This window comes from Syngnathus floridae, chromosome 11 (assembly GCF_059516105.1).
Source record: "Syngnathus floridae isolate MCC-2025c chromosome 11, RoL_Sflo_1.0, whole genome shotgun sequence".
In the NCBI taxonomy this organism is placed as follows: Eukaryota; Metazoa; Chordata; class Actinopteri; order Syngnathiformes; family Syngnathidae; genus Syngnathus; species Syngnathus floridae.
The window spans coordinates 8115774-9148065 of NC_142423.1; the positions used below are offsets into that span (position 1 = coordinate 8115774).

At 40.9% G+C, this 1032292-nt stretch overlaps 72 protein-coding genes, 12 long non-coding RNA genes and 1 pseudogene across 158 annotated transcripts; 43 read left to right on the top strand and 42 right to left on the bottom strand.

Moving 5' to 3' along the window:
- Positions 1-1167: 1167 nt before the first annotated feature.
- Positions 1168-10090, bottom strand: frs3 (fibroblast growth factor receptor substrate 3). The gene is made up of 8 exons (XM_088390028.1): positions 9784-10090; positions 8300-8718; positions 5558-5689; positions 5394-5482; positions 5026-5212; positions 4588-4749; positions 4331-4452; positions 1168-4266 (listed from the first exon to the last, which is right to left on the bottom strand). Exons 4-8 carry the CDS (start codon positions 5457-5459, stop codon positions 2974-2976), a joined length of 1830 nt encoding a protein of 609 aa, XP_088246154.1. The 5' UTR covers positions 5460-5482; positions 5558-5689; positions 8300-8718; positions 9784-10090; the 3' UTR covers positions 1168-2973.
- Positions 9402-11850, top strand: tspo (translocator protein). Its single transcript, XM_088390035.1, has 4 exons — positions 9402-9584; positions 10633-10806; positions 11042-11180; positions 11242-11850. Exons 2-4 carry the CDS (start codon positions 10634-10636, stop codon positions 11413-11415), a joined length of 486 nt encoding a protein of 161 aa, XP_088246161.1. The 5' UTR covers positions 9402-9584; position 10633; the 3' UTR covers positions 11416-11850.
- Positions 11851-11988: 138 nt separating this feature from the next.
- On the bottom strand, positions 11989-13393 carry uqcc2 (ubiquinol-cytochrome c reductase complex assembly factor 2). The gene is made up of 4 exons (XM_088390036.1): positions 13166-13393; positions 12440-12514; positions 12240-12306; positions 11989-12160 (listed from the first exon to the last, which is right to left on the bottom strand). Exons 1-4 carry the CDS (start codon positions 13301-13303, stop codon positions 12051-12053), a joined length of 390 nt encoding a protein of 129 aa, XP_088246162.1. The 5' UTR covers positions 13304-13393; the 3' UTR covers positions 11989-12050.
- On the top strand, positions 13092-14921 carry tomm6 (translocase of outer mitochondrial membrane 6 homolog (yeast)). 2 transcript variants are annotated; one of them, XM_088390038.1, is made up of 3 exons: positions 13092-13541; positions 13906-14023; positions 14773-14921. In XM_088390038.1, exons 1-2 carry the CDS (start codon positions 13438-13440, stop codon positions 14000-14002), a joined length of 201 nt encoding a protein of 66 aa, XP_088246164.1. In that variant the 5' UTR covers positions 13092-13437; the 3' UTR covers positions 14003-14023; positions 14773-14921. The 2 variants fall into 2 exon arrangements, with proteins under 2 accessions (XP_088246164.1, XP_088246163.1); XM_088390037.1 differs by lacking the exon at positions 14773-14921 and adding an exon at positions 14097-14181 and having other exon boundaries at positions 13112-13541.
- Positions 14290-15145, top strand: c11h1orf74 (chromosome 11 C1orf74 homolog). Its single transcript, XM_088390033.1, has one exon. It carries the CDS (start codon positions 14310-14312, stop codon positions 15099-15101), a length of 792 nt encoding a protein of 263 aa, XP_088246159.1. The 5' UTR covers positions 14290-14309; the 3' UTR covers positions 15102-15145.
- LOC148390840 (NAD-dependent protein lipoamidase sirtuin-4, mitochondrial-like) lies at positions 15129-17138 on the bottom strand. Of its 3 annotated transcripts, XM_088390031.1 has the most exons (5): positions 17019-17131; positions 16709-16747; positions 16156-16634; positions 15734-16028; positions 15129-15486 (listed from the first exon to the last, which is right to left on the bottom strand). In XM_088390031.1, the coding sequence occupies exons 3-5, from the start codon at positions 16632-16634 to the stop codon at positions 15334-15336; spliced, it is 927 nt and encodes a 308-aa protein (XP_088246157.1). In that variant the 5' UTR covers positions 16709-16747; positions 17019-17131; the 3' UTR covers positions 15129-15333. The 3 variants fall into 3 exon arrangements, with proteins under 3 accessions (XP_088246157.1, XP_088246158.1, XP_088246156.1); XM_088390032.1 differs by lacking the exon at positions 16709-16747 and having other exon boundaries at positions 17019-17138; XM_088390030.1 differs by lacking the exons at positions 16709-16747; positions 17019-17131 and having other exon boundaries at positions 16156-16640.
- Positions 17139-17568: 430 nt separating this feature from the next.
- LOC148390841 (protein SFI1 homolog) lies at positions 17569-24252 on the bottom strand. Of its 2 annotated transcripts, none has more exons than XM_088390215.1 (27): positions 23067-24252; positions 22931-23002; positions 22721-22831; positions 22555-22649; positions 22358-22475; positions 22197-22281; positions 21937-22048; positions 21700-21861; positions 21555-21625; positions 21398-21490; positions 21081-21178; positions 20923-20989; positions 20626-20756; positions 20457-20538; positions 20191-20366; positions 19999-20062; positions 19788-19923; positions 19592-19713; positions 19422-19496; positions 19190-19264; positions 18948-19097; positions 18695-18852; positions 18409-18616; positions 18261-18330; positions 18072-18192; positions 17896-17995; positions 17569-17827 (listed from the first exon to the last, which is right to left on the bottom strand). In XM_088390215.1, exons 1-27 carry the CDS (start codon positions 23216-23218, stop codon positions 17684-17686), a joined length of 3048 nt encoding a protein of 1015 aa, XP_088246341.1. In that variant the 5' UTR covers positions 23219-24252; the 3' UTR covers positions 17569-17683. The 2 variants fall into 2 exon arrangements, with proteins under 2 accessions (XP_088246341.1, XP_088246340.1); XM_088390214.1 differs by having other exon boundaries at positions 18695-18855.
- Positions 23638-26927, top strand: LOC148390842 (eukaryotic translation initiation factor 4E transporter-like). 2 transcript variants are annotated; one of them, XM_088390217.1, is made up of 8 exons: positions 23638-24072; positions 24713-24850; positions 24926-24999; positions 25118-25245; positions 25363-25646; positions 25868-26066; positions 26142-26296; positions 26577-26927. In XM_088390217.1, the coding sequence occupies exons 2-8, from the start codon at positions 24725-24727 to the stop codon at positions 26802-26804; spliced, it is 1194 nt and encodes a 397-aa protein (XP_088246343.1). In that variant the 5' UTR covers positions 23638-24072; positions 24713-24724; the 3' UTR covers positions 26805-26927. The 2 variants fall into 2 exon arrangements, with proteins under 2 accessions (XP_088246343.1, XP_088246342.1); XM_088390216.1 differs by lacking the exon at positions 23638-24072 and adding an exon at positions 24175-24473.
- Positions 26928-27027: 100 nt separating this feature from the next.
- Positions 27028-27348, bottom strand: LOC148390843 (NAD-dependent protein lipoamidase sirtuin-4, mitochondrial pseudogene; annotated as a pseudogene).
- Positions 27349-27475: 127 nt separating this feature from the next.
- LOC148390844 (NAD-dependent protein lipoamidase sirtuin-4, mitochondrial-like) lies at positions 27476-27925 on the bottom strand. Its single transcript, XM_088389635.1, has one exon. It carries the CDS (start codon positions 27923-27925, stop codon positions 27476-27478), a length of 450 nt encoding a protein of 149 aa, XP_088245761.1.
- Positions 27926-28837: 912 nt separating this feature from the next.
- LOC148390845 (protein SFI1 homolog) lies at positions 28838-35521 on the bottom strand. 3 transcript variants are annotated; one of them, XM_088389391.1, is made up of 27 exons: positions 34342-35521; positions 34206-34277; positions 33996-34106; positions 33830-33924; positions 33633-33750; positions 33472-33556; positions 33212-33323; positions 32975-33136; positions 32830-32900; positions 32673-32765; positions 32356-32453; positions 32197-32263; positions 31900-32030; positions 31731-31812; positions 31465-31640; positions 31274-31337; positions 31063-31198; positions 30865-30986; positions 30696-30770; positions 30464-30538; positions 30222-30371; positions 29969-30126; positions 29683-29890; positions 29535-29604; positions 29346-29466; positions 29170-29269; positions 28838-29101 (listed from the first exon to the last, which is right to left on the bottom strand). In XM_088389391.1, the coding sequence occupies exons 1-27, from the start codon at positions 34491-34493 to the stop codon at positions 28958-28960; spliced, it is 3048 nt and encodes a 1015-aa protein (XP_088245517.1). In that variant the 5' UTR covers positions 34494-35521; the 3' UTR covers positions 28838-28957. The 3 variants fall into 3 exon arrangements, with proteins under 3 accessions (XP_088245517.1, XP_088245516.1, XP_088245518.1); XM_088389390.1 differs by having other exon boundaries at positions 29969-30129; XM_088389392.1 differs by having other exon boundaries at positions 29535-29890; positions 29969-30129; positions 34342-34526.
- On the top strand, positions 34872-42884 carry eif4enif1 (eukaryotic translation initiation factor 4E nuclear import factor 1). 3 transcript variants are annotated; one of them, XM_088389393.1, is made up of 19 exons: positions 34872-35347; positions 35988-36125; positions 36201-36274; positions 36393-36520; positions 36638-36921; positions 37143-37341; positions 37417-37571; positions 37840-37978; positions 38077-38253; positions 38519-38790; positions 39126-39185; positions 39343-39529; positions 39984-40072; positions 40285-40421; positions 40928-41009; positions 41088-41211; positions 41283-41582; positions 41686-41862; positions 41953-42884. In XM_088389393.1, exons 2-19 carry the CDS (start codon positions 36024-36026, stop codon positions 42135-42137), a joined length of 2871 nt encoding a protein of 956 aa, XP_088245519.1. In that variant the 5' UTR covers positions 34872-35347; positions 35988-36023; the 3' UTR covers positions 42138-42884. The 3 variants fall into 3 exon arrangements, with proteins under 3 accessions (XP_088245519.1, XP_088245521.1, XP_088245520.1); XM_088389395.1 differs by having other exon boundaries at positions 34873-35347; positions 38146-38253; XM_088389394.1 differs by lacking the exon at positions 34872-35347 and adding an exon at positions 35404-35748.
- A 719-nt stretch (positions 42885-43603) lies between these two features.
- patz1 (POZ/BTB and AT hook containing zinc finger 1) lies at positions 43604-51413 on the top strand. Of its 3 annotated transcripts, XM_088389396.1 has the most exons (6): positions 43604-45135; positions 45279-45342; positions 45430-45601; positions 46774-46932; positions 48051-48242; positions 49033-51413. In XM_088389396.1, exons 1-6 carry the CDS (start codon positions 43802-43804, stop codon positions 49485-49487), a joined length of 2376 nt encoding a protein of 791 aa, XP_088245522.1. In that variant the 5' UTR covers positions 43604-43801; the 3' UTR covers positions 49488-51413. The 3 variants fall into 3 exon arrangements, with proteins under 3 accessions (XP_088245522.1, XP_088245523.1, XP_088245524.1); XM_088389397.1 differs by lacking the exon at positions 48051-48242 and having other exon boundaries at positions 43608-45135; XM_088389398.1 differs by lacking the exons at positions 46774-46932; positions 48051-48242 and having other exon boundaries at positions 43616-45135.
- slc2a11a (solute carrier family 2 member 11a) lies at positions 51151-56807 on the bottom strand. Its single transcript, XM_088389400.1, has 12 exons — positions 56571-56807; positions 56264-56362; positions 55787-55947; positions 55585-55709; positions 55384-55513; positions 55093-55241; positions 54822-55009; positions 54060-54170; positions 53786-53887; positions 53491-53566; positions 53164-53291; positions 51151-52475 (listed from the first exon to the last, which is right to left on the bottom strand). Exons 1-12 carry the CDS (start codon positions 56592-56594, stop codon positions 52266-52268), a joined length of 1503 nt encoding a protein of 500 aa, XP_088245526.1. The 5' UTR covers positions 56595-56807; the 3' UTR covers positions 51151-52265.
- A 549-nt stretch (positions 56808-57356) lies between these two features.
- Positions 57357-62753, top strand: tgfa (transforming growth factor, alpha). The gene is made up of 7 exons (XM_088390520.1): positions 57357-57678; positions 58401-58514; positions 59304-59477; positions 60728-60842; positions 60955-61104; positions 61196-61305; positions 61510-62753. The coding sequence occupies exons 1-7, from the start codon at positions 57639-57641 to the stop codon at positions 61515-61517; spliced, it is 711 nt and encodes a 236-aa protein (XP_088246646.1). The 5' UTR covers positions 57357-57638; the 3' UTR covers positions 61518-62753.
- On the bottom strand, positions 61971-65445 carry hdhd3 (haloacid dehalogenase-like hydrolase domain containing 3). 2 transcript variants are annotated; one of them, XM_088390518.1, is made up of 3 exons: positions 65311-65445; positions 64091-64425; positions 61971-63950 (listed from the first exon to the last, which is right to left on the bottom strand). In XM_088390518.1, exons 2-3 carry the CDS (start codon positions 64418-64420, stop codon positions 63546-63548), a joined length of 735 nt encoding a protein of 244 aa, XP_088246644.1. In that variant the 5' UTR covers positions 64421-64425; positions 65311-65445; the 3' UTR covers positions 61971-63545. The 2 variants fall into 2 exon arrangements, with proteins under 2 accessions (XP_088246644.1, XP_088246645.1); XM_088390519.1 differs by having other exon boundaries at positions 65275-65405.
- Positions 65446-65927: 482 nt separating this feature from the next.
- Positions 65928-68068, top strand: trub2 (TruB pseudouridine (psi) synthase family member 2). Its single transcript, XM_088389412.1, has 8 exons — positions 65928-66199; positions 66293-66421; positions 66521-66595; positions 66661-66722; positions 66809-66890; positions 67108-67180; positions 67257-67393; positions 67471-68068. Exons 1-8 carry the CDS (start codon positions 66082-66084, stop codon positions 67740-67742), a joined length of 948 nt encoding a protein of 315 aa, XP_088245538.1. The 5' UTR covers positions 65928-66081; the 3' UTR covers positions 67743-68068.
- On the bottom strand, positions 68001-76042 carry rab44 (RAB44, member RAS oncogene family). The gene is made up of 9 exons (XM_088389411.1): positions 75976-76042; positions 70076-75852; positions 69815-69846; positions 69545-69741; positions 69389-69470; positions 68858-68972; positions 68556-68654; positions 68400-68476; positions 68001-68334 (listed from the first exon to the last, which is right to left on the bottom strand). Exons 2-9 carry the CDS (start codon positions 75839-75841, stop codon positions 68250-68252), a joined length of 6453 nt encoding a protein of 2150 aa, XP_088245537.1. The 5' UTR covers positions 75842-75852; positions 75976-76042; the 3' UTR covers positions 68001-68249.
- Positions 76043-76183: 141 nt separating this feature from the next.
- Positions 76184-80119, bottom strand: srsf3a (serine and arginine rich splicing factor 3a). Its single transcript, XM_088389413.1, has 7 exons — positions 79961-80119; positions 79194-79231; positions 78729-78939; positions 78518-78649; positions 76905-76943; positions 76726-76812; positions 76184-76632 (listed from the first exon to the last, which is right to left on the bottom strand). Exons 2-7 carry the CDS (start codon positions 79198-79200, stop codon positions 76605-76607), a joined length of 504 nt encoding a protein of 167 aa, XP_088245539.1. The 5' UTR covers positions 79201-79231; positions 79961-80119; the 3' UTR covers positions 76184-76604.
- A 4077-nt stretch (positions 80120-84196) lies between these two features.
- Positions 84197-93165, top strand: fkbp5 (FKBP prolyl isomerase 5). Of its 3 annotated transcripts, none has more exons than XM_088389606.1 (12): positions 84197-84332; positions 85148-85296; positions 88287-88417; positions 88523-88664; positions 88802-88944; positions 89328-89445; positions 89544-89700; positions 89771-89861; positions 89935-90018; positions 90099-90284; positions 90362-90601; positions 90969-93165. In XM_088389606.1, exons 3-12 carry the CDS (start codon positions 88313-88315, stop codon positions 91068-91070), a joined length of 1368 nt encoding a protein of 455 aa, XP_088245732.1. In that variant the 5' UTR covers positions 84197-84332; positions 85148-85296; positions 88287-88312; the 3' UTR covers positions 91071-93165. The 3 variants fall into 3 exon arrangements, 2 of the variants coding, with proteins under 2 accessions (XP_088245732.1, XP_088245733.1); XR_015861294.1 differs by lacking the exon at positions 84197-84332 and adding an exon at positions 90725-90791 and having other exon boundaries at positions 85053-85296; XM_088389607.1 differs by lacking the exon at positions 84197-84332 and having other exon boundaries at positions 85055-85367.
- Positions 93166-94538: 1373 nt separating this feature from the next.
- LOC148390855 (sodium- and chloride-dependent GABA transporter 2-like) lies at positions 94539-106525 on the bottom strand. Of its 5 annotated transcripts, none has more exons than XM_088389152.1 (16): positions 106389-106525; positions 105603-105766; positions 101124-101308; positions 100781-100915; positions 100378-100518; positions 99754-99838; positions 99551-99683; positions 99061-99195; positions 98554-98657; positions 97219-97343; positions 97041-97153; positions 96834-96971; positions 96645-96747; positions 96465-96565; positions 95150-95320; positions 94539-95066 (listed from the first exon to the last, which is right to left on the bottom strand). In XM_088389152.1, the coding sequence occupies exons 2-16, from the start codon at positions 105653-105655 to the stop codon at positions 94971-94973; spliced, it is 1818 nt and encodes a 605-aa protein (XP_088245278.1). In that variant the 5' UTR covers positions 105656-105766; positions 106389-106525; the 3' UTR covers positions 94539-94970. The 5 variants fall into 5 exon arrangements, with proteins under 5 accessions (XP_088245278.1, XP_088245279.1, XP_088245280.1 ...); XM_088389153.1 differs by having other exon boundaries at positions 105603-105676; positions 106389-106471; XM_088389154.1 differs by lacking the exons at positions 105603-105766; positions 106389-106525 and adding an exon at positions 101992-103330 and having other exon boundaries at positions 100378-100421; positions 100499-100518.
- Positions 106526-107181: 656 nt separating this feature from the next.
- Positions 107182-119702, bottom strand: LOC148390856 (sodium- and chloride-dependent GABA transporter 3-like). Of its 13 annotated transcripts, none has more exons than XM_088389164.1 (19): positions 119561-119702; positions 116601-116791; positions 116167-116301; positions 115795-115935; positions 115476-115560; positions 115273-115405; positions 114574-114708; positions 114239-114342; positions 113794-113918; positions 113614-113726; positions 112983-113120; positions 112807-112909; positions 112627-112727; positions 111870-112040; positions 111336-111755; positions 111090-111180; positions 110396-110523; positions 108449-110274; positions 107182-108157 (listed from the first exon to the last, which is right to left on the bottom strand). In XM_088389164.1, the coding sequence occupies exons 2-15, from the start codon at positions 116785-116787 to the stop codon at positions 111666-111668; spliced, it is 1761 nt and encodes a 586-aa protein (XP_088245290.1). In that variant the 5' UTR covers positions 116788-116791; positions 119561-119702; the 3' UTR covers positions 107182-108157; positions 108449-110274; positions 110396-110523; positions 111090-111180; positions 111336-111665. The 13 variants fall into 13 exon arrangements, with proteins under 13 accessions (XP_088245290.1, XP_088245282.1, XP_088245288.1 ...); XM_088389156.1 differs by having other exon boundaries at positions 111084-111180; XM_088389162.1 differs by having other exon boundaries at positions 110396-110551; positions 111084-111180.
- On the top strand, positions 107879-111624 carry LOC148390857 (sodium- and chloride-dependent GABA transporter 2-like). The gene is made up of 14 exons (XM_088389185.1): positions 107879-108174; positions 108434-108568; positions 108658-108798; positions 108880-108958; positions 109028-109160; positions 109256-109390; positions 109763-109866; positions 109984-110108; positions 110184-110296; positions 110401-110538; positions 110618-110720; positions 110802-110902; positions 111027-111197; positions 111299-111624. Exons 1-14 carry the CDS (start codon positions 107961-107963, stop codon positions 111404-111406), a joined length of 1800 nt encoding a protein of 599 aa, XP_088245311.1. The 5' UTR covers positions 107879-107960; the 3' UTR covers positions 111407-111624.
- On the bottom strand, positions 119006-129614 carry LOC148390858 (sodium- and chloride-dependent GABA transporter 2-like). Its single transcript, XM_088389170.1, has 16 exons — positions 129524-129614; positions 125100-125195; positions 124008-124198; positions 123571-123705; positions 123194-123334; positions 122759-122843; positions 122556-122688; positions 121859-121993; positions 121524-121627; positions 121118-121242; positions 120940-121052; positions 120669-120806; positions 120493-120595; positions 120313-120413; positions 119561-119731; positions 119006-119446 (listed from the first exon to the last, which is right to left on the bottom strand). The coding sequence occupies exons 1-16, from the start codon at positions 129535-129537 to the stop codon at positions 119357-119359; spliced, it is 1875 nt and encodes a 624-aa protein (XP_088245296.1). The 5' UTR covers positions 129538-129614; the 3' UTR covers positions 119006-119356.
- An 848-nt stretch (positions 129615-130462) lies between these two features.
- Positions 130463-132592, top strand: LOC148390859 (green-sensitive opsin-like). The gene is made up of 5 exons (XM_088389173.1): positions 130463-130941; positions 131000-131168; positions 131445-131610; positions 131695-131934; positions 132004-132592. The coding sequence occupies exons 1-5, from the start codon at positions 130557-130559 to the stop codon at positions 132100-132102; spliced, it is 1059 nt and encodes a 352-aa protein (XP_088245299.1). The 5' UTR covers positions 130463-130556; the 3' UTR covers positions 132103-132592.
- A 2397-nt stretch (positions 132593-134989) lies between these two features.
- Positions 134990-140001, bottom strand: synprb (synaptoporin b). 3 transcript variants are annotated; one of them, XM_088389174.1, is made up of 7 exons: positions 139876-140001; positions 139681-139792; positions 139347-139499; positions 137758-137882; positions 136294-136492; positions 136031-136222; positions 134990-135947 (listed from the first exon to the last, which is right to left on the bottom strand). In XM_088389174.1, exons 3-7 carry the CDS (start codon positions 139476-139478, stop codon positions 135618-135620), a joined length of 978 nt encoding a protein of 325 aa, XP_088245300.1. In that variant the 5' UTR covers positions 139479-139499; positions 139681-139792; positions 139876-140001; the 3' UTR covers positions 134990-135617. The 3 variants fall into 3 exon arrangements, with proteins under 3 accessions (XP_088245300.1, XP_088245301.1, XP_088245302.1); XM_088389175.1 differs by lacking the exons at positions 139681-139792; positions 139876-140001 and adding an exon at positions 138382-138530 and having other exon boundaries at positions 139347-139471; XM_088389176.1 differs by lacking the exons at positions 139681-139792; positions 139876-140001 and adding an exon at positions 138382-138526 and having other exon boundaries at positions 139347-139465.
- Positions 140002-140031: 30 nt separating this feature from the next.
- On the top strand, positions 140032-194369 carry cadpsb (Ca2+-dependent activator protein for secretion b). 5 transcript variants are annotated; one of them, XM_088389136.1, is made up of 33 exons: positions 140033-140152; positions 140256-140296; positions 143449-144051; positions 155588-155701; positions 157443-157775; positions 163049-163129; positions 163328-163561; positions 165070-165191; positions 166058-166169; positions 167150-167289; positions 167551-167617; positions 167841-167949; positions 168028-168240; positions 173375-173511; positions 173582-173769; positions 174616-174765; positions 175297-175398; positions 175479-175542; positions 176282-176405; positions 179572-179604; positions 180971-181077; positions 182108-182137; positions 184121-184277; positions 184372-184513; positions 185132-185293; positions 186430-186585; positions 186737-186905; positions 187053-187127; positions 187201-187284; positions 187423-187455; positions 187547-187654; positions 192956-193060; positions 193134-194369. In XM_088389136.1, exons 3-33 carry the CDS (start codon positions 143719-143721, stop codon positions 193308-193310), a joined length of 4161 nt encoding a protein of 1386 aa, XP_088245262.1. In that variant the 5' UTR covers positions 140033-140152; positions 140256-140296; positions 143449-143718; the 3' UTR covers positions 193311-194369. The 5 variants fall into 5 exon arrangements, with proteins under 5 accessions (XP_088245265.1, XP_088245266.1, XP_088245262.1 ...); XM_088389137.1 differs by lacking the exon at positions 179572-179604; XM_088389138.1 differs by lacking the exons at positions 179572-179604; positions 182108-182137.
- On the bottom strand, positions 164208-166141 carry LOC148390862 (uncharacterized). Its single transcript, XR_015861220.1, has 3 exons — positions 165972-166141; positions 165621-165736; positions 164208-165163 (listed from the first exon to the last, which is right to left on the bottom strand). It is a non-coding gene; the product is annotated as an uncharacterized LOC148390862 (long non-coding RNA).
- LOC148390863 (uncharacterized) lies at positions 184710-187637 on the bottom strand. Its single transcript, XR_015861222.1, has 3 exons — positions 187454-187637; positions 187187-187305; positions 184710-184906 (listed from the first exon to the last, which is right to left on the bottom strand). It is a non-coding gene; the product is annotated as an uncharacterized LOC148390863 (long non-coding RNA).
- Positions 194370-195040: 671 nt separating the features above from the next.
- LOC148390864 (receptor-type tyrosine-protein phosphatase gamma-like) lies at positions 195041-340585 on the bottom strand. 7 transcript variants are annotated; one of them, XM_088389132.1, is made up of 34 exons: positions 340474-340585; positions 337800-337886; positions 318308-318414; positions 289901-290045; positions 282490-282591; positions 278076-278112; positions 251958-252062; positions 232589-232768; positions 228746-228894; positions 223453-223548; positions 220854-220920; positions 218309-218466; positions 217021-217213; positions 213401-213585; positions 211376-211484; positions 210452-210501; positions 209628-210363; positions 208677-208815; positions 206211-206302; positions 204508-204599; positions 202319-202415; positions 202111-202193; positions 201900-202034; positions 201037-201171; positions 200778-200950; positions 200533-200668; positions 199795-199941; positions 198837-198930; positions 198425-198501; positions 198193-198321; positions 197632-197778; positions 197404-197546; positions 197080-197215; positions 195041-196443 (listed from the first exon to the last, which is right to left on the bottom strand). In XM_088389132.1, the coding sequence occupies exons 5-34, from the start codon at positions 282523-282525 to the stop codon at positions 196303-196305; spliced, it is 4197 nt and encodes a 1398-aa protein (XP_088245258.1). In that variant the 5' UTR covers positions 282526-282591; positions 289901-290045; positions 318308-318414; positions 337800-337886; positions 340474-340585; the 3' UTR covers positions 195041-196302. The 7 variants fall into 7 exon arrangements, with proteins under 7 accessions (XP_088245258.1, XP_088245256.1, XP_088245259.1 ...); XM_088389130.1 differs by lacking the exon at positions 340474-340585 and adding an exon at positions 340061-340365; XM_088389133.1 differs by lacking the exons at positions 318308-318414; positions 340474-340585 and adding an exon at positions 340061-340365.
- LOC148390865 (uncharacterized) lies at positions 301388-309227 on the top strand. The gene is made up of 3 exons (XR_015861223.1): positions 301388-301931; positions 306327-306441; positions 306668-309227. It is a non-coding gene; the product is annotated as an uncharacterized LOC148390865 (long non-coding RNA).
- cfap20dc (CFAP20 domain containing) lies at positions 340470-362038 on the top strand. Of its 3 annotated transcripts, XM_088389144.1 has the most exons (18): positions 340482-340638; positions 340778-340814; positions 340887-340976; positions 341208-341301; positions 341826-341898; positions 342373-342487; positions 342566-342719; positions 342872-343018; positions 344929-345101; positions 345183-345267; positions 346362-346481; positions 346564-346689; positions 348235-348560; positions 351918-352400; positions 353470-353706; positions 355861-355922; positions 359553-359647; positions 361324-362038. In XM_088389144.1, exons 2-18 carry the CDS (start codon positions 340794-340796, stop codon positions 361440-361442), a joined length of 2520 nt encoding a protein of 839 aa, XP_088245270.1. In that variant the 5' UTR covers positions 340482-340638; positions 340778-340793; the 3' UTR covers positions 361443-362038. The 3 variants fall into 3 exon arrangements, with proteins under 3 accessions (XP_088245272.1, XP_088245271.1, XP_088245270.1); XM_088389146.1 differs by lacking the exon at positions 361324-362038 and adding an exon at positions 359706-361267 and having other exon boundaries at positions 340470-340814; positions 359553-359606; XM_088389145.1 differs by lacking the exon at positions 361324-362038 and adding an exon at positions 359706-361266 and having other exon boundaries at positions 340470-340814.
- On the bottom strand, positions 351909-357393 carry LOC148390867 (uncharacterized). Its single transcript, XR_015861221.1, has 2 exons — positions 357154-357393; positions 351909-352326 (listed from the first exon to the last, which is right to left on the bottom strand). It is a non-coding gene; the product is annotated as an uncharacterized LOC148390867 (long non-coding RNA).
- Positions 362039-362600: 562 nt separating the features above from the next.
- On the top strand, positions 362601-371774 carry LOC148390868 (protein FAM3C). 7 transcript variants are annotated; one of them, XM_088389179.1, is made up of 13 exons: positions 362601-362619; positions 362719-362775; positions 363815-363921; positions 363992-364079; positions 365652-368844; positions 368931-369026; positions 369594-369638; positions 370020-370134; positions 370212-370270; positions 371077-371127; positions 371221-371305; positions 371406-371532; positions 371617-371774. In XM_088389179.1, exons 5-13 carry the CDS (start codon positions 368763-368765, stop codon positions 371701-371703), a joined length of 747 nt encoding a protein of 248 aa, XP_088245305.1. In that variant the 5' UTR covers positions 362601-362619; positions 362719-362775; positions 363815-363921; positions 363992-364079; positions 365652-368762; the 3' UTR covers positions 371704-371774. The 7 variants fall into 7 exon arrangements, with proteins under 7 accessions (XP_088245305.1, XP_088245304.1, XP_088245309.1 ...); XM_088389178.1 differs by lacking the exon at positions 362601-362619 and having other exon boundaries at positions 362626-362775; XM_088389183.1 differs by lacking the exon at positions 362601-362619 and having other exon boundaries at positions 362626-362775; positions 366572-368844.
- A 1486-nt stretch (positions 371775-373260) lies between these two features.
- camk1a (calcium/calmodulin-dependent protein kinase Ia) lies at positions 373261-383892 on the bottom strand. Its single transcript, XM_088389172.1, has 12 exons — positions 383734-383892; positions 382464-382582; positions 379932-380063; positions 379211-379285; positions 377947-378085; positions 377749-377875; positions 377431-377506; positions 377023-377135; positions 376871-376949; positions 376670-376757; positions 376430-376592; positions 373261-375424 (listed from the first exon to the last, which is right to left on the bottom strand). The coding sequence occupies exons 2-12, from the start codon at positions 382547-382549 to the stop codon at positions 375321-375323; spliced, it is 1182 nt and encodes a 393-aa protein (XP_088245298.1). The 5' UTR covers positions 382550-382582; positions 383734-383892; the 3' UTR covers positions 373261-375320.
- Positions 383893-384141: 249 nt separating this feature from the next.
- LOC148390870 (protein polybromo-1-like) lies at positions 384142-393617 on the top strand. Its single transcript, XM_088389128.1, has 30 exons — positions 384142-384295; positions 384555-384715; positions 384785-384882; positions 385013-385160; positions 385271-385417; positions 385544-385660; positions 385750-385818; positions 386036-386134; positions 386255-386340; positions 386491-386582; positions 386645-386861; positions 387028-387169; positions 387254-387339; positions 387420-387699; positions 387772-387877; positions 387980-388619; positions 388752-388963; positions 389035-389223; positions 389308-389465; positions 389536-389781; positions 390110-390255; positions 390338-390495; positions 390585-390768; positions 390863-391070; positions 391144-391342; positions 391413-391568; positions 392287-392451; positions 392695-392759; positions 392905-393091; positions 393210-393617. The coding sequence occupies exons 2-30, from the start codon at positions 384581-384583 to the stop codon at positions 393371-393373; spliced, it is 4899 nt and encodes a 1632-aa protein (XP_088245254.1). The 5' UTR covers positions 384142-384295; positions 384555-384580; the 3' UTR covers positions 393374-393617.
- A 151-nt stretch (positions 393618-393768) lies between these two features.
- Positions 393769-400141, top strand: stau1 (staufen double-stranded RNA binding protein 1). Its single transcript, XM_088389149.1, has 15 exons — positions 393769-393965; positions 395050-395302; positions 395624-395745; positions 395820-395976; positions 396062-396212; positions 396290-396461; positions 396530-396625; positions 396688-396900; positions 397391-397534; positions 397837-397983; positions 398071-398146; positions 398224-398537; positions 398625-398747; positions 399299-399378; positions 399456-400141. Exons 2-15 carry the CDS (start codon positions 395104-395106, stop codon positions 399541-399543), a joined length of 2082 nt encoding a protein of 693 aa, XP_088245275.1. The 5' UTR covers positions 393769-393965; positions 395050-395103; the 3' UTR covers positions 399544-400141.
- Positions 400142-400145: 4 nt separating this feature from the next.
- Positions 400146-402455, bottom strand: rdh20 (retinol dehydrogenase 20). The gene is made up of 5 exons (XM_088389177.1): positions 401907-402455; positions 401311-401409; positions 401063-401208; positions 400720-400851; positions 400146-400646 (listed from the first exon to the last, which is right to left on the bottom strand). Exons 1-5 carry the CDS (start codon positions 402357-402359, stop codon positions 400526-400528), a joined length of 951 nt encoding a protein of 316 aa, XP_088245303.1. The 5' UTR covers positions 402360-402455; the 3' UTR covers positions 400146-400525.
- LOC148390873 (uncharacterized) lies at positions 401071-423985 on the top strand. Its single transcript, XR_015861219.1, has 5 exons — positions 401071-401217; positions 401288-401444; positions 416377-417363; positions 417446-417532; positions 423867-423985. It is a non-coding gene; the product is annotated as an uncharacterized LOC148390873 (long non-coding RNA).
- Positions 404559-430028, bottom strand: kcnb1 (potassium voltage-gated channel, Shab-related subfamily, member 1). Its single transcript, XM_088389148.1, has 3 exons — positions 429675-430028; positions 427853-428507; positions 404559-410843 (listed from the first exon to the last, which is right to left on the bottom strand). Exons 2-3 carry the CDS (start codon positions 428426-428428, stop codon positions 408936-408938), a joined length of 2484 nt encoding a protein of 827 aa, XP_088245274.1. The 5' UTR covers positions 428429-428507; positions 429675-430028; the 3' UTR covers positions 404559-408935.
- A 750-nt stretch (positions 430029-430778) lies between these two features.
- On the bottom strand, positions 430779-437589 carry ptgis (prostaglandin I2 (prostacyclin) synthase). Its single transcript, XM_088389171.1, has 10 exons — positions 437426-437589; positions 436985-437108; positions 436220-436395; positions 435996-436136; positions 435714-435826; positions 435469-435644; positions 431933-432101; positions 431622-431803; positions 431272-431423; positions 430779-431137 (listed from the first exon to the last, which is right to left on the bottom strand). The coding sequence occupies exons 1-10, from the start codon at positions 437494-437496 to the stop codon at positions 430981-430983; spliced, it is 1461 nt and encodes a 486-aa protein (XP_088245297.1). The 5' UTR covers positions 437497-437589; the 3' UTR covers positions 430779-430980.
- Positions 437590-438028: 439 nt separating this feature from the next.
- On the top strand, positions 438029-460845 carry LOC148390876 (SLIT-ROBO Rho GTPase-activating protein 3-like). 3 transcript variants are annotated; one of them, XM_088389142.1, is made up of 23 exons: positions 438029-438361; positions 438528-438663; positions 444173-444368; positions 447987-448149; positions 449407-449469; positions 451119-451310; positions 451624-451752; positions 451831-452052; positions 452140-452241; positions 453192-453389; positions 453464-453548; positions 454484-454511; positions 454913-455015; positions 455928-455988; positions 456397-456474; positions 456620-456754; positions 456868-456973; positions 457039-457266; positions 457709-457782; positions 457863-458043; positions 458192-458335; positions 458454-458727; positions 458809-460845. In XM_088389142.1, the coding sequence occupies exons 2-23, from the start codon at positions 438621-438623 to the stop codon at positions 459274-459276; spliced, it is 3273 nt and encodes a 1090-aa protein (XP_088245268.1). In that variant the 5' UTR covers positions 438029-438361; positions 438528-438620; the 3' UTR covers positions 459277-460845. The 3 variants fall into 3 exon arrangements, with proteins under 3 accessions (XP_088245268.1, XP_088245267.1, XP_088245269.1); XM_088389141.1 differs by lacking the exons at positions 438029-438361; positions 438528-438663 and adding an exon at positions 438984-439399; XM_088389143.1 differs by lacking the exons at positions 438029-438361; positions 438528-438663; positions 454913-455015 and adding exons at positions 438984-439399; positions 455670-455700.
- Positions 460846-461261: 416 nt separating this feature from the next.
- On the bottom strand, positions 461262-472439 carry LOC148390877 (uncharacterized). The gene is made up of 3 exons (XR_015861228.1): positions 472013-472439; positions 470899-471018; positions 461262-464303 (listed from the first exon to the last, which is right to left on the bottom strand). It is a non-coding gene; the product is annotated as an uncharacterized LOC148390877 (long non-coding RNA).
- Positions 471630-476159, top strand: LOC148390878 (oxytocin receptor B-like). Its single transcript, XM_088389252.1, has 2 exons — positions 471630-472676; positions 475251-476159. Exons 1-2 carry the CDS (start codon positions 471758-471760, stop codon positions 475481-475483), a joined length of 1152 nt encoding a protein of 383 aa, XP_088245378.1. The 5' UTR covers positions 471630-471757; the 3' UTR covers positions 475484-476159.
- On the bottom strand, positions 475980-477903 carry cav4a (caveolin 4a). Its single transcript, XM_088389255.1, has 3 exons — positions 477592-477903; positions 477127-477314; positions 475980-477016 (listed from the first exon to the last, which is right to left on the bottom strand). Exons 1-3 carry the CDS (start codon positions 477811-477813, stop codon positions 476866-476868), a joined length of 561 nt encoding a protein of 186 aa, XP_088245381.1. The 5' UTR covers positions 477814-477903; the 3' UTR covers positions 475980-476865.
- Positions 477904-478051: 148 nt separating this feature from the next.
- Positions 478052-481202, bottom strand: LOC148390880 (uncharacterized). 2 transcript variants are annotated; one of them, XM_088389254.1, is made up of 6 exons: positions 481057-481202; positions 480698-480854; positions 480460-480607; positions 480025-480200; positions 479727-479955; positions 478052-479401 (listed from the first exon to the last, which is right to left on the bottom strand). In XM_088389254.1, the coding sequence occupies exons 2-6, from the start codon at positions 480836-480838 to the stop codon at positions 479259-479261; spliced, it is 837 nt and encodes a 278-aa protein (XP_088245380.1). In that variant the 5' UTR covers positions 480839-480854; positions 481057-481202; the 3' UTR covers positions 478052-479258. The 2 variants fall into 2 exon arrangements, with proteins under 2 accessions (XP_088245380.1, XP_088245379.1); XM_088389253.1 differs by having other exon boundaries at positions 480460-480610.
- A 293-nt stretch (positions 481203-481495) lies between these two features.
- Positions 481496-484690, top strand: rrp9 (ribosomal RNA processing 9, U3 small nucleolar RNA binding protein). 3 transcript variants are annotated; one of them, XM_088389250.1, is made up of 15 exons: positions 481497-481686; positions 481809-481897; positions 481969-482081; positions 482153-482220; positions 482293-482334; positions 482401-482527; positions 482599-482723; positions 482798-482890; positions 483066-483166; positions 483274-483408; positions 483599-483661; positions 483749-483906; positions 484074-484153; positions 484241-484314; positions 484543-484690. In XM_088389250.1, the coding sequence occupies exons 1-15, from the start codon at positions 481612-481614 to the stop codon at positions 484643-484645; spliced, it is 1446 nt and encodes a 481-aa protein (XP_088245376.1). In that variant the 5' UTR covers positions 481497-481611; the 3' UTR covers positions 484646-484690. The 3 variants fall into 3 exon arrangements, with proteins under 3 accessions (XP_088245375.1, XP_088245376.1, XP_088245377.1); XM_088389251.1 differs by having other exon boundaries at positions 481498-481686; positions 483749-483894; XM_088389249.1 differs by having other exon boundaries at positions 481496-481686; positions 484074-484314.
- Positions 484691-484957: 267 nt separating this feature from the next.
- grm2b (glutamate receptor, metabotropic 2b) lies at positions 484958-501513 on the bottom strand. Its single transcript, XM_088389248.1, has 6 exons — positions 500748-501513; positions 497127-497743; positions 490272-491109; positions 488681-489744; positions 486958-487150; positions 484958-486248 (listed from the first exon to the last, which is right to left on the bottom strand). The coding sequence occupies exons 2-6, from the start codon at positions 497637-497639 to the stop codon at positions 486175-486177; spliced, it is 2682 nt and encodes an 893-aa protein (XP_088245374.1). The 5' UTR covers positions 497640-497743; positions 500748-501513; the 3' UTR covers positions 484958-486174.
- Positions 501514-506103: 4590 nt separating this feature from the next.
- On the bottom strand, positions 506104-522599 carry tex264b (testis expressed 264, ER-phagy receptor b). Its single transcript, XM_088390218.1, has 4 exons — positions 522205-522599; positions 517634-517855; positions 510237-510399; positions 506104-507209 (listed from the first exon to the last, which is right to left on the bottom strand). The coding sequence occupies exons 1-4, from the start codon at positions 522457-522459 to the stop codon at positions 506938-506940; spliced, it is 912 nt and encodes a 303-aa protein (XP_088246344.1). The 5' UTR covers positions 522460-522599; the 3' UTR covers positions 506104-506937.
- Positions 522600-523083: 484 nt separating this feature from the next.
- brk1 (BRICK1 subunit of SCAR/WAVE actin nucleating complex) lies at positions 523084-524568 on the top strand. The gene is made up of 3 exons (XM_088390219.1): positions 523084-523265; positions 523684-523766; positions 524094-524568. The coding sequence occupies exons 1-3, from the start codon at positions 523148-523150 to the stop codon at positions 524118-524120; spliced, it is 228 nt and encodes a 75-aa protein (XP_088246345.1). The 5' UTR covers positions 523084-523147; the 3' UTR covers positions 524121-524568.
- Positions 524569-525162: 594 nt separating this feature from the next.
- On the top strand, positions 525163-531906 carry LOC148390885 (RNA-binding protein 5-like). The gene is made up of 25 exons (XM_088389322.1): positions 525163-525310; positions 525539-525579; positions 526026-526203; positions 526331-526489; positions 526574-526643; positions 527063-527136; positions 527733-527816; positions 528068-528128; positions 528431-528496; positions 528601-528761; positions 528844-528941; positions 529022-529109; positions 529176-529244; positions 529320-529374; positions 529453-529553; positions 529621-529750; positions 529831-529922; positions 530001-530174; positions 530254-530394; positions 530475-530552; positions 530634-530810; positions 530899-530973; positions 531041-531141; positions 531233-531362; positions 531464-531906. Exons 2-25 carry the CDS (start codon positions 525563-525565, stop codon positions 531587-531589), a joined length of 2505 nt encoding a protein of 834 aa, XP_088245448.1. The 5' UTR covers positions 525163-525310; positions 525539-525562; the 3' UTR covers positions 531590-531906.
- A 592-nt stretch (positions 531907-532498) lies between these two features.
- On the top strand, positions 532499-545373 carry LOC148390886 (sodium-coupled neutral amino acid transporter 3-like). 2 transcript variants are annotated; one of them, XM_088389323.1, is made up of 17 exons: positions 532499-532676; positions 536309-536458; positions 536659-536679; positions 536799-536880; positions 536952-537067; positions 538179-538252; positions 538414-538506; positions 538608-538689; positions 540573-540655; positions 540774-540832; positions 541023-541193; positions 541337-541416; positions 541502-541602; positions 541750-541874; positions 541979-542123; positions 543152-543255; positions 543330-545373. In XM_088389323.1, exons 2-17 carry the CDS (start codon positions 536355-536357, stop codon positions 543432-543434), a joined length of 1545 nt encoding a protein of 514 aa, XP_088245449.1. In that variant the 5' UTR covers positions 532499-532676; positions 536309-536354; the 3' UTR covers positions 543435-545373. The 2 variants fall into 2 exon arrangements, with proteins under 2 accessions (XP_088245449.1, XP_088245450.1); XM_088389324.1 differs by lacking the exon at positions 532499-532676 and having other exon boundaries at positions 536334-536458; positions 536643-536679.
- On the bottom strand, positions 532743-534048 carry LOC148390887 (uncharacterized). Of its 3 annotated transcripts, none has more exons than XR_015861239.1 (3): positions 533905-534048; positions 533384-533505; positions 532743-533285 (listed from the first exon to the last, which is right to left on the bottom strand). It is a non-coding gene; the product is annotated as an uncharacterized LOC148390887 (long non-coding RNA). The 3 variants fall into 3 exon arrangements; XR_015861238.1 differs by having other exon boundaries at positions 533389-533534; positions 533905-533966; XR_015861237.1 differs by having other exon boundaries at positions 533384-533534; positions 533905-533966.
- A 3492-nt stretch (positions 545374-548865) lies between the features above and the next one.
- Positions 548866-553987, top strand: LOC148390888 (serine protease 33-like). The gene is made up of 6 exons (XM_088389189.1): positions 548866-548946; positions 549995-550015; positions 550899-551061; positions 552257-552525; positions 552758-552897; positions 553223-553987. Exons 1-6 carry the CDS (start codon positions 548898-548900, stop codon positions 553502-553504), a joined length of 924 nt encoding a protein of 307 aa, XP_088245315.1. The 5' UTR covers positions 548866-548897; the 3' UTR covers positions 553505-553987.
- A 152-nt stretch (positions 553988-554139) lies between these two features.
- LOC148390889 (guanine nucleotide-binding protein G(i) subunit alpha-2) lies at positions 554140-577591 on the top strand. 2 transcript variants are annotated; one of them, XM_088389188.1, is made up of 10 exons: positions 554140-554714; positions 554850-555016; positions 567044-567086; positions 568156-568297; positions 571559-571719; positions 574061-574189; positions 575677-575806; positions 576193-576346; positions 576453-576645; positions 576709-577591. In XM_088389188.1, exons 1-9 carry the CDS (start codon positions 554704-554706, stop codon positions 576641-576643), a joined length of 1128 nt encoding a protein of 375 aa, XP_088245314.1. In that variant the 5' UTR covers positions 554140-554703; the 3' UTR covers positions 576644-576645; positions 576709-577591. The 2 variants fall into 2 exon arrangements, with proteins under 2 accessions (XP_088245314.1, XP_088245313.1); XM_088389187.1 differs by having other exon boundaries at positions 554140-555016.
- Positions 577592-578502: 911 nt separating this feature from the next.
- Positions 578503-580647, top strand: inka1b (inka box actin regulator 1b). The gene is made up of 3 exons (XM_088389777.1): positions 578503-578604; positions 578722-578767; positions 579569-580647. Exons 2-3 carry the CDS (start codon positions 578765-578767, stop codon positions 580496-580498), a joined length of 933 nt encoding a protein of 310 aa, XP_088245903.1. The 5' UTR covers positions 578503-578604; positions 578722-578764; the 3' UTR covers positions 580499-580647.
- Positions 580648-595963: 15316 nt separating this feature from the next.
- itga7 (integrin, alpha 7) lies at positions 595964-617491 on the bottom strand. Of its 4 annotated transcripts, none has more exons than XM_088390227.1 (26): positions 617101-617491; positions 607000-607127; positions 606722-606801; positions 606384-606639; positions 605887-606018; positions 605275-605382; positions 602718-602925; positions 602401-602597; positions 601991-602079; positions 601786-601913; positions 601617-601712; positions 601469-601530; positions 601150-601319; positions 600881-601030; positions 600633-600748; positions 600297-600483; positions 600134-600208; positions 599890-599969; positions 599718-599795; positions 599489-599591; positions 599212-599409; positions 598939-599055; positions 598738-598851; positions 598576-598674; positions 598290-598415; positions 595964-597510 (listed from the first exon to the last, which is right to left on the bottom strand). In XM_088390227.1, the coding sequence occupies exons 1-26, from the start codon at positions 617292-617294 to the stop codon at positions 597358-597360; spliced, it is 3444 nt and encodes a 1147-aa protein (XP_088246353.1). In that variant the 5' UTR covers positions 617295-617491; the 3' UTR covers positions 595964-597357. The 4 variants fall into 4 exon arrangements, 3 of the variants coding, with proteins under 3 accessions (XP_088246353.1, XP_088246352.1, XP_088246351.1); XR_015861370.1 differs by lacking the exon at positions 605275-605382 and adding an exon at positions 597903-598070 and having other exon boundaries at positions 597365-597510; XM_088390226.1 differs by lacking the exon at positions 605887-606018.
- Positions 617492-619423: 1932 nt separating this feature from the next.
- LOC148390892 (protein shisa-4-like) lies at positions 619424-621012 on the bottom strand. The gene is made up of 5 exons (XM_088389938.1): positions 620875-621012; positions 620604-620760; positions 620373-620536; positions 620008-620151; positions 619424-619784 (listed from the first exon to the last, which is right to left on the bottom strand). The coding sequence occupies exons 1-5, from the start codon at positions 620939-620941 to the stop codon at positions 619693-619695; spliced, it is 624 nt and encodes a 207-aa protein (XP_088246064.1). The 5' UTR covers positions 620942-621012; the 3' UTR covers positions 619424-619692.
- Positions 621013-621450: 438 nt separating this feature from the next.
- LOC148390893 (protein shisa-4-like) lies at positions 621451-626530 on the bottom strand. The gene is made up of 5 exons (XM_088389937.1): positions 626375-626530; positions 625479-625632; positions 624444-624580; positions 623301-623555; positions 621451-623206 (listed from the first exon to the last, which is right to left on the bottom strand). The coding sequence occupies exons 1-5, from the start codon at positions 626442-626444 to the stop codon at positions 622986-622988; spliced, it is 837 nt and encodes a 278-aa protein (XP_088246063.1). The 5' UTR covers positions 626445-626530; the 3' UTR covers positions 621451-622985.
- An 879-nt stretch (positions 626531-627409) lies between these two features.
- alas1 (5'-aminolevulinate synthase 1) lies at positions 627410-631261 on the top strand. Of its 2 annotated transcripts, none has more exons than XM_088389935.1 (11): positions 627410-627591; positions 628005-628219; positions 628296-628478; positions 628569-628700; positions 628779-628998; positions 629249-629433; positions 629512-629691; positions 629786-629950; positions 630350-630618; positions 630699-630861; positions 630961-631261. In XM_088389935.1, the coding sequence occupies exons 2-11, from the start codon at positions 628015-628017 to the stop codon at positions 631119-631121; spliced, it is 1863 nt and encodes a 620-aa protein (XP_088246061.1). In that variant the 5' UTR covers positions 627410-627591; positions 628005-628014; the 3' UTR covers positions 631122-631261. The 2 variants fall into 2 exon arrangements, with proteins under 2 accessions (XP_088246061.1, XP_088246062.1); XM_088389936.1 differs by having other exon boundaries at positions 627411-627591; positions 628569-628694.
- Positions 631262-635779: 4518 nt separating this feature from the next.
- Positions 635780-653139, top strand: LOC148390895 (uncharacterized). Of its 2 annotated transcripts, none has more exons than XM_088389436.1 (11): positions 635780-635949; positions 637605-637689; positions 637780-637951; positions 638200-638379; positions 638442-638549; positions 638641-638756; positions 639695-639828; positions 641463-641531; positions 641656-641724; positions 647835-648077; positions 652325-653139. In XM_088389436.1, exons 1-11 carry the CDS (start codon positions 635935-635937, stop codon positions 652454-652456), a joined length of 1323 nt encoding a protein of 440 aa, XP_088245562.1. In that variant the 5' UTR covers positions 635780-635934; the 3' UTR covers positions 652457-653139. The 2 variants fall into 2 exon arrangements, with proteins under 2 accessions (XP_088245562.1, XP_088245563.1); XM_088389437.1 differs by lacking the exon at positions 635780-635949 and adding an exon at positions 637310-637330.
- On the bottom strand, positions 636296-637310 carry LOC148390896 (B9 domain-containing protein 2). The gene has a single exon (XM_088389439.1). It carries the CDS (start codon positions 636985-636987, stop codon positions 636460-636462), a length of 528 nt encoding a protein of 175 aa, XP_088245565.1. The 5' UTR covers positions 636988-637310; the 3' UTR covers positions 636296-636459.
- A 2143-nt stretch (positions 653140-655282) lies between the features above and the next one.
- Positions 655283-657639, bottom strand: LOC148390897 (uncharacterized). Its single transcript, XR_015861259.1, has 3 exons — positions 657491-657639; positions 656539-656727; positions 655283-655700 (listed from the first exon to the last, which is right to left on the bottom strand). It is a non-coding gene; the product is annotated as an uncharacterized LOC148390897 (long non-coding RNA).
- Positions 655697-670203, top strand: dusp7 (dual specificity phosphatase 7). Its single transcript, XM_088389438.1, has 5 exons — positions 655697-655715; positions 661195-661245; positions 661676-662612; positions 664233-664661; positions 666688-670203. Exons 3-5 carry the CDS (start codon positions 662210-662212, stop codon positions 667002-667004), a joined length of 1149 nt encoding a protein of 382 aa, XP_088245564.1. The 5' UTR covers positions 655697-655715; positions 661195-661245; positions 661676-662209; the 3' UTR covers positions 667005-670203.
- A 16616-nt stretch (positions 670204-686819) lies between these two features.
- rpl29 (ribosomal protein L29) lies at positions 686820-688040 on the top strand. Its single transcript, XM_088389794.1, has 4 exons — positions 686820-686911; positions 687328-687380; positions 687529-687593; positions 687860-688040. Exons 2-4 carry the CDS (start codon positions 687344-687346, stop codon positions 687992-687994), a joined length of 237 nt encoding a protein of 78 aa, XP_088245920.1. The 5' UTR covers positions 686820-686911; positions 687328-687343; the 3' UTR covers positions 687995-688040.
- Positions 688041-688650: 610 nt separating this feature from the next.
- Positions 688651-713172, top strand: iars1 (isoleucyl-tRNA synthetase 1). Of its 2 annotated transcripts, none has more exons than XM_088389228.1 (34): positions 688651-688740; positions 689385-689515; positions 689870-690026; positions 690098-690217; positions 690302-690384; positions 690540-690657; positions 690741-690888; positions 691794-691881; positions 692793-692853; positions 692996-693091; positions 693877-693999; positions 695120-695211; positions 695720-695818; positions 698228-698354; positions 699877-699950; positions 700062-700256; positions 700436-700522; positions 700881-700964; positions 701727-701871; positions 702350-702470; positions 702558-702649; positions 703440-703517; positions 703977-704098; positions 705046-705148; positions 705249-705332; positions 706219-706393; positions 707826-707938; positions 708841-708936; positions 710338-710514; positions 711139-711259; positions 711327-711452; positions 711523-711669; positions 712273-712425; positions 712621-713172. In XM_088389228.1, exons 2-34 carry the CDS (start codon positions 689397-689399, stop codon positions 712701-712703), a joined length of 3807 nt encoding a protein of 1268 aa, XP_088245354.1. In that variant the 5' UTR covers positions 688651-688740; positions 689385-689396; the 3' UTR covers positions 712704-713172. The 2 variants fall into 2 exon arrangements, with proteins under 2 accessions (XP_088245354.1, XP_088245353.1); XM_088389227.1 differs by having other exon boundaries at positions 688668-688740; positions 689389-689515.
- A 13190-nt stretch (positions 713173-726362) lies between these two features.
- atp2b2 (ATPase plasma membrane Ca2+ transporting 2) lies at positions 726363-776412 on the top strand. Its single transcript, XM_088389229.1, has 23 exons — positions 726363-726559; positions 732359-732937; positions 744490-744690; positions 746084-746341; positions 746524-746649; positions 747506-747631; positions 747854-747886; positions 749243-749335; positions 751407-751448; positions 752924-753085; positions 754664-754878; positions 754949-755191; positions 760309-760550; positions 760692-760926; positions 763270-763449; positions 763530-763617; positions 764181-764287; positions 764582-764773; positions 765329-765542; positions 765667-765878; positions 766032-766139; positions 766500-766682; positions 772264-776412. The coding sequence occupies exons 2-23, from the start codon at positions 732736-732738 to the stop codon at positions 772573-772575; spliced, it is 3774 nt and encodes a 1257-aa protein (XP_088245355.1). The 5' UTR covers positions 726363-726559; positions 732359-732735; the 3' UTR covers positions 772576-776412.
- A 4603-nt stretch (positions 776413-781015) lies between these two features.
- Positions 781016-795558, top strand: slc6a11b (solute carrier family 6 member 11b). Its single transcript, XM_088389262.1, has 15 exons — positions 781016-781306; positions 781461-781751; positions 782381-782515; positions 782603-782743; positions 782823-782904; positions 784548-784680; positions 786277-786411; positions 788440-788543; positions 788616-788740; positions 789352-789464; positions 789729-789866; positions 791654-791756; positions 791976-792076; positions 792303-792473; positions 792816-795558. The coding sequence occupies exons 2-15, from the start codon at positions 781541-781543 to the stop codon at positions 792957-792959; spliced, it is 1836 nt and encodes a 611-aa protein (XP_088245388.1). The 5' UTR covers positions 781016-781306; positions 781461-781540; the 3' UTR covers positions 792960-795558.
- A 16618-nt stretch (positions 795559-812176) lies between these two features.
- LOC148390903 (uncharacterized) lies at positions 812177-850554 on the bottom strand. The gene is made up of 5 exons (XR_015861229.1): positions 850149-850554; positions 840548-840670; positions 814195-814325; positions 813865-813951; positions 812177-812969 (listed from the first exon to the last, which is right to left on the bottom strand). It is a non-coding gene; the product is annotated as an uncharacterized LOC148390903 (long non-coding RNA).
- On the top strand, positions 812614-824625 carry slc6a1b (solute carrier family 6 member 1b). The gene is made up of 15 exons (XM_088389263.1): positions 812614-813047; positions 813633-813978; positions 814206-814337; positions 814572-814672; positions 815052-815161; positions 816233-816365; positions 817049-817183; positions 817447-817550; positions 818128-818252; positions 818657-818769; positions 818843-818974; positions 819335-819437; positions 819516-819616; positions 820331-820498; positions 821662-824625. Exons 2-15 carry the CDS (start codon positions 813732-813734, stop codon positions 821767-821769), a joined length of 1812 nt encoding a protein of 603 aa, XP_088245389.1. The 5' UTR covers positions 812614-813047; positions 813633-813731; the 3' UTR covers positions 821770-824625.
- Positions 843798-849524, top strand: hrh1 (histamine receptor H1). Of its 2 annotated transcripts, XM_088389904.1 has the most exons (3): positions 843798-843934; positions 844171-844307; positions 847389-849524. In XM_088389904.1, exon 3 carries the CDS (start codon positions 847545-847547, stop codon positions 849150-849152), a length of 1608 nt encoding a protein of 535 aa, XP_088246030.1. In that variant the 5' UTR covers positions 843798-843934; positions 844171-844307; positions 847389-847544; the 3' UTR covers positions 849153-849524. The 2 variants fall into 2 exon arrangements, with proteins under 2 accessions (XP_088246030.1, XP_088246031.1); XM_088389905.1 differs by lacking the exon at positions 844171-844307.
- On the top strand, positions 850134-876056 carry atg7 (ATG7 autophagy related 7 homolog (S. cerevisiae)). Of its 4 annotated transcripts, none has more exons than XM_088389260.1 (19): positions 850134-850264; positions 851358-851526; positions 851646-851700; positions 851987-852104; positions 852171-852248; positions 852327-852443; positions 853222-853368; positions 853449-853537; positions 854054-854175; positions 854640-854730; positions 855040-855184; positions 855261-855419; positions 857341-857535; positions 857617-857850; positions 858842-858957; positions 859873-859948; positions 861044-861124; positions 863671-863793; positions 875594-876056. In XM_088389260.1, exons 2-19 carry the CDS (start codon positions 851373-851375, stop codon positions 875624-875626), a joined length of 2133 nt encoding a protein of 710 aa, XP_088245386.1. In that variant the 5' UTR covers positions 850134-850264; positions 851358-851372; the 3' UTR covers positions 875627-876056. The 4 variants fall into 4 exon arrangements, with proteins under 4 accessions (XP_088245386.1, XP_088245384.1, XP_088245385.1 ...); XM_088389258.1 differs by having other exon boundaries at positions 850170-850590; XM_088389259.1 differs by lacking the exon at positions 850134-850264 and adding an exon at positions 850606-850748.
- On the bottom strand, positions 850858-855792 carry LOC148390907 (uncharacterized). The gene is made up of 3 exons (XR_015861230.1): positions 855284-855792; positions 855028-855190; positions 850858-854821 (listed from the first exon to the last, which is right to left on the bottom strand). It is a non-coding gene; the product is annotated as an uncharacterized LOC148390907 (long non-coding RNA).
- Positions 855815-874138, bottom strand: LOC148390908 (uncharacterized). Its single transcript, XR_015861231.1, has 3 exons — positions 873980-874138; positions 873749-873917; positions 855815-857822 (listed from the first exon to the last, which is right to left on the bottom strand). It is a non-coding gene; the product is annotated as an uncharacterized LOC148390908 (long non-coding RNA).
- Positions 876057-876102: 46 nt separating the features above from the next.
- vgll4b (vestigial-like family member 4b) lies at positions 876103-897361 on the bottom strand. 2 transcript variants are annotated; one of them, XM_088389266.1, is made up of 6 exons: positions 897100-897361; positions 895916-895989; positions 884678-884909; positions 879376-879634; positions 879163-879280; positions 876103-878652 (listed from the first exon to the last, which is right to left on the bottom strand). In XM_088389266.1, the coding sequence occupies exons 2-6, from the start codon at positions 895977-895979 to the stop codon at positions 878369-878371; spliced, it is 957 nt and encodes a 318-aa protein (XP_088245392.1). In that variant the 5' UTR covers positions 895980-895989; positions 897100-897361; the 3' UTR covers positions 876103-878368. The 2 variants fall into 2 exon arrangements, with proteins under 2 accessions (XP_088245392.1, XP_088245391.1); XM_088389265.1 differs by lacking the exons at positions 895916-895989; positions 897100-897361 and adding an exon at positions 889007-889407.
- On the top strand, positions 889250-891926 carry LOC148390910 (uncharacterized). The gene is made up of 3 exons (XR_015861232.1): positions 889250-889518; positions 891044-891213; positions 891663-891926. It is a non-coding gene; the product is annotated as an uncharacterized LOC148390910 (long non-coding RNA).
- Positions 897362-898028: 667 nt separating the features above from the next.
- tamm41 (TAM41 mitochondrial translocator assembly and maintenance homolog) lies at positions 898029-900856 on the bottom strand. Its single transcript, XM_088389264.1, has 8 exons — positions 900494-900856; positions 899824-900006; positions 899650-899742; positions 899324-899474; positions 898907-899052; positions 898653-898818; positions 898389-898451; positions 898029-898288 (listed from the first exon to the last, which is right to left on the bottom strand). Exons 1-8 carry the CDS (start codon positions 900629-900631, stop codon positions 898197-898199), a joined length of 1032 nt encoding a protein of 343 aa, XP_088245390.1. The 5' UTR covers positions 900632-900856; the 3' UTR covers positions 898029-898196.
- A 3071-nt stretch (positions 900857-903927) lies between these two features.
- On the top strand, positions 903928-937341 carry syn2b (synapsin IIb). The gene is made up of 13 exons (XM_088389257.1): positions 903928-904733; positions 919783-919840; positions 920111-920202; positions 921091-921247; positions 921952-922041; positions 930450-930512; positions 930693-930835; positions 930929-931003; positions 931089-931191; positions 932096-932275; positions 932371-932437; positions 933519-934221; positions 934450-937341. Exons 1-13 carry the CDS (start codon positions 904291-904293, stop codon positions 934604-934606), a joined length of 2331 nt encoding a protein of 776 aa, XP_088245383.1. The 5' UTR covers positions 903928-904290; the 3' UTR covers positions 934607-937341.
- On the bottom strand, positions 922181-929767 carry LOC148390913 (metalloproteinase inhibitor 4-like). Its single transcript, XM_088389267.1, has 6 exons — positions 929673-929767; positions 929310-929567; positions 925632-925729; positions 924852-924966; positions 924657-924781; positions 922181-924134 (listed from the first exon to the last, which is right to left on the bottom strand). Exons 2-6 carry the CDS (start codon positions 929440-929442, stop codon positions 923937-923939), a joined length of 669 nt encoding a protein of 222 aa, XP_088245393.1. The 5' UTR covers positions 929443-929567; positions 929673-929767; the 3' UTR covers positions 922181-923936.
- A 1132-nt stretch (positions 937342-938473) lies between the features above and the next one.
- pparg (peroxisome proliferator-activated receptor gamma) lies at positions 938474-956029 on the top strand. Of its 2 annotated transcripts, none has more exons than XM_088389127.1 (9): positions 938474-939018; positions 948947-949234; positions 949431-949597; positions 950422-950560; positions 951370-951569; positions 952865-952982; positions 953093-953277; positions 953553-953796; positions 954644-956029. In XM_088389127.1, exons 1-9 carry the CDS (start codon positions 938967-938969, stop codon positions 954889-954891), a joined length of 1641 nt encoding a protein of 546 aa, XP_088245253.1. In that variant the 5' UTR covers positions 938474-938966; the 3' UTR covers positions 954892-956029. The 2 variants fall into 2 exon arrangements, with proteins under 2 accessions (XP_088245253.1, XP_088245252.1); XM_088389126.1 differs by having other exon boundaries at positions 938476-939018; positions 948944-949234.
- A 2863-nt stretch (positions 956030-958892) lies between these two features.
- On the top strand, positions 958893-963553 carry terf2ip (telomeric repeat binding factor 2, interacting protein). Its single transcript, XM_088390903.1, has 9 exons — positions 958893-958961; positions 959336-959553; positions 960091-960233; positions 960350-960567; positions 960981-961103; positions 961241-961880; positions 962246-962376; positions 962712-963008; positions 963171-963553. The coding sequence occupies exons 2-9, from the start codon at positions 959336-959338 to the stop codon at positions 963390-963392; spliced, it is 1992 nt and encodes a 663-aa protein (XP_088247029.1). The 5' UTR covers positions 958893-958961; the 3' UTR covers positions 963393-963553.
- A 295-nt stretch (positions 963554-963848) lies between these two features.
- Positions 963849-979885, bottom strand: iffo2b (intermediate filament family orphan 2b). 3 transcript variants are annotated; one of them, XM_088390905.1, is made up of 8 exons: positions 979085-979885; positions 969882-969942; positions 969026-969121; positions 967966-968136; positions 967652-967791; positions 967123-967342; positions 966952-967050; positions 963849-966734 (listed from the first exon to the last, which is right to left on the bottom strand). In XM_088390905.1, the coding sequence occupies exons 1-8, from the start codon at positions 979552-979554 to the stop codon at positions 966501-966503; spliced, it is 1491 nt and encodes a 496-aa protein (XP_088247031.1). In that variant the 5' UTR covers positions 979555-979885; the 3' UTR covers positions 963849-966500. The 3 variants fall into 3 exon arrangements, with proteins under 3 accessions (XP_088247031.1, XP_088247030.1, XP_088247032.1); XM_088390904.1 differs by having other exon boundaries at positions 967652-967794; XM_088390906.1 differs by having other exon boundaries at positions 967123-967312; positions 967652-967794; positions 979085-979882.
- Positions 979886-980636: 751 nt separating this feature from the next.
- Positions 980637-983481, top strand: mrto4 (MRT4 homolog, ribosome maturation factor). Its single transcript, XM_088390909.1, has 8 exons — positions 980637-980746; positions 980913-980971; positions 981039-981142; positions 981323-981404; positions 981500-981567; positions 981990-982141; positions 982220-982296; positions 982436-983481. The coding sequence occupies exons 1-8, from the start codon at positions 980719-980721 to the stop codon at positions 982595-982597; spliced, it is 732 nt and encodes a 243-aa protein (XP_088247035.1). The 5' UTR covers positions 980637-980718; the 3' UTR covers positions 982598-983481.
- On the bottom strand, positions 982930-986118 carry akr7a3 (aldo-keto reductase family 7, member A3 (aflatoxin aldehyde reductase)). Its single transcript, XM_088390908.1, has 7 exons — positions 985782-986118; positions 985098-985285; positions 984908-985012; positions 984531-984627; positions 984273-984372; positions 983953-984082; positions 982930-983872 (listed from the first exon to the last, which is right to left on the bottom strand). The coding sequence occupies exons 1-7, from the start codon at positions 986071-986073 to the stop codon at positions 983711-983713; spliced, it is 1074 nt and encodes a 357-aa protein (XP_088247034.1). The 5' UTR covers positions 986074-986118; the 3' UTR covers positions 982930-983710.
- A 1144-nt stretch (positions 986119-987262) lies between these two features.
- Positions 987263-1027945, top strand: megf6b (multiple EGF-like-domains 6b). 2 transcript variants are annotated; one of them, XM_088390900.1, is made up of 38 exons: positions 987263-987666; positions 988396-988530; positions 989060-989169; positions 993116-993220; positions 1012906-1013028; positions 1016303-1016425; positions 1018046-1018171; positions 1018484-1018606; positions 1018863-1018985; positions 1019071-1019208; positions 1019598-1019720; positions 1020083-1020205; positions 1020291-1020461; positions 1020825-1020956; positions 1021049-1021177; positions 1021248-1021376; positions 1021479-1021613; positions 1021678-1021812; positions 1021914-1022039; positions 1022105-1022236; positions 1022306-1022434; positions 1022505-1022636; positions 1022712-1022840; positions 1022913-1023041; positions 1023411-1023539; positions 1023752-1023880; positions 1024593-1024721; positions 1024789-1024917; positions 1025120-1025248; positions 1025314-1025445; positions 1025587-1025715; positions 1025802-1025930; positions 1026003-1026131; positions 1026529-1026657; positions 1026745-1026873; positions 1026949-1027077; positions 1027146-1027274; positions 1027344-1027945. In XM_088390900.1, exons 1-38 carry the CDS (start codon positions 987572-987574, stop codon positions 1027406-1027408), a joined length of 4800 nt encoding a protein of 1599 aa, XP_088247026.1. In that variant the 5' UTR covers positions 987263-987571; the 3' UTR covers positions 1027409-1027945. The 2 variants fall into 2 exon arrangements, with proteins under 2 accessions (XP_088247026.1, XP_088247027.1); XM_088390901.1 differs by lacking the exons at positions 987263-987666; positions 988396-988530; positions 989060-989169; positions 993116-993220; positions 1012906-1013028 and adding an exon at positions 1014763-1015074.
- The last annotated feature ends 4347 nt before the right edge of the window (positions 1027946-1032292 follow it).

The following is a 1032292-nucleotide window of genomic DNA, read 5'->3' on the forward strand; positions in this document are numbered from 1 at the left end:
ACTCGACTCACTTCACAACAAGCAGCAGTTAGCAAAAGTGCCAAATTCGTCAAAATAGCAGCTTTTGTATGTTTATTGCTCCTCCCAGTTGAGCTTTACTGTCAAACTAAACATGAAAGAGAATGAAATGTGCATTTAAAACATGCACATATAGCTTTAGATAAGTCCCTTTAGTTTATGGCTAACAAATAATGCAAAATGTCAAAGGGATTGAAGAAAAGCATTGGTGTCGTGGTGTTAGAAGTTATAACCCTTTAAGCAATAGACATTTGGCAAAAATGTAGCACATTTAGGGAAGAGATAACAGTACTCACAAACATATATTCTTTATCCTCTACGAAGAATGACAGAAATTACAATATTACAGTGGCTCTCTAAATTTGACTGGTCCATGTATGGCTAGGTCCGTATTATACGTATTGTTATACTGCCCCCAGGTGGCCAAGAAGCGCTCACCAGAAGGAACGCCACAATGTCCCCTGACTGGTGCTAGTTTTCTTACGAAAAAACTGAGTTAAACACCCCTCTCAAGGCACAACTGCACTGACCAATAAATAACTAAAAACAAATTGCTGACCATAAATGCTGGAAACCCTGACCAAGTTTATGGCACTGAAATGACAATTTAAGCACATCATACAATCATGAAAAATAATATCAAGGCTGAAATGTGAACATCAACACAATGGACTGAAGATTGACACAACAGTCAAGTAGGTAGATGTCATGGAGCTCAATATGCTGTAGACTGCTACTTCACTCTTCACACATTGGTCTACTATGATGAAACAAGATAAGACCCTTTTAGAGTTTGTAAACAATGTGACGTCATATGTGGGGCGTGGCAAAAACAGCCTCGCATGCTCACTTAAAAACTATGATTAGCATATTTCAACAGCATTTACAGCGGAATGAATGTAAAAAAAAAATGTCATTCAGGTGATTATGTGAGTAAACCGACACTCAACGACCATAAATGTTACTTTAGAAAGTAGGCTCTGACTGATAGGACAATATTTACCTCACTCACTAGATAGAAGATTTGACAGGACTGCCCAACGTGTATGGAGGGCCGAAGGTACTGAATATAAATAAATAAATATATAAATAAATAAATCAGGAAATTATTAATTAATGAATTAATAGACATATAAATAAAGGTGAATCTGAAGTACAACATAGTGAATTTATTATGATTGGAAATAACAAATAACCAATGAGCCGCAAAATAAATTGTTGTAAGCAAAAAGCAAACAAGCATTTGAGAGTTGATGAATTTGAAATGCAAAGGCATGTGTTGTCTCTAATTTCCCCACCAGTGAGTCTTGCCTCTGATGACCTAAATTGTTAGTAAAAGTTAATAATAATTAAGTTTTGGCCAAAAAAAGGAGGGTAAAATACCGTCACTAAACATACACTCTTCAGACAAAAGAACATGACAATGCTACTTAGCATACCTTACAATAGATGGCCCAAAACAAAATTGCACAAACACGCACGCACGCACACACACAGCAGGTTGTCCTAAAGACTAGGACAGTCACTCACATGGGCCATTGTCTGTTTGTAATGCAATCTCTATGTACACGTAGCAGCAAACATTTCCATACATCACTCCGATATGGCGGCTGATGGATGGATGAGGTGAAATGTGCACTTTTTTATTTTTTACTCCCTTTATTTTTCTTATCATTTCTAGAGCCCTACTTGTTTTCTACAATTGGCACCTTGTTTTTATATATATTGGCATATTGGCACTTAAAATAAAGTCTCTTCTCAACATAGACGAGTAAAACTTTGGTCTCCAGATTAACTGGATTACCCAAAAAAATGCTGGTTGTCACACAGAACACAATAGTAATACACTTAATTAGTCGAGAGGACTGATAACTAGATAAATCAATCAATAAATAAATATCAGACTAATCCGTGGATAACAGTGATTAGCAATACAAAAAGGTAGCTTTGGTTACCTTTTTACGCAAACCGTTTGTACCTAATGCTGGGCAGAATTTCAAATCATCACATTTTAGGCGAGGCTAATACGATTAATGCCACTGTGAATTTGTAGAAGTACAAATGCTGGCTATGAATTACAGTTACGTGGCCCCTTTTTTTCTTTAAATGAGAAAGCTGTGGCTCAGCTGGAGTGGATGTTGAAATCATGAGCATCCTCACTTGTCAAAAGTGCATTATGGTGTGTTGTGGATGGAGGTGCGATGAAGGGTGATATGCTACTTGGGAGAGGGACGAGGCTCAGCGGATTCACTTTGTGCTACTTGTCCCTTCATCTTAGTTGGATTCTCCAAAAACAACCTCAATTGGTTCTTTTTTTTTCTTATGGGTGATTGTGAAAACTCTCCCTAAAACCTGAAGAATACAATTCCATAGGATTGTGTGCAAACTGCTCTACTGGCATATATATGAATAAATAACCTGTTTCCACCGGCCGCGAGGTACGGACAAAGGCCAGAAAGTTCTTGGAAAAATAAACAGTAGGCTACACCTCGGTATGTGTCTGGCCTCTTATGAGGAAGTGAGTAGCTGTCACGTGGATGTGCTCGATGGGGAAGTACTTTAACGCAACAATAGAGGGGAAATGGTGAGAGGGAGTCATAATTAAGTTACACAAAGGAAATGGCTGCTCCCACTTCACACCGACGCCTCCCTCCGTTCTCATTGCTCAGCATATTGCCAATATGCACGGTCGTTCGAAACCAAGCAAACGATATTTGCACTCGAGAGTGGCAATTTCGGAGAGAGCGTCACAACACGGTGAATAAATAACAGCATAAAATGGCAAGAGGTTCCCTTTCATACACACAGATACAGTAGGGTTGCTAATCTGGTACCTGTACTGTCTTAGTCAGCTCCGCAGTGGAAATGGCTGGATGACAGTGACGAATCCAGTGTGCTAAAATGAGGATGAGCCTTTCATCTGTCGTCTCGTCTGCTGCTCACGATCCACGTGGTTTACAGAGGCAGGTCTGTGCTGTTGTGACGGGTCTTTCTGGAAGTGCCATCATCCCTGGGCAGAGCTTTTTGCAGGTTGGACATGGCCGCCGTCTTCTTCAGGTCGATGACCGCGTAGCATTCGCTGCGGCGGGGTGCCGGTGGGCCGCACTTTTGGGGCGGCAGGCGCTGGTGCGGCCCCCCGCCGGCGCCGAGAGCTTGGCAGGGACTTTCTCCCTCAAGGTCCACCTGGATGTAGTTCAGCTGCCGCGACGGAGGCATGTGCCTGTGCTCGCAGACTCCGACCCCTGACCTCGAGCGCCTGCGGAAGTCAAAGTTAAATATGCGCCCTCCTCTGTCGGGCTGACATGGTCGTGGATGCGGGGGGCAGCTGTGTCGCATTCTGGGCGGCTGCACCTGTTCTGTGTTGACATAGTTCTGCAGGGCATCTCTGTGGATGCCCCGCCCGTCCGGGTGGTACCCGTTGTTCGTCTCGGGCCCTTCTGAAAACTCGTACTCATCAAAGTCTTCCTCCTCCTCTTCGTATTCCTCCTCGTCCGCCTCGTCGTCGTCGTCTTCTTGCTCGTCGTTGCGCTGCAGGGCGCTGTACTCCCACACTGGTGGAAGCGAGGGCAAGTTCTCGTAGTTGAGCAGGGCCGTCCGGCGGTGACCTCCGCCCGTGGCTCTCTCGCACCCGTAGCCCTGCGGGGGAAGCGAAGATGGGCCGTGCGGGTGGAGGAGGCTGTGGGAGTGGCTGTCTCCAGTGCTGCTGCTGCTGCTCGAACCGACCGACTGGGACACGCTGCTGGGACTCAGCCGCTGCTTCCGCCCGCTCCTCAGGCCGTTGATGTTCTCGTAGGTGAGCTCGGCGCCCCGGCAACTGTCAGGGTGCTCGTGGCACGGGTGCCGGTGCGGATGGTGATGGAAATGGTGATAGGAGAGGGAGTTGCACATGTGCATCGAAGGCTCGTCTCCGTCCGTCTCTGAGCCTGTTGCGCCCTCTACTGGCTGAAGGCTGCGGGGGCCGTGAGCGAGCCGCTCCCTCTCCCGCTCTCGCTCCCTTTGCAGTAGATGACGCTGAGCTGGAGTGGGGCCCAGCATGAACTTGACCTCCTGCGACGATGGCTGCATGAACACCTGTGGATCTTGATGCTCCTCGAGGGGACAGCACCGTAGGTTGGACTGTGCGTTCCCTTGGCCCCCGACACGCGTCGTTTCGGTGAAAGTGCTGGGCCGCACCTCGGGTAGGGAGTGCACACAGTGACGCATGGCCAGATCCCCTTCCATGCTAACAGTGTTCACATAAGTGTGGGTCTGGTGAGAAACAAAGCGACGTTGAAGTCACAACAGATCACAGCCCACAGACCTGACATCTAACCTGGTCTTCCAAAGCCATCAGATTGTGTCCATGATCCTCAGCAAGGGAAGGCTGGGAGGAATCCCCTCTGATTGGATAACCAGGGTATCCATTGGGAAAAGCCGGCACAGGGAAACCGGGAGCTGAAAGCAAAATTTTTCTAAAGCCACCTTAGATTAAAATTTCGTAATGACACTCTTTATTCTCCTCCTACTACAGTAATACAAATTTCCACTAACAGTGTGTGTGTATGTGTGTGTGCTGGCCGTGTGACTGACTGTTGGGCGTCTGTGGTGCACGAGACATCTCCATCTCTGGTGTGTGGCCGCTGCCAGACATCATCATGGACTCCTCCACCACGTTGATGCTGTTGCATTGCATCAGCTCCTGGAGCAGGTTGAAGATCTCCTCAGCCCGAGAGCACTTGAAGGCAAATATTCCTAATCAGGAGAACACAACAACAGCACAATTACACAGACTCATTTTGTTCCGCCACTTCGTGAAAATAAACATGCAGATAAAAAGGGTGGAACAATGAATTGATTAAAAACAAGAACAATCGATTATTGAAAGTGTTGGCAACGAATTTGAATACCGATTAATTGTGTGGCGTCATTAGATTGTTATGTTAGTCAACCGCTTCATTTAAATTGGAATGGAAATTAAAGCGTGGATAGAAACAACCGTTGAAAAAGAAAACAATGAGCTTCACTCACCCTGTCCGGTCTGGCAACGACGCCCGCTCTCAAAAGAAAACAGGTTGGAGTCGTAGCCGTAGCGGCGCAGGCAGAGGTACGGCCACCTGATGGCGTCCCTCTTACGCGTGTGAAGAATGAGCTCCGTCTGGGTGAGCTCCATGACACCAGATCCCAGCTCGTTGCCTTCATCGTCTACGTTGATGACCTGGGAATTGCGTATAATATAGCCGCCACAAGATGGCAGCAAAGCAAACAAAATGAAGCTGTCTGCTCATTTCAGCATAGTAGTTTTGGCACAAATTTCTACATTAGACATTGCTTTTGCCTGAGCACAAAAATATTACTAATTATGTGAGATTTCATTTGATTTAGTGTAGTGCACGAACCTTAAACTTGGTGAGATGGTTGTCTCGGCTGGGGTCCCTGTACAGACAGCTCCAACAGCTCCCCATGGCTTCAGCGGGCCAGCTGAAACCTGCCACATGCGACATTCGTGACGTAACCGTGTGTGTGTGTGAGACAAAATTTTCATCCAGCACGCTCATCTTACTCAGCCCAGGCCATCGGTGTGAAGTGACGCGTGCTTCAGTCCCAGGATCTTCTGCTGGGCTTCATCTTTGTTACAAGCCACTTGCTGAGCTGGATGGGGGACATCTTCATGAGAAGCATCATGTTCTTGTCCCTGAAAGCACAAAGAATCACTGACCCTAGCTACCAAAATGTTCAGCCATCTTCTATAGCATTAACTCAAACCAAGAAACACGAGATGCAACATGGAAGGTAGTAGTTTCTGGACTACTTTCTGAACTACTTTTCGCGAAAATGGACTTTGCAAAAAATCTTGGGGACAGCAGAAGAGGACTTTATAGTCAATATAGTCAATTGAGTTCTCAAATTCAGTTCACGGCTGGTATTCTAGCAACCTGGGAAGGACATGTTTGTTTTTAATTACACTCTCTTCCTTGTTCCTCACTCCGGTTACTTCTTCAATGAGTCCCCAAGTCGTAAATCAGGAATCTTTATATTTCCCCACAGTAAAGGGAAATGTGCTTTTGGGAGTTTGCAAACTTATTTTTTAAGGTTGTGTTAAACTTATAATCATATTAATATCTAGTATTGGAGTGCTCGTGTGGATTGGTGGGGGCCGAGGACTGTGCAGGTAAACTGCATGAACTTGTTTTCTTCGAAGTGTTGCGGAATAGGCCCGGATAGGGAGTACCGGAGGAGACCACCTCAAGGTCGGTCAGGAACGAGAACAACAGCACGTCAATGAGGCTTCGAGGGGAAAACCCGACCGCCTGACCTCAGCGACACCTAGACCGGGGAGGAGATGGCCATCGACCAATCATCTCACAATATTTTGCATGCTTTAATATTTATATTGTGTTTCTTTCAAACTGGGCAACCCGGAAGAATGTGTCGTCTTTTGGTGGTCACAAAAACGCACGAGTTTTAGTGTGAGGGACCCGGGACCCAGGCCTGTATTAGTGCGCTTTGTCAGGAATAAATAATTGGTAAATTTGGTCTAATTGATCTACTGGTCTTCTCTTTGACAGAACGAACTCGCAAAATTGTTAGGTGCGCCAGTGTGTGGATTAGGACATAGCAATTTATGTGTTGATCGCAATTTGGAGTCAGATCAATAACTAGAATCCGTAACCTAACAACAGGCATGAAGATTTTTTTTAATTAATATTAAACGTTTAATATTTGAGATTGTCTGACTCGTTTTGGACCCAATTATTGGGACAAATTCACTGAAACACAGAATAATAGGGAGGAAACCCAATGGCATTCCCATCCAGTGTTAGCAGGACAATGTTGCCATTAAAGTGAAAATAAATCAAGTGTAGCTTACTGGGGTAGAAATATGAAAGCCCAAATCCAAGTTACTGTGACAGTAAATGATCCCATATATGGCTTACTTGGAACGGAACAGGATGTGACAAATTTGGCATTTGTTATTTCTTTTAGCATCATTAGTCTTTCCACTTAAGAAGAGCTGACTCAGTTCTTGACTCAGCGGCTAAAGTAAATGGCTACAAACGTGTTGAGAGATCAAGTTCAGCGGGAAGTTAGGACCCTGAACTCGCTACACTGTTGCGCTATTTTCTGGAATGTCTGCTGTACGCTCACTTGCTCCTTTTTTTGCTCCTCTTATTTATTTATTTGTTGTGTTATTTATTCATTATTTATTCAGCACGCTGTTGTTATACTTGTTTGTCTGTTGTGGGCCATGTCTTGTCACCGTGGGATAGGGGGGAACGAAATTTCGTTTTTTTTGTGTGTCTTTGGCATGTGGAGAAATTGACAATAAAGCTGACTTTGACTTTGAAGTTGGCGTTTCAAATCTCATCATTTCGTTTACCATCATTAGTCTTTCCACTTAAGAAGAGCTGACTCAGTTCTTGACTCAGCGGCTAAAGTAAATGACTACAAACGTGTTGAGAGATCAAGTTCAGCGGGAAGTTAGGACCCTGAACTCGCTACACTGTTGCGCTATTTTCTGGAATGTCTGCTGTACGCTCACCTGCTCCTTGTTTTGCTCCTCTTATTTATTTATTTGTTGTGTTATTTATTCATTATTTATTCAGCACGCTGTTGTTATACTTGTTTGTCTGTTGTGGGCCATGTCTTGTCACCGTGGGATAGGGGGGAATGAAATTTCGTTTTTTTTGTGTGTCTTTGGCATGTGGAGAAATTGACAATAAAGCTGACTTTGACTTTGAAGTTGGCGTTTCAAATCTCAAAATCTTCACTGTGCACTTACAGAAAATACAAAAGTGCATGTGCATAACAGCTTGTGTATCACTATGTGAGCAGTCGGCTGATACAATAATGCTGCACCTCACAACATCAAGCAAAGCAAACCCAGTCACATCTGCCCTAATGGTCACGCTGCAGACTCCCCCCCGGCCCCGCCGTATGCGCTCCTCGGCCCGGCCAGCAGAACACATGCACCCCCGCCGCAGTGTGAGCGCTCCGGGCCGGGCCTCCACATCTGACAGGGGCTGGAATCCTCACACGCACGCTCACACACACTCGACTCTGCGCGCTAGCCTACATTACAGACGTGTCACCCAGCCTGAGCCTCAATGGGATTTTCCCCTCCATCCATCCTTGCACGCATCATCCATGGGAGCACTTGAAGCACAGCCAGCTCGCTCCATTCGCCCCCACCGAGCACCCAAAGCACGCCGCCCGTGACGCTAAACGGCGCAATGAGCGTCTATGTGAGGCTACAATAGCACCTAGCAGCACCCAAGTGCAAAAATGACGCTCCGCTACTCACATGTCTGCTGCCACCGTCGATTTGCTCTTTCCGACGCCGAGAGCGCGTGGACGCGGCACGGCAGGTGTCGGCGGCGTCCGGTCGGGGATGTGGAGATCGGCCCGCGGGGACGTAGAGCCGAGATGCGGTGGAAGCCGTAATAATGTTGTTATTTTTCCTCTCTCACCCCCCTCTCTCGCGCTCTAGCTCATTCCCCCCTTATGACGCCCCCCACTACTGCAGCACGGGCCTCTGGCTGGCTGTGTGACATTTGCTGAGCAGCTGCGGGTCAAAGACAACGAGGTGGAGGTAGCCGTCAAGAAGGTAAAAAGGCTGGAGGACCGCGGAGGTAGGGAAAGGTGTGCCCAACCGGCGGGGCGGGAGGAGGGGCCACGCAGCCAGCCGCCAGCCGCTGTTCGCACTGGAAATAGTCCTCTTATCTGTCAAAGTGCAAGCAAGCAACGTTTACATGTTAAGGCAGTGCTTCTCCAACTTTTTATACCAAGTGAAACCTGTTTTTCATTCAAGATTTTATGAGAAAATTGTATTTTAATAAATCCTAATATTATCCATCCATTTTCCGAACCGATACAAGCGGAAAAAAGTTGTGATACCGTGGAACAAATCACGCACAAAGTTGATTAAGTTGTGCTGTTATAGAATAACCTCAACGTAATGTATTTTTTCTAGGGGTTCAAGCTATGGTTAGAGTTTTTAATAGGCTTTCAAATGAAGGTTTCAAACTAGGATTAGGGTTTTTGAAGTAGGGTTTCTAACAAGGGTTTGGGTTTTAAAATAAGGTTTCAAACTCGCGCTAGGGTATCAAAGTATGGGGCTTCAAACTGAGGTTGGTGTTTCAATTAGGGGTCGGGTTTTGAAGTAGGGTTTCAAATTTGGGGTTTCAAAAGAGTTTCAAAATGAGATTGGGGTTTCAAACAAGGGATTCAATGTAGAGTTAGGGTTTTGAAGATACGTAAGTTTCAAGATACGTACATGCACAGTATTAAAGAATTCTAAGGTGAAGAACAAACAGGTGAACTAATCAATGGTGAACTATCTTGATCATTTTACTCATCTTTGCTGTCTGGGTGGATGGATAAAACGTAAACCGGAAGCACCGGGAGTTGAAACTTGACTTGAGTGTTCGTCTTTGTTAACATGCTAGCTTGGGAGTGACTTGGAGACAGTTGAGATAAGGCTGCCCTACCCATTTAAGACATAATATCGTTTGAGAACCCCCTGACGCGTACAAAACTGCTGCGCTCGTAACATCAAGACTGCAAAAGATCAATAACACAAGCGAGAGGTAAGCGAATTCTGCTTTCAACTTTGCCTGTTACGAAATGAACCTTGACTTACATCACTGAATATTTACGGGAGAAGTGAGTACAATTTATGCAACGCAATTAGTTTGCCGATTATGGAGCAGCGCTTTTATTCGATTAATTTAGCATTGGTGTGGTGAATTACGTGCGGCTGGATTGGACAATGCACAGGTGCAATACCTGTCAGGTGTATCAGCATTATGCATGTTGATCATAAAATGATGTGTCAGGTTCAAAATCAGCAAAAGGATCAGCAGACAAAACCAGTGAGGCAGAATATTGAGTCTTTTCTCGCGAGGAGTGCATTCAGGTTTACAGCAATCTGACTCAGCAAAACAGTTTAAGCGGTATTCCGAGAGATAAAAAGAGAAAGTGACGTTCTTTAAGGAAGATCAGAAGGTTCATGACGCATCGTTTGACGTGTTGTTTTCACCATCTGTTCTGGTGGACGCTGAGCTGTCAGCAGCATCTTGTTTGACACAACCGTCATCTCGCCTCTGACCCAGCCGTAATCCTTCTGTTCTGTTGTACAAGATAAGAATAAGCAAGGAAAAGCAGCAAGCATACTGAACAGTAACATTGTGAATAAGTACTCATTAGAGAACGCATGATAACATATATATACAATTTTTCTAACATTATGAAAATTAAAAAGGCTTGAGGTCATGCACCGTATTCTTTATTTTAATTTTTTACTATTATAGATGACGGAATGCACTACGGCTTGCATTATTTCGTGCCTTATTATGCAAAGTATATATATTTTTAAATGGAGTTACTGACTAAGCGTTTACCTGTAACGTCTATGGAGCACTATTGTTTGGAGTTACCTAACAATTACATTTAATGCAATAAAGAGTTACATCACCATTGTGTCATAGGATTTGAAAAGAAATTCAGGGTAGTTTTCTCGGATTGTACCACAGAGTACTTTATTTGCTTCAAGACTTCTTGTCCACAAAATGGGATAAGGGTACTTGGATTGGAAATCAGTATAATTATTTTTATATGTACATATATATTTTTTAGAATGTGGCTGCCCATGATTGGATTGACCGCCCTGCCACACCTCGGAGGGCTCTATGGCGGTTACATCACACGCAACCAGGTGAAGACCTGGTACCCCACCCTGCAGAAACCATCATGGCGGCCCCCGAATGCTGCGTTCCCTGTGGTGTGGACCTGTCTCTATACAGGAATGGGGTGAGGATCACTCACACGCAACTCTATACAGTGGAACCGCCAATTTCAACCACAGAAAGGAAGTCACTCAAAATCGCTTATTAGAAGAACACTGCTGGGCGCCGGTTGAAATGAAGTCCACTGAGATAAAGCCAGTGCCTTGCTGCCTTCCATCTCAGCTCTGGCCTCTGTGCGAGGAGTTGTTATACAAGAAGAGTGGTTGTTTTATCGTTTTAACTGGAATCCTGCCCCACAGGTATGGCTCCTATCTGGTTTGGAAAGAACTTGGAGGTTTTACTGATGACGCGGTCGTGCCACTGGGACTTTACGGAGTGCAGCTGGCACTCAACTGGGCCTGGACGCCCATCTTCTTTGGCGCACACAAGCTCAAATTGGTAAGCTTAACACCCGTGTGATTTGTATTATTATTGACTAACCTTGTATGACCGATGTCAGGCCTTCATGGAGATCGTGCTTCTAACCGGGACTGTCGGCGCCACCATGTGGTCCTGGTACCCCATCAGCCGGCCAGCCACTTTGCTCCTGGCGCCCTACCTGGCCTGGTTGTGTCTGGCCACCTCCCTCAGCTATCGCATATGGAGAGACAACCCTGAGAAAAAAGAAGAGTAGAAGAAAAGGCAGGAGACATTTGCATCAGCCTTTAACAAACCGCTGCAGCATTTTCTGTGTGGATCACACTGTTAAGGGGCCTTAAAAATGATCATGTTCTATGAAATTCATTATATTGCACTAAGCTTTTTTCTGAGCCTAAATTAATTGGCTTGTTGATGACATGGTCAGAAAGATACAATTGCTTTATTTTTATTTTTTACCAGCAGCTTTTTTACAGTTCTCTCATAACTATACGCGTCTGTTCAAATGCAGTTTTTTTATTTAACTAATGTGATCGATAGCCTGTGCAAGTCAATCAAAAACAATTTTGGTAGAGGATGTGATTAACTGAAATATTGTGGTTACACAAGAGTGCATACCTTGTTACAACTGGAATCTAGCCATGTTCAAAACTGAACATTCACATTCAAACAATAAACACCGCATGTATGATGTTCTTTTGGTGATTAAAAGTGTTTGCATCAAAACATAACTTCAAGTTTAATTGGTCCATAAGATTTCCTGACACGTGGGGAAATGTGTGCTGTAATAAAATCATATTTTGACTTCAAATGTAAGTAAAACATAACCTTGAGCAAATATAGCAATAATCTTTATTTCCATACAAATAAACAAAATAAGTGCATAAAAAGTTATTTTTCAGGAGCTTTCTCTGGAACGTCTTCTGGTGACTTGGAGGAAAACCTCTCTGTTAATGTTTTCCAGAAACTCTTTTTTTCATCATCTGATTCCTGCCCACTACCTGGATGATTTAAAAAAAAAAAAAAAAGTTAACAGGAGCACCTTGAGTGAGAAAGCAATGACAACTAACGTTTCCTTACCTGACAACATTACTTTACACTCTTCTGCTGTGACTCCAGTGAAGCTTGTGTCTTTCACGCGAGGAAACTGAGAGCAAACAAATAAACGAAGACTTTGAATATTTGTCGATTAGTTAGCAACCTCTCAGGTGCAAACTTGACACTAACTTTAAAGTACACAAGGTGTGAATATTTATTTTTTTAACTTCATATTTACTTACGCGCTGTTTGTATGTGTTTGCATTAATTCTTGCCAGACTTTCATAAATCTGATCACACTTCTCTGTGTCTGAAATCTGGAAACAAACAAAGACACAGGAAGCCACAATTTATCTGCCGGAAACAAAATATACTTTCTTTTCTGTTTAAAGGGAACCAAAGAAATTCCAGACAGTAAAGGAGCAATTTTACAAAAACGAAAATACCTGATAAATAAAATTCTTGTTCTATTTATACAGACATGTGTAACTATCAATATTAAGAATGTGAACTGGAGTATTTATTTATTAATTTGACCAGAATAATTTCAGAAATATTTGCATTTTTACACGTAAAAATAAAAAATGAATATATACCAATAACATCATAAAATCGGTGTTTACCCATAAAAAAATCAGGGGGGAAAAAACAATGTAATTGGCGTACACACTAAATTACTTCGTTAATGTTTTTTCCTGCAATAGTCAATTAAAAAAAATAGGGGATGCAGCTATAATTCATGAGGCAAATATTAAATTCAGTAAGGACAACCATACAACTAATGAAGTAAATGGATTACATAGGTTGTAGGCTATATTGCAATCGAATTATTAAACTTGGTTGTGAATAAACCACAACAATTAATTGAATGTAAGGGCGAGCAAGGTCGACTCAGCCGCGCAATGTTTCCAAGTTAGCTTAGCTTCATGATATGTAACAGCTGAGCTGTGCCGCCGGTGTTGCCCTACCCGTGTGTTTTCGCCCTCGCGGAAAGCGGCTGCCACTCGCTGCCGGAGAAACGTTCCCAAATCTCGACCTTTCTTGCGCTCATCGCGTGGCCATTCCTCGCACAATTTGAGAAAGCGACGATAACGAGTGGCGGACATCGTCACGGGTATACGCAATTGAATAACGACGCGATACAAAACTACGAGCCTCGTCTCTCGCCGTAGTGAGCTAGCGATTGTGCTACTTCCGCCCTGCTCAGCCTCATTGTTAAGCTAGTTCCACCGGGTGCAACATGAGCGGAGTACCGGGCAAAAAGAGCTCGTCCGGCTCGTCAAGCGTGACAGATTGGATCAGTTCGGCGTGTAAATTTGCAACAGACAGAAATGATTTCAGGAGGTGAGTGAAAGTAGTGTGAAGCGGTTTTAAAACCATGTGTCTGTCTGTCTGTTAGCCGTTTCGTATTAGCATTAGCATCAAGTCATTAGATGTTTGTCCTTGCCATCTACTGAACCGCTTATCCTCCCTCACAAGGGTCGCTCTAGCAGCTTATTCCATCTGATTTTGGGCAGAAAAAAAAGGAAAAGAAAATAACGACTAATTACTCTGTGCTTTGCACATTTTACATATATTTCAAGCTTTTTGCAAGAAGTGACTTCATCTCTCTAGTTGTTACTAATTTTTGCACAGGCCATGACAAAGCCTCTGCAAAAGATGACATTTTGAGTGATTTGGTGCGATAACTTTTAATTTATGTTTTCAGGAATCTTCTGGTCAACCTGGGGTTGTTTGCAGCCGGTGTTTGGATTGCCAGAAATCTCTCCGATTTTGATTTGATGGCTCCTCAGCCTGCAACGTAACAATGCCTCATTCTGTACATGGTGAGATTGCGCTTGTACTCAATTTACTGTTAGGTAATGAAGATATTTTGTAATCACGTTTTATCGTTTTTAGGTCTTTCACTACAAAAGAATCATCGAGGGATGTAAAGAAAGATGTCTTGTTAATCCTAGTTTGAAATATATCTTCTCTTTAGTAATTCATTTTTCTTTTCCATTTTTTAAATTATTTTTTTCATTGTCTACAGGCTTGAGAATATTGGCTAGATTTGAAACTGTCAACTGTGCAGAATCTGTAACATTTAAATTGCATGTAATTAGTCAAGCTATGCACACTCGAGAGCTCTTTCTTGCTGCCGCTCGTAAATGTTTGTCCACGAGAAGGAAATCTCTTTCCATCCCTCAAAGTCTGGATGTGGCTGCTCAGCTTTTGGCCGTTGATTTGGCTTTGAAACCTGCTCTGCTGTATGACGCTAACAGCGCCAGCGGAGAGCAGGTGCATCACTATTTGCGCTCGTGTCAATCGTCCCAGCTCGTGTCGGACTCCCTTATCACTTTGGACTTGAACGGTAACTGCCTCATTGTTAACCCGGTTGCAACCCGGTCCAATCTCGAGAAGGTGCTTCGCAACGGTGGCCCGGCTGTGATCGACGTCAGCCACTCGTTAGAGAAGCCCGCCATCATAGAGTCAGTCAGAGCTGGGCTGAAGAGCATCGCACAAGATCTCCTTTTTCGTCTCAGAGGGTTTGATGCAGGAAAGGATGTTAACAAAAGTATCTCTGTGCCACAAGGGTCAGATGAGTGGAACCTGAGCGCCGTCTTCGGACTGTTACTGGGTTACCCTGCCATCTACTGGTTTGAGCAGAGTGAGAGCTTTGAAAACTGCCTCTCTATGACCCCCTTGACTGTGACCAAGGCAACTGCAACATGGGCGCCAGATGCAATCAGCCATAAAAGTTGCCTGTACTCATTCAGCATCCCGGCCATCCTACAAAATGAGTCACTATCCAGTCTGGAGGAGTGGAAGCTTGGCCTTCAAGAGAGATTCCAGCAGCAAAATATCCTAAAAGAGCTCCATGTCTGTCAGTCTGCAGTCACTCTACCATCAGTCTGTTTGTAACTCAACATTCATGACTCCATTAAACTGTTTAAAATGAATAAAAACAGCTTCTTTTACTTATTACAGCAGGACTACATGCTGGTACAAAAACAAACCATAAAAGTACTTTTTGAAATATTCATGATTTAGTTTACTATTCATTAGATCAAGTGTCACTTTGCATCTCAGCGATCCGGGGAGCAGAATTGAGGTAGTTTTTCCTCTTTGAATTTCCAAATTTTACCACATACCGTCAGAGAGGTTGAATGATTGACAGCACTTCACCACAGCGACCTCTCACTTTCAGCTGGGCCAAATGGTCTGCCCTCGTCGGTCCAATATTCACGATGGCGACCGGTATATTTCTATCGCTCGCTGCCAGCAAAAATCTGTATCCCGAGTAGACCTGTGGAAAATCACAGATAAGCACATTAATGCATAAAATTGTTTGTACCACGCCTCATAATGCTCACAGAAATAAGATGAGCCTGACAAAAGCAATAACAAAAGGAAAAATAACCAATGGAGGTCAGACATTGTTTTAGAATTGGGGTTCAATAGAATAATTAAATAGGCCTGAACAAAAATGATGATATTCCTAGAAAAGGCTGAAAATATTTTTGTCAAAAGTGGTACACTTGAGTGCCACGTACCTGCAGCGATGTTCCGATGACGAGCACTGCATCTGATTCCGCTAATTTGTTGTGCACAAACTGCACTGTGTCTTTATTCACTGAGTCACCAAAGAAGGTAACCTCGGGCTTCAGTGTTCCTCCACAGACCTCACAGGATGGAACCCTGAAATTGAGAGCCAGCTCGTCTTCCAGGAACACATCCCCATCCGGAGCCACGGCCCCGGCCTGAGCCCTCCAGTCTGGGTTGAGCTCCACAAAACGCCTCTGGAGCTCCTCCCTCGCTGAAATACTGCCACAGCCTAAACACATCACTCTGAGGATAGAAATGATTTAAAATCACTTTTGCTGAATTTTTTCATGGTTCTATTTAATTAGATGAATTAATTATTTAATTAATCAGGGAGGGGGGGAGGAGCATTATCATCGTGATTTTTGGTCACCTGTGAGCACATCCATGGAGCTCAGTGAGTTTTTTTTGTCCTGCCTTTGAATGGAGCGCATCTACATTCTGGGTCACCAGCCAGTGGAGCTTTCCCTGTACCTCCCAATGCTGCAGGGCCCTGTGAGCTGCGTTGGGCTGATGCGAGGAGAACTGTGGCCACCCTAGAAAGTTCCTTGCCCAGTAACGCTGACGGGACTTGGCGCTACGGACAAACTCAACATGCTGCATGGGACGTCTGTCAGTGCGAGCGTAGAGGCCCACACCTTCCGAGCGGTAATCTGGAATGCCCGACTCTGTGGAGAGACCAGCGCCGCTGATGGCAAAGAGCCTTGTGGCCCGGGAGACAAAATCCTGGAGCAGCTGCAGGGACTGCGTGTCTATGGAGCTGCAATCAGGGACGAAGAACCCAGCAGGAGCTGAGGATGCCCTCCTGGACGATGTCATGTGCAGTGTTGTGACTCTGCATGACAATCTCATCTGCATCAGAGTGGGCATATAAAAAATTGTCACTCAAGTGGTTCAATATTTATACAGTAAGCCCAAGTACTTACGATTTATTATGCACTTTTGTTCATCTATCTCGGCCAAAACTGCAACCAAAGATTTTGTTTTAAATAATTGTTGTCTTTAGTGGAACGTACATTAATGAAATGAGGTAACACAATGTTATATAATTCAAGCGTATTATTTAATAGTGATAATTTCCATGGCTAGTCGTACTATTTCTTATAGCTTGAATGATACTATACATCCAAGGTATCTTGTCACACATACACTTTAGTAAACACAACATGTACAGAAAGATAAATAGCTAAAAAACAAACCAAACACTAAATAAATAGACGCAACAAACTATATTACCTTACGACAGGAGTGTGAGTTGATATGACTCAAAAGAAGCGTGTTTGTGCCTTGTTATATGACTTGTGAAACACCTTATGCAAAATATAAACCCGGAACCATTATCGACTGACATTGAGGGCAACCGGAAGTCAATTGAAGAGCAAACACATATTCGCACGATGTCTTCTGGGACATGTAGTCATATTGGCGAACGTATACAAAAATGCAATCTAAGTTAGATGCATTTTTGTATACGTTCGACTATTTTATATATATTAGATGATCTAACGTAATTACAAAATTTTAGAAAAAAAACATGGTGAATAAAATGTTTTACATTACAGTGTAATTGAACGTATGCAAGTAGAGTTCATATAAAAATCTGCTGATATTACTCCAGGATATATATATATATAAAATATATATATATATATATTAAAAAAAAAAAAAAAATATATATATATATATATATATATTTATTTATTTATTTATTATATTATATTATATATATATATATATTTTTTTTTTTAAAAGATCAATTTCAACAGAAGATGACACACATATGAGATGGATGCAAAAGTGCTTTTATTCACTGTTAGACAAAAACATGACATTTTGAGATACAATGCCTGAGACCCCATCACGGTGAACACACAAAAATATAAATTCACCTAATAGTACATTTACATCTGTACTTGTCGATAAAGCGAAGCAAATCCTGAGCAGTCGAGGACAGCTTGTAAATGTTGGAGTCTTTCTGCATGAAAACGCATTGTCGGCCTTCGTGTTCCCAGCTGACAAGACAATTTCTCAATGCGCTCCTCCAGCTGTCAACACGCAAACCATTAACTGAGAGGGCTGTTTTTGTCAGCAATAACCAACAACTCTTACTTACCTCCTTTACCTGTTGACAAACTGACGTCTTTTCCATCTCCTCATCTTTTCCACTGCTCTGCAGCCAACTCTGCAACACGTCTTTCACTTTCTGCCACAGCCTGAGCAGACAAAAAGCCTGGAGTAAACAACCGAGCAGAAGAAAACTAAAGTGAGACAAACGCTGTTCTTGCTCACCGAAGCTGCTTCCTGTCCTGCTGGAAGCTTCTCATGTCCTGCTGGATGCTCATTAGCTCCCTCATCAGCGTTGAAGTTGGATCATTTGACGACTCTCCGCACGGTTCTCTCGACTGTATGTCTTGAAAGAGGCAACAAGATATATTTTTAAATAATTCCTCTAAACCAGAAAGTAAAGTGTAGATGTACCTGATGATGTTGGTGAAATATTTTCTAAACTGGCTACCGCTGTTGGGCTGAGGGTGTTGGCTTGTCTCATCTTGGACACAAACAACAACTTGAGGATGGATGACTCGGTGGTGAATTCATGCACCAAAGTCCAAGTGATGAATATTACCTTGTTTTCTGTGTTCATGAAAGCAGCGGGAGGCAATAGCAGCTCATAGGGTGTCTCAGACGTGTCCAGGATGGAAGCTGGGGGTTTCTGGTAGGACACGTGACACACGTCTCCACTTGGACGCGATGACGATAACGATGCAAGATTTGATGAAGGCGCAAACAATTCCTCGCAGCGACGAGGCTGGCGGCGCACTAATGGACGGATTCTAGGCGAGGGGGGGACATGATGTAATAAATTAGTAAAAAAAAAATTATAAACCTCTTCAGGCCTGCTATGTACACACAGCTCACTATCAACTTCGTCATTCTCCCTTGAGTCGGATGGACAATCGCGTTTCGAATCAGGATAATGGAAGGTCACAGGCTTTTTCAACGATACGAACAAAGCCCGCTGCTTCCACTTCATAGCACAGCACTTCACCACCCTTTGTAGATGGAGACTCTGCTAATGGAAAAAAAAAGAAAAAAAAAAAAGAAACAGACTGATTGATTGAAGGAGGCACATTCATTTGAGAGCCAACTTGAACATCAATGCACCGGTTCTTCATCTCGCTGCATTTCAGGCTCTGTAAAGCTCCTGATGTCATTTATGTACATCACAGCCGCACTTGTTGACTCATCCACCTGAGCGACTTCCGTCTTCTTTTTGCGCTGTGTTTGGACCCACAGCCTCCATGCATGGAACATCTGCAGTAAATTTTCAAAAAAACATTTTAGGACAAATCAAGCTGTCATTGCTGAGTTTCAAAGCAAGAAGAGAAGAATCAGGCAGGTGGTACCTTGGCTTGAAGAGTGAGTGCCCAATGCCAGAGTGCCTGTTCCGTCTGCTCGGACAACTTGACTTTGAACTCAAACTGTTGCCGTGAAGGATCAATCGTAAAAATACACATCGGACACATGCTTGCATAATCTAATTTGTGCACCGTATTCAAAATGTTGCCGTACGAACAGCAACAACATTTTTCACTAAATGTGTAATTAATAATTGTTATTAGAGTTTGAAAAACAAACCTTCCTCCTCCAGAGTACAAAGTAGGTCTCGTACATCTTCAGTTTCCGCAACAAGATTCCTTGTTGTTTCATGACCTGTGTCATCATCACCGTATTGTCAAGCAGCAATTTCACAGCACAGGATTGGATTGTTTATTCAATAGACTACGAAACAGCGAAAAAAAATCTACCTTATATTTGAGGCATGTATGCTGATGCTTTTTCCACGCTCTCAGCACTTTAGTCAGCAGTTTGGAGTCGTAATGCTTCCGGGCTTTTTCTGTGTCGATTTGCTCCCTGTGTAACAGCTCGGCTAATGATAGAACAAAAACATTAAAAAAAAAAAAAAAAAGGAATTCTTTCAATGTTTGTGCGCATTATTCTTGCCTTGATTTAAAGAACATTGAGCCCTGTTGTAAGATTTTTTGTTCTGATGGCAGTCAGACATCGCGCCCTTGGTTTCCACCGCCTCCGCTTTCTTCCTGCGCTGTTCTCTGACCCACAACCTCCACCCGAAGAGCACCTGCGGAAGGTTCCAAAAGAACACATGAAGACACTCGAGTAGAGTGAAAGAAGCCATGAAGTGTGTAGGTGAAACCTTGGCTTGAAGAGTAAGGGCCCAATGCCAGAGTGCTCGTTCAGTCAGATCAGACATTTTGAGCCTGACGAGCATAGAAGCAAAAAAAGAACACGCAAAACCTAAATAACTATGAAATAGACAAAACATGACCCCACACTGCTTCGGGTAACAGAGGTCATCTGGTGTATTTACATCCCACTTTCTCCTCACCTGGCCTGTAAGCCGGCACTGGTATCTTCCCGCTGCGCCAATAAAGTGTGAGGAAGCTCGGAATCTTCTGACGTCTGCTGCTTTTCCTTATCTTCTCCTTTCTTCTGCTGCTCTGTCCGTTCTTTCCATCGAGCCCAGGCTCTCTGCACGCAGCTTTGCTCTTCGTGAAGGATGGCCTGAGGAAAACATCACTCGATATCAGCAGCAATAACGCTCAGTAATTGTCGGCCGTGTAGAGTGGTTTATTCAAAAGAGAGACAACATACTATTCGCAGCATCAGCATCTCATCCTTGTGTTTTTCTATCCTTGCCCGCCAGGTGCCCAACACCCAAGTGCACAGGCGCTGCCTAAAGACAAAGAGAAGGAGGCAAATAACTTTCGTGCTACCGCCAGAACAAGACAGCAGCTAGTGAAGAAAGACCAATTGTTCTAACTTATTATGGACATCCGCCTTGTGTTGCTTGTCATTCTTCACACTTCTCAGCAGAGCATATTCACACCAGGAGCCGAAATAATGAGCCACACAGCGCTCTGCAAACCAAACATCGGCTCGCCACTCCAACTCCTGCACGACAATATAGAAACATCCGATAAAGTGCATTGCAGTGCTGACTACTCGACCGCTCCTGGAAAAAAACTCGCAGCATCTCTCCAACATCCAGCGCCTTATGACTCCAAACAGCAGTATAGAAAATAGGTGGCTTTAAATAAGAATGTTCAACATTAAACACCTGCATGCGGCTTTGCTGTACAAGTTTCCGCCTCCAGTGGTCAAAAGAGTGACTCATCAAGTACATCCTATAAAGGAGGGGGGGGAAAGGAGCAGCCGTAAGTGAAACTAGGGCACGTTTACATCAAATACAGCAAAAAAAAGAGACATTAAAAGCACCTGTAGTTTGTGTCCGCCATGTCTATCAGGGCTTGGAGGGATTTGTCTTCAGCCTCCTCCAGTCGGTCTTTCCACAGTCTCCAGTGCTTCTTTATGACCTATAGAAAAGAAAAAAAAAATCAAACATGAGATGTATTTAATTAAATGATTCTCAGCCATGATGCCATGGCAAGGACAAAAGTGTACAGTGAGAGATCATCAGATATGATTATGGTAACTTGAACATTTTTGACACAACAGAGTTAATAATTCATTCATATATCATTATTAATAATTCATTAATGTATCATTATTGTGTCAAGGTCTCAATAACTTACAGTCCGGTTATGATGTTGGACTGCCGTATTTTTGTTCAGCCGTTTAGCTTTGTTCTGGGAGACATTTTGAGAAAGCCCCTGAAGTACGACGCACTGAGAGAAGAACACAGAGACATTTAATGACTTGATTCCAATGGCTTGACTCTCCGGATCTAACCTGCAGGTGACGGTGGTAGTGCTGACTTGCTATCTGGCCTCTGTTTGCTTTTTCCCTGTGCCGCATTACATCTGCTTAGGAGCTCAAGAAGGAATCGAATAGAAACTTTGGAGCTGGTATGAAAGCAAATGCTCATAGAGGATACACGTCCTCCAGTGTAGCAAGGCTCTGCGCCGTGATGCCCGACTCGCCAGCTGCCCGCTGGCTTGCAAATGCTCTTCTTTCCTCTGTTTGCGATGCCACTCGCTCCTCCACACTCTCCAGCTAATCTTCATCAGGTGAATACGGGCAAAGCGCTGGGCGTCGGCTGAATGACCAAGTGAGTGAAAGATGAGCGGCAAATACTGTGACAAAAAACTCCACAAGATGTCGTCATGATCACCTTTTAAGGATTTCTTGCGCTGACGACAGGAGATGTAACTTTGCCACTCTAACAAAGATTTCTTTTTCACTCTATTGCTGAAATGAAGGGAAGCTTTGGATTCTTTTTCTATCTGCGAACAAACAGTAGAGTGCAGATCAGAAAATCATTTTACAAAAGATATGCATGCTACCACACAAAAGTGAGCTCTTATGATTTGTTTTCCTTTTACCCCACCACAATGAATCTGCAAGGAAATCTTCAAATCTCTGCCAACTTACTGCCCCTTGCGTCGAGTCTTGGTCCTCCATAGGTGGAATGTTTTGTTGCTGTCGAAACCTCGCCTGCCACAAATGCCAAGCTGACCTAGATGAAAAATACGATTTGTTTTTGAAAATGAAACCGCGCAGAACAGTGCATTTGTAGATTAACTTTGACATACTGCAAACTTGTGCGCCTGTGTTGCTCTTGAGCTAATTGAAGTGCTTTGATTTTCTGTTGACGCCTTTGGCAGTAAAACTTCCACCTGTCCCACATCTGCCGCATCCGCCGCCTGTCAACTGGTGAACACCAACACAACATTTGGTTAAAATGCTCCAAAGTCAAAGAGTCCTCCCATGAACTTTAAGTGTCAAATACCGAATGCGTGAGCTTTTTGGATTTTGTCTTTCTTGTCCACTTGGAGTGACATAAACGTTTGCCATCTTCGAAATGTCATGAAGAGCAGGTAATACCTTGAAGGCAGACCAGTCATTACAATTTCAGTTTGATGAATAACTTTTAAGTAAATGTTTGAGGAACCCACCTGTAATGACACTTGGCACGTACTGAAAGACTCCACCCCCTCCCAAATGTCCACCACTCCTCTTTCCATGCCTCAAATGTTTTTCTCAGCAGCACGCTGTCATAATGACATCTGTACATTTAAAGACAACAGAGTGCACAAGTTACATGATTTGAGAATGCCCAGAATTTGTTGCTAATGACGCGAATCTTAAATCGATATAATTGGTACTTGGCTTTATGAGGAAGGATTCGACCAAAGGTGTTCTGCCGCCATATTTTTAGGAATTTTCTTGCCAGGTTTCTGCAAAGATGAAAGTCGTTAGACTGACCAAGTACAGTGAGGGAAACAAAAAGAAAATTCCCACCTTATTCTCAGCTCGTCAATTCTTCCACATTTGTCCCAACTGTAATCAGTTCTTTTTGGAATATAACTGTTTGGAACTGGACTGACTTTGGTATCAATAATGAATGTGAGACTGTGTAATTTACGCTTTGGTAATCGGTATTGCTTCTCCATTGTTGTCAAAAATTTAGTCCACACGACTGTAAATCCAGACTAAGGCGTTTGAAAGAATAAAATACAACATAGACTATAGTATTTTTATTATTTGAATTCATTGGCCATTGCATCGGAAAATTGTTCGTTCGCCTGCTTGCTTGTAGCGTTTTGTTGACTACCGCGCGTTTGTTTTTCCGCGTCACGTGATATCTAACGAAGGCCCAGGGTTAGTTTAAGTTAAGTCATAGTCAGCGCTGATGTTTACAGTTTCGACTCTTGTGAGCAATAGCGAAACGCCAAACGGGGTCGCCGGTGAGTCAAGCTTACAAATCGAGCGCACTCTAAACCTATGACTGGCTCTCCCACTGCCTTTTCAAATATCAAAGGTGTGCATAAATTGTGGCAACAGCCTTACAAAATATTTTTTGCTTTTTCTCCCCATCCCTTGTGTATTTATTATAAGTAAATTACTGCAATAGTATTACATTTCTTAATGATAGATAGTAAACGTACCAGACTATTTCCCATTCTACAAAGGCGCGAGGGGCACAGTGTCAGCTTTCCGAGGACCTTCTTAAAGCGGCGATCAGAGAAATTTTGCTGCTACGACTCAAAAAAGAGAGAACGTGTAGACAAGCGTTACAGATTATTATTTGCGAATTTTCCAACTTTGTGGTTATTTCAAGTGACCCACGGATAGTCCGTTTTCTCAAATCAGTGCAAAAAATTGGCAAGTGTAAAACTTGGTGGGTGGGCATTATCCCATTTCCCAGCTAGTTAGCTGGCTAGCTAGCTGAAGCGGCTAGATTAGCTAGCTAGCTGACATACGTGAACTCCAGGTCAACCACGTTCCCATTCAGACGTCATATCGGGTAAGTCATTTCTGTGCGACTGCAGGGTACAATTTCAGACCGCAATGAATTGTGTAGCCAACAAAGGTTTCTAGTCAGGTACGGATGAGTGTCGGACTCTTGGCGCGGGGTAAAAATATTATTCAACGCACTCAGTGTGCTATTGATTTGAAGTTGTATTCACTGCGCTTGCTACAAATTCAGGTTACTGTGCAGCTTCTATCAATTTGCTAAGTTGCAATTAGTCTCGAGCCTGTAATCAATTACCTCGGTAATTGGATACGATCTTCAGGTGATTTCAGCGGATCCTACGATTGGGCAGATTTTTTTTCCAACTGGAGTCTTGGTCCCTTTTCAACATTTTCACGTCAATATTTTTGCATTGATAAGTGCCTGTTGACCACCAAATTCACGGCTTTAAGGCAAGTTTATTCGTCGAGCACCATTCATAGACAACGGGGTTAGTTAATGCATAGTTCGAAGTAGGATAACAAAATGCTGAGATGGTCCCATTTAGATGAAATTAAAAGCCACATAAATGTCGGAAAATTAGCAAAAATGTCGAACAAGGTTTTCCAAAGTAAAAGCAGAAGTTTGTGAATGTTTAATTTGATGCAGACACTTATTGCTTAATTTTTTTCCCCAAAAAATTCTCCCCCAGCGGAGTCACCGCATGGATCAAAGCTGTGTTTCTGCCATGGACGGTGATGCTTGTATTCAAGAGAAGAATGCAGGTGATGCTGCCGTGGACCAAGTAAAGAAAGAACCGGCAGCACCAATTCCACATAGATATACCAAGGTGATGGAGGGGGGACACATTTTGTTTGATGCGGTCAAAAGTGTAGCAATGTTTAATTTGTTTGTCAATGTTTAGGAGGAGCTTCTCTTAATAAAGGAGCTACCCATCTCCAACGAAAGGCCAAACTGTCTGTCAGAGAAATATGATAGGTAAGCATGTAATGTGTGTATCGGAGTGTAAAGATATAGTGTTTAGAATAGACGCAAACTAATAGAACGGCGGTGAATGTATTTGGAGTCTTTCATAATTCCAAATGTTTTAATGCAGCGATGGCGTCTGGGATCCTGAGAAGTGGCATATCTCAATGTATCCCAACTCGGGGCGTAATTCTCCAATGGAAGGCTTTAAGAAGGAGCATTTGGAGGATAGAGGTCCACTGAAACGAAGAATCCCAGGTACTTTACAGAGGCATCAAGAAATGCTCAGAATATACATATATCTATTGCTAACACTTCTTTGTTCCAATATTCAACACATTTGGAATAAGGTCTGTGTGCTCCATTTTTCTTCAGATCCCCGTGAGAGGTTAAAGGAGGACGACTTGGATGTCATACTGAGCCCACAGCGTCGTAGCTTTGGAGGTGGATGCCAAGGCAATGCTGCTCCTGCAATCCACTCGTCCCGACCAATCAGCCCATTAGAAAATAAGGAGAATGAGACTCTCCGTCTCGGAGGATCACGAAGGATCGGAAGTGGTCGTATCATTGCTGCCCGAGCTTTTGAAAGAGAAGCCCGCCTGGAAAGGGAAAGGGAAAGGGAACGGGATGTCAGAGACTTCAAAGACAAAAGATTCAGGGTTGGTTTTCATTGCATTCATCCTAAATCAGACTCACACCGGTGTTGCTATAGTATATTGAGGCTAAATTGGAATGTAATATTAATTTGCCCGTTTTTACAGGCCTTCCCATATCTAATAGATACTTTATCTTGCATCAGTACGCAGCCAAAACTAAAAATAGCCTTAGTTGTTCCACTGCATCAGCTTGGTCATTGGGCTTCTTTTTTTATCTCATGCAGAGAGATTTTGGAGACAAACGTGTGTTTAGTGAACGCAGAAGGAATGATTCTTATGCGGAAGAGGAGCCCGAGTGGTTCTCTGGAGGCCCCACGAGCCAGTCGGAGACTATCGAGCTCATTGGATTTGATGATAAATTATTAGAAGATGATAGACGCAAGTCCAGGCGCTCAAAGAAGAGGACAGAGTCTGTGAAAGAAGGCAAGTGAAAATAATTTCCAATACCATACAGAGTTGCCGTGATGATGTTACTTAGGATTTGCCGTGAATCCATAGAATGTAATGGACAGCCAGAGGAGCAAAATGTGACTGTGCGACCTTCAGCTGATCAAGAGGTTCCTCACCCTGATGTGCTGCCAGAGCAGTCCACTGGTGACTTTGACTTCAATGAATTTTTCAATCTGGAGAAGACCATGCCAGGACTGGCGTCTGTAAGTACTGGGATGCATTGAGGTGTTTGAACGCACAAAGAGTCTGTCACTCAAAGCTTAAGATGCTTTCATATCACCTTGACTTTTCTTACTTGACCTGAGGTGGTGTATGTTTTTTTTTTTTTTTTTTTATTTATTTATTTATTTTTTTAAAGTCTCAGTCTTGTAGAATCTAATGACTGGAAAGCTGCCCTAAATCCGAGTGACTTTAGTGTGCACATGCTTTGCTCGTGTTTGTGGTTTTCCTCTGTCACAATCTGTTTTTTTTGTTTTTTAATAGATGATAGAGGATGTGTTAGGAGAAGGGCCTGTATCAGCAAGCCGCTTCAGTCAGTGGTTCTCCAGCAGCGTGAGCCCTTCAGGGAGCCGCTCTAGCAGTCTGAGATCCACCCCGCACGAGGAACTGGAAAAACTGGCCAAATGGTCTGCCCTCGTCGGTCCAATATTCACGATGGCGACCGGTATATTTCTATCGCTCGCTGCCAGCAAAAATCTGTATCCCGAGTAGACCTGTGGAAAATCACAGATAAGCACATTAATGCATAAAATTGTTTGTACCACGCCTCATAATGCTCACAGAAATAAGATGAGCCTGACAAAAGTAATAATAAATAAAAGGAAAAATAACCAATGGAGGTCAGACATTGTTTTAGAATTGGGGTTCAATAGAATAATTAAATAGGCCTGAACAAAAATGACGATATTCCTAGAAAAGGCTGAAAATATTTTTGTCAAAAGTAGTACACTTGAGTGCCACGTACCTGCAGCGATGTTCCGATGACGAGCACTGCATCTGATTCCGCTAATTTGTTGTGAACAAACTGCACTGTGTCTTTATTCACTGAGTCACCAAAGAAGGTAACCTCGGGCTTCAGTGTTCCTCCACAGACCTCACAGGATGGAACCCTGAAATTGAGAGCCAGCTCGTCTTCCAGGAACACATCCCCATCCGGAGCCACGGCCCCGGCCTGAGCCCTCCAGTCTGGGTTGAGCTCCACAAAACGCCTCTGGAGCTCCTCCCTCGCTGAAATACTGCCACAGCCTAAACACATCACTCTGAGGATAGAAATGATTTAAAATCACTTTTGCTGAATTTTTTCATGGTTCTATTTAATTAGATGAATTAATTATTTAATTAATCAGGGAGGGGGGGAGGAGCATTATCATCGTGATTTTTGGTCACCTGTGAGCACATCCATGGAGCTCAGTGAGTTTTTTTTGTCCTGCCTTTGAATGGAGCGCATCTACATTCTGGGTCACCAGCCAGTGGAGCTTTCCCTGTACCTCCCAATGCTGCAGGGCCCTGTGAGCTGCGTTGGGCTGATGCGAGGAGAACTGTGGCCACCCTAGAAAGTTCCTTGCCCAGTAACGCTGACGGGACTTGGCGCTACGGACAAACTCAACATGCTGCATGGGACGTCTGTCAGTGCGGGCGTAGAGGCCCACACCTTCCGAGCGGTAATCTGGAATGCCCGACTCTGTGGAGAGACCAGCGCCGCTGATGGCAAAGAGCCTTGTGGCCCGGGAGACAAAATCCTGGAGCAGCTGCAGGGACTGCGTGTCTATGGAGCTGCAATCAGGGACGAAGAACCCAGCAGGAGCTGAGGATGCCCTCCTGGACGATGTCATGTGCAGTGTTGTGACTCTGCATGACAATCTCATCTGCATCAGAGTGGGCATATAAAAAATTGTCACTCAAGTGGTTCAATATTTATACAGTAAGCCCAAGTACTTACGATTTATTATGCACTTTTGTTCATCTATCTCGGCCAAAACTGCAACCAAAGATTTTGTTTTAAATAATTGTTGTCTTTAGTGGAACGTACATTAATGAAATGAGGTAACACAATGTTATATAATTCAAGCGTATTATTTAATAGTGATAATTTCCATGGCTAGTCGTACTATTTCTTATAGCTTGAATGATACTATACATCCAAGGTATCTTGTCACACATACACTTTAGTAAACACAACATGTACAGAAAGATAAATAGCTAAAAAACAAACCAAACACTAAATAAATAGACGCAACAAACTATATTACCTTACGACAGGAGTGTGAGTTGATATGACTCAAAAGAAGCGTGTTTGTGCCTTGTTATATGACTTGTGAAACACCTTATGCAAAATATAAACCCGGAACCATTATCGACTGACATTGAGGGCAACCGGAAGTCAATTGAAGAGCAAACACATATTCGCACGATGTCTTCTGGGACATGTAGTCATATTGGCGAACGTATACAAAAATGCAATCTAAGTTAGATGCATTTTTGTATACGTTCGACTATTTTATATATATTAGATGACCTAACGTAATTACAAAATTTTAGAAAAAAAACACGGTGAATAAAATGTTTTACATTACAGTGTAATTGAACGTATGCAAGTAGAGTTCATATAAAAATCTGCGGATATTACTCCAGGATATATATATATATATATATATATATATATATATATATATATATATATATATATATATATATTTTTTTTTTTTTTTTTTAAAAGATCAATTCAACAGAAGATGACACACATATGAGATGGATGCAAAAGTGCTTTTATTCACTGTTAGACAAAAACATGACATTTTGAGATACAATGCCTGAGACTCCATCACGGTGAACACACAAAAATATAAATTCACCTAATAGTACATTTACATCTGTACTTGTCGATAAAGCGAAGCAAATCCTGAGCAGTCGAGGACAGCTTGTAAATGTTGGAGTCTTTCTGCATGAAAACGCATTGTCGGCCTTCGTGTTCCCAGCTGACAAGACAATTTCTCAATGCGCTCCTCCAGCTGTCAACACGCAAACCATTAACTGAGAGGGCTGTTTTTGTCAGCAATAACCAACAACTCTTACTTACCTCCTTTACCTGTTGACAAACTGACGTCTTTTCCATCTCCTCATCTTTTCCACTGCTCTGCAGCCAACTCTGCAACACGTCTTTCACTTTCTGCCACAGCCTGAGCAGACAAAAAGCCTGGAGTAAACAACCGAGCAGAAGAAAACTAAAGTGAGACAAACGCTGTTCTTGCTCACCGAAGCTGCTTCCTGTCCTGCTGGAAGCTTCTCATGTCCTGCTGGATGCTCATTAGCTCCCTCATCAGCGTTGAAGTTGGATCATTTGACGACTCTCCGCACGGTTCTCTCGACTGTATGTCTTGAAAGAGGCAACAAGATATATTTTTAAATAATTCCTCTAAACCAGAAAGTAAAGTGTAGATGTACCTGATGATGTTGGTGAAATATTTTCTAAACTGGCTACCGCTGTTGGGCTGAGGGTGTTGGCTTGTCTCATCTTGGACACAAACAACAAGTTGAGGATGGATGACTCGGTGGTGAATTCATGCACCAAAGTCCAAGTGATGAATATTACCTTGTTTTCTGTGTTCATGAAAGCAGCGGGAGGCAATAGCAGCTCATAGGGTGTCTCAGACGTGTCCAGGATGGAAGCTGGGGGTTTCTGGTAGGACACGTGACACACGTCTCCACTTGGACGCGATGACGATAACGATGCAAGATTTGATGAAGGCGCAAACAATTCCTCGCAGCGACGAGGCTGGCGGCGCACTAATGGACGGATTCTAGGCGAGGGGGGGACATGATGTAATAAATTAGTAAAAAAAAAATTATAAACCTCTTCAGGCCTGCTATGTACACACAGCTCACTATCAACTTCGTCATTCTCCCTTGAGTCGGATGGACAATCGCGTTTCGAATCAGGATAATGGAAGGTCACAGGCTTTTTCAACGATACGAACAAAGCCCGCTGCTTCCACTTCATAGCACAGCACTTCACCACCCTTTGTAGATGGAGACTCTGCTAATGGAAAAAAAAAGAAAAAAAAAAAAGAAACAGACTGATTGATTGAAGGAGGCACATTCATTTGAGAGCCAACTTGAACATCAATGCACCGGTTCTTCATCTCGCTGCATTTCAGGCTCTGTAAAGCTCCTGATGTCATTTATGTACATCACAGCCGCACTTGTTGACTCATCCACCTGAGCGACTTCCGTCTTCTTTTTGCGCTGTGTTTGGACCCACAGCCTCCATGCATGGAACATCTGCAGTAAATTTTCAAAAAAACATTTTAGGACAAATCAAGCTGTCATTGCTGAGTTTCAAAGCAAGAAGAGAAGAATCAGGCAGGTGGTACCTTGGCTTGAAGAGTGAGTGCCCAATGCCAGAGTGCCTGTTCCGTCTGCTCGGACAACTTGACTTTGAACTCAAACTGTTGCCGTGAAGGATCAATCGTAAAAATACACATCGGACACATGCTTGCATAATCTAATTTGTGCACCGTATTCAAAATGTTGCCGTACGAACAGCAACAACATTTTTCACTAAATGTGTAATTAATAATTGTTATTAGAGTTTGAAAAACAAACCTTCCTCCTCCAGAGTACAAAGTAGGTCTCGTACATCTTCAGTTTCCGCAACAAGATTCCTTGTTGTTTCATGACCTGTGTCATCATCACCGTATTGTCAAGCAGCAATTTCACAGCACAGGATTGGATTGTTTATTCAATAGACTACGAAACAGCGAAAAAAATCTACCTTATATTTGAGGCATGTATGCTGATGCTTTTTCCACGCTCTCAGCACTTTAGTCAGCAGTTTGGAGTCGTAATGCTTCCGGGCTTTTTCTGTGTCGATTTGCTCCCTGTGTAACAGCTCGGCTAATGATAGAACAAAAACATTAAAAAAAAAAAAAAAAAAAGGAATTCTTTCAATGTTTGTGCGCATTATTCTTGCCTTGATTTAAAGAACATTGAGCCCTGTTGTAAGATTTTTTGTTCTGATGGCAGTCAGACATCGCGCCCTTGGTTTCCACCGCCTCCGCTTTCTTCCTGCGCTGTTCTCTGACCCACAACCTCCACCCGAAGAGCACCTGCGGAAGGTTCCAAAAGAACGCATGAAGACACTCGAGTAGAGTGAAAGAAGCCATGAAGTGTGTAGGTGAAACCTTGGCTTGAAGAGTAAGGGCCCAATGCCAGAGTGCTCGTTCAGTCAGATCAGACATTTTGAGCCTGACGAGCATAGAAGCAAAAAGGAACACGCAAAACCTAAATAACTATGAAATAGACAAAACATGACCCCACACTGCTTCGGGTAACAGAGGTCATCTGGTGTATTTACATCCCACTTTCTCCTCACCTGGCCTGTAAGCCAGCACTGGTATCTTCCCGCTGCGCCAATAAAGTGTGAGGAAGCTCGGAATCTTCTGACGTCTGCTGCTGTTCCTTATCTTCTCCTTTCTTCTGCTGCTCTGTCCGTTCTTTCCATCGAGCCCAGGCTCTCTGCACGCAGCTTTGCTCTTCGTGAAGGATGGCCTGAGGAAAACATCACTCGATATCAGCAGCAATAACGCTCAGTAATTGTCGGCCGTGTAGAGTGGTTTATTCAAAAGAGAGACAACATACTATTCGCAGCATCAGCATCTCATCCTTGTGTTTTTCTGTCCTTGCCCGCCAGGTGCCCAACACCCAAGTGCACAGGCGCTGCCTAAAGACAAAGAGAAGGAGGCAAATAACTTTCGTGCTACCGCCAGAACAAGACAGCAGCTAGTGAAGAAAGACAAATTGTTCTAACTTATTATGGACATCTGCCTTGTGTTGCTTGTCATTCTTCACACTTCTCAGCAGAGCATATTCACACCAGGAGCCGAAATAATGAGCCACACAGCGCTCTGCAAACCAAACATCGGCTCGCCACTCCAACTCCTGCACGACAATATAGAAACATCCGATAAAGTGCATTGCAGTGCTGACTACTCGACCGCTCCTGGAAAAAAACTCGCAGCATCTCTCCAACATCCAGCGCCTTATGACTCCAAACAGCAGTATAGAAAATAGGTGGCTTTAAATAAGAATGTTCAACATTAAACACCTGCATGCGGCTTTGCTGTACAAGTTTCCGCCTCCAGTGGTCAAAAGAGTGACTCATCAAGTACATCCTATAAAGGAGGGGGGGGAAAGGAGCAGCCGTAAGTGAAACTAGGGCACGTTTACATCAAATACAGCAAAAAAAAAGAGACATTAAAAGCACCTGTAGTTTGTGTCCGCCATGTCTATCAGGGCTTGGAGGGATTTGTCTTCAGCCTCCTCCAGTCGGTCTTTCCACAGTCTCCAGTGCTTCTTTATGACCTATAGAAAAGAAAAAAAAAATCAAACATGAGATGTATTTAATTAAATGATTCTCAGCCATGATGCCATGGCAAGGACAAAAGTGTGCAGTGAGAGATCATCAGATATGATTATGGTAACTTGACCATTTTTGACACAACAGAGTTAATAATTCATTCATATATCATTATTAATAATTCATTAATGTATCATTATTGTGTCAAGGTCTCAATAACTTACAGTCTGGTTATAATGTTGGACTGCCGTATTTTTGTTCAGCCGTTTAGCTTTGTTCTGGGAGACATTTTGAGAAAGCCCCTGAAGTACGACGCACTGAGAGAAGAACACAGAGACATTTAATGACTTGATTCCAATGGCTTGACTCTCCGGATCTAACCTGCAGGTGACGGTGGTAGTGCTGACTTGCTATCTGGCCTCTGTTTGCTTTTTCCCTGTGCCGCATTACATCTGCTTAGGAGCTCAAGAAGGAATCGAATAGAAACTTTGGAGCTGGTATGAAAGCAAATGCTCATAGAGGATACACGTCCTCCAGTGTAGCAAGGCTCTGCGCCGTGATGCCCGACTCGCCAGCTGCCCGCTGGCTTGCAAATGCTCTTCTTTCCTCTGTTTGCGATGCCACTCGCTCCTCCACACTCTCCAGCTAATCTTCATCAGGTGAATACGGGCAAAGCGCTGGGCGTCGGCTGAATGACCAAGTGAGTGAAAGATGAGCGGCAAATACTGTGACGAAAAACTCCACAAGATGTCGTCATGATCACCTTTTAAGGATTTCTTGCGCTGACGACAGGAGATGTAACTTTGCCACTCTAACAAAGATTTCTTTTTCACTCTATTGCTGAAATGAAGGGAAGCTTTGGATTCTTTTTCTATCTGCGAACAAACAGTAGAGTGCAGATCAGAAAATCATTTTACAAAAGATATGCATGCTACCACACAAAAGTGAGCTCTTATGATTTGTTTTCCTTTTACCCCACCACAATGAATCTGCAAGGAAATCTTCAAATCTCTGCCAACTTACTGCCCCTTGCATCGAGTCTTGGTCCTCCATAGGTGGAATGTTTTGTTGCTGTCGAAACCTCGCCTGCCACAAATGCCAAGCTGACCTAGATGAAAAATACGATTTGTTTTTGAAAATGAAACCGCGCAGAACAGTGCATCTGTAGATTAACTTTGACATACTGCAAACTTGTGCGCCTGTGTTGCTCTTGAGCTAATTGAAGTGCTTTGATTTTCTGTTGACGCCTTTGGCAGTAAAACTTCCACCTGTCCCACATCTGCCGCATCCGCCGCCTGTCAACTGGTGAACACCAACACAACATTTGGTTAAAATGCTCCAAAGTCAAAGAGTCCTCCCATGAACTTTAAGTGTCAAATACCGAATGCGTGAGCTTTTTGGATTTTGTCTTTCTTGTCCACTTGGAGTGACATAAACGTTTGCCATCTTCGAAATGTCATGTAGAGCAGGTAATACCTTGAAGGCAGACCCATCATTACAATTTCAGTTTGATGAATACCTTTTAAGTAAATGTCTGAGGAACCCACCTGTAATGACACTTGGCACGTACTGAAAGACTCCAACCCCTCCCAAATGTCCACCACTCCTCTTTCCATGCCTCAAATGTTTTTCTCAGCAGCACACTGTCATAATGACATCTGTACATTTAAAGACAACAGAGTGCACAAGTTACATGATTAGAGAATGCCCAGAATTTGTTGCTAATGACGCGGATCTTAAATCGATATAATTGGTACTTGGCTTTATGAGGAAGGATTCGACCAAAGGTGTTCTGCCGCCATATTTTTAGGAATTTTCTTGCCAGGTTTCTGCAAAGATGAAAGTCGTTAGACTGACCAAGTACAGTGAGGGAAACAAAAAGAAAATTCCCACCTTATTCTCAGCTCGTCAATTCTTCCACATTTGTCCCAACTGTAATCAGTTCTTTTTGGAATATAACTGTTTGGAACTGGACTGACTTTGGTATCAATAATGAATGTGAGACTGTGTAATTTACGCTTTGGTAATCGGTATTGCTTCTCCATTGTTGCCAAAAATTTAGTCCACACGACTGTAAATCCAGACTAAGGCGTTTGAAAGAATAAAATACAACATAGACTATAGTATTTTTATTATTTGAATTCATTGGCCATTGCATCGGAAAATTGTTCGTTCGCCTGCTTGCTTGTAGCGTTTTGTTGACTACCGCGCGTTTGTTTTTCCGCGTCACGTGATATCTAACGAAGGCCCAGGGTTAGTTTAAGTTAAGTCATAGTCAGCGCTGATGTTTACAGTTTCGACTCTTGTGAGCAATAGCGAAACGCCAAACGGGGTCGCCGGTGAGTCAAGCTTACAAATCGAGCGCACTCTAAACCTATGACTGGCTCTCCCACTGCCTTTTCAAATATCAAAGGTGTGCATAAATTGTGGCAACAGCCTTACAAAATATTTTTTGCTTTTTCTCCCCATCCCTTGTGTATTTATTATAAGTAAATTACTGCAATAGTATTACATTTCTTAATGATAGATAGTAAACGTACCAGACTATTTCCCATTCTACAAAGGCGCGAGGGGCACAGTGTCAGCTTTCCGAGGACCTTCTTAAAGCGGCGATCAGAGAAATTTTGCTGCTACGACTCAAAAAAGAGAGAACGTGTAGACAAGCGTTACAGATTATTATTTGCGAATTTTCCAACTTTGTGGTTATTTCAAGTGACCCACGGATAGTCCGTTTTCTCAAATCAGTGCAAAAAATTGGCAAGTGTAAAACTTGGTGGGTGGGCATTATCCCATTTCCCAGCTAGTTAGCTGGCTAGCTAGCTGAAGCGGCTAGATTAGCTAGCTAGCTGACATACGTGAACTCCAGGTCAACCACGTTCCCATTCAGACGTCATATCGGGTAAGTCATTTCTGTGCGACTGCAGGGTACAATTTCAGACCGCAATGAATTGTGTAGCCAACAAAGGTTTCTAGTCAGGTACGGATGAGTGTCGGACTCTTGGCGCGGGGTAAAAATATTATTCAACGCACTCAGTGTGCTATTGATTTGAAGTTGTATTCACTGCGCTTGCTACAAATTCAGGTTACTGTGCAGCTTCTATCAATTTGCTAAGTTGCAATTAGTCTCGAGCCTGTAATCAATTACCTCGGTAATTGGATACGATCTTCAGGTGATTTCAGCGGATCCTACGATTGGGCAGATTTTTTTTCCAACTGGAGTCTTGGTCCCTTTTCAACATTTTCACGTCAATATTTTTGCATTGATAAGTGCCTGTTGACCACCAAATTCACGGCTTTAAGGCAAGTTTATTCGTCGAGCACCATTCATAGACAACGGGGTTAGTTAATGCATAGTTCGAAGTAGGATAACAAAATGCTGAGATGGTCCCATTTAGATGAAATTAAAAGACACATAAATGTCGGAAAATTAGCAAAAATGTCGAACAAGGTTTTCCAAAGTAAAAGCAGAAGTTTGTAAATGTTTAATTTGATGCAGACACTTATTGCTTAATTTCTTTCCCCAAAAAATTCTCCCCCAGCGGAGTCACCGCTTGGATCAAAGCTGTGTTTCTGCCATGGACGGTGATGCTTGTATTCAAGAGAAGAATGCAGGTGATGCTGCCGTGGACCAAGTAAAGAAAGAACCGGCAGCACCAATTCCACATAGATATACCAAGGTGATGGAGGGGGGACACATTTTGTTTGATGCGGTCAAAAGTGTAGCAATGTTTAATTTGTTTGTCAATGTTTAGGAGGAGCTTCTCTTAATAAAGGAGCTACCCATCTCCAACGAAAGGCCAAACTGTCTGTCAGAGAAATATGATAGGTAAGCATGTAATGTGTGTATCGGAGTGTAAAGATATAGTGTTTAGAATAGACGCAAACTAATAGAACGGCGGTGAATGTATTTGGAGTCTTTCATAATTCCAAATGTTTTAATGCAGCGATGGCGTATGGGATCCTGAGAAGTGGCATATCTCAATGTATCCCAACTCGGGGCGTAATTCTCCAATGGAAGGCTTTAAGAAGGAGCATTTGGAGGATAGAGGTCCACTGAAACGAAGAATCCCAGGTACTTTACAGAGGCATCAAGAAATGCTCAGAATATATATATATCTATTGTTAACACTTCTTTGTTCCAATATTCAACACATTTGGAATAAGGTCTGTGTGCTCCATTTTTCTTCAGATCCCCGCGAGAGGTTAAAGGAGGACGACTTGGATGTCATACTGAGCCCACAGCGTCGTAGCTTTGGAGGTGGATGCCAAGGCAATGCTGCTCCTGCAATCCACTCGTCCCGACCAATCAGCCCATTAGAAAATAAGGAGAATGAGACTCTCCGTCTAGGAGGATCACGAAGGATCGGAAGTGGTCGTATCATTGCTGCCCGAGCTTTTGAAAGAGAAGCCCGCCTGGAAAGGGAAAGGGAAAGGGAACGGGATGTCAGAGACTTCAAAGACAAAAGATTCAGGGTTGGTTTTCATTGCATTCATCCTAAATCAGACTCACACCGGTGTTGCTATAGTATATTGAGGCTAAATTGGAATGTAATATTAATTTGCCCGTTTTTACAGGCCTTCCCATATCTAATAGATACTTTATCTTGCATCAGTACGCAGCCAAAACTAAAAATAGCCTTGTTTGTTCCACTGCATCAGCTTGGTCATTGGGCTTCTTTTTTTATCTCATGCAGAGAGATTTTGGAGACAAACGTGTGTTTAGTGAACGCAGAAGGAATGATTCTTATGCGGAAGAGGAGCCCGAGTGGTTCTCTGGAGGCCCCACGAGCCAGTCGGAGACTATCGAGCTCATTGGATTTGATGATAAATTATTAGAAGATGATAGACGCAAGTCCAGGCGCTCAAAGAAGAGGACAGAGTCTGTGAAAGAAGGCAAGTGAAAATAATTTCCAATACCATACAGAGTTGCCGTGATGATGTTCCTGAGGATTTGCCGTGAATCCATAGAATGTAATGGACAGCCAGAGGAGCAAAATGTGACTGTGCGGCCTTCAGCTGATCAAGAGGTTCCTCACCCTGATGTGCTGCCAGAGCAGTCCACTGGTGACTTTGACTTCAATGAATTTTTCAATCTGGAGAAGACCATGCCAGGACTGGCGTCTGTAAGTACTGGGATGCATTGAGGTGTTTGAACGCACAAAGAGTCTGTCACTCAAAGCTTAAGATGCTTTCACATCACCTTGACTTTTCTTACTTGACCTGAGGTGGTGTATGTTTTTTTTTTTTTTTTTTTTTTTTAAAAGTCTCAGTCTTGTAGAATCTAATGACTGTGGAAAGCTGCCCTAAATCCGAGTGACTTTAGTGTGCACATGCTTTGCTCGTGTTTGTGGTTTTCCTCTGTCACAATCTGTTTTTTTTGTTTTTTAATAGATGATAGAGGATGTGTTAGGAGAAGGGCCTGTATCAGCAAGCCGCTTCAGTCAGTGGTTCTCCAGCAGCGTGAGCCCTTCAGGGAGCCGCTCTAGCAGTCTGAGATCCACCCCGCACGAGGAACTGGAAAAACTAGCAGGTTCATTATTTGTTGTTATATTCTTTCCCCCCCTTTCCCCACCAGCAAGTAATGAGAAAAGTCAAGTTTTTACTAAACCCCACCCCCCCCTCTTAAAGGGCTTGAAGCCCTTGGCACATCATCTGGCCAAGGCCCTGCCTCATTCTTCACACCCATTCAATCATCAGAATCAAAGGAGAAGGTGGACATACTGGAGCTGTTGCACAAGGCCAAAGTAGACCTGAAGCCTCTTCTCTCCACTCTTTCTCAGAACAAGGCTCGCCTCCGAGAAAACAGTGAGTGTCGCTCCATAGTTCAGCCATACGCTACATTTATAATAATAGCAATGCATCCGACACTGTAGACTTAATGGAATTGCAGTATAGCATAATAAAATTATTTGTTCCTTTTGGTCATAAATGCCACGTCACTTGTCTGTACCAAAGTCTGCTTTTATTTTGAAATGTAAAAAAAAAAAAAAAAGTCTCCCCACTCGTTCCACTTGATCTTATTGTGTACTTGTCAAGCTATGCGAAGTAACTGGTATTTCTTTAATTTCAGCTCACTCTGGAGCAGTGCTGTCCCTGGAGGAGGTGGAGGGGGGAATGAAGGGGATGAAACTGGCCTCAGAACCACAAGTGCCAAAGGTAGCCCCTCCGCGGAGAGGAAACGGGACACCATTCATGGCTGAGCACTTAGAGGAGGCGTTAACGGGTGGTCCCAGTGCTCGTCCACGTTCGCGTGACACAGATATGTCAGCCTTTAATAAACTGGTCAGCAGCATGAAGGCAAGTGGAACTCTGCCAACGCATCCCAAAACCAACTCAAGCAATGTAAGTATTTCTCAGGTACGCTAAATGTTCGTATTAGACTAACAAGTAGGAGCGTGATGAATGGTTCACTGTTGGAGAGAGATGGCAAAATATTGTTTGGCAACTCTTTCAGTGATGTGCATAAATTTGCTTCTTAGCCTGAATTTCCATGGTGTCATTACTGCGTTACATATTTCACAAGAATCTATTCATGCTAATATTTATCTTTCATACCCTAATAAAACTTCTACCTCAAGTTTCACATTGCGTGATGCTTATTGGGATTTGATGTCTATTGAGGAGGAGGGGCTTCCATTGCACATTCACAAATTCAGACTATTTGTGTTTAACTGCAGCAATCTTCAGGGCTGACTGAAGTTCCGATGCCTCCTCAGCAACCGAAAAACATATTCCAGGTATTTAAGATGGCAGTCCTTTCAAATAACCATCATTAGAGTGAACACTTATCTGAAGACTGTAAATGTTATCCAGCCCACATTTCTGTTACAAGCTATACGCCTGAATGTGAGTTTGGGTGTCATATTTCCTGCAAATGTGTGTTTTGCAATGTAGGAGCTCTTGGGAGGACCTGTTCGTAGTCGCTCCCCAGTGTTACTTGGCAACCTTTTGGGCAATTCTGAGGTCTCGGCTCCTCCCAGCTCTCTACATGGCCTGCTGCACAAGGGTCCCTCACCACCGCTCTTCCCCCAGAGGTCCCCCTCACCAGACTTCTTCAACAGTCGCTTGCAACATCCAGCAGGTAAAAGGTTCTAACATTCTGTTTGTTGTAGAATTGTAACACCATAAAATCGAAATTTCTTGGGGCTTTTTTTCTCCAGAAAACATTGTAAGGAAGCCGCATGTGAATCTAGCAATACGTCAAACATTAGTTGCCACGACTACTAATAGTACTTGTGCTTTTGGCGGTTGGCAAATAGTTTGTGTGCATTACCGCCATCTTCTGGCCATGCCCGGTAATGCACAAAAATTATTTGTAGTCTGAAAAATTTGGTATTTTAAAAATTTGGGCATCCTATGTTGTGAACATTGAACCCTCTGCGGGGTAATGAATGCATTCATGTTGCAGCTAAGACTTTGAGACTTCTTGTGTAGAAAGTTAACTACAGTGTTCTAGTCAATTTTGGGGATGGACTCCGAGAACAAAACTGTTGATGGCTACTTTCTGGGTTGTCCTCTCTCATTTTATCTATAAGGCTTTCCTGTTGGAGCTCAGCCCTTAATGCCTGAACAATATGCTGACATGCACAGGTCCATCAGCCCTGCAGCTGCAGCCCAGCATCAGGTAGCATGATGTTTTCCTTAGTGGAGCAATTGAATTTTTTTGTTAGCATCTGTACGGTACCGCAAATTATATTATGAACCATTTGTTTAATGAATTGAGTCTCTAACCATCTTTTTTTCATTTAAATCCTTTTTTTTTTTTTTTTTTTTTTTTTTTTTTGGGAGGGGTGAAAAAAATCATTCAACTTGTTTTTTTTGTTTTTTTTGCGTTAGATGAGACCGCTCTCGATGCCAGTGAATCATGCAGATCTTGAAGCACTAGCATTTCAGCAGGATCTTGCTCTACATGCCCATCATCAGTTCCCATCCGGCTACAACAGGCTACCACAGGACAAATCGTTTCGAAATCGGTGAGTGTTAGAGATTTGCTCACTCCAACTTATTTCTTATTTCCACACGAGAGACAAGCAAGTTCATTTAGACACCTGCAGGTGGCGAGCTCACACGTTGACGGAGTGAACTCTGAAGCTCTCCCAACTGCAAGGACATATTTATTAAGAGAAAGAGTGGGGGCAAGAGTAGACTGAATAGGAAGCCCTTGTGCTCTAGTCAAAACATATCAGGGAGTGTTTTACGACCTTGTATGGAATGGGATTCATTACCGGTTGCATTCCAACATAATCATACGATAAGGATACTCTGTAAAACCTTAACAGTGAGTGATTTCTCACTTGGCTTGAAAATGATACAGCAGTACATCAATTCCCGAGGGACCCGTCTCAAGCTACAGTGAACTTCACAAGCAGCAGATTGTAAATAATTGTTGCAACACATGCTAACAAGTCATTTAACCAAGTAATTTAAAGTCTAGATTAGTTTTACTTGCTTGCTTAGATGTGGTACACATTTGTTTCAGACCACAGCGTGTTAACCGCTCCCCTGGTCCAGGCTCCCAGCCTGCTGGAAGAAACTCACCAGGCAGTGCTGTCACCAGTATGGTAAGCATAGGGATTTATCCTTCTGAAAAATGTTGTTCCATGGGAGCAAAGCAGTATTTCTTTTTTCTCTTTCAACAGCTGTCTCCATCGTTTACGCCCACATCAGTGATCCGCAAAATGTATGCAACAAAAGAGAAAAGCAAAGATGATCCAGCAAGTCGATTAGAGACCAAAGAGGAGGCAGCAGTCCACTGTCAAGATGGTACAGAGTCCTCATTTGCCTTATATCTGAACTAGAGATGACTAAATTTGATGTTCTTCTTACGATTGCAGAGAACCACCTAGAAGCAGTTGAAGGGAATGGCGTCCAGTCTGGTGTTGTCAAGCACTTCTCTCAGACCTTGCCGAGCAAAGATCAGGAGCGACTAAGGCCACTTTCTACCGGACATCATACGCCCACCACGGCACCGCCAGGACCACCCATAACTTTCCCGCGGTCCATCTACCCGGTCCCGCTGCTATCCCATGTGCCAGTGGTGCGCCCGCCTCCTCAGCTCCACCCCAGTGTGGTCCAACGAATGCTGGCACAGGGAATCCAACCCCAGCAGCTTGGCCCAGCACTGGTCCAAGCAGGTAAAGGTTTGCCAAGAACATTCTAAGCTAAGGAGTGAATCTAGTGGATGCTGCACCTCATAATTTGATCAAGGCTGAGTCTTGCACCCCCTGTCATTCTCAGGTATATATCCACCACATGTTGACCTTGCGCAACTTCAAGGCTTGCCCCCCGCAATACTGGGCCAAACTCTGTACCCTCTCAGTGCAACGGGGGGGCATCCGCCTCTTCTGCCTACCAGAGCAAACAATCAGATGCAGTTGGCAGTGATGCAGCAGCAACTTCAGCAGCAGAGACAAAGTAAGTAAAATGGAGTGTGATTACCTGCCTTTTTGTTTTACTCATCCATTGTGCTTGTGTACTTTGAGCATAACTGTGTTCTCCTTGCAGTGCATCAGAGCATCCCAGGTCCATCATCTCAGAGCCAAGGTCCCCATCGAGCGAATGGCCCCCAGCGACATGCAAGTCCCCCTCCAGGCCTAGCCAAGTGGTTTGGATCTGATGTGCTGGATCAGCAACTCCCTTCCATGCCAGCCAAGGTTATAAGCGTAGATGAGTTGGAGTTCCGGCCCTAAGGAACTTAGATGCTGTAGTGGACTATAAAATATATTTTCTCTTTCTCTCCCTGATGGATACATTTAAATGTGAACTTTAGTTTGAAGCCACAGCACACACCTGGGCAGTCATTGCGACTCGAACATTGAAGTCAAAGCTCTTACAGAAAATGTAAGCCAGGCAATGGAGATGTTACTGCAGCTATGTTTTTCTGTTTATTCGTTTCATCTTTTTTTTCCTCCCTTCATTTTATTTTGTCCCTCTCGTTTTGTATTGGACTAGTGGTAAATTTGGGAGTAAGTTATGTATATTCACGATTTGTACAGATGATGGGAAGTGAACTTAGTCCCACTGTATATAGCAATGGTTTCTTTTTCTAGGTATAAGGGAGGTGAAACTAAAGTTTAAATGCATCACTAAGAGCTTGTAGCACTCCTTGTAGACTTTCGTTTTCCTCGTGAACCGCACTGAGAGCTATTGCAAGCAATGGATGGGGAGGTTTGGTATCTTCTCTTCCCTTGCTAGTGGCTCAGTTGGATAGATGTGACGAGCAGAATCATTTCAGGACTACTCCAAGGGACTGCTGGTTGTGCCTTCTGTGTACATGGGTTTGCCCCCTTTTGTACTGTATCCTCTCCCATCCAAACTGCCACAAGAGGAGGCAGTTTCACAATTTCTGGAGGTGTCTGGATTCAGTTTTTTTTTTTTTTTTGTGCTCTTAAGTTATAAAGCACAGATAGAATTAATAAAAGTTGTGACAAACAGAATGTATGCTTTACTTTCCCGCCCACCAATGTTTAAATCTGTAGGAGTCGTGCGACGTTTTGAACATCTTTCTGCATGACTTAATAGAAGCATGCCCCAATTACTATGAATGGTATCTCACTCGTGGGATGCAAAATGGTTAACTTGCGTAGAAGAGAAAGCCTCTGCTTGCCAATTATAGTTTTGTATGGGTGGAGTCAACCTCGTTGAGTCAGTTGATGTTAACCTGTTCTCTTGTGAGCATCCATGGAGAGGAAAAGGCTTGATGTGCATAAAATCCAAAATATTGGGGCATTTTTTTTCCTGAGGTCTAAGATAGATTATTGCAGGGTAATTGATCAAATAATATTTCACTGGGTTTAAATTAATGGGAATTATTTTCAACTTAAAACAAGACTTGTCAACGTTTTGCTTTTTTAATTGGATTTGCTCATGACCTTGTCTGTTATGGCCTTCTTTGAATTGGATGAAACAATTCTCAGCATAATAATGAAACTGGTTGTCCCCATTGAACGTGAATTTTATTTTGTGGGCGGAATTGATTATTTAATCCCTAATATCGTGACGTCAAAACAGCGTCACCTGGATCCGAGCGGGTATCACGACGCAGCTCAGTGCGACATGTCGATTGTCGAGCGGAAAAGCCTTTAAGGTGGACGCTCTGTGGGGGGAGGGGTCTGTCACAAACAGGAAGAGGAGACCTGCGCATAGTCTGCTGACCATCAATAAAAGACCCCAAGAGCGTTATTCATTCTCCTTATTGGCCGGTTTAAGATCATAACACAAACGCACGCGTGATAAAGCCTTGTTGCCACACACACACATACACAAAGAAAATACGAACGTCCCCCCACCCATCGAGAAAGCCGGGTCAAAGTGCACAGGAAGCTGGGGGGCTGCCATCTTTAGCCTGCCGCTAATGCTAGCGCAAACGTTAGACGTTACAACGACTGGGCGAAGCGGTCGGTCGGTTCGGGGGGATTTTGTAGCTAGCTGTCCTCCGCGGCTCCATTGCAAAATTGCAAACTCCGTCCTTTCTCCTCCGAATCCGCCGCTGGATGCATTCGGCATGGAGAAGCTAGCGGAGCCGTCTTGGACTTCTTCGTACACCTACCAGGTGAGCAAGCACAGCGCGGAGATGCTACACAATCTCGACGTCCAGAGGAAAGATGGAGGCAGGTTCTGCGACGTGATCTTGCGCGTCGGCGAGGAGAGCTTCCCCGCACACAAGGCGGTGCTGGCGGCGTGCAGCGAGTACTTTGAGTCGGTGTTCGGCCGCCAGCCGGAGGACGGCGACGCCAGGGAGCTGGAGATGCACACCATCAGTCCCAAAGTTTTCAAAGACATCTTGGACTTTGCGTACACGTCCAGGATTGTGGTGCGGCTCGAGTGCTTCCCGGAGTTGATGACAGCTGCCAAGTTTCTGCTGATGCGCTCGATTATTGAAATCTGCCAGGAGGTCATCAAACAATCCAATGTGCAAATCCTCGTCCCGTCCTCGCGGGGAGGGAACGCCAGCCTTTGCCAGGCCGCCGGGGCGGCTGAGCTTGGATTCCCGGTGGCCCAGCAGCAGGATTTGGTGAATGGGACGGCGCTGGTAGGCTTCGCTAACAATGGACATCAGGTGGATGGGAGCGAAGCCGCAGCCGCCGCCGCCGTGCTACTGGAGGACGCCGCCGAGGGATCGATGCCCATCCTGCAGCCCGTCGGCGGGCTACCCGTGCCTCCCGAAACAACAACGCTGCACCACGACGTCGTTTCAAAGAGGGGCAGGGGCAGACCCAAGAAGACTGGCGCCTCCGAGGAGCCCGTCCACTTCAATCATAACGCGCAGAAAAACATCGTGCTCTTCCCGTGCGGCGCTTGCGGCAAAGCCTTTACGGAAGCCTCCCGTCTGAAAAACCACGAAGCCCAACACGGAGCCAACGTCGGCGGCCGCTCCACGCCGGGCGGCCTGGCTCTGATGGGCCAGGAAAACGACGCGCAGTTCCACGGAGGGCTGACGCTGGACCATGGCCGCAAGCGCGAGAGGACCCGTCGGCACGTCGGCTGTGACATCTGCGGCAAGGTGTTCCGCGACGTGTACCACCTGAATCGACACAAGTTGTCCCACTCTGGGGAGAAGCCCTACGCGTGTCATGTGTGCGGTCTGCGCTTCAAACGCAAAGACAGGATGTCTTATCATGTGCGCTCCCACGATGGCTCCGTGGGCAAACCGTACGTGTGCCAAAGTTGTGGCAAAGGCTTTTCCAGGTCAGTTAAAATTCCCCTAGTTTGCTTTGTGTGTGGCCTCAAAATGGTGACTTTGCTAACTTATGATTGCATGCCTAATTTTGGCCCGTTTGTCATAACGTGGGTACTTCACTTTATACAAAATATATATTTTGATCCTCCAGACCAGACCATCTGAACGGACATATCAAACAAGTCCACACAACAGAGAGACCCCACAAGTGCCAGGTGATACAAAAAAAAAATTCAACCAGAATTGAATAGCTTAACCGTTTTGAAACTGTAAGTTCACGTCATATGTTTGGTCTCTTGCAGATTTGTAATGCCTCTTTTGCTACAAGAGATCGCCTCAGGTCACACCTCGCATGTCATGAGGACAAAATTCCTTGCAAAGTTTGCGGCAAGTACCTCCGTGCGGCCTACATGACGGACCACCTCAAGAAACATAGTGAAGGAACACACAACTACTGTGGCATTTGCAACAAAGGTAAGTCATTCATGCCGGGCTGTGAACTCCTAACTTCTCATCAGTGGTACCTAAAAAGCTTTCTGAAGAAAACAGGCCCTGACAAAAACTGATGCAAAATAAAATAGTTGCTTTCGAGTTGTACCACCCTGTTGCTTGTGCTGCAAGCATCTGCCCTTCTGCGTGTGCGTTAAATTCTTTAAAGACAACTCCGTTGGAGTTTACTCTTAAAACCAAATGCAAAATGAAAATAAATGCACACATTTTATATTTAAACACAGGGTATGTTTCATTTTACTTTAGCTAATTTTACAGCGCTAATGCTGGAGTCAATGTAAAATTGTATTGGCATGCTAGTAGAATATTAGCATTGACTTCTGGGAGCGCTATTACGTCAAATGAAAACAAAACCACGCACTAACACATACACAAAAGTAATACAATTATACTTAATGGGACTTGTTCTTCCTAATCTGTGAAAAACAAGCTATATGAAGAGAGCTCAGTCACAACTTTCTTGTTGTGCTCATGTCAGTGTGTATTCCATGCTTGCATGGCACCACACTGCTCCTAAGCGGCCAATAAGCAAATAGTAGGAAAAAGACTACGTTTTTTTAATTTATTGTTTTCATTGCTATTATTTTAGTAGACTCTCATTTTAATGGTTGTTCTTTCAAGTTGTTTCCAAATGTTCAAGTTGTTCCAAGGAATTTTTATTTTACCAACACTTATTTCTACATGCTGTGTCACGGAAGGCGATACCCGAGGTCCCACGGCTGATATTGCTCCTTTTTTTCTGAATACGATGAAGAAAAAAAGAGTAGGGTTATTCATGTGATGCTTAATAAACTAAGGAATGCCAATGTAAAATTGTACAAGCCGACAGAGGCGACCATCCCGCGAGCTTCAGTGGCTGGTCATCCGGAATGAAGCAGTGGTGTGATAGAGTATCACTTCAGTTTTCCTGCCACTGTTTGATTCCACGAGTTGTGCTATTCTCAAGAAGCAGTGTTGCATTTCTTCTCGATACACGAGTCCCTTATTTTTCCACATTTCCTCTGGATGGTTCTCTCCAATCACTGCTGGTGTTGTGCTCAAAGCAGTCGCGATGATCTTGGGCCGGCCATCGCCCGTCTCTGTCGATGCCTCCGCTTTGCAATCGACTACCTTGTTTGTGCTCTTCCCGGTCGCAGGTTTCTCCACTGCCTCCTATCTTAAGGTGCATACAAAGACACACCATGGCTCCTCACTGCCATCCTCTGGCGCGTTGCACCCATTCCCTGAGCCAAGCGGGGAACTACAGATGCACAACGGCACCCCTTACCACATGGGACGCCAGTGCTCAGTGGAAGGCAAGCAGTCGCCCGGCCCATCCCGAAGCATTCATGTCTCTGCCTTTCAACTGGCTGTGTTGCTTTATTTAATTTATTTATTTTTTAATATCAAATGTGCTGCTACGTCTTTGTGTTTTGCTTAAAACACAAGCGCACATCGGCCATCTGTGCTGCTCCAAGCTTCTCACTCACTGTGTGCGTGCGTTGATCGACTATCTGTGCGACATCTTTTTGGATCGTCACAGACGGCTTTTTCTTCCTGTTGTCACAGTCCGCAGTTAATTCGGTTCTTTGCACCTTGTTTTGGACATGGCTTCTCAATAACCATGTGGAGAGTTTGGATGTCTGTGTGTTCGGCATGGCCATGGCTGCATTGTCGCTTGGTTGGTCCATTTCTGGCTTGTCCACGAGGCGCATCGTTGCATGTTTTGTGGTACTATGGTTTGTTTGCCCTGGTTTCATTGGGGCAAACCTCGGGAAAAATAAAATAAGACTACATTTACCAACATGTGGCAAAAATGAATGGCAACACATCCATTTGATGAGACAAAATTAGACAACATTTTTATTGAGCTTATCCTCAAATGGTGGCCTGCCTCACAATCTGTCCACGCAAACGTCCCACCTCAAACACCATAGAGAAAAATAAGACACAATTCAGATGTCTTAAGTGGTGTCATTTGGATATGTGTCATTGCAAGAAAAAGTAAATATAGTCAAATCAGCACCATCCAATAACATTGCCTGCGGGCTTGTCTGTTTTGACCATGCTGTTCAGCCAGGTAACTTTTATTATTTGGAGTCATGCGGGAACTTAGATGAGAGATGGTTGTTTGCTGCTGCATCATTAAAATGAGCTTGTCTTCTAGCATGCTCCTGGCACGTGCATGTTCATTATGGGATGCAAATAATGTCACGGTTACATCCCAAGTGTGGCAAGTCTCTTACAGACAGGGGTTCGTTGTTGATTGATGATCCCAGAAGCATCTATGGAAATAGACTTTGGAGGGTTTTTTTTTTTGTGATGGGAAAAATTTGAATTCCCCGTTGAGCACATCAGAAGGTAATTGTGTTTCTGTGCTGTCTGCTGGCCTGTTATGTCTCTTCTCCCTCTTCCTGGATGGGTGCTTTTGTAGATGCCAGTCAGCAGCTGGTACTCTCCCCGCCCGAGGCAGGGGCTCGCTTTCATGGTCTCTCTGGACTTCAAGTTCTACCCCAGGCTGGTCCGCAGCCTGAGCTGCTTGTAGGAAAGCCAGGCGGGACTCCGTATTTCTGGGAGTGTCGCTCTGGTGGGGTGCCCGCTTTCCCCATCCATGGGCCTGCTGCAGGTCAGTACAGTCCAGCAGGTGGTGGGTGGGGCGGGTGCATGATACTTAACTTATTTCCCGCTAAAAAGTGAAGCGTGGAGAGTCTCTTGTCACCAAAATCACCAAAGGCCTCTTACCCTACACTTGTCATTTACCTGTCCGTTTCTTTATATTATTATAATAAAGCCACAATGGCAAGGGCAGTCTGTGTTGTTCATGGTCAATTAAAAAGAAAAATAGTTATGTATGTCGTGTCGCAAATATTGCTTCCAAGATTCTGCTGCAGAAATTTGGTATGTGAGAGGCTCAATCGCCAAGTGTGTGGCTGAGAGTTGTCGACTGATTTGTTCACACTTGCAACCGAACAGCGTTGCGTTGGGTCGCGTTGTGCGGCTGCCGAGGCGAGCAGTTTGATGGCTCATCTTACGATTGTTGTGAAACAAAATTCATGAAATGTTAATTTCGAGTCGTGTTTGTTTTGACAAGAACGTATTTCCTCCCAGAGGAAGAGCTTATTGTCCTATTTTCTGTAAGGAATTAAATATCTACTTATTTCTGTGGTAGTTGATGCTGGGACAAAAAACCTTTCAAAACTTGTATGGATCAAAAAGACTTGATTTGATCGTATCCCACAGCCTTAATAAAATGCATACGGTACCTGACTGAACTGAAGCTGGATAGAAAATTTTCCACCCGCTAATTGTTTTGTCTCAACGAGACTATTTTGTAAACCAGTCGTCCTAATTTACTCCTCTCTCCAACCCCCGTCTCCTTCCCACCTCTTTCTCACCCCGCTTCCTTTCTATCTTAGACGGGCAGGAAAACGACGGGAAATGTCCTCATCTGGAGTCGGAAGAATCGGATCCTTCATTTGGGGAACTTTCCAACTGTGATGAAATGAAATCTCCACACAAATCAGAGCTGGAGATCCCCTCACTGGCCTGCAACGGAACCTCTGCGGGGGCTTTGGGCTCTCCGGAGGGTCCCAAAGCCAAGACGGACCCTGAGAAGAAATTCAACTGCAGCATCTGCGGTCAGGCCTTCCGCACCAGGTCCTACCTCAGGAAACATCAGCACAGAGTACACAAAACCCCCAGGGCCCAGTCGGGGTCCGCTTCGGGTTTGAGCGAGCTGGCCCCCTTCTCGCCGCAGCAGAGCATGTCCCTGCTGGAGTCGTTCGGCTTCCAGATCGTCCAGTCGGCCTTCGCGTCCTCGTTGGTGGACGCCGACGCGGGTCAGAGCGGGGTGGACTTTGGTGGAAAGTGACGTGCACGCTTGGCTTCTAATGTTCCCTATCCCAGCGCACCCAAGTTGCTCCGTGTTTGACAGTAACTCTGCCTCAAGACTACTCTTGCTTAATGTGTATATTTTTGCCAGACTGCCATATGATTCCTACTTTTTCTACTTTTTCAGAGTACGGAACGCGCATACACCGTGTCGTAACGATCTTTATAACGAGAAGACATGATGGCGATCTCTTCTTTGTATCTTGGAGGAAGTGTTATTTGTTTTGATTGTTCATAGAGCTTTCTTAGCCGCACGTGACGAATCGACGGATGCACCCGAATCGCTCGCTAATTCCTCTGAAACCATCTTGGCCTTCAGAGCGATGGACGACGCGTAACTGTGTATTCACATTGTTTCGTTTTCCAGACAGGATTGTTCAATCAACGGCAGATTCCAAAATCGGAATCCGCTCAATGCAAGCTAACACATCATTGGTCACGTTAGTCACCAAGAGAAGCGAAGCACCGACAGAAGACGAAAGTCAAAGGCACTTTTTAGTTTGCGTTTCACATTTGCGTTTAAATCTGAACGTCTTTTGCTTAAACAAATCATGAATGAGGTTGTGTAAGATTTTTTTTTTTTTTTTCTTAAGATGAAGTGACAAAGCATGCAATGGTCTTTTAGGACGGAGGGCACGAAGATGTTAACCCTCGAAACACGCCTGTTGGCAATTATATTCCCCAAATCTTTTGTGTTCAATTCTTGTGTATTCACTGAACGGGGGACCGAGGTCGGGTAGATTATCATTTATATATTTTATGAAATGTAGATTCTATTTTATTAACTTATTTAAGCCCTTGCTTTTGGGTGCCGTCTCGTTTCTTTGTGTGCGTTAATGTTTTGGTTTATCAATTTTGAAACCCTCGTAAGTTATGTTTTAGGAGATGTGTGTGTTGTTGTGTGTGTTAATTGATCAAGGAGCACCTGGACCAATCACAAACAAGTGAGCCGTCTTTTTCGTATGTAACATTCCTCCGAAACCTTTCTGCTGTATCGGGAATATTTGAACGAGCTCCTGCTCAGACGGGAAGGATGAACATTTTCTCACGTTTTTGAGTTCCGTTTTGTTTTTCTGTCTCCATTGACCAACATGTTTGTCTCACCATGTGAAGTGCGTGTGTTCCATCTCCTACATTTTGTTTTGATTAGAGTAACTGATTCTATATTATTTATGATTATATATAGTGAATTGTAACAAGTGTATATACACCATCCATATGCACATTTTATAAATATATATATAAATATCGAACCAACCAATGAGGTTTGTAACCGGTGGACCTGTACATAAGCAGATTGTTTTGGTTTTGTCCGTCGTCCTGTTGTGCTAGAAGCTTGATAAGTTATCTTGCGTTACGTCTTTGGCTGAGTGTCAATCAACTACGTGCGAGCTCATCGCATAGCGCTTTTTATTTGTCATTTTCTCGTGATCCACTCTGCCATAGAAGGCTTGTGTTGTTATTTGAGGACAAAGTGAATTTGCGTTCACTCACATTGGTACTTCATTGTAAAAGATGTTTTGTTTTCCTTTAATTCTTTGGCTTTCTTCTTTCAGTCTGTTGCAAAGTGCCTTCCACATACTGATTGTGCACAGCAGTGGATTTAAAGGTTGTCTTTTGGAGAATTGTACCATGACTTGCATTGGGACTTTTTATTTTTTACAAAGTACACAGAAAATGTACAGTATCTCAACTTGGTATTCCTATATGGTTACATACAAAACACGCATACAAAAAAAAGCTTTTAAAATGTGCGCTACATGTTTTGTTATAACGTCTTTGGACATATTTCAGTATAAGCAGCATACTTTTCTACAGTATAAATCTTTGTTTTTGTACTCTGTTATTCAGTCTCTTGTTCCCAGAGAGACAAGGATCCAATAAATTGCAATGGAAAAGCCCTTGACATTGACACTGTTATTAATATATCCTTATATGATCCCACAAAGTTTCATTAAAACACTAAACTGTTTGACGGATTTATCAGGAGACATTTTGTTTGTCCACACATTATAGGAGTTTTACACATTTGGTACAACTAATCTGCCAAGTTGCTGACACACACACACACGCGCAATTTGAATTAACTACATGAAAAAAAATACAACTTGTTACTATGCAGAGGCTGTCTCATACAAATACAAGTATAACGCAAGATATTTGATTGGCCTTTGTTTAAAACACAAAGCAGAACAGCCGAGATAAACATATTTAAAAAGATCATGATTTTCAGTCATCATTGAAACGGATAGTGTGTGGACATTTATACAGTAGATGCAATTTGCGAGGGTGGACACGGTCTAAATAAATAAATTTACCTACCCATCTACCAGTGACGTCAAGAAAGCAAAACAATTCAATGTTCATCCACTAGAGGGCAGAATGTATGAATACCTTGTTGCCTTTCATGCAAATTGAACAATTTTTCTACAACAAAAGCTCAGTTTTCTCTCTGCTGTAGATTTGTGAGTAAAATGAGACAAGATTATCATTATTTCAATTTATAGATGATGCTTTTTGGATATTTTTTGAGTGGTTTGCTGTGAATTCATATCTCATGTATCAACAAATGTTGGAGAAACAATGTGCTCCGACAACATGATAAAGGCTGTCCTCCACCCCATCCACCATACAATATGTTTTTACTTACACACACAAATATATATTTCTGCAGTAGAGTTATCTGAACACAGAATAATTTTGCTATTTTCTATCAAAGTGCACATAAGTGAAAGTACAAAAAAAGTTCTATTAGATTTCACCAGGTAGTGGATGGACACACTTCGCCCATCTGATACTGAATCTGACGACTGTGCGCTTCCTCATTTTTAAAGTTGAGCATGTGGAATTCGCCAGTGATGGCTGATAACGACTTGCCCTTGGTCTCCGGCAGGAACAGGCCAACGTACAGCGCAGAGAGCAGACACACAGTCCCGAAAGGCACAAAACAATACTGGCGCGCTGTGCTCTGTGAAACAAAACCCAGATTTGATTAAGTGCATCTTTGAGCATTACAGTAACTCCAAGTGGGTATACATATGTAATGTTCCAGATTTTTTTTACTACTCAAACTCTATTAAAGGAGATGAAGTCTGTCATACTACTACTTTGGTGCTACACGTGAAAGCGTATTGTCATAAAGTGATTTGGGCTGGGCGACCAAATGCAGCTTGGACCAGGCAGGGTTTATTGGAGAACTCAAAAGATAGACTATAAGAAGCTCGACTAGGGACGAGAATAACCGAAGATGAGATGATGATGAGAGACGCAAACAATCCGAAAGGGGAGTGAGGGGCAGACAGGACTTATATACGCGACAGGTAACGCGAGGCAGGTGACTGTGATTAGTACATGGATTGAGAGTAGACACAGGAAGGGAGGGGCGAGCACACAGACCCTGACAGAACTAATGACAACCTACACATAATGGACTGACCGGGGGTGAGTCGTGACATGTATAGGAATGGGCTTCTGTCAATAATAATAATAATAATAATAATATCTTTCAATACTTTAAATCTTGCAATAAATAAATAAACTAATAAAATCAATGCAAAAAAAAAAACCCAGCTCATCCATAATTCTGAATTGTGCGATATTAATAAGGGTCAAGTTACACTACTGTATCGTACAATGGTGAAACAAATGTACCCTACCACTAGAAATGGAAAGATCATTCCCACGACGAAGAGATTGAGCCACATCATAGAGCCGGCGATCATGTAGGCCGCCGGCCGAGCAGTTTGGTTGAAGATCTCTGTGGGCAGGACTCCAGTCACACCAGCTGGAAGTGGACACAAACAAGTTATTAGACATAACATGAATCAAAAACAGTCAGGACATTTCCTTATCATTCCTCATCATTGTCTAGGGTTGAAATATTCAATTTAATACATCAAATATCAACAATAGCTACTGTATGAGAGGCCTACTTTGCTTAAGGTTTCATGCTTCTACCACTCTTAGGTGTCATTTCCACAGACCTGGTCCCATGCCAAAGCTGAGGATGTAGGTGAAGATGCAGGCCATGCTCAGGTAAGGCATCCAGGATATTAAGTGCTTTTGTGATGTCACGGTGTGCACAGTCAATGTTAAGTAAGGCCATGTGAACACAGAAAGAGAACATCACTTCTGGTCTGACTTGGACTGTTCTACAGTGATCTTACAAAGTCTACTCAGTTCTTTAGTCATACTTGCACACTGGCATATCAACAGGGGTGTGTAGACTTTTGGTTATATCCACAACATGCACTGAGCATTAACATGTAAGTTGAGTACCTCAAAAGACAAAGCAATGGTGAAGACAACAGCCCAGACGGTCATGAGGATATAGCCTCCCATCAGCATGAACCTCCGACCTTTGCGCTCAATCAGCAGGTTCTGAAATCATGTCATATCAGGAGTACAATCCGCGCTCTCCTGCGGCTAAAATACACAACGGCTCTCAATGTGATTCTGTGCAACTCGACACCACCACAAGGTAAGGAGAATTCTATACAGCAACACTTGAGAGAAACTACTCTTCTGTGCAGCTCTTATGTAAGCGACTTACACACATGATGCAGGCTGTGAACTCGCACGTGCCCGTGCCGATTGTGACATACTGGATTTGTTCGTTTGATATTCCAGCTTCTTGGAAGACATAGGATGCATAGAAATAGATCTAAAAGACAGACAGGAACACGACTTTTAGAAGATGAGAAAGTAAAGAAAGATATAAACTACTGTATACAATAAAAAAAAACTAATACAAATGAATAATGTGAGTCTGAAATGCAAACAAAGGGTTCACTCCTTCCTAAGTTTATTACATAATTCTGTTAATACTCTCATCTTTAAATCCATCAAGTATGCAGTTAAACTGAAGGCAACTTGTGGCCAAGGGAATTAAAACGTACTGGTGTCACAGATCGGAATGGAGCAGGGCGACCAAATGCAAAGTAAATTAAGCTAACCAAAATATTAGAAACACTTCACACACCTTTTGGACCCAGGGACCCCATAAGATTTTTTCTCCAAGGGCATAACATGAGTGCCTCCAATTGTCATCTGAATGAATCTTTTTGTGAATATTTCTACCTAAATATGACCTGTTTAATAGAAATTAACTTACCTGTATGTGTTGCCATTCACATTTTTATGCATCTTTTAATTTTTAATTTGGAAATGCAAAACCCACCACCAGATCGTCTCAAATGTCCAATCAACTTGTCAACTTGCTTGTAAGGATACAGTAGCCACAACATCTGATCCAGCACGCTGGTGTCAGTGACACCACTACTGCAGTCTTCCAGAACATTCATAAAGGTCATACCGAGTCGTTGCCGCACAGCTGCATGGCGCTGCTGATGACCATGACGGAGATGAGCTGCCAGCGCACGGAGCGGTCACGGAAAAGCTCCCATGGCCCGCAGGGCTTCATGCCTTTGGTTTCGGCTTGTTCCTCGAGAATCTCAGCCAATTCGCTGCTCTCGACCTCACAGCCGTGCAACCGTCGTAAAGCTGAGGAGTAGCGAGACCACCGAATTGGGAAAGTTTGATGAACTGTAGCCTATAATGTTATTTTCAAGCATGTACGTACTAACCATTGATGCAGGCCTCCTTGTCCCCCCTGTCGATGAGTAAGTATCTGGGGCTTTCTGGGAACCAGGGCAGGGTAAGCAGCTGAATCAAGCCAGGAATGGCGTTACTGGCAAGAAGATACTGCCAACATGATTCACTACCCAATATCTCTCTAGAAGTGAAAGATCCTGTGTTAGTATATTCACATGATTTAATTCCAAACATCCATTTTCTTTTGTGCTTGAGACAGACATGGTCAGCATGCTGCTTTAATCATTATTATTGCTCCTCTTATTACTTTTCTTAATCCTCACCTGAGTCCCACTACTTGTCCTAAAACGACTCCAAAGGATGTAAAAACTGCAGAGGACAAGGACACAGCCCCTCTGAGATGCTTTGGTGCACTTTCTCCAAAATACATGGGTTGCACATTCATGCTGATTCCTGCAAGAAAGACAGAAGCCTCTGGAGTATCTGTTCTTTCACGATGAGCAATGAGACACTATATAACAAACCTGCATTTATTCCAATCAGGACACGTGACAAAATGATCATTTCAACAGATCGGGCAGCTCTACTTGTCAAAGCCAAGAGAGCACCGCTGAGGAGGAAAATGTTGTTGAGCAGCAGGCATTTTTTCCTTGTTAAATAAAAAAAAGAAAGAAAAAAGATTAAATGAAATGATGATTCTGAGGCTCTGAGTTCCGTGGTTGTTACCTCCCGAAGCAAATGGACATGGGCCCCGCAATGATAGCCCCCACAAGACCACCTAGTGAGAAGATGGAGACGATGATGGTCCACACCAGAGTCACCTGGTAGTCCTCCAGCTGGATGGCCCAGCGCTCCATGAAGGTCTCATTGATGAAGGTCTGTATGAACTGCAAGAAGACGTTACGCTTCAGCACTCATCACTGTTTGGATATAATATTAAGTATTGACTATACTGCATTAAGCTGCTCCAATATTTTATTATTTTTAACTTTTTTTAAAACTTTAATTCGAAATTAGAAGTTGTGAAATATGTTGAGAGCCCACCATATATATATATAAATGTAGTATTGTTCAATTCATGTTAAGTAGGAATCTGGTAATAAAAAAATAAATGAAATGAAATGAAATAAAATAAAATAAAATAAAATAAATAAATGATACATAAGGAGCTTTGGGCATTTTTTAAAGAAGGAATAAACTGACAGTATTAGGTGCATTCATGATAGCCAGGTTGTATCCATACTGGAGAGTTCCGCCAATGGCTGCAGATGCAACCATGAGCACCAACGTCAAAGAGCTGCTCTGTAATACACAAAATTAGAAATAAATAAATCATAAATAAAATAGAATAATCATATACTTTTGAAATTATTTATTTGGCTCGTTAAAATAATATGATGACGTAACAATTACAAGTTGGGAGCTTTTCTTTGCGCACTTAAACAATGCTCCACAAACATTCGAAAAATTCTTAAATAATCAATGGTTGATTTTTTGTTAATTTATTTACCTTTTGTTGCGCATCGTGCGACATCTTGGTCAAGTCAAAGTAATCCCCGGTTAGTCGGTTCGGTCCAACTCCAAGCAATCAGGTACCGAACGAGGCTTCACTCCTTTCGACGGTGACGTCAGCCGCAGGGCGGGTGATCTGTCCACTACAGAACCACAAAACTTTAGTTTATTTTGTGTCAATAAGTTGAAAGAAAACGTTTTAAAATGCAAGCAAAACATAGACTACACATTTGCATTTCACACAAAATACTTTTGTTTTCACTTTACTGCATATTATAGTGTGGTCCATGGTAAATCTGTAGTGACATACTAGGTCCACATAGTGTCACTGTTGCTAAATATGTAGTGACATATTAAATCCACATGATGTCACTGTTTTCCTTCCTTTCCTTTCCACTCAAACGCATTGTGAAATAGATAAGCGTCACATCTCAAATTCGGTATCATTTTGGAATAATTTCTGAAGTGTATATATATTTGTTAATATTTATTAACTGCCGTAGTTTGTGTGTTTCATATAAAGTTTATATTTCAACCTTTCATTTAATACGAAAAAAGCAAACCAAAAAAGTGGCAAACTAGGCTCATATATTGCATAAGTTCTCCTGGAATAATTTTTATGATTATTTTTTATTATGAATTACTGAGCTTTGTTATTTAATAGAAAGTCACTAGATAATAAATTAGATATTAAATTATGTGGGAGGAGGGCGCATAATATAGAGCTAACAAAAAAGATGACATACAAGGAGTGACTAATGAGGTGCCACCTTCTTAATATCCTCGCCTCTGATTGGCCTGCCTCTGAGGGTCTTCCACTGGTTTCCTCAATTGAACGCACACTTACGTTTCAAGGTCCTGCGTTGGATTAAGTCCATGCTTATTTTTCCTCGAAAAATATCCTCGCGTGATATATTTGCTGTAGTGTGCGTGTTATTTTGTGTGTACACGTCATCAGCGAGTTTAAATGTTGATTTGCGGGATCCCAAGTGCGCCCTCTCAGCACACATTTCGCTCAAACTGGCCGACAAATTGCCTTAGTTGAGACCACAAGTGGTCGGACACCATGACTCGGATATTGTGGGATGCGATTTTCCTCATAAGTGGTAAGTGTGCAATTTTGCCATTTAAATTGTCTTTTTTACAATTATTATTATTTTCTAAGAATAAAAAAATTGTAGATACACTTAATATTCACTTTTATTAGTGTTATGGCCTAGAATTACTTCGAAGAAAGTAAAAGGATATAAGAACATTTTATTTATACATTAATTGATTATTTGGGAGACACTGTGGCCACAACATTCAGTTCACCTGCAGTGTATGACACCCAATAGGAGCAAGAGAATCAGTTATGCTTTTACTAACATTATGAGAATTTGGAGATTATTAATTTAACAATGTTTATTGCATGGTATCCATAATAATCCAAAATAATTTTTCCATCCTCACGTAAATAAAGGAACCAAATTATTTGAAACATCGTTATAATAGTTAAAAGAATGCCTGGTGTTAATCAAAAGTGAGTTTTATTATTGTTGTTATTAATGTCAAGATTATTGTTCCAATGTGGTGGTTTAGCTGAGGTGGCGTGTGAGGCACTGATGTATTTTTAGTGCTTCGGTCTCATCCTTTTAATGGCTGCCTGACCCTGTTTGTTGTATTGATGGGCTCCGGTTATACCTTTCAAATAAAGTATCATGTTACACTGAAGACCAGTTCACATGATCATAAAGGTGTGAGCCTCGGGTTATTTTACAAAAAAAAAAGTGTCACCTGTTTTCAGTTTTTCATTTTAGGGCTGTGTGTGTGTGTTCTTCCCCCAAAGGTTCACTGTTTACAATAGGAGCAGGCCAAAGCACCTCGACAGTCCTCGAAGGCAAAGCTAAGACGACTCTTGACCCTTCAGGAAGCCGTCACGCAACCACCTTGACGATTGCTAGTAAGTTTGGTTTCAGAAAAACCACCAGACTGAGATCAATCATTTCAAATTAGAACATCTGAACCTTATTTGGTGTTTGTCACAGGAGCTTTAAATGCTGTGCTGACGTTGAACACGAGCTCGAATGTGATTGGTTAATTTTGACCACAGTTATGAAAGGGTGTGCACACTTGTGCAAACTCATTTGTTTATTTTTATATCCCCTCCCGAGACGTTTTTATTGTTTTTCTCAATTGGGTTGTCTGGGTTATAGATTTTTTTTTTAAACATTTATTTGAAACATGAAACAAAAAAATTGAATGACTCAATTTGTTTTTGTTTTTTTATGTTTATCTCTGGCATTTGATTTTTAAAATATTTGTTAGTGGCAGTACTAGTATAAATCATTGATTTTAAAAAGTGTAAAAAACTAAAACCTGTTTTTCAATATTAGACGTTCGACTGGACTTTAGAAAGAATAAAAAAAAAAAGACTGGACTGTAAAAAAAAAAAAAAAAAAATCATATTGACTTTCCTCTTACATGTACTATTGCGCTACTACGACCTGTTTGACTTTCCCTGTGGCTTTTTGTCTTGGTACCTGTGATAGCGATTGGAAATTTTAGGTTCAGCCATTGTGCAAGAAGTTCCAAAGAAAAAGTCACAGAGTAATTAAACAAATGAAATCATATGATAAAGATTTTTTTTTTTTTTAAACCTTCTTATTAATTCTAATGCAAATCAATGTGTGGATTGGAACAAGGAACAACTGCTATAGAAGAGTCTATACCACTTTTCCCCTCTCATCAGGTTCCACATTTTCATTTGGAACAAGGCCAAGTCGGTCAGGCACGACCATCTTCATCCCTACCAAGCTAGTGTCGATTGCGTACACCTCAGCCAGCAGCTCTGGAGTAACTGCTGGTGTCTCTACTACAGCGCTGACTGCGACCACAACCACCTCAAACATCCCTCCAGTGAAAAGTACGTTTCATATCTAGTCATCACTCTAGCATACAGTGGATTTAACACACCCTTGTTCAAATTCCAAATTTTTGGGACCTAAAAGAAACGAGATCAGGACAAATAATTTCAAAAACAATTCACGCATCAATGTGACGTGAGCTGATTGGTTAATTCTAAACACAGAGGGTGTGCACGCTTACGCAATCACTTTATCTCAGTTGTAAATTTTGACGTTTGATTCTTTTTTAAAATAGAATTTTTCAGATTTTAGGCAAGGCAAGTCTTGGTAGTTTTTTTTGTGGCGCATTTCATATCCAACTCAATCTGCTTCACATAGTTACAAAAGATATATCGGCAAAATACAACCGAGTTTTTTCCCCGTAGTGTAAGCAAACAATGTATCACACGCTGATAGTTAATTGATCCCCTTTAGCGTCATGGTGCATCAGCAATTATGGGGCATTAATACGAGCTGCTTTTTCAACACAAAAGCCGCTGCAAGATGATCCGGGTAGCACATCGCTTGCCCCAGAGGCTGGATGGATCCCGTCCCAGTGTGCTTCGAAAATGGCATCGAAGAGGGGAGGGGAGGGGCGGTGAGCCTGACGGTTCCCAGACAACAGAGGGCTTTCACGGAGCCCGACAGCACAAGACAATGCGTGTAGGCTTCGCTCCAAAACCCATTTGGCGTCAGAGTGGAATGGAAGTATGTTAACAAAACTCAACCTAGGCTCAATACCACACTGCGGCATCTGTTTGGCTGCTCGCGGAACACCGAGCAGCAGTCTGAGTCAGCTTTGTCGGAATTTGCCTTATTGTACGGCTAACTTGTAAAAAAATGTCAACCTCTCACCCTTACTGGGGCGTTCACGTAATCGGACGTCTTTGTCCCATTGTTTAGGTGAAAAACGAAGCTCTCGTTTGTGGAGCGCAGCCTCGCCTTGTCTCTCATCCTTTTTTTTTTTTGTCATCTGTGACTTATCGTCACGCTAATTGTTCCTCCCAGGTAGTGTGGTGGATCCAAGCAGATCCACACACAACTGGGGACAAAAAACTTCGGTCCCACGGTGAGTTACGTGGGTGTCAGCTTTAGGATAAAGAACGGGAAGTACAATAGCTTCAAGCTGCCGCCTCCTCAGGCTTATTTGACTATTTTTACATTCATGATCGTCCCTTGGGTCACTCACTGTTATCTGTCAAGGCACAACTTGGGACACTGAATTCATTTTACAGGTGTTCTAAGTGTGTGTTTTTCAATCACCTATCAGAGTTCGTGGCAGCGGCTGTCCGCTCTCATTTCGACGACTGTCCAGACTCCCATCGTCATTTCTGCTTTCATGGAACGTGTCGCTTCCTGATATTGGAGGAGACACCTGCATGCATGTAAGTAGATTCTAACAAAAAAAAAATCACTTAAAGTCCTCCGGAAGATTTTGTCAAATCAATAACCACATTAGAACCATTCCAATTTTTCCTTCTTACCTTTGTCTTGCAGATGCCACCCCGGCTTTGTCGGGATGAGATGTGAGCATGCAGACCTGCTGGCTGTGGTGGCCACCAACCACCGTCCGCAGACCATGGCCACCGTGCTGGTGTTGTGTGTGATCGGCTGCGTCCTCATCATTGTGGTGTGCACGCTGTTAAAGTAAGTGGCGTTCAAGCTGTGTTGTTTACATTTCATAACACACACATAGCAGATGCACTGACCATTTTGTTGTTTTTGCTTCTTGCAACAGTTGCTGGTGGAGGCAGGAATGCCGTAAGAGGAGACGCCCTCATCACTTCATCCCTGAAAAGTCTGCTTGCGCACAGAAGCACCGAGCACCGTGCTATCCTCCTGAGAGCGGTACCTCATTTTTTTTTCTCAGTCAACATCTTTAGTCACACAGACTGACCACTTGACCTCTGCCCTCTTTAATCCAATTGACTGAGTCCTAGAATACTGCTTGCATTACTTAAAATAGAAAAGTGTATGCGGTAACTATATGGTTAAAACAATATTTTAACAAACATTTGTTGTACTCTAAACTAACCTTTGTTTTTCTTCTAGTGGTGTGAGAAGACAACAACGTGGATCCTCATCCTGGTGCTTCCTTCAACTGTCAAGTCTTAAGATTGTCTCCAAAGAGGCACAAGCGAAGAAGCTGTGACTGAGGGAGGTCTCAAAATGAATCAAGGTAGGACGTTCCTTCACATGGCTTTCCAGTAACGTTGGACTTCCTGCAAGGAGGCAATACGGAAATTCCCTTTATCCTTGCTCGGAAATGAACACTCAACTCGGAGTTGTGAGGACCAAGAGGCTGCCATACCCGTTTCTTCACAAGATGTCTTCTTCACGGACATGAATCATCCTGTGTGGATTTGGAGGAGAAAAAAAAAAAAAAGAGGCCTTTGTGGCCACAGGACAAATCCAAATTCATTGATTTAAAACTCCCAAATTCCTATTTATGTCTTTTATTAACTTTATGCACTTTTCATAACTACAAGCACAGATGATGCTGACGCTTTCCATGACATTTTTAGTGTCTTTTATTTTTTAAAAAAACACTTCACTTGACTGAATGGGAAATTGAATGGATGAAGATGTCTGTCAGGCATTTCGTCTAATGTGATTCATCTGAGGGTTGAATTGTGTCGGTTTTATTTGTGGTTCCTGAGCTGAACTGGAATGTAACCTATTGTCACATGTCTTGAAAAGCCAAAGAGAAAAAAAAGTCCAAAACACATCACTTACTCACGCATTGGGTGGCTAATATAATTTTGGTACCTTTAACTTTGATGGCACTTTTCTGCAGTATTGCGGATTCTTCCTAAAATGTGCACTTTTTTTCTTTCGGTGCACTCATTTAATTGAATTCTCTACTTGAGTGGTGTGTTTTGGCCTTGTCTCTAATATGAATTTGAATATTTTTAAAGAGAAAAACAAAATATAACACCGATTCCAAAATTGCTTAAAGGATTACAAAATCACAAATGTTAAACTGACAGATGGGGAAAAAACATTTTAAATGTGGCAGCTTCTATCATGAAATGAAAATTTTGCGAGGATGGGGATGATACATTTGCTTCTGTTTACAGCACCTGATGTTTGCCGTGCATGTTTTGGTATGTCTCCTATTGTGTGCATCATTCGTGTGACAGAACACACTGTTGTAGATTTATACACTTTTCCAATTTTCCAATATAGAAGACGGTCCAAGTGATACTTAACGCATGTTTTGTCACATCTGGGATGTCTCAGTTGGTTTGTTACCTCCATTTGTTTTCAAATGAACAATTAAATTTGCAAATATCTGACTGGCTTTTTTTTAAAAATATATATTCTGTTAGAAAATAATACTAAGTTGCTTCTCAGCCATTAATACTTCTTTCTTCCGGTTTTGTTGAGTAAAAAAAAAAAAAAATTCTGCTGGCATGCTCCCTCAAAGCAAAGTGTGTCCCGTCTTTCTGCTCTCATGGGCTTTTCCCCTCTTTTTACGATCCCATTATGACACAATTGGATTTCTGCGCAGCTTTTTAGAGCCGTCTGGCTGAGCTTCGAAAGCAGCTTTGGATTAAGAAGCTCTTCTAACAGAGCTACAATACGTTAATGTCCAAACATCAAGAGGTGAAATTACAGGTTGAAAACAAATGAACATGAAGCGCAGAGTGCGTTAGTCATCACATTTCAATGCTCGACGTGGAGGCTTGTTGGAGTCGACACTAACACATCTCTTTTGACCTCCTTAAATCAGATCTTGGACTTGTGTCAATCCTGTTTCCCGTTAAGAGGCTCTGTGTTGAATCGCGCAGCCATTCTGGTCTTTTCAACGCGATTCCTCTTTGGGGCCTGTTTGATCCTCCCAGTCCACCACTATCTGCCTTGGACCAGATGGCTTCAAATAAGAGTATTTTCAAAGGGTCAAGAAACTGCCTCGCTCTCACTGCTAAATTGTAAAATTATGTTAGCTACAGTATGCATGTCCTTTAGTTTTGTAGAGTATCATAAATGAAGGGGAAGTCAAAATGTTTTGTACATTATGTTCCATAAGTGGCTTAACTACTCCAAACACAGTATTCTGACTGAACAAAAACAATCCAAAATAATTAGGAGCATTCATCCATGTGTTGCTTAAGTCGTGCTGGCAACTCATCAAGCGATGAGAGCCAATGCTCTTTAGGAACATCATGTCGCCCGGAGTTATTACTTCGGTCCAAAAGAATGCCGTGTATTCCGGCTGAACGAGACGCCAAATAATCGTTTATGTAATGGTCCCCGACGTGAGCTATGCTGGTAGGGGGTACGGCGCACTTGCGCAGGGCCTGTTCAAAGATGGCCGCATGGGGCTTCTCAACACCTGCTGCCTCTGATGTCACCAGAAAGTTGAAGTGTGAAAGCAGCCCGCAAGCACCTAAGATGGCTTCAAGGCGGTTGTCAAAGTTGGAAACCACTCCTAGTTGCAGTCCGAGTGAGGAGCAGCTTTCCAGAGCAGACTTTGAATCTGGAAATACCTGAAATACAAAGATATTATTCAACTAAGACCAATTATAACTGAAGAAGAAAATGTATTGGTCTATTTATGGATTTGGCCATTCAGCTGCCAAACCTTTTGTATCTTTTGGGCTCTGTGACCAAAAACCATATCATTTACCTCCCAGTTCTCTGCATTGCTGAAGTTCTGGTAGAGGTTGAGTGCCATTGTATTAAGCAAGGCCGGGTCCTGCACTTTGCACTGAGAGAAGGTGGCCTTCACCACTGCCATCCACCAAGACTTTCCATCCAGGCCCCGAGCGATGCCGTAGTTTGGGAACTGGCTGGAATAATGTCGATATGCCTGGTGGAAAGCAGACTCCACCTCGGTAGGCGTGAGGCTCAGACCCATTCTTCTGGCCTCGTCGCAGTACTGCTCACCCACAGAGGAACGCACCCTCAGCAGGGTGTCTTTCACATCCCACAGCACCCATCGTAGAGGACCACGCATCGCACCTGCCAGGGTATAACACAAGGCTTTAAGTTCCAGAAACTGACACAGTTTGTCTTGACAGCCTCATCATGGGTGAAAGCTGCCATGACGTCTTAAAAAGTCAATATAAAAATGGAGGATGAGGGAGTACATTGTTTCTTGGGGAATTCTTTAGTCTAGACAGTGACTAATGGGCAGAGAATGGTGGTATGAAGCCTGAATCATGGAAGTGGCCAAAGTGGGCAACTAACCCAGGGCTCATAATGCTGAATGTGTCTGTTATCCCGCGGCAATTCAATTAAAGTCCAGCGTGGGAACACGCAGAGCCATTCTAAACTCACATCCTGAACTGACATATTAATTTTGAATATTTGAAGGCATTTTTCAAATTTTATTTTAATCAAAATATATGAAAGTTACAGTACCAGGCCCTGAACTGACATAATTTTCAATGATTGAAGGTATTTTAATTGAATAATTTTCAATATTTTAAAGCATTTTTATTTAACTGAAAGAAAAAAAAAAAAGAAACAACTTATTCTTGTTCAGTCCACAATTCTCATATACTTTTTTGTTTTGTGGGTTTCGCTGAATGACGCTGCCCCCTGCTGGCTAAACTGCGGGGTCACAATTTACCCCCCCCTCAAAAAATGAAGCCAAGCAGAGAATACGAAACTTGACTCAGAAAAAAATGCACCAACATCACCAATTAGGAGAAAGGTTATTGTTAAATTCTCGAACCCGGACGATGGCGCATACGTTGTTAGTGTTTCTGTCTAGAACACAATAAATTAAAACCTTATGACGACGGATTTACTAGTGCCCCAACGACCGTATGTATTCAAATCGTGGCAAGGTCACAAATGTCTCACCTCGCCCATAATCTTAAAAATGTTTATATATCTTACGTGGGTATCTGCTGTGAACCTTGTGCAAAAAAAATTAGCTTATGTCCGTATACACATACACTCCGCAAACACGTGACATTGACAATTTACGTTTGTAAACCAGATATCGCGAGAACACATTCAGAAGTATCGCAAAGGGGAAAAAAATAAAACAACGCCAACATCCAGTACTGCAGAGGGCGCTGTGGCAAACAGCAGCGACTAGTGATGTGCATTCCAGTTCTTTTAAATAAACTGAATCTTTAGAAGTAGTTCACGCAAAAGATTCGTTCAAACGAATCGTTCAACGAATCGTCCGGGGGTGGACTACACACACACACAGCATTTTTTTTTTTTTTTTTTTTAACTTCAATAACACACACAACTAAGCAATACACTATACAAAAAAAACAATCAAGTAAACACACGGTAATGTCAACAACGGCAACACACATTTTTCTCTATATTACAATATCCCGTGGGAAGTGACGTCATTTTCTTCTTTGTTTTGTTTTACGGCCAGGTGGCACCAGCTTCAATGGGCATTACCGACACCTACTGGTTGAAGACATATGAACTGAAAAAAGAACGAATCACTTTAGGAAGTGATTCGTTCACTCTCGTTCACTGAAAAGCGTCGTTCTTTAGAACCCATCGTTTACTCACGAGCCAACACTAGCAGCTACCACGCTCTCGCAATACTATCGTTCACTTACGTCCTGCTGCGCTCACATGTTTTCGAGACATTTAGTCTTCTAAAATAAGACATGCTGGATTAATTTAAGTTAAACGATGGCAACTCCTGCTGCTCGAGCTTTCCGTAGGTTAGAGGGTTTGTTTTGCGTCTACAAACCTGCTGGCGTCCCATGGAAACTCGTGAGGGACGGCATTGAGACCAAGCTCCTTAAAGGTCAGACTTCCTAATGTCTCACTTTTCTGAAGACGACACACAACAATGTGTATATTAAAAAAATATGATTATAACTATGTATATTTATTGCAGGGTTAGATGCGTTGCCATCGCTGCCTCTTCCTGAGCAGACCCGGTTTTTGCCACCACCAGGTGGTGACAACCTGACGCCCAAGGTGCTGTCAGCAGTTTGCGTCCCAGCCCTGTCCAAACATCGTTTGGGTATGTGGATATATTCAATTCAGTAATGTTATTATCTCAGTGTAGTACATGCACGAGTTTGGTGGGCTAAGAAAAACTAAATAAAATATATTGTTTCAGTCACTGGTCCTGAATTCCAGCATATTCGAGTTGGTGTTGGACATCGTTTGGATACATTTTCCTCTGGTGTATTGGGTATGTTATTAATTCTGTTAAAAAATGGAATCCTTCAATTTGCTTTTAACATCTGATTTCTGAAGTCCTTGGTGTCGGGAATGGAAACAAGGCTTTGAATGACCTGTACCACACCAGAGTCACAAGGGTAATTTCATCTGTTTTGAACCTCCACAGCACTTTGGTTTTATTCGTGCACAATGCCCATAGAGTGAATGGTCCATGTTCTTTCAGGATTACACATTGGAGGGTGAGTTTGGGACAGCTACAGATGACTTCTCCCACATGGGACGGGTTGTGGAAAGATCCACTTATGGTATGGATTGTGTAATATTTGCTTCACAATATCCACTCCACAAGGCTTTTTTTTTTTTTTGGGTCATATCTACTGTACGTTATTTACGCAAAACTAGCACAAAATGGATTTGTAATGACTTAAGAAAATGTTTGAATGTGACCTTTGAAAACAATATTGAACACCGACCGCCTTGCTTTGACCAGTCAGAATCAAACATCACTTGTTTGCTCAACAGATCACATCACGCAAGATAAGCTGGAAAGAGTTTTGGCAATGCTGCAGGGAGCGAATCAAAAGGCTTTGTTAATGTATGTCAATTTTGGCTCTTTCCACACTTCAAAACTCAAGAATGCATGTGGATGTGATTCTGTTTAACCTTCACAGGTATGCTAACGTAGACATGCAGTCACAGGAAGCCTACGAGATGGCCGTGCAAGGTTCATTAGGTCCAGATGGGAAGTCGCCGCCTATTTTGATGAGTTTACGGTGCATTCGCTTCCAGCCTCCCAACTTCACTTTGGGTAAACTGTCACTAAAACACCCCCCAGACACTTTTCATGTTATTACTCACCGGTGTTCTCCTTTGTTATGTTCTCAGAGGTGCAGTGCCTGAACGAAACACAGAAATACCTGCGCAAAGTAGTGCACGAAATAGGACTGGAGCTACGCAGCACGGCCATCTGCAAGGGAGTTCGGCGCACAAGAGACGGCACCTTCACGCTGCAGGATGCACTCAACCGCCACCAATGGACGACCGCTGAGGTCATGCGCGCTGTTAAGAAAAACAGACCGTCGACTCGATCGGGGACTGTGATTTCAAGCAACAGAAGCAAACCAGTACCCACCGACAAAGAAGTCCGTTCAAGTTAAGAGACACAAAGCTGTGACCGCCTCGCTCCACCAAGATCCCACAAACAAGCTCTGCTGAGTTAAGCTCAGCTTGGAAAGGAATCAGGATGATGTCCCCTGTTCTATGTTATCCTTGTGAGGAGGCAATCACAAACACATTGTTGACCTATCAGTCCAAAAGAATGCCCGCAAAAGACTGAAATGAACTACAAGAACAAGAAGAACATTTGTTGTCAGGAGCTGTATCAGCCACAAGTTAATTTAGAAGGAGAAATGCAATTTTCGTTGAATTAACTTTATTAAGCATTTTAATACATTCCCAACCTAATAAACTTGTTGAGCCATTATTGCACTCGTCAATCAAAGCAGTACGGCGTGGCAAGGCAGCATTTCATAAACACACAATATCATAATACAAGGTAGAACTCAATGTAATATAACTAATTTTGCGAGCAGAATTTTTTTTTTTTAATCTAGTAATTTCTCAGTTGCACAATAATACACTGCTGTAATGCACCACTTGTCTGTTCAGCAACATCCTGCTTTCTTCTTTGGAGGTTCTTTATGTAACGCTAGGGTTTCATCTCTTACGTCATCTTTATGGCTCAACAATCTGGCAACAACAACAGGCAGAGTGACGCACTTTCTTCATATTAAGACGTACTTAAGATAATTTACCTGGCAACTGCCTCCAAAGACTGAATCACATTGTCACCAGAGACAGCGCTGCACTCCATGAAGTCTGCGTTTAACGTCTACTCATAGATATGTTAGCATTGGAGAAAACTTTGTTTCTTTCGCGAAAGCAGAAGTAGTAATAATCTTGATACATACCTTTGCAACCTTCTGAGCCTCTTCGGTTGAAACATGACGCTCGACGTGATCGCTTTTATTTCCAAGAAGTAAAACAGGAACGTTTTTCGTGGCGCTTTCCTGAAAGCAATGAGGTGAAATAAGAGTTCTGATTGTCAGGGTCCATTTCAGTTTTTATGAAGTCTTCCAGATGATGAAGAAACCAGTCAAGTTTTTTTTTGTTAATTATTATATTTTCATAAACAGTGAAGAAGACACAGGGGTTACACAGGCCACATTAAAATCCCCAAAATGTTTTTTTTTTCCAGATTCCCAGAACTCACTTGAATGCATGTCGCCCAGTAGTGGACCGCAGTGAAGCTTTGAGAAGACGTGATGTCATACATCAGGAGAAATGCATGCGCTCTGTGGAATACCTGATGGGTGATACTGCGAAACCTTTGAAGGCCGCAAGCACGGGAAAACGATTAGTTGCAATTTACACACTCAAAATTTGCATTTGATGGCAGAAAAACTTTTCCAGAAAATCACGCGGTCATCAAACCGACAAAGCGAACTAGTCACACTGGTTTATGACGACAGTGAAGGCTCAGAGGACAACTCTGAAGTCAGATGATTGCGGCTTTACAAATTCCCCGAAAAATCACGGTACATTCCTCTCTGGACAATCTAATCATGCAATCTATGATGACGCAAATAAACCGACCTTGTTCAGAAAGTTGCAAAACTAGAAATTGGTGTGGAGCAAATAGTTGACCTGGCTGCCTTGTTGATACATTATAAAATGCTTAACCCTTCGTGTTGGAAGGAATAAAAAAATGCTAATAAAATAAAAACAATTAAACAAATCTTACCTTTCTTGACCCGCCGTATCCCACAGTTGGAGCACCACAGGTTTGCCATCCACGACCACCGTCCACAAGCATGTGTCAAAGCCTTCAAAACACGACGTTCTATTTTATTTTTATTTTTTCTAATGATACGTGTAAGAGTGTAATAATAAAACTCACCAGCAGAGGCAGGCAAATCCGGAAAAAATTTCCCATTTTGCGCTCGTTTCATGAATGACGTCTTGCCCACATTGCTGTCACCGACTATGACCACATCAAAGGGCTTCGCTTTCGAGTTGCCTGCTTCACCTGCCGACACATTGAGGGTTACCTGATGATGGACTCGGGGTGGCAGTGCTTCCTCTGATGTGTTGTTTCTGCAACAAAAATAGTAGGCTCACATTTTGTCAACATCAAAAATGCAATTTATATCAACTATAGGATTCTTACCTCATAGACTTTGATGGGTCACTTAGATTACGCTGAAAGTTTATTGTGAGATTTTCAGTCATTAGAAGTATTTGACAAATACAGAAATGGAAAAAAAAAACAAACGAGATAGAGTAAAATGCACTGACACTTACCCTAAGAAAATCTTGAAAAATTATTTCGATAATTTTTTAAAAATATCTCAAACGGATCTAACAGACATGCATTCATGTTTTCTTAATTCCAATTTCCAAAATATACAAATAAGTTTTGGTCTCTCACCTGTGGTTCTTCAGACCCGTGGATGGCGTCATCCGCTTGTTCGAGTGTGATTATTTTTTCGGCTCTCTCGGCTTGTTTTTGCATCATGTTGTCTTTTTCACTTTGATTGCCGTGGGTTTGTTGTACTTTGGACTTCCGGTGAGATCCCAGTTTCCGCTTTCTCACTTGTAGCTCTGATTCGGAGAGCATATCAAGTTTGGTTGAGGTAGACTGTTTTTCCATAATGTCACCTTCAACTGGATGATGCTCCAAAGTGAGATTTTCTTCGCCTGACTGAAGAGTCTCAGCTGTGCTTGGAGGGTCGCAGACATTTTCTTGGTTGGTTGTTCCAAGACCTGAGCCCTCAGACATAAATTTTTGATTTTCGCTTTGACAGAAGAGATCCTGCACAGGAGCTGTGACCCCTACCTCATTACTGAAATCCAACTTCAGCTCCAAGTCCCTCTTTGACTTGGTTCCTAAACTTCTGCGCGTGGAGCCCATCTTTCTTTTTTGATTAGCCAAGTTCAAACGAGGACTTTTCAAGTTTTGATCAGGAGCTCCTTCACTCTCAGTGTTTATCGCTTGTATGTTTGATGGTTGGCCCATGAGTTCGTCTTGATCTTGCATTAAATTTCCATCATGTTGTGTGGCCTCGTGGGAGGACACCTGTTCTGAAAGGAGAGTCGTGACTTCATCTGTGGTTGGTATCACCTTGCTTTCTCTGGTACTCTTGTGAATATTCTGGTCATTCTCAACCTTGTCGTATTCTTGCTCTTCTTTACCTGATGATTTGGCTCTTTGACTTGGTAATACTTCTGTTTGCGGTAGCGCCTCCAGGACTCCTACATTTTCCAGGGATCTTGTATCATCTTCTTTGTCCATTTCTGCTTCTTGTTTTCTGCTCATACGAGAACGGCGTGTAGATCCCATCCTTCTCTTCTTAGTAGAAGACACATTTAAAAGTCCTGTTACTTCTGAATTATCCCTAATTTCTTTCATGGCACTGTTCTCGGCTTCTAGGACATTTTCCAGTGATTCTTCCTTTGAGGACACCTGGAAGGTTTCTTCTGATTGTTGTACACTCAAGTTTGATGTGGAGTTAATATTTGTGTCTTGAGTAGGAATACAAAATGTGTTTGGGACTTCCCCTTGAGAACTGGCAATGGCATCTTTGTCTGGGTTTAGAGAAATTGAGTCATCCTCTTGAATTATTTGGCTTTTCACAGCTTCTATAGTCTCTGTGGCTTTGAATATTGGTTTTGTGTGATCTTGTGATGCTTGCATTAGTTCTTTGTAGGATTCGGGTTCCACAGAAGCTTCCATTTGCATGATTCCATCAGGAGAGCAGATCTCTGTAACTGCAGAGTCATCAATAGAATTTAGTTGATCAACTTCTACAAGATTCACCATCTGGCTGGGCATTTTATGACTATTGTTGTCTAAATGTTGAGTACTATCATCTCCAGACATGCTGAAAAGCTCATGTTGTTCCTCAGTTTTTTCTTTTGGTAGGAACATTGTGTCTTTAGTTGGCCCGCACTGTTCTTTCTTTTTAATGTTTTCCATCTCGGTGGTTTCTATCGCAAACACTGTGTCTTTTTCCAGGGATCTTGTATCATCTTCTTTGTCCATTTCTGCTTCTTGTTTTCTGCTCATACGAGACCGGCGTGTAGATCCCATCCTTCTCTTCTTAGTAGAAGACACATTTAAAAGTCCTGTTACTTCTGAATTATCCCTTATTTCTTTCAAGGCACTGTTCTCGGCTTCTAGGACATTTTCCAGTGATTCTTCCTTTGAGGACACCTGGAAGGTTTCTTCTGATTGTTGTACACTCAAGTTTGATGTGGAGTTAATATTTGTGTCTTGAGTAGGAATACAAAATGTGATTGGGACTTCCCCTTGAGAACTGGCAATGGCATCTTTGTCTGGGTTTAGAGAAATTGAGTCATCCTCTTGAATTATTTGGCTTTTCACAGCTTCTATAGTCTCTGTGGCTTTGAATATTGGTTTTGTGTGATCTTGTGATGCTTGCATTAGTTCTTTGTAGGATTCGGGTTCCACAGAAGCTTCCATTTGCATGATTCCAGCAGGAGAGCAGATCTCTGTAACTGCAGAGTCATCAATGGAATTTAGTTGATCAACTTCTACAAGATTCACCATCTGGCTGGGCATTTTACGACTATTGTTGTCTAAATGTTGAGTACTATCATCTCCAGACATGCTGAAAAGTTCATGTTGTTCCTCAGTTTTTTCTTTTGGTAGGAACATTGTGTCTTTAGTTGGCCCGCACTGTTCTTTCTTTTTAATGTTTTCCATCTCGGTGGTTTCTATCGCAAACACTGTGTCTTTGGTTTCTGGGGGATCCTTTTCATCTCTGCCGTTTCCGGCAGCACTGTCTGTAACTTCTTTGTATAACTCAGCAGCAAAGTTCTTTAGAAAAGCTCCTTTGTTCCGTCGATGAGACCCAAGTTTTCTCCTGTTTCTATTTTGGCTGAAGGAGTCTTTTTGCTGCTCTGTGCTGGTAATGGTGTCCTCACTTTGTGAACTTTCCTTTGATTGCACACTTTGTGAATACAATCTGCTCTCAGGCATTCCACTTAAGATTCCATTAGCACTCTGCTCGTCATCAGATGTCCTTTGGGCTTCCTCGTCATGTTCCTGACTTTTTGTGGTGTTTGATTTTTCTGTGTTGACCGTTTCCTTGGTGTCATGGGCATGATTATTTTCTTTTGTCTGTTCCAGAATCTCTGTGTTTTCCTCTAACATATATTGTTCTTCTGGGTTGTCCTGTGGATTTAAAATTGAATCAAGAGCGCTTAGGTCAGACATATGCGTTTCAAAAAATTCATTGACAAGGGTGTTCAATGTTTTGTCAACATCGCCTCTTGGGTCATCGGTCAAGATTTCTGAGTCTTTTGTTTGTTCTGTTTCTGATGAATTAACCTCTTCAGTTAAATTTTCGTCTGGATCTTGAGCTTCACTGACTTGAGAAAAGCCAAAGTGCTCATGTTCATCTGTGGTCGTTTCCGCTTTTGGTGAAGAAATAGTGGCTATTGCCGGACTGTCCTCGATTTCTGTGTCTTCATTAAATCTGCTTTCGGGCATGCTTATCTCCAGGGTATCTCCAAGATTTCCATTCTGTGATGATGTTTCATTTTCCTCCCTGTCTGGATGTTGAGCTTCACAGACTTGAGAAAAGCCAAACAGCTCATGTTCATCTGAGGATGTTTCCGCTTTCGGTGAAGAAATGGTGGCTATTGCCGAACTGTACTCGATTTCTGTGTCTTCATTAAATCTGCTTTCGGGCATACTTATCTCCAGGGTATCTCCAAGATTTCCATTCTGTGATGAGGTTTCATTTTCCTCCCTGTCTGGATGTTGAGCTTCACAGACTTGAGAAAAGCCAAACAGCTCATGTTCATCTGAGGATGTTTCCGCTTTTGGTGAAGAAATAGTGGCTATTGCCGGACTGTCCTCGATTTCTGTGTCTTCATTAAATCTGCTTTCGGGCATGCTTATCTCCAGGGTATCTCCAAGATTTCCATTCTGTGACAATGTTTCATTTTCCTCCCTGTCTGGATGTTGAGCTTCACAGACTTGAGAAAAGCCAAAGTGCTCATGTTCATCTGTGGTCTTTTCCGCTTTTGGTGAAGAAATGGTGGCTATTGCCGGACTGTACTCGATTTCTGTGTCTTCATTAAATCTGCTTTTGGGCATGCTTATCTCCAGGGTATCTCCAAGATTTCCATTCTGTGATGATGTTTCATTTTCCTCCCTGTCTGGATGTTGAGCTTCACAGACTTGAGAAAAGCCAAACAGCTCATGTTCATCTGAGGATGTTTCCGCTTTTGGTGAAGAAATAGTGGCTATTGCCGGACTGTCCTCGATTTCTGTGTCTTCATTAAATCTGCGTTCGGGCATGCTTATCTCCAGGGTATCTCCAAGATTTCCATTCTGTGATGAGGTTTCATTTTCCTCCCTGTCTGGATGTTGAGCTTCACAGACTTGAGAAAAGCCAAACAGCTCATGTTCATCTGAGGATGTTTCCGCTTTTGGTGAAGAAATAGTGGCTATTGCCGGACTGTCCTCGATTTCTATGTCTTCATTAAATCTGCTTTCGGGCATGCTTATCTCCAGGGTATCTCCAAGATTTCCATTCTGTGATGTTTCATTTTCCTCCCCTTTTTTTGTTTTGACTTCATCAACTGGAAGTACCTCCTCAGGCATCTCCTCACAATTTGATAGCTGAATTAGGAGTTGGGGTTTAGTTGAGTCTGAATGTGTATTCCCTCTGTCGAGACCATGCATTTTTTCATCTGGAAAGGTGTCTGAGCTGTCTTTCAGCTCTATCTTTGTCTTCTCCGCTGCTTCTATTTCAAAGGTCACATCGTTTATTTTTGGCAGCTCAGCATCATCTTTAACATTACTGTATGTTTCAGCAGCATAGACCATTTCATGGCTTCCTTTGCTCCAGCGATTCGACCCAAGGTTTTTCCTGTTCCTGGCTGGGCTGAAGGATTCTCTGTCTGTGCTTGCAGAGTTGTCCTGACTGTGGGTGTCGAAGACAAAACTTGTCTCTGGTTGTGACAAGACACTGTCCATCATTGGGCTCAAGAGCCCATCCGTACACTGTTCCTGTTTAGACTTCACTTGGTCGTTGATGACTTCTTCCCGACAAGGTGCGGGTTCCATTTGTTCTATGTTGATCAGTGCCTCGTTGGTATTAGGTGCCTGACAATTATCTTTCGGAGACAAAACCTTTTTGTTTTCTTCCAAAAGCTTCTGTTCCTCTTTGTTTTGTGGATATGAACATGAATCAGGGCTTTTTACACTCAGATCAACTTTATGTATTTCCAATACTTCATCTGTTAGATTTTCAGGACATGTCTCAATTTCATGTGTCACGATTTCAGGGTGGTCCATTTGGTCGGATTCGGGTGATTTGATCTCTTCAATTTCACTTTGATCTGGACGCTGAGCATCTTTAGCTTGTGAAAAGTCAAAAGGCTCATGTTCCTCTTTTAAAAGCAGTTCCCCCACCGGGGGTGAATCGTTGACTTCCTCAACATTGTTTTTACTGTCCACATTTTTTACACAGTGGCTACTTTTTTCAGTGGGGCTGTCTGCATTGCCTGGAAAATCGGTTTCCTTCAATTTGGCGATTCCATGGTCTCCCTGAAAAGCTTCAGCCGGCTGTGGCACCTCTTCATTTATATCTTCCTTTTCTGCATCAATATGTTGTATTGACACTGAGAACTCTGACTGGTTTTCCTGTTTACAGACACTCTCATGGGGATCTTGCTCCAAATGCAATTTTTCACCGATGGGTTGATGTCTCTCCATATAAGAATCAAGATAGCTCGGGTCAGAAGCATCACCAGGTGTGTAGGCTGAATACAAATGTGTCCCATACATTGAATCATAGGCTTCTACTTCACTGAACTCTCTTTGTCTACCTTCCTGTCCAGTAGTTGTCGTTTCTGCTTGAAGATTTTCTGTCTGCACATTTTGCTCAACTTCCTTTGTAAGTTGGTGGTGTGGTTTAATTGCAGACTGCTCAGAATTCTCTTTTTTACGTTGTCTACTTGAGCCTAGCTTTCTCCTGCTTGACTTGTGATAAGTTTCCAAAAGGGTATGTTCTTCATTTGACAATCCACTGAAAGATTCACCAATCTCTTCTGGTTGTGATGGTTGATCTCCTTCACTCAATTCCTCTGGTATTTCAACATGTGGTGCCACCCTCCGACGAGAGCCAATTCTCTTTTTTCCAGTAGGACCAGGCATTATGTGCCTTCCTACATACAAATACAGCACAAACATGTAAATAAATGTAGGATACATACCAACTCATTTTAAACATGATCCTAATTGTCCAAAATATTTCATGCCTTGTACAAATTCACAGTAAATATACTTACCCGCGTGTGTGCCTGTGTCAAGTAGTCAGCTTTTGAGCTATGAAAAAAGCCCAGACCAGAGGGGAAGTTAAGTCATACACAGCGGGGAGGTGTATCCTTTACAGTAAGCTTCCTGTGTGGCTTATACTTGAAGCATGATTAATCTTTTAGATTTTGTGTTGTACTTTAATACAAATATGTTAAATCTAAAATAAAGCTCAACAATGTCTGACTTAGGAAAAAACTTTTATTGATGAAACACCTTACCATCAGCAAAGTTGTCAGAGCTCAAAAGGGAAATGTTTTGCTTTGAAAATGCGACTGAAAAACAGTTGCAGATGCTGCTTTAGCTAACAAACCGAACCTGTTTTCCATCACTAATTAACAGTGAAATTAAAAAAAAAAAACATTTTAATTAAATTGGATAGCGGGACAATTAAAGATCATAACCTACCAAACACCCAAAGAATCATGCTGAATGAACAAAAAAAAAACAGGGGGGAAAAAAATATTTTACTGTCAACAACTGACTGTAATGACAGAGTTACGAGACAACCCGAACACCACATTGAGTTGTTAAGTAACAACTAAAAGATAGCATGACTATAAAAAAATAGGAGTTCCCACACACAAGCCATTTTGTGAGGTCCTCATTTTCTGTCATTAGAACGAGAGCGGCTGCAGAGGAAAGAGCAGAAACAATAGCACGATTAAGCAACAAGTAAGATTTCAGCGGGAGCATATTACTAACATGACAATAGTGACACAGACCTCCTTGACCGCGAGAATGATCTTGAGCGCTTACGGGTCTTGTCTCTGGAAGTAGACCGATATCTGCGTCTGTCTCGCGAAAGAGACCTGGAGGGAAAAATTATATTTAATTCAGGAATGTGTTTAGAGATTTAAAAAAATATATATGTATATATATATATATATGTTCATGTTTGTACCTGCTGCGACTGCGGCTCAGGCTTCTCCTCCGAGGGGATCTAGAATGTAGGTGAAATCGGGGGGAAATGTTTTAAGCAGGAATAAAGTGTTTTGAGGAAAATGGAAAACTGGACCATCTTGATGGAAATGCCCAATTTGAGTTTTTTAGTTAAATGTGATTTTGCTGTTGTTGTTGTAACAAATGATTGTGCCAATTCAAATATCATTGACATGAGCGATGCTCAACCGTGGAACTCGCTTGGGGGGGGAAAAAACTTCTAATCTGGTAAGTGGTTAAGAGGTATATGCATATTTATAACTACAATGTACAATATTCTCTGAGTGTCACTAGGTTGATATTGTGCATTTGTATTCAAGTACATAGTAAAGTAAAACAGGAAACGAAAAGGGGACGCGCGTTTGTTTTAAGCCGTTTCCTGGCACAAAAGAAGCATTGCTGCAAACCAGATAAGTATTGATAGACAATTGTGATATAATTTTGAGACAGAGAAGGAAACCTACCCAAATTATTGCAAGGTCACCCTAAATGGCCAGTTGTTGCGCCTTGAAATCTATCAAGTTGCCTCCACAGGCAACTGAATGAAGTACATTCAAACAAAGACCAGACCAGAAAGCGCGCCTAATATTTTGTTGCTCGACTGGGATGCTTTTAGATAGTTGAACTACACACCTGCCAAGTTTAACATGTGAGTTTTGAAATTGAAAAAACTCATAACTATAAAGAGCATGATAAAAGCAACTTACTATTTTGGGGGGAGTTTTTGGACAAGAAAGAAATGGCGCACGGTAGCCCTGGTGAGGGAGGTGAAATTGCAGAGAGGATCTGCCACATGCTGCAAATGTTGCCGATAAGAAGTTGCTTGTTTGCTGGCTGCAGGGGACGGACGGCTGTGGAGTTTCCCTGTCTTTATGAGGGGGACTGAGGGGTGTAAGCCAATGGCCGCTCCCGTCGATACTGAGGCGAATAGTACGAGTAAACACGGCGATCGGTTGATAACGTGAGGTGGGCCGCTGTTGATTGGTTTAAGGTTGGAGCAGAGGAGGATGCTGTGAACTGCATGCTCAGGAACCAAAAGGTTGGTGGAACCTGACGACTGGCGCTGCGCCTGGGTCATGTGACAAAACCAGCCAAGCAGATCGCTGGTCAGCAGTCACATGATGCTGAAAGAGGACTAGTTGACTGACTCAGATGTTGAGAAGCGTGGTGGTGACTCTGCAACGGGGTTCAGTTTATTAATAGATGGAAAACTGAACGCAGCAAAACAAAATTTATACCGACAGATATGTATTCTAAAGTCATCTATTTGTGAGTGTGTGGTTGATGATGTTTAAATTAAAGCAGTTCTAAGAGTAGCCGTATTTTTACAAAATGAAAAAGTTTCATGTTGGGAGCAGACAAAATGCTGCTTTTGATAGTTGGGTCTAATTTGGCACTGCCAAATATACGGCACAGAAATTTGTGAGGCAAACATCATTGTGAATCATCACAATGCTTTCTTTGGTTATCAATAAGTAACATTTGTTCATTTTTGGTTTACTTGTCACAGTATGGGGAAATCGGCCATGTGTACATACTGCAAATGGCACGGCGTGGATATAGAAACATACGTACCTGCGTCGAGCTGGCGAGCGACGTCGGCCCTCATCTCTCGAGTATCGACTCCAGGACGGAGGAGGACCACGGCTTCTCGAACGCTTTTCCCCGGTGGATAACTCAACACGGACTTGACATCCACACATGGATCTGGAAGAAAAGCCACTTTACCGTTAGTACAATTGCAAATAATGACGACACTGGATGACAACAACAAATTAGGTGTTACCTTCCATCCAGCTCTCTCACAGCATCAGAGGCATCTCTTGGATCTTCAAACTCGACAAAAGCAAAGCCTGGTGGGTTCCTGGCGACCCAAACACTTCTTAAAGGACCAAAGTATCCAAATGCTGATTCCAACTCTGCCTTATTGCCATTGTTTCCAAGATTCCCAACGTAAACTTTGCAGTCCAGGGGACAGTCTCTGTTGTAAGAAGGGTCTGATAGGAAGAGAAGAAAAAAGTGTGGAGGAGAGGGCTAAGTATGATATTTGAGACCTTTCTTTTAACTCTAAAATATTGGCAGAAAAGGCCCCAAAGCACTTTATTTAGTGAATGTAATCTAGTTCCATATTCTTATGTTCTTGCTACAATTCATGATTGACAATACCACTGTATTTACTGAAAATGTATGGCTATGTCTTATCCAGTGGGGACATTGTGATGTCTTATTGCCAAATAGGAACTCCTCATACCTCCCATTTCAGCAGGTCCAAGTCTACTGATGAAATACCTGAAAAGGGAAAGTTGGGAAATTGTAACAACCTGTTAATTTAATACATTGTCCATTTAAAGAACTTCTTTAAAATGCTTTGACATTTGCAGCTTCAAAGTGTTCGCCCTAAGTTCAATTAAAAGTCCCTCGTCGTTTCTTATATAATTGACCCTCAAGTTCTTTTGTAAAACAGTGAATTGAATTTGAATTGTTATACATTTAATTCAAAGCATTATTAAGGCATTAACGCGCACACAAAGGAATTTTGGCAAGTAAATCCGGAATATGTTTTCAGACCAAAGGTGTAATTTAAGCAAATGAGTTCAGCGTTCGATTCAAATAGTTCTTTAAGGCAAGGTCTTTGCACGCCACATTGGAGACTGAATGGAACGCGGCTATGCTGCCGTCGAGCTGACGCACGCTAGCAACAGTTAGCACGTCAGTTTCCAAATGAATTTTAAAACTAAACGTTTTCGTCGACGACGCTTTGGAACGCCAACACCTACACGCAAAGTCACACATTCACAACACTTTAAATGAACTCAACAAAGAAAGTTAACAAGTCAAAATAAATCCAGTTATGCTCCCCATCCCCCCTCTAATCAAACACGCGAACATGAGGGCTAATGTTAGCGAGCAACATTAGCATCGCGTCGCTCGATCCAACATTTTTCTGAGGCTTCTTGCGTTATGGACGACCAATTCGACACCACCGTGGCAGCCACAAAATATATTATTTATACTTACAACGTTATCGTCCCGTATAATCACCAATATCAACGCCGTTGGGCGACTGGAACGGTTCCTACTTCCCGTCGAGGTCTATGCGACCACACAACTAGCTTAACTTGTTGTTAGCGCCGGCAGGGATAAGCTTAACGTAAGCGATGATGTTCTTATTCGTTAGGTGAGAGAACATTTGGAAAACAGCGTCCTCTACTGAAATGGAAGGTGTAGTGTCACATTTCTTTTCAGCATTCAATATTTATGTAATCAGTTAACAAATTCGTCATTAAAAATCAAGCAAACGTCAACATAAATACTCATTAATGCTTGTTTATTTATATGACGACCTTTCCAGAAATGAAAAAACAAGGATGAGATAAGCGCCCTAGAAAATGGAGGACGGGATGGATATTTTTCTTTAAGGCTTAGAGCTAATTAAACCCAAATGTACCAGGTTAAGAAATGTCGATGTTGCATAAGAGAAGAAAACCATAATCATCCTGTATATGAGATCACCTCACTGAAATAAATGAACTAAAATATTCAAGATGCACCCATACATAAATTGTATCTGAAGTGTGCAATCCTGTCCGGGAAGATGAACACAAATTATGCAGTGCAACCTTAAACGTACAAACAATTTGCTGTGGTTTGCTTATTACTCAGCAGGGAATATGACTAAATCAACAAGACTGTTATTGCTCAACAGGAGATCACTTGTCGCAGATATATGCCCACTGAGTGGTTTGAGCTCTTGTGTTCACATAGGCCAGAGCAGGAGCTGTGTTTAGAGGAAGGCTGTGTGTGTGTGTGTGTGTGTGTTTAACACGACACAGTCAAGTGATTTATTGTAATCTTTTCCCCTTTTTGAGATCTCATTACATACTGTTTGTTGTTTGTGCTGGTTGGTGAGTGATGCCACACCACAGCAGTGTATGTTTAGGTAAGGCTCCAACTGTCACTTTCACATGTCAACCAACCTCTAATTAGCAAGGCATGATAGATGAAAGTGCTTGAGGTTTTCCTGCCTGTGTTGCCAGATTTTAATATAGCCCAAGTCTAGTTTCTGGAAATTATGTGCTCCCCGATAGAAGGAAGCCAATGTTGGATGTTTTGTGGAATTTTTTATTCTTTTGATTTATCTACAAAAGCCAAGGCTATTTATGCATGATTGTATTTGTTCTACTTCACATGCTGCTGAATTATGTGTGACGTGTATTTAGCTAAATAAATAAATAAATAAATAAATAAATGAATGAATGAATGAATGAATAAATGAATAAATAAATAAATAAATAAATAAACAATCCTTCCCCTTGTTAATTTCACATACATACCATAATGTGGCATAGATAATTTTCTTACAATTTATAAAAATTCCAAAAACCGTACGTAGTCACCAAGTCAACAGAAATTGTAGTAACTCTTTAGTGATTTTCATGTAATGCAAAAACCCTCCATTTCCTGAGCAGATACAACATTAAAGTCGATCTTTGTTTACTTTTTTTTATACATCCATGTATTTTTTTTTCAGTTTGACAATTTGTTTTTTTTTGCCATTGTTAAGCTAAATGTACTTATCCAAAGGAAAACTCGCTGGGTGCTTCAAATACAAGTATACTTCTTTTGTTTTAGGTTGATTGTGACAGTGAACAACTGTTTGTTATTAAGCTGAATAGACTTATCTAAAGTAAAACTAGCTGGTTGCTTTAAAAACAGATGAAACTTTTGTTCTATGATTAATGTGACAGTAAACTTCCACTGGATGGGCATAAACAGCTTGAAGCCATTTTTTTATTGTTTACTACCAAAATGTTGCTTGCTGTGAAGTGAGTTGAGTACATGCAGTGATCAAATTGCTCTTAAATCAAAGCAAGCCCGAGCAAAGTCATATTTTGTTCACTATGCTTGTGATTCTCCAAAACAACTATTCACAATTGTTTTGAAAATCAGGAAAGTTTGAATGCAGTCGTAGGCGAATCCACGCCTGTGAGATAAAAAAAAAAAAATAAAAAAAAAATCATGCTTCTGCTTGTTCACAGGGTAAAAGTTCAGGGCTCAAACGAAGCACACAAGAGATTACACCTACGTAACACGGATGGCTACAACACAAAGAGCCTATGTCTCTCGGCTTATTTTTGTTTCAGTGTTTGCAGGAGCTACAAACTCGGTGTCCTGCCCTGCCCCTTGTGCTTCACTAAATAAATAGAGCTGAGTACTATTTGTCTAATTCCGCATCGTGCCCAGCAGCCATGCTGTTGTGAATGAGTTGTCTTTTTTTTTTCACACATCCACTCAGGGTAGTGTTTTTCAGTCCGATTAGTACAGCACATTCTGTTCTGTTTCACTTCCTGATGACTGTGCAGGCTGTATCCCTGAATGAACTCACCCGCGTGCTTCTGGTTACATCGAGACATAAGGCAGACGGATTCCCGCAACTGGCGGTTTTCTTTTTTATGGCCTTGAGAGATAGCAGTAAGAAAGACTTTTGACTGTTGAAGAGTGATAACATAGTGGTGCTAGAGATAGCAAAGCAAATTTACTGACTTTACATGGTTGGATTAAGAACAAAATGTAAAAAAAAAAAAAAAAAGATATATTTAAAAAGCATGCAATACACATCAGTAGTACAAATCACAAATATTTTTTTAAATAATTCCACTTTGATGATTTAGTTTTCAATTTATCTTACATGCATTAATTAAAAAAAACATTTGAAATGAATGTATAGGAAATGTTCTTTGAGTGTTTTTATAGAAGGCTTATTATTTTGGGCCATAACAAATCCAAGATGTTGAGGATGGCAATGTGGTCTGTCCCTCACAGTTTGTCAGTATAAACATTTATGCGAGCATTTCGTTTCATTCGAGGTCAGATGAGCTCATCTTGACTTCTAAGAAAACAGCGAGCTACAGAACACGCTGCCACATCAGCCTTTGTGGAAAAACGACGACCATCTAAAGCTTTCCTATCAATAGGTTGAAGGCGTTGGGCTATGTGTGTTCTTTGATGGCAGTGTATTATCTTTGCGCTTTTGAATAAAATGTTCCAACAACATGTGAGATAATGTCTTTCTTCTGGTGCCTCACTATATTACTCATCCGGGTGACAACCTCCCAGTGGACTTACAGAATCAAATTCACTCATGTTATGTCACCTTTGTCATAACCAAGATCACCGTGTTCTTTTTCCATTGCTGTCTGGCTGCCTGCCAACAATGCAGCTATACAGCGTTTCTCAACATCTACACTAGGAGTCACCAACACGGTACCCGCGGGCACCAGGTTGCCTGTGAGGACCACGTGAGTCGCCCGCAGGGCTGTTCTAAAATGAGCTCAAATAGCGGCACTTATCAGTGAGCTGCATCTATTTTTTTTTTTTTTTTTGCTATTCTTGTTTAAATCACATTTAGATGTGAACTGGATGTGAACCGGAAATGACAATAACAACTTTTTCTGATAAAAGCACTACATGCAGTATTCTTTGAAGATTAATCTTTGTCAGTGTAACACTATAAAGCACAATACATGACAAAATCAAAAGGCACATCAAAACAGGCTGATGAAAACGTGAGAAAACCAGGTTTTATCTATTTATTTAACTGACTGTTAGATATTCAACAGACAACTCATTGAAAGGAAATTCCCTCACTAAAATGACTCACTGGACAAGTACCTACAAATACCTTTTGTAGCTGCACTTGGAAATGAATAAAAAAAACACACACACAAGAAAGAGGTAAAGCACTGTAGAAAAATATAAATATATAAAAAAATATACACACACACACAAACACACACGGACACGCACGCACACACACATTGTAATCAACAAAACACTTAGAAGACTATTTTGAGACATACTTTTTTTTTTGACTATCATCTTTCTTTGTTCATGGTGTACAAAAATAACCAAACAGCCCTTCCTGTCCTTTCCCAGTCTTTTCCAACTAAAACATAAGCTATTTATTAATAAAGTTCCTTCCTTTCTATGTGCAAATATCTTCCATGCTGAAATATCCACACTTCTTTCCAAAAGTTATTGATTATTTGAAATTTCAGGCATTCATTGTAGAGGTAATCTTTATAAAACAAATGATGGTGGCCCACTGAAATATGATTATATGAATAATCGTAAAAATGTAACAGCTTTGAAAATTAAAAGTGCAAGTTACACAATTTACATACTATTTACATACCCTTGACACTTTAGACATGCAGTATATAAAAGAGCCTATGATTTTATGGAGTGTGTGTGTGGGTGGGTGCATGTTTGGGGATGTACAGTACCAGTAAATTGAGTTATGAGCTTGGTCGCAGAAACAAAATCCTAAGTCAAGGTACCACTGTGCATCATGGTCACACCAGAGCTTTGGATCGTCCCTCAAGATAAGGTGGGTAGAAGGATGTGTTTTACGATTTGTTTTATCAGAGCTTTGATTTGGCCCTCAAGCTAAGGTGGGAGAAGGAGCTGTTTTATTATGTTTATTTTATTCCATGTAGCAATGCTTCCCAAGAGGGCAGATTTTGCCTCCCACATTTTTTTGTGCTCATAACATTATATTCATTTGTTTTGATCACTATTTTCTGTTATTTGAAATTCAATTGGTTGTTGTAGAATATAGTAACAATGAGATGCAGGTGCAATTGTGAAGGCTATTATGTAATATGGTAATTGAAGAAAACGGTGATAAAAATGACCGTTTTTAGGTGTGTAAATATAAAATAATTTATTGCAAATAATTGACAACAAACACTTCTTATAGACTCGATGCAAATGAAAAAACATTTTAAAAAAGTTTCTTTGCACATCTGATTAAAAAGAAACAAACTCCCATCTCTGGAACCCCTGGGGTTCACGTGTCCATCGCCTTGGTTGTGTTAACTTGGCGGAGTTGACAATCTGAGCTGTCTGCTGACCGCGGGTGGGAGAAAGGCAGGCAGCCTGCTCCGGAACAGCCTGTTCCCGGCAGAGCAAATTCGGTACGGAAAGGGTTACAGGTCAGTGTGTCTATTTGGAACACAGTGTTCTCATCAGCAGCGGCAGCGGCTGCGGCGGTGTAGCCGCAGTACAGCCGGAACATTGTGTTACTTTGTGGCTCCTCTCCAAGACCTGCCCTTAATTTCATACTAAACGCCCGCCCATCGCTCCGCTCTTTCTTTCTCTGCTCCCGCCCTTCCCTTGCTGTACATCCCCCGGCTCATTTAGACGTGTGCGCTCCATGTGGCCGGTGTATTGGAGACGGTCGAGCCGAACACAGTACACTAATCCGGTGCAAGAAGCTCGCAGCTTGTGGGAACATCTCGTACCCAGGACGTGACGTGCGACGCGCCCTACTCATCTAGCAGGAATTGCAGGTCACTTTCACATCGTGGATATTTTTATTTATGTATTTATTTTATTTCGTCAACAAGAAACACAAGAAAATGTGAGTCCCGTCGGGTTTTGCTTGGACTTAACTGGAGTGTTTGTTAATAAGGTCTTATTTGATTCAGCTATGATTGAGAACTTCATGTATCCTGCAGAATTAGTGCATTATGAGGACAAAAGTGGGGAGTGGATTTATCTTATGCTGGTGATGGGGGATGAGGAGTTGGATGCGTGGAGGATGTAACTCGTGTGGGGGCATTTGAGGACACCACTGTGCTGTGGAAAAAACTGTTCTAAATGTCCTGTGTTCTAAATCTTAAGATAATATTAACATTATTATTATTATTATTATCAATAATATAAATTATAATAAATTATTATTGTTATTATTATTGTTAATAATAATAATAAAATAATAATAATAATAATAATATGAACCAGCACATTATCTAATGTTAAGCTAGAGGAACTGAAACATGATTTTCACGTAAACATGTTGCAGGAAAGTCTGACTGGATGTAATTCAAAGAAAAATATTGAAAAAATAATATTATAAAACCACAGAGATTTCTACAACATGACAATCATGTACTAAATGTCTGGAAGATAAAATTGACAGCTTTTATCTATTATATTTTCCATGTAGACTTTGTACTGTTAACATGAAAATCCTCTGAAAGCATCATACTATATGTTTGGCTCTATCATAAATGTTCACATTTTGGTCTTTTTTTTTCTTCAAGAATAAAAGCTACTCTTGGGATGTCATGTATGGGTATAATAAAGCGTTATGCTTTGCACCGGGGTTTAAGATAATTGCTTATAATTGATCTTTTATAATTCATACACAAGATAAGGTGCATCAGTTGATCAATCTCCCCCAGAATTTTACATATGTGACTCAGATGTTCTCGCACTGCTGCTTAGGCTTTCCGAGTTAAGATTGAGTCCTTACGCCACTTTATGTAATCAATTTTGATGATCGCAATTGAATACATGCAAGGTAACATTACTATGTAACTGTTAGTTCATTCTAACATCATCAATACATTGAAGGAAATGCAATAATAGACTGGCTCAAACGAAATGGGTTTCAAAAGAGGGGCATTGTAGATTGCTGAACACCGTCGGGGAATCCGATAGAAGGAACATTGTGTTCACACACGTACTCACACGTACTTATCGTTTGAGGACACTTCACTGACTCATGGGGACTTACCTCACCTTAAGAATTGTTCTTTCCGTAATCAGAAGTATGCACGAAGAAGGAAGTTTGAGCTTTTTTTTTTTTTTTTTACAACAAACCACAGACAATTACGACATAATTCATTAATTGAAAGAATCTAAAATTAAGATAAAAGAGAGACTTAAGAATAAAGGAGTCCAAGTAAAGAATAAAGGAGTCCAAGTAGAGATATGAATTGGAGATCAAATTAAATTCAGTTGGTCACGTGGTGAGCATTCTCCAGAAAGCCAGTACATATATATATATATATATATATATATATATATATACATATATGCCGTCCCCATCTTGTTTCATCTCAAAACTATTTTTATTTCGTTCCTGCACTTGGTTGATCTCATTTTACCGAGCACAATGTTCCCACAGGCTCTCCTGACAATCCAAATTTGCAAACTTATTTGACCCCATTGACCCCGTATAACCCCTGAAAGAGCCATTTGGTTCCCTTGCTTTTTAAAGCCAGTCCAGTGCGACCTTAAAAGGATGAGCGCTAACTTTCCAACTGGAAAGAAATCTGAAACTGAATAGCGTCTGAAAAGTGTCACCATCTTAACGGGTAATTTAAAACTCAGAGCGTGCAAGGACGCTTGCTGAACACGCCATTGTTTTTCAACATCCTCAACAAGTGTAGTAAGTTAATTGCGTACGCAAAGTAAATATATACTTCCCTGTTTGATGACAAATCTAACGAGTGAGCGAGCAGTGTACATTTCGTTCGTACAATTAAGTTGCCAGAGTTGACTTTTTGATTTTCTGTACGGAGCTCATTACATGGCACTTGCCACGTGCCATTGCTAGTACGCAAGGAAAAAAGCCAAAGAAAACTCAAAAGAACCTTTTTGCCATTTTTGTGTAGCTTAGATTGCATGTCTTGCAGACAAATTTGTGACAAAATCACAACTCTACAACTTTATGGGCTTTGCCTGCCTGAGTCGTTTATTTCCTTCACTTATTTCCATCCAAGACACTTTTATGAGTCTGAAGAAGAATGGGAACATAATTTTGTTTTGGATTATCTCTCCTTCACTGAACCTTAAACTATAGACTTGAACAAATGCACATTTTTTTTCAAACATCATTATGGCAACATTTAAATTCATTTTTGGAAGACTTGAAATGATATAATATGTGAATGTAAAATCCAAAGAGAAAGATATTGTCTAAAAAGAAACCAAGGCCGTGTTTAATGATGTGCATAATGTTAATGAGTTCAGATTTTACATTATGGCGTTAGAGAATATTTGTCATTCATGATCCAGCAACTGACTGATGTCAGAAAGTCATTCTTTGACAGCAGCTAAGCTTCTAATTGATTATTAGCTACAAAAGCTAACTAATGACTATTTGGCTGACGTTTAATTGGGTCCAAAAGCGAGACTTGCGCTACACCACAGGCAAAGGTTAGAGTGAATGAGCAGCATAGTTATTTATATTTGTCACGACTTGTTTTTATCTTCTGTTGCGTAAAGTCAGTTACACCAGGAAATACAAATAGAATGCAAATGAAGTAAAAAAATAAAATAAAAAAAGATATAGGCCATAAACAATGTAAAATTGGGCCTAAAAGGGAACCTTGCGGGACACCACAGACAAGGGTAGAGGAGAAAAAAAGCGCTAGCTTTGTATTTAGATTATGGAGAGCTGGTATGGTTTTAAAACATCTCGATAATGATAAAAGTGATTCATTTAATGAAACGTTAACACAAGATTATGATTTGTCCTGTTCTTCAGCGTCACTGTAATGCCCTCAAGCAGACATGACAACTGATCAAGAAAGTTATACAAATGGGCCCTCGATGGCTGTTACCTTTGCAGCAAAGGGCACGGACATAACCCCTACAAAAGACCAAGGAATAATCAAGGTAATATTGTCATTTTAAAATATTTTTTTTTTTTTAGTGTGAGATTATCTTGGCTCTTTTCTATATCACTTTTTTTTTTAATTTGCTTTGTCTTGCTGCTTTCAGGTTGTCAAGTGTCAAGGGCATGGAGAATGCCCAATGATTGGGGACAAAGTGACAATCCATTACACTGGAAGTCTCCTCACTGGAAAGAAGTTTGACTGTAGCCGAGATCGTAAGGAGTCGTTTTCTTTCCATGTTGGCAAGAGTAAGTATTTCTTGATGCAAATAAATCACTTGAGACAAATGCTGACTGTCGTTGCCATAGTGACTGCGGATAATGATTTATGTACCTATTTATCTTCTCTCTAAAAATGTTGACTTTTATTCCTTGCCTACAAACAGGGCAAGTTCTCAAAGCATGGGATATTGGCGTGTTATCAATGCAAAGAGGAGAGACGTGCACATTGCTGTGTAAACCAGAGTACGCTTACGGTCCCTCTGGAAATCCACACAAAGTTCCTCCCAACTCTTCAGTGCTTTTTGAGGTAGGTATGGAACGTCACCATTGATATTCAGGCCTTGAATAGAGCTGGCATTCCACTGAGCGAGCGATCATCTCTGTACAGAGCAGAATAAACCGTCAGCAAATGATTGGCTTCATGAGAAGCAGATAAATTCAAATGTGTTGTTTTTTTTGTTTTTTTTTACAACCCCTCCTTGATTACATTTTGAAGAAATATAAATACAAATGCAGTAAATGTCTGACTAAATGATTTTTTTGTTGCCAACTCGTACATGGTCACATCCCACACTAAACCATCCCTTGCGCATTTCTACCATTTTTTTTTTTTGGTTTTCGCTCAATTTGAACCTCTCACGCCAGTATTTGATTTAATCGAAATTAATAGTCGAGTTTTTATTCAAACAGATAGAACTGCTCAAGTTCGACTTTGGAGAGACACTCACAGATGATGGCGGCCTCATCCGAAGAATAAAGGTCAAAGGGGACAGCTACTTGAATCCCAATGACGGCGCCGTTGTAGATGGTAAATCCCTTGATGGATAATTACTCCTTTCGCATCTTTTATTATTGTAATTATATTACAAAACATGACATGGAACCATGTCTCGTTCTAACTCTCAGTGCATCTGGAGGGGAGCTGTGACGGTCAACTGTTTGACATCAGGGACGTCAGCTTTGTTGTCAGTGAGTCGGAGGATAAAGGTGTTCCTCTGGGAGTAGACCGTGCCATGGATAAGATGCAGAAAGGAGAATGTTGCATACTCTACTTAACACCAAAGTAAGACATCACGACTATTTATATTCCTTCTTTCTTTGTGAGTCAACATTTAACGCAAACTCCCTTGCAGGTATGCTTTTGGATGCAAAGGAAAGCCAGAATTTAAAATTGGGCCAGATAAGGACATTGTATATGAGGTAACCCTCAAAGATTTTAAAAGGGTAAGTAAACTTGAGGCAAGCCATCTGCCAAATCTGAAAGTTTTAATGACTGTGTGGTATTTGCTCCATCAAGGCAAGAGAGTCCTGGGAAATGGACATGCAGGAAAAGCTACAGCTGGCTTTAGAAATTAAGCAAAAAGGGAATCAGTATTATAAGGTAGAACAGCCTCATTTTTCTATTTGAATGAACATTTTTTTTTTTTTTCATCTACTTGAAAATATTATTTTATTGTTTAGGCAGGACACTACTACCATGCTGTCATCCAATACGAGCGCATTGTTTCCTGGTTTGAGATGGAGCTTGGTAAAGATTTGGAGCAGCAGAGGCAAATTCGTGACATTCTCTTGTCAGCCCACCTCAATTTGGCCTTGTGCTTCCTGCGCATTCAAGATTTCTCTCTGGTAGTAAAGAACTGCAACAAGGTCTGCAGAATTCAACATTTCAATTGATGCTCGCAATGTGCTTATACATACTTACCCTGTGCGGTGTTGTCTCCAAGGTGATCGAACTTGACGAAAGCAACGAGAAAGCCTTTTATCGCCGGGGCGAGGCTCATCTTCTCCGAAATGAGTTCAGCCTGGCCTTAGCGGATTTTCAACACGTGCTGCAAGTCAATCCCACCAATCAAGCAGCTCGCAGTCAGATTTCAAACTGCCAAAGCAAGATTAAGGAATATAACGAGCTGGACAAAAAGATTTACGCCAATATGTTCCAGAAGTTTGCAGAACGTGACGCCAAGGTCTGTAAATATATTCTTTGGTCAATATGCTATTGTTATTTTTACATAGACTCAATTTAATGAGATCCAATAAAAGAGCTGTAGAATAAAAATAATTTGCCTTTGTTCTGTTTTGATTGACAGTTATTATAGAAGCATTTATGGCACCAATGTTGGCAAACCACAAAATTGGGAGTTGCCTTTGGCCATGGTTAGTTGGTGACTCTTGATTATACATACTGGCCTCTAGTGTTCACCTGATGAACTTTTGATGGTCATGGTTGAAACAATGTGCATTTTTTTCGCCATTACAGTTCTAAACAGTTTCTACATGTTTAAATAACACGTTACCAAATAATAATAATCAGTCTGTTTTCCAATCTGATAGGAACATGATGCGAGGACAAAGAGGAAGTGCGATAATAATGTGAGGAGCACCATGAACGATGAACTGGGCACTAAACTGCGACGGAGCCAGGACCGCCTGTGATGACGTCTGGGAGGAACTAAAATGCAAAGACTTCTTCAGGCAAGGAGCAGAGGTGCATCGGAGCCTCCAATCCATACTCCGATATTCCCATTCCAAAGCAGAGGACAATATACCTGTCTGAAAATACTTGTGAGTGGCTTTTGGACTATTATTTTTGAAAATTCCAACATTAGTTACCTTCATCTTACATGGCTCCTGAGATGAGATGTGCCTTGGTGGTGTATGTCTAACCATGGCTTCCCAGCGTCTTGATTGCACATGTCACCATTGGCTGTTTTGGACGGAGACTTGAATCTAACGTGCAATTCGTTCTTTGGATCAAATCCATTAGTGATGTTTGCAAAAATGGCTTTAAACAGAACACAACAATTGTCTTCTTTTGTGAAAAATTCCTTGAGGGGAACTGATGGATTACTTGTGTCTTGTTGAAGCATTCAAAAATGCATTGCCTTATTCCTAAATGAGTTAATACTAATAGGAAAAAAGCACAAATGAAAGATGCCAAAAAGTTATAGCCTTTTATTTGATATCTCCAGCAAACATATTTTAGGGGTGTAAAAATTGGTTTCGGATTAAAAGATGCAAGTGCATCAACTTAAAACAAATCTAATCGTTCCACTACAATATCGAACCGTCCTTGAATCGTATCGCACCCCATTTTTCAAGATATGGATCCAATTATCACGCCAGTTTGCTCAGGCCAAAAAATGGCAAAACATTTACATTAAATAAGTTTTCATCAGAAATTTAGCTGAGTAATTTTGGTTATATTTAGGAATTATTTTTTTATCACAAACATTTGATATCTACTTAAACATTATGCAAACTACTAAATAGACATGTGAATAATATACTAGCAAAGTAATTAAAAAAAATATCAAAGTTAAATAAAGTATTTCCTACCCATATTGACCATTTAAGGTCCCGGAAGTACACATCATATTCCTTTAACCCTCCACCCCCTCCAAATTCCTTCCACTTTCCAAATTCACAAATCTAGCCGGGATAAGATTCAATTTAATATATATATTAATCCAAGCATAGTATTAATGTTCTCAACTTAACGCATTCAATAGCTGTTGAATGGGAAACAGTTCTGTCTGATGAATGACGTTGCACCTTCGGGACTGAATGAGCTCCTAATATGATTTTGAAGCAATGAGTACAGTTGAAACTGGTGGCAGCTTTAACAAATGAACACTGATTTTAAACTTGGGTTTCAACAAGTTTTATCTATTAAGTGTCCAGAAAAATAGAATTCCTAAACATGGCATAATTTAGGGTGGCCTATTTCTTTCCTTCTTGTGGCAAAATGTCAGAAATGCCCTTAATGTCCATTTGTACTTTCTGCATGCTAACTGATGACACCACTTTGACATAAACAAAGAAAGGCAAAATTAGGTGTGGTCTTTCAAAGGAGACATTTCAAAAATACGTAAGCATGAGAAATGTAAGTAAATGAGGGAAAGCTATTTCAAATCAAAATGGGATCATTTGATGGAACAAGTGCTCCTTTATGGATGTCTTTTTTTTTTTTTATCGTGTGAATGTTAATAGGAGACAGTAATGCACTTTTGGTCAGACAATCTTTTGACTAAATGTCTGGGAAAGTACCAGACAATAATTTTGACATGTTTTATAAACATTGATATGTTAAAATTTAAAAACCTTAACTGTCTTAAATATGTTGCATATCATTGTGCGAGTGGTAATATTAATTCATTTTTAAATGACTATAATCATTTTCTACAGTGAATGTGGGCATGAAGTACTTTTCTATCGTTATAACACCCCACACAAAATAAGTGCATAATTGGCATAGATAGATAAAACCAGTCAAAAGAAGCACTCTCATAACCAGTCAAAAGAAGCACTCTCATAATTGGTTTTGAACGGAAGCTACAGGTTTTTCCTTCACGTTTACATGCAATCACACTTGTGTTTCATGTTTGAACCTGGCATTAAAGCAAAACAAATACTTACAGGCAGAAATGATGTAAGGTACCATTCATGTGAGTGTTATTTGTATTTTTTGTATTTGTATACATTTTTTTTGCACTTGAGAAAGCATAAATAAACATTTGCATTCAAGAAATTGGGTCTTCCTTTAATGGTCGGTTTAATTTGGAACGTTAGATGGAAATCTTTTTCTAATTTTCCACAAACAAATTTTGTTCCATTCTCTTAACTTACTATTATAAAACTATTGTTTACTCTACGGCAATATTTGAAATAACCACCTTCATTATTGCGCAACTATAAAGAAAATCACTATCAAATTAAATGATAGAACAAATGATAGAAGAGTTGACGGGACCAGTAATCACCTCATTGATTTATTTCAAATTAATAAAATGAACATAATTTAAGAAATTATTTGCCATCATACATTGTGATGATGAGTAACACTAACACTGTCAGTTGAATGCATCAATTTATACAATATATGGCACAATAATATATACATACTGTATATATACTATATATATACGTATATATATACGTATATATATATATATGTATATATATATATATATATATATACGTATATATATATATATATATATGTATATATATATATATATATATATATATATATATATATATATATATACGTATATATATATATGTATATATATATATATATATATATATATACGTATATATATATATATATATATATATATGTATATATATATATATGTATATATATATATATATATATATATATATATATATATATATATATATATATATATATATATATACATACTGTATATTAAAATTCCAAGCAAATCAGAACATTTTTATCTTAAAAGACAAAAAAGATAAGAATACTGTTAACAAGATGGTTATTTTAAAAATGTATTCTGATAATTACTTGTTACCTGTTAAAAATGTAGCCAGTAATGTAATCCAAGATTCGCAATATCAAAGTCATATAATTTGATTACTTTCAGTCACATTTGCGTAAGTCAATACACACTATGCAAATATTGGCAAAATAAATGAAATCTACATTTAGGCATATTTGTTCTTTTTCTGTCTTATTTTAGTAAGCATGAGGAAGCCAGAGTTCGAACTGCAAACTTTGAAACTGTGAGGCAGATGTGATAACCACTAGTCCACTAGTGTGCTACTTTCATAACAGTGTTTTTAAAATCTATTCACATGATCCAGTGTGTGTGAGTTTATGAAGGCAACTTTAGCATTTATCGGTACCTTAAAGTAATTGAACAAATGCCACAAATTTTCACATTATTCTGTTAAAAACAAGTACAATTTTTATGACAATTTGTAAAATAACTTTGGGAATAATGTTTGATTGTAGAAAGTAAAAGTGATGAATGTTTGAAAAAAATAGAGCATATTCATATCCCATGAGAGTACATATTTTTGGGGTGATCATTTAAAGGCACTTATAGAATCTATAAAGACTTGGCTCACCTACTGGAGGTGCACACATGGTCCTTTTGTCACGACTCAACACTTTTGTTTTATTCCACGTTCAAGGTTGTATAGTACTGACAAAGAATCAGCATAATAAATTTGACCTTATGCTGGCAATAAAAAAATAAAAAATGGTTTTGTTTGTTATTGTCTATGTTCTTGTTCTCGGTAACTAGAGACGATTTTATCCTATCAAAACCCAAACGTTTCAAAGCTGAGCATATCATTTTCATTATTGCAGTTGCTACTGGCAAAACTTTACAACCTTCCCTATTTTTTAAATTCCCTTTATGTAAACCATCAAATAATGGAGGATAGGAATGGGCAAACAATGAGGCACTGAGGTTATTTCTAACCTGGTACAGCTTGTTTTGAAAGGAAAATGTGAAAAATGTTAGCTTTGGTATTAAAGTTGTGCCTCAGAGTGTTCAATGGAAGTGCTCCGTGTTTTCACAATATGACATCTGATTTGCGCGTTACGTGCTGCATTTCAAGTACTTTCTTGGGCGGCGAATGATCGGATGGCGTGCAAAGGATGGCGAAGCGCTAGCAGGAAAGAATTTTTGATATTAAAATATTTCATGCGCACAGAATCCCATGAAGGGATCAAATGATTATGTGAAATGTACCTGACGAAGTGTCCCAGGAGTGGTCATCAACTTATACACCATCCATAAAGGAACGTTGAGTGTGGAAGACAGAGTGAACCACCAACCCAAAGCATAACCCCACCACGGATACTCAATGGTGTTGTTGAACTTCAGAGGTTTGTATTTCACCAAGGAGAAGATAAATGTGCCCTGAAAACAACCACACACACACAAAAAAATTCAATTTCCGTCAACTAGAAATTAAATACTGGACATGTCTGTGGTAAGAACATTTCTTGGAGCTTTTAATGGATGGACAGATAGATGAATGGATGGATATATTTTTTTTTTCTTACACGAGCTAAAAGCTACCAATTCATTAAGTCAAGTTTTTTTTAGTGAGCATACTGGACAAGGGGGATATGTTATAAGGATGATATAATTTTAATCTATACGAGCAAGTACTCAGGATTTACTCTGCTATAGTCCTCTAGGTGGCGCCAAAATCTAGTTTATGTATTCATACGAGAGCTGTTAATTTATGAACTGGCCAACATAACATGACAAACGCATACATTTCTCTAAATATGAAAGCATTTCAGAAAAGTCATATTTGGATACACTGTAACTTAAATACTTCCCGTTGAGCAGGGAATACTTATTGTTCATTGCCTGCGAGTTTATTTATCCAATCTTATCCAAGTAAGGCTAATTAGAGCAATTCTCGTTAGAAATGGCATTAATAATTGTTAAACTTGACCAATTACAAATTGATTTTTGCTGCTGTGAATTTTGAAACAATTAAGGCAAAATTACAATACTTGTCTGCAATCAGCTGAGGCGCTCTTTCGTCAATCTCAACTAGTTGTTGATCTATTCTTTCTATCATCTGTTCAATTACTATAGCGTTATTTCTCAGATCACGAATGAGCCAGAGCCGATCATATCTGATCTACTTTAATATTTTAATATCAATGAATAACGTTTATCAAAAACTGTAAACAATTTGTATTTAATGTGAATATTTTTACATCTATTTTTCGTGCTTTTCTTTCACTGGAAGTGAAGGAGGATCACAACGGTTGCTGAATGAATGTTTTGAAGAAAACAGCAAAAAATCATTACAAAAGTACCAACTGGAGACATTCTTTTCAACACGCATGGCAAGAGCTGCTTGTCAAAACTTGCCAAACCTGCTAGAGACTGTTGACAGTTTTCCGCTTAAGTAGCCAGGCTATTCTCATCCACTATCTTAAAATCAAGGTCGGTGGAATGAGACGAAAGTTAATCTTCAACAGAGCAAACTATAATTCTCTCTTCTAGAACTGGCCAATCAGACTGAATGTTTACTCACCATGCAGATTACCGGGGTGACATATTTCAAGCAGTGTTTAATCAGCGGCAAAGGCCTGTATCCAATCATGTCCTCAATGTTGTCATAGAAACGATCTGCTCCTGTGGTCACGTGGTGAAATGACGGTGAGGAAGTCTGAATGAACCGTTCGGGAAGCATTCAAATGTGAAATTTACTCACCATAAACCCACCCAACAGACACGGACTGAAATATGGCAAAGAGAAGCAGAGTCATCCCGCTGCAGGAGTAATAGTCAAACAATTGAAAGATGTACAATCCACCCTGTGTGAAAGGAGACAACTTTAGAATGGGGGGGGGGGGGGGGAAAATTGAAGGAACCACAAAAAATAAAGATAATTCTGCCTTACTTCAGTGACCATTACGAGGCCGATAAAGAAACAGAAAACACTGATGAAGAGCAAAAGTAGTTTGCGTCTATGGCCGACGTGGAAAAAGGAAGGTTTCAGGTCACAAATGCCGGTTGCAAGAGCTTCCAGACCTACAAACTGAAGAAGAGACATTTATGTTACTTATGTTCCACATTAGCATACACTATGCTGAGCTCAATGTACAACCTCACTGTCCAATCCGAGCAGAATGATCATGATGAAAAAGAAAATGGCCCAAATCTGTGGAAACGGCATCATGGCCACAGCTCGAGGGTAAGCGATGAAGGCCAGGCCGGGACCTATGGCGGGAAAATGACACTTTTGTGTTCGCATTCTCTCGCAGGTATAACGTGGGACGTTTTACCTGATTCCGCTACTTTGGATATGTCTGTGTTTTGTTCATAAGCCATGAATCCAAGAACTGAGAAGATTGCAAAACCAGCCACAAAACTGGTCCCGCTGTTCAGGAGGCACAAGTAGACGCAGTCTCTAAAAAGAGCAACAACAAAACACATGGTGAACTTTAAAGACCTCGATTTAAAAAACTTTTCAGACTCTACACATTCAATCCCAGGTACTTATTTATATATATATTTTTTTTTTGTCAGGAGTGAGGGTAAAGAAAAAGGGCCTGAAATTGTCTGCCTGTCTGCTGTTTATGTATTTATATCTCAGTGGGCAAGTCTCATGTGCACTCTGCTGGTACACTTTATTTTGATTAGCAGTACAGTTCTGGGAATATCAACATGAGACCAAAACTAGTATTTGCATCCTAAATTTAGGATTTTTTTTTATATTCATTAGGTAACAGTTCTCAAAGCAGTCTTTGCTGACTTTGGGTGAGGGACGGTATTCATAATGACATTCGCACCTATCAACACAGCAAGTGAGTAATTAAGTTTGGGTTCTGTTTAGATTTCCCCTGGTCCTGCTTCCAGTCTGTCATCCAGGCAGCTCCTTTGCATGCCAAGCCGTGTCTCAACTTTGACATTTGTAAAAGCTTCTTTATTGCTCAGAGCTGCTTGGTTTTGTTGATGCTTTTATTCTTCTTCTTCTTTCCCAAAGACGATTTGCTGCTTTTCAGCCCTCCCCCCATCCCCAGAAAAACAAAAGTGCCCATTCAAACTGAACTACTTTTGATTGGCCGTGAAAACAAACCACGATTGTGTTAATTTCCTAAAATGACGGTGCAAAACTGATGTCACAGTTTTTTGTTTTTTTTTGGTATTGTTTTCAACGCTTTCTTGTGGCTCCTCTGTTTGTTGTCCTTTGGGCTGTTTTTACTTTCTAAAAATTTTCCAGTTTCCTTGGTTTCCTCTTTGGCATTGTGGTGCTTCTGAAATCAGCCAACTTTGCAAAGTGGGTCATGTTCTATGTACTGTGCTCTGCTCCTTTTGTGAGGCTAAGTATTTTCCTGACGCAAAACAACGGCATGAGTTTGAGCACTGCTTACGGAAACAGGAGTATGTTTATGTATAAAGGCTTTCAAAAGACATAGAATGAGAGATTGCTCTCCAGCGACCCTCCACTAAAATCTGTTGAGCTTTTCTTAAAAATGTGGATTTCTCTGGGTAGCACTTAGAAAGAAGGAAATTAAAAAATACATGTGGCTGGATAAAACGACAGAATGTTTGATGAAGCCCAAGTAATGGCGCTCAAACGATCATTCACGTGTACGTTGAGTTTGATGTTAACTTACTTGTAACAGTTATTGTTGTACTTGTTATAACTTCCAAGTGCCGTCAAACAACCGATGCAAATCGCATAAGAATAAAATATTTGTGTGCCGGCGTCCATCCAGACCTGCCAGACAACGACATAAAAGGCAAACATTCAATGATGGCGTCAGTGGTAAATGCTTCATGATTGTTCGCTAATGTTTGACTGCGTGTAATACATAATCGACATTAAAATATAACAGCGTAAAAATTGTGTATAAATAACCCAGCGGTTTACTCCCTGTTGCTTTTTTTTTTTTTGCAATTTCCCCATCAAGCTAAACCTCTAAACACCGGTTGTTACACAAGAGCTTAGAAAAGTGAAGAGAACAAAAGTACTGAATGTCACGTTTGTATCATTTTCACTGCTCTACACTACATGCAAATGTCAAACCCTGACACAGGGCCAACAATTTCAAAATTCACCTGTAGCTTTCTTATTATAGATATACTGTGTCATTTTGTTAAACGGGTTTGAAGGCTCATACCTGCGGATCAGTCAGGCGGGATGGTTCGGGGTAGAGGTAAAATTTGATGCCATCTATGGCCCCGGGCAGCGTCAGCCCACGGACAAGCAGCACGGCCAACATCAAGTACGGAAACGTGGCCGTGAAATACACAACCTGTTAGACCGGGTGGGAATTCAAATTTTCTTTAAAATGCTTTTTTTTTTTGTTTTTGTGATGAGGATTACCCCAATGAATGAAAACACAAATTGGGATTTTTTTCCCCTGCGGCAAATAGAGTGACTAGATTTCAAATATTTGTACACTCCCCATCGATGCAGCAATATTTGCCAGAAAGGAAGGAAAACCAGACGATCACATGATGAAAACACTTGACGAAAGTGATCACAAGATTGAGTGAAGATGCAATATTTTCTCCTGGCAGGCTGGTAGACAAACAGACAGTCTGAGAGACACCTGTAGTTAGATTATATGTGCAACAAACAAGCAAGCACATCTTAAAGACATCTACCTTTCCTGTGGACTTCACTCCTTTCCACACGCAAAAGTAGCAGATGACCCAAGACAAAAGTAGACACAGCGCCAACTCCCATCGAAACCCGCCCAACTCCTCGACGCTTCCCGTCACGTTCAGTACTCTTCTCCTGGGGATTGCATTTGTGTAAACATTAGGCACTTTGCTGCTTGTTCTTTTCATGAAACATTTGAACTTACTCCCAAAACTCCCTCACAGGGGATGTTGCGTTTTCTGCCACAGTCCAGTTGAGAACACGTCTTTGACTGAACTCCACACACGTCTCTGTTACAAACACAGCCGGCATACACTCATTAAATCCAATGTACACTAAGGGAAACATTTTATAATAATATGAAAACAAAAGAGACCATTTAGCAAAATAATTCACAAAAAAGTAGCTTTATGTGGCTTTAATTTTGTAACATCTGTCATCTAGTGAAAGAGCACTTTGTTTTTCCTGTGACCACACGCATAGTTGCGCCAAGACTAAACTATAATAAAAATGATGACAATAACTACCATGGCGCAGTGCTGTCTGCCAAAGTCCCAAACATGGAAAACTATGCAGTTGCAGTTTTTAAGCTGAGCATCCATGCACTGTCTGAGAAGAGCCCTTCGAGTGCTTACATTTCAGATGAGCAAATATTTTCGGTCCATTTTACCTTGTTAATGGGCTCAATATGATTTCATTGCAAGAGTTGCACTGAGGTGACTGGGAGTGCAAAGGTCAGGGTTTTCTTCCAGTTTTTTCTCCTCGTGTGCATTGCGATACATATTGACAACCAATTATCGCCGAGCCCAAACTTGTGTGTATTACGTACCTGTGTTCCAGCTGTTGCTGCAGCTTGCCCACGGAAGCTCAGTGCTGAAGGAAGAGAAGAGGTACAAGAATGCCCACGCCAATATGATGATGTAATAGATGCTGGAGTATAAAACTACCACCTGACTTCCATAACCCATTCCTAAGAAATTGGAGAGAAAATAAAAAGAAGCAAATATTGATAATCCAAACTGACATTAACTTTCAAAATGATGGTATCACGCTTAGAACGTAGTTGGACTTCTATTCTCCTTTATCCCTTCAAGTCATTACTACTGATGATGGAAAATCAGGGACAACTGGGGGTTCACACTTATTTTTTTACTTCCCTCACAGCTTTTATGATTGGTGTTATTAGTTTATGCAGTTGTACAAAATTGTTGGGGCTCGGAGTGAATATTTACCTGAAAAAAGGGGACAGATTTGCTTCCAGCAGGTAATGGCGCCCTGTTTGGTGTACTGGCCGAGAGCTGTCTCCAGTAGAAACAGAGGGATCCCACATGTGAAGAGGAAGAGTACATAAGGGACAAAAAAGACTCCTGGTGGGAAAAATAGAGAGGCATAAGTTATTATATTGTATATCACAATCGTATTAATGATGATGGCTCATTCAGTATGTTTGTGCTGTGCATTGCAAATTAGCTTGGAAGGTCACAACATTTAACGGTACTGTAGTTGCCATCCAAAGCATAGCAGCTGTTCTGGGCTTTGTTTTTCTTCATTGACAATTTTTTTTCCCCAACTCACCGCCTCCATTTTTGTAGCACAAGTAAGGAAATCGCCAAACATTTCCAAGTCCAATGATTTGTCCAGCAACTGCAAGAAGGAACTCAATCTTGTTGGACCACTGTCCTCTGGCCACAATGACCGGAGAGGCGGTTTCCTTCTTCGCCTTGAACTTGACCTCTGGGTCATTTGGCTTTTCCATGGCACTGCAAAGAAATATGACCCATGGTCAAATTATCAGAAGCATCACTGGTGTGCCGTGAGAGACGTTCAGCTGTGCCGTGGGATTGTCCAATATTAATTACGGAGCGCATTGTAAACAGGATCGCCAAACCACTCGTCAGTTCGCGCAAGGCCTGGTCAGCCAGTTATATTACTTAGTATTTATTTCTATTAAGTTATTCGACTCTCCATACATATAGGAATAGGACTTCACGTCTTTCGTTGTAATATAACAGATTTTAATGTAGGCGCTTAACCGATTTTTGTTGGCGGTGTGCCGCGAGATTTTTTCCAATGAAAAGGTGTGCCGTGAATGAAAAAAGGTTGGGAAACGATTTTTTCCAATGAAAAGGTGTGCCGTGAATGAAATCTCATTCATTGGATTTATTGCACTGTGCCGATGCAATACAATCAGACCGACACAATATGAAATCTCAAGATTCTCCGATTCTCGATTAGCAAGTGGCTGACCAGGCCTTGCGCGAACTGACGAGTGGTTTGGCGATCCTGTTTACAATGCACTCCGTAATTAATATTGGACAATCCCACGGCACAGCTGAACGTCTGTGGTTGGGAAACACCGGCTCAAGCTACTAGTACTGCAAGTAAACGTGCAATCAGAAACTAGTTACAGAAGAACGAAAAACAAAAACAAACAAAATTGGACCTGGACGCATGACAGTAGAGCGTTATAAATACACTCAAGTACAGGAGAGAAGTGATGGCAGCTGAACATGAGGAGCGGAAACTCGAGGAACTGGGAATGGTAGCAAACAGAAGCTGACACATGGAAGCAAAAAGAGTCCAGAAGCTTCCAAGAAATTGACACTGGGGGGCTAAAATGAAACAACAACCACACAGTTATACTCAATGAGCTGTAACTCTGGAAAATATTTGTTGCTGTTATAAAAATACTCGACTGGTTGTTAGGGCCACTGTTGGTCATGTGATGATGTTCCCAGCTTGCATGTTGAGTTCTGCTCCAAAATGAATTTAAAAAAAAAAAAAAACACAATGATTATTATTTAGTTGAGAGATGAATGGTGAACGTTCTACGAGGTGGTTTAGATACTTGCTTTCGGAGAAGCGTCATTTCTGTTGGATGATGGAAATGGAACCTTTCATAATGTGAACACAATGACCGCAGTCTTGCGGCAGTGGGGTCACCGGTGGGTCAAAGCTGCTTGGCAACTGAGGGACATTCTCCTCAATGTTGCTTTTGTTTGGCTACTTTGGCTCGAGTGTGGAAAATTATCTTGCAAATATCAACGCCACTACAATGCACAAATTTATGCATAGACTGCAGTGACATCATAAACTACAACAATGAGGTCAACGGCGACCTAATAAAGAATATGCGACATCGTCACATATGCTTCAAGATGACAATAAAGAATTTTTTATATTAGACACGGACGGCCTGGATTAAACCTCCTCTTTTTACTTCAGCATAGTTCCTTCAAGATGGTGCCAAAGAATCTTTTATTCTAGTGACTAATTTACAAGCAAAATAGTCATTTGTGGCAATGTTTCTATAATTTGTGAATGAGGACCACGTGTTGACAAAAATAATACCTGCAACTCATATCCACATACTGTGTATTGTTTGCTGGTGATGAAATATATAAAATAGATCAATAAATATATCAACAATGGTCTCCACTTTGCAATTTTCGTTTAGTTACAATAGTCACAAACGTAATCCCCAGTGACAAATGCGAAATAACTGTCACCATTTGGTGTCAAAAAATAGGAAAAAAGGTTCGGACTGAATATAACCTAATGAAACAAATTAACTATGTAACTGTATAACAAATTGGCTAATATTTACTGATGTGGTGGACTGTGAATGTATCTTTGGCAATCCATTATGTGCGGTAAGTTAGAATATTAAATGGAACACATTACTTGGTATGTTAGTTAGTTAAAAATTAATGTAAAGTTGGTTTTGCCCTTAACTCCACTGTACTGTTTTTTAATGTGAATAAGGAGCCATCATCAAATATTTTGTCGTTGGAGGCAGTGGGCCATTTTTGGAGATTATATAGTGACTTTGTGGTTAGTACATCTGCTCCACAGTTCTGATAACGCTGATTAGAATTCGGGCTTCAACATTTCTGTGTGTAGTTTTCATATTCTTCCTGTGCTTGAAAATAACATGATACAATAATTCATATTTTTTTAATGGAAAAAACAATCTCATTTTTTGTTATTTTTCCTTATACACCTGCATACTCCCACTTGACACGCAAGCAAAGTTCCTTTGGAACAACTGCGTTCTCTGATTAAACAATTTATTGAGCTTTCAAGTGTATTGACATACGTTTGACAACTGTAATCAGTATTTGAGATGGAGCGCAGCCAAGAAGCTCAGGAAATTGCTCTCAAGCTCAACCAAGTGTGAGCTTGGACATGTTGAATCTTTCTCACTTGTAAACAATCTGATGAAAAATCATCATTAACATCTTCTTTTAGTTTTTGTTTGAATTCTGTTCAGCTACTACAGAAGATGACTACACTACATTGGATTAAAAAAAACCCACAGAAGACAATGCAATACTTGTTTCAATCCTAACTGTTAAAATGTCACTATGTCAAAGTAGAGTTTCTAGTGTACAATTTTAAACATTTACCACAATGGAAACATTAGGTCTGGAGTCACCTCACTTTAACTTAGGTCCTTCGATCTGAGTAAAAAACTATCTCCGGCTACAAATGTTAAGGCCAACTTTGCAGAGTACTTATTTAAGTAAATTGCAGTATTAGTTTATTTTAAAAAACGTCAGTGTTGAGGATTGAACTCAACTAGCATCACTCACTCATCATGGCTCCCTTTGGAGGAAAAAAAAAAAGGGTGTTTATTTTTTTTCAGCGAAAAACAAAATTGCATCTGGGTCTCGCAGATGTTGCGATATCGAAGTGAACGTCGCAGCATGACACAGGCGTTGCAGCTGTTATCCGAAAGGGCAGCTTGAAAACAACTTTCTCGGAGCAAGCTTTGAAATCAGCCGCCTATGCTCTTGACACTTGGCGAGAAGGAGGCGACTTCCCGCTAAGCAGGCCCTAAAAAGGACACTGCAGAACACGGAGATGAGAGATGACTTTCTCTCTTTGCAGCCATCATATCCTTCAGTTCACATTCATGAGATTGCATGCAAAATCCATTCTTTTGGTATAGTGTTAACTGTTAAAGTTGATAACAGTCAATAATGAACATTAATTCAAAAACAACAATGCAGGAGTGGGACAAACATGGAGACATTGACGTCTCTTCTATGATCCTACCCACCAGCAATTACATAATCAAATCTACTGTTTGTTGAATTAATTCAGCTATTTCTCCTAATATTGGTTCATTAAAATTAATACATTTTGTGATTTTTAAATTGTTTTATAACAAAATAAAATTGCAATATAAACTGAACTGTTTATGCACGGTGCTGATGCTGCCTTTTTATTTTCCTCATCAATTCATTTTCAACCATATTGAAAAACCATTAAGATCAAAATTCTTTATCAAATGTTTTGCATTGCAAAAATACAATTTCAAAGAACCATTTGCAGGACTAGCAAATTCGAGTGACGTGCAATTGCCTACAAATGAACAATTAGGTGATAAATTACACTTTTTAGTGTGCGGATGAGAAACAAGCCAAACAAGACTCAACAGTCTTAAAACTCTCAGAATGACATTCCACTAAGCATGAGATTCATCACCTTTTGTTTCTTTCAATTGACTCACAAACCAAACTTCGTGAACTTGGCAGAGTTTGGGTATACACTTTTATTTTTACAAGCATCGCTCACCTGGGAGGCCAATGATCTTAATTTTCTCTGACTGTCAAATCACACACACTATGCACAGTTGAGCAGCTGTTGATCATCTTGGAATAGCATCACTACATCACATTAAAGTTTGACCTCTATAAAAAAAATAGTTATCTATCAGTGTATTATTTTTAATCAACACAACAATTTCTTACTGTTTGGCTACACTACTCGAATGTGCTAACAGTGAAGCAAAAATTAGTTTCTGAAAGAATGCGCTGGCTGAGATGTTATTCCAAACAAGTGAAATAACCGCTCCCGCTGCAGCGTAGCCTGTAACCTTTGGCCTACATAATGCGGCAACAAGCGCCAAGAATAAGTGCACAAGCGCACAAAAGCCCAGCTGCTCCTTGAAATGTTTGTGTCGCTATCCCCAAAAAGATGAAAGCGGTGCATACCCATCACTCATAGAAGGAAAAAGCATGTGGCCTGAATGAAAATCAACAGTACCTGATAAAGGCGGTCACGGCGTCAGCAGCCTGTATTTGTGTGTGGCACTTCATTCATCTTGAGGTGGCCCTCATCTGAGTGCAAGTAGGTGTAGCTTTGATAAGGGCAAGCCCATGTGGCAAGCGTTGCACATGTGATAAAGAGAGAAAGCACGATGCACTGGTCTGGTCGGGAGACAAGAAGAGGGTGAGGGTGGGAGGAAGTGGAGGGGGTAAGAAGGGGGAAATTAGGAGGAGGGGGGGTTGCATGGTTGTGTTTCAGAGCCTGCAAATGAAGGCGGGATCTATTCAACAAGCTCGCATGGTTGCACACACAAGATCTGGTCAACTTGTGACTTTCACACGGTTTTGGCATAATTCATGTATCATTCTGTCTTTTGAATTGGCAATCAAACATAATAATATCAACAAAGTAGTTATTTAGAGGCAAAACGGTGGTGCGAGAAGCTACTTCCAAAATGCAATACGTCATGCATTACCTGTTTTTTTTTGTATTTGAAAGTAATACTTTATTTTTTTTATCATGCAACATTAGAGTTATAAGACACTTGTTACAATTAAGTTATTTTGCCGTTTTAAGACAATTGTAACTCCTTAAATAGTGGAGGGACGGATTGCATATAAAATTTAAGTTTAATAGATGTTTTGGAAGCATAGCATACATCCTGCCTTGAAATAGCAATAATACAACAGCACTAGAACAGGCTAAGGGACCAATAGACTTAAATCGATTGAGCATGTCAAAATATGGCTTATTTCAGAATGAGCGAGTGGAGCAAACACGTACCTTAATATTTTCTTTAACTGACAATCTGAGAATAGATTGAAAACAGGACCCTCTCCTCTTCCTCCATTGTTTTTTTTCCCCATGTAGTGACGTCGCGTATACGTGACGTCAATTTCTTCGGACGGAGCGCTCATTGTCCCAGAATGCTTCACTTCCAACGGTAGCCTCTGTAGTTCCCCTTTTTATGTAGTATTTTATAAGGTAGACGTTACTTTTCCCGCACCTATTGCACTCTACCACCTAGCGGCTGATGCATTGCAGCTTTTTGCTGTTATTTAAGGAATGCTTTGAACAAACGTTACACTGTGACGCTGGCAGAACAAGCGGTAGCAATGAATTAATTCACTCAGATGGAGACTGGATGCAGGGATGGTGAGAGGGCTCTCTCTTGTGGAGGACTAAGTGTGCCAAAATTTAATACAGTACTGTAAATAAATTTCATCAAAATACATTTAACTGCAAATTTGTTTCAATTTTTATTTCAAAATTCATATATTATACCATGTATGTATTTACCTAAATGTTCATTTTGGGATCCCCGTGCACAGCATGCAATGTAAATTTGTCCTGACAGGGTTTAATTGTCACAACAAGCTGTGTATTATTTTAATGTAAAGAATCGTCTTGTTTTTTTTGACACTCAAAGACACTTCACAATTGTACTCAAAGCACTCACACACACACACATTCTGGTTGTGCATGTGTAACTGAGGTAGGCTGCCTCCGGCACCTCCAACCACCACCAAACTTAATTGCGTTTCAGAGCAAGCCATTCATATAGAGAAAACTCAGATAGTCGTGATGTTACTTTATTGCTGCCTGACAAAAAATATGTGCATATTACAGTAGGCCAAGAGCAAGACTCATCTATCATCACATGGCTGATGCACAGTCAGCCTCAGCAGTATGTAAACAGAAGATGTCCAAAACACATAGCGTTCGGTTACCTCAAGGATAAACTAACATGTTGTCATAGAAAAACAAAAGTCACGTTCAGCCTCAAGCATCAACTTCACCTGAATGCATACCTTTCCTTCATTAATGAACTCAAGCATATGTTTTGCCATCTCAGCTTTGCTACTTGTTTAGTTGATTTGCATGGTAGCAAGTTGGACTGCTTTAAATACCTGGGAGCACAAAAGTGAGGTGAGTAACACTGACTCAGCTGCCTCTTGTGGGGTAAAAACTTGCTGGATGAACGCAGACGGATAACATCTTGGTGCCAAAGAGAGGTATGTGAACAATTGGTCTCTGTGTAATTGGCTTGCTGTAGAGGTTGGCATAAAAGAATCTACATGTAAATATTTTGTAACTAAAAAAAATCAATCACAGAAATCGGTCATGTGAAAATTCATGGACAACATAACATTGATGATGTGAGAAAAGGAATAAAATAAGGATAAAATTATATTGTAGCATTACAAGATAGATTTTGTACACACTGCTTTATTAACACAATTGAATTATTTTCATTATCAGTGTATTGCTGATCACTGTTTTTACTGCTTTTTAGTGACCCTTTTACTTTATTTTTTTGCTCTGTAATAGAGTATTTTATTGTAGCCCCCTAATATGATATATTTGGATTGGTCCAAACTAAAGCTCAAAATGGAGCCCATACAATTGAACTCATGGAACGACAGGACCAAAGCAGTGACTGCACCCAAAAGGCAGCAGAGAGAGCAGTGGTCCAGGAAAATGGAATACATCTTGGCTGTTGCAGGTGGTGTTGTTGGCTTGGGAAATATCTGGAGATTCCCATACCTTTGCTACAAAAATGGAGGAGGTAAAGAGTGGGTTACAGTGTGGAGTTTGCATGTTCTCCCCGTGCCTGGGTGTTTTTCCCAGGAACTCCGGGATGAATGGATTTAGCATACCAGTAGCTATTGATGTGGTAATTTTGTTGCTATATTGCTGTTTATTTTTTAAACGGGGCGGGGGATCTGTATTTTGCCAAAACGAACTTTTTAACCTTCATACAAATACATTCATAAAAAACAATGAAGATCAGTCATTTTCAAATAACTGTCATTTGTGTTTCAAAGGAGTCTTCCTCGTACCGTATTTGTTGTTCTTCTGCACATGTGGTGTGCCCCTCTTCTTACTGGAGACATCGCTGGGCCAGTTCACCAGACAGGGTGGAGTGGCATGCTGGAGAAAAATCTGTCCTCTGTTTCAAGGTCAATGAATGAATGAATGAATGAATGAATGAATGAATGAATGAATGAATGAATGAATGAATGACTACTTTCCATATCCATTTACGTAGCCTTAGGATATGGAAGCCAGCTGTTTCTTTTCTACTTGGCGTTGTGTTACATCGTCCTACTTGCTTGGGCCTTCCGCTACCTGTTCTCATCCTTCTCATCTGAACTCCCCTGGGCCAATTGCCTCAACAGCTGGAACACAGGTACCGAGACCTGTTAATTGGAAAACAAGCGCTGATCCTAATTTCACTTTATTTCCTTATTTGTTCACTTTATAAATGAAGACAAGTGTTTTGAGTACAGACCCAATCAAACACTGCAAGAATTCAGAAATGGCACATCTTCAGTTGTAGAGTATTGGGAGTAAGTATAACACTGCAGAAGACTCAAGCGTGTCTTTTGGTGGATGTTTCTGATTGATGTCTGGATCAGGAGGAGAATTTTGGAATTATCAAGTGGAATTGAACATGTAGGAAACATTCGATGGGACCTGGCACTTTGTCTTCTTCTTGCCTGGCTAGTGTGTATCCTCTGTATTTGGAATGGAGTGAAGACCACTGGGAAGGTAAGGTCTAGCAGATTTTTTGTTTGCAGTATGCACGATATCTCACACACTAATGATTAAAGAAATATTAGACATTCCTTGTTGCTTTACTCTAGGTGGTCTACTTCACCGCCACATTTCCATATGTCATGCTGTTGGTGTTGCTTGTTCGTGGTGTGACATTGCCAGGAGCCAAGGAAGGAATCATGTTCTACCTCTACCCAGATGTGTCCCGGCTCAGCGATCCAATGGTACCATAATAGTTTACTTTTCACTGGCAGGGTTTGCTTTAAGACATAATAGGTGTCAAACTCAGGGCCCGGGGGCCAGATAAGGCCCGCCACATCATTTTATGTGGCCCTCAAAGACAAATTGTGCATGTGTGAATACTAAAACAACAAATTGTCTTCACTTTTGAAAAATAGAGAAATTGCTAACAGTTTTTAGTCGTCTGTGATTTCAAAACTAGCTATCATCAGATTGTTGTGTAGCCTATACTGTATAAAATAAGGCGTTGACAGTCATAATGGCCCTCAGAAGGAAACTATGATTACGATGCAGCCCGCGATAAAAATGAGTTTGATACCCCTGCTTTAAGAAGTGAAAATATACATCTTTGGCAGGTATGGCTGGATGCCAGCAACCAGATCTTCTACTCCTATGCGGTCTCCCTCGGGATTCTGACAACTTTAAGTAGCTACAACAAGTACACAAACAACTGCTACAGGTATACATCTCGTCATTCGCAGTTTAGCATGACACTGTCACTGCAACAAAGTACCCTGTATACAGCTAAATCTTTTCAAACTTGACAAATACTTTTGCTGTTGTATTTTCTCAATAGGGACTGTATTTTTCTGTGCCTTCTGAATGGGTTGACCAGCTTTGTAGCCGGCTTTGCTGTCTTTTCTGTTCTTGGCTTCATGGCAAAGGAGCATGGTGTGGATATATCCATTGTGGTTGAATCAGGTGAAGATAATTGGCCGTATATTTAAAACAGAAGCTTACTCACTGTCAAGTGGCAATGAGTTGTGGTCTGTTCAGGTCCGGGATTGGCATTCATCGCTTACCCTCGCGCTGTAGATCTGATGCCTTTTCCTCAACTTTGGGCCATTTGCTTCTTTTCTATGATCATCTTTATAGGAATAGATACTGAGGTAAGACAAGCTGAAAAGAGTTACTGAGTTGAAATAAAATGTATTATTATAACAACTCCCCCCTACCCAAACATAAGGTTTGTGTATCTGTGTTCTCACCACAGTTTGTAAATATAGAGGCACTGGTCACAAACATAGTGGACATGTTCCCTTCCATTTTTGGAAATGAATATCGACGTAAACTTCTTCTTCTTGCAATTGGTATTGGCGGCTTCTTCGTAGGGCTTCTGATGGTTACAGAGGTGAGCAATCAAGCTTCATGAAATATAATGGGAGGAAAAAAAGACAAGATCAATTATTTGATGATAATTGTGCTCTTAGGGAGGCCTCTATGTTTTCCAGTTGTTTGACCACTACAGCTGCAGTGGGATGACTCTTCTCTTTTTTGCCATTCTTGAGTCTGTATGCATCGGGTGGTTTTATGGTATGCACTCTTGAATTGGTTCCGTTCACTAAGAGCTGGGGTCGCAATGCTAATGAGTGATGCATTTAATATTTTCTGAAGGGGCAGATCGTTTGTACGACAACATAAAGGACATGATTGGCTATCATCCATGGGCTTTTATGAAATATTGTTGGCGGTATCTGACACCAGCTATTTGCACTGTAAGTATTCGCAAAGAAGGTCGGCCTCTATTGTTCTACTAACAAGTTATTTTCTCTGGCTCCCTCTGCTGGTCTCATAGATACAAACATTCATACATATCTTTTATCGATTGGTTTCTTTTAGTGCACTTTGGTATTTAGTTTAGTGAAATACACACCACTCAAGTTCAGGAACACTTACGAATACCCGTGGTGGGGTTATGCAATTGGAGGAGTCCTCGCTCTGTCGACGCCAATTCTAGTGCTGTTGAAGATTCTCCATGCTGTCAGTGTCACTCCTGGAACGTTTAAACAGGTAAGAAATTTTGCTAAAAAAGGAACAACACCTACAATATAGAGGTGATACGTGATATGATTCTTGTACATTTTAGTACCAACTATTTTTAATCCCTGCAGAGACTGAAAATTCTGTGCACACCAGCAGCAGACTTACCTTGTCCTGCATCGAGGAAAGCAATGAATCAAGAGGAGGACTGTCAGTTGTTTAGTATGCATGCCGGATAATAGAATACCGACTCATCACTGACCTCAGAGAGGATCCCAAACTGTGGCCTGGGGAAACCCTCCCAAGATTGGCACAACAGTTTTGATCATATTTGACTTTAATTTTCACTTGTAACATAAAGAGTAATAGTAATTCAGACTCTGAGACCATTTATTTGTAACAAATTCACAATGACATGATGTGATTTGGTTGTTGTTGTCACCATTAAATTTAAACGTTTCTGTGCCTCACAGTGATCATTGGAAGACCTCAATGTGTTCACAACATAGTGTCTGTCTGTTCAAGTACATCATTGTCCGATTTGGACGACGAAAGATCTTCAGATGGAGTGCAAAGGATGGCGAACCGCTTGAAAGAAAGAACGTAGAATGTTTACAATTACGTTAAAAATATTTGGTGTGGACAGAATCCATTCTAGGGTTAATATTATTATAGTGAATCCAAATTAAATCCAAGCCTTACCTGACGAAGAGTCCCGGGAGTTCTCATCAGTTTGTACACCATCCATATAGGAACGATGAGTGTGGAAGACAGTACAAACCACCAACCCAAAGCATAACCCCACCACGGATACTCAATGGTGTTGTTGAACTTTAGAGGTTTGTATTTCACCAAAGAGAAGATAAATGTTCCCTGGAAAAACAAAGAGATATACGTATAACCAACGACAGGAAACCTTGGCTGGTTGAAGACATGCAGACCAAGCCGCCATTTTGAATCACGGCCATCGCTCACCATCATTTCTTGGATTTCTCTCTATCGAGGTAACTTTGTCTGGCTCCAGTAAATTATTCATAACTCATTGAATCTTTAAAAATGATGATTGGTTTGATCTAAACATCCGATATGCCGTTATAATACAGGACATGTTTTTTATTACAGAGGCTATTGTAACATACTGCAGCCATTCCTAATTCATTTTCATTCATTTCTCAATAGACATTGTTGCCAAGTTGCCACAGATGGAAATTTAAAAGTTTAATTAAAAACTAGTTAAAATGAGGATGTGGCAATATTTACGCAAAGCGCTCCTAGGCCTGTTTGCATTAAAAAAAAAAAAAAAAAAAATAGAGCCCTGAATGTTTGTCTGTGTGGCTTGCGGGTAGTTGGCAAACAGTTTTAGGCAAAACCGCCTACTGCCCCAAGTCATCTGCCAGTGACCTTCGTGAGAATAAGCGCTTCAGATAATGAATGATTGGATGCACGTATGTTTACTTACCATGCAGACGACTGGAGTGACATATTTCAAGACGTATTTAATCACTGGTAAAGGCCTGTATCCAATCATGTCCTCAATGTTGTCATAGAAACGATCTGCTCCTGTGATCACGTGGTGAAATGATGGTGAGGATGTCTGAATGAACCGTTTGGTAAGCATTCAAATGTGAAATTTACTTACCATAAACCCACCCAACAGACACGGACTGAAATATGGCAAAGAGAAGCAAAGTCATCCCGCTGCAGGAGTAATAGTCAAACAACTGAAAGATGTATAATCCACCCTATGTGAAAGGAGACACTTTTAGAATCGGCAAATCTATGGAACCGCAGAAAGTAAGGATAATTCTGCTTTACTTCAGTGACCATGGAGAGGCCAATGAAGAAACACACAACAGTGATGAACAGAAGAAGTAGTTTACGTCGATGGCCAACATAGAAGACGGAAGGTTTCATGTCACAAATACCAGTCGCAAGAGCTTCCATCAGAACAAACTGAAGAAGAGACATACATTTTGTTACATACTGTGTACACGTTTGCATACACTTTGTTGATTTGCATGTATTATTCTGGGCTCTCCCTTAGAGGTAAGTTGAGAAGCTCGATCATCCAGGAGGGACTCGGAGTCAAGTCGCAGCTCCTCCGCATGGAAAAAAAAAAAATGAAATGACTCACACATCTTAGGACGTCTCAGAGGTGCCTCCTGGGTGAGGACAGCCTGGAGAGACAATATGTCTCCCAGCAAGCTTGGGAATGCCTCGGAATCCCAGAGCACAAGCTAGACGACCAAATCGTCATTTCCTAACGTCATTGTGATTATCAGTGAGGTGTTTAACTTATTCACTGCCAGCCAGCCCAGTTAAAATGTACATTTGAGCCATCAATGGGAGTGAATGAGTTAATAACAATATAAACAGACCAAATCTGACCGAGGTGTTTCTTATCGGTTCATTTGCATTTGTGACAAGCAATTGAAAAGCACACAACCTCACTGTCCAATCCAAGCAGGATGATCATGATGAAAAAGAAAATGGCCCAAATCTGTGGAAACGGCATCATGGCCACAGCTCGTGGGTAAGCGATAAAGGCCAGGCCGGGACCTGCGGCGAGAAAAGAGCGCTTTTGTGATCGCATTTCCTCCCAGGTACCTACAATGAGGGACGTTACCTGATTCTGCTACTTTGGATACGTCCGTGTTCTGCTCATAAGCCATGAATCCAAGAACTGAAAAGATGGCAAAACCGGCCACAAAACTGGTCCCGCTGTTCAGCAGGCTCAAATAGATGCAATCTCTAAAATGCACAACAACAAAATGATCAACTCTGCGACTACAGTCCAAGCCAAAAGTTTGTATTTCCATCATAAATATTGCCAAATTTTCATTCGTCCATTTTTCTACAGGGCAAATTGTCATTGGGGTTGTGGGTGATTTACAACCAAACTTTGCTGACTGGGCGCAAGGTTGGTTACACCCTGGAAAAGTGGCAGTGGTGGTTCGGGGAACAAATATGTATTTACTCACAATGACATTCACAGCTATGGACATGATAGTCATCAATTGTTCAAGTGTACATCAAGTCGGAGTGATACAACAGGTTTGATGTCAACTTACTTGTAGCAGTTATTGTCGTACTTGTTATAGCTTCCAAGCGCCGTCAAACAACCGACGCAAAGAACATAAGAATAAAGTATTTGCGTGCCGGCATCCATCCAGACCTGCCAAACAATGACATAAGAGGCACGTTGGTAGTAAATAAATCATTTTGGAAGATTTCTGCTGAGCCTTGGTCTTGCCTGCCTCCTCCCCTCCACTTGGGTCCCCCACGCTCCTCCATGCAAACATTGAACCCTGACACAGGGTCAACCATTTTAAATTTCGTGTGAAGCTTTCCTGTTATGGATTACTGTGTCTTGATGTGTCATGTCAACGGATTGAGAGGCTCATACCTGCGGATCAGCCAGGCGGGATGGCTCGGGGTAGAGGTAAAATTTGATGCCATCTATGGCCCCGGGCAGCGTCAGCCCACGGACAAGCAGCACGGCCAACATCAAGTACGGAAATGTGGCCGTAAAATACACAACCTGTCAGACCGAGTGGGAATTCATAAATTTTTTAGAGTTATGGCAATCACAGGGCACAAATCCAAATTTTTTTAATAAAATGTTAAGATGTTGCTTTAGAGCAGGGGTGTCAAACTAATTTTTGTCATGGGCCGTGTTGTAGTCATAGTTTCCTTAGAAGGGCCATTATGACGATCAAAGCTTTATATTGTGTGTAGTATTAAAACAGTAGCAAATACTGTTAAAATATTTTAAAACATGAGTGGAAATACACATTTTTTTAAAAGAGAATTCAATTTTTAATTTAGTCTTGACACATGACGTCGATGCACAATATGTCTTCGAGGGCCACATAAAATGATGTGGTGAGCCGTATCTGGCCCCCAGGCCTTGAGTTTGACACCTGTGCTTTAGAGTGACGAGGTTTCAAATACTTGTACACGCTCGTCTACAGTATGTAGCCACTTCGAATGGAAAAATAGATGAAAAGTGAAAACAAAATTCAAAATTGTATTCTGATCCAATGCAGCCTGACAGACAGACAGACAGACACCTCGAGATAATTATTGTGTAAAAATGATCTACCTTTCCTGTGGACTTCACTCCTTTCCACACGCAAAAGTAACAGATGATCCAAGAAAAAAGTAGAAACAGAGCCAACTCCCATCGAACATTACCCATCTCGTGGACACTTCCCGTCAGGTTCAGTACTCTTCTCCTGGGGATGGCATTTGTGTTAACATTAGGCATTTTGCTACTTGTTCTTTTCATGAAACATTTGAACTTACTCCCAAAACTCCCTCACAGGGGATGTTGCGTTTTCTGTCACAGTCCAGTTGAGAACACGTGTTTCATTTAACTCCACACACGTCTCTGTTACAAACACAGACAGCATACATTGTGTACAGCTGATATACTAGTATATACATATCGTGATTAATTATGAGTTGATAATAAAAAATGTGATCAATCATGATGAAGTATTGTAATCGCTTGACAGTACCAATACACACACGCACGCACGCACGCACACACACGCGCACACACACACACACACACACACACACGCACACACACACACAGACACACACACACACACACACATACCTGTGTTCCAGCTGTTTCTGCAGCTTGCCCATGGAAGCTGAGAGGTGAAGGAAGAGAAGAGGTACACAAATGCCCACACCAATAAGATGATGTAACAGATGCTGAGGTATAGGTCTACAACCAGAGTTCCATAACCAATCCCTATGAGAGTTTGAAAAAAAACACCAAAAATATCGACATGTAAATTTCAAAATCATGACATCATCATACCCTTTAAGCAAAACTGCTGGCCAAACAATGCAGTAAGGCAACAAACAAATTAAATGAATACCACTCAAATAGAATGAAATGGTTTTTCTCACAGCTCTTATAATAGCTGTTCTTAGTTTAAGCTGTTTCACATAATGCCAAAGCTCAACAATGCATTTTTACCTCCGAAGAGGGGACAGATTTGCTTCCAGCAGGTAATGGCGCCCTGTTTGGTGTACTGGCCGAGAGCGATCTCCAGCAGAAATAGAGGGATGCCACATGCAAAAAGGAAGACTACATAAGGGATCAAGAACACCCCTGGTGAGGGGAAAAATAAAAAGAGACACATATATTCAATACAAAAACAACACAAATGATAAATACATAACAGAATTCTCCAATTAAAATTGAAATAATCCAAATCCCGGTACATGATAAAAATGTCTCACCGCCAAATCAATTTGTTTTTTTTGCTGATAAACTCTATAAATGGGTGTCTCCCAATGCTCCTTTCTCTCCAAGATGTGCGTACACTCACGGGCTGACAACGAGGCTCTCTAAAGCAGCCACGTCAACCCATTGTTTTTATCGACAATCACTTTGTTTTTTCAACTCACCGCCTCCATTTTTGTAGCACAGGTAAGGAAACCGCCATACATTTCCAAGTCCAATGATTTCTCCAGCAACTGCGAGAAGAAACTCTCTTTTTTTTGACCACTGTCCTCTGGCCACAATGACAGGTCCAGGAGAGGCAGTTTCCTTCTTCACCTTGAACTTGACCTCTGGGTCATTTAGCTTTTCCATGGCACTGGAATGATAAAACCCACAGTTAAGATTGACAGGAGCATACTCGTTTTGATTGAGGCTTAACCTGGGTAAAAAAAAATCAACAATGAACTCATTTAAATACTTTAAATAACATGTATTTGATTACAGCATTTCTCACCGTTTGAGGTAACCGGAGACAAAGATAGCATGAACTCATAAACCACGCGCAGATCGTCCCAGATTGCGTCTCGATCTCCGATGACAGGTGCATGCAGAGATATTCTTTAATTCAAAATGTAATTGTAGTGTTGTCTTTGCCGTGTGGGCAAATAAAAGCTGCCATCACAGATACCTGTGGCACCGCCGCACCTAGTCTTCCCTCCCCAAAAATGTTTATTATCCTTGCTTAACATTATCATTACAAATAGGGACAGCAATTAAAAACCGGTTCTCATTCCTTGCAATCATTTGCTGTTTTTGGAATGACGGAACAAATTGGCCACAGAAGTGAATAAATACCAATTTTAAAATATGCTTTTTTTCCCTCAAACATTGCATTAATTTTTTGGGAAAAAGCATTTTTAGCCCCGAGACAGCTGGAATAGGCTACAGAACTCCTTTAACCCTCGTAAGAATGAACGGTTCAGAAAATGAATAAATGAAAAGTCAAAAGTCAAAGTCAGCTTTATTGTCAATTTCTCCACATGCCAAAGACACACAAAGAAACCGAAATTTCGTTCCCCCCTATCCCACGGTGACAAGACATGGCTCACAACAGACAAACAGTAAACAAGTATAACAAAAGCGTGCTGAATAAATAATGAATAAATAACACAACAATAAATAAATAAATAATTAGTTAAGAGGAGCGTAAAAACGCGTACAGCAGACATTCCCGAAAATAGCGCAACAGTGCCGCACGCTACGCAGAAGGGGGTAGCGAGTTCAGGGCCCTAACAGCCTGGAGAAAGAAGCTGTTGGCGAGTCTGGTGGTGCGGGAGCGCAGGCTCCTGTACCTCTTCCCAGAGGGCAGAAGGTCAAACAAGGAGTGAGCCGGGTGACTCACATCTCTGGCAATCGAGGTTGCCTTGCGGGCGAGATGGGAGGTGTAAATGTCCTTCAGGGAGGGAAGCGAAGCACCAATAATCTTACCAGCCGTATTCACTATGCGCTGCAGGGCCTTCAAGTTCTGTTCAGTGCAGTTACCACCCCAGACAGCGATGCAACTGGTGAGGACGCTCTCAATGGTGCCACGGTAGAATGTAGACAGGACTGCCTGAGGAGCACATGCACGCCTGAGCTTCCGCAGGAAATACAGGCGGCGCTGAGCTTTCTTTGCCAGTGACGAGGTGTTCGCGGACCAGGAGAGGTCCTCACTGATGTGCACCCCCAGGAACTTGGTGCAGCTCACCCTCTCCACCACAGCACCGTCGATGATCAGCGGCAGGTGTGTTGTGTGACCCTTCCGGAAGTCCACAATGATTTCCTTGGTCTTACTGACGTTCAGCAGGAGGTTGTTGTCCCTGCACCACGTGGTCAGAAGGTCAACTTCCGACCTGTACCGAGTCTCGTCGCCCTTCGTGATGAGACCCACCAGAGTTGTGTCGTCAGCAAACTTCACTATGCGGTTGTCGCTGTAGGTCGCAGTGCAGTCATGCGTCAGCAGGGTGAAGAGCAATGGACTGAGCACGCAGCCCTGGGGGGCCCCCGTGCTCAGCGTGATGCTGGCGGAGATTTTGTCGCCAACACGCACCACCTGAGGCCTCTGACAGAGGGAGTCCAGTATCCAGTTGCAGAGGGAGGTACTGAGGCCCAGCTCGTCGAGTTTGGAGATGAGTCGCTGCGGCACAATGGTGTTGAAGGCAGAGCTGAAGTCCACAAACAGCAACCTCACATATGAGTCCTTTCTCTCCAGGTGGGTGAGGGCCGAGTGGAGGGCAGAGCAGATGGCATCCTCAGAGGACCGCTTGGCACGGTACGCAAACTGGAAAGGGTCAATGGTGGGGGGGAGAACGGACTTGATGTGCTCCAAGACCAGCCGCTCAAAGCACTTCATGATGATGGGCGTCAGTGCCACAGGGCGGTAGTCATTGAAGCAGGACGGTGCAGGTTTCTTCGGCACAGGAACGATGGTGGCAGCCTTGAAACACGAGGGGACGATGGCCTGCTGCAGGGAAACGTTAACGTATGTCGTAAGAATGCGAAATATATTGAGCTTATCATAAGTCAAAGGTAACCAAGATTTAAATGCGATGTGTTCCCGATTTCAAAAAATAATTTTGACACAAAATTAAAGGGTCATTTTACCAACGCTTTGTCTGGTTACTCAGCTAGGGCCGGTTTACCTCGGGTGACCCAGATTGAAACAAAGCTCAGAGAGGATCCCAAACTGGGATCTGGGGAAACCCACCCAAGATTGGCGTAACAGTTTTGATCATATCTGACTTTAATTTTCACTTGTAACATAAAGAGTAATAGTAATCCAAATTATAACAAATTGACAATGACATGGAGGGATTTTTTTTATTATTGTTGTCACTATTAAATGACATTAAATTTAAACGTTTCTGTGCCTCGCAGTGATCAATGGAAGACCTCAATGTGTTCACAGCATGGTGTCTGTTTGGTCAAGTACATCATTGTCCGATTTGGATGACGAAAGATCTTCAGATGGAGTGCAAAGGATGGCGAACCGCTTGAAAGAAAGAACGTAGAATGTTTACGATTACTTTAAAAATATTTGGTGTGGACAGAATCCATTCTAGGGTTAATATTATTATAATGAATCCAAATCAAATCAAAGCCTTACCTGACGAAGAGTCCCGGGAGTTCTCATCAGTTTGTACACCATCCATATAGGAACGATGAGTGTGGAAGACAGTACAAACCACCAACCCAAAGCATAACCCCACCACGGATACTCAATGGTGTCGTTGAACTTTAGAGGTTTGTATTTCACCAAAGAGAAGATAAATGTTCCCTGAAAAAACAAAGAGATATACGTATAACCAACGACAGGGAACCTTGGCTGGTTGAAGATGTGCAGAGCAAGCCGCCATTTTGAATCACGGCTATCGCTCACTGTCATTTCTTGGATTTCTCTCTATCGAGGTAACTTTGTCTGGTTCAAATAAATTATTCATAACTCATTGAATCTTTAAAAATGATGATTGGTTTGATCCAAACATCCGATATGCAGTTATGATACAGGACATGTTTTTTATTACAGAGGCTATCGTAACATACTGCAGCCATTCCTAATTCATTTTCATTCATTTCTCAATAGACGTTGTTGCCAAGTTGCCACAAATAGAAATTTAAACGTTTAATTAAAAACTAGTTAAATTGAGGGTGTATCAATATTTACACGAAGCGCCCCAAGGCCTGTTTGCATAAAAAAAAATAAAAAATAGAGCCCGGAATGTTTGTCTGTGTGGCTTGCGGGTAGTTGGCAAACAGTTTTAGGCAAAACCGTCAACTGCCCCAAGTCATCTGCCAGTGACCTTCGTGAGAATAAGTGCTTCAGATAATGAATGGTTGGATGCACGTATGTTTACTTACCATGCAGACGACTGGAGTGACATATTTCAAGACGTGTTTAATCACCGGTAAAGGCCTGTATCCAATCATGTCCTCAATGTTGTCATAGAAACGATCTGCTCCTGTGGTCACGTGGTGAAATGATGGTGAAAAAGTTTGACTGACCAGGACAGAAACCATTCCAATGTGAAATCTACTCACCATAAGCCCACCCAATACACACGGACTGAAATGTGGCAAAGAGAAGGAGAGTCATCCCGCTGCAGGAATAGTAGTCAAACAACTGAAAGATGTATAATCCACCCTATGTGAAAGGAGACACTTTTAGAATCGGCAAATCTACGGGACCGCAGAAAGTAAGGATAATTCTGCCTTACTTCAGTGACCATGGAGAGGCCAATGAAGAAACACACAACAGTGATGAACAGAAGAAGTAGTTTACGTCGATGGCCAACATAGAAGACGGAAGGTTTCATGTCACAAATTCCAGTCGCAAGAGCTTCCATCAGAACAAACTGAAGAACAGACACTTTTGTTAGGTACTATGTTCACATTTGCATACACTTTGTTGATTTGCATGTATTATTCTGGGCTCTCCCATAGAGGTGAGAATTAGCATACATGACAAATAATTGAAAAGCACACAACCTCACTGTCCAATCCAAGCAGGATGATCATGATGAAAAAGAAAATTGCCCAAATCTGTGGAAACGGCATCATGGCCACAGCTCGAGGGTAAGCGATGAAGGCCAGGCCGGGACCTACGGCGAGAAAAGAGCGCTTTTGTGATCGCATTTCCTCGCAGGTACAATGAGGGACGTTTTACCTGATTCTGCTACTTTGGATACGTCCGTGTTCTGCTCATAAGCCATGAATCCAAGAACTGAAAAGATGGCAAAACCGGCCACAAAACTGGTCCCGCTGTTCAGCAGGCTCAAATAGATGCAATCTCTAAAATGCACAACAACAAAATGATCACCTCTGCGACTAAAGTCTAAGCCAAAAGTTTGTATTTCCATCTTAAATATTGCCAAATTTTCATTCGTCCATCTTTCTAGAGGGCATATTGTCATTGGGGTCGTAGGTCAACTAAAACTCTGCTGACTGGGTGCAAGATGGGGTTCAAATATGTATTTACTCACAATGACATTCATAGCTATAGACAAGATAGTCTTCAATTGTTCAGGTGTACATCAAGTCGGACTGATACAACAGGTTTGATGTCAACTTACTTGTAGCAGTTATTGTCGTACTTGTTATAACTTCCAAGCGCCGTCAAACAACCGATGCAAATCGCATAAGAATAAAATATTTGCGTGCCGGCGTCCATCCAGACCTGCCAAACAATGACATAAGAGGCACGTCGGTAGTAAATAAATCATTTTGGAAGATTTCTCCTGAGCCTTGGTCTTGCCTCCCTCCTCCCCTCCACTTGGGTCCCCCACGCTCCTCCATGCAAACATTGAACCCTGACACAGGGTCAACCATTTTAAATTTTGTGTGAAGCTTTCCTGTTATGGATTACTGTGTCTTGATGTGTCATGTCAACGGATTGAGAGGCTCATACCTGCGGATCAGCCAGGCGGGATGGCTCGGGGTAGAGGTAAAATTTGATGCCATCTATGGCCCCGGGCAGCGTCAGCCCACGGACAAGCAGCACGGCCAACATCAAGTACGGAAATGTGGCCGTAAAATACACAACCTGTCAGACCGAGTGGGAATTCAGAAATTTTTTAGAGTTATGGCAATCACAGGGCACAAATCCAAATTTTTTTAATAAAATGTTAAGATGTTGCTTTAGAGCAGGGGTGTCAAATTAATTTTTGTCATGGGCCGTGTTGTAGTCATAGTTTCCTTAGAAGGGCCATTATGACGATCAAAGCTTTATCTTGTGTACAGTATTAAAACAGTAGCAAATACTGTTAAAATATTTTAAAACGAGTGGAAATACACATTTTTTTAAAAGTGAATTCAATTTTTAATTTAGTGTTGACACATGACGTCGATGCACAATATGTTTTCGCGGGCCACATAAAATGATGTGGTGAGCCGTATCTGGCCCCCAGGCCTTGAGTTTGACACCTGTGCTTTAGAGTGACGAGGTTTCAAATACTTGTACACGCTCGTCTACAGTATGTAGCCACTTCGAATGGAAAAATAGATGAAAAGTGAAAACAAAATTCAAAATTGTATTCTGATCCAATGCAGCCTGACAGACAGACAGACAGACACCTCGAGATAATTATTGTGTAAAAATGATCTACCTTTCCTGTGGACTTCACTCCTTTCCACACGCAAAAGTAACAGATGATCCAAGAAAAAAGTAGAAACAGAGCCAACTCCCATCGAACATTACCCATCTCGTGGACACTTCCCGTCAGGTTCAGTACTCTTCTCCTGGGGATGGCATTTGTGTTAACATTAGGCATTTTGCTACTTGTTCTTTTCATGAAACATTTGAACTTACTCCCAAAACTCCCTCACAGGGGATGTTGCGTTTTCTGTCACAGTCCAGTTGAGAACACGTGTTTCATTTAACTCCACACACGTCGCTGTTACAAACACAGACAGCATACATTGTGTACAGCTGATATACTAGTATATACATATCGTGATTAATTGTTGATAATAAAAAATGTGATCAATCATGATGAAGTATTGTAATCGCTTGACAGTACTAATACACACACGCACGCACGCACACACACACACGCATGCGCACACACACACACACACACACACACACACACACACACACACACACACACACACACACACACACACACACACACACACACACACACACACACACACACACACAGACACACACACAGACACACACACACACACAGACACACACACAGACACACACAGACACACACACACACACACACACACATACCTGTGTTCCAGCTGTTTCTGCAGCTTGCCCATGGAAGCTGAGAGGTGAAGGAAGAGAAGAGGTACACAAATGCCCACACCAATATGATGATGTAATAGATGCTGAAATATAGGACTACAACCAGAGTTCCATAACCAATTCCTATGAGAATTTGAAAAAAAACACCAAAAATATTGACATGTACGTAAATTTCAAAATCATGACATCATCATACCCTTTAAGCAAAATTGCCAGCTAAACAATCCAGTAAGGCAACAAAAAAAATTAGATGAATACCACTCAAATCGAATGAAATGGTTTTTCTCACAGCTCTTATAATAGCTGTTCTTAGTTTAAGCTGTTTCACATAATGCCAAAGCTCAACAATGCATTTTTACCTCCGAAGAGGGGACAGATTTGCTTCCAGCAGGTAATGGCGCCCTGTTTGGTGTACTGGCCGAGAGCGATCTCCAGCAGAAATAGAGGGATGCCACATGCAAAAAGGAAGACTACATAAGGGATCAAGAACACCCCTGGTGAGGGGAAAAATAAAAAGAGACACATATATTCAATACAAAAACAACACAAATGATAAATACATAACAGAATTCTCCAATTAAAATTGAAATAGTCCAAATCCCGGTACATGATAAAAATGTCTCACCCCCAAATCAATTTGCAATTTTTTTTGCTGATAAACTCTATAAATGGGTGTCTCCCAATGCTCCTTCCTCTCCAAGATGTGCGTACACTCACGGGCTGACAACGAGGCTCTCTAAAGCAGCCACGTCAACCCATTGTTTTTATCGACAATCACTTTGTTTTTTCAACTCACCGCCTCCATTTTTGTAGCACAGGTAAGGAAACCGCCATACATTTCCAAGTCCAATGATTTCTCCAGCAACTGCGAGAAGAAACTCTCTTTTTTTTGACCACTGTCCTCTGGCCACAATGACAGGTCCAGGAGAGGCAGTTTCCTTCTTCACCTTGAACTTGACCTCTGGGTCATTTAGCTTTTCCATGGCACTGCAATAATAAAACCCACAGTTAAGATTGGCAGAAGCATATTCGTTTTGATTGAGGCTGAACCTGGGTAAAAAAAAATCAACAATTAACTCATTTAAATACTTTAAATAACATGTATTTGATTACAGCATTTCCCACCGGTTGAGGTAACCAGAGCAAAAAGATAGCATGAACTCACAAACCACCCGCAGATCGTCCCAGATTGTGTCCCGATCAGGTGCGCAGCATGCAGAGATATTGTTTAACTCATGTTTTATTTGTAATGTAGTCTTTGCAGTGTGGTCAAATAAAAGGAGCCACCGCAGATACCTGTGGCACCGCCTCACCCAGTCTTCCGCTCCCAAAAAATTTGATTATTATGATATTATTATTCCATTATTCTTGTCAGTATCATTACAAACAGGGAGGGCAATTAAAACTGGTTTTCGGTTTTGTGTTTGCAATGATGGGACAAACTAGCGACAGAAGTGAAGTCAGTAAAGTCAGTATGAATGCCGGTTTAAAAATATGCTTTTTTTTTTTTTTCCCCCTCAAACATTGCATTAAGCTTTTTTTAAAATGCAGTTTTGGAATAGGCTCCAGCACTCCTTCGACCCTCGTACGAAAGAACGGTTAAGAAAATGAATGAAAACACATGTCGCCCAAGAGTGTTTTCTTTCTCTACATACTAAATATATTAGGGTTAAGTCAAAGGTAACCAAGATTTTAATATGATGTGTTCCAGATTTAAAAAAAATAATTTTGACACAAAATTAAAGGGTCATTTTACCAATGCTTTGTCTGGTTACTCAGCTCTGGCCGGTTTACTTGTGACCCTACCAGTTCTCCTTCTGGTGTTTGAGAGCAAAGAAAATGCAAATCATAAGATAAACCCAATGTGATTAATAAAAATGAAATTTACCTTGAGCTGCGAAAGTGTTTCCTTCCTTGTGATTGGCGTGCAATGGCTTTCAGTGAGATGTGGCCAACGCAACCAGTACCCCGTTTGGTTCTTGTTCTGTGATGGGAAATAAAAAACGTTGTTACCTGACGATATGAATGACAAATACAATAAGTAGAGCATGTCTTACAGAGTTTATTGAGCAAAGAGTGCATGCTAGCATGTATAAATACACATTAAAAAGTGAGAAACGATCAATATTGACTAAAATAAAAAACAATTAGTGCTGTGATCAGGCCTTTCGCCGCCCTGGCATCATTATGGTAGTGCTACTTTATAATACAGGCACATTGGAATATTTTTTTTTTTCAACTGGGGTGCATCCGATTAAAAGCTATGGTAAAATTTGACTTCTTGAAAATGTGGCCACATTTTGCGGGAATTAAAAATTTGCTGACATTTTGTCAAACTGTTTTGTGAACCACATGGTAATTTAATAAATGAATGATTATTATTATTGTTATTTTGACAAATGTGACGTGCGTGTCACGTTTCATAAGAGTTCACGAAGGTTTACTTTACAATATTTGCATCATTTTTCTTCGTAAAGACTGTGTCACCGTGTCAACGGCGTTTATCTTTTTGTTATCCTTAACATCTTAAGATGAAAAACCCACATTATCTGATCAAATTTCTTGGAGTTCTTTTAAAATGCGACCTCTATAAAGGGCCAAAAATGGTACATGTACCTGAGTTGTAATATATTTTTCTACTTTCCTTCCTTTAATGGACCAAAACGACAAGACCTGTTCCTTTGCATCTATTCACCTCGCTCTAATGGCAATAACAAACATTTAAAGAGATGTAATGCGTATTGTTGCCGTTTTCTCAATGTTCTATAACAATAGTGTTCAGCGCATAGGGGCTAGACTCGCTCCCTTTCCGTTTACGCACACATGAGCTTCCATGTGAGCCACCCATGCATCTACTTGATATTTCAGACTTGGCCTCTTGGAGGTGCTGCCCTTCTTTGTTGCTCATCGTCCCACTCATCATGGACTCTCCATAGCCCAGTGCAGACGTTAGAATAATCCAAACAAGAAATTTGAATGACATTGCCAGGGGCTTTTTTTTGGTTGATTTCTAATATCTGAGTTTTAGTCCAACGTGTGAATGCACATATCAATGGACTGCATGACAGTAGAAGGAGAGGAAGTATTATAGGATAATTTGTCTTGGGCATTTGGGATTAGAGCACAGATCAGGAATTAAATGGGATCTGTCAGGACTAGCCAGGGGGAAAGTGTTCACTTATTTAACGTTTATAGCAGTGAGAGATAGTGACCTATTTTAACGTGTCGTCATAGCCTTTTACCCACTGTTAATTATTGTTGATCAAGTCGTACACGAGCCGTACAAGATGGAAGTGACTCATCTGTTACGTGGATGCAAAAACAAAGAGCTGTGTCTGGATTACAATAATACATCTATTCAGCACCTCTGTAAAACAATTTTACAAAAAAAAGCTGGTCAGTTATGTGACGTCTCGTCCTGACCTACTAAAAGCTTATGTCCATTTTCCGCTTCCTGTCGGTATACGACACCCTGCCACACTTTACATCCGCTACTCGCGTTGCTGTCCAGCTAATCTCATTTAAGCAATGTGTTACTTGTCACCTGCTTCCAGCTTACGAGGAGCTCAAATCTTGTCTATCAGTCTTATTTACAGCTCAGGTACTGTAAACTAACAGCCGACTTACCCAAATCATTACTACAATGTTTATATCACTGCTGACAGAATACAACATCGTACCTCCAAAATAGTCAGTTTTCAGTAAAATGATTTTTCAACCCTTAACATTGCATCATCAATGCGATCAAGCCATTTTCAACACTTGTCTGTGTACGTCTGTGGCTAAACACTGTCACATTGCCAATCCTTTCTAACCTCCACTAACCGACCAATTATCATCACCACTAAGGGAGGACAGTAGCTAAGCATACGACACATCGAGCAAGAAGATAAAATAGGAGAAGATGGACAAGCCATCATAACTGTTCATGCTATGAGACAAAACATACAACTCCAAACATCCATGAACCTCTACGGATCTCCAGATTTTTTTCGTTTTAATTGACACCATACAAAATGCTTATTTGTCCACATGGCCTCTTTCATCTTTGCTTCTCCAAAGATCTCTGCACAGAGGAGAGCTTCGACCCTCTATGACTTGCTATACTGTTGTAATCACCTTTGCCAATTGAGGTGAACAGGGGGCACCTTTAATGTAGTATGCACAGATGCTCTGCAATGCACAGAGATCCTACTAAATGCCTTGCAATTGCGTACAAGGTGTGAATCCAATTTGTGAGGATTGAAGATTAGGAAGGCTTGTTCGTGACAATTTCTGGACACTAAGCAGATGAACGCAAGCTCCTTGCTCCGGAAATCCCTTTTGTACGGTAGGTATTGTCATATTTATGGATGACAGATGGCTTCCTGTGGTTGCTATATGTATTTACGCATTGAAATCCCATCAGAAGGCAAAATTAAAAAAATTAAAATAAAAATAGTAATGTGAAACTTGCTATGGGCCAAGCAATTGCATGATCACTACTATTTGAGTAAACAAAAATTAGAATAACTACAGTGAAAAAACTTTATGAAATAAATCAAATACGAAAACGCTGTTTTAATTTTTTTTTTTTTTTATAAATGTAGCCAAAATGAACTTTTTGGAGAGAGAGAGAGAGCGAGAGAGAGAAAGCGAGAGAGAGGGAGAGAGGGAGAGACAGAGACAGACAGACAGCCAGACAGACAGACAGACAGACAGACAGACAGACAGACAGACAGACAGACAGACAGAGAGGAATGTATAATGCTGGAATGAAGGGGAGAGAGTGAGGGAGGGACCGGATTTGACCAAGGGGATCAAGTTGACAAGTCGAGGATTTTAATTTATATTGTAGACAAGGTTTGAGAATATCAGGGTGTGCAAACATAGAGAAAAACTGACAGAAGGAAAGAAACTCAGGATTGGTGAGAGGCAAAGCATTTGAGTGACGGTGTTGATGAATATTTTGTGAATTTGAGAAGAGTGTTTATGTGCTCCATAAATGTGGTCATCTCTGCAGAAATTTGCAAAATGTGTCCTAATTATGCATGTTAAAACGACACAACATTGACGATACGTTGTCAAGAAGCGAAAGATAACTAAAGGTCAGAAAAAGGAACACAGAACTAATCCAGTCACAGGGTAAATAGATTATAATTTGAAATCATTAAAGGTTATCTTCTTCTGTCTATCCCAAACCCTAAGGTGAGGGTCATTAATTAATCACTTTAGCTTCTACATTATTGATTTTATTTGTTGACGTCTGTTTTTTTTTTTTTTTAAATTCAGCAGCCAAGCAGATGAAAGTTCTTTTCATTTTGTTCGACAGAATCTAACTTTGTGTGTCTTTCAGTTCCATAATTGCTTGCTCAGCACAATTGGAATGGGTGGAATGTCTGAAGACAAGAAGTTTCCTCTGTCTCTTAATCTTCTTGATTTATGGTGGCCAACAGATGCGCATGAGCCAATGCATTGCGTCCCTAAGATAATGATCCAAAGGAAGAAAGGAGGAAATGAAAGAAAGGAAGATCTTAAATTCAATCACCTCACGAGGCTGCAGAGCAGACCTGCGCAAAATATGTACCTGTGAACCATATTTTGACCCATCCACACTCTCTTACAGTGTTTATAGAGTCAAACTTAAATGTACAATACAGTTAGTAAGCTGATTCCTGATCATGGTTACAACGTACATAGTTTTCCAAAGTAAAACATTCTCTTGGCTCAAAAAGCTATGAGACACGGCCCGGGCGTAGACCCATAAGGTGATTAACCTGATCACACTTCCTCTTCAAATCGCGGTTAGAAGGCCACAGTGTCTGTTGACGCCAAGCTGTGGAAGTGATAACGTGTAATTATCACAGGAAGCTCTTTCTTTAATCCCCTTTATGTTGATTAACTCCTATTTCACATGGATTGAGATGCCGTAATAGTAAAATCTTTTGCATGCCGAGTGCGTGGTACCATCATTTTGGAATTTGTTGCTTAATATTGCTTCGTCACTTTGCTTGTGATACACTCACAATTCAAATCGAATGAGCTTGAGGACATTATAAATATGATAGAGCTTATTCGAGAGGTTAATATTGGATTAACAAAATCATTTGGGTAAAAAAAAAAATTGATACCGCTTCATCACTTTGGTACACACTCAAGATTAACATTTTTAGGTACGCTTGCACAATCAAATGAGGGAACTGTAACTTGATGGAGAGGACACTATTGAAAGTATTTTGAAAAAATAAAATGGGATGAAACACTAACACTGGTTCACACACAAATGTAAGGAAAGCAGAGATTACAGTAGTCCAATTGTGTGAAAATACGTACGGTGAAAGTGGCATATGGCGTCCGTATTACAAGTCAGTGTCAAGTAGCCAATAGCTGGAACTATGCACAGTGGTCACCATATTACTTTGCCTGAAGACAAAAAAAAAAAGCATTACATTTTGACAATAAAGTATCAATATTTGGAAATATATTTACAGTATACGATTTTGTTAGATGACCAGGATCAATTTGTGGTCCCCGAGTCGACTGCCCGGTACCGGTCCATATAGGTCATATGCTATTGGACCAAAGAACTAATGACATTTTTTTTTTTATTTATGTGTAGTGGAGGACTTACGTCCCAATCAGGATTAGGGACTTTAATTATTATACATTCTTATGGCTCCAAATAAACATTCAAGTTGTAAAGTAAAACATTTAATGTCAAAGTTGCGGAGTGAAGCTGTCAAGAAGGTGACAATAGTAAAGACCATTTTTTTCATTTTAAAATATTTACTAGTAGGACAAGTTGCAGCCAATCATTTGCAAGTACCGTGATGAGCCTCACGGTTTGTAGCCTGATCTCTGGCATTAAGCTTCCATTTAAATAAAGTCTTAAACTGGGCGTTAGTTACTCAGATATTTATTATTCCAAGCTTCACACAATCACTCATGACAAGAGTATTTACTTTTAAAATAGTGATTATATAGTAAGTGCATTAAAACTACAAAAATACGATTCATGACTAAGGAAATAAAGGGCGGTTATTTATTGTTGACATGTGGGTCAAAGGAAAGGAAATAAAGTCCCCATTAACTGTAAAAGTGTGCGACGGTTGATGGAGGATTAATGACGTGACCCACACTGCCTTCATGCTTTGGCAAAGTCAATAATTGGTCAGACTTGAGCCGCACGCTGCTTCTCAATCCTCCTGTAATCTAATTTGCCCAATTTGAGGATCACCACAAGGAGGTATAAAACAACACCCGAGGCGACATAAGCCGCTAGAGTGGAGTTTGGCTTTCGACACCGATTGCGACGACACTCTATCCGAGTTTGGACGGACCGAAGCTCCCTCTAACCACCTTAACTATGGGTTGGGAAGGAAACTTTGAGCCGAATGGCACAGAGGGCAAAAACTTCTACATCCCCATGTCCAACAGGACTGGGATTGTTAGGAGTCCCTTTGAATATCAGCAGTATTACATGGTGGACCCCATTTGGTATAGGATGCTGGCTTGTTACATGCTCTTCCTGATCTGCGGTGGAGCCCCCATCAATGGGCTGACATTGTTTGTCACGGCTCAGAACAAGAAACTTCAGACACCTCTCAATTACATCCTGGTCAACTTGGCTGTGGCTGGTCTCATCATGTGCTCCTTCGGGTTCACCATCACGATCACATCGGCTGTTAACGGCTACTTCATCTTGGGAGCCACCTTCTGCGCAATCGAGGGATTCATGGCCACGCTCGGAGGTAAGAGCGTGAATGAAGCGGTGGTAAAAGATCAATTCCTAAGCAAATTGTCCTGCAGGTGAAGTTGCGCTCTGGTCTCTGGTGGTGTTGGCCGTGGAGAGATACATTGTAGTCTGCAAACCTATGGGAAGCTTCAAGTTCAGCGGCACCCACGCTGGAATTGGAGTTTTGTTCACCTGGATCATGGCTCTTGCATGTGCCGCACCCCCACTCTTTGGATGGTCCAGGTAAACCTTTTTTTTTTTTTTTTTAAATAAATAAATCCAATTTATGCCAGCCCAGTCAAAAGCCATCTAAAGGTTGGTGAAGGTCAACAGGCGGGCTACACCCCACCCTGATATTTTGTTGCGATATTCTAGAGCCCTTAATAAATCTTGCATGTTTCTGAGCTGTAGAAAACAAAAAAGGAGAATGTTAAACCCCACTCAGATTGTTTAAGTAACCTTCTTGCAGCGCTAACCTAAAGATGACTTCTTAGCAACAATACGTTGACTTCTCCACAGATACCTCCCCGAGGGCATGCAGTGCTCCTGCGGACCCGACTACTACACTCTGGCTCCAGGCTTTAACAATGAATCCTACGTCATCTACATGTTTGTGGTCCACTTCTTCGTTCCCGTCTTCCTTATTTTCTTCACTTACGGCAGCCTTGTGCTAACAGTCAAAGCTGTAAGTAGCGTGACACACTTAATCACCCATCTGTCGCTCCTTGTTGAATTTAAATCTTGAACGGCTTCTACGTTTTGCTTCAAGGCTGCAGCCCAGCAGCAGGACTCTGCTTCCACCCAAAAAGCTGAGAAGGAAGTGACACGTATGTGCGTCCTGATGGTCTTTGGCTTCCTGATCGCTTGGACCCCATATGCCACTTTCGCTGGCTGGATCTTCCTGAACAAGGGAGCTTACTTCTCTCCTCTGACTGCTGCTCTCCCCGCCTTCTTTGCAAAGAGCTCTGCTCTGTACAACCCGGTCATCTATGTGCTGATGAACAAACAGGTTGGTGCAGCAGATTGCGTTTTTACATCGTCATTTCATTCCTGAACTCTTCTTTTTTTTCCCTTCCAGTTCCGTAACTGCATGCTGAGCACTATTGGGATGGGCGGCATGGTGGAGGATGAGACTTCAGTGTCCACCAGCAAGACAGAAGTGTCTTCTGTGTCTTAAATATAATGACACCTCAAATTCTATGGACATTTTCCTCATTGATTTGGAAACCATCTCGTGAAAAAAACAACAACATCCTGGACTTTTGCCAAATGGAATTACGGAAAATGAATGGACACACAAACAAATATCAACCCATCTGTCAATATGTATATAAAAAGAAAACGGTACGAGAGAGATCCCAGAATGCTACAGAAGTTGCGCATGGTGTTGTCCGTCTGTGTGTGCACATCAGTGTGCGAGTGTGAATGAACTGTGACGACACAACACAGAGTATGACGGCACTCCAAAACGCTCGACGATCAAGTTGCAACCCGCTGCGGCACGGCAACACTGGGCCCATGTGCAATCATATGCGAGGTTATTTTCATGGCATTATGTGATGGTTCATTGGGCTGTTTCAATGTGACTATTTTTATGTATACTATTTCGCAAAAAAAAGAAGAAAAAAAAACATAGGCTGAAGTAAATAAATACATGCATGAAAACATTTGTGTGTACTCTTGATTTGGATATGTTTCTTTTTATTCTAGCAGAAACATGGGATTCCATTGAGGATTAGATTCTTTTCTGTTTGGGCACACTTCAGACATCTGAAATAATCTCAGTTCCGCCAAAGGGTAGTCGTGACTGCCAACTTGACAGCTGCTGAGCTTATCAAATGGTTAATCACAGACTCCTTAACACGCAATGGTAGGTCAATAGTGTGCCAATCCAATGTGTGTCAACGGACTCAAGTAATCTGTTGGGAATCCTTGAATGAATGCATTCCGAAAATGGATGCTAAAACAATTCAAAATCAACAGATTAGCTTGAAATTAAATGAGCAACTGTCATGGTGGTGTTGCTTTCTTTTCATTGACTGAATGAAATAATGAATTTATTTTTGAATGTTTAAAAAGAAAAACAAATTAAAAAAAAGCTAATACATATTCAGAAAAAGGAGTAGGAACAAGTATAATTATTTTTTTAAATTCCAAATCCTTTGTAATTTATATAACACTAAATAATTTGTAATTTTGCATCGAAATATAAAAATATAATTTATTTGCTATACTTCATAATCTCATCCTCATCAGCATATAATCAACCACATTAATACAAAATGATAAATTCAGTTTTACAATTTTCTTGTACCTACATCTGAGTCCCAGCTGCACATTGCCTTCTTTTTTTTTTTTTTTTCCTAAACTAGTTCAGAAATGACTTTACTTCCTTTTAAAAGGATTCATTTATGTACACCCACCTCCATTCAAAATGATTTGTTGTTTTGTTTGGGCAGAACTTCAATGGACTCACTGTATCAAACATTATATCGATAATAATAAAGATGATTTTTTTTGGTTATTATTAGGAGTATTATTATTGTTGATTATTGATGATAATGGCTTTAGATGTCAGTGGGTAGAAGTGCAATGCGGCATGCAGCGTAATGCTATACTGCTCTCTGGAGGCAGTACTTAGTACCACTGGACCATTTTAGAGCATTTTTCATCAAACAGTTAAATATCCATATACACGTATATTTGAGATTTTTGCCGGGTTGTTTTATATGTAAATAAAATACACTCATAACAAATGCGACACACAAGCGTGTAACGCAACTAGGACACAAAAATCGGTGTGATATCTATGTCATGATGTACCCCTTTATTTCCTTCACGCATACTGATTGTAATTGTCAAGATGAGAGCACATGCACTGTAATTTAGTCGTGCAGGCAGGCGGCCCCGGACACCTGCATGCCATTTGCATTTGTGTGAGGGGCAGCACCCGCAGAGAGGAGCCTCACTTCTCCCCGCCATTTAATTACTTGGACCAGTTAAAGGACCGTTTGCAAACTGAGGTCTTAATAATAAAGTGGGTTTAATTCCAGGCTGATGTTCACTGTGAACAACAGGCTTGGATGGATGGAGATCACTGATTAGCTTTGGACATTTTTGAGGCACTTATGGTGATATCATCATTTCCTCGAATTTAGATAATACAATTCATCATCTATTTTGCAAAAATAAAGACATATTGGATTTGTTTTGGTTTTAATGAGCCTCAATAAAAATCATGCAGCAGGGGCAGATCCAGCTCGCAATCTTTAAGTACATTTCCTCAAAATCCTCTGAGCTGTTTAGCAATGACAACAAGCAGTGCTGACTTTATGCAACACTCATGATGCTGGGCTATTCAAACAGCAGCACCTTGTTCGTTTACTTTACGGATGATCAGTAAGGGCCTTAGGCACAACATTTATGATTGAAATCGAATCTCTTCTTTGTCTTGCCTTTGACAAAACAAAAATAAAGTCGTTAGTGGGACTTTTAGGTATTAGATTAATTGACTAAATGGGATGAAACAGCCACTGGGAGGGATTATCTCACTGGCCTTTGCAAAAGAGATAATCAAGGTACGCTGCATGACGCACTCTTTAATGTTCTCCACATGAAGTTTTATTCATTTAGCATTCCCTCTTTTGCTTTCTGCCTGATGACATTTTTAATTCATTTTTTCATGGGTACAGTCAAGCACAAAATTATTCATACCAATTTTGGGCGTGACTCTTATCTAGTCTGTGTGCAACAAAGATAGGCCCAGTCAAGTCAACAGTCAAGCCCCAAATTATTGATACCAATTTCAATTTGGCTTTACATTGTGGGCAGCCCAAGTCACACCTTTGCAATAATCATTATGTCTAAGGCAGATTGCTTACAAAGCACATACTAAAAATTTTAGATCTTTAAGTCGAGCTCGTACAAATGGGAGCATTGGATTTTTTTTTTTAATGAAAGACTGATTTCAAAATGCTTTAGGATTTTAGCAGTGTTTGGTATCAGTATTTAACATTTGGAGTTTTGGCTACAAATAAAAATCCAATCAAGCCAATATTGCAACATTCAATTACACTGAACCAGGCTTTATTTAAAATGAAGCTTTTTGCAAGTGGACAAAAGCACAGTGATTACAATCGTGGAGAAATGCAACAATAAAGAAAACAACTGCACGTTCTTTCTTGCAAAATAAATAAAAAGAAGATCAATTGTCTGTAATACTGAGTGCTGCTCGAAATCTTTTTGAATTCTGTACTGGTGATCTTGGAAAGTGTTTCTTTCTGCAAAGAATTGAGAAGCAATCAAATCTTGCAATATCTTACACAAAGACACTCAAATTTAAACGTAGTAGCAACATCTATTCGTGGGGGTTTTGCAATACGAGCAACAAAGTGCTTGAACACAAAATAACGTTTGCTCTATTATTTATTCCTCAATATATTTGTTATACAGCTATTGAAATGATTAATTACGATATTCTCATACCAGAGATATATAAAGAAGAATCAGTGAACAACAGCTGAACTACGTACATTATCTGACCCATAGTACCACCACGTACATTTCACACTTATTCAGACCTCATTTTGTTTGGCTTTAAATGATGTGGTCAGATGACATCAAAAATGTAAGATGTATGAAACAAACATGTAAGCGATAAAATAAACAGAAGGCAAAATTAAAAAAAAAAAATCATGGGGCCCCTCCTTTACTGTCTGGCTGGCCGAGATAGGTTTGCGGGAGGCCGTGGCTCACTTGTGATTGGTTGATGCTGCTTTGCCGGTACAGCTGCATGCCTATATCCCCTTTTGTCTGCTTCAAATTGTTGTTTTTAAACGGTTGAGGACTAAAGCTTTCCTCTTGAAGGTCAAAGCTGCTCTCACTGTAGAGCTGCTGACGCATTTCTCGTTTTCCAGAAGTGCTCCTGGTGGGATACCTCTGACCCATCTTATACCAGCCTGTCTCTTTAAAGACAAACCAAATGTTTCCAGCCCAAAGGATGACATTGACAAAACCAAAGACCTAGGAGAAGAAAATAAAAAGTGTGTACATTATATGAATGCTGAGAATGAAAAATCTGCTGTTGCCGACTTATTTCTACCTACCACAGACGAGTTGAGCCGAGACCAGAGAGGTTCTTGGGCCGCCGTGCATTTGTTCTCTTGAGCCGAGCAAGCGGAGATGAGTAGTAGCACCTTGGTGGGCTTTGTAGCCACCTTGATTTCCGAGAGATCTTTGGCCCAACAACAACTACTGATGAACCACATAAGGGAGAAGATCACTGTCACCGCAAAGTCCTGCAAAGAGGACAAAACATTATTTTAACTCCTCCTGGTCTTGCTACATCAGAAGCCAAACAGTTACCAACCACAAGTGGGCCTCTGTTGTTCTTTAAGTATTTGTTCTGGTAAAAGACGTAGACCACCGTTGCCAGTAAGGAGTAGAGGAACGTGATCACGCCCACGCTGACAAAAAACTGAGCAGCGGGGGAAAAGTCGCCATCCAGGAAGAGAATTTCCTCTCTCTTTGTTTCACATAGGGGAGCCCTGAAATGCACTTGTTGTAACCTGCAGAGGAAAAGGAGATCAGCTCTCAGTTTTTGTTACGGGTTAATATGAAGGGATGCTTTTGCAAATTATAGTCTGACCAACTAGCCCCTCGTCAAAATTACCTGAGGCCAAATGAGTACAAGTGCTATGAAAAAAATGAATGGATACTTTACCTTTAATTACACTTAAAGCATTTGAATTCTAGAAAGTCAATAAACAAAGTCGATGGTGTCGCTTTTCCTGCAAGTGTTAATTAGAAGCTTGGCTCAAAGTGACTGACAGTGATTGACAGTGAGATGTTTGCTGTCACTGCGCCGCAAGCGACACCAGCATCCAATTATATTGCATGCTCCCCTCACGCAAATGAAACTACCATTAAATTTGGTCTAATTTTTTAATTGTGTAACTTTTACATGGTTGGATTCCTTGTTAGGAAAAAAAAATCAGAGTGGTGGTTAGGTTACAGGTAAGTATTCTCGAGATCCAGACAATATATTCCACTTTGGTCTAAATGAGCGTACCTCATTTTGGATGTGGAGGAAAGATGCCAGTCCAATTTAAAGGGCCCTTTGTCTGAGATGCTTCATTGCATCATTAGACCAAAATGCACTCGGAGCCAGATCAGTCAAGATTCTAACCTTAAGTGGGCCCTTTTGACGTACCAAAATGTTTCCACTATTGATCTTGTCTAGAAGCGTGCACCCACAATGCCTTGGGGGCTGTCCGCTCAGAGATGGCTTCATTTAGTGATCAACTCCTCAAACGGGGTGCGTCTTCCTCAAGAGAAAGTATCGACTTTTCAAAGTTTGAAACATCAAATTGACAAATCGTGACATCATTTTTATATATAGCATGCCCATTTAGATATATGGACAGCGGAGTCAACGTTTGCACTGATGCACTTTGTCAATTCATGAATAATGTAACACTTTCCCGACTGTCCACAATTCTTTTATGGCAACAAGTTGTGAAACCTAAATAGCTCAGCAAGCTATTTAAAGGAGTTTATAAATATATGTATATATATTTTTAAAATAATATATGGTCTGTAAGACAATTTAAAAATGTTGACAAGAAAATGGGACTTATTCCAAGTCCCTATCTGATAATAATTAAATATTGATCGGAAGGAAGTGTAAATTTTTCATTTATGTCTTTTTGTCCCATGCTCAACACATTTTACTGCTAAAAAGCACATGCAACACAAACCATCAAATGAATTTGTTAATATGAATATTATACACCAAGTCAAAAATGTGTCATTGATAGTAGTCACAGTGTACCTGAATGGATAACCAAATTCAATGTTGATGCTCCTGTTGCTCTGTCTATTGCCTGCACAGTCCACTTTAACCCGGAGGTGTCCATGGTAGCCGCCGCATGTTGCAAACGCACAAATGGCAAAAATCTGAGGAGAAGAATATGATAGCAGTAATATGAGGACACAAGCATGAAAGACTATCAAGGGACATGTCTGAGTGAATGTGGCTTATTGCATAATGTATTGCCATCAATAAATCACAGGACTGATTATTACAATATCTAATTGGTTTGAAAACAAAAGCTGAATAATTTAAAGGTAGGAAGTGCTGCTCACTGTGCACTAGAGGGTGGCCGCAGCAGCGCAGGCTGATTCATTTTCGCATCAAACGTTTGGACAGCTGTGCCTTTGCGAGTTTCAAAGCACCGAATACAACATGTAATCTAAACTGAGTATGTTTAGCTGACTGCATAAGAGGAAACAAATATTTTAGATCAAGAATCACTCTCACTACAGCATTACTTGCTATTTAAGTGCATGCAACCTGGATAACTACTGGAAAAAGTATGATAAAGAATAAAAAATATAAACAAAATAATGAAATACAATTTCTTGGGGTGGAAAAAAAAAAGAGGAAAATACTTACCGGGGCAAATATAACCATACACATTTAAAAATCCCAGAAGTGTGTGGCCCAAGTCCACTCGGTGTCTGCAGCGTTTGTCATCAGGCTGGGATGTGGATAATATGAGGAGAGGATCCAGCGGAGGGGAGGGCTCACATGAGGTACACTAACTTCCCAAAGGAGGAGTCAGATATATTTCGGATGCGTATTCATTTAAATAAAGCCATATTGCCAGCATAGTGAACTCAGCAGGATTTTTCAACAATCAGTTTCTTTAAAAATCATTTTTTGTTATCTCTCAGTCGCAAGTTATGAAGGCCTAAAAATGTGAATTTGTTTGGGAGGGTGGCAAAAATTGGCATTGAGGAGGCTCAGACTAGCATGCAACAATTTTATAGACTGGCTTGATACTTTTTATATGATAGCTTTCCTCTTGATATAAAAAAATGAGTGCTGTTCAAATCAAAGAATACTACCAAAATAAACTGGTACAAAAAAAATGAATGATGTCGCCCCCTTCTGGTTCCAAAAGAGCGTTACATGTTCAGCTGATGTATTTTGAATCCCCATTGCTGCTTGCGTAACTTGAACTGAATTTAAAAGCTAATGAAGATGGCAGCCTTATTATTTAAAGCTGCAATTAATAAATACACTAAATGTATTGACATTAGTTGAAATTGTACAAAGAGAAATGCTGATAATAATAAAGTTTCCTTAAAAGAAGTAACGGTATGCACGGGCTCCAAATAATTAAAAATAAATAAATGAATAAAATAAAATAGCTAAAGTCTTAAATGTAAATGCTGAAATGTAATTTCAAAAATATTTTCCTTCGTTAGCTTTCATGATAGAGGTGATCCAAAAGAGGGCAGCACCTTATCATATATTTGAGCCCTTCTGAAGTACTGAACAATTTTTCATCCCAGAATGCATGAGACAATTGTGACCTCTTGAAGTAACATTTTCTTCATTTTTAATGAACTCACCGATGGTTGGACTCTCCAATGAGTTTCCTGATGCATCAAGAATTGGAGGAGGGTATGAGGACTTCTGCCATGGTAAAGTGGCGAGGCTTCATCCCCTCGTTGCATTATTAATGAATCTCTTTCTGGCATCATCTTTCTGCTCCTGCCTGAAAACTGGGAGAGGAAAGAGACAGGCATAAATCTCTCTTTCTCTCTCTCGCTATCTCGTTACAGATTCCAACAAATCTAAGCTGCATTTCCTGCAGGTGCGTGCTACGGGTATAGTTTAAAGCTTCGTCTACGAACTTAATCTAAAAAAGCAATATTGAAGATGGGTGGAAAACGTTAGAGCTACCTTTTGAAGCAAAATGTGGAGGACTCTGTTATGTAAAAGGATTTGTGTGGAAAATGAGCTCCTCCTTGCACCAACAAGCCAATTACTGCTGTTGAAGGCACTGCAGTCAAGCCTACACGGATGCACGCATGTTAGTTTTGCCAGTGTGTGTCGTCATGTTGCTCTCTGAGAACTGCAAGGAGCTGCAACACTGACCCTATTCCATCAATCTCACATTAAAAAAAACAGCATTTAAATATTTCAAAAAGCTCCTCCTGTGAAGCTCTGAGCCGCAGTTTGACCGTGTGTGTGCGTGCGCATGCGCCTGGCTGCACTTCAGATTCAATATAAATGCGGGACGGCCCACAATTTTTAATCGGGGCTTCTCAGAGGGCGTAATGTGGCAAGAGTCAGATTGATTCGCGAGTTCTTCACAGTATCTGGACCGCTCCATTTGGCTCCACACGGGAAATGCGGAACAATTTAGTACAAGGTGATTGTGCGTAGTGGCAACTTGCAAACTTTTACTTGGACCAATCACGCCAACGTAAATCTTAACCAGGACGTTTAAAAAACCTGCACCCCTCTTTTTCCAGCTAACACCCCATAAAGCACCTCTCTCTGCCCTTCTGAAACTGTGAGTAACTCTGCGAGAACAGAATAAATTCAAGCGTCCATGCATTTGTCCACTGGTGTCGCCATAATCGTTTTTTGTTTGTTTTGTTGCGGCCACATATCTCAACCCCCAAAACATTGTTGCATTGTAACATTATAACTGCAAGATCCCATTGGTGCTTTTTTTCCCCCCACAAAAATCCACATTCTCAAAATCTTAATATTACAGGCCTGCATATTTTCCCAAATCTGCAAAAAATATTGGGCCTACTCATGTAGTTTAGGGCACTATAAGACAAGGTGTAAGTGAACACCATCTAGTGGTGAATGGTGTCACTACAATTAAAAGCTACAATCGCTATATATATTTGCATATTTAGCACCCACAAATTCACATGTTCACCGATCCTCTCATTTTTTCAAAAATATTTTTAATTTTTCATTTTTTGGGAGGGGGACTTTTGTCTACAATTACCAGCGTTGTATGTGTGCGTCTAGAACAGTGAGAGCATTTTGCCTCGCCCCCTTGCACAACTTCAAACAGCATTACAGGCTCCATGAATCAACAAAGACCATTTCAGAGCTTTCTCTCCTATGCTCTCAATCAATTAAAAAAATGCTCAGTGTGGAAAAAAAAAGCCGTCTGAGGCAAGTCATGAATATATAAATGTGCAGTTATTGTGTGATATTTCATTCCTGCCGCAGTGTCTGCCGTGTCACGTATGTATACCGCCTGTGTCAAAGCTCCAAGGACGTCAGCACATCAATGCACAAAATTCAACCGTATGCTTGACATAACACGCCAATCCAGTCACTTGTTGCTTTGATTAATTCACTATACTTGTTCATTTATCTCTTTTGGGATAAAATCACTCAGAGAGACTGAAGGATGCAAAAGCCAGGCAAGTCTCTGCGACGATTATTAATAATTGATTTATAGCGTAGGGGTGAAGGAAAGTTCACGTCTTTGATATGGTCTTGGCCCATTAATACTTGCGCAAATCTCAAGAAGCAGCCAATTTATTATCCCTTTTAATCTTTGCTGCCACAGTGTTTTTTTACCATCTGGCACATGTGCTGTATCTGGAAGACCCACCCAGCATTAAATAAGTCTCCTATTTGTAAAATTGAAGTGCCTTCTCCTCTTCAAAAGATCTGACCCCGTGATGACTCACTGCTTAAATACAAAAAAACCTAATAAATAGATCTCGGCATAATTGTTCGTAAGCCTTTGAGTGCCACGGTAGCGTAAATGTTCCTCTCCGGCAAAACAGTGTGTTGTTGTCCTACAATAAAGTACATCAACATTTAATGTGTATACACATTCTCGTTAACTCATAGGCGCTGGACTGAGAACATTAGTTAATTATTCATGTTTAAAAGGTTTGGAGAATGCCACATATCCCCGTGGTACTCCAATAGTGTGCAGTCACATAAGACCAAAGGGGATTAGTCTCATCCTACAGGAAAAGTCAACTTATGAAGGTCTATAAAGCACAGATTGGCAGCTAAAGTAAGAGCAGCGGAAGTGTCTTGAAAGTGCCGTTAGCTCTGGGGAATCCACTGGTCAGATGTAGAGCAGCAGTCAGCCAGTCCAGCTGTCACCTTCACTTTAGTCTCAACGGAGAAGTGCGACGGTCTTTGGTGCTTGCTGAGTTTGCACTTAAATCTGAGATCTTTATACACTTGAATGTTATCATTGTACAAAAAGATGGAAAGTTTTGTATTGTCAGTTATGGCTCAATCCCAATACCACCCCTTACGTCTCGTTCCTTCCCCCGAGGCTCTAAGTGATGACATCAAGAGTCTAGTACGTTCTCAATTCCCGGGGGGATTTTTATTCTTTTTAAACCTTTGTCTTCGTCTCTCCAAAGAAGAATTAGGGAAAGGGGTGAAACAAAGGTTTATAGGGTTAAATAGGATTTTGCCTGTGTCAGCAGATTCTTAAGTGGTTCCTTTACTTAAAGTAGAAAGAGCTAAATAGATTGTTCTAGTCACGGCAATCAATGATAGTCACTTTGTTTTGGATTTGTATTAATTAAACGATTCATCAATAAAAACGTCTAAAATTGAACATAATTGTTTTTCCCCATTTTTGTTCAAGATGCAAAATATCACCAACAACAAACAAAAGGAAAAGTCAACCCCCAAATTTTCCTTGTAATTTGTTCGCCGCAGCCCAACTAGTGGAAACGTAGTGTTCCGATAAATATTTTGTGGAATTAAAATCTACCTGTATATATATCTTTTTTTATTATTTAACTCCAAGCTTTGTTTGCCTCCAAATTGTACCACTTTTGTGGCATTGACTTAGGCGACTCCACTGTAATGCTCCCCATTCATGTGCTTTCCACCATAGGGAGAGCGGTTGTGCACTACTGTCATCTTAACTCACGCAGGCTGACACATTGTCACTTTAATCATATCATCCGGGCCGTGGGTCGTGTCAGGAAGCAAGACAGTGAAGGTGCGACAGGTTTTTTGCTGCACTCCTGCTTCGTTGTGTATTTGTCTCTACAGAAATAAGATCATCCTGCGTTGGCTCATCTTCAGCTGATTCACAATGTTTCAGTTGTGTGACATCAGCATACAAACCCTCAGGTCTGAATCTGTGCAATAGCAAAAATTGGCATGTCACAAAATATTTTTATAATCTTTATGGCACTGCATTATGTTTATATGAGGCATAACTTTTCACCCACCGCAACGAATAAATATATAAACAAATAAAATATGTGCAGCATGTGTGGCTGTGTTAGGATTCAATTTTCTGTCAAGGGATGTCAGGCAAGGAACTAAAACAGTTTTCCCCCATCTAAGCTTTTTTTTTTTTTTTTAATGGCTTTGCTCCTGCCTTCTAAATAGGTCTCAGTTTTTACTGCTGCCACGCATGCAGTGCTTGCTCTGACTGCTCTCTAACCGGCCTCATCATCAAAGCATTTCCTGCACGGCAGCCATTTTAGGTGTACCGCTGCTGCCCCCAGGAAGCTGAGACGCGCATCCTTCCCCGCTCTCCGTTCAGGACCGGGGACAGATTTGCAATGCGCATGCGCGGAGTGGAACGCGTGGAAGCACATCGCCTGCTTTCTTTTCTCTCTCCCCTCTGAGCCCTCCCTCACCACGCTCCTTCCCCCTCGTTTGTGCCCCTCCCCTCCCTCCCCCTCGCATCCGCAGCAGGGACTGGCCAATAAAAGAGAGAAAACACGTAAGCATCGACGCGGGCTCGGCGCAAACGGAGGATGCTCAGTGGGAAGCGGCAATCATCTCTCAGCACCGCTCGCACCGCTCACTTCTCCCCAAGCCGCCGAGCGCAACCTGGGCCTCTCCACTGACCCGACCCCGACTCTCATCCACACTGCGGCCGCACTCGAGGTGAGGAGGGCTGGGAGACCTAATTTGGAAGGTCAGGCTCCTTAGTAGGAAGGTCATCGCCTCAAGAGCAAGATGTTGGATCCGTCGTCCAGCGAGGAGGAGTCTGACGGGATAGTGGAGGAGGAGAGCAAGGAAGTGATGGCCCCCCAGGCCGGATCCCGCATCTCCCCGAGCAGGACCAGTGAGAGCTCCGGCGGACTGGCGCCTAGCAGCGGCCGCAGCAGCGCCAGGCCGACCAGCCCGAGCCCATCGGCCGCCAGCGAAGAGAAGGACGACCTGGAGAAGCTGCAGCGGGAGGAAGAGGAACGCAAGAAGAAACTGCAGCTCTATGTGTTTGTCATGCGATGCATCGCGTATCCATTCAATGCCAAGCAGCCCACAGACATGGCGAGGCGACAACAGAAGGTAAGCGCACCCCCACGCCGCCACCCCCGCCCCTTTCTCTTTTCTCTTCTTCCCCCTATTCCCTTTCCTCTTCGGTGCAAGGGCATCGTTAATAAGCACATGCTGCTGAGACGCCTCCTCTTTCACATCATTGATGACCTACATAAGATACAGTACGGCTGTGTCGGGGGGCGGCTACCTAGTAGCAGCAAGGGAACACAGCACACCTCCGGTTTGTTTTTGGTGCAAAAAAAAAAAGAAAGGAATCACCGAGCATGAGTGGGAGCATGATGAAGTAGCTCCCGGATAGTAGAAAAGGAGGACACATGGTGGTGCAGAGCTACTGACTCGAGTGTTGCACATGCACAAAGCTCCCAAGTGAGATCGATTGTGCAGCCCAGAAAGCACATTAAGTGTGCAAAGGCACGCAAGGAGCAGAAGAAAGAAACATTTGCATTGAGACTTGTTGCCATCAGCAAATGTAGGTGAAGAATCAAATGAATGAACCCCCACACACCTTCATCAATTTGGCCTCCCAAGGTGACTTTTAGGCTCGGACCTTTGGAGGTAGCCTTAATGAGCCTCTTAACCCACAGATGGCGAATGACTCAACATTCATTTCAAAATGTTCCCTATACACCTTAATCTGCTTTCATCTATAGATTTGTGCATATCACTCACGTGCTTTCAGGTTGTTGTGTGATGTTCAACTGAAGCCAATTTTAGGTCAGGATGTCCTTATCTATTCTATAAAACGTCACCACAGTTGCATACTCTTTATTATTATTTTATTTAAAATCTACTGAACAGGAATGTATGAATCTGTCTTTCCTCAGGTCTTATCCACTCCGTAAACAACATTACAGATATTGCACACTCTTGTTTGTATTTAACCCGCCGTCTTCTCTTAGACACCGTATAGTCGACATTTTTTGCTGACTCATGTCCAAGTGTATGTGGGAGGCTAAACCACTGTGTTTCCATGTATTTGTTTGTTTGTCGTCCCATTTGGCAAAGGTTACCGACAGTCTAATGCGTGATTAGTAATGCACTTTTATATCTGGCAACTCAGGCAGCCACAAAACCTTTGAGCTGTGGGTGGGTGAGTGAATACCTGAACAAACACGCCATTGTGCAATGCAACCCAGACCAGACTGTCGACAGTCAGGCTGCGCAATTCCATTTCGTCCCCATTTCAAATAATCTATTATTTCGGAAAATAAAAGCCCATATGGAGAAAAATAGAGAGAATTAGGCATGCAAAGTCAAAAAATGTCAAAAATATGAAAGGAGAATAATTACATGGAAACCCTTAACAATGTGGGCTATTAAAATGTAAGTCAACAACATGTCATTTGTTAAGCAGTCATTCGGTATTCGTCGAAAAGTAGCATATATTCTTAAATGCACATTCCTCACAGTGCATCCTATTACGGATTAGTCACACAAATATGATGAAGTCATTCGTTGGTAATGAAAAGACTCAAAGCCAAAGCAAAACATATGGAGCGGCTCCATGGTAATCTGTTATTAGAGGGTCTGGCACGCAGGCACACAGTCAGCCATGGACTATCGGGGAGATACAGGCCAGGCTTCAAAGTACGTCACCCCCGTTGCTGCACCTTCAATGTGCCGCCGTCACCTTATGAAAGGGCAACACAAAAGGGGGGAAAGGGCCTTTTGAAGGGCGACGGGGAAAATGTTTCCGCCTGCTAACCGACTGGCATCTTCATGTAAACTGCAGAGCGCCACTGCCACTATTCAAACGTTCATATTTTATCTGCTTACATGTCTTGGGACACACTTAAACTAATTGCATAATTTACATTAAAGGATGCTGGGAGTAGGTGACTGAGGTTATTGATAGACATGGAATGGAGTCCCCATTATTTTATTTCTGCCGGCTTAAGTCCTCCGTTTTTCATTAACATTCGAAAGCCTGATGGAATAATAATGACTATAATAATAAAAAAATATTGTTCATTACTGGAGTAACTGGACTCGTGATGCATCATTACATTAGTGTGCCTTACAAGGATTATTGTTTGCACGCACCAACTTTGGTCCTATAATAGAACATTGTTGTGAGGTCACTATAAATATAACTCATAAATGTCTTAATGAACGAGCAGGTTACCAAAGTCAGAATAAAATCAATTAAGAACAAGACAAGAAATCATTTTTTGGGGGACTGCTGAGCAGAGCATAAAATACAGTTTACAATTGAACAATATTTAGGAGTGTTGTAGGTGATGGATGAGAGTGAGGGTCAAGTGATGAGTCAGGTTACTGCTTTAATCTCAGTGTGAAATATCTCAATATTGTACGCGCTGATTGCGGCAGTATTTTTGAATTCTGTTTTGCAGACATAAATTCCAAATATTAAATCTTAAATCAACTTAGAGAAATGAAGATTTTGTGCTGTCAGCACCTTAGCCATTTAGTACTTGTATGAGTGTCTGAACTTCCTTGACGGTGGAAGTCTTAGTAAAGGGTCTTGATGCGACAGTGCGTGTGTGAATGGATGTTAAAGTATTGTATCCTGGAGGAGATGACAGGCTCATAGGTTGGTGTCAGACACCGCCTCTGTTCTTGACTGATTGTTTCCTGCGTGCCCTCCCGACTAGTGGAGCTCAATCACTTTCACGTTACCAGTCTTCTCTGTGCTTTGGCTTCTTAGAAAGTCCTGATCAGACACGTTGGACATCCAATGCAGGAAGGGAAATTATAGATAACTGCTACAAGTTTTTAAAAATAATTAATATCAAATTAGCAATCCGATAGGTAATATTATTCTAATTGTAAACGGCAAATCCAAACATGAATTATTGGAAATTTCAGAGGATATTAATAATCTAATTATTAATAAATAATAATTAATTAAATAATTGCAGAGGATAAATATTATATAAAAGAATATATATACAAAAGATCCCATAATATTTTTTCCCCTACTTTAAGTATGATATCAATCCTTCAAAACGTTTTTAAACCATATAATAGTCAACCAAAGAAATGAAAGAGTGCTTCAACACTTTGCTAACATATGAAGTACTGTAGATTAAAAAAGAATGAAAAAGATAAACACAGAAAAATACGAGAACATGTACTCATATCCTTTGCTAAAACCACCATAGATATTCGTCGATTGTATGTTAGCATTAAGTTGGAAAATGCGGTTATTTTACCATAAATGCAATCCGCTTTGTTTTTATTGGTTTGGTCCAAACTGTTGCGATGGCCTCACAGTCTACAGTATGAATAGATGACAGAAAAGCTTCGGATTTTTTTTTCCCCCCCCCACTCTCTAGTATGATTTGTTATTCCCGTAAGTTAGCCTGACCCAATCATCTCCTAATAGAGCATCTCTTGGCTCAGCACTTTCTAAAAGCATCCAGCTTCTGAGCGAGGGAGCCTCTGTGATGTGAATGTGAATTCAAATCTGTGCTACTTGGGTGAAGGTTGCCTCCGTGGTGCTGAGCGCGGTGAAAATAAAAAAGACTTTCTTGTCAACATTTCTCATTGGCTTGCTGTCATTGAACTATGAGAGATCAGTTCTCGTTTTGTTAGGGTTAGACCACTTGTCTTTGTGTTATTACACCTGGTCTGCAGGAAATATTTTGCACAATTTGGCAGCCCATTTCATTTTATTAACTACTCAAAACTCATCAGCCACAACATTAGGCCTTGACCTTTTCGACCATGCAGTGGCAACCAAAAATTCTACTTGATTCTTTGCAAACGTGGTTGCGAAAGTGAACCTGCTGTAACATTGTGGCTGTAATGTGTATAATTAGAGCTCAGGTACAAAATATAATGAGAGCGCCATGGCGTATCGTTCCGACACATCAACTGGAAACGAGACACTTCCATAAAAAATCTTCCAGTTTCTTTATTAATAAATGCGTCAAAGGAAAAATTCACCCATCGACCTAATGGCTTCGAGTTTTGCTGATACATTTTTATCTCGTTGAAGTGATATATTAATCAAGCTAAGCGTGGCATTTCAGCTAATGGATGAAAGACAGCTAATATAGTAAAAGATTGGATCTAAGTGAGACGGGAGAGATAAAATGGCAAAACAGAAAGAGGCAATGTACAATTCAATTCAATTATCCATAATTGTGAGTGAAACTGCTGCAGAAACAAAAGATAATTGCATGAAAGTGTCTTAATGTTCCTTTTTGCTTCCCAGTTGAGAGGTTTCAATCTTGGCTAAGGGCGTCTCTGTGCTTGTGTGGCTGCTCCAGCTTTCATTCGAAAAGCATAAATCGAAGTTGTCCATAGGTGTGAGTGTGAGTGATTGCTTGTCTTTACATGCCCTGTGGTGAGATGGTAACCAGTCCAAGGTGTATTTTGCTTCTCACTCACAAGTCAACTGGGATAGGCTTACTCGTGTCTAGGCCTGTCACGATAATTACTATATCGACTGACCATTCCATCAATAAAATGGACACAGTAGGTTTTTTTTTTTTTCCCCAGACTCGATAAATTCTCATTTACACGTGTGTTGACAAAAATCACAGCAGGACATTTCCCGACAGCTTCACGGATATTATTACTCGCTTTTTGGCAAAGGAGAAAGCCGAGAGGAGATTGTGCAGGAAATAAAATAAATCTTTTTTTTTGTTTTCAGTTTGCCACGACTAATTGCAGTTTTTACGAACAAAGCCCCAGTTTATTTTATTGATATTTTTCATTTATCTAATATGTTAAGTCAGACATTAGCATGTCATGCAAGAGAGACAAATTCTTACACTTGTATGGCTGCTAAGAATGTTAAATAAAAAAAGAAAAAAAAGGTTACATCATGCCGAAAGCTTGGCCATGTAACCGAATAATTCATCTAAGTTCAACTTCTTTTTTTGCATGAAAACATTTTAAACAAGAGGGAATGTTTGTGCTCCAGGCACATTTTATTACTCTTCCTTCAGAGAAGAATGTTATCAAGATTACATTTGAACATGTAAATGGGGCTCATAAAATGACTCATCAGTGAAAGGCGACTCATGCCGGATGATTTGCATTCTTCGCTAAGAGCTTTAAATTGAGTTTGGCCTGCAAAAAAACCCCCAATACACATCCAGTCAGAATAAAAGAGGCTTTGCGGTCAAGGTCAAAGGTGGCTTTCGAACGATTTAACAACATTAGTGATACAAACTGTGGACGTAAGAGCGTAAGCCTAAAAGCAGCCGAGGTTAATCCTTTACCTCCAATTTGTGGACAGGACTCATATGGTGGAAAAAAATATATACTCATTCTAGTATTTAATGTATAAAAACAATTCCCAACATATTTTGCCTCCAACTCTGCCAGAGTTGGCCGTACTTCTGCTTCATTATTCAGATGATAAAGCAGCAGTAGCTGATGAATCCAACACACCGGGACACTGTTGTTAGTAGAAAAACAGCAATCGAAATGAAAATGTCACCCCGAGGAGCTTTTGTGGGACAATTTAGGATTTGCTCTTTCTCTTTTCATCCCTCACACAATGTGCATCTGCGAGCCAGCTCGAAAGCTGCATCTCACATTCTGACGTTCACCCTGCACCAGTTGATTTCTATTTCCGTGGCGCACGTGTTAATTAAACCTTTATGTCCCAGCAGAGCCCACGTGATCCCCCATGTTAGACGTCGACCGCAATTTTTTCCCCACCCTGCCTAACCTTGACATGCTGACGAGAATGAAACACTGTTTCATGACTGAGCAAATCCGTGAAGCTTAAAAGGGGCTTAAGGTTAGTTGGTGTGTCCGTCCTGAAAGATTAATCTACACCCTCCCGTCAATCTCCCTCTAGAAATGGTTACTGTATAGATAAGTGCAGTCCATTTACAAAAGGTAATCCCATGTTCTTAGTACATCATACAGAGAGGAAATCATGTTGTTGACGAATGATGATGTCACAGCTTGAAACATACAATAAGGGTTCCTCTAACTGTTATTCCTACAAATGTTGCAATTTAACTATAGAGCATTTTCTTGAATTATTTTGGCAGAGGGCATTTGTTTTCATTGGGCGTTCCTCCATTAGCAGGATTGCGCAACAATTTATTTCTCTGAAGTTTTGTGGCAGCAGGCAGTGTCACAGCCGAAGGAAGAATGTAATAAATGTTTAATTCCGATCTGCATAAAGCTGATTATTCTCTCGATTTGCGACTCGTTTATATGAACTTTTTGGAAACTTTGCTTTATCGTGCATGAATTTTTGAATAAGGCATACAGAGAAGTATCTACGGAGTAATTGAGCGCTGATTCTAATTAGGTCTTGGTTGAAGTCTGCAACTGACTCGAAGGCATATGAGGTGCAAATTATAAACTATGAAAGTCATCATTAATCCGCAACCTGTCAAAGTACAAACATTGTGAATTGCATTTTTTTCCTCCTCTAATTTTTGGTTAATTATTTGAAATGTGACAAGACTGCATTTGGCACACACCTGCAGAAGAAATTGAATTTGTAAACAAGATACTTGTACTGCTTATTTTCTCTTGACATAAGTGTGTGAAATCAATGTGTGATTATGAACAGCAGCAGAGAAGGGGCCATCCTTCCTGCTTGAAATGATCTTTTGTCCTACTGCAGTAATTGCTAGGAAAAAATTAACTCTTCTTATGAATGAGTCTGCACAGCGCTGAGAGCGCGCGTCATTCTTTTGTGAAGTGGACTCATCTTTTCAATTGCTGCCTTCTTTGATGTCATCTCAAAATAAAACATTTTTATCCCCCGAGCCATTTCTATGCTGTTGGTGTTACGTGAAACATTGCTTCAGTTGGAAATAAGCACGCCATGATGGGAATTGTGGAGATTTTTTTTCCTCACGTATGAAGGCAGCGAGGATAGAGATGTCCAGGCTGTGCAAGAATCATTACTGCAGTCCTCTGCTCCCTGACTCAGGCCTCAAGAAAGCAAAGAGCCACCTGGGGGGGCAGCATCACCCTGCATGTCAGGTCCAAACACTGGAGCATTTTTTCCCTTCCTGCATTGCTGAAAAGTGGCGAGACACTCCTATGTGGACGACTTGAATGCTTGCCTTCACCTAGAAAGTGTTGTTCTCTTTGCAGAAAGAAACTTTGCTCAGATGTATAGGGACAATCACGATCAAATATTTTTAGAATGGATGATTCATTCGATTAATCGAATGATCAAATACAATTTTATTCCCATTAAAATGTATTAGAAATATTTTTTTTCTGATTGCTAAGCAATATCACACAAGAAAGATTGATGATGTCATTGTTGTAAAAATATGTTTACAAAACTCTGATTTTGATGAAAGACATAAGATAAATCAGCTTGCTTTCATGAAGGACTTGAGAAATCTGGGATTATTACTTTAGAGAGCCAGAAATCAGAAGTTACTTACTCGATTATCAAAATACTATGCGTTGTCGATTAATCGAGCAATTTTGACACTCCTAATTACAATGCAGTTTTTCAAATATATGGATCCAAACGATGTTATAAAACCTTCCTATCAGCTAACAGGCGTCTGCTGTTATGAAACCAGCTTTTCAATCATTTAAGTCACTCAAATTTGGTTACTTGTATCAACTAAACCGCAAAATGTAATTAAAAACCTCTTGATCTCCTTCCCCCAGAGAGTTTTGATAGCTTAGTTTTGCTGTGACCTTTTCAAAGAGCCCCCCGCCCGATTTCAGCCTGTAAACCACAGGACGCTCGCATGTCCATGCCATTTATGTCATACTTGTGTAAGGGCTCATTTTCTGCTCGGTAACTGCATGACTGAAAACCGGGGCCGAGCAGAACGGGTGCTGTGAGGGAGTGGGTGGTGTGATAATGGATGTCTGTTACGAGAAGCGGCTTAGCTGGTGGCGAACGCCGTGTTCTATGACAAGCATAGTGGAGCTTGCGGACACGCGACGTGTTTGCCGTGTGTCCGCAGAGCAGAGAGCACACCTGGCTGTTTGCTGACCCTGACAATTGCCGTTGACTCACACAATGCTGCAAATGAACATGAACGTGTCTGCCCGGGGGGAGAGAATAGCCCGAGCACCTGTCTTTGTGTTTCTGTAGTCTGTGACCACAGTGGCTTGATGGCGTTGGACTTGCTGTGTTTGACTTTGTGCAGCTGTCATGTACTCGTGCTGTTTGCGCACGTGATGTGAAATGTGCTTTGTGTTGAGAATCAAAAAAACAAAACAAAGAAACAAAGGCGGTTAGTTTGTGAGCAATAATGTCAACCTGCATTAAGAAATATTATGCAAATTGAGTTCACACAATCGAGGGCTGAATGATCGTTTTGGGTCTGAATCGAAATACCAGACATGTGATCGTCAAAGCTTTAATTTTCATCATGCACACAAGTCAGCTGTAAGCAAACTCTATCTTTAAATTATTTTTTTAAAAGCAAACTTTTCAATGCAAGTCTCATTTTAAATCCCATTCAGGCATATTGAATGTTACGGTGAATGATTAATGCGGATATTGAATTTTATCTTCAGTATATTTTATGCAGCTGTGGTTTTAGAAGAAGTTGTTTGTGTAGACTTAGTTGAATTTTCTGGAAAGATTCATAGTTGAATTTCCAGCCTGCGGTCCTGCTATCTTGTTGGCTCTTCATTCACGTTATTGTTTAATTAAATTTGTACCCACGTCTGTGAATAACCACAGATATAAATGATGCTTTATGTTCTATGCCAGGGGTGTCAAACTCATTTTTGTCGCGGGCCGCATCGTAGTCATAGTTTCCTTTTATGACTGTCAGCCCAAATAAATGTATGAACGTCTCATATTAGGCGACACAACAAACTGATAGATAACTAGTTTTGAAATCAGAAACTAGTAAAAACTGTTAAAAAAAATGGTAATAAAAATTGCAAGCCACATCGCTATTTTTTAAAAGTAACGACAATTTTCAAGTTTTATATTGACACATAAAGTCAATGCAAAATTTGTCTTTGCGGGCCAAATATAATTAGACTGCGGCCCAAATTTGGCCCGCAGGCCAGAGTTTGACACACCCCTGTTCTGAACTTCATTTAGGAAAACACCATCAACTTTCGTTGTGATGTAACTTCACGAATCACACAAAAGTGTCCAGTAAGGGTGATTCAGCAAACTGAGCCACTCAGGCTATATGCTTTATTCATTTAGATAATTAATCCATCCGTCAAAGCGCAGCAAGGACAACAATGTCATTCAACCTATAAGATGTGGAAAATAAAATTCTCGAGATCATGCTGACCCTATAATTAAAATATGACAAAATGATCAAAACATGTCACAGTTACTCCACCTAATGACAGAAGCATTCGGCTTGAGTCGTATTTACAGTACAGTCAAGTAGTTTTGAAAGTTTACCGTGCATAATGCCTTTTCTTGGCTCCTCTATTGATACGTGGGGGGTGATTAATGTTTACTTCACTGCTGCAAATGAATCACGGGGCCCTGCTGCAATCTTGATAACAGCCATAGAGAGAGAATCAATATGCGCCAAGTAGGAAAAATATGTCTTGGGAATGTGGTTCAGATGAAAATGTAGGCACTTTCCCTCAGCCATCAATATGGTCACTAATCACTACAGTTCCCCAATCAGCAGTCTCGCTTTTGTGCGCGAAATGTTGACGAAAAGATTAATAGTCTGTCACCAGCAAAGCTACAGAAAAGCCAAAGCTAATGATTAAATTGAAAAATTCCATATTTTAAGGATTTATGTTAATCATCATTCCACACCCTGAGGAGAAAATGAAAGCAACTAACCAGTTAAGCTGACTGCTTCAACTCCATTGACTCACATTAGGTTGCTTTCATAATTGTTTGGCATAGAAATTTCGCATTTAATTTGGAAAGCAGCGGTCGTGAACCAGCATTCTTCTGCTTCACAAAGATGAAACTCATTACTAAGATCAAACCTTCTCACACCGAGGCTTTCAAAAAAGTGAAGCGTGGAATTGATGAAGTTGTTTTAATACTGCTACAACTAATAGTAATAATAATGATAACAATAATATTGATATATGAATATGTTAATAATAATAATAATAACAATAATAATAATAATAATAATAATAATAATAATAATAATAATAATAATAATAATAATAATAATAATAATGCATTGAAATTATATAGCAAATAATGTCAGCGTCCCTAAAAATGATTAGCTTTCGTGCAAACGGATTTGAGTTAATTCTCATTTATTTTTTTTAAGCAGACTGAAGGAGTTTGGAGGATGCGACAGGCTTATCGAGATTGCCTCACAGGCACATGATATGGAATGCATTTGCATCTTCCTCCCACACCAAAGTCTGCCATTTTCTAACACACGCACACGCATATTCGCGGCTGATCCTGGTGCTTGTATGATATACACAACAGCTTGATGTGGAGACAGCATTTGTCACAGGGAGATGGCCGCTCGATTGACTTTCAGGTCACTGACTCTTTCAGCGTGTGTTAAATCAATTCAAGGACATTTAGACCTGAGTGAGGTGGGGGGAAAAAAGGGGGAGAAGAGATCAGAGGTGCATGTTATTTTAATTAGGTTCTTTATGTGCATATAAAATATCTCAACATTGAAGCAAATGAGTTAAAAGTTAAGTGTCTGAATTCATTTGACCACTCTTTAAATTATAGGGAAGGTTTTACCAAGTGAATTATGCACCATGCTCTTAAATATGCAAACCTCTTTTTACTCCAACCAATCAAGGTTCCTGGCAGTTATTAAGCCAAGGCACATGTTTTATATTAGCAATATCTCGGAACACACCACCAAAATCTATAATAACTGGTGCTGTTACAAGACAAATGTCCTACATAGCTCATTTGAAGTTTTGTCAAACTTTAATATAGAATTTCATTTCCAGAACCTACAAAGCCAACTTGTTTGCGCAGCAGAGTTTAGAAAAGGTGAATAAATGCCGCTGAGGTTCCATTTCACTGTTATCAGTGTCCCGTTTTCTTGTTGCTCTCAGTTCAAGGAGATGGATCGGTTTGGCAAAGTTTATACTAAGGTGGGGGCACGCGTGGGATCAGAGTGGTAGAAGTCTGTGACATTAGAGTTTTATTCATGAGGCATCATTTAAAAAAAAATAATAAGAAGATTGACTACTGCTGGTGCGCGCGGCTGCGCCTCTGCAGGCTTTACATCACAAAGACAGAGCGGAGCTGGAAAGCTAAGTTCTCGATTTACTGCCCAATCTTTACTCCTGAGGTCATGACCCCCGTGTTTTGCTTGAAAGTAGGCGATTGCACATCCAATCAGCCAACACGCCCTTTTTCGCTATCTCCCCGGGTGATTTCATTGGCTGCAGAGAGATTTAGGAGCGTGTCATTGAGCCTTTTCCACTTTATGTACTTCGTAGGCCAAGAATAGCTTCCGCCTATACTTGGAGAGTTTGTCAGGCCAAATGAGGAGGCAGTGGTGGACCACATCTCCCAGCTAGCCGGGGAGTACTTAGCCTAGTTCCGTGCTGACAAGAACATTTAAAGACTGGCTGGGATAGCATTGTTTCAGCTAATGTGCGTCCATTTGGACAGTGTTGTCTAATCTCGCCTTAATGCTTCCTTGTCCTTTGTGTGCCCTTGCCTCGCCAGATAACAAAGCAGCAGCTTCAGCAGACCAAGGATCGCTTCCAAGCCTTCCTGAATGGAGACACGCAAATTGTGGCGGATGAAGCCTTCATCAATGCTGTGCAGAGCTACCACGAGGTACCAGCACAGCATAATCACAGCAGCACACACTCAATCAATCACAGCCATTTTTCCACAGAGCAGAGGCTGGATGACTTTCTGAATTCATCACTGACTCACTGCATGTCCACGTACATTTTTGCTGATTGTAGTGCAAAAACGCGGTTGGCCGGAGCAATTTCCATGCACGGAGTCGAGCCACGCGTTTTTTTTTTCAGGGCCATAAATCCAAGCCCCCACGCAGAACTGCTCCAGTTTCCATGTCAAAACGCTCAAATCCATGCGCTGAGTGATAAAATGGTGGCTGAGGTTTCTCACTGTGAAGATTATGAGTCAGACCATGTGGCTGACACAGCCGTCTTTCCAAGCTCACGCTCTTCAATCCACATAATGAAGCAAGTCATTATTACTGTGCATGCTCGAGACATGACAGATAGCGTATATGAAAGGTCAATTCTTTAATGGAGGGAAAAAAAACAAGCAAAGGCATAATGGCAAAAGGGTAGATAAATCTTTAGACAGTCGGTAGATGGCTATACAGCCTAATTAAAGCTTCGCCGACATGTGAAAAATGGCTGGAATATACCCCACTGTATTTTCATGATGGATTTTATAAATACATGAAATGGTAAAAAATGAGCTGACTAGCTAGTGTCTTTTAAAAGTGTCCAATGAGGGAAAATGGTTGCTTTTGGTAAGAATTTACACACCTAAGGTTCCCAATAATGTATCAAGAAATCCAAAAAGTTGTGTCAAAAAATCTCTCATGATTTTAAACCAGGGGATTCAAAATAATTTTGACGTTTTGACAGAGACACCCAAAAAATGTTTAATTGTCTCGTGTGAATACATATACGTAACAAATAGTTTTGAAATTAGCAATAATATTTTTCTCAATTATTGTTGATGTTAAAAGGAAGAAAATAAATCTTGCAAAATCTCAACATCATTATTTACTTATTTTTATGGGGGTGGACATGATTTGCTTTCGCGGGCCTTTTAAAATGACACAGTGGGCCGGATCTGGCCCCCAGGCCTTGAGTTTGACACAGATAAATAACCGTATTAGTTTCCTTTGGTTTAGAACTACACTGTAGACGTGAATCTGTAAGGTATTTTAAAATGGTGTTAACCTGAGTCACCAACACAAGAGGGGGAAAAGATTACAAATATGCTCTCAGTATGATTCTGCACACTTCGGCACTTTTGCAAAATATTACGACCGTAAAAAAGACTGAATTTTTTATGAAGTTTTCAGAATGGACCGTAATGTACCGGGGCACCTACTCTGAATATAAAAAGGATGTGGAGTACAATCATATCCAGAGCTTTTTTGTTTTTCCAATTACAAATGAAATTGCTCTGCTAATTGAAAAAAAATATTGAAGTGGTTGTTGGTGTTCTATTTTACCACCAGAATGAGTGGGAGACACAGTAATTAATTAAATCATTGATTTTCCTAAAGACTTGTGCGCTTTTAAAGGCCTCTCTAGGTGGGAATCAATGGTACCAAAGCTTTGTTAAATGTACGCCGCTTACCAAATGGGCCCAACAGTTGCTTCTTGGATGCTGACAACAAATATAACTGACTGTCATAATGACAAAGCCGTGGGCTCCATTGTTTGGTTGATGCTGTCATCTTGTCCATCACTGTCAGGCTGTCATTAGCAGGTAGCCCTGCAAGGAGTTCAAATAGCTGTTTTTTCTTAATCGCTAGAATGACTTGATTATGACATAAATACATTCTCTTCCAACAAAGGTGTTCTTAAAGAGCGACCGTGTGGCTAAAATGGTCCAGAGCGGCGGCTTCTCGGCCAGCGACTTCAGGGAGGTGTTCAAGAGGCACATTGAGAAGCGCGTCCGCAGTCTCCCGGAGATCGACGGCTTGAGCAAGGAGACGGTGCTTAGCTCTTGGATGGCCAAGTTTGACACCATCTACCGCGGCGACGAGGATCCACGCAAGGCGCAGCAGCGTATGACGGCCAGCGCCGCCTCCGAGCTCATCCTGAGCAAGGATCAGCTGTATGAGATGTTCCAGAATATCCTGGGCATCAAGAAGTTTGAGCACCAACTGCTTTACCAAGCTTGTCAGGTATGTTTAAGATCCAATTGTACAAAAAAAATCATTTCACCTTAGGTCATTCATAAACACAAACTTGCTCCATTAAACTGTTTCATAATCACAATTGTGCCAGCAAATTTATTTTATATTCCTGAATCAAGTGTCGTAAAAACTCTTCTTTTAATTTCCTTTCCAATTATTGCGCACAATATATAATAATTTGACCTTGAAATAACAGCTTTGAAACCACTTCATTTGGTTTAATAATTATAATCGCATCTGTCATTGCCATAGCGACCATGACTAAAGCACTATTAACTATTTCTGTGGTCTATAATATTGGGAGACCGACCAGGGCAGCTTTCATGTTTTATTCGCTTCAGTGCTAACTTAATAATATTTTATGCAATGATTGCGTTGATTTTTTCAAGACATGACATCACGAAAGTTTCTCATTTATTAGCTTGGCTTTTTAACTTCTGCCTGTCTTTGTCTCACACACATACATGCTCCTTTACGACAGTTGATTTGCACATGCCTGGCTGCGTTCGAAGTAGATTACAAACCATTTTCAATGCAGCCCGGAAGCAAAAAAAAAAAAAAATCCCTCACTGTTGCTTTAACTTGTCAGCTATTTGTATCTGGTAATGTCCAATGCTTCACTCAGGGGGTAGATATGTTGAGATTACAGACTGGGGGGCTTGTGTCACATATAACTCTCTTATCCTGCTGTCGTTCCTGCTTTACTGCTCTCTGTGGGAATGTTAAAAGCAGCACTAATGTATTCCTTCTTCAGCAGTGCAATTTCAAGTCTTATCGCGGCTGTATTTGGAGGAAACCTCTGGCGCTCTTGCACGTGTTTATTCAACTCATCAAAGCTTGATAACACCAATAAGGCTTCAAAGTTAATAAACCAGTCCAAGTGTCCATCAGTGCACACTGAAGGAATCAAATAAATGGCTCAGTATTGTCCTTGTTTGGATTAGATCAATACGGCCTTGGTTTCTCACTGGGGTTCATTAACGTAATGCTATTCTGTAAAACATTTCCATAGCCTCCTTTCTGATCCCTTTGATGATGCTTAACCTACTTTGGATGAGTTGATGCTATGAGGTCACAAATCTGCATGCAGAACATCCGCAGAGGCTCTACGGAGTAACACCAGAGGCTCAGCGAAGAGCAGAAAGTTGAAGTCGTAAGCACAGCTAAAGCCCATCTCCAATTGTAAATATCGATAAATAGAAGAGAATTTGCATCAGAACCAATTTAAAATATCCTTGTCTAGATGCTTACCCCAGCTGTTTTAGGTGCAGATTCTTATTCCATTTGCCGGCGTAATGAATATATTAGAGCCGTCTAATGATGACTTTCAGCATCTCCTCAGTAAGCAACCAGTCGCGATCAATTGTCCCCGCGTGCTCAATGATAAAATCCTCACTAGGAGGCAATTCCGTTAGCGGGGCTCACTGCTGGGATTTAATGGAAGGTTTTGGGAGATTGTGGATTCAGAGGCCAACGGAGGTTTATTATCATTGGGGATTTAATTCATTTTTTTGTGAGAGAGGAAGGCGCTGTTTGGATTATTGTGGGATGCTGAAAATGACTGGACTGGCCGTGACATTGCACGCGCTTCTCTTTTTCTTTTCCTCTGCTGCAATATACCACCAAGGACAACTAAACATCGATTGAAATAGCTATTATGCTCACTGGACACCCCACGCAAAGAATATCTTTACTATCTAAGTATCTTTATTATTGTGCTGTAGATTGCAATTGTTTGGAAACCACTGTGCGTATATTCGCACCGAGTGTTGTTTCTAATATTAGCCCTACGAGACAAAAATAAACTGTGTCAATTAAAGTGAGCTGATTGTACTTTTTATGAACAAGTATAAAAGAATATAGTGTTGTGGCATGGCTGATGTTTTCTAAATATCAACAAAATCACATTATGTTAGGCTTAAATTGCAACACATGAAATAAACCCAGAATAGAAAATTAAAATGTTTGTATAATAGCTATTCAACTGCCAAATAATCAATATTTATGCTCTCAGCAGAATGTTTCTTCATTCTTACAAAGTAAGACGACGATTAAATGAGTCAGACCCGATAGTCATAGTGCCCCCGCTCGTTAAAATGTGCCATTTCCCTCCACACAGCTGTCTTGTATATCACTTTCCTCTTTAGACTGGCGGAGAAGTGCCAGAGGAAGGAATTAGTGGGTTTGAATCCGGCGACGTCACAGCATTGTTAGTGAAATAAAACTGAAAAGAAAAAGTCAAACCAACCAAATGCAGATAATAAAGAGGAAGGAACAGCCACTGACTGTGAAGTGACATTTTTAATGGCCCAAATTTCCGTGTCAGGTTTGTCACATCACAAGAAAAGTTCATTTTTCTACCACAGACACACACACATACGCGCACACAAACAATTGCATCGCGCGGGTCTAAATATAGAGCAGATGCTTGAACTCCACTCGGTGGCATTCAGCTCTCAATCTGCCCGCACCGTCCTTTGTTGTGCACATGAAAACGCCTGTGGCTGTCCTGCTGCTAATGTCCGTCTATCGGGGTGTGGATGGGTGGTGGGGGAGTCGGGGGGGTGCTCACACCAGTCAGGCTGCTAATCTCGTGCCACCGCTTCTTTACCTTTAACCTGCCATTAGCTTGGCCCGTTACTGCAGCGTCATCACCCACCGCTACCGCTAGCTTAGTTATCGGCATACCTTTTAGTTGCTGTGATTTGTCATGAGATTGCCTGTCGGATTACGTTCCGCCTGCAAGCGCGCTGACATCTATGACCTTTTAGGAGTTGTTGGTCTGCAAAGATTGGGGTGTTGAGAGATCAGCAGCGGGTGCTTGTTGTTTCACGCAGGCTCTGACCTTGAGCTTGACCTGCTGCTTCACTTTCATCATCTGCCAGGCCTGTTTTTCTGCTTTTTTTACATCCAGGCTGAAAGAAATGCCTCACTTTTTTATCACCTCCACCAATCAGCAAGATGTATTGTTTTGATGGCTGTTTGTCAGTTTGGGAGTCAATATGTCCATCCATCCATCCATCCATCCATCCATCCATCCATCCATCCATCCATCCATCCATCCATCCATCCATCCATCCATCCATCCATCCATCCATCCATCCATCCATCCATCCATCCATCCATCCATCCATCCATCCATCCATCCATCCATCCATCCAACAAATTCAGAAGAGCATGCACACATTTGAGCCAGGCCATAGCAGCTTGCGTTTGCTGTCACTTTTTTTTTTTTTTTCTCTCCATGCGTGGCACGAGTAGTTCACTTGGGACCGTCAGGGTCAGATGTGTGCCGCGCCCCAGTCGTAGAATGTTTTGACAGGCGATGCAGGATGGCCTGGCAAAGAAGAAGGGAGACACTCACTCAAGCAGAAAAGTGGTGGCTCAGGTCGAGGTCGTTTTCATTTTTGATAACAGACATGACGAAGAAGACACCTCGGCAGGATGCTCGTCGTCCTCTTGTCCGACAGCACTCAGCGCTGCGAGTGCAGCCATTTTCCTGCAGCTGGTGGCGGCGTGTGATTATGTGCTCTACTAAACAACAACTCTGGGTTATGCGGCAGCCTGCTCGTTTGCTGGCCTGCAATGTCGACACACTCTGACACTTGCCACTCACTCGCCTCTGTTGGACACGCCACCTGACAGACATGGTGTCACTATACGAGCACATGCGGACAAATACATTTATTCGGTTTCACGACAATACTATATTTCTAACTTTATGTGCACCGGTGGATAAAAAAGTGAGTCTTTGTCGCCAAAATGCACACAAGCAATCTACCTAGCGCTACCGCTACTGCTGGCTTCTTCTATCTTTTTGGTGGCTTAATAAAAGTGCTACACTAAAATATACCGTATGTGGAGTCTTAGAAGCATATACGATTCATGGTTTAATTAAATCGACTAAAAAATGAACCCGGGTCTTGTCTAAGATCATATTTTAACCACCCAGGTATAGTGCCTCTCTTGCAAAGTATTGCAGGAGGAATGAAGTCAATTTGGCGAAGCCCGAGAGACAAGCCCACTTCAAATCCAAGAGTTTTTTGCACGGTAGCACCAACTGAAGGTGAAGTTGTTGTCTTTTCCTTAAACCCACACGACACTGTTTAGTGGAAATGTTTTTGGAGCTGTTTTGATACCGCAAGATTTTCCTTGTGCCCCCTCTTGAGAAGTCATGGTGTCTGCTCGCAATCACATTTGGCGAGAGTGGGAAGAAGTGAAGCATAAAAACATACAGATTCAGGCAGCAAGAAAGACATCAGACCTCTCCTCTACTTCTCCGCGTCAGCTAATTCAAGATTCTCATTCATTATTGATGCGTGGGGAGGCATGAATTTATCTGCTTTTCATTCCTCCAGGGCCCAAACTTGCAGCTTCTCTTAACCTTGTTTAGTCGTTGAGTGGCACAGCTCTGTTTTTCCATTTGAGTCCAAACATCTTTTTGTTGTCTGAGCTTTACTGTCGTGATCGTATTTTATGGCAGCCGCCTCTCAAATCAACGAGAAATATAAGAATTCGCGCAGCAGTGCCTTTCATTGGTCTCTATGGTGATGGCAGCATGGTATCTGCGAGACAGTGATGGAGTTTCCTTTTATTCTCATCTGTTCAATTTCAACTGCCTATTACAACACGCTGCTATGACTAGAGCCTCTTGCAAACATCTCGCCAGATCCACAATAACTCATCACCGTTTCCATGGCCACATTTATTTCAATCACTCGCTGGTGTGGTCAATTTAGTATCTCCGGTCCTCAAATTTCTTCTTTTTACCTTGTTAGTCATTTCGGGGATAAAATTACTTTGTTTGAACAACATTTGCATTTACTTGTGTCACGTTCCATTAGGTTGATTGATATGGGCCTCTGGGGGATTTGACGTCGCTATGGTAACCGAGGTCCTTTCAACGTTTAATGCTTGGAGTTCTGTGAAGTGACAGTTTGTGTAAATTTGCCCCCCTTAGTTATATGTGATGATGTCGTGATGGAACAGTCTGTATGACAGTGGAATTTAATTTAAGCAGAGTAATTTAATGGGAAATTGGTTGGATACGGTGCTAGCTTGCATGGAGCAACATACAAAGTTGAAAAAAATGACAATACTCAGTGGCATATAATTTTTCCTTGAGGAAAAATAAAAATATTCCATTTAGTTACTCAGTGTTTTTATTATGCAGCTTTCATTTCCCTTACTGACCTACTGACCACATGGCATATTTCTCGAACGTGATCTCATGGAGTTTCCCCATATGTTTGTCTCGATAGCTGGACAACTTGGACGAGCAGGCTGCGCAGATCAGAAGAGAACTGGATGGTCGTCTTCAGATGGCCGACCAGATTGCGCGGGTGAGTTTGACGCTATGGGGGAGCTTTGACTTTGTCACATTGCTACTATGTTGTTGAAAAGGTGTGAGCCTACCACCCACAAAAAGTAGCGCTCTAATAAAGTCGATATATAAAAAGACACTAGGTATGGTGGTATGATTTAAGGAGATCCAAAGAGCTGTAGCATAAAAATAAAAAACATTTTCTTACTCTCTACAGGGAGGGAGGTTCCCCAAGTTTGTGTCAAAAGACATGGAAGCCATGTACATCGAAGAGCTCAAATCTTCAGTCAACCAATTGATGGCCAATCTGGAGAGCATGCCCGTGTCCAAGGGCGGAGAGTTCAAGCTCCAGAAGCTGAAGCGAGGCCACAACACCTCTATCATTGACATGGGCCAGGAGGATGAAAACACGCTGTCTAAATCCGATGTGGTCCTGTCCTTCACTTTAGAGGTAAAATCATTTGAGTGACTCAATTGGTGACTTCCAAAGTGTATACAGTATTGAAATATTTTTCATATCTTGTGATATTGATGACCTCCAAATAATGTAAAAAGAAAGCAGCCTTCAAACTGGGGTAGCCCTCAAGAAGGCATTGTAATGATGCATCCTCTAAATCGGCCAATCAATGTTATCTAAAGCCCCTATGAAAAAACATCTTTACATGTCTCTGCAATACAGTTGTCAGAAACAGGAACCACAAAGCTTCCCTATCTGCTCCAGACTAAGTTTAGAAACAGACAGCAGACTTCTCCAGACATCTGAACAGACGCCGCGTGAATAACCGGCTGACACTTGTCATAAATACCCCTTTACCTGCTCTTTAACGGCAGGTATGAGTCATCTTGGTCTCAGCCTGTCTGAGATTGAGCTGCCGACACGGAACGAGGAGCCATCACATCTCGGTCCTCATGATGCAGAGCTATCTCCGCTTAGAGTGCAGCAAGTGCGAGGAGCGACACATTTTTTTTTCTCCTGCGGCTCAATGCCGAAGTAGGCGCATCATTGTGATAAACACTAGAAGAAATGAATGTAGAGCAATTCTAACAGCCACATATGCATGTTTATGTGTGTATTCGTGTGTGTGGGTGGAAAGGGTGACAGTTCCATAGAGGCCAATTATGGCTCTGCAAAGCTCCTAAATTCCATTTGAAATCATCAACGCATCCAGTTGAAAAACGATTTTATACCCAGATGCACTTTGTATTTTTGTAGAATTGATTTCTTGTTCAGAAGAATGTGAGCTCGAATCATCTTCATGATTTGGCAAAAGTATACAGATTTATTTAAGAGACTTCCACCAGGATCAAATTATTATAACGTCTGCCAATTTTGCAGTGTCAGAGTTAACCGCCTCCTAATGTCATGTTTATTCACTGGGAAATTTTGAAAAATGTCAAAAAAGGTTGGATATTACTAACTGTTTAACAGAATAGCGCTGCTAAATTAGCAGCAAATCTCCTCGGTAGATGTGATATACTGGTTGGGAGAGAAATACGAATAAGAAAAATACACCTAGCAGATGTTATGACTCCAGAAGGAGCAGCAAGTGTCTTTATTTACTCTTTACTTGGCGTATCTTTGTCCCAAATGACCTGTCTCGCTCAGTTTCTGTCACTTGCTGAAATAATGCTCTCCTTTTTTCCAGGTGTGCTTTCACTATTGTGCTTGCGCATAATACTGCTCATAAACAAACAAGCACAACAATCCAAACCTAAACCTCGGGGGTTATAAATTCAGAATTTTGGTCATAATCGTATTTCCTGTCGCTATGCCTCTTCGAAATCCCCGCAGCATGCAAACAAAAATAATTCATTGATGGCAGGCTGCAAAAAGACACATGGAAAAAAAAAAATGTGTTCATTCAATTCATTTGTGTTCAATTTCCTTTTCTGGGTGGCAATTTAAATCCAATCGATTCTCCTGGTCCCATTCGTCTAAACTAGAACACGTGCTTACAGGTGGTGATCATGGAAGTCCAGGGCCTGAAGTCTTTGGCTCCCAACAGGATTGTTTACTGCACCATGGAAGTGGAGGGAGGAGAGAAGCTCCAGACTGACCAAGCCGAAGCATCCAAGCCAACGTGAGCCAACGTGGCGGTCACACATGTCATACAAAAAAAAGAAACTCTGACAATCAAAATGGTGCATTATTATAAAATTGGTGCAGATTATTTTCAATCAGGTTTTGTGTTGGATTTAATGATGTGTTTGCACCTTGTTGTGAGGCTATTCTAAGTTAATGTTCTGTGAGGTAATGGGCTTCTGGTAGGTGTTAAAATTCATTTTCTCAAGTCTGTCTTAAGTTGGTCACACCTACCGAGAAGCAGTTTTAGTGTAAGCGATGCATGACAGAATGAGCTTTGCCCCCCACACACCCCCCAAAAAAATAAAAAGAAGTTGCAGCATCCAAAGCAATATTTTGCCACTAAAAATGTCCGCAACAAAAGCCGACAATTTGAAATGCAATGTCGGGGTCACTCTATTATCCCTTTTAAACCGAAATGGATTACCTGATTTGAGCAAGTCTCTGGCATCCTTCTGTTCTGCAGCCACTAAGTCACTTTGTGTGACAAGGTGAGTGTTGATTGTGATCTTCAAATCCTGCCAAATTCAGCTTTTGAGGTTTCTGGCATAAAAACAACAGAATATATTTAGCACAAGCATCAGGAAGATGGAATATTAGGGTCCGTGTGTGTCTATAAACAATAAACTGTCTGATCTTATTTCTTTTTTTTTATTGTGCAATTATGTTGCAAATTGATGGCTCCGGTGTCAAAAAATATTTTTATGAACTGATTTAATTATCTATTTGAGTTCTATTGCAAAGGCGAGAGGAACAAAAGTGAAACCTTCTCCCATACCGCAGTTCATAATGTTCCAAGGTGATGAAGTCTCTGCTGTTGTGGGGTGTCATGGAAACTGACCTCCGGAGTCTTCTGTCTTTCAGCTGGGGGACCCAAGGGGACTTCACCACCACACACCCTCTGCCTGCCGTCAAGGTGAAACTGTTCACCGAAAGCACCGGCGTGCTGGCGCTGGAGGACAAAGAGTTGGGCAGGGTAACGCCTTTTTTTCTCTTAAAACCAAACATGTATGCTCTAAGATGGAGATGTCTTTGTTGCCGTGTTTTGATCGACCGCTGAAACCTTAAAACTCAGTTTGCAGATTTTCGCATTGTACATATATAATAGGGGTTCTCCAACTTTTTGGATCGACACGTAACACTCAGGTGATTTTATTTTCAAACCAAGTGTACCCATAAATGCCATGGGATTGAAAATTCTGTCAATTGTTTTGGGGAAAAAAAATACAATAGCAAAAATGTATACAATTTATTTAGTCATTCATTTTAAATTCATAAGTAAATTCAACATTATGAGATTAAACTAATAATTTTCAAGGAAAATTTTAATTATTACAAGACATTATTTCAGTGTAATTATAACAATGCGCAAGATTTACACACTGTTCTAATCATGTGAAAATCAATCTTTATATTTCAAAGATGACATCCTCATCATAAGAATTAAATTCAGTTGAACAAGGGGAAAAATGTCACAATTTCATAGAATATTAAAAATAGGCCTCACGATATTGCACTTATTCTGGAAAAAAAAAAAAAAGTCTTCTCCTTGGTGCCACAAGTAGGTTGTCAAGGTCGCCCTTGTAATGACACCAATGCTCTTGTGCTTCTTTCAAGCCACTCTATCTACCTTTCAAGGGTAAATTAGTGTGTAGCGGCCCTTCGGGAAAGCTAGCAATGTGGTGATATATTGGCGATTACTCGACGGTCCCAGAAGCAGAGATGACCTTGGTAGCATCAAGGCCTTGTGATCTCCCACTGCAGCAGCACTAGCAGGAAGGAAGTCAGACTTCCTCAAAGCTCTTTAATGCACCAAAGAGAGATTAGACGGAGGCAGCGGGAAACGTTAGCCTTTTTTTTCGCCTCCCTTCCTTTCAGTCGTTCACTTACGAAACAAGCGTCAGACAGGACAAAGAAAACGTTTATGACTCCGTTTTTGATTTGCTTAAAATGCAGGTTGTCCTGCATCCGACTCCCAACAGTCCCAAACAGTCTGAGCTCCATAAGATGACCTTGACCAAGGCTTGCCCTGACCAAGACCTCAGGATCAAACTGGCCATTCGCATGGATAAACCTCAAAACATGAAACATTGCGGGTAAGTAAGACTGCAGGTTCTTCCATGCCGTCCTGGTATAGACTTCTTAGCTCGTTGGCCTCGTTTCTCGGCAAGTACTGCGGAAAAAATACTGGGAAGTATACAACACCCTCTGGTGTACACCACAGTGAACTTTTTTTCCCCATCGCTTGGTTGATATGTTCCACAATGATCAAGGGCAAAAAGCCAGCTCTTTGTAAAAATATGGTATATGTCGTATTGAGGCCCTTCTTTTGTTTTTGTGTCTGAATGTTCTGGCAGGTATCTGTGGGCTTTTGGGAAGAATGTCTGGAAGCGCTGGAAGAAACGTTTCTTTGTTCTTGTGCAAGTGAGTTTTTTTTTTTTTTAGATCATTCTTGCTTGAATAAACAATATGCACTTCAAATTTTGATTATTCATAGTGAGTGATGTTATTTTTCTTCTCTCATGTAGCAGAATGCTCTACCAAAATATTTTAATTTCATTTATATTTAAAGAGACCAATTAATTTTACAATACAGTTCATGGTGTTTAAAAACACTAGAGAATTCTTTGTCATTTTTGTTTCATAGGTCAGCCAGTACACATTCGCCATGTGCAGCTACAGAGAGAAGAAATCCGAACCACAAGAGCTTCTCCAGCTGGACGGCTACACGGTGGACTATAGTGACCCGCAGCCAGGTAAGTGGACATAAGCTCCCCTGAAATTTTATTCTTCAATTCAGAGGCTGAAAGCTTGATTTGTCACACTTGTGTCAGGCTTGGATGGCGGAAGGGCTTTCTTCAACGCAGTGAAGGAGGGTGACACTGTGATCTTCGCCAGCGATGATGAGCAGGACCGCATCCTGTGGGTGCAGGCCATGTATCGCGCCACCGGCCAGTCCCACAAGCCCGTCCCACCCACTCAGGTCCAGAAACTTAACTCCAAAGGGGGCGCCTCGGCCCAAATGGACGCTCCCATCTCTCAGTTCTGTAAGTAGGCCGGAGCGCGCCGCGCTGATGTAGACCGTAGCTAGTTTCCATTCACGACGCAATGACGGCTCATGAATGTCTCACGCTCATGCGCGCCACACTTGCGCTCACAAACGTGCTGGTAGAACTAACACACAAGCACGCACACACACACGTACACAAACACACGCCTTGACCTGACACGGATTGGACCGGCGATTATTCACTCCTAAAGGTGCTAACCCAACAGGCTCTCCCATCAGCTCACAAGCAACGACCAACTTAGGAAAGATATGTCATTCGAGCTGACGTCAGCGTGTCCCCGCTCAGGTTCCAAACCGTAGGCCAGTTTTATTCACTCCCCAGATGTGTTTTATAGAGTACACCCGCCCCAAGGTAAGATTGCAGTCGTGTGGCATCCGTCGGCAATTCTGTTTTTGATGTCTCTTGTTTCCCCCCAAGCAAATCTACATTGAACTGCAAATTGTTTTCATAAAAACAATTCTTATTACTCTCAATTGGTGAAATAATTAGTCACAGATCCTGCTATACAGTATAAAAGAAAAATGTTCAGTGTGCATCTTTTATAGCATATTAAAAACGAAACTTCTTGGCATTCTTTAAACCCAGCTTCCAGACAACAAAAGACATCCACAATAATAAAGCCCCTCTTCTCTTTTAACCACATAACTGCCTTCAAATTGCATTCAAATTGGCCTAAATTGGCTCAGCTCCTCCGAACCCTATCACATAAATTCTATGTTGTTTCTCCATTGGTTTCTTTGTCCAGTATGTGATCGTTCTTGTGGTTAGTTGACTCTTTTGACGCCAGCCGTCGCCATTCAAAGCCTCGCCACAGTGACACAACCTCACCAATCCCTCGACCCCCCCCAACCCTGAAACATTGTGGCATACTGCGCAAACATGTTTCACCCCCCTGGTGGTCTTGAATGGCACTGGGATCATAATGTACATTGCCCTCCTGACTCCGCTGCAGTGCAAAACAACAGTCCTGGCTAGGGTCTGATTGGACTTTTGAAATACCAAAAAAAACAACAACCTTGTAACCCCTTAGCCTTGAGATATACCTTCCGAGTCAAGTAAGGAACTGTACTTTTCTTTTCCTTTTAATTCTGCTTGCAATTTTATGTGTATACAGGGACCTTGAGTGCCTTGAAAGGTGCCTTATAAATAAAATGTAATATTATTAATATTATTATTATTATCATTATTATTACTGGACATCATCTATTAATACAATGACAAAATATATTTTTGAATAAAATATAATAGATATGCTCAATAGGAAATGTGGCCCTATGAGGCGACTTTGAAATTGTTAAATAAAAATTGTTGCGTTTATATCAGCAAGACCAGCAGATTACACTGGCAATGGAAAAAAAATGGCAAAAAAATAGACATGGCAATGCAAAAAAATTTTAAATAAAATCATATACATTTAGAAATACAAGAGCAGAGTTTTGCTGTTATTAGGCCAGCAGAGAATGCCCAAACATAGTAGCACCTCTTTGACCTTTCCACGACCTTCCCCTAGACAGGTATGTTTTGCCACTTTAAAAGAAAATGGTGCGGTACCTAATCAGTAGCTCTCCACTCTTAAGTACCGGCCTAAAACGGACAACAAAACACTACAGTGGAGTGACGGGGATGCTAAACGCTCTCTTCCTTCTCTCCTCCTCTATCGCCTCAGCGTCCTTTGTCACACGTCGTCCTCACATGTACTCACAAGCCACGAGGTCTCGTGTCGGTATCGGTTTTGTTGTTGTTATTGTTGTTGTTGTTGTTTTTTTCTCAGTTGTGTTTTCTTCTTCATGCTTTGCCTGTCTACCCTTCTTCAGTAATGCCGCTAGCTGCTCGGTCAGTCAGGGTCTCTCGTGATTGCTCTCCTCCAGCCTTGTTGCTAGTCTTTATGTTATTCTGGTTTGTCCCTTCTTACCCTGCTGTCTTCTAGCTGGACTCAAGGGTAAGTGCTTCCCTGTAGCCGGCACAGCTCAGATAATCCCCGCCGATTATCTGACAAATGCAACGCTCTTCCTTTCTGCCCCTCTCTCTCTCTCTCTCTCTCTCTCTCTCTCTCTCTCTCTCTCTCTCTCTCTCTCTCTCTCTCTCTCTCTTTCTTTCTCTTCTTCCTGCTTTCTCCTCCCTCTGCTTCTTCTTCATGTCTCGCTTCATGTCTTTAGATCTTAGTTGAGAACTTTTTTACTTTTTTTTCTCCCCCCTTTTTTGACAACCTACACTTGAGGATTAAATTATAGAAGCATCCATTAGTGCCAGTATAGGATGCATGTCTTTATTCTAAGAACGTTTTATTTATTTTATTCTTTTTGCTTAGTACTTGGTTACAGTGGATATGATAGTTGTTCCTGCATAATTGCCTTCTCTACTTGCTCACATTGGTAACCCAATCCCTCAAGAGTAAAGCAATTTGATGACTAGAGGGAAGACGGATTGGCTTGAAATATGAAATATTCGCATGAATTATTAATAAGAGCTGGAAACAAATCTTTAATATCATCTTGAAGGAACATGGAAAATTCATTTGATGCAAGGTATGTGTGACAACATGCTTTACTATCGAGGGCTCAATTTGCTCAGAGACCATATTTTGCTTCTTCCTGCCTTAACGAGAGTTGGCAATTATGTATGCGGAGTATTCTGAATGCCAAAGACAAGGAGTAGCTAATGCCGCCCCTTCATCCGATGAAATACTCCGGAACTCCCCCCTTCTCCTGCAGTAGACGGGCCTGTACACGTCAAGACAAGCCCAGTGGTAACCCCTCCAGAAAGCCAAGATCCCATTTAGCATTTGGTTTGCCTGAATCGGAGGACACTTTTGTCCCGTGTCCGTTTAGTTTCTGCCAATTCAGGAGTTTCTATTCATCACCCCCTTCCCCTCATCTCCCAGAGAATGAATGATAGAGTTCTGCCTATGTTGGCTTCATGCTATTTACCCATACTTGCACTAAACTGCTACCCTGTTAGAGTTCTTTGGTAGTGACATGCCTGATAGTCTGCTCGGTAGATGACTATGAACACACTGCAACACATTCCAGTATTGTCAACTTGCAAATGCGTAGAGAGAGAAAGAGAATTCAAAGGGAATGCAATTCAAAAAGATCAAATCTGAACACCCGGGAATGCATGGCGTGTAAAATTCACACCGTTTGTTCTCCAAGCATGTGCTCATTTTCTTGCAAACGTACTGGCTTATATTCTTGCTGTTATTCTTTGTAAGATGGAATTGTGCCATGGTGTTGAGCGAGCTCAGTGCACTTACTCACTATTCGAAATAAAGGACATATAGGCCAGACACCTTCTGCTCACACTTGTTGTCTCACTTGCCCAACACCCTGCAATATCGCCTCTTGATAACTGGGCCATGAGTAACCCTTTCCTTTTCCCTCTATTTTGTCTTATTGTCCACTTTCCTGGTTGTCTTTTCAACCCTTATATCTATCAGTGTCCTCCATCCTCACTTTGTGTTGTCACACTCCATATGTTCACATTAGCTCACTTGTCCTAACACTCTGACGTCCTCGTGCACATTTTGACTTGTCGCCTCGCAGGTTTTTCCTCCTTAGATTAGGGGTTAACCGTAATTGTCCTTAGTTCCCCCCCCCCCTACCCGTTGGAGAGTGTCTCAGAATGCCAATTGAGCCCCCCCCCCTCGCAGACCCCATCAGCCTTTCCCACCTGGAGGTTGACAGATGTCCCCTTTGCTCTCTCCTGGCCCAGCCCCCGAATTAGGCCAGCCCATTCCACCCCACAACTCTCCTGAGCCATCATCACCTTGTCTGTGTGTCACGGACCTGACACCTGTCACTCACACATAGGATATGACCACGATATGCGCTCACAGCCACTTCATTAAGTACATCTGCACAATCAAATGAGATCAAATGCAAGAGCCGTATCCATACATATCAATTATTTATCTGAATGAGCACCTGTATATATTTTCTTTCATTGAGGACATCCAAAAGTGTGCATTGTTGTTTATCCTATGTAGGCCGACCCTGCCATGAGCTAACCATGAGTATAAAATGCATTTCGACTTTCACCCAAAGTCGGTTCCAGTCTACTCGGATTTTTAATGACTCGATGGAGATAATGTTGTCTGAGAAATGAAGGATGGCAAAAAAAAGTGCTAACAAATGAGAAATGACAATACTCACGAAAAGTTAATGGGTTCTCTCTTGGCCCAAAGTTTTGCGGAAATTGTTTTCTTTGTTTTTCCAGTCAATTTTTAATTGGCAAGCTACTTCCTGATTTAGACAGCAAATGGACATGTTCTCAACATTCAGAATAAATGGAATGACTTTTTCTATTTTTTTTTTTTTTTACATTCGTCAGGAGACTGCTCCTTTTTACTCAAATGGAGGAAATTGAAAATATATTTCTCGATCGACATTTAGATTCCAAAAGTAATACTAATTCTATGTACAATATATTGCCCTATTGTAGAATTGTTATTATTATTATTATTATTATTATTATTGATACAGTCTTTATTTGAACTCATTAGATTGTGCAAGTGCGCAAATGCTGTGCTGTGACTTTTCACCGAGTAAGATTTCAATTACAGATTGAATGATCAGTCATCAGCCATGCTCATTTCAATTTCACTCAAACAGTCTCCTCATTGGCTTTGACACTGAGAAGATTGATAGCTAACTAGTTCAACTCAAACTATGCTGCTTTTTCCTCTGTGGCATCCAGAGACACTTCTTTGATATAGCTGAGTTTATACGTAGGTGGCAAACAACTAATAGGAATGGCAGAATCTATTGACGACATTGATGGGAAGATTTTTTTCTTTTCTTTTTAAGGACATCATGCAAACCATCAGAGACTGTGACACTGCATGCACGTTCAACGGAAGCGCTTGTCGCTCCTAACGTAGCTTGAGCTCTCCCACGATAAAGTCAGATCTCTTTACGCTGTCTGACACAATGCAAGTTGACAATGTTAATGTTTATAATTTGCCCTTAGAAGAACCCCCCTCCCCTTCACCAGCAACAACAAATTTAGATCTTCCCTAATGTTTCTGTGTTATGTCCAAGACTTAGTGTGCGCCTCACTGACATCCTCTCCTCTGAACCGTGTGCTTCTTCCTGTGCTGTTGGCTGGATAGATGCTGACAGAGCTCAGAAACATGGCATGGATGAGTTTATCTCGGCTAACCCCTGTAGCTTTGACCACGCCTCGCTTTTTGAGATGGTGCAGCGGCTCACCTTGGACCACAGGCTCAACGACACCTTTTGCTGCTTGGTGAGCTCCTCGACTGAACTGACTGTATTTTTTTTTGGGTGGGTTGCTGACTGCCTTTTGTGCCGTGCAGGGATGGTTCAGCCCGGGCCAAGTGTTTGTCTTGGACGAATACTGTGCCAGGAACGGTGTCCGAGGTTGCCACAGGCATCTGTGTTACTTGCGTGACCTGCTGGAACGGGCGGAGAGTGGTGCCATTATCGACCCCACGCTTCTGCACTACAGCTTTGCGTTTTGTGCCTCCCACGTACACGGGAACAGGTGTGCACAAATCTCTGTTTTTCAATTTTCTTCAATTCTCGACAGGCACACAGTTCGTTAAAAAAAAAATAAAAAAATAATGTACCACAAGGACGGGGAAAGCAATCATCACATCAGTTATTTTATGTCTTTACACATTTATTATTTTTTTGTGTGTGTTGTTTGATTTTTGCTTCTATGTTGATTTTAAGCATTGGTTCTATTCACAGGACCATAATGTGTTTTTTGTGGGTTATTTCGACGCATTTATGGTGTAAAAAACTTCATTTATGGACTCTATTGGCTAAGCTTCTTAAGTAAGAACATTTTCATCCTGTGTTATGGAAAGTATACACTTACCGTATGTGACTATATGCATAGTGAGTACGTTATATACGTAAAGCAATTCAGCTTAATTCCCTTATTGCCACCTCACCCACTTATCTAAGCACTGAGCCATATAATTATTGAAGCAACTATTACTATGAAGCAGTACAAGAATACAGTAATCTTTAGTGTAGAATAAAAATAATCATATTATGAAATTGTTGCATTTAATCACGAGGTCACAAGAGTAATATAAGTGCTCTGGGTTGAAATTTACATTTCTAACCTAATTCACCACATTTGTTTCATCAGTAAATCAAGTCTGTCTTTTTCCCTATTGACCAAACAATAGCCCGCAAAAAACACATTACAGCTCCATAAATACAGTCGCTGTATTTGCTTTAATTTTTTGTTGTTAACCATTTGCATATCTCTACGTGTTTCCTTGTTTTTTCTTTGTGTTCTTTTCTTTCTGTCCTCTGTTGCCCTAGTTTCTTACTGTCCATATTATTCATCCTCCCATGCGTCCATTAAAGTCAGAGAGGGCCGCAGTTACTGGGGGCCGCTGGGCTACGAGGCCCTATTGAGCCCAAAGAGCTCCCAAAGGCCAAATCCTGTCTCGAAACGAGCACGCATCATATTCAAGTTTAGAAAGAGAAAGGATTCCAAAGTCTCTCCAGAGTTCAACAGGTGAGACATTGTCATCAGAGGTGCGTGGAGTTGACAAAAGCCGTACCCAAGCAAGAGTAGTTAGCAACATAAGAATCAAGTAAAAATTAAACGTATTCCTCTGAGTAGGTATTCATTGAAATACTCGAGTACTGAGTCATTAGTGAGAAACATCTGCTATTTACCAGTCATTAATCAGAGGTCAAATAGACAAAAATATTAAATAGGAATGGGCCTCTTCAAATATTGCCCAACAATATTACCAACCACAACAATGAGAAAAAGGCTGAGGCAAGCAGATACAAAAAAAAGTATTGAGCAGAATGTAGGTCAGCGTAATCGGGTTAAAAGCCGTGCTGCATATTGATAAAAGTACTCAAAAGTAAAACGGATGTTGCGTTAAATTTTTACTCTGATAAATGCAATCTATCCAAGAAGTTACTTACTCGTAGTTCAGCTGGAAAAGACCTGCGGGCTTTTCACATATACGGCATTGGGTGTGTGAATGTGTGTGTGTATTGCTCTTCAAATGTGTTTGCGTGATTCTCACAGGCCAGACGGGTTGAGCACCGTCAAAGTGGATGAGAAGGAGCGATTTGAAGACATCAAGGAGCGGTTGCGTGTGATATTGGAAAACCAGATTGTAAATTTCAGGTGACATACACACTAATACACGCACTTTGAATATGACTTTCAAATCAATATGAACATCTCTCCTCATCCCCTCCGTGTAGATATTGTTTCCCCTTTGGCCGTCCAGAAGGTGCACTGAAGGCCACCTTATCTTTGCTGGAAAGGGTTTGTTCCAATTTGAAATACTCGTTCATAAATAGAATACTTACTAATCCATAATTATGCTTTATTAAGCCCAATAATTCTCACTAGGAGTATCGTTATCACTAGTGGTCACACACTCCCTCTAGTGGTATGCAAAAAAAAGGCCTAAGTAAAATTTAGTTGTATTTAACGTTTTCAGTGTAATACCGTTCCATTTAATTTTTTACATTTTTCATATCGAAGCATCGTGAAAGTTCAATCCATGCATAAGGTTAAAGTGGCTCTTAAAAGTACTTTATGGGCTTGAACTTTTCTTCTCAAGGGCCTCATTTGATGTTAAAAATGGTCAAATGGGTCCAGTCATTTGTAGATGAGGTTTTATGTAGAAGTAAATGTGCTTTTTTTTTTCTACTGTGGTAATGAAATAATTTGTCATTTGCTAACCCTAACCCATTTATTCATAATGTTATGACAATGAATGAACCAATTAGTTAATAAACTAAATAGCGAAATGTTAAATGTAAGAAAAGAAAATACATTATAAAATGAAGCAATCAATTTGAGTAATATTACAAGACCCTTGTGGTGAGCCAAATGAATGAACGGAGCAGGCCGTATATGGACCCCTGTGCCATACTTTGCCCACACTTATAATAGCTGACATAAGTGTACCTAATAAAATGCACTGTCTGTGATATTAGACCAAGTGAATGGACATCAGCAGGTCACACGATTCTCTTTAACTATGACCCGGCCTCAGGTCCTGATGAAGGACATTGTGACACCCGTCCCTCCAGAGGAAGTTAAAGGAGTCATCCGCAGATGTTTGGAGCAGGCCGCCAACCTCAACTACCAACGCATTAAAGAATATGCTAAAATTGAAGGTAATCAAAACATCTTCTCTTTGGGGGATTATGACTGTTAATGTATCCAAAGTGGCACGTTTAGTAATTGTTTTGGATGACAGAAGAAATTTTTCTATTTTTATATCATAGATTCCACACTAAGTTGATCCAACCCCTTCTAACTGTTTTTGTCTCTCATTGAATCCGCACTAATTTACTTTGCAAATTATTCGACATTCAATTTGAGGTAAACAGAAATATTAAGTTGATGATGTGGAACATGAATGTATTTTTTTTTGTATATTTTTAATCAAAGACAAATCAACTCAGCAATAATGTGTTTTGCTGATGATTGTCAATATCTTTTCTTTATGATGATGCTAATGTATTTGTGTTTGTGTTTAATGTACTAAAACTGTGTGGAACTGCAGAATATGCACTCTTATCCACATCTGCACCAAAATATAAAAGTTTGTTTTGATTTGTAGTTCTAGAGCCTGAAATCACAGACTGACTGATTCAATTAGCTGACTATTTTTTTCATAAACGTTAACAAAATACAGAATTAGATGAATATAATGACATTTAAACACCACTGCCCACATAAAAAAAAAAAATCTGATTTTTGCAGATTTTGTCATGGTTGTAAATTTAAACAAATGTGAAATGACAGTATACTGTAAAAGAGTTGGAACCGTTAAGAGACCAAACAACAAACTAAATTCATTCCTTAAATATTTATTTTATTTAATCGGCCGATTAATCGGTTATCGGAATTTCACGCTGCCAAATATTGTAATCGTAATCTGTTTTTTAAGACAAAAAAAAAAAAAATCATACCGGTCAGTTCTTCTATACTAGACCATCTGCAATGTAAACACAGTCTGGTTGGCACAAGAGCAACAAAAGACAGCAAGAGACTCCACTTGTCTTTCCGCCCTCTTTTGTCCCAGATGATGTCTCTCTCACTCGCAGTCTCAGTGCAATAACTCTCTCCTTTGTTTCAGGCCCGCTTTAGCTCTGTGCTGTTCTATAGTTCAACTTGCCCTTTGTGTAGAGGTGTGTGTGAGTAAAAATGCATTCAACTCCCCCCTCCAAAAAAGACCTCAAATCTGTCCAAGCTGATATCTGTCGTTGTGGTGACTCCTCGACAATGTGGACATGGCGGTCCTCTCTGAGTCACAGCTCCCAAAGGAATCACCTTTACTAACACCACCCCCGAAGTCCTCTCAACCTTCCATTAACACCCCCCCGTCCCCCTGCTGCCTGAAAATCCCAGCAGCTCTCCTGCCACCTCTGTCTCCCGCTATCCTCCCTGTCGACTCTGCTTACTTCTCCTCTCCCACACGGTTGCTTGGTGAACTATCGGGTGACGTTTTGTAAAGTGGGATGCTGGGATTGATCGGCTCCAAGCCAGCATCCGCCACCTTGCATGTGCTTTGAGACGTCATCTTGATTCACTCGCAGGCACTTTGCGTGGCATAAAAAAAACAATGATGTCGTGTGTGGCAGTGGGTGGAGTCATGCTCCAAGAACCAAGTAGCAAAGTGGCAATGCAACCAGGCCGTGGGGATATGAATATAGTATTGCCATTTAGACCGCTCAATAGCTGCTTGAACAGTGAGAGAAAATCCCGGCAGCGACATTACAATACAGCTTATGATGAATGAATGTTACAATTAGGAAATTATGGAGGTAAAAAAAATCAGATAATGGAAAGGGCCAATGATGGGAACTAATTTTGTTACTCTACTTAATTAGATTTTCCATTTACAGATCTGTACTTTAATTTAACAGTTTTTTTTTTTAAATGAAGGTCTCATGGAGTCAAATGTACTTCTCGGAATCAATGTTACTTGAAGTTGGCTGAGCACATCATTTTAGTATCTCATAATTCAGTCAAAATAATTACAGAGAACTTTCGACTCGCACGCCTGCCGTTTTGCCGGATTGCGTAACCATAAAATATCCTGCCAACAAGTCCATACACTCTTGATAGATCTTTGCAGATGTTTTTTTTTTCTGCATCGAGAAATTATAGCAGCATCATATGTAAACGACAATAGTGACAAATAGTTTTTTATTCTGTATTCCAGTGCATTTGAGAGTATGCACTTTAGCGTGTGAGTACTTTATCCCTCACAAGCCTGATGGTCTTGCCACCCCACTGCACACTGCCGCTGTTTCATGCCTCGAAAAGAACTGCTCAGTGTGCTAAAAAGATATTAAGGAGAGACAGCCTTACTATCTTGCTCTGCTCTGTCAGCTGACCTCCCGCTGTCTTCATGAGGCGTCTCTTATTTTTTTTGCAATTACACCGAGAACATTTGACTCTCGGTCTCACCCGGACAACCGTCCTCCCATCAGCTTGGCGCCTCCAACCTCCCCTCGTCTGACCCCTGCCTCTTGCATGCCCCGATCCTTTTTTTTTGTAGGAAAAAAGAGGGAAATGTTTGAGCACCCTGTCTTCTGCTTGGCGTCTCAAGTGATGGATTTAACCATCCGTGAGTACCTTCACCCCCAAACCCTCACACCTCATACCCTGCTCGGCCTTCCCTCTCTCTGCCATGCGTATTGATTTATCTGTTTGCTTTCATGTGTGAGACTGAGTGTCCAAAAGAAGCAGTCGGGAGATCCGAGCAGCACCACAGAATCAGCCATTTTTGTTTCAATTCGAACCATCTGCTTGGGGTGGATATGAATGAGCAGTCTGGTCTGTGAGCTTCTTTCTTTTGGTTTCAATGCACATTCCTTTGACTTGAATGCATTTTTACATTGCTTACATTGATATCTCCTCCAGTCATGTGGTCTGATCATGTGTCAAGTGATGTGCCGTGCCCAACAGGTAGGCTTGGGACAATTGGGGGTTGTGGACATCAATGGAAGCGCTTTGTTTGTCCTAATTTGATCTTTGGCCAGTCGCTCAGTGTGTCCTGTCTGATCCCGCCAGATGTCTTAATGTGTGTCTTAATGAGCTTTTTGTGCGTTTGTTAACAAGCATCTTACCACTTTTTTCATTCACAGGTTACATTATAGCGTCTCTGTTGTGATGATGTTTGTGACCTGTCTGTTGCCTACACTCTTACTTGCTGGAGCTGGAGCCCTCATATTATCAGATGAACCCCCCCCTCCCCGAAAACAGCTAACTTAGCATTCTAATTGTAAATATCTGTTCATCTTCTCTCTCCCACCTTTCACGCTGAAGTTGAGAAAGGTCAAAAGGATCAGAAGGATCCAGGTGAACTCATGTTTTGTTTCTGGCTTAGAAACACATAGTTATAGTCTAAACTGCACGCACAAACAGTGGACCCCGCTATTCGCGAGGGATTTGAACAGAGACGTCACATGACTAGCAAAAATCCACATATAACTTTATTGCCTTGGGTGGGAAAATCTATTTAATTTCCCCCTCTCCAAAATGTGGGGAATTGTGAACAAAAAATAAATCACCCCAAAATATAAAATATTGAAAATAATCTGTAAATCCATGTATATGCCGAACCACGAGTATGTGAGGGTCCACTGTGTAATATAAACAATAGACATGCACATATACAGAGTACACAATACACATGCCAGGCATGTATTTAATACAGTATACTGAATTATGTATACAAAACATATACCTGCATGCTTTGAGTAGTTAATTGATGTGTAGCTTCTTCTTCCTCAAAGTATATTATAAAAACGGATAATATACTGCACTATATGCATGTTTGTGGTATGAACACTCAAACTGGCCCTAGCCTAACCAATTCACATTCAAATGACTTTATATCTCATTTTACTACTAGCAGTAATAATGCAAAAATAAATCAAACAATGTCATTCACTGTTAAAGCAACGGCGTATTCTCCAAATCAATTAATATTTTTGTTGGCAGCATCAATTGCGATTTAACCACAGCAAATATAAAAAATATAAGTCATTAATTTATGTAGTTTAATGCAATGGAGACACTTGTAGTGAAGGCTTTTAAATTCGTTTTGGAGATATATTAAACATAGATGGACGTAAATGTTTGATCAATAGACTGTAAAAAGTTTCCCTCAATTGGATGTTCTTAAGGGGCCTGAGTTACATGTGTGTGTTTGTGTGTTTGTGTATGTGTTCTCATTTGAGTTACATGTTAACTTCATGATATACATCATTCCACTGGGAGACTGTCATGCCATCCGCCTCCGCAATGAATAAGCATGCCATTTGAAGCTGTTTGCAAAATATAGACCTAAAGTTGCCTCTTCTGATGTCGAGGTCAAGCGATACCAATCCTGTATTTAAAACAAAAATAATTGTATGACTGGTTACTTGAAGCAGCTTCAAATACAACCGCTTCATCAATGCAACGTGCATTTTTCTTTGTGACATTGCACTTCCATTTTGCGCGTCGACTTCACACGAGCTTGATACCTTGTCAACGTCACGTGTTGCTTTTTATCCCGCAGCCCTACATGCACTCAAAGTGAGAACATCCTTCTATTTGGAATAAATATCAAGCGCTTAGTTTATTGTCCTGAAAAGGTCTTATCTTAGTCATAGAAGTCCCTTTCACCCTCAGTATTTTGTTCTGTGCTTCACTAACCACCCTCATCGTTCTGTCTCAGAGAATGCGGGCCGCTTAGTCACCCCCGCCAAAAAGCTGGAAGAAACCATTCGCCTGGCCGAGTTAGTCATCGAGGTCCTTCAACAGAACCAGGAGCACCACGCCGAGGTGGGTGAGACGCTCCTCAAAACACTCTAATCCCCGGGCGCTTATCTCCATGAGTCTTGAATGAGTCTGCGATAAGCAAAACTGCTTCCATTCATGTGTTGCTAAAAAAAAAGTCATTCTTTGAGATGAATTTAAGATTAAAAATTAAAAAAAAAAAAAAGGACTACAGCAGAATCCAAGCAAGTGGTGTCCAAAATGCAGCCAGGGGAATCTTTGCCACCAATTGCACATTTTTGTTGGCCTCCCATACAGGTGTAGACTCTTTCATTGTTCTTTTAATTTTATTTTGACTTTTTTTTTGTTTGTTAATTTTTAGAGTGGGTTTGTTAGATTTTATTATTTTATTCTTAATGCTTTGTTTTAGTTAGATTTCTATTAATTTTCATATAATGTATTTGTTGAGTGCATGATTCGTAAAAAGGTCACTATTGCGTAGTAAAGTTAAGAAAATTGCATTTACCAACCGTCTGCCTGACCTCCCTACAGTGATGCCAAAAGAAATGTTTAAATTAACTCGTGTATGAAATTAATGGGCAAAGATGAAACTTATTTTCTAATATAATATATCTATAAATAATAATATACATATTTTTTATCTTTTTAAGGAAATGCTATTGTTATGTGAACTAATTATTATTCCATTTATGTTTTAGTGATTTCAATAGTTGTCATTAACTAGAATGCTCCTAGATCGTCTCAAAATTTAACCCAACAAATCAAGCGGATATGAGAAAAAGTTCAAATGATAAAAAATAGTACACATTTTCTTCACACAACCGATAAAACAAACCAAAGTTGAATTCTGCAAGACTTAACAATTTTTTTTTAATATTTCCTACTTTAATTATTTTTGTATGTGGCAACAAGTGGAAAAGATTTAGCATCTGTAAACTCTTAGTATTCACAAAACAAAGTTTGTTTCACCGGCAACAGCTGTCATAGAAAAAAAAGAAGCATGACGACCTGGTGTCATCTATACCAATATGCAGATCTAGCAGATTTATTGTATCTCTCTGAATATGCTCGACAGGCGGCAGTCACAAGCTCTGCAGATCAAGCGGTACAGTATTTTGATTTTTTAACCCCCCCTCTCCTCCTTTCAGTCCTTGTCACGCACAAAAAAAAGCCAATAAGAGAAGCTTGCACAACATGACTGTGATCATAGCGCATGTTCATCGGGCCATAAAGAGCTTTCCTTGCTCTCCCAACAGCATGCTGAACCGGTATGAACGAGTATGCTCCATGTGAACCTCCGACTTTAATCCGCCATAAATGTGTTTCTTCTCCATCTGACGATTAATGTCCCCTCCTGTCCAAGCATCTTCCCAACTAAGCTCCTCCTTCTCCATCACCCCCCCTGCTGTCTAAGTTTACCACACGCACAAAAAAAACCCTGCCTCAAAAAAACAAAACAAAAAAAACAATCTTTCTCATCTTCCTGTGTTCTCACTGTGATTGATGCCTGTCCATGTAGGGAAAAGAGGTACGTAATAAAAACACTGGAATGAGTTATGTGCATGTCCCCTCTGGACTGATTGCATTGACTGTAGAGAGGCCCGTACTCACTCTTGGCTTACCACCTTTGAGTATTCCCCACCTTTGGAAACTGGAATCCCGCCTTCTTGTTTTTCCACAAAAATGGTAGAGGAGAGTTTGTTTGCTGCTTGTGTCTCCCACTAGCGCTAGTTTTAGCTCTCAGCGGTGGGTAAGCGGATAGATAGGTAAGTAGGACTGCCACGAAAGATCTCAAGGCATCTTAGAGCCAAAATGGAAGGTCCGACTTTGCTAATCGGAGATGCTGTGCGCTGAATTGAAGGATCCGAGGATGATCACGACGTGCATGTAATGAGCGGCATTCACATGGCGAGGGATTCGAGGTTTTTGTTTGTTGCCGATTTGAATGGTGGCACAGCTCATCTTTTCTCAGCTTGGCAGCAAAGCATGCAGGGAAGTGGCGCATCTGCATGAGTAAAAAGTGCCAAATCTGCAAGATATCCGCAAAGTGGAGGAAGGCTCCAATCTTATCTACACAACACACATTCACACACACATCCGGAAGCATGGAACGGCCAATGTGGAGTAAACAATTTCAACAAATACATCCGGATGCATGTTCAAACGTATTTGCCAGTCCACTTTGGCAGTTCCACGCTTTCGTAGGAACGCTTACATACCTTGACTAAGCATGTTGTTTAACAAGCATGGAGCATCTCACTAACACTGTCCTACTGAGAGGTGTTTTGTCCAATCACTACTAATTATATAATCACATAACACCTCTTAGTACAGTACGATGCAAAGCTACAGTGGAGTTTTACACTGCCGCAAATTACTATCACAATAAACACTATCCTGCCACATGTTTGCATTTTGCTATTCAACAAATCACCTATTTGCAATGTTTTCAAAACTATTCTTGGTTATTTACTGGAAAATTCATCTATTTGCAGTTTTGGTGCCATCTTGTGGAATATTAGTGTGTTGAAAGAAAAATTTGAGTGGTTGAAATTTTCAGTGAATTTCCGTGGCTAGATTCTACCGTATTTCCCGCACTATGAGGTGCACCGGATTAGAAGGCGCACCTTCAATGAATGGCCCATTTTAAAACTTTGTCCATATATAAGATATATACATTTGGCCCACGAGCCGGACTTTGGACACACCTGCTGTAGTGGCTCAATAATGGTCCATATATAAGGCGCACCTGATTATAGGGCGCACTGTCGGCTTTTGAGAAAATTGGAGGTTTGTAGGTGCGCCTTATAGTGCGGAAAATACGGTACATTAAAACAGGTCAATTTGGGAAGAGCAAAATGTGATTAGGTTGATTGTATACTGAATGCAAAATTGCCACAGCTTATTTAGGTACTTTTGACACGGGCTACACATCTACATCCAAGTCGAGTATCTGTTAGTAATATGTTGATAGGATCCAGGAAGTTTCCTTCTTCACAAGTTGTGTGCCTGATTGTTTTTCCCCTTTGCCCTCCCTCCTTGTGTCCCATTTCACCTGCTTCCCGTTTTCCTCTGACTTTCTCTGCAGGCCTTTGCATGGTGGACTGACCTCATGGTGGAGCACGCCGAAAACTTCCTGGCCCTCTACGCCATCGACATGGACGCCGCTCTGGAGATCCAGTCGCCCGAGAGCTGGGACAGCTTCCCGCTGTTTCAACTTCTCAACGATTTCCTGCGAACAGACTGTAAGAGTTTTGGATCGCATATAAGTATATACTGTATATGGACATTTTTTCAATTGAAAGACTTTTTTTTTTTCTCCGGTCCTTCTCTATGTAGATCATCTGTGTAACGGAAAATTCCACAAGCACCTTCAGGATCTGTATGCTCCTCTGGTGGTTAGATATGTGGATCTGATGGAGTCCTCCATCGCACAGTCAATTCACAAGGGCTTTGAGCGGGAATCCTGGGAACCTGTAAAGTAAGGAGCCTCTGTCTTTGTAGCTCGTCTCTTGGATTTCGTCTCTCGTTTTTGTAATGGGAGCCTGACGGCGATTTTGGGAGAGCATCTGTAAAGTGCAACAAGGCTTCCTTCAAACGTCATGAGCAAGCCATGTGTGGGCAGAATTTTTTTTTTTAATGGATCAAATAGGCAAACATTATTTTGCTGTGTAAATATGTTTGTCACCTCTGACTAATGTCTTATAGTCGTTTCTCTGCAGCACATCAGAGGCTAATATTTCTTTTTGTTTGTTTTGTGTTCACTAACCTTCATAATTCGTGCTTTTGACATGTTGCCAGAGACAAAAGGCCTCCAGTCCGTTGCTCTTGTTCTTCATTTGTTGTGGCTTTCACGGTCTCGCTCGTTTTGATTCTATAAAGAAAAGTATAGCAAAAAGTGATTTTTGTTTTAGATAGTTTGGCTTTTTTTTTTTTTTTGTCCAGCCGTAGGTCTTTTCACACAGCGAGCATTTGTTTGCATGTATTATTTTCCAATTTTTTTGTTGAGTAATGAGTGTTACATAGCATTCTGCTGCTCCCACGCCACTGTTATGTTCTTTTTGTTCTTGTTGTTTCTTTTTGTCTGTCTCTTCTGCAGGAGTTTAACAAGTAATCTGCCCAATGTGAATCTACCAAATGTCAACCTCCAAATTCCCAAAGTACCAAATCTGCCCGTTCCAGTAGCGGGACTGTCAGTTAACCTTCCACAAATGCCTAGCTTTTCAACTCCGTCGTGGATGGCTGCTATATATGACTCTGAGTGTGTATTCAACCAGTTCACTCTAGTTTTACTGAGCAAAAAATGGAGAATGCCTTGGTATGAAGAGTTCCACATTTAGGAATATATTGGAAAAGTGATGATTTATCCCATGGACCTATCACTGTTCAAATGGTCAAAAAGGATTTGACCTGATTCTGTAAAATAATTACGACACACAAATTGACTGCAGTTATTTTGAACATACTCACACACGGTCAAGAGTTAACAGTCATAAATATACATTCTAAACATGATCAACAAATGTGTCAGGTCTAATTTATGACACATTTCAGCTCGAATCATGTCACGTGATTTTAACGTCAAAATAGTTCATGTTCATGCCAAGGATTTTCCAAGAATAGATGAGGTCATTTGTCTCAACATGCATGCTGTTGAGTTTGAGATGTGATGGCGCAGTCACAGCCCCCCCCCCCCCGAAAAAGAAATCATGTATATACTGTACATTTCCACCTACAGTATATACATGGTGTATGTTTCTCCAAGGCAAAACTTTTTTAAAATCAATTGCAAGACCAGACATATCCAAGTGGGGTTTTAGTGGTTTTACGATCTTGACCGCCTCTGATTGGTTGCTGAGATGGCGGCCCGGAAGGAGCGGGTAGGGCTGGGGTGGGGATGACGGTAAAAAGGTCGGTGGCTGTTTGTTTTATCACCGTCCATCCAGGCAGCACTTGCGCAACAGACTCCACTCACGCATGTTGAGTCTGGTCGTTCTTCCGGGGGGGGGGCAGCAGAGGGGACGTGCCCATTTGGGGGAATTTGATCACTAAGCGCCATCTGAGAAGTCCTCTCTCATGCCGCCATTCCCTTTGTGACTCAACGCTGCAGTAATTTGAACCCGCATGCAGCCTCCTCACAACCCCGGTCAATAATCATACCAGAGAGCATGATTATTGATTGACTCGTAACTGTAAAGTTCCCGCTCCTCCCCACCTATACACTGATTGTCCTCACCCGCACCAATTTGGACGGACAAGTCAGTGTGTGTCAAACGACTTCTCAAGTGGCGAGGAGCAGAGTCCCTCAACACCACCCTCCCTCTTTCCCTGACCTTTCACCCCTTTGGCCATTTTCCGCCATGATATTTTAAATATTTGCATTTGGTTCAATGGCAGCAATGGCTCCGGGACATCCGAGGACCTGTTCTGGAAGCTGGACGCCCTCCAGACCTTCATCCGAGACCTCCATTGGCCCGAGGAGGAGTTCGCCAAACACCTGGAAAGTCGCATCAAGCTGATGTCGAGCAACATGATCGAGAACTGCGTTAAGCGGTAAGTGGAAAATGTTGCTCCGCCCCTGCATACAGTCGATAAAATTGATGCAGTATTTATAGTAGCCTTTATTATAATACTATTATTTATTATTGTTATAAACAATTAACATTTGCACAATTATGTTGTGTCCTCAATGCCTTCCAAACAGCACCAGGATGGCGTTCGAGTCCAAACTGGCAAAGAGCAGCAAGTCGACAGATTTCCGCATTTCTCCGACATTGTGCACCATGTTCAACGTGATGGTCGATGCTAAAGACCAGTCGGCCAAACTGTGTGCGATGGAGATGGGTCAGGAATTAAGCAAAGAAAAAAACAAAGTAAATTATTTTATTTAATCATAATGAATTATAATTAAAATTATATTATTATTAATGATTATTAATTAATTTAGGTCATTTTAATTTAATTGAATTTAATTATCCAATGCAAAGCAATAACTGATAACATGATTTCTTACTCTGCAGAAACAGATCCACTCTCAAATAGATGAACTGATTGAGGAAAGTGTACGGGACATGATTCAGCTCCTCGTTGCAAAGGTGCCAAGTCACGTGTTGCTTTGATGACATCATTGGCATCGATCAAATCATTTATTTACCTTCTTTTGCTTAGTTTGTCGCCATTCTGGAGGGAGTGTTGGCAAAGATATCCAGATACGATGAAGGCACGTTGTTCTCTTCGTTCCTCTCGTTCACGGTGAGATGACGCTTCACAATTCTGAATATATATATATATAATTTTTTCTAGTATCAGATTTGAAATTGGACTGAGTCAAATCTTCTGAATGCGTTTTATACAAAATGGCCCCTTGGATGTGTTTGCTTGCATTTTCAGGTGAAAGCCGCCTCCAAATATGTGGACGTACCTGTAAGTGGCATCCCCCCTTTACACACTTTTTAGCCGACTCGCTTCTCCGGGTCACGACAGTAAGTCAGCCAACCGTGTGTTTGTTTTGCAGAAACCCGGCATGGACGTGGCCGACGGCTACGTGACCTTTGTCCGCCACTCTCAGGACATGCTGCGTGATAAGGTCAATGAGGAGGTGTATATAGAAAGGTTATTTGATGTAAGTAAAATGCCGTCTCCTCCACTCAAGCAGGGAGGGGGCCCTACAGAATGTGGCAAAACAACAGGGCAGAGGGGGGATAAGTCCCGTTTTGTTTTTCGTTGAGAGCAGGAAAAGTGTTTCTTCCTGTCCTTTCTGTCCTCTTCTCTTTTTTCTCTGTCAAGCTCAGCTGCTGCCCTCAGCATTCCGGTCTGCATTGCCACAGTGCTTTTGGGCCTTTGTCTATTAAAAAAAAAATATATATATTTACAAAGAGTCCGTAAAAGCACCCCCCCCCCTAAAAAAAAAAAAAGGATTATATGAAGCAGTGCTCTCTGGAAAGAACATTTCGTGCATGCTTAGCGAGCACTCCCTCAGGCAGACACATGAGGAGCCTTTAGCGGAAATGCGAACATGTAAAGGGCTCACAAGGCAGGTTTTCATGTGTTGGAGGCTGGAGAGCACTGTCTTAGCCCAACATAATCCTGACGGGATACATTGACAGCAATGTGTCCTCCATGTGTGGTTTCAGCGACACATAATGCTGTGTTGTGTGTGCTTTCACGTCATGTCGAGACGCTGCGGCGTGAAGAAGTGAGATGGAGTTGACACGCAGAAGTTTTGTGCGGGATCCAGACAAATCTGTTTTTGTTTGTCTTTGATTTATGTATGGTTTTTTTTTTGTTTTTTTTTTGGAGTGGCTCTGCTTTTGTGTGCGAGGAGGCCCGCGCTGAAATCCTTCCTTGTCTGTGTCCTCACTTTCTCCTGGTGTCCTCTGTGTGGCCTCCGCCAAAAGCCTCAACTTTCCTTGGTGACTTCTTCTCAAGTCGAAGCCGCGTTTTCGAAGCGACTTTAGGATGTCTGTTTTTTTTCCGTTCCTTATCTGTTTGCTTCTCATCTGAATGCATTTTCCATCCATCCATCCATCCATCCATCCATCCATCCATCCATCCATCCATCCATCCATCCATCCATCCATCCATCCATCCATCCATCCATCCATCCATCCATCCATCCATCCATCCATCCATCCATCCATCCATCCATCCATCCATCCATCCATCCATCCATCCATCCATCCATCCATCAACTTTTGCATGCATGTCAAAGCCATCCTTCAATGTTGCGCTGGCTCTACTCGATCTCTCTTATTTCAACCCTTTTTTGGTCTCTTCTTATTAACACCATTCCTGCTGCCTCCTCTAGTGGAGAAAAACGGCAGTGGCTGTATTTACGGGATATATAGCTATATGCTATTTTTACAGCAGTTCCAACTCTGCATGCAATTGCATGCAGTGCTTTTTTTTACGAATGCCGTAAGTTCACATTTACACGAGCAATTTGTATCCACTACAGTGTCAGAAGATATACACACTTTGAGATTAAATGAATCAATACTAAGTGCATGTTGCAGCAATAGGGGACGCTGTCATCACTTGGTCCACTGCAGCTAATCAGAAGCCTTCATAAATTCAGTGGTGGAAAAGTTCCCCAAACAACATTACCTGTAAGGAAAACAGCTGAAACACAAATATAAATACTCAATATTGCATTTGTCAAATAATAAAAAAAAAACTATAAACAAAGAAATACTACACATATAAAATTATAGAAAACGACTTGATTTTAATAAATTGAATCTTGCCACTAATTGTGACAGGCAAAAATCATTAGCAGGATGAAATTAAATGAATTGTGCAGCTTGATGGACAGACAGACAATACAATCTGCATTATAAACGGTAACAATAATTTTCAATATGAATCAATTAGTATTTCCATTTGATTAGTTGAGTGATGACCACTATTTGAGGGGTAAAAGAAATATATATTATATATATATATATATATTGTTAATGATAATATAATAAAGCAAAAAGATGGTCAAATGTGTAGTTTTAAGAGTTAGGTGTCGGAATGTTCGTGAGGAAGATTCCACCCGTAATGCGTGCAGGCAGAACTGCTGTAAAAATGTATCAGGGTCACGTCAATACAGCCACTGACGAGCCAAGAAGTGGGAAAAAAAAAAAAAAAAAGTGGCACTTATCTCTAGTGTTGTGTTGTTTTCTCACATTATGTTGGTTGGCATGATTTTTTGGAGTCAAATAATCTTCCTGTGTACATCTTCTAGCATGACCCTCTTCCTCAGACTTGTGGCTCATTTTGCACACATGCCGTAGAGCAGCCTCTTCCTCAGCACGCACACACCTGCCAGGTCTGCATGCACTGCACGCTCGACTCGACTGTCAAGTGGACAGGCATCTGCATAAATCCGGAACCCGCTCCCCTCCGCACCTCCCTTCTTGAGTCCAAAAAAAACCCTCCATCCATTCACCTTAGCAAATTCAGGTGAAGGCCGACCGGTGGACGCGACTAGCCTTTTTTTATTTGGACCCAATGAAAGCTTCTTAGAAGTTTGATTTCAACTTGCTGCGAGTGCTGTTCTCTTGTAGCCTTAAATGCAACCTAAGTGTGGGCCAAAGCAGAGAGCAAGCTACATGAAAATAGCACTGCTTCAACCCCGCCTGCACACCATTTACTCACTCTCATTCCTACTTTTCCTTTGCTAGTAAAAGCTCACCTTAGTTGTTTCGCCTCCAAATTGCAAGGCCACGTTTCTACCACAATTGGTGCAATCAGCACATTTCCCTTACTGCCCCACCGCCTCATTTGCAGTTTTTTTGTCATGAAGTGAATAGAGCTGGGCGACCAAATGCAGCTTGGACCAGGGTTTATTGAAGGAACTCAAAAGACAGACTATAGAGGCTCACCTAGTGACGAGAATAACTGAACAGAAAGACGAAACAAGACGAGAACAGACAAGCAACTAGAAATACAAGAAGACATAAGACGCAAACAACCCGACAGGAGTGAGGGGCAGACAGGACTTAAATACAAGACACCTAACGAGAGGCAGGTAAGGGTGATCACACTGATCAGGGCACAGGAGGGGAGGGGCGAGCACACAGACACACGAACCCAAACTATGACAACATTAAAACAAGGAAACAAACCGTGACAGATCTTGACATTTTTGTACACTTGCCCATCTTCAGTGTCTGGGAAACAGATGGATCACTTTGTGCAATTAATTCTTAGATATCGCAAAGTCAGGAATGCCAAGTAAGCATTATTTTGAATTAATCTAAAGCACAGGTGTCAAACTCAAGGCCCAGGGGCCGAATACGGCAAGCCACATCATTTTATGTGGCCCGCGAAGACAAATTGTGAATCAAATTCATGTGTCATTACTAGAGTTGCAAATTCTCTCCACTTTTAATATCTTTTTGTTTAATTATTTGACCAGTTTTTTCCTCATCTGATTTGAAAACGAGCTCTTTGTCAGTTTTGTAGCTTTTACTCTATATGATGAGGTGCTCATACATTTATTTGGGTTAACAGTCATAATGGCCCTCCGAAAGAAGCTATGACTACAATGCAGCCCGAGAAAAAAATGAATTTGACACCCCTGATCTAAAGGCCCAATTTGCTTATGATTGCGTGTTTGTCGGGCCCGCCGTGCACCAAGCGATACGGATGAGCATGACCAAACTGGACAATTAGAGAAAAGAATGAATGACCAAATGAATGAATGAATGTAATAGTTAATTTGATGTCCGTTTGTTTTTTTTCTGAGGATGGAAACGGTACCAATGAGATCATCTGGCGGCGACCGCCTGCATTTTACTTCATATCTGAAAAACTTTGTATTTGTTGCGAGAGTCAATACGATACAACATGGTATTTTCCGATTGACCATTATCTGTGATTCAAAGTTTGAAAGGCAGCAACTACAGCAGTGGCCGATGTCATGGGTGGTCCTCTCTCACTAGAATGCAAAGGGGAAAATGCTTCTTCGCGGTTGAGGGATCAAAATCAGTATCACTTCTCAAAAGTTGCCTTACAGCACCTCTGGAAGGACTTGTTGAGATGTTGCTCCACGTAAAAAGCGCTCATACATAAAAACATGATTTGAATTTCAGTGCTCATGGGCCATAAAAACACTCAATGAAGTCGTTGGCGCGTAATAAAACCAAAAGAAAGTGCTTCTTGTTGCAGCTGTTGGGAATCGTAGTTCCCACTAAAACAATCATCCAGTACATTATGATGAGATAATAGTTCTCTTTTGTTTGCTGAATGACACTCACAGCAGGTGAGGTCAAAGCTAAATTGTGTATTCTAAATCTTTTTTGGTGTTGTCAGAAATCCAATTTAAAGTGAAGATTTTAGGTAAGGTGTTGATGTCACCATAATAGCATTATATGTTTACACAAACTTGACCAGTGAAATACATTGACTGGAGCATTAACGTAGGCTTCGACTTTCAAACTAGGGTTTAAAACTAATGTTAGGGTTTCAAAGTTGGGTTTCATACGAGTTGTTTGACCTACATGCAGAAACCTGTCAGGAGTCCCAGATGGATGTGGAGTTTTTATTGAAGGGAGTGAGGAAGCAATAGCGCTGGGGGGTCCGGAATTGGAGCTGTGATGGTGGAGCGTGAGCGCTTCGGTCTGAGCGGAGTGAAGCTGGTCGGAGGTCTGTCGAGGGGGATCCAAGAGCTGGAAGGGAACAACAAAGAGTCAGAGTTCATGGAAAACAAGGCGAAGATCGAACAGGCAGACAAGAGACGCAACGTATACGATTAGGGTTGACTTGGATAATTGCTAAAGGCACAGCCATAGTGGAGACCACATAGGCAGGCGACGAGCCGCTGGCAGCCCGCTCCTTAAAAGCCTTCCCCTAACGAGCCTGATCAGCCACACCTGTGGGGATCAGCCACACCTGTGGGTCCTCCGCCACTCTGCTCACAGCTGCCCCCTGTGGATAAGAGAAAAACCTCCCAGACCCTGACACTTTCAAAGTAGGGTTTAAAACTAGGGTTAGGGTTTCAAAGCAGCATTTGAAACTAGGGTTAGGGTTTCAAACTAGCATTTAAAGCTAGGGTTAGAGTTTCAAACTAGCGTTTAAAACTAGGGGTTCAAAGTAGGGATAGGGTTCCAAACTCGGGTTTCATATTAGGATTAGGGTTTCAAAGTAGGGTTTAAAGTTAGGGTTTCAAACAAGGATTTCATATTAGGGTTAATGTTTCAAATTAGGGTTTAAAGTTAGTTTTAGGGTTTCAAATGAGAGTCAGGGTTTCAAACTAGGGTTTCATAAAAGGGGTCAATGTTTTAAAGTGGGGTTTAAAGCTAGGGTTAGGGCTTCAAACTAGGGTTAGGGTTTCAAACTAACCGGCTGACTGGTGATGGTTTTCCTGGCGTCCTGTGCACATGTGCGATGTGTGTGTGTTCTTGCTGGAGAGTGTTGTGTTTATTTTTTTCAGCAATGGTACACTGCCACCATGAACCTGTTGGGCACCTGGCTCACCGAACGTATGGACCAGCAGCTGCACGTCTACCAGCTGAAGATCCTCATCAGGATCACCAAGGTGACTCAGGCCGCAGGCCAAATATGCACTGTGTGTTTGTTGCATACTAACTTTTGTGATCCCACCCCGGCAGAAAAAGTACCGTGACTTCCGCCTGCAGGGCGTACTGGACTCGACTCTGAACAGCAAGATGTACGACACGGTGCGCAACAGGCTGACTTTGGAGGAGGCCACGGCCTCGGTGAGGGAAGGAGGCATGCAGGGCATCTCCATGAAGGACAGCGACGAAGAGGACGAGGAGGACGACTAGAGGGACACGCACCCAACACCCTCCCTGCCCTCTTAATCACACTTTTGACTTTAGCCTGGTTAACCGATGCATGTACCAACTCAGATAGCCACTCTAGGACCTCGTTGTCAGCTCGATTTGCCTATGAAGGAACTATAAACTAATAATTATGAAAAAAAATAGTGCTTATATTGAGGAAACACAATAAAAAAAATAACCATTGATTGGCAGTTTAGCTGTGTCATAATAAAGATAGCACCGATTCATTTCTAAATTCATTTCTGTGTTACTAAGCAATATGGAGAAGCATTTGAGTGAGATTAAATAGTGTGTGTCCTCCCCTGTCCAATGCAAACTATGTACGTAAATGGCGCTTCTTTGTCGTACTCTCCATTCATTCATGGTACATTGTCGTAACAATGAGTATGTGTGCGTGTGTGTGTGTGTGTGTGGAGCCTTTTCTTTGTCTGTTTTCAAGTGAACGCCAACTTGCTTCGAGAGTGACGAGAATCCTCTGTTTTTTGTTGACGGCCCCCGTCTTAGATACGCTTTGACCTTCGACCTTCAGCCTCAGCACGAGGGGATTCTAGAGATGCAATACTCTCCATTCTCGCTCCATTTTGATAACTCGGGAGATTCTATTTTTATTTCCACATTCAACGAGAAAAAAAAAAAAAAGAAAACAGGTTCTATATTAATTGAGTTGCACTTTTACAGAGAAAAGAGTAAAACTGATTTTAATTTTTTTTATGAATGACAAAAAAAATGGTCTGTCTTTGTTGTGTATCTGTGTGGAATGAGATGTCTGGCTTGGGTCTCACTGTTGTTCTGTATATATGATATAAATATATATATAAATATAAAATGCTGTACATTGCATTCTGAGCCATCGCTGCATGCTTGTGGGTTCCAACCCTTCCCAAACACTTTTTTTCTCTCTATCTCTCCACTTTCCCGTGTCATTTAGCTGGTGGATTCATTCTTGCTTTTTCTTTTGTCTTTTCTTTTGCCTTCTGAACGCCAACGGTTGTAATATGCAAGAGCTGTGGCCTATGAATAAAAATTACTGTACATGTGTCACCTACGCCTGCTTATTTGATAAAAACATTTTTGGCCGAGAGAGCCATGAACGCCACATATAGTAAATAAAATTAAATGTAACCATACAATATGCATACATGGATGAGTGAATATGTGCTTTAAGTGTAAGAACAACACTTTTAATACAATAAGCCTCTTAATTCTTTTTAATAATGTTATGCTATTGCTAACCACTGATGAACAAAGAACTACTTACTGTTACTGCATTTTTTTGGTGCTGCATGGCTTTGCTGATGGCTTAGGTCTGCCTTAACAATCTTTAGTTGAGAAAGACTGCTCACATGCGACCCCTGATGTTTTTTTTTTAGAAAAAAAAAAAAGACCATGTATATATGACAGAGGTTACAGCAATCTTTGTGTGTTTTACATCTATTGAATTACTTATATGATATGATCTCCTTTAGCAAACAGGTCAATAAAATATAAATAAAGAAATGCAGTTAGAATGAGGAATGTGAAGAGTAATAGTTGCTCAGTTAAATTTGATCAAAATGTACTGAACAAATTTCAAAATTTTTACTTCATAATCCTACAAAAAAAAAAGAAAGGAACATTTGGAATATTACCATTATGAAATGAACATGTCCGGTCCAAAGAAACAATCATTAAAAGTGGCCTTTTGGTTTAAAAGAAAAAAGCCAGAAAGCAGCTAAAGTGTGGGCCATTTAATGTTTCATATATTTAAGAAGGCTGAGTCACAGTAGACAAGGTAAACCAACAATAGTGATCAACAGAACCAAAAAAGTGCCAAAGCGAAAAATCATTAACATAACTCATCCATTAAGACATTCAATCGATGTGCAACTAAAATAAAAAAAACAAGCAGAGAAAGGTGATGGATAGAAAGAGTGCTGAATGTCTTCATCATTCTAAAAGGGTTGTGAGACAGTAGAGGTCCTTTAGCAACTGCTGAGGTTACCTGTTGACTCAAGTGGCAAAAAAAGCGTTTTATTTCCACTGGAGACAAAACACAATTCACAGGGAAGTAGATTAAAAAACAAAAACAAAAGAAAATTTGAGCGCCAACCTCAAACCAGTAAAAAGTACAACAGCTTCACAATCCTCATGCATTTCTTAACAACCTTTTATTTTGTATATTAATCTGCATATAGTCGAGGAAATGTATCTGCACTTTGACAATTGAAACTTTTTTTTTTTTACTTTTTTTGTTAGTTTTTGGCTGATCAGCGTCCCTTTGTTGAAATGTTTCACAATAATAACATTTGGCAAAGCTGTGCGAACATGATCCAAACCCACAGCACTAAAACAGCCAGTCCACAAATAGGCAAAGAGTGATTGGCTATTAAGGATATAATATATAGAGATATATATTACAAAACAGTATAACAATATAAATCCCTGTAAAAAGCAATAAATGTTCACATTGGATGCCATGACGAGCAAAAGAAGCCATTTTGTTTTGTTTACGAGAGCTATTGATGTGGATGGGGAAGTGTCGGCACACGAGGAGTCATGTGACCTGCGGTCTCAAAGTTTGATGACACACAGGTTCCAAAAAGGACGTCGGGATGTCCTCCTTTGTCGCTTTGACATTTCAGCGGTGCGCTCGGGTCCGAGTTGAACGTGCGACGTCCTTGGGTAAAGTTGGGCAGTAACACTGATAGTTGAGTGCAAAGTGGACAAGAGCTGCTTGGGTTTTTTTTTTCTCTCTCATTTCTTCCACACGTTAACGGGATACAAACTCAGCGGGATTTGAGGATGAGAAATGATTAAAAAAAAAAAGTGAAGGGAGGGGGGCAAAAACATAAATATCCCAAAATGTTTGTCAGTATAAAAAGTAATAGTAAGTTTATTTTTCAATTATTTAATCAATAGTCTGGCAAAAAAGGCCTCTCAGGGGGGGAGAAGGAGAAGAAGTTCTTGTAGAAATGAAGTGCCTGGACGCTGCTCCTCAAACGAGCGACTCCATGCTCTCGGCAGGGTCGCACTGGTCCGCCATTACCGCCACCCCGTTAATGTCCGTGTGCATGGGGCCGCATTCTCCGCTAGCCGCCAGGCTCAGCATGGCTTTGTAAAGGTACTGGTACTGATCCTGCACCATGCACGCACACACACATACGCAACAGACATGAAATGAAGTGGTGTGTAGAGGTGGGTGAAGCATAACTAAACGTTTGATTGCCCTCTGGTGGGCAAAAATTGACCATGAGCAGAACTTAAGTGTACCCATTAAAACTATCATCTGCATTCAGCACGTGTCCTTGTGGGGTGCAAGAAGCATGCCGTACGTATAAATTATGCTATTTTCATAGTTTGAATGGGTCTGTTATTTACACTAGTAAAATTAAAACTCGAGTCTGGCGTTTAAAAAAAAAAAAGACCTAATTGTGTTGACTTTCTTGGCTGCTGGGCAGAAGGTGGCGGTAATGCACCAAAATTATGTGCCAACTGCCAAAAGAAAATGGAAGAAGAAAATGTACCGCCGGTGGCCACATCTTTTATATTACGCGAATGAAGAATGCCGTAATGCACCAAAACTATGTGCCCTAGGAAAGTTGAAGACAAAATGGGAGCAGAACAGAAATAGGCAAATTCACAATTAGTCAACCGTGAACAGGCTGGTGATTACTGTAGCAAACGACATTAAAACCCAATTAGCTTCACTAAATATTCTGTTGAACTGATTAAAAACATTAAAATGATTTTTCCAATCCCACAGTCTACTTACAATATCTGTAAAGACTCCCGGCCTCATGAGATTGATCATCTTGGCCACCTGATAGATGTCGACGACGCCTTCGTTCTCCAACTGCTGCGACAGCGTGGTGAGAGCGCACAGTGTCCCCGCTGACACCGCGCCGTACCTGCGAGGAGGCGGAACAATCAATCGCATGCAGCTGCAGGAGACAAAACCACCCGGGGGTGGAAAGTGACGTTTGAAATGGTGCAGTTAGAAGCTGTCTTGGATAAAGTACCTGAAAAGCGATACTTAAGAAAAAGTCATTTTGGTAGAAAATAACCTTGGTGGAAGTTTACCAAAAAAAAAACATACTCATCGTGCACAATTGTGGGGCCATCTCGAGTCATGGCCTCCTCCTTGATGACCCTGATGAGCTCAAAGGCGCTGCTGAGAGGAGCGTCGGGATTGGGCCACTTGGGGCACTGGAAGTGTCTCACTTCCAGAACATAGTCGTCCTGGTGCACACGTTAAAAAAAAGGAAAGTTACGCTCATGCGAGGAGGCGGGACATGATTTGAAAGCAGTTGGACAACGCGGGTACCTGCGTGGCTTCCAGGATGAAGTCGTGGATGATAATCTGCTCCTCGTTGGAGAGGCACAGTCTGTCCTTACTTATGAGCGTGACGGTGAAGGCGATGCAGTTCATGGCCTCTTCGCGACTCGGCCAGTAAACAAACTCATCCTCAGCCTGCACAGAATGGAGCACAAAAAAAAAGCTGAAATTACCGTTAGGCTTAAAAAAAAAATATTTTTTTTGTCTTATCAGAGTAAGAACATCTGGATTGGGAGTTTTTGTTTTAGTAAAGTTTCAAAACATTTTATAGCTTACTGAAAATTGTCAGCATTACGGGGTCACATTTACTCATCATTTCCTAGCTATTTTAATCAAAAACATCTTAATATTTCAACACAGGCCTCCCGATTTGATAGCAGCTTGCATCTATTAAATGTGTGACTCTTAACAGTTTTTGCTTGCAGGGTGTGCAAGTTACTGTTTGGATGTGAAATTATCTGTGTATAATAAATTGGAATCTGTTATCATTGGGAGGTTTCTTTCAAAACATTCCAAAACTTGACAAAACTATGTATACAAGTTGCTTACCAAGCCCTGGTTGTCAGGCAACATGACAATAATTTGTGCATTATGGTCCCAAATCATCCTCCAAAAATCAGTGGTGGTGTGGGGCAAAGGATGCTGGGTAATGATGAACTCGTTACTCCTGTAGTAACCCTGCGGAGAGAAAAGGGTTTTGATTTTTTTTTTTTAAAGGAGTGCGGCGTGCATTTGGACAGCCGATGCATAAATGGCATGGGCGGAGCTGACGAGGCCGTACCATTATGTAGGACGCATTAATGTAATCGGTGCCTTTCATGCCAGGCAAAGTGGTGAGACCCACCCTCGCTCGCTCGGCTGTGGAAGCAGAAACGCACACTCGAGTCAGAACCCGGAGCACTGTAATCACACTGGCTGATAGCACACGCGTTCATTACCATTCCTCACTGTTGCTATAGCAACAACAACCTCCATTTCCTCTGGCCGGGCGCCACGAATGCATCGAGCGATTAACTTATGGGATTATGGAAATAGATTCTAATTTTGGACCAAGAACTGTCTTTAATAATGTACAGCCGAGATACTGGCACCGGTTAGATGAGGAAATGCTACCTTGTTGCTTATTCTTGCGAGACATTTTTTTTTTCGCTTTACGTATTAACAAGCATCGCAAGATCGGACGAGACACTCACATGGAACCACGGAGGAGTTGCGGTTCTTTTCCTTGTTGCAGTCTTTGTGAGCACTGAAACACTCCACAAATCGAGTGTTGCATTGAGTCAGCAGCTGGTGACGGAGAAGCGAAAAGTCAATCACATGGTGTTAGAATCAATCAAACACACAGACTGTGAAAACCCACACTGGCTTTTTTTTTTTTTTTTTAATTAGTACAATAGACATGCTTCCCTCAGAGCAAGTGCAACAACAGACGACAACAGAGAACCCTGCCTCTGGGTAAAGTGCAATCTCGGTCAGAACAATCTATTACGGGATGCCACACAAACCTCGGAGTCAATCTAATTGGGAAAGAAGTAATTGTTTCTTTGTTTTTGTGTTCGGTTTGATTGTTGTCTTTAATGGTTTGACATATTTTTTATTAATAGTTAAAAATCATGTCTGCAGAAAAAAAATCTAGTTTCAATTTTGGAACAATCGCCAGCTACTGGATGAGAGAAAAATCATGTTTACGTGTTCTTTTTATAACAGCCCGAGATGCCACAAGATGGCGCCGTATTCCGGTCTAATAGGAAACAAATACATTCTTTAATTAGACTGGGTCGTTAAAGTAAGATTTCAGAAATGCATTCCCCCCCCCCCCAATCAAATTATCTATAAGAAATCTGTTTCTAAGGGTAAATTTATTATAAGATGGGTTGAACTATGATGCTATGTTAGATGATAGTTTTTGGCATATTTACAGTTGGAACTCACACAAAACAATTTGAGCAGACCATCAACAACTGCACTGTACTGCACTCGCCGTTATTCACTCTCACGCGGCAGGACGTGATCTCTATCCCCCCGGCGGATAAAATGGGATTACTGCTGTTCCCGTACACGGTTTTAACAAGCTTCCGATCAAGAGACCGCCTCCTTTCCAAAAGATGCCAATAGGGATCGTGTGACAATAGCGCAAGGTTATAAACTCACCCTGAACTGCTTCTCCAGACGGGTGCGGCCGACAGAATTTGGTGTGAGGATGCTGTTGACGTAGCCGTGCAGCTGCCAGGCGGGCACTTCTGTCTCTCGGCTGAAAATGGCCTCCATCAGAGCATCGTGAATGAACACGTACTGCTCCTGAAGTTGAACACACAATACAACAATCAAAATGTTCATGAATGTAAATGAAGAGTTTACAGAAAATGCTAACATAAGAAAGACATTTATTTTGATGGTGGCGGAGGTCACCGGTTGGATCCGGCAGAAAAACATCGGCTTCACTACGAATAACTACTTGATAGTGAAAGGTGAAATTGAGGTCACAGTATGCACGGGAAATTGCACACTAGAAGATTAGAACTACACGCCTACTCTGATGAGTCTGCTTTTGGCTGACATTTTGACACAAGTGTGACAATTTTGTCTTCATCCTGCCTTGCATCAACGTTCAAGTATGCCAGTGTTGATGAAAATGTGTGTGGGGATAATTTATTAAAACCCTTTAGGCCACTTCGTAGAAAATGAGGGCGCCTTGTGGGGAGAAAAAAAAAAATCAAATAAATTATTTTAAACTGACTTCTCCAAATGCAAAATAAGAAAGTCATCCTTCCACTCACATAAAATAAGACGAGTCAGCTCAAAGTGTGATCAAAGTCATGTTCAAGCTTTCTCTCCCCAAGCATTTAAAACCACGGAAGACTTTTTTAACATGTTTGCTGGGGGTCTTACCTCAGTCTGGACCAGGTAGTTGCGCTGTGTGCGGATATGTTTAAGAAAGTCCAGGATGCTGACTGTGCTTTTGTCCTTGATTTGTTGCAGCATGCTGTCAATGACAATGTACGTTCCTGTGCGGCCAACCCCTGCACTGAGGCCAGCACAAAGCAGTATGAGCACGCCGCCGCCGCTAAGGCCCGTCAGCACATTTCCAGCGTCTAATGCTCATAATTAATGTTCATTTAAGTAATGGATGGTACCTGCAGTGCACCAGGACCGGGCCCATGTCTGCAGTGCGGGCCGCTGATGAGCGGTTGATGAAGGTGAGGACGGGGAGGGTGTACTCTGGCACGCCCATGTCAGGCCACTGAGTGTAGTGGTATTGGATAACGATACGCTCGTTGAGCTTCCCCTTTGGGTTCCCCTTCTGACCCTGAGAAAATAAATAAATAAATCAACCGCGAATTAGAACAGTGTATTGTATCGTCGAGCTGATAATTAACAATTTTAAAAATTGACCTTTTTGACTTTTGTGTTCCGTATGAGAAATCGGCGCAAAGTGTAGCAGGCGTGCACTTTGGTGCTTTTCAGCGTCACAATGATGTTTCCGTACTGCTCGCTGTTCTCTGTTGGCCAGTACTGGTCACATTTCCTCTGTAAAACACAGCAATTGACATTTCATCATTCCTGATGGAAGCATACATTGACCATAAAGACTGCAAAAACTGGTCTTCGGTCCAAAATAAGAATATATACGGATTTACTAATTAGCTGAAAGAAAATTGTACTTTCTTAAAACAATATGTTCAGCCAGCCTAACAATAGCACATGAATGTCTTATAAAACTAGTGTTTCTACAGCCTACACATGAAGCATTATGGTATTTTTTATTTTAAGATAAACCTACTCATAACGAATCATAAAATCTCCATAACAAGTTATGACAACATAAAACACAATACATAAAACTTTAGCCTAATTGAAGCTTCTCGGCCAAGTTTCTTGGCACTAACATGCCAGGAAAGCAAACTACTTCACTCTAAATAAAACTACTCATCTAACGTAAACATTGGTATCAAAATGCCATGAAATACAGCCAAAGCTCAAAAAGTTCATTTTACAAATTATGAACTTGAAAACAGATGTGGATTCACTGCAACAATATTTCACTTTTGATTCAGGCTTTTTTTTTTTTCCTTTTCAGGGATCTGACTTATTTCTACCAATATCTAACAAGGTTTTGATTTTTTTTTTTGCCAGCTTTAATTTGGAAAAAAAAAAAAAAAAACTTGAATCAATTATGAGAAATATCAAGCATGAGGTTGATTAGATTTTAGTTTTGCCACTGTGATGGTTTTAACGACGTGTGCATGTTAGCCCACCCGTCCTTTCTCCACGAGGTTTGTGATCATGACAATGGTTCCGGTGTTCTGCTCCCACACCATCCTCCAGAAGTCTTCAAAGGTGGACTTAAGTGGACCCTGGGCAGCGATGTATGCTCTGGGACGGTTATAGCCCTGACGCAAGTCACATGATTCACAATGAAAGTGACGTTCAGACGACTTAAACATAACACGAAGCGTTTCAACTCACGTCCACGTAGTTGGCGTTGATGTAATCGGAATGTTTGGCGTCTTTTCCGGCCAATGCACGTAATTTCACCCGGCTATGGTCATCTGCGGGGGGATAATCGATATATTTGAACAAATTATTGTTAAAGGTAAGAATGTAGGTTAGGAAAACACGAGAGGATTCCTCCGCAGTAGACATCCTCTCTAATCTCATTTCACAGCAGACTCACAAGCCACAATGTTGATGTATCTGTTTTTGTGCTTGTTGTCAGGATGATTGGAGTGTTCCGCAGTGATTTTCAAGTCGGCCGTGGAACGCTGGACCTCCTGGGGTGGGAAAGCAAGAAAAAAACAAAAAGCAGGGTTGAATCCTTTTCTATTGCATTTAACTAAACTGTGTCATTTGCTTTATTGCATAAAAAAAATCATCATCTTTTATTATTTTAAATGCATGACAAAACAGGCAAATATGAGCATGTCATTATGTAAAAGCATCCAGACAGTCGAGCAGCTAAAGAAAAAAAAATGCTCGACTAATTTTGCCATCTTATTCATTTTCCACCAAGGGCAAAATTTAGACCAAACGTCCCTTCAAAAATGGTCCTGCGGTGAACTTAACTCATTTCCGGTACCCACGCTTCAATTTCTAGTTAGTAGTTAGGCTTTAATTAATAGTGCTCTCTGCTGGATGCTGCAAAGTATTAAAACCCATCACGCCTCCACTGGTTCAAAACATACACAACACCAAGTCACTCGTTAAGAAGAAAAAAAAAAGTCAGGTTCCTCAATCCATCCTGCGTGTACAACAAAAAAATAAAAAAGTGCCAAGTAAAAATCAAGCGATTTGGTCCACGTATCAGCAACGCTATTAGTGCTTGAACTCAAACAACCTTCTTTCCATCCTTCTCCTTCTCCGTGTTATATTTACATGACAAATGAGCGTATGAGCCGGACGCCAAACGACCCAATTAAAGAGCAGCCTTCAGGAGCCAAGCTTTCGTGTTTTTTTTTTTTTAACCTGCTTTCACCCTAATTAACTCCAAATCTGTCTGTGTGTCTTTCTCCCAAATAACTATCCAAAAAGAGCAAAGTTGAAGGGGAACATGGCACCATGCTGAATAGTCTGCGGGGAGGAGGGCGAGTGCATTGCTCGGTTCGGGCTGAACGCTCTGATGCTTGCTTGGTTTTGTTAGAGCTGTACTGAAAGCTCCAGTGCGGCCATAGCCAGACTTTTTGGTACATTTGTGCAAAGCAAGAAGACATCAGTAAACTGTGAGAAGAGATGTTTGATTTTTGGAAGCGATAACAAATGTATTGGTTGATGCAACCCCCCCAAAAAAGTCTGTCAAGTTTGCATGAGTAGTTTTGTTCTAGTGCTTATTGAGTGCTTCAACAGAGAATTTCAACACAGCTGAGAAACAGATAGTGACTATGTGATCAAAAGCTATCAATAGGAACGTGATGATCTGAAGCCAAATGTCCCTGAAGGTTTTCCATTTGGGATTCAACACAACATTTTCAGAAAAATATGCCTTAAAATAAAGTGGACTGTTTTGTCTTCATTAATTTGCTTTTAGATTTGTCAATATCATTTCCACATTTAAATTTTTTTGTAAGAGTTACACAAATTGTCATATTCTGTCAATTCAAAACAGAGCAATAGAATTCTTTCTGCTGTCCTACTTACAAAGTTATGAACATATATTGTAGATTTTTTTGTATGGATGTGTTTCACATCAAGCAGTTGAATTACAACAATTTTCCATCCCAACCATGATGATGCATGATCGAAAGTTGAAATCCATCACTCTCAACAATCTCTTAGCCGAGACAATTCCAACTGCCGAGCGCCACTTGTGCTGCAATGTCACTTCCAGTCTGCAGCTGAAAATGATTTTCCCAACATGGTGCCGCCTTACGTTGATGAATTATTCTGTTGAATTCGTATTCCATAAATGTAATATTAATCACGAGTCTCATGTTTTCTTAATGTGGCCACAAAAATGTATGGTATTCTTGTTTTTAAAATTTGGGGATTTTGTTCCTCTTTAATAATTAGCATTTGTACGCAGAATTCTCTGGAAGAAAGACGAATGGTGGCGCGCTATTTCTCAGTATGTGCACGTTATGAAAAAATTGGAGTGCCTGGGTTGGCTGACTCATGTACCATTCAATTCTTTATGATGAACGAATATCAGCGAGCTGTGCGGTGAGGCGTGACCAATGTAATTAGCAATTACCAGACCTAAACATTATAATAAAAAAAGAACGTCGATGTAATTTTTTTGTGTATTACTAAAATTAATAATGGATTTTTTAAATAAATGAACAATATTTATTTTTTTAAAAAGTTCTACACGGTCAGATTCAACTTGATATTGTGAGAAATTACGTAATGATAATAATTTTAAAGAATTACCTCAAACTCCTCAGAGAAACCTTGCAGGTTGTTTTTGTAGAGCTCCATGATGTGTTTGACAAACTGCTTGACAGGAATGGCCTCCATGTCATCTATAGTGAGCGCAAAACACAGAAAGAACGTTTCATTTGTTAAATTAAGTCATAAAAAAACCCCCACACCATTTAAAGTCCCAGTGAAACAAAAATAAAAATATCTTGACTCTAAATAGGGATATTAAACAAGCCCACCAAAATTCTCTGAGTAAAAAAAAAAAAAAATCTGATCAGCCTCGAAAATCACAAACCAAGACGTTATCTCAGACTTCAGACGCTGTGGGCTGAGTTTAGGCTTAGTCTGCAAGCTAACTGCACCCATAAGAGTAAAAATGGGCTTTGTAGTAAAAATGAGGCGACTCAAAAATGCACAGCAAAATTTGGCTCTTGCCAGAAAGCCCAAGTGCATCACTGGATTTTATTTTATCCATGCCTTACAAATCCAAATAACCAAAATGTTGTAAAAGAATTGAACGTTGTATCTCTACAGTTCACTACTACACAGTCGTCAGTCTATCTAATTATCTAATCCACTTCCCAAGGTCCTTAAATTTTCTTTACAGATAAGGCCAATTGAAAACAGTCAACGGGGTACAAAAACAGGGAAGAGCTGCTGTAACTGGTGCCACAAATGTGTTATTTTCAGCATTTATGGTGGAAGCATCTGTCTCCGTGGAGCCCTATCATCTTGAGGTCACACACGAGGGATCTTTGATACGGCTGTTGGAGCAGCCTCTCAGGGACAATAGAGCCCGGGGCCCCAGCTGTCATGGCGTCTGATGCTGGCTAATGTTTAAATGAACACACCATTGCACCTGGGACCCAAAAAAGGCCGACCTGGTCACACAGTAAAAGCGGATTCATCTTTGCTAATCCATCCATTTATCACAATGTCCTTCAGCCTATTGGACCGTTGCGGTTGAAAGAACCTCGAATGAACTAATTAGATCTTGAAAGCATATAAGCGCTTCTTCATCCATCTCTTAGCATAATATAAACGTTTAAATACTTATAAATTTTACGGGCCCGTTTAGGTCACAGCTCTACGAGTTTCCCTTTCCTTGAACTAGGTGGACTCAATTCCGTCGTCTGTTCAGTTATTCTGACTATGTATGCTGTGGGAACACTACAACGCAAATAAAAGGGAGAAAGGAGGCGACAAGCAATGAAAGTGGAATTTTAATGTGCAGTCGACGGCGACATCAGCTGTGCTTTGTGACTACGATATCGCCGTCTTCAAATGTCACAGAGCTTTGTGACTGAGAAACTTAAGCCTGATATCAACTAGCAGCCAGCCAGTGCGCCGTTGCTGGGAACATTAAAAGAGAGCAAGCAAAAAAAAAAAAAATAAAAAAAATAAAGCCAGCCAGCCCTCATACTCAGCTGCAAAGGGACTCCCGGAGTCATTTCACATGTAAATGAACTTAAATTGTGCAAATATGCACATCAAAGAAGCAGAGACAGAGCCATTTGAGAAATGTTTATGGTGATTTCAGAATACCCCTGGAATTAGCTGCTTTATTTTGAGTTAGTTTCCCCCATTAAATAATGCAATTTAAACAGGCCGACTCACTGGAGTATATATAAAAAAAAAAAAAAATGACAAAGTGAGAAAACTAGCAAAGGTCGACGGTGTTAAAATAGTACAATTTGCTGCCGAGTGTCTACCTGGTATTGGGATGAAGGGGATGCTCTCATTGGCCACCACCCGAGGAGAGCTGCTTTCCTCCACATAGAAGTGAGCTGTCTGGAAAAACCTCCTGCAGGGACAAAAGAAAAAATGTTGCGTGAGCTGCCATCGAAAAGACAAGCAAATATTGCCTTAGATGATGCAAAAAAAAAAGAACACCACGTCCAACATGACACACCGATTTTGCCAAACAGACCACAGGTGACGTAAACAGCTAAGAGGTGTCATCTCAACCAAACACCATCCGCTCAGGGACAAAACGTGTCACACTCCAAAAAAACATCCGCTATGCTTTGAAAGCAACATAATAGGAGCATATTGAAGAACAAATTGCACGTGCTGCAAAAAAGTTATTTAATATTAAGAGTCTGCAAGCTCATCCATTTCGCTAACATACATCCAATTTTCCAAAGCATCTCGTAAAAAATGATAAATGTGTTAATTATATTTGCAGCGTCACCAAATTAATCTTCTACAATGAATTGCGCATGCATTCAAAATGTCCTGCACAATGGATAGAAATGAATGGATGGTGCATGGGGGGGAAAACAATTAGAATTTATGGAGGCCCTTAAAAGACACAGTAGTCTTACAAGTCCTCAGCATGGAGTCTCTCTCATTGACACAAAAGTGCTGACTAATGACTAAACATACCAAGAGACAATCTCAGTGTCATTGCCACAAAAAAATATTCCAGGTGTGATCCTACCTGTACTTGCAGAGAAGGTTGCAGACGCTAGTCATTCTTTCGGATGGACACACAACCAAAACAAAAGGACTGCCTTGAATTGACAAAGGTATGGAAAGAGAGAGATGGAGGGATGGACTGGTGAGGGGAGGGGAGGGGTTGAGGAGGGCACGTTCCCAGCTTGCGTCACAGCCTCCAAATTCCAATCAATCTCCCCAGATGCGTTGCGGCTACCTAAGCGGCGAGATCTGCGCGTCCTCCTCAACAGCTCGCTTTGAGGGAATACAACCCGAGATGAACGAGGCTTTTCCGAAAAAGGATGACAGTTGCAAAAGCGCGGCATCAACACCGACGCGCCGTGCGGGATTTGTTCCGGCCTCAAACATCTGTGAGCTTTCAACAAACAGCTCAGGCCTCAGAGGCATCCAGATGTGTGTTGCAATTAAGTCCATTGGAGTTCTGCTCGTGACCTTGACAAGTGAGGAGGAGCAAACACACAAGACAAATACTCCCACAGACATTGAGCTGATGACATCTTTCCCCTCTAAAACCTATCATGTGTGAATTTGAAGAATAGTGGATTTTGTTCTCAAAGAGCGCAAGTAGCTAACGAGCAGGGATCGGCTCAAACGGAAAGAGTATGGTTTGATTTCATCTTTCATCATGGCCACTCCCCCCCCCCGGGAGCTGACACTGTCTGAACTGTGAGAGTTGTCATAACAACCGCTGGGATGTTCAGCCCGGCCGTATCTTGGAGCATTCCTTGCTCTTGCATCAAAGTCTTCTGCTGCCAAAATCTGTGACCACTTTGGAAACAAAACTTTCACCGGGGAAGCTTCATCCTCTCACTTCAAGTGACATCAGGTAAAGTAGAATTACACAGTGAAGGACAACTTATTTTTTCAATGCACTCAATATATTCATATATATTCATGAAATTGTGAAACTCAAAGTGGAAATGACTACCACATGCTTGGTTTTTGCATTTAAATACAGAGTTTCTGAGTTTTTTTTTTAATTACAGAAGACCGTTCCATTTGACATCTCATTTTCTATTATACAAGCCCAAAGAGTAAACAAACTATGAAAAAAATAAAACCCATGACCTGTGCACCGCATTAAAGAAACAAAAAGGAAGCCGGCAAATCTATTCAAATCCGCGGAGAACTTTCTCCTCTACATATTCATTACAATTCTTTAATTGGGCAAAAAGTAATTTTGATTACCAGATTAATCAATAGAATAATTATGAGAATACCTAATTAAAATACTACAGATAAAATAATAATGCAGAATCTTGAGGGGAATAAATAAATTTGCATGAGAGCAGCTGAGGAAATAGCCAGTAGTGCCATTTGTAACTCATTAACTATCCCACATGTGCTAGTGGCTTGGCCCGGGTAATTACTGGAACTTCACTTGCTTGGCTGGAAATTAGCCGAGCAGATGAAAACACAGCTGGGGCCGCTGTTGGTACGGCGGGGCCTTCAGGTCTCCCGCCTCAAGCCTCGCACGGTGATGGCCTTCATTGTGCAGCGAGAAGGCACACAAAGGAATCATCACAGAAATTAAAGCACTGATGGTAGAAAAAAAATGTATAGACGCATGCTGCTCGAGGCATGACCCATAAATGATGAGCAAAAAAAAAAAAGGTTGACCCCCGAGAAGGCGACAAGCCTGTCATTCCTGCAGCGCATCTTTGTTCAGACTCATTGTCACATACATAATTTGACCCTTCGTCTTGTGCAAGTCTCACCTCCAGTAGACCATCACGATGAGTAGCATGATGAGGCAGAGGAGGGTCAGCGCAGATACGACTACCAAGGGGACAATCCACACCATCCTGCCCATGCCGGGGTGAGGCGTTCGGGTCACGTTGGACAAGGTGGTCCTCTCTGGGACAAGAGACAAATGCAAATTTAATGTCGGGTATTTTGATGCAAAATTGCATTACAATTTGATGAATTTTATTTATCCGGGTAAACCAATTGAGAACTGATTCATTTGCAAATGCTGACTTTTGCGACAGACAATGAATTAAAGTGTATTGGGATTAATGAGGTGAGTGTTATCATTTGTTGCACTGTTCCAGTCGTTCGAGGATGAATTGGAAGAAAACACCAACTGAAAGCAGTGTGGAACAAAGGTTTAAAAAAAAATAAATAAAATAAATCGATAAAACAGGGAGTGCAGGTGGGCAAATGGTGGTGAGCAAAAAGCGAGCGGAAAAACATCCGAATACAAAAAAATACTCTTCATAATAATGTAGTTTCTAGTGACAATAGAATCTAATTTGTTGTCAAATACTGAATTTTTATTCTTTCGCATATTAGGACTCCATTCTCACACATTATCCTAACTATCCACTTCTTGCTCTTGATTTGACATTTTTTTCCAGAGAGTAGAAAGATTCCAGCAGCAATACGCTAAATTCATTTGTGCAGACATGCTACCTACAGCGCCCTAAGCTTAAAAATAAAATAAAAAGATCTAAATCAGCTTTCTCTTGAAGCAAACAGCCCCAAAAGAGAAAAGCTTGAGGCACAATACCTCTCGCGGGCACCTGCCCTCAGGTTTCTGTGTTGTTCAGATACAAAAGCCTACATCAGAGCTTAGTCTTTGACTGAGCTGGTCCTTGAATCAAGATTTATTTTGCTAAACCAGCTTGTGAAGCCACCAAGCATGTTCACGCTTGACAAAATCTCACCGGTGTGGATGGAGAACGGCCAAAGACGCTTCCCATCACTGCTGATCTTTGGTGAGAGAGTGGAGCTCTGCGGAATCTGCATCTCAGCGCTGTCATTTTGCGGCTCCTGAGTGGTGACTGCGTTGATGTTTGTGACGTTTTCCTGTGGGGGGGTCAGGTGGCTGACCACCGTGCTCGCAGGCGCTGTGCTGCCTTGAGTTGTGGCCTTCTCTTTGGCTGTGGACGCAGGGGTGGGGAGGACGGTCTCTTTGGCCGCCGTGCTGTTGCCTTGCGTTTTCTCATAGGTGGGTGTCGTCTTGTTCTTTTTCTTCTTCTCTGCACCTCTGTCCTCCTGCTCTCCCTCTCCGTCCCCTTCCTCGTCTTCCTCTTCCTCACCCTTGGACGTAGCCGGGTTTTCCTCAGGGGGAGAGTCGGTCTCCGCGACCTGGGGCACCACTTGCTCCGTGCTGGGCTTTGCGGCTGGGGTGGATGAGTGAGGTGGGCTCTGACTGGCTTTTGGTATCTGCGTTGGCCAAACAGAACTGGGCAAAGAAGAGATGACCCCACCGCTGACACCCAAGCCTGCCAGGAAGGTGCTCGTAACCACTGATGCTACCGTGGCTTGACTGCCACTGGAGGAAGGGCCCAGTCCTGTTGCCATGGAGACAATGGAGAAGTGGATGCCAGAAGATGTCCATGTTGAGGAACCGGAGCTGATGGGAGCCATGTCAGCTGATGATACTGGAGATACTGTCGGCTGAGAGAGGCAGATTATATGAGGTCACCTCAAGGATTAAAATGGCATTCTGTAAATCTTTTGGACTGCCATCTACTGGTCAACTTACCATACCGGTCTTCACGATACGGGAACCTTCAAATATTCTTGTGGTGTTCGCTGCAATACAAAGGAGGTAAAAAAAAATATTTTAAAAAAAAAGTCAAAATCCTATGCATACTGTAATGAATACACATACATTTCATAGTCAATACTGGAAATGGAGGGAAAAAAAATTGACACCCCACAAAATTGTCCATAATTGCTTATAATAATATCTTAAACTAGAGGAGCTCGTCTGATTGGCTGGCAACGACGGTCGACCAATTTTCATGAAAAGGTAATTGGCTTTCATTACCGATCACCCGCAGCTCATACTTTAGCCTGAAGCCAACGAGACTCCAGTCTGTGTGCAGTGTAGCATCCCCTCCCCCTTTCCTCAACAGGGCACGGGCAATCCAAACAAAACATGCATACATCATTATTTTTCCAAATTTTCTGAAATGTTACAGACCAAACCAGTCACTGAATCATAATTTACTGTGCGTTTTGTGTACTGTCAATCTGAAATAATGATGTATTTTTATAAGATAGCGGGATGGCAATTTAGATGGAATGTTTTTCTTTTTTGTTAATCTTAATTGAAAAAAATAAATGACAGATAAAACGATTGCTAGAATAATAGTGAGTGAGTAACTCTAAAATCAATTGATAAAGTGTAGTTAATAAATGACCATAAAACCCGGATTGGAACATCCCAAGGTTAAATAGTAAATCTATTTATCAATTTCATTTAATATCATTTTCTAAAAATAAATGGCGATCAGAGGATTTTATTCTGGGGAAAAAATATTACCACTTCAACATATTTCTTTATTGCCATACTCTTTCTCTATTCAGACAGATGATTGATAGAATTTTCTGGCAAACACAAATCTGTGAATTTGTGAACTGCAAGTGTGATTCGGCGGGGGGGGGTGGGGGATTAGTGTACCTCTGAAGAGTAACGTTTGGCTGAAGTCGCTGCGCAGGTCATGTTGACATACCGCCTGTACCCGGAATAGGTACAAGACATCTGGGGACACGTTAGTGATAACTGCTTTCTGCAAGAAAACATACAAACAAACAAACAAACGTACATTTAAAGCTAATGATCAAATTGGAACACCGACTGACTAAGTGAGCATCAATACATTCACCGCTCCGCATTGCGTATACGCTCAATTAGTACGACTTGCGTCTCCAACTCAGCAGACGGGAGGCACTTTAAAAAGGCAGCTGCTTGTATTTCACAAAAGACAATTCAGATAAAAGGTGTACGGATATAGAAACTGAGACTTGAAATGGATATTAAGAGCGTATAATAAGAAGGACTGACAGCCAAGGGGGAAGTTGAGAAACCACTCTCAGTAAAGTGACAGCATTAATGGCGTGCGACGACGCTGACAGCCAAATTAAGTGTCTGTGCTATAAATGTACAATCACATGAAATTAATTAAAGTGAATGAAAGCCACGAGACGATCTACTGAAATCCCTTTAAAAAAAAAACAGTCAACAGACAACGCAGCGGTTGTTCTGCAGGCAAAGCTACAGTGAAAGTTCAATATAAGTTTTTAAAAAAAAAAGTCTTGATATCAAAAAACTGCTCCTCAAAATGAGGACAGCTCCAGTTTTTCCAAGTATTCATCACAATGTGTTCTGTATTTTCTCTCTCAAAAAACTAGTGTCCCATGTGTTTTCTCAATCTAAAAAAAAAAGTTTGATGATATACATTTCACAGAAGTTCCAATATGAACAAAGATTGTCTTGTAATGCTGGAAACAAAATGTTTCCTCCACCCCCACGTGTGTTTGCACTTGAAGCTTCTTGTTTTCACCGCATCTGCAATTGGTGGGGCAAAACTAGTGGGCAAGTTAGAAAAAATAAAATAAAATCTGCGTTGTTTTTGTGTGTGTAAAAAAAAAAAAAAAACAGTGGTGCACTCCGAGCAAGCTGAGGGTGGTGGGGTTGGGGTGGGGTGGGGTCAGCGGGTTTTAAAGGAAGCCGCAGCTGGTTGTTGGAATCCCACAAACACAAGACGATGTGAGCCAGGAGCGGAATATTTAGTGTGTGGAAGAACATGCTTGTAGGTAGAAGCCCTGCAGGATAGATTTCTGTAGAGACGTTGAATGTTGGAAAGACTAAAGAACAATCTGAAGTTAAGAGTGAACATGATGACTGGAGCCAAAAGCTCAACTGGAGGCTTGGAAGTTAGACTTCAAACCGAGACACTGTACTTAAACAAGACAGATGGGACGTGAATAGATGGATTTTGCCCATTTGACAATTTTCACACAAGCTGTGGAAGACATGTTGGAAAGATCTGTCTTGGTGTAAACTTGGCAGCTTGTAGATTTTGATATCATCAATTATTAATCATGATAATTTAGACCGTGTTTTTAAACGTTGCTTTAATTTGACTGACGTATAAATCTTCATCCTTCATTATATTTCTAATTAAGATAAACTAGAAACATAGGTTGTGCTGCAGACATGCCATCATGTCCAACACCTTGGACTAAAACAATCCCAAAAAACTTTCTGTCATCTTGTAAAAAAAATCACTCCAGATGTTGATATCGAGAAAAATCCATCTTGAATATCCATCTCATTTTTTTGTTTCATTGTCTAGGTTCCTTGTCAATGTACCTACCAGTCTAAATGTAAAACACGACCGATGGAAATGTAATAGATGATCCTAAAAGGGAGACCCTAGGTGGACACAGACATGCATTATGGATAAATCTGTCAGCGAATGTGACAGGCCTGTGTGTCTCCTCAGCCAAACTCGAGTGACAGGATGGGAGGCGCTCTGGGCTTTGATATCAACCACCGGCTACATACAGGGGTTCTCATAACCTGTCACCTCTTACATTCACACTGACTGATCCTGTTAGTAACATCCACATTGCAAAACTCCATTGAGATGACTTATTCTCTTGTGTAGATGTCAGTGGCGTGTTATCTAAGGCCGCTCACCATGCTTTGATCTCCTGTCTTGGTGAAGGTCTCTTCATCAGCGACATCGCGCTTCACCCAGCTGTAGGACACCATGTAGCTAGTGATGGGTGGGTGGTACACAGTCAGGGGGCGTTCCCAGCTCACCATCAGGGCCGTCTGGTTCAGCGGTTGGATCTTCATGCTCACTGGGGCGCTGCTGCACACTACATGACAATGAAAGCTTTCAACATCTCAGTGAAGAGTGAAGATGAAAGGCTTGATCATAATCACATGTAACCAAATAATTGGAGCTCTCTTTTATAGGCACTAGCACCACAACAGTTCCATTGTTACCATGAGAAATACTCTATACTCTTTACAGGATTCAGGTCGGGGAGGGGGAACTTGCACAGGAACCTCAAGGTGGCAGTAGAGGCTGCGCCGTGGACACTAAGAGAGTCGGCAGACACAATTTGGACATTTTTCCCGAACACAATGGTGCAACAGCAATCAAGAAACAATGTCAACTAATCATGTGCACATAGGATTTGTGACAAATTGAGATTGTCACAATCATTTGCACAGTAAGTGAACTGTGATAAGCTGTATATAGTATACAGTATATACGCACACGCACGCACGCGCGCACACACGCACGCACGCACGTACACACACACACACACACACACACACACACACACACACACACACACACACACACACACACACACACACACACACACACACACACAGAGTGACTCTGGGGGAAAAGCACATGGGAAAATTCTGGCAGTGTTGATAAAGTGTGACAGTGTGTGAATTGTATTTGAACCTGTCGGATGTTGCGTGTCAGAAGCTTAATGTTTAATGAAAGAAAAAGATCTCATCTTGTTTTGAAGTCCCGGGCTTTCTGGGATTAGATTCATTATTTAGCATATCTGCTGTAGAATCTTTCAAGACATATATTTTGATTGTAATTTCAGAGTATGGAATATCCATATCCATCTTTGGTCATATTATTAGGCTTTAATTACACTTTTTCAGAGCTCAGTAAAAGTGTCCCCTATGAAATGCAATTTGAACAGCTTTCTTGGCTTTAAAATTTGAAGCAATTTCGCCAAGGTTTGCCCTGCCTCCCATGTATTGTCAACCAAACAATACCAAGTTCAGATAAACACACGCGCACAAAACCTTGACAGCTGTCACTGCTGGTGATAAAAAAGCCACATTGTTGATTTGCTATATGCATTTTCCTATAGCAGCCAAAAAGACAAAGAAAATCGGAGTAAGCTAGCCAGAAAAATGAGTCAGTCGGGGCTCCCGGAAAGGCGGTAATGGAGGGTGAGTGTGGGGGGGCTGGTTTCTGATTTTGGTACTGAACAAAAGCACGCTAGTCCACCACATTCATTCTGCACACTGACCAAACACCACAAAAGCAATTTCACAACTTAATTTGTACGCCTCTATTTTAGCTGTGCCACATATTAACGATGATGGCTGATTGGCCTCAATAGAGAGCTCCAACTTCATCACGACCGTTCCCAATCAATCTTCTCAGACAACACCACTTTTACACTCTTTCTCATTCATCTCCATCGTGTGCCACACTCAAATCGGATGCTTCTATTTTTCCCCCCGTTAGATGTAAAAAAAAAAAAAAGATTTACAAATGCTGGATGTACATAGGGAGTTCCAGGAGGGAGATGATTCTACAGAAAATATATACTGCGTGATAAACAAGACTGCCTTGGGGAATGCATGCTCACAAAACAACAGAAAGTCTTCCCCTGAAGGCTTTCAGGCGATGGCCAATCAGAAGAAAGTGGGCTTCGTGGATGGGAGCCTTACAGAGACACAAGCCAAAGGGTGAACAAAGGGGCAACTGGTACAACTAAAATGACTTTTAAAGTGACAGTGGAGTCCCTGAATGTAAAACCAGAGCTGGAAATGAGTCCAATCGTTTTAAGAATGTCGCGCTCAGTCAGTCCCCACAACAGAAATATGGAAATAAAAAGACTTCTGGGAGAAATATGGAAAATAACACCGTCACCAAGCCCCCCCCAGTCCCATGCTTGATATTATTAACGTCTGTGATATACAGTCTGGATGTATGAGTTCTCCCTGAGACATCACACACAGCCCATTATTGATTGGAAGTAATCATATTTTGCACCGTCAATAGTTTTTACTATAACTAAGAAGTGATATACTACAGATCGATTTCACTCCTATGGTTCGCTGACAAGCTTTTTAATAAGTCTTATGAATTATTATTAAAACCCACAACAGGTACATGAAACTAAAAAAACAATTTAATAGTTAAGTCCCAAATTGTCAGCCAACTTCTTAGAAATGCATAGCTGAGTTGAATATTCTCCATTCTGCAAGCTTTTAGCAAGGTTACAATGACAAGTACAAGAACATAAAATAAAATTTGCTACGGTAACTAATGTGGCTATTCCATAGAATATTTCAAGGACAATTGAGAACAAGTATTTTCTGCAACACAACCAAATCTCAAACTGGATTCTTTGGAAAAAAAATTTCTTCATTCATGCACGGAGGCACACGGCAGTCATTGTGACACATTAATGCAGGGTACAAACACGTGTAATTAATGATGTTAAATATGGCCTTGTTGTTCCATTTAGGTGGGCCAGGCAGGGCTGTAATTGTGCAGTGGTGCGCTGAAATGGCAGTGACATATTGAATAGATGAGATCCCTTCTGAATTTGATCAATTACGCCCGTGTTTACCTTGCTATTATAGTACATGCCAAAATGGAACATCAAAAAATGGCCCATTAGGATAACCTTTTAATGTTTTCAATAATTGAAGATAATGAGTGTCATGATCGACAGAAGCCGTTTTTGATTTTGGGTGATTTTGATTTCCTTATCTTTGTATTATGTATAAAAGCAGCATGGGTAATCATAGATTGTGTGGAACTGACCGCTGATTAATCGTATTTGAAATCGTAATTGACGCACTGCTATCTAACGCAAACGCATGTACTTTATTAGAACAGTATTTGATGAAAAGTTCAATTTTTTTTGTATTTAAATATATTTACCATGTGTTTATAGCGTGTTTTAATTTGAGGCGCAACAGTTAAATAATCGACAACTAATCGATTACCAAATGAATTGCTTATTATGTTTGATATTCACTTAACTGTTTGAAGACCTTGTTTGATTTAAAATGACCCTAATCAGATTATAAATCAGATTAATCAATTAATTACCAAAATAATCCACATATTAATTGATCCTTAAAATGATTGTTAGTTACAGGCCTAATTTTAATTCCATTTGAAGCTTATGGGAGGTAAAAAAATATTTTCTTGACTTAGTTTACGAGTATAAAATCAGTTTAAAATACAGTTAATTACAAACTGTACAATACATGTTTTTGTTTATATGGTCTCTCGTGGATGTTCACCTTTTGCAGATATCTGCAAAATGTAAACAGGGGAGATTCACCAACTCCATTAAATAAAGGTATTGCAAAAAAATCAACACCTTTCATAAGGCTTTTCCACAGTGGCTCAAATGTAGTCAACTGGGCATCTTTAGTTTAAAGTCAAATACTGTAAATAACAAATGGCAGCATAGACACAGCTGATGACGGCCAGTGTACAGTAGTAGACAGTAGCTCACCTCTCGACGCCTCAGTGCTATGACTGCTCCCGTGAATGTCAGTCAAATCTTTCTGCCAGGCATCCCTCACTGCAGACTTGAACACTTTCCTGTTATCAAGGTCCTGCAGGGGACGGAAGTTGTTCCTCAGATACTCCACAGACTTGACGTGGTCCTGTTGCTCAGTCGTAAATATGGAGTAGAAGGCCTCCAGCTGCAAGGAGGGGAAAAATAAAGAGTATTTTTTTTTTCCCCCCCGTGTGCCTGAAGAGCATGCAATTGTAGTCGCTCATCATTAGATGACTATTCACAACTGGAGCCTGAAACATTCACACCCTCAGCGCCAACAGCCACACACCTTAATAATTATCATGACCACCTATGGAGTTGTAACTTCTCAATAGGGTAAATTTGCAACCATTGATTGGCATGACGAATCTGTTAGCACATGCAATAATGGCTACACCGCACAGATAGTGTGGAATCGATGCGCCCGATGCATGCTTGCACAGGTGAATTACAGGTTCATAAAAGACTGCGTGTGGCGCCACAAACATTGTAGCTGTGGTCAATACTGCTGCTGGAGAACAAAATTCCACTGAGCCCTGCACATTTCTATAGCACACTGGACTCTAGAGGATATTAGGCCGGAATTATGGCAAAATGCCCGCACAGGGGATCAGTAAACAGCGCAAGACATGCATTACCTGTCAAAATAAAAACAAGGCAAAAGCAGCCTGAAGTGAGTTAAGCAAGAATAATATTTTATGGACATTTACAGCAGGACAAGGTTTTTGGTTGCCGTTTCCTTGCGGCTGGAACAACTCATTTATATGGACATGGAGGACTTGCGATCTACGTGCTTTGAGTTATGAGCACAATCATGGAATGAATTAAACTCTTAAATCAATGCACCACTGTATGTATTAAGGAGTGGTATACATGACTGTTACAAAAGTCGAGTTCGGCGAAAACGGTCCACTTTGAAAGCAAGGTAATGAACTGAGTGTTTACCGTACAAAGACAACCGTCAGAATGATAAGGAGCAACATTTCTCAACTCCAGCTATTTTCCAGCATGAGCACAGCTCTAAATTGCGACTAAAGTTGTCCCCCGAGGATTGCGACAGTAAAAGTGTTAGTTCCCTATGCAAAAAGACTTGCGGGAGGGACAGACAAAGAAGCGGAAGGATGAGAGGAAATGCTGCATGCGCCTTCCACGACATCCACTGGCAGTGTGTAAATGGGATCTGACCGTGCGTGGAGAATAATCTGTCTGGGCATGCAAGTGTGTGCGCAAAAAAACCAACCTGCGAGTGGGACAGATATACGGGCCGGGAGAAGATGATCCACTCCACCACCTTGCTGCAGGGGGGCATGGTCAGAGAGCCGGTATATCGGTAATAGCTATCCACAGACGATGGCAGCAGGTCCCTCAGGATGAACGACCTGAGGTTGGTCTCCTTTTCTGGGGACAACACAAGAAAAGCACAGAGTTGTTTACCAGCCAAAAATGTCTTATCTTTAATACCATGCATGTCTAGAGTTAAATGTATGCCTATTTTCAGCTGATTTCATCTCACTCGCCCTCATTTGAAAGCAGCTCCATCACCAGAGAGCTGTGTGCTCAGATGGCTGAGGGAGAGGAGCAGAGGGAGCTCAGTCAGGTAAAATTGTACGCTCTGGCACGGATCTGAGGCTGGGTGCTAGCCTGTTCTGCACCACGGAACAACTGTGGACACGGGGATTAGGAGAGATACCAATGATTTCTAGATGGGCTCTATCTGATCACAACCAGGCTAGGCAAACCAAACAAACAAGAATCGCTTTGTGACACACATTGAGATCCCTTTATCTCGCGTAAATACGATGTGCCGGGGCGATGCCGCCGGGTTTGTCCTAACCTCTGAAACCATATAAGGAGCATGTTTGTGTCACTTCTATTTGCTCATGACCTTATCTTAACAGCAGTGTGGGGTGCGGTGGCTTGCATTTGATAGGAGCTGTTGGAAGCGCAGAGTCAAATTCTGTATTCACTACTCCCCCCGCCACCCCACCCCTGTGTTGAGGCAGCGTACGTGCCCTATCGCTCACGGGCCGCTCCGATGCTGATAGATGGATGGCTGTGGGATAATGAGCAAGTGGAAAGTTGCCTTAGCAGGGGAGCAGGCAATGAGTGCTTAGTAGCCAGCAGGAAGTGAGGCGAAAAACGCCACACCCACACTTTGACGGCAAGAGGACAAACACTGTGGAGAAAAAACATGAACATCTGTTGTTGAGCTGCATAATCTGGTGGAAATTGTAACGTGATTTTGCTGACTGCCATATACGTGCCTCTGACACTCAAACCGAGTTACATGCTAATAGCGGAATATATTAACGAAACAAACATGGTTAGTAAAATCCTTTATATGCGGCAGTTAATTTTAAAAAGGATTTTAAAAAGGGAAGTCGTGTAAAAAATTTTTTACAATGTTTTATGCCAACCGGTTCATCTAAAAACGGTAGATTAATTAAGCAGTTAAATCGACGTGGGATATTTGCAAGCTGAGTCTTTATTGGTTGATAGATGAGTCCTGAGCAATTTTTTTTTTTTTTTTTACTTTGTGATTGCATATTGCCTTAAAATTACACTACCAAAAAATAATCATTCTACTAGTTTAGCAGCCATGGCTAATGTCAGCTTATGTTGTGCATGGCTGTGAAGTCAAAGCCTAAAAGTGACTTTAAATGTTGTATTGCAAATGACTAAAAACTTTCATCAGCAAGGATTAAGGACAAATCAATTTTCAAGTAAATGAAAATATTCTGACGACCTGCATTTTCTACCATGACTATTACAGTTCAATTGTTAAATGGGAAAATGAAAAAATATGATCACATATTGATGTTACACTTTACTCAAAATTGTCTTTGTCTGTATTTGTAGTGTGCCAATCATCTTAAAAAAAATTCTGCAGCAACTCCACAAGTTTGAATGGATGTACATTTCGCAATCAGGCTTAAAAAGAACAATGGAAGGAAAAACAAATGAACAAAAACCACAACAGTGAAAGGAAAATCATAGGCATAGGCTGAAATTCTATTGGAACAAATTGACCCATTTCTGACAACTCTGTCAAACTTTTATAAAAGTTATTTATCCTGTGTGTGTGTACGCGCATTTGGTTTGAGCTTGTTCATTCCATGGAAACAAGTCGAGGTCTACTTAGTAGTAAACAACTGCGCTCAAAGTCCATCACAAGATTCCATTTAGAAGAGACTCAACGATTATTTCACACATGCTCATCCTTGTTCCCGTACAATTGTACCGACACAAAGACAATCAGCGGCAGGTTGTAAAACAAGTCCAATGTGTCAATGCAAACAAATTAGCTGTGCACCCCGCTGCTGCAGTAAAGATCATGTCATGCTAACACATCTGCTCGTGGTCTTCATAATTCATGCGTACAGTAGAAAGCTGGCAGGGAAGCAATAATTTAAGACTACCTTAAAGTACCATTCAAGGCAAGGCAAGCAATGAATCGTTAAGAGTGAATATGGGACGTACATGAGAGATGAATGGCCGTTAATTGAAGCCCATACGTAATAAATAGCTCCGTCGAGTGAAACTCTGAGGAGGACATGATCGGTGGTAGGCACTACAGCCAAGGCAGAGGCGGTACTTTTGCCTCCTTTTGATGTTAATCGCCGCTCAAATCTTCACAGTCTAATTTGGGACTCGGAATATTTGTCTGAGCTGCTGAAAATATGAGCAGCATTCTTTGTTTCTCTGGGGGTGCATTCTTTGTTTCTCTGGGGGTGAGTGAGTGTTGCATAAAAGGCACAATATTTTTTTTACTCTTAATTACTTACCATGATGTACTACTCCTTTCAGGCCCTGGATGATAGGCTCTACAGCTGGGTTATCTTTTTGCCCGAGCTGCAAGAAACATTCAGACACAAGAGATTACAAATGATAAGAATACAATAACCGATGGGAGGGGCTTGACTGTGACAACCCCTAACCCTAATCGTATCACACTAAAGATTATTCACACAACATGTCGTTCCCTTTGGTCAAAACAACACAAAAGATTCATTCTCATGTCAAAGACAACCAAAAGTAATTTGCTGTGCCTTTTTCAAAAAAATGACATCATATACTATAAATGTATATATTTTTAATAACAAATCGACACTACCCTAATATCTTAATTTACAAATAAAAGGCATATCTCAAGTTAAATAGTCCCTTTGTGTCATTATCAGTTAGTGTATTAATCAAACCTACAGAGCAGTAAACTTGTAAAATTAAAATAACTTCAGTATTTCTATGAAAATCATTTATAATAAATAAATAAATAAATAAATGAAACAATGAGTGGTTTATCAGTACCGTCATAAATTAGAAACTTCTTGATTTTTTTTCTGACCTACCCATGACCCAGTTTTGAGTCCCGACCCACCAGTTGAAAAACCTGTTCAAAAGGATCCCTTGCAACTGTAGAGTCTCGAGCTACTATTTTCTTGTCATACATAAAAATTCACTTTAACTCAAGGGTAGGAATATTTTTGAGTTAAGCTATGTATCCTTGGAGACTTCTGATCATTTTATGGGCTTTATGAGGCTTCTTTGCTTGCTGTTATTCAATGTGACTTTTGTAATTTCACAACCTTGTAGGAATAGAAAATCTCATGAGTATAAACAGCATTTACCCTTTTCTTTATGGTCACAAAATGTAACCATACGTGCTCAGATGTACTTTGTGCAACATTATCTATGTCCTACATTGGACGATGAGAATAGACTGCCCAAAAAAAAAAAAAAGAAAAAACGTACAAAAAGCAGGGACTTTCTTCCCATACTCAACATTAATTCAGGTCAGTCTAAAGAGAATAATTACGTGGAAGTGAATGCTGAATGTGGATAATACACACACCTTAGAGGCCATTAATAGGCCTTTGGGGAGGCTCAAGAAGACTGCTCTCATTGATTAGAAATGGTAAATCTGAGCTGATGTGTATGTATGTGCACGTGTATGTGCACAAAAACCCCTTGCTGTGTAAAATGCTACTCAGCGGATTGTGTATGGGGGTGCTAATTGCAGTAAGCAATAGGGCTGTCAGGAACCAACAGAGGCATTTAGATCCTGCTCCATACACAGTCCATCACTGTCTGATGGTAGACCCACATTCAAAACACCTGTGTTCCCATTGTGTAACCCCCCACCCCCCCAAATTCCCCCTCCACCAGGTCACCGACCCTTGTCTGTGTGCCATTAAGCGGAACGTTAGTGCACATTGATCAGCTACCATCAATTGCACAAATACCGCTAATAGAAATTAGTGTGCAACACCGCTGTAGACCCTGAAGCTGTCAGTCCTTGTGAATGCTTTTCCAAGGTACATAAATCTCTGGGGTGTTCTTACAGTAAGTAGAAATTAGGACCGCTGTTGTATATCAAGTGCCGGTGCGCTCAGACCTGAAGGGAGCAATTTATAGCGTTGTTGTAAGTAAGCAACAAACCTGAGACAATTTTGGGGGGAAACGACGCAGCATTTTTATTGAGTTGATTGATTTTGTTTTGCCTGTTAATTGAGCCCTTGCATTAATTTACTCACTCCTGAAAATTACCGGATTTTCCGCACTATGAGGCACACCGGATTATAAGGCGCACCTTCAATGAATGGCACATTTTAAAACTTTGTCCATATATAAGGCGCACCGGATTATAAGGCACATCTTCAATGAATGGCCCATTTTAAAACTTTGTCCATATATAAGATATATACATTTGACCCGCGGGCCGGACTTTGGTCACGCCTGCTGAGGTGGCTCAATATTGGTCCATATATAAGGCACACCTGATTATAAGGCGCACTGTTGGCTTTTGAGAAAATTTGAGGTTTTTAGATGCTCCTTATAGTGCGGAAAATACGGTAGGTCAAGGTTAAGTTAGCCACATTTTGAGTGGCTGTAGTGGTGGTTCCAAACCAGGTTGTAACAAATGTGGCTCAAACTTGTGAGTAAAACAAGACTAGATTCTTAATTCAGTTTTTACATTTTATGACTATATGAAGATTGTCATATAAAATGGCTGCTGTGACTCAATAAAGGACGGGAAACTCAGCACTACAGGCCGGCGAGAGCTGCGTCAAGTAAAAAGTGTTGCCGTCAATAAATTTAACAAAGAGAAATGTGATATGGCAAACATTTTGCAGTGCCTTTGGAGGACCTGGCCAACGCAATTTACGGCGACACCTCTTAAATCTGTGCCAACCCTTGTTAAACGGGAGTGCCTAATGTATCACGTTTTGGCACACATACCCTTTTGTCACCATGTTATAGAAAAGAAAGATGCACCCTCCGAATGATGTAGCCACCAAAATTGGGACACCGCTTTTTGTTCACTTTCCGCTCAGCACAGGGTTGTTTTATTACAAGAGGACAAGCGTCTTGTTGATACTTTACCTCAAAAAAGACCGACATGGCGGCAATGATGCGTCTCTCCTTGATGGCCGCGCCGAGGCTGTCAAAGTCATCGGAATTGTAAAGGTAGATCTGCATCTGGGGTGGGAGACAGAACATACATCGCTTGAGGAGTGGACAAGGAGAACTAACTGTCCTCTCATAAATCCCTCCTCACACACACTACGCGCTGCTGGGAAGCTGATGAAAGGCTTTTTTGGGGAGGTGTATAAAAGAGGGTGTATTTATCACTCTCATAAATCTCCTATAATGTGTGTCGTTCCTTTTTTTTTGTGTTCAGCCACCGCTGGTGGATGCTTAAGAAATACCACGTCGCGTTCCTCAGGGCTACAGTGCTTACAGAGACAGGCAAGGCGGTAGGAATGTGCTCTTTTCCTGCAGGGAGATCTAAGAGAATAAAACGCTTCTCATCAGTGCTCCCAATTACCTTAAATCACCCGCAACACTGTTTCTGGTTCCAGAACAAAGCTTAAAAAAAATGTGGCTGTAAATGTGAAAAGCATCATAGAAAAAGTACAGAACACCTGTCAAGCCTCCATTTGCTATTAAAAAGAATTTGATTGCTTTCATTTCCAAGAATGACACGTGGTGATTTTCAAAATCAGCAAATTATTCTAAAGGTAGTAATTGGACCTATCCATCATCACAGTCGAGAGACTCTTTAATTTGAAAAAGCCTTTCATGTCAGTGAACCAAGTTAATTGCCAATAAGAAAAAGGTCCTAGATGTTGATTTAATTTAAGAGCAAGGCTTTTAAAGCAAAACTTTGAGAGTGCTCAAAGTGGCCGGTGCTGACAATATGCAAAAAGTGGAGGGCAAAAAAAATAAAAAAATAAAATAGTTTGGATCTATGTGTGTAAATTAGACAGAATAATAAGAAAGTGACCAAATTCAAATTTAACTACAGCCTGAAGTGCAACTAATTTGTTGTCCGGGAACACTGCAAGAAGGAGCACTAGCCATTCTTGAGCTGTCACATGGTATTAACTACATTACACAATTAAATGCCTCTCCCGCTCCCCTCGGGTTTTCATTTAGCCACAGAGATGGTCTTTTGTGACCAGCGTACTTTGTAAAACAGGGTATTCAATTACAAAACACCTTCCTACTTCAGGCCCGAAAAGTTGTTGAAAGCACGCCACTTGACTCGCATGAATAAATGCTTCGTTTCACCGTACGAGATGTGACGCACGATTCCGGCACAGTGCATTCACCACACCTCAGCAGCGAGACAAATATATGGCTTCATGAGAGGTTAAAAAAAAAAAAAAAAAAGTTACTGCAGGTCCCCTCTTCAAAAAGGAAAAAAAAAAAAAACATTTGGGCTCAATTATTTACCTCTAGTTTTGTCCTTCACTCAATGGAACATAAGGTCCACATTTTATGAGTTTTTCTTTGCCAACCCTCCCACACACACATGCACCCTTTCCTCAGCTCAAAATGTGTGCAAAGCCACATTATATGTTCCAATTTAAGTGGAAATGGATGAAAAGATTCTCTTGCTCGGCATTATTTCCCATGATGGTGAGGTATTGAGGCACACCAAGTAGACAATAAGAAATAAGTGTGTGGGAGGCAAGGTCTTGGATTCTTTGTAACTCTTGCTACCAGAGCTGTTTGTTGGTAAATGTTTTTGTCTCAAACACAGTATGAATCTCTTACTTCAAGCCCACGCAAGTAGGCTTGAAGTAAGAGATTGGAAAAACATTATATTTGTCACATAAAATTAACTACATGGAAAAAATTCCATGTATATATTTAATATTTTATTAACATTATATATGAAATATATAATAATATAGCAATAATAATATACTTTGGTTCCAATTTTCACCGAGAATTGAAGATCACAAATGAGTAATTTAAAATGCTTGAGTTGTAAGAATATGAGTTCAGATATTCTTACATATTCTAATTGTCATGGTCAACCAATAACAATTTGTCAAATGTCCATTTTGTGCTGCAAACAAAAGAATACAGTGATGTTACAGCACAACTCATTTTCTCACATTATTTCTGTGGCTGACCGTTTTTTATCGTTATGTTACAAGCACCATGACACAAACGCAGAATATCTAACTCATAAAAACACAAGACACGACCAGACTTGTGCTACAGTGATGAATATATGTCAGACACTGACTTTTTATAATTCCATTTCATCTTATGATGCATGACTTTTGAAATCTATTCACACTTCACATTACACATATGATATAGAAACAGCATATATGTGGAGGCCAGTCCATTACTGAGGTGCAATTTGCAGTCTATGTAAAATTATTCCAACCTGCGTGACACATTAATACACTATATTATATGAAAAGCTCTCCCAATGGAGCCCACAGGGAAAAACAAATCAACCGATTCATTTTTCATTGTGCTGTTTGAGCAATCAGGTGGCTCGTCTATCGATTTGTCCACTCCACTCTCATGTAAGAGCCTGTGTGTTTGTATTGTGTATGTCAAGCTCAGGAGCCACCAGCCAAGCAGTCCCTTTGTTTATTTTACTACATGACCATGTTATAAAAGCCAGCAGGGTTCATATAGCACCACAACACAATTTGTCTTTCCTGCAGAATCTAGTGGATAAATTTACTGTACATGTGGTTTAATGCTCGGGGGTTGCAGGTGGGGGAAAACATCTGAATGCTTTTTACAATATGAGCAACTATGGGCTGGAGATGGGTGCAGATAGCAGCCTTGAAACTCAACATTCACAGTTACATTAGTCTAGAAGTATAGAATATGCAAGACATATTGGATTATTGATAACACACGATGCAAAGCGCCATAGACAAATAGCACTGCTTGTCCACCGTGGTTATATAACGCTTTCAGCAAAGGGTCTATAAATACAAACGGTGCATCAACGCATGTAGACAGATAACATCATATTTTCTTGAGCTTCTGTGAAAAATTAATAATGTCATGGCTGTATTATATCAGGTGGTCAAGTCACACACAGCATGAGGAGTCGTTAATTATCATGCAGAGGCAGTTTAATTATTTACATTCTGATTATGCTGTTACTGTGTGTTATATAAAGTGCACATGGAGTGCCATTTGCCTGATTAAAAATATTATTTTTGTCGGGTTTTCGAGGAAGTTGGAATGAACGGTATTTCCATTCATTTGTAAGATGATCTGAGGTGCAAGTTTGGTCACAGAAGAAATTAAACCCTTAAAGCACCACTTTATAAATATTTCAGTGATGTACCATTGCCTAAGCCTTTCCTAAAATTATGACTTCAGGTAATATCAGAATTTTATTTCTCCGGATGTTCATCTGAATGACATTGAATTTAACTCGACGTAGTTGTTATCTGACTGGTATTTTGGAATGTTTTATTTTTTGTTCAAACATCTTTTTTAACTTTAAAATTGAGCCTTTGTCACCTATTTTATAATGCGAGAACCAACTTGACACAAGTCCTCACTGTACGGGCCAATAATTGCATATGTATTGGTATTCATGAGTAACATATGAATGAGGCTCGGCTGATGAGAGCAAGCCAGGTGTCTATAATGCAGTTTTCCCATTTGCGATTCCATGCAGTGAACTAATATACGACTATGCATGTTAATTTACAAATGCATTTGACATGGCTTTAGTTCTTATTCAGAAATCCACAACTCGTTTTAACTGTCATAACATGTCCAACCAACCACTGTGTTTTATAGACACGTTAACAAATTAATGAGGTATTTAAAGAACCAGCGCATTACAAACCTGATAAAAAGTAAAATATGAATTTCACATAAAACATGCATAACTCTTTTAAACCCGTCCCCATCAAGCAAAAATGCTCATCCAAGCAAGGATGCCATGTGCCAAAAATTCTATATTTGAAATGAAGTATCTAATTTATCATCATTTTTAGTTTTTTTTTCCTAACAGCTACGCAGCCACTTATTTGGAGACACATGATCAAAAGGGTTGTGCTGTATACAATCTCAGCACGCTGGACGCAAAATGGCAATGCAAAAATTCATCTAATTATAGAGGCATTCAGGATCAAAAGCTGTGTGTGCACAGACGTCAAAGAAAGACGCACACAAGGACTGGAGCTATGCAGCTGCAGAGGAAAGTGACGCACAGTAACCGCTGCTTTCACGCCCTGTTATTTATAACCAATTACTGAAGCAATATTTTGGTATTGTAAAATACTGAATATTTAAAAGTTTAATGCATTTGAATTGAAAAGGCAGTTTATGAAAACAAAAAAAAATACCCGTAATGGTTTCAGACGTATGCCCTGCATTACTGTTCATTCAATTGCAGTAGGAGTTGTTTTTTTCCCCTCTGTCCTCTGTTTCTGTAATCATATATTGTGACCTTCAACAAAAACACAAAAGACATTTCCAGAGTGGCAATCAATCCCTTTCAACCTATTCGGTTTCGGCACAAAACTCTCTACCTCAACTAATTCAATGAAATAATAATAGTGAATTTGTGGTTCAGTTGAAAGGCAATCAAGGTAGAACGAAAAGCTCCACCAAAGCTAAACAAAGCTAATGAGGATCAACAACATTTTGTAGATATAGATAACATTTGATGTTTTATCCTATAGATAATAAAACCAAAAAGGTAATGTACTCGGTACATGTAATGATGAGTAAATAAATCCCAATGTAGCAAGTTAGCAATTATTTACATCTGAAAAAAATAAATAAAAGTAAACTGATCTGTGTGATCCATTTAGAATTATTTTTGCAATTCTGGTTATTTTTGGGGGCACAGCAGAATTCTTTGATGCCAAGTGGAGACACAATAAACAGCATCGCAGATGGATGCAGCCAATTAGTCCACTTCAACTTGCTTAAATAGCAACATGGCAGGATTAATGAACAATCAATAACAATTGACCAAATGTTCAATTAAAGTTGTTCATAAACAACACCCACACATTATTTTGTTTATATCTTTAAAAATGCCTAGATTAATAGTGGCTTACAGATGACTATAAGTTCCACTAACAACCCAGGCTATACTTTGCTCTTTCCTGACATACAACGCTCGTCTCTTAGTCGAGGTGTATCACCTCAATACACTTCCTTGACACCGGTAACTTTCCTATTCAAACAGGAGCATGGTAGCATCTTTTAGAATTTTAGGGCCTTTCAGAAAGAGCTAAAAAATATAAGTGTGCGAATTTACGGTGTGTCATGTCTATTAGAACAGTACTTTGCTGAGTCACCTTGCACACTTGACCCTTCCTCATGGTGTTGTACAGTATATTTGTCTCGGTAGTATGTTGACAGGATGCATTACCTCAACGGGAAAGCGTCTGCCGTTGATGCTATGCTCGGAACCGGCTGATGCATTACTCTGGCCCCAGTGGAACTCCATCTTCTCGGCCTTAAAGCGGCCTGGTAGCCCAGCACCTCGCACAAAGTAGTCATCCTTCAGGAGAACAGCAACTAAGGACAGCAAAGACATAGACAAATCCAACGACTATTAGTGAAAATGAAGCGCTAAAAGATTAGTTATGAAAGCAAACTTGACATTTTGCAGAATATAGAAAAATGATGGGGCGCTGTGTTGGAAAATGTATTTTGTTTACGAATGTCAGAATAATAAAATCAAATCTTGATAGCATAATATCAAAAAGCAAAATTAAGACTGTATTTAAAGGCAAATTCATTCGAACTCAAAATTTTTTTTCAGCTGCGATAAAAAAAAATCTATTATTGGTCATTCACTATTTTTAAATCACAATACTGGAGGCGAATGGAGTCACCATGACAATTGCGCAATGCCATCTGATTTGTGGGAATACAATACACCCCCCCAAAAAATCTATGGTTTTATTACAATGGCAATAAAAGCATTTCTGTATCTAAAGCCCTTTAGTTTGTCTGCACTTAATATCATTAGCCAGATTAGGCCTTGTGTTGTGTCGGCTGATCCCCGGTTACAGGAGGATTTAGACAGCTTCTCGGCCCACTTGTAATCATATCACAAAGGCGCACGCAGAGCCCGAGTCAATATAGAAGCCGTGAAGAACACGCTGTGCACAGAGACTAGGTGAAATCATGATAAATGAAAGGGATCACCCTGTGACGGAAAGCAGGGAGGCATTTGAAAAACGGTGACATTCAGGGAAAATAGGAGTGAAGACCAGAGAAGAGCATCAGGTGATGGATGAAGGATGAGCTGCATCCCTGTCGCGAGGCGCCAAAGAAATCTGCCGCCAGCATTAACATGCCAGTGCTGTTTAGGATTATGGCACGGCTCGCAGAGAAAAGGCTTTTAGATGTGGGAGATTTTCCAAGAATCAAAGCATACAGGTCAGGCTGCCAAGGGAGGGGCCGCCAATCACGCAAGTGTAATTGTGCAACTCATTTGCGAAGATGCATAAATATTGACAGAGATGATAAATCCCTTCTACTGCTGCTGTCGAAGCACTGTAATCCCGTGCTCAACACGAGGAAAGTCAAGGAGCGCCAGAGCTCGCTGGCCCTGGGAGTTTCATTAGAAATGCGCTACCGAGTGTATTTGAACCCTCCAACAGCAGAGCGGGAATTAAAAGCTAAGCCAAAAAGACCTTGAACCACAGTCTGCCAACGAAAGGGAGTGTGTGTGAAAGTAAATCCCTGATCAATGCAAACGTCTCTGGGGCCATGCGATCCGCTGTGAATTTGGTGCAAAGTTGTTTGAAATTTGACTCAGAAATGTTTTTGTTGAGGAGCTCTTTGACTAGCTCCCAATCAGTTTGATCTCAAAGCCGGCACACGGGGAGCGTCGGGAAATCGATGGCAGGGAACTTTTAAGGCTGACTTCTTGATTACAGTATTGACTTTTGAAATTTTATAAAGAGTCTATCGTCTACTTTTTCCACCAACAGTATTTTTGCAAGAGGTCAAAACATCAAATCAAACTAATATGAGTATTTGTGTGTGCCACATGTGTGCAGTCACACGCTTATTGAGATTGCTCAGTGGCTTTGTAATAAAGTGCTGCCTGCTCGAATGAAATCACAATTAATGCTTTAATCGCTTTACCGGGTCCTCGAGTGCACTTTTTTTTTTTTTTAAGTAAAATTCCAGGGGTTAAAAACTTCTAAGGCTTGAGCAGGAGCAAGCTTCTAGATGGTCGCCATGGTAAATAGGCTTTTCACTTGTACAGCACTTTTCTACCTTCAGGGGCACCGTCTCCTCACCTACTGATGCATCAGGAGCAACTGGGGGGTCAGTTTTTTGCTAAAGGACACGATGACATGGTCATGGGCTGAGGATGGCATAACTGTGACACAATACTCTTGGTGGCACAACACGTCCAAGGGACGCAAGAATTATATATACCGTATTTTGTCACAAAACCTTTTCAGAATTGGCACAGCGCAAAAGAGTCTAAAAATCCCCCCGGCACGGCAAGTGTTAAAAAGCTGTTATTTCCATCTGTGTAAATAAGCGGCACAAAGCATTGCTCAGCTGTCCCAGTGGCCTTGGTTGTCATGGAGGCTAACAACTCTCATTATGATCAAATGCAAAAGATGACACCACTTTCAGAGAGACACTGCCAACAGCACAAGATATCAATTCAGGTCAGGATTTTCACACCACTGGCCCACGGATTTGGTGAAGCAGAGGGGTTGCGTTGGGTTGGGGGGGGTGAGTCAGTGACGGCTTCAAGTTGTATTGGGCTAAGCTTCCAAATATTCCTGTACATGATTCATTGAGGCTGTAAAAAGACGACGTGAGAGGCTGGACTTGTGTTTATAAAGGGATTTACAAGAATAACAAGGGATTACATTTGGAGGTGATTGTTTCTCGCTTCATTGAATGTTTATAAATGTTTCAAATTTTGGCTTTATAAGCACATAAAAGTGGTCTGGCCATGTTTATAGGGCAGACATTTGGATGTTATTCTCTTTCCTGATTTTTTTTTGTCTTGCATATTTTGATATCATTGTTTATCATGTTAAGTCTTTGATACATTATGTATACACCGTATATTTAAAATCAACTACGTAACATGAAAGAATTAATTATGTATGAATTGAGTCAATTGTGTGCAATTGCTCATGAATGAAAAACTTCTTAAAGTAATGAATGAGTACAGTTGTAGCTACAATTAGCAGGGGCACTCTTATTTCAGCTTCCCCAAATTTATTTATGGAGAACTTTGAAAAAAAAACAACCACTGCATGATGGAAAATGTATGCAAATATTGCACATGAAAATAAAATCATATTAAAACAGAAACAATAACAATTAGAACAGCACATAACATTCTTGATAAATAGTCGGTAACATCATGCATGTTACTCCCGCGGCGCCCCATCAGTCTTCAAACCAAAGTATCACATAGTGACCACCTGTCCTGCTGGCGGTCTCAAAGGTGAATTCATGTTGTAGAGAAGGAAGAGAAGAAGAGTGCAACCTTCATCTAATTTTATTCCATCTTGTCACTTGCGGTAGCATCTGCAGCTAAAGGTTGAATGTAAACAAAGAACTGCCTTTTACCAGGCGTCACTTTGTCTGTTGGTAAGTAACCTCGTGTTCCCTATGATGAGCAAATAAAAGAACGACTCAACTTTACAGTTCCAATTCATCATGTGCTGGTTCTTATATCCCTTCATATCTCTTCAGGGATGCATTCCACAATGGAGGAATAAATGGCAGCGACTCTTCACGGTATTTCAGTGAAGCATCATATAAATAAAAGGGAAAAAAAGTCAGATAGTGTCGACATGCTCCAATAATATAACTTGGACAAAAAAAAAAAAAAGCAAATGTGAGGGAGCGAACAAAACAATAACGGAGAAATAAACTACTACTGCAATAGACTGCTGACTCTCAGCATCCAAACACATTTCTCATCTACTAGTTTTAGTCTAAAGGTTAACATAAATGAGATGTTGAGCTTCAGTACATCCACAAACCATATTTCACGGCTTATCTGTGAGAAATGACTTACCTTCCAAAGAAGGAGTTCAAACAATTAAAAAAAAGTAGATATTAAAAAAAACACTTATGGCCAAAATGTCCTCAAGTTTGATGAGTGAAATCTATCAAAACACCAATCCCTAGAAATACATGCTTTTATTTCCAACTTTTATTATGATGCATTTCTGTTGTAGTCTTAAAAATCCTACTCCAGGGTACTGACCTGTTTTTCCAGTGTTTTTCATTGTGGTCTGGTTGGAGGACTCGGTGTTAAATCTGTCAAACTCCAGCTCCTGGTATTCATCAGAAACCAGAGCATGTTCATCCGCGATGTCCACGGGCGATTGGTTCTTTGCAGCACATTCAGGGTATAGGGTTGACCAACCTCGTGGCCCATGGCTTCCTACGGAAACACAAACATCAAGAGCTTATGAAAACTGCTGATATAGTCGGCTCAATCTATCTTTGTTGAAGGATGTCGGGTGACACTGCATTTCAAACGACACAGCAATATTCCTGCAAATAGACAGCTAGGTTTTCAATATGCCCTTAAAATAGCATGCGGAAAGTAGAAAACGTCATTTCTTTTACTATATCATCCTTCAATGAGACAAAAAAAAGGTATTAAAGTCATCATCCTCAAGCAGTCTTTGTGTTATTTTCCTACAGGACCACACCTAGTTCAAGCAAACACAGAATAGACAATTGAGCAAACTAAGAGAAAAGACTCCACTTAAACAATTCAGTGAGTACAGCAAACTAACTTCCTGCAGAATCCCCATCGGCTGTCTGCTCTTTTAATCCTCTATCCCCTACAGTGGCACTTTTACAAAGAAATAATCCAAAACCGACAGGGGTCCCCCCTTGATCTCTTCTCGGATACAATGGGCCAATGCAACAATAAAAGCTGAAGGATCAGGGGAACAAGGAAGCATGCGCGGATTGTAACTTTTTCTGGGTTAACACAATATTCATGATCCCATTCCCTACAGATATAGGGCAACTTTGCAGCTGTCTTGTGAAAAAGACATCAGAATCCCTCTCGATCCAGAATGGATTTACTTCTCGCTAAGTATAAACACCTTACAGCCAGCGACCTTGTCCTTGAGTCTCCCGAAACAACAGCATGATCCAGGATTATTTGGGAATTATCAATTGTTTAACCAACCAGAACAATCCCACCCATTCCAATGTTGTTCTCACGCATAACAGGAACAATCTAATTCTTTTCCAATTACCCTCATCCTGGGTTGGAGAATGAGAAAACAAGAAATTATTGTAATTAAAGCAGGGGTCTCGGGCACGGGTTGTGTGTGTGGCTACAAAACATTGGGCAAAGCAAAAAATACAGGCTGAATTTTTATTGTTGAATTTTAAAGGGGAACTCAACCCCCGAAATGTATTTACAACAATGTGTTGTCTGTGGCCTCACTAATCTGAACACGGCATTCTATTTAATATTGTGTTTGTGGAATATGAGTTAAGCAGCATAACTAATGTGTTTTTATTCATCTCAGGGGCCGGCCATTTTGCCACTTGCCATCGACTGAAATAGACATCACAGTTCCCAGGTATCAGGTCAAAAAACACACGAGCTGTGATTGGATGTCAAATTAAAGTTTGACTCATTTGCTACGCTGGTTTGTTTCCCTCAGTATAACCCAGTAAGCTTTATAATTGGAAATTTCCCAAAATATACCTATTAATATTAAGCGACTGTGCTTTATAATCCGGTGTACCTTATAGTCCCAAAAATATAATATATTTACATGACAGTAGTAAAACATTAGGATGAAGTCTCGACAATTCTTATCTCTGAGGTTTGAAATGTCAATCTTATTAAAAAGGTTTAGATGTCCTGATAAAAATGGGAAGAGCCTAACATTATGTATACCTGGAAAATTCTGGTCAGGCCAGCACAAAATAAACCATGCCTGCATTAGTGACAAGGATTACATTTGTTATTCATGGATTTATAGAAAATGATATGACTGTACCAATACAAGAGTCAAAGCTCCAGCAGCCCATAAAACAGCAGAGCTCATTTCAATTTTATACTAAAGGTAAGAAAAAGCTGCTTACCAAACATATTTATTTATACGTGATGGATTTATAGAAAACAGATTGAATGTTAATTTTAATTGAAATTCTCTAAGGAAAGACTTTTTGTGTTCTGACATAGCAGAAAACCTCATTTTTAACAAGTTTTTCACAAAAAAAATCAATATCACACAGACATCACAGCAATTCTCAAGTAAAAGCAGAACATTAGCTTTCACGTTTTGGGCTTCATTTTTCTAGGCCAAGGACCGACGCCAATCGAACTTAAAAGAGATTGCGTCACATTTATATACCGGTATTGCTTATAGAAGCAGTTAACATTTGAGTTGTCCCATTCTTCCATCTGAGTTATGTATCAAGGACATACAAAAAAGGCAAATCAAAAGTCAAAATTCTCTTTGGCTGTCTGAATTATAATGCCTCGGGTCGCTTTGAACATGCATAGTTTTCTGAGCCAACAAAGTGTTGTTCTGAGCTGCAAGAACAAAAAGACTCTTCTATTACTTGTCTATTTTTTCCCATTCAACAGTGATAAACTCTCCAAAAAAACAAACAAAAAAAATTTGATCTACGAGAGATAAAGCACTGACAGACATATTAGAGAACAGATAGGTCAGGCTACAAAAAATATATACACGGTAAAAACAACAAATAAATAGGCTTAATTACAACAAAAAGAAAGTGATAAACCCTCCCAAAAAAAAGAATAAATAAGATCTACAAGAGATAAAAAAAAGAATGACATATTTGAGAACAAATAGGTCAGGCTAAAAAAAAATATATATATATATATGTATATATATATATATACACGGTAAAATCCACAAATAAATAGACTTAATTAGAATTAAAAGAACATTTTATTCTGAACATTGTTGTCACAGATTCAAGTATAATATGAAAGAACAGTAATCATTCCTTTAATTTGCTATCCAAACACACATTAGATCCGGATGAGATAATTTTGCTTTCAAGACGCGAAAGGGGCGAGCAGCACAACATTCCGATAACAGAAGGCTGCAATGCACTCAATTCATCTATCTCTTTGCAATCCATCAGCACGGCTACAAATAAACCTTGTGGCCATATCACTCTCCGACGCTACGATGAGAAAATTTTTACATAATGTAATTTAACATCCTGATTTTTTTTCCCCTAACACCTCATCTTGGCTAGCATCCTAATACATCAACATGGAGATCAGATGACACATGGTCTGATTTAACACTTGTATGAACACATCATATTGATTAAATATGTAAACAACCACTATCATCAAGTTATTTATTCAGATGCTCACAGTCACAGGTAACTCTTGGTGACATTTTTTTTTTTAAAGCGGATTATGATTTAATGGTTTGAATCCAAAAGTAGAATGTGTTTATCCGTGAGCGTTGAGAGCAAACTAATCCATGTTGTCTGTGTTACACCAACACAAAGCCATTGAATATGGAATGTGTCAAATAAAAATCTGATATATGAAAAACACAATAAAAAACACTGGAACAAATACTGCATTTGTGTGTGTGGATTAGTTTAAAACAAAAGATGTGTGCTTATTTTTTATTCTGGTTTGTTTCAGTGGTGAACTGAACTGGACCGTTGTTGCTGGTCTATTGGAGCCTCAAACTACGTATACCGTATTTCCCGCACTATAAGGCGCACCGGCTTATTAGGCGCACCGTCAGTGAATGGCCCATTTTAAAACTTTGTCCATATATAAGATACATACATTTGGCCCGCAGGCCGGACTTTGGACACGCCTGCTGTAGTGGCTCAATATTGGTCCATATATAAGGCACACCTGATTATAAGGCGCACTGTCAGCTTTTGAGAAAATTGGAGGTTTTTAGGCGCGCCTTATAGTGTGGAAAATACGGTAATCGTCATGAAAGCTTTAACGGGGGAGTCAACTCCAAATTTTTCTTGACAATAAATTTAATGTGCCCCCACTAGTCTAAAAATAGCAATGTTAGTGAAATATTAGTTAGGCAGCAAATTCCACCCGTTTTTAGCCATCTGAGGGGACGGACATTTTGCCACTTGCTGTCTACTGAAAATGGACATCTCAGTTGCTTGGGGCTTGAGTAACAATCAATCACGGCTGTTTTCTGGAGTTTCGATCTCAAGCCTGTGACCATGTTGAAGTGTCCTTAATTAAACTGAACCACTATTTGCTGCTGATGCTGCATCAGGTGAATGAGGAGGCAAAGTTAAAGCAGCTCAATTACCTCAAAGGTAGAAAAAAGACAATGAAAGTAAGCGCACATTCATCATTTACAGTTAACGGGTGTACTGCAAGTACTGTTTGAGATTTTGGGTCATTAAATTTGGATTCTCAATATACGTGCCTGACACATCGACACCCTAACTTGTCACACTATCTGTGTTTACGTGATCTTGTTCAGTGTAGTAAATGTCTCCCTGTCAACATTTAGTCGAGTTGATGAAAGTGTTCAGTTCTGTTAATAAGGCCACATTTTTCTCCTTGACATGACACACCATTGTTGAACAAGACGCCTGCTGTCAGGTACAAAACGCTGACCCGACAACAGATGTTGGACGCACAGTTTGCAACAATGAGAGGTGTCAAATGCCCATGTTGGACAAACAATGATGACAAGCGCATTTGTCTTCACTCACTCAATGACTTATGGGATGGTCTAATTTTAGGAACAACAGACGGCAATGGAGAAAAATTGGATGTTTGCTCAATTTGAAAAAACATCTTTGGATTGTTAACACATCGTTAGGTACAACATTCTGTCAACAATCGGAAATGCTTACAGTTTGTTATCATTTTGCCCAAGATTAGGTTTGAGACTATTTTCTCAGTAAACATCACCAGTTAAGCAAGAAATTTGAGTCAATACATGGCCACCTGCTTCCCTGACCGACATCTCCAAATATTTACAGAATACTTGAACAATATTTGTCAAGGTACTATGCTCACTTGAACCTTCTCGTATACAATCTTGCAGCTATCGTGGACCAATGAGCAAAAGAGAATTATGTCACATGGTTTGCTCTAACGCAGTTTGCATTGCTAGGGGCTCTTACCGTATGGAAATGAACAAAACTAGGGATTATGGCGCAAACAAGACATGCGATCTGGCCATTGTACTGTAGTCAAACAAAAATAGTGGCGACTAAACCAGCCTAAGAAAAAGATAATATAACAAAGACACTGAAATATAAATGAAGAGTGGAGAGCAGCACAGTACTCACTTTATTCTAATGTAATACCAAGTGTGCAGTGCAGTCCCACATCGCGAATATAAATAGACTACATAACAGAAAATACATTTTGTCAAGTGTCTTAACCACAAGAACAATACGGTACTGTTCACATGCTATAGTAAAACCATTTTAGCAGTACAGAATATACACGGCATGAGTGGGATAGATGAATCATACACTCGACTTTTTGTTTATGTTCATCAACTGTATTGGATCAGAAAAGATGAACCAAAAGATATAGTTTTTAACAAGCGCAATTAAAGCAAACAAATGGCCACATATTCTTGTGTAAAAATCAATTAGTAATATGGCTGACTTAAAGAACAGTGCAGCACAATGCAAAAGATCAGATAACACTACCCACTTTGTCAAGTATAACGAGCAACTATTGATACTTGGCCACATTGTCAACAGGAGATGGCAGCGCTGAGATAAAGCTGCAAAGAGCAGCGACTTAAGGAGGAGGGACTCGACTTTGAATTGCAGCTGCCAAATGTGGCTGAACATTGTTACTGCTGTCTGACACTGCGTCGAACAAGAATCATAGTGAGGAAAATCACCCTGGCAAAATAAGGGCACACAATTTCAATGATTGACTATAACCGAGTCTAAAGAGGGTCATGCTGCCAAATCGACACACCGTCATAAAATCAAAGCAGAGTTAAAAATGTGACAATGCCACCGCACCATTATATGAAACTGGATGAGTGACCTACAACATCTAAGATCTTGAAAACATTTAGAGCATGAAAAGGTATTAGTTGCAACAATATGTTAGTCAAGTGTGTTTTAATATTCTTATAGAACTTTCAAAAAAGCTTCTTAGCAAAATTTTTTGCCAGGCTGCCGGGAATGACTTAGTGGTTGTCAGTGGGCTTCAAAGGCAAGTGATGTAATTTGCAAATACAGTAATCTATAAAGCTTTTAAAATTATTACTTCCAGGCTTTGTATCTTATTTTTAAATGGTGCACCGATTCTAAAAAGAATATTTATGGAAACAGTTGCACACATACATTAGGGCCCACAAAAGTGGCCAGAAAATTTTAAGGTAAGCGTCTATGTCAGTGTGTCAGCAATAATCTTGGTACTGACTAACAACTTTAGAAGTGCCAATGGAATTAAACTGTCAAAGCAACGATAATAGACTATTATTAAAAACCCCAGCTAATTAAATCAACTGGTCAAATCAGATTTTTTTTTCTCTCTTTATGCCCTGCTTAACAAATTTGCATAAACAGCAGCATGAAAGGATTTTTTCGATTTCATTTACAAAATCTCTTGACGCTTGAGTTTTCTGAACAAGATTGAGGACTGTCAAACTCAATTCACCTTTTTTTTTTTTATACAAGTTCAAGGCAGTTTCTGGGTTTCTTTAAGGACTTAGAAATGAAACGAGTACAACATTCAGCAGCTCCATTTTCATCATTTATGGATGATGGTGATTAGATTTTAGCACTGCTAAAGTCCTCCATCGTAGGATTCAGGTTCGCAGTTCCACATGTCTACACTCTTAGCACGCTGCTTACTTTGCTGATATCTTTGGCCTTTTTGGAATGTTAGCTGAGTGCTATCTTGACACAGCGAGCCAGACAGCACCGACCCGTAGCTACGTTCATAACAACAAATGTCAACAAATACAAAATTGGCAGCCATGTAGAAAGGTTGCGATGGCTCTAAATGTTGCACATTTGTACTATATGCTCATGTGGGCGGAACATAATTAGAACACATTTTTCTTTATTTATTTACAAAGAAGACATTATAATCATCATCTTGGTGTTCACACCGTTGCGGTGTTTGTACAATATTTTTGTATTTTTCATCAATCTTGTTCTGTCAGTATATTAAAATTGCTTGAATACATTTGTATACTGTATTTTCCCGACTATAAGTCACACCTAAAAACCTAAAATTTTCTCAAAAGCCGACAGTGCACCTTTTACTCCATTGCGCCTTGTATATGGACCAAATTCCTAAATTTAAACAGGCCCGAAGCATTGTGTCATGAAATCAATCATAAGTGGCCCGCTGAAGACTATGTATCATGAATCAAAAAGACTATGGATCATTATTTTGTGATTGTAAAGTAATTTGTTGGGTCTGAAGTTGAAATAAAAAAGATAAAATGGAGAATGATTTGATTTGGATTAAAACTCTGACATGATGCATTAATGGTGCGCCTTATATAAGGACAACGTTTTAAAATGGGCCATTCATTGAAGGTGCCCCTTATAGTCCGGAAAACACGGTAGTTTTAAAAGTGTTTTCAGATGTTCAGTGCAGTAAATCAATCAAACATTACAGAAACTACTTTAGACTGCCAGTGATGTTCAAAAGTTACAAACTGTACATGAAGTGTCTGGTTGAATAAAAATGTCATTAATTTTTGTTAATGACTATTTTGATAATAAATGAAGCTGAAATGTCTTTTGTTGCTGGTCATTTTTGCGGTACAAGTGATGTATTATTTCTACTCGAGAGAATGAGGACATGGTGGGCTTTGAGGGTGAACATGAAACACTAAAATAAAACATCTTTCAAAAGTACAAAGAGATAAGAGACCTGTTCTCAAAAACATCTTTATCTTTGGTCTCCGGCACACAAGTTAAGCTTCGCAACACACGCATTTGATCTTCAAATATTCCCAGACAACATTAAAGCCGCAAGAAGGCAGGATCTAAAGCAAAAAAACGGTTTAATTTCCAAGTGTTGGATAAAAGGGGGAAAACAATGACCACCTCAGAGAACCAAAGCGCTATGAAACATTGTACTCAAATTCGGTTCAGACATACCAGTTACATAAGCATCACTTTGAGGCGTTACTTAACCCCGACTGATTCCATTACACAATTTAACACTATGACCTAATAGCACTCACTCAGGCTTTCAAGATCCGGCCACCACTTCCAGCTAATGTCTTCAGGAGAGGGTGGAGCAAAAGATAAACAATCCATTTGTCTAATGTCTCAGTACGTGACTTAAAACAAAAAGGGCATCTTTTTTTTTTTTTTTCTTCCAGCCGCTGAACTCTTTACTGCACTGAACACTGCCAAGTGAACTTTCCAATCACATCACATTAGCCATCGGGTCACTTTGAAAGCAATATTCTTGAGTATTTTTTGGGGGGAATTTCTATTCATTATATCTATAGGTTCATTTTGGCATTCATAAGTGAACCGTATAATCCAATCACCTTAGGTAAGACTGCCATGTTTCTCACCCAACAAAAAAAAAAAAAAAATCGAAATTTTTTTGCCGTCTGAGCGAACGTTACACCGGATATAACCGCTGATTTCAAGTTGCGTTGCTGTGTCCCGAGAAGTAGGCATCTGATAAGAATGGCGCCACGGCTGTCTCCGAGTGGGAGCTCAATCTTTAATCAGGGGTCATTGTGTTCCACACAGCAGCCCCGACACATAAAAGCAAGCAGAGGAAGTGCTAAATCATACAGGCCTCCGAGTCTAATTGGCCAGCAGAATGAGCCCAAGCCAAAATATTGTTTTCCCTCTGCGCTATCTGCTTCCATCTCGTGGACTTTCATAGAAACTGTGGCTTCCTGTTCCAGGGTGTTGGCCGCTACATAAGTACAACATCCCTTGGTCTGTAAAAATAATCTCCAGGACCTTGTGTAAAGAAAGGAGAGGGACAGAAATACATGCCGTCCCACAAGGAAGCGCTTCCCTACATGTGAAAAAATGTGAACAGTTTCCCCTGGAACGTGGCAACGAGCCAATGCGTCTAAACCAAACACGAACTCCAATGCTTTGCGTGAGTGCATAACCTTGTCAAGTGAACTTCAAGAGGAAAGTTTGTGCTCCAAAGTTGCACGTCAGTGAGATGAAACGAGACAGTTGGTTGTTATTTAAATATCGTAACACTCAAGCAGAATAATGCAATACCCCCGGGAACCCTTCGACTTTTTCTGAACTTTGTCTTTCTTTAACCATTTGGGTGTTACACAAGCAGCTCGGATGCGCACGCTTTGTGCGCCATCACCGGCGACATGTCCCGGTTTGTTCTGCTTCACAGCACAGCTGCTGTTGAGCCGTTGACGCGTAACGCAGGTGATCAGAGAGGTAGCGGCGGCAGGTGGACGGCTCGCTCTGTCAGATCCGACAGCGCTAAACTGCACTCTGGCTCACCAGAAATAATACAAAACCTGACATCGCTCAATGACTGAAATTCGATTTGTACCGCAAAAAGGATTTTTTTTTTATTTCTACCTTTTTGATTTTTTTTTCCTTATATTTATTTTCATGTAAGTGGATTTTCTCAGCCAAAAAATGAAGCAATTATTTTTGCATATTAAATGATTTTTTTTCCCAGTGCTTAAGGCAGAATTAAAACACTGAAGTGACCTTTCTGTTTTTTGGAGGTAGGTTTTTGTGCGTCCACGATGAATTCCGATCAGTGTTGAGAATGCCAGGCAATTTCAAGTTTGTTGGGGTAATTGCGGTGTTACACAGACAAATGCGCTCATTATTTTTGTGCATCCACTGTGCCTAAATGTGGGCCCCACACATCTAGCTAAACCTTTCCAAAAGCACACAGCTAAATCAAAGATTCAATTATATAATCACATTATCAAGTGTAGCAGGGTAAAACTGACCTGTAATTGCACTGGGCCAAAACTAAGATGCATGAATATTGTATGCTTTGTGGGAGAACAACACTGAAAAGCTAACATTGATTTTTATTTTTTTTAGTTATGTAATTCACATGAATGATCAAAATGTGGTTTGCGTGTTCTCCTTATTCTTGTGTCAAGTTCCAATCCAAGTCAGGATATTTTTCATTACCAACTAAAACCGGCCTTAGGCCTTGATCAATACATTTGTCTTAAAGATTTTTTTCAAGTTAAAATCACACATAAAATTTCGGCACTCAAAAACATTTCAAAAGAAGTAACTTGTCTGATCATTAATTTGAATCCTCAGGCAAGGTCACTTTCTTAACCTTTTTTCCTGCTTTCATGGAAATATCATTTCAAACTCATGACTATTTTCGTAGTGGCTTAGCACATGTCAGTGAAATTTATTACCACATTTTTCAATTACACTCAACTCAATGTAATCAAACGATACAAAACCGACTTCACTAAAGGCGGCCTGTTGCATTTGTGAAAACAATTGCATTTATTATAATGACATTTTCAAATAACCAATTGCTAAAACAAACACATCATGCATTTATTATAATAACATTTTCAAATAACCAATTGCTAAAACAAACGCATCATAACAGCTGTGCGGCCAGGATTCATACTGGAGCCACCCCTCAGCAGAAACGATGCATATCATGTATGAGAAGGCAAAGTTTAACAGAGAGCTAATGAAATCTTTCAAAGCCATGATTGTGCTCCGCCGGTGCCCGTCACAAAATTCATTCCAAGTAAGACCTTCGCTATTTCGGTTTCAAGTAACTGATCAACTGAAAGCCATTCCTTGAGCCACCCTGCCAAATTGCTTAAAGTGGAAAACATATCCCCTCCGTAAGAGTGCCCATCTAAAAGCTGCACGTAACTAGTCGGAGAAGTAATGTTGATCATTGAAAGCACTGCAGGTTAAATAGAGAGAAATGTACAGCGCAAATTGGCTCGGTGTGCATGACTCTTTTCATGGTGTCATCATTTTTCTCATACAGCTGATCACTAGGAATGGAGAGCGCTGGTGGATACCTGCGGGGGAGCCCTCATTTCCAAAACGGAGGGAATTCACTGTATCCTAGAAACCAGCAGGAGAGGTATATAAAGACAGGCTTTCTGCTGTCATCTGGGGGACAGAGGTTGCCACAAGGTTATCGCTTATGGTGCTCCCACAGAAGGTCACCACTAAGCAGACCATTAGCTACAGTTCGCACCACTGAAAAATGTACTTTCCCCTCCATTATCGTCATATGCAATTTTATTTTACCAGCTTCAACGTGAAACTTTCGAAAAACGGAAAGTTTAGGCTAACAAAAAATACAAACACACGCCGCAATATCCACCTTTGAGGAGTATAATCGGATACATAACCGGTATCATTTCAAGGGTTGAGTTTGGATGGTTTTCTCCGACAAGAAAATAAAATATATACTACATATAAGGCCAAGTCAAATGAGTTCCCAGGTATTATGAAGAAGCAAGTGTTAAGTGGGCATTGGTTTAAAGGGCTGCATGTGAATTGTTCCTTTTGTACGAGCAATCATGAACGCACATCTCTGGGTGGCTAAGGCCACATTCTGAATGATGCTTGTTGCATTGGTGAAGTTTTTTTTTTTTCCGCTCTGCAGTGAATTGAAGAGGAATCTTTTGGTATTGAATTCAAAGAGGGAGCTAAACTCCATATGAAGCTTCTGTAATCTGAATACTTTCCTCTATGCTCTTATGCACAATGACTTGAGTTTATCTAGCATACATTTATTCAGTCTCGTCTTAGTTCAGCTAAACAGCCAAAACGTCATATTGTAGGTGCATATATAGGAAGCGGGTGCCTGTACCCCCAAAACCCCCAATTAGGCCAAAGCCGCGGGATAACACGACTATACCTCCAGATGAGCATTGAGCCGTGCGCTGCGAGCGGCCATTTTAAATCACGTCTTAATGCAATCGGTGTCTTGCCGTCTGCGCTACCCCCATAGCGTCCACATCCCATGCTCGGAATTGAGATGCAGCCAGCATTAAGAAAGATAAATGAGGAGGAAACTGGGGGAAGGAGGGGCGGAGGAGTGAGCTCACAGCGAGAAAATATATTCAAAAGAGAAGTAAGTGTCGGTCTGTTAAATTCATATTATAATTAAAGTTGCTGTAGGCCAGTCTCAACGATGCGGGCATAAAATTCAAAATAAAACTTCCATGAAAAATAGAATTGTAAACTCCTCCAATGACTCCCCCGGTCACACGTCTGAGCCGCCTACATACAGACGCATGCACATCCTCAATGTGTGTTAACTGAGTGTAATGTTTATATGAGCTTGGCAATGTTAACAAGGCAGCAAACTGAGGGAAATGGTAGAGGTGTAGCAAGAAAAGAATCATATGGGCTTTATGAAGGAGAACAGAAAAATGGCTTTATTGATATTCCCAACGATTTACTCATTTTATGGTATTACACAGCAAGACCATGCTGGAGATTCTGATTGTTTATATCAGTGGATAAACAATGTGGTTAAAAATTTGCAGTCAGATTCATCAGATGTTCTCGTCAGCTTTTCCTGACAATTTTCCAGTCGCATCTTACAGCAAAAGAAAGCGGAGGGAGAGCTTCCACAGCATTCTTCAAAGGTAAGATCATTACAAGTCAGAAGGGAACAAAATCATTTCAAGGCATTAAAAAATACTGAAGGAACACACTGAAGAGAATCATCGAGTACAAAAATAAATGGCTTGGTGAATTATACTATTTTCTCACGTGGCTATGGAGAATTTATTTATTGATTAGCAAGTAACGGACCATAAGGTGGCGAGAACAATATATTTGGATTTTTCTACACAATTGTCTGAATTTATGTCCCAGTAAAAAATTCTCACAAAATCAATGCTTGATGTAAAAAACACAAAACACACTCGAGTCTTCTAATCCTAACTTTCCAAACTCAGTTGCGCCCTCAGAAGCCATTACTTTTCCGTGTCGTCATTTTGCAAGCTAAGCAGGGACAACAATGGCCAACACCAATGTTTACACGGTAAGTGTCTAAATAATTTAGAATCCAGACAGAAATCAATATTTAGCCGTGTAATTCAGTAAACTCCAGATAGTTGCAAAGGATAAACGACCAAACAAGGAGGGAATGCGCAGGAACTGGAAGTGATGTGGTGCTAAATACATTCAATAACTTCTGCAACTCTCTAGACTTTCCACTTTTTCCATTTTTTTTAATGTCAACTCCATCTCATCCATTATGCTTTAGAATTCAAGCAAAGCCTGACCCATCTTCCAACAATGCCACTTTCTAAGCCCTTCCCCCTGTCGTTAACTCTGTACACCTCCGGGCTGATATGTACTGTTTGCAGACTAAATTATTATGATTATGAGTTTAAAAATTTGCTGAGCTGCTCGCCAGCTCTTTCCAGCTCATCACCATAACCACATTACAGAGGAAACTAGTGCACTGGCAATCTAACGCTTCCTCTATATTGCAATCCCAGTAGGCAAAGCTTGTCCACATTTATTAAGATGAACCTGAGCCACCAACGAGGCCTAATATCTGTCCTCAAGGCACAACGGGCACCATGTGATACCTGAAATTAAATTATGTTTACATAGCAAACCTATGCGCCCAACACATCAATCAGGTCTTAATGGGATGAGCAAAAAAAAAAAAAATCATAGTGTGCTTTGGGTGCTGGCTTTATGTATCCTTGAGGCACGAGGGCATGCCAATGTGACAATACAAGCCATCAACTTCAATAAAAACTCACTGATACACTCAGCTTAATATATTTACCTTATCGAGAAAAAGGAAACAGATTGCCAGAGGCAGTGGGAAGTAAGATGATTTGGAACTCAATTCTGTTCATTGCTTACTGCCAGCATGATACATCACGGAGAATTAAGACGCTCCCCCCCACCTCCCCAACCCCCAAACACTGAACTTCGGAAGGCATATTGGCACATCTGTCAAGGGCCCATCTCCGACAGAGACAAATGGATCCATTCCGGCACACGTAGGCTGAGCCAAACGGGTAGCAATAACCACAATGAATAATGAGTCAACACGGACCCCCGCTAAATTCATTTTTAACAATTAGTGCTGCTGCATCTCTCATTTTTCTTTGGGAATACGTGCAGATACAATTAGGTTGTTGGAGGGGAAAAAACACTAATCAGCAAAAGTGAAGGAAGTACACAAGCTTATTGTGTTGCAGCATTTCATCAACAGGTAGAGGCAAACTGCAAAATAATGTACATTTTACATTGGCTACTTTGAAGGAAATATCAGGAGCTGGTTGACAGAGATAAGCTGTATATTGGAGTTTCTGGGTCAAGTTCAAATAAACCGCCGAGTGCTCGATTATGGGGTTTTGGCTTTGCCTCTACAAACTGCTGCTGGCAATTAAAACCTTCACTTGCTTCTAAAAAAATATCCCTCACATTGGTTTCTTCCATTCTTGATAAATTGCGGTGGTTGTCTGATCATATATGACAGTTACATTTATTTAATTTAATTTAATTCAAACATTAATCATCAGACTTGATTTCAGTTCAATTAAAATTGGCTGGAAAAATGTGTCTCAAAAGATGTATTAAAAGCTTGGCGCTAAAAAATAATCAATTACGCATACCTGAAATGTAAGCATCTTAAGGAAGCATTTTTCTTTTTCTTTTAATTGAGTGCTGGCGTATAGAGGTGTTAAAATGAATCGATGAATCGGCAATCAATCGATTATCAAATGTATTGTCTCATATTTTGATAATCCAGTAATAGTAAAAAAAATGATATACGGTAAAGCGATGCTCTGGTTTTCTAAGACATTTCTGTAGCGGTGACTAAGGTAGTGCGGTCATAGTCCGTGTTGAAATGTCCTTGAGGGAGCTAGTGGACTCATAATTTTTCCTGATGCTGCGTCATCTGGGTAAATGACAAGGTAGGTGAGCTGTAATTGCCCTTGATGAGCTGGTTGGCACCTTGCAGGGCAGCAAGAGCAGACCTTTTATTTTTTTTGCTGCTTTGTGGATTCCATAAAAATCCGCTTTTGTGAAGATGACATTAATATATACGTTTGACTTTATCTTCCTTGTCAGACATGCTGTGAGAAAAAAGAAAAGAAAAATGGACTCTGAGGATATTTAGACGCTGGATATCGTTATCCCTGAGGAGCATCTCCTGGGTTCCTTGTAAAGAATGCCACACAGTAGGTCGGTTTTGCTTTAAAGTCAAGTGCTACTAAATACACAGGGGTCTACCGGGAGCAATTTTTCTCTCAGTGGATTAAATTCCAAAAGGCGGCAATACCTTTGTCGGGCACCATGACGACATGGCTTTGTTCTTTTGCCTTTGTAGAAGGTGTCAAACCACAGGAGACTAAATGTGTTGGCGGGGATGCAGATGAAATACTGAAACGATATGCTGTCCACTATCTTAACCCAATAAATGACACACTTGGGTTCAAAGTCACAACAATTCCATTAACACATCCAAATCAGGAGACACATTCAATAGATTGGCACAGATAAGTAGGTTCATTGAAAAACCAAAACAACCAAATCCTGACAGTCAAGAGCAGCAGGTAAACTAATCTTGCTTTGTATCCTCTAAAGTACTAATTAAGTTGGATCAACACTGCCATTGATTGAAAATGACATTCACTTCATTATGTGAGTCATGAGTGTAAAGATTGCGAATGATCATGAGGTACCTGAGTGAAGTGGAATAAAACAGCCAGGCCAAAGGAAATAGCATGCACACGTCTCCCACAATTACAGACTCTCAGCAGCCCAAACAGCTTGTCAAAATGGCTTCAATCCAAACATCTATAACTGATGCTTTGCAAACATACTGACACTTGGAGTGCGGCAGATAAGCGCCACTGAGCTCACAGCCATTTACAAGTGAGATGAGTGCTTTCATCAATACTTATTTTATTCCGCTCGTGAACAATGACGAAACACAAATAATCTTACTGAGAGATGGAATTGGATTGGGGGGAACGTCAAAAAGTTATACAGTGCAGGGTATTACTCAACTAGAGAGAGTACTAGGAATATATTCATGTGAGGCAGTTATTAGGCAGCATGTTTAATTCCAAAGTTGAGGCAACCAAAGAATTGTATTTTTGCTACTGTGTCCAGGGTCTATGAAATATTTTTAGTACTTAGGTGGGAGTATTTTGTTTGCCCATATGCATTATAGATTTTAAAAAAGCTCAACATGGATATACGTATTAATAGAGTATTGTAGGCATGCAATAGGTCATTTATCTGGAGATTGTTTAGTTGCGTTTGTTCAGTATGGAATAAAATGATGTCCTATTCCTCTCTAACACCCCCATAGGCCCAAAAAAAAAAAAGTTGTATGTTTCTGTCAGTACCCTTTGCAACTTTTACCCTGGTGCACTCCACTCTGCATATAGCAGCACCATGTCGTTAAACTAGCCAGCTTTACAGATGCAACATCTGCTCCATTTTAAAGCCATCATCTTTTTTTTTTTTTTGTTCAAGTGGGGCCGAGCGTCTATGAGAGGAGGCCGCTATTTGACAAAAGAACAATAACTGTACAGTACTGTGTATTTTGTTTTCAATGCCACAGCATGGAAAATAAGATAAGGTATAAGGGCACAGCAAACAATCCATTGCCCTTGTGTAAATAATACAAAACAAATGTGCAGAGGTAAAAATAAAACCATTGGTGAAACATTAAACAAATCATAAAGCAAGACAGCAGAAATAACTAACAGGGAAGACGTAAAAACTGCAGAGATAAAGGGAAAAATGATGCATAGCTTTGTTCCTGTGGGAGTCTTTTGCTATGACATCATCCCTCTTATGAAAAATGCTTCTATCCCACACTCGCACACACCCGCGCACACACACACATGCCTTAAATAACTTTTAATCAAATTTCATCGTGTGGGTTTCGAGGCTACTTACATCAAGGTTCATAAGCAACGCACACAGGAACGTGACATATTAGATAAGAGTCCTCATCGCAATCATTGCCTCATTCTCGGAGGTGGGTGATAAAATTTAATAATAGCTTGATTTTTTTTGCCCTCCATGAACATTTATTTATATTTATTTATATAAGGCTTGAATATCTGATTGCATTGCAGTGTCTTAGTAGCACCTGCAAATGCGACATCATACGCTGCAACTATTTGGATAAATCGTGATGAGGCGATTGGACTGAAAAGACTCGACTAGATGGTGTCTTGAGTCATTATCGGGAAACCAAGTACGACTCTGCATGTTTGTGTGCTGCGGTCCTGTCTTGTCCTCACTACCTTCCAGCTTCAGGCTCAGCCCAGCTGTCTGCATTTCTTTTTCCACTCACTTGCACAGAGCAAATGCCCTTAATAACCATTTAGCTGCTGAGGCACGCTTGTCGGTCCTCCATTCACAGCCTTAGCTGCTAATTACCTTTTCAAGGCAATGGACATTTCTACGCCGCCTCGATGCCTTCCTTTTCTTTTCATCGAGCGGTCAAGCTAGTTGATTGGTGAAGGATTAACGGATTCCGCACAAACATCATCTTTGTTCCTATTACAAAACAATTTGCGTATAAAACAATTGTGATCTCGGTAAAGTGTCAGGAAGATTATTCTGGAATAATGGATTTGGTCTTCATTAAGATGGACTCTGAAATATAAATCATGTGATCAACGATCCACACACAATTGAGATACGCTAAATGGGGTTGCTGGTGCTACAAATATAAGATTTCCTGCACGGCAGAGGCAGGCTGAAATTATTCCCATCATTAAAAAATTAATGACATTTGATTACATATAACATTAACTTTTATAGAGGAGATGTGTGATTTCACTCAGTAATTCCTACATAGGCAGTCATCTACTAATTAATTTGACGTTACCACGTCAGGTATATTAAAAAGAAGGGCTTCTAATCTATTTTTCATAAATGTGCATTTAAAAATCTTTAAATCATCACTGTCACGAGCTGATTTAAAATCCCGTTTAATCATTTACCTACCGTTAAGGGAGGCGGCTCGGAAAAAAACAATTCCAAGTTTCAAGCGATTACAGCCAACTTTAACGTGTTGGTTACATATTGTAAGAATGGAAATAGCGGCCTTGATTGAATAGTAATTCACTTCCTGCTCAGGTCAACTGGGAGAGGCAAAGACGTAGAACTGAGGTGACATCATGCATACCGAGCACACGTTACTCCATTTCCCGAATATGAAACATCGGCTTCTTCTGCAATTGTTTTATGAAATACAAACTGCCCCCTCAATCTAATCAGATACAGAAATGCATTACATTCTGAGAGCAAGTTAGTTATTTTTTTCCGGAAGCTGTTTTTGGACCTTGGAAGCTGTAAATACAATTTAACAGAGTGCTTCTCACCTCCTGGGCCCATCTAGTGAGGTGCCCTTTACCAAAGCACATAACCTCTATTTCCCGCTGGACAGCTCTGTTTGCACGGGGGCCTCAGGTGCTTGCTGCAAATGTGTATGGCTGAACATGAAGCAGTAATTTCAAGAAAAAAAAAGAAAAAAAAAAAAGGCTAAACATGCGCTTTGTGTGCCAATAAATACATTGTAAATATTACAGCAAAAAAAAAAAAAAAAATCCATGTTCTTGAACAAGTAAACCAATGAAGATCTCAAAGTGATGTTCAGTAAATTTAAATTGTGAGACTGGTGGGTGGATGATTTATAAATAGTGAATGCCATGAATGCAGCATGTTTATGGTAGCATTTGCTGTGTTTACGCCCCCCCGCCCACAAAGTGCGATGTTGCAAATATATCCTTCTATTTTTTTTTTTTAATCTTAGAGTCAACCTCAGTTTTGTTGCCCATTAAAGGCTATTCAGAAGCACAATTCCACTGTCCACACGTTAACGCTCGGGGAAAAAATGTCGGACACGTGTTGAACACTCATAAATGTGAGAGCACATTTCAGCCGGCATCAAAGCGTGGAGTCTGTGTGTCTTTGACCAGTGAAATAAGCACGCACCTACAAAGCAGAAAGACTCCCGTGGTGTTCAAGTGCTTGCTTTATACCTCCATCTTAGTGTCTCAAAGTCAAGCTAGTTGTCTAAGCAGAATTGATGGTTATATTAGGCAATACTTAGAGTAGCTCTCTTTTTGTCCATTCGCCTAAAAGGACAAAAAGATTGCCTTTATGGTTTTGTAGATTGTAGTCACCTTTCTGGTAGCATTGGACAATTTCTGACTGCAGCTGCATCCTTAATGTATGCAAGATAAAGTACAAGGACACAAATGTGCCTCAGTATGAGTGGTCACTTTGGAGGGGGGGTTATGGAGGAGGCATGTCTTGATTTCCCCAAAGCACTTTGTTTGGCATTAAAACTGTGTATGCTAACAATAATGAGAAGCAGGAGGGAGGCCAAGAAATACAGCTGTTTTCGCATGTGGGCCAACTGTTGCTGGGTGCGTCTGATAAAAACATTTGGCAATAACGCAGATAAATCTTGTATCTTTGTGCTGTGGCTTTGACTTTTTGTTCAAATGAAGGCGAGTTCTGGAGGCGATGGAATGTATTAAAAAAAAAAACAAAGTAAACAAACACACTTGTACATCTCACAAATCATACAATGTCCCTCCACGGGGACCAATAAAGTGAGAAAGACAAACAAACTGAGATTCTGAAATGAGATTTACCTGAGTAGGACCAGTAGGAGTCCCCAGTTGCCCTCCTCTCCCTTATTAGACCTGCGCTCCCATGATGCTTTGCTCCAGCATGGTGAGGCTGGCCATCTGATGCAACTGCAAAGAGAAGAGAACATTTAGGAAGGCTGCCAAAATGCGATTGCCAAATGTTAATGTTGTGCTAGGCCAGTGGGTTGTAAATATGACACATTCATAGCATTTCCATGCTTGCAAGTTTATATTACTGCTCAAGTATCTTATCAGATGGAAGTTGCTGCAACTCCCAGCATGGTGGTAACCCCAGAGGGAGATGATGATCAAAAACACACTCTAGCAGTATCTACCACCCCAGTGTCTTATCCTTAGAGGCAATAACAAGAAACGTGTGCCAACGAAAACCTCTCGCTTCCACTCCAGTAAGCATCGTTTGACACAAAGCTTGAACGGCTGGCAATGATCATCACCATCAAGACCTGCAGACAACAAGATTTGCCAGCCTGCGGAGCCTGTGATGTGTTGTGCACTCCAACAGTTACCAACAATTACATCCATTTCTGCAGCAGCTGGCCTGGAACTCAGCTGCACCACTGATGCGCTACAGTGCGGCTGCCACAAGCAGTGACACTGTCAACTGCGCAGGATTAAATCACACATTTTCTTGTTGTACTTTGACAACCATCAGACGGATTTTGTAGGGCTTCAGACTTCAAAAACCACGTGGAATTGAGTGGAACCTCTAGAATTTTAGGCCACTCAATCATATATATATATATATATATATATATATATATATATATGTGTGTATGTGTATATATGTGTATGTGATTAATCAATTAATTGAAAAAAAAAAAGAGATTAATCAATTATTTAGAAAAAATCAGCAGTTGTAGCTCTCAAATTGAAAAGTCACATGGTCGGCAATGTATCGGTCAATCACGCTCAAGGGTGACCGGTATCGGTTTTACGCAGCTAAAAACCCAGATCGGAACATTCCTAGTTAAAAGTCTTTGACTTGCATCTCTTGTGTATTCCAGCACCTCATAGCCTTTCTCACCCCTGCAGCCATTTAAATAATCTTGGCTGTTACTAATAGTTGCATCATTACTGGGGATTAATTAAACAGCACCGCATCAAGCCAAGTTCTCCCTTGCACTTTCAGTCAGCACATTGATGCCTCTAAATATGGCAGTCGCTATCACGTGAGTCGATTCCAAATCGAACGCAATGCATGCAAAGGAAGGTCAGAGAGGGTACAGGGAGGAAACGTCATAAATAGCCGCTTTGTGATCACATCTATCAACTCGCAGTGGATTAAAATGATGCGTGTGAAACAGAGAGCGAGGCTGCATCTGCGGCAGAGACTGGCAGCATATTTGAAGGCAGGTTGTGAAACAGGAGGGCCGTGCAAGCTTTGATCAGAGAGCATAGGAGACAGCTCCATGTCAACAGTTTACTCTCATCCACGTCAGCTGTCCCCCGAGGGCAAAGGATTAAAGCCATAGCATCGTTGATTGAGCCGAGCAGAAAATGCATTTTGCGCTGGGCCTGAGACGGACGAGAGCCATGCTACGCTTAAACCTTCCTTTAAGTTAAATGTAGGAATCTCGTGCAAACTGCAATTCTATCTAATGGTTCAACACAGAAATCTTGTGTTTTTAAGTTGTATATTTTAATAAGAGAGATGTTCAAAGGCCCTATGGATAAAGACCATGTAATGCCTCAGCATACAGAACACCTTTCCCCCTTTTTGTCGCCCTGAGGGCAATCTCCTCTGCTGCTTTACTGAGCTATTTGTTCCATATCACACTCAACAACAAGCCAATAACCCCCCCTCCCCCCTCCCCCCGGGAGCCTTGGGAGAAAAAAACAACAACAACCTAACAACCACCACAGGAGCATTTCACCTGCATTAGACATCCGGGAGTGAAGTTAAAATGTCATACTATCAAGTGTATGTAGTGAAAAGACCTTTATCAAGGAGGCAGGTCTTCATTTAAACAACCAGATTTTTATGATAATATTATGCTTAAAAGAATTAACTGAAGTGACTTACATGAAATTAAAACGAATGATAAACATGGGAAAAGACACCGATCAGACTATGCATAGGTTACCCCCTTTGAAAATAAATATATTAGACCTTTAGCTAGAACGAGGTCCCCCTATGGAGTTTGACCTTGAAATGGGGTCAAATGCAACAATGAGACAATGTGGGTGAGGTCCTCCTTCCCTGCAAGCAGCTTAAGGCGGGGACATCCTTCAAGCATGGAAGGAGCTTGAGCAGGTAGGCAATATCGAGAGGTTCCGATTAGATATAGTCGGGCTTGCCTTGACAAAGTGCTTGCTCCCAGCTCGATTCCACTCTGGAGTTGGAGAGAAAACCCTGATATGGGCTTTTTCGTCCCCCTTCGACCGGTGTCAGAGTTCGGTCCGCATAGCCAGCATTAACTCCCATTTGTTCCCAGAGAAGATTAGACTCCACCATGGCTGCCCTTTGTCAACGATTCCGTTCATAACTTTTATGGATGGAATTTCTAGACATAGTCGAAGCGGGTTCCGGTTTGGTGGCCTCGGTATTGCGTCCCTGCTTTCAGCAGACAATGACGTCCTGCTGGCTTCATCAAGCTGAGACCTTTTAACTTTTGCTTGCAGCCGAGTGTGAACCAGCTGGGATGATGCAAATATTTACGGGTTTTTTGGAGTAAGAGATTGACGGGCCGACCGGTGCGGCACCTGCAGTGATGAAATGCTCGACATCGGAAGAAGGAGTTGAGCCAAAACGGCAGGTTTTCCATTCACCGTTGGATCTGCGTTGCCATCATCACCTTTGGTCACAAGTTGTGGGTTGTGACCGACAGAACAAGATCACAGATACAAGCCTCCGTGGGGTGCCTAGGCACTCCCTACCTTAGCCTGCTGCCCTGGCAACAAGACCTGAGAATAACTGCAAGAAAATGGACAGCTTGATAAAGTGCTAAAATATACCTGTGTTATACCATTAAAGTATTCCGTTTACTTTTGCTTGCCCAAACAGTGTCACTGCTAATTCAGGTCTAATCTTAATATGCCATCAGTTAATTCTAAATAAACTTACAGTGGCTTGTATTTATTTCATGCAAAAATTAAATTTAAACATCATGTTGATGTACACAACATCCATTATATCGCTTTTAGCAACAGCATGGAAAGATAATAAAATAACACCAAACTTGTTTTTGTTGACGTTCTAGCTTTTAACCAAAGCCACATGCTCAGGCAGTCAGATGCACGCAATTTTCGGTTTCCTTATGCTGCTGCTGCTGCTGCTGCAGCGGCGGCGTAAAAGTTCACCGCACCCCCCGAGGCACCCCACAGGTCCCATGAGCAGATAAGTCATAGCGGTTCCAAACACTGTGGACTGACGAATTGAGTAGAGCAAGTAAGATGCCACATTGGGCAACAAAGAGATTTGCTAATGTGACTTGTTTAAATCCAAGTGGGATTAAAAGAAACAAATGCAATAAACAAAAACAAAAAAGAAATTAATATTGCTCTGGCCAGGAGGGATTTTTATCTTTGTTGTTGTAATTTACATGGGGAAATTGTTAAGCGGCATAGGAGGACTGACTGGGGGGGAAAAAGCAACAACAAATGATTCTTGTAGCTTGTACAATTAGTGACTGGTATTAAAAATCAATTGCGTGCTGAATATTAAATAAGAAATATTATATATATATAATAAGAATCACTTCCTCTGTTCCGATCCCAAGTTATTGTGACACCTGCTTTAAACAATCGTGAGTCAAAGATTGAAGCTTCTCGTCCTTGAGACGATGTCATTTGGACTGGAGAAAGACGACCACTAAAAATGTAGCGAGACAACCTCGGACATAACAAGAGTGATCGGGTCACTATGACGGTTCACATTGAAATAACACAAATTTTTGGCCTAGTCATCACGCGGCGCACTTGGGTTTCACATTAATTAGCAGAAGCAGTGATGATCTCCCACCTTGAAAGCTTCTACGTGAATGCCATTGCAGCTAATGACTAGAATAATTAGTAACACAGCAAGGTGAATCTGCGCCAACACGAGTGTCGGAGGCGAGACGCTCGCCCAAAAGCATTTTCACATTTGCTAACTTGAGACCATTTCCAGGCACAAATTGTGTGAGTAATTATAACAGGATGATAATGCGAGATTGAGATGATGCCAGCCTTGTCGCTTAATGATGCATAATGTGAACTGGCTACAAACCTAAAAGTAGCAAAACAGATATTAACAGCATCAAGTAGTCGCTGGATTGACTATATTAAAAATACCGTGTTTTCCGCAATATAAGGCGCACCTAAAAAACCTCCAATTTTCTCAAAAGCCGACAGTACGCCTTATAATCAGGTGCGCTTTATATATGGACCAATATTGAGCCACTACAGCAGGCGTGTCCAAAGTCCGGCCCGCGGGCCAAATGTAGTATATACATATCTTACATATGGACAAAGTTTTAAAATGGGCCATTCATTGAAGATGCACCTTATAATCCGGTGCGCCTTATAGTGCGGAAAATACGGTATGTAAACAATAAAATTGGATTTATAGTGGAACTTCTAAATTAGAATGCCACAATGGTCGTACAGTTTGTAAATCTACCATAAGGTTTTAAGGTCAATTTATATTATTTTGATTTTCTCCAACTGTGATCAACCTTTAAGGTTTGACCATCTCAAACTGCTAAGCTCGCCCCGTTTTATTTTCTTCGACAGAGACGTACCACTGTGTATAAATTGCGTATAAGTAACGGCAAATAAAAAGAAGCCATTTTGGAAGTAAATCGCCTCCACCAGCCTCTGGCGTGTGATGTATGGCGCTTTTCACCTTGGTAGCAGAATAGCTGCAGAAAAACTATCATGCCATGGTGTCATCACCCATTATTAAGAGAGTGCTCGTTCACAGCTTTTCAGTTTCATTTACAAAAAAAAAATACTTGTAGGAATATATTATGTGCCCTGACATCATTTCACCTTGTTAGGTGAACACTTTCACTCCAAAAAGGTGAAGATTAACACTCACTTGTAACATGTGAGCACTTTATGCAGTATTTGCCTAGAAAGGGTGATGTCAGACGTAGCATCTGGAAGAAATGTAATAATTTCTCACGTGTCAATCAGTCTTTGGCATTTCTGCCTGGCAGCCTGCTTTACATTCATCAGCTAACGCGTACCATGGATACTTTGATTGAATGGGAGGCAAAGCTCATTCCACTTCAAACTATTTCCATATTTCCAGTTTGAGAGGAAAAAGAAAAAGGCCTACCATTAAATTGCCTAATTAAGACAAAACAAAAAAATAACAGCCCCATCATTTTGACAGAATTTTCACCAAACAGGAGTGAGCTTGAGGGTGGTTTCACAGCCATCACGAGCGTGTAACGGCTCTCGATTTAAATTGCTTTGCATATGCGGCATAAAAAAAAAAAAAATGCAGGGAGAGACAGCTGCTGTCTGTACAATCTCATCAGCAAAGCATTGAGGCAACTGTCAAATGACATCTGCTTCTCTTGAACAGTTTTTTTTAAGTGACGTGCAAGAACACATGCAACTTTTCTGACAAATGTTTAACGAAGGCTTTACGGCGATGCTATTTTCTTTCAATTAGGAATGTGTGGTTCTCCGGTTTTATGTTCAACTGGGCCTACACTATGCGAATGGAACATCATTTAAAATCAACAGACTTACTTTTGAACGAGGGCCAATTTCAAGTCTGGTCGGCCGTCACGATTCACAATGTTGCGGGGAAAATGAGAAACGATTGGCTGACGCCGAGCAGTCGTACGACATTTGGATGAATTTCAAGCTCGTTTGAAATTTGGTCGGCTGCGACTGTGATCACGCACGGATGAGTTAGATTCCCCAATTTTTGAGTCTTGCAAAGTGGATGAATTGCCAGCTTAAAATCAAGTTAGGCCGGATGCCGCTTCACGTGTTTACTGTGTCTCATTTCAGTAGAAATGTAAGGAATGGCATTTGAAGGCATTATAGTGAGTCAGTCTATATACAATGGCAATGTCAATTTAAACACTTGACAACAGTCAAATTAGTGTTCCTGGTGCCTACAAGAGTTAAACATTATAGCAATATTACCATATTTTCTAGACTATAAGGCGCACCTAAAAACCTAAAATTTTCTTAAAAGCCGACAGTGCACCTTATAGTCTGGTGCGCCTTATATATGGACCAAATTCCTAAATTTAAACTGGCCCGAAGCATTGTGTCATGGAATCAATCATAAGTGGCCCGCTGAAGACTATGAATCATGAATCAAAAAGACTATGGATCATTATTTTGTGATTATAAAGTAATTTGTTGCATCTGAAATTGAAATAAAAAAGATAAAATGGAGAATGATTTGATTTGGATTAAAATGGAATGTAAAACAGTATGCCTAGCTGAAGGGAGTTTGTGTTTAAAAAGGGGAATTTTAGAGTGGGATGTGCATGTGTTTTTCATTCCTGGGGAAGTGGGCGATGTGGCTCGATATCCCCTTAAGTGTTCAAGTCACACTAGGGAACCTGCCAGCATGTGAAATGCCAAGATCAGCCAAAGATCAGGCGCATAGAGACGCGCCTTTAGGGGCTGCAACGTCAAGCTCACAAATGCTAAAACAACTATTCAAATCGCAATGAAGAGAATTTGGTCTACACAGCTAAACGCAAACAAGCTCGTTCAGCAGAGTACACAAGAAGCTCCAGGCCAAAGAAATGAAGCCATACAATTAAGCCTGGCATTAAAACAGACCCTCAGGGGGAAACAATTCAATCGTTTAAATTTACCTTAACCCGTTGTTATGTCTTTTCCAAGTTTGACGACCTATTGATGCCAGTCTGGCTTTTCATTCGCCATGTTAATTGACAGCTGGTGCTACCTCAAACAGTGGCGAGATGTTTGTTTCAACTCCTTGCTGGGAGCTGGGAACCTCAAACACAGCTTCCTGGACAGAGACTGAGAAACTAAGTAGAATTGATGCCAGAATGAGCGGCACCAACTTTGAAATAAGTCCAGAACACACATTTACGCGCACACCCTCTTGGGCATTGTGTGTATTCCGGCCTTGGACTGCCGTCCAAATAGAAAACAATTTAGCCTGAGATTCATCAGGGAACTTGAACAACAAAGCAAGCAAAATGGGAGGAAGGGCAAAGAAGGCACACTCATCTTGCTCATTAAGCTGCACTTACACTGCAGTCTGTTCGGAAAGAAGTGGATAAGGTCTTCTAATTAAATTCTCATCTAAGCGCGTCATCAACTGACAACCTGACAAAAACGCAATTTCCGCCAAGGTGTTATATAAGCCGAGTATTTATTTTATTTTATTTTTTAAGCAGGTTGGCTATGTTGTTTGCAAGAGTCTGGAAAAATAGATAAGCTCAATGTTAAGAATTCTGTCAAAAGTTGTAATCAAGGAAAAAAGAAGTGTTGTTGATTCATTTGACACGTTTGCTATCACAAGTTTTTCCATCCAGGTTAAAAAAGAGAAAATTCATGAGTGAAAGAACAAAAGCCTGACTGGAATGCAGCCGCTCATCATGTTCACTCGCACCTCCTCTACCTGGCTGCTGGCTTCTCGCCGAAAATCAATTAATCGGGGTGTCAATCGTTCCCAGACAGTCGTGCCCGACTTGCTCATCGACCCACGGGATCTCTGGATTACAGCGACCCGTAAACACCGCATGATGTTGGGACCGATATGTGTGCGTGTGTATTTGCGTGTGCATGTGTTCAACTCGCGGGCTAGTTAGCATTGTGGAAGCTGAAGGCCTTTACGGATCATCAAGCATTTACATCCATTCAGTGCATTCGGGACACGGTACCAAATATGTTATGTTGGCCACTTCAACACTTCAAGAGCGTGCAAACCCTTTCCTGTGGATTTTGATCAGATGAAACAAGTCAAGCATTAAGGTCATGTGCACATTGAGAAAGGTATTCTTAGAATCGTGTTTGTTTATACTCAGAGACAGTTGGTTAAGTCAGGCTTGAAAAGATATTTCTGAATATTTTAAGCAAAATCAATATTTGAAAAAAAATCACAGATGTTAGTATATTTTGGTTTTATATGAAGATTCTGTCATAAATTGTATATTTTATTATGACAGTTTAAAAAAAAAGCTGAAAAAACAGAAAAGTACTGTATTTTCCGCACTATAAGGCGCTTTGTCCATCTATAAGGCGCACCGGATTATAAGGCGCACCTCCAATGAATGGCCCATTTTAAAGCGTTGTCCATATATGAGACATATACATTTGGCCTGCGGGCCGGACTTTGGACACGCCTGCTGTAGTGGCTCAATATTGGTCCATATATAAGACGCACCTGATTATAAGGCGCACTGTCAGCTTTTGAGAAAATTGGAGGTTTTTAGGTGCGCCTTATAGTGCGGAAAACACGGTAAGCACATTCCGCAATTAGTCCGCGCATACGGTATGTTTTCCCTTTTCCTTGATTATCACTTGTTATTCTGCTTTTCCTAAAATAATTTCTCTTGGGGCTTGTATTTGGTTAGCTAAAAACAAAACAAAAATTCAGTAAGCCTACATAGTGATATCATTTTAAATTATGATCTCACTGGACTGTAGCTATAGCTTATATTGGAATGACTCATGGACAATATCCCATGTGCTGCCCTGTTTGAAACAAAGATCAAAGTCTTTAGAGCATTCAATCAAGCTTGAATAATAAAAAAAAATGAGGCGGGGGAGGTGGGGCACATCCTGGTATTTAGTCTATATTGATAAGATGTTGATAAAAAACCATTGTTCTATTGTCTGACTCAAACCAAGTCTTATGAATGAAAATGTCCCGACTTCCTGTAAGGAAGGAGAGAGCATTTACAAAAGTGGCTGAATTTCAAGTCCAGGAAGGCTTCTCAAAAACCAGTGAAATGATTCGGTAAATCTCAATTGTGTCAATCCGCTGTCAACTGCACTTCAAGGGCAACACTCCTACAGTGAATTAAGTACATTAAATAGCCGCGGTGCCCGCTGATTAAGTGCATCAGGGGCTCTGATGAAAACCATTAACAAGATTAAACAAATTCAAGGATATTGACCTCTGTAGTAGACCCGTTGCTTTCAGGGAATACAATAAAGAATCTTGAAGCTGTCTGAACACTGTAGCATATCAAACCATACATCCGGCTACAATTTTATTACCCTTTTCACCATCAAGTGATCCATTGCAAGGACTGTGTCAACAGCTCTCTGCCTTTACAAAGATAATAATTCAGACTTTTGATTGACAGTCAGAGAGATGTTAATATATTACAAGTTTGCTTTACTCACATGTGGAAATTCAGAGTAGCATAGGAGCAATTTCTGAAATAGTTCTTGGAATATTGAAGGAGCAAACACTCAAGGTCATTCCTCTGAACACAATAGTTATTGGATAAAAAAAAAAAAATGCACCCATCTGTTCGTCAATTACCCCTCTACGTTTCACTTGATAGATATTAGATCATGTATGAATCTTCCTCCATTACTCCTCTACATTAGATATGCATTAAATCCCTGTAAAATGAAAACAAATGTTCATACTACATTTGACACCCCACAGAGAAATAACAGACATGCTGGAATTCAAAGATTTAAAAGGTTTTGTAAAATCAAGCTAAATCCAACTGTTAGTTTTAATACTTGCCAAGATAACCCCCCCCCCCAAAAAAAAAAAAAAAAAAAATCAAATAAACATTTATAAATAAGTATATATAACCTGAAGCTGACTGGCCAAATGACTCAGTGTTAGCCATAAATAATAACGGGTGCTCTAGGACTTCTTTGCATGCATCACTTCCAAACAGGATCTTCACGCCTGCCTAGGGCCATACAAGCAGTCAGAACTCTTTGCTTCCTCTTTAAGCGCTCTTTGATGCTGCTCTCTGATCAATACTTGAAGGCTGCATTTAGAAATGATGAATAAAACCGTGGCGAGCAATGCGATACACTAACCACATAACTGAAACGATTGTACACTATTCAGTATTAGAGTTGGATTGCACATGATTTTTTTTTTTTTGCTTCGATTTAACGAACTCGAATGCGACATTCATAATCACAACAGATGTGAGACGAAAGAAGCCATTAGTATCGACATCTGAGCTTACCGAGTTGATGATCAACAATGCATTCCAAAGTCGACATGTCATACCGCACATTATGATTCCTTTAGTGTATTTGTTTGTATTTTTCTGAAGGTCACACCAAGCCTACATACTTTCTTTCTATTGTTAGTGTCTGAACATTTTAAGAATGGAATAAATTCCCTTCTTCAACTGGCAAAACTTTACAAATAAAGAAAATGACTTGAACATTCTACAGTCATTTTTTATTTTTTTGTACTCTTTTGCCTTGGTGTTATTCTTGACATATCGACCAGGGATGTTTACTTTGTACACAGCTACAAATGGTACAAAATATTTGTTACAGTCAGAGGTGCCATAAATAATTGATCAATCGACGACAAATCGATTATTACATTAATCTCATTGTATTTCAATAATCAACTAATAGTTTAGAGCCAATTTTTAAATAAAGATTTCCAAATCTTATGATCTCAGGCTCTCTAAAGTAAAACCTCAAAGACATTCGTAAACAAACATTTACTTTGGAAAACAATTACCATCAATTCTACGTGTGTGGTATTGATAACGATTGTTTTTTCCATCCATCCAAATCATTAAATAATACTAAATACTCAAAAATAATCACTTACTAAATAGTAATGGGGGGATTTTTATATCCAATTAAATGCAAATATAATGTACGATTATTTGATTAATCAATAGAATAATCAATTCTAAAAATATTCAATAGCGACAGCCCTAGTTACAGGTGCATCTATAAAAACATGTACTTAGTATTTTTGTATTTCTACCAGAAACAAAAATAACTATTAGTTATACATACAAAACTAAAACATGATATAAATATATAATAATATAACTCATACAGGTTATCATAAATAAATAATAATATACCTCATATTATATGTTGTCTCACTCACAGAAAGGTAATTTTATGCATAGTAGTATTTGGTTGTGTTCCGTTTAGAATGCTCCTATGTGCATCAAGCAGCACCTATTTAATATTCTACCATAAAGTTCAGCTTGCAGATGCCATAATGCGCTAAGGATGTCGTGAACAACACATAGTGGTATCGGAGGTCATTGCAGAGATAATTCTGAAATGACATTTTCATCCAAGCGGAAAAAAGAAGCAGCGCTACTGTCTTTTTTTTTTTTTTTTTACTTTCGCAAAAGCTGTTTGAATAGAATAAGGCAAGGTTATCATATTCACCTACACAATGAATTTAATTTGGTTGTCATGTCTGCTGGACAAAAGAAAACACGCAGCAAAAGCATTTTGATGGCTGCTGACCTCTTGACTGTGGATGTTTTTCTTTTTATGGATTCAACATTCAAACTCCCAGCCCATGGGCCACAAACGGCCCGTTATGCAATTAGATCCGGCCCGCAGTACAATTTGTTAAATAGCCCGGAAACAACCAGTGCAGCAAGCTTGAGTGAATAAAGACCAGTTCTCCCGTTCACAGCGACTTTTTCCCGACAAGTACTTTTTAGTTGTCACTGACACACCACACACACACATTAACTTGTTTTGCTTAAGATGCTAGCGAACCGATTTTCAATTACCCTAGCATTGTAAATCAGGATTTCAGATTCACCACCACAATCAAACATAGCAATAACTGCCATGAGATTATGAAGGATGTTGCAGGAAATGATCAAATTTCATTGCTAGAAGTAAATATTATATCAAGTTTGTGTTGAATTAAAGAGGCCCTGAGTCACACCGAGTAAGTAAATTTGCAAGTGAATTGAGACAAGGTCATCGTTATTTTACTATTCATACATTTTGTTTGCCACGAGATGTTTATTTTTAACATATTATACGGTTGGCTTGGCTCAATATAGGTAGGGAAACACAATTTTAACTTTTACACCAAAATAACACATTTTAGAGGCAAGATAACAACACGTTATGATAATTGTAAATGCAGTAAAGCTTGTCTTGTCATGTCATGTCAGATTCTACTTTAATGAAGTGATGCTTAGTATCTGTAAAAAAAAAAAATGTTTTTTTGTCAATTCAATAAATGTTTGCTGTGCCTTTGGCCCAGTGCGCAAATGCGTTTCACACCTCTGGAACTCATTCACGGATGAGCTGAAGAGTAGCACTTAATTGAAGAGTGCTGCAAATTATTCAAGTCCTGCAACAGCACAACAAAGCAGAATCTTTCCAGTAAGCTTTGTACTAAACTTAAAAAGGCAAAATGTCGAATAGTCTTATGATCAACACAGCCAGCCTTAGTATTTAGTTCTACTTCTATGGCGAAGACTCAAAAGGTAACGGCAGTGGTGACCTTTCCGACATGCCGTGGACTGTTTTTCAAAAAGGTTCCGCCGTCTAAACAAAAGTTAGCCACGGTGGCTATTATTCGTTTGCCCACCCCTCAACTACACCTAAGCTTTTTGTGTGTGTGTGTGTGTGTGTGTGTGTGCGTGTGTGTGCAAACATGAGAGCTCCCAGCAATCAACAACAAAAATATCTAGCGTAATTGTCTGCACAATGCTTGTAAATTATTCTCGTTACAAATTTGTGTCATTTCGACTTTAGCTTTATATTTGTTTTATGTTCACCTTCGATTTAAGATGAACCGGAGAAACAATAATTTCATATGAACATTTATAATACCTCATCTATCCTATCAAATATGAGTCACAGAGATTTAGCCCAAAAGCCGCTTTATCCCGTTTATTGCTTTCTGTCTTTTTCTATTTTCTAGGAATGTACGTGCAGTATTTGTTTTGGTATTAGTAGCATCAGCAAGGAATTTACTGTCATTTCCATTTGCTGTAATCTCTTGATCTACAATTCTATTTTGGTCAACATATACAGAAGACAACATTCATAAAGTATCCGCAGAAAATGCTTACAGATCAAAAATTGTGCAGGATGCTATATGGAAAAAGAAAAAAAAGACAATTGAATTGGAATGAAGGTTGGTCACAACAGTGACAGGTTGTCAAAAGAACTGCCAGCAATAAAAAGTGGACAGGTATGAAGGGGTGAGTCGAGATGGATTGTTTGACAAAATGTGTGGTTGCAAAGCAAACAAAAGCAAGCGAGACACGAGGCGTTAATCGATAATTCGTGTCCAGTCTGAACCTAGCGTAATCACGCTAAATCTCTCAAATTAACGATTAAAGATAATGCACTTTAAAGTCTGGTACGCCATATGTATGAAAATGTATTAAATTAAACCCCTTCATTGATAGTACGCCTAATAATGCGGTGTGCCTAATGGTCCAAAGATACGATACTTTGATTTATAAAGCAATTAACTGATCACAATTGAAATTTGTATTTACACTTGAGATAGAAGACTCAAAGAGATTGGAAACTGTTTCATCTTTGGACATGAGGAATAACAGGTCACCCTTATTGTAACTTTTTGCTCTCCAAAGCATAATTCCACAAAAACACATTTTATCTCAAAGTAGCGGCTATGCTAAATGATTGTCTCATTTTGTCAGGATGGCACGACGGAGTCACCACCAGTGTCATCAGCTCAACCAAAACCTTTTAATTGGACCAATCATCCATAACATTGAGTTGTCTTGAGAGCCGTGTGGCTGTTCAGGCGGAGCTGCTGCCTTCTACCGCCTGTTCCGCGCCGACTATTAAGCGTGGGACAGATGATGTGTTGAATCCCTGAGTGATTAGCCGTTACCTGGGGATAGGTCTCCTCGCTCCGGTAAACACTTGGGCTGGGGTTTAAATTGGCTGTGACAATAACATGCAGCAGCTGTCACAACTTCAGTGAGCAATAGTGTTTGACAGATGAGCAAACTCGCAGGTATTGCGATGACATTTGTATATTACAAAAAAAATCAGATCAGGATTTTTCGTGACAATTAGCAAATTCAACAGCTGCGACTGGTGTCACGCTATCTCTTGTCAGAGCAGATTACAAATAGAAGGTTGGTCATTGTTCAGCAAGTGTGAAACTATTTGTTTCTGGAAAATTAAATTGCCGGAGGAAAAGGCCATGGTATTCAAATCCCCAGATAATTAAGGTTCTCCTACCAGGAGGATTTGGATGTGTGTAAAAGAAGTGAAACATTTGCATTTCCCAAGGGGAGACATGCCAACAGGATCGATAGGGCAGTCTTTAAAGTCCCTCCTAAAAACCATCCAACTCAGCACATTTCCCTCCACTCTTGAAATCCTCTGAAATTAACTCGCACCAGATTTCATCCGTAGCCATTTTACATCAAGTATTCATACCATTCCACCGCTGTACCGCGCCTCGACGTCACTTAAAATGCTTTGATTGCTTTGTCAAAGCACGGTTAAAAAATAAAAAGACCCCTTTCCTACTGGTGCGTTAGAGAAGCATGTGAGAGAAACAAACAAAATGTCAGTCTCTGTGAAAGAAAAGAAAGAACCTCTAGAAGAAGAAGAGAAAAAACCAATGCAACGTACTTCCATAGTAAATTAACTTCAAAGATTTACTGCTGACCAATGACTGAAAAGCACAATAATTAGTCAAGCCGCTTAGAGACAATTAACTTGACTCTTTTTTTTTATAGATTGCCTTTATCAATGTCACGATGGTGTTTAATTAAAGTTTTTTTTTCCAGAAATTGTGAAATAGCTTTTGAGGCTGAAACTTATTTGATCAAACTATGTGATTTGTTTTTTTAAAAGTCAGAATTATTTTGTAGGTCATTTCCGGATAGCAGAGTAATTATAAAGTTTCCTTTTAAAAGAAAAGTCTTGGTAAACTATATCCAAGGGGTTTTTGTTTTCTAAAACGAACATATTGGCTGTGTTTTAAGCGCAACCAAGGTGCACGAGTGCACGGCTGTGTTACGTTTCCATTCCTGCCAATCAGAGCTGAAGATGATAAACAGCCAGATGTGACTACTGCAGAGTGACTTCTCCCCAAAGACAATAGCCAGGTGTTAGCAACACCTCACGTCTGTTTTTGCAGGTACAGTATAAACGCGAAGGAAAATGTTTCAGCGTGCTAAAAATGCATTTTGCCTCCAACAGAGAAAACGCTTGAGAATGTTTTATGTATTTGTTTGTTGCTTCTTGGCAGTATGACAGCAAAAGCCAAAAGATCTGAAGATTAACTGCGAGGCATCGTTTCCAAGTTCATTTTGCATTCTGTAAATACAATAACTGTCTGTCCTGCCGCTGAAGTATACTGTTTGCATTTTGTTTTGTTTAATCAAAACAGTCGTAAGAAAATTAGCAACTTGCAGGAAATTCAAATTATGACAAATCGTCTTAATGAGGGCAAAGATGCATTTTCAAGCTTTTCTACAGGTGATCCAATCTAATGTATGCAAAGGTTAGAATCCCATTCCTGAAAGCCAATTTATCTACAGGTGCGAAACTCGAGACCCGAGGGTCAGATCTGGACGGCCCGCTTTTACAATTTTTGATTAAAAATTCAATTTATAGTATAAATATTGAAAAAATATCATATTTTACATTTATCCACTTTCACAGACATAACAACCACCTTAGGGGACGTCAAAATAATTTTGACACCCCGACCTAGTCATATACATTTAGGGACGGACGGTAGTCGTAACGTGATAGTCAACGACAGGGGAAATTAGCCTCATGGACGGGGACGTCTACTGTCAGGCCATGGCGAATGTAGCCTGAAAGAAAGAAAACAACAATGAGCACAAAGCAAACACATGCTCTGTTGATGCACGACAACACAATGCAGGAAGAAGGGGCCTGAAGGTTCCATTGTTTCTACTCTCCATGGGGCAACGCTGACTGACAGCTCAGCTGTAAGCAAAGCTGACACAGTATCGCATCAAGGCAAGATTGTTTAAGGGGAAAGAGGATGTGAGGACCGAAGGACACGGGACATTTATTGATATGGCCGAGTCCTTGAGTGCAGCAGTATATGTCCTTTAGTGACACTGCCTCACAGCCTGGACATTCATCACATTTGTCAAGAAGCAAAGGAAATAAGTGCATTTGATTCCCCGGCAGTGTTTTCCTTTTGTTTTAGAGCAGCCTTGTCCAATCCGAGATGGAGTTAGCATGTGTGTGCACGTCGCTTTTGTGGCCGGGACAGATGAAATGATTTGGAGTGAAGTGGCAGTGAGTCATTTCTAATTGATTAAAAAGCTACTGTGACCAGCAGTCTCTTGGCTAAAACACCGAGTGAGATTCAGCGCACAGATTGCCTCGGGTTTCCGGCGAGCTAAACGACGTCAAAAATAACTAGTGATGTACAGCGCGCACAAAATAATTTGCATTTTATTTTTTAATTAAACTTCTCTGATGCACCACTTTACCACAGATGGCAAACTCCGCACTTATGTCCACTGGCCATTTCGGCCATTTGTCACATTAAGCTAGAAATAGTGCACGGCCATGCAAGCCAATTTGATTTTGATCAAATCTAGTGGCCTCTGGCACATTTCTGTAATGCCTTTTTTTTTTTTTTTTTTTGGGGGGGGATCCATTAAGCCGATGTGCCGTATGGATGCGAATCGAGCAACGCTTCCAATTTGTCCAATCTAACCGGACTTGTGTGCCTTCGAGCTTATCGATTCCTATTATCAACAGCAGCCACATTTTTTCTGACAGTCGCACAGTGAAAAACAGAAACGGCTAAATTTGTATTTGCAGCACTGTATAAAGATGAAACAGGGAAGCTTGGCAGCAAATCAAAGGAGAGGAGACAATATGAAGTACCACGTTTCCTAACATAACTGCAGAGAAGACAAGGACATTTCTATAATATTTAAATATGATATACACGGTACTTAACACGTTTATTAGACCGCCACTCAATGAAAGGTTTATGTTACAGCTGGACAAAGTTAATTGCCTTGGTAATTACCAAAATTACATCATTTCTGTAACGGTATATACCCAAGTATGAACAAGTTCCTGAACCAAAATGATCGTTATATGCTATATTTTTTATTGTGCTCCATGAATTTTTCAAATTGATCATTTTACAACATAATTGAACAAATAGTAAAGCAAGGACATTATTATTTCTTGCCACATATTGGTTATTTACTTGCATTCCCCAAAGACTTTTTTTTTTCGATGCATGTCAGATTCCATTAATTTAGGTTTAAAAAGTTACATTCAGTTTGGGACTCCTTATTTGTGTTCAAATGGTAAAAACAAGCACACACAAAAAAAAAAAAAAAAACTAAAATAGTACTTTCAGGCAATGCTACTGTTCCAATGGTAAAAACAAGAGCAAAAAAAAAAAAAAACTAAAATAGTACTTTCAGGCAATAGCACTGTTCAAATGGTAAAAACAAGAGCAAAAAAAAAATAGTACTTTCAGGCAATAGCATTGTCAATAGCAGTCAAGGCAAATAACAACGAACATCTCAAGATAGCATTATCATAGTTTCACCCGCCATGAGTTTTTATCCCATCTAATGGATCAGTGATATGGCCATTGCTAGAAAATAAGCAAACTAAATAATGTGCTCATATGAAAAGTGCTCAAAGTTGCAATGTTTTCTCCCAATTGACCATTTAGCCAGTTGTACAGGCAGCTGGTCGAGAGACAACATCCTTGCAAAGTGCTGAGTCAAGATAGAGACTTAAAGCATATGGTCCTAATGCCATTTTTATTATCATGAGGCAGCAAGATGTGCCGTCCTACATTATGCGTACATATTGCACCAATTATCCGAAGAGATTCCAGAGGGAGTTCTTAACTATGCAGCAGCAAACATTCTAAATGTCTTATGGGCGTCAAATTAAAACCTCATTAATGACGATTTTTTTTAGACAGGTACCTTCAACTGGAGGCGGGGCTTACCTCCTCCAAACAACTCTCTCATAGCAGGATAAAATCTTCACAAGTGATATAATCATTTGACACGAGTCTTTTTGGCAAAACAAGTTCAGAGAAATTATGTCAGTGATATAACAACCTCACAAGTCCACTGAGTGGTTTTACTGAGATTCTTCTTATTCTCCCACACATCCTGTTTAAACTGTAAAAATGTGTCTTCGACGGTCGCCAGAACTGTCTTTCAAAACATGAATTTCTGCTACAGACCACACTCGCCCACTCACATCATCGTGAAGAAAAGAATTATTTGTGACTTGAAGTTTTAATGAGAAAAAAAACAATTGCTTGTGTTGATAACTGATATGGAACCCATATTTTTGTGGGCGTGCCCAAAATTCACAGTGGGCGAAGCCTACCTTGAAGATTCCCCAAAATAGGCATAAAGGATATAATGGGACAAATTCTACTGCAGAATCTTATCTACCAGATTACCTTACCCAGTGTAAACTTCAGGGGGTATTCACACAAAAAGCAAAAGAGGACTCGAAGTAGCAAGTGAGCAATGTAAACCGACGTAACAGCTGCTACCTGCAGGCAAGGTAAGAAGATTTAGGATAAATGGGCCCATTAACATTGATTAAATCTCAATGTTAAATAGCGCAATTTAAGTGTCTACGAACTCCAGAGAAGAATAGTCTTTATTGAGCCAACCGAGTGCATACTGTTACCTCGGTGACAAGCATTCAGAATATATCAGCCTTGGAGACGTGTCGCAAATAAATGTTCCATTCATTTACAGCAAAGGTGTCAAACTCAAGGCCCGGGGGGCCAGATACGGCCCGCCACATCATTTTATGCGGCCCGCAAAGACAAAGTGTGCATCAAATTCGTGTGTCATTACCAGAATTGTTCAGTTTTAATAATATCTTTTATTTTTAAAATATTTGACCAGTTTTTACTCGTCTGATTTGAAAACGATTTATTTGTCAGTTTGTTTTGTAGCTTTTACTGTATATAATATGAGGTGCTCATACATTTATTTAGGTTGACATAAGGGCCCTCCGAAAGAAGCTATGACTACAATGAGGCCCGTGAAAAAAAATGAGTTTGACACCCCTGATGTACAGTAATGCCTTTTCAAATACTAAAAAAAAATTATATTGGTAATGAATAGAAAAGCCTCGCTGACTGAGCCCCATTACGTGAACAGACTATGGTTCAACTAGATTTTTCAACCGGTGACCTTTGATTCGTCCGGCAGTCAGCCTTTCTGCTTTGTGTCAGAGGTCCATTGAGGTATGCAATATGAAATAAGTCTGCTGTGTTCACAGCTTGTAAGGCGACAAGTCAATAAAAACGGCAGGCCGAGGGCAGGGAAGCAGGCAACTTGGGAGCATCGGGGGCAGAGAGGCTTCTGATTAAGACAGAAGCGTTCTTCTGGTGCATCACCGCTACTGATATGGAGGATAATTGGTGCCACACGCGAGTAGCAACAACATCAATCTGGGATAGAACCGCATTTAACGTTCTACCAATGCTATCAACGTTGAGGGATGACATTTGAGGATTTTAATTATATGGCTGAATAATAAATTGAGGGGGTGGCACTAATTTCAGGCTATTCCAGTTCACTACGAGTACAATCATTCACTTATGTCCTCACTGTGTTGCGAGATGAAACGGAATACGCGTGTTTAGCTCTCCGCTCGTGATGAAGTGGCATTGCAGGAAAACTGATGGATTACGTTGGAGGAAGGAGCAGTTATAATAAAAAATTACATTGAAAAACAAAGACAATTCTCACCCAATCTTCAGACTTAGAGCATACTGTCCTATTTTTAATAAATTTTCTTATTCATTTTGAATGATGTCGGACACCAGATAGCCTCAGCTGGATGTTACAGGAAGTCACTGTTCTTAATTGTCATTTGTGGAACAGAAAAAAATAAGTTGGAATTGAAATTTATGTCTGTATAGTATGTGGGACCTCAGCTCACTGAGCAACTAAAGGAAGAACTCACCAAATGTGTTTTTCTTTTCTTTCAGCTATGTTCATAATTGCGGTGCAATGATTAATTTATTATCAAAGTAATCGATAATTAGAACGGATTGATTAACTTAACGAATCATCTTTTAGATGCATTTTGTTATTAAAAAAATTCCAAGACCTAAGAATTTCATTTTCTCAACAATAAATAATGTCCAATTTCTTCCATGATAGCAGACTGATTTCTTGTGTGAAACTATTTAATTTAAAAACAAAAAGACAGTTCAGTGACTATAGATTTAAATACAGTGACAGTTTGTCCCTTTCTAATGATAGCAAGAATGTTAAGGTGGCTAGGATCAAAGGTCACTTTGTCAGCAGTCTTGTTTGCATTTTTTTTTTTTTTAAATTATCCTGGCTGAAGATTTTCCCAGAAGGTGTAGCCCTAATTGGCTAATTTATTTAGTGGAAATCTAATTAAATACATTAGACCAAAAAAAAAAAAAAAATTCTATTGAAAACACCAATGGATTACATGTGAACAGTCGCATATAAAATTAAACAACAGTATGCAAGTTTTGGGGGAAGCGAAGACCAGCAACAGTGATCAGAGAGGATAAAGTTGGGGAAAATTAATTAGGGCATTTTAAGCCACACAGTGACAACACCAACAAATAATTATACTCTCTGAATTATGTTCCAACTGGAAAATGTTATTTGGCTGTTAGAATGCATCACTGCTGCTTTTAACTTTCACATAAATACGAGGATGAGCCTACGGGAGAATAAATTTCTCAGTAATGACCGAAAACCACCGCCAGTTTATTATCTTTTCTATTATTGTTGCAGATTTGATGGTTTCTGCCATTCAATAATGTGTGTTGTTGTTGTTGTTTTTTTTAACGATAAGGAACATCAGAGCAAAAATGAACGCTTTCTAAATGTGCCAGATAGATTTCTGACCTCTGATCAAAACCAAAGACGAGGCTGCCCACGATGATAATACAGCAGTTGTGCAACTTTGTTCAAATGCTGTTTGTCGTCTGTGCCAAGATTTCAATTTTCCTCAGCTATTGAGAACACCCGTATGGGGCAGCATTTCACCAGCTGACAATGTCACAAGCCTATGGCCTGTGGGCTGAAAGTTTAATCCCGCCCACCATGCAACTGTACCAAAATGTTACTGAAATTACCAACATTTATTCTATTACTGCATGATCGCAGTTTTCACAGACACATTCGCACATTATTTCCAAGATGAATCTTGCAGGATATTAGAATAAAAACTGCACCATCTTTGGGACAAAGGTTCACCAGCTATGCATGAATTTTCTATACTGCTTATTATATTCAGGGTCACGGGATCCTGCTATAATTTTCCTTATAATTACATAAAATGTGTGGCTATTTTCTCTTACCTGTTCTATTTATATATAAAACTGAGAAAATAATAAGAGATTCATAAAACTACGCTAACATAAAACACAAAAATCTAGTAGCCTAACAATACAATACAGGTCAAAGGTGATTTGCAAATGTGACAAACTGCCGCATTATAGCGCCAACTATTGCAAAGGAGGACTTCATATCATTTGTTTTTTTCCCCGGTTGCTTTAAGTATCGGTGGCTGTTATCGGCAGCCTCCATGAGAACCCAGTACCTTAAAATTAAGCCGCTTTAGATCAGACACTGATCCCTGGCGTTGGTACTTGCCAATTCCTATGACAAACCTGGTTCAACCCATTGTTGTGCCTCAGTCTTAACAATACAGGCACAATGTATAAGCGGTATTTTCCATCAGAGACAAAGAAAACATGAGACACAGGAAAAGTAGTCATGTGGATATACGCATGTTACTTCTGTGTACTAAGCTGACAACCAAATAAATAGAAAATAAACATAAAACTGTTTCTTGAGAATATCGCACTGGCTCGTGCGTCAGAGAAGAACGCAGCTAGCTCCGAGCACTAATGTACTAAATCGCAGGATACATTGATCATCAACACTTTGGATGGAGCTCGAAAGCTAATGGCGGCGTAAGCATAGCACTAAATGGAGTGGGGGAAATATACAGGAAAATCTAAAATTCACAATGGAGGGTGACAACAATCGTATGGTTGATGTTTTTATAGAGCTCTACCCTGGAATGGTCGCCACTCAATGACCAGACAGACAGACTAAAATCGCACTGGCTGCATGAACATCAGCTGAGTGAACCACTACATGGTCAGTGAGCCTACAAAATCAAATAAGAGGCAAACAAAAATGGTCAAATAAAAATCAGAGCCCATTGATGGACCATCTCAGAGAGGGATTTATTAGACAATAGTGCACATATGGAGCCTGGGCAAGTGAGGATTTACCCACACTGCTTACATTATCAACCGAGTGAACTACTACACTGGCAGTGACTACATTATTTAATTCAATCAAACTAAGATCTGTCAAAAAAATAGCAAAGGATAATGCTCAGTTTTGAGTGACATTGTCAGACAGATTATTTAACAAAGCTGCAGATCAGAACCACAGCTTTTATACCGAATAGAATGAGATTGTTTGCACATAATATAATATTGGTTGAATGTACATTAAAATATATCACTGCGGGCATTTTCACACTTGTCAGTTGTATCAAGAATAAAGGAAACTGGATTTCCATATATTATATATTTCGATCGATGCTGTCAAATACCTACCTATTCCCCCAACAATAGTTATTTTTGTGTCATACTGACTGCTACATAAAATTGGCATCCTGTCTCTTTTTGGAAATGCGCACAGAACCAGTTTCCAGGTGTACCTAATATACTGTCCAGTGGGTATAAAATGAGTCACAGTCTTAACTGGCTGCTCGCTCGCGGTCCAGCATACAAGGGGAGAGGGGGGGGGGGGGGGGGGGGGGTGTTGATCAGATCGCCCTCATCATGACAAGCAGCCCATGCAGAGACAGACACACACAAACACACATTAAAGGCAGTTTAAATAAAACTTTGGTTACATTTCAAAAGAAACACGATGGGAAAAAAATGGGTTATCAATAGTAACACATTGGCACGGCGTGAGATGTCAAAGGATGACAAAAAAGTTAAGGAGAAAAAAAAAAGTTCATTTTACATCATTAGTATGTCATGCATTTTGCGCCATTGTGCAGCTGGATGACGATGAACGTGCACACTCATAAGCAAACGAGCTGTATTGAACGCCGCAATTTTAAATGCGTTTCATGTCGACATTGCAAGACTAGTGTGCAGCAGCGATCAAAAATATAAAGAGAGAGAAATTCAAATACAAAGCAATCTAGAGTCAGGGATTAGAGACGTGAAAGCTAGCTTGTGTGCCGCAAAGTAAACGCCGCTACTTACCAGGATGACAGTCGCCGTGTTCGGGCAAGGTTAGAAGAAGCATTACGGATAAAATCCACCAGCAGTTCGGTTCCCGTCCCCTCTGCATGTTAGACTACTCATGGAGAGCAATGAGGAGGCGATGGGTGACAAAGTTTATGGCTGTTTTTTGTTTGTTTGTTTTTCCCCCCGGTCTTTTAGCTTGTTAAACGTAAAGAGAAGGGAGAGAGAGAGAATCCCACGCGTGCGAGAGAAGCCTTTCCCCCAAAAATTGAAGTTGACGCCGCGGCCACGCAAGCATCAAAAATAATTTGTATTGTATCTTATTCCCCTCTTTCTTAGAAAATAGTCCGCGTCGGTCCAAGCTGGTGCTCCTTGGTCTTTGAGAAATAAGAACACGCCACGGCTGTGTGCAAACACTTCCAAGCAGAGCTCTTCTGACTCCACGAAGGGCTTCCGCGGAGCCACATTCCCGGAGAGTGGAAGGGGGTCAGGCGGCGATCAATGGCTGTCTTTTAACTACACACGAGAGGGAGGGGGGGGGGAGATCCGATAATATCGATTTGAAGTAGCGATCACTCGGCGTTTATCCGTGACTGGGAGCCTGCGACGCACTATGTGAAGAAAAACTGCTGCAGGATTTGTCCCATTCTTCCATCCAGGAAGTGGACTAGCGGTCATGCATGCATGGATATCAGGCGGCTGCTGGTCCCATCCTGGCGGACAGGCTGCCTGCGCGCAGGGGCGGAGGGACGGTGGAGAGGCGGTGCTCGGATTTGTTGAATACAACTAGAAAAAAGAAAAAAGGTTTGGAGCTGAGACGCTGGTCTGTTCCTGAGAGCAGTGGCGGTCCGAGCTTGAATGGCACCCTGTGCAGACACCCTGTGCAGACACCCCTTGTGCGCCCTCCAACCCACCAACACTGATGAAAAAACACTGGAGTGGACCTTATAGTTTCTTTCAAGGTTGAAATACACAAGACTAACACTGGTTAACAGTAGATTATAATCAGAGATGGTTTTATGTATGTGTACAATAAGAATATATTTTTTACACTGATATTAAAAAATAGATCTTAACTTTTTTAGTTTTTGAGATATTTGTTTTGTTTGTATATGTTTTTGTTTGATAATGATAATAATAATATAGCTATGATGTTTCAGGAAATTTTGGGGGGAATTTATTATTATTATTATTATTATCATTAAATATTGATGTGCTTGAGAGAAAAAACTGAAGGCAGATTCTGAACCAGCTCAAAAAAATCGAGAAGGTCAAGAACACGAAATCCACAGTTGTTGTTGGCAATGGTCACACAAGTGAAACACATTTTTCACACGATAGCTTTGGTAGGTAACCATTTTGCTTTTATTTTGAGGTGAGGCTCCCCAATGTATTCAGTTTTCATATTGTCTGGCTGGGTTGTGCAGTCTCTTTCTAATGTTGCATCAAATGGGATGGGATGAAAAGGAGTGGAAACTGAAGCTGTAAATCCAGTGGCGTATAACATGGAAAACATCAACCTACTGGCTAGTATATTATCTGTATTATTCAAAATGATCTACTTTTTTTTTTAATTCACCTAAACGCTAACTGCCCCATTGACCTTTTTTAATGACAGTTGCAAACATAGCTATTAGGTTGTTTAAATCACAAACAGGGAGTTAAGAACAGTATATTTCTCCAAATGAGAACCCTGCATTACATTTTTATCCATTGACAAGCTATCATGCTCCAAATTGTTTTTAGGCAAATGCACTAAAGACAAATAGCTACCTCAAATAGATGCCTCATTTTCCAACCATCAGAAAAAAAATATGTACCACCTGTAATCTAATTATCTCAGTTCACAGAAAGTATAGAATGCATAAAAACAATTTTGCGAACCAAAACAGCAGCACTAAACATGTAAACAGTCAAACTAACAAATATAGATGAGCAGTCTGTCTCAAAGTTAACGTGGGTGTCACATTCAAGAGTGATTAGCTCGTTTGCTTCACTGTTCCGCAGTTCTGGGTTCGAACCCATCCTGTGTGGCGTTTGCTTCCTGCTACAGCGACGAGTCCAGACAGTGACAGAGTCCCCTGATGGATCTCATGGGGCATTGCACCCTAGTGCCCCCAAAGCAAGAAGACAAAATCAAGCCTGCACTTTTTAGTCACTTCCTCTCAGGTCCTATTATGCAAATGAGTCTCTTGTGGCCCCACACACTAATGCCCCTTTGCCTCCTGCTGGCAGAACTGTGAATGGAATGCTTTAGCGGTAATCATCACCTACACTCATCACACGTGAGGGTGGACTGATTGGAGGATTGTGCGCGCACCAGAGTCCGTCCCTCAGGTGAGTGTGTAGTCAGTGGTGTTCTTTGCAAAGCTATCCAGCTGGACATTTAATTTGAGGAATTTGATTAAATTTCCCATTTAATTATCCAGTTCTCTGCAGGGCTATTGAGGACTGTCACAAGGGCCCTTTGCTTTTTAATGCAGGCCATCTGCTTCCTCTCCAGAATGGGCTACCTTTTCCAAAGTGCCCGTCGCCTCCTGGGCATCCTCTTAGGATCCTCCAGCCTCGCAGTGCCTCTGAGCACGGAGCACTACACCGTGCTTGACAATACTACAGAGCTGTATCTGACTGATCAAGTGCAATTAACCCCAACCGCTCTTTCTGAACTCTTTGAGCCCGGCGGGGTGGATGACTGATTTCTAACTTCTAAATGGTCTTTTTTTTTTTTTTCCACCAAGACAAATTCAGCAAGATGTTAAGTGGACGGACTTAGCTGTGAGGTGCTGACCTTAGCCTTAGTCTTACTACAATATAGCAAAAAAAGTAATATTATTCCATGAGTCCTAGTGGGGGTTTTTTTGTTTTTGTTTTTTTTGACTTATGATGTGGTATGCTGTGTGTATGTCCATGTGTCCTTGAGTGACTTTCACCTGAAGTCAGCTGGCCGGGCTCCAGTGTCTCTTGACCCTGAAAAGGACAAGCAGGAGAGAAAATGAATGGATCATAAGGTGTGCCTTCCACTCTTTGTACTTTTCTCTTACCACCTTTCCTAATACAAGGTGACAGTGGTTTCGGCAGTCCAAATAATTTAATTCTAATGACACTTTCTGGAAAAGTTTAATCTCAATTTCCTGTTCTTCAATGTGGTTGTAAACCCTGATTAGCTACTGACACTGAACATTGGCAGGTTTTAGAAATGATTTCCAAAGAGGATGGTTTTATTTTTACAACCAATGACTGGCTGTTGCGGTAGTTTGTTTCAATAATTTTAAAAAGACACCACATTGCCAAAATTCTATCAATAAAACGAGGAGACGCTTGGCCCAATTCTCTGTGTACATCATTCCAAAAACACCTTAATGGTTCCTTTTTTTCTCTTATTTGTAGAAACTGTTTTCATTGGATATTCTAGATTGCCAAGATGAATGGTTGGCTAGCTACATGTGGAAATCACAATGACTAGAAAATAAACGAGAGTACAACATTGCTGCAAAATTTAAAGGCTTTACGTTAAAAGCAAAACACCCAAAAAGATGCCTTGTAAAAATAAATGTAAAATCTTGATCAGATGTACATAAGCAGTCATTAAATACACGAAATAAGCACACTAAACAGACACCTTGTAAAAATCCCCTCTTTAAATGTAAAATCCTGATCAAGAATGCATAAGCAGTAATTAAATACATTAAATAAGTGCACACCATGTAAGTAATCAAATGGTGTATAAATATATGCATGATACATGTGTATACTAATTGGAATTATTGGAGGGGTAGGAAAAAAGATACAGAAAAGTTGAGACAAAAATACAAAAGGCATTCAAAATTTTGAATTATGCTTCCCTTCCGTCAACCACCAGGTAGGTAATGTTTTTTTTTTCTTCTTCTTGGCATCAGTGTGAGTCAGTTTACAAGATAATGCCACTAGTTGCAAAAGGCCAGTGGAAGTGTGAAGCTAGTGTGAGGTCAAGAATGAGCCCATGAATAAAACAATGGCCCACAAAAAAAAAAAAAATTAAACTGATAACTTGGTCTGCCCTGTCACTCAACAAGACGTCGGATATCACAAGTCAACTGGTTTACACACTGACTGCTGCTACCTGGCAGGTTCATGAAGCCATTGTTATGTGTGCTGTGCCATTTGACATTCTAATCTTTTTCACCCTTTGGGAGTTGAAGCCCTTAAGGCACCCTAACACTTTCTCTGACAGTTAAATTGTGTTGCCGAGTTGAAAAAAAAAAAAAAGGAGTAAGTTTTAAAAAAAAAGTGAAATATGTATGATTCATCTGACTCCAGCCATGACACTGGCATTGTCCCACAGGCATCTCCTTCCTCTTTGCCCTTAAGTGGTTTGAGAATCACACTTGTATTATTTTTTCAAACACATTTCACATGTTGACAGTTGGTGCATAATGTATGACCGCCTGCATCAATTATGTAATGCAATTCAGGCTATGACTATATATAATTTATTTGATTCTCAATCTCATACATTATTAATCTATAAGCTATTTTTGCCATTATTACTCTCCCCAAATAGTTTCATCTTTTGTTGCCTTGTCCTCTGCTGTTGCTCCTCATCATCGTGAGATGCTCCTGCACTGCATCGACTTTTGTTTGTTGGTCTTGGTGCCCTCACTAATTTTTTAGTGAGTGAACGCTTGCTCTATTGAATTGAAATCAGGCCTCCCACCAAGCCACTTGATTATATCATATTGCTTTGCTTTCAAAAAGCGAGCAGAGATGGGCAACTTCGATGACACAAAATGTTTTATCCATACACTCGAGAGCCAGACTGTGAAAATGCTCCCCTCCTGCCATCATGGGAGGGTTATGACTATTATCATTTTATGAAATGCAAAACTATGTTGAAAATGATTAATAACAGAAATTCATTATGAGTAGCACGGTGGCTGGCGTAGAGGGAGGATAATCTAGCTTCCAAGCACATTTCAAAAACACCCATCTGATTAGGGCTGGCAATTAATCAGAATGTAATCGTCATTTCAATTTTAGCTTGTCACAATCATTAAAAATATTATAATTGAAGAAAAAAAATGTGCCCAATGGCGCAATGTGTGTTCCCAAGTTCCTATGCTGGATAGCACCCAAAATGCACCTGTGTTACTTATGTACGGAAAATTGACAGGCTAACAGCAAATTCGTATCGAGTTCCGGGAATTATATACGTATTCCTTCAAATAATAATAATAATAAATATTGATATATAAACTCTGCAGGAACACATACCGTAATTTCCGGACTATAAGCCGCGACTTTTTTCCAAAATTTTGAACCCTGCGGCTTATAGTCAGGTGCGGCTTATATAAGATTTTTTTCGTGATTTTTGTGATGACTTGATCACTTTTATACACTCGTAAAAAGGCTGTGGACCACTGTTGTGCGGTATCTTGAAGAAAAAAACAACAACAAAAATACTATTTTGAAACACTACTATGGCTGCTGCTTATTCTGCCTGTGTTGCTTGTGACTTTTATGAGCTTTAGTAGGAATGCACGCTAGGTGACCTGCGTCAAAGGGCTCTAAACCCTTTCTCTTACTCTGCCATGTGACTCAGAAATTACACAAAGCAGTGGCGCTGTTTGGACCATCTGCATTGTATTAAAACCCAATCAATCAGGATTTAAATTCAATTCTTCTGACATTTTGCTTACCAAAAACAAGTTGTAATTAATGTGAACTTTTAATGCATTTTATTCAGAAGGTTACTTTGAACCCTGAGGCTTAAATGGCGGCGCGGCATATTTATGGATTTTTACGGCTTTCTGTGTACTGTCTTTCTTTTTAAAAAAACTCATGTGCTCGTGCGGCTTATAGCCCGGTGCGGCTTATGCAAGAAAAAAACTAAAATATCCCTGAATTTTAGCTGGTGCGGCTTATAGTCCGGTGCGGCTTATAGTCCGGAAATTACGGTACATACAGGTAACATAACAATACTAAGCAGTCTTCCTAATCTTTAAAAAATGTGCGACATTAAGAATATCAGTTGCCACTTTCTTCTTCTACTCTTATTAACAAGTGTGAGCTCTATGCATGCAAAGCACCACACTGCCCCTAAGAGAGTAATGTCTGCACTGCAGCCGGTATTTGGTTCTTGTTCTTTCAAGTTATATTTAAATTTGAATTTGATGAGTTGAATAAATACTAAGTTTTGAAATTCATGTATAATTGACGTTATTGAGATTTCAATATGAATGTAAAAATATTTTCAATTGCCCAGCCCTACTCTAAACTGTCCTTAGACAGATAGTGTGAATGGTTGTTTGTTGATGTGACCCATGGTTGACCGGTGTCAAGTCACGGCTCTAGTTCACTTTAAGTAAGGTGAAGCACAATAAAAAAATGATGGATGGAAAGTGGAGGTTTGTCACAATCCGTCCATTTTCTCTGGCACTTGTCTTTCTTTGAGTGACGGGTGAGCTGATGGCGGGGCACATGGGCAAACAACCATTCACACTTGCATTGGTAACTATTCAGCCAACTGTAAGGCAAGGGATCATAAGATGTCAATTTTTCTTTTCTTTTTACTTCCCATGATTCTTATAGAAGATGATTCATGTTGTAGTGAAATAGTCCACACAGCTATGATGAAGAACGTCTCGATTCAATTTTTTTTGTGGTTGGCGTGAAAACTATTTGTGTGTGATACATTCTAAGCGCAATACTGGAATGCATGCATAATTAATGCTGAGAAGAAAAAACAAAAACACGAAATGGTCAATAAGCTTACGGGCAGAGGTTGCAAAGGAGAACTGTGTTGTCAGACTACTAGCACTTGTACTGAATATTTGTCTTATTCCTCTGATGGATTTAAGCCTGTGCCCATTTCTTATTTTTGTTACTTTCCTGAAGCTTGCACCTAAACTCACAAGCAACATAAGAAGGCCTATATTAAGAAAAGTCATAATGCAAAATAACCCAAAACAAGCCAAACAAATAGTAGCTCGAGACAAGAAACTATAACTCCTGCGGCGCTATCCTGTCTCTTATTGCATTATATTTTCTCATATGCGTCCCTCACAGCGAACCAGAGTGTTTTTTTTACAGTTAAGTCATACTGTTGCGCAAATGATGTCATTCATCAAACTAATGATGTGCTCTCACATTGCGAGCGCCTTCACTGCGCTATCGCATGTTGGTGCAGAGGTGCTAATGTTTGACGGTGGGTAATAATGTTGCATGATGCTAAGATCATGAGAGAAACATGGGCGACTCTCCACGCGGGGGGTTCAATAATCGATTAAATAAATGTGAGCAGCAATAAAGAAGAAAAATGGAGAGAAAAAAAAGAGTAATGACTGAATGTTGATGTTGTATGGTCACCTTTTGAAGCCTGTTGAGGATGTCTGCTGAATTCATGTTGCCATAAATCTCTCGGATTTCACAGATACATTCATCAGAGAACAAACGGCATACATCGATCCTCTGAAAGCAAAGAAAAATTGTCAATATTTCATTTGATGCCACTGTGTTGTTCCATCATCGTAACTACATAAAGCACCGGCGTGTAAAGATAAATCGGGTAGTTAGTGATATTGCCATCAGTGATAGTGAGCTGTTCCTAATATATATATATATATATATATATATATTTTTTTTTACTGTCATTTAAGTGACCGAGTAAGCAAAATATGAAACACAGCACAACTGCCAACCCCCCAAAAACATTAAGTTGGAACAACTTTGAAATATAAATTGGCATTTGATGTATTCTTTATGATCATCGTCACTCTTTGGGGACAGAGTCTGGATTTCCAGACTAGTATGCCCCATCCATGATTTTATTTAAAATATTTTTTCTTCTAAAAATGATGAGGTTCTGCTATTTTCTTGACATGTTGTTTTATTTTGCTCATGCAGGACCTGTTGGCAGTTCAGTTGTTTTCCTGTCAGAGTTTAGCTTGCAGCAAAACTGTGTCCAGCTATTTTTTTCTTCCCAGAATATGCATTATGCATTTAATAGGGAAATTATTTTGTGTATAGAAAATATTTTTTTCCTCTTAGTGACAAGTTATCAAAATTGGTTTTGTTTATAATTGACAGGAAGAGATATATTTTAGTTTTGTGCTTCAATCCCGTTTCTAAAATATTCGGAACTATTTTACTTTTACTTAACGAAAGGCGTTGGATCAGTATTATTATTTTTTTACTCAAATACCTGCACTCAAATATTTGAATACTTTTGCAACCTCTTCTTATTTGGCTCATATGTGACTGGTCACCAACCAATCAGCATAAATAACTAAAATTAAATGTTTTGGTCCATTTGGGTCATAAAGAGAAGGGATTTTATTTCTAATCTAGATCCAATCTCTAATCTAATCAATTTTAACTAGACAGGGCCAGAAAAAATTGTAAAAGAAAACTGATTTACACTATGTAAAACTCACGTTAAAACATCTTTGGAAATGAAATGTGCATGTATTCAATTTGACTTCTCGAATACTTCAATAATATTTTGTCGCTATAAAAGGATGCTTGAACGTTATTATGAAGGCTGTTTGAGAGAGTGATTATATGGCAATGGAAGGTTTATTTAGTTTTAAATTCCTGGTTTCGGTTAAGCTGTACACCTGCAATAAAAGTGAATAATTAAAAAGCGAGAGAAAGTCATAACAAGAATACCGGTTCTTGGAAATAAATCAAATAAAATGAGAAGCAAGCCTAAACGGCCTCATAAGAGGATTATATGCCTTCCTTTCAGGTAGGAATGTTTTATTTATTCCCTGCTTGAGAAGTGAAGTGACGACTTCCCGGCAGGTTCTTTTGACAGTCGCCCCCAAAACGTCTGCTCCGAGACGTCATCATTTTCTGCATCTGTGCCCACAAGGAGCCAGTCAAGGGTCAGAACAGGTGGCGTCTGATAAAAGACGTGTACGGTGAGCCAAGATCGGGCCGCGATGCCGCCATTTCTTTGCAGCCAGGTGCTTGCGTTCTGTGCAGTGTCAGGGACTGATGCAACTCAACATCAGAACAAACTGAATGACAGCATCTGGATCGGAAACCAGCCGGGAAATACCTACCTATAGGATGTGAAAGTGTGTGTGAAATGAAGACTTTTGTAGTGATAACATCTTCCACTCTTGTGGAAGGACTGGCGTCTCTGTGAAAAGTTTTGTCAGGTGAGGTCAGTGTTTGAAAAGGTTGAGGTTAAATTCTCCTATCCAGGCTTGCCTTTCTGGACCTTGCTTTGTGCACTGGGAACAGAAGAAGGCCTAGATTGTCAGTATAAAGTTTTGAAGCAAAGAAACTCAAAGCCTTTTAAACGGCACTGACACAAATTTAGGATAAGAAGGCGCCCTCGCAATTTCTGGGCTTTGAAGGAAGTACCAGAATCGTATCAAAGGCAGGATGACCTTAATGTGTCAGAAGATAGCAGGCAGCTGGGACAAATGCGGGTTAGGCATATTATCAATCTTGGAATTTGAATCCATCCATCCATCCATCCATCCATCCATCCATCCATCCATCCATCCATCCATCCATCCATCCATCCATCCATCCATCCATCCATCCATCCATCCATCCATCCATCCATCCATCCATCCATCCATCCATCCATCCATCCATCCATCCATCCATCCATCCATCCATCCATCCAATCAAGCTGTTTTGCCTGCAAAGAAAAATGCCAAACTGTTATAAACCTGGTCCCGATACTTGAGCGTAACTTGTAAATCCCCAAAGTGTTTAATTCAGGATTTCTTGCACCTCCACCAGAGCTGCGTGCAGAACTGCAATCGGCACGGATCTGTTGCTCAGCACAACACTCACAGCATCTTTCACACTTGATTTCCCCTTCCCAGATGCTGTCAAATTGCAAGGAGCTCAGAGGGTTGAAATCGAATTTGACCCGATGATGCAGAAATTGCTCCATCACGTCTTGGGTGAGGATCCTCCTTAAAAGTTGCACGGCAGCCCGTTTCGTAGAGGTTTGAGTGCTGCTCCTTGCCACAAAACGCCCGAAGCTATAAGCGAGGAGTCAGTTGAGGCTTCCATCTCGTTCTCATAGAATAGAATAATATCACTCAGAAAATCCTGAGATTATTCACATGTTAATGTTATTCCAGGCGATCTGTCCAGCTTTTGAACTCCGTATTGATCTTCTGGTCATCACAGAATTACAGTTGGCTTGGGGAGCAGCACCGTTCCCGGTTGCCATTTGTCATGGTTATGTAGAATTTATTAGCTTTCTTAAATTTGGAAGAAATTCTGGGTCAGACTAACACATCCGTGCCCTGAGTGTCTAACAAAGGAGTGCCTCATTCTCCACGACCTCACAGGTCAAAAAGGGTCACAGAGTGCAGCAAGTTGTGAAGTTCAGTCCTATTCTGAAGCATGACGAGAGGCTGACTTTTCCAGTCTGGGTTGAAAAGCTCTCACTTTAACAACTGACTGACTTTTCCTCCCCTCATTTGTCTCAAAGTAAGAAGGAGCTAACGCTGCTACAAACAGCTAAAATGAGTTTTCTCTGTAGCGTGACGGCGCTTGGCCGCTCTTCCCTTCTGTTTTGCAGCCACCGCGGAGCGACAAGTGCAGGAAGGAGATGCGGGGACATGTTTGCCTCTGTCGTGCTACACTGACTCACGGTGATCTCTTGAGGGCCCGAGTGGTATCACCAGAAGGGACCGCAGTCAGCTTGTTTGGATGTTTGGACAAAATGTGCCTATAAATAAGATGATGCATTCGTGTCCTCACTTCCACCAAAACCCCTGACAATCTCCACTGTCCCCTTTGTATTGGAGTCATTAAAATGAAAACTTTAGTCAATAATTCAGACATTGCTGTATTCGCTGCCCTCCTGGTATTGGCTGGTGTCGTTTGAGCCAAAAGGAGTTTCAGATTTGACAGATGCTAGGACATGCGTAGCCGCAGCAACGGAAGGCAACTTTAAAGCAGTCTGCATCTTTTTCTGCAAGCACATCACATGCATTATTACACCTTCGCTAGTCAGGCACACTGGTTTCTCTGAAGTGGTTGTACCTTGTGGAATTCGCCTTTTTATTTTGTTTTTTACATAAAACGACGGCTCTTGCTGTGACTATGTGAGAAGAAGAAGAAAAGGCCAAGAGAAAGTTACAGACTTGGACAGGAGATGGAAGACTCTTGTGTCACTATTTCCGACATCACTAAGGAAAGCCAGTTTTCATATTTTAATATAGTACCTGTCTAAAATCTGAAATGATGTGACATGTTGAACATACTGTTATAAAAAATAACCCACCTGTATATCAAAATATAGAATATAATTGAATACATATTTGAGACGCAACTAGCCATAGTTATTAGGAATAATGGATTTTACGAGTAAATAGGGAAAATATGTAGTATTCATAATTGTTCAAATATTATGGCTTCAATATTAGATATTTTAAGATTTCAAAATTATGATCAACTGTGTGATGCTTTTCATCACAATATGTAAGTACAAAAGTGTTTAAAAAGGTCAACTATATTAAATACTAAATATTGTGTGCTTTGTTTTACTTAGACAAAAAAAAAAGATGTAATTGAAGGAATTTTTCCAAGCTCTAAAGAGTCACACTTTTGAGTAAAATTAGTTAATCAACTTTAACTGTCAGATCATTGGAACAGTTTTAAAAAGCAGGACAAGCAGTTTTTCATTTCACAACTCACCTTTAAAAATTTACTGGCTAGGTTTGCTTTGGGTCTCCAAATCTAGCTACGGCCCTGGACTGCACCAGCCAAAGTGTAAGTGCCAGAACTGAAACTACACATTGACTGACTTCTACCCGTGTCGACGTTTAATAGCAACCACAGCGGTAACCTCCAGAGTGCAAGTGAAATGTATATCACTAAACGACACCTGTAAGTAACACCATTGCAGCTATTAATGAGATGTGCTTTATGCAGCCAGTGAATATTAAACTTTGCTGCTACCTCAACTTCTATTGTGCTTGTGAAAAATGACTCTCAGGTATAGGAATCCAGCCGAATGCAGGGGGAGAGAAAGCACAAAGCAGCGGTAGCCAAGCAGCGCTGCTGGGCAGGTGCCTGTAGATCCATTTGAGCAAATCTATTATGAAAAATGAAATATGCAGATGGAGAAAACGATTGCTAACAGGAAATGTGTTCTCGTCCTTGCATGCATTGCAATAGAATGTATTATGTTCAAACTATTGTATTGGTAGCTCATGTTTAAGGCTTTTGGACGAGACATCTTGAATCTGTGGCCTCTCAAGAATACTGTGGGAAATAGTACAAAAGTTCAACTTTAATTAAGTTTACTTTCCACCGACAAGGTCCTACGGCAAGTTTTTCAAAATAAAGAGTACTGTCACAACATGAATGGCCTCGACGAGGCTACTATTGTATGAATGTGTTATGGTTGGGCAAAATCAACGACGTCAAGAGTGAAGCAGAACCTCCAAGGTAGGTCATTTTTTATCATTCTCAACCGCCATAAAAGTGTAAAAACAAAGTTAACCGCTGCAATAATATAAACCTAATGTCTCAACTTTAACTGTAATTGTCTGAAACGGTTCGTTAATCACAAATGTAACCTAAAACATCCACGAGAGGTGTTTAATTTAAGGATTCGCTGTACTAAGAAACGTTTTTTTTTTTCTTTCTAATTAGATAGCATGATAAACTCTTGACTACATTTTCATGAGGATAGACTTAAGCATTTGTCAAAGGTAGTGTTTAACAGTGCTTGGCAGTGTTTGGATATGAAATGAACAAGGTGGCATAGAAGAGTCAAGAGTCTTAGAGGACTGATTAGGCGCGATGAGAAATCTTTGCTCTTGTGGAAGGACCGTCTTAAGTTAAAGAAAACTTTAGAAAGAGCAACCACACGCAAGTAAACTACTATAAAACCAACTATTTTAAAAGTAATCCAAAATCTTAAAACGTATTTGAGATTCTAACATAATGGCTTGCACATGGGCAGCTACCATGAGAAGCAAATGAAGCACGCTAGCTCGTTAGCTAAGTACCGTATTTCCCGGACTATAAGGCACACCTAAAAACCTAGAATTTTCTCAAAAGCCGACAATGCACCTTATAGTCCGGTGCTCCTTATATGTGGACCAAATTCCTAAATTTAAAATGGCCCGAAGCATTGTGTGATGAAATCAATCATAAGTGGCCCGCTGAAGACTATGAATCATGAATCAAAAAGACTATGGATCATTATTTTGTGATTATAAAGTAATTTGTTGCGTCTGAAGTTGAAATATATATGATAAAATGGAGAATGATTTGATTTGGATTAAAAATCTGACACGATGCATTAATGGCCTTATAGTCCGGTGTGCCTTATCCAAGGACAACATTTTAAAATGGGCCATTCATTGAAGGTAGTTCGGTGCGCCTTATAGTCCGGAAAATACGGTAAGGTCTTCGTTTAGTGTTTCTTGTCAAACAATGCAAACAGGAGACTTAAATGCAAACAACAATCACAATAGTTGCAAGTATTTTGTTCACCACCGCGAATAAAAACAAACACCTATACCCAAATCAGCAACAAAATATGACAAAAAATAGACTTGACTTTGCGTCATTTCAGGATTTCTTTCGGCTACATTAGCTAGTACTGTGGATCGCGGGCAGATAAGATTCACATGGGAACACATAGAAGATGAAATCTAATTGGACAGAAGATCTAACATCCACAGGTGCATATTTGAAGCAGTATAGCTAGGAAAACTATGACAACACAAAGTGAATCGAGTAACGAGACCAAATTAATAAAATTTCATGGAAGAAATATTGGAAATGAGGTTATAAATGTAGGTCAGAGCTTCTGATGGACGAACGATCATATTTCCTTTATTTTCTGACTAAAATGTAAGGCAGGAGCCCAGCTCTGTATGTAGGCCATTAAGTTTATTAGGTTTGCTTTTATTTTGTATAAACTTGACATAGATGTATTTCTATCCACAAAAAAAATCAATTTAAAACCTCTGTATTGTCATTATACTGTCGCTCGCCTTCCAGGACACGCTTTGTGCATTTGTACACAGGATTGTGTTGCATACATGGGAGGGAAAAAGCAAGATTTCGGCATGATGTTATATTTCTATATATGCGAAAATTATTCGATAGATGGAAGACAAAAATCAATTTGACATCAGCATATAAATGACTTCTTTGTGCTCTCAAGTAAATGTAGAGTCGGCTGGGTTTTTCGAAGCCACCGTTGACATTATAGCGTATTGACTTTGAGGATTAAAGAAAATTAAAATCTTCTCTCAAAAGGTAGGTACCTCCGTTCAAATTCTATGTGATTATTGCATATAGACTTTGAGGATTAAAGAAATTAAAATACCTCAATACAAATTCTATGTGAAATATGCACATCACTATCACAGAGTTAAAAGCATATTCACTATTCCAATTTAGCCTCCGTTCAAATTCTATGTGGTTATTGCATATAGACTTTGAGGATTAAAGAAATTAAAATACCTCAATACAAATTCTATGTGAAATATGCACATCACTATCACAGAGTTAAAAGCATATTCACTATTCCAATTTAGCCTGCAACTATCCAGACGTCTGAATTTGCTCTACAATAAAAACATTTGAGTGGAGCTGCAGTCAGTCTCCCCGGCACCTGAATCACTACTGCATTGATGCTCGGAACGATCATTTTCTGTGCTACTCATCTGCGTAGTGGCTCACGTCCAACTCGCCGCTTTGTTTCACATCCAAGAGAGAAAAAAATAAAAATGGAAGCACATCAAGAGTAGACAGAAGTGTTCCTTACCTTCAGTATGTGCCAGGATCAGGTCTTGAATCACATTCAACAACATTTTTGCCTGCGCGCAGTCGAATGAAAATAACCCAATGTATGTTGTTTGGAGGAGGTACACTCATTTCATGGCAGGAAAGCTAAAGCCAAGATTGAGAACCTGGAAATATTACATACAAGGTAGTAAATAAAACCTTATGAAAAATGTGTCAATAGCAACATTTCATTCCTGGCCTTTGTTGTGTCAACAATGTCGAAATCACAATTTTCTTAAAAGCATTATTTTGATTGAACTGTCCAACTTGTCCATTGCATTAAATTTGTACAATTGTACTAACCATGTTGGCTTCAGGCTTTAAAAGGGTTATTAGAAATTTAGAAATTACAGTTTAAAGTGCTTTTTTTTATACCAAAGTAGCAATTATTAATGCACACTACCTAAATGAAGCATATCCTTCCATCTTATATATTGCTTGTTTGCCTAAAGATTGCGGGTTAGCTGAAAGCGTAGTAATTAAATTTTGTTTGATTGTCCCTATAAAAACTCTGTACGGGAACGTCCGAGCCAAGATTGAAAACCCCAAACCTCAGAACTTTAATACAGATTGTGCTAAACGCACCAACCATCATCTACACTCAACAAAATGAAACATTGACTTCTCTAGAAAGAAAATACAGCAAGCTTGTTTAATGTCTCTGGGGCACTTTTAAGACTGGCTTTAAGGATTAAATGTCATTTTAAGGTCTTCATTTTGGAATATCTGATTTTTTGTTTTTAAGACTTTTTTTTTTAAATATCTGCAGCGAAAAAAAAGCATTTAAAAGTCCTTACTTCTACTTACTACTTACTTCCGAGTCGATAAGAGTAATCCTCGGTGCTGTGTGCAATGATTGCTCCAGTGTCTCCTACATATACAATACATTTTACCTTAAACATCTCTGATCATTCATTTCTACCCCTGAAATTAAATTATTAACAAATATATTTGTATAAAATTTTTGTTTTCTAAAAAAAACGATAGGCCCTTATTTTAGCATTGTGATCAAAAGTTTAAACACGTTATCTAACTTAAGCTAGCTAAGTTAGAATGCGAGTTGAGGTGTGATGGAACCCAGTTTGAACATTTGCTGTAATTCTAAGAAATGTTTGCTGCAAAAACAGCTCTGTTTTGCTCTCATTTTTGTACAACACAAAAGATTGGCAGTTCAACAGCAATGCGTACACTTTTGTGTTTTACACTTTAGTGTTATTGAATGGCATGGGGGGGGGGTAGTGTTGCAGTGTGAGAGTACACACTGTTGTTCGTCTTGGCTGATGACAACACATTGATGCCCTTTAAAAACACCTACCCAAAGACGCCTCAAAGAATGAATCATTCATATCCAGCAATAAAGATCCCTCATGATTAAAATGAAGTGAATCTACTTTTTGTCAGTTCGTCTGTAGCAAGATGACACCAACCCTCTTTAGACAAGGCATCACTTTGCAGCGACAGACCCTGGCAAATTCACTTGAAAAATGTGTCAAGGCGGAGCAGTGAGGAAAATTGCACTGACTTGACTTTGACCCCTGTCTTGCAGCATTGCGGGACTACAATAAAACAGGCAAAGACATGTTGTTTTCTATTATTTGCTCGCTCCTTTCCGAGCAGAAACGGTGGTCATTACGCCGACAATAGAGCATCACTATGCAGATAAATAATCCTTGGCGTACAATTGGCTCAACTGTAGGATGACAGCTGAAAAAAAAAACAATGCACTCCAGACACTCCCTCAGCTTTAGTTTCATCGACCAATACCCCAACCCCCAATGCAGTCATTGCAGAGTCCATAATAAAAATGCATCAGATGGATCTTCCTGTCCTCAGCAGTACGTCACTCAAGGAGGAAGGGAGGGATGGGGGGGCACCATGTAGACCTTTATGAGAGCTAATGACCCACAGCTTTTACAGTCTCTCAACCATCAGCATAATTAGATTCAGATGCTGCTAGCATCAACCAGCCATTTACGTGCCCTTGAAAGTAAAAAATTGGCAAGCATTATTGACTAGTGAACGAGGTATGGATGGACCGTTTTTCAGGCATATTTCAAATAACATTTGAAGCACGCAACATTTGCAATTCTCGCTTTACATTTGGCTCTCGTAGGGGAAGTTGTCACCGATACCAAGTACCGATACCACTAGTACTTTTGATGCATAAAATGTACCCACCAAAAAACAATGACAGCCCAAATGAGAAAAAGTGGAATAAAAAATGGATAGATGGTAGGAAACAAGTGTTTTAGCATGAGTTTCCTGTATCATTAATTTTCTTTAGCCTTTAGGCCAAATATTAACTTTAATTTATTTCTTAAGAGCTACCGTCTTCAATTTGTGTTAGTGCACTTATGATCCTCAAGTCTCATATATATATATATATATATATATATATATATATATATATATATATATATATATATATATATACACACTTCGGCCCATTGATTTTTTTTATTTATTAAATTTTGAAAATTATGAAAATATTTTCGAGTTGGATACTGATGTTTCTCTGCTGTGTACAGCATACTGTAAACAAGACATTGTTGGCACTGTAGCGGTTCACAAAGCTAAACTCAATTCCCATTCAATGTGTCAAGCACAATTGGCCAGTGACTGACAAGCAAGATGTCCAAGATGTGCCCATGAACAAGATAAGTCGCACCGATCGTGGAATAGTGTCAACAAAATGATTTTCGTGTATTCCTGCACTGTTTCAAAGACCTAAATGAGCTGGAACTTAAAATTTAGCAATGACATTTCAATCACACAGAGTCTGTTTAATTAGAAACAGTTTTTCAACTATGACTTCTAAGAATTGACATCACGTCCACTGCTATCATTAAATTAATCTTAGACCCGTTTACACTCTTAATTTCTCTTGCATCAAAATAAATCTCCTTTCACTTGCAAAATATGTTTCTAAATGAGCCCAACCCAAATAAGATAAGCACAACCCGCATAATACAAAAATTGGATGCCGCGCATTGCGATGCAACCACCGTCGAGGGAAGATAATATGAAAAGCCAGCATTTATCCACCAAAACAGCATCTGCATATTTTAAAAATGAATCAAACTTGAAGTCTGCTCCTATCCGCCATGCAAGCGTGACGCCCGGCGAGTGCTAATGCAATGAAAAGCAACATCACGCTAACTGCAGCGGATGGAGATGACAAAGTGTGTGTACATGAGTGTCTATTTCCCAACTCATTAGCGGTGAAGTTCTCTCCATCCAGCATCGAGAAAATGTTCTCAGTGAAGCTGTCAGTGGTGATAGAACTTGGGCTGAAAGTTCTAAACCGGACACACACGCATGCACGTACACACACAAACACTGACAGTAACTCGAAGTAATAGAGCTTCACGCTGATGAAACCCACTGCCAAAACCAATCTCACACAATTTTCCTTAAGACACAATAGCTGCTATCTTTTCTTTCACGGGATATCGTAAACAGTTGTATCACGCTTCTATTTATAACCCACATTTGAGATCATCCTTCGTAGGATTGTCACAGTCGTACATTTAGACATTATCATATTCATTGTGAAGTAAGTGACACAGCCTCGCCGAATCTCTCACCACCCGGATGGGGAGAACTCAAATTCAAATCATCACATTCTGAAGGCACAAAATAAATGATAAGAATCTAAAAAAGCCGACTGAGGTAGTTGTGTAGCTATACGAGCTAAGAAATATACCTCAAGTATTAGATACGGCGCACGCAGTTCCAGATTGTGAAAGGTCAGGGGAGGCAAACCTAGAGGACTGTGTGTGTCTGCTGCCATGAAATGCTAATAAATAAATAAATAGATCAACCCTAAGAGCAACTGCTCGCCCCAATGGGCAGAATAATACAGATATACATGACGGAGCGGTCAAAATTAATTACCCAGGTAAAGACAAAGTCAACCCCCAAAATGTCGTGTCGTCTGTGGCCCCACTAGTCTAAAAAACGGCTTTCTAATTACCGTATTTTCCGCACTATAAGGCGCACCGGATTATAAGGCGCACCTTCAATGAATGGCCCATTTTAAAACCTTGTTCATATATAAGGCGCACCGATTTATAAGGCACACCTTCAATGAATGGCCCATTTTAAAACTTTGTCCATATATAAATCCATATATTTGGACACGCCTGCTGTAGTGGCTCAATATTGGTCCATATATAAGGCGCACCGGATTATAAGGCGCACTGTCGGCTTTTGAGAAAATTGGGGGTTTTTAGGTGTGCCTTATAGGGCGGAAAATACGGTAATATTGTGTTTGTGGAATACGACTTGAGTATCTCAGAGTGCGGCCATTTTGCCATTTACTGTCCACTGACAATCACAGTTACCAGGTCAACAACCAGTCAGGACTCAGCTTCAGAAAACCGGTGAGCCGTGATTGGTTAGAATCCGTAACTGTGTGTATGTTTCATGTGAGTGACAGCCCTTTGATCGACCGGCGACCAGTCCAGCTGAGATCTGGTGATAGCTCAGTTCCCTGAATAAAATGTACAAAATAAATAACATAAAACTAATCTATCACATCTAGTAATACCCATGTATTTTTACCCCACTGCAATTATTTCACCCAACCAGAAATCCCTACAGAAACTGACCCAACCAATTAATTTTGAACCAGAGCCAGAACACAACACAGCATGGCAAACAGTCCAACAACAGTGGCGTAGCAATTAGAATCCACACCACAAAATCCTAACTGATGAGCCTTCTGCTTCACCTTTGACGTCTCATGGAGATTTTTGCAGCTTCTCGCATTCTGACGGCGAAGGGTCTGATGCCTGCCGGTGTTTCACACTCGCAGCTGCTGTTAATGTGCGAGTGCAGGTGAGCATTATTTCCACACTTGCACTCTCTGCGGCCAACAGCGCTAATGATGCAAAGGTTATTGGATTTTCATCTCGCATAACGTGACATGACTGCACTGAGGTAGTAAGAAGGTCAAATTGTTCCTTGGCACGTTGTTAGTACAAAGGTTTTGCCTGCATGTCTCAATGACCTCATCGGTATGAGGTAACCAAAATACTAGAAGATGTGATGCGGTGAAGTTTTTTTTATCAGCCCAAAACTGCAACTACAATAATAAACAATTGAGGGTTTGTGTTGTTCACAATGTTTTCTCTTAGGTTATGTCCAACTCTTTTTTTTTTACTTCTTCATTCTGTGTCCAGTTTTTGGAAGGGATGGGAATTTTGATATGGTTGGTGGCTATTCCGCCATAGCTTCAGCAAAGCTTCTGAAGCCCAAAGTAAAGAGATCAGAAAGAGGCCACTATGTGTGGGCCTAAAAGTGAACAGAAAATTACCAATGCCTTTTCTGTGACGCCTTCAGTTTCTGCTACGTTGTTTTGTTTTTCCTCAAGTATGGCAGGTCTATAATAAATCGACAGAGATTTTGTCACAAATCATTTTACTAAAGTGTTGTGCTGTCAGGTCATACTGACGGTTTTAACAAAAGTGACTTTTAAAATGCAATTCCGACTATTGCTGTCTGAATTCCACATTATCGTACTGAGGCGGACGATTTTCTCGCAGGCGCTGCCATGGTGACCGAGGGCATCTTCTTGCAGCTCTTCATTTGATTAAATGGACACCTCCATTACTTTTGTTTAGACTCTTTCATATTACATTGTGTGTTAATTGTTGACCACTTAGCATCCATTGCAGCCTGGAACGTCTTGGAAGGCGGATCCTCCCATCTGCAGTTCCTTCTCAAGGTTCCTCATTTTTCCCCAGTTGGGATTTTTGTTTTGTTTTTCCTTGCTTTCCCCGGGGTTGAAATCAGGCAATGTCGAGTATATTTGTCAACTGTGTACAAGTGAAGCCCTTTGAGATGCTTCTGTGATCAAGCGCTATATAAATAAACTTGACTTGACGTGCAATGACTTGCAATAAAGCAACACTTTTTTCAACCAACACCACGATATGCACCAATGATGAAGAAACCGCAAAGCTCACGGATGTTTTTATGCTGTATGAGCACAGCCACATACAACACAATTCAGTTATGCATACAAAACATGAGCTCATCTCTCACCAACCTTCTTCATTTTTAAAAGGCAAGTAGTTTTATTTTATTGTAGTTTATACAGTCGTTTACTTTTCTCGATACTTTTATGACACTTAAGAAGGCCAAACTGCTACACATTGTCGCTAATGCTGATTTTATGCTAGCGTCACCTTAAGCCTAGAACAAATGAAGCCACCTTATATTATTTCCTGTGGGAAAGCTTTAAGGTTCCACTCTGTATTATCTTTTCATTTTAAGTTAGGTGGATAAAGGATAGTCATAAAAACCCTCGGATGGAGCTCAACGAACAGAATATGGTAAATAGCGGCTGCAGGTTGACTGCTGAAGTAGCAAAAGGCACTGTCATTATATCTTCTGTTTCAAGCTAAAAGTTGGGGGAAACATGCAAATTCAATTCATTAAGGTCAGAGCTGAAGTTGAACCCTGAAGCTCGGAACTGAAAAAACGATGCGGTGCTGTGACGGCGGGCTTTCGAAACTCAGTACAATAGTGATAAAAAGAAAAACAATAATTATTATGTACAGATGTTTTATAAAAGCAAATGTAAATGCGGATGGGTCTCTTGCCGCCATGCACTGATCACAAGAGGTCTCAAAGTGTCTTCTTGAGCAGCCCTAATGTGGTCGTCACGGCGACTGCGACCTCTGAGGGCGTCTATTAGCATCGCTAATGAGGTTGGTTTGGTATTTACAGGATTGTGATGTACAGCGATGTTTTATTTCACGGTGTTATTCTCTTCAATGAAAATTCGATTGCACAATTTCACATCCAGCGACACTTATTATGCAGCATGTGTGAGTGCGTGTGCATGTGTTGACTATCCCCCAATGAGAACTGATAAAGCTGAAATGAACACAATTTTCAATGGAATTCCTTTAGATGGATGGTCCGTTCTTTTTGGCGCATGTTTCATCTCCCTGTTTGCCACGAACAGCAAAGCCTTCATCTCAATGTGATTTCCCTTTTGTGTGAGACAAGTTTTGCAAGTCAAATTTCTGCCCTTGAATTCAATTAAAAAGCCTCCGCATATAGCTTATGGTGTACATTTGCATCCAGATAATCTAATTCCTCAATGTCAATGCTTGTTTTTCTTGTCCTTTATATGAACAGATCATATATCTTGACTGGAGTTGGGCAAGCCACCTGGAAACTGTGGCAAGCGTAACATGAGATTTCTGTTCTGTGGTTAATTAATAACAATATGGAGTGAATTTAAGTTAACTGATGGATGCAAATGTATGGAGTGACGTGTTTAGCTGGTGTGTGTATGTGTGTGTGTTTGGCTACTTTTCCGTCAGTCAAAAAACTACTAATATTATGGCGAATTACTGAGACACTTACTTGTATCGGGGAGTTTTAATGATTTAGCTACTATGAAAACATTTGGTCCAAATTGATGTTGCAATGAGCTAGGAACTGACACTGGCAGAAATATGGAAGCACATCAACTCGTTAATTCAATGCCAAGACCAAACATCTAAAAGTAGACTCAGACACGGTTTCTTCCTTTAAGAAGTACAAACACTTTAAATTGTTATTCTGTGCTTTACACACGCCATGTACGGCTGACAATATCTGAACCAGCTCATTTAGAACGGCAGCCTGACACCCACAGCTTAATTATCTCTGGCAGTATCATCAGCGATTCTCAGTGTTTTTTTGCTGCATGTTTTTTTATGCTTGATTGAAAGAAACATTTCTCTGTCATTTACTTTCCTACTAATCTAATCATAGCAATAACTCGGATATGTTTTCTCACTCTGGTGGGAAGTTACTTGTGATCTGACTGAATATATTAAAGCCCTCGCTGTAACCGCATGACATGGTGTGACAAGTATGGGCTACTAATTGAGTGCACAAGGAACAAGCAAAAGTCAAATTACATCCTTCACTCAACATGATCGCACAATTACTGTTATGACAAAGGATTTTTTTACTCTACTTTAGCTCTCATAGACAACAATTCATCAATTTGCGTGTTTAAATCCAATAAATATCTCCTGCTAATTCAGAATATGCATTTTTTACAGGTCAGAAGTCATTGGCACGCTTCATTCCTTAAAGACGCTATTATAAGCGGTTTTAACTCCGTAACGGTTCCGTATATTTTGCAAGACCGTAAATGCATAATTTATCGACATGATATATTAATATTCATTCATTATTCATGGCCGGTGCTGCTGATCCTGCGCAAGGGTCGCAGGAAGCTAGACAGACCGCCAATCAATTGCAATACTCTGACTCAACAACCATTCGTCCTCAACGTTACGTCTGTGGGTGGAGTCACAATGGCATCAGCTGGAGTAGGAACTATTATCTTAAAATGTATTTGCTTTTACAGAAATACCGTATTGCAGAACAGGGAATAATACGCAGAAAGATGTATTACTTTAAGATGAAGTGTTGTTCCGTATTGATTTAACTTCCAGGAGATAAATTAGAGCTAGCATCCAAGCAAAGCCTTCTGAATAATTGAATTGTAGTATTTACGTCATCCCACTGGGCACATACATGTGTATGTGTGTCTACAAGTGCCCACTTCACAACAGAGATGTGCTTCTGCAAAGTGGGCGACTAGTATACCGCATTTCAAGAAGCTACTTTAATTGGCCATGATTGAAATGGGCTGTGACTACTCCCACACTGGCGCAGCCTTTCCTCTTGCAGATCTGCCAGATCCAACTTTTGGACAGAAGACTCTCTCTGTAAGGGCCACTAACATCTGGAATGGTCTTCCTCTGCATATCCCGGAGAGTTCTACACTGATCAGCTTTAGAACTCAACTCAAACTATGGCTGAAAACACGGAAATCATTTGAGTCATAAAAACTGACTTAATATGAAAAAAAAAGACAATCATTTCAAATTAACATGCTTGATTAACTGTACACCTACAAAAATGAGGAACGATAAAATCAAAATTTTGGTCTTTATTAAACCTTTTTTTGTTGTTTTACTGGTATTTTTACCAGCCGCCTCAACCTAATTTCAAGTGCTCCTGACTGAGTTTGTTTATCCAGATTTCACTGTTTCGCTGTTATATTCACCAAATAGTTAATATGAGCTTTCTTCATTTATTCCGGCCGTAGTTTCCTTTGGTTTTAAGTGAAAGAAAGCTCATGAATATTGATGAGGAACGTTTATCTCGACAGCTCTGTGCCGCACTAAATCGTATTTAGTCCTCGCCGCAGTGTCAGAGTCTACCTGTTCCTTTGTAGAAGATTTGTTTTAGCACGTCTATGCTATAGGCTAATAATGCGTCATATTTTTCCACTGCATTTGATTATGCAGACTGGAAACATTCCCAGGCTCATTAGCTGGTTGAGATAAATCCTCCTAAGCATGTTTTGGTATTAATGTGATTCTCATTTCCTTTATCTCACATCAAAGCTATAGCATTGGCCCGATGATAAAGGTTTCCCTGAAGAAACTTATTCTATTGACTTTTAAAGACATAATAGCGTTCATTCGCTCTCAATCTGCTCTAAAGCACAAAAGAATATTGAAAATTTGTGCTGTATCAAAGCGAATTTCAGACTCCCTTATGCGCCGCGATGAATATGAATGACAGTTGGAATAAGTCGCAAATGTTTTTGCAAAGACGGACACATGGGACGCGTTGCTCCCTGTTGGCATTTTGCTTTTCTTAATCACGGAAAGAAAAGGCGCCGTGCTAATCTGCTTGCCAGATCACACCACACATGAATACGCTTGCACAAAGAGACATGCCGCACCTTCACATATTCCATTTTTAATTGAAACTTTGGCAAGGCGTCGAGGTGTGCATTCACTTCAATCACAGAGCGGAACTGGGCGGATCAATGCAATTAGCTTGAAAAAAAAGGGAGGGAGGGGGCGGGGGGGGAAATTAGATATTAACAACAAGGCCGGAGAGGAAAAATTATATTTTCCCTCTGCTGGAATTGTCATGCATCTGTCACCTTGCTTAACTAATAATGTCCTGTGTGTGTATTAAGGTATGCAGTTGGCTTTATGGCATAATTTATATGGAGAAGAAGCACAGATGGAAGTGGCAAATGTCTATTGAAAGTAATTTGGAACAATTGAGATGAGACCTCTTAATCGCACATTCACTGCCCATTTCTGCATAAACATCTCACTTCACTGTGACTGTGCTTGAAGTGGAACTTGAGTTTAGCAACTGTGATGTAAAAGACTAATTTTCCAATGAATGATGATAAAAGACCACAATCTATTCAAATTGTACCATAAATGGTGTTGATCAGATTCCAATAAAAGGTGCAAAGGACAATTTCAACATATTTGATTTATTGCATAAAACTTTCTCATTGTAAACCATCCACATTCAGTAGCATCGTAACAATAATGCTTACTTTTGACTGACTCTCAGAAAGGTATGACCTTCTCATGCAACTGACAAAAGGTCACTTGAATATCGTATAGTCGCTCAGTATGACGTAATGTTGCTGCAAATAGAAGCGCTATAATTCTGATTCAATACATTTTTATGGATTTATATAGTGTGAGAACCTCAAGGCATTTTTTCGATCGAGCTAGCAAAGGGCCACGCTCCTTATACATTAAATATCTCACGCAGAAGAAAGAAAGTTCACAAAACTCTGTTCTTGAGCGTGATCAAGCAACAGAAGGAAGCCTTTTAAGCAACGGCACAAAGTTGGCTGAGAATGGGATCCTCTTAATTTTTTTTACATTAGACTAAAAGATATAAAAGGAAATTCCTTCCCGTGTTTAACAATATGGTTTAAATGTCGGCGCTTCAAAATAACCACAATGTGCTCGAGGGGAAGGAAGTGGCAAAACAGCCTGCTTGTTAGACCCTTTAGCCAGCTCATTTAACACCCACATCTTAATTAGCTCTGTCAGCATCATCTACATGTCTCAACATTGCCAGTGCCGCCTGCAAGGATGAGAAATATTTTCTCCACAGTGTCGTCAGGCAATGCCCAACTATTGAAGGTTTTGGATCAAGCCAACCGCCCCTCCACTCCGCCGCTATCAAACCCGCGCTTGGCTTTATCTTGCTTCCCACTTTTTTGTTTTTACTAGAAGGAAGATGAATGAATGAGTTATTGTAGTACAACAGACAGAGGATGTTATGTGCAGTGATTAGTCACACAGTTGATGAATGTCATACGAGAAGTTGGCACGGGTCTGAATAAAAACGTGAAATAAAAGCTCATGTCCATATTTAACAAAATGGAAAAAGGACATTTTTGCTATATCCATCCAGTTACCAAACCGGGTCAATTTTAATCAATGTATGTTAGTTTTAAAAAGGTCAAATGTAGTTTAAGTTACTTTCTTCTTTTTCAAAGCGTTTTTGCTTTTATTTTATTTCGTCAATGAAATTTTTTTCAATTTCACTTTCAGTTATCCATCCATCCATCCATCCATCCATCCATCCATCCATGCATCTTCTTCCGCTTATCCGGGGTCGGGTCGGGGGGGCAGCAGCTTTAGGAGGGACTCCCAGACTTCTCTCCCCAGCCACTTCATCCAGCTCATCCAGGGGGATCCCAAGGCGTTCCCAGGCCAGCTGAGAGACATAGTCTCTCCAGCGCGTCCTGGGTCGTCCCCGGGGTCTCCTACCGGTGTGACATGCCCGGAACACCTCCCCAGGACGCATCCTAATGAGATGCCCGAGCCACCTCATCTGGCTCCTCTCAACGTGGAGGAGTAGCGACTATTCCGAGTCTCTCCCGGATGACTGAGCTTCTCACCCTATCTCTACGGGAGAGCCCGGACACCCTGTGGAGGAAACTCATTTCGGTGTCCGGGGCGAGGGCACAGCCCAAAAAGGAGACGTGGGTCCCCCTTCCCGTGGGCTCACCACCTGTGGGAGGGGCCAAAGGGGTCGGTGCAAAGTGAGCTGGGCGGCGGCCAAATACGGGGACCTTGGCGGTCCGATCCCCGGCTGCAGAAGCTGGCTCTTGGTACATGGGAACTCAGCTGGAGAAAATGGCAGTAAGTTTATCGGCGACACGTTCTAAATGACAAGTTATTCCCTTTAAAGGTCAGTGCCAGTGTGAATCACGCGAGCATGACGGAGTGAAGCCACGCTACTTAGTAAACTTGATGAAGAGGATTGGATTTAGCGGCGGCAGTGGGAAGCTAACTTATGGCGCGGCGAGAGCTGCCAACGGTAGCCGCCGTCTATCTGCGGCTAACAGGTGCCCGGGTTAGACGTGTGAGCTTCAAGCAGCTTGTGTTCCTTCACCGCCACAGCAGATGGAGCGTGGCTTTCCCTGTGTGTGCCCGCTCATAAGCAAGCGCCATTATACAGGCGAAAGTGCGAGAGCGGCGGATGGGCGGAACCTTGCTCAAGCCCATTATGTATGAACGTGTTTATCGACGTGATTTAAACCTGAGCACGGACAAGATGAGTCACACTGGGAGAGGTTTTTCAGCTTTAGATCATTACCTTAAGTTATGGTGTGCTGCTGTAGTGGTAATTGTAGTATAATGGCTCATTAATGTAAATGCAGATGTTGATAATTGTAGCTGTCTGGCAGGAAACACACAACAACCAAGTTCATTTTATATTACTGGTAATAAAAATGTAAATTTAACTTCATTTTTCCCCCCCTCCGGCAGTTGACATTCTATTGCGCCACAAGTTATTAATTACATGTAATTACTCAGATTGCTCCAATTAATCGCAGCGACAAGCTGAAGGGTTGTGCTGAGATGAATGGGGCCGAGCGACGGCGCGGTGGCAACTGTGCCGCCTTTGATTGTGTGTTTGCCATTCATTAGGACAGGCCACTCTCTTCAGGCCCAAACTAATCAGGGGGAAAGGCACCGTGCATCTCAGTTAGGAGCCAAACAGTCCATTTACATGAACATCAACACGAGCCCTAAGACAAATACGCTAAAAGTGATCTGGCTGAGTGAAAGGGCATCTCAATAGCACCGCCCCGTTCGACTCTATCTCATTGGTATGCATAAAATAAGACACGGGTCCTGCCAGGATCCTCTTCATCACCTTAGCAGCAATTGTTACCTACAGTAATGACTTTAACCTTCGCTTGCACTGGTTCTGCATCAAGAACTACTTGTCAACACTAAACTCTGCAGTAAACACCGTCCTCATTACAATTTCCTAAAGTCTCTGGGGTCCGCACGCTTTGGTGTTACAGCGACATTGAACGACAACGTGCTTAAAGTCGGAGGAACCTTAAGGTTGTACAATTCGGAAATCCATCCATCCGTTTTCAAGAGCGGCCGTCCTCATTAAGATCTCGGTCGAGCTGGAGCCGATCCCAGCCGACGAGGCCCGGGCTAGTCGGCAGCCAGGTTGCAGGGCGCATATGGACAAGACTATTCACACTCCCACTACCACATGTAGGAACCAAATCCCACACAAGCATACAGGAAGGATGCAGCTGAGCTTGAACTCCATAAATGTGAGGCAGACAAACAAATCACTAGTCCCACATGCTGCCATCAGTATTCAACAACGAGAAAAGCTCAAAACAATCAGGAAAGAGCATGTTGCACAAAAACAGCATCCAGGGATTAATTCTGAAAGCTGTCCTTTTTCTTTGGCTTTTTCTGGGTGCCTGCCCATCATTATAGCGTGCAATTAAAATATTCACTGCCATGGAGAGCCATATATGTCACAAATGAATGTTAATTGTGAGACCTGGCAGTGAATGAGCAACCAAGTAAATCCTTAGTCGTGTGCCTATTTCTGACAAAATGTCTCTCCGAGTAAGCTATTCTGCACTTCCACTCCCGTTATGAGGCAGAGGGCTAATTAACATAATAACCGACCCCACACTGAGCTCCTCAGCCAATGACAGCTCGGCGGAACATCCAGAGTAAGCAAACCGTTTGGACGCCGAAGCCAAATCACTATCCTTTAACGCTAACAGCTAAGCAGAGATGCAGTGTTCGCATCAGCTGAAAATATTACCAGCAGTAGCTTCTGTATGTGCTACGATAATGACTGCCTCTTTTCTTGGTTTTAGAATGTAAAAGCTTGCACAATACAGTTTTTACCATGTCCATCACCTTTCCGAAAAAATATCCACCAACTGCTGAGTCTAATATTACATTCATAAATATTAATTATTATGATAATTATTATTATTTTTATTATTATTGTAACCTGATGTGCTAGAAAGAAATTTGAAATCATCTTAAAAATTAATCTAGAAAAGTTATGTTTCATCTCTGATTAAAAGTCGTACAAGTTTGCTGACCAGCATTAATCAAAAATTCAATTCACCTTAACTTCTTTACTGACACACAGGCCTCAGCCTTCCCCATTCAGAACATTGTCCAATTAACTCCCGTGAATGTTATTTAATATCTTCCTCTCCGGATAAAAAATGCCAAGAATTACTGCCGTCTTGTTTTGTGGACACATTTATAGGGGATCAATGGTACTCTGCAACCATCAAAATGACAAATAAACTACAAGAGGGGAACCTTTGCCAAAGAAACTAACTGCTTGTCTTCCTGTTTGGATTAGCCTAACAGTAGATTTAGGGTAATGTGCCGCTGAATGGCTTTTACAACAAGAATAACCTTACAAAAATGACTTTCATTTTGGTGTTCATCAGATGAGACTAAAGAAGTGAGTCGTATACAGCCGATTAGATCTTTGATTAACATCAATTCTAATCATCGCATCAAATTTAGCCTGGAGCAGCACGTGCTTAAATCCAATAAAAAAAAAAAAAAAAAAAAGATTCATTGCATGTGTGTTGGCCGCCAAATGAACCCCAATGACAATCCATTATGAGGCGCACACAATATCAAATCTAATACACTTTTTTTTATTCTGAATTGCTAATTTGGTAAATATTTACTCACCGTGCTTGCATACATTTGCATTGGAGCAGAGTGCAAAGAATTGGGAGGGTTGAGCACAAGTGTTTGGAATAAAAATGCTCATTTGCAGACATAATTCAGAGGACGATACAGGAGAGGGTTTTATCGAAGCTATATAGCCCTTAAGTGAATAAGCCAGCCTGGATCAGCAGGATTTTCTGTGACAAATCGGTTATTCAGCAAATCATCACATAAACTGCTTTGACTGGTCCACCGTGTGACCATTGAATGGGAAAAAACATGCGACCAGTGTTGTTGGGTTTTTTTTTTTTTTTGTGCGTGTTTTTTTCTACCTCAGCTGCATTATCAATCCGCTTAGCAGGATGAGAGATTGGGCTTTCTGTCACGGTGCATTCAGGTGCAGCGGTAGCTCGGTGACGGAAATAAATTCAACAATCATCAGATAGCACAAGTCACTCTTGCCCCGCACGGGTGTGTCAACGCAGCCTCTCCGAGATGGTGACGATTAGCGTGTCGCTACGCATGACGCCTCGCCGCTAACGACATTTCAGCACGGGCGACGACGACAATGCTTTCATTAATATTCCATGCATGCTGGGCCACAGGCTCGTCAAGTCCTCTAGTTTATCTGCATAGAACTTTCCACACATCAACAGTCACAAAGTGCTTTACAACCTGAAGTTGATTAGTAGGCATGACCAAACTTAAAAAAAAAAAGTCTGTAAAATATAACTGATAATTGAAAATAGAACATAACCTTCTGCAGTAGGTCATTTTGTTTGGCTTCCCACAGTTTTCTTTGAAATACGTAAAATGTTAACAAGTGTGTGGATCATTTTTTCTGTACAGTAAGTAACTTACGCTGAATGTAAAACATGTAGCAAAGGTCAACTATTCTCAAATACTGTACAAATACTGTGCAAATCTACCTGTGTAGTTGGCTCTTTTAAAACTGCTTGCAAGGTTTGAATGTAGCCTTAATTGATAGGTTGGATGGAATTGGACAATATTTTGCATTTTGCCCAATATCTGATCGGCTATGATATTTGTTAATCTTCAAATAAATAAATACATATTTAAATAAAGACATATTTAAATAAATAAATAGCAATTAAAATCATGAAATATAATAATAATAATAAATACGCTTCTACACACACAAAGGCAAAATTTTATCTCCAAGTTGTAGAACTACACAATTAGTTTGCAGATGTGTGCATATGGCGCATGCAGCAGACCCTGCCAAAAACAGATAGCATGTCACACTGGATAAACATTTAGAATGGCTTGCTCAGAGACTCAATGTGTGTACTAGACACCTCACAAAATCATTTTATTGATGATGTAATTTCACGTTTCACAGATGGTGCAATTAAAAAAGACCCAGTATGTCCCATTTAAGTGTTTTGACCAGCAAAGCGTTCACGTCCCTAAAAGGTCACTGAATCAGTATGAACAATAGTGTCACATCAAAGGCAAGGGCATTAAATCAGAAGATAAAACTTTCCATAATGAGGGTACCGCAGTTTGAAAGACGTTGTCACTTTTACTTTTCAGGGTATTGCAAGGGACATGGACTAAGTCCTGCTTGGAGGACCTTCTGAGAACCGCTAGTGACACGAGGGCACAGCACATCACTAATATAAGCAGGTGCTTCAACGTGCACGTCAGTGTAAGTGATGATAAGGCTCTTAAATTGGATCCTTTAGGAGGAAGTCAACGTATAGAGGCCAAGACAGGAGTGATGTGACGAGACTGCTTAAGAGCCCAGCGGCATTGTGGAGCAGTTAGCGGCAGTCAACCCATGATTTGTTGATGCAAGTGAATTATAGTGTGGGGAGATACGACCATTTCAAGTCGTGACGTGGAATTTGACATTCTTCTCTTTGTGCTGGCAGATGTAAAGAAAGTGATTGCTTTTTATCCAATCCTGGTGAGCAAGAGTGCAAGCTCCTACTTTACTCCAACGCGTGCCTATCTTCATATGTCAGCCACGTGATTGACTGGTGAGCTGCCCGGGTCATCCCCGCCTCCCGCCTTAATTCAGATGAATAGCTTTGGCCAAGGCACCTCGGAAAAAAAGAAGCGCTATTGAAAATGGATGAGATACATCACACCGAGTTTGGCAGTGTCCACGAAGAAGGCGGGCTGACCGCTTTCTGACGGACACACCCTCGGCGTGCCACCCGCTGCTGACTCACCTCAGTGCGTGCGCTATCACAAAAAGATTGTGATGGATGATGAGTGAGTCAGCTGGCAAGTTTTTTCTCCACTATGAGTTATTTCTCTGTAGACACAAACAAGATGTATGCCCGCACAGAGGAACAAATGATCTCTAAGTGGAAGGGACAGCGGTGCAGCAGTATGGAGCTCTTAAAAGTAGTTTCTCATGCTGAAACCGCTGCCCGGGAAAACAAGAAATGATTGGAGGACGAAGGAGGGGGTTGATCACGGCGTCCATTTTAGTCCGAGAAGAATGGAGAGCTTTCTTTTGATGTAAGAATAAAAGATGGGGAAAATCTGCGAGTGACACATTTAACGAAAAGAAGCAGGCTTGTTTTTTGCGTCATCACCGTGTCGTATCTTGAATTTTTATTTGATTTGATTTTCTGGAAGTAATGATAATTGTCTAGCGCTCGCAGATGTTGGCAGGCGGGTTGACAGATGGCTTTTTGAAGTCCACATAGCTACCGTATATAACAAACAACAATGAATAATAAATAGAACATGGTGTCACATTAGGCGCTACTTTCAGAGAACTCACTGCAAGCTGAACACCATCAAAGCATTTTAAGGAAATTTCGAACGTGTTTGAATGGGAAAGATGAGCAAGCGCCACCTACACAAAATGTGGTCTGCTTAAACATGAGCGCCGCAAAATGATCCTTTAACATTGACCCTGAGTACACAGCTGTCCACGGGGGTGGGATTGGAGGCTGATCCTCCAAACGGTAATGGCCGAATCACTGCATGTATAATGAATCACAAGCGAGGGAGGTGGACAGCGTGCTCACAGTTTTTTTTTCTTTATGTATCTTGCTTTTATTGTGTTATGCTGTTGACTATACTGGAATGAATTAAGGATGAGCAAATACAAATAACAATTGTGGTTCCATGTTGAATGTTTGATGACATTTGGAGTCCATTGAGGATGCTCAGTCAGTTTTATAGTTTCTTATATTGTTACAGAGAATATAATATGATGTAAATTGTCTTCCACCTGTATATCAAATCCAACCCTAATTTGATATTTCCTCCTTTTTGTTACCATTTTCCATCAACCATCTTTATCCGTGCACAAATGCATTACCCGATTGCGCGCAGTCCGATTAAGGCGAGTCTAATTGAATCAACTTCAATTAAAATCGTAATTATGGCTGTCTCTTCGGAAGTTATGACTCTGATGGCTTGATTTAGGTTCCCACTTTGCACGGCTTTCGAATCTCGCAAGCAAATGTGTCGAATTCTTATGGATACACTTTGGTCGAAATCACTGGGGTGGGTTTTTTAAGATGAGGTAAGATAATATACGAGATATTCCTTTATTTGCCCCACACGGGTAAATCCAAGTTTACAGCAGTTCAAATTAAAAAGAGCAAACAGGAGTTTTACAAAAGAAAAAATAGAATTTACTCTACTCTCCTATGAATCATCTCCAAGATTCTCCTAGATTGCTGGCAGTGCTGGCACTTATGTTATATTTGAACAGATTTTTTTTTTTTTTTTTTTTTTTTACATATGAATAAGATTTATCGCACCCTGGGGTTTCTGTTGTAAAGTCTGACAGCAGGAAGGAGTTTTAAACAAGAGGTTTTCTTTTACTGCAGGGAACTTTTGTCTTCTGATGATCTATTCTGTTTAATGGAAGTGGAATTTTCTCATGTTTCTCGGTTTCTTTTGCTTTGCTTTTCCTTTATCTTGTGCTGAGAAAAGTCCTCACAGCCATGGCTGATTCATTATTATTTCATCCGAAGAATGTATTTTTATTATCATGTATCGTGTTTGCTTTTGTGTTTTGGCGGACATCTAATTCGTATGCGTAACCACCAAAAAAAAAAAAAAAAAGCATATCTTGAGGCTGCATTATCTTTCCATTTGACATTCAACATTTTCTTTGTTTTCTAAATGCTCATTAAAAGTGCGCCTCGGGTTGTGTACGCAGGTACGGTGTTGCTTCCCAAAACTTTTACACCCGGTGAGACACGGCACGACATAATCCCAGAAGCATTTCGCTCCGAGCAAGGCGTCTTACGTTACAAACAGCCGCGATAATATCAAGGGAAGATGAGATGGATAGTGCGGCACATACAACACGCTAGATCCATAACAATTCAAGCACAAACAGTCGTAGGGCAACATTAGTGAAATCAATAAACTTGTGATCTGGGTAAAAATAAAATAGAGGTAAAGTTTCAACCGGATTCACAATCGTCTTTGGGATGCAACTCCAAGATCCTACATAAGCATATCCAATTACAGTCTGATCTGATGAGATTTGACAGAGATTTTAGTTCATTAGCATTTTAAATTGGATCATCTAAACCAGTGTTTCCCAACCTTTTTTCATTCACGGCACACCTTTTCATTGGTAAAAATCTCAAGGCACACCACCAACAAAAATCTGTTAAGTGTTAAACCAGCTTCTATATTAAAATCAGTTATATTACAACAAAAGATGTCAAGTTCTATTCCTATATATGTATGGAGAGTCGAATAATTGAATAAAAATAAATACTAAATATTCTTTAAATTGTATTTCTTTTGTTAATGAAAGTGACAGTTTTTGAAAAAAGGTTTTAGACAGTGTAAGGAATAAACTATTGAAAGTGATTGTGATCAAAATCCAAAAGAATCAATATGGCTTTGTTTACTGTTTTAAAGAAGCTCTGCTGTTCTGACAGCGGCTGAGTGGCGATCACAGTCGAGGTCTCAACTTGTGTATTTTACCTTGGTGAAAAGGTAACCCTAACCCTAATTTAAGTGAGGCTTCCATAGTATAGTGGTTAGTGCTCTGGACTCAGGTTCAAATCCCAATGAGACCTAAATTATTTTATCAAAGAAATATTTGCAACACAGTGTAGTGGTTAGTTCTCTAGACTGTAATCCCAGCGACCCGGGATCAAACCCCAGAGAGACCTGAAATATTTTCTCATAGAAAAATTGCAACACAGTTGCTTGTGTGCTGCCCCATATAACCATTGTAAATATTTGCTTGTGAGCTGTTCCATAAAACCATATATATTCCATGCACTGTAAGCGAGGGTTCCATAGTGTACTGGTTAGTTCTCTGGAGTCTCACCCCAGCGACCTGCGTTCAAATCCCATTGGGACCTAAAACATTTTCTCATAGGGAAAAAGCTAAGTGAAAGTGAAAAGTGCCACACCCTCCCTCACACCCACCTCCTAATTCACTGTTTGATCTGTGACGTCACTTGGACACTCCATTAGGTACACCGCCATTTTCAAGTGTACCAATAACAGGCCACTTTATTAGGGAAATATCATGGTCAAAGGTCACAGGTGTCAAGCTCTAGTCCTTGGGGCCTGCATTAACGAAGGAATCTTGGAAAACATGTTGGAATGCGGCCCTGAGGACTAGTGCTTGACACCTGTGACCCTTGACCATGATATTTCCCTAATAGTGTACCTAATGGAGAGTCCATGTGATTCCCTCGTTAAGTGCACCTGCGTGAAAAGTTGTAGCTCCTGCAGAACGTGAAAATGACCAAAAACTTTTCACGCAGGTGGACTTAACGAGGTAATCTTGGAAAACGTTGGAATGTGGCCCCGAGGACTAGAGCTTGACACCTGTGACCTTTGACCATGATATTTCCCTAATAAAGTGGCCTGTTATTAGGTACACTTGGAAATGGCGGTGTACCTAATGGAGTGTCCGTGTGATTCCCTCGTTAAGTGCACCTGCGTGAAAAGTTTTGGCTCCTGTAGAACGTGAAAATGACCAAAAACTTTTCACGCAGGTGCACTTAACGAGGGACTCTTGGAAAACATGTTGGAACGCGGCCCCGAGGACTAAAGCTTGACACCTGTGACCTTTGACCATGATATTTCCCTAATAAAGTGGCCTTTTATCAGGTACATTCGAAAATGGCAGTGTACCTAATGGAGTGTCCAAGGGACGTCACAGATCAAACAGCCAATCAGGAGGTGGGGGTGAGGGTGGGTGCGGCATACACTATGGAACCCTCGCTCACAATGCCTGGAATATATGTGGTTTTATGGATCCTAGTGGCTGACCAGGCCTTGCACTAACTCACCTGTGGTTTGGCGATCCTGTTTACAATGCGCTCGGTATTTAATGCTGGACAATTTCCCACGGCACAGCTGAACATCTCTCACGGCACACCAGTGTGACGCGGCACACTGGTTGGGAAACACTGATCTAAACAAGCTGCACCCCATCCAGATTGATTTGACATAATAGCTTTTGACCCTAACTGGAATACATACAGAAAATATGGACTTTTTTATGCCAGCTATAATGGAATTTTCTGTCAAACTACAAAGCAAAATAGATTTTTTTTTTTTATTACTATTGACAACAGAGAAAATAGCTGATTTGGAATTGTTCTTTCAGCAAAACATTTAAAGGCACAAAATGTATGAATACACAAATAATGATGACTTTTGTCTGTTTACTCACAAATTGACTGTGGGCGTCTTTATATTGAACTCAAAGCTGATAACTCAACTCAAGACATGACTTATTTTGCTGTATGAATGCCAATAGGTTTATTGTAGCGTCTGGCATGTTTGATAGAGGATTTAAGAGCTCTAGCTGCTTCCATAGATGGATATATTTGCAATCTTTTATTTTTATTTCATGGCCAATGAAATGAAATTGGATACTTCATCAACAAATTCACCGATTCCATTACGACGGCCATCATAACTTGGAAGTCGCCATCCATTCAGGGAACTACTCAAAAATAAAAGCATCCAGACAAATACCCACCGATGTACATCCACCATTAAATGAACAACAACAACAAAAAATGATGTTAGAGTAATGCCACTACCTTTACCTCCAAAAAAATAAAATAAAAAAAATGTAAAAAAAAAAAAAACAACAAAAAAAAAACAACAATTTCTGACATGAAGGCTCAGCAGAAGCGATCACTTTCGAAGGCCTTCCTATTTTGGCCAAAGCGCTTTAATGTTTTTTATCTTGCATACAGCAAGAGAACATTCAGCGAGTCACCGCGCCGGGGAGTCGGGGACCTGGAAAAAACTTTAATGAGGTATCCTGCAGGGGCTCCCCCATGGGTGTTCCTGCATAAATAAATATGCATCATACAAAGACATACAACACTCAAAGTTGCTCTGAAAACTTTATCGGAATCATATGGCACAAGTCACGATACTGAGATTAAATACTCTGAATTGGGAGAAATGTTTTAAATTAACTAGATTACTCTCGCTAACGAAGAATTTCGTTGCCCAGTATTACTGCTGTGTGTGTGCTTTTCCCATTCCAAAGAAATCCGTTAGGGTCATTAAAGACCTAAGTCTCTCCGGTAGGCTCCAGCTCACACGCGACCCTAATCAGGACGATCGGTATAGTAAAAAGCACGGATGGATGGATGCTGTGTAATGAAAGCAGAGAGAGCTAGCGGCAGAGGGAATGACACTCAAAACCTCCACTTTGCTTGCTCCCGATGCACTTAATCAACAGTCAATTTCACACTGTGGACAGAATTCTTAACAATCAATCAACTCATCGACTATTTTGCCCATCCATACTACAAAGCACCGACTTGACAAGCAGTCATTGTGATAAATTATTTTCGCTTTTGTAAGCTTGCCAATTTTTACCAGAGGTAAGTTGGCGATGTTAAACAGCAACTGCGCTAATGTCTTTGAATGCCCTTCATTGCTTACAAGCGCCCAGTCACGTCTCATTTTGGGCACAACTAAATCACGCCATTAGCTCCGCCTCCATCTCCTCGAAAGATGCTGATGGGTCGTTTTTTGACAGCCACAATCACTTCCAGAGGAGGCGAGATGGATTTGTGAGATTACGTGGTGCTATTCGTTTGATTTTATCTAGCGCACAGGCTTAGTGCAACACACAAACAATTGCTCAATAGAAGATGGGGTGGGGTGAAAACAAAACAGGAAGAAAATCAACAATTTTCATATTTCCCACATGTATATTGATTGTTGTCTGATGGACTGTAAGATGGCAAGGGGTACTCAAGGCTCACATGCTCAATGCTAATGTGATGGTAAAAAGATGAGGTCAGCAAGTCACTGGCGTCACCAAAGTAGAATTGATTCCAGATCAGATCTCACTTACATGAGAAACATGGGTGTAAAGGGATTGATTATGAGTGCTGAGAAATGGACGCTGCCTGTGGTGAGATGAAAGCTGGAGGCGGGATTAGCAATGTCCTTCTCCTTTGGCCTCTCGTCCTTCTCAGTCAAAAGCACCATCATTAAGGATTTCATGCTGTCAGCTGTTCCCACCATTAAATACACGTTCCACGTTTTCATTATTATGAAATGCACATTCGCCCAGGTTGCTCCGTAACTGCTGCTTTCACGTTATTCCAGCTAGAAAAAGAACAATAAGTGCACTTACATTGAAACGAACCACTTCATTTAATTCCCGTCTGGATTACTATAATGCACTTTTTTTTGGTGTCGGCCAGCTCTGCATCAAGCATCTCTAGTTGGTCCAAAATATTGCTGCTCGCCTCTTGACTGATATTCATAAGAGGGATGACCTGCCAAATGTTAGGCAAATATTTTTGGGGTGTTATCTGGTGCCATGTAGGTGCCTGAGGGGAGGAACTTTGTTCAGTCGGTCCATAACTGCCATTTGCGGTATCAACTGGCAATCCACTACCTTTTTATGTGGATGTTAATTAGCGTGTCTTTCACTGATTCACAATACGTAATAACATCGGCCAGCATGAACGTTTTTCTGTATTCACGATTCTATTCATTATTTTTTCTTATTGGCAAGATTTTCCATTTAATGAGAAATTCTTAAAGTTTGTGAATTGATAAAATAAGACATGAAAGAAGATTAAGGCCAGGGCAACAACAACAACCATCAGCCGAGGCCACCTCAGGGCCCATTGGTGACCGTGAAAAAGCTTGCTTTTTATTTCTCTGATTTGGACCTAAAAAGACAAAACCTGCCCACGGTAAGCCCCTGAGCAAGTGCCCTCGGCCACAAGGCTGTCACCACAGTTGTGTTCTCGGCTGCAGTTTGAGCCACCATCGAGCAAAGTGGTTACTTTGAATGCAGGTAGCACACTGTAAACAAGAGGCGATGTCATAATTGTTACCTTTAATGGCACGGCATCATGGAGCACTTTTTGATGAGTTTGCCTTTAAACTATCAGGTGAAATTTTCTATTCCCCTCCAGGGGCTCTTAACACTATCCATTTTTCATATTTTTTGGCACCACTTGGTCCATTGTTTTCTTTTGACAAATACCCTCGACGGTATAAAAAAAGAAATCCTATTGTCCCCACTTTGCTTTACTGAACCTCAAGATTGTATTGTATTCTTGTATTACTGTTGATTTGAGGAATTTAGTAAATCATTGCAGAAACACCCTACAGCGTGCAATTCCAATTGGTACCTACAGTAAATGTCAGGATGCAAATCTGATGAAAATTAATTAACCCGGTGATGACAGCTACGCAGGGAAAAGTAGTTCCTGTACACATTTCTAATCACAGAGAAGGTGACAGCAGTGCAACCCGAAGGCAGCCCCCCCCCTTCACACGTCTCAATGATAATCTGAATTTACTTATGTCATTGATTATGTCTGCTAGAGAAAAAAGTCCAGGAGGGCATTTAATCCCATCATTTTTGCAGAGACACAGAAACACGGGACAAACAAGATTAATAATAGCCTGCACTCCCTGTCCCCGGGGCCTGGCGGCTAACAACTCTTGACAAAACAGGCCTTCGAACGGCAGATGGATTGTTTGAGGAGATGAAGGGATGTTGTATTGGGAGCATAATTAAGAGAGAGAGAGGGAGCGTGAGAGAGCAGGAGATGCCCGCGTCCCTTCTTTTCCCAGAATCCCTTTGAAAGAGCCTCGCGAAATTAAATCACCCGGTGACAGTCGCCATCGAGAGATTCCACCTGGGAACAGTGACCGCCGATGTGAATATACACTAATCAGACTTTGTATCTTCTGAAGAATAGATTGCGTTTAATAAATGTGAACAATACTCCTGTGGTTCAATGAATAAGGCGTTCAGTCCTTGGGAGAGTTAATACAGAGTTGACGAATGTTTTGAACACAGGCAACAACATCTGTGCTGTCAGACGTGAGCTGCATGAATTTATGAGAATGGGCCGCTTGTGAAAGTAGAATTATTTGAGAAATCATCTCCAACATCAAAGCTTTCATACACATTCAAGTTAATTACGACCCGAGGCAGCAAAATCACATTTATCACTGTCTAAAGATCAGATAAGGTATAATAAATGCTTTTTACTTGGCGGTAAAAGTAAAGTTCAGTCAATTAGAACCGAGCTCAACACCATAAGCCACATTAGTCAAACTTGTGAAAAATATGATTTGAAATTCTGTATGTTGAAGCTATCTATTAATCCAAGAAAACATTCTGGCCTACATTCACCTCACTCAAGGGATTCATGGATGCTTGCTCGGTAAAAGCTACAATTTTTTTCACATTTCAAAAGCATTCAATCCTCACTTTTTGTACCGTCTTTGCTTGTCAGACATTAGAAATAATCTCACTTACGTTCGTACCCCTTTTACATCATGCAGAATGTAGAGGCTGGCTTTTCGATATGTACATCAATTTTACCAAGCGCTGGAATCTTAGCCTGTCTAAGATTTACTAGGCGGCTGTTCGGGGGTGTAACCGATCATAAACGCAACATGTCAACAGGAAAATCGAAAAGCTATGGCTATGCCACGGTGAGCGGTGTGTTCAGACAAGAGGTGTTCACTAAGATATATTTTCAATGTAAATATGTAGTAAATATATTTTACTGTAAAATGATTTATGTTGAGTGCACAGCTCGTAGAAATGGAAGCATGCGAAAACGGTCATTGAATTGTTGCTTAACTATTTACTTATTATTTATTGCATTGCAACCTGGAGAACCAAGAACCAACATACAACCAAGTTTCTTCCTGGTTACATTCTTGCGATCAATAATAGAGGACAGCGGTCCCGTGTGGTTTGTCCGAATGCATTTTTGGTACACCTAGATTATTATTTTTTTTACTATTTGAAAAGAAACTGAACCAAGGGAAAAGGAACCATCTTTACAAACCCATCGAATGACAACCTCCCCCAAAAATAATAAAAAGTAAACAAAATATGTTAAAGCACTTTTAGTTAGTAGTTGAGTGCACTGCTGTTTTTGTCTGTTACTTGCTAAAATTATACAATTGAGTCCTCAATTTCCAGGCTTTATATTCCAATCGTTGTTTTTCCATTTGATTTACAGATGCATTTTTAGGACTGTCAAATATATTTAGCACACTAGTTTAGAAGTAAATTACAGTTCCCTTCCAGTGCTGGGAGCCCAGAAATCCAATACTTGCGAACAATGGAATTCTTTTAGCTTGTGATTGCAGTTTATATCTTTCCTACGGTGATCACGTAAAAAAATAATCAAATAATCTTAAGTTTAAAAAAAAAAAAAAACATAGCTGTGTTGTAACACACACGTCAAAGTGGAGAAAAGACAGTGACAAAGCATTAAAATTTGAGCACAAACCGCTGCTTATGCTTAAGGGGGGGGGGGGGGGGGTCATGTAAAGTACTAATTTGATAGGCAAAGCCCCCCCACGACAAACCGGTGAAATGTGACAAGTTTGAAAGCGAGAGCAGCTTTCCTTTCAGCATCTTGCTTCTACAGTACAATAATGCAAATGTTGAGCTCATGGCCATGAAAAAGTGGATCAGGCAGCTGTCACCAATCTAAAGCCAACACGGAAGCCTTGCGGCTCCACTAACACCTGACACATTTAATCAAGGGAGAGGGTCAACATTCAGGCCAACACCGTCTGCAGGGGAGCTACTGAGGGTCCTTGCAACTGAATAAGTCCAAGATCTCCTTTCAGTCAAGCCTGGTTGATTAAAAAAAAATTGTGCACTTAAAAAATGTACTTATTCAAATTGACTAACCCTTCCAAGGGCGCATAATAAGTCAACATTTGAAGTAGATATTCACTCCGCTCAATGTCGATATATTACTGACAAACAGGATGAAGCATGGAGTTGATGTCCATCCATTGTGGTATTATCAAAAAAATGGGATTATCTCTATAAATGTACTGCATACCTCATTTTAATCAACAATCCAATTCCATGCAAACAAATTCCTAATCAGCTATTATTATTGAAAATGATACAAAAATGGTGCTTTGACGAATAGAATCAAATCCTGGAGACCGTCGCGTTCAATCTAAAAATTTGTTAAGTTAAATAAGATCGGCAAAATACTCAAAACAGCCCCCAGTGATGCAGTGCATGACTACAGTTACAATAAAAAAAGTGTGTACCCTAATGAAGTGTAAAATGTAAGCGCACATTGCTTTCTTTATAATGCTGCCATCGCCTCCAACTATAAGAACTTCTGAGGGTTTCTAGATTGTTTGAACACGTTTAAAGACGGGCATCAAATAGATCGTGTTTCATTTTGGCCTTTTAATTAATTGAGGAATATTTCAGCAGCTTGCATCACTGTATAAGGAAACTACACAACGTGGCTCAGGTGTTATCGCTTTTGCCTGCATGTTCACTGGGATGGTGATCGACAGATGAACAGACGCATCTCTAACCAGGTTGAGAAGTAACATTTACAAGCAGTTCTGCGATTGTGAGGGTCACGGGATTACTTTGTACATCCTGCTCTTCTACAGATGATATTCATAGCCATTCTAACCTATAAAGTCAAATTTAGACAAAGGCCCATCCCTAGTTTTTTATTCTCTCATGTTTGCTATACATGAAATAATTACAGAAACACTAAGAATGTAGCAGATTTTAGATTATGAGTAAAGTGGGTCATGAGACACAGGCGTCCAAAATAAAACATATTTAACCAAAAATAAATTTAAAAATCTACACTCCGTCATTACTGTGACATTTTTAACTGCACTGCTGCAACACTAGCTGGCTGAGGAGGATAAAATTCCGTAGAGTACAGTCAGGATTTGATTTTGAGCTGCTTAATTTGAGCTGATACTGATCCCGTAAAATGTGTCCATATTTGCCTGGCTCCTTTGGGTGTGATGGTGTTACTATAAAATTGAGCAGATTCAGGAACTGAGATGAAGGGAAGTATTTTGCCAATGTGAAAATTCAATAGTGTTCGTGCATAAATTGATGAATCAAAGGTTGTCTTAATTCAGTTATAATGAGGAAAATGGCACTACTTTCTCTTAAAGACATACCTTTAATTACTGTGGCTTAATAAATTCATTGAGGACACTTCATCGGGAGTATAAAGGGTAGTGCGCCTCGAGAGGTGGGCAACAAATTAAAGTTCCATTTTAAATACCTTAAACTGATTCAAACTGCCTGATGTCAGCAGGAAGATCCAATAAGAAAAAGACCCTGCGGGGTTTTGACCTTTGCAACTCCATGCATCGACGTGACCTCCATGTTCTGAAATCACAGGACGGAATATGCTGTAAGATATAAATGTTAAGAATGGAGGGGGATGTTTATTTAGTACATTGACAATTCTAAATAATAACACAATGCAGGGAGGCAGGAATAAAAGTTGGTCTAAAGACAAAGCATTCTATGAATCGATCCTTGAAACAAAAGGTTTTGCATCACAAAGAGAGGAGAGCATATTTTGAGTGGTGTAAAAACAACATCTCTGATCAAAAGTAACATTTCTTGGCTAGACTATTAATAAATCAAACTAGCAAACAGCAAGGGTTAAACAAAGCTAATGTTTTTATTATCTATAAGGAGGGAACCCTTTTATTTTTTTAATGAACTGTACTAGTACTCAGCCTGTGCTTTATATAGTAAAGAAAGTGATTTGACTAAGTGATAAAATAAAGAAATGCAGAGGTATTAGTATTGAGCCTTGTGGGACTCCAAGGCGAGAATGGAGACGTTGACCATTTAAGTCAAAATAGTACGGTGGGAATAACTCATGACATGATACAACAAAATCACAACATGTTGTACTTCTCAGGCATATTTTTCCAACATTGTGTTTCAACTCCAAATTGTACAACTTCCAGGGACTGTACTCAGTTTGAACCTCAGCAGATACTCGACTGTGTGCCTATCTATCACATACCTAAAAGTAGCTAATAATAAGGCTCGCAAGCATCGAGGAGGCAGGAACTGGAACGAGATATTCCTCCAAATATTTTGCTTCCAAGTGTGAGAATTCACTTTCGCACCTCATTTATTTGATTTACTAGAATGTCTTTATTTCTGGAGGAGCACCTGTGACACATTTTTCCTTGTTTGTTTACCATTCCCTTGTGTCTACTCTACCTTTTTGTATACCATGTGTTTGAATGTGTGTGTGTGAGTGGGGGCAATGGCACTGCTCTCGCACTCCCACCTTGCACACATGCCATCCGTCAGTACATCAAGCCTCACCACTCTTTTGTCCTATGATTGCTTTACTCTCGAGACTTTTTTGGCCTGGCATTCCACTAAATTAACACTGTGACCACTCCACACCTGCTTTGTGGTCTCCTCAACCACTTAGCCTGTAATCCCGGCTGTGCTCTGTTTTGTTTACGCTCATCACCCACGCCTACATTTACATCCATTGGGCACTGTTGGTCCTATCAACAAGCATCTGTTGGTTTCTGTCATTAAGGAAGTGTGTGGGCATGGCGCGCAAACTATGCCAGTGGACTATTTCCTCCATTGGATGACTCCCCGCAAGCTAATTTGAGGAGGTTATATGGCAGCGGGGTGATATTTAAGACATCATTTGTGACCGGAGAGTCATTAGTGAGTCAATTCACTGGATTACCCTGCTTTTCAGTGATTTTTACTCACTTGCAGCCCTGACTATCGCTGTGTTCCTCTTTTGGTTGACACATAAAAGAGGAAGCAAAATAACAATGACAAATAATTGCCACAAAAATGCTTAAGCAGAGTACACGCCTAAAGAGCCTGGAAATAATACAGTAAAAAGACACATTTATGTCTAACTTCCATTTATCCATCCATTTTCTACACCACTTATCCCTCATGGCAACGAAAGGCAGGGTACACAATTCACTGGGGTGCTGCTTTTGACACTTTTCTTGTGAGGAGTAATGACTCAACAATTGACATTGGAGCATCACTGCATAAGTCCCGCTTGGCAAGAAGTTTTTACAACCCTGACTGCAATCAAAAACTTTTGTACATTTTTGTCCAACAAAATGGAAGCCCCTCTGTATTTTGCCATGTTAGTGAGGGATTTCCTGACTGATGGCTTGGTCAGGGAGGTCCCCTTTGAATGGGCTCGCTACTCTTCTGACCTCAAACCTTATGACTTTTTTGTGACAGTATGCCACTAAACCCCATGACCTGTCACAGTCAGAGAAAAGAATTTGTATGGAATGCAGTGAGGTCAGGTGAAGAGAGACTACAAAAAATAGGAGAGGCCTGCGTAGGAAGGTGGCTGAAGGTTGTTGAGAATAGAGGAGACGGCTATTTTTTAAGGCACTCGAAGTCTAGCGAATAAAACTGCAATGACTCTTTTGTTAATGCTAAAAATACAAATGAACTCATAGTCTGTGTATTTTTTTTTTTTTAGGATTTTATTTGGCACCCTGTACTACATTGCTTATGTAACCAAAGCTTTAATGTAGTTTATAGTACACTCAAATTTGACCTTACATTGCTCTGCATATACTCATATTTTCCCCACTGCACCTCTTCAAACGATGTGCTTGTGGAAAAGGGTAAACATGAAAACAAATCAAATTCATTAGGCATTTAAGTCACAAGAAAACATTTGGAATTGACTGCGAGAGGTGAGCACCCACTGGAAGATGTACCTCGCCTATCACCCAAAGTCAGCTGGGAAAAGCTCACCCTAATGAGGACAAGCGATGCAGAAAATGGATGAAGGGTTATGGAATATGGTGCAATGAAAATACATTTCTTCACAGTACAACTACTCCAATAGCACTCAACAAATTATCGCCTGATTAGCAATCATACTCAAATTACCCAAACCGTTAATAATATTAAAAAAAAAGGCACTCGCCTTTCTTTTCTGATCTCTGAAAAAAATTGAGTAAATGTATGACTACACTAATAGGGCAAATGTCAAAACAAGAGCAGTCCTCTGGAAGCATCTCCCGTTGCGTTAACAAATCCATTAGCAGCTATTGGAATTAATGAAGCTACTGGAAGGGCTAGACTTGTCATTAAACCAAAGCGATAGTACAAACACCTGAAATTCAGTCAGTGCTGTTGCATAATATGACATGATTTCAAAAATATGGCCATGATGATTAATTTTATACCTAATTCTATAAACAACAGGAAAAACCAATGGAACTGTGTTGAGAATAAAGCATAGCAACTACTGCATTTCAAGAGATAAAATATCAAAATAAACTACACAGAAAAATAAAATTTCAATGTTAATAAAGAACACAATGACACATTCAATGAACTAATGATAATCACAACAAAATTACAATTACTATTACTCCAATATTATGTTCTTATGACTGGTTAGGTATTTTTAGTTCATTCCCAAACAACACCCATTCACTCCAGCATCTCTCCTTGCATGCCTGCTGCGGTTCTCCGTGTGGTGTGCAACACAATAATATCCAGTGTTGGCACATAATAAAGTGTAAATATGTATGTACGTAATATACAATACATAATATACAGTGCTAAAACTGTAAGGGGTGTGTCAGAAAAGTTACGGGACTGATGTCATAAATATTATATTTCAAATCCAACTCTACAGTATAAGTTTTCTCCTTCTAAGAAGTCCCCCTGGAGCCTAACCCACTTCCCCAGCATTCCCTTCCATGCCTTCATGCGCTCCTTGAAGGGTTTTTACAGAATAATCCGCAGTTGCATTGTCACAGCCATATGCTGTCAGTATATGTTAGCCACATCTTCAAAACCGGTCCCCTTGAAAAACCCTTTGAGCTTGGAAAAGTTATTATGCAGAGCCTCAAAGGTCACAGGTCAGATAGGTAGGGAGATTGTTCCAGCACACTGATAGCAACGTTCTTCCCGGCCAGGAACTGCCCAATGCTCAGGGCATTGTGAGCAGGCTCTTTGTTATTGTGAAGCAGTAATCATTTCTCTCTTTCTTATCACCGTTGTAGTTTTGGGTTTGAAATATATTTTTCACACACACTATAGGAAAAATGAGGCAGAAAGGAAAAATCATTACTGACAAACTGGAAATTAATAATTATGCAGCTAGAAATCATGCGGCAGAACAAAAGTGAGGAAGTGATCAGATAGTGGAGAAATGCTGGTGGAAAATGTCTGGAGGCATATTGGTCTTAATTTTAGCATCGGCTCCATATGTGTTTGGATTTGTATCCCTTGGAAGACACCTGTCTACCTGCCATTACATGCGAGTGCGGGTAATTGCAATTAAAATGAATATTAATCGCTGGTGAGCACAACTTGCTTTAAGTCAAAGCAGTGATGTATAATTCCCATTGAATAACATGCTTCTATAAATATATTATCACAAAGTAATTGCATATGTATGAAATTTTCACCGAACTAATTTTGTATGTATGGAAATGTGCAATTAAAGTCAAATGAATGTTCTTGTAATAATGAAACTGCAGAGAGAATATCAATTTAGTGACATACATGCAACATGGGGCTCATGGTCCTCTTCGGGCCAAACTAAATTTCTGAAAACAATATGACGCTAGTGGTTGAACAAATGTTTCTCTTAGGGCAGTAATAAGAGCATGGTAAATGTTTAGGGGGCATTTTATACACGAAGCGCTTGCGAGCTGTCTTAGCCACAGGCTATCTTCCAGACCATTCGTTGTAGAGGTTCAATATCATGCCATAACTCCAACTAATAAATAAACATAAATGTCCCTGTGATTCATGTCGGGCTGGAATTCCAATAAAAAAAAAATAGCCTACAGTCGTCCTATAGTAATATTTTGAAGGCCGAGCTCATTTAGGTTAGCGGTCTTCAACTTCTGTGCAAGCCAGATGGTCTAAAATGTCTCCATGGACTGGTGTGGATTCTATTTTTCGTCTTGAGAGAAAAGGGGAGAGAGGGAGGGAGAAAGTAAGAATGGGGTGGAAAAAAAAAATACCACGGGTCAAATATTGCAGTTCATCTTGTACCGCACATTATTTAAAGAAAATGGAACGTATGTGTTGCCGCCTGTGTCGCTGTAGCAATGAGGCATCGACAGCATCCGTCGCTGATGGGCTTCTTCATCACCCACACACTGTGTGGCGCGCAAGGTAGATGAACATATGGAGAGCGCTATGATGGTCTCTTAAGTGGTCTTCTCATTACAAGAGATATCATTTGAAGCTAGAATTCAGCTCAGCAAATTTCACAATATAGCGTCCCATTAACTTGTTTGTGAAAAGGTCGTTTCTGACTTATTATATTTGCCCTTCAGGTATAGCTGGTAGGCCATGTTTATTAGTCACTGCAAGAAAAAATGGGATTTAACTTCTAATGGTTAAGCATGTTGCTACAATGTTACAGTGAACTGACCCCAAATGACCAATTTTTCAAAAATTTGATATAAATTGAAATTAGAAATAAATCCAGCCATTTCTTTGTAGTGTTATCGGAAAATTCCGAAGACACCAAAGTACCCTCCAGAGGAGATGTCCACCCCCACTGTTTGAAGGCTCTTTGGGCAAAAGTGCTGCCAAGTCATGAGTAGAGAAACTCGGTGAGCGTATTATGCAAATTAACTCAACTGTTACCTAACAAAATGACTCGCTCGCAGACACGAATTTAAAAATAGGCAGAACTTTAAAGATTTATTGCATCTGCCGGTTGATAGATAAAGTCCACACTTGATGAGTGGGCAGGCACCCTCGAGACACAACTGTACGTACCAGCAATTAAATAGTTCAACCATCCACCACATTCATTTTCTATAGCCGTTTCTCTCATTAGAGGCACGGCTGAGCTGGAGTCTATCCCAGCTGACTTTGGACGAGAAATGGGATTTCCCCTACATTGGTCGCTAGCCAATTGCAACAATTAAAAAGTCAAATGTATTTAACCCCTTGCCATTGCCGCTCGTTTTGAAAGCAGAGTTCCACATATTGCGATACCCTCTTCTAGGTCTACCCATCCACAAACGTGCTTGATAAATATACAAGAGTCATTTCTGGCAAAGATATGTACCGTATTTTCCGCACTATAAGGCGCACCTAAAAACCTCAAATTTTCTCAAAAGCCGACAGTGCGCTTTATAATCCGGTGCGCCTTATATATGGACCAATATTGAGCCACTATAGTAGGCGTGTCCAAATATATGGATTTATATATGGACAAAGTTTTAAAATGGGCCATTCATTGAAGGTGCGCCTTACAATCCGGTGCGCCTTATATATGGACAAAGTTTTAAAATGGGCCATTCATTGAAGGTGCGCCTTATAATCCGGTGCGCCTTATATACGGACAAAGTTTTAAAATGGGCCATTCATTGAAGGTGCGCCTTATAATCCGGTGCGCCTTATAGTGCGGAAAATGCGGTAACGTTTGAATTCTTACTTAGAAATTCTCAAACTTTCTCTGAACTAACAAAATGTGACTGAAAAGTAGAATAGCAGCTCTCATTCAAAAAGATTCACAAAACTGTGGCATTTGCCATTGAGGCAAGGCACGATTATTAGTATAGCACCATTGATAGAAAAGCTACATACATACATAGCAGAAGTGAACAATTTATGAAGTTTTCAAGGCAGATTTAAGTGGACTGGTTAGGGTAGATCTCAAGTGGTCAGCACAGACAGGGACTGCTGTCTTACTTTGCACGGTTGCGCTAATGGAAGCACTCAATAAGCATGCACCCGACAAACTGAGGGGTCAGCAGGTCTCGGAGGCAACCAAAAAGTCTTGAATAAATCCAAAGTCAAAATTTTCATATCGATTATTTGACATACAGAAAGCCAGTGCAAAAACAAAAAGTAGGACCACATGGGATTTTGTTCAGCAGGAACCTGAGTAGCAGCACTGACATGCTAAACACTTTCCAGTGTTTTGTCATTTGACAAACATATATTTAATCTTCATTTGTTTTCTCTAAAGATTACTGGGCCTTATCTTACGGCTTTATTCACGTCTTGTCTCTTATCAGTTCTCTGGCTTTCCATGATGAATTGATTTCTTAGCCTTCAAAAAATCTTTGAGTTAGCTTTTGCTGTATGTTTACATTCATTATCCATCCAGCTTTGTAGAATTTGTCAGAATGTACGGTACAACCCCGATATGTCTCACAAGCTTGTTAACATCTGTCAGCGGACACATCATCAATAAAGTCCAGTGTGCCCATTCCATTAGCCGCCATATAATGCATGTGACACATGACGCTTTGGATTGTGAGTTTTTTTTTTTTTTGCTGCTTGTAGCTAAAAGCCCTCTGTATTTATATTCATGAAGGCGTCTCCTGGTGCTAGAGTTTGCCTATTGCCAAGGATCTTGGCACCTAAAGGTATGACCATCTCAAAAGCAAATACAAGCGAAAGTCCAAGCGCTACCTAACCCTCACCGGACTGGTTCTAATGATGCACATGGTACAAGTCTCCTTCATGTGATGAAAAATTGACATGAACAGAGGCTAGCGCTGTGTAAAAGCCTCTTGGCTCCATCTGTGTACAGCTGTTATTTGGTGAGCCGCGTCTTGAAAGGTCAGAAGCAACCAAAGCCAAAATTTGAAAGAGTTTGAACTCGCTGTGCAGCCTTCCATGGCAATTCCACCAGAGCTGCACACAGGCCAAAGGTAGGGCCAATTCCGAGCAAGGCTACACGAGAATTGATGGAGTGACGAATGACTGCAGGAAGGACCCGAATTGAAAGTGGTCTGCGTGTTGAAATTCGACTCACAGTTTCAAAGAATAGAGGAGCAGATGGCACCAATGTCTCTTGATGGTGAAAGAACAGAATCAGAAAGGAGGGAAGTACATGAAAAGAAGAGTAATGGTATAAAAACTGCGACCATATGGGAGGAGATGCGAAACACTCTGCGTGGTGTGACAGACATGTCACAAATATAATGGGACTATGCCTCCAAAATGTGCTGTACAAAAGCGATCGTGCGCGAACACTGTTGAGGTAGACAAAGCGAGCTTGCATTTATTGTATTTGACGCCGAAATGTCAGCAGTGATTAACTTTCCTGTAGGGGACTAGATATGAAAATGTCAGAAAATTCTGCAAAGGGGGGAGTGACTGAGGGGAAACGTACAGTATTCGGAAAGACCAAAAGTAGAAACGATAAGGGAGCCATTCATTTGGGCAATGAGAACGGAGGATTTTAAGCCATAATGGTGCACTCAGTCACCGCCATTCAATGACGGCTGGTGGGGGGGAGTAGGGAGGGGAGGGGCCGGGGATTGGGGGATTAAGTGTGAAATCACAGTTGGGAACTCGACTGATCGGGCAAGAGTTCATTGTGATTAAAGGAAGCATGAACGTATAAGAGCAGAAAAGAAGTCTCGCTTATTACATTTGCTAAATGTGATGAGAACAGATAGAGAAAGGCCACAGAGGCAATTTTGAGGTAACTGCACCGAAGTGGACATGAAATACTCTCAAGGCCTAAATGGCTCAGCTATAGTTAGTAAACTGGGACAAGAATGGGCTATTACCAATTAGAGCCAAGAACACAGTTACGAGAGCTACCACATTAGCACATACGTGTTTCCATGATAGTGTTTCACGCAAACACAAAAAAGAATGACACACCTTTCTCCTCCAAATAATTTAATCCCAATGTAAATTCTAATAGCAACAAAGGTACAATAGTTTGCACAGAACCAACTAAACAAAAACAAATAGTTCGACACAACAGTGGGACGTTAAACAAATAGTCCAACTGCGACATGAAATTTGTAAGCCGTGAAAAAGGCAGAAAATACCGGATTGAATAGGCAATGCATAAGGTGATATAGATGACTTGAGAAGGCAGTGCTACACCCTGTAGGGAAAGGACTTGACGAATAACAACTAGGACAGGATGAGACAGGGCAGGACAAGATAGGACAAGACAGGATAGGCGTTAGTGAGCCAGCCAGCGTTACCATGCGAGAGTGACTATGCAGTAACTATCAACCATTTCAATCATTTGAGTAAAAATCAGATGAGAGTCCAGAAAGATAATTACAGGGCTAGCAATTAGAGTAGCCCCACGCAAAACAATATCAAGCATATCCTCAAAGTTGAACTGATTAGTCGATTAGTTGACTTTACGATCGCGCACTTGACTTTGATTAATCGTGAATCACTGTTTTCTGGAATCTCAACAGCGTCATCTGTGTCGGTTTACAACAGTGACGTTAGTATCAGTAACATTTGACACAAACTTAGTTGGGGGTTAATGTTGTAGAATACTCACGGAACTTTTTGATACCGATTCAGTTACTGGTGCAGTGATTGCTTTCTGGAGTAAAAGCAGATGTTTGATCTTGTTCAGACTAAACAGCAAAAAAGAATTTTAGGAATGACTACAAAAATGAATGAACATGCTGAGAAGGTGACATTGGTGTATTTGGACATTTTTTTGTTAAGTTAAAAAATGATTTTAAATGATTACTCCGTTACGAAAACAGTTGTTGAATGTGTTAATCGATTAGTTGTTGATTAATCAATGAATTTTGAAAGCTGCTCTACTGTGCTTAAAAAACCCCAGAACAATTACGCCTAGGTTTGAGTTGTTGAAGTTTTCGTACTGATTTTGTCTAACTGATGGACTTTTCTTGACTGGGACAACACCCTGCAGTCAGCAACGGTCCAACTTAGTTCAAAGCACAGTTGAACTAAATAAAACAAGTAGGTTCCTGGTCAGACCTTCAGGCAGCATTGTATGGATTGAACACACTATTGCGTGGCCCATGGGGAAATGCTTTTGCAGCAAATGTTCACTTAAAGAAAGAATATTTAATGTACGAGAAGACTCTAGAGCTTTGGAGCTTTTCTATGTGAAGAATTTTAATGAGGTCACATTTTTAGTTTATTTTGTAGTCCAAGCCTCGCTTCTCATTTCAAAGCCAGAGCTCTTAGCCAGTTCTGGTCCTCATGCCTCACTCACCTTGTGTCTCTTCTACTTTACCTTTCCACACGTGAATCGTTTTTTTTTTCTGCCAATTAATCCTTGTGCCTGCAGGTCGTCATGTTCCACACACACTTTGTTGTTGTGTACACACAGTTTTTTTTCCCCCTGTCTACTCAATTCGGCAAGAGTCAGTCAATCAAATATTGCCTCGGTCAAGTGTAGACACGGGTTATTTTAAGCGTATTCTCGCTTTGGGGGTCCCCTTTTTTCGGGCTCTTTGGTCATTTTCCAGTGGTTACACTCCTATTCCTAGAGGAAGCGTTGGTATGAGAAGCGTCTGCCGGGCTGGCGGCCTGACGAGTCACTTTGAGGTATACGTGAAAATACTGTCATGGCTGAAGGCGCCGGCAAATTGTCAGTCGTGCGGTCTTTAACCTTAAGAGCTGCGGGAAGGAGTCTTCCCCTCTTTCGAATTAAATGACAGTGCATACATCACTTTTATTGTAGCGCTGATTTATTCAGGTCCCAAGTTAGTGAATCATTACTGGCACATTTAACAGCGAGCAGCATGTGGAGGTATGCTTGAATAGCTAAAAGAAAGCACGATTGATAAATGCTCGCAAAGACGAGGCTGATACGAGGAGGAACCAGTCATAAAATCATATGAGATAAAATAGTCTTATCTTGGGAGACTCAAGTCATAATTTAGGAGTTTAGCAAAGTGAAAAGTTTAGTTATACAAAGTCATAATACACTGACCAAAAATATAAAAGGGAAACACTAAGGAATGAAGAACATTTTAATTTTTTTTTTTATGAAAAAAAGTCATATTCCTCAAGGGGGGGGGGGGGAAAGTCATATTTTAGCATTGGTATTTAGCAAGTTAGAAAAAAATTAAGGGTGTATTTTATTTGCTATTATTTATTACCTTATTTTGTATTTATTTAAAGTGAGGTCTGCAATCATTTAATACAATATTCTTCCTTTTTTGCTGTAACTCTAATACTCATTCATCGCTGACTCAGTGATAATAACAATAAATATTTGAGGTGCTAAATGTCTCCAAGCAGAAAATGAAAGGGTTACTGCCGGGTCTTATCTTTCTGCGTGGAAGAAATTACTTTTTTTTTTATCATGGAGAGGAGAAACTGATGAACTAAATGCAGTGCAGAAGGTCTTCTAAGCAGAGCGAAAGATTACCTTCCTCGATTATGCAGTCATTTCAGAGAGAGTCAAAGGTTAATGATGAAAGGAGGGCCGCCGTCTGTGGTCTAAAGTCTCATACCGGCAGAGAGGGGATCGCTCACTAATGTTTTACAGGAATAACTCGACACCCGAAACCATCTCTCTGCTTTCTGGACCTTGGTTTCTCAGGTCTTCTCGCCCAATTAAAAAAAGGCTAATGGACCTGAAGGCCCGCTCTGCTAGCTGGGCCATAATTTGTCTTTTCATTACCAGTCCTGATGCTGTTTTTCTTCCACCGTTCACCTCTTGCTCCTATGCTTGCCCTCTTGTGTTTCAGAGCTTTAAACCTAATATTAGATGACCTTCTCCATGTTGTTAAGCTGTAATCAAACATAATGCTCTCAGTACCATCTATAAAAGTATTGTATTACTTTTTTCGACTCACAATGAAATTAGGGGCGGTGTGGATGAGTGGAAGAGTGGTTGTCTCCCGAATTGAAGGTTGTGGGTGAGTTCGATCTTCAACCCTGGTGAACATGTCAAAGAGTCCTTGAGCAAGACATTGGAACCCCAATTTGATCCCAGTGGACCTGGCAGCATCTTGCATGGCAGCAGCCTCCTACTGTTGTGTGAGTGGGTGAGTTTAGAAATCCGATACTAGTTTTTCAAAAACGAGTATGTACTGTGCAACCAGAGATTGAATCAAAGGGATTAGTCAAGCTTGCAAAACTTGTACATTTGAGCAATCAAATGTTGAAGATACGCGTGCATTTTTTGGGACGAAAGCTGCCAGTGATCATTTCAAGCTTTTATTTCGTCGATTTACTGATAGCAGGAAAAAAAGTGCAATAATTAGCATGATACTTTTCTTTTTAAGGTCAGGTCGCTCCGGAATCATGTCAAGTACCGTTATGGAACATTATCCGATTCGGGATTAATGGTATTACAAAAAACATTTGGGACAGTGCAAGCCTATTAGGTGAAGAAATCCCTTTGTGGACAGGACAATTACGCTGTGTGTATGTGTGTGTGTTGTGTTGTGTGCGTGCATGTGGTCAGGAAATTGCTTGCTTCAGCATGGGCTCACACGCTAACAAATTACATGAACATTGATCAATGGAACGAGCTGAGTTATTTTTTTCCACTCATACGACAACATTATGTGATACATTGTTGCTTAGTAATATATGAGCATATTTCAGATTGAGCTGTTTTGGGGTTAGGGTTGCCTCAATTAACTGTCACAAAAAAAAAAAAAATAATAATCACTAACATAGCACACATAAGACACTGCTTACAAATTAAAAGAATATGACAGCTAATCAATTGCAGCCTCACTACCATGTAAAACTAAAGGGAATTTAACAAAAAGAAATAGAAACATGTCAGAATAAAACTAGAAACAAATTTCAATATCACTTAACCAACACAAGATGTTATCCACATGATTACGAACAACGATCTCCGACTGGCTTAACAGTTTTGAAATACGAGCGGTCACTCAGCTGATTTTCTGGTCGAGTTGCTCGCAAAATTTTCAGATACGAGCTGTTAATTGCGATTCCCATATGAAGTTTATGGTCAAACAAAACAAAACAAACTGAATTATAAATTGCATAACTTTGCGGAATAGGCACTACCTTAATGCTAACATATAATGGAAAAGGCATACTCCAGAAAGGAGGAGCAAAATGATTTATGATATATATGGTATAAAAACGTCAATCAGTGGATCAAGACAGCTCTACTTGTCCCGTTTCTAGACGATCGTATATTCACATCAGAACAATACAGCGAGAAAGTGCAAAAGCCATGCATCATTGAACACATCAGTCAGAAAAAGGCGCTAATGAGGCTCTCCTGTATTTACTTCTCAGCATGAAGCTGTCAGCCAAGTTCGGGAGACCCATTCTATTCAAGGGGAGACCGAGGACACCATAGAAACCAGAACTAAAGTCTGGAGAAGAAAGTATCAGCATCTGTTGGATCAGTCATTAATTATCCCAGTTTATGATTAAAATGAAACCAAAAGACCAAACGGAATGAAAATACTAGTAACAAAGTATCTGTAATGTACTTAGTTACTTCCGACCAAATAGAGAGCATGCAGAAGACTCCATATAAGACAAGATCCTTTGTGAAAATAACACAAAGTGTGTTTTTGAATCAGCACACATGTCCAAACTTCTCCCTAATGACTTTCGACAATTGTTTGTGGTCCCGACTCCCTTTAGGGGAGATCACTGTCTGCCGTCAGCTCGCCCCCCTCCGACCTGTGGCCCATCCGGCCCGGCAGGCCCAGCAGGACAGTCTGGACCTTGGTGCAACATGTCGGTGCTGGCCCTGCAGGGAGTGACCGGCTCGCTTCAGGTCCTGTCGTGCAGCTACAGAGAGAGCCGGTCGCAGCTTCTCTCTGTCGAGGCCAGTCTCTCTTCCTGGTTTGACGGATGACCCACTGCTTCAGGCAACGGCGCCTCCTCTTGCTCCTATTCTTCTTCCTCCTCATATCCTCCTACGACTGCAGGTCAAACATGGCCTGGTGTGATGGTCACTGTTGCTATATTGTTTTTCACAGCAGTACGCCATTTGCAGGCTGCTGTTCAATGAACTCTACGAACTTTCCAGTTGGGTGTCATGTGACTTGCTAACTTTGGGTCGGCATGTAAACGCATTGAGATGGTAAGTGTTAAGACTCAAAAGTGAGTTGACGCTAAAGTGTTGGCTGGCGGGGTCATATTCTTATCCTCGAAAACTTTTGATGCCATTTTGACCTTAAAACGTATCAACCGGCACTGAACTATGGAATAAATCCGAAAAAATAAATGGCCTGTGGATTAAATTGTCCGATAATATAGAGGTCAGACTGGTGTCCGAGACGCAACCATTTCCCCATGGTTGTACATGAGGCCATCTGTTTTTTGTTTTTAAGTAGCACAAATAGCTTGGGAACAAATCAATAAATGTTCTTTAATGCTCAAAATGTGTGAGAAACGAGATGCTCTGCCTAGTTCCTTTGTACATTTGAGTAGGCCTATTTTGTTGAAAATCGGTCACTGTAGCGAATAAAGAGCAAAACAAATTTGCTTTGAAAAAGATCCTGGGAAGAGAACGCAACACAGTGTTTGATTTTGTAAAGCCTTCAAAAGGATAATCCGCGCAGTGAATTTGGTGTCCAGTTTTGTCCCTGACATGTATCGCAAGATCGATCGATTTTTGGCACTGAAAGAGTATCAATTATTTATTTACAGACTGCTACAAAACTGATCGATATCATGGAAAATGAATGCCCCTTTCATTTTCCTGAGCAAAAACTATACGTGGGGAGCTTGTTAGTAAAAACTGTATTGTCTTGATGACAGCAGCCTTGATTTGAATCTCATCAAACTTTGAAGGTGCACCTAATACTGCATTACCAGAGTTCGAGTCAAATGCAAGCCGACTGGAAGCGCACCTGAGCAACAATCGAGTGACAAATAAACAAAGAGACAATTAAACGTGCGAGCATGAATTTGATTCTTCGCGAAGACCCGAGCATGAGACTGCCAACAATGACAACATGCAAAAACACTTACGCATAATTCCACCCTTTATCTGTCTGTTTACCAAAACACAAGGTCTTGACATTAGCTTTGCTAATGCAGTCCTTTGGCGGTTTCTGCCACTTGTCATGTTGAGTGAGTTGGGGAGAGAGAGAGCCATGAATATGATTAGATCTTTTTTTTCTTTTTTGTAAACCTAAACATTACGAGGTGGGCTACATCACTTTCAGTCCAAGGTAGCAGATTTTCTCTCTTTCACAGCTTGCGTGAGATGTTTTCCTACCACAATGTTTGGTGTAAAAAGCTGTTTCAATAAAAAGGTATAAATGCCACATTCCTTCCTGTGTACAAACATAAAAGCTTTTTTTTCAAAGGCATAATAAGTGCAATATAATTCTATTTAAATCATTCCCCCGTAGGGATCAGAAGGAACCTCAAATGCACTGTAACCAAATATGTGTACCTTTTTTGTGTATTGCAGGATTAAAGTTGTAGCTTTGTTTATTCGTATGTGCAATTTCCATATGTAGATGTATATATAGAAAATAGCGGAATATTGCATAATTATATAACTACCATTGAAGATATAAATGTTATAAATAGGCAAGAATTACACAATACTGTTAAGTCGCATCATGAGAAAATGTGATATATGTAAAAAAAATAAAATCCTTATGTCAAGAGAATAAAATCCTACTAAAAGAAAACGTTACGAATTAACAAAAGTTAACACCATTTTAAAAATTACAGGAATAGTAGAAAAGTTGTATTATGAGAATAAAATCTAAATGTGATCATAAAATTATGCAAATATACAAGAAAAACGTCACGAATGTTACGTGAATAATTACTTAGAAGAAATGTTACATAAAAGTTCTGTTGGCGGTATCATGTCAATTAGCTGAACTGGCAGGACAAAATCTGTACAGAACTGAATCTGATTACTCTCTTGTTTAATTTCACACTTGATGGAGTGGGCAGGCACACAAGAGATTAAACTATTTGTATACCAGAAATTATTAAATCCCTTTTCCGTAATACTATGTTCTCTTCGATGTCCTGGAATTAAAATGCTCGGGGGTGTGCTGCCTTGCTCAAAAGCACCTCAGCCGGAAATGCAGAGGGAAAAGTTTAATCAGATCAATCTTTCATCAGCCACTATAATATATTGGAAAAGGTTTTGAATTTCAAATCAGACGGCAAAATGATTAAATGTCCCCTCGACAGGCCATGTCAGAGCTGAAAGCGTACTATGTGCACACAGTGTAACATGTGTGACTTGCTATTTTCAATTCCCGCCAGGTAGAAAATGATATCAGATTAGTTTTCTAAGTTGTTGCGCATTGGTGACATGATGGTGGCTTAGTCCATTTTTCTCCCTATCATTTCCTTTTTGGAGCTCCGCCATTGCAACCTGTTACGCAGCTCTCAAGCTATCTTTACACATATCAGACAGGCAATATCCAGCTTTTTGCTCGTGCCGGCAGAGGACTGTGCCATTCCGCAGATAACCCATTTACCAGAGGAGCCTCTGTGCCTCCAACCATGCATGCACTGAAATTATTTCAGGTCACATTTCAGAAATCTAACATTTTAGGGTTGGCAGTGTGATGTACTAAAATGAACGTGAAGGCCAACTTTTTTTTCTTTAGTTTTGGATAAACTAAAGCATCAAACAACTCATATGAGTTATTAGTAGTAAAAATAAGAAAAAATTAAAAAATCCAATTGGATCATAATGATAATTCTATATTGCCATACATTGTCCAAAGCCTTATATTTCATGTCCACCATCAGGTTGACACAGAAACGCTTACGACAGGTTTTTGTTTTTACTTTGAAACAACTCACTAACCGACTGAAGGAAGAAAGATCATTAGAATCATTCAACAAAAGCCGATCGGGACGCTCTTAAAAATGAGATGCAATTCTATCAGGAGAGGGCCTGGCAGACCCAGTACCACAATCCCAGGATGGCGTTCTGACAGTCGACAGCTGACAGGCGGCTCGCGGGGCAACAGGGTCCATGTCAGAACAGATCAGTTTCAAACTGACGGGTAGGGCAAGAAAGAGCTTGCCGAAGTGGCCCAGTAAGAACAAAGCTAGGAATACAATGCTGGAATCTAATACGTTTACCTTACACTACAGAGAAAAAAAAAAATTGGATGGATGGATGGATGGATGGATGGATGGATGGATGGATGGATGGATGGATGGATGGATGGATAGATAGATAGATAGATAAGGTATACCGTATTTTCCGGACTATAAGGCGCACTTTCAATGAATGGCCGATTTTAAAACGTTGTCCTTATATAAGGCGCACCGGACTATAAGGCGCACCATTAATGCATCATGTCAGATTTTTAATCCAAATCAAATCATTCTCCATGTTATCTTTTTTATTTCAACTTCAGACGCAACCAATTACTTTATAAATCAAAATAATGATCCATAGTCTTTTTGATTCATGATTCATAGTCTTCAGTGGGCCAATTATGATTGATTTCATGACACAATGCTTCGGGCCAGTTTAAATTTAGGAATTTGGTCCATATATAAGGCGCGCCGGACTATAAGGTGCACTGTCGGCTTTTGAGAAAATTTTAGGTTTTTAGGTGCGCCTTATAGTCTGGAAAATACGGTACACACACACAAGTTCAGTCTGTCTTGGGATCTCTTGGGGTTTAGTTACTTTGGTAGAGCTACCTTGGTGATAATCGTGAGACATAAATAGTGTGCTTTGGTCGAAGACCCTATCCAATAAATAAGGACTTGTGGGGGCAAATTAATGAATGTAATGAATGAGGACCTTTTGTACAAAGCTTCATTTAAAGTAAGAAGAAAGACTTGGTGGAATTCAAAAGGAGGTCAGGGTAGTTAAAAGTTTGTCCCACAGGCCGCTGCTCGAGAGAAAGATACGCGTTAATGACCCCGATTACAACCAAGTGTCTTTGTGAACTTTACACTCTCCTCGTGTCGACGCTCCAGAAATAGATGACGCACATTCAAGGTTGGGCTTTCCATAATTCCATACAGGGTTGAGGTGACTTCAAATGGCAAATGTTTCAGGTTAAGTGCACTCGGCTAAGTCACGCATGCAAATGTGAAAAGAGCATGAACGATTCAATTGATTTTGTTAATGGGTTTGTGAGTCAAGCTTTACCGAGTACCAATTTGGGCAACAAGCACTGTGTAAATGGAGAGATGCAGAATTTTCATCATGTTTTTCTGATTAAAACAAAATAGGCAACATATGGCGACAAACAGTAATGGCCGTTGACTCCAACGAATTCATATCAATTGCGAGTAGAACATAATTTCGCTAGCAGAAGCTAAGTAAACAGCTAAACGCTAGATATCACATTGCCATGATTTTTGGGGGACAACAATTGGCACACTTCACCTATTTTCTGAATGGCATGCATTTATATATTCCAGCAATAAAAACATCACTCGGGGGACAATATTTCTTCGCTTCATTATCAGGTGACATTGTGGGTGAGCTGTTTTATGGCAATTTAATTTTATTATAATGTGCTTCTTCCACTCCTTACACTTGCACGGCAGGTGAAGTATTAAAATCTAATTCTGCGTGTATGGTAAAGAAGAGAAGTAAGCTTTTATGAACCCGGAACTAATTAAATGGACTAACTTAACATTATCTTTGATGGGAAATTTAATTTGGAAATAAGAGCAACGTGGAAGTCAATTGGCAAGATGCAAACACATTTGTCTTTCACAGAGTATTCACTCTTCAAGATGGTTTGAAATCGATTGGAAATAAATAAATGAAAGCCTTTACCGTTTCATGCAAGTGGCTTGCCTCATGTTTGGCCTTTGGGGAAATGGTTTAAAGTGCAGCTTTGCGGTGTGTGATTTGTTTTTTCACTCTGAAGAAGGCGTGCAGTGATCTCTGACACCCGAGAGGAGAGTAAAGACTAAACAAATAGGAAAAGGTTGATAATAGATGGAGGACATCATGTGAGATGCATAAAAATAAACGTTCCTCTGCAATACTCTCACGATAATGACAACAATCCTATTCAAACAAAAAAAGCAAAGTACTTGAACATATTTAAATTGGCTGATTATAGCAGGTCCAATTATGCAAATGTCATCACGACATGCAAAGTTTCATTAATGAAAAGTAAAATCTGGCTTTTTGTCAATTTACATTGCACGAGAAACCCAAATTGCCTTTGCTAATTGATGTGTTTTGATAGATGCAAATGAACAGATTATTTTGAAAATAATGAATTATTAATCACAATCAAGTACACTAACAAGCGTGATTTATTAACTGATTTCTCCATACCACATTTGTCAGTGCTTATTGCATGCCAAGCTGTATTTTAATGATGCTGTCTGTCCCAATCAGTGTCAAAGCTTTCCTGTAGAGGAAAAAAAGTCACTAATGAACCTTTCATTGTGCCGTGGTCTGTCTTACAAAATCTGCATTCCAGTGCCATAATAAATCAGTGATACAGTGGGCAATCTTCATTATCAGGGGCGATGCAAGGAGGACTGGAATCTAGTTCAAATTGTAATCTCAAAAGTTGTGTGTGAAGTCCAGCATTTCCAGCTCAGTTAACGATAGCCACAACAGTTTGCCTGCTGAGAATTGAGTTCCCCCCCTCCATGTAATTACAGTTAACAAGCATAAAGTTTTCACTGCATGCGGACTCACTGGGCTCCCTTTGCGCGGTTATCTACAGACGTTTGAAATAAGTCAAACCACAACGTGACATTAGTGAACCATCTAATTAGACGAGCTACAAACTCGACCTTGCATCGGGAGCAATGAACAATGCAAGACAAGGTACGATGACCCTGGCCAGCCGCAAACATTTCTGTTGATCAAATACAGTTTATTTAAAGGGTTCATCTATGGCTGAAAATTGGATATTAATGAATTGATTTATTAGGGTTGCGCAACCCTTGATTATAAAAAAATGTCAATTTAATACGCATGTCGATATGAGTTACGAAACATACAAGCAATTTTCACACACGTCTTTCTAGATGGATATCACGACACTCACAAACGTCAGATAAAAATTACTAATAATGCTGGGGACACTTACAGTAGTTGAGTAAAATTCATCTTCATTTGTGTCTTCGTGACTGGATTATACTTCCCCCGATGGCCAAGTTGCACACACCAGAAGGCCCTGCCAATAAAGGAATCATGATGTATGGACAAACGGTTTCATTCTTTAAAGTCCATGAACTTCATCCTTTTATGAAATACATAGAGTGATAAGTTCCTTATTTTAAAAAAACCTCAAGAAGACCTTCTGTTTTTGTTATTAAGGGTAGGCTGGAACAGATTGATGGCATTTCAGTTCATTTCAATGGGTAAAGATGATTTGATAGTGTTTTAATTTATGAACATGGTCATGAAACAAGTTAAAGTTGTATCTCAAGGCACAACTGCACATAATAAAACAGATAAATGCTTAAACGACTGTTAGTTTGTGAGTTAGCAAACTGTGTTTTGTTCCCAATATAACTCCAACAATGAAGAGAAAATAAATTTCAGATTTGCCAATGTTCCATCTCGCGTTCTGCATTTCAAGGGAATCGATTGTGTGGTTTTAATGTAACAAACAGCTATCAAAACAATACCACTAGCCTTCACACTTTCACAATTGGCAGAGGTAAAAAGCAATAAAAGGAGACGGTGATAAGGTTGATAGATGTGAAAAGAAGTTCAGGCTCATTTGAGCAAAATGAAAAATACAAGTGACTGGCAGTGACCTACATAGATGCCGTACAGACAGTACATTTAGTCCATCCATTTACTGAGCGCCTTTTCTAGTGTGAGAATGGCAGACATGTCAATGTCAGGAAGCAGTAAAAGCCTGTCAGTCTTCATGTGAGATGCTGAAAATCAATAAAGTAAAAATGTGCAGGCGACACTCTCAAAAAAAAAATGGAGCACTCATTTTGCTGCACACCTTTACAGACTGATACGCAAACTCAGTGTCCCCATCGTTTGATACAGCTTTTGCAGAAGTTTGAGGACAAGATTTTTGTATGGGGCGTTCTTTATTTATCTGACAACCTTTATTGGGTAGGGTTAGGGGTTAGGGTTAGGGTTATAGGTTCAATTTTGGCGAGGACATGAATAACAGTGAAGATTGAGGAATTTGTTTCTCCAGGAAATTCGAATAGTGGCATTGGTCTGTTCTCAGTAAGTGTATGTTGTTTTGGTCTTCATTCTCTAGAAACATGGAAGTGGCAAGCTAATGTTTGACAGGACAAACTGCAATTTTTTTTTTATTAAAGGATCTGCCTAAGATGACGTATTCTCTTTAGTGTCACTCTAGTTATTTTTATACTTGCGGTTCTAAAAAGGTGTACAAGTAATGTTTAATTTTAACCACCCGCATGTTTCTGCATATGAAAAGCTTTTTTGATGTTAGCTCCAACGAGTGACTTCAAACATGTGCAACGCAAAGAACAACAAAAGTCACTTTATTTACGAGCATAACAGGACAGTGTTTGTGGTTTCTTCTGTTTTGATTGCAATAAATAATTAAGACCGTGCCTTGTTTGAAGTCCGATGGCTGCAAACATGCGAATGATTATGGCACGCAGTCGTCCCCTAGCTAATTAAACCCAACGCAAGACACCTTCTTGATCCCATAATAGCTCGCCTGTTTAAGCAAACAAAACATCCACAATGACATATTGTGATTTTTTTAATTATTTTTTTTAAAGGAGCGAGAGACACACCTATGTGTTTCTATTTAAAATTAAACTTCTGTTAAGATCAAGATAGCTAGTTAAATACTTCATGGTAGGATTAAAAACATTCATCACAATTTATTACTATGGTGACTTTTAACACAAATTAACATACTCATTTGCTTCCAGGATTAAGGATGACTTCAATTTTCCACGTCCTTATTAATATGCAAATGTCTTATATTGACCACTACATAAACTGTGAATTGTCAAATTTACAAACAATTATATTTCTTTTTATAAAGCATTAACCTAAGGATTCAAATTTACTCCAGGTTATCCTGCAGTATGCATTAAAACTCAAACATTTTCTTTGTGCTTTCTCTCCCTGCACGTTGCTCTTCACTTTTATGGATTCCAAGCTTAAAGCTCTTTATTAGATTATTCCTTTAAAACATCCAGTCATAAATCCAAAGCACCTTTCAATATAATGCACTGCGGCATACAACACCAGCATACCCCCGTTCAATAATGAACATAAAGTATTGATATTACCTTCCAGACTGACTCAACAAAAAAAACCAAAAAAAAAACACACACAAAAAAAAAAATTATGTATGGGCTTTGAAAAGTCAGGATCTCATTACATTACCAAGAGTTTTCCATGCAAAAGTTGTTCAGCCTGGATGAAGATCACCTTTGAATGAATGGTTTGCTCTGTGCTTTATTCAATAAAGAAGTATTGCACAGATGGGACTCAATACTAAATAGTTATTCTAAGACTGGGTCATATTTCGGTCAGACTGCAAGAATATACAATATGGAGGGGATTCGAACTCGACACGCTGCACTGTGATGCAGACGTGCATCATGCTGCGAAGAAAAGTGACTATTTAAATCCGCAAAGTGAGAGAGTTTTGCAAATTTGATCATATGATCAAAGTGCACATGGTCAAGCTGGACCTGTTCAAACAAAAAATGACGTACTCAAAAGACACGAACGCTGACGTCACGTGATGTGACCACACAAACAGATGACACGCTTACACGTTCTTCACTCTTTACCTTTTCCCAGATGACAAAGAAAACAGGATTATATGCATATAGGAAATGTTCACATTCGCATGAATTATTTATCATTTCTTTTGTCGCCTTTGCAGTCATTGTAAACGGTCACCGATTGGCGCAAGGTCACCTTTAACAACCTCACTGTTCATTGGTTAGTTTGAGGTAACCATGGCGACGAATACGGCGTCGCTGTCAACGGATGTTTATTTACGTGTTCTTTGCGTCTACACGCCCTGAAGTCACGAAATGTCTTGTTGCTAATTATCAGATTAATTAACCAGCTATTTTTCTTTCCACTCAGGTGCCAAGAAGAGGAAATGTTTAAGCACAATTATCAGGTAAACGTTTTTAAAAGTAGTTTTCGTATTGGCATTCTGTCTAAATGGTGGCAGCAATTGTTTGTTTTGCAGGGTGGAGCTGGGGTGGAGGTGTTCAGTGGACAAGGGAAAGATCCCGTGGCCAAGTGGAAACTTTGTGGAGGCCCTTCTGCCATACGAAAAGTGAGAAGAAAATAATATTTTCCAAACAGGTGCAACCGGTTTAGACAAGTATAATTAAACAAACATGATATCCTTGAATTCCTTATTGGAGCCGCATGCAAAGTAACACTCAAATCATAGACTGCGGAGGATGCAGAAAATGAACAGCGCTGAGTGGCACTTAAAGATGTCAGTAACTCTAAAAACGTCTTTCCAAGTTGACATGAACTCATATCACATCTCTTTTTCCAGGAGTACGACAAAGAAGTCAAAGGATTTGTTTACTGTCTGGAGGGTAGCAGTAAGACTGTGAAAATGCAAATGCCAGCAAATGGGAGAATGTCGTGTAAGTTGACAATAACAGCAGGTTTCTGAAAAGTACTGCATAGTTACATCGATATTTTCTGTTGACTCAAAAGATCAGGCAAAATGTGGTGCCAACAAGCATCAAGCGATACACCGCGTATAGTCCAAAATATACTTATTGAAGAGTTTCCTCGCTTTTCTTTATCTTGATCTCTTTTTTTATGCCACCGTAGAAGGGAACCAGCAAAGAGGATAAGAGACATACAATAATATAAACCTTGGTTTGCCAATATAGCAAGCTGCTCAATATACTATGAGTACTACAGCTGATTAAATATCAACTTCATACACATTCAATCTTACATACAACACAATATTTCCACTAATACCAATAAAACACCACTGAGAATTGGGATTTTATTTTATTTATAGTTGTCAAAGCAGCATAGTGGACTGGTTAGCATGTCTACCTCACAATTATGAGGTTCACACTTCTAATCTTAGCTCTGGTAGTCTGTCGACAGTATTTTGCATGCAAATATCTTTCTTATTTTATTTCTTTAGTGGGACTCCTCCAAAGGTTCTTGGCCATTCAAGTGACTATTCCGCAAGGCAAAGACTTTTCTGTGGAGCTTGTGTAAGTTGGTCATGGTTTTTTTTTTTGGTAATGATTTACATGACATTCTTGACAATTAATTGTAGACTTAAAATTCCCTAAAAAAAACCAATTGATAATCTTATCATGGCAAAAAGTTTTTTTTGTTATAACACAAAACTCCCAGTCACATTTTTTTTCCACAAAACTTGACTGCAAGTAAACATTTGACTTTATAACCAATAATAGCCTATTGGGTTTGTTGTTATTTGTTTGCTCTGGAAATGCAAAATAGCCATGCTTGAAATACAATCATGAATACACCCTTTTGATATTTCTCATGCATAGTATTTTTAGACTCAGGTGAAATGTTCTCCTTGGTTTTGCTCTATGCGTGTGTGCTCGCATGCCTCCTCACCCACGTGCGTGTTTGCATGTGTTCGCCACTGATTTCACAGAACTGACTAGCATCATATTTTGCAGCACTGTCTGAATCACAACGTGCCTCTGTTACAGAATAACTGATGTGGGCCACCTGAAACGACGGCTCTACTTATCGACTGTGCATAAAGAGTTGTCCGCCACACTCTGGCATGCAAAACTACCCCTGGCAGGAGTGCAACGTAATATGGTGAGCACTCTTGGACACATTGTCATTATTCTTAGGTGCGCCCCTCAACAAGTGAAGTCCTTTCCCTTCTTGTCTCAGTGGACCACGTTGTTTGTTGACCTTGTGTCCTTCACGGGAGAGTTGTTCAAGGCTGCAGAGTTTTTGTCGCTGGATGGCATCACCCTGTTTGCCAGTTGTAAAGTGCGAAGAATATTTACCATGAAAACGGAGCCGACTGGATTAACAAACTACGGTAAATATTAACAATTGCAGCTGAAATTGAACATGTTGGGACTTCAAATTTTCTTAGCAATATTGTTTCAGAAAATGTTGGTGAAAACCTTTTAGAGAGTTTTGTGAGATTTTGTGTCATACCCCTTACCTCATATTCTTGTTTGAATCTAGATATGTTTTTCAGTAGGGTCAGTGTTGTGGATCAGATCCCGCGAAGCTGCCAATTTCCACCAAACGTTTGCCATGAGTGTCAGCTTCTGAACATGGCAGTCTTGCGGAAGGCCAATTTGAAGACGACTCATGCGAACACCGACGGCGGTAAGCTCTCTAACGATCAGATTCTAAATGGACCGGTCAAGAAAATGTGTTTGGTAAATTGACAGATTGGAAAACGAGTTGCCAAGACATGATTTGTAATTCTGAATCAAATTCAAGTCGATAGATCCGTTCAATGGAATTCATAAGAATCATGCAAATCCATTCGTCTATCTTCCGAACCTCTCATCCTCACGAGAATTGCGGGATACAACTTCAAATAATGCAAAAAAAAAAAAAAAAGTAAAGGAAAACATTGAAACCTCAAATTAGATTGTAGATATTATTAATGGGTAAAATGTATAATAATCAGTCGAGCATGTTGGCATGGAAACTTGTGCTAACACAATGTGGCAAAGGGGAAAGGAAGAAGTGGTACTTCTCCATGAACAAGCATCAATTAAATGGAAGCACTTCAAACTGGGCCAGATCGGTTGTTACGGCAACCATAGGAGGATGATGCACCTCAAGACGATTTTAGTTAATAGTCCAGAGTTCTTTCTACAAAGTGGTTTGCAGTATTATTGCCGATGTGCTGATGTGCATGTCAAGAAAAGTTAAAGAAAAATGTTATTTATATTCTCTCTTCCTAGATGTTTATTTTTCTCCTCATTGTCAAACAGAACAGAAAGTAGGTGCAGCGTTATAGCTCGAATATGAGATTTTTTGTTTGTTTTTTATATGCAGAAAGGTTTATAATTCCATAAATAAAACAATTGGCTGGTTCACCAATGCGGAAGACCACCAAAGTAGAAAATTGGAGCTGCCTTGGCAATGACTCAACTCCTAATTCTCTTACAGTGCAGCTCTTACTTGAATATCTTTTTGTAATTTTCATAATGATAAAAAATAACTTTGATATTGCACCCCTCAGGAGTTTTGCCGAGATGTTTTTGTTTGAAATGCGTAATTACAGTACTTGTATGTGGGATGCATATGGAGAAGTGTCTTCAGATAGAGTGCACTTTGTTTTGCTCCAGTTAAATGGCCGCATCATTTGTACTTCCATTTGCACTGAGTCACTTGTACTTTATTTCCTCCTCATATACAAAGACACGCACCAGTAATCCAGTCCTGCAGCCTCCGTGGCCCTTTTCATCGGTACATATTTATTTGTTCTGACAGCCGTTTCGGTCGTGTTGACGCAAGCGGCGGGGCCCGCAAAAGACATCAGCGACCACCTACAAGAACGAGCTTATCGTGATTAGCATCATTAGCATACCGTTCCCTCATCGCAATTAAAATTAAAGAAGACATCCAGTTAAATGACGACCTCTTTGCCTCATCGCCTTGTCAGGAATTGTTAGGTATGAAGTCGCACTAAATAACCCAAACATCTCAATCCTACGCAAAATAGATTTGATTCAAGGTCGACAAATGTTTTTATTTACACCTCCAGCATTTAGGCGTCTGTCACTGTAGGTTTATGTTGCCCACTTTCTTTCATAAGTTCTCGCCGGCTGCAGTCTTCGTTTGTTTGTATCCATGCACTTTTTTTCAAGATCGCTACACAAACCTCAGACAAGTTTGAAGCTTTGCTTAGAAGACCAAAACATGCTGCCAAAGTAAATGAATCCCCCTGTAGATGTCGATGCTTTTGCGCTGTCAATATTTTGTCCACTTGAACTGTTCTTTATTCCGAAAATCAAATAGGCCGGTCTGAATCCCGCATGATATAAGGCTGGAAAATTGCCACTGGCAGCTTTTTTTTCCCCATTTTTTCAACTTGACTTTCACTGCTTCACCAGATCAATCGTACAACTCCTAGTGTTATCGTCTTTGATCATCATCATGTTCGGCATGAGATTAAGTGCTTATTATTTGCTGCCCCACTTTAAGCCTGAGCACACTTGCTAAATGATAGCTGTTGAAGATCGATAGGCGTCAATAAGTAATGTGACATGTCTGTGAAGGACCTGACCAGCATCCTGCTGCCAGATCAGCCGCTTCTCACAGAAGCAAGCCCCAGGCAGCTCCACACACGGCCTCGGGCTCCAAAGCCGCAGCGCCGGCAACACATGCCGGAAGAAAAGGCGGCCCGGCCGTTAATGGGATGGAAAAAGGCGAACCCTATAATGACAAAACGGTAATACACAAATTCTATCATATGATTCAGACAGCCATGTCGTGATTGTAATTGTTTTTGTTTTTGCAATACATCCCACAGGCACGCTTCAATCCGACACACCCAGAATTTAATGCACAAGTTGGAGATGCAGCAGCATCATCGCACCTTCATCAAGCGGGGAATGGTTAGTTTTGATATCTTGCTGTTATGTCACCTTGACAATATACAGTTAGGCAACCAATACATGTGTAATCAAATATTTCTCTATCAGTGAAGTCAACCTATACACATTACAAAAAAAATTCCCTGATTTCTTGATAACACGGTTGCGGCAAAATACCGGTATCACAAGGATCGATAATTATCGACGTATTTTTCCGATATATTTCTTACTCTGGTGAAGCTCGTTTAAGGGGCAGGTTTGTCTCATGCTGAGCCAATAGCAAGCTGAGTTTTGGTTTGAATAACAACTCGTGGGCTGAAACTCGCTGCGGGCATGTTCCTGCGGCCTTTTGGCCGTCATCCTTCCACCTTGCTCAGCGGCGAGTGTTCATTAATTTCACACTTGATAGGTTGCGAGGCACTCCAGAGACCCAACTATTTGTATACAAAAAAAAATAAAAAAATCAGTTTTCCATGTCCACTTTCAAAATAAATGTTTGTTATTCTGGTTCTAACTTGTTGTGGTGTCGAATTGTAATGCAGCGTAAAAAAGGTTCCCAGAGTGAATTTTGGCGTGTGTGTGTTTTCTTCGGATGCTCCAACGTCCTCCCACGTAAAAACAAACAAAAACCTTATGTTAGGTTAGTTGAAGATTCCAAATTGTCCATAGATGAGAACTGTTATTTGTCTCTGTGCTGTATGATAGACTGAGCAGTCCTCTGCCAAATATCAGCTTGAATCGCCTCCAGCTCACCCGTGAACCTAATAAAGGGACACCATAGAAACTATATGGGTGGATAAACTTCGCATAATATATTACTGAAGAATATTATTTCGGACCTTATCGAAAAAATGCTTACAGAATCCATTTTCAAAACAAACCTTGTCAAGGTCAGCAATTATGGTTCATTGTTACCACTCCCATTAAAATCCCATTAGATTGCCCTTTATTGTCATTTTAGCAGAAAGCAAACAAGTAAAAAAAAAAAAAAATTACAATCGAATCAGTAAAACTAGCTATTGCTGCGAATTAATATAAGACTCGGTGTTGTTGCTATGCTGTTATTTCTTTGTGAATGGTTGATTTCACGGTCTACTGCTATTTATTGTACATAGGAGCACCCTCCAGCTTGCAGCTACCTCCTCCGAGAGGCAAAGTGCTCAACAAGCAACCATTTGAGAGGAGAAAGTCACGAGTCCAAAGTGCAGCAGTAGAGAGGCTCCAAACACTGCTGGGTACACCGCAAAGGCTCGAATGCATATATAAAAGGACCAAACCACTTGTGCTCTGAAATTGCGCTTTATTTTTTTACTCAAGAGCCTGCTCATGACAGCCACAGCAGGAGAAATGAGACCAGAGAGACATACAGCCGTCCATCAAGTGGACTGGAGAGCAGACAAGAAGTTTTGACCCCAAAAGGAATAACGGAGGTCCTAAAAGCAGGTGGGAGAATGTTCAAGCATCATGATGGCACAGAATAAGGACTACTAAAAGACATTTTTGATGAGCTGTCAGTAGCGTAACGTTGAATCCAGACTGCTGTTCTTCCTTTCAGATTCCGGTTTGCTTGAAAATGTTGCCGGAATTTTAATGAGCCTCATTCTAGGTTGCATACATAACTGCTTTTGTTCCACCTTTTTAAATTTTGCATCACCCACGTCGAGGCCCTTTGCTGAGGATTTTTCAGCCAAGCTATTCCCAGTCTTCCGTCACGCGTATCGGGAAGGTCATTGTGCGAACACTGCGACAGGCACGCATTTTCACTAATGTTATTCTACAAAGCAAGAACCCTTTGCGGATAGCTTCGGATTCAAAAAGTCACGTGACAAAATGTGATGCGAAGGAAAAGCATTGGAGATTTTCTTGGATCAAATAATAACTCGTGTCACAAATACCGAATAAGTCAATTTGCCAGTAAATTGAGCCAAGATCAACATTATTTCCCTTGTGATGTTTTATAACATTTTTTATTTCTCGGTGAGATTTTCTCATTTAAAAAGGGTGACCAGGCTCAGAGGAGGATGCAAAACACTGAAGTGTCGTGGTTGACACTAAGGTTTGGGGTTCGAGTCTCAGCAAAGGATGAATATCTGTAATTTATTTTCATAAGTACCTAGTGGTCATGTTCTCTCTCTTTACTTGCGTTGGATTTCTAAAAACCAACATTCAGTGCTTTAAATGGAAAAAAATAAATGCCGGTAATTTTCTTTTTTAGCTGTTGCCGGGTAATTGGGCGGTGGGTAATTGATCATGACATCAAGCCTCCAGCTCACACGATGACCCGAATGAGGACAAGCGCTATAGAAAATGCATAGCTAGAGTTGATAAAAGTTTGATGCCAGGAAAAAAATATTCACATTCTCTGGAGTTTTTAATGCAATGCGATGCATTAACTTGTATCGCAGTCCTCAATTAATTTATTTCTCTGGCCATTTGACTTGGCAGCAGAATCTTTCATTATTCTTATACTCTATTTCTAAGGGAAGAACAATTTCTAGTCTGTAGATGTTCCTCTGGAGCTGCAAGTTCCTTTGGCCAGCCGTGCTCACAGTAGTTAGTTCATTAATGGTAATGTGGCACGTTAAATAAAAGTCAGAGTGACATCTCCCGGGTCCAGGGATTGCCACACAGTGGGCAATTAGAGGAAGCGATTATACTGACGAGAGGTTGAAACGTGCTTGCTCATTCATATCGAGAGGTGCCCCCATGTTTGAGCTCGGGCCCGCTGTGGAGTTTGAGCGCTCGGCGTCTCTCATGTGCACACATGAATGCTTGCAGCTTTTTCTTAAGGTTGGACTTAATTAAATATTACGCTCCCATTTTTCTCGGTCGATCTAGCGGAGTGAACACTCTGTGTTCTAATAGATTGAATCCTCTATTCGAGGCTCTGGGAGTTTTATAATATTCATATTCTATCATTGAATTCTTTTGGTGTTAGGTTTGAGTATTTTGATCGTTTTTCCCATGTCTAATAATCTTTTATCCTAGATGAATGCAGTTTCAGTTCACCAGGCACGAGTTCCATATCGCCCCCAACCACACCGGCGGAGCCTCCCCCCGACTCAAGCCGGCCCGCTTCCTCTCCTGACCCGCAGGTCCAGAGCTGCTGGGAGAGTAATGACGAGGAGCCGGAGCTGCGGCTCGCTCTGCGGGAGGAGGTGTTCATGTTCGCATCCCCGCCTCACTCACCCAAAAGAGGCCAAGGCCGGGGTGAGCGCAAGATGGAGACGAGAGGCCAACAGGTTCAATGCCCAAATGGGACACGCAGTGAGGCTCAACCCGAAGATGATTTCATTGGCAGTGAAAGTGATGAGGTACGCTCACTCTGGGGTGACAAAGGCACCCTCTTCACCTAGATACATTGCTCACTATTGCTTTGACATAAATGACCAGCTGCCTTGAGCTGGACAGTTTGTATCGTGCCGTTTTGATTTTCCTGGCCTATCAATGCAATGGAACGTCCAACGTCAATCAACTATTATGCTAGCAGCATTAGCCTAGTGTCATTTTGTCTTTTTATTTATTCATTTATTTTGTTTGATTTTTGAGGCATAGCTTTAATGACAAATCACAGTTCAATGTAAAATGACATCTCCCACGGTGCACAGTTTGATGTCAAAGTCACAATGCACATTACCACTCAAATTTAACTGTGGGGAATATAGTTCAACTTAAAACGTAGATGGGACTATTATAATCGGACAATGTCATAATGGTTCTAAAATTTATGGTCATTTTCTTTATGCTGAGCAGGGTAATTAAACCATATTGTGGTTAAAGAATGCTGCCTTCAAAGAAATGCTAATTACTTCTTCAAAACTTTATAGTAGGTCTTATAATTCCAATTTAATGGAAAATGATTACCATTTGGCTTACAGTCATACACCCTACAGTGGAAAAGAAAATCAATGTTTTAACTTGTACGCAGCTCCACGGTCATACGCGCATTTCAAACTAAACATTCCAGCATTATGGCAAAAGCGATTGCGTGTGTTGCGATGAAAAATAATTGTTTTGTTTGGCACTTAGCAGCATTAGCCAAACTACTTTGTGTCGGTGAACATTGAAAGACATTTGAATTCTTAGCCTTAATTTGGAGAGGAGGGGGGGGCACTACTTTAGCAAATTCTATTCATTAAGGAGTAGTTAGCTCGGTGGCTCTAAACCAAATTGGGTGCACTTACTGAGAGCCACTCTTGTATTTTTTGTGTTTTCTTTTCAAGTTAAGTCAAAAAGCACATCTGAAAATCGCTGTACAATAGATATTTCTATATTCATAATTTGCAAAGGGGCTAACTGTGGCGCAAAGTGAGTGCTTATTATTATTATCATTCTTATTATTATTAATGTTATTTGGCAAGCAACACCTACCGAATAGCATTAAGTGCTATTTGCAATCTGATTAGAAGTCATCAACCATTTTTTAAAATTACATTTGTGTTTCCTCATTAAGAACTTTTGTTTATAAAATTACTTCAAATTTATATTTATATACAAAACATTTTAATCAAATCATTATCACAGATTTTTTTTTTTAAACAATACATAGAATACCCGATTGCAAAACATGACTTAATCATTGCAGTGCGCCGAGCTTTTCATGTTCTTGAGCTGCCAACATGGTAGCGAAAGCACGCACAATTTATCTGACACACGTTGGCTTAATTTAGATTTTCACTCATTCCTGACAGCCTGCTCGTTTCTTCACTCATCTTTCAAGGTGTTGCATCAGATCCGTGCGATTCTTTTGAACCACTTGTTCTTAAACACAGAGAAATATTAAAAGCAGCAAACATTTTGCTTGTGATCTATACCTGTATACAGTTGTTCTCGAACAAATGCCGTATGATTTTACTGAAATGCAATCGTGAAAGAAAAAGAAACAGAACAATAGCGTATATTAACATGGCGCCAACAGATTGCAAAGCAATATGGTCACAATACTAGTCATTAATTGTTGTTTACTGGCTTGCGCTTGAAGTAGAATGATGAAGGATGGAAAGAAGGAGAAAGCAAATAACATATGGCGCTGATAAGCTTTAAGGGATTTAAGCGCTCAAAGGGCTTATTATAACCTTTCACCTCAGAATAAAGCCCGCCGCAAATGAAGCCGGGCCGAGGGAAGGAACGGAGACTCTCGGCTCTCTGGGAGCTTTGTGTTTATTTCCGGAGAAGTAACGACCGTATTTAACGACTTCACGTCTTGAGATTTGCTGCTTACGATTGTCACTTTTTTTTTTTCCCCTCCCATTCAAAACTGGCACAAACTAGTCTGGAGGGATGCCGCTTATTATAGTGTATTCTTAACAATACCCCGTCTGTCAACTGCACGGCACCATTATGCTTAATGTATTAGTCAATGTGAGGAACAGTATATACTCAAGTAATAAGTTCCTCGCTGATCTCAGCACTTTTGCAAAGTAATCATCTGTGCCTTTTTCTTTTAACTGTGCTATATATTCACACGTACACCAACCTGCCACGACATTATGACCTCTTGCACAGTCTAATGAGCTCCAATACAGAATCTGTATCAATAGCGTGTTGACAAAATGATAATCCTCAACTTTGATTGACACATTCAAAGGGGAAGGACGTTTGCGGTAAGATTATTATTGTAGTTTATTTTTTGCGGTGCTGCTGAATTGAACTGCAGCATACATTATTCCGGTGACCTCATTTAGCTATGTGACGGAATTAATAAAAAAATGCAATTTTCTACAGTTTAAAAATTGTCATCTGCACTTAGCTGTATGTTGCTGGCCTGGAACCTTAAAAAGAACCCAACAAAGTCGGCATTCCAGCGTGCATGAGGAGGAATTCACATTTCTAAAGCTATGACTCAGCAAATAGTTTTCATTCATCACAAACTTAAATAATAATTGAATGCTCCAGAACAGAACGGTAGCCATGATGGTTAAAAGCAAATATATGTTATATGACCATTGAATTTATTTCAGAGCAATGCTAGACACGATAGTCAACATTGGAAAAAAAGAAAAAATGAGCAAATCTACACTGTACATATATCCAGCTCTATTCAGTCTTAATGAGAAAAAACTCACCTCAGGCGCAAGCTGTAGTCCACAACATCCTATAATGGATTGTGTTTGACATCAGTGTTGTTATATGTTGTATTATGGCAGATACATTTATGTCTGAATAGCCGTGAAAAATTCTCCCCTCCCCCTTGGTTCAGCCTACAGCTATAGAGTCTATTTACTTGTACAACACTGTGGTAAATAAAAATCAACAGCAGTCAATGTGCATTTGTTACGCGAGAAAGAAAATTTCTTACAATGTAAAACCGTGACTGCTTCACACTAGCCAATGTTGTGTCCAAACTCAGCGAGGCTTCGGCTCACTATAGTGACCTTGAAAAACAGCACAACGAGATGGTTCAACAAGAGCCAGTGTTTCTTAAACGCTGTCAGCCCTTTTCCTCCTATACACACCACGCTAAATAAACAAATAAATAAATGAATAAATGAATACGTCGCTGTTGTTGAAAGTCTGAATTCAAATAAATAAATAAATAGATAAAATTGAATAAATAAATAAATGAATAAATAAATAAATAAATATCAATATTGAAAGTCTGGATTCTTAAAATACAAAAATCTATGTCATTGGCAATGACTGAGTTAACCTAATTTGTGTTCTTCTTCCAGGAAAAGAGCGACTCTGCATTCCCACAGCTAACAATAAATGCAGACTCCACTCCTGATATTTCCCAATATCTTGATCCAAATTTGGAACTGAAAGTCCAGCCTGAGGATCAAAGCACTGAGCAAACATCAGTCGAAGATCTTTGTCCAGTTGCCAGTGAAATGCAACTGCAGTCTCCTTACGTCAATCCGGGTAAAACTGTTCGCATACCTTCCGGTACTCGTCGTTGGCCTTTTGGTACCAGAGAGGAGCAAAGGTGTGGGTCGGGAGACGCAGAAACAGAACATCAGGCTGTGGAATGGACCAACCCGGTTGAGACTGGTCGCATAGCTTCCGGTACCCGTCGTTGGCCTTTTGGTACCAGAGAGGATGAGAGGTGTGGGTCGGGTGATGCAGAAGTAGAACATCAGGCTGTGGAGTGGACCAACAGCGTGTCACTGTCAAGGAGTTGTCTTCAAGAGATCTCCATGCATGACCCGCTCAAGGTAAGGTCATCTTGAAGGAGCCAAACGTCATCTGAACAGTTTAAATGTGGGTCACGCCAAGATGCCAATGCCCAGGAAACAATATGTTGCAGATTTACTGGTGTTTTTAGTTTTTATTCCAGACTAACTTTGATTTGTGGCCCAGGAAATTGTGTTCCATTGCCGAGCGTAAATCGAACTCACCTTGCAGATAAAATAAACGGCCCGATAGTAAAACGAACGGTATAAGTATTTCAATATTTTACATTCCATTCCAAACAGGATGTTCACAGGGCTAGATGAAATGATGCTATAAACCATGAAACACAATGTATCCCCGTCTTTTTTTTTTTTCTTTCCCATTGCCAGTTCAGCCTGATCCTGTGAATTTATATTGGCACATTATTTGGGCTTATACTGAGGAGAGCCGCTCAGGAAAGACAAAGCAGTCCGAGGCTTGTAAAGCAATGAGGGTAGGATAATGTGTTGATTTTATTTTAAGGATTGTAAAGTCATGAAGGAAGGGATCAGACTATATGGTGTGATCACGAGCTCTAGGCGGCAATCCAAGATATCAGCATAGTCAGCTGGAGTGACGGTGAGGCCTGAAGGGGTGATGTGTTTCACGGCTGTTTTCTTCCCGAGTGTACACAAGAGTGTTGCGACATATCTTCGCATCCCCATCGTCATGGCTGTAGCGGCTGACTTCTGATTTGTGGCAGCTCTTGACAGGCGGCGTGCGGTGACGCCTTTGACTGAAAGGTTGTCATAGGAATGTGACGTGTTTGAATTCCGTCGTCCCTAGGCCTCGGTTTATTATTTATGAGAATTAATTCACCACTCAACACCGGGGCAGAGTCAGCCTCGTTTTGTACTATTCTCCCAAATGATTAGATGGCCCTATGAAAGAAAAAAAAAAATACAAAAAGACATTTTTGCCTTTGACATTTGAGTTTTTGTAGTCTGCTTCTGTATGAGATTCACACAACATTGAAAGCTTTGCAGAATTATGTTGACAGAATGCAAAGCCGTTTCATTTGGACTGTGTCAGTCTGCATAAGTGATTTGTTTTGGGGAAATTATTTCAAAGGAAGAAGACAACACAATCCAGCCTGCTGATTCTGGTGATTGGCACACAAAGCCGGTCGGCAGTCTACAATTGCACGACGGGGATGACGATGAGCTCCAGATGCTTGCGAGTCTAAAAAGGGAGCAGGAGGAAGACGAATACAAAGCCTCGGGCCTCACTGCGTCTCAAATCCACCAGTGTAACGTCAACATGAGCCTGAGCAGCGAGGACGCCTCTACCTGGACGCACATCTCCACGGTTGGTACAAGCTTCTACTCTGCTACTTTAATCCCGCTAAGCATCCACAGTCGTAATGACGACTACACTGACCCTCAACCTCCCATCTGGAATCATTTCACTGACCGCTGCTGACCCGCACGCTTGCTCATTTCCATTTCAAGCTCCTCATCCACAGCACAGCAAAGTCCTCACACACCCCTTCCTCTGGTGTGTTTCCTGCATTACAAAAGATTATGGAGATAGAAACGCATTAATTGGGCCTCTTACCGCTTTAAAAGATACACAATAGCCACCATTTCCCTGCACGGGTAGAAATTATTTAGGTCATTTTAAAATCATCCCCCTATGGTCGTTTTAGAATTCAAAGATGGTTTGAGGTTGTTGAAGGTCATTTGGATCTATTGTCAATTAGCATAAGCACATTGCACTTTGGAATGAAGAGTGCAGCCTCGGCTGGTCCCAAATGGCTCCTCCGTATGATCCCCGGTGAATGTGGTCATTATAGATGCTAATTTTATGAGCCTGTTACCATTTCACTAGATGCTGCAGGTATCCCGATAGTGGTTGAGATCCAGGTAGAGCATATTTCGTAGCTGTGGGACTGACCCTGTTTTGGGACAGCGCCATTAAATGCATTTGAGTCTGTTTCCGATGTGAACCAGATCTGACTTGACTTTGATGTTGTTGTATTTACCCGCCCAGGGCCACCAACTAAGGCTCGCCATGTTTCAAATAACAGTGAAGCATGCCTTTCCATAACTCAATAAAGACAGTATATGCCGATGTCAGACCTTAAACAAATATGTCTGGCAATAGTAATGTCCTCATTTGAAACCCCGGCAGTGCACCCGGTTCTACCAGAGCAAACGCTCAAGGTCTAATTTGGGGTGCAGACTTGGCTTATATTCAGAAGGCTGAGCTCTTGGCACTTGGAAACACAAGGGCAGAAAACAATATGCTCCTCCATGATGTGGAAATCACTGATAGAATGAATGGGAATCTTTTTTTTTTCCCTAAGAAGTTGCTAATTTTATATTTTAGTGCACCAGATGAAAAAGGTGTGGCTTCAATTATCATTTACGTTACTACGTGCAAAAGAAATTCACACAAAAAACTTGATCACATTTCCTGTAAAATATAATTCTAATATATTCATTATCATGCTGTTGTATTATGATTCATATCACTAGCAAAACTATTGTGCTTAGATTCCCACCCCAAGTTCAACCAAAACTCTTTTTATTTTCAAATTAATTTTTCTACTTACTCATCATTTTTTCTTTTTTTTTTTAGCATCTGCCCTTTTCCAAAAAGACCTTCTCAAGGAAGCTCTTTGAAATAAACCGTCTGGCGAGTCAGATTACCCAAATCATATCCCCCTAATAGTTCCTACGCATCCCCTTTTCAGGATACTCGTCTTCATCAGTACATAATACCGGTCCAATTCCGCAGGGTACCATTTGAGAACAGTACACATAGTTAAATAAGGCACCGGAGCATGCTGATAAATTCAATAGACTCAAGCGTTGTGAGGACTCCGAACCTCAGTTTGACTACTTTTACATCACAGTTGTGCAATGTAAGAGCCTTTGCGCCACCACAAGGCTAAAATAGCCTCCCGGGGTAATCATATGCGCCTTTGCTTGGCCGAGATGAAGAAGGTAATGTGTTATTATTTCATGTAGGGGATGAGTATGTCTGATACTGGAATAGAAAGGGGTTTTATTTTTCCCACTATTCGCATCAAAATTTTGCACCCATGTCGAGCGTCTCTATTTGTCTCATCTGCGATACAGGATGTAATCTCGCACGCTGAGATTGTATTGCATCCATTTGCCAGCAGGCCACTGTGAGAATAGTTTTTGTGGTTGGGGAGTTTTTGGTTGTCGCAATATTGCCTGCTTGTTTTTCTTGACTTACTTTCGAATAACATGATAATACTGGAATTATTTTCTTCCTTATCAGAATTTACCGTATTTTTCGGATTATATATTGCATCGGATTATAACGTGCACATTCAGGGAAACAACAATACAGCAAATTAGTTAATTGAACTTCATTTGACATCCATACATAAATTAAAAGATTGTAAGTGTGCCTTATAGGCCAAAAGAATACAGTGAGAATAATTCTGAGGGAAATGTTAAATTTCTTCTTCTTTTTTTTATTCAGCCAGATAATCAGGGTCACCACTACCAGAAGGAAATGAACCCACTCCAGTGCTCAAAATCCAGGTAAGCAAACCATCAAAATGTATTCAAGTATATACTCATGGTAAAATTGTCTATTGATATGCATAGTTTCTTCGTAAATAGTATATAGATCTTAAAATGTTACAATTGTATTGTACCAATTTCCGCTGGTGCAACAACTGCACTTTGCTCCTGAAATTATACAACACAACTTGCGCAGAGCAGATGAAAAATCATGCAGATAAATCGATTCCCCCGCCTTGATGGGATCTGTAATTGTGTTTCATTGCATCCACGTAAAACAATGAAATGAAACACATGATAAGCGACTGCAGAATTAAGGCTAAATGTCAGCTGTCAGATGCAGACGGAGGCTCATCTCCCTCACAGATGAGTGCAAATAAATTCCTTTTGTGTGTTTTTCTTCTCCCTTAACTGCTGTTTGAGTTTTCTCACAAGTGCACATTACTCCGTATTTCCTTTGTATTTTCTTTTGTGCCTGTCAGACCAAATCACTGGCAACTATAATGGCATTTAAATAATAATAGAAATCACATTTTGCTTTCAGAGTTCTAAGAAATCCCAAAATTTGAGTTGCACATAGTCCGTAAGGCTAGTGTGGCAAAGAAAATGTTTGTTGAGAAGGGAAGATGAATTTTCAGATTTCACCTTATTTTGATTTGCACCAATTCAAATGATTATTATTGATTATGATCAGTATTATTAGTGATTATTTTACTGTGACAACATTCTTTTTGTTTTTAAGAAACACAGGATTAAGATGTTTTTGTTTTGTTCCTACAAAATGGACTTTGCCCAATTTTGTATTTGAGTCGAGACACAACCATAACAGAATTCCAAACTCATAATTAAAGTAAAAATTTGTATAAAAAAACCAACACTTTTTTAGCCATGAATAATCAAATAATAACCGTTAACACAAACCAGAGAACAAGCCTTATCTTTACCCCTGCAGTTGAACCTATTATTGTTGCCTAGAGATGTTTATTATGATTTCTTTTTTTTTTCAACATAGAATTCAATTTCACTACATTTTTGTTGATGATATTTCCATTCATTTCAGTTGGGAACGATAATAGAAGTGATTGATTAGTCACAGAACAAATTAAACTTCTATCTCAAGGCACCACTGTCATAGATAGGAGAAATTTCTCTGTGTTTTCCCAGCTTCTGTTTCCACACCGTTGCCCCGTGACCTGTATAATAATACCCAGAAGCCGAGCCTGAAGAGACCTGCTGGGTTCTAGCTCACCTTCCCGAAGCCGGGACCATGTTCTTCCTCAGGCCACAAATTAGTTATTGAAATGGAATCATATGCTGGTTGCACTCCGTTCGTCCTCGATTACTGTCTGCACAGCAACGCGCTCAAAGCTGCTTTTAATTCCGTACGTTCCGGCTTAACAATAGCAGCGTATTAGTAGTGCAAGAATAGATGGAGACCCGGCTTTGTGCTTTTGTCCCTCGTCCTATCTGGCCACATCTAACGGCACACGTGACATGTTACAAAAGAATACAAAGGGATTGCATCATGGGCAAATTCAAGTGCCTTCAAGAAAATACTTTTGATTTATTGATGAAAAGCAGCGCAATGATATATAGGCTTTCAGCTTAGGCGAGTTTCCTCAGCATATTTCCTGACTTATTTGTCTCCAGGTTGTTTGAATTCCCAGTGGAGCCGGGATTCTCTTCGCCGCATTGAATATTTGTTATTGACAAGTACCTCAAACACCTTCCAGTCGACTTGTTGTTTGGCTTTTACTCTGAAGTAGGCCTTGATTTACATATTGATGAAAAGCCTCCGTGGTTGCTTTTTATTCTTTTAGGTGTTGAATGCTGACACTGCTACCGTTGAGATCTGTCACGTGGGGTTTTTGGAGCGTCCTGCAAGGCATCGTCTCTGAGGAGAACAGTTTTGCAGAGAGTTGAAGTACTCCTGTTGCCGTGTTTAGTGTTGCCAGAGAGTTTTTTCTAATACATGCCTTAAACGCCTCTTCACATTCTCTTCTTGTGTCGGATTTTTGAAAGTAATTGCCAGGGTGATAAAGAGAGTGTGGCCTTGATGTCGTTTCATTTAGAGAGATTTGGAAGAGCTTAATGTCAATAATCACTGCCAAGTCCCAATGGACAATTTCAAGTCCAATTTTCAGTTTTGTTCGCGGAATCGGCCACTGACACGGCTGAGTAAGACGCGGACAGATTTAGAGCATAATTACACACATGGAGAGATGTATTCTCATTGGACACTTCATTAGGTACATTCATACAATCTATCACAGTGTTTGCCAAACCCTCAGCTCAAGTCGATAACCTCCCCTAGGATAAAGATCATAATATATTTTTTTAATAACCGTTGCTTGCGTTTTGGTTAAATATTCACTTTCGTACTATTAGAATCAGTTCCTGGGTTTTTTGCAGCCACCTCCATTTAAGACGATAAATATTTCGCACGTAAATTGCCATTATGTGATACAGTTCCACTACAGTCCTGTAGATGGCGATAATTATAGCTACCAATGCAAAGCCAATGCAAACTGGATTTGGTGACTCCAATGCAAGCAGACTGTGGCAGCAAGAATTTATTGTGTGCTCGTCACATACAAAGCAAAAAACATTCAAAACATCAAATCAGCTCTTTATTGAGGTAATCATTTGATTGACAACACTTTTTTTTTTTAAATTATAGTCACTGTCCTGGTGTATGAAATTGAATGGTGCGAAATGTTCTTTGTGTATTTTTAGTGCATTGAATTGATTGTAACTGAACAGTTCTGGCCCTGAGAAGAAAATTACTTGGATGAATGAGAATATTGTCAGGCACTTTTCTTTCAAGGCATTTGTCGTAAACACAAGTAAAGAAACAAACAAAGTGTTCAAGTATTGTCAATTCAAGCATTATTATCCGCCACTGCAGGTCTCGTATTAGATCTTATTATATTGTGTTATCGAAGCCGGCAACTCAAGATCTGGAGTCAATAAGTTGTTGTACTCGTTTTCCTCCATCCTGTTTTTTAAGTTTATGCAAACACGCAGTAGATCAAAATGAGCGACACCGCCCCTCCTTGCTGTTGTTGCTGATGAGATGGATGTTTGATTTGCCCGCAGCCAGATGAATATTAAAACATACAGAGGTTATCGTTTCCTCATTAAAGATGCTATGATGTGCTTTTATGAGATGCTTTGTCCAGAGGCAAAAGATGTAAATGGGTGATTATGCAACTGATGTGAATTATGTTTCAAAAGATTAATCTCTGCCGCGCTGCCAAGTCACATTTCCTCTGGAGACGCGTTGTGTTGAAACACTGTGCGGTGACTTATGTATAATTGAAACCTGGGAGAGTACGCTTGCATGGAAAAAGAAGTCACAGAAGACGGGCAAGGTTGAGAAGAGCTATCTGGGTCAGAATGTTGTCATCTTAAAGTCGCAGTGCGAGTCAGGGCGGAATAAATGATAGTTGGGCTAACGCGGCGAAGCTAATGTTGGAGGCCCAAGGACAGCGGAGTACCGGTTAGGCCCCGGGACGGTGCACGATGATGGGGCCTTTATTGTTAACATGTCATAGAGGCAATTCGAATGTGCCCAGCACTCCGCAGCGATGAAGACTGGAATGGCACATCTTGTCATGGCTGTATTCCTTTATGGTCTTTTCCCAGGGACTGGATGGATGAGCTCAGCCCCCGCATTCTGCCTCCAAGCAGCAAGAGAAGGTCAGACAACACAAGTAACCGTCATGAGGATCTAATCAGAGGTACGGTAAACCTTAAGGTTGATCGTTCTGCACTCGTCACTCCTTTATGTCCGTCCAGGTCAGGGAGACGACGCGTCATTTACGTCCCCCATCACGTGAACTAATGGAAGAAAGCTCTCAAGACACTAAACAGGGCAGCGTAGCGTGATGGGAATGGACACGTGAACTGTAATTACGAGAAAAAAAAAAAAAAACACAAGAGTGAAGCTCTCTGTCCTGTGTAGGTCAAAACAGACGGGGCTCATTACAGGTCTTTACCCACCTCCCCCTCCCCCCCAGACACACCGACAAGGTTAATTGATGAAACCTTTCCAGTTTACAACATCGTTTTTTTTAAACCTCTTACACAATGTGTCTCATAATTAGTTTTCATTATCGTCACCCAACTTCTGATAAGATAAAATGTTCCACCCGGAGCCTTCCATAACCTTTTTAGCATTTAACTGCCTGTCAATTTAACAGCCAAATTGGTGTGCTTTAAAGTAGTGAGGATTACAGGGGGGGGGCAGCGCTCTTAACGTCTTCGTAAGGTGCTCGTCACTCGGCGCGTCTCAACTCTTGATTGATGAGTAGCAAGATGGCAGAAAATTTTTAAATCCACCTGAGTCTGAAGGTCATCCCACATGACTCTTGCTTTATTCCACCTGGGAGAGTCTACTCGCCTTCTTATCGCCGAAACGTGCCCGGAAATTTTGGCTACATTTATACACTCAATATGGAGGCTTTGAGCACAACTCCACTCCATTCACATCGGTTCATCGTTCGCGTCCTGTGTTTTTTGGGGGAGGGAGGGGTCATATTTTTATGGGTTTTACATGATACCAGAGATACGTACACTAATTTTATTGAATATTCGACGACTAATCGTTCATCAAATGAATCAACAGTTTTGATAAGCAATGAATCAGTTGAATACTTTTTAATTGAAAATGGTCAAATTAAGTATATATAAAGATTCTGTCATCATTCATGAGAGCCGACTGATGTTTGCACTGAATCAAAATTAACATTAATCAGCATTTTGGCGTATTTTCTGACATGATTTGTGAAATTTCCACATTGTCAATTTGAAATCACGAGATGTTTTTGAATAAAGGGATAAAAATGTAAACTTTTTTTTCTTCCAATAAATCAAACTCATCGTTTAATCGACGCAATAACAGCCAGATTAATCAGTTATTAAAAGAATCGTTAGTTCTGATCCTACAATATGATTATTGCCATGCCGTAGAAGAAAACAGCTGATTATGTTCACTGCAAATAAATCTTTCCTTCTAATTCATTAGTTGGCATTGTTGAAATGTTTTTGCTACAGCTTTACAGTTGCCTTTATATTTTGGCATCAGTCGTAGTGCACCACTTACTCTTAATAGGAAGGGGGTGTCTATTTGATGTGCTGTTTTTTCACTTACACTATTTGGCTGCATAAGTGAGATTAAATAATACAGTTGAAGCATCTCAGTAGGATGCCGTGTGGTTCTACACCACAGCAACCTGCAAACTTAATAATGAATGCATTGTTAAATTTCAACGCCTGTGCTATGATGTGGAGGCTAATGTTGCGGGCGGTGGGCATGTTGACTGGATTGTTTAGTGGGCTCTTTTTTATTCATTACTTTGAGAATTACATCTTTGGAAAAAAAAACTTGCTGAGTGATATTCTCGCTTCACCGCAGGAGGGGACGAGTCTGCAAACGAAGAGGAGATGGAAGACGAGTACTTAAATCTGCTCTATGATCCTTGCCTCAACTGCTATTTTGATCCAGAGACGGGGAAGTACTATGAACTAGCTTGACTCAAAGCTTGTGAGATTCTGACTCAATTAATAAGAGGACATTGACAGCTGATGAATGGCAGCAGAGTTGTGTTATTGATCAGCAATGAATACCCTGCTGGCAAGGAGCTTTTCATGTTGCCGCGTTTTGTTTTTATGCTGGTAACTAACGACGTCACCAGTGGTCTTGTTAGCATGTAAAGGGAGCAAAATGAAAGCTTTTTTTTTTTTGCGGCAGCTGTTCATTTTATTAGCACATCTGCTGGTAAAATCCCTTTTCGGGAAGCCTTGGCTATAGGTTTAATTGTAAGCTATCTGAAAGAACATCCTGCAAAGTCATTTTGTAAATTCAAATTCTGATTTGGATTCATTTGATCGTGTTCCTTTTATTCCTCATTTGTGTGAAACAGTCAAAGATGTGCTGAATGAATTTCCACTTTAGAAATGCAACTTATGTGGCTTTGCTGAATGTAAAAATTAATTTTAAAATAATTAACCAATATTCTGTAATAAATATGTGAAATATTATAAAACTATCCTCTGTGTTTATTGCATTTACTGAATATGCAGATTTTTTTCTCTCTGTTTTAGCTAAATAATAAACCCGTCAACAATGAGTTTTCAATGGAACTTTTTTCATTATTACTGAAATGAGACATAAATGTGGATTGCATATCTGTCAGACAGTTCTGAGGTTCTGGGTTCAATCTAATCCCAGGGGAAGGCTGGAACCGATATTTTAAGAGACAGACTTGCCAACAAGGGCCACTCTGGTGCCCCATTTAAGAAAAAAAGAGAGATTGCAATATAACACACTTTGTTGCAATTCATCTCCTGTGTTTCATCCCATTAAAACTTTGTTGAGGTCATACAGAAGGCAATAAGATCCTCTACTGTTATCTGGGTTAAGATGAATTTTTGTCTCATTTATAATTACAGATAGATGTAAGGTACATAATCTAAAAAGGGGGGGTGGCGCTTGGCGTGGATCTAAAGGGGCCCAATTCTGCTGCGTGTTTACCAGCTCGAAGTGTGTCTCATCACGAGCAGTTTGTCTGAGCGGTAAGTGACATAATGAGAGCAGCCGGGGCCAAGGAAAATAATCATTTGCTTGTGTACAGCAAGTCATTCTGACGGGATAAACTTCACCTGCCAGGCAAAAAAAAAAAAAAGTGGGCGGGGCTGAGAGCGCCGACAGGTGAGTGCAATCCAGAAATACCCAACCGTTGCCAAACTAACAATGTGCCTGAGCAAAAGCACCACTTAAAGTCATAAAATATTTACTTTAATGTTGCAGGATGTAGCACCCTGGACTATTGAACCCCTGCTCTTTTTTTCTGCCGTCATCACACAGGTACGTAAAGACATCACACTGAACCTTTGTGACATAACAAAGTGCTTTGACCCGCCTTAGTACTAAAGATGAACTTCACGAAATGGCTGAGGTTGTAAGAAAATAAAGATTAAAGCAATAAACAAATCTGAGGTCATTTGATGCGCTCGGATATTCTACCATGCGTAAGTATTGTGAAAAATAACCTGCAGAAGCCAATTCCAAGAAATTATAAGTGTCTAAACAAATTATTTCATTTGTGGCTTGCATTGGGAAAAAAATAAGTTATTAAATGATGGGCAATTACATTGACAATTCACATGGACTCAACCCACTTCAGCCTCTAAAAATATAAAGCAAATTGCTATTGTATTTTTAATTTAATGGTCATTACGACATTTTCTTAGAATAGACATCTACTATTGACATTTGTAACATGATTAAATGATGTTCCCACTGGTTTCATCAAATGCGCCACAGTTTTACAACAATGTCAAGACCCCTTTGGTGTTGATTCACAGAACACTGACTTAAATCCTAGTGTTTACGATCCACAATCCATTTATTTAATATTACTAGTATTTGTAGGTTGGTGGGTATCAGTTGACATTTGGCAAAAACGGAACAGCTCGGGAAGCCATTCAAACACGCACACGTATATTATTTTTTTTCTACAGGTCTTCACATCACCACATCTCTCAAGCTTTGATATGACACAGGCTAGCGTAGCTCACTTGAGGCTTTCAGACGTCTTCCTCAGGGAGCTAAACACCTGCAAAAATAAAAAAGATGGCTTTAAGGATAGCCTGGAAACCTCCTTCAGGAATTCTGGGATTTTGGCTGAAAGCCTGTGAAAGCCTGTTTGAGGTGCAAACTGCCTGGAGAAGAAATTGCAGCTCTCTATTGGTCTTTTTACGTTTCACGCGTGTGTGTGAATCACTAACATTGTTGTCATATTTTTTTTTCCCTAGTTGCGCCACAAGCCATGAAGCAAGTGCTTGGCTTTATGTGGCCTTAAACTGCCTCATGGTTAAAATTGATTGGATTCATTTGTCTATAGGTTGGGATGATCCTTGACCCTGTAATCTTTGCTTTTGTGGCCTTTGTGTCAATGACGGCGTTGGCGTCTTTTGTCTTGGTTATCCGGACATTCTGCTTCCCACTCGGGTAAGTGTTTTGAACTTGTGTATTATTCAGTGTTATATAGTCTTAACTCACTCTGTGTCTAATTTTCCAGTGAGACCAACCATCAATACCTTTCGCTCAGACAGCTGAATGAGGAAAGTTTAGCAATGTCAGCAGAAGCACAATACAACTCAGATGAGGTGTGTGTATTTTGTTGCCAGAGGAGGCTAGAAATGTGTGAAACATTATTTAAAAGTGAAGTCAAGCCTCATTTTTTTTTTAAATTACTTCAAAGCGGGTTCACAGTTCTTGACACGAAATTACGATTAATATTGGAACTAGTTAAGGAACTAAATCTACCTGTTTTTATTTATCTCGAAGGGCAGCCATTTTTCAACGTGATTATTTGAGAAGAGCGACTGTGATGTCATTTTTGATTGACAAATTGACTCAAAGCATCTTCATTGTTTTACATTTACACACATAATAATAATAATGATAATTAGTTAGAATCCGTACATGGCATACAAAATGACAGTTGACTGCTTTACTGCGTCTGAAAATAACATTTCTCTGGAATGACAATAAAATTATAGTTAACCTATATTGTAGACCATACGTGCATAGGTAAAAATACATGTTTATTAATGATAATTCTATTTAAAAATCCTGTTGTAAATTAGGTGACTTATCAATTACAGACAATGGTAAAAACAGTTCTAGTTCCCTTTGTAAGCCTAAATCGCTGATGGAGTGGGGCGCAATTGAAAATCTCCCCTTGGGTGCCACATTGGTTAGGGCTGGCTATGTCCACATCCGACACTGTAAATATTCCTCACTCGACACTCTTGGGCGCACTCATTTTCAGGGTTCCCTGGGGGGTGGCTGGTGCAAGGCATAGGGATGCGACAGGCTGACCGGGCTTCAGCAAAATTGTGCTGTTTCCTGGCCCGGCATTTCTGCTCCTCTGCCCTGCCCGTCCTCTAGTTTTAATGTTAAAACACTCTTCGATTGTTTTTAATGCATCACATACATGCACGCTTGGTGGTGCTGTGTGGGGGCAAGCTGCAGGTCAGCAATGCCCGATCTCCTTCCCGTTTTCTCGCCATCAGCCTTTCCGGATTTTTTTGTTTAGTATTGGCTGGCCCCGTCGCTAGTGGGGATCATCTTGCAAGGGTCGAGGGAATCGAGGGCATCCCGACCTCACATTGCCCTCACAGCAACTGACGTGACGACTAACGTGCATGTTTGACAATGTCGGTCAAAAATGTTCATTTACGCACCTTGTGACATTCTTAACATAAACTTCTGATTGCATACAACATACACCCAACCAAGTCAGATACATATTTTTACTTTTATTGTACTCTATTTTTTTAAATTCTCAGTCTGACTTCATATTCTGTAAGTAAATGTCCATCAGAATATTCTCCAGATTCTTTATTCAGGACACAACAGTGACTACCTCAAAAAAAAAAGTGCGGTCCGAAAAGGGGTTAAGTAATTGGTTTTGACTTTCCAGTTACATGTGAGTTTGAATCGAAAAACGACGCTTCTAAAATCATAGAGTTTAGCCCCGCCCCTAAGACACTGATTGCTCTGGTCATTTTTTGGACCACTAGCATCGTATCATTTTGAAGCCTAACGAGATGGGACCGGTTAGATTACATGTCTGTATTCTCACGAGTCCCTTTGACATAATGCAAGATAATGCAGTCTCCGTTCCCACATCGAATGTAATTGGCTTCTTTTTTGTGTGTTGACCTTGACAGGATCTGCTGGAATAGCAGCCCAATGACTGCTGGAAGTGACCATGCCATGACTGCTAGAGCATTCTTAAAACATACTGACAGTTTAACCAAACCCCCTTCAACAAGTGTAAAACCTCAAATCTTTGCAAGGCGTATTTATATTCTCGTCTGTTATCTTGATCTTGACAAAATAAGCCGAGGTATTCTGTGCGTTTTGGCTAGACGACAACAGCACTGACAATTCAAATTGTTACCGACACAGCTGCACATGTGAAAAAAGCCATTTCTAGCTGATGCGATATCCTCTCACTGGTCATTTCTGACATGACACGAAATATAATAGACTTCAAGCAATGAATACCAAAAAAAAAAAGAGAAAAACACCATTTCACTCGCAACGCAGTAAAGGTCACTAATTGTTGCATGTGCATTTTCGTTTCTAACGGCAGGCTGAAAATGGCTGTTGAATATATACAACATTATGTTATAAAATAAGTGGCGTCACGTGGCCATTTGACATTTGGGATGTCTCAAACCCCGTAATTGACTTCTAAAAATAGTCCGCCTCTGTCTGCGAGTGGGCTGGCTTCCCTTTTCAAGCCTTATTTTCCTTTTTTCCTGCTTACATTAGCCGACTTGAAAAAAACGATCAATGTGACTGCAGAGTTTTTTCCAGAAGCCGAAATACACACGTGCCACAAAAGTAAACTCATATTTTAACATGTGGTATTGTGTGTGTCTAGTTTCTGGTAATGTTTGAATTTCAAACTCGTGTATCAACCCATAGCGATTGTTCTCATTAGAGAACAGCAGACATTCTGACAATACCTTATAAATTACACATGAAAGATTAAATGATTGACACATGTATTATACTGATGCTTACATGAACACATAAAACAAAACCCACAGTACCAATACCCTCTCTGTACCATTTATAGATTCAAACTCTGCACAGGAGGTCCTGGGCACATGGTCGAACCCAGAACATGGCTGTGAGGCAAATGTGCTAACCAATTGGTCACCGTGCTGCTTCTAAAGACTTTTGATTGTGTTGTTTTAGTCTTCCCCAAAAACATATTTATTAGAAAAAAATCCACAACAGAGCCAATTCTCTTGCCAATTGATGTAAATATCCTAATATTTTGAATGTGTTAATAGCAGTGCAAAGACGCCTTATGCTGGCCGTGCGCGGTATTACATCACTCGACCTTGTTCATGTATAATACCTCTTCCCTCACTGTCTCAGGCACACATTAGATGTAAAAGTTCTATATTATGGGACCTTGTGCTTTCTTGATTTACTGGCCTTTTCATTACTGTCGGTGTGTGTGTGTGCTTTACAAATATGTTTGTCATCAATACAAACGTAAGGGTTTATCTTGTTTTTTCATTTGTCTTCAAGTAGTGACTGTGAAGTCCTTTTATACCTAACCATAACATATTGGGGGAAAAAAAACGTTTGTTTTGTAATGTATTGAATCGAATATAGGACGAACGATTTTCAAATCATTAAATTGTAGTTTTATTTACATTGCACACTGATTAAACTTCAGTGGAATTTGAGCTTGTCGGCAGAATTTCTCCTTTTCACAGGAGAATGTTGCTTGGTGAGCACATAGATATTTCATAATTTGTCTTAAATCATGAATAAAATAATAAAAGAAAATATTATATAATAAAAATATTGAGCGCTTTAGAGACGACCTTCTATGCGAAGGCCAATATCAAAAGTTGGAAAATTGTGGAGGATTATAGTGATATGTCAAAGAAACATTCTTCTCAAACTCAGTGTGACAATTTTCTGTCAAGGCGAGAATCATATTCATTTTGTACAAGAGTGTATGAGGGCCACACCAGTGTAAGAGAAACAACCTTTGTAATATTATGAATCGGGAAGAAAAAATCCTTGGAAATGAAATTTCGCCGAAGGTATGATAAATAAAGAAATTATTCTCACATTCTTTCAGGCTGTTGTGTTGCTTCCGTCTGGTGATTCTTAGTGTAAGAAAAAAGAATTGCACCTTAAACCTCCTAAGGTTGAATCCTTTGCTTTTTTGTTTTCGTCACCTTTATTTCCATAAAAAAAAAGAATAAATGTATATCTGTTTCCGTTCTAGTTTAATTAAAACGTCATAATTTGTAAGATTCCAATCGTGTGAATTAGTTTTTAGAATCTTTTTTTCTTTTTTTAACTTTATTCTGGTAATTATGTGATTTTTGCTTTTGAATTAGGGGTGTGTAGACCTTTTCTTTGCACCGCACAAACGAAGCTTCACAACAGGCAGCCTATCAGAGAAGTGTCGCAAAGTAAGCCACAATAAAATGATAAAAGTAGAGAAATGACATCAAAACTGCTACAAAAGATTATAATTATTGGTCTGTGTGGCACAAATACAGAAACATCTTAATTTTATTATCGGAGTGTAACCTTAAATGTTAAACTCTTGGGCTAATCATGCTTTCTTCTAGCACTGCAATGCCAATTTATACAGACAGCCCTGTTATTAACACAATTTAACAGTGTGCACTAAACACATCATTCGAGCTGCACATGGGTGCATTGTTCTGACTTTTATCAAGTAGCAATTTCATTTTGTAGACCACAACAATTTGATTTTGTGGAGAAAATAACCCACATGAAGTAAACATACACAGCAAAGAAGAATGATCATCATCACTCTTATTTATTCATTGATTGTGCCTTCTTGTTTTATTTTTTTCTTGTGTTGTTTACTTGGTTGTACATTGTAAACTGTCTCGTCACCGTGGGATAGTGGGAACGTAATTTCGATCTCTGTGTGTCATGGCATGTGAAGAAATTGACAATAAAGCAGACTTTGATTTTTTTTTACTTTGTTCTTATCGTTTTGTTTTATGACAGCGGGTTGTGGCTTTTGTGTGTATACAAACAAGCTTTTGTTTACTTTAAACTCTATCACTGACCTGTGAATGGATGCCGTCCCATATTTGACATTGTGGGTGGGAGAAACTTGATGGCTGTGTTCTCCATGGGTGTGGACCCATACAATGTCACATCCTGCTTACTCTCCCAACACAAGGACGAGCACTGTTGCACATCCAAAGGTCCTTCTCATGCATATGCGTGGCCAGGCAGCCTGAACGAATGACATGACACCAAGCAGCTGTGTTGCTGACAGCAAATACATCAGAAACAGAACGGACTCATTTGTCGCTGACATGAAGCTTCGAGGTGAGCTTTTGATTGCTGATGTACTATATATTTCACAGCCCACATGCTGCGTTGACTAACATCCTCTTGCTCTTTGTGGTTGACAGTTGCTCCCTACGCTGCTGTAATTGTTGTTTTTGTGGTCGTATGGGCCATCTCGCACGACTACGTAGGCATTCGGCAGAGAGCAAGAGATCTTCTGGGTGAGCTTCATGTTTCCAGAGCCTTTGTGATCTCCACATTTCACCCAAATTAAATGTTCCATTTAAATTCATATGCTTTATTTTAAGTGGTATTAGATGTCATGCTGTTAGATGTTTTAACATATTTTTTCAATAAATTCACAGCGTAAAATGTTATGCAATCAGCAAAATATGTGAACTCGATGACAGGGTGGACATTTCTGGTTATTAGCATTTAATGAGCATCTTCACTTAATTACCAACATGTTTCGATTATCAAGCTATTGATTTTTTGATATTGACTGTATTGATTAAGAAATATGTTTTAATTTCTAAAAAAATTAAATCTCTATTTCACAATGAAAGGGTGGACAAGTTAAGGTTGACAACATCCAATTATACACTCACAATATGATGAAAACGAAAACTACACATCATAAGCGTAGATACTTGTTTGAGACAGACGAACATGGCTGACTAAGCGATTGTGTTAAAGGAACCAAAGGCACTTTATATTGTTAATTGATACATATCATATTTTTGTCATGCCTTATTGAGTTCATGTTTTTTGTCTTCTTTCTGTTGCAGGAATGGAAAGTGCAGCACAATTCAAACTAAAAAAATTCCAGTCAAGTGAGCAGTATGAAGTTTGTTAATTTTGGCAATCTCATACTCTTGTGAAATTGCACATTTTTCTCCCAGAATAACTTTTAAAAAACACTTTAATGAAATTACAACTGTATTTTTTTAACCTAAATTTGCTCACACTTTTTCTCGTAAAAGTACAACTACTAAAAAGATTGTAGCTTTTCTTGTAATATTCTCGTAAAAGTACAACTACTAAAAAGATTGTAGCTTTTCTTGTAATATTCAAACAATATTTTCGCAGTTCTTCCTTTTTCCGCTAATTTCAACTATTCTTGTAAAAAATGCAATAAGTTATTATATTTTATCTGTTCTAATTTTTTTTTTTGTTTTCTTGATCTTAATAAATATATTTTGTAAATATTGCAGTAACCCCTCCAGCATGCAACCTCTCCAGAAATTGCCCACCCGATCACTTTGCGATACACATGCAGAGTGGAGCAGCTAACGTTGTCGGGCCCAAGATCTGTTTCGATGGCAAAATGTAAGTTCACCTGTACGCAAGAACCATTTGTGCAAACCTCTAACCCTTCATGTTCTTTATGTACTCCACGTCTGCAGCATCATGAGCCACGTACTGAACAACGTCGGACCTGGACTCAATATTGTTGTTGTAAACAGTGAGTAATAATCAAAATATTTACAAATACAGTAATTTGTATTAGTGATTTCATTTTGTTTACTTTTGTGTTGTCCATATCAGATCCAGTATTTCTCACTCGCATTGTAGATGAAATTAGAAAAGATTAAAAAAAAACAGCTATAGTAAAGTAGGCATTCATTGGTTCTTGAAAACATTTCATCTTTTATCCAAAAGGCTTCCTCAGTTCAGAATCTTACATGTTGAATTCCGCTATTTAGGGTTAGGAATTGATTTAGGATTAAAGGCAGGGAAATGTCTTTTTCACAAACAGTCAATTCAAAATGTTACCATGTCTGAAAATCTTTTGTTAAGTTACTGATTTTTTATTTTTTTTAATACATCTGACCCTTGTGTATTGAGCAGAAGTCAGAGGTTATGCCTGATAAGCACACGCTTCACCTCCGGGTTGAACTGCATGGACTCAATTTTCAAAGACTCTTCATCTTTTTTTTTTTTTTTTAAATCTTGCAAGAGCCCTCTTAATGTTTACGTGGGTAGATGTTTTTTTGCGTTTTTACTGATTGAACTTTGAATATATTTTCGTCAGTGATTTCTATGTTGTTTACTTCTGTCGACATTTTTTCTTCATCAAGCAAAGTGATTTAAATTTTGATGCATACTGTTGAAATAACGGCTGACAAATGAGGGATGGAAAATGAGAAGGTAAAACATGCTCATTTTAATTGAGCGAACATTACATGCATATGCCGAAGATGATACGATGATGAATGCAAGCTGGCAAAGATGTTAAACACGTCTGCGTGTTTGTTTGTTTCATCTCAGGTGAGAACGGAGCTGTGGACAGATGTGGCTATCTGAATATGATAGATGGCGGTAGGGACGGTGTTTTGGAAATCTTTTTCACAAAGATGATTCATTTCCATTTTTTTTTTTTTTAATTTAATCCGACTTTCTCGGCTGCCAAAGTCCCAGAGGACATCATGGCGTACCTGAAAGAGATTAAACCAGGAGAGATTGTCATTGTGGCCTCCTTTGACGACGCGACAACAAAGTAGGTCCAATTCCCAGACACTCATCCACTAAAATGATTTCCCGCTCCACAAAAATCACCTTTCATTTTTTTTCTTCTCCACTTCACTTCTCGATGGCAGGATGACAAAAGAAATGAGGGAGATTTTTGTCGGGATGGGCAGCGCTTTGATCGAGTCCGTACGTTACCGTGACAACTGGGTCTTTGCGGGAAGAGGCAGGGCGGCAAGCAGAAGCTCCTTTGAGAAGGTCAGTGACCCCGCTCTCATTGCTTCTATTTATGCACGTTGAAAGACGCAGTTCTGACAAGTCAACGTCTCCTCGGCTGTTCAGCGATCTGCTAATGACAACGCAAGCAACCTTTATGACGGATGGCCCGTGGCGGTGGAGGTGGGCGGCTGTTTCCCCAGAAGCTCTTAAAAAACATTTCTCATAAACACAATCATAGGAATACATTTTAATATGAAAATAAATGTTTTGCACTTACCGTTTACTGGCTTAAAGCGAATATTGGACTTTTTCCCCCTCCTTTTCTGAAACTATTTGCATTATCTTCATAACAAGTCCAGGTCAATATCACTTGCAAGTGCCTTTGGCAACCTCATCAGAATCACTTAGTCATCATGCAAATGGAGCAGAATAATGAAACTCTGAGGTCTTATTAAAGTGGCCAAACTATTGCACATGTACCAGTATAATCAGAAGTTCTCTAAAATTAGTTCCTTTTTTATATATATGATTTCTTTATACTACGCTTGATCAACATGGTTTCATTATCTGCAAAGTATTTGATGATATGAGTGATATTGTCTTTCACAATAACGCTCTCATTCCTTTTTTATATACTAAGGGATTAACTATCCAAGTGAGACAACACTTGAGACGTCTCAGTCCTCATTTGCACAATAGACAAACTTCAGTGAACTGCAAATTCCCACTTGCAAACTGTGCGAAAAAATTGTGTCAGAGTGCAAATGAGTAAACACTAAAGACGTGTAAATTAACCTACTACATATTTCATCAGCGGATTCCTTTTTATGTGTTATATGACAAACATAAATTTAAACTCTCGCCTTTACCTCGAAATCGAAAATCGAACCTCTGCGAATGCAAATGATTGACAGCTCATCGATCACACCTTCTGTCTCTGGTTAGTTTTCCTTTTCCAGCAAACAGTTTTCCCTTTTTTAAAAAAAAAATAACTGTAAACGGACACATTTGCATGCCATACTTTTCAGGTCTTTTTTAATATGGCTGTGCACAAATGCAGATTATTTTTTTAAATCTACATTTGATTAGTATCACAGTGTAGTTAATACCTGTTGCAATACCTGTTGTCTATTTTCCACCATTTACAATTCATCAGACTGTCAAATTACCTTGCAGGGTAACTAACTGCGCTGTCATTATACACCTGTGAGGCTTCTTACTGCGAGGAAGCATGGTGTCGCCCATTAAGCCGCCGCTGCAATCCATAAAGTGCGTTATAATGATTAATATTGTTGTCATTATCAAAACGTGACAGGTGACTTTTTTTTGCATGTTTTTCTCATGGAGAAAACAGGGAGGGTATGTCATACAAGTTCCAGGACTAGATGTATTTCAAATCTAAACTACGAGTTTTATTAAGTATAATTAATAAAAACGTTTGATTGTATTTATTTAATAAATATTATTGTACAAAATATTCGTTTCATATACTGTATTAGATACTGCAGTTATATTGGATGCTGTTCCGTAATTCGCCAGCCAGGGGCAGTGTTGACACTTTGGACAGCATTTTCTCCACTTTACACTTGTAACTGGGGGTTCACTAATACACACAATAATAAGCATATTGTCAAATACTTTACTGACAGAGTCAGGTTAAACTAAATTCACAAGTTATAAATTTAGATGCGAAATAAATAAAGTTCCATTGAAAATCTTTGCATTCATATTTGTGCTAATGCAACACAGTGACAGAAGACAAACACAATGCATAGACAAGGAAGATGTATTCCATTTCCTGCTTTCAGTGGGTACAAATTGTATTCTCCTACATTTTGTTCAATAACCCATGATGCATTGCATCCATACATTTGTAGCTCAAAACAGCTTTACAAAAAAAGGATATACAATATATATTATATATATTTATATTTACAGTGCTTCTTTTTTTATGTATTTTGGACGTCTTTGGATGGATAAAACAAGCATAAACAACATGTATTGATATTGTATATCAAAGTGGTCCAAAGATGGCTATTTGACATTGAATGAAGCCCTTCACACATGTTTTGCATATTTTCCACAAATTGTAGAAATACAGAGTGATTGCTTTCTTTTTTTTCTTTTTTTTTACTGCACAATATGGTTAACCTGTTTGAAGTATGGGTCAACATACAAAAACATGATTCGATACAGCCTAATTTGATGATCGCGTGACTCAAGGAAAGATTTATTTCACCATCCCCAAGTTGTTGTCTTCCTCTTTTCTGTCTGAGAATCACATCCATCTTTCTTTTTCTCAGTCACACACTAAAAAAGATGTATGTGCACTCAGGCATTTTGACTTCATGAGTATGGCTTTGGGACCGCAGCACATGTGATTTTTTCCCTTTTATCCTTTTTTTTCCCCTTAAACTCATTTGTTTTGTAGTTGGCACTTTTGTCCAACCAAGATATGTATTTTTTTTTCATTGTTACACATGACAGGGAACTTTGAGATGAATAAGACATGGACAAAAGTAAGGAGACACATATTCATATGGTAATGATTCATCTTTCCTCATCTCCTTTGAGCATTTATCTCAACACAAAAGAAATCAGGACGTTACAACCTCCAACTTCACAATTAGAGTTCTTGCAAAAGCCTGAGAAAATCTCATAATGTCTTCTATTTCCACTTCTTGTGTGATGTGTCCCAATACGTTTGTCCATTTAGTACTTAACACATGAATAGACTTTAAAAAAAAAAAACGTCAAACAAAACGTCCACTGTGCTGTGTTTTTGTACTTTGTCAACATTACTTTTGGTGTTACTCACTTCACATTATATAGCTCAAAAGAATTACAGAAGTACATCATTGTCAATACAACAGAGTAGTAATAATAATAATCATCATATTCATTATCATTGTCATGTGTGTATACTAATTGATCATCATTTATGTAAACATATTTAATTAACCAGGTCATGCAAACAGTAGACCGACTTTCCACTAGAGGTTGCACAGCACAGAGCAGGCGAAGCGCCCACACTGAGACCCCGGGAAGTAATGAGCAAAATGTTTTTTATTTTATCATTTATTTTATATATGATGAGACTTTTTTTTCTTTTTAATTTCGTCCAGGGTGTGCTTGGCCTTTTAGTATAGAAAATGGATGCATTGGTGTTTTGGGGCTTTTCCACCTAGGCTGTTTGGCCCATTCCAAAAAATCATGAAAGATAATCTCATGAGGGGGATCTCAGTGTGAGCCTTTAATAACAGAACAGCCATAAAACGAACCCAAAAAATAGAATCTTCATTATTTCCACCTTCCCCCAATATCATGCATACACTTTCAGGTCAGCACGGCTTGTCACCAACCCAGTCTGAGCCAGAGCAAAGAGAGACTTCCTTTCAATCGTTTAACTTCAAAGCTGTGATTCGGTTCACGCTACAGGCAAGTACGACCCAGATTTTTTTTTTCCTTAATGACAGTCTTGACTTATTGACGTTTTGAACTCACATGTCCAACTATTTAATCTTTCAATACATTTTGCAGTCAGTAGCAAAATTCATAAGTGATCCATGCATTCAGTCATTAGCTCTCCCTTGTGGAGACATAAAAGAAAACGTGGATTCAGGGATGGGAATGAAAGAAGCCAAAACAAGCAGATGACCTTTAGGTAAACTGGGTAGATGTGACAACTAAGCAAACAATGTCATAAGGGTACCATCTCAGGTCTTTTGATCACTAATCTGCATTCTGAGCCAGACTGGGTGGGCAGCAGCTCTCTGTGCACTCCACAGGGTCTCAATATTATCATTTAGCAAAAGATGAGGTTGTGGTCAGATGCGACTGGCCGGCCTGCAGCAGTATGTGCAGCTCCTCAGGCTGTCTCGGTCAGTGCTGCCCTCTGCGCTTCCACGGCGGTCATCGCTGTAGTGCGACACTAGATGTGACGAGATGGCATATACATGCTTATTCATTCCAGTAATTCCAACAGACCACAGTTGGTGGCAGTATTGCACTTCCTATTGCCTTGCCAAAGGGCAGTGGGAGGCTGAAAGCAATGATCGAAATTTACAACTTCATTTGTATTAGTTCCTTTCACTCATATTAATTTGTGATTTCCTTGGCTGCACTGCATCCTGTGTGCGTATTAGAATTGTTTTGTCCAATCAGATTTCAATTTAAATATGCTGCCATGGCAATCTAATCTGTCCAGGACCTTCAGAGTCACTAGAACTGTCTGATCACATTTCAAAGTGATCACAGAATGCATAATAACATCAACAATCTTCTATCCTCTGATTGGTCAGTCAGAGCACGCCAGGTTTGCCATGAAATTCTTGTTTTATTGAGAAATGCAAGTTAACTTGTGATTTTTTTTTTTATGCCGAATCATGCACATGGCACGGTTTTGTGCTTTTCTTGCATTTATAAAAAAAATATATCTTTAATATAATATAGGTGTTTTTATTTATATGGGGTGTAATCTAAAATTAGAATAACTGGAAGCCAATCGGGCTCACAGAACAGAGTGTGTTTGACTATGGAGGTGACGCTTTACTTATTCATCCATTGAGGACAATTGAGCAGGGTAAACAGAATAAAGTCCATAATTAAAAAATAGATTACCACGTTAATGACCCTTGATCCGTCGCATCCCATCAGCTTTGAATTATTGAGTTGTTTCGGGTTTAGAGTGACAATATTGTGAGCTGACAGCTCGTAACTGTGCGTTCATTAATTTGCTGTTTTACTGCAGTAAGCAATGGCTTTTCTGTCACATTTAATGGAGCGATCCGTAATTACAAATAGGCAAGTAAGGCTTTCTTATATGGTGGTGCTCGAAGATGAGTTTATCGTGCCATTTTCACCATCGTAAACCACGTGTCGAGATGTATGCGTTGCAAAACCATGATAAATGTTTCGAGCGCTTGTGCAAACTCACAACTCTCGTTCTCTCCATTCCCCACTTCATCTTCTTCTTCCTCCTCGGGCAGCAGGAGTCCATGGCAGGGACTGGTGGGAGTTATCTGACTGGGCCCCTCCACGCTGGTGCCCAGCTGCAACCTGCGCATGTGGCGGACCACTGCCGTGGCGTTGAACGCTTGCTGCGTTGGATGAAGAAAGTAGGTAAAGTAAGGAAGAGCAAACACTGATCACGTTGTCCTTCTAGCAAATCACCAACCTTCCACTTGCTTTTGGCAAAGTTCTTCTTGATTTGAGCACTGACAGATTCATGGATGTTCTTGTCCAGGGCGGTGTCTCCACAGATCCTGGGTAAGTGACACATTGTTTTTAATCTGTTGTCCAGTCAGGATTGTGTAAATATGCAAATGAGCTACCCTGACAATAAATAGCAAATCAGTTCATGAGAAATGGTTCCTACCATGGGTGCTGAAGGGCCTGTTCACATGTGTATCTTTTCAAAGAATCTTTTTCCATCATGTGGCAGATGAAGTCTTTGGCTATGAAAGAAAGTTATGTTGTTAATGAAGTATTTTCTGATTCGTGTAATCTGGATGTTAATGTTAGGGGTACCTGATTCGGAGATATCGTCCCAGTACGGAGAGTCAAATTCATACTCCGCTTTCAGGATTTGTTCAAATAACTTGGCGTCATTCTCGTCGTAAAATGGAGGATACCCGCAAAGTCTGAGGGTATGTTTACAAAAAAAATATACATTTATATACATTTGGTACAATAAAGGTGCTGCAACATTTCAGAATCAAATCAAATTGTTACATTTTGAAATTGTCACATTTAAATCTATAAATCGTACAGATTTTTTAACAATTTCCACCCAATCCAGAATAAAACTGTTACGCTTATTCATGACATTTGCTTTTAATGTAGTCAGCTCACTATTTTGCCGTATGTATTAGCATGCCATGTATTGTTTGGGCCGCTTTGTTTCGACAAATGATTTTAGATTTTATTCAAACTCACAGAATATAAGAAATGACTCCTATGGACCAGCAATCGACTGCTTTGCTGTACGGTTTCTGGGCCAGCACCTCGGGAGCTGATCAACACATGTAAAAGCATAGCATCGGTGAGGATAGCACACAAAGTCATCTTGACCTTGGCGTGCTGCCGGGTCACGTTAAACACGGTGGAGAGTACTTATAGATCGCTTACACTTGACTTAGTAGTGGATGAGAGAGCCTCTCACGAGGCAATGTGCACGAGAGGATGTCAGCTGAGCCAGCGAGTGCTGAGCAAACAAAAGTGAGGAGTGGCTCACCCGGGAAATAAATGCCTCACCCACATATCCGGGAGTCCCGCAGGCTGTGGACATAACGCTGCCTGCTCCTTCAATTTTGGACAGGCCAAAGTCACTGATCATGATCTTCGAGTCTTCGTCCATGCTGTAATATAACAGATTCTCCGGCTGCAAATATAGGTATTATTAGAGCAAATACGCAGATTGCAGACTGCCAAATTGATCTTTTTCCATCCTACCTTCAGGTCTCTGTGCACAATTCCCATATCGTGAAGATATTTGACCGCATCCAAAATCTGGTGGATGAGCTGGCTGGCATCTCTCTCAGTGTAGAAGCCCTTCTCCACAATCCTGTCAAACAGCTCGCCGCCTGACACACTGCGTGACAAAAGTGAAGCTGATTATAATTATAACTGAGTGACAGGCTGTGGTTGGTATTGATGCTGAAGGCAAAAATGACAAGCTGACAAGTTGGACGCAAATGGCTCCTAAACAGCCTTGAGGAATTCTACTTCACTGTAGCATGTCATCTGCAAACATCTGTTTAGTATTGATGTTCAAGAGAAATATGACGATTTGGTGCTGGTCTTGAGCCACTTTTGTTACTGTTGTTTTTGTTGCTCAAGAACGTGGCTTGATGAACTCTATTTCAGGTACCACGGATATATTTTTATGCCATCGAACCACTTGTGTTCAGTGCCTTGAGATCACATACCATCCTCAAGACTCTATTTTCTCACTTGTATTAAACAAGCCAAGGAAGCCCCCTTAATTGCCACCTTTGTTTCTTAAGCTTCTAAATACAAGTGGCTTGAGAGTAGAGCTTTGAGGAACTCCTGTGTAAGGTTTAGACATCTCTAAACTATAATTTGTGTTCATTTTAATGAAAAATGACAAGTGTAGGTCCTCAAGGCCTTGAACCTATACATTGACATGTAGAATTTAACTTTTCAAGCACCAGCTATAGTTGGTACTGACGATCACATAAACATTTTTTAAAAAATGTGTTAAAACAAAAGTCTCAAGATCAGAGCCTTGAGGAACTCCCCTTGTCATTGTTATTTTCCTCAAACAAAATAATGTTATCATTAAACATTTAAACATGCTATTTTTCTGTCAAAGTGAGAATATCAAACTTTTCTGCTTGATTTTGAACACATTGACACATTTATCACATACTGAAAGTCTACTTGGACAGTAAATGTGGCACTTTGGCACCAGTTATAGTGAAGAATGTCCAACAACTTGAATAGCGTCTCTTTGCATTAAAAAAAATCTGCTGCTGCTGCTGAGAGGTTTGAATATTTCATTTAGAATAGACAGTATGCTGCGTGTGCTGCATAACATAAGAGCAGAACATCATTTTACAAGAACAGGTTTGTAGAAAGTAATAAAACCTCACCAAAAAAATGAAACATCTGCCTTTTATCTTAAATTGCCCCCCCCCGCCTTCGCCAATTCTAATTCCACTTTATCAGCTCTCAAATTGAAAAGAGAACTCACAGCTGCATGACGAGGTACAGATGAGACGTGCTTTCAAAGATGTCCTCCAACGAGACGATGTTAGCGTGCTTGATTCTGAAAATGTCGAGAGAGCATAATTACTATATAGAACATTCCGTCACCAGATGGCATTATTGTTGCGTTATGTCACTATGAGAATGCCTCGCGAGTGTAAAATAACGCAAGGACAGCGTTGAGCTGATGAATATGCTACTCGGAGCAGATTTTAAAATGACGGCAAGTGTAAAAAAAAATAAAAAAATACAGCGTGAAGCATCCAGCAGGGCATCGCATGTCAACATCTCACTTTAACACTATGACAGATGATGGAGGATATCGCAGGCTGAGCAACTGCTCTCTTTCCCAGATTGTTTTTTTTTCTCCTCGTAATGCTCTTTTATTGGCTTAATAGTGACTTCGAATTTCAGTCTATAGCAGCCACCTTCACTTCTTCTCCTCCCCTTTACGTCTTCTTCTCTTCAATACATTGCTGCAGGGAACTCCACACCATCTCCGCCTCTGTGTGCTGTTGCCCTGGCAACAGGGACACTAAAAATAGGTTTATCTTCTTTACTCCTGACATTTCCGGTGCACAATCCTACTGTTTCTACTGACACCATGCATTCGGTGGCCCATCCACTTGACCTCCTGCGTATAATCTGCCTGAGGTTAAACTCTTCTACCGGACAACAGGAGGGATTTTTGGGGATGGTCAGCTCACCTGTGCAGTACTGCGATCTCATTCTCTATATTGTTCTCTTTGCCTTCCAGAGCTTTCTTGGGGATGCATTTGATAGCCACCAGCCTCTGTGTCCTCTTCTCCTCGGCGAGAAGCACCTCCGAGAAAGCTCCCCTGGGCAAAAAAAAAATGTAGTGGCCATATGAAGGAAGATTAGAGAGAGATAAGTGATTACAGAGTTAATTCTGATCATACTGTATTGATTTCACAAACGCTTGACATTCGTTAGATTGGTATTAGAAGATTTCACATGTCAAAGCATAATGTCATGTGTAATAATGTCAGCTATATGTAATGTCAAGTTTACAGCAATATCAGGTCAAATATGATTAAAGAAAAGTTAAAAAATAGCGGTACAAAATCTAAAGGCCTCTGCTCGGAGGGTAAAAAAAAGTGTCAGAAAAAAAACTATAAAAATGTTAATAAGAGATTGCTTAAGGTGGCCCTAAAAACATTTTGCTGCTGGATTCGACATATATAATATGAAATCTATTTTTACTTGAAAATCAACTAAAAGTCACTCATCTGTAACCATTTTCAAAATATCCTATTTATGGCAGCAAGATGTACCTCTTACCAGAGTGACATGCTAGTTTACTTTAGCAAGATACCGTGAGCTGAATTAGATTAACTTCGTGGCAAGTAATGAGATGATTCAACAAATAATCAGCACCCTTTGGTGATAAGCATCTGGATGTATTTTTTTTATGTGGTGTGTGTGTTAGTGATTGGATGAATAATTCAAAGTGATTACATGACAGAGAAGAGAAAGGTTCAAAAGTTGAGGCCACAAAACTTACGTGCAGACGCTTACAAGAACAGCAGCTGGTTTTAAAAAAACTGAAAAGAAAAAAAAAGATGCTATCTTTAACCTGTTCAATAATAGATACCGCAAATGTAGCGTGGCTGTTTTCCAAACGACACCAGACTGCATTATGCATTACAGTGAGGGGGAGACTGGCATGTATTTACACAGGAGCGTGGGGGAGAGCACAGGAGGAGGCCATAAACATTGTTAGAGACCGCAGGGATGCCGTGAGACGGAAAAGGGCGGCGAGTGACCATTGGGAGTACGAAGAAAAAAAAATTCTCCTCGTATGTTGATCCCAGAATGAAAGGTCATGTGCACAAAACCCAATATTAGTCAGTGACTCTCGTAAATGGGAGCCTAGAGAGCATGTGCGCAGTCACACACTGCTACTGTTGCTGTGAGACACATGTAATTAAGCATCCACTAGCTCATTCCTCCTTGGAGACATTGCTCTCTGTGGGTTTGCTGCTGAGCACTACGTACTGAGATTTAACCAAGAGCTTTTCCATGCATGGCTAAAGAGAAGCATAAATAATGTTGATCATTTTGCTGTGTAAACTCGATCAATACCATCCTAAACTGCATTCTGCATCGTAAGGTTGTAGTCTGCTATAAGTATCCATGTGTGTATTGCTGTGTCCAGCTTTAAACTCAAAATGTTTACGCTAACTGTGTATTATTGCATTCTGCATTTATATTCTCAAGGTCGTGTATTTATTTCAGTCTACTAGGGACACTATCAAAAGTGTTTCTTTTATATTGAGAAATTCAGATTCTTTTACAATTGAATATAAATGAAAACACAGAGTTTCATAACTAACTACCTAACTACCTAACTACCTAACTACCTAACTAACTAACTAACTAACTAACTGACTGACTGACTGACTGACTGACTACATATGTTACAATTAAAATTGACCAGCTAACTAACTGCTAACCAACCAACCAACCAACCAACCAACCAACTAACTAACTAACTAACTAACTAACTAACTAACTACCTAACTAACTAACTAACTAACTAACTACCTGACCACATATGTTACCAATTAAAATTAACCACCAAACTTACTGCTAATAGACTCGCTGCCATGACAACCAGTGATGCTAACTGAAGTGACTGACTATCCCTTTTAAATAACCAACAGTTTATACTAACAAACTGAGTGAGTCTCCTAAGTACAGTTTATTAATTGTATTGACTTGAGCACACTTTTTGTTGATGGCTCACAGGGCTCCAAGCCAAAGTGAGACACGAGCGGGGTTGTAACACTCCTGATCGTGCATTATGTCTGTTGAGTGCAGTGTGCTCTTGTGACGAAGAACTCGAGCGTCTTTTCTGTCACATCCTCTTGAATGAGGACACTTCGTCCTGACGCTCGACAAAGCCTCAAACTGTGAGGATTAGCCAGAATTGAATATTTCAACATAAATCAATTAACCTCGTACGCTGAATTCCTGTAAGAGCTTCTCTGTAATCGTCTCTCCGAGCCTATAAGGAGCTTTTCATCTGCGACTTTATGCCAGGTCCGGCATCAGTGACAATTGACTACAAATACAATCTATATTATATAACCCAGAATAATATTTCGGTAATTTACACAGCTCTAGTCACTTGTACAACACTAACCACTAGACGAGTTTAAAGCTACAGTGTCCCACTTTTCAGCCATTGCTATGACAGGGCCACTCCAACTTACGTCCCCAGCACTTCTTTGAAGTCATAATGCTCTTTAATGTCGGACGTCTTCTTCTTCCACCCATTGCCGTCCTCTCCTAAAGGCATCCTGTCGCACTGATGGGATTCGCCACACTCCAGCTGAGAGGAGACGAGACAAACAGCACGCACAATTCATTTGTTAGCCCTCACCAAAACAAAACACATGCTGAAAAGCTGACTTTTTGTCACAAACTATGCAAAAGCATTAAGGCATAAGTTGGAATATGTTTTTATTATTTACTTGAATACTGCTGTGGCATACAATGTCCATAATTATATTTTAGAGATGCTGCTGCACAGTCTGCAAAAATAGATCCAGTACTTCCCTTAGCCTGATGTGATTAATGCTTAGTGCAGCTCATGTTTGACTCCACTGAATGACAATGAGACAACACCATTAATCTATTTTCAATCACGCTTGTCCTCATTATGGTCAAGTAAACTGGAGCCCAGCTCACTTTGGGTGAGAAAAGCGGGGGTACACCCTGGACTGGTCTCCAGCCAATCGCTGGGCATATTTACTCAACCGTTCACACCAAGTGAAATTTTAAGTGTTCATTTAACCAAACATGCATTTTTTTTGGGCAATGTGGGAAGAAGATAAGTGTATGCAAAGAACAAAAGCAGGGGGAGAACATGCAAACTCTTCATGGGCTGTGATTCAAGCCGTCAACATGACAACTGGCCACCATCTTTGTGGAATTTTAAAAATTACTAAAAACTCCAAATTCAGTTTAAAATTCAGTTTGCTGTTGATGAGCAACAGCAAAGATGGCAGCGTTTTATCACAATTTGCATCCCTGAAAAAAATTTGCAGCCTTATCTGCTGACAGGCAGCCTGAATAATCGCTTGGAAGTAGGTCAAACAAGACCAGTTACAAAAAGGAGGCATAGAATAAGAAGCAAAATAAAATGTAAAGAATAACATCACTTGCATGGTCAAGAGAGGAGTTGATGACACCAGTGGAAGCTTTTAAAGATATGTCAGTGCAAAATTTGTAGCTAATACACTCATAAATATGTTCTCAAAAAATGAATTTTAAACAGAGAGACATTTTTGGTCCAAATTAAAATTGTGCTTGCGAGCGTGCATGAAACCACTGTGGGTGTACTGCACCACTCAAGGATGTGACACGCAAAGCAAGACTGCATCGTTAGGTTCATTCACAAGGGTGTCATGCACGGACACTTTATAATTTGCGCATTCATGAGAGCCATGGAAATCAATGCGTTGAAGGAATAAAACATACCTAAATGGTGATTTGTGCCCGAGGTTGTGCGCTCCTTGCCTTCAAGAGAGATGAGCTGCTGCTGCTGCTGCTGTTGCTGCTGTTGGCCGGGCTTGTGCGCAGCGCTGCCGCTCCGTTTGTGCTCCCCCTGACGTCAAAGATACGCACGTCCGTAGACGTAGTGCAGCAGCATGAAAACGATTTGGATGGGAGGGAAAAGGGATATAATATAATGTCCATTAAAAAAAAGAGCTATATTACACTTGCAAATGCCGTTTGTAAATTAAATCACGTAAGGAAACATTTCAAAAAGAAATCATGAATCATTTAATAAAGCTATTTTACGTTGCAAAAGTTTGTTTCTATTTGTTATTTTTTTGGAACGCGATTTGTATATGGCTCGAAGGTGGTTGCAGTACTGTTCCGAATCTGTAGATGGAGACACTGCCCGTTTGTGGCGCTTTTTTTCCGCTCACTACACAAACAACACAAACTCAACTTCCGGGCTGGAGTTTTCAAACACTGGCTAGCTAGCCCCAATATCTAAGCTCAGGGAATTACGGCTGTCTTCTCTGTATTTGCGGTAAGTTTGTTTTGTGATGATTCGGTTATAACCTATTTTAATTTGCTTTATTTCACCATGATATACAATGTGTCGATTTGTTCTGCTGGTAGGCCATGCTAACAAGCTCCTTGCTTTGTTTCATACATTCAAGTGATGCTAATGCTAAGCGACTAAGTTTTGGAGTCCAACCACGATTCTTGTATATTTTCTTCAGTGTCAAGATTCGTGGATGTGTTTTTTTCTTTTAAGATAGCGGCCATGCTCTCTGTTTTTGCAGCTTGTCGCTCTAGATCAGCCCGTTCGATGTCGAGCGCAAAGAGGAGAAGAGCTACTTCACCCTCCAGCAGTGTGAGCGGAGGAGGGGACCTCGATGATGTTTCCACTCCTGGAAGTGGTCGTAAAAGAAAATGGGCTTCCAGTGTTCAACCTGTTGACACGGTAAATACACGAGTTTGCCGATTAGATATTTGGACAACCTCCCTGTGCTTATTGAAGTCTTTCGCCTAGATCGCCGTATGCCACGAGCTGTTCAACGTCGTGAGGGACTACAAAGATGATCAAGGGAGAAACCTCAGTGAACATTTTCTAAGGGTACCAAAGAGAAGGTATTCAAGTATAAAAACTTGGTAGATTGCCTTTTACCTGTTTAGCATTGTTTATTATATGAATATCAGTTGTGAATATTATACTAATGGAAATTTGTATTAAATTAAATTAAATTAAATTGTTTTCCAGAAACCTGCCTGATTACTATGAGGTGGTGTCCCAGCCGATAGACATGACAAGAATTCAGCATAAACTAAAAGCTGAAGATTATCAAGAGGTGGAGCAGCTCACTACAGACTTCCAGCTGATGTTTAACAACACCAAATCCTTTTACAAGGTATCAAATGTATAAACTCTCTTCTTTGGTAGCCTGAATTATATCATGTCCAGTGATTGTCATTACTCTTGTATTAATTCCTCAAATTATGATTCTTGTCATCATTGTAGAGGGACAGCGAGGAATATCAAGCTGCCTGCAAGCTGTGGGTCATCTATTTGCAGACAAGGAATGACTTTTTGCAGAGTGGAGATGGCGAAGACGACGACGACGGGGACGACATGATGGATAACCCAGGGGGGTCAACGGAAGATGAGGTCAGTCTAGTGGTGACATATTTTTCCTTTTTCAGCCTGATATCATGTGCGTGTACGGATTGTTAATCTGTGTTATATAAAACAATGCCTTTGACGATAACGTTTGTCTTTATCGTGGCCACGTAGGCACCCTCCAGTAGCTTAAAGGAAGTCTTAGAGCAACTCCTAGCGGCGGTTGTTTTGTACACTGATCCCTCAGGTCACGTGGTCAGTAAACTCTTCGAGAAATTGCCTTCCAAATTGGTAAGTATTGATTGACTGCTCAAACAATACCGCTGTTCTGGACTACATAGAACTGCAGTCTCTCATGCCATTTTCTGTTTCTATGATAGAGTTACCCAGACTACTATGCTGTTATAAAAGATCCCATTGATCTGAGAACAATTGCTCAAAGAATCCAGGTAGGATTGAAATTGAATTATATTGTTCAAGCCAAAGAATTGGTCTCATGTTGAAAAAATGAAAGAGTCACAAATTTCCAACAATATCGTCAAAGGGATTTTATAATTGAATTAATTATACCCTACCTCAAATAAATGCCTGGTTCTTTTTACAGTTCAAATGTTGCAAAAAAATGCATTTTTTTTTTTTAACATCACCATTTTCTCACTTTCTCAGACAGGGTACTATAAAAGTGTTAACGCCATGGGCAAGGACATTGACCTCATGGCCAAAAATGCCAAAACATACAATGAACCCGGATCTCAGGTTTTTAAGGTTTGTGTTTTTTTATGTATTTAATTTATTTACTCGTATAGCACATATGTATTTAATTTATTTACTTGTATAGCACATATCAGTCCATTTGTTGTAACAATTTGTTGTGTCATATTGTAGGATGCAAACACCATCAAGAAGGTGTTCATCCAGAAGAAAACTGACCTGGAACACTCTGAACCCACTAAATCAAGTCTTCGCATCCGGTAATTTCTTTTTTGTTCATCAACAGGAACAAAAATGAACGATAACTTGCAATCAAAGCAAGGATGCATGCAAAATATAGAATAACATAGTATAAGAATTAATGTTGCGTTGCAGTTATGTGATTAAAATTCTTCTTTTTCTTTATAAAGAAATCGCAGATCTGGTCAGGGAGATCGACTTTCTGGGGTCAGCGTAGCTCTTCAGTACGGCTCGGAAAGTGAGGATGACCCCGTGCTATCCGGTAAGCGTTGTTGGACAGCACCGACTGTAGAAATTCGATTCAAAACATTTCATGTTCCGCAGGCTCCGTGTGCTACGACGAAGGCGAGTCGGAGGCTGAGAGTCAAAGTTCTAGCATGGAGATGAGCAACCCCATCTTCCAGCTGTATGAAGCCGTGCGAGGCGCGAGGAATAGCCAGGGCCAGCTGTTTTCCGAACCCTTCCAGAATCTGCCCTCCCGCAGAGAATATCCCGACTATTACCAGCAGATAAAACAGACCATTTGTCTGCAGCAAATCAGGTAGAAGTAGTAAATGCATTTACGGGCTCTTACAGTGGGCTTTCGTTTTAAAATCTAGTCCACAAAACAAAAATTTACTGGCGTATGTAACGCATGGTACAAAATAGGTTTACACTGTGAATGTAAGTGGTTTCTTTAGTGCAATTTCCCTCCCCCTTCATTGTAGGGCAAAAATGAAGAATGGTGAATATGAAAATATGGAACAAATGGATGCCGACCTCACTTTGATGTTTGAGAATGCAAAGCGATACAACATGCCCAACTCAAGCATTTACAAACGAGCCCTCAGGCTTCAGCAGATTTTGCAGGTAATTTATTCGATCTTCCCTTGTGTTCCATTTCGTTCTGCCTTAGATCGTAATCATCCAATGTTTCTATTTATTTATTTTTAGGCAAAAAAGAAGGAACTTCTGAGAAGAGATGATGACGATGGTGACAGTCGGCTATCATCTGATGCAGGCAGCACCAAGAGAAAAAGGTATCAAGTCATTTTCTCCCCACCTGACCTTTGCTGTGTGTTGCTATTTTCTCATTTGATTCTCTCCTCCCGTTTTGAAGCCACAAGAAAAATATTAAAAAGAACCGAATGAAAGCCCTGTATGCTGCAGTGACGGACGCCAGGGAGGTGGGCACCAATCGCCGCCTTTGCGATCTGTTTATGGTCAAGCCGTCCAAGAAGGACTATCCCGACTACTATAAAGTCATCCTTGAACCCATGGACCTGAAGACCATTGAGCACAACATTCGCACCGAGCGCTACGCCATTGAGGAAGCGCTGATGGATGACATGAAGTTGATGTTTCGCAATGCCCGTCATTACAACGAGGAAGGATCTCAGGTAGGACGTGTGAAGGCTATGCCACGCAAATAGCAATATTTTTATTTAATTTATTTGCGTCTGTCACTGTAGGTGTACAACGATGCAGACATCCTGGAGAAGATACTTAAAGATAAGCGCAAGGAGTTGGGACAGCCACCTGAAGAAGATGATGTGGGCTCTCCTAAGCTAAAACTTAGTAGGTTTTATTTATTTTTATTTGATCAAGATTAGAGACCATCAAATCTGCTAACTGACTCTGACTCCGTTGTTGACTGTTTTGCTTTCTTTATTTTTCCAGGAAAGAGTGGCGTCTCTCCAAAGAAGACCAAATACCTCACCCCGCTGCAGCAGAAGTTAAACGAGCTCTACGACGCCGTGCGGAACTTCACCGACCGGCGCGGCCGCCGCTTGAGCACCATCTTCCTACGGCTACCGTCTCGCGCCGAGCTGCCCGACTACTATGCCACCATCAAACGACCCATCGACATGGAGCGTCTGCGCAGCCACATGGCGGCTGGGCGCTACCAGGACGTTGAAACCTTTGCAGAGGACTTCACTGTCATGTTCAACAATGCTTGCATGTACAATGAGCCCGAGTCGTTAATCTACCGGGACGCTCTGGTGCTGCACCGGGTGCTCCTGGAGACGCGCAAGCAGCAGGAGGGAGGGGAGGATTCTGGGCCTCCCGCTGTTGGAAATCTGGTGCGTGAGATGATTAGGAACCTGCTGGTATCAGTGCTCGGACACCAGGACGAAGAGGGACGGTGTTACAGTGACTCGCTGGCCGAAATTTCCGCCACAGATCCGGACGCCCCAGAGAAGCCGCCGTTAAACTTTGACTTAATCAGAGTGAATGTGGAGCGTGGCCGCTACAGGAGACTGGATGTCTTCCAGGAGCATGTCTTTGAAGTGCTGCAGAAGGCCAGGAAGATGCACAGGTACACAAACTGACTTCTCGCCAAGTAGCGATTTGTCTAATAAAGACAAAATGTTTGTTGAGTTTTGTTGAAGCCCAAAAAACTGTACCTTTGTTTAAATATTTGGTCATTTGAATAATTGGCCTTTTACAGGACCGACTCTGAGGTATTCGATGATGCGGTGGAGCTGCAACAGTTTTTCATCAAGATTCGGGACGAACTGTGCAAGAACGGAGAGATTCTGCAGACCACCGCGCTCAACTACACCTTGAAGCACTTGCACAACGACGTGGAGCAGGAAAAGAGGGAGAAAATACCCAAAGAAATCGAGGAGGATAAGGACAAAGAGGATGAGCCAAGCAAAAGTATGTCAGACATTCCGCTTTGACGTGTTGACTTAAGTCTGAAATGTGAACTCATCTTCTCCCCCAAAAAGGTTCAAAGGAGAAGAACCTGCCAAGTGAAGTGTGGCGGCCTGAAGCGCATACAGATCTGGTGTACAAGCAGCAATGCACCTTTGAGAACACCACCTACCAGGTGGGCGAGTATGTCTATGTGCAACCGTCCGAGGCCAACCTGAAGCCTCACATCGTCTTGATCGAGCGTCTTTGGGAGGATGACCAAGGTTACTCAACTCGATGAATTAATCAAATCTTTTTGGGACCAGAATTGACTAGCAGCTAATCTCATTTTGTTTTTCTGTATGAAGGTGAGAAGTGGCTCTATGGCTGCTGGTTTTATAGGCCGAGAGAAACCTTCCACATGGCCACTCGCAAGTTCCTGGAAAATGAGGTCTTCAAGAGTGACTATTACAACCGAGTGTCCTTTAGTCAAGTCCTGGGCAAATGTGTGGTCATGTTTGTGAAGGTAAGCGTGAAAGATGCAACGATAATTCCCTCTTGATTTCCGCTCATCAGGGTTGTCCGACAAATTATAGGATTATTTCAAACTGCAACCGGAGGGCTTCAAAGCCGAGGACGTGTACGTTTGCGAATCCCGATACACCGCCAGGTGCAAGCTGTTCAAGAAGATCAAGATATGGGCTGTGCCGCCGAGCCCCGTCAGATTCATCCCTCGAGAAGTCCCCCTGCCCGTCGTCCGCATCGCATCCATGTTTGCCAAGCCTGACCTGGAGAAACTTGAGAAAATCACGTTTGCAGACAACAGCAGTTTCGTAGACAAGGTGAGCTTTTAACTTGGCTGCTTCTGGATGTATTTTGTTGATCATGCAGTTCCCTACTAAATCTGCTTGTCATCCACTTTGAGCCTATCCATGGGGTAAACACAGGAGCAAATAAAGACATGTTCAGTACTTTGACATTAGCCTCGCACATGTGCTCCCATTTATCTACGAACAATGAGTGTAAAGAAAGAGTGGGGACCGTATAAATATTTAAAGACAAATGTTAATTGGACTTAATGAAGTGGCTGTGTGCATTTGGCAAGCTGTGAGGTATTTAACCTGAGCTATGAGAGTGTCAAGTCATGACTGTGTGTCTTTAATATTTTAGGAGAGGGAGGATGTCTCCATGGAGGTGAATGGTGCAGAGCCAGGTTGCCAATATTATGAACAGTTGCGCTACAACGACGTGTGGTTCAAAATTGGGGACTGCGTTTACATCCAGTCGCATGGCCTCTCCAAGCCTCGGGTTGCCAGGTAACAGTGTTTCAATGTTGTTGTTTGGAGTGATCTGCTTGTGTGACCTTTTTGAGCATCGCTCCCTTTGATTGGGATGTAGGTTGGAGAAACTTTGGGTGCAGAACGGAACCACTTTCTTCTTTGGGCCCATTTTCATTCACCCAGAGGAGACTGCACACGAGCCCACTAAGATGTTCTACAAGAGAGAAGTGTTTCTCAGCCACCTGGAGGAGACCTTGTCCATGAAGTGCATCATAGGTACTGTGCTCATCCTGAACAAAGCCAATATATCACTTCTGCACATTTTCTTTCATTTCAATGTTGGATGTCATTGTTTGTTCTCTCAGGCAAATGCATGGTGTCCTCGTTCAAAGACTACCTGTCATGCAGACCGACCGAGGTTGCAGAAGAGGATAATCTTCTTTGTGAGAGTCGCTACATAGACTCAGAGAAACAAGTGAAAAAGTTCAAGGGGCTGAAGCGCTTCTCGTACTCTTCTAAAGTGGTGGAGGATGAGGTCTATTATTTCAGGTGAGTCCACTTGTACAAAGCGCTCCAAAGCAGAGCTGATACAAGGATGAATTTATTATTACTATTATTTTTATTTATTTTTTGCTGTCTGCAGGAAATTAATAGTTCCACAGAAAGAAGCGTCTCCCTTTTTGAATAAGAAGATTGCTGAGCTTGAGGTGAAACTAGCAGATGTAGAGGATGGAGATGATGACATGGAAGACATGGACGATGAAGATGAGAGCATGGAAATGCCTTCAATGCCTCAGCTTCAAACGTCGCTCACCAGCGATATGGATGGCTTGCCTTACACACCTTCTCAGGTATACTTTCACAGACCGTTGAATCTCACAACAAATTATTTTCATATTTTTCATATATATTTTTTCTTAATAGTCCACACCAAAGATTAAAGGCTTGTCAAAGAAGGAAGGCGCCAAGAGGAAGATCAACATGAGCGGCTACATCCTCTTCAGCAGTGAAATGCGGGCAGTCATCAAGGCTCGACACCCAGACTTTTCTTTCGGTGAACTGAGTCGTCTGGTGGGCACCGAGTGGAGGAACCTGGAAGCCGTCAAGAAAGCAGACTATGAAGGTTGAACCCTGCAGAAGACAACATAAGCTCCTCCTCCCGAATTGCCGTGACCATTTGTGTTTTGTCGCAGAACGGGCAGCCAAAATCGTGGAGCAACAGGAACGGGAAAGGCCAGCCCTGAAGCAAGTGTCCCCGAGATCAGGTACCCCCGTAGGGTCACTGATGGGGGTCGTGCCATCGCCTAGCACTATGGGCATGATAAACCAGACCATGACACCTATGTCAGGTAACCCCTCTCAGAGTGTTTGACTAGATGGCAGCAAGGAAATGAGGCAGGACAATTTCAAAACTCTTTAATCTTTTAAAGAAATGCAACCGTGCTAAAGCTCTTTTTATTTATTTAATGTTTTGTTGCCTTTTGTTTAATGCTTGTCACATTTTATTGTCGCTAGCATCTCGTTTAAAACTGCATGACAATGCATGAATAACCATTTGAACTGTAAATCTTCCATTCTTGTTTTGCCTGCTAACACTCATTTCTTACTCCAGTCCCTTTCACACAAAGAGCCTGTGGTTTTATCACAAACGAAATGTTTTCAAAATTCCTCTGGACACTTTTAGCATTGTAGTTTTTAATCCTTGACCGCAATCCCTCCAGTTGTCACATAATCTCTGGTTATGGAGATTATATCAAATAAGCCTGTGATACCAAAAGATAGTGATTGTACTATAATTGGGCCTGTGCTATTTTTTACACATCACAGACATATCCACTGCAAACTTGACATTGTTTGAAGTATGTTTATCGGTCTGAAAAAAATGGTATCAAACATCCCTAATCAAAAGCTAACGTAAATGACCAAAAATGTTTACAGACTGCTCCCCCCATTCCCAGGCTTTTGTGTGAAAGTGTGTACAACGGTAGTGCATGTCACGTCATAGCCAGCTGCATGTCACTTATGCATGAATATGTTGTCATCCTCTCCTCGCCCTCTTCCCCCAAGGCATGATGGGAGCTTACGGGCCACATTTCATGCCCATGCAGGGCCCCCATGAGGGTTTGTTGAGTGTGGCCCCAATGTCACCTTACCAAGCAGGGGGCCCCCACCTACCTCCTCACCATCTCCATCAAGGTGGTATGCCCGGGTACCCGGGCATGCTTCATCATGGTAAGGGTTTACTACGGTAGCCACACCTTCACTGGTTGTGGTCTGCGTTTGCTCCATGTGACCGGGTGTGGCACATGCGGTCTTTACATTCACACGACTGACGCATGTGATAATATTGGCACCCAACTACTAACATTCAGCTGAAGTCACTATACATACAACGTTCCTTTATTTTTGTGTCATATAAAAGTTACAGGTGACCATGTAGTTGCTCGACATAGAGTAATGAGTTCTCTTTAATAGGCATGATGGGCGCTGGTGTCAACGGCATGTCAGGAAGTCCCGCTCCAGGAGGCTACATGCAGCAAGTGAGTGTAAAATTTTTATTTCCACTGCCCCTAAGATTTGTCGTTTGAAGAAAAAGATAATGATGGTTATACACGCTAATTAATGAATCATTTCAATTGGGTTTTACCTAAAATGTTCAAATAAAACAAAATCTCTCCATTTCAGTCAGGGATGTTCAGCCCAGGGCAGCATGCTCCCCCACCTTACCCAGGACAGGGTCAGACCCCACCCATGTTTGTTGCTCCACCGCCAAAGACTCAGAGGGTTCTGCACTCAGAGGCCTACCTGAAGTATATTGAAGGCTTGAATTCCGACTCCAGCACCGTCAGCAAGTGGGACCAGACACTGAAAGGTTTGAAAGTAGGCTGCTCTTAGCCCTATGATAGTGTCTTTGAAATGATTTTAACTACTTTCACGTAGCTTTTATTTGGCAGTGAAAATTCTGAATCCAAAACTTGTCTCCACAACAGCTCAAAGGCGAGACGCTCACATGACCAAAGAGCAAGAAAGCCGGCTGCCAGCTCATTGGCTGAAGAGCAAAGGAGCCCACGCCACAATGGCTGACGCGCTGTGGCGCCTGCGTGACCTGATGCTGAGGGACTCTCTAAACATTTGTCAGGCATACAATGCGTGATGTGTAGGACTCGCACCACTTTTAACCGCAACTCTTCATGACCCTTCATGAAATGTAGACCCTAGAAGCAATATTTTGCAGTAATTGCTAACCAGTTTTATATTTATTAGTAACTACAGTATAATGAGCTGAATAGTTGTTTGTGCATTTTCATTTTTTTTACCCTGCTGATTACGTTTTCTGCAAAACAAGTGTTCTCGCCAATTGCTACTGTTAAAATAAACTTATGAATACTATTTAATAAGTACTTGCACTTGTTATTGTGGTGAATAGAACCCAACAACATCAACATGACAGCTCAAATAGACTTCTTCCCATTTAGGACAAGGACATAAATTTATAAATATTTATTGCCACTACTTTATTTTGGAAACACTTCCGTTTTCAATGACGTGACTTCCTGAAGCCCGGCTTAACATCGAGCCATTCTCTTTAGTGTTTGCCCTGTCTCCCCCATGCCCACCTCTCCACAGCCCACAGTTTGACTTCAAAATTGCATAAATGAGCCCTTGAAAGTGGCCTTTTAGGATCTTTGACGACACCGAGCCAGTGTCCTATTGAGAAGCTTCAAACCTGACAGGAGAACGCAAAGGTAAGGCTTTGCTTTGTGCAGACTTTTTCTAGGCTAACCTAGCAAAGCTAGCACTTTTGTCGGCTTGTTCGGGTCTCCGATGGGGGAGAAAAATGAGAATACTTTCTTACCTGCGTGTGTTGTAGGGAGTGTATTGTCAACTCTTTTTGTTTGTAGGCGTCTTGTTCGTTTTTTCATTGAAACAGTCGATTCGCATCGTAGTGCGATAAATTCAATATTAAACAAAGGGTTTGAAGTGGTTAGGGTTAGGGTCCCTGCATTAGCCAAAGAACGCCATGTATCACCCGGCGGCCTCGTTTCAACACAGACTCAATATTTATTTATTGTCATGAAAAATGAGCATGCATGTGTGCAGTGATGAGTGTATGCATAATTCTTGTAAGCTTTCTTGCTAGCTCACAGTCTACCAGTCCACTCCCACTTAGTCAATGAAATAAAAAATAGATTTAATAAAGTCTGTGATTTTTTTTTTCTTTCCTGTTCCAACACCCATGAAGGGTTTGTAGTATATCACTAATGGAGCTTTTCGGAAAACAAATTAGACTGAACTCCCATTTGTGCATCTCTGCTGAGAAAAATAATTAGAGCTTTGTTAGAGGGGGAACCCTCCCGTGTGTGTCTTAAATGATAGCTGATATCACTTAAAAACTCTGTTGATCGCAAAATCTTATACCAAATATCAAGATTAGAAACTGCTACAAAGTTTTGGGGGATTTTCTGTCTTTGGTCAGTGGCGCTTGCTTAATTCCACTTGTCCACATTCCAAAACATTTCATCCCCTAAATTGTGTAGCACTGTTGCTGAATGGAACATTGCTTATAATGAAATCATAATCATTTATAACTATACAAAACATTTGTAACAATAACGTTAATAACATATTAACCATATATTACAATTGTTATCAGGTTAAATGTTTTGGGGGGGCTTTCGTCACAGTTCCACAAAGGTTTGAGATTGTAGTTGCTCGAACAATCAATTGCTTTTAGTTAGTTTAGTTTTACTAGTTATGTGTTAGGTTTCTACCATGATTTTATTCCTCATTTATAAAACAGTCCAAATCTATCCTCTTTTCTATTAACAGTTCCCCTATCATTGCTACACTGAAAGGTTTCCTGATCAACCTATAACAGCCAAGATGTCACAGCTCCAATTCCAGTGTCCGGCCAGTCCCATGCCGGCCGCCCCTGCCCCACTGCAACCTGGGCAGCCTCAGATGAGGCCACCTTTTAGCATCCCCTGTGCCGCCAGCACGTTGGCGTCGGAGAGTGCCGGCCAGCCAGTCAGGAGCTCGGCACTCCCTGCTGGGTCAGCCACTCCCTACACAACCGTCACAGGTTTGTTTGTTCAGAAAGCTACCTTCCTTTTCAAATTGATGTATGAATTGAAACAACGTATTGATGGGAAACTTATGCAATTTCATTATTAGATGTATTTTTTTTTTTTGTTCAAATTGTCATAAAACCATTGGAAATATTTTAAAGGGAAGTTACCTAGTTTCAACAGTAAAATGGTCATTCTAATACTAATTTTTAATTGAAAAACTTCAAGAACATTTGACTTAAAAGTTTCCACTGTGTTTGGCATTAGTAATTCATCTTTTGGCTGATATAGAAGTCTTTCTAGTCATGTGTTTTCCTTTTTTTTTTTTGTTCCAGTATCTAACATGGCAAACCCTAAAGAGAAGACCCCCATGTGTTTGGTGAATGAGTTAGCCCGTTTCAACAAGCTCCAACCTGAGTATAAGCTACTGAGCGAGCAGGGACCAGCTCACTGCAAAGTACGTTGAGCGAATCTTTTACCGAGCTTCATTATGATTATTATATCGAGATCTATATTCCTTGTCGCCGTCAGATTTTCTCTGTGCGACTCACCCTGGGAGATCAGCACTGGGATGCTGAGGGGACCAGCATCAAGAAAGCCCAGCATTCCGCTGCTACATCTGCCTTGGCTGAGAGTGTCCTTCCAAAGCCCACGATTAGGACGCCACGCAACACAGGCAAGAACTCAGGTCGGTTCCTCCCACTGCTCCTACAACAAATATGTCAGTTTTTGCTCTAATGTGTACTTATATCAGTATTGGTTCCTCCTGGTAGATGGTATGATTCAAATCATGGAGTTGAACGCACTGTGCTCAAAACTTAGTAAAAAGCCCATTTACAAACCCATCGACCATTACCCGATGAGACCAGCACACATGAGTTACGGCGTCCGTGTCCCAGGGCCCTATCAGCGCTCTATGCAACAGTAAGCTTGGCTCATTTACCGTCCACCTACTGTTTATTTTTTTATTTGTTTTAACAAAACATTAACTGTGTGCGCAGCTACTACTACCCATTTCCCCCCATGGGACCAATGATCTACCACATGGAACTATCCATCGGAGGCCAGCAGTTTGTGGGGAAGGGGCGCACGCGGCAGCTCGCCAAGCAGGACGCTGCCATGAGGGCCCTGAAAGTGCTGCAGAGTGAGCCCTTATTGCAGCAAATGCCAGAGGTGAGAGGCGTGCGCTCGGCATTCCCATTGACTCTTTTAATCCATATTCAATGTGTTTTTCATCGCAGGTAAACGAAGAGCCCGAAGAAGAAAACCTCAACAAGTCAGAAATCAGTCAAGTGTTTGAGATTGCACTGAAGCGCAACCTACCTGTCAATTTTGAGGTATCACCAATTTTGATTGCAACACGTTGGCAGGGCACTTGCCAACTGTCAATGTCATGCAGGTGTTAAAAGAAGAAGGCCCGCCTCACATCAAGAGCTTTGTGGTGCGCGTCACAGTGGGAGAGTTCACCGGAGAGGGCGAGGGTAAGAGTAAGAAGATAGCAAAGAAGTTGGCAGCTGCCGCCGTGCTTGGGGACTTGAAGAAGCTACCTCACATACCCAGCGTAGAGAGAACGCTACCACGCATCAAGAAGAAAACCAAATCCATCATTAAGGTACTCCTCAAATGTTGCACACGAATTTCAAAACAGAAATGGAAAAGTGTGGCATAAATGTGACAAATATATTCGATCAAGCAAATGGGAAATCTAATAACATCGTAAACTTTTTTTCATTTATTTTACAGCACCCTAAATGCTAAAACAAAGCATATTTCTACAGTTAATTTCTTTTTTAAATGAATAAAACAAGAAATGGCCGGATGAAAAAGGCAGCGGCATGCACGGCCCCAGGCTAAATGTCTTCACATTTAAGTGCACAAGCCAAATGTAACAGAATAAAGTAACTAGAGCATACTGATTCTTGATTAGATGTCAACACTTGAACTAAAGCAGCCAAGTGACAAGCATTTCCCACCCACTCAATTTTTGTTGGATACATTATGCAGTATTGTATGTTTGCATTGCTTCAAAACTGTGACAGTTGTCTTTTAAAACATAAAAAAAAAATGTGTTTACAAGTCAGACTTACACATGTCACCCGCAGCTGCAGACCAGCCCGGAATACGGCCAGGGAATGAATCCCATCAGCCGTCTGGCGCAGATCCAGCAGGCCAAGAAGGAGAAGGAGCCTGAATACAGCATGGTGACGGAGCGAGGGCTGCCGCGGCGTCGGGAGTTTGTCATGCAAGTGAGTTTTGCGGCAACCCAAGCAGTCGTCTGTCCTCTCCAATGAGACCTTTTTGCACTGCTCTTGGTCTTCTTGGTGTTTACCCGGCACAAGCTTGTTTTTTTTGGGAAATGGTTGCTTAGCAGCTGACCAGAAATTAGCCTGGAGTGTTTGCCTGCAAAGTGTGAAGTAGACTTCATTTCAGCTGTCTGACGTCACAGAAACAATGAATGGATTTAATAGAATGCTAAGTGTAATATGAAAGGGCCTCTCAAATGTTACCCTCTAATTTAATGTGTGTTGCCTGCATGTTTTTGCTACAGGTGAGTGTTTGCGGCCAGTCTGCAGAGGGCATGGGGCCAAGCAAAAAAGTGGCCAAGAAGAACGCGGCAGAGAAGATGTTGGAGATGCTAGGATACAAAGTGCCTCAGCCGCAGCCTCCTAAACCCGCACTTAAAACTGAAGAGAGGGTAACTATTTGTCCTTTTGGGTCATACAACAGCATTATGCTCTTTGAATGTTTAATCTTTAATGTTTGTTCTTGGTGGAATCTTCAGACCCCTGTGAAAAAGCCCGGTGATGGACGCAAGGTGACATTCTTTGAGCCTGGCTCTGTGGAGGAGGTGCCACCGGGTGAGTGCTAGTGGTTGGAATGTGCAAATTGTTACTCCCTTCCTGTTTTAGTCACATCCTCCCGCAATATTTTTCAGGTTCCAAGGAAGAGGAGTTCCGCCTGCCTTACTTGAGCCACCAGCAGCTTCCCGCCGGCATCCTGCCCATGGTTCCAGAGGTGGCTCAAGCAGTGGGGGCCTGCCAAGGACCTCAGGCCAAGGACTACGCCCGAGCAACACCAAACCCAGGCAAGGCCACCGTCACTGCGCTAATTGCCAACGAGCTGCTGTACGCCGGCACATCCCACACGGCTGAGGTTATCCTAAAGAGCAAAAATATACAGACGCCAAACGGGCCCCTCACCAGGCCCTCGGAACAGCTCGCTTACCTTGCGTCTGTGCAGGGCCTGCAGGTAGCCGGCGTCTTCAATGCCTTCAGACACTCGTTCAGCTCGGCCTTGCGTACCTAACAGTTCAAACATCTTCTTATTTGCTTGCAGGTGGAATACAAAGATTTCCCGAAAAATAATAAGAATGAGTTTGTATCACTAATAAACTGTTCCTCCCAGCCACCGCTCATTAGCCATGGAATGGGAAAAAATATAGAATCCTGTCATGATATGGTAAGACATGGTCTCATTTCTATTTTCTACAAGTTTTTGTACAGTGTAAAAGTTGAACACAAGGCATTCTGTGATACTGGTTGTCCTAATTTCAAAAGCATATTCTCACCATAGAAAATAATATGACGAATTCCAGACTCAAACTATTCACCATCATAAACTGTCATTAACTGTACAGGCAATTTTGAAGTAACCTTTAACCTTCATGTCGAACCTGCTGTTAGCCACAGCTCACGCCCGGACACTCGCACTCTCAGACTTGCCAATGTCTTATCCACCGCACTGCCTCTGTCATCTTCATTGTTTGTGCGTATTAAAAAAAAAAAAAGTTGGCTGCTCACTGAGCTGTAGGATGAAATACGTATGTTGAGGTCATGATCCTAGACTTTTTTTTTTTTTTTTTTTAAATTGGCCTGCATTTTGGTAGAATTTCTATTTGTACCACTTAGTTTGACGCTAGTTGAACTAATTGTACTTGGTAACATGTAACGGACAGCACATCATCTAAACAGCTGGAAAAAGACATCAATTACTCTTCTTCACCTCTACAGGCCGCACTTAATGTATTGAAACTGCTGTCAGAGTACGACCAGCTGTTAAACGAGCGGACGGGAAACGGAACAGCCTCCGGGTAAGCCTCTTTTCTTCATTGATTGTCAACGCGGCGGAGGAGACCAGTAGCTCAATTACCGGGCTTGTTTCTGACAGATGTGGCAAACAGGAGGTTGAGGGCGAGCTGCACCCAAAACCGGCTAACTCAAGCACACTGGCCCCGCCCCTGGATGGCAGCGTTTAGACCATCACATTGGCTTGACTGTAAAAGCACTCGTGAAAACTTGAAGACACTGTTCCAAGTCGCTGCAGGACATTTTTGGCGGTGGCCATGCCTCACCGTTTGCATCGTGCTCACAGTTAAACAAGATTGAAGTGAACATTTTGGTTTTGCTCTCCTTGATGTTGTTTAATTGTACATTCTTTTTGCTGCTCACTCGTGAGAGTAGCTGCATCCTAGGCAGTGATTCGGGGCTTCACTTCGTGTAACAAACTGTGAATTACGTCCTGTTAACACTCGTTTTAAATATGTTTTATTACTGCCATTCATTAAAAAGAATCCCATTTGTTTTGTTTTCCCCGTGATGGCTAGGATGCAGCTTTCGATGCTTCTGCAGTGCTTTCGCTCAAAAACCCACAAGTGACGTGTTACCAACATTTACCGTGCAGGGCCGGGAAGAAAGAGTGTGTCACTACAAATAAACGTAGCGTGTGATGTAACATGATGTCTCCACTGTTCATGGCGGGGCAGTCTTAACTCCCTTTCCCCTCCTTGATGTCGGCCTCCCGTCTCTTTTGCTCCTTATGGAAATAAACCCGTGTGCTCATATGCACGAAACAAATGTCTGCATTATCTCGTCTTTATTCTTTCCAGGTCAGTGCTGGGCCAATTTTTTTTTTTTTAGGCGGGGTGCACTGGGTGGGAGAAGGTACAACAAACCTGTGAATCCATTCGTTGCTATACTTGCAACATAAAACCTTTGTGTCCATTTAGACAATGTAGTTTTTTTTAATTGTGTGAACACATACAACACAGCAGTTACAGAGTTGTGTTATTTAACTTCTTTGAGTGGACCTAATGCAGAGCTGATAACTACTTGTCTGAGTCGTCACCTCGCCTTCTGCAGTTGTCCTGACCTTCAATATGTGAGTAAATCCTGGCAGTACAGAAGTAAGTTTTCTTTGTGTTAAATGTCTTCTGTTTTTAACGTGCAAAGATTGAAAACCTATGCAAGCGAATTAACACCATTTGACATTTGTTTCTTCTTGGCCTCAATGAAGGGATACATGCACTTGTCGGAGCCCATGAAACGATACGAAACCACATTGGATTCCCATGGCAGTAACCTGAAAGACAACCAAAACAAAACACCATAAGCCGGTTTGGGTCAGCGTTAGTGGGACAAGACACGGTACTGACGCTCTGCAGATCCCCGGCAGGTAAGTGAGACGTGGAATGCACACTAGGGGTTGGTCGATGAGGATGGCATTCATGGCCTGCTCCACACAGTACTGCGGCTCCAGAGGGGGCAGAACAAACTCCACCTCCTCTCTGTTGGTAGTCCGGAGAATAGAAAATAATTTAAAATGAGGCTGACCTATTTGTAGATATGTTTTTTGGTAGAGGGCAGACTTCAGTTTTTCGTGGTGAATGCTGACTGGTGGTTTTTCAATTGCAGTGAATTATTTTCCAAAATTATTCAGCTATTCAAAGTTCAGCTTCGCTTGTAGGATGTATGGGATTAGAAATAACATTGACACACCTTATCTTGCAGCCCTCAAACATGCCCGTGTCCACAATGTAAGGGCACACCAGAGTGGTCTTCACGCCTTCCACTTCCTCAGCCAGCAGCTCGTGAGCCAGAGATTCGTGGAAACCCACCGCAGCAAACTTACTGGCACAGTAGTCCTGTCTCAGGTAGGAGAAACAATCATTTAGAATGGATTTTTCTAAAAAAAAAAATCAATTTGCAATAAATGTGTTGCAGGTTGTGGTCCAATCCACATTCACCTCGACACAGGCTGTACTGAAGAGGCCCAGCACGCTGGCGATGGTCACGATGTGGCCATGATCTTGGGCCTTCATCTGAGGCAGGAAGGCCTTCACTGTCTGGCACACGCACCAACAAGCAAAGTGATGTCGAGGTATGTAACATCAGAGTGATTTAACTAAACGTTGCTCAACGTGAAGGACGCTTTTGTTGCGTGAGCAGCTTCACATTAAGAGGATTGTGACTGAATGGGATTGTGTTAGTGCGCCTTATTTTTTAACAACAATAACCTGCTGTGTGCCAGTAACTGATGATGAAAATATATTATGCAATTCAAGCTTATTTTGTCATAAATTTGAATTTGTTTGCCTGATATTGATATCATGATACGTACATAGAAGAAACAATATGTGATTTAATTTGTTGGAGTAGTTGTGGACTTCATTAGATCATGGCATTGTTGAAAACATATTTATGCTTGTTTATCTGTGTTGCTCTTCACAGATGATAAAGAATATTGTAAGTAAAAAAAAAATTCCCTTAAACTAGTAGTTAAAGCCACATAACAAATTGCTCTCCGTACAAATATTTCTAAATAAACAAAGGTGCACCTCACCCAGAAGAGCGCGAGACAGTTGACCTTAATGGTCTTTTCGATGAGCTCATCCGGACAGTCGAGTACTCGTTGGCCCGCGACCACCCCGGCGTTGTTCACGAGCATGGTGACATCCCGGCCTAGGTCCTTCCGCACCACATCCGCGTAGCGATACACTTCCTCTCGTTTGGTGACATCCACAGTGTAAGCGTGCGCCTTGCCCCCCAAGTCACGCACCAATTTAGCCGTGTTCTCGTTGGCCACGGCGTCCACGTCCCACAGCACCACCTCGGCGCCTTGCTTAGTGAACTCCTGGGCAAAGAGACGACCCAGGCCTCCTCCCGAACCGGTGATCAGCACCAGCTCACCGTCAATGGGTTTAATGCGCGGCCGCAGCACGGCCCGTAAAGTGTTGCGCAGGATGAAGTAAATAATATCCAGCAGCATCATCTGCAAGTCCATGAGGAATATCATGGTTGCTCACCTTGACTCTTGCTGACTTTCACAAACTGGTTGAGAGCACGCAGACGGCCGAGCTGCTGTTTGAGCCGTCTGTGGCCCTCAGCCTCCATCCTGCTGGTTTTAAACACCCTCCTCCCAGATTAGAAGAAATACTTTGAGCTCCTCATTACTGCTGCTTTAAGCTGTCCGTGTACTTTATGCGTATGCACCAATGCCAAAGGAAATAGTGTGTAGAATGTAAGTCTTTGTATGGAGAGAGGTCACAAATTTCTACATGTACACGTGAAATTCAAACAGTACTTACGCTAAGCAGACAGTTTATTAGGTACCCCACGTTAAAGCCATAACAGAAAATCCGACTTTATACAGAAAATCGGGATAGAATTACCAAATTTCCACAAGTAAGGGCTGAGGCGTGTTTTTCCAAAATGTAATACGCTATTTATTGAGGGCTGAAACAAAGCAAAAATAAGGCCACATGAGGAAATTATGGTTGCTTTTTGCAATGAGTTCAGTTTCAATTGTGGTGTGTGAAAATCCACACGTTTTATTGGCAGTTTGAGAGCATAAGTAGATTATGATTTTGAACTGTGGTGCCATTACACCACAGGGATTGTTTCCCCCCCCCCTCCCAACACTGGCGAACTTGTTTCACATTCGATGTTTGGAATGTGAGCCCTGTATGTATACAATGAGTCACAATTCAGTAGTCCTAAAAATGTCAAGTTCAAATGATCACATTTTTCTGTTTACAACAACAAAAATACTTGCAATAGGAGAGGAAATCATATAATACTATTTAGTGATTTCCTTCAGCCTCTTGTGCCCTTCACACACATTTCAGTTTGGCCTTCACTCTCCACACAGTTGTTATTTTTTGCATGAATAAACTCAAACCACGGGAGTTACATTAAGATGCCCTTTTCAAAATCCGTTTGACGCACACGCCCAGTGAGCATATCAGAGAGACCACCAATAATGCTCATCAGTTTTAAGCAAACGCATAGCGGCTTTAAGCTGTGCTGTTGCCATGGAGACAGTGACTCAGAGAACCACATATCTCTCTAATTGCAGCTTGTTGCCTCAACTTTGATCTTTTATTTTTTTTTATTCAATACCACTATTATTTATTTTCATAGTGTCTATTCTAAATTAAGTGTATAATTAACTATGGTGTTAGCTTGACTTAATGCCTGCACAGGAGAAAGGCAAACATAAGAAAAACATATCTCAACATCAAAAACATTGTATGCTATTAAAGACCGTAATGTAGTCAGGCGCCATATCGAATAGACTTTCGATTTCTGCAATTGTCCCTATATTCAGTGGCTAATGTCCATTGTGAGGGCAAAGTATTGCAGAACATGTTGATAATTAATGTTATTATCATGGATTCTCTGTGGACACTCCCAGCTATTATTACCACCGGTGGCTATGGCAACGCTAGGGAGAAGCGACACATCCCCGACGGCGACGACACTATTGGGTAACCCGTCCAGACGGTTTGCGTAAATTGGTGACCTTTTCCAACCTTTAAAATGTTCCTGAAGTAGCCTGGCTTTAAGACTGACACTGATAACAGTACTAGAACTACTACTAGTACTGGAAAGACTGTCTGGCTCTTGCTGTTGTCACTTACGTAAATTCACTGTGAAAAAGGTTGAATCATTTTTATTTTTTGGAACTACTGTCTTCTCTCTACTCCATTTGGGATAACTTTAATGGGGCTCAAACTCTGTTAGTCTAAATATTATGTTTTAATGAGGTTTTATTTGTAACTTGGAAGCTCCAATAATTTTCCAGTGGTGTCGCAACCAGATTATAAAGAGAGTCATTTGAGGAGAGGAAAAGATTGAAGAAAAACTAAAATAATTTATACTAAGTGGAAAAATTATGTATTGAGCCAGTGAATATATTTTAATGTTTTCTATTCAAAATTTCAGTCTCCCTGGAGGGACCAAGCTCATTTCTGTAAAGTTCTTTCAAAGAAACACACATGGGACTGCTGGGGGCTTGCAATGAGTAGCGTCTACCGCTAGGTGGCGCTATTATTTAGCACAGTGGATGCCAATCTCCAGTGGCACGCTGTGGTAATGGGCTTTTCCCACTGTAGATGCCTGTGGGGAGGATGAAGGCCTGTTTTTACCCCCCTGGCCCTCACCTTCTGCTTGTAAAAGCTCTATCATACAAATAATGAGTCAGCTATTCTTAATCAAAATGTAAAGTGATCTGCTTTATTTCATTTGGAGTCATCCGAGGGTGAAACGTCACTTTTCTTAAGAAATAGAAACATCCCGGGGACATGGAGACACAGTTTCTTTTTTTTCCCCCCGTACAAGACAATAACATGAATGGCTCCGTGTGAGTCACAAGCAGCCGCAACGCCAAAAAGTTACAACATGCACCGAACGATAGAACAGTTATACAGAAACGACAGCATAGAAAGTCAACAGGTAGAAATGTTTTTGTTTGTTTGTGTGTTTTGTACAAAACAGACCAAATTGGGGACCTACAAACAACATTGGAGAAGAACTTTCCGAGATTTTTTTCTCTATTTCCCTGGTGTAATTTACAAAGACTGATGGCTTAGGCAAGATTGGGGTCGGGTCAATTCCGCTGAGAGCTTCAAATGTAGAAAAATATATATTTTGTAATTTGTTCCAGTTGTTTATTGGCCTCACTCCTATAATGCTTTTCTTTTAGCGTGTTCCCCTTCTAAAATTTGACCCTAACCCTCTGATAGAGGGTCTCTAGCTTCCAATCTCGGGGTCAGATTTCTCATGGCAATACAGTAAAAAACCGAATCCCTCTATGCCACAGTCAAACTATTCAGGATGGTAGAAAAAAAACATTCACCATACAGCAGGGAACCCCTTTTGGAACGTTTGGAGAATCTGTGCTCTTCATTTTTTTCCATAAAAGTCACTTGATTGTGTTTTCTGATTTGGGCATTCCTCAGTATTCAAGGTTTCGAGATGCAACGTTTCGAGGCTACGAATGGTGTGTTTAGTTACCAGCATATTTCATGTTTTTCAGTTGCTCATTTATGGCCTAGATATGTTTTCCATACCTAACACTTTAATCATGACTTTACAAGCGCATCCGACATAAACTGAGGACAACTTTGTTATATTAGCGCAGAATACAGAAAAAGTGTCTTACAAAGTAACTTAGAAGAAAAAAAAATCATATAATAGCATCACAGTCTAGGTATCATTTTTTTCCCCACCCAACAATACTCCCGTCATAAATGCACTTAAATGAATACAAAATAAATTAAAATACATATTTTGGACATCCTTCAATAGATCTTCAGGAACAAAAATGTGTCCAAACCAAAACAAACAAACAAAAAAAAAGACCTGCCTTACCTTATGTCTACAGTGTGACACATGTTATTTGAAAACACTCATAGGAAATAGTGCTTAAGATTTTGTTGGGTACCCTACTCATGTCTGAAAACATGGCCCATCAATAATGCGCATTGTATTTGTCTATGCAATTATCAACAAACCTCGACTACACTGTTTCCTGTCTAGTCATGAAATATTGATTGTCATCATAGTTGAAATATTTCAGCCAAAATGCTCCCTGACAGCCTTTTTCCATCGAAAGCCCAAATGACACATGGTGACAACTTGTACCGACCTTTAGTCACAGAATAAAATACCCGCCCCGCCCCCATTTTATTGATTGCTATTGATGATGATGTTGCTCATAAAGGGCGATCAGCAGATTATTCCTCACCTAATTATGTGTAACACCTATACGTCAATGAGATTTATATCTCTCGACAGCGATGACATGTTCGTCATACGTTGGCCTTCAGTTTTCTTCATCAAGCTAAATCCATTTAAAGGTCCATTCAGCACTGCTGAGCTTTTGAGAGGACAATGGGACAGAAGTCAATTGGAAATGGTCATTTGTCTCTCTTTTGTACAATTATCACCTCATCAAATGTTGTTAGAATAATTCATAAGACTAAAAGAAAAGATACTCTTCGTCAAATATGTTCATTACACTTAGATGTGCGTACAGGATATTTTTTTGTAATCGCTGGACAGCAGTTCTTATTTTAAGTATGACTTTTGCAAGATAATTTTTTTTACCACATCGTAAGTTGAAAGATACAGTTAAGCCTATGACCAACAATTGTTTTTGTTTTTAAATAAAATAGCTAACTGTAAATATTACGTGGCAAAGGATTTTATGACGGACTATCCTTTGAATCGTGAGAAAAATGAGAACCTCCATGTAAAAATCTATAAAAACGACATTTGTCTTTTTTTGTTTTTCTTCTCCAGCAAATAAATGAACAAATAATTGAAGGCCAAAATGTGTTCAGTGTATGACTAATTTGGGTTTTAGCTGTAAATAATATTGCATTAAAAATCCAACTCCAACACTGAGCAGGGGGGCGAATTAATTTATCGCCTCTTAAAACATAATATTGTTTATCCATTCCATTTATTAGTAAACTCTAATGGAATATATCTTGAATATACAGCATCTTTTTAAAAATAAATACGGCATATTTCTGTGATGTCTTTCGGGTGTGGCCGTACGCACACGCGGAATGGAGACTTCCCGTTATGCATACATTCATTTGGGAAATTCTTTTCTATTAAGTGTCACACTCCGGCGCTCTAACACGCACTCACAGCCTCATTCCTTTCACACTGGCTTCTCTGACAACAATGCAAAACCAGATTTGAAATCAGGATTTGGGACTCCAAAACACAGGAATGACCATCACACACAGTATGATTGTATAACTAGAAATCCAAATTCCTCATTGTTATGCTTTTCTTTCAAGGTTTTGGTTCCGTCCACATACCCTCATTCAATTTTCTTAAAGGGCTTTCAAAGGCAAGTACATTACATCTCAACTGAGATGAACAAAGACCATTTTCCCCCCGTATGAATTAGACATTAAAGTGCATGTATATTCTTCTAATAATGAATACGTATATTCCCTTAAATGTTGCTGCGTGTTGCAAAACAAAACAAGGTCACATATCCGCAATGTGCTACAAAGATAGGTCACAAACGTGTCAATAGGCGAGGTCACGGCATCTTCGTGACGACGCCGTGTCCGTGAGTCATGGTTGGTGATTGGTGACTAAGCCAACGTGTGACTAGCATGCATAACTGCCATTCCTGTGTGCCTCTGTGCACGTTTGTATAGGTTACATGCAGTCAGACCTTCCCACCCCAATTAAAAGACTCAGCAAGGGTACCTGTCACCATGGCAACCAAGCATTTACATACTGCATATATTGAAGGTAAACTGTATGCGTCTTCCGTGGGTGTTTTAGCACTGGTCAATTTCAACTGGTGTGCCGTTTTTTATATACAATATGACTTTGTTATATAATACAGAAATTTAAGCACCAAAGCCGCAATGGTTTCATATTACCTCAATTATCAATCAATCAAACCAGTTTCTGATTGCGTTCCTGTTGGATGAAAGAAAAATTTGCTACTAAAATCTTAAATTAATTGAAGTGGGAGGTGCTTCAAATTGTTATTATATAAAATAAAAAAAATATTTTGCTGATGACTAAAGAATTTTACTTTTTTTTTTTTTTTCCTCCATACTGATATTGAGTGTATGCATTCACTGGCTACATTAGACACACTGGCGACATTAGACACAGCGACACGTCTACAAGCGTGCCGCAACGTGAAATTGGCGGTTGGATCGAATTGGATTGTGTCCTTAATAAAGTAGCCTGTGGGTGTACATTATGTTTGCCCATAAAAAAATTCTCAGTCCACTATTTTCATCCATTATAAATGACACAGAGAGCTGCCCAGCTAATATTAACCATTGGCAAGATATAAGTGTGATCCATCTTCCTCGTGATGTCATGTGACAAAATACCGTGGATGATGAGCTGTAACCTCTCAATATCGAAAGCCTCCGTTCCATGACGCTGATCCTTTTTTCGAGATTACTTGTCACGTATGATTATGACAAAGCAGACTTTCAAATAGCCAATATCTAAGATATTTTATCTTTATATATATAAAAAAAAATCAAATTGGACAATCTTTGACGTGTGTATACATAAATTACCATCGGATCATTCATCAGCAGTCGTCCTCATATTCACACACACAATTGCAGACATGCACGCCCTCAACAATTGCAAATGACTAAGGCCAGGTATGGGAACTGAGGGCATGATGACGTTTATAGGCTTTTAGGTCCTTTCCTGTATCTCCCAGACTATGAAACGAGTTCTTACTGGAGAAGGTAGCGATAACCTTCAGCCTCAACAATCGCACAAAACCCGGTTTGATTTTCTCATAGGATGGCTGGACAGACCTGCTGGCTACATTGGGGTGCTTCTGTGGAATACTACCTCTTGATTGGAATGAATCGAAAGAGGGGCAGTGAAAGTGTTTCTCCCCGAGTATTCGGCCCTCGTGTTCTCCCTGAGCCCATGGCTAGCTCGGATGATTTGTAAAACATTTCAACTTTGTCACTCTCCATTGTCTGCCTGGCTTGTTGTGTGTTTGGTTTCTCTGTCACAAGCACTCCTGCTCTGGTTTATGGTTTATACTTAACACACTCAGACCTCAGTAGCTTTTGTCCAAAGTATTTTGGCGGCCCCTTTCCCCCTTTTGTCTACGTCCTATTTCTGGACCAACGTGATTCTCGTGAGGAACCCCGCAAATTCCTTCCCGGGGGAAAAGACAGTTTTGTCCTAGCATTTTATGAGCTGCTTCCAAGTGGTTGGTGGCTCTCTGGTAGTTGATGTTGATGCCGCGTTTAGGGCTGGAGCCGATCAGCAGGCAATCCGTGGGGCTGGCGTCGGAGATGTCACGCAGGTGTTCGTCGTCATCCGTGTCGGCGTCAATGTATTTACTGATGGAAGAGTCGTGGAAGGTGAAGACTGCAGGAGCCAGGGTGGCGCTCTCCGGGGACTTTGGTGGCGTCCTGCTGCTGGCTGTGGTGTAGACAGAAACTTCAGGGCTCAACAGAGAGTGGTCGGGCAGGATGGAGCTGTCTGAGAATGGCGACGGTCCGGGTTCCGTCTCATTCCGAAAGCCTCCTTTGGAGAAAAGACTTTTGGGGGCTTTGCCAGAGAATAAGAATCTTCTTGCATTTTCTGAGCATGAGGGTTTAGGTACGGGGATGGGAGTCAACATAGGTGCAGCGGTGCTTTGCTGGCCTGGTTTTGCCAAAGAGTGATGAGGAAAAGCTACAGCTGGATTATATGAGAACCGGTTGCTTTCACCATGGCAAAGGTCCATTGTTGTACTCTGAGGGAAGCGTGGATTCTCCTGAAAGTCTGTAGCACAACTGATGTAGCTGTCAAGACTGGACAAACTTTTCATGTCGCTCACCCCGTCTGTGGTTCCCAGCACTGATTGACCATGACCCTGTATGGCTCCTAGCTCTATCTCGTCCCTTTGTTTTCCAACCCTGGTACCTTTAGCATTGAGGTTTGGTTGTGACTGGGTCTTGGCCATTTGGGTGTACATCTCCTCCAGCTTCTGAACATTTAACTTTTGGGGGCTGCTGTTTCGGCCCTTGTTCGGAGAGTCCTGGACGTTGAAAGAACGATTGGAGCTCGTTTCCGAAACGGCTCTCTTGGGAGTCCATTTCCAACGGCCCGGTGAGAGGTGGTTATCATGAGGTCTCTCATTCTTTTCCACCACCACATCCATCAGTTCTGCACTACGGGCAAAAGCCTCCTTCAAGTTCATGGAAACAATGCTACCATTTCTCTTTGCCCTCTCAAGGGCCTCTCTACGTTTAAGTGCTTTTTCCTGTCTCTTTTGCTCCTTGTAGAATTCTGAGAAGTTGTTTACAATAATGGGAATAGGGAGCGCTATTACCAGTACTCCTGCTATGCAGCATAAACCCCCGACTATCTTACCAAGTAGAGTTTTCGGGTAGATGTCTCCATAGCCTACGGTGGTCATGGTTATAGTTGCCCACCAGAAAGAAGCTGGAATGCTTTTGAACTTTGTGTCCTCCTCATCCTTCTCGGCGAAGAACACCAGACTGGAGAAGATCATGATACCCATGGCAAGAAAAAGAATAAGTAGGCCCAGCTCGTTGTAGCTTCTCCTCAGGGTGAAACCCAGAGACTGAAGTCCTGTGGAATGACGGGCAAGCTTGAGAATGCGCAGGATTCGCATGATCCGGAATATCTGAACTACACGACGGACGTTCTGAAACTGCAACACGCTCTTGTTAGATTCCGTCAAGAAGATGGTGACGTAGTACGGCAGGATGGCCAGTAGATCGATGACGTTCAAAGGACCCTTGAAGAACTTCCACTTGTTGGGAGAGGAAAGGAAGCGGAGCAGGTACTCCATAGTGAACCATGCAATGCACACCGCTTCCACGTGGGCCAACTGGGGGTTGTCGGTGAAGTGGCCGTACTCATCTGTGTCCTGCAGTTCCGGTAGAGTGTTGAGAGACAAAGCGATGGTGGACAAGACGATGAAGAGAATGGAGATGATAGCCAGGATCTGAAAGAAAAATTGAAGTAGTTTGATTAACGAGCGATTCATCGCGCGGTGAACAATTTTGAGTATTTTCGAATGCTGGGGAATGTTGCGTTTTCATCAGGGTTCTTTCAAGGTTGTCCTTGCAAATTTCCTTGAGGGGGAAAGAAAATCAGCAAAACTTTGACGATTATCTGGCGAATGTTTGCCGAACATTTCTGACCTTGAACTGACTCTAACATAATTCACTGCCCGTCGGAAGCGCTTACGATTGTTCACCGCTCAGTGGGATAGTAGTTGACTACCTATTAAGTGGACCATTGGGTATGAATTAATGGACTGTGTGGCTCACTATTTCTGCCCATGTTCTGTCCAGTCCCATTGTGTAATGGCCCTGCCACTTATTGTGTCAGAAAAATCCAACTCCTTTAAAATGTTTGATTTATTTTGTTTTCCGGCTAAAATAGGACAATTTCAGTATAAATGTATTTGAATGCTATAACATCATTAATTTCCACCATCGTGTCCTCTTTTGATCAAATCGCACTGATCAGGCATCGGTAAAACAAATTGCAAGCGCACAAGGCGGGGCTTCCTTCTAAATTGTCTTGAGGAAATGAAGGCTGGGGTTGTGAAGAGGCTGATTGACAGCTCGGGCTTTGACGACAGCCTAATAATTTGTCCACTCCCACGAGCAAAAGGGGTTGCTGCCAAATGGCTAAAGAGGCAACCTTATCTACAACCAATCAGAGCAGGGGGAAACTGTTGCCATAGCATCGTGGCAGACAGGAATAATGATCCTATCTGTTTATTTACTCCTCTCTGTGCTTCTCTCTTCCTCCTTTGGAGGAAAATGTTTTAGGTATAAAATGTTGAGGAGTAATCGAGAACCATAATTCATCCACAACTTTTTCCACTCTAAATATAACCTGTACAACTCAGTTGAGTTTGTTAAAAAAATCTTTTAGAGGGAAAATAATAAACATCTGAAATTATGTGTTTGCACAAGTGCGCACACCCTCTTATAATTACAATTTGGCTGTGTTCAGAATGAATCTACCAACTTATGTTAAATGGGACTAAGAACACACCTGCCACCATTTGAAGTGTCTCTAATGATCCCAAATAAAGGTCATCTGTTCTAGTGGGCCTTTCCAGACATTTCTCCTGATTCTGACTGGTAGGCCTATTTGGAACAATTTGAAATGTCCTCCACCGTGGACAAGGCCCCTGTTCCTGTTGGGGGGGGGGAAATAGTCTCAAGAGAATGATGCTGCCACCATCATGCTTCACTAGACCTTAGTCAAGGTCGAGGGAATTATGGAACAGTAGTAGTAATCAGTGCTTGCACAAATACTTTGGGCTTCTGCTAGAAAGAAAAAAAAAAAATCAGAGGAAAGCCCACGAGAACAAGTGAACTTTAATTAGGGTTAATCAGAAGCACTTTAAAGTTAAAGGTTTTCAAATGATTCTGCTTAATTTCTTAAAAATCACTAATACACAATCACAAAAGCTGATAGCAGCTAGCTGGATTCTCGGGGACCAATTCAAGATGAAGAAACTGCAGCTCAACCTCCTTGAAGACACTGCCAGGACAATCGAGGGCACCTCCGACATCCATTTTTTCATTGATTTTCATATTATGTATTACTTGTGCCCTCTCTGCATCCATTACAACCTGGTGATCCTGAAAGGGGGATCCTTCCATCTGTGGTCCCTTCTCAAGGTTTCTCATTTTCCCCTGGCAGGGTTTTTTTGAGTTTTTCCTTGCCCTTTTGGGAGCTTAAGATCAGGGGATGCTTTGAGAATAATTGTCAATTTTGGCTATGTGAAGCCCTTTGAGACTGTTTGTGATTTAGGGCTATACAAATAAACTTGACTTGACTTGACTTGACTAAACCTTGGGATATAAGCATGGAGTGTGCAGACTTTTTATATAACTATAATAGTAACAACATAATGTCGAACCACATTTTGGAGCTGAAATTGTTTAGAAACCCTGCATTAGCGTGTGCAAGTAAATGGGGCTAATTAAGCACCCTCAAAACATTATTTCCTGGCCCTTTCATTTTGCAAACATCAAGTGCTAATTTTTGGCTGTAAATTAGCCATCCGCGGTATTGACCTTACAGGTGCTAATGGAATTCACCAAGATGCTGCGTGCAGCACCTTTATAATGAGCCAGAGAAAACCTAGACTCACGCTCCTAACAAATACCTATTTTCAATCTGTGGGCAACTTTCACTATTAAAACAAATGGCTGAGGTAATAGAGATGCTATAAAAAGGTCACTAATGAGGACACGGTGGCGCCGCTGTGTAAAATGATGGCTATGAAGTCAAGTCCTACTCGGAAATCCTGCACATTTCCCACTGGCCCGAGTCTCTGCGGTGACACGGCCTGCCTGTCGTTATCTTTGCACTCCCTCCTTCCTTCCTGGCAGCTTTATTGTGATTGGCTGCTAATTTCATCAAAGCATTGTGCTATAAATCAGCCCACTAAAAAGCCAAACACATGCATGTCAAGGAAACAGGGCTGAAGAGAGCAGCAGATAAAATTGCAACCACATCAACCAAATTACTGACTATTTATAGTTTCCCTGATTGACTGACGCTGGAAAAAGAAAGATGCTATAAATGGCTGTGTATTAGTATTTCATGTACTAAATTATATTCGAGACACTAATGTATTTTGGGTGGCTTTGGAAAAAAAATGGAAAGCAGATATTTATATCCAGAGGAGACAGAGAGAGCAGACGGACAGGAAATCCCATTAGAGACCTGAAACATCACAGCACAGGGTCTCATCTCATGTGGCTCACAAGACACAAAATTACCTTTTTAAGTAAAAGAAGGTGACAAGGTGACCCCAGGCTGCTCCATGAGACGTCCACGTGACGCAAAGGGGATTATTTGACTTACTTTGAAACCTTGTAAAGTCAATTCAGTGATTTGTTTCTAAATAAGGGATAATTGCTGCAAAGACAACTTCTATATATACTCATTTGTGGCAATATAGCTTAAAATGGTTTTCACCTTTACAGTTTTCAAGATTTCTTTTTTTGATAAAACGGCTCTTCATGGCAAGAATGGTTACCCAGGCCAACTGCAACATGTAGTTATCTTGCTAACTTGTTTACTTTTACAGCAGGCTTACAAACACTCCTCTTTGCAGGGTGCCAAATTTAAAAGCCATTTATTTTCTTCAATTTAACGGGACATTTTTGAAAGACTTGTTTTTCTCTTCAGTGCACATGGTCTCATTATTTGCTGTGTTGATTTGTTTTCAATTTACCGGGACTTTTTTTTAAAGACTTTTTCTTTTCAGTCCACATGGTCTCATTGTTATGTGTTATGTTGATCCGTTTGTGAACTCTCGCATATTTGGGGTCATGTACCCTTAAACGTCAATAGGAATCAGAACATTAATACTTAATTCTAACCCACAGGCCTTTTGGATCCCGTTGCCCTATTTTCAGCGCCATATGGCATACATATGCTGAAATTAACATTTGACACGGCCCATGACACCCTCTTAAACAGGGTGGGTGGGGGTCAGTGTGAGTAGTAGGGGTGTGGAGAAAGTGTGTTCTGCTCAGTGCAGAGATGCACCCTGGACTGGTTGCCGGTCACTGCACAAATAGAAAACAAACATTCCACTTTGATTTACACCTATGGCCATTTAATTAAAAAAAAAAAAAAATTAAATTACAGTCTTCAATTAACTGTGGGACATGTGCCAAACTAGCTAGTTCACCGTGGTGCCCCTTTCTGATTTAGCCTCTGATACAAAAAACATTTGTGGTTTCTTTTCCACAGATAATACCAAATAGTGTGTTGTCGGGTTCCTTCATCTAGCAGAGCTAACATTTGCATTCAGCCGGCAAACCAAACTCGGCTTTGAGAGTCTTTGCGCGTTTGGCTGAGAATGTTCCGCTAATATTTGCTGACTTCCTCTGGTTTGCTATTTGCTGGCAGCTTTAATGGCTTTATAGCAGGCTTTTTTCTTCAAGGCTGCTGTTCTGGGAGGACTTAGGATAGGAGTGTTCTCTCTGACACCAATAATTACATTGTTTGAAGGGACTGAACGCACTGCTAGTTTGCTTTCAAATATTCCTGTTTCAATAATTCTGAGTTGAGGTAGAACATTCTCTTCAGTTTCGATTTGTTTGCTTACCTTATTTAGCAATATTAGCAGGCCACATCATGAGATCCAGTGCAGTACATGAACAGACGGTAAAGATGGGGAATCTGATTACTGAATGAGTCATGGATTAAACAGAGATTTTGGCTCTCAATTTTATACCCACACTATAGTAATTGAAGGCGCTCGTGTTACATCTTTTTATTGCTTCTCTGCTCCCTTTTTTCATTAGCACATAATAAGTTGAATTTCCTCAAAATGTGTTTTATACTTACCCAATAAGCAATGATATTGCTAACCTGTTATAAGACATTGTTGGAATAGTTAAGTATCCACAATTGTTAGCCTCGGAAATGGTTGTAGATTTTTTTTTTTCTTTTTTTGTGGCCTGCACTTCCGCTTTTCAATGGTCTGGTTCCATCTAAAAAAAAATAATCCAAGGCCTCACCTTGTATTGCCAGCCAGGAACATGTTTAAGTGAAATGTCTCCTTCCATTTGTAGCAAACAAACATCACAACTAACAGTCAGTCAGTGTAGAAAATGTTTTGTTCTGCGGCCATGTAAGTTGGTTCGTGGTTCCTGCTCAACATTATTGAAATTCATAAGCACCAGTCCAGGGGGTATTGTGTCTGGCTAAAGAAATGAGCCTTCTTCTCGCTCTGTGAATGCCAACTTTTGGATCCAAGCTGTTGCTGCATCATATTTTTCTTTTCTCTGATCGTGGTAGCTTGTGCTAGCTTTTGCTCGCTCATGCGAGCTCATTTTAGCACCAAATGGAATTGCAAATGTGAAAAAAATTGCAATCCAAAAAGTGTATAGAGATTGGATGGATGGACGTAGGCATGTTATATAATATCAATTGTGATAAGAGAAGCTTTACAAGAAAAGTAATGACTATAATTATTACCATAAAAACATTAATACATACTAGTTTGATTTTTTTATTTTTTTATTTATGGAGTATTTGTAATGTGCATGATAGAAACACAAGGTCACAAAAATATTATCAGCTAAATTACAATTCCGAAACAACCTTTGGACCTTCCTTCCTCAGTACAGTAATTCATAAATAAAAGTATTTCAAATCAACAAGGGTGTGCTACCCTTCTGACTTCATCCAAAAAGAAGCTCTTCTTCTTTTCCTACGTGTGTATGAGCCACTGACACAATTCCGGCTGCATCCCTCGAGTGAGTCCCAGCGCTCTGACTTTTCCTTATTAGTAAGCATCATGAGGAACACCATGCTCCGTGTGGAATCTCCTGTTTCCGCCATTCCCACTGGAATCAACTGATGTAGCTCGGAAAACACGCTGGGGCTACGAGCCAAATGCCGTGAACCTAAACTGCTGCGAGGCAGGCGGATCCATTTCCCCCAATCCCTCACCAACTCTCTCCCCCTTCATCTCCTTTCAGAGGCGAGGCCAAAGAGATGCCACGTAAACCCTCTGGCAGCCCAGGCTGGGTTATATATCACCATGACAACACTCTTGAAGCTCGATAGGAGGCGGCTACGTGGACCCGCCTGCAAGTCTGACACCGTCTTGCAGACGCTTCCTCCCCTGCTTCTCTTCTGCTCCTGATTTCCACCGTTTGTGACTCCACCCCATCTTTTAACTGTCTTACCACTCACTTCCATCAATATTCCACATGGCTCTGTGGCTGTCATTGTTTTAAGTGTCGCAGTTCACACCGTGCAAAGTCCATAAATGTCCCCATCTGTTATTTGATGGGCTGGCGGGCATCCTCGGCTGCAGATGTTTTCCCCGTACGCCGCGCCACACGTTAATAGCGCAGGCGCCGGTGATAAACAACGATAAAGTCGTAATGTGAGCGTTGAATAACGAAATAATTCACACCCCTGATTCAGAATATAGAAGGGCTCTGCCTCTGAGCCTGTGAAAGAGATGGCGTTTCCATGGAGACGGGAGGAGGAGACTTGAGCAGCAGAAGCCAGTTTATCTTTGTCTAGCACATCTTTTACTCCATAATTATGTACAGTAGTATCAAACATGTAGATTGAAAGCGGTGGCCTACGAGGCACATATCATCCTCAAGCCTACCGCTGCTTGTTTAGGTTTCTTTTAAAGATGGGTAAATCTTCCTGCACAAGTCTTGATATAGCATCAAAATATAAAAAAGCAAATACAAAGTTTGAAGCCGTTAGAACATCTTAAACAAAACTGTTCCTACGTATTAGGGCTTTAAGGCTTGCATTAAAGGTTTACAATTTCATGCTGATCCAATGAGGATTTCTTTAACCCTTTAAGATGGTTTCCACTCCACAGGTTAATAATTTTGGCTAGGAGTGTGTTAGTTTTCTGCAGTATTTCCCATTTGTCCTTTGTGGAGGAGGAACCCTTTACTGGAAAGAACCAAATGTTGGTGCTTCTCTTCATAAAGGTAATAATCTTGCATTTAGATATATTGACTCCTTGAATTTGATTTCTTAGCTAGTTTTAATGCACTTTACTGTCACCCACAGAACTGGAGTGAAAGTTTCAAAGACAAGATGGGGGAAAAATTCACAACATTTTGGACGGTCAAGCTACAAGCTGGAAATAAACTTCAGGTATTTTGGTTGAATTTTTACAAATACATGCTGGACTATTTTACTATATTCAATACTACAGACAATAAACTATGCTAATGGTTTAATGAATAAATTCGAACAGTAATAATAATAATAATAATACATATAGCCTTTTAAAAGCAAAAAAAAACAGACTTAGCCAAAATCTGCTCTCATTTTGTTTGTCCTTTTCCCTCACCTAGCCCCTTTGGTGCATTTCGAGGTCACAAAAAAAAAACTTACAGTCATCGTCCAAAAGCTATTTTCAGTGGGGAACTCTCGACGAACTCGTATAGTGCTTGCATACACAAAAATATGGTGCAACCCCGTTCAAGTAAATGCAGCCAGGAAATCTATGCTTACACCATCCATCTCCTGAATGAATACCACTTCATCTCCTCTCCTCCTTAATTATTCATGAATATTAGATGAAGAAGAGAATCCAGACTCAGCATCTAAATTTAAAACCGGGCTGCTCCACGGTGGTCTTAAAAATAGAAACACAATATAGGGGAGGCAAACCGTAGCAGCACTCGCTGGGTTTTGTATATGTCTGACTTTTTGCCTTAGCATGGAGGCTAAATGAAAGGTGTCCTGGTCGGTCCACTAAAAAGTCAGTGAACTATGGTCTCCATGGCAATCAGACGTACTATTCAAATAATTCAAATTAATTTTAAATTAAATTATGACTACGTTTTGTTCTTTTAATACAAAAAAAAGCAGCATATTCTCCATAGACACAGCTGAGAGGAAATGCAGAAAAAAAAATACTCCTAACCCTTTCGACACATACATTCGTGCACATGCACGTACAGACAGCCATGCAGTCAACAATGACGCCTGAATAGGCAGCTTTAAGTGTCGGCGTCACACGGATGACAGTTGCCATGGCGACCCTGAACTTTTCAACACGTTACGAAAGCAGCCAAATAAAAGAGAGAAATGTTGAGGGAACAAAGGCATTGGAAAGGACAATAAGCAAGATCTGCGTGCTGCATTTTTTATTAACTCCCGACTGAGAATATTCCAGAAGTCTACTACATGCTTGCCCCACATACTCAATCCAACTGTGTATTTGTTGAGCTCAAAGGTCAGGGATTGGTCACGCTCAAGGGCTGTTGAGGACATAGCGACAGATCCTCTGACTTGTTTAAATCCCATATTGTATAATCACATGCATGCATGCGGGATTTCTCTTCTAAATATGATCTTTGTTGTGCTCCCGGATCTGTGTGAACAAAAGACGTGGCTTTCAATCTGCAGGGGTTAGTCAAGCTCATTATGTCAAGCTTATTATGTCTTCCTATTTTAACAACTAATCATTCATGACAGAGAAAAGCAGGCATTTGGCATTTTAAATAGCAATTTTCATTTACCCAACAAAGCCTGTGCCTTTTTAGAAAACCCAGCTTGTACGGGTTTATGCACTTGAAGGCACCAAACATCATGTTCCATAGACTAATGCTAATAATTGCATCCTCACTAAATCATGAGATTTATACGTGAATTATATAACATACAATGGGGGGAAAAAAGAGCAATTAGTATTCTTTGAGACGAGAGGCAGAACAAGTGTATATTGAAAAAATAAATGTCGTAATATCTATATTCAGTATTCTGCATGTATGCTTCAAATGATTTCAATCACAGTAAAACAGACTAATGTATGTTAACGGTAGTCATTTTAAATCACAGCCGTATACTTGGGTGAGCGTTTCAAAAATCTCATTTCTGAAGTCTCCTTATTAGTTCTTATAAAATAGAATATGTTAGAATGATGATAAAAAAGTTACAATATTTTTGTAGGCATGTTTTGGGGGGGCTGGAACCAATTAATGGCATTTGCATTCATTCCAATGGTGAAAGAGGATTTACGATTTGAGTTGGACTTGAGTTGAATGGTTTGAGTAAGCGAGGTCATGGAAAGCAAACCGTAATTCAAGGCATTGAATTTCAATTTATAATAAACACCTTGGTAATACACATGTCAAAGAAGTATAGTGGAACAATGCACTTGCCTAGAGTGGGTGGTTGCTAGCTTGCCAGACGCAATTATAGCCAGAATGATCCCTTTACATGCTTTTGACACATTTGTACTAATATTGAATTGATGCGGCGCAGTGTAGAGTCCGGGTCATGTGCCCATCAAGGTGAGAGGCTTACCAGCTCGCCAGTTCAAGAGCTCTCCCCGCTTTCACAATCAGGCCTGGGCTTGATGAATGTTTCTCCCTCGCCTTCGTGGATTCTATTTCTGCCTGTGGCCTTGAGACTCTCCTCTCCTCAAAGTCATTTATTCACCTTTCCATCCCAAAATGCCGAGTTGAGAGAAATGGGGCCTTGTCGTCGAACGGACGGATCTGCCCGCGAGGCTTGGGAGTTGTGATTTATAAAAGCTTTTATTCCGAGCACACATCCACGCCAGTGTGAGGTTCAGTTTGTCAAAGTGACGGCGACATGGCCTTTCTGCAGACGGGTGCCTTCAGGTCACTCCTATGTGTGAGTTTATTTTGTGGATTTTTAGTAGTGGAGAATATGTCTGAAGAGCTCACAATCATCACAGATTGTGGGATAGTTGTCAATCAATGGCAGGAAATAAATGAATGAATAAATAAAAGAATGGAGCAGTCAAGTGTCACCTGGACATGCTGTTCTTAGACGAAGATGACAAATATCAACTTTCAAGCGCACTGTGTCCCCATGGATCCCTTCCAAATGAGTTCACAGACTCAAGTGCTTATTTGCTACTTCACTGACCAGTGTGCAGTGTTCGGCAGAGGGATTTAATATTGCTTTTGTCTCTGCAAATACAACTGGGCTAGTAAATTCAACTTATTTGCATTAGAATAATAGGAGAAGGATTACTACACGCTTGGAAGGGGCCTTAAAGATTACATAATCATTTTTCTTTTGTATAGCTTTATAAACAGAATTAGTGTCTCGGCACTAATTCTGCAGAGTGAAAATAACACGAACGGAGGGTGGAAAATGATCACATATGTTTTGGGGACTTAAGATCATTCAGGCAGGAAGCATTATTTGGGATGCGCTGAAAAGAAGGATAATAATTTAACTTAGAAAAATGCTACATGATTTTATCCGTATTGTACATTTCTGTTATTCTTGTGAAATCATATATTTGAATCAAATCTTATTCTAATTGATTGTATTTCAACTTTATTCACAATGTATGTTTGTCATAACACAAAAGTATCACTGAGTAATGAAATTCTTATTTTGCTAGTTTCCCTCCACCTCTCCAAAGAATGTCAAATGATTTTAAAAAGAGCAAATTTAAATAAGATACTGAAGGAAAACAATGTTCATTGTGAGGCTTTCCCTTGATAGCAGCCACATTATTATTTCACAATGTGACTTGTGAACGACTTGTTCGGCTCCAAAATCGCAATCCCACAAAGCATTTTAATATTAAGAAGAGGAAGGACACAAATGATTCATAACAACTTGCAAGATATTTTGGTACCCAAGCAAGTCTGGATGCGGTTTTGCCCAAGTCTTGAATCCGCTTAATATTGTGAAGTTGAACCAGCTAGAGTCAGACGTTTCCTTTCTCATGTTTACAATCTGCAACTGGGCTTCTGTGTTGTCTCGATGCTTCTTGGCATTTTTATCATGTGTGTGTGAGTGCTCCACTACCGGCTTCCCCATTTGTGAGCCACATTGACGTTCTCCCGGATTTTGTCTGCCTGCTGCGCTCCAAATTAAATCAGCAGAGGAGCTGTCGAGCTGTCTGGTGACAATGTACAATTCTTGGCCACCTCCAGTCCAACGAAGGCGCTACTTATTTTCATTTTAAGCATATTTTCTGGAGATGTGTCGACATCTGCTCTACAAAACCAACGTTTCTGAAGCCTTTTCAAGAAATTAAATTTGGAAGGCAACAGTGGCCATTTTATTTTAATTATTGAATAATTCGTTAATAATTAGGCTACATTAATTATACAGGAGTTAAAAAGAAGTTTTTTATTGTCACTACATTCTAAAATGGATATGGAATGGCAAAAACACATTTTGGTAAAAGTGAGGATGAGTAGATCAAAGGATGATGGAGGTACAAATATTTATACTTTTTTAAAATGGTTATTAATTATAATTTAAATGAACTATGAGGATGATGGCTGGATGGATGGACAGGCGGATGAGACGTCTAATTATTATTTTAACTCAACTACAAATGACTTGGCCCATGTGTCTGTTTTAAAAATCCAATTTAGCCCCAATGCACAAAGCTTCGCCCACCCGTGCACTAACGCAATTGTGCAGTCGTGAATCGTAGCTAGGCTGCAAAGCCTGGCGAGTTCAGCTGACAAAAGCCTCAGCGATCCACTACAAAATGCATGACATGACTCTCACCAAAACTCACAAGACTTTGCTGCTGCAGACGCACATTAACAGCGAATGAGAATGTGAACATGTCAGGAGGCGAAACACTGCCAGACATTCCCCCGAGCCACGGCTCTATTCTCTATATAGTTTCCAAACTGTATGATAACGACATGTCAAGAAAACTACTCCCCTCAACTTAAATGCGAGCAAACACTATGGTAGTGCATGTACACATAAAAAAAATATATACATTTGAACAACCAAAAAAATTAAATAATAGCCAATCTAGACAAGTACTGCAGTTCACTTCATTTTATTATATTTGTTTTATTGGGAGAAGTTCAGTTATTTTATTTGTCTTTATTTATGATATTGTCATGACCTAGCTGTCAATTCCTAAGTAGCCCTGCTTTACAGTAAGCCGTTACTCATACATGCTCCATTCAGACACATCCGCTGTATCAACAGTTTTAAAAGAGGAACTTCAACCAGCACCCACAAAATGTTTACGATGAAACACTAATCACCTTTAATGAGGTTTTGTGAGCCAGCCACGCATTCAATGAAACCTCCGCATTCTCTTCTTATATAACGTTATGGATTGTTGACACTCACGCAGCGCATACCACCTCACACAGGCGCAGGCACAGGCACACTCTTCATTAGGCACACCTGCACAACCTAATGGGATCCAATACAAGAGCACACATTAACTATTCTGCCTTTACAAAGACAATAATACTCCAATTAACTGAGAGCGATTTGTTAGGTTATGGGGCATTACCTTTATGTTTTTAAACGTCTGCTTTACTGGAGCTGAAGTAGAGACAGTCACAGTGCATTTCTGTCAAAAAACCCCAAACAAAACTTTTTGGCTGTCACGTGCATTTGGCTGACAGGAAGCAAGATAAGGATGGATGCCATTTTCCTGCATTATTTGATTTGATAGACAAATCCTCAATCTGTTCACATTATTGAATACACTGGAAAATAGTCATTGTTTTTTTTAATCCGTTTTTTTATACCTCCAGTAATCATACAGTAGCGCAGTGCCGGCTAGTGTGTGCACTATGTAAATAAATGTAGGCGTGTGTTAGTGTGGCAATAAAATCGGTCAAAGGTTAAAGCCACAGCTCAATAGCTGGGCCGTTCCCTGTCCGCCAATCCATAACCTGAGCTGACCTGTTAATATACTCTTTTGAGCTTACCTTATTTATTTTTGTTTGCTTTAAGCAGCACAGTTGCCTAGTGTTTAGCACATCTGGCTCACAGTGGCGAGGTCCTGGGTTTGAATCTCATCTGGGATAGAAAATGGATGGTTGCAGTACATGTTGTGAACCATAGCTTAAAAAAAAAGGTATTTCCCATACCTACAACTGTGACGCATCAGGGACACTTTCTTACTTCTATCTTAGATGGTCATAAAAAAAAAAAAACATTTAGCAAAGAGGTTTGAATTATTCACAAGGTGCGCCCTGAAATGTAGGACGACATCGTTGTTTGGAGAACAACAATGTTCGCGCCGTCCTTCAATGAAATATGTACGATTCTAAATCTGACTTTATTTTATGCCATAAAGTCATCTATTTTACGCCATAAAATAAATCCTGATTTAGAATCGTACATATTTCATTAAAGGAGGACAGCGTGTAAATCAATCAAATTTGTCACAAGTACCCGGCACTTGTATGGGTAGCACAGTCTATAAATCAAAGAGCCTGAATTTTAAATCATTAAAGTTAAAACAACAATATTTGATAATAAGGCCTCAAAAGAACATCCTGTAAAACAAAATCATACTGTATATATACGAGAATTTCTTCTTGCCAGGACACTTCTAAAATTGCTATTCATACAAAAATAAAAAACTTAATGTTGAAGTGAAGCCATCTCAGTTTCCCCCAGACAATAAGATCCCTCTAAATTGAAAGAAAATGTTGAACAAACGTTTATCAGATGGCGATCTTTGGCCGCTGTTTTTGTTTGTCAGGAAATACCTGGTGAATTGATGATCCGGCCCTTGAATCCGGACGCAATTTTGAGTTCATGCGGCCTCTTATACTACATCATCATCTATCTGAGTGGCTGCGCCTTCCGAGCTGTCAGGGGCCCTGATGGATCCCGCTCGGCTTGGATTGCGCTGCAGACTGATTTATGAGCAGGAATATAGCTGTGCCACATTTCTGTGTCATCTTAAGTGTGACTTGAGTGCGGCGTAATTGGAATTTGTCACCTCCCATCTGATGCACAATGCGGACTGACAGCCACGTTCGCCATCTCACCTCTCCACTGACTACAGAAGAAATCATGTATGTTGCAGACCTGGGCAGCATCATATTGGGGATATACTATATTATGTATATTACAAACAAAATAATAATAGTAATTCATCTAGAAAAAAAAAATCATAAATTTGACCCTTCAATGAAGAGAATGAAATCTTTTTTGAGTGAAAATAAAAACAAAAAAGGAAATCACAAAGCATACTTGCAGTCTCTATTCCAGCAATTTTGTGCAATTCCTAAATAATAACTAAACTAGCCATTTATGAGCCTCATGTGCTATGATGTAAAATAATATATCACACAGTAAAGTTTTTTGCATAGTGATGAGCAAATGAAGCTTCAGATTTGCTTCATGAACCAGTTGTTGTTTCACGCCTCTAGATGGCACTGTTGGTTTAAAAAGAAAGGGGATTAAGGAAATGGCAAGTCATTGCACTGCCCAATGTTAACTAAAGAATGCCATCGAGAGAAGTCCAAAATACAACTGGTTTATGAAACAAACGTGTGATGTGTTAAGACCAGGTGGTTAAAAAAAAAAAGTTTTTATCTTAGTGCCAGCATGAATGTTCTCATCATGCTCAGACAGAAAATGCTATTTGATGGTGGCACGAATGTGATTTGAGCAGGGGACAGATGACAGTGTGCCTTTTAAAGAATGTAAACACAGAGCTTCAGATTGGGCCTCCTAGAGAATAATTAATGTGACATTTCCCTGACATTTAGTAGACGGAGGTATACAAGAGGAAGCAAAGATAAGAACTGAAGAGGGAGAAGGAACAACGCTTGCCCCCCTCCATCTTGAAAAGATTTGCTTTTAGTTATACTGCACATCTTGCTAGGTCAGGATAATAGACAATGGTATTCCCGTTTGTTGCTAGGCAACCTTTTGTTTAGTGCTGGTATCCGCCACCTATTCCCCATGCGTTTATGGCCTGTTACCATCATTGACCCTTGCTGAGAAACCACCGTTGGGATTTTTGGTGGTGCTATGATGATTTTGATTACTTTATGTGAGTGACAGTTTGATGCAGCTCTTTTCCACAGCACAATAACAAGCATGTTGTTAAACCATTACAGTTTACTCAATCAAATTCGAGCGTTATTATCTTTTGAAAAGGCCAAATTCTCTGTGCAAGCGTTTTCATAGATGGAGTGTGAGCTAATTGGAAATTGATTCAGCATCGCAGTTCTTTACTTCAATTGATGCGAGTCTTAATGCGTCTACTTATCACCGGGCGGATTATTGATCGAAGCAGTTGGATTCAATGAGGACAATATGCACGTGCGCATTGGAACATTGTCCTCCGTCGCTATCGGGAGGCCGTAATGGAACGAGCCACCGCGGAGTTTCAACTCCCGGGCGATCGTCTCCTTTTTTGTAGACGACGCTACTTTTTTGGCTGTAACACAATAAACATTGATTTTTTTACATCGCTTTTATTCACATGATGAAGAAAGAAGCCTCTTTGCTGATGGATTCAAAAGGCTCATTTTGATAGTTTTTTTTTTTTTTTTTAAGAAGTGCTGACAATTTTTAGATTCTGTTGCCACGTCTTCTCCAATAAGCTAGATGTTTAAAGCAAAGCAAGTTAACATTTTCAATATTTAATATGTCAAATTTATTCTAGGAGAAGGGCTATCCAAGGCAATTCGTCAAATACTGTTATTTTAACGTACATTTGAAAACAGAAATTTGTACTTTCAAACAGCATAACTTCTACTTAATACAGTGAACATCATCTCCACTTTTTTTTCATGTGAAAAGAACTGTCTAACGTTATTTAGCACACGCGTGCAGTCGAGTGAGATTCTTGACATAATGCTTGGAGGCGTCAACCAAAATTGTGGGCTGTACGTGGTTACTCAAGCAGCTAAAGCAATCACTATGTATAATTACCTGATTTTTTTTCCTAACAGCAGCAAAAATATGATCAAACATCATTCTTCTAAAGCATACAACAAGAGTCGACTATTTCTGATATACAGAGTCTATTTTGATTCACAAGACAAAAATACTCGGATGTGATTGACACGATTAGAAAATAATAATTCCAACAATATGTTTATTTTGTTGGTTGTAATGAACAGAAGTGCTCTCCATTATGTGTGTGTGCTTCTTCTCTTTCTAGAGCAGGGGTCAGCAACACGGTGCCCCCAAGGACCACATGAGTAGCCTGCAGGCCTGTTCTAAAAATAGCTCACAACTGGTGCAACATTGTAGAAGAGATGATTGGAGAAAAAAAAATAAATCTGAGATTTACTGAACTATTAATATTTATTCCCTACCTATTTAAATCATTGTGAAAAATCATGAACATGATCAGCGGCTTCACGAAGATGGATACAAATAATTAATAATAAGAAATGATTATTTATTTATTTAACCAGTGGTGGAAGCTACTAAGTATATATTTACGTAACTCAAGCGTCAACGTAAAATTCAACCTTCATTGTTTCATCCAGACTCAATCTACACTTGCTGAGGGTTTATTGCCATGGTTACAATCCTAACATGATGAAGGTGGAATAGAACAGCGGCCTCTTGTTCGGCACAGTCTTGTATTTTGTCACAAATATAAACTGCTGTTTATAAGAGCAACAACCTTTAATTAGGTGAGGAACATACCACCTCACACTATAATCGTACGGAGACCCTCTCTTGAATTTACATATATATTCTCACTAAGATCAATTTGCATTTGTTCTACCAATTTTAGCCATTTTACCAAAGTGTGGAAAGATGTCAAGCCTGTTTAGCCATTTTAGTCATATAATAGTGAAAGAGTGACAGAAGACAGCCAATCACACAATAAATTTTATTTATTTATTTATTTATTTATTTATTTATTTATTTATTTATTTATTTATTTAATGTATTTATTAATTTATTTAATGTATTTATTTATTGGATTACTTATCTACGCAGAGTTGAGTTTCTAGGGTGCTTGCTCACCCATCCATCAAGTGTGCAATTTATCAACTCATCAGCTTATTCTTGAAAGTGTGTCAGGAAGAGACATATTCTTCACTCCTGCCCCAAATACCCCCCCCCCCCCTCACCCCATTTTCATTCACACATACCAAGATTCTCCTCCAATGAAATGATCAGTTAAGCTAGGTCAAGATCCAGAGCCACTTTTAAGCATCACCTGACTAGGCTGTCTGAAACAGCACCATGCAGAGAGGCACTATCATGCACGATCCCCTTTTATGTGTTAAGTAATGAATATTCAAACTCAAATGGCAAGCTACATATAGAGAAAGATTATACAACAACATTCACAGACACATTTTCTCACTACTCTGTCAAAAATACATTACTGTAGCATGATTTGCATGCAGGCACAACACTGTGAGCAGCACTTTCATTTCCAGGCAAGTGGAAAAAGATTATTCTGCATGAATGACAAGTGTTATATTTGAGAGAAAAATATGTTTCATCCAAGATTGTGTTTTGTGTTTCTGATTCAACTAAAACATATTTTCATTAAATTGCGAGACATAATGACATTATAAAGTATAGGTACTTGGTATCGGCGCGTACGCAAATGTACTGTTTGCCACCACACAAGCGCCACCTTGAGGAGCCATGACTCAAAGAAGTCAATGGAAGTGCCTAGATCATTGATAAACAACTATATCACAAAAAGACGTTGCAGTGTTGGTATTTAATTGCACTCAGGATAATTACCTTTGCAGCAACAGACGAGCTGGGCTTCTCCAGCAGGTCCCACAGTTTCTTGCGTTTCTCCGCACAGCACGTGTTGTCGAATTCTTCCCCCTCTCGGTCCTTTATATTATCCGCTTCCCTTTTCAGCTCCTCGTTCATCTGCTCCTTCTTCTGGTGGTACCTGGCCTGGCAACAGGACTCCAGGTAGATCTCGTCGATGCCCCAGTAGTCGAGTTCCTGACTGAAGGACAGGGCGCACATCTCCTCCATCATGTGCAGCTTCCCCGTGCGGTAGAAGTTGAGGATGGACGTGAAGGCGCCCGGGTGGCGGTCGAAGAAGAACTCGTTCTCGTCCAGGTTGTAGTCATCGCACACTTCCATCAGAGACTCGTGACTGCTGCAATCTTGCAGCTTGCCCAGACGCGTCCGCGGGAGCCTGTCCAGCGTTCGCCACAGGACCTCGTGCGGGAGGCCACCCACGTTGAGGCGGACTCTCCTGAAGCATGACTTGCTATGGACGATGTCCACCGGCTCGGGTGGAAGCGACGTCGTGGACTGCGAGCCGGCCTTGTGGAACTCTGCCAAGGACTTTTCCATGATGACCTCACAACTGGGAAGCGGGTAAGCACCCACGACTATGGAGTTCTCTTGCTTCTATTTTCTGGCATTATTGTCTCTAAAAGGAAAACAAAAACGGTTCATTCAAAATACTGCATAAAATACACCATCCGCCCTCTGCTTATCATTAAAAGCAAAAGGTAAGCAGAGCTGCATAGTTTGATCAGGCCTGCTGCATCCCGAATTATGTGATCACCACACATTGACCAATATGCTCCAACTTGGTGTCAGTCCTTGTCCTCTTTTTTTCTCCTGTACACAGCTTTAGAATGGTATTGGGGGAAAAAAAAACCTCATTATCCCATGATGTTCTACGCCACTGCAAATCATAACCAAAACAAACACATTGTTAAATTAGTGTCACTGTGAGTGTTATCTTTATAAGAATAGAATTACTGACGCAGCTCTTATAATGAAAGTCGTTATGTTGCCCAGGCGTACACACAGAATGTCACCTTGGTTAAATAAAACTTCCTGACCAATCATACATCAATTTGATGCCCCTTCAAAACTCAACCCGCGGCGAGAAATATCAGAATCTACAGCAATGAATCTGCTAAATGTGCTGCGTGCATAGCAGCCCTGGAGGCGAAAACGGCTTCATCTTTCTTGATGTTTCCTCTTTGTTTGTGAGCCCGTGGATCTTTGTCACACGGCGTGGGTGGGGACGCAGAGCGGAGCTGTCCAGTGCTGAAACTCTCCCCCAGTCCGTTTTTTTCATTACAAATACACACATCTTTCTTTACGTTGATTTTGTTTGTTTCCCTCGAGCGCTGATTCTTTGGAGGCCGGGCGTGCTTTGCATTTCAATGCCGGTTTTTAATGTTTTTATTTGTTTCGAGCACGTAAAAAGTGCTAGCGCCTTTGCAAATGCGATCGTCCATCACTGTCACACAAACTTTCACACGTATGGCTGAGGCTCCAACAAATGCGCACACGTTAGGACGACCAGGTTTTTTTTTTTTTTTTTTTGCTTTTCATAACCCTTTCGTAAAACAGCCCCCTACCGCTTGTTGGCTTCAATATGACTCGTAGAAACCAAAAGAGCTTGCAGTTAGAACATCCACCCATGATAATGTTTCATCAATTAATGCTGTGGCTCCAGATAGTCTCCGATGCGTGTGAGCTCCATTTGGCGCATAGCCGTGCCCAGCTACCTATCATGCAGTGCGTGATGAAATGATGATATAAACTTTGGTAATGATACACGTAATTGTAACAGTACCGTGGTGAGTTGTTGTTGCTGTTGGCCTCCAGCAGAGACGGAGATGGTGCACAAAAATAAAAGGAGCCACCGTCACTGGTCTACTCGAGCCAGGCTGCGATGCCATCCATTCCCTCCTTCCTCAGCCTCCGACATGTCACACGCGTCTAACGAGCTCCACACGCGTTACTGCGCCGCATTCCTCGACGCGCAAGCATGCAACCCGGCCCCAAGATCAACAAGTACCGAGAGGGTGGTCATTCGGAAATGGACCAGTGCTTCCAGTACACCGCAACAGCAGCAAGAGGAGGAGGAGGAGGAAGAGAAGGCGGGGGGGAGAGAAGGAGGAGGAGGTCTTCTCGAGCCAGGCGGCGCACCGGTCTCTTCCCACAGCCAATCGGACTTAACTCTTTCTGAGCCTCGCCCTAACACCTGAACGCACCACAAGTTTGTATTGGTCTCTCGTGTTGGGGCATATTACACAATATTCCCCTACACAGACGCTATTTTATTTGATTGATATTATTTAATTATTATTTTCCTTCGTTTTTTGCTTTTTGCTCTTGGTTTTTATTAAAGCCGTTGCAGAGTTCTGACATCAAGTTTACGTGATTCTTACAAAGCATAGCATATTTATATTTTTAAATATTCTGATTGAATAATACTATAATAACTAAGTAACTGATGCAAATGAATTTAGAATAAATCTGAATATGTTGGGTAAATGACATGCCATCTAGTGTGATTTACGTTTTTTTAATAATGTATTTTTAGGTCAATTATTAAATACTGTAAGTCAAACAGGTCCTAGAACACAGGTGTCAAAGTCAAGGCCCAGATATGGCCCGCCAAATCTTTTCAGATGGCCCGCGAAGACAAATTGTGCATCGAATTTATGTCAATTCCAAAATTTCAAATTGTTTTCACTTTTAAGAAATAGAGATATTGTTAGCGATTTTTATTACGTTCATTTTTTTAAAATCATTTTCTTTTCTAAATATTTGATTTGATTTCAATATTTCATTCTTAAATATTTGAACAGTTTTTATTAGTCTCCGTTTTGAAAACTAGTTATTCATCAGTTTGTTGCGGAGCCTATACTATATATACAATATAAGACATTCATACATTTGGGTTGACAATTTTAATGGCCCTTTGAGGCAAACTATAACTATGATGCGGCCCGCGACAAAAATAAGTTTGACACTCCTGTCCTAGAACAAAACCATGTGACAAATACACTCAACATAATAAATGTACAGTATATACAAAAATAACAGGGGAATAAATAAATATACACATATCAATAAAATATCCATTGATTAAATTAAGTTGACGTTATTCTCTTTGGTCTGTAGCGGACTAGAAGATCTCCCTCCGGCTGGAGCATTCCGAAACCGTAGCGGCTTGAATTGACGGGCGGCACTTGAGCTTCTGGGTCACACAATTCCAGGTCCAGATGGGTCAGCATCAGGAGCACAAATCTGGATGCAAATGAAGGTAAAATTCAAACACACACTCTTTGGTGTTCAATGTGCTTCATCAAAATATATCATGTGACCAGCATGATGTGCTTTGATCGTGTATTTACATGACGGAAAGATCTTAAAACACTCACTGTTCAATGCTTCTCACTGCAAAATCTTTCCCCACGCACACATTGCTGCCCCCGCCCCAGGGCATGGTAAAATATTTCAGCTTTCTATCGTCCTTGCAGAAATCCTCCTTGGGTGTCAGGTCTTCATTTAAGAAGCGGTCGTATTTGAAAATCTGTCACAAAGGAAATTCGATTGTTAATATTAATTTTACAGTCGTAGAAGTGGGTTTGAAAATGATAGTAGAAGTTTTACAAAAATGTTTGTTTTTTTGATGAGCTGCGTGAGGTATTTACACCCACTTGAGTAACTAACTATAGTTCCTTGTCCTCTAAATGTGTTGACACCAAAGTGCGTACTTAGCACACAGTACCTGCGGTTCTTGGTGTATTTCTGGGTCCATTTGTGGGCTCAGAAAGGGAAAGAGACACACTTTATCCCCCTGTCTTAGGTGGTACTTTTGCCCATCAGCCATTTGCAGAACTTTGTCCTTCACCACATCTCTGCTGATCATTGCTGCGGCAGTGAGTCGCAAGGTCTCTTTCACAACGCTGTCTGTTGGACAGAGGGAGTTAGCTAACTTGAATAATGTGTTTACAAACAAAAAATGCTGTCTAGTTCTGTTGGGATGTTTACTAATGTGGTTTTCCATCCAGGTTGAAGCGGATGGATGCTGACACGTACCTAGTATGGGTGTACAGTGTGTCCTCTTCTCTCTGGCCATGCTGGGGGTCTGCTGGAGGGAGCTGTCCTCCAGAGGAAGGCCCCTTATCTCTGACTGGACTGCCTTCATAGCCTCGGGGTGAGTGAGCAGAAAGCCAAGGAGCCAAAAGGCTGCAGGTCCAACATTACACTACATGAAAAGAAGTTAAAAAATAAACATGTTAGGTATTGATATTTCAGTTGGGAATTATAGTAGATTAGAAGATTTATTTCATTAGCCAAACACCAAAAATTCCTCATAAAAATGGGAAATAAGTCAATATGACTTCATGTTGTATTCAGTCTGGGGTGGTAGTTGCACTGAATACAACATGAAGGCCCTGCAGCGCATAGTGAACACGGCTGGTAAGATTATTGGTGCTTCACTCCCCTCCCTGAAGGGCATTTACGCCTCCCATCTCGCCCGCAAGGCGGCCACGATTGTGAGTGATGTGAGTCACCCCGTTCACTCTTTGTTTGACCTTCTGCCCTCTGGGAAGAGGTACAGGAGCCTGCGCTCCCGCACCGCCAGACTCACCAACAGCTTCATTCTCCAGGCTGTTGGGATCCTGAACTCTCTTCCCCCTTCTGCGTAGCGTCCTGTACTTATATATTGTGTTATTTGTTTATTTATTATTCATTCATCACTCTTATTTATTCATTGATTGTGCCTTCTTGTTTTATTTTTCTTGTGTTGTTTACTTGTATGTACATTGTGAACTGTCTTGTCACCGTGGGATAGTGGGAACGTAATTTCGATCTCTTTGTGTGTCTTGGCATGTGAAGAAATTGACAATAAAGCAGACTTGGACTTTTTGACTTGAAATGTGGAAAAAAAATCAATATTCCAACATTGACATAAAAATGTCAATATTTAATATGTATGTCATGTAGCACTGTTGAAAAGTTGTAGCCCCCTCCAACATTCAAGTTGCCCATCCCTGTTCTATAGATTGACTTGAAACTTCATTAAGTACACAATCAAAACAGCATAGTAGCTCTTGTAACGGATACGGCATACAAGTGTACCTAATGAAGTGTCTGGTGAGCAGAATCAATGAAACTGATCTTACACAGCTGTCGGCCTCCGGAGGAGAGGCACCTGATTCTGTCAGACAGTAATAGCTCAGGGTGAAGGGGGGTGTTCTTTTTTACCTTTCCACATCCGAGCACTGACAGCCAGGCCAAATGGGCACAAGCTGCACCACTTTGTCCCCCCCCCTACCCCGCTACATCCGCAGGTAATGACCATCTGATCACGTCAGTAGAGACACAAAAGGAATTCTGGTGGGGTGAATGTGGCAGTGGGTGACCTGTTGGATTTTTCATGGTATTATGGGCAATTTTTATTAAAAATGATTAGGTCATTTTTTGGGGGGGATGAGGAGATGTATGCCATTGGAGGCCTGGAGCTATTACAGCAATCACTTCTCTATAAAGGACACAACCTTCACATTGTTCTCCCCAGTGCTTGTGTTTTTAATGTTAAAATGTAAAAAATGCCCCCCCTAAAAAAAAACGACTGAGTAGGCTACTTTCCTTTATCGCCCTGTGTGCCTTTTTTTGTAAAACTTTTTGTGCTGCTGCACTAATGACAATTATTCTGTGCTTTTAAAACTTTACGCTTGAAATATCATTTTAAAAAGCCACTCTGACAGACAAACATAATTGTTAGATTCTTGCTGTAGTGTCATGAGGCGAAAATTGTTTTGTCCAAAGAGGACAGATTGTAAATTCAACAGTGTTTCTCAAAGTGCGGTCCGTGGACCTCTGGTTGTCCCCGCAAACCCTCCAATTGGTCTGTGAATTTTTATTGATATTTTGGAGTCTACTTTTCATGGAATTACAAATCTGTTTTCTAAGTCTAGGCCTATTTATTTCTGTATTATTATTATTATTATTTTTTGTATTTCTAAAGAGCGAGTGTAGAGGGTTTGTATTTGGGGGGGATAATCCTTTTTACGAAAAAGAAAGAAAGAAAAGCACTGACTGCCTGCATTCTGCACTAAAATATTAACGATGATGATGAAAACTCATGTTCCTAAATAATTTACCACCTGTTTGCCAGTGATTGCAAGTGCCTGTCAGGTACATGTTTGCGCGCGCATGCGTGCATGTATTCGTGTGCGGTTGCTTGCCCTCAAAAAGACGAAAGCCAGAGTTAAATCCATTTCAGTGCTTATTTGTTTCAGTCAATAGCATTGATCCTATGCAAGTGGAGACTAACATCACCCAGTAGCTTTTTTTTTGGGCAGTACAAGGCGTCTTTTCAATCTCCGTGCACACCTCTGCTTCTGCTTTTTTTGTGACACATTTCACAACACCTTTCTAGCTTCACTGCTAATCCCTCTCTCTGCTACTCTCTGCAGAGATTGCTCTACTTTCCATGCCAGACTGTGTGCTCGGGGGATCCCAGCAGGCATGATGGAGCACAAACAAACAGGCAGGAGGACTGACTGACGGTTTTTGCCCTGATCTGCAGAGCACGCCAAGAGTGACTTACTGAGGGTCTTTCCTCACATTGCACAACGTCATTGTTCCAGTGGGGTTTTAATGAGGATTGGGAACATAGTGTGCAGCAGCAAAGAGCACAATAGAAGATTACTATCGCCACCTAGTGGTCATGTAAAGCAGCAAGGAAGTCTTACACTACTATATACAGCAGTGGTTCTTAACCTGGGTTCGGTCGAACCCTGGGGGTTCGGTGAGTCGGTTTCAGGGGTTCGGCAGAGCCTCCACTGTGGAGGTCCGAACACACCTGATTTGTATATGCGCATATCTGAACTGGTCTCGCATAGGCAAAAGCAGAAGTCACACTGATTTGCTGGTATGTCATTTGTTGTGAATTCATGCATTGTGTTGGTTTTATTCTTTGAACAAGGTGATGTTTATGCACGGTTCATTTTGTGCACCAGTAAAAACATCTATGTGCAGGTCCAGGCAGGTTCTTATACTAACCGCTGTCAAGGAATCTTCTGGCCCAGCCTTTTTCTTTGTTTGCTAAATGCCACCAAATTCCCACAGACAGTTGAGGCATGGCGAGTTGTTGGCAGTCCCTGCATATGATTTTGGTTTATTTGATGTGTGTGACTAGCCCTGACATTGACTGGCAAGAATCTAACTTCCCGTTGAAGCTGAACAGGATAAACAGTCGAAGAAGGATGTTGTGAAAGAAAATCAGCCAGGTTGAATTAGCAGGTTGATAAAAACTAATCTACAGGCAGATTAATTTCCTCAATGCCACCTAAACTCTTTAAGCTTCATATCCATTCTCGGCAACAGAGCTGGCGTCTTTAAAAAGCTTTGAACCAGATCATAGGACAACAATAAGACTGCATTAAACTGCCTGTATTTTTTCTGTTTGTCTTTTAGATTTTTATTTTTTTTGTCATCGGCTTAATGAAAAGTTAGTTGGCACAACAAAGCAAACAAGTCCAAACAGGGGTGTTTAGACTTTTTATATGCACCGTATGGTTCTTGTGTATCTGGTCTAGTAAAAAAGAAAAATAAACACTCACCTGTGTGGTCCACAGTTGCAGCAAAAGAGCTCTCTTTTGCATCTCGGCATCCACTCCTTGTTCCTGGAGGAAGCGTTGGTAGTTCTGTTGCCACTCCGCCTTCCCACTGCACTCGTCGTTCGAAGACAGAAGTTCCCACAGTCGTTCTCGGGACGAGTGGGCTGTCCTGCGCTCCCCTGTCATGCACATTACACGTCAACCCACTGATACGGTCAGATAATAGTCACCGAGTGTGAAGATCTCACCTCCTTTGAGTGAGCAGCGAGCCAGTTTGGAAAGTAGATGGTCAAACTTGCGGAATTCGCTGTAGACTGTATTGACGTCCTGCGTGTTTGCAAACAGCGTGAGGTAACCAGCTCTGGACACATAATTTCACAACTATTGTGAGTGATTCAGTAAGTTCATTAGTTTCTCTTTGTAGAGGATAAAGAATAGATGCCTGCAAGTAGTATAATAATATATAAGGTGGCAAAATGATGTGCCCATGATATTTCTCTTGTGACTCTTTGGTCCAGAAACGAGGTTACCTGAAGAGGAGGCTGTAACATAAGCTGAAGAGTCCCTCTCGTCTCCACTCTGACTGACTGGAGAGATCACCTAGCAGTAGCTCCTGAAGGTGAGTGCTCATCGAACAATTCATCTCCGACAGACAGACACCTCGAAAATGTCTACAGATCAACGGTCAAAGATGACTAAGTGAGATTTGCACAATTACAACACTTCGATACCTGTTGCGTGAATCACTCATTACGTTTTCATAAACATCCTGTCCGCTTCCGGCTCCACGCCTGGCAACTGAAGACCAAAAACTCTATTTATGAGCTGCTGTCTGCTGCGGGTGAAGTCCAGGCGAATGTCGTCAAAAAGTACTTCATCGAAAGAGCGCGGGTCTAACAGCAAGGTCACGTAATGGCCCGCAACGCACACCTGAAAAGCACATAGTTTGTCTTTGACTCATTTGAGTTTCGAATGTGATTGTTTCTGATGATTGAGCTCAACAAGAAACTGACAATCATGCAACAAGTTGAATTTGTGCGACTTGGGCGTGTAGATTTGTTAATCATTGCTGCTTTCAGGAATAGAAAGCCATTATATTAATACATGAATGAGGAATTTAAAATGTGCAGGCAAGACTAAATAAATGAGAGTGGTTCAAGGAAAAAAGTATTTTAAAAAGGTATTTTAACAACCACGTACAGTGAAATGCTCCAAGGAATAGGAAATATTTTGTTTTGGTTATACTTCAGTTGAACTACATTTTTTTTTTAAAGGGGAAGTCGAGTGAAAAATACTCTTGACATTAATATGTTTGACACGGCTCCACTCATCTAAACACTGTATTGCGATTAATATTGCATTTGTGGGACGTGTGATATTATTGGCTAAATAATGTGATGGTATTGCAGTAATATACATTGCAATCTACTTTTGTTTTCTTCTTCCTGTTACGGACCCACTTTTGCAATCTCGTAACTCCAAGAAGGATTAAAAGAAATCTCCCCACAGTTTTACTTACAGTAAAAACATCACCGTGTTTTTCCTTCATCCGAGACAAAAACTTTGCGACATCCTTTTGGAATGCGAGTGCGTGTCCCAACCATGGGATGAGACCTTTGTCCAAAGGAGGCTCATTTTCCCGTCTGTGTCAAGCAGAGACAAAGAAAAAACAGATTGTGGTTCACAAATGTCAACTTGAAGTTATCGCAAGAAATTTCTCAACCAACTTGCTTGAACGGCTCGCTTTGAATGAATTTGTTGTTCTACCTATCAATGTTTATTCCTTTTAGAATTGCAACAATTGATCTTGCGACACGTTTTAGTTTAAAGGATGCAGTTTTGCTGAGGTCTGAATCGTCAATACAAATTGCAAGGCTACAATAACGTGTATTAACCTGTTCAAAAAAATCTTCAATCAATCTTATGCACGCCATACTATAAATAAAATGAATGAACTTACCTGGTGCGAGGGTAGTAGAGGAGAATAAGTAGGAGTACAAATGTAAGCAGGGAAAAAAGTACCCATAGCATGTCTGTAAAGTGATTCTTGTCTTTCCTCTGGAATAATGTACTCCATAACCAGAGTTATGTGACTTATATGTGCTCCCAGGCTTGGTTTCTTTTTTGTCAAGAGGCGTGGAAAGGTGTGGCTGCTGACACTGACGTAATTACACAATGCAACAACACAGTAAAGTACCGACACACTCCACTCAGACAACTTCGTGGAATCGTGGGTGAAAAGAAAATTACATAATATTTGCAGGCTCGGCTTGGAGGTTTTGTTTACTTTTGTTGTTAGGTTAAGTTTTCCTGTTACACTGGGAGATATTTTTTTTAAATTAAATAATCTAATTCTCATTTCATTAGTTGTCTTGTTTGCTAAGAGCATTTTTTGCAGTCCAATGACGTCATTGTCATGAGTGAACTCACGTCAACGAGGGTTGATGTTGGGACATGTATACTTCCAAGCAGGCGTCATTCCGCTTCTGTGACGCAAGCACGCTAATGTGGCGAAATAAACTATATTTAGGATTTTACAGTTGGGATGAGCGGGTGTAGAGTGATGACACACTGATTGGAGCCTCAGGCAATCTCACCTCAATTCGCAGCAAATGCAGGGGAGGTTGTTTTGTTTGTGCTCACGCTGCATGTGATACTGTGACTAATGAGAATGAGTGAGAATATTTTGAAGTACAGATTTAAATAGAACCGTCATTTATTTGAACAGATTGAGGAATTTTCTTTATGAACCGCGGTTAGTTGTCTGCTCCACCAGCAGAGGGGAGTAACACACTTTTCAAAACATCTTTAAAACTCGTTTTGCACAGTCGACTTGGCTTCTATGGTTAAAGTTAGGGGTTAGTTGGGATCAGGAAGTGTACAAGTATTTTTTAAGGTTAGTTTTTTTTTTATATATTGAAATAATTTCACTTGTTCACATTTGTATTAATTGTGGTGCTAAGTCCCAAGTGTTAGAATGTAGTGAGGATACACAGTCTTCCATGTCATGTGAGATTTTTATGAGGTCGAGCATGATGGTAGTATTTGATTTGATTTTGCAGATAATGGGCCGCTGTGGTGAGGCACTCATGAGAGATTGCTACTGAAGATACTGCAATCAAACTGGCAGGATATGAGGAGGATGCGCAGAGTTTATGAGTTTGGAGCAGAGACGCTGCAACAAGGGAGGCAACCCAGGTAATTGCTAAGGACGCAAGGGGTCCCGAGACGACGGATGGATGGAAAGAAGGATCGATACGCAGATGATTAGATGGATAAAAAATATTCGTGCATGCTCAAGTTAGATGGAATGGAAGTGGTGGGGTTGAGGGGAGGAGTCTTACACGTCCATTCACCCTTTTTCTCTGAACAGCAGCATGAACTATTTGAATTGAGAGAGAGAGAGAGAGAGAGAGAGAGAGAGAGAGAGAGAGAGAGAGAGAGAGAGAGAGAGAGAGAGAGAGAGAGAGAGAGAGAGAGAGAGAGAGAGAGAGAGAGAGAGAGAGAGAGAGAGAGAGAGAGAGAGAGACTCGTTACCGTCTTTTCCGTTCCGTTTTTCCTCCCTCCCTCTTCTGAAATGTGAGTCAAACGTGACTCGTCTTTGTGGAGTTCTTGTGGAGGAGTGGTCTGGATCGCGTGTGCACTTCCAGCTCGACGTCGCCTTAAACACAGCCCAACGCAGCAAAACATAACAGAACAAACCAGATCATCAGGCCGCTGCTCCTTTCGCCCATCCCAACTTGAGCTTCATTCTCGGGCTATGTCGGGCCTCTGATCGCCGCCGCGGAGACGGAGCGAGTGCAGACGGAGTAAAGGTGCAGTCTCTTCCCGCCTCGACTATTTGGGCCAGCCAGCCTCCTTCCAACCATGTCAACGCAGGCCAAAGTGAAGAAGGACAAAGAGATCATAGCTGAATATGAGAGCCAAGTGAAAGGTCGGTGCTGCTCATCTGTGACAATTGTGCAACTTTACAACAAGCGTATGTGCGTGCGTGCAAAGCTGAGGGGTGGGTCTGTCTGCATATGCTCTTAAATGCATGCATCCCACCGGAAATGTCCAAAACCACCTCCCTTTTATATCACCTTTTTGGCAGTACACTTTTGTCCAAACGTGACCAAACCGGTTCCGTTGGAGCAATGAAGACTGCAGGCTGCATGACGAGTAAGGAGCAGGCTGCATTGTCAGGCTACTGCAGATGACTTTCATGCTGCAGCTTTTAAGCTGCACACCCAACTGGGAAAATGGGTCTAATTCCTATCTTGGGAAATCTTCCCTAAAATCCGTCACGCATTTCAGATATACAATCTACAATACTAATGATAATGCAGACTCCAACAAAATGATCGTGTTGCAAGAGCAGCTCGAAAAGGTCACCCAGCAAACAGTTGAGAAAGTCCATCAATAATGGATGGTGTCTGCATCAATTATAAACCATGAAAGGATTTTCCTTTCTGAATCTAAATTTGTGGCTAAGAAGGATATGAGCTGTCCTTTTGCAGGGTGTGTATGAAGCAATAAGACGCTGCATTGTCCTCCATTGTCCTTTCACTGAAGTGTCATATTCGATTGATCTGACAATAATCGTTTTTTTTGTGTGTATTTGTTTTTTTTTGTGTTTGGTCAACAAACAGTTAAAATAAACCTTTATAGTCTGTTCAGGCTTACAGAGTGGACATTTTTGGGTATAATGTTAAACTCTGGACCTTGCAACACGATTCAGTCAGCAAGCTGACTGTGTATCGTTTAACATTTTGTATTTTGAATTTCTATAATGAATTTTTAAAAGGTTTCTACAGCAATTGATATTTCACAGCGACGGAGTGGACATGATAAACTTGGGACTGTCCAACTAAATCGATACTCACTGAGCTGTTGTGTATATTGCTAACATTCCTGAAGTTTCCTAAAGTGACAGCCTGTATTCTAAATTGATCATGTGTATATTTTTGCAACAAAGTAAAAAAACTTACTCAGGCACCAGTAGGGAAAAAAAAAATTAAATAACGCTTTTTTTCTTTCTTTTTTTACAAAAACAACAATTTCCAATGGAGGAAATGATCAAAGTTGATTATCAAACAAGCCTCATGCTTTAGCATGTTCTCATTGGTTCACATATTGGTCCATTATTTGCTCTTCGGCCTCGGTGATGGCTAGAAAAGCCGCCACAGCATTTTAGCTTGTTTCCATTTCACGAAAAGCTTCTAAAATGACATGTTAAGCTCATTTTGGAAGTGGGATTAGATCATCTTGAAGCGGCAAATGGGCTCATTTGACACTGACACTTGGCTACATTAATGCTGACTTACTGGCAGTGCAGTAGCACAATTAACACGCGCACACACACACACACACACACAGAAATACTTGTGCTCTTTGCTAGAACTGTAGAACTGTACACGCTTGGACATGAATGTGTGAATATCGCCAAATATTTCATTGATGAGCTAGTATTCATTCATGAAATGGAAAAATAGGTTAGTCATCTCCTGGCCTCAAACTGATTGACAGTTTCTGTAACCTCAGCCGAAAATAAGTTTCTCACAACTAATTATGTATCATGATGAATACAGTGACATTTAAAAATAGTATGTATCGTTCCATGTACTGTAGGTTAATTTGATTTTACTCCATATTCACACACTTTTGTATGTCTTAGATATCTTTTCTTTCACGTTGGATATGACCGGTTATGTTTCGCCATTGTCGCCTTTGTAGGTGTAGATATACGCATTCCATGAAGTGCACGTGGCCCCAGCCTGCGGGTCTCGTTGTTTATTCATCATAATAAAAGAATGGCCAGGGTGACACTGCCTTGCAATGTCAGGGCTGCATTACGACAGCGAAACTACATCTCTGTTGCCAGCGTGTGAATCTGCAGACGTGTGCCGGTGTCACACCATTTAAAGTGAAGCCTGCTTGGAATGTCAGCACAGCACAATGTGGATTTTCCTGTCCTGCGGTTGCACAAACAGTATTTGAAGCGTTCACATCCAGGGAATGACACGTGAAGTCATGCACGCGGAGCCCCCCCCCAAAAAAAAAGCATAGAGCGTCTGTGAGTGCATTGAGACGCTCACGGCCTTGATTCGAACCAAATGATGTCAACGTGTCAGTCTGGGTTAGGACACATGTGACTAGCCACCCATGGCTAACTGCATATGCAGCCCCGGAGAGCGGCACTAGCTAACCGCAGCAGGCTGCTTCCACGACAATGACTCCTCAAAATGGGATTTCTGCACAAGCAGCCCTGCCTTTAGGACAACTTGGCCCACTTGCATGCATGTACAGCAGAAGTTGCAGCCACTACATGTGAGTGCATCAGAGCATGTTCGCAATACATGACATGGGAGCGGCGCTGAATCAACCTCAGACTGCTTTTGTTTAAAAACAGGATCTGCTCAGCTTTCTTTTTCACTTACAGAAATTTCCCAGAGAATATACACGAATGGAATGTCAATCTTTTTTTTTTGATATGCACAGAACAACTGGGAAATTCAAAATGCAAGACTCTAAAAGACATCATGGAGGATGTGATTGATAGCAAAGGAGAACGATACTAGTTTTTGGTTCCTGCAAAGGTTTATCAACAAATAACTCCCTCTCTTCTAATCCTCACTCTTGGGAGCAGAAAAAAAAATCACTGCCTGAGTACCTTTCAGTTAAACTGAAGATAAATATCACGTTGATAAAGCGTTATCGGTGTAATAGTATCGTAGCATTCCAATGAGCGTAAGTAAGAGTGCTGACATGACTTATGAAAGGATTGTAAACAAATGACCTCAACTGATATGATTTCTGATGGGAAATTCAACTTTAAAAGTTCAACTACAAATGTATTCTTCTACTTCCACCTAAAGTGTGTTTTCCAATGTCCCCAGACCACACCAGAATGTTGATTGTTCGAATCCCATTATGATCACGTACTTTTAGACAAAGTTCTCATCCCTGTTGGTGTGCACCTTCACACTCACTTACATTTGACAGCTTGATGTAGAGGGGAACTTTTCAGTGTTTTACATGGAACTGTGAAGTGCTTGCCCATGTCCTCGCGTGATTATGGACACTCTGCGAAAGCTTGAATCATTCATCGCTTGTAGTCCAATATTGCACAATCCCTAGTAACAGTTTAGCTTCTAAAAATAGCCTGCCGTCTGGAGAGCAAATGCAAAAAAAAAAAAAAAATAAGAAGTCTATTTGATGCCTCGCTGATGACATTATATTGTCACATCAGTCTAAATGTTATCATTGGTTTGCTATATACACTCTGCAAAAAAAAAAAAATTGTGGTCAATTTCAGCACGATGTTCTATTTTGGAGCTCATTGCTGCTTCGGTGCTCCTCGTTCTCGGTTGTGTATCGGGTTTTCCAAACAGAGGAAGTCGCCCGGTGTCCTTGACCAAACGCCAACGACTGGTGTCAAAAGAGAGGGCGGATTAGCTCGCTCTGGCTGTGATGCCTCCAGAGGCATGTAACTAGGCAACTGCATTACCAAAGAAAAACATGAGGTTGTCATGTCCGACTGCATATTTATTTTTATTTATATTCCTCTTCTTTCATTCATATTTCCACTCACATGATGGGAGAACATTTACAAACACCTTTTGTCCTACAGTTTCCATCATTTTAAAACAGAATAAAAGCGCTTTTCATCATTGACGCTCTACAAAGTTCCTTTATGTGCGAACAAATCATATGCATGCTTGAAAACGTCTGTTAGGCCTCCTTAATGGCCCTCAACTGTTTTAATGGCTCATACAGACGTAGCACTTAGTGTGTGTGTGGGTGTGTGTGTGTGTGTGTGTGCGTCAGTAAATGTATAATCAACATACCGCATCTTAACTAGACGGGGTCATAATAACCAATTCATTGATAGTTGAGGTGATGTTTGTGTGAAATTGATTGGTGTAAATTGTGTTTGCAAATTATGGTAGTCGGAGCAAGATGCTCTATTACAGCACATTGATCGGAATTAATGGAATGGATTTAGGGAGGCCAGTCAACCTACATGCTAACTAAGTTGGTTAACTGTTTTCACATTTTCTGGAAGGACTGCAAGTAGCTTGTGGTCATGTTGACATGCTCGTATTTCTGAACTAGCGACTTTTTGTTTAAAATGTTTAGTTGGGCCTTCAAGCTTGATTGTCTCTCTGGCTGCTGTTGTGTTTTCTCTGCTAATTTGTTTTTTTTTTAAAGAGGAGAACGAAAGAAAAACAGAATTCAACTCATAATTTCCTCTGTGTCTGTGTATGATGGGAAGCAGCAAGTTTGCCAACATCCTAATGTGAACTGCAGCAATGCTGCAATTAAAAGAATTCCTCATATTTGCTGTTTTGAGACAAATCTTTCCGAAGGCTCTCACAGCACAATGCATGCTGACCTAGTTTGTTTTCCGTGCTGTCTGCAGCAATAAACAGACATGCGTGTTACAAAACATACACACACGCACACACACACACACACACACACACACACACACACACACACACACACACACACACACGACAGACAAAGGCAGTTAGACATCTGCTTTTATCCAATTAGGATGTCTTTGTTCTGTTAAACAACTACTTCCGCTAGCGTGATAGGTTCCTAACAAATTGCAGCTCTTCCAGTGTGTAATGTTGTAAGAATGACAGCACCAAACATGGCCCACGTATTCCCACTGGCTCTTTGCCTACTAAAAGTGATGCCTCCTGTTGATCTGCAGAGATCCGTAACCAGCTGGTGGAGCAGTTCCGTTGTTTGGAACAGCAGTCAGAGTCCCGACTGCAGCTGCTGCAGGACCTGCAGGACTTCTTCCGCCGGAAGGCTGAGCTCCAACTGGAGTTCTCCAGAGGCCTGGACAAATTAGCAGAGCGCTACTCGTCCAAGATCCGCACTTCTAGAGAGCACCAGCATTTCAAGTGAGTTCCTGCATCGACCTTTCCATTATCATTGTCAGAAGTGATCATTCTCTGTTGACCAATCAACAAGCAGCAGAGTATCTAAAATTTGACAGTTGGTACCAAAAACAAACTACTGTAGATTAAAGGTTAAATTAATTTATTTATTTATTTATTTGTTCTGCATTCTTAGCCTTCACAACATGCCATATGCCAATGGTGTGTACTGCTTGGTAGGAATAGGACTGTACAGACAGGGAACAAAGGGATGAACAATAAAAAAAAAAAAAAGGAGGTATAAAGTATTGACCTGAAATGTAGCCAAGGCCAAGGAAGTCTGGCCTCGGGCTGCTGTGTTCCTTCCAACTAGGTCAGACTTAACCCACTCTACCAACCCCCGCCAAGCCAAGCTCGTCTTCTCTGTCTGCTTGTCATTTCATTTCCATTCTCAAACAACTTCACGCCAGACGCCGACGCTTCAATCCTCGAATTTCCTCACCGGTCACAGAGAATTAGTGAGCTTAGAGTCGAAGGAATGAAACGTTCTATTCAAAATGGTAAATGCTTTTTTTTGGGGGGGGGGTTGTTTAGATTTTAGTGTGGTCATGAATCAAACACATCCTAAAGCGTTTTATATATTGTCGTCAACTAATAGTTTGTTAGAAAACATGTTACATAAATTCAAATCATGCACATGTGAATGTCAAATTCATGTCAGACATAACAAAGGTTGGTTATTCATTGGCAATGGTGAGCTGTCTTGCTTGATTTCATTCTCTTCGGCCAATTACATGAATGTAGTCAAAGCACGCAGAGCTGCCATGTCGGAGATGTTGATTAATGGAGCGTTCAGTCTAAGGGAGAACCCAGTAAGATATTCCCATCGCTTCACTTCTCATGTCACCCGTTGTCCCGGCCCCAGCTCCTAAAGCTCCGCACCCTTCACTTAGAATGATCATCAATAGAAAGGCTTGATTTCACTCTCCGTTATTGTAATGAGTGCAAAGTCGGTCGGTCTCTTTTAAGAGTCATACTTTTATTTCTGACATCGCACAGACAAAGAGGACACGGTCAGACTGTCTATGATACAGCCGTGATATCTGATGAATTTATCGTTAGGTACTGTGGTGATGATGCGGAATTGAATGGTATGCAGATCTTACAACCTGTATCGTTTAAGAAATAGTATGGGCAGTCTACAGCTGTCAAAATTAATCAATTAACCGAGAAGTAAACGATTATCAAATAATCGACAACTATTTTGATAATCGATTAATCGTTTAGAGACATTTTTTGTTAAAAATTCATGAAAACACACTGATTATCTTTTGTGTTTAATCAAACAAGCTTTGATTAAACATCACCAATCAGAATCGGTTTCAAAAACGTTGGTGAGTGCGACATTAATCCCTCTTGTCTGATATTAATTGTTGTTTAGTTGTTAAAATCACTAAACAATATATAATAATTGGTTACAAAACCCTCAATGGGGATGCACTATATTTTCATGTTGCATAAAATTGTATCCAATTATTTAATCAATTGATTGATAGAATATCGATTTCTAAAAACATTTGGAGTGACAGCTGCACATAGAATATCGATTCTAAAAACATTTGGAGTGACAGCTGCATAGCAATCCTACTTCAGGTACGAGTTTTTAGCTAGTCTTTGAATCACATTCACCAAACCGGCTCTGAGTAATATGTCGCCACAGGCTCGCAAACGAGGCAATAAAACCATCAAAACTGTTCCGGCACATGGAGCCCAAGCAGCACCTGGCAATAAAACAACAAGCCTTTGGAGTTTTTTATTTTATTTTTTTTTAAGAAAAAAAGATTACCCCAAAAAGATGGAACCAGCTTGTTGAATAGAAAAAAAGCTCAAGACAATATTAAGTATAAATTTACTGCATTTGTTTCGATACCGGTCCGTCAAAATATGTCTTTGGGTGTTTGGGAACTGCTGGATTGATTGTTGTTTTTCCCAGCGTCAATCAAGCAAGGTAAGTTCAGCATGAAGCAATTACTTTCCAAGTAATGAACGCTAGCAATAGTTTTGCTTTTCTCCTTTTTCTCTTTTTCTGAGTGCTGTTTTCTTGCCCCGCAAAAGCTTGGTCATGAATATTACTTTTTCTCGGCCATATTGAGGAGCAGCCAGCAGCAAAAGATTTTACTGTTAATCTCACGGCATCCAGTGTCGAGGATCAAACTCGTGCTTGGCTTTGAAAGAAAAGCCTGCGGGAAGGGCGGCTTCACCTTTTCACTGCACTGGAATGAAAAGGGAATAACAAAAAGATGCTGATGCTCAGCACCCTGTATCTTTTTCCTGAATATGTTTTTTATCAACTGTAGCTTTTGTTTTAACTTTTGTTTGTCTGATGTTTGTACTTTGCAAATATTGTACTAGTCGTTGAGATTGACTCAACAGTGCCTCTGCTGGTTGCATCTAAGTAGTGCATTCGATTTGCCCCATGATTAATCAAAAAATAAATCAGTTACTCTTTAGACAAAGAACATGTTAAGTTAAACAAGCTTCTCAGTGTTAACTTCAGAAATGAAAAAGCCAAACAATAACTCATCAGGGACAAAAAGAATCAAAGGTGTTGTATGACTTGACAGAAAATCAAAGTGAATTTTTTTTTTTTTTTTAAGCTCTTCAAAACTGAGGCAAGCTCTAAAAATAAGCACTGTGCTTCCGAATCGTCGTTTGATTTCAGAGAGACACTAAATCCAGACATAGCACAATAATAGTATATGTACCGTTTTAATGTTTCATATTTCATCTTTGTCAAAGATTTCCCCTCCAACTTAGTAGCGTTATATCCTTCACAAAATCATTTCCAGTCATCTGTCCCATAAGTAATAGTAGTTAAAAAACAATTCTGATCAGATTTTAGCGTTGGTCATTGACCGTCATGTCTTTATGAATTTATGATAAAAGTTTTTGTAGGCTTCATAACAGTCACAACGGTGGGAAAACAGACAGTCTTATGTTTCCTAAAGAAAAAGAAGATAAACAAACTCTTCGGTGTGAACGTAATTGAACTCACATGCTCCCTCGAGCAATGAGGCAAGAGCAGCCCGCATGCTGGCTCTGTGCGTGTTTGTGTGTGTGTGTGTGTGTGTGTGTGTGTGTGTTTGTGTGTGTGTGTGTGCACGTGCGCGTGCGTGCACGTCCATCCAGCTATCTTTATGAGGACCGAGTAAAATTCACAACCTTGCAGAAAAGGACTTTGAGATGGGGACAGTAGATAATCCAAAATTTAGTGCAGTGTTTGTTTGGTCGATGTGCTGTTTTGGGGTTTAGATGATAACTGCTTCAAGGGTTCGGGGAATGTATTTTCATGTCCTCACAATTGAGGTCTATGGTGGTAGCATTGTGGGCTAGGAGTTAGCACGATCACCTTCATTGAAAATTCTAAATTGACCTTTGGTGTGACTATGAGTTCAAATGGTGCCTTGTGATGGGCCATGACCATTGTTAGGTATGCTTGCTCATTTTCTCGGAAACCAATGAACAAAGTCTTTGTTTTGCTTTTTCAAATATCAGAACGTACGTCAAGTAGATCATAACTATCATCAAGCTTGCGTGTTTCCACCATTAACTGTTCATGCTGTCATTCTGTGGTTGTTTCAGGAAGGACCAAAATCTCTTGTCTACTATCAACTGCTGGTACTTGGTCCTGGATCAGACCCGGCGAGAGAGCAGAGACCACGCTACACTCAGTGACATCTACAACAACAACGTCATTGTCCGCCTGACACACGTGGGCGACGATGTCCTCAGACTTTTTAAAAAGGTCAGCTTTGGAATGAAATGGATGAAGGCGTGCAAGCCAGACTGATAATGCGTAACATACATCGTCACGGGTCACCGGCTTGAAATTCATGACTGGTACATACAATTGTCACGACAGAAAGATGGTTCTCGTTGTCATAGGTGGTCTTAAATTACTGGCTAGCCTTTCAACTGAATCATCAGTTGTGGTTCAAGAATTGTTAGTGCCTAAATTGTAGCATCTTTAACCCTAAATAGCTGCCACCGTCTGCATGTTGTTGCATTTTCTATGCAAATGCTTTGAAGACAAGTGCTAAAAATTTAATTAATATGAATAATTTATTATTATTAATATTATTATTATTCGCATTTTTTTATTATTATTATTGCTGATCATAAATTCTGATCTTGTATAAGAATCTCATTCATAATTTCTGTACAACTGGGTATTTGTCTAATGGAGTCACGACGCTCTCATAACAGATGTGCATAATATGCGCTTTGTGTAAAGAAAGAAAAGTGGCTGTGGTTCAGGGGGTTGTGATGAATATTCTACCCAAACGATCTGAAATCACTATCGCTCGACAGCAGAGGGGAATGGAGGATAATTTATGCTCCTTTGGGGGTTCTGCAGTGTCACGATGGGAGCCTTGATGGGTTGGCCTTCAGCCAGCCAGCCCTGAGAGGCGTTAGGAACAGCCTGCAGAAAGTCTGTCTTCCCCCGCTAAGGGTTTAGCGGAATTGGAGAAGTTTTTCAAAACAAAAATCACGTTATGGTGCATTCATCTGCAGTGCTGTTTCATTGCTAATACACTGCACATGTGGAACCGCAATGACTTGGGTGTTTATTGAGGAATACGTGGAGCGATTGTGCTGATGCTGACATTTTTTGGAAACACAAGGTTGTTGTTTTTGACAAGTGGTCCTTTGGGAGGTGGCAAAGACGTGAACTTTGCAGAGTCCCTCACCTCTGAACCCCCTCCTCCTCTGGGCCTGTTAGCACTGCCAGGGGATCATGTCAGCTTCGTCATAGCTGCTGAGCAACAGTAACTTCAGCTTTTATATGACAAGTCTCAGCTCTCAATCAGTAGTTGATACTGAAGAATTTCATAGCTCCGAGTCTAATAAAGTGGTGGTAAAGATATGGCTGAGGGACCATATCCAGAACACTTTGTTCTTTATTCCGGCCCACCGTAAAAATGTATTTCTTAGAATCACCCCTGGCCTTGAGCACAAGTCTGGCCACCCGTGTTCTAATGTTGACTAATATCTTTTACAGAGCAAAGACATCGGAGTGCAGATGCATGAGGAGCTTGTGAAAGTCACCACTGAGCTCTACACAGTGAGTCATATATTATTGTCCTTCTCTAATGTCCATAACAGGTTGTCTGGCCTTGCGTGCGTGTTAGCTGCAAGTCTCTCTCCATTGCTACATCCTGCTGCCTCTCAATTGTCAGCTGGCTGGCCTGACACTGCAGACGGCAGACTTGCTTGATCAGCACTTTATCCTCTAACTACTCCTGAGGTCACACACACATTTGCATTCATCTATTGTGAATTTCTCCCTGGGGTAGATGGGGAAAGTGGTTGTATTTCTCGTAGCGGTGAAAATGAGCAGCTGCTGAAGGTCGGACACATCTGTTTGATGGGGAAGATTATTCGTTTTTGTCTGCATTCAGAAGACTATGCACACCAGTATTGTAACACTTTAAGTAATAAATGTTTATATGAATAGATGTTTTGAACACAAAGAGTGCAACAACACATGTAGACAGACAATATAACAATTTTAAAGAGTAAATTATAGAATGTTTAAAAAAATAATAATAAAAAAATTGTCGTTTGTGGCAGTCAGTGTGGAACAGATTAATTTAGTCCCATTCATTTTAATGGAAAAAGATGCTTTACGATATGACAGTTTCCAATTTCGAACAACATCACGGAATGAATTATACTAGTATCTCAAGGCGTGGTGGTTTTACATGAGTACACATTAAAATTGCAAAACTTGGGAGCTGCATACGCAGTACGCTATTGATCGGTTGATGGCTTCTTGCACTATTTGGTTTGCTATTGGGAGCGCGTTGCTTGCTGTCACTATGAAAGGCCCTTTCCTCCCTTCTTAATCGATCTGACTGTCCTTTTACTAAATCGCATGCAGACAGGGTTGCTAGGGAACCATAATTTAGGAGTGAGTCAGGCTGCACCAGATTCAGTTTGTGGTTGTTTATTGGTCATTTGATTATTTAGTTAAGGGCTACTCTCTTCAAAAAAGGCATAGTTCATTTTAAGATGTAGGTTCTGGTTTGGGGATTTATTATGCTAGGTTTACCAACATTCTCATCAGGGTTGTTAGCCTGACAAACTGGATTGAGCGCCTGTGTCATATAGTCGATTCATGGATTCGCATTCGAACGTCCCATTTAACTATCTTGATAAATCCTTTAATCGGTTGTCTGTCCGTGTTTGTGGCTACATTCCTTTCAGACAGTGTGTTTTGTTTTTATGGATGGGTCTAGGTTTGGTATTCAAGGGAGAAGACAAACAGGCAAACAGAGAGAAGAGAAAAAGGACACACCCAGTTCAAAGCCTCCAATTGAGCAAGATGATTAAGTTACACTTCCTGTTGTGATGAATGGTAGCAAAAGCAAATACATAAGCCTGACAAACGTATTGCTGTACACAATGTGATATGCCTTTTTAGATCATCAGAAACCATCTTTCTCTATTCCGTGGTCATTATTTGGTTCTTTATTTAAAGTCCAAGACATACAAAATTTATACATATACATTTTTCTCCTTTTTTATTTATTTATTTATTTATTTATTTATTTATTTATTTATTTATTTATTTGCTGACTGAGTCACTTACAATTTATACACATACATTTTTCTTCTTTTTAAAATATATTTATTTATTTATTTATTTATTTATTTATTTATTTATTTATTTGCTGACTGATTCGCTTAATGTATTGTGTATCATGACAGGTGATGAAGACGTACCACATGTACCACACGGAGAGCATCAGCGCCGAGGGCAAGCTGAAGGAAGCCGAGAAGCAGGAAGAGAAGCACATCGGCAAGGCCAACGACATCAGCACCGCCTTGCTGCGATACGGTCACGACGAACGGCCGCAGCGACGGAGCTCGGTGAAGAAGATGGAGAAAATGAAAGAGAAGGTTTGTTTTTTGATAAGATACTGTCTATGCTGAATATTGACTTAATAGTTACCTGATATAATGGGAAAAAAATAGTTCATGATAGGTAGTGATGAATGCATAGTAAATGGTACAAAAGATGAATATTATGAAAAAAAAAAAAACATTTCCCAATATAAATTCCTTTGTCATCAGTAAAACTGACTTGCATTTTAAAATGCCACATTGTTGTTATTGTGTGGAACCAGTCGAGTCAACATTTGGCTGCAATATTGTCACGCTGCACCCGCTTTGTTTATCATCATGCGTTTGTGTGTGTTTCTCTTTCTCACAGAGACAAGCCAAGTATTTCGAAAACAAACTCAAGTGTACAAAGGCCCGCAATGATTATCTTCTCAATCTGGCTGCCACTAATGCCTTGGTGGCGAAATACTATATCCACGATGTGTCCGATATGATCGATGTAAGTAGAGCTAGTACCTCGAAGATGAACACACATTGAGTAGACTAATTAGGATTATGTTGAATTTCCCGCTCATAGTGTTGCGACATGGGGTACCACGCAAGCTTGACGCGAACCCTAAGAACCTACCTGTCGGCCGAATATAGCCTGGAGACGTCTCGACATGAGGGTTTGGATGTTCTAGAAGGAGCCGTGGACGCCATGGATGTACGAGGAGACAAGCACAAGTTCATGGACATGCACTCTCAGATGTTCTGCCCTCCAACACGCTTTGACTATCAGCCGCACATGGGGGATGAGGTGAGCAGGAGATAGCGAGCTCATTTCAAGGTCTTTTTGTTCTTATCAAGTCATCACGGCAGAATTTGTGTCCTGCTTTCCTGCCAGGTGTGCCAGGTGAGCGCACAGCAACCTGTCCAGACGGAACTCTTGATGCGATATCAACAGCTTCAGACTCGCCTGGCGACGCTCAAGATAGAAAATGAAGAGGTGACATGTTTTCTTACTGGGTCTAAATAAACATGTCGTATGTGCCACGCTAACTTCAGTCAACTTAGCACATGAAGTCAAGTAACCTGTTGTGCAGGTTTAGACAATTTCCAAATATAAAGGACAGGAGGAGAATTTAAAGACTGATATCTTCTGCTGTATGTGTGAAGTTTTGTGGGAGAATATTTCGACTGTCTAGCACATTAAATATGAAGCTCTAAGCCCAGTGAAGAGTCATTAAGAAGTGCTCTAATTTTAAAAATGACATCATACGCTTACTAATTTTACATACTCGTATAAATGTATCGCTGTTATTGATTTCTCGATAATATTAGACAGAGTAACACATTTTTCAGTTAATACTAGCTAGAGACGGAAGGAACAAAAGAACCATATGCCTTATTGTTCTTCTTTGCAATGTTTTAAAGTCTCATTTTAAAATCTTATTTGAGAAAAATCTTTTTTTTATGAAGCTCTGGTTTGCAACACATTTTTATTCAGTTAAACTCAACAAAATGTGTTGTTTTAATTTCCAATGTTTCATAAAATAATGTATTCTTGTTTTTAAAAATTAGTTTGACCTAAGCTAATTATGTTAAGATAGTTTTAATATCCCTGGTTTTACTGGTTAGTGATACCTAAGTGGTAGAAAAGTCAATAATTGTCAGCAAAAAAATATATATATTTTAATATGTTTCGATGATTGCTCGGCTTGTTTTAGTACTTGTCACACTGGTTTTATCTGCAACACTCACGTCCTGTCAAAGAAATGATTAAAGATGACAAAATGTATTGTTAGTCTTCTTTGAGAAGAGGAATGCACACTGAAGACATGGACTTATTATTTCTTGTCATGATATGTCTGCTTTTCCTTGACAGATTGACTTGATGATAGATGTTTTATGGCGTTTTTAGCAAATGTTAAATACATGCGTGCGTGTTTATGTCAGGTGAGGAAGACTCTGGACGCCACAATGCAGACCCTTCAGGACATGCTGACAGTAGAGGACTTCGATGTATCCGATGCCTTTCAGCACAGTCAGTCTACAGAGTCGGTAAAGTCAGCCTCATCTGACTCCTACATGAGCAAGATCAACATCTCCAAGAGACGAGCCAATCAGCAGGAGACGGAGGGCTTCTATTTCACTGCAAGTTCTGATAAGATATTGCAAAATATTTGCGTAAAAGCTCAAATATAAAATATATATTTTCCTCCCTGCAGAAATACAAAGAGTACTTAAATGGCAGCAACCTTATAGTCAAACTTCAAGCCAAACATGACCTTCTCAAGCAGACACTGGGAGAAGGTAAGAATTATGAAATGCATACAAAACTGAAATTGTACTAATCACTAATCCCACGCTTTAAAAAAAAATACTAAATTATTTAAATTATGAATATTTCATCTTGCTGACAAGGAGAATTTTTTGGGGTTAATATTAGCATTTAATGAGCACTCAGTGGACCTTCGCTAAGAAGTCAGCTGACTGTACTATTTAAAATAAATATTTTTAATTGCCCAAAAAGTTTTTGTATTAAAAGTAATTAATCCAAAACTGTCCTCTTCTTCAGTCTCTATTTAAGAAGGACAAAATACTGGTTGTAAAGAGTTGATATGACACTAACTGAGCTTGTCATCTCGGTGCATTCTTGGTACCATTGGTAACCTTAAAATGTCATGTCGGGGATGGCGCAAACGCTTTATGGAAATAAATTAGATCATTAAGGCATGAAGGTTCTCCGTTTACATTGGCTTGAACTCGTACCCAAATGACTGAATGTTGCAACTACAAAGTCATTCAAGTTTTCTGCTGCATGGTTACAATCATGTGACATGAAGCGAAGTTGAGCAGAAAGCTGCTTTACACATGACAGAATGCTGCAACCATCCTTTCCTCATTCCCTGATCAAAGTATGTGTGTTATGAAATCGTCCCCTTATAAAGCAACACCTCAAAAGCTGCTTGCACTCTCTAGAGAGAGCAGTCAGGCTATCTGGGGGACTTCAGGGGGCTCTTGTACCGTTACCACGGCGACGGATGAATGGTCGCTGCTTGGCGGCGTGACAAATGCAGCCATGGTACTCACCCCATTGAGTGCGCCTGAATAGATGGCTGTTTTCTCATAACACCCCTTTCCGTTTCCATCTGGCAGCCTTGCATTTTTTGGGCTGGCACTCAACTGTACCATTTGAAAAGCGCCGTATACTGATTTAGCGCCTTTTGTGCTCTGTTTCCTTTTAGGGGAGAGGGCTGAATATGGAACAACAAGGTAAGATGTCCCGTGACAACCGAGACAATAAAGTGGGCATTGATTTTTAAAATCCTTCCTTTGGTGTCCATGAATATGACAAAAAATGAGATCTCAATGTGGGAATGGGAATGTCAAAGTTAACATTGCTTAAGACAGTTGTCGGTTTGTTATGATTACAAAATCAGATTGTTATTACGATTCGCCAACTGACAAGCTAGCTTTTTTTTTTCTTTGAGAAGAAATTGACAAAGCTAAGCTACACACAAGTTCTCAGTTGTGTGCAAAATTCTATTTGATTCCATAAAAGTCGGATATTAGAAACAGTCAGAGTCAAATCAAGGCGTGATATTTGTGACGTACTCCAGTATTATTATTCGTAATTGTCATACCAACCGTGCACCCCCCCACCCTTTCCCCAGGCCCCCCATACTTCCCCCTAAACCTCAGAGAATGCGGAAGTCTAGACCTCGCTCCATTTTTAGGCGTAAGCTGTTTAACGGCAATATGGAGGCCTTCATCCAGGTACAAGCCCCATTGTGTGCTCTTTGTCTCTTGGTGAGCTCCGCTATTTCTCTGGTGGTCTTTTTGATTTTTTGGGTTTTTTCCCGTCCCGCTCATCTTTGGGCCACGCTTTTTACCCATACGTCTGGCTCGCTCACGCTCTGACCCTCCTCTTGCTCGTCGCCTTGTCCTTCGCCGTCTGCTCGTCAAGTCAGACACGGGCAAATGAAGCAAATGTGGAGCTGCAGTTTGCCTTTAACGCTCTCATCCCTGGACAAATTAAGTCCACTCGCTCCTTAAACATGCCGCTTGGCCGTGTCAGACTCTTTCAAATAAAACGAGCAAAGTCCGCCTCTGTCCTGCTGTTTTGCTACGCACTCAGTCCAAATAAAAAAAAGATCATTTGCAGTACAATGCTATCAAAATCAGCTGCAGGTTTTGAAGTGAGATGTGTATTCTCCTACTCTGACTTGAATCTAGCCCCACCTCCTTCCCAACTTCCGCCAAGCCCAATGTCCTCGTGTCTTGCAAAGACACTGAATCGATGCTTTGGCATTTCCAGGCCTCCTCTTTTTTTGTTCTCTCTCTCTGTGAGATCTGTCTTCCTCACTAACTTGTTTGTGGTTGTTGTCGCCTCTCTTCCGCCGTCTACGTGCCTTACTGCTCTCTGCCCAGGGGAAGACGGAATGTCCGAGCCAGGACTCAGGTACACTGTCCTACAGCTTGGTCGCAGTACCGTTTTGCTATATTTTCTGGGCCTCTGTTCTGTTGGTGCTTCTTTAAGTGTACATGCTGTGATAATCACATTGGTTGCATAGTGTTGTTTGGTAGCTGTAACATTTGATATGATTCGATTAAAACAATGAATACTTGATTCATTCTGTCAGTGTGTTTGTTGCTCATCTGTTAATAATAATTTCAATGTAACTGCAGGACTCTGGGCAGCCCATACCAGTGGTGGTTGAGAGTTGTGTCCGATACATCAATCTTTACGGTGGGTTCACATGTTCCATGACTTTATTACTTAATATTCCCTATTTGTTTTCCGTCAATTTCTATTATTTGTAATGTAATTATTTTTTAAATAATTAATTAATAGTTTATTTTATTAAATAATTTCTATAATTTTCTATAATATTCAACGCCATATGTTAGCAAATAATAAATAAATCTTACACTAAAAATGATCTGGAAAAATAAACTAAAATATTCTAAAAGCTAATTAAAAATAATTCAATTAAAAAAAAAAGCCAAAATGAAATAACTAAACTATCTTGAAAAATCCAAAACTATCATAACTATTCAAATCTCTTGAAAACGTTTTTTGTCAGATTTGGAAAGTAAGAAGTGAAATGATATTTTCTCTATTAAAACGTATTCAACCAGATTTGTTTGTTTACAGGTCTTCAACAGCAAGGTATATTTCGAGTTCCGGGATCCCAAGTGGAAGTCAACGACATTAAAAATGCATTTGAAAGAGGTCAGAGCCAGTCATTTCATCTTTGTAGATACATTATTTATGAGATCTTGTCGTCATAATAAATATACAGGCATCATCCAAACATCATATGAAAATTTTGATTTGTAACATCGCCTAAGAGGAAGGTTCGATTGTGTCTGTGTAGGTGAAGATCCGCTGGTCGACGATCAATCGGATCATGACATCAACTCTGTGGCCGGCGTACTAAAACTCTACTTCAGGGGTCTGGAGAAGCCGCTGTTCCCTAAAGAGCATTTCCTCGACCTCATCTCCACTACGAGTGAGTCATCTAACAGGAAACTTGCCAAACGTGGAGCTTCCTCCCATTCATGTTGAACATGAAAAATCTCATTTATGTCTATCAGATCTTAAACGAATGTGTTCTTATTTTAGAGTTGGACTTTGGTTCCGATCGAGCTCATCACCTCCAGCAGATTGTTGCCACTCTCCCGCCACCCGTGGTCATCGTTCTGAGATACCTGTTTGCCTTTCTAAATCAGTAAGTCTCCTCACAGCAACTGAGTGACAGCTCCGCTGTGTCGCTAATTGCCTCCGCTCCTCCAGTTTATCCCAGTACAGTGACGAAAACATGATGGACCCTTACAACCTTGCTATTTGCTTCGGCCCCACGCTGATGCCCATACCGGAGGACCAGGATCCCGTGGCCTGTCAAGCGCACGTTAACGAAGTCATTAAGACCATCATCATCCACCATGAAGCCATATTCCCAGGCCAGCGTGAGTTGGAGGGGCCTGTATATGAAAAGTGCATGGCTGGAGGCGAGGAATACTGGTGAGTTTTAAGGCAAGGTGTCCAGCATGTGCCCATGAATAATATATGATCTAATAATATATCTATCCAGAAATGTACGAAATCTCATTGCTATGAAATGTAATCAATATGATATCGTATTGGGATGAAACTGGTCATTTGTACCCAAACAAAGCATGAGGTTGTTTTCGATCTGGTTTTACACGGACAATAATTGCTCCTAATTACTGCAAAGAGTTAAAGTCTTGTGTTTCATTTTCCAAATTAAAGCCTTGATCCTTGAAAATGACACTTAAGCCTTACATCTGCCATTCAAATGTCAAAGTTCTAATGAATATTTTGCCTATTTTTATTTCCACCAACAAACACTCCCTTTTTTTTCCATAACAGATGCCGAATGAAATGTCAATATTTATATTCATTTCGAATATGGTTATTGTTGCAATTTCTTTTGTCCGATCAGTGAGAGTCCACACAGTGACGCTGGCGCTCTTGATGAGGTAGACAACGGTACTGGACCTAACACAAGTGACGATGGTGAGTCACAGCTAGTTCAAATAATCACTCATCCATCATATTGCTACAAAATCTGATTTGGTTGAATTTTTTTTTGACAGAGCTGGAGCAGATAGAAGCTATCGCCAAGTTTGACTATGTGGGGCGAACTCCAAGAGAACTTTCCTTCAAAAAAGGAGCCTCGCTGTTACTTTACCTGCGAGCTTCGGAGGACTGGTGGGAGGGTCGACATAACGGTGTGGATGGTCTCATCCCGCACCAGTACATTGTGGTGCAGGACATGTATGTAAAATGCTTTTTTTGTTTTTTTAAATTCAAATATTTACATGTTAAAACAACATGAATTACATCCTGCCTTTGCAAAGACAATATTTGTGTTTTGCTTGATACTGACAAATAGATACTAATTTTTTTTTCTAATCTGATACAGGGATGATGCATTCTCAGAAAGCATTCAAAGGACTGACAGTGAGAGCAGTAGTGGATACCACGAAGACCGATCGTCATCCAGACATGAACACCAGTCTTTATCTGAACACCCTCTGGAACGTCGCTTCGGGCCACCAATTGGAAGGTGAGTTAGAATTCAAATTCATACAGATTTTTTAACATTTTATTAAATTATGAGACCCTACACTGAAAACATAAATTTACTCCGGAACAATCGATTGATTTCAAACGGACCCTTCTAGGGCAAGAGTGCGGTCAGATGGAGCTCCCCTTCAGCGCCACAGGAACGGCGACGGCCACAGCCCCACCCGACCCGCCGACGGGCCCCCGAGGGTGGCGCCTCGGCCGTGCAGCCCTCACAAAATAGCTATGAACAGGGGCCTCATAGATAGTCCGGAGAAGCGGCGACTCGCCACCTATGGGGCCGCCGGGCACCCTCAGCGGTCGTCTCCGGTCACCTCTCGGCACGCCAGCGTGGGAGACCACAAAACGCTGGAGGCAGAAGCCCTCGCGGATGTGAGTGGTGATAGATAACGAAGGATTTTTACTGCTAGCGTCAATTTCTTAGCTTTTCTGTCCGTCTGCCTTGTTTTTCAGGACATAGAGAAAACAATGAACACAGCCCTCCATGAGCTATGTGAGCTGGAGCGACAGAATGTTGCCAAACACGCTCCTGATGTTGTCCTGGACACGCTGGAACCTCTCAAACATCCCGGCGGCGGTGGCCAGGATGTCCCCGGAAGCCCCCTGCACACCATGGTCATCAGAGATCCCGAAGCGGCTCAGCGACGGAGCAGCAGCAGTTCCTCCTCTGAAACCATGACCACGTTCAAACCCGCCCTGGCGGTGCGCAGGCCCAACGCGCCCATCAGGCCGCCGCCCGTCAGACCGGTCCGGCCGGCTCCCATGCTCACGCAGGGCCAAGGGCCACATCGCTCCAGCAGCTCCAGTTCGTCAGGTCTTGGCAGTCCGGGCATGACTCCCACTGACAGGGTTTTCCCTAAAGCTCCTTCCCCTTCGCCATCCACCTCATCTTCCTCCTCAGACAAACAGGGTAACGCATAGTCGTGGCGGTTAGACACAAATCAAGAATTGCAAAACAGCGACTGATCGCTACACAGCACTTGTTTAATCCAACTGCTGGTTCCCATCAAACCGCCACTCACACTTTGACTTAAATAGTCAATAATACACTTACTTAGCATAGATGTTGAATTTAAAATGGATGCACTGGAAAGGCCTCTTGTTCACCAATAATAAGGACCATGTCAATGACTTTTACTAGGGTACAAATATGCTGTGAGCTGGAACTTTTCTGCCCTTGTCAGTGTGAGGCAAAGTAGTAGCAAACCACTAGGCCATCTTTTAAACTGATTGAAGTAAAGTTTTGGATGTCCTAATGGCCTGCAGTGAAGCAGCTTTAGTATATCAGGCAAGACAGATATAAAAAACACCACCCTAAAAATTAACATTTTGGTGTATACATTTTTAAATTTGGGACGTTTTTATAGCTTTGAATTATTTGGTCATTTAATGACCCTTTTACATTTTCAGAAAATGAAGAATTCCAAATGTTTTGCAGTGAGTGATCTACCTGATTTTTGATAAGAGGATCAGAATCAGGACACCCCAAGTAGAAGGTATAATGAAGGTGACTGGTTACTGCCAATAAATACTGTGGCAGATTTGAATTGTGGCTCCCTCCAGTGGAAGTAGGAAATATTTAACTGGTATCTCCATATGGATGGCAGCTCGATAAAATTATTTTACTCACCCAAAAAAAAAAAAAAGATTTTTTTAAAAGGTACTACATTTACAAAGCAGACTGTTTTAATGTCTTTAGTAATTTAAGACCAATGCCATCTCATAAAAAAAAAATGCATAGGTTTGTTTGATATCTCTTAAGGTGCCGTCAGTGCAGTATAAATGTGAATGCCACTTATGCTGCATATTCTCAATTTTAGCATCTAAAGCACAAAAGTAACTTGATGGTTTGCACCAGTTTTACCATCTCGGCTATCAGTGAGTGTGATTGCATGTTAGCGTCAGTGGCCTGCTATCGTTGAACCTTTGATTATTGGATGGACTGACTAAGCACAATCAAAACTTTGCTTAGGGTATTTAATAGAAACATCTCAAGGACATTGGCACTTTGTAAAGGACTAACCACACACGTCGTTCCTGTAACTTTTACATGGGATATGAAGAAAATAGCAAAATCATATATCAATGTAGATTCAAAAAATAATAATAATCTGCAAAATAGTAGAATTCCTGCGATGAACTACTAATGCACTTACAGATATTTGCAGGAATTGTGCTGCGTTCGTGTTGTTGATTTTGTACTAGAAACTTGATACTAGTACATCAATGAAGCTTGTCGCCATGTCTGGATGGCACAAGGTCTCGCTTTAGATCAGCTCCTTTGGTCTTTGTCGTCCGTCTCGCCGGGATGATCGATATATCTTTTCAAATGTAACAGGTACGTTTAATCGAATGCATAAATGCTGTTAAAATGATGACTTGTACAAATAATGTATGATAGGAACAGGATATATTATCATCTCTAGTCTGTAGATTTCTTTTGTAACTCTTATCCTTGCACAAGCATTAATTAAAGAATACATTGGGCGATTTTGTCATCATCATATTTGTCTTCAACCACACTTGCAAAATATACATATGCTATATTGTAGAAGTCGTTTAATAATTATAACCATTTTTGCCATTTCCCAGATGAGTGAATGGAACAAACGAAAATCATCAAGCATCTTTCCATTTTTGGAATTTAAAAAAAAAAAAAAAAGTTGGAGTTTTGATATGTAGTATATGCATCGAATTCAAATTTACATGCATGTAGCATTGAATTGCTTTTAATTATTTTTAAATCACATAACGATCATAAGAGATTTAAAACCAAACATCTAATATTAAAACGTAAAATATATGTTTTAATGTAGCCTTAATTAAATTATATATATATATATATATATATATATATATATATATATATATATATATATATATACACACACTATGCTGTGTAGGCATTGGGTTCTATTACGCAGCTCCCATCTTGCTCTGCAGATGGAGACATTGTCCTCCAACAATACTAAAATCCACACTCAAACTACCATTCTACTTTAATTTGCATTGCCTTTCGGTTCTCATTTCTCCACAACCAAGGATAGCATGGTATAATATGATTAGTATGACCAGTGAAGTGAATCGATTACTGGACTTTATCTATGAAAGCTAATAGATACAGCACTTATATTTATAACATTATTAAAAATTGAATCAATTATCCACATTACATAGCAGTAATAAACTACAACAAGAAACTGGACAATTATAAAAAAAAAAAAGTAAAATATTTAATGGGTCTTTCATAAAACTAAGCCTTTGAAAGTTAGGAACAAAGACAAGTTACCATGCCAAATTTGCCACGCTAGAGCGCTGCAAATTGTATTTTTGCTCAATTTAGCAAGAAAAAAACAATTGATTAAGAAGACCACCAGTTTGTAAACACACACATTATGAGGGAACATCTGTATACACAAGCAAATCCTGTGCCGTGTTATTGCGCGCTTGCGCTTTCCATTTTTGTAGGATCATTCAATTACATGCAGATTTGGCGCCTTTATGGAGGAATGCACTTTTTTTAAGTATTGAAGCAGGGTAACGTTTTTATCTTTACATCTTATTAACCCTGGTCAACCCTTTTGATTAATAACAAATATATACGTATATATTATATATACAAATATGTATATATTTTTATATACATATATAAATATGTATATTTTTATATATACATATATAAAAAAAAAATATATATATATATATATATAAAATAATTATATATATATATATTTGGTTGTTTTTTTTTTAGATTCTGTGTGATGAATACTCACCTAACCTCACGCGTTGCATTTGACCCTGGCTGTGGCCTGCATGGAAACACTTATCACTACTGCTCCACTTCAACTCACATGCACATGGGCCTGCACATCATGCTAGCATGATGCAGGTTGTATGATTTTCATGCGGAATACATGCATGTTACGTAATTGGCCGCGAGCCTCGCACATTGAGAACGCTTGTTATTCCCCCCAAGAATGTTGGCTTTGCGGCAATGCCCGGAACGTCGCCGCACAACAGATTTCAAGGCTATCATCTGTTCCCGGATGAGACGCAGATGTTGGATCCTGTTCCCACATTGCCATTGTAATGTGTTACTTGTGGAATAGTGTATTGGGGGGGTCGGGGGGTCGATCACTCTAAACACTTGTGGACATCACTGTCAACATAGAAAGCTTTTGGTAATTGCATGTGAATGAAAGGCTTGCGTGGCTTTCCTCATAGCGTGCTATTTTGATCCAGAGCAATCACTGCGACCGTGACCAACAGTGAAAAAGCAAATACAAAATATTCCCATCACATAAGTATTCTAGCAAAGTGTTTATCATTACAGCGGTGGTGACCACTTGAGCCCAAAAAGCCTCTTTGAGACATCACAAATGCGCTTTTAAAGTGGTCACGGGACTTTTGCCTTGTCAAGATCAGAAATAATGAAGAATTGGACTACAAGAAAATGATGCTAATCCTATAAACAACTAAGCTGAGTTAGCGTGTAAATATATGAGGTCAGCTTCCATGACTGATCCCTCACATCCTGCACGCATACACTGTGATGTCAACCCACACGAAGCACCTACATCAGAATCATATCTGCAACGGCAACTAACCTCTAACTATTTATTTATACGGGAAAAAAAATGTTATGGCTACATCCATAACTTAGTACATGACTTTCCATTTAAAGTCTTGAATATATATTGAAAACAAATCTATCAATGAGATGTTTTGTCAAACTGCACCTCTTACCTCATTCAATCTGCTTCCTTATTTTTGGAATAATTGTCAACATGAAAAAATAAATACACTTTCATAAGGTGTACTCATCCTTGAACACTTTAGACAAATGAGGTAGACTTAATGAAACAATTATAGGCATCTATTTTTTTTAACCTCAGTCACACAAGTGTAAAAAGTAATACAAGTTGATAAAAATCCTTTGATATCAACTGATGATGTGGAAAATGAGCCTGCTAGTAATTTATGAGAATGTTTGTGGACCTCTTGCCCTTTTATGTTTGAAATTAGCCACAGAGCCTTGGGACTGCTAATGTTTCAAATTTGTTTCTTCCTGACGTGGAAAAGCTGATTGCGCTTGTTTATTTGCCAGTTGCATGCGGAACTGAAGAGGTCTCGACGAGCGGTTTAAATGTAATTGGTGTGATTATGATTGATCAAAACAAGCCGTTTTGATTGTGTGCGCACATTGCAGACAGTGAGGATGTGTTGTGGGGAAAAAAAACATTTGTTGAAAAACAAGCAAAATTAGAGACACCTGGAAGATCTCTCCCAGATGCCATCATCTAAGACTATCCTTATGAATGAAAATAATAAAATACTCTAGAGGATCCAGAATTTGAAAACATGGCTTAAAGTACCTTCAAAAATGTTGCAACTAAATGTCTAATGAAATTGATTTGATTTGAGGAAAATATAGGAAATATATATATAGTATATATATTTTTAAATTATTTATTTGTTTGTTTTTTATTTTAGTATTAAAGTACGTCTATGAGTACCTCAGAACAATAATTGCTAGTCTTCATTGGGCTCTTGACTTTGGGTGTTGTGGCGTAGTGTAAGCAATAATACTCAAGAGACCAAAGCGATGGGGCACAGGTGAAGTTGAGCTGCGCGAGAACAAAGAAAGACGGGAAGTCAAACAAACAGAGATCACGTCAGTGAAGCTTAAAAAGAAGTCAAAACAGGAAAAAACACAAGATTGTTGAGTCCCTCCGTTGCGGCAAGTGGAACGAACTTCCCCAAAAGCGATTTTCAACATGTCACTCGGTGTTCCACATCACTATCAATAGGCCTCGCCATAGGCCTCCAGCTTTGCAATCCGGTTCGGACCTTTCCTGTGGGTCCTGACCTCTGCGTTCCCTGCCTTTTCCTCCCTCGCTCTTGGGAAATCAAACGGAACTTTCATCGAGGATTTCAAGATCGCAGACCTGCCAAGTGACATCCAACCTTGCCTTGGGTCATTGAAGTTTTTGTGTCCCAGTTGAGGGACCATGTTTAAATGTACATAGAAGAAATTTAGAACCAAGGAATGATACAGTCTTCTCAGTAGACATTACATCCACCATGTTCTTTCTGTTATCATTGACTTGGAGGATTTAATATTTTATATCCATCCTTTGCATTTTTTACCAAATGAGTAAAAGTCTATCAATGTCAACAAACCTTTAAGAGCAGATCTAAACTGTGGTGTAACGCAATTTTGACAATTTGATTAAGGTGCAAGCCGACAGATTTGACGCTCTGGGCACTTGTTTGATTAATGTTATCATAATCCATTCATAAATCTGACAACATTAATCAAAGCCTCTTAACATTGGAGATATTAATTATTTGAACACCCTTATGAACATATTTTGCATGCATCAATCACCCGCATGAAATCCAGTCTTGCAGACTGTGCTTCTCTACTGTGCTTAATTCAAAAGGAATGAAAGGAGCAGCTTTCATTGGCCAAGAAGTAAGCCGACTGTGTTCATGCCCACAATTGCGCAATCGCCCACTTGATGTCTTCAAAAATACCTAAAGAACAAAGATTTCATGGCTAGATCAAGCCTTGCGCTAGACTTGCAACAGCCACAAAAATCGGGGCGTTTATGGTAAACATGAAGAGGAAAATGTCAATTACGCACAATTACATCAAAAAAGAAGAAGAGAAAATTTTATTGTATTAACTTCAACCAGTAGGTGCCGGTAAAGCCCATTGAAGCTGGTGCCACCTCGCCGTAAATCAAAACGAAGAAGAAAATGAGGTAACTTCCCGTTCACGAACGAGTCGTGAATTGCATTTCCCGTTCACCAACGGAACGGATCTGTGAGTGAACGAGTCAGTGATTTGCATTTCCAGTTCATCGCGACAACGGATCAGTGAGGGAACGAATCCTGACTTTCCCGTTCGCGAACGAGTCAGTGGGTCAAACTGCCTTCCTTCCCGTGCATCACCGCATCAGTCAGTGAACGTGTTGCGTCCCCCTCCTGGCGTGAACTATGTAAGCCAGAATGTAGATTTACGATTTGCCAAGGAAAGAAAGAACCACTCACTGAAACACCACTTCTCTTATGCAAGTTTTCTCCAAGCTAACAGCTAACTTTCTTGTATGAAAGGATGCGCCGTTATGCAACTTTATGCAATTTTATAACACGCGTAGTAGTTTTTAAATAACGTGTATGCATATACACGCCTAAATATTGTTATCCAATATATCTACTGCAATTTCATATTAGATTGCTGGTTTGAAATTTACTTTTAATATCATTGTTTTTAATAAACATTTATGTTAAAACTTGTCTGGTGTTTTATTCCTTGTTTTTTTATTCACCCATTAAAACATAAAAATCAGACATTTGGTTAACTGCTTTATATGACAATATGTGTAGGTACACTTCATGGACACTTCAATAGGTACACTACACGAGGTTTAAAAAAAAGAATGAATAAATAAAGGGTTAATTGCATAATAAAGGAACATTTATGTAAATTTTCACACCTGGGATCGAACCAATTTCCTACTGAACAAGAGCCCATGTTGTTATCCTGTCGACTATGTCAACCTGGCAGGCTATGGTTGTCTGCACTGATTTGTACTAGTAATGTGCATTCCAGAATCTTTTGAATTGGTTCATTCAAAATATTTGTTCAAAAGAATCGTTCACCGAATCGTTCACTACACTTTCTTATTTATTCTTTTTTTTTAACCTCGTGTAGTGGAAATAAAATGGTCAAAGGTCACAGGTGTCAAGCTCTAGTCCTCGGGGCCGCATTCCAACATGTTTTCCAAGAGTCCCTCGTTAAGTGCACCTGCGTGAAAAGTTTTAGCCCCTTTCACGTTCTGCAGGAGCTAAAACTTTTCACGCAGGTGCACTTAACGAGGGAATCACACGGACACTCTTTTAGGTACACTGCCATTTTCAAGTGTACCTAATAACAGGCCACTTTATCAGGGAAATATCATGGTCAAAGGTCACAGGTGTCAAGCTCTAGTCCTCGGGGCCGCATTCCAACATGTTTTCCAAGAGTCCCTCGTTAAGTGCACCTGCGTGAAAAGTTTTAGCTCCTTTCACGTTCTGCAGGAGCTAAAACTTTTCACGCAGGTGCACTTAACGAGGGAATCACAGGGACACTCCATTAGGTACACCGCCATTTTCATGTGTACCTAATAACAGGCCACTTTATTAGGGAAATATCATGGTCAAAGGCCACAGGTGTCAAGCTCTAGTCCTCGGGGCCGCCCCCAATGTCCAATTTCCAATGTCCAAACCAATGTCCATTGGTTTGCTCCGCCAACTTGGGAGTGGGGCCACTTTATGTACTTAGACATAAAAACTTTCATTTGTTTGCATATGCATACAAAGCAAGGTTCCAATTCTAAAAGCACAGTTAAGTGTATGCTCGCATCTGGACTTGAACCAGGTACTTACTGGGCAAGAGTCCATATCATTAACCAGTTGGCTATTTTGACACAAAAGCCCTTGGCCGCGTGCATTCTTTTGTACTAATGATGTGCATTCCAGTTTTAAGTGAACCTTAGAATCGGTTCACTAAAAAGACTTGTTCAAAAGAATTGTTCACCAAATCGTTCGCTACACTTTATTTATTCATTTATTTATTTTGTTTGATGGTGTTATTATACCGAATGTGGTTGTGTGAATAAAAGGTAGAAAAATCCGTTATGTCGACATTTGTTATTTTGGGGGACATCAACTCATATAAGAAGGGAGACGCAACACGTTCACTGACTGATCCGTAGATGCACGGGAAGGAAGGCAGTCCACCCATTGGCTCGTTCGCGAACGGGAAAGTCAGAATTCTTTCCCTCACTGATCCGTTCTCGCGATAAACTGGAAATGCAAATCACTCACTGATTCATTCACGTACAGATCCGTTTAGTTGGCAAACGAGAAATGCAATTTACGACTCGTTCGTGAACGGGAAGTTACGTCATTTTCTTCTTCGTTTTGATTTACGGCGAGGTGGCACCAGCTTCAATGCGCATTACCGGCACCTACTGGTTGAAGTCATATGAACTCAAAAAAGAACGAATCACTTTAGGAAGTGTGGTTAGGGTTAGGGTTAGGCTTGCTCTTGCTGTGGTTAGGGTTAGGGTTTGTGTTAGGCTTAGGCTTGCTTTTGCTGTGCTGAGGCTAAGGGTTAGGCTTGCTCTTTCTGTGGTTAGGGTTAGGGTTAGGGTTTGTGTTAGGCTTAGGCTTGCTTTTGCTGTGCTGAGGCTTAGGGTTAGGCTTGCTCTTGCTGTGGTTAGGGTTAGGGTTAGGGTTAGGGTTAGGCTTAGGCTTGCTTTTGCTGTGCTGAGGCTTAGGGTTAGGCTTGCTCTTGCTGTGGTTAGGGTTAGGGTTAGGGTTTGTGTTAGGCTTAGGCTTGCTTTTGCTGTGCTGAGGCTTAGGGTTAGGCTTGCTCTTGCTGTGGTTAGGGTTAGGGTTAGGGTTTGTGTTAGGCTTATGCTTGCTTTTGCTGTGCTGAGGCTTAGGGTTAGGCTTGCTCTTGCTGTGGTTAGGGTTAGGGTTAGGGTTAGGGTTTGTGTTAGGCTTAGGCTTGCTTTTGCTGTGCTGAGGCTTAGGGTTAGGCTTGCTCTTGCTGTGGTTAGGGTTAGGGTTTGTGTTAGGTTTAGGCTTGCTTTTGCTGTGCTGAGGCTTAGGGTTAGGCTTGCTCTTGCTGTGGTTAGGGTTAGGGTTAGGGTTTGTGTTAGGCTTAGGCTTGCTTTTGCTGTGCTGAGGCTTAGGGTTAGGCTTGCTCTTGCTGTGGTTAGGGTTAGGGTTAGGGTTTGTGTTAGGCTTAGGCTTGCTTTTGCTGTGCTGAGGCTTAGGGTTAGGCTTGCTCTTGCTGTGGTTAGGGTTAGGGTTAGGGTTTGTGTTAGGCTTAGGCTTGCTTTTGCTGTGCTGAGGCTTAGGGTTAGGCTTGCTCTTGCTGTGGTTAGGGTTAGGGTTTGTGTTAGGCTTAGGCTTGCTTTTGCTGTGCTGAGGCTTAGGGTTAGGCTTGCTCTTGCTGTGGTTAGGGTTAGGGTTAGGGTTTGTGTTAGGCTTAGGCTTGCTTTTGCTGTGCTGAGGCTTAGGGTTAGGCTTGCTCTTGCTGTGGTTAGGGTTAGGGTTAGGGTTCGTGTTAGGCTTAGGCTTGCTTTTGCTGTGCTGAGGCTTAGGGTTAGGCTTGCTCTTGCTGTGTTTAGGGTTAGGGTTAGGGTTCGTGTTAGGCTTAGGCTTGCTTTTGCTGTGCTGAGGCTTAGGGTTAGGCTTGCTCTTGCTGTGGTTAGGGTTAGGGTTCGTGTTAGGCTTAGGCTTGCTTTTGCTGTGCTGAGGCTTAGGGTTAGGCTTGCTCTTGCTGTGGTTAGGGTTAGGGTTAGGGTTTGTGTTAGGCTTAGGCTTGCTTTTGCTGTGCTGAGGCTTAGGGTTAGGCTTGCTCTTGCTGTGGTTAGGGTTAGGGTTAGGGTTCGTGTTAGGCTTAGGCTTGCTTTTGCTGTGCTGAGGCTTAGGGTTAGGCTTGCTCTTGCTGTGGTTAGGGTTAGGGTTAGGGTTCGTGTTAGGCTTAGGCTTGCTTTTGCTGTGCTGAGGCTTAGGGTTAGGCTTGCTCTTGCTGTGGTTAGGGTTAGGGTTAGGGTTCGTGTTAGGCTTAGGCTTGCTTTTGCTGTGCTGAGGCTTAGGGTTAGGCTTGCTCTTGCTGTGGTTAGGGTTAGGGTTCGTGTTAGGCTTAGGCTTGCTTTTGCTGTGCTGAGGCTTAGGGTTAGGCTTGCTCTTGCTGTGGTTAGGGTTAGGGTTAGGGTTTGTGTTAGGCTTAGGCTTGCTTTTGCTGTGCTGAGGCTTAGGGTTAGGCTTGCTCTTGCTGTGGTTAGGGTTAGGGTTAGGGTTCGTGTTAGGCTTAGGCTTGCTTTTGCTGTGCTGAGGCTTAGGGTTAGGCTTGCTCTTGCTGTGGTTAGGGTTAGGGTTAGGGTTCGTGTTAGGCTTAGGCTTGCTTTTGCTGTGCTGAGGCTTAGGGTTAGGCTTGCTCTTGCTGTGGTTAGGGTTAGGGTTGGGGTTCGTGTTAGGCTTAGGCTTGCTTTTGCTGTGCTGAGGCTTAGGGTTAGGCTTGCTCTTGCTGTGGTTAGGGTTAGGGTTAGGGTTTGTGTTAGGCTTAGGCTTGCTTTTGCTGTGCTGAGGCTTAGGGTTAGGCTTGCTCTTGCTGTGGTTAGGGTTAGGGTTAGGGTTCGTGTTAGGCTTAGGCTTGCTTTTGCTGTGCTGAGGCTTAGGGTTAGGCTTGCTCTTGCTGTGGTTAGGGTTAGGGTTAGGGTTCGTGTTAGGCTTAGGCTTGCTTTTGCTGTGCTGAGGCTTAGGGTTAGGCTTGCTCTTGCTGTGGTTAGGGTTAGGGTTAGGGTTTGTGTTAGGCTTAGGCTTGCTTTTGCTGTGCTGAGGCTTAGGGTTAGGCTTGCTCTTGCTGTGGTTAGGGTTAGGGTTAGGGTTCGTGTTAGGCTTAGGCTTGCTTTTGCTGTGCTGAGGCTTAGGGTTAGGCTTGCTCTTGCTGTGGTTAGGGTTAGGGTTAGGGTTTGTGTTAGGCTTAGGCTTGCTTTTGCTGTGCTGAGGCTTAGGGTTAGGCTTGCTCTTGCTGTGGTTAGGGTTAGGGTTAGGGTTTGTGTTAGGCTTAGGCTTGCTTTTGCTGTGCTGAGGCTTAGGGTTAGGCTTGCTCTTGCTGTGGTTAGGGTTAGGGTTAGGGTTTGTGTTAGGCTTAGGCTTGCTTTTGCTGTGCTGAGGCTTAGGGTTAGGCTTGCTCTTGCTGTGGTTAGGGTTAGGGTTAGGGTTTGTGTTAGGCTTAGGCTTGCTTTTGCTATGCTGAGGCTTAGGGTTAGGCTTGCTCTTGCTGTGGTTAGGGTTAGGGTTAGGGTTTGTGTTAGGCTTAGGCTTGCTTTTGCTGTGCTGAGGCTTAGGGTTAGGCTTGCTCTTGCTGTGGTTAGGGTTAGGGTTAGGGTTTGTGTTAGGCTTGCTTTTGCTGTGCTGAGGCTTAGTGTTAGGCTTGCTCTTGCTGTGGTTAGGGTTAGGGTTAGGGTTTGTGTTAGGCTTAGGCTTGCTTTTGCTGTGCTGAGGCTTAGGGTTAGGCTTGCTCTTGCTGTCGTTAGGGTTAGGGTTAGGGTTTGTGTTAGGCTTAGGCTTGCTTTTGCTGTGCTGAGGCTTAGGGTTAGGCTTGCTCTTGCTGTGGTTAGGGTTAGGGTTAGGGTTTGTGTTAGGCTTAGGCTTGCTTTTGCTGTGCTGAGGCTTAGGGTTAGGCTTGCTCTTGCTGTGGTTAGGGTTAGGGTTAGGGTTAGGGTTTGTGTTAGGCTTAGGCTTGCTTTTGCTGTGCTGAGGGTTAGGGTTAGGGTTAGGGTTAGGAAGTGATTCGTTCACTGAAAACAAAAACGTTCTTTTGAACGAACTGTTCACTCACGAGCCAACACTAACAGCAACACACACATAAACTGAGTATGTGCCGATGCCATAACATGAAATCTCAAGATTCTCCGATTTGCCACGCATGCACGATTAGCAAGTGGCTGACCAGGCCTTGCGCTAACTGACCTGTGGTTTGGCGATCCTGTTTACTATGCGCTCTGTATTTAATGTTGGACAATTTCCCACGGCACAGCTGAACATCTCTCACGGCACACCAGTGTGCCGCGGCACACTGGTTGGGAAACACTGTAATATGCAATAGAAAAAAAATGAGGTAATGCACTTCGCGTTCAAAAACATGACTCATATAAATCTAATAAAGTGAGGAATTTCTAACGCCAAAAGAAGGATTTTTTTATCAGTGGTATTGTCACACTGTTTTATGAATTTTATGTTTTTTCATTCATTCGTTCGTTCGTTCGTTCGTTCGTTCATTCATTCATTCATTCATTCGTTCATTCATTCATTCATTCATTCATTCATTCATTCATTCATTCATTCATTCGTTCATTCATTCATTCACCTTCTGAACCGCTGTCCATTTTTAAGCAATGACAAGCCCCAATGTTTATTTTGTTACTTAGAACCTTCTTATTTTGGACTTTATTTTTTAGTATTTTTGATGACCTGACTTTGGGTCCATATTCATAACAGACGGTTAGTCATTAGGATCAGTGACGCTTATATGAATAACTTGTCCATATGCGATATATATCAGAGTATGTAGAGCATGCATGGATCATAATCCATCAATTTCCCGCAGAGGAAAATGAGATTAGGGGAGGAGACTGCTGTGCCCATAAAGCCTCTCAGCAGAGCAGTCCACAGTGGATTTAGACACGTGAATAGTTGTGTTCTTTAACTCGCAATTTGCTATCATCTCATGTTATATTTTGTTGTTTGAGCAATTATTGAAGCCAATCAGTGGGAGATTGCGTGTCCTTCAGCTTCATGATGTGACCACTGGCTGCGCTTTTTACGCACGATGGAGGACTTTTTACGCGCGGACGACACCCGGATCCAAAACGCGTCGTGGGCCAGATGGCGTGCGTTTGAGAACAGGAGTCACTCCACCAACAACACCGTAAACCCTTTAAAACGAAATGACGAAGTGGCTAAAGCGGAAGTGGCCGTACTGGTGCTGGTGCTGCTCCTCGCGCTCACTGGCAACCTGTGCGTGCTATGGGCCATCCGCGCCGCCAAGACGCGCCAATCTCGGATGCTCTACTTCATGAGGCACCTTAGTATCGCCGACCTGGTGGTGGCCGTCTTCCAGGTTCTCCCGCAGCTCATCTGGGACATCACGTTCCGCTTCTCCGGGCCGGACGTGCTGTGCAGGCTGGTGAAGTACGCGCAGGTGGTGGGCATGTTCGCGTCCACCTACATGCTGGTGCTGATGTCCATCGACAGGTGCTTGGCCATATGCCAGCCACTCCGACCATTGCGCAGGGGACGGGACCGTGTGTGCGTGGGCACGTCATGGCTGCTAAGTCTGATCTTCAGCGCGCCTCAAATGTACATCTTCTCCTTGCGAGACGTCGGGAACGGCGTGTACGACTGCTGGGGGGACTTTGTACATCCGTGGGGCGCAAAAGCTTACATAACATGGATGACCCTCAGCATCTACATCCTCCCTGTGGGCGTCCTGAGCGTGTGCTACGGCCTCATTTGTGTCAAAATCTGGCAAAACTTTAACCTGAAAACTAGAAGGGAGCACGTTTTGGCTTCGTCATCCAAAGACGCACGTCACCTCTGTCGGGTGAGCAACGTCAAGCTCATCTCCAAAGCCAAGATTCGCACAGTGAAAATGACTTTTGTGGTGGTGCTGGCTTACATCCTATGCTGGACCCCATTTTTCTTTGTCCAGATGTGGTCTGCGTGGGATGATGCGGCTCCACGAGAAGGTAAGATACCCAAAATGTATTTGTACGCGTTAAGTTGGAGGGTCGTAACATTCACGCACCAAATGAAACAAACAGGAGTACTGTAAAGAACTTTGAATGAATGAATGAATGAATGAATGAATGAATAGAAAGAAAGAAAGAAAGAAAGAAAGAAAGAAAGAAAGAAAGAAAGAAAGAAAGAAAGAAAGAAAGAAAGAAAGAAAGAAAGAATGTGTTTAGAAAATAGCTAATTTCCCTAACAAAATAAGGACTCATTTTGTAGTTGTATTATGTGTAAAGAATTGAATCATATCCATATTAAATTAATCTGATTGTCTGCATGGTGACCATTCCAGCCCACTCCTCCAAAGTCTGATGTCGAACTATTATTATGCTCAGGTTTACTGTAATTTTAACATTCTCAACAAGGAATTTATAGGTTTGTCAAGTGTAACCATTATTATTATTATAGTTACTTTCTCAGGCCATTGTTCTCCATGAGCTCTTAGAACGGTCAGCATTGCCCCCTAATAATTAACAACATTTTTCAATTAATAGTTTCTGACTGTAAACTTAAATGAATTCTTTCCACACTCAAGATCTGAATTGAAATTACAGTATTTGTTTCCTCCATAGGAACCAAAGTTATTGATTATAATGAAGTGCCATCAAATATGCCAGAAGCAGAAATTGGTGATCGAGAACAGACAAGCCATTGATGTATTTCAACAAATTATTATCAAAAAGTTAACGTATGCAGCAAATGAAATAGCTTCCATAATTTTACTGCGAATATGGCCGTATTGTTGGATGAATTTCCTTGAAACTGCATTGGATGGCATTTGTTCGTATACAAAAAGCGTGCCTAATAATTTGGCCAGACATCTTTGAGCACAGATGAAGGTTGTTCTTTTGTCCTGCCTCCTCGCGTGAGATAAGAGCCATTCTTTTTGAAAAAAATTTTTTTTTCCTAAGCAAAGGCCATGAATGGTGTCCCAGACCTTTTCCCGATGGGACAACTAGTCAGTAAATGAGAGTGTCACTGACAGTGTTTATCAGTGGAAGGAAAAAGCCCATGGAGGGGAATTGGAACTCCAGAGAGTGGAGACAAAAGCAGGGAACTATTAAAACGTTGTTATCTTTCAGTTACTCTTGACGTGTAATCATGCAGAACTGTTTTAATTTCCTTCCATAATTCTGGGGTAATATGCATATTTGGATTAATGTATTCCAGAAGGAGAAACATCAAAAAGCCATCGTTAATGAACAAATTATACCAAATAGTCAATTAGTGTTTATAACAAATTGCATTGAACTGTAATCACAAGGCCATAAATCTCATGTGTGTTGATTAAATGATTCTAATAATGAATTTGTTGCGATATAGACTTGGAATGGGCATTATACTTCATTGTCATCAATGGGGAAATGTTTTACAATTAATTCATTGTTATTTAAATATTATTTTGTCGTTGAAAACAACTATTAACTATTTATTTTATTCTTAAAACAATAAATATAATAATATTTAGATTTGCTCACACGCATATGTCAATAATGATATCATGTAAACAATTGAAACAAATGAGACAGCTGATGGTGATTTTCTTTCGACATCAAACTAGTTGAGCGTGAATCAACCGTGCAGTGCGCTTATTTTGCCTCACTTCTTTTGAGTTCCATTGTGGTCTTATCCCCGGATTCCCGTTCGGTTCTTATGTTTAGAAGCCATGTAGGGAAGTTGACTATAATGAGCTCAACAGGGCTTGAAGTCCAGATGGGACTTTGTGCACTCATGCAATGTTTGCTTAACTTCTGCTCTTTGATAAAGTGCACGGTCCTAATCGAATAAATTATTGCGTTGTCATTGTAATCCTCTTCTGGATTTCAACATGATCTCGTCTTCATTCTTGCGGCGTCGCTCGCTAAAGAGGCGTGAAATGAAGTGTTTCATCTCCGCCTTAGGAGAAATGTAAACAATATGTCATTTGAAGGCATTTCCCTACAGAATAGTTATTTTTTTCACTGGCCGTGTTTAACAGGATTGACAAGTTGATGTCAAAGCTCCATCTAGCATGCGAGAGGTCAGCACCTTCAGGAGAAAAAACATTTAACACTCTTTAAATCTGTTTCACCCCATTAGGATTAAAAACAAAAAAAAATTCCTCTTTCCCCAATGCCCCCCTCCCAGCGTTCTGTGCCTCCCATCACTGGAATCATCATCATTTCCATGAATAATAAATGACTTTTTTCCATGCAAGACAGTCACATTGGACGGAGAACATTTATCATACTTGTTCCGATGGAAATGCACCAGGCAACTTAGAGTTCACTTTGTGTGGCATCCCTCAAGGTTTCTTATAATGCCAGATGTTTCTGAAGTTCTCGCTTCACCTCACAAATGATTTGTAACATCTCCCCAGCTGGCCCGAGCTGTGGCTGATCTATATACTGTGGACATAAAATACACATGAGTGAAATTCTTGAATGCCTCCTTTCCACTCAAGGGCAAAGAAGCAGAGGTTGAGATTTTTTTTTTAAGAAAAAATACTGTGTTATAGTCAGACTGAGCAAAGTCCTCCATTTTTTTGACAGACACGGCCTTCATCATCGCCATGTTGCTGGCCAGTCTGAACAGCTGCTGTAACCCTTGGATCTACATGTTCTTCGCCGGTCACATGTTCCAAGGTGTGACAAGCGGTTTCTTCTGCTGTCGACGCTATGTGGCGGCATCCTTGAGCAGCCGCCATCACAACACGGCCATCAAGACGGACAGCAACCACAAAAGCCTCTCGCACTCATCTAGCACAGGGGAGTCGGCCCACTGAGACGTCCTCTTCAATGGCACATCATTACTTCAGCAGTCTCAATGGAAAAATACTTTCCGAACAACAAGAGAGAATTTTTCATGGCTACTTGTCGCGAAGCGAAAATGAGATCTTGCCCCAAGAACAATTGAGCCACCGAGAAATAGCGGGCAGAGCCACCGAGAAATAGTGGGCCAACTCCATTTTTATCATTTTAGAGTGATTCAGCTCTTATGACAACATGGGGGGTGTGATGCTTGTATTACAGAAGTTCTGGATCTTGTCAGATTTGGGCTTTTTGCCAGAAACCGCGACTTTGATTTTGATTAAACATAAGTACACTTTTATCCATATATGGTTGAGTACTGTCATCATCTAGGCTACCTGAAGGCCAAGAAACAAACTGGGGTTAAACAAAAGGATCTGTTAACCCTAACTCAAATCTCTAAATGCATTCACTTAAATTAAAATGCACTCAAGATGAACTATGCATTGAATATAAAATATGTATTAGACTTTTTTTTCAATCCACTGCACCACCGTCTTCCATCATATCAATTACGTAAAATCTCACTGTTGAAACCAAAAGTGAGCCAATACTGGTGGAGCGGCTAGAACACAGTCCATTTTGAAATGCAGTAAAATGATTTTAATTTGTTAGGACACATGTAATACAATAAAGAGCCATTTCAGTCAATGTTTTCCATTCCTGTCCAATTTTGAACTCATTGCAAACATCATGTGCTTAGATTTACCGCTCTTTGTGTTTTTCTTCGGCATTTGTTGGATCACCATTTCTATCCTAATTGTATTTGCTGTCATGTTGTAAGGGGATTTGAATAGTATCAAATGTAGGTGTACTACTTATCTGATTTAAGGCTGCCCAAGACTGCCCCCTGTGGCCACATGTTGTCATTAGCGGGAATGTGGAGCACTTTCCTGCAGTTCTCTTTTTGTAAATATGATTGAATGAGAAAGAAAAACTTAGTACGTGCATTTTAAGACACGTCAAAATATTTAGTTATTAAGGACGTTTGGTATCCATAGCAGAGAAAGCCGCGGGAACAAACATAAAACAATAATGAACAGTTAAATGCATTCCTAGTGTGGTAAATTATACTCATTTAAAGAGGTCACTTTCTTGATTTAATTTCCCAGCAATTCATTCATTTTTAAAAATAATTTTAAAAAAGTCACAGGAAAATAAAGTAGAAATATCTGTGCCATATAAAGTTGTAAACTACACACTGTTGCTAACTATTAAATGTGTTATTGTTTCCAAATCCCACACAAAATTGAACTCTGAGCAAAGTTGCTGTAAACACATAATGATGAACACTGTAGTGAAATACCCATCATGTCCAGTTGTAATTCACTTGGTGGGCGGTGCCGGTGAGTTTGTGTCATTCCTTGGCCAGGTGAACGCTAAAGCCGCTACAGCACCGCCCAACGCTGGTCAACAAGGGCCGCACAAGGATATCCAGGACGACGTTCCAGAAGTTCTGCAGCCAGCATGTTCCTATAAGAATGCCCTTGATGCACGGGCTGATCATCCTGGAGAACACAACACACCTCAGTGACTCCTTTGCCCTTAGTACCCAAACGAGGTAGTCAAGATTACGTCACAATTACAGACATCAGACGTTTTGAAGTTGCACACTTACCATATGTGTATGCAGCTGAGGATGGCGAAGAGGATTCCCGAGAGGATAGACATGGGGATGGCCAGAAGCACTGAGATGATCCTGTATACCCAAATTCGACTGACTTCAAACAAAGCGTGGCTCCAGAGCCACACCCGATCCCCGCTGCGCACCGACATCGGCTCAGCAATCACATCCTCAAATGTCACCTGCGTGCCAAAAGAACACATGGTGTTAAGTTTGTGCAGATATTCTTTCATTCATTTCATATTTGATCCTCGTGGTCACAATTGATAATCGTGAAATGTGTCAGAAAATGTGGGCGTGGGTAAAATACAAACATTTTTGTCACGGGCCTTTGGGGCACAGATAATTGTGCCCCACAAATTCTGCCTTGCAACAGGTCATGGCACAAAGAATGCAAACAATTCTGTTGAGCCAAGTCACGAAATCCATCTCAGCTATAGCACATTAATACTTTGCTACCTTAAGGCAGTCGTTGATCCCTCGAGGGTCGCGAACATCGAGCAGAGGTTTAGTATCGCTGATATCCACCAGACAAGACGAAGGAATACTTTCTTCTTGCCCGTCAGTGGGCGCTTTCCACAGGAAGTCTGGTTGCTCTCCATCATAATCCTCAGGGTCACTGGAGTCCTCGAGGTCAATCTCCACTTCCTCGGAATCTCCCCCCTTCTTCAGGTCGTCCATTGAAACAGGCAACACGGTACTGTCGGTACAGACGTCCAAGTGAGGCCAGAACTGTGGGCGCGGTGAGGCGCTATATTGGGAAGGCTGCGTTGGCCTGGATGGTATTTTCAGATGGGCTTTCAACTTGGATCACTTTCCCCAGCTGTGAGACGATAGAGAGGATATAAATACTGGCCACACACATGAAGCATATGCATTATTTCAGTTGGTAATATGTCCCACAGATATGAATCTTGCCTTGTTGTCTGGTTTTATTGAATTTTATTTTTTAAAATTGTAAAACATTTTTTATAAGGTGCTTTACAAATAACGTTGAATTAAATTGACTAACCGTTCCCTAAAGATTATGATTGGCACAAATGTGGTGAAGCACAACAACAAAGTGCAAAACCTAAGGTGCACATCCCTGCACATTGATTTTAAAGTGTGGAAGGTGCTTAATTAGTTTCATTAACTCTTGGACCCTTTGAATGAAACAAGATACCAATATATCTTGGTGTAATACAAAAAAAGAAGGTTTTTGAATATAGCTCTTATACTATGAATTGTGAATGTGTTATATAAATAAAGAAAGTATTGTTTTGTATTTTTGTACATCATCAGTACCTTGTACAAGCTAATGTTAAGTCCAATGAGTTAAACAGTGTGAATCTAAATAATTAACAAGTAGTGCGAAAGTGTGCTTAGAAATGGGCGACCAAAGGTGCTTATTGAACAGAAAAAACAAAAAAATATCTGACCCCTCTTGGGCTGGACATCCATTAACGTCAATAGTGTTCTTATTGGCCAACAAATAGATTTTTGCACAGACGTCAAAGCAAACCTACAACCCTAACGTAACAACTTTCTGGTCTCTACCCACTTTGTATAATATGTGAGTTTTAAAAGCGCTGTACATTTTCTCTACAGCCATGGTGTCAAACTCTTTTTTGTCGCAGGCCGCATCATAGTCATAGTTTCCCTCGGAGTGCCATTATGAGTGTCAACTTCTTCTATATACATACAGTATAGGCTACACAACAAACCCATGAATAACTAGTTTTGAACTCAGAGACTCGTAAAAATTGTTCAAATATTCGAAAAGGATGAACGGTAATAAAAATTGCTAGCAATGCCTCCATTATTTAAAAGTTAAGACATTGTAATTTTAGTAGTGAGACAAAATCGATGCAAAATCTGTCTTTGCAGGCCACATAAAATGAGGTGGTGGGCCGTATCTGGCCCCCGGGCCTTGAGTTTGACACCTATGCTCTAGGATATGTAATACTGTCTAATGAGCGCCGTCCCATGTATAAAAAAAAAAAAAAGTGATTACTATAAAAATAACCTACTTCAAGCACCACACAGAATGATGTAGATTAGGAGAGGTGACCTGTCACACAGTTACAGTACAGCACACACGCGAGCAGACAAGAAGGCCAAAACGCAGCCTCGAGTGGAATCGATCATATCGACGCGTTGTTGGGTTTGGGTTCCACTTTGACCATGCCCATTCTCTTCTTGAGCAATTTGTCCTCATTGTTCAACTTGGTCCGGATGGCTGTCCTGATCTGGCTGCTGTCCACGCCGAACTTGACCCGCACGTGATCTGGAGGGAGGGATAACACGATAAGGAAGACAAATCAAAAGGTTGTGTACGACTGCTGAGATGATGTCGAATCCTACATCCACACATGGACACTATTTTGTAGTAATGAGTAGAAGCGTATCTCTATGTCAGGGTACATCCCAGAAGTGGTTGCTAGGCAATCCCAGACCCCACATAGGAAGGTCAAAACTGAGATTCAAACTCAGAACCTTTCGAGAGCTGAATGAATCAAAGATGAAGGAAAATCTCACTCAAGTTGTACTCATTGCAACGGTAGTGCTAAAGATGAATTATTAATCATTCATATTGTCAATCAGCAACCTACTGATGATGCTCCTGAGGATCTCAGGTGGGAGCTGGGGCTTGGAGCAGTCCTCCCCAGTCACAGTGTTCCTGCGGCCCTGCAGCGAGTGCGTGGCTAACGTCTCTCTGTCAAAAAGCATCATAAGCAGCGCCGCGGTGTATTTCTTGTAGTCGGAGATTTCTCCCACATGCTCGTAAAGATTTCTTGGAACGCGGAGGTCTTCAGCGAGGTACATGTAGTTGTTGGTATCCTGAGGGGGAGAAAGATCCTGAGTGTGACGACGCATAAGGAGCGTGGCCCGGCGACACTGAGTGCTGACCTCTGGCTTGTCGCCTACTGCTTCCGTTTGGGCCTCGGGCCCCGGCAGGAAAGCGATGTCTTCGTCTTGGGAGTTGTGCGGCACCATCGTTGCGTCGCCGCCTTGAAGAACGTGGTCCAGCGTGGCTCGGAGCTGATGAGCCGTGTGTCGCATCTCCGCCATGAGGGTGTTCATCTCTGCGCCGAGACAAATGACCATTATGCGCAAGCATGTCCACAACTTGGGCTAATGGGAAAAACATTTTTACTGTTGGATCAAACATACAGTTTGAACACATTTTTTTCATCACTGCAAACTTGACATAAATATTCAGTCCCAACTACAAAGTTAAACTTGGCATTATCCTCTTCACCAGGATGCAAACAGAACATTCAGAGAAGCAACCCATCTTATTTATGAGAACACAGAAAAATATTCTCTCCCCCTTCTGGCCACCTTTCATCTCCCTCAATTCTCTCTCAGCCAGAATTCGACATCGCCGTTCATATTTGAGTTGGGCCTGCAGCTCTTCTATCTTCATCAGCAGGCTGATGGTGTCCGTTCGGATGCCTTGACTCCCTTCGTCATTAATTTCCTCAAATTCCTGCTGTCGGGTGAAAGGAAAGCACGATTGTAATTGGGAATAAGTGCACAACGCGTTGAGTGTGCAGCGTTCACAAGAGATGCATCATACCTCGGTGTGGAAAAAAGGAGAGTAAGTGGACTCGGCCAACTCCTCCATTGGACCATCCTCCGGTGGGACCGTGTTGATCTTTAGCATCTTTGGCGGCGGCGTCGGAGATGGGGTCGCCCCCGCCTCTCTCTTGGGTGGCATAAGGTTCAAGGGAAATCTAGAGAGGGAAGACACATTTTGTGAAGTTCGGCCCAGCGATCGACGTCTAACTTTCAGCCAAGGAGGGAGACTAAAATGGAAAGTTAGTTGACGCCATGTCCTCAGCTCGACCCCTCGGCTGCAGCCTACTTAGCTCACCGTGATAAACAATATCTAATAAATTCGCTTTTTATGGATACAGTGGTGGAAATGAAGCTCACCTGGGCCCTCAGCTCGTATCGAGAAATTTAAGTGCAACGACACCCACTGAGGACAAAGCCAGTGCAATATATTATGCAAATACTGCGTAGTAGAGGAAGTAAGAGTACTACTGCAGTACTACAGTACATGGATCCCCGTGTAATAATATCACTGTTAAATGTGTAGCTCGTAAGGTTTTGAGCTCAATTTGTGGAGGAAACAGATTACATTTATTTTTAATATATATAGTTTGAATATGTCACGAAAAACTATTAGAATTTTTAAATAGTTTATCTTATACGTGGAACAAAACCGAGACTTATTTTTCTCCAGGGGACTTATTTTTGATAGGACTGCTTCCTGTTCTACTAGAATTTCTTTGAGCCAATAAGATTGCAAAGATTTCTAAAAAGGCGGGATGTAGTAGGCATCGACCAATCAGCAACAAGCTTTATTCCAATTAAGTATCGGTTAGGTTGACCTGCATGTTACCCATGTGGGTCCGATGTTGACTTGAATCCTAAGAAAGTTGGGATCGTATTAGTATAGTAGCTCGTATTAAGACGTTTTCCACAATGTCGTCGTTTTTTATCAAGGGGTCAAAAAAATACCAAGTTGCAAAAACGGGGGTAAAGACATCGAAGCGGAAAGTACGTTTAGCTGACCGGCGCGAAGTAGCCACTGCTCTCTGCTAAATGAATTTGCCTTGCATACCTGCACGTTTAATCTTGCATGTCGCGATCGATCTCATTTTTCAAAATCTTTGACCCAGGGTGACGCCGACCTGGCTGCGAAGGGCAAAGCCAAGAAACAGAAAGCAAAGTATAACGAAGAGATTTCCAGCGACTCTGACACAGAGAGGTAGACAACTCGGGTCAAAATTTTAGCAGGTATTTATACAGAGAATAACAATATCTATTTTTGTTGGACAGTCCGATAGTTCCCAAGAAAGGTCAGGCCAAAGAGGACTATGACTATGATGAGACACCGCAGGAGAAGAAACTGAGATTAGCCAAACTTTACCTCAACCAGTTAAAGGATCAAGGTAAGCTTCTACTTGTATATCATCATTTCTTAAGTCTACTTTCTTATACTTATTCATTTTGTTTTGAATAGAGGAAGAAAAGATAGAAAATGACTCATTTGAGACTGATTTGATTGCGGGGAGACTTCAAGAAGAATTGGTAAGACAATTTCTGGAAAGAATGCTGTGTTGAACAAAGATATAAAATATTGTCTTTCTTTCTTTTTTACAGCTTGAGCAGAAAGGAAAGCTACAGCGATTCATTGCCAAAGATGTAAGAAGTAATAAAATGTCTTTGGTGGGGTGGGTTTACCCATTAAGTATTGTTTTTGTCTTTTAGCTATTACCACCCGACGCTTCAGATATCCGTCTGTTACGAGGACACAAGCTCCCAATAACCTGCCTAGTTATCAGTCCTGACGATAAGTTCATCTTCTCTTCCGCAAAAGACTGCTCCATAATTAAATGTAACGTACCGTCAGTTTATTTTCTGTGGTGACATCATATGTGTTTTAAATGATGTCTGTTTTTTCGACAGGGAATGTCGAGAGCGGGAAAAAGCTACATGTCATACCCGGTGGAAGGAAAGGGACAGAGGATCGCCATGTTGGACATACGGCTCAAGTCTTGTGCATGTCCATATCATCCGACGCTAAATACTTGGTGAGTATATCACACTTTTATAGTGCAAACCGTAACTAACAGTTTGAGTAGTAAAAAACGTGATCTTTATTTAGGCCACCGGAGACATGAATAAACTGATTATGATTTGGGAAGCTGAAACGTGCAAGCATCTCTACAAATTCACAGGACACAAAGGCCCCGTGTCGGTAGGTAGTCGCCTACCATCGGGATTTAATTTATTTGATTTACTTTTAGGGTGTTGATTTATCTATCAGTTTTACTATTAGCTTTTGTGGGGTGGTCAGATTTTTTTAAGGCCACATTGCTGAGCTGTCAAGATCCCACCTCAACACATGAAGAAGCTTGTTTGTTTGCTTGCAGGGTCTCTCGTTCAGGAGGGGAACTCACGATCTGTACAGCGCCTCACATGATCGCTCCATCAAAGTGTGGAATGTGGATGAAAACGCATATGTGGAAACTCTGTGAGTGACACTTTAAAAAAAATATATCAGCATTTACAAAGGTAGCGTTTCTTAATTTTGAATCTTGACGTTGTTGACATTTACCTGCCCTTGATGACTTTAAACAGCTTCGGCCATCAGGACGCCATCACGGGACTGGACTGCTTAAGCCGAGAACGTTGCGTGACCGCCGGCGGCCGAGACCACAGCGTGCGGGTGTGGAAGATCGCAGAGGAGTCGCAGCTGGTCTTCCACGGCCACGAGTGAGTGCTTGCGTGTGTCACTTGATGGCGCCAGTGAGTTAACACTAAGCTTTTTTGAATTTTGTTTCGCACAGCCATCCGACAGTGGTTTATGTAAAAGTCCCGGTCAATGTTAAATGGAAGCATTGTAGTGGCTGGCGTTAATCAAAAGGCAGAAGCCACTTTGAATTTGAATGACTGTTCCTTCCAGGGGTTCAATCGATTGCATCCAGCTCATCAACGAGGAGCACATGATCACAGGAGCAGACGACGGGTACGTTCTGTCATCAGCAAAACTTTTGACCCCTGTCATTATCATTAGCATGTCAGTCTGACTCAGTTTCTGGTCCCACCTCCTCAGCTCTGTGTGTCTTTGGAGCGTCAATAAGAAGAAGCCCCTCAGCACGGTGAAGCAGGCTCACGGTTGCCATGGAGACCCCGGGCTGGAGCAGCCTCACTGGGTCGCCGCGGTAGCCGCGCTTCAGAATAGCGACGTCGTAGCCTCAGGTGCCTCTGGCTGTGAGAGTCCTTCCCAACACACACACACACACATGTTCATTAAGGCTTGTTGAATATATGCAAATATATTCCGCTCAGTATGACACGCAAATGTCTCCATTTGGTTGAGTGTTTTGGACACAAGACCAATACGTTGATCCAAAGTCACTATAGCTTCTGTTTCACAGGTTCCAGCAACTCGCAGGTGCAAGTGTGGAAATGCAGTCCGAATTATCGAGGGCTTGAGCCTCTCTTCAATATTCCACTGGTAAGAGCAACTTGGAATGGACTGACTTTCACACAACACGTCGCCTTCGTGTTTTCTTATTCTGCGTACTTCTTTTCCCTCGCTCAGGTCGGTTTTGTCAACAGCTTGAAGTTTTCGCACTCTGGTCACTTCTTGGTGGCGGGTGTCGGGCAGGAACACAGGTAATATGGCTGTTTCCATGACAACCGTTCCCTGACATCTTTTTTTAGCATCAGATGTTGTCCACTAGATGGTAGTGTTCTACTTTCGTATTACGAAAAAGGTCATTTGACCTGCTGGCTGGTCAAATTCAGTTATTAGTAAATAGCACTAATTGAATCCCCATGAACAAAAATGAGCTAATAGAAAGAGTATACTGCGGTAGTAAAATGTCATCTGTCTCTGTGCAGGTTGGGTCGATGGTGGAGACAAAAAGAGGCCCGCAACGGAATCTGTATCATTCCCCTTAAAAGGAAACCTACCAATCAAGATGAAGCCCTTACAACAGAATAGTGGACTTATTTTTGTTTTGTGAATTAAAATTGTTTCAAAGCTTAAGACTGATTCCTTTGTTTGCTCAACACTGAGAATATTTGAATTTGACATCACATAAATATGAGATGAGAATTATATTGGTATCTTTTTTTAGGAAAGCTCAAATTGGTTTTCCAGTACCATATAAAACTTTCTGTAGCGTAAGAAAGTAACACCACAGTGTTGTTAATGGGAGGTTCTTTGTCATTGTTTAGCAAACACAGTCACTTGCTGTTCTAATGATTAGCAGTTAGCTTATGGAACAAAAATTATTAACATCCAGACAATGTATTTAAAAACAATACAAGTGCCAATTACATTTATTTATCTCTCGTCTTTCTGCAGTTTGACTAACAAATTTCCACAAAAACAGCTTTGAGAGACACCATTGAACTGAAATGCCCGGCCCCCCCTGTTAATAAAATAAAATAATTTAAAGAAAATGAATAAATGCTATGGATGCACATCACAGTGTAAAAATACTGAAAATCTTCAAATGCTGCGCATTCACAACATCCTACACAAATGAAAGCAACAGGTTAATGTTATTAATTTGGATGCAAGTCAGGTTTATGTGGAGGCAGACCTGACATGGTCTTCAGCCCGTATGAGTAGAACATCACATGTTGATACACATTACATTAAAAAAAAATATTATTCATACCTAGGTATTGCCAAATTCATAATTATACTTCCTATTGGCTCTTAATTGTTTTTGAAAATGTTAAAATACAACTCTATTCTCTATTCTGATATTACAAAAACATTTTTTATTTACATAAGTTACATAAAAGCACGTGTTCTAAAGTAGAATGTCTACATCAACACATTTTCCTCACGAGTTATCTAATTTCCCATGTTATGCTCACTAAGATGGGTCACTTTTTTTTTTACTACATTAAATAAACATTTTTAGTCTTTAAACATCGGATATATTCACAGCACTGGACGGACAATAAGATAAGAACAGCTGTATTACGTTATCGCTGCACACAACATGACAAGTTAGGACAAGGCACGGTGCAAGGCGTCACGAGCCAGAATTTGGTAGGATTTTATACCCCTAAAAATGCATTCATTATAATAGAAAAAATGAAATATTCTTTTCTTTTAGTGGTTTGTTTCATAATGGCGGATTTGATATGAGCAAATAAAGCTTTCGAATGCGCAATTATTAAGTTCTTGTTAGATTGTTGTGAATGTAACAACATGGCTTGTCCAGTTGTTAAAGCTTACACAATAATGACCCTGGAACAGATTATTATTATTATTATTATACCGGCCAGATAGAGCCTAACTTTTTTATATGATTTCCTACTAAATTCTCACAAAAACGCATTGTCCAAGTGTAAACCAAAGAAGTCACAGTATATTAAATAATCTATACAAACGATGGCCTGTCGAGCGATCCCTACTGTTCGCTGGGGGGCAGCATCAGTTCTGCCCGCACATTGTCTCTCTGGCGCCATGGCGACCGGGCCTCTTTACGCACGATGATGGGATGGCGCTCACAATGAGGAAGTCGTCGAGTCCACCACTTCACGACCGTTACAAACCGTTGGCACATAGTTGGAGGCTGACCCTGAGATATGTTCAGAACAAATGTTTCGACAATGTCATTTCATACAACACATGATTATCATTTTAGATTTGATAGATGGGCAAGTCAGGTAAAGGAAATCGGCCAATCAGGTGAAAAGATGCCAAAAACACGTAATACGCGATTAGTTGACTGGAATCATTAAACGTCAATGAGGAGTAGTGAAGACGCCTCATCGACTGATCGATTTAAAACATTGACCTTTGATTCCCAATCTGTGGTATGATGATGGTATGAGTATCACTGGTGGCGCCCTCTTGTGGTACTTGAAGAAATCACACATATACGAACTAGAAATTATTTAGCAATGTCAAGAGTATTTAGGTGACTGTTAGGTGCTATTTAAAAAAATTAAGAGTGATTAGGTAACCTTTTGGGCCTATAGTGTAAATGTTTAAGACTACACTATGTAATCGATAAGTTTTAAAGTATTTGATTAACTTTTAAGGAATACTTACCAGATTTGAAGAGTACCCTATTTAGTTAGCTTTTAGTTATTAATACAGTTGAGTGAGTATTTAGCTAACATTTTGGAAGTATTTGATATGTTTGAGTCACATTGTATGGGAGCACTTGGGCCCACTATGCATCTGTATTTTAATGTTGGTCATCGTGGTAACACTTGAAGAGCCAAGTATTTGTATTATGGATTTTTTTTTGTTCGAGTTGGAGGTTGTGTGTATGTGCGCACCTTTTGAGTAACTGGAACTGGGAGCGGATGCAGAGGCCGACACGGTGGCACTGAAGCGGTTGGCTGTTACCCGCAGCGAAGCCACGTTCTTCTGAGGCTGGAAGAGGATGATGTGGACCTTTGGAGCGAACAGGCAGCCCAGCACCACTGATCCGCTCAGACTGACAGAAATGCACATGGTGGTGGTCTGGACCTGCCAGGAAACATGGGATGCCAGCAGGTGAGTACAACACAATACAATACATCTTTATTCATATACAGCTTCTTTATAAACGTGTCTATTTTTTTCTTTCTTTCGCACATATGAAGAAATGTACCGGACAGTCAGGAGTACGTTAGTCATGGTTCAGCCTCTAATATGAGCTGACTGTTGGGGTCATGTGCCTGAGCACCATCTCTTCCCACGCCACCGGATAGCCCCGCAGTCCAAAAACTTCTATTTGCAGACGCACAGCATGAAGTGAATAGAGAGACCCGTCATAACCTCCAAAACATACGCAGGAGGAGCCTCACACGTTTTAACTTTCGCCTGGAAAAATACTGTCGGTTGGGTTTTGAGTGTTGCAACTGTTTCTCGTTATTTTTTTATTCAACTCCAGTTTGTAATATTGAACCCCAAATGACCTGTTGTGTATTTGTTATTGTGTTTCCAACATTTTGCGCCCTGTCATTTAGCTGAATTAGATTAGCAAAATGTTGGAAAAAGCCATCTGTGCTCAGCAGTGCAGTTGTACAAAACGGTTATGCAAATTTTGTCAATTTGTTCCAGACTCTTTGGGACAGACAGGTTAAGTAAGCACTGCCTTTGTTCAAATGTGTACCACCCAAAGGTAGCCAAATTTTAAGCACATGCAGTAACAATCTGTTGTATTATGTTTTTCCAACATATAATTTTGAATCGACAAAAAATATCAGAAAGAAGGGGAAAAAATTGTTTTGTTTTTTAAATCTTTTGAAGAGGTTTTTTTTTTCCACGTGTGTGACAGGTTGTTTGATGTGAGCGTTTTTTGGGGTGAGAGTTCGGGGCTTCTTGGTGTCACTTGAGAGTTTTTAGGTAAGAGACAGACAGACATTTTGTGTGTGTTAGCGAGCCTTTGATATTTGTAGAGGTATTTTTAGTCCAAGAGATTTTTGGAATGTTAGAGAAAATCACAGGTGAGAGGTTTTTGTGTATGTAAATGAGTTTTTTTTCTGTGTGTGTGTGAGGGAAACCATAACTGGGCCATTCCACTGAACCACAGAATCAGTGCCATTTGCTTGTTATAATGCTCCGCCCTCCCCTTACTTAAAATTTAATCAGACATATATTGTACAACCCAAACTGGCTGTCTCGGGCATCTTATTATGTTTATGGCATTGTTTTTTGTGCTGGAAGTCCAATTTTGATTACGAGGATCGTAAGTAATAAGAATGAGCTTTTAGCTTAAAATGATCAAATTCATGAAATAAAGGCAATACAGAAATGTTTTTCTTTTTAGAAACTTCATAACTGTAGCTGAAATAAGGACTAACATAAAAATGCAGGAAAAAACATTGGTGGTGCAAACTAATGTTTCAAATTGTATTTGCAGCCAATTCAACATGCTTTGCGCAATTAAAAAAAAAAAAATCACCATGCATTTCCTTTTTTTTTTTGCCTGAGGACACAAATAGCAGCAATTTGGTGGAATGGCCCGCCATGAAATTGCATTTGACATTTCTGGCTAAGGTGCCCGATAGTTACCCTGTAGTCACTGGCGGTGACATAGAAGATGGGCTGGAAGGCAAGCCAGATGATGCAGGTGGTGTACATAGTAAAACCGATGAACTTGGCCTCGTTGAAATTTTCCGGGCACTTCCTCGTCTTGAAGGCGTAGACGGTGCAGAGGACGATGAGGACGCAGTTGTAGGTGAGCGACATGAGCATGCTGGAATCCCTGCTGTTGCACTTGAGGGTCACCACGTCTCTCCGCTCCGGGCTCACCTCCTTCCTCACGCCGGGCACCTCCACCAGCAGCCAGATGACGGCCACCAGAAGCTGGCAGGAGATAAGCGCTCCGCATATGGCCACCTGGGAGGCCGGGCTGATGAAGCGAGGCCGCTGGGCGCCGTCCTTCACGCCGCTGAAGATGCGGGCGATCCGATTGGTCTTGGTGAGCAGAGCCGAGTAGCACACGGCGAACGACGTGCCCAGGCCCAGTCGGCGCAGCGTGCAAACGGCGGTGGAAGGCTTGGCGATGTAGATGAAGGTCATGCTGTAGCACATCAGGACTCCCAGCAGGAGGATGTAGGAGAGCTCACGTCCGCTCGCCTTCACCACCGGCGTCTCGTTGTGCTTGAAGAACAGGGCCACCACGGAGAGGGTGCACATTATTCCCAAGCAGGAGATGGTAACGGGTCCGATGGCCCACGCGTCCTCCCAGCGGATGTACTCTTCGGGCAGGTCGTAGCAGCCCGTCAGGTTGTCCAGGGGCCACTGGCCGAAGCCGCAGTCGGCACACGTGAACTCATCCTGAAGGTACTGGTAGGGTTGGCAGGGGATGCAGATCCAGCAGCACACGTCGCCGGGCTGCATGCTCTTCACCTCGTTCTTCCTGCAGGGGTCACTACACTGCGAGGTGGGCGGCGACAGGCCAGGCCAGCTTACCAGCGTGGTGTTCAGGGTCAGGTTCTGGTCCCAGTAGCCCACCTTCTTGTAGACAAACTTCCCGTCTTCTTGGTGGTAGTGGAAGATGTTGTAGCGGCTGATGCTGTCACCGACAGAGTCGAAGCGCACCATGTTTAGGGTGTCCACGGGTCGAAACGGCGCTGGAAAAGAATGACAGGTTCAATCATCGTTTTAACATCAGATGAATGACCATATTTGGAAGTCAACCACATTTTCCGGGAAAAATAATCCTCAAAAGGCAAAACTTTTATGAGCTTTTGCTTTAGTTTTGATTTACAACATTTATATTTACTTGTGCAAAAAAATGTCATGGATCATCTCAATTCGTTGGCTCCCACAGATCCTTTTGCTTAAACTGCGGTCACCTTGGCAAACATATTTAAAATTTTGTGCTGCGATATGATCAAGAGTGGATTCACATTTCAGATATCTGATTCCATTCGTCTTTTTTCAAATAGGACGCATATCAAAAGTGAGCCACACGGCATGAGATAACTCGAAATTGGATCGCTTTTATCGCTATTTCATAGAAATCCGGCCAAACATCTCATTTGCATAACCACGTTATTTTCAAACTGGAATCTGAGGCCCGCAGAGTTCCGTGAGCCATAAATGTTGTTTTTCAGATTCACATAATGTCATGTCAGGTGGTTGTTATGATTACTACCTTCAAACTTGGTCTTCAGAATGAACTCCTTGTAGAACCTTTTACCATTGCCCGGTTTCATGGCTTCACAGACTTTGGAGGTGTTGGAGCACACCGCTTGCCTCATGTTGTGTAGGGCGTAGGCCATGGCGTAGACGGCGTTGACCACAAACATGATCTTGGACTCCTGCTCAAAAGTGCCGTCCCTGAGGCTGCGCTCGCTGCACCCGTGTTCCTGGAGGCTGCAGCCGAAGCGGTGCTCCCAGAACTCTTTGAACCACGGGTTCCTGGTGTTGGTGTAGGGGTTGAGTTTGGTGAAGTAGTCTTCAAATTCTCTGATAGGGTAGGAGGCCAGCTCGATGGTGAAAGCGCCATCCGCAGCCGTCTCGCTGCCCCTCACCACGCTCTCCTGCGCTCCCCAGCCGTCACTGGCCACCCAGATGAAATTGACTTTCATGCGGGCGGCGGCCACCAGCAGCTCCCTGGCATCCTCGCTACGGGTGAACATGATGACCACCTTGGCGTTGGACTTCTGCTGCAGGGAGCGGATCACGTTCTCAAAGCCCTGACGGTTCATGGAACGGCTCACCTTGGCCGAGGTGGCGATGCAGATTTGGTGGGAGCGGGCCTCTTGCTGGAAGGCGTCGATCCCCGTCTCGCCGTAGTCGCCCTCCGATGCCACAGTGGACACGTAGGTCCATTTGAAATAACGCAGAATCTCCGCCATGGCTTTGGCTTGGTAGAAGTCTGCGGGCACGGTGCGGGCAAAGTAGTCATAACGGGATTTGTCACTTAGTTTGGCACTGGTGGAGGCGTAGCTGATTTGAGGGATCTGGAAGAGTCGAAGCAGGTTGGCCACCTTCAGAGAAACAAAACGGATTTTAGAGAAAGCCACAATGAAATTTTTAGTCAATATACTTAATTGCTCAAAGACTTTTAACACCTGCCTGGCTCAAACATTTGTCTTTGTGTTGCAAAAAAAAACAACCTGCGGGAATTGTCATTTTCTGGACATTTTTCAAGGAATGGCCTATTCGGGGAAAACAAGAGCATTTGGATGTTGGCCCTTCCGTTAAATATTTTGGTCTTTGCTTCCAATTTAATATCATGGAAGAGGTTCTTTTTCATGGAACTTAATAGTTTCTCTGTGTGCATGTAGAGACTGCACTACATAATGGCGAATCACCGCTGGTTCCTTTTTTTGGTTTTCATTTGACAGATAACTGCGTCTTGACAGAAGAGCAAAGCTGCAAAAACAAAGAATGAACAACAACATTGAATTATTCTACGCTAAGATTTCATGTACATCACATTTATACTTCTATCCATCCATGCCGACAGTATGTAAAGTGGGTCCATTCATTGACTTGCATTTTAACGCACTTCAGCTGAATGGAGCAGTGGAGTGTTTGTCACTATCAAGCTGTTTACTCAGTCAGGGTCCGCATCGCCAGCGGCTTCAGCCATCAGACCCGAAGCTTAATGCCAACACCCGCAATGACCAACGAGGGGGATTTTATCAGGCTGTTTTGTTGCTCTTAAGCTTTGCTGCTGTCACCGCGGGCTTTGCACACCGTCTCCCTTAGCCAAGCTATCTCTCGAACCAAACCTCCCATTGTTTTGAACTATCTATATTCAAATTTGACCCACAGACATTAAAAAACAATGGAAAACCTTGGGTGTCTATTGTGGTTAATTGGCCCCTGTGCGTTTGGCATAAAAACTGGAGTCATCTTATTTTACTGCAAGTGCAAAGTTTAGTCTACGACAATCTAAATTCGAATATATGTTTCGTGAAATTGTATGAATTATTTCTGGTCATTTATCTTGTCTGCACTGCTTCCAGTATGCGTAGGGTGTTGATTTTTTTCTTTTTTTTTTGCCCAATAAGATTGCAGACTCACATGTACTGCCGATTGCTTCTTTAACCTATATCGGATTTCAGATTGGGCCCAGGGGTCCAGCTAGCTGGCACACAAATGTCATCATTTTTCCATCCTCTGATTAGTTGCTCAGAGCAAACTTCCCTGAAAACAAATCTCAAAGACAGAAACCTCGTTTTGCACTTGATACATATTCATCAGTCTCCATCCAAATGAATGTATTTGTCTTTTAACTTGTGTATGTCGTATGAAAAATTGGCTTCATCAAAGTAGAATTGTCACATTATTTACTTGAAAGGTTGTAACTGTTTGAATACATTTTTTGGCAACAAAGCACAGAAACAGACCAGATGGAGAAGTGTGTGTGTGTTATATTTCTATGGGTCCTCACAAGACACCATGGTGATTATTGAACACAAACACGCATATCATGCATCCGCCTTGCTTTATTGTAAGCCTCGGGGGCTTCCCAAACAATGATGTCCTCATGGGTGTAATACTGAAAACATCCCCTTTAAAGATTAAGCCATTAAAGTGTTTTTATAGAATAATTAATTCCTGCCCGTACACAAAAATAAATCCAGGAGTGATATTATTGACCGTTCATCGTCGTACAGTATTCCACTCATGGGCCACATTTAACATTATGGCTTTGATTGTGGCAGTAGTTTAAAGTTAAACAGCTAGTAGATGGTGGTAAGTATAGGTAGGTAGGGATGTTTGCACGACATTCAATTGGTCACAAGGATAAGTACAGCAGATACTTTTGTTGAATATTTCTCCAACATTAGGTCTATTAAGGGTATTTCTCCCCTTGTAAACGTATACGACCAAGCAGAGACACACTTTGTGTATTCCCACCGATAACACACCACCAACACGCGTGGCCTGAGAAGTTACAAAAGCGTAATGGACACGTACCCACGCATTTGACCTCCTTCTACTGCAACAGCCCAAAGACATGAGACGGCACAGGCGGCAGGCATTCTACCAGTTCCGGAGGGTATGAAATGAGTCAATGTGATGGATTCAAACAGGCACGCCACGCCACGTACCCGTTAGTGCTTCATCTGTGAGTGCAGTCGGCCGATGAATACATATGAAATCGCCCACTGGCGCCTATACGTCCATATTAAATTTGCATCTTTTCCATACTGCGGGCTGATAAACGGTCTTGGAAGTATCGGGGACACGTTTGATGTCGCATGTTGTTTAATAGATACATTGGATCAACATAGGTAGACAATTTAGTGGAGTTTGGTTCTGGCCAAGATTTCTTATGAAAAGTCTCTCACACGTTGGCTTAACCCTACAAGCAGACTGACAGCAATTATATGCTCTTTACAGTTCAGTGCTTACATCCCCGAAAAATTGGTCCGCCTGCTCCGTGTTATAACTTCCGCTTCAGTGAGCGTGGTAAAAGATGAGTTATGGAGGATTACATTTCTACAACCATGAGTGTTACAACCTAATTAAATGATCAGTTATGGTCACAAAGTTCAGACCCTGACGTCATTCGCGATTCAAGACTTTATCGTAAGAAATTAATTGACCGAAATACTATGACTGTACTTCCAGAAACATGACAGTTATAAAACCGAGTAGGGACTAGATGTTTTTCGCTAATATGAAATTATAATATCAAGTTATTTGGACACACAAAGATGGCAGACTAGGCTCGGAAATAGTTGTTTGATAGGAATTCTGTGTATTTGTCTGGAATTTTGTCTGGAATTCTGGTTACATTTGTTCTTGAAAAAAAAAACACTTAAAAAAAATCTGCAGCATTACGGGATTCTAATCCAAAAAATCGGAATTAAACTAAGACATCTGGAATAGCGCCTATATGTTTCTTAACTCATGTCGCTGTCATGACTTTTTTATTTTTTTTCATCTCAACATAGAAAGTCCATCTGAATGTCCCAGAGGTGTGTGTCAAGTGGAAGCCTCTAGCAGATGACATTCAAGCAGACACTTGAAGACCTGAAGCTTTTTCCGCTGTAACCTCTCTCTGAATGGCCCAGAAAAACAATAGACAAGCAGAAACGTGGACTGGCAAGAAGTTAGCAATAACTGTGTCTCGACTTGACGTCACCAAGACTTGCTTGACTTGTGAGAGGAGTGTCATTGGGATGTGTTAATTGGGAGCAGAACGACTGTTGCACAGAATGTGTGAGAAGTTCATGCACAAACACGACACTTTGAAGCAAGTGAGAGGACACGATGGCGGAGGCTGACAAGCACGTTGTATGAACTGATGCACCTTTGTCAACACGATTCTTATTTGCACCCAGTGTTTCGGCAAACAAAGCTCCAATTTTCAGTTTGTGTGCAAAAAGTAAGTTGAGAAATGTAAACTTAAAAGGCACAACGGGTGAAAAAGTGTAAGAGAAAATTAGTGCAAGTGTTTGTACATGAGCTTCAAGGGACTCATATTGTTACTTTTACATTTTTAATGTTATGCAGATATGCTGAATTTCATGCTTTTATAAATTGTGATCAATGCCACATAATGACAAGAGTTCCCATTTTTGCACTTTTTGTTTTAATTATTTAAAGACATGCAACAACTTCAAAATCTCAGCAAAGAAAAAAGGCTGGCTATCATCATTATTATTATTGTGATCATTATTGTTGTATGTTGTTATTGTTGTTGTTTATTTATAATTACTTTAATCTGCACTGATGCAAAATCAATGTAAACAAAATATACACTGGATACTTTAGTCTTACATCAGTTTCATAATGAAAGATGGTGGACTTTTTTTATATATAATGTATTGATGTCAAGAAATATGTAAAATGTGTTAAAACAAAAACCAATACAAAAAAACATTGATTATAGACCCACCTGACATATTTTTGTGCATATTTGAAGTTTTGTTTGATTTATTTAATGCATCCTATTCAAAGTTTGGCTTCCCCTGTTGGAAAGTAAATTAAGGCATTGTCTGGAAAAAGTGCTGGATTTGAATATGGGCATAAAATCTGAATAAATGCACATCAACAATCAACACTAATTCAATCCTCCACCAGATGGTCACAAATTCTTCTTTTGTATGAAGTTAAGCCTTGACAAGGTAGAGAGAAAAAATAAAAATGATAAAAGAGCCTAATTATGAGAGAATCCTTGTCAGGATCACAAGAGACTGGCACATCTTCCATTCGCTTCCTTTCCTACACACAGGTGGACGCTTTGCTGCTCACTTAAAGAGAAATCTCACAGATGGTGCAAATAAACGCTTCTGCTAAGTTTATGAAGAACATTCTTGGCAGGCGTTCATTGTCTTGACAGACTTAAAGTAAACCTGCACGACAGTTGAGTGCCGTGACAGTGTAAGCTTCATTTTTGGAGCTGGGTGGTCTGGGCGGCGCAAACATGCTGTTCTTTTGTCAGAAACGTTGGCATCGCAGCAAGGAAAAGGAAGTCGATATTATGCCAGTGGTTTTCAACGAGGACATCCTGTTGTTGAAATGGCCTTTCACACTTACGAATTGCTTACTGGACTCATGCCCGGATCTGATTCAAGACTCAAATCACGCCGTAGCGTCACAGTCTTATTCAAAGAATCGGTACTTCCTCTTCCTATATGTTCATTTCTGTGGAGGTGCTGGCAATTATTGTAAAAAAAAAAGAAAAGTTTTTATACTCCCACGGCGAGAGGCAAAGGAGCTACAAATAGATTTGGTTATGAGGAGCCCTCCAAGTCTCAACACTCATGTTCTCATGCAAAGGCACTAAAAAGCAAGCAGAGAATCAGTTGAGTTTAAACATAAAATGAAATGAAACTGATAAAAGGTTTAGAAAACAAATCAATGGAAGGTGGTTGCAATCATGAAGGTTTGACTGCTACAATATATAATTCATGTGTGGCATGGAGGACATCATCATGCTTGCATTTCTTCCCAGTGGTAAAAATGGATCTACCATCTTAATGGTATCCTTCTGATAATGTCAAAACTCAGTGGAAATTTATGCATGGAATCATCCAACTCTGGCAAAACCATCTTTACATTTTGCCCTAAAGACGTTCACATATTTGATCATTTATATTACAATCTGAGCTGTCAATCAAAAGTCATCTTTTCGGTTACTAACTTTGAATTTGAACTAGTGCGCAACAGACACTTTTAGGTATCTCAAAGATGATGAAAGTAATGGATGATAATAATAATAAACAATGAAAGCAATTGACTGCATCAATAAAACTATATTTCTGTGCAAATCAACAATATGGAGCAAGTTATATAATTTGAGAATAGTGTATGTGCCTAATTGAACTGTTGGCAGTTGATTTATTTCAACTAGGTGCACAAATCCACATAATGTGCATACACAGCAGCAAATACACTGATTAACATGCATGAATACATCTGCATATTCATGAGTTCATGTAGTCACCAACACTTCAGGTGTTATGTCAATTATTAATGCTCTGGGTGTGTTTACTACAACGCACGAAACTATAGACTGTCTCGCAATAAAGAATGACGCACTTAGTTATTTTGACTTGAGGCAGGAATTCACTTTTGTGATCATTTACATTTTCTCATTATTTTAATTTTTATTACAAATAAAATAGGGGAATAAATGCTTGTGCCCAGAAATGGTTGGACCATAGATTGCAACATGTCTTCTTAATAGTGTCTTTTTGTTTGGGGGGAAAAAAACGAGATCAAATTAGGCACTGACATCATTCTCGATGATAATGAAATCGTTAATAGCAGCAAGTGAAGAAAATAATTGAATGAAGGATGTTTTAGTTAGTTAATATTTTAAACGGCAGGTTTGGAAGAAGCACTGTGGTCTAGTGGCTAACATTTCTGCCTTGCAGTATGAAGGTTATGGATTTGAACCTTTGCTCTGGCCTTCATGTGTGCAGTTAGCAAATGCTCAGATTTTACCTTTACTTGCTATGAGATCCTCCCACATTCCAAAAACATGCATGTTAGCCTCATTCAAATATTCACAGGTATGAATAAGTGCATTTACCTGGATGGAAACATCGCTGTAGGATCCACCGATAACCCCCGAAATGGCCAGTGGGACTTCATTCTGGATGGGTCGGGACCCATCCGGGCAGATGAAGCCTGGGTCGTGCACCTTGGTGAGAGACGCCCTGACAAAATCGAGGGACTGCTCCAGAGCGTAGGTGTCCTTTGAGCAGGTGTCAAGGATGTGCGCCCCGAGCTGGAGTCCAGGAAGAATGCGATCACTGGAGTTAATCTCGTCGAGCGCCAGCAGCATGGCCTCCAGTCTCTGGATCCCTCGCTCCGCGTTGATTTTACCACAGTCCTCCGTCCCTTCGCCTTTGTGGTGCACCGGGAAGAGGCCACCGATCACCAAGTCACCGTCGATGAGGATCTCACGCTTAGCCGGCGGGGGGAGTCTAGACATGCTGGGCAGGTTCCCTGGTACCAGCAACTCCAGGAGGAGGATCTGGAGGGGCCAGTAAGAAGGCGCTGGAAAGGCCCAAGACCTGAGGCGGAGCGCGATGCTCAGCATGGCGTAAGAAAGATTTGGGGGGTCAGTGTATTGAAGCGTTGGGAGGTGGCAGTTTACAGAGTGTGTGTGTTTTCTGATACTGGACACAGCATGGTGGACACTTCCTATAAAGAAAAAAATCAACAATCAATACGGTCATTATTGTTGGCCTCACAGAAAAAACAAATAAAATAAAAAAAATTAAGATTTTTAGCCAGCCTTGTGACGAAGACAGCAAATTCTATCATTTCACAAAGCAAACCTGAAATTGTTTACTTTGTTCTTATGAGACATAAAATCCAAGCTGTAGAAATTCCAGACATTTCCCAGATGAGGAGGATTTTCTCAGCTTACGAGGAGATGACACATAGATGGTGGTGCTCCTCAATGTTGCTATGGTAACTTGCTGGGTTCAAAAAAAATAATAAGAGAGGGTTGGACTGCAGGGAAGCGGGCAGTGTATGCTAATATGGATCTCTACAGAGGCGAGCCTATTGTGTTTTGATTTGGTGAGTTGTTGTGATGTCTAATGATAATGAAGATTATTAAATTATAATAGCCATGCCAAACATGCTTATTTATTCATAACTCATTGTGTATTCAAACTTTTTACTGTGTCCATCCATACCTTTTGCACATGCTATGTGATATTTCCGAAATAGGTGATGACGCAAATTGACGATCGTCAATCCACCTCGCTTGGAATATGCTCCAAGAATATTTTGTGACGTTCTCAAAAGGAAAACAACAGGAAGGTAAGAGACTAATGAATGCTGCATTCCCCCGCTCAGGATAAATATTACATCAGGTTGTGGGTGGCAGCTCGAGCGGTGCATTGATGAATGCACTGCTTTGTATCCAGCGAGGAGGTTCGCCGAGAGTGTGAAGATGTGATCTAAGTTACGGACGGGGCGGGTGGTGCAACATGGCGAGCACAAAAGCGAGGTGCAGGTGTCGCCATTCACGTTTGACCTAATAGGGTCAAGGTCAGAGTGTCACTTCCATGTCCAACATGAAAAAATGTCTAATTGCTCTTCTGTGCTAGAGCAGATGGCAGCTTTCTGGTTGCAAAGGCAAGGTCGCCGTGTGAATTAATGGCGCCATAAGGAACAGCCAATTAGGCGAGCCTTTGTAAAAGTAGGCCAAATGGAGGTTGGAGGTCTCTCAAAACTCTAAGAAGTGCAAATGCAGTCAGACGCCATAGAGGACATGAAACGGCAGGCTATCAAAAAAAACCCCAAAAAATGCGTTTCGATTTGAAAGACAACCAGGACCTTCATCAGCCTTCAAATGGTCCCATCAGCCTTCAATCAAGTCATTACAAGGACGCCCATGTAGACGTGGCGGCGGAGCGACTTCGTGCTCCGAAAGTTCAATCGGAAGGAAGCAGTCGGAGAGGACTTGTCCATTCACCATTAGCATAAAAGATGCCTTGATAACACAATTTTTCATTGTCTGGTCCAAATATAGCCAGAGTGTCATGTGCGAGTCTGTGCAGATTCACTCTCAACTATGCTGTGATTGGCACGTACACTCGTGTATGAAGATGTTAAGTGAGAGACAAACTTTAAGAAGCACTTGTGCTTGAGTTCTACTGTGCTGCATCTAGCCAACAATGTTTTAAAGAACTTGTCCTTATGAGGGTCAAGGGTGACATCAACACTTTTGAGGACAACCGAACCGATGACCGATTTACATTGGCGATTCCTCCTTTTGGAAAGACCTTCCGTTTGATGTTGGGCAAGACCCTTGGTTTTATCGTGTTTACATTTCCACGTTGTTAATTTATTGTTTTAACTGTCTACTTTCATACATCTTATTTTCACTTAATGTATGATACAGCACTATGTATGCAGATCTTGAGTTGAGTTCTGACAACTTTTTTGGTTTTAGTCAGTGGTATGCTGAACTTCACAACTTCACCAAATCAAGAGGTGTTTCCGGTAACTTCTGCACTTACAGTAATTAAGTTAAACAACCAATTAATTGAAGCAGTTGAGTTTGAGATCATTTGTACGCCCCATTTTGCCTCACGTTCTTCTAGATGACAATCAATTTCACCCAATCATACTACTCTTAACAATCAATTAATTCTCAAAAATGTTTTTAAGTGTCCCTCACAATCACAATACACATCCATGTATTGTTAAATTACAGTAACAATTAAAACCAAGTAGTATTACAATTCTTGCAAAGGCAAGATTTGACCTCTCTTATTGGTTCTAATTAGATTGAGTACCTAACATTGTAGCTGGTAGTTGTAAATGGGATTTACTCATTCAGTAACATTTGAATAAAATCAGAATGTATTCATTAATATTAGATTAATCCAGACAAAGCCTCTGCACTCTTTGGTGGAATCCTCCAGTGTACAAATATTGACATATAATTTAGTGCCTATGAGTTACAGTAATAGGAGCTCAAATGTGGCACTCCTCCCATGAGATGTAGTATTGGTGGGGTTTTTTTTTCAATGCAGACAAGTGTAAGATATAAATGCAACTTGTTCGGCTCCAACACTGATTTTCCTCTAAACAAATGGATTGGGTGTGGAAGAGCACGGCAGAAAGTGACAGTGACAGCTCCAGCCGCTTGTCATCCATCACTGTCAAGATGTCACCTCTGATGGCCAGTAGATTAGGTACAGAGTGTACTAATCTGTGTACTACACTTCAGATAGCTCTTAATGTAAGAGCAGTACTGTACCGGAGAGGAAATAAATCTGTTTTAATTGATATTGCCAGAGCAGTTTTATAGCACTGCAAACAACAAACATACTATAATAGCCATAAAGCTACTGTTATTTATTTTGTAAGAGCATTTTTTTGTCATGAAGTAGCCGGTGAATGGAATTTTGTTTACATATTTCATAGCAAACACGGCAAAATATTTGTTTCTATCGTTTCTAGCAGAGCTTTAGTTTTCCTCATAAATTTAACTAACTGGGAAATTGAGGTGTTTTGATTATATTACCTAAAAGAGTTAATCCAATTGCAAGCTGGAATACAATGTGGAGTATAATTCGGAAAATATTGTATTTAAAAAAATGAGAGCGCAACAGAGAGATGAGGCTCATGATGCAGGAAAAATCACGTTGAATTGGAAGGAAATAAAAGCACGGTGCCTTACCAAAAATGTTATTGACGTGCAGCTTTCCTTGGCGACCGCGAACGCACCGAGAGCCGCTTCATGTGACCAGGAGCGTGCAGATGTTGTCCTCTTGTGCCGTGTTTGCCAGACTGCTCTTTGGATCTGTCCTTGGTCCTGAAGTGTTTGCTCACACGGGCAAAACTCTTTGGTGCACTCCAACTTGTCAGCCGTCGGACAACTGTCCAGCTTAGCGCAAAAAAAGATGTCACTGGGCAATGCAGAGAATAACACAGCTGCACTTGTGAGGAAAAAATGGCGTTTATAAAACAACTTCAGGAGCTTTCGTCGTCGAGAAGTGATCAGAACGAACTTCAAAACAAGCGGGAGCTGAAGATCTCGCTCGTGGTGCTGCAACACGGACGCGCCTCTGCTGCTCCACTGAGCGCAACGCGACCACGCTGCGTGCGCGCTCCCGCCTGTCAGCAGCTTCCAAACAAAGCCAAACGAGACACAGGCTGGGTGAAGCTCGGTTTTAAACAAAACTACAGCTTAGTGAGCAGGAGCAAAAATACACTTGTGAAGACAATTAAATGTATATAAAAAAATAATCAACAAAAAAGAAAGTTGCTGATCTGCATTCCAGCCGACTTTGGGCAAAGGGTGGCGCGTTGTGTACAGTTAACCATTACACTCACGTTCTTTTTAACTTAACGCTGCAAACACCACTGTAAGCAGGTTAACCTTTTTCCAGTGAGTCTGCCATATTGAATGTGACCATCATATTAGCAAATTATATTTGTAAAACGGAGTTAGAATGGCCTAATATTTAAAAAATCCAAAATATTGGTTACGGCATGGCATTTGTACGGATTGCTTCATTTTGCCACATCGAATTCATGGTGGGAACTTTGACAAAAAGAGTAACTTGCTCAGAAGTTAGAGGTTAAGTGGTGGCTCATTCCTGTGTTACTTCAAGACAAATGAAGTTAATATCAGATATTGAGTTGGGATTTGGCTGCTGTTCAACCCATTCCACCAATATGAAGTTCAGTGAACTCTCAAAGCAAGTGAAGTAAAAAGTCATCTATAAGAGAGGAGGAAAGAAATATTAGATGTGACCAAATAAACAGAAATAAATAAAGCGATTGTATTTCATTGGATCAGGAAGGACGAATAAGATGTCTATGTAGCACATAGTCAAGATTCCATATTGCAGCTAAGTGAGTATTTTCCCCAATGCCTGGGGAATATGATATCAGCAGCATTCCTGTTGCATAATTGATCAGCAGCAGCGAGGTGTTCAACTGCACAAACACAATTAAATGTACAGTTCCTCTCAGGAAGCAAGTTGGTTTTACAGAATGTGCGAATGCATCTTCCTTTCTCAGTTCGGCAGCCACCTTCACATACTTCAAACACACACACACACACACACACACATGCGGGCTGGCACTCACCTTTCATTTCAGGACAATAGCCGTGCAGGAGGGCTTGGGTGAATAAGGTTGTTTTCTGCGCACTGGCAATTAAAATGACAAGCGGTTCCTGCCTGTTGCGTAATTCTCTCAACTAACACAAAGGGACCAATTTTCTACTGAAATACACTTGTATTTTATGTTACAATGATGGATGGCCAGTGGGTGGAATTCAGACTTTAGATAGGAACATGCCAATTAATGTCACGGGAAATAACAGGGAGGGTGAAACAAAGCACCGCTATCCTGCAGTAAGGATGTGGCCTTGTTGAGTTGTATGTAATTATTAAAAATTCAAGAGATATTAGTTAGACAGCTACGGCAGGCGATGTATTCCAATGAGAAATAAGTTGGAAATTGTATAAGGGTCTGGCAATGAATCTACCTGGGCTTTTTTCCAGCAACAAACGATCACATTCGGTTGATTTCATAAGTGGTGAAAAAATTGTATATGTAACTGTATACTAAAAACAAAACAAAAAAATCAGAATGGGAGACTGGCTCGCAAATACATTTTGTTAAAATATAAAAAAATGGAAATGAGGATGTATATTGTGTTTTCTTTTTTCATTTGGTTGTCTTAAATGAATCACATTGATGATTACATTTTTAAATCTGGTTAATACACAGCTCTAAATAAAATTAATTTTTAATGTAAAAAGGTAGCAATTATTCTAATTATGGTTAAATTGAATGCTACATCTCATTTATTTATTTCATTTCTTGGGTCACTTGCTAAAAATAAAAGAATTCATCAAAAGTGCCGCCTGATCATTAATTGAGGCGAGGACATCTACTCGATTAACGAGTCAATTAATTTTAACCTTGCACAGTTGCTCATTTAGTGCATGATGAGGAAAGGACTTTTTTTTTTTTTTTAAATGTCAAATTGTTTAAATCAGCCAGATTTGGAGAATTGATGCTCGAAATAAAATTTAAGAAGAATGGTTGAAAAATTCTGTTTAACATTTGTGCAAAGACTGAAGAAAAAAAGTTGGTTATTGAAACATTTGTGCAAGGACTGAAGAAAAAAAGTTGCTTATTGAAATTGCGGGTGAAAGGATCAATTATTAAAACTGACATCTGGCGAAATGAGTCCGCCATTTTCGATGAATTTTATGCAAATTATAGCCCTGTCTACTTTTCTGCTATTGAGTGGATGTTGCAATGTGTTCTCGTCATTGGTGCCGATAACTTTGCCGCTGCTGTTAATGAGTTTATTTGCCCTCTTCACCCAAGCATTAAGTCTAGCAATACAGTCATAAAGGTAAATATGATCATCTGCTCCTACTTTGCTTCACTTCATTTCACCCAGGGTCAAATTTCTACCAAGCTTTCTAAACTAAAAAAAAAAAAAAAAAAAAAAGAAAATGTTAAAGTGCAAAAAAAAAAAAGTTAATCCATAGGAAATAATCCAATTTAAAATATTATTATGATTAAATAAACACAGGCAATTTTGCATTTATTATGATTCTGTTGCCTTGAGATAAGAGTTTAACTCATTCCTCATTCACGCTTGTACCTCAAAACACTCCTATCTCAAATTGTCTTTCCCGTATTGGAATGAATTAAAAACCTCACTTTGCTCTTCTTGAGCCTCATTCCATTTTAAGGCAACCTTCAAAGTTAAGCTTGGAACAAGGTCATTTTTACATTTTCAGTGTTGACCTTCACCCAAGTGTGGACTCGTCTCTCACCAGCTATAGGTCGGCCCAATCTTCAGCGTGTTGAATAAGAGGCGTCTTGTTCCTATCACAGTCTTTTTATTCCCCCTGTCCTGTCAATCTCATTCTTTTTGCTCATTACTCAAATATGGAGTGTGAAGGCACTCGTCTAAAGTCTCAGAGATTGAGGGAAGTTGAAGTTATTTCAGCAGTACATCTGTGTGTGTGTGTGTGTGTGTGTGTGTGCACAGTAAACAAGGCAGGGCTGAGGTCCATCTGCTGGATGTAATTATACACCTCAGGGCTTCTCTTACATCCGTGAATCTCATCCATCAGGTTAATCCTCGGGGGAACAAAAAGCCCTTTAGCATTTAGATTTATAATGTATAAAGTATATAGATCGTCTTATTTGGAGAACATTTAACAGATAAACACCCAGCATTCTTTTCGCGTCCCAGAGGCATATCCAATTTCAAATCAATTCAAGAATCGATGCTGCCTGTTTTTTACCCCTCTAATTTGACTTCTTGACCAAAGTGGTAAATTGTGCTAAATGCTAAACAACCTCCTTATTGCTAACAATAACAAATGGAAAAAAAAATACACTCATTTGTAAAATGGCAGAATCTTGCCACCAATCATTCTTGTAGCTCTTAAATAATGCCATGCATGGATGCTTGAAAAATCTGATTGAAAAGAATAAAGTATTTGGAATTCATTACTTGCCACTATTCCAAATTGAATAAATGTTTTATTATTTTGCTGGCCTTATTGTTTCATTGACTTATGGAACACTGTTACGGTGCGGCTGAGTAGTTTTAGTCACCTCCTTTGCGGCGTTAGAATGAAAATTGAGCTCAGTAAACCATCAATGCAGAGAGATTTGTGGTTTGTGCCCTCGGGTTAGTACCTTTCGGGCCACGTTTCTCCCTGGAGAGATGCTCGGATATCAATTGGCCACAGAGTCTGTGGGTACTTTATCTACTGGAGGCAGAAATGCAGAAGCAGATCTTAAAAAAAAGTACTCGGATTGTTTAGTTACGCACAAAAGTGGAATGATAAAATGGGGATTATTTTAATTGCTCTCAAAATAATCGACTGCATGTGTGAGTATGACTACGCTGGGGCGGGCGAGGGGGGGGATCTGCCAAATTTGATCTATTAAAGGCTTTGCTAAAATGTTACCCCATTAATTCTGACTGCGCTATATAATAAGTGCAAAGAATGAATTGTTATATCCTGCAGAAGGCTTTAACAGGGGCAGCTGTGGAACTGTTGCAGAGTGACTCACACTTCCATCAAGTGGCGAAAATGTGAGGAAAGATTTGGATTCAAAAGCCATTGTTCTCATTTTCATCCAGGCGAAGAGTCCTAAATGAACATTTGTGACAGCCAAATGCTCAAAGGAGATTGACTCGAAATCAACATTCCCGGTGCGCCTTTGACTTGATGACAAGTGTGCGCCCCGCCTGCACACTCACAGCCGAGCGGCTTGCTGTGAAAAGCTCGCTGTGATCCCTTGTTTGTTCAGAGATGAAGGCTATGGATATGACTCCACATACTTGACTGGCTGCGGGTCATCGGGTGGTCTCTCAGACTGCTGCCGCCGTCCGTGTTTATTCCGCAGAGAGAAAAGAAAACGAGTGGGGAAAGAGATATTGGGTGAAAGCAAAGAAATGGCAGATTAGAAGTGGATGACTAAACAGAGCAGGAAAGTGGTGTGGAAATTTAGGAGCGCGGATAATCGCAAGAGGTGACAGGGTGATAATTGTACAAATAAGAATCATTTAATCAATGATGTGCCTCAGGGGTTGTCAAACTTTTTGGGTCGAGGAACACCTTAAGCGCCATGACAAAGCGTGTACTAGAGAAATGCCGATTGATTTTGAAATACAATATATTTGATGCCATTTATGCTCTAAGATCAGTTATTGATACTTTGGTAAATAAGTTCATTTTATTTACAATATAATTTTATTTGAATAATAAGCCAATTAATCGGTTCTGCCATTTTCATTTAAATTTTGGAATCAGCATTGAATTTAAAATAACAACAACAACAAATGAGTGAATCGCCATTGTGCTGCTTTGTGTTCAATTAAACAGGTCCAGATTTCACACTTTATAAATTGAGGCCAGATCATTTCAGTATTGCTATTTTTTTTTTGGGTTCGGTGTTATAATCCTTTGAAGCTATGGCTCAATAAACGTTGGGAAACATTAGCATGCCTTTAAAGTAAAATAATCCATTCACAATGTTTCTAAAATTATTTTATTAAAACCATTAAAAGTATTCAAATACTATACACAGTACTAAGAGTTTTGTGTGAATGTGCATGTCTGTGCATGAGTAAAAAACCTAAAATAAACAGTGGCCATTATAAATGACAGCCACAAATAACACTACATATACACAAACACAGTTCGACTTAAATAGGACTGGATCCCTCAGTTCCTCCTAAATTTGAATTATTCAGCTTATCAATGTCTTAAGGGGCAAGTATATGCTTCCAACTTTGAAGGAACAACTTGGGAAAGGCTCTTTTTTTTTAGCACCAGCGCAGAAAGCAACATCAATAAAGTTTGAAGAGTTTGAAGTGGAACATCTCTTCTGACAAACATTGCAACAGAAATCATTAGCCAAGTAAGCTCCTCTCTTGGATCCGTCAATGACCTCTGACCTCACTAATGTTCCCACAAAAGACGAAAAATAATGACTCGATGACCCTAATACTTGCTTGGCTGTGTGGAAATCATTCAAGTAAAATTTATTTTGGTCAACAAAAAGCAGCACTGAAAAAATGGCTGGGGAGAGTCTATTTGCAGGATGTGCAGTGCAAGGTGAGAAGCGGCCAAATAATATCAAAATATAATAAATTGTGAAAAAAAAAAACATTAATACATGAAGATATTTATTCAATATTTGTGCCTCCGGCAGAAGAGTGGGCTTGTGACTGAGGGTCATCAAAAAAGTGAAAAAGTTCAGCATGTCCTGAGAATCAAACGAACTTTGTTGTGTTTATTTTCAGATGAACCTTTGACACAACAAAGGTTCTGCTGTACGAATTTTTAAACCTGCTCAGTCAACTTTTACTCCTCGCCACTAACAACACCCAAAAACTGTGGGACGGGATCAAGGCTCACCTGGCTCGAGCCTTTCTTAAATTGCTCTCCTTCCTGCTCATTCCGTTCCAAGTCCATCTCCTTGAGGGATCGCTCCCTGGAAGTTTCCCCTCCGGGATTTGCGTTCTCGCGGTCCTGGACGGATTCAGAGCGGGCCGAGGACACGGCCGGTGACGTCTCTCGGCTGTCTGACAAGAGAATCCCACTCCCTGAGCTGTATTCGCTGTTTGAGTCTGCACCTAGAAAGCGGCCATCGAAAAGAAGAGGAGGAGATGGGACAGATGGTGAGAGCACTTCTGTAAACAAGCATGAGGAAAGCAGGGCTTCCCAAATAATCGGAGAGATTCAGACCAAATCTGCCGGCTCTAATTTGAGCTGCAATGCACCTATATTAAAAACATTGATTGCAGTTATGTACTATTGCACACTTGTTCGTGCAGCTGTAAATATAACTTCTGGTTAGATGACGACTGTATTTTATTGGCTGTGTACAAAAATAATAAAGTGCATTCTCGACTCAAATCTTTTTTTTTTCCCTTTATGTCTCATTAAACTAGAAGAACTCGAGCTGGTGAAAATAATAAACTGTCAATAGTAAATTCACATTTTAGCATAAAAACAATCAAAAGTGCAGATGGCAAAAATATTAGCATCACATTGAATAGAAACACAATATGAGATTAAAACGGATAGTTTGCGAGTTGCAATTTTATGAAAGTCATATTCAGGGAGTAAAGTGAGAATTTTAGTGAAATAAATTACCAGATAAAATCTAACGAATAATTTTAATCAATATTACTCGCATTAATTTAATAAGTAATAATTGGGGAGGAAAATTCAGTGAATATCACAATTTGTAATGTTTAAAAAGTTATAATAATCCAAAGAGTCAACCAAATATTTACTGCCTTTGAGCATTTTCTTCTAACTCTGGGCTGATAATAGATGCTCGCCTCATCACAACCCCCTGACCCCCGCCTTCGATTGTAATCTCCAAGAAAATTGTGTGCGGCATCATATTGGATGTGGCCTGGGTGACCAGTAGCAAATAATACTAATACTAATGCTAAGACTGGATACGGGGGGTTTTGAGCACAAGGCGGCTGTGGGGGTGTTGAACTTTTTCCAAACAAGACAATCACCAAAATAACAAAACTATTTTCATAAATTGTCCACAACTGAAAATATGCATTCCAAGGCAATATTATTCCTTTCACTGTGACATTTCCTATTGCCTCTTGGCATAACGAGGGAGGTCAATATTTGCATTCTTTTTTTTTTTTTTTTTTTTTTTACACATCGAGACTTTCTACTTCACCAAATATCTTCTTTCCTTTCAAGAGAAGTTTATTGTATCAATACAACCTTGTTATCGTCTCAGATTTTCAATTTGCCCTTTGCAGGTTAATAGGATCAATTTTATACCTGCGTGTACCAGTCTGCTGCCCTTTTTGGCCTTTTGTGTAACAGTGAGTGTTCTCGCAACACTTTTCTCAAATCAATATGTCTAACTAAGCAACAAGCCTGTCATTAGCGGACGACTCAATGAGGAATATAAACACACAGTCTGAACGAACCTTTTGCGTAAACCTTTAGCCACCGCACTGTAAGGAAAATAATTCTTTTTGAGTGAGGACTGAACCGAAAGGGGCAGATGATGTCTTCACACTTGTGATGTACTTTTACAAACTTCTATTAAAAGAAACAATTATGCAATTTTCAATTGGTCCCAGGGATTTGACTGTACTGTTATTGAGTCGCTTCACAATCCCGCCTTGGCAAAGTGACGTTATTTAAGCTACAAATATATAATTTCATGCCTGCAGGTCACTCGGTTTCATATCAACATTGTCCGTGTAAATGGCACTGGTGCATTGTTAAATGCCATCACATGACAGAGACAGTATAATATTAAAGCAGGGAGCATATAGCTTTGAAAATGCCTCCATATTGACAGAGAATATTAGACTAGGGCCAAACTGGAGTGAAAAAGGAGGAAAAATTTTTGGGAGGAAAAATAAAGTGCAAGAATGCTTCATATTTTTGGGTGTGGAAATTCAGTATTTTCTGACGGCATTTTTTCCAACTGTATCTGAGATGCGTAGTCAAGACGATTCGTAAGGTGCTGTCTAACAATACGAGAGATTTGATTGCCCCCCGAGACAGAATTGGCATGTGGAGGCAGGGCAGAGTGTGGGCAGGTTGGACGGGTCAGTGGACCGGCCAAGTTTCCAGTGCGTGACTCGACTGAGTAGATCACACAGCGTGACAGGAGCACGACTACCTGTCACATTATTATCCCGAGTCGTGGGGCCCAAACGTCACCTCCACTCAGCGCACATCAGACATGAAGAACTGTGATTTTGTGAGGGCGGGAGACTAACGGGCAACATCTAGTGCAGAAATGATGTAAATGTGCAGCTTTGAATGCACCTCAAGTGGTTCATTTTGTGACTGACCATAATTTAAGAGTTCTGAAACAGTTAGCAAATATTGAAAGAATGTAATTTGGAGTGTTTTGCTTGTTCTTGGTCTTTTATGTCCAGCAACATGTATTTGTCATTAAAGCTCAATTTGCCAGGCATAAAAAAAATTCAAACTGTGACTTAAAAATACATTATTATAATTATAATTATCATTTCTATTTATTTATTTATTTATTTGTTTTAATTTAATTTAATTCATTTAATTCATTTAATTTAATTCATTTAATTTAATTCATTTAATTCAATTTAATTGACTTTTATTTTATTTTATTTTATATACCTAAGCTGTAATAAAGATTGTTCTGTTCCCACCAGACAGGGATTTTTTGCACATTGCATAATAGGATGGGCTTCATACAAGCAGCCACTGTGGTAAACACTCCCTAAGAAAGAAATACGGTAAATCTCACGAGGATAAATTAGTGTCGAGTGGAATAGCGTTAAAAGACTGCCGCATCTTTTACAGTGAAAGCAACTTTTCCAGATGGCATCCCGTCTTGCTGTTGACAGCACCAGGGTGAGTGGCACAACACGTTCATCGGCGGCTGCTGTGTTTGGTCTTTTCATTAACACCTAAAAAGGTGCAACTCACGCACACACTGCTGTGCGCTCTTCATAAGCAAAATAGTCGCGTAAACAATGTCCAAAAGGTCATCTATCGCGACGAAATGTAATACTAATCATGTTAGAATGTAATAGTTGTCATGTTTCACAGAGAAAAGAATGTATATTTGTCTTCATGCACCGTGGAAAAACACATTCAAGTGTGACTGGAAATACCTGAAATTTCCGAGTCGGATTCTTCTTGTTCCGAAGAAAGCCTCCTTTCCGCTAGACGGGCTTCCGGAACGTAGAAGTCTCCCTGTCGAGCCAGCGGAGCCATGAAGTGGATCAGATCCTCACTGTAGATCTCGAGGAAAGGATGTGCACAAAGTTTTCTATCCTGGAACAATATTACAATAAAGTTCGTGAACTCAGCAGGTACAATCCAAGTCAACAACTTTTTTTTTCTTTTTCTAAACCATTGGATGTCATCACACTACCCCAAGGCACAATTAATGCTATCCGTGGCAGGTTTCTCGAAACAAGATCTGTTTCTGAAGTGTGAGCATGCAAAACTGTTAATCCAACTCAGAAGGTGTTGGAATGAGTTTCTGTATAACACCTGTACACAAGAGCAGACATGTCTATAATATAACAATATTGGCGTCAATCAAGCAGAGGCTCACATAACGAACACCACTTGACGTCTGACTGCTCATTAACCTTTCATATGCCGCATTTTTGTTATTTCCATACTTTTGGCGGAAGCTAAACATCTGACAGGGTGCAGCTGGATAACATTTGAAAGAAGATTTGAAGGTCAACATGCTCTAATGAGAATGTGGTCGGAAATCTTGCAAAACACACAACTTTTCTTTATTAACATTTAACATTAACATTTATTGATGACCACGAAATGATTTTTGTTTTCTATAGTTGTGTATGAATATTTACGAAATTCAGTTTTTATTGTTCATTAGTTAACTTTAGTGCTTACTATTAAAATTTGATCACGTTATGCAAAAAAACTTGAAATATTGTAATCCAAACTCGGAGGCATGAACATTTTTGAAATTAAGAGCTAGCTGTTGTGTAATTAATACTATGAAGGGCAACCAGTCAGGCACACAGTTTTGAAGTAACAAAATTGCTTAAATTAGTATGTTTAATCATGTGTTAATATGAATTTATTCTTCTATTTAGTCAAAAATATGATAATGACAACCCTTTATTGTTGCACTTTTGTTCAAATCTCAAGTATGGGCTTCCCTGCCATCGTCAGTTCTTCAGCATAAGTATTTGGAGGCATCAATAATTTTGCATGCCTTTTCAAGACATTCAACATTTGATATTCTTCGACAGCTTCTTGACAGAAACTGAGAGGGAAAAAAATGATCCTTTCAGATAGTCCACTTTGAATAAAGTGAAGACAGTAAGCTTATTCAAGAGTGGGACTCACAAACACACACTCGTGCACACCAAATAGTCTTACATCTGAATTCTTTTCCATCCCATCGTCGTTATCACCATCTGTCTCAGCGGTGACATGCCTCGCTCTACCATATGCAGCAACATCCATTTCACTGATTTCAACGTCAATTATCAATCCACTCCCCCCCAGAGGCTTGTGTATCCACATTATGTGTTGCATAATGCATACGGATGCGCTACCTGACAGACACAAGCCATCAGAAATTGTCAAATCAAAAATAAAAAGAATGCATTAATGCAGCGGGTTCCATTTTCATTCGTTATTTCTTTTCTTCTAAATAATGGAAGGTCAGAAGATTTGACGCGACACAAACGGAAGCAGGGCTTCGGAGTTCAAATGAACTGACAAGTATTAACATTTAAGAGAAGACCGCATTCTATTAAAAGACTTACATTGTCACCAATCAACCTCTTTGTCCTCTGCAAATGCGTCAATCGTTTTTACTTTTAAAGTTCAGGCTGAGAGCTTTGAGACCCATTTACAAAATAAAAAAAGTTTGCATTGCGAGCGAGTCTGATTTGTAAAGCAGTCAAGTTGATTTCATTTTGGATACATGAATTATTTAAGTATACTTTCATTATTAGTTGTAGATTTGTTTAGCATTTTATGCATTTCAACTTGATGGGGTTCCTTCAATAACAAAACCAGCTATATAATTTAACTTTTAATCAAAATAGCTTTGGTAAAGATTACATTTGACTATTTTCAGCAGCTGATGAACGTGACTGAGCAGGGGTGTATTAATAGAAATGCTAAGGTTTTGGTGCGATGAACCAAAAATAAATTGGAGTGCCCTTGTTTGTTGTTCTGACAGAACATGGCACCCAGTTCAACGTCATATTTCATGTGTTTTGAATCATTTTTGGAACACAGTGGTGATCAAAGGAAACTATGAACATCAAGCAGGAAACTGTTTTTTTTTTGTTGGATCAAATCTTTTTGGCGCTTTATATATTTGGAGGAAACTGTGAAAATTTATATTAGCTACAAAGTCTACTCACCACTATTGAAATGTCCAGGTTTTTGCAGATTAAAAATGAAGACCTAAACCTAAAAAAGAAATAGTTTAATAGTTCCAAATAATACGATTAAGCATGGTGGTGGCAGCATAATGCTTTAGGTTTTTTTTTTTGTTTTTTTTTACCTGAACAGAAGACCTTGGCCAAGGTCGAGGGAGTTATGAAAAGGTCTAAATAACTCCTTATTTGAGTATAAAATCTTCTTCTGATGAAAAAAAAAAGGCTGCAGGCTGTGCTGACCTTCAATTCTGAACATAACAACAGTAGAGATATATGAGGGTGTGTACACTTGTGCAACAAAATTATTACAGCTGTTTATATTTACCCTACATTCCCTCTTGAAGATTTTTTTTTTTTTAGTTGACCAGCTAATATGCCACATTAATGGCAGAAAAAGACTTGAAAGAAATGGTCTTGGTATTATCATTTTATACCGTAGAAAAAGTGATTTTGACACAGGTGTAGTTAAAAAACTGTATATTGAAGACCTGTGAAAGCCTGAGCTAAAAATACTTCATTTAGAACTTCTTGTTGATCCTCTGAATTCAACTGTTTGTAAATAACAACAGTGACAATGATTCCTTACCATCATCATCATCATTTGTGAAGGCCTAATCCTTGGAGCCTTGCTGCTCCGTTTCTATGCCACCTATGCCAGTGGAGGCTTAGGCCAAATGGGCAAAGGGCAAATAATAAGACCTACAGTCGAATCCCTGACACTCACACACACTGCATTGTATGCTTGTATAATTGGGCAGGGGATTCTGGATAGTCTGCTATTGATTTTTGTTGTATTTTCTCCATACACTGCAGAATCAGGACCACTGGGACCTGTGCAAGCACTTAAAGGCGGTAAAGACGATCAGGGTCAAGGGAAGGTCATTTATTATTCCCACATAGGATTTACAGTATTAGAACAGACTGTCATTTTCTAAAGTGTGAAAAGTGTTAAACTGCATATGAGAAATCACCCAGGCCAACAAGACGCATGAGAATATCCATCTCTGCTGTGTACAAGTGTATCCTTTTTCAATCTATCAACGCTTCAGTTGTAATAAACAAATTTGTCATGGTGCAAAAAATAACATTTTTTTTTTTGTAACCCAGCATCTTTTTTTGTGCAAGACTCCAAGAATTAAACGTTGCTTATTTACAGCCGATCTGCAGCAGATCCTGAGGGACCTGCTGACCGTTAGACGGTCAACAAGAGGAAGAGGATGTGCAAGTGTTTTCTCTTTCAGGTCCTTCGCCCGGGGGGACTGCATCTGCTTGGGATCCTACAGTGAGTGCGTCACACACCCTTGGATAAATAAATGAAACACTGCGGTGTATTTTTAGGGCTCTAAAACAAGATAATTCTGATCTCCCTTGGTAAAACATGCCTATACACTTAGCCTTTACCGTACATTATGACTTGACAGTTCTTTTCCTAGAAAGACAAGTAAATGTATAATCCAGGTATTAAACTAAAGGAAGAAAGCGTGCTGTCACATACTATAGCTTAGATTGATAGTGACTCGGATGGTCATCCACTGTATGAATATAAGATTAGAAGCACTATTTAGTAAAATGTTACGATCCTCTACAGTGCTGACTTGAGTAACCCAAATCATCCTTCCCCATTGCAATGAATAGAAATGCAATTAATCCGTTACTACAATCTTTGGAGGTTGATATTCTCTTTATGTACATGTCCATAGAAATGCAAATACAAAGTAGAAACATTCTGTAGTTTGTCTCATCCAAGAGATGAGACTATCTTTGATTCCTATGGTCTACATTTCATCCAAAAGCCCTAAAGGTGCATAAGTCAATTCTGAAGACATAATGAGTGACAACGCCAGAACGAACAATGTCACTCAAGCAGCAATTTTCACTTCAGTGATGTGTTCAGCCATGACAATATGAAAAAGGACAGCCTGAAAGTCAGTGACCTGAATAAAGCAGCTAATTCCTTAAAGCCTCCTTTTTATCTAACCATTTTCTTAAAGCCCCCCTTCTCCCCCCCAAAGTCCCAGACCCCTTCACCTATCACCAGCACTTATATTTCAATGTTTGAAAATTGCCTTTTCAAATGCTATTCACAAAACCCCTAGCCCCGCACAGTAAAAACCAAAATCTAATGTACGATAGCATCTTTTAAAAGGGCTTTTAAAAACATATTTGACTTGACTAATAATAACAAACCCTCTTAAATTGCAATCATACGCCACATACAACATGATCTTAATTCAGAGCGACAGGCTAAGTTTGAATCGGATCAATCAAATGCAGATGTGACATTTAACACCAACAGTAGAATCCCAGAGGCCTGGAGATAAAAGTCATGTTTGAACGGGCAAACTCTGTAGAGTCTCCGATGGGAAACGTTCGCTCGCAGGCACGTGATGCAACACTCGCTATAAAAGCGTGAACGCTAATTTCTTGACGTGAAAATATGAAACCTGAGGAGATTACGGCAATACCGGATGGCAGGAATGCGGAATTGTTCATTTTAAATCGGTCAAAAATGTTCATTTTTTGATTCATAATCAACTTAAACTGTTTTTTTTTTCTTTCAGAAAATCAGCTGGACACTTCATACACACACTGGAAAATGAATTTTGGCGTACTGCTTTAAAAGTGTTTCGAAATACACTCACATAGGCATCGCATCTTTGTCCAGAGGACAAAACCCTGTGACCTTCTCTTGACCTTTCCAAATTTACATCATAGCCAAATGTCGGCATGTTTCATAAGCCCCGAGGACAAGCAGATGTGCCGTGGTTTGCACTACTCTGGTCCACCATAGTGGCAAGACTAACAGAAAATTGCAAGAGGCAGCATTTTGTGAAGGTTCATGAGCATGTTGCCATGTGTGCAGCTTGCTAAAAATAAGCACATGATCGAGGAACAAAGGTAAACTTGCTTTATATTCAGCACAGAGGCTCAGTGGTGGCAATCAACTTTAGTGCCCTGAAGCAAACAAATGTTCCATAGTCTGTCTTTCTCAAACCTTTAGATCTGCGTGAATGTCAGCAATATTATCATCCCATTCCAGTCCTCACTACAGGTCCGAACGCCCGGCCGGCTGCCGCGCACCAATCAAATCTCAAGATGTTGCCGCATCTGTGATGAAGCTCACCACTTGAGGGCCAAGGCACAGAAGAAAGACTGATCGATGGTCTGACTAGGCAAATATCAGGCCAGACCACAGGGCGGCAAAACAAAGTGTCAGCGACAGCGAGAAATCATCCTGCCGTGGAAAGCTAGATCTGCTAAATGCTGATGAGCTGCTTTGAAAAGGTCTCACCATTGGGGATAGTCAATGTGTCGCGCATGCTTTATTCAAGAAAAACCAGCTCAAGAAGGACGGTGTTGTTTAATATCGTACCTGAAGCTATGGGGGAAGACTGCAAAGCGTGAAAGATTGTTTTTGGGAATGGCAAGAGTCTGATGGACATTTCGGGTTTAGTTCCCCTTGAAATGGAGTAGGCAGGCACCTGCCATGTTTTAAAGTGTCTCCGATTAGCCCAAATAAAGTTCATCTGTTTTACTCACAGCACAAACCATAATCCTCAGACAGCCTCCACAACTCCAGCTCATCGCAACATAGAAGTCTAAACAAACATTTTGACGGTTTTGTTTCATTGAAAGGAAACAATTGCACTCCAAAAGGACCTCTTTCAAAACACCTCAAAATACTCACCGGGTGTGTGGGAGAAGTGTCAAGGTGCATTCAGGGTGATGCAACAGAATCAAACATGGGTATTGCAAGAACTGAATTTCAATGCATATTTCCCTCACAAAATCGACGTGTGCCGCCGTTTCAAAAAATTTTCAGAAGGGTTTGAGACCTCATTATTATGTCCCCGGTGAACTTCAAGTTAGGAAAACTGAGCTGTATTTCAATAACAAAACATCACGGTGCCGTTCCACTGGAGACTCCAAATGTGCAGTACAGTTAAAGAAGAAAGTGGTGAAAATCCTTCAAGATTGTAACATCACTAGAGCTCAAGCATTTATATTTTCTAATCAGAATTGACTCGTGTTATACTGATAAATTAAAAAAAAAAAAAAGATGCATGGAGAAACTACAACCTATATTTAGTAGAAATGTCATTTGTAAAATCACTTGCATGACTTTACTCAAATTTTATATAATATTATGATGGCTAATGTTCAATCCCAGCAACAAGTGAATTTCCATAATTTCTTATATGGGAATTTAGTTTTACAAATCACAGATTGTGTCACTGAGCATCACTGGGGCAACTCCAGCCAGTAAATGAGTCACGCACAAAATCTAAGATAGACTCAAACAAACAGCTGAGCTACGCGAGGGGAGGCAAAGATAAAACCGGGATGTAATTAAGTGAAGAAGACCGATGGTCGGTTAGATCATCGACTGTGTACGTTGACCTCTTAGACCGTCTAAGTGTCGCTGGAGGGCGTCCAAACAGATGGCAGAGGCAGCCAGACAGGACCCGGGCCAGCGTTTCTCCGACAGAAGCGACGCTACTCAAGACAACCTGTGGTGCTGCCACCTGTTTCCAGCACACTGCAAAATTAAACAATCGCCAGATTGGCCACACAAGTCGGCACATCCCGATGATTCATTGACACGAAATCCATCAAACATCGCCTAGTAAGGCCCCTTCATGGTAAGAATGTTCACCGCTGGCTGACTCAGGTTGCTATGCTACCTAAATAATAACTTCAAAACTCCCGGAGCTGCTTTAAAAAAGAACATTCAAATATCATATCGGAAAACAATATTCTTGCAGCTTGGACTTGAGAGCTGCAGCATAAATATTGGGAGGTGAGTAGTAGACTTTTCTGACTTTCACAAATCTGTGTTGTGATTGCAGAGACCAGTTGTGATAACTTTACAGTCTCAAGGAACCTAGAGGGTACAGGGAAAGATTGAATAATCTCACATTCCACTTTAACTCAAGTTTGGCAATGTTGCAAATAATTTTTGATTCAACAGAATGACTTGCATTTTTTTTTCGTGGAACTTTTTCCTAACCGCACACTCATATTCAGGATCACATTTTGTTGAGCAAGCCTGAGGTTACAGCAATATTTCTGAAACCACAGAAGGCGGACTGAGTTACGGATGGGCGTAAAAAGCAAAATACCTTGATGTAGCTTTCTAGCCGTGGATAGACTCTTTTTACTCCCAGGAGGATGGAGAAAATGGTCCTGTGGGGGAATGAGGTAGTGACCACGTGTGTGACTTCAGGAAAAGAGAAAACTTTGAAGCCACATGTCTCGTAGCGCTTCAGAAGCTCTTTGTCGGCCTTGTCCTCCCCTTCGCTGACAATACTGCCGATAGCACAGCGGCACTGAGGTCCGGGCACCTTTGAAGAAAAGAAAGATACGCAAAGGATCATTGAAAGAGAATGTGCACAGGCAGCGTGTATTTTGAGAGGAGTTGCCTTGCTGACAATAAAAGTATTTTAGATGAATTTTTAAAGAGAAAACATGCTCATTAACACGAGCTCTAATTGCAGTATTTAACGTTCTGAATCTTCGGAGCACCCTGGTGGCAATTAAATAGAGGAGGATGGAGAAGGGGGAAAAAAAAAGATGCTCTAAACAAATGAACCCACTTGGGACATCCAAGCATGCCGAGTGCCACTAGAAGCAGAGAATAAAAAAATGATAACCCATCACATTTATGTTCTTTATCTACTGCCATCATGTGAATTTTTAACAGTGCTGAGAAGAAATGTTCTGTATGTTGCATTGCCATACAGGAGATATAAATAGTGATAATTTAACAGAACAAGAACAGTTTTGGAGCAGCAGCTATCAAATATTTCTGGAATCAATTATTTGACTGATTATCACAATGATGAATTGAGTGACCAGATAATAATTTATTTTGCATCTTTAAATATGTGCTGGGTCATCATCTTCGCATTCTGCAGTATACTATCTGTAACTTTGAGTGTGTGTGGCTTGAAAAGTAAAGTCTAGCCTGCTAAGTGACGTGGGATTCACTGAGTAAAAGTGTAGTTAGCTGTTGTGACCTCGTGCTAGCTAATCGTTAGCAAGTGTGGTGTGGCTTTTTAGTGGAAACATCCAAATTGAAAAATTGTGGAGGAGCATTTAAGGTGTGTCAATAAATCTCAATTGAATGAGGGATGATGCAACATCTAATCATTGTTCCGAATCAATACAAGCGATTGTATGTCGCAAGACGCAAGAGTTTCTTCCTAAACTTAGGAGTGATGTGTCACATTGTGAAATATTGAGATTGGTTGTATCAATGTGCTCCATATTCTGCTCACAAATGATCCGACCCTGCATGCACATTCTTGACATTGTGGAGGGATCTTTTGGGAATTCACAATGGGAGCTCCCAGCCAACTTTTTTTTTATCGATAACCGCGTGACTTCATGCAGAGAATCCAGAAAAAACAAAAGCCTCTTGTTTTGCTTCTCTGCATGTACTGCACCTAAACCAAAGACCATATGTGTGGATTTAGCCAGGTTACAAATGGAATTCTGCTTAATACACTGTGTAAAAACATATCAAATAGATTGTATTTAAATAATAATATTTTAGTGGTACTTTTATATGACAGCCAGGGAAATCGACTTCCCCAGTAGACATTTTAGTTTTATTTGCTTTGTTATGGGACATTTCAATCTTTGCTAAGTTTTCTAAAGATAAAAAAGAAAAAAAGAAAACACTGGCTACAGAAAATGTATTACGTTACTAATCCCAAACTACAAATATTGTCACAATATTATATTGAAACAATTTTCCCCCTGCCTATAATATATCATGTTTGGCAGGTAACAGTTGTGTTGATTTGTCTGAGGTATTTTACCCCGAGGCAGAGCCTCCTTTTTAACCTACGAGAATTTGCACCAAAAAAAAAGGCATGCATGCTATGTTGATGAAAATCTGATACTACCTTGCCTTGTGATCAATTACATATTTCTACAAATGTATTCACAGTCAAAATTATTTAACTTTATCCACAAGGTCCCCTGCATTTCAGAAGATGCAAATAGTTGGATTCTTCAATCTTATTGAAATTTAAAGACATTATTGTAAGTCACATTTTTACTTTTTCTCCTGAAGTAAGTATAAATAATTACGGCTCAATCACATTATAGTGAGTTATAATTAAGACCGGTTGGGGGTACCCGGCCTCTGTCCTAAAAGTCAGCTGGGACCCTGAACAAGATAAAACGACAATGGATAAAACTTACTATTGTTCTGCTCACACACAAAAAAAATCAAGAGAGGACAAATTACTATTAATCCGATGTATTCCAGTGGGATGGAATTAAAATTTTAGGTTGAGTGAGGCAATAGAAGGAAGGGAAAAAAAACATCCAACTATTCACTGGCATATAAAGTAGTTTCACATGGACTTTCTGTCATGGAAAGCATTAGCGAGATTGTCGACTATTTCATCAGCCTTCACAACGGATACCAGCTGCGCCAATTCTCATCCCCCAACCAACTCGTCCTTCTCAACTTCCATCATGCTATGACCTCGGCGTGGCTTGCTGCAACTTTCAAACGTGTCGTCTCACCGACAGCCATTTTAATGAAAGGACTGTATGTCAAAATTGTGGCCTTGACTGCTTATGAAAACGTGGATAGGATGTAAACATCTTCGCAGAGGATGAAGTAAGCCACGGGGCAGTGAAGAGGCCACATTGGGTCAGAGAAACACCGCATGAAGAGTTGTCAAGGAGGAGGAATTCTTGAGCAAAGCCCGGAATATGTGAGTGCTTTTTTTTAGGGAACAAAAAGAGCCACTCCAGCCCTGCATCCATGGCAACCATCACAGGACCAACTTAAGTCCTTGTTGAGGTCCTTAGTTTCCCCGGAGGAAATCATTAACAGTGGTAAACGTGAGAAAGAGGAAAAAGAAGAACAAGTCGGGATGAGAGCAGTCATGGAGACACTACTTCTCTGTCAGCTGCACCTTTTGAAAAAAAAATCTTCTCACCGCAATCATCAATAGCAAGTGCCTCCCTGGTTAGACATTAAATAGGAGTCCTCCTATTTGAGAGCGCTCTCTGAGGTTCCTGTCTAGGACTGAAAGCATCCAGCGGCTTGGACACTAATGAGCTGAGATCATTATACCAATTATTTGAACTTGAATCAGGAGTTGGCTGAGACTGTGCAGTGCCAGCACCCAGTGCTACCCTAATTGTCAGCTTTTGAAAAGAAGATTTAAGACGGAAAGAGGAGGACTCTGTCTGAGCCCTTTTAAAGCTGCCGCAACTATTAAAAGACAACTCAGATCATATACTGTAGTAGGCAACAATGACATGATGAGCAATTACAATGACAACGGAAAACAAAACGTGTTTTTAATCCAATTAATCAACAAAATAATTGAAAGATTAATTGCTCATAAAATAATCATTAATTGGAATCCTAAATTAAATACTGTATAGACATTTAAACGACACAGATATTGTCACAATCATGCTGGTGTACGCGCCCTGACCACTAGAGGGCAGTACTTTCGCCTTATGAGTACCACTAATATTAGTCTTTCTTCATCTTCACAGAGGATAAAAAATAAATGCCTGTGGTATTATTTGCATAGATGCATTACTCAGGTTGTGTTCTGATATGCGATGCTTAAAGGGTTATTTTACAGACAAAATATGTAATTCTGTTTCCTTTTTAGACCGATTGACAGTAGTCTTCAAATGAATGTGGAAACAGTCTTGTAAAATGTTGATCTTTACATCAGGATGGAACATCCTTGACATTAATATTCAGAATCTGTCTGCCATTTACCATTACAAGGTAAGGGTGTTTCTACATTTTTAATTCTGTTTGGATTAAGCCTACTGAAAAATAAAGAACGTCTGGTGGACTCAGGTGGAAAGACGCACCACATGAGTTGGAAGACTGCAGAGCGTGTGCAGGATAAAGTATGAGGAGTGGTTACAGACATTATTGCCTGCTATGGACAGCCTCCAATATGTTTGGATAAGCTCTCATGAACAGAAGGTCGGAAAACATCTCAAACAATTCCACCCCACTGAATTTTAGATGCAGTGGTCCAGGCGAAGGAAGGCCTACTTTTTTACGACACATGCAAAATTATCATTTGGATGCTTCAGACAACCTCTTTTGGGAGCAACGGAAAGTACCAAGTGACCTGACATAGTTTTAAAATGTCTCTTGCGTTGTAGTTCATAATATTCCTAATTATAATAATGACATTGCTTTAGGCAGCACAACAAAACAAACGGAAAATCATGAGTGAGGGTCATTATTAATATTGATTGTCTCTTCAGCAATTTTAATGCATACTGAGGTTTAACCCCACGCCCAGACAGCCTAAACTGCAGCATATATTTGGTTAGAATCGGAATCTGAAAAAAAACCTGTACAGATATGCTTCAGCAAAACTCAAATAAAAGCACATTCTCAAACTGTTAATCCAGTTTATTATGTCTAGATGTGTTTTTCATACTAATTTTGTCATGCACCAACTCCAATATATTGTGGTTATGTAAAAAATACTGTAGTTGAAAAGTATTGTAATGTTCAGTATATCTAGAGAAGTGTGTTGACGCCATCTACCGTCCAAATCCACGCATTGTCTCTCTTTTATTCACTGAACTGTAACAAGAGGTTAAGTGAAGTGCTGCAAAGTTGTACAAATATGCATCTTTTCCCCCCCTCATAGCTGGTGCGTGTTTTGCTTACCTTTTTGGGATCATCATAGAATATTCCGATACAAGAAAGTTTAGGCCCGATACTGTTGGCTTCTTGAAACTGTTTTGCACATTTTTTATACGATCCTTCCTTAAACTTGTAGACGAACGTCACCCTTTTTATAGGAGGAGACCCGGTAAAGATGATAATATCCGACAGGAGTCCAGAGTATAAAAAGTAACCTGCTAATAACAAAAGAGTGACGAACAGGCTAACAGCCACACACAGATTCATCCACTCTAACATAATGACAGGCAGGAATAATCTTTAACTGGCTTTTAAAATCGACTATTTTGGATCGTTGTATATTGGCAACTGGATCAACGCAGGGATTTTCATTCATCCTTTGAGGACTGAATTCATGATGCATAGCGATCGAACTAACCACCCACCTGGTTGCACGATGAATGAAACTTCCTGGAATGTACCATTAAAGCCAAGAGGGGCCCGAGGAATAGTTTTAAACACACTAGTTATTGACGAAAGCAAAACTAGCCCTCCAAATGAACTTCTTACTTATTCTTTTTTAAGTGAAAGTTAAAAATTAACATTAATGGTGCAACAGAGCCAGAAAGTATAAACGAGATAAACGGTGACTATTGCATTTCCTTGTTTGGCAAATCACTGTGCAAATAAACATTAAGAGGGCTGGACTAAAATTGCCAGCTGAACATAGCTTCACATAAAATTAAATAATAGAATTAATAAATGCTCCTTTAAAAAAAAAATCCGGGAAATAAATCGCTGCAAGAATATAACTGATAACTGTTTGATCAGATTTGAATAGCAAAATTGTCTTCTGTAATGACCTGCACACAATAATACAGTTAATGGGCATTTGTACCCCCCAAAAAGTGTCGACTCTTCCGCTGTATTTCCGGTTTCACACGGCTAGACACTAGCTTGACGCATAGCAAAACTCGACTCGTCCAACATGGCTGGTCAGGAGGATCCAGTGCAGAGAGAAATTCACCAAGACTGGGCCAACCGGGAGTATATCGAAGTAATCACGAGCAGCATCAAGAAAATTACTGACTTCCTTAACTCTTTTGGTAAGCATTCTCTTTCTTCGGTGTATGATTGAGGTTGGACTTTCTAGGCGTAGGCTAAGCTAGCTAGTGATGTCCTCCGTAGCCACTCCCATAGAGCATCGCTTTAGCTAGTCTATGTTGATTGTTGTCATTCTTTAAACGTGTCACGTTGATGTCAAGCTATATTAAAATATTATGTTGGCTAATAGTGGTGCTAATCGATATAGCACAAACGTGATTTTAACAATAGTAAGAGCCTGTTAGCACCACTCGGTCGCCACAGCTACCAAAATGCTCGTCTTGCGGTGCTTGGCAAATAGATCGAATGAACGTTACATAAAGGTCCGATCTTGATCTGTACAGTTGTCTAATGTGGTGGTGATGGTGAATGTATATTTGGAGTACGCTGATGAATATTCGTTTTTAATGTCTTCTTTAGACATGTCATGTCGATCTCGCTTGGCTACCCTCAATGAGAAGTTGACAGCCTTGGAGAGGAGAATCGAATACATTGAAGCAAGAGTAAGTATGACACGATGTGTTTGCAAACTCTAGCTTTACACTATTTATTACACGAGCGTAGTAACGGTACAAACTGAAAACAAACAGTATTTCAATTGCAAGAATAAAGTCATAATTCTAACAAGTGTATATCAAATTTTGTACATAAATGCAACAGCTACTTGTATTACATGAAAGACCAAAACGTCCATGAGGACAGCGTTTATTATTGAGATTGTATACAACCTTGTAATTTTAGTTTCTTTTTAGTGGTAGCAATATTCTTTTCAAATTTTTAAATGTGCCACACTGCCTCCAGACATATACTGTATTATCTGTCTGTTACAGGTGACAAAAGGTGAAACCTTGACTTAAACGACGTCATGGAAAATTGCAGCATCCTGATGCTATCCTTCCATTTCCTAGTGGCCCATTTTTTGTTTATTTTGAATTTGCGTGATTGATTCCACCCTCTTTTTTGATGCTCATTTTTAAATTGTATCACTAGTTTTGCTTGTTTTATATGATGCCACCATTGTGTGTAGTATACAGGAAATGGATGTCTGAGTGTGTGTTACTTCGGCATGGCATTTTTAAGAAACAAAATAATCATCAAAAACTTTGCTTTTAACATTTTGAGGAATTTAGTACTTGTGTGATAACAGCACAGAATTGATGAGTGGGGACCATCCTCTTGTGCCAAGTTAAACAAGTCTTGTTGTGTGGTCTTTAATAAGGACTGTGTGTTCTTTGCACTCTTTACTCATATGTCAAGGGTTACATACTGTAATAAAATGCAAGAAAATCCTTGTGGAAAATGAAACCTTTTTCTGTTTTGTCATGATTTTGTTCAAAACATTTACACAGAAACGAGGGATTCCCTTAGTTCACTGGATTTCATTTGCTCAGTTGCTGTAGAATACTGTTAATACAATAAACTGCAGCCAAGAATATGTGTTTAATAGCCATGAGGAAATTCATTGTTTGTGAAGAGTATTTTTTGCATGAAACATTAAATTGTTCCTTTTTTTCTGGTCTAATCAAGATCTAATTTGGAGGCCGCTATGAATGCAGAAAATATTAATTTATTAAATTATTTTTAAACAAATAATTATTTTTAAACAACCTCAAATGTAGCAGCGGTAGGAGAACAACAAAAGGTTATTTTATCAGAGTGCTTTGCACGGACAATTTTTCCCCGTTTTAATTCAACAGGAAATAGTCGTATCTCATTTGGGGCAATTTATGTCACTGTTTCTTGCTAGAGTAGCATCCAATGCTTCTTAAATATTAACTATAAACTGTATAATCACGTAATATAAATATCGAATAAAATAATTACAAGTGATGCTTTTAAGCAGAAATTATTTAGAGCCCAATCCTCCTGTAAGGCAAAAACGGGGTGATAATGCCTGAGTACAATGGAAACCCCAATGCATCTTGGGAAGAAGAAGCTGACGTCGTCCTTTCATGAAAGGCATACAAGACAGGAGTTGTTCGTCAATTTAAAAAAATATCACGTTTAAAACCTTACACGTCATTGTCAAGACAGTAGTATCACACTGGTGAGTTGGTGTACATTTAAACGTAATTGTGCAACAGTAAATTTATTTGGGTTCATAATTCGTAAAAATGTGTTAAATGACGGAGCTGGAGATGAATACGCTTAAACTGTGTTTTGCGGCCATAGCGATTGAAGCTTTCGATAGCTACATTTTGCCTTTGTGCATACGTGTCAATTTTATTTATTATTTTACATTCAAATAAGCCTTTTTCATGCTCGTTTTCCACAGATCGTGTGGAAGCATTCGTGACAAATGGGAGCAGATAAGAGGTGTGTTGCAGTCGTATGATGGCAGTTATAAACTGTTAGATTTATGGTCAACAAACTTTATTAAAACGGAGTCTTGCTTCTAGGATACTGCGTGATGCCAAGGCTTATCAGTTTTATATGTTTCTGAAATGGTCTGGTCATGGTTTGTCAATATAAAGGTCAACAATAACTTACTATGTGACGAAACAGATCAATATCAGTTTCATTTTTTAAAGATCACTAATATATTTGGGGGGGGGGGGAATCACACTAACCCAGCATTGGGGAGTGCTTTGACATAGCATTTGCAATTGTTCTGCCTGATAGCGTACACCACTCATATTGATAACTGAACAAGTATTAGTTGTCATATTTTAAGTAGGATTGAATCATTTGAGTTATCTGAGTGTGTTATGTTGGTCCTTGTGTCATACTGAAATTTGTCTTTGCAATTCCCTGTTGAATAGGATAAGTCGCACTGAAAGGAGCGGCAGGTATGGCTCCGACGCACCCCGTGATTCTGATTGGCGTGACAGACGGGAAAAGGATCAAGAGCGCGATCGCCGCTGGTCGGATGAGAGACGAGGAGATCGCAACGAAGGAGAGCGAGACCGAGACCGTCGAGGATCCAGAGACAGTCCAGAGGTTAATATGCCATAACTGTTACGTTTTTGGTATCGCCGGTTGATCCCAGAGACCTGAAGCAAGGACTTTATCAAACATTAAAAGTAAATATACAATTCACCAGTGCGCGGTTCTGTTTTCATTCAAGCCAAGAGAACGAAAAAGACGCAACAGCGACAGATCCGAAGATGGATATCACTCAGATGGCGACTACCTGGATCAAGATTACAGAAAAGAAAGTGGGGATGAGAAAAGGAGCAAGACTATCATGCTATGGGGTCTTTCGTCACACGTCACAGAGGAAGATGTATGTTTTGGTTGTGCTTGCATGTGGACTATTGATAGTGTGAAAGAAGATTGTAATCATCTTACTGTTTTGTGCGTGACGCAGATATGTTTCGCCATTGATCAGTTGGAGGGTCCCCAGCCTGCCGATGTCAGACTGATGAAAAAAAAGACAGGTGAGACTGGGATGCACGATGGACCTTGACCCCCCCACCCCCCCTCGTCTTTGACCATAGGGCAAATCTGCTTCCAGTCAGACCCATTTACCCAAAACAACATGATCAGATTAGTTCTTAACAAAATGAAATGATGCCTTCAAGTGTCCATCATTAGAAATTCTGTACAGGTAAGTAAGAAGAGCAATAGGAAGGAGCACGTTTGTTACTTAGCACGGTGAGAGCAGTGGTATCAGTGGTACCGGGGCAGTGTTTCCCTTTTTCCTTTTCGTTTTACTGTGGTAAAACACTTTAAGGATTGGCCTGTCATTTACCACGCAAGGCCTGGGTCGTGAAGCACTTTGTGGAACAGTTTTAATATCATGCCCATGGAATCTTAACTAACACGCCTCCCGTCTATATTTGAATGCTGTCTCTAGGTATAAGCCGTGGTTTCGCCTTCGTGGACTTTTATCACTTGCAAGATGCTACCCGATGGATGGAGACCAATCAGGTTGCTTCACAATCGCCAAGTCTAGTTTTAATCTTGGAGATTTAGGGAAAATTACCCCAAAGGCAACCTAAATGCTTTGAGCCAAAATATTATGTAATGCTTTTTTTTTCTCCTGGATGAATACCTTATTTTGACGTAGTTTATTGTAATACCAATTATATCTTTGGACTTGTGAGGCCATCTTTTAAATATGTATGTAACACTGCAAATACATCGATTAAGCTGGCATTACTGATTAGACTTGGACAGCCCAATGCAAAAAAATGGACATTTTTAAAAAAATAGTTATTATAATAGTCCTTTTGCCAACATTTTTTTTTTTTTTTTGTGGTGAGCTCATCTGTGGTTTTCCAGAAAACAGAATTGTCTTTTAGGGTCACATAATACACCTTACTCCGGCTCACCCTGAGCACTTGGGTCCCAAACACTTAGAAGCTCTCTCTACACATCACATACACCACCACGTCTGTCTTTAACAAAGGAAACATGCTGGGGGTCCCTCACCCCCTCCTCTCCCCTTCCAAAGTGGTTGCTCTGTTGAGTTAAGATCAACACACGCCACAAGTACTCGAGTAACATTTTTTTTCCTCTTTCAGAAACGTCTGGTCATCCAAGGGAAAAATGTGGACATGCACTACAGTCATCCCAGACACAACTATGGAGACTGGCTCTGCAATACTGTAAGTTCTAGCCCTGTCTTGAGTCCTTTCTGCAAGTTACCCACACACTTCTTGCATGTAGACTTTCAAATTGCTGCAGTCCTGGTAGCTTGTCTTCATTCAGCTATATATTGAAATAAATAAAGGCTAGGTGGTATCCCAGGTAAGTCGGTTGTGCTGCACCAAGATAGACTTCAAGTTGTCTCAGGCAGCACTGTGCAAGAGGGCATTTGCAGGTGTATAATAAAAATGATTTGAACGGTTACTTGCAGTGTGGCCTGTACAATTTCCGGAGGCGGCTGAAGTGCTTCAGGTGTTCAGCAGCTAAAGTCGGTAAGTAGTTAAATCAACATGAGGCCCACCGACTCCCAACATGCAAGCAAGCTGAAGCAACAATGTTGGGATGCAGCCCAGTTTTTGGGACTCCTGGAAGCCTTATGATGGACTGTCAGTTTTTCGTTTTGACTCAGATGGGAAGGAGAGCATGCACTTCAGACAAAATTGTTAATTGGCTGAATTACAAACCTTGGTATTGTCACTCAAAAGACCGTTGAAAAGGGTTTCAGCTATTGTCCTTTTTTGTTGACTCATCTAAACGGCACGTTTATGGACCAAGTTTCTCTTTCTCTCAACAGAATCTGAGACGAATAGTAATGCTGACCTCAATGAAAATCAGCCCGGTGGAGACTTTTGTGGTGACAGTAAGGACCCTTTTAATTGTATAGACATATTGCACCGCTTAATTTAGAGCAGAAGGCCACTCCGCATGTGGTAATGATTTTAATTTGTTCGTTCTCATTCCCAGCAATCATCCTGAGAAATATTGCTCCCCTGAGCTCCGTGGAAGGCATCATGACCGTCCTGGCACCATATGCTAATCTCGCTCCCAACAACATACGCCTCATCAAGGACAAACAGACAGGCCAGAACCGAGGCTTTGCCTTTGTCCAGCTGTCTTCTCCTCTGGTAAAAAACATGTTGTTTATCTTTTAATGTCTACATTGACGGGATACTAAATAATACATTTCTGCCGTATTTGTGAACACAGGAGGCGTCTCAGCTGCTAACAATCTTACAAGGACTGCAGCCAGGTCTCAAACTGGATGGGAAAACAATTGGGGTGGATTACGCCAAGAGTGCTAGAAAGTGTGTAACTGTCCAATTTCTTGCTTTGTGAATGGATGATTATTGAGTAGACGGTAATTTTTCTTTAATTGTAACTCCAGGGACCTTTTGCTTCCCGATGGGAATCGCGTCAGTGCCTTTTCTGTTGCTAGTACAGCTATTGCTGCGGCCCAGTGGTCCTCAAGTCAGGTAGAAATATTTTCTCGCCCTTTTTCTATCAATAAAAATTCTTACCAAATTGTTTTGATTTTTCAGCCCCAGTCGACTGCCGAAGGAGTATCCGAGTATAGCCTCTTGCACGAAGGCTACACTCCAATGTCGCAGGTCAGCAGAACAGAGAGTTATGGAAAGACGTTACCTGTGTGTAATAATTTACTGACAATTCTGCATTATTTGTAGGCCTACTATCAAGTTGCAGGAGCCAGCACCTCACAGGAGAATGGAATTCTTGGAGGTATCAAATGCTAAACTTTCATCACCATGCTTCTATGCTCTGGGATTTAAAACATGTAATCTGCATATTTATTTACAGCTGCCCCTAACATGAAGCTTGTTCCGACTGCTGCTGGGGTAGTTCTCCCCCCCACCATGCAAGTCTACCAACCCCATATTATTGGCCAGCCTGCTATTCAGGTAATGTGTTTGATTGTGCTACTAATTTAATGGAAAGTGTCATAAATAACAAACCTATTGGTTGCAGCCATTGCAGCTGGCTCAGAAGTTGGAGGCCAATTCTCAGGCGGCACCTATCTCTGGTGCTGACGCTGTGGCTGCTGCCACGGCAACCGCTGCAGCGACAACCTCGGGACAAAGTACAGACACGGCCACCGGTACAAACTTTAACAATAGTTATTTCCATGTTCAATTGAATGTTATTGTTTTGATTCTTGATGTTGTTTAATTGACACAGTTGTTCCGGACACATCCACTTATCAGTATGATGAATCATCCGGCTATTATTTTGACCCCCAAAGTGGCCTGTACTATGACCCAAACACGCATGTAAGCAGCACACAATTTAATAATCTGTTTTCTGTCATCATCTTGTATTGGACACCCTTTGTTGTTTTTTCTCCTCAGTATTATTACAACTCTCAGACTCAGCAGTATCTTTATTGGGATGGTGAGAAGCAGACATATGTCCCCGTCTCAGTTGATGCAAACGCTACAGCGGGTGCCACAGCAGCCAATGCTAAAGAACCCCGTGAAGGAAAAGAGAAGAAGGAAAAGCCAAAGAGCAAAACTGCTCAGCAGGTAAGATGTTTGTCCTCTACCAGCGCCATGACTATTATTTTCTTTTTGGTTTTCTGGTGACATGGTGATTTCTTTCCAGATTGCTAAAGATATGGAACGCTGGGCCAAAAGTCTTAATAAACAGAAGGAGAACTTCAAGAGCAGCTTCCAGCCAATCAGTCAAGAGGAAAGGAAGGAGGCAGCCGCTGCTGATGCTGGCTTCATACTTTTTGAAAAAAAGGTACCCCGGTATATTTAGTAACTTTGGTTGGATGTCAGTATTTGCTATTCCTGCTCAAAGTGCCTGTACTACATTTTCAGCAAGCCGGAGTGCTAGACAGACTCGTAACAGAGGTGACAGATATTCCTGATGAGGAAGCGGCCACCAGCTCCTCCAAGGTAAATGTTTGTGTCATTTCTCACCTCGGAGGCAATAAAACTGATTTCATAAAACTGTTTTGCCACTTTTGTGCACGCCAGTGTGGCCTCGTGGCAGCCTATAGTGGAGACAGTGACCCCGAGGAGGCAGCCGATGGCGGAGAGGGAGGCCAGGACAAGCTGACCGACTGGAAGAAGCTTGCCTGCTTGTTATGCAGGAGGCAGTTTCCCAATAAAGAAGGGCTATTAAGACATCAGCAGCTGTCTGACCTCCACAAGGTAACAAATATTGTTGTGAGCAGTTCACAGTGTTGATGTTTTGCTTATGGCAGATGTGTTTTGTCATTTTTTTTAATTTTTGTTTTAGAAAAACCTGGAAGTTTTGCGGCGATCCCAAATGAGTGAAGCTGAGCTGGAGGAATTGGAGAGAAGAGAAACCGAGGTTCGACTAAAGGCTTTTATGTTACTAGTAGCACGTTTGCTAATGGACTCCTACTTTGTCCGTATAGTTGAAATACAGAGACAGAGCAGCCGAGAGACGAGAAAAATACGGTATCCCTGAGCCCCCTGTCGCCAAAAAGAAGAAATACAGCCAGCCAACACCAGCTGTGTAAGAATTTTTTATTCCCAACTTAAACATACTGTTGTTAAATTATGCGTCGTGAATAGTATATTCTGATCTTTTTCTTCGTTTCCCACAGTAACTACGAGCAACCCACCAAAGATGGCCTAAACAGTGACAACATCGGCAATAAAATGTTGCAAGCTATGGGCTGGAAGGAAGGTAAAGGGCTCGGGCGCAACCAGCAGGGCATCACTGCACCTATTCAGGTATTTTAGTAGGAATTGTAATGGTTAACGTCAATCCACTGTATTTAAATGACAAATGGGGAGATTTTTCACATGCATCCCCCCCCCCTCTATTCTTCAAGGCCCAACTGAGAACAAAAGGAGCTGGTCTCGGAACTAAAGGCAGCAACTACACCCTCTCGGCATCTGACACGTACAAAGATGCAGTCCGCAAAGCCATGTTTGCTCGCTTTACTGAATTGGAGTGAGCAAGATGAACTGTGAAGTGCTATGGCACATTCCTCCCGTGTGTGTTAATTATTTTGCCTCGAACCACAGTGGCTGAACACTCCAATTGAAGAATCTCACATGGAGGTATATGAAAATAAGTAAATATAATTTATATGTTGTACATATGCACAAAGTAACCGTTTCTGTTTTACATAGTGTTCTTTTTTTTGTGGTGTTAATAGGATATTCCTTAGTACATCAGAGATTGTACAGTTTATACAAAAAGGCTTGTATGTTTGCAGCAAATAAACTACACCAAAAAAAACACTTGTCATTAAAAATTAAAAAAACTAAAGTTGCACTTTTACCTGGTATGCAAATAAAATCAAATATTTTAAAAAAAAATTAGGTACCCAGTATGCAAATCAAATATTAGTCAAATATTAACTGTGGTTCACAGGAAATGTCTCTTGGCAAAATGAATGTTCAACACTGTCATAAGCAACTGCAGTTAATGGATTGGCCCAGACTAAAATGTGCAGGTGTTCCTAAAAAAATGACTTAGTGAGCGCATTATTTTTGGCTCCCCATTTCGTGCACTTCCTGTGACGGAAATTTGCGCTCATTCCTTGTAAGCGGATGTGAACTGGAAATGTAACACTATACTTAACCTGTTGAGATGGACATTATTTACACACGAGGTGACAATCATGTTTTCTAGGAGTCGCGTTGTTTTCACCGTGACGCTGGTCAGAAACACGAGCGTCGTGATTTACGCACTGGCCTCTCCGTGCGTAAATGGTTTTCCACTTGAGCTGCTTGAGGAGCTTGCAGTGTACGTGTAGGAAGCGTTTGCTAGTGGGTGGGTGGCAGTTGGGGGGGATTGGAGAGAACGACCAGAGGAGGCGGACCTTCTCCACCCCCCACAGTTTAGACTGCAATGTGCTTGACAATGCCTATAGCATTACTCCACAAGCACTGCTCGCTACTACCAAGGCGAGCGCCCCTCCAATTGTGCGTAAAACTCCCAACACGTTTTAATATATAAAAACCAAGGAGGAAAACGACTTTCCGTCACGCGCCTGAGGAATTTATCCTGGCAATTTCTCCATTTTAACCATTTTGGTAAGACATATTTTCTGTGGTTTTTTTTTTTTTTTATATATATAAAGTACGTTTCATTGTGTTTTTATCGTCCGTGCGTGCATCTTACTGGAGTGATCCGGTTGAAAGGACGAGGAGATAAATAAAACCAGAGTTCAGGAGGCTGGCCATTTGAGGACCACCTATCGGATTAACATGAGATTGGTGTTACAGAAAGTTACATATGAAAACGAAACCGCGTGTTTTTGGGATTTCTACCGCGTGTGCACCAAGTCCACATGTCATGACCATGTGGCTCACTGACAGATTGTGCTCTATCTTTTGTTTCGCATGGCTTCAGAAATATATAAGTAGTACCGTGCTCGGGTAATTTCCTTTTTTTTTTATTCCAATGTTTAGTCCAGCGGCATCAACGCAAGCTAATTTTGTTACAGGACCAGCAACAGGTCAACAAACCCAACAGATCTGGTTAATTATATTCAAAATGTTAATCTACTGGTTAATGTTATTCAAAATGTTAATCTAAGTCATCAATAGGCGGCGGCATGGTGGTATATTGGTTAGCACGTCCGCCTCGCAGTTCAGGGCCCAGGGTTCGACTCTGGTCCCAGCTTGTTGCGTTTGCATGTTCTGAAAACATGCATGATAAGTTAAAAAAAAAAAAAAAAAGAGGAAGCCCTCCAAATTGTGCGGAGTTGTGAATGTGATTGTAAATGATCATTTCTCACCACACCCTGCAATTGGCTGGCGACCAACCCATGGTGTGTCCCGATTCTCACCCAAAGTCAGCAATTGGAATTCCATCTTAGTGGTGACTCCTGGTCTGTGTATGCTGCCATGCATACTATCACTGCAAAATAATGACATCGAATCTAAGACCTGTGTAAAAAAAAAAATCTGAACTGTGTCCCTAAGCAAGTTTCCTCCTTATCTGCATTCATGCAGATGTGCCGTTGAATCCATCATCTCCAGTTTGTCAAAGAAGTCTGATGAAATCATGACATCAGATTTGAGCTACACATCAACATAGGAATTTAAAAATAAGTTATTTCAGTCTTAATATATGTTTTTAATTATTTCATTAATCGGTTATCAGAATTTTACCAAACCAAATATCAGAATTGGCTTCTAACTATATACCCCCAAAAAAACAACTCAAAATTGGTCTGGCCCTATTTTGGGGTGTGAAGAGAGTAGTGTTTTTTACTTTAGCCCTCAATCCTAACATCATCAACATGCTGGATTTTACCTGCTGGGTTCATTACAGTTGGCTAGTGGTCAGATAAACCCGGCTGCGGTCAGCAACCTTTACTTGCACTGACCAGTTTAAGCAGACGTTGGTCAGGTGTTTTCTATTTGCGGGAGGGAGGCAGCCATCTGTGTGGTAGGGATCATCAGGGGTACAGCGGAAATCCAATTTCACATCACTGGTCAGAACACTATTGTGATTAATGTTTCTCTTCTCATCCATACCAGCGACAGGCAGAACAATTGAATGTTCTTCCATTAGATGCCAGAAGCTGTCCATTCATATAAAAAAAAACAAGTCATGGCTTCCTATGAGTACGTCAGTATTGTTTACATTTTGATTAAACAGGCCCAGATTTCATATTGAAACATTTGAACAGACATGCCAAAATCTTGTCTCCTCAGAAGAGTGGAAGCTGCTTTTAGCTTAGATTTTTTTCCCAGTAGGTGTCATGACTTGGTGTTCCAAAACGTTTGTCCCGATTTTTCGACAGTAGTAGCTAAACTGAGCATTTTATGAATTTGATCATCTGTGAAGTGCAAACATCCTCTGGAGGTCACCCACACATTTTTCGTTCTGTCTCAATGCTGGAAATGTACAATATTGTGTAAACAGCCATGACGCTTTTGGGACGAGGCTACTGGCAATGAACTTTGGATGGTAAAATATTTGCTTGTTCTGGGTTTTTTTTATTTGCAAAAAATACTTAAGTGGATAGGTACAAGTTGTTCTTTGTGGTTTTGCCGCTTTTTTCTTTATACGTTAGTTAAAAATATTGTTTTGCCATTACTATTCCTCGAGTCAAAAGTTTCCAAGATGAATAATTGCTTTTGAAACATAAAAATGGATACCATACCTGGCAACAACGGTCGTCAATAATTTTTTCATTAGCCTTCCACCTGATTCTTTTCTTGTTATATTTAAAATAATAATAAACCTTCATTTTGTCATTTTTTTAGCCAAAATTAAACTTACTGGTCGCTTTTCTTAATGATAGTTGTTGACGGGTCATCGTTACATAAATGACCAATTTGCTAAATTGTCAAGATTACAGTTGTATCTAACGAAGTCTTCTTAAAGTGAGCTTCTGAGCACAGAACGGGGTGAGTGCGTCAAGAGCATGTGTCCTAGTGGAACTCTGAAGGCACGTGGCCGAGGATGAGTTGACGCTGCCAAGCGCTCTGGACTCAACCTCGTGCCTGTTCCTAATCGAGCACGACCACATGGGCCTCCTCCCCTAAACACTTGCCCAACTGACACAACGGAAAATGTTGACAGCCCCACTTTTTATGCATTTGCTTGTTCATTTTCCACTCACCTGTTCAAACACTGGAAAATTCACAGCAAGAGCTTTTCATGACAACTGATTTGCTTTTCACAACGGTTATTTGATCGATAAGAACAATTAACTGCAAATGTTTAAAAAGCCAAACAAGTTATGTTTAAATGTTAGCATTTTTATTTAGTTGGTTGTTAGCATGCCTGAAGCCAACTCCAGCCGCCGGCTGCTTCCAAATTGGTTATTGGTACGTTTTTACATAACAATTACAGGGGATTGGCTCTGCCCAACTTGAGGTTGATTACGCACGCAGGGATTTTCCACTGTGAATATTCATATATTTAATATTTATGCGTGGTCCGAGCAGGTCGGAGAGGGCAACTCACTCCTAAAACAATTTGATTTCCTATGTTCGTATTGCACTTATCCGTAATTAGACTCAACCCATGCTTTAAAATTTATATATTCTGTGTCCTTTGAGGTGTGTGTAAAAGTGAGCACCATGTTTTAAAAGACTGTGATTTTTTTCTTTTTTTGGCATTACTTATACAAGTTGTCTTGCCGGTAATTTGAGTGGTTTTGTTGTTAAACAGTATTACATTATTATGTAGCAACCAGCGTGCGAAACCTCTCCGAATCGGCTGCCTTGTGACACGCAGTACGCAAAACACAAAAACAAACACGCAAAAAGTCAAACAGGCCTTGACCGAGACGGGGTGATTTGTTTGCTTGCGATATTATGTAACGAGGGCACATTTGTGTTATCCGACTGACGGCATCCTTAGATCAAAGTTGCGAGGTGTTGGTGAATGAATTGGTTTTGTTGGAAGTTATTGTGTCAACAGAGGAACTGGCTTAGGGCAAGAAAGCCATGCAACAGACGGAAACCTAATAACAGCAACCATTTTGCCTTCAACTTCAAAATAACTTGACTTGACTTGACTTAACTTCAAAATGAAAGATTCCTTGTGATATTTTGTTTTATATTTATATATTGTACTAACAAAGCACCGCAGAGGCAAATCATACAATACTATGGATTCAATTATTCATATTACATATTGTGGCCTTATGTACTCATCCATTTTGTCGATTGTCCATCTTGCTGTTTTCCTTCTCCATTAGAAACTGACAACGAACGATCCAAAAAGCGTTGGCGACACCTTTCACGATGGAGCAAGCTCAGTCCGAGATGAACATCCTATCCAACGGGAAAAGCCACAACCTCGGAGATGATGTGGACGTGCCGATAAAGACGTTGCTCGAGGATGATCAGTGAGTGTTTCCGGTACTCCGCAAGCATGTTATGTGTATTTGCACTGTACATTTGTCATTATGTATTTGCGCTATGAATTTGTCATTGCTTAAGAGCTTTGTAACAGGTTGACTGAGTGTTGACTAAATGCCTGTTTGCTTTTGTTTTTTTTATTATTGCATGTTTATTTTATTGCCTCAATGGGTGGATCCTTGCACAGAAATGGCACTCAGACGGTCAGGTAGGTTTAAACTGAATTTCAACTTCATTTACTGACTTTAACCGATCACATGGTTTGAACGTTACTAGCAAAAGTGTTTAACTTTCACTTGTGCTAATTGCCTGCATGTCTCACATTAGATTTGATGATCCTGAAGGAGCATTGGAGAATGAGGAATTTTTGCCAAGTGCAGATGGAAAGAAACCAGTCCGATTCACAGACGTGAGAAAACACAATTCACCATGTAGTATTTTTTTTTTTTTGCTATTATATATTTGTGTTTGTTGTATCAGTTTGAAGGGAAAACCTCTTTTGGTATGTCTGTCTTCAACCTGGGTAATGCCATAATGGGAAGTGGAATTCTGGGACTGGCTTATGCCATGGCCAACACTGGCATCCTCCTCTTCTTGTGAGTAACACCAATGATACTCAGTGCCTTATTTAGCATCAACTACAGCGGGGGTGTTGAAAGTGTGAGAGTTGCAGCTTGACAAAAAAATGGATTGATAATTAGTTTTAACGGTGAGAAAGTAGTAGCAGATAGAGACCCACACATTGATGAAAATGACATTTCTCATAATAAACAAACGAGAGAACCCACTGTTGAACATTCCTATTTGGTCAGAGGGTGCACCCACATCAATCCCCTTTCCCAAGCCCTTAAGTCCACTCAGTATTTCTGGGTGGGTGAAGGCTTTGTAAACGTTGACTTGAGCCTTGAGAAAGCTCCAGCATTTAAAAGTTTCCTGACTGTGTTCATCAATGGATAATTGTTCATGCTGATGCACATTACCCACATTTCATGAGGAACACCTGCAGAGTCGAATGAAATTTCAATACGAGAAATCAACCAAAAATTCAGTTCGATCCTTTTGTGAGGTGAGGCGTGGAATGTAAGCCAAACATTGAGGCAGTAAAGACAGGTTGATTATTATACATCCAAAGTGAGGTTGGGAAAGCTTGCAGTGTCAAGGTCTTTAGTTGCAGGACATGAAGGTAGCTCACCCAGCTAAGACAGACATTCGAGTCTTTATCTACCCCAATTCTTCCACTTGTGCACCCTGCATTCAAACAAACAGGCAGTCAGACTAAATGACCAGCGGTTACCAAGGCCATGTCTGACAGCTGCAGTCTGCACGTCGTAAGAGGACATAAATGAGCAAATCCAGATCCCACATTAGAGCGCCATGTTGGACTATTTTAGGCTGTGGCCTTTCTGGAGTCGGTAAGAGAGTATACATATAGTTTGGTTTATTATGGGACGTGTTCTCTTTGGAAATGTTGGCTAAATGTCTTTGGCTCAGGTTTAGGTGAGACTAATAGTAAGTTAGCAGAAAGTGAACAAACATAGGAAGTCAAAACTTAAAATAAAACTGGTACAAGTAATATTTCTCAAACACAAAATGGAAAGATCTGCTAACAGAAGACAAAAGTCAGAATGTAAATCCGCTAATGCAATCAGCGTACGAATAATTGGAAATGACAAGGACAGAAAATGTAAAAATCGAATTATGTTGCAGGTTTCTTCTGACTGCAGTGGCTGCCTTGTCATCTTATTCCATTCATCTGCTACTCAAATCCTCCGGCATTGTGGGTAAGAATGTCTTATAGTCATTAAATATCATTAAATATTCAAATGATCATTTCACTTACTTGTCAAAAGCTTGAATAGTGCATGTGGTGTTTTCTATAAACTTGAGTCTTATAGGAGAAATTGCCCGCGATGTCTCCTAGATAACAATTTTGTGGTTTCAGGAATTCGGGCTTACGAACAGCTTGGCTTCAGGGCCTTTGGAACTCCTGGAAAAATGGCGGCCGGCATTGCAATCACACTGCAGAACATTGGAGGTGACTGATTAAATCATATCAAACTGGGCATCGCAGATTTTTTCAGGCATGTATGTATGTTTGAGGCCAACTTAGTATTTAATATTTGCTCTCTGTTGCAGCCATGTCCAGCTACCTGTACATTGTGAAATCCGAGTTACCTCTGGTCATCCAAGCATTCTTGAAGGCCGACCCGAACGCAGAGTGAGTGGCTAGCACTCGTGACTTCGCAGCTTGTCCGATCAAGCTGGCATTCGAGGGGTGTGATGAAAATGGATGCTTGTAATTGAACGAGTCAGAGAGGGGCTTGTCTTGATAGCCGTTGGCTGATTTGGTGCGGGCACAATGTCAACTTCCAGTCATGCCAAATATGTTTTATATGAAACCGCACAGCACTTCTCTGGGTTCCTGCCACCTCTTCCAAACAAACAAAAAAAAGGAATGCTGCCAGATACCTTAAGGTCACTCCCATAGGTCAAATTGTATTGTTGAGTTGAAAAACTTTTCACCAGATACACACAAACAAGTGACAGCAGCAGATGGGGACACATGGTCTTCATTCTGAGCCCGAGGCGCCACCTCTCATCAAAGGTTCACGCCAGCCCGGCGTCCCTCCTGTCGTTCCAATCCATGGAATCGAGGGAGTCATGTTTTTTTATTTACAGCTTCAGCTTCTTAAAATAGCTGGCGATGACTTGCGGCTGATGAACGAAATGCCACCTCCCACTTAAGAAGTCATTAAAATACTATGATAGAAATTTATATATAGTAGTACAAGATGCAAACACTAAAAATAAAGCCACATTGACCACACAAGGAGAAATTGAAGTCATGCATGTGAACTTGGAACTGGCACTTGACTCTTCTGACCCTGGAGTGAACAAAGTGTCACATTTCAGTTGGTTACATAAGTGTATTTTTGAAAAGTGAAGCACTCAACAGGGCTTCCTGTCCATTGGGAGCTACTTTGACAAAATACAAAAAGATGGGCAGATGTTTATGTTTTCAAATATGTGGCCATTATTTATACAGTCAGTACCTGGCAAGTGTGATTACGCCAGTTTGAAAACTGGTTCCATTGCATTTTTGTTTTGAAAAACATGTTGAAATTGGAAAAAAAAAGTAAAAGTATTTACTGGTGTCAAGGAATCGATCTTGGCTAAGGTTTGATGTGAAATCTGAATTATAATGACCACCTGGGAGGTTGTTAAAAGATCACCTGCACCTTAGAGTGCTATTTTGCGACATAGATGCCAACGATGGATGTTTGCACTTTACCATTTTTGCCCCCTTGAGAGATTTGTTTTCTTTGGAATGCTCGGTGAGAAATCCCCCGCGCGCCATTTAGCACCTCGTTGGCCGTATGCGTTGAGGAACGATGACTTTGTCTGTTGACTGTAAACTGTTATGAAGCGATGTCAAAACAGTGAATAAATACTGGAGGTCCATCCAACAATAATGTAGGTCAGCTATTTCAAAAAAAGAAAAAAAAAAAAACTGGGCGGTTTACCTCAGTCAACCCTCCAAAATAAAACACCCCAAAAGTTGTATCATTTGAAGTTCAGCCAAAAATAAAAGGTTTATGATAGAGTCAGCAACATTTTTCCTATACAGGGTTGAAATGAGAACTTCAATGTCAACCAGCATTTGGAATTTCTTGTATTCACTGTACATAGTGAATATTCTACAGGGATTATGTTTTATTAATGTCATCAATGGAGAGCTTGTTGAATGGTGTGTGTGGGAGTCCACATTTAGCAGATGGTGAGTCAGCAACCGGGATTGAAAACACGGCAATGCTAACATTGCCTAAGCAATTACAGCCGAGTATGTTTTACAGACTTTGCGTCTTGTTTAGCGTGTCTTGGCTTAAGCCCGTCCTTCTTTCTGGGCAGCTGCCAGTCTTCTCATATTATAAATCCTCAGTTGTAAAGGATTCTATTTTTATGTGACTGCATAAGCAAAAACTACACAAGTAATTTTACTGTTGGAGAATCAAAGAAATGAATACTTGCATATTAAACAATATTATGATTGACAATATATTTTAAACAGTGAGGTCATGCACTTTATGCTGTCCTTAACAGTCTTTGGTACTTGAATGGCAACTACCTGGTCGTCATGGTCTCCGCCAGTGTCATCCTGCCCCTGGCTCTGATGAAGCAGCTGGGTGAGCAGACATTCGATCCTCCCTTTCCACATACTCTTTGACTCAAAGTTCAAATATCCTGTCAAATATAGCAATTGTGTATTATTGAATAAGCTCCACCCCTTTTGTTTTTTATCAGGTTACCTTGGTTATACCAGTGGATTTTCTCTCAGCTGCATGGTGTTCTTCCTCACTGCGGTATGTCGACCGAGTGGAAAACAATATAAAAAAGATACGAATTAAAACAAAAAACTATTTCTTGGTTCTGTAGAAATAATTTTTTCATTATGAAATTTGAATTTTGTCGCATGGTGTCATTTGATGGTTGACATAGAGACCGGAAGAGTCACAGAAAGGCAAATGGCGTTTCATTTGATTTCCCCACCAGGTCATCTACAAGAAGTTCCAAATCCCGTGCCCCTTCCAGGAGTTCAACTCTCTCAACAACACTGCAGCCCATCACAGCCTGAACGTGTCGAACCACGTCAGTGATCACCTCTTGACTCACGAAGAGGACGACGCCCTTTGCGGGCCACGCATGTTCACCATCAACTCACAAGTGAGCCTACAAACACGATATGGATCTTAATCAATGTGGTTGGGGAATCTTACGAAGATAGATTGGAATGTTTTAGGGAAGCCATTTTGGATCCTTGTGGACCACTTTTGTTTTGGTGTAATGTATCATGTGCTTCTCCACAGACAGCCTACACCATCCCCATCTTGGCTTTTGCCTTTGTGTGCCACCCAGAGGTCCTCCCCATTTACACCGAGCTCCGCGAGTGAGTTGCTTGTCCCTAAAATGCTAATATCATGCACAAGCTCAAACTATATGACACGGGAATCATATTTATTTTTAAATTGCAGCCCTACTAAAGAGAAGATGCAGAAGGTGTCCAACATCTCCATCTTTGTCATGTACACCATGTACTTTCTGGCAGCTCTCTTTGGCTACCTAACCTTCTACGGTGAACGCTCGTATTTGAATCCAAATTATGTATCCACAAATTGATTGTTTTGTAGTTAATAACAAAACATACTGAATAAGATACTGCTTTTAGAATATGCAAAGGACATTTTTTTTTTTATTAACTTTCTGAATTTGTTTCATGCAGGAAATGTGGAGCCAGAATTACTTCACACTTACAGCCGCATTGATCCTTATGACACGTTAATCCTGTGTGTGCGTGTGGCCGTCCTCACCGCCGTCACACTCACAGTCCCCATTGTGCTCTTTCCCGTGAGTTTCCCATTTCTTATGCTTGGAGACCACAATGGAGCACAATGATGTGGTTAATCTCATTTTGTCTGCCTGTGTGTGTGTGTGTATGTGTGTGTGTACAGGTGCGCAGAGCCATCCAGCAGATGTTGTTCCCTACCAAGGCTTTCAGCTGGCTGCGTCACATAGCCATCGCTGTGGTTCTGCTCATGTTTATCAATATGCTGGTCATTTTCGCTCCCAACATTCTGGGCATCTTCGGAATCATTGGTCAGTACATATTTTTCAAATGACCGGTGAAAGAATATTTTCGGTTTTCTTTTCACAAAAATCAACTCGATTTAATTCAACAAATAAGATTATGATTTACTTATCGTGTCTGTGTTTACAGGCTAAATTATTATTTACTTATTGTGTCTGTGTTTACAGTTTAAGTCCACAATGTTCGACATTCTTCTACCTGTTCCATACCCCTGCCTGGAATTCTAAAAAAACGTGACTATTGCATGTTGACGTAGAAAAGGGGGGGGGGGGGGGGGGGATGTACAGCCAAATAGAGTCAATATTACCGTGCCACTCATTTCACAGAACTGAGGTCATCATTCTTTGGCCTGAGTTGAAAGTTGAAAGCATTTCTGTTTACTTGCTGCTGCCAAGGACGTTTTCAGAGGAGCCATTAGCCTGACAAACATGTGAGGGTACAAACATAGAATGGCTGTAAACATACATCAGGGGAGAACCTGGCTCACAACGGGACTGATAGAGAAAGACGACTTTTAGCACACTGAGACCGACGTGTCGTAAAAGATCATGGAGGAGACATTGTTGTTGTGTGAGGTGCGCTGAAGAACACTACTGATGTCCTTGCAACACATATGGGGCACTTTTTTGCAAAAACAGTGAACAAAAAGTGTCCAAACCTCTCCAAAAAAGACATGCATGTGATTATTAGAGCAAATGATAAGTGAGTATTACTTTTAGGGTGTGCACACTTATCCAACTCGCCTATTGGTTATTTTTTCTATTTGTCTCACTTTCTTCAGTCACATTGTACGGATTGTAATTTGTTTTTTGTAATTTATATTTACATTTTTAGTGATCTGCTAACCATTTAATGTTAATTTGCATTTCTGGTCATGATAACTATTTAGCAGATGTAGGCATTCTGTCAGACTGATGGAAAGTCCGTCACTGTTCGTTGTTTATTTTACCTACGAAAGTCGATTGACGGCAAAGTTAAAAAAAAAGACAATCACTGACACTGACAGAAGCATTTTTTTTCTCCTCCATGATTCCAGGTGCTACATCTGCTCCTTGCCTTATTTTCATCTTCCCTGCTGTCTTCTACATCCGCATTGTTCCCAAAGAAAGTGAACCCTTGAACTCTCGCCCCAAGATCCTGGTAAGAATTTTTAGACCAGTTCTACTCTCATCCCTGCCATGCAGCAATTCCATCCATAAATTCTTTTTTTATAGGCTACCTGCTTTGCCGCCTTGGGTGTCTCCTTCATGATAATGAGTCTGAGTTTCATTATCATCGACTGGACGACGGGGAGCAGCAATGCCGGCGGGGGCCACTAGGAGCCATGACAATTAAGAGCATGCACATCAAAAAGTGCCAATCAAAATACCACACTTGTATTGCTAGATGAAGTGACGTTTTACTGCAACGTTATACATGGACACTCACTGGCCACCTGATTAGGTACCCTCAATAAAGCTCAGGCATAACAGATAATTTTACGACGCTATGGGGAAAAAAAATTGCACTGCGTCACACTTAGAGGCTTTTATGCTTTTCTTACTAAACAAGGTAACCAAAATATCTGCAAATAGTTGACTACAAACTTTATAATGAACACGTTTGAGCAACTCTTTTAGCTTTATTATCTTTTTAAATCAAATGCATAGCTACAGACCTAATTCGATTGTAGCCACTGAATGTTCAAGAGCATAGTGCTCTTTAATTTCATAATGCAACCATGAGTTTTGAGCTAATCCAGCCACGTTACGCACAAAGAACAGCAGCTGGCACTGTAAAAACCAAAATTGTAGGCTAATAATTTATTTTTGCATGCACAAGGGGATAAATGACATTCAACCAGGAGTGTATATTTATATATCTGCTATTTTTTAAAATTCAAAAGGTCTGCATATATTTAACTACTGTTGAGTTAATTGCTCAGGCACATTGTGTAATTTTGTAATTATGTGTAATCGCACATACAACATTTTTAACACTGCACATCCTGCTAAAGGTCTCAAAGCCTAACCCAGGGGTCAGCAACTTGGGTTCTTAGGGGCTCCTATCCAGCCCTACTAGGACACACCTGATTCAAATGACCAGACTTGGTGACCTCTGACCTATCCCAACTTACATCAGACCTCCCTGACCTGAACTGGTCGAACAACCAGTCACACTGAGTGGGAATCGATCCCACGCTGCCCGCACACAAGTCAGGCGAGTTGTTGACTAAAATCTAAAATAAACTCAATTAATTGTAGAGATGATATTGTGAAATGAGTGAGACATTTTTAAAGGGAAAGAAGTATGAATGAAGTGAGAGCATGTCTACTATTGTAGTTCGTCTTGATTTGTGTTGATGCTGTGGATTTAGATACATTTTAAGCTAAAAAAAAATCCAAATGTAATGACACTTACCTAAAAGCAGAGCAACATGAATATCAACCGACTGATGGGTTTAAAAGTTAATTTGGTAACAAGCTCTTGTGAGGATGACAACATTCTGTTGTCACTTGTTTATCCTTTGCAGAATGGCATTACGTTTTTCGTATATCTACGATGTTTATGATCACCTGTCCATTTCAATCTTAAATGATTTCGGGTTGTGTTATTGTGGTAATTGTTTTTTTTTTTTTAACACACAGCACTAACAGCATGCATGTACTGTATGTTCTCTTTGTGCTGATTTAACCTTTTCTTTTTTTCAATGGAAATATTTAATGTACAATATAGTTTTTCAAGTGTGAAAGCACAAAACAAATAAATTCAGAGCTATTTTTTTTAAAAAGCTATTTCCCCCCTCCAAGGTGTACTGCTTGTAAACAAACAATATTTTATATTTGAACAAATTCCACAGTTTATTTATGGATAAATCTCTTATCTTAGCTCTAGCCATTTGAATTCATGCTATTAAGGTGTTTTCACTGATAAACTGTGAACAGCTCAAGGAAATGATTGTCCTTTCTTTACAATATATTTGCCAAAACAACAACAAACTACCTACTGTTTGAAGAAAATAGCCTTTAACTTTTAACACACAAATGCTGCAAGGTCAGTGAATACAATATGTCAAGCATGCAATTATTATTGTGGCTGAGGTTAAAATACAGTCGTCTCTGGAAATGAGAAAGTTTATGAATGAGGATTGAGACTTAGCTTTACATTGATGCTGTGTATAAATGTAAACATTTTATATTTGTGAGGCCTACTGCATTAAAGTGTAAATAGCCGGTTTTAGTTTGACAATAAAATAATGGTAAATGTTTTATTCCATCATCTATTGTGTTGTTTTTTTCTGTCTTGCACTCTAAATTGAATCTGACTCCGATTGACGAACATTTTACTGTCACTATTCTAAAATAATATTGCACCCAAGCATGGTAGTACGTTTTAGAACAATGACAATTATGTATTATAACGCACAGTATGTTGATTGTCCATCAGAGGCTGCTGTTTGTCTTCCCATTCTTTATTTAAAATAGTGAATCCATCTGTCAAGCCTGCTTGAAAACTAAAGTACTTGTACATGCTTACCTCCTACTACTGGTAATAATAATTACCCCCCCCCCAAAAAACTATTCAAGTACAGTAATGAAGTACTTGTACTTCCTTACCTCCAATTAGTGGTAGTGATAATTACCAAAAAAAACAACTACTTGTTACAAATGAACTAGTGTAAAGTGTTAATTTTGTGTTGTAAGAGAAAAAAGAAGTCACTGTTGGACAAAATGTTGATAAAAAAAATTCTCAATACTTATTGTCTCAAAGGTATTTCACCACACCCTACTTCCCCGGAATCCAATCCCGCCTCCATTTCCTCTCACGTCACAGATGGTAGCTAAGATTTAAATCAGGGTTCCTCTGGATTGTGCAACTGTTCTTATTATACCTGTGTTAGTCCAGAATAGGAAGAAATTCTCCCTCATCTATGATATTTCAAAAAATTGATGCGCAAAATCTTTTTGTGCAGTGTCAGTAGCTGTGGCTCCATGACCAACTCGCATACACTGATATACATACAACTGTGACTAAAAGGTTTTTAATTAGCTCAAGGAAGAGGAAACTAAATTAGTTTTAAGTACGTCAAGGAAGCTGAAACAAATAAGCGACGTGACTCAGCTAAAATATCATCTCACAAACTGTTTGTACAGCATAGCCCGAAAGGTAGGTAGGTAAAAGGTAAAGCAGGGTAGGTTTATTTATGTTGTGCATTTTTTTGAACAAGGTACGTAATGTACCTATTTACATAGGTTCAGAACATTTAAAGTCAACATTTGAATAAAAAATGACAAAAAAATTGAAAGGCAAAATCATTTAAAATAAAAAACTTACAACATTTACAAAGAAGAGAAATTAAACCGATTGCACAAAATGACAATGTATAGCACAAGAACTTTTTTTTGATAAAAATATTGCAAAAAAACTTATGGGGGAACGGAAAAAGAATATAATTTGTATGTAAAAGCCTTTACACTTGGGGCTATTTAACTTATAACAGCTAAATGCTAATGCAAAAGTTTGAGCCAAACCTGGCATCGCACAGCAAAAAATATATGACATAACAAAATATCCCATAAAAAGTATACTATTGATAGTTGAGGTACTATTGATAGTTCTTCTAAAAATATAATCACCTCTCATTAATGCATGTCTAATTTATTTTTGGTGTCATTATTGTTCAAGTAGCTCCCATTCTCATTCAATGAGAGTGGGAATGTGAGTTTGACTGTTTGTCAAGGGTGTAGTCAACCATTGTCGTCAGGTAGGATTGGTTCTCGCAACCGGTGAACAGGATAAGCCCCAAAACATACAATAATCTCCACGTCACGTTGTAAAGTTCACATTTTCTTTGTACACAAATCGTTGCATAGGTCACCTTAGTTCGCTAATGTGACTATAAAGAAGTCAAGTTGACGTGCCAAGTTGTTGCGAAACCAAGACTAATGATGCCAAACTTTTCCATCCTCAAGGTAACACATGATCTTTGATGATAATAAATTGTATAAATGAACAATCGGTACAACGTGCTGGTCGCTGATAGTGTAGTGAACAAACTTGCTCAAAATGTCGCCATCACACATCGATCCTGCTCCCTTTGCGTTTGAACCAATCAGCTGTCTCCATCCACCTGCTTGCTCCACGTGCCTCGTTGTCTCATCAGTCTGTGTACATTGAATTATTGTTTTCCATGCACGCCTTTTGTGATTGCGTGTGGTCTAGCTGGTGGCCCTGTTACATGACATGATTCTTGTCATGGTGAGTCACTGATTTCCAATCTTTGTTTTTTGCCCTTTTGTTAATAAGTACATTTTTGAGTATATCTTGCCTTGCCTCGCCTGTATCCCTGCACTTGTGTTTGACCTTTAATCATGACCAATGTGTACAAATCAAATTCAAATGAAGCAAACACACACTTTCTTCTTTTAACCATCACAAGTAAACCTAATGTTTCTTCACTATATTTGTAAAGTGGAAGAGTGTTAATTCAATTTTTATATGAAAAGATAGCGATGAACAACGGGCAATGTCAATTTCCATCTACCCATTTATCTGCAGGGAACTGGAGCCTTCTTAGAGTTTCCTTCTCCATTCTGTTGTTTACCGCCATCTGTGATCAAAGTGATGACCCAGATTAACCCTGATGATTTTTAGTTTCTCATTCTTCAGACATACGTGAGCAGCTGACAGACTTGTAATGAAATGAAAGAAAAAGACTGCTCAATGGTTAATCGAAAGCCACAAACCTATCGACTGACTCATGGAAACACGTCTGACTGCATTTGTGGTCGCACCTGCTTTTGTCCGAACATTTTGTGCATCCAGCCATGCATGATTTACCTGCTACTCTTCTTTTGTACTATTCTCAATTATTGTCTACGATTTTAAAAGTTGTGTGACTGCGTTTTTCTTTATGGATAGCTTGCCGTTGTCCAAACCAATTATTTTAACAACAAATACTAATGACAATCCTAAAACTGGGTTAAAAAAGAAAAAAAAAGTGGAATAGCAATTTATACATTTCAGCAAATTATTTTAAAATCTTAAGGTAATTTACTGAAAGTGCAATTTGTTCATAACTTTGTTCATAAAGTGAAACTATTTATAAATACTTAAAGAAATAATAATATTGACAATGAATTTTACACATGGGCTTTTGAGGTGTATTTTAAATGTTTTTTTTTTTTTATATAACCGTACGGCCAGAATTAAAAATATGGGTGATTATGAATATATGTAATATGTTATATGAATCCATGTAGTGACATGAATATGCACCCTAACTTTTTTCACTTGTCCCTAAACAATTGGGGTGATAAATTTAATTCAAACAAACTTATTTTAAAATAAAAAAAAAAGAAAAACCAAAATGTAAATAACTAACAAAAAATTCTAAGCTATTATAAGCCTGGACAAAACAACTGCCTATAGCTATTTCTCATATTTTTGTACAACTGTACAAGTTGTTTGTTGGTTTATTTATTTTTCTTTCCCTATGTTAATTTGCGGGGTCAAATACGCGAAATAACCCAAATGTTAGTGCCAACTCTTTTCAGTACGTATTTATGTAGACTTTCATGTATTTTATACATATTCATATCTTCCGTCCATTGTGTAACCATAGACGGGTCAGGTTGTCTACTGCATTTGACTGAATGGTATGTGGGGTGTGTACATACACCTGCCGCTTTCACATACAAGTAATGAAAATTTCCTCATGGGCGTGTACTTGCTGACTGAGGTATACCTACGTCAAAATCATGCTTGACTTTATTACTTCCTACTCCCGCTTCATTCACAACATGGAATACTGTCAACTGAGTTTCCTGCTCCTCGCTGTCTTGGTGCCTGGTAAGTTTCTGCTTCATTTTCTCTCATTATTTGTATTCATATACAAAGTGTGTGTTGTGTGTCAATGGCAAGGTGATTGTTATTACACGAAAAGTGTCACGGCAATGTCCAACTCAGTTTGAATGACAACTGAGTTGAATAACAGCTTTGTTGGGACACAAAGCTGTGAATTTAGTCCCCAAAAAGTAAACTGAACTCAATTCAAAAACATTTTAATATTAGCTATGAGGCAAAACAAGTGCAAACATAACACATTAAATTAGAAGTCAATTTGGATAAGGGGCATTTTAAAAGTTGAGGATATGTTTTAGTGATAATTGGGGGAAAATAGGATTGTCTCAGTATTAATGATTTCTTAGGTAATAATTTCTTTGTCTATCAATCCACGTATGATGTATTTTTTAAAAAAAAAGTATTATGTAAATCACTGTTGACATACTACTTGATGTTCATCATTATTAATCGACGTGTTACTTATTCTTTACATTAGGGATGGGCAACTTTATCAGGAGGGTGGCCACAATTTTTCAGAGCTACTCGAAATGCACGCTTCCTAACCACATTTATGACTAAAATGTCCTTTTAAATATGGACAATATACGTGCATGACTGTTGTTTATTGAACCAACGTACATCATAATATTAATTAAGATACTTCATCATCTCCCATTATTTCATTAATAATGAAATCCAAGTATAATTGTCATCTATTCAAATGCATTGGATTTTTTGATTTCGATTTTGTAAAACACCCAAATTCTTCCCAAAAAATCACAAACCCTCAAAGTATATTTTCCATGAAAAACAGGGTGTTGATATGTCCATAGAAAAAAAAAATATGTTCAAGGAAGCATGTTTATAATTCCCATCCCCAAATTTCCGTGTCATACAAGAGGGCATCATTAAGAAATGAAAGAGTCACTTCCTCTTGTTTTTTTCATCAATAGACTCTTTTCTTCTTTTTTAATTATGGCTGATATTTGTGAGTTGTGTCCAACAAACCTCACCTACATTCCATTGTAAATAATTTACATGTTTTGTCCCGTAGGTGGCGCTGGGCAGCTGAATGGTGAGCTACATTTTCCATCTATTATATGTTGTGCAATACAAATAAATATGGTACAAGTTTATTTATGAAGCAGATTTCACAACAGCGGCATCTGTGACAAAGCCAACAAAAACATCTTTATATATGACGAAAATGTTTCATCACATCAATGGGTGTGGGTTTGTCTAAGGCGTATCATACACAAACATTCGTGTTTACATGTCCACATGAAATCAGAGATGCTAACTTGAATGCTTCTATTTCTGTTTGAAAGGTTCTACCATAAGCACTTTTAATTCAGTTTCGTGTATCATAAGACAAAACATTCACAGAGCTTGCAAATAATTGGTCCATATGGTGCTTCAGTACTTTTTCAACAAAACAATTTCCAGATCTGCTTTAAACTCTTTGTACTGTAAAGTCAATATATTGATTTTTTCAATTGGGGTGCGCCGCTCACAGACGTTTCATGAGATAAAGGTACTAACAATGGCGGTGGACAACCGGAAAAAGCTGGTTTTAACTTGACAGCTTAGGTCATCTTAGGAGGCTCGTTTTAGTTTGTGACAACAGACCTCACCTGATCTCTGGAACTTAAATTACCTTATCATGCCACCTCATTAACAGAAGTAGAAGAACCAGAAAAATCACTTGTTATTTGCAGTTTATCACTGGCCATCAGTGCATGAGAACACCTCGCCGAGTGAAGTGGAAAAAAACGGAGCCATTAAAGTGGGAGCAGTTTTTGCACTTTCAAAACTAAGATTTTAGAGAACCCTCAAGTCAGTAATCAAAAAGAGGCCAAATGTCTGTCGTTGTCATAAAAATGTAACTGTGTTCACCGTGAGAATATTCATGTAAAACGCTAAGTGTGTGTGTGTGCGTGGATGCGTGCGTGAGATAGTATGTGGCACAGTGCAAATCAACTCCAGGATCGTGGGTGGTGAGACGGCACCCGAGGGAGCATGGCCCTGGCAGATCAGCATGCACAACGACGGCTCACACATTTGCGGAGGGTCACTGATCAACGACCGATGGGTGCTGAGCGCCGCTCACTGCCTTACATCGTGAGTAGAAGTACAGCGAATCCCCGTTCACTGCACTTACAAACCCATTTAAATGAAAATCTGCAATATAGATACCATATAATACGTTTAAAAAAAAAAAACACAATCAATGGTTCTTAACCTTGTTGGATGTACCGAACCCCACCAGTTTCATATGCGCATTCACCGTTAGTGAAAAATAATTTTTGGGAAATTCAAGACATAGATGATTTTTACTAGTGCACAAAATGAGCCGTGCATGAACATCACCTTGCTCAAAGAACAAAACTAACACTATGCATGACCTCACAACAAATTACATACTGGCAAATCAGAATTTACACAATAAATTAGGTTTGTTCGGACCTCCACAGTGGAGGCTCTGTCGAACCCTTGAGACCGACTCACCGAACCCCCAGGGTTCGATCGAACCCAGGTGAAGAACCACTGCTCTAACGTCAAAACACATGCTTTAAAGTATGAGCCATAGTTTGACTGATATTTCTTTCTTTCTTTCTTTCTTTCTTTCTTTCTTTCTTTCTTTCTTTCTTACTTACTTACTTACTTACTTACTTACTTACTTACTTACTTACTTACTTACTCACTCACTTACTTTCTTTCTTTCTTTCTTTCTTTCTTTCTTTCTTTCTTTCTTTCTTTCTTTCTTTCTTTCTTTCTTTCTTAATTTATTATGTATTTTTATTTATTTATAAATAAATAAATTTATATATTATAATGTATTTTTAAATAAATAAAAATACATAATAAATATATTTATCCAAGTATGCGTGGTGGCGGTGAACTGAGCTCATGACAATTGTCCGTTTGGCAGATAAAATTAGTGCGCAGTTTTTTAAAAAAGGGACTTTTCCTTTTTACCTATTTTGGTGTAGAATAGCGTCTCATCATTTTTGTGCCAGGTCAATAGCCTAGTTTAGTTTGTTTGTGAATCGATAATTATCTATTATATTATCATTATCGTAGTAATATTTTAACAGCATTTCTGTCAATACATGAGGAAAAGTCTTGCAAAATACCAAAGCAGAAAATTCCCACCATACACAGTTATACTGCGATTTATGGTAGATTTGCGCACAGAACCAAAATATGGTCCTTGAAGCTGTTTATTGTCACTTCCAGTTGAACTGACTGAAGCAAAAAGTATCTTTCTGTCGATTGGTGCAGTGATCTCACCGGGTTGTGTGTTTGCCATCAGCACGAGCAGCAATAGACTGACCATCTATCTGGGCCGGCAGTCACAGTTCGGCAACAATCCCAACGAGCAAAGTCGCAATGTGGCGCAGTTCATTCTTCATCCGGACTACAGCCCTACTACCAACGACAACGACATCGCCGTGTTGGAGCTTGCCTCGCCCGTCACCTTCACCGACTACATTCGTCCGGTGTGTCTGGCAGATCCGGGAAGCTCCGTCCCAGCCGGAACACAAGTCTGGGTTACCGGATGGGGCACTATCCAGTTTGGCGGTACATACATCTATTCAGCAAAATGTTTTCAAAACATTTGTATCATGGACTGAAATTACATTTCTGCCAAATTCAAACTTGAATGCAATGCATTCTCTATCCGATCATTCTCTGAGACAACAAATGGGACAATTAGATCAAATGTCATCTAGAATTAATGATCTTATTCTATGTGAAGATATTGATCATGTTCAACACTTCAAATCAACAATTTGTTTTCTTGTCTTGTCAGTTCCACTACCGCTGCCGCAGGAGCTACAGGAGGTGATGGTTCCTATTGTATCCAACAGTGACTGCAATGATGTATATGGAATTATCACCAGCAACATGATCTGCGCTGGAACTGAAGCAGGGGGGAGGGATTCGTGCCAGGTGAATTTGCTTGTGTTGAATATTTGAGCATGACCTTTGGACGTTTTGTGAATGTCTTCTTATGGATGGATGGATGGATGGATGGATGGATGGATGGATGGATGGATGGATGGATGGATGGATGGATGGATGGATGGATGGATGGATGGATGGATGGATGGATGGATGGATAATTGGCATGTATTTTACCGGTGCACATTGAAGTTATATGTTTAATTGGCTTTCGGATTATTGGAAGGAGCCTCGTATAACCCCCCGACGTACTCTCAGTCCTTCATATTGAGAGAATGACACTGATTTAGCAAAAATATTTTTATGTTCGCAGGGGGATTCAGGTGGTCCGCTGGTGAGCAAGACCGGTAATACTTCTACATATGTTCAACTCGGTGTGGTGAGCTTTGGAAGAGAATGCGCGTTACCCGACGTCCCGGGAGTCTACGCCCGAGTGTCCGAGTATCGGGCGTGGATCCTGTCGCGCATCAATGGCGACGAGCCGGGCTTCATCGACTTTGTTCCGAGTACAAACAGCGCTACGGTGGTCTTCCTCTCTGCTCCTTTGCTGTTCACTCTTCTCCCGGCAATCCTGACCGCCCTGGTGTTCATGTGATGAAGACTATTAACATCAAGTGAAAGGATTCGAAATGATTTAGTGGATGGTGACTCCAAGCTACATGATAGGAAGCTACCACTAACACATTTGAATGAATTTAATTGTCTAATGAAGCATTCATTTTCAGTTGTTTATCGCTTAGGCTTTCTTTGTTATTGTTGGTGAGTTGATCTTCAATGAAGACCAAAATATGCTTAAATACTTCGTTTTTTAAATTGACTTTATTGATTTCTCATGCCAAAAGGTTTCAAATGTTTGGAGTCACAAAGCTCAGTGTGACAATACTTTTCTTTGTTACATTTTCGCCTCATGTAAAGTTTTGTGCTGATTTACAACATTTACATGTCTGTTTGAATTGATTTACTCAAATAACTGCTGCAATCTAGGCTCTGTTAAAAATTGTTCTCTTGCACTGTGGGACATATGAATGTATGAAAGCTTTTTTATGATTATTCTGCAATGTAAGATATTAGTATTCCACTACTTGACTTTTTGACTCATTTGTTTTTTATTTTGGCAGTTTTGGTTCTCCATAGATAAGCAGAGTTAAATCAATACTGTTAATAAGTAAAATTATTCTATTGTCATGAAATGGTTTTATAGTGATGCCTACATATTATAGTAATGTTTGCTGACGATGCCTGATATCTGTGTTTGAGAAGCACAATGGTCGATATTACATAGTTTTGAGGTATTTGACCACTGTCTCAATTTTAGGCCTTCTATGCTACAGTATTTTTATGTTGGCCATAATGGTGGGACTTTGAGCACTAGAAAATAAAGATTAGATGGTACAGAATAGTTCTACAGCCTTTGATAATGGGCAAATTTTAGATGGTATAAAATAGGCAAAAAGAATTTAGATATAGCTATGGGCTGTAATTAACAATTCAATTTGATAATTGCTCAATTAAAACATGATCAGCCTCAACTATTTAAATATACCCCGCCTGGATGATCTGTCCGAATAGAAAAAAATCAACTATGGTTCTTGATCACCAATACCCAGGAGATCTTTCTGAAGAAGAGCGCCTTCATTTGAGCACTCTCTTTTGAGCTCTCTTGGCTGCCGTAGCGTGAAGCGAGAAGCAGACAGGTCGCATCTGGGATGGGAGCATCGGCGTTCTGGACTGAGGCGAGAACATTTCAGCTGCTTGGTGGACACGAGCAGCACGCGCAGTTCTGACTCTTTGGAAATGGATCACCGGTAACAGTCATCACACATGATCTGGAACCATTTAAGCAGCAATTCATCCAGAGACATTGACTTTTTTTTCTCCCATTGGAATTTTTTTTGCACCAAACATATTTTTAAGCTTTCTGCTGGTTTTTGTTTCTTTAGAGAGCCTTTTTGCCGGGCGAAAGGTTTGGCGTTGCCCTGTCTTGGAGCCATGGGCTGCACGGTGAGTGCCGAGGACAAGGCGGCCGCGGAGAGGTCCAAAATGATCGACAAGAACCTCCGAGAAGACGGGGAGAAGGCGGCCAGAGAGGTCAAGCTGCTTCTTTTAGGTAAACCTCGGTTTTGTGCTCCTGCAATTAGGTGCAACATTTGGCAGGTAATGAAACCACTTCCCTGCGCAATCTAATGATCTGTCACTAAATACGTTCTTGCATAGGTAAGAATGTTCAATTATGATTGACACTGTCAATCATACTGACTGTCTAATAATTTGCCCCTCGCCTTTTGCTCGATCATAGGGATGGGCAGGGGGTATTTTTGCTCTAAAACTACAGTTGCTATTTCAAATGGACAGAGCTGTCAAGATAAAACGGAATAAAAAAAAAGAGGATGTGAAACATTGATAATAGTTTTTTATGAATAACATTCTCATTTCTTAATTTAATAATTTGTAGTTATTTTGATCATAAATAACTAACCAATTATTCAATAAAATAAGTGAAATGGAAATGAAAATGTAATTTTCTAATTTATTTTATATACAGTAAATCATTGAAACATTATTTAATGACATAGGGTAGTCAAATATATTAAAGTAAAATTAATAAATATATTCACCCAATACAACGGATACATAAATACAGTAACCAACTTGAATAAAATTAATAAATATATTCACCCAATACAACGGATACATAAATACAGTAACCAACTTGAATAATTTGTTCACAATTGTTCATTTTATTATTATTAATTAATATTTGTTTGTTTTTTTAACATTCTTTTTTGACTCATATATTTTCAATACTATTTGCAGTAAATAAATTAACAGATTTATTTAACAGAACAAATGATTAAATAAATAAAATCTAATAAATACATTTTTAGGGACCATTTTTTTGGGAAAAAAATATTTCTTAAAATTAATAAATACAATTACTTTATATGACTTGTTAAGGCAAATGCTCCGTGGGTCTTATCGGGGGACCATTAGTGGTCCCTGCGCCATACTTTGCCCACTTCTGTGCAATTGGGTGAATCTTACAAACCTATTACCCTTGACCTAGCTTTTGTAACACACCTACCTGTTTATTTTTGGCTCTGTGAAAGGTACACATTTTGAGTACAATAATTAGCTCTGTGCTCTAGATGAATGCAGATTGTATTCATCTCGCTCCTCGTTTATCTTATCTTGTCGTGTGCAAAAGTGTGTAAATGTGTGTTGCCAAGCGGGAGGATGCCACGGTTTGTGTGTGTGTGTGTGTGTGTGTGTGTGTGTGTGTGTGTGTGGTGCAGGACGTGCGTCATCTTGCTGTGACAATCTGTTAGCGCAAGCCAGGACGGAGAGCTGCAGGATGGCGAGTCAGCTGACAAGTCAATAAGAGAGGCCAGCTAGTGTTGATATATTTGTGTGTGTGTGTGCTCGCATCTACCAGGCCCAGAGCAGCATGCCTTTCCTCAAACCTGTGTGAAATCTTGAATAAGCACCATGAAAATATTATGCGAGGTGGGCAATTTCAGCAGCGAACTGAATGCTGCAGAAGTAAAATTGATAAAAAGGCTGTCAGACGTTGCTTGCCAGCATGGAGAGTCTGTTGCCCGATAAAAGCAGCCCTCACCGTGAATGATGGGTTGAGGGTGTTAAAGACATTGTAAAATCAAATCATATGATTTGACTTTATAGAGTTGTATGTGCGTCTGTGTGTGACGTTCAAATGTTCCCATCAATGCAATATTATCGTGAGTTAATGGAAGCCAACTCTGCTGTTTGTCTATTTTGCGGATGATTTCAGGACAACCTGTGCAAGCTATAATTGTTTTATTTGTCAGCGTGGTGTGTGAGAGGATGCACATTAGCTCTGGGCAAAGAGATGATGAGTCATTCCATAGTGGCCATTGACTAATGACTGCGGAAGGCATCTTATTTCTTTTATATAGTTGTCATCACAATAAGGTAGTTTAGGGATGAGTGAGAACCAGAAACAGCAAGTGAATATAAAAAATACTACGAATAATCGCATTTGTCTTATGTTTAAATTCCACCTTGGGCACACAATGATAATAATAGGTTTCCACCCACGACTCAAATCTCAGCGGGAAACTGTCCACAACAACTACCCACAAAGTGACAAGCTAGACAGTTAGTCATGTCTCAATACCACTTTTTCTTAATAGATCAATACTTTGTCGTTAGTGTACTAGGCAAGCTTAAGAGATTACATTTAAAGTTGTTTTAGCGAGAGTACACAAGTTTGATATGATGCACTCTGGCTAAAATGCCACCCGTGTCAACAGATTTACCAAAGCAATGTTTTACATTTGCATGTTTTAATAAAATCAGTAAAGCCCTTTCTCCTAGCCTACAATAATAAAATGCCACCAAATCTCCTGCGGTATCATTATACAATACAAAGCAATCGAAGCCTACCAAAATTTTTAATCTAGTATTTGTCTTGTTTAATGTGTTGTGTTGTATTACTCATTATCTAGCGTCACGGTTGAGGCAAGAGAACAGATGCTGGAACAGATAAACATGTTGGCACTGAAGAAAAATATCTTCAATAAAAAAAAAAAGTCCACCTCATTGAAATTGCACATCATGACTCCTCTAAATCTACTTGAGGCATTTTTATTGGTAAATATTTGTTTTTCAGCTCGTCCATTCTTTTTCCATAAGCCTGCTGATTCACCTTTCTCGTCATCCACGGTTGCACTGACCTTACCCCCTCTGGCTACTTTATCACATATTCAGACACTCGTTCATCCAATCACAGTTAGATACCTTCATGGCCTGAAGTCAGAGTAGTCTAAAAACAATTGAAACCTATTTGTTGTAGACTTTATGAAGTTCTGAGGGCCTCACGTGAAGCACCTTCACTTCCAAAGGCTTCCTTCACAAGGTTATAGATAATTAGATCCGTCCCCATCTTTAATTTTCCAGTCACATTTCCATTATCAGCGGCATTTATTATTCAGGATGTAGTTTAATGTCCCCTTATTTTCCTGCACGTTCTTTTACATCTCCCTTTTCTTGTCTTGAAGAGCGCATGAGTGGCTAAGTGTTTGGAAGGATGCGTATTCATCGAGATTGACTCCAATCTATCTGCCTAATTGCACTTGACTCCAAAGTCAGCTGATGGAGGAGACGCTTGATGGAGTTTGTTTCTGTCGACTTAAAAAAAAAAAAAAAAAAAAAAAGACACTTTTCAGCTCAATGGTGGATTGTGATGAATGGAAAAAAAGATACTTACAAATGGATCTCATTAGGAGGATTAAAATAGGACAATGTGAATGGAAAGCTATCAGAGTTGTCTGCGATTATGAAAAAGTAATTTTCATCTGGTGACACTGAACGGGACCAGAGGTACAGTATAGGAAATAATTAGATAGACAACATTGATTTAAAAAAATGAAACACATAAAAATGGCTTCCATTCATCGGGTTTTGCACTGGTCATTTTTGAAACAATAATCAAGAAATAACAAGAAGCAGGCAAACAAAATACTTGCTGATCAAGCTGATTGTGTTTTTTGATGACTCCGACATTTCCAAGAGCTGCTCTGTATGATCATCACTGCAGAAAACAAAATGCATGAAATATATTTTAGCTAATTGGATTAGTTCAAAACACTTCATTCCCTTTGGTGAAGTGCACGATCCAATATGAGCTGCATGAATTATTTGTCTGCTCCATTTCTATTGGATGAGAATAGATTTGCAGGTGTACCTAATATAGTGTCCAGTTAGTGAATAAATTCTTGATAGCGGTACCTCACCTTAAGATTTATTTGTCTTGTCAGTATTAAATAAACCCACCTTTGGAAGTCAACAGAGTTGCAGCGTGAAGAGACAAATAAAGCCATTTATTTATCAGGCTGACAGTCAATCTGCCGGATAGGAGCATTCCTGTGTCTGCGAATTTCCACAAATCTTACAAACGAGGGAAAAAAAATATTCACCTCAGTATTTCTTCCATCGATCCAGCAGAGAGGAACCAATGAGGTCACACCTTCATTTAGTAACAATCAAACATGCTCTCCAAGTAGAAGTGGTGCAACAGTTCAGTTCGTTTCCCTGACGATGAGGTATCATCGCAGTACTAATGAAACATCAATTCTTCTTGCTTGGAGAGGCGGCGAGCTTGCCGTGGCCTAAAAAAGTGTATTTGGTTTGATCTGCGGGAAATGAATCGTATCAAATTTTTGAACCAACCTCAGAGGCACAATTCACTATTTAATGCATTCAACCAAGTGAAAGATTAAAGCGGCGGCGTTATCAGATGGAAGGCCGTGCTTCGTCTGTCACATTGTAATGGCCTTATTTTTTTTTTGGTGTGCTCCACATACATTTTAGGAGCAGCTTTCCTCTGCTAGAGAAGAAAAAAAAAAATTCTGAACGATATCCAAATCTAGAGTTGCCAGCTAAAGTTCTGAGGAAAAATATAAACACACTTTGTATGCATATATAGTTCTCTCAAATATTTTTCACAAAACTGTCTAAATACTGGTTATAATTGCAAGTTTTTTTTTTCTCAGTGCTTATACTTATGGTAATTTTATGTACAGTATGTATGCATCATGGTGACCATGGTGTTTGATTAATATTTGGTTATATTTGCTCCATTTTGGTGTACAACTACAAATTGCCATACTATGGAAAATTGGCTTGAAAAGACATAGCGGCATTTCTGGAGTGCTTGAGCATCTAGGTGTGAAATTACGCAACACAGTAATTTATCAGAGCTGCCATTTCTAGGACAACATATCTACAAGCAAGCAGTTTGGATTTTGGAGGGCGGGGTGAGCAATGGCTCATTAAAATGAAACAGGACAGTGTGGGAATGATTGTAGATTATGGCAAATGTGATTACATTACTTGGATGCACTTTTGCATAATACAAGTTGGGATCCTGCAAGCCGACCTGTGCCACGGTCCAACTTCTTTTCCTTCTAGTGCTGGATCAGTTTTCAGCCTTTCTGAAGAGCCTTGTCAAGTGATGCCATCGATTAACGATACACATTCACTTGATTAGCGTGATTCATTGGAACTCCCGCAAGGCAAAGTGCGTATTGATTTCTGTCAGCGATGAATTGGGTACCATTGGCAACTTCTGACACGTCGCATGACGCACACACAACACAATTGAGCTGTTAAACTCCGACGTGAGTCATATAAGGAGCATATCACGATTTCTAATTATACCTGTCACCAGTAAGAATGTGAGATTTGAAACAGGTTTGACTGTGGAATATGTCACTGTTTGACCTGTTCGGTATGTTGTATTACTTGTCTTCACATACCGGTGTTGTCCAATTAGCAGCTCGTGGGCCACGTGGCCCGTAATCAAATACCGAGTGGTCCAGCCTGCCTGAATAAAATGATATTCAAGTGATGCAAGATTTCAAAAATTCCGTGAATGCAATACTCGAGCCCACCCACATTGCTGACGGTGGTGTTTTGAAGCGTGGCTAGCAATGCTAAAAGAAAGTGACAAGATTCAGGAGTTCAAAAAAAACATCTGTCAAATTTAAAATGTAAAGTTGACATGAAAAGCATCAATAAGGGTTTGTAATTGTTCATTATGACCTGTTTACTGGCTATATTTTTGTTAATGCGTTAAAATTACTACAATACAGGGGAATTCCCCTCGCCACTTATGATGTCAACCTTGACTGGGTCAACTGGTACCACGTGCGCTATGTGTCACTTTCACTTCCAGATGACAAGGATTACACAAAGAGCAGAGTCTGGTGTCGTCACGGCACGTGTGGCGTTCATGAGAGAGGAGGACAAGTGGTGACGTTGGTGACTCAATATATCGGTCGGTGAGATGAAGCGGTCAAGAACAGGAAACCAGAACTAACCGTGCAGAAAGATGTAAAGTGACCGTGACGTTATTGTACATGTAGCGTAATGAAGCGCTACTCCCTCTGATATATGCTGCAGTCCGTGCAAGTCAGTACAAAGCTGCAGGGATATGTGATTATCATACTCACATTTTTGTATGCATGTCATGTTACAGCTCCTTAGGTTGCTGTTGTAATTAGTATGTGCGCTGGAGCCTTTTAGAAGATAGTCACCTGAATCTATCTATCAGCTCCTTGCCTATGATGCATAAGGGTGCATATGCTCCAAGGAGGATCTAATTAAATTGATCCAACTTTTGGCTTTAAAATTCTTTATTCATTGACCATGCTGGTAGATGTGGGAAAATGCACATCATCATTGATAGGAGATGGATGTTTTGTTTAGTTTTGTCTTGAAATGTATTCATTTTTTTGTTTGCTCCTTTCATGGGTCAATATTTCATGACGGCTCCACGTGGCGCCTCTAAAACTAAAGTGGTAACATAGAAGAAGGCTCTTGAACGGGACGATGATAATATCAGTCCCAATAGTTACAATACTGCATCAAAAAAAATTTTTGAGATGTTACCGCAGATGCATATTGAATCGAATGGTGCAAATTAAGCAGTCTGGTCACATCCATCCCATGTACAAGAAGCGCCAGTGAGCAAACAAAACAGATTAAACATTGTGCACATTCAATGCAGTCCGCTTCTATGCAGAGCCCAGCGGTGGAGCTCATCTTCTTCTCTGCACAACTGATGACCTACTTTAACACTCCAGACGATATAGCGTACTATAGTACGTAAGCACGACCATTTCTCTTTTGCTGCCCACTCTGCATCTATTGCCTGTTTGTACCACCCACCTGCACAGATTACAGACACATAATGTGGATCTGTTCTAATTAAACTAGTAGAGCAAATAGATAACCCTCATTGATGGGGTAAAAAAAAAAAAAAAAAAGAAAAAAAACATACGGTATTAACACAAAAATATGTTGTCAGGCTGGACAATATGTTGAGTCTGATAGACAATATTGTTATCTACACTACTACCACTACTTCAGTCAGTATGGCGATAAATCATTTGCATTTATATATATATAAATATAAATATATATATATATATATATATATTTTTATATATATATATAAATATAAATAAGGCGGCTCGGTGGCGCACTGGGTAGCACGTCCGCCTCACAGTTAGGAGGGTGCGGGTTCGATTCACCTCCGGCCCTCCCTGTGTGGAGTTTGCATGTTCTCCCCGGGCCCGCGTGGGTTTTCTCCAGGCACTCCGGTTTCCTTCCACATTCCAAAAACATGCTGGTAGGCCGATTGAAGACTCCAAATTGTCCCTAGGTGTGAGTGTGGGTGCGATTGGTTGTCTGTCTCTGTGTGCCCTGCGATTGGCTGGCAACCAGTTCAGGGTGTCCCCCGCCTACTGCCCGATGACGGCTGGGATAGGCTCCAGCACGCCCGCGACCCCCGTGGGGACTAAGCGGTTCAGAAAATGGATGGATAAATATAAATATATATATATTTTATAAACAGGAAAAGGCTTCCTGAATCCATTCATTTCACAGAATGAGTCATGTAGTCCCTACTGGGAGCCCAATGTGATCATTGGTGTGCATTGTGATCACATTATCACAGCTATAATGGACCTTCACTCATCCCAACCAAACTGTCAGCGGGAGATTGGCCATTGATGACGAACATGACCCCCCCTTCGGAATGTACACGTGTATGACTGCAGAAATATAGAAGGGATAAATGGTTGCTATTTATCACCATCCATCCAGAAGTACATTTTCTATTTGGCTTATCTTGTTCAGCATCAAGGTCGGGAAATTTCGGCCGATTTAAGGCGACAGGCAGATTACACCCTTGAGAGAAGGCCTGTCAATCACCTGGAGATTCTGAAAGGTGCACTGAGCACTTATTGATCCTATGTGAGAGTGTCAATATTGCATTCAATCATCTACATACATACGAAGAAGCCAAGTTAAGAGATGACAATGAGGATTTTATTTATTCATCGAGTTAATGTTTATAGAAAAAAATATATTGTATTAAAATATTAACGGTCAACTCATATTCCCCAAAAGTAGGATTAATTTTTAAATCAAATTTGACCTGACTTCCTCTTTCAGCCTGGCTACTTTAACTCATCACTCTGTCGTGACCAGATGGCTTTAAACACCAAAACTGGTGGCGAGCCAACCCTGCTGTTAGAAGGTAAACCAAACAGACAAAAGATGTGTTTACTCCATCAAAGAAATCAATTGGGCTTGTTCCCGTCAGCAAAAGCATAGCTTGTTTTGTATTCTGCTCTGTTTTATCGACGCCCACTGTAGGTTAACCTTTTAAATGGCTGTAAAAGCTCATTGGATGCGAGCTGTCGTGACGCCACCGTGTTGGTAGGGAGTCGTGGGCCGGGATTCAACTAATTGTATCATAGCCACACATAGCAACTACAACCTGATAGTTGACCAATGTAGAGATTTGAAGGTGAAGCCGATTTATGACGCTGTGAAGGTGTATTGGATTGTGGCTAAGCCAGAGATGGGGTGTCTACTGTCAGTGCTTGGCTATGGATTTTTTAATAGCAGTGGGATGGTCCACTATTATAAATCTTATTTATTATTAATCAGTGCAAGGATAGCTTTAAAACGAATCTTGCACGGACAGTCTGTGCAGCCTCTCTTACAAGAGAAATGTTTGCTTTGCTTGTCGTAAACTCACGCTGGGGAGGAGTTTAAAAGTAATTGTATTTTTCATGATTTGTTACTTTTTCCCCACACTAAAGATTTAATAAAGGTGCATGCAGATTGAGATATACCTCTTAAGAAAATTCCCAGCTCATCAAACTCCTCCTCAAATTACTTTTGCCATCAAAACAATGTTCATTAACGGTTTAGAAAAGTTGTTTTCAAACAAATAGATTAGTCCGAACTTCCTTAACTATATATTTTACGACCGATAGTGAAAACTCATACCGAGTACCATAATGACAATTTCGACACAATAAGATCATGATTTTAGATGCGTCTCACTTTTTAACTTTTTACCCAAAGGTACGCAGCAGCTTAGTTAAAACAAAACACTGTTTGGCTTAACAACTGACCTACCTTATTTCTTCCCAATCCCCCAAAAGCAAAACACAAAGTTAACTGTCATGAAGTGAATGGAGCTGGGCGACCAAATGCAGCTTGGACCAGGGTTTATTGAACAAACGCAAAAGACAAAGTATAGATGCTCGACTAAGGATGTGAATACCTGAACAGAATGACAAAACACGACAAGAACAGACAAGCAACTAGAAATACAAGAAGACATAAGACGCAAACAACCCGACAGGAGTGAGGGGCAGACAGGACTTAAATACAAGACACCTAACGAGAGGCAGGTGACAAGACAGTTAACGAGAGGCGGGTGATGGCAATTACACTGATCAGAGCACAGGAGGGGAGGGGCGAGCACACAGACACGCAAACCCAAACTATGACGACATTAAAACAAGGAAACGAACTGTGACAGATCTTGACATTAAGCCCTTGACACTTGCTGAATTGAGGTTTTGTCTGACTTCCTCCATGAATCAGTTCCATTCACTGATTAAATGTAATAATGCGGGAGGAAAATGCAGTACCTGGAGAAAACCCACCTAAACAATAACCCAATTGACATCAATCTGATAACATTGATCCAAGTGCATTTGTATGGAAATGAATTCTGCTCTCACTGGAAAACTCTAAAAAGTTTATATCTCACTTTAACAATAAAATGACCACCAAGTACTTCAGAGGGAAGCTTTCAAATAAAATGCAAAGTAGTGAAGGCTAGTGAGAATGCTGGGTGCTTCTGTTGTGTTGTTGTGACTGACGCACAGGGCTCAAGTTACTTAGGACTCCTAAGATGTCTGGATGGAGAAAGCGAAAGAAACCACAAAATGATTCTGGCACCTATTATTTATTGAGCTTTTTCCAGAAGTACAAGCTGCACTCCAATGATCCATCCTTGCTGCGGCAGAGATTGCACGCATCCATTAGACCCCTCTGCGGATTTATTTGTAATAACCCAATTGAACACGCTGATCACATGAGGTCGTTTGATGTTCTCTGCTGACAACATCTTGTAAATATTTGACCTCTGTGAAGAGAAAGGTTGGAAGGTAATTAGACTTCAGATGATTTCCTTTTTAATATCCTGCTTAAAATTGATACCCAAATGCTGGTTCGTGGCACATTTGTAGGAAATGGCAAATTTAATATAAGCAACAACACGAATATAATATTTTTGTTTGTATTTAATACCGCTTGTATTTGCTTGGGGTCGTGAGTGAGCTGGAGCATAAAGCTGATTTTGGGTGAGAGGCAGGCTCAGTTTATTGACAGTGCTCATTTATTTACGCCACAGAGACTCTCCACGCTTTGCTTTTTAGCGACTATATTTTTACTCCAATTTTGGTACCACACTATGAACATCTGAAGTCCCCCCCGTAGCCGCACAGCAATAGCCCCCTTTTCCTCCAAACTAGCTTGAGCATGAAAAATAAGGCTGCACTCATCTTTCTCAGTGTTCACATGCTCACCTCCCGTTGGGCCTGAAATATTAATGGCCGCGTTTTATTCTGGAGTGAGGAAAGTGACCTTCATGTGAGTGTGTCCACAGAGAGAGTAACATTCATTTCAACACCAGATTTGGGGTATTATGCAAGAATTCACAGAGTAAGCCAGATGATTGAAGTGTTTGAATGAATTGTGTTGAGCATCTCAGCGGTGAATCTGCAGCATGGAGGCTATGCAGACTGTGCAGTCCTTTAAGTCTAGAAGACAATAATTTCAGAAAATCAGTTGGTCATCGCAGCTGTCTTGCAGGCAGAGATGGAAGGGAGATGATCAGACATAAAAAGCTACCGGAGGGTTTGCGTTGACACCATGCTGCAGCTTGGCATGTCACGTTGCGTCACTTAGAACGAAATGGTGGGGGGGGGTCAATGACATGACCATGATGAGCGTTGACAGTGCGACAGGAGCTATTGCTTATTCTCTAGCCTGCTGACTCGTCGTCACTCTGTCCTGATGGTTGTTGGCGTCTGGGTCAAGATGGCGTGACGAGGGCAGCGCATGTCTGATCTAATATTTCCGTCTCTACTTAACTGAAGTCCAATATACATTGCAATGAATTAGAATGCCCACCCCCACCCATTTTCTGAACCGTTTAGTCCCCACGAGGGTCGCGGGTGTGCTGGAGCCTATCCCAGCCGTCATCGGGCAGTAGGCGGGGGACACCCTGAACCGGTTGCCAGCCAATCGCAGGGCACACAGAGACAAACAACCATTCACACTCGCACCTAGGGACAATTTGGAGTGCTCAATCGGCCCCATAAAGCATGTTTTGGGGATGTGGGAGGAAACCGGAGTGCCCGGAGAAAACCCACGCGGGCCCGGGGAGAACATGCAAACTCCACACAGGGAGGGCCGGAGGTGGAATCGAACCTGCACCCTCCTAACTGTGAGGCGGACGTGCTACCCAGTGCCTCACCGAGCCGCCTGAATTAGAATGCAATTTTTAAAATGAAAAAGATGCACAAAAAAATATTATAGTTACAATAATTTAGGGCTATCACTATCAAATATTTTTAGAACTGATTATAGTATCATTTATTTCAACAATTAATTATATACAATTTTATTTGCATTCAAGTGTGTTTAATTTAATAATCATGCCCTAGTATATAAATGTTTTGGTCTTTTTTTAGTTAGGTGAAATAAAGGCAAATAAATCATTATTAACATAAAAGTCAGTTTCTTCTTTTTTAGAGCTCTTACCTTGCGCTTGTAAGTCATATAAGCATTCACTATGACAACTTCACAAAATTCTACCAGCCTAACATTCTTTAGTACATTATGGTACACCGTACATCCTGAAGTGTCCCCCCCCTTGGCTTTAACCTCTCCACACTTTACAAAATAGTCTATTTTTACCACAGTCCTGCAAAGATAAAGTTTCCCTCCAGTGATGCAGTGAGCCTAAAAACATCTCTCTTCCCTCAAGTGAGAAACAAACACACTCTTATATGTGCATTCTCACAAAGAAGAACGTCAACAGAGCAGAAAACCCAGAGGGGGATCGTGTGATGTCACTGACAGTTCAACGCTCGGCTTGCTGGGAGACAGTTTGAACTCCAATCCAACTTGGTTCTGCTAACAAAGGCGTTTGAGTTTTGTTTGGTATTTATTTTATTTTTTTTTTAACTTGAATCTTTCATTTTTGCAACAGGTGCTGGAGAGTCTGGGAAAAGCACCATTGTAAAGCAGATGAAGTAAGTATGATAAAAATGTTCATAATATATATAGTATTCATAATATAGCCTGGAAATTGGTCTGAAATTGCATCTTATATGGTTTTGTGCAATATTTAAAGGAGTTAGCTAATAGGGTGAATTTTATCTTTTTTTTCCTCCCCACATACTATTTTTTTTTAATGTCAACAAAGACTGAAGGCAACCTTCCGCAAAGAATCTTTCACTACGATGATCCTTTAACCATTCTGACATCCTCACTAAGTAGTAGTTCAATATTTGCAGTAAGCCTGTAATGTTTTGATAACAGAAATGCGCCCCTGCGTCTTGGTGGTTTCCCTTTTGATGGCTGCACGTGCCTTTTACGACTCAAAGTACAAGAACGGCAGAACAACATTGTGGCAGTACACCAATCCGAATACACACAGGATCCGCGATGGCTTAATAATTCACATTCCTTCAGGCTAGCCTGGCACCGAATCCATTTTTTATGAGCTGGGAGCAAGAACAGTCTGTCACCTTTTTGAAGCCTGATTTTTATCGCAAATACACACATGCGAGCACACATCTGTGTCAGTCTCCTAGAAACAAACAAGAATTGATTATATAACACCACACACGGACAAATCCTCGATGCGCTGCCGAGGAAAACGATCCTTTTCCTAAATTAGGCTATGTGTCTGCTAAATGACTGCAGTTGTCAGGCAGCGAGCACTTTTCACTTGAGAGTTAATATGATTACGACCTCATGTTCTCCCTCTGCGCTCTGATTCATTAGTCTGAAAGATTCCATCTCAGTATTAGACAGTTAAATTTCTCGTTTAGGTGAACGGTAATGGCAGTGATAAAATCGGACTCGAGATGCGGGGTGTTACGCAATGCAACACACTGATGTGTTGAAGGAAATAGACATGAACAGATGTGTACACACACATATATACATATATACTGTAATCCATATCTTTGTTTTACTCATTAAATATTTGTTTGAATAATCTGCGGATTTGTCTGTTATCAGAATTATCAGAATCCATTTTGCTCTGGCAATCAATACATGGCATGTTTCTTCATTTTCAAATCCTCTGCATAGGATTATCCACGAAGACGGCTACTCGGAAGACGAATGTAAGCAATACCGAGCTGTGGTTTACAGTAACACCATCCAGTCCATCATGGCCATCGTTAAAGCCATGGTCAGCCTCAAGATAGACTACAGCAATCCTGGCAGAGTGGTAAGATATCACCCACAAACATTTTTTTTTCGCACTGGAAGATTTCTCTGCATGATATTCAGCTTAACACCTCTAACACCTTATTTTGTGTTTCCCATCAGATAGTTCATTGATACCATCATTCATACACAGACAATAATCATTTGGACTTCGTTGCTGCTAACCAAAAGAGCAGCACCAAAGCATTCATGTCGAGAATATCCGGACCAATTTTTCAACACCGTATTAATGATCATATGTTGTGTGGAGACGACGTCTTGAATATTATTCCATGATGATAAGTCCGCAGTGATTAATTGATCGTTGATATTTCTTTAACGTCAAATCGCAGTCAGTGTTTGCCTCCGACAATCACAAATACATGCTCACACTCCTGTCATCTGCCCAGACATATGCTCCCAGCCATCCCCGGGTGAAGTCACTCCATCCCCAAGCTCCTTCGTTCAGTCACATTCAGACACCTTCATGGCCTAGCAGACAGGCAGAATATATCAACGGCCAACACTAATGCACGTAACGCAGCTGCAGGGCTGTTACGGTGCTATGATGGGAATACGTTTGGAATAATGTGTTGCACTGAACTGCAGTTGTGATATGTTGCTCGAGTTTTCAAAGTTTCGACTGTCTGTGAGGCATTGAAAGTTGCTCAAAACTACCGGCTGGCAATTTATTTAGCAGAGCAGATTGCATTTAATTCCCCAGGTGCTTTCTCAGCATCCATAATGATTCATTCTAATGATTTTCTAAAGCCTTCAGGTGGCCTTGAATATTCAATTCTTTAAAGACTGTCATTTACCATTTCACTTAGGCCCGTTTCTTTTAGGTGCAATGTGACTAACAAGCATGTCCTTGTAGGGCAGGGGTGTCAAACTCATTTTTTTTCGCGGGCCGCATTGTAGTCATAGCTTCTTTCGGAGGGCCATTAGGACTGTCAGCCAAAAATAAATGTATGAGCACCTCATATTATATACAGTAAAAGCTACAAAACAAACTGACAAATAACTCGTTTTCAAATCAGACGAGTAAAAACTGGTCGAATATTTAAAAAAAAAAAAAAAGATACGTATTATTCAAAGTGAATTCAATTTTTAATTTAGTGTTGACACATGACGTCGATGCACAATATGTCTTTGCGGGCCACATAAAATGATGTGGCGAGCCGTATCTGGACCCTGGGCCTTAAGTTTGACACCTGTGTTGTAGTGGTTTCCAACTGCAATGACTCAACCTTTTTTTCATAACAATACTCAGATAAATGTAAGTGACGAGAAACAACTTTGTGTGAAGCAGTGTAATTTTACAGGTCTGTGGTGGCCAGTGTGTTCAGAAAAAAAAAAAAAAAAAAAAATACATGCAATATTCTCCTTCTACTCACGGACATCCTTTGAGACTCTTTGAAAGCACCGCTCCCACTTTGAACATTACAGAAGCTTTTCACAGCATCAATTTGTACTATCTTAATGATTTTGTGTTTGTGAGACTTTGGACTTAAGCTTCAAAGGGACACTTTAATTAGCTGTACCCATAATTACCATATACTGGCAGAATACTCACAAGTCAAACTAATTACGAGTGAAATGAAGACGCGCAAATGTGCAAGAATACACGGCTATCAACATTGATGGAGTGCTCGGCACGCTGCGCGGTGGCCTTTGAAAGTCCCAAAGGGCTCGTAGTATGCGCACTGTGGCCATTACAGCAAAATGGACCTGCTGTGCAATTCTAAAATGTATGTGGGCATATAGTTATGCATGAATAATTACTAACGTATACAAGGAAACCCGTGTGAACATTTGTTTGCTTATCCAATTAAACAGAATAGCTTCCACAGTTAGCTTTCATAATTTATTATTGCAGTTGACACAGAAAACTGTCTGCCTCACATTTAGTTTTTTTTAATCTACAAAACAAATATTTATCACAGTACATTAACTTGACTATGGTCAAATTAAAATGAATAATAACTGTCTAAAAACAGTACAACAAAGATGAAGCTAAGCCTCTTCAATCCAGTTAGTGAGGGATTGTGCAATTTGAGGTGAAGTGAGCCTGTTCCTGTCTTGCCCATGTATTTGAAAATCAATATTGACTATGAAATGTAGTGGTTTCAAAAATAAAATCAGACCGGCATACTAAAATTGAAACGGATTTTATTAGATTCATAAATTATTCTTTGTGATGCAGGTGAGGCCTTTCTGCCTCCTCTGACTGCACGTCCCTGACACTAGGGCATGCTTGCTTAAATACATCTTGCCAGCTTTTGTGAATATTGTTCATACGTATTATGTCAGGAGGAGATAGAAATGATGGAGAGATGTCATCATGGTAGTAAAGCAGCATTTGAAGGCACGCAGCAATCCTGCACACACAAATTTATTGCCTCTGCTGTGCTCAGCTCAAAGCCACTGGCAGTAGTTTATCATTAGTTTCTATGGTGGCATTATATTGCTGCCTAAGCAGCCAACTGAAAATCAAACCTGAAAAATGAAATATTGTTTAACCCCCTAATTGCAGAGACGATTTTTTTTTAGTCTGTCTTGTATATCCTGCATCATTTTTGTTTTATGGGCAGCATGGTGGACTAATGGTCAGGTCCGCCTCACTTACTGGGTTTGAATCTCCACTTGAGTCTTTGCATGTTTTATTTAGGTTAACTGAAAACTGTAATGTAAATTGTGTGAATGTAAGAAAATGGATGGATTTTTTCCCAAATAAACATAAAAAGGATAAGAGTCAGAGTGAAAGAAATATGACCTATGTATTCACTCTTGCTGTCTGAAGTGGAATAGCAAGGCAGTAAATTAAATATGAGGACGCGCATCTGTATTTGAATGACTTCCATTATCCCTTTCAGAAACGCATCTCGGATGTGAATGAATATGATTGTTTGTGTGCAAACAGCAAGCAGCACAGTTGGAGGTCAAACCTAATTTATTTAGTCATGTTTCCTGTCAGCTGAAATATCCTTTTACATCGCTTGCAACATCAGATAGTCGCTAGAAAAATACCCAGATTATTTTTCCTCCACAATCCCAGTAAAGCCTAATAAATCAATTAACTCATGCTCCGTGTACTGTTTCCATGGCAACTTGAGGCTGAGGACTCTGCTGTCCCATACAAGGGAAACAAATTATGAGACAATTGTAGCAATTTAACAGGCTGGATCATAATACCCTATAATTGGTCTGAAACTCATTCATTCATTCAGCCATTCATTCATTCATTCATTCATCCGCGTGTGTTTGTGTGCCGCTCCTGCAGGACGACGCCCAGCAGCTCTTCGCTCTGTCCGCAGCCGCCGAGGAGCAGGGCGTCTTGCCCGACGACCTGGCCAACGTGATCTTGCGACTGTGGGCCGACAGCGGCATACAGAGTTGCTTCGCCCGCTCGCGGGAATACCAGCTCAACGACTCGGCGGCATAGTGAGTTGTAATCTGTATGCTTTGCGGCCACGTTTCCAGTCGGGGGAAATAATGGTGTTCGCTTCCGATACCACGTCAGTTCATATGCAATCTGCTTCAATGCACAACAATTCCACCACTATAAATGTAAATGCAACGTTTTGAGAAGATGTCTTTTGAAATGTGCTCTTTTTGATCGTCGCTTAGAAGAGTAGGAAGGGTATTATTGACATTTGTTTACTCCGTTGTGCTTATTGATGGGATGTTTTGACGCTGATATTTTGCGATATATCCAATGGCGCCTCTTTCAGATGCTCTGTCTGCACTGGAATACCTGCTATGACCTCCCCGGAGAGCCATCGAGACTGGCAAGATATTATCTGTTATCTGATTATTTAGCTTTCCCTGCGGTTTGATTCTTTAATATTGCAAGCAGATGAGTGCAATCATTTTGCCGGATGGCTGGGGGAAAAAAAAAATAGAGTCAACTATGACAACAGGCCTCGAGATGATGAATCCCTAAATACTTTGCTTCATTATTGAAAGTGCACGTTTCGCTACAGCTGCTTGATGTTTTTGATCAAACAACCTCAAGAAAAGTCTCACTGGTTTCACTACAATCATTGATTGGAAATCAAGTCGCTAATACTACTGCTCAATTTAGAAAAAACAATTCAAATTAGACAAGGAACACAAATCAATCAAAATGTTAATTTTCTATCTGGCTGCTACTAAATGGCTTTTTCCTGTTAAATACATTTCATTTAATATGCAATATTCAAGCAATTCTATTGTAGAAATTTAATGATCCTCACTGTCATATTATTATTTTTCCTTCTACATGGGTCTGTTTTTCTGCTAGCTCTTTTTATCCTTTGTCTTTATCTTGCGTTGTGTGTATTAAAAAAAATTGGATATATAGAGAGCTAAAGAATAGCATATCTGTGGCCAAGTTACATCACGTAATAATACTTTGAAACAAAGACTGAACGGGCTCGACACGCTCCCAGCTGGCCTTGAGGATGCTGCTAATGGTGTAATGCTGGTGTAAGTGAGGTGGGCTGTAAACACAGATGCGCCTTTATTCGCTCACTGACTGACATCCTCCTGGAAAATGTTTCCAAGATGGGATGACCCTTTAATGACTCTTCAGGAGAATCATTCATCTTAACTCGACATGTTTCATTTATTCTAGGCTGCGCATTGACATTGAACTTGCACCTTCTTGTCACATTTGAATATTTTTTAAATCGATTATTCTACCGATTAGTTCTGTCTTTGGCTTGCTGCCATCGAGCCATCTTATTTCTATGCAGAGAAGTAAATGTATCTGCAGTATCATTAGTCAGTGGTAAAAATGAACATGGCAAATGAAGTTGTTTGACTTTTTTGGATGAATCATTTCTGCCCTGCATAGCCCTCGCTGTAATCTTTGTATTTAAAATCAATGGGGTGCTTGCTCTGCCATAGGAGAGTTCTGCTTAAAGGTTTGATGAAAAATAGATGAGGATTATCTCAGGCGTACCGGGTGATCGGTTGTTTGATGTTGTTATAATGGGTCGCTTATCATTCCAAATGATGTACAAGTTGTTTGAAAAAGATCCTTTGAGGATTAGACTGCGGAAAACAATGGAAAACAAATTGCCGTATTTGAAGGAAGAAGCGCAGTCCATGTGACACGTCTACTGCATCGAGAAACATCAAGTCATGTGACCACCACTGCAGCATGCATTTTCTATACTGTGTGAATAGGTATCAAATACAGATGGGGACAAGGTCTGCAACACAAAGCCATTTTCAGAAGATTTCGAATGTGTAAAGAGAGTAACCAAGCGGGGTCAGCACTACGAATTGCATATAGCTCAGTCCCAAATCAATGATGCATAAGATTTTGCTGCATTATCCTTTCAGACAAGTCAATTTTACATCCTTCGATTCGACTTCCACCATCAGTGACACACACACACAAACACAGACGCACACACTGCCAACGGGAGTAATCATTTATTGCAGTGAAAGTGAATTTCCATTATTAAGAGCTGCTGACCATCAAGAACAACACTGTCTTTTTTTTCTGTTAGTGAGAAATTGCAGCTTTTGGGAGTGTTTTATGTTGTGCTGACTGAACATTTCCTTCTTGGTTGAGCAGGGAGCATGTCCCCATGAGAAGCTTTGTTTGGGTGCTGACATCTCTTTTCTGATTTAACAACTATCACCTCAAGCGTTTGCAATGTATTCCATAAATGGTTTAACGGGACCTTTTGATGTACATGCCCAGTGTTTTAAGTGCTATTTGTCAAACAAGTGCATCATTTTGATTGGTCAGAATTTTTCTAATCCTCCCTTCTCACTCTCTTTGTAGTTACCTTAATGATCTGGAGAGGATAGCCAAAGCAGATTACATCCCCACCCAGCAGGATGTGCTGCGAACTCGTGTCAAGACTACTGGCATCGTGGAGACTCACTTCACGTTCAAAGAGCTGCACTTCAAGTAAGGTTGCATCGTTGCTGATCGTCCTGCAGTAAAAACGGAGCGCCTCTCCCGCCCACTCGCGCTGAAAACGCATCACATCGGTGCTCACCGGCTCTTAAACAAAGCCATCACGAAGGCCGTTAGTCTCATTGAGCAGAACGTGCTCATTTCGACAATGCAACCTGGAAATGCGCAAGTGGGCTAAATTAAAACAGCAATTGAAAGCTCAATTATTATGATTACAGAGAGAGTGAATAAATTAGTTCCTCAACCTCCCACGCTCCATTTCTATGCAACACATAAAACATGGCTAGACGCAGCCTGAGCACTTGTGTGGGATACTGATGGACCGATGCTTACACAGGATGTATGGACAGCGGAGGTTTATGCGTTCAAACATTTGATAAATGGGCCTGTCTGTGCTAACACTTATGTAAGCGCATATAGACGAGAACAATATGGCTCCACATAGGACACAGGTGTCAAACTCAAAGCCCGGGAGCCAGATACAGCCCACCACATCATTTTAAGACAAATCGTGCATCAAATTCGTGTCATTACTAGAATTGCAAATTGTTTTCACTTTTAATATCTTTTTTTTTTTAATATTTGACCAGTTTTTACTTGTCTGATTTGAAAACGAGTTATTTGTGAGTTTGTTTTGTAGCTTTTACTGTATATAATATGAGGTGCTCATACACTGATTTGGGTTGCCCTCCGAAAGAAGCTATGATTACAATGCGGCCCGTGAAAAAAATGAGTTTGACACTCCGACATAGGAGCCCAGTTGCCCTTTTTAAAGGAACTTTAAAAGGCTACTCTCAAAGTTTATGCAAAAAATAGTTTCTGCAATGTTTGTATGTGTACTAGTAAATAATCAAAAAATCTTCATTTTTTTTTCAAATATTGAAAATTATTATTAAATATTTATTAATTGTTTATTTATTGCTATTGCAAATCACAACAGTTTGGCCCCTGCGTATTTTCATCATTGACCTATTTACATTTTTATGTGCATGTATACAACAGTGCTAATCTAATCAGAAACAATAATGATGGGTTCATGATTTTGTGGAGCGCCAACTAGTGGCCAGAATATATATTTGAAGTGAGAACCGGCCTGGAGGCTTTGAAGTGACCAGTTCATTGATCAGCTCTTAAATGTCTACCTTCTGCCCCTGCCTCAGTATTTGACCTAAATAATGCATGGAGAGAATCAATAAAAGTTTTTTTTTCATTTTTTATAGTTTGCCATAGGTATAAAAAGTGTCAATCTTTTTCTAAAGCGTTTGTATAGTGTCTGTTATTGATGCTTGGTGAGATGCTTTTCCACCTCCTTGTCTTCCAAAAGCAAGCTCATAAAATATTAATGTACATTCAGGGATTGAATTTCACCTGAAGTTTCTCCTCTTGTGTCTTTTAGTAGCACCGGGCTCCGTTTGTCTGCACCTCGTACGCACATTAACTCTCCCGTGTGTCTCCTCTGCGCCATCTTCTCCTTGCAGGATGTTTGACGTGGGAGGCCAGCGCTCCGAGAGGAAGAAGTGGATTCACTGTTTCGAAGGCGTCACGGCCATTATCTTCTGTGTTGCGCTCAGCGCGTACGACCTGGTGCTGGCTGAGGATGAGGAGATGGTGAGGATGGGGCACCACCCTGCTGTGGCTTGTTCATGATGAAGCACATTACAAGGCTTTTGACATGTCTTCTTATGATTGCACAATCCATTTTGCTGTTCAACTAATTGAATGTTGAAATCCAAAGTGGCTTGAACCATATGACCCCAATTATTTGAACAGGTTATTGGTTTAATGATTCAACAAGCACCAATGTGACGTTATCACTTGCAATATATTAAATATTGAAAAAGAGCTTCCTCTAGTGGCGTACTACAGTAAAGGAATGACAATATTTTAAGGATTGATTTAAAAAAAAAAAATTATTATCTATTTATTTCCATTTATTTAATTTTATTTATTATTTCCACTGCCACTTGGTGCTTATTGACTGCCTTCTCCTTTAGAATCGCATGCACGAAAGCATGAAGCTATTCGACTCCATCTGCAACAACAAGTGGTTCACTGAGACCTCCATCATCCTCTTCCTCAATAAGAAGGACCTCTTTGAGGAGAAGATCACCCGTAGCCCCCTCGCCATCTGCTTCCCAGAGTACACAGGTACAAGCTGAACGTAAAACTGTTTGAATAATAGGGCGATGATCATCCATTATTTTAATTAGAATAAAATTAGTAACTAAACTAAAACAACTCTTTTTCATCACAGGCGCCAACAAGTTTGACGAAGCAGCCAGTTACATCCAAACCAAGTTTGAGGACCTTAACAAGAAGAAGGACACCAAGGAGATCTACACCCATTTCACGTGTGCCACCGACACCAAGAACGTGCAGTTTGTCTTTGACGCCGTCACTGACGTCATCATCAAGAACAACCTGAAGGACTGCGGGCTCTTCTGAAGGTGAGACGGCTCACGGAGGTTTGAGAAAATCGGAAAAAGTGCATAAAACGGATTCCTTTTCAGTTCACCTATAGGTGCTGTGTTTGGTGACACACTGCATGTGAGACTGCAGCAACCATGTGACGATGACTGCTTTTCATAATGGAAATGGTGACAGACGTCTTTATAACTGGAGGGGAAAGTTTGAAAGAACTTCAGCAATCGTTTGATTGGCTACCATCATCCTCTTTGTTTCACGTTGGCCCTGCATACAAACAGCTCTTACTCTTGATACTCCCCTTAATGAATCTTTTCACACCTCGGTGTGAGAATAATTTAGCAGCCACGTGCGGGGAAAATGAGTTGGCTTTGATCAAATTGTTGGAACGCATGTAAAATGCACAAAGAATATTTATTATCCATCAAGAAAATCTTGTGATGATTTCATTTTGCTTTGACTTTTTTAAGATGTTCATTTTGCCCTTGAAGTTTATTAAGACGACATGAAACAATATTTTATATCGCTTCAACTCATGTGAACAAAATACTGTTAAAACAAAAAAATCATTTTTGTATGCCATTTACAATCAATGATGAGTCCCCTGCATGACATTCCATTAATTAGCCTGTCCCCACTCACTATTTGTCACCAATTACGTAGCACTTGTTTAAAAACAATCTGTGAGGTTTTAAATGATGTCTGTTGCTAACCTACTGTAGATTGTCGTGTAGTCTTTGTTTCATTCCGACTCTCTAGTTTTGACTTTGTTTGTGCCTTGATATCTGTTTACACTTCATATTTGTTCTTCACAGTGTCAATTAGGGCTATTTCTACTCTGTATCCATAGCTTACGAATCAGTGCGTCCAAGCACAGAGTCTGAAGGATGATACGGTACTTGTTTGTTGATATTAAAGTACAAATCAAGTCACTTGGTAAATGTAAATAATAAAAGTTTGGTCATGTGAGAGGTTATTGTGTCTTTTTGTTCAAATATGTCACATTTTGTTCAATTCTAAACAAATGTGAGAATACAGTCACTATACAGTATCTAAGATTTCCATGACTTTAACACTGTTTGAAAACAGTTGAGTTGGGACTGTGTGCAAATTTTAGACTTGTTGAATGATGCTTATCTCTTTTCTCGACATGAATGAGTTGATTTGCATTATCCTCCAGTCTGGAACCCATGTTGTTAAAATTCCTCACTTGCAAGCAAAATGAGAAGGTGTACTATCCAATGGCTTGTATGCAATTCTAAAAAGCAGAGCATTGGTTTGTATTGACATGTTGCAAGAAAAGGGATAATTAGTGTTTGTATTCAAGCACACTTAAAAAAGATACACAGCACTTGAGGAAAAGTGATGATTTCATGATGCAGCCAGCAGGTGGCGCCTTACGCCTGGTTGCCCTGCGACACCGTGCTGTGAGCAGACCGTTAATTGATGAGGAAAACAAATAAATAAAACTTAAAACACGCACACAATGTTGCAATGTAAAAAAGTAATAGCGTATTTAATTTATTTTTTATTATTGTATGTATTTTAATTTGAAAATTTTATTTTAATTTGGATTATCAATTTTATTAAATTAATTGACTCATTATAAATAATAATAATAAATACATACAAAAGTATAACATGTAGATGGAGACAGCCAGTATAATATTTAATATATTTAATATTTAATATGATGACATTGGAAATTATGGTAAATATGGTAAACATTTTTCAGTTCATCTTCCTCAATTGTGCCTGCTACAAACTCATTATATTGGAGGCTGGGCTTTGTATGAGACGCCTCGGTATTGGTCGAGACTTTGTCTGCCTCACACTCATTGGTTGTGGAGAAACACTTGGGCCTCTACAAAATGTGCTGTCAGCCCATGTAGAGCACAAGAGTAAGGACTCAGCAGCAACAGCATCATCATAAGTAAAATATAGTACACGAGGAGTTTCTTTGCTTGGAACCAAATGCCAAGGTTAGTACTATTCATTAAAAAAAATGAAAGACAGATTTATTTGTATTTCAGAAAATTAAAGATCTAATCTAATGTAATAAATTGTGTTGATCATTGCTCTTTTATTTTGCTTTGCAGAACACATAAGAAATTGTAACTTCACTGCAGACACTTACAAACAATGGTAAGTTATTCTCCCTCTATTTTTCTTGCATACGGCAACAGTGTCTTGACTTGACTGAAACATCTAAGCAAGTTATAGTGCGACCCCCTCATTTGTGGGCGCTGTGTATTTAACCCCCCTCCAGCTCAAGGGAAAACTAACATGGTGGCACAGTGGCAATGCTGCCCCACTGAGAATAAGTCAGGGCAGTAGGAGGAGATGCGGGATGATGAGGAGGAGGCGAGGGGTCCCAAATGGTTCAGAATTGAGAACTCACAGCTGTGATAACATCATGTCATATGGAGTCTCCAAAGGCTAAACACTGCTGGTGCTGACAATGTCAATCAAATCTGATGACTCTATTCCTAGTATCAGGCGGAATGTTTTTTTTGGGTGTACCTAATAAGTGTCCACATTTTAGTTTGACTGGATTCATAATGTAAATCCACAAAGTTGCATTCACATAGTAATACGTAGCAGTCAACATCCTGTGAGAGAGGATACGTCCTACTCAACTGCACGTCTCTCCCGTCCAAATTTCCTCTCCTGCCAGAGGAAGCAGGGAGAGTTCTCCCCATCTGAAATGTGCATCCTGCTCTCTGACTTATTTGGTGGATCACACCGCTTGACGTGCCGATGGCCGCTCAGAGATTTGTCAGGAATGTTTTTGCACGCTCGCAAAGACCGGTGATCTCAGCTGCTAAAAATCCCACCGGCCCAGAAACAACACAAGGAAACGTTCAGGTCTCGCGATGCGCTTGGAAGATGGCCTCGTTCTTCTTGCCAGTTTCTTCATCTGATTGTCTTTGTTTGGTTCTCCAGCTGTGTGTGGGAGATTCCAGCGACTGCTTCCAGAGCCGCGTGCAGCACATGATGCGTTCCCTGCAGGACCCGAAGCAGGCGGGCCGGCCGAGGCCGCTCAGCGAGCCGTGTGAGCGCTCCTTCGCCGTGACCCGCTTGTGCAAACAGAGGGCCCAGCAGGAGCGCCTTTCCAACCAGCGCGTGTCCCAAGTCAGCGAGGCCAGCACTTACGACTCCGCCTGCTGTTTGGCCAACCCGCTAGAGGAAGAAGAAGAAGAAGAACCTAACGGGCGCTTGGCTCAAGGCTCACCCAACAGTGAAAACAGCTTGGACTTGGACTCCGGTTACTCGGAGGCCTCCTGGCACGATGAAGGTGTTGTTCTGAGAAGGACAAGAAACGTGCGCGTTTCCGCCTCTGCTTGCCTCCGGACAAACACGGGACATTCGGGTCGGATCCGACCCAAATCCACCTCGGACGCTTGCTTAGAGCGCTGGACCTCCTTTGAGTCCAGTGACCCAGAGGACTGGACTACAGCTTTGCTGAGTAGAAGCAGGAACAGACAGCCTCTGGTTCTGGGGGACAACAGCTTTGCGGACTTAATTAAAAACTGGATGGACCTCCCAGAGTGTCCAGAACCAGCAGAACTCAAGCCAAGTGCTGGGCGGCGCCTCGCCAAGGACATTCTAGTCAACATGAAGCGACGACTGGCTGGGATCTCCAAAGGTGTGGAGATGAGACAGAAAGCAACAGAGTCCACTCAAGTGAGCAGGACTGCCGAGGCCCCCAAAAGGTTGTCCTGCCCTGTGGGACTCCAGTCGCTCAAACCTTTCTTCCACCGATCCCACACGGGCCTACATGCACTCGACTCAGACTTCCACCACTTCAGTGCACTCATGAAGACGGGCAGCCGACAGCCCATAATATGCAACGACATCATCGGGTACATCTGACAGTATAAGATGTATTTTCCGCCAACCCTAATAAACCCTTATATATAATTGCACTCAGTTTGTAAAAAGCTGTGAACTGTTTCCTAATCCTTTCTATGACATTTTTTTTTACCCTCGGCAAGCAATAAAATACTTTCCATATAAAAGTAGTTCAGTTTCCAAATCATTGGCAAATGTATTATATGATATTAACATGAATGCTGAGCATGGAAAGGTAAAGATGAACACATCTAAAACTTTTGGTATAGTATTTATGAGTAACGTATGTAATCTATTAAATTAATTTGCGTTTACAGTATGCACAAATGGCCTGAAGAAAGAGACGAACTCTGAATAATGAATATGAAATTGCTGCTTGAGTAGGTGTAAGGGAAAGAACACACTACAGTGGTTACAAGAATATTATATAATAAATGGAAAGAAAAAAAAAGGTTCCCACTGTAGATTCTGTAGATAATTCAGGGGGAAAATGGCCACCAAACACAAACGTACAAAAAATATGTATTTTCAGCAACACTGAAATGTGTTCCATGCCATCTGTGTATAAATACAGTTTCAGTGTTTTTCCCTGCCCCCCAAAGTCAGGAAGTGAGGGGCGAGCCATGCACAGGATGTGACTGGCTCGTGCAGGGGGGCATTTGTCGCGTGGGCCTGCTGTGCAAATGCTCAGCCCACTAAGCACAACAGGAGCTCCCCAGAGACGTTGTCGGCACACAACCGTCACACGCTGCTGTGCACTAAACGTAAGCACAATACACAGTGACTTCCCTTTAAAAATGCAACTCTAAACATTATTTTAAAAATCATAGCACCCCACAGTGTCCACATTTTGTGATGACAATGTAATCGATTCCTTTCAAACCGCCTGAGGCTTCCGTGACCTGCAAAGGTTCCCACTAATCTCCATTTTTAGCAAGTCTTTAACAACCGCTGGGAAACCTGAGCAGCATTTGCAATCATCACAGCCCACTGATGCTTGTTAAACTTGTGTTTGTGTGTGTGTGTGTGTGTGGGGGGGGGGGGGGGGGGGTCAACAGGGTTGGACGAAACACCTCATCCTGCGATTAGATTTGAGCCAAACAAAATTGTTTGTGCCTGCAGTCCTTGCATAGAAACACTCCACTTTCTCCTCCTCATCATCATCAGCCCCTTGATCGAGACATTCCGAATGTTTTCCTTCCTCATAAACCAATAATTCTCTTCCAATCGGAATGCAAACACCACCAAACGCCTCAGGCCCGCTGTGTTGATGTATCCAAAAAGAGTTAAAGGTCTGGCGATGGGTTGTGACCTCAAACGGTGGTGGCTTCTGCAAACACATCGCAGCTACCTGGGCTTTCAAAGGCAAACAAAGTCTGAAAAGCAATGCTGTCAACTTCGTTGGGCGTGTGAAGACACTTCTGCACAAATGGCCTGAAGAAAAAGGCAGACTCTGCATGTATAAAATGTTGCATAAGTATGTGGAAAGGGAACAACACAGTAGCAGGAATAATAACCAACGTTACATGAATTAAAAAAAAAAAAAGTGCCCTGTTTCGTTTTTTGTAGCCAGTGAAAATAAGAAGGGTGGTGGCCACCAAACACACGAATGTACAAAAATGCACAAAGACAACTTTTCAGCAATACTACTACACTAATACTACTCTTGTTCCACTAGTAAGTCAAGAGAAGAGTTTTGCAAAAATAGCCAATAGTCCAAATATGTGATTGACCATCTGAAAAAAATTTTAATAGTACTAATAGAAAAGGAAAAGGTAGTTGGAAGGGCAGATAGGGGGAACAAGCCAACAGAAGCAGCAAACTGACATACCTGCCTAACAAATATCAACTGGACTGACCGATAGGGATGGCAAACAAAAACAGAACTGACAGAGACGTGAGACAAAAAATAATTCGAAAAGGGGAATGAGGGGCAGACAGAACTTAAATACAAGACAGGTAATGAGAGGCAGGTGAGGTCACTGATTGTGAGGTGACACAGGAGGGGAGGGGCGAGCACACACACGGACAGAAACTATGACAAAATGGACACACAATGGCCTGACCTGGGACGAGTCGTGACATGGGGGGGTGCAAAGTAGCCAATTTCTTTAAACAATGGCTACTGTATGTGCTGGAGGAAGGTGTGCTACTTTAAGGGGGCAAAACATGAAAAAAATATGTTGTAGCAGCCAGTGTGAGGAAAGAACTTACTGAGACATTTGGGGGGGGGGCAGCGATTCCACTTTTGGAACTGCTGGAAGACTTCCCAAGGTCACTTCCTGCTGGCCTTCCTGCCCGACCCTCAACGAGGAAGTCCTACCATAAGATGTGTTCATTTCTACAAGCTGCTGATAGACACAAATGCACCTAACACACACAAAGAGTTGACAGATGGAATACGTGTGTGTAGGATGTGAAGATTTCAGATCCACCATTAAAAAGGTTGCAACAAGGTGTCAAAAGTCAAAAGGGGGCTTCCTCAGACACCTACAGTATATGAAACATCTGCTTAATGAAGACACGCGGACGGATGTTACACAAGTTACAGTAAACATTATCATGCTCACATGTGTAACAACGGATGAAATGTAGCAAGTCATAGTTGCTTCCATGCAGAAAAAAAAATCAAAATATGACATTCAAGTGTTTTGTCTGCTTTACAAGGAGTGAGCTTGGCTCCTCGGGAGAGCAGTTTGGTCCAATTATGTCTGCTCTGGCGGCCAAGCATTTCCATCAGGGGTGGGCAAATTTTTGTTCTCAAGAACCACATTTGATGTTAAAAAACAACAAAAAAAAGAGAGAACACATCTATTACTAACTCTCTTGACCGCTCATTTAAGAAGTGCTGTAATAAAAGTTTCTTCCCTCACAGTGCGGGAGCTGTGTGGTTTTATATTGCCTCAAGATTGAATTTCTGGATGTTTTTTTGTTCGACAATAACGAGTGAGTCAGGTTAGATACATTTGAATTAAAAATTGATCACTGGAATGCTTTTTCTGGAGAAGGAACTGCTCAGCCACAAAGATTCAATTCCACCTATTAAAATGCTTAGTCAGGAAATTCATTTCTTTGGCCTTTGACAGAAGATAATGCAACCACATATTTGCTTTTTTAATAGATTTCTTAGCAAATACGATTACAATCACCCTGATATAAATGTTGGAGAGTAACAGACTTTAATCTCACAAAAAAGCACTCAACAATGCAAGTAGAGCACTTCAATTCCAGGATGCAGGTGAGCACGCGGTTTTTGCAGAATAATAAAATCTTGGCGCTTTCTCCTCATTTATCTTGCAAACCCAAATCTCATCGTCGCTGACACTTTTGTTTTCTATGCGCGCATTTTCCAGACAAGCCGAGCCTATTTTTGTTCCCTCCACTCCCTTCCGCTCACTCATATCAGCCGCACAACCTTTGGCAGGAACCTAAAGCCAATTCATGTTTCTCTATCATGCGTCTGTATGAAAACTGACGTCAGCAATTCATCACCAGAGCAGACAGAGAAAAAAAACAACAGTTGAACGAGGATCCCAACTAACTCCTGGAAACAATTACAAACGTTAGCCACAACTTCAGCTTTTCCCCATGAAACAGTAAGAAAAGAATCGTTTATCTCCAAGGAAAGATGAAAACGTGATTGCGAACATGTGACCAGTGTGGAAAAAAAATTCTCAGCCTCTGCTCAAGTTTAACATCTTCACTACATTTCACTAGTAAATATCTTTATTATCAAGGACAGCTATTGGTAGTTCTCAGTGTTTATGGGAGAAATACTTTTCACAAAGTATGACTCGCCTTCTCAAGTCCTCTCAAGTTTTTGGGGCGTTGACGGCAACAAATTACTTCCGAATAATTGAATCACGCTATTACGAAATAAAGACGTCTCGTACAGACCAACAAACATTTCTTTTTTTTGAGCAAAATTTCAATTGATGCTAAAGTCATGCTGGTACTTCTTGGCTGCCACGTTTCAGCTGCTAGCAAGCGAGGTCTTCTGATTACATCACATCACATGAACTTGCGCCTAAAAGGTCATCCGCTAAATTCCTTAAGATGAAGGAATGGCTTAATCCTAATTTTAATCAAAGCAGTAAATCATTTTGGGCTTGTGGTCTGCAGATGCATCTCAAAGATAACATTAAAGATACACTGGAGAACATAAACATAAAACTATATTTGCAACCTATGCAAACGTAATTCAACGAGAAGAAATTCAAATGTGTGTGATGCGGCTTGTGTTTGGATAAGTTTGCAGAAGATGAGGATAAAAATCTTAGGGTCAGTTGGATGCAAGCCTTAAAGAGTGACGTCGAGGTTGCACAATTTTGCAGCCAGTACGTTCATCTCTAATCCACACAATTTCAATCGGGTCACATCTGCTTTTGAACGAACACTTTGGATTAACATCCTTAATTTAACCAGTTTCAACATTCATCCGTTCATTTTTAAACACATACAAACAAACATACATATATTAAAAAAAATAGTGTAATTTTCCAACTGTTTTCAAATAATGCCCAATAAAGTTATACTCTATAAAATATACAACTCCCTTTCCATTTCTTTTGTCGTCATTTTCTTCCTTAGTCATTAGAAAAAGCTGATTTGCACAATCCAGTTCAGACCTCACCACAACCGGGAGGTGAGACACTGTCTAATGTCCACAAAGGCTGCTGACTGATGTCTGAATCAAAAAAAAAAAAAATAGAAAAACCAAAGCCTGCCAAGAAATCAACATGACTCAAGTCAAGTCAAGGAATAATGATAAATCACGCATATATTCATTTTCTTTTAGACTGATTGTGCTGGCAGAAGGTTAGTCCGACTAAAGAGAATATCCACAAAAAAAGAGCTGCTTCATTATCTTGGCCAGAGTCCCAACAGTGGAAATATTTTTACAAGCCCTGTGGCTGTAGGCCTGCTTCTTCAAAGGCAATCCTCCTGATTTTCAGAGCATCAAAGTGAGGCACACGCAACATCTGTGTGGTCTTTTGGATCATACTTTTGTGCGAGTATGTGTGCTAATCACTTTTCAACTTTATTATTTCTGTGCACGATCTGGTTTATTTTAACGGAGCCATCCTAAATGGAATACTCTAATTAACTACTGTAATTCTAATACAAATTACGGTATTAAAAAAAAAACAGACCATGATCGTCGGCCAGTGTGAGAGCAGGAACAGTTGGCTGTAACAACAAATGGAAACAAAAGTTAAAGAATCAATTTCCTCTTTTTTTTTTTATTGACTTCATGCCTCCACCACCACAGACAAATATGTTCATGTCATAACAGAAGCAGCACAGGGTCACCAAATGTCATTGATGCTGCCTGTGACATAAGGACACGCAAGCCCAGAGATCACGCTATACTACTTTGCTTGTCTGCAGTTATTGTCACTAAATGTGACTGGTGTCAGAGCAAGGATTTTATAGAAAGACTATTCACTACCATTGACGGCTATAGACATCAAATATCCATTTTAACTGGACTGACAATCAATGAGTTAAAAGCTTTACCTTTGTATCAGATTTTATGAATGTAAAACATGTGCTTTGGCTCAATAAAGCTTGATAAACACTGGACTAAACTACCACAAGAGTCTTCAAAAATTATCTCTCACAATAATCTGCTACCTGATTACTATTGATCAACAGCAATAGACCAACAGATGTCTGGGACCTCCAACTGTTCCCTGCAACCCACCCACCGCAATTATCCAGCACACACCGGGGAGGCCGGTCAGCACAGCCGCTATTCAAAACACAGTCGACTAAGGCACTTCTCAGGAGACTGCGAGCTTTGACACGCTGACCCTCTTGCCTTTTCAATGACCGTTGAGGTGTAAACAGTAAACACGAGCTCAATGCGATTGTCTTCCAAATGTGAAGATAACAGCGTTTCACCTGACTGAAAATGACCCGAGGCTCGATGGTCCAAAGTCAATAACCACCCCCCTCAAAAAAAAAAAAAAAAAAAAAAACATGCTGCAGCCTGCAGAGATGTGAACACACACCAAACGGGTGATGGATGCTAAATGTTAGCAATATCAGTGCCTCTTTTGTCACTTACAGTACACGTCTAAGTCTAAATATAAGCTTTAAAATTACACATTACATTGATAAAGGGATGATACAATTGATAATAGGGGTTGGCACGTATTATCGGAAACAGTTTTTTTTTTATCACTGTGCCGAGCATTGAATCAATGATTGCAGTCAGAGGTCACACTGTCTGTGGTGTGTTGTATAAAACACAACGTACTTTTCCGCACATTGGCCATTGGAGCAACTTATTGACATGTTAAATATGAGCTTGGATTCTTGTCAACAGTTGAATGGATGCTTACTCAACATATGTTCATTAAGTTACTTGACTAGCAACTGAATCACAAAATCAAAAAAGCAAGCAGCCATAGGTTGCCCTCAATATTAGCATTATAGTGTCAACTGTATTCATCTGCCCCCCACAGTCACACTTATCAATATGGAGCTGTGTTGTCTGTCCCTTCACAATCAGATTAGAATTACAATTTACAATTAGACATTTTAGCCAAGCAAAAATTTTCCCAGGCTGTCCAAATAGTTACCAAAAACAACACTGGTCTTTTATTGTTGTTGTGGACAAAATAAACAAAGAAACTGTCCAAATGTGCTCAGATAATTATATTTTCCAAAATGTAATCTAGTGTACAGGAATAAACATGACTACTATAAATTGCATTATGCTGGTGCTGCACACACCAGACCTGACCTAACCACAGCTAAACAACCCCCCTCCTCCCCCGACACATTGCTGCTTCTTGTGTTGAACTGGAGGCCCGTGCTCTTTGTAGTGGTGCAAATCAAATAAGGGGCGTCTCATGGATGTAAACATGGCAGATAATGAGAACCACGCCGCTAAGCCATTTCCACCGAGCAGTATATTTCAGTTCACTCTGGAGCTGGACCAGCGAGTGAGGATGGTAAGATGACTATGACAAAAGTTGACTGACAAATATTCTTTCTTTTAGAATTGCATCTGATGTTTAAAAAATAGCAGGAAAAGAACAGCAAGTCATTAAGTGAGAGTCTTCAGGCAAAAAATGTAAAACATCTGGATCGGCCATCGCACGAAGCACACTAATGAGAAACCCGCTGCCCTTTTCTCCCGCTAGCATTGCCACGTTAATTAGAAAATAATGAAACAGAAGGAGGACACTTTTAATCACTTCCACGTGGTGAGGGAAAAAACTTCAAAAGCAACGTGACGGTATGTAGCATGTTTAGAAGATCTAAACATACAAAGGTCATTAGTTTTATGACAGAAGTTTAATCTAGTCACTTGCGTACCGTTCGTAACCTCGAAAGATTTCATCGTAAACCAGAACACGAATATTCGGAACTCATGTTTTGCTCCCAGTGTCATATTGAGCATGAATCTTGGATGTGCGGTCGGTTTGATTAATGGGAAAACGAAGCTTCGAATTAGCTTCATGAACCACTTTTTGACTCGTCTAGATGGCACTGTAGATTTAAAGAAAGGGGTTAAAAAAATTGGCAAGTCCGTATGCTTTTAGTTGCATAAAAAGCGCCATCTCGAGGAGTAAAAAAATACAACAGGTTCATGAGACAAATTTGAAGCTTCATTTTCCCGTCAGCATCCCATCCTCTCAATCGCCAGCGCCTTCATTTTGTATCGATTGCTTCAAGATGCGATCAATTCCACACAACAATTCATCAACAGCCTCAATGTGCCATAACTGGAAAAACCGGATTTTGAGACCCTTTATCAAGTATTCGACTTTTTAGCTCCAAAATAGCAAAATAAGAGTACTTCTGCTTGCAATCACGACAAACCTTATAAATGTTGAATACGTTGTTGCTGAGTAGCTGGATAAAAACAGCTGGAGAGAGACGGGATGTTTTTTTCATCAGTTCCATCCTACTTTTATATCTGTCTATAAAATAGTTGGTGGATTAGTCATCCTCTCTCTGCTTAATATAGCCCCAAGTGGTTACTTTGCCCTCTTCAAGTCTGCAGCAAACGGACAATGTTGATGGAATTGTGGCCAATAAAGTCACATGGAAAGTAAAGACAAGTTGGTAAAAAAAAAAAACTAGCAAGTTAACAATCTGAACAAAACAACTCGCCAATCCCACAAACACAAACTGGCAAACAACAGAAGGCACAAGCTGATTATTCACCAAACGGTGAGCGCTATTCATGAGTGATGTCGCCGTCTTGAGTTACAAAGCAAACAATGGAGGTCCACGCTGGTGCTCCCGGTGGAGCACTGAGGGCCTTGGATCAAGTTCTCGCCATCCCTCTGCTGGCATAGTGCAGGCGGACTACGGATCGAACCACATTTGAGGCAAAGCTGTTCCTTTGTTGAATCCTCCTCTTTCTTTCCCAAAGCCTGTTATTATTTGTGCGGCAGATGTGTGACCTCGTGAAAATAGTATCATATCACAAGCGGGTTCGCTTTCTGCATACGTTAAACCAGCGCTGTCCAAATAATATTCCGTTATATTCACACCGTACAGAGAAATTACATTTAGTGAAGATTCAAAAGGAGACCTATTTTGTCACATGCTCGGTGGACGAAAAACTAAATCCTTGCGGGTGCTCTCTGCCGTACTATACTTAGCATCCCAGCAAGGCAGGAAATAGCCAACATTTCTGCCAGGGTTGAACAAAGAAACCAGTGTAAGAGTTGACCTTGGTCCCTCCCTCCAACGCCGCTAATTCAATAAGAGAGTGAAAGGACAAGCTTGGAAGGGGAAGCATCGGGGAAGCGTGAAAGGTCAGCTTGTGGAGGATGTGTGAAGATGCTGGTGGCTGTACAGCACTTTGCAAATGTAAGCCAGTTATAATGTCACAGTGGAGGTGTTAGGCGGCGCAAGCTAATTAACTAGATATGTATCAAGTTGTGACACACCCTCCTCCATTATTTGTTGACATATTTGAAAACAAAGGACAGAAGCGATGGAGGAAAGTCAAAGGTGAGCGGGGAGGGGAAACATCTGCTTTAAAGTGATATAAGAGGTGCGAAAACTATTTTTTTTCCAAAATCACTCCGCTCATGTTTATGACGGCCTGCCATTGCTGACCAACATCTGGCCACGCATAACATTGCACCACTATGAAGGCTGTTACTTGATATGAATGAACCGAAGCTGGTGAGGACAGACGTCTGGGTGGTGGTAAAGTGATCTCTTGATACCGCATGTCTGATCGCTGATATTTAACAGCTGCACGTCTGCCGCTGCTTCAAACGAGGGCGGGTCATAAACCGTGCAGATATGAGCGAGATCATACTAGCTCAATGTGAGAATTAAAGGTTTAATTTTTGCAAGATCTAACTTAAACACACATTTGGTGCCAATGGCAAGCGCTGGTCCGACTTCGGCTCAGCTGAGGCCGCGTGTTGCCGCTTTATCAGGTGAGATCATGTCTAGACCACGCGTCAGACGCAAGACCACCAGAGCTTTAGAGAGAAGATATGCACTCTACTTTGTGGCAAGTTTTCAAACTGCGTAGCCAGATAAGAAATGGGTCATGTCTGAGTCTAATACAATCAATAAAAATAAAAAAAATACAAAGGAAGAAAACTTGAAGTTGGCAAATCACAGCAAATATAAAAATGTTTTGGTGCGATTAAAGCAAGGATGAACTTTTTGAATGAAACAATGCTCGCACCATTACAAATGACTCCGTCATCGCAACGCCACTTGTATCCAGCTGCAACATTTTTGGAAGCACAACTGAAACCAGCGCTCCGGTGTGTCGCCCGTCGCTGCTGCCTCCAGACAGACGACCCCCGTCGACCAAAGCCCCTCGCTCACCTTTCAACTCTCAGTGAGTCAATGGCCTGAGTGAGGAAAGCAGCACAAGGCAGCTCCAGTGTCTCATTCCCTGCTGAGGTGAACCGTGAAGGGACAAACGGTGCTTTAAACAGATATCCTCTTAAAACGAACTAATAAAATATTGCTTTGCTTTCTAATCTGGTTGTATTTGTCTTTTGAAGCTGAGGCTATATGGCATGAGACCCCAAACTGGATGCCATTCATCAAAAGAATAAAGTTCTTTCTGCCTTGGACGTTGCCCTTAAACTGACTTTGTTTATACAAGCACACTCAGGCTAGGAGGTTTTTTTTTTGAAGCAATTCACCAAACACTGGCAGTCTACTACAGTGAGACGCCTCATTCATGCTCCCAAGCCAGAAGGGAAGGATGTAAATCTACAGATTTATCCCCAAAGTGGACAGGCTTAAATAATAAATACCATCAGGTTGAATTAAGTGCACCTCTCGGGACCTGTCGTATGCGGATAAAAGCTTTGTGAATCTTTTCTCCAAAATCCTCCTCCCACAATCACTTAGTGAAACTGAAGATGGCTGCAGGCATATAAAACTGTAAGCCTCCAACAAAATGAGGAGCGGTTGGCCTGGCAGGGGACGGTAACACTAACTGGACAGAATCAAAACCATTCAAAGGTCAACAATTGATTGGCACTGCTACGTTTACATCAACGTTACGGGCAAAGAAGATGGCACACGTGGAAGAATACTCAAATTTAAGCCTCTTGTGTCACCCCACCTCCCTCTCCTACAAAGTCAATGGGCCAGCTCCGGTGTCACCTCTCAGGCGACAGGTAAAGTGCTGTGATTAGTTCTGCTTCAGGGGACAAAAAGGAGGGAAGGCTGTCGGGCAGGTGTGTGTGCGTGATAATAACACATGACAGAAAATGACAGTGATGTTCTTTACGTCATCATCACAAAGAAGAAGTTGAGGGAATAACGACAGTCAGATGAAAACACAGATCTTGTTCTAATTTGTATGTTTCTTTGTAAATTGGCAGAAAATGTTGGGGATTTTTTATTTCTTTGTTTATTTACTATTTATTAATGTAAAATCTGTGCATTTATTTTGCACTAAAGTGTTTCACTACAATTGGTATTAACCTATTTTGATTACAAGCACCACATCTCATATTGAAAATATATTGTTAATCACGCTTATAAAAACAGGTCATTATCTGGCACTCTGGTAGAAGTAAATACTAAACCGTGAAACCTCACGTATTATTAAGTGATATATGGCAAAAGTCAACCTGTATTGTTGTGTCGGTCTTCTCGGACTGCTCCGTGATGGACGTGGCTAGTGAAGTCATCTTTCCCACTTGGCGGCCCTACAAAGGCGAACCATGCGACTGACGCTGGGCCACGGCCGCGGGCCTTGTTAGCAAACTCGGCGGTAGCAATTCGATGCCTCTGAAAGCCTCCTACACACATTCCTGCCATCCGCAGCACCACGGGGATACAAATGAGGAGAAGATGAAATACGGCGGTTGTGATTTAAGATGACATTTGATATGTACTCAACTTACCTCATTCGCATTCATATTCTGCTATAGTGGCACTCACTTAGTCATGGAACTTGGAACTGGAGGATGGCCAATTTGAGTCTCTTAAGGGGTCTCATAAAACTTTTTTTTTGCATGCTTTTGTGCTACACTATTTGTCACTGTTCATAATCCCTTCTATGTTAACTAAAGCCACCTGGGGGAAAAAAACAGCCTGATGGCACCACCAGCCTGCTTCATTGTAGCTATGACGTTCTTCCGGCAATGAATCGGAAAATTGGAGTTCTCAATAGACCGACTGCGGAAAAAATTCCATGGCAGTGTTTGTAAGAACATATTCTCCAATGAAAGGCTTATTAGCATACTTCCTGGGCATATTAAAATTTGGAAATAACAATTCTGAGGGCTTTTCCTTTGTAGCTTTCCAGAGTCTATGACTCAGTTTATGGCCTCCTCGCAGATCTTGACTGTTTTCTCCAACTGGTTTCCACGATACAATGAAGCTCTTTCTTTTTTCCCCAGATTTCAATCCAAAATTAGGAACCACCCACTGGAAGAGGTTGGAGAGCTGGTGGAATTTCAGCTATTAGTTCTTTTTCTCTAAGCTTCCCTTGGAACCTTCAGAACAATGTGGAGGGTCAAAAGGTCTAAATGTAGCATTCTATCAAAAACAACAACAAAAATGTTGGCTGAGATGTTTGATCAACACTCATCTATCTCCACATTGACCCATAAAGCAGCTTGTAAGTGTTGCTACAGTGCTCCAATCAAATCAAGACGGCAGATATAACAAGAAGTTAGCTAGCTTTGGCACAGGAAAGTGTCATGGCACGGCTCGGGTTTGGGTCAGTGAGGACATAGACCAGGTTTTGAAAGCACTCAAAGATCCCAGTGCAGCTCCCCTGCTACTACTCGGCCGCCATTCTGTCTGGGGCTGCTGGAGAGATGTCACCGCACCTTTTATTCTTATGCTCGCAAAGGCGTTGGGCCGCATCTGCATGGCTGGACTGCCCATGAAGATTTGTTCTGGACAGTGGTTTTGGTTGACGTTGTTTTGATTACAAAATAAATTCAGGTATGTCATGTTCATTTGGTTTTCATTTCTGTTTTCATCTGCTTAGTTTGCCATTAAAGGTGACTAATGTTGTCTATGTATTCAAAATGGGTCATGATGCCCTTGAGATTGGGAAAGCAAAATAATTTTTTTTTTAATTGAGTTATAGAGAGGATTCTCTTAATTAGACTGAAGACACCTCGCTGGCTCCATCTGACAACAGGAAGCCGCCGCAACCTCCGTGTGACACGGCCTCACTAATACTCTTATCAGGTTTGTGTTGACTACACAATTTGTACGCCTGATAAAAGAACAAAGGAGACAGGACCTTTGAAGGACCCAAAAGGTGCAAAGTCTGGGAAGAAGAGCGTCTCCCGACGACCAGCTGTCGTTGCAAGTCCACCAAAAGGCATGAGACAAGTCCTCCTCTTCAGAATGCCACAACAGTGATCTTTGACTACTGCTGCTTCATATTTTATAATGGAGCCATTTATGAAGTATTCATTTACTCTACCACTTAACTCATTTTTGCATCAGGCATGATGGATTCCCTTGTGACTTAATTTGGGCAAGAGGCGGTTGGGTAATTCGGGGACTGTTCACTAGCCAATGATAAGGCACCAATAGAAAAATAGAAATTGATTGTGTTCCTGTTAAATATTTCCAAACCAGGACCAGACACGTAACTGTTAAGTTAGCTTTTGCGTATCAGCCAGGTTACGACCTTTAACTGACGCATATTTGTCTGGCTATCACAGATACTGAGAAAGTCTGTGGTCACGAGTGACGCTCTACAAAAAAAAACAAAAAAAAAAACACAACGCCATCAAAACAAAGAGGAATCAGGGGGAAGCGAAAAAAGAGAAGTAGAAATTGGATCAAACTACATGAGTTTCCCTATTTTTTGGTTCCGCTTGAAGACGTGCGTAGCTGTTATGACATCGGCATCACGTTGCAGTTCTGCTGCTACATCTGGCTTGTGTGCACAAATCAGGCAGGAAAATGACATTAACGGGGGTCAATCTGGCTTGATACTGATCCGTGTGCCTGCAGGTGTGACTGCAACATGTGACATCACTCCGTCTGCATGCTTGAGCAGATTACAACCCCTAAGCGATGCTAAGAGATATTTATCAGCCGTGGCTTTCAGGCGCTTCGGGTTTCAGACGTGCCCAAGCGTCGCGAGACGCACTGCCAAACTGCATCGGCTGAAAAGTGGAAAATGGGTTGCCAGATTGGAAATTTGGGGTTTGAAACATCGGTGACGTACAGTAAATGCACTGTGTATTTACTCCATATATAAATCAATAAGATGACTAGATGACCCCTGATGGGTCCCTCAATAGACTCTTGTGAGTGTCTTCTTCTCAGTTGTCAACCATATGATATTGCTTTGTGTCGCCACCTACAGGGCGGTAGTGTAACTACAACAATTGCAACTATTGACAAATTTACAAGCCAAGTTGACATGCTAGTACAAACTCTGATGAATGACTTTCAGGAAAATATAATGCATAAATTACATTATGGGGGTGGGCTCTATATTAGATTCCCTGAGTCAATATATAATCACAAACATACCACAGTATTCTGCAAGAAAATGGAAAGAGTTGACTTTTGTTCTTAAGAGGTCATAATGTAAATTTGGTGCAAAATAATAATAAATGCAATAAGATTAGTGCTCCTTTCGGGGACTTCCAGTCTTTCGTGAGACATTAATTTACTCTATGCAACCCCCATCTTTTAAGTCTGACAATGTGTGGACTCACAGGGAGAAGAATGAAGTGTGGTTGTCATCCTCCAATGTTCACTCCACCCGTTTGCCTCACTGTGTTGTGATGCAGTGCAGACTCACTGTACACAACACTGCACTGTGCAAACAGGAAATCTCCCCACATTCATACAAGCCCGGGCAGGAATACGAGAGTCATGCATTGGGTTGCAAATGAGCAAGGGAAAATACAACTAAATGTAAGCTCAGCTCTCCAATAAAGTATCCATAAGAAGGCTAACTGAAATGACAAAGTGTGGCAATAAATTTGGAGATTTTATCTTTTGTGAGTTTTAGTGACTGGTTAAGATGCATTCCAGGGCTTTGACAAGATAAGTTGTTTTAGTTGCTGTATTTTACTTCTAGAAGTTAAACACGTGCTCCTCTTTGTTAAACACAATAATGAATTAATACACTATTAAAAATGGAGACACATAAAATACAATGAGTGGTCATTACAAAATATAAAAGTGTAGCTACATCAGATTAGATTACATCACAAAAGAAGAATGCAAACATTTGGTGTTGTCAGTGTCCAAGAAAGTTGATGCAGTTTTGCAGATTTGAAACAAAATATTGTGGCTCAGTCAAGTGGAGCTGTTTCAATGCTCAAATAAAAATCCATCAGCCTCCAGATAAAAATGCAATAAGGTTTGGTGTCTATATGAAACTACACAACGCAAAAATCAAGTATGCATAAACATAGCTTGCAAATTTTAAAAATGTATGTTTCTTCTCTGATCCTCAAGCACACACAAAACACTCAACCTCAAATAACGTAATGCATGTTCACACTTCAATGTTTTTTTTAGACATGAACATGAAATGGCCTCAAAATCTCAGGAGTTTTTGCGATGCTTATCTAATGACAGAAAAGATCACATGACTCATAATTGAGGGGCGGATTCAACATTTTGGATTTGCAAGACATATTTCACAAATAAACAAAGTAAGGGAGAATATTGTTGAGTAACGCAGGAAATGCCGCGTGAATCACAGCCATTTCCTTGCATGTTGCTTCAGGAGCAACATCACAACGGGAATTCAATTTGCTTGGTGTAGTACGCCCTCTACTGGACAGGTCCCGAGATTGACATGGATTCTACAATCTACAAAATACTCCACAGACAACAATTTATGTGGCACATGAACAAGAACTAATACGCCATCTAACCCGCATCACTAACTTCAACCGAGCTATCTGTGCATTTGACAAAATTTAGTGCAGCTCTGCTTACCTTCTTGCATCGATGTTGTGTTTCTCTCCCTCTGTGTCAATAGTACAAATGAATGGCACTTGCGTGAACCAGATAAAAGGTTTACGTGGTTGTTTAATTTCACACTTGAAGAGCACATTTTCCATGATATATCCTCTTTAGATTATATCTGCAACAATATAATGAATTTCATGAATTGCAAAAACTGTTGGATCTATTTCGGAATTTACAAACAAAAAAGATTTTTTTTGTTACATGTTGCAATTCAACCACATTTAACCACCTTTTGCAGTCAAGCCACATTAATTCAAACGCAAAAAAACAAAACAAAACAGAAATTCACGACAAATCATGACTTTTGCGGTTAAGCAATGATTCAAATCAGCCGTTTTCTCTGACGTGTCCATGGTGACAAACAATGAAGTGATTGTCATCAGCAGCAAACAGTCTCAGTCTGGCAAATGCTCAAAGATGCTCAAGCGGTGAGAAGATTGATCCAATAATTAATTCTACAATTTAAGATGATTGAACGTGAATTATTTAAATTGATAGGAAGAAAATGTTCAACAGTGAAATTGGGAAAATGTTGCCACACACATGCTCGACGAAAACTGTAAGGGTCATTTTATCACCCCTGCCAAGTGTGAAAGTGCAATTTGCATTGTTTTGTTAAATTCCTTTCAATAAGATGAGGACTACACCTTACAGTCAACTTTCATCGGGACCAAATGCTGCTGTGAGAAAACACATCCAGCAGGTGGTGCTGTATCGTGTTTTGTCATTTAAATAGGTCACATAGGTCAAGTTATCAACTCTCCCATTCATCCATTTCGCTCGTGCTAATTGTGTACAGATTTTAATATGATGTATATGATTTTTGTGGTCATTACCAGTCCGCTGAGGGATGCCATGGCTATGACGTGGCCCGACATAAAACCAACGTAGCATGCATGTCTTCGGGTATAAGGGATCAAACTGGACTATGTCCGAGATTTTGGTCAGGTCTGAACGTAGGTACCTGTCCATAGATCAAATTTTTTCAAGTTTCTGCCACACCCACTTTTGGGTCGAGGACTTCTGTTAAAACTTCCACAGCCCCCAATCCACAAATTTGCAAAAAACAAAAATGTAGCACTTTTCTGGGGAACTGATTTTCAGCCATTTTGACAGGTCTGCCTTACAGACACTACAACAAACATCATCATATAAAAATTGCCCATATGAGTCATCAGTGCTACAGCAATTCAGGCAAAAAACAAACAAACAAACAAACAAAAAAACATAGTCCTTGTCAAAGGCTATCTCATCGTAGTCCCATATCTTTTACAATCATTATATAGTATGCTTCAAATACTCCACGGTGGCCGTGCAGTCACTCCATGTATCGTGCGCGCTCAAGATCCAGTCTAGACAATGCGCACGTGTTGTTGGGGTTCCAAATGAGTGGCACGCTCAGAAGGAGGAGGGTGCCTGTGGGTGCTTTGTGGTTTTTATGAAGTCCCGTCATTCCAGTGTGTGGCCCATTCCTTTTTATGAACACCGGATTTCTCTGTCTGGAACTGCGGCCGCTCCTGGCGAGGGATCTTCACCGCGTGGTACTGAGGCAGTTTTTCTTTGTGGTGGGCCCGTTGGAAGAAACCACACTGGATGGGGGAAGGAAAGTAGTAATACACACAATTAGCATATTCAATTAGTGTTGGGTTTCCGTGCCATTTTGAAAGCTCCATTCTGAACTAGTGAAAACTGGGGACGGGGAAAAAAATAGCAGAGAAGCGACGACTGTGGCGTACTTTGTAAATCCGTGTTGTTATTCCACGCACTAACACACCGCCAACGTGCTCTTAGGAAACACCTTAAGCACCTGTTGATTATGTCACCAACACAACAACATGTGTACTAATTCACTTGTGCAAGTATGACAAGCCAAGCAAGTGTGTGACAAGTGCAGACAATCCAAAGCAACACACAGCACAGCAAGCGTTTTAAAACGCCGGCGGGCGTGACGTAACATCAACCGCGTGGCGGCCATCTTTACCGCTTGGAGGGAGGGAGAAGGAGGGGAGAAAGCAAGCCCGACTGAAATGTGTTCTCATTCCAGTTCCGAGGCCTGCTTCTCCACCTCCGAGGGCTGGACGCCCAAATGGGCGCGGTAGTACTCCGTGTCATAGTGTTGGCGCCTCTTGTTGCGCTTGAAGAAGCCACACTGGGTTTTGAAAAGGGAGAGGGTGAAAGAGAGTAAGGAAGATTTTCAGCAGTGAAAAGGACAAAATAGCCACCGAGCAGCCAAAATGTTTTTGTAAGACTGCTAAAATCATCTGATGATGTTTGCCGCCTTCGGCACCCTTTAGTTGCAAAATTCATAAACTGGAATGAAACGACAGATTTGAGTAGTTGTACGGGAGATAGGTGATGATGTCATTACCATCCACAGTAAGCAGACCAGCAGGGTCAGAAGAAAGATGCCAGCCAGGATGGCGATGAGGATGATCCACCAGGGGATTGAGTACTGGTCCACTAGACCGGGCTCGGGATAGATCATCACTGGAACCTGCGAAACATGAGAAGCATCCAAAGTGAACAGAGTTGATATTATGGAAAGCTGATATTCTGTGGGGTGATGGATTCATAGATTAAATTGGGCATTGCATTAAAAGTTGGCATTTGTTCAGTCATTCCTAAATAGAATATTTAATTTCACTCATTCATACCTGTGCTTCAGCATCCCTGAGGAGCAGATGTTTGATGGTGGACTTGACGGTGATTTCTGCTCTGACCAGCAACTCCAGAGCACTGACAGTTTGGAACTCCTGAACAACACATGGCAGGTGTTGTGTGAAGAAACAGAAATTGAGTGTCCGCACAAACTGTACCTCAATGAAAGTGCTGTTCCACAGCCTTCCGTGAATCCTGAGCACCGCCTGCCCGGAGAAGCTGTGGAGGGGGCACTGCAAGAGCACGCAACGCGCTGACCCCAGGAGACAATCCTGTCACACCAAAACAACAATCCATCATCGTAAAAGAAAACTACTGGCTTTAGCATGTGATGATTGCATTATTTCTTCTCCTCTTACCAACTTGAGTGACTTGCGCCTCTCGGAAGCAGCCACAGCCGGAGCGCTTCGTTTCACGCTGCCACCGGTCGTTTCCTGGCCTTCGAGATCCGGGTGGGAGCGACGAGTTCGTCCGACCTTGTGACAACCGTCACGAGCATGAGATCTTGACATTTTTTACCATTCCTTCAAATCTCCCCATTGAAATGAATTTGAATGGCAATATTGTACTCCAGATGTGGTTCATTCTACATGCATGATGAATTTATGGACCTCCTGTCCTATTATGCTCACCGTTTGATTGACAGGCTGCCCAGATGCGGGGGCATCTAGACTTAAAGGGTTGATCGCCCCCGCAGGAGTGCATTGGGATCCATCAAAGTTCAGACTGGCCGGGTACAGGAGCCACTTGCCATTGTCCAGTTCATATGGCCACATGATGTTGAGGAAGGCGGAGCCAAATGTTTGCAGCGCTTGACCGGGATTGGCCACCTGGGGAGGGGCGGGGGGATATTTAATCCCCAGATTGAAGCATAAAAATGAACTCATTTATAAAGTTGGGGCTCCTCACCACAAACTCAAAGTCCACGGGGCTGCCAATATCCTCCAGACTGCTCATGGCGCTTTCGCCCCTAACAGCACCGCTGAAGAACAGCTGATGAGGACGAGCCAGCCTGCAGCAACACACAATCGCATCAGTAGCAAGCTTGCAATTATTTGCATTCATTCAGGAATACCAGTCTGACATTTATATTAGCTTCATAAAATAGGGTGTACCTAATATCATGAGTGTTACTTACCCACTGACAGATAGAGGGAGCTCTATTACAACTTTCGCCATCGCTGTGATTGGTACGAGGTCAGGCTGCTCACTGATGCTGTTGATCAAGAATGGATGTGAATAATAAAATCGTTATCAGATATAGTATTATATGTTGCCATTTTGAAAATGGACAGAGAAAAGATACTTGCGTCGTCAGTTGGAGGTCAGCGGTCAACTCTGTCGTTTCAATGGTGATGTTGGCCGTGCTCAAGTTGATGATGAATTTTAACTTAAAATTAAAACAAATAAAATAAACAGATGTATTCTTATTAGCCCATATTATTAAAATAAATGTAATTAAAATAATTATACAAAAAAGATTTAATGCTATTTTACATTTTTTAATTCTATTGTCGATATAACAAAATATTCATTCCAACTGACTAAGCTCACCTTTGTGTTTCTTTTCACGGGGTTCCCTAGGTCACATTCTACATCTGAGCCATTTTGATTGGCTTGACACCTCATCTAGAAGTGAGTCATAAAATTCCACAAAAACATCAACATAGTGCATCACATGGAACTTTTTTTTTTTTTTAATGAACACCTAAAGCACCTGAGCGGGCACCCTGGAGCCGGCGTAGGAGAGCATTCTCGGGAGAGAGACGAGCAGCTGAGCGGCGTGGGCGTCATCGCCGTCCTCCTCGGGGCGAAGCGGGTCCGAGGGCATGTTGGTGACAGTGATCTCCAACGCCACTACGCGCTGGTCGGACAAGGAGAAAACCTGCACATCGTTCTCGTCCCTGAGACGCACAATCAAGATGAAGATTAACAGCTATGTAGACTGAACCAAGATGGCTGCAGACTGGCAAGGCCCATTCATACTGTTGCTAGGCAACAGCCAACAACATTCACAACACTCTGAGTTCATGTTTTATATCCACACACTAACCTTGGCAGGGGGGTGAACAGGTCAGAGGTGAGAGGCCGCGTTCCAAAGCGGTAGCTCAGCTGTAGGTTGCTCTGGCAGATTTTGTCTGGGCCGCATCCCTCACGCAGGAAGTTCACCTTCAATGAAAGAAGAAGATATGCTAATGAGTACAGTAGATATTAGAGACGCACATTAATTAGAAGACTGGACGTTTTCCAAGAGTGACTTTAAATTTCTTGCGGAGAGTAGTAGTAGTAACCCTGAGTGACCTCCGAGTGCAGCGTGTTGGAGGGCGACACGTTGAGCACAGGAGGCAATCTTTCCAGCCGCTTAGCTCCCGAGTGTCTGCGCGGGGGCACAGGTTTAATGTTGTGGGTGATGGCCAATGAAATGGGTCGAAGTTTGTCCCGGATGTTCTCCTGCGTGGAAAGAGCATACAAAATATAGAAATATGAGCCATTAGGAGACTGATTGATATTTTGCACATATGCGATGTTGTGCCAACCAGCATCCCGGTCCTCAAGTAAGTTTTACTGACATGGAGTTGGAAGGTAGCGGTGGCACACGCTGGGTGTTTCTGCCGATGAAGCTCCACCTCCTCGATCTGCGTGTACTCGGACTCCAGGGAACTGCGGCCCAGGAAAGTGACGCGGTGCGGCAGGCCCAGCTTCCTGCGCTCCGCGTCGGCTTCAAAACGCACCATCAGGGCTTGAAAGTGGCAAGAAATCAAAATGTCAACAAGCACAGAGGTTGAGTAGCATTTTTAATTGTTACTAGAATAAATAACGTGCGCTAATTAGCCACCCTAGCCACCAATTAGCCATTCAACACCAAACTGAACGTTATGGCAGACTCACTTATATGTGGTGAGTAGTGCACTGGGTGAGCCGCGTAGACAAAGCAAGCTTTGACCTCGATGCTACAATGAAAAAGCAGAGGGGAGAGTAAACAGATGAGGAACATAAAAGGAGATCAATTTACAGGATCGTGTGGATCTGCTCTTACCAAACTCCATCTCGGCCTTTACAGTTATGCTGTGTCAGATCGATGTATTCCGGGTCAATGGATATTTCCCGAATTACATGGATGACTGGGCGAGACCTTTATGGACAAAAAAAAAACAATGGAGTGTCAAAAGAAGACACACCGATCGGATCTGCTTTTATATGGATACCTGAAGAGAACCACTGAATTATTGAGTGAGCCAATGGCGAGGTCTGGATAGTAGTTCTCATCCACGTCCAAGCCGCCTGAGATGGAGTATCCGAAACGCCTCACGTCAAAGTCTTGGCCATCCAGCACCTAAATAGTCACAGGGAATAAACTTGATCTCTTCCTGTCATCTACATTTTTTCCACATCTTAAAAAAAAAAAATCACCTGAGCAGGTTTGGTTTCAATTCCTGCATCCGAGCCTCGGTAGATGAACACCTTGCCGTCCCCGTCAAACGGAGCACCAACGGCGATGTCTGCACCAGGGTTACAATTGTCACGGATTTTGACCATATTTACTTTGGATTTCAGTTTGACATTTTTTTAGTTTTAAATAGGTTTCGGGGTATGTTTATTAGTTTTATTAGATTCATTTTTTGTTACAGTTTAGTTTATTATTAAATTATCTGGATCAGGTTCTTCAACTGAAATGTTATTCTTCTGCAGTAACATGACAGTTTTATCCTGTGGTTTAAATTCTCAAGTTACTCCATCTGTCTTATACATGTTATCTAAAAATACAATAAAGTCAATTCTACATTAGACTTTGGATGGATTTTTGTATGTTTGACTCTCACCTCCGTATCCGTCCTGGTCCAAATCACCTACGTTGCTGACCGTCATGCCAAACATGGAGTCGTATGTCCCGTTGAGACGGATGGGCCGGGCCTGATCGTCCCAGTGTCCAAAAGGGTTTAGGTACACGTAGACGGCACCACCGATCTCAGCTTTACGGTCAAAGAAATTGGGTGCTCCCACGATCAGGTCAGTCCAACTAAGAATAGGAACAATTATAAAAAGACATTATGATTTTGTATCTAGCAGCTCGTCTCCATCAAGTACTTTGGTTTAGTTCCATATTTCAGGGAGGACAGAAGACAAAGTCTCTCCTCACCCATCATTGTTGAGATCAGTGGTTGCCACTGAGTAGCCGAAAGAAGACGCGAGTTCCTCTCCCCAGAAAATATGCTCGGGCACCAAGCGGTAAACGTTGTCCTTGCGTAGCAACACCACGGCCCCCGTGTGATTAGCCCGCGGTGCACCTGCCACAAAGGTCAACTCCCCGAGGCTCATTATTCCCATGGCCGAGTCCACGGAGAAGCCTGGCGGAGGAGGCGGAAGGGGGTAGTTAGGCTCAAGATTTAGTAGTATTGACCGTGGTGGGTGGTTGGGGGGCTTCTCTGTGCTCATCTTCTGACTAATGAAATGTATGCCTAAAGTGACTATTGATTTTGTGTCTAACTCCTGATGGGGCCAGCTAGTGCTTGTCGGTCTGCGGGTATGTGGGGTGATCTATTGAGCTTCAGCTCATGTCTCACGAGGTCTGCATCGCTTAATTTTAGTTGAAGCATGTAAACATTGTGACTAGACATGAATCAGATTTATAGCCCAAAGCGGGGATTCCTAAACTGTGGTGAGCACTCTCCAGGGTGTGTGGGACATTAATTGTGTAATAATTACACAGCTGTAAATGGGTCTATTTGACTTTTGTGTGGGTGCAACGACTTTGGGGGATGGGACCCAACGACAATACAATAAAAGCACAATTACTAGGTTTTACCAAAATAAACAAGCCAATGGGCTTTGTTTTGAAAGGGGGTGCATCAACATTCATTGTGCACTGAGTCTCCCCAATAAAATAGGATTTGGATATTTTCGAATGATTTAATTTGGTTTGACTTGATGCACTCACATCTTTAAAATCCAAACCAACTTTCAGATTCAATTTTTTCGATGAATGTTTTGTGTTTTGTGGTAGGGTTAGCCCCAAGTATTTCATTGTTTGTTCACTGTGTGTGTGTTGTGTGATTGTGTGAGTGTGTGTGTGTATAAAGGATAGAAGCGTGATTGTGGCAGGTGGCAAGTGTGGTGCGTTTAAATCCAAATAATAAAAAACAAATCATAACAAACTATTTAAACAGAAGCAAACCACATGCATTTGTTACAACATGCTGGGTGGGGAGGTTGTGAGTGACAAAAGGTGGGATGCTCCGTCTGACACTAAATTTTCAAAAATGGAGGCGACAAAGCTGAGACAAACAGCAAGCAGCACCAGGACGACAGGCGAGGAATGTCTGTAAGTGTAAAACATAATGGGAGTGTCGCAGGAGCTACTTTTGCCACACATGGTGTTTTTTAACTCACGTCAGTTACAAGGTCAACAATAAAACTGGAGTGGGAAACGCAAAACAAATGCTTGTGAGGTAATTATGTGTCCTCAGCAAGACTCTGCATACTTCTATATCCTTCAATATCCTATTCCAGTTTTGCTCCGTCAGCTAAGATTTGTATAGATGTTTGCGTATATATTACATTATGTTACTTATATACTGTAATTATATCCTGGCAGTTTTTTTTTAATTAAATTACAATTATTTTTAACTCATTATTTTAAGACTGGACAACTTAGAAACACACTACATACTAGTCATAATAAGAAAAATACATAAATAAAGTTTTTAAATAAATAAATAGATAAATTAAAAAATGATACATTTACATACAGTTTCCTACCAAATTCTCATAAGCACAGGCTTTTTTCGTCAGACATGCGGGTGTGTCATTTCATCTCGTTAGAATCAATGGGATCATGTGAGTTATTTAAAAAAATGAAGGCTAAAATGTCACATGGGAATTAGTGTTGTCAAGGAGACGGCTAAATAAGGAGTGGGGCAAAAGGGTCAGCGGGACTGGAGGGTATGTGATTTAGGAGATTTACGGGAGATCCACGCAGTCAGTGAGATGTAAGAACACCGCAATCCAACGTTAACCATGAAAACGTCCTGTGAAGTCGACGACGGGTCACTAAGCTTCAACGGGACACTTGCTTAAAAATACCTAAAAAGAAGGTAATGTTCTTAAAAAATACTAACCCTGGTTAGTAAGCACACTCCCAAAAAAAACACCCAAACTGTATGCTAGTTAGACATTTTTGGAAAACTGAGAAGAATGGGGGCAAGCTAACTAACACCAAGATACCCCGGAAAAGCCTCGATTTGTACATTACATGCAGACTTGAGATGACAAAGACTTACAGACACAGGAGACAAACTCAATGTTGCTCCAAGAGACAACCACCCACTGATAGTGTGGGAGTCCACTGGCTTGACTTCGGTGGGGTTCAGATACCCCATAGTGATGGTGTAATGGTTGTCCGTCTCTACGTGTAACCTTGCCGTGTAACTGATAAACCATCCAAGGTGCTCTTTTACCAAACATCTGCCATGGACTAACTATGACAGGATAAATGGAATCGAAATCAAAGGATTGACTGTCATGTTTAGGGTGGTTGTCTCTTAACAGTAAAGGGGACAAAGTCCAACACATATCGAAATCCAGACACCATTAGCAAGAAAGGATTAACAACAGGAAGAAGAAAATGGGGTTTAGGGCTACTTCTAGATCAGGAAAAGCCAATCCGGTCCAAAGAACAACACATCACGCCTACAAACCTAAGTAGCTATTATGGGCTACATCCTCAAAGGCTGTGGGCTTCGTGGAGGGCTCCAGAGTTTTGTACAGCGGTTCGTCCTTAACTGGGTTAGCCAAGAACAAGAGCCCTATGGCCCCAGAGAGGAGAGGAAAGGAGGTAGAGGGACCAGCGCAGGGAGGGTGACAGGGTGGTGAAATGTGAGGGAGGTAAGGCGGGTAGAATGAAAAAGAAAGGGGGAGAGGAGGGTGCAGGTGAGATAAGCTGTGACTGATTGGTGCTGTGTTTCGGTGGGTGGGTGGGCGGCAGCCGTTTTCCCTGCAGAAAAATCCCGGCTCTCTGGTGGAGCGACGGCCCTCCGGGTTCAGAGTGTACCCCAAAGTCTCATGGCTGACATCAGATCATTTGAAGCCAAATATAACTTCCAGTCCAGAAAAAAACTCTGGACACCAAATCCCAGCCGGGAATGAGTTGAAAATCTTCAGGGTTTTGGCCATAAATAACCTTCCAGGAATAGATGGAGTCATTGCTCAGTTGTGGCCTGGGGCTATATCGTAGAGTGGTGGGGTACAGTCTGAGCCCTGGTCGCCATCTTCCACCAGACCCTCGCTTCCTCAGGGAGGGCGAACCCTACCCAGGTAACTGTGGTAGGGCACAGGGATGAGCCGGGCATTACGCTCTTTCTGATCCGCCACCTCGTAGGGTCCGTCATCATAGACACCAAGGTCGAGCAGCGTCTGGTTTAACAGCTGCATGCGCACTTCACCTGAAATGCAAACGTGTGAGGCCAAAACATGAAAACAGGTATACGCTCCCAAAACACTGGCGGAAACCATCTGGACGGCTACACCGGAGAAAGACGTTTGGGTTGATCGGATTCTGGAGTGAGATTCAAACAAGATGAGATCGTCAATTAACTGTGAAGCAATTCATTTACAGTTGGTATTAGTAGATAGCAAAAGAATCCAGGCACATATGGAAAAGACTTCAGACGCTTATCCCAAGTTCAGAAATGTTCCTTCCCTGCGTAAAGTCAATGTGTTTAAATGTTTCCTTGTGGGTTAGCTGAGATTTACACCGAGGAGTACAACTCTTACATTGCGGCTTTTCAATCCATACAGGCCACCGTACCTTTCCAGTGGTATGTCCCGGGGGCCCCAAACAATATGAAGTTGTTGTCTGGAGTGAAACTGACGGAAAGACCTTGTTGGCAGAAGCCAAACTGCTCGTGACCCTGCGGTCGGCCCTCACAGAACTTCCACTCTCCTCCATCCAGGTCGTCTCGCTTTGTCAGGTCTTCACTCAGAACGTAGCAGCGTCCGATAGGAGATCGCGTCTCGGTGGGTTGGTGCACGCGCTGCCTGAGCTCGTACAGGTGAGCGCAGGTCTGGGGAGAGGTAATAGGGTAGCCAAACATTGTGCAGCTGTAGAAGTAGAAGATGTTTTTTAACCAAGAGTTCCTGACTTACCACCACCTTGCCTCCAATGCCTTGGCTCTTGACAGTAACTCCCAGCCATTGGTTGTCCTTGTTCTCCTTGTTTAGACTCACTGAAGGAGAAGAACGCAAACCAGGATGAGAAATAAGTCTAGGATTTGGTCCTAGCGGCAAGGTGCTACATGTGATTCAAACCAGATCAGGGTCAAATTTTTATTCCATATTTCAAAAACATGCAACTTTGGTTCTTGGCTCTTTGGTGACTTTAATGCTATTCAAACGTGTCTACTGAAAAGAGAATAAAAACTTACCTGTACCATCAATATCAACCCTCTCACAGTCATATTCCTCGGGTGTGATAGGACACTTGAACAGGGCTCCAGGTCGACTGCCGCGCAACAAACCGTGGCCTGCAGCCTGTGGCGCCCCAACTAAGATCCTGAGACAACACAATTGTAAGGATTAATATGATGGATGAATCGATCCTCATGTTGGAAAATGAATTCATCGACAAATGATGGTCAGCTTGCACATCAATCATTAGAGCCATCACAACGAGTTAATGTATGTGATATCAGGAGCTTTGCATAATTATTCAAGGTAGTATTAACTGTGATATTTTGGTCTGCGGTTGATTTCCTGTATTTAAATAGTACAATCACAAACAAGAATCATGACGTCAGATAGTGTAGCCCGATCAAGTAGTGGTACGTGTATTAGACAATAAACATTGCTTTTCATTATCTCGACTGTGGGACAGCTCTATGTCGTTTGCACAAACTTGCTTTGACTCTCAACCTTCACCCATCATGGAACGCCTTTATTCTCACTAAGATGGGTGATGATATTTGTTGGGGGGCAGAGTCGCTGCCCTCTGCCTTATTAGGAGCGCAGATTCTTAGGCTATTTTAAAAACTGAATGTTGGGCCGCATTCCAGCCAACACTGTCAAGCATGGCGGATGCATGGAAGCAAGTCGTCAAGACACAGAAGGGGAAGGGGGGGAAGTAATGAGGGAAAGTTCAAATAGGAAAAGTAAAAATAGTTAGCCTTAAGGACCAGCTTTTGTTTCCATCTTCGCCACGCTAGTATGACTAAATCACTCTCTTTGGTCAGAGTTTCGAAAATAATACAAATGTTAATTCACAATCCATTTTAATCTGATAATTCACAAGCTATCTACGCACTTTGTTAATATGCTTGCATATGTTTTTCGGTAAGTGCTGCTGTTTTGGTTAGCAATAGGCTTACAATGTGTTAAGTCTTCAATGTCCATGTGTTATCAGTCATGTAAAATAAATGTTCAAATGATTGCAGCATATGAATCACCATTCTGGACTCCTAATTTGATGCACTGCAGCCTTTTGAACACCTTTATTCTCCATTGTTCAGCGATGAGTCAGAAAGTCTCTCCGTCATTTTCAACTGCCAGATCATCTTTCAGCCAACCCACATGACATGTACAACTAAGCTTTGTGGGGTTTGAATGTGTGTGTGCCTGTGCACACACATGCATGTGTGTGTATTGGTGGTGTAATGTGAATATAATTACCCGCACACAAAAACACACACACATTGTTGGCATAAGTGCGAGCTTGGGTTTTGTTTGGAAAAAAAAAAAACGCATGAACTGTCTCATGAAACTGTATAGAAGGGTTGAATCCTCACTGATTTTGCCTGAAGGTTATTTTTCATACACAAACTAACGACAAGTCAATGATATAGAATAGTAGAATCATAGGTACCAAGTGAACAGCTGTTATGGTTTACTATCATTTATCAGAATGTAAGATAAACAATGGAGCACTGATAACAAGACCTGCCACCCAAATTAAATTGGTGTTAAACCGACAAAGACCAGACGATCGCCAAGGATTTGGCTCAAGCAAGCTGTCAAGGCAAAGGGTTTACTTCATAAAATATAAACAGTAACAAACACACTTCTGGCTGAAAATAACAAACACAGCAGAACTTTACGCTTCAAACATTGACCCTAACCCTCATCCACCCTAAGCACCATGTGACCCTTCATTTTCTCCAGCCCCCATCCACTTGCATAAGCTCATTCAATTTATTCACATCCATAAATGTGCTACTTCTCCTGATTTTCATATTTTGTTTTGGACGATCACATGCTAACTGTCGATATTCTTCTGAATTCTATTGTACAAACTAGACTACTAATATTTTGGATCTTTCCAGTGAGTGAGTTGTACCAGCAAGTAGATTCTGATGGATAGACTGACTTCTTGCGATATATCTGTGAATGCTTGTGACGGATGAGCAGATGGATGGACAGAAGGCCATTTAGCAATATACCAATGAATTGCTTCTACCAGACAGACAGACGGACATATGGACAGATGGATGGCGTTAGAGTTGTTTTGAATGGACAGACAGACATCATGTTACACCAGTCAGTCGCTTCTGATGGCTGGATAGACGTCTCTCATTCTTTCTGTTATGTATCCGTCACTTCTTTCCAATGGATGGACGGCTGGACAAATTTGAGGGTAAAACGTTCTGTCATCATGGTGATACGCTTACTTTTAATGTCCCAGGATTGATCATTTGACAGCCGTTCATAATTGTGGAACATTAGTTGCACCTTCAACATTTCCATTAGGATTTTAGATTGATGAACCCCCAAGTCTACTCTCACGCTTAACATGTGTTCGGTGGACAGGAGGCAGTGGAAGGCAGCTCTGCAGGATCGGCAGGGGGGTGATGGCCTCCCTTTATTGTCCCGAGGCAAGACTGTGACCTCTGATCTGGATATACAAATATATACTTGCAAAGTCAAACATGAGCAGCAATGCAGAGCTTACTATGTACCCCAATTTGTATTTACACAGCCAAAGTCTACATACACCAACTATGTTAACCAGGACTCAATACCCGAACCGCTGTCTGTTCAAACATTTATTTTCGGGGAACTCTACGGGAAGCAACAGCTGAGAATGAGATGCTGTGAATCATAATGTGTGCCACAAAAACAGAAGGCATGGATAATGCACAATAAAAGGGGAAAAGAGAACGACAGAGACAGCTGGTAGTCCATGCAAAAACCCCTTTGGGACACTATGGTTCACAACCGGGAAAGATGATTCAATGCAATGATTTGCTTCAGTTAAAAAAAGAAAAAAAAAACAAATCCCTTCAGAAAGTGTGTCTCAAATGCCCTCCAGTCAATCACACGGCACATAAATATAGACAGACTCACAGAGTGGCAACTGAACACACACTAAGGTCAGGAAAGTGAACTACTACACCATCAGTTGCTATGGCGGATACCAGTGAAAACAAAAATTACAGACCACCATGAAACAGCCGCAAAGTATAAGATGCACAAGTCTATTTTTCAGCATCATAAAATCCAATTCGCAATGGTCGATATATCGCATCATAGCGATCCCTAAATCCACCTGGGGTGGTGAAATTAGATTCACCGTCTCTATATTGCGAACAGATGCTAAAAACCAGGTCTGTTTTGGGACCATTTACAATGGCAGCACCATGTGCAATTTATTTTTCGACAGCGCTCAAATCCATCAGATTTTTCTTCACTTGACTCAATTTACTAAAGATGTGCCGTGCTGAACTCGGTTGCGTTTAGGTATTATATGACACAAATGAGCCAATCCTCGTGTCGCATACATCCTTAACAAGCCACTCATCTCACCAGTTGGCCTTCTATTGATCAACATGTCAATGATCATTTTCAGGAAATAGATGAGGTAATGATTGGCCCTAAGGAATACATTCACATCTGTTCTATAATCTTCAATGTCATTCTTCTCCTTATCAATCAATTTATCCATCCATTTCGATATTTATCTACTGAGACTTTAAAGTACACTTGTAGGCACTTCTTGGACATATGTCGCAAAAAAAAAAAAAAAAAAATTCACACTCATACCCAATTCAGTCTTTAAAGAAACTAGCATGAACTATTGAACTATTGAAGACGTGCTAACCACTAGCATCACCAAACTAACACAAACGTTTCATTTAATATTGAATGCTTTTATGTTAACACAATTATTGCATTTAACTAGTTGGTATTTTTTAGTGATGATAATTATTGACAGTATGCAAAAGGAATATTTATTACTTGGAATGCAAGAAAAAGCTGTCAAATAAAATGGTTTAATTTCCTGCCTTTTATTTGACAGCTACTGTAAAGAGATGCTATCACCTGATTGATTCAACCGCAGGCTTGCACACACACACACACACACACGTGCACATTTAATCAAAAGATGAGGCCGGTCATGGCTTATTCATCCCCGCGGCTCCTGTTTGTGTTAGACCCTCCCCCACATTAGGGGAATGTGACCACCAGGGTCAACCTCTTCCTTTCTCCTCAAACAACCTTGATGACACTTGAATAATCAAACACCAAAAACAAACGATGGCACCGCCGATTATCTAAAAAGGATGCCATGTTTTCCTGCTCTCAATCCAACTGAAGTTGTGTTTTTCTTGCTGACTCGGCACTTTGTCCCGCGCTCTCACTCCGCTAATATTCCTGAAAGCTTTCGGGCCTGGCATCAACGCTTCCCGCCGAGCTTTTGTATGGGTCATGGCAGGCTGACGGAGTGCTAAATGGACAGACAGTGAAGAGTATTCAATGAGAGTTCTATAAATTATTTCTCCTTGTAGGTAAGCAGTGGGAAAAAGAAAGGACTTAGATGCACTGCCAAGGCTTTCACATGAATGGGTCGCAGTACAAGAGTTACTGTAGACAGATCATGAATTAAATTTGGGGATGGGAGGGGGCAAAAGCGGGGGAGGCTGTTTTTAACCCAAGATGGAGGGCGAAGGGGTGGCGGGAGAAGGAGGGGAGTGTTTTATTGTGCTTTTGTGATGCAAATTGACAAGTCCATTCTGTGTGTGATGGAATGGTGCAGGGACATAGTGACATACATTTAAAGAGGTGTCAAACTCATTCTTGTCACATGCTGTATTGTGCTTATGGGTTCCATAACTGACTGTTATGACTGGGAAAGGATATGCATATATAATTTCCGAACCAGTTAGTTTAAAGTTTAAGTCCCTCCATGGCCATGCAACACTCATATCGAGGCTCAGCTCCCTTCCCGGATTTTTCACTGTGTCACTTTTCGCCAACAATTTACAACCGACACGATGGATCACAGCGTACTAATATGTTGCAGTGAGATTGTCGAGTGGCGGAAATGGCTTTCTTGAATACAAAAGCTCACTCTCAAGGGCTCAGAGGATGAAGATGAAGCACAATAGATGTCTTTGAAGGCCACACAGACAAAACAGCATAGATGATTTGTGAGCTGTGGAAAAACACTGCATCGCGTGCGCTTCATTTTCAACAAAACACAGAGGCCGGAAAAAGGATCTAACACTTTCATTGGATTGGGTCCATTATATAACTGATGCAGTGGCAGTGAGCCAAACACATCTATGGAGAAAGCTACATGTTGTATATCATGCTGCAATGGCTCTACACAGACGGACAAATGGCAGTAAAACATGAGTACATGAGTGCTTCATATAGACTGTAAGTGCTTGATTGTATCAAATTAAAGTAGCACATACGAAATGTGCCCACCCACTGGATGGTGATCAATTAGTTCATGATCTTTTGTTTTAATATGTGAAATGTTGTCAATATTCCTTTTATTTTGAATGAGCTTTTTATTGTCGCCATTGTTTTCTGTCTTGGAATATTTTTAAATGCTTTAATTTGTTAATATATTCATTTATATTTTAAAGTATGTATTATTTTAAACCTAAATCTTTGTGTAAAATGATTTGTATTTATTTTCATTTAATTTATTTATTATAAAGATTATATTTATGTTACATTTATCTTGAAATGCAAAATTTCTATCTTTATTTCTATGTTGAAATTGCAATCTTTTTTTTTTGCCTTTTTTGCTTCATCTTTATTTCAACTTTTTAGTAACATTATTATTTCATTATTATTTTATTTATTTTGTATTACCTTTTATTAGTATTTATTTTATTATTTATATTGCATTTATGAGTTGAACACACACACAAGCCATTATGTCACAATCAATGTTTTCACTTTTTGGCTAAAACGTGGTTTGGTTATTTACAACAGAGTTTTCGGGTAAAAAAAAAATTTTAAGCAGCCATCAACAACCAAGCAACACCAATCCAATTTGAGACTCCCACGTGGTAGTGCGGAAAGTCGGACAAAGTACAACGACAAATTTGCTATTCAGATAGACAGCTGGGAGTTTGAATACAGGGAGTTTCCTGTCTTGGCCATGTGCTAAACTATTAGTGGAAGCACTTGTCATCTCAGTATAAATAGCAGATCCACACATAACTCCCACTCAAATGCCTCCGTCGTCTGTCTGACAGCAGTGGCAACAGCAGATTGTCAAGCTGCTTGGAGATGCCAGCAGACCTCCACCAAGGCCAAGTCAAAGAAGCCAGTACTGTGACGCGGAACAAAGACATTACAGTAATTCGTTGCAGCAACCGCCAGAAGCCGGGCATCAGAGTGGGCTTCTGCCGATGGCAATCTTTCACAAAGCTGCTTTGATTTTTACAAACCATCTTTGTGCTTTCAACAAATGACTGCACGGAAACTCAAATTACCTTATTTACACTCAACACAGAGGTAGTGGAAGTGCCTTAGTCAGTGCTGCTGTTTTGGTTAGCGATTACTGTATTTCAGGGCAGTATGTACAGGGTGTCTCGAAAGTCGCTCCAAGCTTCTTTTTTGCTGTTAAGTTTTAGGCATCATTCATGAACCAATCAGCATAAAATGCTTAGACTTAACGGTTTTTGTATATACCGTAGTTTTGCAGGAATGTTTTTGATGAAATATGGTGCGGCAAATAAATGATTGATTGGTGTTCTGTTGAGGATGGTTAGTGTTACAGTCTGCTTGTGTCGGGGTAATTGGGTGCTGGGAACTTTGGTGAAAGAAAAAACTGACTTTTCAATACTCATTACTGACGCCTACAGGACAGGAGTGCAACAGCACATGGCAAGATTTTTCAAGTGTCAAGACGGGAATGTTTTGGGTCGTATTGGATCACGTGAAGTGTCTGGAACTTCAAAGCCGTTATCTTCATATCACAATCAGTGCAGTGCAATGTGACCTCAAGCAAGAGTCATACACAAAGCTCGGCCAAATTCAAAGACCAGATGAGTCAGTGTCTGATTACAACACTTTGGGGCAAGATGTCTCATCACGGAGCTTTTGAGAACGTGTCATTTGAACTGCCTAATGGAAATGTATTATTCATACAAGAGAATCGGTTTCCCTATATTTGTTTGGTGAATAATAAAGTATGCTCTCAGGATAAAGTCTATTAAGTTGCTCCTGAGGTTGTGATACTGATATCTTCATTTCAGGGAATTGGACCCGTAATGCAACACATACCTTTGATATATTTATTGTTACTGTAAAAAAATCAAAAGCCTATTTAAAAATGCTAAACTTGTTAATTGTTTATTAATATTTATAGTATCCATGTTAACAGAATTACATCCATTCAATTGTAGACCTAATATTGTGGCCATTAAAAGTAAACACATGCAGTCAGGTGTATTTTGCTAAATATATCGAGTCGTCCATACATAGCGATGGAGTGATGTTACGAGCGGCCATGTTACACACCATCCAAGCCATCACTTCTTTGACTCTCTTCAGGTTCTTCCACAGCGCAGCAATGTGACACTTTTGGCTCGAGTCACTTTTTAAAATAAGATGGAGCCATGCTGCTGCGCAATAAATATACACTATTAGATTCTTCACGGTGGCTTTATGTCTGATGTCACAGAGTTGGTCTAAGCAGGCGACAGCATGACTGCAGTGCAGCTAAAGCGGGCAGTTGATGCTTGGAGGAATACTTGCATTAGCAGGGGGGTGTCTCTCTCTCTCTCTCTCTCTCTCTCTCTCTCTCTCTCTCTCTCTCTCTCTCTCTCTCTCTATATATATATATATATATATATATATATATATATATATATAGCTAATTGTTTTGTTTTTTTGCAGCTTCAATATGTTTATGCTAACGTTAACTTCCTTTTATATTTGTGAGAGTGTTTATGCAAGTTGAAGCAAAATTAAGAAGGGTACATTAATGAGCACAGTGAGGATCGGCATGTTTCAAATCAATACAGAGCTTAATACTAATCATTCTTTTATAATTGTATCTCTGCACAAAGGCCAGATGTCCCACTCACTTGGTGTTTTGGCAACGCTTCTAAAGTAATGTTCTAATGAAAAGAAAAAAAAAGAGTGCAGGATTAAATTGTACACGTAGCAGTAGCTGAGTCAAGACCTGATTTTACAGAAAGTATACGTCAACCTCGGGTGCGGGAACACTGATGACAATCAATAAACCTTGAAGACGTGTTTAATGAAACAATCTCCAACGTCTGCTGATTCATCACATATGCTCCTATTCGCCCTTGACTTCCCGTTCAGTCTATTAGTTGAATGCACAGAGCACATTCAACTGCTGTGCCCAAATGAATTATGACTGTCCTGACAATAGACAAAGATAATAACATTCAAACATTCCAACACCAACAAAAAAAAGTGGTAAGACATTAGCGAATTTTAACTGGGAATGGTATGAAATATAATTTTTGAAAATTTGTTTACTATGGTATAAGGAGCTGAGTACACAGTTGAGTAGAAGATGGTTCATATATAAAAAAAAATAATAATAATAACTCATGTCACTTGTCATGTAACATGGGGGTAGAGATGGTGCAAATGGTAGAATATGGATTGTTCACAGGAATAAATTGGCAGAGCTGAAATTCCAAATTTGTCCAAAAGATAGCGCCAGACCAAAACGTGAGACCAAAAGAGGAGCCAATAAGCTAATCATGGTAAAATAGAAATAAAAGAGTAGCACGGTGTCAGAGTGTGAGTCATGCATGGAAGCACAAATGTGATTTTTATTTTTGATTTCTTTGCTTGGCTAAAAATGTATACTGTAACCGCTTTAAGCAATATTATTTGTCAATTCGATCAAGAGACCCGTCACTATGAGAATAGTGGCGTGACATAAATTGTTTAGAAAAGTAGGTCAAGGGTTTGGATTTTTATTTCAGAGTGAATTGAAGCGTAACTTTAAAAAGTTATTTTCATGTAGGAGAAAGAGAAGAAAAGGGGAAGTGAAAGGTTTTGCCACTAGCTGTGCATTTGGTGGAAAGTACTGCGTGGTCAGGGCGCAAACAGCTGCTGAAGGCCACAGATAACCAAGCGTGGGGAAACTGGCCAGTTCCCTCTATAGGCGTGAGAGGTTTTGTGTAGATCGGAAAGTTATTTAACTATTTGAAAGGCTCAGGCCCGCTTCCCCTTTTTGACGGGCCGCGTAAAAAGTAACTCGGAGCAAATTAGAGAATTAAATAACTTTCGTAAATATTTAACGGAAGAGTGGATTTCGTTAAAAGTGAATTCGGTTGAGAATTTACTTCCTTTAAATAACATAACGACAACGATTAAAATAAATCATTGGAGTTGGTGGAGGATAAAAGTATTTCAACTGTCCGTCGGGCGCGGCCCAGTTCCCCTTTTTGTCGGGCCGCGTCAAAAGTTAAATGGGACACGATCAAAAAATAGACTTGCCTTCCAAATTAATTATTGGGCAAATCTAAATAGAGCACGACATTTTTATTCGGTTTAAGAAAGTCGCTATTCTTTTTGAAGCAATTAAGTGGGGTGAAGAACTCCGACGGTCAAGTGCTAGATCTACGTATAGGAAGTTAGAATTAATCATATAAAGTGCATTAATTTTCTTCTTAAATGCTATTATTGTCACACTTTTATTAATTCGATTCTCTTTCGAATGAAAAAGTTGGTCGGCTCGCTGCATGAACGACCAAGTGGAACGGACCCATATCAACATTTACTTCGGCAAAAACTAGTGCTTGGGTGCGCTATACAAACGAATCCCTGAGGTCTTAACAAAGACATCTAAAAAATATCCGTAACAAAATAAGAACTTCAAACACTAGCGGGGAGCCATCAATACGATGCGGTCACTTCGAAGTCTTGCCTCGAATTGAGTTACTCGGCTCGAGCTTCGGGTGACTTGAGAGGGATTGGCGTCGTACAGAAATTAGATTGATTCCGGTGGAATTAATTTAACTCGGGTGGTTAGATTACGGACGAATCTCCGGACCCGGCTAAAACAAACCCGTTACCGGGAAGCCGGGGGCACCTTAATGCAAGAGGTGCGTTTGACACACTCAAATCTCAAGGAACCACTGTAGGCTGATGTGCTGTATTAATAATACTTCTTTGCCTTGACTGTATCTAAGCATGTAAAGTACTTATTTGATTTATGTATGTGATAAGTGGTAAAAGGGAGGCGGTAAAAGCTAGTGCTGGAACAGGTGCACACCACACAGAAGTTGTAAACTCACCAGCTCTGAGGTTCTGGGGTGAGCTGCTGATGTAGAGCAAGAGAGAAACCAAAAAAGGTCCCGCGGTCTCCCAGTTTGTGCAGCGTGTGAGTAGTATCCAGGTTGAAAGCCCCCACGTGGTTGAGGAGCATCAACAGAGCCCACAGGAAACCCATCCTGGTTCCAAGGTGTACACCCAGAGCTCCTCCTGCCATGCTGAAGCTTTGAGGAGAACTAGAAGAATGTCCGAGGAGGAATTCCTGCTCCTGCGGCGGGAAATCCTCTTGTTGCGGCTTTTTGGTGCAGTCGTGTGAAAGTGGGGGAGCAGGCTGGGCTCAATGTGCTCCCGTCGGCTACCAGAGTGCAAGTGTGCAGTATGCGCCTCCTCCCCTCTCCTGCTCCTCTGTGCACCCGAGGGAGACGAGGGAGGACAAGTGCCTTGAATAGCCCCGCTCACTTCTCCCCCCCTCCATCCTTACACACACACACACATGCACACACACACACATGCACACACACGCTCTCAGCTGACAGCAACACTCAAAGGACTGCTGCCAAAATACCAGGCAAGGTTGTCAAGGTACTTGGAGGCTATTGAATAGAGACAGAGTGGGTGAAGAAAAAATAAATAAAAATAAAAATACACCAGACGGTTTTATTTATCTGCTGGGTTCACACGGTCCTTATCGAAATGCTTGAAAAATTTCCAATAATTATATTTTTAAGCATACTTCCTTGCTAGTTAATGGCTTAGAATGACTTAATTTGTCCCATGACCATGATCAATGAAATGCGTGAAAAACTACCTGATTAAATAAACCCCTAAGAAATTAAACTGTAATTTGGTGGGCATTGTGTTGCACCCTCAGACATGGATTTACTGTATACTGTACTGTATAGGATGCAATAATTTTAGTAATTATTTGGAGATACATGCCAGTGAGCATTGTAACATTATCTGTCTACAAGTGTTGCTTCTCCATTTGTGTTCTAATATCTATTGCTTAACAGTTTATAAAACCACAATACTAAATTGTACGGTATAGAAGAAATGATGGACAGGAAATCTCACGCACACACCCACGCACACAATCTGGACTAAATTAGAAGGTCTTCAGTGCCTGTGACGTTAAGCTACAAAAAGTTGGACTTTAGTGAGTCCTGTGAGAGGACAGAACGGTGGGAAATGTCTGTCCACACATTGTTGACTTTTGCAACTACTTCACATCCCAGTTGTGTGTTGTCAGCTGCAGTAGGACCACCTGATGACTGCTTGTGTGCAGCTGTCACCAACTGTTGCATGCAATAAAGTTTGTGACATATTGTGTGAGCATGCTTGTCGCACGTTACCTTCACACTTCAGACAAACAGAGCGATAGCCAGCAGGATGTTTTAAAACAGAGCTATGCCGCACTGTTCTATTTTAAAAATTCTATGTATGCCTTACATGTAGAAAATTGGAAGGGGTGTATATATACATATAAATATATATATATAATTCTAAAATGACATTTCCCCTGTCAGATTGGTCTAGCAAGTATGTGGTAAAGTTGCATGTATGACTACTTGGGAGTTTTTTTTGCACATGCAAGTCACTCTTGCTTTTATAGCACATTTAGCTTTCAACAAAATGCTTTTGGTTGCGTATTACTCCTTAAAATACAGGTTGGACTGCAACTCATTTGACTGGAAGGAGGTTACATTTTTTATGAGAAAAGCCATAGAAGAAAACAGCAATAATGGACATGCGGATGTGAAGATGATGCGGTGCATGACAGCAGCACCCTGATGCAAAGACTCATTAGCAGTCTAAGCACCACCTCAAGGAGAGAGCTTATTTTAAACAGCACATACGGGCAGGGTCATTTTTCCTGTTTTAGCCCTCCATCCATAGTCAGCAGTATTACTGTATTGATTCATCGACTGGGGAGGGGGGGGGGGGGGGGGTAAGAGGGTGTGGTGCTTCTTATTACGGAATGAAATCCTTGCAGGCTATTTAACTACACTTCCCTAAAGGAGGCTGAGCTGAGTGCAGCTGTTTTCCCACACTAGATGCACACGTTGGGATATCGAAGAGGAAGGATGTAAGTAGCATATCAATCATAATACAGAGATGTCACCTTGTCAAATTGTTGGCTGTCGAAACAAACATCCGAGAGCTCTGCTCTTGTTGGCTTGATGATTTATACCACGGGAAACAACAGGAAATGTGACATCATTATTAAATGTATCAGCAGGCAAATTATGGCCTCTGTCTTCTGAAAGTGTGACAACAGTGACCTCTAGTGGTGCAATGGGATAATTGCGGGCATGTCGAGACACCAGACAGGATGGAACATGAGCATGATGTTTTTTGTCTTATTTTATTTGAGGCTTCAACAGTGGATAGTTGCGAAATAGGTATTTACACTTGTGTTTTATCAATTTCATTGAATTTTGTCAATCTATTACAGACTCACCCAGGCTGGCATTTTTGAAGATAAGATCATTTAAGATGTTACTTATTCACAATTACTTTAAGCTGTTTGCTGTGCGTGGGTTTAAAGGTCCCTGAAAATGCATTGCAATACCAAATGATTTCAGACTCTGATGACAAGCACACTCCTTTCCGATTTAGGGGTTGAAGCCGTAGGCAGGATTGTAGGGAGGTTGGGGATGTTCATTTGGACGTGGTGGTAGAGGAAATGGAGTGTATGCTGGAGGAACTAAATCAAATAGATCACATCCCATGATGTGATAATAAAAATGCAGTTCAACAAAATTATTTTTTTATATTCGTATAATAAAGTGAGGGACGATGTACATATGATATAATTTTACATAAACATATATTTTTTAAAATTACAAAGATATTTTTGTGCAATGAACCAGACTCGGCAACTAAGATAGATTGCAAACTCATCATTCCAAGTCAAAGTAAGAACTCACCGGGTCCAACGTATGGTGGTGGGCCCACCGGTGCAGTGGGCATGGCGGGGCCTCCGTGGACAGGCACAGGCTGGTAGGTAGGATGGGACGGATGAGGTGGGGAGGCCGGCTGATGGGGTGCGGCGACAAAGGTGGATGTCACATCTGCATAAAATGTTATTTTTAGTCAGTGGGACACAACAAGCAAGCGAGAGTAGTGACAGTCAGAATAAAATGATTGTCAGATTACATCACAAAAATCTGCTTTTTGATTAGGGGTGTGTAGACTTTTTATAACCACTCTACATACTTTCTGCATTTTGTTTGCAGGTGTGGTGTGTTTCTAATGTAAATAATGCATTTAGTAAATAAAGAAAGTGTCTCACTTTGACGTCGCCTTGAATTGTGTTGTTTCCTGCACTTTTTGTACAGACAGCAGCATGGAACCACAAAGCAGGTAATGAGACCCACGCAGAAGATAATGGGAAGGACTGTACCGAGGATGCTGCCTATAACTATGGCAGGCCTGGAGAACTTCGCAAAGCGAGGCCTGCGCAGATGAACCATTAGCTATGAACAGAAACATTTTAATACTTTTGGGTGCACGTTTTTCCTACATGTCATCACAGATTTCTTGTTGCTCTTGAGTTAGCCGACTTCGCTCTTTAGTGCAGCAGTATTTCTCGCTGCAGGTTCCACAGCAGTACATCCCACCACACTTGAGACCATCGTGACGAACGCCGCTGTCGTCCCAGTAGCTCGAACAATCGGCAGCTGGCAGACAAGCCAAGACATATTGGGAGCACATGACAGAATATATTTGGTTTCATTTCCTTAATGAGAGCCATTTTGGGGCTAAAAGAAAGATACACCATAAAGTTTACTCACCCCATATAGTTGGTAGAAAGAGGACACAGGACACGAAGACTAGAAAGGACAAAACGGCCGACACCATTACTGCAAAGACACACACTTTGTGTGTGTGCCTGTCCCACCCAGTAGCTATAGTCGCCTAACAACATTCCAGGTGAGAAACCGGCTCGGTTCAATTAATACAGTGAAATGCTATTGAAATAAATTCATAAGCAGTTTCATGAAATTTACATTAGGTGGTGCACCAGAACAGGTAACTCAGGGAATTGTGGAGAGCTGATATTGATCCATATCAATGATAGTTTGTTTCTTTGGGGGCTTCAAGGGTCCTGCTTGCCAAAACAACCCAAACAAATTGTCTTTTTTTTTTTTTTTTGCAAAACAACCCCTAAGAATTGGTCAATTTGCTGTGGGCAAACATCTGATGATTTAATTTTAATCCAAATGTATGAACTTGAACATAAATCAGTGGTTTGTGCATCCTGTAAATTTTACATACGTTATGAAGGTCTTCAAATAAAACCCGAGTGATGTTGATTGCACACATTCGCACAGTCATGAAAGGTAGGAGCTATTCACCTGATACATGCATACAAAGCGAATTTCTAATTTATTGAGCTGGCATGTGGTCACATTTGACAGGAAGAAGAATCTGTACGCATTGCACACAAATCACACAGCGTGATATAACAGGAAACATCTACTAAAATCTAAATAAAAAGGAGGAAATCCGCATTGCTCGGGTTACGTCGGATTCTGACAAAGGCTTTCGGGTTTGCGAAAAAGGTCACTTGAGCACAAGTAGTTTCAAGTAAATGTATGAAATCAATGAGGTCTACTAAATCCTGGCAGTTAATGGCATAGCATAGCTCAGAAGATATATTTTAAACGTGAGCCGAGGTGCGACGGTAAACAAGACTAAGATGAGTCACGAGCAAACGGCCAAAGTCTGGTTGCATTTTGGTCACACCTCACGGGCGGACACGCAGCTTGACTAGGTAAATGAAATGAAACCTTCCAAATTCCGTCTTCCTAATGTTGTTTTGGATGTTATGTGGATTAGAAGGCACAGCAGTTGCTAGCATGAGTGAATCAAGGAAGAAAAAAAAAAAAAAAAAAAGAACTTTGGTTATTTTGCTATTAATCCATTGATACATTTGCGTCCAGTTGGAACAATTGAAATATCCTAAGGTTGCACAAAAAACAAACTTATGGAGGACATGAGCAGAAATACAAGTGCACACATAACGGCCAGCTTGCGCATCACAAAATGAATATTCCCTTTTAACCCGAGAGCTCTTAACTCCGTAACAAATACTTTCCATCATTGTTGAAACTGAAAACACATAACTTTTTTTTTCTTTTTCATCCCACAATCAACTGACCACTATTCTTAGACACGTTTTGGTCGAAGACGGCTGTTTTCAAGTGAGGGACGCGACTTTTACTTCAGGGTTTGTAAGAAACATCTGTTAAGATCAATTTGGCTATGTTGAAGGAAAATAGAAAAGATTTTTGTTTTCTTCGAGGGATTAATTTACAGGGATATAAAAATGAAGTCAATACGATACTGTTACGGTACCTGTTTGGAATTTATGCAATGTTAGCTACTATTTTATCAATAGTAACACAAAGTCCTGTAAAGTGATTCTCACCGTCCCACACTTTGAAAACCCCCTGAGGGCAAAGGCCATATGACGACTGGCACAAAAACATATTACAATATATCAATTACAGCCCAAAAATTTGTTTTCTCTCTGGTTACACATCATAACTATACTGGCGAACGATAGGAGCAGCTAACGATGACAATGACACTAAGCGGCAGTAACAACGTCAACACGAGAGAACACGATGATGACGGGTCCAATTGTAACACTGAAATATTCAAACGTGGCTAAAGATGGCCGAGATAGTTCAAGCTGCAGTAACTAAGGAATTCGGTCAGGTTCAAGAAAAAAAAAAAAAAAAGAAATCCGGACTTGCTTCCTGAGAACTGCAAGGCAAACATCAATTCCCAAAAAGGCATGCACGAACCTCTTGTGCATAATTGTATCGGGTGGATGATGAACTCGAAAAACGGTAAAAATTCTTTTGAGGATGTTGCAGCAAGCTCGACGAGGCCGTTAACCCATCTTGGGTGGTGGAGAGACAAAATCTGGGTTGTACGCCGGCTGATTCAGGTAGTCTACTTGGGCTCCTGGGGCATTGGGCTGGGGCTGCATGGGGGGCTGCATAGGGGGCTGCACAGGAGGCTGCCCAGGGGGCTGCAGAGGGTAAGACGGCTGGCCGGGGGTGAAGGCAGCCTGGCTGTAAGGCATCGGGTTGGGAGGGTAGGCCGGGCCGGCTGGACACAAGAACGTACAGAAACATACAGCAAGTTAGTGACAGACGACTTCAAGTATGACACTTTTGGGGGCTTATTCAAATTTCACACTCACTGGCTTCTACATATGTTGGCGGCGGTCCCGGTGTGTAATGCTGTCCTGGGGGAGGGATAGCGGGCATGGGATGTTGCGGGTATCCCTGAGGTGGCATGGGCTGGCCATATCCCGTCTGCACCGGTACAGGCTGGTACGCTGGATAAGGGGCCGCCGGGTAGGCTTGTGGTTGCCCGGGCGACATCATGGGTTGCTGGGGGTAATGCTGGGGGGTGTTAGTCACGACGGTGGTGTGAGTGGAAGTTGCGATTACCGCTGTGAGGGAAGGACAGAAAGAAAAGACTCATTTCCAAAACAATGAAAACACAGAATTGTTTAGAACACAACAATCCCACTTTTTACATTGACTTGAAATAACTCCAAATACGAGATGAAAAATCCCTCTCTGCATAAAATTTGAAAAGGAAAATGGGTGTGTAAGTTGATCCTACCACTACATCATTGCTCAATTCCCCCACCCACCCACTCCAAGGCCTTCATGACCACTTCCTGTAGATGTGCTGGAATGGTCCTGAATGCTTCTCATGTGGTTGCCGTGGAGACTATGAGTCATCCACACGTGCACAGACAAAAGACACAGTAGGTGGAGCTCTAACATTCTTGCTGTACTTTAACCAACCCCTCGCTTGCTCTGGGGGCAAACTATGTGCAGCTGAGAGGAAGTAAGAGTGCAGCGGGAGTGAATTTTCTTTATGTCGTTACCAGTTCCATTTATAACCAAAGTGATGAGACACAAATTCAAACAGAGGCTGGAAAAGTGGGAATTTCCATTTTAGAAACACGAATGGCAGTCATGTGGATGATGGGCCAACAGACTGCACAGTATGACCAAGTATGACTCAGAGTCATTGGGTGGGTGTGGGGGGGGGGGGGTTAGGGTTAGATATGACGTGACTTTGAATGGTTATGCATTAGAAGATCAATTGCAGGTTTTCACAAGTTCAAAATGAGTCTCAAATCCAGCTGACGGAAATGATTTGCCCAAGTGCACTAGTAGATATCAGAAATTAGCAAAAAAAAGGGACAATGGCTCAGAGTACAGTCTTTCTGAAATCTGTAAAGATCAAAATGGTCCAGAGAAAGGAACTTGACCATTTCAACAGCAGTGAATGTTTCGCGATGACGGGGTGTGAGCGGACTTACGTCGCGGCTTGCGGCATATCTTGTACAGGCAACAGCAGGGACACACACAGCAGCTTATGAGCACCACCACCATAAAGATGACACCACCAATCACAGAACCCAACATCGGGGTGGTGTCCATGGGTGAAGCATATTCACTAATAAAAGAAAAACAAAGAAGCAAAGACTGTATTATGGTGACAATTAATAAATAATGTATTATTATTGATAATAAAAATGACAAAAAAATTGTACAATATGTAGCAATGCCACCACAGAACAACACAATTGATTGTAAAACTGAAAAATGTAACAAAACCTATGCAGTGGAATATTTATTAACACAGTTAATTAGTTCCTAACACCATTTTTTTTACTCAAAACGTTCATAAATCGAGGTAATGTTGCCCATTGAAATGATTAGAAATGTGATTACTCTGTTCCAGTCCCACATTAGATGATATTTATCAACACCATATTTTTTTTAATCAGCATGTTGTTAAAATGCAATGCAGAAAATGGTGAAATCAAACCCTTAAAAAGATTCATGTTTTTAATTCTTTGGTTGATTTTGGCAAACCAATCTGCAGAAGCTTGTCTTTTTCTGCTAAAAACATTCTCACTTCTATGATTGTTACATTTCTTTTGATTTTTGATTGATTTTTTTATTGCACCAGCTTCCTGCTCACCTATGGCAACATTTCCTTTAGTGGTTACCTTTTTTTAGAGCCATTCTTACTGTTTAGCACTTTAGTTGTTCAGCTTTTTTTAACTGAAGAGAAACTATTTTAATAAATAACACTGTAAATCTTTTTTGTTATCATTATTTTGAGCGTAATCATGATTGTTTAAAATTAAAAAAAGGGGACATTAATGAGAAAAGGTAATCTCATTGCATCTCATAACACAGGTTAAATTATAATTACACTTGTAAGCCATTTCAAAATATTACCTAAAAATTCCCTGTGGGTTTGAAAGGTTTTAAGGCGATACGAGTGAATCTAAATGTCATACACAGTGTCATTTGGTTAAGTTCATGGTGGGGGTGTGTATTACCATTGCTCTTGGCGATCCTCTGTAAATCGAAGAAAGCTATCCCTACAGCACCGTTTGGAGTGGCAGTTACCACAGCAGAATCCTAGGTTACATTGCTCGTATGGTTGAAACACACCACGGATGTCTGTGTACTCCAGGCAGTCTTTATCGTCCGCTGTAACACATCACAAGAAAAAAACAAAAAACACAAGAATAATGAGAAGTCTGTACGTCCCTTATTGGGCTGGAAAATAATGTTCAAGCACTGATGCAAAGAGGAAAACTACTTCCAAAGAATATAAATGCATCATCAATAAAAAGCACATTGCTGATAGCTCACCATGTCAGTACGTACTTGGCAAGTACTGAACAGTCTGGGAAAGATTATTTTGAAACAAATTCAGTCTGTACAAATTGTTAAATCACGTGATACGGTAGGAGAAAAGTAGAAAAAAATGGTTACAATTTTCCTCATGCATGGGTTGTTATTCTAATTAGATTTGACCATTTCGGTTTTAATAAGGTGTCTGGGGGATAAAGTACATTAATGAGAAACTACTGAATATTCGTTATCAATGTGAGGCAGGATTTTGAGTACAGATCCTGATTGGGGTACCCAATGTAATGGTCAGGGTGTGCGCTGTGTCTTACGAGTTTCTGTTTCGGGAAAACAAAACTGATTAAATCGCTGCCAAGCAAATCAGGCCATCCATAAAAACAACATATCAGGGACATTTATTGGAAACACTATTTAAATTCCATGCGCGGTGTTTCATTTAGGTAGCTAACATAATGAACGAAGATCAGACTTTTCGAAGGAGGCTTCTCAAGCCGTTTTTACGCAAAAATAGCGTGGTATCTAAAACAACATCGGTACCCATCAACTGTTAAATACTTGACTTTATTTACAAACTTACCCGATACGCAGGCGGCCAGAACGGCACATAGTAAGGCCAAGAGGACGACACCCGGGAGGCCTGACGCCATGGTTGCTCCTTAGAGATATGGCACAGCCAGGATGGGGCACAACAGGAAGCGACGGCCTCAAGATCGTCTATGTGCATACATACACCAACACGTGTCTCACTCCGCTGTACTTCCGCCATCACTTTTGGTAGCTTGATAACCACCAAACAAAAATGTCAGGGGCGGTGACTTCTATTTATTCTTTTTATTCCTTTTCTTTTAAATGTTCTTACTATTCTTAACATCTTCCAAGCAAATGTCGGGCGGGGAGAATATACAATTTGGAGATTAATCATGTGTGACGTCATTCGAGCTTGAGACTTCCGCTCAGTCGGCGTCTAAAATAAAAAATAAAAATTGTTCAATATAATAAACTGCTCATTGAGTCTGATAACGTGCATGTTTTTTAATGTTGTAAAAAGGCAGCGTACCTGTGTATGAGGGTGGGGAGTAAAGTTTGCAAGAATAGGGAGCTCATCATCCAAATTTTCATTTACACAAGATGTCAACAGCAGTCAGCAAGTGTCATTCTAAAAGTCATCTGCAGAGAGCAGCAAAACATTACTAAAACAACGCGAAAACTTTTGACAACACTGGGAGGAATTATCCAGAACAAAACTGCATGCAAATAAAGATGACTCCCTTTGGCACAGGGTTGAGCAACTTAAATGATAGAGGGAGCCATAATCATTTTCATCAGTGCTATTGGGGGCGCTACATACGATTGGACAAAATGGCAATTTAAATATGGCAAATATGTATTAAAGATCCAGCCTTTAACATAAAAACGTTCCAACAAAACACACACACACGTGCAAAGAGTTTGTAGTGCATCTTGGGGACAATAAATTGACTTTACAGGAAACACGGGTCTTCTATATACCAGGAATATTGCTCCAGGAAACTCTTGGCTGAAGAAAAAGTTATATGACGACGATGACGCACAGTCACACGTGACGGGATCTCGCGAGATTTGTCAAGTAAGGCTTGCCCCCAAAGCGCTCTTATAAGCAGCCGCACATCCGCGTCCTTCTCGTTCGTCCTCAGTGTGGGATAACGAAGTTGTCACTTTTTGGGCTCTCTTATCCATCGTGAACTTCACGCCGACAACTCTTCGATTCGACTCAAAGGACCAACATTGTCATTTTGCCCAGCAAGGTTTTACTTGGTGAGATTTTTTTTCCATCAACCGCCGCCATCACTCCTAGTCCGGCTTGTAGCTTCATGGCTAATAGTTGCTTAAGACGAAGTCAGGTCAAACTAGGACAAGGATTGTGGGCGCTCTTTCACCCATTTTCATTTGTTCAAGTTTACGTTACGTATCAATAGTATTTGTCGATGTGTAAAAGAATCAACAAGCCGAGAAAAAAATCTGTTATAATACATTTAATACCAGGAAATATTTGAAGCCGACCGAAAGCGAGACTGCTGTTCTCTCCATTTCTCTTGACCGTCAAGATTTTAATCAACAATACAGATGACACATTTTATTAATTGAGACGGGTTTGACTACTAAATAGAAATTCACTATCATCTATGTTAGTCCATATGTCAATTTCCCATTTGTTTCTTCTCCTTCAGAACTATCATCATGGATGTCATAGTGCGCCGCTGTCCATTCCTGGCTCGCGTACCCCAGGCCTTCATGCAGCAGCCCAGAAATTCACTGGTGGTTTATGCCCAGCGTTGCCCCATCATGATGGAGCTGGCCTCCAAACCCATGGCGCCGTCTCTGGCGCGGGCTCTCTGCTCGTCCACTTCCTATCACCAGAGGGCTGAGAATAACACCACTGAAGGTATGATGATGATCAATTAGGTGACACGATTATTATTGGGTGGAACTGGTTCACTAAAGTCTGCTCGCATTTTCAGGTACCCAACCGAAGGTAGAGGCCAAGTTGCCTGCAGGCCATTCAACTGTGCCATCTGGTCAGGCCGTGGCCTCCAAATGCCCGTTCCTGGCTGCGGAGATGGGCCAGAAGAACAGTAGCGTGGTTCGCCAGGTCGGCATGGAGTTCCAAGAAGATGTTCAGGAAGTCCGCACTGTCCAAAAAGGTTAGAGTCACTTTGAGAATGACCTTGGAAGAAGGCTGTAGAAGAAACATGTTGATAATCATCCTACATTTGTTCATTTTCTTTTTCTAGAAGTGTCTCCTGATCAGCTGAAGCAGCCATCCTTGGCTAGCACCAGTGAAAGTCTCATGAAGACCCTCCTCAAACAGCGTCCTAAGATGGTCTCCCACCTGCTACAGGACAATTTGCCAAGCAGCTGTAAGTGTGAGTTTAGGATTAGTAAACGTGTTACCGCTCGGGGTCCCATTGCTGCATTCGAGCAAGTCCTCTTCTTCCCAACAGTGTCCCGCTTCCATTACGACGGCTTTTTCGAAAAGAAGATCGAAGAGAAGAAAAGCGACCACACGTACCGCGTGTTCAAGACTGTGAACCGTCTGGCCAACGAGTTCCCCATGGCCGACGACTTCACGGGCTCCCTGGAGGAGAAAAGGGAGGTGTCGGTGTGGTGCAGCAACGACTACTTGGGCATGAGTCGACATCCTCGGGTAGTTCAATCAATCATGTGAGTTTGAACTCGTGTTGTCTCATCTTCCCTACTAAGACCATAGAGACGGGGTGTCATTTGAAAGCGACACCCGGTTACAATACCTCCATTGTTTATGTGGCCATAGTGATAGTTGGTCTTCTCAGTTTACATCAAGTCAAACACAATCCATTCCATGATGCTGGTCAACAAACCAAAACGTTTCACTGCGCAGGGAAGTTTCAAAGTAATATGATCAATGAGAATTTGATTTGTTGCCTCCCTCCAGAGAAACACTCGAAAAGCACGGCTCGGGGGCAGGAGGCACTCGGAACATCTCCGGCACCAGCAAGTTCCACGTGGAACTGGAAGAAGAGCTGGCTGACCTCCACAAAAAGGATGCGGCACTACTCTTCACTTCCTGCTTTGTGGCCAATGACTCCACCCTGTTTACTTTGGCAAAGATGCTGCCAGGTTATTTTTCATCAACTTAATTCTCACTGTAAATACTTTTGTGTAATAACTCAATCGTGATAATTTGATTTGTCGCAGGTTGCGAGATCTACTCTGACGCAGGCAACCACGCATCGATGATTCAGGGAATTCGGAACAGTGGTGCCAAGAAGTTCATTTTCCGCCACAATGACGTTTCTCACCTCCGAGAGTTGCTGCTTAAGGGAGATCCGAGCAAGCCAAAGATTGTTGCATTTGAGACTGTCCACTCTATGGATGGTCAGTTGCAGATCATCCCTTTTTTTTTTCTGAATTTAAAAAAAAAAAAAAAAAAAAGTAGTGTAACCTTTGGCCCTTTCTTTTTCCCTGGCAGGGGCTGTGTGTCCGCTCGAAGAGATGTGTGATGTGGCCCACGAATTTGGCGCAATCACATTTGTTGACGAGGTTCACGCCGTGGGTCTGTACGGAGCCAGGGGAGGTGGAATTGGAGATCGTGATGGGGTCATGGACAAGATGGATATCATCTCTGGGACATTAGGTCAGCATGACATGTCTACTTAGCGCTGATTTTCATCTAAATGCAAGACTGAACAAATATCCTTTCGTTCGGTGACCTCGGCCGTGTCACCCAAGCCCGTGTTTACGGGCTTAAAGCAGCTCCTCGTTGCCCTGCTGTTGCTAGGAGACCAGAGGCTTGAATTGCTCTTGTCATTGTCATTTCCATCTGTGCACTTTAACATAAACACCTTTTCTGGACACAGACCAGGAGCAAAAACGTGAAGTAAAAACTACCAAAGTAAAATCTGTAATGTGCTTTACTCAGCTAGATGGAAATACTTGGACACCAGCAGAGTTACTTTTAAATGAGACTGCTTTTAATAATTAATTTCCAGTGGATAGTGTCTTCTTGCAATCTGTAATGCTCGTCGTTTTCCAGGCAAAGCCTTCGGCTGTGTCGGCGGCTACATCGCCAGCACCGCCGCCCTGGTGGACACAGTCCGCTCGTACGCTGCCGGCTTCATCTTCACCACCTCTCTGCCGCCGATGTTGCTGTCTGGTGCCCGGCAGTCCATCCAGGTGCTCAAGGGCGAGGAGGGTCGCACGCTGAGACGTAAGCACCAGCGCAACGTCAAGCTTCTCCGGCAGATGCTGATGGACGCTGGGCTGCCTGTGGTACACTGCCCAAGCCACATCATCCCAGTTCGGGTAAATTCACGGAACATGCCTTATGATTGCCAGATTTCAAAATTGAAACTGGAACTTAAGCCTTTTGCCCGACTTCTTAGGTGTCTAACGCTGAGAAGAACACAGAGGTGTGTGACGTCATGATGAGTCGCCACGATATCTACGTGCAGGCCATCAACTATCCCACTGTGGCTAAAGGGGAGGAGCTTCTGCGCATTGCTCCAACACCTCACCACACCCCTGAGATGATGAAATACTTTGTTGGTAAGTCGGTTATGCAATTTCAACCCAAGGGATGTTGTAATACAACGTTTGGTAACCTCTACCTGCCTCTTTTTTTTTTTTTTTTTTTCCTCTTCGCAGAGAGGTTGGTGCACACATGGAAGGAGGCCGGCCTTGAGCTGAAGCCCCACTCGTCGGCCGAGTGCACCTTCTGCCAGCAGCCTCTTCACTTTGAGGTGATGAGCGAGAGAGAGAAGTCTTACTTCAACGGCCTCAGTCACCCGATCTCGGCTCGCGGGTAACCAGTCCCACCCAAAGCTGGCTCCAGACAACTCTTATGTCCTTTCTCTGTCGCATTATCTTTTATATGTCTTCTTAAACACATTATTCAAAATACTCTATGATCAAATATTATATATACGTAATAAAATATAAGATGGAACATGTCTGTGGTCTGTGAATTCCTTAAGTGTCGCAAAGCAAAGAAAAAAATATATATTTTGTATCTCGTTGGAAGTCAGTTTCAAAGTTTTAAACCACATTTATATACATAAGAGTAACAACACTGTCGCAAAAAGCATATCTTGCGATGAACTTACAATTCTTCTAAGACAAAACAAAACAGATGAAAATGCCAATTGACATGACAAGTCAATTATGAAATGATGTCATCCATCCATTCTTCCATTATAGGCTATAATCAAGCCACCCACTTGTTTGGCACTGGTTTAGAGAACAAAGGTTGAACTTTTGCCTGGAGAGGTAACATGCAAATCTACGAAGTCAAATAGGAAACGGGTGCCAGAGCAAACTATCGCCTGTGACTGATTGATAAAATGTCATTTTGATACTGTCATGAACAGTGTATGAGTCGCAAGCAAATGAATTGTGTCATGTCACAATCCCATTAGGTGTTCTTCACGCTTTCAGTGGGCGCCACATGAATCTTTGTGTGTGACTAATGAGCCAGCGTTATCCACTAAAGCATATTCAGGTTGCTGTGGGATTAAAGATGTTCTTTATCGAAATGGAACACAATGCTCAAAATGGTGCAAAATCTTGGCACATTTTAGCTTCAATACATAAACTGACATAATTTGACCATATTGTGAGCAAACAACCTCATTTTAAAACAAGGCTTCTGAGTTTCTGATTGTACATAAGTACATTTGACTGAACCTACTGACCCACTGTTCGGTGTGAAGTGACATAATTTTTGCTATGTTACATGACACCCCCCTCAACCCAGATCCAAACAGAAAAACATGAAGAGGCGAAACAACAACATAAGGAAGATAGATGCGCCGTGCAACACACACATGCACACACACTAAAACTCGGCTAGATCTAATCATCAGGCTCACTTTTACACTCCTTTTTCAAAGGTAGCCTATCTATTTAGTGTGTGTGTGAACATGGATGTGTGCATTACAAATACTAGCATAACATTATCTCAATCATCAATTTTGGGAAAAATCGACATTTCTGGTTAGGTTAAAATAATCACACAATTAAGGAAATAATGAAAAACAAGTCAGGACATTTAGGATGTAAGGTGACGTGAACACTGTACCAGTAAAACTGGTTTGTGTTCTCTTCAGAAGTCGCTCTGTGTTTTGTTTTGTTTTGTTTTAATTCATCAAAAAATAGTTTAGTTTAGAGCGAAATTGTCATAAATCGAATATACACAAACACCAGCAGGTAGATTTTTTTACTCAACTCCCAGTGGGGGATCATACTGGAATTTAATAGAATACATGTCAAGTGAAAATGGTTATTGCACTTACTGCCCATGTTTTTATTTTCCTTCTAGAAAAAGGCGGGCGTTTGAGGGAAGCATTTATTTATCAAACACGCATTAAATAAGTGCAATTCAGCACCTTGTTGATAACGTGCTGCATCCTGGAGTGAAACTACAATCTGTGCTTACCATCTTCACGGGTGCATTTCACAGTTGGTAATCCCTTTATTTTTGGACCACCTTTCAGTGCCTCTCCTAGTCGTCATGGTAACAAAAGTACAACGCAGTGGAAAATGGGGCAAAGTGATTCTGTATATGACAAAGGAGTGGCCCTTCAGAACAAGCAATTTTCAGCACGGGTGACTATTGTGCTATAATCGATGATGCTTGAGGTATTTTGGTATAAGATTATATTAAGACACCTGGGAATTATTTTAAATAGTGAAAAATACAACATCTTTCTTTTCAACCAAACAGTCTGAACGTTTTAGTATCATCGCGTGCAACTGTCCTTCCTGATTACAAGTCTAAGGCCTCCTGGAATGTGTCCTCTTTGTGCACGCCGTCGTCTTCTGGTTTTCCCCTCAGCTTGATAACATTTGTGTCCATAAAATTAATCATTGTTTACGATGGCATTTACAATCCACGCTCTGGTGTAAAAAAGTTTACCTTTGCATGTGCTTATGGTTTACAAATGAGGAAATTACACAGTGAAAAGAAGCTTGGAGGGCAAGTGAGGTTGTATTGAAGGATGTGTTGCAAAAGGAAACGAGGAAAAGAAAAACACTCTTGACACGCCTGGTTTTGTTGTGGCATCAGGAAAAAAACTCCCTACAACGAAGTGTAATTAACACTTCCTGTAAAGTTCATAACAAATCCATCGTCTAACCGGTCGGACGAGAATTCTTCTCATGCTATTTCTATTTTAATCTTTTCGACTATGGAAAGTATGCTATGATGTGCCTGCACCTTTTTTAATTAGTCTGACCTCTTTTCCAATATTAATAACACTGCTTTTGTTTTCATTTCAAAAAAACACATTGACTCAAAATGGAATGATATGGTGATGATAGGGAAGTGAATATTTTCCACTGGCCATTTTGGGGGCTCACTGGAACAGTTTTTTTAAACCAAACTTTTGTGCTGGGGATCACACAAGATTAACCAGGCCTAACCAAATGTTAAGTCTGTTCTAACAGCAATTTAGTCATGACCATGTCTCAAATGTTGGTCAAGAATTTCCCATTACATTCTAACATTGCATACTGAATGGGCTTGTGAACGTGCAGGGCCCCCTGGAATTGGGCCACAGCACTCAGCATCAACCTTCCGTCCATCCCCACAGCAAGGCCTCCCTGGCACTTGTATCACAGCGTCCTTGCGGGTCCCTCATTGACATAAACTGGCGAATTTCCAGGCTCCCCAGCTGGACATTCCTCCCCATCTCTATCTAGCCTTTCATGTCTTTGTTTTGATCCACCCCCACAAGATGTTTTTTGGTCTATCACATTTGTTACTTTGAGACTGTATTGACTGAACAGTAAATAATTTGACAAATGTATTCCACACTGGTGTTGTTATGTGACCTTTGTTATTTATTCTGGTGTTGTAGCACGCAACCTTCACTCCAGTATCAAGGCTGTCAGACTTTGGTCACACTTGCTTGAATTCTTATCAGGAACAAGGATGTAGAGGAGGAAACATACCTTGGGTATAAATGGATCAAGTCAAAAAGTCGTCTTACGGGATAGATTTTCATCAATTCTTCTTGTTGACTTTCAGTGAAGAGGAAGTGAGATAAATTTATTCTTGCGAAGAGAAAAAAAGCAGTTTTAATTTTTGTGCAATGGTTTTGTCATTGCACAAAATGTTTTTTCATTACTAACCCAAGACTTTACATCTATTTTTTTATACAATTGTCATGTTTTGACAATTAACCTGATTGATGTTTATTTTTATAATAGAAGCATTGTGTTGTGCTTAGCTGATGAAAAAAAAACAGGTTTGACTTTCTTTCCAGTGAAATATTTCTTTACCATCTTCAAAATTCAAAAGACAAACGTTTCCAATTCCACTAGGCCCATAATTTCCTCATGGAACACAGTTTGTTGTGTTGCTAAAAATAAAAACATTGTGTTGCAAAGTGAACTATTAAATCAGTTTTAAAGCTGTGGAAGAACAAACTATCTCTTGGCTCTGACAGCTACTCAGACGGAAGGTGTGTCCAACAATTAAAAACCACAATGGATTTTTTGAAAGAACTGAAACACGTTCCTGCTTTATTGAGCAGAAAAGCAAGTTTGTGAGACTTTAAACGGTGTGAAATGATAATACACTCAAGATATGAGCCATATATGAAGTACATACACAATAAATTATAATAAAAAATGCTTTAGGCAACATTTAAGTCAAATATTTTCTCCTCCCTTTGACAACTCGCCCAAGGCAAAAACTATGAACATGTTCACACACATCCAAGCACATTTTTTTCTCATGAGAGGGTTCAACTTGAGTTATAGAGTGAACACTCTATAACTCAAGTGCACCATTAATTTGTGTAAATAATTATTTCAGGTTCTACTTTCTTGTTCTGTTCTATCTGAAAACTGGCAGTGCTGAAAAGTTAATTGCATTCTAATATTTAACTTCAGTAGAATATCTGAAAACTTGGCAACTTCTGGAAGAGAAACTATGTACACTACCGTTCAAAAGTTTGGGGTCACCCAGACAATTTCGTGTTTTCCATTAAAACTAATAATTCCTATTAATCCATTAAAACTAACAATTTCTATTAACAACTAATGATTGCTCAAGGGTTTTCCAATCATACATTTGTGTAAAATTGATGCTTTGGTATCATCAAGTTTAGGAAACACTTGTATGCACATTAAAAGGATGGTGTACTATTTATGACGTCTTTTAAAGTAGTTTGGCAATTGTTTTCCATTTAAGACATTTTGTAGCCATATCCATGTGTATAGTTTGCTCACCACTAATAGAAGCACGCTGCTTACATCTGGTGGCAATAAGCCAGCACTGCATTTTGGAAAAAGGATATTAAAACTGCGTTAGAATTGCTTCTTAACTATTAATAAATTAGGATAATAGCACATTTTACGTTCTTTGCAATATGTTGGTATTTATTCTCACCCCCCCCACCAACACCACCATTGTAAAGAAAATTATGCGGCGTCCCCTTTAAGGCATCTGCGGTAGCCGGGCGCCCAATCGCGGCGCGTAAACTGAAACTTGTTGTCATAGGCTAGCAGCTCAGCTAACGGCTAACAACTAGCTTTTCCCCTCACCCCGTACCTCTCTTGATAAACAATTATCAAGTCGTCGCTACATATCGCGTCGTCCTTGAACCACAAAAGATGACTTCTGTACTGGTAAGAGAGTTTATGAAGCTATCTGTTAGCCGAAGTTGAAGTTGCGTCTCTTTTAAGTAGCAACTGACGTAAAACGGACGTCACAAAATAACGTTGACATTTGCAAGACTGTGTGAAACTGTTCTCGTATTTCTGTTATACACGTTAGTTTGAGGGAATCATATTTCAAACCTTTTTTTAATTTGTTTTTTAAATGTTCGTGACATGTCACGAGCACACAAAAGGCATGGCAGTACGTTACGATTTGCCGGAGTGCAGGAGCATACTGTAATGTTGTGCAGAAGCTGAATGAATAATGAATGACATTAATTCATCAGTACTTTTTGGTTGGAAATGAAGATAAGGATTATGGAAATAAATGTTTTATTGATCAGTTCTTTCCCTGGAGAACACATGATTGTTGAGCATCTAAAGCCATTTAATGGTGCAACTCTTCATTTGGTAGTTCATAGTTCAAAATTTATCTTGGGGGGAAAAAAAAGTACACATATAGATGGAACTCCTTTAGCGTCAACTCTCGACGCCATATTTGTCAAAGTTTCTCATGATGATGCCGAGCTCCAGCTCCACAGTGCCCATGGCGGCCGTGTGCAGCCTGTATCTGTCCGCCCCACTGTAGATCAGATCGGGGTTCTTGAGCTGCGGTCCGCCGCCGACGAACCTTCGCGATAGCTCCTCCAGCCAGGAGCCCAGAGGCCTCCACGTACAGCAGCTAATTCGATGATGTCCCGGGCTGGAGGGGACGTGGCAGTAGCCGTAGCCGAACAGCTCGCACCGACCAAACGAATCCTGGTGCCACACCTGGAGGTAGATCTTAGGCCAACCTTGGAGACCCTTGGTGGCGTAATGCAGATCGATGGGATGGCACCAGTACGCCATGTCTCCTGTCTGCGGGCAGTCCACTTGAGTTTGACCCTGCTTCAAGCCGGACAGAAGTCGCCACGCCCCACCAGTGTGAACCCCCCATTTGCAAAAGAGGCTGTTCTGAGGGAAGCCCGTTGCCCCGACCAACTGACCTATGATGTGCAGCTCGGCCATGGCACGAAAAATCCACTCTGGCGTGACAAAACCACTCTTTATATCCACATCGCACGCGAGCTATGTAGCTTGGGGGCGTCACAGGCGCACGTCCATGCACAACACCGTTCGTGCAGGAACGCTCAGTGCCCCGCGTTTTGCATGTCAGGCGAATTGAAATGGATGAGCGGAGTCCGTCAATTTACTATCGAAAAGCCGAACAACTTTGTGCAAGGCCGCGACGGATGCATACATCTAAAAACTAGGCAGAGAAGACACAGCGGAGACGAACAAATTTGAAGGAGGATCTGCTTCTTCTTCGCCGCTTGGAAGCGTATCCAATTGGAATAGCGCCACCATGCGGGTATAAGGCTGATAAAGATGTTTCATAAATGATAAGATTTAATGAAGGAATTTGTCACTGTGAATGTGTAGAGGTACATTATAAGCAATCTAGATAATAAGTCGTAATTTTTGTGGACATTGTAGACAAAGCAGTCTACAGGCATGTGCCATGTTTTGAGCTCCATTGGCAGTCTGCCATTAAGTTCATGCAAAATCTTACATTGTTGCTTAATAATTCATGCTACAGGTCAGTATGCTGGGTAATATTTAAAATTGTCTCCTTATCCATATAGCATGACCCGACACTTGAGCGTAATTTTAAGGGCCACAAGGGCGCCGTGACGGGTGTGGACTTCAGTAGCAACATGAAACAGATCGGTAACTGTTCTAATATCTCATTCATTCATAAATTAGTGTTTTAATTTGAGTTGAGTTTCCTGACAACTGCCCTGGATTGTCATTCTCCAGCCACAAGCTCCACAGACTGCAGCGTGATGATCTGGAACATGACACCTCAGAGGCGTGCGTATCGTTTTGATGGGCATGAAGACTCCATCACTTCCATCCAGTTTTCTCCTTCAGGACACCTGGTAGCCTCTTGTTCCAAAGACAAAACTGTGCGCCTTTGGGTGCCCAACATGTAGGTTTTTTTTTTTTTTTTTCTGCCAGGATAGGAATTTAGTTATTTTTTCTCAGTATGTTATTTACTGTTTGATTTAAAGACTTTGGGTTAAAAAGACCAACAAATTATTGTCAAGTAAATCTTCACATTTTGAAGACAGCTTATAAAAGCAGAGGAAAAAGTTAACAGGCAATATTCATCACCTAGTAGCGTTATTTTAATTTTGACTGTCATCAATAAAACCTATTGCTTTGTGGGTTTTACAGGAAGGCTCAGTCAACTGTATTTAAGGCTCACACAGCCACCGTGCGAAGTGTGAATTTTTCCTGGGACGGTCAAGCTCTTGTCACGGCATCTGATGACAAGACGGTCAAAGTGTGGGCTGTCCATCGACAAAAGTTTCTATACTCTTTCAACCAGCATATCAACTGGGTCCGCTGTGCCAGGTATAAGACTTTTTCTGATCCCAAATTGCACCCTCATTTTTAAATATATGCATTTCTTCCAGGTTTTCTCCAGACAGCCGCTTGATCGTTTCCTCCAGTGATGACAAAAGCATCAAGCTGTGGGACAGGAACAGCAAGGAATGTGTTCATTCTTTCTATGAACATGCAGGGTGAACAATTTTTTTTTTTTTTTTTTACAAGAATTTGACCAATGTCTTTTCATGATGTATTAAATTGATTTTCATTTTGTCTTTTATGAAGTTATGCAAACCACGTGGATTTTCATCCCAGTGGAACGTGCATCGCTGCAGCCAGCACTGACAACTCAGTCAAGGTGTGGGACATTCGAACCCTTAAGATGTTGCAACATTACCAAGGTAAAGAGTCCAGACGCTCGCTATTATTTTACATAATCACAGCCGGTTAAATTTAAGATGACAATCAACTGTTTTTCTAGATTAATTTGCATTCATATTTTTTTTTCATTGCCAGTGTTGAGGGGGGGGCGGGCATTTTGTTTGTCTACTGCTTGGTTGTGTTAATTAGCTCCCCTTAGTGGATTTCAGATGCGAGAAATAATAACGGCAAATGACACCAGACGTTAACAACTCACCCTCCTCCTCTTCATTATTTTGATTGAGATTACAAGTTCCCAGACTGATGTGATAAAATATGATTTTGTTTTGATGCATCCTCATTATCTGTGATTTGGATGTTAACATGGGAACTTCAAAAGTCACAACCGCCCCACGACCTAGTGGTACAATTTGGACTTCAAACAAGCCAAGTCTCTTGAAAAGATGAAATTATGATCTGTGTGACTTCAATTTAGTGAGCCTCCAGAGCATTAGAGTTCAATCGAGGACAGCCATCAGCTATCAACTTTCAGCCAAGAGAGGGCGCTCGTGGTTCACAAAAAGAAACCCTCGCTGTGCTCATTTTGTCTCTGTCAAGAATCCAATTACTACAGTGCATGTGGACATGAATCAAATGTGATTATAAGAGCCTGCCACAGGCTATTGCAATTGACATCCCCGTTTGTGTGAATGTAAACATGTTGTTGAGCCACCATCAAGCCACAGTGTGGGGAGGAGCATAAAATAGAGTTGGCGGTACATCGAAAATGGCGGAAAGAATCGATTATATGCGGAATTGCTTTGAATTATGCAGGTAGGTTAATTATGAACAACAGGCCTCTACAGGTCACGTGGTGCCTACGGGTCACGTGGTGCTGTGTTTAAGGCAAAGAACAATTTAACAGTATTTAAATATTTGATATGCGTCTTTTGTACTTCTGTGTGCGTTTTCTCTCCAGTTCACAGTGGCGTGGTGAACAGTTTGTCTTTCCACCCATCTGGTAATTTCCTCCTCAGCGCATCCAACGATTCCACAACCAAAATACTGGACCTCGTGGAGGGAAAATTGTTGTTCACACTGCACGGACACCAGGTACAAAGACGCGCCTAAGTTCTTTACATCTTGGACATATAGCTTCAAATTCAAAGGAGTTAACTTGCCAATAACTCACGGCATGCTGAGTTTAATTTAGGTTTTGTTTTGGTCAGAGATCACCAGCCTTTTTTATATATATATATATATATATAAACAGAACGGTACCGCCAGTGCTGATTTGACAAAATTGGATCACATTCCATTGAATTTTGTTATTATTAACAATATGTACCATATGTTTGGTCATTTACTTATTTCCCCCTCTTTTGTGTATGTGTACACGGTGTATTTTAATACTTGCCAGGCAAGCAGCCCACTCATAATGACTCATCTCCAGAACAGGACTGTTTCTTCCTCTGTCCGTGTGGCTCCTCTCCTCCTCCTCCTCCTCCTCCTCCTCCTTCTCCTCCTCCTCCTTTTCTTTTTCCTCCTCTTTGTTTCATCTCCTTCCGTTTGTCCAACTTCAATTCCACTCTGTCTCTCTGTTGTCACAGCTTTGATATTCTCACTTTAGACTCGTCTGGACTGGCAGGCACAACAACCAGTGGCAACCTATCAATCCAACACAATTCTGTGTCCCGTGTGTGATGTCTTTGTAAGACACTTATCACTTCCTTGTACTGTTTTTTTTTTTTTAAAGATAAATCATATCCCTCTTCTCACACCTCTGAAGTTGTCATCTCACGCACACACTCTCCATTTGTCACATTGTTCTTTTTGGCTCAGCACCGACCCCAATCTGTTCGAGCAGGGAGCTCTCACAGACTATAGTAGAGCCTCTAAATTCAAATGATGTTGATCATTAAGAATAATGGGCTTCTAAAATCACACACACAAAAAAACAGGAGACTGTCCAAGGCTTTCCTGTTTTATCGTTTCTACTGTGTTTTAACTTTTGTTTACTCTTAAATGGCAGCTGAGAACAGACTCTCGCCACCCACACTGCATACCAGTTTGGCCTGCTCTCATGCAAATTAGCCATGCGGTTAGCCTGCTCAGTACAGTATGATAAAAGTCAACAACAATTAGAATAATAATGGAAGGACAGAATGCACAGCAGCTTGTCAAACTATTTATCATGAGCCATGCACTTTTAGGCTGAACTGTGTTCAAACTCTGTTCGGGGCATCAGATGGAGGCAGGTTGGAGTAAAGAGCGGACAAATGCACATACAGTATTATTGAACGTCTACCCAGAGCAAAGTACAGTAATGTGTGTTCGTCTCGCCCCGGCAAGTGCCAGCCTGGCAGCAGGCATTAGTCAGAGCAGAAACAGAACATACTGTCTGTCATGTCGTCGCGTTGCCATAGTGACACTGTCTGCTTCGCTCAGGTGCTTCTGGGAAAGCATTCCTCACACAAGCCGGCCTGTCTGGGTTCCAGCCGCGCATAGGACGCAGCTCCCGTTTTATTATTTCCACTCGCCTCATGTGTGAGTTTCATTTCCATTCCTTTGTCCCGACACCCCCAAGGTGATCATTTGCCGGTACTGACCAGAGTTTGACCCCGGCCCACCTGCGTCTACTGCTTTCTTTATTGGTTCCTCGTGCCCCCGTGCAGGTTTAGCAGTTAGCAGAGGAGTCGTCAGGTGAGACAAAGATTCAAAGTGATCTCGCCTTTGTTTCTTTGCAGGGTCCAGTAAAATGTGTGGCCTTTTCCAGAACGGGGGAGTACTTTGCCTCTGGAGGTGCTGATGAACAGGTAATAAGTTCAAGTCACTCGTAGCCTGTTAAGTTGCATTTTATAGCAAAACAATATCCCTATAAGCATTCATGTACATGTTGTTTTTGGCAAAAATACGTGACAATATTACACCGTCCTGCAGGTGTTGATGTGGAAGAGCAACTTCGATGAGCCCAGTGGAACAGCCAACAAGCAACAGTCCAACAGCCAGGTGCCAGCAAGTTCATAGATAAGCAAAATGAGCGAGTTTGGGAGAATGCCTGTCTGAATGTTCTCAACTTATTTGCTCACTGGTTATGCTAAGGCCTGAAAAAAAAATAGACCTTACCTCAAACTCATTGAAACTAAATCAATTTCAAATGGTACTACCCCAATTTTTTTTGTAAAGCAATTTTTTATCCAGCAATAGCAAAATGTTCACATTCAGCGTAAATCTTATGCTTAAATATTAACATAATCTCACAGGTTCACGTACAGGTTTATGCAAATATTTACAGCTAGTGCAAAAATAAACACATGGCACCCACATGATACAAATGCCCCGGTGTTTAGTGTTTTCGTGCCGCCTTTTCCCCTCCCAGCATATTGCAACCTTTGAAGTCTGGCGTATTCCATGTCTCTGGTGCAGGACCATCAATATCTATCTGGTCCTGCACCTTCACTTTGATGTGAAACATTTTCATCCCTATTCCCTGACTTTTATTTGCGTATTAATCTATCTGTTTATGTGATGGCAATATTCTTTAATGCAATCTTCATATAGGTAGTAGGTTGTGTAAGTCTCTTGTAATAACAATTCAAATATCTAGACGAACCCGTTCCAGTGAAAAAAATCTGTTATGGATATCAAGATGTTTATTATATCTAATCACAATACATGAAGGTCTCCTCAACAATTCATCCCTAAGTTGACGTTTAATAGATAATGGACTGACTATTTTCTCAAAAGATAAACAAGGTCGTAGGGTATTGCGGCTATTAGCTCTCTTTAAATATTAAAATGGATCGTCAAATATCGCTTTCACACTTAAAAGGCGAAGGTGGTTGCCAGGAGGGGAGGAAGCGTCAGGGAAGGGTTCAGATTTCAATCATTTCCACCTGCCACAGTGTTACTTACATCAACAAGGGCAACGTCAAGGTCCTCACAGGCACAACACTCAGCATCCTTCTTTCCTTCTTGCCCGTATTGATCGCTCTCCTACCTACGGACCAGAGCCACACACTAGGATCAATCGTTGAACTTTCTCGTACCCGATTGGTCACTTGCCTCAACAAGTGCAATCAAGTGTGTATCTGTTCGCAGAGATTTTAGAGTAGCTAGCTTTAATTATCGGGATTGCGAGTCACGTTGGGGAAATGCAAGATCAGAACCAGAAGGAGAATCTGAAAACTGGACAAAGATGTTTTATTATCCTCAACTGGGCTCCTTTTGATTTAAAAAAAAAAAAAAAAAAAAAAAGGGCATCTGTCAATTGACTGACACATTATATACACTACATGACAAAATTTTATATTATATACAGTACATGACAAAATTGTAATCTTTTTTTTTTTTAAAGCTTTGGACATACACTGTAATTGCCCTTTTAAAAAGAGTTTTGGGAGGATAATGATTTTTCTCAAATTTTTAAACCCTCAACTATCCTGGAAAAGTACACATGTACTTGTATTCTCTATAAAATAACGGTCAGGTGCTGTTAGCTTTCCAACCCAAATGCTAATGCTCCTGGCTCCAATGGTTTGGCCCTAATGATTTTAATCACTAGAATAATTAATAGAGAACTCGCCAGTTTCAAAGGAGATTTATTTCTTTGCGTTAGATAACCAAAATAACTCTGAACTTTGCAAGAGTAGCTAAAGAGCGGCGGGGGTCATAGCGAAAGGTCATTTGCCTGAAATTGTATTCATAACTGCCAAGCTACTCAGCAGATACCCACCAATTGCATGAAATGTTTTTTTAACTTCAATAACACCATCAGATCAGGCTGTAATTAAAACCATAACATAATTAATTGAAGCATTACATAAAGCTTCTACTTAGGAGTTTAAAACCATGTGTTCCTCTTATGAGAATACAACCACGTGTGGAACATTATTTAAACAATGTGCCATTCTAATTAAGGTTGTTTTTCCTGTGCTTTCATTCATCTCTTTTTTCTTTTTTTTCTTTTTCCTGAATTGTCACCTGCAAATTGTAACGTTGGCATCCATGCCTGGTGACGCACCAGGAAAGTGCCACCTTCCTAGGTTTTTCTTTTCATGTATTATTTATCCATTCAGACTTCATTATTTATAGCGCCTCTTTCATCTGCCACGTGTGTGTGTCGCCTGAGAGGGAAGGGAAGGAGTGAAAAAATTTCACCCTCTCGCTTAAACAGTAGTCGCTTAGAAATGGATTTCAAACGCTTTATGGATTTAGGCGTAAACAACCAACAAGCGGAGTTCTAATAACGGGAGGTAAATCTTTCTCACCTCGCGTCCCTAGGAAGTGAAGCGGGATGATGCGGGGAATCGAACGCGTGAAAGTGTTCTGCCACCAGAATGAACACAGATAGCTCGTTAAATACAATTTTATTTTTCCAAGCATTGTGGATACATCGAATAATTTAACGGAAACTATTACAAATATTCAGACATATTTACATGTAGTGACCTGGAAATTTACATTATTCTTTCTCAGGATTTTCATACCAAGATTTTCTCATCATACGTATTTGATTTCTTAGTCGTCAAATGCACTTTTATTCAGAATAACTTCAAGTGGCATTGACACATATTCTTTCCAAGACAATTAAAACCTCCTATCTATGTTTTTGGAAGATCCTTCTATGCTCAGAATCCACTCCCAGCCCAGTACAGCTTACGGTTACAATTAATTTAATCAAAAAGGGATTGACTAACGAGAGAAATGCATGGAGGGAAAGGCCGCTCACAGTTGCAGCTTACCCCCCTTGGGAAGGAACTCCACAGGGAATTCCAAACTAGCACATTTGATATGCTGATCTGGTTATGTGCTTGGATGCGAGGCTGCATGCGTGATGATTTGCCAGTCATGAGCACGCCACCAGAAACACCGAGGCCTGTTTGTTCAAGACGATAAGTCCGCTTTTAAACAAAGCTCTTGCCCGGTCGAAGACCGAGAATGTGTGTGAGGCTGTACAGCTTCTGATTTCCACACTGCTGTGGGAAAATAAATGAGTGCATGCGTGTGTGTGTGTGTGTACGAGCACCATCCATAGCTGACAGGGAGATCAGCTCTCTCTTATCGCATCCGTCCTAATCTCCCCCCCCCTCCTCGTCTCTAGCTTCACATCTGGGTCTTTCTCCCCGCTCACGTGTACAGGCAGACGATCCGCACGCTCGCAACAGGCTCCCCTCCACAGCTCAACACACATGCACACTCCACCGCACTGCACTGCACGGCTTTAGGATGCGGAGGGACAGACTTTAGTAGCAGCATGAACTTCTGTTCCCCCTTCCATTGTTTTCATTGCGCTGCTGCACGGTACATGCATATAACTGCAATATTGAGATGTTACTGAAAGCGAGTCTTTGAAGGCCCTGTTTTGCTGGGCATGATGTGAGATCCAAAATCTTCAAACTTTAAAAGATGATGTCATGTAGAGTTGACTGAAACATAATAATGATAAATATATGGGCACGTTTCGTAGACCAGTGAAATAATCCACAAAATTTATGAAACAGCTTTTCTGTATGCGGGTCTTTCGTTTTTTTAAGCTTTCTATGATTATGATTATGTGAACAATGGGAAATTGATTGCATTTGCCAGCGGGAGCCGGAAAGGGGAACATGAGAGAAAGAGGGAGGAGATGGACCTGGGCATAGTTGAGGACTCGATCGCAACAGGAGTTAAAGAGGGCAGATAATGGGCCAGTAGAGCAAGAGAACAAACGGGAGAAAATGGGGAGTGAAAGGTAGGAGCGTGAAGAAAAGGTGCAGTTGTGTGATGCAAAAGATCGAAAAAGGGAAAATGAAAGAAATGGTTGCGTTTGCTCACATGCAGCCTCTTTGGAATGATGTAACTCGTTGGTATGGTGGTGACTATCTTTTGGGTCGATTTCCAAACTTTCCTGATTTTTTTGGCGAAGTGTAGTCTTTTGATGTGATTTGTGGATCCTTGAATTGGCTCAGGATTGACTCAGGTCCTTAAAACGTCAAGCTGCCCTACCCATGGAGACCTGCTTTAATGATTGACAGAACATGGAAATCCTCCACATATCTAAACCAGGGTTCAAAAGGAGAACCTCAATACCCCTTTTGGTCTTGCAGTCCCATTGTTTGAATAATAATGTACGCTTTTGCTAACGGCACACATTCTTCTAGCATTTCTCATTTTATACATGTCTTGGAACATGTGTAACTTATAATGGTAATGCTAGCTGGGTGAAAGCATGCCAATGAGGCAGACTGCATGACTTCAGAGCTTTGGCACCTCAATAAAATGCCCCCGCGAATGTTATGAGTAACACCTGGGTTGGTGTTTGAGAGTTTTTCAAGTTTCAGCCTCCTTTTGTATCAAGTTATAAAACCCGGCCATGAGCTTGTGTCCCAGCTTGTGTCCGTCTCCTCTCATAAAAACGTTCTCTTCTTGAGTGTCACTCTTTGTGTAGTGCGCCATGCAAGGTCCATTGATGGATTACTGCTTTCAAATCAAAGTTTTATTTGGGCCTCAGGAAATTTTCCACTGTTGGTTTTCCACTTCAGGTGATTCATTAGTCAGGGTGGTGCTGGCTCGGTGTGCGTATACAGTTTGTGTTTGCATTTGGCCACATCGAGGTTTTGCCTGACTGGCGTCTGTCGTACAAAACTTGCTGTGTAAAAATGTCACCTGAAAATTTAACGAATACACACAATTCAAAAACATTTCCTTTGGTCTATTCGTGACTTCCAAATGAAAGAGCAATGCATACGAAAATCAGGGCAGAAGAATATAGAAGAAAATGTCCCATTCCAATTTCAACGGAGGCGATGTAAACCGAATACAGATGTGAAATCTCGAGGAGGGGGAATGGAAAGCAACGGAACGGTAATAAATCAGAATGTCACATGCTCTAGTGTTGCTTAATGCATATGATAATGTGAATCAGATGCCAAAGTGTGCACCAGATAATATTAGTGAGGCATAATGTACCGTAATGACGGGCTGTATTTTTCACAATCACCGTATAAACACCGCTGAGTGAACTTGAGGACATTGTCATGCCTTCCGGCGTTATAAGAATATGTAAATGTTAAACTGATTTGTTTTACATAAACTGTTTTGGTTGGCCTGCGGTGACCCCCCTCACAGCATAAACTCGGAATACACCGAGACCACTTTAAATTTCAGATGAAAGGTGATTGTTCAAAAACACAAAATATGATTTTTTTTCTTTTCAACAGTTCTAAATCCAACAGTTTTAAAGTAACACATTTTCACTACTGACATTTTAACATGAAATCTGTCAGACTGTCTTTCTCCTCCTTTTGGGTTACTCCCAATTCTGGGGAAATAAGTCTGTCACTACCGACGTATAGTTCGGAAGTACATGTTGGAGCATGCGCTTCGTGTTGAGCATAATTATTTTGTTTGGTGCGGAAGGTAGTCTTTTGCCACCCACCCTGAGCTGCATACTCTCGTTCTTAGTTTTCAGTCGCTTAGGTGTGTTGAAATAGCATACCTCCGTGAGTTATCCATGCACATTTATTTAGTTATAGGGTGTACCTCAGTTTGCTGTTACTGGTTAGGGCTTAAACATCAGGTTTAGAATTTGGCGTCAGGCTTAGACTTGTCTGTTTTAGTTAAAGTCGGGGTTTCAGTTTTTGGGATTTAAGGTTCGAGGTTGAAGCTCAGGTATTTTTTTTTTAGTTCGGATTTCAATATAGGATTTCAAATTAGGGTTTATCTAATTTTCTTTTTGTTCCAACACAATCAGTCTCAAGTTTAAGGTTTTAAGACACAGGTGTCAAACTCAAGGCCCGGGGGCCAGATGCGGCCCGCCACATCATTTTATGTGGCCCCTGAAGACAAATTGTGCATCAAATTTGTGTGTCATTACTAGAATTGCAAATTGTCTTCACTTAATATCTTTTTTTAAATGTTTGACCAGTTTTTACTCGTTTGATTTGAAAACGAGTTATTTGTCAGTTTGTTTTGTAGCTTTTACTGTATGTAATATGAGGTGCTCATACATTTATTTGGGTTGACAGTCATAATGGCCTTCCGAAAGAAGCTATGACTACAATGCGGCTCGCGAAAAAAAATTGTTTGACACCCCTGTTTTAAGATGTTGACTGTGTTCCTGTTTCCTGTGATTTTAGGCCTCAGATGAAACCCGAACTGCTGCCAAAATGGGCCGTCGTCCCAGTGGAACCATGCATCCTCACGCCTACAGAAGTTCCAGCACCAGTTCCAGCCACATGACTTCGAGTCCCACCCACGCAAAGGTCCACGGCCCGGCTCAACCCTCGCTCCATGAAACCCATGCCATTGAGGAAACCATCAGCCCTAATCTTACAAGCACACTTGAACACATTATTGGCCAACTGGATATTCTCACGCAGGTAAGCGGACGTCGGGCTCAACTTTGGAGGAACGCAAGCACCGCACCACCCACTCATGCAGTAGAGAACAAACGCTTCCTTTTACTTCTCAACTTGTTGGACAGAAATGGTTTCAGCGACACAAACACGAATATAATAATATGTCTATGGTGCTTGACACTGCTTCTAACTGCTTGATTAATCACATTTTCTTCAGTACATTACCACTCAAAAACTGTTCAGAATGGACTTGGTTGTAATTCTCAGTTTTTATTGTCAGCAGCAGACCCTTTGTATTGTTTTATCTATATTTCACTCATGAATTATGGATGCTCAGATAACAAGAACAGGTATTTGTAGTTCCCCATTCATAGTAGCAATATTTTATATCTGACTACTTTAGGTAGCTTTGGATACCATATATTGTGGAACTTGGGTTGGAGAGTCCACAAATTCCAAGCTGGGGACATGCCACATAGGAATCTTTGCAGTCAAAACATATGAATGTGTAGAAACCTGCATGGTAGCAAATAGCTCCGTGAAGCAGGCTGCAGCACGCTTTGACACCACTTCCACATTTCACCACCAATACATGTTTCCTTCAAATCTGAAAACTCAACATGACGACCGGAATATCTGACACAATGACAAGTCACGGAATGAACTTTGACCTTTGCTGTCTTCACATGTCAAGTTGTTTGGCCCGTTTCACTTTAATTTCTCTCTACCACTTTCCAATCCCACCGGCCAACTATCAAATAAGGCAAACGTGAGCATATTCTAACAGCCATGCTTTTAGGAAAGCACGGATAACTGCCGATATTCTTTCTTCGCCATTCAGCTCTTTGTGATTCTCACAGTCGAGGAATCTGAGGGAAGCGAATGAATTATTCAGCATACGACAGAAGCTTCCAAAGACACACTTTGCTGTCTTAGCTGTTTTTCACTTGTCCACCCAGCTGTTGGTTGTCTTTCCCCTCCTATATGTACTGTGTAAGTGCTATACATCACTCTATACTGACTTTTTTTTTTTTTTTTCTCACTCAAGCCAGAGTACTTATTGAATGTCATCCATCAGTCGTCCTATGAAAGCATCGCAGGGAAGTTAAGCCGCCATTTCTAGAAACATGTTCCAATACATTCCAGAGATGTAACCGGAGAATAATCTCTGATTAACGAGTCGGTTTTCCTTTTCTAGAATACGTCACGCTAATGGCATTGGCCTAAGCCTTTATTATACTTTTTAACTAATACTAGTGCTTAAATGATCGACAGTTTTAATAAGCCCATGCATAGAAAATCTCTTTCCCATTGCTTCGTGAATACACTTGAAAAGCTGACCTCGCTCCTTTTACATAAAGTTTTTGAGCTTAATGTCCTTGAGCTATACTAGCGTATAATCTTAGCATGTTAACAATTTAGGGTATGTCGAAATGAGACAAAGCGAGTAAAAAAAAAACTGGACTTTCCCTCTGGTATTGAAAAAGTTAATGCTAAGAACACATTGTTGAAAGAATTTCTGTACACACGCACACACACACAAAACACTAATAGCCCCCTCACTGTATATTTGGGTCATGTGTCTTCAACTTAACATGAGGGTTGTGTTTTCAACTCGTTTTGTATTTTTATTCCTCCCTTTCCGACTGAAGCGGTGAGATATCAACATCTTTTGGGTCAGACATCGCATGGGCCGTACCAAAGCGATGAGACTTTGCGTGTAACACAGGCCGATAACGCTGAAGGCGATGGGGAGTATAATGCATTCAAGAGTGAAAAGAAAAACGGCTCGCTCTATTTTAGAGGGCATAAAGATTTGGTTCCTATCCTAAATGAAAACTATAGACCAGTGGTGTCATGTTGCCACAGCCCGGGGATGCGTGCACAATCACACAAATGACATTCGTAAGGGTGAGGATTGAGGGGGCCATATCAGGTTGGTAAGATAAACAGGGTATTATTGATCGAGAGAACACAGACTGGGAGAAAGATAGACACGCCTTGGATGGATTGAATAACAGGAGATGCCTCCACTGATGGCCCCAAAAGAAAACGCCCCTCATCCTCACAAGACCAAGCCTTCGGACGGCAATTTACTCCGAATTTGTTTGCCGGTTCATACCTTAAAATTTGACCACAATCCATTCTGGCAAAATTTGATTTGGTCATCTTTCAAAACAGTATGTCATGTTAGGAATAATTATATTGGGAATAATCGGTTCCATGGTGCATACAATAACACTAAAAATCCCTTTTCAATATTCTAAACCTTAATAAAGAAACATACCAGGACTTTTCAGCCATTTTGTCTTTGAAAATACAATTATATAATACTTTGATCAGCGTTCTGTGCTATCTGTACGAGATATCACAGTAGTGCAGTACTGTTTGAACTCCTCTGGAATTCTGCATGCCCTGATGTTCTGCCAACTGTCTCAAAATCTTTGATTTGTGCGTTGGAAGGAATAACAAAGTGGTTTAATCCGTGAAGTCTCCAAGTCCATGTTTTTAGTTCAACCTGAGACTCTCCAAACTTCGCTTCAGCTTTACTTTTTGGGATCTTTACAAGCATCACTCGGATCCAGTTGCAAAATACAGGCTGCATTTATTTTTTTCTCTCCATACAACTCAATTTGGCCAGCTTGTCACAGCAGTGAAAGACACCCGAGACCCCCACAAGTCTGACAATAGCCTCATGGAAAAACTTTGTTGAATATCAAACCAAAAAAAAATATCTCTGAGCAAGAATCTGATTACTATCAGGGCCCGCAATATTCATTCGGTGTAGGACGGTTTCATAACACATACTAATTACTTTGGCTAACACCTTCCCTTATTCAGTAATGAGAGCATAAGTCATTTTTCATGCAGCATTATACCTTAAATGAGTTATCACGTAACCGTTTGTTAGAACCAATTCAGCAGGAGATTTAATGGTAGCATTTTAATACTTGATCAAGAACATAATTGACAAAATAACACTGACAAATGGTTTCACTGCTATTCATTACAGAGCAGCGGGGACGCATTTTTGAGCTTTTTGACAGATCTCACAGATATTATTGTGTCACAATTTAAATACCCAAACTACCAAAATGTTGAAAAACATACCTCTTGTCCATAGATGACAGTGGCAGTGAATCCCGTTGACGACTTTAGATGTTCATGGCAGTGAATGAATCATGTCCAAAAAACAATCATGAACTGGATATATGAGATTTAAGTATCATGTAATTTCACTCCAAAGTATACTCAAAGTCGCTTCTTTGCTGCACTGTTTGTCACCAGGCAACACAAGGGAGACATTCACAATCATGATACTGTTTTCCACTTCCTTCAGATTATCAATTTTTTTTTTCAGAACCGTTGTCGTAAAAGTGCTGTCTGGATGATTTGTGATCATTATTACACCGCCCCGGCTTTGCAATGGGACACCAATGTTCTCTTGTCTTGAATGTCTTCAGGCACTACTCAAAATTCAAATAACAAATCAATCCGTCATGGGCAAAAACAAAGAAAATCAAATGAAAGCCAAGCAACATCTACCCATTTTGCTGCAGTCACAAATAATTCAATCAAGGCCTTGAACTTGCCAGACCACTGGCACCAGCAACATGTGCTTGGTTCATTAGAGAACGGCTGGATGATTTCTAGTCTGTTATTTACCTTAGTTGCAGTGAATTGAAAGTATTTGACAAATGGAGTGCACAAGGCTTAAACTCATCTCAATCTTGAAGGTGTCAGGACAGTTGTGTTCTAAATAGAGTGGAAGCACAAGTAGAAATGGTTTAGCTCACAGATGTCAAACTCAAGGCCTGAGGTCAAATTTGGTCCGCCACGTCCTTTTATGTGGCCTGCCAAAACAAATTATGTTCAGCGAATTATCTTGCTGAAATACCAAGAAAATCTAAATTGTTTTGAAGTGAAAACAACTTGAAGAGTGTTCATCTTTGGAGTTTCCAAGGATTTTGCTGAACTACTGAATACACCGATCGATATTCCACATATTCTCGAGTATCTTGTGCCAGGCAGAAGCAGATCTCTTCGAAGCAATAATGTTCCGCACTCACGGCGCTTTCAAAGTACACAAACTGCCTCATTCACACTCACACAATTGCGGCCATTATTTGCCCATCACTGTCACGCCGGCGCGGCACGTCCTTGTCTAACATGCCTCCTCTGTCCTCTCCCTATCCATCTCCTTCCTCTCCTCTTCATCTCGCTTCCCTTCCTCCTCATCATCATCCACCTCCTCTTTCTCCGTCCAGACGGTGTCCATCTTGGAACAGCGGCTGTCGCTGACAGAAGACAAGCTGAAGGAATGTTTACAGAACCAGGTGGCGTCTCAAGCGCAAACGTTTCCAGACGAGGGCAGCTGGACACCGGCCGCCCCGCACTGAGCCTCGTCGCTCGAGATGCGGCAGGGACAAATGTTGCAGAGGTGGTTGTTTGCGACAAAACTCTTTTCTGCTGATGAAGTGTGTTTACAGTAGGCGACGTTTTCTTGCTTGCCTAAGCGAGACCTTTTTTTTCTTTTAGCTGTTTTGGACAAACTTGGCATCAAATAGCAACCAAAGCTTAATTCACAATTTAAACATTTGAGGTGACTTCATCCTCTTTCAAAAGTAACGTATCATAAGAAGACTGATTCCCTTAAAACCATCTAGCCCTCTCTCGCAGAAGTGCTCCACTATAGGTCTATAGACCGTCCTGTAGATTCCTTGGTCAATGGCAATTGCCACTTCTGTTACCATGGTAACTCACAGACCCACATAAGGACATCAAAATATTTATTTGTGGAGGTAGCATTTCCTAAACTACACTATGTGTACATAACAGCTTGTAGTATATGAGCCATCAATATAAAGTATTATAGGCCCATAAAATGGCTCCATATGTTCTCGTTAAGTGAAAGCTAATCTCGGGGTGCTTTTTGTATATTTGGATTTGCTTTCTGTACTCGGACTACAACGTGACTTTTACTGTTGTAGCCCAACCTTCTTCTTGTTATTATGTTTTTATCCTTTTTTTTTTATTCCCTTTCCTACTTGAAATTAAAGAGACTCCAGATGCTGTTTCATAACTCCCTGCAAGTCCATTTGTTGTCATTACTTTTGCCAGGGCGATGATGTCATCAACGGTCACGCTTTAAGAGGACCATTTCCTCCACTGACTGGTCCTAGGAGCCAAAGCGGTTGTCCGACACATCGTGACTTTCCTTTGTTTTGTTGTCTTCAGCAAGAGATGTGGACAGCGTGAGTCGTGAGCTTTGCGCATGGTGAGTCACTTTCACCACCTCCTTTGCCAGATTTTTGAAGTGCATTAGGACAGGCTTCCGCCAAGTAATACTCTTCAGCCCGCCAACTTTGGTTTCCCTCGGAGTGCCGTGCGTAGGCAGGATAGAACATCCAGCGACACCATACACATCAGTTGTTCAGGTAGATTTTTTGGAGATCTGGAAGAAATTATTAGATTTGCCAAAATGAAGAACTGAATTATCCTTGCAAATCACTCTTCAGCCCAAGGTCTAAAAAATGTCACAGATACAAACACCATTGTCATGCATGTTAAGAATTCAACAGGAAGGAAGAGGAAAACATTTTCAGATGGGGCCTGTTTATGGGCATCATGAACATACTGTGATTGGAAGGCGAAGATAAAAAAAAAAGTCATTTTAAAACATTAATAGAAACATAAGTAGAAACTAAGAAACCCCAAAGTCTTTATGTCTCATTTCAGTATTATATGCACAACCTGGCTGCTTTTTTTTTTTGTGCTAAATCAGCACTTTTATTTTTCGTAGCCTCAATGGAAATGAGCCTGAGGTTACACTCACAGACACAAACAGTGATTTTTTTTTTTTTTTTTAACCCATGGAACAAATGAGTTGACGCAGAACACGGTGGTCCAGGTCCCAGGTCAGTCCCGAGAGCGGCGTGTGGCGTCACGAGAGGAAGAGGGGGGGAGGAAACGTATTAATGACTGACTTCTTTTAAAAGAAGCCAACTCGGCCTCTCTTGCACTGGAAAAAGAAGTAAAACACAAGCGGAGTTCTCGGCTGCAGGGCCCACTCTTCCTTCCTGTCTGGGGCATTCTCAGACACGCACACACACAAAATACGTCTCCCTTCCGTAACTATGGGCCTCAAGCAGATGGCCTGCCAGGAGCTCTTGTAGAGGAGGCGCTTCGGACTCTGAGAGCAACAATCCTCAGAAAATTTAATGTATTGCCTTCAGTTGCTTTATCGTGTTACTGTGCTTGACGACTTTATCACGCCCTTCCGTTATTTCATTGTCTTCTTCCACTTCCGCTAATGCAGTACTGTATTAAAAAAAAAAAAAAAACAGGACTGTCTTCTGTCTGCTACTGGTTACTTTCATGATGACATTGATGCCGGTGCTTTCCTGACAAGTGTAGGTGTACAAATGTCTTCAGAAATATGTAAAAAGAGTCTTGAGAGTAGGCCTCTGGAATATGCGGACCATATGTTGCCTACAAGTGTGTGTCTGTGTGTATCTGTGTGTGTGAGTGGGAGGGGGTTGGTGAGTCTATGAGGAGAACATCTGGATCTGTTTTTCCTTGTAAGCTGTGGTTGCCGCCACTGCTTGCCTGTGTGTCCGTGTGTGTGTGCATGAGCATGTTTTATTGTTATCCTGGTTCAATATGTCAGGGCTTGTACTCTCCCTGTTTTGTTGTTTTCTAAACTGGCATCATTAGTGACAATTCTTGGTTCCCTCTTGGTCTCTGCTGCAGGTATCATTTGGCGTTTCATTGCGGAAGAAAGAAAAGGGCAATTTTTTTTTCCTAAATACATCAATAGCTGAAGTGTATTCTTAGACATACGAGTTATAGTAACCACTTATAATTTGTCTCTCAGATCAAAACACAGAATTTACAGCTGTGTTTTCTTTCCTTTTTTTTTCGGTTTTTAAAAGTGAAGCAAGTAAGCAGTAACAGGACCGCTGCAAGTTAATTGCAATTGTCTAAATGCCAGATACAGTTTGGAGCCTGAGGTCAAGCAATTCCCAATTTTCCACAGGAAATAAGCAAATCCCTTTCAAAGTCAGGCCATCAAAAGTGTCAAAATAAATTCAAAACTGTTTATATTAAAGTTGAATTTTGCAGTGATAAAAAAAAAGTCTAACAAAGTATCACAAACAGCAAAACATGCTCCGAAATATTGTTCCAATTCAGCTTTATTTTAATTGAATAGCATCAGGGGCTTTCCAAAAATGTCTGCCATAACTAAAAATGCTTGTCTTGACACATTGCTGTGTATCTTTGTTCTCGCTCTCAGCGAGGAGGAGAAAATCCCACCTGGGATGAAAGAAGTGTGCGCTGGTGGCCACATCAAAATATCTTTCAAAGTGCTTGCATGTGCTCGGAAATATGCGGAAAGGCGCAGACGCACATGAAGCGACAGACCCAATGCAGCAACTGCACTCAGAATAATTCAAAACAGGAAGGTTTTTTTTTTTCCCTTCATTTGATGATAGGTCTCTCTTGGGTGATGCAGCATTGCAATCATGGCAATCATGTCTTTTTTCTTTTTTTCTCAGTTTAACAGCTAGCACCGAGCCTTTAATCCCACTGATGGAGCACCACTGAGCGACTGTGTGGCCTTTCCCCATTCGATGAGACCACCTGCTGGGTTTGAAGGTGGGGGGAAAAAAAGCAACACGTGTTAAATCTTTAATTGGAATAATGCTGACATCCTCACATCGCATGCTGCAAACGTTTTTATTTGGGTTTCTCTTCAGTAAGGAGTGAATCATAGAAGCATGACGAAAGTGATTATAATAATAATAATGAAATATTGTGAATTACTGCATGGAACAAATGAATGGAAAAATCGCACGAGACTCTGAGCATCTAAAAAAAAAAGTGTTTTGCTTTTTTTTTTTTATCATCTATTTTTACCAAACCTTTAACTGAATCATAATCGATTTATGTCATTTTAAAATTGTTTTGTTTTTAAATGAAGGGTTGGATTTGGTCTATCAAATTCATTGATTAATTGAAAAATAATTGAAAGGTCGTCAAAATAATATTTCGTTTTAGCTCGAATATACTAAAACACTACATATGAAAGGTTATCGTTTGGCATGTTCTCCTTTTTTTTTTTTTTTTTTTTACATTATTTATGATGCGAGATTGTTTTGAAATGAGAAGAGCGTTGCATTTCACACGCTTCTTTACAAAAAAGTAGTTAAAAAAGTCTTATGTACACTCGAAGTCATGTATGAGTGTTATTTAAAAGTTTTAAGTCCATGTGACGCACACCACGTTGTGACATCACTGGCTGTTTTCAAAGCAGGAGAAGCCTTTTTCTCGTCATCTCCTTTTGGAACTGAGTTGGATTTGGCCAGATTCCCTAGTGCCTCATTTCCTGAACCCCCCCCAGCCCCACACACACTCACACACACACCCTCCTCCCACCACACTCCCCCAACTCTCCTCACCACCACTTCAGTCCACTCACCGCAACCCTCCTCTACTCTGGAGACTGAGCCACGCTTGTCGACAGTTGCTGAGGTTTTTGGCGCTGCGTTGATCTCAACCCACGCCTGGGCTTGTGCTTCAAAACCATCTTTTCCATTCGCTCTCTCAGAGTGAATGGCCGGAGGCGGTACAAATCCAAAGCCATTCACATGGACCTCATTTACTCAGCCTCAAAGAACAACAAACATAAAATTCAATTCATCAACTACAAAGTAGAAAGTAAATTAGGGCGGCCATAAAAACTAAAATACCAAAACAACATGCAAATCAGTCTACTGACTTTTCAATTCAACTTTATACTTCCTTCTCATCAATTACCTAATCAATCTTCTTTAATTTACAGATGAGCCAATTAGAAGTTAAATACTTTAGAGAAAATTCTTACGCTTCAATTGCAGATCGGTTTGGGTTGGAATGAGCGTTAGGCTGACTAAATCAAAATCCTATTTTACACTAAAAAGTCCAAACTTTTCTGCAGTTAGTGGAAGTTTCAAATGCAACCAGAACTCGTTTGCTACCATCAACACGATTGCGGAACAAAGATTTTTGGAGTTCTGAGCTTTACCGTTGTTGGTCTCAGTTTCTGTAAAATAAATTCCCCCCAAAGAATGCGATTGAACTGACTCGTACAGTACATGCTTTTCACTTTTTGACTTCACATAGACCATGAAACAGTTGAAGAAACCTCTCATTCTCAAAAAGGGGCCATCTAAAGCCAAGTGCAGTTGCGTTAAGCATATTCCTGATTTAACACACTTGGGTCAGCTCATTTGTCCTGCCGTGCCGCTTGAAAGCACTTCATAGGGCAAGCTGTGCAAATGTGCTGGCAGACTGAAAATTGATGACCACTCTTGACAACACACCCAACCCATAAAACAAATTCTCGGATAAGTCGGCTAACACCTGCTACCCTCCCTGCACCTCCGCCTCACCTCATCTCCTAAAGGTCAGCCACTCGCTCATAGGACAAGGTAGCCATGCAACAAAAAAAACCACCTTGTATTATTGAATGGAATATTTTTATAAATTACCCAACCATAATTTGTCAATCTTAAATAAATGAACCTACTTAGTTTATTGAATCATTAATCTGCAACTCTTGAAGAAACTTCAATATTTGAACGTTCTGTAAGCACTGAAATGAGCTACTGACATCGTTGTGAAACAAAGCAGACTAGTCAGGCCTTAATTAAAAGTCCTGCTTTGTTGTTTACACTGAAATGATCATTATGAGTGACCCTAAAGGCCATACGTCTTTGACCAGGCTGTACTTCCTCCCGTTGTCATGGTAACATAACAAGATGAAGTGCTGTTTGTACATGTGTACATTTTCCTCTCCAATTTGATTCGACCAAGTTAAAAAAAAAAAAAAAAGAAAGATAAATGTTCAAATAAAGGCCTCAGTTAGTTTGGAATGGGAACACATTCAATGTTGTTCTTAGTGTCTGCAGGTTAGATGAGTCACTCTGGCTTTATTAACACTGACGCCTTGACAGACACCTCCTTCTGTGTTTAAGACCATTGCGGGGTTTCTTTACTCACTCGAGCAAAAACACCTGTGAAATATTTTTGACAGTTATATAAGACAATATCAGAAAAATAAACAAAGTCTATATAATCAGAAAAGGTACTTTGATCGTTTTAAACACTGTACATTGATATGACCAGGTTGAGGTGAGGGGTCTTGAGTTGTTCCGCACCAGACTCATCTAAGCATGCTTTTTGTGCTTTTGCAACTTCTCCAAACGGCTTCTTCCGCAATATGGTAGCATATGTATAATTCTCCAAAATGTCTGGGGTTATTTAATAAAGGAAGATTGAAGGGTTTCTACCCGCTTCCTGATAGATAATTCAGGAGACGACATGTGAACGGAGCCTGAATGAATCATAAAGTCTGACAAAATCTCATGCTAACATTTACACGTACGCCGAGACCATAAAGATGTCATATTTTCCTGACCAGACCAGTCTGACAAATTTGTTGAAGCAAGGAAGCTTTTACAAAGTAGTTTCCAGATGATTTGAAAGAAAGAACATCTCTGACATTCTAATTATTAAAATGGTAGTTACAGCACATTTGAAATTCACTTGTCACAAGCAATTTTGAAGTTCTAATTCACAATTAGATATGAAGGAACACATTCATTTTATATACTGTTATAGTTCTGAAGTCAGTTTCCCACATTTGTCCCCTTTAAAAGCAGGAAAAGTCCTTGAAATGTATTCCCGTGATTTTCATTCAGTCGCTCGTGTGCAGTGCTCATTTATTTCTCCACTTTCAGGAGTTGGTCTCTTTTGTTATTCTAGTTTGATCTTGCTTAATGAATTCAGTCGAGAGACTTTACTCCCGTTGAGAGAGGGTTCACGTTTCAAGCACGTGTTCATACCATCTTCAACAAACACACGTGCATATTCAAGGAGGATCTTTGCTGAAAAATTCATAGCTTTGAATATTCCCCTTTGCAATTCCTGAAGACGACACTGAAGTCACCCAATGAAGATTACGGAGTCTAATAAATGCCTCTAATATATACCTGATCCAAAACAAAGGTTGTTTTTAAAATATAGAAACGTGAGCATCAGTCTCGACAAATATAATGTGACATATTTTCTAGAAACAATTTAAACGTGTGTGGCGGCGAAAGAAGTGGCAGCATTAGCGTGGGCGAGCAGCCTCCACCTACTCAGTCACTCAAATAAAAGAACAGACACAAGTGTCCTGCACATTGGTAACATTATAGAAGGCAATTACTGGCCCTGCGACAATCCCAACAATGTAACATCCCTCGACATAAATGAAAGACTTTTTCATTTCCTTATCTCCAACTTTTGTTGCCAACTGGCGTTAAATAACATTAATGATAATGATAAGAATCATTTTCACTTTGATTACAGCCATAAAATAAGTTCCTGAGAGGGATGATTTTGAAAAGATCATTTAAATAATATTCGACTGTTTTGACATAAATGATACGTTGTTTTTTGTGGTACTTGTGCAAAAAGATTTAGAACCACTGCATAACTCCCCACTGAGGTACACAGGGACTTCGCGCATTCTTGCAAACTCAGCAAAACTCTTCACCGTTATGCATGACCAAGGTGCAAAACTGAACAGGTTCAAAAATGAATTCTGTTTTTGCACAAATTCCTCAAGGCTCTCGCAAACAATATGATCACCATCCCACCGCCGAAAGGCGCTGCTGGAACAATACATACAGAGTACACACATGCTGAGGCGGGGAAGCGTGGTCGTGCGTAAAGTTCAAAATGTTCCCGTTGGTTTGTACGCAAATGCTAACAGAGCTTGTTGTGTGTGTGGACATGACAGCCCTGAAGTTTTCCCTCTCTTGTTCGTGTACTTGCGCGTGCATGCATGTCTATGTGTGTGTGTGTTCACTGACGAGTCAAGGGATGCATTGTCTGCAGCTGGTCCTTCCCCCCGATCCCACCCCTGCTCTGTGCAGCTGTGAGGAAATCAAACGCTCCTCTTTCCACCTCCCTCCTCCTCTGTCACAACCTGCTGATGTCCTATGAGGTCACTCATGGTGGAGCCTAGAGACGACCCACTGACACTGACCCCATTTAGAAACACATCTCCTAAAAATCACCTCTTGGCTGCGACTAGGTTAACACTGGTTAGCTAAAGATAAATAAATCGCGGGCAGAACCGCCGCCCTCAAAATGATGGCCTTTGTTGCTGCGTAATTGCATCAACAAAAATAACGCCATGTCCATCACATCAATCCAAGACATGGCATGTCAGTGGCGGTGGACTGGTGTACCACAAAACCACAACGTGAAAAGTTGGAAATTTAGATAAATATAGAAAATGGCAGCCGCTTTATGAAAACAACAATCCACGATAGCTGGGGTTATTCAATTAGAAACTGCGCATATGTCAACATACTCTGCCAGTCCAGCTGCCTCACTTGCTTTATTTTGTTTTTAACTTGACTATAAAAACTTCTAACGCGGCCGGCAGTTCCCTGTTATGACCAGACAAGCCGCCATCGTTTGTTTTTAACCAGCTGCTGAGTTGACACATCATCCATCGTACATACAAACGATGTATTCCAACCTCCCGCCTTTGATGACGCGCGCCGGGCTAAAGTTAAAGTTGCCGAGCGGCGGCGGTGCGGCCGCAGCAGTTGTTGTGCAGCGACGCGGTTGCGCTAACTGCCGCCCGTAGACCGGCAGTAACCACGTCCATAGTTTTGACCGCAGTCCCGAGCCACAAACATGCAGAGCAGATGCCGCCGCCTCCAGTGATGCATGAGGCGAGCTTGCACTGTGTGACCCTTTAAGTGACTTGCAAAGTGTTTAATAATAATGACAGATCATCTACGGCTTGTAAATTTGGTCAACCGTGACATACCCTCTAAAATATGTCTATTGGTCCCAAGTGTCCACACCAGGAGTGGCACAATGTCCTTTGAATTAAAAAAAAAAAAAAAAAAAAGTAGAAGCAACAAACCAATTGGACATTTGGGGCCTTTGGGGCTCACCACGCATCATTGCTGCATCGTTTTTTCCTCTATGATCTCACCTTTGATCCCTTAATATCTTCTGGAACCAAAATAACTATTAATAGGTCTTATAACCTGAGCACATTTTAAGAACATGTTCTTTGTTCCAGTTTCAAGCTCTGGCCGATGGTTCAGCATGTATTGGAAAGATGAACGGAAGGGTAAGAAAATATGTCACTCACTGCTATTATATCATTGTTTGTTTAATAGAAGAATTCTGAGAACTTAAGACAATAAAGGCTACAGATATCAATAAAGATCATTTAAGTTGAATGTTGCAAGTGTAAATAAAGTGATGGCACGCAAATACTAATAACGGCATCATCACCGATATGAAGATTTTGATTTTTTTTTTTCATTAAATACATTTAATTGCTTAGATTAGTGGTCACCTCAGGTTCCTTTTAATAACTTCATGCGTAGCCCATGGGCCTGTTCTAAATGGAACATTGATGATGAACATTGTTGATGGAACATTGTCATTTCCCATCAATGTTTAAAAAGTAAATACTGTTGCTAATGATACATTTCAGACAGACAAATTGAATTTTTAATTGAGTCCTTCCTTCCAATTTTGTGTCCCTCTCTCAGCAAAGTGATCATTCCTGCCTGTAGGGCAGCCAGCAGGTTGCTGTTCATCGCAAAGGCCATGCTTGTTGTGAATGGCCGAGGAAGAAGCTGAGTCTCGGTCCCTTTAAATGCGCACGCCCCGCCCTCTCTCACGGAGCTCCGCCAGCCTCCTTAACTGCTCAGAGCTCAGGCGGGGAACCAGAGCCGTGCGTCGGGTCACTCGTGAGATGTAGTTGAACTCCCTCTATGGACCAGGACGGCAACCCCTAAAACGGCCCTTGGTTTCTGTATTTCTGTGTTTTTCAGTTGCTTTGTCCGATTCTGGAGCTCGAATGGACGTCGCTGAGCTGAAAGGGTGGGAGGAAGAAGCCTCAGCGTGTTTGAGCAGTCTGCCCGGAGCGGAGGGGAATGTTGGATCCGAGCGTGTCGGCTGAGTGGAAGTGGAGGTGGCGGCCAGGGGATAGAAGTGAACTTCAGCTCTGCGATTTCTCCTCATTCTCTCCCCCACCACCAGCCTAAAGTCCCATCGGTGGATTCCCACACACCGATTCCCCGATGAGAAGCCCTCACCCGCTGGGAGGCTGCGCGATGGTGACCGTGACGATGAGTAAGAGCGCCGAGTGGCTGCAGGAAGAGCTGGAGTCCGGGGCCGCCGCGCTTCTGCTGCTCGACTGCCGGCCGCACGAACTCTACGAGTCGTCGCACGTCGAGGCGGCCATCAACGTGGCCATCCCTGGCCTCATGCTGCGCAGGCTGAAGAAGGGCAACCTGCCCATCCGCTCCATCATCCCCAACAATGAGGATAAGGACAAGTTCGTCAAGCGCTGTAAAAGCGACGTGGTGCTGCTTTACGACGAGGCCGGCCCCGAGAGACTGGAGTCCGGGCTGGGAAGCTCTGTACTCGGGCTGCTCCTGCAGAAGCTGCGGGACGACGGATGCAAGGCTTTCTACCTGGAAGGTGAGTCTAAGAGTGGAACCACTACTTGAGAGTGCTTGTTTCTCGTCAATACAGTTGAAATATATTTTGTAGATTTGTTTTATTTTTTAAGTATGACCATAACACATTTCTGTTTTCCCATTTATTAATCATTAAGTAACATAACAGATCTTCATCCATTTTATTTCTAATGATAACAAAGGGATGTTTGAAACTTCACATTTTTATCCCAATTTTTTAAAATATAGAATACATGTGTTTCTCCTGTTAATATGCCATTTATTTTGACTAACATGTTTCAACATGGGTGGCACAGTACACAAGTGATAAGGACATCCGCCTCAGTTCTGAGGTTGGGGGGTTCGAATCTAAGCCTATGTGGAGTTTGCATGCATCAGCTTCCCACATTCCAAAAACATTCTTCTTATGTTAATTGGGGATTTTCAATTTTCCATAGGTGTGAATTTGTGTTGCAAGTTTTGTTTGAGTGTATGCCCGGAAATTGGTGTGCCACGCCTCTCGCCCTTTAGATCCAGCTCACCTGCTACCCTAATAAACATCAGCATATCTACTTCCTGCATTACATATTGACATTTGTTCATAAAGAATGTCTTTCTGCCTATAAGATGTATTGCATATTGCGTCTTCAAACGGGCTAACAAAACGTCAATGTGGGCCTTAATGTTTTCAATTAAATGCAGCACAGCCTTGTTGTGCTTCTTTAGCAAAGACCGACTTCTTGTTTTCCTCTTTCATGAATGAATAGTATAAACAAGTTTGCTCAATGCTCTGATGAAATATTAACAAAGAAAGGCAGCCTTTTGAAAGATAAATGCATTGTGTAATTGGTAACATCACACGAGCCGACGAGCAGATGTATGAATGCTTGTGTGCGCGTGTGTTGTGTATCCGCCACTGCAGCCACAAGCTGCATGTGTCATTCACAAAAAGGCCGCTGAACCGAGCGAGCTTCCACACTGCTTCTCTCAATGGAATACATGTGTCCAGCTGTTTTCTTGTCTCACTGCTTTGGTAGCTCCATAACCGCTAATAGGCTTATTTCCTGGTATCATTAAAAAAAAAAAAATTAAAGAAAAGGCAAAACATAAAATTCTGACTTTGAAGCTGTCTCCGTAAAGTATTGATACTAAATCATACTCTTGAAAATAAATCAAAATGCTCAATTTATCATGAGGGTTTCAAGTGCCCCCCCTCCCCCCTTCTCATGCAATGGACTAATCCATCTTCTTACATGCACAGGCTTGAGGGTAACAAAACAGTTAGAAACTTGTTCGTCAGTGCGTTGCGAAAGTAACTTTGTTACTTTAATGCTTACTTGTCAAAAGTAACTAAGTTAGATTACAGTGCTAATGCTAGCAATGAATGGGAAATTGTATTGAGTGGCGAATAAGAAATTAGCATTGAGTTCCAAAAGTGCTATTCCGTTAAATAATTACCGTTTTAATATCTTATTATCTTCAGTTTTTCTCTATGAAGTTGTATTCAGAGTTGAGGTTTGGTGACTCAATAAATACTTTGTTTTGAAATCAATCCTTGACATGACTGATGCTTTTTCATGTGGTAGAAATTCTTCTTAACAGCACCGGAACTTCATTTTTACACTCATTTTGTCCCCCCCAGGAGGTTTCAATAAGTTCCAGTCCGAGTTCCCCGAACACTGCGAGACCAACTTGGACTGTTCGTGTCCCAGCAGCTCCCCGCCGTCGTCAGTCCTCGGGCTGGGAGGCCTCCGCATCAGCTCCGACTGCTCGGACGGCGAATCGGACCGCGAGCCGGGCAGCGCCACCGAGTCAGAGGGCAGCCCGCTGCCCAGCAACCAGCCGGCGTTCCCCGTCCAGATCCTGCCGTATTTGTACCTGGGCTGCGCCAAAGACTCAGCCAACCTAGACGTGCTCAGCAAGTACAACATCAAGTACATCCTCAACGTGACGCCCAACCTGCCCAACATGTTTGAACACGAAGGGGACTTCAAGTACAAACAGATCCCAATTTCTGATCACTGGAGCCAGAATCTCTCACAGTTTTTCCCGGAGGCCATTTCGTTCATTGGTAAGTCTGGCTCTCATTATACAACCATCTACTTCGTCACTTATAATCTTCTCAGTCAATGGAAGATGAAAATAACTTTCAAGACAAATGGTATTCCAGAGCCCGGAAAAGCAGCATGTCACAGTAATTTTCTGCACCTTCACACACACAATCGAATAATTACACCATGTCAGTGCCAATATAAAAATGCTCCAGACAGTGATGATTGTTTGGTGTCAAACTTTCACAGACCTGACCCGGCAGTGCACAGTACTCATACACACTCCCATTGCTGTTATCATATCAGTGTTTTCAGTTTCTGTGTTTTATTGTTTTGTTTTTTTTGTTTTTTTTAAGATTTGCGGACTTCCTAAGGTGTGTGCCTGGCACCAAGCTAAGGCAGCTATTGCTAGCATGATTTATTGATGATAGGATGTTGACAAAAAATGACGTTACCAGTTTCGTCTGGTATTTTTGGGATTGTCAAAATGATCGCAATTAAATTAGAGGCATATTATGGGGCCAGAAAGAGATGATTTCCCCAGTTTTCACATATTGCTGACATCAGGTGTAATGATCACTTTTCAGGAGACCCCCAAAATGACAGATTTGGTCAACTATTTGCATTGCATCACAAAAAAAAGCAAGCCGATTTCAACACTTTAGACGTCCATAGCCGTCATTGGCAGTGAATGAGTTAATCGATTCATTGAGATTATTTTATAACTCGCCTACAGTTTTTCATTTCAACTTTAATTCCAAAAGGATGAGACAATTCCGTCTTTTATGAGTCAGTGAGACTGACCAAATCCCTTTTATTATGTTTTTGTTTGTCTTCGATTGGTTTCCATTTTGTTTGTCAATGTATTTATGCATTGTGAGAAGGGAAATGCTGCTGCGTGAGGAAGTGCGACTTCTGCCAAAGCCCGGCGTTAATAACCAATGTTGGCACTCGCTTCGCATTCTTGTCAAAAGCTTTCAGCTGCAAAAGGAGGCCAAGAAGTGATGTAGAAGTCAAATGATGACATCGTCTTATTGGACTTGAGAGTCTGCTGTAGATGCTTTTAGCTAGCCACATGACCATTTCCAGTTCTCTTTTTTTTTTCTTAACCCTCCTTAAGTGAGCAGACATCTCACACAAATTGAATTCGGTGACCATGAGAGGTGTCTGGAGGCAATAAGAGATGTTCGACTAATGGCCTGAGCGACGCAGTGCCTCAGAGGGACAGACACGTGCAGCTTATTAATAATGGAACAACAACCTATAGTTCATGTTTTTACTTGAAGCATCATATCCTTGAAGATAGTGGTGTGTGTGTGTGTGTATTTTATATATATATATTTAAATATATATATATTTTTTTTAACTCCTAAGCAATTAAATGTAAATGAACATTTAGCATCACATTTAGCGGTATTGAAGACTGTGGATGGCATTTGGAATACAATACGTCGTATTTTGCTACAAATTCTTTCTTGCGTTCTATTGTGTTTCCCGCCGGGTTCATCTGCCAGGAGGGTTTATTCCGCAATTCAAGTTTTATTAACGCAATACTGAACCAACATATACGGTCTGCACCGCAACATTCGGGCAGGTTGGAATAATGTCGGCAGAACACATCCTGTCAAAGGTTAGGATAATCACACCTTTTTTTTCCCGGAAAAAAAAGGGTGTGTAAAAATTAGGGGTTTTTGTAAAAAAAAAAAAAAAAAAAAAAAAAGAAATAGTACAAGTCAACTGAAATTTTAATCAGAGGAGCTTTATGTGTCTCTAAACATATTTGCTGATTTTTAAAAAATCTTTATTTCCCTACTGCATCGGATTTTATAGATTTATATTTATTATTCTTATTTATTTATTTTAGTCATTGTAACCCAGGACATATGAATACCAAGGTTACACTGTATTTTTTCCCTGTGGAACCTTGCCAGCTATTCTCTAACCACCTCAAATGCTCTTTTTTTTTTGTCAATTATAAAAAGCAGCATCAACTTTTTTAAAATAATGTTTTCTTCCATCTTTCATCTTATTTTCTTTTCCCTTCAGACGAGGCCCGCTCCAAAAAGTGCGGCATCTTGGTGCACTGCCTGGCCGGCATCAGCCGCTCGGTGACGGTAACGGTGGCCTACCTGATGCAGAAGCTCAACCTGTCGCTCAACGACGCCTACGACTTTGTCAAGCGGAAGAAGTCCAACATTTCCCCCAACTTCAACTTTATGGGCCAGCTGCTGGACTTCGAGCGGACGCTGGGCCTCAACAGCCCGTGCGACAACCACGCCGCGTCACCCACCAACGAGCAACTCTTCTTCACCACGCCCACCAACCACAACGTGTTCCAGCTGGACACGCTGGAATCCACGTGAGGTCCGCGCAGGATTGCCATCTTTTGGGTCGAGGTCATCCCGTTACCGTGGTAACCACACGGCTGCGCTGAGGGCGCTAGCAGCCGCTTAAATGAATGATTTAGCTCCGGAAGCTCGAAGCGCGGGAAAGTCGAGGTCGCGGACGACGCCTCAAAAGCGAGAAGTTTTTAAGAAAGCAGAGAACAGCTTTCATCAAGCCAAGGAGACTTTTTCGTACAAAGATTTTGGGGGATGGGGGAACACGGAAAATGTGCCGCACTTGTGAGGCGACCGCCTCCTCACAACCGGAGAATGTAGAGTCTTCGGGAAATCTCTCTACGGAATGTAGAGTTTTTTTGAAAACCAAGGAATTAACATACACAAGTAGTTGTACTGTATGTGCTGTTTGTATGTTATAGCAGGAAGAAATGTCTATATGCATTTTTTTGTATATTTTTCTGTGCTTTTACGCACAAATTGAGACTATGTATCGATATAAATATATATATTACACGCATCATAATAATAATGGTATCTTTGTCCAAAAACAGTGAGATTGTATAAAGAAAAGGAAAAATGGGAACGTCGTCTTTGATGATCCGATGCAATTTGCACAATTGTGTAGCCAATGGCTTGCTAGCACTGACATGCAGCCACAAGAAAAACAAGGGTAGGTAGAAGAGGCCAGTCTTGAGATGGTCCACTTAAAGGACCAAAGCTTAGTCTTTTCTTTGGCATTTGGCCAACTCTAGTTCGCAGTTAGCTATAACCTTACCAACGCCGTATAACCAGAAACACTGGTCGTTTGTTTTGTAACTTCCTGCTCTATGTCGTCGTGTCTCAAGCGAGGCTTTGCCAAACCGGTTTCTCCGACGGCACTGACTTTTTGTACTTTGGAGTCGAAGAGAGTGGAAGGCAGCAGTTAGCTTATCTTGACAAGCTTTTGGCAAAGTGCCTCCTTTCTTGAATACGTACAACCCCCTTTTCACGCTTCATGTTAAAGCCAGGTCTTACATCGAGTTCAATCGGGAATGGAGGCGTTGTATTAAAGCCGTAACATGAGTCCCTTTAGAATTAATAAAAGATTGGCAGGAGAATGACGTTTTAACACCTGACGACTTCCCCTGCTCTATTGGATTAGAAGCAATTTATACATCAGGCAATACCTGTAACAGAAAGCTCATGTTACGGCTTGGGCACGGCCATTTTGTGGAATCCGATCAAAAGAGGCACCAATAGTGTATTGATGGAAACTGCTCCTATTCAATCTGAATTTGGCCATGGAACAGGCCCACTTGTTTTCAAAAAGTGTTTGTCTGAATCACCCATAAGCCTTGAGTATATAATGTATGGGAGAAATATTCATCCTAATTGGATATAAATGTATATATAAAAGTGTGAATAGTCAACAGATCTATATTGTTTTGTATACCTGAGCATGCTGCAGTGCTGTATGACTCAGCCACTAGTTGGATGTTGCTTTAAAAACGAAAGGAACGGCAAGAACTTTATTGTTTGTTTACTAAATTGAGGATTTTTCCGAGATTGATGTAAACTCCCGCTGCCCCTTCAAGATTGACGCAACCGTTTTTTTTAAGTAGCGTTTGCAAAAGAAGTTACGCCGAACCTCACGCAAGGATGTTCTTGTTTTATATTTTATATTTACCTCACATGTGGTACATGAATGGCTTCATCTTAGCATATTTAGCAATGTTGGCTAAATAGGCAGCTGCCAAACCCAGGGGGGTGGCAAATTCTGTTATTTTTAAATGTAAATCCTGGAAAAGAAAATCTTTCTATTCATTCAAATAGTTCAACTTTGACTTCATGTGATGCTAACGGAAATGTGATGCTAATCCCCCCCAAAAAAGGCTAATCTCTTGACTGGAACAAATGTTTCCCCCTCAAATTCTGATCTGATATTCAATTAACCACAATACTAAGACTTGCGTGAGGTTCGGTGTCTAGAATCGGAAACCAAACAAGTTGTGTTTAGCATACGGTTGTGAGCAAGGTTGTCAGATGGCCTTACGAACTCTATCTATCTATCTCTGACTGTTCAAAACTCTTTGTATCTCAATTTTTACAGGAACACTTTGAAACTAAAATGCAGTAATTTTTTTTTTTTTTTTTACTGCCAAGGGTCACACATGTCTTTTTACCCTGCAATATACACCAGGATTCTTTTTTAAAAAGACCTCAAATGTGTCCTTTTGTACTATATTAATGGAATTATAGGATGTCTTATCGATGCATTTGCTTAATGGCTGCCGCTTGCCCCTTTTTTTTTTTTTTTTAAATCAAAACCAAAAATTTTCAAAATGGCACTTGGTTATAATTAAATCCAATGGGACAATTTAATCTAGGCAAGAATTTGCTGCGGAAAAAGGATTTCAGCACTATCAAACCATATTGCTAAAAACGTTGATTGTTAAACTTTTGCCCAAACAAGAAAATACAATCCACTGGCCATCAAGCTCAATTTTCGTCTTGTTCGGTTTTAATGTGGTCTATGCTATTCCTGTGGCCTTTTGATGTTCATGTATACACTATATATATATATATACATATATTGAATATGTTATGACTTTATATGCAAATGTTGTTCTACTAAAGCACTAGAGTGGAAAATGAACCGTCTCCTCTATCTCACCCCACAGAAAAAAAAACACTTAAGTGTTGAACTCTTTCAGTACGCAGCTTTCATTTTGTAAAATTGTTGTATTCCGAGCTTCTTTTCCTGTGTGTTATTTTTTTCCTTTTTTTTTACAACAATGAAAACATAACTTTGTTTGGGGGGGGGTTGATGTACATGTTGCCACATCACGGGAACGGACGTTTCTGTGTCCTAAATAACTTGTAGCCACAGATGGGTGTCAATGTGCTCAGGACGGGAGGGACTATTCAATGATATACATTAATAAGGAAAAGCAATTGATTTAAAAAAAAAAAAAGGTTACCTCAATGAGGGAATTTTCAGGGATTTTTTGGGACAATGTGTCTTTGCATCGTGTCGCATTGAATGGCCCTTTTGTATTGAATGGTCGATGAGTATTGTGCTGTTTTTAACACAACATGCAAGCTGTTTGGGCGAGGAGGGAAGGACAGGAAGGGCACGTTGACGGAAACACCATTGGCCCAATGTATTGTACTGTACAGTATACTCAAACCACACCACACTTGTTTATACTGTAATAAATGATGACATATTTTTTCTTTAGCATGTTGTTTGCGTCCATTCTTTCCACCATGGGCCTAACATCACCTGCTGAGCTTTATGACACAAAGAGAGGTCCAACAGTTGCATGGGAGTTGTAGTCCTCCTAATGTGCGTCGCACAAAATGATGTCATCAAATAGCAGCCTGTAAAAAAAGAGCAACCTGATGACATCTTTCCTGGGAGACAAGATTGCATGTGGTTTGACTTCCAATGGGTTTTGTTCAACTCAGCCTGAAATGCAAGGTAAAAAGTTTTTGGTTCTTTAAAAAAAAAAAAAGTATCCAAAGAAAATAGTTTGCTGCAAACCCAGGTTTAATGCTTCTCAATAGGAATTCAAGCCACAAATCTTTCAAAGTCTTTTGTCAATAAAACATTCTCCCACTTCAGAACATCAGAAATTCAAACTCAAATCTACTGTTTGGTTATTCAGAGTGCCACACACACACAAAAAAAAGAGTGTCTGAACACTAGCTGCTTCAAGTCAGGACACGGAGCACCCAGACTGTCAGATAGTGTACCAAACCAATTAAGTTTTGACACACTTGTTTAAGACTTTCAAAACAAATTACAAAGTACTGAGGCTAAGATTAGATTCTGCGGATTAAGGCCCAGCTAAAGTAAACAGAAATCGAAAATGTGCTCTTTGTTTTCTTTTTTAATGTGGTGACTTAGTCACAACAGGAAATGAGGAAGAAGCTGTCAAGTTGTTGAGTCAGCAGTCCAACCCTAGACTCTTTATTTAGTCATTATTTGTCATCTTAAATTCCTCTTTTTGAGCTCATACAAGCATGTTTCACAACTCACTCAAAACATTCCGACCTTCTCAAATATATAACGATGCGTTGTTATTCAATAATGTGGATATTTGTGGGTTGTAATTAGTGGTGGTGTTACATTAATTGCGGCTTCAAACGCTTTTTTAGATGATCAGATCACGGAGAGTCTAACAGGAAATGACTACGAGCCTCACCATTCTGTTTGCAGAGCAAAGAGGAGGATGAGGATGGTAATGATGGCTGACTGGTCCCTTGCTGGTAACCTGGCAACTTGATGACAGGATCCCCCCCCTGTCACCATCATGCCTCATGTGACACAGGTAACTCTCTGCCGCTTAATGCGAGATAATGAAAACCGGGAATTAATTACGCCCGAGCGGAACGAAGACGAGCGAGTCGTGATATCTCTCGGAGCTAATGTCGCCACAGAGGTAAAGGGCCAGTGATGTCGATGAAGAAATGTGTGATGACTACCCCAGAACGGGAAATTGAACTTAATGTGACATTAAATGTCTGACATTTTAACATTACAATTGTGTCAAAATACTGTTGTTTACTTCCTGTTAGACTAGTTTGACAGATCATTTTAAATGTTACTTAAGACATGGTCTTTATAGTTGAAACAAGTTTCGTCCTATTTCTCTTCATATTTCTAAGGGGAAACAAAATTGAGTCATTGAGTGTATTTCTTTGAGTATGTGTGTCGAAAGAGGCATTGCAAAATCTATTGAGAAGATCCTGAGAGAAGATGTGTGGTTAGTTAGTCATTGGGAAAAAAGGAAATGCAAAGAGGAACATGTGTGTACATAGAGATAGATAGATAGATAGATAGATAGATAGATAGATAGATAGATAGATAGATAGATAGATAGATAGATAGATAGATAGATAGATAGATAGATAGATAGATAGATAGATAGATAGATAGATAGATAGATAATGCATTAAAATAATATTGTGTTATTAACTGGCATGCAAGTGTAAAAAGAAGTAATTCACTGTTAAAAGTACAAAAAATATACATGATAAAGTGGAATGTGAAAAGATGAATGTATTGTATGTATTGGCTCAAACTATTTAGTGCAGGGAAATAATAACTGAAGACATAACTAAATAAATAAATTCATATAAAGTAAACTAAAAATACATTATTATCAAATTTAGTTGATGTAAATAAATAAATAAATAAATAAATGATAATAATAATAATAATTAAAGTAAAAGTAATAATTAAAGTAAGTTGAAATTGAGTCAATTCAAATTGAAGGTACGTTAAAAGGTAAGTTAAATTTAAATGGATTAAAATCTTCGGTAGTAAATAGTCTGTATATTCTGCCAGTATAATTGATAAAGTGCACTTGCAGGCCTTCAAGCGCAGATTCAAAATGGAGTTACAGTATTATTTTACTGGTACTTTTATCACAAACAGGATATTTAGGCTGCATTACCTGACATGTTTCGGACAAAATGAACATAGTATAACTAGTTACAGTATATCCGGAGATAAGTGGTCACAGTGTGTACTGTACATTATCCAAACGCAGAGCAGGGTGAACTTTGACTGACTGACATCTCATCTGACAAAATGATTGCGCTCATAAAAGGTGTGAACTTAATGACACTCTGGCTGGTCAGTATGTACACCGGTCCACGCCTGCAAGTGTCACTGGTAGGACTTTTTTTACAGCGTTACACAGGAAGCGCGTGGGCGTAAAAGGCGTCATGTGACTGTTTGACTTTGAGCTCCGGTGAACAAACACACACTCACAGCGGCCTCTTATCTCGCTGACCCTTTGGTGGGTCTCGGTTATCTTGGCAGCCAAAGTCGTACTTGTTTGATTGGCCATATGAACCAACACTTTGAATGAGCGTATAATAGAAGCTGCTATACTTCCTTGTGCTTGACAAATAAAACACTTTGACACTAAAAGAAGAAAGAATGAATGAAAAATAATATTGCTTCTCCAGTTTCACCTTTTAGAATTCTTACATGTGTCTCCACAACAGTCTTGAACTTCACTTTCACTTGAAATAAAAAATAAAAATGACATCAAGTCTACAGACTGCTGTTTAAAGGACATTTTTTAGGTGACAAAAATGAAATGTGACCAAGATAAATATTTTTTCAATCACTAACGTGATCTATGACCCGGACAGCTCAATTGAGAGGAAATGAAATCTTTTCGAGTGGGAAGGTGAAAATAAACAACTGAGATAATGTGCTTGCGCAAGTGTGCACACCCTCATATAAGTAGGGATGGGCTGTGCTCAGGATTAACTAATCTCATTCACATTCATGTAAAACGGGACAGCACACAACTGCCATGCTTCACTGTAAGAATTTTGGCGGCAGTGGACAAAATGTCTACAATTGCAGTAACATGATAGCGGAGAGAGGGTGCGGTGCGCAAGTGGGCTCATAAAGTGCAACGACCATCTGCTTAATGGTGGGTGGTTGGGTGGTTGGTTGGATGGATGGACGGACGGACAACGCATGTATGACCTTATATAAATAATGTATACAGTACAATTCAATACATACAGATAGAATTCTTGTCCAAGATGAACTTAGCCTACACACATTGTTTTTCTGGAATGCAAGTTAATCTAATTGCTTCCTGGCTACTTAAGTATTTCCTCATGCAAACCAAGAAAGTTGAACCATATGTCGTGCAAAGTGATTACATGCGTAATGTCTGAGATGAAAGCGACCTGCACTGCATTATTTCCTCGCTCGAGCGAAACCCCCTGCTGACCATGGAGTGAAACCAGTAAATGGTCCGGTCGATGTGGGCTCGGTGCATTTCGGGTCAGCGTAGAGTTGGCTGAGGCTGATTATGCAAGTTCATGGGTCATTTGAGGGGTTAGATGAAACTGGCTGAACTCGCCTGAAAGAACCATGCACTCAAGAGAATTACTTGCCAATGTTAAAAAAAACAAAAACCTAGTGTCTGTGAGTGAGCTTTTTTTTGTGTGTGTGTGTAATTTGCCGATTTGGTGGTGAAGTGCTGCGACTTTCACTTGTGTCTTTGTGCTCTGGGCTGCCTTCATGCAAGTAGTTGGTGTTGGCTATTCTGGTGTTTTCCCGTGTGCTCTCGTAACGACCACAAAGGCACCGAGGTCAAAGTAGGGTATCCATAAAATCCTCCCAAAAAATGCATATTTTATATTTTACATAAGAATGTGGTAAACATACATTCCCCGTTCATATATCTGTGTCTCTCCAGACCCTCTGTCTGTTCGGAAGGCTTCAATTGCTCACGCCCTTTATTTCTGTCACAGTTCCCGCTGAGCTCTGCGACTATTCTGCTTCCTTTCTGTTGCCGTGGCAACGGCCGGCGAATATCATGGGACGGATTGGGCTGCAAAAAGTATTTTTATCTCCATTTTATACAGAAGCGAGGGGCCACTGGTGTGTTTGCCAGTCAGGTTTTCACTCCACAAGAGACTCGTGAAAATATGCTTTTTTTTTTGAACTTCTGAATTAATTTGTAGCCTTAGCCTCCAAAGTATAACGATAAAAGTATGTCAAGGCCGGTTGCAGTTGTCCGGGTCGAGTGGACTTTGCGGATGAGTTGAGCAACACCTCTTTAATCCTCTTCTTCCTTGCCCAAAGCCGTGGAAAGCCTTTTTCCTCTTCTGGCCTAAATGTGAGCCAGCATGCCAACTCTTTGTGCGAAGGCATGCGCTGGGATGCCATGGCGTTACGTAATGCGCCAAGATTCTCCTCGGAGCTAACTCGACACGTACGAATATAAGAATGCATATTAATGCAGCTGCTCCGGCTGGCTGATTTCAATCTACATTTCAGATGTGTCCTTCTAATGTCTCCACTGAATTCTCACACAGATGGATCATCATGTTTCTCGATGGTACATCTTTTCTTCCAGCCTTTTGAGCTGTGTGTTATAACCTGTTTCAAGTGAGTCACCTTTCCGTTGTAGTCGGTTTTTAAAGTACACTTAGGTCAACCCTGAGTCCTTCGCACAAGGCTGTTTATTCATAGAGCTTTTTTTTTTTCTTTTTTAAAATAGCTGCTTGGCTGAAAAGAAAGAAGCGTATCATTGCGTAACCGCCACCCACACTAAGCTCAAATTGCCCCCCTTCCCAAAAGTCATGCAAAATGTAGATGGCAGTTGGAGATACAAGCAGGCATCAACATCCAAGCCAAGGGAGCAGGATCCATGAGACGTTCAGGATCATTGGAGCTTTTGAAGAGTTCAAAGGTGTCCGCGGCTTTACTTTCTCTTTTGTGTCTAATACACATCCACGGTGGGCTTCCCTTTGACCCTCGTGTTCAAGCTCCAATACAACTAAATAATCTTTTCTTCTTTCACTAAAGCTGGAAAAATGTTGAACAAGCGCAAGCCTTTGGTGGTCTATCGACTATTATTACTATGACGACCAGGAATGTGCATCACGTGACAATTCTTTGGAGATGGCTCGAGGAACATCTTGTTTTAATTTAAGAGGAACCAAAACGTATCTGAGGTCTTTTAAAATCAGGGCCGCTTGAAGCCTCAGGCCTCGACAGGATTTGGTGTCTTTTGGGAGGTTTTAGCTTTCGACTTAACTTCCTGAGACTATTCGTTTGTGTCCGCTGTAGTGAACATTTGATTTGAGAAAATATGCCTCGTTAAGAAACCAAAAGCATGAGTTTTATTTTCACTAGCCATGGCAGCAAATTGCCAAACACAAAAAACAAAAAAACAGCGATAACAGCTTTTTATCATTCGGTTTTATCAACCAGAAAAAAAAGTCACGTCGTCATCACTTCCACTCTTGCGGAGTCAAACGTAGCGTCGACTGCATGTCAAGGGCTTAATTACGCCCTGATGAATCAGCGGGGGATCATGGCTTGCCATAATCACCAATGTTCTAAGCACGTTGACATCTCATTAGCGTGTCACGGGGTGTTCATACTGCATTCATGCACTCATACCATGCCTCAGTTTGTTTCACGCTCCTCACTTAAACCCAAATACCCTTCCACGCCAACCTCTGTAACCTCACCACCGGATGCTTTGCAACTCTTCGTCTCGCCTCATTACAGTCCATTATCAGCGGGGAGAGCGCAGATGCAGAATCTGGAATGTCAACAAGCAGTTGTTGTGGGAGATATATGATAGCGAGTGTGTACGTGTGTGTGTGTGTGTGCACTTAATGAACAACACGTCTACAAATCCCATGGCCAGTCTGTGTCTAGGCTGTGCTGCTTATTGGCAAAAATGATTCCCAGCTCAGCTTGATGGCTAAACTACAGTTGTGCAACCACGATATATAAAGTATACTAAAGTTTTAGCAAACATGGGTCTTATTTTCCACCAATCATGTGATCCAAAGGTTGAATTGGAACAAATATTTGTTTTCACCTCAGTTGACCTGCTGTCAGTTTCGTTCAGAAAAAAAGTAATCCTGAGAGTTTAAGTACAAGAAACACTTTTTATTGATACAAATATCAAAAGCTCCATCAGCTGGACCTAAACCAAAGTTCTTTGTTAGCTGTCAGCTGCTTCTGCTTCCATCCTTAATTCGACAATCTGTCATCACATTCCAGCCACGTTCATCCTCTCGCCCTTACGCAAACCTGTGACTCCCTACTGATATTTTTTTTCCTCCGAATATTGCGACATGCTTCTTGTCTACTATTACGACATTTACCACTTCCTCATCACTCCCCTGCCGTCCGGATGTCGAAGGAGGTTCAGCTCAATTTCGACACTACCAACATCTGTGTTCAGATTGGACAGAAAATATACACGCACAAAAACAAAGAGGAAAAAGGCAATCGGTTTTCAACATGAAACTTGACACATCATCTGAATCAGAGCGGTCTGGCTTTGTGGGAAAGTTTCGGCCCGACCTCGGCCTCCGAGTGACGGATCCCGTCATTTGATCTGGGGCCGACGCATTCCCCTCGTATCAGATGATTCGGATGTCCATGTCTGCTTCCTCAACCTCTTAAACACATTGAGAAAATAAACACTGATATTTAAATTACTAAAAGGTAGAAAGGTGTTGGACTCTGGTCACCCAGAGAACCTCAATCAATCAAAACAATGCTTTTGCAATCTGTCACTGTAGCGAATGTCGACAAATTTGGGGACATCCCTGTAAATGGCGGCCACTTGATACCTAGAGCGAACTCTCCCCTTTCGTCCCCTGGCAGCTGCCCGCCATATCGGGTTGCGGCACCTAACCTGAAAATAGACGCCGCAGCCATTAGCATCCAACCTACTAACTGCCGAGCTTCCTGTCCAGCTAATGGCAGCCGTCTCATGTTACACAGTGACCAGACGAGGATGAGTTTGCCGTCCTCCAATGTGATAGCACTGTTTAGTTTTCACCCTCTTATTGGGCTGCTAATAGATGGAATGTGGAAAAAAAAAGAGGCTATGTGGATATTTTCCCTGTCCATTGAGCCATGTATTCTTTAAAAATAAATAAATAAATAAATAAAATTGTAGAAATTACGAAATTGCAAATTTTTTTGACCTATGAGGAATGAAATTTGGGAGTATGTGATATAAGGTGTGTCGGTGACTCGTCAAACAAAAGAGGTGACCCATTCTGTTTTGAGGTCATGATGGAAAAACTATCAACTCAACCGCAAAAGAAAAAAAAAAAGCTTTGCGATCTCTTGGCGCAACTAGCTCTGCTTACCATTTGGTCTTGACTTGGCAGTGCTTCTGTCTAGTCTGGCCGATTAACTTGGTTGTGTAATGTCGCTCTTGATGGGTGGCCAGGCACTCTAGAAATGCAATTATTTGTATACAAGCAATTAAAAGGTCGATATTCCATGTTTACTACAGTATTAATCTTGCGTCACGATTTCGGACAAATTTAGCCAGTGTCAGCGAGTTCTCTGCGTGATTGATTTTGGAGGAGAAGGTGAATAATGGTGGTGTCTGACTTGTCCGGGTGACTCAAACTCTTATCTTCGGTGGAAATGAGGCTCTCCACCGTGTGAGTAGGTGTTCATCAGGCCTATTTCTGCATGGAGTGCTGACAGACGAGCTTGAGTATTTCCTGCCCCCCCCACACACAACCCCCATAACACATTTTCACACTTCATCACAATAAGATGCGACCCTGGCTGTCACTATGGCAACTGGGGCACGGTGATAACCACTTGGGTTTGAATGGGAGTGTGTTTGTGTGTGGTGGCAGCAATGTTGGGATTAACCTCATTGGATAAGCGGTGGCTTCTCCACTCTGGGAGCCAGAGGCAGAGATAGTGGAGGGGCTTTCACCATGGGATTCTTTTGATCCCCTGCGTAAAAGATGAAGAGTAGAGGCATATGCCAGCCTTGCTATTCCAAGCTGACCCCCTGAGGTGAACAAGGCTCCACCAAGTGTTTGTTCCACCAAAGGCTTTACCTCGATGTGGAATATACTGAAGTATGGGATAGGATCTAATTCATGACCCAAATTAGGAAAAGTGACATGACAAAGGGATGAGAAGAATAAACTAGAGCAGAGAAATATGATGTTGTATTTATTTTGAGCAATTTTCCACATAGAAAATGTACACTGTCACGATCAAAAAACAAAAAAAAATGTTCAGCCAATTGTTTCAAGGGAAACTCAAGTCAAAAATTCTGTTATAATATGTTCTATGCGGTCCGACAAGTCTAATTACGGCATTCTGATTAACATTAGAATATGATTTAAGCAGCAAAATTCACCTGTTTGAAACCCTCTCAGGGGCAGCCATTTTGCCATTTGCTGTCGACTGGAAATGACATCATAATTGCTCAGGGGCAATGACCAATCATGATTCAGCTTAAGAATGTCATATGACCAAACTCAGAAAAGAAGTGAGCTGTGATTGGTTGTTACCTGAGCACTGATGCCATTTTCAATGTCAGTTTGTACGTATGTTTGCGTGTGCATGTTGATTTATCTATTTCAATTATTATTTTCAACCTATTAATGTAATACTAAGCAGCCAGGACAGAGATGTGTATTGTGAGATGTAATTAGTACGATGACCTTTTTGGCTTTGCCAGCGTCAACAAAGAGTGCTATATGGCTCGGGGTGATGGTCCAGTCACTCTTCATTGGTTAAGCCCCAGACCATCAACCTGGAATCAACTAGAGGATATGCTTAATGATTCATGGTCGGGGTCTGCTTGCGGTTCCTGGCAGAAGCCCTCAATGATGATGTCATGCTTTAGTGTATCGATTGAACTCATTACTCTCTCTCGCTCTCTCTCTGGTTTCCCATCTTTTGTCCATCTCTCCTTTTTTCTTCTCCCCCGTACCTTGCCAGAAACCAGATGCCGCCGCTAAAACAATAAAACTCCCATCCGGAGAGTCATGAGAACACATCGTAATCGCACGGATCAATAATTTCCAGTTAGGGGCAATGGAGGTAACGTTGCTAGATGGCACAGCGGGAAGACGAGGCCTCGGAGTTGGATTACATTTAAAGTGCACGAGAGAATCGATCGTTTGTAGAAGCTTTTGGCAGCCTTCGGGTTCTCTGGTCTCGCGGGATGTGCAGGTCAGGTCTTGCTTCGGCACAAAAACAACAGATTGAATTTCACGTTTAAAAACAATTGCACACCTCATCAGTTTTTAACATAGTACAAAAAAAATGGCCATGTTTTTATATTACAGGGAGGAATCAGCGTTTGCACAGACAGATTTACCCTTTTCAAGCTTTTTTTTGATTATGCGTGAAAGTGCCACCTTTTAAATGCTATTATGACTGCTGTTGCACTATGAACAATAGCGATAAACACAATGCCTTGAAATAATTAAAGTAAAAAAAATCCTGAGGCTGTTTTTCTGCTCTTTGAGTTGCAAGATAAGACAAGGTGGAGGAAAATTTGAGTAATAGTCGAAATAGAAGTCAGTGTTCACAGAAATTGCCAGGCTTCTCCAAGAAAGAAAAAATGTCTAGAATAGTCAAGTGGAAGCGCTGTAATTTATTTGGGGTTAATCAGAGCCAAGTTAAATTGTGGAAAGTGTGTTGCTGTCTCCAATTTAATGTGAGTTTGAATGTGACTGGTTAATTAGAAACACTGCCGAATCACCAGTCAGAGGAGGGTGTGCACACTTGTGCAACCATATTATTCCAGTTATTTTTACATGCCCCTCTTGAAAAACCTGGCACTTCAACAAGGGTGTGTAGACTTTTTATATCCACTATATACATACACTAAATGCCATGGCTATATGGGCCAGAAATTTATAGATATTTATGTTAACCACTTTGCACATTAGAGTTATAACAACAACAAAATATTCATCGTCAAAAAGGTCAGTCACTCATGCGCAACTAACCGTATGTGTCATATGAATAGCTCATCACTCATCTCACCAGTTAACTACCGCTGTTGGAAAAAAAAATCACCAGAATGTTAAATCCTTGATCACGCCTCTCCAAATATAATATAGCTTCATCATTTTTGCTTAGAAATAAGTTTAGAACACTTTGTATGCATCTTCATTCATAAGAGAACTGTAGACAGTAATGGTCCTTGGCTTTGGCTGCCTCTATTCACTATTTTCTCACTCGCTTCCTAGCCCCTCCCATCCCTGTGTGGCTTTTACTTGAATGGTATATGAAGCAGTCGAGGCTGAATGAGAGGAGATTAGCCAACACTGACTGCTTCCCTTCTAAGCACACACACGCACAGACACACACATACATGCACACATTCATATCTCTAGTAGGTTACAGAGTTCTTTGCAACAAAGGGTCTGAGGGAGTATTAATTCCACTATCACACACACACACACACACACACACATGCACACACACACACACACATGCACACACACACACACACACACACACGCACGATAAGCTGCATGCTATTCATTCATTAATGGAGCCACATGCTGCACATTACACATCAGTGGCCTTCACTCCCGCTTCCGTGCAGAGTGTATTCCCGCTTTATTTCACGTGACATAGTCCACAACGTACAGCAGTGTGCATATGCGAGTGTGTGTCCGTGTGTGTGTCTGTCACCATCAAGCATGTTGGGACTCACGCTCACACAAAAAAGAGATGCATTAGCCAGCACATGAATGCGTGTGTAATTGTGTTCCGTGCATCACTTTCTCTCCTCGGCCCGCCATTGCCTCTGAGCCCCGCCCCTCCTCTCGCGTTGATCACATGGCCTCTGCAGAGGAGAACACGAGGCAGCAGCAGCAGCCATGCAGGGAAACTAAAAAAAAAAAATGAAAAAATAAAATTAAAAAAAGATCAACATCTTCAGGAGTTGCCGATGAGTTCACGTGTATCCACACGGAAATGAGAATCGGTTCAAACAATTTTGTTTTCTCAATGAACTGTGCGCTTATAAGTTTCATGTTTACAGATTATGCTGTAGAATTTTTCGTGTGTTTCTGTATCCATCCGTTTTCAAAAGTGCTTGTCCTCATTGGGGTCACGGGTCGTCCAGAGCTTATCACAGGTGGCAAATGGAAAGGTACACCCTGGACTGGTCACAAGCAACAAACAAGCATTCATAATGACGTGCACATATGTATATGTAAAATGTATTTTGACTTTTTGATAATACCAACATGCAGTTAATCGTCAACGGGAGGGCGGCCATTACGCAATTCTATAAAATCCAGACGATTCTCGGTTGGCCACCATTCACTTGCTATTTAGGGCCATATTGAAAAGGAAGCTAAGTTGCCAGTAAATTTTATTGTGATATTAAAATTAATGTATGGGGAAAAGATCCTTAAAATTCCATACCAATTTATTTTTTCTAGATTAGCCTTTAATGAATTTGTCCCATAGTGTATTGTTTCTTAGCCACAGCGGCTCACACAACTTATGAATTTTCTTCCGCCGAGTGTTTCATCAACACCTTCTCGTTCAGGCAGCCACCTGCATCCAGTGTTGTATGTCGTTAACAAGATGCATGTAGAGCGAGCGAGAAAAGGACAAAGAAAGAGAGAACCTTTCTTTCTTTTCTTTTTTTTTAATTGTACCACCAACTAGCACTTAGCAATGGGGGTTTCCGGCAGTAAGTAGCATTCTCCATACAAGATAATTACATGCGTCCTAACACAAGCAGAATGCAGTACAGCGGAGCAAAAGGCCACACGTTGAGAGTTCAGCATTGTCAGGAGCGATGCATGTTAGGATAGACGGATGGATGGCTTCCAAATATTCTCTTCTAAAAGCAGTGCTTTGTTTTTGTAATACTAACAGATTTGTTTCTGTAAGAAATATCAGACAGATTGTATAACAGGAGTTTAAAAATACCCTGCAAAGTGGCAAGTTGAAGACAGAGTGTGCTTATGCGTGGGTGTCCTGTGAGAACGTATTACTGTGTGTACTGTGTCATAAATGCTTAGACATGGCACGGTAGGGAATCACTGTAATAGCATTCAACTAATTAGAAATCTCTTTGTTATGTTGAGTTGCTTTTGTTTTGTCCGTAGCAATACAATTTTGTCACAGAAAAGATGAATGTGTTTAAAAAAGCATTCTGCTATTCTGCTTCAAAACAAAAATATAGTTTTGGGGGGCAAAGGGATATTATGTCACAAAACAACCCCACATGCAGTATTTTTGCATAGAGAAATAAAAAAGAGAAAAATAATTATGTGAAGTCGTGATACAACACGTCGCACAAAACACTTTGCAGACATCGCTGTCCACATTCATTTTTATAACGTCATTGATATATTTTCTTTTCACCATTGCATCTTTCTGCTTGTGTGCTTTGCCACTTAGATTCCATTCATCCTGCAGCAAAAAAAAAAAAAAAAAAAAATGAACCAGTGAAAGAGACGACCGCAGACAACAGTGGGACACAGCTCTCTGATTGGTTGGCGCAAAGTAATGAATGAGAGGATTTGAATGAAGGCCGCATGCCACAGTATATGAAGCTATGCAGGCAACATTGGAAGGACGCAAGGGAGGGAGGGATATAGGTAGGTAGGGGGAGAGATGATTCATTTCTCTTCCCATCAGCGACACTCAAGCTAACCCTTGAACCCGTCAGCGTTACGGAACACAACCATTCCTGACAGCTCCAGTGGACCCACAGCTACTTCTTGACCATTTGCACACAATGCTGCCACTATTCACTGGTTGAACTACATTGCAGGTCAACCAATCATCTTGTTGAGCCCGCCCACGACCTCATTAATGGGGGACTTTGTTGAGTCGTAATTCATTATGAGAGTTTTCATTATTGCATGGAGCGCTAGTCATATTTCATGTCTGTCATAAAAAATTCAGGTCTAATAATTCAATGTCAATGTTAGAAATACTTCTCTGCCGGTTACAATTTTTATATTTTTGTTTACAAAAAGGTTTTGCCAAATCATTGTTTTTTTCACTAAAACAGTATTTTGTTTAACATTACATTTTTTTCATACTTGATAACACTATTTTGGGCAAAAACCTTAAAATATGCTATATTTCATGCTGTATTTTGTCCCAAAACACTCGAAAAAGAATACACTAAAACATTTTGTCACAAATAATTTTCTCTGCTAAATCATTAAGAAAAAGTTAAGAAAAATGCTGTATAAAACATTATTCTGTCACAAAAACTTAACATGTCATCACTGGAAAAATGTTTTTGTCCTTTCACAAAACACTATTGTCAACCACCCCCTCCAAATACTATTTGTTACAAAAACATTTTATTACTGACAAAAAACAAAATTTTCTCACAAAACAGTAACTGACAACAAAATATGACAAATGCTACAATTCAGACAATAGCACTCTCGTGTGAGTCGGCTGTGCTTTATTTCAGTGTTAAAGCATAAATTGGTTCACAGCTGTGGGATGCAGCTATTTTTGAAAGCCGGCCGGGTTTGTCACCTTGTCAGCGTGTGCAGAGAGCATGCTCTCATTACTGATGAGAAACATCAAGCAATTTATTCCCCGTTGCCTTTGGGTTACCTTACCTGAGCTCCTCACAAATAATACCTCCTCCTGGTTGCTTCTCCTCAAACTCCACTTTCTCCAGTTAAATTCTTTCCAATACTTGAGCAATTTAGTCTGTTTTGATTTTTGGGTAAAAGAAGCGTCACAACAAATAGAGAGTGTGTTGAGGAAAAAATGAGGACAGGAGGAGGATGATTGTTCTGCCGGTGTGCAGCACATGCTGTGTAGCACTAAAATATAAAATTAATATTACAATGCTTGTAATGGTTGAACACTGCAAAAATATTCACTTTTTTGTGCTGAACACGATACAATTGCGTGGAGCCAGCAGCAGGACTAAACTTAAAACTTGTCGTTTGTTGTAATAGAAAAAGTAATAATATTACAATAGTGATAAAATAAAGTCAATTTCGCGAGCAAACATATTTATATTTATTCAAGTCATCATTTAAGAAGTCACTGAATGAAGTCATAATAAAAAAAAAAAGTCAAAAAGCCATATATTTTAATTTTTACCTTGTGGTAGGAAAAGGAAAAACTTTTTATGAGATTAAAATCATAAAAACTGACAAAATACAGGTGTACTTTTAATTGCAATAATTTGGGAAGAAAAACTCTGCAGTATTTCTAGCAAACAAATTTTCTTCTGTACCAGCAAACCCAAACACACGCTCCCTGCAGTCACTCCATGAAACAACACACATATATTCAAACTCTTTTTCCCTGGGAAATAGGGACCATGGATGCAATAATTGCTGTGTATAACAAACACAAAGTGCAGATATGCACGGCATCGACTCGTTTGATTCTAAATGTTGAATAATAGAGCAAGCGGAGACTAGACGGCCTTCATATTCGGTAATTGAATTAGTCGTCGTCTTGGGATTACGCTGCGTATGTGTGCTGAGATGATTTAATTGAGAACAGCGTGTTCAATTCCAGGGAAGAAATTTGAATTTAGCGGAGATATGCAATCTCTGCACAGTGGAAATCACAAGGAAAAGGCACTTTTTGTTGAGCGAGCAGGTTTGTGTTGTCTTTTCTTCACTCACAGGATGATGGAAACCAATTCAGGATGAGAGCATAGTCAGGAGTGATGCATGTTTGGTGGATCGGACGGATGGAGTGATGAAGTGATGGAGTGATGGAGTGATGGATGGATGGATGGATGGATGGATGGATGGATGGATGGATGGATGGATGGATGGATGGATGGATGGATGGATGGATGGATGGATGGATGGATGGATGGATGGATGGATGGATGGATGGATGGATAGAGCGTGTATGTAAGACTGTATAGTGCAGTGCGGAGCGATACTGCAGAATGGAAAGCAAGCAGCGAAGCTCAGATGATCAAAACGGCGGGGGCTCTAAATATAGGCTGCTGCTGCACAATTTCTTCTGCTTGAGCTGGGATTCACCCAACCTCAGTTGAGAATGTGGGCAAGGACAGGAAAGGATTCTCATTTGTATCATACTTTAATACTCAATAATCAACAGATTTGGTGCCTTAAGATGAGAGGTTCATTCATTTTGTGACAAAACTCAAAATACTTATCTAAAATCATCTTTCTCTATTGAAATGAGTGGAGATGCTTTTAATCCGTTCCAGAGACGAGAGTAGGACTGAATAATATTAAAAATGACCTAATTGTGACCACCCCCCAAATATATTGTTTCTTTGTCCTTTTCCAATGTATTTTTAACAAACATAAGCAATGAATAAATATTTATTACAATTACACATTCATCATACATACCATAAATATTTGGGTTTTATAAGTGAAACCTATGCTGAAATAACGATAACAGTTGTGAACTTATTGACAATGCCTACACAACTAAGCCCCCCTTCCCTTTCTCCCAATCAATAAATGTATCAGGTGCACGTAGATTGACTGCTCAATAATAGATCAATGTGCATGTTGAAAGGGCATCTTGCTGGGATAGATGCCAAATATGAAATTGTATAACAGATGCTATACAGCTTCAGTTGTACTTTCTCCGATTGCGATTATCAGGCAATTTGGCAAACTGGCGGCCCAAATTTTAGCTTAGCTGTTATCACTCTGCACTTCCAAACTGGAGGTGCTAGTTTGGCAGCAAGTGGATTCATTTTTCCTGAAACCTCATAGCTACAAATAAAGGCCATGGTCAAATCTGTATTGCATAAACAAACTTCAAAACAAAAAGTGAAACAATCTCAATAACCAGGTGTGCTACAAAATGATAGACATTCAAAAAGAGAGAAATACAAAGTACAAAGTACATTAAGATTAAAATGGACTCGACAAACTTAAAAAAGAAAAGTGAAACAACCTCAATAACCGGGTGTGGTAGAAAATGATGGACATCAATCAAAAAGAAAGAAAGAAACGTCCAAAGTACATTAAGATAAAAATTGACTCATTCAGGTGCAATGTTACGTTATCTTATTTATTTTAACATTTTTCATTTAAGTTAAATTTAAATTTTAATGTATTTGCATTCATTTAAAAAAATGGGATGGGGGTTCATATTAAATAGGAAAAATTTGTTTATTTTCTTTGCTTGTGGAATTTATCTTGACAAGGACAGTGTTTAAGTTTAGTTTTGATCATTTTGGTTTGCAGTGGCATAAAAAAGTGGGACTTTCTAACCTTATATGTGTTGTTTTCATGCAGTTCTTTACAAAACAGTACCAGACATGGCACAGTACCAAAACATTTCTGATCTTTAAAATTAAAGTGAAACCCAGAAATTAAAATTGATGATTAAATGGATTGATTAAATATCATTGAACAATAACAAAAGTACAATTTTGTCAGTTTAATCCACCAATTAAACAATGAATAGTTTCGTGCTTTTTTGTTAATCATAATATTGTCTAATCTCATTTATCATGAGCACAGGAGGACATCTAGTGGTCCGTCGTGAACATCTACTTATCTAACACAACAGCAGGGGGCAGTATCGTAATTTAGAGCCGTGTCCTCGCTACTTTATTTACTTCCGGATCCATGTTGCTTTCTCTTCCGGTTGTCGTCTGGTCGCGTAGCAGGTATCAAACCTCTTTCCTGACGATTCACTGTCTAATCTAAATCAATCTGTATGTGTTTACGGTGTCTGCATATAAACACTCACTGTGTTTAATTGATCACGTTACAAAGCACACGTCTGGTGCACTATTTTATTCATGCGATCCCATTCAAAAAGGATAAGTTAGTATGAAGTTACTGCTGTTAGCATTATCTCGCGTTTAAAACAATTACGTGCCATACGCAATCCATTAAGTTTGTAAATTAAAGCCGACGTTTTACTGCTAACTTGCTGTCGGTGTAATATGTTACTTGTTCTAAAATAACAGAAGTTATTCTTCTGGCTTTATTCTGGTCAAGCACTGTAGCAAAGCATCAATGTGGCCAGCAAATGTAGCATTGTTAGCATTGACTAACTCTCTCCTTTTTGTTTTGGTAGGTAAACTAGAGTCACAATGGCAAAGTCGAAGAACCACACGACACATAACCAATGTAAGTCACTGCCTTCCTTCTCTGTTACGTTTTTTGATGGAATCAGTCCCAGCTTTTTTTTTTTTCTAGTTTTTTATTCCCTTCACTGAACTGCATGAGATGCCCATGCACTATACTGTATATATCACATGCCCTCTTCCCTCCACAGCTCGCAAAGCCCATAGGAACGGCATCAAGAAGCCCAGAACCGACCGCTATGAGTCGCTCAGGGGGGTATGTGTCAATGCACAGATTTGAAATGAGAAAATGGCAAATGGGCTGAACTGTAGCTGCATACGTGTTTCATGGGTTCATTGAATGTAAACAAAGGCATGCAGCGTAAGTTACCTTTAAATGTACTGCACACTAAAATCGATACAGGCATTAATTGCCTTCTTGGACCAATTATTATAATCACATCTTAAAATCAACAGGAGACAAACACACACACACACTTTTATATGTAAGTATTGTTTCTGAAGAGTTTTGTTGCTTTGTAGGTCGACCCCAAGTTCCTGAGAAACATGCGCTTTGCCAAGAAACACAACAAGAAGGGCCTGAAGGCGGCGAGGAAGGCCGCGGCAGCCAAGGCCGCAGGGGTTGTGGCTCCTGCCCCAGCCGTCGCTCAGAAATGATCTGTCCGCTTGTGTTTCCGTCACAATAAAGCAACGCTTTAACAAACACAGTTTCTTTGTGTGATTTGTCTTGTACGATATTTCCATCATGATAAAGCAATGTTTCTTATTTCTTAGTGTGATTTCTCTTGTATAGTATGTCAACAGCTCAGGCTGTCAATTGAACATTTAAAATAAGGCATGTAAAGCAAAATTTGTGGTGTTGGAGTGGTGCTGCTGTCAGTGCAGCAATAATGATGGTCATTACTACATTTGGAAAAATTTCTTGAATTGCATTATTAAGAAAATGACTGACAACAGAGCGCTAGATTGTATTGCACCTTACTTAACATGTAACACAAGACATACTCTGGAATGACACGTTTACCAACACTGCAAATCAGTAATCGGTCAAGTTCATTTATATACGCGTCTACGACGGTGGGTTGTTCAATGGTACTAGGAAAATTCTACATTTGCAGTTGGTCACATTACTCGTCTTTTATGGTTGCAAACACAACCAAAACCCCACACAAGGAGGAAGCACACTGAATAATGTGGCCGAGTTGTTAACACCCTAAATTTGATGTAGAGATTTATATGATGAGGCATTACAGTTACCAAACGACGTCCTCCTATTTAGAGTATAAAAACTCCGACTTTCCTTGAATTCTTGAATGAAACATTAAATCGTCCCGTGTCGTCACTTCCGCTCATGCTGACACCAACTTGCATCATTTCTTGTCTTGTCAACTCGGGTTGGACATGTGAGTAAACCATTCAGAGTGATACAGTGTCAAATAAATGATCGTGCACTCCACGTTTGCGCCATATTCTACCCCGTTGTGTAGATCTTGAACACCTTCCTCTCAGCAACGCCGCAACGCTTTTTGTCTCGTGCTAATTTACTTAAACATTGACCGGCTAACTTAGCACGCTTGCTAACTTGAAAGAGGCGTCATTATTTGGGAGAAGTGAACTTGAAATTAGCTTTTCTGTGCGCATTTTTCTGGCTATTTATTTAAAATGACTGATCAAGTTTATATGTGAGTTTTTATTTATTAACATTGGTTAATATGGTTTTGTTGACAAATTGTGGACAGCACAATTGGAAGCACACCAAAAATACATAAATAAATCTAAATGAAATGCATATGATGACTAATAGGTGTCGCTCATTCATTTCTTAAAATTGTCATGTGAACTAGTGGGGGAAAAAGTTCCAATAAGACTTGAAATGTTTTAATCTGCTTTTATTTTGGTTTGATTTAATTTGTATGTTCTTGTATTCGATGATCAATCAAATGTAATTCTATATTAGATACGTGACTGTATTTTGACTGTGACACATTTGTTAAGGGTACTACATAAATAAGTTTTAATTGTGTGATGCAATGTCTTGTATTGATAGACAGACGCCATCATGGTGGAACCGGTGCCCGAGTCCATCAACTTCCCTGCACAAGAAGAGAAGATCCTGCAGCTGTGGAAAGACAAGGACTGTTTTTACGAGTGCCTCAAACAATCCAAGAACAGGCCCAGGTGAGCGAATGGATGCATCTCAGCCACTGTTAAAGCTGTAGCACATCTTGTCAAACTAGTTGTTGATGACTGTCTTAACTTTTTTCTTAACCCATTCAGTGCCATCCCAATTGAATTGGCTCTTTGACCTCTATTGCCATCCATGGCAGTAAATAAGTTAAGATTTGAACCATTAGTCTGGTGCCAAAATATCAAAATCAAAGGCAGCATCATTGTCAGAAAAATGGCGGTCCCCTAGCCTGACCTGAATATCATAGCACTTAAGCATCCGTTCTTAAAGCGCTAATCAAAAGTTGAACATTTTATCAATCACTTTGGTCAGCTTAATTGTAATCACACAATTTCCCCCACCAGGTACACCTTCTATGATGGCCCACCCTTTGCCACAGGTCTACCCCACTACGGTCACATCCTAGCGGGCACCATCAAAGACATTGTCACCCGCTTTGCCCACCAGAGTGGCTTCCATGTGGACCGGCGCTTCGGCTGGGATTGCCACGGCCTGCCTGTGGTAAATGATACTGCATATTGTTTTTCACTCCTTTCCTGCTAGATCTGTCTTACCAGCAGTGTGTTTTGTAGGAATATGAGATCGACAAGACCTTGGGCATTACGGGCCCTGAAGACGTAGCCAAGATGGGCATTGCCGAGTACAACAAACAGTGTCGAAATATCGTCATGAGATACTCTAACGAGTGGGAGGTAAGAGCGTGTAAGGAGTAAGAGTGTTTTTGGGTATTTGGGGAACTGCCAAATGTGTAACCTGGGAATGTTGGTCGTTGCCAGGTCTCGGTCAATCGAATGGGCAGATGGATTGATTTCAAAAACGACTACAAAACTCTCTACCCGTGGTTCATGGAGACTGTCTGGTATGTTTTGTCACAAATGTACACTATTGTGATCCTCACCCAAATATAGAACATAAACTTGAAATACAACAGAACACATTGTCCTATTTAGCTCCGCTTCAATTCCAAGTATATGGTTCTATGTTCACTTTTATTGCATGACTTTGTTCTTTCAGGTGGGTGTTCAAGCAGCTTTATGACAAGGGTCTGGTGTATCGTGGTGTGAAGGTCATGCCTTTTTCCACTGCGTGCAACACACCGCTTTCCAATTTTGAATCGCACCAGAACTACAAGGTCCGCAGAACCTTCATATCTGAGACAGTCCATGAGGTTACAACAGACAGAAAAAAAAAAGTCAACTTCTTGTTTTATTTCAGGACGTTCAAGATCCATCGGTCATCGTTAATTTTCCGCTGCTAGACGACGAAAATGTGTCTCTTATCGCGTGGACCACCACCCCGTGGACGCTGCCTAGCAACCTGGCCCTGTGTGTCAACCCTGAAATTTCTTACGTCAAGGTCCAAGGTAAGCAGCGTCTCTACACAAAACGCTGCTTGTCATAGTCAGTGAGATACAGCAGGGGGCGCTGTTGCAGTGCAAAGCAAACAATTCAGCAACTGCACTGCCTGTGCTGCATGGGAGACCGCCTTGGAATACCAATGATTTTTTTTCTCCTTTGCATCAATTCTCATCCTCCTCATTCCATCTTCATCCAACATTTTCTTCCTGTTTAGCTTCACCCTCCACCTGTTTTTGACCTGACGTCGCTCTTTGCCTCGTCTCTCGGGCTTCTGTCATCCTCTGCGGGTCCGCGCCTCGCAGTCATCTGTCACACCAATGACGCGTAGGGACGTCTTCTTTTCCCCTATGCCGCTCCAGTCTCTCCTCCAAAAATCTTTTTAATTTCAAATTTTGCTCTTTTGGGAGCGTTCCGCTGCCGGATGAGCAGTCTCACAGCACGGCCATGGAGTCCTTACCTGACCTTGAGTTTTTATGGCGTTGGCCTCATTGTTATCAAGCAGGATTCGAGATCCTAGTTAGAGCCCCTCCACCTCCGAGTTAGCAGTAATGCGGAGAAGAGCATAACATGGTTGCTGTTTATCAAACATGAAACACGGATCAATGAACATAAATCACTCCTGTCAGGGCCATTTGTTCCAGCGTTCAAAAATTAAGCAGAGCATGAGGAGAATCATCAGTCACGTGTCGCAAATGTAGACAGCTTAGAAGACATTAATGAGGAGGAATGGACACTAAGCGCTCTGTCACACTATTTACCGGATGACCAAGTACTCTTCGCTTCAGATCTCCCGTCATTGCTTGACTTCCAAGCTCAAAACAAATTCTCACATGTAAAGTGAAATAAGTAATACGATCGTACACAGTTGCAGCTTGTCCTGACGTTGCCTATACTTGTTTCTTTTTCTCAGATAACATCACCACCAAAACGTACATCATGATGGAGTCCCGGTTGGGTGCGCTGTTTAAGTTGGAGAACGAGTACACGATCCTGGACAAGTGAGTGCTGCTCACTTTTCAAAAATGCAAGAGAGAGAAGAGAGAGAGAAGAGAGATATGAGATATGAGATATGAGAGATGAGAGATGAGAAATGAGAAATGAGAAATGAGAGAGAGAGAGAGAGAGAGAGAGAGAGAGAGAGAGAGAGAGAGAGAGAGAGAGAGAGAGAGAGAGAGAGAGAGAGAGAGAGAGAGAGAGAGAGAGAGAGAGAGAGAGAGAGAGAGAGAGAGAGAGAGAGAGAGAGAGAGAGAGAGAGAGAGAGAGAGAGAGAGAGAGAGAGAGAGAGAGAGAGAGAGAGAGAGGGAGAGGGAGAGAGGGAGGGAGGGAGGGAGAGAGGGAGGGAGGGAGGGAGAGGGAGAGGGAGAGGGAGAGGGAGAGGGAGAGGGAGAGAGGGAGAGAGGGAGAGAGGGAGAGAGGGAGAGAGAGAGAATCATGTGTCCTTTTTTAGATGTAGGTATGTCCTTTTTTAGATGTAGGTAATGAAACACATTGGGAAATGAGAACTTTGGGTGTCGGCACAAACTCTATTTCCATGTACATGTCACACATGAATACAAGTTTCAGAACTAGCCAAACTATGGGGGGAAAAAAAAGTGACTTACGGTCTGAAAAATACTCAAATGGTTTTTACAGTTGCGGTGGAACAAAACATATAAAAAATAACCTTGGCTAAATATACTGCCTTGTATATTTAGTACAATGTACAACAGTTGTGGCTGTTGTTAAAGTGTCAAAATCTCAGGTGAGTTACCGGTAAAGTACTTGGCATAATAAGGACAAACATTAAAAGATGGATAATGGATGGCTGTCTTGGGTGTGTTTCTCCAACTTCTCCAAAATTGTTTTCTGAAAACTTGAGTTTCGGCTCTACCTGACATTTGTCTTTGAAATATGTTCCTTTCTTTTCCAGATTCCCTGGCAAAATGTTAAGTGGAAAAAAGTACAAACCTCTTTTCAATTACTTTGCCAAGGTTAGTAAACTCTGTGGCACTCTCCTACTTTTATATATTGGCTACAAAATGAAATTCTTTGAATCTTTTTTTCTTTACTAGCCCGACCACATATTGCCATTTATATTTATGTACTTTAAATTTCTGCACCATTTGATCTCAGTGCGGCGAGAAAGGAGCTTTCCAGGTGGTGACGGATAACTATGTCAAGGAGGAAGAGGGCACCGGAGTGGTCCATCAAGCTCCTTATTTTGGAGCTGTAAGTACAGATGGGAATCTTTTACATTATTTTCATCTTGCTAAGTTAGTTGTGTACCATAGTGATTGTGTATATAGTATATACTGTATATAATTTAATATACAATTTAATTTAATCTTTCGGAATCCAAATTTGAGGATGACCTGGGTCATTGCTAATGGAGTTAGATGACCTTGTTAAGAGGACTTAGAATTCCCTGAGTCTTGTAGGTAACCTTCGGGTTGTCTTGGGTCCGCCACCACACTCGTTCATCTTTCAGACCTTGAATGTAAAATGCTTTAAAGGTTCTTCAATGCACATATTTTAGAGATGGCAGATCAATGCGTTTATTTCCCCCTAGAAGGTGGATTTCCATTTTTTTTTTCTACTCTAATGTCGTGGCGCCGAGATGCCAAACAGCCCTCTTAGCCATCCGTCTTGGGCCACTTGACAGGCTGTTTGAATACAGAATACATTTACAGTTGGAGTGCAATCAGCTACTCGGTGTTGAGCTGTAGCAGCAGCAGTTGTGCTTTGTTTCGTAGCTTTGCAAACACAACCATTTAGTATGGAATCATAAGGTGCCATTATGCTTGTGAAACAGCTTGTCAATGTGGTTGGCTAATTATTTGAATTTAATCTATTTAACGGCAATGTTTTGTGATAGGAAATGATATCGTTAAGGTAATATAAGACAATCTTTTATTTATTACAAAACAGTCTTGTGCTACACTGCTTTGTTATACCGACTAATAATGTAAAAGAGATTAATCAGCGTAATCACGTGTGTCTAATTTGCCATGTAGGATGATTACAGGGTATGCACTGAATACAAGATCATCCAAAGGGACCAGGCTCCGATCTGCCCCGTGGACGCCTCCGGCTGCTTCACATCAGAGGTCACCGATTTTGCGGGACAGTACGTCAAAGTGAGTGACACGTTAGCCCCATTTATATCGAGATTATCTTGGTGGTCTTATATCATTCATTGATAGTTTTTTTTTTTTTCGAGTTACCGGATAATGTGAAGACACTGAACAACTGAAACACTAAAGTTATTGTGTCAGCTATTGCACCACTTTTATAGGAAAAAGCACTAAATACACATTTGACATGCCTATCAGGTAGGCAATTATGGAAATGGTGTCCTAGGCAGCCCGAGTAAGTTGCGTCATTTACCCTGCCTACTCCATGGCCCCATTTTCTCAGCAAATTCCCTTGTTTCCATGCTCGTTCTCGATCCTTACTGCCGTCATATTTGACACCGCTTCTTAAAATAGCCTCCTTCCATTCCATCGCCACTCCTCGACTCCTGCCACCACCCCATTTGTCATCTTTGGCAGCCGTAATGTCTTCTTCGTCCTACCTGATAGCGCATCTCCTTTTTCCTGCATGTTAGCTTCATGATGTTGCCACTTGAGCTATTGCATTTTGGCAGTCAGTGTTTCTCTCAATTAAGTTTGGGTTCTCGATAAAACCACTTGGGCCGTATGAAGTTATTGTTTGTATTTAATAACTTCAGATACTCCAAAACTTTTAATATTTGTACCTGGATTTTAAAAGTACTTTGACCAATGAACTCCATTAGTCTACTCAGTAGTAGCTGGCAAAAGTCCTCTCACTTATCATATCGCAAGCTGGTGTGCTCACATTTTAATGAATTAGCGGTCAACCTGGTAGTAAAAAAAGGTTAATATAGGCCAAGAGTTTTTTTTTTTTTTTTTTTATGCCGATGAAAATATGAGATTTCTTTTTTATGACAAAGAAGTCTTGCAAAGTGTACCTTGGCTAGAAAAAGTGATGCAGGGTCAAGCACATTTCTCTCTATATGGTCAATTTTGTAATAACTTTCCTTTGACCTTTATTTTTGCTTAACTGATTAATATGAATAAAATCTAGATTAAAAAATATTAATTGGAATAAATCTGGGTTTAGGGTCTTTTAATCACTGTTGATGTACATGCTTGTGTGTGTTTAAAACCCATGTTCATCACATTTTCAACATTGCATTTATTTCTAAATATACGTATACTAATTTGATTACTGTAGGATGCTGACAAGAATATCATCAAGTGGCTGAAAGAGAAGGGTCGCCTCGTCAACTCCAGCTCTTTCAAGCATAGCTACCCGTTCTGCTGGAGGTGAGACATGCACAGCTCGCATCGTGTAACAGTAACATCTTATGACTATTGATATTAGGAATTACAGATCACGTTAAATACTTGTCTTATTCAGCAGCGGCAAACCGTGAGAGCCCCTGTCAAGTTGCAGTACAGTTTCTCAGTCAGCGAGGTCCAAATGTGCCATAGGGTCAATAATGGTTTGTGGTTTCAGAGCGGAATCAATTCAAAGTCAGTGTGCAAGCACAGTCATAACCTTTCAAGGTCCCACATTAGCAGAACTTCAATTCATTAACTTCTCTCCGAGCAGCGGTCGGGTTAATTAAGCTCGTTATATTCAGCGATGTCAAGCCACTAGTAGATGCAGGCTGGCGGAGATGAAAGTTTATTCGCTACCCCCCTTCATCATCTATCTGAGTTATGGAATGTAATCAACTGCTCGGCTTAAATGGTAGAAATGAATGCATGAAAATATATTCTACCGACACTTACTAGGTTTTCTGCCGTCGCCCATTTCATATACCTGCAGGTCGGATACACCCCTAATCTACAAAGCTGTGCCCAGTTGGTTTGTCCGTGTGGAGCACATGGTGCAGAAGCTGCTGGACAACAATGGACAGTGTTACTGGTAAGTCAGGCCAGACCAGTTTGCCACGCTCTGGCACACTAAATGTAGACGATATCTCAAAGCCACTAACTTTTCATCCAATAACTCCTACTACTCTAAGTAATACACAAAATCCACTGCAAGATCCCATATTTGCACAATCTATGTGTCATGCAATTATTGCTACGGCTTTACTGAAGAAATGATCCTAAGTAAAGTTATGGGTAGGCGGTTTATAATGAAGAGCTGGCAAAATAAAGATCCCATCAAATACTTAGGAATAATAAAATATGACATGCAAATTGTGCATTTTGCTAATCACAATAGCGGAATGTGAAGTAAACGTCTGCATGAAAGGCTCTCCAACCAAGCGGTATTACCCCAGGTGCTCCCTGTGCTCTTTTCTGAGCGGCTGGTAATGGGACTGTCAAACTGAGATGAATGACTAGCCACCAGGAAGGTGAACACACATACATATACACGCACACACTTAAAAGAAAGGGCGAGACTGACGTGCACTACTGTAAAGGATGAATTCATTTCCTGTGGCGTAATTGTGGTACACTTAATTTCACAGCAACCGATTATCTCTACGTGCATTTTAGATTAATTGACAGCAGTGGTGCACTTTTAATATGCTCTGAAAACGAACAGATCTTTAGTTATATTTTTATGTTGTACATCAAATAGATATTTTGGGAAGGTTTTGTGTCATAAACTTATGAATACCAAATGATCTTGATTTTTTTTTTTTTTTTAAATTCATTTATTAATTATTTCTTTAAATATCTGCAACACTATGCAAAGGAGTATATTGTAGATTTTTTTTTTTATGCAGAGAGAAAAAGGAAAATAATAGCTAAGTTTGTATATAGTATTGTAGTCAGTATGTGTCGTTGATATATGGATTAAATTTTATGAGGTATGAAACAACTGTAGCTCGGTGGTGTGTTTGGAAAGGTGTTGAATATGTATTTCATTCAACCATGTACAGTATGTTGATAATACAATTTCCATAATGCTGGATTTAGCTGACACGCTTTAGGCCTTCAAACATGCGCTCTTATGCAACTTTCTAATTAAAACTTTCCTCCAGCGAGCGTTAAATAATTGAAGGGATGCGTTTTGATTAGACACACCACTTCTGCTCCCGTGAAGATTTTTAATTCCACCCAGATTGTCTGTCAGGGAGCCTTGCTGGCTCATCAGCATCCCCATAAAAAGGAAAATCCTCCTCTGGTTCGGTGTGCTTTCACATCACGTTCGTGTTCGTTGATCAGAGGTTTAAAAAAAAAAAAAAAAGAAGCCCTTCAGAAAGCAAAGTGCTTGTTATCATATCCCCACAGTCATTTGTTCGGCTTGTCTCGCTTTCTCGCATTGGCGCAGCGGGCAGGCGAAGGCTAAGTATCTATTAGGCCATTTTTTTTTTTTTCTTTCACTAAATCAGCGACCAACCTAACAAGTACTCGAGGAGCGCTCATCTCTTCAGTGGAACCTTGACGACACTTCACCGACCATGACTGGACACAATGACTAATAGATGAGGCAGTATGTCCTGTTTCATCCACCTTCCTCCATTCCTTCATCAGTTTAAAAAAAAAAAAAAAAAATCACTGTGGGTTTCCACTCTACTGCCATCCTGCCTAACTAATACATAATTCTTACTAAGTAGATTTTTTTAATATATGAATTATAACTGATAGTCAAACCACCAAATTCCCTGCTGGACGTTGTCTTGTGGTTTTACTAATTATTGGAGAAATCTGCAAATGAATTGCTCATACTCATCTCTGCTATTATAACCCTTGAGTCCTCTGTCTGCTCAGAGCTTCTGAGTCCTCCAAGACTGCATACTTAACATCCTACATGTAGCAAGAGAAAAAGGAGGAGAGGAGTACAGGGACTTGGTGAGCAGCAGTGGCGAGAAAGAAAAAAAAAATCATTAAATTGATGTATTAGGGGCCTAAATAGAAATGCCTGCTACAAATGGGAATTGATGAACTCATTGCTTGGTGGGTGGATGCGGAAGATGATATATCCGACCTCCTCCCCCTCCTGCCACAACCGCCAGAACCATCTCAGCTTGCACTGCTGAGCAAGAGAGAAAACATTCAGTAAGGAAAAGACAAGAAGTAACCTATCAGGGGGAAGTATGCAAATAAGATCCAGCTCGCTTTTTTTGGCTTGGCACTATATTCGTACATTTATGGTGCGTAGGCTACAAAAAAGTGTGACCGTGTGAGATTATTGTATGACTAAAAATATCCTTTTCACATATGAACTGAAATAAGTCATTTCTACCCTTAAATAGCTTAAAATAGCCTTTTGTGCTTATCTTCAATCCACTGCACTCTTTTGGGGTCATGGCATTTGTATAAAAAAAAAAAGTGAATCAATGACAGCACTCATCAAATCTTCCATCTCTTTCAGGATTCCTGATTTTGTGCGTGAGAAGCGCTTTGGCAACTGGCTAAGGGATGCGCGTGACTGGGCCATTTCAAGAAACCGTTACTGGGGCACGCCGATCCCCATGTGGGTCAGCGATGACTACGAGGAGGTCAGGAAAACACAACATATGCAAAGAAATGACCCATTAAAATCGCCATGAGCATGACAAGGCACTATGGAAATTCTATAACTCATTTTCATCAATTAATTACGTTTCATCAATTAATTCCGTTGAGAAAATGGATGGATATGCATTAGGGTAGTTATCGTATTGGGTGACCATCGTTTCCATTATGTGCAGTGTGACTACATATTACAGCCCCCCCCCCCTCCCCGGAACCATTAGAGTCCCTCCATAAACTAAACTCATACATAATTTATTTATATAAACAAAAAACCTAATGGGTTCTGGTTTCTCATCATACCGGTAAGGGGAACATCCAAGGAATACAATGCAAATAGCGATGGAATAGAAAGCAGAGAAGATAATGGAAGGTGGAGGAAAGAATAAATGACACTATACAGAAAATGGATACAAGTGAAATACAACCTCCTAGTTAAACTGCTTGTTGTAATTTCATTTTTATCTCATACGAAATCATATAAAGGAAATTCATGTGTCCCAGGTTTCAGCAGGCTGCTTCATAAAACCACATAAAGGATAAACAGAAATTTCCCATTAATGAAATAAAAGAGAGGCCTGAAGATTTTTAGCGTTGCTTTTTTCCCCCCAATAATGCGATGAAAAACTAAGTAATGTACCACTGATTTCTTTCTGAGGAAGAATCACGTTGGACTTTACGCATTAATGTTTGAACTTGCACATTTTATTTGACTTTTAAGAATATTTTTTATTCAACTCCAAATGGTACCACCTTTGGGGTTTTCCACTTTCCATTCTATATTCAGAATGTTTCAGTTTCTCTTTCATAAGATTCCGTTCAAACTAGGAACTGTCACTGATCACAGTCAAATCCAACTGACGCGGCGAAGTCAAGTGAACTTAATAAAGCTGTCACGATTGTTTTTTTTTTGTAGCTTAAATGAAGTGCTGGTCCCTGGGCTGAAAGAGAGAGGGCTGATGACCCGCTTGCTGGAAATAGCGCTGTCACTCCCTGGTGCCTGTCTTAACTCTTCCCATACTAGCACCAGCATACTCGCATACACAAAAACGGTTTCTTTGTGGTTGCCAGTCTGATTTCCATCCCCTACTAGCTGTTCTTTTAGTTTTGTCGCTTCCAGGTCCAGTGTGAATATTGTCAGTATTCTGTTGCCTTCTTTGTGCCAGATGGGGGTTAGCAAAGGTAGTTTATGTGGGCCATGTTAGCTACCTTGCGCTGTCAAAACTAGAGCAGAGCCCATAGGCCGACTCTCGGCGGAGAGCACTTTACAAAGTTGCGCTGAAGGTGTTTTAACTTAACACAGAGCGACTTTTACATTGAGTTTACCTCTGCGTAGCGTGTTTTAACTCGAGGCTGATCAAATTCTAAATCCACTGCACATGTCTGTGCTCACTAACCTATGTCACCATACCACCGCTCTTCCAATATTGATAATGTTCTTCACTGTGTCATTCAAATGTAAGCTTGGGTGGCGCTTTACTCAAATGTGAGTGTGTGTGTGTTGATCAGGTGGTGTGTGTCGGCTCCATTGCCGAACTGGAGGAACTCACTGGCGCCAAAGTAACTGACCTGCATCGGGAGAGGTGAGTGGTCAAGCAGAAAGCCCAATCCAAACTATTCTGTCTTCGAATCGCCTAAAAAAAAAAGTGATCTTGGTTGTAATTTCACACCCTTTGCACTCTCTCCCTCCTCAGCATCGACCATCTAACCATCCCATCGCGCTGCGGCAAAGGTGTCCTGCGGAGGATCACTGAAGTGTTCGACTGCTGGTTTGAGAGTGGCAGCATGCCCTACGCCCAGGTCCACTACCCCTTTGAAAACAGGAAGGAATTTGAAGACACGTTCCCGGCGGACTTCATTGCCGAGGGCATTGACCAGACCAGGGGGTGGTAAGTGGAAGAAGGAAGGGAAGTGACACAATGTCGCAATTAAAATGTGACCGAGAAAAAACATTTATCAGGATTTCTCTGCCCACCCATCAAGTGTGAAATTACATCACCGAATGATTTTTAGAGAATGTTAAATAACTTTTTCCATTGAAAGCTTCTTTTTTTGTGCCCCTCTTTAGGTTCTATACTTTGCTGGTGCTCTCCACAGCGCTGTTTGGCAAACCGCCCTTCAAGAACGTCATCGTGAATGGCTTGGTACTTGCTAGGTGAGTCTTCTGTCTTGTAAGTGATGTCCTCCTATCGCCACCATTTTCTTGGCAATATTGTCATACATCTCCCATCCTTCACCTGTCTGTTCACCTGCTGCTTAAGATCGTAGTGGTGTGTGTGCTGTGACATTTAGTTGCTCAGAGGTGCTCGTCAGTTGGGCCCATCATCGGCTTCTTCTTCCTCCTCCTCAGCCTTGGGCTCTAAACCACCGTGCTCACAGGCCTGCTGACCTGGAAGGCCGCTGCTAATTTGAATACCAAGTGCTCTGTTACTTAGATGGTTTTTTTTTTATGCATGCGTGCTTTGTGTATGTGTGTGCACATTAATTCCTTTGCCTGTGTCACCTCCCCGCAGCGATGGACAGAAGATGAGCAAGCGCAAGAAGAACTACCCGGATCCGGGCCTCATAGTGCAGAGCTATGGTGCCGATGCCCTCAGGTCAGATCTTGCTCTTGAATGTGAGCAAGTGTGATTATGCGTTTCTGAAGCATGAATAGCTGTATGCCAGTGGGAGAGAGAGTCTATATATGAGTGTGCGCTAACCTACCTTATGTCATTAGCTGGCATAGTTTGGTAAGAATCATGAGCTAGTCCGAACCGCCATAATCCTACATGCTGCACACGCACACACTCACGCAAACGGTACACTCACATGCACAGTTCTCTTTTGCCCTGAGCTGTTGAAGCACCGTGGCATATGGCCTAATGAATAAAGCACCACACAGTTGCACCATATGTTCACATACACAGGAAGAAAAGTGAGTTGCATCGAGAAATATGTTTGTTTGTTTCTCTCTCAAATGCAATAAAATAGAGAAGACCTGTATTAGTCCCGCATTGGGATCATTCCAGTTTTATCGAAGCTATGCGGACAATTGCAGCACTCAGGAAGATATAATTTACAACATCAGGGAAGGAGGCGATGTAGCATTACATGATTAATTGATGCTAAAATATGTAGATGTGAACTGCAAAAAAAAGTACATGTCCATATTGTAATGCATTGTAATGTTTTCACAATTTTGAACTGAATGCCATTTTTATGAGCATATCCAAGTGTGCGGTGGCACAGCTCTTAATCAATGTGTTGATTTGAAGAAGCTGATTGAATAAAATTGCCCATTTTCAGTCAAGCGCAATACAAAGTGCCTCAACTCTTGCTCGCTGAGATTTTTTTTTACTATCTGACTCTCACTGCAGACTGTACCTCATCAACTCCCCTGTGGTGAGAGCAGAAAACCTGCGTTTCAAAGAGGAGGGCGTTCGCGATGTGCTGAAGGATGTCTTCTTGCCGTGGTACAATGCGTATCGCTTCCTGGTGCAAAATGTGCAAAGGTTACAAAAGGTACGGGCCCTTAATGAACATCACAAAATGTCACTTCTGTCCAAACGCTCCCGCAAGTCATCCTTTCTGCTCCCATGTTTAAAAAAAAAAAGAAAACATAGACACGCTTGATGGCATAACAATCTCAGACTAATTGATTCATTGCTCATTGGTACCAAATGGTAATTACCTTTGATTAATAGAATGAAATAATGTTGTAAAAAGGTGCAGTAATTAGTCCCTGGAGTGTTGTTTATCTACATGTGGGTGTGTATTTAATTTTGTAGTTTTAAAAACGCCTCCCGCTGAGGGAAAAAAAATGCATTAGTATTCAGCATAACACTTTATCGTGAAGATCCAATTAGATATTGGCCCATAAGCAATTCTTTTTATACGCATAATAATTACATCACACTATGATTTTTGTGACCCCGTGAGTGATAGTTTCCGTTGTTGTGATGAAGTGTGTACCGATGCTGGTTTAAATTATTGCGCCCAGGAGGACGGCCTTGAGTTTCTGTATAACGAGAACACCGCAAAGCAGAGTGACAACATCATGGACAAATGGATTCAGTCTTTTACGCAGTCCCTCATCCAGTTTTTTAAGACTGAAATGGACGGTGAGTAGACGCTTGTGTGTCAAGTAGCTTTTGCATCTGGCTACTTATGAGTGTGAAAGTGCTTACAAGCTGTTGTCTGTCACGCAGCGTACCGCCTGTACACCGTGGTGCCTCGTCTGGTCAAGTTTGTTGACATGCTCACCAATTGGTATGTTCGGACTAACAGACGCCGTCTAAAGGTGAGTTGAGCCGACTGACTTTTTTACGTTGTTATGAATATTTTAGTTGCTCAATTGTATTTGGAATTCCACCCTTATCATATGTACTTTAAGATAGGATGGACAGAGAGATCTAAGTGACCAAAGACAATGGCAACTATATGATGATGAACACTTGTGCTTGTGGATATTGTCATTCATATAACTCGTTGCAATCGCATCATCACACTAGAAAAATACAGTGGGCGGCCCCCTGCTGCACATCAATCAGTAGCTGCATACATACAAGCTTGCTGCAATAAAAAAAACCAAAAACAAAACTGCGAGCCGTGGTGTTCTTAACAGCTACCGTATCTATATGATAATCATACATGGAAATAGAAAGGGAGAGTGCTGTGGCTATATCGGAGGCAACTGGTTCCATTGTGCATTGTCCATTTCTGCAACACATTCCCTACCCTTATCTGTTCCACTCACTGGGGACATAATGTGGTGCCTTGAGAAGTTTAATTTATGCGATCACTCAAAACACCGCAAATTATCTTTCTCCATTGCAATGAATGGAAATGCAATTAATCGTGCTTGGTGGCAAAGATAAAACAGAATATTCGTAATCATCTATGTTGTATGCCACATAGAAATTATACAACAGACCACCATGTGTGATTTTCCGCCATTATCAGTGGACCTCTTTTTTTGCGTGTGCATTAGTGGCATTGGACTATTGTGTGTTTGGGTACTTGTGCCCTATTCACTGCTCCATGGGTAGAGGCATTGTATTGACAATTTGACATGTGTTTGAACTTTGTAGGGCGAAAGTGGTACAGAGGACTGTCTGTGGGCGCTGGAAACCCTCTTCAGTGTGCTCTTCTCCATGTGCAGGCTGATGGTGAGTCATCGCAGCTTGTGTGAAAGCGTTAAGAGTAAGAGAAAAATTTTGTTGGGGGTTTGTGTGTGTGTGCATGCATGACAGACTGATTGCACGAGTGTGAAAGAGGATCTCATATATATATTTTTTTGAAGGTTATGAATAAAAAAACACGTGAGCCAGCTAGCCTAACCTAGATCAATATAGATCATTTGTGCAGCTTTATGAATTCATTAGTATGCTCAAAGTGCAATGCTCGCACAACTCGGTTTGAACTTTTGCTTATGAAATCTCGGGAATAAAATGTGTTAGATGTGCTTATTTTCCTCCCTTCGCCTGAAAAATAAATGTCTAAAGCTCCTTTTGACTTTTGGACTTCTGCAGTGGGAAATGTAAATGAACCACAGTTGCACAGCATCAAATCATCTTCCTCTTATTTTTTACTACAGTTGCTCTGCTTTTCCCCTCCTTTGCCCTCAGGCTCCCTTCACACCCTTCATCACCGAGATGATGTACCAAAACCTGCGTAACCTCGTCGACCTCGCTTCTCTGGAGGAGAAGGAAACCGGCAGTATCCATTATCTTATGCTGCCCCAAGTCAGGTGGGAGGGGGGGGGGGAGATCCCTTCATTACATAAAAATTAGTTGAGTGCGTGATTCTTAATCAAACTTTAATGGATAGTACGACGTTTCCCTTAGAGCTCTTATCAACATAAAATACCAGTCAGATGCACGCCAGACCGACTTCTATTAGCACTGTTGTCTTAAATCGTCGATTAGAGGATTTGCTATCAATTCTTTTCACAATTTAAAATCAATGCCAGGTGTCTGGAGACGAATGATATCTTTAGCTCCGCCTCCAGACTGCAAATGAGTGCTGGGTGCCTGATGTCGCCACTTGTTAATTGAATTAATTTAATACTGTACTCATTAAACCTTGAGCCACAACATATTAATTAAAACAGTTAATGATGTAGTTATTAATGAGATGGCACTAATGTTTATTGGGATTTGTTTTATTTTCTGACACTTTCTGACAACAATAAAAACAGGTCGAATTGACCAAGGAGCATCATTGCTTTTTCCTGAAAATGAAAACATTTAAAAAAAAAATAGTTAAGTGATTAATCGAATAAACATATTCCACTCTGGTTTTCACATTTTTTTCAGTTCAAATAAGCAATTTAGATGAAATTTAGACAAAAATTAATTGCAAAAATTAGACTATAAATTCACTCGCTACATACAAACAGATTAGACTATTAGTCAGCTAACAGATGCCTTTTCAGATTGGTGTTCATAGCACTGCAAACATCTACTGTACACAATCTGGTTGGTCATAGTTTTTTAGCTATTTTTAATGCTTACTATTTGCTTTGCAGTTTTTTTGACAAATTCATCCGATGAAATGCACATATGAGAAACGTAGTTCTAAAGCGAACAGATGAAGTGATAATCTGAGTCAAGTGGCCGTTTATCGACTCAAGGAGCGAAGCGGCATCTTTCAAATTGGGGATGTGCTAAACTTCTCCATGTTGCCTTTTTGCAGGGAAAATTTGATTGACAAGCGCATAGAGAACGCCGTCTCTCAGATGCAGTCGGTGATCGAGCTCGGGCGGGTCATCCGTGACAGAAAGACATTGCCGGTGAAGGTAAATCATCCATTTTGTCTCATGCACGACCAAAACTCCGTGTACTGGTATATGACTGCTGCTGGGCTGTGAACATTTGATTGACTGTCATGTGCTTCAGTATCCACTGAAGGAAGTGGTCGTCATTCACCAAGATCCAGATGCTCTGAAAGACATTCAGTCGCTCCAGAAATACATCCTGGAAGTAAGTCCATCCGTATATGTAAATGATACAAATAATAACTCTGCACCCAAAATATTGGGTACAGCTGCTGCATGCTTCTTTCGGATTCTTTGCTGCAGGGGAAACGCGTGCAGGCAGGAGCGATGGCTTTCTCACCTTTGAGCGTTTAAGCAGCCGAGAAGACATCTTCGATAAATGCAGTGTACTTTAGAATGGATGAGAATAAGCAGCACACTGTGCAGCGGTGCATGACCTCCTATCTTTTTCGCTCTCCACTGGCAACTGTATTAAACCAAATCCACATATAAAGAGCCTGCTCAAGCCATCACCGAGTTAAAAATAGCATATCACCAAGTCATCTGCGTGAAATATCTGTCTCAACCACTTTGCAGCACAATTGAGAGGAGCGTGACCAATATTTGCCTTATCACATAAGAACGTCACGTATTTCCCTCTTTAGACGAAGGAGAATTGAACGTATAGAAATGACCGAGAAAGGCTGCCAGACTCATTGGGGACATAAAGATGGGCGAGCTGAGTGACTGCTTGATTTCATGGTGCACTCCCTCTGTGACAGAATGACTCTCCAGCGTGAACTTCTTGATTTGTTTCTTAGACTGGCTGGCAGAGCACTTAAGTTTAAAATTGCTGTGTTGCGTAATCCTTATATATATATATATATACAGTCTATAGAATTCAGATTCTTAGGCCTGCCGCACACTGACTTTATAATAGTTTCTGTCATTAGCAAATCCTTTTAGAAACGATTATCCATTCGATTATTCCATTGAATACTTGGGTGACATATGTCATGTGGCATCTCAGAACTCTGTTGCTAACCAAAACAGCAGCAAACTCGGTCCCTGAGTAAGTATGAGTTCCTCATAATGTCTCTCTTCTCTCCCAGGAGCTCAATGTGCGCCAGCTGACCATCTCGACAGACAAAGACAAGTACGGCATCCGTCTGCGGGCTGAACCGGACCACATGGTGCTAGGCAAGAGGCTGAAAGGGGCATTCAAAGCCATCACCGCTGCCATCAAGGAGCTCAGCAGCGAACAGGTTGAGGCCTTCCAGAAGAAAGGTATGGCTATTAAGTCTACTTGAGGGTAAAATAGATGTCATGCTTCAACTGAAATGCCGCGTCCATTTGCAGAATTTACATCATAGAGGAAGACTATCCTCTTTATAACAAACAAGTGTCTATATTAAAATGCGAAAGCCGTGTCCAAATCAACAAAGCGCGTTACTGATCTCATGTATCGCCAAGTAAACTCGCCGCAAAGCAGCACAAGGTATTTTGTCTCTCCAATTAGACGAGGATGAAGGCGCAGAGAACCCTTAAGTCTCACGGGAAAGATGCTGCAGAAGTCATCCGGACTGTGGGAACTTAGCGTTGCCAATCACTTGGACGTTTGAAGTCCAGTCCGCTCGCAGAACGAAGCAAAGTGTGGCTCCGAGTGACAGTTTATTTTGAGTGAGGAAAAAGCTTGCATTGCCTAACAACACACCTCAGAAGAAGACTTTTCATTTCCAGATCCATAATAGGTGAAAATCTGTGCTGAGAATGTTGCGTTCTCCCCCCTCCCACATGCTATGTAAACTTTTTAAATGTATTTTGATATTTAAATGTATTTGAAGACACACAATTTTGTAAGCATACAATTTGTAGAAAATACTCTGCATATATATGCGCCTTTGCCTTCAACGGTTACACTTTGATGATGGTCGCGTGGTTTTATCCAAAGTCTGAAAAGGCATCACTTTGTACCTCGGCTCTGACATTGATCCCGTCATTTTGATGGGGTACCTAGGAGGTGAATCGCGAGCAAAAGCTGGAAACCAAAGCGTAGAGATGAAGGATAAGATAAGACAAGAAGCGGAGTGACTTCCTCCCCGCCTCTCGCCTCGGGGTGTCCAGGAGTGAAGAAGGGGACGTGGTCACGGTTTTTCAAGAGAACATAGAGACGGTTAATTGGTGCCCCTGGCAAACTTCAAACACGAGGAAAGTTGATTGGCCACATTGTTTGACAGCTTGTGCGGATGCAGCCACGATGCTTGTTCTTCTCAGGAATTTCTTCATACAAGTGAAGGCGAATCTAAACTAAGGGTAGAAGAGATCAGCATTCTGGGTGATCTGAAACTCTGTTTCTGGAATATTTTTTTGCACTAATAGAGCTTCTTGGGTAAAATTAAAACAGCCAAAAGGTGTTTTCAAAATATTTGGACGGTCATTTGGCTAATTCATTTCATTTTACAAATTCAGAAAATGCTGGCAAGTTTGTTACAAAAGTCCCATAATGAATCTCATTGGTTTGCAGTCTCGGTGAAAGGGAGCACATCAACATCTTATTGAATGAGATTATCCCAAGCCCATAATGGGGAAAAAAAAAATCATCTTCTGTTGACTGCTCTAATGACCGTCGATCAATTATGCTTTGATTCACTTCACAGGCAATACGAATCCTGTCTGCTTACGCAATCTTTGAGTCAGCTTGACATATGCCGCATTTCAGGTTCCATAGTGGTGGACGGCCACGAGCTTCATGAAGAGGATTTGAGGCTGATGTATACGTTCAATCAAAGCTCTGACTCAGCCGCACAGTATGAAGCCCACTCTGACGCACAGGTGAGCGAGTGCTTGGCATGTGGATGCTAACACTTCTTATGTGACGCTCAGAAAAGTAATGACGCAATTTAGCATTTTACTAATTGCCTTTCCAATGTAGAAAATCGTAATGTTAGATTCTTTCTGTGAATGTTCTGAACTCCTCTTTTCCATGCTAGTGTTTGCCACGTGAGCTGGAAATGATGCCATGAATTCTTCCGATCAATTCGCCGTTAGCACGCGCAACCCGAGTGTACGTCGTCAAATCTAATTTGGATCTTCCGCTGTATTCCACTCCGTCTTAACAAGCCAAAACGAGATGACAGATGGCGAACATTTTGACATGGTACTGACACACTCGTCATGTCGCGCGTCTACTGTACACGGTTGAGAACAAACCATAGTGTCGCTGAGGCGACAGTCTTCTCCCTGAGTGGGCAGGAGATGCAGAAGAATCATCACCGAGCTAAGTGGAGACCAGCTCGTCTGGCTTTTTCCCACAGGCCATCACTCATCATCGCTCTGTCGAGCGGACGCACAACGCACGGCTGCGCCACTCTACCGAGTCGGCTTTTTAATTCGGCGCCATTCTCGCTCCCTCGCATCGCCTCTCAGTCTCCCATCTGTCTGCCGCGCTCTCGGCCGTGTATTGTTTACATGCACCAAGACTGTTCCTCAGTACAGTACATTACAGTCGCCGTGACTCGGAAGATAACGAGCTTGACCTGCTTTCAGGCGCACGGTCCATCTCGTGTATGTTTTTCCCCCGTTTGACGATATTCTGTGCTTATTATCCTAAAATATATTGTTTTCAAATATGTGCCTTTGAATTGCTATCGAATCAGCTCAATTGGCAAAACATGCATGCAGTCTGCTTACTTATGGCTCATCTTTAAGAGTGTGTCATCTTGTCTGTGCTGTAGGTGCTGGTACTGTTGGATGTCTCCCCGGACCAGTCCATGGTGGATGAGGGTGTGGCCAGGGAAGTCATCAACCGCGTTCAGAAATTACGCAAGAAGGTTGGTAGGGGCGGGGATCGTATATCTTATATATTTTTTTACATTTCAACAGGCTACTGTATAATAATTTCGCTTCTGTGGCTGTATTTCCCCCCCAAAGTCTGAATGCTGCAAATTAGTCAATTTTCTGGGTCACGGCGGAAAATGGTCAAACCTCATTATAAATGTTCCTAATAAACGACGTAAGAATATGAGTGCGGGGGTGAAATTTTGATTCTTATTATTTGTAATTAAACAACCCAATTGGTTGAATAATGAAGCCCCTTTCAGTTTCAGACCGCCAATTTCCATTCAGCATTAGCCATTTTCTTTTTGTTTGTTTCTACCCTTGTGATGGCCCTCCTCCTTTGCCTTCTTTCTTCATATTTTTTAACACTCTCATGCTAATTTGCGAAATCTTTCCATAGCAGCGTCCCAGTCAGACATTTCTTCATCATAAAGTGGGATTAATGGCGGCTTAATTACGCTCTGGCCCCTTTCAGATTCGAGCGTTGGAGCTTTGAAGTGCGACCGGGGAGTAAAGACGGATTAGCCGGCAGCCTCTTGTTTTCGCGAGAAACAAACACGTTTTTTCCAGTTGCGCACGGTCGTAGCGGCGGTACTGCTGGCTGGGTCCCGGCTAGGCTGCATTCCAACTCCTATTTCACCCCCCTCCCCATCCATGATCTGTGAGGAATTTTCCACCCTGGGGATGAGAATTAATTTACCCAATGTTCACTCGTACTATGGCTCTGTTTGTGCTCGTGGGTGTTTTTGTTTGTGTGCTTGTGGTAGCAGTAGGTCAACTTATTCTTTATCAGGAGTTTTTATCAATCCACACGCACACACACACCTGCGCCCACAATCAGAGCGGCATTCCCATCAGCAGAGGGTCGCCGCCTTGACTTGGCAGCGAGAGCCTATAAACCTTCTTCCATTGATTGAGCACTTCTTTGTATTTCGCTAGCTTTATTTTTCTGCCCTTGAGCTGTATGTTGCGATTGCATTGTGCACGCGTGTGTGTGTGGTAGTCACAAAATTGCATCGGTCCGCACATGCGGCACGCAACAGTCACGATTAGGACGGAATCAATGTTTTCAAAGGTGGCGAGGTTAGCGGAGTCTCCAAGCGCTGAAATGCTGCACGAAATGATTTTAACCTGTCTTTTTTTTGGGTGTGTCTATTTGTTCGCACACTTTTTTTTTTCTTCTTTCTACTGCTTTCTAATCTCACTCGCTTTCATGTCGCTGTGATGTTAATCCCATTCTCTCTACATTTAGGTAACCGTTCCCTACAGATTTGATGTATTATTGCGAAATAATTTCACCCTCCATCATCTTTTCCTAATCAAAAACATCAAGCAGGTGAATGTCTTTTCAAGAGTTTAATTGTGTTCATCGTCATGTCCGTGTTTTTTCTCAGGGTCATTTGGTGCCGTCGGATGAGATCACGGTGTACTACCGCTGTCAGCCAGACGGGGAGTACTTGGGTTCAGTGATTCAAGCTCACACGGATTTCATCCTGGCGACAACGAAGGCGCCGCTACTGCCTTACCCGGTCCCTAAGGGTGCTGGCATCATTATCCAGGAGATGACGCAGGTACGAGTTTGTAAAGCATCAGTGGAATCTTCAAAGTTGAACATAATTTTTTTTAATTCGTTATTAGAAATCCCCTACAAATGACTAATGATTAGTCACCAAAAGTCTCATTTCAGTAATGCAGTTCTATTTATTTTGGTACCAGTCAAGATTATGAAAATATCACTGAAATGTTCCTAATTTTTTACTGTACACATGGTAAAGGTTTTTCGAGTGCCGAATGAGTTAGACTGGGTCCTTGAATTTTATTATACGGTTTGTATGGTCACAACATAACCCAAATTTGTATGTAAAATTCAGACACCTTGTAGTTTATTACTAACACAGAAGGAAAGTCGCAATCACAGTAGATATTTGTATGGTGAACATTTCTTGAACGTAAAACTTAAAAAGTCTGTACACTTGCATGGTAAACATTTCTTGAACGTAAAACGTAAAAGTCTGTACACTTGATCCAGGGTTTATGATAGCGACAGCTTGTGCGTGATGAATGAGTCATCCACTTGATATTCCCTGTGGGAAATCCATTTGGAAGTCAACTGTTTTAGCAGCTACATTAAAGTGCTAACGAATGTATTTGATTCCCCCTTCACGTACACTTTCTGTCCCTTATGTTTGGTACAGCTGAAGGGCTCCGACTTGGAGCTAACGATTGTAAAGGGATCGTCAACGCCACGGGCCGCTATAAATGGCCCGGCGTGTGCTTACGTCAACCTCAAAGTGAAAGTCAACGGCAAAGAACAAGGTAGAACCAAAGACAAAAAAAAAAGGAAAAATTACAACTTGTACAAATTGTTTAACTTGTTTTCCAGATGGGGTGGTGCTGCTGGAGAATCCAAAAGGCGATAACATGTTGGACGTGGATAAGTTGAAAACGGTGTGCGTCAGCATCTTCGGGACCAACAACGCCAAGCTTAAATTCTTTAGTGACAGCAAGGGTGAGCACGGGGCCAAAACTGTTCCTCTGTGGATTCTTTCTGTCTAAAGGCGTGCTCGTCTCCACCGCAGAATTGCCGAGTAAAGCGGACCTGCGGGCCCTGAGTGGTAAAACCTTGTCGGTGACAACAGACCTGACTTCCCCCGGGACCACCACCCCTGGCAGCGCCCTTGCGTGTCCTTACGTGAACTTGATGCTCTGTGATGCACGGCCCGCCGGTGAGAACACGCACATCCAACAGATGTTTTTGTAACATTGAAAATAGCATGTACTCTAAATTTTCAGTTTGTGCTTCATAGTTTCATGCACCCATAATGTGGCTCCTTCTATTGTGCATTCCTTGCCCACTAGGGGGCAGTATGTTTTTAACACACATGAATGTGTGTTAAAAAAAAGACAGTCACAACTTCACTAAACTGCAGTAATTAAATTAGTTGTTTTACACTGAGGATAAAGAATTCATGCCTTTGGTTTTTTTCTATTGTCTGCCTACATTAACATTATTTGTGTTCAAATTTCTGTTGCTTAGTGGTAACCTTGATGCTAGTTTCATTATTAGCCCATCTGCCTTTTTGCATTCATACTCGCTGCCTCCATTTCGTGCTCATAACGTAACTATTTGCTTGCCCCACAAGACAAAAATTGTGAAACGAGCAACATTTCGTATCTAGAAACACTCATAAGTTGAGTCACTCATAAATTGAGATACCGTTGTATGAAATGGAGGTCGATCAGTGGGCCACACTGAGGCCACACTCATTTGTAGCGTAATTAGTCAAATGTGTGTGTACCTGTCTTCCTCCATACTCGCACTCCTGCAGAGTGCAAAACGGGACAAGTGGGCACCCTGCTGCTGGTCAACCCAGTGGGCCAGAACAGGCTTGACTACTCCGGCCTGATGTCGGAAGCCGCCAAAGTGTTCGGCCTCCGGGGTAGGCGGCTCAAACTCTACCTGGACCAGGATCTCAGCCAGGGTAATCACATTCGTCATTGTTTTTGTTTTCTTTTTATTTAACCTACACGATCAATGCTGTTTTTTTGGGGGGGTACTCTTTTCAAACCAAAAAAATGATGAGCTAAGCCAAGCTGATACCGTGCAGTGGAAAAGAGACCACAGATACAATGAAGTCTATTAAGTAAGTCATTAAATATCGTTTTGTCTCTTTTAGAGCTGCCGGTTGATTCTGCAGTAAAATCTCTGGACACCAAAACTCTGTTTGTGCGAGTTCTTCCCACCACGGCGGATTCGTAGAACCCTAAGGAAAAAAGGCAACTTAAGACTGGTCATCATTGTTACAGTACAGCTTCCAACAATCCTTTTTTTTTTTTTTTTTTGCGTGTTACTCAACTTGGGGTCATCCAACTTTTTAAGACCCAGAAGCACACCAAAATAAAAATAGCACAGACCTCTTATGGAAAACAGTTAATTAATCACTTGTAATTTTCTTTCCCATTCACTACTAAAAACTTGCAAGGTGTCCTTTTTCAAAACTCATTTAAGGTGTAAGGGTCCAGACTAGTCATGACGAGTGTGCCAATTAATTGGGCAAACCAATTTGCATTATTGTGGCCAAACGCCATTTACTATTTAACAGATAAAACTTGCATTGCTTTGTGAGTCTTCATTTAGAAAGTTGAAATGAAATTTTCGGCCGGCTGAGCTTTCAGGTTGACATATGGAAAAATGCTGTCAAATGGAATAAATCAATGGTGATGGAAAATGAGCTTTTTTTTTTTCCCCTTTTAGTCTGCGCTTTCAGGCTTGTCAAGGGAAGTACGTCTAGTCCCACAGCGTCAACCTCATTTGCTCTTTAGTTTGTCTGCTCGACTCACACACTTTGCCCCATTTGTTTGCCTTACCTTCTTTAATTGCAGGGTCGGCCATTAAAGGCAACAAAGGGGATTAAAGATGCTTTCAGTGGCAGTAATGAGGTAGGACAATAAAAAAAATAAAACTTCCCACCCACGACACCAATAACAACTTATATGCAATGCAACATTAAGCGCAGTGATTAAAACAGAGGAAACGTGTGACGTTAATGCCTCAAGCAAGGATTAGTGGGAGAAAATATCAATATTCGTATTGTGATGTCAGCATCAAATACTGATGCTGTTTTCCTTACTAGGTGCCCTGTGATATCATTTTCGGTCAAGTGGCAAAATGGTCACACACTCTAAGATGGGTAAAAACAGGTGAATTTTGCTGCTTCATTCATTTTCCATAATATTAATCAATACCATGTTTAGATTATTGGAGTTGTAATTTTTTTTCAAGGATAAAAAAAAAAAAAGCAATTACGCTGCCATTGTGCATGAAAATCCCAAAGTCCATTTGTCTCCGTTTTTCTGTGCCACCATAATTGTCGAACATGAAAAGTTACTCCTAATTAAATAAAATCTCCATTGCCGTTACATTTTAAAGGTCACAATTGATTTTAGAGGCGCAAAAATTGGTGGTACAGTCCAAAACAGAAACACTGTTGCCCCTGTTAAAAAGTGGAAAAGGTCACATTTGACTCTCCCTCTGGATGTGTGACAAAGCACAAAAAACTTACAACCTTGAGGCCTTCAAAGCTAACGTGTGTGTGTTATTGATGAGAACAACTTTGATTGGTTGCTTCTCAGCTGGATGTTGTGTACGCCCCTTGCTTTACCACAGCTTGACGTAAATTTGCATGTAAATTAAACGCATAGCGGCAATCATCGTCATTCTTAGTCCTGGTAGTCGTCGAGAGCTGCAAGTCAGCACACTCGCGTCAACTCTCAAAGCCAAACAATTTTGTATAAACATATCAAGGGAGTACCAGCTCATCTATTTTAGCGTCATTAGTCCCTCAAAGTATCTTTCATGTTAAATGTAGTCATGTTTGCAAGTTCAGACTTCCTTCATTCAAGGTAGAGGCTTTCTAGTGTTACTGTAAATAATTATGCATTGTTGGGAGTCTAAGGCTTAAAATTCCTGGCACGTATGAGCCACAGCAGGCACTTTCTGAGGGGTCACTCAAGTTTCTTGCGTGCGTGTGTGGTGCACAATTATTAGTCCATTTGCATAAACGTACTTTTTTTTTTTAACGCAGATTAGTTTCATTTTGACTAACTAATATGAGAAGTGTTGAATATTGAACAAACTCGTCTTCCTCTAAACACCTAACTATCTTCAGTTGTGCAAATAAGCTGCCCAAGCTTCTCTGTTTTTTTTTTTTTTAAACTGGCTTTTGGGGTTTTAAGTTAATAGAATTTACATTTAGTTATGCAAGGGTGGGCTTTGATGATATATATATATTTTTTGGGTGGGCTTTGATGATTTTTGTGTGTGTCCATGCATCTGCGTGTGTGTGTACAAGTGTATGCAAAGGGTTTTAGGGGTGCAGTCTATTTAGAGCTCACCCTGTGGGAGACGTCTCAGTCCAACCAGAAGGGCGGGAGGGCGTGGGAAGACCTCCACGGAGTCCGCGTTGTCATTTGCAGCATGAGTGCACTTGTATGTGCCATCCTAAAAGGGAAGTAAGTATTTTGGCACAAAAATAGATATTCAGGTGCGCTATTTTAAGCAGTTCTTTATAGTCAGAGGGAAGATTTTACCCACTTCCTGTAGCCTTCCTCAGAGGTGTGGGACAGAGGAGTTGAGAATGGAGGTGGGCCTGAACCAGGGATCAACTCTAAACCCCTTTTTCTTTGCAATGGTGGATAGGCTGACATGAGGTTAGACTGGAATCCCCTTGGACTATGATGTTGGTAGAAGATATTGTGATTAGGTGAAGGAACTTTTCAAAAGGTGGAGGCATGCGCTGGAAAGGAGAGCATTTGAGATGAGCGGAAGTAAAATGGAATATAGGTGTATGAGTGGGGGGGGTGAGGCCACGGGGAGAAAAGATAGTGAGGGCAGAAGACTTTAGGATTAACAGTTCAGCGAAATGGTGAGGAGGTGGGGAAACGGATTAAGCAGGTTGGAGCAGGAATTTCAGGTGTATTATGTGATGGGTCTCTGTATGGCTTAGTTAGAAGGATGAGCGACTAGCAGTCCCTTGATCAAAGGGATATTTTTTCACGTATTACACAAACCCAAATAATTCTTCAAAGCACGATGATAAACAGCCATCATTTGTATTCCACAACAAATAGGGGGGGGGGGGGCGACAGTGTAAAAAACAAAATATGAAAAAATATTGGGGAGAAAAGATTTTTGTTGTAATATCACCAATCACCACTAGTAGGCAGACATTGCTTAGTTGTGCTTACGCTGAGTCTTATACAGCCCTAGTGGATATGCACTACAATAATAACCATTCGACACTGTTGAGAAACCAACCTCCAAAGAAATGCTGCAGACTGTTGCTTGGCAGTACGAATTGTCAAAAATGGATTTTACGAATTAATGCTGACGTAAATGGTAATCAACGGTAGAAATACATGACTAGAATCTCTTCTTTCTTCATTAGCATCTGAGTATTTTTAATTTAGTTTACTTCAGATCTCTTATTAAATATTATTTAATAAAAACCTGTTATCTCTGTTATGGAAATGTCTACTATCGTTGCTCCCTCCCAACCAACCCTCTTCCTCCTCCTCAAAGTGTTGCTTTTCTTTCAGCGTCTCATAATGCCTCCGCTGAGGTGTGTACAAGAGGGAAAAGCCCAAGCTTTATCCTCCACATTGCCTTCAGAGTCACGCACTGGAGCCGAGTGGCACTAGTATCCAAAGGATACCGCAGGACGTCCGGAGCAGAACCCAACATTACCCCTTGTGAGTACAACATTATTGTCTAAGCGAGCACTTTTCTTTTTTTAATTGAGATTTAAGTTTTTTCAAATGAGATGGCTGCATTTCACCCTTTTAACTTTTTCAAACTGAGATTAGTGTTTATGATCAGCTTTAATAATTCCATGTTATTTTTTTATCATCAGCACTGCAGTATTTAACTTGCCTGTTTGGCTCAGTTAACATACTTTAGATAAATACATCATATTTGTCTTTCCTACTCATCCAAATCCCCATTTACCATATGGAAAATTTCAAAGAGGCCAAATGTTTTATTTTTATCTGTTTTTCCTGGGGTTGGCTGGTGACCAGTCCAGATTGTACTCTGCCTCTAGCCCCCAAGTCAGATTGGATACTCTCCAGTTCACCCACAACTGTAAAGAGGACAAATGCCGTAGAAAATGGATGGAATCATGAATATTTATTTTTTGAAGAGACAGAGTGAGTGGTCGGTGGGAACTTGTGGAAAGACAAGATTCTATGACAACATAAAGTCTCCCGAGAGAGAAACGAAAACACACAAAAGTCGCTCATGTGTTCTATTCAAATGCCACTCCAAAATTGGGACTAGCTCATAGTAAGAGCATGTGTCTTTTTCCCCCCCACTGTTTTCATCATTTGGCGGATTTAACCACAAAGAAAGAAAAATTGCACATTGTCAACTGTAGGTTAAACATGGTCACCAAACAATCTCTCGCCATTGTGTTACCTGCACACTGATGCTAACATGGCTAATATGGTGTCTACCACATGAGTTTGAATACATTCTATCATTCTATCTTTGCCTTAGCTTATTTGATCTTCTGGCTAATTTTTGGAATAACTTTTCTAGCTGGTGCCTGCACCTGCAGAGTTTCATTCACTAGACAACATGTGGTCCTGTTCTATTTTAAAACTAGGAATCCCATTCTGTAGTTTTGTCACGGAAAATCCAGCTGGATTCTTCAGGAGTTATTATTGAAGAAAATTCAAACATCTCCAGGAGTTTGGTGTCTCTGGAGGGTTTCAGTTTGGTGCTGAACTCAATTAGTATTGTTTGGTCTTGGGAAGGTCCATGTGTAATTGAACTCTACTTGAATTCCTCAGGGAATCTTCCTAATGTCTAGTAGGATTGTCATGATATATGAAAATATTAGACTGACTACCTCTCGGGGCTCAGCACTAGTATGGAAAGAGCCGTTGAGAACATCTATCAATCCATTCATTCTCTGCACTGCTATTAAGAGAAATCGGATCAAATGGTAAATTCCACCTTGTACATCAAGTCCAATATCCTGATGCCATTGAGTTCATGCACGTTCATCTGACGTTTCCAACTTTCTCAGCTGTCTTGAATGACGCATAAGCAAATCCTACTTAACCCATTTCCAGGAAACCATGTGCAGGGTTTTATTTAATCGTGTTAGTTTATGTTGTGAGCACTTTTTAACATGGTTTGGAGTATATACTGTATTTTTTAGATTCATTCCAACAAACAGGATTGCTGGTGGAGAGATTGTAGGGGCGGGGGTTGCGGTGAGCGTTTTGTACCCTCAGTGGCAGTCGTGCATTAAATCATTCTTTACTTCAGCACAATATCAGCTTGATCCATCTCATCCTCCGTATAGCTCACCCCCACTTTTCATCTACTGGTGGTCTTGATTCTATTTCATGCTGTAGGTGGTTTATCTATCTCACCAGTCAGATAACAATTCAAACGCTAGATAGTGTTTTCTCTGACTTGCTTCGTACTCAGAAAGGAATTCAGCGAAGTAATTTTCCGTAGTTCCTCGCTATATTGTTTATAAGGTGCCACGACAGAACATTAATCGACACAGTAGAAATGGAAAGTAGGTTTTGAAGAAGTGCAGCACATCTATTAGAAACAGCCAAGTCAAAATGGTTCACTTCAAATTGGTTTTATAACATGGATCCTTTGGAGTTTTTTTGTACATTCTGATCTGAATGTTTTTATAAAAATTTCTTGGGGTTAAAATTCAAAATATACTTCAACTTTATGCTTTATATGCTCGGAGGGTGCTGTTACCACTTGGTACGCTAAAATGAAATCAGCACTCACCGCTTTTATTCGTAAAGAATGAAAGGACCTGCCATTTTCTTAGTGTACGTTTGAAGGAGTGAACGGAAAAATGGTGTTCAGTCAGTGGAAATTGCCCCTGAGAGCAAATAACTTTACCATGCTAATGCTGCGTCCACACAGCAGCCATTAAAGATACAATCAACGACCCCCATGCACCCGCTGCACCGCGCCATTGGCCCGTTAGCTCGATCGCAGCCGAAACCAATGCTGCTCCTAACAAGGCGTCCGCTCTAGGTGGACTAACTCTACGCTGCCTGACCTGCAGAATGATCCCAAAATAGTGCTTTGTATGCAAGTTGACTAAGTTCATTCTTTGTTAATTAGCCACTGTTAATGAAAGCAGCTGAAAAAAAAGATGGTCACATAAAATGACTCTCAGCAGGTCATAACAGTGCAATCGCTAATGATAATATAAACAATGTAATTTAATTTTTATTTCTAAAGACATTAAAAAAAAACACATTACAGCTAAATATAAGTGAAATTGGCGCTGAACTAAATGGATCTATTTTATTTTCCATTACAGTGAAAAATGAATGCAGACTTTCTTTGATGGCTGTCCCATTTTTGTTTCTGTGTCATATTTGCGTCTTCTTTGGTGTGATATTCTAACGCTTGGCCTGAGGTATGTGGTAACTAACTTTCAAAAAGTAACTGAATTCCTGACTTTGACAACAAGCTCAAGGGGGCAAACTTTCACAGAAGTAACCTGTTTGAACTAGTGCAGGTGAATCCAGTAATTGGATGTACAAACCTTTTCCAATGAAGGCCACATACAGAAACCCCCCACAAAAAAAGGTTTTGAAAGTCATGTTGCAAATGAATCAGAGTAAAGTGATATCTCAGTTAAAGTCAAAGTCTGCTTTATTGTCAATTTCTTCACATGCCAAGACACACAAAGAGATCGAAATTACGTTCCCACTATCCCACGGTGACAAGACATAGTTCACAATGTACATGCAAGTAAACAACACAAGAATATTTCATAATCTCAATAGCTTTCTATGGTGTGTATTGCATAACGTTAATACAGTAAGTGAGCATGTGTAAAAAGTGGGATAAACACAGGCGTGCAGAGTGCAGACGTTTTCTCGTGTGCCTGTAAGCGTGACTTCTATTTAAAGATGTAAAAGTTAGCCTGCAGCTAACCGCACTTTGTGCTGCACACTCGGGCTGCTAAAATGCTAGCAGCCCAGTGGCCGTGTCATTTGTATGGCCGTATTATTCAGCGACATAAAAGCGGCCATGCTGGGTGGGAAAAGAAGTTGACCACCGTTTACTGTGTGCACATCAAAAGAGAGGTGGAGAAGACCCTGGACTGGTTGCCAGCCAATCACGGCACACAATATATTCCAATTCATTCATGAGCTGTATTTAATTTTACATTACATTGGTGTTGTGACCCTGAGATTAAGTTGACTGTCATTTGGTCTTCAGATAATATATGCAGCTTGACACAGCCCCAAGGTGACTTCTTTTCTTAATGGTGGCGCATCCTCCACTGTCGCGTAAAGAAGTCAGGCGTGGTTAGCTAAGTCCTCAAGCGAACTATCAAAGATCTATTTGCTTATGGGCGGTGGCTTGGAATAGACTTCTTTTCACGGCTAGGTAACATAGTTGATAACATAGCTGAACTTTAACCTCTGATCACTTGCTGATATAACGCTGATGAATACATTTACACCGAAATGTTTGGGTAGCGTACCTACTTCTACTTCCCTGCAGTATTTATGAAATCTGTGGTAGATAGCGATAAATGGATAACAGTAAGAGAAAACGGAAAACTTTTCTGTTATTGCCACTTTTACTCCACAATGCACATTTACTGCTGCGTATTGGTTGAAGCAGGCAAAGTTATTGCTAATTTACAGGAATAGCACATACATCCAAGAATACATACATAACGGTTAAACTATTCTGTGCACCGAGTCAATATTTGCGCAGAGCTCTTGCTGCTAGGTATTCAGGAGTTTTCAGAAAACCGTCTTCAAGCGATGTCATAATAATGTACATATTGAGATCATATGGATATTTTTAAGTCAATGTGCTTTAACGTCAGTCCAACGAAGTAAAAGGATGAGCGAGATTCTGTGAATTTAGCTTTTTGGATTTTACACAATTTGGTAAAAAAAAAATAGTTTCAATGATTTATTCATTGTTACGGGAGAAAAAACTAATTTATTATAATAAAGCAAATTTAACAGCTTCTCTTAAAAGTATGTTACTTAGCTGCTCTCATCCGAAGTGTAAAACACAACGTATTATTTCTTGAAGGCAAGTCAATCATGAGTCATGTGTCAAAGATCCATATGATAAACACGTGATTACGCCTCACAATAATTCCAAAATGCCTTTGGGCCGTATGCAGCATATGGCGTAAGTGTTAAAAATAAATCTAGCGTTTGTTGGGAACAGGCAGATATTAGCTCGTCGAGGTGTGAAACAACGACCAACGTTGGTTTTCGTGCGGTCGGCCTCTAAAGTGTCACGCCACGGGACACTGAGTGAATATTTTACGGACTGCGCTGTCTTGGTAATGACAGACTTGAGTTGCATAAGAAATATGTAGATTGATGACATGGATTAGTGATGCCAATATATTCTGTAGTTATGATCTGGCTATAATTAGATCACATGTTGCATCCTTTTCTGGTATGAAAAAGTTAGCTTATGAATTTTTAGCATGAGTTGGAACAGTTTGTTTTTTCACGTCGGTGGGCTCGTCAGCAAGTTAGCGCACGAAGCGATACTAATGAGTGCTTGGAATCTGGCCAAGCCCACCAACACTTATTAAGACCCTCGCTCAGGGTCAACAAGAACGTTCTCCACTTCTAAATAAGTTGCTCTATGCTTATTCTTCTAGTCTTGTCTTGGCTTCATCTACCACCTCTCGCTATCTTCTGCTTGGATCCACCCGCTCATATAATCACCCCCCACCTTGTCACCTCCCTCACTTTGCTGCAGTGCGTCCTCCTCCTTCTCCTCTTCATCCTCATCCTCATCATCTCCGTCATTATCACCAGCAGGCACATTAACATCTACATAACTTCATTTTAATGCGGCTCCCCTTTCTCCCCTGTCCTTCCTTTTCTTAATTCCCTTTGTGTGTGCTGTTTGTTCTTGCGTTGCCGTTTTTTTTTTTTAACATTAGCCTCCTGTCTGCTTTTCATGTGTGATCATCGCCATGAGAAATCGTTAATTCATCCTCCTCCTCCTGTGATGAGCTAGTGTGTTGTTCCGAGAGAGACGATGCCCTTGGTGTGACCGTGAGAGAGGAGTAAAGAGGGAGAGAGAGAGAGCGATGCATGAGCTAAAACTCTGCAGTAGCAGGCTTGTGAGCAAGCAAGTTTTTTTTTTTCTCTCGGCTGCTTGTTGGTATATGCAAATGTTCATATCAGAAGGGATGGAGCAAACCAGAAGAAAACGGGAGCAGCACTATAGTTGTATTTTTTCCACTACTTAATCCATTTTATGCATCTTTGAAGCAGGTTAGAGGGACCTGAATTTTATCTTGGGCCTGCACAATATGGATTTTTTTTTTTTGGTTGATTTTGAAATCGGCAGATTGATTAATTAAATATATGATGGATAAAGTTTTTAATAAATAATAAACTTTTTTGCTACCGTAATGCTTACAACAACAAAGATATGAATTACAGGCAGAGTATTTGACGGTTTTACAAAACTCAACTGTTCTGTTTTAGTTGAACTTTACAACAGAGAGAGTCCTAATATTGCAATATATTAATGCATTAAAAAAAAAAAAAAAACAATTGTCAAAATATTTTCAATTTTTGCTGAATTTGAAACCGTTAATATCCACTGATTAAATCGGTGGGCCCTAATTATGACTGTAAACTCGCTAGACATTCTCCAATTGGGCCATTGTGGTCACATGTTCCTGCTTCTGTCTTTAATCTGGCGACATCCTCTACTGAATTGACCCTTTTTTGAATAAAAATGTATGATAATGTCATAACTTTAGACGACCGGGCCTCTTCTCTTATTATTCCCCTGAAAATGTCACTCAGGATTAGGACCTGTGTTTCTCTGTCTTCTGCTTAATTCTGACATCACAGCATTTGATATTACACATAATAGATGTAAATTGGCTGGATTTAAAAATCGAGCACTAAGTAACACATTGAACTACTGAAGGACTTTTTTTTTGCAGCACTGCAAAAAATATGAGCTCAGGTTATGCAGTTTGTTGTTGAACTTTTAATAGTCCAATCTCTTTGAACAAGTACAGAATTAGTCTGTGCTGCTTACGGCACGCTCATGTGTAGCACACCATGTCGCCTGTGCGAGCTAACGTTTCTCGGTGCCAGGCAAATCAGTTGCATAGCAACAGGAACTTTTTCAAGAACAAAAAAATCTTTCAGCACAAGTGCAGTGCAATGAGATATGGATGGATGAGCTCCCTGAACTTTTTCCTAGTCAATGCACTAAATATATATAAACTTGAAGGAGACATATTTTGCATTTGCTGTATTGCTAAAATGTCAGCATGAACCTTTTTAGGATATAATTTCACATGACATGTCATTGTAATGGTGACCCGCAATGCATTTCCAAACACTTGCGACTCGAACTGACTTGATACCTCCCACCCTGAGATAATAGTGCCACAAACATGGCAACGACTTGGTGTGTAAATGTCACATTGTTTGCGCCACGAGTAATGGAGATGACATTTTACGCTTGAACGTGCGGCTGCTTTTATTTTATTTTTTTCAGAGAGGGGCGGGCAATTTTGCTGCCTGATGGCGCGCACTCTAAAATGCTGCACTCTTTACTGCGAAGCAAGAGTGGCGACATGAGTATGGGAACCATATAAATGTTAACATTGAGTCATCAAATTGCTCATTAAAATTGGTAAAAATGTCAGTCGGTCATGAGCTGCCAGGTAAAGCCAGCTGTTATGACGCAGTGTAAAATGTTATTGGCTTTTACCAGGGTTATTATAGCTTTTGATTTTTTATTACAGTTGGTGTTTTATTTTGTTTTAAATAGTTTTTGGAGAAAGTTTGTCAGAATTATTTTTTAATTTATTAATTTCTTTTTCTTTCCTTCGTTCTTTCTTCATTTATTTATCTATCTATTTATTGATTGATTGATTTTAGAGGTGTTTCGTGTTAGTTGAGTTTTATTATTAGTTTTAGCATTAGTCTTAGTCTGCAGGAAGATGTTATCGTTGATCATTGCTAGCCATCAATATGAGCCCACTGGTACTGACATGGCAATCAAATAAAAATTTAAGATGCTTTTGGGAATAATGTACATCATTATCCAGTCCTCCTCTTTATTTAATTGCTCAATATATTTCACGGTAGATTTCAGTACGACCAGCCCAAAAGATGATTTGTCTCTGCTGCAGTCATCTTGGAAGTTGACTTTTAGTTTTATCTAAATTTATTGGCACCCTGTGGCTTTCTAATTTGTGATTTAGACGATGCGCTTTGGATGCTGCAGTGTGATAACTTGCGTTTGAGCACATCACAACTTGCTTAACATCTCATTAAGTAACTACACTCTTTTTGTGGATGTACTCTTTCTATTTGCTTAATAGATCTTCCTCTGGAAATACACGCCATTCCCTCTGCCAATATTGTCTTTTAAGTGTCTGCTAACTTTCCTCTCTTTTGTCTCTTTTACAAATGACGAGTCATTGAGGATTCTTCTGGAGCGAATAGTTTTCTTCAGGGACAAGACAAGGGGTTGATATTCAGTTAGCATGAAATACTTTGTGAATTTGAAAGAAAAATATTCACAAAGAATATAGTTTATACCAATGGGTTCTCACATCCTATTCATTTCATCCAGTGCAATTGCAGAACATATTTTGGAGGCAGACAGGCTTTGAAAGAAAGTAGTAGAGAATCTAACAAAATCTGATATGATCATATTTTTCATTTTATTGGATCCATTTTTATTGTATGTACTGAGCTTCAATGTTTTCTTGCCTTTCCTGTCTGTTTCCAATTCTGATGCCACTGGGCTGTCCTTGGGGTTGGAAGTTCTCCATGACCTGCCCCCCCCAAATAGTGTGAGGAACATATGAATTAATTAATCATTTCAAGTGGAAGGTTATACTGCTGGGAGCCATCTCATTAACGTCACACGTGCACTTGCATAGTCAGACGCAGACAGAAGTGGTTTTATTTTACTACAGCACTTAGGAAATGGTTTGAGGCTTGAGCAATTAATAAGGCTAATGGTTATTGGCCGGTAGCTAGTAGTGATCAGTGTTGGAGATTTATCCACAAGATAAACACAGCACTTAACAGAGAAAATGGATTCTAAACTTGAGTGTTGTCTGTGTGTGTATGTGTGTTTGCGAAATACATGCATGGTATAGAAACAACAATAAGACATCAACATTGAAAACAATTCCCTTTATTTATTATTATTTTTTATTTTATTATTATTTATATTACACTTTTTTTATATAATTATTTGATGAGGGTTCAGGCAACAACCAATTACGGCTCAGCTTGCTAATGTCACATGACCAAACCCATTGTTGGGTTACCTGGGTTCTCAGCACATGTGATGTCAATTTCAGTCGAGAGAAAGTGACAAAATGTGTTTGTTATTAAATGTACATGAAAAATAATGAACATAGGAAATGAATGAATTTTTTACTGCTGAAAATGGCTCAACAAGCGCATTATCCCTTTAGACATTTATCGTCTATTCTGAAAAGAAACAGACAACTTTATCAATAAAAGATACGACTATCGGCATAGTCTTCAAGCTGTGCAGAAAGTACAAAGTGTAACAGATGTACCTTGGCCAGCAAGCTTCCATTATTGATAGGAGTCAAGAATAAAAAGACACACAGGTAAAAATAAATGTTACTTTGAGGCTGTTATACATTTTTCATACAGCTCTGGTCATGGATTTGATGCAGGTATCCTTAATGAAGCGGCAAGCGAAGGCTATGGCCTAACATACTGCAGATGCCCGGACCACCCGCACCTGGTGGTACCTGCAGCGCTAGGCTGCGTGTCCTCTCCTGCTCTTCCTCGCAGCTTTTTGGTGCACTGCAGTTCTGGAATCTTTCAGACTGCGCTGCATTGATATTCAAAGCCTGTGTCTGATCCCCATCACTGCTCTCCTTCCCTCTCTCTTGCTCTCACTCTTTAGGTCGTTCTGTCTTTTCCTGTAATGTCCAAGTTAAATAGTCTTAACAGCTGTTCTGTAAAACTAACGCTCTGCTTGAATCTCACTCGGAGTACTCTCCGACTGAGTCAACTATTGCTTCTCTGTGTGACAACTTTACAAAACTCACTGAAAATGTTAGATGGTGGATTTCTGAAATATCGGGAATTGTCGTAAGTTGGCATCCAATGGGTTTTGTATCGTAACATTTGGCTGCTTTGTTCCCGCAACGAAAAATCTTCAGTGACTTTAACAACTTGGTGTCATCCGTGTTTAACGTAAAGTATCTTCTCACGGCTGATGTGGCTCTTGCTCCTCTTGCCAGGTTATGTCAGACTGCTAAGGCGGTACTTGTGGTGTTGCATCAAAGTATTTTCCAAGTACAAGCGCAGACAACACACCAGTGTATCCCTAATTGCCCTATCATGCTCCACAGTCTCTACTTTACTGCTGCGTGCCCTCAATCTCCAAAAACAGAAGCTCCATGTTCTCCTCCATTATTTCCACAGCATGCCTTTCTTGACGTTTCCAACAATTATATCAGAGCCCTGGACATGTCTTGGAGGGTGACTTCTTTACTGATAGCACATTTCCAGATTTTGGCACTTGACCTTTTCAACTGGAGCATAATAATGCAATGAGTCCCAAGTAAGTGGCTTCAACCTGGAGGGACTGAAAAGGACTCTACCCTCATTAGAGTCTGACCTCTTTCTCTTTGCCCTTTTTTGCCTTCCCACCATCTCATCCCATCGTCAGGTGGGATGTTTTTTTAAGGAACAAAAAAAAAACGCCTTGTCGCAGAAACACACACACACAGCACCCCCGCTGCCCGCCGACATGGTACAGGCTGTGCAGTGAGATGGCCCCAGCTGAGGCGGCAGCACAGTGAGAGAGAGAGAGCTGCTCGCAGTCTCAGTCTCCTCACACACTCACACACACACGCACACTCACACACACCTACACTCACATTCACACACACTCACACACATTCAGCACATTGCTGCGGTGGTTAGTCCGCCGCCGCCGACACCGTCGCAGCCGCATGTGCTGGTGCGCTCGCAGGTGGATTGTAGGACTGCGGGTGACTGTAATCTTGATGTCATGTAAGTGATTTTTGTCATATTGTGTGGATTGAGATGCAAAATCGTCATGGAATGATGTGTTTTATCATCCCTGTTATGTATGTTCACTGCACATCTTTGTAGGTGACTCCTGCTTTTTGCCATCTGTTAATATTAGTAGGGACCGCTACCTCATTGATGTCGCCCAACCGGGGAGCGTGTACAATGAACGGCCGACTTGTCGCGGGTTCGACTGCCCGCGGCGACTGCTTTGGCAGATATGTCAACGTACCCGAAGATCACTGTTAAGACAAGCGAGATTCCCATGGGGATTTATTATAGCCGCTATTGGAAAGCGGGGATGGCTGAATGACCTCAACCATACTAATGCGTCGCCGCCATCAAGTCCCTTTACTGCTCACCATTTTTTTTGCAGAGTTGGCTTCGATGTCCATTTTTATACTCTTCAATATTGCTAGATTTTTTTTAAACATCTTATTACCAAAGGAAGATGCAAAATGCATGCTCCAATGCGGTTGAGTCATTTCTGGACTATTCCATGTTGGCTCAAACAGGTACCACAATGATTGGCACCCCCAGCAGAAGAATGTCCAAAAATGGTCACCTGTAGACTAGTTAGAACAGGTTTACCACTGTTGTTGATATTGGTTGGTTGGAACAGTATGACTCAGATATTTTGATACTCTCCACAACTGTACTGAATAATTCCAAAAACGTCCTACAATCGTGGAAACTTTGGTTGGTCTTTGGTTGGTTACTAGTTCTCAAAACCTCCCTGAAAAAGACTTGATCCAACAGTTTTCAGGCCAATATCCAATTTATGCTTCTTGTCAAAAAAATCCTTGAATATCTCATCTGTGTTCAACTCTAAAAGAGACTTTCTAGACTCAAATGAGCTTCGCTCAAAACTGCAATCAGGCTTCAGAAAAAAAGCACAGCACTAACCCTGCTGTTATAAAAGTGATCAATAATATACCCGTTGCACTTTTGATTGACCCGTCAACTGATGTAGGCTTATCAGTTTTGGCTTGTGAGGTCATGTGGTTTCCTAGTTCGTTAATCATTTTAGTGACAGAATGCAACATATTGCTGGAGTCGTGAGCATCCAAAAGGGGGTCCCTCAAGGTTCTATATTAGGATCTTTCCTATTCATTTATGAGTTGGAATGAAATGTGCATGTTGCTAATATGCCGATGACACAATCATTTACTCTGCTTTGGCTCATCTCCTGCTAATACTATTGAATCTCTGCAGGGATGTTTCATTGAAATGCATCACACACTTCTGCCGCTAAAACTAGTCCCCAAAACTAAATTAATGATTTGAAACTCCAGGGAGGGTCTGCAAGTACTACCCGCAGTGTTCACTCTTGAGAGAAATGGAATTGAGATGGTTCATCTGTACAAGTGTCTTGGTATTTGGATTGATAATGCTCTTACTTTCAAAACCCTGCTCAAGTGGAATGGGCTTCTTTGTTTACCAGGAAAATGGTGCAAAAGTGCATCTAAAATTGGTCCAGGTTTTGGTCTTATTCACAAATGTTGACCATAAAAAAATTGTACCATGCGTATTCGTATTACCAAGATGTGCTTTTAAGCACAAGTGACGTTGTGGGGACCTTGTGCTGAAGGCCATTGCTTTATGAAAGATATCGTAAGAGATGGGTCTCTAAATTATTTTGGTATCCTTCAACCGTACTAAACTTGACCACACTGTCTGTTACTGTTGTATGGAACATTTTGTTTTCGGTTCCTTCCTTTAGTGCCATTCGGTTCCTTCCTTTCGTGACAAATAGTACTATTTTCTGTCTGTCGATTGAAGGCACATACTTGACACTGGGATCATGAATTGGTTTTATTTTCATGATGTCATATAGTAGTTTTAAATAACTTTCTGCTCTAGGAGTTTTAAAATCATCAGTCCAGTCAATGGCTGCTTGTGTGGCTGGAACATCATGTACAACTAATAGTCACAACCTGCTCTGCAGATTGACTGTTTGGAACACACGGGTGCTCGCTTCGCAACTTCAAATGTCACGTTATTGACTGCAGTCCGAGTGTGAGCACATTAGCCGCAATTTACTCAGTGGCTAATTGGGAAAAAAATGAAAAATGTGAGTGTAACGTCTCAGTACAAGAAGCATGATGAAGAGGCCAAAGGTACCCTTCATTTTACATCGCCAAGATGTCCTAAATGTATTTGGAGCATTGTGCTGTCCTTCTTAAGTTCTCCCATCTCTACTGCCGCTGGCCAGCATTTCAGGCCAATGTCAATTTTTATAGAAGCACCACTGTGCTCTTAAAGTGCATCGCCCCTTCTCAATTCTGCCTTCTTAACAAGACATCTATAATGCTCAAAATTAATGGCACTAGTTTTGGGAAGGGCTTTTGTTCCTCCTCGTCATTCACTCATGCCTACAAATGTCACAGGTTGGATCAGTTTCAGTCTTTCAGTCTGCTTTTGGTTTTGCCCATACTGAGATTGGCCAGCATTTCAGACACCACTGGTGCAAGTATTAGATGGCAATCATTTTAGCAACACCATTGAGCTCTAAATAGAATGAAATCATTCAACTTACCAAGACCTTTAATTTAATTCATTTAATTCTTGGGGAAGCTCCGCTTACACTTTTCACAAATTAGCATTCCAACACTGACGAAAGGTCAAAAGGAAACAGGACAGGTTATGTGTGAAATTTCCATCCCTCCTTCCATCCCTTTTTAAAGTTTGCAAAATATTGACAAGGACACTATAAATGCATTTAAAATGGCGAGCAGCGACTCTCCTGATCCTTTTCTTTTGTTCTATTAGCAGCACGATAGACCTGCTCTACTAGCCAACCATTTCCATTCCGCCTTATCTCCCTGTAGACAGCTGAATTCAAAGATAGACCAACGTCCCTTTCTCTTTCCAATCCTCCTCTTTAGGCCTGATGCCCGTTGTCCTAGTTTTCAGTTAAACCTAGCCAAATTTGAATATTAAAGATAAAAAAATGATATTACCCATTACACATCATCTGAAGGTCTTCTTTAATTTTTATTTAGGTAGTGAGTGAATATTTATTTAATGAATTGCTTAATTAATGTATTTTTTAAAGTACTGTGTAAATAGGTCGGTGATTATGAAATTTGATTTCAGTTGTGAGTCTCCCAATCGTTTAATTAATTCATTACCACTATATACATATTAGCTATGTTTTTTTCTATCCCTAAGTCATTAATTATATTTACAATTTTGTGCTTGCTGTACTAAATGACAATCCGTTATTTACATTTCCCTATTTTTCCTAAAGGTTGGATGGCAGACTATTTGTTACAATTATAAACAGGATTACTGTGTGTTTATTACTGTGGTTGTAGTTTATATTGGTGTGCTGCACCCCACTACATCATACTGAGAGGACATAATAATATTTGGGTGACCTTACCTAATGTTGTGGTAGCTTGTGAGTCAATCATCCTCAGGGGATTCTCCTGCAGTGCTTTTCCTCAGAGGCAGGGGGCGCTGTGTGCCAGTGCTCTGCTGCTGCTGCTGCTGCTGCTGCTGCTGCTGGTGCTGCAGTGGGCACAGCTCAAATCTCAGCACTGTGCTCAAGGACATTTTGAGAAAGCATGTCAATGTAAGAACTTGCTTTCATGGTTAGTGCTCGTAGTCAAAAAGTTTATTGCTTATTACCCGTCATTTGCATATTGTGTGTTTGATCAGGTGTTAAATGCATCTGCTCAAATTCAAGCTCGCAACCCATATGGTATCCACCTCCATAAAGTCCAATTAGACTTTCACGTTTTAATTACAGTATTCACATGGTTGGCATTTTGTCCTGCAGCGTGGGCTTGTGTAAGTCATTAGTCACTGTCAGGTCATGAGTGCAAAAAGTGAGTGAAAGGAGACGCGGTGGGAGGTTGGAGGGGTGTGGGACTCTTCAAGGAGTCTCACAAGGGGGCGCTGTAGTTTTTAGATCACTTATGTAAGACTCAAATTCAATTCTAGACTCAAATGTGTAAAGATGATTTCTGGCCCACAATGATCAAATTGATTAAGTGTTGAATCGGCAAACAGTAAACATCAATACTAATATAAATGTGCATGTGAGGTGCCGATATTATTCTTGTCCACTTGGGGACACCATCCCCATGTTCCATACTGTAGTATCTGTAACTTTGAAGGTGTATGGCTTTAAAAGGCATGCGACACATTGCACTTCTTAGTTCTGTTATCAGTTAACATCAGTCGGGTTCTCGTTCGGAAACCAAAAACTCTTTGCACATGTTTGAAATGAAAATTAATTATAATTTGTAGACTGGTAATGTTACAGTCACGAGTAATGAATCATGTCGGTTAAAATTAGCCTGAAGATTGGTTAAAACTTGCAAATATAAATGTAAACCTTTAGATTGTAATTGTGATGGGCAAGCCTGTGTCAGATTAGAAAGGTTGTTCTTTCAGAATAACCAGGATTCTTGTGATACCAAAGAGAAATTCCATCTTTTCCATTTAGAATTCTGTTTTATACGGTACCGCCTGGTTCTCTTCAAAGACAAACATCTGGGTTCAATGGCTGAGGTAGAGTTGGGGGATCTGTCTGTTCCTGTGGATGATGTCATTTCTTTGTAGGCGAGTGATGTAGTTTCACTCCTCAGTTTGGTGCTTGATTATGTCTACACACACACTCACACACTCGTTCCTGGGAGATCATTTGTTTGCTTTCATTTAGAGGATCTGGCCGACACAGATGACCGCCTTGGCGTGCGCACAGTACGCCCGACGTCTACTTGGCCAGTACCGTTGGAAAGCTTGGAGAAAAAAAGATTAAGGGAGTGAAGCAGTACTAAGTGGAGTAACTATAAAACAAGACAACACAAACAAGACTAATGCAAGATAATTATTTGGATTATTATTCAGTGCCCATGAGGATTCTTTTCTTCCAATGTGACCAAGCAAAATGGAAGCAGCAGAGTATGTTGTGATGAATAATAAATACTTTACTATCACTGGCGTCGGGCCAAAAAAGCCTATCGCAAAATTTCTTTCCCCCCACAAATTTCTATTACTGGTCACTGGTCAATTCCCACACGAGGGGGTTATTTCTGCAAATTGTTGCCCAAAAGAAAGTGCAGAATATTTTTTTTTTATATATTGATATCAGTACGAGTACCAATTCTCAACAAATATCATTAGTACATATTTCAACCAATGACATACAATTTTGAAGAATGACCTTTTTTTCCTGATACAAAGCAAAAAGCAGTTTGCAATAGAATAAACAAAATGATCGGCAGTGACAACTATACGTGAATGACTGCATAATCGTGAGTACAACTGTCCAAAGTATCTTTTCTTGTCGTCTTGAAGTGACAGCGTCCGATGAAACGGACCTCGATGAGACAAGTGATGCCAAAGCACACCCACAACCCCCCACCCCACACACACACACACGCACACTCCATGTCGGCCCACCCTCCCCAGTGCCAGTGCGACGCTGCGTGCCACCTCTTCCATTTTGTCGTCAGAGCAGCTCCCGGCCTACCGCCCCCGCGCACACACCTCCTCTCCTCTTTCATCTGAGAGGAGCATCCTCTTCTCTCTCCTCCTCATCCTCGTCCTCTCGCCCGTCGCGCTCTCTTTCTCTCCCCGCCTCTCTCTGGTTGTCCTCAGAATGAGGTTAGCAGCTCCGTTAGCGGCGCTAGATCAACACAGAAGCGGAGGAGTTACCGCAGTGGCGGACTGTGCTTGTACCACCGCGCGACATTCCCGCGCCGTCCTTCACGCTCTGTCCTCTGGAAACTAACCTCCTCCTCCTCTGTCCCTCCGTCTCTCCAGTAGTGATGCAGAGGACCACCATGTAGAAGCGGCCGCCGTATCGCAGAAATGGGAAGCCACGCATGGAGCGGGTCTGGACTGCAGCCGTGGTGAGCCTGAGCCCCCGCACCCTCCAAGCCTCGCGACCTTCTCAGGACCTGACCACAGGGGCCGTCCGACGCTCACCTGGATGCTCCCCAGTCTGTGCTTCGTCGCCCCTCTCCCTCCAACCTCCTCTTCCCTCTTCTGCTGCTGAAACAGATGCTCCAATAATTGGATTTTGCCCTCCTTTTTAATATCTCCACAAGTGGCACTCTCGCTTATTTATTTTTCTCTACTTGAATCCCACTTTGGAGACTGATCCCATCGCTATTAGCAATAACTGACCGGCTGGCATCATGGGAGACATGTCCAATAGCGACTTCTATGCCAAGAACCAAAGAAATGAGGGCGCCAACCACGCGGCGGGCTTCGGCTGCTCGCTCATGGAGCTGCGCTCGCTCATGGAGCTTCGCGGCACCGAGGCGGTGGTCAAGCTTCAGGAAGACTACGGGGGAGTTGAGGGACTGTGCAAACGACTGCAAACCTCACCCACGGAAGGTGAGTCCCCCATCACCACACTCACACACTCTCCTGTTCTTGTGCATGCGGGTTATCTGGTACTGATGTATCCATGACACTATCCCATTGGGATGGAGTTTTGGAGGAAGCGCTTGTAGGAACATCCTCACAATGGAGGGAGACCCTTTTAAAATGTAGCTCTTTCGCCAGGTTACCTGCTAAGTATGCATAGGGCTGTCATGCGTCACTCCCACCTGCCGCCTTCCACGTCAGAGTATCCTCCTCAACTGGACTTGCTGTAATTACACTACTCAATGGCAAATTTTAAGATAAGATGCCTTTATGTAACCCTAGATGTATTTTTCCTGCTTTATCTTGGCCTATTAGGGGGTGGTGTCGTGCCCGGGACACTTAAATTAAGATTAAGAAGAAGAAATTTGCAATTGATCTTTATTAATCTAACTTATTTTCACACATTGAGAAGAATATAGGCTATATTATTTGTCTTTGTCACGACACTATTTGTGTGTGAATGTTTGTAATTTGCTAATATTCTATTAACCTCACGATTAGCCTGACAGCGTGATGTGAATTTATATGGAGTGCCTGCGATGTTTCTTCTTGTATTTAAATATACAATGAGCGTAATCGTTTTTGTTGTGTGGTTAGGTTTATTTTAAGCTCCGCCTTGGGAGTCATTAAGCAATTAATGTATAGCATTGGTTCTTTATACACAAAATACGGTGCGACGTATGTACCGCCGACAGACTGTAAAACAATACTCACAGGCATATAGTCTTCAACGTTTATTTAAAAAAAATACTGATATTATTGCTTCAGCTTACTGAGCTAGTAGCGAAACTCTTCTTCCTGTCTGTGCAATACTGTCCCCAGGTGGCAAAGTTGCACACACCAGAAGGAACAGCACAATGGCCATTGAATTGAAGCGGAAAATGTGCCCAAAAATGTTTTGTTCTTTATATTTTATTTGTTATTGCTTTATGGTTGTATAAAAAATGTGGCTAGAGCAGATTAATGGCGTTTCAAATAATGTCAATGGAAAAATTTGTAGTTATTAGTGTTTTACATTATGAGTGTAATTGCTGAAACAATTAAGACTCATAGGCACCACTGATTAAATAGCAATTATTATTTTTTTCGCTATATCTGGGTGGGCTTGTTCCCCGTAAATAGTTGATTAACGACATGACAGTAATGTGCCAGCTTTAATATTAGTACACACATTTGTAGAATGTTGCTGTGTGTATGGTTCCAGCCCTCATTCTTCATCATATATTTACTGTATTAATTATCACCCTGGCTTGGCACTTCTGGAGTCATTTAAGCACACATCTGCATTTTTAAAATGCTCCTCTCAACAGTGCCTTCTTCTAAAGTCAGCCTTCAAGGCACCTGCTTGTTGCAGGATGGTCTTAATAAACAAGATTACACACGGAGTTGCATAACAAGTGCGGTGAATGACTCAGACAGGATTCGCGGTGCAATGCGATGCCCGCAGCGTGGCGAGCGATATTTGAAAATGAAACTGTTTTGCAAAGTGCGATAAAATTAGCTTAAGTGACACATAATTTCTCACTAGCGTCCATTTTATTAGCGTTCTAAACAGCGGCGGAGAATTAACTGCCCGTGGACCCGCACCAAATCAAAGACCCAAGTCATAAACACCCTGAAATAAATACAAGAAGGAATTTAGTAAATATTAATGACGTTTTACATATCTCTCAGATCACATGTCTTAAATCCTGGTGTGAGAATACCACCTCAGATACTGTCCATTCAACTGTTTTATATTCATGATTATTCTTGTATTTTTTTTTTTACTATTGTGTTTACATAGGTCACAAAGCTAATTTAACTTACACATTCGGGTTACGTCCCCCTCATAAAAATTGTCATAAACCCCCAGTGCAACTTATTTTAAGCATTTATGTATTTTGTGCTCTTTCTGAATTGCCACAAAATGGCAGCCGTCTAAATAGGACTTCTCAATCATGCATTTCAAACCAATTGAGAGGCAAGCTTCGCTTGTCACGGAGGAGGAGCTCAATTTCGCCGGGGTTGTTCGTGGAAGTTAAGTGTTTTTGATGCATGTCCATGCTCTATTTTAAAAATCGTTTAGAGTAACACAATTGTTTCAATTGCTCAAAACGTCTGATGAACTGCAAGATTTAGTGTCGACTTGAGATTAATTCGCTGTCCAGCAACGCGTTATTTCTTTTGTGCCGCGTTGTCCTTTGTCTTGGATACGTGTTTGTGGCTCTGTTCTCTCAGTGAGAATCATTAATTGATAGAATGCATTATTCCGCTGTCATTTGCATTAGCGATCCCAGGTGATGCGTGTTTACGCCGTATCGGTCCGTTCTGTGTGGCTGAGTCGCAAAACACATGTTACGGGAGAAATACGATCGCGCTAATTAGCTGCGAGGGTATTGCTTTGCGTGCACGTAGAGGCCCTCGAGGACGGCTGACCTCTTGCAGCCCCTGCTGCCTCGACTGGCCCTTTCACATGATACCCACGGATAGCTAGAATCCATTATGCAGCATGTATGCATAAGGGTCGCTCCAATTGAAATTCCAGTTTCACTCGAGTTCTTCAGCCACTGGTTATTTATTAATCTGCTTCGTCGCAGTAGTAAGTTTTTTTTTTTTTAATCCATGAATTTTCTATACATCTTCTCATAAGTGTCGTGGTTAGCTACCTATGGGGATCATTCATTCCAGCTCACCTTTGGGAAGAAAAGTGAGGGATCTTCCAGTAGAGCAAAACTCAGTATTCCGGTCATAATCTAATTAAATTAGTTTATTTATTGTCAGACAAATGTGGCATTAATCATTTTAGAAATAAATTTAAAAAAAAAATATTTTAATTTGGTGCCGTTTTTAACCTGCCATATTATATATACGCACTATAGAACCAATTGTAAGTATATATGTAATCAACAAGCACTCGTGGGAAAATTTGTTTCCATTGTTAGGCTCTTAATTGTTGTTGTAGCTTTCTTATTTACAGCAAAAAGGCTAATTACGATCAAATTAATCTTTCCATTGTGATACAAATTAAGGATAATCACATTTAAAGAGAATCCTGTTGCATCACGCACCGTCAGCGCGGTGGCCTTGCAGGTTCGGAAATGCTATCAGCTTTTCCACCATTCCATTTATTTAATGTTAATATTTGATCAAAGTGACCTTAATTAAGAAATCATTTTTCAAGTGACCTTTATACTAAAACTTTATTACAACAGGCTCCTCTTGATGCTCATTTACTAACTAAATGTATTTTCTTCAAGTTTCCCCCCAATATTTTTTTCTGTTTTCGAATCCATTGCATATATTGATTGTATGTGGTTGACATGACAATGCGGAGGCGGGAAGCCCACAGCATGTGTTGTTGTATAGGTGAATACGAGGTGAAGAAGCTAGTGTTCCCCTCAGGCGAACAGCAGGTGAATAAGTCATGCTAGGGCAAGATGGGATGTCAGTGAATTCACAGCTCACTTTCACAGATATTCCGACAGGATGCTATAGATGCGACTCTTGGTTACTCACGGAACAGGAAAGGGAGCTTACAGCGTTTGCTGACGCTACGCATTCCGCTCTCGAAGGCCGCATCGCCTCGGTCTATCAGGTTGAATCTTTGATGAAGTGAGAACAAGTCTTGACTTGACCTACAAATATGAATCAGCTGCCCACAACTATTTTCCATGATAACCATGTGTGGTGTACGTGAGATGTCTGAAAACAGCAGGAGTTAAAATCCACATCCAGTACACTGTGCTAGAAAATGAAGACAATATAGTTTCTGATATTAATCTAGACGCTATAAACTTCTCATTACACCTTCAACCTGCCCTTTCTCCTCTGCTCCCTTTTATTTTTATCTGTCTTTTTTGCGCCTCTGCTCCCATTTCTATTTCCATTTGCTGGTCGGTCGCCTGTCCCAGCGGGCCGCTGCAAAGCGTAGCCTAAATATACCTGCTCTACATCTGTAACCTTTATCATTTCTCCTTCCTTTGCTCGCTGGTTAACAAGGCTAGAAAAGTAGCACGTCCTTTTAAAGGTTAAATCAGTTTTTTTTTTTTTTTTTTAAGGTGATGAGGCAGTGTAGCAATGCGGGGGGACACATGCTGGACGGAAGCCAGTTGTGTTTGGCACAAACCCCAAAGGGTCATGACCTTGTGTTTCTTTCACCGGTGGCCGGCTACATCCTTCTTTCTTCCCGGGAGAAGGCTTTGGTGAAAACAGCCCACTTGCGTTTCTTATCGTCATATGATCCCTATGCCCCTGCACACCCCGACACTATTGATCATGAGTGAATTATTATGTGGCAATTTGCATCCTTTTTTCGTACAATCTGAAAACGAGGTTGAGGATGGATGGCAGAGAATGTAGACAAAAAGTATATAAATAAGGAAAAGTCAGGTTTCATTCAAATAATCCGACAGTCAACTGTTAGGGCAAAACCTTCCCAAATGCTTACAAAGTTTTTGTATGAATGTGACTCAAGATCTTTGCATTTATCAATGTCAGAATGATCTAAATTTGGATCTGTTTGTCCTTTTTTAAGGTCAGTGTGACACGTTATTGCACTCATCAGCTCCAAACATCTATTTTGCTTCTGCATGTCCCGTTTCTTTTTGGGAAGCTGAAGATTATCGTAGCTGACTTTGTGGACAAAACGTTTGACTTAGTGGCGCCAGATCACCCACCATTTCTTCAAATCAAATCCCCAGCGTGTGATGGGTGCTAATTTCCAAACCTCGCCTTCTCTCTTCCCTGATGATCATACTAATCACACCCCCCTCCCTCCAAATCCGTTCCTGTCTGATGAAGTCTATTTAATCTCTGTCCCACAAGGGATGTCTTGTACGGGAACAAGGACAGTGTCTCCTGGTCCTGTAGCCATTCAGAAGGTTACATTGTAGGCAAGAAAGAGTGGTAATAAAATTGGAGGCAGACAAAATGGAGAACGATGTATCCCAAAGGACAGGTACGAAATACGCTATAAAAACAGATACAATATAGCTTCATGCGGGTTAATGGGTGAATTAATAGTTGTAAATCAGCGTGCTAATATTTTATGAAGATTATCAAGATTGTGTACAAAGAACTCATTTAGTAGCAACTTGACAAGAGGCCGCCATTTGGTGGGATTTAAAAAAAAAAAAAAAAGGGTGAACTCAAAATTTCAAGGCAACAAACTTTGAAACAAAAAGATCAAGGAGATATTTGCAAATAATGATGGTTGACCCTAATTCAAAGACATTTTTTTGATCACATGATCACACATGATCTTGCCATCAGATTGCTGGAAGCTGTACACACACAAAAAAAAACGGGTCTAAATTGAATCATAAGCGACTATCAATTTGAATGATTAAATTATGATGCCATCCTCATCTTCCTATCCAAGTGCTTCTTCCTCTACTATTCCATCGGACATTTCCATTCAGTTCATGTCCCGAAGCATACTCCACTTAGAAGATGGCGGTGTGACAAGTTGACAGACGTGATGCTGTTAGCTGCAAACGCACAGTCCCTCCCTGGCTATAACTGGGTCGTTTCTCTTGGCGTCAGCGCTTTTCCTGGGGTGACCTCTCGCTTTCTTATCCGAACACTCAGTCGGGTGGTAGCAGGACTCTCTCCATTTCAACACATGTTTTTAAGATGCAAAAACCTGGGAGCAAATCCAGCTCTGCTTTGCTTAATAAGGGCATATAATTCTCTCATCTTGAGCCAGAAACCTTCCCCATGTTTATACATAGGATAGGGGGGGGGGCATTGCTTTGAGGCAGTGAAAATATCAGACTGTCATGGCTGTCAAACAACATGACTGCCCCCCCAAAAGAAAACAAAAATTGCAAAGATGCGAAAATAGCCGCAGCTTTATCAGAACTGCCGGATTTGGGAAATCAGTTAATTACTGTTAAACTACTACTTCCTATTTCACTCAATACAGCACTGGCGTGGAAAACAGCATTTGTCCTCATTAGGCTTGCGGATAAAGTGCAGCCTACCCCTTAAATAACTTTTGGGCATTAGGCGGAAGACACTCTTGACTGCTCTCGCGGGTTCACTGTAATACCAAAAGATCAGAGATTGAGCAAATGTCTTACCAGTGACGAATGTCTCACCTTGAAGAGCTTAACGTGGCTCCAGTTTCTCTTCTGACAGAAAAGACAAAAGAGTGTGGAATACTTACCTGTGTTATTTCAGGACTATTGACACAGATGAATCTATGCGACAGATGGATCATTTGTAATTGTTTTGGAAAGGACTTCAAGTACATTTCAATAAGCTACCATTTTCTTTATGGTTTTACTGCTTATGAGCCTAATTAAAGAAATACTTTAAACAAAACAAGACAAAAAATACTTTAAAAAATATTGCTTTTTTCCATCAAAATACTCCAATAGCAAGAATTGTAGAACCCACACACTATTTATTTTCTTTGTTGCTCTTGTACTGGACTAATGATGAGTTTGGCTTTTGGTTACCATGACGACTCCCAGTGTGTAGGAAAGACAATGAAAGAGTTGTCACCATTAATACATAGAAAAAAATGCCAGCAGGTTGATGAAATTTTAATAGCTGACAGTTGTCCTTTTTATTTAACTGTTATGATTATTTCATGACTCTCTCGGCGACTTTGGATATAAAGGACTGTCCCCCCCTATTGTGTTGCGGGTGTATCTGATCCTGAGACTGAAACCAGAGATCTAGATGGAAGATACAGGAAGGTCACACACCCTTACTCCAGCTTTGTCAAGAGTACTCTCACTTTCCATTCCTCCCGAGGATTGTTGATTTATGTACTGTGTGCATTTTCATTACAAATTTCCGTAGAAGACTACACACTGCAATATTGTCTTGTAATAGTATTCGCTATTTTAAATCTTAGACCACAGTTTGTGGAAATGTGGTAAATCCGAACTCCGCATGAATCCTTATGTAAGAATTTTGAAAGTGTTTTTGATTTTTGTTTTGTAATTGTTTTTCTTGCATAACGTTACACAATCCCATTTTCCTGCATTTCAAAACAGAACAAAAACAAAAAATCTCAAGAATCATTGTCATGGTAACAAAAGAGTATGTGTGAGTGTGTGTATTTTGGGTCAGAAGATGGCTAATTTGATGTATGACTACTTCATTTGTTCTTCTCACACACTTTGTTTCGTCTTTACAAAATTGCTCCTAACCTCGATGCCCAGATACATTGTGAAGTGAGATTACAGTGTGTGTGTGTGTGTGTGTGTGTGTGTGTGTGTGAATGTGAAAGAGGGAGCTGTGAGCTGTGTTCTCTCACTCCACTCCGTTATCACTCGCATGAGTCAGACTCATAGAGCACAGTGCCTGACAGCTAAACTCACCCACTTGTACAGCTGCCCACACACGCACGCACGCACACACGCATGCACGCACACACACGCGCGTGCACACACACGTTTTATTTTCTTCATTTGATCTGGCTTCTTGCAAAGCTGTTTAAAAGTGCTCTGAACATTGCATTGTTCTCCTGGGCTATTAAAAATGTTGCCTGCTGGGTTTTTTTGTTTTGTTTTTGTTTTTTCCCCATAAAACCACAACTTCCAAATTTTGTTGCTGATAGTCTTGTAAAGAAAATAGTCATAAACTGATCATTATATGGTGACCGGCAAAAGTAAAAAGTTGATAACTAACCCTAATAAATAAAAAGCTAAAAGTTGCTATCTTACCCTAAAGAGTAAAAAAAAGGAAAACATTTACACATTTATTTCCTGAATAAAAAAATGGCGCAGTCCTCAGCCGTGCGCCCTATAGAGTGACATTCATCTGTTTGTTGTTTATTCCTTATTTGTTTGCCTGTACAGTTACGCAGGCCTAAGATGTGACTGCTCAATAGTGTGTGTGCACAGCTCCGTGTAAGATTTCATGTGAAGTGTTGCTACTCAAGTCATGACACATCACTTGGACCTGGCCTCATGCTGTGCACAACACGCCATCCATCCATCCGTCCGTCCATACATCCATCCTTTCAATGGTCATTTCCATGTGGCTGGACCTGCTGTTGTGTTGGGTGTGGTCCGCTTCCTTCCTTCCTTCCTTCCTTGTTTCATCTCTTTCATTTATGAATGTTGCATGCTGGTAGTGGACAGCCTGGCGCCTCCCATGTGTGTCTTTTTTCTGACCGGGAAGCCGACATACTCATCCCACTGTTGTCTTACAACTAATAATAATTTAGTACGCTCGAGTTAAAGCGCACTCAAACAAATAGAAAGATAACTTGGCATAGGAAACCAATGTCAGATTTACAGATTGTGCTAATTTCATCATTTAATTTTGTTTGTGGCTCAGGTGGCAAAGTTGGTTGCCCAGTCATCAAAAGATCAGTAGTTCAACTTTGACCTCTGACTATTCAAGTGTGTTTCAACGCTGTATATCCTCCCTAATAATACATCTTAGTGAGTAGCATACTTGCCGTTTTCATGTCGGTCACTATCAAGGACATGGTGACACATTTCTCCATCTCGTAACGGCAGTGATAATTAGCCACCTTTTAGCCGCGCGCTCGCTGATGGCTTTTTATTCATGATAGAGATGGCCTCCTCTCTCGGTCGCCGTGTGCTCTCTCTCTCACACACTTTCTCCCTCTGAGTCACACTAGAAGCCTCTCTGCCATTTCTGCTTTTTATTTCAGCTCGCTTTTCAAAAAGCGACTGAGAATGCGCCACGGACGTATTGATTCGCTTAACTTTTCTCACATCAATACGTTGATGATCATCACGGCGGCCTGTTACCATGGCAACTCGAAGGGGGAAAGATGCAAGATCGAATACACAGCCGATACATATCATGAGAATTAATTCGAATATAAACTATAAGCCCTTTGCTGCTCTGCAAGGACATTTAAAGGTCACTGCGTCTTCATATCTGCCGGTCGTCTTTTCCTGTTTTCTACACGCGTGCTCCTGGACACGCCAACGAGGATGTACCGCACACTTAATTTACGGGATTCAGAGTTGGTTGCGGATACTTCCACACGAGTGGGACGCGTACTGTTTCCATAGAGATCTATTTTTAGCCCCTGTTAAAATATGCCATCATATTCCTACTTGGACATAAAAAAAAAAAAAATCCTTATGCAGAGAGTGAGCGAGCGAACGAGGCAAGATGTTTTTTTTTCTTGGTTTTCATGTCCCCGTCTCGTTCGTTTGGAAGCAGGATGTTAGGTAGGCGCTGTTTGTCACAGCAGATTTGAATCAGCGCCAGCAACATTTGACAGATCAGCAAATTAGCAGCCATGAACTGTTAGAGGCAGAACAGACAGCCGCCGTACTGTCTATCTGCCTTTTAACAGCTCTAATTTTGTTTTACAAGAAAACATTCAAGATGATTATCATCCACAATTTGAAACCAAAAGTCTTAATGAAGTCTCCAACCTCTTTCAGTCAAAATCCACAAAACGATAAAAACTTTGCAGACATTTTAAATAAAATTATATATTCTCATCACAACTTATGAAAATGAAATACGTATACTTGTTTTCATGAAAAGTATAATCTCTTAATATTAGCTAAGTTTTCTTTTAAATATGACTGATATGAGGCCCCCTTCAAAAAACTACTTGTCACATTTCTATTTCATCTTTTTTAAATTTCATAGTTTTGAGTATCAAGATACAAATAAAGCATGAATACATTTACACCTAAATATTTGTCTACTTCCGAGGTGTGACAGGAAAGTGATGAAACAGGCGCTGCTATGTTTGACTCAGTAGGAGCTGGCTAATTGCTTATGGCACAGTGTTGCGCAAGGACCAGCATCAATAGACGTGCACGTGTTATGTCTGTCGTGCGGCACCCTTGCGGAAAACAATAAAAGGTGTGAAATTTAGCTTCATACTTTCTATTGGGGGGAAACTAACATCATCCGGTGGACAAATACAAAAGAATATCATAAATTGTTACATTGGTTAATCTCATTTCTTTACAAGCAAGTTTCACGCATGTAGAATATATCTTGTGTTTTGGTTCCCAGGCTTCACAACATGACACACAATTCACCTTTAATCGCATCCCAGGTGCTTCTGACTCACCCGTGCATCAGCCCACTATTTCTGTCCACTCCTCAATGTACACTTGATGAGCAATTAGGTGGGCTGACAGTATTTATCTCACCCAACTAAATCTGCTGCGGAATGCTTCACTTGTGAAACTGATGATCTTCCTGGAAGGAATGAGTCGTTTGCACTGCACTTGCAAAAAGTCAAAACAAATAAGAATAATGATCAAGCGACTTAGAAAATGGATGGATTAATTTGATTTAATCATTCCTTCCATCAATAAATCATACCCCAAAAAGCTTCCATTACCTTCAAGCACATAATATGACATAAAAGAGTTGTGTCTCCATCAGCGCTGAGGTTAAATTCCAATCTCAGATGTTGCACCGAGCCATGAAGTCCCATTACACCGCAGCCCAGACATTAACATGCATGCGGGGCATTCTATTTTTTGATGCTGCAGCACCGCTAACCATGCTAATGATGGCTAACAGCAGTCGATGATGTTTCGTCGCTTTCAACTAGCTCCCTCGCCCGGGTGGAAATATGGGCCACGCGCAGATTTGCATATTTATTGATTTTACATCTTTCCGCCGCGAAAGAATAAACCCTTTGATGCGGTGGGGAAATGTGTTTATTGACGACACGGCTGAAAGGACCTCAAAAGGTCATTAATTGTCCCACACGTGCACGCACGCACACGCCAAGCACGTGCTGGTGGTCACGACTCGCCGAGATGCACCAAAACATGCACGTGTACGCACCATGTGTGATGTGAAACGTGCAACTGCTGCTACTGTGTGAGCTCAGCGACAGAGAATGCTAGGTCCTCTCTCAGAGACAATTAAAAGGGAATGGATAATGACGCTATTTATAGACGGATCTATTTGTAACAAGGGCATTCTCTTACGTAGGAGTGGGGAATGCTTCTCTCTGATCCCCCCGCCACACCACCCGCCCTCCTCATATCTGTTTTTTATTTGATAGTTCATCCACCCCCTCTTGTCATCCACTGGTTGTTTTATGCAGATGTGATGAGCACGTGACACGTTATCAGGTACCATCCAGGGGCACTCCTGGGAGACCCTGGTGACGCACGACCGCGTGACATAACGGCGTGCTGATGTCTGCCCTTGTGTGAGGGTGCACAATGCTGCTGTGCAAACACACTTTGGAGCTACAATGAGAAGCGCGTTAATTCTATAGATAGCCAGCCACGTGGTGTGCTTAGGATCCTGACCTCTTCTTTTCCACCCTTTCTTTCAATCACTGTAATTAAAAAAAACACATATGATGTATATTTTTCAATATTTTAGGAAAACAAAACACATTTTTAAAATACATATTGGTATTTTTTTTATTGTAACACGAACTTAATCATTTGGATGAATAGGTGCATTTTTCCAATTTTTCAGTTTTTTGTTTTCTTGTTAAGGTATTCAGGCCATGCAGATGGTAATATTAGTTTCACATACAATCACTCTGTCATCTTACTGACCATGGCTGTTACATTTAATTTCTATCACAGGACTCACGGGTGCGCAAGGTGACTTGGACAAGAGGAAAGAAGAGTTTGGAAAAAACCTGATACCTCCAAAGAAGCCAAAAACTTTCCTGCAGCTGGTATGGGAGGCCCTGCAGGACGTCACCCTCATCATCCTGGAGGTTGCCGCTCTCATCTCACTTGGCCTCTCCTTCTACCACCCACCTGGGGAGACCAGCGGAGAGTGTGAGTTCACTTATTTTATTTTATTTTATTTATTTGCAAGTCACCTCTTCTGTGATGTCTTCCAATGTGGGAAAGGAGAGTCACAGCCATGGTCAGGTTTCACATTAGAAGGAGGTGGGGCGGCATTTCATCGGATTCACCGCGCATACTTGCTTGTGCACAGGCGTGTTAGCGGGAGGTTAATGAAGTGTCGCGCCGAGAAATAACCTTGGGCACCCACTGTCCATACATTAGCCCCCCGAGCCGTGAAACAGAAAATGAAGAGCCATAACGAGGCGCTGAGTCAGCGCCATCAGACACCACAGCTCGCAGTGTTATGAGAGTAATGGCACACGCCCTACCTCACCAAAAGTGACCAGTCATCATTTTGAAGTTTGTAAAAATGTTAGAGAATGACCAGAGGGAACAAAAATGGTCCAATTTATATTTTGTGTTTAGCATGCTTGGATAATCCATATAAATTCATTGGTTATTAAACACTTTGTGGCGTCAAAGTTGCATGATTGCGTGAATGTTATGAGGTGCCAACTTTTTTTTACTTCTCTTTTTGGTGACTGCCTGTTAAGGGAGCAAAGTTAGAAATGCACACTCGGCAAAAGGAACTGACTGGTGCTGATCATTATGCTCAAAGCTTAGTCGTAAAAAAATAGTCTCCTTTAACTTGTCGATGCATGTCGTGTGGAGATTGAATATTGGAAGCAAGATGCATACACGGCATGATGGTGATTTGCTTTGTAAAAGCGATTGATTTCATGCATCATTATTTTTTGATTATGTGATGTCAGTGCAGCTGTAGATTTAAAAACGGGCTTTGCTATTGACAATTTTTACTTGATATGTTCCTTTTATTATAATATTTCATTTTTTTTCTGCAATGTGATGTTCTCTTTGGTTTATGTTTTAAGTTGGAATTTTATTTTTGTGTTTTGTTTTTGAGTATAGATTTTAATCATTTTTTTGTTCATTTTAATTTATTTCTATTCTATTATTTTACTTAGCTTATGACATTAAATAATGCAGGTTCCAATCCATTAGTTCGGGACAGTAATCGGTGACAATAAATCACTGTGTAGTGAAAAGTAAACAATGAATAAAAGTGCCGTTTTCATGGTCGGGGCTTCAGCACCATGGACAGCGACCATGTTGCTTCAAGCTGTTGTGGCGCTGTTATCACACGTTGCTCATTCATTGATGGGCTAATGCATTTGTGCACACTAAGTTAAAGCAAAAAATTCCAAATTAATAGAAATATATTATATTTAAACTTTTTACCAATACAATGTCCACCACACAGATGCCGGTGTGTTGTTTATTTGTATAAGTGGATGATGACCCGAAGCAACATGTCCATCCAACACATTAAATCACATATAAAACCGTCTCAATTGGACAGCTTGCGGCTCGGTGTCGGGCGGCGTGGAGGACGAGGGCGAGGCGGAGGCGGGCTGGATCGAGGGCGCCGCCATTCTCCTGTCGGTGGTTTGCGTGGTGCTGGTGACCGCCTTCAACGACTGGTCCAAGGAGAAGCAGTTTCGTGGGCTGCAAAGCCGCATCGAGCAGGAGCAGAAGTTCCAGGTGGTCCGCGGAAGCCAAGTCATCCAGCTGCCCGTATCGGACATACTGGTGGGCGACATCGCACAAATTAAATATGGTATGTATCTGACTGCATGATTTTTTTTTTTTTTTTTGCCCTTGAGTGCTTCCTCCAAATTCCTCCCTCCAAAAATTTACTATTATTGCTGGTAAAAAAAAAAGACCTTTTATTGATTTGAGCAATGAAAGTGATACGATGAGTGTGAGTGTTATGCCGAGCTCGTGTGGTTTTGTTCTTAGGTGATTTGCTCCCTGCCGACGGAGTGTTGATCCAAGGCAACGACCTGAAGATTGACGAGTCGTCGCTGACCGGAGAGTCTGATCACGTGAAGAAGGCCGCAGATAAAGACCCCATGTTGTTGTCTGGTATGTCAAAGAGCTGGCAAATATAATCCATTTTTCACATACCAATGTTCAAATGTCAGCGTTTCCTCAAAAAAAAAAAGAGAAAAGCCAACTAGAATGTTTCCGTGTTATTTGAGGTTAATCCAAAGTACATTAATTGGTCGGTGTTCAGTTGCACTAAATCTTTCTTTTTATATCTTGCATTCCCTCCAAACACGTTTAATGTGCTATCTTGGCATGAAATCAAACAAAGGAAAAATAGTTGTTCATTATAATTTCAAGGCTGACACTCTTCCCCTTTACGTGATGTTAACTTATCTCCCGAGCATTTTAAAGGTTTGCTGCATCAGATAAATCACATTCTGTAGCTTTAGGAGTTTTGCAATATCTCAGATTAAATTAAGAAAAGGTGGCTTAATCCCCCACTCCTCCGTGGATAATTAGCTGTGTGCCATTTTGCCGCCTTCATTAATTAGCCTCAAATTCACCCAAATTCTTCCAAAGGTTAATCAGGGTCGTGTTGTGTGCGTGCTCTTACTGTTTTTGACCAATTATCATAATTGTCACCTATATTTCAACTGTAGCTCTATAGAAAAAAACTCTAAAGTAAAACCAGTGTAATCTGACAATAGGAATTGAATATGCTTTATCATATTACTATTATAAATAACTGGCCATTTTATTACGTTTTTTACCTTTCTTTGCTGATTGGCTGTTTAATGACCAACATACTTCTTATAGTGAGGCATCCATTTTGACTTACATTTATATGTTGCTAAATATTTTTCCCGACTGCAGGATACAAATTATAATAACAACAGCAATTTTAAAACATACTTTTGCAAACAGGGCAAAAACAAAAATATCTTTCTTCCAGGGACCCATGTGATGGAAGGCTCGGGGCGCATGGTGGTGACCGCGGTGGGTGTCAACTCTCAGACTGGAATTATCTTCACCCTGCTCGGCGCTGGCGTGGAGGAAGAGGAGAAGAAAGAAAAGAAAGGCAAGCTATTCATACTATTTTGAGTTATTTGACTAGAATTAATAAACATGACTCATTTGTTTTCTATGGGATCATATTCTCCCACACAAAAAAACATTTGTGTCCACAAAATCGTATGCTTTGCTGGTGAGGTGCACCTCACCTCACCTCACCTCAGCTCACCTCACCTCAGGAAATGTCTTGTCCTTTACTTTGTCTCATTGTTGCACATTTACCTTGAAGGAGACGCAGTGGAAGACGGACACCAGAACACAGGTAGAGTATCCTCTTTGTTTCAACACTGTGGCTGCCACTTTCCATTCCTTTGACCTTTACGCTAATAATCAGCTGCAAGTTACTTCAATATTTGTCCTCAATAAGAAAAAAAAAATTATGCGGAGTCTTTATAATTAGTTCAAATTCATTTAAACTATGAAGCATCCAGAGTTAGTCCATCAGTTAGTCAGTTAGCGACTCAATTGGTTAGTCAATCAGTGACTGCGTTTTTCAGTTTGTTAGTAAGCCAGCCAATCAGGTGACAGTCATATACAATCGGTTTATCAGTTAGTTGGTCAGTTGGTCAATTAATCAGTTCGTCCCTTAATTACTTTCTTGATTGGCTAGTCGGTCAGCCAGTTAGTTACTTGGATAGCCTGTCACTCACTGAATAACTTTGTTGGTCAGTTGCTCAATCAAGTGAATGAGTCACTTACGTAAGTTACTCGGGAAGTCATTCGGTCATTTAGTCAGATAGTTGCTTCGTTAGTCAGTGCAAGTTAGTGTGTGGGTTAAGCAGACAGTTATTTATTTAGTTGCTGAGACAGTGATTAGTCAGTAAGTCAGTTAGTTACTTAAACATTTCTCCATTTGGGTTTTGGGTTAGTCATCCATTCCATTCAATAATTCTTTAAGTCTTGGACCGAGCTCAACATTTCTATAATCAGTATGATAAAATTACAAAGGAGTCGGTTGTCAATAAACATTGCATTCATGCCTTTCTATTGAAATTTTTTGAAAAGCACCTATTGTATATATTTATTTTTTTAGATTTAAGTTAAAAGCACAGCACTTTTATCCTCTATTTTCTCATATACAATATATTTTACCTTCAAACTTTTAATACAATTAGTAAAGACTTTTGAAACCCTCCTGGAAAGATCGCTGAGTGCTGCATTGCAATTACTTCCTAATTGGATCATAAAGGAAATAGGAAGTGACCACAACTAATGACAAAAATAAACTTGTTTTTGTGAGCAGTAAAGTCATTCGCGTGGAAAAAATCTCCTTGAGGCGTCACTATAAGCTCATTTTCTTTTACTTTCCGAAGTTTACATGGCAGCTGCCCAACAAATAAAATGCCTGCGAGATCTATTACGCAGTATTTTTCCTTTCACAGTAATTTGATCTACGTATGCTGATTCCTTTCCATAAATATGTTTAGACATATTTTGCATCTGTCCAATGTTACACTTTCAATATTACAAATGATAAACACACCACATGTTACATTAGCATGACACACTAAATAAAGATGTTGAAAATGTTGACTGTCTTATAACCATGTTGTTTCTGTTCACTGTTTGTTCTGATGCGTGTGTCCATTTGTGTTGGGCTTCCATTGTTACTGGCTAGACTGCTCGCATCCCCCCATCCACCCCATTGCCACTATTGCCACGGATGGGGCGGCGGGCTTTAATGCCCCAGGCAGTGCCAACCTTATTAATGGTAGGTTGACAAAACCTCTGATTCTCTTTCTGTCGTTATCTTTGCCTCCATCCACCGCCTCGTACTCGCTGCATGGCTTTTTTAATTGCTACCATTTTTTCCCCCCCACAGTCTGGCCTTGTACTGTCACTCAGTGTCAACATTGATGATTCTGATTTTGTTCATTGTCATTCGTCTCCTAAAAGGATTTTGGTGGTGGTTGGGTTGCTTAGAGAGTAACACTGATGAGTTTGGTCACTGGGATGAAATGATGATGTTCAAATCTCAGTCAGGGTTCCTCGGCAAGCCTTTAAAATGCCATTTTCCAATTTCCAACCAGTGCTGCCTCCAATCCTGAATAAAAATGAAATGGATGAGGAAAGCCATCAGATATAAAAACGGTGCCATTAAAAGCCTGCTCGAATTTTCATTAAATTATGCTTCCTTTTTTAAAAGTTCCTATTGAATATTTATTATTATTGAAGAGAGTGCAATTATACTAAAATTATATTATTATCTTATCTTAGCATATACCTTCATATGAAAAGAAATAAACTTTTAGTCTCAGCATCGAATGAGGATCTGGCTGCTCGAATTTTCATTAAATTATGCTTGCTTTTTTAAAAGTTACAATTAAATATTTATTATAATTGAAGAGAGTGCAATTACACTGAAATTATCTTATCTTATCTTAGCATATACCTTCATATAAAAAGAAATAAAATGTTAATCTCAGCATCAAATGAGGATCTGCCTGACAAAAACCATACAAGAGCTGTCGTCTTTATTTACTTTAGTGCAAATCCCTCTCTTTGAGGTTTTTGCTGGTACAGGATGAAATAAAAGATGAACTCCTTTCACGGTGGCGCCGCGGCGTCTCCAAGGAGACGGGCGCAAACGCGGAGCCTGTGCTCGACACAGCTGGGCGGTTATTTGTACTGTGACGGCGACCTTGCAGCGTCCCGGGATGCAGCCGTTTGTCATCCTCGCTGCAACTCTGGCGTCTGTTGTGCAAATCAAAGACTTTGCAGCCGTGTGGACTGCTCCAGCATACCTGTCTGGTGATATTTAAAAAAAACCTGTCTTCATTTTTTGACAATTAGTGCTCATCACTGTAATTCGAGCACAGGGTAGATAAATGACATCTGCAATGCAGTGCTCAAGTGCTCATGTTACAGACAACCGGCAAACAAAAGCAAGACATTTTTTAAATTAAACTTCTTTCGTTGAGCAAGCAACAATCCACTGACAAATTAAATTCTCTGTCCCCAAACTTAAGTTTTGATTTTTTCTACCCTTTCTTATGTAACGTCACTGTGTGGGAGTCTTCTTTTTTTTCTTTCAGGCTCTCTCTACCCTACCTCCCTCCCTCCCTTCTTCGCATATTCATTCTGCTTGACTTTGGGTCTGTGATGCTGCATGCATAAACACTTTGGTCTCCATCGTGCGCTGTCGAAACAATCTTGTGTTCAATGTCAAATGCTACACAATATGTTTTAGCCTGTTTAGTTTGTCAGATGAACAAGTGTTAGTAAGAACCATCCAGAACCTTTCAACTGATGGTGGTCACACACACTGATGTGGGATGGCTTTCCACTAATCCAATTGTACGAACAAAACTCTTTTTTTTTTTTTTTTTGGTTAGAACGATTTAGTTGTTTGAGGGAAAATTAAACAGAACTGCAGCAGTCAGACACTTTTTTGCTAGTCAAACAGTGCTATTGGATGACCTTCCCTGCATTTCAACCCAGCCAATTTAGTTGTGTTGGACACTCGAGAACAAACGGCGAGTTGATCCAATGAGTGAAAAACCTTTGGTGCTGCAAACACAGCCTGAACTTCCTTTTTTTTTTTTTTTGCGAGATTGTTTTTTTTAAATTGTGCAATCCAGCCCACTCACATATCACTTTCTATGTTGCAAAGATGTATTAAAAGTCATTTTCTTGTTTCCCTGTATTTGTTTTAACTGTTTTAATTTTTTTGCTGGGTGGGGTTTCCCCTCACTGTTTTTTATTTTGTCCATGTGATGATTCTGTTGACATGTCTGCCTTGGTTATCTTTGTTGTTACTGTCTTGTATGTGTCCATCGTAGGTAAAATGCAAGATGGCAATATGGAGAGCAACCAGATTAAAGGTAACCAGACCACATCTCTCCCTTTGTACTTCCCCCACTCCTACTCCTACTCCTCTCCTCCCACTCTCCGGTGTGCAGTATAAGCTGTGGGTCAAATGCAGGTTACATTCGTCTCCACGAGGAATGCGGACTTCTAATGCAGAAAAGGAATCCGTGGAATTACCTCACCTAGACAATTAAAAGAGTTGGGACGTATCAGAGCCCATGTTTGTCCTTTGTTTAACCTGGAGTCGTATTAGGTTAGCATACAAACTCCCTCCCTCCCCTCCCCTCCCCTCCCCTCCACTTCCTTTCCCACCGCTGCGTCTGCCACTGCTGTGTTGTCTTGTTGTTGTTCTTGTTGTGCTTCTTGTTGTTGACATGTTGTGGTAACGACAGCAGCCTGGGTAATGTGATCAGGTCATCCAGGTAATTGAAAACGTTTAGAATCCTGATAATGTGCTCCAGTTGCACATTATGCCTTTTTTCCCCACTGTTCTTTTGTTGTTCATTAATTGCAAATGATTTTAGCATTACATGCTTAAAGAGGCTCAGAAAACATATATACCCTTTAAATGAGTACACAAAGATGACATGGTCCTGCCTCATGGATTTCGGTATTGGGGACTCAGTACTGGTGGCCTGCAACTGTGGTCTCTGATCTTATCCTGGTGTGGACAGCTCTGTGAGATAAAGTTTCTTCACAAAATGTGTCATTCCTAGCCTCAGGTGCTAAGGTCATCCGTTGCTCTTGTATTTTTTATTCTTTGTATCCTTGTGGGTGGGAGATGAGCATTTTATTATTGAAGCACTGAGTTGGGTAGTTCTCAGAAAGAATGGTCCAATATTGACACTTTATGAATTTGTTATTTTTTAACAAGGCTAAATCTAGGCTCTCTCTCTTTATATGGTTGACTTTCATCAATGATACTTGAGACTCCCATGTAATAGTGGACACTTTAATCTCTCATTTAGTAATTTACACTTTAGGCTGTCATTTGACAATTGAGACTTTTTGATGTTTTATGCATGGAGCATAGTTGAATCTCTGCTGTCTTGATGTAGTTGATGCTCCTTTTTGTTTGCGTCTCTAGGCTCTCATGATGCAATTAATACTTTCAGCTCTCATGCTGCGGTTGTAGGTTCTCTATTGTAGTTGACACTATAAGATCATTATAGTTTTATTTATGTAAATATATATATTTTTTTCAAATCTGTTTCGTATTGGAAGAAACTGCTATTAAAAACCTAGTCAGTGGTCTTTTTGCATTTGTATGGAATTACAAATCCAATCCTGGACCGTATTCAACTATATTTTTGTGTGTTGGTCTACGTGGTGGCATTGATCATGTTCTTTCCAAAGGAAGCTGCACACTAATTACCCCCTGTTTTGATTTCTCCTTGGTAAACCCTGACTTTCTTCTGAACTTTTATTCCGTGCCCTATACCCACCACTCCTGACGCTGCTTCTCGCTGTGGCTTTGTGCTCTTTGCAGTCAAGAAGCAGGATGGCGCGGCGGCTATGGAGATGCAGCCTCTTAAAAGCGCAGAGGGTGGCGAGGAGGAGAAGGAGCGTAAAAAGGTGTCCATTCCTAAGAAGGAGAAGTCGGTGCTGCAAGGGAAGCTCACCAAGCTGGCTGTACAGATAGGCAAAGCAGGTAAAGTCTAACAATTCAGAATCACAATGAAAGAATCAAGTTGGAAATTAGGATTTTTTTTTTGTGTGTGTGCCTTTTTTAAAATACATTTATTGTTAAATTATAGCATCATACACAGAATTAGATTTTGGTTCCATTTTTTTTCCCCAAATTAATTCAGTGAAACCATATTTTTATTCATTTAATTAATTTATTTAAAGTTTTAAAAATATTTTCTTGTCATTTTAGTGACTCGAATTCTTTATATTTATTAAAATGGCCTCATGCCATGTTTAGGGGTCATAGCACCACTTTTTTATTTGGCACACACTTGACAACCTGCTAACAGGTTTTCTCATTGAGTTTTCAAAAATACTCCTGTGCATGTGGACCTGCATGATACAAGTTTGGGTGTGAAGGAGTGTGTATGTGTGTGCGTGCGTGAATTGGCAGGCACTTTTAGCACAATCAACATGCCCACATCGTGGGTGTTCTCTCTGCTGCAATGGCATGTAACACATATGCATTTATTTTAGCGAAGCACTAAAAGTATTTTGGAGGCACTATTTTCGTAAACAACCTCATGCGAAAATTCCTCAAAGAAAATCCTTGTTGTCATAGCGACACCGTTACATCAGCCGTCGGCGTGAGTGACGGAATGAGGACGTGGTGTCAGAACAATGCAATGCTGCGGATGGATTAGCATATACTTGGATCATCAGGTGCTCTCGACGCAGATTTTGTGGACTTTGTTCACTGCAGGAGCTTGTGATTGCCTTTATGCTTTATGTTACTATCGCGTCGCCGTGCACTCTGTCTGACACCCCAGCTAAGCACCATTAAAAGCTTTGCGAGGTGACTTAGGGTTCAACGCCGGGCAGAAAAAAATACTTTCTAGCAGGACATAAAGCGTCGCATAGCTGCAATTAATTCTGGTAAACACCATTAATGTTGGTCATATCTTGCCGGACAAACAGAAATTGCATCGAGTAGATGGATGTAATGTGGTACACAAAGTCTTCCCACGAAAAAGACAAGCTGTTGTAGCCACAAATAATTCCCAAGAACTGGGCACGATAGCACAAATTGCAACTATAACATACTATATATCATGGATATGGATTATAATACACCCGAGTGTGCAGGTGTGCACCGTGCAGTGTCAATCTTTTTTCTTTCCTCAAACAAGCTGCTTGCTTGCTCGATAGGGGGAAAAAAATATTGATTCCCACCAAAGGGAATCGCTCACATTTGTCGACTGAGTTTAATCCAAATACAAAGACTGATTAAAGCGCTTCTAGTAGTTGACCTTCCGAATTGGCGACTAAGCAAGATTAGGTTTGAATGATTACGCTTTATATTTACTTGCTGCCTGGAGGCGCCTTGATTAATGTCTATATATCCAGATACTGCTGTAGGTATTACGTTTTAGTACAACCTGTTTTCCATTGAAATTGCTGTGTGCGGATAATATTTCTTTCTATTTATTTAGATCATCAAATTATCTCTTCTGTATGTTTGGGCATTCAAAGTAGGATTTTTAAATTCGGGTTTCAAGACAGCGTTTTAACGACAGTGGGTTGTGGTATATTTTCCCAGGTTTGCTCATGTCGGCCATCACAGTCATCATCCTGGTGTTGTACTTCGCCATCGACGCCTTTGTCATCCAGAAGCGTCCTTGGCTGCCCGAATGCACGCCCATCTACATCCAGTACTTCGTCAAGTTCTTCATCATCGGCGTGACCGTGCTGGTGGTCGCCGTGCCCGAAGGTTTGCCACTGGCCGTCACCATCTCTCTGGCCTACTCCGTTAAGGTGATGACCGGCACTACCGCACCTTTTCAGTAATTTGCCTTTGTATGACAGTTTTTGTTTCGTTTAACAGAAAATGATGAAGGACAACAACCTCGTGCGTCATCTGGACGCGTGCGAGACGATGGGCAACGCCACCGCCATCTGCTCCGACAAGACGGGCACGCTCACCACTAACCGTATGACGGCGGTGCAGTGTTACATCGGCGACGTGCACTACAAGGAGATCCCCGAGCCGGGGGTCCTGCCTCCCAAATCGCTGGACCTGCTTGTCAATTCCATCTCCATCAACAGCGCCTACACCACCAAAATTCTCGTAAGTTAAGCATTTTAGTCTCTCTACTATAGTATGTTAATGCTATAGAATGAAATTATATGCATAATTGATTGGTAATGTCATTTAGTTGTTTTTACAACAGACTTCTGATGTTTGATGTGGACATTTTTTTCTAAGAAGACTTGACCAAATGATTATTTTTGCAATGCACACTATCCGTCTTTCCTCTTCATCATCTGATGGAAGAGAAAAAGTTTCATGCCGCGCTTCCACCGACACCTTGGATATATGAAGGCAGTCAAGCAGTCAGTGTCCTTGGCTGCCTTTTTACATGCAGGAGGCATCGCTCAAACTTGTCACCTTGAGAGCCCTTGTGTCATTTTACTCTAATCTGATATTCAAAATGTAGCAGACTGAAGTTGGATCCAATCTGTCCGAGTGCAGCAGACAGCAGATTGGTGCTGGGGAGAACCTGAGAGATGGAGTCGGATGCAAAATCGAATACCAGTTTGCATTAAAAAAAAAAAAAAAAAAAAAAAAACATCTTCGGTTCATCCACTTATCCTGCACACCATGCTGTCCCTTCAAAATGCTTCCCATGCGTTTCAAAACAGTCTACAAAACTAAATGCGTGTCATTGCCATAATCAGAAATAGTAAAAAAAATCTGCAAAACATTTCTTTTCCTCAGCTTACATGCGTGTGTGTGAACAAAAAGACGCTGTAAAACGCTTTGAGCACATCCGATAAAAGAAAAAAAAGAAAAAAAATTCTGCACCTATTTAACCATTCACGAGCACAGGCGTGATCATCCATCCATGCAAGCATGCATTAACACGCATACGTGCATAAATATGGATGCAGTCTTTCTGTATTAGCTTTTGAACGAAGACAAAAAGCAAAGCATGCAATTAAGGAAGGAAGTTCATCCTGGGAGCTGAATAAGGAGACATTTCAGAGCAATATTTAGCTCTTGACGCCCCCACCGCTCCCTCAGCGCGCCGCCAGCCCTGCAGTATGTTAGCCGCTGTGTTCTTATATAAGAGGCCAATCCGCTGAGATGCCAAGATGGCTCTGGAAGTCTTTGATGGCTATTGCACACAGCGGTGGCAGCACAAAGGAAAAGAATGCAGCATAGAATTTTCATATCCTTACCGCTGCTATGTCGTCATAATCCAGCCACTATGATGCCTCAGGTTCCGGAGATGAATGAATGAATAGAGATGCATCTTCCGTAGCAAGGGGTTAGCACACACTCAATACATTATTTACACACACACTGTACAACAATGAAATGTGTGGAAAGGTTGTGGCCAAAACACAGCTACACAAACATTGACACAATGGCTCAAAGATTTTTAATAATAAGATAATTGCAATCTTTTTGCCTCTCTCAATATTATTTTCCAAGGTTATGTTCCCATGTATTTCTTTTTTTAACAAACTCAAGCAATAATTTATTTTTATTACAATCAAAACACATCAGATTTATTATACATAAATATTTGGGTCTTATAGTTTAGTCTTATTCAGTGCCCTGTGATTGGCTATTGAGGTCAGACTAGTCCCTGCCTGTTACCCAAAGTCAGTTGGGAATGCTTCAGCTCAGCCACATCTCAAAAGTGAAGATAAGATGATTTCCTGCTCTGTATTCAATAGAAAATACAACTTTTTTTTTTCCTCCCCACCAGCATGTGCTCTGAGAAAGATTACTACTGATGGTGATAAATGGCATAACAGAACAACAGAAAAAGAAGCCACAATGTGTTTTCTATTATGAAGCATTGCTCATTTTGGTTCAGCACGGAGGTTCATTTAGGCTCCATTTGTCATCTGGAGTGTCTCGTAAATGAAAGCCACCCTCGCATCGTAATTAACATAGTTTGCTCATCCCTTCTTTTAAGAATTTGCAGCCCTCCTTTCCATCAGAGTTGACGGCACGTCATCGTTATATTGAGACTTTTATGAGAGCTTAACAGCATCTCCCGTTTTTTTTTTTTTTTTATTATTCAACGCTTCCACTGATCGTTTTTCTGGGCTGACCGGTGCCACTGGTGATAGAATTTTTAATATGCGCGATTATGATATGGAAGCCGACGCCAGTATTACTTATCCACAGTTTGTTTGGCGATAATCAGTCGAGCCTAAAGGAAAAGTAAACAGACCTCTTTCATGAAATCGGGCCAGTCCAGATATTCTTCAGTAGAATGGCAAGAGACATTTCTCATGATTGGCCCACAGGGACCAAACCGCCTCTTCACAGTGAAAGTGATATTTATATAGTTGTCTTTTTGCTCTTTTTACGCACAATCTGATTCCACTTATATTTTACAAGTATCTCTCGAGAGGTTATTTTTGACTGCACTAAAGGGAAATGTTTGGACACAGAGCACGTTAAGAATACAGTGATGTGTTTTTTGTGACAGGGTTTTATTGTTTAACCGTTAAGAGATCCTAACGACATTTGTGCCACTCTTTTTTTTTTGCTTCAAGGCCACATAGTCTGTGTTGAATAACTGTTGGGATTTTTTTCCCCGACTGTATTTTCCAACGTATGTAGTATCCATCATAATTTAAATAGCACAGAAGAAAATGGAAAATAACACAGAATGCACAGAAAAAAATACTGTTAACCTATAAAATGTATTTCAAATTTTTGTGTGATTTTTAAAATACATATTCTTCTTTTGTTGAATTAATATTTTTAGTTTTTTTACTGTAGGCATTTTAAAAGGTTTATTTTATTTTAAATATTTGTATGAGTGTTGTTAAATACTAATTCTAATTCAATTTAATTCCAAATCAGTTGTACTTACGTTTTTAACGAAGGACTTATTTTTTATTTGTTTTGTTTGCATTTTAGATTTTAGTGTTGTATTACACTTTATATATTTTATTTTTATAGGACCCATTTACCTTGCCCTGATAAAGTAGTGTCTCAAATTAGAAGGACATAGTGGGAAGAGAGAGCAGGAAATGAAGAACTGGAGCAAAGAGAGGCAGACAAGATGGTGACATGATACTGTTAGAGCGGAGGAGGATTTGTAAGACTGCACTCGAGTGACAAGTGTCTTCATCGTGGACCGCGAGAGCGCTTCGGTGCCCTCCAGCACACCTCCGGGCTTCAGCCCAGTTGGCCTGTACAACTCACGCGAAGAAGCGCGAGTGTATCATATACACGAGAGGGATGGGGTGGAAGAGAAAGGATTAGAGCGGAATTGAAGAAGGTCATTGAGAGGGAGGGGTATAGATCACCAAGGCGAAAGAAAAGAAGTACAAGGAACAGGAGGCAAGGAAATGAACAGGAAGTGAAGTTGCCAGCTCTCCTTTTGGCATATGTCTTTGCCCGCGGGGACACCCGAAGACCAGGGAGAGGGCAGCTGGTCCTCAGCCCGAGCGGGCCCCGTAACTTGCCAACGGCAGCAAAACCGTGCCAACGTTGGTCTCTCGGTGACAGAAAGGAAGTCGCGTCATTCTTCAACCTTAGCGAAATCTCACCCGCCTTAATTGTATTCACTTGCCGGGAAGACTTTGTTTTTAACTCCATTCTGTTGTGTTTATACTCAGGATCAGAAAAATCTACAAATGAATCTCAAATCAATAAACACACCAAAACACCGGCACAACACTGGAAATCTGCGCATTATAAAAACTTTAGTGTGATTAAATGTTTTTTTTTTAATGATTTATTTGTCTATAATTAATTAAATAAACGTCAGACTTAGTTAAAGGTAAGGTACTGGAATAAAATCCAGCAAGATAACTGGACCTCGGTATAGAAAAAAGATTGAGCCACTTCTACAAAGAGCAATTCAATATTTGGACTTCCCGCATAGGAATAATAAATGTTGATTCATTTCGCTGCGGCCATATTTACATGGATGTCTCTCAGCGGCTGGCACCAGCCGAGGCGCTCCAGCTGAGAGGGGAACAAAAGAAATCACATAAAGTGTTTTCAATGATTAAAATTCCAATCACTTTTATCTCGCTACGATTCGTGTTTAGCTGTGTGGCACAATAAACATCACTGTGAGTATGTGGTGAAAAAAACAAATGAAGACTCTCGTAATTGATCGATATTGACATCAGTGAGATGCTGTCTGTCTTTGGCTAATGAGCAAATGGAATAATTGTCTTCATCCAGTCTGGCTGCTTCATGGAACAGATTGCAAAATCACTTTGCAATACAAGTGGTAGAATATTGCACGAGTTGGACTACATTCTTTGACAGACAAGTCCATCTGGCTTCTTCTCTTTAGTGGGCTTCTGTTGCCTCAGGCATTCACTAAGCAGCTCGTCCAGGGGGGGGCATCATCTTGAAGTATTCTTGGAAACTTGTTCCTTCTGGATGGTGCCGGTCACGCTCACTGGCCCACGGCCCCTGACTTTCCGTTTTGTGTACAACCGAGGGATTGCGATGTTAAAGATGGATATGGATGGTGATTCAGAGAATCAATTTACGTTCTTGGTATAGAGCTTGATATAATCCATGTCGAGGAGACGGTTGATTGCTGTTCTACTTCTGAATTGGTGAATAAGCCAATGATATGATCTGCCTGAATATAAAAACGTAAGTGGCTCGAAAAGAATCAGAAATGTATAATTGATTGCAAAATATAAAGCAATGCCTTGATTTTGTTTGTGGTATTTTCCAATTTCTACTAAACAATTTTTTGTTTTTGCGGTTACTTGAGTTGCACCTTGAGAATCGTTGATACACCAAAAAAAAAAACTAACAACAACAACCTGGAGAGTGTTGAAGCAGGCCTTCTTTATGATAAATGAGTGCGAATGCACATTGCTCGCTATCCTAATGTGATCTTGAGACGATTGAATGTGCAAAGTGGCTTGCTTTAAAACGACAGTAAAGTATGTGGGATGTTAACATTGATGAGATTTGTGTTTCGACGCTGGCTGAAAGGGAACTTGTTGTAAAAGAAGACAGATATTTCTTTTTTGTGTCAGCTTTTCCTTTTAGTAACTGCAAGATTAATGTGAGCTTCGTGACAACAAGACACGTTCAGACATTGCTTCGGTGTGATAATACAGAAGGTCGACTGCTTGATCACGATGCCTGGGAAAAAAAAGAGCAGGTTCATTTGATTTTATCTCACAACACAAACACTCATAACCTTTCTCGTGCGTCTGCTTTTGCAGCCCCCGGATAAGGAAGGCGGTCTGCCGAAACAGGTGGGCAACAAGACGGAGTGTGGCCTGCTGGGATTGGTGCTGGACCTGAAGCGAGATTACCAGCCAATCAGGAACCAGATCCCAGAGGAGAAACTCTACAAAGTGTATACTTTCAACTCGGTGCGGAAGTCCATGAGCACTGTCATCAAATTGGCCGACGGGAGTTTCCGCATGTACAGCAAGGGAGCATCTGAGATCGTCCTCAAAAAGTAAGATTATTTACTCAAATGATGATGGGATGAATGAATGGTGACTAATTGGGGTACATATATATTAGAGAGGAAGTCACTAGTTTACAAATAGTATATCATATGAAAGGTTTTGGTAGACTTGGTTCTTAAATCCTATAGATGCAGCCACGTTCTGAACGAGGTGGGCGAGCCTCGGGTTTTCCGTCCACGGGACAAGGACGAGATGGTGAAGAAGGTGATCGAGCCCATGGCCTGCGACGGCCTGAGGACCATCTGCGTGGCATATCGCGATTTCTCCAGCGACCCCGAGCCTAACTGGGATGACGAAAACAACATCCTCAGCAACCTCACGGCCATTTGCGTCGTCGGGATCGAAGACCCCGTCAGGCCAGAGGTAGGACGGGATTGGGATTTGTTGCTAGTAAAATCTCTTTGCTATTGTTTTGTTTATAAGGTAATACTTGTACTGGGACTGGGATCAGCACCTTAATATTTCAATATGCCAAAATGAATTTGTTAACCTGTACCGAAATGACCTTTATTGGAAATTATTTATTTCCTCAGCCTGCTCGTCCACAAGTCGGTCTCCCTGTCACATTAGTTATTGTACATGTGCCCTTTAGTTACCATGGTTACGGTTCAATCGTATCATCCTTTGAGGCCGCTGGCTTGCATTGTCCTTTGATTTTGTTATCGTCAGCATTGCTTTGCCTTTTGGAAATAAACAGGAATACAGAATACATAAGAAAAAAAAAACCCTGAGCTTTTAAACCAATGGGATGTCCTTAAATCAGCTGCATCAAAAGATGCTTAAAGAGGTCACTACAATCATCAAAATGAAAAATTTCGCCCTTGTTCCTCATGTAAAATGGATGCACTGAACAATTGAAATTCTCCCGGGGACATTCTTAAATGGAGAGTTTAAGATAGTATTCTTTGATAATATTTGCAGCATTTAGACTAATTTTTTTTGCATATTTATATTTATCAGCTGGGATCCAACCATATACTGCCACTTACAGATGTATTCATCAACTACGTTTTTAAGGGGAAGGCGTGGAAGGTCATGTTCAATAGCTAACTTGAAAAAAAAAATAATAATAATCAATAATGGCGCCACCATCAGCCACATACGTACATCAATGTTTAACCAAGTTAAAGCCTCTCATGTCGTGTGATGCAATAGATGAAACGATGAGCTGCCCAAGCAGTGGAATAGGCACATCACTTCCTTCTACATCAAGCATTACCGTGATCCACTTTTTAACAAAACACGCTTACTCCAAATTGGTTCACCTATGTCAATCCACTCATGCTTAAAAAAAATGTCTAGACTTTCAATCTTGCGACGGGATTGTTTGCTCCATTATCCAAATCTTGAATATGTCTGCACTCTACACCCTTCCATTAATCAGCCTTAGAATTGACTGGTGACTAGTCCACTTTTCTTTCTGCCCAATTCATCAGAGTTAGGGCCTAGCCGTTTTTTACATGACCTTGAACAGGACAAGCACTGCACAAAAGGGATGTATTTGGATCATGTGTCTAGGGCAAAGCAATCTGCGGTGTCGAGTTATTTACAAAAGACTTGGTCTTACCAGAAGCAGAACTTTGCTTGAAGGAAGAATCTTTATGACCTGGTTTGGCATCTCTCGTGCAGGTACAGGACAGCCATGTTGAATTATTCAGCCTTTTTTCTTTTCATCCTGTTTGCAAACACCCCGCCACTCTCTCTCTTGCTCGTCTTCTTTTTCAATTAGAGCAATTGTAGGGAGCTTGTTTTGATGACCGGTTAGTCTGGAGGGCTGCCCGAGATGGGGGAGGAGAGGAGAAAACCTAAACAGAAAATTTAATAAGAAGAATAACCTCGGGAGTTTATGACTATGGTGGCTGAGCTGAGTGTAATTGCTCTTGCAGTAAATCCTTGTTGTGCTTTTTGCTCTAAGCGCTTTTTTTTTCTGATGACCGGCAGACATGAAGATGACAAGTTGAGTGCATTACATTGGTTCTTAATTTTTTGCCTGGTTAAATAAAGGTTAAATAAATACAAAATAAAATGTGTTTGTGTACACAAGAGAGGCTTAATTTGGCCTAGTCATGTAATTGTGCTGGTGCACTTCTGTGATTTAAAAAAAAAAAAAAACAACAAGGCCAAATTATGTGGAACATGCCCAAGTAACTCGCGAGTCAAACGTATGCATCGGTCCGCCTCTGTGTTTGTAGATGTGTGGGTTTGGAGAGCGCAGCTCGCCCACAATGACCTTTGCCAGAGAGGAGGACATGCTGGCATCTCACATGCATCAATCTCCATACATAATAACTCCCAGCGGATCAGCCATGCTGTTCTGCATCACATGATCACATGCGGGTAGCAGAGAGCTTGCCGCAACAACTACGTGAACTGCATACAGCGCGTAGTGTACTTGTATTTTGGACATTAATTCTGATCTGTCATGTGAAGAGAATGTTCTCACTGGGCCATGTATAACAAACAAGAAATCCCCAATAGGCGACTAAAAATGATTATTTTTATTTTATTGTACAAACTGACAGTATCTTAGGCAGTGCAATATTACTTCAGTAGGATATAATAAAATGAAATAAAATCAGGGAGAAGAACAAACTCCTGTGCTTACATCAGAACAAATCCATAAAATAGATTTTTTGGCTGAGTATAAAAAATCTGTAGAAAAATATATCTGAATGCTCATCTTGCACATCTCTTGCACTTCTGCAGGTGCCGGATGCCATTCGGAAGTGTCAGCGCGCGGGCATCACCGTTCGCATGGTGACCGGCGACAACATAAATACGGCTAGGGCCATTGCCATCAAGTGCGGCATTATCCATCCCGGGGAGGACTTCCTCTGCATTGATGGCAAGGAGTTCAACAGGAGGATCCGTAACGAAAAAGGAGAGGTACGCTGCTGCCTGACCTTGGAAGAGTTGACCCTGAGAAAACAAAACATCACTCATTCTATGCGCTTAATTGTATTCAGGTGGAGCAGGAACGCATTGATAAGGTTTGGCCGAAACTGCGCGTCCTGGCCAGATCCTCCCCGACTGACAAACACACACTGGTTAAAGGTAAACACGCATTTGTCTTGGTGGCATCACTTGTTGCTAGGCGGAATTCACAGGGTAGGGGTGGGTGAATGGTGACTCAGGCACAGATACAACCGTGATGTCCATCATGCTGTTTTCTTGGTACGAATTGAAACATACTCACTAAAAAAAAAAACTTGTCCATTTTGCTCTTAATTGATTTTTAAAACACAGTAAAAAAAAATGAAGATAGGCCACTTAAGTCATTCCCAGCATGCTTTTTTTTTCCTTGGCACAGAAAGGAATACCCAAAAATCTCCAAGTTCATTCACACTCATAAATTTTCATGGCTCTGCATTAATTATAAAACACCCACAAAGCCAAATAAAATATTTGGCTCACTGCAGTCATGCCCACCATGCTGTTTCACTGGCACATAAAACAGCACAATTTAAGATTAGGAGCCAAGTTAATTTATACCATGTGACTTTATTCTTATTACAGCCTTGTTCTTGAAATATTTTTTTTTTTATTGAGAACAAAAACATTTTTATTTTTAGTCCAATTGCCATATCTGCACAAATATGTTGCTATGTGTGTGACAGGTATTATTGACAGCACCATGGTGGAACAGAGGCAGGTGGTGGCGGTGACAGGCGACGGGACCAATGATGGGCCGGCCCTGAAGAAGGCTGATGTCGGCTTTGCCATGGTAATCAAAACTATTTTCCACCTAGAGATAGAGCGCACCTCACATTTGCAGATGGATCTTCTTCACCTCTCGATACGTGCGGTTGCCTCTGTAAAGATGATGAGCTCCCCCTAGAGGATGACAGGGGAGGCACAACATCACTGCAGCTGATGCCCAAACTATTGTGCCCTTGGCATAATCAGTTTTGTCATCATGGCACTGAGGCGATTTGTACTGATTCCCCTTGAAAAATGTCAGGATACAATCCCTGTCAAAAATGTTTGGTAAAATAATATCCCCACACTCCTCCTCAAGGGCATCGCCGGCACCGACGTGGCCAAGGAGGCGTCCGACATCATCCTGACCGACGACAACTTCAGCAGCATCGTCAAGGCGGTGATGTGGGGCCGCAACGTCTACGACAGCATCTCTAAATTCCTCCAGTTCCAGCTCACGGTCAACGTGGTCGCCGTCATCGTGGCATTCACAGGCGCCTGCATCACACAGGTACGGACGGATGAAATAATAAGACTCCTCGGAAAGCAGCAATGCAGTTTTACAGTACTTCATTTACGCACTTGTCCTTCATAGTCACACTGACTTTCAGCGAGAAGCCGGGTATAATTTGTCCCTGTCGACAGCAGCACGTATAGACAACAATTCACACTCGCATTCGCACTCATTAACGGTTTCAAGTCTTTAATGATCTTCACATGCATGTTTTTGGTATGTGAGAGGAAGCTGTAGTACCTGAAGAAAACCCACACAAGCAGGTGACAAGCCTTATTAAGAGTTTCTTAAAATAGCCCATTTTCCACGACTATGTTTAGCGGGGCACTCATCTGGGGGCCAGCTAAAGCACAAACCGGTCTCAACGTGTGGTTGTTAATCTTAAACAAATGAAGCAAGTCAAACTATTTGCTCTCCATTCTGCCCCTTTAGCCATAAAATAGCATACGTCCTACATTTTGCCATATTGAGCCTAATTGATCTATCGATCACATGATCATGTCTAGACTTGGTGACTTGGTGGAGGTTTAACGTGCATCTTCTGCTTGTCAGGACTCCCCCCTGAAAGCAGTGCAGATGCTTTGGGTCAACCTGATCATGGACACGTTCGCCTCGCTGGCCCTGGCCACCGAGCCCCCCACGGAGTCCCTGCTCAAGAGGAGGCCATACGGACGCAACAAGCCTCTCATCTCCAGCACCATGACCAAGAACATTCTGGGACACGGCGTCTATCAGCTCATCATCATCTTTCTCCTCCTTTTCATTGGTAGGTGCTAAAGCCCTTTTCACACTGCACTTAGGGTCATCGAGTGTTGCTGGGCCGCTGGTCGAATACCTTCAAATTAATTTGCATATATAGCATGACTTCATACTTTGCTTTCCTCCCACAGGTGAGCAGATCTTTGACATTGACAGCGGGCGCAACGCCCCCCTCCACGCGCCTCCCTCAGAGCACTACACCATCATCTTCAACACCTTCGTCATGATGCAGCTCTTTAATGAGATCAACGCCCGTAAGATACACGGCGAGCGCAACGTCTTTGAAGGCATCTTCAGGAACCCCATCTTCTGCTCCATCGTTTTTGGCACCTTCGCCGTACAGGTAAGTTAGTTATTTCACTATTTTTTGGTAGTCAATTAGAACCAATGCGTGTAAAATTCCTAAACAAATTTTGACAGCATGAATTCATTTGTACACAGTATACACATATTAAACATGTTCTTTTGTGTCCTTGTTATTTTTATTCATGGTTAGATAATAATTGTACAGTTTGGAGGGAAACCTTTCAGCTGCCAACCTCTGGACCTGGAGAAATGGATGTGGTGTGTTTTCCTCGGCTTGGGGGAACTCGTGTGGGGGCAGGTAAAGAACAAAACCCATCACAATTGGTACGCACCAATTCTCAGTGCCCCTATCCATAACAGGGCTCATACTCGGGATTAATCATCTGAAAAATATAGTTGTTAAAAAATTGCATTTTTGATGTACGTTTTAAATTTGTAAATGTTTTCTTTTTGCGGCCCCCCTGGCCCCCTTCAAGGGAACAATCCTAGCTCCGGCAGTGGGAGCTAATACGCCTTATTGCAAAGCAAATCAATGTGGATGATTACACTAGCAATCACATTTATTAATTTCATGTAACATCTATGCACGCACACACACACACACACACATACACACACGCACACACAATGTAAACGTCAGCATCTCTGCGGGTCTCAGGTGATCGCCACAATACCCAACAGCAAGCTGCGCTTCCTAAGGCGGGCCGGCCAGCTCAGCCAAAAGGACGAACACCCAGAGGAGGACGTAAACGAAGAGAACGAGGAGATCGACCACGCGGAGAGGGAGCTGAGGAGAGGCCAGATCCTCTGGTTCCGGGGACTCAACCGGATTCAGACTCAGGTGAGGCGCTCACTTGCAGTTTTACGCTACACGACATCTCATACCGAGTCTAAATTATGTTCAATGTTTGTTACCCTACTCTGTAATGGAAAATATTTGCTCTCAAGATAAGTTCACAGACACGCGACTCTTGCGTGAACCCACGAGAAGCCCCAAGAAGATGGTCCTTGGACCATGAGCCCTACAGACCATTATCACTGTGATATTCGAGACAATCTGACTGTTGTGCACTCAATGCTTTCATCTCACTGTGTATGTCGCTGATGGTCCAGGGTAAAGTTATCACATCGCCATGGTAACACAGGTCAATGTCCTGCAAGGGACCGTAAAGATAATTACAAAAAAGGTCAGAATACAGGCCTGGTTTGATTTTAACTTTTGAGGACTGCAAAATAGATGTTATCAAATTTACATCTCAACAGATTTTTTTTCTTTATTATTAAATAAAAAGCTTGTGTCAGGTCCCCAGGATAAAATTGCTCCTCAAAATTAGAAAGTTGCTCCTCAAAGGAATTCATATGAGATTGTCATATGTTACAATAATAATAATAATAATAATAATTCACATAAATGTAAAGATAACACATTTTTGTGAATAAAATTAAGTCAAATTATTATGATTAACTGATTACATTAACTTTGTTGTAGTATTTGCACACCACTAGCCTTTATTTTCCTTAATCTGGTTTTAAGAAAAAAATTCTTTCAGGTTGACAAATCAAATAAAAATACTCAAAATATATATAGTATTTTTATTGGCGGTCAGACTGAGAAGCTCAAAGCCAGACCCTTCTCCCGAGATGATGAAACTCCCTGACCTTCAGCCTCGTCTCATCGCAATCAGGACATGTTGTGCTTTGTTGTTGTCTTTGGACTCGCCGCGCTCACCCCAAGCTGCCATTTGTCCTCTCCTGTTCCGCTCTCTACTTCCTGCAGATCGAAGTAGTCAACACCTTCAAGAGCGGCACCTCCTTTCAGGGGGCGGGAGCTCTGAGACGCCAATCGTCCACTACCAGCCAGAACCAGGATGTAACCAATGTTTCTAGTCCTAGTCACGTGTCCTTGTCCAATGCCCTTTCTTCTCCTACAAGCGCTGCTGCTCCGTCTACTGGCCGTGAGTCAGAACTCTGTCAGTCTGCTTGTCTGTCTGCTGGCATTCAGGGACATCAGCCCCGTTATACTAAAAACATGGTGGAGCCTCAAAAGTTCAACACTTTTAAACATAGATGCCTTTAAATTTCAGACATCAGCTCAGTGAGCCTAAATCAGTGTTTCAGTGACTAGCGAAATCGGAGAATTATTGCTTTTACGAGCATGAAATCGTAACATTCTATAATTAAAAAATATCTCTAGACGATTTCTTGATAGCTAAAATACGAAGCAATTAATTTGCGATTAATTGCCAATTAATCGATTAAAGTGACACCTCTACGGCGACTAATTATTCAATAGTTACTATATTGATTAAAAGCAGAATGCTAGTACTGGTCAGCTTCTGAGCTAATAAAAAAGATAAAGTACGGTCGATGAGGTCATCTGTACTTAGCGAAACATTTTAAAAGCACCAAGGAGCTTCCAAAAAGTGTAACTGAAAACTATCTTCACAAATCTTAGTGAGCATTTAAAGGATGTAGTCTTGTCAGTTTTTCAAGGTAGTTTTGCTCTATTACATCTGTATGTAACAGTTGTTTTTACACTTGTACCTAAACCACTCCTTTGGTCATTAATATTGGTTTTACAAATAATGGTTTCCACTTTGGAGGTTCCAGTTTCTTTAAACCAATCGGACAGATTTTGGTGGGGGTGTAGTCCCTGAAATGTTATTTTTTAATTTTCTGCTTTTCTTCTGCTTTTTCTTTGCATATTTCTGTCTTGTTGCTATTCACGCTGGATCTCAAATCTCCTTCCATGCTCTGGTGTACTGTCCTCTCATTGGTCGATGTGTTGTCTGTTTCCTCAGAGTGCTAGGAGCGCGGGACTAAGGGTGATACCCACGGCGTGACATTTCAGGTTGTGAGTTTGTCTCCCTCTGCTCATATTCCCATAAAACCGACAGCCCACATGCCCATTCAACCCCACCACCACCTCTCGACCACTACCTACCACTGGCATCCCAACTGACCCGTTTATGTCTTGACGGACGCTAACTCAAACTAATTTCACTGATGGTTAACATTCAAGTATGAGCTGCAGTGGTTTACTTCATTTAAGGGTCTTCGTCTTATATCATCAAAAAAAAAAAACCCTAACATGCTAAACATGTTAGCGGTGTAATAATTGTTTCAATGGTATTAGGTTTAAAAACAATAGTGTCCAGTTTTGTTCTATTTAATGACATAAATTCTGATTGGTGTCAACAGGTGAGAGAAACTATACTAATGCTAAGATGCGCTACTAATTAGCACTACTCTAATTGATCCTCACTTAGAGATGGTTTATTTGAGGCCCAAAGCAATTATACATTGTGTAAAGATGATACTAACTAAAATGCCTTCCTTTGTCAGACATGCACACACATTGCTTTGATTTACTCCTATTCGTATTTTCTCAATTTTACATTAAATGTGAAGCGACCATAAAATGTATTCACCCCCGTCTTGGTGCTTCATGTTGTCGTGTAATTAAGTGTCATGTCGCCATGGTTACAGACACATAGGGTACATCGTCTGCAGCCACAGTGACAATTGGCAAATTCAACGTCCCGCCGACTTGGAACACTCCATTGGTGTTACGTGTTAGACATCCTGTCACATGATAACACTCGATGACTAGTTATTAACGAGGATCCAAAACTTGACTGATAAATTGATTATACATAGCATATATTATTTTAAGGACCCATCATTTAATAGTATCATTAGCATGATCATTATTTTTAAAGTGTAAAAATGTAAACTGCGACAGGTATTTTTGAATATATTAATATAATAATCATATTACTTTTACTGTATTTCCTGCATTTTTTTTAATGTTTACACGTTTTAAAGTGTTTAAAATGATAAACGCTTACTTTAAAATGTTAAGAACTCAACAGGAATTAAAAAAGTAATCCTGTAACTAGTGTATTACTGTACTATGGTTTTCATTCAATTTGATTTAAAAACTCAACTGAAAATTCGAAATAAACTAATGTGCATTTAATTTTTTTGTTGAATTATATATGATTTTCAAATATATTTTTAGTAAAAGTATTTTCTGAATACAAATATTACATTTAGTGCAGTGTAGCATATTATTTTGTAGGGTTTATTTGAGGGGTAAATTATTCAATATCTTTGCGTCTAAAACGTTATTAGTTGTCGTGTGTCACATTTTTTGTTGTTTTTATAATCTGATGCTTTGGGGGCCTCAAGAACACATTTAAAAAATAACCATAATTTGAAAGATTATACAACATTGCACATTAAACCTTTTCAAAATTAAACTATCCTAATAGACTGATTAAGCTCTTATTTGAATGTTTACCAGTCCATGCATGGTGTTGAGACCGTCAGACCTGATTAAAAGAATAGACATTAAATTAACTATTCTTCCCATCCATGTTTTGTGTTAACTTTCTCTACTTGTTGTCTTGTTGCATGTCGGTTGTGTGAACTTCCCTATTGTCGTCACAGTACATGACGATGTTTGCTCATTATCTCACAACATGCGTGTGCTGTTTGATGTTGCTGTGACTCGTCTCCTCCTGCACTGCTTGTGTATGTGTGGAATCCATTCCTGCCCTCCTTTTGTTTGGGACCACCCTGTGCTCTATATGTGTGTAGATGCGGAGTCAGCAGAGTTGGCTCTGGTACTTTTTTGGTTTGGTTTTTAGAGCACCTGATTGGATGGCTCAGATCTAACCTCCTTCCTCCTTACTGACCTTGTCCACCAGATTTCCTCCAACTTGCATGTGATATTCTCCAGAATTGTATTCCACCGTGTCAGACTATGGCTTCATAGTCGGCTCTCCGCTGCTGTCAGAGTGATTTTAACTCTTTGGATTGATCGACAAATGGCATTTGTGTGTATGACGGGTGGAGCTAAAACTACATTCAATATTACTATTCAGCTGTAATTGACACTGTAAAATAATGTAGCGTAACAGTTTTTGGTTTGTTTTTTTTTTTTAGGGCGGGGGTCACTCCTTGAAATAGAAGACTTTTCAATTAACATGAGTTTGAATGTGTCTGACTCAGCAGCATTTCCGGTTATAAGAGGGTGTGCAAACTTGTGAAACAGCATTCAGTTTTTTTTTTTTTTTTATATTCCTCCTTTCTATTTGCTAAATTGAGTTGTAAAAGTCTACTGTGTTAGAAACTTCTCTCAGTGAGATGCAATAATAATGAATACAGTGTCAATCAACATTATTTATGTAAAAATCACTGTTATGAAACATTAGATTGGACAGCTAGTCAGTGTAGAACGTGTGAAAAGAAACCAAATCATTTTTTATGCCGACAGCTGGAGGGTGCCCGGTGGGATACAAAATGGTGGTCGACGACCACGCATTTATTCATTTTATCTATTTTCATATTTTTTTGTGTGTGAGCATTACGTTGATTAACGTGGCTTGTTTCTAGGTATACAGCACATTGGACTAAAAGCGTATACTTATAACAGGCATTTGTGTTATTTTGTTATTTTTTTTGTGATTTTTTACATTCCTCACAGTTTTCCTTTAGTGCACGTCTCCAACCTGAGTGAACTGTTTAGTGCTGTTGTGAAAGCACAGCAAAGACCTCCTCCCCTCGCCCTGCCTCCTTATTAACAAGCTTCAATGGAGGAAGTTGATGTGATGTCACAAAGATGAGCTGCCATATTGGTCATGGGGAAGCAAAGGGGTTTTGGTGATTTCTCTTTTTCAAACCAAACTGTGCAATGTCGTAGCGTTTTTATACAGTCTACTGTGTACGCAGCCAATCTGAGCCTTCCGTGAATCCATGCCAAGACTGTTCGGAACCCGAAAATGTATATTGGAAAATTTAGGTAGTAAAAGGTACTATTCGTAATCTGCGTCATATATGTACAATAATGTACCACTATTTGTTTATTTTGTATTCATAATAAAAATCACCAAAATACAAAAATTTAATTCTTTGATAAAAAACTGTGAATTATGAAACAATGATAGACTGTACTGTTTTCATAATTTTTTTTTTTTTTTTTTTACAAATATTGGGAATATGAAATACAAATGCTAATCACTAAATTTCGTATATGGAGCTTTCAGATAAAATTTCAAAATACAGCTAAAATTCACTTTAACCTTTACATCTGAACTTAATTTGACCTAAAAACATTTGAATGGTATCGTCCAACTGTTGAACATTTTGGCACAACTTGCTATTCTTTGACAAGGATCTGAATGGAAGAATTCATAACCCATGTTTGATCTGTGAATGTCCCACTCTGCTGGATTCAGCGTGAAAAGGAGGAGTAACCTTTTGACCCAACACCAATAAGGCGGCTATGTATTAGCATAATGAGCCGGGATTTCCGACTTCATCCATGAAGGGCTCTCTCCTTCCACATCCCTCCGCGCCCCCGCCGTCCCACATCCTCCTAATCCCCTCATCTGCTCCTCTCCCCCCCACGGCAGATCCGCGTCGTGAACGCATTCCGCAGCTCCCTCTACGAAGGCCTGGAGAAGCCCGACTCCCGCACCTCCATCCACAACTTCATGACGCAGCCCGAGTTTAGGATAGAGGACTCCACGCCCAACATCCCGCTCATCGACGACACGGACGACGACTCGGCTCGCCGAAGGGGGAAATACTCCAGCCAGCCGACGTCGCCCAACAAGAACAACAACGCAATCGACAGCGGCATCAACCTCACCATCGACACCAGTAAATCGGCGGCATCATCCAGCCCTGCCAGCCCTTTGCACAGCTTGGAGACCAGTCTCTAACCTCATGGTTTCAGAACCTTCATATCTCCTTAAGTAATCGGTACGCACGATCCCCCTCCCCCCCTCCCCCTAAAAAAAAAAGATTACGAAAAAGCGAAACGGCCATCTTGCATTTGTGGTTGTCTCGCTCTTGCGATGGAGCAAACTGATGACAATGAGGCAGAAGACAAATACTGGAACCATCTCTCTCCTCGTAATTATATTCAGATTGATATTATTGTTATGTTATTATTGTCACTCCTGCATGAATGTACATTGCCCGAGTTTTATTTCAAAGGGTTCTACCCCTACACTCCCGTTTGGATTCTTTTGCGGTGGACGTAAGGACATCTTGCTCCTCTTCTTCTCCTCCTTCTGCGTGGCATGATCACATGACATTTGATCATGTGACCGGGTGCCAGGGCTCAACTTGCACAGCAGCTTTGCACCTCCACCCCACCACCCATCCAAAAAAGAAAAGAGGAGCGCAAAAATAATACAACGGCGTTTTACGAGCATTTACGGGATTATATTCTATAAATATGAACACATAAATATATTTACAGTAGAGAGAGTTCTATCTTTGTTTGTCGGCATGTTGCCTTGTTCCTGCTTGGAATGGCTCGAAAGTACTTTTGACTTATTTATGTCTTAAAAGAGAATGTAATTTGTTTACAAACCACTTAGAGATATACTTTCTGGTTTCTAGAAGAAGGGACGCCGAAGCTCACATGATGTGTTATTATTGCTGAGGGTTAAAATTAAATGTAAAAAAATTAAATAAACTGAGGGGGGGAAAATAGGAAAAAAAATGAGCTGGAATTTGCCTGCTATCTTGTGAAATATTGTAGATATTTTTAGAGGATTAACAAACAAAAAGAAACCAAACTGTAATGGTAGTAAATGTGGAATCTTAGTATTATTCTTTTTGATTGTTGGAATGGAGTTGCCTTTGATTTTTTTGTTTTTGTTTTTAAAGAAAGGCCTCCACGGGGACCCGGGGAATAATTCCATCATTCTTTTAGTGCTGCTTCTTAAACTTTTTATTTCCAGTTTAAAGGTTGCTATGAGGACCTTCAAAATGATCTGCTTGAGTCACATTAGCAAGGTAACATTTATTGACCTCACTGAAATCATTTTAACGAATGTCATTGGGATACATGGTGGTATTTTTCATTAATTTTTTTATTCATCAAATCCAAATAAATTTCAATGGCTTTTCTCTGTAAGAGAGACTAACATCCACACAGCGCTGTAGGCCATTTTTTAAACAACAAAAAAAGAATGATTGCATTACATTTCATGTATTACTCAAATAGTAGAAGGCTTATAGTGTTTAAATTGGGTGGCAATTGTTGTCACCCAAGTCTCAGGTAGACTTGCTTTTCACTTGGGAGGAATCAGACAATATTTCTAGGGGTTGTTTGTCTCTGACAGACCCATGGAAGAGACCCAAATAAACAAAAATTGTCACTTCAACCCAAAATGGCAGACCTATTGTATCTTGAAATCAATATTTGTGGCGAAAACTCAAAAAGCTCCCAATTTAGCATCACCCGGTTCTCTCGTCGACTTTGATCAAATTCAATATCAATTGGACCAAATTTTTAAGGGTAGTTGACCTTTGAAAGATTTCTTAAAATGGCTGAAATGTCTGCTTCAACTGAAAAAATGGCAGACTTCCTATGTCATTTGGGTTTGGGATTTTGACTCTTTTTTTTTTGTGGGTCTATTCATGTTAGTTATGCTGACCAAATTTCATGTTGCTAAGTGGAACTTGCTCCTTTACTCATTTGCTTTTTCCACCGACAGAAATCATTTTATAACTATTATTCTGTCTTTGAAATCTGAGCTATAGTGTTGTTGTTGTTTTAATCCAAATTAATTTTAATTCATTTTCCTCCACAAACAGGCTCACAGCGCTGTAGGCCATTTTTAAATATCTCCAGGGGGAAAATAATAAAATGGAATGTTGCTTTGACTCTTTTTCTATATACTGTACATAAACATATATACAGACATCCAAAAAAGAAGAAAAAAATACTTTTTCTGCACTATTTGGTTATGAATGGCAACTTACGTGGTGTAAAATCTAGATGTGCTTTTTGTGTGTTTTAACAAAGCTTGTCTTCCTGCTGTCACGGAATATACAGTACTCTAGCATCCCAGCTGTGCTCACGTATAGTTGTAATATTTATTGTGCTTTGACCGATTCACACGATCAGGAGAGGGAGCGTTACAAAAAAAAGCCAAAATTTTGCACTCAGAAGGAAAAGGCCACTTTAAAAAAAAAGCCTGTACTCTTTCTATTATTAGCTCAAGTCACTGGCAAAGCGTGGTGTGGTCTCTAGGCTCATTATGCAAATCATAACCATTTTTCTACTAAATAAATACACTTTAGTCTTAAAATCTTCTCTCCAAGATGTCCCATCTCGTTGCGCCTATCCTCTCATTGATCCTGTGTGGAGAAGGTGCACAAGCTTTACTAGTCAGCTCAGGCCGGTTGGAAAATAAGATGACCAAGATACGAATGACTTTTATTTATTTGATTTTCTGTAAAAACAATGCCCCACCCCCCGCCCAAAAAAAAAAAAGCCAAACACTCAAATGTAATCTATAGTGGAACCTCCAAAGTCATTTCTCCTCATAGGACACACAATAAAACAAAAATACAGTAAAACTACCCATGCTTTAGGAGATAATGGGAAGATGTTTTTTTGTCACCTAGAGGCATTTTGTCGGCATTGTTACAGTCATCAAAGCCTTGTGCTGTTCAACTATTATGTTGCAGGTCAAACTGACCCATCCATCCATTTTCTGTAATGCTTGTCATGAGCTGGATCCTATCCCATCTGACTAATCCACGACAACACATCTATCTTCAACCAAATAGCAGCGCGAGCAATACTAAGCCAGCATTAGCGCCCTAAACAAGCAAACATTTGCCATCACTCTAAATGTTATGGATTTATTTTTGGGACTACAATACAATATATTCGTGTGGTCCCTTTATTTCCATTTGCTAGTCTTACATCTTACTAAAGGTATGGGCTTTATTTTCCAGGGGATAATCTATCAAGATTTAATAAGTCACGCTGATCAAACATTGAGACATTCTTTGGAGGTTCTACTGTCAATACTTGGATAATGTCTCCCGTCATGCATCAATAATGAAATTCAATCAGTCAAAAGCACCTCAAAATGTGCGATTTGCATTTTATTTTCACACGCCACCGCCGCTGATGATATCACTGAAAAGTCTCGCAATATACTCTCACCTGCCTCGATGTACTGTATTTAGCAGCATGCAGTTTGTGGAACCAAGAAAAAGACACATGCCAACAAGCTAACTGACCTTTTGGCATACATGCTTAGCCATTTATTGGGTAAGTGATTTGAGTGTTAATCATGTTTTTAAACAATATCTATTTTTTTTCTAAATCTATACAATAATTGTAAATAAAGAACTCAATGTCTTTGTTCAATTAATACTATGCAAAAAGTCATGCTTTTTTTCCCTCCCCTGATTGTTACCCACCCTTAATCCTAGAGTGTGTTGATGGAATGTTTGTGCTCTCCAAAATCAGTTAAACAATGTGATGTAAACTAATTTTCTAGCTTGAGAAAAACTTCTATGATGATGACAAATGATTCTGATACTATGGGGGAGGATGCTCATGATGATGATAATCAACTGTGACTCTTGCTGCTTGACTGTCCCACTCATCACACTCCTTGACAAGAGCGCAAGTGGAAAAGAAAAAAAGAAACATAATTAAAAACAAATATGGAAAAATCACTAAATAAATCTCCCAGAGCAGCATGACCCAGCATGGTGTGTCCTGGCCCCGTGTCACATGTCCTCGTCTGATTCAATGTGCTTTAGCAATATCGCAGATTCATTGCTTTTGTATTAGTTTTCTACATATTATGTGGACATGAGTGATGCATAAACCAGTGTTTCTACGGTTCCCTTTTAAGGACAAGAGAGGTAACATTTACCAGTATTTTTAAGAAGATGCATGTCAAAGAATTTGATACATGTACAATTTATGCGCCTGATATGTGAAGTCTTCTGTGGATTGCGCTTGGTTGCTTTTTATCTTGAAGAGGAGTTCAAATATAACTTGCCTCCAATTAAAGATATAAAAACAGGCAGATCTCGGGTTTATCCAGAGGCACTTTTTTGTTATTTTCTTTATGTTCTTTATTATTTTTTTTTTATGTATTATTTTTACTATTTAAGTTGATTTTTAAATCTATGTATTTTTTGTTTGTCATTACAGGGTACTTGAACCAGTGCAATCATTTATGAAAAATGCACTTTAAGGTTGTAATGTTTATGCCAAGACATTAGGAGACGCTATAGCCCCAAACGTTATTTTCTACATCACAAGTGTTCTTGGGCCTATCCCAGCTAATTTAGGGAGTGAGGGGGGTACACCTAAGACTGATTGCCAAACAACTAGAGACCCTATTTCTTTTTTTAATTTTGGAATTTTTTAACATTTATGTGAGCTCCACCAACCCTACAGGGGGCGCTGTAGCGCCAAAAACATTTACCTCTTTTTCTTTTCGTTTTTGGTTTAAAGAAAAATGTATTTTTTGTTCAGCAACATCAGCCTCACTATTAACACCGGCAAATCAGTTCCTCAAGGTCTGTAACAGTGTGAAACATTCTCAAACACTGTTCCTTGTTCATAGTTTAATTAATTGTGGTAATAATTTAATTAATTTTTCATTTACCTTTTCACTAAATCCCATAATATAGCCTTTAAAGATTTAAAGACTTTTAATGTGTATCTAATTTTTTTTTACACGTGTAATGGATGTCATGGCCAACTGAGTATGTAACATTTAGAAGATTTCCAGGAAAAATTAAGCAAAACATGAAAAGGGAATGGATGGGGGGGGGGCTCAAACCTATGGATGGATGTGTTCCGCTTGGACCCTTTAAATACAGCGTTAGGGATTAACGATATAAACGATACGAAATATCACATTCCTCCCGAGGACTTAATGTTGCTGATGGTCTCATAGAGCTTAAGTGGCTTGAAAGAGGATTGATTTGAAGTGGAGGACTTTTCGACTTAATCTTCTTTGCTTTGCCGTTGGCCACATTGCAGATGTGGCAGTATGCAATGCACATATGTGCTGAGCATGCTGAGCTGCTTTGATAGGCCTGTGCTGGATGTGAGCATGTGTGGTGTAGGATGGAGGGTCATTTATAGAGGACACAGCCTTGAGCACTTTTATTGGTTGTGTAACTGGAAATTTACATTTCAAATCCACTGGAGGGCGGTAGCTCACCATTACAGACGCTGGTCTATAAATAGTTTCATCATCAAGCCCTTTAAGATGAGGGACGACTCAATTGGACTTGATCTTTACCTTGTTTAGTTGCTGACATTATCGAGGGTGATATTCATGGTTTTCTCCAGTTTTCATCATAATAAATACAAATTGGCAATACATTTACATATTTTGAAAATCCACACTAAACCTTTTAGTATGAGATGTGACTTAATGAATTTTTTAATCGACCTTAAGTGGATATTTTAAGTAGGGTTTTCCCTCATTCGGAAATTCTTCATCAAATGCTTTAAAATGAGGTATAAGTCGATGGAGTTTGAAGAACATTAAGTTTTGACCTATTTGCTGTTCAACTTTGACCTCAGGCACTAACGCTAAAGAATAAGTTAAGGTCACTTATTTTTTTTGTGTTTGTTGGTGTCTTTGCTATAATTTGTCTTGTTAGACTTTGTGGACATTGATCTTGATGTTTCCAATATGATGACACATGTTTTGGGGTTTTCTCTGATTGGGAACTCGTGTACGCCAATCTCGATCCACTCACCATGTTGGCATTAAGCGTGCGTTACCTCGTTCTACATTTGCGCACACAGTATAGCATCAGCATGCGTAACTGCGCCTGCTCGAGGGGCGGGGGAGCTCGGCACTGTGTGTGAATATAGAGTGGGCTCCCACAGCTCGGAAGATTAGCACTCGGGTGCATTCAAGTCCATGAGCGAGGACTGTTTTCCAGGAAGAAAACCCCTTCACTGGGCCCCTAAGTTGAATCCCGCTGCTTTCCTTTTTGCCCCAAAAAGAAGCAGCCGTAACTGACAGTCCTTTACAATGGGCCAACATTGGTGGCGTTTAGTGTGTAATGCTTAATGTTAGTATATGGATGCTTGCATAGGTGGAAATACGTTGGCAAATAGAAGATGGTGCATTCAATGGTTGATTTAAAGCAGGCCTGCCACAGTAGTGTCACCTAGCATGTAAATAAATAGCTATGTTATGTATTTGAGACACTTAACGGTGTGTTACCTAGCATGTAAATAAATAGCTGTTATGTATCTGGGATACTTAAATTGCAACGACTCTGTAGATGTATCGTGTAGTGACATTTAGGATGTTTTTAATTGTTCGCAACCAAAGAAGGGGTCATGTAAGGCGAGAACAAGTGAGTGGGTGTGTATGATGGGCTGTATTGACATACTCTCAACTCTAGGGGGTACTCTGTGACCCCTAGTGCCCCCCCCCCTAAGAAAAAAAAGGACAGCAGTCACAACTCTGGCGTCTCAACATTATGGATTTGTAGTTGATGCAGAGATTAAAAAAAAAGAAAATGTTAGGGCCTTCAGAGGCTGAGACGTCAGCCGGCAATCAAGGAATTGACAAATTCTCACCAAGGTGGATGTGGAAGATTATGCTGTGCTCCCTCACTCCAGACTGATCGATATTTTTATCTGTGTGTGAGGATGAACGATTGGATGGCAGGAAAACAAAGCACTGCAACAACCAACAAGCATTGATTATAACTGAACACTTGTGCATTTGCAAATGCATTGGTCCAAATTTCTCCACCTCCTAAAGGAAGTATTCCCACTCAGAAAATGTTGCACTGCTCACAACATAAATAAAGGACTTGACTCTGGCTGAAAAGCACACACGGTGTTTGCCAGCCGCATTGGGTGGCCGTGCTTTTTATGCAGACCACTTCCTCCCAGCTTCTAATGACGAGTGACCCTTGCGTGAAGGGATTCTTAGACACTGGGTCAGGCTTTTAGAGTTAGGGGAGTTCCTTGTGCAGCAAGCATATCACGCCTGGAAACACAGCGAATTGACTTATGTATGAACAAACACCTACAAGCGTTTGAAAGTTTCAAACCCCCGATGAGCAAACTGTTGTTGCTCTTGTTCCTCGAGCAGCGTGTGCGATAGGACTTTATGACAGGCTGATCGTTTATCATGAGCTGCTGACAAAGGCAATCCTGTCTTTTCATTTTTTGCTTTTGTCTTTTCTTTTGACAAAGGAGTCTATTAGTATGCTGGAGTGCACTGTGACTGCTGCAGGAGACAAAGAGTGTTGACTTGGTATGCTGCGAGCAAAAACGAAAAAGAAGGAGCGAACAAGACTGTTGACATCAATTGACCAAATCAAACGGGTGGGGGGGGGGGGGGACTGTCTCCAACTAGGCCAGGTACAAAGAGAGAAGTCTTAACTTGTTTTGTGCTGCTGGGCTTTTCATGAATGCAGGACTAAAAATTCTGAAATTTGTATATTTGTTTTGACAGTCACTATTGTGATTTTTACTTGTACTTTTTATTTTATTTTATTATTTGCATGTTATAATAATAATAATAATAATAATAATAATAATAATTAATAATAATAATTCCTGGGTTTCATGATCATACTCTGCCAATCCAGAGTCTCATCTGAGAGGGCATCGCCCAAAGCAAAACAAAAGTTATTAGTGCTTCTCAAAGTGTAAATGAGCACCACTAGTGATATTCTGACTCCCTCTAGTGGCATTTGGGGAAAAATATCACAGAATTTAATTAAGTGATCTAGTAGTTCATGACTTCAACTTTTTTAAACCACGACATAATATTTGTTAAGTACAGTTCAATTATATAAAAACTTTTATGCACATCACATTTGCTTTGAATTATTGCAAAAAGTTTGTTTTCAAACATTTAGGCGCAATTTTGTTTAAGTCTTATGTGCGATACAGATTTAACTGTTTTCTTTTATCCCCCCACACAGCAGCTACTCTGCATTATGTTAAAGTGGTTGGCAAAAAAATATTAGATACACTCTTTAGAAATAAAAGTCTATATAAGTTTTTGCTAAACACTTGGGCCTACTACCCTACTGTATTTTATTTTAATGTCGCTAATCATGCTGGGCCTTGTCAAGTCCTTTTTTAAGTCATTGTAATAGCTTGAGAACCCCTGCTTTAGATGCTACGACTGTATCCTCACAAAATTTGATTGCACCTCAGGAGGTCACTGAGAATGCAATTTATTTGTGCCACTGTCTGCCAATTTTCATGTCAAAACCTTAAAGGAGTTCAAATTTTGCTATTATGTCAGCCACAACTTGCATTTTTAAGGTAAAAAAAAAATCAAACCTTCAAAATCCATTCATCTGCATTAAGGCAACGTTCCTCCATGTTTCATCCTGTGGCTTGCCTTCACCTCCCTCCCACCCTGTGGCTTTACTCCAAGTGGAGGCGCTTGAGAGAAGCACGTTGGATAGTGGGAGCGCAGTCGCACACTGTCCACCGCCTGGTGTGCAACACAGACCAAACCAGTCCAGAAATCTTTTGTAGACAAGAAATTCACCACTGCACCCAATTTGCTCATCGCATCTCTTCCTTCCCACGTTTTGCCAAGGCATCATCATTGAGGAAACCCAAAGGACCATTGCCACTGTTGCATTTTGGGAGTCAACTTGGTAAGTACTTCACTTGGTACATATAAACTTTTTTTTTCCACTACCCAAGCATGACGATTTCAATGTTGCGATGTCCTTGGTTCATAAGCAAAATGGAAATGAATTGTTAATGAAATCCCACGCTCCACTTCCCCACTGTTCCTGTTTTATTCAGGGCGGAGGGCCGTGCCGCTGCATTTTAAGTGAACGTTCCTCATTTCGCCCGCTGGAGATTCTGCGCAAAGCGGCAGCAACATGACAGCCGAGAAGAGCGGGCCGGTTATAAACGGTAAACCGGAGGATGGCAGGGACACGGATGACTCCAGCTCCAGCCTGGACAACAGGGAGTATTACGAGAGAGGCCATTGGAACAACAAGATGGAGTTTGTCCTGTCTGTGGCGGGAGAAATTATCGGGCTGGGCAATGTCTGGAGGTTTCCTTACCTCTGCTACAAGAATGGAGGAGGTAAGAATGTTTACCTCACTGTAACTCATTTAGCAGAAAGAACAGAACTTTGACTACAATCAGCCGTGAGGACAATAAACAATCAATTTGTAGAGTGGGATCGAAGTATAATGTTTGTGAATGTTCTGAAGTCCTGCTTCCATGTGCTTGCCTGGAGTCTGCTGACATCAGGTTCTTCTTTGAACTCAGTGAGTTGGGCTGTCCACTCCATTTGGACTCAATGGAGCGCCATGACTAAATTGGTTGTTTCCCAACCTGAAAGTTCATCATTGGGTGAATGAGGACTGTGTTGAAAAATGTTGTCCAAACAAAGTGAATACAGTTTCATTTAGGATTGAAGAAACTAAGACAGGTCATAGCAACTTTGAAAGATAGACTCAAATGATGTGCAATGCGTATATTTATATGTACAATGGCTTGTCATGAGTGGTTTTGTACTTTTTAATCATCTCCAACTTTATTGATTCTTCCGGGATTTAATGATTTGTTACTGTGTCTGTTTTGTACCCTTGACCCAGCTTGCAGCTTGAGAACATATTAGCTGCATTATTTTTGCTCCTGAATTAAAAAAAAAAAAAAGTTTGCTTAAAAATAGCCAGACCCCCAAAAAATCTCTCATATGTGTCAAGGTGCCTTCTTCGTTCCATACGTTATCTTCTTCATATGCTGCGGTATCCCCGTGTTTTTCCTGGAGACCGCCCTTGGTCAGTTCACCAGCGAAGGAGGAATCACATGCTGGAGGAAAGTCTGCCCCCTGTTTGAGGGTAAGAAATCCCTCCTGCTCTATCAAAGGTTTCTATCATCATCCACGTGTAATTTTACAAAACATGTTTTTTTTTATGTGATTTCAGGCATTGGCTATGCAACCCAGGTGATTGAAGCTCACCTAAACGTCTACTATGTAGTCATCCTCGCCTGGGCTATCTTCTACCTCTTCAACTGCTTCACCACTGAGCTTCCGTGGGCTAGTTGTGGCCACTACTGGAATACTGGTGGGAGAGCGGAGCATCTTTGATCACATTCATGTTTATTCTTCTTCAACAAGCCAATGAAGGCAATGTGTCTCCACAGAGAACTGTGTCGACTACTATGGAGAAAATGCCACCAACATTACTAGCGCCAACGCAACCTCTCCTGTTATTGAATTCTGGGAGTGAGTACAGTATTTTTCCCCACTTTCAGTATTCTTTAGAGATTATCGCTCATCTCTTTGGATATCAAATGTGAATGAAACAGTTTCCACCAAGTCACACTACAGCCATTCCTTTTTAAGCAATCATCTCCTGACCCAGATAGCTTCATGTGTAAAATCTTAAGACAGCCTCAGATGGTTTCAGTGATCTCCTCAACTCCCCTGGCCAAAATAATTAGTCAGCTCTTTTCATATTTGTCATTCGGGTCCACTAGGCCAGCTGTCTCCCAGTTGGAGTCACAAGCATGGCAGCAGATCGGTTTTTGTCAGCGGGCAATGCTGACCGCACTTCCACTCTCATTGCCAGTCCCTGTTGTTACAACATAACTGTCCAATTTTTACCCAATAACTCGTCAGAGTATAATCTGAAAGAAAAGGCCCTTTGAGGTGATTTTGTGAAGACAATTGTTATGTGTAAGAAAATGTCCCACATGCATGACATGACAACGGCATCATTAACGGTGACACCATTTTTACTGATGTCTTGAAACTAAGCGCTGCAAAAGAATACATTGATACACTTTTAAATTATTTATTTCGAGGACCAACACAAGGACCAATTAAACAGAATTACTCATACGGGATATCGAAAAACCGGCTTTTGATTCCCTGACCTACAGCTGTCAAAAGATCGTCCTTTAATATAGCTGACTACCTAGCTCGCATAATGCGGCGTTCAAGTCTATCTGAAGACAAATGCTGCACGATGAATCTGTCTAAAGCACTTGTTAGAGTACTCAAATGCAATCCAGATCGCTTGTAGTGTTCCAAGGTAGCCCTTGTGGCTGACCAGGACATGGTAGCTGAGTTGGACTTAGCCTGTGGCCTGCCACCAAGAACATGTCACCATGATCAATGGCTGCCTCAGGAGCTCCGGGGGTGAACTCACTGGCCAAGATTTGGCAAACGGCGTTTAGCTGTGCCGCCTCGCATCCTCCATCAATGCCGTTGCCTGGAAATGCTTTGACAAACAGGAAGCACGGGGTTGGTTCGCTGCCGCAAATGACCTATGGTGGCACACTTGTAGACTGGGTCACCTTGACTGTGACACATGCAGGCCCACGGGGATGCGCTGTGGCCATGGAAGAACAACTTCTTTCCAATGTGTGGGCTTGCAAAGTGCCAAGTAATTCTGCATTACTACCCGGAGAAAAACTCAGAGATCGACTCCGTCTGCTAACACAGAAAAATGGTTATCAGGAGAATAACTCATCTGTTGCAGTAGAATGGTTTATTTTTTTCATAATGAAGGCTTCTCAGTCTCAATTTGAGTTTCTGGCAGAAAGTCGATCACTGGTAACACGAGAGTCCTCACCCCATTTCGTCCAATTTCAAAATAGCACATAAAATACCCTTGGCAAGTTGACAATAATCACTTCTTTTCTGAGTGAAAAATGCGAATTGATTCTCAGCAGAACGTCATGCTGCGTAATTCTAAAAGATGATCAAGTATTTTTCCCTATATAACTTACATATGAGGAGCTGCAAAAGATAGAACTAAAAAAAGTCTAGCAAAATTGTTTTTGTACTCTTCATGCAGACATTGAATTCCTCTTATGAATTGGTGAGCTGCCAGTTGTCAGTTTTTGTCTGGGTCCATACAGACGGAGAGTCCTGAAGATATCTGATGGCATCGAGCACATGGGGGGGATGCGCTGGGAGCTGGCCATGTGCCTGGCACTGGCCTGGTTTATCTGCTACTTCTGCATCTGGAAGGGACCCAAGTCCACTGGCAAGGTGAGACAGCACCGATTTCTTCTTATGACTACTTTTCACCACCGCTGAATCCACATTTAATTTCCATCGCCAGAGCTGCGTTGAGCAGGGTCATAAGCACACCCAACAATCTTTTGGGAGAACTCTCAAAGGCCCAGTGGTCCAGAATAAGTTGGGAGATGGAGGTAGAATGTGGAAAAGGCTTGCAAGAATGGCAAAACAGAGAATAAAAAAGAGGTGTGTGAGGAGGGGGGAAATGAATGGGCTCGCATTCTACATGATAGAGGGAAAACAAAACAACGAGGTGGCACTGCTGATTTGCCCCTAAAGTGTCTTTTGTCCGTCTGTGAAGTAAAGAGGGGAGAATGCTCCTTCATGGCTGGAGGCTTTAGCAGCCGGTCCAAGATTGATTCCTGTATTCACTGGAGGGAAAGAGGAGCGAGCGTTCATGAGGAGCATGCAGAGTATTTCCTCGGCCTCTCCCTCCCTCACTTTCTTCTCCAGAGACCCAACGAGCCCATTCAGCCGCGACACCGCTAAGCTGTTTGCTTTGTGACTGTGTTTGCAAGCCATTCTCACATTTAAGCCCTCCCGGTAAGATTTACGGCACGGCGGGGGCAGGATTGACCCGTAAATTTGCACCGGCTTAAATGTTTACTCATGGTGAGGTGTAGGCAGCGTCAAAGTTCACACAGGGAGTGAATATTGCCCTTTTTGTCACCCCAAAAGCGGAGAAAAGGGGGATGAGAGGCTTACGATGTGTAATCGTTGTATTTGTCAATCTGAAAGAAGCAGGCCGCATGGCAGGAGACAGGTTTTCTCACACTTTTCCTGTCGGACATGTTGGGATTAGCACATTTTAAAGTGTACTGCCTTAATAAGTCTTTAGCATCATAAAACGTGACTTTTTTTTTTTGCGTAACATGCTCAGCCAGGAATTTAGCATCTTGCTATATTTAGAGCCAATGTAGCATAAGGATCAATTCCGTATAGTGTATGTTAATCTTTAGTTTGTGTGTGTGTGCTTCTATGTTGTGAATGAAGTTGTGTATTTGTCCGTTTGTTGTGCATCTCTTTGAAGCACATTTTCCCACACTGCCAGCATCACTCCTCCGGGCTCCTCCTGTTTAAGAGACCGAGCCAAGGGAGCCCTCGCTTTCTTTTCACTCTCCTGGCCTGGCCGGCTCTGTTCTGTTCCATTCTGCCCTCAATTGGTGACCGTTGACTGGGTTCCAAAAAGCCAGGCGATATATGTTGCCCACGCTGGCCTTTTTTTCAAGTGGCTTCTTGAGATGTTAAGCTCAAAATGCTCTTTAGCTATCCTTTGGGACGTTTCCGGCAGTGATGAACACGATGAACCGTAATATGTTTTATGTAATGTACAATCATCTGTCAGATGGTTAGATTCTGCATTTTTATATGAATATATGTAAAACCATATTGCAGGAAGAAAAAAATCCACCAGTCACAATATATAAAAAATGAAATTTACAGTGAGAATAATATGGGACAGAAGAGACAATGTATTATTATTATTATTATTATTACTATCGAGTTCCTGTTTTTTTGTAATCTAGGCAAAAATTCAGTGTTGCATGCGTTTGTTTGTACCTGCAGGTTGTGTATGTGACGGCCACATTTCCTTACTTCATGTTGCTGATTCTGCTGATCAGAGGAGTAACGCTGCCGGGAGCGTATGACGGCATCAAGTTTTACCTCTATCCAGATATCTCTCGTCTGTCCGATCCTCAGGTACGTTGGATGCACTCTTTTCTTAAATTCCGTGTGTGTGTGTGTGTGTGTGTGTGTGTGTGTGTGTGTGTGTGTGTGTGTGTGTGTGTGTGTGTTTGGAGAGGGGTAGGGGCAGCAGAAGCAGTTAAGGAGGTTGACACTGTTGAGAGAGGAAGACATTACTTCTGACTCTGATGTTAAATTGACTTCCCTGGAGGACAATCAGGGCTCTGTTCAGTGTTTGACTTCCAGGCTGTGTGTCTTTACCCTCCAAGTGCTGTGCATCACTCACTTGTCCTCTCCTGACTTTTTAGACTTTCCCCCAATTGCTACCTAAAAAATGTTTCCTCGCCCCCACTCATGCTTAATGTTTCTTGAACTAGCTTACTGTTGTGTACATCTCTCATCCCAAACTACTACGATAACAGTTTGCTTGTGTTCACCACCAAGAACCTAATCAGATTCCCATTATGTAATATTTCAAAATCAGACAATTATGCCTTGACCTGCCCCCTTGATCAATCTGTTGAAACTACTTTGAGTGTTCGTACAATATTTCTTTCTGTCACACGGTCCCAATCTTGCATCATCTGACAGTAATGTGAATTGCAGAATTCACTACATTACATTTCGATAAAATTCACCCATTGCCCTAGTTTGAACTTTCGAAAATGAACTGTCAATTGTTCAAAAATCTCATTTCATGTAGTAATTGCTTCTAGCTGCATTGAATGAGATTGACTTGTGTCTGTCAGATGTCAGCACGGCAGGTGTCTTGTATCAAACCCGACAAATAGGAACGGAAAACGAGCTTCAATTGACCATTGTGAAGCCATTGCAATGGTATTAATGTACAATACACGAAACATTTTGTTCCATGATTTACATCATAAATGCTATATTTGCATAGATGTAGATTATATATATAGATTATATATATAGATCAGACGTGTCAAACTCATTTTAGTCGCGGGTCGCATTGTATTCATAGTTTCCTTCGGAGAGCTTTGAAATCAGAGACTAGTGAAAACTGTCCAAATATTTTAAAAAGATGAATGATAATAAAAATTGCTAGCAACATCTTTGTTTTTAAAAGTGGTGTCTTTGCGGGCCACATAAAATGATGTGACGGGCCGTATCTGGTCCCGAGCCTTGAGTTTGACACATATGCTGTAGATCAACAATAATATACATTCATATGTGATTGGGATTTGATCCACCGTTTGTAAACAGCAAAACTAGTCATAGTACTAGTAGCCCTACTGAGCTTCGTTTTTTACATGGTGGACATGTTTTCAAAACTCGATACTTGCAAACACAAGCCGACCAAATTAGGGACAACATCAACAAGAGATTCTCTCGGGGGCCGGGCCGTTAAGGTTTCCCTACGCTGTGCGGCCATCAGCCCAGGGCAAACTAAAGGGAACATTAATGAACATTAGGAAAGAAAGGCCCGTTCTTCCACAGGAACAGGCCTGTGTTTGTGGGGTCACGGAAGTTACCGTGGTTACTCACAGGAGGGAGTGAAGATTGTGTGTTTGTGAATTGTTTTGTGGTGGTGAAATGAGATTAGTGGTTGAATGGTGATGTGAGGAAGTTTTCAAATAGCCGTGTTGCATTCGGTTTGAATTTGCTAGCAACCCCATGCTAAGCCTGCGGGTTCGGAGGTCCTGTGCTGCAACTTCAAACTGGTTTCATAACGCACCTTACCTAATATCCATTTTGCTTCTAATTTATCTCATAGGGGTGATGACCCCTTTCTAAAATATAGACCTAAATTATTTTTTCATTTTTTTCCAGAAAACACGAATAACTGAACCAAATTATTATATTTATTAATAATTTCATTTCAGTGGTAGAATTTAATCTTTTTAACTAAAGATGCAGCATATTTTTTCCATGCATATATTTTTCAATAAAATATAATTTACTAAGCATAATGCAATTAATTAAATCACAAAAATTTGATTAGCACTGGCATGAGCTCAATAGACTATCAATTTCAATTTTTGTCATCCTCATAACTCATATAAGCCGCATTATTTCCAGGTATGGGTGGATGCTGGAACACAGATCTTCTTCTCCTACGCTATCTGCTTAGGCTGCCTTACTGCTCTTGGTAGCTATAACGCCTACAACAATAACTGCTACAGGTAAGAATTTTGTCCGAATTTGAATTTGTCATGACATTTGGGAGTGTAATCACTTCCTGACTTGCTCCTCAGGGACTGCATCATGCTGTGCTGTCTGAACAGCGGCACCAGTTTTGTAGCAGGTTTTGCTATTTTCTCCGTGCTGGGATTCATGGCCTACGAACAAAATGTTCCCATCGAGGCCGTGGCAGAATCTGGTGAGTGTGGAATAGAAATCGCAGAAACCAGTTAGGGATGTGGGCGTATTATAATCACGTACCATAGGCTGGCGTTCCTTCGTCCATCATAATGTGAAGGCACGTTATGTAACTTTACACTCGCACAGCCTCTCAGACCACAACTAAATGATTTATTCACGTTGGTATGAATGATTTAGTGGGAATGACAGCGTGAGAGATTTAAAATTCTTGTCTCAGAGCGCAGCTAAGAGACAACTCCACCGAGAATAGGTCGCTGCAAGAAAACATGGCTGCCTGCTGTATCTTATTTTGAAACAGTTAGCATTGCTTTGAAAATAGCATATGCAGAAACATCATCAGTCTCCTGCATTTGTGTTTTGGATCATTTATCGCTGCTGTGGTGCAACAAACACAGTGGTGTAATGGATCACAGTTTCTCCAGCTGAGTGATTAATGTGTTTTGCATTGATGGATAAAAAGTGAGAAAGTGAGATAATCTGTAAACATGAATGCATCCAAATAGAAATTATTTTCTTTACGCATGAACCATAAAGGGGACCATATATAAATACCAGACTTCAACCGTTTTTAACTCATGACAATATTGTGACATCAGTGTCTGTTTTCAGGTCCTGGTCTTGCCTTCATTGCATACCCAAAAGCTGTGACCATGATGCCGCTGTCTCCACTTTGGGCCTGTCTCTTCTTCATGATGCTCATCTTTCTCGGACTGGACAGTCAGGTGAACAAGCCCAGAGACAATTTACACCTCATCAAGAGATGAACTTCTCTTTATTTAACAGCCCTTCTGACTGCCACTGGCAGAGCTAGAGGGGGGGGCACCAGGGCACTGCCCCCCCACCCCGAAATATGCTTAAACCTCCATAAGAGTTTTTTTGTGACACACTACATTGCAATATTGACTTTTTGCTCCCCATCAATGTATAATTTCTGCAAACTGAAATATAATGAAAACATTCCCACACCTCCTTGTGTCATTTCTCAGTTTGTGTGCGTGGAAAGCCTGGTGACAGCTGTGGTGGACATGTACCCAGAGACATTCAGGAGAGGCTATCGCAGAGAACTGCTGATTCTCGGCATGTCTATAGCATCTTTCCTCATAGGACTTATCATGTGTACAGAGGTGAGACTTTTACTCTCAAGTGTTGTGAAAACTGTGGGTGCCTTATGATACGAATGTAACTACTTGTTCACTATGCCAAAATGTTCTTGTTAGGTTGAATTCGAAAAGTCAAGTCATGCGTATCTTAAGGCACTATTGTGAGCAATGTAGTATATTTTATTTCTGTTGACCTGTTTCTACTGCTCAATAGAATTCAATTCTTTTCACATCCATGATACATCATCCTCATTGTCATCATCACTGTCATCTCCACCAGATGAAAGCCAGCAGGTACAAAATATTTTTGTGATACTGTGATTTTATCATACAGTGTGATCTGTCACATTGAATTGTATGGAAGTAGATTTTCAATATACTGCTGTCATATTCAGTAAATGTATACTGTGTGTCTGCTGCAGCATGCTTTTAAGGCCATCTCTCTACTGTGCTTTGTGACAATAATTGCTCCTTATATCACCCACTAAAAGCTTCTCGTGCTTCTATAAGCGCTGGTGTCCATCCATCCACTCTTGAACCATTCTGTTGTCTACAGGGTTCATAAGTGCTGTAAAATGTCAGCACATAACAAAATGTACCATGCTGACGTTATATATGTGACACAGGTTTTATTCCCCCTCTTCAGCTGTAATTTCCAATGATTTTCTTGTTGGTCATCAATCTTTCACATCAAAAGTGACAGTACATTAACATGTCCAATATTTACGCCGACTTTTACTCATCTGCCACTTTTAACTGCCACAAAATGGCCCTCATGGATTGAAGACCATAAACATGGCGGTGCGGTGTATTTAAAAGGTCCCGTGGAAAGCCATTTAGATTTTCTGTTTATGAACAAGCAGGTCAGACCTCTGATGTAACCCTGCTCTGGGATTCATGGGGGTTTCTATTCATGAGTGTCCTTTTAGTGGAGTTGTTTTAGGTGAAACTCCACTGGTACCGTAAGACCTTCTACTAGTGTGCAGAGAAGAATATCGTAACGTATGATGGTAGATATGTGGATGCGAGGGACTGAAAGTGTAGGAACAAAATGTAGCATCTTTATTATGGAAATTTACCAGAACAAGCTGATAGGATGAGATAATATCTTGCTTGGTAAAGCAACGTAAAACCCATTGCCTGTACCGATACTAGGTATCCTTATTTCAATGTATCGACGCTCGCGATAGCGGCCGATACCAGTCACTGATACCAAGGCGCTCTCTTGTGGCTAATTTACTAACAATAAAACTAAATGGCTTGCAAAGATGACAAAATGTTTTTCTAAGTGAACTGTATCGATGTCAGTCCTCTCAAATGCCCATTAAGATAGCGTCTTTGTTGGAATGCCCGCTGTGCATCTGTCCCGTGCAATCACTGCTCTTTACGAATAAAACTAAAAACACCACTTTTGTAGTAATGAAGAAAGTATTCCCACTATAATCTCCATTTCTCAACGGATTTAAACAAATCAAAAGTGCACCTCCTTTGATGCGGGGGAAGCTGTTATTTTTCTCCGTCTTATCGGTTCTTATACATTGGATTTTTGCTGCAAGATGAAAGGCGAGATTATACAAAGAATGGCATAAAATATCCAATCAGATTTTTGCAAACAGCCCCTGGGGACATATTGTACAGTCTATGCCTGGTTTCTGGGGATGAATGCAAGCCCCATATCCACTTAAAGTTCCAGGAACTTTTACTATACCTCCTGGAACTGAAAGGTTCTTATCAGACTTGGTCAACATAAAAACATGAAATAGAAATGTATTTGCATTCCACCATCTGATAGCTGCCTTTTCTCCTCACAGGGAGGGATGTACGTCTTCCAGCTGTTTGACTCCTACGCCGCCAGTGGCATGTGTTTGCTTTTTGTGGCCATCTTTGAGTCCATATGTATCGGATGGGTGTATGGTAAGACACGACTCAAGACTTCTAGATCTCAGTAACAGTGTCCAGTTTTGTGGGCCCATTATTCACATGCAGAGACAAAACTGAGGAAAAACAGGGCAGTGGCAACTCCGCCATCTGCTGGAGACGGGCATAATGCTTGAACGTAGTGTCATCACAGATTAGTCATATCTTGAAGCCATAGGAGAAAATAAATAAGTGGCCGATATATATGTTTTTCAGGCAGCGACAGATTCTACCGAAACATTGAGGACATGATTGGCTACAGGCCTGTCTTCTTCATCAAATGGTGCTGGATGATCTTGACCCCAGGCATCTGTGCTGTAAGTCCACCAAACAAACACACACACGATGATTCAGATGAGCCTTTGCTTCATCAAACAATCCAAATTTGTAGATGATAATTACTGTCTTTCCTTAATTGCAATTTTACTCTACTGTACATTAACTTAGGTTAGGTCTCTGTATTAGGAGCAGAACTCAGTCTTTAACTGAGGACACCGTGTATTGTGTTCTACACTAAAAACTGTCTTATCGTTGGCGCTCCAGGGTATTTTCCTGTTCTTCTTGATCAAATACAAACCGCTCAAGTACAACAACGTGTACGTCTATCCCGACTGGGGCAATGGCATCGGCTGGTTTATGGCCATGTCGTCCATGGTGTGCATCCCTCTGGGGATCATCTGGATGATCTGGAAGACTCCTGGAACCTTCTCTGAGGTAAAGATATGGTCATCTGCACGCAGACCTTCAGCACAAGGTACTCCACACTGAGGGCCGAATTCACTAAAGAATTTCGTGGCTTTTGGGTGACGCTACATTTTAAATTGTAGACAGTGTCGATTTTCAATCAGAAGTAGCAGAAGTACGATTAATTTGCGATTGATATTCCACTCCAGTCCTGTGAGTGGCAGTACGGTGCTTTCAAACTGTCAAACATACAAAGAAATGAAATTAAAAAAATTAACAAATAAAATCCAGAAGGTCTTTATACAATCTCACGCAACGCCTGAATGACCTTGTACAAGTTGAGTGCTCACCTCCCTCTCCACTCCTCTGCAGAGAATGAAGAAGTTGACGACGCCCAGCCCAGACCTGAAAATGCGTGGGAACCTTGCCGCTCTCAGTCCGTATGCTGCCAACGACGCCATGCTAAAGGCTGACGGGAAAATTTCTACCGTCTCAGAGAAGGAAACACACTTCTAACTGACTTTCTGGCCTCAATTAAGTCCAACTCTTCAACAAAAAAATGACAGCACAAGTCAGCTGTCATTCATAAATATGAAACAAATCAAAGGCTTGTTTTGGTTTTGTAAAAAAAGAAAAAAGAAAAATGAATCACCAGATAATCTGCTTTTGTTTTGCACAAATTTTGATAACACATTCGTTGGGTCCTTTTAACCTTGTCACTAAAGCAGACACTTTCTTTGCTAACGGTTTAATAGTTTAAAGTTGATTTTGATGACGTACGTTTATATTGCCATTAGCTGGCCACGTTAGTGTCTGTGCCTTGTTGTAGACAAATCAGGTAGGCAAGCAGATCAGGTAGGGCAGATTGGGTAGGGGTGCAAATCGGGTAGGGCAGATTGGGTAGGAGTGCAAATTGGGTAGGCAAGCAGATCAGGTAGGGCAGATCGGGGAGGGGTGCAAATTGGATTGGGGTGCAAATTGGGTAGGCAAGCAGATCGGGTAGGGGTGCAAATCGGGTAGGGGTGCAAATCGGGTAGGCAAGCAGATCGGGTAGGGCAGATCGGGTAGGGGTGCAAATCGGGTAGGCAAGCAGATCGAGTAGGGGTGCTGACAGTGTACACATCTTGTGCCCGAATGTCTAAAATGTAGCAGCTTTGGATCCATGTGGTGTACGATAGAGGATAATGTCACGTGTCTTAGAGTACTTAGAGACTATAGGAGGGCACCAACAGCAGTAAAAGAAATCACTTATGAAGACATGCCACTGTATAATGCTAAAATCTTATTTTAATGTTGTCTAATTTCTAGTCAAAACTTTTTTGAATGAGGCACAATAACCAAAACATCTCCAACAAGACAAATGCATGATTTTGTTCACAAGTTTGTATACAAAACACATGATTTCATAGATGAAAAAAAATGGATTCAAAAGCATCAGTTGGATCTTCCGGTGGCTAACCTTAATAAAATATGACAAAATAAAATAAATATGTGCCGAAAAGATTTATTTTAGGATAAACAGTTCAGTTTAAATATGCTAATAATGTTCATTAAATAATCAAGTTTTGACTGGATATTAGACTAACAGACTTTTACGGTTGACGGACCGCATTCAATTTGTTGATGTTGCATAGCAACAACAGCAAAAGACAAAAAAAAATTAAAAAATCACGTTATCCGATTTGACAGTAAAAAGTGCTGGGGGTATTGATTGTTGGCCTGTATTGGGTTCTCTGGGGCTTATGTGATTTTTCCCTTTTCTGATGGGTAAATCAAAATTGGTTTAAAGCCTCGGAAAATCTTCACATAGCTGTGAGCGACCGGCAGGCCGAGCCTTAAGGAGAAGGAGGGGAAAAAAAGAACAAAACACCTCTCTCTCTCTCTTTCTCTCTGCCCTCCTTTACATCCGCATGTGTGTCATTTCACGGCAATTATGCTGAGCCTTTCACCCAGAGTGACTGACAGACAGATGGGCTTCCGCCTTTGCACTCTCATTCCCCACGCCGTCTTGAAAGGAGGACATGTCACACATCACATCAACGTCGCAAGGCGCTTACCTACCTACCACTTTCTCATTTCTAACCTTTTTCACTCCAGACCCCTTGCTAAAATAGCTGTAACAGAGTCAAAACAAAATAGGAAACCTTTTCCATGGGTGATGGCCGCTGGTTGGGCTACTTTGGCTGCTAAATGCTTGGTTAGTTCAACAAATGTAAACAAGTCAACACACTCAGCAGATACGCCAATCTTTTAGCACGATTGTTTAGGATACATGTTACACATTGTCAGGTTGAGCGGATCTCTTTGTCGAGTGGAAAAAAATCTGCCACTTTTTTATCTGACATAAAATTTGACCTTGAATTGACAGCATCCTTCGCCATTGGCTTCCAATCCCCGTCCATAGTTTCGGTCAGTCGTTATTTTAGCAAAGACACATTTTACATGAGAAAAATGCCACAGCACAAAAAAATATGTCATACATAAAAATAATGATAAACTCAACTCACTTCATACATTTCAGGCAAATGAGCTGGCCTCATTGTTACTCAATCCCAGCATCGCCCAATTAGTGCTCATTCACCCTCTCATGCTCACTTATTTCCTGTTTGTCATTTCTTTGTCCTTCTGTGCTTGATGGAAATGCAACCGTGGAAGGGGATGGAACTGCAGTTTCTCCAGGAGGAGGCAAAAAAAGCTAACAAATCGTGTGAGACTTAGTGTGGGATGAAGTATGTGATGAAGGCAAATGGATGGAAGTGGGTTTCTTGTTTTCTTAACGTGGTGGAGGCCCCTCCTGCCCAAGCTGTGATGTTCTTCTTCTTCATCCACCCCACCTCCCTTCTCATTCATGTATTAGCCACGTACGTCATTTAACACTGACTACATCCATGTCCAATTGTTTACTTTTTAAGAAACATGTGCTGTGTATCTCCAGATGAAAGCACTGTCGATTAAAAGGTACTTTTGATATGCAGCTCAAAAAGCTCTTTGTCAATATAGAACTATAATGGGGAAAAAAGTGTTCTGTAAAGTTCTACACACATTTTGGTGTTCACGGGACACACAAACTGTCTGCTTACTCATTTTTAAGAATAAATATTCTGATGGGAGTGCACTATTGGTCTTTCGTTTTTTCACATCAGAATATTAAGTCAATTATAAATGAAACAATTACATTATATTTTTTTCTATTTCAATGTCAGCGTTCACACAATTTTATACCGAGTATCTTTTTCGGAGGGTTTTGAGAATCACTGATCTAGGCCAATTCCACGATTAAAGAACTTTTCAGGGCGGATTTTCAGGGCCGATGCAGGTGCAGTGAGACAGATGAGGAAAGACATGAGCGAGCAAATCTGCCCAAAAAAGAGAGAATGAAAATGACAGCGAGGCAGATTAGTTGACTCACAGTGGAGCTTGCGGGGACGGAGCCAAGCTAGAAGAAGCACATGATGCGCCGTGGCCAAAAAGTCGGCCTCGCTTAGAAATGACTGCAAAATTTGTACAAGGCTCATGTGTGGACGGCAAATGGCACGAGCACACCGAACCCAATCACCATTCCATGCTTAACACTACACACGTGTAATGGTTATTATGGAAGAAGAAGGAGGGGGGGAATGGAACCCTTTTTTCCCCCCCTTTTTATCTTGTGCCAGTGCGAGGCCATGGTGTTCCTTTATTTCTCAGCAGGGGGCAGCAAATCGCAATTTTTTTTACAAACAGCGCTTCACTGTAATTTTGGTTGCTTTTTGCATGTGTTGTCTTAACAGATGCAGTCTGCTCAAGAACAAATGCTTTTTTTTCTGTCCAGATTTCCAGACATAAAAATGGTCAAGCTGCAGGATAGTCGACAATTTGGATGAACACATGAAGTGGTGAAACAGAAGTTCTAATGATGATTCCATCTTTAAAAATGGTGTAGTTTATAACAAGGACATTTTAAAATATTATAAAGTACTATTTTGTTACTCGTTCTCATGATACTTTTTAGCCTGAAAGAATTATTGAGGCTTCAACTAAAGTTTTTAGATTTTCAAGATATTATAGTATGGTTTGAAATCAGCCACGTTAGTGTCTGTGCCTTGTTGTAGACAAATCAGGGAGGCAAGCAGATCGGGTAGGGTAGATCGGGTAGGGGTGCAAATCGGGTAGGGCAGATCAGGTAGGGGTGCAAATTGGGTAGGCAAGCAGATCAGGTTGGGGTGCAAATCGGGTAGGCAAGTAGATCGGGTAGGGCAGATCGGGTAGGGGTGCAAATCGGTAGGGGTGCAAATTGGGTAGGCAAGCAGATCGGGTAGGGCAGATCGTTTAGGGTACGAGTTGATATTATGGTTTCAAACTTGAATTAGGCTTTCAGATTAGGTTTAATGATAGCCTAATATCCAAATAAGAGCTCAAGACAGGGTTAGGCTTTTCAAATGAAGATTAGTAATTAAGGTTATCATCGTCATTAGCAGATACAATGAGTTGATGATGAGACACGGCTTTTGTTCTATTAATAATCATGTCGCCATTACATCGCCACTCGCCACGATACTTGTCTGTAGATTGGTGCGACATGCTCAAGGCGTACCTGCGTGGCCCAACCGGCGTGAAATAGCTTAGTGACCTTTAAGGGAGGTCAAAGTCACCACGTGTCTACGGGTGAATAAAATCTTTAGAAGACTTTAGCAAATGTAGCCTTATGTGTTTTATTCTCTGTTAATGAAATTTTGTATGCAATGAAGGTTAAATGATAACCTGAGAAATATTGTGTGGGATGGTAAACCACTGCATGTGTATGCCGCTGACTTTGTTTGGTGGGATTGTAATGTGCATGTGCGTGTTTGCTTTGCCTTTTGGGTGGGCCCTGTCTTGCATGATTGTGCAGTAATGGGTTTTGGCAGCTGTGTAATTTCTGTTGATTTATTCTGACCTTGAAAGAAAAAGACAAATATACTTGTGGGGTGTCATTTCCAGTGCACACACACATTAGTACTTGTTAAAGATGCTTGTTTAAAAAATGCAATAAATAATAATGAAAAAAAAAAATATATATATATATATATTAGTATATATATATATATATATATATATATATATATATATATATATATATATTTATTGCCATTATGTTGCTTTGTGGACTCACATCTTCAACTTTCGTACACTTCCATCAAATTCATTGAGTTGAACTGAACCATGAAAAATGTCTTTTAAAATTCTCGCATTATAAGGTCAAATGAGACATTGATGCATCGTTATGATTATTTCATGACCAGATTTTAAATCATGTCAGTTTCTTAATTATGGTGGACAGTATGAAGTATTATCTAGGCCAGTGTTTCCCAACCAGTGTGCCGCGTCACACTGGTGTGCCGTGAGAGATGTTCAGCTGTGCCGCGGGAAATTGTCCAACATTAAATACCGAGCGCATTGTAAACAGGATCGCCAAACCACAGGTCAGTTAGTGCAAGGCCTGGTCAGCCACTAGGATCCATAAAACCATATATATTCCATGCATTGTGAGCGAGGGTTCCAAAGTTAGTGCTCTGGATTCTCACCACAGTGACCTGGGTTCAAATTCCAGTGAGACTTAAAACATTTTATCATAAAAAATTTGCAACACAGTTGCTCGTGTGCTGCCCTATATAACCATACACCTCCCTAAAGCTTAGGGCTGGGGTTAGAGTTAGAGCTAGGGGTAGGGTTAGGGTTAGAGCTAGGGTTAGAGCTAGGGTTAGGATTAGCGGTAGGGTTAGGGTTAGAGCTAGAGTTAGTTTTAGGGTCAGAGCGAGGGTTGGGGTTAGAGCTAGGGTTAGGGTTAGAGCTAGGGTTAGTGTTAGGGTTAGAGCTAGGGTTAGCCTTAGGGTCAGGGTTCGGGTTAGAGCTAGGGTTAGGGTTAGAGCTAGGGTTAGGGCTAGAGCTAGGGTTAGGGTTAGGTTTTGAGCTAGGGTTAGGGTTAGAGCTAAGGTTAGGGTTAGGGTCAGAGTTAGAGCTAGGGTTAGGATTAGAGCTAGGGTTAGAGCTAGGGTTAGGGTTAGGTTTAGAGCTAGGGTTAGGGTTACTGCTAAGGTTAAGTTTAGAGCTAGGGTTCGGGTTAGAGCTAGGATTAGTGTTAAGGTTAGAGCTTGGGTTCGGGTTAGAGCTAGGGCTAAAGTTAGTTTTAGGGTCAGAGCGAGGGTTGGGGTTAGAGCTAGGGTTAGAGCTAGGGTTAGTGTTAGGGTTAGAGCTAGGGTTAGCCTTAGGGTCAGGGTTCGGGTTAGAGCTAGGGTTAGGGTTAGAGCTAGGGTTAGGGCTAGAGCTAGGGTTAGGGTTAGGTTTTGCGCTAGGGTTAGGGTTAGAGCTAAGGTTAGGGTTAGGGTCAGAGTTAGGGCTAGGGTTAGGATTAGAGCTAGGGTTAGGGTTAGAGCTAGGGTTAGGGTTAGGTTTAGAGCTAGGGTTAGGGTTACTGCTAAGGTTAAGTTTAGAGCTAGGGTTCGGGTTAGAGCAAGGATTAGTGTTAAGGTTAGAGCTTGGGTTCGGGTTAGAGCTAGGGTTAGTGTTAGGGTTAGGGCGAGGGTTAGGGTTAGAGCTAGGGTTATGGTTAGACCTAGGGTTAGGGTTAGACCTAAGGTTAGGGTTAGGGTTAGAGCTAGGGTTAGGGTTAGAGTTAGAGCTAGGGTAAGGGTTAGAGCTAGGGTTAGGGTTAGAGTTAGAGCTAGGGTTAGGATTAGAGCTAGGGTTAGGGTTAGGGTTAGTGCTTGGGTTAGCTTTAGGGTCAGGGTTAGAGCTAGGGTTAGGGTTAGAGCTAGGGTTAGGTTTAGAGCTAGGGTTAGAGCTAAGGTTAGGGTTAGGTTTAGAGCTAGGGTTAGGGTTAGAGCTAAGGTTAGGGTTAGGGCCAGCGCTAGGGTTAGGGTTAGAGCTAGGGTTAGGGTTAAAGTTAGGGTTAGGGTTAGGGTTAGAGCTAGGGTTAGGGTTAGAGCTAGGGTTAGGGTTAGGTTTAGAGCTAGGATTAGAGCTAAGGTTAGGGTTAGGGTTAGGGTTAGGGTTAGGGTTAGAGCTAGGGTTAGGGTTAGACCTAGGGTTAGGGTTAGAGCTAGGGTTAGGGCTAGGGTTAGAGCTAGGGTTAGGGTTAGAGTTAGAGCTAGGGTTTGGATTAGAGCTAGGGTTAGGGTTAGGGTTAGAGCTTGGGTTAGCCTTAGGGTCAGGGTTAGGGTTAGAGCTAGGGTTACGGTTAGAGCTAGGGTTAGGGCTAGGGTTAGGTTTAGAGCTAGGGTTAGGTGTAGAGCTAAGGTTAGGGTTAGGGTTAGCGCTAGGTTTAGGGTTAGGGTCAGAGTTAGAGCTAGGCTTAGGATAAGAGCTAGGGTTAGAGCTAGGGTTTGGGTTAGAGCCAGGGTTAGGTTTACAGCTAGGGTTAGGGTTAGAGCTAAGGTTAGGGTTAGAGTTAGGGTTAGAGCTAAGGTTAGGGTTAGGGTTAGAGCTAGGGTTAGGGTTAGAGCTAGGGTTAGGGCTAGGGTTAGTGTTAGGATTAGAGCCAGGGTTAGGGTTAGAGCTCGGTTTAGGGTTAGGGTTAGAGCTAGGGTTAGGTTTAGAGCTAGGGTTCGGGTTAGAGCTAGGATTAATGTTAAGGTTAGGGCTTGGGTTAGGGTTAGAGCTAGGGTTAAGGTTAGGCTTAGGGTTAGAGTTAGAGCTAGGGTCCATAAAACCATATATACTCCATACAATGTGAGCAAGGGTTCCATAGTGTAGTGGTTAGTGCCCCTGACTCTCACCCCAGCGACCCGGGATTAAATCCCAGTGAGACCTGAAATATTTTATCATAAAAAAATTGCAACACAGTTGCTTGTGTTCTGCCCCATATAACCATTGTAAATATTTGCTTGTGAGCTGCTCCATAAAACCATATATATTCCACGCACTGTATGCAAGGGTTCCATAGTGTACTGGTTAGTGCTCTGGACTCTCACCCCAGCGACCTGGGTTCAAATCCCATTGGGACCTAAAACATTTTATCATAGGGAAAAAGCTAAGTGAAAACCCCCACCTCCTAATTCACTGTTTGATCTTTGACGTCACTTGGACACTCCATTAGGTACACCGCCATTTTCAAGTGTACCAATAACAGGCCACTTTATTAGGGAAATATCATGGTCAAAGGTCACAGGTGTCAAGCTCTAGTCCTTGGGGCCTGCATTAACGAAGGAATCTTGGAACACATGTTGGAATGCGGCCCTGAGGACTAGTGCTTGACACCTGTGACCTTTGACCATGATATTTCCCTAACAGTGTACCTAATGGAGAGTCCATGTGATTCCCTCGTTAAGTGCACCTGCGTGAAAAGTTTTAGCTCCTGCAGAACGTGAAAATGACCAAAAACTTTTCACGCAGGTGGACTTAACGAGGTAATCTTGGAAAACGTTGGAATGTGGCCCCGAGGACTAGAGCTTGACACCTGTGACCTTTGACCATGATATTTCCCTAATAAAGTGGCCTGTTATTAGGTACACTTGGAAAAGGCGGTGTACCTAATGGAGTGTCCGTGTGATTCCCTCATTAAGTGCACCTGCGTGAAAAGTTTTGGCTCCTGTAGAACGTGAAAATGACCAAAAACTTTTCACGCAGGTGCACTTAACGAGCGACTCTTGGAAAACATGTTGGAACGCGGCCCCGAGGACTAAAGCTTGACACCTGTGACCTTTGACCATGATATTTCCCTAATAAAGCTGCCTTTTATTAGGTACATTTGAAAATGGCAGTATACCTAATGGAGTGTCCAAGGGACGTCACAGATCAAACAGCCAATCAGGAGGTGGGGGTGAGGGCGGGTGTGGCACTTTTCACCTTCACTTAAGCTTTTTCCCTGCGATAAAATATTTGAGGTGTCAATGGGATTTGAACCCCGGTCACTGCAGTGAGAGTCCAGAATACTAACCACTACACGAGGGAACCCTCGCTAAAGTTGCAAGGAATATATATGGTTTTATGGAGCAGCTCACCAGCAAGTAGTTATAATGGTTACATGGGGTAGCACACAAGCAACTGTGTTGCAAATTTTTCCATAATAAAATACCTTTGATCTCACTGGGATTTGAACCCAGGTCACCAGGGTGAGAGTACAGAGGACTAACCAATACACTGTGGAAACCTCGCTTACATATATATGGTTATATGGGGCAGCACACGATCAACTGTGCTGCAAATTTATCTATGATAAAATAATTTAGGTAGATTTGAACTCAGCTCACTGGGGTGAGAGTCCAGAGCTCTAACCATTACACTATGGAAGCCTCGCTTACATTACATGGAATATATATGGTTTTATAGAGCAGCTCACAAGCAAATAGTACTGGTTAAATGGGGTAGCACACGAGGAACTGTGTTGCAAATATTTCTTTGATAAAATAATTTAGGTCTCATTGGGATTTGAACCCGAATCACTAGGGTGAGAGTCCAGAGCACTAACCACTACACTATGGAAGCCTCACTTAAGTTAGGGATACCTTTTCACCAAGGTAAAATACACAAGTTGAGACACCGACTGATCGCCACTCAACCGCTGTCAGAACAGCAGAGCGTCTTTAAAAGTGATTTTGTTCTTAATGTCGCAATATTTTATAGAGCTAGTCTAAAACAGTAAACAAAGCCATATTGATTCTTTTGGATTTTGATCACAATCACTTTCAATAGTTTATTCCTTACACTGTCTAAAACCTTTTTTCAAAAACTGTCACTTTCATTTACAAAAGAAATACAATTTAAAGAATATTTAGTATTTATTTTTATTCAATTATTCGACTCTCCATACATATATAGGAATATAACTTTACATCTTTTGTTGTAATATAACTGATTTTAATATAGAAGCTGGTTTAACAATGAAAAGGTGTGCCGTTAATGAAAAAAGGTTGGGAAACACTGATCTAGGCCTTCTTTCCTTTCATTTCCAATTTGTACTTTCAACTCCCCAGCACATTTACATTTTATTCAACCCCCAATCAGCCTCCAGCTAAACACACAAGACACACACTTGGTGTTAGTGGGTCAAGTAACCATCGTGGGACCAGCCAGCGACAATGTCACTAATTTCCCTGTCAAGCGGTGACCCATTCAAGTTGGCTTGAATGGGTCACTGGTTAAGTGTAGTGTTGGCTCGTGAGTGAACGATTCGTCAAAAGAACGAATCTTTTCAATGAACGAGAGTGAACGAATCACTTCCTAAAGTGAATCGTTTTTTACTTCCAGTTCATATGACTTCAACCAGTGGGTGTCGGTAATGCGCATTGAAGCTGGTGCCACCTCGCCGTAAAACAAAACGAAGAAGAAACTGACCTTTGACAATCATTTGAAAATTTCAAGTAACATTACATGTGCTTTAACTAATATTTTCAGTGAATGTATTATTTCTTAACTTGTTTGCCCAAAGAACCAGAAAATAAAAATTTGGGACATAAATGTTCAAAGGTGCAAAGCCCAAATAAATTACTAAAACAACAAAAAACAACCTCATTATGAGTACATCGCAGCTTTACGCCATTGAGAGCACTACAACCTTTATGTGTTCAAAAAATCGTTCACAAAGCAAAAAATGTGCTACAATCAGTTCACGTTTGTCCAAAATATGAACGAGTTCATGAACTTTCAGATACAACACTGGCCATTGTGTTCATCACTCTCCTTCAATCACACTTCTTTCATTGACTGCCACAATAATATGCCGAAGTCAATGTCTTTTTCCCTCCAATCTCACAGCCATTATCGCACTTCTCTCTGCTTGACTGGCATGTGTGCGAGGGAACAGTTCACGGTTCACCCTTCATTTTATTTTAAATTGGATATAAATCAATGATCACACATTACCACTAAATTACTGCCTCTTGATATATTTTCCAAGTAGTGCAACCTTTTGCACCTTGCACAACGTGTACCGCACGTAATGAAAGTGGTCAATAAAAACAATCAATTGATCAATAGTGTAAAACTCCTGTTTGGCTATAAGGCGTATATGTAGGTGGGGAAAAACAGCAAAAAAACAAAAATGAAACAGATCATGAAAGAAACACAAGATGAAAAGTGTCAAGGCAAAAAAAAAGTTGCAATTAGAAAGCAGACTGGCAGAGACTATCTGTCCAAAAACACCTCTAGCTCATATGAAACTGACCTCTACCCCCTGGTGTAAAGCACGGGGTAATTGAGGTTAACAGTATAATATGACCTCCGACGGCTTGCATGTGTGTGTGTATTACTTCTGTTGAAACGTTTCCCACCAAAGTGTGAAAATGGATAAGACAGCCATCTTTTGAATATTCTTATCAGCAGCTCCAGAGGGATGATAAACGGGATGCAGTGTATTTAATCCAAACCAAAGCCCGTGTGTGTTACATCCAGATCCAGAATTTGGTCTGGACATTATGAAATGATGTAGTAAACCTTGATGGATTTCTAATATAACCATTTATTTTGATTTCCTATGAAATCACAGCACCCCAGGAAAAACAGCCAATCAGAAACAGAATGCTAAAGATTATAGTGTCGTTCATTCGCGACCAGCAGCTGTTACTGTGACAGAATGAAGTTACTCTACGTTCAAAAATCGCAATTATTAAACTGAAAAACTCACTATAAATAGGTTGCAAACATCTTTCACATGACCCTCCAAGAAACACTGAGTCTGAGTCAAATGCACGTGTATATAGACCTTCAACATGTCCATAGGGACTTGGCAACACGCATGCTGATGAGTTTGCCTTCAAGCGGGTTTGGGGGGCTCATGGTATGGGGGGGGAGGGGGGGGGGCATTGCCACTATTACATGTCAACACTCCATCCCACAACATTTCACCTAGCGCTTAGAAAGGTCACCATGCAGAAGTGGGAAAATATGAGGGAGGAAAAAAAAAAGGTGAAATGGAATTTTCTCTGGTAGTATGTTGTGTGTGCATGCTCGCAACATGGAGGCCATTATGTCGAAATGGAGAGAAATCAATTCAACTTAATGATTTCAAAAAGGTCAGAGCTACCAAATTATTGCTGGAAATTTACCTCAGCAACTTGTTGCTTGTGATCCCATAATAATGCCCATCAATTATTGAGACTTGGTGAAGCAGCATGTGGCTCATCGTACATTATTCCTGTGCAGGATACTACCAACAATTGTTTGTTATCAGCTGCTGCTCCAGCTGACATGTGACCCTAATGAAGTCAAGTGCTATAGAAAATTGATGGATGGCAAAATATAATCCATAATATGTGTGAAAAGCTCTTGTTATTACTCTCGGTACGTGGACGTCAACTAAGACACGCTTCTTTTTGCAAATTCAATGCTACTCTCTCTGAGAAGATGACACTAAGAATATTTTCCACAGGATTATTTAACTTTTGGTTGAGAAAAAAAATCATGCAGGCACAGTTGCAGGTAGAAGCGTTGTGTGCACCCACGGTGTCTCCACGAGAGGGTGAAAAAATAAATATCCTGACAGTGCAAGCCACCCACAATCATGCATAAAGCCGTAACACACTGTATTTTAATTGATTTCTTTTTTAACTTCACCCCACCCACACACAAAAAAAATTACAGATTATGAGTTACAACGTTAAAAAAGTTTATCTTGATCACATTTAAATCATCAAATTTAAAAATGGGTGTGTAGTTTTTTTCCTTCCATTGCAAATCAGCTTTAATTAGAAGTGAAACTTCATTTATGTGCTTCAAAAGGAATATGTCAAATAGAGGCCGCAGCAAAGAAATACCTCGGTCGTCATCAAAGGAAGCGACTTAGGACAAGTTTAAAAAGAATCAGGCCAGAGGTGCCTTAGGTCTGCTGTGCGTTGGAACATCCACGATTTTCATTTTCTGCTCTCCGTTCCAATTTCCTGCACCGCCACTTTGGTTTCTATTTCTTGCCCCGCTCTGCCACTTAATTCACTCTAGATACCTCTTTTGTGTCCAATTCCTCTTCTCGCATTTCCTCTTCTCTAATCCGACAGTGAATCGTGTGACGGTGCCGTTAGTCCCGTCCTATCCTGCCGCAACTCACCTATCGCAGTCAAATTAGAATAATGAAGGTTATTAGTCATTTTAAATGTCATTCAGACCTTTTATGAATCGTTGGGTTCTTCGCCGAGGCTCGTGGACGGCGTAGCGCATTAAAGCCAGATTCTCGATGCCTAATGGCGTGTGAACACGGATAGGCTATTAGCATAAAATGATGTGCTTAGTGATAACGAGTGGATTTACTTGGCTTACAATGCCACGAGCGGCTGCGCGGAAATAACGCGGAGGAGAGAAAGAGAAAAGAGAGGAAGCTAATTCGGTCCAAACTGGAAACTCGAGCTAGGCCTTCTTATCTGTTTTGTTCTTGTGCGCACACTATCAAGTGGCTCTCCACTCCTGCGAGTGCAAGGCTATTTTAGAAGCTGCTGGATGCGCCACGAGCATTGCAAGCGGCAGATTGGAAGATAAGGATGCGGACGAGGCATTCGGTCTCGTGAGCTACGTTTCACACATTCTCGATAATGTGTTTGCTATTATCTTGGTGGACTTAAGGTGGAATTGTACACAGGGAACCACCAGGAACATGATCTTTTTTCACCCCTCCAAAAAGAAAAAAAAAATTCCCTCCACTTTAATCGGAGGGATTTACTTTCTCAAGAATTAAAACGAACCCTAACCTTCTGATCAGAAATGGTACACTCATGTTACAATACATTTTCCTCCACGAATAGTAAGTAGCTTAACACATTCAACAAATAAACTGCTTCATGTTTTGTTTTTTATTGTAGAAATCATTTTTTGGATTCTAACTGTTCAAAGTTGTCTTCCCTGAGTTTTGATCAGACGGTTTTAGGCCTCCCCCAGCTTTAAAAATGGTACAGTCTTACAATTAGTGTATACTTTTCGCTCAATAACAAGCTATTATTGTATTTACATGATAGGTCAAGGATGAAAATGGATTTGTAATTATTTTACAATGACTTTAAAATGAATGCAGTGTAGGAAAGGGAACAAATGATTTTTAGCTGACACCCGCAGCAACGGCCAATCACCTTGCGATGAAATTGATCCGCTATCACACATCAGGTGTACATATTGATGGTGGCCTTTTCACAGGCGAAACGGCTAACACGTTAAACTATGCAGTCATAAATGTACTATTTATCAGAAACATTTATCAACTTCCTCTTTGGAAAGAAGCCCACTGGTGCTTAGATGAGACTCCTAAAACCAATTGACTAAAATAAACTAAGCCACAAAAGTCAATTGACGCTGTGTTTAACTCTTAACTTAATAAAATGACTAAATAACATTGCAGCAGTCATGCGCAGTTAGTCCATGTGGTTGTCCTCTCGCACGCATATGCACACGCATGTCCTCTCGTCAACCTTTGAAATCGGTCGTGTGACAAGCGCCGTGTCTTCGGGACTTGTGAGTCAGCGTCACGTCATGGCTCCACAGCTCCATGTCCAAAGTCAGACAGTCACGTTATGCTTTTGACTTTGTCTCTTTTTCTTCTTTTTCTTCGGTCTCCGTCACTCCATCTTTCTCCCCATCTCCAACTCGTCCCTATGTCAAGCGAGGCCGAGGCGCTCGGAGGCCCGTTGCTGGGCTGTCACTAACGTTTATGTTAACCTTTCGTTGATGATGACATGCAATAGTTGAGCCAGCAGCGGCGCCTGACTGTCGTTAATCCTCCACAGGCTCCTCACTGCCCTCCAACCCTTCCACCCGTTTTCTCGATCTATCTTTGACCCTGACTTCCTCCACGAGGCGTTTTGTCATCACTGGACGACGCCAACTCAGCTCTTCCTCTAAATCTCTTTTTTAATTCGCTTTTTTTCCTTTATCATTTTTTTCCGAAGCCGACAAACGTTCTCGAAATCCTTTTTATCTGTCGATTATAATATTTGTCCTTAAACCTGAAGAGATCCTACAGACATGAATATGTCCCTCAAAAAGACATTCCCATCAGAAAAAAAAAAACAGCACAGTAGTAAATGCTATCATTCATTTAGGCACATTAAAGCGTTAACTGCTGAGTCCATTTGCATTCAGTTGCTAACCAAATCAGCAGCATTTATCAAGGCCAAAGGTTTTGGATACATTTTGGTATATATTTTGCTTTATCAACTGTTTTGATTTTGTACTTTATATTAAAAATACTTTCATACAGCATTGTATATATTTGGTACAGCTGAGCAGGAAAGCATCCAAAAACGAGTTTAACAGCGCAGTGATGGATTTAATACATACAAGGCTTGGCTCCATTTTTAATGTACTATTATTTCTCTCGAGTGGTCGTCCATTATGGGGCCAGCGACTGGTGTATGGCGCCAATCATCCATGTGGCAATCAATTCATCTGTTACCATGGAAACGGCCCGAGTGAATAGCAGATAAGTAGGGGAGCGCGTAGAGATTGCTGACACCTGCTCTCCTTCCTTTCTCCGCGCGCACATATTCAATAACATTTCTCATAAACACGTTATGCGTTATGTAACCGAATGCGCACCAATACGCACGTACACAAAAGTCGCACCAATTATGTTGAACCAGTTTTGTACTTTTTCACCTTTTATAAGTAATGATATGTTTGCAGCAGACCACATATACAATGACATCATGAAGTAATAATATTTTGCCAATTAAAATCATAAATAATAATTACGATATCAACCTTTTGAGGACCAATGTGCTCAACTTGAGCTGTGCGTGAACTTTATGCCCGCATTACGACCACAAACGGGTTACCACTCTTATCTCCTGTTATCTGCTCCTTGGAAATGGTTGACCCATTCTTCATATTGAGATGGCTCAAATAAAAAGTTAGAATGATGTCATAAAAGACGACTTTGCATCTCTTCTCCTGGGGGGGGACACGCCAGAAGAATCTTAATACGGGACTTGGGAAAAACATGCAAAGTAGCAGGTGCTCACCATCCATGACAGGCGAACAGGATGTGCCTGTTGAAACTCAAAGTGACCTCAGCAACACATCATCCATTAGGTTTCTTATTAGAGCGGTCCTACAGGAAATGAAATACTGGTGGGGCTTAGCGATGTGCAGGAGCTGTGTGATTACCTCATTACACAGCCAATTATGCTGAACTAACCAGCACCAGACTTGAAGTTACATAGCAAGACGCGATGGTATAAAAAAAGGCCTTTATTTATTATTATTGTTATTATTATTATTATTATTATTATGCATGCATTCATTTTGAACACCGCTTATACAATTCAAGGTTATGTATTTATTTATTTATATTACATATCCATTTTCTTTAGGTCTTATCCTGTTCAGCGTCATTGGTAGCTGGATGATGTCACCTGTGACTAGCATAGCAACTGTTGTAGTATTATGGAAGGATCTGAAACCTTTAGAATATTAAGGTCAGGTAGAAACTTTTTCTGCTGCTCATTTACAGGAGAGACTTTGGCCATGACTTAGTTATCTTAACTGGATTCCAAATATTGTCAAAACAAAAGGGTTTATGGCGCGTCAAAGTAGCAAAAGGCGGACAGGATACATTACAAAGATAAAGATGAATGTTATCATCTCACCACAGAGGTCATATTAGTTGGGCGTGTTGAAACAATCACATTAAATGGTGTCAGTTTCACATAGACAAACGACAATGACAATTCTGACTTCGTGATGCGTTTAGGCGTGTGGGTGTATGCGTATCCATATCATATTATTTATTACTAAGCCTTTCAGTATTGCACCCCGCCATTATAAAAGTTTGTGAAACTTTCTCAAACTACAGAAACATTTTCACAAGCTCTATGTTCTTAGTGGACCTACCTTAAGTCTAACTCCATGACCCCTCGGTCCAAACACGGTGTCTGATTGCATCCGTCTGATGTCAGTCTACAGGTTCCTCAATGGAGCCTTGCCTTCAGAGATTTTGCTGCCTGTCTTCATTATGATCTCCAGTCCGGGACCTTCAAATACAAAAAAAACATCCTCTCCCCTTTCGGTGTATTCATCAGGAGTCCTGCGATTTTGGGCCTCCTGTGCTCCTTTTAACATGGTCAAAGGGCTTCAACTGTCCAACTAGCCTTGCCACTCTGTTGCCTAGCAACACATCAGGAGCATATTTCATTTATCACAGCATGGGATTTGCATTTAAATGGCGAGTGGAAGTAATCCAGTTTGCTGCTTGGTTTACTGTTCAAAATGTTGCTTCTTTTCAAACTGCATGCAATGAATGCTAAACCTATTTCACCAGTGACCTTTTCAGTGGACAACAAATGATGTGTTTCCTAAAGCTGCACATGAGCAGAAATGTGGCGAAAGACAGCGTAATGCAGAAGTCTCTCTCTGTTTCTCTCTGTCTCCATCCCTCTCATGTGTTGAGGGTCCAGGTGGTTCTCTAGAATCCATTAACTCCGAATATCAGTCTTGACTTGGGGGATCCCAGCCTGTCTGCATCACTTAGTTTGACTGGTGGATGGGAAACACAGTAGTGTGGAAAGAATGTCGAAACCTAAATCTCCACATCATTGATAGACTACTTTTATTGGATGGATGCAAGATTTCGCCAAAAAAGCCCAACCGCTTTGAATACCAAGCAACAATGTTGCCTGTATGATTTAAGTTTCAGGCTCTTGCACACTAAATAGCAGATTGATGTGCATTGTTACTTTAAAAAAAAAAGTGTAGAGGCATGAAAAAATCCTCCAGTCATAAATTTTGGCAAGAGCCAGAGGGCCACCACCTATTGATTTTTCTATAACATCTTGGTGGCCAACAGGAGGCATCAATATTCCTTTGATACTTTTTGCTGATAGTAGATAATCGTGATGCATCGGCTAAAATATGGTGACAAAATGTGAGTTGTATGTTATAGTTGAAAGTTTCCCTTATCCTTCTGTTTATGTGACTGCTTATTTATTGCGCTTAACTTCCATAATGTCAAATTTGGCAGTATTTATTTATTTAAAAAGCACTAATTGTGCCACCTCCACACAATGTAACATGTAGGAAGCATGTCCATGTTCCAATCCAAGATTGCTCCAATTTTTTCAGGGTATAAATCTTTGTTTTGAAGCTTAGAAGGTGGTGTTGAATGAGAGAATATGTTAATCTAAATTAATTAGCATTCAAATGCCTTGTTTATCCATTCAATAAGCTATCTCATTAGTGTGTAAATAAACCAAATTAGTGACATAGTCGCTGTCTCATTCTAAACCCTTTTAATCGCTTTTAAAATAATCTTCCATCCTGACTTCATCTGCAAAACTGATAAAACTGCCGAGCGTTGTGTTACAAATAGGCCGACCGAATGCTACAGACTTGCTACCACAGGGGGAAAAATATTGCATTATCCTTATCAATGATCCGTCTAATTTTCCATGCGTCTGAGCATTCCCTGAGCATTTCTTGCCCACAGTGAGCCACATCACACCTGCTCAAAACCTGAGACCTAAAGTTACACATTGTAGGAATGATACCCCAAAATAACAACAAAAATCAAACCAGCTATATATCAAAACAAAAGACAAAATAAAATAGCATAAAATAATGTATGACCAACACAATGACACAGAAGAGTAAGACATAAAAAAAGAAACACTTAATTTTTCATTTTCTCCTCTTTTTTTCATTTTGGTTTTCTACAAATACATATCTAGAAAGTGTGAATTGCAAAGGTACACTCAGCCTGTACATAGAATCCAATGTAATCAAATTTTTCCTGATTAGTAAAGACAATGAAGTACGTCTAAGTAATGCAAATCCCTAATTGCCAAGGGTCTTAAGTGAGCGTGACAGAACCAACGCTTTTGTTTTTTAATGGAGAGGGATGGAGACCTTGAACTGCATTCGTCCTAAATTCCCAAAAAGCCTTTTTTTGGCTTCTGGCACAACATGATAAGTGCCCAAGCCTCTAAAAGGGAGTCCGGGTGTGTGAGATAGTGAAAATATTCCCTTTTAATCTCATACCACGTCTTCCAAAATGAACCTCCCCTCCATGGAATATTCGAAAAGGGGAGTTTTTGCGCTGAATGTGGACAATGAGTAGGGGATTAGCGCACCAATGAGACATGATTTTGTATTTTCATGTCACTGTCCCAGTATGAACATTTAGCCTATTTTTTTAGTACGTCGCTTGACCTCAGGGAACTTGGCTATTATTTGGAAATGTTGGGTTATCAGGGGATATAGTATGCAGTTTTTTTAATATGATCAGCTGAATTTCAGTGCTATTCTTGGCTGAATTTGGTCACATAGTAATCTAAAAAGATTTTTTTCCTCTTTTTCTGCACATGCCAAGTAGTGAGCTGCACCCAACTGCCGTAGCGACGCCCAGATGGCAAGCCAATTACGGGTGAGCGAACCGTTTTGTGATACTCCGAAAAAAAAATCGTTGCTGGTCCCAACAGTCTGATTGGTGCGTTTCACTCCTGCAAAAGCGCCTCCTGTTGGCCTGCGGCAGAGCAGCGGAGGGGGGCAGTTGTGGATACGACTGGGCTAGGGCGAGAGAGCTGGTGGCGCTGGTAGCCCCCACCTGACGGCAAGCCTGTGTGCACTGGAGCTTGTAATTACAGAAGGAGGTGGTGGTAATAGAGTCTGGTTAAAGGCAAACACCAAGGCTGACAGCTGGGGCCCTCTGTGTCACATTCACCCGTCACACAAGGGCCACAGGTGACATGATGCTCGGGGGAAAAAAATGCGTCCGTACATGGAAATGTGGACAATATATATATATATATATATATATATATATATATATATATATATATATATATATATATATATATATATATATATATATATATATATATATATATATATACACATTTATGCACTTCTTCTTATAAGCGCCTTAAAGTCATAATTAGAATAGTAACTATTTCAAATATGGCAAGAACAGCATCGCATTCTTTTAGCTTTCTTTTTTGTGTGTGTAAACAAGTGCAAGTGTGAACATTTACACACATGGGCACAACTATTACTCCACCTGTTAATGAAATGAGAACTTTGGGATTCACTTTCAACACTTGATCAATTAAACTGTTGCAACAAATAGACAAATGATCAGGTTGGATGGAATATAAGGCATCAATTGTCCTTTGGGTGAGTCAGGGAGTGAGTGAGAGAGCGAGTGAATGAGAGTGAGTGAGTGAGAGAAAGATAAAGAGAGAGAGAGTTGGAGGAGAAAAAAAAGAGGAGGTGAGAAAGGATATAAAACGTTGGGACAGGAAGATGCTCTTCTCCTGGATCCGCTGGATGCCATCCATCCACACTGGACATGTTGGACTAGTCGCTGTGAGTGTGTGCGCGCGTGTGTGAGTGAGTGGAGGAGGAGGGGGCTCAACCAACTATGTGGATGAGGCCGCGCTGCGCATCGCTACGCCCCTGCTCGCTCCAAGTCAGACGGCTCCTTCTCCTCGCGTCTTCTCGTCTGCTGGCTGCCTCTCTTTCAGCACCACTCCTTTAAGGACAGCAGCGCACACCCCCTTTCGCCGTCCTTCCATCTATCCCTCCTTCTTCTTCTTCCATCCATCCGTCCATCCTCCACCCTCCGGATCATTACTGCAGCGAGCGGATCGAATGCGAAAATTTCTACTCAAGACGCACAAAAAAAGTGCAAGGAATTACTTCTTGGGATTTATTTTCATCAGGAAGACTTAATAGTCAACTGTAAGTATCGCACTGTTTTTCTTAATGATTTACTGTGCTAGATTTTTTATTTTTATAATAACCAATAAATGTCCTACGAATTTTTAAATCCCCTGTTTTGTAGAAAAGGAGTGTTATGTTGAGTATAAAGATATCAAAACACAGATATAAATGTGAGCCCTTCGAAGAGGAAAAGATTCAACACTCGTGCGTAATTGCGCGCACTCACCCGCTCGTGCGTTTATTTCACGGCGAAGGACAAAAAAGAAAAACTGCTCCAAAATCACCGTACACTTGTATGATTTTTCATTATTGCTCTGGATTTGATTATCTTTTTCCATGTTTGTTGTGTTTTCCGCGTGTAAATCCAGAGAATTATCGCTACCATAAGCGTCGCGTCTGGCTCCTAAATTGCTTTTTAGAGAACAACCTGCACATTTCTCTGCACGCAAGCGCTCGCTGCTACACCGTGACAAGTTTATTGCGTTAATAAAGCAGTTTTTTGTTTTTTCCCACAATTAAAGCAAAGTAACGCATTCGAATCCACGCGGAAGTGGAATATATTTCTTGTGAGTTGAATGAACATTTTACGCATTCCTCCGACAGTGAACCGGGGGGACGGAGAAGCTGCGCGACCCGAACCGGTGCTGCTGAAGTGGTACCCTTCCTCCTCCTCCTCCTCTTTCCTTCGTCGTCGACGCGAGCATGGCCACGAACGGGACCAAAGCGTCGGACGGCCACGTCCTCACGGAGACCGTGAGCGAGGCGCCGACGAACACGGCCAACGACAAACCCAAAACGCTTGTGGTGAAGGTGCAGAAGAGCAAAAAGGACTTACCCGAGCGAGAGACGTGGGGCGGGAAATTTGACTTCTTGCTCTCGTGTGTGGGATACGCAATTGGACTCGGGAACGTGTGGAGATTTCCTTATTTGTGTGGAAAGAATGGCGGAGGTAATCAGGACTCGTTTTTCATTCCAAAGGAACCAATATCGGGATTCCATTTCGCTTAAAATCCAAATGAGTAGCCGTGCGTAATTACGCAAAGGCATCCTGTGCTGAATTCGCCCATTTTTTTCTTTTTCCTTTTATACGTCTGGAATATAGGCTGTTGAATGTCAATCATTTGTAGTTCCCATCATTGAACCCTCCCTCCCTTTTTTATTTTACCTCTCATTCAGGAGCCTTCTTGATTCCCTACTTTTTGACCTTGATATTTGCTGGCATGCCCCTCTTCCTTCTGGAGACGGCTCTTGGTCAGTACACGTCTATTGGGGGGCTCGGAGTGTGGAAGCTGGCACCTATGTTCAAAGGTAAGACAGAAAAAAGGAAACACAAGCTGTTTATCTTCTTCATACTGTTGTTGTTTTTTTTTTTACCAAATATGATTGTAGACCAATAACATAAAATAAGATTTGTTCATGCCGAATGTCCAAAAAGGTAATGAAGTGTATTATTCATAAAAAAATAAAAAATAAAAGTTTCAATATGTCTTCTAAAATGTCTCAAAAATTGTATTTCATTGAAAATCCTGTGTGTTGTTTCAGGTGTCGGTCTGGCCGCTGCTGTTCTCTCCTTCTGGCTTAACATTTATTATATTGTCATCATTTCCTGGGCTATTTACTATCTGTACAATTCCTTCACAACAGTGAGTATCTTTTTTGAATCAAATCAACGGCAATGTAAAATCCTGACATTACTCAGGAGTACCATAGGCTGCATGAGAAAAAAAAACACACACAAAAAGGTTGTAAAGCCTTAAAGGGACTATGACATTTATTGCTTCCTTTCCCACATAATTAGCGCTTTACACAAGCGATTGATAAATGCAATCTGGCGATGAGTCATCCCGTTTTTAGAGGGAAGCATGAAATCGCAATGTCTCCCCTATCCCCCAAGCCCCCAAAGACTATCATGGACTTGGCACACAGAATTGGACCCGGAGGTGGGAAAGTGCAGTTCCAAGTCAAAAGATCTTTTTTTTCCTCTCCTTCTCTCTCTCCCTCTCTCTCTCTCGCTCTCTCCAGGAACTGCCATGGCAGACTTGTGGTAATTCCTGGAACACAGAGAACTGCTACACCAACTATAGCATCGCTGATACCAGGAACCTCACTAGCGCCGTGGTGGAGTTCTGGGAGTAAGTTGGACATTAAAGTCTCGGTACAGAACAAAACATGTGAGACTTCTGCTCAGTGAGCGTTTAAAATGCTACTTTTGAATTCTGGAGAAATTCTTCTAAAAATTATGCTATGGATAACCAAATGGGAAATTTGTAATGAACCATAGAGCAGGAAATGGAACTAACTGCCATGTGGTAAATGAGCTTGCTGATCAATGTATGAACAATGTAATTCTTTGAATATCAATTACATTGATCCATGTCAAAAATGGCCCAATTTGGAGTGCAACCAACAATAAATAGAAATACGTATTTGCCTCAAAAGTCAAACTTGATGCATGATATCAGCATAGTTAGCTCATCCTAATTTTGCTCAATGGCTACCAGAAGACAAACTCAGATTTGATTTTGAAGTTTTCATGGATGACCAGAAGGTAAAACTGCATTGGTAATCATTATTCTTTTGGATGAGAAGAAAATATAATTACACAGAAAGAGTTGACACCATTTTGTGTGTCCAACCTGATACATAAAAAACCCAGCTCACCCGTGGAAAAAGAAACAAAGACGGAAGGCATGACTAATGAGGTGTTAATCATTTGTCACGCGCTCATCAGGAGCACCCCCACAGCAAAAAAAAAAAAGAAAGAAGAGAAAATAGTGGCTAAGGTTAGGGTTGTTAGGGTTAAGGCTCGGGTTGTAAGGATTAAGGATAGGGTTGTTAGGGTTACGGTTAGGTTTGTTAGTGTTAAGGTTAGGGTTGTTAGTATTAAGGGGGATGTAAGGGTTAAGATTAGGCTTGTAAGTGTTAAGGTTAGGGTTTTTAGGGTTAAGGTTAGAATTGTTAGGGTTAAGGTTAGAGTTGTGAGGGTTAAAGTTAGGGTTGTTAGGGTTAAGGTTGGTGTTATTAGGGTTAAGTCAGGGGATGGTGTTAGGGGTTGGTATAGTAACCCTAAATTACAGAAATTTGTAAATACCAAATTTGAATCGGTACTTTCTTGGGATTTTCCATATAGAATGTAAGCTTACTACAAATCAAAATCCTCTTCCATACAGTAAAAGAGAACCTTCACCCCTTTCCCCTTGCAGACGCAACATGCACCAGCTGACCGACGGCCTGGAAAAACCTGGAGAGGTCAGGCTCCCCCTGGCCATCACTCTGGCCATCGCCTGGGTGCTGGTCTATTTCTGCATCTGGAAGGGGGTCAGCTGGACCGGCAAAGTGAGTCAGTGTCCGAGGACGAAGCACAAAGGAAGCATTTAGCTTGCGTCGTTTCGCCGCAAACAAGACGCTCGATTCATCGCTCAAGGTCGCCGAGCTGTCACTGTGACACGTCGGATTATTGTGCCCGGGGGTTGGGGGGATTTGGGGGTAGAAGGGGATTACGTAACTTCACTTTACCCTTCAATTGTCCAATTTGAGACTGTGTTGGTTTAACTGTTGTGGCATAGTGTCATAAAAACCGTTAAAGCGTATAATCGTTCTAACGCCAAATCTGCTCTGCCATATGCATTACGTTGATTTTATTACCTCTCCTCCGGCGAGCACAAAAAGCACAATTAAATTTTGTGGGGCCATTTTATATTGGTGCACCTAGAAATTTATAGTGAGAGGAATTTACTGAATAGTGTCGCGGACCATCCCCTTGCCCAAGAGCAAATGGTAGAGTCCTGTTCCTCTATTGGTTATTCTTCTTGAACGAGAAAATGGACAGGATTTTTTACTTTTCTCTTGGATTTTAGTTTCCTTTTTCAAAGCAAGCACTGACAGCATTACATTTACAGACGGACTTGTTTGCTGCCATCCAAGAATCAAAAATGATTGAAACCATTTAATTCATTCGTAATTTCTTGTAACAAGGAAAACAACCGAATGGTCTAACAATGACTCTCTGTCCTTCTCAGGTGGTGTACTTCTCAGCCACGTACCCATACTTTATGCTGTTCATCCTCTTTTGTCGCGGCATCAGTCTGCCTGGCGCTATGGATGGAATCCTCTTTTATATCACGCCAGACTTTGAAAAACTGAAAGAGTCTGAGGTACAGGCGTTGCACTGTTGTTTTGCTTCTGAGAATATAACATTTTGCAATGGAGTATTGCCTCATTTCAGTTTCGTCAAATTTTGGTATTACTATTTATTTCCATGCTACATTTTTTTTCCCCACCAATTTGGGAAACGTTAGACTTCAACCAACAGAGTTCCATAGACACAATAAAAACACCCTAAGAAAGCTCTATATGTACGAGATTAAAGTTACGAATACTATTTTGTCATGACTTTGTTTTCTTCACTGCGAGTCAGGTTTGGTTGGATGCTGCAACTCAGATCTTCTTTTCCTACGGACTGGGATTGGGCTCTCTGATCGCACTGGGTAGCTACAACCCCTTCAACAACAACGTATACAGGTACGGTTATTATACACTCATTTGTTGGATTTTATGTGAATAACCACTGGTTACCGACTTAGTTTAAATACCAGGTTAAATTTTGATATTGAAACACATTTTCCAGGGTCGATATTGACAATAAGCAACTTATAAGTATTGAACTCACAGTTTGAAGAGATTATTGATGAGCGTCGGCACGCAGATCCTGTGCCAAAAATAATAAACATATTATGGACATATGAATATTTTGTTCCACCCCCAATTCCTTGAGGAACAGAACTGAACTATGACTGTATTGTGTGCAGTTTTTAAAATTGTTTAATTCTTTTTGCTGTGCTGCTTTCAAACTTCTTCTTTGAACCTCGTTTGTGTTTTAACCGCACAAGTCAGCATCCCAACGTTGGATTTTTAACTGTCATTTCAAAAAGAACGGGGTTCAAAATAAGCGGCCGCTCCTTTAGCAATGGATGCAAAATGGGTGCCCACCCAATTGCTCCCCGCCGCCGCCATCCCGCTCACCAATGTGTGACGGGATGATAAGGAATTGATATCGGCGTGACAATGGCCGCCTTGTGCTTTGTCTCCCTCCCGACAGAGATTCTGTCATTGTCTGCTGCATCAACTCCTTCACCAGCATGTTCGCCGGCTTTGTCATCTTCTCCATTGTGGGATTCATGGCCAACGTGACAAAGAGACCCATTGCTGATGTGGCAGCCTCAGGTAATTGCAATCAATGTTGACGCTCGATGGCGACAATCAGCAAAGGCAACAGACACTCGGAGCCGTGCAAATAATTAGCTCTTGAATTCGCTAGATGTGTTATTCTTTGAGTCAGAAAGGGGAAAAATTGTCTCTGGGTTTTGATTTCTGGGTTAATTAGGAAAAAAAAAAATTACGCAGTGATTTTGCAAATCTTCCCATCCTTTGTAAATCCTCAAGTCGAGTTTGACATTCAGCACCCCCAAGGACGCTTTGGAGTTATTGTTAGCTTCCTCTTTCTTACTTATTTTAGTTTTTATTATCTTGCCTTATAGTTGCAGCACTTTAATTACACTTAAGCCGAAAAAACTTTTAAACAAATTATTCTGAAGTAAAATCAGACAATGTTCAATGTTTGTTTGAAGGACCTGGTCTGGCATTTTTGGCTTATCCCGAGGCTGTCACCCAGCTGCCAATCTCCCCTCTGTGGGCCATCCTCTTCTTCTCCATGCTACTGATGTTGGGAATCGACAGCCAGGTACTGTCAGAACCTTAAGTGACCATTACAAAAGAGTTAACATGAAAAATAATTGAATGTGCTACTCCTCCAGTTCTGCACGGTGGAAGGTTTCATCACCGCACTGGTAGACGAGTTCCCTCACATTCTACGGAAGCGGCGCGAGATTTTCATCGCCGTCGTCTGCCTCGTCTCTTACATCATTGGACTGTCCAACATCACCCAGGTATTAAACCCAGCAATCTGGTGATTCTCTGGCAAGTAGTCCAGGCTGACTCTTTTCCAAAGTCAACTGGAATGCGCAACAACAAGTCCGAAAAGGAAAAGTAGGACACAGGCGCCAAAGGAAACGATGCTGAACAAAAGCTTCCAAGGAATTTATGAGCATTCGAGTCCAGTTGAGATGGACCTTCTAAGGACATCGGTGCAGAGATGTCATGTCCTTACCAACGAGACATCACTCTCTCGATGTCATTCCACTCGGATGGCCTGCTACTTGCCCGCACAACCTAATTGCCTTCGTTTATGTTACGATTTCATTCCTGCCCCCTCCCTCATCGACATCCTCTTGCGTCCTATTCTGCAGGGTGGCCTGTATGTGTTTAAGCTCTTTGACTACTACTCAGCCAGCGGGATGTGTCTGCTGTTCCTCGTTTTCTTCGAGTGCACCTCCATTTCATGGTTCTATGGTGAGGCATACTTTTAATAAGGGGAACATTTAATTTAGGGAGATTCTGAGGTGATCACAATGGTTTAATGTTTTGCAGGGGTGAATAAGTTCTACGACAATATTGAGGAAATGATCGGTCACCGTCCTTGTATGTGGTGGAAGGCCTGCTGGGTTGTATTCACACCGCTCATTGTGGCGGTACGTACAAACAGCCAAAGCCTCAAAAGAGTCATGACTACACTACTTATTTACCTACTCTTTAGCATTTAATTATTCCATATAATGACCAGTGTGCTTCACGCTAATATTTACCATACCTATGACTTTACTAAAGCACTTGCATAGGCTAATGATACACTCCGATGAGTTCAGATTTCTGTAAACCAAACACACTCCGGCTTAAGGTTACATTTTTAACATGTATTATATTTATTTTATATAGCACAGTGTAATGTGCTACAAAAGTTAGAGTAACAACCTGCTTTTGCCGTACCTGGCATAATGCACTACCAAGCTCGCTAGTGCATAATGGTATGTAATGCTAAATCTTCTTTTGAAACACTTTCATTCAAATACTTTGTCAAAAATATTTCAACATGGCTGACAGGTGTGTTTTGTAGATTTTCCAAACCGGTGTATGCCATTTTGAGGGCTTTCCCTTCTTCAAACCAAGTTTTGGTTCTTGAACTTCCTGCAGATTCTTCAAAGGGCAGTTTAACTCTGCAACCTGAAAAATCAATTATCACAATAAAACAGACCTCTATGTTGGATAGAAGTGACCATTTTGGTGTTGTTTTGACCAATTAAAGGTGTCCTTCAGAGACAAACTTGAGATTTAAAAGTTCCTCAATTGCATTTCGTACGTGTGAGGATGCGGACGATGACATTCGTACCCCGGTGTCTCATTTGCAGGGTGTGTTCCTGTTCAGTGCGGTACAGATGGTACCCCTCACCTTGGGTGACTATGTGTTCCCAGCCTGGGGCCAGGGTGTCGGCTGGTTAATGGCGCTCTCCTCCATGGTCCTCATCCCTGGCTACATGGGCTACATGTTCCTGACACTCAAAGGCACTTACAAAGAGGTAACGCTCCGTCTGGCTTTTGTCTCTTTTTCATGTGTTGTTCACACTGGGGTGGGGCTTTGGGGACGAGAAACGTTGCTTATCTAATAATTGCAGCGTGAGCCATGAAATTAAAAGTGAAACATTCAAAATGCTTGAGGCAAATAGTATTGAGGCTTACACAGTGAAGATACTTGGCTCTATTTAGTTGATGATCAAAGCAATATGTTACCGGGAAAAGAAAAATCCATTTTGTAATAAGATTGTGAAGTAAAATGGAGAAAAAGCACTGAAGCACTGTGAATACATTTTGGATACACCGTAATACTATACTTAGCGTTTTAAGTGCATTACAATGCAAACTTTGACTGACCTAGCTTCCCCCCTCACACACACATACATTTTGAGAATCTAAAAAATACCGCCCGAGCTCGAGTTTAGACTCTTCACACGCTATACTGAAGTGCCACAGCTTTGCATAATGCGATTTAGTGTATTAACGGAGCAGCGCAACACAACACTATTGCAATAAGCAAACGTGGGCATGTGGCGTGAAGATGGGATAAGTGCCACGAGAAGCCGAGCACAAGATAAAAACATTTGTACTAAAATGGAGATTGTAATGAGTTCTGTGCAACTATTTGAAATGAGTGTCGATTGTATGCAGATGATTGAACTGCAGTATTAGGCATGTCACCATTCAAACTGCAGTTGAGATTTTTGGGCATATCATTACATACATTAGGATGTGCATTGGGAGCTCCAATGTATAAGCTGTTTTTGGTGGCGGAGTTTGACATTCAGTAGTGTGGCAGGAAATGGATGCTAATTACAGAGGCTGTCGGCGGCGACGTGCAGGTGTCGGGAGGCGCAGTGGCAGCTGATTGTCTTAATTGTAGCAATCAAATGGCACATTACAGCTCACAAGTGCTGCACGCAAAATTCAGATGAGGCCATGGAGCCTCTCGTCATGCGGCTTTACTTAAATGGTGCTGATGATGAGAAGGATGATGATTTTTTGGGATTTCAAGGGTGAGTTTGGCTTATGTGCCAGGAATCTAATAGGGATGGATCAGATGGTTCGATGGCACACGTAAAGAAGGATAGATGGATGTGACTAAATGAAAGGAGTCAAACAAATCAAGACTGTTTTCTTCCATTGTGTCATCGTCCTGCCTCGGCAGCGTCTGAGGATGATGATCAAGCCGGTGGTGCTGGTGAAGGCTCAGGAAAACGGTCCGGAGCAACAGACGGAAAGTCAGAACCCCGCCACTGAGGAGGCGTACATCTAAAACCTCGCGAGCTTCTCTCCTGTCTCAGCGGTTCTCCGTCGGGCTCCAAACACGCCCCAAGAGAAGCGGAATCAAGGTTGGGAACGACCACCAGACGTCTACGTCTGCTTTCATTCACCTACCTCCCGGGGACACGTGAGACCAACCTTACCGCATTTATTGTTATTATTGTAATTATGAAATCTTTTTTTTTTTTTATTTTCTTGTTGTATCATACGGAGGAAACTACCCAGCCAACGTGTTGTGTACTTATAAAGTTCATTATGCAAAAAAAAAACATTTTAACAAGAGAAATATAAGTTAGAAAGTAAAACTACATTAAAAGATATTGTTTTAAATTTTGAAGGCCTGCATTGATAGTTTAGACAACAATAACTGTACAAAGACAATACAATAAAATAAAATAATACTTTATTTATATAGCGCATTTCATAACCGCCAAAGCTGTAACAAAGCGCTTCACATATACATTTAGAACTATCGGGTTCAATACATTTTTGCTTGTAAAATAAGTAAATACATAAAATAGAGGCCATGTTTTAGGTGAGAAATTAAATGGAAATATATGGACGTGGAATGCGAATGGGGCCAAATATAATAGATCCAGACTATTTCATTTCAACTGTTTACCAGCCGTGTCTGGGGGCTTATACATTCAAAAAGCACAAGTACAGTTTGTAGTACGAGTTTGAAACCTATGACAAAAAAAGATTAAGAATAAAAAAGATATATATACTTCAGTAGAATATCTAGCAAAAACTGTCATCACTGTTGACAGTTTTGTCTTGTTTTTCTGAAGAACAATAACTATGTACAGTGTGTTGTTGGAATCCTTTCTTTTTGAAAAATAACTTTGAGGTAGTTTTGTATATTTGAGACAGAGAAGGACCAAACAAGCACACACAACGGTTTGATTATTACAGGTACACTTGCAAACTTACTAACAGCATGTGATCACCCCTAGCAGACTGTCAATCATGGCAACATCCCATCGTGTACTATAATCCTACGAGCATCCCGTGTGAACGCGTATTCGAACAATAAGCTTAAATGACAGAGAAGCTATGACCGATTATAGCATAGGTTTCTATGACAACCAGTACAGTAACTATACAGTATTTAGTAACTGACTCCTCAGGAACAAAGGTGGATGTGACCAAATGCTCCCGGATAAGGTACACTGAAGCAGTAATATAAGTATATATTATAAATTAAAAAGACGTCTACCGTAGCTCCTCAATTAAATGGCCACATATGAGGGAGAAATGTTTATTAGCAGAGAGGCCTTTATTCAAACAAATATATTTTTTCCCAGTAATATTAAACAATGATAGATGAGAATTTAATTTATATCAATACTATTAAACAGCTCAAATCAGGGCAAAGACTGGGTGGAACTAATAAATTCTTATAACAACATTGTAGTGTGGCCGCATGTCGGCACTATGGCGTGACTATCAGTCAATTAAAAGACGGCGTGTCGGTATAAAAGAACAGGACTGCACACCATTATGGTGTGAGAAACTATCATAGTCTGCTCCAATGTTAGTTGTCGTTAAAGACCCCACCTGAAGTTAACATGAGATTTGATTGTTATCTCGGTAGATGCTGCTGATTTGGTTAGCAACAGAGATCAAATGGCACAGCGTGAACAGAGTCGACTGAAATAATTATAATAATAATTACCCTTTTTTTCCCAATGGGAAAAAGGCGTTTATTTGTCTTACGGCGTCAAATAGAGGAATGACCACATATTTGAGGAAGTTACTATTTCGTTTTCTTTAGGCTTCTGAGAGACTGTTTATGTGCTTCAGTAGGTATTGCTGTTTTGGTTTGCAACAAAGTTCAAATAGGTTTAGCTCATTTTTTAATGTCCGCGTATTTGAGGAAGATGATTATTTATCTCAAGTGGCATTTGTTGTACGGCCACTGTTTGAGGAAATACACGGTAATTAAAATTTCTCCTTCTCTAAAAACATTTAAACTGGGATCTTTGGACAACAAATCCAAATCTTATGTGTGTATGTGTGTGTGGACACATGCGTGCGTGCGTTTTCTTTGTGCACATCATTTCTCATAATGATAAATGACGATCGAGGTTGGAATCTGTCTAAATACTGGCGAGTCCTTTTCGTAGGCTAAAGGAAAACCTATTATTACATATCAAGTTTGCACGGCAATAGGAATAAATGATAGCTTGTCTTATCTTATTACTGTAAAGAAAGAGAATTAAAAAATGAATAAATATTGATGATACTATTTGCTTCTGTGGCAGCTAAATGCGACAGGAATCAGGTTGAATCCGTCCCGTTAGGTCTCTTTTATTTATGTATTTTCTTTCCAAGTACGTAAATGAAAATGACGACGAAGGATTCGATGTATTTTTTTTGTACAAAGTGACTATCTGCAGTTTTCTCTCTTGAATGATGTTGTAAACTGGACTGTGTAATACATGTATCTGTGAATGTCCGTACAACCTGAATTTTTTTTTTGTTTCTTTATTTCTGTCGATTCATTGTGGAACAAAAAAAAAATGGAAAAGAAAAAGAAAGTGTATTATTTGCTGTTTTCCGCAATAATATTCTCGGAAAGACTAAAGCACATCTCTCTCTCTCCGCTGTACAAACGATCATAACAGAATAGCGTAATAATGCTGATGATAATAATAATGTCATAGAAATGTCTAGTCAGAGAATATTGTTTTGTATATTTTTAGCTGTTTCTTGGGCCTGATGTAAAATATTATATGTAAAAAAAATATATATATAATAAATGTCTTTAGATGTGTTCTATGAAAAAGCATGATTGCAATATATGTTATCTGCAAAAAAATAAATAAAGACCTATAGATTATAATGGCGGTGTTGTGTTATCGGACTGCATGGACCGAGGAACCGAAGTAATTTGACAGTTAGGCAATAACCTTTGGAGACTTTTAACCTTTGCACAGCATCCATCCAACTATCTAGTTTAACACGACATAGGTCAAGGAGATGCTCGAGCCTACATTTTTTTAAATAAAAATGCCACAACCGATTCACAAAAAAAACTCCATGTTTAGTGGAAACTGGCTTGATAGATTTGCAGAAGTGTGAAAGTAAAAATGACCTCCTGAAGCGAAGACTGAGTCAAGTAGCTAGAGGACCTGCATGGCTGTGTGATCTTTTGACATCACGCTTCACACCACGTCTTCCATCGTGGCTAACATACAAATAAATGTTTGCCTCCGAGACATCCCCCCGACATGACCTAGTTTGTTTGGACAACGCTGATACATTCCGACTGTGCTCACACTGATGCACATGGACAGAGCAAGCACGGCTGGAGAGCTTGATGCCTGAGTAACTGAGATTTCAGGTGACTGTCTTATAACAAATACACTGCAGATGGCAATATATGTTTCACTTGAGTCAGAATGTATTACAAAGCGGTAAAGTTTATACCAGGGCTCTCCAAGGACAGTGTTACCCTTGAATGACCCGAGAGTCGGACAGTTTGGGTGAATAATATACGGCGACAGTCCTCAAACATGGTTTCTTGAGGCTTTATCGTGTGTCCTTTCAGAATTGACAACCACTTCAAATTATACGATATAAAAATCTCACTAGACTTTATTTTACTTTTTGGTACCGTATGTGATTTTGCAATCTCTATGAGCCACAGCACAGAGACATATAAAAGTAACAGATGTCCTTCTGCTCTCATTACATTTAGTTCAAACTTTCAAAATCCAACCCCTCCCCAATTACCACTGGTGTTACACAGGGCTCCGCCCTTGGGCCTCTTCTATTCATCATTTACTGCCAACCTTTTGCAAATGAAGGACTTTTATTAACATTTGAGTTCCTCTTCACTGACGTCACCAACTGGTTAGCTTCCAGATTGTCACTTTATCTGCATGTTGTGGTTTTAAGTTGACGTCATTTGTTTGACTCGTGTGACAGGTCATGTTAAAGAATTTTAGTCGTCTTCCATCTTGCATCTATGTTTGTCCATGTACACAATTCAGAAATCACTGGTGCAATTATTAGAAAACAGAGCTTTGTAGCAATTTAATATATCGTGTGTGTGTGTGTGTGTGTGTGTGTCTGTGCACGCTCACACATGCATGAGATGCATCTGCGCTTTCCTGTGCGTAAATATTTGTGCGTGTGTGTGTGTATGTGTGTGTTTGCTCATTTGGGCATGTGGCGGTGTACAAGTGTGACTTGCACCGATGACACAGACATGAGGGAAGTTGCTCTGACATCTCTAGTCTAGCAGAGGTAGAACGGCGCGTCACAAGTCAGCTCCGGGGCGACCCCCCCTTCCCCCACCCATGCTCAACGACTCCAGCCTGCTCCCTGTTTGCATGCATGCTCTCCAAGCGCATCACGATCACCCAATGTAGATACATAAAATCTACTTCCAGTTCACTATTTGCGTTATGAATGACGCAGCGAGGTTATATAATTTTCCTTGCATTTGGTTAAAGGGCTACAAATGCGAGGCTATTTAGGATGCGGGGACGTCGATGGTGACATTTTTTTGTTTTGCTTATGTAACTTATGAGCATTCAGGACCCCTCTAACTTGTCTCACTGTCAAAAATAGAGGTCCAATAGAGGTCCATTGCTCTCCCCAGTGCTCCAAAGAGTATAAGTATTATCGGCCTCTTAGGTAACAGACATATTGTGATGTGGTATGCTTTGGATAATCAGCATTTCCTTTTCATAGAAAGATACAAGGTAGCTTTATGTGTAGGTAAGTAGATTGGTTAATAACTTGGTAGATAGCTAATCCTTGATGTGGTATGCATTGAATCATGAGAAATTATTCTCCATAGATAAATGATATTATAGGTAGGTAGCTAGTTAGCTAAGAAGTTGGATAGGCAGGCAGGCAGGCAGGCAGATGACACAATGCAATAAACTTTGGCTCACCTCTCCATTGCTAGATGAGTTTACTCCACCATTGAATTTGATTTCCAGCTGTTGCAAATCTGGCAGCTCATGCACAGGGAGGAAAGTCAGCAAAGGTGGCGTAAATAACACGAACTAAAATCCAAACAGTGAATATAAACACTAGGAACAAACAGGTGGAAAACACACATCCATGAGCGTTGATTGTGACAACTTGGCAACGAAATTGGGCAAACACAGGCCCGATTGCAAATGACACCCAGGTGTATAGACAAACGTGCATGGAGAAAGTGACTACATATAAAACAGGAAACAAAACATGCACGGTGCTGAAAGAAGACACTTGACAGCCACTAAGGGGTATTTGGTAGAACACTACGGATGCAATACAGACATGCCATATTTGCAGCAATCCTGATGCGCAAAACAAGGTTCATAAAGGTACATTCGACTCAACGTTTGACAAACTTGATCCCAACCATTCTGCTCAAACAATTTTGGGACAAAACTGGAGATGAAGAACCAGGACCCCTCTAAGGTTGAACAGCAGGAACCGTTTAATCATTACCCGAAGCATTATGAGTGGTGGGAGATTCTGGATTCTCTCCAGATTCTATCATGGATGGGTGGGAAACAGTCCCATGGCCCCTGCTGTTCCCACAAAACCAGTCCAGCTGTTCCATTTGAACGCTAGGTTGCATCTTCCCCAAGCAAGCTGTGATGCAATAGGTTTGTGCGCCCCTGTACAAGGTGGCGAGCCGGCCTGTAATAGTCAGTTTTCTGATAGCATATCTGCTCCCTGCAGACTGACAGACAGACGGAGGGGAGCAAGCGAGAAAAGCATGAAATGCCCTTATCACTGTCTGCCATATGATGATGGGATGAGCTGACAAAGCTCTAATGAAGTGCTTTAATTGCCTGCTTGGCAAAGCCTGTCCACACACACACACACACACACACACACACACACACACACACACACACACACACACACACACACACGACTGTCAGATAACATGTTACTGACAAGCAACCATTAGGCCGTTATTCAAAAATTGACACGTTTTCCCTTAAAATGTCAGGAGAACATGGAGATGTGACGCACGATTGACGACACGAACAACGCTGAGCAACTAATAAAGAATTAGTCTTCATCACCGGGACATAAATGAACAACTGCCATCATTCCAGTCCATTGAAGATGTTCATTCTATTTAACCTCCATTTACTTCCTCCTCAATGTCACATTTGATTCAGTAATTGCTTTTTATCGTGTTACTGTCTTTCAAAAGGTTGCACACACAATATCCCGACCAAGCTAAAAATGTTACGTAATCTCAGACATCCCAAAAGTGAAGTTAAGTTCTTGTGGGGTACATTCAGTTTGGAGTTTATGTGGATGATTTGAGATGGTTCCCAAAAGGCTTACACTAAACAAGCAAGTGGAATTCCCGTTTATCGGAAAAAACAACAGCGGACTTTGTCTTCTGAGATGGCTTCTCTGACATATACACACAGATGGAAAGTGTTACGATCCGCCAACACAAATTATTATCAGAGTGAGCTTTCAATGCTCTTTCTGATTCCACGGTTTTCCCTCCTCTTTAGTTTGTCCCCAGTGCCATGAGGGGCAGGGACAGGCAGGCTGGGTGCACAATCAATGAACCCACCCAGTGTTTGCCGAGTCTCTGGGGGCTTTTTGCTATGCCACATTTATCACCAAATGTTGTAGGGCCACTGGCGATGCTGTGCATTTCAAACCTCAAGACATGAACCTCCATTTTCTCCTGAACCCCAACCAACACCTCAATCTTTGCAAGATCTACTGTCATGCTTCGGAGATAGCACAAAACGTGTCGTTTCTACAACCAACATTTCATAGACAAGTGCATGTACTAAATGCTAGCTGCACAAACTACATAACCTAAAATGAAGCTTATAGTACGTCATTGGTGCCTTGCAAATGTGTTTAATAGAAATAGGCCAAAATATTGAAGCCGAATATGCCTGGAGGACCAAATGTGGCCTCTTTAATCAAGCCCATTTGATTTTACATCAACTGACATTAATTTAGCTGTTAGCTGTTATTTTTTCCGAAATTAATTCATCAAAATGTGTTTATTCATTCGTGTGCAATAAGTGTTTCTCAGAACTGTAAAAACACTAATGTAAAAAACTGTCTCTTGTCAAGTCAAGTCAACTCTTACTTGTGTATTCTTGCAAAGAACACATTTGTTAGTTTCGGGTCACCCTTTTCATCCTAAACGCTGTTCCCCCAATGAAAACAAAACATCTCATTCCAACGATTCACGACTGTGTTTCCCAAAATATATTTTAGCAATAAATTCGAGAAAAAAAAATCCTATGACGCTTCAAGTCATTGCTCCACAACATAACATTGAAGCAATGATGCATCATATGTCAACACCCTTCAAACTAGCTCTCTTGCCACCCCCCTTCTTGAATACAGCTTATGCACTGAAGAAGAAATGTGATGTCATGCCTGTCTGCCCTCGGCCATCAAGTCCGATGACACACACGCACACACACACGGGCTAACATTATTTACAGTATAATTACTTCCATGACACTTCCTGTGTGAGCCCATCACTCAATATTATCTGGAGACTGAGGCATGTAGCTCATATATAAATATGATCTATATGATGCGGGTGGAAAAATCTTTTCGTTCCATTACAATGCCACACAAATGACATCATCTATTATCTGACAAAAAAAGAAAATAAACGTTTTGAAATTTGGCCATTATTTACAGGAAATGAAGCTGAAATGGCCAATTTTTTTCTTTCATCATATCTATTTGCATTGAAATTCAAATTATTGTGCCAAAATTTACTATAATATGCCAGATATTGATGCTGTTGCGGTTTCTATGCAAATCCTGTTGATGGCCGCCTGATAGCTCCTCTACGCCTCTTCTCTCTTTTCTCATAATCCGAGCTAGCCAAGCAGAACACGCCAGTGCTTCCATTTTAAATTTGCCCGCGGACGGTTTTAGGGCTGGGAGGGCGTTGTAAGAGGAATGGGAAGTAATTAGTAGGATGTTTTTGAGAGGCGCTTGCAGATTAACATGAGTTCCACCGCTTGACTTAATGGTGGACTGCCATTTGCACATCTCCTGCGGTCGCCTCATGTCAGCACAGATGTTCTTCGACACTCTCTTGGCAGTGGAGCGTACACCTCCTCCGCCAAGGAAGATCAATCCCTAAAATAGAGTTTTTGTCCACCTTTGCAACACAGCTCCCGCTTTTGCCAAAATGGTCTCATTTCGAAGGATAGTCCATAAATTTGATGCATCAGCACTGGTTTCAAATTTGGGAGCAATCAGACAAGATTTGGTCTACCAATAATAGACATTGAGTTTGACAGTATATGTATCCTACAATACAGTTTTCGGTACATTGTTAGTACATTTTCCTCTCTATGATTTTTTTTAGTTAGATTTTCAGCAAAAACTTAATTTTGTAGTGTACTGGAGAATGTCAATTATTTCAAGTTAAACCTTATTTAAACTCAACACTTTTCAACGCTAAACTTAGTTACATTAAAAAAAAACAGCATTTTAATTGGCAGTGCTTTGAAGCCAGATTCAGTTCCAATTTACAACTGTGAGACAAGCACACACATAGCGTTAATGCAAAGTAAATCGAAAATCTACGCTTCATAAATGCGTATTGTCCGAACATGACCATTTTCAATAGGCAGGCCTAGCAAGCTTTTCATACTGCAAAGTGAAACTACCTTTGATGGCTGAATTTCCCCCCCCCCCAAAAAAAACTGGCGGTTTGATTTCAGTCATACTATATGAAGTGTGTGACAGAACCAAGCCGGAGCGGATATGCTTGGAGGCGAAATGACAGAGACAGATTACAGATTAAGTGTGCCACCTCCAGTCTTTAACTCTCCTCCCGGCTCTCTTTTCTCATGGTAAATGGCTTCCCCCACACACCCCTCACCCCCTTTATTTTTTTTTCTACGTTTTGGGAGAAAGTAGTGGGAAACAGTGAGCCAGGCCGGAGTGTGCAGAGCAGGACCAGACTGTTAATGGTAGCCTGTGAATTCAGAGAGGGTGCTGCCGGTTTACCATTTGAATGACGGAGAGGCTTGGGAAGATTCGGGCGAGTTGCAGGGGCACAAAGAGACGCTTCAGAGGACGCACTTTGCTTCTCTTCCACATGTCTAAATATTTGCCGCCAGGGGATACAAATGTAGAGTCATTAGTCCATAAGAAGGTAAATGCAAGGTGGCTGCTGTGTTCTACCAGCCCATCATCAAAAATTCTCCAATTCGGAATGCCTATCAAATATTTCAGACAGAAAATTTACATTTGCATGTAAAATAAACGTATGCATATCTTCTGTGTCTTTATTTTGGTCAATAACAATTTGGATAATCTTGCTTTCCTGGAATTGGGTCCTCCATCTCTTCCCTTCAAACCATGTTTGGTGCACATTTTTATTTGGTGGTTTCTGCAAACTCTTATGCAGCACCAATTCTAGGATAATCCAGCATTAAACTGCTTGCTGATTCTATGATCACGCAGCCAACTTTTTTTTCCAGCAAGGTTCTCAGCCCATCCAACCTCCAAGCTATCAATTCAACTTACGCAAAATGCTCTGTGTAATATGTGACGACAGGCTCGTAAGTGAGGCAATGAAGCCTTCTAAACTACTTCAGAGACCAAGCACCCGGCATTAAAAGCCACTTACTTACGCCTGCCATGGTTCTTCCTCCATGCACGCCACCAAAGTGTAAGTCCTACGTTCAGGACAGTCTTCACACTTCCCTACAGGTATTGTCCAACCCTTGAAGCCTGAACTTGTATCACGACAACCTCAATACCTCCTGCCCTGAGGATTCCAGTTGTGATGTTTTGGGTTACTTGCTCAAGTGTATTCTAGCTAGTTCCAGTGTTTCTACATGATTGAGCTAACTTGTCCGTTACCATAACTTCCTGATTGCTGATGACATTTGGAGAACATATTTTTGGGATGCTTTGTAAGATGCAAGGAGAGCCTGATCTGAATAACATTAGAAGCACTGCATCTGCAAGTGTCGCCGACAAGTTTGTCAAATCCTTTCGACAACACGTACGTTTATTTGCTCACGGCATGTTACCAAAAAAAAAAAATCCCATCTTGCTACAGCCAGGATGAGACAATGGCACATTAGCCAGAGCAAACAGTGATGTGGCACTGACAAATGTCGTTTTTACTAAGCGGGAAGCATTGTGTGTTAAACACCCTCTTTTGTATCCGGGCCAAGTCCGGAGAAGGCAGAAGAAAAAAAAAAAAAAAGAAGTCAGAGTGATGTAGACGGACAGAAAAGGGGAAGTAAGCCGTGGGCTAGAGAAACATTGCAAGACGTTCCATGACAACCGAGAAAAGGGGATCCAGTCCGCCCCGTGTCCTTATTAGGGACGTCACGTGCTACATCGTGGCGACTAGGTGCAGCTGCGTAATGACCTATGGCTTCGTTCTCATGCTCGACAAACGGTACGAGAGACAGAAAGAGTCGCATTGACATTACGCAACGCCGGGAAAAATATACAGCACACACGCAGCCTCCTCTGTGTAACTTTAAATCAACCTTGACAGCCTCAAGCCTACAGGCGTGTTTGTGCCCAACACAATGTAGAAATGTTCCAAGCCAATTATGCACATAATAAAAAGACAAAATAAAGCCAGGGGTTTTAATTTAGCAGAACAATTAGACAACGATAACTTCGCGCGACGCTTATTCCTCCCAGATGCGCAATGTCACCGAGTCGAGGCCCGGCCCGGAGAGTCCGTGTCGGCCATTTCAAATCAAATTCACGGAGGAATAAACAGGACTTCAGTATGAAGTCGCGCCTCAAGTAAGCGCGCATTCATGCGTCACGCGGAATAGGTCACATGGTCCCGAGACGCATGCAAATGACAGCGTACAGTTTCAAAAAAAAGAAAAATACTTTTCTATTCATCTTTATGGAGGATGCCGAGATTATCATAGATTTGCATTCATTTTGCATAATTTTCATATCGGTGATGGGAATGAACAATACTGTCGCTGCACTAGTTTCTTTCATATGAAGGAGCATCATTATGAAAATGAATTTATTTCCCGAAAAAAAGATATTTTTTTTCTTGGGAAAGCATTTTCTTCATGGGGAAAAAGTTGTATATTTTGTTGAAAACAGACAATATTTTTTTGAAAAAAAATCCTGAAAGTCCACTTATATCTTGATAAGTATTTTTAAATAAATATATTTATTAAAAATATCATGTTCATTTTTATTAGAAAGTTAATATAATCTTTTAAGAGTAAAACACAGATAATAAATGTGTTACTTTTTTAAATAATCATTTAAAGGCTAAAATTGCAAAATACAAAAAATCTGCAAAATAAAATTATAGTGCTGTAAAATAATTAAAAATAAAAACAAAAATACGATTAATTCTTAAAAAAAATTCCCGAAATGTATTTTTCCCTTATAATACAATTACTTTTTTCAAATCTGCAAAAAGTAAACCCTTGTAAAAGTTTATCCTCAAAAGTAGATTTTTACTATCATGAGATTCTAACTTAGAGGGACATTCCGTATAATTTTCAAGCCATTTGCTCAAGATTCTGCAGTCTGTGTCCATCAGTATAGCATGAAGATTTGCCATAAAGTCCCAAGAAGTGACAAATCTCTTTTGGCCACTCAGCAGGCTGCATCACATCTCACTCAACTGTTTTAAGTCAAGTCCGTATGGCTGGGTGCCTTCAATGGCGCCAAACAAGGCTTGCCCATCGTGCAGGTGCCCCAAGCAGACTCTTTCTTCAAAACAGTGATTGTCCGGTCTGCATCTTTGGGGCGTGGCTTATCTTAGGTGATGCTGACGGTCTCTGTGTCACTGTGTCAGAGTTTTCGAGGTTCTCGGGGCTCTCTGTGAGCTGAAGCATATAATAAAGCAAAAACAGCTGGCAGCGGCGAGTATTTGAAAAGAAAAGCACAGATTCTATTCAGTCTTGAGCATTTAGTGCATTTCATAGAGCAGCGTGCACCACAGGGGGAAGGATGCCGGAGGAATGAATCCATGCCCCCTTTCGTAAAGTTAGTGAATGCCCTGAGTGGCGATAAGAGAAAAGCACAAGGCCCGGCAGCGTCGGAAACTGATGATCCATGATGCCTTTATGCCGCGCCGGGTTGCTTCATAATGCCGCAGCCTTCTCCTTCCTCCTCGGTATCTGTTGAGGAACAAAATCGGACGGGCTTTCTTGAATGCGAGGAGGCTACGTCAGCTATGATCATGACCGTATCCGCTCAGCACAGGTCCAAGAGCTTTGTCGTTTTGTCCAGCTTATGTCAGCAGATCACGGGTGCACGCTGCTCCAAGTGTTTGGGAAGACATTCATCCCGTTCGCTGTAAATAAGGCCTTTTAACAAGGGGGAAGGAAAAGGATATGTATAGTTGATACAAAAGATTTACACTTTAACAAAATTCCAAGATTCCTGGAAATCACATTTCCTTAAAATACAACTTTATTCTACAAAATGACAAAATATTTCTCCCCCAATCGATTTCTATTACCTTGGTCTTAAAAAATATATTATCATGATACATTTATTCCTTGAAAAATGTTACTTCATTCTCATATGATCTTTACCATATATATTTATGTATTTATTTATTTTAAACCAACTTAATACTCGACTGATCTTGCCTCATTAGCAGCAACAAGAAACAGCACGAAAGAATTTGGCAGGATAAGATCAATTTTACAAATGAGACTGATTGCAATGTAAAAGCGGCCAACACATTTTGTACATGTTGCCTGCGTATATTAGCCATATTTTGCCATGGTGGCTTCCACACTTTTATCTCATCTCCAAGTGTAAAAGCCTTTTAGCTTGGGAGGAATGCAGCAACAATGGGTCAGTGGGTCTAAAAATGTCTGCTTGCTGGGGAGGATTTCTGGAGGGGGGGTAGCAAATGCACATGAGATTGGAAAGCGTTTGGGATCCTTTCAGCGATGTGAAGCATGTAAAAATAGGCTGTGGCGTTATTCACTGCTGAACACAAGCGAGGGAGCGGCGACCAAGAACAAAAGACAAAGAGGCGCTTGGAGCGGAGATATGGGCAGCCAAGCAGCCCAAATGAAATGTAGTTAGGAAAGATACTGAGTCCACATCGGGTGAGGTTACCAAAGGTTGAAAATCACCCTGCATTCTCATTTGATGAGATTTCCAGATAAATACATTTTTTTTTTTTATATTTTATCATATTACAGCGCAATGGAGCGAAAACACTTGTACATCTAAACCTGAAAAAAATAATTGAGCACATTGGCCCTTAGGTTGGAAAAACATTGATAGTTATTCTACTTTTTCATTACCCAACTAGATTGGATGAAATGTTGCTACACAACACATAAACGCAATCGTGATGATTGTAAAAAGTGACCTCCCAACGCCTGGGGCGCAGTGACTGCTCATTTGAATGACAGTATGCTGCAGTTAACTCATTATTATGCTTTTTTTTTTTTTTTTTTAATGCCGATGTATCTCGCAGGCACACGGGACCTTTGTTAACAAGCAGCAAGAAATTAGTGCTTATATACAAAAATAGGGTTTTCTAAAAAATATTTTTGGTCGACTCATAATAAGAATAAAAAGTCCTTTTCCCACATATTGCTTCCATTGTGAGATTTCAAGATAGCTCATATCGCATGGTTACTTTTCAGAATAGACTGGACAACTTAACCTGCTAAAGCTATTTAGATATACCACACGCCTGAAAGGTTTTGGCGCTGGGAAGCTTCAGGTGTATGATGTAATCAGCAGATTTGAATGCCAGCATCCTGAAGGCTTTTTCTTTTCTTCTTTCTCGATCTGTCCCGCTAAATCTGATTGCAGCTCTGATACACAGGAATCTTTCCAAAGGGTGGGGGGGGAGGAAGGAAATAAATAAATAAATAAATAAATAAATAAATAAATAAATAAATAAATAAATAAATAAATAAATAAATATGAGCCATATGATTTGAGACTGTTTGCAGTGGCTTGAGGTCCTCATCAAGTCTTATACCCCGAATCAATCTTGTCATCGCTTCCCTCAGTGGACCAGCTGCAACATTCCATGTGTATTAGGTTATTTGAAAACTCAAAATTGGGAATGGTTAGCCAGCTAATGAGTAATTAATAAACTGTTCAAAAAATAAAAATACGTTTTTAAATACTAAATGACACAGATCTTTCACTCAAACGCTCCGTGTCAAAACGATCCAAATGCTTCTTCTTTAAATGTCAACTTGGGTGGTCAACTAAACTCCTTCCCATCCTCTGTAGACCTGCCTCAAGACACAATGGGGTCTATTACACCTCCTAAAAGGTCAACTCTTATACTCCCTTGCCCTCGCTACCCTTTGACTCATTCGATCACACATATGTACTATTGCAGAGTGCATTTTTAACTCAATTGCCATGTGTGAATCGCATTCTATATTTTAATAATAATAAAAAAAAAGGTCTTCTGGTACACAAATGTCCAGTAGAGCAAAATATCCGGATAAGCCTGACTTTGGCCATGAGTCATGGTGAACGAGAACGTAGCAGGGGAACGCGACCTGCAGTGTGCAGTGTGGCTTGGCGCACACTCCAACCTGGCTGTTTAACACACATTAACATCACAGATGCCCTCAGCTGGAAGCTCTAATAGATTGTTTGCGGGAGGCCGTTTTGCGTGTTGGAATTGGGCACATGTGCGGAGCAGTTACCACGTTTGCCATCATGATGAGCAAATCTCATATTGCCTAATAGAACTATTTCTCAGTCTCCATCCGGACGTCCATTTTTTATGCTGACTTTTGGCAAAAGACGGGATACACCCTTAAAATAGTCGGTGGTCAAGCAAACAAATCCTAGATACTAAACTAGCAATATTTTACCTATGTCATCTAATGTAAATGGCTTTAATGATCATTATATATGCGCATACAGATCATTTTTATTGACTTACCTGGACTTAATTAACTTAACAATACAGTTGTAAGGGAGTTAATGTTGTCATATAACATGCCAACACGGCTTGAGTGTTCCCGTGTTTATCTGTTAATGATGAATATTAATTTACAGGGGATGGGGCTTAATGAAATGAAACACGAGGTTCATTTATCTGCTGCGACGAGATTGCTTATTGAAAAGAGGGTTGCCCTGCTGTGAAGCGTTTGGCGGGGGTAATGGTTTCATGTTAGTTTTGCATGAACTTGATCATTTTCAGTCCCTGAGGCATTTCAAAGCGCTCCGTTGTCAATTGATTGAAGGGAGGAAATGTTTTTACATGTTTATTATTGTAGTCGCAGTCATGGAGTGCTGCACGCATCATTTTGAGAGCTAGTTCAAAGATTTGGATTCCCTTTTTTTATGGACAAAATATGACGAAAAAGCTCTGTGTGTGCGTTATTCAGCTCATTTTCGATTAAGAGTACGCACATAATTTTGCATGTGACTATGAAGTTCTGAAATTATAAACAATGGCATTCGTGTTAGTTTAGTTTTTTTTTGGGTGATATTTTTGCAGACTTCCTTTCCCATTCAAATAAGTCATTATTCTATTTTATTTTAGTATTTTTATTTTGATGTCTTTTCTTTTTTAGTTGTTGCTGGCCTGCCTTTCCTAGAAAACAATTTAAATACATATTTTCAATTGATGCTCAACATTTTATTATAGGTTTTAGGTATTTCAGTCATTTGTAAAATATATTTACTTATTTATTTATTGAGCTACCTTTTTCACAGAATCTATAATTCTCTTATCGTTTTGATTATTATACAAGTTGACTGCGTTCACTCCCACAACGATGCAAATGCCCTTTTCTAACTGCGTTGCAAAACAACGCCATCCATGCACGCAAATATGCATTATACTTGCACCGGCTACAAAAATAGGGCCCCCCGTCTCTGAGAAAGTTTTGATAAATTTGAAACTGTGACCTAGGAGTAGACACCTCTGTGTATTGCGGGTTGAAAAGAAACCAGCAATTAATCTGTCACTTTCACCAGCATTAAGAAACAAGTCCTTTGTGTAAAGCAGTGTTTGAACGAGCACCCCTAAACACACAAATCACTGTACAAGCACAATGATGGTGCTTCTGCAAGGCATAGTGTTTAGCAACGTGTGTTTAGGGGTGGGGAGGTCAGCTCTCCCCTGGTGCCTCCACTCAGTGGTGCTCCTTGTGGATATCAGCAGCCGCCCCCCCACACACCCTCTCCTAGTCTCTATGATTAATGGCGGCCTATCATAAAAGTAGGTCACCAGTGGCGGTGTTATTATAGTGTGGCGTGAATAGACAGCCATTTGAGTGTGGAACAAACTAATCAAAGGACTGACATGTTGTCACGTTACATAAATAGTGTGAAAATGGCACAATGAATTGTCTATTAGCTATTTAATCCTGACCCCATTAATGTCAGTGCACTGCTGATATCCAGATCGCCACAAGGTCAAAAGCACATTAGAATCTCCATCCTTCTCCTCCTCATTGTTATTGGAGGAGGAGAGTCAAAGAGACTAAAGAGTCAATATAAAAAAAAAAAAGTGCTGATTGTTCCAGACTGAATTTTCACTGTGACAGCGCAGCATTGTCAAAGTGGAAACAAGGCCTTTTAAGGAGGGCTTGTTATTTATTTTAAATCTCATATGAAGCGTGTTTGCTTGTTGTCGTTTTTAGACGCACCAGGAATCGTGCTCAACACCACAAAAACGCCATAAATCATGCTGTCACGTTTGGAGAACAAAGACAAATTTGGTAGCACGGTAAGGATCAGTGGCTTTTAAAAACAGCAAGGGTGTGTGTGTTTATGAGTGTATGAGTGTAAGAGAGAAGAATAGTAGTGTGTGCATTTGTGTGGAAATGGACGTAGGTCATTTGTCACATCATTTTGGTAGATGAATGGAAGTTTGTGCGTGAAAAGTCGATTTAAGTCGATATGATGATCAATATGACGCAACAGTGACGCATGTTTGAGCGAGGAATCTTTTATATTTATTTGAGTTTCACGATTTAGATTTTTTTTTCAGTCATTTGGAATATTTGGAATATGTCATCGCAATCTGTCCGAGCGAGCCCTGCCAATGTCATTTGTTCCCCCTTCCTCTTCCCAACGTGTCTTCAATGACTCGACGACGAGTAAAGCGGTTGTGGTGCGAAGCCTTTTTTTTCCTTCTTGTCTCCATTTGCGGCACCCGTGTTTTCTCTGAAGCTTCAAAGGAATAGAATGCATGGGGAAGAAGGTTTTTTTTGGGGGGGTATGGGACTGACTGGGAGGGTGGGGGGGGGACAGTGGGCTACGGGAAGGTTGGTGGTGGGGGGGTAAGCTTCAAGCTGCACGCAGAGATAAAGAGCAGACATCGTGTGTGTGTGTGTGTGTGTGCGCGCGTGTGCGTGTGTGTGTGTGTGGAGAGAGAGAGAGAGAGAGAGAGAGGGGGGGGGATTAGGCTGACTTTGACTGGCTGTGCTCCATTGTGACAGCAGCTCCAAAGAAGCTGCACACTGCCACATGATGGACATGGCTTGGAATTGCACAGATAACACCCCCCAGCCGCAGCCCCCATATAAACCCCCCCAAGCCAACTCTCTCTCTCTCTCTTGCTCTCTCTCTCACTCCCCGTGTGTGTGTGATAATGTCTCTTAGCCTCAGGATGCTCAATTTGTGTGACAGAAAAAACATGCACTGAAGGTCATTGGATCTTGAAACTATGCAATTACACACTTTGATTTTCAGTGTGTGTGTGGGGGGGGGGGGGTGCAAAATGTGCATGCATGCCATGTGTCACGAGACAAAATGTCAGTGGTCATGTCACTGTAAATGTGGCCTTTGCAATTATTTCAACGCCCCTTTGCAGTTTGCTATTTATAAATTCATGTCACTTTTTTTTACTGAACTGTCAAATTTATTTTTGTTTTATTACAAACCATTTTGTTGCGCTTGTACAGCGGTAAAGAATGATAAAAATGAAATAGGCAAATTGTACCTGAAACTGTGTTGGGATAAGAACACAAAACGTCAACATGCATCGCGTCACCCAACAAGCTTTCATTATAAGCTTTTTCCACCTGTCTAGATAGTTAATATTAAACATGAAACATTGCACTAAGTCCTGCCACTGTTAGTCTCACTGCTGTACGCAATTAAAACTGACATTGTCGTTGCAGTATAACATAGAAGAAGCACCTTCAAAGAGAAAAACAATTTTCATAAAATATATTTCAACGGGGATTTACTCAATAACAATAATACTATTATGCAGTGATTAGCAGCAATATTGATTTACATGCATTTGCATTTGTTGTTGTTGGAAAGTTTAGGGGGGGGCAGTGTCAAATTTAAAATAAATTTTAAAAATATCAGTTTCGGTTTATATATTCTCATGCAATACTTTTGTTTAGATATCAAGATTCCTAAATTTTCTTTAAGTGTGAATGGAGGAGGGATTGTCTCTAATGAACACACAGAATAAAGGCAAACTATTTCCATATTCGTCCACTAGATGGAGCTACTTTTTCGTATTTGAAGCATGCAGCAAAACCTATCAACTGTTTCCTGCAAAGCCGCCTCACTAACTAAAATTATATTGTTGCTGAATATGTTGTGTGCCATGTGTCATGTCCATCTTCACCATTCAACAAATATCCTAGCATTTATTTGCATGTGCAGTTTCCCTTGACATTTCAGCTATTCACTATCATGTGATAACAGCAGCACCTTATCATCAGTGAATTTTGACACACACACCTGAAAACTCACCTCAGTCTCCAGGCAACTGTGTGACATTTTTCGTGGTCCAATATCACGTTTTCAAAAATGGGTGGGGGGAAAAAAAACAAACTTACATGTGCCTCCGGTCTGGTTTCTTACAGAGGAGTCTTTTTTATTTCTCGCTCGTTCCACATTTTCGGATCAGCTACGGTGTTGGTTTTGAGTTGTGGCATCTCCCCCTGCGGCGCTGATAATTCCTACAATGCACAAATGCAGCAATAAAAATGATGAAGTTAATCTACCGCTGATAAAGCAAAGCTAGCGCTAATGACCTTCCATTAATTCTTGATTTGTTTTTGTCTTTTTATATTTTATGCATACAAACACTTCAAAATGGAAAACAATGAGGCTTTTAATTGCAAGCGTGTGTGTGTGTGCGTGTGTGTATGCATCAGCGACCTATTAAACCTCCTAAAGTGTTAATGGTGCCAGCGGGGTCTTGTTGCGTACGCCACCATCACCATATGTTGACTGCATGCCCTGCATTGTACATATATTATGCATGCATGTATGATTTTCTCATGATTGTGTCTCTGTGTGTGTGTGGGTGCGTGTATGTATGTGTGAGCATGTGAGTGTGTGTGTATATATTTGTGTGCTTTTTGTCTGTGTCCAGTGCATTATTCTTCATTAGAAACAGATGAGTGCCTCTGTCTATTCCCGGACTGCCCTTGGGTTCAAGTCAATCCACCACCCAGGCACCCACCCTACTATACACACGCACACACACACGCACACACGCACGCACACACACACACACACACACACACACACACACACACACATGCATGCACACGCACAAACTGCAGACACTCAGTTTAAGAACAACCTGGTTTACTATTTGTCATACATTTTTAAGAGAGGCTGCCTGGATTAACACAGAGAATGTATAATGTATTTAGAAATAAATTCCCCTCAAAAGGTCTTTAAAAACATCAATTCATGACATCAATTGACCTTCGGCATGCCTTCCTGTCTCCATTTTCATAACTAATCATCATCATTTGACTTGAAAAATGGTTCTCTGGCTAGCCCTACAAACTTTTGCAGGATCCTGTCCGAGACAGTGAATCTGTATCAAAAAAAGACAAATTGACACAAATTCTCCCCCTTAATCCTCGCCGTAGGAAAAATAAGCGGCAAATCGTACAGCGGCGGTGGTGGCGGCCTGCCAGTTAATTGTCAAATTAACACCAGTGAAAAGATGAGAAAGAAGGCAACATGAAGAGACTGCAGAGCAGATTACATAAGTCTTTCATTCACCTCACATGCCTGACTGTGTGACTGCAACACACGCCCATGTGGGGGGGCAGTGAGGGGAAGGAAGCGGAGTAAATTGGAGAAAATTAAGTGGAAGAGGGATAGAGGGAGAGACGAGGGGATTGGGAAGACGAAGAAGAGGAGAAGGAGTGCTATTGCATGAGAAAAAAAAGCAAAGATGATGTAAAGGGCATATGAAGTGGGGCCTCTTGTCATTGCATTTAATGAGGGTTGTGATATTTGGCCTGGCACAAAAAAAATCACATGTACTAGAAGAATTAAAAAGATTGCTGACAGAGAATGCAGAAATCAAGACAACGCCACATTGATCAGCCCATTCACAGAATGGGTTTCATCATTCTTTTGCAGAATTCTGCACATTTTTAATTAAAGTAAAAAAAAAAGCGCACCAATTATGTGAGCGAATGGGAAAAAAACAACTATGCTTCTTTTGTGCTTATTATTAGCGTGTCCTTAAAAAAGAAGACGCTTGCTCTTTTTGTCAGCGGGTGTGTGTGAATCATCTTCGTACAAATCCAAATGAGTGGATCTGGCAAGGATGAAGCATCTTGCTCAAGGACATGATAAAAATGGCACAGGATTCGTTTGAAGGGCCCAAAACACTGCTAACGTGTGCCCTCTGCTGGATGCATTTGTAATAACATGAAAGGAGACTGGAGTGCGTTACAGTTATTAGATGTAACGATTCAGGCTGCAATGCCATTCAAATACATGTTTGGGGGAAAAAAACTGAGTCAAACCCAATAATCATGCGTAACATTCAATTAGACAATTTACAGAAGCCCAACTGAAGAAAACTTGAAGATTCTTTGGCTTTGCAGTAAAATTACAACCACAATCTCAATAACCAGCAGAGGTCAGTGTTAACTTGCAGAACAAATTTGCTCACGTTTTTTTTTCAATGGCGCAAATTTTCCATACATTGCTACTGAGCGTCCAAAAACAAACGCGATAAAATAATAATTTTAAGATATTTATTGAGTAAATTTTGACTTAATTTCCTACACTAACCATTAATTAATTAAATGTGACCCATAATGAACATTATTATTCATTCATTGTATGTCTTTTTTCTCCAATATAGACACGGGGACAACTACAAAGTTAAATATGGCCTACAGGAGGCTTTATTTATTTTTTTATGGTGAACTAACAAAGCATTGGTTGACCTGTTTTTATTTTTAAGTAGGCTTATACTTTGTTTAACTGAACAATGTGGTCCAAATGTGTACCTATTTATCTAATCTCCAGCGTACGCCACATGTAGAGGGAGGTTAGATATATATTTGTAAAGCTTTCAGTTAGTGATAAGTAGATGGAAGGTGTTTTCCCTCTTTTAATCCCTCTCTGAAAAGAACTTAGTCTTTCTGTTCATATCAGCTATAAGGTTCTGTATGACCCCTGACTCGCTACTACATTAGCTTTTTTTCGTGCACACATAGGCCTACATATTGTGCTCATACATGCTTTGAAAATCTGACCTTGTTAAACCCACACAGTCTGCAGCAGGAAAAAATAATGATTGTCTGCCATATACAGCAGATTCGTGATGACAGTTTACACGATCATCAGCAAATCGCTTTGGAAATAACTATTCACAGTGGGGATACATATCAGCATTCCATGCGTTAATAATCACATTCAGTAGGCCACATGATCATACAATAGAAATATTTTTTAGGATATTTTCCAGTCGCTTAACTGAGGCAATGCGTACCTATTACCTGTTGATTTGAGGGGGCGTGCGCCGTCCATGTTGTTGCAAAAACACGCGTAATTCTTCCATTTATAGACGACAGGGTGTCTCATAACTTTGGACCTTTAAAAAGACAAACTTTTTTCTGTACCCTTCCAAAGACATGTGCCTCAAGTTAATCGTATCTCGGCGCAAAGCGAATTCCTTAGACTTCCTGCATGCTGTTTGCGTCAACTCAACACTAGAACTCAATATGTTGCTCTCCTGGTGCAACTGGAGAGCGCGTCCACAAGAAGGCGCTAAATCCGCATACAAACGACTGTGCATATCTATGCATGCTTTGGCGAGAAAGATGAGTTTACTTTGCTGGATGGTGCATTGCCAGCACCCCACCTCACCTCACCCACGGGAAAAACATCCTGTTCGACCACACAGGTTGCAAACACAGAGCATCAGAAGTCTGCGGCCACAAGAGTTCATCCAGGTGTGTACCAGTAAAATATCCAGCTTTTAAATAATGATTTGATCATATGTGCAAGAGGCATATTGTGAGAGACACAGCATTTGAATGCTCTTCCCGCATTCATACAGCAGAAATTTGCATTAAACAGATGACCCTTGCCACTAATTTTACTAATGTGCGCCCCCCTCCTCCCCATGGATCTGTTGATATTTTTGCCATGCTACGCCGGTTTCCATCTCTGGACTGTTTTACCTTAGCATCTAGTGACAAGTTCACTTTAGGAGGAGACGGCGGGGTCTGTGTTTCTGCTCGTGCGACTCCATCAGGTGTTGCGTCAGGAGGACAAAAAAAGCGCATGTTTGGAATACATCTTGGAATGTTAATACATCGACTGGTAAGAGCCAAATCTTCTATTTTGCTCCAGGCATAAACATAAACACGTTAAAAGGCTTTTTTTTTATCATCTTCCTTGGATTTGTTTGAAAGATTTAGAGTCGAGACATGCGTGCGCGTTTTTTTTTTGTTGGTTTTTTTTTGTGCGTGCGTAAAAGTTGGGATGAGCGGTTCCACATGTATTGCGAACCGTGTGCTCGAACCGTTGTTAATTATTTCTCATTATGCTTCTTAAATGATTCCAAGTCTGCGAACAGGACACGACATGTGAGCTCGTCTGAATGCTTCCGCTGATGGCTAATGATATCAGAGCGGCACAATGGTCATTACACACAATTATATTGGAGGGTATAAATACAGTCTACAGAATCTGAGTTCAAGGTTCATCTAAAATAACACGTTACATTTAATAATGTTAAATGTTTTATCTAAAGGACTGGTTCATATATTGCTGAGTTCAATGGTGCAGATCCCAAAGATGTCTGATTTGAATGAACCTCGAGCCCCGTGACAACAGACAGGAATCTACATTCATTAAACAGCCTTTTACCGAGGAATTGCAATGTTTACAATAGGCTTGGGGAAATAAATACATCATTTATGTAAGACAAACAGGCTCAGCCGATGACTCATGTCTCAGAGCCTCCACCAAGAAAAAAATCACCTATTTCTGTATTTAAAAAAAACAGAATCCCTTCCAATTAGCATTTGACACTTTTCAAAGTTGTTATTCTCCCGGTGACAATTGCCGTCATTACCAGTGACTAAACAGAGAAGATGTTATTCTGAGAGGTTGTTCTTGGCGCTTGAGTTTACATATGTCCAATAATAAAAACAAACATCCAGCTTCTTATTTAACTACAAATGTACAATGGTGTACGGTTACTAAAAGAAGGGTGCCCAAAAATAAACTAGGATAATTGGCTACATATTGTTTTATCCTGTACTAAAATTACCTCATCACACTCTAATCCGCAGGTGTCAAACTCAAGGCCCGGGGGCCAGATACGGCCCGCCACATCATTCTATGTGGCCCGCGAAGACAAATTGTGCATCAAATTCATGTGTCATTACTAGAATTGCAAATTGTCTTCACTTTTATATATATATATTTATAATATGTGACCAGTTTTTACTCGTCTGATTTGAAAACGAGTTATTTGTCAGTTTGTTTTGTAGCTTTTACTGTATATAATATGAGGTGCTCATATTTGGGTTGACAGTCATAATGGCCCTCCGAAAGATGCTATGACTACAATGCGGCCCGCGAAAAAAATGAGTTTGACACCCCTGCTCTAATCCATTGAGATCCAATATAGGAGCTGTAAAAAAACCAAATCTCCTATAGTTTACAATGTAAAAAGCTTAGAGTGTAAAATGCTTTTTGTTTTTTCACAGATGAAGACAGAAACATTATATTGAGAGATGCTGAGTGGTCAGCGCTAGCGAGGCCTTGTCCGCTGAAACCCTTTCAGAACTAAATTAGAGCTTTTATTCCTTCCCGTACTGTGCATATGGATATATATATATTTTTTTGTCCAATCATATTTCAGCCTGTCATTTCATTTGAATCTTACCAGGCACTTTGGAATCAGAAGGGTTGGCAAATATAGCTATTTTCAACCAATTTGATTTCAAATACAGCTCAGAAAACCAATTTTTCAACCAATTTGATTTCAAATACACCTCAGAAAACCAGCTCGCGAGCTGGCACAACATAACAGCATCTATTGTCGGGCCTCTGATTGGTTGGCAAGAGCAAACCACATGATCTGCACACATGAATAAAAATAATGTTGGAAAAAAATACTATTCACATAATACAAAATATTCTATTCACATACCAGAAATGGTGTGTTCATGTGGCTTTCCTAATTCGTATTGTTTGCACATGATGGCTAACCAAATAAATTAAATAAACAAATAATAGAAAACAGCCTGTCTGAAAGTGAAACAATCGCCACCTAGTGTTGTGGAGGCCAATGATAATTCAAGTAAACTGCAACCCCAGGGTGTAAATAAATGGCGGGAAGGCGCAATGTATAGTAAGTAGTATGATAAATGTGACTATATAGCCATACTGAATGGGATCGCACGTTGATGAATGGTGTCATTTGCTGCCATGGAAAGAAAGCGGATGGCCAACGACTCTTTCAATGAAAATACTTCGGTGTCAAGTTGATAAACAGGCCCGTGTTTAATGTGCAGGGAAAATTCTCATGCGCTTTAGTAGGTACTTATGTTTTGGTTAGCAACGTGGTTCACAGGGGCTATGGCTGCGTGTGAACGGTACCGGTTATGAATAGAGATATTTACTGTGACTATGCATCTTATCCTGAGAAAATCGAAGTGTCTATTAGAGAAATGCTTTCGTGTCTTGAAACAATGCACCAGTTCACTTACTGTCGTCATCCCGAAAGACGAAAGACGAAAGATGAAATGACGCACTCCAATTTACAGAGCAAGAGATACCTTTAAATGCAATGTACAGGATACATGCACAAACATCTGCATACATGGCAGATTTTTCAATCTTCCCCCTTTACATCAGAGAGTTAGGACAGGAGCATGTCTATTGACAACAAGAGACGTGCAATGCAAATGTGCAAAGGCCATGAATTTTGATGCACTGTGGAATTCTTTGAATGCAAATGTATTCACACAATTAGGGACTCAGCTTTTCAAACCACAGTGCGTGTGCTGACTGGATTTACCACCATTTCATGTGGTCTCTGTGTGTGATTGAGTGTCAAAGGCAGCCAGCTGGACAGTGAAGGGCGAAGCACCAGGGAGTCATTTCCAACTTTCACTTAAAATGTTATGGGAAGCGTCGAGTCACATTAACATTTTCGAAGCCTGATAGATTAAAAAGAACCCAGACATGGTGTTTCTTTAAGGCAAAAAAACAAAAAAAGCATTAAAGCTCATGAAAGTTTTTTCCTCTCCAACTGCTGAGTGTGAAACCCCCCAGAAGTGTTGCATTTGACACATTAGATGCATTGGAGAAGAGAGCGTCTAAATCATGGGATAGACTATAATTACTACCAGCCATCTAACATCTATTCTCCTTTATATTTTCCAGGTGTCAACAGAACAATCAATTGAGCATCGACAGAGACCACAATAATAATGCCTTTTCACTAGACGTTTTTGTTGCATCGTTAGAAGCTATTTGTTCACAAGTTTGGGCCCACTGCCGTGTTTACCACCATGGATCGATAGACTCTCATCTCCTAGGATGGAATCTACTCTGTCACTCTCCAAGGTCCACCACCACCTGAACACAAACAGCTACGACAACAGCAACAGCTGCAACAGCTGGAGCGGTCACCCGGATGATCCCAACGCCCCGACAGTCAATCACACGTTCCCGGTTCATGACCAACTGCACAGCGCCTTGCTGGGTGTCTCTCTAGGTTTCCTCTCCCTCCTCACCATTTTAATGAACCTGCTCGTTCTTTACGCCGTGAAAAAAGAGAAGAGCTTGCACACAGTGGGGAACCTCTACGTGATAAGCCTCTCGGTGGCCGATTTGATCGTCGGTGCAACTGTGATGCCGCTCAATCTGGTGTATCTGATTTGGGACGAATGGAAGTTGGGCAGAGCCGTCTGCCAGTTTTGGTTGATTATGGATTATGTGGCAAGCACGGCATCAATTTTTAGCTTGTTCATCCTCTGTCTGGATCGGTACCGCTCTGTGAGGCAGCCGCTGAAGTATTTGAAGTATCGAACAAGAAGGAGAGCAAGTGCAATGATAGCGGGAGCCTGGCTGCTGTCCATGTTGTGGATTTTTCCTATTTTAGGATGGAGGTCCTTCACCCATGTCGAACTTAAACCCGAGGAGGAGAACAAGTGTGACACAGATTTCCGCTTTGTCACATGGTTTAAAGTTCTTACCGCTGTGTTGAATTTTTACGTGCCCTCTATTTTGATGCTTTGGTTTTACACACACATCTACTTGGCGGTAAGGCAACATCTGCGAGACAGAGAGAGGATCATTCATCCAACAGATTCATTTAGAGAAAAGGACAACGAGCAAAAAGTTTTGTCATCAAACGACTCCAAATCTGTCGAAAAGGAATGCGAGGCTCCAGTGAAACTTTTAAAAAGGGAGCTTGACCAGAAACTTATAGAGCAGACATATTCTCTGGAAGAATTCGATAAAAGCAAAAGTTCCCTCTCTAGATCACACCGAAAAATTGGCGCGCAGTGTCCTAAGTCGACCTTGCTTGCCATGACAACAAAGGAAGACAGAGTGTCTTCAAAACTAGCGAGGGACTCGTTACGTTCTGAAGAGAAGAGTCCAGATGCTGCGCTTTCACTCGCTTCAGCTTGCTTGCCACCAGAAAATCCCAGTTCAGAAAAGCACCAGGAATCATCTTTAAATGACTGTCACGTGACGGTGCTAAACTTGGTCAGCGATATCAGCCAGGTGCAGAAGTACACGTCTGTACTGTGCAACAACAACAACCCCGGTGGTTCCGTACCCTGGTCCAAAGCGTCCAATGACGCCGAGCTGGACCCGGAGAACGAGGTGACCCTGCGGCAGACGTGGCAAAGGTTCATTGATCACTCCCGTGAGAGACTTCACAGCCTGAGGATCCACAAGGAACACAAAGCAGCCAGGCAACTTGGCTTCATCATCGCAGCTTTCCTACTGTGTTGGATACCGTACTTCATAGCCTTCATGGTCATGGCCTTCTGTAGAGAATGCGTGCACCATGACCTGCACATGTTCACCATATGGCTCGGTTACATGAACTCTACCCTTAACCCTTTCATATACCCATTGTGCAATAGGAATTTTAAAAGAGTCTTCAAAAATATTCTGCATATAAATTTGTAAGTGTTCCAGTGATTCCAAAACCAATTTCTACAACCAAAACACTGAAGTTGCCATTTTCCTTTGTGGTGTCGCTGCTGACCACTCTTGTTTTAATAGCTAATGACAAAAACTTTAAAGTGCTTTGATGGCTCAGTGCCACATGATCCACCCGCCAGCACGTGCATGCGTTGATGTGCCAAAGTGATGCCCTGCCTGTTTCAAATGCAAGTTCATTATTCACTTGTGACAATGTAGTCTCGAGTTCAATAGTAGAGTGTCGTTTACATGGGCTTGCTTGTCACATTTGAGGTGACATGGCGTCATTTCAATGCAAGCTTCCATGTCAAGGCAATGTGTCTTCATATGTACATATTTTATGTCATTTCAGGTGTGTTTTGTAATTCTATCTGATTGAGACTCACTTTTACGCTAATGGTAATAAAGTGAACTAAAACTTTAATGACTTGGCTACAGTTCATTTTCTGTGGGGGGGGGATGACTTTTTTTAAATATAATGATTGTATGAATAAAATAACAAAAATAAATTGTTTAAACAAAAACATTCCTGTAGACTTACAGTTATTCATCAACTTAAAAACAAACGCAATACAAGGATGTGTATGCAGCTCATTGCAGAGATTTTTTATTTTATCTATATATAACTATATTCCCAGTCATTTTGAAGCCTGAACCTAATTTGTGCTGATTCAATATTTGGTTTGCAGGAAGCTCAATCAGGCTCTAATTGAGCACATTATCATATTTTACATCGGCTGTTATCACAGTGATTAAATCTCTGACAGGATAGTAATGAGGTAAAAATGATGCAATATTTGAAATTAATTTATCATATTATCATAATATTATAGAAAAATGCTTTATGCTGTGAAAATGGTTGATTCTTGGAATTATTTGACAAAACATGCCACAAACACGTTGTTATTAAGACGCATGATAACAATTCCTCTCTTTACGCTTTAATTCAGCAGTGTACTTTTTCGACGGTGCCTTACTCACCTGGTCCTGCAGCGTTCCCCAAACTTCCTGGATCGTTTTCGTTTAAAACAGCTCCTTCCGGAACGTTGGACCCCAATGCTCCACAGCGATGTTTCATATCAAGTCTTGAATTGACGGTAGCGTTGAACGGGATTATCAACGTTTAGTTCGATTTGCTTTGCACAGCAGTGATCGCGCGGATGCACAGTGTTTATAACTTGTGCGCACTTTCACAATGAAAAAGACCCGTACCTACAGCTTTTTGTCAGTATTCTCCTTCTTTGTCGTTTGTGCATTCGTGTTAACGTTTTTATTTTTTGTATTTTACTCAATGATGTACGCACCATAAACTCGGCAACCTTCGTGTTTTAAATTCGGTTGACGTCTATACCCATGATGCACTGTATTGTGGTGCCTTGCGTAATCACGTGACCAAAGGAACACGGAAGCGAGGATCTCCAAGGTAAACGATCAAGCTTAGGCTTCAATTTTGACAGCGTTGTTTGGCTGCTTTTGACATGAGAACATTTGGAGAATGCAAGGCGGTTTTATTCGCCTAACCGTGCTGCACCCATTCACAAGCGTTGCGTGAGACTTTTCTTTAGGGATCGTTGGCTAAAAGTAGGTGGAAAAAAAAATCCGAAATATTCGATGGAGTTTTGCATCTAGCATTAAAACCCCGCGGGTTATTATTTAAATAAAAGATAAACGACGTTGATGGTAAGGAATAACACTAAATGCATATTAAAATTGTTCACTACACATTTTAATTTAAGAACGACATTCTCGGTTTAATCATTTTAAGATATAAAATCAGGCAAATCAATTATGCATATCCTGAAAAAATCTTTTTCCTGTGCGGGGTTTGTTGTAAAATAAAATGCCTCTACATCTGTGTTTATTCTCGCACTGAGTATTTCTTATAACGTCAGACAATTCAGTCCAACCAAAAGCACTATCATTTGACATTGATAAAATGAAACAACTAATTTAAACTAAAAGTTACTTAGTTGAATTAATTAATAAAAGTTATACTTTAAATAGATCCAGTGAAAACTGTGATGAACAGAATAATTCAGTAGCAGATAGTGATGAGTGACACAGCAGCTGAAACGGTCACGTGACTTTTTCTTAATGCGTTCCTTGCACCGACATGAGGTTTCAGTCATGAATTGGACACATGCACTGATGCGTCGGTGTTGATACTAATGTGTCAATTGTTTTTGGTAGCCATAAAGTGTCTTGATGGCGGCATCCAACTCTGCAGAGCTCAAGCTGCAGTTTGCACCCTTCAGTAGCGCGCTGGAGGCAGGCTTCTGGCATCAGCTCACGGAGCGAAAACTCAATGACTACAGGCTGGACGAGAGTCCCAAATGCATCAAGGGGTACTACTACAATGGTGAGATGCAAAATATCATCAGATACAGATCAAACGGTGTATTTTTCTCTGTGACAATAAAACATTTTAATCAGGGATGGCCAACTTCATAAACACCTCAACACTTGTGTTTCATTCAGGCGATCCAGTTGGTTTACCCACCCGTCTGACCTTGGAATTCAGTGCGTTCGATGTGTAAGTTGGAGGACTTGTCTTTGAGCCAAGAGAGCCAGATGGCAACAATTTGAACAGATGAAGAGGGGTCCAAATTGTAAATGAAAGGTGTCTTAACTGTGATTGACAGTCAAGTGGGCTTTGCAGCAGATGGCACTGTCATAACCTCTTTGACCAAAAGCCTCGTTCGAATCTACTTTGTCAAGCCTCACTTCAGTATCACAAAGACATCACACCTTTGTGCAGTTCAATCAAAACTGTCAATTATTAATGTCAGAAAACCACTCTTTGTATTTTTGAACAACAGAGATGGGTCCACACCTGCCCATTGTTGTGAGGCTGTTGGGAAACTGTACAACACCAACACGCTGGATGCCTTCAAGAGTACTGACAAGAAGGCCTTGCTGGACAGAGAGTCCGAGGAGGTAAAATACTGCACATCAGAGGTAGGGAACATAAACGAGCAACCTTAACAAATGCTGTTTTTGTAGCTTTGGGCTGCCATACAGTCCGGAGATGCGCTCACAGACCCGAGGATCCTCTGCCGGTTTATTCTGCTGACATTTGCGGTATGTGCAATCAGCGTTTTGTAACATGTCACATGCAGTTTAAGGTTAGCTAACACTTTTGTTTTCAACTTGCACCAGGATTTGAAGAAGTACCATTTCTACTACTGGTTCTGCTTCCCCGCTCTCTGCTTCCCAGAGGGTATAAAGCTCATAAAGGAGCCTTCTGTCTTGACAACGGTTTTCACAGCAAAGCAGGTTGATATTATTTATTAGCTTGGTAAAAATTTGCAATTTTACAATCACCCAGAAATTTCATTTCCGTTTCTGTGATTATGATCACACTGTTCCTCTTTTGCCATTGTTGTTATCCATCTTTACTGACATCACAGTCACAGCGCAAACACCAAATTCATGTTGGAATTATCAACATTGTATATCAGCACTTGCATTATTACGATTTCATAGTGGCATAGAAGATTAAAAAAGTCCAAACGTCCCGTCGTGTAATTTATTTTGTAATTTAAAACCCGAGATAGACTCATAATAATCTGTAGTCTGTAAGTGAAAATTAATATATTGCCAATTTGACACACCACAGAGAAGTTGTTAGGAAGCCTTCCAAATTTGGATTAAAAACACAATAATTCAACATTCCCTTCAAACATCTAAAATATGTTTAGACACAAATATCTAAATTCACTTTACAGGTCCTTAAAAATGCCATCAGCAGACTATATTTTAACTTGGTGTCCTCACAGAGGTCTTGGGCAATACAGTACAGCCTTGGCTCATTATTTTTAATGAAAAAAAAATATTCAAGAAATCAATAAAATTCCTCAGTGCCTCTTCCGTTATGCATCACATTTCATTACGCTTTATTAAATGATGGATATTAAAAAGTATAAGTTATTCATGATTGCCCTTCTCTTGCTGGATAGCTATATAGCAGCGGGGGGTTCGTTCGATCTCGCCACCATACATCATAAAAAGTTTTCTTATTTATTTATAGCCTCTAAATGTGTCTCTGCCTCAGATCTCAGCTTTGCAGGAGGCCTATGATGGCCTGTGTATCAAAGGCAACACCACTGCGGTTCCCTATTTCCTAATGAAGTATACGGATGACGCCGTTCACTTGGCCCCATTAGCAGAGTGGGGGTCATTCTTCGCTGGCACGCAAAAGGTTTGTCTATAAATATTTTTTTGCCATCATCCTGACGCTGAATATTATACACATTCCTGTTTACGGTGTCTACTTTCTAGGTCGCTGTGGGTGTGTATGACCCGTGTACTCTGTCTCAACATCCAGGATGGCCTCTGAGGAATCTACTGGTCCTCTTAGCCAGCCAGCGGTAAATTTGTGTCTTTTTTGATTGTACCATTTTCCTGGCCACATTCACTTTGACAAGACGTTCTTGTGCAAGCGATTTTTTTAATGGCCATAATGAGATGATATTTAAGAATTATCACAGTGGGCCAGTGGCACTATAGCAGATTCTTGCCAGCTCATAAATGCCACCCCCCCCCCAAAGTGTAAACCTTTCAAATCATTTGCTGCAATCACTGACTCACGGGCACTTTTTAGCCAAAGCAAACGTCATCTATTTTGTCCCACGTCTTCCTAAGCAAACCGTTAAAACATAATTGTTTATTCTGCTGATGGGAGAAATGTCTCATTTTTGCCAAGTTGTTTTTCCCTTGAATTTGAGTGTTGTGTTGTGAAAGTGGCTCTTCAGAACCATATTAGGGAAAATGCGCTACTGCTATGTGAACTTGTTTGGCTAATACCCTGGTGAGAATTTGTCAATGTGTGAGGAAAACAATTCACATTGCATGCTGATTAATTTTGCATTTATTTTTTGTGTTAGGGGTGCAAAGGTGGAAACAGTCGAGGTGCTATGTTTTAGGGACAGAACCCTACAGGGAAGCCGCTCCATTCAACACAGTGTCGTTTTTCACGTCAAACTACCTGAACTTCCATCTGACTCTGGTAATCTCTTTGGGGGGCAAGGGTTGTCTTTTTTTTGTTTTAAATAATATAAACCAGCACAGTGTGCTTGCCTTTGGTCGGTGGCTTTTAAAATTCTAAGTAGAAGTTGTTGTTTTGTTTTTTTTCCATTCGTAATCGGAATGAAGCCTCAATTTTTTATTTTAAGGGGTGTTTAATATGGATGGTTCAATGTCTTCACGCATGATTTTACGCTTCACTTCCTTCATGCATAAGGGAAACGATGGATGAAATGATAATTGTGGGAGGGGAGCGGTGGCACTTAGTCATCTGTGAAGATTTTCAATGAGTTCAGATGAGTTTACCTCATCTGCCTCTCGGAAAAAAGCTTCATAATTGGCTTAATGAAATAAGTCTCAAAAGTATTTGCCGTCCGTCGTACGTACGTTCTCTTTGTCGCATATACAAGTAGATCTTGTTTATTTTGCTTTTGTTAATGTCTACAGCATGTCCTAAGAGTGTTGGTTGGGAAAAGAATGCCAAGGGAGCGATGGGACCCCGAATGGTCAACCTCAGTGAATGTATGGACCCCAAAAGGTATTACTTAAAAAAAGAATAAAATAATAAAGCCCATACTTAACTGTAATGTCATTCATCAGTAGATAGCAAGTAGCAAAATGGCCGCCCCCTGAAATGGATAAAAACGGGTCAATTTTGCTGCTTAATTCATATTCCACTAATATTATATTATTCAGATTACCCATTAAAACCACATTTCCTGACATGGATAATTAACAAAAGATTTGCTTGGTTGTGTAATATTGTGAAACAAATAAAATACAAAAAAAATCCATAAAGCTGAATGTCCCAGAAAAGATTTTTAACTGTGCTCACTTTCTCTTCCAGGCTTGCCGAGTCATCAGTCGATCTTAATCTGAAACTGATGCGATGGAGATTGGTCCCTTCATTGGACCTGGACAAAGTAGTCAGCACCAAGTGTCTCCTGTTGGGAGCAGGAACATTGGGCTGCAATGTGGCCAGGACACTGATGGTGAGCCTGAAATAGATATATAGACGTAGTTACTAAAAAAAAAAAAAGTCAATAAGTCAATACTTTCCTTGTGTAGGGTTGGGGAGTGAGACGCATCACCTTTGTGGACAATGCAAAGATCTCCTACTCCAATCCGGTACGGCAGCCTCTCTATGAGTTTGAAGATTGTCTCGGAGGTGGAAAAGCCAAAGCCATAGCCGCCGTCGAGCGACTCACCAAAATCTTTCCTGGTGTGGTGAGTTCAGTTAATATCCACAATAAATATATGGAGAGTATTGATTTGTAATATCTACGACCACATATGCTGAAATGTGTAGACATCAGAGGTTAGTCTCAAGTGGTAAACTTGAAATGTCAAGCAAATGTCAAGTTAGTCGAGTCAAGTCATTGCTTTTGTTTTCTTCAAGTCGTACCATCTCGCTCACTCACAACATATATTGGAGAAATAAAATCTGATTTACACCTTAAAGGTTAAATTAATAAAAACTGAGTTTGGAATCAAATCTATATCCTGTATGGACTGCGCCCGCTTTTGAGATTCTCACCCTATGCCAAGGAAATGTCTAAAACTGGCGACTTGAATCTGACTCTTCAAGTCACGTGACTCGAGTCGAGTGTCCCCCCCCCACCCCCCACCTCTGGCAAACATGAATAATACAATTGCTTCTATTTGAGGTGTGATGGCTACATCATGCAGAAGATAAAGCCTTGTGATATAAATTAATCCTTGATAGTGCATCATTGTTTTTATTTAATGAGCTCTATCCGACAGGACATTCGGTACTGTCAAGAATGTGTCAATTGAAAAAAAAAAGTTCAAATGAATATTGATGAAGGAACAGCTTTGTGCTGATGCGTGTGGCTTTGCTTTATAATGAATGATTATTTTTCTATTCTCTGGTTGAAAAGAGAACTGAACAGTTAGTTTAGATTGAGCATTTTAAATCACATTTTTAAACTTTTTCAGGAAAAATATGCCTTAAAGTTCAAACTATACTGGAGTTGGATCTACACGTGTACATTTTTTGGTAATCCAGTATATTGTTAAGCATTATCTGGCAATGCTCAGTTTAAAGTTTTGAAAGTGAATTTCATTAAGCACAGAGTTGGTCACCTTTTCTATTCCCATAATGACTCACTGTCTGACATGACAAATTAATTTCCCAGAGGATGGTGAGGCCAAATCTGCAATATCAAAGTTAAATGAAATCCACAAAATTTGCAATTAGACCTGAAAGGTTGCTATAGATAAAAAGTGATGTCTGTATTTTTCTGGAAGGTAGAAGTCGTGTTCGCCTATTTACAGATTTGTTTTTCTTCTAGAAGCAGCCGCAACCCGAAAAACAAGCAAAACCTTAACATATGTGTCAAAATATTTTTAAAAAAAAATCCTAGTATGAATTATCAACAGTGACTCTCAAACTTCCACATGCATTAGTCGCCACGTTAACACAAAAGCACAATTGCATACACGCACTTTGCATCCTGATCTGAATGATCGTCTTGCGACTTGAAATGCCGCATGGACTTCAGCCAACTCTGAAGGTTTTGCAGTGCTTGCGTCAAAGTCAGCTTGAGGTTGAAGGCCCAACAGCTTCCCACGCCAATGACTCACTCAGAAGGGTATTTCTTCTGCTTATGCTGCTGCTAATGTGTATTTATTTCTGCACTGCTTTGTCACTGGAACTGGAATAGCCACTGCCACTTCCATGGGGGATCATTTCTATATTTTGGTCTTGCATGCCTACTATCAATCAAGACTATAAACTAGTTCATTTATTTATGTTATTTTTCTGGTTGATTGAGTGATTTTTTGTTTTTCATTTTTTTTAAAGTTAAATATTTTAATAAAATGTTTATCTACGCTTAAGTTTTTAGTACAGGTGCTTTAAACTGGTCATTTAAAAACAATATAAAATAATCTTGATAATAGAGATTCGATAATGTGAAAAAAAAATTGCGCTATTTATTCTTTTTGCTGTGTGGCCCAGCGGTTGTGTTTTTGAGTATCCAGTAGTCTGTAGTCAGTAGTCAGAGGCATCCTCCAGGGAAGTCATTTTCCACTGGGTTGCTCAATCATTGATGGAAACCTGACATTTCTGATGTTCTCCCTGACTTTACCTCAACTAAACCCATGCTTTTCCATCTTTCATCAGAACGCAGAGGGCTTCAACATGAGCATTCCCATGCCGGGCCACCCGGTGAACTTCTCCCAAGCCACTCTGGCCCAGGCGCAAAAAGATGTGGAGCAGCTGGAGAAGCTCATCTCAGAACACGATGTGGTCTTCTTACTAATGGACACAAGAGAGAGTCGCTGGCTGCCCACCGTGATCGCTGCGAGTAAGAGGAAGGTAAGGATGGAATCTTGTGAGAAAGCTCATGATGGGGTGAATATTGTTGCTTCACAAATTGTCATCCGTCTGTTTCGGAAGCTGGTGGTCAACGCTGCTCTGGGCTTCGACACGTTCGTGGTGATGCGCCACGGCCTGAAGAAGGCTCGCCAAAATGGCGGTGGCGACGCGGACTCTTCCTGTTCATCCGCGTCCTCTTCGTCCTCCACGCCAGCTGGCTCGGCGTCCTCTGTCCCCGTATCTTCCCTGTTCTCCAACATTCCCGGACACAAGCTTGGCTGCTACTTCTGCAATGATGTTGTGGCACCAGGAGATGTAAGGACACAAAGCACATACTGTTTATTTTGTCATGAGGTGTGTGTCAGTTTAGCATTTTAGGCTATTCAAGGAACTGAGATGACAGTTCTGCAAAATTCAACCTGTATTTATTCAACCAGACGACTTTCCAGATGATATGTTTTATTCTGCTACTTCTCAAAGCATCGCACTCATTGACCTTGACAGGTAGCTGTTTTTATCAAAACACAAGCGCGTTTTGTTGCTCTGAAACTGCCAGCTCCCCGCTTGGTGCGATTAGAAAAAAATTCCTCGTGCAGGCTTATTATAGTGACCACGTGAAGTCAGATTATACCTTTCAACATAACAACCCACTGTGAAGCTGAAACAGAATTTCGTCTTTTTTTCCTTTTTTATTTTTTTTCTTTAGGCTCCACTGATGCTTTCTGTTTTGGTCTTTTTCCTCCCTCACTGCATGAGTATGAGTCATTTTAGAGAGCGCACTCATCAGGTATTGAAGGCTGTGTTCAATTGTAGGTGCCGTTCAGCTGCTCTCTGCTATGATCACTCTAAGAGGCTTACGGCTAAATTCTGAATGCAATTCTCTATTTTGTAATGCATTCATCTAAATTCAGAAATTTTTGTTTTTCAAAATGTGTCAGCTTGCCCTCCTTCCACACACATGTGCGCGTGCCGTTTTAGGGAACGTCCATCACCCTGACGTGTGTCCTTGCATAACTCAATGTGTAGTTTTTTGTTTTTTTTTAACTCTGGATTTTTTTTTTTTAAAACTCTGAATTTTTCCTAGTCATACGCAATACTTTGTTTCTACAAATCTTGCATTTTCAAAAATATCATCTTTAACATTCATAGGAAATCACAATGTCCCATAACTGGGGAGCTATCAAAGGGAAGTGCAATTGAGCAAAAAGAAATAAAAGTGAGCGTGCAAGAAATATAGGTAGTATCTGATACAAATAGACGTTTTTAATCTCGGTGGTTAATCGTTTATTTACTTTTTTTAAAATAGTCAACCCGGGATCGGACTCTGGACCAGCAGTGCACTGTAAGCCGACCAGGCCTGGCTATGATTGCAGGAGCCCTGGCAGTGGAGATGATGGTGTCCATTTTGCAGCATAGTGAAGGGTGAGCGCAGTTGCCACAGCAACGTTCTCCTAAACAAAAGTAATGACAGCTGTGTATTGTGTGTTAAGTTGTTTTTTTTCAATGCGTAAATGTTCATATGAAAGAATTGAAATAGCTTTCCGGATTTAGAAATATGTAATTAGTGTATTACTTTTTCTGTATCTTATTTGTCCCATCATGACCTTTATTTTTGTGGATTAAGATGTGACAAACTTTGAGTCAAACATTGAAATGATTTTCAACGGTTGTCATTTTCCAATAGATAAATGTCATTAACTATTTAATTCCATTTTCGATACTGCTTATCCCCATTAGTCTATCTCAGCTGACTTTAATGGAGAAGCAGAGTACATTCCAAACTGAAACCGACAGCTAATCAATATTAACGGCGAATCTCTTAAAATATTAAGATGGTTGCCCCCTCCCCTCCTTTTTTGGTCAACTGAATGTGAATGTCAGGTCCTAAAATTGGACATAGTCTGATGTGCAATTCTTGGTGGAAAATTACAATGTGGTTGTAGCGTGAATTTAAATTACTGCATAGTGAATGCATCTGAGGTGTGATAACTCAATTTTAAGCAAACGTGATATATTTGCTTTTCTTGTCTTGCATATAAAGTTTTGAGTCCTTTACCGTAACCTCGTGGCTCTACTTATACTGCCATGTTTTTTTTTTTCTGCATCTCGTAGCCAAGGTTACTCAGTACCATTCAAAACGTCAACTTGCGGCTTTTACATTCCTGATGCATCGTCGCTCTGCAAGTGCTAATGACCTTTTATTCGTTAGTGCTGCTTTTCCCCATGGCGGCAGTGTTTGATTTGTTCCAAATTGCTCATCATCACTGCATGGTATTCACATGATGGATGACTCCTCTCTCCCTCCCTCCCTCCCTCCCTCCCACCCTCATCTCACAGAGGCTATGCGGTAGCCAGTAGCAGCGACGACCGAATGAATGAACCTCCAACGTCGCTGGGCCTTGTTCCTCATCAGGTACCAAGGACTCACTGTTCAACACAACATGGTGCCCTCATATAGTTCCTCACACTCTCAATGATGATGCAGTGCACTTCTATAGTACTTTGAAATCCGACCACATTAAGGAAAACAGTGAAACCTCCAAAAGTGAAATCTTGTAAACTTAAACCAGCCAAATTAAAAGTAGTCTAATTAAATTAAAAGACTCCGTTTTTTTCACCTTGTAAATGAGTACAAGATGATTTTGTGTATGTAGATAGCCAAGCTGTGCTTCTTTGCAACAAGTTCAGGTGTTAACTCTCTCACATGACATTTGCAGCATCATCATCACTTTGTATTCATCACACTGACAAATTCTGCCGTTTGCGCGACACATCTGCTGCTCATGGTGTCCAAGGAAAACGGCATGAATATGTACTCCCGCGTGTGTTTGAATAAGTGGTGATGAGGATGGAAGGTGATGTGGCAAATGTTTCCAGCTCTTTTTCCTCTGTAATTAAAAGTTGCGCGATGCCAGGCAAGGCTTAAAGGAGCTTAGTTTTGTAATGTTGCAGTGACCTCTTGTGGCAATGTGAAGAAGGTACAAATTATGCGTTTGAGGAGGTAGTTTATATTCATAAGTCTTATCAAATTATTACATCCTCTAAATGTCCATTAAAAACAATACTTTTTATGATTATTTTTGTTGTTTTTTTTTGCTTTTGAATTTATTTTGGGGTAAAATGTCTATTTCTATTATTCTCAGCTTAATATTAATATTGTAAATAATTTTACTATTTATTTGAAAAAAATATTGACATTATACTGTTGAAATATTTCTAAAAAAATATTTATTTATTTTTAAATCATACAAAATAAGATTGCTTGTGTAAGAATGTACAGTAAGTGCTGTTCATATCCCTGCCACGAGAGAACGCCCTCCGCATGTTTTTCAACCATGGGATGCACATGAATTTGAAGCTGCTCCAGAGGCCTTCAAACGCCGGATTTATTGCCTGGCTAAATATATCCGTGACATTTTAACAGGAGTTGCGTGGATATAAATGTAATGTGTGTTGATATGTTTACAATGTCAGCAAGCAGTTTAGTTTTTGATGCCTCTCTCCTCAGATCCGCGGCTTCCTCTCCAGGTTCGACAACGTCCTGCCCGCCAGCCTGGCCTTCGACAAGTGCACCGCCTGCTCGCCTGTTGTAAGTGGCACAACATTGGCCCCCCCTCACACACATACACACACACACACACACACACACACACACACACACACACACACACACACACACACTCCCCACCCTTCCCTTTCATCCACCTATAACTGAAGATTGAGAACTACTTTACATCAGCACGGTGGGCGGTGTTGTTTTTGACTTGTCCCATCAGGATTAAACATGGCGTGTGACCCAAAATGCAGAAATGAGAAGGGGGTGGGGGTGTTGTCTGTATGTGTGTGTAGAGAGGGTGCTGCAGGGGGGGATTCCCATAATTCCTACTTGCTGTAAAGTCAAGAGAGCGTGTGTTGAAATGTTGCTCCTGGAGGACTGCGGAATGCCAAGAAAAGCTGGGAATTCAATCAAGGGGCAGTGTCTCACCGATGTTCACGGCTGTCTTACAAGCTTGTGTGTTTTCGGGCTATAGTCCTGCCATTTGGTCTCGAACAAAGCAGCGTTGCAATATGTTGCATCACACGCTGAAGATGACATGCAGAAGGAAGGGCTTGATTGATTGCTTCGCCGTGCATGACATCTGAGTTTTATGCAAATACGGCAGAAATGTGTACGAGTCTATTCAGGCCACACATTTTTGTTAAAAAAAAAAAAAATTAAAAAAACATCAAGCAGCTATGGACACTGACCGAACTGAGTTAAACTGTACGGCCTGGTGAAAACGTGGCTCGGGTGTTAAGAGGGAAACAGTGGGAGGAAGTGAAAGACTCGCCAAAGTCTCCCTTTTATCCCCCAATCTCAATGCGGTCTTTGTGTCTATAAAAAGGTCATAAAGCCAACGATCACACTTTCATGTGAAGCGCGATCCACAAGAAAGGGGGATAAAAGTTTCTCCAATTACGTTGCTAAGTGTCTCGTTTCTGTGACTGATGAGATTATTAGCACAGTACCAGCCAGTGTAGTCGAGAACAATCAGGAACATGACAGAGGAGGAAAAAAAAAAGACAAAAAAAGGTTCCATTTTGATTTGCTTTAAATCGCACCCACACGCTTTCCCGTCCCTGTGTTGCCTTTGAGCCCACTTTTTTTTGGGTCCTCTTTCCATACAATTTCACATCTCAATCTGCAGTTTTACACTTTTGGCTCTTTCCTGCTCCTTCTGCACCCCGCTTCCCCCCCACTCCATTTGTGTGTCCAATCAGCAAGCCGTTCATTCGAGTGTATGTGTGTGCGTGTGTGTGTGTGGGGGGGGCAGTCAGCTGTGTCCTGCCAGGTCACTATGGAAACAAAACAATTCAGCCCCTGTCTGGGTTGGAGCAGTTCATGTAGAGTTGGGGTTTTTTCACTATGTGTGTGTGCGTGTGTGCGTGTGTGCGTGTGTGCGTGTGTGCGTGTGTGCGTGTGTGCGTGTGTACGTGTGTGCGTGCTTCCTTACTCTATGTTGGACCGCATGCCAATAAAACTACGCGACGCAAAGTAAAACACCACTGATGTGGATTCGTTTTAAATGATGCCAGGTGCCTTTACTATGAGCTACTTATGCTAACACCACCAAATATGATACCTCTATTCTTAGAACTTGTAGGGGTTTTCCATGGTTAAATTCAAATTTTGTCCCTAGTTGGCTCTACTTGCTATATATGATGATTGACTATATGACTTCCACATGGTGAGAAACAACAAGACAGATCGTGCCTTAAATTGCTTAAAAAAAAAATCTTGTTCATTTTGTTCATTTTCAATTAATGAAGTCAACACCCCGTGCTTGCAGCGTCTCACACCACATGTTGTTTATGGCCTTTCACTTCCTGTGTTCTTCTGAAATCCGCCGAGGCTTTCGTGGTTACTTAATAAGTCAGTGCATAGTTTGTGTGTTTTCAAAGCCAGCGACAAACGTGCCGTGGAGACCATATGTACATTTACACAGGCAGTCAAAGCCACTGAGTCACTAGGTGTTTGCTCATCGTCTGCACACACAAAAAAAGATCATGGGCTGAGAATGTGTGACACAAAAAAATGAGAGGAGAAACTGTTCAGGGAAAAACAAAATTTAGGGGCTTAGCTTATGTTATCATTTAATAGACACAGCAGTTAAGAAGGTGTCTAGTCAGCAGGAAAACGTCTCACTGTTAAGTCGATAATTAAAATAGCAATCCTGCAAAGTGCAGGTAGCGTTTAAAGGGACTGATCTGTGACTAATCCCTATTTGACAACCCCCCCCCCCTGCCAAAAGTGTCCACTTATAGTTTTTCATGACTAAAATAATGTATTCAAATCATATTCCATCCACTATTTACTTTCAAACTCAATAAAATACATTTTGGCTTATACACACATGGGCTAAATTGTTAGTGCTCCTCTGTTAATGACAGAAAAACTCACAGTTGTCACAGAACTAACTTGAAAAAAGTAATCTTTTTTTATTTTAATCAAAATTAACGGGGAAAAAAAAGCTCATGAAACATGTCTGGACAAAAATAAAGATTGAAAAGATGCCAGTAAATTGAGTCATTAGCTTGGCAATAAACTGGATTAAAAACTTGCTCGCTTACATTGTGCGTTTTTGTTTTGTCTAGGTCCTGGACCACTACGAAAAAGAAGGCTTCCACTTCCTGTCCAAGGTGTTTAATTCTTCACACTCTTTTCTTGAGGACCTTACGGGATTGACATTGTTACACCAAGAGACCCAGGCGGCGGAGGTAAAACACACTCTCACCACAAAGTTGTCATCATTGTCGTCATTATTGATCCCCATTGAGACGAATTATATTTGGACTAAACGGAAGGTCGTTGAAAAGGTTAAATATTCATCAGTGGCTTGTGCAAGATAGCTGCCATAAGATGACAGCCAGCTTCAAAGGCAGATATAGCTGCATTGCCTCACTCTGTTGTCGTGGCAACAACACACAGTATATATGCCACTGCGGAAACCAGCGGTGTAAAGTTCCAAGAAACATCCCAGAATACTCTGCGGTGGAATATGAGTGTTTCTCCTCAAGACTCCCCTCTGACATGAGAAAGAGGGGGGAGACAAAAATAGGGGGAAGGAGTGGAGGGGTGGGGGGGTCAGGTCTTGCCAAGCTGTGGGAAAATCCCACGTACTTCCTCTCCGACTCCTACTCATAACACGGAGGTGGAGGAGCGAGGAGAGGAGGCAAAAGATATCAATGAAAGAGAAAAAAACATACTTTAAAGAACCTTCTTCTCTTCCGTCCTCCTCGGGACTCCTTCTCTCCATCTCCTAACATCTTTCTCCTCTCTGTTTGATGAGAGAGAGTCTCTGTGGCCTAATCAGAAGATGAAGTGATTGTTTTTTTCGTGCTCAGCCCACAAGCACCCCAAGTCTTTCCGGTAAACACATTAGCCAAATTCATGGAACTTGAGAACAAATTTAGCTTATTAGAGGCCATTCCATTAAGGGCTCTGAACCTTTTAACCATCTCATCCTACAGGATGGCTATTTTTTATTATTATTATTTTATTGTTGGAACCCTTTTCACAAGGTTCGGAATAATTCATGTCAAAATCCTTTTCAGAGCTTTTTGGATTTTCCTTCCACACAAATGGTTGTTGTAGTTCTACAGGAATCGATTAGCGTTCCCTGCGTGACTCATTTGTATGTTAAAAAAAAAAAAATTCTTAGTATGTGCTCTTATTTTCCTTAAAGATGCTAGTGTGCGTATGCGTGTGTAACTTTTCTAATGCACGTCACCAGAGGGCTGTAATATGCACTTAGGGCCTATTTCGAGCGAACGGTAACCTGAGAAGTGCTTTTCATGCGGTCACTGCAGGGTTTTTCGAGGAGTTCAACTTTGGTTAACGTTTAGACTGAACGCTCGCGTATGTGTGTGTGAATGGCGCCTTTGTGAGAGCAAACCCGTGGAGATTCGGTTAGGAGCTCTCACTGGGATGGAAAATGTGTGCCGTGGGTCTGGCGTCCGGCCAGTTAGGTGCGTGTGTGTGTTCTTAAGTTGTTGCATCATTCAGGTTTAAAGGGGGGAGAAAAAAAAAAGTGAGTCCGTCTAAATTGGATTTGGCCTTTGAGTTAAAAGTTTGATTTACAGTCACTGCCTCGCTATTGTTGGACCGCAGCGCTGGGCTGTAACTGCCTATTAAAGCCAGTACGCTGACTTTTATATCTCGCGCGCCATCCTCAATTTGCCCTTGCAGCCGTCATACTATTCAAGCTTGTGCTGCCTTAAATTGTTGTGACTTGTTTTGTGTTTTTGCAACGGAGAAAAGGATTGACCTTGAAATTAGAGTCGGGTACGAACAAAACTTGTCTCCTAACAATCGCACTTCATGCATGCTGTGTATGTTCTATTCATTCATTCATCGATCCACGTAGCATTCGGTATGAGTCACGTCCTCCTCCATCAGAAAGATGAGTTCTTGGTTTCCTACAATATATTCCTTTGGTCATTTCCAGTAGACGTTTGTTTTGTTTTGGTTACCATGAATCTTTCCGTGTATGTGTGTGGTTATCCCACACAAGAGGATGCGTGACCAAATGACCCTCACAATACAAAGACGCTTTTTCTGCGGCCACCTCCTGCAAAGCGGGCCCCGGCCAGTAAGTCACAAGACCCGAGCGGCCATGTTGACCTCTTGAGAAGACTGTCTCACTTGTCACTCAGTTTGGTCCGCTGACATGTGCGAGCCCCCTTTGAATACAGTCGTCATTTCCTGTTCGGATTCTATTTTCCATTGTTCAATGGACGCAAACATTAATTCTGAAGTCAAGATTAACATGATTTGCAACCATCACACAAACACTCAGCGATTAAATCTTCTATTTTTCTAACTTGTATAATTTTCCCAGTTACAGTTATGCAACAACAATGGCTGTTATTAAAGCTATTTCAATGAAAGTTGCATCACTTTCTGCGTCACTATATCCAAGGTAATCTCCAGATGTGTTTGTGAGCGGTTGTTTGATAATAGCATGCCACTAAATCACCCCCCACCCCTCCACCTCCGAGCAGGAGGAGCAGCAGGACACCAAGCCCACCTACGCTTACTCCGGTCGCAGCTCCCCTACGTCAAAACACAACTGCTGACGATAAAGTTGATTTAGTTTTGCTGGCCGTCGGCGCTCTCAGGCTCTCCTCTTCCTGTCTCTCTAGCCCACATAAACACGCCGACGCAAACACACACTCAGCGGCGTCAGAGGGCCCCATGTATGTCAAAGCTTTATCCAAACACAGCTACGGTTGCTACATGCAGCAATTATTACCAGATGGAGAAAACACATTAGGGCTGCCTTTTCATTAGCAGCCTACACACGTACTCGTTTTTAAGTTTTGAATTTCAAATTTTGTCCTTGGATGGTCTTGACTCTCTTGTGTCGACACATGATAACCACAATATTAGAAACAGCTTCTCAGTATGATACAGTGCAAACCGCTACTCTCTAAAGTGAACATTACAGTTATATGCTACGACCAAGCCTCACCACAATTAGTAGGGAACAACTAAAAAAAAATGCTAGCAATTGGAGAAAAACTGTTTAGAATTGCTTGTATTAATAGTTTACACTATAACTATCCCACAAACTTTGATCCAAAACACATTTCAAGCTTATCTTGCAACATGAACCTGAAATTAAATGACTTACAGATTTGATTTTTCGAAAAATTCCCCAGTGAAATTACATGCATGCAGTGTAGGCTCTCGGCAAACAACCCAGGCTAAACTAAGCTCCGCCCCCGACTTAAAAAGCTTGTTTTGCAGGGCAACAAATGGGAATTCACTACAAACAGTTTATTTTTTTTATGTTAATCATAGTTCTAATTGTCAGACACAAACTACTACGTTTTGCATTGGTTCACAATGGGGAACCCAACAGAACCATGATTTCCGGCATACTGTTAGTATACCCTGTTTAATCATGAAGAAATTCTTTGCTGCGACTTGAACTTTCTCTCGGAATGATCCGCTTTTGTATTTCTGTGTATTGCCTACAAGCATAGCACGCATGCCAGCACGCATGCCACCGGCATTCTGTATCATGGCTTCGAAGCATGCGTGTATTTTGGTGTCATGTGCGTATGCAAACGATCCCGTGCTCGCCACGCTAATAATAAATACTCGCGGGGAATACATGTCTGCTATGCACATGCATAGTCCACCTTCCTTTCTTTACATAGATTCTGCATTCAGTACAATACCCTGAGGTGGGGGGGTAAATCTAAATTCAGCAACATTATGACAGTCGGCGCTTGACTTAAAAACCTGCCTCGTTAACCTTTTGCAATTCTGTCTTGCTCAAAGGTTACGGTCCTTTCAGGATTGTATTTTTATCTTCAACTAGATTCCTCTTGCTTGATCCTTCAACTTCTGCACATTCGTGGCATACAATGGAGGCCATTGTCAAGTGTAATTATATTCGTCTTCTTCCTGGGTGGCTGCTGTATTAACTTGCAGCAAGCCTCCCACTTAGATGGAATCGATTTTCACAGAAAAGGTTTTGAACATTTTAGCTATTCAAAGATTTGAGTCGAGAAGAAATCACAGATTCCTGTTATTTGATAAATTGACATTGACTGCTAGCTCTGGTAAAACAAAAAAAAATGCACCTTTGACTTTGATAGCTGTCAATGGCCATACTAAAGTAACAAGTGAGAACAGAAGTTGCCGTGGCAACCCTGGATTATATGCTAATTAATATTGGACAATGTGGAAATTTTCATTCATTGATTTCTTATCTATTTATTTTGATAGCATGAAATAAAAATCTAAATAAGTTATTCCATCAACTTGTATATTTCTAAAGAGTCTAGATTGTTTCCAAACTATAACATGAGGCATTAGGCAACACACATTCTGTGTCATGGCTTAGGTAAGCAACGATGTCATCATTCCTCAGAGTCCATTCTTTTATTCGGTCCCTGTCGAGGTATGCAATGCAAAGAATTTGGTCCTCGCTGAGCTATTCTCATTTGAAGGCTGCAACCATTCATTGATTGTCGTCGCTGTCATTTTTTCAAAAATTCACATCTTAAAGCCAGTTGCAATCAGCAATTTAATCGACAAGTCTCTCTAAAAGCCATAAAACAACCTCAGCCTTCCAAAAAACATTTTGATTTGAAGCGGCCATTACTGGGTACATTTTGGTTATTTGCTGGGGTCTGTAAAATTGACTGTTACTGAAATGAATCAATGAAACGATGAAAGTGCTCTAAATGTTTTTCATTGGACAGTAACGTTATAACCAGCAGGCAATAAGACCAAGTTTTTTTTTTTTTTTAGCTAATTATTACTGTTCTGTTTATTATGAATAAATCCATCCATGGTAGTTGGTGTCATGAAGGGGTGCGGGTGGAGGGCAGAGGGGACGCATTGGCACCGACAGCAGCTGTCCCTCGCTCATACAGAATTACTATCATCAATCATAGATGAGTTATTTTCATAAACAGGACCCTTAAAGCCATCTTTTCCCCCCACACGCATGAGGAAAGTATGTATCCTATACATGGCTCCTGCTTACTGGCGCCAGTAAGCCCAGTGAGATGTCTTCTTCCGGACTGGCAGCTGGCCGGCCAAAGTCACGGACAGAAAGAGCCGTTAAGACGTGGTTGGACCACTCGGCATAATTTACTTCTCTATTTAGCACTGATCCATCTTTATCTTTGCTTGCATATCAGCACTATTCCAAAAATCTATTTTAGTTGTGCATTGGTTCTTTGTGATGCTCCTGTACATTAAGGAACTTTGGCTGAGGATGTTTTTATTCCATTTTGCTTGTTAGCAGCTGAGCGCTAATCTAAATTCATTCATTTGCCACAATTTGGCGCCAAATCCTTGGTTACTAAGAAAGTAGTAATTGGTGTCATGGATGAGAAAGAGCTAAACTGATAGACTGATATTTTAGTGGTGTCAGGGAAAGAGCCAAGTTTAGCCTGGGTTAATAATGGAAGTTACAGAGAGTCTTTGGATTTCAAGTAGATTTTCTCAAATCAAATTTTTATGGGTAATATAAGATTTTTTTGAAATTATTATTAATAGAGGCATTGTTTTATTGGCTTTTTTGGAGGGGAGGCACACACACACACACACATTGGTCACAATGCCAACTCTTAATCTCTTTCCTCGGGCACTGTTCCGTCCAGCACATGGAGGACAGCGATAGGATCGAGCCCTAGGAAATCGACAATGAAGAACACACACACACGGGCACACACAGCATGCTTCATAGACCTAAACAGACAGAGACAAGGAGATACACATCGTAAGGCATAATTACCTTGAGCGAATTTATCTCTGTAAAAAAAGAACAGCACAATATGGATAGTTGGTTACGTTTGTAGCTGTTTCAAACAATGCTTAATAGTTCAAAAGTTAAAAAAAAAGATTTGATCCTAAAATAGTGGCACAAAGAGCCTTTGTAGTGGAAGACCGACTGCTTGTTTGTTTCTCATCGTTTGTGGTTTACCAGGAACTTTGCGACAGTACTTTTTGTCAAGGCTTGTAAGCTTCATTCAAGCTTTGGTTCTCTTGAAGGCCTCAAGTTTTTTTTTTTTAGAACATCGCACCGACGGAAAGGCTTTTGGGATTTCATAATTTGGGGTTTTGTCGTATGTGTGTGTGTTTGTATGTGCTTTTTATGTAGGGGGGGGATGTCCTTCCAGCCATTGCTCATCTGACCACACATCATTTGGCTTTGAGTCATGTCTCTAATTAAACATAGGGCAGGTCTCAACTGGCAACACTTGCACACACGCCGTCTCTCAAGTTGTTATTACCGTGCGGCCCGCTGCACATAAAGTAATATTGCCCAACCACAGCGCAACTGAGAGGCCTCACGCTTGTTTGCTCTTAAACACACTCAAATTGAGATTTGCTGCCACTTATTTTTTCAAAATGTTTACAGATGAATCCAAATTGGATTTAAGTTGATTAATCTGTGATTGAAAGCCTGAATATATATAAAAAAAAGCCTACGCCAGTTAGAATAAATTGGCTCCTAAAAAAGTTTTCAAACTTCCTCAAAGTTACGTTGTCATGCAATCTTGCTCACAGATCAAGAAGAACAAAAAAAAGAACTCTGGCAGTAAATATTTAGTTTGTAACCAAGGTGTTAAAATTGTGACGTTGGTGAATATGACTCAGAAAATGTGTTGATAACCTTCAAGTGTACAGGAAGCGTGTCAGAGAAGTTACCGGAGGAGTGGGGAGCCCGATAGAGGGACAGGAAAGAGGGACATGGGAACCAGGCAGATTACGAGGTGTGACAAAAGAAACAAGACTGTAGCGCTCATACTCTCCACTCAATGCCAATTGTGGATCTTTCAGCTATTCTGCTCGTTGACTTTTCTCACCGTATGCTATTTTTTCTCTGGCTTTTGTGTAACACAAGGCTATGACGCAACTGTCAACAAGTCTTGAGGCATCTCAGAAAAGATCCTTGGAGAAATTTTAACTCTTAGTTCAGCCTGTGTTGAAGTTAATATTGAAGCGGAATAGCGGCAATTCAGATTTGTTCATTGATAATCACAATTTGTAAAAGCAGAGGAAAATCAAAATTGAAGTCCGATCGTCTCAGAGTAAGGGCATCATGTGACCCACTGGAGAGAGTAAAACATTTCAGGAAAAGTGACATTGAGGGGAAAAAAGGGGGTCCATGTCTGTCGGAGTCCCGGGAGAAACAACAGGACTCAGCTGTTGCTCCACAGGCTACCACACCCGGCAGAGAGCCACTCGGTTTGTTGTTGTAGCTGGCCTCTATAACTCTCCAGAGTCCAGCCAAGGTGAGGAGGGGGGAGGGACCCGACGTACAAAATAGACAAGAAGAGCAAATATGTGAAGATTAGACCAACACTTTTTTTTGTCTTTGCTCCGTCATGATGCGGTTCAGCTCGGATCTTTGGGCTGGTGCTTTGTTGGATTAACCCCAGTTTATGAAAACACGGGCGGGGGAGGGAAGGGGGGGTATTGATGGGGCTATGTGACTTTGCTGGGACTGGCTCACGGGCTCTGTTCCCAGCCAAAAAAAAAAAAAAAAAAAAGTGCTGTAAAACGTCACCACTTTCCCTCTTGTGTCACCAGCACGTCAGCCGCCCTTCACCATAACCTCTTGGGTATCCCATAATATGGAAGCAGACCACCAACACCGACCTCCGCTGTAACTCATAATAATTCAGCTCCGTCTATTGCCGGAATACAAGCAGGATTCTAAAACATTCAGAGTATCGAGTTAAAATTTCCAGAGAAATTCTGGTCAAATTCCAATTTATTACTATGGTCAAACATGATTATATTCCTGTCCTGACATTATCAGAACTTCCCAGATTTAACCCGGTGGTCATGCTATTCTTTGGGCCCGCCTCTTCCTCTCTCCACACCCATTTCTTCCTCTTCCTGTCCCTGTGATGAGGTCGTGCACTCCCTTCAGTGTTCCCTCCTGAGAGGTCTTAATGAGGCCAGGAACAATGAAAACGCAGCAGGGACCACGGACAATCCATGGCGGAAATGGACGAGTAATCATTTCAAGGAGGGGGACGCTTATGACTCTTTGGTGAGTCAGTCCAGCCAAACAGAGAAAAATAAGAGTTATGTTGGATTTCTGGCCAATTGTGTTCACTTTGCTTTAACCCTACTTGTGGAGAAAAACTGACCACATGACACGATGCTGCGAGAAGCACCTGCAACACAAGGCTTCATTGTGACCTGCAGGTCACCCGTCTCAGACAGCGACTCACCTTTGACCGTCTCACTCCATTTTAAACAGCGCCCGAACACACTGCAGATTCCCGCCATACCACTCAGGGAGTCAGAATGTCACATCAGACCACATGAGGTCATTATTTTTTGGGCAAACTAGTCATGTTACCCTTGGGGCTAACTAGTACCTTACAGGCAACTTGTTTTAATTATCTTTTTTACATGCTTTAAAATATATAAATATGTATAGTACATGCACAACAATAAAAATAATATACTAAATTTCAAAAACTATAATGGCAATGTTTTGACTTCATCAAGTTCTCCTAAGAAAGAGTCATAAAACACACAAAAAGCATATTGAACCCTAAAAATAGTTTTCCATTGTTGCTTTTTCCATATTTCCACACTGCTAATCAAAGCTTTGACATCGGCCACACCACCCATACCGCATGGCCCATGTTATTCTCTCCAAAACCAATATGTATTGTCCTCATTTTTTTTTCTCCTGCAGCATTTCAAACATGTCAATTAAACCGAAAACGCTGCCATCGTCTCAGTTTCTTTTGCGTCACCCCAAAAAAAAAAATCCTCCTTCTTCCTCTTTCCTTCTTGGTAGGTAGCACAAACCACATCAGTGTGTGTGGCCCACTAATTGCATCTTACATGGAGCCAGTCTCCATGATGAAAGCTCCACTTTGTGCTTTGGTGTCACTTTTAATATGTAAAGCAGATGTGTGTTTAATGGCCGAGCCCATCAGCGGTTGTGTCAGAGAGTTGCGCACCCACCGAGGGCCCACCGCCATATACGCAAAGTCCACTTACTGTACCCGATTGTTTGTAGATTTTTCACACTGGAAGCATTGCGGTACACGTTGCGACCTTTCATTCTTGCGGGTTTGATTATCAAAAATAATTTCTCTAGTCGTTTTGCCATTTGCTGTCGACTGAAAATTGACAATGACAAAATTAAAAAAACAAAACATTATGGATAGTGTTTCCAGACGCCATCGTATTTGTTTAGAGGCCAATAATCAATGGTGATAAACTGGCCGGTAAACAGCTCATGTGTCCGATCCCATCTCGGGATTAAGGATGCTGAGATATCAGCAGCAGCAGAGCTGATGGCAAACACAAACACATTACATGCAGCTTTAGCAGAGAAGCGTCTTTAACTTCCGCCGGGTAGCAGCGATAAGACACATTTTGCATTTAAAGATGGCTGCTCGATGGCAGCCCGGCCAATCTTCTCTAAGCATGCGTGTTTATTTGTGTGTCCTTTTTATATGCCCTCCTCTTCTCATTTATAGTGCTAGCACAGCCTCCGAGTTGAATTTGTTCCGTGACAAAGATTGTGATCAAATATGCTTGTAAGGCACTTAAAACCTGAGTGGGATGCGGTTTTACTTTGTAGTATGTAGACTGTCGCTATCTAGGCTTGGCATATGTAAAATCTTGGCTCTTAACACAAAGTAAAAAAGTGTCTCTGGAACAGCTTGTAACTCTGCTACTTGTAAACTGGTGTATACTTTTAAATAAAGATGCCACAGTACGGTTACATTTAAGATTGGATAGCTAGCTAGCTTATTCGTTAGTTTATAGTTGGTTTGTGTAAAAAAAACAAAAAACACTCAACCAACATTTAGTTAGTAAGTGGGATAGCTACATTTTATATAGACCAAGTTTTGTTATGTTGCTGTTTTACTACGGCCAACCAGATTCCCCATTGCATGCGTGTTGCATTTTAGTGTTTAACAAATATTAGCTTGTAAGTCATTTCACTCGCTTATCTGTTAACACAGTGGTCCTCAACCTTTTTTGCGCCACGGACCGGTTACGTGTCAGAAATATTTTCGCGGACCGGCCTTTATATAAATAAATAACACATTTATATAAACAAATAATGCATTTATGATAAATATATAAATACAATGAAATAAAATGATACGACTGGCATAAAACAAGTATAAACCACATAAAAATAAAACTCACAATTACGTTGAATTTGTGGGAGCACTGAGCTTGTTTCGCAGACACTCGAAGTGGTTAAGGTTTGTCTTTTAATGCAAGATGCTTGGTCTCCAATGTGCCGAAGCAGTTTTGAAGGCTTCATTCCCTCGTTAGCTAGCATGCTAGCCTGTCGCCACATATGCAGAGTCACCTGTGGCGATAAATCCATATTTTGAGTAGGACTCCAGACATTTTCTTTTAAACGCAGCTTACCTTTTTTAAGAAGTCGTAACCTCTTCTTCTTCCGTCTCCTCATTGGGCTTTTTTCCCTTTCCGAAGAAGCTTTCCTTTCTGTTTCTTGCTCCTTTTTGCTTGCTTAACGAGCTTGACTGGGGTGACGTCACATTACCGCGACAAGCGTCTTGACCTTGAATTAACCTATGTCAAGAGACACAGCTACACCCACGGATGTAATTGGGAGAGAATCGCCTATTTTTTTTTATATTTTTCAAAATAAATTCTTACTCATTTTTGCTAGCTTTGCGGGCTCAACTGGGGAAAATTGTCTCTTGACCCGAATTAATTGATCGTCGATTAAAAAAAGAAAAAAAACATTCTGTGCGGCTTGGCGTCCTGGTACCAAGTGACCCACGGACCGGTACCGGTCCGCGGCCCGGTGGTTGGGGACCACTGTGTTAACATATTCTGGCCCACTCAACTTGTTGGCTTCACTTTACTGCGCCTATTCAATGTTACATAAGAGACCCCTCTCCCCCTTTACCCCACTTTCCGCCCCCCCATCTTTTATTTTGTGCAAATTACACACACACATGCAGTCACATACACATGGATGAGTGCAGCATGGCGGGTGTCCAGAGAGGCTCACCGCCTTTCAAAGAGCTCTTTGCTCGTCATCCTTTTGATGCCGGCTGGCCAGCACCACTGTTGTCCTTTGATATGAATTTGTCCTCATTCTCCACACTGTGAGGGAACCACAGCAGCCTGGAGCCAACCACGCACACCAAAACCACGTCCCAGTGATGCCCCGCGGCTAAGTGGCTCCTGCGCATGAGTTAGGATCCGTGTCCCCAGTGTGGCCGCCTCCGGGGTCACTCCATAGTTCTGAGTGCCGCCATTTTTATGTATCATGTCATATTAAGGCTGGATGATTTTGAAAAGTATTTTTTTCACTCAAACTTGCAATTTAATGCACTATTATTTTTTCACTGTCTTGAGTGCATGTTTTTGCACATAAGTCACAATACGAGAGAATCAAATTTATGCAATGAGGCCTTCCTCAAAGTTAAGGAGCAATTGCTCGTCCCCACTGAGGCCTGCACTGGAATCCTACGTGGTTTAAACCAGCACTTTCTAAGGAATGCAGCATGGATGTGTCAAATGTGTGTGTGCGTGTGTGTAACATTCCAGGCAGTGTTAGAGGTATGTGAATTACGTCTTACAGAGCGGGAATGTGAAGAATCTGCTGCCACGAAAAGACCACTTTTGTTTACTGACGCAGTGCTGCCAATGAGGCTGGTGCTTGCGTGTGTATGTGCGTATGTGTGTGTCACATGCTCCTTTCATTTCCTGTTAATAAGCTTTCAGTCATAATTGTAATTACATTAGAATGCTCTGAAGTAAAACACAATCTGTTTCCACATTTTATAGTTTTAAAACACATTTGTAGTAAATTTCTATTTGGTGTTTTTTTTCCTCACATTCCTCAGTTCATTATTATTTCATTGGTTTCCTAGTCAGCACTCGATAACCAAATTTGAACTGAATTATGATGTTCGAGCTAACTCAAGATGGCGGCGGCAATGAGGTAGTTCATTCAATTTCTGTACAAAATTTGGATTCCTAATGTGTTATGTTGTTTTTTAACAGATTTGGGATATGAGTGATGACGAGAGCATCTAAGGAACCAAAAATCTTGAGATTTGGAACGTCACAGCCATCATGTTTCACATCAGCCCTGCACATCATGAACGAATACAGGAAGAGTTTTGAGGTGAAAAGACCAAAACATCTTCTGACAAGTTTCCACTAACTGTTATTCCCACAAAATTTCTAACCTTGAATGTACAATTATTGGTGTTTTGATAGTTAATATGTGACCTTCACACACTGAATGTTCACTTATGTTTCATGGTTTTTGAAAACAGGTCTAAAACAAATTGTGTAGTCATCAATTTACTTGGTCACGGTATTATTTTCATGTGCAATAAAACAAATATTGCCACTTCTGTACTCATTACACATTGAATGTCGTTTGATTGTACTAATTAGTTTCATCAGTGTGTAATCAACTAAATACTGGAGCAAAACTTAAAAAAAGGTGTCTTTTGTATCTCGATACGACTTTGCTGAAATGCACAAAGCAGTGCACAGTCAAGTGGTGATTTGAAAGCACTTTATTGTTCATCAAGGCTACTTTACGTACAAAAAAAGGTGGCCTGCCAAAACCTTTTCAGTAGGAGACACAGCCACAAACACTTTGTGTGCATTCTTTTTAACAGTTGAGAGATCCTAGCACTAAATACATGCTATTTGTAAAAATAAGAAACAAAGAAAAAAAAAAAAGAAAAAACAAAGGGGACCACAAAGTATGCGATTGGTCACCGCATCGCCCGTGTTGATTAAAGACTGAAACACTTGCATTTGTTTGACAAATGTTGATTTTTGAAAGACTTGGGTAAAGAAACAACCAGCGTTGGAGCTGAGAACTAGGAGCGAAGTCACCAAACTTAAAAGGGTCGAGCATTTTTTTCCTTAATTAAATAATTGATGGATGTAGCGATTGTCACTGACAATGTCCAGTGGCTTTTTTTGTGTGTGTTCCTGCACTTGAACCTTTTACAAGACAACAAAAAAGATCAACTTTTTCAGCATGAAGAAAAAAATGATTATGAGGACAGAAAGAAGCAATTAAATAGCTACATATCATTAACAAATAATTGTTCCTTGAAAAATACCTACGATTTGTTTTCTCTGTACATCCGTTACGCACAGCGTAATGATGGTCTTATAGTTACCTATTAAAAAAGAAAAGTCATTTTCCTACAGTGTGTGTGTTGCAGACAGGCAGCCTTCAAACTAAAGCATGGTAGTGAAATGACAAAAACTTAGCAAGCGATTGACTTTACGATTCTTGCGCAAACAGAAGCTCAGCTCCTGTGAACGGCACTTTCGTATAAGGGGCCATCTTAGTTGTAGTCCTCTTTAGCTCAAATAAGAATGGAATGTGTTGCAGATGCTTTTCGTTGGAAGCGTTTCCACTAAGTGGGAAATACGAAATCCACAATTTTGGGGAACACATGCGTGTTGACATATATATTTGTTTGCCTGCAAATGAAATCATAAAGAGTACGTAGTTTTCTGTCACTCGAGATGCATTTTTCCAAGACTGCGTCTACGCTGAACCGTACTGCTTGGCGGGCACTTTACACACGCCAGCGGATGTTGGTGAGCACTGTGCTACAAGGAGCTAGCATGCGGTACCACTGATGACTCAACATCAACGCTTGCCTTTGTTTTTGTTTTTCTCAGTTCAGTTAGCAAAATGTTTAGCAGAGCCTGTCCGCTAGCTAAAGATGTTTGCTAGCACACGTTTGTATTAAAAAAGAAGAAAAAAAAAAAAAAACTCACACACACGACATAGTAACGTCAACGATATAACAACATGGAGTACAACTGATCCAGCAGTGAGTGTATATTGTCTAACGCGTGTTACGAGAAAAAATAAAAATTTAAAAGAAGGCTAATTAGAAGTAGTTGAAATGCTTACTAATAGATACCAGCTATTCAAAACAAAAACACATGCACGGGTAAAAAGCCTTGGTTTACCCTTCAAACCTTAGCGAGCTTGAGTGAAGCAGGGCAAGTAACTTTTTGAGGAGACGTCAACTGTTAGCATTAGCGCGTCTGTTGCCAATGGGGTAAGAGAACCACTGGACCCTTTCACACTGCTTTTTACATCAGGCAGCTTTGCAGACTTGAAAACACAAAGTTGAAACCCAATTCCTGTAGTGAAACCCCAGTTTGCAACCCTAAAGTAAGTTTGGCCAAGTGATCAGTTATCGAAATTCTATGACAAAAATGAGAATCGGCATAAAAAAATAATTAAAAAAAAAAAAGGTTCTAACTTAAACCTCACCTCACCTTAACCTGAAACAGTACACTAGGATTGAAAGGCTAATCCTGGCCCAGTGCCCAACCCAAAGTGTGTCAAAGGTCACACCTGAAGCCCAGCTTTTCATCGTCTCCATTAATTAATCAAGTCATCTATGACCTCTCAGTCCGGTCAGCGAAGCTTTGACGCGCAGTGTGAAAGAGGCTCAAGGTTTCTTTGGTGGCACGGTCAGGTGCCTTTTTGTTACTCGCTTTTGTGTCTTTCAGATGCAGAATAGCCAAACTACAGTTAAACAAACAACAAAATAAAAAAAAAATTAAAAAAGCTCTACAAAGAAAACAGTTCCTTTATGTACAAATAACTACAAAAGGCTCACGAGGATGCCACGTTCAAGTTCCTCATCAGTTCCTTATTGCTCACTTGATCCTCAGCGGGGTTGATTTGTGTTAAGCAAACCAGCAGGCCGGGCGCTCCCTCAAGGAGGCCGCCGTCGGGAACCGCTGCCTCTTCAAAATCCCTGCTCGTCCTCTTCAGGAGACCAGAGAAGGGGAGTGGTTGTGGTTGATCATGCGGCTGTCGGGTGAGGAGTTGGGGCTGCTGGTGGATGACGACGGCGCGCTCTTGTTCTTGATCTGCAGCCAGGTCTCGCCCAGCGCCTTGGCAAAGTGGTCGTCCACCGAGCCCGTGATGGACACCGAGTTAGTGGCTGTCGCCGTGGCGGCCGCTGCAACCGCCGCTGCTTCGGGCTCCTTGTAGTTTTTGCCCAGGCTGCGACGGAAGTGCTCCTCGATGACGGGGTCGCACGCCGTGTTGGCTGCATGGAAGGTGCACACGGAAACTACATGTAAGCCTCGGAATAAATAAATAGGATTCTATTCACTTCAACCTAATTTTCCCTCTCCAAAAGATGCTACTTAGTTTTTTAAAGCACTAAAGCAGATAAAAATAAGACTTTGTCGTCATACCCGATGTCACCTTATGTCTCCAAACCCTAGTTCAACCATTTTTTTTACGAGACCTATTCCAAAACTAGGCAGCCATTGTGGGTGAAGTTACTCATCAGAAAGCTAAATATAACTGGACATTGAAGGGTTAGGTGTGGCTTTTCGTTTTGGAAAAGGATCCAAGAAGAAATTGAATGATGACAATACGCATTTGCATTCCTTTAAAAGAAATATTTCATGGCTTTTTACTGCGGCTAATTTCATTTGCTGCTTGCAATTTTCAGCGCGTCTCACACCAACGGCTAACCCTGAGAACACATTGTTTCTATTTGCACTGGAGCAGTCACGCAATGCAAATCTTTGTGCGTGTGACCACTCACCGTGTCCCCTCCTATAGCTGTTAGTGAGGCTTGAGCAGCCGTTGTGTGAAAGCGGGCAGTGTGACAGGTTACAGTTGCGGTTGTTAGCAGGCGCGCATGTGATCACCGATGGACGATTCTGGAAAGAGACGGACATACGTTAGTTTTTTCTCCCCGTCATGAGATCAGAAACAAACATCTAGGCTTCAACAAGTCCCGAGCATGAATCATCACCTGCTGGCGTTCCGTGACGGCGTGCGGCAAGGCGACATGAGTTGCCACGCTGCTTCGTTCCGCCATGCCGCTGCTTTTGGTGAGCGCCAGCGGCTGGTCCATGGCGGCTAAACTGGCGAGGTGGTGGTGATGGTGCTGAAGGTGGGCGTGGCCGTACAGGTGGTTGGCGTGGATGCCGAGAGGCCCGGGCACCACTACACGCTCCATGGGACTGCGACTCTGGTCCTTGGAGGAGCTACGATAGTCTCCGTGAGGTTTCCTGGGATAAAAACAGACAAAACCCATCATGATCACAATTTGAATTTTTTTTTTTTGGGTGGTGTCTAACTCATTTGGACTGTTGTAAAAGATGCTCGTGTTTTCTGCGGTTGAAGCAGTTCCATCTGAACGGGGATTATTTTGTCATTTTTACGTGACACTTTTCCAAAACGCAGAGGTTGCCGCAAATGTACGCCCAGTGTGATGTGCAATCGAGTGGTCATGCTTCATATTGCACGTGCTTGCTCGCACTTGAGCAGGTAGCAATTATGTTGTTGAGCCAGTCAAATGCAGTCTGCTTCAGTCTGTGTGTTGGTGTGTGTTTGTTCGGTTGTGTATCACCCTTCCTGCAGCTCCACTTCCCTCCTACAATTTGAGGCCCGGCAAAGGGATCAGTGGTCATTGTACTCGCTTTTACCCATCTCTTTTTCTCCCTCGCCACACTCGCATGAATACAGCCGAATAGAAAATAGAACATGGAGGGGGAAAAAAATAAAATGCTTCATCATTTGGAAGAAGACGCATTTCCACAGTCATTATGACATAGGCACAATGGTGAAAATGCACAAAAAAAAAAAGGTTTAGATGTAAGCATGTGACCAAGCAACCCAATTGCTGGCTCAAGCATCTGGACTCTACAACAGCATCTAAACCACAAATAAATTGACCCCCCACAATACAGACTGGGGACAGAGGAAGAGCTGAGGAGACGTGGGGGGAGGTTGGAAAGACGGCTCTGGGTGAATGGTCCAGTCCTGAACAACAAGAAAGACTTGTTTCCTTCGTTTGTGCCCAAAGCTTACATGAGCAAAGAGGCTCTTTCCACCCCCCCTTTGCTTTGTCTCCCTTGTTCTTTCACCGTCTGCTGCAAACTTCCTGAGAGATTTGGCAGCGTTCCTATAAAGCGCCGACCCACACACTCTCAAAAGCGTGACATTGGGTTACCATTTTCTTGCTCTGAAGAGCCATCATAAAAAGCTTAGAAGTTGCATGTGAACGCTATCATTCACCTTCAAGCTCTATATTGTGTGGACATTTGGCTCATGGTCGTGATTTGAGTGAAGCAAGTGTTGAGCAGGAGGAGATGATTTTGGTTTTTTTACACCGGTGGTCGGCAAACTGGGGAGGCCGCCCACCCAGTCCCCACCGCCCCCACCACCTGAGTGTTTGGTTTCTTCCCAACTTCAGCCACTGCCAAAACACAGACGCAGTCATACCGCCAAGCCAGAGGGGCCGGCCGGGTTGCAGCAGCCAGAGAACGGAACCAATCAATGGCTGAGCAGTCAAATCCTCCACCGGCCCCGAGCCTACGCTTTGGCCCAACACACACCGGACTTGATTGTGTGCCATCGGGCAAGCGAAAACCCACCTGCTTGCTACTCCTGCCAGCTGGTGGGACTACACAATCAAACTTGCCGGACGAAGCCTTCTTTTGTTTTCATATTTTTATTGAGCATGTGCGGTGAATCGCACACATTTTAATTCGGGTGGACTTGTGAAAATGAGAACCATGTGACTGGCATCCAAGCGCATCACGTGACGCCAGCAGACGTCGTCTTGAATGTATTTTACGAGGCCCGGGCTTATGTGTAGCCGGGTATTAGTGGTGGCGGCTGCGGCCTGCGCTCACAGAAGGATCCCTCCGTTCTAAATCCAGATTCCAACCCTCCACCAAAAGTGCATGAATGATACGCTTCCATATGACTACTGTAGCCCATCTGTCATTAAGTGCAGGCTTTTAAGTGAGGCCTGTCTTCACGACGTCAACGCGGGAACTGTGATCGTGCTGTGACTGACTTGTGTCTTAAGCAAGGCCAAGATATTAAAGTATGACGCAACAAATGACAAGAAATAAACCCGGGGATTATTTGTGTTGGTAATTATTTCGTTTGGCTAATCTGTGTGGCCGTATTTTAAGACCAGCAGCACTCTAATGATTTCTAACCTGACCGAATTATTTTTAAGAATCAATTACTGGCTTACTATCACGACCTTGATGTAAATTGCTGCATAATCTCGTCCAACTGGATCAGATTCTGAGTTTGTGGTACCGTTGCTAGAGGAACGCTAAAACGTATTCAATCATACACAGGGATTTGTTCTCCTTGAAAATTAATCCTTCATTTTACCAAGACTTTTGGACAATTCTATGCTTGGTTGTGCACAAAGCGAGGTCCATAAAAGGCATGCTTGGATGACTTTGGTGTGGAAAAACCTGATCCCAACGCCATCAAGCGTGGTTGGGACGATCAAGACCAGAGATTACAGGACTGGCCGTCTTGTCGGACGCCAGGCAGAAACATTACGGACCTTATTGTCTCCAAATTTCAGTTCCGGTCAGGTGTTGTGCTACTTGAAGCCATATAATAGATTTAATAGAATTTAGGTGATTTTTCTCCTGTATTTTTGGTTCACTTGTTTCAGTTTAAAACTAAAACTTGCAGGGGGCGGAGGGAAAACAAACAGTTCTCCAGGAAAACCCTCCCTATAAATCTTAAAACTGGGCAGATGTTGATATCCTCAGAGAGATCCATGGAGACAGGCAAAGAGGGAATGACACACACAGGAAACATCTGGGAAGAATCAGCGTGTAGAGAAAAAGACAAAAAAGAAAAAAAAAAAAAACTGAAGGAGGGGGCGGATGAAGGCGCAACCGCAGGTTACAACCAGGCCTGAGCGAGCTCTGTGCGAAGCCACAGAATGGAAATATACAAATATATATATAGAAAGTGAGCCACACTGCAGGATCCAGAATACATATATTTTTTTTACACCCAAATACAGTTTACTTTTCAGGCTTTAGGCGGATGTTAAAAAAAAAAAAAAAAAGATTTATAATGACAGTATTATTTTAGTTTCCCTTACACTCTGGCAACAACAAGTTTATATGTAGAATACAGGTGAGAAAAAACTAAAGATTGAATTAGTCCAGCCAGCCTTTAATATTCAGCCAGCTCTGAATATTATTTCTGACACCACTCGAGCTGCAGCTGCACATTTTCAGGATAGGACTCAAACATGTGCTTGCCAGCCAAGTTACTCCAGGTTGGGAGCGAGAGTGGAGTGCAGAAAATCCTTTGTAAAGCCCGGACGGATCGGATATGGGAACCCCAACAAGCACTCAAAAAAAAAAAAAGATGTGGCTGCATGAATGCACACTGAATACAAAAAAAGGAACCCACATGTTTTTTGACTAGCTTTGATCAGATGTTCTCACACATATACTTGCTTCCGCTCTTTCATTTTCAGCTTCCTCTGAATTTGGCCCCTGGAGAAAGTTCTGAAGAGGACAAGTGAAGAAGAAGTTTCAAGGAAAGTGCGACTACAAAGAAATCTGATTTCAGGCGTGTGAAGCTCCGGTCAGCGCATAAGCAACAACTAGAAACATTTCCTGCAACATATGACAAGGAGAAGCTTTTGGGGGTGTCTGACTCTTATTTGAAAGCAGATGAGAAGGAGTAGCAAAAGGGACTTTTACAGTGCACCGAAAGGTTTACAAGTGCTGAGTGGAAGCTAGGAGGGCAGGCAGCAGCAAGCTTCCAGCCCGCAGGCTCCAGCGAATAGGATAAGGCTTCTTTGTTCCAGACTCCACCTACCTACTCAGCAACTACACACGGATACTTAGAAATCAGTATTTAAAAATAATAATTAATAAAAAAAAAAAAAGAGCACAAGAGATTTGCTTCAGTTATGCCCGCCTGGTGCCAAGCCAAAGAATTGACATGGTTAAAAAGTCAATGTTGCCAAAAGTGAACAACACACAACGTAGCCTTTCTCTGGCTTCCGAGTACTGCATGTGCGTCTAACAGCAGCTGGTGTTTGTTGAGACACTTTTGCTTTGTTCTCCCACCAAAGTCTGACAACCCCGTGACACTGAAGGCCTTGTTGCGATTGGACAACAAAAGGAGAGGCGACCTTCTGAGGCGCCGCCCCTGAGCAGAGGTGTCAGGTGTCCGTCTGCACCGATGGGGCAACTAATACCGTCTGTAGGTGCGGTAGACCACTTTTTAAAAGATAGACACCAAAAATAAGATGCTTGTTAGTACTTCAGTATTATTTACTGATTTTATACGGTGACTTGTCCAGAACATGGTTGCAGATTTTCTGTTGCAGTGCGTTGTAGATGTCCAGTGCTAAATCTGTGTGCAGCAAAGCGTCACAATTTTTTGTTTTTTTTTCCACGCGTGTGCATGATGACACACTTCAGTCATGTTCGGCCACGCCACTGAGTGCATAGCGGGCTTCAAAAACAATTTCTGTCAACTTGAAAGCTGACAGGACAACAGGCCTTGTTGTATTTGTTAAGTCAACCGTACGCTCCTGACAGTTTAAAAAAAAAAAAAAAAGTAGACGCGACCGCTTAGTTATGGTTGCAAAAAGTAGAATGTAAATTCCCGACACAACGATGAGCGTGAAAACACGATGACTGTGCACAAATGTCAAGTTGGACAAGCTAATCCTTTGTTATGTGAGCGCAGTCACAAGACCAGAGAAGAAAAGACCTTTTTTCCCATGCCCCCCTACGTGTAGCACAGTGGCTCGACCCGATGTGTAACTCAATCTGCATGCAATTATTTATGTCTTATGTGAAACAAATCTCCCAACAGTAATATGGAGGGAGGATTGTGAGCAGCTTTTCCACATCCGTAGGGTTTTCTGAGCAGAAGCAGACCGGCGGCATCTGACAAGGACGGCCATTTGCGGTGCAGATCCCCCTCCGCAAGCTGTTTATTTACTAAGCAGCTAGCATGAAACGCAGCAGAGTTTGGGCCATCTGCATCGCCGCAATAAATAACGATGGCGGCGGTCCCATGACTGACTCCAGAGTCCTGGATCCTCTGCCCCCCTTGAGACGGAATGTGGGCAAAGTGGGCCATGTAAGTGGTGGGGACTTTTTAGGATTTCATAGTTCGAAGTAAAACAAGTTGACATGGCACGAGGGGGAATAAATGATGACAAATAGTTTTGGTTTTTTTTAAGATTACATAGATCAGCCTCTTAAAATACACAAGTAGAGTTGATCTGGCAGATCTACTGTACTCACAACTGTGCGGCGAACAGACGGCTCATCTTGGCCACGTGCTCGTTGTCGTCCATGTCGCTGTCCCCATGTTCCCCGCTCAGCTTCCTCTTGGTGGGGCTGATGGGTGGCGGGCCCGTCCTGTGGCTGGAGATGGATGACGAAGAGGAGGACGAGGAGGAGGAGGAAGAGGAGGAAGAAGACGAGGACAGGGAGAGGGACTGCAGTCGGGGGTCGCCTCGCAAGGCTGCTTCTCCTAAGAAGAGGAAGACAGAAAAAGAAGCTTAAAGGAAAGTTTCAAGTCCCAAACAACTTTGTGCCATTTAGAGTTCGCTGAGTGTTTAGGCAACAGTTGTGTTGACTCGGTTTGCTCTTCCAGAATTAGCGGTGGACTGTTTCGGAAACCTGCGGACGGGTTCTGCTTGCGACTGTTTGTGTGCATTTCTCTGACTGACCGAGTCCACCGCCCCACAGTCTCGTCCCCGGTCCACAAGGCCTCCTGAGTAGCCAGTGAGTGGGAGCAAAGAAAGACGAGAATGAGGGAAAAGTACCACTGGCTTCGTCTCAGCTCGGGGACTTTCCACTGCTTTGGATTCATGCATCTGCCTGAATTTTCCCAAACAAAACATACGAGTCGAAGAAAAAGACAGCTTCAGCTCAAAACTCTCCATAACTACTCCCAAAACGGAGACAAACAAAAAGTTTGTTGCTAACACCAAACTCCCAAAGCGTTACAATATCAAACTGCAGCCTCGGTCACGCGGAGCTCGTCCGTGCATTGAAGGTGGAAAACTGCTACGTCCGCTTTGTACACTCATTCCACGTCACTGCGATTGATATAAGACAGGGACATAGAAAAGTTTGGAAAATGCAGGCTTTTTATAGCTCTCTATGTCAGAAATGCATAATAGCTCCAGTGACTTGTGGCATTTTGTGGTCAATGCTCTTTTTATACTAACATAAATGCTGTGGAAACTTGTTTGAAATGTTCTTTTTCAGTGAAAAGTCATAAATCATCAGGCAAAGAGCATAATAGTCATTTTTCATGTACTTACTGTCAAAATATCAATAACAAATAGAAATGTTCTCTCTCTCTCTCAACCCCCCCAACTTTCTTTACGTCTCTGTTCTCCAGATCAGGGGAAGATAAAAATGTTGGATTGAGACAACTGGACTCTTGTTGTTGAATTAACTGAGTTCAAAATAGCTGCTCACTTTTGCTAAATTAATCAACTTGAATCATTGGAAGGAAAATACATGTGTGTCAAGTTTTCAAGTCACAATGACGCTCAAAACAACTGGTTACCTTTGATCTACGTCAACTTTAGCCAACTAAAAATAAGCAATGATTCTTCTAAGCAGTAAGCATGCCGCAAAAAAATGGAAAGTGGGCCCACGAGCCTGGGCCCACGAGCCTGGCCTCCCAAACAGTGCCACCCACCACCCAACTCCCAGTGGCATGCTCCTGCTCGGCCCACTGTGCGCCATGGCAACAGGGATGACATCATTATATTTGACCAGGCAATAAAAAGGAAGAAGAGACTTGCGACAGCACACCATCCAATCAGGATGCAGGATATTGGCAGGGGATGGGCACAATGTTTGGATAGGATCGTGTTTCTGATCCAAATTAATTACACAACACAATCTGGTCAATGATTTTGTTGACTCTTTGAGCCTATCATCACACTTTATATGATATAGAATGAACTAACTGTGCTACTGTATGGACTTGCACATTTAAACTTTCTTTGGAATGTTTTGTAATGGGCATAAGTAACAATTAAACATCTTTATGGCTGTTAGAGCTGCACATATGACAATAGACGCAAATTTATAAATGTGACCATATGTGTGACATGACTGATTTTGGTGCACATGTCGTCTTTCTACTTCTAATTAAGAACATCAAAAAGATGGTGAGATGATGAGAAACGCTTGTGAGTGGAAGTCAAACTCCTCTCTCATTCGATTGGGCTCGCGTGATCAAAGTCTATTTCTCTTGACGGAACTTCAAACATTTTAAAATCTGGATGAGATTAGATTACCAACGGAGGTGAACTCGCTCTCTTTTTTTCCTTCTCTCCCCCCTCAAGACACTCGAAGATGAGTACAAGCTTGCCTTGTTATCTCCCTGCTTGTGAGCTTAAGTCCTAGGGCGATGCTTTTATCTCACTCATCACTCCAAAGGAAATCTAACACGAATCAATAATAAAGACTTGACGGATGTTCTTTGGAAAGTCCAACATTGGTTGGAATGGATCCCAGCCCGGGAAAGGAGTGAGGGCAACGAAGTGAGGAAAATCCACTAGAAGTGTTGTAAAAAGCAATAAAACCAAAATAAAACGGGAGCTACTTCATCATTCTCATACAGCACGTTTTAAGTTATTGTGCTCTTTCGCAACTCCTTTTTGCTCAACTATTGTGCTAAAACATGTCCCATTCTTCATTCATTGTACGTGGTTGCAGGATGCCTGTGCTTTGCTTATTGTTTTCGGCGTACATAATAGGGTTGCGGATGCACATGCGCGAGCTGGGGTCACTTGATAATTGCTAGGTCGGCATTATAAATGAGAATGTGTTGCGTGAGTATGTAAAGGTTAAATAATGCAGTGCGACCTTGACTCTACGTCACTTTTTAAAAATTGACTCCTTGTTCTGATCTGATTGTCGGTTCTCTCTGAGTAAGTGTCTCCAAAAAAAAAAAAGTTTATCCTTTGATGCTTGCTAAACGGAGGGCAAGTGGAGGTCTCACATCCTCTGCTCAAGTCTCATAAGAGCGTGTCAAACCACGCACATTTCAATCATGCACAATATATTTGTTTATTTTTCCAAATATACTGTCCAGTCAAAAGGACAATCTACATATGAGCAAGATATTATTAAAGACTATGGCAACGCAACAGCAGAAGGACAACATCACAACTCCCCTCCACAAAGTAGTGAGCATGTCTGGGCACGCATGGCTTTTCTTTCACTCTTTGGATCTTTTTGTATTTCTTATCACGAGGTGCATGTTCTGCTAAGTCAGCTACCAAAACACCCAGAGGATAGGTACATATTAGAAAGAAAAAATAAAATACCAAAGAGTCTCCTCTTCAGTGGTGTAATTGGATAGACGGCGTGAAACCCGAGAGGCGAGACATCACAGTGAAACCTTCTGTTTGGATTCAATCCCGGGACAGTGGCACTTTCATCCTTTTTACTCATCGCGGGGCAGAAGAATAAACTAGGGCAAGATTGAAAGCTACTGCTATTTCATAGAACAGCGCAACTGTTCTGTGATGCTGGTTGACTTCTGAGTTGTTCTTTCTTCTTAATGGCCATACAAGTATATAGAGAAGGTAACCACTGAGTAATGGAGCGCGATTTAAAACTAACCTTTATTTGATGGGCATGACAAAAGAGAAGCTAGTCATTACGCTAATTGTGTTTTGTGTGCTTGGTAAAAATGACAAATTAATCTAGTACTGAGCAGCCAGACATTTTCCTGTTCTTGGAAATGCACCAAAACACAACCTGAAAAGCTGCCTGACATATAAATAGGTAGACTGCCACCAGCCAAGTCGTAAATGAATGAATGAATGAAGTCATAAATAATGGTTTATTTATGATGTTAATCTGATAACTGAACTGTGTGTTTGTAGTAGTGTCAGTCTGAGAAAAATGGCTACAAATTAAAGGATTTTTGGGGGATCTGCACAAAAGTAAATCTAGTAACTTCTGGAAGGCTGTGATAAACTTGAATTCTTTGTCTAATAAGATCTACAATTATCAACTAGTCAAATAAACAAAGCCAAACAGCTTGTCAAAGCTACAATTCGATTCATACACATACAGATTATTGTAATAATAATTTCTAATTGCAATGTTTTATACACAATGAAACACATTTAATTCACAATATATTTTGTGTTGGTCTGTGTGTCAATCAACTATTATTTAAAGTAGTGGGAGGCAATTTTGTTTCACTTAATTAGTCCAAGAATTATTTAACACAAATAATGGATGTTTCTCCATCTGTGTCTATGCAGGAGTGCGGAGACTTTCGCCAATTTGCAAAAATGACACGAGCAGCTAACGTTAGCTGCGTAGCCGATGGCGATGGATGGCGCTATGCACGATCAAACTTGCGCGAATTTCACAACGTTAGGATAGTTCGATGGGAATGCCAAAACCGCAGTTAATAAACAAATATCTTTTGCTACTACTGCGAAAAGCAGTCATCGACTACATTGAACTTGTTGCAAATGCAAAACCATCGATAACAGCGTGAGTGTAAAACAACTTTGCAAGGTGTAAAAACAAGCAGAAAACCATCGACAAAATCCCCCACCCGCCTTCCAAGTTTACCTTCGTAGCAGAGTATGCCAATGTTGTTGTTCATCTTGTCCAGGTACTGGAAATTCAACAGATCCATTTTCGTCAGTAGCATTTATCGCCCTTTTTTCTCACCCTTACCGACAACAAAAATAAGTCAAGTTGTTGGTTCTTTCTTTTTGTTTTTTTTCTTCAGGCGACAGACACCTAAGTTAAAAGGCCCAGCCTCCCACTTTAGTCTCCGTAGAAAACAAACAAAAATCACCGTGATAGAAGACTACTTGGAGGTGAGTTTGGAGAAAGACTTAGCAAACGTATGCAATAATAAGAGCAAAGTAGCGTCAGTTCTGCTCACAGCCAGCTGTAAGTAGACTGCACTGACACGCAGGCTATGTCGGGTATGACTCCAATGCTGGCCAGCTCTCGCACACTAAAGTGGATGGAGCCTCGGTCTATGACGTCACACCAGTGCGGAAGCGCACGACAAGCTGCGTTCTCTTTTTGGACAACAGGTGGCGCTGAACACCAAAACAACTACTGTCGAGGTATAGTATATGAAGGGGAAATTATATTTTTGACATGTAAAAAAAAAATATTTTCTTGGGCTGCGGAGGAAGTCTGCGCACTGGGAGTGCATGAGAACCTCACACAGGAAGGCCAGAATTGTAAGGCAGACGTGTTAACTACCAGGTCCCCTGCATTTTTAATAACCACCCATCCATTTTCTATGCAACTTGCCCCCAGGGCCATATTCAAATCCTGAAACTCAGAACTGTGAGTCCAGTGGTTAATGTGACGGTTACAGGGTCTATGGGTTTCCTGTTCTACTATTCAGAGGCACTGGGCATGCTTGGTAAATCCCTGGAGGGCCTCACATCTCAGGGATGTTTTATGCACCAGATCAGCCTCTCCAAACATATCCCAATTGTGTGTGTATATGGGGGGGGGGGGGGGGGGGGTGGGTGCTGGAGGGTGAGAGTGAGCTCCTCAAACCACAGTAGTAAATGTTGGAAGAGGAGTGGGGAAAAGTACAGGAGCAATAATTATATCGAATAATGAGAAAGTAAGTAGGACACATGTGGCAAATAGAACAATAAGAAATCTGTGCTTATGATCGAAAAGACTCATGAAAGATACAATAGATGATATCACACAACCATATGACATAATATACGTTTTATTATTGTAACAACCCTTCAATAATTTATGAAGTTACTATTAGATGTTAAATGTGCAACATGGCAAGGCCTTAGGAAGTTGAATGCGTGTAAACAAAGCAAAACAGCCTTCAGTTTAAACATGCATGTCTGCTGCCCTCTAGGGCCCAGAAGGAAAAGTGCTAATTTATTAGGGCAAATGAAGCAAAAGGCACGAGTTCATTAAAAGAAAAAATAAAGATCAAATTGATTGACGAGAACACACATATGAAAACCAAACTTTTCCATGCGGTTTTGCAAATTAATACAGACCAGGAAGTTCCCTGAAACCTTCATCAATCGCTTAATACGGAAAACCGCAATTATGTGGAGAATTAAAAATAATAATAATTTCAAAGTGGCCCAGCCCAAACACAAAGCCTCCTTATACCAACGGGTTCAAATCATCATCAGTCCACCATGACAACTTTCATATCCTGCTCCCAACTCTGACACCAAACCATAATTTCACCTATAACCTCGCTCATAAACACACCATTTAACACTTCCCTCTTTGTTCTTGTGCACACACACAAACATGCCTCAACCCTCTCTCTGCTCCCCCTCCCGTTGCCTTTCCCAATCCAGAGCTCAACATTAGCATTAACTTGTTGGAGCCCCATTGTGTCCACTTTCACACACTCTCGTTTGCCTTGGTTCGAACAGAGAGCTGCTTTCATTGCTTTAGAGCTGCAAACTACTGCGTTCTGTGATGCTGGTTGACTCCCAAGTTGTTCTCATTTAGAGACAATTCCTCCTATGGGAAAATGTGTCAAATGAATTGAAACGGTCATACAAGAGAAGAGTTATGTAAATAACATGAGATTGCATGTGATGTCACACAAAACTCCCCAATTGTGTTATGATTTTTCAGGGACACTTTCCCAAATTGCGCCACGTTTGAAGTGGGCGTGCAAGCTGCTGCTTTCTTCTCTGTCAGGACAAGGTGGTGACGGGCCTGCATGTTGTGACTCAGGCCCAGGCATCCCTCTCTCTGTCCAAGTAGTGGGCGCGTCTGGATATCAGCCCAGCAAAGACTCATCGGTGAGTCGTCCTCACGCTTTATTAACGTGCTGCGGCAGGTTGAATCAAACACTAAGAGAACACCCACGCCGTTTTCCAGTTTAGTAAGACAATTATGAAGAAAGTATGTTTTGGGGAAATGGGCCAGGGGGGTAGGAAAGTAGATTAGTGCACACACAAAATATTAGAATTAGATGAAATGCAAGTTTAATTAATTAATTAATGTTGAACTATTATGACTATAGACATATAGTGCATCCGGAAAGTATTCAGCTTTTATTCAGTGAGCAGTGATTTTGTTTACTTAGTGACATCACGATGAGTTGTGCTGTCGCCATTTGCTATCAAGGTGACAGCATGGAAGAAAGTTTGAAGCTGTAAAATGTTTCATTACACGGCATGGCGTGGTAATTTGACAGCATGTTGAATCAGCCTGATTGCCTTTTTTTTTTTTTGTTTAAACTAAGTAGCGAGAGACGTAAGACTGTCATCAATACGGATGCAAGGGGACACGGCTGCAACGGGACACCGACACGCATCGTCGGCGTACTGTTGGCAGGAGCGGTAAAGGTGAGCAAAGGAAATATCAAGTTGCTACACCAAAACAATGACAACAGATGCTCTACTGTCATTTGAAAGTATAATAATAATAAAAATAAATTATCCAAATTCACAACTCCTGAACTGTGAATGTTGACTGAATAATTCACCTGAATTTTTTTTTCCTATCTGGAACAAGCTGTTATTTATTTAAGGTGTGGCGTTAATTTGTTTAAGTAGACGACGTCAGACGTTTGAAACACTACTACTAAACTTCTATAAACGCTTTCAAGTTCTGCTTGGAGTTTCATTTCATTCCGAGTGACTATGGAGAGGGCGATCAAAAAGAGAAGAATGTCAAGTATGTGTGGTCAGCACAGCCTGAGCGAAAGTTCCAAGATTGCCCAGTTGGTACGAGACGACCCAGCTTGGCATTTACAGAGAAAGAATGAAGGCCTAGCCCAGGCGCCTCCAAATTCCTGTTTGGATCAAATTGTCAATTTTAAAAACCTTTTAGCTACAGCACACAATTCAAATGTGACGGTGACCCTCTGACACGCCGCCTTTGTGACTCCTCAGTCGCCTACTCGACCACGAAAAAGAAACAATGCCACATGGAAAGGGTCAGTGAGGACAGGAGTGAATATAAGACAATAAGGGACTAAATGTGAGTCCCACAACCCAAACCCTTCGTGCCCTCTGACCTGTTAAGATGACCCGTCTACTAAGGAACAAACGGTGAAAAACATTTGTGGTTTTTTTTTTTTGCTGCTATAATAAATGTTTCTAATATGGAGCTTCTCTGTGCTTTTCCTTCTTGGGTTGTAGCCGTTAGTGACTTGACTACGTCATTGCCTTTCTCAAGCGGTTTAATCATTGATTGCTTACTCATTCAAATTAAAGGAGGCCAACGTTTACTTTTTGAGCAGTTCTCGCGTCTCTCTGGTTCAACTCACTTGGTTTTGGGGTTGCAGGACGTAACGATAGAGGAAACAACAACAACTTTAAATTCTTAAATGAATTGCCATATAAATAAAATACAATCAGCAGTACAGACAGCTCACAAGGCAAGAGTATGCTGCTGAATCCAACAAAAGAAAAAGATGTAACGCAAAGTTAATGTTTAAGTGCAATGACTATGACTTTGTAAACCACCGGTGACCTAGTTATCAACGCATAACAGTTTATTCTTCTGATAAAAGCGGTGCTGATAGTAGATTTATGCATCTACTGCGGATGACCAAAAAGGTGATCGCTGAAACAACAATGACATCTTGATAGTGTAATAAAATGTTGCCCATAGCTAGTTTGCCACCTGGCATCGGAGGAAATCCAACGATAAATAACAACATAGGTTAAAGCCGATGATTTAAAGCCGATGATTTAAAGTTTACCACACGTTATTGGAACTAAATGTATTGTCATTTGTCAATTTTTAAAAAAGAAAAAAAAACCTCCACAAAACACTTGTCACATCAAGAAAAGGCCCAATGAGATTTTGAAACAACCACAAATGCCTTCATCAGGGAGACAGGATAGATGAGCAACAGATATTTTCTGCTCACTTTCCATATGCTCCTGCTATTGTCCGACTGTTTACAACCTGCCCGAGTCATGTTACGCCAGTTGAATCAACTGGCCGGAGGGTAGTGCTAAAACACACCCAGCCCATCCTTAACTTAACCCCCTCCATACACACACACACATCTTCAGTCAAACAACCTTTCCTGGCGAAGTTTAGACAAAGTGCCATGGTGCTGCTTCTCAAATTTCACTTTGCGTTACCCTTCTGGCAATCTCCAACGAGTTTCGGCTGACAGGCTTTTATAATGTTTGAAATATTACAACACAGGTGTTTGCAAGTCATTCTTATCTGGTGATTAAAAGACAGTTTAGGCTAACAGACCGTTCCCAGCAAATCTACCACCGCACAAGCGAGAGCTCGCCAAATCTGCTAATGTTTGAACAACCCGTGTAAATAAAAGAGGGAATGAGACACGGTTTTATTTCTCTCTCTGAAAAAACATAAGACTGGGGGAATTGTGTTAACATTTTTTCACTAACCTTATGTGGTCTAATAGTTACGAACAAAAAATGAATAATTCAACTGCATGTATCAACATGTCTCAATTCATCTAAAAATGTCTCTAAAGTTGGAAATTGTCACTAAAAAGTCAACTGCTGTCCCTCCATGACTTTCTACGAAAATTCACTCCACAAGTGCATTTTGCCTCGTCTTTGGCTTTCTTTGTCCCGATAGAAGGAAAAAGGGTACAAAAATGAAATATGTGACCAAAGATCTCCAATTGGTGGTGCACAACTCTTGTCCAGGCTAGTCAGTATGAAATGGCTCAAGGGACAAGAAGTCAGTATCCATAAAAGAAGAAATATTCAACTGTGCTTATATTCTTTTATAGGAAGAAGGACCGAGTTGTCCTGCCGGTTTGGTTTTCTGCTTCCAGAGGTAATATCTGAGCGTTAACAAGAGGCGGCAAGTTAAAGACCTCACATTGTTGACTTGTCTGACAGCTATTTTATACTTCACACTCACTTCACTTCTAATGTACATTGAAACAGGGAGTCAAAAATAGCCCCAAGCTAAAGTGGGCACTTGTACAGAAATCAAGATTGAAGCAACATTTGACATGTTATATTATATGCTACAGCATAGGAATTGGCGTGGGCGCTGACAGGTTTGGGCCTCTCCCTGTGGCGCACGCCCAAAACAGAGTTAGGAACGTTCGTCACAGGTGAGAGCAAATAGGTCGAGGCCTGTCGATCTGGGCCGGCTGGCCGGCGGCTTGTCTGAGTCGCTGAGCAGGATGCGATGACTCACTCGCCAAATTCCCTCCTGCACTATTGTGCGCGCATTGTCGTGAGACAAAAAACGTAGCGCGCAACTAAACGTGACAAAACAAAAACACAGCAGGGGGGGGCGGGGCAGTGGGGGGGGGGGGCAAGGAGCTGGCTTTCAGTTGATGCGGGACAATGCATGATGGGATACCAGCTGCTGACACGCGAGAGAAGCTGCGTCTGTACATTCCCAGGCTGCCAATACACAAGTGAGCATTTTTTTGCTCGACATTCCAAGTTGCTTGGACACAACAAGGGCCAAATTGTGCATCCTCTGTCTGAATTTTTAGCATGGAGATTCATGGTGTGTCACAGAAAATTTCATTACATTTTTTTTTAAATGTGTTCTTGAGTTCTAATCCGCGTTGTTTTGAATGAGTATGCAACATCATTTTATACGAGTATGTGCAGCGTTGCTAGTGTTTAATTTGATTCTCTCTCACTTGTATTAATTTTCTCCGTACAAAACTGCTGACTAAGCTTGTTACTGTTGACAATCACTGTTTATTCATCAATTACTGTCTATTTTGCTGCTGCATAACTGTAATTTGCCCACGGCAGTGCTAATAAAAGCTGATCCAGTTCTAAATAAGCACTATTCTCTGAATTTAAATGGTTGACTTCTGTTCGCACACGGGTCTAGCCCGCAGCAGAGAGGCCTGCTGAGAAGGATTTTGGCCATTTCCTCCTAATCTCGGAAGGAATTCTACATCGAAAAAAAAGAAAACCTCCCACGAATGGAAAGGATAAGACATTTAGGAAAGAAGGATGTGGAGAAAAGTCACCGGAAGTAACTAGACTCTACTACTGTTGGCAAGCTTGTTGAACGGTAGCATTGGTGGCAGTTGAAAGCGGTTATGTCTCATTTTCAAATGCATAAAGACAACTATTGTGTTATGTCACAAAGCAGTGCGGAGGATTGAGCCGACCAGAACGTTACACTCTTTGCTATGGGTGCGGGAACATACATTTTTGGCAAAGGGCTTTCTCTTCTATGATGTCATAAATGATAGTCTATTATGTTGTGTTTCATAACATGGATTTATGTTGATGGAGGTGTAACGCCAATGAGTGTGCCAAAAGAGGCAGGTTAGCATTATCAGGTGTGCCACGGAATATCATTCACGTTGAACTAATCGGTTAAAAAAAAATCTTTGTTCACTTCATATCTTTGTTCAGATTTATTAAATGCTCTTCCCTTAGATAAATAGGTCAGTCTTGATACTACAACTGAGATTTGATTTGAGGAAGGAGTGACATGCTTCTTTGTTTCCTTTTCAAGTGAGATTAAAATCAAATCATGGGATTTTAGAAATAGGTAAAAACTTACGCTCTTCTTCATTAGCATGAACATATGACGCTGCTCTTGACAGAACGTCCAATGGCGTCTCCATGCTGGGTTGCCTGTGGGATAGAGAATTAAATTTAAATACACCAACACACAAAATATTCAAGTGGGTATTTGCGGGTCTCAGCAGGCCACAACTATACACACACAATTCCACTAATTTATGAGGGTGTGTGTGTGTGTGTGTGTGTGTGTGTGTGTGTGTGTGTGTGTGTGTGTGTGTGTGTGTGTGTGTGTGTGTGTGTGTGTGTGTGTGTGTGTGTGTGTGTGTGTGCATGCATGCTTAAATGTTGGTTTAGTCATTATCTCTAGTGTTTGGTTTTGGGGTTGGGAACACACAGCCTGTTCTAAAATAAACAACAAAACAGTTAAAGATAATCTTGTTCAATTTTGATTGACGCTGTCATTGAGGTATATGCAACAAAAAAAAAAAAGTTTATTGTGGGGCTAGTGGTTAAGACATCTGCCTCACAGTTCTGAGGTAGTATGGATGGAATCTCAGCTCCTGTCTTCCTGTAAGCATTAGGAACACAGAGTATAATAAATTACAGATGAAATAATAAATTTATTGTTAAATGTACTCTTTGTAATTTATGTTAGTTAAGTTATTTTAGTACTAATAACTTATTCGAGCGTTTAGTCCTTCAACTTGGAACCGTTGACCCAGCAATGGTATGCAAAGTATTTGTGGATTAAAAAAAAAAAAAAAAGACAATTTGGATTGCATTCCTCAGATGCCAAAATGCCTTCCTGCTCATTATTTCTCACAAGGAAAAATAAACTAGAGTTTATTTCTAACTTTATTTATACTAGCACGCTGACAATGAAAGCGACAATACAAGTGCGTCCGCATTTCTACGCAGCACACTTGGATTTCTGTCCCACGGTTTCCATTTACATAAGACGCAGCCACTCGGTAATTGTTATGATGACAGAAAATAAAACGTTCGTTACATACGCTATTTAGCTATATTTTTTGGCCAGTACCACTTCCTATCGTGAAATTAAACGTTACGCCCCACAATTGGCGGTTAAATTATCACCGTATCTTCTATAATTGTTATTTGCGTGTGGAAAATATGATTAAATGTATTCAACATTTTAAAATGTATCAATCTAAAGCCGCCTCGGGACACTTTGCCGTGTTTACGTTGATAAGCACGTACCTCCTTTAAGCGCCACTTTGGTATCTTCCAGTAGTACAACGTCCAAGCATAGGGAAACAAACGGTGAGGGATTAAAGTGTATATTCCACAGAGATACAAAACTTAATCCGCAGCTAAACGGCTCCGTGGGAGGGAGGACAATAGTATAGTAACTGAGCTGTCGGGACCGACTTGGTTGTAAACGAGGGAAAGACGAAGGAGGAGGAAGGAGGAGGCAGGAATGCCAGGAATGATGGAATTCAGTTGCTAGCAGGTGGTGAAAATAACGCACGCTGATTGGCGGAGCCAAGAGGGCATGATATCAGTATAAATTATGCTAATGATGTACGTCACATCCTCTCAAGGCGTCACCGCAGATACTTTTATGACGCATTCCCGACAATCCGGAAGTCGAAGTTTTATAAATACTAATTTTATAATACTGATATTTTATATTTAATTCGATGGGCAGTTAATGCAAAACAACATGCTTTTTTGAGGTCATCTTCCATGTTTTTTTTTTTCGTGAGGAATGCTTTGAGGTTGAGAGACTTCTCAGCAGTGTGGAATGCCTCAGTCAACATTAACGTTTCTGCAAAAGTATGGCATGTCACATTAAATATTGACTTTTGAATAAAATTGTAACAGCGTTTGCGCAAACGTTTTGACAGTTGAGTGCAATATGGTTTTATCTGAGGGAGGCAATATTATATGTAGTTTTTATTAAAAGTAATCTCAATGTTGAAATCGGTTTAAGACAGTGCTTCTCAATTGTTTTCTATTAGTACACCCGCCTTGGAAGAAGAAAAGATTTCAACCTCCCAACTCTCCACCGCGACATAAATGGGATTATTTGCCTCTGAACTTGTTATAATTAAACCTTTGCATAACATTGATTGTGTCCTTACTAGCTTAAAAGAAACAATATATTAATCAACTTACTACAGAGAAAAAGTAACCATTATGTTTTAATTTGTTACAGAAAAGATTTGAAGTGCTTCAATTTGCCTGACATTTAATAAAAATAAATAAAAAGAGAGCATCACTGTCACCTACTGCAGTAGATGTGCAATTACAAGATACACAAATGATTGACAGACTCAATGGGCAAAAGTGGATCAGGAGGTCTGAGAAACAGACGGTTTTCTCCTCCAGCCCTTCCACATTTTTAGAAGTTTCTTAGTGCTGTAGGACACCGTCTTCCACATGCCTGTAAGAAAGAGACAGACCAAAACAATTGCATAATTGTTCAAAACAAAACATTAAATCAACTACATTTGTCAAGCAAACTACAAGAAAGAGATCCTTACCAGCTGTCGCTATGCCTTTGATACTTTGTGCTATACTGGAGGATTTCACAATCGAGGAGATACCTGAAGAATATATATAAACAAACAAACAGTATATCATTAAATTAGCTAGCCGTGGCTTCATGCAGCGCCATTCATTGGCAGTCTGGATATGAAGAGGTGTACATCTCTCGAGTAAAAAAAAAGTCTTCAAAAGTCTCAAATAAGACCAATCACACTGTTGGCATGAAACCCAAATTTTCTTGGCTGAAAATTGCTCATTACCTTGCTGCACAACTGCTCCACAGTCAGGGTCCTGAGCCATCTGCAGCAGGATCTCCTCTACGTCCCTGTTCTTCCCGGGAGGGTCCACCAGCCTGGTGATCCTCTGCTGCAGTGTGCGAGGCAACGCCATCAACTGGACAAACTGGCCCTCTGGGCTTTTATCAACCTGTGTGAAATTCAGTGACTTTAGGTGAACCGCAATTTCATATGAAAAATGTTGTCTTAGTGGAGGGAAACGGGGGGTATGGGCATACCTCCAACTTTCCTTGTTGGGGTTTGTAGACCACTTGGGGGCAGTCCCGTAAGATGTTGCTATAGAGAATGCGGAAGTGCTCCATGTTGTCGTTCACAATATTGGCCACCTTGGATTTATCCTCTCCTATCACCATCCTGAAATCACCTTGAGAGGACCAAACCAATTATTGTCCTTGATGGATCGCAACTAGCGACGCAGCGTGTGTATAGCATATAGTGTTTTGTGATACTTAATCATATTTGAAGAAAAAAATATATATATACATTACACAATATGTGGCACCTCAAAATCTTGTTTACTAATCCAGATGAAAACACCTTTGACTTCTCATGTTGTTTATTCGCAATCGTCCAATTTAGTGGTGTTGGACCATATCGCTTAGTGTGCAGTCCGTAACAAACACATAAACACGTACCGGCATATGAAAGGCCAGCTATCTGGAGGAAAAGCTCCTCCTCGCTGAAACTCTCTGGTAGCATAAGGAATGAGGCTGTTACAGCACTCTTGAGGTTGGCCACTAAAGCAGCACGCAGCTTCCCATTGTCTCCCTGCACCAGCAATTTCACCTGCAGAGGATAATTGGCCATTTTGTCATATTACAACTTCAACATTTTCCACTACATTTATTCTTCTATTAGATTAGTTCGTCCAAACACTTCTCTTCCTAATAAAACTGACTGTCCCCTGAAATGTTCAGTACATAAAGGCTAAGTAAGATTAAGTGATAATTAAATTACTGACCGGTTTGTGAAGTCGTCCTGCAGCATATAGGGTCTTCCAGTGCACGAGGTCATCAATTAGACACTCAGTACTTATCACACCATATTTAATAATCTAGGAGGAAGAAACACACATGTATGCTCTTATTTACTCTAAATAACAAACTGAGATTGTGTTTTTTTTTGTTTTTTTTACCCTCCCGTCGACGGGCACCAGCGTGTTGTAGTACATAGCTGCCCCATGGTCACTCTGTATGGAGCTGATTGTTGCGGGCCCCAGTAGTTTAAGGATGGAGTAATGTTTACGGTTCTGCAACAAATTCATGGTGTGCCAAGTGACTGGATCATCCACCGCAATCACAAAGTCCAGCATGTTTTTCTAAAAATAAACAGAGAAAGTGCACACGATTATAATTTCATAATACTCAAAAATACTAAATAATAATAATAAATGTAGGTATAAGCGAATGAAAAGGGTCTCATTTTTATGATTTTTTTCCTGGCGCCTGTCTCTTCCTGGTATCCATACTTCATTGTGCTTTTTGCCTCTTTAATTTCCCAATTCCTCCATTAAAAAACTTTTTCTTCCTGAGTTTTTGCACTCAGTATTTCCTCCCTGGCTGTCCACTTTCCTGCCTTCCCTCCCCTCACTTTTATTGTCAAGTTTCCTTCCTAGCCTGCTTACTACTCTCCCTGCCTCAGACTTGTTTTATTCATGCATTTATTCCTCCTTTGCTTCAACTTATTATCGTTTTTTTCCTACTGCACCAGACCAATACAGCTTTGCTCTTAAGTCATCGCCAGTATTCGTGAATTTTAACAGTGTATTGTCAACCCTACTCTGTTTACAACTTGTCACTTGTTACCTCCATTTGACCTTGGCTGGTTCCTTGTTGTTTAAAAACTCCCGACCCATAGGCGAAAGCTAAACTGATATCCTGAGGGAATTGTGACAAAATCCTTCTGTAGAGCACGCCTGTGTTGTGCAAAACCGGTAGAGTCATTTTGTCAATACATCGAACGATCTCCTTATCGACAATACAAGCTTGTTACCGATAAGGGAGCCGTACATATATAATTGACGAAGTCACTTTCAAAAAGGCTTAATAACATTTCAAATGGATTGATAACGCAACAAGACTACGCGCCAGTGTGGAGACAATTAAGGTTCAACGACATTCCCGTTCGCCGCCGTCGTCGCGTAAGTTTTACGTCACCTTGTTTTCTTTCAGCACCCACGTCGCGTAGGATATACGTCAGACACATGCGCAGAGGTGGAAGAGGCTCATGGGAAATGAAGTGCGAGGACAAAAAGAAGGAAGATCCTTGTTAGGCCGGCAGATGGCCCCTTTGAAATGTGTTTTTTGCGTCAGCAAACATTGCTTGTTATAACCCAACCTCAGAAACTGTGTGGCAGATGTGCAACGCACTTGAACCCTGAGCCACCTACTATAAATGCATAATAATAATAACTGCATATTGGTCATCACTTGAGAGACTACAGATGTTTATGAGCCAGTATAGAGGAGCGAGCACACATGCGTATGATAGCCTCCAAGAACCATCAAGGGGTTCAAGGAGGTTAAAGTAAGTTATTTTACACTAAAAAGCAAAACCTGCTGCCATTAGTGTTCAATTGACTGTTCTTATTGAATGAACATAAATGTAATTAATGCTACCAATCATGACAGTTTGGGTCGTGTGTGTAGTCCACCATTGGTACTTGACAAGGATAAAAACCAAGGAAACTCCCAAAGGCCAAACATCACCAGCGAATGAATATTGATAAGGTCACTAAGCACTAATGACTAATGAGCTCCCTCACTGTGTGCAAGTGCCTTGGTAATCAGTGATGTACCAATGTCGCAGCAAAACACATTTTCCACCCGGCATGGTGTCACAGAAGAGTCACATTAGCACTGCTTAACCTGAGTGTTTATTTTATAGAGTGATTTTCCTCATTGTAGATTTAGCATGGTTTGATTTGTAATTCAATACGTAAGTGTGTAAATTGTAATGAACTACTTACATATCCAAAATTTCAATAACCTTAGCAAAGCCGTCCTTAAATCCATTAATACATTTACTCAATTCACCATGAGATGGAGACCTCAACTGATGTCATGCTATGCTTCTTTTGACAACAGCGCCTCTGCTGGTTGCAGTCCATTTTGCCTGAACCGCTTCAAGACGTGATAAATCAACAATCATTTCAACTTATCAGTTAAAATACCCATCCCAATGTGCAGCAATTCTTACGAAACATTCTTATGCAATTTTCCTGATATTAGAGACCGCCTACATGCTCATTGGATGGACTCACGCACACAATAAGTACCAGCATCTCTCCAGCTTTTTGCACCCGTTGCCATGGAGATTACCATTGCTGTCCGTGCTATCGTGATGGAACATCAAAAGCATCTCCGTCATTAACCAAACACACGCACACACACACACTCACTCACACACACTTGTGTGGCTGCCCAGATGCTGCACAACCCTCTGGGAAGATCATAACATCCACTTTAATTTTCACGTCTTATTACTAAATGCTTTTTGATTTCTTTTCAGGAGGGACAACTGTTGTCTTGCGTGCTTGCATTCATTAAATAACCCAGGTTTGTAAATGCAATATGTGCCATGTAACATGTAGGCCAGGAGGAGCTTATAGGATGTCTTTCCAGTTCACACGGCAAGCTCGGTGACTCACCGCAGTGCCCTCACGCGTCACCGAACAGCAACCGGCGGGTGGTGTCCTTGACTCGGCTTGAATCTGCAAACCTGTGCATGCATGTTTAACTGAGGAGTATGTTTGAAATTCAGCTGTGAGAACCACAACACAGTCAGAAATCCTTTGCATTTTTTCCATTCACTTTGTTTTGTCAGCTGACACGGTTCTCATTACAGTGGTATACTAATTCACAAGCTGTCAACACATGTGTGTTAACTGGGGCATCAGTCATCATTAGCAAGGCCTGTCAAAAGAGATGAGAAGCTTTTGTTGGTATTGCTTTAGGGTGGAGGTTAAAAATATAGTTGTACTAGTCTAAAGGGTTAGGGTTCTGCTTGTCTTGCATTTTAAATTAGGTAATCAATCTCTTCTGATAGATGCACATTCGGCTGACAGTGTGGAACTTAACGTTGGAACACGTTTTCCCATCCTTTTGGTGAGTACCATTGAGAACAATTTAATAATAAATGCAAGCTAGTTAGTTAATTGCATTGGTAGACACAAACCACTCTCGTGCAGTTTTGAAGTGAAAGTCTTCAAATGTTATGCCTAATTAGTCTGCTACAACGTTAGCATCGGTAGCTAACGGTGTAACTGAAGGTTTTATCGATATGCTACCTTCCAGACTTGAAAATCATCAAGGTGACGTAATTCCACGTGGCTTATAAACTCATTGGACGGGTAACTTAATGGGCATTTAGCATGTTAGCCGTTAGCGCCTGCATACGTGCGCAATAATGGCTGCCATTTTATGTTCACACGTGTTAGCAGCACATGTTTCTTTCTCAGCACAAATAAGGGTATATTTCAGTTTAGTACTATTTTATGATTTTTAGCTTCGACCCAACCAAGAGTGTCGGTCATTGACATTTTTTCCAAAGCCCTCAACAGATTGAAAGCAACCTTGATTAAATGGCTAACAAAGGTGAACTGCATGAAAAGCTGTATAACAATACCTAATATAGATAGGATAAAATTTGAAGAGCTCATCTGAAATCTCGGCACTTCACCCTTTTTCTGATATTTCTAAGCCACAAGATCGTACGGCCAGACCTTTGGCCTGCAGAATCGACGAGTTGTGCGCCTCTCATGCTTTGACACTAATATAATAAGACAGCGGTGTTTGTTTTTAGACTGAAAGAGACCACAACAAATAGCTGCTGCAAGACAAAGTTTTGGCATTATTTTGATCGTTCACATGTTCTGCGGGTGCTTCAGTTGACCCAGCAAGAGATGATACAAAAACATCCAATATCCTCTGGAAAAAAAAATGCAGTAAGCTTTGTTGCCATTGATGTTTTCAAACCTCCCCTGTTTCCCTGCAAATAAGAATTTGATATGGGACTGAAGGGATGGATGTTTTCTCCAAAGGTGGGTGGAGGGTTTTACGTGTTTAAGAGATGGATGGCACGCAATGGTGGAAACCCCTTTACTGGTTGCACACGGCACACAACGCTACCAGGCTGCAGCACGACACACACAAACACACAGACAGGAATGGTGTATGATGTAGGAGGAGGAGTGAGTGCGAGGGGAGGGGGGGGGCGTGATAAGCAGAGCCAGCAGCATCCCTTCATTCGGCACGCAGGAAGTCAGGAGGCGGCAGCTATAGTTTGAGAGTGGAAGAGCAGCAGCATCTCACCCACAGGGGGCGACGCCACATCTCTCTCTCTTTCTCTCCCGCGCAAAACGCATCACGCACATGCAATCGTGAGAAGCCCAGCAGGAAGAACAACAGCGTGGAGAGCAGTCTCCTGAAGACTGGAGCAGGGCTGCGTCCATCGCCTCCATCCATTGCTCCATATGTTCTCTGACATTCTTCACTCAACCTCGGATTCTCACTTCTACGCTTCGCCGTGACCCGCTCTGCCCGCCCGTGCGCGCTCTCGTTTGACCACTAACCCAAAGAAGAAAGGATTTCCAGACGCCGCCATGAACTTCCTACGCCGACGCCTCTCTGACAGCAGCTTCATGTCCAACCTGCCCAATGGCTACATGTCAGACCTCCAGAGGCCGGACCCGCCTGCGCCCCCTCCCCCGACCGCCTCGTCGCCGTCCCAGCAAGGTCCTGTTGCATCCCAGGCTCCTGCCCAATCTCCCACCCAAACCTCATCCCAGGCCCCTGTCAGCTCCCCGGCTCCTCAGGAGCGCCGCCTGTCCCAGCAGGCTCAACAGCAGCCTCAACAGGCCCAATCCTCAGCCTCATCCTCCTCTGGCAGTTCCTCCGGGTTCTTCAGCTCCTTCAGCTCCATCACCAACGCGGTCAAGCAGACGGCGGCATCCGCTGCCGGCTTTGTGGAGCAGTCGGCTCCCTCACCTTCCCTCTCCAAGAAGTTTAAGATCCTCCTCGTCATTGATGAGCTGCAACATGAGTGGTAAGTGACCTTAGGGATAATCTGATAATATGACAACCTGATCCTCAGCAAAGCTAGTCGTCAATGATCAACACCACATATTCTGCTGTCATTTTTGTTTGTGCTCCATTGTGCACTCGCCAGACCAGCTCCAAAAATAGAAAAACCCTCGTAGTTGAGCTTTTCTCAAGGGGTCACGTGTGTAGTGCTTTCACCATCTTGTGTATGTATGTGTGAATGTGTCAGAGAGCTGTGAGTAAGTGTTTCATCCCTGGATCGCGCACATTGGCTAACATCTTATTATCCTTACGCTAACAGCGCATACATCACCCACTGTCATAGAAGAGGTATGTAAGCCGTGAATAAAACATCACTCTTGGCGGATGTATTGTGTAATAACGTTTCTAACTCCCCACTTCAAATCATGTAATATGTGGATCGCAAAGTACACCCTGTCGTTGGATATTGGTTGTGTGATGAGATTACGTAATTGTTGAAGTCCCAGCGCATGTGATTTGGCGATTGTCACGTCCTGACTCTATCTTGTGTTGCTCAATATTGGTAGTAGGAGTCGATCAATCTTCAGTACCACCCACCCTGTTCGGGGTCATAGTGTGTATCCCAGCTCACTCAGCTCTATAACCATGACTGGTCACCAATCAATCTCTGAGGAAATGAAACCACTATTCTCGAACCACTGCATGCATTCTTCTTGATTCCATCCTCATGAAAGATGCAGCTTCAAAGAGGAGCACTTAGAAGAGCACAGTCCACCATCATGATGGAACAATAATGCCAGATTGTGATAGATTTCTCCCTCCAAGATGAGTGGCTAGTGAAATCATGGCCTCTTTTACGCAGAGATCCAGTAAAATGGTCCCATTAGAGTCGTAAGATCTGGCAATAAGCCTCCTTTGCTATTTACTCCATGAAGGAGAGATATTGCCTCCACTGCATCAGCTTTTTATTTTTTATTTTATTTTTTTATCCTGCAAGCAGACATGTAAATACATGACAACATCACCCTGGTGTAACATATAGAATATTTCACAGGGCAGGAGAATTGAGTGTGAAACTTCACACCACTCGCCCTCCATTTTAGTATTCTCAATTTACACATCATCGGGTCTCTGTTACAGCTCTGCGACGACAGCGAAGGGTGGAGGAGACCCACCCGGTCCCTTCATTCCATGTCAGTGCTGTTTGTACTGAACATTGACCCAGTAAAAGTAGGAAACAATGTGATTTGATGACAAACAGGCTGAAAGAGAAACGCAAGTCCAACAACTTTTAGTTGCTGTATGATAGCCATAGAAGACGATCCGTCATTAAGACACATTTTCTTTTGATTCAACAAAAGGCAGAATCTGTAATGACATCCAGTTTCACACAGTGACACAGCATCATGCATCATGTATGGCCCCCTCCAAAAGTATTGGAACAGCAATTCCTTTCTTTTGGTTGTATAAACTTTTGTGGCTCATCGCCATTACATCCTTGCAAAATCCAATCCGGTCCACAAACGATCCAATTATACAGCCTTCAAACGAGTATTGCTTGTCACCATTCGTAAATAATTGTGATTTAGACAATATTCCGAGAGCATAGCCTACCTCGTCACATTTCGGCCTTGGCAGAGTTAATGCGAATGAAGAGAAATGCTTTCACAAGCCATGCATCCGTTTTCTGTACAGTATGGCTAATCCTTTTCAAGGTCCCAGGAAAAAGGTGGACTTTCAAGACATATATAGAGACAGACAACCCATCCACTGTCACTGAGTGGGAGCTGAATCCACACTGCCTACATCGACGTCAGACAAATGTACCCCTACACCATCAGTGACCTACTTTCACTCTTATTATGTTTTCAAGAATGTCATTTTCTATCCCCACTACAAATCCATGTAATTATTTTAGAGCTAGTAACTGGTCCCACGGTGCAATGAAAAAAAAAAGTCACTCAGTGCGTTGGTGGACTCATTACTCGGTAGCTTCTGTAGAAATGACTGCGTTTACAATTTCCAGTCTTTTATGATTGTGTGTTTTATTCAAGGAGGTTCCCAAGCACAGTGCTGGGTTGAATGTGAATATGAATGGCAGCTCTGCAGTATGTTAATCCTGCGTCTCTTGCTGCGAGTGTTTTGGTGGCATATGATTGGATGGCAGCCATCCGTGATGCAGTGACGAGCAAATGCGAGAAGACGCCGCAGCCTGCATCCATAAAAGCATCGCATTTGAATTCATGGCTGAAGAGAATGCAGTCTTCCTTTTTTTATAATGTTTGCGGCAAATGTTTAATTAGAAAAATAAACACTGTTCTGATTTAAAATATAATTGACATTTTAATACAGTGTGTGCGGATATGTTTTATATTATGAGTGACTTTCATATCTGTGATCCTAAAATACTGAAGGGCATTTTTAATTGGAAATATATATAATCTATTCAAAACTGTAATATGAAAAAATTACAATTTATATTTATAAGGCTTCACATGATTATAAATGGAATCTCAGTTCTATCGTGGCTTCTAGCATGTGCGTCAGAGAAACATTGCATTAATGTTATTGATTTTCCACGCTGCAAAAATTAACACAAGAGCTTTCATGCTCTTAACTTTCAAAACAACAAACCGTGTTAGAATCCCTCCTTTAGATTATTTTCTATCATTATTATACTATAAAAGACATCATCAAATAAGGGTGCTAATTGATCTGCGTGCACTTCCCATACAGTTAGCAACTTTTATTTTGACTTGCCTTTGATGCAGTTGATTATCATCATTAAAATAGCCTGTGGTGGAGAAAAAACTATATAGACTGCTAAAAGCAGCGTCTCACATTCCAGGGAAAAATAAGAAGGGTCCATAAAAATAAGAAATCGAGCAACAAACATCTGTGATTGTCATGGCTCATTCGCCAGGCGGCTTGAGTTCCATTTCCCACTCAATGACGGGACGATAGTTTTCTGTTTCTATAGGCGGCTTTCCCACTACAGGTTCCAAAATGGCCAGAGCAGGGTCTCTCTTGCTTCCCTATTACAAAAGGCAACCAATTGTGCCAGACTCTTCATGAACCATCCACTCAAGTGAATGGGTCCATTCAATCGAATGACAACGAATCCCATTTTTCCATAACCCATTTTTTGTCTTTGCTGTAATCGACCATTCTGTATCAACCAATATCGACACTGTGCAAAAAAGGAAATTGGGTTTTGAAAGTCGGTACTTGTCGTTCTCTCAATGTACAGTTTACCTGGTGATGTTATCAGCTTTGTGATTTTTTTTTTCAAACCCAGCTAGATGTTGTTACCAACTACAGATAATTTATTCTTTCCAGAGAAATACGTCCCAGCTCATTTCCCCTTATATCAGTCAAGCCAAGTGCCGTCCTTAGCTGACACATTCAGTCTAGTATAGTGCATATTTGCAATCACAAGAGGCATGTTTGGAGACAAATCGGGGCTTAAGCACTCAATGGGAATCCACTGCAAAATGCAGCAAACCACGTGCCAAAACGTGCTTTACTGTGCATTTAAACGTACAAGTACATTTCTTGCCAGACTTTATAGGCTCAATCAATTAAAAAAATGATTCATTTTAATTTAAGATCAGTTGTCCGGCAGTAATAGATGACCTTACTTGAAACACCTCCCGTCCTTCTCCTTGGTGCCATTTTTAAATATATTACAGGGTGATTTATTCACTCGGCAGTCACCTTTTTTTGCCCAAAGTGTCTTACATTTAATCCCCTCAAACTTTGAAAAGGTTAAACTGGAGATTTAACAGCCTGCAGCAGAATTTGGGTTCTAACAACATTCTTGTAACATTGTGAGGGCTTTTAAATCACCACTCAGTGAAAAAAGCTTTTGAGCAATCTATCATACTGTTTAATGACACCAGCATAGATTTTTTAATATCTTACAAGTCTATTTGACAAACATTGGCATCTTTTGCTGCAAGAGAAAATTGGGGTCCTGATATTCCTCTAAATATCAGAAATTAGATATGATCCAGTGCCGTTTTTTGCTTCAAAAAGAGAGGAGGAAGATGAAAGGACGAGCGTGTTTAGTAGTGCAGACGTAGCGGTTATATAACGCGCTGCGAGCCCGCTGGGTTGACGGGTGACGGAAAAGACAGAATCCAGGGACGTTCAAGGTGATTCCGGCATGATAAATAAAATAAGGCTCTAGTCAGGAAAACACCTTTTCTTTTTAATTACATGTCACGGCCACCTCGCCTCTTCTTTTCCCTTTGCTGCTTTTGATTGCCTTTCATCATGACAGTCTGTGTGCGTCTCCAGAGAAGGAGACTGCCGCTACTGTTACTGCTGGCTTCCGGAAGTGATGAAGCAATGCGATAAGACATGATGAGTCAGCAGTTTAAGCCTTAAGGCCACATCTGTTCTCTTCCCCTTTGCTCTTTTAAATCAGGACTGCACATCACCCTTTTTACTCGTCTGTTTCTACGTCAGCACCAGTGATTCCATTTGGTCCAGCCCTCTATTTTCTACAGGGCTTGTTTTCATTAGCCTGTATGTTTTGGAGGTACCCCAAGGAAAAATGTGCCAGCAGAGATTCAAATCCAGATCCCCTGATTGTGACCATGCTGCCTAAATTGGTGTCATTTCATTGGCGGCTCTGCAGTGTCGTAGGAGAAGATCATACAAGGAGCGACCGGAGCAAGAATAATTACTCAACATTGATACATTTTGAAACCAAGCACAATTAAGAACCTATTTGCACCGTATTTCACCACTGGCAGATTTTATTTCTACACTAACAAGAGTGTCACCACACAATTAATCCCTTGGTGTCACTCCTCACTCAACCTCTACTAATGACTGTTTAATTTACATGGCAACGTTGCTTTCTGATAAAAACAAAACAAAACATGTATTTATTATATGGCTGCTAAGCAGCAGATTCACGATGATGGCACTGCTAATTGCACAGCTTAGATGATGAATGTTTTCCTTGTAGAATTATTTATTTCTGTGCTCGCTCTCAAGGGCCTGGGTCCTTCGTGATTGCAATGGCAGCGGTTAAGTCAATACTTATTAACTAATCAGCATTAATTGAAGCTTTAGTCCTCAAGGTCTGCTGCAGTTGGATTACCCATTATTTGTTTACCTTTAGCTTTCTAGTTAATTTTGCACTTGATGATAAGTACGGTGCCTCCAGTGACTCTGGAGGTCACTAAGACAGCAATTGCAGAATGCAAATTGCAGAATGAGACGATCCAACAATGAGTCGATCAGTTTTTTTTTCTTAAAATCTAATATACAGTATAAGCGATCTGACCTTTTGCAGATTGTTGGATATTGGATCAGCAGATATCTTCATTTCCTCTGTATACAGTAGACAGCCGCTCAAGGACAGAATGGGGTGCCGTTGGATAAATGGATATGGAAGCCGCACAAAAGATGTGCCTTTTTTTTTTATTTTAAGGCCAATAGAAATGACTCCAGCATACCCTTCTGTCAAGTAAGATAGACTAGCGCTAATGACATATTGAGGTATCTTTGCAGTGAATCACTGTAAAGGAGTGTTAAATCAACACAGTAACCTTTTCTGAAAACGTGCAGCAAAGGGCAACCTTCGGCTTGACAATACAAAGAAAGAGGCATCGTTAGGTTTTCTATGTGGGCGCTCTGCAGATAAACCAGTTACCATGCGTGAGGCGAACAGATACCGAAAAAGGTCATAAAGCATACCAATTGGCCTCACACCAGCTGGTGTTACCATGGCAACAAGTAATTCTTTCCTCCTAACTAGAAACTAGTGCTGTCAGGAGACCTAGATGAGATTTAACATTAAATTAGTTGTAGATGATGGGAAAACAGAGTAAATAACAGTTAATGGAATCAATTTGATCTTTTTTAAACACTGAAAAAACTGTATTTAATTTACTCAATTTCATTTCATGCGCAAAAATCAGCCGAATCCTTTTTTAAAGTATTGTCTTTTTAAAAAATCTATCTAGATCCAGTTGATTTCATTCTGCACCACCACTTAATGAAATAAAATGGAGTAAATTAAAATAAAAATTTCAGTGGTAAAGGTGAATCTCAATAACTTGGAATACTGTGGAAAAGTTTATTTCATAAATTTAATTCAAAAAGTATAACTCATATATTAAATACACACAGCGGGCGCTAGCAAAATGAAACATTTCATGATTTGATTCATTTGGAACATTTCAAATGTTTAAAGAAAATGTATTACAAATCTGATAGTATCACAAAACACACATGGACATACTTTGAAGTGTCTTAGTTGCTATGGCGACATACTCATTAGAGGCATCAGAGGTTGGTGCTAAAGCATGTGCTGCACTGATTATGCTTTGTCATAGTAGAACTCAAATTGCTGTTTATGTTCTAATACACATTCAATATCCAGCCAGCAAAGCCTTAACAGTTATTCTCCAGCTTCACTAAGTTCAGGTAATTTGATCTTGCTGTGCTGTGGTGCAATGCAATTAGTCAACTGGGGCAAAAGAGACGCTCTCTTGTGCAGGCACACTCTATCTAATTAAGACATACAGTATAATCTCAGTTGATTAAGTCTCAGGGGCAACAAACACACAATTGTATTAGCAGGAAGCATCCAAAGTGCATATTGCGTGATGCTGGTTTACTTCCAAGCTTTGGCTTTTTAGCGTTTTAATTCTTTCTGTTATGCTTCCAGCATGTGGAACACGCACCTTACCTGCGCTACACTTAAACGGATTTAGGCGAACTGCTTAGTTTGGCTAGGATTCAAATTGTCTGTGTTCAGTCTCACAACGGCGCAAACGCCCATTTGTAACCACACCCATCTATGAAAATATCTTTAACGTTAGTTCAAAGGGCAATACTTTGTGTGACTTTACGGACAAAGTCTTTAATTTGCAAGTCGTGCTACCGCGCGTGCGTTTGAGTTTCAAGGCTTGACTCTTTAAGCCTAACTATGACGACTAAGTCTTAAAATTTTCCTTAATGCTGAGTATTTTAACTGAGAAGGAAGTCGTAACAGACGATTGTGTCATCACAATTCTTTAAAAAGTATCTTTACGTTCATAATTCATCCCCCTGGGTTAGGTGCAGACGGCAAATAGTAAACAGGTTTGCTGCCCGAGGTCCTCCTAAATGAATTCTGAGGTTCTGGCTTTTTTCCAAGAGCATAAACAAGATGAAATCTGATCTTGTGTGAGCTGGGAAAAGCTTCCATGTATCCCCCTTTTTTTTTTTTCTGCAGCATAAACACCATTGTTGGTTTTACTGGCCGTCAGTAGAGGGATAGGACGAGCGTAAGTAAAGAGAAAATGAAAATGGAGTGACAAGAAGAGTCAGATGGGAGAGCTGTGATAATAGCTGAAATGTTGTTAAAAGCCAAAGAACACAATGAGCAAAGACAATGTTCAAATCTATCTAAAAAAACTCATTCCTCACCATGGAGAACACAATTTTCTCTAATGGTCCAATGAGATGCTCTTATAGATCAGCAATTCAACTTGGCCTAAAGCCCGTCTGAGCAGCTGCTCACTATTGCTTTGGCCCACTCAGTATTTGCGCCCCGGGGCATTGCTTTACAACACACAGTGGGATGCGGTGCAATTGCTGAATTTGAAACCTGTCTTGGTGTTAGAACTAAGTTATACAGAACTCTTAAACAGTCTTTCTTGTTTTAATTAAAGACCCTATAAAGTGAATTTCGAAAATTTGCTGCTCAATATAGTAAACATGGTTGCAGTCAATTGGTTTTAATCTCTTCCGGGTCAACCTCAGTTCTGCTGGAGGTGGGAGTTGAAATTTCTTCTGACAAACGATTCTGCCAGACGGTCCCGGTTGAACCTCACAGTATAAAACAGGAATCAGACATCAACGTCATTACTACGATAAGTCAGAAAATCTGTTGTTCTCATAATGACTTTTATTAAAGTCCTGCTTTAGGAATCTATTTGAAATATAGCTCCTCTCTTAACTGCACTCCTCCGTTTTTCAATTTGGCATGCATTGTGTGCCGCACTCATATTCATGCTGCAGGTCACATAAATCAAAGGTTAAGTAATTGAAGCCTTGACTTGATAGATGTCCTTAGGCTGCAAAACTCTCAATGAATCATTTCCATCTCACTAAAGAGATTAAGAAGAGAGGAGGGAACAATTCAGAGGTGGCTGTATGTTTCCGTATGTGCTGCAGCGGCACCATGCCAGCGTGGGCGGTTTCACGCTGCCTGGTTGCATCGAATTCATGTCGTCGTGATGTCCGTGTTTGCATTTCACCCACCCCGGGGGGAGGGGGGTCACGTGACATTTCTCTCAGCAAGTCCTTTTCACATGACGATTTCGGTAAGCTTACCTACGCAGCCTGCAAGTCGTGACAAGAATATCTCCCTCTTGAGGCCTTGTTTACAGCATGCTGAGGAGTCAGTTCATACACTATAAATAAATAATGAAGTTTTGAAAATAATATGAAACGTTTTATTTTTTATATTTGTACTACTTTGCATACCAAAACAGCAGCACCTACCAAAACATGTAAACAGGTTCTCTGATGATTTAAAATGTAAACGTTTTGTGCTCTCTACACAGACAGACAGAATTTTCAATTCAACATTTTGACGAACAGTACTATTCTCATTTATTATGAATACATTTTTGCTGTGAGATTTTCATGCTCTTAACAGAATATACAGACACAGAGGCTTTGATAATCGACGTGCTTGTCTTGCATACATGATGGAAATGTTTTTTTTTAAACACTAAAAGGGCAAAAGAGGGAGAGAATAAGCAGTGTAGCGAAGCTAAGCGCTGAGAACGTTTCTATCTCCTGTCTGTGATGTCACAAGGTGTTAGGAAAATGGATGTCAAGGATAATAACGAGCGAATGGGGGAGGGAGGAAAAACTGCAAAGCTGTGCTTTTGTTTGGGGAGGATAAGGAGAAGGCTTTTTACTGTATAGTAACAGAAAAGATCTGTGACACGTGCCTCGGTGCTCCCGACTGTGCGCCATGGCACATCTACGCCCCGGGAGGCTGCTGCACTCAGCCATGTCATGGCTCAGCACACACACACACATACACACACACATGTGAACCATGGATTTGTAAATTTTGGTGTGTTTGACTTTGGAGGTACAACTAGATGTGGAATGATCACAACCGTTTGGCACTGCATTGCATGTTCTACGTTGACTCGTCACCATACAAGTTAGTTGGTATCCATCAGTTGCCTCTGATTTGCCTGTTTTAGAAATCACGTCTCTAAACATACAATGTGATGGTGCAACTTTCTGGCTCAAGCAAACACATAGTTGGAGAATCTTTAGGACATATGCGACATTATCTTTCCACTATATTTTATCATCTCCACTCTCTGTCTGTTGTGTTGTTTGGAAGATGGAGTGAGCCAGTCAGGGGAAGCAGAGTCATCTGGTTGGCTAATTAGCAACTTGAGGAACACGCTATCAAACTCAGAATGGCCTGGTGGTGAAAGTTGTGCCGCATTTAAAAAAAAAAAAAAAAAGTTTCTACTATGCATTATTTATAAATCATAAATAAAAGGGTCCATTTCCCTTCTACGAGCTATTCTTGCGTGTTAAGAATCGTGCAAGTCTGAGGGAAGAGTGATTCCTCGGTGGAGTTTACAAAGAGATTAATTTTATTTCATTCTAGACAGGATGATCTCCCTCATCATCATGGCGTGGATGAAATACCTTTAATACGTTCTGTCCAAGCACATCCAGGAGGCTTTGCGATTTCGCTAAATTACAATCGTGCCACGAACTAAACTAGGTCGTTTCCAAATCTGAGGCTTGTTAACAGCATCATACAAAAATCTTTGCACAGCAACAACTACGCCGCGTGACTCCAATCTCAGTGTTTGAGTGATCAATAGACTTAAGACAAATAAATATTCAAGTCACGTTTGTCTTAAACCATGGAAGACAAAAAAATAAAACATAATGTATTTCCTGGAGCAGAAGCTCAATTAGACATTGAAATGTTACCACCCCCCATCAACCTAACTAAAGAGCACATTCGCAATTTTAATTTGATGAATGATTACCCGGCATAGTATTTTTGATAACATCCCCTTAATTGTTTTTCTATGCAGGAATGTGTCTCCAGAGTTTTACCAATGCATGATATGACCCTGGCAAATTGTCACCAAGGGATAAAGTAGAAAACTCAAGCCTTCTGCCAATAACCAGCCCTTAGGGGAGGATTGATAGCGCTGTGTGCAATGGCGCTTGAAGACTGCAAAAGCTTTTTGCTCTTTATTGTCTTCTGTATTTTTGGCAGGGAAGCACCCTCGGTTCATTGAAACATTTTTAATGCAGCTCAAAAGCTTGTTTGTATTTTTTGGGAGGAAGTGCCTCATAATAACAGATGTTTATTCTTAACCTGGCCTTTGTGGCGAATAATCTTGTTCTTTGTTTGTTGTAGTTTTTATTTAAACTAAGCTCTGAGTTTCCAAATGGTCAGAGTGAATCTCCCTCACCCCCTAAGTTGCAGAATACTTGACGCGTAAGTGACGTACAATGCTTCCAGTTCAGGCAGTAAACATTATTTGCTGCTTTTACAAAAATTACATCAGCTGCCTCCGTTCATCCTGCTGAAGCGGCACACTGTCGTCATATGATATATTAATCTTGCTGCTTTTACAGATCATATCAGGAATGCCCTTGTGCTTCAAATCAGCAAAAAGACTGGACTCATGTCCAGCATCATGCTGAAAACAAGCCTGCATACAACAATGTTTACATTATGTTTATCTCTGAAGGAGGAATTTTGTCATGTGTGCATCCGGGTGGCACACAAATGGTTAATAATCACACTCGTTTTGGACCTACAAGGGATTAATTGAAGTTTATGTCCATCATGTTTGCAAATATTCCCTCCGGAGAAAGATCATGAAGCTTTTAATGGCTTCGTGTTCCGCTGTGCTCAGCAGCTAGTTGCTACCTTCATCTGTTTGCTAATTGGGTCTGCACACAGTCGGATCGGGGCGGTCTTTTTTTTGTGGAATTAAGCCCAATGTGCCCATTGGAAACACTGCATTTAAAAGACCAAATTTTTAATCTCCTTAAATGCCATCTTGTGCATTTCATGAGCACTAGCAATGACGTTAACAGTGCTAATTGTTTTCCTTTGTTGTATTTTCAAAAAACTTTGTGTTAAAATAATCAGTTGTTCGGTTTTGTTATTGTTTAGTAATAGTCTAGCATTTCAAATTAGTGTCTAGGGGCTTTTGTTTAATGAATGCCAGGTGTTTATTGAAACGCAAAGTACTGATTTGAGTGGATGCATTTGTGCAAACACATTAAATGTCTCGCCGTAAATGCTTTAAAATGGTGGACGGGCTACCTTGCTGACATATCGTAAATCTCCCGCTTTTGCCTCGTAATAAACCGGCTGCACTGGCATAGAAATATTAATTTGTGACTCATTTCTATTAGCTGGCATGCCAGCAATGAGATCAGCAGTTCTGGTGTCCTTGTCTCTTTTTGTACCCTTCGTCTTTTGCTCATTTCAACACGATTCGATGTTTTGTGGTTGTTGGATTGACACACTTATACAAAGTAGTACAAAAAAAAAGGAAGTGATGACTCATCAATTAGAGTTGGGGCTACTATCTGAGTAAATACAATATTTGGAGGGCACCGTGGAGATATTGGTGTAGTGGTTTGCATGTCTGCCTCATAGATCTTAGATTCTGGGTTTGAATATTATTATCGATTTTTTTTCACCACTGTGCAAACTGGTTGATTGACGTCTTTTGGAAATTCGTAAACCGAGAACCCGCCTGTATTGTTTGTATTTGAAAAATACTCCTCTATCTCTGGCTGGAGATTGAATTTCTGTTTGGCATGGCGAGTCATGCACTCACGTTAGATTTACCTTGTTGAAAAATGAATCATTGTGCTGCGCTTTAGAGACATGTGCTTCTAGCCACTCATGAGTTGTGCCTCTCATTTTCATCGTGACAGATTGCCCACCTGCTACAATGCTGCCAAGAGTTCAGACGTCTCAATACTAGATTAATAACAACACCACAATGAGATCTATAAACTGCACATCTACGTGTTTACCTGTTCTTAATGAGCCTCCTTCTCTCGTCTCACCAAAGTAGGAAAAGATCATGATGGAAAGAGTGTTAGAGAGCAAATGCGGCGCATAAAGGAAAAAAAATGTGACAGTGGAAACAAAGCTGTCTTATTACAAGGATGATATAAAAATATAAAATGTCTCTCCTAACTGCTCTTCGTGGACAACAACACTCGGCTGGCTTGCAAATCTCTCATTATCTGCTTGCGGGAAGAACAATCAAGACTGCTGTTGCCGGGCTGTTCCCCAGGCATGCTTTTATTTCTTCACTAAAGCGCCGTCAATGGAAATGCGTGTGTTCTCAGAGGGAATTTTCTCTCCAGTGTGCGATTATCTCAACAAAATCCTCAAGATCTGATGTTGTCTGCAAAGTCATTTGAACGTGTTAAGTTATTTCTTTCCAGTCCAACCCTTAAAATAAAACGTTTTCCAATAAGATAAATAGCACTGTATAGTATTGTTCTTTAAAAAAACAGTACTCACATAACTGAATTAAAAAATCTAAATACATTAAACAGGCTGATTACAGCAAGGCTCAAGAGAATTTAAAAATCTGGATTTTTTTTCCAAAACGTGTCACAGACAGCTGCAAACTCGAAAAAAGATGCTTAATTTAATATTATTAAATTAATAAATTAATTTAATAATAATAATTAATTAATAATTTAATTTAATAAATTAATAATTTAATATTATTTAATAATTATTTTGTCTTCACAAGTATTCAAGTGACATCTAATTAAAATGGGCTGTGACATTGCTAGAGCATCTTCGCTACACAGCTGCTTTTCACCCTCGCTCGTGACACACCCCAATGTTGGAATACTAGCATGGTTGCCAAAAATACACACCGAGGTGTTTGGAGCCTCACCGTGCCGCCGCTTAAATAATTCAAGCAACATTCTCACCCCAGGGAAGCCAACATGGCTGATTTGACGCTTGCTATACTAACGGGGGCAATCAGAACCCAGCATCTTTTTGATATTAAAGGACACGCTTTGCAATCAACAGTGACTCTGTGATGGTGTCGTGCTTTTTAACAGGCCACATATATGAGCACAGGGAATCATTTGGACATGCACGTGGCGCTTTATAGACCAGGTTAATTGAGTCAATTTAATCCAATATCAATTTATTTTTGTGTCTTGGGGTGGATGTATTATCCCACCCACAAGGCAGCATGCTAAATTTTAGCATTGGAAACACTCAAGTCTGTCCAAACCTGTGACATCCATAAATTGTCATCATGTTTTTTGTTCTGTTCTTCCTTTTGTTACCCTGCATTGATTCGTTGAGGTTAGCCTGCACACCGTTGGCTGTCTCCGACTCTTGGACTCCACCGATCAATATTGAAAGTGGGTCTGCATCAAATGATCCTGAAAATTGAGTCAACAGAGCTCATCTCATCAATTTGACCAAGCTCCGAGCCATGGAATAAATCGGAATATGCCTATTAATATAAAAGCTGAACATTTTCACCCTGGCTGAGTTAAGTGTACCCCCCCCCCCCCCACACACACACACCCTACTGGCCAACCAATCACATTGCACTTAAACACAATTAAATGCATGATTAGCTTCATGTCGTTAAGTCAACCTTTTTTCAATTATTGATTTTTTTTTTTCAATTAATGGATGCTGTCTGCAACTGGCCATTTGTGGCATAATGCAATACTTGGAAATAAAAACTGGCCTGGGTGGGAAAATCCAGAATGTTGTTGTCTGTTTATGATGGGCGTAAAAAATTCTGTGCCACAACTTTACTGACAATTTCATGTCACTCTGTTTTTTATCGTGCAAGCTGGCAGTTTTTAATTTACCGGACCAGAGAAGGAATCACATTCATTAAAGAAGATGTCTATAGTGCCATCCATCGTCAAAGTTGCCGTTTGACATGGAAATCAGCGGTGTGTGGCCTTGTGGTGTTTTTCAATCACAGATGGTCTGATCCTAATGAACCGCACTAACGAGCAAGATTCCTCTGGGCTACTTCCTGAAAGATTTAATGGAAGAAAATGCTATGTACATTTTTAATTTAGACAGGTTGCCATGATTCCACAATAATTCACTTTAAAAAAATATATATTTTCTTTTGCATGAGGCAAGAAAATATGGGTTAGAATGAGACTTTATGAATCCGCACTGCATCAGGTGCATGAGGAGGGAAAAAAAAGCTTTTCAACCAACTCGTTCATGGTTGCTTTATTTAGCTTCAGTTTGTCCGCTCTTGATGCACATAATGAAAGCCATCTGCGATCCTTTTTACGGCGCTGCGTAAAATAATAAAAATGTCCTGAGCAGCTTGGCCGGGAGCCTCATCATCATCCTCATCGATCCGCCTGTGTTTTCACTTGTAATCTGTTCCTGCATCCGTCTTCAGCAAAGTAGCAGCCAAATACAGGAAGTCAGTTTCCATGTTTTGACCGGACACATTTATCATTCAAGATCTTGTATGTGAATCAAATGGAGGTGGTCACACTGTCTGAAATATTATTTATCTTGTACAGCAATGTGAAAAAGTGTTTATTTTTATTTGTCAGATGGTTTTTTTAAGGTGATTCGTGACTGAACAGGTGTTAACTCACGAGGGAATTGGGCTTGGGTGTGGTCAGTGAAAATGAACCGAATAGCCTCATGATTCAACAAGGTCGGTTACCTTTCTTTCCCCCTTCATGAAACAAATCGTGAGTTTACTTTAGTTCTCTTTGGTTTGATATTCACTGTTGTTATGATCTTAAACTTAAAAATGGGAAAACTATGCCCAAAAAAAATATTTTAGAACAGGGCAAAAGCATTTTCATGCCATAGTCAAACGATATTTTCTTATGACAAGAACATTTACCGATTTCAAATAGTACAAGCTGGCCTCCATTTTCCCTCTGATTATTCTAATAGTGTGTGATGTCCACTAGAGGGAAGTGTGGACAACTGACAGTTTGCTAATAAAATTCAATCTGTCCCCTCTTTTCTCTTTCAGGGCCAAAGTGTTTCGGGGTAAGAAGATTTTCGGGGAGTATGACATCAAAGTGGAGCAGGTACTGCAATGCCAATAATAAAAACCCCAATAAAAATAAAAAACCTTCATATGAAAAGTATAATTTTTATTGTTTCCTTTAATAAAAAAAAAAAATTGTGAGAACTTATGGGCTCAAGTGAGCCAACAATATTCTACAACTATAAAAAGATATAACAATATGTTCTGCTTCTCTACACAATAATTTATGAAGAATTATATCCAAGCAGTACAACGTTGCTCCGATGTGTGTTCATAATTCAAGTGTATTATGTCTGCTGTCTCCCCCCAGGCTGAATTCTCAGACATCAACCTCATTGCACATTCAAATGGAACTTGCACTGTGGATATGCAGGTCATCAGAGGTGGTGCTAAAGCGGCCAGGTGAATACCGTATACGTATTCAATCATGGTGATCTCAGATTTGTGCAAATTAGATAGTAGTTCAGAATACTGCTGGAGGTAAAGCATGTCTTAAGGGCACACTTCTTAACCAACACAGGAAATGAGGTCGCTGTTACTGTAATTATGTTTTGTGGCTGCTTGGTATGCACACGCACACTCTGTTTATGATGAGTAGAGGTAGAGAAATGTCGAGAGGTAAAGGAAAAGGGGCTTTATTGGACCGGAGATGATCTATCGCTGTCATCTTATTCTCTTTTCTCAAGGAAAAAAAAACCTACAATCATTTTTTGAAAGGAACAGTTATGACATTTAAGGCCTATTTTGTTCAAACTCCAAATCGTCTCATCTTTAAAGCATTCAATTTCAAAGTTTCACTCACAAAATGGTTGCCAAGGTCTTTAACTGAGATCAGAAGGGAAGTGGAATGACCTTGATCTTGTTGGTCACATCTGATTCAAATGTAGGTCTGCCCTTTGCTTCTAGTGAGTAATGAAGAGATTAGGCTGTCCTGTTAATTGCTGTGTCCTCTTCAAGATAGAACTGGAGGTTCTTCAGAGTTTCTGATTAGTATTCTCGGTGGTGGTTGCACTGAATGAGATGTTTCCTCTCCTTGTCTTGCATTTTAGCCACACCACTTTTTCCAATTAGATTTTTTTTTGATGCGCTTTTATTCAGTGCAGCATGTGGAGATGAATGAAGAAAAAAAACGAGAGTCGTGCTCAGTCGACATCGGCCTGCCGCTAAGTTTAGCTTTCATTATGATCACTTTGATTTCATTCTCCATGCAAACACCAAATGTTTGTTTTTGTGGCAATGCAATACAACATTTGATTTGTTGACTTATTTCCTCCTGTATGGCTCCATCAGATCCTTTAGGCCAGACTTTGTCTTGGTGCGCCAACACGCCTTCAGCATGGCCCAGAACGAAGACTTTCGAAATCTAATCATCGGTCTGCAGTATGCCGGAATTCCCTCCGTCAATTCGCTGGACTCCATCTACAACCTCTGCGACAAACCTTGGGCTGTGAGTCACTTTCATAGCCTTAATTTGGCAGAAATAAAAGCATAAAAAAATTGTGTGTCATGTGGAGTTAGAGTAACGTCAATGAAATTTTGTTATCAAGCCGCTATGCCTTGAAGCAATTGAAACAAAATGGTATTGGCGGAAACTAGCAGAGGCACCACTAGCGTAATTTGCTGTTTAAACGGGTTGCTGAAGTGATTAAAATCAAAGTTAAACATTAAATCATTCCCCAAAATTGTGAGTGTAGACGCTTTAGAGTGCCTTAATGTGCCTGCACATGACAAAGAGACAGACGGAAAACCGAGGAGATTTTTTTTTTAAGTAAGACTTGACAGCTAACATGTGGACAGGGGCTATGTTGCCATTTTGGATCATTTGCGCCAAGCATCAACCAAAAAAAAAAATCTAATGTCATTGTGAGCCCAGATTTGTCTTAACATAAAACTTGAAACTATGTGTTAAAATTTCAATTTGTATTTGGATAAATAATAATATAGGGTTAAAGTTCCAAACATTATAAATGCCTATCATGTAAATAGTTTATGGGATTTTTTTCTCATGAATTTGCTATTTGAAAAATGTGTGTTAAAGTTAAGTGTTAAATTTGCAAACATTATAAATGCCTAGTATGTAGATAGTTCCTCATGATGTTTTTTTCATGAGTTTTCCTATTTGAATAATTTGTGTTTTCCTTCACTCACTAGTTTTCCCAGTTGATCACCAATCAAAAGAGGCTGGGTGCCGACAAATTCCCTGTGATTGATCAAACGTTCTACCCCAACTACAAGGACATGGTGAGCATTACTCCTTTTTTTTTGTAATGATTTTGCATCCTCTTATTTCTTGCTGTCACTGCAACCACAAAAACATTTCAGCTTTAACGTCATATTTTCTATTCTATAGTAGAACTCGAAGAAGTGTGTTAGAGAACAATCCATTTAAACATTTTATATACAATCTTTTTTTTGGTACATGAAAATACAAAAAAAAAAAATCACACCACTATTTCGACAAAAACAAACATAAATACAAATCTGCAACAATTTCTTCAGTATAAAACATGCAGTGCTTCATGACACTAACACCGTACAGTTTATCATCATTATTGTGTGTTAATTATTAATACATACCAAACAAAATCATGCAACAATCATATATATTTGCAAAATGAGCTTATTGTGTTGTAATACTTGATTGGTGGTTTGTGCTTGATACAGTAGCTGATTAGGTAGTTTAATTTGTGCTAATTAATATCTTTTGTGTTACAATGTAAATAGCAAACTAAGTGAAATTAAAAGATGTCGAATAAGTCGCGTCTCGCTATCAAAGTAAAAGTCTTTAATTTCTGACAGGCTGAAGTCATTATTTACAATCACCAGAGCGGTTTTCGTACATAATTTTGATTTTTTTTTATATACAGTCTGTATTCATTTGCATGGGGGCAGTTCCATCGTAGTGGTAAGTAATATGAGTCTGGCACTAATTGTGGCCCACGTGTGATTTCCCCGAGCAGAATGCTTGACGTTTTTATATTAATAATAACTATGCTGTCAAACTGAACGTGTTAACTGTCAGCCTCATGCAAATGATGGCTCTGAGGTAAATTATTTACGTGTGATTTTTTTTTAGCAGCTTTTCCATTAGCGACTATAGTAATTTACGGAAAAAACAAAAAAATCCCCATAAACTCTATTATTGAGTGCTGAGCTGACAATAAGTGTTTCAAATACTATTCAAAAATTTACCGGGTGCAATTAAGCCAAATAGTTGGCAAATGTTTTTCTCCAATTTTCTGGACCAGCTGAAGAGACTTAAGCAGCCTGCCAAAGAGACAGAAAATAATCCAGCCGAGAGGTCATAAAAGGATGTAATGGTTTTTCTGCAACAGGAAATTTCATTTTTTTAATGTTGGCTATTTGGAATAAGTCGCATAAAAAGTCTTGAAAAGCAAAGTGCATTAGAGCTTTTTGATAAGGCTTGTCAAACTGTGATCTTTCCGAAGCATTTTGAAGTACAGTGTATTGTAAATCTGTGTTTAAGTTAGTACTTAATAAAATAGACGAAGCATTTTAAATTGTCTACTAAAATGGGATTTCTTCAGCATTTGTAACCAGCTGGTCCGCCTGGTAAAAAAGAGATAGGAGAGTATAACCAGAAGCGAGCAGATTGTTGTTAAAAACAAAATTGTTACATTAAACTAAAGGCTTTAATAGCTTTAGTAGCTTCATAAGGCATATCACCTGCTTTGACCATTCCAAGCGTTTTAGTTTCTACTTACATTTTTAGCAGCGAGCATTGTGTTATTTGTAGAAACTGACTGTTAAAGATTCTGTGAGCGTAGAAATTTAGCTGAGTCATAAAATATCACAAAGCGCTACTAGAGGAGAAGAATTATTTGAATCGATTCTAAATTATTGTGTGATGTCTTCATTTTCCAATGAGCATTTAAGCTGTGGCATTTGTAACAAGCTGGTCTTTAGACATTTTGCAGCAGAGACCACCAAAGCATCCACTTAGTTTGCGTCAGGAACTTTTGATGTGAGATGAAGCAACATTTTTAAAACAGCTTTGTAAACAGTTGTTGCTATGTTAAGCATAAGCATCCACATTTGAGCTATTAAGCCAAAGCAGGACATCCCTCTGACTGGAGGTGTCACATGGGTCAGATGGAGATGGAATCTTGAGTCGGTCAAGGGTCAGTCATGTCCAGGAAGTCTTTCTCGGGGGCGTGGCCACCCCTATACCAGCCGCAGGTTGTGTCGGAGCGCCGAATGCACGCGTACTGCCGTGCCTGCTCGCCATTAAGGCTGTTATCCAGCAGCCAGTCCGTCCACAAGCATTCGTTTTCTCCTGTGGACACGCACGGCACCGTGTAGCACACGTTGATCTGCCGAGAAAAAAGCCTTTTTAACTAAATGTTGTGAAAACGTGATGGTGATGATGCTTTCTAAAGTGGTCAGAGAGAAATTGTTACGTTAGACTTGGCTGCTTTGTTATGTGGTATTCCACAGGGTTCAATTTCGGGGCCCCTGCTGTTTTTATTGTGTCTGCTTCCCAAGATACATTTTCTATCTTATTTTTCTTCTATGTTTTTTGTTCAGCATTGGTTTAGTGTTTTATAGTATTGACTGCTTTAGTCGTGATAATGTATTGCTTTAATGGTATTTTTTTTTTCGTACTAATTTTTACTCCATGTGAAATATTTTGTATGGAGTAGTGTCTTCTGAGACGTTTTACAACATTCTGATAATGATCACAAAACTATCTAATAGTTTTTTTTGCAGTGCTATCCAAGTGATTTTATGGAAGAATCATATTTTACGAAAAATACGTTTTACTCAGTTTTTGTTTCCTGCGCCAAAGACAGATATGAATATTTATGCTGAAAGAATGAAAAATCCTGGCTCACTCTGCATTCACAGCCCATCTGGTATCTGTAGTTGAGATTCTTCCTTTGTGAGAGTGATAAATTGTCCCAGGACTCCACCAGGTCACACTGGCCAATGGAAAGTCGCCCGTCACTCCACATACTTCCTGTTTAGTCAGATAGGAAAATCTGATGCGATCATTTCGTAATAGGCACAAAAAATTGCAATGTAGATACCTGAAAGCAGATAGCCCGCTTTATTGTTGGAGTCTAATTTAACTCCACACAGCGAGGAGAAGACTGGAGTGTACACATACTGGATATCCTTGGCCTTGTCGAACCCTTTAAACATCTGCACATTTGAAAAAGATGTAGGAGCGGGTCAGGGTTTTTATGCAATATAAATATTATTGGATTTTTTTTGTTTATTCTGAATTGGTGCGTGAGATGTAATCCAGCCAAAGGCAAATACTTTTCTGCCACAATTTTGATTGCTTGCAATTTTCAGGGGCACTAAATAAATGCTTTATTCCCTGAAGCCAGTTTGAATTGGCAACGTGGAATTTGTTAGTATGTGAGTAGGCCCACAAAAAAAGTCTGAAGAACTCATGTTCGAGAAGTCGTTTTGACTTTAAGAGGGCATTTCAATCAGGGTTATTTTTCCCATTTCCGGAGGTCCTTCCAAAGTGAACAAGAAACGTTGTCCGAGTGCTACTAAATTAAAACTACTTGGCAGATAGGCGACTCTAAATTTGGGGTGGAAATAACTGTTAGTTTTTGTGTGTGGATGGAGCATGGTGGCAAAGAGTGGTAATTTGCCATAAAGCCTCACACTGTCTTGTGGTTTGCCACACTCCATTGTTTTTTATATCCAGACAGACTTCCTAGTCTATTTCGACAGGGTATGCAACAACGGACCAATAAATCTACAAATCTGATATGCTGTCCGAAGTTTTATACAGTCCTATAAAGAAGGTATTGTCACATAAGCACAGACTAGTCTGAGACGCGTCTCACCTTGATCATCTTTATTTCATATTGGATCATCTTCATGTAGGGGGAGGAGCTGTTGCTAGGCGACACAATCTTCTCCCCAGCAATCTTTGCTCTGATCACTGTCAGGAAAAAAAAAAGTGACTGGACTTCGAATAAGGTGTAAAAATAAAGTGTTATCTACATGCACACACAAAAATCCCTTTCACTAGTCCTCGCTTACAAGCTTCCCATTGTCTTTTCTTCTTGCTCGACACAAAACAACACCTCTACTTGGTGTGGTGATAATCTAACACCAGGAGATGGACCAGTGGAAGTCTGGTGTCTCTATAAAAAAATATATATATAATCGATACCCATCCCTCACCCAAGCAGATGGTCTATAAAGACATGCTGCATATCTATAACATTGCAATATAAATCTTTTATTGGTGATGAAACGCAGACTGCAACAGAACAACTGAAGCAGCAAAGTGGAAAAAAAACCTGCATTAGTCTCAATTATTTGTTTTATGTGGCTTTGCTTACATGCGACATCAGTCATTTTGATTAATTGTTGTCATATTAGTCATATGGAACTTTATTGAGCTATGGTTTATCAATAAGATTATCTTGTCGTTGAGCAGTGAAGGCAGTGCATGACAAAAAAGGTTATTTTTATATATGTTTGCGAAAAGTATACTGCCCTCTACTGACCTGGCATACCTATTACCGTAATTTAATGGCACCTCTTCAACCGTAATATGATATCACTGCAAAAAGGCGACTGCTCTGCTCACTTAGCCACCCTTCTAAAAGAACCTCAAAATAGTCTTTGGCAAATTAGCTGGCCTACTTAAATCTCTTGTGAGTGCGATAATGGCTCAATGCCACCTGTTAATGGTAAGCGCATTGCTCTGTGTACAGATCAAATGGTTGGCTGCCTGAGATTTGGCTGCAACCAAATATGGAGGAGCTGGAAAGATTCTTCAAGCAATTAAAAAAAAAAAATGGAGGCGGAGCATGCTTTTCAATCAGTGTAAATGAGTGGATTTATTATGTGCAGGTATCCCAAGCCTTAAGAGTTGTCCCTCTTTCAGGGAAGATTTGTCTTTGGATATTTTATGGGCCTTTTACCAGACAGGCAAGATACATTTCAAAATAACCCATTAAAAAAAACAAAAAACTTTTGCAATTATAAAATGGAGTTGACATCTAGGTAGCTACCAGTAGCGGTCACCATTAATTCAGGCCAGTTTACTTTGCTGCCTTAATGGGCTGCCCAGACAGGAAGTAAACAACCAGGGCTTCCATGTTGACTATTCTAAACTTCTTATTTCCAGGTCAGAGTAGTTTGCTGCGTAAACAAGCTGCCACACAGAGTAAAAGAGGAACCAAACGGGCCAAAGTTTGATGTGGGATCATTGTAAACAAATGCAGTTTAGCCTCAGATTGTACATGTTGTACAAGACTATTCTGAACCAATATCCTTATTTTTTAGACTCGCAACAACATAATATTGCAAACTTAAACCATGAGAACTGATGTAGTAAAAAACATCCCTCGGCCCAGATGAATCGCCACCCTTGTCATTCTCACAAAGCTGCACTGTCAGTGGTCTTTCACACTGATATTGTTAGTATGCAGAACATTGGGCCAAGTCTATAGACATGGAAATGAAGTGGAAGGAAGGGGAGAGCGATGGAGTAAGCTGCCCTGGCCTCTGTCCAGCACACACACACTCACTCACTAACACACACATGGACATAGCTTGGGAATCTTTCAACGTTTGTACAGATGGGATATTAGTCAGATGTTCGGCTTTATTCAAAAGTCTCACCGACTCTCACGACACAATCGGGTCAACCGAAGGCCGCCATTCAACAAAACATCCAGGATAGTGGAACCACTAAATAAATGTGTTTCCCTTTAATAAATTGTTGTGTGTGCTTTGAGTAATGACTTAGCAACCTGACAAAACTTTGGAGGCACATTGAAATGACTTATCTCAAGCGTTTGTGGAGCACAATTAGATCCATCGTTTATTCCATCGTAATGGAAGTATAAGAGTTTTTAGACCACATGTATGTATTTTTATCAGGAGCATAAATGAGCCTGAAACTGGGATTTATCGCAATTAGACTTTTTTTTTTAGATGTACACAACATGTTGCTTCAAATGACATTACAGTACAATTTTCTATGTAAATCTCAATGGACGATTAACACAAGGTTAAGTTTAGGTCAAGGCGTCGATAAATTTGACTGACCGCTAAGAAGTCGTTTGGTTCCTAAAAATTCAAACGTGCTGAAGTTGCGACCATTTAAATTTGCGTAACATTTTGGCAGCCGAGTTCATGGTTTGTTTGGTTGGTTTGTCAATTATATGGAATTAAATCGTTTTCAGAACACAATTAAATCTCCCTCAGATAAATCTATCAAATTCTAATACGTCTTAATTGCCGTGAATTGCACGTATAATTAACATCCATATTGCTGTCTCCAACCTGCCAATGGTCTTCTATGAGATTCAAGTTTATGCTTCATCTTGTTTGCGTCTTAATGAGCATTCACAGCTTCATATATTATCTTTAATTTGTTTATGAAAAGTGTCATGTTAAATAGGCCGCGGCAGATACGATCCAAATCAGTTTTTATTTCTCGTCAAGCACGGTGGCTACAACCAAAAAGTGTTTTTGTATCATTCATCTTATCATCCACCCCACAGTGCATTTCTTCATTATATAAAGATGTCATGTGATCAAGTGCTGATTTATTTGGCTCCCATCAATCATGAAGCATTTCAAAGATACTAAAAAAATTTAAAAAAAAATAAAATACATAATCTCTCTCGCTCTCTCTTTCTCTCGCCCTCTCTCTCTCTCTCTCTCTCTTCTGTGCTCTCATAACCTACATCCAATTTGAGCCTGAGCACAGTTTTTTAAAAGCAGCTCTCAGCCTGGATTTTGCAACACATTTTGACCTTTTGACAGATACACAAGCTTTCTGGTGAAGCCAAGTACTCAGTGGTGTTGATTTTGGCATGTGCTGAGACAAAAAGGAAGAAGAAAGACGATAGAAGGGGGATTATGAAAGCTCGGCAACTGCATAAGCAGAAGTAGGCCAAGCTATTTGGCACTTTTATAGGATTTATTCTTATGTGACAAATCAGACAGTTATTCGATCACGTTTGTGTTTCTTGCAATACTGTTGACCTTTGGAGCATTTTACAATCAGTTGAATATTACACTAATGAGTCAATTTATACGTGTTAAATGGTGGAAAATGTATCTAAAAAAAGTGGCAAAATATTAAAATGTTTGGTGATATTTTTTAAGCCGCCTGTTGTTGTTAGTGGTTTTTAAGACAACCTTAAGTAATCATTATAAAAAAAAATACCTCATCCCCTGTAAAATACTAACAATTTACCTTGCAAAAATAAGAGTAGCTTTTTTTTTTTAATTAGGATGGAAATGCTTGCATTTAACATTTTTCTTTTGCAAAAATAAATGAAATGTTTGGGACAAAACTCAGACACACTTTAATCTCAGTAAGTAAAATATTGCAACAACGCCAACAAGCTCTTAAGACTCCCCTTGGTGATGTGTGTTTTCCTTCTCTCTAATTGGGCTCACAAGACAAATCATCAGCAAAAGAGTCTGAAGTCTAAGGAGTGTTTTTCCAATTTTCTGCCTGAGCAGTAAACTAATGGTCTTCAACTCACCCGTCTCGGCGCTGCAGAAGAGCTGCTGTGGGTGAGCTGGGTGGCAGCTGCATGCGTCCACAACCGTGCCCGCTCCCAGCAAGAGGAGCACCCAGAGCCCCAGACGCACACTCCTCTCGTGGGACACGGCCATGATCAAACTCCCGCTGGCTCCCACGGCTTAAACAAAGCCTGTGCGATCCCCTTGAAGGAAATTCAGACTTGCAGACAAGAGTGGAAGTAGAAAGATGAGCTCCAGTGGGCCCCGAGTATCAGCAGCTGTGGATAGAAATGATTTCTGAAGAAAAAAGCTGCCACCCCCTCCCTCCCCCCTCTTTCTCACTCTCTCCCTCTCTGGAGACCACGACACACGGACAAACTTACAATAGTTGGATCGCCTGGCACTCTGGTCCTGAATGCTGAGAGGGTCGCGCACAGGGAGTCTCTTATGCACTCGACAAGTTGAGCACAGCCTCCTCAGAAGAAAAAAAACAAGCATCCTTTCCCCTCACTCATTTTGATCTCCCACCGCCTTCTTTGTTCTCTGCGGGCGTCTGTAGGCGTGTTAATTACTACTGATAATGGAATGATTTGTTTTTAGCTAAAATGGCTTTGCCCTCAGCATGTGCAAGGCGAATGATAATAATTAAATAGATTGATGGATAGAGAGATGGAAACATGGGAAGGAAAGGACAAGTGATCCAAAGCATGCCACATCACATGACAAACAAAAGGTAGTATTATGAAATATTTTAGATGAAGGATGGATGGAACAAAGGTCAATTTATTTCAGAATCCCCAAGATCCAAACCATACCACAAAATTTCAGACAGTAAGAAGTAAATCAGAAAGTAAAGTAAAGTAATTTCCTACTGCATTGTTCACCTGATCACAACCCAATCGAGTATGCATTTAACTTACACAAGGCAAAAGTCAACTGAGCGAGGCCTGCAAACAAGCAAAATGTTTTGAAAACATACAAACTGAATATTTTATAAAGGCTAAGCCTGATCCCAAGCCAATAGCATGTTTTTCACATACCGAAGCCAAGGTCAACAAACATGAAGCAGGTAAAATTTCTGAAGAGAATTACTGAAGTCAAAAGGCAGCACAGCCTGCAATCATATTGATTATCTTTTGCACTGTTGTGTTGATTTGCAGATGACGACGCCAAATTTCCCGGTGGTGGTAAAGATCGGACACGCCCACTCCGGAATGGGAAAGGCGAGTAATTCTTTACGATTGACTGGGTTTTTGTTTTGACATACACCAACGTAGTCTTGTCACGTTGTGATTGTGCAAATGAAGTTGCCGTGTCAACATTCATCCTTGTGCTATCCATCACCGCCAACGGTGTTAAAATGTTTCACGCATACTAATTCATACACCTCACGTGTTTCTCAGGTCAAAGTGGACAACGTGAGCGACTTCCAGGATATCGCCAGCGTGGTGGCCATCACGCAGACTTACTGCACGACGGAGCCGTTTATAGACGCCAAGTATGACATCAGAGTGCAGAAGATTGGTGTTGACTATAAGGCATACATGTAAGTTCAGATAGTTATGATGACATCACACACAATTGGAGCTGACATTCACTAGAAATGTGACCGTGTCCTTCTGGCCTCCTCTTTTAACAGGCGAACATCCATCTCTGGTAATTGGAAGAGCAACACAGGCTCGGCCATGTTGGAGCAAGTGGCCATGACTGACAAGTGAGAGCAGCGTTAGGAATGCTGTCGTGGGGTGCGATTCGTTTTGTTATGTCATATTAAGTCAAAATATCCTTTCACGTTGCAGGTATAAATTGTGGGTCGATACCTGCTCCGAGATTTTCGGCGCCTTGGATATCTGCGCTGTCAAGGCCATATGTGGAAAGGACGGCAATGACTATATCACGGAGGTGAGGGGAACGTTTGTGGGTTTAATCGCACTACTTGAGTATATTTATATCTTCTGGCTGGTTGAAAATGTGTGCGCAGTATCAGAGGGAAAAATTTGGTCTTGGAAGATTAAATTTAGCACGCCTGGCCTAATTTATGCCACTGGGACCAATAGATTGAATGCTCGGGAAAAAATTAGTTGAATTTAACCTGCAAAACACAATTTGAATTGATTGTGAAACATTACAGATTTTTTTGTCCAGGTTTTAAAACAGCTCCCATGTGTATTAATAACTTTTCTGTGACACTTTTGTTTAAATATCCCAAGGATCAAGTATTATAGCACACTTTACACAATGTGTTGCTGAGACACCCTTCAACCTTCCCCATATGATACGTAAATAAAAACGATAAGAGCCTCACATGTGGAAGATATAAAACCTTTGATGTAGCCAGCAAAAAAGCAAACCCAGACTAAAAGGAAGGTAAGATGAAGGCATCACAGGCAATAATTGCAGGCACTGAAAGCACAAGTCATTACATCTAAACCAGCAGCAATGTTGGGCAAATTGTAAAGGAAATTCGGTGGGGAAATGAGGCATAAAAAGTGTGAGGGGGTGGAAATCAATTAAAATCGGAGAGAGCAATCGAAAAAGAAGAACCTGAGATCAATATGACACAATGGAGTCGCACACACATTTTGCAGACCAGGAGTCACCTCCTCATCAAGAGGTTGCTGTGGTGGCATTTCAAAGCAAACCATTCATCCTACATAAGAGTGTTAGTGTATGTGGAAGGCAGGGGGGAGGGGGCGGTGTTGACCTTTTCTTCTATTCTTTCCTCCTCCATCATTGTGTTTGTTTTTATATCCATCCACCATCTTATTAAGGGAAGGACAGTGATTATCCCTTTGTGTGTTCTCAGGTGGTGGGCTCGTCCATGCAGCTGATCGGCGATCACCAGGCAGAGGATCGCCAGCTCATATCTGAGGTGGTGCTGGCGAAAATGACCCAAGCCCTTGCTGCCAAGACATCCACCGTTTCCCGTTCGCCTGCTCGCTCTCCTCAAGGCCAAAAGACGACTGCCGCAGCAGCGCCCCCACAGGTAGAGGAGAGACATTGCAGACCATTAAGTTCAAAAAGACATTTTTTTCCCATTCGCTCTGGCTGTTATCCTCCCTTTTTGTTCTTCTCTGCTAGAGTGGAGGTATTAAAGACGGACCGATCGATGCAAGCAGAACCACCGGCCAGCGTCCTCAACCTCAAGGTTCTGTGAACACCGCCCTCCATGAATGAATGATCAGTATTGATTTGTACACATTTGCACTCCACGTTATTTCATAGTGGTGTTCAAAATATTGATATTGTGATGCCGGTATCGTTTTTCCACGAGACCCTGCTGATACAAATATAGATAAGACAGATAATATTGCAATACGGCAATGGTGTGGTATTTAATATACTGCAAAAGGAAAGAGTGGAAAAAGGTTTGTAGTACATAACAATATTTATGTAGCTGCAGAATGGAAAACTTTATTTTGGTGGTGGGTGAAGATAATACTGAAGGAAAAAACAGTAATGCTATTTAATACCAGTGTATTATTGTATATCTCTAACGTCAATCGTAAGAAACTTTATCTGAATTTATAATGTGTCAACAAACGGTGTAGAGATTACCTAAAATAGGCGTTATTTTTCAAATTCAATTTTGCAAATTCAATGTTGGCCGCATTCATAATCAGATAACCAATAATGCAAATATCTTTAAAAGAAAACACAGCACACACTGCATTTCTATTCCAGCTGACCTCATATTTATTCTTTTCTATCAGCGCACACTGTGCACTTTCAGCATCATCACGCTACACAGTAATTGCTTTTTGCTCCTCCTCATACATCATCTGACTCCCGCAAACAGAATTAGATTTGCAGAGACATAAACATCCATAAATTGGGGGAAACAAATCTAATCAAATGTCATTCTTTTTAACGTTGGCCACGAGTTATCTTCATAATTAAAAGTGAAAACTTGAAGCAGTCATTTTCTGATGTGATGCTTTACTGCCCTCTTCTGGTTTTTACTGTTCAAATACTTTTATTATATTGGTTTTGTTCAGAAAATGGCCACACGGTTAAAAAAAAAAAAAGGGGGGGGGGGCGTCCATAATTAAGTCATAATAGTATGATAAGAAACTCCTATTTTTGTAATCATACACAATTAAATAAATGAATAAATAAATAAATAAATAAATAAATAAATAAATAAATGTAATAGAGTAAATGTTACAGAGTAAATGTAGACAATGTAAAATTAAGGTAAATGTAATTATTTCTTTGTTTATTTTTAGGTGCATCAGTCAAACCACAGAGTGTGGAGTCATCAACAGAAACAAATAAGAGATCTTCTGAGCCTCCATCAAAGTCCACCCAAGCCCAGAAAACAGCTCAGTCCCAGAAGCCAAGCCCGGTCCAGAAGTCCACCTCGGTCACAAAGCCTCCAGTGCAGAGGCCTCCTCCCATGACAAGAGCACCCTCTGTCACAAAACCCGCTCCAGATTCTGCTTCCTCCACTGCCGCTCCAGCCAAAGCGTCTCCTTCTTCGCCTGCTAAGTCGGCAGGTCCAGGCTCCCCAGTTTCAGTTCCCACTACGGAGCAGCCCAAGCCCCAACCCCCGGGCTCCCCAGCCCAAGCTCCGGGTAAACCGAAGGATCTGCCGCCAAAACCCACCCCGCCCGCCAAGCCCATCCCTCCTGTCCGCAGGAACTCCAAGCCGCAGCTGCAGCCAAAGCCCCAAACGCCGCCTGCCCCCAGAGCCTCACCCAAACCTCAATCCACCCCCCAAAACCCGGTGCCTGCCGAGGCCTCAGAGGTGGCCTCGTCACCCGGCACGGCGCAAGAGGTGCAGTCGCCGGCCAAAGCCAATCAGTCCCCACCTATAGTGCAGTCTCCAGCCAAGACTGCGTCCACGTCCCAGGACCCTGAACCTGAAACTGCCGCTGAGCCTGCCGAGCCCCTGGAGGACCAGCAGCCAAAAACCCACCCTCTGCTCAAGTAAGAGCCTTGTTGTCAGCACACTAGCGCCCGTGCTAAGTCTTCTATTTAATCTGACGGTGTGTTCTAGTGTAGTGGTAGATTTTATCGTCCGAGTGTCTCTGTTTAATGTGACAATGTTTCCCAATGTTTGACATCCTCCCTCATCCCGTCTTCCTATCTCCTATCTCCCTTCCATCCATCCTTGCACCCTTCCTTCCTTTCCCATTCTCTCTCCACCGTTCCCAGTAAGTCCCAGTCACTGACCAATGCCTTCAACGCCTTCAGCGACTCCTCCTTCTTCCGCGGGGTGTCCGGCTCCGGAGGCGGCGACGGCCAAGAAGAGGCCAAGGCCGAGACCATTCGCAACATCCGGAAGTCCTTCGCCAGCCTTTTCTCTGACTAGACACCGACCTCTACCATTCTGCCCTCATTTACTCCCCTCTCCTATTCCTCATTGGCCAGCGATGACTTGATTGACATTTCAATGTGACGCAGTCTGAGACGTTGTATGTGCGTTTTCAATTTTAAGTGTGCCGTACCCCCTACGTCCGTCCGTCCGTCCTTCGTGTCAACATGTCCGTGCGAGTGAACAGTGATGCCCCCTGGCCCGGATGTTAAGTGCATGTCGCTGTGCCACAATAGATGGAATGATGAGTTATGTCACTGATATATCCTCGATAGAATAGCACAGCATATTACAGAATAATGTTTATTTTTCCAAAGCACATTAAAGAAACAGAATTATATGAAAGTATATTACAGAATGTATATAGTATAGATGCAGTATACACACACACACACACACACACACACACACACACACACACACACACACGACACATCTGCGTATCTCTCTCTATCTCTCTATCTCTCTCTCTCTCTCTCTCTCTCTAATACACACACACACACAGGCTATCAAACCAGTAGCTTTTATCGGTGACATAACTCCTTCGTGAGTGGCTGGATTTATTAGCATTTTAACTACTTGTGATATACTTGATGGTTTCCCTCGTAGTTCGCAGTAAACCCATTATTTGGTCCCGCTCAGTAAAACTTGTGTGTAATTTTAAAAGCAAACAAAAAAAAAAAAGACATTATGTGTACCGATGTAAATCCAGCCTTGCTGTCTCGTCTGCCGACTGCCTATCGACGTGAAGGAATTTGCGATCTTTTATCCGTGTGTGTGTGTATGTATGTGTGTGGGTGTGCACGTGCGTGTGTCTGCATGGCTCTTCCGAGAGGTCGTGCCATGACCTTTGGAGTGTCTGCCAGGAGCTCTATCAGTGTTAAATTTTGCCTTTCGTTGCCTCTCTCTAGATGTTGTAGCCTTATCGTGTTTTCAACTCGCAGCTTTGTTTGTTCGCTGTGCAGACCTGAGTCGTCTTGGAATTCATTCATCAGTTGCTTACAAAGAAAGGGGCAAGACCAGGGTTTACAAGTCACTGTTCGCCTTTAAGCTCCACACTCCAAAACGCAGATGGGCCAGATGGGCATTTTTGTTTCTTTCAACATATATTTGGCACGGTTGTGTTCCGTTTCCAGAACTACGGACAAACCCAGATAAGTGCAGAATAATGTTCGTCTGCTCCAAGGCAAACAATGTACTTGTATAACGTATGTATTTTTTTTTTTTTTTAACATATAATGCTAAGCTATAAAGGTAAGGTGACCAATCTGTGGCACTAACTTTAGCCGGCAACGCTAATGTGGCTAGCTTTCATAAGCACTAATGAATTCAGAAGAATGCAGTCCCTGGTTAAAGCAACGTGGTGAAGGTGATTTGGACCCACAAGAGTCAGCCCTGTCAAGTATTAAATGAATGGATTTCAAAGAGGAAAAAAAACGCATGTCTGCTGCTGTGACTGGTGATCTCGTTCCACCTCTTGTGTAGATCTATCTACGGTATTGTAAGTTGTTGATTATGCTCATAAGAAGACATTGAGACAGTAGTGCAATAACACCTTGACATGACTGTTGAATGGTGTCACCCATTTATCTTCATGAATATGAACGTACATATGAGACTTGTGTATCTGTTCGACATCTTCCCCTTTGAAATTCCTTTAAGTTAGAACCGACTTTCCAGTATCAACGATGAAAATGACAAAGAAGAAGAAGGGTGCTTTCACTCAACCTTTGGTTCCTTTTAATCTAGTCTAACCTCTTCCCCTATTGGTGAGATTTGCTAACTCATCATTGACCAATAAACAGGTGCAGGTCTTCCATTCCAAATACTGTGACCAAAGTTCTTTGTCTTTTTTCTAATGTTGATCCATAGCTTTGGCGTTCACACTTGAGCTGTATTGAACCGCACCTACGTTTGGTGGAACCAGATTCATTTGCCAAACTATTTCAAACCACAATTGAAATACTCCGAGTAGCCTATGTTCACACTCAGGCTTAGATGGGTTACAATTCATTTTAGTAGAGTTCCGTTGGTTTTTATTTGAGGAATGGTGCACACAAGATAAATGAAACTACAAAGTATAAGAGCTGAGCTGAAATGACGATATAAGTATAAGAATGTGTCCGACCAGGGCAAACCAGACCAAAGGGTGCTAAGACCATTAAGAGTGGACTAGACCTGAAGGCAACCCGGACAGCATCCTCTTCTGTTTAGTGTGCGCTGGTTTGTCAACGTGTCATTTACTGTGTATCCCTTGCCAACTGGTAACCTTATTGTTTGAATGTTTGTTCGTATGGATGGATGTACTGTATGTACAGACAGGCGGCAAGAAAAAGGATTAAAAAAGGCAGGAAAGAAATGAGTCTTGTATGGTCCAGTATTTAATCATGGAAATAATAAGACATCCAAGCCTTGCCGTATGTCATTTTAGGATTTGTTAACACTAGCATCATGGCTGCCTATCAGTTGACTGAGATGATGCCAGGTTGTTTTTAACTTCCACTTGTCACCCATCTGTATGTGCCATCTCAGGAGTTGATTTATTTTCTAATAAATGGATTGATTGATTTATTTTTGGGAGGCTATATATTTATGGCAATCTAGTAACAAATTTTGTTTTTTGTAGTGACTGTTTATATTTGTAACCGCAAAATAGTGCTTTGCATGACCTGGTGACTGATGACCCTGTTATTTATGTACAGATGATTCATGTTAATAAAGATGTGACTCCATCATCTCTCAGATGAAATCATACTTGATGATACCTGCTCAGTTGTGCACCAGATGGCGACATGCGCATGTGGAAAAGTTTTATTGAGGCTACATGACTAAAAGCAGCTGTGATGAATGGAACTAGCATATGTGGTAGCTAAGTGGCTAATGATGACTAGCAGGATATGTGAGACATAAGTCAAAATCCATCCATTTTGGACAGAAAAATCAATAATGGAATTGAATTATTATGATAAATATATGTATGTAAAAAGTAGTCGAGTAGAGTAGAGTAGAGTAGAGTAGAGTAGAGTAGAGTAGAGTAGAGTAGAGTAGAGTAGAGTAGAGTAGAGTAGAGTAGAGTAGAGTAGAGTAGAGTAGAGTAGAGTAGAGTAGAGTAGAGTAGAGTAGATTGTTGAGGGTTTATGATCGTAAGTATTAAGGTTTACCTTTTTGTTTTTTTGCAGTTTGCAGTTGAAGGTTTGTGATTAGTAGTATTGAACAGGTTTACAATACTTGGTCTTGACTGTTTACGAGCATTTAAGCGAGAGGAAATCATTCCTAACACACCCCACACTATTGGATTATTGGTTAGGATCTGTTAGAGGCATCCGAGAATCAAGCCTTTGGTGACTTTGATCGGAAGGGATGCCTAAGTTTGGGCCTTGTGTTGGTAAGCGTGTATGCTGCCTAACTTGAAAGGCGCGTAGTCTTGTGCAAACGGAAATGATGGAACACTAAAATACTTTGGTATATTACGCCCACAGGAAAGAAAAACTGCTGGGATTTATTCACAGGAATTACAGATTAGACAGCAAAATATTCTCGAGGGAACACGTGTAATGAATTCCAATCAGTCGAACTTTATGAAGAGTCTAACTGTGGACTAGTACTAAGTATTAATATTGTTTTTTTGTTGTTGAATACTGTTGCGGATTATTCCAATCCCATTGTTGAAGTAAATAGTCAAGACTCCTACAATTAGACTGAAAACTTTACCTCTAAATTCCCAAATACCTTAAAAAGTGTCTTCACTAAGATTTTATCAGTAAAGGTTCCCAGTACCGGTTTAGTTAGTAAAATGCCGTTTCAGTGAGTTTTCACAACTTGAAAAGGCAACCCGGAGAGAACGAGCCAAACTCGTTTAATTAGATTTACATCGGCGGGACACAACGACTGCCTGTTGTGTAATTGTGTGCAATCGGCGCTCCAACGGCGTCCCCGAGATGTATGCGAGGAGGAGGGGCAGAGGCTGACAAGAGGCCGGCAGTCGGATCAGTGGAGGCGGCCACAGCTGGGAGAAGCCACCGTGGTGGGGAACTGGAGCTCCACAGGGAAGCAAAGAGGAAGCAGATTTTAATGCATGCATAAATAAAACCGGGTTAGTTCTTTTTTGCACATCGGCGTAGTAAGTTATGATTTCTGATTGTATTGGGGGAAAGTTTTTTTTTGTTTGTTTTGACGGAACCGAGCGGTACTGTCAGGGTGGCTGTACCCGTCTGCAACACACTTGGTTGGGCGAGGCGTCCACCGGGATACGGGGGTGGTGGGTGGCGGTGATGGGTGTCTGGGGGGTGCGGTTAAAGGACGCGCCAGTGACAGCCAGTCAGGTGCTCCTGGTCCATACTTTGAACGTGACTTTGACATGCAAACTCCAGGCAGAGACTTTAACCATCAAGCTGATCGTAGTTACTTAGGTAAGTTTGCTTTATTTGTGTTTCTCTTTCACGTTCATGGGATTCAATTATCTGTCATATAGTGGAGATGTTGCGCAATCTTTTTTTTTTTTTTCCAACAGTTTTGTTGAAAGTGTTTGGTTGGTCATCATGAGTCATCACAATGTGGATATGCATGAAATCTGCTGAGTCACTTCAGAGTGGTGACTTTTCTTTTTTTTTTGCCTTCATGCCAGAAATGTGCTGCTTTTGAAAATATTATATATACGTATATATTAATATTTTGATATAACACTAAGGCCACCTATTCAGTGACACTGCTACTATCAAATATTGGGGCCCTCAACCTGTCACCATCCTGGGACCCCAATTTTTGCATGGTATTTTAGCAAAAACAAATCAAACAAAGAAATAAACAATCCACCAAAGAGCCTTCTAAAACACATTTGTGATTTGAAAATGAAAAATTTAATTTCAGATCATTATATTCAGAAAGTGAGAAGGAAAGTCACGATTAATCAGGATTGCCCTAAATAATTAAGAATATACATTTGAATAGTAAAAAGAAAAAGGGACATTTGAGGTGGATCAAATTGAGAAATTCTGAAATCAGAGTTCTTAATTCACTCAAGGTTTATATGACAAGACATGGGGCATATTTTTACATTTAAAAAGCAGCAATTTCTCCACATTTTGGAAACTTTTGACCTGAGGTATGTGCGTTCAAGCTACAAATATTTTGCTGAGGATCTCTTCCATATCTACAGATGGACCAGTTGGAACATGCAGTTACAGATTGCAGTTTGTAAAATGGTGAAATATTTCAAGTGTTTCTTTTTTTAAAGTGTTTTGTTTGCATAATTCAACTAAAGGAACTCTGGAGTTAGTCCTGGCAAAGAAAACTTGATGAAGGAAAAAGTCTCAAAGATTGTGTGGTATAAAGGAAAATAAGAAAATCCCAGAAGGGAAAAAAATAAAATTCATTTGATTAATGTAATTCCATGTGTCCGATTTGTTGGAGTTTAGCTGACTGTTAGCGAGAGATAGGATTCATCTTTGATTGGTTGCAAACCAACCGCAAGACCCTTATAGGAATAGTTTTAGAGTGGAAGGAAGCTGGCGCGTGGGGAAAATTGACATTTCTCTGACCGTTGAAAATGTTAAAATTACTAAACAGCATGCCTGTATAAATGATAGAATTTTGATTTTTTTAGAATTTTAATTTTTCTTAGGTTTTGCCTAGTAAAGCAGCACTCGAACCAGTCTGTTGTGGCGCTGTTACACAATTGTGTTCATTTTGCCAGAATGTGTCGCAACGACCGGCAGGTGCAGCCGTGTTTTGTAAAAAGTAGTAAAGGAGCCGTTCAAACTTGCACTGCTAAAAACAGACAATTGGTCCAAATGACGCTACCGCTTCCATTGAGGTTGACATCAGCAGCAACATCAAACAATCATTGTTGCACAAATGGTTGTTTTTTTGCCAGAAGATTTATTATATATCCTGTAATAATGTAAACAAAAAAGAAGTCGATTGCTCACATTCATGGAAAGTTTTACTGGGTGTTGGTCAGAATAATTAAGAAAAAAAAACTGCACTGAAAATTTCAGCATTGATGTAACAGGATCTATTTTAAATTAGGGGAACTGATTATACATACTGAGGAATAATCTTTTTTTAGACGAGGTTAAAGGACTCCGAATGATTTGTTGAAACTCTTTATTAGCTCAATTACTACAAAGTGTGACAATTGTATAACATTTTTAATACAACAGTTTGAATTTTGAAAAACAAAAAGAAACATTTTCAGTGAATTGGATTTTTTATCAGTCTTTTTGGGAGAATTTTTTTGTTTTAATTGTTATCATATTTTTTCACTGCATTTCATTGCACGTCAATTATATACGTGAATTTGGGCCAAACCAGTCTCAATCCTCTGTAATTAGCGTGGATTGAAAAAAATTTGCCTTGTGTGTGTGTGTGTGTGTGCGTGTGTGCGTGTGTGTGCGTGTGTGTGTGTGTGTGTGTGTGTGTGTGTGTGTGTATGTGTGTAGCGTGAGTGTGGCGTGAGTGAATGACTGAGACTTTGCTCTGCCGTCATAAATGAAGGGAGTGCCTCAGATAGCATCCCATCGTATGTTGATGTCGCCACCTCACATGGCGTGCTTCACTAGACATAGTTGCATTTCTATCTCTTCCACAGCGCAGATAAGCAAGATTAATAGAATGCAAACAAACACGTACGCCAGCTGACAAGTTGTGGGCCGTGATTTAATTGTGACAGTTTTTGCGGAAAAGCAACCTTTGATTTACTTTATCAAGATCTTATTGATTTAGTGAAGGTTTGAGATCGGAGTTTTATTTATTTATTTATTTATTTATTTATTTATTTATTTATTTATTTATTTATTTATTTATTTATTTATTTTTAAATTAGATGTAATTATTAACAGCAAAGGCTAGTCATGTAACCGATTCCAGTCTTCTTACAACATTTTACCCTGAAAAGCTTATTTTCTTGGAAAAGTGGAATTAAATTTCTAGTATCATAATAATAGCTTCCCTGTTTGACAATTTCCCAGCCAGGGAAACAAAAATTTAGGTTCTGAAGGGGCCACATAACAGGGAACAGACATGGCAACATCTTTACTGGTGGCCAGTGGATTTGGAGTTCCCCCTCTAGGTAATTGCACGCCCACCAGCTCCTTCCAAGTGAAGCTCCCTAATGACTTCCAAAGAAAAGAGCCAGCAAGGAAAGGAAAGGGTCCTCATTTAATGGCAGTCCTGACATATAGTGGACATAAAAAGTCAACACCCTTTTTACATGCCTGTTCTAAGGCCAGTTAGTTCTGATATAAAAAAAAATGATACAGCAAGAAATGCGTAAACGATGTCAGTAATCAATTGGTGTCATAACAACATGAAAATATGTTTTTAAAGTGAAGTATTTCTCTACCAGTGGACTTGAGCATAGTTTCAACAGAAGCAGAGTACAGTAGCCTTTGTTCCACTTTCCTCTCGCTATGGGAATACAATAATTCAAAATCACGCATTGATTGGGTCAAACCTCATGTGTCTTCTGGGACTGATGAAGATTTTGTGTGCCCGCGGAATTACTGAAGTGTGTGTTGCCATGGATGCATGACGTCTCTCGGTTAATACTTGCCCTGCTCGGGGTCACGCTTGAACTGGATCCTATCCCAGGTGACTTTTGGCTAGACAATTAGCCACTCAATGGCAAATTTACCAAGATGTCAGGTAAATTTGTGAGATGGATTATTCTAATGTATTTTGTCATGGCCTCAAATCTGGCATCATCTTTCTGAAAACGGGTTCACATTCTTGACGGTGATATCTGTAATTAAGACAAGGGGGCTATATTTTCGTAGATGAAGTAAAAACCGGCATCTTCATTTTTGGCTCCAACGGGTCTAATTTATTGTCTGAGAATCTGTTCTTGTGGTTCTTCAAGAGCATAATCCGGCACACCTGACAATTTGGTGACTAGACCTTAGACCAGTTAAAGTTGTGGCGTAACGTGATTTTGGTGGATTTCTCTTGAATGGCCTGGAATGACCTCGTAAGAAAATGGATTCATTAATGCCTTTCACCAAGCTTGTAATTTAACCGCATAATATCGATTTATCATGGAGAGGGTTCTAGTCAATTCAGGACTAAGTCCATTTGGTGAACTGATTCAGATTGACATCTACCTTGAACTTTTGTGTTTTGCAACTCCCATTGCTTAGTTAACGTCATCTTTTGCCATGTTATTGTCTTGCGGACGCAGCCCCCTCGCATCTTTTCCTCAGCATTTCGAGGAACCAAGGCACGAGCCTTCCCGTATTCTACCTCAGGCCATTCTTGCCACGTTATCTCATCTCACTCCTTCCCATCACGAGACATTGCAGCATTTGGATTAGACTCAGCTCAAAACCAACCTGAACTGAACTTTTGTGACCTCAGCTCAACTATACATTTTGTATACAATACACACACAGTCTTCAAGGCCATTTTTCTTTGCGACTGTGTGTGTGTGTGTGTCTGTGTGTGACCTTGACGACGTGCGCCACTCCTTCCCCTAATCCACGAAGGAAGTGTTTGTGACTCAAGGGACTCATCAACCATTAACTCATAACTATTTAAAGGAATTGGAGGAAAGTTCACGTCCTCGAATTATTGTGAAAATCACAGTTTCCCATACACACATATGTCAATTCTGAGGCAGTGTCCAGGTAGTCTTGCCAAATTCTTTAAGACTGTTCCCCGACCCCTCCAGTACACACTTGTGATGATCTCGACTAAAATATGCTTATGAAAAATAGAAAGTTGTTCAGTATTAGCCACACTTTCACATTACATGCCCATGCATGCACCTTCTGGATCCTCGCGTGTCTTTGTTTGCATTAAGGGGGTGAACTTCAGTAACCCCGCGGTCCTGAGGACACACCTTACGATCCAGTCACATGTGTGTATGTGTGTGTGTTTGGACCTGGAAAACTCAATCCGCCCTATGACAATGGAAATGTGTTTTTGTTCACAAGACAATAAATTGAAGCGATAAAACATCAGTCCAGGTGCTCTTACAGTCTCCTTGTTGTTGATGTTTGGAGCTGTTATATATACGCGTTCATCTTTGCCCCCTCTGTGACAAAATAAAAAAAAAAAAAGTGTGTGAATGATTGACAGCGGCAGACCAATGACAGACCGTCTGCCTTGTCGAGTTTTGTTTCCTTAAAAAGTTCAGCTTTTCATAATAACTAATTATTTCCTCTCACTCCTCTGCTGAATGTAAAAGTTACTTTTATAATGTTAAAATGAATTCATTTGGCACTTATGCCATATGTCACTTGCTTAATCAAATAGATGACACAAGAGTTTTTTACAAAGCAAATAAATCTCAAATTGACAAAAGTAAATATTTTTCCTTTTGCTGTATACTAAAATCAGTTTGGGTTCACATCAGGTCATCTGGATTGGATACGCTGACATTATTTGTAATGCAGCACAAATTTTCAAATGAGAAAATATATTGGGAGATTTTTACTGTTTAAAATGGCGGAATGTCCAAGCTCAGTTTCAGATTTGGATGATAGTTGTAAAAATGGAAGTCAACTGAAGACATTGCACTCAAACAAATTGAGAGCCGTAAAGAAGAAAAAAACAATTCTGTCGTTTATTTCGTCAATTAATCGATTAATCAGATGCCATGAATCAAACATGCTTTAATATCCATTTCTTTATTCAAAAAGCAGGACATTATTTCAAAATGACACATATCATTCTCCGGTGTCGTGATTATTGTATGTTGAGAGGTCGCCGCTGTCACACAGACACCGAGTGACTGCAAGATTGGCGGGAGAGAAGTGCAACCACAGAGGCAGCGTCAGGTCGCCTGTCAGACCAAAGCGACAGGAAGTTGGCTGCATCTCATGTCTGACACTTCTCGCCCACACTTGCACTTTTAACATTTTCATTTTTATGATTTGAATCCTCTTTTTTTTTTAACATGTTTGTTCATTCAATGACATTGTGTAAGGCCTTGCAGCAAGTGTAAGGCCATGCGGCAAACACACACACACTCCTTATATTATAGATTAGTAATCATAGAGTCATAACCTGAGCACATGATGCTGAGCTGTCTGAACTTCTGCTGAGCCCAGACTGTCAGAGAGAGAAAATGTGTGTGGGGGAGTGTGTGTGTGTGTATGTAGTTCCCTTTCTATCGGTCATCACTTCCTGAGGAAAAGCATGACTGCGTACACGGACACACACACACACACATTCGCAGGCATGCAAACCTCTTCACTGTCAGTTGTTGGAGTGTGAGCTCATGGTTAACACTGAATTGATAAGGACAAACAGGGTGAGTGGAACATTGTGTATGTGCGTGTGTGTGCGCGTGCAAATGTATGTGTGTGTGTGTGTCATTTATGTCATTGTAGTGCTTGAGCTACTGTTTTTATACAGTTTATCCTCATTCCACCTTGTTGTGATTTCATGTTTTTATTTGTCAGCTTACTCACTGACATGTTACGCAGATGATCTGGTAAAGTTTCCAAGAAATCTACACAAATTAATGATCATGTTTAATTTGCTGGTTTAGCTCTGTTTTTGCAAAGCTGCTGATTCTAGAGTATATATATATATATATATATATATATATATATATATATATATATATATATATATATATATATATATATATATATATAAAGTGTGCAGAAATTCTTCTGTTGATGATTAATTATGCAGCAGAGCAGACTGACCTGCGAAACAAACTTAACAGTGTAAATGAATGACTTGGTTAACAAGTTAGCCAATTAGTGTGAGTGGTGGTTTGTGATTGACAGGTTACCAATCCAGGGTGTACCCCCTCACTCAAAATCACTCCAGCAAATTATTTGATGTATTGATAATGAAGAACAAAAATCTTCTAGCGGAGTAACGATTAAAAACCGTGTATAATACATTTATTTTGTCTTCATTCTTACTTTTCTGTTCTGTTGATAACATTGAACAACTGCCAATGTAAACATCATCCCGTATCATTCCTGTATGTCATTGCAATTAAGAAATACAAAATGACAGTTCTTAAAGTTTAGACCATCCTTACCTTTTGTGTGATTACAATGTTACACTTCTTTTTTTGCACATTTTCAAAGTAGTATGTCCTCCCCCTCTTCCCGACCTCCAATGGACCGTGTCGCCCTCCGCTTTCCGATCTTTTCAGAACATGACACCAATCGGAAACATAAAGAGATCAGACAGTCGGGGCACAGTTTCACTCCGAGCCGATGTTGTTGGTGGTTTCCAAACCACACGTCCTGACAAGCTTTTGAACCCCGTCGCTGTGAATTCAGTACCAACAGAGCAAGTGGGTGCTCGATAGGCCAGACATTTTTTTTTTCTTCTGTCGCACTGATGTTTGATCATGAGTGGATGGGGGAAAACCCTGTCAGGTTAAGTTGCCTGAAGTTAACAACAGCCACTAATGGGCTCTCTTAAAATTGCTTAGACATCAATATAAAATAATATAACATAGACACTGATAAATAACATTCTGTCTGTTGTGGTAGAAGGTCAACCAGGTTGGTTTGGATGTAGCACGCGAAGGTGTACCTAATGAAGCGGCTGTCGAGTTAACCCCCCCATTTTAACGATGGACACTTGTGTCATGTCGGACTGACCGTGCAAAAATTAGAACGCTGAGTTGTTTCAAAGGTAACGATTGACGCAGAAGAGGCTTATTCAGTGAATGCAGCGAGAATTTTTTTTTTCTTTTTTTGAGGAAGTGGCACATCTTGTTACTACTTTCCCTTCTCATGCCATATTCATTGGAAAGCAGTGTCATGAAAAAGTTTTTGCATTATTCCTGATTTTATTTTTTCGTGGGGTGGGCATATTTTTCACATGTAATGTTTCAGATCGTAAAGCCATTTTTTTTGTCTTTGGAAGATATTTTAATATCTTAATAATTGAAAACTGTCACCTACTGTGGGAAACAAAACATATAAGGGAGGGAGCAATAACTTTTTCACTTTTACTATACAAGCTTTTGGCCAAAGGGTTAAAATAGCTAACAATGTTTAATGATGAATATTTTGGTGATATTTTGTCATTCAACACATGTCATAGGGTGTGGCAGATATACATTTCTTTGTCAGTTTCATGGCTCGCCTCTTAATAGAGCTAGGGCATTGTCTTTTTTATTATTAAAGGTGAGGCGATAAGGGCAGCATTGAATGCTGCAAAACCGGTTCTTCATTTTTGTCTCCCTTGCATAATACACATCTGGCTTTGGTGTCGACTTCTCTCCTGTGTGTTTATATTGTTCCTTCTTCATGGTTGAATGTATGCGTGGGTGGCGTTTACGCCCCTTTCTCAATGCATGGCTGACACATAGACACCAGCAACTACCACACCTACATTCACACCCAGGGTGAATTTATCAATGACAAAAATCTAAGCCGTTCAGTCCCTAATCGTAACTCTGGATCGCCGTTTGTTTTGTTCACGATGAAGTAAAAGTTAGACCCGATCAAGTTTTTGGTAGAATAAGAGAGCCTGAACTCCAGCAAGATGGAGCAATCCTGATTTGGACTGTTTGAGTTGCTAAAGACAATTGGTTTGATTTCTTTATGTGAAATCCTGACAAAAAAATAAATCATCAGGTGTTGTCATTTTTGCAGCTGCCTTTTTGCGCTGTGGCTTAAAAGCTTTGTTTTTGAAAACCCAAATAGTTTTTAACCTAAAATGATTTAGTAATTGGAAGAAATGAAACTTGTAAGTCAAGGTATCACTGAAATTGTGACAGTTGGCTTGACCGTTGGCCTTTTTGTTATGTGATGTCATGACTGAGACAAAGTCCTCCTACAAGGTGCACCAGTTCTGACATGTGGCAAGCCAAGACCTGGGGCGACACACTCACAAACGACAAAACCACACTCATGTTTCATCTTTTATACCGCTTTGACAGTGTGTTTGCTCGCAGACGCACGCACGTTTCATTCATTCGTTGCATCGTGCGGTCACGGACTCATGAACAGAAAAGGTTGTTATGATCGCCATGTGATTAACGAGATTCTCAAGCTGCAATGCTTTGACTTCCTCAGCTTGAAGCTTTCTATCCCCCAAACATGTTTGCAAACTTCGGGCGTGTCTATTTTCAGTACAGATTTGGCCGACAGCCTAAAAATGGACAAATATTCCGCTTTCTCCAGTTATAAATAGTCTGCATTTTTTTTTTCCTTCAGAAGTCGCTTCCAAGGTGATGGAAGCTGAAAGTTGCACACAAACACAAAGCTGCAACAATGTCACTGTGATGTGAATTCTAAGTAGTCCTAACCTTGTTGCCGCATTCCAAAGCAGTAAAAAAGGAAACAATAAGGTAATTGACAAAAGAGGATGTTTTTTTTTCCAGCCCAGAGCTGTGCGATCCATTTTTATAGCTTCTCTACCTCCGTCGTCTTATTTTAGTTGTTGCATAATTCAGCTCATTCATTGTTGTTGGGGTTTTTTTTGGGGGGGAGGGTCCATTCAGGCATTTTTTTTATCAATGTTTATCGGAAGTTTATTTTCAGACTGTAGGTAGTACAATTCTATTGATTATTTCTAACCTTTCATTGCAGTATTTCACGCTCTCATAGTTGCATAGGCCACTGTGGACTTTCAATTTTTTTCCTCAAACCAGAAACAAATGACATCATCACCCCATCAATTTTCAATGTTGAATTTTTAAAATGGTCCTGTTAGAAAAAATTACCAAACGGGTTCTAAAAGCTTACTTTTCTCAACAGGTTTGCATTGTTTTGCTTTAGGTTGTGTTGGGATACGAAGAGTTTTAGCTCTAGTCTCTCTATTGAGTTGTGTTTTTCTCATTAGATATCAGTTTTCCGGACCCACTTTTTGTTATAGTCTTCTTCCAAAGTAAGCAGATAAACTGCCTTTAAATTGAGTGCTGTTCACACCGTTCGATATAAAAACAAAATGAGTGACTTATTTCACAGGTCACTGTCACAAACTGTTGTTTGTGTATTCTTGGTTTGGGCAACTTCTGAGCAAGCCACCCGAACATCAATAGGAGGTTCGTCTTGTTCCGACTGTGTTCCAAACTAGCTCCCTGTGGAGCAGATAACGAACTGCAGGGATGAAGTCCAATACTACTATTTCAATTTTATGTGTGCACTTTTTTTTTTCCGTGACACAAAACATGCATCGTTAGCATGACATGTATGTGAGCATGTCCACATCTCCCAGTTGACACTTCCTCCTTATTTTCTTATCTCTTCACCAGCCGCCCCCTCTCCCCACATTCGTTCTTTCTTCCATGTTTTACATTCTTTTTTGCTGTTTTTCTTTGAAGCAAGGACATATGCGGTAAACACGGAATTGTTGTATCGGCGAACACGTCAATGATCCCCCGTCTCTCTCTCTCTCTCTCTGTAGCAGACATGGTGGACACCCAGCATCTCCTTGCCTGGCCCGTGGGCTTCAGTCTAAACGCCGCCGATCTGCCCGAGTTGAATGACAGCTCCCACGCGCTGGAGATGAAACACCTGACCACGTTGGACTACACCTCCATCTCATCGTCGTCCTCCTCCCTGTCGCCCTCGCTCTTGTCTTCCATGACGTCCGTCGGCGTGGCCTATGACCCCAGTCCGCCGCAGGGCGACGACCACCTCACCAACCTGGACTACACCTGTATGCACAACTACAGGACTCACGCAGACTTGCACAGTAAGTTATAACTGACTCCTGATTTGTGTGAACCAGGGGAGTCCAAAATACAGCCTGGGGGCCATTTGTGTTCCATTCCAGCTTTTTTATGTGCACTGCGCAATTTTGAAAAACTGTAAGAAGAATGTTGTTCAGGCCCTGATGATCAATGTAGATTTTTTCTTTTTTTTGAGACATCCAAACTTCTTGCCGACAGATTCCATCAAGCTGGAGCCAGAGTCACCCCCACAACACACTGACAGTCCGCCACTCTCCAAGCTCCAGGACGACGCGTCTACAGCCGCTCTCAACATCGAGTGTCGGGTGTGTGGAGATAAAGCTTCCGGGTTTCACTATGGTGTCCATGCCTGTGAGGGATGCAAGGTAGGACACACTTAAGGAAGAAAAGAGTGAAAACAAAATCCCCAAGATTTTAGATTTTGACTCTGGACGTTTGACTGTATTTTTAACGTATTTGTTAAAATAACTATTCGTCTATTCATTTAAAAAAAATCATATTTAAAAAAAAAACATTTAAATTAGCTTCTTCCCAAATTACTCTCTTCTCACTTTAACACACTTATTATCGATACATCTAGCCCTGCACCATTTTTGTATAGTTTACAAGTTTAATATTGTTTAATAAAATAAGACATTGTTTGTTGCGTTCCAAGGCATAGTGTAAGGAAGAGTCATTGTTCTTAAGTCTCAAGGGGGAGGGGGGGGGGGCTCACTAGAGGTCAGCCAAGGAGGCAAACACTTTAATTGTTTTAAAAGAGAAAACATTCTTTAATAAGGTGGGGTTTCACCGCCCCCCCAACTTCCTCCTCCTATAAATAACACGTGATTTAAAAAAAAAAAGAAAAAAAAAGGCAGAACAGCTGCTGCCTAGGAAGAAGAAGAATGTGGCTTGAATACAATGTGTCCCACCAGAAAGTATCATGACCGCTGACGTATTTCCTAAAGAAGTTATAAGTATAGTAAATGTCTCCCTCTAATAGACACGTCAGTTTCCCATAAGGAAACGAGTAGAAATTGTAATATTCTCACTTATATTCTCACACATATTGTTGTTCGCACATTTAAGAGTCAACTGCTCAGTTGCTAACCAAAACAGCTGCCCCCATTTAATCACATTAACCTTTTCAACTAGATGCTTGAACCAAGAACATTAAACGCAACCATAATAATTCTTTGTGTCTTTTAAGGGTTTCTTCAGACGCACCATCAGGTTGAAGCTGGTGTACGATCACTGCGACCTCCACTGTCGCATTCACAAGAAATCCCGCAACAAATGTCAGTACTGTCGCTTTCAGAAGTGCCTGAACGTCGGCATGTCACATAACGGTAAATTGGTTGCCCTCTATTTCTGTTATCTGGGATTGGGAATGTGAAGGATTATTTTTTTACTCAAAATATCTTACATTTTGACATTTAGTACGTAGCTTTAATTACAGTCGCAACTCCAATTTGCCATATTTGAATCTTTTTATTATTTGTATCAAATTTAATAATAACTTCTGATATGCACCCGTCTCTCATATATAACTCCATCATCACTCCATATCACATTTCTTCTGTGTATGTGCAAGGCTGTGTTTTTTTTTTTTTTTTTTTTTATACGATCAATAATTGACATGCAGGGTAAATAAACCGACTCTGATTTGCTTTGTCACCGTTGTGGGCTCGGTGCCCAGTTGTTTGGTTCGTAAAAAAAAAAAAAAAAAGTGGTGGCCTTTCACCTCCCAGTCGCACGCAACTACTTGGAATTGAATGAAGGGATGATGAAGGACATTTCATTGTCGTACTAAATATGCATTAAAGCCAGATTTTCTAAACATATGATGTAATTTAATTTGCATGTGCCACACATATCATCATAATGTGTACATAGAAAGTAGAAAACAAACTGACACTGAGATAAGTTTCATAAGATGTTTCATAACATGTTGTTTATGTTATTTCATAACACATTATTTATGTTTGCCATAAGTCGAAAGTCCACCATTTCATTACCATGAGGGAGAGCAATGGCCTGTTCATCACTACTTGCACTTTTAATCCAAATTACAATTCAGATTGTTGTGATTTGTATCTGTCTGACTTCTAACAAGTTCCCGTGTTGTCGTTTTTTTTTTTCTCATGTCATTTCACAGCTATTCGTTTTGGCCGGATGCCCCAAGCCGAGAAGGAGAAACTACTAGCGGAGTTTTCGTCCGACAAGGAGCACATTCACCCGGAGGCGGCCGATCTGAGGGCCTTGGCCAAACATTTGTACGAGGCCTATCTAAAGTACTTCCCTCTTACCAAGGCCAAGGCCAGGGCCATCCTCTCTGGCAAGACCGGAGACAATGCGGTAAGCGGCGCTCTCGGTCTTACATTCTTCACCACGATACTTTTACAATGGGACATTGTGTATTGGTACTAATTTGTAGAAGCTGCTGTTGAACTGAACGGCAAAAATCAAAAACAGGTGTTTAATGCATGAATCCAATTTGCCATTGCAAAGATTCGTATGGGATGTGGCCTCTAAGCTTAGTGTCACATCAAGATTTGTGTCTTCAGCAGGTTGTAATAGAGAAGCTGCAAGTGTCAAAGAAAGGCTAGATGTCCTTGGAAATATATAAACAACAAAAAAAAAACACTTGGTTGGTACACAGCAAGTTGTGCAAAAGTGCCACCCTTGCACTAAGTGTTGCTCTAATCGACAAGTGTTCTCACTGGTTTCCACATGTCTTGGCTCTTACATTGCAGTGGTCACACTGTATAACAGCAAATATGGATCTGCACAAGTTTTTTTTGTTTTTATCTATATCCAGATGGTAGAACACACTGTTCAGTCATAACTTTTGTTTTTGTTGTACGTAAACAAAAATTTTATTGTAATGCAACAATGACTACTGACTGTTATGCTAATCATGTGTGTGATGTGGCGTTGCTATGGCAACTGAACTTTTGAGTACTAAATCGTGTCCGATCCTCAGAATTGCAACAGTGAAGATAGTTGAATGCACATGCAGCCATGATGATTGTGAATTCCTGTGTAGTTACTTTCATAGTGATTATTGAGTTTGGTAGCAGAGAAGCAAGAGTAACAGAAGCTTTATCTGTTGCTTGTTTCTGTCAAGTTCAAGGCTCGTCAGTTAGCTTGTTATGACTGTCGGTGACAGTGATAGCCGCCAAATGGTTCGCAATCATCTGTTTGTTGCAGGGAGTCTCACTGTGCTTATTCTCTAAGACTCTTGTCAAACTCAATTGGACAGGGAGCCAAAACTCAAAGAGCACCTGAGGTCACAGGCCGAACACAATAAAATTTGCTTGAGCAGATTAAACGTAATGTTTTTGAAAATGAATCTGAATCAAAATTGACAGGGAGTCGCACAACAACAACAAAAAAGAGGGAGTGGAGGAAAAAAGTGTGTCTGCTCTTGTGAGACGACTTTAATTTGCGCAATAACTGCCTACCGGGAGTTTGGTGCTCGGATTTATTGAGTCCCGTTTGTGTTTACACTGACTAAGTGCCAGTTGTGGTGATGTTTTAACGAGCACCATGTTCCTGAACAGTGTGTTAAGTCATTGGGTCATCTGTGAATCTGCTTCTCATTCCTTGAGTCATTCATTTATTTGTCTTGGCTCTCTCGTGTCTTGCAGCCTTTTGTCATCCATGACATGAAGTCTCTAATGGAGGGGGAGCAGTTTATCAACTGCAGGCAGATGCCCATTCAGGAACACCAGCAGCAGATGTCCCCTCCTTCCTCCACAAATGGAGGTGAGCCACTTTGAGGGTTGCACCTACTATAGCAAAGTCACACAATGATACATTTTCAAAACAAATAGAGTAGAAGAATGGTACACCCCACTTTATTTTTTTATACGCAGGTGCTCTTTTGGGGTCGGAATACAGCTTCGTGGGAATGACGAGCGTCACGGACCACGGAACAACTAACGCCGTCGAGCTGCGTTTCTTCCACAGTTGCCAGTCGCGCTCGGCCGAAGCTGTGAGAGAAGTGACGGAGTTTGCCAAAAGCATCCCGGGATTTGTCAACCTGGATCTCAATGATCAGGTGAGAAGCAAAGCTTTTCTTTAGTTTCTTATTATTTCTATTTCTAATTTCTTTCTTTCGTTCTTTCTTTCTTTCTTTCTTTCTTTCTTTCTTTCTTTCTTTCTTTCTTTCTTTCTTTCTTTATTTATTTATTTATTTATTTATTTAGTAAATTAATATTTATTTATTTATCAATCATTACTACATATGCATGACTCCAGTGCATTTCCACTTTGCTGCTGGAATTTCCCCAATCTCTATTTGGATTCTATTCTGTTCTGTTTTGATCTTCCCAGGTGACGTTGCTCAAGTACGGTGTGATAGAGGTCCTCATCATCATGATGGCGCCCCTTATGAACAAAGACGGCACCCTGATCGCTTACGGACAAATCTTCATGACGCGGGAGTTCCTCAAGAGTCTCCGGAGGCCCTTTTGCCATCTACTGGAGCCCAAGTTTGAGTTTTCCGTCAAGTTCAACACGCTAGAGCTGGACGACAGCGACATGGCGCTCTTTCTGGCCGTCATTATCCTCAGCGGAGGTGAGGGGTCTCCAACTGTTTCCGTCAAGGAAGTTTTGAAGTCCTTTGAGGGCCATTCATGAAAAAATATGATGCAATGATTGAAGCATTTTTGGGTTAGATATTTGAGGGCAGATGAAGGGATTGTAGCTTTTCCTCTGAGAATTGCATGGCGGGCCTGATCAAATGCTCTCACGCGTTGTCTGTGGCCTTATGAAGTCTGCCGTTTCAAATATTTACAGTTGGAAAGGGAATGAGGAATTCCTCTAATCAAACAGTGGAAATCTTTAGTCACATTTATAATAATTGTAAAATTTAGTTTAGTTGATAAAAGTGTGGCAAGGTGGTAAGATGTCCAGTCACTGCAAAGTTTTTCTTTAGGAGTGTTAAAAGCAAAGCAACTGAGAAAAACACAAAAATTACGATTTTCATTAACGGTTATTTGGCTTAACATTTGCAGGGCAAATCCAAAGTATTTTGAGTAATGGTGCTGATTAGCGTCATGGTAGAGGTCAGTCCTTGAACCCGATAAGAAGGCATGTCCGACATTTAAGTCACTTATTAACTTAAATAGCTGTGACATAAAGATAAATCGATCATTTCTAGAATAATCTGATCATTTATTTTATATAGACTTTTATGGCCCAGCGCCCAAAGTATTCATAGTTGCCCTTCACACGTATCTGAGATAAAAATTTTCATTTGAGCTATTCATCCATACATACACAATTGAAATAATTACAGAAAAAAAATGGTCAAGCCATGTGTAGCGTCATCATATCAACCATTCATAACATTGTGTACTCTTTTTTTTTTTTTTTCCCCCCCCACCACGGCCACGTGTCCATTTCACTGTGCTGTTGCCCAGACCGTCCGGGCCTGTTGAACGTCAAGCCCATCGAGCAGCTCCAGGAAACTGTGTTGCACTCCCTGGAGCTGCAGCTCAAAGTCAGCCATCCGGACTCCCTGCAGCTGTTCGCCAAGCTGCTCCAGAAGATGACCGACCTACGGCAGATCGTCACCGACCACGTGCATCTCATCCAGTTGCTCAAGAAAACCGAGGTGGACATGTTACTGCACCCGTTGTTGCAGGAGATCATGAAGGACTTGTATTAGAAATGCAAGGTTGCTACAAGAAACGATTGAGAAAGAGACAAGGAGGAACGGGAAGGTCAAGAGTCTAGACTGTGCACACTCATCCCTCCCGTGGTACAGCCTTGCAAAACCGCAACGTGCGGTTCGAATTTGGACCCGAGAGAGTTCCGATTGGCAGGCTGGATGGACTTGCGCTGGGAGGGCAAATGTAACTGTGAACTCCACACGACGTGTTTGTTTGTCTGCGGTCTATCTACATGCTTTCACACACAAAGCACGAGAATTCCCATGATGTTCATCGATGTCATCAAATATAACTTAAAAGGTGCCATCTTGTCAGCTGCATCTGAGCGATGAGACAATCAGATTAGTTACTGTCGCATATTTTCAGTGTCAGCTGACAATCAAGATGAACGTGTCGCTATGTGCCTTTGGCTGCACAGTATTAAGCATACTGTACAGTGGAACCTTCAATCTTGCTCTCATTTCAGAACCACCATTTTAAAAGGGGAAAAAAATCCACTATTGTATTTAAAAATATGTTTTATATTATTTAAAATATATGTTTATAATGGCTCAAACAGAATCTAAACCATTAACAGTATTTGCATTACAATTTTATACTTCAATTTATTTGACATTGTGCTGCTCTTTCTGGACATGGGGAGCAATATAATACATACAGGTGCCTTGAGATACAAGTGACTTGACTTACAAGTCTTTTTACATTGTGATACAAAGGTGACATCAGAAGATGCATTGAACAGGAGGAGATGGCGGAGTGATTTTGAGCAAGCAGTAGGAAAAGTCGAACTGTGATTTCCTGGTTGGCTGATACGTACGGTAAGTGCCAAGAAAACTAAGTGCAGTGTGAAAAGGCTTAGATTGAAATCATATTATATTTGTACACCATTACAGCTTGAATTTTGTTGTTTGACTTCTGGGGTTTCAACTTTGGAGGTTCCACTGTACATATATAAAACATATTGTTTAATATTCCAATTTATACGGATGCAGTTTTTTGTTCAAATTATTTTTAACTCAATGCAGAGTTTCAGCCGTGCCTTGTCGATTAATTGTTGTGATGTTTTCTTTAAGATACAAACACAGATAAAGGGATCTGATTGGTTGTTGTAAATAAATCAAGATTATATTCTAACTTTTCTCCTGTGGAACATTGCATAAGAAGCGCAAAAACATTTCCAAAAAGAGCTTCACTAAGAAGCTCAAATCTTGGAAGGGTGTTTTACGATGGTGACATCAGCGCCTCTTAGCAAATGCATACACACCCCGGTGGTGTGATTGCAACATTCCTTTTTTTTTTTTTTTTTTTGTAGAGTTCAAAACTACATTTATATGTTTACGTAACTCGCTTTGTTCCGCTGCTTTTTACGCGTCGTCTATAGAGGTGAGGTGGAAGCGTTTGGGGTGGATCACATGACAGCCATTGGGGTCAATCTGAGGACATTCACATTAGCTGTGAGGTCATTTCAACAAGACCACACACACACACACACACACACACACACACACACACACACACACACACACACACATACACACACACACATACACGCACACACACGTTTACACAGAGCCTTATCATATTTTGTAACCATCTTCCATTTAAATGACTACGTTAATATGCTTTCAACACACTTTGACAGCGTGTGAAGAAAAAAGTAAATGATAATATTTCGTTCCATGTCGCAGACGTATGTGAGGAAGTTCAGTTGATTAGTTGCATCCTGCTATTACGGAAGCCTTTTCAAAAGTCATATATATAAGTAATACATTAAACAGTGTTAAATAAGACTCATGAAAAGTAATATCGGTTCAAATGACTCACCCTTTGATGTGTAACACTTCCTGATATTGCAATACTTTCCATTTCCTGTCGTTATTCCTGCACTTTCCCGTCTTTCATCATTTTATTACGCTACAGTTCATGAGAGGGTCAAAACATATAGGTCAAACGAATACTGTGGGCAGTACGTATTATATTTGTACGGCACAATCGTATTGGCTCTCATTGGATTACATGTATGGGAATGAAGACTGAAAAATTCCATCGCCCTCCTGTTTGACGCTCATGTTATTCCCAAGTGTTGATGTTTGATGTGTATCATTTTGTGCCAAACAGTAGTTTTTTTTTGTTTTTTTTTCAAGGGAGCGCTTTCAAGATGTCACATGGGACAGTATATGGCGGCGTGAGAAAGTATAGTGTAGAGGAAAATAACCCTTTTGGAATTGGCAAGAGATGGTGGGGGATTCACGCTCGGGGAGCCGGATGGTCCTCTTGGATGGAAGAAGATGGTGATGGTGGTGATGGTGGTTCTATAAATGCGTCGACTCAGCATATCCTCACTTTGTTACAACCTGGTCTCTGCTGACCGAGCGCTGCCAAGATTCCTGAAGGGGCAATGTGCCAAATCAACTCCACGCCATCCATCTCCGTTCCGCTCCAAAGATAGAGTGGGAGATTCAGCTCAGGAAGTTCCGTCAAAAAGAGAGGGCATTTTTTTTCCCCTTCAACACAACCTTTTGTTTTAGTGTCAAAAAGGAATTCCACTCCTTTGTTTTGCGAATCTCAGTCCTGAAATAATACACCTGCCACTGGGCCCCTCAACATTGTTTGTTTTGGCCTTTGCATGAAATAACCACTGAAATTCCTCTAAGCCTCTTTATGGTTTACTATGACCATCAAGATAACATGTTACACTTTGGGAAGAAAAAAACAAAACAAATCAAAGTGTGTCAACTTTATGTGTGAGTACTCTTGGGTAACTGATCAAATGTTAACAGTCATAAAATCATAAACAGAGAAACCAAATAATGTTTATTGAGCCCCGATTCAATAAAGTTACATTCCAGACCCATCCGCCATATGGTGCTCTACAGTTTAGTTACTTTGGTTTGAGAATGTATTATTTTTACATTTAGCTATTCGAGTCACCACAGAATTGAAAAAAATAAAATAAATGTTGTTCTGTTACCTTCCAGGAAAGTACTAGCTACCATATAGTTAACATATAGGTACAAACAAGTCCAAATTTGGCCCTCCACAATTTTGTGACTTTAGTTTGATAATTATATTTTCTCATTTCATTGTTTGGTCACAGGTCACTATTGTCTTTTAGTAGTCATAGTGTACAAAATAGAAAATTGACTTTTGAAAGTTTGTAACCAAGTACCATTAACTTCTGAAAACAATCACTACAATTGTAGCTGCGCAGATGGGGATATTTGTTTTTGGTGATGTCATGAGCTGCATCATGACATTAGCTTGACTTGTTTTCCCACACTCAGAATCGACTTTATTTTTTAATGTCGCCTATAAGTAAGTTTTCAGTGTTTGCTGTTCAGAAAAGTGGCGTCATATCTCCCTCTGCAGGAGTAGTTAATTCTCCTCAGAGCCAAAGTAAAGACTGACTGCATACCTTCTGTTGATAGACAGAAGCAAATAACATCATTTTAACAGGACGAGGCTGTTCTAAGTCAACACTTTCAAGATATTTCATGTATCTTTTATTTGAATAAATGATACAAACATTCATCAGTGGTGGTCATATTGTTTCAGCTGCTTGGGTTTCAAGTGAGTGTGCAAGACAACAGACTGTGGCCAATAATAATGCTCTAAGGCCTGTGAGGGAGGTAGTACACACAATACAATACAATACAATACAATACAATACAATACAATACAATACAATACAATACAATACAATACAATACAATACAATACAATACAATACAATACAATACAATACAATACAATACAATACAATACAATACAATACAATACAATACAATACAATCATTCCCATACCACAAAAGAGTTAACTTAAATGTACAATGTAAATAAAGCTGCCATGTCTTTACATATGGACATTTAAAGACAGACATCAATAGTTTGGGACAGTCGGATACAGTCGCAGAGCTCAAACAAATACGCAAGGGGGCAGTAATTACACCTTTAACCAAATAAATTGCGGAAAATCCAGGAAGAAAAAGTAAACGAAGAAGAGCGCGCAACCGGATGTTTGTTTTGTTTGGTCCCGAGAGCGGGAGACGGCAGAATAGATGAGACGGTAAGTTTGCAAAAGTATAATTAAAAAAAGAAATGAAAAAGAAATACTTTCCTTGTATCGTCTTGAGCACTTTTTTATTTGCTTTCTTTGGACCATGACTCCTCTAGGACCTTCAGCCGGGTCAGAGGTTTCTTAAGTAATCAATTCTTATTTGGTTCTTTTCTGACGCGTATCCATCGCTAGCTCTGTTGTCTCACGTGACCTATTCTGCTTTTTGAATGACAGCGAAGGATATCGTTGTTGGTGATTAACTATTATGACACAGTATTGCTGACTTAGATGGAAATAGTTTATTTAACAGCCGAGTAAACGTGGTTGCCAAGTAATGGTCTCAACAACACTTGAATTCTTTATTTGGCTGTTTGTTTCCTAAGATGGCATCCCAAGCGCCAGACGTCAACGTCTCGCCGGGACTCTTCGTGACTGCTGAAGGAAAGCCTCTGTCCTTCTATTTGCGACCGGGTCCCATCAAGAAAGAACTCCACCCTCTCATCAAAGCCAGAGGAGGCACCATGTGCAATTTCCAGAAGCCTGGATCCATTTTGCTGATTGACCCGAAGGAAAAAGGCATCACAGCAAGCACAGCTCATCTGTAAGTGTACAGTGAATGTAAAAGATCTGCAGGACCTCTGTTCAAATGACAGGTTTATGTCCAGTCAAGAGATTTGGATAAGATATTAAGTATGTTAAGGAACACATTATTTTATGGAGTAAATCATGAGACATGACGAAGAACTGTGTCTAATGTGGTATTTGTGCAGGGGTGTGTAAACTTTTAATATTCATTGAAGCATGATAGTATTATTGAGCCAAAAATTAAACAAAATTTCTAATATAACTAGCCCAGAGAATACTAAGCCCTAAGAATGTGGAGGTTTCACAAATCTTTGTTAGCTATAGAGTCACTGTTGTAAGTAACATACGTAAACACGAATTTAACCATAGTACAATAATTGAGCACCAAGGGGTTCCCAGTTTGTGATGTTCTGTTCCTACGGTGCCATCGGAACCTGAAATTTTATTGAACTACACTACATCGATGACCAGAAAATAGTGCGATTGCAACAAACCACATTGGTGTGAATTTTAATGTATTTTTTTTCTTTTTACCTAATTATTTTCTATTTAGGTATGTCTCTATCCAGTTCATCCGCGATTGTGTGGAAAAAAATGTGCTGCTGAATCTCGAGGACTATAGAATGAAAACCGGAACAGTCCCAAAAAGTCAAACATCTAGCAAGGACAAGAGAAAGTCTCCTAACAATCCAGGAGGTATACTCAAAATTCTACACTTAAAAAACGTTCATTGCATCATATGCTCATTTCACGAACACCTAAACGACTCAACATTGCGATTCCTGCAGTCAAATCCCTTTGCTTCCCATCAGGCAGGCAAGCGTACAGCCCCAGGGATGACGCCGCCATTCTGAAATTCGTCAGCTGCCGAAAGTTGGAAGTTAAGGGCAATACTCTCTGGAAGCAGATGGAAAAAGAGTGTGTAACCACTCACAGTTGGCAGTCAATGAAAGCCCGTTACAAAGATCACCTGTTTCACAAACACGCAAAAGACGTCGAGGAGTCGGAAGCAACTGCGGAAGACGTGCAGGTTAGTTCAACACATTGTCCTCTTCTCCCTTACTAGTAGAGAGCGGCAAAGCACTAAACTCAGATTTGGCCATGCTTGTCAATGATAGATAGTGCAGATCTGCTCCACTGTTGACACGGAAATCTTGTGTTCTTGTGAATGCTTATGTTTTGAAGGAAAAAAAGAAAAATGCATTCACAAGCACTGACAATGAGAAACACACATGGTTGCTTTGAATATGTTCTTAAAGGAAGACAATGTTCGAAAACACTTTCACGTTAAACAACCATTTTGATGCAGATTATACGTTTCCACAAGTCTCTTGGCATCGACGCTTCCCTGCAGATAGTGTTCATTGACCTGCAAAGCATCAAGCATTTGAGACTGAGGACTTAACATAGCCCTGCAATATGATCTCTATTATCTGGGTGCAGGACAGCAAAGAAGCTCAAGTGTCAGACAGTTCATCTTCTGAAGATGATGCTGCTGCTAATCCTCAAATGGACTCAACGCTAAAAGACTCGCCATCGACTAACCCGGCTGAAGATCTAACAATGGTATGACTGGCGCATTCATATAGCCATAACAAATAAAGTATAGTAAATTTTTGTGCATAATATGTATGGTAATACATGTAAGTTTACACACTAACATATTTTGGAATCTTGCGAAATACACTCCATTGTGTCTACAGAGTGACCTGCTCGTTGCATCTGAAAAAGGACCTTCGAGTGATACCCAAACTCTAACGCCCAGCCCTCTCCAGCACGTGAAAAAAAGGCTAAATGATGAGCTCAAACCAGAGGTGACTGTTGAAGATGAAACGCACGAGTCCTTGCGGCTGGAGGAGAGCATTGAACCAGAACCAGAACCGGAAACAGACCAGCCGCAAGCAAAGGCATCGCCTCTGAATAAATCACCCGAGAGCATAGAGGCCGCCCGAACTGATGATGAAGAGGAGGCTTTGCGTGTGGCTTGCCGCTGGATGCGCAAACAGTTTAAGGATTGTGAGAATGAAGAACAGTCCAGCAGAACGCTACTTTCATCCGCTCCATCATCAGCATCAGCAAGTTGTGACAGTCACCTGCCATCCTCCTCTCCCATCCTCAGGAAAACCAAGTTAGGCTCGTCCCCCATCCAAAAAGAGATCAGCGAGAATGAGCCGCCTTCTAAGCGAGCAAAAGGAGAAAGCTCAGCAGCAGCGGAAGAGGATGATGATGATGATGGAGAAGAACCAGCAGCAGCAACAGCAGAAGAAGCAGAAAGTCAACAAGTGGATGCTGACCAGCTTTCCGCCCCACCCCAAGCAAGTCCATCTCATGACAACCAGCCAAGTAAGACACTTTCAATTTGAAATGGAAATGCAACCAAAAATGCAGTTCAGTGGTAATTTAAACAAATTTAAGAGAATTACATGTCTGTTTTAACCACTAACAAAGCCCTGTACTAGCAGTTAGCATGGATTGCTGGCTGCACTTTGAGAAACATTTAAGGAAAGAACAGTTGAACATTTTAGGGCTGTGCAAAACCTGCTGTGAGAATTGAGTGCATTTTAGGTTCATCCTGAAATTTCATTTGGAAGCCAAATAACCCTAAATATTTGGAGTAGTACATAGCAACAGTTAAAACAAGACGGAATGTGAGTTTATTCCTTCAGTTATTTAATATTTTTGTTATTCCTTCATTTTCTTGTTTCCAGGTGAGTCTAGGCCTCAGCAGGCAGAGAGGGAGAAGAAGAAGAGCCGGAACCAGAGAATAATTGAGAGGGCCACAAAGGAGTTTTTGAGCAGCTCCAGTTCCACTTCAAGTGACAGTGACAGCGACAGTGAGGTAGTTGGATGTACTTTGGACATCTTTGGGGCTGTTAAAGTAATATTTTCTTTGTTTACATTAGACGAGTTGTTTACAAAGGTTAACTTGTTAGGCTGCTAGGTTTTGAGTAATTCCCAGTAAACACATCCAGTGCCAAAAACATTAATGGATGTACTTCAGTCAACTTCAGGGAACATCAAAAAGCATTTTCAAATTGCAACCACTGTTAAGTACCATTGAGCCCAAAATGCACTTTTCTCTGTTTACACTGAACAACAAACGTAGCTCGAGAAGGAACGATTGGCTTTCAACTTGCACCATAAAGATTCATAGGTCTTCTCTTCATCCCTTAGTCTACTGAAGATATTTTCCAAACGGCTCCATTAAAACAATTGGCCTCCTTGGACGTTTCACCATCCCATGCCGATTCACGGCTCACTCAACAAGAACACGGTGAAAAGCAGACCCTGTCTCAGGGCTACTTGTCTCAGCGACCAATCTGTGCGGTCATGGAGGAACCTGAAGCTGAACTGGATAGCGAATCTCAGGACGAAGATGGTGTCCAGGAAGACAACGATGGCCCTCCAGAGCAAGCCCAGTTAGAGGAGGACAAGCGGCGTATCAGAGAACTGATGAAGCAGACAAACCAGGTGCACCATATGAATTATTATTCGCTTGAAATGATATAGACGTTGTTCATAGCTTAATACAATCTTTATGAATGTATGTTTTTGTAAGGTGATATTCAAACAACAAATTAAAAAATATTTGATTTTGTTTAGTTGCTGATGTTTTTCTATTGTACCTGCTAGGACTTGCAGTCAGTGGTTAAAGCCTTGCTGAAGACTAGCGGCGACTTCACCGCCGCCTTACGCCTCCTTTCTAATCCCGCGGCCTTCAGTACGCGGCTTTGGACCCGCCAAGATGATGACCTCCTGCGGTTGGGCGACCCAGCCGATCTCCAGCGACTTCAGAGGAAGCACGGCGAAGTGGCCTTGGCCAAGCGGTTAGTCTTCCTCAAAATAGACAGGTGAAAATGGGGAACACTTTTTTTTTCTGTTAAGCATTCCTCAGAGGTCGTTGGATTCTTTCATATTCTATTTGGTCGTTTTCGCCTGAATTTCCCTGACTGTGTTAAAGTTGTTTTATATAAGATGTGTAATAAGTAATTAAAGACCCTTCGTCAAGCCACAAATTTTGTATTTAATCTCTTTAGCATGGCAGGATCATGATTTTACTCATGGGGTTGCACACAAGACACAGGTAAGTGGCACAAGGTGACCGTATCGCTCAGCAAATACTTTTACTATACCGCTTTCCATGTCAAAGGTTGAATAATTTTATTTTCTATTCTCCGTATTGTGCAATGAACAGCATTTACTTTTCCGTGTTGTACAAGTAAGAAATATTAATGTAAATTTTTAGGTAACCCATATTTTCAATGGGAGAATCATATTTTCAGTATTCACACAATATGACAAGAGTCAACGAATGTTTCCCTCTCACTGTTTATTCAACTTACCCCAACATTGAGCACATTCATTATTTTTTGCCCCAGACCCACATGACTATGTTAATATTTATTTTGATAAAGAAGAAATAAATGAAGAAATGGATGGAAACAAAATTATAGGACCCTCACATGGCCATGAATGCGACTTTTGCTACCGCCTGCATTGTAGAAGTCATTCAAAGGGGATACTAATTGGTTCACACAAACATCCATTTTTAAAAAGTAGTATAAAAAAGATTTTTAGTACGAAATATTCACATCCTTGCATGTCAAGCAAGCACACATCCCTGCTTTTTTAACATTTTTAACAGCCACTCACAGCTTTAATGCGTAAATCGACAGCCTTGTTACAAAGGCTCGCTTTTAATTAAATGTAAAATAAAACCATAATTCGTACATGCATACATCGACATATACTATACGTATATGATGTACAGTGTACTGCTACTGTGAGTGATGCTCACTCTTGTCTTAACATAATCCATGGTTATTATATCTTGTCAAATTATGGCAAAAGTAAAGGAATACCACAAAAAAATGTAGCAAATCTGTAATTAGCGTCAGTGCCTTTTTGTTTAAAATGGCACAAGTTTCTAAAATATGCTACAAAAAATACTATCTTTTTTTCCAGTACAAACATGCTGGAAAAAAGTATTTTGATAACATTCTGCTTAATTGGAAGTTATTTCAGGTTATACATTAGAGTACAAACACGTTGCGGAAACATCACATCTGCCCGCATGCGTCTTTTCTTCTTGACGCGGAATTAGCAGCGATAGCACTGAAAAACAAATAGATTTGTAATGTACAGTGGAAGCTCTAAAGTGGAGCACCACAATGGTGGTACAATTTGGAATTCAAATGATTTAGAAGAAATTATTTTACTCTGTATGCTTGAGTGTTGGGACGAGAGGTCAAGCAACATGAAGGAATTGATGTTCCACTTTGAAGCATCCACTGTTTTAGCTAAAAGGCCTCTGGGCTAATGCAATGTACAATACACACATTGATGTTGCAATGCATTAAAACACACACACTCACACACGCAAAAGCAACTTTAGAAGAAAGAACATGAAGGCGATTTTGGACGGTACCTTTGGTTTTTGCTTTAGAGCTTCAAGGGCTCCGTTTGGTTTCAATCATATTCTGGATTTGTGTAATGGGGCGGTGTTCTTTCCTTTTGGAATTATGTATATATGCTGCACAAGGCTAGAGAAGAGCATTTTACGTTAGGATGCAAATAATGTGCTTCCTGTTAGTGGATATAAGGCATTACTCTTGAATGAGGAAAAAATGCTACTGAAGGACACACAGACAAACCTGAATTAAAGCGTTATGCGCTGTAGAAAAAACACCTGCTTTGGTTAGAAGGCTAATTGTATCGGTTTTGAAAGAGAAATAAAGAAGCTCGTCTATATGCAAGTCCAGCCCCATTGCATAGAACTTCTGTAGTGCACTGATGCGTTAAAAAAAAAAAAAAAAAAAGGCTGTGCTCTTTTCCCCTTTTTCAACAGCAAAACATTCTGGCAACAACAATCCAAATGTTTAAAAGTGGAAGTAATTTGTAGCCGGGTCGTAGTGTGATTTTATTGGTACACAATAGGGCTTCAGAGTTTCCAGAGTTGGGATTTGTAAATCCTAACTCTAAATCTTAAGATTCAAGTCTCAAGCAAGTCCTCAGTTATTAGTCTTGGGCAGGTCTAGTCACAAAGGGCAGGTCTAGTCACAAATTATCTCAGGTCGAGTCACCATTTTTTAATGCAGTTATATCTACAGTATCCGGTCTCTATAAAGCGATGAAGACCAATTAGGTCAGATGTTATTGTTGGCCAGTAGGTGACTTTTGACACCCACCTGTTCCATCTCTTTTGGCCTTTTGAAAGGGTGAGTAGTATTACTTTATTTTTTAACTTTAGTCATCCATTTCATCCATGCGCTTCCCCCATTAGGATTCCAGGTAATCTGGAGCCTATCTCAGATTTACGCAAAAGGCTGGACCAATCACGGGGTAGATACATCCAAACAAGCAATTACACTCACTGGAGAAAATGAATGCCAACACGGAGAGCCCTGAGCTGAGATTTGAACGGACGATGACTTAACTGTGAGTTGGATGTGCTAACCGCTAAACCGACATGCTGCGCCATTTAAAGCATTAACGCCACAAAACCTTAACACTTTCCTTTTCCCTTTCCCTTAGGTCACTCTCAGGCCTCCTCAAAGGGTGAGTCGTTTTACTTTATTCCACAAATATTTGCTTTTAGTATATGGTGCAAAACAATGCCAGTATCATGGACGGTATGACCTGGATGTGACGGGAATTGACTTGGCACAACTTTGTTGGATTTTCAAAAAGTGACGGGAATTGGTTGCATTATGTTGTAATCTTACTGACCTGACAAACAGACAGCGACCTCTCAGTGGTGGTTACACAGGGCGTCGACTTTCAAAATGACCTATAACCCGAGTAAATAGCCCAAGAGGAAAAGAGCACCCCTTTCTCTGACAACCCTCACCTCCGACTGAACAAAATAGTAACAAAAGCACCAAGATTCTGAGCCGACCTCAGTGAGCATTTGTTTTTCTTGTTGTGGTTGTCGTCACCCACCACCACGTCCCCGAGCAGTCATCAACTGATGGGGACTTCGGCATTGACGTCTTTGTCCGAGATCTCGTCTTGGATGTCGTCTGTGTTCCCTGAGTCGCTGCTGGCGGCGGAGCTTAACGACGGCGAGCTCCTGCCGCCTTTGATCATGCGCCGGCAAGTCTCCATCTGTACGTCCAGGCCTCGCTTCATGCTGCACATCTCCATGTACTCGTGCAGGTGGCGGTTCATGTCGCTCTTGGCCGTGGCCAGCTCCATCTGAAATCATCAAAGAAATAGAAATTCCTGTTAGTAAGTAAAAGTCTTCTCCCTACAATTTTCTTAAAAAGTTTCACAGCTAATTTGTTTGGTAGAATCAAAAAAATTCCACCAACAACCCAGGCGTAACTTAGCTCCTCCCCAGACGTACTACGTTGAGATGTATCACCTCAAGCGCAATTATCACTGAATAGCGTGAATAGCACCTTCACTGTACCTCAATCTGCCCGATGGTATTCTGGTACTCCTTCTCTCGGTTCTTAAAAAGCGACTCTGTTTCGTGGATGAGGCTGCCGAGACTTTTGTCGTGAGAGTCCTTGGAGAGAACATTAGAGAGGTTAGGCTGCTCGATCATCCACAGTGTGGGTGGTTGTGGGGAGGGACTCACCGGTTCCGTGCCTTCGCCTCCCCCATCGCTCGGTAATGCGTTGGCACAGGGCGGTACCGCCGCCGCCGCTGCTGTCATGATGCCGCATGGCACGTTGTAGTTAGCAAAGTCCTCCCACAGCAGCAACGTCTCCTCATTCTCCTCCCAGGTCAGACTGTCGCAGTCGTCGTCCAGGTCAAATGTCTCTCGCCTGGCAACAGAGGAGTTATCTGAACAGTGGCTGCATAAGATGAAGTAAGAGACAGAAAAGGGGAAAAGAAAGGAGGAGAGAGAGAACACTAGTAAGGCAAGGTTAAGCAGAGATGACAAGAAGTAAAGAATCGTTAGTGGTTAGTCTCTTAGGATCAACAATGAGGAAAGAAACAGGTTGACAAGTGAAGGGTGCAATACTCCATTGAAACACTAGAGAGAGTTGAGGTGCCATAGTCAACAAATCCACCAGCTTTGGTTTACAAAAGCACTTTTTTGTCTTGGTGCAGAGGTGATCACATGGCTGCACTGGGTGTGAGTGTGTGAAAGTCACGCTTACAACTGGTTTAGCATGCGTTTCATCTCGTCCGTAATGTTGAGCGTGTCCTCCTCCAAAGGGCTGGGCTCCGCGTCCATCTCGGAAACGTCCTCGTTGGACACCGCCTTGCGCTCTTTTCTTTTGCAGCTCACTGAGGCACTCTGCTAAAAACACATGAATAAACAGTTGTTTAATGTTTGATTTAGTTTAACTAATGGGAGCATCTTAAAGATGAAATGCATGTTTGTAAAATGGCTTCTTGACACAGACCAACAATTCTTTCATGTTGACGTTATTGTGGGAATCGTTCCGTTTTCAAGGGAACTACGACCCACCTTCTCTGGAAGCGATCTGGCCGAGCTGGCACTGAACATCTTGGACATGTCCTCCGAGTTGCGCTGCTGCGCCACATCACACAACTTGGCCGTGATGTCGATGCGTCTGCAGATGTCCATGTCCACCCGCCGTGCTTTCTCCTGAATCTTGGAATCCAGGTCAGACATTTGCTACATGGAGAGGGAAACACTGAGTTTGAATCCATCTCATGTGGGATGATTCAATCATTACTATTAATTGAATTTTTTTTTTGTACTTCATCCACTACACAGATTTGATTGTTTGTAATAGACACTGTATTTAAGATTGGTCACAAATGCAGATTGGGTGAGTGTTTAAGACAAGATAAAAGCTCGCAGTGAACCCCTGCCTATTCTACGAGGACATTTGAGGGTGAAAAGGCCAAAATATATAATACCAGAAGTGCCTTTTGTTTAGATGGTGATGGCCTTTTGGGGGCTTGAATACGTAAAAACTTGAAACCGCCTGGGTGTGACATGAAAATGTTCTCAACACTGATTGGCTCTTGCTGACGAGGCATGGGCTGGGACTGGGTGAGTCATACAAAGTTAATTGGGTTAGTTTTTTGGGACGCAAAACAAACACGACTACCAATGATTGTGACCACGTCTAAGAATCAGTACAAAAAAAGACCTCTACAACAACTTCCATACCACTTACCCGTCTCTGGATTTGAACAAGATGAAGAAAAGCACAGAAAAAAAACAGATATTTGTTTAAAAAATTAAAATAAAAGTCTGAAAGAACAAGCAGGATGAATAACAAAAGAATTTAGGCCTATTTATCCCTGAGCAAGCACACGGTGGGAGCGGCCCACTGCAGTACCTCAACCCTTTATATCACCGGGAAGCACAGCTGGCAAGGAACAATACAAGCACTACACAAAACAGGAAAAGGCCTTTAAAGTTCTACATCACTTCTTTCAATGGGGAAATTTCTTGGATTTCTGCCTGTAAATTCTTCTGAGGATGGAAGGGTTTCCCAGTTTAGCACTTGTAACAACAAAAGTTCGGGTGTGACGGTTCAATCAGCACTTACGTCGCTCATGAGGCTTTTGAAGACCACCAGTTCCGCCTTTAGTCTCTCCACCTTGTCATTTAGGTCATCCTGAATTTCGGATGACTCTTTGGCGCGCTGCGTACACATCAGGGAATCAAAATGAACATCAACAAGGCTTAATTAACAATACCATTGCGTACCGCGTGGACTTAATGGTGTCGACTCATTTGTCGTCATTCATTACAGTAGCTTGATAATGATCACATTGATTTTCCTGGTGTTCGTGTTGAAGTCATTGCACTGAATGCACTTGGTCTCCCACACAACGACGCATCATTCTGTGTGCTATTAGGTTATCGCCCCCGTGGGATGCCACTCCGCCTCTTTTTTGCTGACCGCCAAGCCAAACATGCACAGTCAGTAGGAGCAAACACGGAAAGAGGTCACCGTGCTAACTGTATCATCTGGACATGGGCCTTTTGCCTCTAGGTGTGTTTATTACATGATTTATTGGATTTCTGTGAAACTTTGTGGAATAGTGACACATGTACCAAGAGAGAGCAGATAAAAGGCAGATAGAGGAATTTGTTTGCTGTTTTTTTTTTTTTTTTTACTCATTGCATTGTTCAGGACGAAGTGCCTCAAAAAGCTAACACTAGTCCCGTTGGTTTTACCATAATGCTAGCTAACTTATGATTTGTGTTTTATGTTGATTGCCTCATTCTTGTGTGAGCTCACTCATAAACTGCCTTTTACCACAACGTGAGGAACAAACTTGAAATATTTTCTTTATAAATTGTAGAACTTGTATGGATGTCCCTAGAATGTTTTATTCCCAATTTGAGTTATCTCACATGCATTGATATGCTTGAGGAATAAACATTTCTTTTCCAACCTGGTGTAGGGATTCCACTGAAGACTCCAGCTTCTCGCGTTTGTACAGTTCCTCTTCCCATCTGTGAAGACAGTACAAAGGTGGGTCACTTACTATCCAGGGTCTCCTGAGGGTAATGAGACAGAGGTGCAATGTCTGGATAATCCCGCTGTCTCTGATTACACAATACCTTTGACACACCCTGCTGCCTCACTGAAGGAGACTTAAGTCTTTCCACAACAACTGGCAAAACGTGTGTGCATCTGCACATGGCTATTTAGCTTTAAACACACCCAATTCCTTTTATGCTAGCTCAACTACAAGACACTGAAATAAACAAGTTGTGCGTCTAAATGATCCTAGACTTGGTAGAAGTAGAAGAAAGAAGGGTAGAAAGAAGTTGACTAAATGACTTGGTCTGGTCTTTCTTTTTATAAACTAGAAGTGAAGTTGACCACAAAATGCTATCGCTATCGGTGATGCTTTGAGGTCATCAGGTTGCTTTCAAACTGCAGTCCCATTCTTAATGATGCACTGAGGCATTGGCCGACAGTTATACTGCACCTAAAAATAACACTGTAGACCTCATGGTGGCTGCGTGCTAAATATGGCAGCGCTTGTCTCTTTGCCCCTGCATTGACACCTCCTATCACTCATCAACTGCAGCATGGGCCCTGCAGCATACTTGTGGATTTAGACAGACGACTGCATCATATTACAATGCTGTGTGATGTGAGCTCACAGGCTGAGTCACATGTGGAGGTTGAGAATGGACAATGGCTTCATTGGGCCAGAAGTGTATGCAAGTACTAGGTCATACATGACAGCTTTGGAAACCCACCAAGAGAATACAGTATGGATTTTATAATTAATACAGAGAAGTCATGTGTATAAAGAAGCTTTTTATGCAGCCCTTCTAGTGTTGTCTTTCTGACTTTGGTTGTATGTATCAAATTATCCTTAAAAATACCAGTCCATGTTCTGAAGACCACCATTGAATTCTGGAGAAAAAAAAAAAAGGCTTTTTGCCATGAAGAGACAACAACAACACGCTGAGAAGTCACTTTGGGCCACACAAGATGCGTCAGTGGCTATTCACTTTCTCAACAATCCTCGACTTTGTTCCCATTTCAATGTACTCTGTCTAATTAGGGAGAAATCTTCCTTGGCAGGGTGTGAAGGTTTCTTTAAAAAAAAAAAAAAAATGCTGGCAGTGCTACTTCACGAAGCCCACAGAACCCCCCCCAGTCTGCATCACAAGACATCTTATTTTTGAATCCTGTTTGTGATCCCCAGAAAAGCCATTTGAAACGATCCATGGACAGAAGGAAAGCCAACCTGTGGCAATAATTTTTAGTAGTAATCTATTCGTCACAGACGATGGAGTTTGACTACAGGAATTTTGCCCCGGAGCTCTGAATTTTGGAGGACTATTTGCAGGATTAGACAGTTGGAACTGCTTCTCAATTCAGTTCCTGGAAACTTTTTCTGGATGACTTATGTATGTGCTACATAAACCTTCCAGGGACCTTAAGATTCTATGTGAACACAACACAACCGTGGCCACAGAAACCTTGAACTACCACGAATAAATGTAGCAAGAAGTTCCTCGTAGTGGGGCTTGAATTTTACTTCCAGTGTAATTTATCAAGGTGCTGCTAGTGGGAGGTAATACTCTCCTTTGAGGAAGGCCTTAGAAGTAAATCCTTATTCTTATAGAAGTCTCGGTGTCATTTCCTTAGTTTCTGGATCTATTCCTGTTCCCTTAACACCTATTTTGCCATTCTTGTCCATTATTTCGGACAAGAAACTCAATGAACAGCCTTGTACCACAGTTCCACCCAATGGATAGGAGGGGTAGCACTTGTTTCTTTCTCGTGTCATCCAATTTGCTTTCAATTTTACCGTCACTTTGGGCCGCTATTCAATTTTCTGGCCCTTTTGGTCAACTGAAAAGCATCAATTTCTCCCACCTTTAAAGTTTGTTGAGTCGACGACACCCTTTCAGCTAAACTTTGTGACTCGTCTAAGTGGAGTCTCCTTCCAAGGACAAAGCAGCAGGATGCTCGGAGCCCATCTTACCAACCGCAGCTCAAATTCTCTGTCACTCGTGTCCTATAAATCAGCATCTGTATGCTACCGCTGTGCCTGGTGAAAATTAAATTAGAGTCACAAACATATTTGGCTGGCCCATGTAAACTACAATGATTAAATAAATATACATATATCTATATATATACGTCCATATATACTATATTTTATATATACATTCAAATTTAAATGTACAGTAGCTCCATTTCTGCAAGCTACAATGAATGAGGTGCCGTTATCAACAGACAGCAACAAAGTATGTCAAAGGGGGTTTTGAAAAATGTGTTTCAAATGGGAAAAGAATTTTTCCACACACTTCTCTAGCCAGCAGCAACATTCCAGAAGCACAAAAACTCCCCCGGTCACATGTGTGCGTGTCTGGGAGCAACATTCGCGCTACTTAGTTTTCCCATAGGAGGATTCGCACGTCTTGGCAAAGACCGCACATCCAAAGCTGATGTTTTTAGGCGTGCTGCTTTTTATCATAGACCTGCTGTTATGAGCCGAGCCCTAAAACGTCACTCGTGTTTTGTCATAATCAAACCGATATGCCACAAATTGTTTTCGCTTGATGTCTGTACTGCGTTGTTAGTGAACGCTTATCTAACATCCTCCATGTTCACAAAACAATAGAACATACACAGAGGTGTGGTTGTGAGTCATTCTTTTAGACAACTCCCCGATAAAACTGTAAAATGTGCACCAAGACATTATAAACTCATTAATTGTTTATCTTTAATCAATAGATTATATTGAAAAATAACAACATGCAGTATTTTCTTCCTACCTGGACACTATGCAGAGATTTTCATTGAGAAAAAAAAAGAAAAACAGAGTGCATAAGCATGTTAGCTAAATAAGAAAATGCTTAGCACATAAATGTAGTGTCATAAAATAGGGCCCAACTGGTAGAGTCCAATGTTTATCCTGACATTTGGCCAAATAAAATTATTATATAAATATTAAATATTCGATTACTGAAGAATATATATGTAATGAAAAAAATATTTTTGATCCCTTAATGTTTACAACAATTACAATGTGAATTAGACGCAGAGCATTTGACATTTTTAGGTACTTTGCTCTTCGGCGTAAAAAAATGGGCCAGTTTTTTTTTCGCATCATGTTATCATTCCAATGTCATGATTCTCATGAGGGCAGCGAGGAGTAGAGGAAGAGTCATAAGACAACAAGCGTGGCAATTAATTTGGGAAACTTGAAGTCAGCTCTGATAACTTGCACATCCGACAAGGAGTCTTATCATTTACAGGGTTTCTGATCGTTCATGCGGATTCTCGACCTTCTCTCAGAGCAACGCGAGGCTTTCCCTGACAAATGTGGGTCATCGATTAAGTGTCAGGACACTGCATGATCTATAACAACCTCAGAGAGACGTGCACTAATTGGTCGGGTGAGGCTGTCCAGGGACTATGGGGGGAGGGTCATTCCATTTACTGTCCCGTCCTCCACTCTCGCCACATGTGAAGTGAAGACCACTGGCCTGCATCCAATGTGAATGTTAGCTCAGTCAATCGTGCACAGGAAGTTCACATCTGGCTACTCAGCTTTTAGTTACTTCGGCAAGTCTAGACACCTCGCAGACATGATTACATCGAACGGTGGCGTGGTTAGGACGTGACAGCAGACTGGATAAAGAAGCATTGGGACCTCCAACAGTGAAGTGCCAGAGGGTGCCATAGTAACAAAATGGGGGCAATAATCTAACCCTTATTTCGTGTACTGAGACCACTAACAATGTTTCTTCTGAGCTTCGTATTGCTGGAAATTACTTGCAACTACAAGTCCTAACTGCACTGGCTGAATAGGTGTGTCATTAATTTCACCATTTCGCAGGAATGTTGTTTCATAAAGAAACGAGCCGCATGATGGTGACGTCACACATTTTCACCACAAAATGAGCCCGGGAAAGAAGAAGTTGCCTTTTCTTATCATGGTGAGTTCAAAAAAAGTTCCTTACATTTGATGTCATTTAGATGAGAAAAAAAAAAGGTAATTTCTTCTATATGTCATGATTTGCACATTTGAAAGTATTCCTATTAGTTGATTTTAAATACAGTCATGAAACAGTTATTAGCAATAATAGAAAAAAAAATACTTCATTCATAGCACTTTTGAATTATGTTATCTACAAAAGAGAAGTTAACCACCTGAGGGGACGCTGTGAGTTACCTAGTGCGCACTCGAGTTTGCCAAAACACATCCAGTAAGGTGTGTGGGGGTAATTATCTCCAACACACCTTTTTTAAAGTGCTTCTGAATCATCAACGTTTGAGGGACAGACAAACCAACTAATAGTTTATTTACAGTCAACAATTATCCTTGATTGTGGTATGGTGTTTGACTTTCAGTTTAGTCCTTTAACATAACATTTAAAACATTGACATGGACTTTATTTGTATTTATTTATTTTTTGTACATAAAACCACGGTTGTTAATCTTTTGAGTGTGTTAAGTACTTTTATCATGCTGCAACATGAAAGATCAAGTTTGGGGAAGGAGAGGGTGGGGAAGTCTTCCTTTTCCAAGGAATTTGCCTTGTTCTTTCAAATTTAAAGCGCAAACAGGAAAAGGCCTGCCTGTCAGGGCCGCATTCAACTCGAGCACGTGAAAAGAAGATAAAGATGTTCACGGCTGGCGTAAATCTCATGGGTGTCTACGGGCAAATAAAACAGCTAGACAAATATTTTTTTGTGTGGCACACACACCTGTGGATGACTTCACATGGCAACAGCAACGCCATTCAGGGGATGTTTGCTTCATGACCGCAACTATTTCAAGCACGGAATGTTCCTACATGTTCCTATGAAGATGACTGGCCGCCACTTGTACATATACTGACTGGTCACTGTATTAGGTACACCTGCACAGTCTTATAGTTTCCCAACCGTTATTGAACTAAGTTGCTTATATTACGCTACGTAAAGAGAATCTCACGCCAAACTAAAATCTGACAAAAAATAGAGAAGTACACCAAATTGATGTACAGTATTGTCTCTCTATATTGCTGACGTAGATAGATAAGCAAAGTTACATTATTTATAGTAAGAATTAATTAAGGAAGAATTCATTTGCTATGGAAACAAGTGATAGTAAAAGAGAGTGAGTATATTTTGAGAGACTGTTAACTGTGACCGATTGGTCTAATTATGGACTGCAACTGTGCATTTCGGTTGCCCGCAACCCAAATGAGAAATAGAGCTACGGAAAATGAATAGATACACACACACCCATACACACACAATCTCGGTATGACATTACACACTTGCAAAACACAATCACGACCACGCCTTGCGAAGCAGCATCTCCCAGAGAAAAACAAGATTTTACAACATAATAGTTAGGAGACAGCATGCGTTGTCAGCACATGCAACGTGGGGATCAACAGCTTTTGAACGCAAACACATCCGAACACAGCCTATTAAATCAGAATTAAGACCGATTAAGGACTCGGCTGGATTTAGCTGAAGTCGACAATGAACTGAATTGTGTGTGTTTGCACCTCAGAAACATTTTTTGCATCACTGGAAAGGCTTTTCAAATAGCACAGATGTGTCTTGCTTTCTCTCAATTGTTGTCAAGCTGTTTATACATGTCAAAGATTACAACTGGTAGTGTAAACATACTTTAAAAAAAAAAACCTGCCAAAAGACATCAGAATTAGAAACACTCCTAACGTTAGTGGTGGAAGCTGGTTCGCTTCCAAGTTTATTCCGATTTTAAAACTACTTTATACCTAATTGGAAATAACATATATTTACATTCCTCTGTGGGCGGCTGGCGACCAGTTCAGGGTGTGCCCCGCTTACCCGCCCAAAGACAGCTGAGATAGGCTCTAGCACGAGGATGAATGTATGAATGAATTTATCTCATCTGAAAGACTGTTGATATACCTCGGTATGTGCTGCCGTTTTGGTTGGCAAAAGGCTTATATATTAGATATATTGAGACAATGAGGAATATTTAAGTGTTTATGCAAAAATAAACTTTCCGAGTCAAGCATATTGATAGTCGACATGTGGTCCCGTGCAGGTCAGTAGCCCAGACGGATAAGCTCATTTGGGAGGTTTAACCTTTTCTCACCTTCACAGGCCATCGGGCAACTTATCTGAGGCCTGCGGCACACGGAGCAGTGTGGCCGAATGCGACCAAACCGGATTAACAAATTATAGTCGGCGACTCACAGTCGCACACCAGCTGATTACTGTAAAAATCACGCATATAGTCAACTTATACACATATAAACAGTACTCTGAGCTCAGCTTTGTAGCAGGCAGGAAGTGCTCCAGTCCCAGCCAGGACGGAGGTCGGAGCCTCCAACACGAGGCGAAGGCTTAAGAGAAAATCTCTTTCCTGAATAGAACTGCCTGGATTATTGGCGGAGTGGCAGCAACATCAGATTTGGACCACTTTGCAGTGTAACCAGTCAGCTGTCTGTTTTTAAAAAAGCAAATACTGAGCTTTAACCTCTTGAAAAAAACGGCAAATGAGTCTCTTCGCTCAATTCGCCGATATTGATTAGCACACATCCACAGCTAAAATCAGCCATGTTCAATAATTCATGCAGGCAGAAAATACCCAGGAGGCAGGCGGCGGACAGACTCCATAGTTCACGATCCACCATTTCCTACGTTTTACCATCTTACACTTTCTTTTACTACAGCAGCACTTTTTTAATGCTTTATAGAGTAGTTTGAAACCGTTCTATATATGACATGAACCACAGAAAATGATGACAATCAATGAACATTTTTTAGAAGTCACACCCATTTGGCCTCAGCGACATCAGCCATGTTAAACGCAACAGGATTCACGGCTAGACATAAGATAAAATGTTACCAGCCCTTTAAGAATCAATAGACATTGCAGTATTAAGTCCATGTGGAAAAATGATCCCCAGATTTATTGTTTCTTCTACTGTCTAATGAAAGAGCATTTGGACTTGGGTCTAAAATAAAGTGGAAAACTCAGCCAAGTGCGACATTTTACGGTGATGTCAAAAAAATGGCATGCAACGTGCACGTTGTCACACATTCTCCTTACACGTCTTCCATTTTGTCACACATTAGCATGTGCCCTATTAAGTATGTGCTGAGCTGTGTGATATACAAAGCTCGCCCTACGACACTTTTAACTTGTGTCATTGTTTTTTGGAATTCACGATGTGCCGCTGCATATGAAGGTTGTAAATCAGCGGCTTTGTCGTCAGCCCTTGAAAAAAATCATGTGGGTTACAACTCTCCTGCTACTGTGAGAAAACACGTGCATGCCTACATAGCATGACGTAGCAAAATGAAACACGGGGTTCCTCTCCTGGCTGCTCAGCATAACGCACACGATACGAACGAGTGCCGAGATCCATTTTTTGATTAGTTAGCGTACGTTGCACATAGCAAAGCTTTAATAAATCATCGGGGTGGGGATAAGGCAATGGGACAGAGGATGCCTTACAAAACAGCCCGCATAATACAGGATTTCGGGGGGTGGTGGAATGAAGGAATGGCTGAGCACAAAGAACTGGGAGCAGAGGGGCCTCGACGGAATGGAAGATGGTGGGCGTGGGGGTGTTGGAGTCTCTCGGGAGTGAAGGCTGAAACGTGACGGTAGTTAAAAAGATTTAGACGACGGGGCAAAACGAGCAGTAACAAAGCAGAGGAGACACATTGTTGGCTCCTGGAAAGTGGCGGTGGGCTCTTGCTGCTCAACTCTATGGAATGAATTAGGAATAAAACTAAACACTAGCATTGAACTTTTTCTCACACATTTTGGTCTTTTTTTTAGGGGGACGGCAGGGCTGAAACGGATAATTGTATGGACTGTAATAATCAAGGTGTCTATTTAATGTATTGTGCAGTTGTTCCGGCATTTGGGAAACGTGTCGGTATAGGCTGCTGTTTTGGTTAGCAACAAAATTCAAATGGCTCAGCAATAAACGGTATTGTGTTCATGAGTGGTTGGTTTTCTGCTCTTTCTTAAGGCAATGGCAATTTGATACAGTGTACAGACATTTTAATGGAACGTGGCACTTTTATTAAATGGTTGGTTGTTTTTCTGTTCCTTGTACTTGAGGGAGGCAAATATTTGTGATTGACAGGCACGACGTCTATTAAGGGAATGATCACTACTCAGCACAAAATGTTTCCACCAGCAGGCTCACATTTTTGGTCATGAAAGAGTATTCAGCAGTAAGAAAATGTGGAACTCAGGGAGTGGTCTGGACAGGATATTCAGTTTCCCATAAAGGGGGGAAAGAAGGAGGGGGCTCATACATTCTGTGTCAGTGAGTCAAAGTCTTACTAGGGAAGGAAGCATTGGTCATCGCTGACCTCACAGACTGTGGAAATGCCTCCGTGTTTGAGTCACGGCGGCAAACATGCGCAGCACGTACAGTTGGCACACTTCCCGACTGGCCCGTGACAAATAGGCCGTCAAGGAAATCCTTGAGAGGAATCATGTCTTCTTTTGACTTGAATATATAGAGGAGTCTGCGCTTCCAAATTCCAATTTGCTGTCAGTGCACACACCCTCATGAGGAAGAACAAAATCAGTCTGCACAATTGCTATAAAGTGCTTACACAGTGGCACACACTCTTATAAATTCAGAGGTGCGGCCTTCCTGTGTGGAGTTTGCATGTTCTCCCCGTGCCTCCTCCATGCACTCCACTTTCCTCCCACATTCCAAAGACATGCATGGTAGATTAAATTGGCACTCTAACTTGTCATTGGGTGTGAATGTTGTTGTTTTTTACGTGTGCCGTAAACTATTTCAGGGTGTACCCCGCTTACCGCCCAAAATCAGCTGGGATAGGCTCTGGCACACCCGAGACTGTTGTTGGGTATAAGTGGTTCACATAATGGAAGGATGGATGTTCTGGCAAGCTTTTTCTAACTTTTTATTTGCTTTCCATCAGAACTCAAAAGGTTTTGTAATTTCACTGACTAGTACTAGTCTATTCGAGGGAAGCTTTTCCTTATCATATGAGTTAATTGACAAAAAAACAAAACAGTGATGTCGTATGCTTTGGATCATGAGCTATCCCTTCCCACATATAAAGCTCAGGTAGATGTGGTATGCTTTGGATGCTGGTCAGCGCATTCACCGGCGTGTCACTCACCTTCTCCTATACTCGTCCCTCTCCCGCTTCACTTTAGCCAGCACGTTGTAGAGCGCTCTCAGCTCCGGTGTGATGGTGTCTATCTGCACGCCCACCCCGTCCGGGTGCGTCCACGACACACCGGGCCCGCGCAGCGTCTCCAGGCGCTCCCCTTGTTTGCGCACATGGGTGAAGGACCAGATGGTGCCGGGCAGCCTGGACTCGGTTCCGCCGTCTGTCTGCACGGTCACGTCACGGCCGTACAGCCCGCGGTAGTGCGGCCTCTGCAGGGCTTGCTGCAGCTGGCTCTCCAGCAGCCGGTTCCGCCGCTCCAGTTCGTGGACCTTAGCCAGGAAGCAGCGGAAGCGCAGGTTGAGCGTCTTGAGGACGTGGATGTTGGAGCCCAGGTCGTTCCGCAGGGCGCTTGTACCCGCCGGGGGCGCGTGCCCGACCGGAGCGAGTGCATCATCAGGAAAGAATAGCGAGCTCATGTCGAGGAAAAAAAAAAAAAGTCAAATAAGAGGCACCGATGGTATCATCATCACCATCACCATCCAGTGGAGGGTCAACACATTTGACGCAGACAAGCTCGACTACTCCCCGTCCTGCTCCTCCAGCTTGTAGTCATCAGTCACAAAACTACCAGCCACATTCTCCTCCTTAAGCCGCTTGCCGTGCGCTTAGAAGCGGACACCACGGCAGAGCAGAAGCCGGCTTCTCCTCTCCTGAGCTGCGTGCAAAGATCATGTTGCACGCTGGTAGAAAAAAAAAACATATATACAGTACACACAATCGCACACACATCCAGGCCACACCCCCTCCTCCTCCTTCCTCGCGTCCTCGGGTCACTTCCTGTCTGATGCATGGAACACGTACAATATTTGAAATAAAAATCTCAGTCTAGTTTCTTGAATGTAGCTCCTATTTTTGTTAGATGTTTTGTTTTTTGGAGCTACTTTCCATACACCTTGCAAATTGCAGTGTTAATTTCCTTTGGTTTTCTTTTGATTAAAAAATACAATACATTATTATTTTATTTTTAACACGTAACACTTTGAATTGAGGTATAGAATAAGTGATGTTTACAGTGTTAATAAATAAATAAGATAACATTTCTATGGGATTTTAACAATATGTTGAAGTCTCGCTGCATTCTAATTGATTAAATTACATTTAGTAGCATTGTAATCTAAATTAAATATGCAGACATTGTAATAATCTTAAACAAATCATTCATCTTCTAAACTGCTCATCCTCACGAGAATTGCGGGCGTGCTGCAGTATACTTCACTGTACTTATATGTACGCTTCCGTGCATGTTCATGCGTGTAGTCGAGCTCCCCCTAGCGTTTCAATGCGATAGTGAAAGCATTTATTTCCTTTTCGCTCAGGCAGACGACGGTATCCCCTTGTCGCATCAGCAACTTAAATGAGAAAAGTAAGTTACATAGTGCCGTTGAATTTACAAGCTCGCTTGGAATAGGAAAACAGAACATAAAGAACAAAGTGATAACTGTTGAATCTGCTGCACATTAAAATTCAACATTATATATTTTTTTAAATATACATTTTCAGTCAGGCACTTGTGGGCAAGCTTCACTTGAGGGAAACATTTAGGGTCCTTTACGTTCACGTGGGCGTTGTGGAAAGCAACCATGCCGAAGTCGAAGAGGGATAAGAAAAGTAAGTACAAAAACATGTTTGTCGTTAAATGTCTAAACTTGTTGTACTGTATTTGCAAGCGGAGCAACTGACGCCTCAGTGTAAATAGAAAGGACTGTCGCATGCTAATCTGTATTGTTGCATTCTTCTGGTTCACTCAATGACATTCATTTGCTTTTTCCCTCAGTTTCTTTGACTAAAACAGCTAAGAAGGGACTCGAATCCAAACAGAAACTAATAGAAGAGGTAAATCATTCAATGACTGTTTTGTAAGTACGCTACCATCTGATTTGGCTTTATGTTGTCCCTCTAGTTACGGAAATGTGTCGACACCTACAAATATTTGTTCATCTTCTCCGTGGCTAACGTGAGGAATAATAAACTGAAAGACATCAGGACAGCCTGGAAACATAGCAGGTAACCAAAATATTTAAATAAATATTTGTGAAGCAGGGGAGTGTAAATGGACAAACTGTGAAATCTCGTCAAACATTTCAATTGCAAATATTCATCCTTATTAAGAAATGAGTCATTCCAATCATTCTAAATTGTTTATTGACATTTTACAAATTATTTTTCCCCCCTCTTCCCCCACAGATTCTTTTTTGGAAAAAACAAAGTCATGATAATTGCCATTGGGAAAGGACAAACTGATGAATACAGGGACAATTTATGTCAGGTAGGAATCATCAGTCAAAATAAGAGTCATGGTAACGTTAAAATTGTTGCTTGACAGTTCACTATTAGGGTTTCGTCCTTGTGTCAACTTTGCAGGTCAGCAAGCATCTACGAGGCGAAGTGGGAGTACTTTTCACTAATAAAACCAAGGAGGAGGTGCAAGAGTAAGCAAATCGTACAAAAAGTTTTAAAACATTACTACTAGTGCAATATGCAATACAGTATTCTTAATATTTGTTTCTCTCTTTATTAAAGGAACATATTTTAAACTTAGATCTAAGTGGGGAAGTATTTGAAAATAATTAAGTCTTCATAGAAAAAAGAATGGAAATAAGTAGTTTTGTAGTATTAGCAGAGAATGCTTGTTTACATTATAACGATTTTAATGCATATATTTTAAAACTAGCCGTTGATTGTAAAACGGTGTTAATAAAAAAAAAAATTATATATTACTAGTATAGTAAATATAAGGGGCCTCATATTTTAATGTGAATAATACTGTTCTAATCAAGGTTGACTGAATTTAATGCCGATTTATAATTTGTGTGGGTGTTGTTTTTTTTTTTTTTTTCTTTCCCCCTCACAGGTATTTCAATCATCACAAAGAGATGGATTATGCACGGTCAGGTAATGTGGCTCAGATGGACGTGAGTCTGGATGAGGGTCCGTTGGAGCACTTCACGCACTCAATGGAGCCTCAGCTGAGGCAGCTGGGCCTCCCCACTGCGCTCAAGAAGGGTACGAATATGCAGCAAATAACAGACTGACTTTTTATGGCTATGTGGATGTATTTAGTTTTTTATTATTATTTTGTAGGTGTGGTGACACTACTGAAGGACCACACAGTCTGCAAGCATGGCGATATCCTTACCCCTGAACAGGCGCGTATTCTGGTGAGTTGAGGACAGAATATGGTACGGTGGTACCACAACAAACAAGCAAACAAACCTGGCCAAATTACAGATTTATTTTTTGGTTTATTTTATTTTTTTTAAACCTGGATTTTTTTTTTTTAATTGTTTTTGTGCACAGAAATTGTTGGGTATTGAGATGGCAGAGTTCCGAGTGACGATCAAATGCATGTGGAGCTCTGAAACAGGCGCGTTTGAGATCTTTGAGGGCCAGGAAGAGCCCAAGCAGGACATCGAGGACAACAAAAGCGAAGAAGACGAGCAGGAGGAGGATGGAGATTGAAAGGAGATTGTGCAGGTTTTTTATCTTCATATTTTTTCTTTTTTTTTTAAATATATCAGGATTTCGGAATCATCTGGACCATAGTGTTTTCATCCACAAAACATGTACACACACAACTTAACTTTTTAGGTCTGGACTAAAATATTCTCAAAATGATTTTTTGTTTTTGAGATATGGTTCGTATTTCAAATGCCAACTACACATTTTTTAAAATTAAAAATCATAAAAATTAACTGTCTTGGAGACTCTGGGATACCAGCAGTGATATCGCTGTTCAGTATTTATGAGTGTTGAAGAACTTTACTTTTAAAACAAGCTGCACCTAGTACTGATTGTTTTTATTGTAGATTTATTTTTATGGATAACAAAAAACATCATTTTGTTCTTATAAATTGTTAGGTATCGACATGGCATAGTTTTGAGAGACAAGAGCACGTTTGAGGTCTTAGAATGCGAGAAGGAGGGGAAGTGAAAGATGTCAGGTTTTTTTGTTTCTTCATCTTGTTTTTATTTGTATACTTCACATCAGGATTTTGAAATAATCTGGACATGTTTTATTGCCATCCCAAAACATGTACTTACATCTTCTACCTTGTCCTTTTGGCTCTGGACTGAAATATGGCTCAAAGAAGTACTGGTTTGCACAGAGAAATGCTTCACATTATACAACTGCACTATCTTTCATTAGAAATCAGATGAAATATGAAAATGAAATATCATCCGTTTTAGAAAACTAAACTGTGTGCTGTACAATTGATTTTACAATTTGCTTAGACTGAAAGGGGGAAGGGAGGATAACGTGTGAAAAGTCAAATTAGGTTTGATCTGAAAATAAGTGAGAACCGTTATAATGTCCTCCGAAGGCCATTTCACATTTTCCCCCCCCCCAAAAACTCAAAAATTCGGAGATATTGGGCTTTAGGGTGGTATTTCTTTTCTTTTTAAGTGACTTTAATTGAACCGTTTCTAAAGTATTCCAGTCCTGCTGATGACACTTAAGACACCTACAAAAGGTCAACTTAAGTTCACCTGAAAAGCTTGCAGTGCATTTTCTGTCCATTTTCTAAATTTCACCCAAAAGCTCAACATCCCTAACTCCTAATTCCACGTCACCTATCGGAAATATTTCGGACACTCATGAGCGACCAGGTTCCAAGCGTCCCCGAAGGCCTTCACCACCCTCTCATCCAGAGGCCCTTCCTCCGCGGCGGCTAGATTCTCTCTGAGCTGCTCCACCGTGGACATACCGATGATGACGCCGTCACCAAATTCGCCCTTAAAACGAGTAAGACATCTTACGATAACTCAATTGGTAGTTGTACGCACCTGTAGTGATCCGTGAGTGTCTGCGGCACCTTGAGCTGGGAGTGGTGGTACATCCAGCGCATGGCGGCGGACAACAGAGTGGGCGGCGTTGGCCCGTATGCTACCTCCAAGGCCTTTTGGACCACTTCTATAGCTTGGAAGTGACTCTGCTTCCAGTACCTACACAACATGAAAAACGATAAGTACTTTTTTTTTTATTTTAACAAACTAGAACAAAGTTTCTCCTCTTCAAGTGGCAACATTTACAAATCATTAAATCTCTGATCAAATGACAGCAACCTTCAACTAGTAAATGAAAAAAAAAAAATGTGGGTGGAGGCAGAATAAACAAGAAGCACTTGAAATTTACCTGTCCCTGTAAACTGCAGCCCAATTGTTACCAAAGAATCTCCCTGCTGGCTGAGATGCATCTTTGTCCTCATAGTGATACTTTCCAGTCAGAAGGCCACCTTACAGAGAGAAACCAAACATCAACTTTATGATGTCTTGCCAAGTCATTTTCGAGAAAGAAAGTGTTTAATGGGTTAAAAAAAATAAAATTACAAATTGTAATTGGAGTAAAAATGCAAAACAGTAATGTCAGACTCCATTTCAACTAGTAGTATACCTGCGAGTGGGTTGTATGCGTAGAACTTCAACCCAAAGTACCTCAAACAGGGTAGTAACTCTGTCTCGACTTGTCTGGTTGTGGCGTTGTACATCCCCTGTGAAACACAGCACTTTGTTTATTGGAACTCTTCCTATTCCAGTAGTTTAACACAGCATTTGGAAATTCTGTCCAAAAGATTCCAAATACATTTTAACTCATTATCCAACAAAAAGTGACAATCATTTCGGTAGCAGATATAACACGCTCTCTTGTGAACAGAAAAAGTAATAACAGCCAACCAGATTTTTATATTTGCATTTTTGTGTACGCATTGTGTTTCAATCGATTTGGGGTCAGTATTTAAGCAGAACAAAACCTTTTGCAAATTGAATGACCTGATACACTGTGGGCACAATCCAGTCATTCTGTCTGCACAGGCACACGATTTCAGCCACTTCCCATGATGCATAGTTGGACAGTCCGAACTCCTTGAATTTCCCCTGAGGGAGAAATGTTTAAGATAATTATTAACTGCACAGGGAACTGTCGCAATGATTGTTTACTGAATAAAACGTTTTTGTTCGCCTCTTTGTGGAGCTCGTCGCAAGCCCGCAAGGTGTCCACAATCGGATTGACGTGGTCGGGCGCGTGAAGGTAGAAGAGGTCCACAGAGTCTGTCTGCAGACGCTTGAGGGAAGTCGCCAGTTGAGAGCGCACACTTTCCGGTTTCAACGTCTTCCCGTCCCACGGGTTTGCCTTGGTGGCAATGCTGACTGCATTAAAAGAAAAAAAAAAAATCGGTCCTCCGTTTTGTTTGTTTCACGTTGCAGTACTGTAGTTTTGCAACTTACATGTAGTAGTAGTTTATCTAGTTTGTGGAAATATCTACAGAAATGCATGCTGTATTTTTTAAATTGCAAGTGCTACAGGTTATGCGTACAGCAATCACAAAAAGAAAATATCGTCATTTTGCAAGTAGAAGTAGCAGTGTGCAGTAAAAATATGTCACTTGCATATTACAGCGCGTTTGCAATCAAAACAATGGAAAACTTTGACAAACACAAGATGCTCCATATATTGTATGGATAAATATAAAAATATAAGTTAACAACAATGTACACTATTCAGTTTCTACAATGTGTATTTTAAAATTACTTATAGGACTTGTTTCTAGTGTTTGGCACGTCTGCATTCATTTTTGCTACGTTTGGTTGCAGCAGACAAAGAGGAAAGCGCAGAACGAAATAGTCGACTAGTTTTCTACTCGACCTGTTTTGGGGAGGTTCATGCCTCCCATGATGCTCTCCGACTTTCCGTCCATGTACATAAAGGCCGTGTCCAATTGTTTGTGTCCCCGGTCCAGGAACGTCTTGGTCATCTCCAGACTTTGCTCAGCGTCCGCCCGGCCTCCGAAGGCCATGGTGCCGAGCAAAGTAACCGGTCGCGTCGTGGACATGTTCCGCCAATGCACAAACTTAAATGTAAGCTTACTGCAGAGCGCGCTCGCTATAAAATGGGATTTGCGTGGCGAGACGAGTCGCGCTGTTATTACGCACTGCATGGTCGTTTAGTTCAAAGTTCGTATGGCACAGCGTCGTTGAAACAACTAGATGTGCGTAACCCCGCCTCCATTGGAGTCGGCAGATAGCTGTTACACCTTAAAGTCTCACTAGAGGGAGCCAATTAGCTTTATTTCAGCAGTGTTCCCTGCTCGTCGGCTTGACTTGAAATTTTGGCCCGACTGAATTCGTATGGGGCCAGCATAACCTTGGATTAATCATCTCCATTACTTGTGGGGCTACCTGTCATATATAGTGTGCCTTTTCGTTTATTTTGCATTGTGCGAACTCGCTCATTGCACGCTGAGAATCCCTGTATGGCCCAAAAAATAAAACCAGCACCTGTTTGGGAAAAGTGTGGACTTTCCATGTTTACATGGATGCACCTTTCAGTTTGTATAAATAGCAGAGACATTAGCTGTCTTGTGTCCTAATTCGAATGTCATGTAGCTAACGCTGTGTCCTCTGAGGGCCTTTCAGCAGTGACCCGCCTCTCTTTGGGGGTCACGAGCACACATGTGAGCAATGAAAGCTTTGTTTACAGGAACAGCGGCAGCCGCTGACCTCTTGACCGCACAGTCAGCTGTTTGCCCCCACGCCACAAACTGGCCATTAGATGACTTTATGGAAGGCTCGGAATTACTTTCATCTAAGGGTGGCAAAATAATTCTATAAATGCACTTTTTAAACTTTCTTGTATGGCATTTTGATAATAATGTCACTTGTAAACTTTTAGGAGTTGTATATGGTTTTAATAATAAATTTAGCTATTTTTTATTGATAGCTATGACTGAAGGCTGAGTTGCTGGTGATTAAGAATAGTTCTTATGCTTACCCAACATTGCACATTTCATGTGCGAACTTGGTAAACTTCTAAACAGTTTTCAAAAACTCACAATACAAATCTGTCATTTTTTTTAAATAGCCACCAGATATGGATCTTTGACCCACTTTATTTGTCCTGACCAACTAAGTTGAGAATCACTGATTTATATTTGGTTTAAATATTTATTGAGTATTTTTATTTTTGCGTAAGGGTAAACAAACATCTGTTTAAAGAATTAAAAGCTGTTTTACTACCTAAATAAACATGTTGAAGTGTTTGCAGTACATTTTGCGCACTGCAGAGTGTGTGCGCGTGTGCGCGTGGGACACACGTACACGCACATTACCAAGTGAATGGAGGGCGCCTCCTCCACGACTTTTTTTTTTTCTTCCCTTGGTGAAACATCTGCAGGGAGCAAGTGTGGATGCGCTTCTGTTTGCTGTCTGGTTTCTGGCACACAGTGTGTCACGCACACAAGCGTGGAAGCTGATCCATGCGCTTATTGCCTACGTCATCATTTGGAATAATTGGCACATTTCCAGGCAGAACATCACTTCACGTGTCTGAACAGAATTTCAAACCGTTATTTTTGGAGCGTTAATTGGTCATTTTTACACTCATGAGCGCGCGTGTGAGTAAATCGCGTGTTTAAAACCAAAAAGAGGAGGAGGATTATGGAGAGTGTGTTTTTATCATTTTTGGTTTTAGTGTTTGTTCAAGGAGCCCATGCCGACCGGTATGGCAACTCCAACAGGCTTCAGCCGTCCATGTAAGTAACCGGTATACTCCATTATTGTGTTTTGCACGATATGCAACAGGTTCCTGTCGGACTAGTGCATTTGTGCAAACCCACTAGCTGATTATGTTTAAGTAACACTAACAAATGTATTCATTAAGCCAATTAAATCTTAAAGTTTATTGATAAAATAAAAATGTCAGCAAAATGCTAAAATGAGCAAAAATGTCATTTTCCTTTGATTTTAATTGGCTATTAATTAGAATTACATTATGGCCAATAACAGCATGAGACGTAACCAAAACAAACATGGACTTTTTTATTTTTATTAATCTCAAATGTCCTGGCATTTGTTTTGGTTTAAAACTAGTAAAAAATAATAAAAAAGTGCCCCTCAAGCACAAGTTTGCCAAGGGAAGGTTTTAAACAACATGTTGTTTATTGCTTTAAAGTCAAATTTAAAAAAAACTAAAATATTATAAAAGGATAAGAGCAATTAAAATCTGTTGTGAGGTTCTGGGTTCAAAGTGTGACGTTTGCATATTCTAAGTCTTCCTTACTCGGCTTCGCGGCTATTTTAAAAAGACTTGACTGTCTTACTTTAGACTGCCACCTGTCCTACTTGCTGTGTGCGCTAGAAAAAAAAAAATCTGCAAATGAAAGTTGAAGGGGTCACAGCAAGTGTGGGTTCATCTCCCACTCAGTGATGGCTTTGTAGTGTACCTTTTGACACCTTAAAAATGTTCTTCCCTTTCCTCGCAGGCCAAATGTTTGCATGGAGCAGGAGATGATGCTGGTCGCCCAGAGGCAGCCGTGCGTGCAGGCTTTCACACGCATGGTCAAAGTGTGGAAGCAAGGCTGCGTGGGACAGTCGTGGTGTTTAGGATATGAGAGGAGGTGAGGAACATCACTTCTTTAATCCTGCCATCATTTCTCCTCCCTTCATCTTTTTCACGTTTCTTGCTCTCTCACGGACTTGTCCTCTCTAATGACAGTCGTCTTAAATTTAAGTGCAAGGTGTAACCCCCCCCCACTACTCCCAGTTCTCCCCCACTCAACCCAACCAGCTATTAAACACAAAAGTCTCCACAGTCAACATTCCACAAAGAGTCCTTATGGTAACACGGTGCCTGAGTCATCCCACGTCAGAGTTTCTCACTCCTTGCTTTGAAGGCCGCCGAGGGCTACAATTACTTGTTGTAAACAAAAGCATGTTGTCACGAGGCTTAATGACCGTGGCGGGTCGGCAATGAGAGGGGTCCCAAAAGTAGAGGGGATCCAACACTATTCTCCAAAGAAGAATCAGACGTGTCTGGGAAATGTGTGGCGAATAAAAGCATTGAGAAAACAACCCTTTATTATTGACTGATTGATAGCAGGTCTATTCTTCATTATTGTGAGTGCTTGTGTTGTTTTATGCTGACAGGACGGCGTACTACACCGCGTACAGACAAATGTACCGACAGGATCAAAACACTGTCTACAAGTGCTGCTCCGGATGGTCTCAACTCAATGGTGAAGCCGGTTGCCTTTATCGTAAGTACGATGTTCATATGAAAAATATCCATCTAACGATCATGTAGATGAGTTTTTAGACAATGGTTTGCCATTTAGCGCTGGGTGAATGACAGTAAAATCAACTCGTGCAGGAACTGCTGGCGACCGCAGCTCACGCCCAGACACTCACACGTAGACTCACCACGCCTCTTATTTATGAATTTCACATGTTTCCCTTGAGATGAAGTTGGCGTATCGTAACCCCCACTCTTTGTCTTTTGCTCTTTTTAACTCAACCGCCCTTCTGTATAAACAGCACCAAAACAGAATGGGATCGGGACAAAGTCTACCCGTTAATTCTCTGCCTTGCCTGCCAAACAAGGCGGCACCGCATGTCTTTAAGGAAATTCCACATTGCCAGGGACAGGGGTGTGAAGTTTAATACTTGACAGTACGCTTACTTTTGCCACCCTTTTTCGAAAGCCATTATTGCTGTCTGGCAACAATTATCTGCTTTGTGAAAATATGCCTGGTTCTGTAAATGATCGGAATTTGCATTAAATAGGCAATAGCCAATTTTCCTGCCTATTTTCTGTAGTATATACTAAATCTGTTCTGTTTAAACAAGGCTAATGAGCAACTGCTAAAAGCCAAAGCCTGCTATTGTGGGAACGATTGGTCCTCCTTAACCAAGTCTGCTGTGTTTTAACACTGTCACCAACAAATGATCTTAAAAGACATTCTTGGAGAGTCAGGACTTCCCAGTGTCTCCCTCGTTCGAGTAGACAAGAGGGGGTTATCTCCTCTTTTCGCGGTACAATGGCTGCCCCTCCGAAAGGGCTTTTATCTCCGTAACCAAATATGTTTCAGCGCTTGGAGACGGGATGAACTAATCGTCTCTTTCTCCGAGCCGCTGAACCAGGATAAATGCCAGATTGCCCTGCGATCCTCCCACCGTGTTGCGATATTTTCATTTTTTCCGTGCGTGTTTATGTGTGTGAGTGTTACCTCCCAAACAATCAGTGTGAGCTCATTAGGCAGATGACGTGCTGTTATTGAGAGGCTGGCTAATCACATTGTAGGTCCAGCACACATAAAGGCTCAGAAGTGGCTGAAGGTCACATAGTAACATCTGTCATTAGCTAGCCATTTTCCTTCTTATCTTTGACCCCATTGTAGTTGCCTAAATGTAGGTTTCGTGGCATAGTGTTACACATCGACTCTGTAGTCCTTTTACTTTGTGACTGAAAAGACACTTTTTCTAAACAAAATCTAATTTGCTAAATCAATAAAAAAATCTTCTAAAAAAAGTGCAGCTTAGGTTTGATAAGAAATGCCTTTTTTATGTTATGAATTGTTCCCCCATTTGACTTTTCCCTCTATTTTTTCCTTTTAGTGTGGCCTAAATTTCAAAACAGATGATTTAGAGCTATAAAAACAAATCAATCTGTTAATTTATGTATCAGTCAGTCTGTCTCTTTCTTACTTTTAAAACATTTGAAGGCCACAGTGCAGACCCCCCGTTCCTCTAAACATCTCCGAGGTGACTCTTGTGTGTTCCCGAGACGACTCCAATTGTCTCGATTGCTGAATGTGCTTCTGACGAAGAGTAAAAGCACTTGACTCTGAGATGGCGACTTCCTCCACTTGAGAGTTTTAAATGAGCTGCCTCTGCCCGGAGCCACGGGCCCGGCATAGCATAAACGGGGTCAACCAGGAGTGGAAGCGAGTGGTTACGTTGTTTGATTGCAACAATAGCTTTGTGGTGGTGATTGGGGAGGGGGCCGGGCAAGAGGTCGGGGGGGTCCAGAACAATGGCTCCACCGGTTTGTCCTTCTGGTTAAATGGTGAATGGGAACTGGCCTTCCTTTGTGGCAGGAGCGAGCTGGCAGAGGTAGTACATGCGAAACAGGTCGAGTGCTCCAAACAAAGGAAATGGTATGGTGTCTAGCAATGGGTGGTCTTTATGTAAGTATCATAGAACAGTCTGTTGGCACTCGGAGCGACGGCATCGCTCGTAGTTGAACGCAAATAGACGCCGACCCAAATGCATAGACATTTGCGTGACTGGAATTTCGGAAAAATAATGAACAGACCCAAGTCAACAATACATACGTGACATATCATGAGTCTGATTAAATGAAGAATATTTGCACTTGAATGTAATGCACAGATTATACAGCATAGTTACTCGTCACATCTACATATCCGTATCTTTGTCCTGAATTTCTACAATGAAATTTTGACACTTTGGGTGCCTAAACATTTTTTCGTGTGTATATTCTGGTGAACAGTTATGAACTTGAGACAAAAATGGGCGTATCTTTAACTTTTGTTAACGTTGGGTAATTTTGACTAAAGTATGTCACAGGTATGTTATGAAAACGAGGTCCTTAAAACCAAACATCCACCTTACCCATTGTACAGTCGGGCTACAACAGACCAACCTCAGACCACTGAAGATCGCCAAGCATGGCCTTACCCACTTTCGAATCGTCATCGTGCGTTTATCCAACGTAACCATTTACCAGTTTTGTAACTACAGGTTTTTAAAAGCTTTAAAGAAGCATGTTGGCGTTCATATGTAGCTTCACAAAAACTCAAAGTACAGGGTAGATCTCTGGGCACCACTTAAGAGCCCCTTTTCTCTCTTGTCAATTGGCCTCCGAAACTGGCCCCCGCCTGCTGTCCGGACCGCTCTCTGAGGGTTAAACAGATCGGCGGAGCCTAAACAAACACCGGGCTGCCACTGTGACGATGTGGTCATCCCCTTGGTGCGCTGGAAGAGCGACACCTGCTTCAGGCTTTTGGGTTTGCTCAGCACGAGTCGCTGCCCCCGCTTTGTCTGCCGGCGCTCTCTGCGGACGCCGCTAATCCTCTCGGAGAAGGTGTCTTTGTAGTGAAGTGCAGATTTGCCCTGTGACGGATGAGAGTGACTTTTATGCCACGTTGAATGCCACATTTAGGCTTTTAATTCAGGGGAGATTAATCAGGATGGGGCCCAAGCCGCACCCCCCCAAAAAAAAGAGTTGCAAGTGGGTTTTTGGCATCTACTCTGGCTTGATTCCCACATTCCAAAGATATCCATGGTAAAATAAATGAAGGCTAAATTGCCCATAGGTGTGAATGTGAGTGTGAATGGTTGTCTAACTGTAATTTGCGATTGGCTGGAAAGCAGTCAACCTTCAAGCAAGTCAAGTGTGCAGTTCCATGACCAAGTGGTTCGCACATCTGCCTCACAGTCAAGCTGTTCGAATCTCAGCTCTCACATCCAGTTAGTATGTTCTCTCTCTCCTTAATAGAGCTTAATGCAAAACACCAAAGACAGGCTAACCAATAGCATCGAATCTTTTGTGTCCGAGTGATGATGACCGTCTCGAGTTTTCAGCCGTTATCTGACGCCTGCTAAAATGCGGATGTTTTGGCTGGCTGGAGCCTTGGCCTCTGTGGACCCTCGCAAAGTCTGCACTCAATTGCGCTTGTTAGAGACCTCCACGTCGTGTCCTCTTCCGATGTGTGGCCATGTGATTCCCCCCCGGCTGACATGAATACCCCTAAAGCCCGGCTGTGAAGACACCTCATCCAACGTGTGTTTTTAATACCCTAAAGCACTGTTTACACTCCCTTTGCAGAGAAACAGATGTCTCTCTAAATCCAAATAGTTAGTTAAGCCTTAATAAGGACATTTTGGATATTTCACGTAGCACCGCTGTTGGAGCTTAGCACACGTGTAGTTCATCTCCTAGAATGTTAGCATGACCACTGGGTCAGCGACATTCATCTAAAAGTTCAGCTCATATCTAATCTCCTTGTGGGAAGGCAAGACTTTTTCACGTGGAAGTAACGTGTGAAAATTCTGGAGGAGTTTCCAAGTCCCGCTTTAGTGAGGAGTCAACAGGCTGACGATAAGGCTTTGATCGCAGTGTGTTGTGACATCAGCCAAGTGTTTCACCTACCTTGCTTGTTTTTGTGTTTTGTCACGCAGCTGTGTGCAGCTACGGCGTGTGCTTCAACGGGGGTCAGTGTCGAGAGGGATCAATCCAGCTCTGCGAGTGTCCTGCGGGTTTTAACGGGCCCAGCTGCCAGTATGGTGAGTGGCGTTCCAGAGTTGAAATTCCGATGCACTTTATCTATCACGTGTCTTAAAATTGGGCACGGGCGCAAGGTTTTTCTATCCCACTAATGAGAAGCTGATGGTGAAAGATCAACTCGTGTTGATGATGACAATATGATGAAGTGAGAACATTTTGCAAGCAGAAGGTCACAGGTCCACAGAGGCAATGTTGTTTTGTGGTGGGGAAAAAAAAAACGTCTTATATCAAAATCAGACAGGGTGCACCTTGTCTTAAATTCCTCACTGTATTATTCACACAGACACAGCAGTATATGAAATATTTCTTAGAACATGTGCAGTTACGTGTTTTATTGGATAATAGTCACAGCCTGGAACTACTCATCTTCACATTCACCACACAGAGATTTATAATCCAGCGAATTACATTTTACAAGCGTCAGTAAGAGACAGGCAAGTCAAAAGTCCTCCGTAAATTGACACACTGGAAAACCAGATGCAAAAAAAAAGTATGATTTACAATTCGTTGACTTCAAGGTCTAAATTTCAGTGCAGAGTCGTTAAATCCAAGTCTACTAGTAACTATTGACAATTGCGAGTCTTAACGGAATCTAGCATGCATGTTTGTAAATCAAATCACTCATGTTTTGATCATGACACTCATGACTCATCACTGCATCTTCAGCAGAAGGCCCCATGTCCAGAGTGGCAATATTGTCTTGTGGGAAAGCAAATCCTTCCCTTTCTGGCCCTTAGGTTAGTGCATAGATCAGACACAGACAGTCTTAAATTCCTCACTGTTTTGTTCTCACAGATTTAGGAGTACTATTTCGGGGAATTATGTGAGTGGTTGTTCGTTTACATGTTGACCAGTCCAGGTTGTAGGCTCCAGCTCACTCGCGACCCAAATAAGAATAAACACCAAATAAACTGGATGGATGTCCTCTTTCTCTACTTGAATGGAATTCTTGGCCCCTCAGCATTTTGGCTTCTTGACCAAGAGAGCAAACATTTTATCTACAGAGACCGCATTGTTGCATTTGGGCTGTTAAACTGAAACAGCGGAGGTCTCGGTTGTTGTTTTTTCCTGATAGCGCACCACACGACAGGAAATTCCTGCAAATGTCGACAGCGTCCGAGAATGATCCCCCTGTACTCTCGGATCACATTGAGGCGACAAATCCACCTTGCTCTGTTTTCTCAGGAGCTCTGCGGTGCAGCACATGTGTCTTCATGACACCATACCACAAACATTCGCCCCCTCCGCGCTTGTTAAGACGCTCGTGATCAAGCCTAGGCAATCCGGCAGTGACAGTCCGTTTATGTGATCAGAGCCGTGAGCGATACCTAAGCCGAGCTGAGTTGCTTCCGATTACTTCACGCTTCATTATCCACGGGAAGGCACGTCCACGATGCTAATGTTTCCTCTTTAATGTGACACAGCATATGGCGAAGGGGTGATATAGAATATGGGTGCTGAATTTATTTCCAGTAAACACGTGCCTGCTATCCATGAACGTTGCGGTTGTAACTCATCTCCCGCTCTCATTTGAGTTGAGGAGGTGGAGGCATACTTCCCTGACACATGAAGTACTAGTACTAGGCTACACTGTATACTTTTACCATCGGTAGAAACATATTGCCGTAATAGTTTTAGCCACCAAAGACACTATCTTTTATTCCTTTCAGGAAGAAAACGAGTGTTAACTATAATTTCTCAATTCATTTTGAATTCTGTTGCTAACTAAAACAGCAGCACCTACCGAGAAACTGAAAATGTCTCTCATATGTGGTCAGATGCAGCTATTGTCTATTAAGAGTCGCTGCCTGTCACGCAACGTTGTGTTGTTGTTTAAAATAGCAACAGATGCTGCTCCGGTTATCATTCACTAACCTTTGACAGCTTTTTTTTAATGTGGTTTTCCCTTGTTTGCATGCTGTAATTTACGTCTGCTTATGCCATGTGTGCCCATGTGTTTTCAAAATCTGCGATTAGTCTACTGCTGCTTTCAATAGTTATGCCAGGCTGTCATTCTGTCTAAGAGATGTACAGTGCAGTGGCATAATTACCGCTTTGTGCCTTAAGTCTGTGGTGACACGACGAGAAGGAGTTGGTGGGCTTCTTAAGACTTTTTAAAGGCAGCAAATCCTGCTTCTTTTAAAAGATTAACCGTCTCGTCTCGAAACTTTTCAAACTTAAATCCTTTCAGTCATCTGTAGAGCAGATTGTCTTTAGACCATTTGGCATGACTCACTTTTTTTTTCTTATTATTTTACATCAATTCAAAAGAAGTCATTTAAAATAGTTCCAAAACAGTATGCGACCTGTGGCTCATTAAATATTTTTTGGTCAATAGCTTCCAAAACCTTTAGACCTCAGACTCAAAGACGTAATAGCGCTACAAATCCACCATCGCATTCGAATTGGGAAAGCAAACTAAAAGCGCTTCAAAACATAAAACTGATTTACTGTTTCGAATGTTATGGGACATGAATATGAGGCGATGATACCGAAGTTGACAGTAGACATTTACAGTCATGACAGACTACGTAACCCGATACTGTTCTCATAGCTGCGCCTTGAACAGGTTTTTGTTTCTTGATAATGCCATTTATGTCTGTATGAATCACGATTTGGGCCGCTTGCCGGGGTCATTGCGATGTCACAAAACACATTATCTTTCAAGCTTTAGTGAATTTGGGAGTGAATTACCTCCTGACTGTACTTACTTTTATGGGTTCAGATACATGGAATGCCTTTTTTACTGTTGATATCTTACATGAGCTGCTGACTGACATTTTTATTGCAAATGGGGGTACTTTTCCGATTGGGATGTTACGCTGATGATGTTGAGAGAGCATTCCATGAGTATCTCAGAAAGGATTTATGCATTTTTCCTGTTTGTCCTCAAAAGTAATGTATCTGAAAAAAGGATCCTTGGTTCGATTCATGACATTCACTTGAAACGTCAAGAACAGCAAGGCAAAAGAAAACGCAGCGTAAGCATTTTTAAGATTCTAGCTGTAGTCTAATTTCAGATGTTTTGCTGTTCAACCTGTAATAGACATTCTACTGTGCAATTACTTTAGGGTTCACTAGTGGTCTCTCCTCGGTCAAATTGTTCCTCAACCTGTTGTAACCAGCCCTCCACTCAACAATGCAGACAGACCGACTAGTTCTGTAATGCTCGCCTACTTCTCGCCTAAATGAATCCTCTGTACGCTCAGGCATGTGTTTTTGTGGTCGCCGTGGCCGGAGGCATCGCTCTTTCAAGTCGCCTATCCCAGTCTCTCGAGGGTCGAAGAATCTCTTAAAACATCTACTCGTACCTCAAGGATGAGCTGATTAGATTTCCGGCGGTCAAAGGTGGCTCGTCAAGGTCAGCGTGACCGCACATCTGTCGCGGCTTCGTCGACAAGACGGTTCAGGAACGCCGGGTCAGGATTGTGTGTCTTTTTTTTGGTGCGTGATGTCACTTAACCTGTCATGAGTTCCAAGGGTAATGATGACACATTGCAATTGGGTGGAATAATAAAGTGATGGATTGTGATTGCTTGGATTTAAGTTGCGCCTTTCAAGTGTCATTTGGAAGAGTAGACCAAGCACAAAATGAACTTTTGAAGGAAATGGTGTTAGCGGAAGATAAAAATCCAACAAAAACATTTTGTAAAAGAAATTGCTGGCTTTGATCATTTTGGAGAAGATTGTTGTTTATTTTGTATATTTTATCAGTCTGTCTCAGGTTTGAGAAATGCACCCACTTAGGAGATCAGCATTATTTTTGAGCTCAGTCAAATTTCTGCCATGCACAAATATTTATTTAATCAGTTATTGAATGTTTATGCCCACAATAAGGACCATTAAGGAATGTCATGAGAGCCATGCCCTCCGTAACCCTCTCCATTGTGAAAATAAATCCCCCCCACCCCAAACTTCTTGAATTGTCTTTACTTGGGATCAAGAAAAACATTTGCGGAACCTTCATGCTGTGCTAGCCTAACACTTGACTGAGGATTAGGAAGAAAATCAAAGCCACATGTGCATCTTCTTCCAATGTCTGATTGTTGCCATTTGTTAAATGCTATTACTCTCCTGTTATGATGAATATCCAGCTCTTAAGTGCGTAGGCGGGATGGCAGATTATGCATCGAAAATGTTTCCTGTCTTGCATCAAGCGGGAAATACTGTGTGCTTTCATTTTGCTCCTCTACCCAGGATTAATGTGACCATGAAAGTCTTTGTAAACCATGAAGCTCTCCAGAACTTTGTCACGTGTGATTGACGAGCCCATCCGCTTTTGAGAGGCCAAAACATCCGAACGTTAGCTTGTCTTATGACAACCCAACTTGACTACAATTTTTATATGTTAGTAAAAAACAACAAAAATGCTGATAACGGAATATTTCCGAAGCATTGTGCCTCATCGGAATGACTTTAACAGGCTCCATCTGAGACATCTGCTGTTTTACTTAGCTTGAGTTATGACATTTGGAGTTTCTAATTATAAACACACAAACCGAGGGTGAAAGCCGGACAAGGTCAGGGTGAGAATTTATGTTGCTAGCTCGTAACTATTCACATTGGCGAGCGCAATTGTTATAAATCGCGACTTAAATGGACCATTCAGAGTCACTGACCTCTTGTCTGTTTTGGACATTAGGAGCTTTAATCTGCATATTGTTAGCAGGCAGCGCAGCGTGACTGGCAAGGCAGCTGAAAGCAAGCAGATGCACTGTAGGCGCTGAGTCAGGCATTTTCGCATTCTTATTTTCCACCTGGTTGCTGCTACTATTTATGTGTTTTTAAGGGAAGGGATACACCTCCTATTTTGGGATGTTGAGGTGGGGGAGTGCAGGGCTTGCTTTTTTGGGGTGGGGACTAAGGATTTAAAATTTTCACTTCAATGTTTTGTGTCTCTAACCTCACACCCACCGTCCTGTGACGTGAGGCGCTAATGAGAGAGAACCGCTTTGTGCTCCGAGGGTGCGATTTGCCTTTCTACCTGCTGCTACTTCCCGCCGAGCAGCCTAATCTGACATAATTGTGCGCTGGGCTCCCGCTCTGTCTCATTAGCCTCCGTCGGTGATGAAAGGCCGCTCTCGGTCATGCTGCAGGCGTCAAGGCCTTCAAGTATGTGCAAATCAGACATGGCAGCGGTTTGCAAAATATCATTATGGTAGAAGTCATCAGCCAGGGCGACTGGAAACATCCGTAGCGACATCCAATGTGTCGTCTTCTCTTCTCCCGATTAGCGTTTTAAACCAAGCATTTCACCTATCTGCTGTGTTATCCTGACACGGGAAGGTCGCCACAGGGCAAATCTCTGACGTTTTGCAAGCCACAAAAAGCAGATGCTAATCTGACAGAAATGTGATGCGACAGATTCACGTGTCACAAGTGCTTTTAAACACCCATTGGAATCTCACTTCTGTCACAGGAGGGGGTCTCTGCTTTACATCCATTGCTCATAGCCATACCTCAAACTATTTGTGACAAAATCAAGAGTGCACTCCACTTCAAGACATCAAAAGCAATCATTTGGCCTTTTCCGCATTTTCTATAATGATGACTTTACATCTCTGCTAGTGATAAACCACGGCATGCTTCAACATAAATATAAATTCCGGTGACATTGTTGCCCTTGAACACAGGCCGGTCGTCAACCAAGGACCCCCTTTCGTTGGGCCGTATGAGCGACCATAAATCCAATGCATTCCGCATCTTTGATGTGCTGACTTTGCTGATATAAGCAGGAATCAAAGCATCTTAACAGAACCAAATGATAAGGCTGAGTTTATAATAAGACCATTAAAACGTAGTACGTCTCTAAAATAGAGCGGAACTGTTGGATTTTGTCCACAATTTAGGGAGCGCGTTATCTGCGCCTCACGGCAAAAGCCTTTGCCAATCACCTGTTATTCAATTTACTCACTGCGTGCTCGTTTGATTTCTTCAGATTTAGGAAAATGCAAAGACACTGAAGCAGAAATTAGACTTAGACAGCTTGGTTGAGTTCAATCACAATTCTTGTTCAAAAAGCTCTGTTTTCAGGAAAGTGCAATACAGCGCTGGGCCCTTCAAGAGCGGAAAGTCTCCATTCAGAAAAGGGCAAAGTCCAAGGTTGTTAGATCAGTTTTATATTCAGTAGCACATTGTGGGCCGGGATTGATGGGCGATGAGTCTTCGGGGTGGGGCAAGTTCGAAGGAGAGTCTGCTTCCATGCGAGTGGTGCTGGTTATGGGCGATTCGGTGTGTTGGTGGGGGCTGTTGGTGTGTGTGTGTGGAGGGGGTTGTTGTCTTCCATCCCGTATCTCGGCCTTGGCGATCATCTTTGGCCGAGTTCTCGGGTGGCTCCTTCTGGCACCAGCTGGTTTTATCTCCACGTGACCTTCCTGTGAACATTCTCCTCCAATCTCGGACATACACTGTCGTACCGCATTCAACCGTATCTTTTTCTTTGTTAGGTCAAGATATTTCCCTCTGTGCAGAACGTTCAGTAGTAATCAAAAACTGGCGTCTAGCATTAGTCAAAACATAAGATACAATCAAGTACTGAACGGTCAAGACGACTGCGGCCATGTCCATGATTCAGAGAAAAAACATCAGGCATGCATTCCACAGTTCCTTAAGGGTCATTAAGGTATTTAGGCAATATATCAAAAGTCATTTGTTATTTCAAAGTCCTCAGAAATATATATATCAGATCATAAAGTTATAAAAACCTTTCTCATCACCACTTATCAAAAATGTCTAGTTATGTCTTCTTTATTGATTTGGTGTGTAGGTATAATTATATGCTTCAAATGTTTCTTTTATTTATTTAATATGTGAATATACTTGTCTGCTTATGTACTTTATTCAATGAGGTTTGAGCATATCTGTTTTTGTAGCGAGGCAGGACTTGTTGTATTTCGACCTCATTCCTTCACTCCCTCTGTTGACCTCAGTTTTACTGAGGTCACCAAAATCGTTGATGCCACCAGGGTCCCTCTGTTGGCACACCACGTCCCTCTGTGGAGCCGCTACAAGTCCCTCTGTGGGGCCGCCAATGAGTGAGAAAAATAAATATAGATAAAATTCATACCCAGACATTTGTAAAAGATGGAGAGTGGAAAGGCAATTGGCCTAGACGACATTCCAGTGACAGCATGGAACTATCAAGGAGAGATGGCAGGGGAGATTCTTAAAAAGCGAGAAGTTCCCCGGAAAGGTGTTGACTTCTATTTCTTAATTCAGACCACGGCGATGCGCAGAACTGTAGTAGCTACAGAGGTGTTGTTATGTTTATTAAGCAAAGCATGAAGTTATCGGAAAGAATGTTAGAAGCGAGGCTTGGAAATCTACTAGCCAAAATAATGGAGAGTGTGGCAGAGACAAAGATAGGACATGCAGATGGTTGGTGGCACAGAAAGATATGGAAACGATCGCTCTGCAGTCGCGGCCCCTAACAGGAGCAGCCGAAAGAAGTGGAAGATGAGAAAGAAAATGTGAAAGAGAAATACATAAACAAATAACGAATTACATACGTAAAACAAATAACGAAATACATACATACATATATAGTACATACATATAGACAGACAGACATCGAACAATTGCCCATTCGGCCACTCAGCCCTTCAGTCAGTCACTCAATGAATCACTCAATCAATAAACCAACCAATCAATCAATCAACCACCCAATCAATCAATCAATCAATCAATCACACAGGTGTTAACTAATTTGTAATTGTATTGCAAGCAATTCAAACTCTAATGGAATATGATGATGTCCATATCTGTTTTATCAAATTCTAATCCTACTTTACCTTTGTATAAGGCACAGGTGTCAAACTCAAGACCTGGGGGCCAGATGCAGCCCGACACATGATTTTATGCGGCCCCCGAAGACAAATTGTGCTTTTTATTCATGAGTCATTACTCGAATTGCAAATTGTCTTCACTTTTAATAATATTTCATTTTTAAATATTAGACCAGTTTTTATTTGTCTGATTTGAAAGCGAGTTACTTGTCAGTTTGTTTTGTAGCTTTTACTCTATATAATATGAGGTGCTCACACATTTATTTGGGTATGACAGTCATACCGGTCCTCCGAAAGAAGCTATGACTACACTGCGGCCCGTGAACAAATGAGTTTGACCCCCCTGGTACAAGGGATAGCCTTCTCATTGATCAATCACGTATCTTAAATCATGCTTTTCCTCCTTTGAAGCGACTATGTACTTCAAACCCAAACGGCACCATTTTATAGGGAAAAAACTTGTTGAATCTATTTGTTTTCGACATAATACTACCGCAATCATCTTAAATTTGTTCAGTTTATCAATCCCTTCCATTGTTTATCCTGCAATCACGTGAATAATGTGTTATTCAAACTTTAACGTTCATAATCCACCTGTTCCCAATTTGTTTGGAGTCTGTATGTTATTGTTCTAATTTTTTACATTTAATACTCTCCCACCTATTTGATCCTATCTTGTGAAGGTCTACAGTTTATTATGAGCTATTTTGAAACTCTTCACACTTGTTACCAGGCTTTGGCTCCATCTCATGATGTTGTCTCCCATTCACTTCATTTCTGCCGAGCTGCTTCTTCTCCTCCGTCCAGCATGTTGAAGACTTAAAAACCATCAAATCTGAAAACACTTAAAATCTCACAATTCCCCCCTTTGTTTTTTTTTTTTTATTATTTTTCTACCTCCCCCTTTTGACACATTCTAAAAAATGTGTCACAATGGTTAAAAAGTAAAAATAACAATATCCATGGTGACATACCCATCGCCAGCTGGACTTCGGTGTACCTCCAGATGCCATCCTAGCCTGGAATCACCAATTCTCAGTCCCTGAAACTCGACTGGCAGCATCTCCCATGGCTGTATGAACAAAAGCCACCACCCACCTGTAGCTGTGCATGCAGCTCTCCGTACAATAAACATCCATAATACCAAAAAATAAAATTCATAATGATAAAAATAATCCACACATGGGCGCATGTCAAACGCATGAAATAGAAAATTGGAGCCTGCCGAGCCTGTCATGAAACCGATCACATTTACAAACTCGTTATGAAAAGTAAGGGGTTAGTTGTTAATGCATGTTCACAGACATGACACAAAATTCTCCAAGACTGCAGTTGACAACCTGCAAAGTAAAGCAAGTTTAACAAATAAAGCACAATCTGCTCCCTGGGTTGCTGTTAGAGGCTGCAATACAATTAGGTAAAACATCAAAACAAAGCAAGTCATCACAAATTCCGTCACATACATTTCGTCACACTGTCAGGTAAGTCCAGAGTTGTTGTCATACACTGTCTTGGCTCAGAGTCTTGATTGTCAATGCTGGTATAGTCACGTCTGGTCATAATCTTGAAATGGGCCTTCTCCATTGAAGTCTTTTGTTGTCAATGGTGCCCCAGAGTAATCCTAAACCCATATTTAGTCCAAAATGAGCCCTGATCAATCTTGCTTTTTTCAAATCTGTAGTATCTTTATATTTTTCAGGTGAGAGGAATGTTATCCTCTGCTGTGATCACATCACCCCAACCTTAAATCATGTTAACCATTCACAATACACAAACCCCATCCCAAGTACAGACTTGACATTCATACAGCATGACAGACAAACTGTCATCCCACAACACACACATAAAACATACAATATTAAATTGTAAAAAGAACCCTCCCTATGCAAAATTTTCTCCTCAATTAAAATTTCCCTTTTTTATTTTAAATCCAAAATTAATATCTAATTGTCTGGTCTCCTGTCCTCACATCGTTTGCCAATATGCATAATACTGGAACATGATTTAACTCCCCATTTAGTTTGCTCACATCTCACACTTAGACTATTTGACACTTTGTGTTGAGCTGTAACTTCAATATTTCCACCTTCTCATATTTCTTCCACTAAACAGTTCCATTTTGCTTTCAGTTTAAATTCATCCCTCCAAATAACTACCTCTGGCAAAAAACCAAAAAATTTTTAGAGCACTCCCTTTTACTGTCACCTTGTTCCTTCATTCATCTCCTCACAAGCATTACTGACCCTCCTAAGAAATAATGATACTGAAAATAATGTTTAAAAAATATACACAGCTTCCTCCTGCCACTTACACTATAACCTTGGATTATCGTTCTCATTTTTGTTGATGCCAATTCTTAGAATTAAAAAGAAATACTTACTCTTGATAATTGAGTGACGCTATATCACAAATTTTGAAAACCTTCTTCCATGTTCCCCCTTTGTTCCTATCAAAACCAATTAGAAATATTTTTGCTGTCATGATCATCATTGTGGCCCTCACACTTATTGTTCTTGTATTTTAAATTGGCAATTTTTGTACATTTGGAGCCCTTTGAGACTTGCTTGTGGGATATATAAATAAATTTGAATTGCCTTGACTTTATTATTATTCAACTTCTTCTGCATTCCTCTTCCTTTTATTTTAATCTTAACTACTTCCACATAATTCATCTGATTTACTCCATTACACTTTTAACCTCCGAGATTCAAATTCAAATTTCACATCCTCACTTCCAACATTGCGGTAAAATTTTGCAAAGTTTCATTTTTTTTCCCCTTCTAATTTCTTCTAGTTTTCCTTTTTTCTTCTTTTTTTTTTTTCCACTGACTCAACTCATTTCAATTTTTTTTTTTTTTTTTTTAACTGTTCATCTTATGCCTACCTATTCCAAAACTTCCCACTCCCCAAATTTCAAATTTTCAACTTTAAAATTCACGCCCAATTTTACAGAATTCTTTCTAAATTTTTATCAATTTTCTAGCCAATTCATCACATTCCAAATTTAAACATAACCTTGTAGCTTTCCCCGAATTTTTATTCAGCCTCTTCGCTTTCACACGCAATTTCTACAGAAATGAATAATTCTAGTTATTATTGTTAATCATCTGTGGCCCTCGTAAGGACAAGCCACACCAGTAATGGATGGATGGATGGATTGTTAATCCTAACCCCAAATGCCGATCATAAATTGCCATTTAAATCAATTGTCGCAAGGGTCATGTCAATGTATTTGTTATTTAAAGCCCTACTGTATTACTATTTTGCCGACTATCCAGAATTCCAACTTTCTTATGGCCCCTCACCCATTCAAGCTGAAATATGCATCCTATAAGTCAGTCGCAGTTGATGTGTAATTAAATTCTGTTGTTTTGATAAAGGTCAATTAAGTTTAGCAATTCAGCCTTCTGTTGCCCGAATCCAAATTTTCACTGGTCCAATTATAAAATTTCATTATTTCAGTTAGATTAATTATGTCTTCGAAATGCTAAGTTACATATAAAAATTTATGATTCAAAAGATTTAATTTCTATTGATCAATGTCCACCTTGCAAAGTTTCTGATCACGCGGTTGTGTAATTTGTCAGTGCATCTTCACTGTCCCTATCTATGTATTTTATTTTTTTTTATCCCCGTTTCAGTGTCAATAAGCAGCCTTATTATTCCCACTTTTATCAAAACTCCTCAGTTATGTCTGCCCCAGCACCCAAACACACTTCCATCCCTTTTGTCCCACACTCCACCAACTTTGTAATGCTTCAGCAGTCTTTAGCAATGTGTCCAGTTTGACTTCATGTGACTCGTGCAAGTCTTTAGCAGCCTCTCCTCTTAGATTCTCATGATGATGATTCAGGGCTGGACCGTCCGCCATTCTCAAATGCGTCCATCTTGTCTTTGTTCTTTCAGTCCATTTTCTTTTTGATCTGCAACTGTGTGTATTCCACCAACTATATGGTTCTTGTCCTGTGAAGAGCTGTGCTTGCCCCCTTCAAGCATGATAATAGTTCCTGTTGTTCTCCCAAAGGTCAAAGGTGTCTCATGACCAGGGACAGTCCTCTGTTGATTTTGAGGCAGCCAGTAGAGTACAAGGACTCAGTTCAGGACTTGTGCCATGCGCGAGGGCAGAACACACTGGGACACAAATTTCACAAAACTATCTTCGTGTTATCAGTCTTCATGTGTAGTATTTGTTCCTTACACCCCAAATCTTCCCATTAACATATTGTATCCTATCAGTTGCGCACACACATCATCTTACTATCAAGCCGCCCTTATCAAAAGCTTTTTTTTTTTTTTTTTTCTCGAGTAATCCATCCACCCTACCCATTAACACGGCTAAAATCCTCGTTCCAGTGTTTATCATCAAATAAAGTTCCGAAATCCTTTGTAATAAACTGTAATGTAATTTAACAATCTACCAACATGGTTGTATATGCGGTGAATGTTATTGTTCAATCTATAGGTCATACAGCGCCTGTGTTCCAACTATGACACTCCTCCTTGGTTTACCATCTCATAAGTTATTGTTGTCAGCAGCGCTAAATGATAGTGCTTGAAAGTGAATGTCTTATCGCCCAATTTAAAACACATGCCGCATTTGAGCGAGTATTTATTCATTTATTTGCCATCCTCATGTTAGCTGGCATGTGTCAGAATTAAAATGTAATTTTGCTTTTAATTTTAAGTCTTTCAAAATTGCTTTATCCTTACTGCACCGAGATAAACTGTCAAATATATCTTTAAAAACAAACAAAAACAATCTATGCTCTGCACAGACTCTTAAAAGTGGCACCCAAATGCCAGATTACAAATCAAACCTCCTCCTTCACTCTCACATTTTTGATAAAACAGTCTACTTATCTAGACACTGTCATCACATACGAAATAATGGCCTGCAAATTAAATATAATGTCGTTGCTCTGGTCCCTCAAAACATGTAACTAGGATTTGGACAATTATTAACCCCCATCAATTGATCAATTTTCTCCTCACTAAATTCCTAGCCTGTTAATCTATCTGCATAAAGAAGACATTTACAATGCAGGGGATAAGAGAATAACAAGGAACACCTTAACAATAAACACAAGGAAAACCTAACAATAAACAAAATAAACCCAAACCACAATCAAAACCAAATAAACTCGGCCCATGACCTATGTAGACCAACACAGTACTCCAAATATTTCCCCATTAAAAATTTAAGCCTTTTTGTGTAGAGCACCATTGATTTCTAATCATTGACCTAATTTTATCCTTAATTTAATCCCAATCACGAATGCCCCCTACTTACTTTACTTGGTGTTCTTTTAATAAAAAGTGCCCCCTTGCAATGTCGTTTTTATTTGTTGTTTTTAACTCTAAGTGATTCAAATCTTTGACTTATCCTTACATGTGTCCTTGTATAGTCTTATGTCATAACCAATCAATAATTCCCCCTAAATTTAAAATCTGCAATCATAATTTAATTTTATCCAATTCTACAATGTATGTTCTCTCTTACTCTCACATTTTTATGAGGGCTGGGCACTCTCCTCGTTGGACGAGTTTCTGACCACAACCCTCAGATTATTCTATCATTTCTAATTTTTACATTTAACAATGCAAATCTGATTAACCATTGTCTAGCACACCGTTTCCGTGCACCAATTTAACGCAATTCCATCCTTTATAACGAACTGATACACAAAGACAAACATACACATAAACAAACACACGGGCCCACAACATAGACATGACAATCTTCCCAGTTGATAACAAGGGTGGGGGGGGCAACTGAAGTGCGGAGAGCCTCGCCATCACCACGTCGCACAATGTAACCCCCCACCTCTGTCCAAAAGGTGCATTTGTGCCCACCTGACCGTTTGGCCCAAACTTTAGAGCTGCACCCTTTTGAAAACAAAAATGATTACAGTTTAACCCCACCACACAATGGGATATAACCTTTATGCTAATTAAATATACATTCTTTATCAAATTCTTGTTAAGCCATTTTTTCTGACTCCAACTCTCATGCAAAATCAAAATAAAATCAACAATTTTATACAAATCAACTTATTGTTCTTCATGAACCACAAATCATCACTTCCATCCCATGAACAGCACCACAACTAATCACTCACTTCTTCAGCTGCGCCGCTGTCCCATCTGACAGCCAAGCCTGCTTTCCACACAATATCATCATAGACACACTTCAACAATTATGTAGCGACCTGGTTAACCCAGTTACCCTTCGCCCTAGACAACAATATAAGTCTCTAAGGTCGCACTATTGAAGTCGCCAGGCATCCGTCCTGCTATATCAGCGATGCCTTCACCATTTTTTTTTCTTTTTTTTTTTTTTTTTTCTTTTTTTTTAATTATATTTTTTTTTCACGAGTCCCTGACTCGTATTGGTGGCCTGGCCGATCCAATCGACCCCGACCTTAGGCAACAGTATAAGTTCCTAAGTGTCTACTATTGAGGCCACTCAGGTGCCCATATGCTAGTCACTGGCATCCCACAAGTTCCAGCGGTGTGAGCGCCCTTTGCTGATCAGACAAAGTCCTCACCACCTTTCTCTTAATTCACCACGACTCGGACATCCCAGATGTCCCTCGCCTTAGACAGCCCTATAATGTTCTAAGGTCACACTATTGGAGTCGCTCGGCATCCGTACTGCTATATCAGCGACGCCTTCACCTGTTTTTGTATTTTTAATTTTTTCCACAAATCACTTTTACCAAATTCCACACAAACACACACTTCTATACAACCACCATTCCTGAACACAGAGCTGAAATTATTAATTTTTGTATTCCGCTTTCACTCCACAATATTGCTGAACTGGGAGAGAGAAAAAAAAAGTTTCCCCCTTACCTTTTGTGCCGATCGGACTGCAATACTGTTGAGCAAGAGCGGAGAAGGAAGAATCCTTTGTGGAGCATGCACTTTCCCTTCTGAAGAAATCACGTCGGATGGTCACCATTTGTTGGATTTTGTCCACAATTTAGGGAGCGCGTTATCTGCGCCTCACGGCAAAAGCCTTTGCCAATCACCTGTTATTCAATTTACTCACTGCGTGCTCGTTTGATTTCTTCAGATTTAGGAAAATGCAAAGACACTGAAGCAGAAATTAGACTTAGACAGCTTGGTTGAGTTCAATCACAATTCTTGTTCAAAAAGCTCTGTTTTCAGGAAAGTGCAATACAGCGCTGGGCCCTTCAAGAGCGGAAAGTCTCCATTCAGAAAAGGGCAAAGTCCAAGGTTGTTAGATCAGTTTTATATTCAGTAGCACATTGTGGGCCGGGATTGATGGGCGATGAGTCTTCGGGGTGGGGCAAGTTCGAAGGAGAGTCTGCTTCCATGCGAGTGGTGCTGGTTATGGGCGATTCGGTGTGTTGGTGGGGGCTGTTGGTGTGTGTGTGTGGAGGGGGTTGTTGTCTTCCATCCCGTATCTCGGCCTTGGCGATCATCTTTGGCCGAGTTCTCGGGTGGCTCCTTCTGGCACCAGCTGGTTTTATCTCCACGTGACCTTCCTGTGAACATTCTCCTCCAATCTCGGACATACACTGTCGTACCGCATTCAACCGTATCTTTTTCTTTGTTAGGTCAAGATATTTCCCTCTGTGCAGAACGTTCAGTAGTAATCAAAAACTGGCGTCTAGCATTAGTCAAAACATAAGATACAATCAAGTACTGAACGGTCAAGACGACTGCGGCCATGTCCATGATTCAGAGAAAAAACATCAGGCATGCATTCCACAGTTCCTTAAGGGTCATTAAGGTATTTAGGCAATATATCAAAAGTCATTTGTTATTTCAAAGTCCTCAGAAATATATATATCAGATCATAAAGTTATAAAAACCTTTCTCATCACCACTTATCAAAAATGTCTAGTTATGTCTTCTTTATTGATTTGGTGTGTAGGTATAATTATATGCTTCAAATGTTTCTTTTATTTATTTAATATGTGAATATACTTGTCTGCTTATGTACTTTATTCAATGAGGTTTGAGCATATCTGTTTTTGTAGCGAGGCAGGACTTGTTGTATTTCGACCTCATTCCTTCAGAACAACTGTAAATTTGCGAAGAAGAACACGTGGAGATACGGAGCGAGACTTCGTGTCTCCATGTTTATTCCTTCTATGTAATTTGGACATGACAGTCCATTTTGTGACTGTCTGCCAAAATGGCCGCAGGCCACTTTCCATCCACCAAAATGGCCACTGCAGTACATCTCACTCATATAGCCGGTCTACGGATGTAGACAGGTTTATAACAAATCATTTCTGGATTCCTTCAGCTCGTGTTTTGTGTCCCAGACACTCCAAAAAGCTGCTACAGGGTCAGAGTCAGGAGCAGCAGGTTCCGACAGGTACAGTGTTGATACAGCACACGCAACAGGTCAAAGGGCAACCCCCGCGAGGTCCACAGGCATTTGTTGAACTGCACACATCATGAAATTCTTTCACTTTCACTGACCGTAAAATTGAGCACGAGAAGTCAGGAACCTTTGGGGAATCTTCATTTTTTAAAGGACATAGTTTGGTGATGTAGTGAAAACACCTCACACATTTCTAACTTATGTGTGAGATGAAGAAGGTGATGTGAACGTGTGCGTGGAGGATTAAAGGTATCCAGCTGTAGCGGAATTACAGGGGGAGACAAAAAAAAAATTACATGAGGTAATGACAGCTGCTTGTTAGGAACAGAAACACTTTTGACATGGAAATGTCCATTTATGATGTTCATACACATGCTTGCATGCATACAGCAGTCAGAAGATGACTTTTACTCGAAGAAGACTGAGGGCAGAATCAAAATTGTCCATTGCAACTAAATGGAGTAAAGGGTAAAATTCTAGTCTCGTCGCATTAAGTGCTTCTCACTATAACTTAACACCACTCATGTGTTGGGAACAAGAGTTGCACAAATACGACTGTTTTAATTCTCTGCTTATCCCAGTGACCTGATAGCTGAGTGCTTAGTTGGCAAACCTTGTGGAGCTTCAGCACAAATGTCCACATTTCCTGTTCTCCACAACTCCAAATCGAAAAAAAAAGCCAACTCACCCAAATAAAAAAAAAAGCCAACTCACCATCTCCACATGTATGCCCTTAGATTATACAAATATCATATTTCTATAACACCAATTCACAAGAGCTCAATCCCCACAATTAAATTGTGTCAGCATCCATTTGCACCCATAAAGAATTAAAGACAGCATCAGTTAGGTCTTATAATTATGCATGATAAATACTTTGCTGTCATCAACAACAGTGAAGGGGAAATTCTACTGCACCCTGCGTGTGTGTTCATGTAGCAGCAGGGGGCAATGTTTAATTAAAATGTGCTTCTTTTATTGGGACAAAAAAAAAAAAGCGTAGCCAGTAGTTTCCAGTGGCTGCTCTCTTTTATGTCATCAACATCTGCTTATCCACAAAGGAATTGACATTCATGCACTCCTTATGTGAAGTTTATTTAATTATATATTTATTTTATTACTTCAGCACTTGAGGTCAAACTGCTGAATGCAATGTAAGGAATCGTGTCCGTTGAAATAAACTTTTCTTGGGTCGCTTGCACGGCAGGTCAGACGTGAAGATGTGCTTCCTGAGAGAGAGTCAGTCCAATTTCCAGCTGTAGTTCACGGATGGTTTGCTCCTTAATAGGCACGGGAGATGTGACTTTTTCGTGGCTTGTAGTTGGGTCTCTGGAGTGCCTGCCCACCCATCAAGTGTGAAATTACATGACTGAGATGCCTTTGTTGGAAAATGCGATTTTTTTTCTTTGGGTACTACTTTTACATGTTTTTTAGGTTCAATGAGGATTTTGTCCAGATATGACGGTTACTGACAACTAGACCCTTGTGACCCTAGAAAATTGATGGATGAGTGCATGTGAGTGTGTAGTCTGTCAGTCACAACCTACCTACCAACCAACCTACCAACCAACCTACCAACCAACCAACCAACCAACTAACTAACTAACTAACTAACTAACTAACTAACTAACCAACCAACCAACCAACCAACCAACCAACCAACCAACCAACCAACCAACCAACCAACCAACCAACCAACCAACCAACCAACCAACCAACCAACCAACCAACCAACCAACCAACCAACCAACCAACCAACCAACCAACCACAACTGTTTAAAGAGGGTCATTAGTGTGCTTAAATAATTGCTAAATGTTAACCAAAGCCGTCCACAAACATTTTATTTAAACAGGCAGGATGTTTTAATAATACAATATTGTTTGTCACTTCGCAAATTTGTACGTATCTTGCCAAAAGGAAATAGTCGTCACGCCAAGTGGAAATGCAAGACTCGCAGCAGATCTTTTCAGATTAGACTCTTAAGAGGAAACTGGTTTGTGGTATCCATGGCGCCCCCCTCCCTCCTTCCCACAGAACACACTCCTCATCCCGCATGAATGCTGCAATTTTCCGCCCCGTGGCTCCCAAGATGATATCTGCTCTGGGGCTCTTTCTTAGCAACTCGTAGTCAATCGGGATATTAGTGCGATCCTCCCGGGAACAGTGGCGTTGGTCCTTATCGCAGGAAGTCGCACAATGCAGCACTGGAATGTAAACCCTCTCAGCTTGCAGCTGACTGTGCAGAGGGAGTGGGGGTCGCAGTTTCGTGCAATCAAATCTTTAGACCCAGTTTATTTATTTTTCATTCTTTCCCAGAACACAATGTACAATGTGGTGAAATGCACTTTTTTGTAGCCATTTCTCAGTCCCGTTTGTTTTGCGTTTCATTACAAAGAAGACACAACATCAGTAAGCACTTACTCCTAATGATGTTTGGGATCTTGTGCTATTTATCCAGAACAATGCTCTACACCTTCACCCATTTGTATGCTAAAGTGAACCCTTGCTATGGCCCAGAATAGTTCACGTGTTTGACATATCGCGAGCCATGATGTCCTCTCACCTTAAGCTGAGCTGCACTGTGATTGCATGAGGCAGTTTCACTTCACCCTTATCTGATATCTTCTGTTTGATATTTCTGCCTTCATAATCCGTAACTGCTAGACAAAAAGCCAAAGAAAAAGCAAAACAAAGCTCTTGTGTGAACCACCACACCACCAATGATATAACAAAATGCAACTGCTTGTCTCAATTACAAACTGTAACTTTAAATCAAGCTTATATATAGAATTCCCGTGACAGATTTAGTTGGAATCATTATTATTTTTTTAGCTTCCAGATGTCCCAAACTAAAGGCATAATCTCCACTAGCCAGTTGGCGGTTAATTTTGTCTTCATTCTTTTTCTTTTGGCTTTGAGAAAATGTTCAGGCTAATTGGTGGTGAGTGTAAGCTGCCTCTTGATTGACCCCATGCGCTGCAGGATTCAGTTCAAGATCCCCCTTTTGATAACGTTTCATCAAGTCTCCTCATTCAAAAGATTTTTTTTTTTTTTGCATTTGCAGGTCTCAATGGATAATAAAGGCTCCTGTCTTTAGTTGTAATTTGCCATGTGCAATGTTGGCGCGTGCTTCACTGTCAGCACCTGGATCAAGACAGTTATTATGGGCTGTCTGGAAGGGAAAAGATATGATCTGGTAGACTTGATGACAAGTCTGGCGTGATATTGCTGGGGAGCAAAATGACTGAAAAAAAAAAGGGGCTTCTGATTTTTGGACGGGCACTTTTGCAACGAACTTCACAGAAACAACATTTACAAGTGTCTTATTTCCTTTCATTGGTTATTTTATGTTAATATTGGAATAGTTGCTCAGGGTTTCCAGTAGCTCTTTTAATCAACTCTTAAAATTGGCGCAGCCATTTTGACCCTAAAATTTTGGCTTCTGCTAAAAAAATATACTAACCTCACTGTGGCTTATCTGTTTGCAATTTAGTGAGCAGGATATTAACTCTTTCATTTTATTTCTCCTGTCAGATGTGAACGAATGCGAGGAGTCCAATGGCGGATGCGAAGCTCTGTGCTATAACACCATTGGAAGTTTCTACTGCCGCTGTCCTGCAGGACTCAAACTGAGCCAAGATGGCAAAACTTGTCAAGGTTAGAGTCCACTATGTTGCATTAGACACTACTGAAAAGTAGGTTTAACAATTTGGTCAAGATTTATGCTGTTATCAATCTTGGCTCCCATTTTTCACGTAAAAATGGAATCTCAGATTTTTGTCCTCACAACATGGAAAATGTATTATTAAGCTATGTTCTTTCTCCAAATTTCCGCTCCCGACAAACCCAAATTGTTTCGCTGACATCTTCCCTTTCATTCTCTGCCACTGTTTGATGTTTGTGACGACGGTAGGCCAACATGTGGTTGGTTTGATCAGACAAAATTATCAGTAATAGTAGGCTGGAGGACTATTGAAACATCCTATCCACGCAATGGTAATTAGAATTACTAAGAGTGGTTGGGAAAATTGTCACAGATGGAAATCATAGGCATTGGAAGGAAACTGCTACAGGGCGAGTTAGAGTGAAACCTCAGACCTGTTAAGTGAGTCACAGAATCTATTCTGCAGCGCCCAAATCATTTGGGAGCAGAGACAAGGGCTTGATTTGCATGGCAATCAATCATTCAAATTCAGCAGCGTTGTTAACAACACTCTGGCGTATCAATTTAGGAAGACATTTTTATATTCACTTTACAAATACTTCAAATAGCAAGGATTAAGTACATACTGTATTTAGGGATCACTAAGATGCCAACCAACAATTCATCTTTTGTTCGGGGAAACTTCTAAGACAGCCTCCTGGTCGGTTTTTTATCATGTTTGCATGGATTTCATCATGCCGCCATGAGTTTAACATTTCAGTCGTCACGCCGAAGAAGCTTTACGGCTCGCATCGATGCAAAGGACTGATGCTCTGCCAGCCTTCCAGCAGCTGAAATAACAGTGAGCTGCCACTTTACGTATGTTAGTGTACAAATAACGACCACCGTACCAGATTTTAAAATTCATCTTTCGCTGAACCATACCCCAAAAAGCGCAGACTATCAGGTGGTGTGGCGGTCTACATTTGCTCTGTGATCTGTTTACTAGAGTGCTGTTTTGGCCCGGCGGGCTAATATGTCTGCATATTGACCTTAGTAGACACAGGCGGTCTCATTCCTATGTCAGATGTTTGGATTGGAACTATGGAGTTGGACTTCTGGCAAATTTTAAAGCCCACATTCTTTTTCTTATACATGTCAGCAGCATCAAAGACAGAAATGTATTGGCTCATCATGTGTTCGCTTCTCAACACCTGGCTGCTGGTTCCCCTCCCAAAAACACGCATACTTAAAGTATAAAGTATCATTTCATGCTCAAGTCACGCTCTCTGTCCTTTCCAGGCTTTTCTGTCACAAATTGTTGCTACCCTTGGTTTCAACCTCATACTACACTCCAGTTTTTGTAAAAGTCTGTCACAACAAGGAATGTTCAACACCACTTTTTTTCCGTCCAATACTCACAAGTACCAATACCGTTTTTGATGTATAAAAATTATATAAATATAAAAGTATCAGTGTCTAGTATCGGCAGCCTCCACGAGTCTTGATAGTCTCCCTAGTCATAACTCATACATGTATAGAAATAGTTAAGTCCAAGTATGTAATTTAGTACATAAAAAGTCAACTGTAAGCATACACCTCAATTTTTGCAGAAGTGTCAGCAGTTGTAGGTGCTTTGTGCATGAGGGGGGGGCGGGTCTTTTCTGTGACGGACAAACTGGAGCTTTGGGAGGGTGAGAATGTGAGAGGAAGATGGAAGGACACAAAACTCCAGAGGCAGTCTAGACTGAGTGAGAGATAACCCCACCGGCATTCCGCACGCTCCCATTTTTCATAATGATTTTCCCGGTCTTCCAACTGGAGTTTTCGCTTAGTTTTTAAGTTTGATTAATCGTGTAGTTATACTTTAGTCCCTGAGGGATACTACCACAAAATGGTTTTGGCATCAGGATGGTGGATTTTCCTCCTGATGCTTGTGGAAATGTTGCAGTTTTTTGCATCTGCTGCAAACTACCCGTACGGTTTCTACAGGAGGCTTTGCTACAGGCCGCATTGTTTCTATGGTTACCATGGCTACAACCCGCCTCACGGGGCTGCAGGTAAGTGAGGACTTCCTGGTCAAATTCCAAATTGGGCAATCGGAGCAGTCTGGGAGTTTTTGGAGATTCTGACATGAGATGAATGCACATTGAAAACATGCTATCATCACTATTTTCTAGCATGACTGAACAAAAGTATATTTTAAATAACGACAAGCATTCTTTTGATCTCAGAAATACGTCAAATGAAATTCAGACATATTTTTCACTTCTTCCGTGCATAATAAATTCAACACTCACAAGAGTTTTGTGTGTGTGTGAGGGCAAAGCGCTAACGTGCCATCAACCCTTGCGGTTAGCGGGACTTGTTTTCCCCCAAATCAAATCACGACGAGCAGCACGCACGGAAAAAGGGAAGAAAAGTGTTGAAGTGACTCCTGCCAGCTGCTGCACATAGAGCGAGGCTGACGTTTGGCTGCAGAAGACAAGAAACACAAGTTTTAAAGACCCCTTTGTGCCCCCCGTGTCCTCCCGTGCACCATGTGAACATCAAGACAAGACGCATGTGCAGTGCAAAGTGCTCGATGAGGTCCAGATGCTCCCGTCCACTTGCCACATTGTCCCGCACAGTGACAAAAACACTCTTTTAGCCAATTTTTTTTCACCACTTACACTATGTGCAGCACTAGAAAATAATTGACACCAGATTACAAATAAAAATGAATACAATTGCGTGTGAGGTCACATTGCTTCCCACGAATGAATTATCCACAGTCATTTATGATGTGTTACCTGCGTTTGTCAGTCATGAACTCACTCACTGCTCCCTTCACGTCGTTCAGTTAAATTTCTGCTGAGTTTACAGAAAGTTGGAGGACAGTCTGATATGACTAGTAATTTATCAATCTTTGACCTTTAATTCAAGACATATAAAGGAAACTAATTGCGGTCATGTTTGGCTCACCGCTACTTCCCTCGCTTCTTTTTATTGTCTTTCCAATATCGTGGCGTGGCTAAGCGGAATGTGGATGTGTTGGCTTCGCCCGCACTGGGGAAAGAATTTAACTGTACACTAGTTGCTACCACATGGTGGGATTTGTTGTGCTTCATTTGCATCGCAGTTACTTGCTTACTTGGCCTGATCCTTCATCTCCTCAACTCCCTTATCGTAATCCGTCCTTCCAGCCCGGCAGCTCAAGTGGAATTTAATTTGCCATAATGACAGGCTTTTTCTCTCTTCCTGCTTCCGTATCCCATCTTAAACTCACCGTCATCCTCTTTCCCGCAGATATTGATGAATGCCAGGTCCATAATGGCGGCTGCCAGCACAGATGCGTTAACACCAGGGGCTCCTACTACTGCGAGTGTCAGATGGGATCTCGCCTGCACGTCGACGGACGCACATGCCTTCGTAAGTACATCTAATGGTTGTCTGTGTGTTCGCAAACTTTAACCAATGCAATTGAATGCATCAAATCAGCAAATGGGAATGAATCGACTCAACTGTATTCGTCGGCAGCTCCTCTTGAAATTAATTCAAGCAGACGTTGGCCGTGAAATCACACAGCATGAAAGCGTCTGAATCGGTTCAGCATCCAGCGGCGGGAAGCGCTCCTGCTCATTGATGACAGCTGGACACAATCCATCTGCTGATCCACATTGTTAGCTACAGAATTGGCTTGAAGAGCACCTGTGATTAGGATTGAGGCCAGCCTTTTACTTGTCGGAAACCTTTCAGAACATATGCTTAGTTTCATGTTGAGGAGTATAAGCCGGTCACTGGATTCAACAATCAAAAATGGTCCCGGCTAGCGTTTGTAGATCATCATAGCCCTCCCCCCCCTGTCTCTGCGAGTCTGATTGCAGCGATAATCAGCGTCTATGTGGGGCCAGGTGAAGTCCCGTCGTGAGACTTTGCAGGCTTGCGGTCTGATGCGGTAAAGCTGTGCAGATGCCCTTCAGGAAAAAATCCAAAGTATGCTCACAAATAAACGGAAATTTTCTTGTGTATCTGGAGGGTTTCTTTTTTCCCCTTCACAGAGTGATCACACGCAGGGCTGGTTAAAGGGCAAAACGTTCCAATCAGTACATCAGTGGTTGGAAAACGACAACAACGCACGTCCTCGAATGAATCCGATCTCGGCTTTGCTTATCTTATCCCGTTCTAGATCTGACCGCAGAGGTCAGACCCGTGCCACACGCCCAAAATGTTTAAACTGGAAAGCTCTGTGAGGTTTGTCATGCGCCCTTTGATGGATGGATCATGACTGTAGCCTTGCACAGCCAAAAACATAGACCCATCTTGTTTTGGCTCAAGTGATTGAGTTCAGCTTGGTGAGATGATTGGGATGGTCATGTTCGCAACCTCATCATTGTATGATGTGGACTTTAAGCCTTGATTGTTGCCCCATTTGCGCTGATGGCACGCAACCATCATCAAAAGGATGTCAAGCCGGCGATTACTATGAGAACCGTGACGTCAAGCTTCAGTGCAATCAAAATTCAGACCAAAACCAGAGATCATCCCTCTAATAACTTATATTATGAAGTGGAACCCGGATTTGCGAATCTCCCAATTGGGAGTCTTTTAAGCTACAAACTGTCGCTCTGTCCATTGTTGTGTCTCAAGTTGTCTCAATTTGTGTAATGAGAGCCACATGGTGGTAGTGATTTTTTTTTCCTCCCTGGGAAAGTTTACCAAAAAAAAAAAAACACACACAAAGAGAATTGCACACTTTCTGAGTCTGCTAGCTTAAATAGTAACACAAAAAGCTAAACATATGTTGTGGTTTTATAACCCTTTAATACAAATGGTGCAGCAACACATGTGGTGAGACAATGACAATATGCGGAGGCATACGTTCTTTATCCTCAGTGGAAAAAAATTAAACTAGGACCGAACTGATTAATCGGAGGATATTAGCACTTTTAAAATCGACAAAAATCAGCCGATTATAACTTGATTTTTTAAACATATTTTTTACACATTGCAACATGATACAAAGCTAATTTTTTTTTTTTTACTTTGTAGCCGTCCACTCTTGCGCCCTCAGCAATGGTGGCTGTGAACACTACTGCATCCAGCAGTCTACCGCTCACTTCCAATGCCGCTGCAAGCCCAACTACGAGCTGACAGAGGATGGCAAGCATTGCAAATGTAAGTGCCCGCACCTGGAAAGTAAAAATAATCATGACTTAAATGTAAAGTATACCTGGCCCCAAAAGCTAATAGTAATTATCTTTGTGGACACTTGACTCAGAATGAAAGCAACACTTTGCATAGTTTTCTTGGCATGCAAACAATAGCTTTCTATTTGAAAATGACACTCGCTTACCAGGCAACTTTTATTCCCGAGGGACTTTTCTTTTCTTTACACTGAACGCAAGGATGTCATTCCTGACACAAGTTAAAAAAAAAAAATACACTTGAATGCATTTTCCAGTCAATGCTTCCTGTGTGTCTCGACAGTGCAGAATCCCTGCGCCGAAAACAACGGAGGCTGCATGCATCAGTGTCGGGCCGACGGCGGCAACGCGCACTGCGACTGCAGGGTGGGCTTTATTCTGGCTGAAGATGGACGCACATGTGAAGGTAAAACCGCTGCCCGCAAAATTAGAAGTAGACATCATTATATTGCAATATGATATGAATCGGTTGAGTTCCAATTCCTGAGTCTGAAACAAGGTCGGTTGGTTTAATTTCTGTAATTATTCATAGCAATTGGCATACGCTCAATATTGTTCAAGACTCATATAGTGGTGGATTTTTTTTTTAATTCTAAAAAAAATAAAATAGTAACTTCTGCATGCATTTTACAAAGTGATTCTTTTTTTCTTTTTTTTTTTAGATATTGACGAGTGTCAGACTGAAAAGGCCAACTGTGCTCACGGCTGCCACAACACGCCGGGCTCCTTTGCCTGCGTTTGTAACGCCGCCTACGAGCTTGGATCAGACGGCAAACAGTGTTACAGTGAGTTTAACTTATGTGACCTATCAATCATTACATAAAAATCACACCATGAGGCACTAAATTGATACACCGGCTATTCCGATAGGAATCGAGATGGAGATTGTGAACAGCTGCGAGAACAACAATGGCGGATGCTCCCATCATTGCCAGCATTCCAACAGCGGCCCAGTTTGTACCTGTAACCAAGGTTACCGCCTCCATGATGACCTTAAAACCTGTGTTGGTAAGAATGAATTAATTGAATGTGAACTGTAAGTTTTTAATTTTATACGACCTCGGCGACCTGGACCACCCTGTTTTGGATGCCATTCAAAATCAGTTGGGTTTCTCCTTTGGCAAAAAAAATTGTTGCGTGTAGCTTGCCAAGCAACAGTTTAGAATTAGTATAGAAGCTCTGACATGAAACCTAATTTCAGGTTTGATAATAAACACATCTTTCCGCCAAAAGCTTTTAAGTCCTCAAGATCTAGTCACTTCCCATTGTTCACTCGACCCACATTTGACTTCTCAAACTGCACGATTTGCATTATTTCATCCTTTAAAAAAAAAAAAAAGTGCCTCAAGGCAGCAGATCGTAAAGTTTGGTCTCACTGCTTGTGTTGCGTTTGGCAGACGTGGACGAGTGTGGCCAGCGGAGCTCCTGCTGCCAGCAGAACTGCGCCAACTATCCCGGAGGCTACGAGTGCTACTGCTCAGCGGGCTACCGCCTTAGCTCAGATGGATGCAGCTGTGACGGTATGTTTAAAATTCCACACATTTATGAAAAAGAAGAAATATCCCATTTGTCTTTCTCACTTTTACATTCACGCATCAGTCATTTAGACTCCAGACACAATATTTATTCGGCATTGGCCGATGATCTCATTGAGTTTAAGTTCTTGCAAAGTTGGAACAGTTAAAAATAGGTCGGTTGTAGGTACACTGTAAAACGTAAAAATAAGAATTCCAACTATTCTCAATTACAACCACAACATTGATTAGCCCAAAATGTATATTTACAGTACTTATCCCACTAAATACTTACATTTAAGAATGTGTTCAATGTGTATGTTGTTAAGGAACAACTTTACAGCTGTCTTTTCTCTCTTGTTGTTCAGACATCAACGAGTGTCTGTCAGGCAACGGCGGTTGTGATCACACGTGTCAAAACAACGGCGGCTCCTACCAGTGCTTTTGCCGACGAGGATTCCGTCTGGATGAGGACCGCTTGTCCTGCATCCGTGAGTACTGTCTGAGAAAGCGTGGGCGAGTGCCAATCCCCCGTCGGCATGCCAAACCCAAATCTAAACTCTTCCTCCCCCGCAGTTCTGGACAACGCAGTCGAGACCCTGTACAGCGGAGGCGCCGCCGAGCTGCCCCTGATTCGCCCCCAGCTTACCTTGCTGCATGACTACAGCCAACCTCTTGAGCGCTACGACGACTACGAGGACGACGAGGGCGACCTGAGGGCCGAGAGTAATCTATCTGAAAAATTTGGTTCGTATTTCTTGAGTTATTGAGTTTCCGCTAATCCACGGCTCTGAGTCTTATATATCTTATATTCTATATGTCACGCTGACTTTGTTCACACCCACAACGGCGCAGAACCCCAGTTTTAAAATGTGCCAATCTGTGTGCGTCTGCAAAAATAGCACATATTTACACTGCCACCTACTTATCAAGCTTTACGTGTTATGTTATTAATTATAGACTTTTTTAAGGTGCACCCCCTACACCACACAGTTGTGAAAAGTGCACTAAAAAAGTGCCACACAACCCTTTTCACCTGCCAGGAAGGCAAAGGCTCTATTTTGTGTTGATGTTCAAAAGTTCTCCTAAAGTTTGTTTGGTGACTTGTAGTGTGTTTGGACGACACTTTCGGGAACGACTGCAGTCTGACGTGTGACGACTGTTCTAACGGAGGAAAGTGTAACACTCGGAGGGATGGCTGCGATTGTCCCGACGGCTGGACGGGAATAATCTGCAACCAGAGTGAGAACACAACAATGCATTTTCTTATAATTTTCTTATAATATGGAGATTTCATTCTAGTGAGACCCTCTGTTGTGTTTTCACTGTCACAGCGTGCCCTGAGGACTATTTTGGTCAAAACTGCTCCTTCCCTTGTAAGTGTAAGAACGGCGCGAGCTGCCATCCCATCACCGGGAGCTGTCGCTGCCCACCAGGCGTCAGCGGGGATCTGTGCCAAGACGGTGAGTTGTGTTTTCAGTACTCGGTCCTTCAGGCAAAACACAATTCAATAATTTGGTTTTCTATGTGCAGGATGTCCGAAGGGGTTCTACGGCAAGCAGTGCCATAAAAAGTGTAACTGTGCCAATAACGGACGCTGTCATCGCACTTACGGAGCCTGCCTATGTGACCCCGGGCTGTATGGACGCTTCTGCCACCTCCGTAAGTTGACATCGATTCATAGATCGAAATCTACAAGATCCTAAAACGATCAAATAAAACTCTGACCCACCACCGCCAGCAACTGTTGCTTTCTTCTTCTAGCTTGTCCAAAGTGGACTTTCGGCGCCGGCTGCTCCAAAGAGTGTCAGTGCATCCAACACAACACTGCAGAGTGCCACCGTCGATACGGCACGTGTGTGTGCAAACCCGGTTATCGAGGCAACACCTGCAAGGAAGGTGAGTAAAATATATCTTACTGTCCTTTCTCTCGTATGTGAGCAGCTTTATTTTCCTGCTGCAGAATGCAGCCCAGGCACGTACGGCGGTGGCTGTGAGAAAAAGTGCGCGTGCCCGACCGGGGTGTCGTGTGACCACGTGAGCGGGGAGTGCCAACGAGAGTGTCCACCAGGTCGTCACGGCGACAGCTGCGAACAAGGTGGGTAACCTTCAGTTGAATGTTGAGAGATTCCTGAAAAAAAAAAACATTTGTACATAGTCATTTAAATTAATCAACCCTTCGCACGTGCTGTCCGTTAGACTGCCCCGAAGGAAGTTTCGGAGCCGCCTGCGCTCATCCTTGTAACTGCAGCGGCGCCCCCTGTGACAAAGTGACGGGACGCTGCAGGTGTCCTGCCGGCTTTTCTGGGGCGCGCTGTGAGAATGGTAAGTCAATCAAACGCCACAATGTCACCTAGTTAACAAAAATAATGAAAACATTTCTCCGACAGTGTGTCCAGAGGGCTTTTGGGGTGTGGGCTGTTCAGAAAGCTGCCCCGTTTGTGAGAATGGCGGCGTGTGTGATAAACTGAACGGCTCGTGTAACTGCGCCCCAGGCTTCATGGGAACACTCTGTCACCATCGTGAGTATCGTTTTTAATTGGCTTTAGATTTTGTAAGAAAGTCAGCAACTTGATTTCTTCTCATCTTAGCGTGCCCAAGTGGTCGTTACGGTCGAGGTTGCCAGTGGAAATGCGCGTGCGAGAACAACGCCCGTTGCAACCCAGTGAGTGGGCGATGCACCTGTGCTCCCGGCTGGACTGGCCACAACTGCCAGAAAGGTAGCAACCCCTAAGAAAACAATCAAAATAAAATCAAACTCAAGACAGAATTTTTTTTTGTGTGTGTCAGCTTGCGACACGGGCCACTGGGGGACGGATTGCGTTGAGAGCTGCGACTGTCAGAACGGAGACGGCAGCTGTGATGCGGTGACGGGTCGGTGCAACTGCGAGGCCGGTTACACCGGGACACGGTGCCATGAGAGTACGTGCGGACATCAATATATGCATTCATATGTTTAAATTGTGTTAAATAAATCAATTTGTGTTCATTTGTCAGGATGTCCAGCGGGAATGTTTGGTCTGGGTTGTCGTCACCGATGTCAGTGTGACAACCAGGCGTTGTGCGACCACGTGAGCGGCGCGTGCACCTGCCAAGTGGGATGGACGGGAACTTTCTGCGAAAAGCGTAAGCGACTCACAGTTTTACTTTTTCAAGTGTGCAGAGCGTACGTGTCAATCATGGTACAGTATGTCTCAGCGTGTCCTCAGGGCTTCTTTGGATTGGACTGTCAGAAGAAGTGTGCGTGTCATAATGGCGGCCGCTGCGACGCTATCAGCGGGCTGTGTTCCTGTCCCGGTGGATGGATTGGAGCGTTATGCAACCAAAGTGAGTCAAGCCACACAATCTGAACTATTTGAAAATTGTTTCGTTTAAAAAATGAAAAAAAAAAAAGAATTTGCCGTTGGTTGTTACAGGGTGTTTTGTGTCATGTTTTAGAGATAACATTTTTAATAATGAATATGTTTGAATGATCCAATACTTAATTTAATAATATAATCAATTTCAGAAGTGGACTTGAATATTTTTTCTACATCCCCAATTTTTTTTTAATGCACTATTTAAATCAAAATATACAGTAGATGTGACTTTAATCTATTTCATAAAGCAGTTGTCGCATGACAAAATCTGAACTTGGAACGTAAAGATTTTTCAATTTGCTATGGTTTTATTTTTTAAATACCTTCTCATTGGCAGCGTGCCCGAGTGGTTTCTATGGCGACGGCTGTAATCTGACCTGCAGGTGCCATAACAACAGCATCTGCCACCCGGCTAGTGGGTTGTGTGCGTGTGCGCCGGGCTGGAGTGGACCCGACTGTGCACAAGGTGAGTGCACGTATAAGTGATGACTCAGCAGTGGTAGTAAAAGATGTACACTATATAGTTAAATAGAAGTATCGATAATTGGGTAAAAAAAGATACGGATTCAACTCTAAAGGAAAAGTAAGACAGTTGAAATTCTATACTCTGTGACTTATGAAAAAAAAAAAAAAATCAAAAATTATTTTTAATATAGCAGCCGGGTGTTTTCCTCCCAGAATGCCGGGCGGGGTTCTTTGGCGCCGACTGTCGGCACCCCTGCTTGTGTCAGAATGGAGCCACGTGCGATAAAAGCAGCGGGAAGTGTTCGTGTCCAAGTGGCTGGACTGGAACTGCCTGTGAATTAGGTAAGAGGAAGTCTTCAAATAGATGTGAGATTTATTTGCATTTTTTTTTGGGGGATGTTTGGCCGTCCTCTATTCGACTGGATGATCTTTAGACGTCCAATAAGTGTGGCTGCTCTTTGCAACAACCGCCAGAAGCTTTTCAGGCTCAGCTCATTACTTCACTCTGTGTGTGTGTGTTCTTGCGCAGTTAAAATTTCACGAGCAGTTGTTACTTATTACACTTTTTAATATCAGTTGCTACTTAGTTATTCGAAACATGTGCAACATGTGCCGGGGAGAATAAAAACAAAAAATACAGCAGAAATTCCAATGCAAACCAATTTATATTCAAAATTCAGATCAGATATTTCTGTCCCAAAAATCTTTCAAAACAATGACCTCAGGTATCCTTGTGGATCAATCATAATTTAATTTGAAAAAAATGACACCCCATAAATCATTTAAAAAAACTACAAAAAAGTTTCTTAAAACCTTAACCCTAGTTTGAACCCGTAGTTGGAAACCCTAACCCTAGTTTTAAACCCTGACCCTAGTATTGAACCCTGACTTGAAACCCTAACCCTAGTTTGAAACCCTGACCCTAGTTTTAAGTGAAAATTGTGACATGGGAACATTTTGCAGCCATCAGCAGCAACCCGGTGAATGCTGTGTGATTTCTGCTGTCTGCGTTCCATCATGATCGACGTGTGCGTCATGCGTGTTTTCCACACAGAATGCACGGCGGGACGCTTCGGGGCCAACTGCCAGCGCGAGTGTGAGTGTGAGAACGGCGGCCAGTGTGACAGACAGACGGGACGATGCAGCTGCGCCGCAGGATGGATGGGAGAACGCTGCCAACAATGTGAGTATTTGATCCACATTTTGTGTGTCTGTTGTGTGTCTTTTGTGACTTTCATTTGCACTCGCAGCTTGTGAGCCGGGCACATTTGGGCTCGGGTGCGAGGAGAGGTGTCAGTGTGCACACGGGGCGTCGTGCCACCACGTCACGGGCGACTGTCAGTGCCCACCTGGTTGGAGAGGAAAACATTGCGACAAAGGTACTGCAAAAGAAGGAAAAAGTGATTGCACAAGTTTGCACACCCTCTTATAACTATGGATGTGGCTGTGTTGTAAATGAAAAGCTGCACTGTACATTTAAATGTTTTGACTAAGAGAGAAATGGACTAAAAATAAATTATGTATGTCTTTTATTTAAAAAAGAAAAATCAAACCATAATATCCTGATTTGTTTGCTTGCAGCCTGTCTGCCAGGTTCTTTTGGGCTGGGTTGCATGCGGCGCTGCAGCTGTTCTGCGGGCACGTCCTGCCACCACGTGTCGGGCGAGTGTGGCTGCCCGGCAGGACTCACCGGCAACGGCTGCGAACAAAGTGAGTCTTCGTCGGCTTGCACTGAGGAAAAACATGGCAACCTGTCGCTTTCCTTCTAACGTCAGCTTGCCTCCCTGGGACGTTTGGCCCCAACTGCAACGAGGTTTGCCAGTGCTCCCAACCCAACCAACTGTGTCACCCGGTGTCTGGATTGTGCTACTGTGCCCCGGGCTTCCATGGGCCCAATTGTGACCAAGGTAAAACTCAGGAAAATCGTATTTCTAAAATGGTTTATTTACATTACATTTTTGATTAAATTGCATTTTTTTAACTATATGCTTTTATAAAGTACTAGTTTCCTTACTTTGTACGTATGTCATTTACTTTCATGTGTTCAGCATGTGGAGCGGGCCGTTACGGTCCAAACTGTGAACGTGAGTGCGACTGTAAAAATGGCGGCATGTGTGTGCCGTCCAGCGGCACCTGCAAATGTCCTGCAGGATTTATCGGCGCGCGCTGCAACATCAGTGAGTCCAGAAAGAACAAAACAACAGTTTTATAACTGGTGGATCATCATGAAGTGGGAAATGACTTATGGTTTCCACGACGACAGCGTGTCCCAATGGACGCTACGGAGCAGACTGCGCTCAGGTGGCCGTCTGTGGAGACGGAGCTCGGAACCACCCTGTGACTGGTCGCTGCGTGTGCCCGCCTGGACGGAGAGGAGAGCACTGCTTACACAGTGAGTGCCCCCTTACATCAGTGTGTGTGCGCACACACATACATGCACACATATGTGTGTCTTGCACATCAGGTTGTCCTCCGGGCTGGTTTGGCTCCGGCTGCGTGAGGCGTTGCAACTGCAGCAACGGGGCCACGTGCCACCCGGAGACGGGCAAGTGCACTTGCGGCCTGGGATGGAGCGGACAGCACTGTGACAAAGGTAACACATTACACGCCCCCAAATCCTCCAGAGCACAGGTGTCAAACAGCCCGCCACATCATTTTATGTGGCCCTAAAAAACAAATTGTGCATCAAATTCGTGTGTCGTTACTAGAATTGCAAATTGTCTTCACTTTTAAATTTTTTTTTTCTTCAATATTTGACCAGTCTTTACTTGTCTTATTTGAAAATGAGTTATTTGTCAGTTTGTTTAGTAGCTTTTACTGTATATAATATGAAGTACTCATACATTTATTTGGGTTGACAGTCATAATGGCCCTCTGAAAGAAGCTATGACTACAATGCGGCCCGCGGAAAAAAATGAGTTTGACACCCCTGCTCCAAAGGGAGTGCTCACATGACTGACACTCTTCTTTCTCGTGTTCTTGCATCCCAGCATGCCCGGCGGGTACGTTTGGCGCCGACTGCCGGCTGGCGTGCGAATGTAAAAATAACGGCACGTGCGACAGAGTGAGCGGCGCCTGTCTCTGTGCCCCTGGGTACTATGGTCATGTGTGCCAGCACGGTGAGAAAACAACACAAAAATACGACACTTGTTGCCTATTATTGTTTTGTTTTGTTTTTTTATTCATGACGTTGTTGCGTTCCTCAGCGTGTCCAGCAGGTCTGTATGGGTCGTTGTGTCAACTGCAGTGTAACTGCGCGGTCGGAGCTGCCTGCCAGCCAGCGACCGGTCATTGCATTTGTCCCGCCGGGCGTCACGGCTCTCGCTGTCAAAAAAGTAAGTCTCGTCACAGAACGCAATGTAAACGCTGCCCCCTTGTGGCTAATCGATGTTTTGCTTCTTTACGATCAGTGTGTGAACAAGGCACGTATGGGCACGACTGCGCTAAAGTGTGCGACTGCGAGCGCGATGCTCCGTGCGATTCTGTCACCGGAAGGTGTCTCTGCGAGGCGGGGAGGACCGGTCAAAGATGCGACCTCCGTGAGTAAATATATATGTATATACGAAGTGATTTAAGACAGATTTTAATTGTTTTTAATTTGTGACAGAGTGTCGAGAGGATCGTTTCGGGCCCGACTGCACGCAGAGCTGCGAATGCCAGCACGATGCTCGCTGCAACCCGCGTAATGGCCGCTGCACATGCACGCACATGTGGATTGGATTCTCCTGTCAGGAAGGTGAGCTCCATTGTTAAAGTCGAATTTCTTCAAATGTGCTGAACGCATCCTCACACTTGTATCCTCAAGGAGGACCGCCACACCTCACTCCAGGGAACAGCACGGGAAGCTTTATGCAGAAAAACTCGTTATAGCGTCCCCCACTCTGTGGAAGTTTGTTCACGAGCAGGATGGAACCATTTCACGTGGAAAAAGACTTTGATAAGATTCCACTTTGGGACACAAGCTTTAACAAGTGGAGCAAAAACAAAATGGCATCTTTTTTGTAACTGCACATTGGTATTTTGTGTTAAATATTTTGCCTTAGAAATATCTTTTGCAGTGATTGTATATAGAATAATTCATTTTTTTATATTGAAATGTGCCGCCATGTGTTGTCCTTATTCGTAGTAACTTTGCAACTCTTCACATCCAACATGAGCTGATGTCTTCATTTTTATCAACTAAAATGTTTTTTCTCTGTCTGATAGTTCTGTTTCAAAATTTACATTTAAATAAACTTAAATAGGTGAGAGAAAAAAAGATTTGAAATGTTTTGCACTTTGAATACGTCATTTGTACATTCTTTGTTTCCAACCTTCGTCTGGCACAAAGAGCAGGTTGTTTGTGTTTGCACATTCTGGACCACAGTTATGTTTTTTTGTTTCAATTCATTAAAGAAAAAGACAATTTTATGTAATATTCTCTTGTATTTAAGATTGTAAGGTGATACACCTGGATTGATACTTGTGTGAATGGAATGGGTTTACTAAAAAAGCCTTACTGAACATTGTAGAAATTTTTTTTATGAAATAAAAGCCTTTCTTTACATGGTAATTAAAAAAATGGTAATTAAAAAAAAAACCTTACTATAAATAATCTTTTTTTTCCCAAAAAGGCTTTATTATACATGGTCAGTTTTTAATGAAAAAAAAAAAGCCTTACAATACATGGTCTTTTTTTTAACTAAAAAAATCCTTACTATACTTGGTCATTTTTTTTACTAAAAAAGCCTTGTAAAAAAATTGTAAAAAAAAAACTGTAAAAAAAAAAAGATACGAAATAAAAGCCTTCATATACATGGTAATTAAAAAAATGGTAATTTAAAAAAAAGCCTTGCTATAAATAATCTTTTTTTTTTCCCCCAAAAAAGGCTTTATTATGCATGGTCAGTTTTTAATGAAAAAAAAAAGCCTTACTATACATGGTCTTTTTTTTAACTAAAAAAATCCTTACTATACATGGTCATTTTTTTACTAAAAAAGCCTTGTAAAAAAATGTAAGAAAAAAAAAAATGTAAAAAACACTGAAAAAAAACACTTTTTTTTTTTTTACAACATCCCGTGGAAACAACCCATACACATCAATACAATACTATTGTACTTCCTCAAGTGATTCGGTTTTTTTTTCCAGTTCATATGACTTCAACCAGTAGGTGTCGGTAATGCGCATTGAAGCTGGTGCCACCTCGCCGTAAAACAAAACGAAGCAGAAAATGACGTAACTTCCCGTTCACGAACGAGTCATGAATTGCGTTTCCCGTTCGCTAACTGAACGGACCTGTGAGTGAACGAGTCAGTGAGTGAGTGATTTGCATTTCCAGTTCATCGCGAGAACGGATCAGTGAGGGAACGAATCCTGACTTTCCCGTTCGCGAACGAGTCAATGAGTGAACTGCCTTCCTGTGCCTCAACCCATCAGTCAGTGGACGTGTTGCGTCTACTGGCGTTAACTTTGTAAGCCAGAATGTAGCTTTAGGATTTACTTCTAGTAGTTTTTAAATAACGTGTATGCATATACTATATGCCTAAATATTGTTATCCAATACATCTACTGCAGTTTCACATTGGATTGCTGGTTTGAAATGTACTTTTATTATTATTATTATTTTGAATAAACATTTATGTTAAAACTTGTCTGGTGTTTTATTCCTTGTTTTTATATTCGCCAATTAAAACATAAAAATCAGACTGGTGGTTAACTGCTTTATATGACAATATGTATTTTACGTTGTTATATGAGTTGGTGTCCCCAAAATAACAAATGTCGGCATAATGGATTTTTTTCAACCTTTTATTCAAACACAAACACATTCGGTATAATAACACCATCAACTACAATCCAACAAATACAAAATTTAAACATCAATGTCGGCATAACGTGTGTCGGCTGGCATAGCAGCAATGCTGTCTGTCACTCACTCGTGAATCTTTGCAAACCAACCTGAAAATGGCGGTGTACCTAATAGAGTGTCCGAATGATGTCACAGATCAAACAGCCAATCAGAAAGTGGGGGTGAGGGCGGGTGTGGCACTTTTCACTTAAACCAGGGGTGTCAACCTCCAGTCCTCGAGGGGCCACGTTCCAATATGTTTTCCAAGTTACCCTCGTTAAACACACCTGCGTGAAAAGATTTTGTTCACTTTCACGTTCTGCGGGAGCTAAAACTTTTCACGCAGGTGCACTTAACGAGGGAATCTTGGAAAACATGTTGGAATGCGGCCCCGAGGACGAGAGCTTGACACCTGTGACCTTTGACCATGATATTTCCCTAATAAAGTGGCCTGTTATTCGGTACACTTGAAAATGGCGGTGTACCTAATGGAGTGTCCGAGTGAGTGCCTCGTTAAGTGCAGGTGCGTGAAAAGTTTTAGCTTCTTTTGAACGTGAAAGTGGCTAAAACTTTTCACGCAGGTGCGCTTAACGAGGGCATGTTGGAAAACATGTTGGAACGCGGCTCCGAGGACTAGAGCTTGACACCTGTAACCTTTGACCATGATATTTCCCTAATAAAGTGGCCTGTTATTAGGTACACTTGAAAATGGCGGTGTACCTAATGGAGTGTCCGAGTGAGTGCCTCGTTAAGTGCAGGTGCGTGAAAAGTTTTAGCTCCTTTTGAACGTGAAAGTGGCTAAAACTTTTCACGCAGGTGCGCTTAACGAGGGCATGTTGGAAAACATTTTGGAACGCGGCTCCGAGGACTAGAGCTTGACACCTGTAACCTTTGACCATGATATTTCCCTAATAAAGTGGCCTGTTATTAGGTACACTTGAAAATGGCGGTGTACCTAATGGAGTGTCCGAGTGAGTGCCTCGTTAAGTGCAGGTGCGTGAAAAGTTTTAGCTTCTTTTGAACGTGAAAGTGGCTAAAACTTTTCACGCAGGTGCGCTTAACGAGGGCATGTTGGAAAACATGTTGGAACGCGGCGCCGAGGACTAGACCTTGACACCTGTAACCTTTGACCATGATATTTCCCTAATAAAGTGGCCTGTTATTAGGTACACTTGAAAATGGCGGTATACCTAATGGGGGGTCCGAGTGAGTGCCTCGTTAAGTGCAGGTGCGTGAAAAGTTTTAGCTCCTTTTGAACGTGAAAGTGGCTAAAACTTTTCACGCAGGTGCGCTTAACGAGGGCATGTTGGAAAACATGTTGGAATGCGGCCCCGAGGACTAGAGCTTGACACCTATGACCTTTGACCATGATATTTCCACTACATGAGGTTTAAAAAAAAAAAGAATAAATAAGAAAGTGTAGAGAACGATTCGGTGAACGATTCGTTTGAACAAATATTTTGAATGAACCGATTCAAAAGATTCAGTTCAAACTGGAATGCACATTACTAGTACAAATCAGTGCAGACGACCATAGACTGCCAGGTCGACATAGTCGGCAGGATAACGTCATGGGCTCTTGTTTGGTAGGAAATTGGTTCGATTCCAAGTGTGAGAATTTACAAAAATGTTCTTTTATTATGCAATTAACCCTTTATTTATTTATTCTTTTTTTTTTTAAACCTCGTGTAGTGTACCTATTGAAGTGTCCATGAGGTGTACCTAAGGCCAGTTCATTAGGGAAAAAGCTTAAGTGAAAGTGAAGCGTGCCAGCCCAACCCACACCTCCTGGTTGGCTGTTTGATCTGTGACGTCATACGGACACTCCATTAGGTACACCGCCATTTTCAGGTGTACCTAATCACAGGCCACTTCAGTAGGGTAAAATCATGGTCAAAGCTTAACTGAAAGTGAAAAGGGCCACACCCGCCCTCACCCCCCACTTTTTGATTGGCTGTTTGATCTGTGACGTCATTTGGACACTCTATTAGGTACACCGCCATTTTCAGGTGTACCTAATCACAGGCCACTTCATTAGGGAAAAATCATGGTCAAAGCTTCACGGAAAGTAAAAGGTGCCACACCCGCCCTCACCCCCACTTTCTGATTGGCTGTTTGATATGTGACTTCATCCGGACACTCTATTAGGTACACCGCCATTTTCAGGTTGGTTCGCGAAGATTCACGAGTGAGTGACAGACAGCATTGCTGCTATGCCAGCCGACATACGTTATGCCGACATTGATGTTTAAATTTTGTATTTGTTGGATTGTAGATGATGGTGTTATTATACCAAATGTGTTTGTGCTTGAATAAAAGGTTGAAAAAAAATCCGTTATGCCGACATTTGTTATTTTGGGGGACACCAACTCAAGGTAAAACACACATTGTCATATAAAGCAGTTAACCAAATGTCTGATTTTCATGTTTTAATTGGCGAATATAATAACAAGGAATAAAACACCAGACAAGTTTTAACATAAATGTTTATTTAAAAATAATACTATTAAAAGTAAATTTCAAACCAGCAATCTAATGTGAAATTGCAATAGATATATTGGGTAACAATATTTAGGCCTATATATGCATACACGTTATTTAAAAACTATAAGTGTTATAAAATCAAGATTACCCAAAGAGAAGCATAATTTCCCCGTTGTTGCATAATGGCGCATCCCTTCATGCAATAAAGTTAGCCGTTAGCTTGGAGAAAACGTCCATAAAAGAAGTGGTGTTTCAGTGAGTGGTTCTTTCTTTCCTTGGCAAATCGTAAATCTACATTCTGGCTTACATAGTTCACGACAGGAGACGCAACACGTTCACTGACTGATCCGTTGATGCACGGGAAGGCAGTTCACCCAATGACTCGTTCGCGAACGGGAAAGTCAGGATTCGTTCCCTCACTGATCCGTTCTCGCGATGAACT

Excerpts from the sequence above, each read along its gene's own strand:
- tomm6 (XM_088390038.1), top strand. The coding sequence starts at position 13,438 with ATGAGCGGAGTACCGGGCAAAAAGAGCTCGTCCGGCTCGTCAAGCGTG. Across the intron at positions 13,542-13,905 it reads GACAGAAATGATTTCAGGAG|GAATCTTCTGGTCAACCTGG; the intron begins GTGAGTGAAAGT and ends TTATGTTTTCAG.
- camk1a (XM_088389172.1), bottom strand. The coding sequence starts at position 382,549 with ATGCCTTTAGGAGAGGACGGCAATGGGTGGAAGAAGAAGACGTCCGAC. Across the intron at positions 376,758-376,870 it reads CAGGCCCTTCAGCACCCATG|GATCTGTGGAGACACCGCCC; the intron begins GTAGGAACCATT and ends TCACTTACCCAG. Across the intron at positions 376,593-376,669 it reads TTGCCAAAAGCAAGTGGAAG|CAAGCGTTCAACGCCACGGC; the intron begins GTTGGTGATTTG and ends CATCCAACGCAG.
- brk1 (XM_088390219.1), top strand. The coding sequence starts at position 523,148 with ATGGCTGGTCAGGAGGATCCAGTGCAGAGAGAAATTCACCAAGACTGG. Across the intron at positions 523,266-523,683 it reads TGACTTCCTTAACTCTTTTG|ACATGTCATGTCGATCTCGC; the intron begins GTAAGCATTCTC and ends TGTCTTCTTTAG. Across the intron at positions 523,767-524,093 it reads TCGAATACATTGAAGCAAGA|GTGACAAAAGGTGAAACCTT; the intron begins GTAAGTATGACA and ends TGTCTGTTACAG.
- kcnb1 (XM_088389148.1), bottom strand. The coding sequence starts at position 428,428 with ATGGAAAAGTCCTTGGCAGAGTTCCACAAGGCCGGCTCGCAGTCCACG. Across the intron at positions 410,844-427,852 it reads GCTCGTCTGTTGCTGCAAAG|ATCCTGGCTATCATCTCCAT; the intron begins GTAATTATCCTG and ends TTTTTCTTTCAG.
- LOC148390878 (XM_088389252.1), top strand. The coding sequence starts at position 471,758 with ATGGAGGACTTTTTACGCGCGGACGACACCCGGATCCAAAACGCGTCG. Across the intron at positions 472,677-475,250 it reads TGATGCGGCTCCACGAGAAG|ACACGGCCTTCATCATCGCC; the intron begins GTAAGATACCCA and ends TTTTTTTGACAG.
- LOC148390896 (XM_088389439.1), bottom strand. The coding sequence starts at position 636,987 with ATGGCCGAGCTGCACATCATAGGTCAGTTGGTCGGGGCAACGGGCTTC.
- rpl29 (XM_088389794.1), top strand. The coding sequence starts at position 687,344 with ATGGCAAAGTCGAAGAACCACACGACACATAACCAAT. Across the intron at positions 687,381-687,528 it reads CCACACGACACATAACCAAT|CTCGCAAAGCCCATAGGAAC; the intron begins GTAAGTCACTGC and ends TTCCCTCCACAG. Across the intron at positions 687,594-687,859 it reads GCTATGAGTCGCTCAGGGGG|GTCGACCCCAAGTTCCTGAG; the intron begins GTATGTGTCAAT and ends GTTGCTTTGTAG.
- LOC148390893 (XM_088389937.1), bottom strand. The coding sequence starts at position 626,444 with ATGGCGTCAGGCCTCCCGGGTGTCGTCCTCTTGGCCTTACTATGTGCC. Across the intron at positions 624,581-625,478 it reads GAGGATCGCCAAGAGCAATG|TGAATATGCTTCACCCATGG; the intron begins GTAATACACACC and ends TTCTTTTATTAG. Across the intron at positions 623,556-624,443 it reads GATATGCCGCAAGCCGCGAC|CGGTAATCGCAACTTCCACT; the intron begins GTAAGTCCGCTC and ends CTTCCCTCACAG.
- LOC148390858 (XM_088389170.1), bottom strand. Across the intron at positions 121,994-122,555 it reads GAGTGAAGTCCACAGGAAAG|GTTGTGTATTTTACGGCCAC; the intron begins GTAGATCATTTT and ends TCGGTCTGACAG. Across the intron at positions 121,053-121,117 it reads ATCCAAAGTAGCAGAATCAG|GTCCCGGCCTGGCCTTCATC; the intron begins GTAAAACGTCCC and ends TTCTCGCCGTAG.
- atp2b2 (XM_088389229.1), top strand. The coding sequence starts at position 732,736 with ATGGGAGACATGTCCAATAGCGACTTCTATGCCAAGAACCAAAGAAAT. Across the intron at positions 746,342-746,523 it reads CATCGCACAAATTAAATATG|GTGATTTGCTCCCTGCCGAC; the intron begins GTATGTATCTGA and ends TTTTGTTCTTAG. Across the intron at positions 764,774-765,328 it reads CAGGCGCCTGCATCACACAG|GACTCCCCCCTGAAAGCAGT; the intron begins GTACGGACGGAT and ends TCTGCTTGTCAG.
- rdh20 (XM_088389177.1), bottom strand. The coding sequence starts at position 402,359 with ATGATATTCCTCATGGACTTGCAGATGATGCTGCTGGATATTATTTAC. Across the intron at positions 401,410-401,906 it reads ACTGTCTCGCGCTCTTCTGG|ACAGTGAAGGCCTTCCTGCC; the intron begins GTGAGGTGCACC and ends TGCGTGTGCCAG. Across the intron at positions 400,852-401,062 it reads TTTGAGGGCTGCAAGATAAG|AGAGGAGGTGGAGTTTGTTC; the intron begins GTGTGTCAATGT and ends GACTACCAACAG.
- mrto4 (XM_088390909.1), top strand. The coding sequence starts at position 980,719 with ATGCCGAAGTCGAAGAGGGATAAGAAAA. Across the intron at positions 980,972-981,038 it reads AACAGAAACTAATAGAAGAG|TTACGGAAATGTGTCGACAC; the intron begins GTAAATCATTCA and ends TTGTCCCTCTAG. Across the intron at positions 982,297-982,435 it reads CTGAACAGGCGCGTATTCTG|AAATTGTTGGGTATTGAGAT; the intron begins GTGAGTTGAGGA and ends TTTTGTGCACAG.
- LOC148390885 (XM_088389322.1), top strand. Across the intron at positions 526,490-526,573 it reads CACACGTCACAGAGGAAGAT|ATATGTTTCGCCATTGATCA; the intron begins GTATGTTTTGGT and ends TGCGTGACGCAG. Across the intron at positions 530,811-530,898 it reads AGCTGTCTGACCTCCACAAG|AAAAACCTGGAAGTTTTGCG; the intron begins GTAACAAATATT and ends TTTTTGTTTTAG.
- syn2b (XM_088389257.1), top strand. The coding sequence starts at position 904,291 with ATGAACTTCCTACGCCGACGCCTCTCTGACAGCAGCTTCATGTCCAAC. Across the intron at positions 919,841-920,110 it reads ATGACATCAAAGTGGAGCAG|GCTGAATTCTCAGACATCAA; the intron begins GTACTGCAATGC and ends GTCTCCCCCCAG. Across the intron at positions 920,203-921,090 it reads GGTGGTGCTAAAGCGGCCAG|ATCCTTTAGGCCAGACTTTG; the intron begins GTGAATACCGTA and ends TGGCTCCATCAG.
- tamm41 (XM_088389264.1), bottom strand. The coding sequence starts at position 900,631 with ATGACTCTACCGGTTTTGCACAACACAGGCGTGCTCTACAGAAGGATT. Across the intron at positions 899,743-899,823 it reads TGGTGCCCGTCGACGGGAGG|ATTATTAAATATGGTGTGAT; the intron begins GTAAAAAAAACA and ends TCTTCCTCCTAG. Across the intron at positions 898,289-898,388 it reads CAAAGGCATAGCGACAGCTG|GCATGTGGAAGACGGTGTCC; the intron begins GTAAGGATCTCT and ends TCTTTCTTACAG.
- LOC148390841 (XM_088390214.1), bottom strand. The coding sequence starts at position 23,218 with ATGGAGAAGCAATACCGATTACCAAAGCGTAAATTACACAGTCTCACA. Across the intron at positions 22,832-22,930 it reads ATCCTTCCTCATAAAGCCAA|ATGTCATTATGACAGCGTGC; the intron begins GTACCAATTATA and ends TTAAATGTACAG. Across the intron at positions 19,098-19,189 it reads CACTCACTCTTCAAGCCAAG|ATGTTCCATGCATGGAGGCT; the intron begins GTACCACCTGCC and ends AATTTACTGCAG.
- LOC148390864 (XM_088389129.1), bottom strand. The coding sequence starts at position 275,251 with ATGCAGAGGGGACGGGAACCGAACTGCTGGTGGATTTTATCCGTAATG. Across the intron at positions 198,931-199,794 it reads GTCTGGAGAAGCAGTTCAGG|CTGCTGACTCAATGCAACAC; the intron begins GTGAGTTTATAA and ends CTCCGTCACCAG. Across the intron at positions 197,779-198,192 it reads TGCCTGACAACCAGGGCTTG|GCTGAGGATGAGTTTGTTTA; the intron begins GTAAGCAACTTG and ends CATTCTGTGCAG.
- LOC148390842 (XM_088390217.1), top strand. The coding sequence starts at position 24,725 with ATGGATCAAAGCTGTGTTTCTGCCATGGACGGTGATGCTTGTATTCAA. Across the intron at positions 24,851-24,925 it reads TTCCACATAGATATACCAAG|GAGGAGCTTCTCTTAATAAA; the intron begins GTGATGGAGGGG and ends GTCAATGTTTAG. Across the intron at positions 25,246-25,362 it reads ACTGAAACGAAGAATCCCAG|ATCCCCGTGAGAGGTTAAAG; the intron begins GTACTTTACAGA and ends ATTTTTCTTCAG.
- alas1 (XM_088389935.1), top strand. The coding sequence starts at position 628,015 with ATGGATGTCATAGTGCGCCGCTGTCCATTCCTGGCTCGCGTACCCCAG. Across the intron at positions 628,220-628,295 it reads TGAGAATAACACCACTGAAG|GTACCCAACCGAAGGTAGAG; the intron begins GTATGATGATGA and ends TCGCATTTTCAG. Across the intron at positions 629,951-630,349 it reads TATCATCTCTGGGACATTAG|GCAAAGCCTTCGGCTGTGTC; the intron begins GTCAGCATGACA and ends GTCGTTTTCCAG.
- LOC148390913 (XM_088389267.1), bottom strand. The coding sequence starts at position 929,442 with ATGGCCGTGTCCCACGAGAGGAGTGTGCGTCTGGGGCTCTGGGTGCTC. Across the intron at positions 924,782-924,851 it reads AGCGGGCTATCTGCTTTCAG|GAAGTATGTGGAGTGACGGG; the intron begins GTATCTACATTG and ends CTGACTAAACAG. Across the intron at positions 924,135-924,656 it reads AGATGGGCTGTGAATGCAGA|ATCAACGTGTGCTACACGGT; the intron begins GTGAGCCAGGAT and ends TTTTCTCGGCAG.
- patz1 (XM_088389396.1), top strand. The coding sequence starts at position 43,802 with ATGCTAGCGCAAACGTTAGACGTTACAACGACTGGGCGAAGCGGTCGG. Across the intron at positions 45,136-45,278 it reads TGTGGCAAAGGCTTTTCCAG|ACCAGACCATCTGAACGGAC; the intron begins GTCAGTTAAAAT and ends TTGATCCTCCAG. Across the intron at positions 48,243-49,032 it reads CATCCATGGGCCTGCTGCAG|ACGGGCAGGAAAACGACGGG; the intron begins GTCAGTACAGTC and ends TTTCTATCTTAG.
- LOC148390856 (XM_088389164.1), bottom strand. The coding sequence starts at position 116,787 with ATGGAAAAGCTAAATGACCCAGAGGTCAAGTTCAAGGTGAAGAAGGAA. Across the intron at positions 115,406-115,475 it reads CCTGTGAGGGAGTTTTGGGA|GAGAAGAGTACTGAACCTGA; the intron begins GTAAGTTCAAAT and ends TGCCATCCCCAG. Across the intron at positions 114,709-115,272 it reads GAGTGAAGTCCACAGGAAAG|GTTGTGTATTTTACGGCCAC; the intron begins GTAGATCATTTT and ends TCGGTCTGACAG.
- cadpsb (XM_088389136.1), top strand. The coding sequence starts at position 143,719 with ATGTTGGATCCGTCGTCCAGCGAGGAGGAGTCTGACGGGATAGTGGAG. Across the intron at positions 155,702-157,442 it reads CTGTGCAGAGCTACCACGAG|GTGTTCTTAAAGAGCGACCG; the intron begins GTACCAGCACAG and ends CTTCCAACAAAG. Across the intron at positions 186,906-187,052 it reads TAAGCAAAGAAAAAAACAAA|AAACAGATCCACTCTCAAAT; the intron begins GTAAATTATTTT and ends CTTACTCTGCAG.
- LOC148390888 (XM_088389189.1), top strand. The coding sequence starts at position 548,898 with ATGGAATACTGTCAACTGAGTTTCCTGCTCCTCGCTGTCTTGGTGCCT. Across the intron at positions 550,016-550,898 it reads TGGCGCTGGGCAGCTGAATG|TATGTGGCACAGTGCAAATC; the intron begins GTGAGCTACATT and ends TGCGTGAGATAG. Across the intron at positions 551,062-552,256 it reads GCCGCTCACTGCCTTACATC|CACGAGCAGCAATAGACTGA; the intron begins GTGAGTAGAAGT and ends GTTTGCCATCAG.
- tgfa (XM_088390520.1), top strand. The coding sequence starts at position 57,639 with ATGACTCGGATATTGTGGGATGCGATTTTCCTCATAAGTG. Across the intron at positions 60,843-60,954 it reads GAGGAGACACCTGCATGCAT|ATGCCACCCCGGCTTTGTCG; the intron begins GTAAGTAGATTC and ends TTTGTCTTGCAG. Across the intron at positions 61,105-61,195 it reads GTGGTGTGCACGCTGTTAAA|TTGCTGGTGGAGGCAGGAAT; the intron begins GTAAGTGGCGTT and ends TTCTTGCAACAG.
- megf6b (XM_088390900.1), top strand. The coding sequence starts at position 987,572 with ATGGAGAGTGTGTTTTTATCATTTTTGGTTTTAGTGTTTGTTCAAGGA. Across the intron at positions 993,221-1,012,905 it reads CGGGCCCAGCTGCCAGTATG|ATGTGAACGAATGCGAGGAG; the intron begins GTGAGTGGCGTT and ends TTCTCCTGTCAG. Across the intron at positions 1,023,042-1,023,410 it reads TGGAGCGTTATGCAACCAAA|CGTGCCCGAGTGGTTTCTAT; the intron begins GTGAGTCAAGCC and ends TCTCATTGGCAG.
- rab44 (XM_088389411.1), bottom strand. The coding sequence starts at position 75,841 with ATGCCTGGTCCTACTGGAAAAAAGAGAATTGGCTCTCGTCGGAGGGTG. Across the intron at positions 69,471-69,544 it reads GGATTTGCCTGCCTCTGCTG|GCTTTGACACATGCTTGTGG; the intron begins GTGAGTTTTATT and ends CGTGTTTTGAAG. Across the intron at positions 68,477-68,555 it reads AGGCTCAGAAGGTTGCAAAG|ACGTTAAACGCAGACTTCAT; the intron begins GTATGTATCAAG and ends ATCTATGAGTAG.
- LOC148390844 (XM_088389635.1), bottom strand. The coding sequence starts at position 27,925 with ATGACATCGTCCAGGAGGGCATCCTCAGCTCCTGCTGGGTTCTTCGTC.
- c11h1orf74 (XM_088390033.1), top strand. The coding sequence starts at position 14,310 with ATGCACACTCGAGAGCTCTTTCTTGCTGCCGCTCGTAAATGTTTGTCC.
- LOC148390840 (XM_088390030.1), bottom strand. The coding sequence starts at position 16,640 with ATGCAGATGAGATTGTCATGCAGAGTCACAACACTGCACATGACATCG. Across the intron at positions 16,029-16,155 it reads CTCCATGGATGTGCTCACAG|AGTGATGTGTTTAGGCTGTG; the intron begins GTGACCAAAAAT and ends TTCTATCCTCAG. Across the intron at positions 15,487-15,733 it reads TCATCGGAACATCGCTGCAG|GTCTACTCGGGATACAGATT; the intron begins GTACGTGGCACT and ends GATTTTCCACAG.
- hdhd3 (XM_088390518.1), bottom strand. The coding sequence starts at position 64,420 with ATGCGTGGTCCTCTACGATGGGTGCTGTGGGATGTGAAAGACACCCTG. Across the intron at positions 63,951-64,090 it reads GCAATGCAGAGAACTGGGAG|GTATTTCCAGATTCAAAGTC; the intron begins GTAAATGATATG and ends TTTGTATTTCAG.
- iars1 (XM_088389227.1), top strand. The coding sequence starts at position 688,689 with ATGCTGACACCAACTTGCATCATTTCTTGTCTTGTCAACTCGGGTTGG. Across the intron at positions 695,212-695,719 it reads AGCTACCCGTTCTGCTGGAG|GTCGGATACACCCCTAATCT; the intron begins GTGAGACATGCA and ends ATATACCTGCAG. Across the intron at positions 695,819-698,227 it reads AACAATGGACAGTGTTACTG|GATTCCTGATTTTGTGCGTG; the intron begins GTAAGTCAGGCC and ends CATCTCTTTCAG.
- LOC148390857 (XM_088389185.1), top strand. The coding sequence starts at position 107,961 with ATGATATATTTGGATTGGTCCAAACTAAAGCTCAAAATGGAGCCCATA. Across the intron at positions 108,569-108,657 it reads AATCTGTCCTCTGTTTCAAG|CCTTAGGATATGGAAGCCAG; the intron begins GTCAATGAATGA and ends CCATTTACGTAG. Across the intron at positions 108,799-108,879 it reads CCTCAACAGCTGGAACACAG|ACAAGTGTTTTGAGTACAGA; the intron begins GTACCGAGACCT and ends TTATAAATGAAG.
- akr7a3 (XM_088390908.1), bottom strand. The coding sequence starts at position 986,073 with ATGCAGTGCGTAATAACAGCGCGACTCGTCTCGCCACGCAAATCCCAT. Across the intron at positions 985,013-985,097 it reads GCGACGAGCTCCACAAAGAG|GGGAAATTCAAGGAGTTCGG; the intron begins GCGAACAAAAAC and ends TTTCTCCCTCAG. Across the intron at positions 983,873-983,952 it reads ACCACCACTCCCAGCTCAAG|GGCGAATTTGGTGACGGCGT; the intron begins GTGCCGCAGACA and ends ACTCGTTTTAAG.
- itga7 (XM_088390227.1), bottom strand. The coding sequence starts at position 617,294 with ATGGCAGGAGGAGCTCTGGGTGTACACCTTGGAACCAGGATGGGTTTC. Across the intron at positions 606,802-606,999 it reads GGTTGATATTGATGGTACAG|TGAGTCTAAACAAGGAGAAC; the intron begins GTAAGTTTTTAT and ends CTTCTCCTTCAG. Across the intron at positions 601,914-601,990 it reads TTGAAACCAAACCTGCTCAG|GTGCTGGATGGCCAAGACTT; the intron begins GTGATTTTTTTT and ends GTGACTATTTAG.
- LOC148390870 (XM_088389128.1), top strand. The coding sequence starts at position 384,581 with ATGTCGAGCGCAAAGAGGAGAAGAGCTACTTCACCCTCCAGCAGTGTG. Across the intron at positions 389,782-390,109 it reads ACAGCAGTTTCGTAGACAAG|GAGAGGGAGGATGTCTCCAT; the intron begins GTGAGCTTTTAA and ends TTAATATTTTAG. Across the intron at positions 392,760-392,904 it reads CAGGAGGCTACATGCAGCAA|TCAGGGATGTTCAGCCCAGG; the intron begins GTGAGTGTAAAA and ends TCTCCATTTCAG.
- LOC148390880 (XM_088389253.1), bottom strand. The coding sequence starts at position 480,838 with ATGCCACCCAAGAGAGAGGCGGGGGCGACCCCATCTCCGACGCCGCCG. Across the intron at positions 480,201-480,459 it reads AGAATTGAGGGAGATGAAAG|AGATGAACACCCTCATGGCG; the intron begins GTGGCCAGAAGG and ends GTCTCGGCGCAG. Across the intron at positions 479,402-479,726 it reads GATCCTCAGGAGCATCATCA|ATCACGTGCGGGTCAAGTTC; the intron begins GTAGGTTGCTGA and ends CCCTCCCTCCAG.
- rrp9 (XM_088389249.1), top strand. The coding sequence starts at position 481,612 with ATGTCGTCGTTTTTTATCAAGGGGTCAAAAAAATACCAAGTTGCAAAA. Across the intron at positions 482,082-482,152 it reads CAACCAGTTAAAGGATCAAG|AGGAAGAAAAGATAGAAAAT; the intron begins GTAAGCTTCTAC and ends TGTTTTGAATAG. Across the intron at positions 482,335-482,400 it reads AGCGATTCATTGCCAAAGAT|CTATTACCACCCGACGCTTC; the intron begins GTAAGAAGTAAT and ends TTTGTCTTTTAG.
- tspo (XM_088390035.1), top strand. The coding sequence starts at position 10,634 with ATGTGGCTGCCCATGATTGGATTGACCGCCCTGCCACACCTCGGAGGG. Across the intron at positions 10,807-11,041 it reads TGTCTCTATACAGGAATGGG|GTATGGCTCCTATCTGGTTT; the intron begins GTGAGGATCACT and ends CCTGCCCCACAG. Across the intron at positions 11,181-11,241 it reads GCGCACACAAGCTCAAATTG|GCCTTCATGGAGATCGTGCT; the intron begins GTAAGCTTAACA and ends GACCGATGTCAG.
- LOC148390855 (XM_088389150.1), bottom strand. The coding sequence starts at position 102,113 with ATGTGTCAGCTTCTGTTTGCTACCATTCCCAGTTCCTCGAGTTTCCGC. Across the intron at positions 99,684-99,753 it reads CCTGTGAGGGAGTTTTGGGA|GAGAAGAGTACTGAACGTGA; the intron begins GTAAGTTCAAAT and ends TGCAATCCCCAG. Across the intron at positions 96,748-96,833 it reads GCCTCGTAATGGTCACTGAA|GGTGGATTGTACATCTTTCA; the intron begins GTAAGGCAGAAT and ends CCTTTCACACAG.
- LOC148390876 (XM_088389141.1), top strand. The coding sequence starts at position 439,333 with ATGTCAACGCAGGCCAAAGTGAAGAAGGACAAAGAGATCATAGCTGAA. Across the intron at positions 439,400-444,172 it reads ATATGAGAGCCAAGTGAAAG|AGATCCGTAACCAGCTGGTG; the intron begins GTCGGTGCTGCT and ends GTTGATCTGCAG. Across the intron at positions 456,974-457,038 it reads CTGTTTGCCTTTCTAAATCA|TTTATCCCAGTACAGTGACG; the intron begins GTAAGTCTCCTC and ends CCGCTCCTCCAG.
- dusp7 (XM_088389438.1), top strand. The coding sequence starts at position 662,210 with ATGAGAAGCCCTCACCCGCTGGGAGGCTGCGCGATGGTGACCGTGACG. Across the intron at positions 662,613-664,232 it reads CAAGGCTTTCTACCTGGAAG|GAGGTTTCAATAAGTTCCAG; the intron begins GTGAGTCTAAGA and ends TGTCCCCCCCAG. Across the intron at positions 664,662-666,687 it reads GGAGGCCATTTCGTTCATTG|ACGAGGCCCGCTCCAAAAAG; the intron begins GTAAGTCTGGCT and ends TTTTCCCTTCAG.
- LOC148390889 (XM_088389187.1), top strand. The coding sequence starts at position 554,731 with ATGATCTGGAACCATTTAAGCAGCAATTCATCCAGAGACATTGACTTT. Across the intron at positions 555,017-567,043 it reads GGTCAAGCTGCTTCTTTTAG|GTGCTGGAGAGTCTGGGAAA; the intron begins GTAAACCTCGGT and ends TTTTTGCAACAG. Across the intron at positions 571,720-574,060 it reads CTCAACGACTCGGCGGCATA|TTACCTTAATGATCTGGAGA; the intron begins GTGAGTTGTAAT and ends CTCTCTTTGTAG.
- ptgis (XM_088389171.1), bottom strand. The coding sequence starts at position 437,496 with ATGCTATGGGTACTTTTTTCCCTGCTTACATTTGTACTCCTACTTATT. Across the intron at positions 435,645-435,713 it reads TCGCTGCTCACTCAAAGGAG|GGGAGCGCAGGACAGCCCAC; the intron begins GTGAGATCTTCA and ends TGTGCATGACAG. Across the intron at positions 432,102-435,468 it reads TGCAACTGTGGACCACACAG|TGTAATGTTGGACCTGCAGC; the intron begins GTGAGTGTTTAT and ends CTTTTCATGTAG.
- LOC148390895 (XM_088389436.1), top strand. Across the intron at positions 639,829-641,462 it reads TCACACTGCACGGACACCAG|GGTCCAGTAAAATGTGTGGC; the intron begins GTACAAAGACGC and ends GTTTCTTTGCAG. Across the intron at positions 641,725-647,834 it reads AGCAACAGTCCAACAGCCAG|GCCTCAGATGAAACCCGAAC; the intron begins GTGCCAGCAAGT and ends CTGTGATTTTAG.
- terf2ip (XM_088390903.1), top strand. The coding sequence starts at position 959,336 with ATGGCATCCCAAGCGCCAGACGTCAACGTCTCGCCGGGACTCTTCGTG. Across the intron at positions 959,554-960,090 it reads ACAGCAAGCACAGCTCATCT|GTATGTCTCTATCCAGTTCA; the intron begins GTAAGTGTACAG and ends TTTTCTATTTAG. Across the intron at positions 960,568-960,980 it reads CAACTGCGGAAGACGTGCAG|GACAGCAAAGAAGCTCAAGT; the intron begins GTTAGTTCAACA and ends ATCTGGGTGCAG.
- synprb (XM_088389174.1), bottom strand. The coding sequence starts at position 139,478 with ATGATGCCAGAAAGAGATTCATTAATAATGCAACGAGGGGATGAAGCC. Across the intron at positions 137,883-139,346 it reads ATTGGAGAGTCCAACCATCG|ATTTTTGCCATTTGTGCGTT; the intron begins GTGAGTTCATTA and ends TCTTCTCCTCAG. Across the intron at positions 135,948-136,030 it reads CTCGGCTCAACTCGTCTGTG|GTCTTTGGTTTTGTCAATGT; the intron begins GTAGGTAGAAAT and ends TTCTTCTCCTAG.
- pparg (XM_088389126.1), top strand. The coding sequence starts at position 938,967 with ATGCAAACTCCAGGCAGAGACTTTAACCATCAAGCTGATCGTAGTTAC. Across the intron at positions 949,598-950,421 it reads ATGCCTGTGAGGGATGCAAG|GGTTTCTTCAGACGCACCAT; the intron begins GTAGGACACACT and ends GTGTCTTTTAAG. Across the intron at positions 952,983-953,092 it reads TCCTTCCTCCACAAATGGAG|GTGCTCTTTTGGGGTCGGAA; the intron begins GTGAGCCACTTT and ends TTTTATACGCAG.
- LOC148390892 (XM_088389938.1), bottom strand. The coding sequence starts at position 620,941 with ATGGTGTCGGCCGTTTTGTCCTTTCTAGTCTTCGTGTCCTGTGTCCTC. Across the intron at positions 620,761-620,874 it reads CTTTCTACCAACTATATGGG|CTGCCGATTGTTCGAGCTAC; the intron begins GTGAGTAAACTT and ends CTTGTCTGCCAG. Across the intron at positions 620,152-620,372 it reads CAATTCAAGGCGACGTCAAA|ATGTGACATCCACCTTTGTC; the intron begins GTGAGACACTTT and ends CATTTTATGCAG.
- uqcc2 (XM_088390036.1), bottom strand. The coding sequence starts at position 13,303 with ATGTCCGCCACTCGTTATCGTCGCTTTCTCAAATTGTGCGAGGAATGG. Across the intron at positions 12,515-13,165 it reads GCGAGGGCGAAAACACACGG|ATTTCAGACACAGAGAAGTG; the intron begins GTAGGGCAACAC and ends GTTTGTTTCCAG. Across the intron at positions 12,307-12,439 it reads CAAACACATACAAACAGCGC|TTTCCTCGCGTGAAAGACAC; the intron begins GTAAGTAAATAT and ends GTTTGCTCTCAG.
- cav4a (XM_088389255.1), bottom strand. The coding sequence starts at position 477,813 with ATGGACGACCTGAAGAAGGGGGGAGATTCCGAGGAAGTGGAGATTGAC. Across the intron at positions 477,315-477,591 it reads GGATCAACGACTGCCTTAAG|GTGACATTTGAGGATGTGAT; the intron begins GTAGCAAAGTAT and ends TTTGGCACGCAG. Across the intron at positions 477,017-477,126 it reads CTCAGCTGCATACACATATG|GATGATCAGCCCGTGCATCA; the intron begins GTAAGTGTGCAA and ends TGTGTTCTCCAG.
- cfap20dc (XM_088389144.1), top strand. The coding sequence starts at position 340,794 with ATGTTTAAGCACAATTATCAG. Across the intron at positions 341,899-342,372 it reads GACTTTTCTGTGGAGCTTGT|AATAACTGATGTGGGCCACC; the intron begins GTAAGTTGGTCA and ends CCTCTGTTACAG. Across the intron at positions 359,648-361,323 it reads TCATGAGGATCTAATCAGAG|GAGGGGACGAGTCTGCAAAC; the intron begins GTACGGTAAACC and ends GCTTCACCGCAG.
- hrh1 (XM_088389904.1), top strand. The coding sequence starts at position 847,545 with ATGGAATCTACTCTGTCACTCTCCAAGGTCCACCACCACCTGAACACA.
- LOC148390868 (XM_088389179.1), top strand. The coding sequence starts at position 368,763 with ATGACACCAAGCAGCTGTGTTGCTGACAGCAAATACATCAGAAACAGA. Across the intron at positions 370,135-370,211 it reads ATCTGTTTCGATGGCAAAAT|CATCATGAGCCACGTACTGA; the intron begins GTAAGTTCACCT and ends CCACGTCTGCAG. Across the intron at positions 371,306-371,405 it reads TTTGACGACGCGACAACAAA|GATGACAAAAGAAATGAGGG; the intron begins GTAGGTCCAATT and ends TCTCGATGGCAG.
- LOC148390886 (XM_088389323.1), top strand. The coding sequence starts at position 536,355 with ATGGAGCAAGCTCAGTCCGAGATGAACATCCTATCCAACGGGAAAAGC. Across the intron at positions 538,690-540,572 it reads AAGGCCGACCCGAACGCAGA|TCTTTGGTACTTGAATGGCA; the intron begins GTGAGTGGCTAG and ends TGTCCTTAACAG. Across the intron at positions 540,656-540,773 it reads GGCTCTGATGAAGCAGCTGG|GTTACCTTGGTTATACCAGT; the intron begins GTGAGCAGACAT and ends GTTTTTTATCAG.
- trub2 (XM_088389412.1), top strand. The coding sequence starts at position 66,082 with ATGGCAACTCCTGCTGCTCGAGCTTTCCGTAGGTTAGAGGGTTTGTTT. Across the intron at positions 66,596-66,660 it reads ATTTTCCTCTGGTGTATTGG|TCCTTGGTGTCGGGAATGGA; the intron begins GTATGTTATTAA and ends TGATTTCTGAAG. Across the intron at positions 66,891-67,107 it reads TGTGGAAAGATCCACTTATG|ATCACATCACGCAAGATAAG; the intron begins GTATGGATTGTG and ends TTTGCTCAACAG.
- iffo2b (XM_088390904.1), bottom strand. The coding sequence starts at position 979,554 with ATGAGCTCGCTATTCTTTCCTGATGATGCACTCGCTCCGGTCGGGCAC. Across the intron at positions 969,943-979,084 it reads AGGGACGAGTATAGGAGAAG|ATGGGAAGAGGAACTGTACA; the intron begins GTGAGTGACACG and ends CTGTCTTCACAG. Across the intron at positions 968,137-969,025 it reads TCAAAAGCCTCATGAGCGAC|CAAATGTCTGACCTGGATTC; the intron begins GTAAGTGCTGAT and ends CTCTCCATGTAG.
- eif4enif1 (XM_088389393.1), top strand. The coding sequence starts at position 36,024 with ATGGACGGTGATGCTTGTATTCAAGAGAAGAATGCAGGTGATGCTGCC. Across the intron at positions 36,275-36,392 it reads CTGTCAGAGAAATATGATAG|CGATGGCGTATGGGATCCTG; the intron begins GTAAGCATGTAA and ends GTTTTAATGCAG. Across the intron at positions 40,422-40,927 it reads GACAAATCGTTTCGAAATCG|ACCACAGCGTGTTAACCGCT; the intron begins GTGAGTGTTAGA and ends CATTTGTTTCAG.
- vgll4b (XM_088389265.1), bottom strand. The coding sequence starts at position 889,088 with ATGCTACTGACGAAAATGGATCTGTTGAATTTCCAGTACCTGGACAAG. Across the intron at positions 879,635-884,677 it reads CGTCTGTTCGCCGCACAGTT|GAAACCTCACGGAGACTATC; the intron begins GTGAGTACAGTA and ends TTTTTATCCCAG. Across the intron at positions 879,281-879,375 it reads CCGTCACGGAACGCCAGCAG|AATCGTCCATCGGTGATCAC; the intron begins GTGATGATTCAT and ends GTCTCTTTCCAG.
- grm2b (XM_088389248.1), bottom strand. The coding sequence starts at position 497,639 with ATGCTGAGCATCGCGCTCCGCCTCAGGTCTTGGGCCTTTCCAGCGCCT. Across the intron at positions 491,110-497,126 it reads ACAGCGATGTTTCCATCCAG|GTGGCCAACCTGCTTCGACT; the intron begins GTAAATGCACTT and ends GTTTCTCTGAAG. Across the intron at positions 487,151-488,680 it reads TCACCGCCAGTGACTACAGG|GTCCAGACCACCACCATGTG; the intron begins GTAACTATCGGG and ends GTTTCCTGGCAG.
- frs3 (XM_088390028.1), bottom strand. The coding sequence starts at position 5,459 with ATGGGGAGCTGTTGGAGCTGTCTGTACAGGGACCCCAGCCGAGACAAC. Across the intron at positions 4,453-4,587 it reads TGCACCACAGACGCCCAACA|CTCCCGGTTTCCCTGTGCCG; the intron begins GTCAGTCACACG and ends TTTTGCTTTCAG. Across the intron at positions 4,267-4,330 it reads TGATGGCTTTGGAAGACCAG|ACCCACACTTATGTGAACAC; the intron begins GTTAGATGTCAG and ends GTTTCTCACCAG.
- LOC148390845 (XM_088389392.1), bottom strand. The coding sequence starts at position 34,493 with ATGGAGAAGCAATACCGATTACCAAAGCGTAAATTACACAGTCTCACA. Across the intron at positions 32,766-32,829 it reads ACTACCACCGTCACCTGCAG|TGCGTCGTACTTCAGGGGCT; the intron begins GTTAGATCCGGA and ends TTCTTCTCTCAG. Across the intron at positions 31,641-31,730 it reads AGATGCTGATGCTGCGAATA|GCCATCCTTCACGAAGAGCA; the intron begins GTATGTTGTCTC and ends TGTTTTCCTCAG.
- LOC148390859 (XM_088389173.1), top strand. The coding sequence starts at position 130,557 with ATGGGTTGGGAAGGAAACTTTGAGCCGAATGGCACAGAGGGCAAAAAC. Across the intron at positions 131,169-131,444 it reads CCACTCTTTGGATGGTCCAG|ATACCTCCCCGAGGGCATGC; the intron begins GTAAACCTTTTT and ends ACTTCTCCACAG. Across the intron at positions 131,611-131,694 it reads TTGTGCTAACAGTCAAAGCT|GCTGCAGCCCAGCAGCAGGA; the intron begins GTAAGTAGCGTG and ends TTTTGCTTCAAG.
- tex264b (XM_088390218.1), bottom strand. The coding sequence starts at position 522,459 with ATGTTAGAGTGGATGAATCTGTGTGTGGCTGTTAGCCTGTTCGTCACT. Across the intron at positions 517,856-522,204 it reads TCTATGATGATCCCAAAAAG|GTGCCCGGACCTCAGTGCCG; the intron begins GTAAGCAAAACA and ends TTTTCTTCAAAG. Across the intron at positions 510,400-517,633 it reads GGCTAGAAAGCTACATCAAG|GATAGAAAACTTTGTGCACA; the intron begins GTATTTTGCTTT and ends ATATTGTTCCAG.
- slc6a11b (XM_088389262.1), top strand. The coding sequence starts at position 781,541 with ATGACAGCCGAGAAGAGCGGGCCGGTTATAAACGGTAAACCGGAGGAT. Across the intron at positions 782,744-782,822 it reads TGGCCACTACTGGAATACTG|AGAACTGTGTCGACTACTAT; the intron begins GTGGGAGAGCGG and ends GTGTCTCCACAG. Across the intron at positions 788,741-789,351 it reads CGAGGCCGTGGCAGAATCTG|GTCCTGGTCTTGCCTTCATT; the intron begins GTGAGTGTGGAA and ends GTCTGTTTTCAG.
- slc2a11a (XM_088389400.1), bottom strand. The coding sequence starts at position 56,594 with ATGTCGCACGATGCGCAACAAAAG. Across the intron at positions 55,242-55,383 it reads GGACAAGTAGTGGGACTCAG|AGAGATATTGGGTAGTGAAT; the intron begins GTGAGGATTAAG and ends TTTCACTTCTAG. Across the intron at positions 53,292-53,490 it reads CAGCTTTGGCATGGGACCAG|CTGGTGTGACTGGAGTCCTG; the intron begins GTCTGTGGAAAT and ends GTCCACTTCCAG.
- stau1 (XM_088389149.1), top strand. The coding sequence starts at position 395,104 with ATGTCACAGCTCCAATTCCAGTGTCCGGCCAGTCCCATGCCGGCCGCC. Across the intron at positions 395,977-396,061 it reads CAACACAGGCAAGAACTCAG|ATGGTATGATTCAAATCATG; the intron begins GTCGGTTCCTCC and ends TCCTCCTGGTAG. Across the intron at positions 398,538-398,624 it reads CGTCTGTGCAGGGCCTGCAG|GTGGAATACAAAGATTTCCC; the intron begins GTAGCCGGCGTC and ends ATTTGCTTGCAG.
- atg7 (XM_088389260.1), top strand. The coding sequence starts at position 851,373 with ATGGCGGCATCCAACTCTGCAGAGCTCAAGCTGCAGTTTGCACCCTTC. Across the intron at positions 852,444-853,221 it reads CGGTTTTCACAGCAAAGCAG|ATCTCAGCTTTGCAGGAGGC; the intron begins GTTGATATTATT and ends TCTCTGCCTCAG. Across the intron at positions 861,125-863,670 it reads GCACCGCCTGCTCGCCTGTT|GTCCTGGACCACTACGAAAA; the intron begins GTAAGTGGCACA and ends TGTTTTGTCTAG.
- fkbp5 (XM_088389606.1), top strand. The coding sequence starts at position 88,313 with ATGACAACTGATCAAGAAAGTTATACAAATGGGCCCTCGATGGCTGTT. Across the intron at positions 89,701-89,770 it reads ATACTCTACTTAACACCAAA|GTATGCTTTTGGATGCAAAG; the intron begins GTAAGACATCAC and ends ACTCCCTTGCAG. Across the intron at positions 90,285-90,361 it reads TAGTAAAGAACTGCAACAAG|GTGATCGAACTTGACGAAAG; the intron begins GTCTGCAGAATT and ends GTTGTCTCCAAG.
- srsf3a (XM_088389413.1), bottom strand. Across the intron at positions 76,813-76,904 it reads CTGAGCCGCAGTCGCAGCAG|GTCTCTTTCGCGAGACAGAC; the intron begins GTACAAACATGA and ends TTTTCCCTCCAG. Across the intron at positions 76,633-76,725 it reads TCATTCTCGCGGTCAAGGAG|CCGCTCTCGTTCTAATGACA; the intron begins GTCTGTGTCACT and ends TTTCCTCTGCAG.
- slc6a1b (XM_088389263.1), top strand. The coding sequence starts at position 813,732 with ATGGCCACGAACGGGACCAAAGCGTCGGACGGCCACGTCCTCACGGAG. Across the intron at positions 818,975-819,334 it reads GACTGTCCAACATCACCCAG|GGTGGCCTGTATGTGTTTAA; the intron begins GTATTAAACCCA and ends CCTATTCTGCAG. Across the intron at positions 819,617-820,330 it reads TCACACCGCTCATTGTGGCG|GGTGTGTTCCTGTTCAGTGC; the intron begins GTACGTACAAAC and ends TCTCATTTGCAG.